Here is a 1,153,433-nt window from a genome sequence, read left to right on the forward strand (position 1 = left end):
GTTAAATTTAACTTGTCCTAAATTGGAATGATTTTTCATATACATTAAGGTTTTTCTCTTGATCAAATGAACTAGAAAGTCCCCAGAGTGACTGGGGAAAGTACTTATGATTCCAATATTCTTTTAAGTCATTTGCTGTATTATTCCCTTATAAAATGAGTATAATCTGTGTCTTTATCATGTGTGGATTTGAGAAGGCTCTATTCAGGTTCAAGGTTACTTTGGGTCATTATCAATTCAACACTACTATGTATGAACCCACCACAGTGTTTGCTTTTTAATAAACTGAACCAGAAGACACATGGGTTCAAGTCAGAGACACAATTAAAGAAAATATATAGAGGAATAGCTAGGAAAAATCAGTCTTTTTCGTCTTGTTACGTGCACATGAAGAACAACCTCTTGCAGGGTTCCATGCCATCAGTGAGACAGAACATGTGTAGACTGAATAATTTATGCAACTAGGGCTACTCCTCCAATTGGATATCTCTCTGTTTTTTGAAGGTATAGTTTATCATGCTCCTCACAAAGTTTGTACCATAGCTCTGCTCTTCTCCATTGTGGGCCAGAACTCTGAAACAAGGATTCTTACACGATGTTAAGTCAGTGGAATTGATGAGACAGTGGTTATCTAGTTTAGCATGGTGATTAATGGTTCTCTAAGTTCAGCATGATTGATTTAATCTTACAACAAATAATGGGTTCCTAGTGATATAATAATTGGTTTATATTCAGTGTATAGCATATAAGCTGAAACAAATTCAGCCAAAGGAGGAAGAGACAGATTCATTCCATTGTCCACTTTTGTGGTAGCTGGAGACTGAAGCCAAGTCCTCAGACTGAGAGCCAGAGGCAGACTCAGAAGGGCTCAGAGAGAGACTCAAAAGAGCCAGAGGACTGGAGGTGGGAGCTCAAGCTCTTGGAGCCAAGGAGAAAAGATTCATTCCATCTTCATCAGCCTTGTGGTGGCCTGTCCTCCTGCTCTCTCCACTGAAACCAAGATTCTGGAAGACCTCTAAGAAAGCTAACCAGGCCCCAGGCAAGGAGACAATAAAGAATTTGGACATTGGTCTTTAACACCTGGCTATTCTTGAGATGATTAATCAACTGAAAAGACGCTGCTCCCAAGACTTATAGAAAACCAAACAAGAACATTACACTTTTCTTTTCTTCTCTTCTTATCTCCTCTCTTTTCATTTTTTTCTCTTCTCCTCTTCCTTTCCCTCCCCTAGTTCCTTCTCCCCTTTCCTCCTTCCCTCTCTCCTCCTCACCTCTTCCCTCATCTTCTTTTCCTCTACCATTTTCTCTCAGTTGAGGAGCTAGAGTCATACTTCACTGATAAATAGTTTATCCATTATGACCTCTTGCTCTTCTTACCTGTCTTGTATTTCAAATCTCCTCAATATCATTCCCTATTCTCCTCTTTTACTACAAATAAAGAATGGTTTTTCTTCTTGCCATAGTTGACTATTTGAACTTGATTCCAACCTCAGCAGAGAGAGAGAGAGAGAGAGAGAGAGAGAGAGAGAGAGAGACAGAGAGAGAGAGAGAGAGGAAAGGAGGGAGGGAGAGGGAGAGAGGAAAGGAGGGAAAGGGAGGGAAGGAGAGGGAGAAAGAGAATCATGGATCCATTTAGCAGTCTGGTGAAATCTCCTTTTAATGTGATTTTTAAAAATTATGATGAAAGGAAATGTGAAGTTTTAGTTAGAGGTTAGTGAAAACAATGGTGTATTTTTTTCCCATTGGATTTTACAGATCTCCTGAAATCCACAATATGTTAAGAACCTCTGTTTTAGTTAACTCCCCATCTCTGTCTCTCTGTCTGTCTTTATCTCCCCTCGCTTCTCTCTCTCTCTCTCTCTCTCTCTCTCTCTCTCTCTCTCTCTCCCCCCTCTGTCCCTCTCTGCCATCATCTCCTATGTGTTCAGTTGTAACATCTCTGAAGCAAATGACTTCCTAACATACAAATGTAGTCTCTATCTCCTGAATTCAGATAACACATCATCAAATACTTGCTGGGTATCATCACATTCCATAGAAAAGTTAAATTTAACTTGTCCTAAATTGGAATGATTTTTCATATACATTAAGGTTTTTCTCTTGATCAAATGAACCAGAAAGTAACTGCTTCATTAATGACAATTATTATAAGGAATCTCCCTGGGTTCTATAGATATTTACACTCAAAAATTATTCAGAACTTGTCAGTATTTATTAAGGGGATATTTTGTGGGTCATTGATCTAAGGATTGGTGATACAAATAAAGGCAAAAACACAGCTCCTGCCCTCAAAAAAACACATTCAAATGTAGGAGATAATTTGTAAAAAATAAAATTTCCATACATGGAAGATGGAGTGTTGTATAAGAGGAGGAAAAGCAAAAAGGCCAGTTATAGGCTAATAGAGTATGTGGAGAGGAATAAAATGTAAGGAAGACAAGAAAAAGTGGAAAGGGCCAGATTATGAAGGACTTTAAAATCAGAATATTTAAAAAAAAATAAAATTAAACAAAAATTTTTTTTAAAAAGATTTTATATTTGATCTTAGGAAAGGGAGCTAGTAGATTTTATTGGATATGTAGTGAGCATGCTTCAGGAAGATTATTTTAGACCCTGTTTGGAGGATAAATTTGAAGAGGGGAAAGGCTTGGTCAAAGAGACAAATAGAGGGATTACTGAAGACATGAATTAGAGTGACTATTGTATGAGTGGTGTTGTGAAAATTGTGCCAACCAGAGTTGGCAACAGATAGGATATGTGGGGTGAGTGAAAGTGAGGAATGAAGAATGACAAAAGAGATTGTAAATGTGTGTGAATGGGAGGAGAAATAAAGGATGACAACTGGTTTCTCCTGTGATCATCAGATTTTCACACTACCCTTTCCTTTCCATTAACCCTCTTAGGGAATGTCCACTGTGTAAGCAATTACAGCCCAACCTTTCAGGAGTCTTTCCAACAAGATCCTTAATAGAGATACAGGCATAATAATTTACAACTTCAAGTCAGAGATCTCTTTTGGCATTAAATATAAGGAAATCTGGGTTGTGTCTGCATTGAAGAAGGCTGAGTCATTCCAGCTATTCTATAATTTTCTTACAGGAGTTCACATTTCCATTACACTTTAAAGTGTGCAAATAATTTTAATTGCTATAACCCTGAGACATTAATTAGAATATCAGTTTGAAGATGAAGACACTGAGGCACATTGACATAATTAAGCATGTCAGGCTCCAGAATCAAACCCAAGTAAAACTATAAGATACTAGTGATTTTTCTATCATTTCACACTCTGTGTTCAGCAATCTAGATAAGATAACCCCATTTAGGTGCACACATTCTATCAGGGCCAGAATTAGAAGTCTCCCATGTACATATATTTGCAATTAAGTTGTCAAATGGCATTTATTCTTCTGGTAATTTTCCCAGTAGGAATCCTCATCCTTTCATAAAAAAGAAAAATGGAAAACTATTTTTACCATATCCTCAATGACATATCATTAAGAAGTTGCCTGTTGTACTTTCTTTGAATATTTTCTTATGCTTTCAAGAAATCTAGTCATTTCCAAAGCTGGATTTCTAAAGGATTCAGCAATTGGATTCAGAGTGAAAAATTGTGTTGTCAATCAGAAAAAGATATTTTAAATATAAATTTAAATTTTGGAGGTTGTGAAATGACTATGATATCATCAGATACTGAATTATTTATTATTGTATTCACTACTTCATACTGAATTTACCTAGAATTTACACACACAGAGGCATAAAACTATTAGTGTTGAAGTTAAGAAGACCTGTTTTCAAAACTTTTCTTTGGACACTTCACAGTTATGCAACCTTAGGCAAATCAATTATCTGCTGTTTGCCTCAATTTCCTCAATTGTTAATCAACAACAACAATAATAATAATAATACCTACTTCCCAGAGTTTGAGAATCAATTAAGATAATATTTGTAAATCATTTAGTATAGTACCTGGCACATAGTAAATGTTATATAAATACTAGTTAGTATTAGTATTGGTAAATATAAAGAAAAATAGCTCCAGAAACTTAACCTTTAGCTGATCAATATCTTGGTGATGGTGATTCATGAAACTCAGTGTTATAGAACTAGGAGGAAATTTAGAAATCATTTATTCAATCCAATGCACTTACTCAAAATAAAACAAAAACAAACAAACAAACAAACCAACAAACAAAAAAACAATGAGATCCAGGGAAATTAAAAGATTAGTCCAAAGTTAAAGAAGAAGCCACAGAGACAGGATTAAATATGCACAGCTCTATGGATCACCTTTTTGCTTCTGTAGAGAAAGTGGTAAGAGATGCATAATTTTTCTGCTATCTGCAACATTTCTTTAATGGCATTCTGCGTAAGGTGTTCTTTAATATCTATTGCATTAACAGACTATTGAGGAAACTGATCTGCAGCCATATTGACATTCTTGCTATAACTGTAGATACATGAGGAAGTTGAAGCTAAATAGAAGGATAATTCACAATTTCTCTTCAGAGTAGTCTTACTTAATGTACATAATTTTTCCATTGTCAGTCACACAATGCATCAAAGATTTTCCTCTTATTCTTTTAATAACTTGGATACCAGAGTATGCTACTAGGTCTGTCTCTTAACATATGACTGCTTCACCACCTTTTTCAAGGATATATGTAATCAATAATATATTTCATTCCACTTCTCACAACCATGTTATCATTGTTATTATACTAGATCCTACTTATACTTATTCACATCATGTGCCTTTCCTTTATTCTTTGAATAGCCAACATTTTGGTTATTTTATGATTATATTATTCTGTGATTAATAGCCATATAGGATTGCCAGGAAAATACTGGAGTCATAAAGCTAGGTTTACTTTAACAGGATGCAGCTCATTAATTATTGAAAGTGTTGCAGAATTTTCTACATATAATCATTGTCTTCTCTTCCCATTCCATTCTAAATCCAAATCAACAGCATCTTTGTCTCTTGCAAAATTGACATGATGGTTGACCAACAACATGGGCTGCAACTACATATCATCATATGGGAAATGTAAATTTTTCATTCAGTTGTTTTCTCTTGTTTCAGTTGCTGACTTGATCTCTTTTGAGTGACTATGTTGCTGACTTTGTGTTGTTACAAAAAGTAATGTGATCAACACATCAACAAATGGTGTTCCAAGTGAAATTTAACAAAAGGGTAAATTGAAGCAATTCTCCAAGACAATAGTTTTTTAATAAGAGACCATTAACAAGGGGTCTCTGGCCTGCCCACATTTGTGCTAAAGACCCAGAGTAAGGGCAACAGGGCCTTTTAAATATAGCTGTGTCTTTCTTCAGATTGGCCTGATGCCACATTATTTGTTCCTCATGTGGCAAAGGCAAGGCAATCCTGACTGGTGGACATTTTAGTGAGGAGATGAGTTGATAACTTTCAGCTCCTCCCTATTATTTCAATCTTTGAGGGTTAGGGCAGTACTAACCCTCAAGTGAAAAGATTAGTTTGTAGGTAGGGAATCGGCTTCCCAATGTGGTGGATTATTCCCCCTCTGAAACCTAAGAAATGCTTGTTGCTTTTTGAGACCAAACTGCCTCTAACAATCCTGCCTAGAAGCCAATCGGGAACTCCTTGGCTTGATCTACTACTTGGAGACCAAGTTTGATGAAGGAAAAGCAAGTACAATGGGGAAAAGTCTCCTGGAAGGACTGAACTCAATCTGGTTTCCATTTAAAAAGCAAACAGAAACTAGAGTCCCATTTGGGAGGGGCACAGCCCAAATTGGTTAAAGAGCAGATGCCTCGGAGGCCTGAAAATGAAAATACACCCTTCTGAAACTTCCTGTCCTTCAGAAGTGTAGTCTGACAAAAGAAAAAAAAAGTAAAAGATGGGTCACAAAGTATTCTTGATTATTAAATAACACAATATAATATTAATCTTCTTCAGCAGTACCAAAATAATGTATCCAGAATCATATTTTAATTTAAGATTCTGCATAGGACATTAATTGTAATGATGAGGAAGACCTAAAAGCAGATTCACTCCCTATTTTATACTTCATTCAAAATTAATAATCAGAAAGCAAATGTAAAAAATAATTGTTGGAATTGTCATGGAAATTTATATGGTCTTAACATACATAGGGGAAAAACTTTCAATTAATTAAGTAGTACTTTTTGAGTACCTACTGTATACTGCTTTAGTAGTGTCCAACTATTGGTGATTCCATTTGGGTTTTTCTTGGCAAAGATACTAAAGTGGTTTGCCATTTCCTTCTCCAGTTTATTTTACAAATGAAGAAACTGAAACAAACTGGGTTAAATGACTAGCCCAGGGAGACACAGTTAAGAAATGTCTGATATTTGATTTGAACTCAGGACTTCCTGACCAGGTCTGGAATTCTATCTCTTGCACCATCTATATAGTGCTCTATATGCCAGGCACTGTGCTAAACACTGAGGATCCAAGTACACTGAATTAAATGCTCCTTATTCTCAAGGATCTTACTTTATAATGGAAGAGACAAGAAGTACAAGCATAAAAATATATACTTTGTATGAAGAGAACCCCTAAGATTGAATGTTTTTCTACAGAATCAAATTGCATTTCTAGTAACCAAAACACAATAAATACAAGTTCTTTTATTCTTTAAACTTATCTGTCAACTGTAATACTATTAAAATGTGTTCTGTAGGAAATGATCTTTGAAAACTTGCCTGTCTCTTTTTAGGATTCCCTTGCTTTCAAAGAGTTTACATTTAAATATTAAAGTTATGGCTTATACCTATATGGGGTCATCAATGATCAAGGTTTCTGACCTAGCTGAATTTATGGCACAGGAAGAGATGCTTCAAAAGAGCCCTGACCTTATCACTATCTTATAATTTAGTGATAAGTGACCTTATCATTATTTTCTTCTTCTGGCATAACTAAGGCATTTTCTCTCCAGAGGGGAAAGGCTGGGAAAGATGTGATTGGATTACCTGCATCAATGATATGGATCCATCAAAGTCTCTCCTTAATGTTATTCAAGTTCAGCACTCTTCATTTAAAAAAAAAAAATGATTAAAAAAAAAAAAAGGTTCTTGTTAGTGGTGGAATTGTTAACAGATCCAGCCATTCTGGAGAACAATTTGGAACTGTGCCCAAAGGGCTATCAAACTTTGATCCAGCAGTGTTTCTACTGGGATTATATCCCAAATAAATCTTAAAGGAGGGAAAGGGACCCACATGTGCAAGAATGTTTGTGGCAGCCCTTTTCATAGTAGCCAGAAACTGGAAACTGAGTGGGTATCCATCAGTTGGAGAATGAGTGACTGAATAAGTTATGGTATATGGATGTTATGGAATATTATTGTTCTATAAGACATGATCCAGAGGATAATTTCAGAAAAGACTGAAGAGACTTACATGAACTGATGCTGAATGAAATGGGCAGAATCAGGAGATTATTGTACATGGAAAGAAGATTATACGATGATCAATTCTGATGGACGTGCCTCTCTTCAACAATGAGATAATTCAGACCAATTTCAATGATCTTGTGATAAAGAGAGCCATCTACATCCAGAGAGAGGACTGTGGGAATTGAGTGTGGACTACAACATAGTATTTTCACTCTTTTTGTTGTTGTTTGCTTGCTTTTTTTTATTTTTATTTTTCTTTTCCTGTTTGATTTGATTTTTCTTGGGCAGCAAGACAATTGTATAAATATGTATGTGTATTTTGGATTTAACATATATTTCTACCATGTTTAACATATATTGGATTACTTGCCATCTAGGGGAGGGAGTGAAGGGAAGGGGGGAATTGGAACACAAGGTTTTGCTGTAATGCTGGAGAAACTGAGCAAGATATTGATTAGAGAACAATTTAATAATTTATTTAAAAGGGAGAAATTTACTGGGACCAAAGTTTGGTCCCAGGGCTGAATGAGACTATCCTCTCAAAGAATCCAGCTGTGAATGTCAGATACAAGATTCTTTTACAGGTAACAAGAACAATGACATAATGGGGGAGGTACCTGGATGGGGATGACCTAATGGGGGGGAGGCACCTAGGATGACATCATGGGAGGTACTGGAGAGGCTCCTGATATTCTAATGATGTCTAAAATGGATAAAGACCTTTATCCCATCAAACATTAAGAATGCGAATAAGTATAGCCTAAGGTCTAAGATATAAGACCTTTACCCTATCAAACATTAAGAGGGAAAGATTATAACCTGAAGCAGAGTAACTAAATAGGACAATTGGGGAAACTGGGTCAGGACATTAAAAGAGAACTGTAGCACAACATTGCAAGGGTCAATGTTGAAAAATTATCCAAGAATCTGGTTTGAAAATTAAAAGTTTAATACATTTTTTAAAATTAAAAAAGGTATGTTGGATTTTTTTATTAAATAGAAAAGGTCTGCTTATCTGTATAAAGATCAAATCTGCTTACCTAGTTGATGTGGTATACTCCTATTTTAGAAGTGAATACAAAGCTTTTCAAGATGGATCATCAAAGCTGAAGTTATAAAGCAAAAACAGATTTCCAAATGAGTAGAATAATAATTTCTATAAAGAAGCCAAGCCCAGATATTGCCAACTAAAGAATCCAGGGCTAGTGATATGAGTGATACTTCTCATGAAACCAAAACACTAAGTGAGAGTCACAAAGCATATTTTATTACCCAAAAGAATGTGATGTTAAATGTGAGCCAATATCTAAATCATACGTGACTCTTTTCAAAACTTGACCCTATTTTGCATCATAACAGCATATGGTTTGAAAATAATTATAGATTTTAATTAACATAAATTCATTTCCATTAAAAAACCATGTTGAACAAATATTTTAAAATATTTATTCTTGTTGCATTATTATAGTGATAGAGTGGGTGTTTAATGATATGAAAATTGGAATGTATATTTCACATTCTTTTTTGAAATGTATTTCACTTTTTTTTTTTTTTTTACTCTGATCTTATGATTTCTTCCATATAGGGAAGGAAATCCTTTTTACCAGCATAGGCTTGTACTTGCTATGTAACCTAGAGTGTTAGAGTATTGCTTCAGATCCTGAGAGGTAACTCAACTCTCTCAAAGTCACACAGTCAGTATGGATCAGACATAGGATCAGAAGTATCTAGATCAATCTCACACTGCCTCCATAACTTTATGACATTAATATGTCATTTAAAGGTTTAAAATTTCTTAAAATCCTTTCTTTTTTATGAGTCTTAGTACAACCTTGAGACAAGTACTGTTTAGATGATAGTACTATTTATATCATAATATAAATTATTATAATTATATAAATAGTATTTATATAATAATTTATATAATGAAGACTAAGAAACTGTGGAGTAGGGAAATAAAACCTCATGAAAAAACAAAAGAAAAAACCCCACCAAATTGTAGTACTCTATATATACATAACAAAAATTTTGCTATGATAGAGGTCTATTGTGGATTGTATGCAATGGTTAGGTCACTGATCTACAAGAGACTTTAAAGATTATTCAACCTGTCTACTCCTAGATTACACACGTAAAAGGAAGCTTAGAGAAATCATGACTTACTTCATGCCATACAGTAGAGGAATTAGGCCCAGCCCTCAGCAATTCCAATTCCCAGTCTGAAATTTTTTTCACTACACCAAGAGGCATTTTTCTCAGTGGAACAATTTCATTTTTTGCGCTGTCTTATCTAGAATGTCCCACTGAATAAATACAAGAGCTATAAGTGAAATCAAGAATTCTTAACCTGGGATTCACAAGCTTCCTTGAGTTGACTCTGCTTAATTGGTATTTTCAATAAGCTTTCTTCAAAAATATTTCACTTGTGTTGCTTTTTACCATTATTTGTTACCTTTGGCTGACATATTTCTCTATTTGTCAAAAAGTTCAAGAGTTTAGTGGCTAGAGTGATTTCTAGGGTCTTTTGATTTTCTTGTTTTGGTAATTGATTTACACTGATTAAATATCTTTCAGGAATGATGGTAACCTTATGTCACTATCTATAACTTTAATAATTCCTTTAATTCTTTTTTGTGAATCAACAGTTTGTTAAATATCAGACTGGAGTAGTTTTAGTTTCCTGCCATACCATCTCATTTTCATTTCATTGGAATTGATGCTGATTTTTGTCCTAAAAAAAATTGTTTACGTGACCATACACATAAAATTGACTCAGAATAGATTCTTTCATCAGAAACTAGTTCTTTTATGACTTTTAAAATAAAATCCATTTCACTTTTGACTGATGTTTGAATTTTACCATGTCCATGCTAACTGGCCCTTTTCTCAAAAAATGTATTTTTGATATAGAGGTGTAAATCTTCTACATAATATGTGAGAAACTTCCTTCAGTTTGGACTTCTGAGTTCTAGCTAGATTGTAAAAAGAACTCAGTGGACTTCTTTAGAGCTTTTTCTGTTATCTCTATATCTTGTTTTCTTGTGTTATCTTCAGTTAAATCATGTGACTTTCCCTTTGGATTTTTCCATAACATTTGTATCTAATGTTTGGAAGTTGGTGAGAATGAGCAACAGTATATTACAGTCATGATATGCAATAGTATATTACAGTACAGATGCAGAGTTGGATGAAATCTTAGAGATCTTAGAGTCTAATCTTCTCATTTTATAGATGATAGAAAAGAGGTACTAATATGTAACTCGCTCAGGGACATACAGCTAGTAAGTGACTGAGATGCAACTTGAACATAGATCTTCCTGACTCTAAACCCAGCACTCTATCCACTAGATATGCTGCATCTCAAAATTGGGCTAGTATATTCCATTCAATTCAACTCTAGTAGAACTAATATGTTCCAGGCATTGAGGATTCAAATTCAGAAACAAAAATATCCCTGTGTCCTCAATGAACTTACTTTTTGTTGAAAATGTCAGAGCTAGGATCTGATCTGAATACTTACTAATTTCAAGTTTAACATTCTGCTGGCTGAAGGCCATCTCCAGTCATCTCTATCTATATCTGGCCACTGGACCCAGATGACTCTGCGAGGGAAAGTGAGGCAGGTGACCTTGCACAGCCCCCCCTCACTTAAATCTAATTCACTTGCATGGCGTAGCATCACCTCTCTAATATCATGGTCCTCTTCAAGAACAAAGGACAAACAACAATGGATTATGATGACCTTTCTGCTGTAGGAAGCATCCTGTGAAATATACCCCCCCCCCAAAAAAAAAAAAAAAAGTTTCCTTAGAAATGTCTGATAATCAACATTGCAAAGTTTGGGTTTTGAGATGAAACAATATCCTTACTAGGCAATGACTAGGGAGAAGATGTTGACACAATGGATCTTTAAAAGTGAATTCTGTGTCTTCTGACATGGTCTACTTTTCTTGTTGACAATCTATGTAAAGGATATCTGATCTTCTTCCTTTCCCATTTTTACCGTCTGCATTGTGAGCATGTGGAAGATTAAATTTTCTTTTTATCCTTCATGGACAAAGCTGACACTGGCCACATAAAGGCTCTGAGTCACTGAAGCATTTTGTCAAGTGATATTTCCCCATATAATAAATAGTTACCCTTGTTATTTTAGTGTTGATGCTTATTTTTATAGTCATATTGTACAATTACATATTTTAATTTTATTCTGGGTGATTTTTGTAAAAGATTGCAAAAATTCTGATGGTGGGAGGGATGTAGCGCCTGCATCATAAGCACTATTATAGAGGTAAAGAAACCCAAACAAAAGAAGCAATTAGGGCTCTGAGATCCATTCTTAGGTTGCTCAGTTTGGTCATTTGCTCTAACCACCATGTACTTACAATCCTATCAGGGAAGAGCACAATCCCTTCTACTCTAGATCTGGAGGGAGAGGTTTGAGTAATCCTGACACTATATGTAGAAAGAGAAGAGAACATTAAAGGGTTGGTCACTCTCTTTTATAGATGCGATGAATCAGTGGCTAATAAGCCACTATTTTATTATCTCAAAACATAGGTCTAAGCCCCAGGTATCCTTAAAATTTTTAGAAATGTTCAAGGGGACTCTGGAACATCCTTCACAGGATGACTTCTGTAGGCTATATGATCCAAAATCAACTCTGCTTGCTCATTAAAGTAGCATATTGCTTTCAACACTGAGTAGCTCAGATCTTTCTTCTATGAAGTCCTTAAGTTCCAACTTCATATTGCTTTCAACATTAACTGGTTCAAATCTTTCTTATATGAAGTCTTTTAAGTTCCAACATTACACCTTGATATTCAGTAACGTAAAACCTAGAACAATTATATGGCACAGTGGGTAGAGAGTCAGATTTGAAGTCAGAAAGATTCATCTTCCAGAGTTCAAATCTGGATGAATGATCCAAATCTGGCCTTAGATACTTTCTAGCTGTGTGACCTTGGGCAAGTCACTTAATCCTGTTCACATTAGTTTCTTAATGTGAAAAACGAACTGGAGAAGGAAATAGCAAACTACTCCAGTATCTTTGCCAAAAAGCAAAATAAAATAAAACCAAATAGAATTATTTCACAAACAACAAATGTGAAACACAGCTGGTAAAGTAGACTCTGGAAGTCACAAAATGTCAAGCTAAGTAGTTTACAGTTTATTCAGAGTGATTGGGATCCACAGGGTATTCCCTCCCAAAATGTTGATCAGAACCTATCCAGGACCCTCCTTAAATCTGCAACATGGGGTCTAATCAGTGTGCCAGACACTTTTCTTGACTACTCTTGACATCATGTTAATAAAAATATAGATTGTTCATCCGATACATTCAATTCAATAAGGATTTATTAAGTGCCAAGCACTGCTAATTATTGCATATATAAATAGAAAAATAAACAGTGCCTTTTATCAAGGAGCTTACCTTATGTTGGAGGACAAGGGATATGGAATGGGAAGATGAAACATTGTAATAAACATATAACAAAGAAAAGAAAAAAAAATTCTGGATTCTCTCCCTCTAAGTATTTGTCTCTGTGTCACTGTCTCTTTCTGTATGTCTCTACCTTTTGGTCTGTCTCTGTGTATCTCAATCTCTTTCCTCCCATTCACCTTTCTGTTCTTTCAAGCTTTCAGGTGAATTTTAATTGTGGAATTTTCATTAGTAGTAATGGAAAATAAATCTGAAAGCAAAGTTATGTTTTTCCACTGCTGGACACAGTTTACATTGACCACTGAGGGAATGGAGAGAGAGGAAGAGCATCTCCTGATTTGTAAATAAGAATGTTGAGTAGTTAAGTCAGGGAGAAAGAATAAATCTAGACTCTTAGAAATGTATATTATTATCCTATATTTGCTCATTTTCAATCATTCTCATATCAAGCTCATTTAGCAAGTCAAAATAGAGATCTAAAAAAAACAAAAACAAAAACAAAAAAAAAAAACAAAGGCACAACAGTAAAACCCACTAATAATTTCCTAAAGATCTAAAAGAAGAAAACATCTGCACAAAATGCTGAAGTAAGATTGTTTTAAAGTGGGCTTTACTTTACTATTATCCTAGCCTCAGCTTACACCTTAAAAAACAATCAATTTCTATTCTTCCGGCTTTCAACACCATCACCAGCCAGAGCTTAGCTGGCAGTTGTTGAAGATGTGTGAGAAAAACAGCTTCACCCTCCACCAGCAATATTGACTTCAGGAGTGCTGACAAGGAGAAAATAGGTCTGTTTCAGTGAAGTAAGCAGATAGCAAGATAGACTGGCCCATTCTCCCTGCAGTTAGCATTCTTTCCTCTCCTACTAATTCCTGTCACAGAGAAGACTTTGCCAAAGTAGTGAGATCCAGGGAGGCATAGCCTCAGGAGAATCAGCAGAACATGCTGATGGATTGGATGTGGGGTGTGAAGAGGAGAGAGGAAGAGAGGGAGAGAGGTAGGAGGCCAGACTGGCACAGTAGCTCAAATTTGAGATTGGAATTAAGTGAGATTCTCATAGATTATCTAATATCTGACAAAAGATTTACTTTGTCATACCACAGAAAGGATGCTCACTAAAGTTACCACAATGGTTCAGAAAGAAGTCTGCCTTGTCTCTGTTTAGAAATTAATCTGTTCAGCAGGAGGACCAATTGAAGTAGAATATTCTCAAAATCTGAAGACCACTTAGTTCTTTTCTTTTTAATTAAAGTTTTTTTTATTTACAAAGCATATGCATGGGCAATTTTTCCAACATTGATCCTTGCATAACCTTTTGTTCCAAATTTTCCCCTTCTTCCCCTCACCCCCTCCCCTAGCTGGCAGGTAATCCAATATATGCTAAATATGTTGAAATACATGTTAAATCCAATATATGTATACATATTTATACAGTTATCTTGTTGCACAAGAAAAATCAGATCAAGAAGGAAGAAAAAGAAAAACTCAAAAAGAACACAAAATGCAAGCAAATAACAACAGAGTGAGAATGCTATGTTGTGTTCCACACTCAGTTCCCACAGTCCTCTCTCTGGGTGTAAATGGTTTTCTTCATCACTGAACAAGTGGAACTGATTTGGTTCATCTCATTGTTGAAGAGAGCCACATCCATCAGAATTGATCATCGTATATTCTTCTTGTTGCTGTGTATGAAGATCTCCTGGTTCTGTTCATTTCACTTAGCATTTATTCATGTAACTCTCTCCAGGCCTCTCTGAAATCATCCTGCTGGTCGTTTCTTATAGGACAATAGTATTCTATAGCATTCATATACCATAATTTATTCAGCCATTCTCCAATTGATGGGCATCTATTCAGTTTCCAGTTTCTAGTCACTACAAAAGGGCTGCCACAAACATTTTGTGCACATACAGGTTCCTTTCCCCACTTTAGGATCTCTTTGGGATATAATCCCAGTAGTAACACTGCTGGATCAAAGAGTATGCACAGTTTGATAACTTTTTGAGCATAGTTCCAAATTGCTCTGCTGAATCTCACAGTTCCTCCAACAATGTATTAATGTCCCAGTTTTCTCACATCTCCTCCAACAGGAGGCGATTTTCCTCCTTTTCCTGTCATCTTAGCCAATCTGACAGGTGTATAGTGGTATCTCTACACTTAGTTGTCTTAATTTGCATTTCTCTGATCAATAGTGACTTGGAGCACCTTTTTATGTGGCTACAAAATAGTTTTAATTTTTCATCAGAACATTGTCTGTTCATATCCTTTGACCATTTATCAGTTGGAGAATGGCTTGAACTATTATAAATTTGAATCAGTTCTGTATATATTTTAGAAATGAGGCCTTTATCAGATCCTTTGGATAGAAAAAAATGTTTTCCCAGTTTATTCCTTCCTTTCTAATCTTTCTGCATTAGTTGTGTTTGTACAAAAAGTTTTAAACTTAATATAGGCAAAATTATCTATTTTATGATCAATAATAACCTCTAATTCTTCTTTGGCCACAAATTCCTTCCTCTTTCACAAATTGGAGAGATAAACTATCTTATGCTTTTCTAATTTGTTTATAGTATCATTCTTTATGTCTAGATCATGAATCCATTTTGACTTTATCTTGGTATATGGTATTAGGTGTGGGTCTATACCTACTTTCTGCGAAACTAGTTTCCAATTTTCCCAGCAGTTTTTGTCAAATAGTGAATTCTTATCCCAAAAGGTGGGGCCTTTGGGTTTGTCAAATACTAGATTGTTCTACTCATTGACTATTTTGTTCTGTGAACCTAACCTATTCCACTGATCAGCTTCTCTAATTCTTAGCCAATACCAAATGGTTTTGATGATTGCTACTTTGTAATATAGTTTTAGATCTGATACAAGCTAGACCACCTTCATTTGCTTTGCTCTTCATTAATTTCTTTGAAATTCTTGATCTTTTGTTCTTCCAGATGAATTTTGTTGTTATTTTTTCTAGAAAAAAATAACAAAAAATAACAAAAAAAATTTCTAGAAAAAATAACAACAAAATTCATCTGGAAGAATAAAAGATCAAGAATAGCATTCCCCAGAGATTTGTTGTTACTTTACATGGATGATATCTTGGGGTGTGCACCTGAGGAGCAAATGTTAGAGAAGCATGTCTACAAAAGATCATAGAAACATTAAGGAACTACAAATTGTATATAGCCCCATAACAAATTCAAAGCATGCTCCTTTTCAATATTTAGAATATGAAGTATATCCTAAGTTGCTTATAGCACAAAAACTTTCTTTAAGCACAGAGAAAATGAACACCTTAAATGACTTTCAGAAATTGATAGGAGATATCCAATAGATGTGTCCAGTGTTGGGCTTAACTACCTGTCAATTACAACCATTGTATGACATTTTAAGGGGAGGCACTGCTTTAGGCTCACCACACCAGCTTGCAAAAGAACCTTAAGTGGCTTTGAAAGAGGTTGAAATAGCTTTATTCAATGTGATTGAAAGAGTCACTCAAAAAGCCTTGAAAATATCAGTTTTTGCTGCAAAAGAGGCACACACAGAAGTTCTTCATCAAGGACACAGTATGATAGAGTGGGTGACCCTCCAAGAGCAAGCAGACCAAGGGTACTCCTTACCCAGTGCTTGTGGCTAGAATCTTATTAAAGGCCATTAAGAGAGTAGTACAATCTGGGATAAGACCTGACAAAATATTCACCTTTTGTACCAATGCACAAATGAACGTATGCTGTGAAACCGTCCCAGAGTAACAAATTTTGTTGGCCACGACTCCAAATTTTACACACGGGTCTCCATTAAAGATAACCAAGCTATTACATAATTGGCAATGGATTTTTGAAGAAAAGGTTTCTAAGGTTCCTCTTAAAGAACCAATTACCTCTATAGATGCATCCAAACATAACTTTTGTGCTGTATACTCTCATAACTTAACTATAAAGAGAGTAGTCAGATCTTCCTTTCAGTCTGCTCAGCAGAATGAATTGTATACAATTATACTAGTTCTTAATTATTATCTAGGAGATGTAAATATAATATCTGATTCTGCCTATTCAGTAAGTGTGGTACAAAGAATTGCTATAGCCCAAATAAAAATTATAGCTCCTAACATATCAGCTCTTTAAGGAACTTCAAGAGCAAGTGAGAAAACATCCAGGTAAGTATTATATCTTGCATGTCCACTCTCATAGTGGACTTCCAGGTCCTATTTTTTATGGAAATTCAAAGGCACATCGCCTTCTAACCATGTTAGCCAATACTCCTTTATTTCAGGCAGCCCAAAAATCTCATTCCAAATATCATCAGGCTGCTCAAGCTTTACATCTGCAATTTGGGATAACAAAAGAGGAAACTAGGAGCATAGTAAAAGTCTGTACAACTTGCCTTCCTTTCCACACTCCTATGCTCCCTCCAGGAAGAATGCTCATGGTTTAAGACCAAATGAAATTTGGCAAATGGACGTCACCCATGTTAAGAGGCAGAGCACCCATGTAACTGTGGATACACATTCTCAATTCCTCATGGCTTCACTCCAATATAGGGAAACAATTAGGCATGTAATCAGCCATCTTTACCATTTTTTCCACTGCGGGAGTCCCACATGCACTTAAGAGGGATAATAGGCTGGCTTATACATCTTCTACCTTTAGGTCCTTCTGCATTGAATATGGCACTGCCCATTCCAGTGGCATCCCATATAACCCTACTGGCCAAGATGCTCCTGTCTAAACAAGAAAAGGGAGCATTGGGGTTTGCATGACTCTCTACCCGACTCACCCAGGCTTGCTTAGATGCAGCAATATATACCTATAATTACCTGCAATTTTCACATTCCTTTAATCTTACCCTAGCAATGCATTTTTGGTACATACAAAAGGCACAGTTGAACAACAGACTGGTAAAAAAGCCTATTGTTGAATAACAGACTGGTTTTAGTCCCTTTTGGGCCTAGCTCTTACTATTTTACTTTTTGTTTGCCTTTGTCCTATTTTTATATCATTGTAATCTTACTAATTAAACGAGCCATTGTTGATGTTAAAACTAGTTTGATGCTATCAGCAGTCCCAGCTAAACAAGAAAAGAAAGTTGTTATGGTCCAAAGAGGAACCTAGTATGGCATAACAAGGAAGTAAAAAGGCTTTGATGCTTGAAGCACCTGTATATGACTTCTGTGGCTAGCAGAAACTGCCATGAGTATGGAAACTTTGGCTGCATTGAGGACACATCATTAACAGGATGCATTTCCTTCTCTTATTGGCTGTGCATGTGATCTCTAGACCCAATATAAGAAGTGGGGACCAGGAAGTAGAGTAGTGCAGGATGTGATCACTGCAATAAAGACTTGTGCTCACAAGCTCCTGTATCTGGATGCTCTGTCAAAGAATGATTGCTCAATGAGGCAGTAGCCGGAGATGTCCAAAGATCTGGGATAAGGTTAAGACTGGTGGCCAGCGACCTGGGTGGTCAAAAAGTGTGATAGTTTGGTTTCCTCATTACCTAGTCTAATTTCTTTAATCTATTTTTCTTCTCTTATTGCCAAGACTAGCATTTCTAATACAATATTGAATAGCATTGGTTATTGATGGTGGGCAACCTTGTTTCAACCCTGATCTTATTGGAAATGGTTCCAGTTTATCCCCATTACATATGATGCTTGTTGATGGTTTTAAATAGATGCTACTAACTATTTAAAGGAAAAGTCCATTTATTCCTATACTCTCTAGTGTTTTTTTTTGTTTTTTTTTTTATAGAAATGGGTGTTGGATTTCATCAAATGCTTTTTCTGCATCTGTTGAGATAATCATATGTTTTTTGTTCATTTGGTTATTGATATAGTTGATTATACTAATAGTTTTCCTAATATTGAACCAGCCCTGCATTCCTGTTATAAAACCTATTTGGTTGTGGTAAATTATCCTGGGCATGATTATTTGTAATCTCTTTGCTAATATTTTATTTAAGATTTTTGCATCAATATCCATTAGAGAGATAGTTCTATAATTTTCTTTCTCTGTTTTCATCCTACCTGGTTTAGGTATCAGTACCATATCTGTGTCATAAAAGGAAATTGGTAGGATTCTTTCATTCCTTAATTTTTTTCAAATAGTTTATATAGTATTGGAGTTAATTGTTCTTTAAATGTTTAATAGAATTGACATGTAAATCCATCTGATCCTAGGGATTTATTTTTTAGGGAGTTGATTAATATCTTGTTCTATTTCTTTTTCTAAAATGGGACTATTTAAGTAATTTCTTTCCTCTTATGTTAATCTGGGCAATCTATATTTTTGTAGGTATTCCTCCATTTGACTTAGGTTATCAAATTTATTGGCATAAAATTGGTCAAGGTAACTCCTCATAATTGCTCTAGTTTCTTCTTCATTGATGGATATTTCTCCCTTTTCATTTTTGAGACTAATGATTTGATTTTACTCTTTCCTTTTTCTAATCAAATTAACTAAAGATTTATCTTATTTTGTTGGTTTTTCATAAAACTAACACAATTTTATTTATCAATTCAATATTTTTTTTAGTTTCAATTTTATTGATTTCTCCTTTTATTTTTAGAATTTCAAGTTTGGTATTTGATTGTGATTTTTTAATTTGTTCTTTTTCTAGATTTTTTAGTTGCAAGCCCAATTCATTGATCTTCTCTTTATTTTATGCAAGTAAGCATCTAGAGATATAAAATTTCCCCTTATTATTGCTTTGGTTGCATCCCACAGATGTTGGTATGTTGTCTCATTATTGTCATTTTCTTGGATGAAATTATTGATTATGTCTACGATTTGCTGTTTTATCCATTAATTCTTTAGAATGAGATTATTTAGTTTCCAATTTCTTTTTGGTCTATTTTCCCCTGCCCTTTTATTGAATGTAATTTTTATTGCATTATCTGAAAAAATACATTTACTATTTCTGCCTTTATGCATTTGATTTTGAGATCTTTATGTCCTAATATATGGTCAATTTTTGTATAGGTTCCATGAACTTCTGAGAAGAAAGTGTATTCCTTTCTCTCTCTATTCAATTTTCTCCAAAGATCTATCATATCTAACTTTTCTAAATTCTATTTGCCTCTTTAAATTCTTATTTATTTTGTGGTTTGATTTAATCTAGTCCTGAGAGAACAAGGTTGAGATCTCCCACTATTATAATGTTGCTATTTCTTCTTGCAACTCTCTTAACTTCTCCTTTAGGAATTTAGATGCTACATCACTTGGTATATATATATATATATATATATATATATATATATATATATATATATATATAATTTTTGCTTTTGCTTGATCTGAAATCAGGATGGCTACCTCTGCTTTTTTTTTTTTACTTCACCAGAAGCATAATAGATTCTTCTCTAGCCTTTTACCTTTACTCTGTATGTGTCACTCTGCTTTAAATGTGTTTCTTATAAACAACATATTGTAAGATTCTGGCTTTTAATTCAGTCTGCTATCTGCTTATGTTTTATGGGAGAATTCACCCCATTCACATTTACAGTTAACACTACTAATTCTGTATTTCCTGCCATTTTATTAACCCCAAATTATACTTTTCTCTTTCCTTTTCCCCTTTCCTTTCTCCCCAGTATTTTACTTATGAGCACTACTTGAATCAAGCAGTCCTCCCTCTTTAGAGACCCTTCAGCTCTCTTATACCTTTCCCCTACTATTTCTGTTTTTCCTTCTATTTAGCCTACCCGTTCTCTGTAGAGGGCAGGAATACTGAAAAGATATACTTAAGACTCAGTGGCTGGTGCTGTGATGAGTCAGTGCTCATTCACTCCCGATGCTGGGTGGGCATGGCCAGGTCCCATGAAATTCTGTTTTTTGGGAGTTCACTATTGATCTTTTGTGTTTATGTTGGGTGTTTTATAACTTCTTTGCTGATCTATTGGCTTGCAACCGTGGCAAAGTGGCCAACACTGCTGTAGATTCCTCCCCATAGATTCTTTGCCATGCAGAGTCTATACCATCCCCCATGGAGTCAGCAGTACCCTGGGACTCTTCACTGGTATTTGTGGTCAACAGTTTGTCTTAAGCTGCCTCCCTCTCTTTTCCAATTGAAACAGACCTTTTCTGGTCTCTTTCCTCCCATAGATTCTCTGCCACACAGAGTCTGCCCCACCACTTGGAGACTGCACCATTCCAGGACTCTATGTTGTCTGTGCTGGCATTTTTACTTAGCTGGTTGTGCTGGCTGCCTCCCGCCTGTTTCCTATTGAAACAGCCCTTTTCTGGTAGACCTTAGAAATTATCTTCTGCTGATAATTTGTTGCACTCCAATATTTGTGGGTTCTGCCAGTCCAGAGCTAATTCAGAGGCTGGATTTCATAATTAGTGTGAGGGTTGTAAAGAAGGTCAGAGAGAAATGTGTGTTGTTTCCACCATCTTGGCCCTGCCTCTGGAAGTCTACCACTTAGTTCTTGTGGGCTGACATCTTTTAATAATTAAAAAAAAAAACCATAACTGATATGTGTGGGTGTATACACATTTATCTATGTGGTACAATGCATAGAGCACTGATTGGAATAAGGAGAATGTGATTTTAAGTCCAGCCTCAAACATTAACTAGCTTTGTGACCTTGAACAAACATTTTGCTCAGTTTCCTCCTCTGTAAAATGAGCTGCATAAGAAAATAATAAACAATTGCAATATTTTTGCAAGAAAACATATGGAGTTGTAAAGAGTTGAACACAAATGAAGCAACTGAACAAGTTATGTGTGTATACATATATATTCACATATATACATTTATGTATATCTCTATAAAGTTTGCAAAATTTTACCTGTTAATTTAATCTTCACATTATAAGCTTGTGAAGTTGGTGTTATTATTATTCCCATTTTACAGATGAAACTAAGCCTAAAAAAGATTAAGTGACTTATGGCACCTAGCTACCTCAAAAAGTGGTACTTTTATGCCTAAAGGTGACTAAGAAGTTCATCAAGACTTGAGTAATCCTTAGGCTCTGGATTAATTATCTTGATGACAGTTTCCTTGCCTTTTAGGGAAAATCTAGCCTACTTGACATAGGGGGGGATCCTGATAGACATTATTCTTACCACAAAAGGCTAACATGATTACTAGATAATGAAGCTGAAGGACTAAGCAGACGACAAGGCTACTGATTTTAGGGATGATTATTTGATGGGAAATGCAGCACTAGGAGGTTCCTTCATTCCATTGCTAGCTATTGGAAATCCCTTGTGCTGGGTACTGAGGGAGATATAAGAATAAGTAGGACATAGTTGGTGCTGTTGATGAACCAGAAATCTAGTAGGGGAGATGACATTCACACAAATAACTGCAATACAAAAATGTGAAAAAGTATTTAAAATAGGTGCAAAAACCAGAAGTATTACTACAGAAATGAACATTTTCAGTATGATGGAAAGCTTCATGGGGGAGCTGACATTTAATTTGCATCTTGAAGGATGGGCAGGATATGATAGTGCAGATATGGGGTGAGGAAAACATCCGATTCAGGATAAAAATCCATGGAGGCATAGAAGGACTTTTCAGAGAAGAGGGTACAGAACAGGTTGATTGGGTAGACAAGGGAAGAAAGCTGCAGGAAAGAAAAATAAAGGAAGATGAAGAACAAGAAGAAGATGAAGCTTTAGAAGTAGATTGGAAGGATAGACTTTGAATGTCAAGCTAAGAAATTTGTATTTTAAGAAATCTGTTATTGTTAAGTCATTTAGTCATGTCTAACTCTTGGTAACTCCATTTGGGGTTTTATTGACAAATATTTATTGACAAAGATACTATAATGGCTTGCCATTTCCTTCTCCAGACCATTTTATAGATGAGGAATTGGCACAAATGGGGTTAGATGGCTTGCGCAGAGTCATACACCTAGTAAATGTCTGGGACTGGATTTAAACTAATGAAAATGAATTTTTCTGATTCTAAGCCCAGTGCTCTATTTACAGCACCACCTAGCTACTGAAAGAGAGGAAATAGGGAAACAGTAAAGAATTTTGGGTAATAGAGATTTGAGAATTAAAACAATCTTTATTCAAAAATTGAGAGCATTCTCAGATTTGAGAATTAGGAACATTTACTATGCAATAGAGTCAAGAGTGAATTTTTGCAGAGTATAGAGATGATAGAATAAAGGAAATGACTGGACTATTGGGTTATCTAAGTTCTGTTTGTATAAGAATCCTCTACTATAATGCTACTCAGGAGCCTCATACCATCATGGAGTCAACCTTTTGTTCTCCAAGGCTACACAAATTGAGTATAAGCTGTGACAGTTTCTACCACTTAGAAAGGCTTTGGATAAAAGTACAGAGCTGGTACACTTTATATCTATTATCCAAGGACTGATCTGTTCTTATAGAAACTCTTTAACTGGTTGGTCTTTGGGTATTAAATGCTTTGGCCACAGCAACTCATGGGGGCAGTCTAGTATGATATAGAGGCTGTGATCTGTGCTAAAGGAGATAGAAATCACATCTATGAATTTATAGATCTCTAGGAATTAAGATATTAAAATTTAATAAGAATTTAGATGATTGTTTTGCTCAATGAAATTACTAGTATTATTGATTTTAAAAAATAGCAGCAATATAGAATAGAAGAGAATAATGAACTCTGGTTCAAAAATATATCTGATTTTTATAACTTGAGAGTCCTTGGATAAGTCACTTAATCTCACTGGGTCTCAGTTTTATCATTGGTAGTATGAGACAGGCACTAGATAGTCTCTGAAGTCTCTTCTAGTCTAGATCTAATTTTAGCAACTTATTTAACTGAATTTATTAAAATATCTGGCATTTTTTATATAAGGAAGACGAAGTTTTTCTGTGCTTGCAGCATATCTAAGTTTGCTTGAATGTTCCTTACTTTTACCTCTATTCCTGATTCTCTGGACCTGGTAGACATTTTTGAACTGATTCATTTTCCTTCCAGACTGAATCCACCCAAAGAATTAGAACAGGGTCTACCAAATTCAATATTACTCTTGTAAGGATGAAAATGTTTTTCTCATTTAATGAATTGCTTGCTTTGCTCTGGCAAGAAGTGTTAGGGGCAGTCAGAATGTAGTGTGATTGTTTTGTAAGGCTATTATGTGAAAGAAGCTTGTTTCAGTTAGCCTCTGAAGAGAGAATTACAGTAGGAATAAGAAATGAAAGCTGCAAAGCAGCTGATTTAAGCTTATTATAGGGGGGAAACCCACACATTCTAGTAATTAAAGCTATTCATGTAGAGATATGTCTAATGTGATGCATTCCCCAAACCCTGGTAATGATATATCCATTGGCATAAGTCTAAAGGGGCATTTTCTAATTGATTCTAGGAGTACTGGCTTCAGTACAATGTAGCCCAGATTGGTTTTATTTGAGGCTATGGTATAAGAGACAGAAACAATACATGAAGGTTGAATCCTGCTTGTTCCTCTTTCTATCCAGTGTGAGCTAGGCCATTAATCTTTCTAGTTTCATTTGATCTTTTTTGTAAAATGTGAATGCTGAATTCAATAATATCTGCAATCTCTCTTAAATACAATAGGCAGTAGGCCTATAATCACAAAAGGTAGAAAAGTTCAGAGATATTTGCATCTTGACTCACAGCTTGTGACTATATCTTTATATTTTCTAGGGGAAGTTGGGAAAGAAAGGAAGTTTTGGTAGTTTTTTCAAGGAGTCCCATATTACTGCTGTTGGCTGTTTGATCCTAACTGATTTAACTGCCCTCGACAGTACAGAGACAGTTAATAAAGATTTTCTAGCCTGTCGCTTCCATATCAAATCCCTTAAAAGCCCCTGTTCCCTATTCCCTAAGGTCCATTAGAGGGAAGAACTGTGTCTGCTACAACATATGGGTCTTTCAGGCATTGTCTAGCTGCTATTTGAAAAGACAGTTTGAGTTAATGTCCCAACTGACCCTGTGAGATAGTGCAGTCATGGCATGGCAGGTGGGAAGGAAGGAAAAAATGGTTGTTAGACCTGGAAGAACAGAGTCAAATATTTATAGCTGAAAGGTATCATAAAGATCTTTTATTTCAACTTCTCCATCTTACAAATGAGAAAAATGAGACCAGAGTGTTTAAGGGACTTGCCCAAGAACATACAGGTGAGAGGAAGAATTTGGCTTTGAATCCAAGCCATATGACTCTAAAGTCAATGTACTTTCCAAAATACCACACTTATCCCTTCATTGAGGACTGGGAAGCAAGATTGTTAAAATGGAACTCATGTTCCTGTAGATAAAGGTACATATAGGGTAGAGCTCTGCAAAGTATCATCCAAACTGAGTGATAATGGACATAAAAGGATCGAGAAGAAACAAAGATGATTTGGATACGAAACATTTTATTTTATACCTATCTGTTATGCCACTGAAATCTCAGCACTTCTGGTGTATCTCATTTTTCAAACTCTATCTCCATTTACAGAGAACATACAGGATTTAATGGAGTCCCCTGGTTTTTGTCTTTGAAATATTTATGGGCTTTCATGCTCTCCTCCTCCTCTTCCATTAGAGAGGAAGTCATGGAAGACTGAAAGTAAAGAAGTGGGGGAAGGAAGGGTAAAAAAAAAAAAAAAAAGAGCTTGTTGTTGGATGTGGAAGAGAAGTACTTAAGTATCTATGCAAACACAGGATTTTCTCTTCATAGCTGTGAGGAGGGAAAAAAAACCCTACAAACTAGAAAATGAACTATTCTGGAGAAAAATCCTGATCGCTACTGCTTATCTTGTGCTTTGCCCCATCCCTCACCCTTGATTAAACTTACATAGTTCTCCAGAATGATGGAAAATTATCAAAGGGAAGTACATGTAATCAAGGAAGATAGTGAACATCAAAGAAAGCAAAAATTAATTGAGGAAGGTCTTAGCTCTGGACAACACTGCCCTCTTTTGGCCACTCAACCATCAGGACTCTTTTAACCTCAATTCTTATTACTATACTCTTCCCTCTTTTCCACTCCCTCTTAACATGGATTGCATGCAACAAAATAACAGATCATAGCAATATCCCATTAACTGTTTCTACTATGTTTTACACAATTGCTAATGACTAATTCTGACTTTCACATGAAATTCCTCAATCTGAGAATGAGTATTCATTTATCTTTGTGAATTTGAAGCACTTTCAAGAAAAAAGCAAATTTGCTAAGGAGTATAATAGCCCTAGAATCATGTTTATGAAACCCCCCTGTATTCCAGATGATATCTCCCACATAGATCCATCCCAAATTTTTCAAAGTTCAAGGACTATTTGAAATTAGTATCTACCTAAAAATCACACATCATGAAACTCTTCCCCTACCCCATCCCCATAGTTGGCACATTTGATGTTCTTTGCATGGAATATTACAACTACAGACTCCATGCGATTTCCCCTGTCTATCCCCCATACCTGATACTTTCTTTCTCTTTTCATCTCTGCCACTGGCTTCCATAGCTTCCCTCAAATTTCACATAGTCATACCTTTTGCAAGAAACACTTGCAGTTCTCCTTAATCATATTGTCTTCCTTCTGAGAGTCTATCTAATATATCTGAAGTATAACTTATTTGTATATAGTTATTTGCATTCTTCTTGCCATTGGGCAGTAAGATCTTTGAGAGAAGGGATAGGTTTTTGTTTGTTTTGTTTTTGTCTATTGCCTTCTTTGTGTGCCTTGAGCATAATGGAATGCCTGGCACAAGATAAACATTGAATATATGCTTGTTGACTTGAATTGACTTGGCCACTTACCAATTTAATCAGATGACATAACATTTCAAAGAAAAAGACATTTAATTAAGAAATATAGCAAAATAAGTGGCAAAGAAAACACGTTCAATAAATGCATTAGGTTTTGTGAAATTGGCCCCCATAAAAAGGACTTTAGTATTTAGTGGTATCTTCCTCAAATCTTTTAAAAAGCCAGATTGTCACTATTTTACTTATCTGCTAAGTAGTATAATATTTGAATTGTTCACTAGGTGCCATTATAGTTGTGCTACTGGGTCAGAATTGTCAGTTTTTCCTGGCACAAGGGTGAGATACCTTTCCTAAGAAGCCACAAGAGGGCTCTTAGTCTGAAGATATGTAAATGTTATTTGCTCTCCTCAATTCTTTCCACCTTCTCATCCCTCCATTTTTCATTGTAATTATAAAATGGTAAGAATAATCTGAGTTGGACAGATCTAAAATTAGCCTAAGACAGGGATTCTTAACTTAAAAATTTTTTTTGTCTTCTGGACTTTTTGGCATCCTAGGGGAGCCCTGTTGACCTTTCTCAAAATAATGCATGAATTAAAATATATAAGAAACAAAAGAAGCCATTTTATTTGAATATATATTACCATCCATCCATCTAACCGTCTCAAAACATACTTATATTTTATTTATTCAGTGGGACTACAGTGGGACTACAATAAAGAAAAAATTGTGCCAAAATTCGTAGTGGAAAGTGTATTGAACTGACAGTGCAAGAGCAGAAGTTCCACAGTTGGACATCGATTCTCTTGACTTCTCTAGAACTCAGTTTCCTCAAACATGAAATTATAGGGTCAAACTGGCTGAATGATCTTCAAAGTCCTTCTTTTGTCTGTGATAGAACTTCTGATCTAGGGAATGATATGGAAAATTGCTTAAAATAATAACATGTGAAATCTGTTACCAATAGCTAGATCATCAGCACCTACTCCACCTGAGCTCCCCTCTTTCAGTTCACTGACCACTGAAATAATAGATTCAGACACTCGATATTATGTGAACTTTATAATTGTAAAATGATGAGATGGTGTCCCTTTTGTTATTTCTGAGACATGGATAAGAATGATTGTGTTCCCCATAACCATATCTGATGATCTAGAATCTAGAATAAATCTGAATAAACAAGAATGAAGAAATGGATGGATGCAAAATCCTCCCAACAGGAATATTTAGTCTAGTACATTTTTATTTTATCCCATGTATAATAAACTGGATGATCACAGAATATTCAGCATCTGAATCTATTATTTCAGTGGTCATGATCTCTGACCCTCCTGATGCAGTTGCTATTCACTAATTCTCATTCTCTCATGGAATACCAAGATGGCAAAGTCAAATGAATAACAATAAAACTGAACAAATGCAAATCATTTTGATTTCTCCAAATATTTTACTTCCTCTTCCACAGCTCCCAGTCCAATCAGAATAAGGCCAATCATGCTTTCTATATCTCTTCTGTGGAAGAATTCCTATCTTTAAAGATCCATTCAAAAATGAGAAAAAAAAAAGCAGACCCACTAATAATGTTTCTCCCCTTAGCAACAAATGTCTCCAAGAAATTTGCTTAAGACACAGTTCTATATCTGCAACTATATGCCATTAGCATCACAATATATATCAACACTCAACACATCCAGGCTAATTACCCTAACATCACAGATTTAGATCACAGTATGCCATTGCATAATACTATTTACATGACAGATGGAAGAAAAGAGGTAGCTCACTGAATAGAGTACCTTTTTTGCTGTGTGACCCTTTTTGTTCAGTCATTACAGTCCAACTCTAATTCCATTTGAGGTTTCCTTGGCAAAAAATAATGGAGTGGTTTAACATTTCCTTCTCCAGCTCATTTTATAGATGAGGAACTGAAACAGTCTCAAATAATTTGCCCCAGGTAACACAGCTAATTAATTTCTGAGACCAGATTTGAACTCAAGAAGTTGAGTCTTCTTGACTATAGATTCAGTACTCTATCTACTTTGTCACTTACCTGCCTATGTGACCTGAGTGAAGTCATTTAACCTTTGCTTGCATTAGCTTCCTTATCTGGTAAAATGGTAAAAATAATACCACCACCTATCTCCCATTATTATTGTAAGAATCATATGAACCAATAATTGTAAGCCACTAGTTAAGAAATAGTTAAGACAGACAATTTATAGCAGCAAATAAATATAACCTTATAGTTGTCAATTATAAATACTTTTAAAATTTGAGGGATTATAAATCATTATTTGGTTAAAGAATGTTGGGAAAAGTAGAAAGCAGTATGGTGGAAACTGTGCATAGAACAATGTCTTACATCATTTACTAAAATAAGGTCAAAATGCATATATAACCTAGATATGAAGACAAATATTAAAAATAAAAAAGATTACTTATCAAATTTATGTATAAATCAACTATTTATAAATAAACAAGAAAGAGAAAAGTTACATATAAAATGAATAATTTAATTACATTAAATTAAAATTTTTTTGTACAAATAAAACAAATACAACAAAAATTTGAAGGAAAATAAAATTGAGGGCAAATTTTATAGACAATTTCTCAGGCAAAGGTCTCATGTCTTAAATATATAAAAAAAAATTATCAAATCTATAAGAATGTCATCCCCTAATTAATAAATGGTCGAATAATATGACCAGGAAATTTTCCAATGAAAAAAATCAAAGCAATTTAAAGTCAAATGAAAAATGTTCTAAATATTATTGATTAGAAAAAGGCAAATAAAACAATATTGGAATATTATTTTTATGCCTAAAACATTGGCTAAAATGATTGAAGGTAAAAACAATAACTGCTGCAGGGGTTATGGAAAAATTGGGCCACTAATTCATTGTTGGGTGGAGTTGTGAATTTATCCAGCTATTTTGGAGAGCATTCTGTAATTGTGCCCAAAAAATCATTATATGCTTATATCCTTTAACCAAACAACATCATTACTAGATCTATTTCCTTTATTTTTTTTATTTTTTTATTTAATAGCCTTTTATTTACAGATTATATGCATGGGTAACTTTACAGCATTAACAATTGCCAAACCTCTTGTTCCAATTTTTCACCTCTTACCCCCCACTCCCTCCCCCAGATGGCAGGATGACCAGTAGATGTTAAGTACATTAAAATATAAATTAGATACACAATAAGTATACATGACCAAAACGTTATTTTGCTGTACAAAAAGAATCAGACTCTGAAATATTGTACAATTAGCTTGTGAAGGAAATAAAAAATGCAGGTGGGCATAAATATAGGGATTGAGAGTTCAATGTAATGGTTTTTAGTCATCACCCAGAGTTCTTTCTCTGGGCATAGCTGGTTCAGTTCATTACTGCTCCATTGGAAATGATTTGGTTGATCTCCTTGCTGAGGATGGCCAGGTCCATCAGAACTGGTCATCATATAGTATTGTTGTTGAAGTATATAATGATCTCCTGGTCCTGCTCATTTCAACTAGATCTATTTCCAAATATGATTAGGGAAAAAAGAAAAAAATCTATATATTCTAAAATGATTATAGCATCTCTCTTTATGGGGCAAAGAACTGGAAATTTCACTGATGCCATCAGTTGAGAAAACAGCTGAACAAGTTGTAGCATACTACTGTGCTCTAAGAAATGATGACTTCAATAATCTCAGAAAAACATTGAAAAACTTGTTTAAAGTAAAGAAAAGCAAAATGAGCAGAGCCAAGATAATATTGTATTCAGTAATAGCAATATTGTTTTAAGAATGACTTTTGACAAGGGTTAATGTTGAAAAATTACCCATGCATATGTTTTGTCAATAAAAACCTACAATAAAAATAAAATAAAATGTAGGAAGTGAACTTCCACATAAAAAAAAAAAAAGAATGACTTTGATAGAATAAGTCATTTTGATTATTATAAGTATCCAAATTAACCATAAAAGACATATGAAGAAAGACATTATCTACATCCAAAGGAAGAACTGATAAATAGAAGTATGTATAGAATAATTTTATATATGTTCACATATGCATATGCACATACATAAATGGTAGTCATTTCCACATCAGGGGAGGAAAAAAAAAGAAATTTACATAATTATAGAGAGCCAGAACTCTGGAGAAGTATACTTGAAACAAGATGTGAACTCAGAGGAACTGATGAGACAATGTATCTAGTTTATATATATATATATACTTAGTACTTAGCATGGTGATGTAATGGTTCTCTAAGTTCACACAGTCAGTATGCTGTAATGATGTAATTATAATAAGGTATATAAGAGCCAACAAGGACTGGAAGAGAGACATTCTTTCTCCCACCATTCTGGTGGCTCTCCTGCCTTCTGCATCCCTTCACTAAGACCATAGCCAGAAAGCTAGCCCAGCTCAAGGTAAAGGAGACAGACAGTGAAGGAGATAATAAAGACTTTGGACTTTATTCTTGACTGGGAAATCTAAGTCTCCTGTGCATTTTGGAGATTTTTTGTTATTCTCTTAAGAAATTTTGTAAACAGACAGATTTTCCAGGTTTACAACTAGTTGATATAAAGTAGTTTTCCCTATTGATATATTACCTTGCTTTTCTTGAACACCAAGATTTTTCAGAAAGACCATGCCCTTGCTGCTGTCATTGGCAAATGAACTGAAAGCATCATCATATCATTGTTTGTTGTTTGTGGAGCAGAAGGCATGTCTCTTTTAGCTGTAGGTTAGCCATGGTAGATTTCTTTCCAATGATGTCTCAGTCATTAGAGATGCTGGTTGTGAGCACTGACATCCTCCCCAATTCTTAAGATTCCAAAGCAGAAGGTAATAAGTACATGTGGTTCTCACCACAAATCACCAAGTAGTTTTGTTTTGTTTTTTTAGCTTTTTATTTTCAAAATACATGTATAGATAGTTTTCAACATTCACCCTTGCAAAACTTTGTGGTCCAATTTTTTTCTCTCTCCATTCTCTTACTTTTCCCTTAGACAGCAAATAATGCAATATATATATATATATATATATATATATATATATATGTTAAACATGTGCAAATCTTTTATACATATTTCTACAATTATCCTGCTGCCCAAGAAAAATCAGATCAAAAAGGAAAAAAAATGAGAAAGAAAACAAAATGCAAGCAAACTACAACAAAAAAGGTGAAAATATTGTGTTGTGATCCGCACTTAATCCTTACACTTCTCTCTCTGTTTGCAGACGGCTCTCTCCATCAAAAGATCATGGGAACTGGCCTGAATCACTTTATTGTTGAAAAAAGCCACATCCATCAGAATTGATCATCATGTAATCTTGCTGTTGCTGTATACAATGTTCTTCTAGTTCTATTCACTTCATTCAGCATCAGTTCATATAGGGTTCTCCAAGCCTCTTTGAAATCATCTTGCTGATAGTTTCTTATAGAACAATAATATTCCAATACATTCAGACACCCTGACTCAAACCATTCTCCAGCTGATAAGCATCTTCTAGTTCCTTGCCCGTATAAATAGGCCTGCTACAAACCTTTTTGCACATGTGATTTCTTTCTCCTTTTTTATGCTTTCTTTGGAATAGAAGCCCAGTAGAGAGACACTGCTGGATTTAAGGGTATGTGCAGTCCTTTGGGCATAGTTCCAAACTGCTCTCCAGAATGGTTGGATCAGTTTACAATTCCACCAACAATGTATCAGTATCCCAGTTTTCTACCATCCCCTCCAACATTTATCATTATCTTTTCCTGCTATCTTAGCCAATCTGAGAGGTGTGTAGTGGTATCTCACAGTTGTTTTAATTTGCATTTCTCTGATCAATAGTGATTTAAAACATTTTTTCATATGACTAAAAATGGTTTAAATTTCTTCATCTGAAAATTGTGTATTCATATCCTTTGACCCTTTATCAATTAGAGAATGGCTTATAATCTTGTAAATTTGAGTCAGTTCTCTATATGTTTTAGAAATGAAGCCTTTATCAAAACCCTTGGATGTAAATCTCCCACTCCCAGTTTTCTGCTTCCCTTCTAATCTTGTCAGCATTAGTTTTGTTTGTACAAAAACTTTTTAACTTAATATAATGAAAATTATTTATTTTGCATTTCATAATGTACTCTAGTTCTTTTTTGGTCACAAATTCCTTCCTTCTCCACAGATCTGAGAGATAACCTATCCTCTGTTCTTCTAGTTTGCTTATAGTATCATTCCTTATGTCTAAATTATGAATCCATTTCGAACTTATCTTGGTATAGGGTATTATGTGTGGATCAATGTGTTTCTGCCAATCTGATCTCCAATCAGAGGAACAGAAGAACTGATGAGATGATTGAATCATACAAGATGAAATTTCCTAATTATGAGTTTACTTGGGTTATATTGGAGATCAGAGCCATAAACTTCTCCATTTAAGGAAAGAGAGGGGATCGGATAAACATCTTTTCAGTTGTCTCCTCATTTTCCTGCATGGCTGCACTCATTTTCAGGTTCTCCAAAGCTATCACAGTAGTTAGAGCACCAGGCCTATGTCAAGAAAACCTGATTTCAAAACTAGCCTTAGACACTGATTCTTAATGAGACTCTGAGCAAGTCACTTAAAATTTGTTTACCTCAGTTTTATCATCTGTAGAATAGCAATATAAGCTCTCAGGATTTTTGTGAAGATCATTTGAGTTAATAAAAATTCTTAAGTGCTTGATATGTAGTAAATATTATTATTATTATACATCATGCTTCTGGGTTCCCCCAGTCCAATAGTGCTTTAAAGCTTTCTTTGTGTGTGTGTGTTGTCATTAAATTATAGACTCCTTAAAGGCAGAGACTATCTTTCTTTTTCATATATATACATACATATATTTAAGACAGTCTTTGGAAAAATATAAATGTTTACTAGATATTTATTGACTATTGATGGCTTAAATTAAAGGTAAGCAGATCATTTTTTCATCTGTGTTTGAAATTTTGCCCTTAACCCATGATCTTTGGATTCAGTGACAAAATAGTTTAGAATCTAGGACGATAGGTTGATCTGTGACAAATCTCAAATCTTACCAATAGTAAATCCTCTTCTGCCAAATGCTTATTGGTTTTGCAATAGTCTGGTCCATGGTGAAGCTATGTGTGTATGTGTGTGTGTACATGTATGTGTGTATGTATTTATGTATGTATTTATACACACACATACATATAAGACTCTCAAAGAAAAAATTAAAAAGGCTCTCACAAGAGAGCTAAAAGAAAAATGGGAAAAGGAAAGGGAAGCTTGGCAAGAGAGTCTGGATAAGTCATCCCACTCATTTAAAGATACAGTTGATAAAGAAATCAAATCCTTGAAAGACAGAATTAGTGAATTGGAAAAAGAAAATAGCTCTCTAAAAAATAAAATTGGTGAAATGGGGAAAAAAAATTCCATAGAACAAAACAACTCACTTAAAAACTCAATTGGACAATCAGAAAAAGATATAAAAAAAGTGAGTAAAGAAAATGATTTATTAAAAATCAGAATTGAACAAATGGAATTGAATGACTCAAAGAGACACCAAGAATCAGTCAAGCAAAACCAAAAAAATGAAACAATGGAAAAAAAAGTATCAAATACTTTCTTGGGAAAAACAATAGACCTGGAAAATAGATCTAGGAGAGACAATCTGAGAATTATTGGATTCCCTGAAAAATATGATGGAAAAAAAGAGTCTGGACACTATATTCCAGGAAATTATCAAAGAGAACTGCCTAGAAGTTATAGAAACAGAGAGTAAAATAGACATTGAAAGAATTCATTGATCACCTACTGAAAGGGACCCTAAAATCAAAACTCCAAGAAATATAGTGGCTAAATTCCAGCACTATCAGACAAAGGAAAAAATACTGCAAGTGGCTGGAAAAAATCAGTTCAAATATAGAGGAGCCACAATAAGGATCCCAGTAGCATCTACATTAAAGGATAGTAGGGCCTGGAATCTGATATTCTGAAAAGCTAAGGAACTTGGCATGTAGCCAAAAATAACTTACCCAGCCAAAATGAGCATTTTTTCCCAGGGAAGAAGATGGATATTCAATGAAGTAAGTGAATTTCATCTATTTCTGATAAAGAAACTGGAGCTAAACAAAATGTTTGATCTCCAAATATAGAACTCAAGAGAAACCTAAAAAGGTAAAAAAATCTTAGGAACTATATTTCTGTTGTAAAGACATATAAAGAACACATGTATAATTTGTTCTAGAAACTAGAAGTGGAAAGGTACCAGAAAAAGGGTAAAGTGGAGGTACAACATCTCACAAAGAGGCAAAGGAAACCTATTATATCTGAGAGAAAAAATGGAGGGAGATGAACATAGTGTGTATCATACTCTCGTCAGAATTGGCTTAAAGAGAAAAATATTAAACATATTATGGTGAAACTTCTTCCACCTCATTGAAAAGTGGGAGAGGAAAAGTGAAAAGGGAAGGAGTAAGCTAAGCAGAAGGGAATACAAAAATTGTGAAGAAAAGGAGTAAGATAGGGGGAGGAACTCTTAAGATGAGGGGAGGGGTACTAAAAAGGGAGGGCTGTGGGAAGCAAGTGGTATTCACAAGTTTAATACTGGGGAGGGGAGCAAGGGGGAAGGAAGGGAGAAAAGCATAAGCAGGGGTTAACAAGATGGCAAGTAATACAGAACTGGTAATTTTAAGCATAAATATGAATGGGGTAAACTTCCCCATAAAGAGGAAGTAGTTAGCAGAATGGATTAAAAGCCAGGATCCCACAATATGTTGTTTTCAGGACACACACTTGAAGCAGGGTGATACATACAAAGTAAAGGTAAAAGGTTGGAGCAGAATCTACTATGCTTCAGGTGAAGTCAAAAAAGCAGAAGTAGCCATTCTGATCTCAGATCAAGCAAAAGCAAAAATTGATCTAATTAAAAGAGATAAGGAAGGGTATTATAACTTGCTAAAGGGTAGAATAGATAATGAAGCAATATCAATATTAAACATATATGCACCAAGTGGTGTAGCATCTAAATTCTTAAAAGAGAAATTAAGAGAGTTGCAAGAAGAAACAGACAGCAAAACTATAATAATGAGAGATCTCAACCTTGCACTCTCAGAATTAGATAAACCAAATCACAAAATAAATAAGAAAGAAGTTAAAGAGGTAAATAGAATACCAAAAAAGTTACATATGATAGATCTTTGGAGAAAACTAAATGGAGACAGAAAGGAGTACACTTTCTTCTCAGCAGTTCATGGAACCTATTAAAAAATGACCATATATTAGGACATAAAAACCTCAAACTCAAATGCAGTAAGGCAGAAATAGTAAATGAATTGTTTTCAGATCACAATGCAATGAAAATTACATTCAATAAAAATCCAGGGAAAAATAGACAAAAAATTAATTGGAAAGTAAATAATCTCATACTAAAGAATGATTAGGTGAAACAACAAATCATAGACATAATTAACAACTTCACCCAAGAAAATGACAATGAGACCTCATACCAAAATGTGTGGGATGCAGCCAAAGTGGTAATAAGGGGCAATTTCATATTTCTAGAGACCTACTTGCATAAAATTGAGAAAGAGAACGTCAGTGAATTGGGCTTGCAACTAAAAATGCTAGAAAAGGAACAAATTAAAAACCCCAGTCAAATACTAAACATGAAATTCTAAAAATGAAAGAAGAGATTAATAAAATTGACAGTAAAAAAACTATTGAATTAATAAAACTAAGAGTTGGTTCATTGAAAAAACCAACAAAATAGACAAACCTTTAGTAAATCTGATTAAAAAAAGGAAAGAGGAAAATCAAATTGTTAGTCTTAAAAATGAAAAGGGAGAATTTGCCACTAATGAAGAAGAAATTAGAGTAATAATTAGGAGTTATTTCGCCCAACTTTATGCCAATAAATTTGATAACTTAAAATGGAAGAATACCTTTAAAAATATAGCTTGCCCAGATTAACAGAGGAAGAGGTAAATTGCTTAAATGGTCCCATCTTGGAAAAAGAAATAGAACAAGCTATTAATTAACTTCCTAAGAAAAAATCACCAGGACCAGATGGATTTACATGTGAATTCTACCAAACATTTAAAGAACAATTAATCCCAATGCAATATAAACTATTTGAAAAAAATAGGGGTTGAAGGAGTCCTACCAAATTCCTTTTATGATACAGACATGGTACTGATACCTAACCAGGTAGGTTGAAAACAGAGAAAGAAAATTATAGACCAATTTCCCTAATGAATATTGATGCTAAAATCTTAAATAAAATATTAGCAAAAAGATTACAGAAAATCATCCCCAGGATAATACACTATGACCAAGTAGGATTTATACCAGGAATGCAGGTTGGTTCAATATTAGGAAAACTATTGGAATAATTGACTCTATCAATAACCAAATTAACAAAAATCATATGATCATCTCAATAGATGCAGAAAAATAATTTGATAAAACCCAACATTCGTTCCTAATAAAAACACTTGAGAGTATAGCAATAAATGGACTTATCCTTAAAATAGTCAGGAGCATATATTTAAAACTGTCAGTAAGCATCATATGTAATGGGCATAAACTGGAACCTTTCCCAGTAAGATCAGGAGTGAAACAAGTTTGCCCACTAACAACATTATTATTCAATATTCAATAGAAATGCTAGCCTCAGCAATAAGAGTCAAAAAAGAGATTAAAGAAATTAGAGTAGGTAATGAGGAAACCACATTATCACTCTTTGTAGATGATATGATGGTATACTTAGAGAACCCCAGAGATTCTACTAAAAAGCTATTAGAAATCATTTACAACTTTAGCAAAGTTGCAGGATACAAAATAAATCCACATAAATCCTCAGCATTTTTATATATCACCAACAAAATCCAACAGCAAGAGATATAAAGAGAAATTCCTTTCAAAATAATTGTCGATAGCATAAAATATTTGGGAATCTATCTACCAAAGGAAAGTCAGGAATTATATGAGCAAAATTACAAAACATTTTCCACACAAATAAAGTCAGATTTAAATAATTCGAAAAATATTAACTGCTCTTGCATAGGCTGAGCGAATGTAATAAAGATGACAATACTCCCTAAACTGATCTATTTAGTGCTATAACATTCAGACTCCCAAGAAACTATTTTAATGACCTAGAAAATATAACAACAAAATTCATATGGACGAACAAAAGGTCGAGAATTTCAGAATTAATGAAAAAAAATCAAATGAATGTGGCCTAGCTGTACCTGATCTAAAACTATATTATAAAGCAGCAGTCACCAAAACTATTTGGTATTGGCTAAGAAATAGATTAGTTGATCAGTGGAATAGGTTAGGTTCACAGAACAAACTAGTCAATAACTTATAACAATCTAGTGTTTGACAAACCCAAAGATCCCAACTTTTGGGATCATTATTTGACAAAAACTGGTGGGAAAACTGGAAATTAATATGGCAGAAATAAGGCATGGACCCACACTTGACACCATATACCAAGATAAGATCAAAATGGGTCCATGATTTAGGCATAAACAATGAGATCATAAATAAATTAGAGGAATATAGGATAGTTTACCTCCTAGACTTGTGGAGGAGGGAGGAATTTGTGACCAAAGAAGAACTAGAGATCATTATTGATCACAAAATAGAAAATTTTGATTACATCAAATTAAAAAGTCTTTGTACAAACAACACTAATGCAAACAAGATTAAAAAGGATGCAACAAACTAGGAAAACACTTTGACAGTTAAATATTGTGATAAAAGCCTCATTTCCAAAATATATAGATAATTGACTCTAATTTATAAGAAATCAAGCTATTCTCCACTTGGTCAAAGTGGTCAAAGGATATGAACAATTTTCAGATGATGAAATTGAAACTATCTCCACTCATATGAAAGAGTGTTCCAAATCACTATTGATCAGAGAAATGCAAATTAAGGCAACCCTGAGATACCACTATACACCTGTCAGATTGGTTAAAATGACAGGAAAAAAATAATGATGAATGTTGGAGGGGATGCGGGGAAACTGGGACACTGATGCATTGTTGGTGGAGTTGTGAATGAATCCAACCATTCTGGAGAGCAATTTAGAATTATGCTCAAAAATTTATCAAACTGTGCATACCCTTTGATCCAGCAGTGTTACTACTGGGCTTATATCCCAAAGAGATACTAAAGGAGGGAAAGGGACTTGTATGTGCAAGAATGTTTGTGGCAGCCCTTTTTGTAGTGGCTAAAAACTGGAAAATGAATGGATGCCCATCAATTGGAGAATGATTGGGTAAATTGTGGTATATGAATGTTAAGGAATATTATTGTTCTGTAAGAAATGACCAGCAGGATGAATACAGAGAGGCTTGGAGAGACTTACATGAACTGATGCTGAGTGAAATGAGCAGAACCAGAAGATCATTATATACTTCAACAACAATACTGTATGAGGATGTATTCTGATAGAAGTGGGTATCTTCAACAAAGAGAAGATCTAATTCATTTCCAATTGATCAATGGTGGACAGAATCAGCTACACCCAGAGAAGGAACACTGGGAAGTGAATGTGGACTACTTGCACTTTTGTTTTTCTTCCCAGGTTATTTTTACCTGCTGAATTCAATTCTTCCTGTGCAACAAGATAACTGTTCGGTTCTGCATAATATGACATATTTAACATATATAAGACTGCCTGCCATTTAGGGGAGGGGGTGGAGGGAGGGAAGGGAAAAATCAGAACAGAAGTGAGTGCAAGGGATAATGTTATAAAAAATTATCCATGCATGTGTATTGTCAATAAAAAGTTATAATAAATACTTTCCTGAGTTCCATCTTTCTTCTTTCCATGCTACCATATTATTTCCTATCACCTTTCCCATCTTTTTTGAATCTTGATTTTTTTTCCTGCTCTGCCAACCTACCTTTGAAGTGGCACAGCGCATAAAAGATGAAGTGTGGCAAATTGATGTCAAAGCTTATAAAAATGCCTTGTATTACCCAGGTCACTCTCTTGCTAAGGTAGAAATGAAATAAGGCATTAAGGCCAAAAAATGAAGTCTTATTTTATCTAAAAATCATTTGGCTCACATATCTTCAAAGTGCTGAAAATGCACTTCTGCAATGGCCATGTAAAAATAAAGCCCTCTTTTCAGTTATATAAGGAGTGTCTAGTCTTTTCTCTTATCACTGAGATAAGATAAATGAAGAAAGAAATGACATAGTAGGTTAGCTGGGAATTTTGAAGAACCAATATCCTTAATTTTTACCTCAACTGGTTCTGTGTGTGGGGGGGGGGGGGGGGGGGCATATTTGTGTGTGTCTTAAGTCAACTCTTGTAGATTTTAAAACAAAACTTGCTAATTCTCTGGGAAGTGAGTTGGGAGGGAGAAAGCAAAATAAAATAACTAACTATGCAAGAGACTTCACTTAGACCAATTATCTAAGAGCATCTGTCAATATTCTCTCAAGGAAGAAACGTTATGTAAGCTTCTAGCTCAAAGATTCATAGTTCCAGTGAAGAGAATATAACATAAACCAGACTGGGATTCTAGATAAAAAGGGTGGGGTTAGCAATGGACCTAAAATAAATTTAATAATTATTCTTTAATCTTTCAATTTCTTTTTATTTTCAGTTTCTAAGTTTCACCAATTCATGCAGAAAATCTAGACTATTTCTCATATTAATACAGTAATCAAGCTCCACCTTCTGATGTTACCTTCTAATATATACCATACAATGAAGGAGAGAATTGAAATGGTTGGTAGAATGTAAATTATCTGCAGCAGCAAAAATAGTGAATCTTTTTTGGGGGGAAGAGGAAAAAGAAGAAGGAGAAAGGATAATTCAGATTCCTTGCCATTCAATTGGCCTTCTTGAACTCTCTTCATTTCTAGGTTTCAGAAAGAAGTCTTTTTGCTCCCAGAGAGATCTGATGAACTGGCATAATTTCCACTTGAGACCAGAGGAAGACTTCTAATCAATGAAAAAAAAATAAGCTTATTTATGATAGAATTCATTTTGCATAAAAAATTTGATAGTTCATCTTTGCAACCAATCAAATAAGCAAGCAATTAACAGACACTGGGGATAAAAATACAATGAATTAAATAATCCTTTTGATCCTATGACTACATATTATTTTCTTTTTCATTTTTTGCTTGTCCTAAAACCAGTTACTCAAGCCTTTTACAATGTTGAATTACCTACTAGTTGCACATTTAAAATACTTCCTTGTTTTTTGGGGGGAAAAAAGGGGGGGCATTATCATAGATTTGACAAGATATTTTTGCCATATTTAATGTTGATCTGACCAATACAATTTCAAAATAATATAGCAATTATGAAGTCCCAAATATCTTACCATATTCCCTTTATAAATCTTGAGTCATGGATTACAAACTAGTTTGCTTTCACTATAATAAGAAATTGAGGTGACCTGATAATGGCGATTTGTTAAAAACAAACAAATATGATGACTTCACAAGTGTAGAGTTCCTGAGCATAATAGCAATGAAATTCAATGAGAGCAACCATCATTTAAAGTGTATTAAAAAATGAAGTCTCTTTGGGAAGAATTTCACACCATCCCTGTCTGTATCCTTAATATGTTTCCTAATGGGGTACATGGACTGTACAGCAGTGAGTGCAATATTACTGGCCTACATCTTTTTCTTCATGAATTTCTCTAATGATATATTTCACATTGCTTTTCTTATGCATGTTGTTCATCTAAGAATTTTGGTTACTTCTTTAAACTGATTATGAGTACAAGTATAATTCTAATTATTTCAGCTTCAGTTTAAAACTCTATAGATTTTTCTTTTATTAATTTAATTTTATTTACATTTTTCAATTACAATATGAACACATTTTTTTTTTAGAATTCATTTTTTGAAAATTTTGAGTTACTTGCATCCTTTCTCTCCCCCTTTCTTAAAAAGGGTGAGCAATTTGACCTAGATTATACATGTAAAGTCATGTAAAACATTTTCATATTAGCTATGTTGCAAAAGAAAACACAGACCAAAAAAACTATATACACCAACGAGAAAGTTTTTTTTTAAAGTATCCTTCAATCTGCATCATTTATCTGAAGGTGAACAGTATTTTTGTTCCTAAGTCTTTTGAAATTGTCTTGGAACATAGCATTGTTGAAAATGGCTAAGTCAGTTACAGTGATCATGATACCATATTCCTGTTACTGTGTAAAATTTTTTCCTGGTTCAGCTCATTTCACTTTATATCAGTACATGTAAGTCTTCCAGGCTTTTCTGAAAGCATCTTGTTTGTCATTTTTCATACCAAAATAATATCCTATCACAATAATATAACACATCTTGCTTAGTCATTAGTCAATTGATGGGTATCCCCCAAATTTCCAATTCTTTGCCACCATAAAAAGATCTGCTAGAAATATTTTGATATTATATATATATATATATATAATAGAATTGCTGGATGAAAATGTGTGCATAGTTTTGTATCCTATAGACATAGTTCTCAATTACTCTCTGGAATGATTAAATCAGTTCACAACTCCAATAATGCATTTGTGTTCTTATTTTTCCACATCACCTTCCTTGTTTTTCCTTCTGATCCATGCTATCTTTACATACTCTTAATTATAAGGCAACTTCTTACATATACCAACTATCCAAGATGATGGAGAAATCTAGAACTCATCTTTATTGAATCTTAGTTGTCTCATCTGTAAAAATGAAATAAGATGACCTGTACAATCTAAATCATAGGGTTGTTACATTGCTCAAGTAAGGATGTATGCAAACTTCAAAGTACTCCAAAAATTTTTTTCTGTATGGATTTTAAACATTTTGAAGGCAGGGACAGCCTTTCATTTTGTCTTAGCTCTATTACTGCTTTGCATTTAACAAATGCTTATTTAATTGAATCCTTTTTTGGCAAGTTACCCCTTCCTATAGGTTATTCATCATTTTGCTAATGTAAATGAAAATTACATTTTGTATGCATATGACTCATAGCTAAGGAGAATATTTGAGCCAATTTGCAGCAGAATTTAAAAAAACAATTAACACATTTGTAATTTTATTTGTAAACAAATTATACTTGAGATTCTTAGAGCTTTCAGTCTTATTAAAACATTAATAAATAGGCTTGTAGGATCACAAATTAGATGAAAATATTTTTGTAATTTCTGAAGTATGTTTGATTTTCACAGGTTTTGAATGTCAGCAAATATTATCATGTTTCTTTTTGATAAAGATAGAAGTTCTTAATTAAATGTTGGCCATGTGAGTCTGAAGATACTCATCCCAACTATCATTCTTACAAATAAGTTGGGTCTCTAGTATTTGGCTACCTTTCTCCTTTCTCCTTTCTCCTTTGAGTTTCTAGGGGTACCTCTGAGGGGTTAGGGATATTTCTCTAATGTCTAAGGTTTTAGTCCCTAAGAACTAATCTCCTCAGATTATTGTTGAGTCAGTCAGTTTAAGTAATTTAGAAAGAAATATACTTAGTAACTATAATAAATAAGGATAATTGGAACAAAAGAAACTCCCTTCCCCTATCCCCAAAAAAGAGCCTGAGGTACAAGTAAACAGAATTATCTAGGAGAGGAGAATACAAAAAGAACTACTTTTAATGGATTTATTAATTGGTCTTCTCTATTATCTAGAATTTGACTTTTGTTTATCCTATTTATATTTTTCTCATTTTCCTCACCTGAGAAAAAGTTGTGCAAAACGGTGTTTTTATTATTTAAAGCTGAGAGTAAGGAAGAGAAGGAAAGAATTCAGCCCAGAGGCTCAAAGAGATAAACCTTAGATCAGATGAAAGTAAATTGGAAATTCAGGATTCAAGCTCAGTTAATTTGATTCCAAACTCAGGAATTCCACCTTCACCATCTCACCCCTTCTCCCCACATTAAATACCTCATCTCTTCTTACTCACATCTTCTCTTATCCTTGCTCAATCATCCTGCCTGCTTATTTGCTCATACATAAAGGACTGAGGAGACTGGCTAGCGCTTGCTTTATGCCTTGTGTTCAGGGTTAATTTCAGCTGTCCTTGTACTATTTCCAGTCAGTGTGAGTTTGAAGTGTGATGATGAATGGCCATTTTGCATTGGCAAAGAAGGTAGTATTCAAGAAATACTGTGTGAAATTTGGATGAGACATCCATGATATGTGACTTGTTTAGAAATTGTGATAGAATCTGAGACCTTATGATTTCATTGGTATAGAGCACTCCTGGAAGAGGCAACTCCCTTTACCAAGGCAGGTTAACACCTTCTCTACAACTTCCAATTTTAAAGGCAATTCTCAGGGACCTACAACAGAAAGTGGATTTCTTTTTTTTTTTTTTTTTTTTTTAATTTAATAGCCTTTTATTTACTTACAGGGTAACTTTACATGGGTAACTTTACAGCATTAACAATTGCCAAACCTCTTGTTCCAATTTTTCACCTCTTACCCCCCCACTCCCTCCCCCAGATGGCAGGATGACCAGTAGATGTTAAGTACATTAAAATATAAATTAGATACACAATAAGTATACATGACCAAACCGTTATTTTGCTGTACAAAAAGAATCAGACTCTGAAATATTGTACAATTAGCTTGTGAAGGAAATAAAAAATGCAGGTGTGCATAAATATAGGGATTGGGAATTCAATGTAATGGTTTTTAGTCATCTCCCAGAGTTCTTTTTCTGGGTATAGCTAGTTCAGTTCATTACTGCTCCATTAGAAATGATTTGGTTGATCTCGTTGCTGAGGATGGCCTGGTCCATCAGAACTGGTCATCATATAGTATTGTTGTTGAAGTATATAATGATCTCCTGGTCCTGCTCATTTCACTCAGCATCAGTTCGTGTAAGTCTCTCCAGGCCTTTCTGAAATCATCCTGTTGGTCATTTCTTACAGAACAGTAATATTCCATAATATTCATATACCACAATTTATTCAGCCATTCTCCAACTGATGGACATCCATTCAGTTTCCAGTTTCTAGCCACTACAAAAAGGGCTGCCACAAACATTCATGCACATGCAGGTCCCTTTCCCTTCTTTATAATCTCTTTGGGATATAAGCCCAGTAGTAACACTGCTGGATCAAAGGGTATGCACAGTTTGATAACTTTTTGAGCATAGTTCCAAACTACTCTCCAAAATGGTTGGATTCGTTCACAACTCCACCAACAATGCATCAATGTCCCAGTTTTCCCGCATCCTCTCCAACAATCATCATTATTTTTTCCTGTCATCTTAGCCAATCTGACAGGTGTGTAGTGGTATCTTAGAGTTGTCTTAATTTGCATTTCTCTGATTAATAATGACTTGGAGCATCTTTTCATATGACTAGAAATAGTTTCAATTTCTTCATCTGAGAATTGTCTGTTCATATCCAGAAAGTGGATTTCAAAAGCAAGACATGAACCTGTTGTCCCACAATTCTCTTTTATTGTCCTGACTCAGTTTCCTTAATTGTCCTACCTCGGTTTCCCTGAACTGTTCTACCTCAGTTCCTAATTGTTCTGCAACACCACTGCTCTCTCCTAATCATGATGATCCAGATAAGGAGAAAGACTGTCTATCTTAGAGACATCATCAGAATGTTGGGTGCCTCTCCCCATTCTGTAATCCCAGCTTATCAGATGTCCCCCATGCCTCCCCCCACCTGTCAGAACCATATTGATAGTCCCATTCCCACTCTCAGTGCTGTGACTCTGTCCCTGCCTTGGTCTACCTCTGTATCTGAGCTATGTGTATATATATGTAACTGAGAACTCGCATTATTCGCTGGATTCTTGGAGCCGATAATTGTGAAGATCGTGTATTTTAAAATCAGCACGAGACAGGAATTCAGGTTAGGGGAAAATCGTCAGTCTTTATTCTCAGTGAAGAAGGATTGGAGGTGGAAGAGAATCGGTGATAGCAATGTGTGCAGCTGAGTCAAGAAGCTAGCTCGACCAGCAGCCACACAACCAGCAGCTCGGAGTCTCGAACCTAGGCCCAGTCTCTCCCAGCTTCTCTTCCTGTCTCTCTCTCTGCCTCCACCCACCAAAATCGTCATTTCCTATACAACACATCAGGACTTGCATGGAGAGTGGGCAGGGACCATTCTTTATCCAATCATGTATATTAATAGAGTATAGCCCAATTACTAGTTAGCCTCACATACTTGGGACCTCAGTGCATCAACTCAAGCCTCAGCCCATTACAGATAATCTCATTCAGCCCTGGGATCAAACCATGGATCCATCTGGTCCCAGTATATCTCTCCCTTTCAAATAAAATATTAAAAACTCTCCAATTTCTATCTTGCCTCAGTTTCTCCGGCATTACAAACCCAGGCTTCCTGACTCTTCAGACAGTTCTTATGTAATCTCTTATTGGATGGGGATAGACTTATCTTATTGGATAGCAATAGATTACTAGACCTGTAATGAATAGAACTGACAAGTGAAAAAAAGTCCTAGTGAATGGGACCTATTGGATGAAGTATTTCTCAGTGTTGAGTCACATGATCCCTGGTCCAGAGCTGGGACTCTGTGGAAGGGGGGCAGTTACATGATCTCTGGAGGGAAGAACCTTGAACTCTGGGATGCAGGAAGTTAGTGAAGTTACAGAAAGTGATGTGACCTATGGGAAGCAGACAACATTGGTGACCATTGGTCAAGGATAGTTACATCCTTTTAGTGTATTCAATGAGAAGGCCCAGGTCTTTTGTTTTTAAGTCCTAGACAAGATGGAGGTTGCAGGAGCACATGGCTGAAGTTGGGATGGCTCCCATATCTGTCTGGGCCTTTCCCTGAAGGGATTAAATAAATGTTCTCTCTTTATACCTGAAGTTGTTTCTGATTAGTTAATTTGGGAAAGGGGGTCTTGCACCCATCCCACACTCTAGTATCAATGCATTCCAGTACTTTCTCTTCAAATTAAAACCTCATAGAACTGATAAGGGTGGAGAAAAAGACCCCCAGATCTTAGATCTGGGCAGGTCTTTGAGAGCAGAGAGTGTGGCTTTCATAGAAAGCTACTCCCTTAGGCAAGCTGGAAGAAGCACAAATAGGATTATCTAGCTTGAAGTTGGCCTTTTTGTTCTTAAGTGGATTTTGTTCTTTGTGGATACCTTGCATTGATAAAATCATCTTAACTCCAGTTATTTTATTCGATCATAAATTCAAATTAAGGTGTCAACTCTAGATTATATTTCCCTTATAAAAGACCTACCTGAACCTCACTAGCTTGCTAATATATCTTAGTAAGAGAATTGAATGGGGATTTAGTTTCCACAGAGTTATAAAAATTGGATTTGAGAAATACAGAGAAATGAAATTTAAATTAAAAAATTGAAACCTATGAAATGAGACACTGGGACCTGAACAAAGAACATAATCAGGGGGTAGGAGTTTTAGATTTGAAACCTTCTGGACTTTGTCCCCTTTCCATTCTCTGGTTCCTTTATGTGTTATCTTTCCCTATAAAATTGTAAGTTCCTTGAGGTCAGGGACTGACTTTCTTTTTGCTTTACTTGTATTCTCAGCGTTGGTTTGGCACTGTGCTTGGTACATAATAAAATGATGTAATTAAGAGTGGAGAATTAAAATTGGAGATTCTTGTGAGATATAATGAGGGTTGGAGATTCACACTGTAATTTTTATAATACTCAATTAATGAGGGGAGGGGTTTGCTCTTCAGAATAAGAAATAAAATACTGTCTTTGAGTTTCAAAAATGTGTCTACTAACTCAGACACTCACTCTTACAAGAATGTAAAATAAAATCCTTCCAGGATTCATTAGTGAGTCAGTGAAGTCCTTGGTAAGATACTTTGTTTCTTCACATTATTAGGACTTTTGGGGGTTAGACTGCCCTTCCTTAATATTGCTTTATGGAGTATTTTTCCTTGTAATGACTTTCTAATTTTTTTCTTAGAGTTAGACTGCCTTATGGAGTGTAAGGTTCATTAGGAATTTGTCAAAGGAATCTTCCTTCTTAATAATATCTTCCTACTGATTAATTGTGGGTTCTTTTGTGATATTGGATTTTGTGATAGGGAACTTTCCTTTTTCTTTGATAATTGCTCTAATCCTTTCTTTGGTAAGTAAGTCTTTGGTACTTCTTTGGAGTATAACCCCCAGAGCCCATCACTAGAATTGGCTAGCGAATTGAGAGGTTGTATTGATGAAATTTAGATTCAGCACCAAATGTTGAAATTGATGTTCAGATATCAAATGAAATTTAGGAGAGCAATTGATACCAAATATTGTGGTTTATTCATGTGAAGAATTCACAACGACCAGTTTCTTTGGGAAAAAGGTAAGTTTATTCATGACAAGAGGTTATAGATAAAAGGAATAGAGACAATAGACACCAATAATGGTAAATATAAAATGGATTTGGGAGAGCATGTAACAATTAACAATGGAAAAGACAAGTTTTCCAGTAAAATTCACAATTAACCAGGAGAAAGAAAATATTCTATGAGATGGTAATATACCATTGACTGGCAGGCTAAATCCAGAGAGGAGTTTAGTACCTTAAAAAAGTTAGATAGTTAAATATATCCTATAAGAATGATAAACACCATGAAGCATGGGTGTCTTTTTCATTACACCATGAGACATGGAGGACAGTATAGTAAGAAATATATGAGGCAGAAATGCAGTAAAATGCTAATCCAAAAGGATTCAGCCAAGATGGCCATGGATAGATTTATAGGGGAAATTTAACTTTGGAGTATTGACATAACTTGACTTTTTGATTAGATACAGTAAGATTGAATCACCCATGACCTCCACAGAGGTAGGACTGTAAGGTTGAGCTGACATATCAGAGTCCTTCCTTTTTTGCCTCAGAAAGTAATTTTATCAATACTTCAGGCTTTCTTCTCCAACTCTACTTAGTGACCCAGGATCTCACATAGCCAATATTATCAGAGAAAAGAGTTAAACTCAGATCTTCCTGGCTGTAAGGCCAACTTTCTGTCCATTTCACCATATTGCCTTTCATCATATATCACAGAAATGTAGAAATTATGGGTGGTATGTGAGACATAGACAGATGTTGACAAATAGGACAGCCACCAAATAGGTAACTAAGGTAAACTAAATCAAACAAAAGAATCCTACTGATGCATTGCTTGATGTCTTTTGAATTTGTCTAGGTCACTAAAATTTTAGGTGACATGTCCAGGGATACCAGCTGTGTGTCAAAAGGAGAACTTGAATCCAGGTCTTCCTGGCCTTAGGGGTCACCTCTTTATGCATTCTATAAGATTATCTTTCCTTTTTATAACATGCAAAAATGGTATCAGGGTAGCATTTGAGATGTAGCCAGATATTAACAATTCACTTTCAAAAGGATGATCAAAAAGGTTAACTAGACCAAACAGACCAATGTCTTTTCCCCTGTTTTCTTCTTTTGAATAAAACATCCTGGTTACTCTTCTGTATTATCTCTAGAAAATCCTAATCACTCACTTCTCTTCTAGCAAGGGGATGGAGTAGGCACAGGGAAAGGGAACCCACACATTGATTTGTGCTTAATATGAAAATATTCATCAGGCCACCCACACATACTCCCCAAGAGTCAAATGTTTATGAAAGTGTTCACAGATTTTTTCCGAGTATCTATGAAATCATTATAGTGTGCCCAGAATCATCCTAATTACCAGGTATTCACAACCTGCCCACAGATCTTTCACTAGCATGTTGTATTGCATATCAGTGAAGTGTCAGCACGTTTCTGTCCATCTGCTATACAGATGTAGAGAGCAGTTCTTATCCTAAGATATGCAGGCTATTCTCCAGGGAAATAAAAAATTGAAATAAGGTATGAGTTAGTAAAGAAGTATCCTTGTCAACTTACACCAAAGTTGTTTTTTTTTTTAATATATAAATTCAAATTAAAAACTTTCCCAAGTATCTGACACTAAATTAGGTTAGAGATACATCAAGAACAAAAACAAAACAATATTTGTCCTCAAGGAGCTTACATTATATTGGGTAGAAATGCAACATGTAGACAAGACAAATTAAATATAAAATAATTCCCAGATATGATAGCTAGAACACTGGATCTGGAGTTAGACCTGAGTTCAAATTCAGCTTCAAGATAGGCATATGAGCCTGGGCAAGACATTTAAGTTTTTGATGCTAAGGAAAATGATAGAACCAAGAAAACACTGTACAAATTAACAAGAAGATATGACGATCAACTGTAATGGATTTGGCTCTTCTCAACAGAGTGATGATTCAAGGCAAGTCCAATAAACTTGAAATGGAAAATGCAATTTGTATCCATAGAGAGAATTCTGGATGGAGACTGAATGGGGGTTGAAGCATAATATTTTCACCTTTGTTTGTTTGTTTGTTTTTCTCACTTTTCTCCTCTTTTAATCTGGTTTTTCTTGCCCAACATGACAAATAGGAAAATATGTTTAAAAGAATTGCACATATTTAACCTAAATATATATATATATATATATATATATATATATATATATGGAAATTATTTAACTCCTTGCTTAAGATTTACTCAACTATGATTTGCTGGTTATATTTTAACTTTGAAATCTCTTATTCTTGCTGGAATTGCCCTGGCAGAGTCAGTTTTGGGGATTATTCTTTAATAATAAAGAATTATTATTCCTTAATAACCAGTAATCAGACATCTGTCCTGGAACTGGCAGTCTCTGATCTGTTTCTCCATTCCTGTTACCTCAGTTTCTTAATTAGTATTTCATCATTTTGATACCAGGCCTGTCTTGATCTAACTGCATAATTTGCTCAGAAATCTGTCTCCTAGTAGTAGCTCCTGTTCTATCAGAGGGGACAGGTGAAGCTACTCCAGGCCCCACTTTTTTCCCCTTTGGAGTCCCTGACAGACTTGGGATACCCTCTTAGGATGGGCAGCAGGACTGTCTTGAGCACTGCTACTCCCTGTATAAGCAGAGGCTGAGTTATGCACAAATGACCACAAACCTAAGTCACAGTGAACTGTCCATCTCAAACTGGATTCTCTGACTGAGATGCTCCTCAATTGCAGAGGACCTGAACAGGGAGGCCTGTGTGTTTCCCTAAATGAGGAGTGCTGTTTGATGCTAATAATTCTGGGGTTATCAGGGAGAGACTGGTACTTGCTATAAGTCTTTACATTTTTCTAGTTTTAGTTTGGTTTATTTGCTTTACATAGGGTTGGTCAAAATTATGGTGCTAAGACCTTCTAGAGGAAGGTAATTCAATGATTTGAATAATCAGAAGAGAGAGTGTGGAATGTTATGCTACAGTTCTCAGTTTCCATAATTATCCTGACCCAGTTCTGACTCAGTTTCTCTGCTTCAGTCAAAGCTCAGTCCTGCAAAACCTCCCCTCCCTCTTTATCAAAATATTTGATAAGGATAAAAGATCTTATGTTTTAGAATATCAGAATGCCTCTCCCCATCCCAAGCTACCTGAATGTCAGATACTGTCTTATCAAGATGCCTCTCCTATGACCAGGGTGCCTCCCTCTGATTATGTCATCTTATGTTTGGTGGCTCATCCCACCCTGTCAGAGTCCTGTTCCCCCTCTCAGCACCCTGACTCCTCCCCTGCCTCAATCTACCACCTGAGTCTGAGCCATGTGTATATATATCTTTGAGAACTCACATTGTTTGCTGGATTCTTGGAGACAATAGTCTTATTCAGCCCTGGGACCAAATCATAGATCCATTTGATCCCAGCAAATCTCTCCCTTTCAAATAAATTATTAAATGCTCTCTAATCTCTGTCTTGCTCCGTTTCTCTGGCATTACCCTAAAAACCAGAAAGACGAGTTCTGGCTTCCTCAGTTTCTCATCTATAAAATAGGGACTGCAGTAACACCTTTCTTCTAGGGTTATTTTGAGAATAAAATGAGATAATATTTTAAAAGTGGTTTGCAAACATTAAAGTGCCAAAAATGCTTGTTGGTATTGTGGTTAATGATGATTCCATTAGGAAGAGGGCTGGTTTGGAGTCAAAGGATTTGAGTTTGAATCCTAGCTTTGCCATCTAATACATGCATTACATCAGGCAAGTAACCTCTTTTTGTGTGGATCTCAGTTCACTTATCTAAAAGATGAAATGATTGAATTTTATGATATCTGAGGCACATTGCAATTCTAAATTAATTATTTTTATTATTTATTTTATTTTTATTTTTATTATTGCTTTTTATTTACAAGATATATGCATGGGTAATTTCTAGCATTGACCCTTGAAAACCTTCTGTTCCAACTTTTCCCCTCCTTTCCCCCACCCTTCCCCCAGATGGCAGGTAGACCAATACATGTTAAATATGTTAAAGTATATATTAAATACAATATATGTATACATATCCATACATTTATTTTGCTGCACAAGAAGAATCGGACTTTGAAATAGTGTACAATTAACCTGTGAAGGAAATCAAAAATGCAGGCAGACAAAAATAAAGGGATTGGGAATTCTAAAATACTTCACACTCATTTCCCAGAGTTCTTTCACTGGATGTAGTTGGTTCTATTTATTATCTAACAAATGGAACTGATTTGGTTCATCTCATTGTTGAAGAGAGCCACGTCCATCAGAATTGATCATCATATAGTATTGTTAAAGTATATAATGATCTCCTGGTCTGCTCATTTCATTCAGTATCAGTTCAATAATATTCCATAACATTCATATATCATAATTTATTCAGCCATTCTCCAATTGATGGGCATCCACTCAGTTTCCAGTTTCTAGCCACTACAAAGAGGGTTGCCACAAACATTCTTGCACATACAGGTAGGTCCCTTTCCCTTCTTTAGTATCGTTTTGGGGTATAAGTCCAGTAGTAACACTGCTGGATCAAAGGGTATGCACAGTTTAATAACTTTTTGAGCATAGTTCCAAATTGCTCTCCAGAATGGCTGGATATATTCACAATTCCACCAATAATGTATTAGTGTCCCAGTTTCCCCACATCTCCTCCAACATTTAGCATTATCTTTTACTGTCATTCTAGCCAATCTGACAGGTGTGTAGTGATATCTCAGAGTTGTCTTAATTTTCATTTCTCTGATTAATAATGACTTGGAGCTTCTTTTCATATGGTTAGAAATAGTTTCAATTTCTTTATCTGAAAATTGTCTGTTCATATCCTTTGACCATTTATCAATTGGAGAGTGGCTTGATTTCTTATAAATTAGAGTCAATTCTCTATATATTTTGGAAATGAGGCCTTTATCAGAACCTTTGATTGTAAAAATGTTTTCCCAGTTTATTGTTTCCCTTCTAATCTTGTCTGCATTAGTTTTGTTTGTACAAAAACTTTTTAACTTAATATAATCAAAATTTTCTATTTTGTGATCAATAATGATCTCTAGTTCTTCTTTGGTCACAAATTCCTTCCTCCTTTACAGGTCTGAGAGGTAAACTATGCTATGTTCTTCTAATTTATTTATAATCTCATTCTTGATGCCTAGATCATGAGCCCATTTTGACCTTATCTTGGTATACATTGTTAAATGTGGGTCAATACCTAGTTTCTGCCATAGTAATTTCCAATTTTCCCAGCACTTTTTGTCAAACAGTGAATTCTTATCCCAATAGCTGGAGTTTTGAGGTTTTCAAACACTAAATTATTAAAGTTATTGACTATTTTGTCCTGTGAACCTAACCTATTCTACTGATCAACTAGTCTATTTCTTAGCCAATACCAAATGGTTTTTGTGACCACTGCTTTATAATATAATTTTAGATCTGGTACAGCTAGGCCACCTTCATTTGATTTTTCTTTTAATAGTTCTCTTGAAAGTCTTGACACAATTCTAAATTTATGATCTTATGATCAGATAGTGCCATCCGAAGTCTTTAATAAATATCTATTGAATGAATATAAGGTATTTAGCAAGTAGATTTAGACTTTAGATGTTTTTGTAAAAAAAAAAAAATTAGTGAGTGTTTTGATTAAAATATTGGGTGAATATTTTAGTTATGTGTGAGGATTCTTTTCCATATCTAATTGGTTTTTCTTCCTTCAGTATCCTGTTTATTAACTTATATGCACAGAAATTTGTTCTCAGGAATATTTAAGGATCACAAGACAAAACTAACAATACAAGCATTGCCACCTGCAGGATTAAAATGTATTGCATCTATATGTATATAAAACATGCCACATACAATTGTGTATAAAACTGTTCATATACAGATATGTGTATGTTCATATATATGTATACATATGACAGAGAGAGAAAGACAGAGACAAAGACAGAGACAGAAGAGAGACAGATAAGGAGGAGCAAAAGAGAGAGAGAGGGAAAGAGGGAGAAAGGGAGAAAAGAAGAGGAAAGGTAGTGAGAGGAGAGGAAGGGAGGATGACAGAGACACACACACACAGAGTCACAAGATCCTCATTTCACCTTACAGAGACATCATCATACAATGGATAGAGTACTAGTCTTAGAGTCAGATTAATATGGGTTCAAATCCTGCCTCTCAGATGTATTAGTTAGAAAATTGGGAAGTCACTTAACCTTTTAACATTTCAGAAAACTCTCTATTTTTAATAACAGCTTTTTATTTTTCCAAATGCATGCAAAGATAGTTTTGACATTAATTTTTGCAAAACCTTGTATTCCAAATTTTTCTCCCTCCATCCTCTCTCCCCTAGACAGCAAATAATCCAATCTAGTTTAAGTGTGCAATTCTTCTAAACATAATTCCATATTTGTCATACTGTGGAAGAAAAATAAGATCAAAAAGGAAAAAAAAAACAGAAAAAGCAAACAAACAATGACAACAAAAGTAAAATTACTATGCTTTGATCCATGTTCATTCTCTATAGTTCAATCAAGTTGGTAAGGACTAACGAGGTAATTTAGTTCAACCCAAACCTGAATAACTACCCTCTTTATAATACTCCTGAGAAGAAACTATGTCTCATCCTTAAACTTCTTCAGAAATGGAATAACTACAGAGTATTCTTTTTTGGGTCTTCAGCAGTGAGTACCAGTTGGGAGGGGAAGCTGTCCCTTTAGTCACAGGAGGCATTTCATTGTATTTTCAACAAGTCACATATTTAGGAAGTTCTTCCAAGCATTGAATCGAAATACATTCATTAGTATTGGATCATTACAGGGATTATTGACCAAGTATGATTTGATTGGCTAATATTTCAAAAGTTCTATGATCTCATTGATGTAAGCATTATAGACCAAAGTCTTATCTTTATCTAGTATTGTTCTTGTCTATTTATTCCCTTAAACCCTCCAAAGAATTTTTACAAAACTAATCCCAAAAAGTATTTTATTATTTTGTAGGTTGTACTTTAGCACTCAGTTTGCATCTATTATTACTTAGCATTAATGGATGATCACCCTTCCTCCTTTTTCAATTGTATATTCATTAGATGACATTTTGTTTTGAAATGTATGTTCTGTTTAAATGTAACCTGTCAACACTTTCACTATGTAAAGATAATGATAAGATGGAACGAACATTTTGGTTGGATATCTCTGTGGTTGATTAATGGGAGGATATATCAAAGAGTTGCTTAGTATGGGCAGTAATGGGTGAGTTACAACCCTTTTTTATACCAAATATACAATGCACTATAGGCTGCTCATGCCCACCATACGTTTGTCTTTGGCTATAAGAATGATCTGAAATTCTAATTTTTCAGACACTATGAAATTTCATGATTTTATTTCATATAACTCTACTGGAAGAATACAAATACTGAAAGATCTGTAATTTCATCAGAGTGGGAAACAAGTTCTGGGACCCAAGGTTTTCTTCTTCTACTTCCTTCCTTCTTCTTCCTCTTTGTCTCCTTCATCCTTCTTGTTCTCTTCCTCCTCGTTTTTTTCCTCTTCCAACATTTATATAGCACTATGAGGTTTGCAAGGAACTTTACAAATATTATCTCATTCTATCTTTACAAATAATTTTGAGAAGTGGGAAGGAAAACAAAGGGAACAAGAAAAAGAGAATTTAATCAGCACCTATTATGTTCTATGCATTATGCTAAGAATTTTAAAGATATATTATCTTCATAATCACCTTAGGAAGTATTTATTACCCTCATTTTACAGTTGAGGAAACTGAGATAAATATAGGTTAAGTGATTAAAGCAAGATTTGAAGTCGTTCTTGCTGACTCCAGTCCATTGCTCCATGCATTGAGCCACCCAGCTTGCCTCTAATACAGATAATACTTCTTCTATAACTTAAATAAGTCCTAGTCAGTTGATTGTGGAACATGGTTAAGTGACTTTCCTTGGTTCACACCAGGATTAAGTGTTAAGGAAGCAAATGAAGCCAGGTTTTCTTGGTTGTAAGTCAAATAATATCCATTATATCCAAACTGCCCTTAGCAGAATGAATATTTTGTTTTTGGAAAAAGATTGGGATTGGAAGAAGACTGTGTAATTTCCTACATGCAATCTAGATTGTTCTCTTTCTTCCACTGTGTCCTGGACCTGACTCATTGTCTATCTGCAATATTTGTCCAAAAATGTACTGATGAATTTCAAGGAGCTGTTCATTGAAGGACATATCAAAGCCTGGATGGTAGACATTATTTATACACTTAACTTTTCAGATGTGGGTTGTTACATCAAATTACTTTGAATGATCAGCTATGTCCTACTACATAAAGGTGAGCAAATTTTATATTAAAAATATTTTTGGAACCATTATAAAAGGTAAAATATCTTATTCCTCCAAAAATCCAGAAAATCCCTCCTTGCTCTTCTCCTAACATACAAGTGAATTAATATAAGGAGCTACCATTTAGCTCCCATATAAGGAGTTACCTATTCTGCCTGAAAATATAATAGAAAATTATGGCTAACAACTTGAGTCAAAGAAAAATTCTGCCTCTGAAAAAAAAGAGTGTTATCATACACTCATATGGAGCTGTGGTAATATTTATATAAAGTCTAAACCTGATTTACCTCCTACTGTTCAGCTCTGTCCTGCTCACTAACCTTCCTCTGCTAATGGAGTGAAATTCTGACATGCTGAGCCTTTGTTTTGTTGGAAACACTAGACTTTCCCTGACTGGAATTCTTAGCTCTCTTCACAAATTAATAATGACGTGAATGAAGTTGCTTCCTTTAAAGATAAACCTTTTATTAAGAATTTACTATGTGCCAAACATTGTTTTAAAAGCTGGAGACATAAATACATGTAAAAAAGTTCCTGCCTTCAAGGACCTTACATTCTAGTAAAGGAATTGAGGAAGAATGAAGAAGTGGGAGGGGTAATGATGCTAGTGAGGAAGTGAAATGATTTAGAAAATGGATTGAGCTGGGAGCAAAGTGACTGAGGACCCTCATAAAATGATAATAACATCTCTCGACTCACGAATCTGAAGAATTTTCTCCTTCTACTATGTCACCTAACCTTGTCATTTCAGTCAGGCAAACTAAAGAATGAAAAAAAGATGATACAGGTAAAAAATATTGTTAGGAACTACTCAAGAAAGCAAAATTATTCTATTGTGTAAGAAGTTTATTTAAATAGATAATGAGCTATGGCCAGAATTAAATTGGGAGAGGAAAGTGGAGGGAACAATACTGAGCAAATCGGCTGATGTGGCACATGCCCTTCCTGAATTGCTTATGGGAAATCAGATTGCCTATGGGAAATGGTAAAAGTCCTTTAATGATTCCAAATTTTTTATTGAAATTAAGTTTATCTTGGTAAAGTACTGGTTATTCTACCAGTACTATAGGACTTTGAATAATGGAAAAAAATCTCTGGAAAATTAAAATCACTCAGAAGAGAATGAAGAGGTACATGTTAGATGCAGTAAGTCAGAAACACTGACAAATATGGAATAATAACAACAAAGAATTGGAGTAAAAGATGTTTTTAAATAAAAGTGTTGCAGGATAGTGTTTGATTTGGAGATAAAACTCACACACGTTCTCTTTAAGTCATAGTTTAGTTTGCCAAAATGATTGGTACAAATAGCATGGGTAACTAATTGGTAATTAAGATCAGGGGAAAGAAAACTTATATACTATACTTATAGCTCTAAGCTTTGTTTAGGAATGTTAAAATTGCCATGGAAATGTGGAGGTTGTTTGAAACAGTATCTTTTTAGATAGGAGCCTAGCCATAGAATCTACTGAAAACAGAAATGTTAAAACATCAATGTGGTTGTCTGGGTTAAAGAAACAGTTAATTGGGAAATGTCCCTTCACTGACCAAGGAAACCAGTAATAAAAGAAGTAGGATTCCAGGAGATCTCAGAGATAGAGTTTCAGTTATGAAGGATTTAAATGAGCATGTTGGGTTGACCTCTTTGGGTAAACTTATCTGAGGGTATAGATATATTTCAATCCTCTTTTGTGAGAAAGCATTAATCTTTCTATATTTGCCTTAGGACAAATAAAACTTGGATTTTGTTAGTAATGAATGGGTTTTTGGTTACATTGCTGTCCAGATCTAATCAGAGTGGACAGGCATAGGTGGCTTGTGATTCTCAGTTCTGAATAATTAGAGGGAATATTTATATGAAGGAAAATACAGATCAATTTGAATTGATTACATTGTTAGAAATTCTTTTTACAAATATAAAGCAGAATATAGATGTGAGTTACTATTATAGAAAAATTATTCTCATCACGTTGAAATGGAATTCTAATAGAAATGGCTTAAGACAAATCACTCCTTCTAACATTATTCTTTTATATTTAATGTTTTGTGGAATATTGCAAAGTAAAGTTTTTGTAGCTGAATGAAACTATTTATTATGTAAGATAGTCTTTTGTAGGCTTATTAAGAACATGGTCAGCACAAATCTTGCAGCAAGATAGGATGATGAGGATGAAATGTTCTTGACTGTTCTCACACAATTATGATTTCTTCTGCCAGATTTCTGTACTTTGAAAGATTTTTTATTCCATGAATGAAAATTATGAGTATTTTTATATGATGACATTTATTAAAATACTTAAATGCAGATATTCTTAACTTTTTAATGGACCAATGTAACATCTGTACAATTACAATTTATAGTTCACTTTATGGTAATTTACAAGGATATTTTGCCTTTGAAGAATGAGTTTTGTCATCTGTAGTCAATGAAAGAAGAAGCCACTTCTGGAGTATAATTATAACCAATAGGCTATTTCTAAGTATTTATTAGGTGCTAAATGTTTGCATCCTGCAACAATGCTATCTTAGCTATTACCTTGTCTATATGCAGAGACTTTTGGTAACTGTTATGAGACTTTATTTACTTGGAGAAGTTATATCTTCTTATTCCAAAGATATCTATGTAGTCTCTCTTTAGCCTTTTTCCTATTTATCATGTGCCTTGAAAAATATATTTCAATCCTCTTTTGTGAGAAAGCTTTAATCTTTCTATATTTGCCTTAGGGTAAATAAAACTTGGATTTTGTTAGTATTGAATGGGTTTTTGGTTACATTGCTGTCCAGATCTTCTGTTGTCCATTTTATGGTTCTAAAAGTATAAATTAAGATTGGGATTGTATAAACTCATTCTTCCTATTAAACTTTGGTTTCAAGATGTCAGTAATCATATTTATCTTTCTCTCAAAGAGTATGATAACTTAACTTAACTGGTGACAAAGATATGTGAAAGGGTTACCTTTATCTATTGGTGTATTTTGACTTCTGTATTCATGCTCAAAATCTTTAGTTTGTCTCTGGAGTAAATGAAGGATTTTTTATTTTTATTTTTCAAGTCCAAATAACATTTAGCAATAATTAGAGAAAAATTTTGTGTAGAGGAAACACTTTTTAAATGAATAATCTTCAATAATAAGCTTCTCATATTTATATACGATTTTAAATTTTGTAATATATTATATAAGATTATGTCATTTGGTCAATAAATCTTTGAGGGAAAGGAATGTTTTATTTTTGTCTTTGCATCCTCCAATATGTAGTTTATTCCCTGACACACCAGTGATTAATAAATATTTATTGAATAATTAATAATCATAACAATTCTGAAAGGTTTGATATATCCCTATTTTAAAGATGAGAAAGTTTTATTTAAAAGAATAATACAGAAGCAGAGACAAGACAGTGGAGAAAAGTCAGGGATTCAGCCAAACTTTCCCTAAATCCCTGCAAATATCTTTAAATAATGGTTCTAAACAAATTTTAGAGTGTCATAATTTGTAAAAAGAGAGAGTGAAATAATTTCCCAGAACAGGACAATTTGGAAGATTAGCAGGAAAGATCTTTTGCACCAGAGTGAGATTGGAGCATAGTCTAGCACAGATAGTGCCAGCATAGCCTCAGCAGTTCAGCAGCAGCTCTTGGGAGCCATTAGAATCAACAGCTGCAATAGCTTCTAAGAACTCAAAGTCTGTATAGGGCTATGGCTTGAGATGTCAAATGACTGGTCAGAGGGAGATTATATTAGTCTCTTTGTTGGGATGGGACACTCTGTGGCTTTGTCCTTTTTGGGATTCAGGTCTCAGTCCTAGGTGGCAGTCCCAGAGCAAGAAGAAGTGCTAGCATACCAGGGTTCACAGCCACAGTGGAGTGTGTACCATTGTCAAAGTTCCAATTAGAAAAGAGTCCTTGTGGTGACTCACAGACCAGAACAGAGGGGAGTAATAAATGTACCTTTTCTTAGATTATGCCACCTTGGAAGAACTGAAAACTTATAGGTCCCTAAAAGTATTTCTGAAAACAGTACTGCTGAGTTAAAAAACAAAGAAGAAAATGACCTGTATAAAAAAAAAATTAGCAGCTCTTTTTTCTAGGGACAAAGAATTGGAAACGAGGGGATACTCATCAGCTGGGGAGTGGCTGAACAAATTGTGCTGTGTAATTATGAGAGATTACTATTGTACTATAAGAAATGATGAGTAAGATGCTCTCAGAAAACCTGGAAAGTCTTCCATGAGCTCATGCAAAGTATATTTTACTGTGTACAGAGTAACAGCAATATAGTAAGATGATCAGCTCAAAATGACATAACTATTCTCAGCAAGTCAACAATCCCAGACAATTCTGAAAGACTAGTGATGAAAAATGCTATCCATACCTAGAAAATGTAGATCAAGGCATATTTTTTAAAATTACTTTGTTCTTGAAATAAGATATATTCTTGAAAAGAATAGTACAACTAGTATAGACATCAGGTTGAATTCAAATCTGATTCCAGATTCCAATACTACGATTCTATACAATTCTTTGTAGATCAAGGCATATTTTTTAAAATTACTTTGTTCTTGAAATAAGATATATTCTTGAAAAGAATAGTACAACTAGTATAGACATCAGGTTGGATTCAAATCTGATTCCAGATTCCAATACTACGATTCTATACAATTCTTTTCAAATATTGAAATGAATTAGAAAATTAAAAAGAACTATTTTGGACTCATTAAAGAAGAAGAAAGTCATCACATATACAATATTCCTACTTCTTTTCTTCTCATATTTCCAGGATCATTTTGTCAGTTATTTTGTTCTGGTGGGTCAAGTAATTTACCTAATAATGAATGAAGTGTAAACAATTTAGTCATAGAGCATTTAATCTTGCTTCCTTTCTTGCTTAATCTTGCTTCCTTTCTCATAACAGTCAGGTTTTACAGTTGAGTTCTATGTTTAAAGAGAAAGTGATTTACACGGACCAAAATAACAAAAAACAAAAATAAAAAAACATTACTTTGCAAAAAAGGAAAATTTTGTAGACTATATCAATAAAAGCTAAAGGTGTCTTTTAGAAAGATATCTGATTATCCATCATATTGAATAACATATTTTTGTTCTCAGTAATGTGAAAGAATTGCAGACTATGATAAAGGTGTCTGAGATAGAAGGATATGTTGACTAGCTTTTTAGAATCCACTTTGACTCTGAATCGGAAAAGATAAAAACACATGAAAGGTGGGGCTCTATTAAAGCACTTTGTATGGGCATATCAGAAGACTTGGAAGAGGCCCAAATCCTCTGCTTGCCACTTTCTCATTTCTGCCACTTGTTCTCTGATTGAGCTCCGAGACCAAGGAGCTGGGGCATCAGAAAAGCTATTTCTCCTTTTGCTGTATTCAGTATTAATGGCATGAAATCCCATTAGTGCACTCTAGGGGTTCATTTTAATACAGACAATGGCATCCGAATCAGCCTGCCATGGATAATCATCTTACAATAGAAAAATTATACAATCAACAGTTCTGTGCAAGAGTAGAAAAAGCAGTTCCATGAGATCATTCAATCAGATCTTCAAATCTCCTTCCCATATAATTTTTTTATAGGGTTTTTTTTTGGGGGGGAGGGGGAAGAAAATTATACCTTTGGGTTAAGGTATCACAGTTCCATTCAGTTACTATCTTTATATCTTTGGCTGGACTAGGAAAGATCACTTCAATCTTTTTATTCTTATTATTATTGAAATTTATGTTAAAAGCAGCTTGAAATTCTTCTCCATTACCTCTCATGGGATATGGGTAGCTAATTCTTACCATGTCTTCTACTGTAGTGATTTTGTTTGTTCCAAGGACTTCAACTGTTGCCTCTGTGGGAATGCTTCTCAAACTTCTATCTTCAGCCACATCTTCTCTCCCAAACTCCAATCTTCCCCAGGATAATATATTGAAAATTCTAATTTAGCATCTGTCCCTTCATTCCCAAGTCTCTATTTTAGAAAGGGATATCATATTTCTCCTAGTTGCAAGACCTTGAAATCATGGAGGCATTCAGTGTCTCTTCATTTAGCAAGTATTATTAAGCACCAACTATGTTCAGAGAACTGTATCAGGTGCTAGGGGATAGATAGATGAAGACATATCCTTAAGGTACATAAGAGTTGGAAGAATATGTCATGGACACAAATAGTGAAACTTTGAGGCAGGATATAATAAGAATCAACGATATACAGGTAAAATTATGAGACATTTGAGGAGGGAAAAATTACTTTCAGCTTGAAAGATAAAAGATTATTAATAAAGTAGATAGTAACCAAGCTGAGTCTTGAAGGAAGGGTAAAATTTAAGTAGAAAGAAATTTTGTGGGGTGGGGGGAGGCAAGGGATAGGAAGTTGGGAGAGAATCCAAAACTCAAAATTTGTAGAACAATAAATATTCAAAATAAACAAATTTTTGTAAAAGAAAGAGGTGTTGGACAGAGGAATTCCATTCCATTTCCTCTCCGTATAGGCTCAAAAGTGACCTCGACCCTTCTGGGCAGATTGGGTAGGAAAAATCATCAGGAGAGGGTCTTTTACCCTTTGCCTTGCCTTTAATATTCCAGGTTTTCTATTCTGTCCATACATTTTGCTATGCAGGCCTTAAATTCTGGTACAATAATTTTCATTTCTGTTTTAAGCCAAACAGAAACAGCATGTTGTAGTTTTGTATTCTCCTCACATTACATAGATCTTCTGTTTCACCCAGTGTTGAACTATTTTTCTTTGATAATATTTATTCATAGATGCCTGACTGAATGTGTTTACTAGCTCTGGAGGCCACACTCCCTTCTGTTATTAATGTTTTTCCTGTTGATTTATTTGCTTATTTTCAAGGTCTTTGAGTCTTCTTCCAAAAATTTTTGGTGGTTTTAGTCTCTCCCCTCCTCCCTGCCTTGATTTTCCCTTAGTTACCTTCTGATTTCTTTCCCCATAATGGTGGTTTCCTTAGGAGCTGGATCTCAAAGTGTCTCAGCTTCTTCCCACTCAGCTCATCAACCTAGATTCCCTCCATCTAAATCAAGTGACTTTTGGATGATCAGAACTGGCTCCAGATGGAGCCTGTTCTCTTTTTCTCTAAAACTTAGTGTAATGCTACACAGTCACAGTCACATTCTTTCCTCCCTCTTCCCTCCCACCCATCATAGAGGCAATATAGAGCCACTAAAGATTTTCTGTTTTAGATACATTTGTTTGGCAGCTCTATGGAAGATAGATGATTGGATAGGATGGACACAAGAAGCAGAGAGACCAATTAGGAGGTTATTTCAATCATTCTGGTGACAAATGACAAGGACTTAAACAAGGAGAGGGACTAAATAAATGGAGAAAAGGGGACAGATTGAGAGAAGTAAATGGAGTAGAACTGATAGGACATGACATCTAATTAGATATGAAGGTTAAGAAAAGGGAAGAGTCAGTGATAACTGTAGTGTTATGAACCTGAGTAATTAGAAGGCTAATTATGACTTTTAGAGAAATAGAAAAAATTGGAGAAGGGATGATTTTTAAGAGAAAGATATGAATTCTATTTTGACATGTATTGTCTATGAAACAACCAGGTAAAGAAATTCAACAAACAGATCACCATTTGGGACTCTACTTCCTTTCTGATATATGATTTCCTCTCTTTATGGAATCTTGATAATTCTCACATAGCATATTCCCACCCAAATTTCTCAGTGATCTAATAAAAACATAACATTGGATCATTATATGGAAAATGTCTTAAAGTAATAAATCCTCATAGCTTTATGTTTGTAGGCCTTGGAAGAGATCCTTTATTTTATATCCCCTTCATTTTGCAGATGATGAAATTGAGGCTGAGATGGTTGAAGTTAATACAGCTAGTAAATGTAATATTTGATACAAAATTTGAACTAAAATCTTTGTTTTGAAGTCTATTACACTGTTCATTACACTATTTAATACAACTACAGAAAACTTTTTTTTTAATTTAGCCATAATCCCTAGTTTAAATTTAGCCCTAATTCTTAAAAATCACAGCAGTTGTTGTTTAGGTACTAAGTAATCAAGAGACTCCTTGAACTAACTTCAGGACCCAGAGATCTTCATTTATTTAAAAGCAGAAATAAGGAAGAATATTTACTTTTAGTCTGGGAGCTTACCTAGGTTTACAAAGGAACAAATCAATCAGATCAATAAGAGGAATGAAAGGGAGGTTAACTATTTCTTTAAGATTTCTTTTCTCAAATTTTGCCATTTCCCTTTTTTTCCCCTCTGACTTATAACTCCTTGCTCCAATATCCAAAGTTCCATCCATGACTTCAGAGCCCATCTTGTCCAGCTTTTCTCTCTCTCTCTCTCTCTCTCTCTCTCTCTCTCTCTCTCTCTCTTTCTCTCTCTCATTCTTTGTCTTTTTGCCTGAGGAAACCAAAATACATAGAGGTAATACTACCTGAAGTGTGTGTGTGTGTGTGTGTGTGTGTGTGTGTGTGTGTAGAATCACATAGGTAAGTAACCATTAGGATTTGAAGCCAGTTATTGCTGACTTGAGTACCCATGCTTTTTCAACTTCACTACAGAGATTTCCTTTAGATCACTTCTTCCTTAAAGGATGTAAAGTCAAATTGACCTTAACAAATTGACAAAATGAACCCAAATTAAGTTTAAGTCAAATAACTTTAATCTTTCTTCCCACTATTGGTGGATTTTCCCCTTCTGAACTTTTCACAGTACATATACATCTTCCTGGTCCTGAGAAGGACAATGGAGCACAATTCCCCAGATGCAGATCCACCAGTGTTGTGGAGAAAAGATGTTCCAGTCCTGTGGTGCAATGTAGCTGGAAATAGCATCAGCTGTTGCTGAGTGCCAACTCATACTGTGTTTGCTGCCCACACTCCTCTTTAGTCTCTCATTATAATTGTGGCTTGGTTTCCTCCTGTTCACTGAATGTGTTTGCTTTGTATATTTTTTCCCCACATGACTTATTCTTCATTGATTCAAACTGTATTTCATTTTGTATTCTATTCTTTCCTTATTTTCATAGACCCTGTTTTGGGCCACAGAACAATTTCATCCTCTCTCTTATCTTGTGTGTTAGGAAAACATGCTGGATTGTTTGCTCCAAATGTTCAGACCCTGCCTCACCCTGCCAGGTTTGCAGTCTGCTTTCCGGGCCAGTTTTGAAGCTGTTGTTGGCATCTTTCCTGTTTCAGCACAGTCTGCCTCAGGAAGAAGTCTCCTTCCCTTACAGAACTTTTACCAATTCTCTAAGCCCTCATTACTTTCAATACTTTCTTTTCAAATTCACTGGCAGATTCATCAGTTCAAATGGTTGAATTTGCAGAATTGCCTCTTTTCTCTTCTTGATTGTTTCTTCATTCTAGAACAACCTTGTGGGAAATTCTCTTTATCACCCTAGCTTTTCATTTATGCACTTAGGTTGGACAAAATCATGCTTTTACTTTCAGTAGCCCTAAGTGCTTTTCAAATATCCCTGAAGTCCACTTTGGTCACATCCATTAAAACCACTAAATCAACCATTTTTTCTGCTGATTCAGTTTAGGGTCATTGTAAGGGTCACAGCTTATTAGAAACTCGTATGCTATAAATGAATGCTAAGGTCCTGACAAAAATAAGATTGTCTACTTCCCATTCTACTTGCTTTCATTGTATAGCACTTGGGATACCATCCACATGTAATTCCCCCCCCAAAAAAATCAACCAACCAACAACCAACCCCCCCCCAGATTTAGAGTTCTCTATAGGTCTGCATTTTTTTCAAAGTCATTCATTATAAGCCCCCGTGAAGTTTTAGCTCTATTCCCCCCTCCTCAAAGCCAGACTTCTTCAGGGTCTCTCACTGCATCTGGGGTTATCACCAGTCATCCTGACCTATGTCTTGCCACTGGTCCCTAATGACTTTGGAGGGGAGACTGAGGCTGATGAGTTTGCACAGCTCTGCCTCACTTAAATCCAATTCATTTGCAAGTCAAGGTATCAAGTCATTGGTCCTCTTCAAGAATAAAGGTTGAACAACAGCCAAATTTCTCCAAAAAGCTATCATTTGTTACATTGACTTCATAGTTTTGTAGTCATTTTACCCCTAAAAATACAAATTCTTACTCCTTTACTTGTCTGACATTTCATCAATATTATCAGTGTTCCCTTGGTTGGCAATTCCATTGACTTTTTCTCAGTTCTTTCTAAACTTTCTCTGAATTTTCACATTATTGGCCATGCTCACCTCTTGTTTGTTCTTTTCCCTGGGTTTTTTGTGACTAAGACATCTTGCCATCTGTCCTACAATTGGACACCATCAGTGGATGTGGGTCAACTATCTGCTGGATCTGGTCTCCCCCTTTCCCTAAGAGCATTAATCTACTCAGTTTTGGAATATTTGCCTGGGGCTAAGCTGTCTTGATTCCTGGTTGAATGAATAAAAATTCATTTGACCCACTATAGGGAGCCAGCCTTAGAATATGTTTCACATCTCATCCTGTGATGCATGAGGAATCCATATAGGCATCTTGTCATCTAGCCTACAGCTAGACATATAAAACTGACTGCCCCATGGCTTTACTCATAATCCCTGGAAATCCTTGGATGGAATCTCTCTCTCTTCATCACCACTCCTCTGAATACTTTCATTTTCAAAGCCTTTCATAACCTAATCACTTCCAATCTTTCTAGTCTTCTTATAATTACACATTTTCATCTACTTTAAGTTCCAGTAACATTGGTATATTAATTATTCCTTGCAGAAGATATCCTATGTCCAGGCTCCATGCATCTTCAGTGGTTGTTTTTACATGATAGATTTTTTCTTCTGAAAGTGAAGGGGGCAGAACCAGGAGAATATTGTACTAGTAACAGTAACATTGTATGATGATCAACTTTATGACTGACTTAGTTCTTCTCAGCAATACAATGATCCAAGACAATTGCAAAAGATTTATGATGGAAAATGCAGTTCACATCCAGAGAAAGAATTGTGGACTCTGAATACAGATCAGGGCATACTATTTTTATTTTCTTTTTTGATTTTTCATGGCTTTTCCCTTTTATTCTGTTTTTTTTTTTCTTTTTACAACATGACTAATGTGGAAATGTTTACATGATTGCACATGTATAACATATCAAATTGCTTGACATCTTGGGAAGGGAGGAAAAAAAATTGAAACTCAAGATTTTATTTAAAAAAAAATAGTTGTCAAAAACTATCTTTACATGTAATTGGAATTAATGAAATACTATTTTAAAAAATAAGGAAAAGAATTTCTCCTCCCTATCTCTGCCTCCTGGTTTCCCTGATTTCCTTCAAGTCTTAGCTAAAATCCCATCATTTGCAAGAAGCCTTTACTAGTCTTCCTTCATGCTAATGCCTTCTTTTTGAGATTATCTCTAATTTGTCCTGTATTACATTTTATCATTTGTTTTATTATCTCTATTTGTCCTATTTATAAATAGTTGTTCAAATAAATTAGATTCTGAGCTCCTTATGAGCAAGGTACTATTTGTACTTTTTGTATCACCAGGGCTTAGCAGCCACATAGTATGCACTTTATAAATACTATTTATTGACTCGACTGGACTCATTCTATTAGAATTCAAAACTCTTGGGAGAAGAGCCTATTTTATCTCTGTAATATAAAATTATAGATATCATTTATATTGTCCTTTAAGGGTTGCACAGTGCTTTGCATGTATTGTTTCATTTAATATTCATAACAGTCCTGTGAGGTAGTTACTATTATTATCTCCATTTTTCAGATAAGGAAACAGTTTGAGGAAAATTAAATGATTTTCCCAGAGTCATACAACTACTAAGTGTCTGTCTTCCTGATTCCCAATCTGACATTCTACCTAATATGTCATCTGCTTAATATCTGTATCCTCAGCCTCCAATATGTTGTCTAGAATATTGCAAAGGGTTAGTCTACTTTGCTAGATGATCACCCATGTTCCATTTCCGATGTGTGGATATACCCCAGAGTTCTATCCCAAGCCCTTTTCTCTTCTTTTTCTGTACATTCTCTTGGTAATTTCGTCAGCTCTTTTGGATTTAATTATTATCTTTGTACAGATGGCTTCCCAAAGTCCATATCTAGCCCTTATGTCTCCTTTGAGCTCCAGTTCCACATTACCAACTGCCAGATAGTCAATTCCACTTGAATGTCCTGTAGGCATGTCAAACTCAAAATGTGCAAAACAGAACTCATTATCTTTCCCTCAAAGCCTCCCACTCTTTAAAACTTCCCTATGTGAAGGCACTACCATCTTTGCACTCACCCTGGTTTGTATATTCTTGGAGTTATTTTTGACTCTTCACTCTTCTTCACTTCCTGCTTCTAATTATTTGTAATATTTTGTCAATCTTGCTTTCACAGCACCTCTGCCATGCCTTTTCTCCAATATAGTTCAGGAAGCTGTAAATTTGTACTTGGACAAATAAATTTGCCTTCCTCTATTCTATTCTCTCTTTATTACATTATGTATACAACTGCCAAATGGCTATTCATTTTAAAAATAATAATAGCTATTTACTTTTCAAAATACATGCAAAGATAGTTTTGAACATTCACCCTTACAAAATATTGTGTTTCAAAATTTTCTCCCTCCCTTCCCTCTTTCCCACACTTAAACAGCAAATAATCCATTGTAGGTTAATTATGTAAAAATCTAAACATATTTCCACATTTATCATTTTGCACAAGAAAAATCAGATCAAAAGGGGAAAAAAGTGAAAAAGAAAAAAAAAACAAGCAAACAAAAAACAAAAAAGGTGAAAATACTGTGATCCACATTTAGTCCCTCTAGTCCTCTCTCTGGATGCAGATGGCTCTCTCCATCACCAGTCACTGGAATGGCCAGAAGCACTCATTGCTGAAAAGAACCAAGTACATCACACTTAATTGTCACATTCATGTTGTTGCTATGTACAATGTTCTCTTGGTTCTACTTGTTTCATTTAGCAGCAGTTCATTTAAGTCTCCCCAGGTCTTTCTGATATTAGCTTGCTGATGATTTCTTATAAAACAATAATAATATTCCACAACATTCATATGCCATAACTTATTTATCCATTCCCCAATTAATAGGCATCCACTCAGTTTCCAGTTCCTTGCCACTACAAAAAGGGTTGCTACAAACATTTTCGCACATGTGGGTCCCTTCCCCTTTTTATGATCTCTTTGGGATACAGATCCAATAGAGACACTACTGGATCAAAGGGTTTACACAGTTTGGTGTTCCAAATTTCTCTCCAGAATAGTTGGATCACTTCACAACTCCACCAACAAGGTATTAGTATTCCAGTTTCCCCATATCCTTTCCAACATTTATCATTATCTTTTCTTGTCATCTTAGCCAATCTGAGAGGTATGAAATGGTAACTCAGAGTTGTCTTAGTTTGCATTTCTCTAATCAATACTGATTTAGAGCATTTTTTAATATGACTAGAAATGGCTTTAATTTTTTTCATCTGAAAATTGTTCATATCCTTTGACCATTTATCAATTGGAGAATGTCTTGTAATCTTATAAATTTGAGTCAATTCTTTATATATTTTAGAAATGAGGCCTTTATCAGAACCCTTGGATATAAAAAAAAAATTCCCCTTTTTTTCTGCTTCCCTTCTAACCTTGGTTGCAATTTTTGTTTGTTTGTACAAAACCTTTTAAATTTAATATAATCAAAATTACCCATTTTGTATTTCATAATGTTTTTTAATTCTTCTTTGGTCATAAATTCCTTCCTTCTCCACAGATCTGAGAAATAGACTACCCCTTGTTCTCCTAATTTGTGTATAGTGTCATCCTTTATGTCTAAATCATGACCCCATTTCTACCTTATCTTAGTATAGGGTTTTAGGTGTTGGTCATTGTCTAGTTTATGTCATCCTCTTTTCTAATTTCACCAACCATTTTTGTCAAATAGCTGGAATCTTTGGATTTTTCAAAAACTGGATTACTGTAGTCATTGATATTATGTCTTGTGAACCTAACCTATTTCATTGATTTACAACTCTATTTATTAGTTTTGATAACTGCTACTTTATAATATAGTAGTAAGTTTGGTACAATTAGTTCATCTTTGCTTTTTTTTTTTTTCATTAATTTCCTTGAAATTCTTGACCTTTTATTCTTCCAGGTGAATTTTGCCAAATGGCTATTCTAAAACATAGCTTTGACCATGTCATTTCTCCACTCTCTTTATTGACATTTAAAGTCCTTAGGGATTTGTATTTCACTATTTAAAAATATGTCTGAATATTCTATATAGCACATATTCTATGCTTATGCCACAAGCTGATCCCAAACAAAGAACTATTTTTTTTAATATAAAGTACTACTGTATCTAGCTCAGGAAGGCTTCTAACTAGATCCAATCACTAAAGAAGTTTAACTAATCATTTGGAATTAGAACATCTTTGAAATGGATGATTCAAGCATCCTTGTTCTCATGTCAATAAAGAACAAAAATTATCTGAAGCCTACTGAACTCTTTCAGGTTTAAATCTGTACCTTTGGTCCAAGGGATTCTTTTATTTACCAAGAAATAAAGAAACTTTCTAAACAAAGAAGTATCTATTTCAGGTTTGATTATTGCCATTCTGCTCATGAATGCTTTTCATGTTTTCTTCCTGACTTCATGAAATCTGCCAATTCCTCTTCATGTGCTTCAGTGGTCTTTAGACTTGGCTCATTGCCTAACTAGATAGTTGCTGTCCTTACTGCCCACTTATTAGACTTCTGATCTTGGACAGCCCTGCTTTATTCACCTCTGATGATAAGATTACAATAATTAATAGGCAAATATAACTTTTTTCCCATTTGGTTTTTAAAATCCTTTACAATGTAATTTCTAGGTATTTTTCCAATCTCATTAGACTTTATTTTCCTTTCCAACTCTTCAATCTGGTTAAACTGCCCTTCTTGCTCTTCCTCCCACATGATACTTCATTTTTAGCCTTTCATGCCTTTGAAACTGATTGTCCAAAATTTTTGGCATCTACTCCTTCTTTACCTCTATCTCATAGAGTTTTTCTGTTCCTATAAAAGAAATATCATCTTCATAAAATATTTCACAGCTCAGCCTGCCCTCTTTCCTCTATTAACTTATATTTAACTACATTTGTATTTATCCACTTTATACTTGTGCTTTGTATGTGTATATACTTATCTTTCCTGGTATATATGCTCTGAGGATACTATTTGTTCTTTTGCAGTTATATCCCTAGTGCCTAGTAAAAATGCCTTATTCATGGTAGGCACTTATAAAAAGCTTGTAGATTGGTCAAAAATCTACTTTTTCTGATTCACTCCATAGTTCCAATGCAACCAATTCTTCCTCAAACATTATTAGAGATGATACATTCTGATGAGTTTCTCTCTAAGCTTGCCATTATTTAAAGCCAACCCTAAAGGGATTCTACTTATATCATCTTTTCCTCCTACAACTTCTGCATCTTAAAGACAACAAAGTTCTCCATTACATAGTCTATGTTTAAAAGAGCAATCTTGATTGCTTCTGGGTGCTATGTGCCCTTTACATAATGGCTGTGACTCCCTGCAGACTGAGCATATGCCTCTTGGGACTTTCCTACCTTTCCTCTAGGTCTCCTTTCCACAGTGGAAGAAAAGAAAATCTATAAAAATACATGCAAAGAATCCTCCAGATTCTCTGCTTTTAATGGAAAAAATCAGGGGAGAAAATTTGCAAAATATTATGCCCTTTATCCCATACATTAGAAATTAGAATTTAATAGATTATAACCTCCCTCAGGAGGATAATTAACTGAACCTATGCGAAAAAAAAGTAAAGGAAGAAAAGGTGCTATAAATTATTGAATAAATCTCTTTTCTGAATTAGAAGGTCAGAGGGAAAGAAGATGAAAAAACTTCCCATTGCAATACAGAAGCTAACATTTCGCCATATGGTAAATCCTAGTTTTGTTTTTGTTTTTTTTTCTGATTCTTTTTAACTATTGAGGACTTAACTTTGATTTAATTAACATCAAGAGCTCCCTATACCAATGCAGGTAAAGTATCTTTTAAAAAATATCCTAAAGCACTGAGTCATTGGTTAGGTGACTTGTCCAGTGTCATACAAACAATATTTTTCAGAGTCAGGATTTGAATCCATAATTCTTTACCCCCAAAGCTAATTCTCTATCCGCTGTACCACATTGTCTCTTTTTAAAATGTTTTAATTTTCATTGCTAAGTACCTGTGATTTCATCTGTAATTTATAGTTAGTTACCTGAGGCTCTGAGAGATGTATTATATCAATAGTCTCACAGCAAGTAAGTGTCAGAAGATGTAATTTGAACTTTGGGCTTTCTAACTTTGAGCACAGTATGCTGTTCATTACTGCTCTGCTACCTTGTATCAATATTAACTAAGAAGGGGATTCTTTTTTTATTTTTAGTTTTGAGATAGCTTCTGTCTTATAGATTGTGAATAAGAAGCACCTGATCATTAAATTATTTGTTGCAAATGAGAAATTACATTTTCTTTGAGATGATATTTGATTTGCAACATGTAAGGTCAACGTCTCTGAGGCAAAGCACTGTTGCTAAAGGCCCACCTGTACCTGAATGACATATATAATTTGATTCACTTTGCTAGAAAATATTGGTGAAATAATTGAGGAATTGTATTTTTCATAATATTTCTCCATCAAAATATAATCCCTTAGTGAATTATTGTGACTAAGTGAAATCATAACAGGTTTCTGGCATAGAGGGACCTGGCTCTAAAATACCTTGTTAAGCTTTTATATCAAGATTGGTAAACACATTTTTTCTATCAATGGTGACTTACAGAAAAAATATAATTAAAAACAAAATTCAAATATATATATATATATACATATATATCTGTATATATATATGTGTATATATTTAATTATTTAGTAGCAAACATAGAAGGTTGAACTACTGTTTTCTTTCCTTAAGTCAATTCAAAACACAAGTTTACAAGATCTGTAGGAAAAAATTGAAATCAACAAGAAAATTTAATTTCAAGGCTAATAAAATTTTATTCAGATGCATAACAAAGAATGAAGTTATAGGTCATCGAAATTAAGGAAAAGAGAGATCATGATAGCAAAAGAAAAAAGTGCATAGCAATGGAGGGATAGAATATTTTTCTATGAGAGTCCCCAACCTCATTTCTTACATTTGTGCATGAGCCAAAAATCTCAGCACAAGTTGGGACAGTGACATCATAAGTCAACAACCCTTACCTCTCACCCAATAAAAATACCTTGATTGAAAATGTTTCCTACTCATCTTTCTCTATTTTGTTTGGGATTTTTCACTTTCACAATGTCTTCATATTATGTGATTTTAGTTATAAAGTGAAATGTTTATTATCTTTTGTTCTACTAACTAGAACAAGATAAGACAGTTCTGATTTGTTCCAAACATGACAGGAACACACTTAGAAGATGATCCAATAATAATAGGTAATTTAAACTAAGCAACTTTACTTGATGCACAAATGATCTACTCTTGTGATCCTAGAAATAATTAAAGGGTACATGAAAATAATGCTTTATTCTTTGAAAGATGTGCCCACAATATACTTGACATTCTTTCCCTTCTTTTGTGGAACTGTCCAGTCACAGTTGACTGACTGGTGTTTACTGACAGCTCCCAAAAGGCAGCTTGATATAAAGTGACATGTAATTCTCCTCTGCCCCAAATTTTATTCCCCAATACTTAATTCAACATAAGAATAGGAATCCCAATAGCAAAGTGAAGATACAGTATCTGTTGATATCCTAGAAATAACACTTCTGTGTCTTTCAATCCATATTGTACTTGGCTAGAAGCTTCCTGGTTAGTCCTTGGAATAGCTGAATTGGGCAATACTCCCAAATATCCTAGTTTGGTTATAATTGATCTTTTAAACCTAATAAATTTGGGGAAAATAATACATTTTCCTAAAACATGAGAAGCAGGATGCTTCCAAAATCTACAGAATGACAGCTGTCTATATTTATATATGTATAGTCATATTCACACATACATCTATGTATGCAGAGAAACATAAAAACCTAGGTTTTTCTGAAAAATAATAGGGACATTATCGCCACCTGCTGTCTTGTTTCTTTCTTTGTCATTTTTCTTAGCAACCTCTAGGTTTTTAACTTGTTTACCCTTCTTGAGATCAAACCAAGTATTTTTTTTTCCTCATCTCAGGATATTATAAGGTTACTCAGACCACAAGACTATAGACTTACAGCTCTAAAGGCCACAGAGGCTATTTAGTCCAAACCCTTCATGTCGTAGATGAGGAAATTGATGCTGAAAAGGGAAAGACATTTGTCTTAGGTTTTGCAAGCAATCAGTGGCAGAGCAAAGATTTAATATTGAATCCTTTAACTTCAGATCCAGCACTTCTGCACAATACCGGGTCATGATGCCCTTTCCTCTGTATCATTCTGCTTGAGTCTCTGACCAAACATTAGTTCTTTCATACACCCCCAGAACCAATACTATTTAGTAATATAATGATAGTTACCATGTATAAAGTGCTTTAAAGTTTGGAGATTAATTTGCATATGTTATCTCTTTTGACCTTCAAGGCAACCGTGTAATTATCCCCATTTTCTAAATGAAAAAAAATGAGGCAGGATAAGTGCTTGGTGATATATAGCTATAGAGGTGGGATTTAAATTCAGTTATTTACTCAAAGTTCAGTACCCTATGCACTGTCTCATCTAGCTACCTCATGTTTATATACATGGATATGGTGATGAGGGATGTAATGTGAAAGGATTTGAGCTTCTAAGATGACTTGGCTCACATATCTGTGCTCAAATCCTTTTCCTAAAGTAATTCTCAATTGTAAATCAATAACTATCCACAGGTCAAAGAGTGGAGAACAACACAGAGAAGGAGTGGGAGCAAAAACATGAAGAGCTGGGCTTGAGTTCTTCCTGCCTTTCACTTCCTCCCTCATGAATTTAACCTCTTCTATTATTATATATGCTTTCTTGAAATGGAAATTTATTGTTAGATATTTTGAATCCTCCTTGATATTCTGCTTGGCACATAGCAATGTGTGTGTGTGTGTGTGTTTTTAATTTTCCTTTTTTGTCTTTATTTTTCCTATCCTGTTTTTTTTTCTTATTTTGTATTCAGTTCAATAAAAAAGAAAGAAAAGAAATAAAAGAAAAACCACAAGAAAGAAAACAAAACAAAACAAAAGTAATTAAGACCCTGAGTTTATATTCAATTTTGAACTCTAACATTTACTAGCTGGATCAACATTAAACAAAACAAAACAAAACAAAACAAAACAAAACAAAACAAAACCATTCAATCCCTGTGATTTCTTCATTTGAAATATGAGGAAACTGAGACACTACTTACCTTCAGTTCTCATAAAATGATAGATTTAGAGGTGGAAAGGGCCTGGGGGACCAACAAGACTATTTCCTCATTTATCCATGAGAAAACAATTCTGTGCCAATGACTCATACAAGTTCTATAGGTAATAAGCCTCGGAGTCAGGATCTGAATCCTGATTCTCTGTGTCTAAATCCAGTGCTGTTGTGAGAAAAGTGCTTTGTACACCTTAATGGGATGCATAAGCCCTTTGTAATGCGAGATAGATAGGTTGTTTCATTTTTATTTATTTTTTGGTGAAGTAATTGGGGTTAAGAGACTTGTTAGGGTCACACAGATATTAGGTGCTAAGTGTCTCAGGTCCTCCTGACTCAAGGGCCAGTGCTCTATCCCCTGCACCATGTAGCTGCCCTGAGTATTTCAATTCTAAAGACCATGAATAAGCTCAGTCACACCACTTTGCATTACCTTTCCTAATCATAGAAAGAGTGACTCATTTTTTTTTTTTGTCTCTGCAAGAGATACGTCTATTATAACCTAAGGCTGAATCCACCTGCTCTGAATATAGTCATTTTCTTTTTTTCCAACATTCTTATCCTGGCTGCCTAGATATAGATAGTCTCCCTGTTCAGCAAAATTGGACACCATGGGGATGGGTGAAGCCTAATGAACAGTTTTTCCCCCAGTCATCTTTTAGGAAATAGTCTATAATTTTTTTCTTATTCTTCTTGCAATGACAATCCTAGCCAGCACTTCTTTGTCCTTCCTTCTGCATCCTTCTGGCCCTTTCATCCATTACAGAAGCTACAACAGCAGTAGGTAGGTCACCCTCCAGATGACCATCTTTTTATAACTTGGAGGCATTTTCAAAAAAAGACATTTCTACAGCTTCCATTCAGCTGCTAGGAGAAAGGGAGGATGGTTTCCATCTTTATAACTAATGAATTAAAATCATAGTGATTTGTGTCTGTGTATATGTGTGTTTATATGTTTGTATGTATATATGTATTATGGAGCAGAATGTATATGTGTATGTATATCTGTGTGTGTATGTGTCTGCATGTATATTATGGGGTGGAAGAGGAAGAGAGAGAGTGTGTGTGCATGTATGTATGTTTGTATGTGCATATTTGTTATGGGGTGGATGAAAAAGAGGCAGGGACAAATGGAGAACAATTTAAATCTTGTTATTTGTGACAATTCTGAGGATAAAGGGAAAAAGAAAGGGATGAAGGAAATAGAAACATGGAGTAATATGGGTTATGAAGGGGAATATGACAGCAAAGTTACAGCAGAAATAGAGAAAGCAAAAATATGATAGAAATGGGAGAAGAGTTTGGAGAGAGGAGGGGTTTGACATCTGGGAGAGGCAAAGTTAAATTCTGGTGAAGCAAATCTTGTGAGCTTTTCAATACAGTTATCCAGTATCTGCCATCCTATTTTGTTTGGCAGCTGCTGAAAATGAATTTCCATTTTTCTGTCTTGTTTTAATTTTCTCATGTCTCCCTCATCACTGAGATCATTAGTGGCAGAAACTGTTCTGCCGTATATTTCCCTCCATCTGACAAGATCTTTGGTGCTTATTGGGTTATTAACTCCAATCTCAGTTATTGCCACCAGCTATGTTAGCTCTTGTTATTCTAACCCAGCTCCCTCTCTCCTGTCTTTTCTCTCCTGACCTTTATGGGTCCCTAGTCACTTTGGGAAATAGACAAGTATCAACTTAGAATCCAGATTTTTTTTTATGTATTGTAAACACTCCAGCAAACGAGCTGTCATTGATTCCTCAAAAACACCATGTAGTTGGCTTTTATCTCATATTTCACTCCTGATATTATCCCTTGAATTTTCTCCAAAAGGACAAAAGGATGAAAAAGGATGTTTTTCATATGACTGCTCTGAACTTAGTATTGTTTACTCATGTATGACTTTTTGTGAGCCTATAGACCATAGCATGTCAATCCCTTCTGTGAAGTCTGTCCAAGCTCATGTTCATTGCTTCTATCTATCATCTCATTCTCTGCCATTCCTTTCTCCTTTTGCATTCAATATTTTCCAGCATCACAGTCTTTTCCAATGAGTTCTGCCTTCTCATTGTGTGTGTGTGTGTGTGTGTGTGTGTGTGTAGGAGATTTCTTCTGGAAAATTCAGTTTTTTTTCAATCCACTTGGCTATCATTAACCTCATTCAAGATTGGAGGGAGTCATGGAGAATATATATATATATATATATATATATATATATATATATATATATACATACATACATACATATAGTGATATCAAAGCAATGTTTTGGCAAAAAAGAAATGAGTAGAAATGAATACATATGACATGGGTAACAATTCTTCAAATTAGTCACCACAGCAAATATGTTTTTCAAAGACCTATTATTCCATCAGTGTTGGAACTCTTGCCACTGATACAGATGACAATGTAAAAATAACTTAGATTCTCAGAAAGCTTTCTGAGGTTCAGAGAGTTTAAGTGATTTTTCTTCTGACCACATACTAGTATCAGAGGCAGACTTTGGACCTTGGTCATTCTGCCTCTACATATTATATCATATGGTCTTTATATCATTCAAGTACACAATTGAAATAACAATAGCATTATAAAGATAATGTTTTTGAAAATTTAAGAACTATAATTATAGATATGACTACCCATGACTCCAGAGGACAATAATGAAATGGGTCACACACCTTTTGACAGAGAGGTAATGACCTCAGAGTACAGAATAGCATATTTAGGTTTTAGAAATGGGCAATGGGGGAAAGTTGTTTTAATTGAATATAATTTTGTTACAAAGGTGTTCTGTTATTTTTTTTTATTTTTTTATTAAGGTTGGAGAAAAGGTATTTGATAAATGAAAAAAAATTAACAGATTTGAGGAAAATAACTTCTACTAGTATACTGAGGAGTAGCTGACAATCTGAATGACTGAAAGAAGGATGTGAAGATACTAAGACCTGTAAGAACTATTTTAGTTCACTAAGATAAGTGTCTCTTTAAAACATATTTATTTTAATACACATCACTTTATGAATCATGTTGGGAGAGAAAAATCAGAGAAAAAGGGAAAAGTCATGGGAGAGGGGAAAAAAAAACAGAAAAAAAAATGAACATAGAATGTGTTGATTTACATTCAATCTCCACTGTTATTTTCTGAATGCAGATGGCATTTTCTGTCCAAAGTCCCACATTGGGATTGCTTGGATCACTGAACCACTGAGAAGAACCAAGTCTTTCATAGGTGATCATTGCACATTCTTGCTGTAATTCTGTACAATGTATTCCTGGTTCTACTTGTTTTGCTCAACATCAGTTTGTGTAAATCGTTCCAGACCTTTCTAAAATCCACTTGTTCATCATTTTTATAGGACAATAATATTCCATTATCTTCATGTACCACAACTTATTCAGCCATTCCCCATAGGCATTTAATCATTTTCCAATTTTTTGTTATTATAAAAAGAGCAGCTACAAAATTTTTTGCACAGTTCCTTTTCCTTCTTTTATGATTTCCTTGGGATACAGACCCAACAGTGGGTCTCTATATACTCTCTCTATATATTTATATATATATATACATATAGGGGATATATACTATATCCCCTTATATCTCCCTTTTCCTCTTCTTTCAGTACAGACCTTTCTCCAACCCTTAATGTCTTTTTCTTCGATATCATCACATCACAGCCACACTCTCTATCCATGTGGTGCTCTTCTCTGTCGGCTCCAGTAATAGATATAGTTCTCAAGAGTTACAAATATCAGTTTCCTAACTAGGGATGTAAACAGTTTAACCTTTAAAAAATAGATATTTCCCCCTGTTTACCTTTCTATGCTTCTCTTGAGTCCTGTGTTTGTAGATTAAATTTTCTATATAATTCTGTTTTTTTTTTCAATAGAAATGATTGAAAATCTCTTACTTTATTGAAGATCCATCTCTTCCCTTGAAAGAGATGCTGAGTCTCTTTGGGTAGTAAATTTTGGTTGTAAGCCTAGGTTCTTTGCCTTCCAGAGTATGGTATTTCAGGCCTTCTGATCTTTTATTGTAGAAGCTGCCAGATCCTGGGTAATCTTTATTGTTGCTCCTTGATATTTGAATTGCTTATTTTCTGGCAGCTTGCATTATTTTTTCTTTGAGATTGTAGTTTTGGAGTTTCACAACAATGTTCCTTGGAGTTTTTCTTGTGGGAACTCTTTCCAAAGGTGATAAATGGATTGTTTCAATCAGTATTTCCCTCTCTGTTTCTAGAATATTGAGGCAATCTTCCTTAATGATCTCTTGAAGAATGCTATCCAGGCTCTGTTTTTGGTCATATCCTTCAGATAAGTCAATAATTTTTAAATTGTCTCTTCTGGATCTGTTTTCCAGTTTGACTGCTTTCCAAGGAGGTATTTCACATTTTCTTCCATTTTTTCATTCTTTTTAGTTTGTCGGACTGATTTTTGCTGTCTCATAGAAACATTAGCTTCTGTTTGCCCTGTTCTAGTTTATAACGTGTGGTTTTCTTCAGATAGTTTTGGTATCTCTTTTTCCATTTGGTTAATTCTATTTTTAAGATGTTTTCTTCAGTGTATTTTTTGTTTGTTTGTTTTTGCATTTGGTCAATTGTATTTTTTAAGAGTTGTTTTCTTTAGTCAGTTTTTTCCTTCTTTTGCTAAACTATTGATTCTCTCTTGCATTCCTCACATTTCTCTCATTTTTTTCTTCTACCTCACTTATTTATCTTTTAAAATCTTTTATGAACACTTCCAAGAAGCCTTTCTCTTTGATATTTCTTCTGTGGCCATTTTGTCCTAGGATGATGGTATTTTGCTTTTCCGATGGTATTTTGTCACCATAGTAGCTTTCTGGGGTCAAGGTTCTTTTCTGTTTCTTGATCATTTCCTTTCCTTTTCTTTTGAGATTTCCTTTTTTTTTTTTTTTTTTTTTTACTTTTAAGGTTGAGCTTGAGCAGCATCCTGGCTTTATTCAACCATCTTGGCTCTATCCCCAGAAGTTTGATAAATATCTCTTAATGGGGTAACCGTACTTAAAGGGCCATGACCTTTGTTTGGGATACTTCTGGAAGAAGTGTAGCAAAAGTTTTCCTGATTCTTTTCAAAATAACATTCAATTTTGGAAGTCAAACATTTCTCCTTCTGGTTGGTAGATAAGGCAATTGTGAAAAGGAAAAAAAAATTGGGTTTACATTTTATAATATGTTGATATTATGCCTGAATTTTTTTAATTAAAGCTTTTTGTTTTCAAATCATATGCATAATTTTCAACATTCAATCTTGCAAAACTTTGTTTTTTCTCCTGTCCTTCCCCTCTGTCCTCTTCCCTAGATGTCAAGTAATCCAATAAATACTAAATATGTGCAATTTTCATGCTGCACAAGAAAAATCAGATCAAAAAGGGAAAAAAATGAAAAAGAAAACAAAAAACAAGCAAACAACAACAAAAATATTAAGGGACAGGTCAATTCTCTGAGAACCTCCACAGCTGTGAATCATAATATCTGAAAGAGTTGCAAAGCAGCCTTTGCTGACACAGGTGTTGCTTGTGGACTGGAAATGAGATAAATTGGAGAAGGAGGGAAGAGGAGAGAAGTCAGACAATGCAATGGCCTCTCAGTCAGAGAGTTTAGAGAGCAGCAAATGCCTCTCACATGAGGAGATGAATTCTGAGTTGGATCTCTAGCAGCCACTGTATGCCAACACAAAAAGGGTGAAAATACTGTGCTGTGATCTATATTCAGTCCCCACAATCCTCTCTCTCTAGGTGCAGATGGCTCTTTCGATCACAAGATCATTGGAAGTGGCCTAACCTATTGCAACTATTTTATTTCTTAACTCAGACCAAATAGTTTTGATGACTGCTGCTTTATAATACAGTTTTAGGTCTGATACAACTAGGCTATCCTTATTTGAATTTTTTTTTCATTAATTCCCTTGAAATTGACCTTTTGTTCTTCCAGGTGAATTTTGTTGTTATTTTTTCTAGGTCAGTAAAATAGTTTCTTGGGAGTTTGATTGGTATAGCACTAAATAAGTAGATTAATTTGGGTAGTATTGTCATCTTTATTATATTCACTCAACCTATCCAAGAGCACTTGATATTTTTCCAGTTGTTTAGATCTGACTTTATTTGTGTGAAAAGTGTTTTGTAGTTTTGCTTATATAGTTACTGACTTTCCTTTGGCAGATAAATTCCCAAATATTTTATACTATCAACAGTTATTTTAAATGGAATTTTTCTTTGTATCTCTTGCTGTTGGATTTCATTAGTGATGTATAAAAATGCTGATGATTTATGTGAATTTATTTTGTATCCTGCCACTTTGCTAAAGTTGTGAATTGTTTCTAGTAGTTTTTCAATTGATTCTCTAGAATTCTCAAAGTATACCATCATATCATCTGAAAAGAGTGATAATTTGATTTTGTTATCACCTACTGTAATTCATTTAATTTCTTTTTCTTCTCTTATTGCTAAAGCTAACATTTCTAATATGATAATGAATAGTAATGGTGACAGTGGACACCCTTGTTTCACCCCTGATCTTATTGGGAAAGGTTCTAGTTTATTCCCATTACATATGATGTTTGCTGATGTTTTTAAATAGATGTTACTGGATCATATTAAGGAAAACTCCATTTATTCCTATGTTCCTTAGTGTTTTTAATAGAATGGGTGCTGGATTTTGTCAAATGCTTTTTCTGCATCTATTGAGATAATCATATGATTTCTTTAGTTTGGTGATTGATATAATGAATTATGCTAATACTTTTCCTAATATTGAACCAGCCTTCATTCCTAGTATAAATCCTACTTGGTCATGGTATATTATCCTGGTGATAATCTCTTTGCTAATATATTATTTAAGATTTTTGCAATAATATTCATTAGGGAAATTGGTCTATAATTTTCTTTCTCCTACCTGGTTTAAATATCAGCAGTTGGCAGGACTTCTTCTTTCCCTATTATTCCTAATAGTTGGCATAGTATTGGAATTAATTGCTCTTTAAATGTTTAGTATAATTCAGAGGTAAGTCCATCTGGCTCTGGAGATTTTTTTTAGGGAGCTGATTAGTAGTTTGTTCAATTTCTTTTTCTAAAATGGAACTATTTTAGTAATTCGTTTCCTTTGCTAATCTGGGCAACCTATATTTTTGTAAGTATTCATCCATTTTCACTTAGATTATCAAATTTATTCATATACTGTTGGGTAAAGTGGCTCCTCATTATTGCTCTAATTTCTTCTTCACAGGCAGAAAATTCATGTTTTCATTTTTGCTACTAATAATTTAATTTTCTTCTTTTCTTTTTCTAATCTAATTAACTAAAGTTTTATCTGTTTTGTTTTATAACAAAATCAACTTTCATAAAATCAACTTTAAGTTTTGTTTATTATTTAAAGAGTTATCTTACTTTCAGTTTTATTAACTTCCCTTTTATTTTCATCATTTCAAATTTGGTATTTAATTGGTGGTGGTGGTGCTTAATTTGTTCTTTTTCTAGTTTTTTTAGTTGTATGTCAAGTTTAGTAATCTTCTCTTTCTCTATTTCTTCTCTATGAAAGTAAGTATCTACAGATACAAAATTTCCCCTAAGAACTTCTTTGGCTGCATCCCATAAATTTTGGTATGTTGTCTCATTGTCATTCTCTTGGATGAAATGATTGATTGTGGCTATGATTTGTTGTTTCACCCACTCATTCTTTAGGATTATATTATTCTGTTTCCAATTAATGTTTAGCCTATTTTTCCCTGGACCTTTATTATAGGTATTTTTTATTGCATCATTATCTGAAAAAAATGTTATACCTGAATTTGTGCAACATACTCTAGTGGTAACTAATTGCATAGCTTTACATTTAGGTAACACAAAGTTGAATGTGTATACTTGTGTATGTGCACATGTGTGTGTGTGTGTGTGTGTGTGTGTGTGTGTGTGTGTAGGTGGCTGTTCTCTGAAGATCTGGTGGTCAGTCAGTCCTTTTGACGTACAATTTTTGTCAGTTTCATTCCTGAAACAATGAGCAACAAGAGGGATCCTGGAGAGTTAAAAAACAACAGAACTCTGATTTTTGTGAAATCAGATCTAGAGACTTTGTTTTATAATGAGTAATTGTGTGTATTTAGGCATATTTTTGTATGTGCATGTAAGAAAATTGAGATAGTCATATATACACATATACCCATAGGTAGAGAGGGAAAGAAACAGAAACAGAGAAACGGAAAGGAAGGGATGAAGGAATGGAAGAAAGGAAGAGAAAGATAGAGACACACACACAGAGATGTGTTAGAATTGTCACTCTTGGACAGTTAACAAAGAGAAAAGAAAAACTAAAATAATTTGCATGAAAGTAATATTAATTCACTTATGCATAGTCACTAAGGAGAGAAATTACTACATATAGCACTAAATAGAGATTAGATTAACTTTGTTGTAAGTTTCACTTGATTTCTATAATAAAGTGTTTATTAAGTTTTCATTTTAGTTCTTTATATAACAGATTTGCTCAATTAAAAAAATTGGGGATATTATTACTTAGGAAGGCAGTGAGTGGCACAGTGAATAGAGTCCTGCATGTGGAATCAGTGCCTAATGCCTCCTTATACTTAAACATTTAATTATTCCTATGGCATGCTCATCGTGAAATATTCCTTCATAAAGCCAATTTTTGATTTACACCCTTTTCTTCCCTTGGTGAATTTCTCTTGGAGGCTCCATTTTGTGAAGGGCCCAATTAGACCTATTTTCATTCTCTTTCCAACCTGAGTCTAATTGTCTGTACTACAAAATCATAATCCTATTTTGGATACCATTATCCTAATCTCCCACTTCTCCTCATCTCTGCCCCCAGCACACACTTTCAGCTTTATTTTATATGTCTTTCCTCATTAGAATGTAAGCCTCTGGAGGAACTTTTTTGTTGTGGTTTATATTTGTATCCTCAGCTCTTAGGATAATGCCTGAAACACAATAATAATGCTTAATAAAATTTCATTTCCTCCATTTTTACCTCTTTCCCTCCCTTCTTTTCTGTGCCTATCTATCTGCCTGCCTTTTATGATCTATCTGCTTCATAACTCTCTTCACCCCTAAGTTCATAATTCCTAGTTTTGAAGCTTCAAAGCCCAACTCAGATGTCATCTCCGGTATGGAGTCTTTCTTGTACTTTTTACTCCAGTTATTAGTACTCTCTCCAAATTTTGTATTTACTTATCTGTGTACAACATATAATTATCTCCTTTCCCTATAGTAGAATGTAAAATTCTTGAAGACAGAACCTGATTCATTTTTTGTCTTTCTTTCCTCTCTACTTATTTCAGTGTCTTACATTTAATCAATGTGCTCTGTCTCTGTTTCTTCCCTCTGTAAAGTACACATACATATACATATAATGCAAATATGGATGTGTCTATATGGATGGATGGTTGCATATAGAAAGGGAGGATTAACCAATTTCTGAATGCTCACATCATTCCAGGTTTGCTTTTAGGATTTATAGGCAAGTAATTGAAGGGAGGCATCTCTATGTGTTTGATCTTTCCTCCTACCCCCACCCCTGGAATAGCCTTTCCAGTATCATTTCCATGCATTGCAGCATTATCCAGAAACACAAACACTAAATCCTGGAGTCTGAAAGCGATGTCAGAAGCCATCTGTCCCAGACTGTTCCTGAACAAGAATCTTTTAGAAAACTATGTCAGAGCAGACTTGAAATTCTTGGGTATCCTTCCACTTTCCAGTCCCCACCCACCATTTAGCAATTTAAAATCAGTTCCATTGTTACTAATGTGATATTTAGGGTGTGTTTATTTTAAAAAGAGTAATATATTTAGCAAATGTTATAGATACTGTAGGCTTTATGTGGGACTAAATGCAGCAATTAATGCTAATGAGTCTGCCGTTAGCATGTAATATTATTGGTGTTATAATCATGCATTGCCAAATGTGGAGCCTCAGTTTGTTCAACAGATGCTGATCTTAATGGCCACATTCTCTTCCCATGGCTAAGTTAGCTTTAGTTAAATGTACCATTAAAAATAACCATTTGCTATGTTAATGAAAACAGAAACTGTATCTACTAGGAGGTTTTTTTTTTTTTTTTTTTTTTTTTTTGGTTCTCTGCTTTATTACTTCTTATTTTTTAAAGGAGCTTAGGGAAGATTATGAATTCATTGTCTATTTGTGGTGAATTAAAGAAGGAAAAGACCATTGGTACAATATTTATGGCATGCAGGAGAAATGAAATATAACCTACTGCTGACAATCTGTGGCCAAGCAGCCTATAATGCCTCACTAGTATATTTTACACTAACCGTGACTATTTCTCTTCTGATAATTTCCTGATATTCATTTTTTTTAAATCTTGATATTCATTTAGACTATAAGATAGACTTCAAGTAGTTATTCTGGAGTCTAGGTACTTGGCTTTCAAAGTACTTAAAATGAAAGCCATTATCTTTCACCATCAGGGAATATAATTTCGGTAATTAAAATGCTGGAAGGAGCAGGAATTCTAGAATAGGAGGCAGCTAGATAGTTTGGTGGACAGCACATAGACCTGGAGTCAGGTGGAACTAAGCTAAAATCTGATATTTATTAGTTAGGTGACCCTGGGAAAAATCACTCAACCTTTATTTGCCCTAATTCATGGGAAAAGGAAATGGCAAACTACTTCAGTATCTTTGCCAAGAAAACCCCATATGGGGTCATAAAGAATTGGACATGACTGAATGACTGAACCATAAATCCTGAGATTTATTGTTGAGCATAACACAAAAATATTTGACTTTCTATGTTAGCTAGGGAACCTTGTTAACCAATAGTTAATAAGGAGCCTCATTACAGTAATACCCTGAGCTAAGGATCTCCTTGTCTTGCTAGATGAAGCCATGGTGGGAACAAGCAGTATAGATGATTTCTCTGGAAAACCATTATATGCTTGGCACATGGTAGAGGGAGAGAGATTTACAGATTTAGGTCTGGATGTAGAATCAGAGTTCAAATATGCCTCCATCACTTAGTTCCTGTCATATTAAATAATTCTTCTAACCTCTTAGGGTTTCAATTTTCTCATCTGTAAAATGGCTTGGCTGGATATCTTCCAGATTTCCTTTTAACTCTAAATTCTACAATATGGGCTTGGGCAAGATAAAAGATGAGTAGGATAGTAGGTTATTCTATATATATATGCAATCTGGCTCAATGTTATTCTTCTGCCATGCTTTAATAATAATAATAATGATAATAAATTTTATAATACTTCAAAGTTTGCAAAGTACTTTGTATATGCAACTGGTACAAGCACATGTATTGCTTTCTTACCTATTTGAATCATCCTATCATTTGAATCATTCCTATTTTTACGCTGGGCCCTTGGATAATGATAATCATGATTTTAAAAAGGACAAGATGTATAAAAGTGTTTCTAAAGATTTTTCTTTCTCCTCACCACAAAGAGTTCCACAAAAGGGGAAACAGATCTAAAACTGACTAAAAACTAGGGGACTGGGAAAGATTTCTTGTCAGCTTTTCCATTTGGCATAGGGAATAGAGATAGTGCCAGGTGATATCTTTTTGCCTTGAAACTGAAAATTTTCGAAAGGCCATATGGGCTGATGGCTTCTTGTTGCTTTTGCTGCTACTGCTGCTATGGATTGAGTAGGGATTTAAGGTAGAAGAGCTCAGATTGGATGGGAAGCTAAAGAAGTTAATCAAGGACCAAGAGATGGAGAGGTGGAGAGGTAGATCTGGAGAGAGTGATGAGCCAGGACAATTTCCAAACTTCAAAGCTTAATGATTCTTCCAATGGTTACATAAGAAGGCTGGGAGTCAGATCCAATATACTCTCAGGTTCCTGTCTTTTTCCTTTGTTCTACTGTTCCAGCTCAATTGCTTGATGTGAATCCAAATTAGACACATTAATCTTCTTAATCTTTTTTTTTTTTTTGACCTGTGTGTATAGGAGGTGTGTATGAGATAAGATTAGGTAAAAGCTCAATGATTTTTCAACAAGTGTGCTTTGATTTACTTTCCCCCCATTCTTTTCTTTGTTCAATGAATGTAGTCAATAAAAAGATGCTTGCTTTTATAATACAACTTTCCTAACTCAACATTGAGCTAGGGAATGAGGGGGATGACAGAAATTTCTCTAATATTCACATTTTAGCAATTCATACTATCAGCCTCTAAACTGGAATTTAAAATCCACTTTTTGAGGTGTTTTTGTTTTTGCTTTGTTTTTGTTTAATTTTTGCCTGTTTGAAACGTCAGAATAGATAATTTGTACATACATGCATCTCAGAGAGATCTCCTGCATATGTATTAGAGAGCCCTTAATGAACCCACTTAATATATAGCACCACCAAGAAACAGATTAGATATTACACTGGTTAAGAAAGCCATATACTATTGTCCTTTGATAAATGTGTAGGAAGGAGGTAGCCCATTGCTTGATGTGGGCTGCTGCTTTTGCTACTGTCACTTCTCAGAGGATCCACCAAATGTACACATCTATTCTTATGCCATACTTAAATTATTTTATTTGATTCTCAAAAAAGCTTCATAATTGTGTTATCTTTTTCATGGATGAGAAAATAATTTCATAAAGGTTGAATGGAGCAAGATTTAAATACTTTAATTTAATAAATTATAAAATAAATACTAAATAATTTAAATAATTTAAATTTAAAAATTTAAAGTCTTCCTGAAGCCTGACTTCTGAAGTCCAACTACTATATTGCCTCTCTAGTGTTTATATCAAAATAGATCTGAACCATTTGGTCAATGATTCTCAGTTGGCTAAGTGACCACCTTTGTGAGGAGGAATAATGAGGCAGCTAGGTGGAATGCATGGTGGGATAGATAGGTGGATAGTTGAAAGGGTAGCACAGTGGATAGAGTGCCAGGTCAGAAATGAGGAAGACTCATCTTAATTATTCAGACACTTGCTAGCTATATGGTCATTTGCCTTAATTTCCTCATCTGCAAAATGAGCTGGAGAAAGAAATATCAAACCACTCCAGTACCTTTGCTGAGAAACCCCAAATATAGTTGGAACAAAAACTTTGAATGGTTCTTTCCTATCCCCAAAGTAACTTTCTCTGGGAATAGAAAAGATGGGTCATCTGGTTGGTAGTGCCAGTTAAGTGTCATGGAGTCTCAAGGTCATTGGTTTACAGAAGAAGGAATTAAGACTTTGTCTATGGCATGCAAAGAGACTGATGGGCACAATGGATGGGTTTGTAGGAAGTTAAGCAGCAGGAGAATACAAAGAAACTTTGGGACCATGATATCAGCTGGATAGTCAGGGACTAGGGCTTAAAATATGAGGAATCTACAGGTGCAAGAACAAAGGAGGGTCAAGGATGGGAGATTTTGCCAATGTTATCTGATAATTCTCCTTGCCTAGAAGCAGCTGGATAGAGTGTGGGACTTGTAGTCAGGAAAAGCTGAGGTCAAATCTGATTTTAACTCCTTACTACGTGTGTGATACTGGGCAAGTCACAAGTTCAGTCTGTTTCAATTTTCTCAATTGTAAAATGGAGATAACAACAGCATCTATCTATTCCACACAAGACAATATTTCTAAAGCACATAGCACAATTCCTAGCACATGATAGGCACAATATAACTACTTGTTTCCTCCCCTTTCCTTATTAAATAGAACTACTCAGTCATACCCCACCAGCCCCTCTATTTTAAACTCAGTGAATCCTGCCTTGTCTTCATGTTATTACTATCAGTAATATTATGAATTATGGGAAATCAGTTGAGAAGGAATACAAATTGTCTGGGATTGTAAATTCAGCTTCTTCATTTGCTGTCATTACTCAGGGGTGCAATGGAAAGCTTGCTAAATATGATGGGTTCTATTTCTGATTGGTTTGCCTAACTAGTGACCTTGGTAATTCATTAAAGTTCTGTGAGTCTCAGTTTTCTTATTTAAACCAACAAGCTTTTATTTGCTCTAGTTGTTGGAAATACCAAACCATTATATGTAGATATGTTTGCATACATATAAACACATAAATATATATGGATAACATATATGAATAGACAGTTTTCAGAAAATGAAATCAAAGCTATCAATAGACATATGAAGAATGCACTGTCACTAATAATAAAAGAAATGCAAATGAAATAACACTAAGATACCACCTCACACATGTCAAATTATCTAAGATGATAAAAAAGGAAAATGACAAATGTATGTGTATATATGTATGTTTGTATTTCTGCTCTTAAGAAGTTCGTGCTTTAATTGGAGGAGGGAATGTACCTCTTTAAGAAATTTTATTTATATAAAAGTAAATCTGTCTACATGTGTGCATAGGTACATATTTATATGTGTATATGTGCATAAATATATCAATGAATGAAAAAGCATTTCTTAAACATTAATTATATGCATAATACTGTGCTAAAAACTGGGGATGCAAATAGGAAAAATGATCACCCCTGTTCTTAAGGAGATCATTTTTAATTTGCGTTTTTATAATATATGTATACTAATTAAAGATTTTTATTTTCAAAGCCTATGCACAATTTTCAACATTTTGCAAAACTTTGTGTTCCAAATTTTTCTCCCTTTCTGCCTCTCTTACACAGCAAGTAGTCCAATATAAGTTAAACATGTGGAATTCCTCTATACATATTTCCATAATTATTATGCTGCACAAGAAAACTCAGATCAAAAAAGAAAAAAAATAAGAAAGAAAACATATACAATCAAATAACAATAAAAAGGTGAAAATACTATGTTGTGATACACCTTCAGTACCCGTAGTCTGCTTTCTAGATGCAGATGACTCTCTCCATCACAAGTCTATTGGAATTGGCCTGAATTCATCTTACTTTTGAAGAAAGCCAGGATATCTATCAGAATTGATTATCGTATAATGTTGTTGTTGTTGTGTTCGGTGTTCATCTGGTTCTACTCATTTTACTTAGTTTCAGTTCATGTCTCTTCCATAATATATATATTTTTTAAGTATAGAGAAGTTTTATTCATTTTTTTCAGTTCCAAAATTTCCTCCTCTTCCTATTTACTTCCCCATTCATTGAGAAGGCAAGAAAACCAAAATCCATTCCAAATTTCCATATTAGCCATGTTAAAAAAGGATGGGAGAAAGGGGGGGAAGGGAAAGAGGTTAAGGAAAGGGGAAAGACAAGAGGAAAGGGTGAGGGAGAGAAAGGGGAAGAAGTAAAAGAAAGAAAGGAAAAAAATGTGTTAATCAGTATTCTGAATCCATAAATTTTCTATCAGGAGATAGCATGTTTCATCATGAGTCCTTTTATATTGTGGTGATTCCTTGTGTTTCTCAAAGTTCTAAGTTCTTTCATTGCTGCATAGATTGCTCCATTTATTTTCCTTTGCATCAGTTCATTCATATTTCCTCAAATTTTTCTGAAACCATTCTCTTTTATCATTTTTTACAATACAAGAGTATTTCATCAGATTGATATATTTTGTTTAGTCATTCTCCAAATGATGGGCATTCCCTCAAGTTCCACTATTTTGCCACCACCAAAACCTACTATAAATATGTGTGTACATTTGTATCTTTTTCCTTCTTCTTTATTTTCTTTGGGATATAGATCTAGTAACAATACTTATAGGTCAAAGGATATAAAGCATAGTTTAGTAACTATTTGGGCATAAGCCCAAATTGCTTTTCCAGAATGGTTACACTAGTTCTTAGCATTCCTGTGCATCATTGTACCTATTTTTCCACATTTCCTCCAGCATTTATCATTCCCCTTTTTCTGACGGATTTGAGGTGGTACCTCAGACTTATTTTCATTTTCATTTCCTTAATTTTTACTTAGAGCACTTTTCATATAACTATTGATAATTTTGATTTCTCCTGAAAATTGACTGTATACATATTTTAAATATTTATCAGTTGAGCAATACATTTTAAAGAAGCTTACATTCTAATGGGGGGAAGTTAACACATATGGAAGATTTCCAGTGCAGGTCAGATGGAAAATTCCAATGGTTATTAGGGAGAAGTGACAAAGAAGATGCTACAAAGCATCTTAAATGTCATTTCTACTAATAAAATCTTATCAATTTCTAATGTTTAATCATTCGACAATAACTCTGGTGACAACATTTTTTTCTGGGTCTTCAGTGTTTGAGGTTGAAGCACCTACAGGAACAGATGCCAGGCTGCATCTCCAGAGACAAAATGATGACTGTGGGCATTGGGCTGGAAACCTTACTATTCTTCCAAAGACTTTTGGATTCGAGCTTAGGGCTTCTCCATCAGGACAGAAGATGATGGTCAAAGTCATGATGGTGGTAGTCTGACCTGTCTGGCACATCCTGCTCTTTGTCTCAGGACGCCTTCCTACTTCAGCTAGACTGGTTTATGTACCCTATCCATAGCATTTAACACCTTGACTATTATCCATGGAAGTTGCTTTCCTGGATGGGGCTTGAAGGTTGGGCTGTTATACAAGCTCTTGTTCCCATCTTTCTCTTGGTGGCATTTGGCCAATAATTATTGATGGTGATAAGGAGAGTGGCCCTTTCTTCACAATTATTTTTGCCCTCTGATGATTATAAGGAGTGGGCTAGAAGCAGGTCTAGTTGTTTGGATGACACATATTCCCGAGGTTCTTAGGTTGAGGTACCTGAGCTATCCCCATCAGGGATCCGGATTAGGGAAAGTCGGTGGTCAAGGTGATGGTGGTGGTTTGACCTGTGTAAAACATTCTGCCTTCTGTTTCACTTTCAGGATTCTATACTAACTTCAACTAGTGAGCCTATTATATGAATGGAAGTTGATTAACATTTGGTGAGGATGGTTGACTGTTTCTCCATAGGAGTTATTTCCTCAACTAAATACTGGTAAACCGAAGCTAGATTGTGCATGAGTTTAGATGCCAAAAAGAAAAATTAAATTTTTATCTTAGAGGCAATAGAACCCTCTGGAGTTTTTTAAGGAGGGAGTGGCAGTCTTGATAAGAATTGTACTAGGAATATCTGATATCTATGTGGCATATGGATTAGAAAGAAGAGAAACGTAAACAAGGTGATTTTTTTTGGGGGGGCATATTTAAATAATCCAGATGTGTGTGATAAGGGCCTTATCTTAAATGATAGACAAATGAATGAAGAAAAAAGGAAGAACACAATAGATATTATGGAGGCAGAATCAACAAGACTTGGCAGCTGATTATATTGATGCTTGAAGTAATCATTTTCTCCATAACTTATGACCAGAAAGCTTATTCACTTTTAGAATCTGGCTAATTAATTAATTTAAACTAATTTTCAAGGCCTTTGAAATAATCTTAAATGGATTGAGTAATAACCAAGCCTGTACTGGGCATTCATCCAGTGGACAGTGTAAACATTTGATGATGATTATGTAAATAATGGTCAAATTGTCTTAATGACCCTCAGCTGATGCTAATAGAATCGGCTTTGCTTTCTAAAAGGGAAAGATGGAACATGTTATCACAAGGTTAGATACATCCTCAATTCATGGCCTTCAGTCTCATGGTTTATTTCATTGAACTCCTAGAATTTTATGGACTTTTCTGGAAGACCAGGGATGGACTTTTTAGGGCAAACAGGTTGACTTCAAAGTGACTCTAATTTTCTGTATTTCATAAGGAGTAATTTATATGTAAATTTTTATTTGCATTCATATCTCCAGTGATGAATAAACATATTATGCATGAAATTACCACGCGGTACATCAAATCTATAAAAAGAAAAGCAATGGAGTCCATTGGAAAATGTCTGATAATTACAGGTATGGCAAAATGGAATTTAATTAATGGGATTTTGGTGGGAGGGAAGGAAGGAAGAATTCTCATTGAGCCAGGAGATCCTCATAACATTTATAGTAGTCTTTGCCACAAATTACACTTTTTATATTTTCTTCACTTTAGCAGAGGTGAGATTTCATATGCTGGGATTCAGTCTATTATATTCTTTCCATTAAATTTCATCCAATTTTGTTTAGGCATCTAGAATGACAAGCCAAAATATCCATGCACATATAGTCCTCATTGCACATAGTGGCCTAAACTTGAATGCTGCCTGAAATACCAGGCAGACCTGGTAGATCTATTCTGTTTAAGTTTTTTTGCTCCATTCTAAAGCTGATTCTTAGTGCTATTAAAGTCACTGGAGCAGACTTGTATGAAGCCAGGAATGCAGTACCTATTGGTTACAGTCTTGAAAAGAGCACCAAGCTCTCTTCTACTCTGTTTATTTATTACCTATAGGCAGCCTTAGAGAGACCCTTCAACTGATGTTTTGTGGCAAACTGGAAAGGAGTCCACTAATAAATGCTCTCAAGCTTAATTATTTACTAAATTCTGCATCTGTTTATAGAAATACTTCTTTCTCAATGCCCCACCTAAAAATTTCTTTTCTTGTATAAAGAATGCTAGGATCTTAGAAATATGTAGTCCAAATATAAAATTTGTCCAGGCTAGTGGGATTAATAGAAATTCAGTCTTAGTGACAGGAAACAGGATAGGGATACTTGGCTCCATGAACAGCCTCATTTTAAGGAGGTCTAATGGACATTTACCCTAGGGTACCCCTTAAATTTTCAAGGGAGTACTCATTGAAGAAGTACTCAATGAATCACGAAATTATCCTGTGGATCCATACAGGAACTTATGAAAAATATCTCACATTTTTTTAGCTTGCACACAGAGGATTGATTACTTTTTCTCTCTAATTTATACCACACATCATTCCAAACCTGACATTTATACTTGATCCACACTATTCTTTCAACATCCATTATATTCTTCATTCACTCCCATGGCATTCCTATTCAGTCACATACAAAAGACAAGGATTGGTTTTCAGTGATAACAATTTGATCAGTTAACATCAGGAGAATATTGTGAAATTCTCTTATAGCCTAGGGAAAAATGTGCCCTCTTCTTACTCATGGGGCACCCAACTTGCACTTTTTCAAAGTCTATCACTGTGTGACCCTCTTCATATTCTTTTGCTTTGTATCCTTTTGTTTTGCAAGTCTTTCTCTGGAAGTCTTGTGTGGTGGACTGTTTCATAGACTGCCTGAGGTCTTGGTCGCAGATTAATAATAATCATGCTTATTTGTATAGTGCAATAGTCCTATGAGATAGTTAGGAATGAACATGAGGAAATGAAGATTCAGAGAGTTTGTATTCAAGTAACAAAGCTCATAAACATCAGAATAAGAATTTGGACCTAATAGTGACTCCAATTTCAGAGCTTAGCATACTACACTCTTTACTTCTTCTACATCATGCAGTAGGAAGGGATTACTCTGGTGTCACAACTGTGTCTTTGATAACACCTTTCAGTAATTTTACTTTGATATTCAGCTATGCAGCCAGAAACATAGTGTGTATATGACTATATGAGTATCTACCTGGGATACTATTAAACACCTGGGACACAAAAAAACAATTTAATTTATCATTATTAAACACTGCTTCCCAACAGTATGGTTTGTCAGTGAAGAAAGCTAATAGAATGAAAGCATAGTGTATAGGTTTAGGAAGGTGACAGTACTACTGTCATCTGTTCTGGTCAAATAACATCTATATTCTGGTGTTTACTTCTGAACCTATTTTAGAAAGTAATAGATAAATGGAAAGGAATATAGTAGGCAGGAACAAGGGTGGCTAAAGACCTTAAGATCAGACTTTTTAAGGGGTCCATTGAAGAAATTAGGGATAGCTAGTCTGGGAGAAGAGATAACATAGGATTTGGAGGATGATTGCTGTTTTTGAGTATTTGAAAGAAAAAAAGAACCTGAGCATAGAAAGTTACTCTGATTCCAGAGAAATGAAAACTTATATGAAATAGGGTTTAGATCTTTTTGTTTGGCCTAGAGAGTCTAGATACAATGGAAAGAAGTTGCAAGTTTAGGCTTTATCTAAGGGGAAAAAATAACACAAAACTTTTAATCCTTGAAAAGTGGTAAATTCCTCATTACTAGAGGTCATTGAGAGTAGAAAGATTACATGTTGGGTGGTCATGTTATATAGGATATTCCTATTGATGTCTGGGTTGGACTTGATGAGCTTTAAGGAACTTTCTTACTCTGAGATTCTATGAATTCTTCTGTCTTCTTTTGGCCATATTTGTGACAGGGGTCATAAAACACTGATGATTAGAAACCATAAAATACCACTCAAATCACTTGGGAAGGTTCAATTAAGAATCTTTGTAAATTTTCCTTAGGTTTCAGAGCAGAATACCTAGGGATTTTCCAGGCCATAACTGAATCCTGTGATCTTTCAAATTCAGACCCTTCTTTAGTGACATGTAGCTGAATTTTGGATCATATTGTGCTGACTTGTATCTACCCATCACAATTCATTTTATTTGATATCTTCTGCTCTTAAAAAAAGGTTCTTGAGAAATGAAAATTTTTTTGAAAATGGCTTTAATTAATATTATCTTTTAGCAAAGATGAATGGAAATCTTTCTTGAGTAGAAGTTATTGAGTTCCTTGCTTATCAGATAAATATACCTACACTTTTGAAATATACCATAGAAATAAGTACCTACTATTGTCTGAAGAATTTCCAGAAAAAGATACTCTAAAACCTGATCTCAGAGAATAGAATCAAGAAACATGGGTGAATTTGTAGAGAGTTATTTAGGTTGAATGTCAAGGAGAGAAAACAAAACAATAAGAGCTGACTTATAGTGGAAGAGCTGCTTGGAGAGCTAGTGAAGTCTGCATGGTTGAATGTAATTGTGGGGATTTATTTTGTATATAAGTTGGACTAGATGACTGATAAATTGCCTTCCAACTCTCAGCTTCTATGAATTTAACATGATATAGTTACCAGAATCCCAGTTCTAATAAGCGGGAAGTCCTTCTAAATCTTTAACTTAAATCTGTCATGTAGAAATTTGCTTCCATTTTCCAATGGCCCCTCTTACAGAAGATAGTGAAAATCTCTTCACAATTACTTTGAAACATCTTTTAGCAACTAAATTGCCTATTTTGCAAATTTTCTCTCTGTCTTTTCTTTGATATACACCAGCTCTGTTAGGAAGTCAAGAGGTTGACTCTTCAGCAAATTTTCCAAGTAGAGATATCTAGGCCTGGGCCATGTATTTTTGCCCAAAACAATCCTGATTTACCATTGGTTTGGCTTTTTGAGTAATGTACCAGATTTACTCAGAAATAACCCTGTAGATCACAATAAGACAAACTTAAGGCAATGAAGACACATCTCCTTTTCACGTTTATTTCATTTTGTTTTAAGATCACAGAAGAGCAGAGCATTCATACATGTAAAGTAACAGAAGAGAGAAACAGAATTTAAATACATTAAAAAGAAAAAGAAAAAAGCTTGTTTTAATTTTAATTTTTACACACGTTGCGCTTTTGTTTTTCTCCATAGAGCTAGTATATGGGAGAAAAAATACCCACCAAATTAATTTTAAAAAAAAAAGAAAGAAGAAGAAACTTCAAACAATAAAAGTCCCAAACCAAAAAATGATCATGTGTTTGTATTGTCAAGGGAAGTTCAGTTCATGGCTACAGGGTTGAAAAAAAGGAATATATTTATATATATATATATATATATTTATATGTATATAACACTGTTAATAAGAATTCTAACCAATAGCAGGATTTGTAAACCCTTCCATAGAGCAATGAGAAGGGAGAAGGGAGAAGAAGAGGCTTTGTTACAGTACTCCATTCTCCACATCATCTCCTCCCTGTTGGAATCCCCCCCAGTAAACACTTAGGGAATGAAACTTGGCAACAATTCACCAGATTACTCAGCCTTTTACATTCTCTGGTGAAGGGTAAAGACTTATTGGTGGTGGAATCAGGAATGGCCCCAGGAAACTGGTATTAGATGGTCTGAACTATGAAGCTAGTAGTTAGAAGTATTTTCTTCATTTTCTAGATGCAGATTAGAACATTTCTGCTTGTGTCTTTCTGTAGATGAATAAAGGTTGAGGGTAAAAATGACCAGAATGGGAAGAACATCTGAAATAATCACAGGGAATGGAAATATTCCCAGTTGGACTGGTAGTTCTCTCATTTACAAAATAATTTTATAAGTGTTCTAAGGACTTGGGTTATCTATATCTATATAAAGTGATATTGACATATAGAAAGATATAGATACAGACCACTATTCAGCATATAGGTGACTAAGATTCCATTGGCTAGTTCTGGCAATGCATAGGAAGATAAGCTAGGGAAAGGTTAAGCTTAGTCTGTTGGGATGCTGTGGGACATTAACCTTTGGGTCTATATAGCAACGTTATAGTTAGCTTCCTAAAAGACACAGCCAGGGGACTGAATGCAATATCTAATTTAACCAAGATATTAAGAAACCTTTCTCCCTGCACCTAGAAGCCCATCTTTCCTTTGCACTTTCCTTAACATTCTATTTAAAACCAAAGAACTTGGCTTTTTACACAGTTGATTTTGGCCATTTCCTAGATCCCTCAAAGATATATCACAATCTCATTGTCATTTACCATCAGCTCTAGTGTCTACTCAATGATTTTTCTTGACACTTTAATCTTTTGCCTGAACGTTTGGAATAATATCTACGCAGTTCTGCTAGACACTTCTAGAAACAGTTTAAAAGTGTGGGCTGAGAATTTTTTTTTTCTTTTTTCTGCCATTTGGTTGTTTTTCAGAGGTTGGAGTCCCTAATACCTTGGAATGGTTTGTTAAGAAGCTTGAGTTATACAGGGAAAAGTGTTGGACAACAACATTCTAATAAATGTTCTCTGTCTTTCCTTTTTTTTTTTTTTTATAATAATACAGGGTCACCTGCACCTGCTTGGGACTTGCATTTTATAACTATCATCTCTAGGAAGATATCTATTTTTAGTATCAAACATTTCCTGAATTTTTAATGGGGAACTTGAACTTCTTCAGATTAGAAAGAAACACTTGCAGTTTATTTCTAAATTTGAGGACTTGCTTACTTAAAATATATGGAATACTAAAGTTATAAGACTACAATTTGTGGGGTAGTACATAATGGGGGAAACAGATAAGGTCTTTCCCTTTCATTCTAGGTTAATTAAACAGTATAACAGCTTGGTTTGATATATTAAAAAAATACTTCGGTGCTCTTAGTTAAATATCCCAGATGGGTAACATCCTCAACATGCTACCAAATGATATGTCCAGATATGACCAGATGATCAAATCATAAACCATGTGAAAATTTTTATTAGAAGTTTTAGCCTTCCTCACTGCTATTTGGGAGGAAGTCTGTCAATGCTTTTAAAGGATATGGGAAGATTCAGATGAAAAAGGAAATACTGCCATTTAAAATAAGTAGCTAAGCACAGTGCTATACACAGTGCACATCCAGTTTATAATCATGCAATTACAAGTATCATAACCTTCAAGATAATTTAATCTAACTACCTCAGTTTTCAGGTAAGGAAATTGAGGCCCACAGAAGTGAATAATTTAACCAAGATCACACTGCTAATTACTGATATAACCAAGACAACTCTAGGCCATCATGTAGACTTGATTTTTTTTTTTTAAATACAATAGTGCTAATAATAAACCGAAACTATTTTTCCGGTCTTGCCTTTGATGTGCTTTTGTGTGCCAATTATTTAGTTGTTGTCAATGTTTGTATCTACTTTAGCAAAGAAATCAGGTGCTTTATGCAATCCAATAGTGTCTTTGCCAAAAGGACAAAGATTCAGAAATGGGATTTGAGAGTGGAATGGTGGGAACAGTTTACTAAGCCAATTGAAAGCTGCTACTTCCCGAGATTAAAGAATAAGACCTTTTCAAGGATTTTATTTTATTTTTTCTTTGGCAACCAGAACATAGATCTCTTATATGGAGGATCAGCCTTTTCCTTCATGATTACTTGGAAATTTGAAAGAACATGTCTCTCCTTTTCCCCTATTGAAATAATTCCAAGGGTTGTTGAGTGAATGGATGGAAACAAAAGTAATTTTTTTTTAACTTAATCAAGATATTTCCAAGAGTCCATTTAATTAAAATGTCTAGAATACTGAAATAAGATGGAAACTTTCAAAATAGATAAAGCAGAAACACAGCAGGGAAAAGTATAAGATTCTTTCTAAATCTTTCTTTCTTTCCAAGGGAAGTCAGAAAGTTCTGATATTATATGATGTTGCAAATAACTGAAATTTGTAATTTCTAGTCTGAATGTGTAGACTCAGAGAACATTAGAGCTAGAAGAGTACTTATAAATCACCTAGTTTAACTCACTAATTTTGCTGATGAGAATACTGAGGCACACAGAGGCAAGCTGACATGGCTGAGGTAATAGTGTCAAAGCCTGGGCCACTGCTCTTTCCATGACACTATTGTGTCTCCTAAAACTGGCCCCTGCACTTGTAGATTATGATGGCTGGGCTGTATCTAGCGTCTTTGAAAAGATCAATAGGATTAAGCATTGTATGAATAAAGCAAAGCTTTCTCCTACTGAGGGAATTTAATCCATTGAGAGATTTAGTCTTTCCTTTGACAATTTCAAATGGTTTAGTACTATTTAGCACTGTGGGTTTTTTTTTTTTTTTTTTAATATACTTATAGTATTACCTGGGCTTGAGTGTGGTAGGAAAAAAAAAAAAAGAAGTTTACATAGTTTACTTTATGTACATAAACTAGTGATTTACTTTGATTTACACATGATTGGGGACTAATTTATTAATCAGCATATCGTATGTAAATGTGGAAGAAGGAAATCAAGAGTTTAAAACAATTTTTCTACTACATACATAAACATTTTTGTTAATGTAAATGTTAACATTGCTTGACTTTCTAAGAAAGAATTTATGTATATTACTGGGTAAAACAAATGTACCCTTAATCTTCGATGTTTAGCATGTGTGTGCCAAATCTGTATATAAAATTGGAGTTTAGTTTGCATCTTTACTAATATTGTAAAAAAGAATTACAAACTTCATTTTCTACACATTGACATTATAATACTATGATATAGAATTTGCAACTGAGAAAATTATAACCTTACATTCTTGATCTTTGAAAATAGTTTGAAATTTCTAAGACAATAAGAGGCCATACTAAACTACATTCGGGTTGCTATGGAAATATGTATAAGGAAATTGATTTACATCATTCAACTCTAAGACTCTATAATCCTATAATGTCATAAGTGGGTATTTTAACACCTGCTTATATTTACATGCTTCTGAAATTGGTGACCCACTGGGAATCAACATCAAATCCAAGCTGAAAAGCCATGGGAGCTGAAGAGAGGAATTAGGTCATGGTTAGCCTCAGTGAAAATGATCCAAATGCAAGAATTTTTAATAGATTGGCCACTAGAAAAATGCCTGAAACTGGGATCTAGCTCTGCCTCTGGAGTAATTAATTAACAAGCAAATGGGTATAGTTTCAGCACCAGAAGCAATCCCATATGATGAATCCAGTTTATTTGTGCAAAGAGAAGCCAATTTGGGGAAGAAACAGTGTTTCTAGTTTCTAGTCTCCAAGAAAACCACGAAAGGCAAAAGGAGAAATGCAACAGAAAAATAAAGTCCCTTTGAATATCCATAGCTGTCAGTCTTTGTAAAGATGTCCATGTCAAGAAAAGAGATTGCATGGATTCACAGATGATAATGAAACCACAAATTTATGTCAATAGCTGATTTTGGTTATAATTTAGGAAATCTCACCCTGCATCCTTGGAATTTGTAAAGCTTTTTATGGACATACACATACCTCAGTTATAACAAGGAACAATTAGAATGACCTAAGAGAAAAATTGAAAGATAAGCAATTTAGAGGGAGGAATGATAATGTTGTCTGAAGTTATAAGAACTCAGATTACTCTCATTCCTTAGGAAATACCCTAGGTTGGCCTAGGGAATGTAAAGTTATAATTTTCTCAGTTGCAAATTCTATATCATAGAATGATAGTAATGATGTTGGCATCATTACTGCTCTTGTCAACTAGAAGTTAAAGGAAGTATCTTTGGGGAGTGAAGATTCAGTTTTATTTTGTATACAAAGGGCACTTCTCCTGACATTAAACATCTAGCCAGTCAGATTAATTGATGAATTTCACTCCCTTCAGCATATTATTTCCATCTAGTTGGTTCTTTCCCATGTACTGTTTTATGCTTCATTTGCTAATGGACTTGATTCCTGAAGTGACAAAGTGATGAACCAAATAGTAAGTGGCTCTTTGCTAAGATTCCCTATTTCCTGGCTCCTCTACTTTGCTGACAAATCCTCAAATTCTCTTAGCCAGGTTCAATACTTCTATTGAATTTCTAATTTGTTTCTTTCTATGCCTAAGGAACAAAGGAATTGGAAAAGATCTCAGTGGGGAAGGAGAAAGGAGAAGGGAAGAGAATGAAACTTCTAGTTTATACTTCATATGTGGATAAGAAAAAATCAAAATCAGAAAGAAAATTTAAAAGATCAGATCCTTCCAGAAAAGAGAAATTTATCACAATGATTTGTATCAGGCACTGAGAATATGTGTGTCATTCTATTTGAAGGCATGCTATTACTAATGGCAATTCCAGCTTATGTCTAGGTGGAATATTGACTAGGCCTACTCTCTTGGACAAGGATAGGGTGAGGAGTATTCATATTTGAATCAATTTATTCATTCGTTTGGGGATGTCAACTCAGGAGTGATTTCTGATGACTGTATAAAGATTTTTTTTCCTCAAATATTTTAAATACCTAGGCAAGAGATTTTCCAATTTAATTTTGACTCACTTTGAAGAAAGAACAAATTTATCACCAAATTGATATTAATCAGCAACTGGGATTTTGGTTAAATTGGGTTTCTTCTCAGATTAGATCAATCATTCGATTAATTATTTTGTATCTTGATGATATCAGCAAATTCTTACCACATCTTGCCTACAGTCACACTGTATCCTCATGCCCACTTCTTTTTTTGTGTGATGAAAGTGTATGATGTTTTTAAGTACATATATATATTATTTTTAAAGAATAAAGACTACATAGGTAAAAGGAAATGGAAGAGAGCATTTGTAATGATGGCTATTTGGTACCCCATTTCCCATTCTGTGTTTCAGAGCTGAAGGAATAAAGTATGTAGACTCCAGAAAAAGGCTACTGAGAGTACCTAAAATTTAAACAGGCATTAAGCAGGCAATTCACCCAAAAGAAAAAAAAAAGGTTTTGTTGTCTTACACTTAATGTATCATATTGTATTATATTGCATTGCATTATATTGTTTTGTGAACTACTTAGCATCATTTCATCTTATCTCAGATTGAACAAAAATTCTTCAGGACTATTAGGATTTAGAGCAAAGCCAATCCATGGTTCACCAGTCTAAATTTCCAAACATTCCTAATCATGAATGGCTAAAGTTGAGCACAGTGAATAACAGTTCCCTGAAGGAAGTTAGCAGCTGAGTTTTTGTTTTTGTTTTCTTCTGTAAAAAGAAGTAATTTGCAAGATCTTCCTCACCATTATGACCTTCCACTATGATTTAGCATTATGACTTTACTGTTATGGGTGACAATTTTTTGTTGAGCAATTTGATTTAGTTGCCCATATTTCAGAACTTTTTGATTTCTAATCTATTCTCAAGGAATTCATCCATTACTTTTTCACTCCCTTGATTAAAAAAAAAAGTTTTGACTCTTAAATACTAATGCTTGGGGATATAAGGGATGAGCTATCTAGTTAGTTCTTTTTCTCTATCCAATTTGCTATCTCCAAAAGAAATACTTAGGAGGGGTAGTTAATGAAGAGTTCAACATGATGATGATGATTGCTTGCCTGAGTACACACTGTAAAATAACTTGCTATAATTGAAAGAGATTTCTTTGCACCTACACAGAAAAAAATGCCTTTAAAAAAAGCTTTCTATCTGTAAAATCTATCAAGAGGAAAAATTTCTACCATGGCTTTTCTCTCTAATATGTTATGGATTACAGTGGGAGACTTTTCTAAAAAAGAATCAAGTTTTGTTTTGTTTTGTTTTTAGTTTTCCCTCTCTAATTGTTAGTAGAGATTTGGTCCCACTCCAATGCAATCAAAATTGATTTAAAGGATAGCAGTCTGTTCTTTTAAACAATTCTGGAACACAGTCAGTTTTAAGCTTTTTCAATACATTTAACTGGCTTGCTTTCTATTGATATTATTGTCAAAGAACCATTATTTTTCTCTTTACTAATCATTGCAACTCTATTAATACTATTGCTCTACCTCCTCAGAGACATCATTCTGATCACCCAACTTCTTTTTTTTTTTTTTTTTTTTTGCTCAGAAAATAGTTCAAATCTATCTTCTATGCCTAAGCTAAATTTCCCAGTTTGTCATCCTTTCACAGTTTTCCATGGAAAACATGAGAGTAAATTTTTAGATTTTGAGGAAGATCATGCCCCACAGCATCCATCACAGAAAACAAGCTAGCAGCAAGATTGTTGTCCTGGAGCCCAGTGAAAAATTAATCTTTAGGTAACTATGAATTGATGGAATTGCCAAAAGCTCCAAAAGAACCAAAGAGGAATTATTAGGCAATTGAATTATATCTATTATTAAATTATACCAGTCACCAGATTTGTAGATTTGTAGAGGCATATGGAAGGAAACTTTTTTTTTTTTGTCTTTCTGTCCTATGCTTCATACAGGGGCTCCAGCCTCTGTGTTTGGAATATGGATCATGGGGCTTCAGTATTTACAAGTTCCTTGATTCCTTTGCAGCTGCCAATGATTCCTGCTCCACTTGATCACACTTCAAGTGATCCACATTATGAACCAATCATTATCCACATGTTTAATCCAAGGGAATTGGTCAGGGGTGGCTGGGTGGGGTATCCATAATGTTATTTGACCAATAGGGAGGGGCAAAAGGAGGGAAGTTTAGATGATCATAGGGCTCATAATTCTACACTTATGAATTAGCACTTGGTGACTTCCCTGCTTCTCCATATATTCTGTACACACCATACCCACTACAGAGGGAGGACAGGGCACATTCAGTAAAATGTCCCGAAATGTTTGAGTTTTCTCAGACTATGAAGCAAGAGCTAAGTCAGAAATCTTCCCCTCTTAGGTAGCTCAGCCTACGTGACTGATTAACTCTTCCCTGTCCCCCACCCCCATCGGTAGTAGGCACTTTCAATAACAGTGATATTCTGGGTTCTGATGATGGGTATAAAAGGAAGCTTAGAGCCCTGCCCCTGGAGGGAACCCAGCTTCTCTTCCTGTTTGAATTCACACTGATGTCATGTGACAGCCACTAATCTAATGCCTTTTGGTTAGATTTGGGATGGGGGTGGAGGAGTGGAGTGGAGTGGAGAAAGGTGTTGCGAGGTGGGCTCTTCCATGCTATCTTAACAAGTGAAATTCAAGGCAAACTCCAGTGAGGCTGCCACTGGAGCTTCAGACCCAAGGATCTACTACCACCTTCCCCACCATCTTTCTGAGCAACATGTCAAAACCGCATTTCACAATTACAATGCAGGACAATTATCCACAGCACGATGAATCTATGTACATATGGACCATTCCCTTGGCATGCTTTAGAGAGAGAGACACACGCACACACATATACATCCGCATGAGAGAGAGACCTGAGCACATTCACACACGAAGTGAAGAAAATTAAAATTAAAATGTCATTTCCTAGCATCAGCGGCATGACGAGCTCAAGGTGGTGGCAGCAGGGAAGGAGAGGAAAATACGCAAGATCAAGGGGATAGTATCAAGGATTATAGAGTCAGGGAGAAGGAGAATGGATGATTTAAGAAAAGGGAATAAAATTAGAGAGAGGGTGGGGCATGCCAATGAGAGGCTATTCACAAGACACCAGTATGGATTATTTTGATAGTCTGAATTGGCTGAGTCAGTTCAAAATGACCAACTGGAAAAAAAATTTATATAAACACCAAAGGTAAGACTTGACTTTTCACAGATGAAAAAGGATGAAGAAAGGAAGAAAAAAGGGAGCAAACAATTATCTAGTATTCTTTTTCTTTTTCTTTCCTTTTCTTTCTTTCTTTCCTATCTAAAGAACACCTGAATGTCCTCAGCATGATGTGGTCTTTACATAGCAACCAATTGTTCGTATACATACACACACACAACCCAAACACACACACATACATACATGCACAGTGGCATTTTCCCACCAAGTTGTTTTCAAATTTTTACCTAATGAATTTGAGTTTTGAAAAAAAGTTACACTTTGTTGTTATAATTTTTCCCCTTCACTTCTGAACACACAAAGTTGTAAAAGAAACGGTCCTCCCCCCTTGCTCTCTCTCTTTCTCTCTCTCTCTCTCTCTCTGTCTCCTGTATGATGCAATTTTTGTGTGTTGTTGTTTTTGTTTGTAAATTTTTATTCTATTAACATTTGCTGAGTAGGCAGAACAGGGACGCTGCCAACAACCACAGTGGTACGGCCAGGCTGATTGATCCATTTATTCCTCTCGCTGATCCAGGTCCTGCAGGGCAAGAAAAAGGGGAAAAAAAGAAAGAAAATATTACAAGTAGTAGAGATTTCTTTTTGTTAAATCTACCTTTTAAATAATCTTAACATTAGATTCAGCACCTAGACCAGGATATGTAACCAGGATATCTAACAGGAACCAAGGGGCAAGATATAGCAGGAATGCCCCTGTAATAATCTGGATGCCAAGGCATTAAGGATCCACTGAGGCTCATATTGTGCCTTCTGAATCCTGCTAACTCAGTGGTCACCTTTAATCCACATGGAGCAGTATCACCCTGTCTAAACATTCTGCTTTACTAAATGACTTTGGATGCCAGTCCTCATTATAATTCTATACAATGATGAGTGTCTGCCAGCAGCCAGACAGGGGCACCTCTGGGGCCAATTCATCATAGCATTTCAATCAATAAAACATGGAACCAATCAGTGAATTCCTTGTTTCCCAAGGGAGGGACAGTAATTATTTATTTGTTAATGAGGAGGGAAAATTATTTCAAAGGATTATTTATGTTCAAATGGTAGCATACCAGAAGAGTAAAAAGGAAGGTAAAGAACATAGAATGTTAGAGGAAGAAAACTTACAGCTCAATCTAGTCCAAAAATCTCATTTACAGAGGAGAAAAATGATTAATAAAGCTGCTTGAAAGAGTTTAGCTAAGAACCTTGATCTCAATTCCCTTTTCAGTGTTCTTGCCATTATGATATCATCACGCTGAGTCTCTATCTCTCTCTGTCTTTTGTATCTATTTCTTCCCTGTCCCCTCTTCCCAATCGACCTCTTTGAAGTATAGTGAAGGTAACAATGTCAAAGGATTCAGCAATGAACATAACGTCCTGATAATCAAAAACATGAAGGGAGGCAGATTATACTCTACTGTCCTGTACTTTATTCTATTATACTCTATGTTTTAATATACCATTCTATACAATTAATTAGGTTGACTAGAATTATAGAAAAATAAATTAGAATATATTATTATGTATGATACATTTTAGAGGAGATGAAGGCATTGTTGGAAAAGGGGAAAAGTATGACTGGGAAGAAAAACACTGAAATTATATTAGGTGTATACTTAAATACCTTACTGTGGTGTTTTTCCATTCCCCTATTCTCTTAGAGTGATTTGATGGACAATTTAAATCTAGAGATTTTCTTATCAGCTACCACTCTGACTTGAATTTGCTATGAAAACCAGGGGATTTATGTACTTAAGAATAGGACCTCAAATAAGTAAGTGGTATCACTGGGGATGGGTCCCTGAATTGATGGGAGTCTTGAGAGAGAGAGAGTGTATAAGTCAACTGCTTTTTCTGAAATTCTGAGTGCTTATTCACACAATGTTAGGGCACTCAATATGTAAATGGAAGCAAATGAGTATGTAAGTACATGAGAGAGGTCAGCAAATATAAGTGCTCTAAAAATGAAAAGGGATATAAAATAATGTAAAGGGATGCTTCTTTGCCATTATTTCCTGTGGTGAATAAGAAAGTGAGAAAATACAGGTGTTCAAGCTAGATGTATAATCATTCTTTTAGAAAAAGATTAACAATTGCATTCCAGGTCTTTACATTCAAACTTTTATGCTCAAGCACTGAATTCTCATTCTAAAATATTGTTCTATGTGCCAACATTTGCTTTCACATGAGTTTTCAGGAAAACATTTATTTCAAAAAGAAAAGTATATCTGTATGTTAATACCTAGTTATGGAAATTTAAGGTGGACTCTTCAACTACTCAGCCAACACTCTATTATCCTGGATGGGTTATCCTATTGCATATTTGTATACAATGTTGTATATTTAATTTCAAATCCTTATGGATTTAAAATAAAACTTTTTGTTTGAATGTTGCAGTATAGAATTTTATAAATAAAGTCAATAAAAGAAAAGAGACTGGGATTTTAATGTGCCATCCATACGTAACTCAACTGGTGATGCTTGGTCAATCATTAAAATAATCTTGGTCTAATTTTTTTATCTTCTGTAAAATGAATTCACTTCCTGAATTCAATTGCATAATAAAATCTGTTCCCTCTCCTTTTTGAAGATTTGGGAAATTAATATGAAGGGATTACCTTTAATTATAATACTCATTAGTGAAAAGATTTCTTGTCTCTCTTTATTTCTCTTCATTATGCCATGCTATATTTTATTGACATGGGATCAACAAATTTAGAACTAGAGGGGGTATTACAGAACATCTTGTTTGGTTCCTCCATTTAACAGATAAGGAAACTGAGACACAGAGAGGTTAAATGATTTATGCAATGTCACATAGGTAGTAAGTGGAAGAGACAGTACGTGAGCCCAAGTCTTCTGAATCTGAATCTGGCTTCTTTTTTATTATACTGCATTACCTCCTAAGGAATTATTAAAATCACATATACCAAGTTGGAAAAGACCCTTATAGATCACACTGGAAGTTTTGATTTAATTTTACTATTTGACTTGCATATAAAATAATGGAGCTGGGATTTAGTGAGGATGTACCAGAGTGGGACATTTAGTCAAAATGATGAATGGGGAAAAAGCTGTCAACTGTTCTCCAGGTTTCCAGCTCCTTTAAGAATTCAGGATCTTTCCCTATGGCAAATATGAAGCCCAAAGATAGAACTATTTATTCCTATATAGGAGTCATTGAATATGTTTTTAAAAGGCAATACTGTACTCACACAATGCTGATAGCCTGACACATTGATAGATTCTTTGCGAAAGCAAATTGACCTTTACAAAAATAATTAAGTCCCCTTTGACCTAATAATCCCATTATTGAGAATATTCACTGAGAGTTCTTATAAAGAAAAAAAAAGACGTGTTTAAAAATACAAATAACAGTATTATTCAGAAATTCAAGTTCCAATAAGATATAATTCTTTGAGAATGTATACTATTTTTGTCTTTGTATCCTTATAACTTAGTACAGTACTTTATTTATAATATTTATTTTGAAATATTTTGTTGAAAGGAAGGAAAAGAACTAGAAAGAACTTAAATGTTAAACAGTAACTAAGTAAATTAGTATATATCCAATATAATTGAATATATATTATATATATAAGTATGAAAATTCTAAAAAGTGGAAAGAATTAGATGAAATATTGTGAAGTAAAGAAAGTAGAATCAGAAAAACTGTATTTTACACATTAACTATAGCTGAAGAGTGCTACTTCTGGGCTTATACTCCAAAGAGATACTAAAGAAGGGAAAAGGGCCTGTATGTGCCAAAATGTTTGTGGCAGCCCTGTTTGTAGTGGCTAGAAGCTGGGAAATGAATGGATGCCCTTCAATTGGAGAATGGTTGGGTAAATTGTGGTATATGAATGTTATGGAATATTATTATTCTGTAAGAAATGACCAGCAGGATGAATACAGAGAGGTTTGGAGAGACTTACATGAACTGATGTTAAGTGAAATGAGCAGAACCAGGAGATCATTATATACTTCAACAAGGATACAGCATGACGATATATTCTGATGGAAGTGGATTTCTTCAACAAAGAGATCTAACTCAGTTTCAATGATCAATGATGGACAGAAGCAGCTACACCAAAGAAAGAACACTGGGAAATGAATGTAAACTGTTTGCATTTTTGTTTTTCTTCTCGGGTAATTTTTTACCTTTTGAATCCAATTCTTCCTGTGCAACAAGAGAACTGTTCGATTCTGCACACATATATTGTATCTAGGATATACCATGACCTATTTAACATGTATAGGACTGCTTGCCATTTGGGGAGGGGGTGGAGGGAGGGAGGGGAAAAATCGGAACAGAAGTGAGTGCAAGGGATAATGTTGCAAAAAATTACCCAGGTATGGGTTCTGTCAATAAAAAGTTATTAAAAAAAAAAAAACTATGGCTGTGTAAAATTCAAAATATATATATATATGTGTATGTGTGTGTGTGTGTGTGTGTGTGTGTGTGTGTATACACAAACAAATATAGAGTTGAATGTCCAGAGAATAGGAAGGAATCTGTAAGGAGTTCTGAAAGTTTAATTGAATTTGTTGTTTAATACTAAGTATGTAATGAGCTACTAATAGTTTTAAAAATTAAATTATTATTAATTTTTAAATGAATGATTATCCTATACCTGGAGAAAGTAGCTAGGGGCTTAGAATCTCTTTTTTAAGAGAAGGGAGGGGAATACATACAGATACAACATATTCAGAATATAGGAGCTATAGAGATCTAGAGCAAATGTTATTTTCACTTTTAAGTTAGATTTTAATTGTAACTTTTAAATCATTAGAAAGTAGCAGTAAGGGCTTTTAAGTTAAATTATTCATTTCCTTGTTCTAGGAAACATTTGCCAGAAAATATGTAGGAAAATCCTTCTCTGTATTAATTTGGTCCATATTTTATGAGCAGGGAGTTGATGTACTTCAATCCAGGAATAAGGTAAAAGGAACTCTAGAAAAATTAACCAAAATGGGGAAGATGAAAAGTCTGAATTACTTTTGAAATTCTCAGAACATCAGAGAAGCAACATAGCCTAGGTGAAAGCAGGTTAAGATACCTGAATCCTAATCCAAATTCAGGACTTAATTATTATCTGTATGATTATGAAGAAATCATTTAGACTCTCAGAGACTCCTTTCTCATCTCAATAAAATGAGGACTGCCTACAAAACAAGGCTATTATTAGGCAATGATATAGCAATATCCAATAATAGCAACCTCAAAGTGCAATATAAACTCTAAAATTATATATGAAATTAAACATATGTTTTTAGGATGTGTATGTTGTATAACTGATATTTAAACAACAGTTATTATTTATTAATGCAAACCTGGGATTGTATAGTATATTTATATGGTTATCATTTCATCTTGAAATTTTATTGGGAATAGAACTCACAAGATATAGGCTGTATTGTATAGGCTCACAAGATAAATGCATATATATATATATAGTATGTATATTTTTGTGTATATATATATATATATATATATATATATGTATCTGTGTATTTAAATTATACTTCTATAGGGAAAGATAATTAGTCTATTCACTTTTTGCATTTTGGTTTATATTCTATTCCAAAGGTAAATAGTTTAAGGAAGGACTACTTTTCTCCTCAATAAATGTAAGGTGGTCTACTCACAAACAGGGTGAAACCTTGTGATTACTCATTATAGTTTAGGACAAAAAAAATCATTGTTTATAAATATTTTCAGAGATTAACAAATCTCATCAAGGCAGAAAGTTTTAGATTAATTATCCTTAAGAATGGAAAGGTAAACTGGAAAATAATTTACTAATTTGTAAAAAAATTTTCAGATAGACATAGTAACTGGAGTTTGAGCCTTTACTATAAAATTAATGCATTAATATACTGTGTTGAGAGTTAGCTAATTCAGATGAATTTGGCAGCAATCTTAGAAACAAAGAATAGTATCTACAAGAAGGAAACTAGGATATTAAAGAAATAGCTTCATGTCATTAAGTAACAGTGTGACCACCTTAAGCCTAAAGGTGAGAAATCTTAGAGGAAACATGATAGTCTGCCTTTAAATATTTATGGGCTGTCATGTGGAAAAGGGATTAGATTTTTGTTTGCTTGGACCCATATAATAGAACCAGAAAAAAATGATAGAAGTTGACAAGAGATCAATTTAACCTTAGTATAATGAAAAATTTCCTATTGATTTGAGCTATCTAAAAATAGTTTGGATTTCATGATTTCTTAGAGTGGTCATCTTAATTAGTGATCTTAGAACAAGGACTTAATGTACATTTAAAATTATCCTATTTAGGTATGGATTGAGATCTCTTCTGTGATTCTCTGGATCATCAAATCTAAACTCCTCTGCTTACAAATCTGAAAAGACATGGAGAATATTGAAATAAGCACTGGGCCACTATGGGGGATAGGGAAAACAGAGATGAGATTGGTTTAAGGTTATACTCCTTGGAGTACTAATTCTGACACTGATTTAAGATTAAATCACTTACCATTACTAAGCAATATTCATCTGGGAAGTTAAGTGGTGGGATTAGAAGATCTCTTAGGTCAAATGTAGGTTCCCAAATTGAAGGACTCTTTAATTCAAGGTTAAAGGATTTGCCCTATAGTTACTTTTTAAGTTCTGGTTGAAATTCGAACCCAGCCTTATGACTCTCGGATTAGTATGTTTTCTACTAATAGATGGGAAATAAGAACTGAATAGATATTTATGGAAACAAGAAAAGGAATTAAAAATATTAAGATAAACACACAATCCCCAGGCTAAAGCTTTAGATCTCTAATATTTGAAAAGAAAAGAGAATATGACTAGAGCACTACATAGGATAGCTAATCCACACCAAGAAGTCAATTTTATGAGTCATTGGTCATGTGTTTAAAATGCATTTGAAATGGAATATAATTTTGTATGAAGAATTTAAAAAGATATATAAAATATGAAAGATGGAGGAGGCAACTAATTGATATATAGTGTTATATATATATATATACACACATATATATATATATATATATATATACATATATATATATATATATATATAAGCTCAGAATGAGTTGAGGCTAATGATGAATGCTTGTAACAAAAAAAAAAATTATCTTGGAGATAAAACAATTTCAAAGAATGTATATGACCCTGTACAATAGAAAAGTAAATAACACTGGATGAATGAGAAGGCAGAATTGACCAGCTCCATTTTCTCTTCCAAAAAATTATCTTTTTTTTGAAAAGAAGAAAACAGAAATAGTCAAGGGGGATTTTAAACCAAGGTTTAAATTGATAATGTGTGGTATGAGATGACCTAATTGTCTTTAATAAATACCTATTAATATGAGCAGAGACAATTCATAGTTGAACAAGTGTTGTGGGTCAAGAGACTAAAAAAAAAAAAAAAAAAAAAAAAGAAATGTTCTTCATATAGAGGCCAGTTAACTTGCTACCTATTTTGAAAAACAAAAGCTCTAAAACATGTCACTTAAGGAATGGTTTCAGAAAATTTATAAAGGTAGATAGTGCCAATAAGAAGCCAGATTAAGTCTACCCCCAAAAGGTTATGTCAGACTATCATCTCCTTTTTTGAACAAGATTATTAGCTTGTTAGATCATAGTAAATAATGGAAAAAACCTTATACTTGGGACTCTTTCGAGGGATTTGACAAAATTAATCATATTTTTGTGGGCAAGATGAGCAATACACAGGATAGAATAATTATGTGGATTAGGAAGTATTGAATAATCAGATGCCAAAGTAGGATTAATGGACTGGAATTGATCAAGAGAGAAGATCTATAACAGAGGAACCAAGGGCTTTTCCTTTGCCCTTATACTCTTCAATGTTTTCATCAGTAGCTTGAAGAAAGAGATCTTATGCTTATTAAATTTCATAGTAACCCAAAGCTGGGGAAAACACCTAATATGTTAGCTTAAGAAGTATGTCTAAAAGATGTCAGCTTAGTTTGTTGGGTAGATTCTACTATGATGACCATACCAGAGGCAGGCCTAGGAGGTGTGCCATTGATTTTCACTGACAGGAAAAAGAAGTAATATACTCATGGAGGGCTCTAGGTCACTTCTTACAGACATGCATATAATGACACTTGGGCACAAATCAATCAAATGCGTAAATATTGGATGAAAGAGAGAAGTCACTTGGTTTACTAGTTCGTGAGGAAAAGAATTAGGGGTTTTATAGGATGGAAGCTCAAAATTTTATTCTAAATTTGACATTATAAGGGGAAAAGAGTATTGCATTCATTTCTGGACTACACATTTTAGGAAGGACAGTGACAAACTGAAATATGTGTAGATAAATGCCAAGATGATAAATAGGCAAATTAGCATGTCTTATGAAAATGGTGAATTGTTTAGCCTAAAAACAAGAAAGTGTGAATGATATGATTTTTTTCAAATTTTTAAAAATCTGATAGCTTTTATATCATAAAAGATTTTAGATTGTATTTTATATTGTATTTTACTATAATTTATTTTATATTATTAAAGAGATTTCTTTTATTTTGATTTTGACAACCTGGGGAAAAACTAGGGGAAAAGAGGCTGCAAGTGAGAGGTAGGCTTCAATTTGATACAAAGGAACAAATTCTAACAATTTGAGCTACATAAATGTGGAATGAGCTATTTGGCAAAATAGTGAATTTCCCATTACTGCAGATGAACAAATGGAGTCTGAATAAGCATTTTGGGGGGGGGGTATATTATAGAAGAAGGGATTTCTTTTTAAAGATGAAATATACCTACTAAATGTGTGGTAGTGACATGGGCTTCCTGAATATGTCAGAATATCACAATTTCTTCCTGGCTCTATAAAGCTGAGGTATCTTCCATTTTGTGTCTTGTGGTGAATTATATTTTTGTTATTTAAGGTCCAACATAGCCAAGTTAAAAATGTACTTTTTCCCCCAAAAAATGTTCTTTACCAAGTGGGCCACACAGTCAATATTTTTGGTCTTAATCTCTAAGGCTCTCAAAAAAATACCTTTTAAGTCAAATTGAGGTTGTGAATTGTGTCAGTAGAAAGATTACCTACATTGACAGTTACAGGTCCTCAAAGTATTGAAATAAAGTCTGGACTAGATAACTTCTGATATCCATGACAAATTGGCATTCTATTGTTCTTTCAGTAGGGATCAGAATTATGGTGAGAAATGATTTAATGATCTAAGAAATGAAACATAAGTAAATGATTCATGAATCTTTTTGTTGATTTGTTTGGCCATACTGTTTGCTTAATCATACTGCTGCTTATGAAAGGGAATTTGTGGCTAAAAGAAAGATAGTACAAAATTCTTGGCAATGTACAAATACTGGTATGGTATTTACAATGATGAAACTGTATACTAAGTCTCATTAAGTGATTAAGACAATTTATATAGGATGTTGAATGTGAATAGGTTTTTTGCTTCTACATTATAGTCTAAGATTCAGGTTAGGCAAGGAACTACTTTTGTAGTGGAAAGTATTTAAATATATACCACCCAGAGGGAGCAAAAACAAAGGACTTTAAAAACATTGTATTTTATGAATGAACATTGTTTAATATCAAATAACTTCTCTATTTGATTTGTGGGTATACTTTTTTATATTTTGAAATTGTCCCTATATATAAAAATAATTCATTTTTACTTCTGATTTTACTTTCTTGCTATTACTACATCTCTAAATGAAAATTAACTATGTTAGCAATAAAAAGAAGAAAAAAGGAAAAGAGATCAGACTAGTTAGTTTTATTCTAAATGTATTGACCTACTTTTCAAGATCTCATTGTTAAAAAATACAGAGAGGTCAAGATACAGAAAACAGTTCAAGAGGGAGAGAGAAAGATCTCTGGATGCTTCCATATTTATGTCTAATTCTTTCCTAAATTTTTCAGTGATGATGATTCTAAATAACTCCATTGGTTCTCTTTGGTCATTCTTTTTCTCTTGAATTTTCTCAATTATTACAGAGTCATCCTGACCATTCCTTTTAACCTGACTGTTTTAACCTAGAAGCAGAGCAAGGCCAGATTTTTAAAGACAATCCCTTTAAGAGATGGCCGGATAAATGAAAACAAAACCAGACAAAATCCTAATCAACATACCAGATAACAACTGCTGACTAATGAAAAAAAAATTATGATTTTTTTTTTCTCTTTTTGTTTCCTGTTACCTATTTTGGGTTCCACAGTTAATATAAACTACATTACATCGGAAGTTTTCCTGGAATCCATAGTAAAACAGAGATAACTGTGACTTTGGTGCCACCTGCTGCACATCATCCACAAATGCACCCTTTTTTTTTGAGAGTTGATGGATAATTCTGATGGCTAGAGAATAGCACAGAGCAGGGAGGAGCTTGTTTCATTTGAGCTTCTCTCACAGGATTAAATTAAAGTTCATTTTGACTGGTAGCACCTGATTATTATATAGTGAATTTCTTACAAAATTAAATATATATTCGCAACAAGATGGTTATTATCAAATTCCTGTCCACCAGTGAAGCATTAAATAAACATGAAAACTTAAGGTTATTGCTTTTGCAAACTTGAAGATGATAAATATCATATTTGTGTGTTTTCCAAGTAATTTTTCAAAGTAATTCATTAATTTTTAAGCCCATATTTATTCAGAAAGCCTCCAACACATACATGCCATATAACATCAACCTTACCAAATTCCTAAGTGACCAAACCTTATACCAGTTTAGAGCGAGGGAGTGGATTCATAACAAGAGCAGGGCAACAATCTGCACCCTGCACAAAATATTAGGATAACAAGGGACCTTAGAGATATTCTAATTCAATCTCTTTATTTTATAATTGAGGAAATCAGGTCTCAAGAATAGGTGAAGGGACTTGCCTAAATTCATGCAGGAGAGCTAAGTTTAGAACATACAGCCCTTTATTCTCACTACATCCCACCTTATGCCATGCTGCCTTCCTTTCTATTTTTGGAGCTCAAATCTTTACAAACTAGATAACCCTGGCTCTAGTCTTCATCTTTTCCCAGTGGGCTTATAATATTTGAAAAAGCTAGTACTTCAGTTTTCTGTGCTTTGCACATAGAAAAGGATTGGTAAGAACTGCATTCATTCTTTCATTTGCTCTTTGTCTAAAGATTCATGGGACACAAGTGTTGGGCCACTGATGAGGACTGAGTGTGAATTTCTTTACAATGGTTTTAGTCTAAGGGATCACATAACTTATTTTAAGAGGATTTGCTTTATTCTATTTAACAAGATAGATTTCTTTAAATATCTACAAAAGGTATCCTGAAAACTGTTCTACTTCCCTCATGGGGATGGTACTTGACCTGAACTTCTCCAGTCTTGTAGTTTTTTATAAGACTCTGACATGAGTCAAAAGATGCTCATAGAAGGGCTGAGGGAAGAGGGAAAGGTGGATTTTTCTGTGCTACAGATTTTTAAAATTAGGGGACAAAACAAAGAACAGGCACAGATGTTTTGCGATCTGTATTGCTGAAGCAAACATTCATTGAAGATCCATTCAAGTATTTTAACAAAGATCATTGATTGAATCATAGAATTCTCATGAACAAGAGACATATAAAAACAAAAGCAAATTTGACAGCCAGAATGCTAATATCAGGGGTGGGAAGATTGAAATGAAATCACCTAAATTTTTTAGGGCACACTTATTGTATAATCATAAGTTTAATATAAAAACAAAGAAGAGTTATTAGAAGATGCCATACCTTTTTGCTTGAAGTGCACGGTGGTACCAATTTCTACAAAAAGAAACATTTAATACAACAAGAAACAAAACAAAACAAAAATAAATTCTTTATTAATTCAGATTAGTTAGGAACTAGTTTGGTATTCTCCATTGCAAAGTGAGAGAAAAGGTAGAAAGACAGTTCAGATGAGAAGAGATGATCTATCTAGCTTGGCAGTCAGTCTCTAGCGATGCAAAGAAAGAGAGAGGCAATGAGATTCTGATTTGTTGGGATGAAGGCCATGAAATTGAAGACCACCCTTTCAAATACATGTGAATGTGAAATTTATACTCACAGATGGCATAGGACATGAACTATTTATCAAGTGTCTTTGATTTAAATTTGTTCAAATGTAAACCATAAAATGTAAGAAATTTAACATGATTTTTAAAAATTTCATGAGAATATGAAATATATCAGCTGGACCTTGAAGCACATGAAACCTGGATCTCCAGATAAAAAATGATATAGAAAATACTATTGGGTTGGTGGGTGGGGTATTAAATTAGTCTTAAGCAAAAACAAATAAACAAAAACTTTAAGGATATACAAACATATTAATATCTCTTTTTGGAGGTGACAAAGAAGAGGAATTTGGAAGATTGTCCATAAATTGGAAAATGGATGAACAAGTTGTGGTATATAAACAGAACTCTCATGAGTAGAATAACTAACCAGGATCTCCTTATAAAGAAGTGAAGGATTTAGAATTCTAAATGAGACTTTTTTTTTTTTTTTTGGAAGTGGGCAATATGGATATTTGTCTATACATGTTGGTAATGGGTTTTGCTTTTTTGTGTTTTTAATAAGAGGATGGGTTAGGGTGACTGAGAAGGGATAACTTTGCTAATTACAACAAATAATTTTTCTTTAAAGAAAAAAATATAACTTAAAAACTCAGGAGTACTTGCATATAGATTAGTTTGATAAACCAAGGTTTCCTAACCAAACTTAAATTTGTGTTGCTCTGGCATTGGACTAAATTATTATGAAGTTCAATTTATCTCAAAGGCTTTTTGAACATTATTGTCTAGAAATAAGGTGAAATCTGGGGATGTGAGAACAGGTTTTCCTTTTGTGGGAAGCTAAGGTCTTGTTTTTATTATCATGAAAGAAGTTCATGGAAAAATTAAAAAAAATTACAGGGCTGACAAAAGATCAAAAACAAAGGGGAAATGAAAATCATACTTCCTCATCTATCAATGGAATAAGAGCACATGTTGTTTCATGTCATCAGAATTTAGGAAGTTACTGTAAGTACTTTATTTTCTGACATGTTATAGATAGTAATGGAATTCCAGAAACCATCATCACCATTCCTAGGGCTCAGTATTGCTCTCTTCCCAACCTCTTTTGCTCAACCACATAGTCATACTGTTCTTCAGCATGTACATTTATAGATCAGTATCAGAGATTAACTGGTAGACAGCCTACTGTTCCTATGTCTGATCGTCGATTAGTAGTGTTTTAATTGTCTTACTTTGACTTAATTTTAACTTCAGCAGGAAATCAGAAAAATTAACTTTGGGCTATTTAGTTATCATTGCATGTAAGGATAATTTTCCTAAACCAAGGAGTTTTAAACACACACACACACACACACACACACACACACAGGAAGGCACATTCTAATAATTTTATTGTATAAAATTTGAGTAAGGATTTCAGGTAATTAAAAGATTTTTGCAGAATACTCAGCCCAAAACCAATCAGAACAAAGTTCATATAATTTATAATTTATAAATTTATAATTTAGAGAGGAAACCAGCTGCCATAGAAGATAAAGTGCTGTGTCCAGAGTTGGGAAACTGAGTTCAAATCTACCCTCAGACACTAACTAGCTGTATGATTTTAACTTTCTGTTTTCTTACAAAGGAATAAAAAGTTCTTATGAGGATAAAATTACTTATTATTTGTAAAGCGCTTAGCACTCTGCTTAGGTTTAATAAATGCTCATTCCCTTCCTTTACACTAGACTAGTCATGCTAGACTCATGTGAAATACAATGTGTATATCTAACACAAAGAATCAGATATATTACTTTTCATTGTATAATATAGTAAACCCTCTACTGCAATCTTATTCATTACTCTTTGAGATTACTACATTCTCTTATTCTATATCAATAGAGCGTAAGCTACTAAATTGGTCAGATTTCAAGGATGAGCCTAATGGTAGATTCTGGATCTATCCTTCAAGATTTGGTTAAGCTTCTCAAAAATTCTTCTGGTTGGCAACCAAGAAACGAATATTTGGGCTACAGTAGCTCATGAAAAACTTTCAAGTAAGTCATGAAGGGGTTGTGATTTATATTGATCAGATAGAGTACTCAGCAGTAAAATCATGAATATTTAAAAAATATGAATACTTATAGTGGTTAAGATTTCAATGGTAGTCACTACTCTTTTTCTTTACTATCCATACATATTAAGGTCCCAATTTATGGGTCAACCAGTGGCTCATATCTTGTCTATACTTTCAAAAATGTAGCTTAGGGCTTAGCCTACTTATTGGTTTATGTTAAAAACTCATTTGTAGAAACTGAGTCATTTAAAAATTTTCAGTTAGAATCTTCTTAAATTGATGGTAAAGGGGTCAGCTTTATTTTTCAGTGGAAGGTTTTTTTAAATTTAAAATAAATTGTTTAATTGCTTTAATTTTTATTTAATTCAATAAAAATACTTTAAAAAATTAACTTTATCATCTTAAGCCAGGAAATAAGCTTTTCTCTAACTCAACTGGGTCCTGTCTGCCAAATGCAAATTAGACAGTTTCTGCACACGGGTCTTAACATAAACACAACTTGGCTGAGTTCTAAGCCATATTTTGGGAAACATTAGAATAGATAATCATTTGGAGGAATTGGATTAGACAGCATGACTACTCTTGCACTATGGCAGAGATTAGTCTACATTACCTAGAAGTCTATTATATCTATTTCTTTCAGTGAATTCTTTGTTAATAATGAAGTAATACTCATTAGTGGAGCTTTATATATGTATATGAAGGTATCTGAACATTTCAGTCTAATTCTATATCAGTGAAGAAACTGAAATACAGAAAAGTTAAATAACCTGCCAAAAGTCACATAGCTAGCAAATATCTGAAAAAGGATTCAAACTCAAATCTCCCTGACTTTGAGTTTGTCATTCTACCCATTAGTCTGATTCCCTCATTTTTAAAAAATAGAACATAAAAACTGAAGGAAAAGTTGCATGATTTGCTTAAGGCCACTCATCTAGTTTGTGACCAATCAGAACCAAATTCTAAGTCTCCTGATTTTAGGTCCAGTTGGTCTTTCTATTTCACCATTTTTGTTGTTGTTGAGTCATATCTAATTTTTCATGGACCCATTTGAGGTTTTCATGGAACAGATGCCATGGTTTGTCTTTTTTTTTTTTTTTTTTTTTTCCCTACAGCTTATTTTACAGATGAGGAAACTAAGACAAATAGGTATAGTGACTTGCCCCGGGTCACACAGATAGTATCGAAACCATATTTGAACTTAGGAAGATGAGTCTTCCTGATTCCAGACCTGGCACTCTATCCACTATGCCATCAAGCTGTCCTTAAATGTATAGGGCATTTTTGCTTTGTTCAGATTTAGGGTCACTAATGTGTCCATAGAAGATGACACGGCATGATTTCTTTGGGGTGTCATATTCAAGGGAGAAGTCAGAGTTTGAGTTTCACAATGCAGAAAAGAAGAAACAAATACCACAAGGCCATGTCAGCTCTTTGGATTTCAATAATCTTTAAAAAGAAAATTATGAAAAAAAAAACCATTAAATTTATTTTTGAGCCAATTTTTTTAGAAAGTAAAAAAAAAAAAAAAAAAAAAGAAAGAAAGAAAGAAAGAAAATGTTGTATTCAAGTCAAACCTCTTCCAGATTATTTCTACCTCTAAATCCTGAGTCTGTGACCAGTGGTTTAATGAGATAAGCATTGCATTAAGGAAGCTGATTTCCTCTGAAACTGGATGGACCCTGTGATCCCTCATTGAAGCCATTTCTTTTTGTGGCAGTATGTGTCATTCTGGTGGTATCTTAGTTATCTCTACTTGCTATTATATCATTGCTAGACATCAGAGATGAGGTATACACAAATCAATGAATTTTCTGGACCTATAACAAGAATCATCACTTCCACAATTATTTTTTAATCTTGCTAGGTAATATCGATAAAATTTTCCTAGTGAAAATTGTCTTTATTTTTCTTCTGACTGGACCTATGATTTCATTGGTGTAGGGATTCTCAGTGCTAATATAGATTACATTTTCTCTGCTAGTTCTATTCTGAGTTTGACCATTAAAAAATTAAGTGATTTGCTCAGTCACTCAACATATGTTGGAGAAAATATTTGAATCCAACTGTTTGTGACTCTAACTACAACTCTCTATGTATTAACATTATACTACCTTTTCCTTTGATAGTACATGAGAACAATATTATCATTAAATATCATAATAAAATGGATATTGTTGAGATCCCATTCTTTAGGACAATTCATATTTTAAAATGAAGTTTTAAATCATATGAATACAGAAGAATAAGTATGGAGATAGTCCATTATTGGGGTGCCAGCAGCAAAATAAGGGTATTTAAGCTTTCAGGGGCAGTCATTCTTCTTCATTCTCCATACATACTAAGATCCATTTGAGAAATGCAACCAATTTATGTCAACCAGTGACTCATATCTCATCCACGCTAAAAATGTAGCTCAGAGTTCAGTCCATTAATTTATATTAAAGCCCATGTGTAGAAATTAAGTCCTTATGTATGTATTATGGAGGAAAAATACACATGCACATGCATGGGCACATCCATAGGCAAGCACAATTTCTATCTTCCTCAGTCTTTATTTACTTACTGGTTTGTATATTTAAAAAAAAAAAAGAATCCAGACTAATAAAGTACTGTATCTTAGTTAAGGGGGAGATAGGTGACACAGTGAATGGAGTGCTAAGCCTGGAGTGAAGAAGACTCATTTTCATGAGTTCAAATACGGCCTTAGATGTTTATTGGTTGTGTGATCCTGGGCAAGCTACCTAACTCTGTTTATCTCAATTTTCTCATATGTAAAAGGAACTGAAAAAAGAAGTAGTAAAATACTCCACGATCTTTGCCAAGAAAATCCCCATATTCCTACAAAGAAATAAATACGACTGAAAAATGACTAAATGATAATTCAACTAATTTATTCTTATTTAGTTATTTATTTTTGCTGAGGCAATTGGGGTGAAGTGACTTGTTCAAGGTCACACAGCTACGAAGTGTTAAGTGTTAAGTTCAGACCAGATCTGAACTCAGGTTCTCCTGATTTCAGGGCTGGTACTCAATCTATTGCACCACCTAGCTGCCCCAACAAATTTATTTTTAGAGGAAAAAGCTGAAGCTCACAAAAATAAAGTGGTTTGTCCTACATCACAATGGTCAATGGCAAAGGCAGGCTTAAAACCGAAGGCTCCTGACTCAAAAGCACATTGGCACTTTCCACTATACCACAACCTTACTTTATACATATGTGGTTATGTATCTCATATTATTTTGACTTTCTACAACACTGATTGTCAGAAATTGACGTCAAAAGGACTTTCAATAGCCAATTAAAGTCAACCTCAACAAGATCATGTTATAATTCAGTTACAGAGAATATATGGGCAAATTCCTTTCTTGGGAAAACTACTTTAAATTATTGGGGAGAAGTGATTTCAAAGAACAGGACATGGCAATGCAGAATATATAAAAGAAAACAGGAATCTTGATAGATAGCAACCAATAGACAAAGAAGTGATTCTAATAAAAAGCAATCTCATTGGGAAGGGAACTAAGTAATATTTCTGTCAGAAGAAAACATATCAGGATTCATTTGTTATCAGCCTAGACAGCAGAAGCAGCATTCCTAATGCATGATTAAATGAAATAAGTCCTAGTTTTCTTCTAAAGTGGTTAGTCCCTTTCCTTTTTTTAAAATTTATTTATTTAATTTAATTAATTTATTTATTTACAAAAATAACCGAAAGTTTCCTTTTCTAGAAATTATGGTTAAAATGAGGGTCACAAATTTTTAGGATCTAAGATCTAAAAAGGCCTCTCAGCAGCCAACTAGTCCAAGGTTTACCTAATTAAGAATCTCTTTTACTGTGTACCCCTCCTGTCTCTGCCTGAGTAAGATAGACCAAAACCCCCAGAATTTGCTCCCAAATATACTTAAATTGTAAATGAGAGAACAATTAGATAAGCTTAAACTCTCCACCTTGCATCACAAATGAAGACTTGCACTTTGAGCTCACTAAAAACAAATTAGGTAACCCGAATGCTGGATTTCCTGAAGTAAATTGTAATGTTTTGATTCTTAACTTATTTAGAGAAAAGTTCAAGATCAGAGGAGTTGTAATTTCAATTTTCCTTGAGAGAAGAAGATGACATGTTTATTTCATAGTTCTGATCTCACCATCATAGTAACCTGTTTTCCTTTTCTGAACAGAATATTCTCATTTGGCCAAAATAAATGTTAATTTAATCTTTAGAACCTTTCTTTAGGCTTGCCTGTTTTTCAAAGATTGGTTTTGTGCTGCCATCCTGTGGAAAAACTGAGAAATAGCTCCACTAAGTCCCAAGCAAATTAATTGAATTCTTCCACAGGGTGGCGATGGAGGCAAAGATAGAGCATCACTTACTGGGTCAACCACTGTCAGAAGGGGAGGGGAAAAAAACAAATTTAAGACACACCAAAAATTTCCTTGGGACCAGTAGAAAGTGCTGTTCTTAACCATGATAGAAGGAAGTCTTTCAATTCTTAACAACTAAAGAAAACTCTCCCTTTATTCCAGGACAAGGAAAATAGTCAGGAGTATATTGAAGTAGCAATTTCTCTGAGAAACCCTAGTGAAAGTCCCCCAGAGAAGATTTGCTGAATGCCAGTTGCTCTGCTCAGGAAAATTACTGCCATATCCCCCAAATCTATTGTTTGTCAGTCTTACTCGATAGGCCTTATGTTTCCTGACCAGATTCATAGACTTGGTCCCACTCATTTTACCCACTTATCTTAAAAGGATCTAAGATGAGAAAAGGGACTCAAAGACTTTCTAATCCAGCCTCATAATTATTCAGATCAGGAAACTGAGGTCTGGGCAAATTATGTACTTTAAACTAGGTCACCCAGGAAGCAATCATGAAAAGCAAGATTTAAATCCAGTTACTCTGACTTTGGGACTGCCGTTTCCCTTGTGCCATATTTTAAGTCCACAATGGATTAGGAGGCTTTTAAATTGTCATCCTACAAAGGACCATACTGATTCTAGTAGGGTAAGGGAATTTTTCTATGAGTAGACACTGAATTTTGAAGAACACATATTGATTCATAATGTCATATATATATTGAGAGTTCGGCTTTCAGTATAAGCCCTAAGAAAATTTGTGAAATAGGGTAAAGATGCCATTCCCCTATCTGTATTTTCCATGATTTCATTCAAAGGACTGATTAGCTTGGGCATTTAAGGATAGTGAAGAGACAATCCTTTCAATACACTGAAGATATTATTACATAGGGAACTCCAACTTTTGCTTAAAGGCTTGATCTATGTTGTTAGTTATGATAAAGAATCAAAGTACAGTGTTCTGAGGCAATTAAACCTATATGTTTTAAATTGAAGGTCATTCCTCTTCATTGATACTTTGTTAGGTTCAATTAAATTTACTATTTACAATCATAGAAATTACTATTTAGAATCATAGAAATAGAACCAGAAAAGATAATAGAGGTAATCTCAACCAACCTCTTAATTTTTCAGATGAAAAAACTGAATCCCAAAAGGGAAGTGTCTGAGCTAAGCTCACACAAGTAATAAAGAGTGGAGCTGTGGTTTCAATTTAGGTCCTATGTCTCTTAAACACTTCACTCTTTTTATTCTACAGTACTGTAATTTCTGGCATATGGTGCCAAAAACTACACTAAGTTTCCTCAGTACAAAGATTAGGAACAACAGGCTATATACCCTTCTAAGAAACCCTTTGCCATTTACATGGCATATAATAGCCATAGCAGAGATTTGTCTCTTTAACTTGTTTGAGGTCAATAAACATGTATTACTTGTTTACTATATGCCAGACAGTCATGGAGGCACTAGGATTGTAATCCTAGTATTGTATTTGTAAATACAATCCAAAAGAGAGTCCTTGCCATTTAGAAAGTGACTTTCTAATGGGAGAAGACATCACATAAAAGGAAGATGAAAAGGTGGGAGGGAGAAAAAGGATACCTATGCAAGTACATGGTAGAGAAAGTCAAGAATTAATTTTAGCTGAGAAAGAAATGAAAAAATTCCTGGACCATGTTTCTTCCTTAAAATTGAGATTCTCAGATGAACCACCTAACGAGAAGAAGAGGCCACAGAACAAAGTATATATACTTTCAAAATGGAAAGTTAGATGAACTTCCAAGCTGAAGAGGTTTCTGTGACACACTACATAAAAATACTACTTTTTAAAGTGTATTCTTTCCAAGTAAAAGCATCTAAATGGCTCAGTGGACGGAGCCCTGCGGTTAGAATCAGAATGACTTATCTTCCTGATTTCAAATCTGGCCTCAGACAGTTACTAGCTGTGTGACTTGGGCAAGTCACTTAACTCTGTGTGCCTCAGTTTCCTCATCTGTAAAATGAGCTGGAGAAGGAAAAGGCAAACCATTCTAAGATCCTTGCCAAGAAGGCTATGAAGAGTCAGATGTAATTTAAATCACACAATAAGAACAATGTGCTGGTAAGAGTTGTCACAGCAATAACTTCCTGATTAGGAACATTTATCTAAAACAACTTGTTTTTTTCTCTTCTCCTGCACCTCTCTCCCCTGGCCCATCTAGGACATTTTTTTAGACTCAAGCCCAAATCTAGACTGTCCACTTTTCCATTTGATTTCTAACTGGTAAAGAAATGGAAGGGCCAACAATTTTCATAGAGCAGAGATTTTTCCACTGCCCTTCAAATGTTCACTGAAATCCTTTTCCAGCCAATTTTAGAGTTTTGGAATTTGTGTCATTTGGCTAACTGACTTAATTTTAAGGTGCTTACATAGGCACAAATGCTATGCTTTTTCACTTTTCCACAATCCTTAGTTAAACTAGTATCTTTAAAAGAAAAGAAATAGCTTATTTTCTATTTGGGAGTTGTCTGTATCTACCTCTAGGCCTAGTTATCCATGATTTGACATGAGGTTTTTGGTTTTTTCTCCTTTATGAACCAAGTTTAATTTTTTATATAAATGTTTGCCATATTATATTGAAAAGCTTTTATTTTCTATTATTTAGACAACTATATTTGGTACAAAAGTCATAGCAGCATAGCCCTCCAGCACTTTTTCTAATGTCAGAGCAGTACAGAATCTGAAGACAGGAATACTTGTGTTCAAATAAGGACATAGATACTAACTGTGTGACTCTGAAGAAATCTTTTAAATCTGTTTGCCTCAGTTTTATATTCTGTAAAATAATAATAATAATAATAATAATAACTACCTCTCAGGGATATTGTATCAAATGAAACTGTATTTGTAAAGCTTGCCATATGTGTTAGCTCTGATGATTATGGTATTGACCTCAAAATTAATACAGTATGGTCATTTTGTTTAGACTAGCAACATTACTCCTTTTTAGTTCCTTAGTATGAGGTTTCAAGATGCAATTCACTGAATACATCTCTATGTGCATAGCATTCATACATCAAACCAAAAATTTCACAGGTATAATGTAATGGATACAACTGGCTTAGATATAAAAATATACCAAGCAGACTGGCCAAAGGGGTGATAACAGATTTAAGGGGAGAAACAGTACCAAATAATTTATATAAAATAGCTAAGAAGGAAGTTTAAGTCCAATGAACTAATACTGGGTTTTTAAAATGTCACACAAAATGACTTTCTATAAAGAGGTAGATGCTTCTGTTTGGGGTATTCTCTTTAAAAGAGTTTTCCCCCTCCTAGGAAATCACGACTTTATTTCACTTTTACTTTCAAGCTGGATGTCAATCAAGAAAGATGGAAAAAAGAAAAAAAATGTTGACAACAAAAATATTACAGAAAATCATACACAGAAATAGAAAGTGTATTTGCTCTTCTGTCTCTCCCTCTGGTATGATGGGATAAAATTTGAACACATACCCATTTGCAAGTGGGAAGTTATGTTTTTAGGCTGTTGATTCTTTTTGCCAGGGTTTCCAAAGATGAAATCTGTATTATCTATATTCATGATGGCTTAAGAAGGAAGAATATTTTTAATTTTATTTTTAGTGTCACATTTTGAAAATTATTAATTTTTGTCTACTGGGTTTCTACACTTAGGCTTTAGGGATTAGCACCTTCTATTTATTATTATTATTGTTCTTCCCCTTCTTTTTGCCAAAGAAAGCTTTATGCCTTCTATTTTTATTATAGCTGCTGCGTTTCTTCCATGTGCATTTCAGTCTACATTCATGCTAATCATACTTCCAATGTTATGTTTTTCCAGAGATCATATATTGTGTCAGCTCAGTATCCTAAAAAACTCAAACTATAACGAGAGCTAAAGTTTTATTCTTATAAGAATAGCTCACTAATAGGAAAATGACATTTTATGAACCATTTTAGATATTCAAAGGATATAACAGACAGCCTAAGGAAAGCTGAAAAGACCTATCATGCAGGTTAGAACCATACCTTGAGATTCAAAATGTGAGCTTCAATACGTGAGTGGGCTGAATCCTGAGTGTGTCTATATATACATGTATATTTGTGTGTGTGTGTGTGTATATATATATATACACACACATATCTATGTATATAATATATTCTTAATATCTTTAAACCATTTTTTGCCATTTTCAAAAACAATTACTATCTTTTTATATTGGAATAGAAGAATACTGAGTTTCTAACTTAAGAAGTTTGATCATTGATGAAATTCAGAGATGAGAAAAGTTTACCTGAAGGCAATCAGTAACTTCCTCTTCATCAATTCAATATCCTTTTCTTAATTATCATCTTTCCTAATCTTTCTGTAGCATTTTACACTACTGACCTTGAAATATCCTCTTCTATTAGTTTATATATAGGACCACTACTCCTATTCTCTTGGTCCAAATGATCTAATCCCATCAACACTTACTGGGCATAAGTTTAAGCAAAACACCGTATTAGGCACTAGGGATATAATGAAAATTGAAAGTCCTTTTTTCCCTCAGAAGTTGCCATTCCTCTCTTGGCCCTGTAGATAATTTCTGTCTTTTCAGTAAATTCCCATCCTCCTTCCATTCTCTAAGTGCCAATATCCCTTTGTCTCAGCCCTAGGCCTTCTTCCCCTATATCCTTTTATTTTGTGAATTTATCCAGTCCCATAGCTTCAAAGAATCAACTTTGTAGGATTTCCAAATTTTTGTGTTTGGTTTTGCTATCAATAACTACCATTATAGCGCTTTAAAGTTTTCAAAGCACTTTATATACATTATTGCATTCATTTGTTACAAACAATCCTGCAAAGGAGGTGCTACTATCATCAGTTTAACACAAGGAAACTGAGATCAAGAAGTGTTGGGCCAGTGATTTGCTCCAATTCATACTAGCAAATCACTGAAGCAGGTTTAAATGCAGTTCTTTTGGACTCCAAATTCAGTGCAGAAACCAATATGCTACCTAGCTACTTCATCTAGTTCCACTTCCATATTTCCAGTTCTCTGTTTCTATCTAGACATCTTACTAACATCACAAACTGAATCTGTTCTGAACTCATTTTATTTTCCCCTAAACTACAGTCCTCTTCATGACTTTCTCATTTCTTTTGATTAGCACTGTTGCCATAGACATCTATGCTCACGTTCTCAGAATAACCTTTGATATCCTCTTTTCTTTTGATTTTTATATCTGATCCTTGACAAACTTCTATCAATTCTACCTCTGAAATGCATCTCACATCTGTCCCCTCCTTTCTATCCTCACTGCCACCTAATTTTTGCTAATTACTTCTCATTTGAACCATTGCGATAATCTTGCATCTGGTATCATCTTTAATCTTTGTCTTACAACTCATTGAAAATGGTGATGGATTAATTTTTCTTTAGCATGACTAACCAAAGTAGTCCTTTTTAAAAAAACAAACCCCCCCAAAAAAAAACAAACAACATCTTAGTGGTACTTCTATCAATTAACTGTCCAGATTCATTCATCTAAGTGCTAGTCAGATATTGGTATTGAATAGACACCTGCAGATTGATAGATTTGAGCCTAACCTATTATTCAACTTTGTCTCCCCATGCCTACTACATTCTAGTCAAATTGAATTCTTGACTGCTCTGAATTCACTGGATGCTTTAAAATGTAGCATCATAATGAAGTGCTTACAGAAGCAATTGGGAGCAATGAAAATATCACTGATTCTGGGGAAATAGGGTTTAAGTTCACATCTCTCCAGTGATTATTACTTGTATTACACTGAACAAAAAACTGAATCTCCTCCAGATAAAGTTTTCACATCTATAAAATGAAATGATTGAACTAGGTGGCTTTTTTTTTTCTTACAGTTCTGGACTTAGGAATCAATGATTCTATCTAAGCAAGGAACTTTGTAATAGTAATAATTGTAGTAGTAATAAGAACAACTTTAATGACATTAATAACAAGAAGGAATACAAATCTATGAAATCAGATTATTATGGATCTCATACTAGCATCAGTTTTGAAGATCAATGGGAAAAACAAGTAACCAAGCATTTTATTACATGGCTACTGGGTACAAAGAAATATCAAGTTCTGGTATACAAAGAGAAAACAAAAATAAGTCTTTCCTCTTCACAAGATGACATCCTGCTGGACTTACGTTTTTGGCACTATATTTGCAATAAGCTATGAGAAGACAAAACTCATAAGAAAAGACCCTAACATTGAAAAAGATTGAAGACAAAAGTAAAAAGGAATGGCAGAAAATGAGACAGAAAGATAATATCATGGAAATAATGAATATGAATTTGGATAGACTTCAAGAGATAGTGGAGGATAGAAGAAATTGACATGCCATGTTCCATGGGGTCATAAGGAGTCAGATGAAACTGAACAATATCACATGATAAAAAATAGTTAAAAAGTCAATAAACTGGAAAAAATCAGAAAGACAGTTTGGCATTACTTCCAGGGGCATTCATCCTAGAGTCCATTGTTGTTTTAAAATATTCTGATAACTATTTTAATATAATCAGTTTCCTTTAAATCTATGTATTTTATTTTGTGCATTGAAAACATTATTTCTATTGAAGATCAGATTGCTAAAGTGATTCATGACACACTCAAAAAGATTAATCTTTTTTAAATTTTAATTAAATTTAATTAAACTCCTGGGTTAGAACAGCTATCCGGTTCCATAGCTGATCACCTTTTTGTTTGTTCAACTGAGTTCATGCAAACCCTGTGAAAGGCTAGGTAAGGAGTGAAGGAAGTAATTTCTGAGTAAGTCAAACACTCCTAATGCAATGAAATGGCAGTGTAATAAAAATGCACATCAAATGGATTAAACTGTTTAACTCCTGAAAGTAACCTATGGTTTATTTCTGATTTTAGCATAATGCAGTATTTTATGACCCAGCTTTAGACACCAAGCTCTGGATTTGATCACACAATATAGCTTGTTATAGACAGGGTTGTCTCACTAAGCACTTTAAATAATACACATCCCAAGAGTTTCATGAAGTCTTCTATACTAGATAATCTTACCCTAAATTCCAAAGTTTGCTTATTCAGTCTGAAAGGTTTAACTTTTAATAATCAAATAATACAAACGCTGAAACACACATGAAGAGTGAAATCTCCTTCATGAGGTTTCACTGTGCTTATCCACAAAAAATACATCTATTAGGAAAAATTAGATGTTTGGATGAAAAATGACATTATGTACAATTAAAGGATATGTACATCTGGATGTAGCAGGCAGTTAGATGACATGGTGGATAGAGTTTCAGACCAGGAATTAGAAAGACTCATCTTTCTGAGTTTAAATCCAGTCTCAGATATATAATAATTGTGTGACTGTGGGAAAGTCACTTTACCTTGTTTGCTTCAGTTTCCTCAATTATAAAATGATCTGAGAAGAAAAAAGTCAAACCACTGCAGTATCTTTGCCCAGAAAGCTTGTGTCAGACACAACTAAATGATTGAATGACAACAAACATCAGAACATATCACATACAAATATTTTAGATTTTTTTTGTTCATTAGTATCTGAAATCTTAGTCCTCCTTTACATTGTTGAACTCAAACACAAACAAAGTCATTTATTGAACTTAGTCTAAAAACCATTATATATTTTCATATTTAAATACGTATGATATGCTGCATCTCCCACCCTCTCTCTCAGTCTCTCTCTGTTTCTGATCTCTCTGCCTCTCTCTTTCTCTTGACTCTGTTTCTTAGATGAGAAAACTGAGGCCCCAAAATATAAATTAATAGATTTGCCAAGGATGACACCTTGGGCCACCTCTTGGTACAACAGGGCCACTTGGTTTCAAGTCTGGTGTTGTTCTGATTGTGCCATGATGATTTAGCACATACAGGCCTGCTTTGAATCCTATTTAAGATTTAAAAAAAATATTATTAGAAGTATTGGTTTCCTATGGACCCCAAGGCAGCATAATACCCTTAATTGATCAAGATTTTCTTCTTAACATGATGGTCCCTTCAAGTACAAAATTAATATTATATGACTATAGTCTAAGACTACATGTTTATTACAGAAGTTGAGAGAGAAGGGTGGGGAGGGAGGGAGGGAGGGAGAAAGAGAGAGGAGGAGGAGAGAGGAAAGGACGAAGGGAGAGAGACCCAGTCCTAAGCATTCCTCGGATAATAACATAGTTACCTGATTCATTATAAGAGGGGCTTATCTATATAATCTTGACCAACAATCTTAATTTGGCTCTGGGCAAGATTAAAAAAAAAAAAAAGCTAGGAAAATACATTTTCCCCCTTAATGGTTACAGAATTACACAATTTTCAGTAGGCTGACTTTAAATAAAGGATGAATATTGGAGGGAAGAGGAGTACAGTTTTTACAATTTACAATTTAAGAAATCTGCATTACAGATGCAATGTAAGAAATTACAAATTAAGAAATAAAATAACACACTTAACAATAAATTCCACATGTCTAATAAAATTAATTTTCATTGTCAAAAATCAAAAAGACCCCAAGTGTAGGTTGGTCCATAATTTTAGTTTCATATCCCCAAATGAGGGTTCTCTTTATATTTCTAATAATCAGAAACTGTAAAAGAAGGAAAACTAGAAAATCATAGCATTCTAAATAGGAGTGCAAGTGGAGAGTACATCTAAGTAAATGAGGGATAACGCAAAGACTTGAGCTATATCTGGAAAATGGGTATGTCAGGAGAAAGGAGACAATCTTTGGGAAGTGAAGGATACAGGAGACAGCACTTGAGAGTGACCAATTTGATAAACTTACCTGCCTAGAACTTTAGAGGGAAAAACAATCTTAGAGGCCATCTAGAACAACATATTTATTTTACAGATGAGGATGTTGTGGACTGTTGCACTTTAATGATTTATCCTGAGGTGCACAGGTAGTTCTGTGGTTACCTGGCAGAATCTGCATCTGAAGGCAGTTCCTCCTGGCCCCATATCTAGAATTCTTTTCATCCTTACTACAAATAAATTATCCATGTTACTCTCATAAAGTGGAGAACAAAGAGAAGTGAATGCTACCTTTAGACTGGGCTTTTAGCAGTTATCTCTTCAAACTCCTTAAATTCTAATTAATGCAAAATGTATAATTCCAGAGGAAGAGCACCTATTTAAATGCCTAAGCAGTTTTCAAACATATAGGAAAACTACTGACCAAAGTGTTGTGAATTTTGAGGCATAAGGCCCGATAGAGAGCAAAAACAGGATCAAAAATCATTCAAATCCCAAAAAGGATCCTTCTCTATTGCTCTAAGCATTGTTCATCTTAGCAAGGATGTTCTTTTATAGTATTGGGTCTTATGGATTTGAGAGATGGGGAGCTGAAGCTGACTATCCCACTGTGAAGAATAGGGAATGAATTGTAATGATTAGCATGATATTAGTAAAGCAATTGATAGATTGTATCATTGCTCCTTTGTGTTAAAGATGCATGTGCATGTATAAATGTGGAAATACTTTCTTTTACAATCAAGATGGTGATAAGCCAAACAGTGCTGTGAGCTATGTGGGGTGCTTGCTTCCCCAGTGTCCAATTAGGAAGTGTAAAAGACTTTTAAGATATTTCCTCCCCTACTGATGTGTGGTAGATATAAACAGGCTATTCTCAAAGGATGCTTGGTGAGTGGTCTGCATATACCCACCATGCACCTGAGTACATTTGAACACCTTAAATTGGAATTCCAAGCTCATTATATCTTGCTGTGTCCTGATGTTATAGGTGTGTTTCTTCACAGCAGGGCACAGGGGAAGGATTGAATGTGGAACTGTTATGGTCCTTTTTTTCTTTTCTTGTAAGTGCTTCTTTATCTTAATAACTATAAATATCCTGTAATGATAAAAGAACATCCTAATGCTATGGAGACCATGTTAAGACAAATGGATACTATGGTTAATTTCTGTCCCCTTTAAAAGTGGGTGTTTCTTCCAGATGTGTTAGTTTTAGCATTCACATTTAATCTCTAGTTTCCAGTCAAGGAATTCCCATAGGAAAGACATGTTTCATAAAATCTTTTCCTCTGGTTTCCTTCCAAAGACACATTTTTGGTAGGGAAACCTAGGTGATAAATTTCTAGTGCACAGCTGTTCTATTAGGAACAAGGAAATCAACCCTACAAGCCAATCTGCCAGTTTGACAGGAGAGGTTAGAAAGGGTAAAGCATTATAATAAGGACTGGGAGGAGCTTCAAAGTAAAGTGACCTGAATTTTGAGTGAGAAGATCTGGGTTCAAGACCTGCTTTTGCCTATTAGGAACTGTGTGACCTTTATTTTTATAGGCCTTAACTTCTTAATTCCTAATTTGTAAAATGAAGAATTTGAACTGATTAATCTCAAAGATCTCTTTTAATCGGACACAGATTACTTGGAGACTACGCTGCTATAAATGTATAATTTCATGGAGAAAAGGAAACATGAATTGAAGGAATATTAAGACCAAAAGGGAATTGAGTGTATTTACCCTGTAGTTATGGTATAACCAGAAATTCTGGTGTACCTGGAAAACACCACAAAATATACCAGAGCAGGTAGCTGAAAATTACTCTCAAACCAAATTCACTTGGGGCATGGAAAGGTGCATAAAGGAGGAAGAGATACACCAGGGTGAAACTCACCAGAGATGAACTCACACTCATCTGTAGGGAAAGAATTCTACATCTGATAACTTATTCCTTTAACTATGCTTGTTAGCTCAGTTGCTTCTTTTTATTAAAGGAGAATAGCATTGTCAGCACTAATTAAATTTTATAAGCTCTAATTATTTATGTATTTATTTAAAATTATATTTTATTATAAAATCACATTTCATATTTTAAAACAAAAATGTTTTACACACCCACATCCACACCCACACCCACACCCACACCCACACCTTTATATAGTCCTGATCTCCCTAGCCTAGTTATTGCTCTGGCTTTGTGGCCTGGGCTACTCTGGTAAACACATATGCTAATCACTCAGAAGGATTATGTTTAACTTCCTTAAAAGAATTGCTTTGCATCTTTGAATGAAAAAGGTACATTCCGGTTTTCTCCAGGGCTCTATGACTCTGAAAAGAGCAGAAGAAACCATCTTATCTAACTCTGTCCAGTAATGTCATTGGGAATGGTGACTATCATTCTTAGAGAGAATATTAACAGTGGAGTATAACTTCCTCAGTAGAGTATACTTAAATGTTTGAAAAACATGAACAGCTTTATCTGTCTACTCAATTCCTTGGTTTTCTCACCTTTTTTAGAGAAGGAATCCATCCTTTGCTTCTACAAATATAATTTCTTTCTTTTTAGGCTGCTCTAATTCATGCTAATTAAAATGATGAGGCAGTCAATTACTGAAACTTAATTCCCAAATGTAAATGTTTCTGTGAAAGTTATTTTCCCCCCTCAAAGAACAGAACTATTTCCATGTTATTAAAATTCAGTAGAAACTTAATTTAAATATAAAATAATGTAATATATATGTACAGACATACATGGGTATTTGTATGTATATTCACCTTAAAAATCCTTGCAAATACTAGAAATTTAAATAGTGAAGTGGTGAATTAGAGCAGGGTGATTACTGTAAAGAATTGACCACCATAGAAAGGAGGAGAATGAGATTTCAGAAACACTAGGACAAGCTCCCTGGCCCCAAATTATCTTCTTCTCCATCTGTGGATAGATCCGTGAACTTCCACTGTCAGAATTTCATCCATTTGGTTTTAAAGCTTTGATTCCTCTTAAAATCCCAACCTCCTGGGAGAGGTAATACTTTAAAGCTTCTGTCAGTCATTTGTACATGAAGAACAAGATGACATTGGGTGGCCCGAGGGTAGAGAGAAGGAAAGGGAGAGGGAGGAGAGAAGGGCACAGAACTGGAAAGACAAACTTCATCTACTTCATAATTTTGCCCAAGGCCTAAACTGAATGCAGGATCTCTATACTAGTTGAAATACAAAAAGTGACTGTACTTATATTTTATAGCACTTGTATGGTTGCAGTGGAAATCCTTAAATATTAGGTGGGATGATTGAGTGAGGTAGGAAAGCTCACTACAGGGAATTCTTGATTATTCTCATGTGGATTAACCAAACTGCCACCTATTCTGCTGTGACAGAAAATGACAGCTTTGTGTAATTTAGAACAGAGAAGTAACAGTTTTAAACTAAAATTTTGATTCATCAATACTTTCTTATATTTGCATAATACTTTACATTTTATAAATAATTTCTTCTTATATTATTTGATTGTTACAGAATAGGGCTGGGCCTGGTTGTACCTATCTGACGAGTTTTTCTAAGGATGCCTCTTTTATGAATGTATTCTAAGAAAAATATAGTTTAAAGAAAATGAAACCCAAAGACTGTAACTTGTTCAAAGTCACACACCTTCCAAGTAGCAGTCTCAAGACCAAACTGAGAAAAGGAGAAGGAGAGAAAGAGAGAGAGACAGGGAGAAAAAAAGCTAATATCTATTCTACTGTACTGCCATATGTAATGTATTCTTATATATGCTGCCTATATATATAGAAATACCTATTTACACATAGTAACATGAGTATTTATAATAACTAACATTTATATAATACTTTCAGGTTTGCAAAGTGCTTTACATATATTATCTTGTTTGAGCCTCACAAGAATTCTATGAAGTAGGTCCTATTCATATTTTATTGTAAGAAACTGTGTGTGTGTGTGTATATATATATGTGTGTGTGTGTGTGTGTGTGTGTGTGTATACATATATAAACACATATATGTGACAATTAATGTTAATTTTTAAAAAATTCAGTTATGCAAAGCTATAAATGTTTGTGTGCACATATATACATAGTTTACATATATACACATGGGTGTATATATAGGCATATACATATACCTATGTACATATATTGCTATACGTACATTAATGCACATATATACACACATACACATGTAATATGCATAAAGAATATCAGTCAACAAACTTTTTCAAGTACCTATGTACCAGGTACTATGATAATGTATGAATAGGTATTTTGTCTATATATTTATACATATTACCTATACACATATATGCATTATACTATATCAAACATTTATATACATGCATATGTTTACATATTTACACCTTTTGTTATTTTTGATTGATTGTTTTCTCCATTAAGATGGGTTGACTATAACACTTTTGTATAAAGTTCTTCACAATGATCAAGATCACAGCAACATCAAAAACTCAATTTTTTTTAAGCTTTCCCTGTTGTCATTTTATCAAACAATACCTTGAGGCACATGGAATTTTAAATCTATTCATAAATACAAAAACAGATCTATAAGTGTTAAAACACATCTTCCATACACATTTATGTGTGTACACACATAGATATTTGTGTATATCTTCTCTATTAAGTAAATATAATAATAATGACCTAAAAAGCCAGCCATCATTTTCATTATAGGTGATGTCTTATATGGAATGAATGTAGCTTCACTGGCATTCATCTACATGGGATAATTTATTTGTATTTTTCCATTTAATTTTACTATGCTTTCTTATTGTGGGAACTATCATAACCCAAATAATAGGTAGGACATCCCCCTATTTTGCAAAAAAATTTTTTTTTACTAATGCCAAGGTCCATTAAAAGTGTGTGTTTGTACACAGAGACACATAACATATACAAACATATATAGAGGTATACTTATACATGTGTGTATACATACATATATGAACACAACACATATATGTAGCTGTGTGACATTTTAATGTCATTTTAGTAAACAAAACCCAAATTAAATTTTATTATGTGTGTTTTAGTTCAATAGCATTCCTTTCTCCAGGTCTTATACCTGTCCCATCACTGTACATTCTGGAGAACACCAAAGGTTAATGGAAACAGCGTGCCCTCATTAAGCTCTCTTTATGGAAAGGAGCTGGTAGCTTGTATTATGAGATGTCCAGAGAGTGAAATGCCACTAACACACCATGAATATTGAGCATTCATCATAATCTGGCCTCTGTCTAATTTTGCAAAAGTGCCCAAATTCTACTAGAGATTACCAATTAAAAAAAATCAAGAAATGACCATTGTGCCCCTGAATATGACTACTCTTAGTTTCATAAGAATCTTTCTTCCAAGGAATTCAAAAGTCCATCATGCATTCCAATTTATGCATACTTAAAACACTAATTGGTGAGTATGTACAAGTTACTTTCCCATTTAAAAGATGGAGAAACTGAATGACAGAAAATTATGCAAGCAATTATCTGGGCTAATATACATGTACATCTAAATAAGTCTAGGTATATCTGTGAGTTTCAGTTTATACCTCTATTGCTGTGTATACAATAAAGATGGATAATTTTATCAGTGTTGAGAATTTATTTCACAGAGAGTAACTTATGTGTGGTTTAATAGGTCAGGGGATTACAGATTTAGAATTATAAGGGTTGAGGGTCTCAGAGGTCATCAGATATAGCCCCTTTATTTGAAGGGTAAAATAAAGGAGAAAACTGAGCTTCAATAGGTTAAACAATTTTCATGATTAATAGAGGCAAAGGTGGAACATGACCTAGGTCCATCTTCTGATTTCAGGTCTTTATGACCAAGTAACGTGGCTAAGTAGCTATTCAGAGTCACACAAATATTAAGCATTAGAGATGGGATTTAAAATCAAGTCTGCCAGGCTTAGAATTCTATCTACTTATACCATGTTGCTTTTGTGTATTTGAATATAGATATTAAAAAATACATGTATCTGTTGAGGGTAACCATGTGCATCTTCGTAGGATGGCTATTCTGTACAGTGCATTATTAAAATGGAATTTTAGTGAGGATTATCAAATGAGAGAGAAAGCCAACATGCTATTTGTTCTGATGAGGTAAAATGTCTGTTGTAATAAGGAACTGGAGGACTCACTCATTAATACTCTAGGTGATGTCCTAGAGGGAATGAATGGAACTGTACTGTCATCTGCATGGAATAGCATGTTTGCAGTATTTTCTATCCTGTTACCTTTCCATCACAGTGGCAGCTGACACAGATAATCCATTCCCTCTAGTACCAGGTAGGGGCAGGAAGGTGTCTTCCCTCCTTTGTCTGTGGGACACAGGCTTTTGCTGATGCCAGGGTCTGTCAGCATGTACATCAGACTCTACTCAGAAGGGAAATGTGCCAGGCTGACTTAGAGTTTCTGCAAGCTTGGTTTGTTTGTGAGATTTTTTTAAAAGAGAGCTTTAGACAGCTGTATTAATCATGCAAACCCAGCCATGTGCAATGTGTTTTATCAACAGAAAAACAGGGACTGAATAGTAACCAGCTCCTGAAAAGACCCAGTGCAAAGCCTGAGTCTAGAAGATAAACTGAACATTTCCTGAACCCACTTGCCATTCTGGGTTAGTGAATGGAAAGGCTGTTCCCTTGGGATAATAATCAGATGGGAGGCAAATTTGTTAGACAAAATTCCAAAGTGATTTGCAAAGTAGAAGAGGCTGGAGAAGAGGTGAACTGAGCATAAGAACAGTTTTTTTTTGCCTATTTAGTCAAGAGGATATTTCATACAGAAATAGTAGGAGATTTTCACCACCTTTACCACCACAGCCCTTCATATTGCTTTTAATTTCTTAGGCAGGTTCCATCCTTACATTTTGAACACAGAATTTTCCTTGCCTTCATGAATGAAAGCTATATTAAAGAAAACTTACAGCTAGGGGATTGAGTGGAACTACGGAAGTCCAAGTGTTCAGAATGAGGTCTTAGGAAATAGTGTGAAGTCTTACAAAAATGAGGAGTGTTTTCTTAGCTTTTCAGATCTGTCTATGTCTCTCTCTTCTCCTTTTATAATTCATCATGTTCTCCGCACTGATGCAGTCAGAAGAGGGATATGCAAATATATGCAATCCAAGGCTCATTTCAGAATAAATAAATCTAAATTAAAATTAATGAAAAAACACCTAACAGAAACAGGTTGAAAAATGAAGTAAGGGTTGCAAAAAGGATGTGTCTCTGTTTTAGGAAAGAGATGGGGAAATTTTTAAAAGTTTAATTGGTCATGGCAAATGCAAGCCAATCTTCGGTGTCATTCCAACTACTAATATTATTATTGCTACTGCAGAAAAATCAAGCAATGTGATGAGAGGAACTCGAGGGAAATCCTTCTGAGTTATTGAGACTTGTTTTTGTTTAATCACAGCTTGAAAGGGGCTTAGGACAAGGTTCCTGCTGAGACACTGATGTCTGAAACCAAGTCTGCTTGATGAGCCATCCAGGGTGGGGTTGGAGGGGAAAGCTTCACATGAGGTTTATTAACAGAAAGAAATTGGAATTAAATGCATTTTTTATTAAAGTGAAAAAGCAGGGAGAAAAAAATTTCTTTAGGCTGTGAGGAAAAAAATTATCTCAAGAATTGTTTCCCCTTACATGAGTTCAAAGCACTTAGTGTAATTCAATAACCAATAATTATTTAAAGTGTCAGTAAAGCAAGGATTCAAATTCAGGGGTTCAGAAGAGACCTATGAATAGATCACCCCAAAATGCCTTAAACTCCAAGATGACAATAAAACATACTCTCCGTAGAGGTTAGAAGTACTGAGTTGAAGCAGTACAAGGGATACTTGAATCTTACTGTTAATCATTCTTATTGAGCATGTCAAATGCTATCTGCAACCTGGAGGAGCAGGAGTATGAAGACAGTAATTCAACTCTAACACACCCATTTCATTATTGGAAATACAAGACTTGTAAGATTGGTTCTTGTCCCAGGTGATTCCCAGCAGTTACCTCAAATCTCATTGAATAACTTTTCAGTTTCCACCACCAGCAACCCAAAGCATTAGTACTAGGTTAAACTATAATGCTACAAGCTATTTGAACTAAGAAAAAACTAACTACAGTCTATCTATATTGTAAGATCAAACTAGGGCCATTCTCCAATCAACACTGGGGAGGGGGAGGAGAATTGAAAAAGATCTCACTTTTCTATGGGCTCTTTCCCCACCGTAGTCAATTTCATTAATTAATCTCTCTTTCTGAATGACTTGTGAAATATTTTTCTGGATGTTTTTTGTTATGGTAAGACATGATTCAATGAAATATTTGAATTGGCAAAAGTGGCTGGGAAATAGTATCCACAGAGTTTGCATGGAATTCTAGGGAAATTGGGCAATGCTCACCTATGAATAGAGGTGAATAGATTGAATAAAACTGCCTCTTTGAAAATGTTATTCTTCAGGATAAAATGTTACTGTGCACATGCTGCACCTGAAGATGTTTGCAAAATGTTAACACATTTTTCAATAACCCCAAGACAAAAAGACTTATAATAAATATAATCTTTCAAGAATCCCAAACATTTTTTCACAAATACTAAAACTGATAAAGGAAATATGTCTCTCTCTTTTAAAAAAACATTTTTATGTTTATTGCGTTCTCAACTAATATTTTTTTTTTTCTGATGATTCATTGTGATATAGAGGTAAACCTGGCCCCTCAAAGAATCAGAAGTCTGGAAGATCCTACTCCGAATTGGAAAGGCTTTGAGTAAAAATCTATAATGACTTAATGCTTAACATGTGGGGACCAGCCTAAGTTGTTTATTTATTTGGTTGTTTTTGTTTTTGGCTATAGAGACTCACAAAATTGTCTACTAAGACATGTGAAGATTAGCATCTGTACCAGTGGAGGTATTTTTCCTTATAATTTTCTGAATAACGGGAATAATGTGTTTGTGTGTGTGTGTGTATGTGTGTGTGTGTGTGTGTCTGAGGCAAGACAGGCTTTGTGTATGTTCCTAGGAAAATTTCTGCTACAGCAGGACTTCCTTCTTTTCCCTTCCCCGCCCCAAATTTATGTGAATGCATACTGTAGATACTGCTTAAAGGCTGATTGATGCTATTCTGTTGAGTTAGCAAGTGATCATTTGAAGTCAACATAAGAAATCCCTGACTAATTTAAAAATGCACATAAAATATGTTTGCAATGAATTTATATATATATATATATATATATATATATATATATATATAAAGCAAATTATTGGTAATTTTAAAAACTAGGGCAAAATGGGTACAGGTATTCAGTTTTGATGAGTCTTAAAGCATGATTCTTCTCTAACTCAAGCAGCAGTAGTACTGTACCTTTAATTCGTTGTCTGAATATATTTCACTTATGGTGCATACAATAATCATGTTTAATTGGATTTATTTTTTCAGACTCTGCCCCTCATGGCCTACTTTCCTACTTTTTTCATCTCTTTGAGGGATATTTGCAAATCACTTTCTGGGATTTAATTTTAATGGTAGGTTGGTTTCATTTTGGACTTTTCTTTCTTTCTTTTTTTAACCTTGCTTAAATTTTATTTGCCAATTTACTTTTAAATAGCCTTAAGTTATAGGGCTGTGGCTGTAGCTTGCATCTAAATTTGATACAGATGGCATAATTTAACTTGATTGTCCATGCAGAGATTTATTAAAATGAACACAAAATGTTCACCTTGGCTTCTTTGCCATTACTTTCAAGAAGATCGCATAAGAGCCTATGTCCTAGAATTATCTAATTCAGATAATATGGTAAATTGGGCAATATGTGAAAAGATTTTCCACTAATTTTATCAAGACCTTTTGGTTTAGATTGGCTAGCTCTCCACATGCAAGGGTAGTTAATCTATCTGTTCTTGTTTCTTGGGGATATAGAACTAAGTTGATTTTCACATTAAAAAGGGAGATTTGGGTAGTTAGCTGCTGCTGCTGCTGCTATAAAGCAAAAAGTCTTTGAACAGCTTTATTTCTGGGTATTTGGTACTGTCACCCTGACTCCTGATCAAATACTAGCAGACCAGACAGCAGCTATAAAGTGTAAAAATACTTTAAACAGGGTCACTGAACTGTATCATGCCTATCACATTTGAAGGTATGCTATCATTGGTGTTCTATCTGAAGGTGTAAGCAAGAAGAATGATTCTTATTGAATGTGAATTTTGTGAATTGTTTTCCCCTCCCTAGGTTTAAACATGAAGATGATGGAGAATGACCCTGCAATAGCATAGTGTGATAGAAACCATACTGACCTTGATTAGGGTTGGGGATTGTGGGTAAAACTCGCTCTGAAGGGGAAAAACAGTAAGTGTCATGAAGAAAAATATATACAAGTGAACTTCTCATTTCTAGCTATAAAGCAAATATAAAATTATAACTTTCCATTCTAACTGGATTTTAGAAATGGTAGATGTAATTCCACTGACAGGTTATGTTGTATGTCTCCTGTTGATAATAGAATACCTCAAGAAAAACTATCCAATGAAAACCAAATATTAGCTATGAAATAGGAGAGAAAAAACAAAATAATTGTTAAGTAGCAGTACTAAATGGTGCCTACCTTTTATTAGGAAAACTATTATCCAGTTGAAGATACCATTTAAAAAGTAGTATTTCTCAACAAAAGACATTTGGAGTTCAGACCACCATTGTTTAGACCACCTGATGGATCACATGATGCAATAACACCATTTCCTAGTGTAGTGATTTCTGAAATCTAGTCTTACCATTGGACAATCAAGCTTCATTGGACATAGTTTCTCCTCTTAAATGCTCATACCAATTTTAATTCACCCTTCTCTATCAGTCCATCCCAATTCTTTTCATCAAATCCACCACACAGAATACTTTTAAAATGCTTTACATTATCAAGCTTCTTAACTAACATGTTTTTTTGCTTCTTCGTTTTCACCAACCTGGCTGTCATAACTATTATATTCCATAATTTTTTTGACAATGTTTAGATAGACATAAGGCTATCACGTTTAAATACTAACAGTTTCTTTCCCATAGTCTCTTTCACATTAAAGATAGGAAGAAAAAGAAGTGTTTTTCTGTGTGTATGTTACACATATTTATAATAAACAGCATATGGATGTGAATGTATTCTTATTTTATATATATATATATGTTTTGTGTGTTTCATATATATGCACATATATAGAATATATGTGTGTATATATATATATATATATATATATATATATATATATTTGTGTGTGTGTGTGTATACACATACAAAACACTTCTTTTTTTGTTTCCTGACTCATACACAAATATTACCACCACATCCCCAAACTGAAGTTTTTTGACAGCTAATCTAACTTGTTTGATTTTTGTCAAGTCAAAGAGAGGTACTTCTTTTTATGGTTAAATACAAAGTTTGTATGCAATTAATATGACTTTTAAAACTTGAAATAAGGGCATTTTTATTTCAATTCAATTCCAGAAGTTTTTTTATCATTTATCTACTGTATACAAGGCATTACTCTTTGCACCGAAGATGAAAAGAAAATGTGGCATTCTTTAAAAACCACCCTTTTGTTCCATTTTCTACCTTGCCTTTCACAGGTTATTCATCTGACCTTAAAATACAAATTGAATTGTGTCACCTTCTGATAAGTTCTCTCTGCAAACTGACTCATTGAATCAAGCCTCTGTCTTCTATTATTTTTATTCCCTTTAGCTAAATGCATCCAAAGGGCCCCTCTTTCTCTCTTTGAATACAGTGCTGGGGACACCTCATAAATCTCATAAATATCTATGTATATCTAGACTAGGCCTGTGATTTCACTGATCAAGGGAACTCTCAGATTATGAAATTTCCTCTACCAAAACAGTCTCTCTGTTTTATCCACTATCACTCTCTTATGGTTATGATATACACACTCTCTCTTTCCTCATTCCCTTTCTCTCTATAGATATATTTCCACATATCTGGGCATGTACACATATATGCATGCATATTTTCTATTCTATCATCTTCTACTCTAAACTTATGGAAAGTAAGTTAGACTTTGTAAGGATACAACTTCTAATAACGTGTTGGCCACTTGAAATTTGGAACAGCAGAGTACTAAACTTTGTTTGGATAAGCTGAAAGTATTAATCTGAAATGATGAGTTTCCTAAGCATATTACAATTCAGCAGGTCAATAATAGCTCAATGAACAATTGGAATTTACTCATCTAAGAATCGAGTAGATAATTCAAACTTCTACTAGTAATTTGGCATATCTCCAGCCTAGAAAAGAAATATCTAGACTTCTTAAAGCATTTATACAGCAGTAGGAGAGCACTATCCTATGTTCTACTCCATCTACCTTATTTTATTTTCATTATTACTATTATTATTCAGGCTGTTTAAATGTCTCAACTTAATATTTTCTTCTCACACTGTTCACAGTTGGGTAAATGGTCTGTGCCCTCATTTTCATATGGCCATTTATAACATTGCTAAGTCATTCCTCCCACCTTCTATTCATCACCCTTTCAATTTCTTCTCACCTTATTATCATCATTTTAACTCCACCCTGTAATCATCATCCCTCCCATTACACCTTATTAGTTATTTTATTCTCCTAATGCTATCTTAGTGCCTGATCACTCCCTAGTCTCTTCTCCATCCCAGCTTTTTAGCTTCACTCTTCCATTATCTCTCCAATGCTATTATTATTTCCCCACCCTATCCCATTATACCTGTATACCTCATTATTACACCTCTGATTTTCTGGACAAATCTAAGAGTGCCAAATGAAACAGGATGTAGTAAGCACCTTTTGCATGGAAGTCACAGAATCTTTCGGTCCCAGTTTTTCTCAGGGTACTAATCACATTAACCTGTTCTCTGGGTTTTGGAGGTGGCTGATACTATAGTGGGAAAGTACAACTCAACAACAGACCAAGAAATCAAATAATCAGAAACCTGATTTCAACTTTAACAGCAAATTCAAAATCCAGAGTTGGGAGCAACATCAGCAGTCGTTTAACTTAAACTGTTTCTACAATATACCTGACAAGCAGTCATCCAATCTCCACTATAGAGAGTGGAAGGATATACTATGTGCCAACCACTGTACTGAATGCTGAAAAAAGCTAATATAAAAATACAGACATTCCCTGATTTCAAAAATCTTACATGCTACTCAGGGAATATAACATGTACACTGATAAATAAAATCATTGTGTGCACCACATATTGGTCCCTATTTGATGGATGCATGGGACAAATAAATTTTTGGAACTAAGAGGCTCCTCTAAAGAGATAAAGCCACTTTTGTTTTGTTTTGTTTTGACAGTTCTAATTGTTAAGAAATGTTTTCTTATGCTGAAATGAAATCTGCCTCTCTCAATTCTACCCATTGGCCTTTCAGAATCAAACAGAATTAAATCTATTCTCTTCCCTATATGGCAGCCCTTTAAATTCTTGTTTATAGCTATCATATTTCTCCTAAAGCATCTCTTTTTCAGTCGGTCTCCTCACTATCTCCCATATACATCCCTTTCTGTACCACAATTATCACCTTTTGTCCAGACTATTGAAATCACTTCTTAACTGATTTCCTTTTATTTAATGTTTCTTCTCTGCAATCCATTCTCCACCTATCTCTCAAATTAATATTCCTAAAAAACAGTTCAGATTGTGCCATCCCCTCCCTTTTTTAAGAAGCTTCAATGACTCTCCATCAGCTCTTAGATAAGATACAGAAATCTCTGGTATTTAAAATCCCTTACAATCTCCCTTGAACCTGTCTTTCTAGGCTAATTATATATTGTTTTTCCCTGCTCCCATTCTATTTTTCAGACAAACTGAGTTACTTGCTCCCTTTACATGAAACTACATCTCCCCTTTCCATTTCTTTGCACAAACTCTACCTCTTTGTCTGTCTCTTGGACCCTCAAGCTTCCTTTAAGGCTCAGTTCAAGTACCATCTCTTTAGAGGACCCTCTCAGTTACCAAAAATTTGTTTGTCCCATGCATCCACCTAATAGGGACCAGTGTGTGGTACACACACTGATTTTATTTATCAGTGTACCTGTTGTATTCCCTGAGTAGCATGTAAGTTTTTTTTGAGATCAGGCACTGATCTCTATTTTTATATTGGTTTTTCAGCATTCAGCATAGTGGTTGGCACGTAGTATATCCTTAATAAGTATTTTTGTTTGGTTATTTGATTAAATGTTCCTATTTTCTTCAATAGGTCTACTTTTGAGAAAGGATCTAGTTTCCTTATCCTTATCCTTATCTGGTCATCCATCTCTGCATATATTCTGCCTTATCAGAGGCAAATATAGCACCTAGAACTACTCACAGTCACAGGTGTGGTCTGATACAGTTAGGATACAAAGAGACTATTATTTCCTTCTTTCCTGATACTGTACTTCTATTAAAATAGCTCAAAATTACATGATCTGTTTTGGCTCCTATCTATATCATCTTGTAAATGCCATTTGGATATTGGCTAAAGTTTAAGGTATCATATAATGGGATACTAAAAAGTATCAGCTTACTGGTATTTCAACTAGTATTAATTTTTAAACATGGAAAAACTAAGCAAAGCAATAATGAGTTGATTAGGACAGATGATTCCTTTTGTGCCTCCCTAATGTTCATAAGCTCTTGATGGGGAGAGAGCCACAATATTTAATCCTTTGACACTAGTAATTCTTTTGTGAAATAATGTAATGATCTTGAAAAAGTACTGATTAAAAAAAAAAAAAAAAGACTAATGCCTGGTTCTTTAAGACAGGTCTTCCTTGATCTGAGGCGTCTTCTCTATATCCCTACATCACGTTGGCTTTCCAAACAAAACAAAGCAAAGGAAAAACCTTCCAAACTATGATGAAGTATAATATACAAAACAAAAATGGGAAAAGGAAGAAAAGAAGGAAGAAATAATGGATGGAAGGAAAGGCAGAAAAAAGAAAGAGGGGAGGAAAGTAATAGAAAGGAGAAGGGAAAAAAAGGAGCGGGAAGAAGGAAAACAATTTTTCCTGAAGTTGAAGAACGTGTTTCAGATTTTGTATATTTCTGACTATATGGAGTAGAAGAATTATGAGGAAAGTAAGAAAAGTTATAGGGGAGAGAGAGAGAGAGAGAGAGAGAGAGAGAGAGAGAGAGAGAGAGGGAGAGAGAGAAATTATTGACTTTGTAAGGAAAAAATGATTCACAAAAATATTTTTAAATATAACTTTTCCATTTCTGAAACCCTGTTTCCTACTTTTTTCTCCATGTCTGAATGAGAAGTGGAAAAAGAAGGGTATAAGAAGAACAAGTGACCCTGATTTGACACTGTATTCAAAGTCACAGTGGACACTGTTAAAAAATCTACTGACTCCTTAAAATGATGAACAATCATAAACTCTTCCAGGGATTTGAGCAGGAGCTTATACCTGCTGCTGCCTGGGTCTGGCAGAGGCTTTGCCAGCTGCCTCCTCTCCTCCAGATTGGCTTAGTCAGCAGAGTACCCCACTGCCCACACAGTGCTCACAGTCAGCTAATGCTCACCAGAGAAAATGTGGTTCTTGGGCACTGTCTGGCTGCCTGGCCTTATGCAAATCAGGGATTATGATAAGGAAAAAGTGCATCTAAGACTACTCCAAGAATATGCTTTCTTCCTTTATTAATTAAATCTTCTCTATATGCATGTGAACATATGAAGTGAACATTACATATTTTGATACAGGTATACAGATACTAATATTAAGAGGTAATTTTTTCATCATTCCTCTGCAGGAAGAAACAATATAGCCTTCAAAATTGAACAAGGAAGGAAATCCACAGGATATTCCTGTTTTAGGAACAGGAGAGGATTTTGTTTTTTTAAAAAAATTCAATCCCCCTTTTTTCTTCTCTGCCTCTGATATAGAGAACAGAAAATTTTATTATTTAGATTTTTAATAACTCTTTTCCACAGGTAATATGACTATCTAACTCCCCAATGATTATAAAGTTTCATAACTTTCTGATGAGGTACGTAATCAATTCCAAATAGCATGCTAAATATAAGTTTGGAAACTAAGTAGATCAAATGTACCAGCAGCTGAATAATAATAATAAATATTTATTATATAACTAGCTTTTGCAAAGTACTTTAAAGTTTATGAAATATTTTTACATATGTTATTTCATTTGATCTCCATAACACTGTGAATTATGTGTTATCATTATCCCCATCTTAAAGATGAATAAACAAGCTGAGCAAGGTTAAGTGACCCAAGATTAAGTGATTTTTTTCAGGGTCATAAAACTAGTAGATAGAGGTCTAAGGCAGAATTTGAATTCAATTCTAGCTGACTTCAAATCCCACACTGTATCCATCTTTGCCACTTTGTTTAATTTTGAGGGTGAATATATTTTATTAAAGTTTAATTTGGATCAATCATTCAGAAAGCATTTATTAGATAATATTTAGTACTGAAAGTGTCATTTAGAATCCCCCAAATCTCCAAGGACAATGAGTTTATTTAAAATACATCCCCAATTTCCCACCTGTAGCTTTTCTAACCAGTACCTCAGAGTAATGTCTGTCAAGCTATATTGTAAAGACCTGAAATATCTCAAGATTGTATTTTAATGTCCTTATATTGGTTTTATAGGCATTAAAAACAATAACTTGAGAGTATTTTAGTACCAGAATTCTGGCAAAGTTTTGTTTAAACTGAGGGTTTCCACAATGGAGGAAAATTCTAAGACCCTAGAATATTATGCCTTCCTGTTTCCACTTTAGTTTCTTTGATAAGTCTCTGAAAAATTTAAGAAGGAGATTAAAAAACCTTTTGCTACTAAAATTATTGTATGTGGAATTGGACTCTCTTCATCACATTAGTAGTTCTCTATTCTCTTTGGTTCAGCTCATCTACTACCCATTCTTTTTAATCTCTCATATTTCCTAGTCCATTTTTGTCCCTTTCTTATAAAAACATAACTGTTAAATATTTTCTTTTCAAGGTGGAATATAAGTGAAAGAATCCATTGATATAATTTGATCATTACCCAGTTCCTTTCATCAATCAATTTCCAGCTTCCTCCCAATCATCACTTTCTTCCTCAATCTCCAGGTTTCAGCATTCATTCTTATTCAGATGAATCCTCCTTCCCCACTCCTCAAGTTCAATAGCTTATGTTGCTTTTGCTAGTACTTAAGGACTCACAATGTCAAGAATAGAGTAGGGATGTATATTTCTTAAATAACCTTTTGGTGTCTTAGGGGTTATTGATGTCTGCAGCTATAGCAGGAAACACTGATATTCAGTCTTGGGAGACAAGTAAAGAAGGGCATGAATTTTAAACTTCATTTTGACAAAGCATTTGTGTACCCATGTCACATTAAACTGTCACTGACTGAAGTCAATGAGAGTTATGAATAACAAAGTGAAGGCCAAATTTAGTGTGGTTAACACACGTATACACACACACACACACACACACACACACTTGAATTTAGATCTTGAATGGTTTCAAACTGCTCATTATTTGAAATTTTTTTGAAAATTTCTTTTATAAGGACTTACTCAATTCTGGCTTAAGGGAAAGCAATGCTCAATAGCTAGTTCATTTTATAACTTTGCACATGTTCACTGACAAACCCATAGACACAGTGTTTCTGGACTGCATCTGTGCAGATATCCCCCGGTAATTTAAACAATATAAAGATAAGATAATTTATTGCTTTCCATTTGTTCTATTGATCCTTTGGCTTGGAGTATTATCATCTTTGCTCCTTTTTCCCTCCTTTTTTTTTTTAATTGCTAGATGGAAACATCTTCCTCTGATATGTCTTGAAGAGATGAAAATGATCCTGGATTTTCAAGGACTATGCCTTTAGAATAAATATTTTAGTATGTCCCACCAAAAATAAGGGATGCCTATCTACTGAAAAGCTGTAAATTTACATAAGGAGGAACCCATTACCAGACAGTTTGGCCAGAAATGAGGAGTTCTTTTTGCTGAACCAAACTATAGGGATTATTTATCTCCCAATTAATTAATCTCCTAAATTATGATAGTTTTACAACTTTTGCATGTGGGAATAATATTCACATTGGGTAAATCAAGGATCATTTTGTTTATTTGAAGTATATTTATATTATCCTTGACCCTATTCTAAGTTTTATCAACCATTTCTTGATTCTACCCCTTTTACTTCTGTTGGTGCTATAGATTCCTCTAGAGGTGTCTTTGCATTCCCCGTTAGCACTTCTTTTCCACACATCCCACTTACTCAGGGATTCACATATCTAAGGTGTAATATCCTGCTAATTAAAGAGACACTGATCCAGGACATCCCTGCCAGCATCAATAATTCTAAAATCACCGATTCACAGTACTTCTGTTTCTGATTCTTCTTCAGAAAAGGGTCGTTGTGTCTTTTCCTTACCATTTCAACTATAGCCTCAGAAGGGATCCATAGAACATAATTTCCCATAGCTATTAATAAACATGTTCCTACTTTCCCTTCATTTTAGATTTTTCTCTTTCTGACATCTCAGTGTTTAATTCCTTAACCTTTCTTCTTTTGCCATGCAATGCTGAAAACACTTTTTGATTATTCTACATCTTCTTTTTCTCAGTCACCTTATGCAATTCTCACTGAATGTTTCTCTCTCAATCATTTTCACCAACTGTCACTTTTCCAACTGCCATGATCCTCTACCCTCTTATGTCTCATATATATTTTTTAAAGCTAACATCAACCTGTTCAAAGAAAAATGTGTTCTATCCCTGCTGCTTCAAACAATCTGAATTAAAAACAATAACAATACACAAGTCCAAATCCTAAAACTAAACAATCACAGAGAAAGAGAGATGCTATCACATTCATGTACAAATATTTCCTTATGGAGGAATTATGAATGCTACATGTGAAATTGTCCCCTCTCATTCACTTATTTCTTGTTTTGCCTAACATTTTGATCTGTGAGATAATGGTGTTCCACTTTGCTGAGCAGAGAAATTTGTAATGTAATTAATTCCACTGAACTGGGTCTCCTCATCTGTGATATACTTACTGTAAAGGATTAGGCTGGCATTTGTGACTCCCAGCTTGTTGGCAGCCACACAGGTGTAGTTACCATAGTGTTCCTCAGTGACGTTGGTCACCAACAGGAGGGACTGGCCTTCAATGCTCTTAATCTCAAGGCCATTAGCGCTGTTTATCCTGAGAGTGCAAGAGATAATGTAAGTAAACCAATGAAACATATAATATAAAGAATCTCATTCTGATTCACATTTGTGGGGGTTTGGGAAAACTGGGAAAGATAGTGGTTTCAGTTCACTACTCTCTGAATCATCTCCATTACATTTTTTATCTAATTTTAATTAATAGAGTAGATGGCTACTGCCAATGGAGACTAGTTCCAATTTAGCTTGATCTCTATGATAGGGAAAGGGGAGAATGTGGAAGGAATATATAGCCTATTCAACCACCCAACCGTGTTCTCAGTTTTTGTTGGTTGCTTGCTTATTTAAGTAGGGCCTGAGACCGAATCTCAAGATTCCTTTAAAATTGTATTCAAATACAGATATAATTTGATTTTTTGAATAAAAACTTCTATTTGCCTCTTGAAACATGTGCCCTGGCCATGGAGAAATCATATTGGGCAGAATAAATACCTGGTGTCATCTCTGTACCACTCAAAGTCGGGTGCAGGCACTGCGGAGGCCTCACATTTGAGAGAAGCTTGTCGCCCTGTGGTAGCTTCATTATTCTTGGACTCCGTGATAGTAGGAGGATCTACAGCATGAAAACAAAACAAAACAAACAAAAATAAGGCTTTTTATATTTCAGATCTTCAAAGAAAAATCAATATTTACAAAGACATGGATAGCAGAATAACAAATGTACCTTTTCCCTGTTTTTTAATACAACCTGTTGCTAAATAAACATTATATATATATATATTTATACATGTAAATGTGATACATATATATGTTGTTGTTCAGTCATTTTTAATCATGTCCAACTCTGTGATTCCATTGGGGTTTTCTTGGCAAAGATACTGGAGTGATTAGGAATTTCTTTCTCAAGTTCATTTTACAAATGAGGAAACTGAGGAAAACAGGATTAAGTGACTTGTCCAAGATTACTCAGCTAGAAGTGTCTGAGGTCAGATTTGAACCCAGGAAAATGAGTTTTACTGACTTCAGCCCTGGGTACTCTGTTTACTGGATCTAGCTACCTCCAACTACAACCACAACAACGACATAGATAGATAGAGGGATATGGATAACCTATGATTTCATTGGTTTAGGGAACTTACATGGGTACTTTCTCGACATTTTATGGTCTTTGTCAGTATATGTCTTTGTCAGATATAGGACATTCTGTTTTTGTCTCTGCCTCTCTCTTTTATAGGAATATTATATTCATTTTGTGACCTGCTTTTTTTAATTAATTAATTTATTTTCAAGTCTCTTTGATTGCTTCCTTTTCATTTATGTTCATTGCTCATTCTTTTTCAGTATGGAATTTCTTTGCTAAAAACATCTTTTCTCTCACCCTGAATATTGTAATAACCTATACCTTCTTGTCACTGATGGGTCCATTTTCTTGTAAACACATCAGTTTCTAAAGGACAGATAAGCTTTGCCCAATCTCTCCACACTGGAAAATGCCCAATTTTTCAGAGACCCATCTGATTTGTCTTTGCTTGACAAAACAAAATCCTGTTTGGAGAAATTGAAGAAGCTGGGTATTTTATTGAGATTAAACTTTTATCCCTTTAGGTTGGGGGATAACTGAATCACTTCTATACAGCAAAGTCCCTGAAGTTTTAGGTATAAAGGAACAATTTCTTCACAAAAATTTCCTGGTTTTAGATTCCAGTCCTATGATTTCAACTCTGGAGAAATTGCTCTTAAAAGGTAAAATCACTAAATCACTTTATAACTTCTGATTTAGTTTTTGTCTTTTCAGGTTTATCTTAATATGGATATCATTAATTTATTAACAGAAGGTCTAGGTTGCAAGTACTTTTGATCAGGTCTCTTCTGGCCATCTATAAACATATAAGCCCAAGATTTTTAAAAATGCCTTAAACATGTGAAGGAATAAGCTAGCCATTTGTAAATTGTAAATTGGATTCTCTTTTAAAGTAGATCCTCCTCCACAAAAGGACCATGCCATAAAAACACTACCTAAGTGAATTATTCTGAACATGTGCTGAATAATCTCTACTCTATTTATGGATTTAGTCCTCATTATCTTCAAGCTATTTGAAACAAAGGATCATGTATTTGAACCTAGGAGTATCTAGTCCAAACTTCTTATTTTGTAGATGAAGAAATAAACACTTAGAAAGACCAGATGATATACCCATTTAAATTCACACAGATAACCAGAAATTGGTATTCGAAAACAGTTCCTCTGATTCTAAATTCAGCTCTCTTCCCTTGGATCACAGTAATGGTTCACTCATTTATTCAGTTCTCTCCAAACAGTAAAGTCTCAGAAAACAGGACAGCAAGCCTTCATACCTTTAGACCTGAGCATGTAGCTTTTCATTATTAACATAGTTAGACTTCCTTAGTTGAAAACTTACAAGTTGCTTTAAAAAAGAAATCTTTTAGTGAATGTCTTTTTTTTTTTTTTTTAACAAACCTCAGATAAAACCCAGAAATGGCACTGGTTGGTGGCAAGATTGTGGAACCCGGTCAATCATGAGATCTATTTTTTTTTTTCTTCTTGGACATCTACCAACTCTAAAAAAGTTGACCCTGGTCATATTAGATAATCTCTCTCTACCCTAATTTTCCCATTACCAAAATGGGGTTAATATTTTCAGTATATAGATTACAAAGTTTTTGTGAGGGAAAACACTTTATAAAATGCTACATAAATATAGGGATCAGGCTTTAAGAATCTTTAGCAAAAGGGAACTAGGACAGCAAAAATAAGACAATCATTGGAGCAAGGAACCCAGGACTTTTTCCCTATTTATTTTTTTCCCCTCTCTTCAATACCCTTTTGGTTTTTATCTCTCTGGTGGCCAAGTCGGAAGAAACTTAATTTTCAGTGCCTATTAAGCAAGTTACTAAAGTTGCCTTATCATTAACCTCTCTATCTCTCTCTCCCTTTCTCTCTCTCCCTCTTTGCCTACTACATGTATTGATTTGTAATATGATTTATTCCTCTTTGCAATAATGTTTATGTCTCTATCTTTAATAACAGTCAAAAATGATCACTTTGAGAGAGATTTGCATGTCGGCTCTGAGCTAGAAATTTCCCCAAAGAATTCCTATGCTTTTACTATTCTTCATTTACTATTTCTCTCTCTACCTTTGATACAAAGTTATTTTATGTTTCCTCATGGAAGAATCAACCCACCCTAGTATCCTTTTGGCTGATTGCATTCTACAGATTTTTAGAGTTGTGGGCTAGAAAATAAGGCCAATGTTGCCCCTAAATTCCTTGTCTGAACAGTGTTCTTATCACTGTGTCTCCCGTTGGTATCTCATTGGTGTTTTTCACTACTTTCAGTAATTCTGGCACTTTGCTTGCCAATGCTTAATGAATTTACACTTTGGTTCTTTGATATTTGGCTGGAAATACTAGTTGTCTCTCCAGTCCTGAAAATGAATTGTCATGAGATTTCTTCTTCTTGCAAAATCTCCCAATTTATAAAATGAATGTGATGAACAAATATTTGTTCTATGTCTATGCATTAATGATCTGAGTGCATGGGAGGGAAGAGAGAGCTGGTAGCATGGGGAAATAGTAATGGCACTGTGCAAGTCTCAAGTATTTTCAACTTGCCACTATCACCTTCTCTATAGAATACTGGGCATTTCTGTTCTTCGTGTCAGTACAACCATGACACTTTTTGTTTTCTTGTATCCTCTTATTATGGGATTAAGGAACTCAGAGTCCAGCTTTGTAGAAAGGTGACTACAAATATATATAAAGACACATATATATCTGTATCTTCATTTAAATATAGATATGTCAGATAATATAGACAAATGTATGCATTCATGCATACATGTATGCACAGATAGATATATAGTTAGATATAGAAACAGACATCAAGGCTTATTCCCTTCTCACAGCCCTGGTAATTATGGTCCTTACCATCTTCTCCTATGTTTTAGTGTACAAAAGTACACTATTTTTTTTTTCTTTTTTCCCAATCATATTAGTATACAAGTAACACTATTGGTGAATGAAGCCAAATAATTTAAAATGTTTTTTAAAGAACATGCTGTTATAACAAAGTCATTACTTTTAATCTTTTTAAAAGTCTAAATCTGTGTTTTCATTGGCAAAGGGAATTCCTGGTGAGGAAAAACTTTGCAACTAATACATATAAACAATTCTTTTTCAATGGTCAATTCTTAGGAAGCTTGGGTGCTTATAATTTGTCCAAGGCTCCAAAGCCAGTATATATCAGTAGCAGAATTTGAAACTAGTCCTCTATTTAGTATTTCAAGCTGTCTTTCACCTTATAATGTTCTTATAATGCATTCTGAGGAGATAAAGCTAGGGAAGGTAATTAAATAAGGAAGCATACATTTTGTAGTACAGTTAAAATTTCTTTTTAAAAATGTAGTTATAATGTGAAATTCTCATAAAGTGATGGTTTGAGGTTCATTGTTATTCTTTTTTGTGACTTTTGGAATAGTTCACTATTATCAGAGGACATTTCCACTTCTCATGCACTTTAAGCTCCATCTGGTACCTGAAATTTTAATGAGTTATTTCTATTTCTTATGACCAATAAGATGAATTCTTCAATTAGAATGGATAGGATGCTACTATCAAAGGTTCAGAAGGCAGAAAAAATCTAGTTTAACTTCCCCATTACAAAACTAATCATATATGAGGACAGAGTACTTAAATGACTCTTTCAAATTAAGTCCATAGAAGAAAAAAATGAAGGCTCATCTTCCTGTCTGAATAGAATGAAGTCTCTCTGTAAGTGACATGTCAAGTTTGTAATGGATAATTCACTTTACTTGGTTCATAGAAGTATATTGATTGATGGAAAGCTGAGTATGTAGCTATTTGTCTGAATGCAATCTCCTACTAAGTATAAGCTATTTAGATGAACATAAAACACGCCATAAAGTTTCATGTAGCATAATCATAGTAATAATAATGCAGTACCTAGGAATCTTCCTGTGCCTTTTCTCTGAAGATCTTAAAATGCTGTCTCTTGATTGTGTTCTAGTCTGCCTTTTGCACTAGAAGAACACTAGTGAAGTGTATAATTTTTCAGAGGAAGAAAATGCTTTTACAATAAAGAGAAAAAAACCTCTTAATCTTCTCTTTTTTTCTCCTCCTCCCTTCACCAACCACTGTACTCTTCCCAAAAAAGGATCTATATTATTTCAAGAAATTTAATAAGTATACAACCGTCCAGTATTATCCTGCCAATGGATCCACCTGGTTAAACACAAAAGGCTCATTGTCATTAAACTAGTAATTTTGTGATGAATCTTTTGACCATGGCCCTACATGAAACAAAGAAAAATAGGAAATGGCTTTGAATCCTTTATGGTCTCCATTTTGCTTTTTTACTGATGATGGTAGTGTGGTGGAAAATTTAGTCAAAGGGATTTAAGAATCAAATGGTTGTTAGGCTGTTTTCCCAACATTAGCTCAGTTATCAGTATTCTAAATGTGACAGCCAATTTCAATGATCAATGAATGGCCACACTACTTGAAGCACTAATGATTGTCAATCTTGAAATTGCATTCTATCTATAATCATCACCAGAAGACAGAAAAAAGTTGCAGCTTAATCAAAAAGTGGCTCACAGATTCTCTGAGGGCCAGGAAAAGGAATTGTTGGAATTGCTGTTCACCATGCCTACAAAAAACATTCTGTTGCATATTTAGTTATCTTATGATAAATATTTGCCCCTCTACCCAAAAAAGGCCACCATGAAAAAACTACAATATGTATACAGTGCTATGTGATGCACACTCAATTAGACCCTTTGGACTAAAGCAGAATCAACTTTGATTCTTGGTGACTTGAATGCAAATTTAGGCATGGATGCCCAGGACACTGAAAAATATATTGTAAAACATGGTTCAGGAATATAGAATTAGAAGATCAAAATACTTATGGAGTACAAGGAAATTAAATGTCTATATATCTGAATATTTTCTTCATGAAAAAGGGGAATGTTCTAGGAATGGCAGGCATTAAATAACATTGCCTAAAAATTGAAATTTATTACATTTTAACAGAAGCAAAACAAGTGATTACTGATATGTTAGTCATTCTTGAATTAACTATATGTGTATAGTCAGATAATGGACTTATTAGAGAAAATATTAAAATTAATACAAAGCTAGAAGAAAGATTAAAATGAAAATGAAGACATTGCATACAATTAAAAGAAGCCAAACCTGATTGATTAGGCAAAATTATTGACACTGAAAAATGAGCACTGGCTTGAATAAAGATCATTGACACTGATTGTAACAATTATATCTAGAAATTTAAGCAATTTAAATGAACTTCCATAATAAGGATACCAAAATAGCCTAAAAATGGCCACAATAAACACTTCATCTATTTGCCATTTGGAGACAGCCAGAAGCCAAGGATTTGTAAAATCCCACAAAGGATAATGGTGGAGGATTTTAAGTAGAATTGCCTTATAAACCAACAAGAAGCAATGTAAGGAAAAACAATTCAAAGAAAGCTTAGCAAGAGACTTAATCAATGAAAGTCATCTGGTGGGAATTGAGGAACTGAACTAAAAAGAGGGTAGTAAACAGATGGAAGATGGAGATCTACAGAAATTTTTCTAAAAAGTCTTTTTTCACCATCAAAGACTGTGGAAACACTATATTTGGACTCTTAACATTCACCATAGTCCTGACTATGTTAACAGAAGTAAAAATGCTACTGAAGAAAAAAAAGATAGTTTTGATCAAATATATACAGATGAGGTCTTTGCTAGAGGTGACACAGATTTAAAGACATCGGGGAATTGATTCTTAAGACATCTGAAGGAAAACATAACAAAGAAGTGGATAGGACTTCACACCTCTGAGGACTGTTTTGAGGATGAGATAATATCTGTAAAATCTTTTGCAAACATTAAAGTCCTGTGTAAATGCTAGCTGGTATCATCATCATCATCATCACCCCCTACGGAAGATAGTTTTGTTATTAAGTTCCTTCAGTACCCCTCATTCTGTGTCACCATCATGACTTTTCTCTTCCACTGACACTTGTTTATTACATCACTCATGGGTCCATCTAATCATTCCTTGGAAAATAAGCAATTGCTTCTGCAACAGAATGCTCTTTCTCAAAAAACAAACAAACAAACAAACAAAAAACTTAAAACTGTTTCTTACCTTCAAGTTTTCAGTAGCCCCAACTTCTTCCCTTTGTATATTATTTATGTAATACCATTTTACCCCAATTCCAGACATGGATTAGAGTTCATCCCTATCTTTTCAGGTCCTTTTCATCTTGTTTTTTACACTGAAGCCTTTCTCCCAATACACTGCTTTCTGCATAAAAATAATTCTACAATGTCCTTTAGTTCCTTAAAAATCAAACTTGGCATCTTTATCTGTATTCTACAACCATTCAAATCAGTCAAGATGAATAGTATAGTTGCAACAACTTATTGATGAATTGATTTTTTAAAAGTTTTCAACCAATTGCTATAGTGTCACATAAACTCAGTCTGAGAATATATTGGAAGAAAGATGATTCTTAAGGGAATTAGTGTCTCATTGTACTTTCTAAATTTTGTTCAGGATTGAAATCAAATTTAGAGGTTACTTTGAGATAGCACAGTATACTTGTGAAATATTTCTTAGTTGTGATAATAAATACTAGAGATTCTCAGGGGCTCTCTTCAGAGATTTATGGACAAATAGGTAAAAGGAATTTCATAGAAGCTTGTAGCTCTGTTTCTACTTTGTGATTCAGTTGTCACTAGCAAAAAAGTCTCCAATTTTCATAAAATCTCTTCCTTGAAAATTGACTGTCATTTGGTCATTCTATGCTACACTTTGGGGATAGTCAAGAAGGAGCAATGTCAGACTAATTGCACTAATAATATGGCCTAGGCTGATAGCTTTGATCTTAGGAACAATCTGCAATCCATGCCACTTTGAAGTTTCACACAATGGAAGCATAAATATTTTCCATGTACTCCATGATTGGGCTCCATGCAATCTAATTAAGATGAAGGTCAATTAATATAAAATGAAATCTTAACTCCAAAAGTCAGGAAAGTGGTAGATGATATTGGTGAGGATGTATGCACATAAAAGAAGTGAACTAACCTAATTATAAACTTATATAAACATTCAGAGAAAATGCCTTTCATCTGAAAAAGTCCCAAAGCACTTTATAGCATGGAAATTTTTAATTTGTCTCTGAAACTATAAATGTCTGTCTGTCCACCCCTCTCTTTTCTTTTCCTGATCCCTTTCCCTGTCTTTTCTCTCTCTTTTCTTTATTGAAGATTAATAATAATGACATATCATAAGAGTCAAGAGGGCTATGAAAAAAAATAAAGATTTTTAAGATAACTCACGTGCCATTAAATAAAGCCCTTCTTTCCTAGAATATCAGTTCCTTGAACATGTAAGGCAGATAGATGACAATTCTGTTTTGAAACATCTGTCATGCAGGAGATTCACAACCTCCTTCAGAGACTGTCCCCCAAACTCCAGATGAGTGTAATGGAATGGGGAATATAACAAAGCAGAAAGTAATGGAACTAGAGTGGAAATCCACTTTCATACACTTCAGAATGGGAATTCAGTGATTGTACAAAAGGGCAGGCCTGGGCAGCTAGATTATCCTGTCACTAGGTAAAAATTTGAAATGGAGATATCTCAGTAGAAAGATGTTTCTTTTTGTACAGTATAAGTGAATTTAAAAAATGCTTTGCTGGGTGACATATCACAGAGTTTCATTCCCCTTCTTCTTTCACTCATTTTTATTTTCTATTCTTATTTTTGTTAAACAGATAAACTTTTTATTAGAGGCTCAAAGTGCTTTTATTTATTTACCTACTAATAATGCATATTAGTGAACATAATTTCTAGTCATTTTGATGAAATTATCATTAATATTCATATTATTAATAATATTAAAATAATCAATAATATTATTGAGCAATCCTCAATCCTTTGATATGAATGACAGTTTGTGGCATCTGAACAAAGAAAGTTAAGGGACTTGATCAAAACCTCAGAGTCATCCAGGAAGTCAGTATTAACTTAGTTATCATATTTTAAATTTATATCCCTATGTATTTGGCAACTGATTGAAAAAAATATATTATGAAAATAAAATTATTTATATGTTATTCTTCTTTGGAGAGAAATATAGCCTCTGAAAATCATAAGAATTGGGGACATCTGAATTTCTGGGTTTGTTTTATCCATGTTTATAATTATTTGATCCTTATGCTGTCTGAATATAAAAATAATATGGCAGGCCAATAAGAAATTACATTTATTGTATTCTATGTGTAATGTAGTTCAATTATTTATGTGTATATACATTTATATTCATAGCCATATATCCCACTTCTAGAGAGTCTGGGGAACTAAGGGGAAGAAAGAGGTCATCTAAGACTCAGGAGCCATTTTGTAAATTCCTGTTTTTACTAGTTGTTACTGCTAAGTAGATGCTAAGTTCAGCTGTATCTAAGTGCTGAAATAATGCTCCTTTAATTTTTGGCCTCCGGGAACAAAGCTCCAATAACTCAGTCCTAGTTGTAGCTCTTAAAAAAACAATCTCTTAGTGATTATCTTGGCAGAGGTGTTCTCGGATCTCAGGACCACATTTTACTATTGGAAAATCTAAATGTAACCCAGCTCTGACCAGAATAGAATTTTTGTTTAACCTGAAATGCCCTTGGCTACTGTTATCTGGAATCTTTGGAATTTATTTTCTCAGACCTCTGTGCTAATTGCATTTGTGATTCATACATGACATACTCACAGTTCACAGTGACCTTGACTTGTTTGACATCTGCTGAGGAAACCTCATTGGCAGCTTTGCACTCATATTTGCCTGATTGCTCCCTTGTGATTCCAAGGATCTCCAGGTACTCTTCTTCTCCTTCAAATTCTCTTCCTAAAAATAGATAGATCAATGAATATCATATTTATATCAGCAAAAGAGCACAAGGAATATACACACATATGTATGTATATATGTATCTGACCCTATTTCCTATTTTATACTACTGCACATATACTCTACTAACATAACTTCCACACTTTTGAAACAGCCACTGATTCTGCTGTTCAATATTAAAGCATGTCACCAATCAATTTTTTAAAAAAATCATTTCTTATTAAACACCTATTACGATGTTCAAAGCATTGAACTAGTAGGTTTGAATATATGAAGATTAAAAATAGAAGTTTCTGCCTTCCAGGGGTTTATACTTCATTGGGGAAATTGTAGTTTTAACATGTCCATAAATAACTATGATACAAAGAAAATGGAGCGGGGGGGGAGGGGGGAGGAGAGGAGAGAAAGCAAAAGAAAGAGAAACAATGAACACGAACAATATCAACTAGGCCAGTGGTTCTCAAACTTTTGTTTTCAGTATCTTTATCCTATTAAAAATTATTGAGGATCTCTCCAAAGAGTTTTTGTTTATCTGGATTATATTTATAGACATTTACCATATTGGAAATAAAAACTATTTTTGAATTTGTAGACCCTCTAAAAGGGTTTCAGAGATCCCCAGGATTCTCTAGACCATACTTTGAGAACCACTGATAGGCTAACAGAGAAAGTTAGATGAAGGAGTATCTGAGCTGGTTCTTGAGATTCTAAGAAGCAGATTCCAGGCATGGGGCATGGCTTGTGCTAATACGCAGAGTTAGGAGATAAAGCACTGACTTTAGGAACATCCGGGAGTACAGTAAGTTGGAATATAGAGCTTCAGAAGGAAAGTAGCATGGAATAAGACTGGAAAGTACTAAGTACACTGTCTGTCACATCACAAATATTTAATAAATGCATTTTAACTTTACTTGATTCATCTTGATTTGGGCAGGTAGGTAAGAGACTGTGGAGGGCTTTCAATGCCAGACTCTAAAGTAATATGTATTTGATTCCTTTGAAGAGGGGGAGTCACAGAAAATTTTTGAGCAGAGGAGGTTTGCTTAAAAAGGTTGTTTTAAAAAAGTTTTATCTTATGATATTTGTGGAAATATGTATAGAAGAATTGTACATGTTTAACATTTATTGGATTACTTGCCATCTGGGGGGGTGGGAAGAAGGGGGGAAAATTTAGAACACAAGATTTTATAAGGGTAAATGTTGAAAATTGTCCAGGTATATATTTTGAAAATAAAAGGCTTTAATTAAAAAGAGAGAGAGTTCACAAAGAAAATGCTTTGCAAATGTGAAAAAAAAGTTTTGTCTTAACAAAAGATTATTTTGATCCGTATGTGGAATGGGTAAGGAAAAGATAAGAAACAGGCAACAGTGATTACAATTTTGTAATAATTGGCTATAGCAGTAGTTTAGGCAAGATATGGTGAAGACCTGAGCTATGCTGGTAAGTGTATAATTGGAAAGAAGGGGACAGAAGTGAGAGATGTTGGGGTGGCAGATTTAATAAACCTTGACAAAATGAGAAGATGCACAGTCAGGGAGAAGCAGGAATCAAAGGTAATAAACTTGGATGACTCAATGGATGGTGATACCATACAGATTAATTTCACATGTCTTATCAAATTGAAGGGCAGGATGTTAACGGTAATTGGGTACTCTGGAATAGATCAAGGGTCCCAAGGAGTGAGCTACTCATAGCTTATCTAGTGATAAATGGTAATTAGAAATAAATCACAATACTAGTAAAATCGTATATATTTATCTTCCATAAGGAATTTGTCCCGTCTCTTCTTTATTCTGGCCCAACGGTCCTTTTCAAAAAATATAAATGATAAATTAATTGACTCCTTAGGAGGGAACTCTATATATGAACCATGCGGAAGAAACAGAGAGCATATATGTACTGTTTTTTCTGAATAAGTGGAATAAAAGTATAATTAAATTTTCTTGGAAAGTTGGAAGAGGGGTAAAATAGGGTGAGGAGTTTAATCCTGCTATAGAATCTTATACAGGCACAGGCTTGCTTGTGATCATCAATAATCAGTATCTATTTTCATATACTGCAAGATGTTTTCCTTTCCAGAACATTCCCTGATGGTCACATATACATAACTCTTATATTTTTTGTTAAGTTGTTCCAGTGGTGTCTGGCTCTTTATGACCCCATTTGGGATTTTCTTGGCAAAGATCCTGGAGTGGTTTGCCATTTCCTTGTCCAGCTCATTTTACAGATGAGAAAATTGAGGCAAAGAGAGTTAACTGATTTTCTGAAGGTTAACACAGCTAGTAATAGTTTGAGGTTGGATCTGAACTCAGGTTCTCCTGATTCCAGAGCCCTCATTCACCATATCACATCTCTTTCTATATATATATGTATATATGTACAGAGAGAATTAAAAAAGGTAATAAGAAATTTTTTCTATCTGTGCTTTTGCCTATATATTTCTTTTTGTTTTCTTCTATGTATTTAAAAATGCTTCATTGATGCTCTAATTTTTTACATAGTTTTTTTACATAGTTTGCTATCCATTAACTCATTTCTCCCCCTACAAGTAGAAGACTTCTTTTATAACAAATATATGCAATTATGCAAAAAATGAATTTGCGGGTCACATAAAAGCTTGCTATTTGACAAAAATCGCTGGGAAAACTGGAAAATAATATGTCAGAAACTCAACAGAGATTTACATCTCACATTCCTAACACCCAAAATGGATATACAATTTGGTCATAAAGGATGATATCATAAACAAATTAGGAGAACAAGGGATGATTTATCTATTCAGATCTTTGGAGAAGATCTAACTGGAGAAGATTCTTTTATGACCAAGAAGATTACATAAATATATATTAGAAATGAGACCTTTATTAGAAATATTGGCTGTAAAGATTTTTTTCCCATCTTTGTACTTCCCTTTTAATTTTATTTCTATTTCTTTTATTTGTGCAACTCCTTTTTAATTTAATGTAATCAAAGTTGTCACTTTTGCCTTTTATGATGTTCTATAGTTCTTCCTTGATCATAAATTCTTCTTGGTCATAAAAGAATCTTCTCCAATATGGGATACAGACCCAGTAATGGCACTCCTGAGTCAAAGAGTATTCAATTTTATAGCTCTTTGGGCATAATTCCAAATTGCTTTTTAGAATGTTGGGTCATTTCACAACTCTACCAACAATGCATTAGTGTCCAGTTTTCCCATTTATCATTATCTTTTCCTGTCATCTGAGAGGTGTGAGGTGGTACCTCAGAGTTGTTTTAATTTGCATTTCTCCAATCAATAGTGATTTAGAGCATTTTTCCATATAACTGTAAATGGCTTTAATTTTGTCATCTGAAAGTTTTCTGTTAATATCCTTTGACCATTTATCAATTGGGGAATGATTTGTATGCTTATAAATCTGAAACAATTATTTATATAAAAATTTGATAAAGGAAAACAATGTGCACAAATGTTTGTAACAGTTCTTTTTGTGGTAGCAAAGTATTGGAAAAGGAGTGAATGCCCATCAATTGGGAATGCCTAACCAAGTTGTGGTACATGAAAGTAATGGAATATTATTGTTCTATAAAAAATGATGAACAAACTGGTTGTAGAAAGGCCTGAAAAGATTTACATGAACTGATGCTAAGCAAAACAAGCAGAACCAGAAATACATTGTACACAATAACAGTAAGAATATACAATGATCAACCACAAAAGACTAGTTTCTTCTCTCTTCAGTGATCCAAAGCAATCCCAATAGACTTTGGACAGAAAGTCTCATCTGCATCCAGAAAAAGAACTAAAATTGAATGTAAATCAACATATGCTATGTTCACTTCTTTCTTGTGTTTTTTTAACTCTCCCATGATTTTTCCCTTTCACTCTGATTTTTCTCTCCCAATATGATTCAAACTAAACTAAACTAACTTTAAATAGTTACTAAAAATAAATAAACTTACTACAATAAAAAATAAAATGGAGACATCAACAAAAGTAGTCTTCAATAATATGTTCCCTCCTCAAATGTTCCATTATTGTGCCTCCTCTAACAACATTAATATGCTTAAGACCCTATAGTTATACTTAATCACATTCCTTGGCATCCCCTATCAATCCCCAATGATTTGAAGCAAAATGCCTTGTTGTGACCCGGGCTCCAAATAGCATGAAATTAAATCACGCATATCAGATCATCCCAAAGGCAGTGTCAGCAGTAGCTGAAGCACATAAACCTTCTTGGACCAGGAGGCTTGAAAGAGGAAGCTCTCAGAAGTCCTTGAGAAAGCACAAATTGACTGCTCGAGATGTATTTTTAACTCTGTTGAATTTTCCATACTTCCTGAGACTTATGTAATTGGTTGATTTTTCCTGAAACTTTGTACCTTTGTTATTTTTCCTCTACTGTACAATTTACTCTTGGAGAAACAGCATGTCTTGGATTTAGTGAGTTCTCCTATTGTATACTCTCCTTAATATCTCTTATCTGCCTTCCCCTCCCCAGCATTTTTTATATATTATCTGGTTAAGCTATGATACAGATCCTCAACATGAATCCTCCCCACTACCAGAAAAAATTAGTAGAACCCAGTGAATATTCTACAACTCAATTAGGGGTCCCCCTGTTTTTCCAACACGAAAAGTAGCATATTGTTACCATTAGAATGCTGGAAATGGATTCAAGAAAACTTGAGTTTAAATTCTACCTTTGATACTTAATCTCAGTGACCAAATTGCTTAATTGTCCTGAATTTCTGACACTGGTAGAAGACCTGAAGTTGGAGATAAAGGACTTTGTTTCCAGTTCTGTTTCTACTTTCTTTTAGTGCCTTCAACATCACATTATCTCTTCTACATTCCTACTCAGTTAAGGACGTTGTATCCTCCTTTAGTGAGTAAATATAGGCCTTTTACCTTCAGTATATTCAGTTCCCTTTATTTGTATTATCACCTTCCATTCTGTTCTTTATTCCAGAATCTGATGAAAAAGTGATCTTTCTCACCCAGACCAGTCCTTCACAGAACTTTTCTCTCATTTCCTCCCTTGCACTAATCAGCTCCTTACCTGCTGTTCACAAAAACATTCAAGTTTGCTCTATTCTTAATTCTCACTAAATCTTACTAACCTCTTAAGCTATCATCCTATTTTTTCCTCTTTTTCAAAAGGAAACTCTCATAAAACAAAAGCTATCTAAATGCAATGCCTTCACTTATTCTCTTTTTACTTGCTTCTTAATTCCTTGTAATTTAGATTACAACCTCACCATTCAACTTCCATGACTCCCTTCAAAGCTTCCAATTTAATTTACAATTGCCAAATCTAATGACATTTTCTCAGTCCTCATCTTCCTTGATCTCTAACCTCATTTGACACTGTTGATCACCCACTCCTCCAAGTTACTTTCTCTTCCATGTTTTTATGACAATATTCTCTCTTGGGCTTCCTCTTATTTCTCTGAATACTAGGCTCATTAACACCCATATCATATCTCCCCCAAATGTACATATTCCCCAAGACTCTGTCCTGCATCCTCATTTTTCTGTTCCTTTTCAAATGGTGATCTAACCCACTCTCATAGGTTTATTATCATTATGAAAGTGACTCATAGAACTAAATTTAATCCTAGATTTTTTTCTTTTGAAGCTATTGGGATTAGGGTGATAGATTCAGGGTCACACAGTTAGTGTCTGAGGCTGGAGTTGAACTCCAGGCTTTCTTAATCCAGGGCTGGTAAACTATTTACTGTACTACCTCCCTCCCTTCCTCCCTCCCTCTCTCTCATTCTTTCTTTCTCTCTCTCTCTCTCTCTCTCTCTCTCTCTCTCTCTCTCTCTTTTCTATCCTTCATCAAAGGGTATATATTAGCCACTTCAAACTAGATGTCCCACAAAACTTGACATTTTTGAAATGGAAAATGTTTTCATTCTTCTCAAATCTACTCCTCATCTAAATTTCTCTATTTCTGTCAAAGATATCATGAGCTTTCCTGTCATCAAGTTCTGCCACTTTGTTCTTTGACTTCTTATAGTCCCTCACACCTGTATCAAGTCAATTCCCAGACTTTTGATGCTAATTCCACATAATATTCTCTTCTGTTCTGTTTTCTTTAATTTGATCGCTTAGTTCAGATATTCATAATCTGCTGCTTGAACTACTTTAATAGTTTTCTAATAGCTGAATTAAGTTTATATCCATTTAATTTTATCTTTCATGAACATGCTAAAGTGATTTTTACTAACCTTTATGATGATCTTTTCATTCCCTTCCTGAAATTTATAGTTCAGCCTAATTGGTCTTCTTGTTATTCCTTATAGATATCTAAATCATATCTTTCCATTGGCTCTCTTCCATTCCTGAAATGCAGTCCCTATTCATGGTCACCTCTTAGAATTCCTTGTTTTCTTCAAAACTTAGCTCTAATACTACTTTCTCCAGGAAGCAATTCTTTATCCTTATTCCCATTCCCTGTGCAAGTCATTTAACTATCTTTGCTTCAGTTCCCTCATCTGTAAAATAAGCTGGAGAAGGAAACGCAAAACCACTTCAGTATCTCTGCTAAGAAAACCACTAGTAAGATCAGAAAGCATTGGACAGGACTTGAATGATCCAATAGCAATTCCCATTCCTCCCAAATTATCTTGTATTTGATTTGTGTATATTTCATAGGAACATAGATTTAAAGATATTTTAGAGGCTATTTAACCAATACTTCCCTTAGTTTTATAGATTAGGGAACTAGCAAGGAGGTAAATGGTATATCCCAAGAAAGAATGTTTGAATGCAGATTGAAGCATACTATATTTATCTTTTTTTCCTTATGTTTTCATTTCTCTTTCACAACATGACTAATGTAGAAATATGATTAGTATGATGGTACATGTGTAACATATATCAGATTGCTTATTGTCTTGGAGGGAAGAATACAAAAGTCAAAATCTTATAAAAGTGGATGTTTAAAACTCTCTTTACATATAATTGGGAAAAATAAAATACTATTTTAAAAAAAGATGTAAATGGTAACTGTAGGCTATGAACCTGTGTCCTCTAACTTTCAATGTATTGCTCAATCATAGATCTTTCCATTCTAGATCTCTAATCCTATGTTTCCCTCTTTGTCAGTTTCCTCAATCTGTAAAATGAGAGAGCTGGAATCTGAAATGTCTTCCAACTTGAAATGTGTAGTTTTTTGTCTATACATTTATTAATTTATAGGTAAAAGGGATCTTAGAGCCTCAATTGTCTTTAAGTCTCAGTTTTATAGATTAGGATACTGAGATCTAAAGAAGTGAAGTTACTTGATCATGATTATATAGCTAGCTATTCAGTGTCTGAGACAGGATTGAACTCCAGTCTTTCCTGACTCCAAAATCTACCTGCCTATAGTTACAACACATGAAATTATCGATAAACATTATAAGTGTAATTTTAGGAGTTCATAGAACCAGAGATGTAAAGTTGTATAGTACTTTAATGGTTGAGTCCAGACCTTTCATTGTACAGATGAAAGAGTTTAGGTCCATCATGGAACAGGCCCTTTACCAATTGACATTTTTTCCTATTGCAAATATTTCTTTCATTCTTATAACCCATTTTGATGACTAGTTCTCAACTCAACAATTCTATGATCATGTCTAGTCTGTTTTCTTGATACAAACTCAATTAATTTTCTCTGGTTTACAAGATTTTGAGGCTCCTTCTATTGATGAATTAATTGTTTTTCATTTTAGGAGTAACCTGGCCCCACTCATGCCCCCTAGTTCCTGGTTACAAAATTATAGCTTTTGCCTCTAGTCTCAGTCCACCTGAAAATGTTTACTAGAAATATAAATTCAGGGGGCAGCTAGATGGTGCAGTGAATAGAGCACTAAATTTCTTGATTTAGAAAAGAAGTGTCTGGAATCAAATTTGGCCTCCGACACTTAACACTTATTAGCTGTGTGACCTTGGGCAAGTTACTTAACCCCAATTACCTAAAAAAAAAAATAAGAAGGACCTTCCATTTTAACACAAACATCACATTGCATACCCTTTGACCAAACAATGCCATTATTACATCTATCTCCCAAGGAAATCTTAAAGGAGGAAATAGGATCCATATGTGCAAAAATGTTTGTAGCAGCTCTTTTTTTTATGGTATCAAAAAATGGGAAAATGAGTAGATGCCCATCAATTGGGGAATGGCTAAGCAAATTGTGGTATAAGATGGAATATAATTGTTCTATAAAAAATGATGAACAAGCTGATTATAGAAAGTCCTGGGAAGATTTACATGAACTGATGCTAAACAAAACAAGCAGAACCAGGAATACATTGTACACAATAACAATATGCAATGAATATGCATGAACATGCAATTATCAGCTATGAAAAATTTGGTTCTTTTCAATGGTTCAGTGATCCAAAGCAATCCCAATCGACTTTGGACAGAAAATGCCATCTGCATCCAGAAAAAGAACTATGGCGACTGAATGTAAATCAATACATGTTATGTTCATTTCTTTTTTCTGTTTTTTTCTCTCTCCCATGGTTTTTCCCTTTTGTTCTGATTTTTCTTTCCCAACATGATTCAGAAAGCAATGTGTATTAAAAATAAATGAATTAAAATAAGAAATATAAGTTCAGTATTTTACATTTTGAAAACCTCAACCTTTTCCCCACTTTTTTTCAGGCTTTATTCTTCATTCTATTTATTTTGGTAATTGATGTTTAGTTTAAATTTTCCCTTTCTCAGTGTTATTCCATCTTTCCTGTTGATATCTCACTACTAGACAAAATAACTCTTCATCTTCCCTAGGTACTATATGTACCTTTCAAATTTTTGCATATAATTAGCATATCTTCCTTTTTGTCACCATTTACCAAAGCTGCACATTTCAGTTCTTTTTAATATTTCTACATTCATCAGGTGGAAGGCCATCAGGCCAAGAGTGAGAGTAAAGAAACCTCTTCGTTTAGTTATTATATGAAAGCAAGTCAGTTAAGAATAATTCAAAGGAAGGGGTTAAAGGAAGTCCAGATGACTATAGGTACTGTGAGCTAATGGTTGTTTGTACACAATGCAATTCTGAGAGTAATGATCATGTCTTTTTTGTATGTACAAATTAGTGCTATCCAAATATACTTATTTCTTCTTTTATAAGCCTAGAGAGAAACTTAAATTCAATGTGAACCCATATCCATATATGTTCAATCATTTCAGACATGTCCAACTATTCGTGGACCTTATAATGGGTTTTCTTGACAAAGATACTAGAGTGGTTTGTCATTTGCTTTTCCAGCTCATTTTCTCAATGAGGAAATTTAGGCAAACAAGGTTAAGTGACTTGCCCAGAGTCACACAGCTAATGAGTGTCTGAGGCCGGCTTTGAATTTGTGAATAAGAATCTTCTTGATTCTAAGCCACTGTACCATTATTGGCTTAGAAAATCTCCCTTTGTTTCTTCTGCAGTATATCCATCTGGGAAAGTGAATAGAGTAACATTTATATGCACAGTCTTTTACTCATTAACAATGTGTCCTTATTACTCACAGTTCCCTGGGACATGCCCACACAGAGTCTCATCTTTTGAGTGACAAACCACCCACCACTTAACTGAATTACAGCTCTTTGGATTTTAAAAAAAATGTTTTTGACACTGGTATGGAGCTGATAAAAAAAAAAAAAAAGACTGCTTTTGGTTATTTTTTGTCTTTTAAAGTAAATGCTCTTTCAGACTTTTTATTTGGAAAGAGGCAAGTCATTTTGGGGACATCTAGGTGGCACAATGGATAGAGCTCTGTGCTTGGAATTAGAAAGATTCATCTTCCTGAGCTCAAATCTGGCTTCAGACACTTATTAGATGTGTGACTGGCAAATGATTAAACTTTATTTGCCTCATTTCCCTCACCTGTAAAGTGAGATGGAAAAGGAAATAATAGCAAGCCACTTGCCTAAACCATTTGCCCCCAAAACCCCAAATGAGATCATGAGGAGTCCCAATAACAGCAACAAAGTAATTTTTCACCAATAAATGAAGGGAATTATTAAAAATGCAACACCAGGATTGATAATTCCATAGACAGCAAAGCATTCTTGAAATACAGATATTTCCTTTTAAGTGTAAGGGGGACTCAAGGATTTTCTTATTCATTCAAATGGAAAGAAGAGTGAGAAATGTTAGTAACTGACTTTTTCCATTCAACTTATCTATTGCTCAACCACATGGGAAGTGCTTGGGGTTTAAACTAGCCATTCCTATTATCTCTTGATTTAGAAAAGTTATGGGGAAAGAAGCAAATTCCTTATGTATGGGGTTGGGTAATTCTGAAGAGAGATTTGTAGAATTCTATTCAGAAGGAAGCACCAAGAGTAAAGTCCTTCCTTGGACAGTGGGGTGGAAAGAGATAAAGTATACAGCTATGTTAACAGTGGCCAAGAACTGTCAATGAGGATCAGAAGAACCATGGAGGGGAGTATGAAACTAAAAAGCACCCAGAATAATATATACAGTGGGAAACTACATAAGAAACATAGGGGCAACTTCCATAGTTAAGTGAACAATATTTCTAAGTGCTTGATGTTATCAGAGCCTCAGGATATAAGGTTTTTAATTAGCCAAATTATAATTTTCTAAGGTCTCTGATATAAATTCTCTTTGTTTCTTTTCACCTGTAAATAAACAGTTATACTTTGAGCTTTGTGAACTTGTGTATTTATTAGGAGAATTAGTCCCTATATCCTTGAGGGAAAAATACATCAGAAAATGAAGTGTCCATATTGTTTGGATGGGGGCAACCAGTTAGAGAAAAAGAAGTTTTTCTTAGTGTTTTCAGGTTTGCTTTACTAAGAGGGTACCTGTGATAAATGGTTGTATGCACATTAGCCAGTTTTAGAATATTTATTCATCCCATACTCTTATCCCATCCATGTTATATGCACATATACATATATGTATGCAAACTCACATATACACAGTTATTTTCAAGGAGTCCCATAAACCTTACTGGTTTGCTTTTTCATGAATATGTGTTGAGGAAAGTAGTGATAGTGGAACAGAAACAAGATATCACATTTAACCGTTAAAGATAGAAATAAGGATTACAAATCAATAATGCCATTTGAAGTTTTCTGTAGCAACTTCAAATGCTGAAGCCAAGTTTCTGTTCTTACATCACTTTTCATGCTGTTGTTTTTTTTCCTAAGGACATGTTCACTGGCTCCTCTTTTCCCTCCTCCCCAACATTGTACAATATATTCACCAGCAACAATCAAATAAAGGAATAAAAGCAAAGAAGACTGTGAATAGTGTTCTATTTGTATTTCCAGCAGTGATAACTCTTACCCTGAAGTCCTTTGAAGTTTATGTTTTCTCAGCTTCACAACCTTATTCAGAGTTTCTTCTGTATCATATAGTTAAACTATCCCATGGTTGAAAGAATGTATTATCAAGTGAAATGAGTGAAGGATGGTAAATTAAAAAGGTAATGTGGACATATTGGGATTGGGACAATCATAATAGGAAATCAGGAAGAGACATTAAAGAAATATTTAGAGAGATATGGGCTGAAGGGTAAGGGGGAAATGAAGAAGGATGAAATTAGAGGAATTAATGGGATTAATTCTTGGAAGTTAGGGCGTTTAACAAAGAAAAATTCTTTATGCTACAGAGTGAACTTCAAAGAAGAGGGAGAAGGTGAAAGAGAATAATTATATTATATGGGTAGGTGAAGAGGGACAGAATGTTTCATGGAAGTAAGCATTGTTTAAACAGCAAAGCACAAGGGAGTGTGGATTGTAGAAGTTGGCTTTCTTCCTTCTGTAAACTCAGGGGTTGCAGTTAGTAGCCAAAAACCAGGGGCAAGCACAATGGTAAGGAAGATTCAAAACTGGCTCTGGTTCCATGAAAGAGAATAAGCCAAGTGATGAGGAACACTCTGGCATTATTTTCCTGGCATCTCCAGGAACCAAATTCATTATGGTTTGCATTTTCATTTTAACATACAGACAGTCAGGTGTTTGCTCTAATTTGAAGCTGTAGATTCCATTTCAGTTTGTTTTTCTGTCTCTGGCCATAGCATTTTAAAATTTCATTTTCCTTCACAATTCATCTCTTTACAACTTGGTCAGCTTTCTTAAAGTTCTGTTTGTCCTTCACCATTTTGAACATATTCAAAATTTTAGGATAGGTTATTCCTTATGGTTCCTTGCATGTATCCCTTTCAATAGGATGTGAATTCGAAGAAAGGAGATAGTTTTTGGTTCATTTATTTGTTTTGTCTCTCTATGCCCAGTGCCTTAATAAATGCTGTTTGGATATGACTGAATTAGATTGGATCAGTAATACAATAATTTAGAATAACAGGAGGAAACAACTGAAGTCAACTTCTTGAAAAAACAGTAGTTTAGGGAGAAACAGACATTGTATAAGCTTTCAAAGATAAGAATCTTGTCACTGGCTGATGAGTCAAGTTTTTAACATCCCTAGAAATTAGATTCTAGAATCTAAGTGTAGAATTAAAAAGTTGCAAATGAGATTACAGTCATGATTGAAATATATTCTTAATGTAGTTGCCAGTTTCTATTGATCAATAACAATATATATATGTGTATATATATATATATATATATATATATATATATAGCCAAATAATAAAGGGAGAATGTTTGAAATATCTGAACCGTCGTCTAGGCAATTAAAAACTACTGGATACATGTCATTTGAAGTTTTCTGTAGTAACTTCAAATGCTGAAGCCAACTTTCTGTTCTTAGATCACTTTTCATGTTGTTGTTTTTTTCCCCTAAGGACATGTTCACTGACTCCTCTTTTCCCTCCTCCCCAGCATTGTACAATATATTCCACAGCAACAATCAAAGAAATAAAAGCAAAGAAGAGTGTGAATAGTGTTCTATTTGTATTTCCAGCAATAATTCTTCCCCTCATGTCCTTATTTGGAAATCTATTATGTAGGACATTAGACTTGGAGTTAGAAGGATCAGGGTTCAAACATTATCTTAGATACTTAGTAGTTGTGTTTTTCTTAGGAGACAATTTAGCTAGCACTATAAGCTGACTGTTGACCCTGGAGTCAAGTATACCTCAGAGTTCAAATCCAGCCTCACACATTTAGTAACTATGTAACTCAAGTCATTTAACTTATATCTGCTTCAGTTTCCTCCTATGAAAAGTAGAGATAATAATAACATTAAGGATAAAACGAGAACAAATTTTCAAAGTTTGTAAATCATGTAAAGTTGTAAATCATAAACCATGATGTAAATGCTAGCTATTATTTTGCAGATAGTATTAGCCTTTCTGTACCTCAGTTTCCTCATCTGTAAAATGAAAGGACTATATGCTGACCTCTAAACTTATTTCCAATTTAAAATTTTTGCTCATATTAATTCACGATTGAGTTGATGAAAGAGTACTATCACACATGAAAATGCTAAAGTAGTAAACTTTTGTATAAACAAATTGTGATCCAAATTGAAAGCATAAATGCTGAGGCACTAGCAAAATGCAGAAATAATGAAAAACACATAGAGTTAGTTATTAGCTAAGGAAGACACATGGAGATGAATTTTGAGTTGAGAATGGAAGAATCTGAGGAACACATTGTGATAGAAAGGATGAGGGAAAGGAATGGAAGTGTAAAATCATTCTGGGGTAAGATTTTAATGAAATTTGTTTAGAACACAGGCCCCCTAATCATAAAAGAATCTAGTGACATGGCAGGATGACAAGCGAGAACTTCAGAAGAGTTGTGGTAGTGTAAGGAAGATGTCTTCCCTCTGTTAATTATTTCCTATTTATCTTGAACAACTTGCTTCCTATATATTTGTTTGCATATAGATTATATAACCCCCCATTAAATTATAAACTCCTTGAGGGCAGTAACTCTCCACTGCTTCTTTATATGTCCTCAGCACAGTTCTCAACACATAGGAGGTGCTTAATAAATGTTTGTTGATTGATTGATTGTTGGTCCCTTTCAGGTCTAGACAAATAGATGAATCCAGATGACATTTGGAGAAATTTGAAAAGTTAGGCAGAAGAGTATATAATTACGCCAACATTTTATGGATCAAGTGAACTCCACAGATCACAAAATCTTTATAAGTCATAGTCATAGAGAGTTGCTTGACATTCACCCAGATTTTTCTATAACCAGAGCAGTAGTATCTAGGGGGAGATTGAGACATAGCTCTTCCTCATTCTATGCCCTACATTAGGTTGGCCAGTTTGAATGTGATAGATAATATATAAAGGCAAATAAGATTCCGATTATCCCTTTAACACTGTAAGCCTCTGGGGCAGGGGAAGGAAGAAAAAGTTGTCTGTTATGACCAAGAAGGGACAGAATTAGAAAGAAATACCAATTTGTCATAAAAAACAAAGAGAGCAGTTTGGAAACATTTAAATCTGTGATTTCATTTGTTATTGGGACATCCTACCGAAAATTTGTGATTTCAATTGTTATTGGGACATTCTATTGGAAATGTTTTGTGAGGACCAACACCTGAACAAATTGAGCTAGGAAAAGTTCCTGTCTAAAGAAGAAATTCTGAGTGTCATCTATCAGTTTGAGGTGATTAAAATCACGCAACTTGATTAGCTCACTAAAGGTGTTCTTTTAGAGAAGAATTTATTCCATAATGTAAGAGAACAAATAACTTCTATAATTTATGCCTTATACACACACACACACACACATTAACTTACACATCACATTATGAGTATTAATGGATGTTGAACATGTGAATGAATGAATTTATTTTTGAGAAGCAGCATAGTGTAGTGGATGGAGCACTGGTTTACATTCAAATCCTGTCTCAATCACTTCTTGTGCTGCCCTGGTCAAGCTATGCAACTTTTCTTTTCTCAGTTTTTTGATCTCTGACATGAAAAGGTAAGATTCAAGACTATGATGGAGCCAGCTTGTACTGGATATTGAGAACTGACTACTAAATTTTCCATGTGAAATCACCCAATGCTACAAATTAAGACTTAGGTGTTTTGTTGATTATCTAGACTTGACAGGGGAAAGAAAATGTTAAAAATACAGATGATACTTCAAAGTGCATCCTCTGTGTGTGTGTGTGTGTGTGTGTGTGTGTGTGTGTGTATGTGTGTATTTGGAGAGACAGTTGTTAAACATTTGCCACCATACTCCTTGTTGGATTCAATGATATTTGAGGTTACCATTTAGCTCTAAATTCATGACCCTATAATAAAAGTAAAATATGAGGGGAAAAAAATATTGTAAAGGCAATATGGCATAGTGGAAATAGTGCTAGGTTTTGATCCAGGAGGTCTTGGTTTAATTCCTGACAATGACTGACAATGCAGGTAAATCACTTAGCTTTTCCAAGACTTGGTTTCTTTATCTGTACAACATGAATTATGTTTGCACTATTTAATCCAAACAGTTGTTAATGAAGGAAGTCCTTTGTAAATCTTAAAATCTATAAAATGCCAAATGTCATTACAAAATAATACTTTTCTTCACTACCACTCTTGCTCAATAAACTTAAGTGATTCCCTATTACCTATTGTAACATATATCAAATCCTGCTTTGTCTTTTAAAACTCTTCACAAACTGGCTCCTTCCTATCTTTCCAAGTCTTCTTATACTTTATTGGCTTCCATGTACTCAATGATCTAGTAAAATGAACTTTCTTTCTATTCTTTAAATGTAACATTCCATCCTTGGACTCCTTAGCTTTTCATTGGATTTCTCCCGTTTCTAGAAAACTCCTCCACTTTACCTCTACCTTATGAAAGCTTTTCTTAGGACTCAGGTCAAATTTTAACTTCAGGTGGCATTTCTGAGTCCATTGTGTTGCTAGTGCCATTTCTCAAAGACTACCTTTCATTTACTTTGTAAAATCTTCTCTATAAATTAAGTACTGTCTTCTCTATTAGACTATGAGCTGCTGAAAGACAGGGTTTATGTTTTTGCCTTTTTTTGTAATCCCAGAACTTGGACAAATATCTGGTACAAAATTTGCACTTTATAAATACAGGATGACTGAACTGAACATCTTATATTAAACAATTTGAGAAATAAAATTGAAATGAAAACTTAATTTGAGTCAAATGCCTTTTGGAGGGTATTGTAGTTGAGGTTGGGGGGCAGAAAATTGTTTTCTCTATGGAATCATTACAAAGAACTAGGAACAACAGATCTTTCAGTGTTATCACAGAATCTATAGGGGTGTCCTCTGGCTGTTATTTATAATGCTGCCATAAGGAAGGATTAAATATGAAAAGAGAAGAAAGCAGCAGTTGCATTTTCTGAGAGCCCCAGAAATCAATTGGCATTTAAAAATTGTGTTAAATAAGCTCAGCAAAGCAATTGAACCAAAGAAGAGGCAGAGTTTTCAGGCAAGCCTTTGAAATGCAAGTAAAATGAAGAAATAAATATCCCTACTAAACTCTTCACCCTTCCATTTTGATTTCCTGTGCTGCCTTACTCTTGTTTGTATTCACGTAAAGATTAGTTGACTGCCACAAGAAGATAATGAGTTGAGTGGACTATTTAGTATAGTTTAAAGAAATTTTCTTGCTTAGACTCAGTAGACCAAGTAATGAGAAAGGGAAAATAGAAGTAGGTTCAAGCACAAAATGATATTTTCAAATTTTTCATTGAAAACAAAATGGATAACCTATCAAATAAGGGATGTCATAAGTAATCAAAAGCAGTTTGAAGTATATTTTAATGACCAGATTGTTCATGGGAAGCAGGGTGCCCATAACTGCAATTATTTCTTGAAAGCTCTTAGCACAAGTAAAATAGGCACCCTCTCTCTCTATCTCAATTATTAAAAAGAAACTGGACTTCTAAAATGTAAAACATCACCCAGAGATATGAGTTTGGTGTGAATAAGATCTAAATGCTAGTGAATAGATCATTGACTTTTGATTTTTTTTTTAAATCTTTGGATGAAGTAGAGTGATGTCACACAAAGTCTTTCAGATTGCTTGAGGAAACTTGGTTATGAGGAGACACAGTCATCTATAAAATTGTAATCTAGTTCAGAACCCACTTTAGGACTTGAAGTTCTTGAAGAGAAAAGGAATACAGACTTCAAAAATTTAGCCAGAAAGAACTAATGGCACAAAGCTAACAGATAAAAGGAGGATAAGAAATAGGATAAAGCTATGACACAAAAGAGAGAAATTGAGAAGTTTCATTGGCCCCCTAGGTATCTAGAAACAAAATGCTTATAAGGTAGTTCCTCAAGGTCCAAGGGAAATTTCTAGAAAGTCTCTCTTTCTTCAATTTCTCATCTCCTTGCCCAAATATTAACATCACTGCAACATACTTAGTTCACTTCTTTACCCAAATAATTCCAGTATCCTGCATTTTCCTTCAGCCATCAAGAGGTCAAGGGCTAGTTGGAGAGAAATATAAATTTAAAAGCAGAGTCAAACCTCTGCTTAAAATTAGGACCTTTCCTAATTGGGAGTTCTGAGAAATTATGATTGTACTCTTAATTTATTGTTTAATATAAGTTCACTAAAGCAATAGAATAGGGAACCGCAAGGAACTAAGAAGACATTAAATTGCCCCTAAGCTTAAAGAGAGCTAATTATTATAACAGGCTATGGCTGATTGCATCTCTAGAGACAATAGTATGGGGAAAAAAGAAAGGTGTAGCTTTCTTTGGTTACCTATATCTGCATCCACTAATAGTACAAAATTCAAATTAAAAATTAAAAGATGAATGTATAGCCCATTTCTCACACTTGGACCCCATTCACCAGAATTAAACAATTTCACACATTGGAAGAGTTGTAGATTCTTGTGAATCACAGTTCCAGGGAATATTTCATTGGGGACCTTTTATGATCATTGTTTCCAGTACACTTAGAGTTAGAATGGGAGAACAATGGGCAGCCCTCCCTAAATGGTAAGGCGAGCATGCCTGACCCTGAAACAAGACATGCTGGCAGACTGGGCACATGAGCTTCTGGAAGGCCAGGGGGCCAAAGCTTAATGGGAAAACAGCAGCAGTTTGTCTCCACTGCTATTTATGTTTCAAGTGCGTTGACAGGCTGTCAGTGCAAGTGAGGGCTAGGGAATTTACTGCCTTTCAGATTACTGCCACAGTCTCTGACTTGACAAGTCACTTCATTTAAAAAGCTCCAGCATGAAGATTCTCTTCCCTCTTCTTCCCCTCTTCCTGCCTCCTTAAATAAAAACAAAAAGCAAGCAACTGGAGTAACTTACAAGACTGAAATGAAAGAACCCCACATGGCTGCTTGTGTTAGCCTTCTACCAGGTAGTAGGATGGGAGAGAAGTCATTTATAAATCTCCCCAGTGTACTGGCCATTTGGCTCCTGACTAGGTCTTCTAAGGAAAGGAGACAAAGTGATTAATTAGTCTGAGTCTGTGGGGAATCAAGATCAAAATGGTGTGTGTAAGGAAATATTTGTGGTAGAAAAAGGGAGTGTGAGCAAGTGTGTGAAAGCCAGATGTGTGAGTTTGGGAGTGAAGAGCAAGAAGGAGGAAACTATGTCCAAGTCCCACAAATGAGTATGCTTAGCAATCTAGAGAGAAAAGAAATGGTTATATTTCTTCTTTACAGCTCAGTTCTGTAGCTATTATTCTCCAACTCTCCCCTCTAACTTTAAACAATCCGGGGAAGATGACTGTGAACAAATAAGATTTGTCCTCAAGAAAGAATTAATGTTTGTGTATGTGTGTATGTGGGAAGAGTGAGGGAAGGGAGAGAGAAGAGGAGAGAGAGAGCGAGAGAGAGAGAGAGAAAGAGAGAGAAAGAAACAGGGAGAGGGAAAGAGAGAGGGAGAAAGGGAGGGATTGAGAGAAAGAAAGAGTCAAAGACAGACAGAAACAGAGGCAGAAGAGAGAGAAAGAGAGCAAGAGGAGAGATAGAGGGGAAAGAAAGTTTGAATATGAAATATAAGTTTTGAAATACTTTCTTTTAAAATAAGAGTTGCCTCAATGGTATTTGCCAGTGGCACAGTGATTAGAGGGCTGGATTTGGAATCAATAAAACTTGGGCTCAAATCCAATGCCTGGCACTTGTATCTTCCTGGAAAAGTAACTTTAAAAAGTATCATAGAGCTAGAACTCCGAAACCTTATAAGTCTTCTGTTTTAAACTCTTCATTTTACAGGGGAAGAAACTGAGGCCCAGAAAAGTATAGAAATTTACCTGATTTTATAAAGTTAGTAGTAGAGACAGAGGACTTAGATTTGAATTGTAATTGCAAATCTGGCACTCTTTCTACCTCATTCTACTTCTTTTCAGCCTAAGTTTGAAAATCAAAAATACCTGGAAGGGTTGTTGTGAGGTAGTTTTGTATATGTATGCATATGTGGAATAATTAGAAAAGAAGTCTTTCTTTGAAGCCAGTAAATAAAGATGAGAAAGGAGAGCATTCCAAGCATGGGGGCAGCCAAAGAAAATGCCTGAAATTTTAAGATACAGTGTGTAAATATTTGTTGTGGCTAATTGATCAACAAACATCTACTAAATGTCTAACACCAAACTAAATATTGGTGATGCAAAGACAAAAGTAAAATAGTCCTGGCTTCAAGAAAAAATAGGTATACATTCAGATATGTTATTAATGTTATCGAGGGGAGTGGACACGTCATGACTCCAATATGGGGTTTTGCCAAAGATACTGAAGTTATTTGTCATTTCCTTCTTTAGCTCATTTAACAGATGAAGAAATTGAGGCAAACAAGGTGAAGTGACTTTCCAGGGTCATACTGCAAGTTGAGTATCTGAGGTCAAATATAACCTTTTTTTTTTTTTTTTTTTTAAATTCAAGGCCCAGAGCTCTATTTACTACCCTATGAATACACATAACAAATACAAGGAAATGGTGGACACTAGTTGCTGTAAAAGGGAGGGTGGGAATGGTGGAGCTAATGCTTCAGGAAAGATTTTCAGCAATAGGGTGGAGTTTGAGCTGAGTTTAAGTAAATCAGAAATTTTGGGGAGTGAAAGTGTAGAAAGAGAAGATTCCAGGAATATTGAAAATGTTCTTTAAGTTTTGATTATTTCATTATGTTGTTTATGGAGAGCTAAAGTGTTATTTTTTTTCCTATAACAAATTCTGGAGGAAAAAATACTCACTCTAAAGTTGAATTTATAAAACCAGTCAGAAGACTAGGTTCAAATCATGAACCTACTTGATAGAATGCCTCCTACAAGTCGCATAAACTCTCAGAATCCCAGACTATTCTCAGGGACAAGAAGTTGCATAAAAAATGTTTATTTGTTTTGGAAGAAGGAGTTTCTCACTTGGAACTGATGAAAATAGTAATGAAATTATAGACCCGGTTTAAAAAAAATTAATTGACTTCAACACCATGGAAACATTTTTCCTACTGGCTAGTTCACAGGGCAGGTTATACTCTATGATATTCACTGTTTCCAAGGAAAAGAAAAATATAAAAGTCTAAGACCACATTTTAGAGGGGGCATTTGTAAACAAGCTACATTAATTCTAACAATGACTACCTGAGACAAAAGTATCTCCTAACCTTGGGAAATATTAAGGAATTTTCAAAAAATTTCTACATGTAGACATGAATAACATAAAATTTACTTAAAGGATATTCCACTTAGGTCATATGAAATTTCTTTTATGGATGAGGAGGTCAACTAGCATCAACCCCCTTCTCCTCACAATAAAAATGGGAATCTAAAGTATTTTGAGTCATTCAATTCAACTTTAAATTCTAACCAAGGCCTCATTTATATATTGGCTTGAACAGATGAAAACTCTTTTGAGAGGAAAATATTGGTGCTCTTTCTCCTTGTGCCTGAGCTGAAGTGACTTGGCCCCCTATCTGGGTGAGATTACAAATGCAGCTCTTAGATTTTCACAAAAGCTACATTGTCTCCCTCACATCTGTTCTAAAAAGCATATGGCTCTCACTTTAGCAAGCATAGGATATCTTTATTACAGGTACTTGTTAGAGAATTCATTCATCAACTGTCTTCAGTGCAAAAATTACCAAAGGCTTGCTTAAGATATTTGGTACTTAAAGGAGCTAGCTTGATGGCTGTTTATTCATTTAGGTCTATCCTATATTATATTGCAAAATATATATAAGATCCACAGAAGCCCTCTGTTTAAACTTAGCTCTGGGGAGAAAGGGGGGAATAAATACATAAGTGGATTGTATGTTTTTCTTTTCCTAAAAATTATGACTATTTAGTCTGGTATGATAAGAATGCAGAAGTCCCTAGATCTTTCTTTGCTACCTGGGCAGGTCCTTGATATCAAGGAGTAGCACTCCTCAATTTTATAAGCCTCAATTTTATAGCCCAACTTATATCCCAAAGAGATCTTGTGCAAGAATGTTTGTGTCAGCCCTCTTTGTAGTGGCCAGAAACTGGAAACTGAGTGGATGCCCATCAATTGGAGAATGGCTGAATAAATTGTGGTATATGAATATTATGGAATATTATTGTTCTGTCAGAAATGACCAACAGGATGATTTCAGAAAGGCCTGGAGAGACTTACACGAACTGATGCTGAGTGAAATGAGCAGGACCAGGAGATCATTATATACTTCAACAACAATACTATATGATGATCAATTCTGATGGACCTGGCCATCTTCAGCAATGAGATGAACGAAATCAGGTCTAATGGAGCAGTAATGAACTGAACCAGCTACACCCAGCGAAAGAACTCTGGGAGATGACTAAGAACCATTACATCAAATTCCCAATCCCTATATTTTTGCCCGCCTGCATTTTTGATTTCCTTCACAGGCTAATTGTACAATATTTCGGAGTCCAATTCTTTTTGTACAGCAAAATAATGGTTTGGACATGTATACCTATTTTGCGTTTAATTTATACTCTAATATATTTAACATGTATTGGTCATCCTGCCATCTATGGGTGGGGATGGGGGGAAGGAGGGGAAAAAAATGGAAGAAAAGGTTTGGCAATTGTCAATGTTGTAAAATTACCCATGCATATAACTTGTAAATAAAAAGCTATTAAAATTTTTTAAAAAATTTATAGCCCAAGCTACTTCTTCAGACAAGCAGCAAGGAGCACTTTTGATCATAATTGTGGCTTTCTTTATCTCTAAGTGGACTTTTATTACAATCCTACCCTGGTAGAATTCTTCCCAATTTTTTTGCATTGATAAAACCATCATTTTACATTTCTGTATCTAATCAGAAAGCCTAGTTATGATGTTAATCCCTGAGGTTATATTTCCCCTATAAAAGATTTCCTCATAACGTAGACTCACCCAATTCCCCCCACAACACTTTAGGAATTTAAGCCCCAGTCAATAGTGTAATTGCCCACTAAACTCCTTTTTTTTTTTTTAAAGGAATTTAGCCTGCCTTATGGAGAAGGTTCATCAAGAACTTGCCAACTCTTACTGATATGCTTTCAGTGGGTTAATTGTAAATTCAGCTAGGGAACTTACTTCTTTTCTTCCCCTTGTTAATTGATAAAAACCTCATATGGATTTAGCTTGCTGTCAGCAGCACAGTAAAATTTTTGCCTCTTGATTTGGAGATGGTCCAAACCTACAAATTCTTTTGCAACACCTTGTGATGCTAGTCTAAAAAAACCCAATATACTTTTGGGGTCTAACCTCTACCCAACTTTTGGTAGCAAACTCTATCACAATATATTTCTCTTTATCAAAAATAAAAACAAAAAACTGATAAATCCAAAGCCATAACTAGGGTGAAGCCAGTAGAACTTTGTTTTAGGGTGAGTAATTAAAATGATAGGGACTGTAACAGCCCAAAGACCAGGGTCACTTCCATTCCCCTCTGTGATTCATTCCTCTCTCTTATTTCAGTGTTCTAGAGTCTGCTTTCTCCCTTCAAGCTGCTGCAGCCTATGTTAACTATTGCTACTTAATTCAGTTGCAAAATTATTGGTTGTGGTTCTGGCTAACTGGTTAGAGTAACCAGTTCATCTTAGGTACCTAGTGATATCTGTATATTCTACTTTCTTTATATGAACTCTGTTCGACTTTATCTTTAAAAGTTTTGGATTATGTTTATGGAAGTGGCTTGGTGATATACTGGACCTGTAATCAAGAAAACCTGAGTTCAAATTTGACCTCAGAAACAGCTCTGTAATCTTAGTCAAATCATTTAACCTCTGTTTGCCTCAGTTTCCTTATTTGTAAAATGAGTATTATGATAGCACCTATCTGTCTAGGGTTTTTATGAGGATCACATGAGGTAATAATTGTAGAGTACTTACTTTCCAGCACATAGTAAGCCTATGTAAATGTTAGTCATTACCATTATCACTATTATTACAATTGTTATTTATTTTAAGGCCACTTAAGCATATATTGTTACCAATTTATTACTAGCGAATTAACCTTGCCTGATCCCAGTACTAAGAATTGCCTGAGGGTGAACAAAACCAGTTAAAATAGAGCCATCTAAATAGTTTAAAAAAGAAAAAAAATAGTGGAACCTGCAAGTCTGACCAGATATTATTACTCCCAAGTATCACTAGTCATTTCTATGGACTTTTTCAGTTATTATGCAAAAAAAAATTATATAATAACTTCTCAAGGCTGTACTTTCCATGAAATTCCCTCCCCTCTTTAATTGTGTGCCCTCTGCCCTTTTTTGAAATGTCATTATTTGGTGCTACATGCTAGCCAGAATTGCTATTTCTTTGCCTCAATTAAAAATACTAGTTTTTGTTACTTTGATAGCTTTCTTTATGTCAGGTTGATGGTCTTAAAGTAAGTAATAATATTTATTTATTTTCCATTTATCATATGATATATATGATTTGATATATCTCTTTTTTGGATTTAGAGATCAGACTAGAAGAAGAACAACAAACAATAACAACAACAAAACAAAATGCCCACTCCTAGATTTATTATGCATCATTGTCTTGCAACATATCTTTTATAGACAGATAAAAAATATGAGAACTATTTGAGTGGAAGGAGTAGAGTAGATACATACTACATACCTCATATTTAAAATTAAGATCAGTAGGAATACATAATAAATTGTGAAGTGGAAAGAGGATTTTAACTTACTTAGATTACACGATATAAGATTTATTGCTATCTGTTCATAGGTATCATAGACTCATGAATAAGATGTTTGAACTGGTAAGCTTTTTGATGGTCATCTAACCAGACAATCATAGATTTAGAGCTGGAATGAAACTTGGAATTTGGTCCAAATCCTTTCCTTTCTAGATGAAGAAAAAGGAATTCTGACATCTGAAGACCCTCAAGATTATTAAGTAAGTAGCTTAACTAGAATTCAAGTCTAGGTCTTTTAACACTGGATCCAATATTTTTCTATAATAATCCTTTTTTTTTTTCACTTTGCAGATTAGGAAACAGGCCTAGAAGGACTAGGTGACTGGCCCATGGTCATGCAGTTCAAAAGTATTAGAGCCAAAATTTTGTCCTAGGTACATAAAAGGATTAAGAATAAATTTCCTAAAGGAATCTATGGTTATTCTGGATTTGATGCTTAATTGTATTCTAGCACAGTAACTTGAGTTGTTGAATTAAATGAGATAATACATTTAAGGTACGATGTAAAGTAAAAGTACCATATAAATTCTGGTTATTATTGTACAATCAGAAAATTGGCAATTGTGAAAAAATGTTGAAATAATCAGAAACAATAAGATACATGTTTGGTTGATCTTTGAATTTACCCAAATCATTCTGGAAAGCAATTTGAGGTTATAGTTAAAAAATTGACTAAGGTATCAATGCCTTTTGTGCCAGAAATCCTGCTATGAGATATATAACCAAAGAAGGTCGAAACACAAAAAGGAAGGTCCTACATACATGTGAAATTATTTATAGTTATATTCTTTGAAATATTTACCAATTGGGAACAATATAGATATCCATTAATTGGGGGATGGCTAAGTAAATTATAGTACATGAATGAAATGATATAATAGCAAATTCTTTGAAACAAACAAAATGAATTTAGCAGAACCAGGAAAATAATATGCACAACAATGTTAAGGGGGAGGATATGAACAAATTAAAGAAAAACTGAATGCTGTGAGATTATAATGATACAATCTGACCTCAGGGAAAAAAAAAATTCACCACCTTTCTTTTTTCTTCAGAAGTGGGAGATTTGGAGAACAGAGTATTACATAGGTTATCAGATTCAGTGGATGTGGATTAATTTTTGATAAACTGTATTTTTCTCTCTTTTTTAGAAAATTCTTTGTTGCAATTAATGACTATCTGGATAGAAGAGATATATAAAATTTGGAAATTAAAAAGCTAAATGATACCAATTTTCTTCCTAAAACTTTATGATTTGACAGGCTTTTATTTTTCTAATGAATGTAGAAGCTATTTTGGGGCTTATATGAAACACTTATGATAAGAAATAGCTACTTACTCATCACATAAACCATTAGATTTGAGTAAATAGATGACTGCATATTTTAACAGGTAACTGTATGCAGGATACCTTGGGTCCCCTGAAGGACTAGAATTTCTGACACATTGGTGATATTATATATCTATTTAAGAGAGTACTTAGAAGCTTTACAAATTCATGTTTGTGGACTCGGTATCTACTGGATAACCCTTAATATCTTTGCAGTAACTAGTCCTTAGGTAGATCAGTAGAATTAAATATAAAAAACATTATTTCCAAATGAGCAATGACTTTTGAGTCTTGAACCACTCCTGCTAAAAAATGTGGTACCAGAAGAAAGAGTGATTAGGTCAAATCAGCTATAAACATAGAATTCTGATTTTCAAAGAATTTTGTTGAAGTTAAGCAAGAACTTAATAACAAGATTTTCATTAATTTTAGCAGGCACACACATCAATTCTTGCTTTTGATGTCAATACAAAGTTTATAGTAACTAGGTAGATGCACTCCCATGTGAAGGCTTAATGCTGGTTGTATCACAAGTTTGAGAGGAATCACAGAATTCTCAGATGTTTTTCCTTTGGCAATATCACCATATCAGTTGAACCAGGCTCGTTTTGTTGTTTCACTAAGGAATGCTAACGACTCCATCAGCAGGATCTCTCTCCCTCCCTCCCTCCCTCTCTCTCTCTCTTTCTCTCTCTCTCTCTCTCTCTCTTTCCCTTTCTACCTTCAACCTCCCTGCCATGCCTTACAGCTTTAGATACTATCTCAGGTAGCACAATAATAATGAAGATGGTGACTGGCATTGTGGAAAACTTTCTCCTCTTGTTTACCTCCACAGAGCCTTTTCTTTCACCTCTGACCTTCTTTTCTCATAAGAAATTTATGTGAAACAATTTAAGATTATAGGATAGCGAGTGTTTAGGGTGAATGATTAGGAAGTTATTTAAAAGTGCATGCAGGGACAGTTGAGAGAAGTGACTAGATGAATTTTAAATTGGGCAGCTGGCATGAAATATTTGCAAAATAATGTAGACTAATGTATCATTAAAGAGTTTAAGATGTGTACTTTGAGAAACTGTCAATCAAATGTGAAAAATAGTGGGTTTGAAGGTAATATTTATTTCTCTCTGTCCACAGTTTTTCAGGCAGTGGGAGGAAAGAAGGTGGGGGGTGAAATCAAAAAAAGGAAAAAAAATGTCTTCGCTTTTTTCCCCCCCAGCTATACTATTTTTTAAAATCTGGCTTCATAAGATATAGAATCTTAGAAATGAAATGAGCAAAGCTAGGTAGTGCAGTGAATAGAATGCTGAGTTCAATAGAATGACCTGAGTTCAATAGAATGACCTGAGTTCAAATCTCACTTCAGATGTAATTAGCTGTGTGACTTTGGGCAAATCACTTAATCCTGTTTGCCTCAGTTTCCTCAATCTATAAATGAGTTGGAAAAGGAATGGCAAACCCCTCCAATATCTTTGCCAAGAAAATTCCAACAACTGAAAATGACTAAACAGTAACAATCAACATGAAATGAAAATGGTCTTAAAGATCATGAATTATAATCATTTATTTCATGTAAGAATTTTAATGTAATAGAGCAAATGCTCGATTTGAAATCATAAGATTTAGGTTTAAATGTTGGCTCTGCCACTTAATACTAGTGTGAATTTGGGTAAGTCATTTCACTTCTCTGGACCTCAGTTTCTACATCTGTAAAATGAAGAGGATGGAGTAGATCAACTCTGAGAACTAGGAGAAGATCAACTCTTTTAGCTTTAACTATAATGAACCTATGAGTCTTGACAGGTAGCCATTTAGTGCCTACTCAAGGATATCCAGTAACAAAGAATTCACTATCTTGAAAGACCATTTCATTTTTGGATGTTGCTGTGCATTGAAATTTTCTTCTCTATATAGAACTAAATGGACTTGATCTAAATTACATTCCTGCATTTTTATATACTTCTATTTTTTTTTCTTTAGGAAAAATTGAATTTAACACAAAATTCTTTGGAAGTACATTGGTTTTTGGATGTTGCGATGGACAAAGCACAAAACTTAAAGTAAGAAAAGGCTGAATTAAACTTTTGCTTTATAAACATATTGTGTAATCCTAGAAAAATCATTTAATTTTTTATTATTTCAGGCAACTTTCTCAAATATTATAATATGCCAATATTTCCTTATTTGCTTTTCTCTTTCTTCACCTCATAGATACCAATGAAATCACAAGTCCATTTAAAAGAAAGAGTTTTCAGTTCACATTCCTGACTCCCACACATATTATTTAATTTAATATTGGTAGAGAATTTTGACCTCACATCTCCACAAACAGATCAATGTCCTGCCAGAATTGCTTTATTTTTTTGGACATTACATTCTCAATGATTAGCTGGGGTGTTGGCAGATAGTAGGCATATAGTAAATGCTTATTGATTGATTTCTTGATGGATTTTAAGTGTTCTTGAGTTCTAGTAGATAATTCAGGAATTCCATTCTCATAATTCCAGAAAATTCCAATGGCGATTATCCTCATTGTTCAGAGCAGGCTATATTATAAGGAGATGATGAAATTAAAGCCCAGACAATCACAGTGACATGTAGAGAACTTTTCCAATTCTGTGTCACCTGATTAAAAAGCAATCATGCATCTTCAGGGTAATTTTTTCTATTAACATTGTCCAGGAATTTTTTCCTCCTATGTTGGATTTAAGCTAGACAATAAAGAAGTCTGTGGCTAATTTCTATCATTTTTAAAAATCGATCTTCACAAACATATAACTGCTATAAAATTCCATCCTTCAGATGTTACATGGATCAAAATAAAACAATCAGGTTGAATATCTACAATCCATTGTTCTGATCGATGAGCCTTCACCTCAATTTGCCTAGAACTAAGTCTCTAAGCTCCTTAGTCATACTATACTTCCTTCACTGTGACCATCATTATCATTTCCAACCCCCAACTCTAGCTGCTGTTTGAACCTTGAAATCTACCTTTGAGGATCAAAAAAAAAAAAAAAAAAAAGTCTAATCACTAATCCAAACATTACTGTTCAGGTAATTTCAGGATTCTTCATGTCCCCATTTAAGGTTTTCTTGACAGAAATACCAGAGTGCTTTGCCACTGCCTTCTCCATCTCATTTTACAGCTAAGTTAACTAGGGCAAACAAGAAGTGACTTGTCCAGAGTCGCACAACTAGTAAGCATCTGAGACAGGATTTGAATTTAGTTCTTCTTCAAGACTTCCACTTTGCATTATAACTACCTATCCATCCCATGTCCCTTTGCATGACAATCTGTCAAATATTTGAAGATCTCTCAACCCCCTCCGCCCCCCCAATTCTTTTTTTCCAGGCTAAATATGCTCAGTTTTTTTCCAATGGTCTCCAAATGTCATGGATTTAATGTCATACACACTCAGGATGCCCTCTTTTGAATATTGTTCAGTTTATGTGTCCTTTTAAAATTATGATTACAAGAATTGAACAAGATATCCCAGGACATCACACATCAGAGGAGGGCAAAGTTTAAAAGTACTATCACTTCCCTATTTCAGGAAGCAAAGTCCCCTTTTAAGAAGCCAAAGCTCTCATTAGCTTGTTTTTTTTTTTTTTTGTTTTGTTTTGTTTTGTTTTTGGTTTTTGGTTTTTGGTTTTGGTTGCCTCACTACCCTGCTGAATTATATTAAATTTGTGGCCTACTAACACTCATAGATTTTTTTCAAAACAACTGCTATATAACCATGCCTTCCCCATGTAATCTTTGCAAAGTTGCAGTAGTAACAATAAACACATCATTGCCAACCCCACCTCAGTCTTAGATCATTTTTGAAAGTCCTCATAATGCAGCCCTAAGGAGCTTTTGCTCATTGGATGCTCCCAGTGATTTTGCTCAGCTCTATAAACTGGCTGGGTTTTAAGGAAAGCAGTACAAAGTTTAGGCCTTGAGGTTCATTCTCATCTACTTCAGTCTCAGGCCTGAGCCTTTCTAGGGAATGATATTGCAGCACTTGCTACGGAGTCATTCCCAGGAGACCCAGAGTCAGAGTTAGAATCAGACTAACAACCTTACACTTGTTTCTCTCTAAAAAGCTGAAAAAGCCCCAGGCATTTCTCTTGCCCGCTAGAAAGGCAGTGATCACAAGTCTGCATGGTACACAGCTCTCTGGGTCCCTTCAGCAGGGAAAAGCCATTATATAGAATCACACGTAAACACCTAGCGACAAAATAGAAAAAAAAAAATCCTCCACAAATCAGTCATAGCCCTTTCAATTTATGAAACTAGAAATTATATTTCAAGGCGCTGAAAAGTTTTCCCCTCTGAGAGTATTATTAACGAGAATTCACAATAAACCTCTTTCTCATTTTATGCTGCTCGCTAGTTCTCTAAATTGATGGACCCTCAAAGAAACAGCACTGAATTCTCCCAGTGATAGGTGGTCCAGGCTGGCCACACTGATAGAATCGTGACTCTAGAGATTTCAGCTTTTCTCTCCTTTTAATTCTTTTATACATTTCTCTGCCCTGGGTCAAAGCTTGGGACTAGTTATCAGTAAGTCTATACACTGGGATAGAGAGAAATAGGTCAGTGGCTCTGGGGACCTATAGGACATTTGTCTTTAGAAAGGTACACCCCTGGGAAATCCAACTTTCCCTACAAAGGGATCCAGATATGTTAGGAGTCCTCACGAAAGATATATACACAGAAAAAGCTGTTCAAAGTGTTGCACTGAGGAAGTCTGCCTCACAGGTCAGGCAGAGAGTCTGATTGAAACTGTTCACCCCCAAAACAACTGCAAAAGTAAAGGATTTACAAATAGAGGTTTAAGATTTGCAAGGTGTTTTACAAATATCTAATTTTATATTTACAACAACTTTGGCAGATAGGTACTCAAATTATATTCATTTTACAAATGAGGAAACTGAAACAGTGATTAAGTGACTTTTCTAAGATCTAAGACCTGTGTCTAAGACACAGATAGAAAGTGTGAAGGGCTGGATTTAACTTAGATTTTCCTAAATTTCATTCTAATGATCTACTACCTAGCTGGAAAAGCATTGAATTTCTTACATTTTTTTCTTCTTATAACTATATTGGGGGACCCCAATATTATATTCTATTCCCAGATTGCTACTAAAATCTAGCAAGAATCTAGAAGGAATTAAACATTGATGTGAATAAGTGGAACATCTGCAGTAACACAAGCTAGAATAAGTGTGGTAAACACCATCAATCCTCTTGCCTCAGGAAATAATATGTTTGCCAGCTGGACTCAAAGAAATATTCCTATGCAGTGGGATAAGGCATTCTGAGGAAGAGAGTTCTACTTTTCCTCAAAGACATGTACAAAAGTGGCAAAACCTGATTATAAAATATTTATCTAATAATACAAATAACTGATGGTTGTCCTTTTATTTCTCATGCATTTACTCTGTTTTTTTGCTTAGCACATGACTTTTGCTAGATATATGTTGAGTTGCTCACTTAGTCCTTTCGTAGTTCCAAAAGAAAGAAGAACAAAGGATGAAATCTGGAAGAAGTATATTAAAAGGCAAAGAAAGTCTTATGGAATGAGGAAAGAATCAATTTGAAACATCATTCTGAGAAGGTAGGGAAGTAGGAAGGGAAAAATAGGTGGTGGAATTTCTATTAAAGTGAAAGGCAATGTGGTATAAGGGAAGAGAAGAAACAGAATCAAGAGTTGGGATGAAATAGCATACCCAATACTTACTAGATGGATAAGTCACCCAAATTCATTCATTCAATCAGTCATTCAACATGAGAAATAATCATTGTAAAGGTACAAAGATAGGAAGGGGAATGGTATATGTAAAAAACAACAAGGAAATCATTTTCAATTTCATGTAAAGACTTACTTTACTTAAGGTTTTTCTTACTTAAAGCACTACACAAATGTGAACTATTTTAATTAAAGTATGTGTGTGCGTTAGTATTTGCTGACCAAAGTTTAAGAAATTTTAATAATAAAACCATGATTCCCTAACAAGAGTTTCAAAATGCCCTTTGGATTAAGTGAGATTTTCCTAAAGTGTCTTGACTTGGTTCTTTTAAGACCACTAATTTATCTATATACACCTATAGGTCATGGTCATAAGTCAAAAGAAAGACTTTTTTTTTTTTTTTTTGGCTTTTTCAGTCCCTGACATATAATAGGCTTTTCTTGGCTTTTCCAGTACCTGACATATAATAGGCATTTAATGAATGTTAATTGGCTTGACTTTATGTTTCCAGTGCTTAGCATGATGTCTGGCACATAATACACACTTAATAATTGCTTTCTGTAGAAAGTACAAAAGGTCCAGGAGCAATATGGAATAGTATGGAGAGAGGAAGAATGAGAGATCTTATGATCTTATTTAATCCTCCCAAATCTTTGAAGTGCAGATGTTATTATCCCAATTTAAGAAATGAAGAAATCGAGGCTGTGATAAGGAATGAGTCATTTATCATCTTTCAGCTAACAAGTCATTGCTAATAAGTTACTGTGTGGCCAGCAGGGATCCCTTTTCTATTTGAATTTGACAACAGATTCTACATAAGTCAATGACTAATTAAATTTACTTTAACTAGATTGGTAAGAGTAAATAAGTATGTAAAATTAGTATTGGAAGGATTGATAATATTAAAGAGAATCCAGAGAGCCTCAATGTTAGTGCCTCCCTTAACTTGGTTATCTCCAATTATTTGAAGATCATGTATCTAGTTCGAACATAATTGTTTGTATTTTGTTTCCCTCTCTCCTTGAGAGTAAGGAAGTGCTTTTGCCTTTTTTTGGATCCCTCACACTTAAGTTTAAATAGATACCAATTGACATATGACAAACTGACAGAGTATGGTTGTAGGAACAATGGGTAAAAATCTTTGAGTAGAATCCACTGAATTCTGTAATGGCAGTCACCGATCTATTTTTGTCTTTCTATATCTAGTACCTAAAGATGCACATAGTATGTACTTTAAGATATTTGTTGAGTTGAATTAAATGGAAAGACTCAAATGCTGACTCACTGTAAAGTATGACCTTTTAGCAATTAGTGATTTTCAAAAGTGAAAATGAGTGTTTTGAGAGGTAAGAAGATATCTTTTTATATCTAAATAATGACAACTTTAGGGGGATGGCGGGGAGGGGATTCCTGCTCAGTTTAGCCTAAATGACCCTGAAATTCTATAAGAATAACAGAAGGAAAGGGAAGAATTTAAGATATTTTTTTAAAAATGTGTTTGGAAGGAAAAGAAACAGAATAGCAGAGAAAACATAGCTACAGAAATATAAACAAAATTTTCATCCATAATCTTTTTTATTTCATTGTTGCATTTTTAAAAATTTGACTGCAATAAAATCTACAAATTTCTCTCCCTTCCTGTTAATTGGGCAACTATGCCAAAAGGAATTGGTGGCATTCCTCCTTTATTCAAGAAATAGCTTTTAATTTTTAATTTCTGATCCAGATTCCCTGGGGGATGGGAATAGGACATAGATGGCCAAGGAATGATTTGGGATGACAGTGATGGGCTCCCATAAGTTTCAAGACCAAGAAGAAAGTGCAAAAAGTAAGCAGCAGATATATAGCCTGGTTACTGGGGCAGGAAGGAATTAGGCAACATTTCTTTCAACCTAAATCAATTTAAGATATTCCCAGAAATGGTGCAAGAAAGAGGTTCACATAGCACTTTCTTCTTTTATATACTCTATTGTATTAACTTTGCTGGTACAGGGACCAATCATCTGTATCGCAGGTTGAGAGATGGAAGAAATATTAAAGATGCTCTAGTTCTCATTTTACAGATGAGGAAACTTACACTCAGAGATCAGCTGACTTGTCTAAATCACAAATGTGTAAAGCAAAAGAGTTAAGATTTAAACCCAGGTTTTTACTAGAATGCCAAAACTGTTTCTTCTGTCTATGTTGTATCTCAAAAATAACAGAGATATTGTGCTATATGTATGCATGCTTGTCTCTGTGTGTGTGTGTGTGTGTGGCGTATGTGTTTTAAAGCTGGCGAAAATGCCTTCAGAGAAGCATCTTGGCCATATGGGATAGGTTGGAGGGGTTGTATCTTGGGAGAGCGGATAAATATTGTTTTTTGGAAGCAAACAGAGCTACCGAGTAGTAAATAGTGCTGAGGTTAGTGAGATGCCAAGTGAGCTGAAATGGGAGGAGGACTAAAGATGAAAAGAGTCTGCATAGGAGAATTAGGGGCTGTAGAGAACAGTGGAAATGGCAAGTGGAATCCTGCCTACTGGGCACAGGAGAAAAGTTGCAGCGTGCAAGGGACATGATATACATGGAGGAAACATATAGAGAGATGTCAATGAAGGGCAAAGTATCGCTGAATGGAGAAAAGTGTTTGCATGAATATGCAGGTTTCTTGGGGAAAGTTTGCCATTGGAGAGTTCTGCTAATTTGGATGTGCTCCAATGAGAGCTCTTTATCTGTCTATTCACTTAAAAAATAAAATATTTCATACTTTGAGCTTTGAGATTACAAGGAGAGCTAGGAACTACAAATTTTAGGTGCTGAGTTTTGCAGCTATCTAAAGAAGGGCAGAGAAACAGCAAAGTAAGAAATATCCAAAGAATTCCCAGTCCATTCAACTGACATAAAGATTGTATGGATATGTAGCCTTCTACAAAGTTTTATTTTATTTTTTATTACTCCTCTGGGATTGCTTTCTTTCTTTTTTTTTTTAATTGTATTTCTGTTTTTAGCATTGCATGGCTGAAAAAACATCATGACTTCCAATCCCTCCACCCCTCAGTTCTTTTCCATGTCATCTCCTCTGAATTGATTAGACTCTTTTATTCCCTATCTATGCTGACTCCTTAGTGAAGTAATTCAACTCTATCTTGTCTACTTCCTCTTGTAATTGAACTTGTCCTGCTAAGCTTCATCCCTGGATTGCTTTCACCATTTGCTCCTTTTCACATGCTGCTTAATCAAGTTGGTAAAAATCATGAAACTATGTTGATTAGGTCCATGACAAATTTAGGATATCTTATCTCAAGTGGGTTCTCATTGCACTTAAAAAACTCTTTGATATCTCCCTAATTGATTCACTAGTATATTCATTAGAGTGACTTTCACAGATTTTTCATTCCTGTTCAAATCTCTTCTATCTTCTATTCCCATTCTCTCATCTGAGACCCTTATGTTTTGCTGAAAAATTTGAGGTCATTCACTGATAACTTCCTCTTCTCCCCTTTCCTCAACTCACATCTCTCAAATGCCCTCTGGCACTTTTGACTCTGACCCATATAATGAAGCCATCATTTTTCTTTCCAAGGCAAACCTCTCTACATGTACACATGTATTCTCCTATCCTGTCTTCTCTAGAGATTATCTCTTTATCACATCCAGTTTCTCATCTATCTTCAATTTCTCCTTGCCCATTGGCTGTTTCCCTGCTCCCTTTCAATATGTCCATGTCTTTCTCATCTTCAAAACCTCTAATTTGATCCATCTATTCCCACTAGCTATCTAGTAGGATACATCTCTTTCTCCTTTTGTGTCTAAACTCGTTGGGAAACTCATCTATAATTTGTTCCTCTGCTTCCTTTTCTCTCATTCTTGGTTCCCTATATACCTGCCTGTTCTTTCTAAGCCTCCCTTGTTGCATCTTCATCCAGGTCACACATGCTTGGTAATCTCATTAGTTTCCATGGATTCAGTTATCACATTTATATTGATGATTGCCAAATCTACTTTATTCTTGTTGTTCACTTCTGCCCAACCCTTTATAATTCTATGACCTTTATCATGCTGGGCCCTTCTATCTTCCACTATCTGCAAGTTCATATTTACTATTTCCATGACACTATATACTGGACTCCTCCTCTGCCATCTCCTTTTCCTTTTGCTTTTAATCTTTCCCAACACCAGAGTCTTTTCCAATAAACCCCATCTTATTATGTGGCCAAAATTATTAAGCTTCATATTTGATCTTCTAGTGAAGAGACTGAATTAATTTCTTTAAATATTGATTGATTGGATCACTATGCTATCTAAGGGACTCCCAAAAATATTCTCAAGGACCACAATTTTAACATCAATTCTATGGCCCTCAGCTTTTCTTATAATTCAGCTTTCATAGCCATAGTTTTGACTATACAGAACAGCAATTTAATGTCTCTGTCTTTTAGTATGCTCTCCATATTTACCATAGCTTTCATTCTTAGAAATAAGTATCTTTTAATTTCATGGTTGCATTTACTGTCCACAATGATTTTTGAGTTCTAGAATATTGACACTGCTTCTGTTTGTTCTCCCTTGATTTTCCAGGAACTGATAGGACCAATTACTAAGATTTTAAGGTTTTTTTGGCGGGGTGGAGTGGGGTGAGGGGGGAAGGGGTTTGGATGTTAAGCTTTAAGTCAAAGACAAAAAGTGATCCACTGGAGAAAGAAACAGTAAACTACTTCAGTAATTTTACCAGGAAAATTCCATGGACAATGCTAAAATGATAAAAAAGAATACATTGAAAGATGAGTCCCTTAGGTCATAAGGTTTCTAGTAGTGGAAGACAACTATAAGTAGCTCCATTTAGGTTTGGTTGTTGTCCTTCTTTCTCCAAGAGGACTTAAATGACATCTCTATATTAGAGTTAAGTTAGTATTTCTGACTGTGGCTAATCAGACCAATACAAGTACAAATGAAATGACTAGGTCAAAGCTAAAAGGAAGTTTAGGTGTAGATGTATCTAACGGTGAAAGGAAAGTCATCCTATAAAGATCGAATCTATTTATCTGTCTCTAATGATGTTGTCTCCCATCTCCAACATATTGAATTGGATGTTCCAAAATCTCTTTAGACTCAGTATGACCAAAACTAAACATCTTTTCTCCCTAATCCTCCCTTCTTCCTTATTTTTCCATGACTGTTGAGCTTACCACCATTTTCTCAATACCCCAGGATCATAATCTTAATGTCATCCTTGACTCCTCATTCTTTCTCATCCTTTATGTACAATCTGCTGGCAACAATTGCCAATTTTTACTTTTGTAGCATCTCTCCCACATGCTCTCTTTTCTCCTTGGACATTGTCAACACCATGGTACTGGTCCTCATCACCTCACACATGGACTATGACAATAATCTGCTGGTTGATTTGCCTGTTTTAAGTTTTTCTCCACTCTAGTCTATCCTCCACTCAGCTGTCAAAGTTATCTCCTTACAGGAGACTTGTCCATTTTAATAATTTCTACTTAATAAATTCCAGTGGCTCCCTATAAAACTAGGACCAAATATGACATCCTCTGGCATTGAACACTCTTATTTACTGCCCTCTCCCTTTTTTTCTAGTCTTCTTATGTTTTGTATTCTCTACACACACATACACACACACACACACACACACACAGCCATTTAGTAACATTGTTTTTTAGCTTTTTCTTGAACAATATTTTCTCTCTCTCCATTTTGAACATTTTTATTGACTATCCACTATGCATGGGCTACTTTACTTCCTTATCTCTATCTTTTGATTTCCCTGACTTCTTTCAGGTCTTGGCTAAAAAGCCTACTTTCTATAAGATGCCTTTTCAGATCCTTCCTAATTCTAATACTTTTCCTCTGTTATGCATTGTTATGTAATTTTTCAGTATTTCTAAAATCCATTCCCTCTTTTCCATTTGCATTGTCCCTAATTCTAATTTAAAGTCCCAGTATTGTTAAAATACATTTAACTTATGTCTTTTATCTTTGTATCACAACTATTTCTAATTCCTACCAACTCTAATCTGAACACTGTCTTGTGACAGATAAAAATAATTAAATAAATTCAATTAATAAAGAAACTGACATTGTGTATAATATTCTGCTCTACTCTCAACCTATCTGACATGTAACAGGAGGCATTTTTTATTTGTTCTCTGGAATTTTATTTTTGAGATTGTTTCATTTATAGTGTTGATTCTAATTGTATTTTAATTCTCTTGTTTGTGTTTATTTCACTCTGAATCAGTTCACACAAAGCTCATATTTCTTTGAATCTTCATTTGTTATTCATTCTGCATATGAAGTTCCATTAATATTTACATATAACTTTTTTTCAACTGTCATTTGCTTTCACTGACTACTCTCTTTGATTTTAGTTTTTGCTGCCAGAAATACTACTCTGCTTTTGTTTTGTTGTTTTGATATATATTGAGACTTTGCTTCTGCTTTTGACTTCTTTAAGGTATAAATAATAGTGAGATCATGGGATCAAAGGATATGAATAGTTTAGTAACTTTTATTGCATAATTCCCATTTGAAATCTATTGGACCAATATATATATATATCTTTCTATGACCTTTCCTACATTGACTGTCCTGATATTTGTCATCTTTTACTATTTCCATTAAGTGATATGAAAACTCAAAGTTGTTTCAATTTTTTTCTTACTGTTACTGACTTAGAACATATTGAAAGCATGTAGATGTTTATAATTTGTAATTATTTTTAAAATAATTCTTACACTTTGATTATTTATCTGTTGGGAAATGGCTCTTGGTAATGCATGTGTATACATACTATATTTATATAAATATATGGATGTGTATCAATAACTTGTATTCATTATATATTATATCTATAGCAGCAACATATGGTAAAATATTTTTTATTTATAGTTTATTTTCTAAATATATTTATGTCATCTGTGCAAAATTATTGAATGTTATAGTAAAATTTATTTTATCTTTTATGATCTCAGCTCTCCCTGACTTATTTAATAATTCTCCCCCAACCCTAATTATGAAATATACCTGATCTTTTCTTTCAATTTTAAAATAATAATAGCTTGCATTTATATATCACTTTAAAGTTTGTTAAGAATTTTACTAATATTTGATTCAATAACCTTGTAAGTGTGTACCATTATTCCCATTTTTACAAAGGAGAAAACTGAAACAAAGTTTAGCTGACTTGCCCAGCATCACACAGCAAACACATGTCTGAGGAATTATTTGAATTCAGATCATTTTGAGTCCAAGTTCAATTCTGTACCACCTGGTTGTAGAGGAAATTTAACACAATGGTATGATCTTTAATTAAAGTCACATGCTCATTTTGAGCTTATTGTGGTATGAGTATGTGTGTCAGGTAGGGAGAGAGAGCACATACAAAAAAAAATGTGGAGGGTAAGCCATGAAAGGAAGAAGAGAAGGAGGGGGAGAAAGAGATGGTCTAAGGTTCTTTGTATCCTTCACAACAACTAGCACATTGGCTAGAAAAATAAAGAAGATATTAAATTCATGTCCTTTGACAGACTGTTGATGTTTCTGCAGGGTTTCCCTTTCTTCCTCTGAACAGTTAAGAAAATATAAGCATTCTCAAAAGTCTACCTATCAACATAATAGTTATTCATTTTATTCATAAAGAGTACAAAAGCCCAAGAGCTACTTCAATTTCTTCCTCTGTAAAATGAGGTGATTAGATGAGGTGATCTCTGAGGTGCCTCTGAGCTAGAATCTAGATTCAGTGATGTTGTAGAGTTACATTGTCCCAATTTTCAGACATTGACAGTGATATTTTACAAGGTTTGAAGTAAGATTAAGTTGTTTAGAACTTGTAACTGATGAGATCCTAGATCACAGGATCAATCTCCCTCTAATTTTATGACCATAAACCATATTCTTAACACTAACTGGATAAGCTTATCCATTCAAACTATTGTTCATGAAGAGAATAAGGAATACTTTTTAATCTAGATATTTTAATACCCAATATTTGAAATTTCTTTGTATGTGTAGGGAATTTCTGATGACAACACTTCTTCTACCAAAGTAGAATGGTAATAAACTTCTTAGAGTCTTTGAAAGGTACCTGGTTCATTAAGGGGTTAAGTGACTTGTCCAGAATAGCACAACTAGAACTTGGTCGCAGCTACTCCTGATTCCAAAGCTAGAACTCCTTTTCCTTGTGCTTCTCTGGTCTTGTATCTGTCATATTCATGTATATACATACTTATATATATGCATACATATTTATATAATATGTAACATACAAGGACCAGAAAGGAATTCAGTTTGGGGAATTATTAAAAGAGGCTATGGAATATAGATTAGAATCAGGTTATGAAGGTCATTTCATGACAACGAATGGATGAATGAATTTTAAGGCTTTTATTAAGTGCTTACTCTGTGCTATGTATTGTGTTATGGTCTGAGGATACCAAAACAGAGATGCTGATAACTAATAATAACTGGTAACACTGGTCATTGGATCTGAGCATGAGTGATAATTACTAAAAATGATTCTGTCCATATGACTCCTGACTTAGATTAACTAAATACTTGGGAAATCCATTCATGACTGGTATATCTCAAAGATTACCCAAAAGACAGAGAGCTATATTTGGGGGTTGGTTGTCTTTGTATTTATCAAATATCCCACTTTGGTACTGTCTAATCAATATTCTTATAGCTCAAATAAGGCCATTTCACTCCACCATATAAAGCAGTTTTGTGGCTCTCACTGCCTTTGGGGTAAATGTATCACTGATCTAATTTCTATTAGTCCTGCCTCTCCCATTCCCAGTCCAGTTTTCAACTTTTGCTCTGAGCATAATAATCAAATCAATATTATCATTGCTTCTCTAAAGAACTTGTTAATTAGTTGCCCTATGGATCAACTTATCATTCCTGTGACTATGCCAAACAAAACTCCCTTCCTTAGTTACTATTCATTTAATACATGTTGTCTCCATCTATTAGAATATAATTTTCTTGAGAGCAAGGGCTATATCATTTTTAAAAAAAAATTTTATTCAGTTAGTATTGTTTCAGGGACCAAGCAGACACACCCACTCTGAGTAATTATTCACACTCAGACCCAATGGTTTGTATTACTGTTTATTATTAGTGATCAGTCTCTATTTAAAATAGCATATTTGCAAAATTCTGAATTCCTCTTATATTAGTTAATGAGTGATCATATGGCATAGTGGATTTGGTATCAGGAATGCCCAACTTAATCCTTACCTGTCTCACATATTAGCTGTAGGAAGGGCAAGTTACCTAATCTTTGAGAATTGTGGGAGATTCTCTAAACTATCAGTTTGCAAAGAATGTATTGATATGTACTGATAGAGGGAATTTCCTTATCTGTAAATCTCCTATATTAATGAAATAATTCCTCCAGGCTCTATCTTGATCAGTATTAGTTGATAATATCCAAAGCAGATATGTATGCATTATAGCTTCTTGTCTTGTTGCCTATTGTAATGAGTCAAAATACCTTATCATGACTGTTATAGCTCACTGTTGATGTTAATTGATTTGAAATAAAGTGCCACCCCATCACCTTTCCTTTGCTTCCTTTCTATTCAGATTATTTCATACTGTGAAAACATAACTATTAGGAGAAAATCTCTCCAAGAACCAGTTATTTCTGCTATCCCATAACCTTTTTTTGGAGATCCCCACTTCTAAATCTTATTTATACCCTACATTTTAATACATCAAGATCAGCATTCATGTACTTCATTATATACTGCAGAATAATCTCACTTCTCCTGATATTGTTACAAGGTTGGAATAATTGAACTTAATGCACTCAGCCTTTTCCTTTGCATTTAAAACATCTCACTAGAGAAGTCACTCAGTGGTTGAAGTGTAGATTGAACATGCCCAGGACATGGGCTAAGATTTTGCCCTTATGTGAATGAGAAATTGAGTGAAACTACAAAATAAGAAAAAAGGGAAGGCTTTGTCACTATCCAGAAATTTTCTGCTGCTGTCAGTCAGCGAGTGATGCTTTTTATAGTGCCATTCCTAAATTCCAAGCACATAGCTTTGATGAAATCATTGCATGGCCCTGATAAGATCTGAGTTACATCAATTCTTCCTTTCCTCCCAAGTCTCATATTCATCTATAAATGTTTGGAAAGGGAGGGGGAAGCCTAACAAATATTCGTTTTGCAATATTATGTCTACAAATAAAATATGTACATGTATTTGAGACACAGTTTGACACCACAACAGTAAATTTAAGATAAACTATTTATCTTCCATGAACACATTTCACTGTTTTAACACATCCATTTGTTTCTGGAATGAAGGCAGAGGCATGGGGGAGGGGGAGTTGGGGAATGAGGAGGAAAAGAGTCACCAAGTTGTTGTGATATTTGGAGCTTTGCTGTTGACGACAAAACTCCTAACTGGAATGCAGTTTTGTTATCCCGGATGTCACTTCACAAATCATGAATTAAGCAGCTCAAGCCAAGTGGCACCTAGCAGTAAAACTGACATTTCTCAAAATATTGGCAGATCCAGTGAGCAACTGTTGATTTTAAATGTTTAATGAGCAATATGTTACTTATTCCGGTAATAATGTTGTATTTGCCTAACCTTTCTCAGTCTGCTTCCTTCAGTTTTATTGCTGGAGAGTTTCCAAAACGGGAAGGGTGAATTTAGGAGGAGAGAGCGAAGGGAATGAGGGATGAGAGGAAGAAATGAAGTTAATTAAAATTGTTCTCCAGATGATGGAGAAATAGCCTAGCCTTGCTGGAGTAATAATTTGGGGTTATAAATGCGGCAAAAATATAACTGCTCATATTTGTCCCACCACGCTGGGAAGTTAGAAGTTAATAAAGGAAGAAAAATAAAATTGGGGCCTTGTAAACCTGTATGAGGCTGACTGAACTGTGACACACAGTTTAGTGAAGCTAGAGTGAGCAGAAAGGTCTGCTGAGTAAGGTCACAGGGAGAATGTGCCTGGGTGAAGCCATAGTGGGTTAGACTGTAGTGCAGAAGTCTTGGTCCAGAAAATCCATCTTAAACCTTTGCCAGGACTTTAAAGGAAAAGAACTCAAAAAAGCAAAAGGATAAAAGACAGATCAATACTAGGGCTTACATTTTGTATGCAAAAAGGAATCTTGCCTTCTCTGATTCCTTTACTTTCCTTTATAGGTTGCCTAAAAATACTTATTTCTAAGTAACAATAATTGCTCTGAATCTGTGATTAACCAAAATGAATACAATATCTCAAATAAGTAAAATCTTTCCCCTGGGGAAAGTAAATTAACTCCCAAAATGCTTTAGGATTCCATTGCTTTCTGAAAGAAACCACTGTCCTTCCAGGCCTGCTTCTCCTCAACCACTCCAGAAAAGAGTGTTATGATCTTACCTGCTGGCTTTGGAACCATTTATTTGTCTAATGAAAAGAACTTCAGCAAAGGTATCTGGATTAGATTATTTGATAGGAAAGGGCACCAAAGGTGACTAAAAAAGGGAAGTAGATGGTATGGATAATGTCACTGCATAATTGTAAATGAGTTAAATAGGTAACCTGATTTATTCACAGGACAGGATTAGGGATAAAGAAGGTTACATGATGGACACATGAAGAACATTTAACATAGATTTTTTAGAAATGCACATGAAGAAATGGAGGCTTTGAGAGGTTAACTGGCTGATCAAGGTAAGAAAGGCTCAGCTGGAATTCAAACAGTAGTAATTTGTTGCACATTGTAGTTGTATACCACATATGTATCCTTACCCATGAAATTAATTTCTTTATTTTGTGACTTGAAACAGTTTTTGTAAATAAATAACAATGATTTTTATTCTGCTGGTGCAAAAACTTCCAGATATGGAAATAAATTGCTTTTTTTAAGAGGGAAAATTATGTTTGTGCTTTCTTAGAAAATGTAGGGGAGATAATTTTCCAAATCTTTCATATCTTGGTATATGAGCTTCAATTTAGCCTTAATAACTTGCTCTTTCTCAAGTACTACGTACTTTTTCCTACTTTTGCTTTGCTCAAGTTGTCCTCTTCCAGGAAAATCCTTCCCTTTCATCTCTACATATCCAATGCCTAATGTTCTTTAAAGTCCTGCTCCTCTTAGATGGTATCTTTCTATAGTTTTCTCTTTTTTTTTCTTTTCCCTTTCTCCATAATGTCTGGCACTTCATGTTGAATTTTCAAATTCCACATCAAACTGTAAGTATTTATGTATGTGTCTTTTTTTCAAATCAACTTGACACATATTTATTATACAACTACAATGTGCAAAACACTATGTTAGAAACTAGAGCAATACAAAAAGAAAAATAAGTCTCTGATCTCAAAGATCTCATATTCATTCTCTCTCTCTCTCTCTCTCTCTCTCTCTCTCTCTCTCTCTCTCTCTCTCTCTCTCTCTCTCCTGATTAAATTGTAGGTCCAGGTAAAAAAGAAAAAGAAAGATCCTGACTCCACTAATGCATTTTCCATTTCTCTATACACAGAGATTACTGATGTAGTCCATGTCCAGAAGAGTAAAATCTAAAATTTATTTTAAAAACAAAACAAAACATTGTAACACAAGTCAGATTTCATTTCTATGATCTTAAGCAATTATATTCATCTGAACATTTCACGCTCATAAAATGACCAAAGGCACACAGGAATAATATTATAGAAAAGAAGAATAAGGCATTTAGCTAGAATGATCATAAATATCCATAATCTTGTGATAAACTTTGGGTGGTAGTTAATAACAAACTCTTCTCTTGCAATTTCATTCTCTAGGGATGTACACAGAATAGAAGGGAATGCTGAAACTACTGTTTACTCTGTAAAAGCACATTTGTTGGGTGATTTTAAGGCCAGGATCATGAGTGCAATTTGCAAAATCACTCAGTAGCAGCTGGAGAATATTTTCAATGAGTTGGAAAATCAGATTGAACGTAGAGTCATGAAAGATGGTGGTTATGTTGAAGGCTGTACAATTGAACTCTGTTTTGTTAAAATACTGTAAATGGTGCTTTCGCATGCCTTTGACAGTTTGATTCTATCATTTCTGCATTCAATATTATTAATGCATAAATCTGCACAAGGACTTATTTTATAGAGCATATTGTCCTTGGCATTCAAAGATGATGCTGATGATAGCATTTTTATACATATATATGGAAGAAAACTTCAGTTTTCTTTTACATACATAGAACACGTAAAGATTATCTTTTGATTATTGACTATGTCTACTGCTTTTAGAGCCTGTTATTCTCCAAGGCTTTAGTTTTGTTCCAGAAGTATTATAATATCTCTGATCACTACTTGTCAACGTTATTGATCTCCTTTTATTTATGTGATTATTTTATTCATTCATTCATTCATGTATTTATTTGTTTTTCCCCTCATAGCCTCCAGAATAGAACTCATTCCAGTAACTCCACCACCAAAAACAATACAACTACTATCACCTCTTGAGGAAGCTAGGTGGTATATTGGATAAGGTGTTGAACTTGTATTAAGGAAGAACTGAGTTCACATTCTGTCTCAGACAATGATTAATAGCTTTGCAAAACACTAAAGTGCTTTATAAATATTAGCTATTACTATTACTAACAACTGATGTCCATGTGGTCTTTTATTATAGCAAATATTATTTCTAGAGTCTTATACTGGCTCTATTCTTTGACATGTGGTGTGAAAAGGTATTCTGATAAATATAGAAAAGATCATGTGATTTAGCTGAGAGGGACCATCAATCTCATCTAGTCCAACGTGAGAACTCCTTTCATTGATGTTACTCATGAACCCTTAAGTAACCAATTGGTCTTTTTGAGTTGTTGTGTGTGAATATCTAATGTATAATCCTTTGATGATATCTCTAAAATCATCTAAGCTGGGCCTTAGAGGGCAGTCCATTACCAGATCTATTTTGAGGACTTTCTGTGTTAATGGCTTGTAAAAGCTTGCATTTTACTGGCATAGTCTTTGGGAACCTGTTATTTTTCCATGATGACCATTAGGGATAAGTATAGAATTTTAATGAAAAAAAAATTATAATTATTATATTAAAAATGGATAAATTGTCATGTCAATAGTCATGATTACTGCAACTTTCTTGAGAAATAAAGTTGCAGAATGGCTAACAAGATGGCTTTGTAATCAGAAAAAGTAGTGTTCCAAAAACAGCAATATTACATGATGATAAATTTTGATGGACATGGCTCTCATCAACAATGAGATGATTCGGGCCAGTTCCAATGATCTTGTGATGAAGAGAGCCATCTATACCCAGAGAGAGGACAGTGGGAACTGAGTGTGGACCACAACATAGTATTTTCATTGTTTTTGTTATTGTTTGCTTGAATTTTGTTTTGTTTCTCATTTTTTACTTTTTGATCTGATTTTTCCTGTGCAGCATATTTGTGGAAACATGTATAGAAGAAATGCACATATTTAACATATATTGGATCACTTGCCATCTTGGGGAGGAGGTGGAGGAAAAGGAGGAAAGATATTAGAATACAAGGTTTTGCAGGGGTGAATGTTGAAAATTATCCATGTATATGTTTTGAAAATAAAAGGCTTTAATTTTTAAAATAATAAAAAATACAAACAAAAGTAAGAGTAGTGTTCAAAGACTTGCCTTTGATACATTCTAAATGGGCAAATCACTTTAACCTGTAAGTTAATATGAAAAGAATTCTTAATACTTAAGCAATTCTCTAAGACTCTAAGGAATTTTTGATCTTCCTTGCTATGAAAAGTTTTTATACCAGGAATCCCCACACTGATGAAATTATAGGTCTGAGCAACAGCAAGTGATATCTTCTTTGAACATGTTTTGTTTGAAGCAAGGTGCCCTAAATCCTTGACAATGTCTTTCCTAGGTTGTAGCTTATAGAAATTTTCATTGCATTCTTAATTCTTCTACTCCCACCACTCATAACACAGTTCAGTTTTAGCTAATCCTCTATCTTGCTACACCTTCACACAAGCTGTTTTACTCCCTCCTTCCAGCTTTTGTTTTCCTGAGGATTCAAGCTCCTAGAAAGAAGAGATTTTTGTTTTCTAATATATTCAACACAGCACAGTACCTGGCAGATAGTAAGGACTTAATAAAAAAACATAGTCTTTATCTTGTCTCTTCTGCCCCTACTATAGTCTAGGTGAAATACAACTATCAATCAATAAGCATTTATTTGGGCAATTACTATTTATAAGGCAAGTAAAAAAAGGTAAAAGTCTCTTTCCTCAAGGAGTTTAAAATGTAATGAGGGAGATAACAAGCAAACACTTATATACAAAATAACTTTACATAGAATAAATAGGAAATAATTAATAGACACTGGGAATAAGAAGGGTTGAAAAAGGCTTCCTATAAAAGGCAGCTTGAGGCTTAAAGAAAGCCAGAGGACATTAATGTGTTGGTGGAATTGTAAAATCATCCAGCCACTCTGGAGAGCACTCTGGACCCAAAGGGTTATAAAACTGTGCATACCTTTGACTTGGCACTGCCATTACTGGGTCTGTATCCTAAGGAAATCTTAAAGGAGGGAAAAGGACCCATAAGTGCAAAAATGTTTGTAGCAGCTCTTTTTGTGGTAGGAAAAAATTGGAAAATAAGTAAATGCCCATTAATTGGGGAATGGCTGAGTAAATTGTGGTATATATATAATGGAATATTATTGTTTTATTAAAATTATTTGCAAGGTGATTTTAGAAAGGCCTGAAAAGATTTACATGAACTGATACTGAGCAAAACAAGTAGAATCAGGAATGTGTGATGATAAACTTGATTCTTCTCAGTGGTTCAGGGATTGAAGGCAATTATAATAGACTTTGGACAGAAAATGTCATCTGCATCTAGAAAAAAGAACTAAGGAAACTGAACATAAATCAACACATGCTTTGTTCACTTCTTTTTTTTTTTTTAATCTCTGCCATGGTTTTTTCCTTTTTGCTCTGATTTTTCTCTCCCAACATGATTCACAAAGTAATGTGTATTAAAAATAAATAAATTTACTAGGAAAAAAATAAAGAAATCTAACAAATCTCATAGGTGGAGATGAAGAGGGAGAATATTCCAGGAATGGAAAACAATCAGAGAAAATGCCCAGAGCCAAGTAATGGACTGTTTTGTTCATTGAAAAATGAAGAAGCCAGAGTTATTGGATCAAAGGATATATGTGGGGAGTAAAATATAAGAATATTAAAAAGGTTATGAAGGGGGTTGGTAATGAATACTTTTGAAAGCCAAGCCGAATATTTTATATTTGATCTGATAGGTGTTAAGGAACTACTGGAACTTATGGTGAGACCTGCTCGAAGGAGGATGACTTGGAATGGGAAAAGACTTGAAGCGGACAGATTTACCAATAGGTAATTGCATTAGTCCAGGTGAGTAGTAGAGTAAGGGGTAAGAAGAAGGTTCGAGAAATGTTATAGAGGTGAAGTTAACAAGCCTTGGCAACAGATTGGAAATGGGAGGATGGTGGTGTTCAGAAATAGTGAGAAATTCAGAATGATGTGTGTGTATGCCTGAGGGACTATGAAAATGATATTGTTCCTCTAATATGGAAGTTAATTGTGAAGGATAGTTTAGGGAAAATGATAATGAATTTTGTTTTGGACATACTTCATTTAAGATGTATATTGGACATCTACCCTTCTTGATCTTTCCCATAGCCAAACATACTATTCTTTTCTCTGCTAAGAAAATAGGTGGAAGAATCTATTAATAGGAGATCTCTAGATGAAAGAGTAAGAAGTTAGTTTGAGGTTTTAGGGGTGGGTGTGGAATAAGATTAGCATTCAATCCTATTCCAGTGAACTTTTTATTTTATTTATACAATGCTTTACTTACAAAAAAAAAAATAGAATGTAATTATTTCCTTTAGTCTTCACAAGAATTCTTTTCTTACTAGACTAGGGGTATAGATTACCCTATATCCCTGAAAGCCCTGAAACCACAGGTTGAGGGTTTATATGGATTAATCCTGTGAGATATGTAATTCATTACTACCCTATTTTTACAGAAAATGAAGTATCAAAAAATCATGTGACTTGTCAATATTTACCCAGCTAATAAGAAAAAGCCTTGGGCTTACCTATTTGCTGTCCATGTCTAGAACTTTGTGCCACAGGTTCTGCTCTCTCATAATAACACTAGCTCATATTTCCATAGTGTTTTCCTATTCCTAAGTGCTTATAATAGGTAAGCCATCAGGCTAAATGAGGGTCCAATTAAAGAGTTGCATAGTGATTAATGAAAATTATATCCATGAGTTCAAACACTTATAACAACTTGTGTTTCTATAGCACTTGATATTGTAAAGTGTATTACAGACATCTCACTGTGTCATTACAACTGTATAAATCAGTTCACACAAATGGTAATCTTCCCATTTTTAATATAAGGAATTTAGTTTCAAAGAAGTTAAATAATGTTTCCAAGATTATATATTTAATAATCATCAGGGCCAAGAATGTAGCAGATGTTTTCATTTTAATGGTTTATGTCATGGTGGAGTGGGCATAAAAAAGAGCAGCAAGGTGAATAAGAAAGAAAAAGATCACTGGGAAAGTGTAGGTCAGTGAGTGAGTAAGAGACAGGATTAATAGGATGCTTGAGAAACTGGAATAGTAGGTGATTAAGTTTTAAAGACACAAAGACATAAAGACATAAATATTTTTATATTTTTTGGGTAGAACCAGGATTCAGATAGATGAGGGTTTGCCAGATCTTTGAGAGTTGGAAGAGTTTGGGTTTCTAGACTAGCAAAAAAAGATTCAGAAAGAATATCAGCATATATCAGGTGTGTGCACAATATGGTTACTGAATAAATGGTGGTAAATTGCATTCAGTGTAAAGAGTCTAGAATAGGTAAGGAGGCTCAGATAGGAAGGAGGTTCTGAATATATAGAGTGGGTTCACATTTTAGGACTTCATAGAAGAAAGCAGGGAATGCAGATGGTGAGTTAAGAAAGTAGATTGAATTCAGTCTTTGAGAGAAAAAGGAATGTTGATAAGCTGGAACAAATAAGGTTTAGTGGTTCTGGGTGGCTAGGTATAGATCTAAGAGAAGGATAAATAGATCTAAAGGTCTAGGTAGAGAAAGTGGGAAATTCAAAGGTTTGGAAGGATTGAAAAAATAGTTTGGCTCTAGGCACCAAAAAGCAGTAGTAACTAGGACCCAGATGCTAAGACTCCAATCACTGGGGATCAAAATTCAATTGCAGAACGATTGGATAAGAGGTATGGGGAGGGCTTAGAAGTAAAAACAGTGATGCTGAATCAAACTATGGTAAGGTAGAGTTTCTGTATAGTCATCATATTCAGAGTTAGAATTAAGACTAGGATGTGGGTGAGAACCAGCAAGCAAACCTGAGCTATAAGTAGAAAGTTGGATTGAAAATTAGATTGTTGCATCATTGTAATAGTGATTCATTCATTTATAGTAATAAATAAGCATATACTGAACTTTGGTATTCCAGACTATTGTGACTTCCATAGTAAAATCAAGACAATTAAAAAATACAATGAGTTACAGCTCACATAAATGGTTAAAATTAATAGGAAAGATTTTACAAAGTACCAAGAGAATAGGGAAACTAGAGGGTAAATAGACCCCATAATAAATGAGAGACATGACATTAATGATAACTCCAAATGGCTGAGATACCCAACTAATTTTTTAAATCTGGCTTTAATAAGAAAACAATTAGTGTGGATGATTAGGATATAATTAAGACCTTGTGAAAACAGCCCTTTAGAAAGCAGAGAATGGAATAATTAGAAAACTTAGACATTAACAAATCATTGACTCTGGTTATATCCATCTCACAGTCGTATTGAAAGTTGGGTGACAGAATGACTGAATTGATTATTTTAGAAAAATTACTAAAAGGGAAGCAGCCATTTGAATGCTTTTTAAAATGAGAGAAATAATGGGTGTTGGTTCTAATCTTCATAAAAGGTAAAGAGAGTGATCTTGGAGGCTGATTTAAGCACTTTTTAAATAGAACAGATGTTCATGGAAAATAATTTTCAACATCAATTTGACAGATAAGCAGGATTAGCTAGAAAAGGACAAATGGTGGACATCAATTTTGAAAGCTTGGAGGGGGTGTGGAATCAAATTAAGGATCTAAAGATAACACAGGGCAAGTCATATAGTCAAATTTGAATAAATATGAAATAAAATATAATGTGCAAATTTAATTAAAATCTAGTGGAAATGTCATCAGCTTGGTAACAAATCAAGGTTTATCATGGTTGACTAGGAATGCAGAGTATAGAGTTGTGTGGTAGGGTACAACAGGGTTCACTGCAATGTAACCAAGTGAAAATTTGCAGATGGTACTGAATAGGGGAAGATGTTGCAAATACAAGTGAAAAACTGAAAATAGTATCAACAATGCAAGGGAAGTTAAAATATGAGATGGGAAACTACTAAAATGAGGATCAGATTGAAAATCACATAATCCATAACAGAGGAGAAAATAATCCAAAATATAAATTCAGTAGACAAGTAAGCCTAGATATTAGTAAAAATGAAAGAAGAATAGATAATAAACATGATAAGAATGATGAGTCTCCTAAATTACAATAACCAAAAGCTAATTTTTAAAGGTCAAAAAGGAATTTTTTCTTTCCTTCCTTTCTTCCCTTTTTGTGGGGGGAAGGGAGTAGATGATATTATGATATTAAAAAAATTCAATTAAATAATACTTTTGGAGTTCCTCTCATATGCAAGGAACTTGTGATAGATAATAACAAGAGAATGTGTATTCAATTATTTTGGTTTACAATTGTGATTTCATTGGTAGGGAGAATTCCTGTGTCAGTAGAAGCTAGCAAAGTCTCTTCAACAGAGGTGGGAAGAAAAGGAGATTAAAAAAAATACATCACAAATGATTTTTAGAAAATATAGAGAACCTACATTTTAATATCTTGATCAGGGCAAAGATAAGGGTAACAATGGAGAATGAGTTTGGGTACCTAAGAGCTAAAGAATTACTTAAAAGTTTGCTTTGTCCTGAGCAGGGCATTGATAACCCAAATGAAATAAATAGTCAGAAATTTGATTGGATACAATCATAGAACAGGGCTCATAATCAGAAGGATGGGTAGCTAATCAGCATTAAGGTAAGTTACAAATAAAGAAAATAGAGAGGCAGAATATTTGATCAAACAGGAAGAATTAAAGATGTCTCAGGTAGACTAAAAGGGGTCTTTAACACTAGGGAGAGTTTCCAATAATTTAGTTATCTGAATAAGCTGAATCTTTTTAATTCTTTTATCCATTTTAAAGCATGAACAAGGACAGATTCCTATAGATTTCAAAGGGTGTTGCTCTGTTGTGAGAATTTACTTCCTATGAAGTGTGCACGCTACTATTCACTGTAGAATCCTTGATGTTTATGTCTAAAAATGGGTCCACATCTGGGCAAATTTAGTGAACAATCAGAGCAGTTTGAGTTCCTAATTATTGAGGAAAAAACTATTTTTGGAGGGAATCATAGGATTTTATCTTCAGGCTTTTTTTTTTCTCTGTGATGCAAACTTTCCTTTCCACCCAAAGCAAGAATGCTGATACTGATATCAGATACAATGATGGAGAGGTAAAATGGAGCTCAGATTGCATCTACAGCAGAGGTGTATGACATGCAGCTTGCATGTTAACAAGGTTTGCAATGATCCCAAATGTGGCTTGAACCACATTAAAATGTAAGTGGGAAATAATTAACAAAAAAAATCAAAATATAAGATGGTATAGATGGTGTTAGTAAGTGGTTAATAAATCATTATATAACCCACAGATATCCTTATTATGGTTTAGTAATCCCATTTTTATTTGAATTTTCACTACTCATCTACAATATGCCAACATCATTGATACAAATTTTTTAAAAGTCAATCAATGGTATTTAATTTAGAGATATTTTTCAGTGTCCTGTACTTAGCATCCTATATATTACAGGAAATGATGAATTTGATGATCTATTTGCACATGCTTCAGCAGAGAAAAACATAGCCCAAAATAGTTTTTAGCAATAAAGACTATCACTTGTTTTTTATCAAAATCCAACCAACAGTTTTGTTAATAAGTGAGAAGGAATAAAAAAAGGAAAAAATTATGTTCAATATTAAGAAAATTCTTTATATCGACATAGATATGTGTGTGTGTATATATACACACATATATAGAGATAGAAACACATATAGACACAGACATATATATACAGATATACATACATGTATATACACATACTTATAAATACCTATTTACATACACACATATATATTCATATAAATATATATATTTATATTTGAAAGTAATGGAAATGACATCATTTAAGGACTCTGTAATACAGAATACCAAGGAACATGGTATAAAAATAACAACACAAAATTAAGGAGTTGAACTAGAAAGAGCTTGTTTTGCCCTTTACTCACTGATCTATACCCTTTCTGATTTTTTTTTTACTTTGTAATACCTATGCTATTTGAGTCTTGGATCTCCTCCAAAAAACACTTCTCATACTTCCAAAATCTTTTCTCTATGACCTTTAGTACCTCTAATCTAGTCTAGTCTTGAGCCCCCTGTGAGTGAAGACTTGATAGAAACACAGCTGTTCAATGGTTTGGCTGAATAGAATAAGGCTACAACTCAACTGAACTCATTCCACTTGTGATCCAAGATGAAATGGAGCAGGAGTCTCTAAGGAAAAAATGTCATTTGCAGGTTAACAATGTGTGATCCCTACTCAGTGTTTGGGGAATTGGAAAGCACCTTTAGATAGTAAGTCAACAGCATTGTTGAAATGGCTGGATGTTTCATTTCTGCCTATGTAAACAGGGATCAGCAATAAATATTCCCTTGGATAAATATGCTCTCTTTTAATCATTTTTAAAATCATTCTCCCGTGACAGTGTCCTAATATAAAATGTCATGCCAGCACTAACAATAATTAACATAGGCAATACTGTATTTTTTAGGTATCACAATAGGTTTTCTCTGAACTATCTGATGTTTAAAACAAGGTGAAGGAATGGGCCTCATTGAATTTTTAAAATATGGACCTTCTTGAATATTCCTAAAATTCTTAACTTTCTAGTTTTTTTTAAAATTTTCCAATATTAAATAGCCATAACTGAAACTGAAGTAGTGAATATGGGAATAAGGGGAAAATTGTGAAAGATCTATCTTTAAATTTCTTTCTTTAATTTTTATGAAATTTTGCCATATCTAGACTCTTTATAAGAAAGTAAAACACACTACCTATTTTTAGTATGATTTTTGTCTAGGGCTGTCTTAGTAGACACAAAAAAATTGGAGTTATTTTTGTGTTTCCAACAATCCATTCTATCACAGTATCAGCAACCTAATGTAAAATATATAAATGAATGTCATTGCATAAGAAATCTGGATTCAGAGATGGCTTTATAAACTATGTCCATTTATCAGGCAATTTAACTAAATTTCTGACCTTTTGACTCCATCAGTGTTTCACTACAGAATGTTATCATTGTATAGACATCAATCTGAATTTTTACCAGTATTATGTAATTTAGATGCCAGGGAAGAAATTAACTACTAGGAATCTGGAAAGATTTGGAGTGTGATCTACATATGAGATGAGCAGTCTAAGTAAATTTGGAAAAGCTTTTCACCATAAGATCATCAACCAGATCAATATCTCTTTTTTCCTTCAATTACCTAAACTCAGATAGATTACATTTAATATAAGGCACATCATAGTTAAGATGTGTAGCAATATATGAAATATTTACACCAATGAAATAGATTCCTTAAAACATAGAAAAAATGTGAATCCTTCTATAAACAGTAATTGTCTGTGGTGATAGTACTATCTTAAGCATTATCTTATATATAATTTGAACATTCCCCTCAAAATATTACATTGATGATATCTAGAAAGGAGAAATATGTTTATAAATACACATATAAGCTTGATATTTGAACGAAACTATGATATGATTGGCATTGTTACAAGTATATTTCACAAAGTTTATATGCCACAATACAACTTCCTAGCATCTATGAGTTTCTGTTGCCTAAAAATCTATCAACTCCTTTTGCCAGATTTCTGTAGATAATATACATACAGAGAAAAAATAACGATGGATTTTGGAAAGGGCCACTGGTCATAATAAAGTTCAGGTCAAACTATTTTCTGGTAGTAAAGCGCCTGTTGGTGGGAAAAGTCCCCCAACTTAGATTAAGGGCATAAACTATCATTTTAATGAGAGGCAATTCAACAGTAACTATGTGGAGATTTTGACATCTCAGGCATATGAGGTTCTGAGCTTCAGGGAAAGGATGTTTGAGAAGTTTGGATAAAAGTTACAGAAATTCTCAGATCATCACTTAGGGTATGACAATGGAGAGGTGACTAATGTAGATGAACTGTGAAGTATGCCATTGAATGTTGCACAATGCATTACCATAAAGATGGTCCTAAAGAGTACAAAAAGTAGAATGATAAAGGATGCCTAGTCACTTTGATGACATTAAAGCTTCTGTTGCTTGGAGCAGGTCACATCCTTTATTTTTAGGTCATATTTTCCTTCTTTGAGTGCTCGGCTTCAATGCTATGGAAAAGGGAAAAGACCCGGCTACTTTTTAGCATTATTCAGGAAAACAGATATGAGTTTACTGTGTAGTTTTGGGCTAAGAATCAGAGATCAGAGTTGAGATATTGTAAAAAAAAAATATACATATATATATATGTATATGTATTCATATGTATATATGAAACAAGGCAAGGAGGCTAATATATATATATATATATATATATATATATTAGCCTCCTTGCCTTGTTTCATATATACATATGAATACATATACATATATATATATGTATATTTTTTTTTTACAATATCTCAACTCTGATCTCTGATTCTTAGCCCAAAACTACACAAAACTCCCTGCTCTCTGCCACCAATACCAAGTCTTGATCCAGAGAAGAAATCTAATAAAAGCCATTCCACTTCACCCACTGGAGTGAGGGGGTAATTGTTCATTTCCACCTAAATCAAAGCAAATGTGCCTTGTTTTTATTTTTATAGATTAAGTATGTTTCTTTAATAAAGCTGACTTGTTTAACTTTTTGTCTTGTATACTTTGTTTTAATTTGTATTGTATTTTGGTACCTTAAATCTTATCAGAACCGAAAGAACTGCAATCCAAGCTATCTTTTCCATTTCTCCCAATATATCCAAATTAAATAATAATAAAAGTTATTAAAGTTTTCAAAGGATTTTATATAGCCCATTTCATGACCTGTTTAAAGTCACACTCTTAGTGTCTGAGATAGAATTTGAACTCAGGTTTTTGCACAAAGTTTAGTACTTCTAAAAAGAAGTCTTTCATAGAACCTCTATTATGGCAATGAAGGTTACTAAGCAGCTTGAAGCATCAAGGCCATTCCTTGGTTCCAATTTAGAGATGATAAATATGAAAGCAGAAAAAGTTCCATTTCTAAGCAGTCACATGCATTTATTAATTGAAAATGAACTAGCATAAGCATTTTAACTATATAGACAAGCAGAATTTGAAATGCAGCAACTTAAAGGGATCAAGCCAGGTCAATCATTCTCTTTGCAAACACATTTCAAGGTAATTTAAATGAGCACAATAAAAGTAAATATAGATAGAGCAAGGAAACAAAAATGATAGTCCTAGTATTGATAGTGCTAATGTACAAAGTCCCTGAATTCTGTTGAAGTTCTTCCTTACAAAAACACTTCAATAAAGGTGATTAGAAATCAATTGTGTTGAAATGCTAAATACAAGTGGGAAATGAGCCTCTAGAGTCCTACGAAAGCCCTTTCTTAATTAAACAGTTCTGATAGACATATATTATATTTATATATGCAAAAACAATTCCTGGTTACAAGAGGAGTGGAGAATGAAATCGGCTCCATGGATTCCTCTGGTGACATGTGCATTAAGCAGTTGCTCTCATTGGGGACATGCCTTAAAGGAATCATTTTTAGAAGGTTCCAGCTCTTTAAAGCCTCTTAACAAAGGACAGAAGATGGTTATAAGACAATTCTTGCTGGGTTCCAGGATCTCTGTTAAGGAATTTTTAAAAACCCAGAAAATGTCATGTCATCAGTGCAGATGAATTTAGTTAGATGGTAACTCTCTCAAATAATTGAAACTATCTGTACTTCATTTTCTCCACAGTCATCTGTAAAATAAAAGAATTAGATTATAGACTAAAGTTTCTGTTGCTCTAAATCTATGATTTTATAATCCCTGAAAATTGGTAACTACTTTGTGGTTTATAGTATTAGAAATCTGCCTGAGGCACTGAGACATGATCTAGATCTTCCATGGCTTATCCTCTATCCACTAGGTAAGTCAAACAATGGCTGTTACCTGGACCAACACATTCTCTCATACCTTGATGGAGAATGCCATAGATTCTGATCCCTAGAGCCAAGGTTCAGACCACCTGTTTCCAGAATAACCCCCAAAATCATTTTCTAAGAAAGAAACTTTTATCAAGATGTGAACTGGAAATTCAAAAGTCATAGCTACTGAACATTCAGAAAAAAGTTTTCATCACTAAAACTGTAGTGCTGTGTGATGATTCAATATAAAATAATATATTTTTGTCATTACTATCTAGATGCTTTACTACTGTACTGTAAGGGCCATAGGACCTTTCCATCTGACTTTAAATGAAAGCTTTAATTCTTATATGTATGCTTTTTTACTCTTTCCATTGTAATCTAAACTGTATTGGGATTAAAACACAGACCAATTTGACTGCAATATATTGTGTGTAAAGGGGATTAATGTATAAGAAGTCTAGAAAAGTGGATCAAAGAGAGTTTATGAAGTGATTTAAATTCTAACCAGAGTTTATATTTTATCTGAAAGGAATAAGTGGGTAATTGGAGCTGTTGGAGACAGTATAGGTGACATGGCCAAACCTCTACTTTAGAAATATCAGTTTTGAATGTGTGGAAGATGATTTAAAGAAGGGAATCAGTGGAGTAAGGGAGATCAGTTACAATAGTGTAGGCAAGGAAACAACTCGATTGTAAGAAGGTAGCAATACCCCCCCCACACACACACACACCTTTTTTTGTTTGTTTGTTTGTTTGTTTTCAGTTTGCACTTATGGTTCTCTAAGAAAGTGATCTTCTTAATAAATATTTATTTGGTCAGTTATTGAGTTGAATATTCTAGTTCCAAATTAAGTTTTAGACACAACTATTAATGCAATGGTTATTCTCTGCCTTCTTTGTATGTTTCCAAACTGATCTCCAAGTATGAACAATAAGAGATATTTAGTTTCAAATGAAAAGTTAGTCTGATCTGGAAACTTTAGAGAACTGTCCAGTTGCTTTTCAAAGTTTCTACTTGCTTCTGTTTCTTGCTTCTTCACTTCCTAGAATGGAGTTTACAATGACTCCTTTAATATCTCTCTGTTATTTATTCTTGACTTTTAAATGATTCTACTTGAGTCTTAGAATTGTCCTTCTTTTTCCCACCAGAGGGTGTATACTCTTCTATCCCCCATTAATCCAAAAGACTTCTAAAGCATCTTTCAGAAACAATTTTCATCATAGGAAAAACAACTCTAAGATACTTGGGCCCCAAATTCTATTTTTGTCACCTAGCTTTCTTCCCTATGACAATTTAAAATGCCAAAAAAAAATATTTATTACAAAAAGCTAAAGAGAATGATGTTTATGCCCTAACTCACATTAGTTTGTTGAAAATACTGTTGTTTTAGATTTAGAGAAAGAGTCTAAAAATAACAGGAGTATAAAGAGTCTTTATACACTAATTAAGGTAGAAATTATAGAATCCTAAGATAGAAAGGGACTAGAGCTCTGTGCACTTAGTGTCTCATCTTACTTCAACTAGGTTACAAGTGGCCCAGTATTGTTTTTGAATAATATTAAAAAGAATTAGAAGGAAAGAAATTAAGAAAAAGAGAGAGACAAAGGAAGGCAACAAAGGGTAGAAAGAAACTGTCATATTACACATGTATATATAAATATATTTGAATATATCTACTTATATATATCATGCATATTTTAAACATTTATTTCAACATTTTTATGTTTTCTACCTTACTAAGTCATATGTTTCATATTAAGTTAGCATCTCGTACTTATTTCAGCACTTAACTCAGGACCTGGCATATATTAGGTGCTTAATAAATGTTTATTGACTATTGACTATTTACTACTGATGTCTCCTGGCCCAGATACTTAGCTTTCATTTCTCAGAATCATTGGATCACAGAGGTGGAAGTGACCTGAGATGTCATCAAGTACAATCTCTTAATTTTAGAGATGAAGACACTGCAATATTGAAGCCAGCAAAAATTAGATGACTTATTTAGGGTCTATTAGCTAGCAAATATGTGAGGCAGGATTTGAAACCAGATCTTTCTGACCCAAAATTCTGAACTCTATCTAGTATAAAAGTCTTTGTGTACAACAAATGGTACTAGGGATTTGTTGTTATTGTTCAGTAATTTTCAGTTGTGTCCAAATCTTCATGACCCCATTGAGGATTTTCTTAGCAAAGATAATGAAGTAATTTGCCATTTCCTTCTTCAGCTCACTTTACAGATAAGGAAACCGAGGTAAAGTTAAGTGACTTGCTCAAGGTTATACAGCTGGTATGTTGAGGCCAGATTGGAACTCATAAATATAAGTCTTCCTGATTCCAGTTGGAACTATCCAACTAACTGTCTTTAAGGAAAGGATAAAAGGGTAGAAAGAGATTTTTAGATTGAAGAATTATAAATTTATTTAATAATCTATGACAATCTATAATACAAAAAAAACCCCATCATCTCTATGGTAAAGTATTTAATAGTAATACCCATGGATGATAAAATAAAATAATAGCTGTTAATGCGCCCGAACTCTGAAACAAGGATTCTTATAAGGTGTTAAGTCAGTGGAATTGATAAGACAATGATGATGTGGTTTAGCATGGTGATTAATAGTTCTCTAAGTTCAGTATGACTGATTTAATCTTACAACAAATAATGGTTTCCTAGTGATATAATGATTGGTTTATACTCAGTGTAGAGGATATAAGCTGGGACAAACTCAGCCAGGGTGAGAGACAGATTCATTCCATCATCCATCTTTGTGGTGGCAGAAGCACAAGCCCTCAGATTCAAAGAGATTCATTTATCCCATTTCATACCACCGTGGTGGCAGGCTTTCCTCCTTAGCTTCTCCACTGAAAGCAAGACTCCACAAGGCCTCTAAGAAAGCTAGCCAGGGCCCCAGGTAAAGAAACTAGATTGTAAAGGAGATAATAAAGGATTTGGACTTTAATACATGGCTATTTTTGTGGTGATTATTCTACTGAAACAAAGGCTGCTCCAAGATCTCCAAAAAAAAAAAAAAATCAGAATATTACAAATAACTGTTTAAATTCTATTTATCACATTTCTCTATGTATTAGTGCATTTTTTGACTCCTATAAATTGAAATGTTTTCATGTTGGGATGAAGTGGGGTGTTTTGTTGGGCCAATTAGGGGTTATAAGCCTGGAATCATAAGATCATATATTTAGACCTATATAAGACTTTGGAGGTTATCTAGTCCATTTGCTTCATTTTACAGATGTAAAACCCGAGGCTTAGATTGAATAAGTAACTTGAACAAGATTTTACACAAATAATGTAAATGTGTAAGTCTTCAGAGGCAGCAATGAGATTAGGTTCAATGACTCTAAATTCAACAACCTAATTCAAGGTTTAGATCATCTCACTATGTAGAAATACTAGAGTTTATTAATAGCTTGATGAATTACCAGTCATATGTTGTAATACTGGAGAAACTGAGACAAGATAGAGATTGGTTTTTAATATTTTAATGTGGAGAGTTTAGACTAGCCAGTCGAATGGGACTCATGTCCAAAAATCATTCAACTCTGAGCAATTGAGGCAGAAACCTTTTATAGTTTTTTTTTTTTAGCTACCCAGTATATATGACCTGAGTAAGGCAGATAAAGGGGGCAAAGATACTGGGTGGGTAGACAAGCTATAATTCCAGGAAAGGATCATAACTTAATCCTCATAGAATGAGAGTCAAGATAAGAAGGTTGAGGGACAGCAAGATGAAGGGCAATACTCAAAAGGAAAGGGAATTATCCCAGCAATTATTTGAGATAAGGCACCTCAAATTTTATGACTCAATGGTATTTCGGGGTCTCAATTTCCATGCTCCTAATAGCAAAGAAAAAAGAGTAGGGCTATAATAATTTTGTTCAGGTCATAAAAATTCACGGAAACTGAGGCATAACAATGTAACTTGTAACACTACAGGGGAAAAGGCACAAGGAGAGTCAAAAGACAGTCACTAGTCATCCATGTGCTCATGGATAAATCTCTTAATCTCTCAGGATTTCAGTTACCACATTTTATTTCTTTTATTCATATTTCCTCCATGCCAAATCTAATGCTATGCACTGTTAATAAATAATTGTTGAGTTTTATACTGGCTATTCTAAATTTAGAGTAATAAGGGATATTATTATCCCTTAGATAATTAGATATAATCCCTTAGAGGTTCTCCACTATATTCCCTAATTTTACAAATGAAAAAATTGAGGTTTCACAGAGATTAAGTGAATTGTCCAAAGTCACATAGTCACTAAATAACAGAGTCAGATTTTAAACTGAGTTCTTTTGATTCAGAATCCAATGTCCTCCCCACTGAACCATGCTTCTTCTGTTTTTGTTTGTTTGTTTTTATCACTTACCCACCCTTCCAATTACAGATCCATTAAGATTTTGCAATTACTTGTAATAAAAATCCATCCTTTTGCAGAACAGGTTGTTATATAGTAGAATATAATCATATGAACTGAAAAGGTTTTCCTTTTTTGTATACCCTGCATGCAGTGAGAATTTAATAAATGTTTCTTTATTGTTTGTATTCTTGTTTTGCTTTTACACTTGCTTCCAGCTCTATAGTCAGATGTGAAAATCTAACAAGAAATGAACCATGTGTCCAGCTCAAGTGTGTTTAAGATACTGCATCCCTCTGGCTGAAATGATGTATAGCTAAAAGAAAATGTTGCCTTCCTTCACCTTTGAGCTATGTCTTGAAAGGAGGACTCCCTAAGTGCTAGAATTTGGGGAGACAGAAAACTTGATGAGGTTAAAGAGGAATGTAATCAATCACGCAGAACCCCCATCATTTAAATCTTCAGCCTTCTAAGGTAGGTGTGCTAATGCATTCTGATTGAATTTACTGCTTCTAAGAAATGAAAAGCAACAATATGCTTTTTTTAGTGAGAAGCCCTGAAAAAAGTCTTAAGCTGCAGAAAGAAGGATTAATTTGCTTGTAATGAAACTGACACAGGAAAAATTTAAAATCAATCTTGTGTTTAAGAGCAGAACAACAGTGGCAGCACCTCCATATTCCCCACCCCCCTCTTTCTTTCCAGCAAGCTTGTTACTACTGAACAAATATTATGCATATTACCCACAAATCTCTTCTCTATTTAAATTTTAAAAGAAACATGGTGTTTTTAATCAATCTATTTGCACTTGGCTGTCACAACTCACAAAAGCACTTTGGTTTCTTTTCATTATTCTCAAGAGAACCAAATGGAAAGGAGTAAGAAAGAAGAAGGGGATAAAGAGGAAGGACAAATTAAGGGTTAATAAATCTGGCAAATATATAAAAAGAGAAAAAAGCCAATAGAAAGAGAGAACTGTATTTATTCAAGGTCTCTTTTATCTGCCCTTAAGCTTCCTTCCCACTGATAATTACCAGGATAACTGGATGTAAATACAAACTTTTGTCCCTTTAAGATTATTCTTCCTATTTTAGCCTGCTTTAGTTTCACAGACCAGAGCTTTTCACCCTTATCTTTGACTGCAAATCATGAAGTCATAGGGGTTTAGCAAGTGCATCCTCCAGAAGATTTCAATGACTTTCTCTTTTTATTTTTTTGGTCAGTTTTTTTTTTTTCCAGAGGAATGACCCAGAGCCCAAATCTCCAACAACAGTGCCAATCCTAAATAGGTTGACTCATCTTTTGAAGATGGCTGAGGAGGGAGAGGAGGCACGTGAAGTTGTCTTGTCAATAGTAACACAGTTTAAACACTTCTTTTCTCTTGAAGAACTGAAGAATAGGATCTTGGGATTAAATTGGGGAGGCATCTCATCCATTCCTTTTCATTTTACGGATGAGTAAACTGAGACTTAGAGTCACTAAATGACTTAACCAAAGTTACATAGGCAGGTAGCATAAGAGATAAGATGTGGACCCAGATGCTATAATATCAGAACCAATGCTTTTCCCAAAAATTAATAAAGTGACCAGGATCCCAGAAATGAAGTAAGTTACTCAGTGGTTAAAGAGCAGAAATAGGCAAGCCCATTAAATTAGTTTTTGGTAGAATTGCCATCTAGTAGAACCTTTAATATGACCATTTTTTCTCTATGTGGGGAAGAGATGGGAAGGGAACAGTACCTATATGTATGTTAAGGGATATATTAAGAATCATTAAAAATGATTTTGCACGTACAAAATGACTAATATGGAAATACCTTACATGATTGTACACGTATAACCTATATCTGGTAATTTACTGTCTGGGAGGGGGGGGTAAAATTTGGAATTCAAAACTTAAAAAATGTGAAAAATTATTTTTTTAAATATGTAATTGGGGAATATATATATTTTATACATGTATATATATATACATATATGTGTATATTTCCTTCAACATTTTATCTTTGTGGAATGTTATGTCAAATATAAGAAAATTTCATTCTGTACTTTTCTTTTTCCCTCCCCCCTCAACCCTCAGGCAGATCTTAACCTCTCCAGGCTGGTTTTAGCTGATAAGCATAATCCACTATGGCAATGTTACTCTGGGGCACCTTGAAGCAGCATAGTAATAGCAGCTCAGTCCCTTCACCATTAGGGTCACTACAAGGTATAAAATCTGACCCTTTAGGGTTGCCTAATTGGCAATTAAGTTCAGTGTGTTCTTCCTCTATCCCTTCTTTATTGACTCTGATCTGGTATCAGGCACTGGCCAAACCAAGTCCAACTCTCCTGAATAAGAGCTGGGAAAGGGGGAACTGTCTGTGCCCATTATAATCGCTACATGAAACCCTCATTATATAGCCAAAACTCTGATGCCACTTTTTACCTGAGGATTACCCCTCTAGAAAGTATGCCTAAACTATTATTAATCATGAGTATGTATTGAATAAGGCTGCCTTTTAAATCTGATTCCTGTTTTTGCAGTGTGATGTGGGAGAAACTGAGTCAAGATAGAGATTAGAGAGTTTTCAATATTTTATTTGGAAGGGAGAGATTTACTGGAACCAAATGGATTTTTGGCTTAGTCCCAGGGCTGAATGAGACTATTGTCTCCAAGAGTCTAGCATCCAGCCAGCATCCAGTAGCCAATGCAAGTTCTCCATGACATGTTTATACACAGTAGCTAAACAAAGGCAGGGGGGTGGAGTCCAAACTCTGGTGAACAGGAATCTCCAGGCAGGAACCATAAATTCAGTTCTGACAGGCTGGGGGGTGGGACCAAAAATTCTAACAACCTGGGAGTTAAGAAAGTATCTGACTACAGACAGAATGTCTGGAGTCCCCCTTTCTGAGTTTACACATTGATAATTTATAACCTTGGAGCAAATAGCCCTGAGTTGTATCAGTCTTCATGAACTGAAGGGGGGGTTGCAACTAAGGGGATTGAGGCTGAATAATTCAGGAAATTGAGGCAGGACCAATTAGGGAAACTGAGGCAGAACAATTAGGGAAACTGAACTAGAACAATTTAGGGAAACTGAGTCAGGACAATAAGGGAAACTGAGTCAGGACAATAAAAAAGAACTGTGGCACAATAGCAGTTCCTGCTACTTTCTAGGGGCCTCAGGAATTCCCTTTGGCATTCTCACACTAAATAATACTGTGTCAGATGGTTCTCCCCCACCTCTACTTCTTAAGTAGATCAGTATAACTAGACAGGTAGAAAGATAAAATATCATCACTTAGAGATGAACTCCTCAAAAATTAGCTTGGACATACAAGAAGTTTTCTGCTCAGCGGAAGCTTCTAAAACCAAAGATCACTTGATGTGTTAGAGTAGACCTTGATTCTAGGGTTCTAATGGATTACTACAATAAATAATACCTATTATCACCTATAAATATATAAAACACATCTTCCCGATTTTGTACAGAAAGATAATGAGTTACAAATGTGGAAATTAAGACAGAGACTAAGTGAATTATCCAGTAAGTGAAATTCCCCTTATAGTAAGAAAAAATAGGGTGAAGAAAGTTGAGGAAAGCTATGAAGGAGCATTAAATTTTTAATTACAAGACCTTGGTTGGAATACTGATCCTTTGATTTGTTACCTGAGTTACCTTGAACAAATTATCTAACCTTCCCAGGCTGCAGGATATGGAACATAAAGGAGTTGGGTTACATGATCTCCAAGCTTTCTTCCAGATCTAATCCTAAATTAGGACTGAAACCCAGGGCTCTTGACTGTGAGGACTATTCTCTTTCTGAAACATCACACTGCTGCTTTACACATTTGTAAAGAAGTAAATAAAATCATCTTACCTTCCCAGTACTCCTAGAGAACAAATCATTCTGCTAGTCTACTTTTCTTGATTCTGAAGGATTTGTTCCACTTAACGCCAAAATTTTATATTCATCAGTCCAAAAGAAAAAGTTTTCAAACCACTTACTTTCTTGGCTTCTTAAAAGATGCAGAAAAATATTCCTTTTCTTGATGACTCAAGGTAATTATAAGATCATAGATTCAGTGCTGGGATTTTTGAGGTCATCTATTTTAACCCCCTCACTTTTCAGATGAAAAAACTAAGATCTAGAGAGACTTTAAGTTCATAAATCTAGAGCTGGAAAAGACTCAGTGGATCATTTATTCCAAGTCCTTCATCTTACAGATGAGAAAACTGAGGCCCAATTAGATTAAGTAATTTGCTTCAAGTTACATAGTAAATATCAGAGGTAGGATTTTAGTTTAAGAACAGTAATTGCTCTGTCCATGGTACTACAAAGCTTTTCTAAAGACATCTGTCTGGCAGGAAATCATACAGATTGCAGCTATATAGAGTCTGAATACTTTATGAGCCTGTGTCTTCTTTATAGTGCTCATACTGCACCACCAGTTTGCTAATAAAAAAAAATATTATTAGCTTTTGTAGTATAGTGAAGTACTTTACAAATAGTATCTCATTTGATCCTTACAACAACCCTAAGAAGTGAATGCTATTATTATTCCCATTTTACAAATGAGGAAACTGAAAAAAGAGAGAGGGAGAGGGAGAGGGAGAGGAGAGAGAGAGGAAGAGGGAGAGGGAGAGAAGGAGAGGGAGAGAGAGAAGAGAAAGGGTGAGGAAGAGGGAGAGGGAGAGAAGGAGAGGGAGAGAGAGAGGGACAGAGAGAGAGAGAAGGAGAAGGAGAAGGAGAGGGAGAGGAAGAGGGAGAGGGCGAGGAAGAGGGAGAGGGAGAGGGAGAGAATAAGTGACTTTCTCATAAGCAGAATTTCCTACATGGCTATTAATGTCTAAGAAAAAGTTTGATCTCAGGTCTTCCTGACTCCAGATCCAATATTCTATATTGGATCCAATTGGATCCAATATGCTACCTGGGAACACTGATTACAGTATTTTAAAATAGTAATTTTCCAGGATCAACTGAGGTAAAAGTTGAGTCATGATTGACTCTTCATGATCTATTTGGGGTTTTCTTGGCAGATATATTGGAGTGGTTTGCCATTTCCTTTTTTAGATAATTTTACATACAGGAAACTAATGTCTGAGTTCAAGTTGAACTCAGGAAGATGAATTTTCTTGATTCCAAACTCTCAGTGAACTATCTTCTTTACTATCTGGTTAAGCATATATATCAGAGAGAGAGAGAGAGAGAGAGAGAGAGAGAGAGAGAGAGAGAAAGAGAGACAAAGAGACAGAGACAGAGAATGAATGAATGCTTTCCACTGGTCAGGAGGCCTAGGTTTGAATCATGTCTCTTCTCATAATAACTATATAACTTAAGTAATGTATGTGTGTATAAAATGAGGGTGTTGAAATAGTGGATGTTTCAAATTTCTTGCTCTAAATCCTTTGACATGAGTAAAGAGAAACAGACAGAAGGATGATTTTTCCACTTGCTTCTGTAGTTGACTCAATATATGATTTTCAATCAGACATTTTAACTTTTCAGTGCCTTAGTTTCCTCATTTGGAATAAAAGAGGAGGGGAACTAAATGAATGGAGGAGAGAAGATGAAGATGGTGACAATGATGAATTAGTCTTATTCCTCCCATGGATCCTGTGAAAAATAACTGGTTCATGATTATAAAGCATTCTGGAAGATAAAATGCTATAGAAATGCAAAATAATAATAATATGTGGGAAGCAGAGATGTTGACTGAATATAAAGGAGAGAGCTTTTATTCCCATACAAATATTGTGGTCACTATCAGCAGCCATGAAGAAGAAAATAGAAAGGAAAGTATGTGACAGTTTAATATAGTGTTTTGTTAAAAATAGAACATGCTTTTAAATGTGTCTGGGTTCTCTTTAAAATGGAAAGATGAGCGTTCACTCCCTGCCTGCTATAATAGATTCAGAAGTGCCCTCTGGCAAAATCACTGGCATTCCCACCTCCAATCTTTTATGTTAATAAAACTGGGAGGGCAAATTTGGTGCATGAGAGGGAAGATGTCATTAAGACGGTCTGACAGGGAAGGTGTTAATAGTGCACAAATGAGAACACATCATTTTGGAATATTTTACTGACTAGGAGTACTGGGCAGCAAGAACTTTTAGTATACTACTCAAGCTTTGGATGTTTCAAAACCCCCTGAGGCTGTCTTAGGGATTCTGATAAGAAACAGACAGTCTATGAACATCATAGTAGATGAACGAATGTTCTGAGAGTGGTATAGAACAGAGGTATCAAACTTGGGGCATTGTAGCCAGCAGTGCTTCCAAGTATGGTCTGAACCAGATTAAAATGTAACCGAAAAACATTTAACAAAATAAATAAAAATACAATAGAACATAAATAATGATAATATGTACTTTTCTAAGTCAATAAATGGTTCACAAAGCTCATTATTATGATTTAGTGGTCCCATTTCTATTTGAAACTGAAATCACCTGCTATAAAGGTTCCTTGGTTGAATAGAATATGAACTGTAACTAGACAGGGCAATCAGTGTTTTTGCCCAAAGAGGAAAACTTTCTAGGATGCCCAATTCCTTTCTACAGTTTAGATATAAGGCATATGGTCTCAGTCCCACTATTTGTCTGGCTTGCAGTGGCAAGCTTTTTCTTGGAACTGAAAGGCTGAGGAACCTTACACTCACATATCTCTGAATAATAAATTGCTTGTTTCATGATTCCTTGCACACTGCTCTTTCTTGGTATGTCTCCTGTAAGCAGTCATTTATATACATGTTATTTCTTCTTAAGTTATAATGTCCTTGAGGTCAGGGGGCACTTCGATGCACAATAGAGTATCAGCCCTGGACTCAGGAAGATTTGTCTTTCTGAATTTAAATCTTGCCTCATACACTTACTGGATCTGTGGCCCAAGGTAAGTATTTGCCTCAGTTTCCTTACCTGTAAAATAAGCTGGAGAAAAAAAAAGGCAAACCATTCCAGTGTCTTTGCTAATAAAATCCCAAACGAAGTCACAAAAAATTGGACAGACTGAAAAAATTAGTCAGCTAACTGAGGCCAGTGTTTTATTTTTATCTTTGTGCTTCCAGATTCTATACCATCTCTGAAACATAGTATGCATTTAATAATGCATTTTCCTGGATTTGTTGATTTACTCTTTCTTCCATTTAGTGAGTTCTCTTTGAAAACTCAGTGAGTATTCTTTCCAAAATACCATTTAGTATGTGAATAATGGATGTTACCATTGTAGGAGGGATAATTAACTTGTAATTAGATTTTTCTTTAACATTTTCAGGGAGATCTGCCCATCTATGGAGCCATAAGAAAGAATGTACAAAGTTAGAAAGCTCATACATGTGCTGTACCATTGTGTTATAATACTGGGAAGAGAGTATCTGAGGAAGAAATCTGGAAAGAGCATTCACAATTAGCATAAATCACTAGCTCTCCTAGTGGTTGTTGAATAGGAAAACATACTGTTTAATTTGGACCATGATTACTTTTGTGAGAATGTTTGCCCGATGTCTATATTTATATCCTGTCTTTTGCACTGAGTCCTCGATAAATGGTGTTGACTGACTGAGTGACTGCCTTCAATGACTCAATCCTAGCACATTCACTGAATTCTGTTTGATATATTCCCATGAAGTCTAAATGGGATGCTGTTTTACCTCTGTTGATTAGTATGATTTTATATTTCTCTCTATACATAGTCCAAACATTGGATCTGCACAGTCATCAGCATCTACCAAACATCCTGAGAGCAGGACATGACATCTGGTTCAATTTTAAATTGTGCTTACAGCCGACAATGGAATTCTCTAAAAATGGCATTATGAGTTCTATATTTGTTCACTGCCAATTTCTCCCAGGGAAACAGTCCCAGTTTCTAAACTAAAGGGTGATTTTCCTGATGACCAGTGCTACTGGTCTACAGGGTCCTTATGATATAGATAGCAAGAACTAGATTGTATTAGCATTGATTTTACACTTAGAAGTGTCCTTAGAAAGTGATTGAGTTCAATTCCTTCATTTTATAAATGAGGAAACTGAGGCCCATAACTATTGGATGATTTTATTCAGGATCATATAAATGAGGCAGGAAAACAATCTAGGTGTTTTAAAGTCCAAGTCTTGAGCTCTACTCACTATTTATAAAGTGCCTTTTTTTGAGGAAAAATTGTACACTGCTTTTGAACAGTTTGTTTCTTGGTAATCTGCTTTATTAAAAGTTATTTCCAATTCTCTTAGCATCTCTTCCCTTCTTCTCTCACCCTAAACTCATTGAATCATAAAATAAAATTTAAGAACTGGAAGCAATATAATAGGTCAATCCAATCTAACGAGTATCTCTTAAGCACTATGGCATAACTTGGATTCAAGAGGGCTTGTGTATGTGCCCCCCTCCTGCCTGGGATAAATCACTTAAACTCTCTGAGTCTCAGTTTATGACTTAACAAATCACGCAGGCATTAATTACTGGATCCAAGACTTGAGATGAAGTTCACTGATTTCAAATCCAGTGGGTTTTTTCATCCACACACCACCAACTCTTAATAGTTAGTTGCTCTGACCAAGCCTTTAGATACTTCAATTGTAATCTGTGGGGATTTAACTTGTCAGCAGTAGCAAGCAGACAGGAGCAAATTACCCACATTAGCTCTGCTTGACAATTTTAGCAGTAAAATACCTATGGGCAAATCACATAATTGTAACTAGTGTTGGGATCTTTCCTATCCTTCTCCAATCTCCCTTTGAATGAGAAAATGAATAGCATCTGAAGCCTGGGCAAAGCAAAGCACTGTCTCTACTTTTCACCTTCCCTTTATAGGGGGCTTTGGAGTCAAAAGACCTGAATTTAAGTCCCTTTTCTGTTACTTAAAAGCTGTATGACTTTTAATAAGTATCTTGATACCTCTGGACCTGTATATAGGGTACACTTTTACAATATATAGGATTTCATTTTTGTTTTTTAATTCAATTTTCTTATTGTAAAAGGATGGGATTAGACTATATCTGTGTTTGCTAAGAATTTTGAAAATGAGGATGGGTCTCCTTTTTAAAGTGAAAAATATATCCTTCCATTTTCTCAGACTACATTAGCTTTTTTCAAGGCTCATCTGAGGGCTCACCTTCAAACCCTTTCGGGTTCCTTTAGTTGTTAGGGATTTTGTCTCCTTAAATTGTTGTGCATTCACTTAGCCATTAATATGTTTTATCCTCAAGTAGAATTTAAACTCCATAAAAATAGAATTCTTTTCTCTTTTTAAATGTAGAATCTAGCATAATGCCTTAGACATTATAGGCATTTAATAAATGTTTGTTGAATTGTGTTGAATTGAATTACAATAATAATTGGTTGGTTGGGGAGGGTGAGTATTGATCTGTGATCAGATAACTTTAAATGAGGAAATTCCTTCTAGCAAAGCAAATGTCACATGCTTTGTTACTTATAGTATAAGAGACTTTCTGGAATCATTGAGAGGTTGAAGACTTGCTTAGGATGCACAGTTAGTATCTGTCAGAGGGTAAACATGAATCGGGTCTTCTTGACTGTAAGAGTGACTTATTATCTACTATCTCTCTTCTCTCACTGCATCCAAGGCCATTTGCAGTCATCTTTATCTTTATCTGACCACCAGACCCAGATAACTCCAGAGGGGAAAAAGAGGCAGGTGACCTTGCACAGCCCTCTCTCACCTTAATAAAATTCACTTATAAGTCATGGTACTTAGAAGTCATGGCATAACCTCTTCAATGTCATGGTCCTCTTTGAGAACAAAGGACAAAGAACAACAATCATATCTCCTAGCATGCTATTTATCAAGTAAAATATGTATGAAAAAAGAATCTATGAATTAGGTGGATGTGTGTGTATATGTGTGTAATACATAACATACATATATTTGTAGGTATTACTATAAAATACAATTTTTAATGTATCATAATACAGGATATTACAAAAGTCTTAGTAATTTTAGACTTAATAGCTGAAAACTGACTTAAGACTTTTGATTCAATCTGTATAAAATGTAATAATAATGTAACATAATGGATAAAAAAATTGGCCTCAGTATTAGGAAAGATTTGATTCAAATTCAAAAAATTGACATATACTGGTCTTCTAACTTAATTTTTCAGGATCTTTGGTAACTTAGACTATAAATTGTGGATCTTCATGGCTAGAGGGAATTTCTTTAGTAAGTCATTCCCCCACTGAAAAAATTGCTGGTTCAGATAATAATGATGATAATGATGATGATGATGATATCTCACAAGATATCTCACTTTACAGTTTACTAAATAATTCTCACACAAAAGCCCCATGAAGTAGATAGTATAAGTAGAAATATCATCATTTTACAGATAAAGACATTGAGATTTAAGGAATTTAAGTCACTTCTACATGTACATACAACTAGTATACCCTGAAATCTAGGCTCAAACCTAGAACTTCTGACTCTCAAACCATTGTTGTTTTTAGAACATTATGTTACCTCACACAAACATCTAACCTATGAACAATGGACATAGGAGTATATCTGGAAGGACTCACTTGTCCATTCCCATACATGCCCCAACTCCATTTATTCTGTGGGATTGCCTTGTATTCCTTTTAAAGAATGCTTGGGGAGCACTTTATTGAGAGATGCAATAATAATAATAATCTAATTCTGCTTTATTTTGAAATTTAGAGAGTGATCTTTAAGTAAAAGCTTTGTGGGATAGGTCCTACAAAGATTGTTTGCCTCCATTTATAAAAATGAAGAATCTGAGATCTAGAAAGTGACTTATTTCTAGCATCAAGGAAGTTCCAGCTCCTACTGTCATGGCAAGGAACTGAATATACATTGATATCATCTTCAGATGGTTCAGGTTTAATACATTTCTGATAGCAATGATGTTCTCCCCTAGATGGAGATAGGTGCATGTGCACTTGCATGACTCTCTCTCTTTCTGTGTGTGTATGTATGTGTGTGTGTGTATGTGTGTTTGCAGACCTATGATTTCAACTGTTTGTATTCTTAGGGGAACCGCGAAATTAAGTGGTTTGCCAATGTTATGATAGTTGAGAAGGAAAACATGAATTCATATGTTCTTGATTCAAATGTAACCTACATGTTATGTTGCCTTTCAACATGTTTTAGGTCAAATAAATAAAAAAAAAAACTATTATAAAACATCTGGGAAACTAATTTGCCATAAGATCCTTTCTCCATCACTTACTATTTGTGTGACCTTAGTTGTCAGTTTCTAAACCTCTTTATGCTTCTGTTTCTTGAATTAGGAAATTAGAAAATTGGACTAGTAGGCTTCTATGAAGCCTACTTTTTAATCTATGAACCTATAATTTATTACACTGTTTCTCTGGGTAAATGTGTTCTGAATTCTAAACAACTGCATTTTGAATATACTAGAGGTATAATCTCTCCTAAACTGATTGTATGAGATAATGAGAAGCCTCTAATGAAAGCCTGCTCAGGGGAAAAGAGAATCAGCCATTTCTCCTAGAAACTTAAGACAGATGGGGAACTCACAGCTGTCTTAATATTAGATATGGGGAAGTATTCTTTAGTGTACAGGCACATGACCATTTTTAAAAATCAGTGCTGTTTCTTCCTCTCCTGAATTTCATTTCACAATACAGAATAATCATTACAATAAAACTGTTTTTTTTTTAAATCCAGTAATTGCTTTAAGAAAAAAAAAGAAAGAAAGAAAAAAGGAAAATCCCAACTACACATAAACTTTTTCATTTAGGAATATCAGTACATTTGGCTCAATTAAATTCCCAAATAGACACCTCAGAGCACAATCTAGAATTTTTAATATTTATCTGTTAATATAAATGGATCCTTTGTTGTTAAGTCTATAACATGGAAAGACTTGGAGAGTGATTAAAGTCACATACTATCTAACTATAGATAGTATACATGAGAATGTCTACTGCAGCAAATATATGCAGCAAGAGATGAGGCATGGGGTGATGAAGTGTCTGACCCTATGGTGAGCCCCTGTAGATGAACTGCTCTCTCACATGAGAGAATGCCCAGGAAGAACTAATTCACTTCATCTAGGTGAGCAGCAACAATGCCCTCCTGGAGAGAAATTCCCTCATTGTGACTTCCCTTAGGGTGAGACTCACAGTGCTCTATTTATATTCTGAGCATCTGTCATTTGAGCATCTCAGGAATTCAATAACCCATAGGGCATTTCTGTAAGAAGGAGGGAGGGAGGGAGAAAGGAGTAGGTGTACAGTATTCCTATTCTGCAGAAAGAAAGGAGGGGGAGGACTGAGACTCAGGAGGTACCACAATACCCAAGGTCACACAGCATGGCAGAACTGGAAATAGCAAACAGGGCTCTTGGCTTTCAGTCTGTTAATCTGACCACTAGACCCTGGAAACAGGTGCTGGTACCTTATGGAAGGCAATTAGAGCTCCCATCCAGACTGCAGGTTCTTGCCAATGTCAAAAGAAAGAAAAGAACTGATGATGTCACAAGTCCAGGGAGTTTTGCTCTGGGGCTCTCTATTCTAGTTATGTGCCAGGAAACTAATCTATTCTGCAAGAAAGCTCAGTTACAATTTATATAGTATGTGACTCTTTACTTATGGGAAGTCAGACTTAGCAAAGTAGCATAGCCCACATTCCTTTTCAATCACCTTCTTTATGAGAAGTCTGCCATAATTATGTTTACATTGGATTCCCCCTTGTTTCTCCAGCTTTAGGGAGAAAAAAAAATATGCTTTTGAGATTAAGGAAAAGGCTCTGAAGAGCAAGGGAATGAATGAATGAATCAGATACCCCAAGGCTATAAAACAACAACAATAACAACAACAGCTAGTATTTATATAGTTCTTTAATATTGTAAAGTGCTTTACATAAATTAACTCCTTTATTTATTGCAACAACCCTGTTAGGTAATTACTGTTATTATTCCCATTTTACAAATGAGGGTATTGAGGCAGAAAACAAATGAATTGTCTAGGATTACACAATACATGTCTCAATACTTACTCCAAACTCGGGGCTCTAACTATCCACTGTGCTATTTAATTGCTTCAACTAAAAGGAACTACTGCTGCTAACAGTGGAGGAAGATATAAGAGAGTTTTTATAATTAGATAAAGAGATGGGGAGATGGGGAATGTTTTTAACTTAATTGTGATAGTCTTCCCTTCATTCCTTTTCTTTCACTTCAGCTTCAAGGTCAACAATTAAACTATCCTGGCAGATGGGTAAGAGTCATGGGTTTACTAAAGATCCCAGCTTTTGGGATAAGAACTTACTGTTTGATAAAAATTGCTGGGAAAATTGGAAACTAATATGGCAGAAACTAGGCATTGATCCATACTTAACGCCGTACACCAAGATAAGGTCAAAATGGGTTCATGACCTAGGCATAAAGAATGAAATTATTAATAAATTAGAGGAACATAGGATAATTTACCTCTCAGACCTGTGGAAGGGGAAGGTCTTTATGACCAAAGCAGAACTAGAGATCATTACTGATCACAAAATAGAAAATTTCGATTATACCAAAATGAAAAGTTTTTGTACAAACAAAACTAATGCAGACAAGATTAGAAGGGAAGCAATAAACTGGGAAAATATTTTTACAGTCAAAGGTTCTGATAAAGGCCTCATTTCCAAAATATATAGAGAATTAACTCTAATTTATAAAAAATCAAGCCATTCTCCAATTGAAAAATGGTCAAAGGATATGAACAGACAATTCTCAGATGAAGAAATTGAAACTATTTCTAGTCATATGAAAAGATGCTCCAAGTCATTATTAATCAGAGAAATGCAAATTAAGACAACTCTAAGATACCACTACACACCTGTCAGATTGGCTAAGATGACAGGAAAAAATAATGATGATTGTTGGAGGGGATGCGGGAAAACTGGGACATTGATGCATTGTTGGTGGAGTTGTGAACGAATCCAACCATTTTGGAGAGTAGTTTGGAACTATGCTCAAAAAGTTATCAAACTGTGCATACCCTTTGATCCAGCAGTGTTACTACTGGGATTATATCCCAAAGAGATTATAAAGAAGGGAAAGGGACCTGTATGTGCACGAATGTTTGTGGCAGCCCTTTTTGTAGTGGCTAGAAACTGGAAACTGAATGGATGTCCATCAGTTGGAGAATGGCTGAATAAATTGTGGTATATGAAAATTATGGAATATTACTGTTCTGTAAGAAATGACCAACAGGATGATTTCAGAAAGGCCTGGAGAGACTTACACGAACTGATGCTGAGTGAAATGAGCAGGACCAGGAGATCATTATATACTTCAACAACAATACTAGATGATGACCAGTTCTGATGGATCAGGCCATCCTCAGCAACGAGATCAACCAAATCATTTCTAATGGAGCAGTAATGAACTGAACTAGCTATGCCCAGAAAAAGAACTCTGGGAGATGACTAAAAACCATTACATTGAACTCCCAATCCCTATATTTATGCCCACCTGCATTTTTGATTTCCTTCACAAGCTAATTGTACAATATTTCAGAGTCTGATTCTTTTTCTACAGCAAAATAACGTTTTGGTCAGGTATACTTATTGTGTATCTAATTTATATTTTAATATATTTAACATCTACTAGTCATCCTGCCATCTAGGGGAGGGGGTGGGGGGGGGTAAGAGGTGAAAAATTGGAACAAGAGGTTTGGCAATTGTTAATGCTGTAAAGTTACCCATGTATATATCCTGTAAATAAAAGGCTATTAAATAAAAAAAAAAAATTATGCATCAGTACAAAGGCAAAAAAAAAAAAAAAAAGAGTCATGGGTTTATTAATTGGCCTTCCATTCTCTTCAATACTTTAAAATTGCATGACTCTAATGAATCTGTGATTTCATCTACTGGAGACATTCTAGTCATTGATGCTAATAATATTTCCATTAAATCTTATGTGATTCTTATCTCTATTCTATAATAAATTCCTCATAAAGGGTCCATCTAACATGCTGGAAGTCTTCTTTGAACTCTCCTAACATTTGAGGATAGTCTAGAACATGTAGGTAGGTTGTCCTGCATACCCCTCATACTCATCACATGACTAGCTAATTTTATTTTTTAATGATACATTTCTATAGTAGCATCCTTAAAACTATTTTGGAGGAGGGAGAAATTTGACAGATATTTCAAATGATATACTACCAGCATTCCCCCCCCCAAAAAAAAGGAAAAAAAAAAAACAAATTCGTGGCTCAGCTCTATTTTCTGAAAAGGAGCTATTTATTAGATATCTTCTAAGAAGGTCCAGATATATGCACAGATGTGTATATATTTATATACATTCACAAATGCAACATATCTATCTTTATGTTTATCAACCTGATCAAAGTACCATATTAATTTCCAAAAGGAAATTATATTTAAGATTTCTTTAGTAAGATTATAGGTTTTTATTATGAATATAGCTGGATATTCAGACTTTTCCAACCTTCTAAATGGGGAAGAGAATTCATACCATTCATTAGAACCATAATTTCCAAAAGTTCATGTTACTAGGTTCAAGTTTATTTTTTGAACCTCCCCCACCCTTGCAGGGAAAGTCAGAATACCAGTTACACATACATAGGAAGGTTAATTCTACCCTTTCCAGTTTATGCATTTCAAACAGTGAGCAAACTTTACTTCAGTTTTCAAGCATTGTCTACAGAGATGAACTAACATGGGGCATTGGATAATATGCTAGTGAATTTAAATAATGAAAACAGTTTATCTGCATAATTTGGATCCTACAGTGTTGTACACATCCCTTTCTCCAACAAAAATACAATTTCAAAAATTTGAAACTACTATAGAAACTTTAGTAATTATTGCTATCAAAAGGTAGGCAATAAAAGAGAGTAGGGAAAAATAAAAGCAAAATGGCCAGAGTCCAGATAACTTGGAAATGAATGATGAGAAATTGGCTGAGCAGTTGTGATATTATAAACAATAGCAGAGCACTATTCATTTAAAGAATTATAAAAATGTTATTGCAGATCTTTGTGTGATATCTTATGCCAAACTAAAAGTGGGATTTGTGAAACAGCCAACATTTCATCTGATATCTTTTGCAATTTCTAGACCATCCAAAGCTTTGCAATCCCCAAAGACCTGAAGATGCTGGCTGGGCAGTCAGATTTGACAGCCTGGGCTTGTGACCATGTGGTGGCTTACATCATATGGCCACAGCTGTTTCTTTAAAGGTAAAAGAACTCTCTCGTTCAGCCCTGAATCCATGGGGAGTTTGTAGCCAACAAATGAAATTTTGACCTTTAGCAATAAGTAAAGAAAGGGAAGCTGTCTGAGCTCAAATAGAGCAACAATTAATTTCCTGAGAAAACACTACCTCAGTGCTCCATGACACAGATACTCCTATCTCTCTATGCTTTTCCTGATCTGTTCCTATGCCTTAGTATTAAAAAGAACTACAGTTGATCATGCTATTCATTATCTGTAAACTTGTCATTTCTCACTGCCTTCATAACATAATCTGAATCTACCCCTTTATCTCCCTGAATCTATTCTGTTATCCCTCTGAAATCTGAGAAGCTGAGAGGTATGGTGAAAAGAGCACAAGATTTGGGAGGCAGAAAATCTGAGTTTGAGTAGTTGCTTCTACCATTTATCAGCAATTCATTCTTGGACAAATTACTTAACCTCTTTGAACCTCAATTTCTTTTTCAGAAATTGGTGGTAATAATGGCATTAACTTCACAGACATATATAAAATAATTTTTAACCATAAAATGCCATATAGGTTTTCCTCCAGATTCAGAAATGATACAACACTAAAAGTGGGATTTTTCAAACCTTAAGTCCAAGTGTCATGGTTCTCAAGCTTCCTCTATGATATCAGAGAAACTTTTCTATTCAGAAGTCTACCTCTAGTTCTAGGATCACCCATTTAAAATACCCACCATGCCTTACAGTCTCAGTCCTAGATTAGATGGTGCTACCCAGAACCTCCATTTAAGAAGAGTACCCAGGACAGCCATGGCTCATTCCTCTCCAGGCTGTGCTCCAGATTTTCTCTATCATGCCCATCTCACCCATTATCTTCATCTTCTCTCTCACAACCACCCACAATTTTCAGCTTTCTTTATGTGTTGTCTTTCTTCTCCATTAAGTGTTTTATGGTCAGGATAGGCTCCTTAAAGGTAAGGATTATCTTTCTACTTATATTTGTATTTAAAGTACTTAGCACAATACCTTATACTGTGAACCTTGACTTTGAATGCTGTGTGATTTAAGAATAGTTACCAATCTCTCAGTTTCTGCATCTTTAAAATTTATGGTTGTTTTAGATAACTTCAGCCCTAGATCTATGATATTATGATTCTTAGAGGTGACCCCTTTTCCAATCATGCTAAGGTTTTGTCTTGTAGCTACATATAGTCTAGGTTTTTTGGGGGAAGATTTATAATTTTTTAGTTCTGATATGTATGTGATGCTTATTTCTACCAATATTAAAGCTAAAAGTCTAATATTTTATTAAAAAAAAACAAAAAAAAGAAGTTGAAAGAGAAAAAAGAGGGGAAGCTGCTGCATTATTATATCTTTTATTATTACTACTATAATTCCTTGGGTTTATAGAACACTATTTCTGAGGCTGTTTGATCTTGGGGTTTGAAAGAGATATAACAGCAAAGCCAATTCTAGGTCCTCAGATGAGTTTTCAATATTCTGAAAAGCTCAGGGCCTTAATCCCATTCCCCTTGAGATAGTCACTCATCTGATTTACTGCTGCTGCTTATTGCTAAGGGTAACATGCAAAGGACTGATGCTATAAGAACTTTTTTTTTTTTTTTTTTTTGCCAAGGAAGGGCCTAACTCTTACTCTTAGATGTTGGCAAAACTACTGGGTTGCCCCAAACCTTCCCTCTTTCTTTTAACCATGACTGTCAACAATTAAACATTTGTTCAGTTGCATATAATTGAATTCTGTGCACCTTATTATTTTGCATGCATCGAATTCTATTTCCCAGTCATTGCATCTTTCATTGGTTTCTTTCTGTACCTGGATTGTACATCCTTAGAAGATTATTTCAAGACTATCTTCAAATGCTACTCTGTATGCTTAATCTTTCTTGGATCCCCATTTTCTCTTATCCTCATTTATCAAATTTTACCTTGTATTTATTTTATTTAGGAATAGAGATTAGACCTGTGATTTTATTGGATAGAGAATTACCATGAGAAAGCTCCCTCTTATATGTAGCATAGTGTCATTCAACACATGTATGTATATATAAATATGGGCATATATTTATATATAATATATAGTTATAGAGAGAGCTACCTAGAAGACTGAGGTTGAGTGACTTACTTAACACCGTTATGGTGTGTCAGAGGTAGGATCTGAGTTAAAGCCTTTTGGGTTTACAGGTCAGCTCTTTTTCTACTATGTCACATGCAGTTTGAGAGAAAGAAAACAAAGTTATCAACAGCCAAATGCTCTATATGATAATTAATAGAGAAATGTAAGTTAAAACAACTCTGAGATACCACTCATATCCATCATATTGGCTAAGATGACGGAAAAGGAAAATGACCAGTGCTGGAAAACATGTACACTAGTGCACTATTGGTTGATTGATAAAGCAGCCTCATTTTAAGAGTTCTTAATGGTTTCTACTAAGATTTTATTCATCCTTTTTTTCATTTTGAAAAAGTGACATAAGGATTTAAATAAAGGGATTGTCTGTGACTCTACAATTTTGTGTCTAAAGTGAAAAAAGAAGACATAAATTCAAGACAGTCATGTTCTATGACATTAAATCTCCTTTAGGTAGGACAATGGGATTTTAAGGCTAGTCACCACAAATTAGGACCCAATCATTAGGAGAAGTCTCATCCCAAGGTGGGGTATGGCTATGAACAGTCTCATTCTAAGTGTTTTTGGTTTGTATCAAAAGGAAAGGAACCAAAATAGTTCCTGTTTTGATCAGGGTGACAAACTGAAACTTGGTTCTTTGGATATTCACTTGGAAAGATCAAGATAGCAATAAAGGTGGTGATTGTGGTGGTATTGGACTGGCAGTAATTTAATTCATCAATCCCACTTTAATAAGGCACATAAGGTATACAGGCAGACAGTGAGGAAATTATAAAGGGTGGCAGGAAAGAGAAAGGACAGACTAATTTAAATTACTGTTGATTGGAGTTGGGAGAACTTGAGCAGCATTGACTCCTGGCAGGTAGAGTATTATTCAAGGAGCAGGATTTGGGGGTCAATTCTCACAGGGTTCTGATGTGGGGGACGGTCTAACTCCTATTTATACTACCTCAGCGTTAATTTATTAACATACTGATATTATCTTAAAGTTATCAATGCCAGTTTAGGGATACTTAATTTGAATAAAGTTTCTCTGGTTTTATTGCACATAACTGCTGCTTATCTGTATCTTATGAATGGCCTCTTCTTGGGACTGAGAGGCCTTAGTTGGCTTTTTCAAATTTAGCATATTGTTTCTAGGTGTGGCCTTAATTAATTTAGTTTTTACAAATGGCTTCTATGTTCTTCATAATCTTAATTTTTATATCCTATTTATTGCAACTTTATACGAGTTACTCTCAACTGGTGAGGCAGTCAGAGGGACCACAAAAATATCCAAATTCCAACACAGTATTGTAGAGATAATCTACTCCAAACCTTTATTGCAGATGAATAAACCAAGACTGTTAGAAGTAAAATGTCTTAGAAGAAGAAAATCATAGATGGAAAGCTGAAGTGACCTTAGATGTTTTTTATCCCACTCCATCTCATTTTATAGATGAAGTCACTAAGGGATAAAGTAACTCACCCAAGATCATATAGGTGGTTAAATGGCAAGACCAGGAATCAAATCCTGATCTTCAGATGCAAAATTTCAATCACTTTTTATTATATTTCTCTGTCTCTGTCTCTCTTTCTCTCTCTCTCCTTCTTCTCCCCTTTGTCTCTCTCTCTTTCCTCCCTTCTCTTCATCTCTTTTTCAATTAAAGTGTAAGATAATTAGAAGCTCTGTGGCATAATGCAAAAACTTCCAAAACTGAAATACTACCATAGGATCCAGTCATGAACTAATCCCCTCCATTTCCATGAGTCTTTCTTTGGCATTCCAGCTAGGACAGATTCTTTTACTTCTTATTTTCCTTCTGTCTTTAGTAAATCAAAATAATCTCTTCCTCCCTCTAACCCCATGGCCAAGTTTCTAGTATCACTAGGAGGCTTTAAAGCAAAGATTTGGACCCAAGGATTCAAATTATGAATCCAAATCCAAAACACTTTCCAAGTGAAGTCATATTTTTCTGGTTGTAGGATTTAGTCTTTAAAAAAAAAAAGTTTGTTGATAGCGTTTTTGTTTACATTACAAACATTTACAGATTGCTCCCATTTTTGTAAAGCATCTTCTATTAATATAAAATTTATAACTTACTATTTATCACTTATTAGTCAACAAGCATCTATGAAGTGTCTCTTACATATGGCAGGCACTGTCCTAAGTGCTAAGTATACAAAACAAAGTAAAAAACAAAACAAACAAACAATTCTTATCCTCAAGGAATTTACATACTACCTGAGGAGAAAACATGGAAATAATACATAAATATAAGCTATTTACAGAGTAGAAGGAAAGACTCTAGCCCTTTACAGGATTTCCTCTTAGAAAGTGAGATGTTAATGGAATTTTCTAAAAAGCCAAAGAATATCAAGTTGAGGCTGAGGAAATAGAACAGTCCATACCTCCAAGTATGGAGGATAGCCAGTACAAAGGCATGTTATGAGAGATGGAATATTATGCTTGAGAAAGAACAATTGGACTATAATCACTGTACCACTGAGTATGTAGAGGGGAGTTAAATGTGGAAAAACAAACAAACAAAAAACCCAGAAAGGTCAAAATGCCCAGGTTCTAAAAAGCCTGAAATGCCAAAAAAAAAAAAAAAAACTGAGGGAATTCAGGTTATCTCCAGGTCCTTTATATCTGTCCTTATTGGTATCTGCTGTCTTAAGCTACACTTTCCTGAAAGGCAATGATAATACTGGTTCAATTTGCCTTCTCCCTTCCCCAATAATATAGTTGAAAAAAAAAAAAAGTCAAAATATTTTGTTGATATTTGTGATAGTGTTGGACACACACACAGTAACTGGCTCTCCCTCTCTTGGAAGGACTTTTAGCTACCTTGTAGACATTTTAAGTTTATTACTTGGGTGATATGCTGACAAAGTAAGTTTAAAGTCTAGTTTATATCCCAATCTGGCTGAAAGCCAAAGCTTCCCTCTGGATTCACGTTCCTCCTGACTTGTGGCATTTCATCATCAACCTTTTATCTTGAAGTTTGAAAAATGTGCAGTGTCAGAACTAGTTAAAGCACTTCAAATGGATTTTCAGCATTCTAAAAGGCCCAAGGATTTAATCTTGTCCCATCTCTGCATTTTCCCCAATCACCCATTCTCATAGAATTATGCTATTACACTACAACCTTGACCTCCAGTGGAAAATAAGTCAACAAATATTCATTGGGTCTGTACAGAAGATGCAGGCTTATCTTAGGCTCCCTGGGTAGACTCACAGTGATCAATGCAATATGTCCTAGGCAAAGACTGGCCAGTTCTATAGGTAAAGGGCTTACCGATCTTTTAAAAATAAATCGCATGTTCTTCGTTAAAGTTGGGATCAAACATTCTCTTGGGAAAAGAGATAAAACTCTTTTGCATAGGAGGAAAGAATTCTCTCTTTCCCATGAAAATTTAAGAGTAAGTAGAATGTGATGTTCTTCTTTGTCCAGCTTGAGAGCACTGGACCTGAAATAAGGAAGGAAGATCTGAATGCCTTAGACACTTAAACTTGTGTGACCATAAGCAAATCATTGTACGCACTGTCTGCCTCAGCTTCCTCATCCATAAAATGAGAATTATAAAAGCACCTACCTCCCAGTTCTGCTTTGATTATCAAATGAGATAATATTTGTAAAATACTTTGCAAACCTTGATGACCTACATAAATTATTTTCATTGTTGTATGCTAAATAACTGGCAAGCAGACAAAAAGATAATATTTCAAACATGGATGCAAAGGTTCTTGTTTAATATATATTTCATCAATGCTGCAGAGTCTGTCCTGGGTTGGAATTCTCATATTATTATATATTATTACTTCATCTTACTAGATGAATGTTGGACCTTTTGTAGTAAGCAAGACAACCATCAGTGACTAATATAAATGAAGCTTAGTAAATCGATCTCCTCAAATCCAGTTCCACAACCAAATTCATCAAAAGAAGCAATCTAAAGCTATGGAGCAAGGTTTCTTAAGATTTCAAGAAATTTATAAAATTAAATGGAAGGAAATACATACATACATACACTTTTTTTTTCATTTTCTCTTGTAATTGTATTTTATTTTAGGCATACAATAACACTATTCTGAGTCCAGGTTAAGAATTCTAAGATTTTTCTCATAAAGATTTAAGGCTTCCTTGTCCTGATATTTGGGGTATATAAGATTGACTGCATTCTTTCTAGTCTGTCCATGTCCTTTTTTGATCAAACCTATGATTTCATTATAGCAATATGCAGAATAAAAGGCAATATACAAATATAGGGGTTTACATAACCTTGGGGCAACATTAGCTGCAGAAAGAACCTATAACATGAAACTACTCAGCCACTTCTCCTATTTGGAAGATAGAATAATAGGACCAAAATGTCAAGTGGTCTGGAAGAGCTGGTCTTATTTTGGGGATCCCAGGAGCCACAAAGATCATATATATTCTATTGAGGAGGTCTTCTTTATAATTAATCCCATCAGAATATCTTGATGGGACAGGAAGTCTCTAAGATGGTGGAGACCTTCTACAATATGGAATCACTGGCTTATGTAATTCTATTTCTTTGACCTTTAAATTACTTTTTCTGAGGAAATGTTTTCCTCAAACACACAGCACACAGATTATATACATTTCTTCCACAGCCCACATCATTAAAATGTCCTTCTCATGTTTCTAACTTCACTTCTGGAATCCTTAAAGTGTTATTCTTGGATATTCAACCATTGTTCAGAATGAAATTGAATATACTCAACTTTTAGGATATTGTCCTATTGGCTTGGATGGTGGATAGTCATAAAAGTAATGAAAATTTTCAGCATGTCTAAAGAGAAACTCTTTAATTTGTCCTTATTCCCAGCCTCCCTTCTAAAGAACAAAACAAGGGTGTTTATCAAATATAGTTGAACTAATAGTGTTTGAGAAGAATATTAAAGTGATGAATCCCAAATCAATCATTCAGTTGATGCAAGTAGGTAAAATACCGGCTAAAATAAATTAGTGTAAAATTACACTGCAAAAGGAAACTGCACATCTGTTTTATCTCTCTAAAGCCCACTAGATTAATCTGCAGGGATCTGAACTATAGGGGCTCAGGATAAACTATTTGGAACCATTAGGGGGCTGAGAGGCTAGAAAAAGATAAACAGATGTATAAGCAATGGGGTATGAGGGCCAGTCTGCCAGGATCCACAGAAATTTAACTTGGTATATAGTACATAGTTACTTCTCTTTTTGACTTATAAATTCCTGTCCTGTAATTTCCATGTGAGAGATTCAGATTTGGAAGAGACCTTGGGGGACATCTAATACAAATCTATCAATTTTATAAATGGAAGAAATTGAAGCCCAGGTAATTTAAACAACTTGTCCAAGGTCAAGGTCACAACATGTAGCAGAAGTAAGATTTAAAGTGAGTCTAACTCCTAAACTAGTGCTTCTTCAGCTGGGCCATTACAGTTTTGACCAAAATCATAGATGGTACTTTTTGAATCATTTATAGATGCATAAACAGATGTGTCTATGGAAATCAAAGACATATCAGTAGATATAGCATTTATTAAACACTTAATATGTGTAGTAGGAATACAAATATAAGAAAGCAAGACTGTCCCAACTCTGAAGGATTTTAGAAAGACAAGAAATCCAGAATCAAATCCTCAGTAAAGTGGAGCATGTCCTAGACCACTTTTTCAGAAGAGGTAATCATCAATTAAGGCCTCAAGAAGGAGGCGTCTCTATTTATATAGCTGCTTTTAAGACCTACTAAACAGTATATTTACACTATCTATTTGTGATCTCTTTCACCTTCTTTTAGCACTTTAAAAATAATTGCCTCTATAGTAAGCTTTATTTGCATTGAAGGAGACAGGATTGAAGCAGAATAGGAAGAAAAATGGTGTTGGAATAATAATAAATATAGTTTGACTTGCTATATCAGATAGAGAATTAGAGTCAGATATGTTCAGGAAGATGTGAGTTTATATCCTACCTGTGACTCATCCAGGCTGTATGGCTTTGGTCAAGTCACTTAAATTCACTGGATCCCTAGGTAACACCCTAGGAGTCTAAACTGCAAAACAGATTTTGACTTGCATCAGTGGAGAAGAATACCTTCCTGAGAATTCCTAATAGCAAAGAAATCACAGATCTCTCTCTAACTTGTGCCCCCCCTCTAATAATAAAGGATCAGCTTTAAAGTATAAAATTATTATATACTCTTTTCCTGGAAGGGAGAGAAGTATGACTACTAAAGGGGCTTAGCTGAGAAGTGTGCTGCCAGATATGTGTGTAGTTATTGTTTCCCTAGTGACCGTCTCTCTCTGAAGGAAGAGCTATGATATCTTTTCCAAAGAAATGGGCAGTTTTTCTTAAACAAGGATGAATTGTCTTTAAATGGAAGAAACAAATCTTCCAGCAAAACTCAAACCAGAAAAACCATAAGGGGGTTCTCTGCTAATGATTGCCTTAAATTTGCCTTGGGCTTGCAGGTTTATGATTGTATCTCAGGGTTCACAGTATCTTTGCACTGGATTTTTTCAGATACTTATTAGGTCTGACCATTTAGAAGAAAATAAGATATTAAGTCAGTGGTTCAACTAGGAGATTAAAGAAGTTTAATTCCTCTCTGAAATCCCCTGATGTTTGCCTCCATTCTTCTGAATTAAATCTAACCTTTCAGTTCCACCACTTAACTAGAATTATTATTTTACCTTGTTGAAATATTAGAAACTTCCCTTGAAATAAGTTGCCTTGATCCACAGGTTCTATTAAACTATTTAGCTTATCAACTGTGCCATAGAACCTTCATCTTACTCTCTCCCTTCATTCTGGACCTATAATCAAAGTTGGAACTTCCATAGGACAGTTAGGGGAATATGACACACATTGATAGTGTCATCCTTTCTCCTTACCTAGCATAATTCTCATTTGCTTACTCCTCAATCCCTAAAGTCCTTCCAATATGCCTTTCCACCAAGAAAATTATCTCTTCCCTTCCTGTCCCCCTCCATATGCTGTAAGAACTGAAACAGCTACTGGGAAACCTAAGGGTATAAATAGTAAAGCTGGTATGAAGTAGCTATCAATCATCATTAACTCAGTCCCATATCTCTCTAGCTTTCTCTTTCTTTTGAATTTTCCCAAATCTTCTTTTGTAGTAAACAAACTTTCCTTTCTACTTATATTTCTTCCTTGCACACATTCCTTTTCTCATGGAATCCAACATTCAACTGAAGACACTATATTTCTCAGGACAGTTATCCCTTCCACATTGCAGGGGTTAAGAGTGTAGCAACACTGAGAGCTGGAAAATCTGAATGAAAATTTTTTGACACTGCCTTCATACCAAAGAAGAGGTCTGAACTGTTTTTCTTTTATGGGGTGTTCATAGTACTTTATTGTAAAATTTTGAAAATATTTTTTAAATATGGCAAAAATAGTATACATATATTTTATGTATTTCTGAGTTTCTAAACTTTTTTATGTGTCATCTACAGGCCTTTGAGTATTATCTGTGGTTTTCACAAAACTTCCCCAAATTCCCATTTAATTGCTTTTCTTATGCTGACCAGGAATATATCAAAACAGCAATAGTGAAAGTGGAAAGTTGTAATGTTGAGGGGATAATTTTAAGGCTGGACGATTTCGTCTCTTGAGCTCTCCCATATACTCTAGGGCTAAGAGGAGGAATTAGCATATCCCTTCTCTCCAACTAATGCTTTTATAACTTTTCTGTGCCATCACTTAGGGAACATCTCTTTACTTTCCAAATTCACACTATTAGAGCCTTGCTGCTACATTCTGTGTACTTTCAATCACCTTTCCTCATTTATAATTTCAGCATCTAACTCCCAGTCTCCTTCCCTTCAACTTCTACACCCTTTAAATACACTAGTCTCATATTTACCCATCCTCCCCAGCCATGACAAAATCTTCAATCTTTCTCAGATCTATATAGGAGCAATCATACCTTTAGACTAGAATTCTTTACTTTCTTATGGATCATCTATGGATATCTTTGTTAGTCTGATAAATCCTATGGATCCCTTCTGAGAATATTTTTAAATGCATTAATAAAATACATAGGACTATAATGGAAACCAAAGTTAAGCAGAAATAAAGCTGTATTTTTCCCCTTCTAAGTTCACAGACACCTGGAAATCTGTCCCAGGACTCCCAGGCTAAGAATTCCTATTTTAGATATTCCTCTCTACCTCTGCCGAAAAGCAAATTATTCTTCTCCAGGTGCTGGAGTCCCTATCCAGAGACAAATCCCCAAACATTTCAATATCCAAACCTCCATTTTCCTAGTATTTCTAAAGCTTATTTCCCATTTTTTATCCCACTCTTAAACATGTTCATAATCACTCTTTTCCTTTGCACAATTTGCCAAAACCTTTTTATATGCCTCCCCTCCCATTCTGTCTCCTCATTCTTTCATAGTATAATTCATCAAATTCCTTTAATCTTTGCATATCATAAAGTATACTTTGGGGGGAGGAGGAAATTACCACTAAATAGATAGCCAGCAGCAGATAATGGGTTAATTCAACACTGACCAGACACATATTAAGTTGAATCTCTTTTTACATTAAATATATATATATATAATTTCCCCAAAATATTATAAATTTTATTTACCTTATTAAGTACAGTACATTAACCTTGCAAATATGCTAATGAACAAAAAACTGCTGCCTTGGCAACTTCTGTGAATGTAAAATTATCCCTGTTCATCAGTGAGATTTTAATTATATATTATTGTTTCCTAAAAGTACCTCATATTCCAAAGTGATGCAGCCATAGAAAAGCACCAATCTTTTCAGGGAGACTGCAGAGAAAGAGAAAGATGTAAGCTAGGCAGGGGGCAGAAAGAACAGCTTCACTCCGAATTACTGACCTTTCCAATTTGTTTCTGGGTGACAGGGTCAGGTACCCTTTGACCCTCTACACTATTAGTGGTGGGGGATCTATAGAGGGAATTAAATGGTTTATTCCTGCAAAGCCATTAAAACGCTTTATGCCATTGGTAAATTGTGACATGTGGGAGACTATGCGATGTCTATTTGCTATCCGTCTCTGAAAAGGTCCTATTATTTTTAGTAATGCAAAGGTTAGAGATTGTCCAAGCAGGCCATTTTAAGGAAAAGTGCAGGATTGAAATCAAATACTCAAAGATTCCTCTAGAGCCTGAGAAATGAATGATGTTATCCAGCATGACATTATATGTTCCTTCAGTAAAATAAACACAGATTCAGTCAGTCAAGTAATGCTTTCTCTGACCACCACAACATTTTAGGAGTCCCTGTCAAAGTTTGGGGGCCTTTTTATTACTTCCCCATTCAGGATTCCTACATCAATCTCCTACTGGGTGCGACTGTGATGAGAGTAGCTGACATTAGCCCCATAGTTAGCTCAATTATACCATCCCCTCCTGTGGCTTTGGCTGGGTGATAATGAACTACATGGTGCTTTCTGCAGCTGGGCCCCTTGCAGAATGGAAGTCTAAGATGGCTTTATTTTTGGAATGGGAACAAAATCCTAACACGATGAGTTCCTGTCTGGTTTCCACAGTGCTTGTAGCCACAAGACATTGGAGGAGCTCTAAAATACTAAACCAGCAGTTTGGGATGATTTAATCTGATCAGAGGACTCAGAGATAGGTAAACAGTGGTTTCTGTGGTCCACGTGGGGGACTGGCTGATGTAAATATATGCTCATTGGGATGCTTTAGCACAGGCAGCTTAACACATGAGACCCCATTTCCTTCACATTACTACTTACTGAAAATCAAGAGTTTCGGCTACCCACAGGAAATTTTAGACTCCAAAATACAAAAATGAAATGCCTACATTATCTATTTGGAGTCTTGTTTTCATACATCTGGGCCTGTTGAGCCCTCAGGGAGAAAGTCACTGGTGACCTTTTACTTAATTTGCTAGCTAGGAATATAAATGCATGGTGTGCTACAAAGGCAGCTTGAATGGAGCAACTTTGAAGGCTATAACTGCTTCACAACTGGCCTAAGGCTCTGATAACTGTCATACTCTTTACTCTCCACTATAGTTTGAAAGGGTCATTTGTTATAGAGTTTCATTTTTCCTTTCTTTTCTTTCTTTCTTTTTTTATTTTTATTTTTGTTTCATTTTTTTATATTTGGATTGCTTGTATAAACAAGAAATATAGAGGAAAGGCATCCCAGGAAACTGGGTGAAAATACTATGTTAGATTGATGCAAGAAAATGAGGAAGAGTTGCACAGGATGTATGGAAAGGTCGGGACATGATCTGCACTGATAATATTCGATTATAATCTTAATGAGAGAGAGAGAGAGTTAAATAAGGATTAATATTTTCAGCTAAATTCAGGTTTGTGGAGAGGACATAGAACAAGAAAGAGAAATGATGAATAAGTGAAATGAGCTTTAATTTAAAATGAGATATTTTAGAAGGAACAGGCTTAGAGGTGAAGGCAGAGAGGAAACAAATAAGTATAAGAAAAGTAGGTAGATAGGTGAGCAATAGAGAGATGCACTGAGATAGGAAAAAAGAGCATTCACTAAGAGACAGTCGAATTAACATGGGAATAGAGAGCACTGGGGCAAAACAGGTTGCTAGAAGTCTGGGTATGGTAGCTGACTTGTTGAAATATTCACCACACACTCTGAAATAACAGATGTGCACAGAAGGCGTTATGCGTGCTTTTGTAATTCACCATTTTCTAAGCTTTTTTCCTCTCATAAGCCTCTCCCATAACCGTGTACTTCTATCTGCCTGGCTGCTTCCCATCAACAAGGCCCTTTCCTCTTATTTTCCAATGAAAGGAATAACTCTTTCCCAGGGTTCCTTCTTCCCACTCAACCATATTTATATATTATTTCATTTCTATGGGAGGAAGTTGGCCAAACAAATTTTATTCACGTAAAGACATTCTAATGCCAGATAAGGTTTTGTAAATCACTACCTTCTGTTATCATTTCTTTCTCTCTATACTTCAATGCTTTCCTGATTTCTTTCATCGGTCTTTCCAAGAGTATTTATTAAGTACCCACTATGTGCAAAACACTGTATCTATATTTACATACCAAACTATATTAAGAGAAGAAAGAAAAAGAAGTTAGTTTTCGGGACTTAAAATTTAGTTATAGGGATAAAAATAGTATAAAATTTATTTTTCCCCAAAATGATTTTGAATTATGGGGTTGCCTTGATCTTTAAATGGGGTAAGTGATGCAAAAGAGGAATTGCTAAAATTTCTGTGCTAACATTTGGGTTTGGGATTGTAAATGTTTTAAGTATTAAAGAGGAAATAATAAAGAACTTTCTGGACAAGATGTGAACTTCCTTTAACTTGCAAAAGTGTATTGTAAATCTCTAAATAGGAACTATAAAGGAACTATATCCAATTTCAATGACCTATGGATGAGGGGTCAGCCCTAAAAAGAACTAAAGTGTGATGGACAGAGAAAGAGTCTTGCATCTAGAAGGAGCTGGCCATGACCATGGAACATAAAGAGTGATTTCAGGAAAAAGAAAGGTTTATATTAAGGAAACAGACAAATGACATATCCTAATGACATAATTTAAAGTAGGAAGCAGTTTAGTATGTTAGAAAATTCTCTGACTCTAGAGACAGAGAAACTGGGTTGAAATCCTGTCTCTGATACTTACAATTTGTGTGATCTTGGAGAAGTCATTACCTCCTTACTTTCTCAGGGGAAAAATTAGTTTAAAAATTTATGATGCTATAACACCAATGATGGGGTATAGGATTGTAGAAGCACTGAATCCCCCAAATACTGGGGTTCCAGATCTCTCCCTGTGTGAACTACAAAATGTTGCAATATGGGGGTGTTAAATCCCAAAAATATATTAGGATTTGGGGCTAGTGTTGAATGGTATCTTAAAAGAGTTTGTAGGCTTAGACCAACTCCAAATCAAGAGACAAAAGATTTTGTTTTGCTGTTGACAGGGGGCTAAGTTCCAAACAGAAGTTTAGCTATTAATAAGGGTAAAGGCATAACAAGATAGGTTAAGTTCCTAAGGCCTGCAAGGCCATAAAGTGGGCTAAATTCCTAAAGGAGTTAGTGGGGATTATGCCATGGATTGGTCAGCTAACCCTAACAGGAGTTAGCATCCTAAAAGGAGTTAGCAGAGAATTATGGTATCAGTATGTTCTTTTATATGAGGAAATATAACCTCAGGGGTTGACTTCATAACTTGACCTTCTGATTGGATATAGTAACTGTGGGGTCATGATAATTTTCTCCATACAAGGAATTTGACAAGGAATTCAACAATGATCCATTGCCAAAAAAAAAATAAAATAAAAAATAAAGTCCATTTAAGGATAACCAAAGGTCTACTAAGAACAAAAACTTAAAAGCAGATAATCCTGTCAATATTGCTCCTTGCTTGGCTCTGCAAATAGCTCTGACAGTAATTCAAATCTAAATTCAGGCCTGAATTTTTACTATTAAGTTCCTCCCTATGACCTACCAAGCTACCAAAGATTAGGAGTCTTTTTGTTGGGGTCTGTCTTATTCACTCCATTACCAATGTAGAGATTAAGGATCATAACCTATGTCAAAAGGCTAGGAAAAGATTTAGAGACAAAATAATACCTGGGAAATAGCAGGTGAGCAGCTGAGGCAGCTGAATACAGAAATGAAGATTCTGAACAGATTCCAAAGATTGAACTAGTTCAAAAGATCTCCACTAGAAACCAAAAGTTGGGACCCAAGATTATAGTTTGACCCAGGAAAACAGGATAAACAAATAAAAAGAAGGACAAATTCGAACCCCAATCAACGCGTAGTGATATAAGTATATAAATAAATGTATTTGACACTGTATAAAGCTAGATGAAAAATAGAGTGGATTAGTTATATCTTTCCCTGCCCTCAGTTCTATGTAGTTTGGACTTAAACTCAAAGTTCACTTACAGCAGACTATATTGTTTTTGGATAGAGAATATCCAAAATAGTAATGAGTACTTGTGGAGAAAAGACAATAGGCAAAGCAATTTTTGTTGAAGAAATGATTTACAGATGATAAAGTTGATCTCTTTTAAAAAACACAAGAAGTGGATACTTCCTAGTTTTCCTGTCTTTCCTTAGAACTTTACAAGTTGGCAATGGTTATTTGATTAAACTGACCTTCCCTTTGGTTATCTAGACCATTGCTTGAACCTTATTCATGCCTGTTTTTTTACCTTTGGTGTTGTTCACTAATTTCAATCATTTCCCATTCTTAGTGATTCCATTTGGGGTTTTCTTGGCAGAGATACTGGAGTAGTTTGCCATTTCTTTCTCCAGTCCATTTTACAGATGAGGAAACTGAAGCAAACAGGGTTAAGTGACTAATCCAGGGACAAGTGTCTTGAATTGACCTACTATTTTTAACTAATGACCTTAAACCCTCCTGGACTTCAGTTCTCAGATTTGAGGACACTTTCTGCAAACTCTTCAGCTTTGGTTTTCATTTTCCAGAAAAGCAGCTTTGAATCCTAAATGTGGATAATTGCATGCATAACATCTACAATATCTTCCAACTCTATATTCTACAAGTTGATATATTTATGAATGAGGAAACCCATATAAGAACACTGAAGGCACAGTAAGTAAGAAAAATGAGGTAGGAAACAAAACAAACTCTGCCTTTTTCACAATATTACCAAAGTTTGGCCTTAGGTATAGTATAGCAGCTGGTGACTACCCCTACAGCATACCAGGTTTTCTTATCAGAATAAAACCCATACAGTTGAAATATCAGTAAGCATTAAGAATGAGAGAACACAGCTGCTCTGTCCTTCAGGCCTAGAGGCAGAAAGGCCAAATATCTTTGCAGCAGCAACAGGAGTAAAAATACATGGGAGGTGAAGGAGGAAAGAAGAAAGTAGCTTCCTATAATGGAAAAACAACTTTCCTTAGCACTGCACCTCAAATACTTGTTTTATTGATGTCTTAATGCAATAACAAAAGCTGATATTTCTTTAATAATTTATAGTTTATAGAACACTTTACATATATCTCCTCATTTTAACCTCATGATAAACCAGAAAAGTAGATTATACAGATATCATTCCCATTTTACAAATATAAAACCTGAGGATTAGGTAAATGAAATGGTCATATAATGAGTGTCAGTATTTAAATCTTTCGTCACAGAGCAAGAAAGTGTCTGAACGGGGTAACATTTGAACTCATGCCTCTCTTACATTAAATCTAGCAACTAGGTAGCCTAGTGGATAGAATACTGGACTTACAGTCAGGAAGATCTGAGTTTGATGCTTCAGAAATGTTCTAGTCCTGGGACCCTAAGTAAATCACTTAACATCTCTCAACCTTATTTTTTTAATCTGTAAAATTAAGATAATAATAGTCCTTACCTCATAGGCTTATTCTAAGGATTAGAGCTCCTCTTATTCTTTGCAAATCTTGAAGTGCTATGTAAATGTTCACCATTATTATCTACTATGCCATGCATAATATAATATTGTCATAACACCACAAAAATGGATTAAGGAAAAATTGTCTTAGATTCAAACCAGTTGCAGGTCCATATTGAGTGCTTCTATCCTTGTGGACAAAGCTATAGAGTTACTGATGACTACAACTGATGAGCTCCCCATTCTGATGATAATCCCCAATGTATTACTTCCAGCATCACCTCTAGCAGCACCCTGCCTCTCACCCCAATTCTGAGATTTTCTACCAGATGGGGAAAAAGGTCATTATCACCAACAACACTGACTACAGCACTTTGGTCCTCTCCTTCATTAGTCTGCCTCCTTCCCAAATGCCCAGCAGCCTCTGATGAAGGCTGTGGATACAGTCTCCTGCAAATCCCAAGGCCCCTAACTAACACTTCGCTAGTCACGGGGGTCACCACTGAGCTGTACACGATTTTCTTTGCTAACCCCCAGCTGAGTAAACTGCTTTCTCAGCACCACATTTTCCTCTAATGTGATTGTTTCACAAAGGCAGAGGATAAAATGAAGTGCCAGAGTGATTCTTGTGCTTTAAGTCACAGGGTAGGTCTGTAGGTGCTCATAGATCCTTAGACTAAAAAAAGTTTCATAGCATACAATCCAAGATACCCTAGTATTCCCATTATTTTCTTCTCAATATATATTTATATACTCCTCCTCCAGTTTGCTCCCTATCTCAAGAGGTATCGCTCGTGCCAATATGGCCTTTAGTTCTGTAGGCCATTATTAAAATAAATGTTTAAAAATTATATAGTAGCATTTCCCCTAATTATAGTAGAGCTCCTATACTATAATTCAATAGATTTCAATTCAATAACATTTATTAAGTACTTATTCCATCTAATACACTCTGGTAAGTAGAAGGGTTCAAAGAGAAAAACGAAATAGTTCTTATCCTCAAGAAGCTTATAGTCTACTGGGATCAGTGGGGGTAGCTTGTATGTGTGTGTACTCATACATTCTTATACATGCATACATTATATACATTTTCACACATATATGTTCAGAGTTCAGAGTCAAAGAATCCAAATCTTTGTAATCCCATTTGGGTTCTGCTTTTCTTTTCTTTTTTTCTTTTTTTGCAAGAATATTAGAATTGTTTGTTTCCTTCTCCAGCTCATTTTACAGATGAGGAAACTGAGGCAAACAGGATTAATTGACTTGCTCAGAGCTTGTAAATATCTGAGGCCAGATTTGAACTCAGGAAGATGAGATTTCTTCACTCCAAGCAATTTTTTAACTGAGACAGCTAGCTGCCCCTGGTGTACACACACACACACACACACACACACACACACACACACACACATCTCTACAAAGCAATTTAAAGACAATATTTAATGAAGGTTCCATTTAGACATAGAATCTGACTGAAGGAAGATCGGGAATTCTATGAGACAAAATGAGGAAGGAATACACTTTAGAAATGGAAAATTGTTTCACCAAAGTCATGAGGGGAAAGTAATATAATAGCAAAGAAGAGCTAAGATTGCATGGAACAGAGTGATACAAAATAAGATTTTAATTGTAAATAGGAATCAGATTGAAGAGGGCCTTAAGGAGAGTTTAGTATTCTAGAAGCAATAGGGAGCTATTGAAGATTTTTGAGAAAGAAGGTTACATGACCACATCTGTGGTTTAGTATTATCAATCTGCCAGATGTGTCGAATATAAACAGATATCATTAAGGAAATGGCTCTTTACTCAGCCCCTGTCTTACCATATACTCTATAACATTAATTCCCCATCTCTTCCTGGAACCAATAGCATTCATCTCACAGCTCTCTCATCTTTGTCTCTTAACTTATACATGTGACTTTTATATTTGGCCTTGTGATTCATATACTTAAATTTATTCAGCATAAAGCATCTCCCAGGTATAACTTCAAGAAATTTATATCCTATCCTTGTCCTATGCTATGCAGAAGAATGAAGATTTTCTGAGAAAGGTCTGACATAAGATGAACTAATGCTCTGATCTGTTGGTCTGTTAGCAAGGTCTGTTATTGTTGCTTCTTCCTTAGCCTTCTTGCATCATATATAAGCATGATTTTAATGTGATGCAACAGAAAAAGGATTGAAGTAAGACTTGGGAGTTTTGGATTCCAGTGTGGACAAGTCATTTAACTTCTCTGGAGTCTCTCTTCCCTTATCTATAAAATGTGAGGTTGAATTAAGTGATATTTTTCATGTAATAATAGTTTCAATTATGTTTACATACATAATATTATGTATATTACTCCTATAGGATTGATAAGAATTATTATCTCCATTTTACCATTGAGATAACTGAATCCCTAAGAGGCAAAGTGATGTGTCCAAGCTTACTAGGCAGACAGCTAGTGAGTAGAAGAGCTAGGGCTTAAATCCAGGTTTTTTGATCTTGAGCCCCTAAGGTTATTTCTAGTTCAAAAATGTTATGATTCTATGGTTTTCTTCTTCCTTGCTCCAGTTAAGGAAATCTCTCTCTGTAGCCTTAAAAGTACAGGGGGGTAGCAGGGATTTAGGAGAAAAAAAAAAAAAAAAGAGATGCTCTTTCTTGAGCTAAGAGCTGAATTATTCAATTAAAAATAAGGGCAGGACATGCATAATGAAGCTTGATGCACCAAAAGTAAGAGAATGACAGGCATTAGAAAGTTTAGGTGTGATCTCAGGAAAAGAAAAGAAAAGGGGGGGTAACTGATGAATAAAATATTGAAACATACATTTTTTATGAAGCCCTACAGAGCTCCTGAGTCTGTTGTTTTCTTTTGGTTTCACATGTTAACTGATGCGGTTTCCCTCTGAGATTCTTCCACCTCTCAATAATTTTGCCAGGCACTTGACTACATGTGGAATTTCTTTGGCTGCACCTTAGCTAGGAATGAGAAAATGAGGAGGTTGGAGTGGGGAAGAAGAAAATAGAGAAAGGCAAAAGGGGAGAGGGACACAAGAGAAGAAAACTAACTCAAATGTAGCCAGATATTCTGATCAGTGGAAAGAGGGAGAAAGAATATCAATATTTAAAGAAGATGACAAACTGGGAGTGAGGAGTCTCTGTGAAATGAGTTCTGTGTTTTCTGAGGGGGGGGGGGGAGAGAGAGGCAAAGGTGGTATGTGTTATAAAGAGGAATTTGAGATAGATGATTGAAACAAACTCCAGGCAAGATGTTGAACCACAGTCGATGCCTAGATGATTATTGGGGAAGGGAAAGACCAGAACCTTCCTGTACTTCAAATGATATTGGTCCTTGTAGGTTGTAGGTACATTAGGTATTGGCTTATTCGTTATTATCTATTAAACTAGTCCCTCATCCTCTTCTCTTCTGCCCTTGGGAAAGGATTTCAAAAAGCTTACTTTATAGTTAGCTGATATGTATAGTTATTATTTTGCTTCTCCCTTCACCTGCTGATATCTTCTTTTTTTTAATACCAGCACATAAACATTTTGAGGGTTGGGAGGTTGGTGGAAGGAAGGGAGGCTAGCAAGGAGAAGGTGAGATAGGAATTTTCACAAGATGACAATTTTCAAGCAATAGCAAAATGTTTGAAGATTTGTAAAAAACTAACAATGTGTCATGACACATTTCTGTAGCAAACAGTGCTCTAATAGAAGTCATAATCTAACCTACAGAATTCTGCCATTCCCCACAAGCATCTTCCTTGCACATCATCTATTGCAATTCTTGTTCTAGTCAATTCTGTCAGTTGTAACTTTGTGATCAAGTCAAACTTTTACTATTTCAGTATTAAATTGTATTTGAACTTGGGTATCAATTCAATTCCAGTCAGTTAACATTCATTGAATGCCCACAAAGAAGGAACTTTTAACTTTTTCTATAAGTCACATATTCACAATTGACCTAAACCTGGAACATGAAAAGTAAGCTGAAAAAGTTTACTCTTTTAATAATACTATTAGGCCTTTTCATTTTAATTCTGTCCCTAAAAGCTACAGATTTACTTAATGAAAAAAAAAATTGTCTGGTGTTTGGAACACTAGATGGCAGCTGGAACATTTGATTTAAGGTTTCTCTATTCTTGTAGTAGTGGCACCATTTCTACCTAAAATGATTTTTTCTCCATACATTCGTGATACCGAGTTGAAAAGAAAACTTAAAGATCATATATTCCAATTACTTATTTTGACAATAAGGAAACTGTTCTACAATAAGAAAGTGCCTTGACTAAGATCATATAGGTCATAGGCAGCAGGACCTAATTTCAGGTCTTATTCTAAAAACAATGCTATCTTTCACTAAACAATGAGCTTAAAAGGACTTTAAAGAACATCTGATCCAACACTTTCAAGTCTTACTAGATTTGACTCATGCTATATATCACATAAAGCAAGTTATAATACATCATGTACACGTACATAAACGTGTATACCATATGTGTATATATATATATATACACACACATGTACACACACACACACACACACACACAAACTACCTATAATCCTTTTTGCATATTCTATGTTCCAGTCAAACTGGATCTCATAAATGACACTGTATCTTTCTTCTTCATGTTTTTACTTTAGTAATCTTTCATGTCTGAAATGAACTCCTTTCCTACCTTCACTTTTTAAAATTCCTTCTTTCCTTCAGAACATCTTAAGTACCACTATCTCCAAAACTCTTCCTGATTCTCTTATTATCTTGTGCACCTCTCCCAATAACCTTGTAGTTATCTAGTAAAATAGATATGAAGTGTTTTTGGTTTTGGTTTTTTTGGAGCAGGGGGGATTTATAGTTGGCAGAATCTAAAAAAAAAAAAGCTTCAGGAAAAGGTAATTCTTGAGTTAGATTTTTGTAAGAAATTAAAAATTATAAGGAGGAAGAGGAAGATGGAATACATTCCAGACCTGAGGAATAATCAGTGCATGAAGATGAGAAATAGATAGTAAAAGGCAAGTAATATATGGGAAACACCTCATACACATGTTATAAATGTATATATATTTATATTCATAAATGTATGTTTCAATATTTGATTTATTAGTTTCCCTTTCTTTTCTTTCCTGAGATCATACCTCTATACAATATATTTGAATGCATATTTAGCATGTATATTTATTATCACACACACACACACACACACACATGAATCAAAGCAGCAAGATACCTAAGAAAGAAGCAAGAGTTAGCAAGAACCAGGGCAGTTAAAGGACCATAACTTTCACCAGATTCCTTCAGACCCCAATAGAAATAGTGAGGACTCTGAACCCAAATAGTTTAGCAATATCAGTGCCTCAAGACCACAAGGTGCACTTCCTGACCATATTTCATAATCATAACTGAAGTGAGTACCCACCTTCCTTACCACTGTCAAGAACAACTACTATCTAATTGCCACTTTGGTGCAGGTAAATTCAAGGATGGTAGGAGAACTAGTACCCCCTAGATCACAAGTTTTGCTTCCTCCCAGACTTTATGACCATTACTCTGGGGAATAGCTCTTGGGGAAATTCATTCTGGCAAAGGCCTTGCCATGGTCAAATGTTTTAACATCAGAAATAGAATGATTTTATTAGTAGAAAAAACCTTAAGTCTATGCGTTATCATCTGCTTTGCTACTGTACTCCAAGGACCAAGGCCCTTTCCATTTGACTAAACACAATGTTATGCAAGTTGCAAGTATTTAATAAAAAAATTTTTTCACTCATTCCATTCATTCATTCACTATCCTGCTCAATTGTAAGTTCGTAGAAGACATGAATTGTTTCATTTTCATAACTGGTCCACAGTAAGTACTTAATAAACAATTTTTGATTATTTGGTAAGTATATAAGCCTAAATAAGTTGTATGATTTCCCTAAGATAATGTAGAGAATTAGTGAGAAAGCTGGGACTAGATATCAGGTTTTCTGATGCCAAGGTCAGAGATTTGAACGGTGGATGAAAATTGAAGTGAGCATCTGAGGCTACTTTCAGTTTCCTGCTACTGAGGCACTTCAAAAATTCATAGAAAATTATCAGAACTATTTTATCTTTAATAAATGACAAGTCTAACTAGAAGAAATTGTTGGAAGAAATAGTGTAGCAAGGTTATCACTTAGTATATTGTACTTAGTATATCTTAATTGTACTTAGTATACTAATTGTGGAATTGTGGAACTTAATTGTGGAAACTGAAAGAAATTATGAGTAATATTTAACTCCATGGTTGGGGGGTAGCTTGTAATTTTAACCATAGGGATAGGGGGTATGAATGAGTATGGAAAGGCTTTTCAATTTACTCTTAAAAAAATCTGACACTCTAGTTCCAAAACTAATTAACATATTTAAGGAAGTAAATTCCTTCTCTACATAAAAAGTAATCTATCCTTCTGGGGACTTCACCCTTCAAAAGTGAAATAATATGACATTAGAGTGATTTCAATTAGAGTCAATGTACAAAAGGACTAAGAAGAATTTGTAGCTTAACCTAAGGCAATACTAGACAGATTAAGCAATAATTAATAGTAGAAGTTTAGTCAACAAGAAAGTTAAAACTATCCATATGTTTTAATCTTTTTTGATAGCATATAATTTATTGGATAGATAAATATGATTATATTTTTATTTTCTTTACTTTTAAAATATTTTTGTTTTTATAATAATTTTTTCCATTATATTCTTTCCTTTCCCTTTCCAAGCAAGTCTTTCTTTATAATAGTGTTCTATATCCATAATCTCTCACTTTTGCAAGGAGAGGAAAGTGAATTTTAATGTCTCTTCTTGGGGGCTAAGCCTGCTCATTATAATTTCACAGGAATAATTTTGTTGTTTTTGTTTTCCCCCACTTATATTGTACATATTTTTTTTTTCTGGTTCTACTTCATTTGCATCATTTCATATAAATCCTCCCATGTTTCTCTGTATTTTTTATATTTATCATTCTTATTGCATAGTAATACTTCCTTATATGCAATAACCACAATTCATTCATCTATCCTTTAATCCACAAACAGCTACTTTGTTTCAACTTCTTTTTTTTCCTACCAAAAATGCTGCTATAATCAATTTGATATCTGTGGAAACTTTCCCCCACCTTATCTTTGACTTATTTGGCGGTATATTGGTATATACCTGGCTGAGCTATGTTTGTGCTTTCTTAGCATAATTCACAATTTATGTTGCTATGTGAATAAAGAGCATGAGTATGTATTTTCATGTATTATATGTATACAATGTATATGTGTAGAATGTAATATGTGACCACACATATATACACATACTATGGAAGCAAGAACTTGTAGCAAAACTCTGAGTAGGCAAACTAAGTATTATTATCCTTATTTTACAAATTAGGATTATGTGACTTGTGCCTAATGGAAGTCTTTGTATTTGAAATCTTTACCTGTTATCATGTTGAATCTTTTCAGTCATGTCTGATCTTTGTGACTCCATTTTGAGATTTTTGTAGCAAAAATACTGGAATGGTTTGTCTTTTTATTCTCAAGTTCATTTTACAGATGAATAAACTAAGGCAAAAAGGATTAAGTGACTTTCCCAGTGTCCCACAGTTAGTGTCTGAGGCCAGATTTGAACTCAGGAAGATAAAGCTTTTGGACTCCAGGCTTGGCACTCTGTTCATTATGACACCTAGCTTCTCTTTAACACTTGTCAGTAGTCTCTATTAATTCACCTGTGGAAGCTATCAGTCACTATGTATCCATAGTGTTTAGGACAAACTACTTTTATGAATGCATAACATGCAAAAGTGCACTTAGTTTTCAGAGACTATATTATTTGAGGTAGGAAGAATAGTGTTTATGCTGCAAAGTAAGAGTCTACTAAAAATAACACATTCCCTGCATAAGAAACAACTGAGGTAAGGGACAAGAGCAATGGAGTCAGAAAATCTGAATTTGGGTTTGTATTCTGCAACTAGTAATATGAACCTTTGTGAGTCTTACTTTCCTTTTCTGTATATTGGGCATGTCTACTTGGAATATCTGCCTCAAAATTTTTTTTGAAGATTACATAAAGCCTTGTATAAATCATATTAATACTGAACAGAAGGGAGAGTCAGAGATCAGGAGATATGAAGTCGAATTCACTTTCTTCCACTTAGTTCCTGTGTGATCTCAGTTAGGCTACTTAAAGTCTTTGGATCTCAGTTTTTCCATCTGTAAAATTAAAGAATTGAATTAAATCACATTTAAAGTCCCTCCCAGGTCTATATCAGTGATCCTGGGATTAGATAGATGTTTTTCCCTCCATTAAAATATAAATCCCTTGATTTTTTGCTTTATTTTTCCTTTGTATTCCTAGCACTTATCTCAGGATGTGATTCATACTAAGCACATCATAAAATCTTGTTGGTTGGTTGATCTTCACTCTATAAATGTCTGCTATTGATTCTATTTTTATTATTCCATTGTCATTTGGGTGTTGGAGTCTATGAGTCTATGACTACTTTTAGTCTACACATAAAGTAATAACTAATTGTTATAGGTCTTTAAGGTTTATGATATATTTTCCTTGTAACAAACCTCTGAGGAAGGCAAAGTAATATTATTATCCTTATTTTACAGATTAAGAAACTGAGATAAAAAAATGAAAGTAAGGATTTAGATGGAATCTTCTAGATTTCATATCCAGTAATTGTGGTTTAGTCATTTTCATTCATATCTGACTCTTTATGATCCCATTTAGGGTTTTCTTGGCAAAGAAACAGCATGTTTCCATTTCCTTCTCTAACTCATTTTGACAGATGAGGAAACTGAGGCAGAGTTAAGTGACTTGCTCAAGATTACATAGCTGGAGTTTTTAAGGCCAGATTTGAATTAAGGAAGATAAATCTTCCTAATTCCAAATCTGGCACATTGCCACTTATACTTCACTAGTCCATCTCCAATACTTTTAGTATTTTACCAATCTGTCTCTTATAGGAAAAAAAATAACAAAAAAAGCTACAATGAGAGGCTCCCTTTAGATGTGGCAGCTGGATTTAAGAGGTTCTAATCAGGTCAGCAAATGCCAGTGGATAAGACTTGTTCAAAGTGAGAAGATATCTACCTGAGTTCCTCAATTAATTATAATTACAATTTTTAAAGTGTTCTGAAGTTTTGAAGAGTAAATTGTTCAATTAGAATGTATAAAATGCTATTTTCCTACTTATTTCATAGCTTTATATTTGTAACTTTTAGAGTTAGCATAGGATTTTGCACACAGTAGATGCATGATACATAAATGTTTGTTGAATTGAATTTCATTTGGGAGCTGCAAAATGCACTCCACAGAGTTTTTAAAAGAAAATATGTAAACTAAGGGATTTTTATTAGTCTTAAGTTTATTTTTCAAAAGTTGCATATATAGTGTATCTTCAATTTAATTGTATTCAACAACCATTACACAGATATCTGTAATGTTACAAGCAATGTGCTAGATGATAAAAATGGAAATCCTCAGATACAAAGACAAAAATAAAATGGGCCTTACCTGCAAGGAGCTTACATTATATTGAGAGGAAATAACATGAACATACAAACATACAAAACAAACACACAGAAATTTGAAGTGAAAGGCCACAAGGATCAGGAAAAGCTTCTTATAGCAGGTGCTAGCAGAACAGTAACTCGAAAGAAGCTAAGGATTTCATGAGGTAGAAGTGAGGAGGGGAAGTATTCCAAGTCTAATAAACCAGTTTGTGTAAAGGACTAAAGATAGTAGATACAATTTCATGTATAAAGGAATGAAGAGAAGTCAGTTTGGTTGGATGCTTGATGAGAAAACTAAGATATCAGGTATACATAAATTAACTACATTCATTCAACTATTTATTATTAAACCAGTAAAAGATCCTCTGTCTCCTGATTGCTAATCAATGTTTATTCCACTACACCTCATTGTCCCTCTGTGTGTTATACTGGTGCTCTCTTTTCTAGTAAACGTCTTCTGCTTATTGCAAAGTATCTCTACCCTTTTATAAGGAATGATATTAAAATGGGCAAACAAACAAATAATCTAATAACTTGGCTAATTGTTTATTGAAGAAATGCAGAATCATAATATGAAAAAGGAGACAGGCCAGACAAAAGGAAGAAAAAGACGGAAATGAAACTTTATAAGCAAATTTAGTCTCCTTTGATCTTTTGAGTTCAGTCACTAATGTTGTCCTGCTGAAAGTGTATGGCCATTATGATTTGCTCTTTCATATAAAAGTCTAGCTCTTCCAGTGAATGTGCAGACAATGATTTGATATTGTCCAAGGCTATTGTTCCATCAGCCTTCAGAGGAAAAGAAGGGCTTGCTTGTTAAAAAGAAAGAAAAATGTTTCCATAAGGCAAAACTGAACTATGGTGCTCAGGTCAGTTTGTACTGCACAGCCTGCTAAATAACCTTTCTGAACAATAGCAGACATGCTTCAAATGGGAATTCTTACCCCATCTCTGGCAAAGAAATGTTAAATATCTCTATTTTTTTTCTTAAAAGTCCCAATTCCACCAATTTCTCTATTTATATAACTCATCTACATCTCAAATATGTTGACACAGTAATAGGGAAAATAAAAATTAGTAGTAATAATAATAGTTCAAATGATCATGATAGTAATAACAATACAAAGTCTCTATTATTATATTACTCTCTCAGTGAAGCCTAGAAAAGAACCTCAAATGTCAACTAATTCATCTCTCTGATTCCTCAATGTATGAGGAAGGCAATAGAGTAACTTTCTCAAGGTTTCATTGTTGTTTAATCATTCAGTTGTATCTGACTCTTTATGAGTTTATAGAACATCAATACTTGTATCACATCAATATTTTCCATGGGGTTTTCTTGGTAAAGACACTGGAGTGTTTTGTCATTTCCATCTCCTTCAGATTAAGGCAAATAGAGATTAAGTGACTTGCCTAGGGTCACACAACTGGTGAGTATCTGAAGCTGAATTTGAATTCAGGTTTTTCTCACTACATGCCCAGTCAGCACTCTCTCCACTGAACCACCTTGCTGCAAAAGCATGGGGAATCAAACCTGGGCCCTCTGATTCCAAAGTCAACATTCTTTCACCTGTACCATGTATTTATTATGTGAAGCTTCCCCAACAATTAGAGAAGAAGGTAAGGGAATAAACACCTACTATGTGTCAAGCACTGTGAGAAGTTCAAATTTTATTTGAACTTAATTTGTAATAAAACTCTTCTCCTCTCCTGCTCCTTGAAAATAATGCCAGATTCCTTGTATATTTTGATTTTTAAGAGTCTACTATAGAATACAAGGAATAACATTTGGGGATAGTAAGAAGATGGGAAACAATCACCAATTACAGGAGACCTTTGTAAGGATAAAATAGACTCAACAATAAATCACTTTATTCTAACTAGTGTCCCCTTAATTTGTGACCAGGTCCCTTTTGCTAGATTTTATTGTTAATGTCCCTCAGTTCTTGTTCTCTCTAGCTTATTTATTTATTTACAAGCTAGTCGTTTCTCAGCCTCTTTCCAACCTACTTCCCTAGGACTCAGCAACAGGTATGAGATCCTGGTGCCTTTGTGTATTTCTCCTTTCTCTCAGCTACTGATTCTAATCACCCCAATGCTTTTTATGTGCTACATGTGACTCATGCTTTTGTATCCTTTATTAATATTTACTTAAATTCTGGTTTACAATGACAATCAATATTTGGATAGCACACATTAAAAAAACATATTATTAAAGAGATAGTTTGTAAGCCATTAGAAAGAGGACCACGGATAACAAAAGTTAACATGACTTCAATAAGAACTACTCATGCCATATTTATCTTATTTCCTTTGGTGGTGTTATTATTGACAATGTAATTATACTGATAGAGTGGAAACTGCTATAGACCTAGTAAAGCTAGACTTCATCACACTATTTGATGAGGTCTTTGATTCTGTTCTCATGGACAAGATGTAGACTAAATATTTATGTACAGTTAAATAGATTTAGAAATATACTAATGACTAGACCCAAATATTAGGTATGAATGATTATGTAAATGTCAGGATAGAGGGAGCCTCAAGGAGCTGTCATTTGCCTTGTGCTATTCCATATTTTTATGAAGTAATAGATAGCATGCTTGTCAGCTTTTGAAGCTTAGAGAAAATTAATAAGTTGAACATCAAAATATGGATTCAAAGAGATCCTGACAGACTAAAGTGATGAGTTAAATCGAATAAGATAAAATACAGTAGGCACAGATGTAAAGTTCTACATGGGTTCAAAAAATCAGCTTCAGAAGGACAGAACTTGAAAGGTGGAGCTAAGGCAACAATCAGAATGGGGACAAAGACAATGATTTCATTGGTATAGGGAACCCTCAATGAGAAATCCTCTGCCATGCATGTCAGCATCATTTCTGTAACTTAATTTTTAGAGAGTTTCCTAGTCACTGGAAGATTAAGTGACATGTTCAGCATCATACAACCAATCATATAACCAATATACTGAAACTCATTTCTACATTCTTCTGACTTTGTTTATTAGGCTATTCAACACATCAGGCTGACTCAGGCAACAATAATTATTATGAAAAAAACTGAAGTTCTTATAAAAGTACATACTTAATGTGAGCCAATAGTTTGACCTAATGTGTAAAAGAGGTTAAATTTTATGTCACAGTAAAAGAAATCAGTGTTCAGAAAGGGAGAGAGAATAGTTTCATTACACTCTACCCTGTTCAGGCCACAACTGGAACAAAATTTTCTCTCTTGATTCACCACTTTTTAAGAAAATATAGATAAAATCTGAAGATAGTGACCGGGTCATTGATAAGACTGAAGATCATAGGAACATTCAAAAGGAATTAGTGAGGGCTTTGGGAAAATAGATAAGTTAAATTTAAATATTTATAGATTGTCATATTGAAGAAAGATTAGATTTTTTTCTATTTGGCCTCAAAGGACAGAACTATGAACAATGAGAGAAAAGTGAAGAGAAAGTCTAATGTAAGAAAAAACAAAAGCAAACAACTTCTTCATAATTATATACAAAAATGGAATACATTCACTCAGGATATACTGGGTTCTCTTTCTTTAAAGATCTTCAAACAGATGTTCAACATCCGTTTGAAGATGGTATGAAAAGGAATCTTGAACATATTTAACCAAATTGCCACTAAGACCACTTTCTCCTTCTAGATTCTTGTGATACTTTGAAGTTGGATCTGCCCCCATGCCTACCAAAGTGTCATGCACCTGGTAGACACCAAAATCTTCTTTACATTTAAGCAAGTATCATTAGTTTTTCCTTGGTATGCAATGATGATTAATGTTCATGGTAATTATACATTCCTGACAATACTCTCTTGCCAGAGGCTCTTTAGGGAACAAAGGCACTATGACTGAAGCAGTGAGAGTTGAACTTGTTCTCAATGATAATTTATCTTCTGATATCAGTGAGTTGCTACAGGGTTATAAAGTATTTCGTTTCATCTAAAATAAGGCCATATCAATATTATTCTATCAGTACAGCTGTCTTTGGTTGATTGTACTGTTATTCTTAATAAAAAAGACCAATTCACTTATAATATAAAATGCATTTCATAAAAACACCAAAAGAGCATTTAAAGTCACATAGTCTAGGTTCAAGTCCCTCTTTCCTACTTAATATGACCTTAGATGAGTTGCTTTATTCTTCTGGCTTTCAGTTTTCTCATCTGTTAATGAGGGGCTGGACTAGGGAATGGGTAAAAAGCTTTAGCTTGATAATAGTATTTGTGAAGAATTGTTATTACACTAAACCATACACTATTACTGCAAAGGTAGACTGCCAGTTTTATACTTTCAAATATGCTGCTTTTTAATATTAACCACAAATGTTAAGATGATCTATCATAGGTTTGTATGTGGTATTTGGGGAATGAGTAGCTAAATTAATACTTTGATTTCACAAACAAATCAATAAGCATTTGTTAAATTCTTATTATTGGTGACTATGGAAATTGTGATATTTAAATGTAATGAAATGTAACTCTGCTATTAGAAGCAATGAATATGAAGAACACAAAGACATACATATGAATTAATCCAGTGTGAAAGAAGCAACTAGAAAAACAATATCAAAAATATTTGCAATAATATGAATGGAAAGAAAACTAAAATTTAAAATGAATGTTTTGGAATTACAATGACCAAATTTCTATTCAAAGAAGAATTATGTAAACCTATCTCCCTGTCTTCTTTGCAGAGGAAGGGGGATTACAAGTATAGGACATTGCCCATTAACATTTAACTTTCTTGATGGGTCAGTTAGTTTGGTTGAACTTTTTTCCCTCTTTTTTAATTCTTTGCTATACAGAAGAGTTCTCTGGGAAGGGGTCAAGGGAATAATATACCAGAAAGTTACAGTGATAATAAAAATCAAAAGATGTTATTAATTTTTTTTTTACTTTCTATTATAGGGAGCCAAGATGGTGGAGTGATGGTAACCTTTTTTTCCCCAATCATCCCTCTAATCAATTCTATAAAGCATGACAAATAGAATTCTCAGCTGGAAAACAAACAAAAAGCCATTCTGAGTCATTTTTCCAGGTCAGGGTAGATTGGAGAAAGAGAGGTCTGAGGACACTGAATTAGGGATTGGCTGTGGTACATGGGTGGAAACAGCCAAACTCTAGGGCCTGGAGGCTGTGCTGGCAGCAGCAGCAATGGTGTAAAAGTGCCTAGTATCCTCAGTAAAAGGGACTGAAAACCTAGTCAGAAAGGAATTTGCCAGCTCTGTGCTCAGGTTTGAGTGCCACATAGCAACTCCCATTATCCAGTTCTGAGTCACAGTTCTAGAGTGGTTGTGATCACAAGGGAATATGGACCCTACTTGGATAAGAACAAAAACAGAGACCAGGAAGTCAGTGACTAGAAATCTCTCAATATCATATCGCCTTGGAAGCATTGCAAATTTACAGGAAACCTGATATAGTTCTGAAAGCAAAAGGACATAAAAATTACAAGACTGAAACAGATATATACCTCACTTCTAGAGGTGAGCAGAACACATAGAAAAAGGGGAAAGAACAAGGAAAAATGAGGAAAATTATCTCACATACAAGAGACATGCAAAAAAAAGTTTTTTACAATGGAAAGTAAAATTGAATGTGTCTGTGGGGAATGGGAAATGCTTGAATCTTATTTTTATCTGAATTAGTTCAAAGAAGGAAAAATATATTTTGATAACATAGTGTTGAGTATGAAAATTCATGTTGCCTAACAGGGAAATAGGAGGGGACAGAGGTATAAGAACATGGGAGGAATGATAAGGAGAGTAGGTGAAGGGAAGCAGAAACAAATAGTCTTTTGGGAAAGAGACAGAAGAAAAAAAGTCACTAAACTAGATATTTGATTGAGATGTAAAGATAGGAATGAAATAATCTTTCTCCTCAAGGAGCTTTCATTCAACAAAACTTTAGCACTAACTTTAGAACTAATTGAAAAACTAAAGGGAATCTTCCCCTGGAATAATTCTTGTTCAATCTCAGTGAATCCAGTTCAATTCAAACTCCTTAGAAATTGTTTAAGTAAATTGTAATCCTGGGCAGAGGGTGGGGTGGGGTGGAGGGGTGTGGGGGGGGGAGGGGGGGTGGATATCAGGTTTACATCACAAACTCTTACTTAAGTGGCCAAAGGGTAACTGAGCCTTTGGAACAAATCTGAAATTTGACAAGGTTGAGAGTTAAAGGTTATCTCATGGCCATAGACTCCTTCCAGTCCAAAGCTTGGAGTTAAAGTTTTGTGTTTTGAACTTGACACTTCTAAGGCATAACAGGGAGAATGTTTCAGAATATAGACTATTTGGGGAAATGTTGGTTTTGATGACATCATCGTAGCAAGTCATTATTAGCTCTCAAAATGGAAAACAAAAGGCTTATCTGGTCCAGAATATAGCCCTCAAATAAAGAAGGGATTATAAACATCATATAAATAAGGGAAAAAAGACTTACATAATACATTTAGTTGAAATGGGATTATAACTCAGGTCTTTCCACTCCTTGTATCATGGCATGCTAAGATAAGTTTGAGAAGCAAGGAAAGTATTCTGGAAGCCTCTAGACTTCTAAATGTCTACATCTAGTTAATTCTCCAGTCCTCAAACTTAACACTAATGTTACCTGAAATTAAAGTGATCAGTGATCAGATATTATTAAAATTTCAATTAAAATTAAAATTGAGCCAAGAGATTTATTGCTTCTAACTAAATAGCAGATCTCTCCTTGGTTATTTGATTCAATTCAACAGATGTTCATTAAGCCTCCATAGCGAGCAGGGTACTGTGTGAGGCTTGAAGATAGATATAAAGTGTAGATATGATTTGAAGCATTTTGTTAATAATAGTTCATTCTCAATGGTGGATTATCCAGAGCAAATCTTACTTGGTTCTTATTGACCTTATCACTTATTTTGTTTAATGAAACTTCTTTGTTGTATTTGAAGTATCTTGATTTCCTATTACATTCTTCCACAGACCAATATGAACTTGAAGAAAAACTTTTAAGCCACAGCATTTAGGCAACACTCTCTATCAGTTATTGTAAAATAGCAAAAAGATAAAAGAGGCTTTGGAGTGAGGAGAAAATAGCCCTGCTAAGACTAGCTTTATTAAGAATCAGACTCAGTTAGAGGTGGGGCAGAATATATTGGGAAATGACTGGAGAGGAAATCTAAGTTTGTGAACTTATAGAAAAAGTCTTAGTAGCTCCAGGAAAAGGAAGCAAGAAGATAATTACAGACCCATCCTATTGATTTATCTGAGAGATGTTGCTGTCATTCCTTGGCATGAAGTGTGAAACATGGAGGAATTGAGCATGGGTCAAAAATAGTTTCTTGACCTCTCCACAGTCAGGCCTTGAATAATGTGATTTAATTAGTTGGTTAAAAAACATTGAGGATTTCCAGTATGATAGCCATACTTGATTTCAGACCATAAAGATCATTCCAAAGACAAGACTTTTACTTGATATGAATCTCTTCTTTTCAGTTTAATGTTTGATTCTTCCATTGTCTCTTATTCTTAAGACTCTACACAAGATCTCCCTCCCTTCCTATTAAATACTTATGGACTTGTAATTTCAGTAAAAATGTTCAGGACTTGATCCATTGGGTGCCATTATTTTGGAAAGTAAGAAACTGAGGCAGAGAAGGTGACTGAAACTTATGAAACAGAAGCACTTGATTGGAACTTGCTTTCAAGGCTCTCTCCTTCCACACACATCTGATCTTGGTTTGAAACTCAATACAAGATTGATCATGATAGCAATGATTATTATGATGATATATTTATAGAGACTTAAGATTCACAAGATATTTTTCTGGTAATATAAATTCACAAGATATTTTTTCATAATACAAAACTCTCGATTAGTCCTTGTAGACCTCCTATAGCAAATCAAAATACTGAGTCACTATGCTTTCACAACTCATCATGTTATAGTACAAAAAACAATTAAATGAGCATTAGTCCCAACTTTCCAAGTGTCCTCATCTGTGAACCTCACCTAGTCATGCTTGACCAAGAGTTGTGAAAATCAAATTATACAATCTGCAACTTGCTTAATAAACTTAGGCTATTATTAATTGTATCATCTTGCTGGCATCTATGCATAAGCTACAAATTGATCTCAAAGTGAAAAAAAATGTTATGTAGAGCACTGTAATGGAGAAGTGATTGTTCTATTTGTGTATATATGTGTGTGTATGTGTAATGAAATTTCACTAGTTTCCTGAGCTCCCCTTTAGGAACCCCTATGAATAAAGGTTAGCACTTCTCTGTAAAATATAATATTATAAAGCGACCTGTTATAATGAATGGTTAAATGATTTGTACCAGTAGAAACAGGATTTAAACCCAGGACTTCCTTACTCTAAGATCAACTTTTTATCATTATACCATATGGCTTCCTAGTCCCTCAACTTCCCCCCCACCCCCATCTCTCTCTGTATCACTCTTTTTTCTCTGACTCTATCTATATACCTCTCTATGACTCTCTTTGTCTCAGTTGGTCTCTTTGTTTCTATCTCTCTCTTTTTCTTTACAAATACCAGTGGTTCTTTGATCATCTGAAACATTGCCTTGCTTTGTTTTAGCGAAACACTTGAGCATTGCATATTACAGCACAGCAGTAACAGTCCAAGTAACAATGCTAGCAGCAGCAGGAGCAGACTTAAGCTAAAAGTACTCAAATAAGACTTATAAAAAATGAGATTCTTTGAAAAGCCTGGAAAGAAGCAAAAAATAGGCTGAGACTTGGAAAAGAAACAGTCATATCTATTTTGTATATGGGATGGTTTGAATATGTGAGGGTTTGGATATCAGATACTTTTCTCCATTTAACTGTTTAAACTGCTGTAAATGTGTTTATTGGCTTTAAAGGATAACATTGTTTTGGACAGCCTACTGTGTATCTGGTACAGATGTAGACTTATCCCTTGGTCTTTCTTGTACCAGATTAAACTGACATGATCTGCCAAATCTTCCATATAGACAGATACAGCAATATTACCATGAAGAAACAACAACAAAATACAAAGAAAAACATAAAAAGGCTTCTAAGACACAGGGACTTCGATAACAGTATCAGAGAAGTCAAAATAAACATAATAAATAAAAAAAGTGAGGAGGACAAGGAAGGACAGACATTGGAGGGTCTCTAAGATACTTTCCACTTTTCCACTGAAAAGGAGAGGGGGAGAAAGTAGAGAGAGAGAGAGGTAGACAGACAGACAGACACAAACAGAGACACAGAGAGACAGAGACAGAGAGACAGACCCAGATACAGAGACACAGAGACAGAGAGAGGGAGGGAGGAAAGGTGTAGAAGAGGGAGAGAATCACACGAAAACAAAACTATTTGTATGGCTTCAACCAGGAAAAAAATAGATTTGAATGAAAGAGGAGTTATCTTAAAATCAGACTCAATTATGGAGACAAAAAGATATGTCCATGATGATACCATTGGTATGCTTCTGATTGCTACTAAAGGAGATAGTATTTGAAATTTCTACAGTACACCCAAGTTCCTATAAAATATAAAGCCCTAGAATATTGTACTTTTTTGTAGATCAAAGATGCTCCACAGATGTCCAGGTTAGGGACCTATGCCACCATTATACAGTAAACTCACTCTATCCAGTTAGTTCTTCTACCTCTTTTTTCTTCCTCTCTAGATAAGACCAGAGATGAAGGCTATTCTACTCCCCCACGAAGCAATATGAGGAAGAAGAAACTTTCTATGGTCTTTGAGGATGGCAGGGTGAGCATAGTTCTATCATGAATAAAATAGTATCTATCCCTGACCCTGGCACATATTTAGGAAAAGGTGCCATAGGAGTATCAATTAAATGAAGTAGGGAGTTTTGATTATTAAGACTAAAAGTAAATACTCAATATTTTACTTCTTTTAGTGGCTCTCTATTTTTACATTGTTTTCTGTATGAGGAATACTTTAAAACTTGTTGACAAAGGAGAGATATGATTAATGATATCAAATATTCAAAGGGTTGTCATTTATAATAGTAACTATACTTCTTTTGCTTAGGCTAATATTAGGTGATACAATGCCAGGGTCAATGGATGAAAAGTAAAGGCAATCAGATTTTAGTTCAATTTAATTAGATCAATTAATCAACCCAGAATTTATATTAAATACCCGCTATTACCTGGCATCTCCCTAAGTATTAGGGATACAAATGTAAAGAATGAGACAGGACTTAATTGCAAGGAACTCACACTCTAAAAGAGATGACAAATACTTTTACAGGTATATGCAAAATAATTATAAAATTAATAAATAGACAAATAGTTAAATACAAACTAATTTGGTAGGAATAAGTATCAGAAAAGATTATGTTCCTTTAAGCTGCATCTTGAAGGAAGAAATGCATTTAATTAGGCAGAGATAAAGATGCTCTGCATGGGATAAGATCAAAGAAAAGGCAGAGATGGGAGATGGAAGATCTTGTGAAGAATTATGGAAAAGGCCATTTGGATATATCATAGAGTGTAGGAAGGAGAATAGTACCCACTGGAAAGATAGGTTGGAGTCAGGTTTAAAAGGGCTTTAAAAGCTAAACATAGAAGTTTATATTTCAGCCCAGAATCAGTTGGGAGCCACTAGAGTTGATTAAGTAGGGAAGTGACATGTTCAGATCTGTGCTTAAAGAAAATTACTCTGGCATAGAATGAAGGAGTAGGGAGAGACTTGAGACATGAAGACTAATTTAAGAGGCTGTTGAAATAATCCAGGGAAGAGGTAATGAGGACCATCTGAAGTAAAGTGGGAGCTTAAGTAAGAAGGGAAGGGAGAAGGGAGACAAGACATACTATAATGATAACAACAGTAGGATTTGGTGATTGAATGGAAATGTGGGATAAGGGAATGTGAGGAGTTGTGGCATATGAAAAGCTGTGAGACTGATGTATGTAGAGTCTTTTACTGAAATTGGGAAATGTGAAAGGTGAATAAGTTTGTCAGGAAAATAATGAGTTGTTCTGGATACATTATGTTTAAATATGTCCAGATCTTTGAGCTTGTAATGTCTAATTTCAGTCAATAATATATCAATTAGTGATATGAGTATTAAAGCTCAGGAGAGAGACTGGAGCCGGATGTGTAGATCTAAAAGTCATTAGGATAGAGGTGACAATTTAACCTGTGGGAGCTGAAGTCATCTGCATAGAGATGATAGTTTAAACTGTGCCAACTGAAGGAGTTACCTGAGAAGTACAGATGGAGATGATGGTTTAGGATAGGCTGGGGAACATCTAATTTCGAGGTATAATATATATGAGGAGACAGCAAAGGAGATGGAAGAGGAGTGGTCAGAAGAGGAGAGCTCAGAACACTAAGAAACCATGGCTAGAGATCAACAGGTGGGATCACCTGCAAAGGAAATCAACCATCCTATCTTCCTACATGATTCTTGCTAACTACTTGTGAAGTTTACTTGTCTCTATGGGTAGAAAGAGTGTTAAAATTATCTTCTAAATTTCAGTACTCTGAAAAAAAAAAAATCTGTTTTTTTTTTCTACCCTAGGTATAGCTTTCTTGAAAGATATCTTCCAGCTCCAAGATTTTATGATAGCAGGAGATGATGAATCAAGACATAATTGTAGCTTTTTGTTGTCAGTATGGCCCTTCTGTCATCCTGATCTTCATTGATTTCTTGATGAATTATTTTAATATATTCTCAAAGATACAAAGATTTTTCTAATAATTTCCATTATTAAAGGAAAGTTTGATTCATTTACACTTATTCACTTATTGCTTCTAAGTCATGTCTTTTCTTAGTCTTAGTGGCTCCTCAGTCATTATAGAAGAATTTTTCTCCCTCTGGTGAACATTCACTGAATGATGTCTTACTATCCTGGAGAAAACCCTGCCTTGAAGCCTTGATTTGTTCATTGGTGATTGATTTAGCTGCCTGCATCACTATTTTAAAAGAGGCCCCAGGGATGCTCTATCTCCCTTATGACTAGAATTTTTCTTTTTCTTCCTCTCTATCTCTTCTATAATATACATACCTATAAAATATACATATATATGTGTATGTATGTATTTATGTAGATACACACACACACACACACACACACAAAGTTTTACTCGATTTGAAAACAGAGACTCTTACTTCTGATTATATCCTGGAGCACAGCGCAAATTGAACCCCACGTGCAAATCTGACCTTAAACAATTACTAATGGTGTGACTTTGGGCTAGTTAATCAGTTAATCTATAAAATAGAAGTAATAAAGACAGGGTTGTTTTGATGATCAAAGGAGTTAAAATTCACACTGCCTAGTACACATAGTAGGAGTAAATGTGATAATATTTAGCACCATGCTTGGAACATGGTAGGTGTTATATAAATGTTTATTCCCTCCTTCTTCTCTTTCTTGAATACTTAACACAGTTCCTGGCACATAGTGACTACTTAATAAATGAACACCTACTATCTTTCCATCAAAAACAATTACAAAATACTTTATACATACATACACATACACACTTATATTTAGCAATTTTCTCAACCAGTATCTCCATATGGGAAGGGAATGACTTGTACCTGACTCAATAAAAGTTTTGTGAAGATCACACTAGCAACCTAATGTAAGAGATTGAATTAGAACTCACACCCACTGAATAAGCTTCCAGGTTGTTGCTTAGTCCACTAATTGTCACTGTCTTTGAGTCAGTCTATATTAATATAGACTGAGAAACACAGATTGCCTGAACATATGGTAGAGAAGATGAGAAGATAATATTCTGTGGCAGGATATGTTTCTGTGGAGGGGCAGATGTAAAGCCTGTTCCTCTGTAAAGGATTCATCAAGTGCAGCATTAACCACTTTCCTTATTTAGGTCTCCATATGACTTTCCTCCTTGAACAAGATCAGTTTAAGAGGGAGCAGATTGCCAGAAGGGGCAAGAGTATATAGTTTTCCTCAACTAAGCTGTGCCTTTGCAAACTCAATTTGACTTTTTCTTCTCGGAGCTGGAGCTAGGTTAGGGCAATGGAATTTTGCCCCAGGGCACCAACATTTAGAGGGTGCCGATAGAGATTGCATTTCAATTCACAGAAATGATACAACTAAGCAGTCCTCTAATAAGAGTAATTAGTTAATATGTTAAGCTAACAAATGTTATACTTCTTTTCCCTTATCTGACATACATGTGAGCTCCTCCCTGGTGTGGTCCTGTCTTGCTCTGTTGGTATGCTTCCCAAGCCTTTAAATTCTGAGTGATATTTCCCCCAGAAGTGGACTTTCTATCCTGAGGACGACAATCTCTCCCTGAAATCTTTTCAGCTACCCCCAAAACTGAATTTGCCTGCCTTGAACTGTGGGCACTAAAGGTGTTCTTTAGGGCTCTATTTATTTTTTACTTATCTGGATATATTTATTCTCTATATCATTGATCTGTAACATTTTGAATACACTATCCCTCACTATTGTAGTTCAGGGCCCCACACATAGCTGCCAGTCATTAACTGTAAGCCTTGCTTCCCAGACATGGCTGCTATTCCAGTCCTTTTCTTCCCTTTTGCCAAAGCATGATCGATACCACTTGCTGCCTGCACATCCTGGGCATTTTTCCAGCCAGTCCAGAACTGACATTTTTATTTTTGCAGGGGAAATATTTCACAGCTCTCTAGTCTTGATCTTTACTCCCCTTCCCACCCTCATACTATTCAGAGGTAGTAGGGTATAGCCTATTTCTAGCTCATGACTGGTAGTACTTGCCTTTCACCATCTTAAAGCCTGGTATTTTAGAAGGATGCTACCAAAAGGGGGAGGAGTTAGAAAACTATTAATGCAGGTTTTCATCAGCTATTGTAATGCTGCTGGAATACCCTGAAAGCATCTGTTAATAAAAGGCATAAGAAAAAGAAATCATTAAAAAGAAAACCTTCCCTTCATGTCAAAATTTTTTTTTTTAATCCAGCTGTACCCGAAATGAAAGAGCTATCAAAGAAAGCTCCTCCATTAGCTGTCAATTCATGGCAACTTCAATCAACTGCCTCTGCCTGAGCCTGCGGTAATATCACCCCAGCAGCCTCCCACACGCCGCACTTCACTGCTCGGTGAGAGCCACATTAAACCTGCCTGCCATCAATCCCTAGGTCTCCAATGCAGCAGCTTAACGAGGTGAGCTGGCTGGCGTTACCAAGAGGCAAACGCTATTTGAGAGAGACAGAGAAAAGGCGGGTGGTGATGGAGAAAAGCTAGATGTAGGCCATTAAGCGACAGGAACTTTCTTATAAGGTCTTCCCATATTGTCATTTTCAACTACACATTTGTTTCCAAATCCCTAGCATCTCAAAGGAAAGTAATAGTTGAGGTCAGGTACACTAATGCACAGCAGGGTAGGACCCTCCCTCACAAAACTTTCATCATAGATTAACTGGATAAACTTGAACCTAAATGCATTTTTGGGTTTGATATCTCCCCTAGACACATCTACTCCCATTACTGGACAGCCACAAGCTTTTGACTCCCTTGGAGTTCACAGCAAGAAAAGCATAATAAAAGCAGAACTTTCTGTTTCACATTCAGCCAAGGCCAGCCTGAAGCATAAACATGCTATGTCCCCACTAGGGTACAGGCAATGGACCCTGAGGCTCACAAGCTGGCTCTGTCTTCCATCCCAGTGGGTGAAATTTGGAATTGGGGGGAGGAAAAAAGCACGCTTGTCCTCCTTCTGCCTAGCCTCTGGAAACAGAGCCATAATAAGAAGCAACTTAGAAACCAAAAGAGAGATGGCTCCCCCAACCAATTCCCTAAGCTGGCAACGAGATTACCACGTGAGGCAGCTCAGTTTGCTCATTCTACTCCGTATCTGTAGATCCGATACTCACAGATTGCTAAATCATTAGAGCAACCATGGATCTGGATAAGTTTCTGAGAATTAAAAAAAATAATAATAAAGTAAAACAAAACAAAACAATAACAAAAACAAAACAAGCTTCCTGTTTTCACTGCTGCTTCCTACCCACTATTCTTAAATAACCATCACAACAATAAGTGGATTTATGCAGAGAAGGTCTTTCAGAACATTGCATAAAATCTCTCTCAACTAGCTATACTTTCCTATTCTAGCATACATTTCCACAGGTAATTTAGAAGATAGCCTTTGGCTATTAGACTTTCCAACTATCTAAAATAACTCTCTTCTAAGTGTCCAAACTCTGCCAGAAAGGCAGTGACCTGCAAAACACTTAGAAACACTCCAGACACATCCCTGAATACCTATGAACATTAGGAGTAAGAATTAGTCATGCATAGAGTGCCAAGTGCTGAAGGCATGACCTATTCTTCAGGCCTTCCCTTATGTAACTTGGGAGTATTCTGTTATGTAACTGTGAATTAGTCTATTATGCAATTTTGAATTCATTCATTGGAAACTTGAGCTATGGAAAAGCAGTGGGCATGGAGAGATATGGTTGGAATGGTGGTTACTTAATTACTTTCACAAGGCACTCCATGCACATGGGTGGGTGGACAATCCCTGGCCCTTAGGATAGCAGTCCAATGATCTATATACCTTCTGTGCACATGAACAGATCTCAGAGGATACCCAGTCTCTACATTTGTCAATTAATCAAAAGAAGTAATACCATTTTCTAATTCCACTAATTAGAGGATCATCCATGAACTACCAGGACACTGAGGAAATGATTTTTAATAAATCTGTAATACATTATGAGTAATGCATAAGCTTAAATTCAAACTACTAATGAGAATTAGGATCAGAGTATTATGACTGAGGTCTGTCATATATTTGTTGGTGCTCCTTAATGTTCTTCTTATTTCTTTTCTCCATGATCAATATGACACTACTGCACGATCAATATAACAACATGCTGGGACCTAGATTCACCATGCTTAGTTGTTACAGTCTTCAAAGTTGGACTTGAAAAGAATTTCTATGTTCAAAAAAACTGCTGTATCTTTCAAAGTAGTCATTCTGCAAAGGCATACACTTCTTCCATAATGCTATCAAAGCCAAAATATTTTTTTATATTTTTTTTATTATTGTCTTCAGAGCTTTTGCACAAATCTTTATGATCTGATCATCTATTACTTAAAGTTCATTCATATTCAAGCTTTGAGAATAACGTCATTTTTTTAAGCTGGGTAACATCATTTACGGACAAATTCTATATAGTATTGTAAAATAATTCTGTATAGCTTCTAAACTGACGTTAAAGATAATTTCAAAAAGGGTGTTGCAAAGATGTTTTGAATAATGGTGGAATCTTTGGAATAAACACCCAGCCTCCTAATTTATATGCATTTAAATACTTCAAGAAACCAGGACTCTAAGGAAGTCAGGTCTACATAAATTGATATATAAAAAAGCAGGAGTCAGACAATAGAAATCATCCCAACATAGCAAGTTCTGAAAAAAATTTTTTTTCCAGTCTTTGGAGTGCTCCATCTTTTTGCAACTCTGACCTTTCTAACCAGTTAATCTTTCTATATTTTTCTAGACATCTTTTAAATATCTTCTAGACAATATGTACCTCAACCTCTCCTCTATATTTCTTCAGATTGACCTTCACAATAAAATCCATCTGTGTAACCATGTACACTTCTCTCACTCTCATTGCTTTCCAATGTGGCCATAATAACCAAAATTATGACTTTCAAGAAAACCTTTCATTTGAATGTATAAACTATGATATGCTTGTTAAATCAATTTTATACTTATACTTAATATATCTATGTGAAGTGACTAAAAGGGCTGGGGGAACAAAACTTTGAACATTCATTTTGAATTCTGGTATAGAGTGAGCCAGAATCTGGGATAATCTAGTAAAAGGTAAGGGAACAAAAAACAATGACTTTTCAGTAAAAGGTAAAAATAAATAAATAAATGAGGGAAAAAAACCCAAAACAAACAAACGAACCAAAAAAAAAAACAAAAAAACAAAATAGTGACCTCAAAAACTAAAGACAGTTTAGGAATAATGAGCTAATCTACTAAAGCACTCTAGGAAGACATTGGCCTAAGGGCTAATAGTATAGGCTATAATGACATTGTTACAAATAGAATAGGCCATGATAATTCAGTTCTAGAGCATTTAGTTCCATATAACTAATATAGCATATATGCTTTGATGAACCAAGAATCTCATCATTATGGATATTCCTTCTGCATCCAGATTATAATATATCAGGTGCTTTCATACCCCATGTTACTCTTGTCTACATCCTCTCATAATACTACACAAAGAGTCCATAGTGTGATTTGCTTCCATTTTTTATGAATGGATATTAATGTAATATTTGATATATGACCAACTCATATTTCCCTTCATCTTAATTTCCTTCTCTCTCGTTCCCTTGTTATATATTAGTCTGATGATATTCTTTATACTGTATTTTCTACAAAATTTTTAACTAGTTATATGTTTTTCTGGTAAAATGCTAATAATCCTACCAAGACAAATTTTGGAACTATATGAATGCAATTACAAAACATTTCTTACACAAATAAAATCAGATCTAAACAACTTGAAAATTATCAATTGCTCATGGATAGGCTGAGCCAATATAATAAAAATAACAATTTTACCTAAATTGGCCTATTTGTTCAGCACGATACCAATCAAACTGCCAAAAAATATTTTATAGAACTAGGAAATACAATAAGATTCATCTGGAAGAACAAAAGATCAAAAAATCAAGGGAATTAATGAAAAAGATACAAAAGATGATGGCTTAGCAGTATCAGATCTAAAATTATATTATAAAGCAGCAGTCATCAAAAACTTTTGGTACTGGCTAAGAAATAGAGTAGTAGATCAATGGTATAGGTCAGATACACATGACATATTAATCAATGCCTATAGTAATCTAGTATTTGATAAACCCCCAAATTCCACTTCTGGGATAAGAATTCACTATTTCACAAAAATTACTGGGAAAACTGAAAAATAACATGTCAGAAATTCAACATAGACCTACATCTCACATATCATACTAAATTAAGGTTAAATGGGTACATGATTTGGGCATAAATAATAATACCATAATCAAATTAGAAGAGCAGAAATAATTTACCTATCATCATCTTTGGAGAAGGGAGGAATTTATGACCAAAGAAAAACTAAAGAACATTATAAAAGGCAAAGACAACTTGTATTACATTAAATCAAAAAGTTTTTACACAAACAAAACCAACAGAAACAAAATTAATAGAGAAGTACAAAGCTGACAAAAAAAAATTATAGCCAGTGTTTCTGATAAAGGTCTCATTTCTAAAATACATAAAGAACTATATCAAATTTATAAGAATACAAGTCATTCCTCAATTGATAAACAGTCAAAGGATATGAACAGACAATTTTCAAATGACAAAATTAAAGCCCTCCATAATCATATGAATAAAATGGTCTAAATCACTATTGATAAGAACAATTCAAATTAAAAGAGCTGTGAGGTACCACCTCACACATCTCAGAATGGCTAAGATGATGGGAAAAAATAATGATAAATGTTGGAGGGGATGTGGGAAAACTGAGACACTTAGCATTGTTGGTAGATTTGTGAAATGATGCAACCATTCTAGAGAGCAATTTGGAACTATGCCCAAAGGGCTATAAAACTGTGCATACTTTTTCATCCAGCAGTGCTACTACTGGATCTGTATTCCAAAGAAATCATAAAGGAGGGAAAAGGACCCACATGTGCAAAAATGTTTATACCAGCTCTTTTTGTGGTGGCAAAGAATTGAAAAAGGAGTAGATGTCCATCAATTGGGGTATGGCTGAATAAGTTGTAGTACATGATGATAATGGCATATTATTGTTCTATAAAAAAGGATGAACAAGCTGATTTTAGAAAGGCCTGGAAAGATAAACTGATGCTGAGCAAAACAAGAAGAACTAGGAATAACACTGTGTACAATAACAACAAGAATGTGCGATGATTAACTGTGAAAGACTTGGTTCTTCTCAGTAGCTCAGTGATCTAAAGCAATCCCAATAGACTTTGGATAGAAAATTCCATCTGCATCCAGAAAAAAGAACAATGGAAATTGAATGTAAATCAATATATTCTATGTTCATTTCTTTTTGTCTGTTTTTCCCCTCCCCCATGCTCTTTCTCTTTTGTTCTGATTTTTCTCTCCCAACATGATTCATAAAGCAATGTGTATTAAAATTAAATAAATAATGAAATGATGAAATTTTTTTAAAGAAAAAAAATAAAATGCTAATAATATAAACATGTCTGTCATATGCTTGTCCACTGCCCTTTAAGGAGCCTACAACTTAAATTCATTAAAGCCTATGGTGCTCTATGACCTACAGTTATATATTATCAACAGAAGAAGGATACTTAAAAAGATAGGTCTTTATTTCAGGGAGAAGTTTGTGGTCCTTAAAAGTTTTACATGATTCCTAGACTGCTTTTTTTCTTCCTCATCAAATATAAGCCCATTGAGTCATCTGCCTTTAGTGTATGAGTATTGTAATATGTGTATGTATGTGTGCAGGTGTTTGCATGTATGTATTCATCTTAGATACTTAGATACCTTGAAGTTGCATTACACACATAGACAAAAAAACTGAGGTATCACCTCAGCGATTGTCTATACAAGTACTTATCACAGTCAAAATAGCAATTATTCTTACCTTCCTTCCTTCCTTCCTTCCTTCCTTCCTTCCTTCCTTCCTTCCTTCCTTCCAAAATCAGGCCTCTTTCAGATAATTATGAATATTCCTGAAGATGCTTTTCAATATTTCTATAAACACACTATCCTTTAATGGCTACATCTGGAATATCTCATTATCTCTAAAGAATCCCATAGTATGATAGAAATAGATTTGAAATGAACCTTAAAGATCATCTAAGCCAGCCCCTTCATTTTACAGATGAATAAACTGAGGTCAAGAGAAGTCAGCTTCCTCAGGATCATAAAACAAGTAAATAGCTAGGTTAAAAAAATGGAAACGGGTTGGTACAAGAAATAATGATAGTTCAGAGAAGAGAAAGTGAATAGAGCAAACATGTATTGATTTGTTTGAAGTTGATATTCAAATCAATCTCTGAGGGACACAGATGTTAATGTGTCCTAGATTTGATCTGTTCATTTATTTGTCACAGTATAATGTAAAAATTCATTTATTGCTCTGTGTTAGATAATTATTTCATGAACTCACAATCCTAAATAAAAACTTTCTCCTACAAAACTACTCCTATAGTAACTTTCTCCTACATTTAAAGAAGGACCAAAAATCCAGGTCTACTCTAGTCCTCCACCTAAGTAACCCTTGGTTATAGTGATGCAAAGGGGGTGTCAAAGCTTCTTAGAGACAATATACCCTGAAATACCTTCTCTAAGAACGAAAAAAAGCAGAAGGAGGGAATGAATAAAAGAATGATGACTGAAAATGAAACAGAAAAGTTTAAGAATAAGAAAAGAAAAGAAAAAATAAAGAGAAAAGGCTGGACAGACTGAAAAATTGAAGTTTCCATTAATCATGGAACTTGAAGTGGAATGAAAACAGGGGAAATGGGGAAGAGGAAGAGGTAGAGGGAAGGAACAAAGAAAGAGATCCAAACTAAAGCTTACTTTTTCTTCATCTCTTTCCAAAACAACAGCCTCTTTCCTTATGTTAGAATAAGTGTTTCATCTTTTCAAATGAGTTGGATAAATAAGAAGAAAAGGTTAAAAAAAAATTTCAAATAGACAGAGCAAACCCCAGAAAAGATTATCTTTCCTCTGCAAGTCTTTCATCCAAAGAGTCTGAAGGGCTCATGGTTATGGCAATAATTATAGCAGTAGTAATACAAAGACCTGGCAGCATGTACATATCAATTAGATTGGCAGGATAATATTTTCATGTTCACAGTGATTTCATAATCCATTTGTTAGTCTATGAATATGAGTGCCCTTTGATGCCCTCAGCCCTTAAAGAGTTTGTAGCTGTCTATCTTGGACATCTGCACTAATGAGGTACTTTTAGGTCAACACAAAGTTCTTAGTTTGACTTATTATGTATATCTGAATATTTTAGCTGTGCATCTGAATGTATATATCACAGATATATGCAAATATTTCTATGGGGTGTGAAAATCAGATTGTTAAGCTGGGAACATAACACTCTGTACTTGCAAATATCTTCAAAAATAGGCTACCTAGCTTTTGGACAAAGAGAGCTTTGATATTTCTGGTTAGCAAAAGAGATAGGTGAGGTGACCCCTACAAAGGTTTGATTTCATGATTTGTATATTGCCATGAGATATAAGACTTAATTTGTATAGTATCTTATATCCTAGTTGCTGCACTTAATACTTGAATTTATTTTTTAAAACTGAGCTGTATGGAGGGAGAACAGGGGGAAAAAATCATCTATGTCAACAAAGGAAAGCATATCAATAAGACCTATTTTGCTGGAATTGATGGATACATTCTACTACTGGACCTCTTGAAGCAGAGGCTAGAAACATGGCAAGTGAATTATTGTAGAAGAAGTTGCCATTCAGATAGGGGCTACCAAAATCCCTTTGAGCCCTGAGATTCTGAGACTCTATGAACATGACATTTATATCCCTCTCCTCACTACCCTCCTCTAACCCACATCTTCTTCCCTTCTGGTCAGTTTACAAATTTTGACATCCTGCTAATTTTCTAAACTCTCACATTCTTCTTATCTAAGTTAAACCAGCATTTTGAATTGAAAAAGACAGAGAATAAATTTCATCAAAGTCAAAATGATATTCAAGCAAAGAAATAATTCTATTATTTAGTAAACTAACTTTTTTTTTACAATTATTTACTTGATAGAGTTTATATTTCTGTGTGAAATAAGGAAATGCTCCTGTATTTAACAAGTACACAAAGAATATTTGTGCAAAAAAAAAAAAAAAGAAAAGATATTTGTTTGGATTAAATAGCACATATGAAAATGTCATAATAAACCAGATTACAATACTATAATGAACTATAAATCCTTGTATTAGATCTAAAGATGGAGGGTGGAATCAAGATGTCAGAGTGAGAGTCAGCATTTTTGCCTAGTGGTTCACCTAGAATACCTCCCTACTCCACAGCAACTTAGAAAATGTTCCAAACTGAATTCTGATAAGATAAAGTTGTAAAAAAGTCACCATGAGTCATTCTAGACTAGGGCAGCTAAGAAAAATATAATAGAGAGATCTGCAACCATTGGGGTAAGGAGGGCTGGCCAAGAGTACAGGACAGTCATGAAGAGCACTATATGGTCCAGAAATAGTAAAAAGGACTGAGACTGAATAGTAGGGTAGCATGTGCCGGGGTAGAAAGAGATCCCAAGGAATCCTTGAGCTTGTGTTGGAAGAAAGAAGGTCCCTGAAAGTTATATTATCCATTATCCAGTTCTGTGTCATAGTTCTAGGATAGAGAAGAATGGTTATAAGTAAGAGGGACTCAATATCTGGATGGTGCATAGAACATGACCAAAAACTTAGCTTGGAAGTTCTGAGCCAGCTCTGGGCAGAGAAGGGGACACATTCTTACATTTAGCCCTGAAGATAAGCCTGCAATGAAATAGGCAAGGTGATCAAGACTATATATATATATAGTCTATATATATATAGACTTTATATATACTATATATATATATATATCCTATATATATAGGAAGTCAGAAGTTCAGTTGCATTGAACAACTTAGTGGTCTAACAATGAGTGAGTCAGGAATTTGTAGAGCTTTGACCAAGAAGGTAGTGAAGAGACCTCTTCCTGGATCACACCATTTTGGAAGCACTAGAAACTTGCATGTCTCCAAAGTGAGCTGTGAAAATAATAGAAGAATATAAAAAAAGACAGAGGCTCAGGCCAGACATCCCCTCCCTCAAATCCCAGAAGCAAGTAGAGTCCAACATTAATATAAAGTCTCAAGTCAAGAAGAAGCTGAAAACAAAACAAGATATGATAAATTTGACCATAAAAATCTACAATAGCAACAGGAAAATTCAAAAATCAAAGAAGCTAATGACTTAAAAAAAAACATTAAAATTGCAAAGAAAAAAATTATAGATTGGGAATGGGCTCAACAAGAATTCTTAGAAGCACCAAAGAAAGATGGAGAAAAAATCAAATACCAATAAAAGCAGTAAAGGAAAAAGTGTGGAAAATGAGAATATAAAATAACATTATAAAAAAAGAATTAACAATATCAACTTAAAAAAAAAAAAGACAAATTTGAGGCAGCTAGATGCAGTGGAGAGAGCACAAGCCCTTAAGTCAGGAGGACCTGAGTTCGAATATGACCTTAGACACTTAATACTTCCTAGTTGTGTGACACTGGGCAAGATACTTAACCCCAATTGCCTCAGAAAAAAAAAAAAAAGACAAATTCCTTAAAAATTAGATTGGACTAAATAGAGATCAACATTTTCAGGAAACATCAAAAAATAACAAAATAAAATTTAAAAAATGGATTTTTTTTTTTAAATGTGAAACATCCCAAAAGAAAACCACTGATCTAGAAAATAGATTGAGGACAATCTAATAATTACTGGATTCCCTGAAGCCCATGAAAAAAAAGAACACAGATATCATATTTTTTTTTCTTTTTCCTCCCTTTTTATTGCTTTCTTTTTTTCTTGTTATACATATACATTATTTTTAATACACATTTCTTTGAGTCATGTTGGAGAAAAAATCAGAACAAAAGGGAAAAACCATGAGAGAAAAAAATAAGAACGTTATTTTTAATACACATTTCTTTGAGTCATGCTGGAGAAAAAATCAGAACAAAAGGGAAACACCATGAGAGAAAAAAATAAGAAAAAAAGGAAGGAAAAGTGAACATAACATGTGTTTATCTTCAGTCTCCATAGTTCTCTCTTTGGGTGCAGATGGTATTTTTTATCCAAAGTTTATTGGAATTGCATTGGATCATTGAACTGTTTAGAAGAACCAAGTCTTTCATAGTTGATCATTACACAATCTTGCTGTTACTGTGTACAATGTATTACTGGTTTTATTTGTTTCACACAGCATCATATTATGTAGATCTTTCCAGGTCTTTCTTTCCAGGGCACTAGAAAGGCCTTTTAGCTTGCTCATCATTTTTTGTGGAACAAAAATACTACATTATTTCATATATTGTAATTTATTCAGCCATTCCTCAATTGAATGGTGATCTATTCATTTTCCATTTCTTTGTCCCTACAAAAAGAACTGCTTCAAACATTTTTGCATCCTTTCCCCCTTCTTTATGATTTCCTTGGGATACAGACTCAGGAGTAGCACTGTTGGATCAAAGGGTATGCACAGTTTTATAGCCCTTTGGGAATAGTTCCAAATTGCTCTCCAGAATGGTTGGATCATTTCACAACTCCACCAACAATGCATTAGTGGCCCAGTTTTCTCACAATCCCTCCAACATTTATTATTATCTCTTCCTTTAATTTTAATCAATCAGTACCTCAGAATTGTTTTAATTTGCATTTCTCTAATCAATAGTGATTTAGAGCATTTTTTCATATGACTATAGATGGCTTTAATTTCATCAATAGATATCATATTTTGAGAAGTTAGATATACTATAATCAGAGGGAAAAATGAAAATTGAAATTATCTACTGATTACTTCCAGAAATAAATCTCAAAATGAAAGTTTTTATTATTTTTGTAGTCAAATTTCAGAGTTCCCAAGTCAAAGAGAAAATAATGCAAACAGCCAGAAGAAAAATCCAAGCACCATTGATACACAGTAAGAATTGTACAAGATTTAGCTGCCAGATTTGACACAAGATATTCCAGAAGGCAGGATCTAGGATTATAACAAAGAATAACCTGTACCACAAAAAAATGAGTATAATCTAATGGGGGCATGTGAATATTTAATGAAATGGAAGATTCTTGAGCATTCCTGATGAAAATAAATAGATAGAAAAATGTGGCATATAAACACAGGATTTAAGAGGAACACAAAAAGGTAAGCATGAGTGAGAATTCATAAGGGACTAAATAAAATTTATTTTTTTTACATTTTTATATGAGGAGAGAAATTATATAAACCCTCAGAATTTTATGACCATCTTAAAGAGAATCTATTAAACTAAGAGCCTAGGAAAAATTCTATTAAATTGGCATGATCTCAAAAGCAGAATGTGAGGGTGAGGATGAAGCATGAATTGGGAAAGGGGAAGAATGAAGAGGAAGAATAGGGAAATTAATTTTACAAAAGGAAGAATTTATATAGTGGAGAAGACAGGGGAGGTGAAGCAGCAACAGTCTTATTTGAACAGATTCAAGGGAGGAAGAACACATATACAACCATACCCAGAGAAGAAGTAGAAAAGAAATGGATTAAGAGAAAAGAACAAGGGCAGGATGAGGCTCTAATAGAGTAAGGCGGTCAATGTAAAAAAAAAAAAAAAAAAAAAAAAAAAATTCAATTGTAAATGTGAATGTGTTGAACTCACAGGAAGAGGATAGCAAACTGGATTAGAAATAAGAATTTAACAATATGTTGTTTATAATAAACAGACTTGAAATAGAAACATACAGAATTAAAATAATTATATGTTAAAATAAGACACTGACGCAGAATATATTATGCTTCAGCTGAAATTTAAAAAAAAGTCAGGATGGCTGATTTTTTTTTTTTTGCAAAAGTAAAAATAAAACTAATTTAAAAATATAAAAAAGAGAAACTAAATTTTGTTTAAATGTACCCTAAAATTAATTATTATCAATACTTATTATATATGCAGCAAAAGTCATAGCAACAAATTCTTAAAGGAGGGAATATATAGTAAAACTGTATTAGTGGAAAACTTCAATGTATCTCTCCCAGACCTAGATAAATAAGAATATCAAATAAAAAGAAATAAGTGAAAGAGATGAATAGAATTTTAGAAAAGTTAGATACAGCCTTCCAGGTAATACTGAATGGGAGTAGAAAGATGTATACCTACTTCTCAACTGTATATGGTCTTTCACAATCATTGACCATATACTGAGGCATACACACACAAAAAAAAAACCTCATAAATGAAGAAAATTAGAAATGTTAAATGCATCTTTTTCTGACCATAATGAAATGAATTACATTCAGTAAGGGATTTTTGAAGTATAGATTAAAAATTAATTGGAAGCTAAATTTTAGAATCTTAAATAATGAGTAGGTCAAAGAATAAACAATTGAAACAAGAATTTCACTAAAGATATTGACAATACTGAAACTCAGATTGGTGGGAGGAAGACAAAGCACTACTTGGAAAAAAATTGTATCTCTAAATTCTTATATTAATAAAAAAGAGGAGAAAAATAAATGAATTGCACATGCACTTAAAAAAAAAACACACAAAAAAAGAACAAATTAAAAACTCCAATTTAAGTACCAAAACAGAAATCCTGAACATCAATCAAGATATTGACAAAATTTACCACCTTCAGGTAAAAAATATAGTCTTTTGTGGTTGTATTATTTTCAAAATATTTTTTTCATTCTTTTCTTTTCCATATTGGTTATAATAGTTCTACTATTACCTGACTGTTATTATTTAGAATCTTCATATTGCATAAAAAAGTTTGTTCAGTAACTAATAACATAAGTTATATTATAGAATACCCAGGAAAGGTGATATACAACCTGAAATTTAGCAAATGATCTCAAAAATGTTTCAAAAATATCAAGTATATTAAAAAAATACTTTTTTTTTTAGGTCTGTCTATTATATGTTAACCAAATAACTTAGATTTTGAATTGTCCTCATTGAAGGTGAGTCTATGATTCAATGTCTGATTTGAAGGAAAACATTGTTTTGTTAATGAGGTGATTTTTTGTGGCATTTTATTACAAAAATGGATGTTTAGGGTTTGTTGTACTCAGCTATCACTGTATTCTCAGAAGAGCTACTCAATTATTCAGTTATACCTCAAAGTATTTTACTTACTTTTCTATATACTTTCTTTTTCTGAGAACATAAACATCTAAATAAAATAGAATTATTGTTTATAATGAACAATGAAAAATATTCTGTGTTGTAAAAAATAAAATGATTATCCATTTTGTTATGATTCTTCCATTTAAAAAAAATCTTTGTTTTGTACATCTTGAGTATTCAAGGTATTTGTAAATATTAAAAACAAAATTGACTGTCATAATCTAAAAGATGAGATGATTACAAGCAAAGACTCAACTTTTTTATACAATAGCCATGCAATATTAGCAAAACAAACAATTTTTCAAACTTATTGGGTCATATCAATTGAATATTAAAGATTTTATTTTTAAAATTCTGGAAATCAATTTGGAACTACATCCTCCTAAAACTATAAAATGTTCATTCCAACAATCTTCCTGCTAGATCTACACAGCTAAAGAGATCAAAGAAAGTGAAAATGAACCTATATATAATAAATATAAACAGAAAGACAAACAGAAAGATAGTTTATAAATGTGATAAAATTCAAAATTTACACAAATTTTGCAAAATTGCTTACAGCACTACTGTGATATAAGAAATGGAGGAGATGGATAGATTCAGAAAAATCTAGGAAGACCAGTATGAAATGATGCAAAATATAGTGAACAGAACAAGGAGAACAATCTATACAGTAACTGCAATTTAAAAAAAAAATCAACTCTGAAAGACTTAGAAACTTTGGTCAACAAAATGACCAATCATATTTCCAAAGGACTCACAAAGAACATGCTATCCACTTTTGGATAAGGAATTGATGGACTCATACTATAGATTGGAACATTTTTTTTTCCTTTCTTATTTTTCTTTTTTTAAAATGTCTAATGCAAATTTATTTTTGTAGGACTATACATATTTGCAATGAGATTTCTTTGTTTTTTGCTTTCTTAGTGGGTCAGGGAAGGAGGAGGACAAGAGAGAAAATTTGGAACTAAAAAAGAAAAAATGAATAAAAAAGTCATTGTGTTTATTTTTTTTTAAATACCTAAATCTGAATCCAGAAGTCTTTCCTTGTGTCAGTGTCATAGTATATAACTGTAAGACTTTTTTTTTTTTTTTTGGCTTTGACAGAACAAACATATGACGTTTCTAGCCCTTTACAAAGTTCTTTCTTCTAGATAACATCAATTGCCCAACCCCACCTTTTCATTATAACATAGCTCAAAAATTATAGTTTTGAGCAGGCCATTGCTATGCTACATATGAAGTCAAATAGAATCCCTATGAGACAGTAGATGCTTTGTAGTTGCTTTATTTAACTTTTCTTTCTTGTACAATGAGTAGGGTGATTAATGGGATATAGAGATATCCCAAGAAATGCCTTTTATCTAAAATTAAAAAAAAAATCATGAATATAATCTGCAAAACAAGATTTATAAAAACCTGGGTTTACCAACTAACTCTTAGTAAATTACACATTCAATTTCAAGCTTTTTTGGATTTTTTTTCCATTTCAATCTATAGAAGTTAACTACTTTGATAATTAAATCTGATTTCAGTGGTCCTAATAATATTACTACCCCCACATTCCTCCTTCAACCAGTATTTGCATTTTAGAAAGGTAGATTGCACAGCCCAAGATAATTGAACTAAAAGTTCCAGTTTTATGACATGGAGCAAGGTGGGTGATTTTGAGCAAGGGTATCCTCTCAGCATTTCTTATTTCACAACTCATAGGAAGTTTACTTACTCTTCTTACATAAAAGTAGGTAGTATTTTATTCAGGATTACTTGCAGTGATCCATTTTTAAAGTTAGTCTTCTATCTCTAAAGACAGACAGTTTAGCAATACTATCTACTTTGGGTTTTTTTGACCTGTCAATATAAAGAACTCCAGATGTGTAAAGTCTTTCTACTGATGTAGAACAATAATTTTTCTATAATATATAGTCTTGAAAGTTGTCCAAGGGAGGAATTGAAAGATTAGGTGAACTGCCAATCAGATTGCAGCTGATGCCAAGTATGCCTGATTCCAAAGCCATCCTTCTATCTCCTACCACATGCAATTTCTCATTCATAAAATAATTATCTTTTAAAAGATCTTCTGAGTAAAGATTTCAATCCATTGCATTATTTTATCATGTTCATCTGATTATCACTCCAATGATTCTGATAGTAAGTAGTGCTTTCAAGCATTTTCTAAGTTTTCTTACTTTGGAATTTCTATTTCCAGGCTGAGCATTCCTTCAATTCTTAAAAATATAGGAATATCACCTCTGCCTAAAGGTCCTATCATTTCCCATTCACATGTCCTAAATCTTTCCTCTTTTATTCTGTTTCTGTTCTGTTTGTTTTTTGTTTGATTGATTTTTGTTTTTTGGTCTGAAGCTTACAATTTGCAGTATCATAGTTTAGTAACTGAAATCTGACACATATAACCTGGTCAAAAAAGTCTTTCACTGAAGATTCAGCTTAACTGAAATGAATGTTTCTTGCTTTATTTATTCGATAGATTCAAAATTCTGCACATGAAATTACTTTTATTGAGCAATGCCTGTGCAATTTTTTAGTTCCTCCATAATTCCATACTGCCAAAAGGGGACTAAGAAACAGATGATTTTCTAATGCTGATTATAACACTTACTTGGACAATAAAGTTTACTGCTCATTCCTGGCAAATTGAGCTATTGTTAAGATTTCAAGATAAGATATCTATTGAAGTCTTTTGCTTGACTTCAAAAGTCCTGAAGGGAAATAATTTCTCTTTTGCTTTCATATCCCTCTAGAAGTTTGTGGTATCTCTTTGATTTAAAACTAGCTCTTTTATTTCTCATGTAAGGATTGACATAAAGCAAGTAAAGCTTTGAAACCACTATTGTCTTCAAGTCTTGCCTGCCTCATTAGTGTTGCTTAATGTTTATTGAGCATTAATAATGGTTGAAGTGGTTTCTAGTTAGCTTATGGTAACAGCAGGGAACTTAGCACACAAGGCCAGTCTCTATCCCCTTAAGATTTTCAGAACTGAACTAAGCCAATGGTTCTTATTAAGATGTCAGAATAAAATAAATAAAATAAAAATAATCTAAAAGATGAACATCATATAGTTTTTAAATAGCTGGATTTTTTTTCCCATTTAGAATAACAGAAGTGAACCATTTAGATATTAGTTCTGATAGAAGTTTGAGGAACCTTTATCTCTGGGAAACTGATTTTCTTTTCTTCCTGTCCTGTATGTTTTTCCCCTCTATGAAAGAGGCAATTTTATTTTAGAAGGTGTTCTTTGTAACTTCTCCCTTTAGATATTAAATCTATTCTATAAATCTCCTGAGAGATTAAGAAAACTAACTTTAAAAAAGTAATCCAATCAAGTTTAGAGTACTAATAGGAAAGGCTCAATATAAAGAAAGCCTAAAAAGGCAATGTAGTCCAAAATGTGACCATTACTCCAGAGAATATATCTACATGCTAAACTTAGTGTATAGATAGATTGAGAAGAGCTATGAAGAAGAAATTATGTGAGTTAAGGATTCTAATTAGAATTTTAGGACTTAATAGGAAAATTATAAATACCAAATATCTATAGTTAAAAATCAGTTCTAAGAAATTCTCTCTCTACAGTAAAAACAAACAAACAAACAAAGAAAACAAGAGGTTAGGAAGGCCAAAATTTCAAAGAAGAAATCATTACCAATGCACATATATAAATACCCAAATATATTAGAAGTACCAATAGTGAATATTTTAATTCTATAATTGATAGAGAAGAAAAACTGATGAAGTAAAAGAAGTTATGAAAGTGTGGAGTTGTCCAGAAAATATTCACAGGCTCAGGTTATCTTTGATTCAAGGGGCAAAAGCTTTATTAATGATATCATAAGGTGGGCAAAGTTCCCTAGTGGAAATTGCAATGTATAAAGGGAAAGATTGGACCTTTTATAGGAAAGGACTCAAAGCAAGGTATGCTAACTATGCTACTTGCTTGTCTCAGAAAGTCAACTGGTGATTAAGGAATAAGATGGATGATGTAGGCACAAAATAACCTTCTTTGTAGACATATGGCTTGACCTCTTGATTATATACAGTAATTGTGGGTGACAAGTTGGCAACAAATTGTTCCCTCTCAGAAGCACTCTGATCTGTTGACATAAATTCTTCTAATAGTCTCTTTGTCTTGGGGTGACAACTTTTATTGAATGAAAATATTCAGTTTAGAGAAGGTAAGTCTATGATCAGTCCAGCACTCTGCACGACACACTGCCTTGATCACTCTCACATCCTGTCTCTCACCTTGTTACAATCACATAGTCTTTTAAATACCAATGTTTGCTGCAAAGGTGCATCCACAAAGTTTTATCATATTTAGGTAAATGGAACACAGTGTTACGGTATTGAAGACTACTTATAGGTCAAAGACTTCTAGTGCGACCCAACTACTTAGTGCTGATGATATGATGCTGATTATTGATAAGGACACAGAACTGGAGATAGGGGATGAACACTTCTATAGTGTTCTCAACAGACTGTGATCAATCAATGCTGAAGGTATTGACTGTTGACCTCAAGTTGAAATCAACTAAGAGGAAGTTATGCCCCAGGATTTCAAGAATGCTTCCATCATCAATAATAAAGGTTATTGATTTTAAAGGTATCAATTATATTGATTATCAATTATAAAGGTAAGTAGAATAGCTTGTCCTGTGACCATCACAAGGGGGTCTCTCTCTTAGTCACTGCTGGCAAAATTTTTGCTAGAGTCCTCTTTAATAGACTGAATCTATACTTGGAAAAAGATCATCTATCTGAGAGCCAGTGTGGCTTCAGAAAGGGCTGAGGAACAGTTGGCATGGTGTTTACTGCCTGACAACTCCAGGAAAAATTCCATGAGATCTATATACAACATTTGTAGATCTGACTAAGGCCTTTCATACTGTCCATTGTGAGGGCTTATGGAAAATTATATAAAATTCAGTTGTCAGCGCCAATTCAAGATAGTTCTAATTGTACAAAATAATCCTGTCAATATCCTTTCCAGAGGCCCACCTAAAAAGTATGTTGCTACCAGGGATATCGTCTTTTGCTGGGGTCTATTCCCCCCATCAAAATTACTAGGACTGTGGTTGCTATATCTGCTATTACTCCTACTATACTACTACTACTAACTACAGTAACACTATAATAGTTGCAGCAGCAATAGTAAGAGTAACAATAGTAGCACTGCTAATATTTATGTTCCAGGTACTGGGCTAAGCACTTTAAAACTATTAATTAATTTGATTCTTACAATTATGATAGGTAAATGCTAACTGTTACTATTATTCTATAATTAATTCTATAATATAATGGAACAGAGACTAAGAGACTTGTCCAATATCACAGAGTAAATGTATGAGGGTGGATTTAAACTCTGGTCTTTCTGATTACAAGTTCAGTGTTCAACACAGAAAATTATTGTATTTATTTTTATTATCCATAAAAATGCACACTTGGATCAAAGTTATCATTTATCATATATGTTAAATCACTTTAAAAACCTCAAAAGTTTTGTACAAACCTCCCTGCGAGGGGTGTAAGTTTTAAATGAAGTCATTTATGATAGTTTAAAACTAGCTATAGTCAATGCATCAGGACTTTCATTCCGGATGACTTTAATAATTGCAACTCCCTCATATAATGTTTAAATAAATTTCAATTTATTATTATTACTCTTAAGAAATAATCACAAACCTAGGCATGTTTTTGCACATTTTTAATTCCTGTTATTGGGGAGTCTGAAGCTAATGGATCACATGAGATTTAGAGTTCTGAGCTGCAGTAAACTAGGCCAGTAGGTAGCTGTAGTAGTTCCAGCACTAGTCTTGTGAGGTTATATGAACTGGAGGCTGGAGGCAGGGAGAACACCACTGCCTAAGAAAGGGTAAACCAGCCCAGGCTGGAAATGGAGCAGATCAAAGTTTTGAAGCCAAAAAATAAATAGTGGGATCAAACTTATGAGTGGGTATTGTACTTCTAACCTGATTGCCATAGGGAGAACCAATTTCAAATCATCATCACTGTCAACATCATCATCATCATCAATCACGTAATCTCATCTTTAAAAGATGGCCTATATTATCCTATTATATTTCTGTGATTTCAAAGCAACACTTTAAAGAAAAGAAAAGCAGCCTTTAATTCTCATCAAATAACTTTTTTGTAAATATGGTTATACTTTGAAAGTGGAAATTCTCTGCACTTTCAGCAGTTACATATTATTATCAAAAACCTTAGCATAGGCTTATTCCCTGTTACTCCAATTATCACTTTAAATTTTTTTTTTAAAAACTGTGATGCTTTCCTATTTGGGAGTTGGTTGGGGGAATGTTTAAATTATTTTTCAGATTTGAGATGTTAAGGGGAAAATTTATTGTGGTCATTCATTTTATGCTGGTGACAGTGGGCCAGAAAGCAAAGTACTGAAATATTGTAAGATAGCTGACCTAGTTTAGAAGCTTTAGCATTGAGACCTTTGGATTTTTATCTGAACCAAGTCTTTTGAGGTTCACCTACCACTATTTTCCATCTTAAAGGGGTCCTTGGTCCTTATGACTTCAGAAAGGACAAGGCTCAAGTTCCCAGCTGCATTCCCCTTTTATCCCCTAATCTGAAGCATCTCATTCACCTCCTAAGGCCAGGTATCTCTTGCTGTTCTCTGTTGCATGAAATGCCCTTTTCCCTTCAGAAATTTTAAAGGTCACTTTTCTTTCTTTGAGACTTAATACTTTTTGTTACTTACAATGTTAGCTGCAGAAAAAGGAAACAGAGAGGTGAACTGTTGTTTCATCAGAGATAACTGGAGCTTTCAGAAGCACTATCAGTAGTTTTCAGTTCTGAGTAATAGTATCAGTATTTCAGTCTTCCTAGTACCATCCATTCACTTTCAGCCAGTTTCAAACTGATCGCCAATCCAATAACTATATAGCTTATTTTGTGAAACAAAATGTAATTTAGTGACTAGCCAGACCATCCTAGTAATTTATCAGTAAAGCAGAGAGAAGTCCAGTCATCTAACATCTGAAAAATCTGAAGAATTATCTTCATTTCAATAAATAGGAAGCAACAGGTACAATATTTTTAATTAAAGCAGGACTGATGTGGGGGGTTGTTTATTGTTGGTGGATGCTATAATCATACATAAAAAGGTATTGTCTCTGAAGCCATAAAATGTATTTTCCAAACATATTGACCCTGTAGCTTTATAGAATTACATTCTGCTACATTATCTTATAATCATATTACATACCTGAATGCTGCTTTTTATCCATTCCCTGACACCAGTTGGTTATTATTCATATGAAATGAATACTAACTGGCTGCTTATCTACATGTCGTGAATTCTGATTGGCCAGTTCTTCAGAAGCATGAAGGTCACTGGCAGAATTGTTTGGTGCTTTAGTCAATATTGTTCCATGTTTTCTGGCAGACAGGTTTTCTAAGAGTATTATTTAATTGAAACCCAAATCCTTACATCAGAATTCCAACTGAGAACCAATGTTCTTCCAATCCCTTAAGCAGGCCTACAACTAAAATAGTTTGCCTGATCTCGTATACAGCATCTGACTTTGCAACAAACATAAAGAATGAAAATAACTTTAAAAATGCTACACAGTGGCGCAGGAGTGAGAAAACTTAGTGATGGAAGGGTGAATGGATGGGAGGGTCAATAAGGGCAGATAAATTTCAGCCATGTATAAGTCCTCTGAGTTGTCAGAACCCATTTCTGTAGAATAAGGAGGACGGATGGGAGACAAAGTTGCTAATTTTGGTTTCTATTTTTTTTTTTTTTTTATCATTGGTAGACCGAGGAGCTACAGTGTGAAAACTAACCACTATCCTCAATTTGTACTGCTCATAGAGGGGAGACAAAGCTGAAAAATCTTAAGACTCTTGTTGCTGGTTATTAATGACACAAGGGGCAAAGCAAAGCCTCTCTGCCTGGATGAGAGCATGTCTCTTAGTGAAAAGAGTACACCGTGTTGACATATGATAAAAGCAGATATAGGGAGAACTAGAGGAATGGAAGCAATTGGCAGCAAATTTAATGAGGGTTTATTGCTGATGTCAGAAATACACACACTCACAGGCACGCACACACATGCATTAAAAAGCTCTAATTTTTGTTTTGTTAGATCTAAATTTCAGTAATGCCTGTTGCATTACATCTCCTATATACTGCCTTACAATTCAGAGTTTCTTTATTAAGATTCTGCTCTTTTCTTTTTTTTTTTTTTCATCTTCTGAAAGTAAAACAGCATTCCCAAATGCCCACTGGCTGTATAGTGCTGATTGAGTAAGTAAATTGACTGAGATATGAAATCTTTCAATCCCTTGAAGTTTCAAATTTCTACTGTGTTTATTCCCGTGCCTAGTTTCATGGCAGGTGATAGCCTGTTTCACAGATTCTTAACCTTCCTCTTACACTCATTCTAACTCAGAGTTTCTTCCTTTTTTTTGCTCCATGTACTCTGTTTCTGCCTTCTTCTTCAATTACCATCTGTGTCAATTGTTTTTTCCTTGCTACTTTTCTTCTTTTTTTCCTTTTATCTCCTTCACTGTTTCAGGCAAGTTCCACCCCTTCCCCATGGGCATTTGAGATTTTTATTTTTAATAGCTTTCTTTTATTCTGTTTATCTACCTGTCACTTACTCTACTTGCATTTGTCTCCTCCTGTGGCCACAATGTTATCTCTTTTCTCTGTCTTACTTAGTCATTTCACCTTAAAGGCATTTTAAAAACAATTCTCCAATATAGGCAAAGTATCATTTAAGGCTCTTTAAAAGTGATGGGAGGAAATTATCTCCCAATTTTCCTAAATATAAGCAATGCCCTAGGACACAAAAGAATGTGGAATTATCAATTGATGCAAAGTGAAATAAGCAGAACCAGGAATATGATATACATAATGACTGCAATGATAGAAACAGAAAAATACAACATAGAAATAGAAAAAAAACCAACAAAACAATTGAACTTGAATCATATGAAATCATAATTATAATATAAAAATGGTAGAACACTGATTACAAGATTTGACTTTTTCAATTTGTAGGATATTTTTGCTGTACTTTTTTTTTTTTTTTTTTTTTTTTGTTGCTCCTACTTATTTTTTTCCTTGTTATAAGGGAAGATTTTCTAGAAGGGACAAAGTGAGGTGCACTAAAAAAAGTGATGTAAAAGTAAGCTATGGTCATAGAAATAATTATTTTTTTAAATAGAAAGTTTGGAATACATTATACAGTTGCCTATTGCCAACAAACAGGGAAAACAGTATTTCATTAAGCTGATGAATATTTAAATTAGTATTAGAAGAACTGAAGAATAAGAAAAAGTATCATTCCTTCAGAACTGTAAGAAGTTTTTCTTGATGTTAATTTTTGATGTCCTCACAATTTCCTTCATCTTCCCTGCATTTTCTCAATTATATCTACTCCCTGGAGACTTCAAATGATCATAATTCTAGGGTGAAAGGGATGTCAGATTACCTAATACAACTTCCTCATTTTATAGATGAGAAAACTGAATTTAAGAGAAGTTGAGGGACTTGCATAAGTCAGAAGCAGAAAGTTGAGATTTGCTGTCCTTTGACACAAAAGCTGTTGTTCTTTCCAATGCTACAGTTTCGTTACCAATGATCCAAATGAAAAATTCTCTAGATCAGCTTTGTTGTACCTATGACCTGTAGCCTACAAGTAAGTATGTTCATTTTTTTCTATCTAACCTATCTGGAATGTGGGATATAGATGTATGAAAGCTATAATTTATTGGGCTTAGATGTTCAACTAAACATTCTTGAAGATATTTATGGAAAGATGTTATAGGTTGATAGCATCCATTCATATTCTTGGAGCCAAAAAAATAATTAGAACAAACAAAAATCTGAATAGGGAGCCATCATTGATTCTGGAGGCCTGGTATGCCTCCAGTTATACAGATAAATAAAAAACTTGTAGTCTGAGGTGGGGAGCCAGTAAAAATGGACAGCCAGGGGATGGATCATTAGAGTCTGTATCAGTGTCTGGTAGAGTATATAGCAGGGTGTAAATAAAGCAAAGAAGACTGGAAGGGTTAGAAAGGACCAGATTATAGAAGGCTTTAAAAACCAAACAGAAGATTTTATATTTGATCCTGAAGGCAATAAATAGCCACTAGAATTTATTGCATAGGGGTTTGACATGGTCAGAACTACACTTTAGGAAATTACTTTGACATCTTAGTGGAGAATGGAAAGGAGTAAGAAGAGTCATATTGGAGAGACCAAATAGCAAACTATTGCAATAGCCTAGATTCTGGGGTGATGAGAGCCTGCACCAGTGTGGTAACAGTGTCTGAGGAGCAAAGGGTGTATTGGATAGATGTTTTAAAGAAAAAATGATCTGACTTCACACTAAATGGATATGGGGAAGAGAAAATGATGGTACTTTCTGTAATAGGGAAATTAAGTACAGGAGAGGGTTTGGGAATAAATATAAATGAGTTATTTTGGGGCTATATGACCTTAAGATATTTACTAGACATTGATCTTGAGATATTCAATATGCAGTTGGAGATATGAGCTGTAAGTCCATCTCTCTAGCAATACATCAATCCATCATCATTCATTTCTTAAGCACTACTACATACCAATCATTATGCTAAACAAAAGGGATAAAAAAAACAGAAGTAAAATTGTTTATGCCTCAAAGCAACATTTCATAAGAGGACATTGAATTTGAAAATAAAAGTACATACAGCATGAATAAAAAAACTACTGGGGATGATATGAAAAAAGGAAGGCAATAGCAACTGGGAGCAGGATAAGGATCATGAAAGATTTGATGTAAGAAGTGTTATTTAACCTAAACAGTGAAAAACACTAAGGATCTTGAGAGGCAAAGATGAATGGGGAGTATATGCTAGGCATAGAGGACAGCATGTGCATAAAGCAAAAAAGGAGATGGGAAATGGGATGTCATGTATGAAGAGAAACAAAGAAGTCATTTCGGCTAGACTGAAGAGTACATGGAGAGAAGTAACATAAAATTTGGTTGGAATCAGGCTGTAAAGGACTTTATATGTCAAACAGAAGTGTTTGTGCTTGATTTAGAGGCATAAGGGAGACATTTGAATTCACTGAGTAGGGGGGTCAGACTTGTATACTAGTTATAAAGTTTTGGCAATTCTGGGGAAGATAGATTTGAAAGGGGAGAAACAAGGCAGACTGGGAGACTATTAAGAGATTATTGCAGTAGTCCAAGAGAGAGGTGTTCAGGATATCAATTAGGATGGTGGTTAGGAGAGCAAAACTTTGTAAAAATAGCCAGTAGTCCCAGGTCCTCAAGCCATCTTGGTATTCATTCTTCCAATGTCTCACTGTTTTCATCTATAAAATGAAGAGGGTTTAACTTATATTATTGGTGTTGAACTCAAAGAGAAATGAGGCTACTAAACAGTATATAAAGATGACTTAGAAAACCAAATTTCACATTATTTATATTTGACTGAATTTTCATTCATTTTGTTAAATATTTCTCAGTTGCATTTTAAAATCTTTCCTGTGAGTGTTGCAGACAACATTTTTCCACCCATGATGTAGATGATCATTAAGGTACTTTCCACCTTTAACATCCTACCATTCTATGATTCTAATTAAGACATACTGTAAGACATGGAAATGGCATTCTCCTATTGAGAGCAGACAGTAGCACTCTTGGAAATTATTGGAGGAAAACACTATTACATGGTGCTGTGAATAAATATACACCGGCCATCTTTTCACCATTCCCCTTAAACTACTGGACTTTAAATCACCAGACCTCAAGAGGCTATGGCTTACAGGACTTAAACTTTTCTGTTTGGAACAGCTAACCTGGAGCCCTTGATGTTCTAATTATCAAGTATATCTTCTTCTCTCCTCTATTTAGTTGGCTCTATTTATCCTTTACATTCTATCCAAAACATTTTGCCCTCTGTTCTCTTCCTTCATTTCTATAATGCACTTACCAGTTCCTTTCCCTTCTTTCTAGCTGTTGAACAAGAAAACACATATTGACATTGTTACTGGAAAAGTTCTGTCAATCAAATTGAATATAATTTCAGTCACCCTCCCAGTGACAATGACTTCCCTAACCAACACATTCTCCCTGATGACTACCACTATGTATGTTGTCTTTCTTATTAGAATACAAACTACTTTAAACAAGGGATTGTCTCATTTTTTTTTTTCTTTGTATCTCCACTGCTTAGTGGAATATTTGGCACATAGTAAATAATTCATTTATATTCGTTTATTCATTCCATTCTAAGTATCCTTTTCTGTTACCCCAAGAGATGATCTTAGATAATTAGCCAATGGCACTAAATTTGTTGGATGGCATTTTTCACTGGGTACAATGACTTCTATTATGAAAAATTTTTGAAGGGGGTAGAGTAGACTGCCTTGTTTGCCTTAGTAAACAGCTCTTCTCCACACAATCTATCCTAACTTTCTATGAGAGTTATAAAGTATACTTGCTAAAATTAAAATCTGTCAACTTTTCCTGTTCTTTCTTTCTCTCCAATAAAACCATGGAATTGTTATAAATGAATAGCACATAGTGATATCAAACACCAGTGATTCATTTCTTAAAGGGCATTCAATTTTCACACTAAATGAGTTGTTGGGAGGATGGGAGTACAGTTCAAGTCAAATGGTAAATAGAAATGAAGACAGTGAAAGAGAATCAGAGGAAGGAAGGGGGGGAGAAGGTGGGGAGGAAAGAGATGATGCAAAAGTGAATGTTTTGCATCCCAGGCACAGCATAAATAAGTGGAAGTTTAATCACTGGCTGTATCACGAATAATCTCTCAGTTTCAATGGGACAAATATAGTTCATAATAGGATTCACATGCATAGGAATAAATTCTATCTCCTTTAAGTTTTTGGCTACCTAGAATATGATAAATTTGCTTTATCCTAGCCTCCTTCTTCCTTTAAAAACAGATTAGTTCTCCTTCTGCCTGACATCTTTTTAAAGGCATGTCGGCCTTAAAAAAAATTTTTTTTTCCCTATCTTGTCAGTCAGTGCATCAGTGTTATTTGGGAAGGAGAATTCAAAAAGTATTCAATTCCATTAGAAAGATTTGTGATTTTGACCATCTTGGGAACTTCTAGTAGGGGAATTTCTTCCACAAAGGTAGATCACGACTACTGGTTAGTACTAGAATTCTTAGGATGGAAACTACTTCTAAATAGCAAGTCATCTGTAGCTTAAAGTTTTCAATGGCTGCATGGAACACTAAGAGGTTGAATGACCTGCCGATGGGGATATATATAACTAGTGGTACATTTAAGATTTTGAACTCAGGAGATTCTGATGTCAAGCATGGCACACTATTCTGCCTCTTTATTTTATTGTATTTATGACAAATCCATATTCTTAAAATAAACTTTTGACTCTGATTCAGGTATAGGGGTTTTTTTTTCCTAGTAGAAGACAGTGGATTCTTACAGCTACCCATTATTGCTGTGTCTAATGAAAAGCTGAAAGGAAAATTTGTTTCATTATATCACATATTCATTTCAAGAGGAAATGGTTGTCCAGAGGTTTTTTCAAGATCTGAATTTGAAGAACTTAATCAAGAACTAGAATGACATTTTACCATCAGATTCCAGATCTTATCTTGTATTCCTGGGCAGGATTTCATAAGAGTGATAAAGTAAAATTGAGTCTTTCTTATAGTACTGCTTTCTTCCATTGGCAATGGCAAATAGCTCAGGTAGAACTGTATCCATCCATTCTGTTATTCAATCATCATGAGCTACATTAAGGATCTCATATTTAGTGGGAAAGAGGAAGTAATAATTGAGATTGCATAAATGCTTTCAGAGACTATCTTAATGATATCAAGTGCTCTTGAATGTAAGTCAATAAGTAAAATTTTAAAAATAACTTACAATTAGCTAGGAATTCTCAAGGGTATGCTAGGAAACATAGTAAGGATAGATTGGCTAACTCTATAGCTTCTTAGCTACCCAGATAGAAATAGAAAGACTACAAATCTTCTTTCAATGGTTCAATCTGTCACAATCTGTGGGAACTCTTTCTTGATCCTTTAGCTATTAATGTGATCTCCTTTCCCAAATTATAAAGAGGAAGCATAGCATAGGAGATGGAGAGCTAGTCTGAAAGATAAGAACATCTGAGTTCATATTTTACCTCTGACATATAATTGGCTATGGAACCATGGGTAAAGTCACTTTAACTCTTAGTATGGTATGATAGCTTTTAAGACTATAAATTACAAAGAATGTGTCAAGACAAGCAGATAAGTATGCATCTATAAATATTCAGTAAGTGTTTATTGGGTTGATTTGGATTGGGTTGGATTTGGATCAGGACTAAAATGTAAAGGTGAGTGTTCTCTAGGGTGTATTTTGATGGTATATAATCACTTTCTCTGAAGGAGAATGACAGCTTATAGAAATCTAAGAAATTTGGTTCCTTAGCTACTTCAACTAACAGTTAGTGTATTTGGGGGGAAAAAAAAAAAAAAAAAAAAAAAAACAACTCACCACGTTCCTTCCTTGATTCCTCCTTGAAATGTAATCCAGCCAGTGTGATAGAAATCTCCCAGCACTTGAGCCTTATTTGTCATAATTATGCATCTTTAGGGTTTCATAATGACCAATTTAATCACTTTTGCCGTTTAGAGGGCTATAACAGCCAATCATGATAATAGGTTTGGTATTTGGTATGAACCATTTAATGCCCAAGAGCCCTTGTTCTGAGCCACTTGATGCTACTTCAACTTGACAGGCAGCTTCTGATTAGCACAAGTTGCAAAACCTTTGGTATGAGGCTAATTTCTTTTAAACAAATTCTGTGATTTAGCAGAAGATGCCTCAGCTCCTGTACAAGGTCAATATGCTGAAAAGGTTTTCTCTATCAGATTTTCTCTCTCTACTCATAAACCAAACTGAACCAAATGGTTTCAACTAGGCTAAAGGTGGTTTAGTTCAAATCACTTAAACATAACCTTGCATTCCTAGGATAGAGATTCTAAAGCAGACTCTGACACTATCTAGTTTTGTGATCTAGAAGCATGCACATTTTTTTAAACCTCTTTAGTTTTCTTTGGTTTATCATCTCCCTCACTTTAAAATGACCCATCATACTGGGATGATGCCCTTGGGTGACAGAGAAAGTGTTTTAATAAGCTTTGTTCTTTTTGAATAGAAAAGTAAGTGAGCACATGTGATGGGAGTGTTTTTCAATCTTCCAAAAGTTATTAAATCATTTACTCTTGCTATGCCCCCATTTCATCAAAATAAAATGTTTTTCTTCTGAAGGTATTTTATAAAGTGATTGTTAAAACTGAGATTATAAATCACAGAATGTTGTACCGGAAGAAGTAATAGAAATAATATAATCCAATTTATATCCATTCAAAAATCTCCTTTTCCCCATATCCAACAACTGGTTATTTTTCCTTTGCTTAAACACCTTAAATGAAAAACAACTGACTTCCTCCCAAGGCAGCCACTTCTGAACAGCCCTAGTCATTATGAAATTTTTCCTAATCAAACTTAAACTGGTTTATGATTCCTATCTATTGCTTCTAGTTCTTCACTATAGGTCAGAACAAATCTAATCTTCCTTCTATAATACAATTCTTCAAAATTTTGAAGGTAATTATTATTAGATGCTTAGATAAATGAAAAGACTATCATGCTTTACTGGTGACTCTTATAGCATCAAAAACTAATATGGCATGGATTTCCAAAATTTTTGCAAAGGCCAAAAGTCAATGACAAAAAAAATCATAGATTATTACAAAAATAGTGCAAATTTGTATAACCTTGTATGTTCATTGTTATCATTATTAAAGGACTGTCAAATCTCTCACTTTCTCCTTATTGCCAAACTTATCAAAAAACTTGCTTTTTCTCTTTGCCTCTGTTTATTACTTATTCATTTTTTTTAATACTTACTAATAGATTTAATTCTGGAAGGAAAATTAGAAATCACCTAATCCAACTCTATCATGTTATATAAGAGGAAACTTCACATAAATAGCAAAAGACAGAAATGTGATTTGAACTCAAAGTCTTCTGCTGTTATATTGAATATTCATTTCCCTACACTATGAATCCTTCCAAAACTTTTCCATTCTCTCTAAACTATAGTTATCTCTTCCATATCACAAGGGTTAGTAGCATAGCACCCCCATGATCTAAAATATCCAAGTTAAAAATTTTTGGCCTTCCCTTCAGACAAGAACTGTCTAATTTTTTTTTTCTTTTGTGCTTATGGATGTTTATAGTACCTTATTATAAAATTTATACTAAGAATTTGGTTATAGGTTATATGTCATCTGTTCACCTTCACATGTTATATGTGACTTCTGCAAAATTTCACCCCAATTTCCATTTAATTTTTAGGCCAATTCAATATCTCAAAACTTCAATGGTGAAAATCATTATGTGGAAGGGATAACTGTACTTTCCTAAAGCTTATCAATGACCAACTAGTTACAAAAAATAATGGGCTTTGAGTTCTACTATTTTATATCATTGTAGAATGTCAAGTATTATCCCCTTCCTTTTAGGCACTCTTTGGCTTCTACAATAAGGTACTTCCCAATCTTCCCCTCATCTCCCATCTATCTAATTAAATTCAATAAGAATGTACTAAGCATATAACATGTCAAACTTTATATTAGGCTGAGCCAAATGAAGTAAAAAATGGAAATAATCCCTGATTTCAAAGAGTTGATATTATCCCAGTAGCAAGCACCAGAAATAAACAATATGTACATAAACAAATCTAATCTCTATGAAACTATAAGAAATCAGAAATCAGAACCCTTCAGATATATGAAGATAGGGTTTTTAGGCTTCTTTTTTAAAGTAAAGAATATTCTAATAACTATTATGGCAACAAAAAATAATAGAGGCTATATACACACAGATAATAATTATAAAGGAATATTTGTGGGATGGGAGTGGGAGGGAAATGATAACAATTTAGGGTAACATAGAGGCCTCTCTAGGAAGTGACATATGAGTTGAACCTTATGAAGCTAGGAATACTAAGCAACCCAAGCCTCAGTGTCAAAGTGCTCAAAAGCATGGAAGTGGGAAATTGTTTAGTTTAAATGAATAAAAGATGTGTGAAGAGAGAATAATGTTAAGTAAGTATTGAAAATGAGATTGACATCTGATTGTTAAGAAAGGACTTCGAACAGGAAGAAGAGTTATAGCTCTGTAATATCTTTCTCTATCCTTTATTCTGGATCCCTTCTTCCTGCCCTCTAAATTATATGCATTCCTCCAGGCTCTGTCCTTAGCTTTCTTTTTATCACTTTACTTTCTTTCACACCCTTAGTTTCACTGATTGCATATACATAGATAGATATCCAATCCCATCTTCTCCCCCAAGTTCCATATTCATATGCACAATTACTTCCATCTTTGTCTTTAACTCAACTTTTTTCCAATCTAAAATATGTTTATATGTGCACATACAGAACATAAATTAATTCAGTTCAATAAAAGTGTGTCAGTTTATTTTAATATTCTTTTTTTTTTTACTTTTCAACATTTTTCTCCCTTCCTCTCCTCTCTCTCCCCAAGATAAAAATCTAATATAGGTTATACATGCACAATTATATTAAACACATATCTCCATTAACCATGTAAAGAAGATTTAATTCAATTATTAAATAATTATTAAGTGCTTTAAATTATTCCACAGTGCTTTGCAATAGGGATACAGAGTCATAACACAGTCTGTATTAGATTGTAAGTGCAACAGTTGACAATCTAATACAGGAGACAACATGCAAGTACATACAAAGTTAGCTATATGGAAGATAAATAGGAAATACTAAAAGAGGGAAAACATTAGAATTAAGAGGAGTAATAGAAGATTTTTCTATAAAAGGTTGGATTTTAGTTGGGACTTTTAGGAAGCTAGAATCAAGAAATCAAGTGTCATGTCTGTGAAATTACCAAGAAGTCAGTGTCACTGGATCACAGAGTATATGTTGGTGAGTAAGGTATAAGAGTTGACTAGGAAGATGACATAATGACATCTACATTTTGGGGAAAACACTTTGGTTGCTAAATGGAGAAGGGATAGGAGTGGGGAGAAACTAGAGGCAGGGAGATCTACCAGCAGGCTCTTGCAATAATCCAGGAGTGAGGTAATAAAAGATTGCACTAGAGTGACAGCTGTGTCAGAGGATAGAAAGAGGTGTATTGGAGAAATTTTACAAAGATGAAATGGACAGGTCTTGATAATACCTTAGATATGTGAGATGCGAGACAGTAAGGATGCCTCCTAGGTTATGAGACTGAGAGGATGGTGTTGCCCTCTACAACAATAGGAAGATGTGGGGCTTAGGAGGGAAGAGAATGAGTTGTGTTCTGAACAGATTGGGTTTAAGATGGCTACTGAATATTCAGTTCAAGAAAGATAGTTAGAGATGGAAGACTGGAAATCAGGAGAGAGACTGGGGCAGAAAAAGGGAACTTGAGAATCATCAGCATAAAGATGACAATTAAATCCATGGGAGCTGATAAGATCACCAAATGGAGCAGTATAAAGAGAGAAGAGAAGAGGACCCAGGAGAGAGCCCCATGTTTAGAAGGCATGATCTAGAGAAAGATCCAGCAAAGAGATAGAGGAGAGGTCAGATAGGAAGAAAATCGTGACAGAGTGGAGTCCCGAAACTTAATGAAAAGAGAGTATCAATGAGGAGAGAGTGATTAACACCATGAAAAACTGTATAGAGAAGGAAAATGAGGACTGAGAAAAAGCCATTGGATTTGGCAATGAAGAAACAATTAGCAACTTTACAGAGAGCAGAATAATCAGGTTGGACAGATTGTAAAGGGTTGACAAGAAAATGAGAGGAGGGAAAGGGGAAGAACCTAAATAGGATAACAGTTAACATGAATGAGAGGATCAAGTGAAGGTTTATTTTTTTTTTCAGAATGAGGAAGATATGGGAATGTTTTTAGGTAATAGAAATTGAGGCAGTAGAGAGAAAGAGATTGAAAATAATTTAAAGAATGGGTGATGAGAGAAGGAACAATCTGTTGGTGAAGATATAAAAAGGAAACTTTTGAACAAGTATAGGGGTTAGCTTTAGTGATGAGTAAGGTCAATTCATCATGTGAAATGAGGCGAAGAAAGAGAAAGTGGCAAAAGTCATCTTGTTGATGGGAGATGAGGAAGAAGAGGGTAACAAGAGATTTTAGTGAATGTCCTCATTTTTTTGTTTGTAAAATATGAGGCAAAGTCCTTGGCTGAGAGAATGGGAACAGGGGAAGCCATACAAGGTTTGAAGAGGGATAAAAAGGTTCTCCACTGTGGAGAGTGGGATAATAAGTTAATATTGGAGATATGGTAGGATTGCCTCTTAGCAGAACTCCAGTTGAGTCACATGATTTTGTAGTAGACTTTGTCAAAACAATTGCATGATTTTCTCCTCCTTTATTCATCAGGATGTGTGTAGGCAAAAAGGTGATGATATTGGGAGAGATCCAAGGTTGAAGCTTGGTTGAGTATAATTCAGCTATATGAAGGGGCCAAAAATGAATGCAGTGTAGATCTGAATAGTATGACAAAAAAAAAAAAAAAAATGATAGGAAGAAGAAAAAGAGTGGCAAGTGCAGGAATGATATCCTGGGAGAGGACTGAATGGTCAAAAGATTGGAGATCATGGTTAGGATAAACAGTAACAGGGCATCTATTAGTTTTTACCTCTCCCTCTACCTTGCCTTACAGAGAAAGAGCTCAAATCTAATACAGGAAATTAAACTCAATCTTTCCTACAAAACCTATTATTTCCTATCAAATCTGCTTTTTCTTCCCCAATCTAATCTTTCACTTGACTCCCTTATAGTAATATGATTATTGACCCCACCATCTTCCTAGCTTAAACAAACAAACAAACAAACAAACAAAGAACTGTTTCTATCTCCTTAGCTATCAATTTTTTTTCTACCACTGAGTTGTCAAGTTCTCTTGATTTTACGTCCAAAATGGTTTTTTGGCATCTCTCTCACTTCTTTCCTCTGCTACCTGAGATCAACTCCTCATTATATAAGACCTTACTCATCATAGTCCCCTTCTAACCAGTCTCTCAGATGCAATCTAATCCTTCCCCAGTCTACAGTATCGTGATTTTGATTTAACAGTCTGGCATGAGAAATTGGGATTATTTTTGGAGTTTTGCAGAAACTGAAGATGACACAAGAAGACCAGCAGCTGACATAGAGCCAATGATAGAATACTATATATATATATATATATATATATATATATATATATATATATATTTACTTTTATGAGATTTTATTTCTATTTTTTCCCTCTCTATTCTTCTTTCCAAATCATTAAGTGATTGATATAAGTTATATATGTACAATCATATTAAACATGTTTCCACATTAGTCATGTTATGAAAGAAGAATCAGAATAAAAGGAAAAAACCATGAGAAAGAAAGAAAAAATGAAAATAGCCTCCTTCAATCTGCATTCAGACTCCATAGTTCTTTCTTTGGGTATGATAGCATTTTCTATCATGAGTCTTCCAGAATTATCTTACATCATTCTGTTGCTGAGAAGAGCTAAGTCTATCAAAGTTGATCATGGTGATCAATGTTACTGTCATAGTGTACAATCTCCTGGCTCTGCTCATTTCACTCAGCATCAGTTCATATAAGTCTGTCCTGGTTTTTCTGAAATCTGCCTATTCATTATTTCTTATAGAACAATAGTATTCCATTACATTCATATATCACAGTTTCTTCAGCCATTCCCCAAATGATGGGCATCCATTAGAATTTTCAATTTTTTGCTACCATAAAGAGAGCTGCTAAAACATTTACATTACATTTTACATAATTTGCATTACATTTTACATGACATAAACATTTTTTATAATATGATCAAAATCTTAACTCAAATTTTATAATAAGGTACTAAGCCAATTCTCCATATAAGAAAAAGAAAAAAAATATATACTTTTTCTTTGATATGAAGGAGGTTCAAAATTTTTAATGAGGATTTCCTAGACTGTGGGGCATGGAGCCTCTAACCTATACTATAGAAGGGATAACTGTACTTTAGGCATTGCTGCCACATTAAACTTCCCAAAATATCACTCACCTATTCTAAACTCTTGAAAGATTCACAATGGTCTACAAAATAAAACTCAGACTCCTTAGCTTAGTCACTCTCTGACCTCAACCCATATTTTCAACATTTATTTTCTGCTATTCCTTCTATACCACTGAACCAACTTGCTACTTTGCTACATCTTTGCATTTGCTCATACTGTTCTCTTTGCCCAAGATAATCTTTCCCTTCCAGCTCTCTCCTATATCTAAATTATACTCTAAGTCAAGTTCAAGTGCTACTTGCTCCAAGAAGTCACCCTTGACTTTTCCCATGACCTACTCCATTGCTATATCTTCCCAATCACTGGGTCCTGATGCCATCTATAAGATTCTTAAGGTAGATCCTTTTAAATGTGTTTTCTCCAGCTACTTAAATGTAAATCCCTTAAGGAGTGGGGTAGGGCTGTCTGGCTTTTATATTTGCATCCCAAACATTTAGCATTTTGCTAAATTCTTAATATTCATCTTCCTGAATTCAAATCTAATTTCGGGCACTTATTAACTTGTGATTCTAGGCAAGTCACTTAACCCTGTTTCCCTCAGTTTCTAGGATCATTGCTAAGAAAATACCAAATGGGGTTATGAAAAATGGGACATGACTAAAAAATAACTGAATAGAAAGTTTTAATAAATACTTATTCCCTTTCACATTTATTGCCCAGTCGGAAGTGATCATCACAACATTTAAACACCTATCAATAACTAAGGATCTCTCTCCCTCCCCTTTTAATATGGTACTTATTACAATCTGTCTTGTATTAGAGTGAATGGGAAGGTATAATGGAATGAATAAGAGTCAGGAGAACTCTTCAATAGTTTAATAATCATGGACAAATTATTTAACTTCAGTTTTTTGGTTTGCACAATAGAAAATATAGCACTTACTGATTCTTTTTGTACAGCAAAATAACGTTTTGGTCATGTATACTTATTGTGTATCTAATTTATATTTTAATATATTTAACATCTACTGGTCATCCTGCCATCTAGGGGAGGGGGTGGGGGGGTAAGAGGTGAAAAACTGGAACAAGAGGTTTGGCAATTGTTAATGCTGTAAAGTTACCCATGCATATAGCCTGTAAATAAAAGGCTATTAAATAAAAAAAAAAAGAAAATATAGCACTTACCTTTTTTTACTTCATGGGAATTCTGAGGGGAAATGTGCTACAAATCTTAAAGAATGAACTATTATTATTGAGATTATATATTTTAACTCTCTTATTAGAATGTAGGCTCCTTGAGAACAAGAGGTACTACACATGGACACTCAATAAATGCTTATTAAATGAAAACATCTGACATTTACTAATGTTTCATTAAATTGGGAAAATGTAGCTTCTGTGTCTATATCATATTATTCCTAGGAATCTACTTGTTTCCTTTTATTTTTCTTTTCCTTTCTTGTTGAGGCAAATGGGGTTAAGTGACTTACCCAGGGTCACACAGCAAGAAAGTGTTAAGTGTCTGAGTCTGAATTTGAACTCAAGTCCTCCTGACTTCAGATGGCACTCTATCCATTGTGCCATCTAGCTGCCCCTACTTGTTTCCTTTTCTATAAAACTTTTTTTTCAATGAAATTAAGGGACTATCTAATACAAGGGAAAGAAGGAAATTTTTTTAACACAAATAGGATAGTATGAAGGATTTGGTATCTTAGGAAATCAGTGCAGGTGGACAAAAATGCTGAGGCTAATTGAAACCCAACAGCAATGTTGCAAGCCATGACAACAGTAATAATGGGATATACTATGCTCCAGAGTAAGTCATCATATTTAATCATCTTCCTTATTGTACTCATACTTTTTCTTTCATATATAGCTATTTTTATTTTAGAGAGATGTGGGTGTCATTCTTGCCAAATATACACCAACTTCTGCTGACATTGAGACAGCCTGCTATAGTAAAGGGGGTTGGAGTTGGTGGGGGAAGGAGGCAAGAAATACTCATTTTGGAGTTAAAGGCCTCAGGTACAAACCTTGGTTTTGCTACTTCCTCGGTAACCATAGGAAACTCCTTTATTTATATGAACTTCATTTTCCTCATCTTTAAAAGGAAAGATTTACACTAGATAAGGTAACTTCAAGCTCTAAATCCTATAATTCTATGCTAAGGGAATTATCGATCAATGAGCACTTGTTAACCATCTTGTGCCATGAACTGTGTTGAGCACTGAGGATACAAATAAAATGGTTGTACTAAAGGGCTTTAAATTCTACAAGGCGGGGGGAACACATGTTCAAAGCTAAATAAGTACAGGATATATTTTTAAAAATAGAGTAGTAATGATGTCCATGTCTGTGGACTGACTTTCTCACACACAGCTAATAAGTAAATCTGAGATTTACTCAGATCTTTTTGACTCTAAAGCCACTGTTCTATCTATTTCACCATGTAGATGTCTGTTTATGGAAATTTGAATGAGCTAAGGATAACTTTCACCTGGGGAACTAATACTGAAACATATTGATTAAGACCTAACAGCAAAGGGTAAAATGCATAACTGAGAATAAACTTAGTAGATATTATTTGAAGACTTATAGTTATAATATCTCAATTCTTTTTTCATGATTATATCACTATGATCACTAACTGGGTATGGTACTAAATTAACCCAATCAAAATGTGTTAAAGATTATGACTACAAATGATAAAAAGCATGGTTTATATAGAGGAATATACTGATACATAGGTTCCTATCTTCAAGGATCTCATAATATAAAAATCTATCTCATTTATCCAACACAATGCATTGCACATGGTATCACTTAATAGTGGTTTCCAGAAGAATGAAAAATTGAGAATTTGAGTCTTCACCATTTTAGAGAGATTGTTTTTATGGGAATTTGGGGTATTCTCAGATAAGATCAAAATCTTCTTTCTACCTAAATCTGTCTTTCAAACGTGACTAAGATAAGAATGTGGATTTCATGATCTTCACTCATGTTAAAAGGATAGACTATTTTACTTATTTAGAATGCTTCTTTTTTGATAACATATTGAATAATAAGAAAATATTGAGAATCAAGATCAGTATCACAGAATTTCACAGTTGGAGGAGTCTTCACAAGCTACTTGTTTCATCTATAGGTTAAAAAAGAATCCCTAGGACAACACACCCAAGTTAACATCCAGTTTTGCCAGAAGACCTACCCAATGCAGGGACTTAACTTTCTTCTCCCCACCAACTTAAGGTAAGCTACTTTACATTTGATAAGATCTAATTGTTAAGAAATTTTTTTTTTCCTGACATCAAGCTAATATTTGCTCCATGATAACTTTTATCCAGTTTCCCCAGTTCTGCCTTACTGGGTAAAACAAAAACAATCATATTCCTCTTTCATAAACTAGATTTTCATAGCTACCATGCCCTTCCTTAGTCTTTTCTTCTAAATACGGAACATCCCCATTTCCTTATGCTTATCTTTTACAATAGTATCTGAAAGAAATCATTTTAGCTTCTTTCCTCAAGATATCTTCCAGTTTTCCAGAGTCCTTCTTAAACTATATTCCCCAGAAAATAATACAATACTCCAGAGGTAGTCTTACTAAGAGAAAATATACCAGTATTATCAATTCCTTATTCCTATGGATCTCTTACTGAACCCAAAATTACATCAGGGATTTTGGCTCCCAAAGCATATGGTTAACTCATACTGGGCTCATAGTCTGCTAATATCCCCCAATTTTTTTTTTAATTTTGTTAGTTGTATAGCCATAGCTCTCTCTTCTTATACTTGTGAATTGAGTCCCAAAAATCCCAGGGTAAGTATGTTCATTTACCACTATTGAACTAATTTTATGTGCTTTGCATAATGTTTAGCCTATTAACATATTTTTGGGAACCTATCAACTAGCATGTTAGTTATTCCTAGATTTTTATCAGTGTAACTTGATAAAAATACTATCTATTCCTTAAGTTCACTCATTGATAAACAATGTTAAGTAGTACAGATATAAGCATGTCTTTCTAAAGTATTCTCATTGGAGACCTCCTTCCAATTTTTCAGTAAACAAATAATGAATATTTTTTAAGATATCCATTAAGCTCCAATTCAATTTTTTTCATAACAGTATTTTATTTTTTTCCAATTACATGTAAAGATAATTTTCAATATTTATCTTTGTAAAATTTTGAGTTCCAAATTTTTCCCCTTCCTTCCCTTTTTTCCTCTCTCCTCAAAATAGCAAGCAATCTGATATAGGTTATGCATATACATTTTAAACATATATCCATATAAGTCACGATGTAAAAGATAAATTAAAACGAAAAGAGAAAAAGAAAACAAAAGAGAAAGAAAAAAGTGAAAATAGTATGTTTTGATCTGTATTCAATCTCCAGAATTCTTTATCTGGATGAGGATGACATTTTCCATCTCAACTGTTTTGAAATTATCTTGGATCACATTTATTGCTGAGAAGAGCTAAGTCTATCATACTTGATTCTCATACATTGCCAGTTACTGTGTACAATCTTTTTCTGGTTCTGTTTACTCAACATCAGTTCATATAAGTCTTTCCAATTTTTTTTGAAATCAGCCTCCTCATCATTTCTTATAGAACAATCATATTCCATTACATTCATATACCACAACTTATTTAGTCATTCCCCAATTGATGGGTATCCACTCAATTGAAATTAAAATTTCAAAATCTGATTTGCTGAGAATTTTTTAAGTATGTTATCTTCCTTTGAGTTGTACAATGGAACTTGAATTAAATTTTGATCTGCTGGCTCATTCTCATTTTCAGGAGACCCTGGCTATGCCAGAAGGTTATGCCAATTTAATATAGATATTGGCAAGTTCTATCATAATTTTGCAAGTAGATCCAGTGATAGATTTCATAAATACTATCAAAGAACCTGTCTAGATATGTTTGGATGGTGATACATTTTCCCCTCATTATAGTTTATTTACTTATCTACTAAGCTGTAGACAAATTATGAGCTGTGTCAGTAGAAGGAGTCCCCATACTAAAGAAATCACAGATCTTGGAAGCTTGGAGGATAATAAAATACATTGCAAAGATGGCCATAGGAGAAGATGGATTAGAATGCCTGAAATTGTGAGTTAGGCAGATAACAGAATTATCAGAATTTCAGAAGAAAGTTAAAAAAGAAATCACACTGTTCATATGCCCTATCTATTACTCAATTGGTCTATTAATTATCTTATGAACACAGTTCACATTTTTGGACATTCATTCTTTGTTCATTCTGTGCCCCATGCATGGTATACTTTCGTTTTTCATTTCCATGGCTTGGAATTCTATAGACCTGTCAAGACTAACTACAAACAACACCAGTCCTTCATGATATCTTTTCTCTTGTTTAAGCAGTTAGAAATAATTTTTCATCTTTGGCCTCTTAATAGCATTTTAAAAATCTGTTTGTTGTTGTTTTTGTTGTTCACATAGCATATTTCACAATGAATAATAGGTAATTGTGTGCATACTCTACCCTCTCACCTAATACTGAAAGCAGAGATCATCATATTATTTATTTGATCTCCCTTGGTAATTGGCATCCGGAATATACCTAATAAGTATTTGCTGAAATTGAATATGGATGTTGCTAGTCCCTTCCATTTGAATTTACACTTCCATTTACATTGCTTGTATCTTGTAGAAACACATGGCTATCTTCATGTTCTTTCTCTAATTAGAATGTGAACTCTTTGAGAGTAGGGACTATGTCTTCCCCTTTCTTTGTCTTAAGAATAGTGTCTAGAACATATTAAGTACTTAATAAATAGTTAGGAAAAACAATCATTGCTTTTGAGCTGGAAGACCCCTCATAATTTTTCTAGTTCAAACATCTTTTTTAAAGTTTGAGAAAGGCTAAATCTGAAAAAATTCTGGAGTTTATGTTCTAGTGATTTCTAGGAAAACCCAAAAACTCTCGCTACACAGCTTCTTGTTAAGTGGACTGATGACTACTCCAGGTTCCTTCTGTAATTGAATGGGAGAGTCATCTTTCCTTGTTTATACCCCTTTCTCCTTTCAAGAATAAAATGACTGCAGTATAGTTTATGGTTTAGGTACCTCAAGTCACAAAGTTATTCAACTGTGCATGTAATCAACCAAAATGTATTTATTATGTACCTACTTTGTATTATGTTAGCCATTAAAGAACATACTAAGGATATATGATTAACTTTTAAGAATTTAGAATCTGGTAGGGAAATAACTATCACACCTGAAATCAGTAATGAATGATTTGGTGCAATATCAAATTAGATGTCAATTTATATGGTACAGATATCACTTATACTACTATTAATTATTATAGAATTTCAGATAAGAGGGAAAATCCACAAGGATATGAGTGGTAGTGGAAATCCTAATAGAGGAGGTAGAAACTAGGATCACAAAATCATAGGTTTTAGAATTGGAAAGTGCTTCAGAGACCATCTTTGCAACTGAGGATACTCTAATTGGGGGAAATAAAGTGAAATCCAATGACAATTGGATGGGTCTATTCAGTTTATGAATGAAAGGTAGAATTTGATCAAATGGAAAAATTGGGATGAAGGAAAAGCAAAACATTTGATTTGAAAAAAAAAATGTATACATATACACATATACATATACATATACATATGTGTGTATATGTAGAGGTGAGAATGATTTTGGTATATTTATAAGATAATTTAGAGACAGGAGTGACTAGAAAGCAGGAGATCCATGTTGGGAGGCAATTGGATGCTGTCAGAGCTATGAATAGCCTTGAAGGCCCAATAGGATGTTAGTTATGGTGGTGTGCATATGGTAGAGATTTTGTATGAGTTGAGATAAATGCTTCTCTTTACTGTGCTTAAATCTAAAGTTGACTGAATTCTTGTTCCAAAACTAATTTATTTTCTAAACTGAAGTAGGCTGCTTTACTTTGTTGCCTTTATTTTTTCTTTCTTTGGGAATAGGGAAAAGCCTTATATGTACTCTACCTACTTCCCAGAGCTGTTAAGATTAATAATATAAGTGCCTGTAATGCCCAGAGATCTTTGCAAAAAGGTAATAAATAAATGCAGGCTTCTTTTATAAAAAAGAAACATGCACACAAATCCTCTCAATTTTCCCTCAATGACAGTTTGGATATATGACATGAACTAACCTGAACTCATATCCACTATAAAATCCAATAAACATTCTTGCTAGGTTCAAAAATGTTGGAATAAATCTCCTCCCACTCCCCATTTTGGGGTTTCCAAATTCTATATTTCTAAGACTCAGATTTTCTGATCTGTAGTATATAGAAGCAAGAAAAAACAAACAATCCATAAAGAATCCATTTCTCAAGATTTCCAGCTACATTTCATGAGTTCAGATAAACTTATTAACATTTAGCTGATTATTTGAATAGCATTAGCTTACAGATTTTTTACTATTCATCTGTCCCCTGTCTCTAGCAAGTTTCTTGAGCTGTCAGAATTTTCAATAATTTGACTATTGTGAGTCTCATGATAGTTTGCAATGGAATCTTCAAGGGACAGGCTTACTTCAAGATTATACAGATTAAAAACAATCTTTCCCAAGTAGTCTTTTTTTAATGCCTGTTACCTAAAAAATGCATTCTGTAGCTCTGTATTCTAGAAGAAGCAGAATAGAGGTAATAACTTGAAACACACAATTACACTCTGAGGTAGGTATTATTATTATCTACATTTTATAAATGAGGAAACTGAGACTTAGAAAGATCAAGTGACTTGCCAAGATTAAAAAGTAGCCAGAAGTCTATTTATTACATTTTGTCTCCAAGATTCATAGTTATCATTGAGGCTGGTCCTTCTTTCACTGGTGCAGTTCGCAATTCTTTCAAGCAGAAAAGAAAAATAAGATAATATATTGTTAGTTTTCATTAAGACATTCATAGAAAGTTTCACTTTGCTTGCTCTGATTAGACCACACGTGGAAAGAAAAAGTGTATTTGGTTCTAGGTTTTCCATTTTTTTACAACTTGGAATGAACACAGAGTAGGACAACTAGGCTGGTGATGGAAACCAGAGATCATGCTCTACAATGCCATGTTCTTTTCTGCTTAGACTAAATGTGAAAGGACACAATTTGGCATCCATAAAAAAAAAAAAAAATTGTCAAAGACAGACTAGATTTGTTTTGCTCAGGAAAAAATAGTACTTTGTGATAAAGATACCCTACCCTAAGGCCTTCTATTCTGTAAACAATGCTTCCATTATCCCTGTCAATAGTTGGATAATTGAAGTCACTCAAGATCAATAGATTTGCTTTATCTCTACCACCCTTTGTCTTTATTCAACAAATCTTGCTCAAGCCAAGAAGTCAATGTTCTTCTTAGGAAATCAGGGCTTTTGTTCATCCCTTTCTGGTTTAGGCCACTTGGGTAGCTGTCAAGGGCTAACATAGTTATTTTGACAGGATAGGTGTTCAATGAATGCTGGCAATAATTCTATTCTACTAACAAGCTGTTCTTTTGATTTAGAGGCCCAATGGATTTTTATTTATGCTATTTTATATTTAACTAATTTTTCGTCCTATTTCTGTCCCTATACCAAAACATTCTATTGTAGCTGTGAGGGGTAAAGGGAACTATTTAATTATTTAGAAGAATTGTTATGCTTCAGTTTCTCTGCGTTGGTTTCCCTGAATTGTTCTATCTTGGTTTCCCTGAATTGTTCTGCCTCAGTTTACCTGGTGGTAACCCCACTTCCTGGCCATTAGGACTGAGATAATTAGGACTTGGAGTCCTGGCTAGTCTAGCAATCCAGTCATGAACTCCAGATGGCTCATCTCAATTGTTTGGGTATCTTCTGCCTCAGACTTAGTGTTTCCTAGCTTCTTCCTAACTTATCAGAATTTATGATCCTTCCTTTTTTTACCCTCAACCTGTCAGAACTGAATTTATGGTCCTTTTTCTAGAGTTCCCACTCACCAGTGCTCTATGCCCCCTTTCCTTTGTTTCCCTGATCACTGGAGCCCTAAAAGGGCTCCCTTTTCATTGGAATCCCTTATTCATTGCTGTATGTTTTGAGACAAGAGTCCGATTCAGCTGGCTGGCTAAGGTGCCTTGGCCAGTCCTACTCTCCACTAATAAAATATTAAAAACCCTCTCCAATCTCCATCTTGTCTCAGTCTCTGTAATTCTCATTACAGAATTTCTAATTGTTTCAAATAAACTTGAGAATTCATTAAGATTAAAGTTGCTTTCTTCTTTGCCTATAGAATCACTTGTGATAATGGAAGAAGGGGACAGTGAGATGAGGGTCTAGTTTTTGATAGTTTATAGATTAAAGAAGTGTTATAAATTCCAGAAAGAAGAGAAAAATAGAAGGTATTCAATACTTAATTTAAAAGAAAATCTAAACTAAGCTTGGCAACAATTTGAGGGTTTTTTTTTTTTTTAAGAGATGAAGCAACAATAACTTTTCCCTCTTCTTCCCCTAATTCTTCATCTAGTTAAAGCATCTCTCCATATAGAGAGCACTGATTCTAGATTCAAGTTTTCCCTTTGCTTGGTTCATTCTCACAAACAAAAACTTCTAGTATTATAGCAGTGACTTGGAATAAATACAGCTCTCTTTGAAATTGCAATGTTGTTTTAGCTTGAGGGACCAATATGTAAGAAAAAAAAAAAAGAGATTGAGATTGAGCAAGATAACTGGTTTCCTTTTCTAAATGATTTTGAATGACCCTGACCAAGTGACTTCCTACCCTAGTTCTGCCTCACTTTTTTCAAAAGTAAAATGTGCAAAGTAGATAATAATAATAATGCCAGTCTCCTAGTGAGGTATCCAGAAAATAGAATGAAATGCCTCCATTGATTATAGCCTTAAATTGTGAGTCATCATAGATTAGAGATTCAACTCATGATGAAAAAAATGCTATTCTCATCTAGAGAAGGAACTAAAAGAGTCTGAATGTAGATAGAAGCAGAAGCATATGATTTTCACTTTATTTTTATGTGGGGGGCATTGGTCTCTTTTCTTTTATAACATGACTAATATGGAAATATGTTTTACATGACTGATTGCACATATAATCTGTATCAAATTGCTTGCTGTCTCAGGGAGTGAAGAGATGAAGAAGAGAAAGGAGGTGAGTATTTGGAATTCAAAATTTAAAAAATGTCAAAATTGTTTTTATACATAATTGGGAAAAATAAAATATTATTTAAAGAAACTGGAGATTCAAATGGAACATAGGGAAGTTAAAGACATTATGTAAAGAGCTGGTAAAATTTTAGACTCTCCTAAGAAATGCTTGCAATATTATCAATTATTTTGCTTTGTTTCATTTATCACCAGATTTATTGGAACCTTAAATTCATCTATGTCTCTATTCTCATTCTCTTATATTTTACTTCCCATCACAGTGGTGACATCAGGCTCTAAAATTACAAGAATAATAAGTTGTGATCATTTACATCAGGGATGGGGAATGTCCTGTCCATGGGCCTTATAAGGTCCATGATATCATTTGCTAAGGTAGCCACAGGTGATTATGAGCTGAAAGCTAAGTACAATAACCTTCCACTGCTTATGTTTACTATAAGTTGATAATTTAGTATAGCCCTAGAATGATTTTATAAATATCCAAATGCCCCTCAGCAGAAGAAAAGTTACCTGCCCTTGGTCTACATCATAGCATTGTTGTGGTCCATATTATAACTTGTAGATTGTTATAAAACTCACTACTTTAAAATTAGATCCATACCATTTTTTTTTCTGCTTAACTGTTATTTTTTGTTCAGGGAAGGCTCTTCCTTACTTTCCTATTGGTGAGTTTCCTATTTCACATGAAAACAAATCATTGTGATAATGCCACAAGACAATAACCTATTGAGAGGCGACATGATCTGTAAGGTCCTTTCCAATCCAACTATGCAATCCCCTCCCTTCAAGGACTCTTAGTGTAGAATGTGAAGCCAAAAGATCTGTACCCAAATTCTAGTACTACCTCTGTTACATGTAGAATCTTGAACCAGTAACTTCATATTTTCTAGCCTCTGTTTCATTGACGTTGAAATAACAGGATTGAATTTTTAGAGTGTTTTTTGATATATGATCCAAGAATAACACCATTTCAGAATCATGTGTTTATTAAGATGCTATAGTTGATCTCTATGACTTCAAGAGCTACCTCCTCCCTCTACTCTTTCCCCACTTCCTATCTACAGCAAGACTAAAGAAGTTTATTGTTTACTCTTTTGCCACAACAGAAGGAGAATGGAAGGGAAGAATAATGCTTAACAAAATCCACTAATAGTGCTAGATAGAAAATCAGCTGCTGCTCAGTATATTCCTTTTTGATATATTTGTAGAATTTCAAGCTTAAATGTTATCTAGTTGTATCTTTTCATTTTATAGATGAGGGAATTGATATTTGGAGATGTGAAATAACTTGCACAAGTTTACACATTAAGAAAGCTGACTAGAACATTGATCTCCTGACTCCCAAACAATTGTTTTTCACTGCTAGAATTCTTATTGAAGGACCCAAAAATTGAAAGGCCATCACTTAATACCCATCTAAAGAAACAAAAGTCACCCTTCAACAACTACAAGAAATTTCTCTAGGGAAAATGAATGAAAGACCCAGAGTATCAATTTACAGCAATGTATTTAAAAACCAATTATCAAGCTGTGCTGCTGCTGCTCCCAGTTCTGATGGCTTTTCACGGTTCCTAATGTTAACATTGAGAAATGCAAAACAAATCTCTTAAAAATGATGACTAGATGAAGAGATGATGGTGAGAGCCCTACTGACAGGTAACATCCAAATCATCAACTCTGAGATTTATAACTTTAGCAAGAGATCTTTTCTCTTCATGTTTGGGCAAATTATAGAAAACCAGGTATCCTCCTGTGCTGTACCTTACTCTACTCTCTCTCAACCAACAATCTTATACCACATCCTTTTACATTCCCCAGTGATAGGGACCATTTATTAATCTCTGCTCCCCTGGAAACCTGAAGAGCTAAGTAACTACTGTCCGATTTGACAGCTCCTGCAGAGCTAATACCCTGTAGTTTTCCTGAAACAGGGCCACTATCATTTTGCAAATGAGAGAGGGTAATTTGGGGTGATCTTATAAAGGGAGAGGGGGGAAAGTACAAAGCTAATGACCTTACATCCCATCTCATTCAACAAGAGACTGATCTTTATCCTTTCCCTTTCTCAGGTGTCCATGTTTTATTGGGATTGATTTCATGAGTTGCTTTCCCCAATGTATTCTCCCATCTTTAATTTGTGCTAGCAGGCACATATAGAGCTTATGTGCCAACTAATGTAGGAACACTGCAGGTGGTAAGGGAAGGAAGGAGGCTATGAGATAGCCACAGGCATCCATGGGAGAAACATAATACTAAGTGCCTTTTTCTGAGTTATATATAAGGCTCTTTTCTGCTGCAGAAGGCAACTCCCTGGAACCTGTAGCTTCTGCTATAACACAGCTGTCATCTGTCTTTACCAGACTTCTGTCAAGAGCATAATAAACCAACCCAGTGCTTCTCCACATCAACCAAAACAGACCTTGATGAAGGGATGTGTGTGTGTACATATGTGCGCGTGTGTGTGTGTGTGCGTGTGTGCATGTGAATGTGTTTGCATGTGTGTGTTCAGAGAAAGGTTCTGAAAAAGAGATAAATGATGCTCTTTGTGGCAAAGAAAGAATATTGCACAAACTATCAGCTCTTCCCAAAATCCATGTATTTAACAAATGCTATAGGTCTCTGACATCCTGGCTGGGGGACCTTAGTCAAAGCACTTAATGTCTCAGCACTCTAAACAATCTTCTAAGACTTTAAGTTGCAGTGTAGGTGCTTATGATCTGTTTTGGTTGAAAGAGTTTCCTTTCAAACTGAGTGGATGCCCATCAATTGGAGAATAGCTGAATAAATTATGGTATATGAATATTATGGAATATTATTGTTCTGTAAAAAATGACCAGCAGGATGATTTCAGAAAGGCCTAGAGAGACTTACATGAATTGATGCTGAGTGAAATGAGCAGGACCAGAAGATCATTATATACTTCAACAATAATACTATATGATGATCAATTCTGATGGACCTGGCCATCTTCAACAATGAAGATGAACTAAATCAGTTCCAATAGAGCAGTAATGAATTGAACCAGCTACATTCAGGGAAAAAACTCTGGGAGATGATTATGAACCACTATATATTCCCAATCCCTCTATTTTTGTCCACCTGTACTTTTGATTTCCTTCACAGGCTAATTGTACACTATTTCAAAGTTCAACTCTTTTTATATAGCAAAATTAACTGTTTGGACATGTATACATATATTGTATTTAACTTATACTTTAACATATTTAACATGTATTGGTCAACCTGCCATCTGGGGGAAGGGGTGGGGGAAAGAAGAGAAAAAGTTGGAACAAAAGGATTTGCAATTGTCAATGTTGAAAAATTACCTATGCATATATCTTGTAAATAAAAAGCTATAATAATAATAAAAAAGAAAGTTTCCTTTTCTGGGAACTCCCTATACCAAAAACACTGATGTGCTGTCTCTCCAGTCTCCCACAATTTTTTTTTAGAGTCTAGAATCAGGGGTCCTCAAACTACGGCCGCGGGCCAGATGCAGCAGCTGAGGATGTTTATCCCCCTCACTCAGGGCTATGAAGTTTCTTTATTTTATTTAAAGGCCCACAAAATAAAGTTTTTGTTTTTACTATAGTCCGGCCCTTCAACAGTCTGAGGAACAGTGAACTGGCCCCCTATTTAAAAAGTTTGAGGACCCCTGGATGGGTAAGTGATAAGGACCAGGCCTAAGTGAAAGGGCAGATCAATTCTCTGAGAGCCTCCACAACTGTGAATCATAACATCTGAAGGAGTTGCAAAGCAGCCTTTACTGACACAGGTGTTGCTTGTGGACTGGGAATGAAATAAATTGGAGGCAGAGGGAAGAGGAGAGAAGTCAGACAAAGCAATTGCCTCTCAGTGGAGTGGTCAGAGAACAGCAACTGCCTCTCAGACTTGTATCATCATTAAAAGAATTTAATTCAGTAATATTGCCTATAATTTCTCATTTCTTCTCTGTATCAAACTTAATTAGTAGATTCTTAGAATAGTATATTTTAATTTTTATGTATTATGCAATTATAGCAATATCATATAATCCTTATGCACTTTATATTTTGGTATTCTATTAACTGAAAATAGTTACTGTTAACAAGAACTTCCATCCTATTCCAATCAATAAGTATTTTTTTTTTTTAATCCCTGCTGTATTCTAAGCAGTCACGTCCTGTAGGAGGAAGGAGAAAAGTTGTTATTTTTCAGTTGTGTCTGACTTGACCCCATTTGGAGTTTACTTGGTAATGATATGGGAGTGTTTGCCATTTCCTTCTCCAGCTCATTTTGCAGATAGGGAAACTGAGGCAAACAGGATTAAGTGACTTATACAGGAATATACAAATAGTGTCTAAGTTTAGATTTGAACTCAAGCCTTCCTTACTTTAAGCAAAGCACTCTATCTACTGTAACACCTAACTGCCTAGAAGAAAATAGAGGAAAATTCACTGACAGAAATGAAATATTCTTTTATCTTAAGGAGCTTCCACTCTATTTTAAAAGTGTAATCAGAACTAATTTTTACAATGATGACTGGAAGGCACTATTAGATATAGAAGTTTTTTTCTGCATCATAAGAAATGATAAAATAATTTTTACCATAGCTTTTTCCTTATTTAAATTTTATAGAATATAAAAATTTTGGGTCATCTGCATATATTAAAAACAACTCTTTATTGCCCAGAATATCACAATGCCGTATGCATTAGATAATTCAATCTAATATGTATACATATTCTTTCTTCTGATATGTCTAAGCCAATTTTCTATATATGTTTATGCTTTTATGAACAATGGATTTTGATACTATGGAAAGGACACGTTGTTGGCAGTTATTTCTAATATAAGAGATGTTACTTAATCATTATTTGAAAATGAATATTCTTTATCTCCTGACTTCTTAGAATATATGTATATTAAATATGTATGCATATATATATATATATATACTATGTCTTCTATAAGTCAGAAAAGCTCTTCCTGATCCAGGAGCAGTCCCTATTACATGTCTTCTGTTAGACTGTCAAAGCCCAAGTGATCTCCTAGAGCTCAATAAAGCTCAATAGGAAGCTATGAGGTCATAGGAACAACTTGGACAAAGCCTTGTAAATTATCTAGCAGACTCTTGGATAGCACCTAGAAAAAAAGGAAAGAAAGAAAGAAAAAGGAAGGAAAGAAGGAAGGAAGGAGAAAAAAGGAAGGAAGAGAGAGAAAGAAAGAAAAGAAAGAAAGAAAAGAAAAGGAAAAGAAAAGGAAAAGAAAAGGAAAGAAAGAAAGAAAGAAAGAAAGAAAGAAAGAAAGAAAGAAAGAAAGAAAGAAAGAAAGAAAGAAAGAAAGAAAGAAAGAAAGAACGAACAACTTTTTGGCACTTTTTTCCCCATTTCTATTGAATGGGGAAATTCTATTCTTGAACTTTTTTTCCATGGCTTCAGGATAAAAGTGAGAAAGACTTATAGTAAGGGCACAGAGGGAGGTCAGGCCAGGAAAAAGAATATTCTCCTGATGCCAAGCTTTATGGGGGAAAACAAAAGGAGATTGGAAAGGAGAAATGTTGGGGTGGGTGGGGTGGGGGAGAGGAACTTTTGATGAGCCTTTCAAATGTTCAGGTTTGGCTATCTTCCCTGTTGTATCATGGAAGCCAACATCTTTTTGAACATCACTACAAGAACAGTAAACAATACTTGGAAAAAACATCAGAGTGCACCCAGAAAAAGAAGCAACTGCTGTCATGAAAACTTGAAGGGAAATGGTAGCCATGGGGTGGTGGGAATGATAAGTTTATGGGAAGAAAGAATCAATTCAGAAAATTTAATCAAAGTCCTTCTCATTTTCAATTCCTTGGTCTCTGAATGGCAAATCAAGTCCCTCCTTTCTTTCTTTGATTACCCCCCCCTCCTCTCTTGCTAAAAAGCATGTGTGTCTAATAGCACCCATGTTGGTTAATGGACAATGCTTTTATTAGCCATTTCTTTTGGTTTTAAAGTTGGGAAGCTGCCTAGTGTTTCCTAAGTCTTGAAAGCCCTATTTGCAAAAACCACAGGTGGCTTGAATGGAAACAGATCTATTAGAAACAACCCTTGAAGGTAAAAGTAACAGTCATTTTGTTATGTATTTGATCTGGTGAAGATATCAAATAAGACTCTGGATCTACTGAGCTGAGTGTGGAAAAAAAATGATGCAGAAATACTTATCTAATCTCCTTAGAGCCACTTCTTGGTTCCTCTTCCATGCACATGAGCACATAAAAATTAGTGGTTCCACATATGTGTAAATTTATTTCTCCAAAAAAGATTTGGTAGCAATGTAAGTAGCAACATAGAAAAAAAAATGCTACCAAACTGAAGAATTTTTAAAAATTCTGATCTCAATAAACATCATCAGCACTAAAAGCATTTTCATGTACAAATTAGAGCACAAAAAGATGAAAAAGATATATGAAATCTTTCTTCCAAACTATCTGCTTTTTAAAAAGCAAATAATATATTCAAACTGTTATTTTCAAAACTGTACCACTCATCTGTGCTTCCTTCCTAATTAGATTACCTAGAGATTTTGACCACGGAATCATAACTGTTCTCCATGAAAACTTTTCCACTCTGTCCTATACTACTCCAACATCTCTTATGAGAAAGACAGGATCCTCTTTCTAATATAGGATATCTACAAGGTCTTGTTAATACTGATATAAATAATGAAATACTCAAAAGTTTTCCATGTTGTTTTTTCCTACCAAAAGTATTTGTGATTTTCCATTGGGTCATATCATTCTTTCTCCCCCTTCCTTTGCTGAAAATAAAATTTAGTTTAATGGACTAGGAAAAAAAGGTGGCCCTGCAAATCCCTCAGGGGTAAAACCTTTGCCTCACTAGCTTAAATTTATATGGTATTGTATTTTTTGTATTTTGCATTTTTCCCAAGATCCACACATGTATTATATACATCAGAACTTTAATAAGCAGATGAAAGACATTATATCAATTTTCACCTGAGGTATCAAGCAATGAATAAGCATTTATTAAATATCTAGCATATGTCAGGCACAACATTGGATATAAAGATGAAAGCAAATTATTACCTAACCTCAAGGAGCTTATATAATAATCTAGGGGATCAGGGTAGAGAAAAGAATACACACACACGCACACACCTATATGTGTGTGTGTGTGTGTGTGTGTGTGTGTGTGTGTATGTGTGTGTGTGTGTGTATGTATATTTATACACAAAAAGAAGCATATACAAAATAAATACAAAGTAATTTGTTATGACTGAAGGGAGGATGAGTCTCACATAATATCACTAAACCCAGTTGAATTATAGCACAATTTTGGGTATATTGGTAAAGTTGGAAAGCTGAATTTCCAAAGTGTAGATGTTGAAGTTCATATGATCTATAGTGGTGAAATAATTAGAAGTTTGTAAGTCTGAAATAGTCCTATAGTGTCTCTGGTACTAATTAGATATAGATAACCCATGGAAAAATCACTTCACTTCTTTGATTTTCAGTTTTCTTATCTATTAAATGAATACCAGAGTTTTTCCTAATTTATGGGTATTTTTGAGTATTCTCCATTCACAACTAAAGGTATGCAAATGTACACACACACACACACACACACACACGCGCGCGCGCGCGTGCATCTTGACTTCAAGTCAGGAAATAAATGTTTCAGAAAAAAAACCAATTTATCAGTTATATATTTGGGTAAGAAAAACATTTAGGGAATATAAATAAGGAGAAAAAAACTACTCTCCCTATTTTTTCTCTTTTTATATTTGCTATTTATCCCCATAGATTTGGTATCTAGATGTGTATTCCTGTTCACATTCTGACATTTAGGGTAGGTACAATACTTGGGAGTTTTCAGAATGGTGATTTGGGGAGAGGAGAGGAGGTGGGCCAGTTTCAAATCAAGATGGCCCATGAGGAATTGAATCAGGTCTAAGAACCTTTAGAAGTAAGTTCATGATTGAACAAGGTTGGAAGGTACTGGAAAAAGGTATGAGTTTTGTCCAGACCTCATGGATCTTTTCTGTATTAATAGTGGAAGAGAATCCTAGGATTGATTCTTACTGTCAGGAATTCTCTGGAAATTTACATCTAATTTAATTTCAAACCCTATTATCCAGAAGAAACATAAGCAACATGACTTTCTCAGACTTCTCCTAGTCCTGGCCAAGAATTTGAGTTGGAGGAGACCAGATTTGGTTTCTCTCTATATATAATTTCTATTTGGAATCAGACCATAAATGAGGTAACTCCATGTACCAATTACTGTAGTAACTCTGCACTCCTTTCAGAGTGATGTGGGAAGATTATAGACAGCTTTTGGTGCCAGATCTTTTTCTCTTGTTCAGAATTGTACCTTTGGCAGCTACTATGGAGCCTGGCATCAGATGAGATTTATGTTTATATTCAAGGACTTTTAAAAAAATCTCATCTTACCCCATAAAAATCTTTCAATCCTCTATGACTATGAGTGGTTGACTCAGCCCGCTGCAAAGAACTTATACAGAATTATTTAGAGAAATATTTTCTTCCTCAAAGATTAGTTAACAGGGACTATTATATATAGGGAATGAAAGTCATTCTCATCCACATAAGATGAAGCATGATTTTGTGCTTTGTCACAAAATAGGAGATAACCCAAAGGGAAGTATTACTGTAGTTCATTTATTCATTTTTAAAAGATTCATTCAAATCCCAATTAATGTGCAATTTTTCACAATAGAAATAAAATCTAGACATCAAAGAGCTAAATTTAAAATGCAACATAATTATTACAACATCTATATAATGTTTTAAAATTTGTTAAATGTTTTACAGGATTTTCTCACTGTAAACTCATAAGAGGGTTATGGGATAAGTAACATAAGAACTATTATTCCACTTTATAGATGAAGAAACAGTGACTTAAAGAGGTAAATTGACTTCTCTAGAACTCATAGCTCTCATAATTAATCCAGAGTTAGGATTCCTACCTAGATCTTTTTGTGTTCATGCCCCAAAGTTCAATTGCCCTTAAGGATAGTGCCTTCCCTCTGATGATTATGTCCAATTTATCTTGCATATATCTTGTTTGTACATAGTTGTTTTCATATACTCTCCCTCATTACACTGTGGATGTCTTAAGAACAAGGAGTTTCTTTACCTTTTTTGAATCCCCAGGACTTAGCATAGTTCTTGATACATAGTTTTAAATAAGTAAATGTTTACTGATTGATTGCTGCCTATCTAGGGTCACATAGCTAATAAGTATTTGACATTGAATTGTAATCCAAGTCTTCCACTAAAGGAAGGATAGAAGGAAGGAAGGAAGAGAGGGAGGGAGGGAGAAAAGCAGGCAGGGAGGAAGAGGAAGGAAGAGGGAGGGAGAGAGGGAGGGAGAGAGGAAGGAAAGGAGGGTGGGAAGGGAAGGAGGAAGCTATGTTACCCAATTGCTATGGGAAAGAAGAAAGATATTAGAAATAAACAATAAACAATAACAACTTGGAAATGATAAGACTTCTTAAGTCTAAGACTAGATCAAGACTTTTTAAACTTCTTCCACTCATAAAAACTTATTTGCCCAAGAAATTTTTACATGACCTTGTCTTAAATCTGAGATGAGCCTGTTTTTGGCAGAATTTGTCCATGAACAATGCAAAGTATGCATATTGTATGTTCAGAAGCAAGGCTGCAGGGAAGTAAAGCAGCATATCAAGGGCAGGCACTGCCAGAAACACTACAGATTCATTAAGTATTTGGTTTTGAATTACTTTTTGATAGGTTGCATTCAGAAATCTTTCACTGTTGCCAATTTTCACAACCCGCATAGTTATGTGATCCAATATGGGATTGTGACCCACAATTTAAGAAGCCTTGATCTAGATGATTTGATGAGAAGGGATTTATTTCACTAGCCTAGAATTGAAGTCACTAAGTTGTGAACTAATGACAATAGGAATAAAAAAGAAAAATTAACAATAATTATTATTATTTTAAAAGGATAATTGAGAGAGACAATGCATGCATAATATTAATAGTATTTATACTGTTTGGAAAGAGATTGAATATGGGAGAGGAGGAAGATGGGAGAATTAAAGATGAAATTAAGATTTGGAACATGAATAAGTCACTGAAGAAATGGCAAATCATATTAATAGAAACAGGGATATTAGAAGTTGACCATTGATTTCCACCATAGGTGAGCCACCAAAATAGTGAACTCCTAATTGGCTAATAAAACTCATTAAAAATTCATCATTTAAAAAACCATTTATTAATTGCCTATACTGTGCAAGACCCTAAGTTGTAAGTGATAGGGATACAAAGAAAAATGATTTGCTGTAACATGTGTCACACTGGGGAACGGTATGCGATAAAGACAAAGTTACCAGATTTAGAGTGAAAGAAAGAAGAATGAATTTTAGCTTCACCACTCCCTACCTCAATGACTCCGGGCAAAGCAGGTTAAGCTATTTGATCTTGATTTTCCTTGTCTGTAAAACTGGGAGTTTAGACAGCATGACCTCTAAGGTTCCTTCCAGCTCTAAAGTTCTGATCTTATAATCATGAGGGGGAAAAAAATCCAGTTCCCTCAGGGGATTTAAATTCTATTTGGTTATGTTATTGTTGTTCTTCCCTCATTTTAAAGAGAATTAATGACATCAAGTGATATCTTAACTTGCATGTGAATTGGATTTAAGTGAAGCAGATTTGCACAATCACCTACCTCACTGTTTTCTAGAGTTGTTGAGGTCCAGTGGCAAGACAAAAAATCAGGAGAGGACTTGCGTCTAGATCTCATTTAGTTTCTGAAGAGATTGTCTTATGTCCTGAATTTAGAAAAGTATTTCACATCAATATACAGATGTTTTTAATGAAATACTATGAGAGATGAACTTATGACTTATGGGTTTATGGAATTTATAGGAAGAGAGGAAGATAAAAGATTCAGGAAATTAGTTATAAAGAATAAATATAAGGGAAAGAGTTTCTTTAACTGAATATTCATGCATCATTATTAGGAAAAAGCAAAGAAAACTATAAAATGAAAATTAATTATCTATTATCATTCCTTGTGGCAGTGGGTGAGAATGTAGTGATGTGAATTCCACTGTTATTAAGAATATGAAGCTTCCAGGTTGCACAAGAGTGAGGTCACACTTGGCAATCCAGAATCTATTCCTAGAGCCTCGTGATTCTTCAATGTTACATGAAACTGCTGATACTCTCTCCACCAGTGCAGATCTGTGACTTATCTATAACTTACACACTTAGAATTTTCTGTGGGCTTTAAGAGATCGAGACATTTATTGTTTCTTGGTCATTAAAGACAAAAAGTCACTTTTTGTGACCCTATTCAAGTTTTCTTGACAGAGACACTGGAAGAATTTGCCATTTCCTTCTCTAGTTCAAACTGAGGCAAACAGACTTCTCAGTCATACAGCTAGTTAAGTATCTGAGGCCAGATCTGAACTCAGGAAGATGAGGGCTTCTTGACTCCATGCCCAGAAGTCTATCCACAATGCTTTGTAACCTATAACACTAAGTAAGTATGCACCAGAGGCAGGCATTTCTGACTCTTCTTATGATCTCTGAAAAAGACTTTTAAAAAAGAAAAAAAAAATATTCATCTAGAGACAATACAAAATATATATTGCTACCTGCAATACTTTCCCCTACAGTAAGTGATATTCTGATATTAGTATGATTATTTCTAAGGATTTTTGCTTTTGTTAAGACGAAAGGAGTGTAAGGCTTCACAAATGCTCTGAATTCTCTCTGCAGGCAGGTACTTTATGAGACAGGACAGCCATTCCCTCTTCACATACTCTTTAAGTCTCTCATTCCCCAATCAAGGGCTGCCCAAAGTGGCAGAGAGAGACTCAGTGACTGTGCATAGAAAAGGAATGATGTCATTCAAAGATTGACATTTCAGTTTTTATTACTAGAATACCTTGAAGAATTAGATCTGATTTGCATTGATATTTGCAAATTGAATTATTAATACAGGTCTTTTTTCCCCCTCTCTTTTCCTTTCCTTTCCTTTCCCTAGGCTTTAACACTGCAGTCAACGGCAGCTATAGCCTCAATTTAACAATCACTTGGTAAGAGAGAAAAGGGGCTTTATACAGATGACTCCTGGGTTTCTAAATTTTTGACTGACACGAGAAGAAAATCTGATTTGGATCACAAAATAAAAGTAGAGGACAAAGGAAAAGAATGACACTTTTAAAAAAATAAGCTTGTTTCTTGAAATATTATATTCAATAATAAATCAAATAATATCTTTAAAAAATACTTAGCACAGTGCCTGGCACATAGTGACATCTTAAGTGTTTCATCTCCCCATTCCCTTCCAACTCCCTAAAGACATTTGAGTCCCAAGTCCGCAGATGATCTCAGGTCAGTCATTTAACTGCTCCAAGCCTTAATTTTTGCATCTGTAAAATAAGAGGATGGAACTAAGTCTCTAAGGGCCTTTCCAGTTCTAAATTTCATGAAATAAAACTTCATGATTTGACATTTAAATCAACAAACTTTTTTTTTTTTTTTGCAAAGAAAATGATGAAAAGGGACAATGAAAATAGCCCACTTAACATTCTACTGGAGAAAGAGAACATATAGACACATGATAATACAAACAGAGTAGATACAAGGTAACTTTGGGGCAGAAGTTAGTATTGTAACTGGGAGGACCAGGGAAGGCCTCCTGTGGAAGGAAATATTTGAAGTGAGCCTTGAAGAATGCCATGGATTTTAAGATAAGAAGAATGAGCCTTCCAGACATAGAGGATGTGGGGGTGAGTGGGGGTTGACCAATATTAAGGCACAGAGATACATTGTTATTGAAAGTAATATTGCACAATGTGAAGAGTTCATGGTTTTAGAGAATGTATATTTAAATTATGATTCTTTAATTACTTAGTTATGAACAAACCATGTAAACTCTCAAGGTTTCCCTTTTCTGATCTGCAAAATCAATAGACTACTAAAAACATTAATGGAATGTAGAAAGCAAAAGGGAATTCCTGGCTCCTCAAATATCAGAATTTGGCAGGTTCTTTGGTTTTAAAATATCAATATAATTATCATCCCTTTAGTCAGAATTCCAATAAATCACATTTAAAAATTTTAAATTTATTAATATCTTAACAAAAGGGATGATCAATATATTTTTTTTACAAATCATAAAATTAGCTATATCCCCAGGCTCTATGATTTTATCATTACTTCAAAATGTTTATTACAAAGAGACAAAAATTTATGTTTAGCTCCTAGAGAGTACCAGAATACACACACATATTTGTATATATATATGTGTGTATTTAAACACACATGCATATAAGTACGTATACAGAGATAAACCTATTTTTATATACATATGAACATACATACACATACACACACACATATATATCTTTCTGTCTCTACATCTATCATGACTTGCCCAGGATCAACAACTAGTAAATACTAGAAAGAAGAATTTGAATCTGAATATTTCTTTAATTTGATTAAAATGCAATTCAATTAATATTTATTAGATGTCCATAATGAGTTAGGTTCTGGAAGAGACACAACGTTTTGATAAATAATGATCCTAGATTTCATAGGGAAAACAATCTCATAGAAGGATTTGGCACTTGCATAAGTAGTTTTAATACCAAAAACAAAACAAAACAAAACAAACAAACCAAAAAAAAAACCCCAAAACAACAACAAAACTACAAAACTGAGAAGAGAGCTGAAAGTCTGATATGAAATTTGGGGGGAGGGGTGAGGGAAGTCATTACATGTGGAGAAGTGTCCTAGGAGCAGTTAGTATTTTAGTGGGGTTTCAAAGAATTTTTAGGAATTTGGCAGACTAGATGGGTAAGTGAGGGGCATAAAGAAGAATGAAATAAGCAAAGTTATTTTGGGTTGTAGTCAAATTTTGGATGGAATATAGAGTATGTGAAGTCCTCCATAAAATAAAGCTAGAAAGAGGGCAGCTACTGAGTATGGAAGACCTGGATGCTAAACTAATGTCTGAAGTGCACTTGATTAGGAGAACTACTGTAAGGTTTTGAACAAGTCAATCACATGATTAAAAAGCTAGTCATATTTTAGGCCTTACCATCAGTCTGATTACTTCTACCTCTACCTTAATAATATAAAATTCTGAAATTGCCCTCTTGCTGGTATTATCTTTTAACCTATTATCTATGTGCCTATATGTGTCTCTCTCTCTTTTCCTCTTTCTTTCTCCTTTTCTCTTGACCTCTATCTTCCTAAATGTATTCTTTTTCCTCACCGAGATCTTCACTTTCTTTATATTACCCTCTCCTCCAAATCCATCATTCATGTTATGGCCTTGCTTTGCTCCCTTCATGCTCTTAACCAAACAGTGAATCAGTTCAACTTTTCTCCAATGTGAATTTCTTTATCCTTTGGGTCTTCTTTCATTCATTCCCTTACTACCAAAAAATCAATCCCAGATTCTTAATTACTAAACTTGTTCAAGCTCTAGGCAAAGCTGGCCTGTATTAAGATAACAATGTTCTACTTGCTCTTCTTGCTTTTGACTTGTCATCTTTCCACTTATTCTCTTTGTGGCTACCAAAACAAACGTCTAAAGCACAGATTGATTAATCTGCATGTCTGCTCAAACACTTACTGTGGATCCTTCTGCTTCTAGAATAAGATAAAAGCTCTTTAACCTAACATTTAAAGGCTTGAACAGTCCAACTGCAAACTACATTTCTAGCTTTATTTCACTTACCCTTACATTATATATAACATATTCCAGCAAATATGCAATATTAGTGCACACAGACCCAAACTTAACTTTACATCATCTGTCTCTATACATTCACTGTAACCACAACCCCCTCTATACCTAGAATGCCTTCACTTCTTAACTCCATATCTCCAAATTTGTAACCAACTCATGTTCCATTTTTTCAATGAAGTCTGATTTCCACAGTAATTAGCATTATTTCCTCCCTCAAATACATAGTTTGTGTCTCCTTCCTGTACTCAGAAACAAAATGTAAGTTCTTAAAGGAAGAGATTGTTTAATTTTTGTATTTATATGCTCAATGCCTTGCACATGATAGGTGCTAAATGGTTTTTGAAGAATGTGTTCAATGATTTTAAATATAGATAAGGAGAATTAATCTGGAAATAGTTTGAAATATTCTAAGTAGAAAGAGATAAAATGTGGAAAGACCTATAGGAAGATACTATAGTGTTCTCTATGAGTTGAAAAAAGGCTTGTGGTGGCAGTGAGAACAGAGAGTTTGAATTTGAAATCAATTTGAGATATATTTTGGAAATAATATTTTTAAATTGCTTGTGGAATATTCAAATAGGAAGTCTGGATTCTCCATAATAATGGAGATTTATTAGTTTTAGTCTAGTGAAAGAAGATCTGAGTTTAAGTTTAGATTCTGTTACATAATAGTTTTGTTTTGTTTGTTTTGTTTTCTTGGACAAGTCATTTAACCTGGTCACATATGATGGTAAGAATGATGGGAATGATGTTGAAGATAACAATAGTAGTAATTTATGTTCACTTAGCCCTTAAAGATTTATATAACTCTTTCCTTGAAGGGTATCTTCCCTTAAAGAGTTATTTATTAGAGTCATTGTATCAAAGAATGGGAAAGACCTTCAGAGGCTTTCTACTCTGATTCTTTACCATATTGATGAAACCTTTAATGACATAACCAGCAGCTGATCATTCAAACATTGTAGAAGAGCCTTCAAAAAGGGAGAACACTCTTTTTTGTAAGATCACTCCATCATTGGAGAGCTAGAATGGTGTCCTGGAAAACATATTAAACTTAGAATCAAAAGCTTTGACTTGAAGTCCTGATTTTAGTACTTTCTAACTATGTGACTATGGTCAAGACATTTAATCTTTCTCAGCCTCAATTGTCTCATCTCTAAAATGGGAATAGTTGGGGCAGCTAGGTGGAGCAGTGGATAGAGCACCACCCCTAAATTCAGGAGGACCTGAGTTCAAATCTGATCTCAGACACTTAACACTTCCTAGCTGTGTAATCCTAGGCAAGTCACTTAACCCCAATTGCCTTAGCAAAAATAAATAAATAAATAGATAGATAAACAAAATGGGAGTAGTAACATTTTTATTATTTATCTCAGAAAGTCTTAAATGCATGTATATTGTGATAATTTTCAGATTGTTTTTTAATTATTTGTGGGGAAAAAAAAAAAAAAAAACTTTCTTATATTGAACCAAAATCTGTTTTCTTTCAGCTTCCTCTCAGTGGACTAGTTCTGCTCTCTGAATCCAAGCAGAATAAACCTAATCCTTCCACATGACAGCCCTTCAAGTATTTGAAGACAGCTATTACTTCTCCCTTGTCTCTTCTTCTCAAGGCTAAATATCTTCATTTCCCTTAACTGTTTCTGGTATGGTAGGCACTGCAAACTCCCTTGTTTCTGTGAAAAGCTGATTGAAATACTTCTGACTCATTCTTTAAGCTCATTTTCTCTTGTCCTTGATTTAATGGAAACAGAAAAACTATACTCTCTCTCTCTCTCCCTGTACATACTTTTTAACTAATCTAAACACATCTCAGAATTCTCAGAAGTATACTTTAGTGCTACTTTCCTCCACCATCTTCTCTCTTTCCTCTTGTATATATTAGGGAGAGATGTATAGTTTGTGCGTACATATGTTAGGAATCAGGAGGTGGAAACAGAATAGGAAAAAAGACAATTCTTTTATTTTCTAATTTTAAATAAAGTAGAAGAGAGCCTTCTTTAACTTAAAAAGAAATTGATTGATTGCTTAGACTATTTTGCAAAGTATTATAATTTTTGTTCTATACATTTTCTCTGAATTCCCAATAGTAGAAAGCATTAGATTAAATCCATTGTGTTTTGGGGGCTTTTTGGTATTGTGGTTCTTAGGTTTGTGAGTTATAAAGGTAACCCTGTTCCATCTTCTACTAAGGTAGCTTGCTCTTGCTTTCAAAATGAATTAACCTTCATTTTTTTTTCCTTAGTGATTTTTGTCTTACCTGTGCCTGCCAATTTCTTCAACTTCCAAAGCCACTCTTTTTCTTTCTCTTTTATTATTTTCCTTTCAATCTAGATTTCTAGTGAGCTAGACAACCTACACAGTTGGTCATCAATAAATGACTATATATTCTATTGTTACTAAATGTCTCACCACTGAGAGTGCCAGATAATTTTTGCTACTTTAATTAAAAAAAAAAGCTGTCTTGATAGATTAAATCTAGTGCCATTTTCATGGTGACAAAACATTTGTTGTAGGGTTAATGAAGAGAAATCAATCCCAAAATAAGAGTTTCTGGCTGGAAGATCTAAAATGTGCACCTTCATCCCAGTAGGTAGCTTCTTTGTTCTCACATGTGCTACAATGTTGCATTGGCTCTCATTGGGGACATAATAAGATAAGATTCTCTATAGGAAAATATTCTCAGAAATGTCATTATCAACATGATTATGATTCATTATGATATAGAAGGAGAGTTAGAAGTTTGGTATCACAAATAGAAGATGTTAAAAATCTTTAATTTTCTATGGCTAGTAAATTGTGTAAGGTATTCTGTTGTATCATTTAATGATACAAAGATTCTCAAGAGGCAAATCTGAAAATAGGCAATATTTGCTACCAATTGTGGGAGTCATAAATGGAAACACACTCTATATAGTGCCATAAAGTGATAGAACAAGTTTGTAGAACATTCTATGAAGAAAGAAGTAACGACAAAGGGAAAAAAAAAAAATAACAAAGTCAGCAGAATGTCCTTAGCAGAGTTTCAATTTAATATCTGTAGATGTCTCTCTGCCTCCAAGACTGAATTGTTCTATGTTTTTCAGAAGACCATCCAAGATCATTGATTGATTGATGGCTTAGTTTATCCTTTCTCTTCTATCAACTAAGTGACACATTTGGATCCAGCCATGGGAACAAAAACATATTCTTGCCCTTAGGACAAATTCTAAGGACTATTCCTCTCAACCAAAAGCATTATAGGAGTAGAGAACATCAGAATTAGATCCCTGAACCGCACTTGTACCTTTAAAACAGAAAGTAGGACTGACTTGAATGTAATCAGGTGGCATAGTAGCTAGAGTACCATGCCTAGAGTCTGAAAGATCTGAATTCAAATATAGCCTCAGGCATTTACTAGCTATGTAACCCTGGAAGTCAGTGAACTATGTTTGCCTCAGTTTCCATATCTGTAAAATGATCCAGAGAAGAAAAAGGAAAACCACCCTAGTATCTTTGCCAAATGGGGTTCTACAAAATTGATTGTGATATAAGAATAAAGGACTGACCTTTGACTCTTTACTTTTCACTTAGGAAGATTGCTGGATGTAGAGTCAGGAATATCTAAATTCTAATTCTGATTCTAATACTTTAAAAGTTGTGTACCAAATCACTTAGTTTTCTAATTCCAATTTTTCCTCATCTATAAAAGTATATACTATACTAACAGTACTTGCATCATACAGTTTTTGTAGGTCTCACATCTTTGCAATTCTTAAAATTCTATATAAATATTATTATAAAATTATATATTGATAATTATAAATTTTATAATAATATTTCTATGATTGATTAAGATACCCAGAACTAGCATTTCTGACCTACAATCCTCATTTCTATTCCTTGAAATCCCTGACTTTCTGTTTTATTGTTTGGTTTGGTTTGGATGGTCTTTGCTGGTTCAGTTATTCCCCATTTTGTCTTGTTATAATAGTAGGATTCAGAAGTATATCTGTCTAGGAGTATTACAGAATGTCTAGTTTGTTTTCACTACACTAGAGAATTCACAAAAAAGCAAATTCTAAAGTATATAGGACATATCCCAAATTCATTTCAACAATTCAAGGAACATTTGTCATGTGTTCTTTGAAAACATTGTATTAATAACTCTATAGACTATAAAATATTCAGAGGAGAAGTGTGACCAATTTCAGTCCCTCTGACATTCACCAAACAGGATGTTTTGGCTTATGTTAGAGACTCCAAAATGCATATCCACAATATCTTTAAGTTCTGCAAGAACTCATTCTGTCTAAAGTATATTTGCTTCAATGGGAAGTTTCCTGAAGCAAAGTCTGTGCTGACTTGATTAGGCCATTCTGGAATCATATGAATTGGGTAAAAATATACTTCTTATCTTAAAATAAACTTAAGATGTTTTTACACACAAATAACTCACAAAATGTCTACATTTTTTGGGGGAAAAAAGTAGACGTTGCAATTAGCTCCCCTACAGCTATAGAAAAAATGTGGATGAGTTAAAAAGGAAATCTGCAAAATCAGAAATGAAGAATAGCTTAGATTCATGGGTTAATGTGATGATTTGTCCCGAGGCTCTTAATACAACTTTACCTTTTTGTAAAACAAAAATGAATATGAATATTTATTAAACTTTATTTTGTTAAGGTGTTATTTCTTTAGGGAAAAAAAACATGTATTCTATAGATAGAAGATATGTAATTTAAATGTCTTAGACAATATGATATTAGAGACATGACTAAAGATGTTAGGTTCAAGTCTTACTGCTGACATATTCAGCCTATAGGACTTCTTGTATATCATTTATCCTTATTCTGGTCACTTTTTAAAGATTAACATTGTAGAGAAAATTGTCTTTCTAGGTTAATAGAGTCTGATTACTCACCTAGGAATACCCTAGACCAATGAAATCATAAACTTATCAGTATTTCAATTAATAATAACTTTTAATTTTTTACCTTTTTCTTTTTCTTTTTTTAGAAAAGACAAAACAAAAACTCTAAAGGAAGAAATATAAAGTACAAATAAAATAAAAATTGGAGTAGGCTTGAAACATTATTCCTCTTCACCACTTTATACTATGGCAGATGTTTGATAGATATTTACTTAATGTACCTTGGTACTGAGAGGTACTGAGTACTCAGCACTCATAATCAACACTTCTCCATGCCTTGATACCTTGTCTGCAATCTAAACAATCTTAAAATCAAAACATATTCTTAAAATTTCACTCCAAAACACCTTAGAAAGAGTACTTCCTGAAACACAAATCTTAGAACATATTTTCCATATTAACCACAAATGCATGTTACCTTCTTCATGTATGGCAGGATAATAAAACCATGGTTATTACAGCAACTATAATGTACTGAATGATAGAAAATTTAAATCTTAAAATTTAACTAAGCTTCTTTCTTTATTTAATTTTCACAAATTTTCAAGACTAGAAATTTCACTGACAATCCCACTCGAAACTGCTATAGCTAGATCTGTTTTACAAATAGAAATAAAGCTCTTAACTCAACAGCAGTAATGGAATTTCATAAGGCTAACCTCAGGTACATACTTTACTGTGAAAAAGATTGAAAGGGACACTTGATTTTAGTGCAGTCAGTAAATTTCCAGTTCTTTAGAAGTGCCTAATCTAGCCTAATCCCTAGAGGATTAGAGGATAGGTACTCCTGACCCCAGTGGGGAAACAGAGTCAATTCAACTTCTGGGGATCAAGGGATCCTCCTAAACCTTTAAAGTAGTTTCTCAGTTTTTTTTTTTTTAATTCTAAACTGAAAGGAACAAGTAAATAAAACATTTCTATATACAAAGTGAACCGTAAAAAGAGGATTGTACCTGAAACAGGAATTATCTAAATTTTCTATAGTTTTTTTCTCTTAGGCCCATCAAAGTATAACTTATAGAGCTTAGAAAATTTCTAGAATTCTGAAGGTGTTGTTATATCAAGTTTCCATTTTGGAGAATTCTGTGTATTCACAGAATTGAAATATTGTGACCTTGTTGCAACCTGCAGACTATATAGTACATAACTACACAGAATGAGCTGGCAGGTACTAGAGGGAAAAAAAAGGAGAAATTTCATTGGCTTATTTGGATTAACGACCTTTGCAGAAATGTACTGCCTCACAAATACGTTTCAGCAAAATCCTGAGTAATTCTGACAGAATGTGATGCTCACATGAAAGATGGACTTCCACTTAGATATGAATAGAAAGATTTAGAAACAAAAGTCTGATGAAGACAGGATTTAGATTGCTCACAGGAGGGAAATCAAATGTTCAAAAGGAAATATAAGTTATAATGTGATTTCCCCTCAAGACTCACAGGATTATAAAAGCCTAACTTAATTATGGGGGAATAGGTTATATTTTCATACCCACATACATGATATGCCTTTTTCACTCCATAGAATGGTTAAAAATGGAAAGAGAAATGAAGGAGCCAGTGAGACAAGAAAAGTGCCCTCTGAGTAGTACTGTTTGCTCCAGTATTCTACTCCATTCATTTCAGGTAAAATTTCTGATTTTACATTTTTTCAAACAATTTCACACTGTCCTACAAGCTTTTGTTTTGTTCCCTCAAGTTGCTTTGCAATACATTTAAATACAAAAATCCCCTCCTCTTTCAAAATATTCAAGCCATATTTAGTAAAACGCAAAGGAGAAAAATATTCCTCTTCTCATAAGATATATACCATACACCTTATTTTCTTTCTGCCTCAGTGTCGTCAAATGACAGGCAATCAGGTATCCACAAACCCTGCAAGGAAGCTTCCTCCTTTCAAGGCTTGATGTCCCTGTGGGGTCGAGCTAATTACAGGTACACTTCCTCTGCACGACAGTCACACTCTGTAGTGTTGAAGGAGCAATTAATAATTGAACAAAGCTGGATGGATTTCTTGCTCATGCTGCTTCGAATTGCAAGCAGCTATTCTGTCACATAAGACAGTAAAGCATCTTCTTTGGCTGTCTCCAAATAAGGTTTTCCCTTTATGAGCAGAAAAAGCTGAAAGGAATACTTCTGTCCTTCCAACTTTTGAGAGCAACAAAACTCCCTACCCCATGTTCATTATTCTGTCACTGAGGCAAATCCTCTCTTCTCTCACTGGGAATAAGAGCTCAGGGGTAAAAAATGAAAAAAATATGATAAGGTGCTTATGTGAGATAGATATAAAAAAAACAAAAAACAAAACAAAAAAAAAACAAAAGGAGTGTTCCAGAGGAGTATAATACTTGTTGTCAGGAAATTATGTGTTTGTGTACATATAAAACACAGTGAATAAGTAACTACCTTTAACTAGGTAAATACAGTTAGTAGCTGGTGTTGCATATCTTAGAGTACATATCTGCATACAAGACTGCTTGTCTGTGAGTTAGTAAGCATTGTGTCTACTGTGCCTGGTACTGTGCTCTTTCTGCTCATGTGACCCTTACGAAATAGATTTTAATGAGGTTTTTTGTATTGAGTTTCTTCATTCCAAAATGATTCGTGTGCAATTGCTAGGCTTCAAATCAATTAACTTTTCCTCTTTCAAACCACCCAATATTATCCTCTGCCCCCTCATTCATGTGACTTTGCAAGACATAACCCATGCGTTAGTCCCACTTCGAAGTTGTACCAACAAAGTGCTTAGGCACTGACTGAGACATTCTGTAGTTTCATCGACTGCATAAAAATAACAGAACAAGATGATCAGGCTTCTCTATACTATTCAGCATGCTGTCCAGATAATATTAAAGGGATACTAAGTTTGAGAAAGATGCTTTTGCTGTTTAGGGAACAGGCTAAATTTATTTATAAAATAAAGATACTGACCAAAGCTGTATGAACATGAAGACCAAATGATGAATTAAAAGTATATTTCGTTATGGTGACCCTCAAATGAGTATGGGAAATCTGGAGAAATTATTGTTGTATTCAAAAGAGTTGAAGTCCTATAGTGTTAGTTGTTTTGCTGTGATTCTGCCACTGGACTTTGCTTAGTTTATATGAACAGAAAACTTTAAATATTGCCTGGGGATATCCGTTGATTACTCTGTGAGAGAAAATTACATGGCTATATATTTAATCTTATTTTTAACATAATTCTCTCTCTGAATTATTGGCCATGATTTGAAATCCAAATTGTAGACTAGTGAGCTGGTTATTTCAGGCTCCCATTACTTAATCATATTGCAAATTCTTCCAGGCACCCTGAGAAGACTACTTATGAGATATGAATACAGAGCGGCAAGAGAGATGAAGCCAGTCATTCACAGGGCACATTCTTTGAATGTGACTATCACCTGAATCTAATTCAATTAGCATTTGCCTAAAATGATGCCATGCAGATGTTGAGTGTTTTGCCAGTACTCTAAATGCAAGGATTGAAATCCTCTTTCTGTGACCCTTACCAGTTGGTGTGAGGTGCCTCCAGGTGATGACCGGCTCAGGACGACCATTTGCCATGCAGACCAGGGTCACGTTGCTTCCCTCATTCACAGTGACATCTGAGGAGATGTTGGAGATCTTTGGTGGAACTGTGAACACAAAAACAATTGGCTCATGTTGACTTCAAAGAACATTCTCAATGTGTTTGTCATTGCAGTGTAGCACCAAAGAATGAGGGGACAACTAGGCAGCACAGTGGACAGTGGATAGAATGCTGAGTCTGGAGTTGGGAAGATTTGTCTTTTTTGAGTTCAAATCTGGCCTCAGACACTTCCTAGCTGTGTGACCCTGAGGAAGTCACTTACCCTGTTTGCCTCAGTTTTCCCATCTGTAAAATGAGCTGGAAAAGAAATGATGAATCATTTCAATTTCTTTGCTAAGAAAATCCCATATGGGGGGCAGCTAAATGGTGCAGTGGATAGAGCGCCAGCCCTTAAGTCAGGAGCACCTGGTTCAAATATGGCCTTAGACATTTAACGCTTCCTAGATGTGAGACCCTGGGCAAGTCATTTAACCCCAATTGCCTTAAGGGAAAAAAAAAGAAAGAAAGAAAAAAAGAAAAGAAAATCCCATATGGGTTAATAGAGAGTTGGACTTGACTGAAAACAATTAAACAACAATAAAAAATAGAGAGAGAGAGATTAGAAGTGAGGAGATACTATATCTTCCCAGATCTGTTATTTCCATAAAGAAGCTAAGTGGTTCAGTGGATAAAGCACTGGTTCTGGTGTCAGGAATACCAGAAACTAGCTTTGTGACCCTGAACAAGTCCCTTACTCCCTGCCTTATAACATTCAAACTATTTGATCTGGCATAATCCCCGGTGTAATCTGCTATCATCCTATTTTTCCATGATTATCTCATGTTATCACTGTATACATAATTTATGCTTCAAACAATTCTGTATTTTTTTGCTTTCTCATTAATATTTTATGGATGACACTCCCTATGCCTACTTTCCACAAACTGCCTCTGCCTGTTGAACTTCTGCCTATTCTTTTGAGATCCCCTAAAAAACTCTACACTCCATAAATACCTTTTCTGTTTTTCCCAGTCAATAATAAATCTTCATGTCCACAATCTGGATATCATATTCTATATATACCTTTCTTGTGTAATGGTAATATATTAATATGAATTATAGTTACATGTGTGTATGTTTTACCTTAATTCTACATTTTTCAAACTTTACTTTGTGTCTTGAATCTCTTGAGTACCTACCACATTGATCTGCATAAAACAAATACTTAATATATAATCCCTTATTTAATGAAATACTGCTCCAGGCCCTGACCTTATTAACATTCATATAGACATCTTGAACAAGTTACTTCACATATTACTGCCTCCTCATATGTAATAATGGGCTATTGGATAATGTTATATCTAAGGTTATTTCTAACTGGCATTCCACAATGCATTTATCTACTCAGCTGGAATTGGTCATTTGGGCTAAGAGTTTATCACAGCTGGATAATGTATACTGTTGAAGAACGAACTACCTTAGAGGTCTGGGCCCGTTGCTTTTAAGAAGTGTGTTTTCATCAGTTTGCCAAATCTCAAAGACTACTAAGCTATAGTCTGTCAATTTCTCACTATTATTAATATTAGAATCTATCTGACTAGCATGGAGTAGTATAATGGGCAGATCCCACCTCTGTTCTAATAAGGATGAGTTCTGTATAGAATAAGGGAAGACAAGTGACTTTACACAGGTAAAGAGTATAATTTCTTATTATTGATCTGAACCTATATTTCTAAGATCTAGAACAATGGAACAATAAGTCAATTTTTCTTCCACATGTTGATAAAGATAGGAAAATCAAACATTATAAACATCAAATCTAATGCCTTAGCAGTATTTTCTGTTTTCCTGTCCTGTTACCTACATGCAAACACACAAGGACAATAGAATTTAGGAATTCAGTAGAGTGGAACCTTAAAAAGTTTCACACTGTCTCTTAACACTGGAGACCTTGCAGAGTGGTACATGGAGAAAAAAAAAAATCGTTGCTTAGCCCAAAAAACAAAAACAAAAACAAACAAACAAAAAAACACTGAAAAATCATTCTAGCCCTGAAAAAATCTTTCAGAAGATAACAATATGATAGGGTGAATACTACAGCAAAAGGAAGGGAAGAAAAGGAGAGCTGTTTTGACCTTAATATCTATGATACCTTTAATAATAGATCTTAAGATAGTAAGACTAGATATTATGACTGTAGATTAAGGCTCAGAGATAGAAGCCTTTCTAAATCCGATTCCAGCACTCAATTCAAATGCCACATTGCTTTTGACTCTAGCTGAATGATCATGGCCAACTCACTTAACCTCTCTGAATCTCTGGAAACTGTCTGGAACTTTAAGTCACAGATAAGTGTGAAAAAATTCCCCCACACAGAAGAAACCAGAAGTCCTTGAGTATTTCAAGATTAAGTTATAGAACTGAATGGTGGCAACAATTTCTTTCCCAGGAAAGATATATAGACCTCTAATCAATATAGCACATGTAGGAATTTCAGCCATCTCTGAACTACATATTATAGAGAAATATAGAAATTCAAGGAATAGTAATAATAGCAAACATATATTTATATCTGCATATAGCAGTTTTCGTATTTCCAGATGATGTTTAAAAATACTTTCTCATTTTATCTTCATACAATTGTGGGAGACAGATACCTTTATTAGTCCATTTTACAGATGAGGAAATTGAGGCGGGCTGAGGTTAAATGAAATGAGCAGAGTTACACAGTAAGTGTGTGCAAGAGGATTTGAACTCAGATTTAGTGGCTTGCTTTAGCTGCTACACCAAGAAATGAAATAATACATAAGTACTTTGTAAATTATAAACGTTACATAAATGCTACCTACTATCAAAAATGAAACAACTATTCCTACATTGCTTTTAATGAAAAAATAAACACAAATTAAAACTTAAAAAATATCTATATCTATCCAAAAGAACAATGGATTTTCATAGTTGCAAGGGACTCTAAAAGCTGGTTTATTCCGCCTGTACCCAAATTAACAGGATTAACACATTAAAATCTTGGTTTTTACCAAAATCTTGGTTTTCACCTCATTCACCTCTCATTTTACATAACACCTTAATCTCATCTTTAGACAAAAGATTACATAATAGGAATTTAAGGAAGTGAGACAGGATTCCAACTCTATCACTTAGACAAGAATTGAGCTACTTAGTCAAGTACTGATCCTTTCCTTAAAAGAGTCCATTTTATATACCACAAGACCATTCTATATACCAATAGAAGAGAAACTAACAAGCTTCATAGAAAAACAAGGAAGGGATTCAGTTCTAACCTCTAGGAATTGACAGTTTACTTATATGTATTCAAGGTGCCATTTGCAGTACCTGCTATTTGGCAATAAATTGGGCAGCTAGATGGTGAGGTGGATAGAGTTTGCCATCTGGAATCAAGATGAATCTTCTCCTTGAGTTCAAATCTGGCCTCAGACACTTACTATCTGTGTGACTTTTGGCAAACCACCCTATTTGCCTCTATTTCCTAAATGGGCTAGAGAAGGAAATGGCAAACCATTCTACTATCTTTGTCAATAAAATCCCAAATGGGGTCATGAAGAGTCAGACATGACTGAAAATGACTAAACAAAAAAGTATTGTTTGTTTAAAGCTAAGGCAAAGAGGTTTATATACTCATAAATATGCTCAAATGGCTATTTCCTTTCTTCTCTTTGGCATTACAAGTCACTATCTTTTGTCAGTTGAAAGTTAAACAGCATAAGATATCCGTATGAAAGACTTAAGTTTTAACATTTACAAGAACTTTCTTGAAGCAAACACTTGAGAGACAAATTATAATGGAAAGAATATTCACTTTGGAGTCGGAAAAACTAGGTTTAAATCTGACTTATTGTTACCTGTGTTAGCTTAGCCAAGTAATTTTATGTCTCTAAAGTCTGGTTTCTAAATCTATAAAATAAGAGATTTGGGCTAAATCTCTATAGTGCTTTCCAGTTCCAATTTTATGAAGTTATGTTTCTAGTTTGCATGTACCTAAAAGAAGGAGATTAGGCAGTACAGTGAATAGAGGGGTGGACCTGGAGTCAGGAAGACCTCATTTTAAAGCCACATTCAGATAGTTACTACCTGTGTGACCCCTGGACAAGGCACTTAAATTCGGTCAGCTTCAGTTTCCTTATCTATAAAATGGGGATAATAAAAGCACCTATTTTCTAGGGTAGTGTCATGAGGATAAAATGAAAAGTTTGTAAAGTATTTTCCAAATTCTAAACCTATTATATATAAATGTTACAACTATAACTACTAGGACTACTACTATGAAGATGATGATGATGATAAATGACTATAACTACTACAACTATTATAACTCCTTTTATAAATATAAACCTGAGTTCCAATTTTTCAAAAAAAATGAATGTTACTGTAACTCAATATTTCAATAAATTTGTTATTATATGGATGTTAGTACAATTTAATCTATGCCTTTTCATCCTGTGAGATTCTAGTTTATGTTCTCCTATATATCCTTCATAAGAAATACACCCAAAAAACTGGGACACTGATGCATTGTTGGTGGAGTTGTGAATGGATCCAACCATTCTAGAGAACAATTTGGAACTATACTCAAAAAGATATCAAACTGTGCATACCTTTTGATCCAGCAGTGTTACTACTAGGCTTTTTATCCTGAAGAGATAAAGAAGGGAAAGGGACAAACATGTGCAAAAATATTTGTGGCAGCCCTTTTCATAGTGGCTAGAAACTGGAAATTGAATGGATGCCCATCAGTTGGACAATGGCTGATTTAATTATGGTATATCAATGTTATGGAATATTATTGTTCTGTAAGAAATGACCAGCAGGATGAATAGAGAGGCTTGGAGAGACTTGCATGAACTGATGCTAAGTGAAATGAGCAGAACCAGGAGATCATTATACACTTCAACAATAATACTATATGAGGATCAACTCTGATGGAAGTGGCTATCTTTGGCAATAAGAGGATCCAATTCATATCCAATTGGTCAGTGATGAACAGAATCAGATACCCAGTGAAAAAACACTGAGAAATGAGTGTGGACTGCTTGCATTTTTGTTTTTCTTCCTAGGTTATTTTTACCTTCTAAATTCGATTTTTCTTGTGCAACAAGAGAACTGTATAAATATGTACATATATATTGTATTTTAGATAAACTTTAACATGTTTAACATGTATGAAACTGCCATCTAGGGAAGGGAGTGGAGGGAAGGAAGGGAAAAGTTGGAGCAGAAGTGATTGCAAGGGTCAATATTGAAAAATTACCCATGCATATGTTCTGTCAATAAAAAGCTATTAAAAAAAAAAAGAAATACACCCAAAATGTTTCAGGCTTTCTAAGTCTTTTAAAATTCAAGTGACATAAGTGCAACGTATAAATTATTCATCCACAATCACTTAGCCTCAGTTTACCATGGGATTAAATCTTTTTCTAAGGAGACATGTTCTTTAATCTTATATATTGCTTCTTGTATGTATATTATAATAGGTGATTTGGCAATGGTACTGCCAAGATAGTTAAACATTATTTTTTAATCAAAAAGTAGCTATTAAAAATGAATTTTCCATTTTTTGGTTAAACATTTTTAAAATTTTAAGAAGCATAATGATAGTTGTAGTTTAATATGTAGGTATGTTATACTTTAAAACATAATGAATTGGGAGTATCACTTCTCATTATATATTATGTGGTATAATATATTCATTTAAATTATTTGTAAAAAGATTGCAATGGTTCTTTATATTTCTAGCTCATTTTTTCTTTCTCTTTTAACCCAATGTTCTCAAAAATTAACACCAAGGCCAATGTTTGATCTTAAAGATGGTGGGATATGGCATGGGCATCTAACAATCCTTTACCATCATATTATCACAATAATTTGCATGTCTAAGGCTAAATTATTCAAGAAATGATGATGGTTTAAAGTGAATTACAATAGTAAAATGTTAGAAAATTTCAAATCATTAAAGATTTCTGTAATGATAATATAGTTAATAAAGAAAAATACTATTGACTTTTTCTCTGTTCTAATTAACTTTATTATTTATTTATTTTTGTCGAGACAATTGGGGTTATATGATTTGCCCAGGGTCACACAATGAGGGACTATTAAGTGTTTAAGACCAGATTTTAACTCAAGTTGTCCTGATTTCAGGGCTGGTGCTCTATCCACTGCACCATTTACCTGCTCCTTTTAATTAACTTTAAATGGACAAACTGATCAATTTAATCAAGATACACCTGTCAAATCAGAGATCATACAAGAAATAGCAACCAAAATGGTGATGACTTTACATTTTATCAACTAGGCATGGTTGAAATGCATGGGCATATTTGATCTGCAAACTAAGAGAAAATATCTTATCAGTATTAGTGTGAAAGGGAATTTTCAGAGGAAGAAATAGCAGGAATGAGACCATTCCAGGAAGAGACGTTTTTACTAAAGATATGAAATAACTTACTATCAGTTCACTGTACAACAATGTAATGAGTTATATTTTAAGTTCTCCCATTATCAGAATTAGTCACACAAGGCTACATGACCACTCTTGGGAATGATGTAGAAGGAATACTTATATTGTGGGTAGCATATAGGTCTTTACCAGAAGTTCTATTCTAGAAGACTCTTAAAATTTCTTCAAACAGGAAGACTATGATTCTCTGAATAAAAAAAGTGGGAAAATATTTTTTGTTGTTTTATGATTCCTATTTATAAGCAAAATAAAAAGCAATTATTAAAAGAACCTGTTCTAAAATACATTATAGCAATTACATATCCCTAATATTCCTGACATTTGTCTAATATCTCATTATATATCTTTGATGGCATAGTTATAGATTAAAAGACTTACAATCTGAAAGATCTAGGTACAAATTCTGCCTCAGTTATTTATTACATGTGTGAATCTGAGCAAGTCACTCAATAGTTGTTGGGTTCAGTCTTTAGTTAAAATGAGGGGGCTGTGCTATGTGATCTCTATAATTCCAGCTTTAGTACATGATTTCATGATCCATTAGTTGGTATTTAATACTTCTTCATTCTATGTTTTCTTTTCCAAGTATTTGCCATCAAGATTTCCATGTTTTCTACTTATTCATTTTGCTTTCAAGATGATCCAATACCCAAAAATGAATTTAAAGTAATTGATTCTTATTGAATTAAGTCCTAATTTTAGTTGCTTTCAGGTGTGACATGATCAAAACTCTTATAAAATAATATATCATTATAAGATATAATGAAATAGCACAAAAGTTTTAAACTAGTTGAATAATGTTTCCTTTGTGCCATCTACTAGTTAAATCATTCTCTAAAACTACAATAGATGACAGTAAGAACAATAATATTCTCTCTATATATATACATATACACATATATATAGAAGGTTTTGCAAATATTTTCTTATTTGAGTCTTAAAACAGCTTTGGGAGACTATTATTATTCCCATTTTACAAATGAAGAAACTGAGTCAGATAAAGATTAAAATGACTTGCCCAGATTCTCATATCTAATAAGAATCTGATGCCTCATTTGAACTCTGGTCTTCCTAAACCAAGATCCAGTGTTCTATACACTATGTCACGTAGCTGCCTAAATAATAGTAATAAAAGACTGATACAGCAAAATCAGCCTATGAAGATAATTGTTTCACCACATGCTAATAACAGTATCAGATTATTGGATTTAGAATAAGGAGAGACAAAGATGAGTCCGAGAGAGTTGGACATGGTGAAGTCTTTAAATTCAAAATCTGAGGCCGTCTCCAGCACACCATGATGCTTTTCTATTGAAAAAAAAAAAGTTCTCTATTTCTGTCTGATAATACTCTTCTTATTTGCTTGCAGATATTCTTACTGCCAAAGGATTGTAGGTAATTACTATCATCATGAATAATTAACCATTAAGATTATAATGACAATAAATCATTCAGAAGGCATTTATTGAGGTATCTGCCTATGGGAATATAGTAGCTGAAATTTAAAGCCCTTTAGTCAACATGTAGAAAGAAATTATCTTAGACTTTGCTTTTCAAAAAAATGCCATAGTGCTGAATAAATGCCCCTAAAATACACTTTCTTCTAAATGTTTCTGATTCTATAAGACTGTATTGAGTCTATCAAATCTTAGAAAACTGTAGGATGTCTTCAAGAAGGTCCATAATCATTCAAGTGAGATTGATCTAACAGCCCATCTGCGGGGGAAAAAGTGAAGAATGCCCAGAATGATCTTTTGCCCAGATAATGACATTTAGTTGGATGATCAACCTCTTAAATTAGTACATTAATCCTGTGTCCATTGGATTGGATTCTGGAGATGGCATCAGCTCCCAATACAAGGAAGAAAATGGGGCAGATTGTATTTGGGAAATGGCATAGTGGTTTCAATAATCACAAATCACTTTCTAAACTGAACATCCATCTTTTTAAACATCAATAGTTTTCAGGTGAAACCAATGGGCTGAAATCATAGAATACTATAATCTTTAAAAAAATCAAAATTATGGTCAATATCAGGAAATATGCATTTGGTATAAACAAACATTATTTTATCCATTATAATTTGAATTAAGAAATGGCACATAATCATTTAAGGGAATACGCAGTGAGAAAAGAAGGTCAGGTCTGGAGTTCAAGGGATCAAATAATGACAGCTGAACATCTTAGAAGTACATACTAAATACCACAGGACTTAGGGAAGACCTCCAATATTTGAGAACCTCACTGTAATCTTTATTGGAATCCATAGGTACTATACGTAAACAATAATAAAATATGGATGAATTACTAACTCTATCACTAACACCAACATTAAAATACATTAAGTATCCACTGAAACACAAGTCAATAATAAAACTTCATCATCTAAAGTGAATGTTCATTATAAGGTAAAATTCTGGGCTGTCAAATAAAGAATTAAATTCTGTTACCTTTTTCTTGGTTAAAAATTTAAGTAGTTTTATAAGCCATTCCCCTTTTATTTGCCCTATCTCCTAAAATGCAGGGACTTTGTGGGTTAATATTTATAGCTATGTTGCTCCAGCAGTACCAGAATAGGTTATGTATTTGGACCTTTTATCCTCACTCAAATACCTGCATGAGTTTCTGTTGCCTTATTTTTTTTTCCCAAGAAGACCACACAGTTAATTTAGGAATGTTATAATCTGAAATGGGCATTTTGGAAGACCTTTTTCCCAGTGGGAAAAAAAAAAGCACTTTGAGAGTAAAGATAGTTTAGGGAGAAGAACAATATTAAACCTGAAGGTAATCTGAAAGTCCATAAATCCTACTATGGGTTTTAATTATGAGAGTTTATTGTATGTTATAATTAGCATCTATATGAACAACACACTATTAGATGCCATTACAATCTATTAATAATTCACTTAAATTTAAAAAAAATATATGTATTAAGTACCTATTTATTCTACAAGGCACTGAATTAGGAACTAGGAATACAAAGACAAAAATAAAGGTTCTTAACCTCCAGGAAACTACATATTACGTGTAATAAGTAGCAATGACAAATACAGATAATGGAGCAAAGACTGAACAAGTACATATGCAAAACATCTTTTCACCATCCCAAGCCTTCCTAACTTCTACCATATTAACAATGACATAGCTCAGTTAGAAGAGCATAGGCTTTAGAGCTGCAAGTGATCACTAGCATGCTAGAAATGAGGCAGAGAGAGGTAAAATTACTTATCCAAACTCCTAAAGTATACAAAATGGTCAAAAACACTGAGAGGTAAATGGTAATATTACCCCCATTTTACAGATGAGGAAAGTGGGGCAATCAGGATTTAAGTAACTTGCCCAGAGTTATATAGCTCGTAAGTATCTAAGGCTATCTGAATCATATAGATCCCAGCTTCTTAATCATATGGGGCTTTGTAACTGAATGTGGGAAACCACAGTAATATATCTCTCCTACCCTTCCATGCTTCCCTGGTTGAATCCTGGATTTACTCACTTGAACACCAGAGAAAGGAAGACTGGATTCTCATGGGGATTGGTGAGGATTGTAGGTAAGATACAAAAACCCTCCACAACATCCAAAATTAGAAGGAAAATGAGGTAAAGTGAGAAAGGGGGTGGGAGGAAAACATGTTGCCTTGACCTTTTAGTTTTAGGCAAAGAGAGGACTCATTTAATTTTAATCAGCAACAAGTGTGGAAGAGGGGGAAAAAAGTAGAAGGATGAACAGTGGTTCTTAAAATGATCCAGTTCATTTCTAAAATGTTAGGTGGAATGGGTGGGTGGGTGGATATAGAGAAAGATAGGAATTTATTTTTTATCAATTCAAAACCTTTCTCCTTCAGTAACCTTATTTTAAATTCCAGTCTCAATAATTAAATTCCCTAAGGTCATACAAAAGTAAGCCTTTAACCCGAGTTGCTCACCTCTGCAAGATAATTTCCCCTAGGGCTCCGAGTTAGAACCAAAGGTGTGGCAGAGGAAGAGAGCTAAATTCAGTGGGCCTTCTTAGCCATTGTTTTTATAGTCAACAGTCTGCAGGGTGTGGTGGAAAGAGATGAGGAGAAAGGAGTCAAGATATGCATGTTAGACAGTTTTCATTCTGCCCCTAAGTAGATAGATGATTTAAATCATTCATTCACCTTCCTGGGCCTCAGTTTCCTTATCTGTAAAGTGACAGGCCTTTGAGTCCTAATATTCTATGGTTCTTTAAGTTTCAGCTTATGAAGTACATTCTATAGTTCTCTTAGTCACAAGAATTTATTTAGACCTTCCTATTTTTTACAAAATTTTACAATTTAGTTCCTGAGATCTTTTATTTAATTCATTTCAATAAATTTCAAATCAATGATTCAATAAGCATTCATTAAGCACTTACTGTGTTCTAGGAAGCATTCTAAGCTCTGGGAATACCAAAAAAAAAAAAAAAAAAAAAAGAAAGAAAAAAAAAAAGTAAAACACAATTCCAACCCTCAAGGAGTTGAAATTTTAGGGTCATACAACAAGAAACAATGATGCTAAACCAGATCTTATATAAAACAACTTTCTTATTTCCTCTAGAAGTGTGGGTCTCTATTGTTTTGTAAATAAAATACAAATTCTTCAGTTTAGAATTTAAAGCCCTAAAAATCCTGGCTCTAACCTACTTTGCTAGGCTTTTTTTTTTTACATTATTCTCACTGATTTCCTGGTTGCAATCAAACTGACCTACTTCCTATTCCTCAAAGTAGACATTCCATTTCCCTACTGAGGGCTTTTGCACAGTTTGTCCCCTATACCTGGAATGTACCACTTACTTACCTCAGGCTCTGTGAACTCCTGGCTATCTTCAAACACAACTCCCAAATTTATTCCCTTCTTTGCAAAGCCTGAATTAATTCAAACATTCTAGAAAATAGTTTGAAATTATACTCCATATCACAAACAAACCATTATTCCCTGAGTTATTAATGTTCTCTCTCACTCCTACTAATATGTATTTTTCCACAGGCATGAATGTGAGCTCTTTGAGGGCAAGTAAGATTTTCTTTTCTTTTCCCTTTTCTTAGAAATGGTCAAGAATTTCCTTGTTACTTTGAATATCTCTGAAAAGAGTCATATATTTCTTCATAACTTGAAATATATATAGTTACTTAAAAGACCTGAAGGGTGATTTGGTCTCCAAGGGGAAGGCAATAGCCTGGTTCTAACCTAAACATTCATGACAAGCTTCAGGGGTTTACCATTCCACTATTATGGCTTGAGCCATATTTGGGACTGTTCAATAAACCCTACGCAATGCCCACCCAATGGCTTCTCCTGCATATACCTTTGTTAAGAAAGAGCAAAGAAAATCATGCGCTTATGTCCACAGCTGAGGAGACTACTCAACAAATCATTGGCAGAGGTAGTCAAAAATGACTTATTCCCTTTAATTTTATAATAGATTCCTCATTAAATCTTGACATAATATGTAGTGGTAGGAGAAAAAAAAAAAGAAAACATTGGATTTAATGTCCAAAGATGTGTGGTCTAATCCTAATAATCAAAAATTATTATTTATAATAACTAATAACAATAACTAGCACTTATATGGTACTTTAAGGTTTACAAAATTCTTTATATGTGTTTTCTCATTGGAGTCTTACAATAAAGGTGCTTGTTATTATTTACAATTTTACAGATGAGAAAATTGAGTCCAATAGACCAAGATCACACAACTAGTAAGTGCCTGATGTAGGAATTAAACTAACGTCTTCTAGACTCCAAAATCAATATTCTATCCACTTCACTGTATATTTGCTGGATATTCCTGGGCAAGCCATACAGTTTACTTCAGAGTTATACTGAAGAATGTTGTAAACTTTAAAATACTATAAAAATGTGAGTTATTATCACTTTGGAAAAAACATCCGGATGCTAATTTAACAGATGGAAGAAAATTTCTGTCTACCCTTTGCACAAGCGAGTTCTCCTTCTGATTATTGATTCTTGAAGAATTAAGCATTTGTTCTGCCCACACCAACAACAGATGGTGTCATCGTTTGGCAGGAGTGTAGTGCCCTGAAGTAGGAGGCTCTGAAATATCAAGTTACCCTCAGTAGATGGCAGGTAGGGATTGGTTGAATTCCAAAGCCTAAAGGGTTGTTTTGAGGAGGAAAGGAAGGAGAGAGAGTTAAATGCATCATTTAACAAAAGGGAAGGAAATAAACATATTTTCCCACTGGTTATTAAAAGATCTTTTAACGTGAAAGGAGGTTGATTGGCAGAAATTCCCTGGGCATGGATGAAAAATCCAACTTGCCTTGCCAATCTAAAAGACCTATTTCTCAACCCAGGAGGGCTACATTTTATAAGAGTGTTTGGCTAACCTATAAATCATAATATATCCTTAAAAATTGTAAAGATATCCCAAAGATATTTAAAATTGTTCTTTTTCTGCATTATTCTTCAGGTTGATTTCAATGCTGATCTTCCCAAGAGATGAAGACATTCAGTATGCACCATGGATCAGTTGCTTTAGCTATTAGGTGAAAATTATGAATGGCTAGCCCTTGTATTAAAAACAGAAAGGTCTTTTGAAGGAAGAAGTGAACTATCACCTTAAGAAAGGGGTTTTTAACCTTTGTGGGTGTGTGCCATGAAACCCTTCCAAGTATAAGGGTTTTAAATGTATAAAATAAAATAAACAGGATTACAAAGGAAACCAAAGCTGAAATACAATTTTTGTAAAAAAGCTCATGAACCCCAGATTAAGAATGTCTGATTTAAGAAAATACCAGAGAATCATTTAACAAGCATTTATTAAACATCTATTATGTTCCAAACAATTTAAAGAGAAGGCTTTAGAGATCTCAAGGTGCTTTAGAGAATAGGAGAATTAAAATTCATATAAACCTCAGAATGGGAGATGCAAAAGTCATCTGAACCACCATCTATCTATGTAAGAATTTCTCTCTACAAGGAAAGGAGAAAGGAAAATGAAAAAGCAAAGAAGAGATTATAAAATGGTATAAAGAAAAAATTCTTGTCTATTTAAAATGTATAAAGGCAGTCAGTCTTTTTTTTTTTTTTTTTTTTTTTTTTTTTTTACTCTGCTAGCAAGCAGGTCATCAAGGGAACAACAACAACAACAAAATATTTAACATAAAAATACTTAATATAAATTCACATTTTCTAAGTATTTTACTAGTATTCCCAATTTGCATATGGCCAACCAGAAACCCAGAGAGATAAAGCCAAAAAGGGTAGAAGAATACTTCATATTACTTACTTTGGGCTTACATTGCTTGCCAAAATTCTATTTCCTAGTTATCTGCCAGATAAAAAGCCCTCTTTGTGTATAAGATAGAGAGAACTAGAGAAGGGGATGGATACTAAGAGAAGTAAACTGATGTAAATCCAGCCACCCATGGAAAAGAATACAATGTGAATAATAAGAAGGCTTTTCCTGTCATAGTTCAAGAACAAAAAAGATGGTATATTTAGTAGAAATAGGATTGATACAGCAGCTCTCCTAAATTATTCCCTTGGCTAGTCCTTGCTCAAGAGATAGAAGGGATTATGCCAAACCACAGTTATATAGAATGTGGAACAATTCCTACAATTTACATAGAAACTGATGTCTGGGTCAGATTTGAGTAAGTCTGATATCAATTACCATATTTCAAAAACTATACAGCATGATAGCAAATGCAGTCATTACAACAGAAAGAAATGAGTAGAAGACAGAAAGGATTCCTGTTGCTTTTGTAAGCTCTCTAGAAAGCTCAATTTGATTAAAAAAATATTTAATAAGGCCTACTATGTAAAAGGTAAGAGGCAGCATGTCATAGTAAACAAAGGGCTGGTTCTATAGTCAATAAGATGCTTATTTCAGTCTTACCTCTCATATACTGTATATTAGCCCTATAATGTGGACAAGTAATTTAACCTCTCCCTTCCCTTATGCAACTGACTAGGACTATCATTTGCGATGAGTTACTTTTCTACACTGGTGGAAGGAATTTCCACAACAGAAATCCCCCATAGGATACCTGTTTGGCAAGCCCAACTTCCTTTCTTATCTCCCCCCTCCCCAAATTATAAGGCATCCTGTCAGGCACTGGGTGGGAATAAAAAGACACAAATGAAACAGTCCCAATCCCTGACTTCAAGAGCTTATATTCTCACTGAAAAGAGTGTAATCAGCTTCTGAAATTTGAACAATTTGAACTGTCTTTGTCTTGACATGATCAGAAAAAAAGAATCCATCCTGGCTGATGTATAGAGAATTAGCTTTCTGAATGAGAATGATCTCTGCTATATGCTGACAGGAAAATTACTTAAGTTCTCATTGTTTCTGAACATTTTTTCACAAATAGTATACATTGCATCAATAGAAATAATTTAGGGAATTTCCTAAATTGGAATTCCCAGAAACATGGAAAATAGTTTATTGACAACAATGAAAAGTGAGTCATAGAAGGATACAAAAACTTGGGGCATTTTAATTTTCTACACTTAGTTTTGCTATGAGTTAGGCAGTTCCAAGGGCAATTCATTTCTCTTTCTGAAATATGCTATTTGCAATTTAGATATGAATATTAATGATATTCAATATAAAACCCTGAAAAACCTTAAGAAGGTAACAGTATCACCTCATGTTTCTTCTCCTTAAATTTTAACCAAAGAGAGAATTACCTTTCTTTTCCCCCTCTTCTCCTTAAAACTCTGGGGGGTAAGCGAATGTTCCACCACTGTTTCCATAAATGAATTCTGAAGGGGTGTGCCCCTCATTAATCTTGAGCTAAGGTGTGAAATCAGACCAGGAGGGATCTTGGGTCCCACCAGTTTACAGGGCCTGAGGCATGTTATAGAGAAAATGTCAAAGTTTTCCATTCTTCTGTCTCTGCACCCAGCTGAGCTGTTTTATTTAAACCCTTGTGTCCTAAGGAAACAAACACTGGCTGTCAAATTCTCCCCCACCCCGCTCCCCATCTCACACACATATACATGCACAACACCCGTGTTCAGGAAAAGTCGATCAATTCTTGAAAAAGCTGTCTCTCAAGAACATGCTGTGAGGTCTGAGCATTGTGAATGATTTCTGAGGCAGCCAGTGACCAGTGACCTTGCCTGTATCTGTCTCACAATGCTTGCACTCATACGACATGGTGTGTCCACTGACCCTGCCCTCATAAGCCAGTTTTAACTATGAGTGGGACTCCACAGATAGAGAAAAACTGTGTGCATCCTTGATAGGGTAGGGTGATGTGGGGAGATTACTACTTGTCATGGATCAGAACAAGCAGCAGGATTTGCCCCAGAAGAGGGGTGTGGAGAGCTAGCATCAGTGAATGGGGCAGAGCATACATTCAATATAACTACCATAGGGTAGTCCCAGGTGGGGAAACTTTCTCTTCCAAGGCAGGCCAAAACTTATTTTCTGCCCTTAAAGTCAGTTATCTCCTACACTGAGAAGTCAAAGGTCATACAATCAGAATTGAGCTGGCTGTGTCCATCACGCAGAGGGATCAATCAATCATTGTGCACTATGAAAAGAGGAAATGAGAGGTACCCACAGAGGTACTAGCTACCTCTGCCCATCTTCTTTCACCTCATTTAAGTCAAGATGCAACCAATAAAATATGGAAGTCCAAAGGGACAGAGTGCCAATCCTATGGCTCATAACTCTCTACCAAGTTCTTCTACGTCTAGTGCTAGTGGCAAATAGTCATTCAGTGTACCCAAAAGCTCATTAGATAATAACTCCATTGTAAACAGCAGGGAGGATCCTTCCTGTTTTTTCCATCTGCTGCAAATAGACTGAGACAGAACTCCTGGCCATCAAGAGCACTGTTATTTTACAGCCTATAACTTCCCTTCTGAGTCAGAAGGAGAAAGGGCATGAACAATCTCCTTTCTCTCTCTTTCCCTTCCATTCTTTTCCTCTTTTCCCTTCCTACTTCCTTCTCCCCCCCCCCCCCCCCCCAATTTTTTTTTCTGTCTTCTAGTTTTTCTTGGTAACTAGAGCAAACTACCTGAGCCTCCAACAACTCTAAATCTGCTATATCCAAGAGGCACCATGGTGTTAGTCACAGGATGGGGATTCCTACCTCATCTTTGACCCTTACTATCTGTGTAACTTTAGGGCCTAAATTTCCTTATCTGTGAAAAGGAAGGGGGGTTAAACTAGATGGTCTCTGAGATCTTTGTCAACTTTAAAATCTAGGATTCTAAAATCCTCACACTGCCTCTTAAAGTGAATTAATTTTTTTTTTAAACTTATTTAATTTCTTTGAATGAGCTTCCATTTCTCTTTGGTATAATGAAGGGATTAAATAAGACCATCTCTCAGCTTCCATTAGAGAGGAGCCCAAACATTCTAACTATTCTATTACTATCAGGGATTTACAGCTGTTTCTTTTCTGGCTCCAACTCCATAGAAGAAGATGCTCCAGCATAAGCTGTCATCATTTTTAAACTCAACACCATGCTACCAATTCAAATCTTGACATCATCTCCCTTGAAGGGCTAGAGAGTGAAGTACCCAATTCCCCTCAATGCCTTCTTTATAAAGGGTAGAAAGTAGACTCTTGCTTCATTCCACTTTGTTTAGTTGTTTTTTGGTTTGTTTATTTTTTTTTTCTTTAGTTTCAACTTCATGGAACAAAATGTTTCTGTGCCAAATACCCTTGTTCCTTCCTAATGCTACTGTTTGCTTCCATTCCTCCCTTTGAGAGATGTCACCTCCTTTAAATTTCAAGCTCCTTGAGGATAGAAACTGTCTTTCTTTTTATTAATTGTATCCCCAGCACATAGCACAGTACTTGGCACATAGTTGATAGGCACTTAATATTTATTAGATGAAATTAGGTTAGACTGGAAAGAATATCACCACGAGACAGCCTGACACAGAGGAAAGAATGACAATTGTGGGCTAGAGTCTTAGTTCTATTACCTAAGTCATTTAAAGCACCTATATTATCTACAAAATGTTGGTGATATAACAGATGACCTCTGAAATTGCTTCAAGCTCTAGATTTATGATCTTTAAAGGCACCCATGTTTGTAAGCTCAGAGAAAACCTCAATTTTTTATTCTCCATCTTCTGCTTCATTCAATCAGATGCCAAACTAACTCTGACAATTCTACCTCCATGGAGTATTTTGCATAGTGTTTCCTTCTTTCCATTTCATGACTATAGCTCAAGTTCAGGATCCTATCACCTCTCACTTGGACAACTGACTTTGTCCCTTCAATTTTGTCTCTGTCCCATCTTAAAGTACAACTCTATATGTGTCACTCTCCTGCTCCAGTATCTCCAGTGGTTCCACCTTGCCTCAAAGATAGTCCAAATTGAGCTCTTCTTTTTTCCAGGTCTTTCCCAATTTGACTCCAACCTGCCCTTCTAGCCTGACTCCCCTTTATGTACTATATCCCAGCCATTTTTTTTTTCCCATACAATATCCCAGACTCTTCCTTCCAAGCTTAGGGACAGGTAGCTCTCCAGTCTGAAATACATTCCTTCCTCTCACCTCTATCTCATCAAATGCCAATTTTGCTTCAAAGCTCAATAGATGTTTCTCCCAGAAGATAATTCTGATCTCCCTCCCAGTTACTAATTTACCCTTCCAAATAAGTGTGGATCTATTTTTGTACTTAGTTTTGTGCATTCAGGTTGTTGTTGTTTGTTTTTTTTTTCTATTAGAATGTAAGATCTTTAAAGAAAGAGACAACTTCATTTTTGTCTTTGTATCCCAAGTACCTGGCAAAGTGCCTGATGCATTCTATGACTGATCTTTTATCCACTATAGCCTGCTGAGTTAGATCTAGTCAAAATTATTATTGGTTTTCCTCAAAAATGTTTGACTGCTTCTATAGGAGCACAGAAGGCAGATGGCTTGATTGGAACATAGCAGGATTCTACTGGGAAAAGGAAGAAGTCAGTATTTGATTGAATGAGAAAGGGCTGGAGATTTTCTATAATGATTCTAAATTTGAAAAAAAAATAATGATCATTACATTTATCAGAAATCCCCATATTATTTCCTATGTATTCATGTGAGTCTTCTGAGCTTCAGTAATGTCATTAAATCATGATAAATGATTAATAAATGTTTGTTGAATGAATGGATGAATGAACTATTTTAATGGCTTCTTAATTCATCTCTCAGACCTGTCTCTTCTCTTTAAAATCCATCCTTCATATAGATGTTGAATTGATATTTCTAAAGTGCAGGTCTGATCATGTCACTCCTTTTTTAAAGAATCTTCAGTAGCTATAGGATAAAATATAAATACTTCTGTTTATCATTTAAGCTGCTTTGTGATCTAGTTCTCATTTGTCCTTCCATGGTTTTTATATTACTCTTCTTCATGCTATTCTGTTCCAAGAAAAATGGCTTATTTACTGCTTTTTCAACTCCTACCAAATCATTGTCTTTGCTCAACCTGTCTCTCATGCTTAGGGATCTCTAGTCATCTCAGCTTCCTGGAAGCCCTCTCACTGAGACATAGCCCAATAGCCTGTCTTATTGTCTTCTCACTTTCCTTGGGTTGTTAGCTCTCTTCTACCCCCAAAATAATTTTGTACTTACTTTATAGCATGTTTTCTACTGACTTATATTCATGAGGATTTCCCCTCCAGTAGAATGGAGGTTCTTTGTGGGTTTATCTTCATGTTCCTGATACCTAGCACTAGATTTGCTGAAATAAATGGAACAGAATGGAAATTGGTTCTATTATTCCTGAAGACTGTAGTCATTTAACCACTACAATTCCTTGTTTAGTAGTAATAATGATGCTTACTTTCACTGCCTTCAACTCTGACATTCAAAAGCAATTTGTGCTATGTGTTTATCTTTAAGTTCCATTGCTATAATGACCTGATACACAGGAACTGGTTTAGGTAACCTGCAATGTAAATACTGATGAGAAGCTGGCCATTGGTCTCATTAAAAGCAGGGATCAGCAGGTAGGAATGGATGATGGAAACTTTCTTACCTACATGTTCCCTGTGTCCTGCATTTCTTTCTTTCTGTTCCAAAAGTCAGTTTCTGAGCGTTTTCACAAGGAGTGATCAGAAGCTGTCATTAACATCATGCTAGCTGGGCTTTGTCCTTAACTACATTGCAATAAACTTGACCTTACAACACACTGCTATTCAAGGTTCTTATTTCATCTTTCAATAATCTCTAATTTTGTCTTTGTGGAGACTTATGTTAACTCAGATGAAAACCTCTCTTTCTCTGTTGCTATAGCCAAATAATTCATCATTTAATTTCCAAGTCTCAAGTAATAACTTCTTCAAACTTAACTAGGCTGAATCTTGAACAGTACAGAGGAAATCTACCCCTTATTCAAGACTTCTTACTTAATCTACTTCTTTCCCAGTGCTGGACATTTTTTACTCAAAGCTATTCTAGCTTAGTCAAAGCTGCTAGAGGCATGGTTGGTGCTAGTCTGACACTTGAGAATCCAATATTACTCCCAAATAAATCATGGTGAGATGTTAAAAGATATGTTTAGTGAGTCTTTCAAATGTGCTTGAAAATTTCTAGTCCATAAACCTTGAGAAAACACTCATTTCCTCAATGAAGAGAAAATGGAAACAAGTGGATTTTGCACGATATTACCTGATATCTGTCAATTATCTGAATTTATGACCACTTTACTGTAAGAAAATAGTTATTTCCAGGGCTGCAAATACTCCAGAAAAATCTTTATAAGTACAGAACCAAAATTAAGTGGCATTGCATGATATATGATAATACCATACAGATTTCTGGACTTGGGACTGCAATTTATTAATTTGAGCCTTTAGCTTATTAATAACTAATATTGATATATGCATGTCTTATCACTTGATCCATCTAACACTCCTAAGAGGAAAATAGTATTATTATTCCCATTTTATAGAAATGGACAGATGAGGCATATACAGGATGAGGGACTTACATATGATCACAAACTAGGAACTGTTGGATGTTGGTTTCCAAACCAAGTCAATCAATTATAAGTCTAGCACTCTTTCTGTTAAACAGTTTCAAAGAACAGATTCAAAGTTGTAAAAGACCTAAAGACCACACATGAGCAAGAACCCCTTCTAAAACTTGGACAGATAGGTAATTCTTCTAGCTCTAATTATCTACGAAGATGTAGGCCTGAAGATCTCCATAAAAGGAAATTTTCTACCTCTGAGGCATAGCTAGCTATAATTGATTTTCTTAACATCCTAGTGCATTTTTCTTTTCTTATCCCATCAATAATATTCCTCCTCTGGGTTTCCAAATGCCCCAAATCCAACACCTTCAGAATTCTAGCACATGACTTTGCCACATATCTAGTAGCAGCATATACTGGGGTTGAAGTGGTTATAGCGTCTTTTCCATTTTTGTGGAAGCTAAATGTATCTCTAGGGCAGAAGAACTCATGTGCACCTGATTCAAAGAAGATACTTTCACATCAGATTTAACCAATTTATAATTCAAAAAAAAAAAAAAAATAAGTTAACCAGGAACCCTAAAGAGATGAGGAAATATTTTCTTTCTTCAAGTGCCCAAATTCTCATGAATCTCCATACTTGGATTCTCTTGGTATTGGTTCCTCTGACAGCTTTGAAAGTCAGATCAGGTTTCAGCCATAAGCCAGCTGGCGCTATCCATTTAAAGGAAAACAGCAATGTAAGTGAGCAAGATTCTAATCAGTAAGTCTAATTACAAAGTAGAGTAAATCATTATAAATGTTTTTAAAAGTGTCTTAAACACTGCAGAAAAAAAGAAAAAGAAAAATTAGCAACCAAACGGGAATCTGCTATGCTCGTGGTTTGATGACATTGCCTGGATTTCAGAAGACTCACATAAGTACATAAGAAATACTATGGGAATTTCTGATAAATGGGATGGTCATTAATTTTTTTTTCTCAAATTTAGAACCATCAGAGAAAATCTCCAGTCTTTTCTCATTCAAATACTAAAGAGTTCCTTTTCCCATTAGAATCCTGCTATCTTCCAATCAAGCCATCTGCCTTTTATGCTCCTATAGGAGTGGCCAAACATTTTTTGTGGAAATCAGAAAAACCATTCTGACTGCTTCTAACTCAGCATAGTGTAGCGTATAAGAGGCCAGCTTTAGAACAGAGGAGAACGAAGCTCGAGACTTGCATCTAGCACAGATCACCTGTGATGTATGGGCAAGCCATTTAACCTCTCAGTACTCTAGGAAAGTCAATAAAGTTTTAAATTATAGGACAATTGATAATCTATAGCATTGTAGTAAGTGATCAAAATGGCAATTTCTATATAAATAAAACCAGAGATAGCCCTCTATCCAACACATACACACATACATATACACACACACAAACACATACATACAGATAAATGAATCTAGACTATTCCATACAATTATTTTATTTATAATGTATTGACTTTATCCTGTTTCTTACAGGGTCTATCCCAAATCTTTTTCATCAAACTTCACATTCCATAAGATTGTACTCTCAGGGGTAGCTAGGTGGCTCAGTGGATAGAGCATCAGTCCTGAAGTCAGGAGGACCTGAGTTCAAATGTGATCTCAGACACTTAACACTTCCTCTCTGTGTGATCCTGGGCAAGTGACTTAACTCCAAGTCACTTAAGCTCAGTAAAAATAAATAAATAGAAATTAAAAAAAAAAAAATAAAGATCGTACTCTCACTCTTGAAAAACGATCTCACACCTGTTCTACATTAGTGAAAATAGAAAGGCTAACCTTGATGAGCCCCTCAATTAAATTTATCTAAAACAGTATATCCTTATCCATAAAAGAATAAGTTGATCGTTCCCTTTGCCATATCTCATCCTATGATATTGTTCTGGGAATAACAATCCTAGCACTGCAAGCAATATCAATGCCATTTTGTCTAATCCTACCATTTTGCTGATGAGAAAACTATTGTTGTTTTGATTGTTTATCCTTTGTTCTCAGTGGCCCATGACATCAGGGAGGTGATGTTACAAGTGAGTTGGATTTAGGTGAGGGAGGGCTATACAAGATCACCTGCCTTATGTTCTCCTCCAGTGGCGTCTGGGTCCGGTGGCATTACAGACCAGGATGACTGAAGATGGCCCTGGATGCAGTGGGAGACCTTGGACTTTTTAAGTTAAGCCCTTTATCAAGTCTCAGTTTGACTGAGATCACCTCTATTCAGTGATCTATGTCTTGCCCAAGGTCACAGTGTAGCATCAGAGATGGAATATTAACCCAAGTCCTCTGACTTCAAAGATAATTCTTTTTTTTCTTTGAAAATATTCTTTCTACTGTATCATGTAGCTTCTCTTTGATTCATGCTCAATTTAGAAGAATGAAATGATGATGATAGTGATGAAAATACATTTATATAGCTACTCACTATGTGCCAGGAATTGTGTTGTTCTTTAAAAAAAAAAAATTATAACTAACTCATATTATCTTAACAGCAAGTAGGTACTATTATTATTTATGGATGAGAAAACTGAGGAAAGCAGAGATTAAGTGATTTGGCAAGATTGAAACAGCTACTAAGTATATAAGGACAACTTAAATTTAGGTTTTTCTGACTCTAGGCCCTTTTGCTCTTGGAATGGAGAGACCACTTTGTTTCTGTCAGAATCCCTGGAATCTAGCCCAGGGCTTTGCACTACTCTTAGTAGATGCTTAATAAATATTTGCTGAGTTGAATTAAATTCAAAAAACCCTTAGATCCATGTGTCTATTGAGAATAAGAAAAATGCTGGAAATCTCCATTGATACCAGTTATTGAAATTCATATGATGTTATTAAAATGAAATTTGTAACAATTGATTCAGGGAAGGAGCTAGGGAAGAAAGATGCTGATTGGAAATTCTTCCTGCAAAATTAAAGACAGGGTAAATCAAGAGGGTCAGTGTCAGTGTTAGAAAATTCTGGGTTCAAAGCTTATCTTTGACACATATTTGTTGAGTGTATGAGAAATTCAGGACTAACTCTTCAATGTGAAACTTTGGAAAGTCCTTTTCAGGGCTGCTTGTCCACTTTTGGTGTCCACATGGTCCACCAAACTCAGGCTACAGGCTCTGTAGCATGCAGAATAGCCCTGGTCAAGTAAAGAATCAGCAGAGACTACAGCCGGTTGAAAGTAACCAATAGACCTCAAACCTGTCAGTGAATTAGGGCAATATTTACCCAACCATGTGAAGATTTTCCCTGGTGGAATAAATGGATGACAAATATTTATTACAGCTTAGTCAAGCATTGAAAATATAAAGGTTATACACTGCATCCTGGGGTATCACCAGTTGTCCTGATTTTGTCCTGTTAATGGATTTCCATGAGTAGGTGACTGTACAACTCTTTCTCACTTAAATCCAATTTATATACAAGTCAAGCCATCATCCCTCTGATGTCATAGGTCCTCTTCAAAAACAAAGGACAAATAACAGCTGCTTTGAGAACATGGATAAGCCACTTAAATTCTTAGCAGAACCTAAAGAAATGTAAATTACAGACAAGTTGTTTATTTGCACTGGTGGAAGGATTTCCTATGATAAAGGAGTTATTATTTCCTCCCATATAGAAAACAATAACAACAACAATAACAACAAAATTCTTCTATTCCTGATCTCTTATAATCTTAAATATATCCTGCTCATCCCATTCTACAACAACAATACATGGCTTTATCTTCCAAGCTTGCCTTTTATTCCTATGCTGTCTTGTCCTAGTAGTTTGCCTGGCTCTCTTAGGGCATCCCAGACCCAATTCTAATGGCCATCTGCTTCCATCATTGTTGAATTACTCTTTTATAAAAGCTATGTGTTCCCCCAAAGTCACCTAGATTCATTATTAATGATGTTCTTGGAGATGATTAAGAAGAGTTAGGCATCTGTATGTTGAGTAGTCCTGCTTGAATGCAGGGAACAAATGAGTAGAGGTGATCTAGTGGGCCCTTATCATTTATGAGGTAAAGGCCTTTTCTCTTAAAACTTTCTTTATTTTTATGTATTTAGTAACAAAAAACAAGAACTTGTATTAATATGTTTCATTAAGGTGGTTCACATTCAATAGAACAAGTTTCACCATTCTCATTTTACAAAAGTGGAAGGCTCAGTTCAGAAGGGTTAAATAATTGTGTTACAAGTAAATAGAACTGGCCAGTGGCAGAGTTGAAGTTTAAAATCAAATTCTGACTTTAGATCTTATATTTTCTTCTGCATGATAGTACCCATTCAGCATAATTTTTTAAAAGGACTAGTCCCTTGACAGCAGAAGCTAAGATATAACCTTCTCAGGTTAAAATAATGATAGTTCAAATTTATATAGCACTCTACTAAACAAATTTACAAAGCTCTTTATACAAAATGTCATTTGACCTTTTCTCCTCGAAATCTCCTTCATTTTTTAAAGTAATTAATGTAAATATTATTGCCCTCACATTAAAAATGAAGAAAATAAAGCAAAGGAGTTTAATGACTTGACTAAAGTCACAAAGTCAGTAATTGTAATTTAAGTTCCTCAAGGAACAAAACTGTTTCCTTTCAGTCCTTGTATTATCAGTACCTATTTGATTATTATTGTTAGTCTTTCATTCTTAAACAAGATCAATGACATCATGAGACTGATATCTTGACTTGTGCATGAGTTTGATTGGTACATGATTGGTGAATAATAAACACTTGTCAATTGAACAAATGAATGACTGGCTAGTTGGATAAATGGATGAACTGACATACTGTGCCTCAAAATCAGATCTCCAGACACTGTATGTGATATTCATGCCATAACAATTTGCCTCAATGACTGAGTGCTTAAGGTTGACTGCCACCAATTATGGCTACAATATTTCTCTCCAAGCTCACCAAATTTCATTCTGGATCTCCTACCGGGTTATATTTTTTGCCTTGCCAACAGCCCTGAAACTACCGTGCCCTACTTACAGGATCTGTCATGCTGGCTATGATTATAAACCTCCTGTATTAATAAACTGGGAGTGCCTTATTTTAGACCCTTGACATCTGTCACATACATATTAAGCAAAGTTTTAAACTTTAAAATGCCTATTTCCTGAAGGATGTAAGACACACACTGTGAAGGCAAGGACTTTGTATAAACTATAGCACTAGCATTTAAAAGGAGGATTATCTGTATTAGCAAAATGGCAGCTCTCTCCCTAGGAATCACCACCCCCATTCACAGCTATGGAGATAATGAAACAGTACCTGGTATTTCTAGAAATTGCTTAAGGTACTCTTGTACTAAATATATTTACTTTGCTATTTCAGGTATTATAACCAAGTTTCCCTACAGTCCAATATGGCTACTGGTAAATAATACAACTAACTAATAATGCAGAAGTCACAGGACCATAAAAACATTCAGGTTCAACTCTCTCCTTTTTGTAAGTTGAGGAAGCAAAGGCGGCAATGTGGATGATGTGGAGAAGGGGGAGGATGGCTCTTGGACCTCTAATTTGCTGCTGGAGTGATATAACTGAGACTCAGTTTATCCCTCTATAATATGAAACAGTTAAACTACATGACCTCTGAGATTCCTTCCAGCCTGAAATCTGTGATCTATGATAAATAACTTGCCCAAGGTGAACAGCAGTAGAAAGCTATATTTTGGCATTCCCTCAGGCTTTCTTGCTATTTTTTTGAATCTTGGTTTTTCTACTTGAAAAAACGGTAACATGCATCAGCAAACTTCAAGAAGACTGTATCATATATTAAAGATAAGAAATGTAGATTTCAGTGTCTTACTAGCATCAATACCCATTCCTTAAAGTACAATCTCCACATGAATATTGTATAGGAAAATGTAATGTTTCTAACTTGGGTTCCATGGGTTGAATATTCTCTTAGTTTTTCCCAATTTTGATATTTTTGTATGTACAAGATTTATTTTGAAAGCTTCATCATTATGGAAATTACTTCAATATAACATCCTTTTCTTGCAATTAAAAAAAACAAAAAAATAAAAACATTATATTCCAAGAAGAAAAAACTCCAATAGGGAGTATTGTATTTCCAACAATGAATTTTTTAAACAAATGTGGGAGAACTTCAGTATGCTATAGGGGAAAAATAGCTATTGCTGTGTGCATGGACAGGAAATAAAATAAAATTTAACCCAATTAGGTAAACTGTATTTTTAAGAGACAAAACTAATTTACTAAATCTAAGCTTCAGGAGATCAAGATTCTAGTGACTTCTGATCTAATGTAACTTCAGTGATGTCACTTAACTTCTCTGCCCCTCACTATGTGCATCTACAAAAGAAGGAAGTATTGTTATTAAGTCATTTTTCAGTTGTCCAACTCTCCGTGACCCCATTTAGGGTTTTCTGAGCAGAGATACTAGAGTGGTTTGTCATTTCATCCTTTTTCCAGAAGAGGAACTGGGGCAAATAAGGTAAAGGGACTTACTAGGAGTTACATAGCTAGTAAGTGTCTAAGAATGATTTGAACTCCGGATAATGATTCTTCTTGACTCCAGGCCCAGAAATGAATCCAATGTATAACATTTCATTTATATAGGGCTGATTTAAGAATCTGTTACATAATTTTGGTATATATTTTGAGCTCCCTTATAAAATTAAAATTAAAATTCTAAACCTGTGTAGTTACTGGGAAGAAAATCTATCTCAATAATCTTTTCTGGTTATCACTTTGAATACCCTAGCACAAGCAATCATGACTACCTGACTTGACTATTGGAATAAAATTTTAACCATTCTTTCTTGCCTGTTCTCTCCCACTCACACTCCTCTTCAACTCATCCTTCACATTGCTGCCAAAATTATTTTACTTAGGCAGAAATCTTAAGTCAGTTCTCTGCTCAAGGCCTTTGAATAACCCCCTATTGCCTACTGAATAAAGTTCAAATACTTTGCTTGGAATTAACAGTCCTCCATAATTAAGCAAATTTTACTTTTCCTCATTGCACTTAATTCTATTCCACTGAACACACCCTATTGTGCAGCCTTAATTGTCTCCTTGCAGTCTCCTGTAAACATACTATACTTTCCCATTTTCTTTCTTTTTCCTCAAAATGGGAAAAGGAAATATCTATAGTAATAAATAACCACAAAATTGGAGCTGGGGAAGGCTCTTCCAAGGCAATCCTAACAACCCCTTTGTTTAAGCTTATTAGATTTTTCAAAGCAGCAGGAGTTCATTCAGTCTTAATTGTAGCTCACTTTTCCCTGTATGCATTCCCATGTCTGACCTTACAACTCCCTAAAATGTTAGTGGGCCATCTTGAACCAGCTGACTTCTTTGATTGAGCTGGGATCCTAGGATTTTTACATCTGTGTGTGGGATTTGTTTTTTGTTTTTTGTTTTTACATCAAAAGTGGAGACCCACAGATGATAGTGAGGGGATAGGCATAAACATTTAGGGCCCTTGTGGAGAAAAATATTCCACTAGTGGCTTGCATATAATGAGTAAACCTTGTGATTTACATAAGGTAGCTTTGGCTATATTTCAATCCCTTGAATTTCCTAAACCTGACTAGGTCATTTGTTCACCAAACACCAAAAATTCGAAGTAGAAAATTCAAAGCAATTAAAGGGACTACAGGGATTGATTTATGGGTAAAAATTAAAAGCACAGCTTGCTTAAAATGATGCCTTAGAGGGATATTGAATAAATGATTGTGACTATAAGAAGGGAGTAAATAGTAAAGATAGAATGAAATTTTTAAAATGTTATACAAAGAATTTAAAAGTGTAAAACCAAACCAAATTCTATTTAATAAAATTACCAGCATACAAACTTCCTGATTGTGAGATGCCTTTAATTGCCCAGAATTCTTTGAAGAGAAAGGTTCAAGAATTCTTATTGCTGGTATTCAAGAACAAGTATATTTTAAGGCTTCACTCTTCCCAAACTACCTTTCTAATTTTGTTATGTTATCCCTCTTCCCAGCCTCTGGCCCAGTGAAACTGGTCTACTTATTCTACTCACATCTTTTGTGTTTTTGAACAAACTTTCTCCTTCTCTAGAATGAACTTCTCACCTTTCTTAAAATCCTTACCTTTTTAAAGCCCAATTCAAGGTATACAGAAGGACTTTTCTGGTATTTCTGACTACTAGAGACTCTGTTTCTCATTGTTATCATTGTTGCTTTATATTTAAGTTCAATACATACTTTTATTGACATGTATATGTTTTGTTTGTGGTAGAATGTAAGCTCTGTAGGTACAAAGAGTGTTTTTTTTTATGGAGGTGGGAGATGGAGTCTGTATTTTCAGTGCTTAAAGTAATTTCAATATATCAGGTACTTAATAAACATTTAGAGATTGATTCTCTTTTTCTTTCTCTCCTTTCTCTCTTTATTTTTGTCTTTTTTTTTCTGTCTTTCACACAAACCCACACCCATTATTTCTGCTCTCCCCTCCCCTCACACAACATAGATTAGGATACCCTACCACTATTGGATTTGGAAAATATGTAAACAAGCAAGAAATCCTGTTGAATACTTAGCTCTATTGTTTTCTATATTTTATCATGATCTATTCATTACCAAATGAAAAGAAGCATTCCAGTCATTAAAGTAGAAGTCAAGGTTATGTCTTTGGACCTTGCATCATACCTTTTTCTGAGATTTCCTCAATGCCAAAATCAGTCAATGCAATAGGGCCAAGAAACTTGACTTGTACAAGCACACTTGCTTCGGTTTGACCTTTTCTGTTTGTTTTTTGCTGACACTGGGCAATATTTCTGCATTTATGTGTTATCCAATCAATCAACAAGTACGTATTTAGTGTCTACTATGTGCTTGGCACTGGCAATTAAAAAAAACCAAAACGAAACAAATCCTGTTCTAAAGGAACATAATCTAGATTAGTCTGAACCAAAGTTTTCTAAAAAAATATTTTGCATCTTCAATTTCTACTATGTGTGAACTCATTTTTTTCTTTCAGTCAGGCATGGCATTGTGGCAGGTGCTGAAAATTTGGAGTAAAAATATCTGTGTTTGAGACCTGCTTATATTACTAATTATGGGTAAATTACTTAAATTCTGTGAAGCTTAGTGTTCTTAGCCACAAAATAGACATAACAATGACTCCCTACAAAACAGCATTGTTGTTAGGAGAGCCATTTGAGAAATTTTACATGTGTGTGTGTGTGTGTGTATACACACATTCCCATATACACATGTATGTAGATATGTATCTATACGTGTATATATGTATTGCTGGCAAGATTCTTGTCAGTCCTCCTTAATAGACTGACCCTACACCTGGAAAAAGGTCATCTACCTGAGAGCCAGGTACCCTTCAGAAGGGGCGGAAGAACAGTCCATATGGTGTTTACTGTCTGACAACCCCAGAAGAAATGTCAGGAGCAGAACAGAGGTTTGTACAAGATCTCTGATACTGTCAGTTATGAGGGCTTATAGAAAATTGTGTCAAAATTTGCTTGCCCAGAAAAGTTCATCAGTACAATATGTCAATTTTATGACAGCAAGCTTGCCTGGGTTCTGGACAATGAATAATACTCCCCAGCTTTCCCAGTCACCAAAGGACTGAAACAGGGCTGTGTGCTTGCTCCCTTGCTTTTCAGCATGATGTTTTCAGCCTTGTTGTTAGATGCCTTCAATGGTAAATTCTTCAACTTGAAAAGGCTAGAAGCCAAAACTAAATTAGAGGGAGTGTCGGTGCATGGTTTTTTGTTTGCAGATGATTATGAACTCAATGCAAACTCCAAAATTGAGATGCAACAAAATATGGATTGATTACACACATACAACACACACACACACACACACACGCACACAAATGATTCACTAAGCCTTTATTAAATATCTACTATGTGCCAGCAGCTGTATTAGACACTGGAAATACAAAGGCAAAAATGAATCACTGTTTGTCCTCACAGACTTTACATTCTACCTAGTATCATCATTATCAGTAGATCTGACCTGAAGGCAAGGAGAGCCATCTTCCCCTCAGAGATGTGTGTGGTATAGGGACCAGTAACAATCCTGCATTTTTTCACTTTTACTGAAAGGCAATCTGTTTTACAGGTCAGAGAAGAGCCAGAAGGATGTCATTTTTGCATTGCATCAGTAGTTGAATGCCTCTCCTGCTTTTCCATATCCTGTCACACAAATGCTGAGAGATTTTATAGTAGTTTATAGCATGCAAAAGGCAGAATTATGATTGGTTGAGAAACCCACTACTGAAACACTCAGCTTTTGTGCAATTAAAAAAACAACCTCTAGGCAACCTTAAACTAATTTATTCTGCATAACATTTCCTTGAGGTTTTCATGTGGGAGAAAATAAACGTCTTCCCATGCAGTTTGAAGGTCTTTATTTCCTGCTGGTATTTAAATAACTCTCTCCATTAAATGTACCCAGGTGCCAAAGTGGACCTTCCTAGAACCACAGGTATAAGGAATGAGATCTGACCCTCTCCCTGGTAGTATCTTTCCCAGAAGCAAAGAAATCTAAGTTAGTGTGAAAACTCAATAGTTCGTTTGGAAGTAATTTAATCTCTTTAAGAATGTTTAAATTGGATCTTTTAAAATAGGTGAACTGGCATTTGTCATTCAGAATCCCTTTGTGGAAAAGCTGCTGTTTCTCCCTCCTACTTAGGTAATTATAAATTTTCACTTGATGATTATTCATTTCATTGGCAAATATTTCTGCATGAGAAAAGGATATTTAGGGGATGAGACCTTGCATGAGAAATTTCTATCCCCCAAAGAAATTCCTTTTTATTACCCCTCCTCCTCTAAGCTGTTAACTGTTCACTGAGATGAGGATTGTGAGAGCAATATTTCAGTCCCAAATAAACCATTGCCAACATACAGGACTATCTGCCATGCCGGCGGGGCCCAGGTGAGAAAGGCAGCAATACTGTATGTCATCCTGAAGAGCTGGCTAATTTCCAGGGAGCTTTAGGGATTGGAAGCCAAGCTGTGACTCCTCAGGATTCGACTTCTCTTATGAATATTATTGTCTCAATTTATTTCGCCTGAATGGATGGGAGAAGGGGTGGGAATAAAATGCCACTGACAGAAGCTTCTATCGAGGGGCCCTGCTGATTTGGGTATCACAAAAAGAGGCACAGGAACACCTTTGAGAATTGGGAGCCCGCTGAGTGAGGAAGATAAAAGTAGAAACAGCAAACTGGTAGCAACACATGTGGCAGGTGCGTTTGCTCACCGGAGGCAAGGAGGCAATTTAATTGTCAATGACCAGCTTGTCTCTGGAAGGTGCGCCATTCAAAGTCTTCCCTAAGCCCCGCCTCAGTCTCAGTCCCCAAGCTGCTGACGACAGCCATCCTTTGCCCTACTTCCAGAAAATGTGCCAGTCCCCCTTTCTGCTCCTAAATCTTGGCACTTAAAAATGAGAGAGACCCAGAGAGACATGCATCTAGTTTGGAGCTGTTGCTGGGGAATAACCAACCCAAAGAAAATGGGCAGGTATTTCTATGGATGATTTTGTTACACCTGGGTAAACACAGACTGAGGGGAGGAGAAGTACCAGACCAAACACAGCAGTTCTGACAAGACTCTGGCATTTCTACAGAGGAAAGAGAATTCAGAGCCCTTCTTTAGACTGCCAAGGTGGGACTTGATAGATTAAGGTCAGAGGAAGTGCATTTTGAAAAGATAGCTGGGTATGGAGTACCTTTGCATATCAAAGTGAAGGATTTGTAGCCTGAGGTCCATGAACTTTTATATTCCCATATGTGCATGTGTTAACACACATATACACATAACTAGGAGGCATATATGCAATGCACATATCTGCAATACACACAGTGCATATATGCAATGCCAGACATGTGTATACATGCATAATGTACACATTCATACATGATCACAATGCATCCCCACGTACATGTGTATTTGCACATACATGCACATGAGATGCACAAGATACACATGTGCATACAATATACTTGCATGCAATGTCTATATGCACACACATGTGTGCATTTGTGGGCACATTACAACTTGTATGCAGATATGTGCATCACATCTACACTTGAATACACATATGTACATATACACATAAATTAATATGTATGGGTGTTTAAGTTTTTTTCAATTGTGTTTGACTCTATGACTTCTTGGCAAAGATACTGGAATGGTTCTCCATCTCCTTTTTTAACCCATTTTAAAGAAGAGGAAACTGAGTCAAACAACAGAAAGTGACTCACTGAGAATCCTATAGCTAATAAGTAGCTGAGGCAAGATTTGAACTCAGGATTGAGTCTTCCTGACTCCAGACCCCATATGCTATCCACTCTGCCACCCAACTGCCCTAGTATGTATGTGTATAAATATGTGTATGTGTGCCTGTATTTATATGTATATATTTATAACATATATACCTACTACATATTACACATTACATATATACACATACATATACTTGCAATATAATTGCCTTTCTTTGCAGCCATTTGTATTTCATTTTATGCATTTAAAATAGTCTTCAAAATATTGACATAGATTTCAGCAACCTACCAAAAACATCCATGAGAAAGGGGGAGGAGACAGTGGGGAGAGAAAGGGAAGAAAAAAAAAGGAGATGGAGAGAGACAGAGAGACACACACAGAGACACACAGAAAGAGAGAGAGAGACAGAGAGACAGAGACAGAGAGAGAGACAGACAGAGAGACAGAGAGAGAGAAAGAGAAACAGACAGAGAGAGAGAGAGAGAGACAGAGACAGAGACAGAGACAGAGACAGAGATAGAGAGAGCAAGGAAGAGGGGGGGGGAAGAAAGAGGGAGAGAAAGGGAGGGAGGGAGAGAGAATGAAAGAGAACTACAGAAAGAGAAGCCTTTATTTCACATTTACTTTCCTCACTCCTACTCGGTGCTACCAGTCCCTTTGGGTCCTTCCTTCCCTCTGTTGGAAGAGGGAGGAAGGTAGATATCAGAGAGTTCTTTTCAGATTCTCCATCATTTAAGGAGAGCTCTCAGGTAATTTCTCTCATTTCCCACCTGGCTGTTTTCCTGGATTTCATGATCTCAAAAAAAAAAAAAAAAAAAAAAAAAAGGCATCATTCTGCAAGATGAAATCAACTCTAAAACTCTCAGTTCCTCAAAAAATCTCCCAGGGTCAACTAAGTAACACAATGGGTAGAATACCTGCCTAGGAGTAAAGACGACCTGAGTTCAAATTTGGTTCCAGATACTTACTAGCTGGGTGATTCTGGTCAAGTCAACTAAAGCTGATAGGACAGGAAAGAAAAGAAGAAAAAAAGAAAAAGGAAAAAAAAGGGAAAAGAAATCACCAGAGGCAAGGAGGCAATTTAATTGTCAATGACCAGCTTGTCTCTGGAAGGTGTGCCATTCAAAGTCTTCTCTAAGCCCCGCCTCAGTCTCAGTCCCCAAGCTGCTGATGACAGCCATTTTTCGCCACATCATCACCCCTTCATCTACCTGCTCCCCTTTTCCACTTATTTATTTTTTTTTGTTTATTTCTCTTTCTCTCATTAGATAGTGAACTCCTTGAGGGCAAGGAGGGTAAGTCATGCCTTTTTTGTATCCCCAGAACTTGGTACAATATCTAACCATAATAGTACTTACTGTTCATTGGCTTTGCCTCTAATTCTGATTCTCCTATGGCACTGTGCCAAGTGCAAGTAATACAAATACAAGAAAAAGAACATGCTCTACCTTTAAGTAACATTTTAATATGGATGGCAACACACACACAGAGGAACTGGAAAGCTGGACAAGAGAAGGGGCACTCAGAGAGTGAGGGTTGGGGAAGTTTAGAGAAGCAAGATAAAAAAGAGCAGCAAGGGAAGTTCCCCCACAACGGTGGTCCATGGAAGGAACACAACACTTAGAGAAAAGGGTGGAAGGTAAAGGTTTCTCCAAGTTGAGTACATTTTTCGAAAGGAAGATTTAAAAAAGATCAGGAGCGACACTAAAAGGTCTAAGAACACCTCAACTAAGAGACAAGGGATACGTAATCCAACTATGGAACTTTGGCTTTAATTTTTAATTTAAACGAAGTGGAATGATTGCTTTCCCGGGGTCCAGAGATATTTATATGCACATAATGAATCACAGTTAAACACTCAAAAAAAAAAAAAATCTACTGATCCATTTTATACATACAACGTAAACACCAAATGAATTTACTTATATATTCAATATTATTAATGGAATCTAGGATTTAGAAACAGAGGGGATGCTAGACATCAAGTCCAAATTTCTTACTTATGGAAAAGAAAGTTGAGGCTCTCAAAGCTAAAGTGATTTGTCCAAAGTCATACAAGTACATCTAGGAGAGTTAGGATTTGAAACCAAATCAACTCCACCAATATACTTCCTTTCTTATTTCATTGTCAATAGATTTTTCACAGATTTATAGTTAAATTACATCATACTCATTTCTTTTTTTTTTCCTGAGGCAACTGGGGTTAAGTGATTTGCCCAGAGTCATACAGCTAGGAAGTATTAAGTGTCTGAGATCAGATATGAACTCAGGTCCTCCTGACTTTAGGGCTGGTGTTCTATCCACTGTGCCCCCTAGCTGCCCCTATGCTCAATTTTTTTTTGAAATTATTTTATATTATTTTGTATTTTCTAACATTATATATGCATATATATATATATATATATATATGTATGTTGCTTTCTTGCCCCCCCCCCCCATCTAGTAGAATGTGAGTTCCTTAAGGAGAAAGTCTATTGCATTTTGTCTTTATATTTCATATTTTATAGTTGTATTTATATTTTGATATATAGTAGTTGATTACTAAATATCTGAATTAAGTTGGTGTTTTTTTGTGGGTAGTGTTGTTGGTTCCCCTTCTCTCCTTTCTCAATTTCCTTCTCTCCCCAAGATGATGAAGCCATCCAAATACCCAGCTGGGTATAAACAACTCAATAATTTTTTTTTTTTAATGGATGAAGAAAATAAAAATGAAAATTAAGATGAAGGCAAATAGTACCTACATTCAAATTCAAGGACTGATGTTTAAAACCTGGATCTTTAACTTACTAGAAACTTGGGTATATCAATTCACTTCTCCCCACTTCAGTTTTCTAAATTATAACATAAAAAGGATAGGAATGTATCATCCAAAGGTCAATTTGTCTCTAAATCTATTCTCTGATGAAAAGGGATAGGAATTAGAAAAGGGATAGATTAGAAAAGGGGCTGGACCTGTGATTTTATTGATAATGGGAACTTCCAGATGAGGTAACTTTGTCTACCCATGCAGAGTTAAATCATGCAAGTTAATGTTTTAGAAATATGCTTAGAGCAGTAATGCCAAACTCAAATAGAAATGGCTACTAATCCATACAAAAAGCATTCCTAAAAACTGTATATTGGCTTAGTTTTAAAATGTTATGTATGTTTAATTGTATTTTGATTTATATCAACTATTTTCCTAATCATATTTTTCACAATTAATTTTTTAATTTTTAATTTATGGAATAAAACAAGCATTTTAATAACATGCCATAATAAAAAAAGACGATTGCACATGAAACTGCAAACCTACTATGTACAACTTGCTATTCTTTTAAAATATATAATGAAGTTATCATGTAATTTTTTTTCATTTTTTCATTATTCCTTCCTTTCCTCTACTACTCTAAAGTTGACTATCATTAGACAAATATATACATACATATACATGTATGTATCCACACACAAATAAAGTTATATGTAGTGTATATACACTGGATATATAATATATAATATGTGTGTATACATATATATACATATAATTATATGTAGTATATGCAGTACATATAGTATATATAGCATATATATAATATTATATATAGTATATAGACATATATAGTATATATGGTATATATAGGTGTATATAATGTAAAATATGTGTGTATACACACATATATAAAATATTCTATACATATTTCTATTCTTTCTCTGGATGCAGATAGCACCTTTCTCCCCTATATCCTTTGATCCAGCAATACCACTATGAGGTCTATTTCCAAACATGATTAGGGAAAGAAGAAAAGAACCTGTATATCCTAATTACATTATAATTGGTTCAGGCAGCATTAGGAAGTAGCAGGTTTGATACCTTTGGCCTAGAGCATGGAGAAGTTAAGGGACTTGTTCTTGATCACATAGCAAGAATGTGAAAGGTAAAACTTGAATTACTGCCTTCCTACATTCGAAATTGGCTTCCACTACACTATGCCCAATTGCTTATGTAGGTAAGAGAAGGAAAAAATAACAATAATATTAGTCATGTGCAGCTTTGTTTAGAGGATCTAATATTCTAGTTGCAGGAAAGGGAAAAAAAAAAAAGAAAGCATCTGTTACAATATCAGAGAAATGGTTTTTAAAATCTGTCAGCCAATGAACCAGGACAGTCTTAGTTTGGATGGGAATCAGAAAAGGCATATATAACAAACCAGTGGTTTCTGAATGGCAATGTTGCTTAACAGTGAACGACGAACATATTTGTCAAATGTGCCATCTAATAGGGTTGAATAGAAGATCAGTGAAACAATCCCAGTCTTAAAATCTTATGTCATTGTATATAAACTGAAGGTGAGAATACAGTTCACATTCAAAATCCACTGAGGTGGCAAATAGATTTCCCAACTAGGATTGTATCACTCCTAGGTCGAGTTCCATCTTCCTGACCCTGTTATGAGGAATAAACTGGATCGAGTTGAATTTTTTTTCACTTATTAAAAGGGAACTGATCTTTTCACCCCAGAGAAGAAAGTTGGGAAGTAACTAAACACTTATACTAAACCAGCAAGGATTTTATAGAATTCTTTGCCACTACCAAACCTTCTGTGCTTCCCAAAGATACAACTCCAAGAGCTAAGTATTTCAGTTTGGTTTAATATAAACTGGGATGAAACACCCATATGCTTTCAACAAATAATTATGAGGAGCACATTAATCAAGATTGCCTCTTGGGGTGGTTAGTACATAACCATATAGGTTTGGCTTTTATTTGGTGGTCAGTGTATTCAGATGCAAATGAAATGTTAATTCTACTTGAAATTAGAAGTATAGCTAACATGCAGATCAGCTTCCTCTTTGCATCTTAAAGTCTCAGAGAGGTAGATTTAAAATTTTGTTTCACCAGTGGGCAAAACAACCTGCTACCCTAGAACGAAGGCATGTAAACTATTAAGAATCTGAGGCAGGATCCAAACTCAATGCTTCCTGATTCCAGGTCCAATCAATTCATAGCATAGTATAATTAAAAAGATGATTGCACACGAAACTGCATATCCATTATGTACAACTTGCTATTCCTTTAAATATACAATAAAGTTATCATGTAAATAGCTTCTTATTATATTACACTGTATATCCTTTCAAAATTATTTTTTCAATTAACATTTATTTTCTCAACCATTTCCCCTCCCCTACCATGAGGAAAAGGAAAACAGAAAAGAAAAACAATGCACTTGTAACAATTTCACACTGCCAAGCAAAACAAATTCCCACATTGGCCATATCTAAAAATGTATGTCTCATTATGCATACCGAATCTATCATTTCTCTGTCAGGAGGTAGGTAATATTTTTAATCATAATTAGTACTCTGGAATTACAATTAATCATTAAGTTGATCAGGAATTCTTGTCTTTCATTTTTTTTTCATTTTTCATTTTTACTGCTGTTAGTGTATAATTTTTTTTCTCTTACAAAACAGGCTGCTTAACATCATTATTTTGGATCCAGTTCAACTATTAAGGAGTGGGATGGGGCAAGGATACAGAGAGAATTGACAGATATACAGTGAGATACACAAATTGTGAGAAAGACAGAGAGGAATAGACAATACAAGTGGAAAGAGACTGGAGAAAAATACAGACTAATTTTGCTTGTTATGGTTAAATTTCAAATGGCTCTTCTGTTGTTCTTTTTCCACCAAAAGAAAAGAGCATATTATGTTAGATGTGCTGGGAGGCTTATGCTAGGATCATAGCTCTGTGCTGGAAGAGACCTTCGAGAAATCCAACCCTTCTCATTCTTCCCTATGAGCATACTGAGGACCAAGAGGGTGAAATAATTTGCCTATGGAAGTAAAGTGCCAGAGTTGGGATTTAATCCTAGACCTCTGACTTCAAAGCTTATGTTCTTTCTATTATTCAATAACAGACATTAAGACCATAGCTATCTTCTTCCAGGCAGAAATAGAAATGGAAATGTTTTGACTATATAATACCAACTCTAAATGAAAGTCAACTCAACACCTAAGGCAACTGAAAAGTTACTTAGGGCTCTCTTGAGGGAAGAAAGATAGCACACTACCTACTGAATCCAAATGTTATTCCCTCTACAAGACAAGAACAGTGGCTGGAGGTTGATGCAAACCTACATTATGGCATTCCATAGAATAAAACAGCACCAGAAGCACCATTACAATAATTCTCTTTGGAACCAACCAAGCCTTCTCAAAAGACTATGAATCCAAGCATACATAGCCTTGCCTAGGAGAAAGGAGATATGGGAAAGAGAATTTCATATTCCCTCTTATCATTCTTTTCAATTTCCCTCTCTGAGGCCAATGGACACTCCTATTTCATTTACCAATTTATTTTGCTTTTCTTTTAATATATTGACCAACTTGAGACAACTATCTTTATTCTCAGTTTCATTACTTTGTTAGCAAGTTAGAAAAATTTAGATGGATGGACAGACAGAATCTTCAGGGGAAAAGCTCAGGGTCGATTACCTACTGGCACGTGGTACGCTAGGAGCTGGGCTGCTTTTGCTTCCCAGACTGCAAGCAATGGGAATAATAATATGTAAATTGATGTATCAGTATTTCTGAAAACTCAGCGTTATTTCCCCTTGCCCAAAGATTTCACCTCGCCTTATTAACTATTCTAACAACCCTGCTTTTTTTGTTTGTGTAATTCTTGTTTCCTCCCATTTAGCACATAGAAAAAAGCATTAGTAACACTCTTGGTTTTAAATGAACCCTATTAATATTCGCCTCTGCAAGGGACTCTGGGATAATTTTGATAAATGTGGCCATGAAGCTGATCTGACAGAGTCGAGTGTGATGTTTGTGTGTTCATGGGGAACTGCTGTATGTATAGGGGAATAGACTAGAATGGGATACCTAGCAAATCCGTAATTATGGGTTCTATCTAATAGCCTACACTAGACATAGAATTGTACTGGAAAACAACCACCACCACCCCAAAGGAGGAAAAGACAAAACTGATTCCATGCACTATGTTATTATGGAGTTAGCCATGTGTCCAGATGCTTAGTCTACAAAACCATGTTTTGTGGGGATCCAGATATCAGTACAGATTGCTACCAAAAATAAAATTTGGTGATGGAGGGAATAAATATGAGGAGCTTGGAAGTTTTGGGATGCCTTGGTTTTTCTCTGTGATATCCACAATCATTACAAGGTGCCCTAGAAAACCATGATATCTCACAGAGATGATTATATTTGAAAAACAGAAAAGAGGGCATAATAGTCAATTAGGAATGGTCATTCAGGTCAGAGGTCAGTAGTTTAAAAACAACGATAGGATAAATTCATAAACATGGGTTGCCTGAAATGGGTCATAAGAAGGTGAATTTTTAAAAGGTGAATAAATAAATCAGCAAACAGTGAACCATGCACTACCAATAGCTTAAAGACCAGCAATTTTTTGTCCTAAAGGACTTTTTTAACAGAAAGGAGATTGGACTAAATGTCCAAAATCAGATCTAAAAAGGAGGAAAAAAATATTTAAATTCCTTAAGAAAAATGAACAAATAACCAACCAACAAATTCATTTCTATTTTGTTTTGGGAGGTAATCTTTAGTATTCCTTTGAGGATAGAAATGGGGTTCTCTGTTCTGGTTCATGTCACAAGTTGGGGATCACAGAATTTAGGTAAGAAGGAACTTTCTTAATTATCTAATTCAACCATCTCATTTTACAGCAGATCTGAGGCCCAGAAAAATTACATGAGTTACCCAAAGTTATATGGATAGAAAAATGTTTTATATATATATATATATATATATATATATATATATATACATAATATATATATTACTTAAAACACACATATATAAAATCATTCTTTAAATACTTCTATTTATCAGTTCTTTCTTTGGATCCAGATGTGGTCTTCCTTCATCTGCCCTTTATAGCTAATTTAGGTATTTATAATGGTCAACATGACTTAGTTATATTCCCAGAACAATATTGGGGTTCCCGAGTATAAAAGAGACAACAAAAGAGAGGTTAAATAATCTGCTCACAGTCACATAGATAATACGTGTTAATTGGGATTCATACCCAAATCTTCCTACTAAAAATATGATACTCCCAATTCAACAACATTTATTAAGCAGGATCCAGGCATCATGTTAAATCTTGGGGTTACAAAGACAAATAAAATAGCCTCTTCCTTCAAGAAAATTAGAATTTACTGATGAGATCAAATATGTACATAGCTGAAGCAGTGCTGTGCATAGCTGAAGCAGTGCACTATATATTAAAAAAATATACAAAGGAAATTCAATATGGGCAAGGCATATAAATACAGAGGGAATTAGCAAAGGTCTCATGCATGTGGTGGTTCTTGAAGTGAGTCTTAGAGGAAGCTAAGACATGAAAGGGGTGGAGTGAAGGAGGAGAGCTTTGTAGGTATGGTAGACAATTGATGAAAAAGTACAAAGATAGGAGAGGGAATTATTTATATAAGAAAACATAAACATCTGCAGGCATCAAATGGAAGGTGGTCCCAGAAATTCAAAGTGTGTTGCCATAAGAGATATAAAGTACAATAAGTTAAAGTAGGATGTAGAGCCATGCTGATAATGGAGATATACAAACACGCTCCAATAAAAGAGAATGATGAAAAGGACAGAATGATATAGGGTCCCAAGGAAATAAAGTTAAGTTATTTTTGTTTGGGATGTGAAAAAGTAGTCCCATTAGCAGAAATCCTCCACAAATTGGGAGTTCTTTGTGTATTCAAATATTGAAATTGCAAGCTAATCATCCCTCTTTCTAGCCTGCTAAAAGTGGACATCCAATGAGATGCTAGGCATTATACTGCTGAAAACTTGTAGGTGAACTCTTTCAGAGAGTATGATTGATTTTTCCAGTTCATCATTTTTTTCCAATTGCAAGCTACCTAGGTAATGAATGCTGGCAGCTTTATTTCTGTAATATCAGGAAGTAAGATATAGCAAGAGGAGAACATTTAGCATGTTAATCCTAGGATTCTTTACCTTGAATTTAATTTAGAATACTCCTTGTCTGGGGTTTCCCTTTTTAAGGTATGACAAGTTTTCCTCAAAGTGATGGCTTGTATCTTAGCTTACTGAAAGATATGGATGAAGGAGAAATGATGGTGATGTTGACTACTTGGCACCTGTACTAAAGGATTAGAGAGATAGAAATAACTACTTGTAATCTCTCCCTACAATGAAGGGGGCTGGAAAACAGCTCTTTAGGTATTATTCTAGGAAACTAACTGCTTCTGAACAACTATCTGATCTTAAATCAATAGGAAAGAAGAAGGTAAAGGGAAAAAAGGAAGGAAAAAAGAAAGGAAGCAAAAAAAAAGTGCAAAGGAGGAGAAAAACATTTATGAACATCTGTTCTGTACCAGATATAATGATAAGTGCTGAATATATGAATTAAGAAAAGATAGTCTTTGACCTGGAGGAGCTTACATAAAAAAAAATTCTGAAGTAATCAAACATCCTCTCCCCTACCCCCCAAATAAGTCCACAAACAAATATAGCCAAAAGCTTAAAAGAAAGGCTCTCTCCCTCTGCCTCTCTTCCTCTCCTTTCCTTCTCCCTCTCTCTTTACCACTCCCTCTTTCTCCCTCTCTTTTGTTCCCTCTCCCTTTTCCCCTCTCTTTCTCTACTTCTCCTTCTCCTTCCCTCCCTCTCCCTCTCTCTTTCTTCTCTCCATGTCTTCTCTCTGTCTCCCTCTCTATTTCCCCTCTATTCCTCTCTCCCTCTCCCTCTCTTTCTCCCTCTTCCTCTCTTCTTTTTCCTCTCCCTTTTTACTTCTCTCCCTCCACTTCTCTGTGTCCCTCCCTCCCTCCCCCCTCTCTGTCTCTCTTTTTCTCTATGTCTCTCTCCCTCTGTCTCTGTCTTTGTCTCTCTTACACACACACACACACACACACACACACACACATACACACACACACAGAAACATACACACACCCCAATAACTAACACCACAATAAAAACGATATCAAAGAGATCCCTCTGTTGCATCATGCTATATTTCTTAGAAAAAGCATATAAACTTTTTTAGCTTCCATTGTCATGAGACTACACTTGGTAGAGCCATCTCCATTTAGTGACCAGTTCAGATTTATTAAGCACACAGGGGCACTGCCTAGAATTTAAAAATAGTAAACAAGCAGATCCAGCCTTGATCTACATCATTTTATCTTAGAGGGGAAAAAAAAGGCAAAAAAAAAAAAAAAAATAATCCAGCCCTTTCAGCCTACTGAGCAATTGTTCCTGCACAGCAACTCTCATCTAATTGATTTGGACACCATGGCTAATTTTCCCTCAGACATCTGTTAGCACACATTAGTGTATGTCGTTAGATAGGGAAGTACAGATTAGATGGAGGTGTAGAGCTCAGAGGCCCTGGTTTGGGACACTGGAACAGACGGAATAATGACAACATATAGAAATTGCCAACCTCCTGGTTTTCCTGATGTTGGCATTTCTCTGAATGGAAGGGTGTGTGGACTGGGTGGCTATGGCTGTTATAGCATAAAAATCTGATCTCCTCATGCTTTCGTCCTCGTAATAAGTACACTCTGAACTCTTGAGCCTAGAACAAGGATGCTTCAGGCAGGGGCATAAGAGATACATGCATCAAAGATGAAAATTTGCATCCTTTCTCACTTTTTTTTATCCAGGCTCTTCCTAGTGCTTCTAAATGGAGTGAATGTTTCAGTGCCCATTTCAACAAATGTTACAGATAATGATGGAAGGGTACATCAACTCATTCACAAATGGTCACATAAACTGGCCTAGGGTTAACCAAAATCTTATTCCAATCACCGCCAAGTTTATATCAAGGAACCAGGCTGTGCTTCTTACCTGAGTTACTTCCATTCTTCTCTATTGATCTATCTTTTCTCTATTGATAAGAAATCAATACTATCAGAAAGCCCTGAGGCATTCCTTTCTCAGTGAACATATGCAAAGATAAATTTATACTTAACTTTTAGAACTAGAGCATACTTGGAAATATTTGGTTTAAAAAATAGGGAAATGATGACATTGGATTCAATGATCTAGGCAGTACATGGTTTAATGATAACAATAATTGAACAGGAAACAGAGGGGTAATACACACATGTATCATGTATGTGTTGTATCCCTTCCAGGATACTGCAAACCACTTGAGGACAAGATCTGTGATATTTTTCATCTTTTTATCCCCAGGTCCTAATCCATTGTGTTTCACAAAGTAATAATACCTCCATAAATTTCCTTGTGTAAATTGAGTCTTCATCATAGTAACTTTTGTAGAGTTATGGGAAATAGGTTCACATTCTGCCACTAATTCTTATTTCCTGGGTGACTTTAGACAATTTATTTTATGTTTTTGGGCTTTCTTTTTCCTCAGATATAAATGGAGAGGGTTGGAATGGGTGACCTCTGAGATTCTTTGCAATTTTAGATCTATGACCCAAGATTTGATCTGACTCAGATTTGAAATTCTGACAAATGTTAGATCTATCTTTTTGAACAACCTCATTATTTCATATAATTTATTTTGTTCAATATTAGGTGACAAGATAGGACCAAGGTTCCTTATATACTGCATACCTAGCCTACCATCATTAAAGTAGTAATTTTATACATGCTATATATGAAGAGTAGAAACATATGACAGATAGATTGAGAGTTTCAAACAAGTTAAGAAGTGACTGTCTTAACTTCATTCCAAGAATGAAAAATATTTTCATGTTGTTTTTCCATCACACATGAATCATGGGAAATAAAACTTATTGAAGATACAAGAGACTTTGTGAGAAAGCTAAATAATATCTCTGTTTACTACTGGGGCAAAAGAACATTTCTCTGAGTAAAAAATAAAACAAAACAGAAGACTATTATAGTCTCTCTAATCTGTCTTTTTTATAGACCAAAAATTGGGAGGGCAAAATTACAATTACTAGCCCCATGATGAAGTAGATAATCGGTTAGAAAGTCCAAAATATATATACCTATAGATCTATACACACATATACATTTATACATAAGATATATATGTATATGTGTATAGAGTTTAATAGAGGAATTCATCAGGAGCTGGGCTGAAATTTCAGTATCAGGCATCAGTCATTATACAATAACCCATGTACATTTATTCCACTGAGGCATGCTTCCCAGTCAGCTTTTTAATAGGAAAATGAAAAGGTTTGGTGGCTACTTTTTTTTTTTTTCATGTCAAACAAAAAGCACATTTTCTAGCTACTTATTTTATTTTATTTTATTTATTTTTTTTATTTAATAGCCTTTTATTTACAGGTTATATGCATGGATAACTTTACAGCATTTACAATTGCCAAACCTCTTGTTCCAATTTTTCACCTCTTACCCCCCACCCCCTCCCCGAGATGGCAGGATGACCAGTAGATGTTAAATACATTAAAATATAAATTAGATACACAATAAGTATACATGACCAAACCGTTATTTTGCCGTACATAAAGAATCGGACTCTGAAATATTTTACAATTAGCTTGTGAAGGAAATCAAAAATGCAGGTGGGCATAAATATAGGGACTGGGAATTCAATGTAATAGTCTTTAGTTATCTCCCAAAGTTCTTTCTCTGGGCATAGTTAGTTCAGTTCATTACTGCTCCATTGGAAATGATTTGGTTGATCTCATTGCTGAGGATGGACAGGTCCATCAGAACTAGTCATCATATAGTATTGTTGTTGAAGTATATAATGATCTCCTGGTCCTGCTCATTTCATTCAGCATCAGTTTGTGTAAGTCTCTCCAGGCCTTTCTGAAATCATTCTGTTGGTCATTTCTTACAGAACAGTAATATTCCATAATATTCATATACCACAATTTATTCAGCCATTCTCCAACTGATGGACATCCATTCAGTTTCCAGTTTCTAGCCACTACAAAAAGGGCTGCCACAAACATTCGTGCACATACAGGTCCCTTTCCCTTCTTTATAATCTCTTTGGGATATAAGCCCAGTAGCTACTAATTTTAAAATACATTTTTAAGGAAAAAAATGTCCAAAAAATGAGATCCTGTGAGATGTGATCTCTCCCATAAGCAACATTTCAAATTTTTATTTGTATCAGCAATATGACTGATGACATCCTGGGAAAGATAAACTGTATAACACCAGAATGAATTGCTGGACATGATCAAATCCAAATTTCTGCTACAACCACTGTTACCAACACTCTAGAGTTCAATGTAAATGTTAAATAATTAAAGTAACAAGTAATTAAAATGATCATATAATGAAATATCCTTCAATGTCTGCCTCAAGCAGGATTCCAATGGATATGGGAGTAAGGGATTTTAGAGCCTAATTTTCTCCTTCCAGAGGTACAAAAAGAAAAGACTAGAATGAACTAAAATAAAAGTAGTTAGGAAGCTGCTCCAGCTAAGGGAGAATCATCATGATTCTTGCCTGAGTTCTAGCAGTAAGTTGAGGATCAGATTTCATTCACTTGTATGAATGGCAGGTAAGAGGGCATTAAGATTACTGACCTTTAGGTTATGTGTGACTTGTCATTGTTCCCAGATAAAACAAAAAAACTTTATGATTGAGGGGGAATAATATCTTCTACAAGATAGCTCTACAAGCTGCTCAGTACAAGCTGCAGAGAACATAAAAGGTATTTTTTTCCTACCCTCTGAAAATTAGTTTTCTTGGTTTCCCACATTTTTTCATATGATCATCCACCCTCATCAATCATTATACAGTCTATTCTGATTTGTAGCAGCTAGGTGATACAGTAGACAGAACACTGGATTTGGAATCAGAAAGACTCATCTTTTAAAGTTCAAATCTGGACTCAGACACTAACTCTGTGACTCTGGGCTACTCACTTAAACCTGTTTACTTCAATTTCTTAATCTGTTAAATAAGCTTGAAAAATAAATGACAAATCATGATAGTATTTTTGCCAAGAAAACCCCAAATGGGTCTCACCTCCATGTCTTACCTCCATGTATTACCATAAGCTCTCTGCTTTATTGGAATATTCCTCTGCTCATCTATACTTACTGGAATCAAGCTCAACTGAAGTATATACATCTATAAATAGCACTTGATCTAACCCTAAAAATCTAACCCTAAGGAAGATTAGGAAGAAAAGGAAAAATTCCTTTACTTCCCCAGCCTCATCCTGCAAAAGAGATTGCTTTGAATTTTTACATATTTTACATTTTTTGATCTATACACATGATGGTTTCCCCCAGGAAAATACAAGCTCTTTGAAGGCAAGGACTATTTCTTCTTCTTCTTCTTTCATTTGTATATCCCCAGAACTTCCCATGATAACTGTTAAACATTAATCATTTGTTTCTCTAGACTAGTCAGTAGTCAATAAGCATTTATTAGGTAAAAGGAAGCCCCTTTTTTACTGTGATTTTTTTATAGTGATGGATTATTGTCTAGCTATGATTAGCCTACAGAGTAGATAGGGATGTCACTTCCAATTTAGATGTCCACATACCTTGATGAAGGACCCCACTCATATAAGGGCTGCCATCTGGGAGGCACAGACAGGTGTTGATCACTGAAATGGTAAAAGTATAGGGAGGGGGAGAGAATTCAATTTTCCTCTCCTGATGCAGTAAAATTACTCCCTGGGGGAGAACAAGTTGAACAGCTGTCACACCACCAACTGCTCAAAATATTTTGTGCTGTGTTTATCCTTCATCCCACTTTAAGTGAGATACAGAGATACAAGGAGAATGTTGAAATGTGAATGGTTATGATGGAAAACAGAAAAGGATGAGAGTTACAGAAAAGACAATAACAGATGTCAGAAAGACTTGGAGAAAGCTACAGCAACTTCTACCCTAGCAGGGAGCAGTGATCTATCTTTGAATTACCCAGTATTGTACTATGATCAACAAGGTGAGTGGTTTAAATGTATTAATTGTTTCACTGAACTGCCCTTGCAACATAAGACCAAACAACTAGAAGATACTGTGCTACACTGAAACTAAGGTTTCTTTCTTTCTTTCTTTTTAAGTGAGTCTAGAGTGAGTCATTAGGGAGGAAAAAAAAAAAAAGGAAAGAAGAGAAGAAGGCAGTGCAAGAATTTAAAAAGAAGTCCAGATAAAAAATTCAGGGAAGGAGGAAAAAAGGCAGAGAGAAAAAAGACTCAATGTGGTGTTGTTACAATTGTGGAAGGGTAAAGGGAAGCAAGATGATTGAACTGTAGTCATTAAATTTAAAAGGCATCAGAAAACAAATACAGACAAGCCAGATCTGCTTTTCACAATTTATTTAAAAAGATTTCATGCTTTCAAGGTCAAAAAGGCAAGAAGTCTCTGCCTGCTGGGTGCCCTAAAAAAAGACTCTGATAAGATGGGGGTGTACTAGGGAAGCTTGGAGTTGAACAAAGTTAAGGGAAGCTGTGGGGACAAAGGGCAAAGCATTTTGAACAACACTTCCAACGTTTAACCCCCATTAAGTAGGAATTACTCACTTGCCAGTTACTAGTTCCCTGGCATCACAGCTCAATTACACAGGAGACTTCTTTCATGGAGGGAGCAGTAATATATTATCATGGCAAACAAGTCAGTGTGATGTCGTCCCAGGTGATCATGCACTCCGGAACCTATTTCACATCTCATTGGTTAGCTGAATGAGATCTGATTGTACATGCACTCTTGTGTCTCCACCCAGTGTAGAGAATCAACCAGTTCTCAAGTAAGGCTCAGATTCATTAAAGGAAACAAAGCCGGATATAGTGTGCAATGACCACCAAAACAACTCAAGGGGAAAGTTATCTCTAATTCCCACTTAATCTGTCTATGAGGTAAGATGGAAAAGTGGGAGAGAGGGCAATGGGGACTCTATTCAGTCCAGTTGGCTCAGTAATGAGTATCATCAAGTCCACTCTTCTACCACAATTAAAATTCTAACTGCTTTTCAATTCTGCACAAAACTTAGATGAAATTAGGTTTATGTATAGGCAAGTAGGTGATGCAGACAATAGAGTAGAATGATGATCTACATGTCAGGAAGAAAAGACTTAAGTTTACATCTGGCCACAGCTACTTATTAGTAGTGTGATCTGGGTGAGATCCTTAACATCTATCTAGCTCACTTTCCCCATCAGTAAAACGATTGAGCATCCTAAGTGGTGCAGTAACTAGAGCTCTGGGCATGGAATCAGAAAGACATATTACTGAGTTTAATTCTGGCCTCAGAAACTTACCAGCTGTGTGACCCTGGATAAGTCCCTTAATCCTGTTTGGCTTAATTCCTCATCTATAAAATGAAAGGGGGAAGGAAATCAAATTGCTCCAAGATCTTTGCTAGAAAAAATCCCAAAAAGAGTCACAAAGAGTAGGACAAGACTGAAAATGACTCAATAACAAAATGAGGATAATATTAGCATTACATCCTATGGTTGTCATGATCTTTAAATGAGAGAACTTTATGTAAAATTTGTATGTATGTAAAGAACTTTATGTAACTTTATAAAATCTTAAACTACAAAATGCATGCAGCTGTTATTAGTTTTATTATAATAGTTGTTATTGTTATTAGGTCTTCCAATGATGAAACACCTTCTACTAATGCAGATTGTGATTATTTTATAATTTAAAATCTTAAAGAGCTGCCTCGGGTCATCAAGAAGTTAGGAGATTTGCCCAGGAACACAGAAAAAATCTGTGTCAGGTGGATCTTGTATCCAGGGGTTCCTAGTTCCCAGAGTAGCTCTCTATCTACTATAGCATATTTTTAACATAATTGTAATAGTCCTATAATCATTTTTCCTTGTACTAGTCTATTTTTTCCAATTTCTGGATATAACTGTGATCTAGAAGGAGAAATATATCAGACCATGTACTATTTAAATTCAAAACATTTAAAAATCCCAATTAAGAGCCCCTCTTAAAGTTTGGATATTCAAACAGTGCTTATTAGTGGTTTCTTTGTCTGAATTTTTCAAGTACCTATTCTGTTCTCTAACTAGCATCACAAATCTTGAAAACTGGAAAAGATATCAGCAGAAATCTAGTCCAAACATTATCCAGAAGGAATCTTTACTATCATATACCTAGAATTGGGAATTCAGTTTCTGCTTAAAGATCTTCAAGGAAGAGGAAAATACCACCTCTTAAGGCAATCTATACGACTATTGGATGGCTCTAATTGTGAGGATTCTTACCTCTCCCCCAAACCCATCTCATGGTTTCTTTTCTTTTCTTTTCTTTTCTTTTTTTATTTAATAGCCTTTTATTTACAGGTTATATGCATGCGTAACTTTACAGCATTAACAATTGCCAAACCTCTTGTTCCAATTTTTCACCTCTTACCCCCCACCCCCTCCCCCAGATGACAGGATAACCAGTAGATGTTAAATACATTAAAATATAAATTAGATACACAATAAGTATACATGACCAAACCGTTATTTTGCTGTACAAAAAGAATGAGACTCTGAAATATTGTACAATTAGCTTGTGAAGGAAATCAAAAATGCAGGTGGGCATAAATACAGGGATTGGGAATTCAATGTAATGGTTTTTAGTCATCACCCAGAGTTCTTTCTCTGGGCATAGCTGGTTCAGTTCATTACTGCTCCATTGGAAATGATTTGGTTGATCTCGTTGCTGAGGATGGCCTGATCCATCAGAACTGGTCATCATATAGTATTGTTGTTGAAGTATATAATGATCTCCTGGTCCTGCTCATTTCACTCAGCATCAGTTCGTGTAAGTCTCTCCAGGCCTTTCTGAAATCATCCTGTTGGTCATTTCTTACAGAACAATAATATTCCATAATATTCATATACCACAATTTATTCAGCCATTCTCCAACTCATGGTTTCTAAAGCCCCTTGTGATTCTAAAATTTTGTGTTTCTAGAAATTTTAAATTTTGTTTTATTTTGTCCTTCAAAATAAAATGTCTAGATATATTTTTGTGTATATGTGTATATGTGCAAATATATTTTGTGTATATGTATATATGTATGTATTATGTACTATAGATGAACATATGTTGTCATTGAGCAATATTGAACAACAGTTGGACAATCTAGAATTTTGTTTCTTTCTTTCACTTATCTGCCTTGATACCCTGGCAAAGCTTCTTAATTTCCTTGATTCTCGGTATCCTTATTTATAAAATGTTCTAGGTGGCAATTGACTCTGGAATCTTTTTCACACATCACTGGTTAACAGCAAGGTCACTGAATGTATTTCTTGTGACCATAATAAAAGTACCAGTACCCATCCTAACTAATATGAAAGTGCTTTAGGAAAGTATGAAGTGCTATAAATATGTATATTCTCATCCTTGTTACTACTGCTACACTTTAGGTCAATCTTATCATATTTGGTTACAGAAAGAATTGAGTTGAATATAAAGCTTTGAAAGGTTTGAGTTAGAGTGCCAATTTTTTTTTCCATGTCAGAATTGAGCTGAGGTTTATTTGTTTACTTGTCCTTCCCCCTTCCATTTGAAGCCACAGCTCTACATCACAAGAACTAGAGAAAAGTGAGAAAGATTGTATTTGGCAATGCCTTTGGCTTTTAGATAGTTTAATGGAGAATAATAGGGCTCTTTGGAACTAACTGCAGGCCAGGTTTTCCTGTTCCAGTTTACCCTGGGACCTATACTGCTGTTAGATTTTTTTCATTCTTTAAAGGCATGGTTAGTTAGGAGAATAATGGAAAAATGATAAAAATTAATTCCATATCCTTCTTTTCTGAATCTTTTATAATTTATAGATGATAGAGTTTATATATCAAGAGAGGATTTTTTCGAAGATTGCACATTTCAGATGAGAATTGAAACTAACTGGTTGTTCTTATATTATCACTATTAATAACAATTCTGCTCCTTGAATTTTTCAAAACCTCCTGTTCTTAAAAAACTTATAAGCTATCAAGGAAATTATATATACACAAATAATTATGAGAGTTTTCTTTTTTCTTTTAAAATCTCATTTAATATTTTATTTTTTTACAATTACATATAAAAACAATTTTAGTATTCTATCCCTCAGAATTTTGAGTTCCAAATTTTCTTCCTTCCTCACCTTCTCCTTCCATTAAGAAGTCAAGCAATTTGATATAGGTTATATATGTGTTGTCATATAAAACACATTTCCATGTGAGTCATTCTGTAGGGAAAAAACACACAGACAAAAACCCCTAGAAAAACAAAGAAAGTGAAGGGGAAAAAAAGTATCTTTGATTAGCTCTTTCTCTGAAGATGTACAGCAAAAGTCCTACAAAATTGTCTTAGATCATTGTATTGCTGAGCATAGCTAAGCTCTTCATAGATCATCATAATAGTGATGTTACTGTGTACAACATTCTCCTTATGCTGCTTATTTTACTTTGCATCAGTTCATGTAATTTTCCATGTCTTTCTGAGGGTAAACTAGTCATCATTTCTTAAAGTACAATAGAATTTTATAGCAATCATATATAACTACTTGGTCAGCTATTCCCCAATTGATGACCATCCCCTCAATTTCCCATTCTGTGTCACCACTAAAAGAGCAGCTAAACATATTTTTGTACACATAAGTCCTTTTCCTTTTTGTTTTTTTATCTTTTGGGATGTTGACTTTTTGGTAGTAATTCTTGGTCAAAGGGTATGCAGAGTTTTATGGTCCTTTGGACATAGCTCTAAATTGCTCTACAGAATGATTGAATCATTATACAACTTTACCAATAGTATATGAGTGTTTTAATTTTCCCACATGCCTATCAACATTTGTTGATTTTTTATCATATTAGCTAATCTGACAAATATGACATAGTAGCTGAGAGTTGTTCTAATTTGCATTTCTTTCATCAATAGTGATTTATAGCATTTTTTTCCTGCTAAGACTACATAAAGTTTTGATGACTTTGTTCAAAAACTGCCTCTTTATATCCTTTGACCATTTATCAGTTGAGGAATGGCTCTTATTTCTATAAATTTGACACAGATTTCTATATGTTTGAGGAATGAAGTCTTTACCAGAGAAAGTCACTGTAAACTTTGTTTTCACAGTAATGATCACCAATTGTGTATTTCCCTCCATCTTATTTTCTCCTATTTATTCTATTCTTTCCTTTTACCCTGTTCATTTTCAAGTGTGCTGCTTCTGACTTTTACCTCCCCCAAACTGCCCTCCCTTCTTTCAGCTTCCACTTTTTTTTAAACACCTTCTCCTCCTACTTTCCTATATGTTAAGATAGATTTCTATTCCCAATTGAGTGTGAATAACCAGTGAGAAATAAGGTTGTTGTGCTCTCCTCTCCACTTCTCCCATTTTATTTTCTACTGCAAAATATCATTCAAGCCTCTTTTAGGTCAAATAATTTATCACATTCTGCCTCTAACTTTTTCATTCTCCCACTGCATTTTTCTTTCTCAACCTTTGGTGTTATTTATTTAAATAATTATACCATCACATTCAACCCATACCTCTGCTCTCTGTCGTGGTGTATCCTTTCTAATGGTCCTAATAATTAGACATTTTTAGAAGTTATAAATATAATTTTCCCATGTAGGAATAAAAAACAGTTTAATGTTATAAATCCCTTATGATTGCTCTTCCCTGTTTACTTTTTTGTTTCTTTTGCATGTTGCATTTAAAAGTCAAATTTTCTATTAAGCTCTAGTATTTTCATCAGAATTACCTGAAAATCCTCTATTTTAGGAAATTTCCCCCTGAAGGATGATATTCAATTTTTCTGGGTAAGTGATTCTTGGTTATAATCCTGGATTTTTTTGCTCTCTGGAATATCATATTCCAAGTCTTCTAATCCTTTAATGTAGAAGCTGATAAATCTTGTGTTATCCTAACAGTGTCTCCAAGGTAATTTAATTGTTTCTTTCTGGTTGCTTGCAACATTTTCTCTTGACCTGCGAGCTCTAAATTTTGGCTATAATAATCCTGGGAGTTTTCATTTTGATATCTTTTTTAAGAGATGATTGGTGGATTCTTTCAGTTGCTTTTTTACCCTCTGATTCTAGAATATCAAGGCAGTTTTATCTTATAATTTCTTGAAAGACCTGCAGGGGTCCTCAAACTTTTTAAATAGGGGACCAGTTCACTGTCCCTCAGACTGTTGGAAGGCTGGACTATAATAAAAACAAAAAATTTGTTTTGTGTGCCTTTAAATAAAGAAATTTCATAGCCCTGGGTGAGGGGGATAATCATCCTCAACTGCCGCATCTGGTCCGGGCTGTAGTTTGAGGACCCCTGACTAGGGTCTTTTTTATCATGGTTTGCATGTAGGTCAATAATTCTTAAATTATTTCTCCTGGATCTATTTTTCAGGTCAGTTATTTTTCCAATAAAGTATTTCACATTTTCTTCCATTTTGTCCTTGTTTTTATTTTATTTGATTGGTGCTTGATGTCTCATAAATTCATTAGCTTTCATTTGCATAATCCAAACTTTTAAGAAATTATTTTCTTCAGTGAGCTTTTGTATCTTCTTTTCCATTTGGCCAATTCTACTTTTTAAAGAGTAATTCTTTTCAAGTTGATTTTTATATATTTTCACTTGGCCAATTCTGCTTTTCAAAACATTCTTCTCTTCATCAGATTTTGTGCCTCTTTTACCATTTGGCTTATTCTATTTTTAAGATATTTTACTGCCCTGGATTTTTTCATGCCTCCTTTATCAAGTTATTACCTTGTTTCATGAATTTCTAGCATCATTCTCATTTCCCTAACAAATTTTTACTCTACCTCTTTTACTTGATTTTTAAAGACATTTTTAAAAACTCTCTCATGGCCTGGACACCAATTTATATTTTTCTTTGAAAGTTTGGATGCAAGTTTGAGTGACTGTTTTGATCTTCTTTGTCATTGTAGTAACTTTCTATAATCAAAATTACTTTTTTCTTGGGACTCTGCTTCCTAAGTGGAGGGGGCACTGTCCCAACTTTCAGATTTTTGTGCAGCTATTTTAAGAGGTAATTCTGGGCACCTATAAGCTTTTGGCTTTTCTAAGGTGCTATGATTTAAGGAGAGGGGAGTTTACTGTTTTTCTCTACTGTATACTGGTTGGTTTGTGAGTGACCACAAGCACTCTTTTCAGCCTTGAAACTGTGACAGGGTCCCTGATCTCCTGTTGCCACAAGTTCTGCTGGGCTAATGTTCTTTTTCGTACTCAGACTAGGTCCTAAGCTTGCAACCCCATCAAAGTATAGTCAATGCAACAAGTTCTGTCCCTAGTGCCAATAAACAGAGCCCTGTTAATCTCCTTCAAACTCATTTTCTTATGCACTTAGCATATATGGGCTGAGATTTCTAGAAACCACCCCTGCTGTTTGCCACTAATTTAGTCATCCTAAGACATGCTCCAAGTTTTCTGCTGACCAGTGGTTTGCACTAGCATGGCCTGTGCTGGACTCTGTTCCTCTCTCACTTTGGTGCAGCTGACCTCCCAAGTTGTCTTAGGCTAAGAAATTGTTTCATTCTGTCTTTTTGTTGGTTCTGCTGCTCTAGAATTTGTTTAGGATTATTTTAGAGGTATTTTAAGGAGTTTGTAAGAGCACAGGCAAGTCTCTGCCTTTGCTATGCCATTTGGCTCTACTGAATTATTTAGATGTTTCAATGACAATGATTGAGAGGCATTCAAGCCCAGTTCCCCTCTAGCATGTCAAAACTGCAAAAAAATGCACAAATTGAATAAAGAATGACAACTAAAATAAAAGGGCAGAAAAATGAATAATAAAAAAAAGCACATTCACAAACAAGTAAACTAGCATAGGCTTAAATGGATGAAGAAACAACCAAAAAGAGACCCAACACCAGAAATACATATTATGAAGTAAAAGAAAGTGATACAAAAAATACAGAAGAAAGGAATGATAATGTAAAAAAGTCTTCAAGAAATGGTTGTATTATCATGGTAAGGATATCTGATATGGTTTAGAACAATTCTCAAATTGTGGTCCAGAGAATTCTAGAGGTTTCAGAAACACATTCAGAGGGTTTACAAATACAAAATTAGCTTTTATTTCTAATATGATAAATATCTATAAATATAATTACATTAACAAAATAAAAACTCATTTTTGAGGCAATTGGGATTAAGTGACTTGCCCAGGGTCCCACAGCTAGGAAGTGCTTAACACTTGTCTAGGCCAGTTTTGTCTAGTGTCTAAGGCCAGATTTGAACTCAGGTCCTCCTGACTTCAGGGCTAGTGTTCTATCCACTGCACCACCTAGCTGCGCCCAATTATTTTAAATAATATAAAAGTACTTAGAACAAAATGTTGAGGACCACTGGTTTAGAAAATATATAATAATAAAATTCGAAATAAAAAAATAGGGATAGGAATTAGAGCTCTTCAATGTTATTGAAAAATAAAAATGTGAAAGTATGAAGTTTAAAAGAAATAAAGGGAATTCTTTGTAAAAGATTGGTGTTTCTGAAAGACTTTGGAATATTTTAAACTAAAAAATAATGCTGGGATGAAGAAATGGGTATCAGAGCAAAATTCAACAAGAAATGATGAGCAGGATGCTCTCAGAAAAACCTGGAAAGACTTACTTGAACTGATGTAAAGTGAAATGACCAGAACCAGGAGAATATTGTGTGATGATCAACTATGAAAGACTTACTATTCTTAGCAACACAATGATCTAAGGCAATTCTGAAGAGCTTATGATGGAAAAAATTCTATCCATCTCCAGAAAAAAGAATTGTTAAGAATCTGAATGCCTGAATGCAGATTGAAGGATGACTGAAGGATACTTTTTAAAACTTAAAAATTATTTTGTTCTTTTTGCTTTTTTTCCCATAATATGACTAATATGGATAATATTTTGCATGACTGTACATATATAACCTATATCAATTTCCTTGTCTTCTCAAGAAATGGGATGGGGAAGGAGAGAAAGAATTTGGAACTTAAGACAAAGAAAAGAATGTTAAAATTGTTTTTACATGACTGGAAAAATAAAATATTAGATATCTCAAAAAACAAACAAACAAAAAGAACAAAATTCAAAGACTGTTTGAATAGCAGCAGAGCTCTATAACTAATAAAAATGACCATAGAGATAGAATTCTATAAATAAACTAACAATTATTCATCTCCCTCTTAAAACTAATGAAAGAAAGTCTAAATAATAAAGATATAAAATAATAGCTTCCCCCCCAAAAAAATCCTGAAAATTATTGAAACAGTGCTTTAAAGTGTACATTGATAGAATTCAGGGATCACTGGCAAAGAAAAGCCTTAAGAATAAATCATTCAGAAATACTGTGACCAAGCTCCATAATTATAGCATCAAAAAGCAAATCTTCTAAGCGGTATGGAAAAAGTCCTTTCATGTATTAAAGTAAGAAGTTTAAAATCTTTAAAACTATTCTTTAATCATGAGAAATTATGAAAAAGGCTGAACTATGTTCAAAAAAGTTGTTGAAATGAATTTTAATGGAAAAATAACATAGCTTGCATATTTAAGTTGAAACATTCTTTTAAAAATATGCATTTTAAGGAGAAGGGACATTTTAAAATTATTTTTCTAGAAGTCTAATGTGAACAAGTATATAAGCAGTTACTAAGTACCTATTATATGCTAGGCACTATACCTCCCAGTGAGGATACAGAGAATTGCAAACACAGTCCCTATCATGAAGGAGCTCACAATATAATAAAGATAGATCATTTGATATAATAACTCATCTAACAAAAGAAAATCCATTTTAATAAAAAGAAGGAAATTAATAAAAATACTCAATATTTATTTTCTACAGAGAAGAGACAAGGCTAGGGTTTCTCATAGCTTTGTTGGCAACCAAAGAACAAAGAGTACATATTTATGGGTGAAGGCCTCAAAAGATTCAAGGATACCCAAACAAAACAAACCTTGGAGAAGAGAAGGAAGAAAAGAAATTTAAATAATATATTGTGGAATGGGGTAACATAAATTTTGCAGGGAGTGGTAGTAGAAATAGAGGAATCCAAAATTGCCTTCTTATAGAACTGAATAATGGAAGGAAAAGAAAGCTCCTTTTAGATATCTTACTTTGTCCAAGTTTCAGTAAGAAAGCAAAGACAGAGTTGTTATGGATAAAGTCTATGAATGAAGAATGGAAATTATCTTAGATTTTGAATGTAATAGGTACATTAAAGAGTTAATTGGCATAATGATAGTGGTGGTGATGGTGATAAAAACAATGATTTAGATTGTTAGAATAGGCATGGACCAATAAGAAATAATCACTAAACAACATTATTCTGTACATGACTTTTGATATGCTTCAGAATTATACTATTAAATTAGAATCATGTAAACAGATAGGAAGAATCCATTCAGATAATAATGATAAAATCTCAAAAAACATTTAGGTTCCTTATACTCCTAAAGTAAAGGATTTATTCTGAAAAGGAAAAGAAAAAAAAAAAAGAAAGAAAGATGAGTTTTAGGAGTCAAAGTCCATTGGTCAGATATTCAATCCAGAGGAGTCCAGGAATTGAATTGAAGGAAAATTTTAAAATGAAAAAAAAAAACCTAATAAAATTGAAATTAACTAAAAACTGTTGTATTCTTAAGGTACGGATGCTAAAGATAAATCCTCAGTTTCTCAAATGCGGAAGATATGGAAAAATAAATAGCCCAAATGGCAACTTAGTATATGGACCAATTTGAAATGATAGGTTTTATAAAATAAGAAAAGAAAGTATTGTTTCACCACCATCCTTAACAACAAACATTTATTGAGTGCCTACTTAATGCAGATAACTATAAGTAGGTGGGGATACCAAAAAAATACAGAGACTTTTAAAAAAGTAAGAGACTAAATCTTAAGTCTCAAGGAGCTTATTACCTCCTTGATGAGATAGGGCACATATACAAAAAGATAAATATCAAAGCAAGGTAGCATATTAATTTCCAAAAGATGATGTCTTTTTTCTTCTGACACTGAAAATAGCATTATGAATAGTATTTATTTCTACTACTAGCCAATTTACCTTCCAATTTGAGATTGCATTCTGTTTTGTGGCAGGTAAGACAAAGGATGAGAAAAGCTCTTTATAAGAGAGATTTTTTGGCACTATGGCTAGATTTAAGCATTGCAAGCAAGGAAGAAATTTTTGCTTGGTCTGATTCTATAGAGGAGAGGGATTGAGGGATGCAATAAGTATGTACATATCACTATTATGTGTCAGGGACTGCGAAGCTTCATTTCTGGTTTGGTTTTGTTCCTTTGTGGCCAATATTATTTCATGTAACACTCAAGAATAACGTTCAAAGTTGATACTAAAGAGCCAATCCTATTTCAGAAGAGGTCAAATGAAAAAACAGAAATAGCAAAAGATTCCATACTTCCTGATCTTTGAATCACTGAGCATCACAGTTTTTCCCAATAATGAGGTAGGACTGTGGGAGGAGATACCTACTTCCTAGGAATGAGGAGGCTGGAATAATTATTATTTATGTTCTACATCCCCCCCCCCAATTATCCTCTTTGTTCCCTTAGCTCTTCCCACACCAAATGAGGATTACATGAGATAATGCATGTAAAGTGCTCCAAAAATGGCAAAGTACTATCCATATGTGAGCTATTATTATTTTAATCTGGAAAAAAAGTACAGCATTAGGTTCTGCTGGTCCAGCTGAGGGTCTGATCCTATTAGATTTGTGTGGCAGAACTGGTGCTTCCAGAGCACAGGAGTCCTTGTTCAAACCTCTGCTGTGATAACCTGCAGGTCTTGTAGACACAGGTAGCCTAACAAACATACATGAGGCCTTTTAATTGGGTTTTCTGACTCTGGCAGTTAGAACAGAGGTTGCTGAATTGACTATAGTTCAATAAGAGGTGCTGAAAAAGACCTAGACTCTTTGTGTGGAAATGCCCTTTTGCCATGGTGTACTGGGTGCTAGCATGAACATACCAGACAGGGCAACACATGAGGCAGGGTGTTCATGAGCCCTCCATGGTCCAGCAGGGCGTGCTGCTCTCCTGTGGAAAGCATGACTGGCTGGCTGCAGCAGCTCTGAGTTTTCTCTGAATCCCCTAGTTCCTGGCTAAACACAGCCATTCTGTGATTTATGTTACATAGCAATGCCTCCAGGCAGAATGTGCTGCCAATAATCATCCACTATGGGGGCCTGGAAAGATGTAAAAGATTTCCTAGAGTTTTTCCTTTCTTTCTTTTTGCCTAAATGTTCAGCATCTTCCTCCTAATCTGTTTTAAAGCTGAGATATGAAAGAAGACAAATGAAAGCCAGTTGTATATTCTTCCTCATTTGGCCCCTTTCCTTTCTCTGTCCTGGACCCCAGTCAAACTAAAAGGTGGGCAGAAATTCGTGAACGAAAATCTCTGAAAGGGAAAGATTATATTTTGATGATATATTAATGGTTCAAGAAAGGTAAAAGCTAGTGATAAACAACAATGTTAGGTATGTGAGAGGACTGAGCAAGGGAATCTAAGAACGCAGGGAGAGAAGGATCCAAAGAGATCTGGAACTTGGTATACAAGGAAGAACAGAACAGAACAGGACTTTAAGTCTCAGTTCTGCTCCTTAGTCACTAAAATAGCCATGTGACATTGGACAAGTTATTTAAGTTCCATGAATCCCTAAGTTCAGATTTTATATATATATATATATATATATATATATATATATATATATATATATATGAAAGAAATATTGATATATATCAGTTCTATAGTGTTCTTGGGAGAAGCAAATAAGACATGGAAATTATTCACAACACTTACAGCAAGATATAAAAATAAGCTATCATTATTATTATAGGAGGAGAAAAACTATAGAAAATGAAACCAGAGCAAGGGAATGCAGGGATATGAGAGAGAAGGAAGAGAGAAAGAGAGACAGAGACAGAGAAAAAATGAGATATCCACACAGAGACAGACAGAAAAGGTTGGGGGGAGAGAGAAAGACAGGAAGGGAGAGAGAAAGGGAGGGAGAGAAAGAGAGGGAAGGACAGAGGGAAGAAGAGAGGAAGGAGAGGAAGAGAAGGAAGGAGAAAAGGGGGGATTGATGGAGGGAGAAGAGAGGGAAGAAGAAAGGGAGGAAGGAATAAAGGGAAGGAAGAAGGAAGGAAAAAAGGGAAGGAGGGAGGGAGGGAAAGAGAAAGAGTATAGATATTTTTGTCTGTTTCCACATGTTCATTATATTAAAGAACAATTTTGTAGCAAAAAAGTACTTTATCTTTCAAGCATAAATCCATGGACAAATAGTATTCTGAATCATTGTAATGATGATAAAGGTAAAGAAAGGATGGCAGAATTGAGGGGGAAAAACCCTCTGGTCACCTAGATCAATTTGTACCTGAAAAAACTGAGAAAGCGATTCAGCTTCTGTTTTTAGAATATCCAGGAAAGAGGAAGCCCCAAATTCTTAAGGCAGCTCATTCCATTTTGGGGGCAGCTCTAAGTGTAAAGATGCATTTGCTTACATAGCATCCGATCTACTTTTCTGGAATGTCCACCCATTTGCTCTTTGCTCTTAATTGTTCTCTGGAGCTAAAAAGAACAGGTCTAAATCCTATTCATTAAGCAGCTCTTTAAATATTTGAGAAGATACTGTATTCTGCAAAAAGTTATTTTTTCTTCAGGATAAACATCTTCAGTTTCCTAATATGATCCTTATTTGGGATTTCCTCCAATGTCCTTATAATTCTGGTTTCTTTCCTCTTAACATACATCAAAAATAAGGAAAAATGCCCAGATCAGTCACATTTATCTTTTCTGGAATCCACCCCTGACTGCAGACATTTTTCTCTACTATAACTCAGAAGCCTTATGTTTTTGGGAGATAGTTCCTCTGCTGCACAGGTCAATTCTGATAGGTCAGTTCTAACTGGTAGCTCCATTTTTAGATAGGCCAGTAATATTCTTCTTCATTACTTTCTTGGCTCCTGTCTCTCTAGACTTCTTTAACCACCATGATCCAGCAGCCTTTCCATACTGGAAGCTTATTCCTATCCAGCCTGGAATATTCCTTCTTCCCCTGCCCCACCCTCCTTTCCAGATTCCTTTTTAGGTATTGCCTTTTCCCGTTAGAATTTAAGGTTTTTGTTTTTGTTTTTGTTTTTGTTTTTTGAGAACAGAAATGCTTGTTTATTTTTTACATGCATTTTATTTTATTTTTTACATGCATATGTTTAGTACAAGGCCTATCACATAGTAAGCACTTAATAAGTATTTGTTTATTTGATTTGACTCAAAATTATCAATGTACTTTTTGAAATGCAGTGCCCAGAACTAAACACAAAAATACTCTAGATAATGTCTGAAGAATATATAATTAACATGTCTTTATTTCTGGATACTAAGCTTCTCCTAATGCACAAAGGCAGCATTAGTTTTGTTATTGTTCTTGTTGTTATTCATTTGTTTTGTTTTGTTTTCTAGGTTAAATTGTATACACGTATTTGCTGACCACTAAAAACCTCATATTTTTTCCTTTAATGTAATGTCATTTAGTCCCACTTTATTTACACTATAATGTGATATTGATAATTGGTTCTGAAGAAAGCCTTTCATTTATTCCTATTTGATTTGATTTCATTAGATTCAGCTCATCATTCCACTTTTTCACAGTGGGCTTAAACTAAATTTTATCTTCTTAAAAAACTCAGTTCCACTCTCAATAAGCAAAGATTTGCCATTATTGCATTAAAAAAGCTCCATGTCTTATTGATTTTAAAGACAATTTTAAACATTTAAAAAAATTCCCCCCAAAAATGTTTTGACAATGGTAGTATCATTGGACCAAGTGTACAACCCCCTAATAGTACTTCCTCCCAGAACTGTTTCATCAACATGCCATCTGTGCCTTTGTCCAGTCAGAGGTAAAATAATTCAATATCCAGAACCAAAGACAGATCACTAGAGCTATTCCTCTAAGTTGACAACCAGCCATTAATGACTCTTTGGGTCCAGTCATTCAACCAGTTCAAAATGCATGTAATTATATTGTCATCCAGCTTGAGATATCTCTACTTCTTGTCAACTAGCCTAGCATGAGACCCACTTTGTTATGATGATAAAGACATCATGATGTATTGATATATTGATGATGAATGATATATTGTTGTCTTAACTCAAGAGCATTCATCTGGAATGACTGTATGAACTGGAGTCCTTCTTCCTTATGTGAAAGCACATGCATGATAAAATTATAAATAATGAAATGGGTTTTTATTTGTAGCTTGGGAATCAGGATTATTAATAAATGTGTTATCCTAGGAGAGAATAAAATTAAGCTGAATAAGGAAAGCATGTGTGGTGACAAGGATTTCATATTCCTAAGAATACTTCTTTATTTGTTTCTTATAATACTTTTCTTTGTGACTAAAGAATTCTTCATCTTTTTTTATTGAACAAGAATTCATTTAGTGCCTACTATGCACAAGATACTGGGTTAACATTGTGTGCAGTACACCATAGCAATTTATTATATAAAAAAAAAAAAAACCTCATAATAGAATGAATGCCAGAACTAGCAGATCATAGATTTGAAACTAGAATGGAATCTTAAAAGTCATAAGATTACAGTGTTAAATTTAAATCCAGAAGGTACTTTATCAGTCATCTGCTTCAACTTTCTCATTTTTATAGTTCAGCAAAATGAAGTTCATAGGATTTGAGTGATCTACCCAAAGGAAGCAGGAAGCAAAAATAGGATTTGAATAAAGACCCTGCAACTTCCGTTTCAGCATGTTTTCCCCTTTATCATTTTTGTCATGAGGTTTCACAATAATGTAACAACCGATTATAGTCTCATTCTTATAGTAGTTTTTATTACTTTCAGACACATGATTTCATTTGTATTCAAAACCCATGAAATACATAGAGTAACATCATCTACTATCCCTCCCACTTTTTGTTTTTTAATTGAGACTGTGTCTGTGTCACCCCAACTGGAAGGGAAATACCAAGTGACTAAAGGACTTGATCCCCCTGCTGATTAGCACAAAGCAACTTTGACATGCTGTTTCTGACCCAGTCTGGTTCACCCATTCTTGAGCAGTCTCTGTTACTGAGGTTGTAGGGGGAGACTAATGATATTCATGCTAGATTTAGTTCAGATACCCAATGGGGTTTACCTCTATTATAGCTCAAGTAATCTAGCAGCTTCAACTTCTTAGCAGATATTATAGGCTTGAACATCACTCCTGTTCTGACTGAAGCAAAAAAGTGTTAGAGATTTACTAGAGATATTCATACAATTAAATCAGTTCAGAGCCAGAACTAGAAACCAGCTTTCCTCATTTCTTGCCAGTCATTTCCTAAATTGCATTTTTAAGAGTATAATATTCTATTTTACTCAATTTAACCATTTTGGCTGTCAACTAAAGTCATCCAGTATTCAGTTTTTAGTAGAATTAATTTTTGAATATCCTATTAAATATGGTATTGGTAGTAGGATGAAACTATACAGATACAATCATTCACCACAAGAATAACTTTGGACTTTTCCAAGTTATTCAAGAAATCAATGAAAACTGACCTCATCACTTCAACAAGCATGTTATATCTTTTTCTCTTTCTCCCTTTTCCTGAGCAGCTCATTTAAAGGTATTCTTCTTTCCCAGAGCCTTGTAGAAGAGTGTCAATTTCAATAAATGGATTCTGGCAGACCTGACACTGATTTTCAGGGGGCTACCTTTCTGACTTGTTTTCTAGGATGAATAATTTCCTCAAAATAAGTCACAAGTTAGATATTTAAAATTAATCTGGAGAAGTACAATTAGCAATGATTAAAAAGAAAGAATGGAAGCTGAAACAAGATGGGGAAAAATGTGGCATCAGAAGGAAATATTAAACTATGGTAGGTTGCTCGAGTCCTTTCTAGAGAAACTCATTCTGTAAGGGTTGGGAGTGGAGAGATAGGGATCATTCTGTTGTTGGTCGAGACCTCGTCAGTAAAGGCAGCATGTTTTTTTCAGAAGCCAGGATGATTTCTCTGAAGCCAAGATTTTCTTAACTGACAGTCCCTATCAAATATATCAACATTTCTCTCCCTAGTGAGTAAGCTTGGTGCAGGAATCAACCCTCCTGACAGTTGCTTCAAAGCTGTCTCCTGTGCATGCTGGTTTAGAATTGTGCTGCTTAGGTGAGAAAACTCCCTCTCCCCACATGAGACACATTTTCCATTGTTTTTCTACCAAGACCAGAGAGTAGAAAGTGCATCTCTACATCTCTGGAATAAGCTTTTCTTTAAAAAGCTTTTTTTCCCATATATCCTACAGTTGACTTAGATTACCAGAACAAAGTGTAATCATCAGTCTAATTCTCAGTTACAAAATGGGAAACATGGACATGTTAACCCTTTTCTTACACATCATGTAGGTGTGTATTTTGCATGTATTTATGGAAAGAAAAGATAGGAAAGTATAAAGAGATCCAAGATACCAGGAGTCTATTCCCAGCTCTACCATTATATGACTTTGATCAAATGATTTCCCTTCTCATTCTCAGTTTTCTGTGGTGTAGTAACAAAGTTTAAGATTTGAAGGCAGAAAGACCTGGGTTCTGATACTTCCAAGATAGGGGGAAGTTACTTAATTTCTCTATACTCCAGTGACATCATCAGTAAAATGAGGTGCTAGAGTCACTGATTCTAGGATCCTTTCCAGCTTTAACTCTATAATTGAATTTTACTTCTGTTTGGATCCAAAGGACACAACTGACTGTAAATGACAGAAATCACAAAGAAGATGATTAAGACTTGGGGAGATGGGGCACTGCCTAACAATTGGATCTTTCCAAACATGGAAAAGGGTTACTTTTGGAGATGACTGATTCCTCTTGCAAGGTTTCACTAAACTGAAACTGCATGATTGTGTTTTGGGAATATTGGAAAGGATAATCTTATTTAGTTAGACTCTGATCTCAGAGGTTTCTTCCAAATATGATATTCTATGATTTTGTGATTAAACAATTTCTAAGGTCTCTTACAGCTTTAAAGTTCTATGATTGTCAGACACAAAGAAGCCTCTTTGGATATCATTTTCTGTCTCTCCCCTTTTCTGTATGTGTATTTCTCCCCATCTTGCCCTCTGTTTCCTTTATCCTGAGATGTTCCTTTCTCCTTCCCTTCCTCCCTCTCTCTTCCCCTCCCCCTCCCTCCCTCCTTTCCTTCCTTCCTTCCTTCCTTCCTTCCTTCCTTCCTTCCTTCCTTCCTTCCTTCCTTCCTTCCTTCCTTCCTTCCTTCCTTCCTTCCTTCCTTTCTTCCTTCTCCATCCATCCTTCCTTATTTACTTCTCTTCTTCTATTTTTTCCCTTCCTCATCCTCCTTCTCCAGCCCTGAAGACTGCCTTCAGAGTGTGTGGCATGCATTTTAGAATATTGATAGTACTCTTTTAGAGTTCTAATCTAATTTAATCCAAATTAGAACCCTTATTCCTCAAATACTAGATAGAGAAAAACTTTCCTTTTTTCAGTTTAATTATTGGCATACCATCCTTGAGAGTCAAAGAAAGTGAAATCCAAGCTAAGGCTATACTTCTTTTTTTAAAAATATGACATGTTATTTTTAACAGAGTGTACTTTAATTACATCTATCTAAATGTACACTCCTTTTATGTTGCAAATAACTTGGCTCATCTTTCCTGTGGGGGAAATAAAAATAAATGTTTCTTAATTTTGAAAAAATATAGTGTTTCTTGATTTTGAAAAAATAGTACCTAATGTTAAAATCTAATCTTATTATAGTGAAAAAGATATAGAGGCAAATGACATGGTTGAATGAGTAAAATAATTTGGGTTTGAATCATAGACTTATTATTATATTATTATTATTATTGTTATTGCAAATATCCTTTTCAGTTAAAAGTCTATGATCCAAAAAGTTGCATACATAACCCAAAAAAGTCTTCAAATCACAAAATAATTTCTTTTCTTTTTCTTTTTAAAGAGGATCCATCAACTTACTTGACAGAGAGACTAGAGATAAAAGGAATTAAAGCAAATAAAGAGATCAATTTGGAAAATGACTGCTAAGATTATAATTTGTGTTAATGACAAATTAAGTTTGATTTACCTGCAGCTAATCTGAAGGAGAACCGCTCCATGATTCCTCAGTATTCTTTGGAAGGCAACACTTTCTTATGATCCTATGGAGTGTCTTGCCTTGTATGCCACTTTGCTTTTAGATTCTAAAATTTATTTTGACCTGCTAACTTACTTTATGTTGTCCTTTGAAGCAAGTTCAGAATTTGAATATTAAATGAGTGATGTGGTACTTTATGTATTCTGGGGTTTGAGCTGAGATAGAGTCTCAGTGAAAATAAGCAGTTTAATGAGAAAAGTAGCTATTAATTATTCCTACAAAATTGACCCCCTCCATGATGTCATAGGCAGTTGATGTCTCCTTGGTAACTGTACCAGATAAGTATGGGAGAAAATATAAATAGGCATCTCATTTCAATGGGGAACATGGCCAAAAAAAAAAAAAATGTTTTCATCTTTTTTTATTTTTCCTTTACCTTGAGGAATGTAGTACAGCACAATGTAGAATAATCAGCTTTTTATATGATTCAAGGCATATAGAAAGAAAAAAAAAAAGGGTTTGGTGGGCCACTATCAAAATACCATTAAGTATCAGGCAGAAAATTGTTCAAAATACTTATTTTCCACTTTAAAAGAAATAACAATGTCCCCAAAGTAGGTTCTATCCACAATATATAAAGGTGATCCAAGTAGTACCTTGGAGTCAGCTTGGAAAATCAAGCCGAAACACTTCATAGGCTTTTCTCTTCTAAATCTTTCAAAGGAACTCAATTGAAGATCAAAAAAATTTCAGATTTTCCATAGAAAGAGACAGTGTAGTGACAAGTTGTGTGGTAGATGGAAGGACATTTGTGGAAACAGGAAGATCTAATCTGAAATCCAACTTATGTCATATAATAATTGTATAACTATGGTCAAGTTGCCTAACCTCCCAATACCCTACATTATTGACCTTTTATTGTTCTTTATCAGTGAAGGGTGTTTTCATAAAAGGGAACTTTCCTCATACTAATAACAACATAGGTCAAACAAATAAAATAAAAATAAAAACAAATGAATACATGTAGTAGGTGGTTTGGTGCATCTTTAAAGTCTATTAAGTATACCGCTGAGTCAGAGAAGGTACTAATTGAAATGCTTATCGAAAGAATTAATGAATATTGCCAATCATTAGGTTCATTGTCTATCTGCACTAAACACGATGTGAAAAGTGAAAAAAAAAAAAACTGTTAGCCCTTCTACTTATATAAATTCTGAGAGAAATAATTATTAATAATTAATGATTTGGTGAGATCCAGAGTTTCCCCCTTTTTTTCCTAAAGTCCTTTCAAAAGTTCAGTATCTTGAATAATATTAATGATAATGATATAGGACTAACTTAATATATTTTCTAAACCCTACCCAGATGGGGAAGCCATTGTCCATTGCTCCAATTTGGGTAGCTATAAAGTCTTTGAATAGATTCTTAGGCTGGGGATAACTTAGAAGGAAATGATATAATTAAAGTTCATTCAAATAGGTTCAGCCCCTCATTTTAATATTTATTCTCTCATTAATTGTTAATTAATCAGAGCTGATTGCCATGCTTTGGAACACCCCTCTTCCAATAGACTTCCAATGATTCTTGAATTTATTTGGCATATATTAATTTACTTTTATATCATTACTCTAATAGAATGTAAGCTTCTTAAAGAAAGGAACTTTTCTTCTATATTCATAGTTCTTAATAGAGTGTCCAACATAGTAGAAACAGAATAAATACCTGTTGACTGAGTCATTGATTGTGACTTTATCAAATAACTCAACCAATCTACCTTTCAATCGCTCTGATTCTTTTTTTTTACCATGTAAAATCAAGCAAAACATATTTTCACATTAGTCATGTGGGAAAAAGAAAAATTAGAAAGGAAAAAATTTATAATTCTAACAACAGGTTATTAATCTGCTTATTTTCCCTCATTCCTTCCACAATATGTCATTTTTGCTAGATTTGAGATATCTCAGAGTCGTTTTAATTTGTATTTCTCTAATCAATAGTGATTTAGAGTACTTTGTTCATATAACTATTGGAGCTTTCATTTCTTCTTCTGAAAACTCAATGTTTATATCATTTGACCATTTATCAGTTGTCTCTTATTTTTCATAAATGTCTCATTTTTCATAGATATGACTCAGTTCCTCATATACTTGAGGAATGAGACTTTTATCTGTAAATTTTTTATATTATTTCATTAACTATAGTACCTTTTAGAAAATGCAGTTTCTCTAGGCACTGATCCATACTTAACGCCGTACACCAAGATAAGGTCAAAATCGGTTCATGACCTAGGCATAAAGAATGAAATTATTAATAAATTAGAGGAACATAGGATAGTTTACCTCTCAGACCTGTGGAAGGGGAAGGTCTTTATGACCAAAACAGAACTAGAGATCATTACTGATCACAAAATAGAAAATTTGATTATACCAAACTGAAAAGTTTTTGTACAAACAAACTAATGCAGACAAGATTAGAAGGGAAGCAATAAACTGGGAAAATATTTACAGTCAAGGTTCTGATAAAGGCCTATTTCCAAAATATATAGAGAATTAACTCTAATTTATAAAAATCAAGCTCATTCTCCAATTGAAAATGGTCAAAGGATATGAACAGACAATTCTCAGATGAAGAAATTGAAACTATTTCTAGTCATATGAAAAGATGCTCCAAGTCATTATTAATCAGAGAAATGCAAATTAAGACAACTCTAAGATACTACTCACACACCTGTCAGATTGGCTAAGATGACAGGAAAAATAATGATGATTGTTGGAGGGGGTGCGGGAAAACTGGACATTGATGCATTGTTGGTGGAGTTGTGAACGGGTCCAACCATTTTGAGAGTAGTTTGAACTATGCTCAAAAGTTATCAAACTGTGCATACCCTTTGATCCAGTAGTGTTACTACTGGGATTATATCCCAAAGAGATTATAAAGAAGGAAAGGGACCTGTATGTGCACGAATGTTTGGCAGCCCTTTTGTAGTGGTTAGAAACTGGTAACTGAATGGATGTCCATCAGTTGGAGAATGGCTGAATAAATTGTGGTATATGAAAATTATGGAATATTACTGTTCTGTAAGAAATGACCAACAGGATGATTTCAGAAAGGCCTGAGAGACTTACACGAACTGATGCTGAGGAAATGAGCAGGACCAGGGATCATTATATACTCAAAATAATACTAGATGATGACCAAGTTCTGATGGATCAGGCCATCCTCAGCAACGAGATCAACCAAATCATTTCTAATGGAGCAGTAATGAACTGAGTAAGCTATGCCCAGAAAAATAATTGGGAGATGACTAAAACCTATTAAATCCTCTAATCCCTATATTTATGCACACATGCATTTTTGATTTCCTTCACAAGCTAATTGTACAATAATTCAGAGTCTGATTCTTTTTGTACAGCAAAATAATGTTTTGGTCATGTATACTTATTGTGTATCTAAGTTATATTTTAATATATTTAATATCTACTGGTCATCCTGCTATCTAGGAGGGGTGAGGGGGGTAAGAGGTGAAAAATTGGAACAAGAGGTTTGGCAATTGTTAATGCTGTAAAGTTACCCATGTATAAATCCTGTAAATAAAAGGCTATTAAATAAAAAAAAAAATGCAGTTTCTGTGATTATTATTAGGTTTATTTTTGATTTTACTTTGGCTTTATCCGAGCTCATGATTACTTGTTCTTTTCTAATTTGCTCATTTTTTGGTTGTATCTGACTCTTCCTGACCCCATTTGATATTTTCTTGGCAGAAACATTGGAGTAGTTTGCCATTTATTTCTCCAGCTCATTTTACAAATGAGGAAACTGAGGCAAACAGGAGTAAATGACTTGCCCAAGATCACAAATCTAGTAAGTGTCTGAGGCCAGATTTGAATTAAAAAAGATGAGTCTTCCTGACTCCCAATTTATCATTCTTTAACCACTGTGCCACTTAGTTGCCCCCTCCTTTTTAAGAAAAAACAATAGAACTGAAATATAACAGATTATGCTCCAGTCCTTTACTTTTATTCTATATGTCTCACTCTTCCAAGTGTGTCTCTTATAAACAATATATTGCTGAGTTCTGGTTTTTAATACATTCTGCTATCTGCTTTTACTTTAAGAGTAAGTTCATCCCATTCAAATTAACAGTTATGACAACTTACTATATTTCCCTTTATCCTATTTTCTTCTATTTTTACTTTTTTTTCTCTCTGTTATATCCCTCTTCAAAAGTCTATTTTGCTTCTAACCACTACTTCATTTAATCTGCTCTTCCTTTTATCATACCCAAACACCTGTATCTTATCCCTTTTTCCTTATATTTTCCTATGGGGTAAAACATATTCCTATACCCAGTGGAGTGTGTAGGAATTGTGTATATGTGGCATATGTGTATGTGTATTTTTCTCTCTTTAAACCTATTCCAATGATACTGAGGTTTAAGTACTGCCCACATTCATTTTAAAAGCTCTTCCTTAAATGCCTTTTATGTGAGAATATTTTCCCCATTCTACCTAAATGATTAATGATAAACTTTTTAAGTGTTACATGTATCAACTTTCCATATAGGAATACAAACATTTAAATTTTATTGATTACTCTTTCATGATTATTTTTTCTATGTTTTCTTGAGTTGTGTTTGAATGTCAAATTTTCTATTCAACTCTGGTCTTTTTATTAAAAATGCTTGAAAGTCTTCTATTTCATTAATATATCAATTTATTCACCTTAAGGATTATACTCAATTTGCTGGCAGATATTCTTGACTGTAATCCTAGCTCCTTTGCCTCTGGAATATCTTATTGCAAGCTCTCCACTCTTTTTTCACATAGAAGTTGCTAATCTTAACTGTGTTGCCATGATATTTTTATTTTTTCTTTCAATTTGCTTTCTCCTTAACCTGAGAGCTCTGGCTTTTGTCTATACATTCCTTAGAATTTTGATTTGGGGATCTCTTTTAAGAGGTTATGTGTGGATTCTATCCATTTATATTTTACCTCTGAAATTAAGTATTGGGGCAGTTTTCTTTTATAATTTCTTGAAATAAGTTTAGGATCTTTTTTAAAAAAAATCATCGCTTTCAGGTAGACCAATAATTCTTAAATCATCTTCCCTAGATTTTTCTGATGAAATATTTCATATTTTCTTTTATTTTCCCATTCTTTTGACTTTGTTTTATTATTTTTGATATCTCTTGGAGATAAAAGTAAAATAACTTTTACTTGTCCAATTCTAATTTTTAAATAATTATTTTTCAATGAATTTGACTATTTTGCATTTTTTAAAGAGTTCTTTTCTTTAGTGAATTTTTATATTTCTTTTATTATTAGGATAATACTGCTCATTTTTAAGATGTTGTTTTTATCAGCACTTGTATGTCTCTTTTGCCAAACTATTAATTCTCATTTTATCCTTTTCTTGCATCATTTTCATTTTTTTTTTCAATTTTTCTTTACCCACTTTGTAAAAACTCTTCTAGAAATTCTTTTTGACTCTGAGTCCAATTCACATTTTCTTTCTGAGGCTTTGCTTGTAGCTGTTTTTACACTATTGTCTTCTTAGTTTATACCTTGTTCTTTCCAGCCATTGTATGAGCTTTTTATAGTCAAATTCTTTTTGTTAGTGCTGTTTGCTCATTTTATAAGCCTATTTCTTGACTTTTAAATTTATGTTAAAATTGGCCTCTGCTGACCTGAGGATAGGAAAGCTAAGTTTTAGGGTTTTTTTTTTTTAATTGTTACAAACTTTTAATTGAATTTTTTATTTTTAAAGCTTTTAATTTTCAAAACATAGGCATAGATAATTTTTAACACTCACCCTTGCAAAACCTTGTGCTCCAAATATTTTTCTTCCTCCCTTTCCCCAATTCCCTTCCCTAGATACCAAGTAAGCTAATATATGATAAACATGGGCAATTCTTCTACACATATTTCCACAATTATCATGCTTAGGTTTTTTTGTCTGCTGTTTTCAGAGCTGGTTCTGGGTTTCTACAAGTTTCTGTTGCTTCTGTGGTGGAGAGAGATGTGATCACTATTTTCTTGGTTTATGCATAGGTCTTTACCCAGGAAGGGCCATGGAACTGGGACCAGGACCTCTTCTCCCTTATGACTGAGAATAAACACCCTTCTCTGCCATGGAATTGTAACTCAGAATTTTGTATGGGCAGTAGAGTTACCAGTCAGTGACAGCTGTATCCTGTGTGAACAAAGGTTCTCTTGTAATCTCTTTCTTACCATTTGTTTGACCCTCTTACCATCTTTGGTCTGAAAACTCCTAAAACTGCCACTGTAGCTGCCACTGCAGCCACAGCTATGGCCGACATTGGTATGGCTGCCATGTGTACTCAGGACTAGTGCCTGCCTTTATGGTGAAGACTTCTTCTATCACTTAACTTGTCTTTTACTGGAAGAATGTTTCACACTGACTTTTTATTGGTTTTGCTATCTCAGAATTTAATTTGAGGAGATATTTTAAAGTTGTTTGGAAGGGAATGATGGGAGAATTCAATTGGGTTGCCTGTGCTCTGCCATCTTGGCTCTGCCTCCCTAATCACTATTTCTTAAGTAAGCTAAGTAATACTCAACACTATGAACCCCATAGAGATGCTGATGATACATCCTGAGTTTATAAGTCATTTTCAACTGTATTTCTCACTGCTTAATCCAATTAAATAAAGGAGGAAAGGAAAGGAAAGAAAAATGGAAAGGGAAAGGGAAGGGAAATAGAAAAGGAAGGGAAAGGAAAGGAAAAGAGAATAGGAAGGGAAGGGGAAAAAAAGGAAGGAAAGGGTGAGAGGAGGGCAGAAGAAGGGAGGGAAGAGCAAGGCTGGAGAGAGGATGAGAGGAGAAGAGAGGGGAGGGGAAAAAAGGGGAGGAGGGGAGAAAAAGGAGAAAGGAAAAGAAAAAAGAAAGGAAAGAAAAAAAAGAAAGGAAAAAGAAAAGAAAAGCAGAATTTTTCATCTTTCCTCCAGAGCCCTTCTCTCTCTATAGCATGTTCTACTAAGTTCTTTCTTTTAATAGCTCATAGATCTACTTCTTGTACTTCACCAATAGAGTTCAACTTTGTTATCTCCTATGAAGAAGGTGTCTCCTAATAAGATAGCTTTCTTTAATTTCTATCAATTGTCTTGTAAGTATAAACTCTCTCTTTCCTTACTATAATGACCATACCAATTCCTTCCTTTTCCTTACAGAAATTTCACATTATATGGATCAGCACTGAGATCTGGTTGAAGCCCTTTCAGTAGAGGCCACTGTCCTCCAACTTTTCTTCCATCCTCTTCTATTCCTCTAACTAATTTTATCCAAAATGTCTTTTATCTATTCATCCTGCTTTTGACTTTGAATCCTCTACTATGTGTTGCTTTATATAGAATCTTTTCCCTATTTCTAGTTATCAAATAATTTTCCTCCCATTAATATATTAACTTCTGAAATCCCACATCATTCTGAAATCTTTTGAAACCAAATATATTTAAGATAAATATGTACCATTTGGTATCACAATAAAATCATGATACTTCTTTAAACAGATCATATATCTGATTCAATATAGAATTTTTATAGAATTAAACAGAACTTTTTAACCTTTATAATGCATAGACTCCTTTGGCAGACTAGTAAAGCCTCATGCACTTTTATTTAAAAATTTTTTAAACTAATTCTTCCTTATTTCATTCAGGCTAGAAGTGAAGTATACACTCACAAACCTGATACCTCTGCTGATTAGCATGGGACTCTGACATTCTCTGTTTATGATTTGGACAAATTCACCCCTCCTGATGACTTCTTGATGCCAGGACCTCACCACATTGGTATCAGACATAATGTAGTCATTTAAAAACATTAGACTTAACTACAACTCAGAATTCCAACTCGGGCAATCTCCACAGCATCACAGATTATAGAAATGTACCAACATACCCAGAGAGACTTCTGTTCGGGAGGAAAAAGTTTTAAAATGCATAAAAATACATAGGATTATAAAGGGAACTAATTACATTAAAATATTTTTCCTACATTTAATTTTATAGCCCCCTTGAAATCCATCCATGGATTCTTTATGTGGGCCCCAATTTAAGAACTTCTCATTTAAAACCTTCCTCAAATTAATGGGGGAAAAGGCAGATTCTCTTCAACATGCAAATCCTAGTATTCTCCCTTGACACACCATTCCAATAAATATACTTTCTCTTTTGCCTAAGCTTAATATATTCATGCAATATTTTCTGTAATATCTTTTGTGTCCTTATTCTCTGACTTTGACTATAGGTTTTTAGAGGACAGGTACAGGGTTTGCCTAGAATGGTACAAAGTAAATGATTTTGCAGAAATAAAAGGGAAACAGAAATGACAAGCTGAAAATTTGTTAACAATAATAGAACTCTAAGAAATAGTTAAAATTCTAATTTTATCCAAACCAATTCAACCATCCTGTGCCCAGAAGCACACAGGCAGCCATGCTGTACAACTAACGCACACCGCTGTGAAACGCAAACCTTACACAGCAGCCGAAAAATATAAATATGCAAATCACAGACATATACAGAAACAGCCTTCCAATAGAGAAGACCAGCTGTCACAGGCAGCAAAGCAGTCTCAGGACTTGGCATTGGTGTATTGGCAAATACCCCCTGGTTGCTGCTACCCCATCAATCATGGGCAGTTTGGCCAGCCTGCATTCTTGAACAGCTTTTTTCTCCCCTCAATTCAGTTAAAGAAAAATTTTTTTCAGGTCAATGAAATAAACAGCTCTTTGCTGAGATTCTGGGAAGGGTATCTTCCTGTGGTTTATCTGTGGTCACAGAAAATTCTCACTCTTAAAGAGAATGTGTTTCAACATTCAAAGCCCCTTAACTTCCTTCCCCTCCCATCCCCTCACACTTCCCCCAAACTTCCTCTACCAAAAATATCACTTCCAACAAAACACTTAAAGCAAGAGCACTGAGTTAGTTAAAAGATTGTTGGAAAAGTTTCTTTTGGAAAGTGGGCAGCAGGAAATGCTTAGCACTTTGTAACATTTTGTATGGAATGCTAATTTTGAGTTATGTGCTCCCCTTGGCACACTAAACTGAAGACCTTAGAGCAGAGATTCTTAACTTGGGTCCATAAACTTTACATATAAAATAAAAATAATATAATAGCTGTATTTCAATATAATTTGTTTCCTTTGTAATCTATGTATTTTATTTTATGCTCATTAAAAAACATTATTTGGAGAAATAGTCCATATTCTTCATCATGATGTCAAAGGGATCCATGATGATACACACACAAAAAAGTTAAGGTCTTTGTGAGTGATTGTTCCTAAGGGTTAATGGTGGTAGGGTAAATGGTAGGAGAAATGAAGGGTGATTCAAGAAATTTGTGTTAACACCTAAGTCTGTAAAAAAAAAAAAAATGAATTCAAGGGAGGGGGGAGTGAAAGTAGTACTTATCAGAAAGAGAATGATTTACAGTCATATAGGCATTCTGAGGGAAGTAAATACGTGATCGATTTTAAACAGCAGTATTATCCAGTACAGAACAAATCAATGAAAGTTGCATAGGTTTTCAGATGCTTCAGGATATTAAAGAATAAGCTGTGCTTCCTTCTCGATAAACCATTCCATCCAGAAGAATATTTTTAAATGTATCATAAATCATGATCTTCTCAGCCACCAATCAGCATTTAGGAATTTCCCCTTGCCTCACCAACCCCCCTCAATTTCCCCATCCCAGAACAATCTGGCCTGCTCTCATTTTCACTCACGCTTAACTCTGATGCAGCTCATCTGACTGGAGAGTTAGTGGGGAAATAATTAGTTTTCTTTCAGATAAGACATGCCCTCACACTGGCAGATGCCCAGCACAGAGAACAAAAGTCTTTACTTTGGTAAGTTTAGGATACTTTATGAATATTATTTAAATAATACATATCACATCCTTGAAGAATAAGACTGAGTTTCATGGATGAAATTTTAAAGCTGAAGAAAACAAAGCCTAACTGTTACACAAAAACTTGCTCATGATAACATGCAGGGAGAGAAACAAAATATGAAGATACTTGATATACCATTAGATTGCAAGCTCCTTGAGAGCAGGGACTTTATTTTTTTTATTTGTATTTCTAATCCCTAGCACAGTGTCTGGCACATCTTAAACACTTAATGAATGTTTACTGACTATTGACTACAAAGTATTTGACTCTTTATTGATCAATGGTGAAAAAATTGAAACCTATTCTTCATTCTTTCTTCTTTTACTTCTTCTATTACTTCATTCTTTCACTCAATAAACACATTTATTAAATAAATACTGATTGAGGTACTGGTCTGAGGAAACCAGAGTCAAGAGACTTGCATCTAAGTTCCAGATTTGATACTTATAGTTTTGCGGTGAGCATTTCACTAGACTGGGCCTCTGCTGTATCATATATAAAAAGGGTAATAATATTTTTACCCATCTAACAGGATTATTTCAAAAGAAAAACTCAAAAAGCCCATTGTAAACCTTAGATCACTACAAAAGCATGAGCAACAAGTATTACTCTATGTGAAATGCCTCTCCAAAGGTAGATGAAGTTTCCTTTTTTGGGAATTCCCTATGTCAATGGAATCACAATTATATGAAAATAACAAACAACAACAAATAATCACTATGCTTGGTGGATATTTTGGTTGGTACAAAAATTAACAAGGTTTAATTTCTATCCTTGAGGAACTTACCATTTAATAGAGAAGATAAGACATACACAAAAATAACTAACATTACCAAGTATTGCATGATGATAGTGGTATAAAGTGCTTTAGGAATTAGAAGAGGGAGGATATTCCTGGCTAAGCTGATCTATAAAGGGTTCTTGGAAATGGTTTCATCTGATCTGAGTTGTAAAGATTATTGCAATATTCTTGAAGGGGGGGGGAGTAAAATCCCAGAAGTCTATCAAGCCTAATGGAAAAAGAATGGATGGAAATGAATGGGAAGAATAGATGGAAAATTGAGACAGATGGACAAAAATACAGAGGAAGATTGAATTGGAAAGGAAGAAATTGAAATAATTTAAAATCAGTTTTAATTTTTTCAGTAAAGGATGATATCAGCTAAAAGTATAAAGATTGTTGGGAAGGGAAAGGCTTGAAGAGTATGGAAAAGGTTTGGAATAGTTTCTAAGGGAAATGCAATATGGAGTCAAGAAGAAATGCGTAAAAGGTTTTTGAGCATCAGTGTGGTCTCCTTGGCATTTGAGTAGCAATCACTGTTACATGGCATTCTCAAGCAATGCTTAGTAAGTATACTGAGAATAGGGAAAGTACACAGGGAAAAGATTTTCCAGAATTGGGAATTATCAAGCTTGTGATAATGAATGATCAAGAAAGGAAGAGTTCTCGTATTAGAGTATTGCCCTTTGTGAAGTATTTAACCATAGAATCTAGGCAGTGTAGGAGGCTGAGTGAAGCCAGAGCTACCTGTTGGAAAAGAATTTTTTTATTCTTTGTTTTATGTTTCCCAACTTATATTTATTCTAGAGAGTAGCTCACTTCAAAGTCAAGGACCAAAAATGCTTGTTATTCCAAAGAAGCTACATTTTCTTCAGGCCACCTGCAAAGGGAAACTTGGCATTTTCTCAAATAAAAAAAAGAAAAAGAAAAAAGAAAAAAGAAAAAAAGAAAGAAAGAAAAGGTTTTGGTTCTCTAGTTTGTGTTAAAAATTCAGCTATACTAAAGTATATTCTGTGTCAAAAACCTAGCCACATAAAGAGATGATGATGTCTATCTAGCAAACTAATAGTAAAAATGTATCTTTACTGAGATGAGATATTGGGAGCATACTGGCCTTTACCTTTTTTATAAGGGAAATATTTTTGTTCTTCATCTAGCATGGAGACTTTTTCAGTGAATGAGTGAGTGGTAGTGCTAAGGAGGTAGAGGATGGAGGAATGGGAAGAATTTTAAAAGAGTATATGGAGTCAAGCTGTAGGAATGGGAAAAGACATAGTAAGAAATCTAAGTGGTAGAAAGCAAAGTAAAGAAAGTCCATATTGGATAGTTGGTAATCATAAGGGAAGGGTAACCAGAAAAGAAAAAATTTCTATTTTTTTCTTGCCATTTTAAAAGTATTTTATTTTTCCAAATACATGCAAAGATAGTTCTCAACCAAAACCTTGCATTCCAAATTTTTCTTCCTCTCTTTCTCCCTCCTCGCTCCTTAAGACAATAAGCAATCTGATGTAGGTTAAACATGTGCAGTTCTAAATATACTTCCATATTCATCATGTTGTGTAAAAAGAAATCAGATCAAAAAGGGAAAAAACACAATAAAGGAAAAAGAAAACAAGCAAAGAAACAACAACAACAAAAGGTGAAAATATAATGCTTTGATCAACATTCAGTCTCCATAGTTCTCTCTCTGGATGTGGATAGCACTTTCCATCACAAATCTATTGGAATTGCCTTGAATTATCTCTTTGTTGAAAAGAGCCAAACTATCGCATTTGATCATCACACAATCTAAAAGAATTTCTTGGAGAATTAAGTTCTTAAATGACTCAATAAAAAACACTATCCACCTCCAAAGAGAGAACTATTGAACTTTTGGATAAAGATTGAAATATGTTGCCCTTTCTTTCTCTTTCTTGCTTTTTAATTTTTTTGCAATGTGGCTAATGGAAATACATTTTGAGTGACTTTACACATGTAATAAGTTTTATATTGCTTGCTATCTCAATGGATGAGTAAGGGACTGTATAAATGGAAAAAATTTATAACAAAAATTAATGTTAAAATAATTTTTAAAAATTAATAAATGAAATAATTGAGTTTTTAAGCACTAAAATGTTTAGACCAGAGTAGGCCTGTTATATTATAGATATAAGGGACTCTTATTAGGAAACTTCCTTTGGCAAGGTGAAATCCTTATATTCTCTGCAACTACTAGTCTTAGAAAGATGTGTAGGCTACTAAGAGGATAGGTGACTGGTCCAGGATCATTCAACCAGTACATATCAGAGACAGGACTCTCTCTTCAAGATTATACTCCTTCTAATTGAATACAATCAGGACCAACTGAGTAATGTACATCAAATAAATCACTAGTTAAAAGGAATAAACACCTTGGACAAAATATGACTGTGATAGGATTGTGAATTATTAAAGAAACAAAAACCAGGTTATTTGGAAGAAATGACCTCTAATAGTCATGAGTGTATGGAAGATTATTTTTTTTATTTATTTTACTGTCTTTTAAAGTTGTACATAGACTTGTAGTTTTATGTACAATTATATTTCTATTCTATTATGTTATGAAAAGGCTTGTTTTATTTCTTAAGTTCAGAGTAAAAATTTTAAAACGTAAGAAAAATAATTTTATCAATACTAATTGTTCTCTTGTAGTATGCTATTCACTGTAAGTTTTAGAAACCAGCAAAAAGGGAGACAGGAAGGGCAAAGAGAAAGGACAGTGGGGCAAAAGATAGAAGAAGTAAGTGTTCTAGAATAATTTCCAACCTTTTAGAGATTAGGGGGGGAAAGAGTATCCAAAAACTAAAAGTAAGTGCTAGGCATTCTAATTTTCCTAACACAAGGAATTTCATGTCTGAAAAAAATCACATTAAGAGTCAGAGGGAGAATAATGTTAAAAGTTGTACCAAGCAATCGCTCTCATTAAAACCAGGGATCAGGCATATATTTAATAAGGTTACTACATTGTAGAATATTAGATTCAGAACTAAAAGGTTTCTTGGATTTCATGGAATCTAAGAACTTCATTTTACAGATAAGGAAACTGAGACTTAGTGTGGGGAAGGACTAGCCTAAATTAACATAAATATAAGTAGCACAGCTGCAATTTGGACAGAAGTGCAAGTCTGCTGGTAAATGTTTAACCATCAGCTCTCTGAAAAGCAAGACACATTTTAAAGTTTAATCTGAATGATTTACATTTCCCCATTACTTTCTTAAATCTACACAATGAAAAATATCCACCACAACAAATCAAGCCCTGATTTGTAGTGTTTGCTGATTTTTGAAGTATAAGTACATATATATATATATATATATATATATATATATATATAAAACAACTGGCTATCCATAGCCAGTACCAGATGATTATAGCACAAGAAGATCTTTTGACTCCAAATCTAGAACTACTTTCCTTTGTACCATGCTGTTTTCTTATAGCAAAAACATATGGTTTTTTTTAAGATACCTGTAGTAGTAAGTTTTCCTCAGTGCTTTGGTTTAATTATTTCTTAAGAAGAGAAGGACTGAGGACACTTCCTGTAGAGAATATTCCCTGTTCCTACTTGGTATTGCTTTGGGCTATAATTGAAACAACTTATCAAAACAACAGTTCCTATTGGAATTATAAGGGGGGGGGGGGGAATGAAGGAAGAAAATGAGAAACAAGTACAGAAAGAGGGGGGAAAGAGGGGTAAAGACAGTGATTGATTATACTAGTAAATCTTGTAAAATCTGCTTCCTCGAATGCCATAGGGCTCTTCGTGAGCATCTCAGTACCACACTATAAAGTTCAATCTCATTCTGATTCAGAGCAGCACCACTAGTTGCTGTTCTAGTCTGGGGCATCTCTTGAGCTGAGATTGCCACATCAAGCAGTCATTCTGTCAATATTCTAACATCTGCCCTAAACCTCACTGTGTTCAGCAAACTCAGTGTACTTGTCACTTAGATCTTCCTGGCATTAAGGTCATCTAAAATGATTTAAAATCACAACCTGTATTACTGAGGCCCCTGTCTTTGTTTTCACTCGAGTATTAAATAGATATTTGAATTTATAAAATGAGAAAAGTCTTGTGACTTTCAATTTTATACAAATCCAAAGGAGACAAAAATCTATAGCAAATAAACATTTATTAAGTGCTTACTATGTGCCAGGCAATGTTCTAAGCACTATGGATAGAAAGTAATGAAAAACAGTTTCAGCTCAAGGAGCTCACAAGGTAATCTTAAGCATCTATAGTTTCAGAACAATCACAACACTAGATTCTGGTGGAGATACAAAGTTTAGAAAAGATATTCTCTCATGAAGTGAACAGTCTATCAGTGTTTAAGAAACATATGCAGACAACAGTAATGGAAACTAACACACGAAAAGTGCCAAATCAAAAGTGTATTTTAAGGTTCTAAGTAGGGAGAGACCATTACATACTCAGAGATATATAAGAGATTCTTCCAAGAAGTGCTGAAATTTAAGTTGGGCTTTTAATAATGAATAGATATCCAGCAGGTGAGATGGAAAGAAGTTGTAAATATAGTCAGAAGGAAGAGGAAGAGCTAAACTTTAGAAATGGGAAGATTCAAGGTATATGTAGAGAATACCAAAAAATTTAGTTTGCAAGGAATAAAGATGAATCAGGGGAGCTGATGAATGAAATGAAAGGAAGCTGGCAATGTTGGATGGCACTTTATTATAGAGGACCTTGAATGTCCAGATTAAGAGTATGACCTTTATTCAGTGGACAGTAGGAAGTTACTGAACATATTTGACCATAAGAATGACATAGCCTTATATATGCATAAGCAAGATGGGTCTGGAAATATTATGTAAGATAGCTCAAAGAGCTAGAATAGCTCTTTGAATGCTTCTACAATAATGGGTGGTAATGAGGGCATGTATAAAAATAGTGATAGTATAAGTAATAGACGCCAGAGATACTGGAGAGTTATTATTTGTCATGTCTTTCACTATTTAAATATCTGAGATCAGAATCTCCTTCTATACATTCAGTAAACTGTCCTTCAGTGGATTCTAAGAATGAAACAATTAAAAAAAAAAAAAGAAACAGCTACAGGAAATTTAAATTATCTCTCTTAGTCACTTAAATAGAAGCAGGGACTAGAGAAGCAAGTATGGAATGTGGGCACTGTCACATACTAAATTCCTTTAAATATTCAATACTTCTTAAGGGTCATACGCATAATATGCAACTTGTGATTCATGATGGATTTTGATTCACTAATAATTAGGAGATGAATCAGCTGTAGATTCATGTGAAATGCCTAGGAATGTGAATTGGCTATGTCTGGTCCATACCATTCCAATTTCTTCCTGTACTTTAAATTCTTAACTGAGTCTATATTAGGCAAGTGCTTTGAAACTTGTGTTCAAAATATTTTTCTATACTCCACTATCCTTCCTTAATATATAAAGCAAAAAAAAAATCACTCTCTCATAGTCTCAGAGGTAGAAGGGAGCTCAAAAGTCAGAAAATCATGTTCATGCCTAAACATATATGTCAACCATACCACCTCTGATAACTGGTCATTAGTCCTTTGTTAGAAAAACTCCAATAAAGAGGAAATTATGCCACAATAGAAAAAGTCCATTCCACATTTGGGCAGCTTTAACTTTTTGAAAGTTTTTTTTTCTTTCTCTGAAACTGAATAGAAATCAAACCAACCCATTGCTCCTAATTTAGCTCTGATAGGCCAGGCAGAACAAATCTAAACTCTTTTCTACATGACAGACTTTCAAATATCTAAGGATAACGATTATATTCTGTCTTCTCATCTTCAGAATAAATATCCACAGTTTACAGGGACATAGGATTGTAGACAAAAGGATCATAAAGATAGAGCTGTTGTGGATGCCCTTCTCCCTTTTTATAAATGAGGAAACTGAGATTTAGAACAATGAAATAATCTTTTGCACAAGATTATGTGGCCGTTGTCAATAACAGGACTTCAGTTAATAAACATCTATTAAGTGCCCACTATATGTCAAGCACTACACTAAGCTCCATGTCCTGCCCTTGATCCACTGGATTCTTTCAACCCAACCTCTTACTACATAGCTCCCAATTTTCTCACCTCCCTGGCAACAGTATTTTGAATATGTCCTTGGTTTATCAATATCTACCCTTAAATGTGGTACTTAGAAAACAAAACAAAAACAAAAACATAGTATTTCAGAACAGAGTGCAAGAGGTATTATTAGTACATCCCTTGTTTTAGACTCTGTGTCTTTCTTAATATAGCCTATGATTATATTAGCTATTTTGGCTGCTTTATATTGTTGATTTATGTTAATCTTGAGGTTCACTAAACCCCTTAGGCTTTGTTTGTTTTTTTTTTTTTCTTCAAATGAATTAGTACTGTCTGATCATGCTTTCTCCCACAATAGTATATTTCTAAAAATGATTTCTTTTGTACCTTAGTGATATAGATGCCAGTTTTTAAGCTATGGGTTGTGTCGCTATATGGGGTTGCTTAACTGAATGTGGTAGTCATGAAATAAGATTTCTTATAAGTGTTTGATTTGTACACCTATTTTATTTACCTATATACATGTGGGTTATACAAAATTTTCTCTGGCAAAAGGGTTTGTGAGTGGAAAAAGTTTAAGAAGCTCTGCTATAGATGACTGTCGTGAAATTTAGAAAGATATAAGTTTTAAGTTCTGCCACTGATATATACAAACTATGATCATGGGTAAGTATATAATCTCTCTGTACTACAGAAAAATCTCTAAAAATTATAGAAGAATTACTCATTTATATTGTTGAAAGGAGTGCTCTTCATTTAAGAAATCTTAAGTCAAAAAAGGGAACTAAAAGAATATTTATATTCATGTCCATTAATTTTTATTTGAATATATTTAGCTCATTGTTCAGTCTGTGCAGTTCTTTTTAGATCCTGACTGTCTTTCAGTGTGCTCATGTCATCTGTACATTTAATAGAGCTTCATACAAATCACCCATTCAAATGTTGAATGAAACATGACAAAATACACATCCTAAGAGCATTTTACTTGAGACTTTCCACAAGGAACATTCAACAAGTCTTACTCTACATAAGTAAACTTTCATGTAGTCTACATCTTTCCATCTTATTCACAAGGATAATATAAGAAATTTTGAGAAATGCTTTGCTGAAATCCAAATATATAGTATCTACAGTATTCCTATGATCTAGGAAACCTTTCCTTGGAACCTTTCCTTGGAAAGTGAGTTACTTTGACATTACCTGCTCTTAATAAAGATATGTAGGAACTTGGTGATCATCACTTTCCTTTCTAAGTAATCATTGACCATCCCTTTAAATATACATTTTAGAATATTATAGGAATATAATTCAAGCTTGTTAGCTAACTCATCAGCAGTCAAATAGAGAGCTTTATCAGGAGAAAAATTTTCTTTCCAGAGCATACTTATATGTAAGCATGTATATATGTGTACATATATATATATATATATATATATACATATGTTTGTAGGTGAGAGATATGTAATATGCATTTGTGTATGTGTATGTATATATACCTTGGATTACAAAGAAAATTAAAGGTTAGTGAATTTAAAGATATTATATTATATTATATTATATTATATTATATTATATTATCCACAAAGTGGTGGGTTTCCTCTGGAACCCAAGTTAAGAAATCTTACTCTGGAAGCTAAAATTTAAATGGAGATTGGATTTATTCATTTTAAAGGTACCCAACAGTCAACAGAGGCAATTATAATGCTCTAAGGACTCATTCTATGATTAACACTAAACACAATATCATTAATCTAATTCTATAATCTGACTTGGTTATGAATATAATTAAGACAGAAAGAATTGCACATTAAATTCCATTATGACAACCCCATCTTTCTGTATCATTACAACAGAATATCTGAGCAGAAGCTAGTGTCTGTCCCACCCTCCATCTTTTAAGCAATTTTCAATACAATGTAACTGTTTTCATGGAAAACAGCTTATTCTGGAATCAAAAATTGGGGTTTAAAATAATATTTCTGCCATTTAGGTCACAATGGATAAGTTTTTGGAGATTTCTGGGTTTCTATTTTATAATCTATTAAATGAAGGGATTTGGGCTGGGTAACATCTAAGTATCCTTCTAACTGTAAATCTACAATTTTATGATCTAATCATAGCATAATAAAATAAGATGGACCACTACTTGGAGTTCAGTGTGTTAAAATGTGACCTGTAGTATCAAACAATTCTAACAGGATTTTTAAAAAAATGATGCTTACAAATTCAGAACTTAGAACACGATGCTAAATTCTGCTTTTTTCTTCATTAAGGAAATTTATGGTTTATAACATTTTGCCCTAGAGTAGTAAATGGAACATATTTAAATTCATTAAAATTTAAAATTTATGTGGATGTTTTAAGATTAACAGGAGACAGCAAACTTGGCTTTCAATCTGGATTTAAATTAGACAAAAATCATCTCGATAGTTCAGATTCAGTATCCTTAAAAAAACACAGTCTTTTTGGGCTTTTTTTCCATGTGTGGATTTTAAAAGAAGAAACTAGAAAATGTGCCCTTGGGAGAAGATATTCTCTCCTTTGTTTTCAATATATTGACTTAATGAAAATGATTAAACAACAAGGGTCCTGATATGTCACAGATCACTGCTTTTTCTGTATGTTGAATGAACTATGAGAATAAACTGCCCTTTAAGAAAGGGTTCTTGTTTTTAATTTATGCTTATATTTAAAGCATATAACAGATAATGCATAGATTGAATGAATTATTTTTCTATGAGCAAGATATCTTAGCTAAATAGAGAGAGACATAGAGACACAGAGACACAGATTCAGATACACAGAGACAGAAACACATACAGAGAAAGAGAAAGAGGTAGACAGAGTAAAAGACAAAGAGACACAGAGAGATTCAGAGACACAGAGAGACAGACACAAATACAGAGAAAGAGAAAGAGGTAGATAGAGAAAGAGACAGACACAAAGAGAGCAAATTATAAAAACCTCAATCAATGCTAGCCAAATTTTGAATTGTGGTTGCATAAAAATCTGGTCAAATAAGAATAAAAATTGACTTCTCTGTTTTCACAGACCAATGATCTAATCCAGGTGAACAAATAAACAAATATGACAATATAGCCTAATAAGTGGGATTCAAAATATTCCTCTTTTCTCAATAGTTTAAATTGCCATTGTCATCTTAGATAAAGGCATTGTAAAACATAATCTTATCAGTTTCTTTTGTACTAGTAAATTAATAAATGGTTTTGACATATTTTTCTCTGCCTTTGTTTCATATAGATGAATGTTTTCATATATCCATGTGTACACACATTTATGTGAGCATATACACAAATACAATAGACACACATATGTACATGTGTGCATATGTACACTGAGGGCTAATGTGGGGCCCATCAGGTTCAGATCTAATCAAGTGTAAAATTAAAGCCCACTGATCACTAATTAATCAGTCACTGTTGTTTAGTTGTTTCAGCCATATCTGAATTTCTGGGACCCCCTTTTGAGATTTTCTTGGCAAAGATACTGGAGTAGATTGCCATTTCATTCTCCAGCTCATTTTACAGATAAGGAACAAGGTTAAATGACCTGCTCAGGATCATATAGCTAGTATCTGAAGACAGATTTGAACTAATAAAGATGAGTCTTACTCATTCCAAGTCCAGTGCTCTATCAAATGTGCCTCCAAGCACTCCTAGTCAGTCAATATACACTACTTGTCTATCCATATATGCATATATAGACCTATATTTATATATAATATGTGGGTCTATATATGTATATATATGCATATATGTATATGTGATTTATATATTGTCTAAGGTCTAACCAGCCTACTGTGGCTGGAAAATTTATTACACTAAGGCAAATCTGCTGTAACAGATTGCTCTATTTCAGAATTAGAGAATTCCAGGTCTGAAAAAAAAATGCCCTAGAGACCATCTAGTCCATTTTACAATTGAAAAGATTGAGGTCCCCAAAATATTCAGGTTAGTAGTAAAAATTTCACTAGAACTCAGCTCTTGTGACTATAATTATTACACTTCTCTTTATTTCTATCATAGTACTCTTCTTACATTATCATAGTAATACCTAGCATTTACATGATGCTTTAACTTTTGCAAAATAAATTGAAAATATTATCATATTTTATCCTCACAACACAGATGCTATTAGTTAGATGCTATTAGTAAATCTGATTTTACCATTGAGGTAATTGTGGCAACAAGTACTTAAATAACTTGCCTAAATTCACGCAGCTAAAAAATATCTGGGACTGGATTTGAACTCATATGTTCTTTACTTTAGATTGACATCTAACCCAGTTGCCTCATTTTATAGAGGAGAAAACAAAGACCCATAGAGGCTAATCAGTAAGGTGACAGTAAGTGGCAGAGACAAGCCTTTTGCTCTGATTCTCTAGCCAGAAGTCTTCTGCCCTGTAACATGCTTCTCCCTGTCATGACTTTCTGTAGTCCATTCTAGTTTCTACTATTGCCCAAATTTGTTAGTTAGAATTTATTCACATATTTGGGGCTGAAAAATATAGTACTATTTGTAGGGATGCTGTATTCTCTCTGTAACTTATGGGAAAATATGGGAGGATTAAATTGTGGCTATTTGTAAGTTCCCTGAATAATGAAAAGCAATCAGGTTCAAATACCAGCTCTGTATGGCTTAGGCAAGTCAGTTTACTTGTCTTTCCTTCAGTTTTCTCATCTACAAAATGATAATCGTTTTATAGATCATCTCTGGGGTCTCTTTGACTCTACTGCTTTGAAAAAAATCTTTTACTCTCCTTCTGGGAAGAATGAGCTGGCTTAATAGAGTAATACCTTATGAGGTCAGCTTTAGAAGGTACAAGAAACATTGAGCCAAAAGGGGGTTTGTTAGTGGATCTTTGTACTGTCTCAATTACTGGCTAATTGAGAAAGACTCTAGGGATTTTACCCAAACTGTTCCAATCAATGTGAAAAAGAGAACCGTGAGAAACTTCCAATGTCAGCGATACTTTTCCTTTTTTTTCTTTTTTTTTGTTTGGAACTAGGCCTGTGATCTGCAATTTAATTGCTATAGGGAACTTCTAGCAAGAAAACTGTCTCTCAATGCAAATTGATGTCTGCTCTGGGGCTTTTAGTTTTAGGGAGCTGCCTAGATTGCTGAAAGATTAATTGATTTGCACAGGGTCACAGGTTTAGAATGGGTCACAGGCAGGACTTGAATCCAGGTCTGCTAGAACAGCACACATAAAATTGTATATTGAAAATGTTTATTAAGTGAGTTTTATTTTCAGTGTAAAAACTGACTTAATTTAATCTGCTTTGCCCCAAAAGGTCTCTGATCTCCCTCATTGTTGGCATATTCTTTGCTCTCTTGCTTCCTGGATCAGCTTTTATGACTTCTGTAAATCTCTTTCAATCTGTAGAGTGTTCTCAGGTAAAATTCTTTTGGGAAACACAAGTCTGGGGGGACCCAGCAGTGTGATGCTCTGTGATATTATGCAGACTTAACCTAAGGCAATCTCAAAGGTTTCTGAGCAATCTTTTGTGAAGTAAGTTTTCTCTAAAAGGTCTCTGAAATCACTGTAAGTCTTAGGAAGGATACTGACACACAGAAAAGGGAATAAGACTAATAGAGAGCCTACTATTTACTAGGTACTGTGCCGAATCCTTTTCAGAAATATTTTTCCAACAATCCTTCAAGGGAGGTGCTTTTATTATCTGTGTTTTATAGTTAAGCCAACTGAGGCAAGATTAAATTACTTTTCCAGACTCACCCTGGCAGTGTGCATGACTGCATGTCATCTCCAGTCCCAATGCTCTGTCCACTACACCACCAAAACAAGGTACTTTCTAGAAAGCACTGAAATCAGAATCTATAATTATGGATTCAAGACCCCTCCCCATTCTGGCACTAACTGAATCTGTTACCTAGAAGTCACTTAATGTCTATAAGTTTCTCTCTGGCTCTTCCTATATCAAATTAAGGGGTTTGAGAAAATGATTTTGTGAAACAGTGGAAAGACAGCTAAATTTGGAGAAAGAAGACTTAAATTCAAGAACTGTCTGAGCTCTCACAAATGAAATAAAGTTCCCTGCATTAAATATGCGATTCTACAATTCTGGTGGGTTTTTTCCCTAGTTCTAAAAAATCCACAATTCTCAATGTCCAAATGACCAAAGATAAAGGAACATCAGCCAAACTAGACTACTGAAAAGATTCAAGATTTTGGGAACCAGTTGAGACCACTGAGATAAATGACCAAAAAGGGAGGAAGCAGCTGCATAACCTAGGAGACTACTAGATGCCTGACAGTGTTGTTTCTCACAAAAAGCACCATATTTAGATTCAGGAAAAATCTGTGTCCAATTTTGCTCTGCCATTGACTACTTAGATGATATTAAACATATTATAGCATCTCTCAGGACTTTAATTCTTCATTTATAAAAGAAGGTGGTTGAAGCAGATGACCAGTAAAATTCAATCTATATTCCTATAAAAGAGCTTTGATTACAAAGTGTTGGATTACAAATGATTTTCACTCTATGGAGAAAGCTTCTTCTTTGTTTATGTTAGAAAATCTCCTTTGTACATATCCTTTGTTATAAGGATAAACATAGTAACTCTGAGTTCATTGATATAAGAAGCTCAGAGTAAGACAATTTCTTCTACCAATGCAGGGAAGTCATTATTTAGTTAATTAGTTGTATCTGATTCTTCTTGACCCAATTTGTGGGTTTTCTTAGCAAAGGTACTAGAGTGATTTGCCATTTCCTTCTCTAACTTCTTTTGCAGATGAGAAAAACTGAGGCAAACAGGATTAAGTGATGTACCGAGTATCTTAGTAAGTGTCTGAGGTCATGTCTGAACTCAGTTCCTCCTCTCTTCAGGACCCGTTCTCTGTAAAAAGCACCTTCTTGTTGCCTTCTCATATTTCCAAAACTTCCTAAGAACTAAGAACACTGAGTCTAAGGGACTTGTGCATGATCATAGTCAGTACCTGTTAGAAGGAGAATTTGATACCAGGTTTACCTAGTTCTGAGACTTGCCTTCTATCCATTCATTATACCACAATACCACCACCTTTTCTTACATCTTCTATCTATAAAGGAAAGAAAAGGATAAAAGGTTGGCTTAATGACAAATATGAAAATATGTATAGAAGAATAGCACACAACATATATTGAATTACTTGCTGTCCAGGGGAGGGAGAAAAATTTGGAACACAAGGTTTTGTAAGTGTAAATGATGAAAATGAATTTTACATCTATTTTGAAAATAAAAAGCTATTATTAAAAAAAAGAATGCCTTGTTGAAAATTTTGTTGGATGGAGAGGAAGATCAAGGATCATCTGGGTTGGATTCTTAAAAATTCTGAAATGGGGTTGAAGCCCAAGATCAACTTTGAACTGTAACCTACAGTTCTTAGATTTACAGTTGAGAGGCAGAGTACCTGAAGGGTAACCCTAGGTATTAACCAGATCTATAAATGTCTTACACAGTCTCTATGCATTTACTAAATACTTATCAATCTGGTTTCACTTGTTTCTAAAGAAAATTTTGAAGGAGTAGGATTCAGAGGGTTGTTTACAAGTCTACTAAGCCAAAATTGTTCACACAAGGAGGCTAATAAAGCCCAGCTACAATCTGACTTTTTCTGAGATACCTCAGGAAAGCAGGGGAGGGCAAAAGCCAACTGATACCAAGAAAATCTTAAGATGTTTCCATATAAAATCATCCATGAGGTTATCTCTATTCTTGTTGCTAAGGCAAAGAAGCACTACTATTTCTATCATACATTAACTCTAAGGGTAAAAGTTTCATAATTTTTCACACATCCCTTCCCCATAATTATTATCATTAATGCTCATTTGAATCTGATTTTACCTGAATAAGTATGTTAGGTAAAGGGAATTTCTTCCTATCTTTATGTCACCCTAAAGGATGGTCTTGGTGCCTGAAATTCTTTCTCCTCATCTCTATTAAACAATAAGTGAGAGGCTAAAAAGTTGAAATTTGACAGAAAGAACCAAGATTTACCGCGTAAACCTAATTCATTAAATTCAGAGGAAAAACTTGTTTCTTCACATTTTATCAGGGCCTATAAGGTGATTCTTGGCCATTTGTTAGCTATGGTCTTACATAAGGGCCTTTATAAAACCTTATTTTCCTCTCCTGTAAAGTGAGAGGTTGACTATTTGGTTACTCAACTCCCATTCCAGCACCGTCAATCAATTAAATTAAAAATATTTATTAAGCAATTATTATAAAGAAGGCAATATACTAAGGTATAAAAACCAAAAAACAGAAAACCCACACAATCATCAAAACAGCCTCTATCTTCCAGGAACTTAACATTCTAATGGGAGCCCTAACTAGGAACAATAACTAGAAATAATAGTGAAACAGAGAGATCAATAGAAGAGCTAAATTCCTTAAAATGAAAGTTGGTCAAAGTGGAATGGATTGCCTCAAGAGGTAATCAACTGCCACATGTGAGGGTACATGACCATCTGTTGAAAACAGTGTAGAAATAATTCCTGTTCAGGTAGAGAGTGGATAAAATTACTGCTAAGATTCTTTCCAAATCAAAGATTCTGCAATTTTGGCAGACTATGAAAGGAACATAACAAAAACATTTAAGAATGTCCAATTTCATCCACTTGAAGAAAATAATCCATACATAATATCCTCTATTGGTTTCCCTGGGAAGTTTCCAATAACATTAAGCTCTGTAAGAGCCCTAAAATTGTTTGGCAAGCAAATGAGAGAGCTGATGCTGTACAACATACATAGTAAGTGCTTAATAAGTGCTTCTTGAATTGGTTTGCTTTGGTCAACCTCCAACTAGACCTTTGGAGTGAAATAAAGAGGATTGAACTACGAGTATTTAGGATGTCTTGTGTAACACTTATCACAGTGCACAGCACATAGTTGGTGCTTAATAAATCTTTGATAATTTGGCTTAATTTGACTTTTATTGAGTTTGGGGGAAGAAGTCTCATTAAGGATCCAGACTCTAAATTTGTATTCAGGTCCTTATCCTACTTTCATATATCTAAAGGAAGAAATAGATTCTACATATAAGATTCATTTTCTTTCATTCCTTCAAAAAAATCATTAAACATCCAATATGAACAAAACACTTCCAGGTAGTAGGGATACAAAGAGAAGGGAAACAACTTCTTACCCTCAAGGAACTTATATTCTACTGAACAATATAGCACATTAAAAATAAATAAATGCAAAATTCCCTTTTTTTATTCCTATTTCCTAGCTTCTCTGGAATCCTTCAAATCCCAACAAAAATCCTCTCTTCTGGATTCTTCCCTCAGCGATTTCTGTAGTTCATCCTCTCTATATTTTATTTGTGTATAATTATTTACATTTGGTTTCCATCATTAGACTGTGAGCTTGAGAACTGGGACTGTTTTTTGCCTTTCTTTGGATCCATACTGCTTAGCAAAGAGCCTGGCAAATATGATATACATAAGAAATGCTGGTTGACTTGATTTGGCTTTTCTTTAAGCCAAAGACAAAAATCAAAGGGAAATGAGTTTTATAAGGTTTTGATAACTGTTTTCCAGGCAACGGTCATCATACTAATAACTCACATATATATTATGCTTTAGACTCTAGGGGTCCTCAAACTTTTTAAATAGGGGGCCAGTTCACTGTCCCTCAGACTGTTGGAGGGCTGGACTATGGTAAAAAACAAAAACTTTGTTTTGTGGGCCTTTAAATAAAGAAACTTCATAGCCCTGGGTGAGGGAGATAAACGTCCTCAGCTGCCGCATCTGGCCTGCGGGCCGTAGTTTGAGGACCCCTGCTAGAGTCACAGATTAAATTATCAACATTAATTCATCCCCTGAAATGGAGATAATTCTTTTTATTGTCATTCCCATTCTACAGATGAAGAAAAAGGGGTGAGGAAATTAGGTGAGTTGCACCCAAGTCATGATGTGAAGAGCCGGGACTCCTCTGACCTGCTTAGAACAGGGATTTTATAAGTCAGCAGATATACCTTCTACATATAGGTAATAAAATGAAGCTGTCAGCCTCTGCAAATGGACCAAGATACAGGTCACATGACTAAACCACCCCTGCACCCAACAGTCTCTAATGTATTTCATTCCAGTTTCAATCTATTAATCAGAGGAGTTGGGAGAGCAATAATTTAAACCCTGCAATAATCAATTCCATAACACATTAACAGAAGCTGCGTTCAAACTTCGCCACACCACTGACTGCCTTGGAATCTTGACAGGAGCCCCAGGGCCATGGCTAATTTGCATAGAATTTACATAAAATTGTAAATCAAGAATACATGCACACAGTTTTAATATTTGTTGATGCTCAGATCATTCCTGATAGATGAATTGAAAAAATCCATGGCTTGATTTTACTTGGAGTAAAATTCTGCAGCTGGTCAGATGTGTTTTCAACTTTCAGTTGCATGGAAAAGGGACCCCATGGGGTGATTTTTGGAGGGAGGGGAGTGATTGAACTGCATTAAGGGTTTCTGTCTTCCACAACACTAAATCAGCTATCCCTTGGATACCATACTTTATAAGTACCTTGCCCTCGGTACCTTTATAGATCTGTGTCACCACGATCAATGACCAACACTCAGTCTTGCTGGGACTTAGTCAACACCAGAAGCTAATTTGCACAGAGTCTGGGCAGTATTATTTCAATACCAAGGCCACTGAGTTTTTGTTATCAAAATGCCTCCATTTTAGCAAAAACATTTCACAGACACTGCCTCTTCCTGTTTTGGGATGATTTGAGGACCAAAGATAATCAAACCATCTCAAACCCAGAAAAGGATCCATATCTCCTACTATCTGAGTGAAAATACAGCACCCAAGAGTATGTGATCACAGGGCACATCATGTTGCTTAAGATCACAAAGCTTTTCCCTAATACCTTCACAGAAAAGTCACTTTGTGGTCTAAAGCAGAAATCCAGCAGATGTGCTCAATTAACCCTTCCCTCATGGAGAGACAGACAGGGGATGATGGTCACAATACCAGCCTTAATAGGCAGCCATGACACTAATAGCTAACATTTATGTATTGCTTGAGGTTTGTAAAGTGCTTTAAAAAGAAAGATAGATAGATAGACAGGCAAATAGATGGACAGACATGGATTGATCTCTTATTTAAATATATTTTTATACCTTTCAAATAATTAAAATAAAGTTACATTAAAAATTAAGATTATCTATCTAAAGTATTTTGCAAATTGTAAGCATTATATAAATGTTAACTATAAGTAGTAGTTAGTAGTATGCCTGCATTTTAAGGCACCTGCCTCAACAACGGGTCTGTTTATCTCTATCTCTGTTTTCTCTCTTTGTCCCTGTCTCTTTTTCTCTCTGTCTCTCTATCTCTCTATCTCTGTCTCTCTGCCTCTGTCTTTCTCTATCTCTGTCTCATTTGATCCTCACAAAAACCTTGCAAGATAAGTGCTATTATTCTCATTTTACTGATAAGGAAACTGAGGCACAGAGAAATTTGTAATTCATCCTGGATCACACTGCTGAAGTGTCTAAGGCAACTCAGACCTTCTTGACCCCAAGATTAGCTATCAAGCTATCAATTAGCTATCAAGCTTTCAGATACCAGCATGGGTCATAAAGGTGAGACTTTGTTCTAAGGATTCTGTCCATTCCACTTCTTCAAATACCATTCTGCTGTTGCAATGAAAAAGAAACAAAAACTTCAGAAGCTAAAGTAAGATGGTATATGTAAGATACTGATCTGAGATCCAGCAAAATAAAAGCTCCATATTCACAGAAAATTTTTTGATTCACCTGCCTTCCCAGTCCCCTCTGAACTTACCTTGGACGATCAAGTAAACCTGGGAAGTCTTGGGCTGGTGCTGTGTCTGAACTGAGCATGTATAGGAGCCTTCATCGTAGACATCCACTTTCTGGATGCGGAGACTGTATTCCAGTGCAGTCCGTTTCTCCAGTTCAACCCGGGGATCCAGAGACCACTTGTCATGTCCAGCAAAAATGATTCCAGATCGGTTTAACCAGGCCACCTTGGAGCTTTTGTCTTCTACATAACACCTGTCCAGGAAGAATGACAGCATTAAGACCTAAGCCACAGCTTGATCTAGTTCCATTTTCTCCACTACTGGTAGGTGACAGAACTCAATAAGACCAAATAGAAAAAAAGTTATGAAAAGGAAGAACATCCAAGGCAATCCCAATAAACTTTGGATAGAAAACACCATCTACATCCAGAAAGAAAACTATGGAGATTGAATGTAAATCAACACATACTATATTCACTTCTTTTTTTCTGTTTTTTTTTTTCTCTCCTGTGGTTTTTCCCTTTTGTTTTGATTTTTTCTCTCTCAATATGAGTCATAAAGAAATGCATATTAAAAAAGTTAATATACATATGTAATTAGAAAAAGATAATAAAATGTCTTTAAAAAATAAAGGAAGGATCTTTCCATGACTTTCTTAACTTTCTTTCACATGGAGTCCTGAGAACTGCCTGTTATATCTTTTCAAAAAAAGTATTCTGGAATAGTTAATGAAATAATACTTCCCTTCTTTAGGCACAGAGGCTTGAGATAAGAAAAGCAGTACATTGTATACAATGTTTTTGATTTGTTGTTTTTCTTTGTTTCCAAGAAGAATAAAATTCTGGGTGAGAAACATATTTAGTAAAGATTGTGATATAAAAACAGAATTCATCCATAATTTTAAAAAATTCTGGACTTTTGATTGGAGCGCTTAATTTTTTGTTTATTTCATGGACTTCATTGGTTGACTGGTGAAATCTCGGACCTCTTTACAAAATAAAACCCATAGAATTATATATTATATATATATATATATATATATATATATAAAATCATAAAGGGAAGTAATTATATGGAACAGTAATCAAAATATTGTAAAATAAATTCCAGGATGTTCTGAAATATATTTATGAACCCTTAGTAGTTGGTGGACCCCATGCTTTTTATTCACTTGAAAACATTTTAAGAAGATATTCATAGGCTTCAATGGTAGCCAAAAAAAGTCCAAACAAACAAATTAACTTGTGGTTTCATAGACATTAGCTCCCTCCACCAAGATAGATGAATAACTCATCTATAATAATGCTAATTATAACTACAACTAGTGATAGTAATAATTATACTCAGTACTTATAAAACTCCTATTTTGTATCAGGCTAATCATTTTACAAATATTATCTCATTTTATCCTTACAACAACTCTGGAAGTTGGATGTCATTATTAGTACCATTTTACAGTTGAGAAAACATATGCAGAGGCAGCTAGATGGCACATTGGATAGAGCACTGGCCCTAAAGTCAGGAGGATCTGAGTTCAAATCTGGCCTCAGATACTTAACATGTCCTAGCTGCATGACCCTGGGCAATTCACTTAATCCCAATTGCCTCAGGAAAAAAAAAATAGAGAAAATTTATGCACAGTGGTTAAGTGACTTTTCCAAAGTCACAGATCACGTAAATCTCTGAGACTGAATATGAATTTAGGTCTTCCTGATTCCAATTTTAATGAGTTTTTGAGTCCAATCAATTAGATCATCCAAGGTTACTCAACTAGTATTGGTATTAGAGTACTGATTAAATCCAGATTTCTTGAATCTAAAGTCAGCCCTTCTCTCCATTGTGTCAAGAAGTCTTTCAAAAGCACTCAGTTAAATATGTTAACTAACATGTTGATGTTTTTGTTCTTTTGAATCAACCTTAGTCTGTACAGTCATATTTCAATTATAGTTATCCAACTGTTCCACCAATGGAAGTAGGGATAAGAGTATTTGCATTTCCCACTCCTCCTCTGACCCTTATTTGAAATAGCACATGTCTAAAAGTAAAGTGTATAAGCACTCAGACAAAAGACCCAGGAGATCAATGCTAAGCATTTATCTTTTCTAGAAAAGGGAGAGAACAATCACCAATCACTTGCCAAAGTTTTGTTTCCAGATGCTGAGAGCAGCAGTTGACTAGCCAGAAAATGGAGTGATACTCCTTCTAGTCACATTAGAAAGATTGAGGTTTTGCCATAAAAGAGTAAACAAAATCAAATCCCATTTCAGCTTGCACATGGCAAAGAAGGTAATGAAAACAAAGGTAGTTGATCTGTATGATCACCCGAGTTAACTCTTGTCTCAAAAGAAAAGGAGTGAAAGAAATTTAATTGACAACAATAAAAGTAAACAATTTTAAAATGAACTTAGTTCTCTCCTTTGTTTCTTGAAGCATGGACCAATGATGCTCTCTCTATCTCAAGTGCTGTGAAATAAGCTGATAAGTTTCTCTTTGTCTCCCTTTGGCTAGGTGTTTCCCTAGACAGGAAGGAAAATGTCACAGACATTGTTTCCTACACATACTTCATGCAGTGCTGCCAGCTGGGCAACATCTAGGGAAAGCAGGGGATGAGTAAAGGTCAGACTTCTATGGCAAAAGGCTAGTCACACTGTGCTCCTCAGTTATGTCTTGTTCCTACTTAGAGACTTGTTTTGTTGCAGGTCAGAATAGTCAAGCATGAAGCTACTCTTCTTATAAGTGGGAATGAGAGGGTAGCAGAATAGCTATAGAGAAGGAGTTGGAAAATGTAACTAGGAGAGAGAGAGAGAGAGAGAGAGAGAGAGAGAGAGAGAGAGAGAGAGAGAGAGATTGGAACAAGGGAAAGAATGGTGGATTTGCAGTCAGCCTGAGTTTGCTACTCAATATTTCTGTGATACTGACCAAAATACGTGTTCTACACATTTTTCAGAGCCTAGGCTTCCCAAGCAGTCAAAGTGATACTTATATTCATTCTTCTCCTCCAGAGATATTATAGATGTTCCCATTTCCATTCAGTTTTCTTGCTAGCTTTATGATTATGTTCAAAGTCCTTTCTCTGAGCCTCAATAAATGGAGATAATAGCATTAATACTTATTTTTCAGAGTTAAAGTGTTCTTTAATCACAAAGCAGAGCAGTTTGGTGGTACCTTGAATAGGATACTAGGCCTAGAATCATTCATCTTTTTGATTTCAAATTTGACCTCAGACGTATTAGCTGTGTGACTCTGGGTAAGTCACTTAACCCTGTTTGCCTCAGTTTCCTTATCTGTAAAAAAGCAGGAGGAGGAAATGATAAACTGCTCTAGTATCTTTGTCAAGAAAGCCTTAAATGGTTTTGGGGGTTAAAGAGTCCAACACAATTGAAAAATTACTTAACAACAATAATCATAAAGTATTCTCTAAGATAAACCAATGTGTATCTCTGATATATACACACACATATATATAATATATATTATATATGTGTATAATGTTTTTTCTTCTATCATTCTAGCACTCATGCACCATCTAGCATGGTCTTACTTAGAATAATTTCCCTTGCAAGTGAATGACAGAACAGACATTTCATATAAAAATGCATCATCTGTGGTACATAAATTTCCCTAAGTCTTTTCTTCAATTTCAGTTGGCATTTCCCCCCTTTGTTATTTAGAAAGATTATTTAATCCAATGAGTCAGAAATCAAAGGCCTTCTCTTTCTCATATCTCTGATACAGTTGGACAACATATTATTCAATGCCGCAGTTTCTCAGGCAGCCAAACAGATAATGACATGCATCATTTTATCCCAGAAATAATGTAGATATTGATAATGTAATAGTTTTGAAATATTTTAAGTTACTTGGAGAATTGTGTAAGATAACATGAAGAAGTATTTCTGGATGTGTTGACTGCCTCTTCCCATGTTGAATTTTATTTTGCCAGTTCCCAAACTCTCTAACATCTTGTCTCTGTCCTAGCATTTACAGCACCTCTCAATTTAGAATCATCTGTGAATTTAATTAATGGGCTGTTTGCTTGTCTTTTCTAGATCATTAATGAAGTTGTTAAATGTTGATTTTCCATGGTTTTTGCTGTCAAAAAGAACTAAAATGCTCTCTTTAAAAATATCTTGAACCTGACACCATTTCTTCTCTTGCAACATTGTTACAAATATAGCCTATTAATATCTATCAGTTTTTCTATAAGTCTAATATCAATTAAATGTATTTAAGTTCCTTGAAGACGAGAATTGCCTTCTCTAAGTTGATTTAAATGTTGACTTTTCCCCAGAACTTAGAAGAGTGCTCTGAAAAATTGGAATAACTTTTGTATATTTCCATTGTATCACCATGAAATATTCTGAATTAAAATTATATTTAAGTGGTTTCTTAATTTTTAATATAAGCAATAAGTAGAAACCAATGTGATGGAAAGAAAAAAATTCTTGAGAGTCTCAGGATTTGTTTTTGCAGCTTGGCTCTGTTACTGATTTATTAAGTTCCTTGTATTAGTTCTTATTTTCATCCTTTCTTTACACCATGTACTTATGTTTAAATATGTATATATAAGAAAGGGAAAAGGAGAGGAGAAGAGAAGAAAAGAGAAAATCAAAGGATTATAGCTTTAGAATTTTGAAGTCCGTTGGTCCAAATTCTCATTTTTTAGATTAGGAAACAAAGAAACTAAAGTGCAGAAAGTTTAAATGACTATACTATACTATACTATAATATATATTCATACCTTATGTATGTATATACAAACATAAATACATATATATATATATATATATGTACTTTAATGACTCTTGTCTATTTACCAACTAATATCTTTCCTTTATGTTTTTGCAAGAGGATTTTGAGTCACTAAGGTCCTTTGGATAGGGGAGGGTCATATTTATATATACTTATATATGAGATGGAGTCTGGGCCTGTGATTTTCCTAGTACAGAATAAGGAAATGCCTTCTACTGTGGAGGTCAGCAACCTCTTCAAAATTTAAAGTCTTAGAGAGCAGCCTAGATTTTTAAAATATTAAATGATTTGCTTTGGAAGTTGTATAGATATTAAGTACCAGGGGCAAGACAATCTTTTGAACTTAGAAATTTTTCTCTCCCAATTCTTAGTCTCCTTTCTCCCTCCCTCCCTCCTCCTTTCTCTTTCTTTCTATGTCTCTATGTGTCTCTCTCAAAAACATATATGCTTTAATTTAATACTCAAATGACCAGTTCAAAGGTGGACATAGGGAGGCATGAGAAAAATATACATTGAAAAATATAGCTTAACAGTAAGAAAAATGAAAGGTACCAAAAAGTGGACTATACTGCAAACTTTATGAAGAAATTCAGGAATTGCTAAAAATGTTGCAAATCAAATAATATAAAAGTGAGATTTATTATATTTTAACAAACAGGAAATGACTAGTTGTCTTTATGGGAGCCATGTCTGACTGTATACACTTAGATGACCAGCTTAGAGCAGATCAAAATCAATAATGAATGAAAATAAGAAGATAATGGTGTTCAATGGAAGCAACTCCAAATTGAACTATTTAAGTTGACTTTTTTCCTCACAGTTATTGCTGTCAAAAAACTTTGAAATGGATGAAAGAAGAGACCTTAACACCCATTATTACAATTTCCTAAAGAAGTGTAACCTACATAAATAAATTAAAACCAAAAAGGAAAATTTTAAAAGGCTAAAAATTGCTGTAGTCATCAAGCACTTTATCAAGTTACCAAGTAGAAAGATATGGTGTCTGGTAACATTACCAATTTAGAATATTAATTTATAAAATCTTGTGCAGAGAGATGGCAAAAGATTAAGATTTATTTGTCTCACTCCCAGGGAAGGAGAGAAAAAAGTTTATAAGAAGTCTGACAATTGACTCCTTGCTCTTCCATATAGAATTCACTCCAAATCCCAGCCCTGAGAATTTTCTCTGGCTATTCCCCATGCTTGACTCTGACTACTGAAGCACTTGTCTTCTTTTAAACCCCTACTACAATCCCATCACCAACAGGAAACCTTTTCTAACCCCTGTTAATTTAGATATTTTCTATTTATAAATTAATTCCTACCTATCCTATATATAGCTTGCTTTGTATATATTTATAAACATGTTTCCCTATTTTGATTGTAAATTCCTTGAGGACAAGGATTATCTTTTGTCTCTTTTTGTAACCTCAGTGCTTGTAGGCACTTAGTAGGCACCTGATAAACATTTACTGAATTAAATTGACTTGATTTATCATAATCACCCTCAAGGTAGTTAGGGTTGACATTAAAGACAAAAATCAGAAATAATCTTTAAAGATTTATATAATAAATCATCCTATATCATTGTAACTACCATATTAGGATTCCATCATCACATGGGTCTGTCAACAAATAATAACTTTGCACCATTTAGTCAACTATTTAGTTTAAAAAAGATGGCCTGGGTCCTTCTTATATTTTTATCAACAATATTTTTTTATCTTTTAAAATTATTTTTTAAAATTATATTTTAAGTTCCAAAGTTTCCTTCGCTCCCTTTCTACTCCACACTAGAAAGTCTATCATTTGACACATACATACATACACATAAATATGTATATATATATATATATATATATATATATATATGTATATATATACACATGTGTGTATTTGTAAAACCATATTATATATACTTCTATTAACAATCCTTTCTCTGGAAGTGCTTAACAACTTTTTTCAAAGGTCCTTTGTATTATTTGAGTATTCATATTACTCAGAATAACTTGTAGTTCACCATATACAGCATTTTCTTGGTTCTGTTCATTTTCACTCTTCATTATTTTATGTAAGTCTTATATTTCAACAATGATTTTGAGCCACGTATAGACTACTTTCTAAAAATTTTATAGTGATGGGCAATCATATGTTGATTTCATTAGTTCCAATAAGTTGGATTATCTTCACATGGACATTTTGTGATATGTATATCTAACTTTATTCTCTCTTCTGAGCTCTGGTCACAAATCACCAACTGCCTATTGGACATTTTCCACTATATAGCCCATAGTCTTACTATATCTAAAATTTATGATCTTTACGATAGAACCTACTTCTTTTAGCAGGCAAAATGGCACAGTTACTAAGCGTGCTGACTTCGAATATTACCTTAGATAACAACTAGTTATGTGACTCCAACAAATTATTTAACCCTTGGTTTCAGCCTTGGTTTCCTCACTTGTAAAATGGGTTGATAGTAATCACTATCTTACAAGGCTGTGAAGTTCAAATATGATAACATGTGCAAAGTACTTTGCAAAACTAAATCACTATAAAATGCTAGCTGTTATTATTCCTAGATTCCATATTTCTGTCAAAGATGCCTGTCATGAAGGGTTTAATCCTAAAGACATCCTAGTCCTCCCCTCTCCGCCCCTCACATACAAACAACTTAGTTGATTGGTTGCTAAGACCTCTTAATTCTATCCCCAATAATCCTACAACATTTCTCTCATGAGTCCTCTTCTTTCCACTCACATGACCATTGCCCTCTTTCAGGTCCTCATTAGCTCTCAACTGCATTAATACCATTTATTTGATCTGCTTGAATCCAGTCTCTCTCATTGACAGTCTAACCTTCACACAACAGTTGGATGATACTACAAAAAATCAGGTCTAATCATGTAATCACTCCTTTACTCAAGAAGTTTCAGTGGGTCACTATTGTCTCTCAGATAAAATACAAATTCTTTTGGGAGACATTTAAAACCCTTCACAATCTGTATCTAGTCTACCTGATAAGACTGTTTTCCCATTATTCCTTGTAATTAATTCTATGTTCCAGCTACACTATGCATTGACTGTCTCCTATCCTGTAATTTTATCCCTTTTCACTTTTTATCTCTTGAAATTCCAAGTTCCCACTAATGTCTCAGTTCATGTAGCACCTCCTACTAGAATTTTTCCCTAACTCCTCTGGTTTTTAATAGTCTCCTACTCCTCATAAGCAATTAAAATTACATTATATTTATTTTCCATATTTACTTCATTATATACCCATAGTTTTTTCCTCAATAGAATATAAGTTCTTTGAAAGCAGGGTCCTATTAATTTTTTTGTTTGTTTTTGTTTTTTTTGTCTTTGCATTCTCAGTGCTTAGCACATTGTACATAGTTACTTAAGAAATGCTTGTTCAATTGAACTAAATTATGTCTTCACTTGCACCTCATTTCTTTTTGATGAAACCTTATTCACTACCATTCAAATACAATTTCCTTAAGAAGATTTCCTGAGTTCCTTAACTGAAAATTGTCTCATTCCTTCCTCTAACATTCATAGTCTTTTGATGGGAGCAGAGATGGAAGAGACCTCATTTAATTCATCGCTTTATAGATGAGGGTAAAAGGGGTGCTTAGAAGTTAAATGACTTTTCCAAGATCACCCAGATAAATAGAAGAGAAATGATTTGAATCCAGACTCAGATGCAGTAGCCTTTGCCCTATGCTATACTTTCTCTCTTATATCACTTGTCAAAAACTTCTCTTTCTTATATTCATTTGTGTACATATATGATTTTATTTGCAAATATGTACTGGAATATAAGCTATTGTCATCTAGCAACATATTTGATTTGTTTTTGTTTCTCCCATAGTACCAATATACTACCTTACATAAATATTTGTTGAATGAAAGAGCAATGAATGAATATTTTGGCATTACATCCATATTTCTGTGTATATATGATTATACAAAGCCTGATCACAACTAGAGTGAATGTAGTTAGAGAGAATGATGTAGCATGGGGTTAATGAAAGCTAGTAGAGTAATAAAATGATGCCTGTCAGCTATCATAAAAAAGAAAAGTCTCCTAGGAAGTGAATGATTCTATCTAGTGGAATATATGTATACACCTTGCAATTCTGTGCCCGACAATCAGCATGGGAAAGTATAAAGGACTACACAATTATGCAGTGTTATCTGTTAGGTGGACCACCCACACCAACTATAGTGTAATGTTCAAAAACAAAAGATAAAATGAAATTTAAAACAAAAAACCTGTAAAGGTAAATGGAAGAGTTTTGATCTACTCTACTCAGGTACCCGAGTCCATAAAACTGTCACACACACACAAAATCAATGCATACCTATAAAAAATTCCAGCACTGAATTTCTGCAAATACTTTACATCAAAGTATATTATGTATACTGGGACAAACACATACATCAGCTATATTATTCACACTGCATAAGACTACGGAAGGTGCTTCAGAAAGGAATAATGTAATTGGATATAGAAAAAATAAATGTTAATTCATTCTATACCAGATTCTGAAAAAGCATATTCTCTGACAGTTTAACCATGATCTAACTGATAATACAGCTATTAGCTATTAAGCCCCAGTTAATGTTTAATGTGGATACAATTACAATTGCAACATACATTTCTCTTAAGACTTAATAAGGCATTTACTGTCAGCTAAATATATACCAGTTAAGTATTTAGAACAAATCCAAATTATTTATCAAAACTTTATTTTTATCAATTCAGTCCTCTTTGTACTAAGTCAGGCTTTATTTCTCTCTTTGATTATTAGGATCGTGGGTATGTGTTTTTCTTTTCCTTCCTTCCTTCTTTTTCTCTCTCTTTCCTTCTTTCTTTCTTTTCTTTTCTTCCTTCTTTCTTTCCTGGCAATCAGCTTTAGTTGATCTGCCCAGGATCACACAGTGATGGTAAGTGAGTGAGGTCAGATTTGAACTAAAAGCCTCTGCTCCCAGGCAGGTACTCTCTCTGCTGTGTCATTTAGTTGACCCTGGGAAATTTTTTGTTCTGTTTAAGATGAGCCAATTCCTGCCTTTTCAGTTTTAACTTTCAATATGTGTCAATCAGTTTGAGTGATGAGTTCTATTAAGGATATGCTTTCTAATATGCAGGCCATCAAAATCTAAACTGCCCGGGAATTTGTTCAGAAGTCTGGCATAGTGCATATCTTTCCTTTCCATGACAGTTCTCCATTGACCCCACCTGCTTAGTCTTTCACTAGATCATAAGCTTATTCCCATTCTTTTGCTTGGTTCCATTTTGCCATTCCCACAGCCATGAAAATACTCTACCAGTTTGCCTCCTCCACTAATGCAACTTTCCCTGATTAGAGGGGACACTACAGCAATCTCAAAAACTTAACAAGTCATAGAGCCTCTCTTTACCTCAGTTTCCTCATCTGTAAGATGAAATGGTTGGACATGATAGCCTCTACAAAGGTTTCCAGTTATAAATCCATGATCATGAATCCCTACATACATACACAAACTCACCAAGTCCTTCCAGGTGTTGGAACATCAGAGGTTCCCAGCCATACTAGGACAGGTTAGACCGGACTCTCTAGTGGATAGGTTACTCTTTTTCTCAACATTCCTACACTTGCCTCATAACAGACTGCTCTCTGGGTCACCCTTTCTCCAAATGAACTTTCTCAGAGCAAAATAATTCCAAATTATAGCTCTGCTAACTTGCCAGAAAAATATTATCTCTATGAAAAGAAAAAAAATCAATAGTCACTTAATCATTACGTAAGTATATTTATAGCCTAATACTTCATTTGGTCTACCCCATTATGAGATAAGCCACCTGGATTTGTAACTTTACCTCTGGAGAGCTCATTTCATATTAACTTTTTTTCCTTTAGAAAGAAAAAAAGCTCAATAACACCCATTTGAGAAAACTAACTGATACATGCTGGTAAATCTGGATTTTGAGGTCTATTGGTACTGTCAGCTTGCTTGTATGAACATGAAAAAGCTCTTTGTTTCCCCTTGCCCATTAGTAAGAAAGGAAGATATACTCCTAGAAGAAAATGTTTTATTACCTGATTACCTTTCCCATTTTCAGGAAGTTGACAATCTTGATAGCCCTTAGATGATATTATTTATTGGACTGAGGGCATAATGCTATTTAATTCAGGAAGGAAGGTCAGAGTAACTGATCATGGGGTCAAAATAAGGAATCTGGGAAATGATTATATTCTTCCATAATTTGTGCTTGGGTATTTTATTTGAAACATTGAAATTCACAAATTTGGATAAAGGATAAGGTGAAAGCAGGACTAGATCTTTCATTTCATTACCATAGGGAAATCCTAGTGAGAAAATTCTTTCTATCAATGAAACTCTGCAACTTATATAAGCTCTATATACAAATGGAAATTTAAATAAAAATATATCAAAATCAAACATGAGATACTTCTGCATAATCTGTAATTTCAGGTAATCTTCCTCCATTATATGTTAAATGATCAAGAGTTATCCCTAGGGACAAAAGGATCTTAAAGATACCATAAGAATATTGTCGTATAAAAAGTCATACAACTTTAGAAGAGAAAGGAGGAACCCCAGAGATAATCCTGTTCAACTCTATCATTACACAGGATGGGCTGAAGCTTGGAGAAGCCAAACTATTTACCGATGAAAACATAAAACTTGGCAAAGGCAAGATTTGAACTCCAGTCTCTTAAGTCCAAGTTTAGTCATTTTGTTACTAAATTAGCTTGACTAGGCACACTAAGGCTAATTGTTGAGAGGCAATGAATGTTGGGATATATTAATTGATTACCCTAGCATCTCTTTGCTGTCCTCCTTGTCATTCATGGATTAGAAAGCAGAAGTATAGATTTAAGAATGTAAGGTAAGTTAGGATTGTTGGAGACTGCTGTTGACAGGAAAGATTGAGATGAAGACTGAAAGAGGGGGAGAAAATTGATTTCTATCTTCATCCCATCTGAACTCAGAATCAATTACAGAAAAAGTCCTAAATGCCTACAAGTAACCAGTGTAGATTTTTCCAAGAGTCCTAGACATCCTGGGAAAGATTTGATTATCTCTTCAAGCACCATGGTTTCAGAAAAGAAGGGCAGCATTCATGCTAGTGGTCCTATTTTAAATTTTGGAATTTTTAGATTACATTTATTACCTAGGCTAACTGACTGTTTAATCCAACAATTTCCAATATATCCAATTTTGAGGAGTGGTTTTAAATCAATATCCTTGGCTTAGATTAACCTGATGAATAAAAACCAACTCAATAATGATGTCCCTCTATAACTTTTGAATAATTATTGAATAAATGATCACAAATCATACAGGAAAAAAAATGTTCTATGTTCTAGGCCTTCCATGCCTAACTACTTTATATATAAAATTGAAGTAAAGGTGGTAGTGGTGGGGAAGTGATCAAGCTCCTGCTATGTTTCAACAAATCAAGGAAAATCATTGATTTAGAGCTAGAAAGGGCCCTAGAGGCTATTGAAGCCATCTCCCTCATTTTACAGATGAGGAAATTATGAGTAAGTGATTTGTCCAAAGTCACATAGCTGGCATTTAAGGAATAATGCATCCATATTTTTGTAGATCAACTCAAATGTTCCATCCATAGTTACTGTGTGGCAGATCACTTAATTTCCCCAAGACTACAGTTGAGGATGGTGGAAAAATAACCCTTAATGTCTCTTCTAATCCTATAAAAATGTTCTTTCAGAGGGAGTCAGAATTGTGATTTCAGCTGTATGGGAAGCTCCTGGCATTGAACAGATTGAAAATCTTATAGTAGTAGTGACCTGAGCAAGTCACTTAACTGTATTTACTTCAGTTTCCTCATCCATAAAATGAGCTGAAAAATGGAATGGCATTCTACTTCATTATCTTTGTCAAGAAAACCTCAAATAGGATAACAAATAGTTGGACATGCCTGAAATGATTGAAGAACAATCATTTAGTTTTGAGGAGCAACATAGCAGAAGGGATAGAGAGTGGAATCAATTCCTGCCTCTGACTACTAACTGGGTAACCATAGAGAAATTACTAAAGTCTCAGTGCTCTAGGCAATTCTCTAGGGATATTTTCATATTTGCATTAGTAGGGAGAACTTCCACTGCCTTACTCCACTAAATCACAGGTGCAGCCTCCATCCCTGTCTCAAACATCCAGGTTTATAGAATTATTTAGGCTATTGAGAGTAGCATACCAGTGTTCATACCCAAGCTAGCAAAGCAAAATGGCAGAACTTGAATCTATGTCTTTTTGCTCCTTAAGTCCATCTGCTATCCATTATCCTTATACAAACAGTTTAGGTCATGCCCCAAACAAAAACAGCTTTTAAAGTGTCTGTTGGTCTTCTCTCCTAACATAGCATTAAAAACGGGTCCAAGGACATTTAAAAACAAACACATCATTCATGAATTTACTTTGCTTTTCTATGTAGAATATAGAAATGTAAAAAGATATGCCAGAAAATATTTTTAAGATGTACTCAGTGGGTAAAAATGTAAATTAGGGGGCTCCCTTGCCCCACATGGGAAGAGATATTATCAAACAGATCCATCTTAGCTGAAGGGAACAGCACTGTCCCCTCCTCCAGCTGACAGGAAGCCGATAGATCACTGGTGACTGGCTATAAATCACCAGGACACTCCTTACTTGGAGAATTATAATCACACAGATTTTTCTGACTTCCTTGCTTGCTTCCCTTCCCCCAGTCTTCACCCTACCTCCCCTATCCCCGCCTCCTCAATTTTTCCTCCTCATTTCTCTGTAGTATATCTCCCTTTCACAGAGTATATTGCCTAAAAAATTGCTTATTTATCCTTGTGCTGTGGTTATTTTAATGGTTCATGCTCTTCCTCTATTTCCCTGCTTACTCCATCCCAGTTCTGTTCACCAGGCCTCTCTATTCCTTTAGCAAACAGGATTCTAAATGCAGCTGTTAACAAAGTTTATCTGAATGGAACCTGGCAACAGGTCTTTGGAATCGGTATCATCAGTGACAGAGAGAGCTCTGTCCACTCTGTTGTGTTGCCTCTCAAAACGAAATTATTGTTCCTCAGTCGTTTCAGGCATGCCCAACTATTTGCCAAGAAAATCCCAAATAGAGCCACAAAGATAATTAAATAGATTGCCATTTCACTTTTTAGCTCATTTTTTTTTTTTTTTTTTTTTTTTTTTTGGAATGAGGAAAGCAAGGTAATGACTTGCTCAGGTCACTATTATTATAATATTTTCAATGGGTTCAATTGAGGAAGTTACTATGCTAGGAACTCCCCATACAGGTGAAATCACAAATTTGACTCTCTCCTAAAGAACTTTTTTATAGGATTCAAAGAGCCCTTAGGCAACATAGAATATGACAAAAGCAAAGGCCTCTTTAGGTGTAATCACAATGAGCATTCTTAGTCTGGGGATCAGTCCTTATATTTCAAAACCAGTGATGAAGGAGTGGTGGACAACTTTCTTGGTGGAAGAGAAGACAGGATTGAGAGATAAACTGAGAAATCTACTTATTTTAATGGTTGCATCTGTCCATTATATATTTTTGTAGGTATTCATATCCACCCTTGCTGTCTTGGGTGATTACAACATAAGTTCATTGAAGGTAAGATCTGTTGCATTTTTTTTTCTATGTTTCTCCAATGGCTAGCATATGTGGATGCTTAATAGCTAACTGTTGTTTGGCTGACTGATTCTGAACCTCCTTGGATCAAGTTCAGAAAATGGTTAGGGAAGCTGGTTGGATAAAGCTGAAAGCCCTAAGATTGATGGTAGCATAATTTTTGCCAAGTCCTTTGCACAACTGCATAACTTTTTCTTCAACTCTCTTATCCTATTGGACATTTCAAGATTGAGTTTATGTTTTGGAGGAGTCCTTTGGTTCCTAAATTCAATAAACATTTGTTGGATGAACAGATATATAAAACATGGAGAAAATGCATAAAACAGAAATTGGGACAATGCTTTGATCATTAAACATTTTTTGACAGTAGTATTTCAATAAAATTAGTTTCCTTTTTATGCCTCTATATTTCATGTTCTTAAGCACATTAGTCCAATAAGGGTCTGTAACACAAAGAAAAATCTTTAAGCTTGACAAAGAAGTATCTCAACTAGATGTCTTCAATTAGTCATTTGATTCTTAGCTAATTGCCTTAAATTCTGTCTTTCAGTTTCTTCTTGAGTTGCATTAACTGGAAAACTGAGCCACTGTTACCCTGACTGTTTTTACATGATGATAATCTAAACACTATTGGATATGCCTCAACCATTTTTTAATAATTAGTGACATTTTAACATGGCAAAATTACTAAACTACAGTCTTAATCTATATTCAGATGGCTTCCCCTTAGTAAGAAGGAGAACCAGTATGGTAAGTCATTCATTCTCTCTTTGTTTGTATGTATATATGTATTTATTTATTTGCAATTCTTCTAAACATACTTCCATGTTATTCATGTTACATAAGAAAAATCAGATCACAAAAGAAAAAATGAGGAAAACAACAAGCAAGCAAACAAACAACAATAACAACAACAAAACATGAAAATACTACATTTTGATCCACATTGAGTTTTCATAGTTCTCTCTCTGGAAGCAGATGGCATTTTCCATCACAAGTCTATTGGACTTATCTTAGATCATCTCATTATTAAAAAAAAAATCTAAGACCATCATAGTCGATCATCACATAAACACACATGTTACTGTGTACAATATTCTCTTCATTCTGCTCACTTCACTTAGCATCAATTCATAATAGTCTTTCCAGGTTTTTCTGAAATCAACCTGCTCATCATTCTTATAGAACAATAATATTCTATTACATTCATATATCATAACTTACTTAGCCATTCCCCCAACAGAGGACATCCACTCAATTTCCAATGCTTGCTACTATAATAAGGTCTGCTACAAACATTTTTTGCACTTAAGGGTTCTTTTTTCCTCTTTTTTGATCTCTTTGGGATATAGACCCAATAGAGACACTGCTGGATCAAAGGCTATAAACAGTTTGGAAGTCCTTTGGGCATAGTTCCAAATTGTCTTTGTATATATTTTTGACCAAAATCTGTCAGTCTGTACCATTCATACTAAAGGATGCCTTCTGGGAGTTGCCATCATGAAGAAGAAAGGGCAGAAATAGAAATATTGATTTAAATATAAAAATATCCCTGATGAAAGAGGAACTTCTCTGAAGTCATATGCAGTCCAATATCAATACCTATAGTCAACAGATCCTGATAGTGATATAGCCCTTAAAACAGCACAGGAAACATCTACATCCAAGTGAAGAATACAAGTATGGAAAGAATTCAGAGAAGCACCTTTATTTATAGCTTCAGAGAAATGACAATTTAAAGTTTATACACACATAGACATGTATGTGTGTGTATATATGTATATGTGTGTGTATATATGTAACACAAATTACATATGTAAATATGTGTAGGTGCATGTATATAGATATATGTTACTAGAGTTTGGATGGTATTGGTTATTTTCTAAAATCAGCCATATTATTTCAAGAACATTCTAGTATTTACAGTAGCATCTCAATTTTTTTTAATTAAATTACATGATTAAGTCCTACACATATATCCTTTGAGGAATAGCAATATGTGGAAGGATATTCAACTACTTTTTGTCTATCTAGGATAAATATTTGGTCAAGTGTCAAAAGCAGGAGATGCAAAACCATTCTCTCAGTTCCTCTGAATATTAGAATAGGTCACAATTTATATTTGCTATTGCCCAGGTTTCAGAGGACAATGGAGAGCTTTGGACTGGAATCAGAGAAACTGGGTTCAAATTTCAGCTCTAGTATTTGTTGTCTTGGGACTTAAGCCAATTTCATTTAACTTTTCTACATCTATATTTCTTCATTTGCCAAATGAGGAGGTTGGAGCCCATGACATCTAAGTCCCTTCCAGCTCTAAATATGTGATATTAGGATCTGATTCCAGGATCTTCTGGCTTACATTGTGTTTGTGGAAGTATTTATTCTGCTCAAAGAGGACATGAAGCAAGAACAGGAAGTAGATGTTCACAGGACTTTTTCTTGCAATCCATAAATTACTATTTTATTTCTATCCACTTTCTTTGCCATACACTACTTATAGCTGGAGGATTAAGGTCAATATAAGCTGTTAATGAAAGGTAACATCAAAAAGAAAAAAATAAATATAACTAGATATGCAGAGAGATATAGATAACAGAAATAAATAAATAGATTGATAATAGAGATAGATAGATAGATAGAGGTAGTTAACTAAATGTGGCTGGATAGTAAATAGGTAGATGATCAATAGATAATTAGATACATAGACAGATAGAAGTAGTTAACTAAATGTGGCTATATAGTAAGTAGATGATAGATAGATAGATAGATATAACTAGGCAGACTGGCATACGTTTATAATCCTAGTTATTGGGGAGGCTAAGGTTGATAGGTCTTTTGAGCTCAAGAATTCTGAGAAGCAATGAACTCTGGTATACAGATATTTATACTAAATTTGACATCATATTATTCATCTACCAGGAAAGGGGAGGCTACCACGTTGCTTTTGTTGTTGTTCAGTTATGTCCAACTCTTCATGACCCCATTTGGGTTTTCTTGGGGAAAATACTGGAGTACTTTGTCATTTCCCTCTTTAGATCATTTTACAAAAGAAAAAAAAAGGTTAAGTGACTTGCTCAGGATCATGCAACTAGTAAGTGTCTGAGACCAGATTTAAACTCAAGAAGATGAGTCTTCACTCCAACCCTCTATCCACTATACCATCTAGCTCTCTGGGTTACCTAAGAAGTGACAAACTGGCTCAGCTCAGAAACTGAACATATCAGAGCTCCCATTCTAATTACATTGGGATCAGAACTATGAAAGGCTGCTATACTTTTACCATGGCAGATAATATACAGAGAACCAGGGGCAGCTAGATGGTGCAGTGGATAAAGTGCTGGCCCTGAAGTCAGGAGGATCTGAATTCAAATCTGACCTCAGACACTTAACACTTCCTAGTTATGAGACCCTAGGCAAGTCACTTAATGACTTGTCACACCTAATTGCCTCAGCAAATATATATATATATATATATATATATATATATATATATATATATATATATGTATATATATTAATATATACAAAATAATATATATAAATTAAAATATACATATGGTGAACCAGTCTTTAAGAGACAGAGAAACAGAAAGGAAAAAAAAATAGGACATGTACAATTTCAAATGTAGAAAGAATATAACACAAAATTTCCCTGACGAGAAATGGTGCTATTTGTGAGCTCATACATAGCTTCAGACAAACTCTGGTCAGTGCCCCTCATGTTTCACACATCTGAACATGGTCCTTGACGCAATCATAGCTAGAGCCACTGCTCCAGAGCCTCATCCTTAAGGGTCTGATTTCACAATTTCAATTCCATACCTCAGGTGTCACCCTGAGGATTAAATGCCCTCAGCAATATGCTCTAGTGCCTATGAGTCTACAGGGAGCGTGGTGCTGGATCATAACGAGCTCTCTGCTCATCTCTGCTAAGATGGACATGGTTAGATTAATTTGGTCTCACAGAAATGTTTTCCATTTTTCTTCCACCCACAGCACAGTCAAGTTAGCAATTATTTTTTCCTTTAACATAACAGTAGGACTGAGCAAAACCTAGGGAGGATGACAAGGAAGTGTCATCAGATAAGATGACACACAAAATAGGATCCCTTGCACCCACTCTCCTTTGGAAGCTGGGATAGTCGATAAAAATCACACACTTCAGGTCATCCAGTTGTAGCAACAGGGGTTACTAGTCTTTCAGACTTTTACTTCCTCCCTTCATTAACAACTTTTCTTAAAGAACCAATGCTTTATTTCAGTCCAGTCCAACATTGATTCCCTTCCTGGGAATTGCTGTACATAGTATCTTCATTTTGGAACCTAATTTTCAAGACTATACAATGAAAACTAATGATACTTCTCCTAAAATATAGGAAGATAGTATAGGGGAAATATTTTAAATATTATATTTTGAGGTAATGCCCAGATGAGTGCCCGCTATGAGAAATAGTCTTGGGCTTGGTCTAGCCTCCTTGATGGTATGCATTCTCTTTGACCTTCTGATAGCAGGGTCTTCACCTTTTCCTCCAATCTCTACCTGTCTAATGGTGGAGGCAGAGCAGAAATAAACAGAACTTCTCCCAAGGTTTTAACATGATTAATTAAAAACCTCAAGTGAAAAAAAAAATTCTTGTCCTTTGGACCAAATTATAATTTCATATGATAGGATTCACAAAGCTCTTTTTTTCTAAGAAAACAATTGATAATGTATTACTCCTTTTCCTCTCAAATGGTGAATAAACCAATATAAATGAAAGATATAATTATTATTATTAATTGTTTCTTCAGCTTCAGAATCCTTCATGGAGTTGAACAATTATTTAAAATTTCTTCCTTTAATAGTCTTCCTATTCAAAAATAGAATGCAAGGTTCTTGAAGACAGAGGTATTTGAATTTTTTGTATTTATATCCCTAGGCACTAGCACAGTGCCTTATATCTAATATTTGTTTAAAAATACCTACTAGACTGATTTTAGAAAAATTTTGAAAAATTTACCTGAATTGATGCTGTGAAAGAATAGAACTAAGAGAAAATTGTACACAATAACAACAAGATTATGTGATGATCAGTTGCGATGAACTTGGCTCTTTTCAACAGTGAGATGATTCAAGGCAATTTTCAAGGCAATTCCAATAGACTTGGGACAGAAAGTACCATACACATCCAGAGAGAGAACTATGGGGACTCAATGTGGATCAAAGCATACTATTTTCACCTTTTTTTTCTTGTTGTTTTCTTGTTTTTTTTTTTTCCTTTCTTGCATTTTAAATTGACTTTTGATCTGATTTTTCGCAGCATAACAAATATGGAAATATGTTTATTTCCATTTTTCCTCCCATTCCTCCCATAGAGGAATTACACATATTTAACTTACATTGGTTTGCTTGCTGTTAGGGGAGGAGGGAGAAAAATTTTAAACACAAGGTTTTACAAAGGTGAATGCTGAAAACTATCTTTGCTTGTATTTGGAAAAATAAAATATTATTAAAAATTAAAATGTTTGCTAAAATGAATTGAATTCATAACAACTGTTAATCCATTTGTATGTAATTTAGCTAGTCAGTGTTTAACTAGTTAATTTGTCAGAATGAAACCTCTATATAGAGCTGAGGACAGGGAATAGTGCCATACAAAAACTCAAATTAAAATTTTATTTTTGCTGCATTACTAAATACTTATTATAGGACTGAATCCAGTTCCCTTGCTTTGAATAAATAAATCAGTGCAACACACAAAATCTGAGTACCAATAATAAAATTCACTGAGGATGAAGGAGATACCTTCTACATGACTCATTCTAAAAAATTCCAACCTTCTAACACCTCAAAAATCATATTTCCTGAAGCCACAAATTGGAATACAAGGGAAGAAAATAATACATTCTGAGCCAAGCAGAGTGTTTTTTCAAAGTAAGCAGTGTGATTCCTTTGATGATCACAGGGGCTTCCATATATGAAACCCATATCTTCCCACGGGATACAATGGCCAGTAAGTCAACTTTCAGCCCTCTTTTCTATTTTTGTTTGCTAGTTTCTCTTTTCTATTTGATTCTTCCCAGCACCAAAATGGCAAGAGAGGGATTAAAAACAAGATGGGGGAAAAAAAAAAAAAAGATATGCCTTTGATGCAAAACAACCCAGTCAGTTGGCTCCAAGCAACAAACAAGTAAAGGAAAATTCTCCATTGTCTTGTAAAATGTGATTCTGGAAAACTAATGCTGTTTGTTACAAATTTGCTGGAGGCATTGTTGACGTACACACTAATACAAATCACAGAGTAAAATTCACCAGGTTGTTTTGTTTTGTCCTTTCCAGCTCAGTTTGCTTTATTTAGTTCATCAGGAAGGAGAATCAATTACTATTTTACAAAGAAGTCTAGCAAAAGCAAATTCATCAGGGCTTAACCCTTTCTGTTATGTTATTTTGAACAATACTCTTATTTAAAGATGTGGCAGGCAGGTCAGATATTGGGTTGTATAGGGCACAGGTATTACAGAAAATAAGGGGCACTTGCAACAATGGTAGGACAATGATCATCTCTCATAGATGCACTTTCATAACTCTATCTGAAGTTGGAGAGAAATAACCATTAGAAGTGGTAAGAGGCAGCTAGGTAGTGGAATGAATAGCATGTTAGACTTGGAATGGGGAAGATCTGAGGACAAATCCTACCTCAAGCATTTTACTCACTTTCTGAACTTCCCTGTGCCTCATTTTCCTCATCTGTAAATTGAGGTTAATAATAACATTTAACTTACAGGTTTATTGTGAGGATCAAATGAAATAACACATACAAGGCATTTTGCAAACTTAAAATACAAAATAAATGCCAGCTATTAGTATTAATAGGGCTAAACATCTCCATCCTAGCCTCTCAATGCGGGGTACTGTGTGTGTGTGAAAACCATGTTAGAGTGTTCTCAGTGAGACCTCATAATTACAGCAATCCATCTTGCTGCCAGATAAAGAAAGCAAATAAGCAATTATTATAGAGCAGAAATACTCTCTGCTGAACACATCCATTGGTTGTCATAGTCTACCCTTAACATGTTTACAGCCATTTTGGAGCATAGTCCAGCTCTTTAGGTATATAGGTGGTAGATAGTGTTTAAAAGAGACCAGTTTATGGGATGGTCTCAGTTCTTCCCAGGGAAGAACAGTAAAAGAAGGAAGCCTTTCAAGATCTAATTTACAGCTTCACATCACTGGCTTGGGCATCCTCAAGAAAGGAATCCAAGATGAGGGCACTTGTAAGGCTGGAGTCTCAGACAAGCTTAGCTTGGCAGCAAATTCACAGATGAAAACAAATGGCTCAGAATGGTGATCTTAATATAAGTAAAAAACTTTTCTGTTTGAGGCTATCATATGAGAATGTGACCTAAAAAGAAAAAAAATTACATGTATTTTTTCATATATTTATATATTCTTTTAAGAAATTGGGGTTAAGTGACTTGTCCAGAGCCACACAGCTAAATAAGTATTAAGTGTCTGAAGTTATATTTAAACTTTTTGACAAGGCAAGTTACTGAACCTTCTGATTTTAGATCTGGTGCTCTATCTACTCTACCATCTAGCTATCCTTAGAAAAATAACTTGTAATCAACTTTTAAAAAATCAGATCCAGACCCTTCATGCCTTCAAATTCTATCTCCTTTAGTAATTCAAGCACCAACTTCTGGAATCCCAAGCTTCTGACTGGTAAATTTTCTTCTTATATTGCCCAGCCTCATAATTTCCAATCCATTTTTAACCAACTCTATACCATGTTACCTGTCCTCCAGCCTCCCCCATCTTTCCTTTTTAACTCTAAATCTGTCAAGAGTTAAATAAATAAATAAATAAAAGAAAGAAAGAAAGTATACTACTACTCTTGGAAAAGAAATGACAATCAATTGCCTTACAACCCAGTTACCATTCCTTCTCACTTTCTAGCCCCACACACTCTATATCTGGATACATTCTCCATATATGGTGTCTTCTACTATTAGAATGTAAGTTTTTTGAAGTTAGGGATTATCCTGATTGCTTGTATTGGTAAGTGAAGCAATTTGCACAGTGCCTGCATATGAAAGCTGCTTAGGGCTAATTCCTTCTTTCCTCCTTTTCTTTCTTTCTGCTACAATCAATGCAAAGATAAGCAGACTAGGGGCAGAATGTTGTATATGGAAAACATTAAGAACTGCATAGATCACAGAATGTGGTGAAGAGCAACAGTGTGTCATAAGACAGAAACATAGATTGGAGTAAGATGGTTACTAGAAGGAAGTGATAATGAAAAAGGGCAGATGTCTTTTCAAGGTAATCTAATCAGTTATTAACTGGAATTATGAAAAGGTTTAGAGTAGCTAGGTTGTACAGTGGATAGAGTACTTCCTAAGGTCAAGAAAATTCCAGTTCAAATCCAGCCTTATTCACTTATTATCTACATGATTTTAGAAAAGTTACTTAATCCTATTTGCCTCAGTTTCCTCATCTGTAAAATGAACTTGAGAAGTAAATGGCAAAACCACTACTGTATCTTTGCCAAGAAAACCCCAAATAGGGTCCTAGTCTAATGTGACTGAAAATGACTACACAACAACAATGAAAAGGAACACCTATCATAATGTGTTATAAATTATTATAATAAGAAATAATTATAAAACTTGAGGAAGAACAGTCTCCTATGATCTAGGATACTTGCCTACCACTCTTCCTCTTCACTTCAATATCCAACTCAGGTATTACCTCTTAGAAGAGATCTTTTTTGATTACTTGAGTAATTAGGTCCCCCTACCAGAAATTACTTTATCATTATTTTGTAAATCTTTTGTTTTATTTATTTAATCTTTTGTGCATTGCTTGCTGTCTAGGGGAGGGAGGAAGAAAAAACTGGAATCTAAGGTAATAAATATGAATGCTGAAAACTATCTTTTCATATAGTTGGAAAAATAAAAAACAATAATAAAAATATATATAACTTCACAGAGTTCAGCACTCTCACAATAAAAGGGATAAGATCTTGCAAGGGATAAGATCCTGATTATTTTTTCTCCATTTGCAAAATAGTGATTCTACTGTCATAGTCCACATGAAACTCTACCAACCAATATTATTTTTGAAATTCTATAATCAACCCTCTTCCCAATACAATCATTTGGCTACTTTCATGTTTATAATACTAATTTCCTCAGGAAAATGCATGAAAAGCTGTAAAAATATTTAAAGTATCCTATTAATTATGAATGCAGGTATGGAAAGGGGAAGGGAGTAATCTCTTATTCTGACTCCCAACCTATAGAGTTTCTATAAGAAAAGGCTTTAGTATCAGAAGTTGTGAATATGAATCCCAATGTTGCTAATTCCTGTTTGGCTATGGACAAGATTCTTTCTTTACTTTCTTACTTACTTGCTCACTTATTGGTAAAATAAGGGGTTTGGTTCGACTAAATGATTTATGTAAATTCTCCCATATATACCACTATGACCTTACAATCAAATGATATGGGCTATCCAAAGTGCTGTAAAGCATAAATACTATTTAATGTTTTGTGAATATTATTTATTATTGATATTACACTAAATGAGAATTCTATATATATCCTATCTCATTCATATAATCTCTTTTATAGTGGTTTATAGTTTAGGAAATCTAGAGATGATCTAGTAAGCCCTTAGGAAGAGGAGTCACATCCAGGGCTCCCTAGACATTCTGAGATTCTGGAAACAAAGGAGCTGGACTATAAAGATGGAAACGAGTTTGGCCTGAATTGAAGTCATATTAAACTTTGAGCATTCTATCACTCTTCACTTTCTTAGTAAAATACAGCACAAACCATAAGATGTGCCCAAACTCATTTCATATGTATCTATACATCCTCTTATACCAGGGTACCTTTCAACTTCCAGTAAGTTAGTACCTGTTGAGTTTACTGATCCTGACAAACTGTGCTTTTCATACTTTCATCAAGCATGACCCAGAAAAGCCATCATGTGCTATAGTTTTAGAACTCTGTATTGAAAATTCATTTCTGCCTCCCACAGCACAGAAGCCTGAGTATAAAATGCATGACTAGTAATTATATGGTTCTCAGAGGTGATCCTGAAATAATCCCTCAAATATCAGCAGATCCCTGCACAGGGAATCCTTGAAACCAGATTTTTTTTTTTTTTTTAAAACATTCAGGCAGATGGAGAGAGACAACAATATATCAATAAGAGAAAATGAATAAGAGATACAGGGGATAGAGAGAAAAAAACATTAAGTCATACAGAGCAGCTGATTAGAAATGCAAAGGACAACTCTGAAAGAGAAAGCAGGGACATGGGAAACATGAATAGAAAAATGAAAGGAGAAAAATAGTGATGATGGTATAAGGGGAACTTCAAAGTCATCTTGTTTCCAAAACTATAAAAACTCCATGATGGGTCAAGAAATATTTGTCAAATACTTGGGAAAGCTAGAATTGGAAATTAATTCACAGAGGACAGTAAAAGTTATTTCAGTTCAGAGAGGGTCAATGTCCATAGAGTAATGCTAAACAATAACAGCTATGCAAAGGTAAGAATCATACCATTTTAAGGCTAAGATATATGAAATGATTGGCAAAGTATCAGAAAAGAGTTCCTCTTTTTTCTTCATGCCTCATTTCTATTGTGTAGCTAGATAATGTATATTTTTAGTCTCCAAAATTTATGTGGCTGGATTATTTAGAATTTAGAATATATTTGCCCAGAGAAACAATATGCTTTTTTAAAAAAAGATTCCTAAGCTATGTCAGAAAACAGAAAAGAAACAGGAAAGAATTTTGTGGAAATTGTGAAGATTTTGAAGAACTTTTTAAAGATTAGTGGATTATTCTCTTTTCAAGTCAGTATATATTTGTTATGTTTAATTTAATAAAAACATTTATGGATTTTGTTTTTCATGATACAAACATATCATGTGATTAACAATCATGATGAAGGAATCACAAATTCAATTTGGGAGGGCTGGCAAAAAATGGAGAAAGAATATGTGCGAATAGGGATTGTGAAGAGGGAGAGGAGGACAGAGAGATGAAGAAGGACAAAGAGAAGGAAGAAAATTTGAAAAGGGGAAGGTACAAAGAGAGAAAGATCAAAGAGAGAATTCTATTTAATAACAAGCATTTACTTGGTACCTACTGCTTACTAGAATTCAGAGTTATAAAAAGAAACATCTGCTTTAGAAGTTCTAACATTCTATCCGAGATAAAACAAATATGCAGATAAAGTTTTTTGTTTGTTTCTGTTTTTAGTATTTATGCAGCATTTAACATGTGCCAGGCACTTTCACAAATATTATCTCATCTCCCAGCACTTGGAAGGTGGGTGCTATTATTATTATGCCCATTTTACAGTTGATGAAACTGAGCCATACAGAGGCTAAGTAATTGCCATTAAAATATATTTGAAATCAGGTCTTTCAGATTCCAGACCTAAGGCTTGACTCACTGAGATAACAGCTAACTCAAAATAAAGATGTGTGCAGTGAGGAGGAAATTGGGAGAAGCCTCATGAAGGAGAAGATATTTTAGCTGAGCTTTGGGAGAAGTTAAGGATTATATTAGATTTAAGTGGAAAAGGAATACAATCCAAATATTGAGGGTTCACCTGTTCAAATTAATGGAGATGAGAGATGGAATGCTAAGTAAGAAAGGAATAGAGAGCATCAAGAGGCATAATGGCAAATAATAAAATTATAAAGCTAGATGGGAGCCAATTTCTTGAAGATTTTAAGTATCAATTTAAGCATATAGACATATCCTATAGATAATAAAGAACAATTGAAGACTTTTGATTGAGAGAATAACATGATCTGATCCATGTTTTGGAAATAAAATTGGAAATTTTAGAATAGATTGAAGAGAGAAAAGGTGGGAAACAGGTACACCAATTATGAGATTTTTACAAAGGTTGAATTAAAAAGTAATAAGTGCTAAAATAAAGTCCAATATATGAAGACAAAGAGAACAATAGGAAATATCTTGTAGCGATAGAATCAAGATTTGGTAATTTACTGAATATATAATGAGAGAAAGTTTGAGAGAAACCAAATGAAAAGGAAAATGAGGAAAGACCATTGCAGTTAAGATGCGGACATTCCGGATTATTTTGGAGACAGTAATTGCAACTGAATGATGATTTCAAAAGCCAAACTATTAGGAATCTCTCCATCTTCTCCATGAGAATATAATAGGATACAATATTAACAATTTGGCTAAAAATCTAGGTAACATAACTATAGTATTCCAAAACTACAATTTTAGTGATCCTAATTAAAAGAAAATTAGGTTAGTTTGGTATCATCTATTCTTGTTACTTCTTCATAAACACTGCTTCACTCTCTCAATGTTTATCAACTGTGTCGTAATAATACATTCTGTATATTTCCCAGGAGTCAGTCAAGCTCACTTGCTTATGTATTGCAGACTCTATTATATTTCCCTTTTTGAAAAAAATCAGGACAATTGCCTTTTTCCAGTCTTGGGGTCTCTTTCAGATTCCTCGATCTTTAAACTACTGCTGACAGATGGCTCCAAAATAATGCGTCTTTTTTTTTTTTTTTTAGCAACTAAAGTTGTAGTTCATTTAGACAAGGTTACTTGAATTCTTCTTCTTCTTCTTTTTTTTTTTTTTTTTGGAAGGAGGTGGGGCTCTTAAACATTTTTGTATCATGGAATCTTTACAGAGTCTGGTGAATCATATAAACTGCATCTTAGAATATTTTTCTTAAATAGGGAAAATAGAATACATGGGACCATAAAGGAAAGCTATCATACTGAAATCCTGTTGTCAAAATATATTAAAAACAAAACAAAACAAAACAAGTCCATAAACTCGGGGTCAAGAATAAATATACAATACAAAAATACAAAAGAATTTGACTATAAAAATCTACTATGGTGACAGGGAAGATCAAGACACAAACTCAGAAAAAGACAATGGCAATGATGTTAATAACATTGCTATGCTGTGAAACAAGGGTGATTTGTCATTAGATATAAAGATATTTCTTCAATTAGGAATATGCAACAGGGCATGACAATGACAATGAAGTCAAAACAATCATAAGCAAAGCATTCAATAAAAATGTTAATTGGACACAAGCCTGAAAATAATTATTGGAAAAGCTGCAAACTAATTTTCAAAATCAAATAAAAGTGGTGAAAAGAAAAACAAATAAATGAGAGCAAAGGAAGAACATTACACGGAAACAACTATGAATTTGTTGAAAGAGGCATAAAAATAAAAAATGACAGAATTGACTAAACCCTCCTTGAAGAAAATAATTTCTTAAAAATTAGAATTGGGCAAGTAGAAACTAATGACTATATAAGACATCAATAAACAATAAAAACAAAATAAAAAAAATGCAAACTAGAAGAAAATGTGAAATATCTCATAAGAAAAACATATATATCAAGGAGAGATAATATCTGAACTACTGAACTACCAAAAAGCTATCATCAAAGAAAGACATCATATTTCAAGAAGTTGTCTAGGAAAGCTGCCTCTTATACTTAGATCCAGAGGGAAAAATAGAAATGAAAAGAAACTACCAATTACCTACTGAGAGATCCCAGAATGAAAACTCCCAGGAATATGATAGTCAAATTATAGAATTCACAGACCAAAGAGAAAATATTTCAAATAGTTAGAAAGAAATTATTCAAATAGTGTGGGGTCACAGTCAGAATCAGACAAGAATTAGTAGACAAGATTTAAGAGGACTTAGAATATGATATTCCAGAAAGCAAAAGACCTGGGATTATAACAAAAAATAACCTATCCATCAAAAGTGAGTATAATCTTTCAGAGGGAAAAATGGATATTTAAATGAAATAGAAGATTTAAAAGTATTCCTGATGAATAGACCAGAGTTGAATAGAAAATTTGACTTTTAAATATAAGACTCAAGAGAAGCTTAAAAAGGTAAACATAAAAGAGAAAGCATAAAGGACTCCAAAAGGTTAAGTTGTTTACCTTTCTATGTGGAAAGGTGATACATGTAATTGATAAGAATTTTATCATTATTAGGGCAGTTAGAAGAATGCTACAAAAAGCTGGTAGGGGAGGGAGACAGTTATTTTGGGATTGTGGGAAAAAATGGATAGATGAGAAAGAGGGATGCACTGGGAGAAGGGGAAAAGAGAAAGAAAATGAGAAAAAGTAATCTCACATAAAGAAGGAATGAAATGAAGAACTTTTTACAATCATAGGGCAAATGGTAAGAATGGCAGACAATGTTTGAACCTCACATCTAAATTAGTTCAAAGGAGAGGTTAATCAAATTGAAAGTATAAAAAAAGACTTAGTAAATAAAACTAGGACTTTTTAAAATGAAAAGCCAATAAGATTAGTGAATCATTCGTTAATTTGATTTAATAAAAGAAAGATAAAACCAAATTACTAGTATCAAAAATGAAGAAAAGTAAATTACCTCCAAGGAAAATGATTTAAAAGCAATTATAGGAATTGTTTTGCACAATTTTATGTCAGTAAAATTGACAATCTAAGTGAATATTTTAAAAAGTTATTTACAAAAATATTTACAAAGCAAAAATAAACTGCTGAGATTAATACAAGCAGGAATAAAAGACTGAAATAACCCTATCTTAGAAAAAGAAAGTGAATAAGCTATCAATGAATTCCCTAAGAAAAATAAATCCTTAGGACCAGATGGATTTACAAATGGATCTCATCAGTTACAACTCTTCAATGACTTCTTTTATTTTAGTGACACTCAAATCCAAAATATAATTTCTCATGAATTCTCACAGATTCCTTTGCCTTTTATAGGATAAAATTATCACTAAGTAAAAAAAAAAAAATATCAGACATTTTTCTTTTGGTAGACAGGGAACTCCAACAAGTGTCTGGATAGCTAAAGTTCTCTATAACTACTATTTTGAATTTTTGTTCCAATTTGTGATTTCCTAAACTCTCCATCTATGTCTTTTCCTTCTCTCTCTTTCTTTTTGTCTTTCCTTTTTCTCTTTCTTCTTTTCTTTTCTTTTCACTCTCCCTTCCTTCCTTCCTTCTTTCCACCTTTCCCTCACCCTCCCTTCCTTCCTTCCTTCCATATGTTCTCTGTCATGCTTCCTCTCTTTGTTTCCTGAATTTCCTCTTTCTTATTATACAGAGCCCTATACTTTTATCCTTTCTGTTTCCTTTGCATAATGTATTATCATCCAGAGCTATTGTTTAGTCATGGCTTCATTCTATCAAATCTCAATAATATAAATGAGTTCAAATTTACCCACTTGTATTAAGAACTTGAGTTTCTCTTGTTTTACTGCTTGAACTTTGGGCCTTTTTGAATAGATATCTGTGGGCTCGGTTTTACCATTTATTCTTTTGCTTGACTTTGTCTCTCAGATATTATGGCCTATATCAGTTACCATTCTTCCTTCTTCATTGGTATTCTAGTCTAGCTAACTTGGGGAATATATATAATCAGTCTTCTTTCCCCATCTTTTTTAGTTCAAGGTCAATTTAATGAGATTTGCAAGAAACATGGCAATATATTTTGATCAGTCTTTATCATACTCCATTTCTGGCCAGAAGTCTGTCACTTCTACATTTGAAGCTATAAAATATATCTTATTGAAGGTCCAAATCTTATTCTCAGATACCATCTTTTAGCCAACTATTTACTTCCCAAATTAACTTTTCTTTTTTTTGTAGCCCTTGCCTTTGATGGACAATGGTGAGGAAAACATAACTTATTCCCACAAGAGAGATTCTACTCATTTGGAAGAAAAGAGAGGCATTGGGGCTAAGAATGGTAAGGAAATATGAGTTTGAGCTGATTTCATCTTCAAAATGATGAATTTCTGAAGTTGATGAAGTCCATGAAAGTAGTTAGGTCAGAAATAATAGAGATTAATCTGCAAAATATCAGTACATTAAATGCATTAAAACAAAAGCTTTTGGAGGTTTTAATTAATAATTTTAAGTGTCTATAAAGACCAAAAAGTTTGGGAACTACTGCTTTGTTCTTTCATTCTTTGAAGGACAAGTTTTTATTCCTCCTCTGAGCAACTAACTCCTTTTTAAATAATTGCATCATATCTGTCTTTAAGCTCTGTTGTATATTCCTAATTGGAGAAATATATTTAAATCTAAGGACAAATCACCTTTATTTCATAGTATATGGGCATTCTAGGAAAGCTAATTGTAAAAGAAAATTTCCTTTATTCTCATGATTCTCTTTAGTAAATCAGAAATGGATCTACCAGAAAATAATTGGTCACTGAATATACAATAGTCACACTGAAGAGCACAACAAAGCTTTTGCAGTTAAGTTAATTTTTGATAAAGTACCAAAAATACAAGGCAAAATATTAAGATAACAATGTCATAATAAAAACAAATCTACAAAATAGAAACTCTAGAAATGAAAATATAATACAATATTGAGTTTCTTATAAAATGATCTTTTGATTCACATTCTTTTTTCCATTATAGACATACTAATATTAATCATGTTAAATATACTTTTTACCAATTATGAAGTAGCTTAATATATTTTCCACTTAAGGCATAAGTAGAATTCTGATATCAGCAAAATGTGTATTGTGGGGGGAGGGGATATAAACTAGGAAACCCAAACACAAAAATGACAAAGCTTTGAGCAGATCTCCCATATGGCAAGAATTCTTTTTTTGCCTCTTTTAAAAAATTTTTTTTATTAGCTAATTTTAGCACACATTACTTTATGATCATGTTGGGAAAGAAAAATCAGAGCAAAAGGGAAAAACCATGGGAGAGAGAAAAAAGAAGTGAACGTAGCATGTACTAATTTATATTCAGCCTTCTTAGTTATTTTTCTGCATGCAGATGGCATTTTTCTGTCCAAAGTCAATTGGGATTGCTTTGGATCATTGAACCACTAAGAACCAAGTCTTTCATAACTGGTCATTGCACATTCTTGCTGTTATTGTGTACAATGTATTCCTGGTTCTGCTTGTTTTGTTCAGCATCAGTTCATGTAAATCTTCCCAGGCCTTTCTATAATCAGCTTGTTCATAATTTTTCATTGAAGAGTAATATTCCATTACCTTCATGTACCACAGCTTATTCGGCCATTCCCCAAATGATGGGCATCCACTAATTTTACAATTCTTTGCTGCCACAAAAAGAGCTACTACAAACATTTTTGTACATGTGGGGCCTTTTTCCTTCTCTTTGATTTCCTTGGGTTATAGACCCAATAATGATACTGCTAGATGAATAGGTATGTCCAGTTTGATACCCTTTGGACATAGTTCCAGATTGCTCTCCAAAATGGTCGAATCAGTCCACAACTCCACCAACAATGTATCAATGTCCCAGTTTTCCCACTTCCCATCCAACATTTATCATTATCTTTTCCTGTCATCTTAGCCAATTTGAGAGGTATGAGATGGTAGGAATTCTTCAATGATCAACCAATGAGCCATTGACAATGAACTTAAAAACCCTTGTTTAGAACCAAGATTGGCCCCAGGATTAGCCTGAAATCAAGGCAAGACTGTAGACAGGAGTTAAATAGGCTAACCAGTTATGGGGTGAGTAACCACATGGCCCTTATAACTTTTATTTTTTTTTTAAATTCAGGTAAATATGTTTAAGTTTGCACTATGCATTACTTGAACTTACTATACAATGTTCAAATATCTTCACCCAGTAATATTCACACATATTAGCTGGTGAATTTTTAGAGAGTAATTTATAATAGCATATAAATTTAAAGACAGAAATATCCAGTACCTGATGACAATGGGGCTGCAGCTGAGCAAAGGATATATATATTTTTTTTATCAGTTTTTAAATTCAGTTTGTAACTTCAGGATTAGTAACACTTTGTTCTCTCATCTTCATCTTCTTCAGCATGCGCACCCACGCGCACACACACACACACAATCCAGAATTAATTCAGAGATAAAACCCTAGAGCCAGTAAATGAACAACTGATTAGGAGGAACAAGCAACTTAATTCATCCCTACAGCACCTCTTCGAAACTACATAAAGTTTGATTATTTCCCCTAAAATTTTACAATGGTATTTTCCCCATGTTTTAAAAAATTCCAAATCTATTAAACAAGGTTTTTCTCCTTAGGGAATATATGAGATCATGACACTGCTTGTACTCTCTGTGCCTTTCACCACACCCCTCTGATGACCCTTAAGGTAGACTATTATTCTGTCCAGAAATCTCTAGTAGATGAAGCATTTAAATAAGTGACCCTAAGGGTTGAGAACCTTAGGATCAAAGTGGGAAAATGTTGCATTAAAATAGCTTTAATGACTTCATTTTGCCCTCATCAACCATTTTATGAAGTTAAATTTCAGTTTCTTGGAAGTCACCAGATTTTGGAGAAGTCACACAATTCTTCCCCCTCTCAACTGTCAGCCAACTTAAGATATGCCACAAAACCAACCCTTTTAGTCTCATCTCAGTATTTCCCAGTCCTCTCAACCAATAAGAAACTAGGTGTCCTTTATAATCATGTTTTTCTTGTTTTTTTTTTCTCCACTTCCTTCAAATTGTATATTAACCATATAGAAACCAATGGTCAGAGCTCTTGGCTAACAATTTGTTTCTTCAACTGCATGCATCAATTAATAAATAATTGCATATATGTTAAAAAATTCTATCTTAATAATGATACAATTAATACAAAAACTTATAATTTATATTTCTTTAGCACTTAAATATTTTAAAGGTATTTTTCTCACAACCCTGAAAGAAAAGAAGCTTAAGTATTTTCAAATTTATTTCACAGATGAGGAAGTTAGGAATTCCTATAATTTAAGTAACTTTTCCCGAACCACCCAACTAACTATCTTCAAAAGCCAATATTCTAAATCTAATCTTCTGATTTAAATTCTATTGTATTTTTCACTAATATAAAATATTAGCATGAACTAAGTCCCATTTTTTCAGATCTCTTCTGTCCATTTGAAAATAAGTATAAAGAAAGAGTTTTTCTTTAACAGGTTTAAAAAGAAACACAATTCTAATATAGGTATTCTTGGGTATAAATAGAAAGTCACTTTGTTAATACTTTAAAAAATTTTTTCTTTCTAAAGGGATGGGATATGTCAGAGTAAGAATTCTCAAAATAATGATTCCTATGAAGATGAGTCTGAAAGAAAACACACACACAGATATCAATGACTAATCTTTTATGAAGTCATGGTTTTCCTTCTATTAAAAAAAAATTCTGTCAAGAATCAAGCTCATATTGTTTAGAAGAAGAATATATCCTCAAAGGAAAAACAATTTGAAAAGGGGAGGATAGTGTCTTCATGAGCTTCAGTTAGAAATGTCATTTTATATTCAATATTACGTGGTTTTTGCTCTGATCATTGGATATTCTATATTCCAACAGAAGTTATTATGACGTTGATGGATTAGTCCAACATGCAAAACGTACAGGTATACCCAAGATTCAATACTTTAAAAATCCTTTATTGCTAAATCCAAGAAGAAAAAAAATCAAGATGTAGTTTGAGGCCTTGAGAAAAATGCAGGCTTAACTCTGTCTTCTCTTCATAGTATTCCTAGCACTACGAACTAAAAAAGAAAATTGTTCTATAAACCTAGGAGAAAGCATAAACCATTTGATTTATGATTATGGAATAGATATGTTTATAGAAGAAAGCACCTGTCTTACTGCAGAAAAAATTTAATACCCATGATCCTTATCATTATTTTCCTGACAATTTTTCAATGATGCAAAGCCAGAAAGCATGAGATTCATTCCCCTTTAGAGGATGTGTTAACTCGTTAACACTTTGTAGTATAGACATTTTTATGACTTAGGATACAGCTTTTCAATAATGTAAAAAAAGGGAATCTTAGGTTTAGATTGGCCTAAATGGTCACAGAGGTTTCTTCTGATTTGAAATCTCTATGACTCTAAATTTACCCTCCATGGATCATATCAAAGTCCTTAGAGTAGCCCTTGAATAACAGCTGTAGTCATAAGTAAGATGAGACAACAAAGGATTGGCTCTACATATTAAAATTTTAAAACTGCTAACAGAACGTAGACTCAAGAGGGAAGGAAAAACAATTACAATAAACACCTAGTCAACAAGAATAATTACTTCAAGTTGAATTTAGCAATATGTCCCAATCGGTATAGCCTTGGAAACTCCTCTCTACCACTGATCTATCTCACAATGGTGTCATTGTGGTATCCCAGTATTTCTCCTTTTCTGACCACTACACACATTTATCTTCTATAGATTTTTATATATACTTTCATACTCTTCACCCTAGATGTTCTTTGTAGTATATGCTCCAGGTTCAAGGATTATGGCTATGCTGACTACATGTCTTCTTTTGATAGTATTTTTTTTTTCCCAACTACATGTAAAGATAATTTTTAACTTTCCTAATTTTCTCTCTCCCTCACCTTTCCCCCTCCCTAAGATAGTAAGCAATTTGATATAGGTTATATATGTGTAATCATACAAAACATATTTTCATATTAGTCATCTTGTGAAAGAAACAGACAAAAAAAATAGCATGTTTCGATATGCATTCAGACTTCAACAGTACTTTCTATGGATATGGGTGGTACTTTTCATCTTGAGTCCTTTGGAATTGACTATGTGTCTTTTCTGTTATCAGACCTGGGGATGATTCTAAATCTAAACCTCCTAAAGCTAACCCATTCTAGAATAAATTCTAAATGCTTTAAATACCAACTTTACAAATTCTAAAATCTCATTAAAAAACAATAATTTTAGAGCATAATTTAAACATCCACAATATGTTGCAAAGCAAAAGTCCATAATAGAATATATTACCTACTAATAATAGCATTGAAAACCCAGGATAGGAGCAAAGTAAAAGTATCAGCATTTTCAATAATGCTTAAAAATGAGGAATAAGCCAGCTAAGGCTAATAAAGCTTATCTACCTAAATCTCTATTGAAATGTAATATATGTGAATGTATGTAAAACTGCACACATGTAAGCTCAAGCACATGAAGCTTCTAACAAAAAAAGGGGGGGGAGGGAGTAGGTAGGTTAAAAAAATCTTTGAACAAACTAAGTATTGTTATTTTTACCATGTGAAACACTATTCTTAGTATTGTTTCATGCCATAAAACAACTGGCATCTTTTTCTTTAAAAATAAAAAATTCACCCCGAACAGCACACAAGGTCAATGCCAAGAAGAATTCTGTGTTTCAGATTTTTATGGGATATGGGTTAGATAGATGGTCTTTCCCTGTGGCAGTTTTGGTCACTCATTATCCACTGACCTCTGGTGTTGACTTGATGCATTCATGTTTATAAGGAATGATAGTTCCCTGTTGTTTCTCTTTCTCTTGAAATCAGAACAGGGCTTCTGTTAAGGGGAGAAGTGCTGAGAGATACTCATTTCCATATCTAAAGCTAGCCCTGAAATATGATCATTTAATGAAGCTTTCAGAGGAGAAAGAATTCAACTGTTCTAAGTCTATTCTTTCCTTCCATCAACAGTCACTACAGACCAGCTTTCAGAAATTTTCATTGTAGTCTCCATTTTGCTTTAGCTCTCAATCTCTCTCCCTCCTCTTTCTTTCCTTGTTAATCATTTTCCTCCCATCCTTCCCCTTTTTTTTTTTTTCAATCATGTCCATCTTTCTTTCCACGGCTTCAATTTATATTCCTTATTATCTCTTTTTTCTTGTTTCTACTTGTCATCTGAGAGCAACATCTCCTCTGATTTCTTTCATTCTCTTCTTATATCTATCCCCCCCCCTCACAAAAGCTTTATTCTTTCACTGTTCCTTTTTTCTTCCTCCTCTCAATTTTCCTTCTCTCAACTCAACAGGAATGGACTTCCCACTGCTTTGCCACTTTTACCCACTATTCTACTTTGGAGGAAGAAACAATAATAAAAAAAAAAAAAGATGGGGAAAGCAGAACTGGGAGCTCCTAGGAGCTTTGTTCTTAACTCACCTTCATCCCAGGACCCACAATATGCTTTTTAAATTAGGGTAGTACAATAAATAAATAAAGAGAAGAAGAGCAAGATTTGGCAGGATGTATTTGATGGTGTTTCTCCTGGCAACCTGAAAACTCTGAATTGATTTATAATTAGCAGTTTAAAAAGAAAAGACAGTAGGGGTTGGGGAGTAGGAGCCTGCTGGTGGTGGTGCCTGATCTACTATACTTTCTCAATTGATGATCTTCCTATAAATGCAAAGAATGTTCTCCCTGAGTGGAGAGGACATGGGATTGGAGCTCCAAGTTTTTGCTATTTATTCATATTCATTCCAGTTAGATTCCATTCATTATACATATATGTATCTATATAGGCATACATATAATGTAATATTACCTGATAAATAGCACTTAAAAGTTTGCAAAGTGATTTATATGTATTATTTCATTTGAACCAAATAACAGCCTTTGTTGTTAAATATTTGAGGAATTATTATCTTCACTTTATAGCTGAATATATTGAGGCTTGAAAGATAAATAGGATTTCCCATAGCTATATTTCTAGTAAGTGTTAGAAAAAGAACTGGAATCCACATCTTCAAGCATAGCATACATTTTGAAGCCACATTTTTATGAGGTCAAATTGCCTGAAAGTAGTAGACAAAAGATTTGGACTTTCTTTTCTAATATTGGGGATTACATTAAATGCCTTTGAGCTTTTAATGATTTGTGCTATAATGGAGACTGAGGTCCTTCTCCAGTGCATGGGAAATGACCATATTTATAAAATATGAATAATCATAATGAAAACAGGGTAATACCTACATAGAAAAAGACTATTGGGACTTTTAACTATTTCATGTAGACCCAATCAAAATCTAATACTGATACTTCTTGTGGAATTGTGGAATTTGTGGAATCTTGTGGAAATGTGGAATTTTTAAACTTACTTGAAACACAGAGATATGTTTAAACATATAGAATCAGAAATATATTTTTAAAAGTTCATGTATTCAAAAAGCAATGGATCTTAAAGTTTTTAAAATCGTGATACAGTATTTTTTTGTCATCAGGAATTGAAGTACGGTGAAATTTTTAAAAAATCAACAAATCATAATTCTTAGACAGTTTTGCCTCAAATCTATTACCTAACCTTAGGATTCCTCCACTCTCATTCCTCTTTCCCACCTTCTTACCCTTTTCTTACTTCCTTAGGACTTTTAAGATATGGACAGAGTTGCCCATAGGACCTTCCCCATGCCAAAGTACAGCTGGTCTGAGAGCTAGGGAATATGAAATATTTCTGGAATCGAGAGGAGTTTTGCAGCATACTTGCTAAAATAAAAGTGTGTAACCGCACACCTTTTGAGAAAAACTGCCCTTGAGGGGGCCTAAACATGTTATTTTCTTACTGATACAGACAAAAAAGGGTCAAGCAGCTGATAAACTACCACCTGGGGAGAGCAACACATGCATTTCATTTCATTCGTTCATTCATTCATCAGTTATCTACCGAGCATATACAATGTTCCAGACACTATGCTCAATACTGTGGAGAATGTGAGGGTGAAAAAGACACTTCCCTTATTTAAACAAATAAGGCCATTTGCCCCTGAATTTTGTATCTTTCTAAATCTTTCCTCCAACTTTCATTTGCTGGTAGCATCTAAGCTGAAACCGAAATGTAGGTAAGATGAGAATTATTGGGTTAGAGCTCACTGGATTTAAAGCACTCAGAACTCTCAAACACTGAGTTATTTATTTTGATACTACTAAAAGTATTCCAGGGATCCTCAAACTTTTTAAATAGGGGGCCAGTTCACTGTCCCTCAGACTGTTAGTGGGCTGGACAAAACAAAACAAAAACTTTGTTTTGTGGGCCTTTAAATAAACTTCATAGCCCTGGGTGAGGGGGATAATCGTCCTCAGCTGCTGCATCTGGCCTGTGGGCCGTAGCTTGAGGGCCCCTGCAAAGCTAAAATAAAGTAAGCACATAGATCTTTGTTAGTTAATTCATTACATATACTGGAGATCATATTTCTGTATGACTACATTAGTCACAATTTCATTCTTTCAAAGGTGAATTTTTTGAAACAACAAAGAAAATTGAGGACTTCAATCTTAGAGTTTATACTAGAGATGGAGAACAAAGCTTGAGCATAGGTTGTCATATACTCATATTATGGGAAAGGTATTTCAAGGGTTTCATAGAAAGAAGAGTTAGGATTCATGCTTTTAAATCTATCAGGGAAAGTCAATTCAAGGAAAATAGCAGTCACTCAAGAATAAAGTTTGGAAGATCTACACAATAATAACTGGTATTTATATAGTCTTTTAAAATCCTGCACAGTACATGAGATTCATTATCTCATTTGAGCTTCACAACAACCTTTTGAGATAGATATGATAGGTATAATTTTATAGAAGAGGAAACTGAGACTCTGAGAGCTTCAGTGACTTGTCCATATTCACACAGGTTGTAAGAGTAAGAGGTGGAATCTGAACTGACACTCCAGAACATTTCATCTCCAACACCATTTTTCGTAACAAATATGAATTTTTAAAAGGATATATGCATTTAGATGTTTTCAGCTCAAAAGAAGTATTACATATATTGCTTCTTACCTGCTCTTGCAAATAATTTTCTATTAATCAAGAGGAGAAATTGTTTAAAGAGACTATTAAGAATACACAAAATTTTCAACCAATTTATATTTATAACCACATATGCATAAATGTATATGTTGAGTGTAGAGATATATATATATATATATGTATGTGTAATACATAGCATAATATGAAGCACACAAAAATTGACAAAAATTGTATTACTTTCATAATAGATAACTGAGTGCAAGGATTTGTATGAATAGTACAAGTAATGCTGAACTAAGAATGAACTAAGACTGTCACTAAATTCTATAGACAAGGAAACAATCTTTGAAAAAAATCTATTTGAGCCCAAGGAGATGGCCTAAGACTCAGACTACTTCATAGCATAGCTAGTATTATGATAATAGACATGAGATAAAAGACAGAATTATTGATTAGATCCCTTTTGTTTTCTCTAATGAGAGAACAATCTTTGAATGTGGAAGAGTAAAACAAACAAACAAACAAAAAAAAAGGTTACTGAGAAATTGATGTTGGATTGTAAGTTGGATGACCACTTACCAGTTAGGTAGAAAAAAATGCTTATTCATGCATAGGGCAGATCACATAACCATTATGGTCCCTTCTAACTGAAATTCTATGATCAGAATGATTTTCAAACATCAAGCCAAGTACCTACTGGACCTGACATCTCCATGGAACCAATAAATCAAAATATGGCATAGCTAAGCTGATCCTTTTGACCATTTTCCTTGCTGAGTAGGAAAACCATAGCTAGATGGATCATGTGGTATTCTGCATTGATTAAAATAAATAGTCCAGTCAGGTCCAAGTCTTTGTAGAATATCAGATGTACTCAATGTTCTCTTTCTTCTCAAGAAGTGACAGCATGGAGAGAGTTCCTTATCAATTGACTAGTATCTCTATCTCAAGCTCGCTATAGAGACTGAGTTGGAAATAAATAAATAAATAAAAAGAATAAATGAAAAGACACTTCAGGAAAAGGCACAGATGTTTAATTTTAAAGTATCTGAAACACGTTTTTTATTAAAATATCAAATCAATTGCAAGAGATGTGTAACTTTAACAGGTACAGAAATACCAGCATTTAAAATAAAGTTGAGAAAGGCAGTTCCTTTTATACATCCCTCCCCTAAAAGCTACAATTAAGTCACTCTTTGCTTCTAAAATGGATGAAAAGCTGAGTAGGCAAATGTTTTGCTGTGCATGCGCATATGTGCACATATGGAAGGGGGAGGGCTGTGCATATGTGCAAATTTCTAAGATACAAATTGAGTTTGAAGAACAGGTTTTAATTTGTCTTATTTTGTATTTTAATAATTACAAAAGTTCTCAAGTTTCATCTCTGTATTTTTAGATAATGGTCAAATAAGAAATTTTGAGGATGGTGCTTTCTCCCTAAAAAAAAAAAAAAAAAAAAAAAAATCCAGTTTTTGAGCTCAACTTAGCTATTTAAGCAGTTTCTTAAATCTCAGATAATATTTTCTCAGGGTATCTTGGAGTACCCATGTTATCTATCCATTGTCAATTCATTAGTCAGTATTCTCAGTCTTACCTTCCTTTTCATGAATAAATTAAACTGGAGAATTCAGATCCCAAAAGATGATCAATCAATCAATAAGCATTTATTTAGCACCTACTATCTGTCAGTCAGGCACTAAGCTAAAATAGAGATAGAAAGACATCAAGATAAAAATGGTAGTGATGGTCGTGGTTATGTGGTCAGAACTCCCTGATCCATCTGTTGTTCTCACTGACCAAAGTAAGTACCTAATAGTCAAATCTCTGATTGACTTGAGTGCTGCCTAGATGCCAAATTGTGACAAAACTGATATCCATTGTAAAAGCCAAATTAATTGTTGATATTCTGAACTTATAAAATGCTCCGAATGCAGGGATTGATTGCATTGACTATTTGTCCAAAACATGTAAGGAAGTTTGAAGACAATTTATTATCTCCTAAGGCAGACTCACAAAAATAATGTATTATAGAAATAAAGAACCTGAAAAGACTTTAAAATAATTTTATCCTAACCTCCCCATTCACTGGATTATCACTTCCAGTGTGTTATACTGTAGGTTAATAAGCAGTCATAATATTATATAAACATTTAATAACATGAGATACTTCTCCCCCTTCTTCATCAATGGGTGATAAAGTTCAAAGCCAAGAATCAAATTTCCTTCTTGCGAGAACTTTTTCTTATTTTCCTATGTCAGTCCTGATCAAGTAACCTCAACAAATAGAAAAGTAAGCATTGTAATGCTGACTCTCAAATGACCTTTGCCAAGAAAAAGAAATGATTATTTAGAAAACAGCAACATGCAACCGATATTATTACTCAATGTCATTCATATGTCACTTAAATCACCTCAAAATCTATCTGCAAAGGTGAAAGCATTTCTGGGCACTTGTCAGAAATAAATGCTCCATCTACTAAAAACAACAATAAAAGCACAAAGAGATTGCATGTATGGCTTGCAAGGGGAGTATGTAGAATTAATTGACTATATTTCTCCAAGTCCTTTGAAAACTTTAGCATCACACAAATTTGGGAGGCTTTGATATTTGACAAGTAGCAGTATTCTTCTGTGACTAATATCCTTTGTAGTTTTTAGAATGGACTCTACAGTTCTAAATATAAGCCATTTCTAAGATATAAGCTTTTGTCTTAAAATGAAAACACTTTGAAAGGATATATCGTATGACATGATCGTATATAGTATATATTTATGTATATATCTGTGCATATACTATATACATGTTTGCTATTCCCCCAAAATCTTATTAAGCATGAAACTTTGGAGATATCATAGTATATACACACATGAATATCTAAATATACACATGCACATATATGTACACACATGCATATATGTACATATATATACTAGATTTGTGATTTTAATGTATGTCAACAACTGTTCTGAAACTTATATAGCTTTAGAGAGTTGTCAGAGGAACTGAAATGTAAAGTGACTTGGTTTCTATACCAGAGGTAGGGGTTTAAACCCCAGTCTTTATTACTTAGAGGCAAGAAGGTTATGTAAATACTACTCCACATTAAGATGAATAGATAGACAGACAGATAAACAGATAGATAATAGAATAGATATCTGCTAGAGAAGGAAATGTCAAATTACTCCAATATCTTTGTCAAGACTAGGGTCCATGGAGTCACAAAGAGTCAGTGGTAACTGAATAAACAAGAACGAAAATCATAACAAAATAGATATATGGGTTTTAAAGAGATGATAAGCATCTAAAAATAATACATAGATAATATAGAGAGATAGATTATAGAGGAGATGGAGATACAGCTTATATAAATCATAAGTACACAGAGATAGATATCTATATAGATAAGGATATATATGTCCTGCCTGTGTGTGTGCATGTATATATAAACATATAGATATAGATATAAATATATTTTGTTTCCCAAAAAATTTTAATGGTTTTTAATCTTTAATAGATTAAGATAAGTCTTTAGAGCATAAAATAGTACTTAACCTTTTGGAACACTCTCGATACATATATGTGTGTGTATATGTGTATACATAGATTTGTGTGTGTGTAAAGAATGCATGTAATATACATTGTTAGACAACACTGATTGTTGCCCATATATCTTCAGGTTGTGGGAAAATCATACAAATCTTGAGCTTTGAAGAAGTGTGACCTTTATTCAGGCTAATACAGAAATTGGTCAAGTGTGACTTAGTGAACTTAAGCCTGAAAGACAGTAAGAAACTATGGGGTTTATTTTTAAATAACAACTTATCTGGCTCCAGGTAAGTCATCTCATACTAAATGTAATGGTCACATTGCCTTATGCTTGTTAAGCTCCATGGAGGGGCAAGAAGGAGACATACTAGAGAAACATTTGTTCAGAAAATATCCTCTGATAATAAACTGCCAACTTCTGACCTAAAATAAATAACATACCCTTTCCCCAGAAGCAAGTTGGTCCCCTGCTATAGTAGTTTCTAGCCACAGGGAAGGATCCTTGCCCAAAGCATGGAGCATAGAATCACAATTCATTAAGATGAAAGGTTTGCATTTTACCTTGTCTCACAACAATGCCCTCCTAACCTCTAAGAAGACTCTAGCAGAGAAATCACTCTCAAATTTTGTCACAAAAGCCAGGGTCTTTTTCAAGTAACCAGAATGCCAGTGTGTTAATGAGAATTTTCAGGTTTTCAGTGGCTGTCATACAAGTAGCCTCATCTCCTAATCATATGTACTTTCTTACACTCAATACACATAGAAATGCCTTTGTGTCTATGGAACTCCCTCCTGTTCTCTCTAAAGGAACTGGAGATTCCCTGTCTAATTCTGGAGGTTATCTGGTAACAAGATAAATTCCTGAGAGATATATTAGACTGGTTTCTATTCAAGCATGCACCTTTCTGGAAGGTAATCAGAGCGCCTTGAATATTGACAACTTTCAATCTAAATATTCTGTACACCAACCACAAAACAAGGCAGAGAGGGATTCTTTGATGGTGTACCCTGCAACTATTTGCTTAGAATAACTTTGCCCAGAATGAGTTTATGGATTGAAAGATGCAAAAATTTTAAGGAATTGACACAACCTCAATCATTCCATCTCAAACATGTAGCATAATTGGTTTGCCTGGCTACAAGCTCTGTATTTCCCATTTATGTCTTTCCTGTCTATGTGCTCTGCTGCTCAGGCTGATATTCTTAAATACTTGGAAGCTTGTTCCTTTTGGTCACCCTAATGTGTACTAATGAACCATAGTCCCCATAGACAGTTGGCAGTGACTTGATCGGAGGCAGAATATGGAAAGGCAAGTATTATGGGTGTGTGGTTGGGTTGTTGGCAGGTGGCAAAATTTAAACATATTCCATTCAAGGGTCCTAGATTAGCAGTCAGGACTACAGGGACCTATTTACTCTTTAAACCCTGGATTACAAGGTAACAAGAAAAATCTCAGTTGAAAGAGTTCCTGATTTGTTAAAGATCATACAGTTAGTTAGTAATGTAACAATTTAAATTCAGAGTCTCTGATTCCAAATCCAATATTTTTGCTATTCAATGTACACTACTCCTTCACTCTCCATTTCCCAGGAACATTCACAATACTCTCAAAACCCTCTTGTGGCCTGCCCCTAGAGGATTGTCATCTTCTCCTTTCCCCCATCTTAATGTTTCTCATTATCTCCCTCCCCTGATCCTTACATTGCATATGAGAATTTTCCCCAAACTCATTGATTGTTTTGTCTCCGTACTTTTATTGGCTTGTGGAATTTACCATTTTCTTACTTGATTACTTATTTTTCTTACTTGATGTTCTCAGTCATGATTTCTATTTCTCTTGATCTCATGCTTACGCACAACTTTGCTTATGTCACTCTCATTTATCTTTTTTTTCTTACTTATAATTTTTAGACCTCCATTTTTTCATCATATTACAAACTCTGTGAAGGAAGGGATTGCATTATAATTAATCTTTGCATGTACCCCAGGGCCCAGAAAAGGGCTTAGAGTATAACATGGACTTAACAAATATTTGTCAAATGACTGAATGAACACCAGGTATTGACTTATCTGGCCTATAAAATGGCTTACTGAGCTATAGGCTGCATGAAGCAGGTAAATGATAGAGATTATAAAATGCAGTTGCAAATGTTCAATTTTAAAGATCAGACAAGAGACTTTATGTATCCAGTGCTTAGCATAGTACCTGGAATGTAGTATTTAATAAGTGATTGATGACTTAATAAAAAGTTTAATTCAATAAGCATTTGTTAAGTGCCTACTATGTATAATACTTTATAAATAAATACTGAATTTATAAAGACAAAACTAAAACAGTCCATTGGGGGCATGTATGTATACTTCTTTCTGACAAGTTGATAGAGAAAACAAAATGGTTATAAAAAACAAACAAAAAAAGGAATACTTCTTTGAAAGTTATCATATTTGATCAAAATTTTATGAATCTATCTTTCTCCTGTCTTTTGTAGCTAGCTGTAGTTTTCTCCATTTTTAAGAATGTAAATACACTCCTGAAGTCTTGTTATTTTTATATAATGTCAGATAAGTAGGTGGAGACCTTTATTTTTTTTTTTTCCAATACAGACCTTAGTATTTCAGTAGCAAGGTACTGATAGAGCTATCCAAGACAAGAGTGGGTCAATCACATCTGACTTAATGCCCCTTAGAGCCCCAGAAGACAAACAACTTTAACCCAGTAGCATATATCCTTCCCTACAGGGTAGTCGATAGCTGTGATAAACCTCATTCAGTCAGAGCTACTCTGTAATAAGTATCTGGCTGGAACTAATGCAAAAGGTCACGTTGCCTTCACCTTTTCTGCTCTCTACCTGATGGATTGTTTGTAATAAGCTGCACATGTTCATCTTTTCTTCTCTAAAACAAGGTTGGTAAGGACATGGGAAAAATAAAGACTATAACCACTAAGTACACACTTTTCTCTAACAAACTTCAGGAAGCATGATATAGTGAAAAGAACATCGAATGTGGAGTCAGAAAAGTCGTCGGCCTGCCATTTATTAGATGTATGATCAGGGGCCTTCCTGGGAATCCCTTTTCTTATCTGTGAAATAGTGATAAGAACACTTTTGACCTATTATTTCAGAAGGCTGTTGTGAGGGTCAAAAGATAATGAATATAAACTGCTTTGTTTTTTTTTTGTTTTGTTTTTTGTTTTTAAAGTGCTATGGCAAGGATTCTAGACTTCTGTCTCAAAGGATGTTGGTTCAAATCTCAGGCCTACTACTTAGTACCTTGGGATCTTGGGTAAGTCATTTATAATCTCTAGGTCTCTGTTTCCTCCTTTATAAAAAAAAATGTACTGTTTTAGATGGTCTCTGAAGTGTCTTCCTGGATAGTAGCCTATGATCTTACAACTCTATTAAAAATACCTATAGATTAAAAAAAATCATCATAGCAAATATCTGTTCTCTGTTCTTTCTCTCTCTGTGTGTCTCTGTCTCTTGTCTTTCTCTTTCTGTCTTCTCATTCCCTATTTTTCTCTGTTTCCACTTTTGTCCCCCTATTCTCACTCTTTCTCTTTTTTCCTATCACTACCATATCCCAAACTTTAAATACCTAGTGATATTTAGCATCCTTTTTTTTTTTTTTTTTTTTTGGAACTTGATGAAATAAACACATTGCCCCACCAATTAGTCATTAAAGCTGTGACACAATTCTTGTTAGCCTTAGGACATATTTGTAAAAGCCAAGCATTCTCAAGTTGTCTTGTACTGCTTGGCCTAAAATTATTACTACATCCTTGGTCCTTCAATGCCTCTTGAATACCCACCATGAATCCAGAGACCACGCTCAAGATAAAGAAGTAGAAAGCTGAGCAGAAATGACACAATAATCTGAAATATATTGACTTAAATAACCACAACAGGATAAAACGTAAAAATAATCTTTATAATGTTAAGACACAGCATTAAGAATTTGAAGGATCAGGACTTATTTCTATGTCTCCCTATCTCTCTCTCTCTATTTATGTCTTTTTGTCTCCTCCCCTCTCTTCTGTAATCTTCATTCATTTTTTTCCCTTTCAACTCTTCTCCTGACTCATGCTTATAAGTGGGCAGATTAGAAAAAAAGGTAAGCAGGGATTTGGAGAGAATTGAGAAATCTGGGGAAGCTAAGAAAAATTGGAGCTAGATTTAGAAGCATTTGGTTAATGCAAAACATTTATATAAAATTGTTACGGTGGTATATCCATGAATAAAGGAGAAACCAACATTTTGAAACAAAAAAATTGAGCATTCTTAGAGAGAAACCAATTATCATTTTGAGAAATAAAAAAAAACAAAAAAACCATGGTTCTTTCCTGGAATGTTGGAAAGGGGGCATCATGTACCATTGCCTTTTCACTGGGCCATCTCTCATGTCTAACTGGAAGCAATATGGTAACATAAAAAAATTATTGGCTCTAGAGTCAGAGAAACTGAATTCAAACAACGAATTTCCTATTTATTAACTATCTGAATTAGGGCAAGTCACTTAATTTCTCCATGCCTCAGTTTCCTCATCGTTAAGATGAGGATGACTTAGATTGGTGAACCCCATTGTCATTTATCGATCCAAGTCTGTGTGAGATTTTGTGTATGAGGAATCAGAAAAAAGCTCACCATCAAAACTGCATAATGTTGACTCTGCCAAAGGAGACCTGACTATGCTAAGGTTAGAACGCCAGGAAATCACATCCTAAGTTTCCAGGCCTGCCCAGACCAAGTAGACTAGCAGCCAGATGGTACAGTACACAGAATATTCACTTGGAAGCAGAGAATTGTGAATTCCCGTCTGGCCATCTAGGGCATCATGTGATCCACCAGACTCAGTTTCCTCATCTGTAAAAACTGAAATAAAATATTAAAAGAGCTTCATAACTAGTTGTTATTAGTAGTAGTAGCAGTCCTGCCTGGATGACCTGGGGAATATGCTCATAGTACATTAGTGCCTGTAACTGTACCAGTGTCAGCCCCTAGATTTAGAAACCAGGAATGTCCACCCTGGGTAGCCATCAACTGTGCCCAGAGAGAGTGGGGTTAGGGGCAATGAGGAAACCCAAATTTCATGATTACATTAGTGATACCTCCTTCATTTATATTATAAGCAATAAACTACAGTGCTCCATTGTTTCAATTAAGTGGTTTCAAATGAGATGGAAGATAATACACCCCATAATTTTTCACCCTTCCTTGTACCAGAGGTTCAGGCAGAACTGATTCCAGGGTGAAATTCGCCCTCCTCTGATTGATGAAGCTAATAAAGCAGCTTTATTGTGATATAAATAGCCTTAAAAATGTCCTCGAGAGTCAATATCAGTGCTTGATGGCCTCACACAAGCAAGGTCCTTGTCTTAAGTAGCACTAAAGCTTAATGAGTAATGCTTTGGGAAAAGTTTGCTGTTGGATTTGCTTATTGATTTGCGGCGCTACAAAGTGGTAGAACCCACATTTAGAGATATGGAGATGGAATAAATTGTTTAAAAATCTCCCTTCTCTCTCAGACGCACATCTGATTTATCAAAAGTCTTGCTATTTGATGAGGGTAAGCAGGGGCGAGCATACTCAGAATAGTGCAGCCTGCGTTCAGTCAGAGCCAGGCCCAGCGCTGGGTTTGTGGGAGAGGGAAAGGCCCTGCTGGGCAACGGGCAGCTGTATGCACACAGACAGATATACAGACACAGACACAGACACACAGACACACACACACATGACATTTTCATATTTGGGTTTTCTTGGCATTTCCTTCTCTACTTTACAGATGAGGAAACTGAGGAAAACAGAGTTACATGACTTACCCAGAGTCACACAGCTCGTAGTTAAGGCTGGACTTAAACCCAGGTCTTCTTGATTCTACGTCCAGTGCTCTATTCATTGTACCATCTACCTGCCCTGCTTTCTAAACTTGCAAGTTCCCTATACTTATGAAATCACAGGTCCAGATCTTATTCCCGTACCTGTAGGTGGCTTAGCACATTTTTTTTCTCCTTCTATCATTATTTTTGCTGTTCTCTAAAGCAAAATGCTTTAGGCATTTGTATATTATTTTTCCTTTCTCGGTTTTATACCTCTGCAGAACAGATGCAAGACCAGCAGAAAAAGCTACAAGTCAGGCAAACAGCATCCCAACCCTCACTCCCAAGGCATATGAGTAAAAGTCTGTATTTTAAATAGATGTCTCTAGAATTTAAGTCATCTTTAAAATGCAGGGAAGGAAGTGATTGGAACCCTGATGTCAAAGCACTCAATCAATCACAACACGGTGGATTTATTTAGGTCATTCACATTCTGAAAATGTTATTAATTAAAATGAAGTGAAGGTAATTCTAAGGCATTTTAATATTTCAAATAAATGCTCCTTAAATTGAAATATATTACTTAAAAAAAAAAAAAAGCACACTACCATTGACAGAATGCTGTGGGTATGCCCTAGATGGTGATTTAATTGGCTTAGAGAACTTGGGGTGTGAAATTCCCTCCACCAAGTCAAATAGTGAACACCCTTTACTCTCAAAGAGTTTTCTATGGCCATTAAGAGTTTAAAAAACTTGCCCTGGAACACATGATTAAAATGCTGCTCAATACATGTTAGAGAAAACTGGTAACAGCCAAAAAGTCACTCTAGTTATTTTTTTTCATTACCTACTTAATAAAATAATACATAGAGATTGTTTATACCTCCAAAATAGTGAAATGTGAACCATAATTTGGAAACCATATTGCCAAATCTAAGCCAATATTCTCCAAAGCAACTCTAATTCCTTAGTGTATCCTAGTTAAGTTGGAACGTAGGCAGAAGCATTTTATGTAGAAGTTAAGTTAAACATCTATTGGTCATCTTGCTATCTGGGGGAAGGGGTGGGGGGAAGGAGAGGGGAAATTGGAATAAGAGGTTTGGCAATTGTCAATGCTGTAAAGTTACCCATACATATAACCTGTAAATTAAAGGCTATTTAAAAAAAAAGTTAAGTTAAAGAAAATCAACATTCTGGAGAGGAGATGGAACAAAGGTCTTTTAAGGGAGCAAATGCAGTGATCATATTCAAGGTAAAGGACAAAGAATTAACAAAAGACTTTTGTGGTTACCAGCTACCAGCATGAACCAATTTTGGGGGGTCATTTCATTGTTCAGTCACTTTTCAGTCATGTCTGACTCTTTGTAACCCCATTTGAAGTTTTCTTGGCAAAGATATTGAAGTGATTGTCATTTCCTTCTCCAGCTCATTTCACAGTTGAGGAAACTGAGGTAAGCAGAGTTAAGTGGCAATTCCAAGTCACACAGTTAGCAAGTGGCTGAGGCAAATTTGTTCTCAGAAAGATGACTTCCTGACTCCAAACCCAGCATTGTAGCTGCCCTATTCTAGACCTTATTGTTAAAGACTGTGAATGACACAAAATAATGTATTCCAGAAAGAAAAAGCAGGTTCCCCAGTTCAATAAATACATAAACAAAACCAAGGAATAGACAAATGTCCTGTGATAAATAGAAAGATCCCAGGACCTAGAAGTCAAAGATTTGGTCTAAAAAATTATGGCTCTTCTATTTAATATTGAGGAGATGCCGGATACTTAAAAGTTCACTAGACTTGGAGTGAAGACACTTTGGTCAAATCCTGTCTCAGTTACTTGGTAGCTATGTAATTATGGGCAAAATGCTAGACTTCTAAAAGACTCAGTTTCTTCATCTGCAAAATAGGAATAATAATGCTACTCTCTAATAAAGTTACTAGGAAAGCCCTTTGTAAATTTACAATATTGTATCCATATGAGCAATTATCATAATTGGCTTTCTTGCATTGGGAAAGTAATTCAGCAGTATCTCTGAGAAATGAGGTTGCAGAGTGAGATTTCCAAGGACTCTTTGAGTTCTATATCCTATGGTATATATTGGGTATAGCTATTCTTAAAGGAAATATATGTTTTATCCCAGAGTACAAAACTAGCAATAATACTAGATGCTCCAGAGAGAGAGAGAGACTTTGACACTATAAAACAGCTGGAGCTGTTCAGAAATAGAACATTTAACTTAGTATATTATGATTTTATTTCAAATTATCAAGCTAGGGTTAATAATCACTTCTTGGTGAACCATACATTAGTTTCATGTTTAGGTGCCTTTAAATTGGGGTTCTTAACCTTTTCTATGTCATAAATTCCCTTTGAAGTATAGTGAAGCTTATGAAACTCTTTTAAGAATAATTTTTTTAAAAAAATTCATAATTGAATTCAATTATAGCTTAATGAAAATAAAGATATATTTTTCTGATTCAAATTCATTGACTTGAAATCTTCCCTTAGATATTTTGAAAGATTAGTGAAACCCAGGTTAAGAACTGTGAACTAGGTGCTCCTTGTGGTTTGAGCCATCTCTGAGATTTTGTTATTCTGTGACTGAAGCTTTTGATCTCATAAGGATTAGTGTTCAGTTATCATTTAGAATTAGTCTTTGCAATCAGAATCATTTTTTTCCTTGCCATCTTCTAAAATGACAAATTAAATATTTTCAAGTACCCCATTCAGCAGTATCCTGAAAAATAATGCAATTAGGCCCCAAACAGAGAGATCAAATTCTCTTTAGTGAATAATAGCTTGCTAAAAAAGACCAGGCTAATACAATGAGAGCCCGCCAATAGTCAGCCATCCGAATCTATGGGACACAGGGTAGATGTCTCAGCAGATGCCATGGTAAGCAGGGATGAGTCATAAAGGGATATGCTAAAATGCTCAGACTAGAGTATTTAATTTACAGAAGAATCGATTGGACCTTGTTTCTTATTTTAATTTAATTTAATGCAGTGCCAGAGAAATGTGCTGGAGTAATGGTTTTAGAAGATGAAATCTGGATTCCCTCAAATGCTTCTCAAATCATTCATTCTTGACCTGAATAAGGTGAGTTGCTCACAGATAAGAGAATTGCAGGATAAGAGAAAGATTGGAACTGGAAGAAATCTAAGGCATTGCTGAGTCCAGACTCACTTTTTCAGATAGGGAAACTGTGGCCTAGAGAAATTAAATGACATTATCAAAGTGATAGAGCTAGCAAATGACAGAACTGAGATTCCCACTCAAACTGATTCATTCAAATCTAATTTTGTCTCTTTAATATGCTGAATTTGAGTCCATGTTGGTTGCTAATTGGAAGCTCCCTCATTTCTATTTTGCCAAGAGAGAAAGTGGACCTAGAAAGATGACTTGGATGAAAATGAAAGTCACAAAGATGTACATATTTGTCAATTAAAATATATATTTTGATCCTCAATGGACAATGAACAACAGAGGAATGGATTGTGAGGTAGACTGGGGAGAGCTCAAGCAAAGGTTGGAAATGATTAGTGGTAACAAGTGAAGAAGGTAGGCTGGACACAAAAGCAAATGGATATTGTGGTTAAGGCAGAAGTTAAAAGCTATAGAAGTCAAGGGAGCTGTAAGCAAACACAGCATACCAGTAACAAATGGACCTTGGAAGAGAAGTAAGCCAGTCATGAAACAGGGAGATTTTTAACATTTTGCTGCTATAAGAGGAAAGCAATGATTTTTTAGCAAGTGGCAAATCCAGTGCCTCGAGGCTCAAAGGATGCTGGGATCAGAAATCTGCTTCTAAGAAGCCCTTTATAAGGTTTTAGTTTAAGAATGCATGTGGGTGGTCTGAAACATCTATAAACATTAGTGCCCTGGGGTTAAGAAAGCATTTAATAATATTTATTCCTATTTTTTATACCACTGGTGAGTGAATTATTTTCCGGTTAATTGAAGATTTTTGACCAAATTACTAAAGGTAGCCAAAATGATGAACTTTTTAACTAACCACTTAGTGATTGAAAGTGTAGAGTAATGACATTAAAAATGAGATAGTGACACAATTAATTTCTTTTTTCACCATGCTGGGCAGTATAGATGGCTCTGCTTCATACTTTAAACCTTAAAATTAATCATTCAATATGAATTCTATGTTGTGGTCCCCATGTAGCTCAGGTTAACTAATAGCCACATATGCACTTCATTTGAGGATGTGTTGATTTAGTTTTTAGGTCACTTAAAAAAAAGTTAACCCTTGGGACAATTATTTTCCATCATGAAGTTATACTAGAATCAATAATGGAATAATACTTACTGCATTCATCTACACTGCAGACAAACTGTACTGGAAATATCAGGGTAAAAGAACCCTATTTTGCTCTCCAGTGAGCACAACTTGTTATGACTCATTCCAGGACAGAAAGAGAACCATGGTCCCTGAAAAACCAAGCTCATTTTTGTTGGCTGTCTCTCACCTTTGGTCCCTAGACAATATCTGTCAGGTGTCACAACATTACAAAGCGAGACTACACTTAGGTGATCTTTATGAAGAGGGTCAGAGATTTTTTTTTTGAGCTAGAAGAGAAATGTTGTTCAGATGTTTCAGTCATGTCTAATTCTTTGTGGCCCCATTTGGGGCTTTTCTGCCAAAGATAATAGATGGTTTGTCATTTCCTTCTCTAGTTCATTTTAGAGCTGAGGAAACTGAGGCAAATAGATAAGTGACTTGCCCAGATCATTCAGCTAAGAAGTACCTGAGACTGGATTTAAATTCAGGAAGATGCATTTTCCTGACTCCAAGTCTGGCACGTAGGTAATGTAGAGTTAATCTAGTCTAACCTTTTCATTGTCTAGATTAGGAAAGTGAGATTCAGGGACTTGTCCAAAGTCATATAGAGAACAACAGGCAGAACTTGGATTGGAACTCTGACTCCCTAATACCATATTAAGGATCATAAGGTAATTTCAGTTTATAGGTTTAAACCTGAAATGATCTAGTCCAACCCTTACAATTTATAGATGACAAAACAGAGATTCAGGAAGAGAGATTAAGTAACTCACCAAGGTCTCATAACTGTCAGGCCTGGCTTTTGAAATAAGATCCTCAACATCTAAATTTTTTTTTTTCCTATCAATGGCACTATCATAGTCAGTATCATAGGAAATCTGGAGCTAGGATTTTGGAGGTAGAAAGGATCTGGGGAGAAGCTAGGTGGTGCAATCAACAGAGAGAGTCCTGGGATTAGGAGGACCTGAATTGAAGTTCAACCCCAGATATTTGACACTTTAGCAGTATGATCCTGGGCAAGTCACTTAACCTTGATTACCTCTTAAAGAAGAGAAAGGACGGAGAGGATAATCTGGCTTAAAGGTCAAGGTTAAACAATACATAAATAACAAAACCAGAATTTGAACACAAGTCTCCTAATTCCAACTGGGTTATCTTGCCAGTATTCCATTTGTCTAGTTGGTACTATTTTCCAGGACTGAGGGAGATAGATGAAAGTGCCTTATAAACTATAAAAATACATAACTCTAATTTCTTTCCATTCTCAGCCTCATGTTCATTGTAGTGGATTTCTCTTATGTCAAAAGACCATGTATAAAACTTTCCAAAATACTGCTAAATAGCAATCTAAAACATTTCCAGGACTCTAAGATTCTAGCAAGTTAGGCAAGAATGGTGAAGGGGAGGGATTGTAAAGGGAGGGGAGAAACAAGATAAGAAGGATGACAGATGCCTAAAAATGCCTTCGAAATTTAAGAATGAAGAATGGGCCTAGTTTCAAGAGTCTTCCCACATGCTGTGCAGGGAAGAGTATGTGTAGCTGTTATTTACTGCTCCCCTCCAACCTTTTTCTCCACTTCACATGCAGTATTAAGGAGCCAGGTTTGGTTTCTTGAAGGTTGACTCATTTTTCTCTTAGCTATGAATCTTGAATAAATTTCACAGGAAGGCAATTGCTGTATCTCAAACATGCCACCAGATGACACTGTTTCTAAAATTAATTTGTATTGCATATCTGGAGGCCCTAGAATTTTTATTATAACTGGGGATCACTTTTAAGTGACATGTGAATGCACATTGCATATGATTATTTTAAAATGGTAAATATAGCCACAGACAGCAACTTTTACTAATTATTACTGTATAAATCTGTAATGAATCCATGCACTTAGGGAACAATAGTTAAGGGTTAATTTTATAAGCCAGTGGTCCAGAATCAAGGGATATTCTGTGGAGAGTGACAAATGATAACCTTACCTTTACAGACCCTTTGAAACCTTGGGAGAAGCAAGAAAAATAGTCATTTTTTGGCATGGTTCAAGGAAAAGCAGCAAAAATAGAATGCATTTTTGTTACAGGAAGGCAACAGAACATCACAGGTTGTATTTGTGAGGTTATGTGCATGAATCATTTCATAGCAAAGCAAAAATTGAGCCTTTTGCATAGAGGGCAGATCTTGCTAAGGACTGCATATTTACTAATACTGCTAAAGTGAATGCTTGAAATCTATTTACTGAAATAGTTCATAATTTGTTGAATTGAGTGGAATTTAAAGTACTGACTATGCTCATATAGGACATGTTAGCTTTATTAAGACTACCTGAGGATAAATGGTAGGGGTTTATACTCCTTAGGGGAGATCACTCATACCAAATAGTGAGTGTGACAGAGTGATCAAAAAATATTCAGACATTGGAATCCAAGTCCCAACACTTATTGACTTGTGACTTTTTCCAGGTTATATAACTTCTCTAAGATTCATTTTCCTCATCTTTAAAATGAGATAATAGCACTGTCTATTTCACAGAGATATGGAAAATGTGCTTTGTAAAGTATTATATATTTAAGCTTTATCATTTATTACTATTTTGCATGGGAACCAAATTATTGTTGTTATTGCATAGAAACCAAAAGAAACATAGCCAGTAGGTGGTGAGGTATCAAAGAATGACATAATCTCCATTGATTCTTAAGGGGAGGATTCTCAAACACTGTTTAATGTAGTCCAAGAAAAATCCAGTTATGTCTATCTATCAGAAACAAGTGACAGGACTCTGAACCATAATTTCATAATCTTTGTTCTCAAAAAAAAAGAATATCACCCTATTAGACACAGGACCAAAGTAAAGATGCTTTCTAGGTAATCCTACCTTGGTGATTGACTATGAATTTCCCAGATACTTTCTCTCTGTGACCTTTAAAATTTTAGTACAAAAGAAGTATTAACTGCTAGGGTCTCTTATACTCCTGGGGAATCCAACAGATTTGTTGCTTTCATAGGGTCATTGATTTAGAGCTAGCAGAGATGTTAAAGGTTATTGACTAACAGTCTCTTATTTTAAAAACATAGAGATGAAAGCTTTATAAGATGAAATTACATAGCAGTAATAATACAAAACAGATCCAGGATCTGAACTCAGGTCTCCTAATTCCAAAATCAGCATTCCTTTCATCCTTCCATGCTGAGTAAAAAGAGAAAGTTAGCTGGGGCAAAGGTTCAGGAAAATTTTTATAACCCTAGGAGGTCCCACAAGAATGTAATTTGAAGCAAGATTACTAAAGTGGTTGAATTGTTCAGACATCTTGGATAAGAGTGGGCCCAACCTCTCAATCAATCCCGTGGGTACCATAGGTAGAGCATACTGTGGCTCAGCTGAATCACTCTGGTTTCCAGGGGATGGACTAAAATTAGACTCACTAGCCTTTGGTAGGAAATTATAGGGAGGAATAGAGTTAAGACCCAAGAAAACAGCCAGAAACATTTTGTCACAGAACATTTGCTTGAATATGGAACTTACAAATTTAAAAAAAAAAACATCTCTTTTAGAAGAATTCAAATATATTTTCTTTGATATGAAGCTGGTCATTTAGGAGCCTTCTAGGAAGCACTTTTCCTTCTAGGATTTGTAGGCTGCATAGAACATACTACTGCTAGGTAGTCTAGAATTGCAGACCTGAAATCAAGAAGACTCATCTTCCCGAGTTCAAATCTAATCTCAGATAATTATATGACCCTGGGCAACTCTCCTAGCTCTATTTGACTCAGTATCTTCATCTGTAAAATGGACTGGAGAACGAAATAGGAAATCATTCCATTATCTTTGCCAAGAAAAACCCAAATTGGGACTCACAAAGTATTGGACATGACTGAAATGCATGAACAACAGCACATGCTACCTTTCAGAGAAACTCCTTTGGAAATAAATTGGGGCTTGGAATGAGATCAGGGCAAGAAATAACAAATCAAAAGATTCTGCCTCCCCTTTGCATTTCTCTCCCCTACTAAAAACCATCACTACCTTTAGTCAAAAGATAAATACCTCAAGTGATTTGAAGGGCTCCACAATTCAATTAAACCATTTATTAGTGCTAACTCTAAGCTGTCAGTGATGCATACTGGCTATGTAACCCTAGGCAAGTTATTTAACCTCTCAAGTGCCCCAAGCAAGTATCTAAGACTCAGAGAACGTCATGATCTGTATTAATAGAGAGAGACAGGTTCTATATTCAGGAGTTCTTATTTAAATGCAATCACAGATCTAGTCCCTATATGTAAGGTACTCTGTTAGGAAGGAAGGTGATTCAAGAAGGAAAAAGAAGTTTCTACTCTCAAAGAACTTACAATCTAATAGAAAAAATAAGACACATACACAAATAAACATGATGGGAAGATAGACTGTGATAAGGAAAAAGAAAGAAATGCAGACAAAGAAATTGAAAGGAACAGAGACCTCATTCAAATGGAAGAGAAAAGAAAAGCATAATGGAAGACTTTGTGGAAATAAGTGTCACTTGAACTGGAGCTTGCAGGAAGAGAAAGATCTCTAAAGGTAGAGATATGAATGAAGTGTGTTCTGGAAATGAAGAACTGCTTGCATCTCTGTAAAGAGGCGGGATGAGAGAGTGGGGTAATAACTACTAGACCAGTCTGGCTAGAAAATAAAGTGATTGAAGGAGAATAGTATGAAATAAAGATCGAAGAGTGGGTTGGAACCAGATTGCAGAGAATCTTAAAAGCTCACCTAATGAGTTCAGATTCAGTGGACACCCACTGAAGATTTTTGAGTCAGGAAAATGACAGGTTGATACCTGTGTATTATGAAGATTATTTTGACAGATGTGTGAAGGATGGATTAGACAGGGAGAGAGATTGGAGGCAGGGAGACCAGTTATGAGACATTTGAAATAGTCCAGGAAAGAGAAGAAAAAGGGTGTAGGTAATAGTAGTGTGATTTAGAGATATGAGGAAATAGAGTTGACAGAATTTGGCAATTGCCTGGATATATATCATCAGGAAGAAGAATAAGAAAGGAATCAAAGGGTATTTGGAGGTTTTGAGTTTGAACAACTGAAGGAATGGTGGTGCAATTAGGAGAAAGCGGGAAGATGGAAGGAAAGAATAAAAGCAGGGAAATGAGTTGTGACTATGTTTTTGAATTGTCAGCCAAAATTCTAGGGGAAATGTCCACCAGACATGCAAAAACACAGAAGTGGAACTCATGAGAAAAATCAGGATCAAATATGAATCAACTTCATAGAGGAGGTAATTGAAGTCATGAAAGTGAATGAATGCCAAGAAAAAAAAAAGTAGTTCCTGGCTCATAGAAGGTACTTAATAAATACTTATTAAATCACATTTAATTGGAGAATGAATGAGGTCCAAAAAAGAATTTGAGGAATGCTTAACGAATAAAACTTTATATGCATATAGAGCTTTAAGGTTTACAAAGACTTTTTCTAAAACAAGCATTATTAACCTATTTTTACTGATGAAGAAATTAAAACTCAGAATTTTAGGAACTTACTTTAGGTTATAAAACTAGCCTTCAAACCCATTCTTTCCTGTTTCTGGGACTAGTTTTTTTTATTTATTTATTTTTTAAATCCTTTCCATATGCATATCTATGCATCTGTTTTTATCTCTATTTAATCTATCCTCCCATAAATCTATCTAATTTATGTATATCTCTTAATATGTCTATTCATCTTTCTATCTATCCATTAGTCTATCTAATCTATCTGACTATCTATGCACCATTTGCCTAATCTCTCTGTCTTTTTTTTCTGACTCTTGTCTGTTTCTCTCTCTATATTTATCTATTTACCTATTAACCTTTCTGCCTAATCTCTCTATGCATCATCTATTTATCATCTATATTTTAGCACCATATTGGCACTTAAGGACAGAAGAAGGTAGGTGATGAGGAAGAAGACAGAATAGGAAACCAGGGGAGTATAATCAAGAGAGTGGATGTTCTACAAGATAGGAATAGATACATTATCAAGAAGAAGGTGATTGACAGCTGCTCTAGACAGCACAGACTATGGGGCTGAAAAGGTGACCACTAAAATGGGTAATTAAGAGATCTCCAGTGATCTTAGATTCTCAAGAGTATTGAGAAATTAATTCTAGATCTTAGACCAAATATCTGATTTGGGAACTTATACCTCAAGCTAGCTCACAATTTTGCTTAAGACTCACTTTTCCCCCATGACTTCCAAAACTGTAACCATAGTCTACTCCCACTTTGGCTTTGGGCATAATGAGAGGAAAGGAATATCAGAGAACCAAAAGGAAGTGTGAAAAGGAAATTCAGAAAGGATATTTGAGAGTTGTGTAGTTGTACTTTGAATTTAGTTCAATTCAACAGCCATTTGCTACATAGTAAAATAGAAATCAATCAACAAACAAAACACTTATTAATCATTTACTATGTGCCAGGCATTGTTGGAAGCTCTGAAAATACAAAGGGTCCCAGATTTAGAACCAAACAATCTTGGTTATAATTGAATCTCTTCTAACAAATGGTGGTAACTGGGGAAGTCATTTAAGTTCTGGAAGCTTTATATTCCTCATCTATTAAGTAAAGGATTGCATAGGGGATACATAAGGTCTATTCTAGCTCTAAATTATATAATGCAGCACCTCAATTACTATTTGCAAGTCATTATAATTAGTACTGGTGATCTTTACCTTCCAAAGCCTATGATAAGTAGAGGAGAAAAGAAGTGTGGACAAAAATGATAATGCAAAATGTGTGATCATCTTTTTTTATTACACTGTTATAGAAATGCTTGTTTTATTCCATAAATTAAAAATAACATTAAATATTTAATGCAAAATCGAGTAAGTGTTGAGCAATATGGGGCAAAGGAAATCATTTCTAGGTAGCAATATGAAGACAGATGTATTGAATGACTAGAGCATTGTTAATTTTCCCCTTCTTAACTTATGGGGTTATTGTTAGAATCAAGTGAGATAATGTGTAAAGTGATTTTCACAATTTAAAGGGCTACATAAAGAGGATGATGATGATGATGATGATAATAATGCTTGATTATAATAAAAGAATACCATTTCTATATTGCCCTTTCTCAAATGCTGGACTAAAGCATGGAGCAGAGCAGGAGATGATTTCCTGACAATTTTGAGAGGCTAAGGCAGTATAGAGAAATCACCTGGGATCTGTCAGGTAGCCCAGGCTAGTTTACCTATGTAAGTGAAAGAGCTGACAGACTTACGTGGTCCCTCTGGAAATGACTGCTGCTGAGAGGCAATCCTCCCTGGCTGCTGCAGGTGAAGATGAGTCAGTTACAACTGAGTAAACTTTTCAAGATTTAAGACTCACAGCAACCCCATCCCCAGTGTTGATAGGAATCAAGCTGGATTCTATCCAGATACCAAGAAGTTGAAAATGCCAGAGCATGACTAGAGATTTACCTTCCATGAGATTCTATCCTGCCTGTGGCAAATGATGATGCTATGAGATTTTATCACTTTGGTGAATGGAAACTCTGCCATAGACAGGACTTGCCTAAGGTAATGGGGAAAACAGATGAAGCTCATTTTGCTTGTCTCTCCACTCCCACCCCATCTCTTTTCATCTTCCCTCCATACCTCCTATCATCTTTCTTGTCACCTCTATTTTAAGGGGAAATTCCTGTAAAGGTACATTTAGTGAGTGCTTTTGCCACATGACTGACTCTATTTGACTCCAGCCATGATTCACATTCTACCCTGGCCAGTTTTTTGCTTTCTGCCTTCCTCTTATACATATGCCATTCTCCACCTCTGCAACCATGACTAAATCAAGACTGCATCGCCACTGGTCAGAATATGTTAATTTACTATCTTTTGGCTCTAAGCATTAATTCTTTGACCTTCCAAACCAAAACACTATTCTTTAATCTTGGTGTCCCACTACTATGCCTCCTGTTTAGTCTTGTCTTTGCCTCCTAAAATGTAAACTAGTTGAGGACAAAGACGATCCTGCTTTTGTATCTGTATCTCTAGGATACTGTCTGGTACAAAATAAATGTTTAGTACAGTTTTTTTTAATTCATCCAATAGATGCATATAGAAAAGCATAGTGCTTCTTAAAATATTGTCTTCTTCCTTCTTTTATCTAGTTACTCCTCTCCTTCATTTTCTTAACCTTTCTCTATCCAATGTTCTCTGACCCCCTTTTTTGATTCTACTACTTCTCTTTGCCTTTACTCCCTTTTTCCCAATTCCTTGTCTCTTTGCTAGAGTAGAGCAAGAGAGACTGAAAGCAGTGACTGCCCTTCGGTTGGGGAATGGCTGAATAAGTTATGAATATAATGGAATATTATTGTTCTATACAAAATGATGAGGAGGATCATCTTTAAAAAGTCTGGAAAGGCTAAGATGAATTGATGCTAGGTGAAATGAGCAGAACTAAGAGAATATTGTACATAGTAACAACAAAATTATGTGATTAGGAATTAAATGAACTTAATTGTTTTCAACAATGAGGTGATTCAAGTCAATTTCAATAGACTTGTGAAGGAAAGTGCCATCTGCATCTAAAGAGAGACCTGCATCTAAAGAGTAATTGAATATGTATCAAAATCATATTATTTTTACCTTTTTGTTCTTATTGTTGCTTATTGGGTTTTTTTCCTTGCTCAGTTTTTTTCTTTTGATTTGATTTCTCTAGTGCAGCATGACAAATATGGAAATACATCTAGAAGAATTACATATATTTAACCTATATTGGATTGCTTTCTGTCCTGGGGAGGGTTAAAAGGGGCAGAGAGGGAAAAAATATGGGACACAAGGTTTTGCAAAGGTGATCATTGAAAGCAATTTTTGTGTGTATTTGGAAACAAAATGAGAGAAAGAGAGAGAGTGTTTTCCAAGGGTGGAGACAAGATGGCAGAGTAAAGTCAGGAAACTGCTTGAATTCTAGTTTCCCTCAAAAACCACATGAAATCAAGCCTCTAATGACACCTTTCTCCAGCTTAAGATAGTCTGGAAAACCTTCAGGAAAGGTCAGTCACTGGGATGAAAAGGATGTTCAACCTAGATCAGATAGGCTCTGGGAAAGCTGGTGAGAGGGTCTTAATCACAGCAAATTTGCAACTAAGATCCTCAGTTTTGACTCAGTAGAGTAGCAAATCAGCGGGGCAGCTTCCAGTCCCCACTCAGAAGGCAAACTCTGGGAAACCAGGCTGTTTTCTGGACAGAGCAAGCAAAGCTACCTTCTGCAAACACAAGAGGCTCCTGTGCTCAAAGCCAAGGCTCAGAGCTACACAAGAAGCTTGGGACAGCAGCACCACATTTACCCTAGGAGCAGAGCTCTACCATAAAAGTAAGGGGAAAAAAAGAAGAAATACTAAAAGAAAAGGAAAGAAAATGAGCAAGAAACCTTGCCCCACAGAAAGAACCTTGACCACAGAAAGCTACTATGGTGACAGGGCAGACCAAAACACAAACTCGGACAAGGACAGAATGTTCACAGAAGAAATCTCAAAGAGAGATAGGAATTGGTCTCAAGCCCAAAGAGGTTTCTTGGATGTGCTCATAAAAGACTTTAAAGGGCAAATAAGAGAGATAGAAGAAAAAAGAGAAATATTTATCAGAGAGTCAACAATTTGGAAAAGGAAAGGAAAAAATTGTCTGAAGAAAACAACTCCTTAAAAAATAGAATTAATCAAATGGAAAAAGAGATGCAAAAGCTAACTGAAGAAAATCACACACTAAAAATTAGAACAGGGCAAATGGAAGCAAATGACTTTGTAAGACAACAAAAATCAGTCAAACAAACTAAGGAGAATGAAAAAAATGGAAGAAAATGTGAAATACCTCTTTGGAAAAACAGCTGACCTGAAAATAGATCCAGAAGAAACAATTTTAAAATTATTGGCCTACCTGAAGGTTATGACAAAAAAAGAACCTAGATAGCATTCTACAAGAGAGCATTAAGGAAAATTGTCCCAATATTCTAGAAACAGAGGGGGCAATATTAATTGAAAGAATCCATTGGTCACCTTTGGAAACAGAGATCCCACAAGGAAAACCTCAAGGAACATTGTTGTGAAACTCCAAAACTACAATCTCAAGGAAGAAATACTGCAAGCTGCCAGACAAAAGCAATTCATATATTAAGAAGAAACAAAATTATCCAGGATCTGGCAGCTTCTACAATAAAGTATTGGAGGACCTGGAATCTATTCTAGAAGGGAAAGAGCCTAAGGTTACAACCAAAAATTAACTACGCAGTGAGATTCAGCATAATCTTTCTAGGGAGGTGATGGAGCTTCAATGAAGTAAGAGACTTTCAATCATTTCTATTGAAAAAACAAAAAGTATACAGAAAATCTCATCTACAAAGCACAGGACTCAAGAGAATCATAGAAAAGTAATCAGGGAGAAAATACATATTTAAAGTTAAAACTATTTACATCCCAAGATGGGAAAATAATATCTGTAACTGTTGAGAACTTGTATCTATAACTGGAGCAGTCAGCAGGGAGCATCACAGTGACTGAAGGTATAATTATTAATAGCCCCTAATGTGATGAAATCAAAGGAAAAAACATTTAGGGGTGAAAAAAGGTCAGTACCAGAAAAAGAAGAAAGGAGGTTAATATGAAGAGGTACAAAAAACCTATTACAACTGAGGGAAAGAAGGGAGGAGGATGAGACAAACTTTATTTGTCATATATTCAGACAAGTATGTAGCACAGTAGATAAAGCATGGATCTGAGTTCAAATAGTGTCTGAGATACTAATTGTGTAATTCTAAGCAAATCATTTTACTTCTGTCTGTCTCAGTTTTCTTATCTGCAAAATGAAGTTAATGAAAGCACCTAGCTCCCTGGTTGTTGTAAAGACTGAATGAGATAATATTTTACAAACCTTACTGTGTAAATGCTAGTTGCTGTTATTATTATCCTCTGCAGGACTCTGTTGTATGCTTTCAAAGGTGACAGTTTGCTAATGTGATAACATAATCAGGGATAACATCTTCATGACATGGATTTGTTCTTAGAAAGCCTGACAAATTGAAATGACTTAAATCAAAACAAATTTTTCCATGGCCAAAGATGGTCCCTTTAAATAGAATATATGTTTCTGTGAAATATGAAATGACTGGTAGTGCTGGGGACATAGAAACTGTTCAATGAATACTGCAGGATGAAATGAGAGAATGTAGGCAAGGTGCTTTATAAAGCCTGAAGTATCATCTAAATGTAAGCCATTATTGTGTTATTGATTGATATGGGAATGTACAAAGAATAAAGGCAGTGTCTATCTTCACTCTTTGTACACTATAATGCCCATTTTATGGGTATTCATATCACCATTTGAAAAATTAAAAAAAAAATTGAGATCTTGGTATGAAGTTTTTCAGTAGCTAATATAAATAGAAAGGACAGTATGAACATAGCTGGCATTTCTACTATAATTTTAGTCTTTTGGATAATTTTTTTCAAATGGCAATGTAATGAAAATTATTAATATAATGATTATGATTATATGTCTGGATTTCTCTTTTATTTTTCAAATTTTCATGGTCAAAGAGAAGTATAAGAAGATCAAAGGAGAGGAAATAGAAATGGGGAAAAATGAATAAACACTTATGTGGCACACCACTATCAGGCACTATACCAAATGCTTTTTACAAATATTATTATCTCAATTGATCTTTACAACCTTGAGAGGTAGATACTATTATTATTCCCATTTTACAGTTGAGGAAATGGAGGTTAATTGTCTTGCCCAGAGCCATACAGCTAATGCCCCAGATAGTGAATTTAAAAGCTGGTCTTTTCTAAGTCCAGCTAAGTGAATCAGGGGATAGAGCATCAGGCCTGAGGTCCAGAAGATTCAACTTTCCAGAGTTCAAATCTAGCCTCAGATACTTATGAGCTATATGAGCCAGAACAAGTCAATTAATCCCATTTGTCTTAGTTTCCTCATTTATAAAATGAGCTGGAGAAGGAAATGACAAACTATTCCAGCATTTTTGCCATGAAAATTCCCAAAATAATATCAGGAAGAGTTGGAAAGGATTGAAACCTGAGCAATAAACTTCCTCTATCCAAGCCCAGTGCTCCATCTACTGTACCATCAATGAGAAAGCTGATATTTAGACCCTGAGACTACTAGGTTGATCAATGATATTAGAAGTCAGCCAGGGTGCATTCTAATACCAACAAAATCCTGAACCAATACTAGGATAACAGAATTGAGTCCCATATATCATTATGTTGTTTAGAGAGAAGGGATTTGGCTCCTCTTCTATGGGACAGACACCACCTAACAAATTTGCTTTCTTGCCTGGGCCAGGACTTCAGCCCATCCAGTCTTAGGCCTGTACCAGAGGCCCTTCACAAAGAAGCAGGGACAATATGCATCTCTCATATCATCTTAAGAATCTAAAATAATATAATAGGCTTAGTGACTTGAGCTGAGGAGGGAAGTTGGGGGATTATTGAAAGAGAATTGTTACTAAACCAGCTGGCCAAATTCAGTTGATACTCAGTCCCTCCAGGCTCCTTTTTCTTTAGATGATTTGAGTAGTTTTCACTATAAGGTAAAATGGAAAGTTGACTTACTCTAGAATCATAGGATTTGAATTAAAATATTTTTTTCTGTCATTACCTGCGTGACTCAAAACAAGACATCTTTCTGTGCTCCAGTTCCCTATTTTACAATGAAGAGGTTTGATTACTTGACCTCCAAAGCCCCTTTTGGCTCTAAAACTGTGGTCTTAGATCTTTTCTTCTGCACATTTCATCCATTTTCTGACACTCATAAATATGAGACTTCTCTTCAAATTATTGTTCTTTTTGGTAATCTCTTTAAGGATGTTTACTTCTTTATTCATTTCCTCTAATATCCAGAGGGCAGCCAAGTGACAGTGACTAGAGTATTGGGCCTAGAACCTGGAAGAGCTTCATCTTCCTGGTCTCAGGAACTTACTAGGTGGGGAAACCTGGGCAAGTCACTTAAGCCTGTTTGCCTCAGTTTCTTACAAAATGAGTTGGAGAAGGAAATGTCAAACCATTCCAGTATCTTTACCAGGAAAACCACAAGACTAAACAACAACAATTGATATACAGAGCCAAGAGGAAGACCTGGCAAACTATCTGCTCCCCAATTTGACTTTTAAATCTATTTCCTCTCATCAATAACCTCTCTTCCTTTCAAGGAAGCTCTAGTCTGTACAGTTTTTTGTTGTTGTCATGTGTAACTCTCCAGATCACTATCCTTCTACCATCCATCCTGCAATTTTCTTCTGTGTTTTCTTCCCTGGATCATTCAAATACCTAGCCTCCTGATTCTTCAAAATACATACCTGGACCAGAGGTATCAAATATGATAGAATATGACCAACAACACTCCTGTGTGTACCCAAACAGTCAAAATGTAATTGTCAATATTTAACAAAATAAATAAAAATACAACAAAACGCAAATGTTTTGTTAATATAAAGATGTTATTATATAATCATATATTATACATTATGTCATATTATTGACAAATAAGTAATCATACAAAATAATAATATGATACATTAATTTGTTAACATAATAAGAATGATATAATTTTAATTTATAATTTTCTAAATCAATACGCATCTACACAAACCCTTATATAGTTTAGTGGCACCCATTTCTATTTGAATCTGACAAAACTGAGTTAACCACTGCCCTACAATCCCCATTCCATTCTCATTCAATTGATTTTACTGCTGGTATAAAAATTCTTAGTTGGGATTCTGCCTAAGACTCCCAATTTCAAACTGACTATTACTTTTATATTAACATTTGTTTTTTTAGAGTTCCTCAGTGCATCGGGCACCTCTTAGGACCAATGTGTCCCCATTACCTAGACCTTCACATACCTCAAGAACAAACCTTAATTGACCTATGTTCAATCTCCCCAGGAGTCTGTTTTCTATGCTGAGGTGACAATCACCTAATTTCTTAAACAGAGTGCTAATCTCTTCATAGAGGAGATTCTTTATTCTATCCTCCCCTTTCCACAAATACACATTTTCCTACATCATTTTTCTTTAAAACCTCTTCTGATTTTGAAAGGCTTCAGTTTCCTCATCTGTAAGAGAGTGCCATTAGACTAGATAATCTCTAATGTTCTTTATAATCTAAATCAATGGAATCAACAAATGCTTATTTTATCAGGATTTCAGGTTTCTGGGTTATTTTGTTTTATTCCTCAGGAATGAGTCTATTGAAATGTAAAGGGGATATACTTACCAGGAGCTGGGGCATGAGGGAGAACTGGTATTACATTATAGCTGGCTCAAGGACACATTTTGGTCCTTTCTTTGAGGATTCCTATGTCAACGTCTCCTCTTATAGTAAGTCCAGCTACTAGTAAAATTGTTCTTGTCAATGCTTTGATCAGATATACAATTCCCTAGCTTTGTCCTTTCCTATTTTCAATGGCCCATGTTACATGTGTTTGCAAAGCAATGAAATACATTTTACACGTCTCAAAACCCCACAGATTAAAAAAGCAAATAAAAACAGCAAAAAAAAAAAAAAAAATACTGTTTTCCTATACTATAGTTATACTATCCAATTACAGTTACATGTAACTTTTTAAGGCAAATATCAGTCAAAGGCAGAGGTGAATTCTTAGGCACTTCTGAGTTCTGCTTTCCATTCTGTGTCACTGGCACAATCAATATTCATGCAAAGCATTGTTCTCAAATTTGTGTGGGATACAAATGATTCAAAGATCTTTAGAATACCTAGAAGATTCTGACAATGGATATAAGTATAGAAGACTTTCTTCTCATGGAAATTGACATTGTCAAAATAAAAATCTACATATAAATAAATTTTATTTAGATCGGACCTGTGATGTCATTGGGATAGACAGTCCTCAGTCAGGAACTTTCTCTCCTAATGATATGAAACTTATAATCTTAGACAGTTGCCTGAGGCCTTTGGCTACAGCACCATAATTGTGAGAGGAATAACCGGAAATCAAGTGTTCCTGTCTGCCTCTTGCTGAAATTATCACTCTTTGAAATCTGGAAAAACTAAGCTTATTAGAAAGAGTCATTAAAATCCCAATTAGTAAATACTGAAGTATCTATACCAGACCCAAGATAAATGATGAACTGGTACTGGACAACAATCCTCAGTATAACTCAAAGGCCTGCCTGCAAATTTGCACAAAGATCTGATTTTGGTCACATGGCATCTACTCTTTGCTGTCTGCAACTGCAGAAAAGTCAATAAAGAAAATGGCACAGACTATGTAAAGACTAGTTACAATAGTAGACCCACTGTTATTCCAGGGCATAGCAACAGCAGCAACTGATCGCCTGAGATCATCTATTCAGCCTTTAATGAGCCGCGGTTTGAACTCAGTTCAGCTTTCCACCAGTCACCAATTAAGAGGAAAGTTAGCAGCAACGGTCCCAATTTACTTTTCCAGAGAGAATGGTTTGTGGGCAGATTTGTGAGGGAAAAAAAAATCTCTAGGAGTGTGTTTCTTTACTAGAGAGGAGGTTATACATAGGTTGGGACCTGGGGTGGAATGGAGGAGTGTGTGAAAGGAAAGAAGCCAGGATAACTATAGAGGATGGGATCCTGCTGGAGGAGAAGAAGCTGTATTCACAACCTTTTTTTGTGCTTTAAAACAAATCCAAGGAACCTGACCTGCAGCAGAAAAAAAAAATGTTCCCAACTATTACACATAGTTTTCTCACCAGGACAATTTTCCCCACCCCTCTGACCATGTTAGAAATTCAAGGATGAAGATAATCCCTTTCTCTACCTGTTTTTGTTGTGCTGCAAAACCATTTGAAAAATGGAACCTTTGGGCATTTGTCAGAAAGGCCTAGTGCATTTTTTTTTTTGCTCTTTTTCAATGAGTATTCAGCAAACTTCAGGTCTGTAAAAATTCTACTTAGTCGCTGCCTATTTTCTGATCTCTGGGGGCCAGGCACTGTAGTGTTATCTGAGAGCTGCCAGCTGTTGCTATTACAGACAGCATTCAATGTTGCATTCATCTGAATATGTACTGTTATGTGGCAAGATCTTGGGAAAATGTGACTTTGTTGTAGTGGTGATGCACTTCTTTTGAGGGAGCCCTTGAATATACAGTATCAGTCAAACTTGGTTCCCTAAATGACTGAAATAATTTCTTAGGTTTTTACTGACTTGTAGGGTTGACTAGACCTCCCCTCTCCCAAAATGAAGTACTAAATCCTCAGAATATTGAGTTAGGTTCAACCTAAAATATTTTTCAAGCTATATGGTTTTTAGCATGGGAGGAGATTTCTAAAAATTCTTTAATTAGGACCCATTGACTTTATCAGCTTAATAGGAAACCTGTGAAATGTTGTGACTGAAGGTGAATAAATAGCAGATTCAATGGCAATTATTTTTTCTAAATAAGGTAATGTACTTTCATTAAAACCATCAGTACCCCAAAATAAATGATAATGTATGAATTCTTTAAATGTGATTGAAATATATACCTTTATTCATGGCTATGCTGGAGCCAGCTCCAACCAGCTATTTATAAATTTTCAGTATGAGCATTTACACCTTGGAAATCAGTAAATGTACAAATGAGGAGATCACTTATTGTTTTGTTGATGTCTCTAGACAGATTAAATTTATATGCTGTGAATACATTTTTTCCAGAGTTATTAAACATTTATCAACACACCCTAATATTCTTGAATTTTGAAGCAGGAACACAAGCTCAGTCAACACTTTCAACAGACACCTAAAGGCATAAGATGTATTTGAGTTGTTAAATTAGGAAATACTCATAATAGAATATAATAACCCCCCAATTCACAAAACGACCAACCTTTTATTTTATATAGCACATAAACTACTGTTAAGAAGAGAGGAAAGAAAGGAATAAGCATTTATTAAGTGCCTACAAAGTGAAAAGCATTCTGCAAAATTCTTTACAAACATTATCTCATTTCTTTTGTTTAATCCTGATATTTATTAATTTCGGTATTATTGGTTCAGGCTATAATGGGTAACCAAACATCTACTTCATTGAACAATTGGGGAAAGCAGGAAAAGAAATTTAGCCCAATGATGCTGCTTTTAGGTAAGAACTGATGAATGACTGAGAAGATGGAAACTAGTAGAACACTGAATATGGAAAAAAAAGAACTAAATTAGCAATAAATTACAAACCAAATGTGTCATAGTAGGACATAGAGGTGTGAAAATGGAAGCATAAAGTCTATTGAAAAAAATAGTAATATGCCAGAAAGATGAAAACAAGTGGTTTTATTTTTATTTATTTTATTTTTTGCTAAAGCAATTGGGGTAAAGTGACTTGCCCAGGGTCACACAGCCAGTTAGTATTAAGTGACTGAGGTCAGATTTGAACTCAGGTTCTCCTAACTTCAGGGCTTATGCTCTGTCCACTACACCAACTAGCTGGCCCCAAATGGTTTTAATTTGACAGAAGGTTGTAGAACAATTATTAAACTATAAAGAAGGAAATTATGTAGGTTCAGTAAGCCCTTATTAATTTGATGATTGGATTACAAGGAAGAGAGAGGATGTTTAATTATGAATTCATGAAAAATATGAAGGGGCTAAGATGATACATTTTTATCTAGAGGAGACTTCAAGTTGATGTTCTTCAAATCCATTCTCCAGATGAGGAAACTGAAGCCCAGAGAAAACACTTGGCCAAACTTCATATGAGTAGACAATGGCAGGAACAGACCAAATACAGTGTTTATCATATACTATGTTAATACTGCAGGATTTGAAAAGCAATGTAGTTTCACAGAGAAGAAAAAATTACAAGTAACAAAATCCTGACATACTGAGCTGCAATTAACTTTGCTTTAAGAAATAGATTTAAACTTATAAAGTACCCACTATATGAAAGGCACTATACCAAAATCTGGGGATATAAAGCCAATCTCTGCCTTTAAATAAGTTACTATTCATGCTGCATGTCTCTCTGTGTGTGTATGTGGTATGAACAATACAACATTAAACAGCAAATGGTTATAAATAAGATAATTGGAGGAAAGAGAGAATGCTAATTTAAGAATTGGGAAATAGTTATTAAAAGAGGTGATCCTAAAATTGTATCTTAGAGAAAGCATTAAGAATAATCAATCAACATGACAGCTTCAAAAATGACCAACTGATCAAACTAGTTTTTATTTCAAACTTTTTATATTCTAGACATGTTGCATTGGGGTGAAAGATATAAAAAGTTCCAGTCTTTGCCCTTATATAGTTTATTTTCTAACAGAATAAGAATATTTTTAAGAATCGCTTATTGGTATATGAACTATATGCAAAGTGATGATACTAAAATGGCATTTCAAATGTTTGAAGTTTGTTTTCTAAGTAGGCTAAACATAAATCCTGCAACTTTGTGACTAGTAATGACTCATAAGAAAAAACTCCCTTTATTCAATTTTTCTTTTTTATTCATTGTCTTTTTTAAAATATCATAATGCAAAGATCACATTTAGCCTGACCCAAAGTCAAAAGATATTATTTTGAAAGTCTGAGGGATTTTACTATATGTTTAATGAAGTCAAGAATAGAAAATTATACTGTTGGTAAACCAGAGTGGTAAACTTCTAACATTAATGTTTATTCTGATTGAAATTCTGGAATCAGACTCACAACCATTCTATCCCAGTATTTTGTGGCCAACAGGGCCTCCAAGAAATATGCTTTGGATGGGTATCCTCTTCCCTGATGTCAACATAAAGGTTAGGTGAATTTTCATTTCTACACACATACACATACTCACACACATGCACACACACATCATACACTTATGGCTTTGTCATTTATAATTCAATTAATAAATTTCTTTAAAAAATACTAATCTGACATTGATATTTCTTTCAAAGGGGTCATAAGTGGAGTAAGTATATTATCCATGTATGAAGTCGTATGCTTTATTATTTGTCCTAACTATAATTTATTCAAATTTTAAAGGGAGTATCCCGGTCTTAACAAAAAAGTCCATGTTTACTTTATGTCTACTATAATACTTTGATAGATGAATATGAATATGATAGATATATATGAAAAACCCTTTCTTAATTATTGCTTGGCCTTTTTTAAGTTTTTGTCTTCTCTGTAGCACTCACTTCTTATTCCAATTCTATTACTAGATCATCTTAGTTGATCTCTGAAATCTTTAAAACTTAAAACTTCACTTAGACTTTTGGAACACCCTGTATATAAGGGTTAGGACAAGGCAAGACATTATGCTTTCTAGAATCCTTTATAGTCTCCTTTGTTAGGGTGCAATATCACCTTTGTCCTTCAATAAGACTGACAATTCAATTGTTTCAAAAGTTACCCACCAATTGACTCTTTTTGTACCTACTCAATTCTGACTCCAGCCAGATGAAATGAATTGCTTTTGTCTGTCCTCCCATATGTTGAGACTATTTTTGGTAATGGGACAGTGATGGTGATAGTGGAAGGGATATGCCTACCTACCCAGAAATACTATTTGTCTACTATCTGCTTGATCTATATCTGTTGCCTAGACAAGTGTTTCTGGAATCCCTTGGGAATTTGCAATGACAACCCAAGGGGTTTGTGCTAATAATTCTTTATTGGTGGCTTAAGCAGAATTCTAAATTCAATTTTAAAGCATATTGTAAGACAGTAAGTGTTAATAGCTTAAAACTGCATTGTGACTTTAGGGGCATTCAAATAAATAAATTACCCTGAGAGTTCATAACACATTTTTGTTGTTGTTGGAAGGGATGTGAGGAACAAAAACAAAAAGTTTGGAAACCATTGACCTAGATTCTTTCTCTGAATTCTGACAAAATATTTCCTAGTGCCTTTGATTGGATCATAGATTTAGAGATGGAAGGGTTTTAATACCCTACAATCCAAACCTCTCTGAGAGATGTAAAGTGATTTGCCCCATGTTGGACAACTAATAGGCATCTAAGAGATACCTCAAGTCTTCCTGCCTAACCTGTTGAAAGACAATAAATATAGGAAAATGACTAGAGCATTGATCTTAGAGTCAGAAAAACCTGTGTTTGAATCTAGCTTCAGGTTAAATATGAAGTCCCTTGTCCTTTTAAAGTTTCCTTACTTCTCTGTAAAAACTAAGGAGAACAAAAGCACCTAATTCACCAATTTTTTTGTGAGGATGAAAGGAAATAATGAATGCAAAATTTTCTAAAACTTAGTATTACATAAATTTTATCTATTATTATTACCTAGTCACCTAGCTTGAGTTCCTGGCCCCTGATCCCTGAGCTCTACAAACCTGGACTTTGTCCATCCAGCTTTATAAACCTTTGATCTCAGCAGTCTCAGGTTATTTAACCTTAGCTGGTCTAATCCAAATTTGTCAATTTGGAAATTGAATCCTTGAAAAAGAAAGTCATTTGCCCAAGAACATGAACAAGTGGATGGCAGTTGGGACCAGAAACCAGACCTCCTGCCATTACCTTGCTGGCTCTATTCCCTTCCACTAGCTTGCTCACTTTTGTTGTTGTGGTTTATCCTTAGTTCTCTAAGAGGACCATGACTTCAGGGAGATGATACCATGGCATACAAATGAATTGGATTTACGTGAGAGATGGCTATGCAAGGTCACTTACCTCACTTTCCCCTCCAGAGCCATCTGGGTCCAGTGGCCAGATATAGATCAGGGCAACTAAAGATGGCTCTGGTGAATTGGGAGATCTTAGTCTTTATAAATTAAGGTCTTCAACGTTGTTTGGATCCTGTTTGACCCAGATTGAATGTAAACAGCAGTCATTTCTGCTTTGGCCAGAAACGCTGAGATTCTTCCCCTCCCAGATTCATTCATTCATTTATTTAGATTTTTTGAAGTAGGTGAAAGAAGAGCTTCTTTTCCTCAATTGTTACCTAGCCTTAATTACTGAATGCTCACTTTCACAGAATGAAGAACAGCAACATTGCTTCTTTAAAAGAAGGTCCTTAAAATGTTTCTTGGTGCCTTTGCTCAATGGCTTCTCTGAGCATCCAATTAATTACCTCTTGCCTCTCTTAAGTGTTTTCATGTGTTCCTGAAGGTCATTGCCTGAGTTCCTTCAGAACTGAAGGTCTCTTCTGTCATGCACAGACATATTCTAGGTATCTGGATAGCTGTGATGGGAGCTCTCCTGCCATACCTAGGCAATTTAGCTAATGACTTAGTCCTGCTATAGTGAAACCAGAGGAGCTCCATATCCAGAAGCTTGCAGTGACATAATAATAGCTGTCAGTGAGGCTACACTTGGGTAGAGGTTGTTGTTTCCTAGAAAAGATGCTCTGTCCCTTCAGTAATTTAATTAGTCTGTTGTTTTCAAACTAACTACACTGCAGGGGCAGATAGTTCTGGTGCTAGATAAGGCCCCAGAAAGTCCCACACAGCTCTCCTGGTGACTCTAAAGAGAAGCTATAACCCCTGCTGAATGGGAAAATGTCTCACTTGATTCAGCACCATGAATTATTTCTCATGCCTCCAGCTGAACATGCCTCTTTGATTTATTTTTTAAAATATACACACAACTTTATGTTTTTGTGTCACCCTCATTTTAAATATATGCTTCTTTCTCTTCTTTTACCACACCACAAATGATATCCTGTAATGAGGATTAAAAAAAGAAAGAAAAAATGAAGTTCAGAAAAAAAAGCTAAAACAATAAAAATTAACAAAATAAATTCCAGTTATTACTATTAATTAAGTGTTTTTTCTTTCTTTCTTAATTTCTGTGCCTATAGTTATGGTAGAATGACAGGGGGTTGATTTGTGCTAAAAATTCATTAATGGTGCCTTAAGCAATATATAATTCCAGTGAGAATTTCAGTGAAGTAAGATAGTAAGCTTTAATAGCTTAAAACTGAAGTTAGATAGACTTTAGGGAAACACTGTATATTAAACTATCCTAAATGTTTGTAATATATTTTGGCTGTTACTGTTAAAGAGGATTTGAAACAAACAAACAAAAAAATAATAATCTGGTACCACTGACCTAGAATCATTAACTCATTCACTTTAGAATTTTAGACTGGATTTAAACTATTGACCCAGAAGCAAATTGAAATTTTGTCTTTATACAAAAGATAACCTGACTCAGTTCTATAAGGCTGTGTTTTAACAAATTAGATTGAGAAACACACACACACACACACACACACACACACACACACACACACATACACACACGATTTCAGCCTGATGAAGAGGTCTGGATCTATAAAAGAGATGAGAAAGCAAGGAAACCTTTCTCCTTTTTTTTTTTTTTTTTTTTTTTTTTTTTTTTTTTTTTTAACAGAGGTAGAGGGTTGTTCCATGTAATGTTGAAACCAGCAGTGTGGAATATCACACATGCTGCCTGAAATAGTTGATGTGGTGGTGGTTGATTTTCTGAGCTGTTTTGTTTGTTTGCTTTCACCCTTGTCCTTTTTCTCTGTCACCAGGGATAGCTTGCTGAATCAGGGATAGATGGCAGTGGCAGTGGCAGTGAAAGAAAAGAGTAATATTCAGAATGGAAGTCACAGTTCTACCATACTCCTTTTATGACACAAATATGATGCTGATACCAAAATAAAAAAGAGCTAAAATAGAAAGAAAATTACAGACCATTTTCCTTAATGAATATTGATTCAAATATTTTGAACAAAATACTAGGATGTCTATTATAAAAATATATAATAAGAATCATATACTATGACCAGGTAAGATTTTACCAAGAATGTGGGTTTGGTTCAATATTAAGAAAATATAACTGACCAATAAATAAGAAAACCAATAAAAATCATATTATTATCTAAATATAATACCCATTCCTATAAAAAAAACAAAACAAAACAAAGAACATAGGAATAAAGGGAGCATTCCTGAAAAAGATCAACAATATCTAAAACCAACAGAAAGTATTATCTGTAATGGGGATAAGATAGAAGCCTTCCCAGTAAAATTAGGGGTGAAAAAAGGATGTCTAATATGACCGCTATTATTCAATATAGTACTAGAAATGTTTGTTTTAGCAATGAAAGAAGAAAAAGAAATGAAAGGAGTTAAAATAGACGATGAAGAAACAAAACTATCAACTTTTGCAAATAATGTGATGGTGTGCCTAGAACCCTAGAGCATCAATTAAAAAATAACAGTTGCAATAATTAACGGTGTTAGCAAAGTAGCAGGATATAGAATGAACCCACATAAATCATGCTGGAATCAGAAAGACCTGAGTTCAGATCTTACCTCAAATACTTGATAGCTATTTGACTCTGAGCAAGTCACTTAACCCTGTGTGCCTCAGTTTCCTCGTCTGCAAAATAAGCTGAAGAAGGAAATGACTAACTACTCCAATATCTTTGTCAAGAAAACCACAAGTGAGATACAAAGAGATTGAACAACAACAAAACAACCCTAGACATAAGAAAGTGATTGATAAAAAATTAATAATGTAATTAAACTTAAAAGTATGCCAAAGCTACATTTAAAAAATCTTTTTATAATATCTTTTTTATTCTCAAAATATAAACAAAGTTACTTTTCAACATTCACCTATGCAAAACCTTGTGTTCCAAATTTTTCTCCCTCCCTTCCCCCAACACCTCTTCCCTAGACAGCAAGTAATCTAATATATTTTAGACATGAAATTTCAATGATACATTTTTTGAGAGCTGGTTATAAAACATTTATACCAGCACACTTCAACTTAAAATTATATTATTATTTTTATTTTGTGTGTGTGTGGGTGCACTAAACTCAGGTCTTCCTGATTCGAGGCTCAACTCTCTAGAGTAACAATCAACTATATAAGATATCAAGCCCTGATTTGCGACATTTGCACATTTCTAAATAGTAAATAACTGCCCACAGTGAAAATTTAACAAACAGTTCTTACAAGCCAGTTAGAGCTCAACTTTGATTATAAAGAACATAATTTTATTAATATTGATAATTAATAATAACAATTATATACAATATAAATATATAAATTGTATATATAAATATATACAATAATAACAAATAATAATAACAATTAATATTGGTTATTAATAGTAACAATTATTAACATAATTGTTAATAATATTTATCAAAAAATCTTTGCTTCTACATGGAGAGGAAGTGAACTTAAACCTAAACATGGTTACATTCTACCTTTCTACCTAATCTTCCTTTATGCTTGATTTAGAGTTTTTCTGGAGCTAGAACCCAGTCTCAGCAAGGGAGAAACAGTAACTAACCATGCTTATAGATGCATTTGTTTTAAGCATTTAATAGAATTACTTAAGGAAATTGGGGTGGGGAGGAGGCTGGTATGTTGCTGAAGCTCAAATGGAAGGGAACTCAGAGGCTAACTAATCCATGTTCCTCATTTGGAAAATGACTAATATTACTGGAAGCGGTTAAATCCTTTCCCCCACACCATACTGATAATAAGTGTCAGAAACTAGATTTGAATCCCTGAATTTATTTCAGAAGCTCTTTCTTCTAACCTTAATACCTTATACTAAAAAAAGTTCTACTAACTGGACTCATTACTTAGAGTCACTCAAATAGGTGAGATCTATACTTTATTTTTGGGAGAAAGGCAAATCAGAAGAAAACAAGCTTAGAGAATTTTTATATGTTGTAAATGGGTTTATGGTCATGCTTATTTAACACACACACATATAACTATATATAGTTATATTTAAATGATCTAAATCACTGTTCATAAAGAAAGACAAATTAAAACAGCTCCAAGGTACTACTTCATATCTATTAGATTGGCTAACCTGACCAAAAAAGAAAATTGGAAAATGCTAAAGGGGATGTAAAGGGACAATACTGAAATGTTGGTGGAATTGTGAATTGGTCCAACCATTTTGGAAAACAAGTTGGAATTACACCCAAAGAGTTATAAAGCTGTTCATATATTTCCTCTGACTCAGCAATACCATTACTAGGTCTGTATCCCAAAGAAATAAAAGAAATAGTTATACATGTTCAAAAATATTTATAACAGATCTTTTTGTGATAGCAAAGAATTGGAAATTGAAAGGCTGCCAATCAGTTGGAAATAGATGAAGAATTTGTGGTTTAGGATTGTGATGGAATACTATTGTACTATAAGAAATGACAAGGGCAGTGGTTTCAGAAAAATAAAAAAAAAATTGAGAAGACCTACATGAAATAATACAGGGTAAAGCGAGCAAAACCAAGAGATTATTGCACAGTAACAGCAATGTTATGATGATGATCAGTTATAAAAAACATAGCTACTCAATGCAGTGATCTAAAACTAACTTGAAGGACTCATGATTAAAAAATGCTATCTACCTCCAGAAAGATAATTAGTGAGTGAAAATTAAAGGATTTTATTTTACTTTCTTGAAATAAAACATTTTATAAGCTATTTTCCCAACTGATTAATATACTTATACATGAAATTTTATTGTAAGCAAAAATAAATGAATGAATGATTAAAGGAAGAAAAGATTTTCTCTGGTTTATTTTTAAAAATACATGAAGGTTGCCCTGGGATCCAGGCCTTTTCACATCATTCTACTCTTTTTGCATCTCTAGTGCTATTTAACATTGGGTAGTAAAATGTAAAGTACTGAAAATTACCCTTGACCATGAACATTATAAGTCATATGCACACATGTGGGTAGTCTTTTGTAATCCGCAGAACACAATGTTTGCAAGGTATATTTTCTGAGACAGGTAATGCTAGTACTGGGGGAGAATGGGAAATTGATGAGAGAAGTTTCTTGATCAATCTGATGAATATATAGAATGACAGTCCCACTGAACTTATTGCTTGGGCCCCATTGTATCTTGCTAAACAGAATATGAGGCTACCTGTGGATAGGTTGAGAGGTTTGGAACACATTTACCAGTACAATACTCAAAATAATAACAACAATAGCAACAATGAAAATAATTGAAGAATGACACAGATGTGAGGGATGACAAGCTCAATTGATGACAAAATATTATACATGACCATTCAAGTCAGTTAAGATTTTCTTATAATATAAAAATAAGTTGCATTCTCATAGTGCCTTAAGATTTGTGAAGTACCTTTTGTATCTCTTAGAAAGCAGTACTGGAAAAATTGCTGAAGTTAGAAGCAGGGAGACCGTCTTCAAATACTGCCTTTAACACATTTAGACATTTGACCTTAGTGTCATTTTTCTTATCTGTAAAATGGGAAGTTGAATTAGATAAGCCTCTAAGGTCCCTTCTTTAACTATATAATATTGTGCAGAAAATAAATGTCTGTACTAAATACAATTATTGTTTCCAAAAAGATACCAGAAGCCCTGGATAACAACCAGGAGTTGGGTTTTATAAGGTAAAAATTGTAAGTTCTAGGGTTTTTTTTCTATTCCACTTTTTTCCCCCTCCTCCACTTGTCACCAGTAACCTGTTGCCTATTACCACCTAGTCCCCTCAGATTCATGCTCCCTCCCAGTTGATTTCAACCTATTACTGCTGTGTCCTATGCTTATTTACTACAGGCTTGTCAGGACAGAGCCCAAACATCAGCTATGTCCACAGTGCACACAGTTATTGCAAAACTGTTTGCTGTAAAACATATTAGAAGAACCTCCACTGTTAGGGTTGAGCCAAGCTCTTCCCTGGTCGCCTCAGGAACATGTGGCTGGGCTCTGTAATGTGATGGATACCATATGAAGTGCAGAGTGCTAGCCATATGCTGCTGTAATTCCCCCTTACAGGATGTGCTCTTTGGAGTTAATAATGGTGATTTAGGACGCTGGTGAAAATTCCAGCTCACTGAGGTCTCATTTGAAGAATTCACAGGCAGAGAATGGCAAACCTATAATCCTGCACCATAGGGAAAGAGAACTATGGAGAATAGAGACAGTTAGGATTGACTTTAGGTGGGGCTGACTGGATCTGTTTATATTATCCAACACAGCCAGGGACAAAGAGCGGTTCCTTGCGGGAATCCTGACAGTTGGGAAAAATAATTTAGACAAGTGCTCCCAACACATGTAACATATGCAGCAGCTCTCTCCACCTGCATATTTATAAATTGTTATTAACTACCTATGACATCCCCTTTTGGATTAAAAGCTTCTTGGAGATAGGAACCATATATTACTCGGTTTTGTTTTGCCATGGTGTCTGGTTCAGTGTTTTACACATAGTAGGTGCTCATTTAATGTCTCTTTAATTGTATCCTATTTCTTCAGAGAAGTAATAAGTAAAGAAAATAAAGTGCTATCACAAATATTTTTGTTGATTTCAGACAATTTCTTTTTATGGTTGGGACACATAAATGCATATGTATGTATCTAATGCATATATAGTTTTTGCTCCTTTTTTGCTGAGCATTTGAAACCTGTTACTCAATTTCCCCCAAGATGTGTTTCATATAGCTATCCTCTTTTTCTGGATATGGATGAATACATGGATGAATGAATGAATGATGAAATACTTAAGTGCTTATTATGTATTGTGCTAATAGGTAGAGACACAAATAAAAGAAAGCAAAATATTCTTAGGGAGACAACATAACACATAAAGGTGACCTGGGAAATGATGAAGAGGGAAGGGTAAGGACACAGAGTATAGTTAGGAAATGTCTAGGAGTGAATGACATTAAGCCTGTTTCTGGGCCCAGGGTGGCCTAGAGTTCCGAATGTTTTGCTGCTACTATATTTGGTAAAGGAGAATACTTTCTCTTCCACAAAGATCCAATTCAACAAAACAAAAGCTTATTAAAATGTTTATGTTTTTCAAAGGACTTTGCTTGGCAATGGAATTACAAAATCAAAAAAATAAACAGTCTCTGTCATCAAGGACATAACATTCTATGTATATAAGTGGCATGAAATGTGAGAACAGCTAGATTGCACAGTGGATAGAGCAGTGCCTTGGAATCAGAAGAATCATCTTGGAGTTCCATTTTGGCTTCAGATGAGCTGTGTTACGCTAAGCAAATCACTAAACTCTGTCTGCCTCTGTTTCCTCCTTTGTAAAATGACTTGGAAAAAGAAACCACTCAACTATCACTGCCAAAAAAAAAAATAAATCTCCAACAGGGCCATGAAGAATTGGACATGACTGAGATCACTAAACAACAAGATACTTCATGTATAAGTAAATACAAATGGCGCGGTATATGGTATATCAGATTTGGGGCCAAATAGTTATACCTAAGCTATGATATTTATTAGTACCTGGGGCAGTGAGGTGACACAGTGAATAGAGTGGAGGGCCTGTAGTTAAGAAGACCAGACTCAGATACTTATCTGTAGACTGTGTAATCTGGAACAAGTCACTTACCCTTTCTGTCTCAGTTTCTTCAATTGCAAAATGGGGGTAATAATAAAAACTCTCCTCCCTATTGTGAGGATCAAATTAGATAATAATTGTAAAGTGCTTCGTACAGTGCCTGGCACATAGTGGGTGCTATTTAAATGGCAGTTATATCTCTGTGTCCTAATTTTGACAAGTCATTCAGCTTCTTGGACTTTATTGTTAACATCTGAAAAATGAAGCAATTAAATTCTAAGATTCTTTCTAGTACTCATGTTATAATTCTATGATTCTAAGATGATTTGATAAAAGAGAAAATGCTAATCATGAAAGAATAAGGTTTTGATATCTTCCACAAAGTACCTTCTTCAAGGCCATCAGTCTCTAAGGAGAGAGAAAAGAAAGACAGAACAACCCCTTTGTAAATGAAGAAGGGATAATTACTCAGAAAAATAAAAAACAAAACAAAAAATGATAACTTCAAACTAAAACAAAAAATAATCCTTTATTCAAAATTTTATTAAGAACTTATAATGTGCAAGGACCAGAACTATGAGACTAAAAACTGTGAGACAGAAATATCATTGTCATGATTCCTGATATAAAAAAGCAGTACTCTATGAAATGACAGACACATGAGTAACCATGTAAATCCACATCTGAATATGAACAATGTATAAGAGAGATGTAAAGAAGGGAATCCAGAGAAAGGAAAGATCACTGCTAGTTAAAATGGGGATGGGAAACAGGAAAGTTCTCTTAGATGAGGTAGAATTTGAGTTTGACCTTGAAAGCTAAATAAAAACTCAACAAGCAGAGATTGGAATGGGGAGGGGAATGGACATTTTGCTGGAAATGGTAGGAGTGAAGACTCTAAGAGGGAGAAACAAAGGCCATTTTTCAAAATGAGGAAAGAGGATGACCCAGTTTAGCTTAGAACATAGAGTGCAATAGGGGTGAGTAGAGAGAGAGAAAAACTTGAAAGGTAAGTGGGTTCAGAGTGTGGCAGATCTTCAATGCCAAGATGAAGAATGAAGGGTTATTTTGTCAAATGATGTAAGTATGTGAGACAAGTTTCTATTGTAGGCTATCAGATGTCAAGAACGTGTGTGTGCTTGTTTGGTATTGCACCAGATATACAGTGCGTGATATGTGACCTCATATGCATAAGAAAGTCGTTTGAGGGGGGGACTGTTCAGCACAATTCATATGGTAAATCATCTAGCAGTTTAGTAAGATAATAAGAATTCTAATAGAGTAAGCATTTTCATTCCCAGTGCTGACTATAAACAGGGGACAAGGACATATAGATTTGATGTACTAAGTCCTCACTTATTCTGTTCCAGAGGTCGACTACTCTCCTTCTCTAGTGGGAGAAAGTTATACTTGAAATGAGTAAAGCCTAGGTTTATATCTGACTTCCAAAAGTATTCATTATGTGGCTTCAGGCAGATCATCACAGGTCCATAGCATTAGAACTGAAAAAGACCTTAGAGGTCTTTACCCTCTCATTTCACAAATAACGGTGCTGAGGTTCTGAGAGAGTGGGCTGGCCAAGATGATACAAAGACTAAGAGAACCTTTCCTAGACCTTCATTCTCTTCTTGCATGAAGGAGGATATTTCTCAAGGTTCTGTCCTTGGTTCTCACTGCTACCCTTTCTCTTGGCAATCTCTCATCTCTGACTATCATCTCAATGCCAAGTCTATATCCCCTGTGCTTATCTCTCTCCCAACTGCCAAAGGAGTGTTTTCAACAGGAAATGGGTGCCCCGCCTCAAATTCAGTATATCCAAAAGCAAGTTTGTTATCTTTGAACTCTCCTCCTGCAACAAATTTCCCTTTTTCTTCCATTTACTTATTCTCCCCTGTTCATTATTGTTTCTTTTCTTTCTCTCTCACCTCTGATAAATCTGTTAACTCCCAAACTATCAATTCTTTGAGGACTGGAATTGTATCTTAATGTATCCCTTGAAGTGCCTATATTCTTCTCAGTTCTGTACATCATAGTCGATTAGTAAATCCAGCATAGTAACTTAGAAAAATGTTTATTGTGTTATAACTATTGCAAATTCTCTGGATTGTACTTTATTAATTGCTCTTATATTTTTCATCTCTTCTTGATTATCTAGTCCTCTTTACTACCTATTGTAATAGTCTCTTCATAGGTCTTTCCACATCCACTCACTCAGATTTTTTTTTTTTTTTTTTTTTTTTTTGCATATTAACCGTTACATTATCAAGGAGTCTGGAGCCAGGGGTACCACAAAAATCTTGGTGAACCTACATTCTTTATATAATAGAATGATGGGTTACTTCTGGCTTCATAGGAATAACACATATGAATACAATATACAACACTATACAGCTAGTCACGATTTAGTAAATTTCATTCAAGGAGACAGTCACAGAGTCAAAGCTATGGTAAGAAATCTCCTTTTTCTGGTAAACTCAGTTTTAGAAGATTCTGATAACACTTGTTTTTTCTTCAGTGTATAGAAACAACCAAATTTAGCAACTAGTTGGCAAAATAATTAGTTAAAAAGGAAATTAACACCTGCATCAACTCTTTTTCTTATAGTTCATATTTCGAGTCATCTTCTCCTTGGCTAAATCTCTCACTGCTTCCTACCCACAAAATGGCCCCTTCAGCAAGGGCCTCAAAATGACCCAAACTCCCAGACTCAAAGTCTGGAGCCAATGGGGACTTGTATCTTGAGGACCAAGTTCTCTCTCAGAACTACCCTGAAATCTACTTCAAATGAATTTGTCTTAAAAATTTGATTAAATACTACAGTTCATCATGCTTGCCTAATGTAAAATAATGCTTACTTATGACTCTGAGCTTACATAATATGATTTATTGACTTTGGAGGAGGTTTTACATTCTACTCAGTTCTGATATTTTCCCCCAATTCCTGACTTCATCTCCTCTGCCCACTCTTTAGAGAAGTATGAGGTAACTCAAGAAAGAAAGAGTTATAGCAAAGGGGGATCTTAGAAAAGAGATCAATCAGTCAAAAATATTTCTTAAGTTCTTATAAACTAATTGCTGGGGATAATAAGACAGACAAGACTGCCCTCAAGAATCTTACATTCTATAGGGGGAATTAACAAATACATACAGGAGTTATATGCTTAGGAATAGGAAAGAAATGTAGCTCATCCTTTATAATGGACAAAAATATTTAGTAATTACAAAATGATCATTACAATCCAATTCATAGCTTTAAGTATGTCTTAGACAGTCACAAGTCCATGTGCCATTTTCTGTATCCAAACCACACACTGAGTTTAAAACCAATCTGTTGTATCTTTCTCTTGGTGGGCTGCAGGCAGGGGGCATTTTCAAATGCTCCCCACCTAGCTATGCTAAGGCCATTGCTGACCTCTACCCAACTGAAAGCACATGGGAACCCTCCCAAGATTGAAGCTGCACTCCATCCACTGCTGCTTTCCCCTCTTGTTTTAAATCAATAGTTTATGACATGTACAAGGCGAAGCTGTAAATTTAATTTTGTCTCCTGCAGTGCGATTCATATCTTGTTTGCTGGTAACATAATGAATGTGTTTGCCCTCCAGACCCCCCACCCAGTGGAGCAATTGAAGGATAAGAAAAGAGAAAATAGCAAAGTGCAATTAGATAGGTGGATTTATACTGGATTAATCTGAGGCTCGATTAAAGATAGGCACATGCCATTTGTTTATAATAAAACAGCTATCGCCTAAAAATGGAAGGATATCTGTAAAGAATACACCAGAGATGGTGCAAATGGGTTGTTTTTACTTAAAAGAATTCAATAACAAGGATGCCTTGTGGTTTTCTGTTTGCTTGGTTTTGTTTTTTTTTTTTTGTGGAAAGCATCCAGAAAACCCACCCTACTTCATCCATCATTGCTAGGAAAAGGGAATTAGGGAATGGGGGATTACTAGTGAAGCTTTGAACAATCTGGCCATCCTAGAATTCTTACCATTAAAAAGAAGGTTCATCACATCTATTTGAGGAAATAGTTCTCTAATTGTGTTGACCTAAGGTAAATCATATAGAGGAGTGGATTGAATAACATAGGCTCATGGAATATAGGATTAGAACTTTTATATCACTCTAATCCAATCTATTTAGATAAATGGGCAGAGATAAGTGTGTAAAGGAAGCATGTGGGCATGCAGGGCAGTGGGAAATGAAAAAAAAAAGGAATAGATAAAGCATTACTCAAAAGTGAATAAAGGGATGATGGAGGAATGAGGATGTATCTGTAGAGGTGAGGGGAAAGAGATCATAGTAAAGAAGAGCAAAATTTGAAAAAAAATTATGACAAATTTGACCATGTATTACTAGGAACAGATAACTCATTTTTTTAAGGGATGATCTCCCTTTAAAATATTCTTTTCTTGCTTGTTTTATTAAAATTAGAAAAATATCTTCTTCTTAATTCCCTATTAACTTTTACTAGGGATACATTATCTCCTTATCTCAGTGTGGAAACAAGTTTATGCAATTTAGGACCAAAACTTTTAGTTTTTCTTTGTGAAAGTAAAGACAGGGACACTTATATGTGTCCATTCATTTAAAATCAAGTAAAATTTAAATGTGTTCACCTGCCATTCAAGGCCTACAGCAATCTGGAACCATCCTGACTTTTCAGCTTTTTTTGGCCTATTTCTTTGAATACTCCAGGTGACCATATTACACTCTCCTCTTCATATAGGAGCCTGCCATAGTCTTACCTCTTCTCATATTCTTACCATTTCTCATATTGCTTCCTATGTTACTAAAAATCACAGAGTTTTAAGAGGCCCTGGAAATCTTTTCACTTAGTCTAACCCAAAGTGAAGAAGTAATTCCTTTCATGTTATCCCAGACAATTAATTCTCTCCAGGAAGTGGGAAATGAGTAACTGCAAGCCTGTCCATTTACCTTTAGGCATCTTTAAGTGTTAGAAAATTATTATTATTGTTGTTGTTCTTGTTGCTGCTGTCATTGTTATTGTTGTTATTATAATCCTCATCTAATAGAATAATCCATCTTGGACATGGCAGCCCTTCATAATACTTGAAGACAATTACCATGATCACTTACATCTCCTGTCTTCCACGCTAAGCATTCCCAGTAATTTTAAAGAGTACTTTAAAAAAAATGCTCTAAATCACTATTGATTAGAGAAATGCAAATTAAAACAACTCCGAGGTACTACCTCAGACCTATTAGACTGGTTAACGAGACATAAAAGAAAAAGTGATGAATGGTTGAGAGGATGTGGGGGAAAATTGGGGACATTAATGCATTATTGGTGGAGTTATAAACTAGACCAACCATTCTGGAGAGAAATTTGGAACTATGACCAAAGAGCTATAAAACTGTGCTTAATTGACCTAGCAATGCCACTAGTATGTTCTTACCACAAGGTCAAAGGAAAAAGAAAAGGAAGAGGACTTATTTGTACAAAAATATTTAAAACAGCTCTATTTGTGATGGCAAAGAATTGGAAATTGAGGGGATGTCTATCAATTGGGGAATGACTGGAAAACCCAGCTTATAATTGTGAGGGAAGACTATTATGCTACAAGAAATGAAAAACCTGGGAAGACTTCTATGAGCAGATACAAAGTGAAGTCAGCAGAACCAGGACAGCATTGTACACAATAATAGCTATACTGTAATGATAATCAACTGTGAAAGATTTATCCATTTCAATCAATGTTCCATGACAATTCCTAAAGACTTGTACTGAAAAATGCTAGCCTCTAGAGAGATAATTGATGAACTCTGAGCACAGGTTGAAGCATGTTTTTTTTTTTTACTTTTTTTCTTGCTTTTTATTTTTATCTCTTTTGCAACATAGCTAATATGAAAGTATGTTTTACATGACTTCACATGTATAATATATATCATATTGTTTGTCTCTCAATGTGTAGGGGAAGGGCAAGAGAGGAAAAATACTTGGAACTGAAAATAAATATTTTAAATTTTTAAAAAGAAAGAAAGAAATAGCCCCTGAATTCATGAAACTTATAGTCTAAAAGAGGAATAAGGCAGAGAAAGTTATAAAACATAAGAAAATATAATAGCTACATTAGACAGATATTTTAAAAAGCAACATGTGATGTCCATTGCAAAAAAAAAAAAAAATCCTGCTGACTAGAAGATGGAGGAAGACTTCATGAAGGTGATAGAATTTATTTTGAGCTTTAAAGGAGAGTTATAATGAAATAGGCAGAGATGAAAAGGAGGGAAACACATATTTATTAAGCATCTACAATATGTCTGGAACTGTGCTACGCTTCAGGAACAGAAAGCAGTTTGGTTTATCTATAATATAAAATTCACAGAAGGGAATTTTACAGGATAATACTTGGGTGACATGAGGGTAGTGTCAGATTGTGAAAGATTATGAATGCTAGGCCAAGGAGATTATTCAATAGGCAGTGGAGAGTTTCAGAGATTTTTGAGCTCAAGAGTAACAGGCCTGGAATAGATATCGGGATAGCAAAACAAACCTATGTGTGGTATGTATGTATTGGGATGGGTGGTGGTAAAAGTCAGGAAGAAGGAAAAGATAGGACAATTAGGGTAGGGACAAGGAGCAACAAACAAACATTTTTTATTTTTTTTTATTTTTTCCCCTCAGTTACTTTTGATTATGACATAACTTAAAGAAAGCAAATTGCCACATGGTAGGCCAAAGTGTAAAGAGACTGAATTTGCTACAAATAGACATCCAGAGAAAGATTATGGAAACAATGTCAATCACAACATAGTATTTTCACCTTTATTGTTGTTGTTTGTTCATATGCTTGTTTTTTTCCTTTCTCATATTTTCCCTTTTGATCTGATTTTTCTTGAGCAGCATAATATATGTAGAAATATGTTTAGAAGGATTGCACATATATAACTTATGTTGGATTTTTGCTAGGGGAGAAGGGAGGCGGGAAGGGAGGGAAAAAATTGGAACACAAGGTTTTGCAAGGGCAAATACTGAAAAATATCTTTGTATGTATTATGAAAACTTAAAAAAAACCTTATTTTTTAAAGAGAAAGAATTGTAGGGGAAAAAAATCAAGATGAGCTCATTCAATACACTTCACTCCAGTATCTACTAAGTACATCACTAGGCTTCCCCTTTTTGCAGAATTCTTGCAACTCCTTCACTTCCTTTCCTCTTTGTGCTTATGTGTTATATTCCCTTATTAGAATGTAAGTTTTTTTGAGGATAGCAATTCTCTTGTTTGCTTTGGTATTTGTAAATTCAGTACTTACCTTAATACCTGGTGCATAGTAAGAGCTTGATAAATTATCTATCTATATATCGAGTTGATGACTGATTGATCTAATTATATCCAGCATAATATCAAGGATGGAGAATTGGACTTGAAATAAAAAAGACCTGGGTTAAAGTCCTTCCTCTGATATATACTGGCTAAATATTCGCTGTTGATTAGTCATTTCAGATGTGCCCAACTCTTCGTAGTCTCATTGGGAGTGTTCTTAGCAAAGACACTGCAGTGGTGTGCCATTTCCTTTTCCAATTCATTTTACAGATGAAGAAACTGAGGCAAACAGGGTTAAGTAATTTGCCTAGGGTCACACAGCTAGTAACCTTGGGCAAATCATTTAATTTCTTAATGTTCTAGACAATTCTCCAAGGTTATAAATAACAGAAAATATGTGGGATCTGACATTGATAGGAGTTTCCTCACCTGAGAACTCCCAATGACAATACAAATTATTCTTATCTCACAGACAAGGAAACTAAGGCACAGAAAGATTAAGCAATTTGTTCAGCTAATTGAACAGGTCAAAGGAAGAAGAGTAAGAAACAAACATTCATTAAGGCTACTATGTTCTATACTTTCTACTAATCACTTTACAAATATTCCAATTGATCCTCACAGCAACTCTAGAGGTAAATGTTAACATTTTACAATAGAGGAACTTGAGGCAGGCAGAGATTAAGTAAATGGCCCAGAGTCATATACTTAGGATAAGTTTAATTCTGGCTCTAAATCCAGATCTTTCAGACTCCAAGTCTAGCACTCTCTTCACTATGCAACCTAGCTTTAGCTCAGTTAATACATTTCTGATGTGGGATTCAAGGTGCCTTCATATCCAGCTCTAGATCAATTCAGTCTCACTATGCTATTTCTCACCTTTGCCATTAGTTTTTTTTCTCTGGCTTTCCAGCATACCTCAAAATCATAAAATGTCAGGGATGAAAATAACCTTAAAAGATCAAGTGATCTAAACCCATGATTTTTCAGACAAAGAAACTGAGGCTTAGAGAAATGAAGTTATTTGTCCTGTTCCAAAGCTAGTGGTTCAGCTAAATCTGTCACCCAGGTTTCTTGACTTCCAGTCCAATGCTCTTTCCACTCCACCTTGAGGCATCCTGAAATCTGAAATGCCAACAGAATAATCTCTATTACATACACGGTACAACTGTCAGAGAGCCACCTCTGCACAGTGTGAAGGCACTCTTAAAAATTAGATTTCTTTTTATAACTTCAGTCCTTCACTCCAAAGGCACATTTTCCAAATAAAAACCTCTATCTTTTAAAACCCACCCTGCTCTGTGGACTGCTAGAAGCGCTGCTGATGATTATAGCTGAAAAGATTTTAAAAATCTAATTTACTTTTTCCCCTACTGATGCTGTTGATTACTGTCACTGAGAATAGTGAATCTGGACTCATCTATTTTTAATGCCTTATATTCAATGTATTTTAAAATAAATGTGTGTGAATATGTGTGAAGCTTGTTTTTCTCTTGACTGTTACAGACTGTAAACACTAATGGTAAGGGATGACAGTCATTTTGTAAATACTCTCAGACACTGATAAGGGACAGGCTTAATACCACAAGTATAAAAAATACCATTGCATTATATTCCTTTTCAATTCTTAATCAGTTTCACTCTTAAATTCTCATGCACTGATAAAACTCTGAGGTTCATACATTTCAGTTCATGTTTTTAAAACTCTAACTAATCCAAGTATATACAAATAGGCAATTAAATGAGTCGATTTTGGGATTTTAAAAGTCCCAGTAGTCAAACAAGTAATGAAGAAAATGGGCGAAACACAATCAATCTAATGGTTTGACCAAAACAATGGAAGTCATCTAGGTAGTGAAATGTATAGAGTGTTGGGCTTGGAATTAGGAAGACTCATCTTCCTCAATTCCTGACACTTATGAGCCGGTGACTCCGGCTAAGTCACTTAATTCTGTTTGCCTCAATTTCCTCATCTGCAAAATGTAGAAAGAAATGACAAGCTACTCCAGTACCTTTGCTAAGAAAACCCCAAATGGAGTCATGAAAAGTTAGACACTGAAAAATAATAACAATCACATTAAAACAACCCTTTGGGATCCTACCATTTACTGACTAATCAAATATCAAATATTCAAGTTACTTCAAGGAACTTATAAACTATCTACAAAGTAAAGTGCAAGTTGTTGCCAGGGATATAAGCATGAATAGGTGGCTGACCTTACCCTCAAAGAGCAAACTGACTCTTTTCAGCAGATGGAGCAATATGTAAACCAATGAAGAGGCTGGGTGGTACAATGAAAGAAACACTGGCTTTGGAGTCCAAGTTGCTGGCTTCAACTATAGATTCTGACAAATACTAGATACATGATCTTAAAAATGTCACTTGACTGATTTAATACATATATATTGTCATTGACTCAGTTTCTCAAAGAGATTGGGAGTAAGAAAAATCTTTTTCCCCAGTTCTAAGTGAGGATTTGTAATTAAATAGTCTCAACCTCATCCCTGGTTTCCATTATAAACTCTCCTTCTGATAACAAGATAGTCCAAAAGCCTATAGTGTACATGCATTTACTTCCGCTTATCTCTTACTTTTTGATACCTTAACATGACCCCAAGGCTTATCTAGTTGAATTCTCCCTCTTATCCTGACTCCCCAAGGTTACTGTTTTGCTTTATCATTAGCTCCATCGATCAGGATTATTAGAGGTTGACCCATTTCCTGATAGACAAGTCTTTCTTACATAGGAAATATTGCTATTTCCATATTTTATAGAGAATGCAAACTGATTGATAAAAGTTGGAAGTGGGGTGAAAGGGAGAATTCTACCCCTAGGCAAATTTCAAGACTTAAAATTTTCATCAGTAAAAAATGAAACTTAAAAGATAACAAGACACCAAAGGTTCCTTCCAGATCTAAACCTCAAAGATGAACCTCCATTTTTCAAGGTTTTGAAAATTAAAGTTTATTGATGTCTCTTGAGTCATGAAGATAAAGAGAAATGTGCTTTCTTGCATCAACCTCCAAATCTTTGAACTCTCAAAGAATCACAAGAAGAATAAAAGCACAACATCTGGATTATATGTGAATAGTCCTTCCCAGAGTATTGATATTATTGCTTCAACTTAAAGCAGAAAAAAAGAAAGCTAGGTACTAGAAAAGAAACATAATTACACAAAAGCTTAAACAGCCCACTTTACAACCATCAAAAATAATTGAAGATACACTTTTAGTGGTGATTTGGAATAAAATATGGTCATGTAATTATTTGGAATGCATACCCTTAGAAGAAATATTTAAATTCATTTAAATGGTCCCTGGACTATTAATGTTTTACTTGGAAGATAACAAGAAACAGCAGAGAGAGTATTTGTGGAACTCAAAGTCTGAAAATTGTGCTTCCTTGAGTTGGGAAAATGGCACTTTCCAGGAAAGGCTGAGAGCCTTCACTTTAGCAGGTAACTTTTACAATGCAATAAAGATGAACACACTCTAGAGAATAGAAGTTTATGCTTTTTAAAAAATGGTCAATTATAAAAAGTAATGTTGAAAAGTGTCCCTTTAAGAGATCTGTAGGTGAGTGAAGTGGGGTGAGATCTATTGGGAAATCAAGATGATGTAAAAACAAAAAATATCAATTTAGAATTATAAAAAAGAAGAAAAAAAAAGAAAGAAAAGGGGTCTTTATTATATTCCTCTGTCTGCTGTGGCTAATTGGCCACATACCTTGCTTATGAGGCATTAAGTAATCAATCAAATTTTGCTTAATAATCCTAAGAAAAGAAAGGATTTATATCCACCAGGAACATTGTGTATGGCAAACTGAATCGATTGGGATCAGCCCTCTTTCATAGCAGGCCCAATGACTTATAAAAAGATCACTGGAGTAGAACTTCTTTGGAGAAGATTTGGGCTGAAATCCCAGTCTGTGAAATCTACTTTCCCTCTCTTGGCTTTTTAAGTTTTGTTGTTGTTGTTGTTGTTTTGTTTTGTTTTTCCTATCTAAAATGAGGGTTGGCCTACAGGATACCAAAGACCCATTCATGTCTAAATACTGTGATTTTAAAAGTAATAACAGAAATCATGGCCTGGTGCAGTGAACAAAGAACTGGATCTGGAAAAAGGGAACATGAGTTGGTTGAACCACTTATTACTTTTCTGTATTCTTTGGAGTTCTTAGTATTCTCTTTCTTCTCAAATTGCCTTATTTTAACACATATGTTTACATGCTATATCTTGGGATCCTGAGGTAAAGGATAGGGATGAAAATAGAAAATAAAATAGGTTAAACACAACCACTTTAACAGAGAAGTTCCCCAAAAGACAAGAAAATAATTAGATGGTCACTATATATGCCAACACCTGGAGAATTCTGGAGGAAAGATCCAGGGACAGAGGACAGATGAGCTGGAAGGTGATTATTTGTCTTCCAGGAAGTACAATCCTTGTTTAGGGTAAAGGTGAGCCTCAGCAGAGTAGTATCATAGGACATTAGATTTGATAACCTAATGTGACTGTGCTAAGAATTGCCAATATATCTCAAGTTAAGTCAAAGAGTGTAGTCACCTCAGGGATGAAGTGGGACCATCATTTTTGGGTATCCTCAGGTAAAATCTTATTTGCCTTATTCCCCATAATAGTTATGATTCTGGCTCATCATCATGACTATTATCTACCATATTAGCAGAAATTTTCCATTTAATTTATTTAAAGTCCCTTATGTTCTTAGGGAATATTGTGCTGATCAAAGAAAACAAAATAAAAGAATTTTTAACCATGAATCACTTACAGAAGAGAACTCTAGATGGGTTCCTTTCATTGTCTCTCTTATTTTACAGTTGAAGAAATTGGCAATTGGGGTTAAGTGACTTGCTCAAGATTATACAGCTAGGAAGTGTTAAATGTCTAAAGCCTATTTTGAACTTAGATCTTCCTGATTTCAGGGCCCATCCTCTTATCAACTGCACCATCTAACTGTACCATTCATTTATATTCAACACTAGACTGTAAAATCCTGTAGGGTGGGGTCCTGAAGCAATGACTAACAGAGTTATAGATATAGAAGTTACTTCAAGATGTGTTGTGTTGAATTTTTACAAACACCCATGCACAAGCACATACACATACACATCTACACTAGCATCAGATAAGAGAGATTGTGATGATGTTGAGCCTGAAGTAATAAGAATAAAAAAAAATAGAGAAAAATGTTTTCTCCTCTTATGAATACTTAAGTCTGGAAATAAAAGTTCAATTTTCCTTGCATCTATATAACTATCTTCTCTACTTTTTGTCCTCTCTCCCTCCTTATTGTTCAGTTATCATTTCACAGGATTCTACCGTTATTGGGCAATTCATCTCTTTTCCCTTTTAAAGAAGAACCTAGTACTTTGGTTAAACAGCTTTTGGACCTCCAATTCTCATACTTTTCAACTCTGACATTTTAATTTCCTGACTCAAAATTTTTTTTGAATCAGAAAATGCCAACTCTTTACATGGTCATATGTAAAATTAAAGCATTCTCATGTTCTCCCAAAGACTGTTTACCTGTCAGCAGGTTTCTGTGTCTTTGGGTCTCTGTCTGGGTCTCTGTTTCTGTCTGTCTCTGTCTCTCTATCTCTCTTTTTCTGTCTCCTTTTCTCCCCCTCCCCCCCCCCCCCCCCTCTCTCTCTCTCTCTGTGTGTGTGTGTGTGTGTGTGTGTGTGTGTGTGTGTATGTGTTTCTATCTGTCTCTATCTCTATCTCTGTCTCTTTCACTGTTTTAAGGATGTTATTTGAAAACATTATTTTTTACTGCTTGTGGTTGCAGCATGAGCTATCATAGTGATTAGAGCCAATAAACTTTCAAACACAACAATTCCATTAACAATCATTGTTATTACCATTGATAATGACATCTTACATTTCAATGTCTTTCCTCTAAGTTGATGCTTAAATGACCCCAAAACTAGATTCAAAGGAATTGTTTCATCTTCTTTCAAGATGCAACCTCCTTTAGGATAGAGCTATTTAACATAGTGGTGACTGACAACTTACTAACCCATGATCATTATTATCTACTTTTATTACATTTATGGGAGAAGTTTGGAATAATAAAGACCACCATCATGATACCGTTTATCTGGCAGTTTCTTTGAATCAATCAAGTAATGAAGCATATCTTGAGTGTTAATATCTGGAAGTTATTGTGATAAGCCCATGGGAGACAGAGAATAGTTATATAGCCCCTGCTCTCCAAAAGCTTACATTCTAATAGAGAAGTGTAGGAACACATAGACGAGGCAGAAAAGTATGAGGTCTACAAAGACAAAGTCCTTCCCCTACCAAAAGAATTTAGACATTTTGCTATAAAGTCAATATGATCAATTCCCTAACAATTAATCAAAAGATCATTTTCTCTAATCTTACACATCAAGATTCAGAATATAAGATTTACAGCTATGATAGACCTCAGAGGATATCCAAACCTCTAATTTTTAAATGAAGGTCAGATAGTTTAATTGACTTGCCCAAGGCCACACAGTTAAGTATGGATCAAAGTTGGGATTTCAATCCAGGTCTTCCGACTCCAAAATCATTGATCTTTCCTGGATTTAGATATTATCCAGTATAACCCCCAGTCTTACATATTAAGAGGCTATGGTCCAGAGAAATAAGGTCAAATGCTCAAGATCACATAACTAATAATTGAAATCCTAAAGGATTCAAATTCAGATTTTCTTACTTCAAAACTAGTATATTTTCTATCTCATATGTTTATGTATTCCGCACAAATTTCTTTTATTGTCTTCATTCTCTTCATTTTCACAGATGTGGATCATTGCATGATGGTATAATTACAATAACCTGCTATTCAACTGCTTTGCCTTCTGTTACTTCTTGTTCCTACCATACTAGAAGCCACCATACAATAATTTATCAGATTTGGGTTGCAGACTTTGCATTCCATGTGCTTTTCCATAGGATCTAAGCCAAATGACCTTACTATGCGAGCCTCAATTTCTTTATTTGTAAAATGAAGAGGTTGGATTTGTTTATTTTTAAAGTTTCTTTGTGCTCAAATATTCTTTGATTTTATGAAACATTGTTTTCATTACCACATTTCTGTGCTCAAGAACCCAAAATAGTTCCCTATTGGTTATTGCAGCATTTCTCAAACTGTGTTTTGTGGCACTGTGGTGTTCCACAGGATGGTAATAGAGGTTTCATGGGAAAACATAGATACTAGCAATATTTTCTCTCTGAAACATTAAATATGAAATTGTGGTACACTGGAAAGAGCAGTAACTCTGCAGGCAGAGGATGTGGGCTCAATTCTTGCCTCTGATGCTGTCTATCTGGGTGACTCTTGATAAGCCATTTAACCTCCTCCCTGGATCTCAATTTCATCACATATAAGATGAAAGACTTGAAGTAAATGACCTCTGAGGTCCCTTCCAGCTCTGTAGCTCTGATTTAATAAATGTATCAAATATTTAAAATATTTCACTTATTTTCTGTATGTAAATTATTTCCTCCATTTTGTACTAAATCTCATCTTTTATCCCAGAAAATTTCTATACCCCTAATCTTACTAACTCCCTATTTTCAACATATTTCAAGTCACTCCAAATTTGCCATGGACATATAAAATAAACATTGGGCATCAATTGAAATTACTCAGCTTAGCATTTAAATCTGTTCTTATCTGTGACTCAAATTCCTTACTCCCAAACCCTCCATCTTTCAATTCTCCCTACTATGTTTTGTGTGCTCCAGGCTAACCATTGATTACTATATCCTGCACACACCATATTTCCTGTTTCTGCTCTGCTACCTCCTCATACCAGAGTCCTATGAACACACACACACACACACACACACACACACACACACACTCCCTCTTTCTATGTATGTCTCTGTCTGTCTCTCTCATGTTCTTGTTCTTACCACTACATGCCTTAACTCTTCCAAGAAAAACTTGTTCCTAATTCTTTTCCATTCTAAGCATTCCTAATAATGAGATCTTATGATTTTATAGTGTTTTCTAATTACAAAGTATTTTACACATTATCTCATTTGATCACAAAATCCTAGAAATTCAGGACTGGAAGATCTGGAAGTATTTGCGGACTATAACTTAAGTGACTCAACGTGGCAACCAAGGAAATTATTCTGATTTTAGTATAGGCAAAAAATACAGAAATAAGAAAGATTTTGTCCTGACTCTCTCTGACTTTCATTCCTAGACTGCCATCCATATACATTGCTTTATGAAGCATGCAGAAAGAGAGAAAAAAAAAATCAGAGAAAAAGGGAAAGACCATGGGAGAGATTTTTAAAAAGAAAAAAGAAGTGAACATAGCATGTATTGATTTACATTCAGTCTATTTAGTTCTTTTTCTGGATGCAGATGGCATTTTCTGTCCAAAGTTTATTGGGATTGCTTTGGATCACTGATTCACTGAAAAGAACCAAGTCTTTCATAGTTGATCATCACACATTTTTGCTGTTGTTGTATACAATGTATTCCTGGTTCTGCTTGTTTCGCTCAGTATTAATTCATGTAAATCTTTCTAGGTTTTTCTAAAATCAGCTTGTTCATCTTTTTTATGGAACAATAATATTCCATTGTCCTCATATACTACCATTGTTCAGTCATTCCCTCAATTGATGGGCATCTACTCATTTTCCAATTCTTTGCTACCACAAAAAGAGCTGCTATAAACATTTTTGCACATATGAGTCCTTTTCCCTCCTTTTTTGATTTTCTTGGGACCCAGTAATGGTACTGTTGGGTCAAAGGGTATGCACAGTTTTATAGCTTTGGGTCATAGTTCCAAATTGCTCTCCAGAATGGTTGGATTCCAGACTTCTTAGCTTTAGGACCTTTACCAGTGCTCCAGAGCACATCCCTAGGGATGGACTTGCCTCTTGCTTCCATCCTTACCCCAACGGATTTCTTCATAGAAAATTGCTTCATACTATCATCTTCCACTTTCTGACCAGGCTTTTTAGGGTCAAATATCCAATTACTCCCATCTTGGGTTGTAAGGTGCTAAGGACTACCAGAATACAATATTACCATTTTCTAAAAGGCTAGAATTGGAAGGAGGACTTTGAACGGTCTAATTATCTGACTCTCCAACTGACTTCTTTCCAACAACTGATATGGTATGTAGATTCATTCTTTAATGGATAGAATACTATTACTTTCTCATATACTTGCTATCTCACTGATTGTGAATCTTCAGCTACCAATGTAAAAATCCAATTTTCAGCCCCTTACTGCCATTCAACTCAACTCTATCTCTGCACCATAAAGTCCTATATCAGATCTCAACCTTCTTATAGTGACCTCTGGAATGCTTGTTCCATAATTAACAGATTTTCTTTCATTCTAAATATTTTTTTTCCCTTTCCCAATCCTTCCACTTTCCAGTAGTCAGTGAAAAATGGCTATTTTGATGTCACTTCATTCCTGGCTTTTATTCATCCCATAGAAAATATTCCTAATGCCACAAATTAACAGGGCTTCAAAAACAATTCATAAACACATGAAATTCTTCCAGTAATTCTCTTTCTAAGTAGCTCTTCCTGCCTCCTCATCAACACAACTTCAGAAACTTGCATCTGTAGTAAAGGTTTTATTAAAACAACTCTCCTACTTCTAGTTACACACACACACACACACACACACACACTCCACAGAAGTAAGAATTAGCCTTGACATTCTGAGTAGTCAATTGTCTGGGAAGTCTTAGTACCTTTCCTATAAATTTAAATTTTGATTAGATAGAATTATTTTCCCTATTAGAATTAGTTTAAAATAATATCATCCTGATGACTGACTACTATCCACTGTCAGTGTGTCATATATCATATGGAGACTAAAGCACCAGTGATTTGGAACTGTCATTATCATTTTTCCATATCTAAGAGGATGGAAAGTATGCAACATCAGTCCACTTTCTATGATGCTTTTGGAAATGCTTCCTCTGTTAAAAAGAATACAGCATCCATTCTGCTTCTTCTTTTCCCATCTGTCCTCATAAAATGAAATACCTGTAGAAGGGCCGTGTCTCTGTTGTTCTGCACAAAGCAGAGAATTTTGTACCAACTTTCATTGGATTTACTGGTATTACAGTGAATTTGATGAAAATTCCAACAGAAGGATGTGAAAAAACTAATAGTCAAAGGGCAAACCTTATCTTCTACCTCCTCTATTTGTAAAATTATTCCTTTGTACAGCAGAATAGGTAGATGAATGGTATTAGGGCTCACAATGAAGCTACCCTTCACATATGCTGTGTTCTCTAGCCAAACTGGCCTATTTACTGTGTCCCATAGTTGACATCCCTCTACTGCTTTTTGGTCCTTACACACAAGTTACACTCCATGCCTTGAATGATCTCCTTCCTCAATTACATTTCTTAGAGTCCAGAATTCCCTTCATGTATTAGCTCAAAAGAAATGACTTTCAAAGAATCTTTACTAGTCATTTAAGTTATTACTGTTGTGCTTCTACCCTTCCACCAAATGCACTTTGCCTTTAAGCACCTCTGGACATGCTGTGTACCTCCAATAGAATGTACACTCCTAGAGAGTACAGACTGCTTTGTTGGTTGTATCCCTGGTGTCTAATGTAGTGCCTGATACATAAAAGGAGCTTAAGGAATGTGCACTGAATTGAAATGAATAGAAATGATAGAAACACCAGACTGAATTAGAACTTTCCAAACATTCAAATAGACAACTATTCTCCTGACAATACAGCCTTATATAAATGTGAGAGTGTTGGCTATGTAGAGCTATCAATAGGTCATTGTCTTCTTCAACAAATCTAGGGAGAATAAATCTTACACACCAAATTGGAATTTGGCTAGCAACATTGATATGTTTGTTCCAAAGGTAGTGAACAGCCTTCATCATCATTTTTCAATCATGTACAAAGATGGCATTTAATTCCATTTAATCTTGCCATAGTAAAGGTTCAGAGGGAAAGTCAGCCAATCAATGAAACATCGTATAGACAAAAAGCTTAAATGCTTTTCTGAGAGCCTAGAATGACAGGTGATTATGTTATGAAAGATAGTAGGGTATAGTGCATAGAGAGATACTATATAATATAGTGGGAAAAGTCCTGGATTTGGGGGTCACAAAAACCTCTTTTCATATTCCACCTCTAACTCTAGCTATGTGACCTTCTAACTCTAGCTATGTGATCATGGGGAAATCACCTTACCTTTCTTTTTACTCAGATGTCTGTTGGAGATGAAAATACTTTTAGAACTTTTCTCACAGGGCTATTATAAAGTTCAAATGAGAAAATATATAAAAGTGCTTTGCAAAATTAATAGAATTATATAAATATTTTTCCCAAAATTAAAAATAACAGAAAGAAATTGGGGTCAAAAGGGGAAAACCTGGTATTGAACATAACAATGGGATATTGGTACAAAAAAAGGTAATTGTGTCATTATAGTCAGTATGATCCTTCAGAAGAAGACATGGATTGAAATGGTAGTAAGAACATCTGTATCCAAAGACTTTAAACTCTCATAAATGTAGTACCAAACCACGATTCCAAAAGACTAAAGATGAAATATGCTGTTCACCTTCTGCCAAAGAGGTAATGAATTTTAAATACAGAGAGAGGTAGATACTTGGTGGCATGGTTAATATAGAAAAAAAAAAGGTTTTATTGGACTATGGATGTTTACGATAATAATAGTTAATATTTATGTAGCACATATTATGTACCAGGCACTGTCTAAGTGCCTTATAGTTATTACTCACTTGAGGTTCACATTAACTCTGGGAGGTAGGCACTATTATTATCCCCATTTTACAGACAAGGAAACAAGTGAACTTGTCACAAGTTAGCAAAAATGTGGGGCTGGATTTGAACATGGGTCTTCCTAACTCCAGTCTTAGCATTCTATCCACTGCCTCACCAGGTTGATTGATTGTGAAACTTCTATCTCTGATGTTGTTCAAGAGGGGCAGTCAGAGGAACAAAACATAAATGCATGTAAAATAAATAAAATTTTTAAAAGAAAAACATTTAAAAACATGAATTGAATGTTTTTAAATGAATTTTCTATCACTCCTTAGGTATATGAACTTTAGTAAGTCATCTTACTGCTATGACCTTCATTTCCTTTTCTTTAAAATGAGCATATTTCTAATATTGCCACTGATACTCTGATACTAGAAGCCCTATAGGCTTCTATTTCTTCATCTATAAAATGAATGAGTTTGAGCAGATGTCTTCACAGATCTCTGCCCTGTAACAAAGGAACTAAAATACCCCAAAAGACAAATGGTGCAGTAATATCACTGTTATGAGTACCCCCTCCAATGGAACAGATCATAGTCCTTCAGCATGTGCTCATCCTGCTCAAGACATTTCCTTCTCTTGTCCAAAGTTAAACAAGGGGGCCAATCTAAATTGTCATAAGTCTTCCTCTAGTCCTTGTATTATTCTGAGGACATTGATGAAATATATGGGTAGTGTCGCTAAGTTATTCCGAACCAAGCACAAGAAGGGAAAAGAAGCAGGGAAGGAAATAAGTAAATAAATGGAACATATTGAATGCCAAGCCTTGTGCTAAGAGCTTTACAGTTACAACCGCAATTGATCCTCAAACAACCCTGGGGAGTAGGTGCTGTTATTATCATCATCCCCATTTTATAATTGAAAAAACTAAAGGAAACATTGTTTGGGAGTCTTCTTCAGGATTACACAGTTTACAACTAGTTAGGCCACATTTGAACTCAAATCTTTATGACTCTTGGCCCAGCACTTTATCCACTGTGTTATCTTTTATTGTTCAGTAAATTCAGTCATGTGTGACATTTTGTGATCACATTTGGAGCTTTCTTGGAGAAGTTACTCAATTTGCCATTCCCTTCCTATTTCATTTCACAGATGAGGAAACTGAATCAAACAATAAGTGACTTGCCCAGAATCACACAGTTAGTGTCTGAGGCTGGATCTGAACTTGGGAAAATGAGTTCCTGGCTTCAGGATTGGCACTCTATCCATTGTTCCACCTAGGTACGCCTGGATGCTACCTAAATACCTAAAAGTAATATCATGGCCATACAATCATCTTTCATCAAACAGAGTGTGTGATGTTAGATCTAGTACTCAATGGCAAAGGTTCATTCCTAGGAGTAGAGCATGGACCCAGATTCTATCCTTGTTTTTCTTTAAAAGAGAGTTCTAAAGGGAAGTTCACTTCCATTAGGTCAAACAAATAAGTTGCTACTCAGAGAATCACAAGTCTCTCTCTGTCTCTCTGTCTCTCTCTGTCTCTCTCTCTTTTTCTCTTTCTCTCTCTCTCTATACATATATATCTTTACTAATATAGATCTATCCTAATATAATCAATATATATGTGTTCACATATTTGAATATTAAAACATGTTAAATATATTTATTATGCCATATTTTAACTTCTTCCTTCTACTTCTATCCCTATGCTCTTGCGCAACAATGATTCTGCTTCAAGGGAAAAATCTAGAGACCATTTAACAGGTGGAAAAACATAATACAGTGGAAAGTAACCAGACCCAGGACTTGAATTCAAATTCTGACTCTGATATGAAATTACCTATGGAATCTTGGAAAACCAATCTACTTCAGTTTCAGTTCCTTCACCTATAAAATGATGGGAAGAGAAGTAGACTATATGTCATATGAGGTTCTTTATAACTTTGTATCTATGATCTAGTTTCCTAGCATCTCTGATTTAGACCTAATGTTTCCCAGGTATGGTCTCAGTCAATTTGAAATCCTTTGTTGATGATACAAAATGACTTATAATTACTAAAATAATAATGAACATTTATTCATGTTATCGTTGGACAAAAGCTATAAGATTGTCTTTCCTTTATAGCTAGCTATCAGCTACATACAGTGTATTTGCTTCTTGAAAGCAAAGGCTAAGCACCTGCTGGGAAATTAGCCACAGAATACAAATCCTGAGGGAGAGGGGTGTGTGTGTGTGTGTGTGTGTGTGTGTGTGTGTGTGTATGTTTGTGTTTTCTGTTCTATAAAAAAAATTGAAGGGGCAGCTAGGTGGTGCAATGGATAGAGCATCAGCCCTGAAATCAGGAGGACTTGAGTTCAAATTTGATCTCAGATACTTAACACTTTCTAGCTGTGCTATCCTGGGTAAGTCACTTAATCCCCATTGCCTCAGGAAAACAAAACAAAACAAAACAAAAATTGAAAAGAAACATGAAGCAGAGGAATAGGCAGGGGATTGTCACAATAGGATAATAATAAAGAACAGAAAGTAAAATATAGAACTACTTTTCAAAGTCATGAACTTTAAGTAGTGCTAGTAAAAGGAATTCCAGGGGAAGAATTTTGCATGTGTGCATTTATCTATGAAGGAGGTCTAAGACAAGTTGACCACAAAAAGGAAAGTGCTAAATATCTACTCTGAATTAAAGCCACTCCCCTTCCCCCACCAAAATAAAATGGAAAAATATATCCTTTCTGACTTGCAGGTCAAAAATAAACTGAGTCTATTTCTTCTTTGGCATAGCTCAGCATGTTCTGGACTAACTTTCAAAATGGCTAATAGCTGGGGATGGAATTAAGGCAGCATTCTTCAGAACTATATGTCTTTTTTTTTTTTTTTGATAAGCCCTCTGGATGTAAGATGACCAAAATGCTCTCTGGCCTTAGTTTCACCTGCTTCCCCTCCCTCTCTCCTGTAAGTTGCCTCAGTCCTTGAGATTTTATGAAACCCATTTTTAATCTCTTTACATTTCATGGAAAAGCCCTGCATCTTAACACCTCTGCAAAGGAGCCAGCCTTCCAGCTTTTACTAGTTAATAAAAAATGCCTCTCGACAGTAGCCCCCACCCGATTCCTACAGAATGACCTCTGAGAAAGTCTCTCACTTTAAGCTTCTCCTAAGGGTATTTTCAAACAAGGTAACAAAGAGGACTCAAAGATTAAGGCTTCTTGGCTGCCTTGGTCTCCTCCCTGCAGTGACTCCGGAGCACAGAAATTATAGAAACCTTGGCAGACACCTCACTAAAGTAGCTTCATATAAAGCTAAATCCTCTAACTTCCTAGCTTTACATGTTTAAACACACTGGCAAGACATTTTGGATGCTCAGCCTATATCCCTAAACACTCTCAATGGGCATACACACTACATGTAGTTGATACCTTTAGAGGGAACTGTAAAAGACCCTCCCAACTGTAGGCCCTCTTCCTGGGAAGAACCACTTATCCAGGAAAGAGCAGCCCCTTTTATATTTTATTTATTCATTCATTAATTTAGGTAAATCTGCCAAAAGGAGGGAGTCAAGAGTATGGTCCCAGAAAGGATCAAAAGATCAGGGAACAGAGGGCAGATGAATATAAGTAACTGGTACCAATGCAAAACAAGAGCCTTGGTGAAGCTGACAAATTTATGGAATGGGGCTTTTTAAACTTTTGGTGTCATAGACCCTTTAATGATCTGGTAAAGCCTATAGATTCCCTTTTCTGAACAAAGTTTTAAATGAATAAAATAAAATACACAGGATTACAAAGGAAACCATTTATACTGAAATACAATTATCTAAATATGTATGTTTATATATCTTATAATAGGTGTACAAACATATATTTTTGTATATACAATATATATATACACACACATGTACTTATACCTAAAAATGTGTGCATGTATGCACACATTTAAATTCATAGACCTCAGTGGTGTATAAGTTATGGCTGATACAGATGGAGACCAGAGCAATGGGAGAATAACTGTAGCTGCCAAGTAAAAATGATTGAACTCTGAATTTCTCCTCTTGATAAAGATCCCACTCAAATAGTGCTAGGAAGTTATATAGGAACTAAATGCCTTCCTAGTGGGAAAAGGTAGCCTACTACAAAGAGGAAGGCTTCCTCTAGACTTTCAATGGGCTTTTCTTTGAGTCCTGATTGGGTAAAACCTTTCTATATTTTGTAGCTTGGTGAGCTGAATCTCTATAAGTGAACTTCATGATCACCCTTGAGAGTAAGGTAAAATACTGAAGTTTTCAAGTAAAATGTGGGTAGAAGCAAAAACAAACAAACAGTAATAAAACTGATAAATGAAAGATCCTTAAGTTAAATGAACTCACCTGATTTGAATTGGATGTCTAATAATATGGAAACAATTAAACGTGTTGAACTGGGACAAGGTCAGGTTTCTAAACTATTCAAGTTCTAAAGAAAATTCAAAATGTTCAGTCTAATTTGCTAGCTTCTGACCCAGTATGCTTTGCTTGATAGCTTTGCTCTTAAATGCTGTCCTTTTAAAGGTAATTAAGATTCAGTTAGTGACCTAGACAATAGCTGTAGCACATGGAAGAGCCCTCTGAGAGTAAAAACCTATGAAATGAGCGTTTCAACATTACTTTCAGCTGTGGTAGAAGAGAAATCACAGGCTCTAACCTGTCACTAATCAAGTAGTGATGAAAAATCAACTTCATGACTTCCAAGATAATTTAATAGTGTTCTACAACCCTACTACCACACCCACCATACCCCCAACACCCCATCCTGTCTCCCAGGATCAATGTATTTTTAATCTTTGATCTGCCACGTGCAAAAATTTCTAATCCTGCTCCTTGCGCTGAAATACCACTGACAAGGCAAATACACAAACCTCACCAAAATGTTAAGATCTCTCAGGAGTTTAAATAGACTATCTCCAGACTTCACTGGAAGTTAAAACAGAAAATAAGTTGAGTTTTACTTTCCCCAGCTTCCGTTGTCCCATCCCTAATGCCTTATCCAGTGGGCCCTTGAAAATTGCTCAATATTTCCTTACATGAAATTTCTTCATAATCATATTTTTAAAATCTTTTTTTAAGAAGACAAGTGCATTTTGGTACAACATCGTTTCAGCCACAAAGAGGATATTTTTTCATCAAAATCTATACTGACACATACCTACTCTTTTGCTCAGGCTCAGTTTATAGTACCAGAGATTATGCAGATATTCAATAAAATTTAATTAATGACAGAGACGATGGTGACACTATGAACATTGATAGGCAAACACAAAGATTTTTACTTAGCCAAATATAAGTGGGTCAAGATGAAGAAAATCATACAGACTCTACTAAGAGAACATGCAGAAACAGCTTCACTGGGAATTTTATAAATATTTTGTAAAAATAAACCTCAACTTCATAACATATCATGTTTTTAAAATGTCTATGTTCCAACAAATTGTTGAAAACAATGAAATACATGCTGATTAGGTTTTCTGTCCAACCAACAAAAACCTAATCATCCACAATATATTTGAAGTCACAGTAATAATGACATTAGTTCCATTTAGTCACCATGTATAATATTGGTTTATATTTGAAATATCTGAAAGTACTAGAAAATAAACTTCTAATTCCAGCTTGGATTGCTAAGGATATATTTCTTCTCTTTAGTAACAGCAGCAGGGGCTCCAAATATATATTTCTTGGAAACAATGACTGCTTAGCTCTACATTTTTATGTATGTAAAAAGAAACAGCTAGCTTGGTGGCACAATGCAGAGAACACTAGGCTTGTATTTAGGAATACTCATCTTCCTGAGTTCAAATCCAGCTTCAGACACTAGCGTGGCAGATGACTGTACAACAATAAAAGGAAGCACATTTGTAGACTGGTAACTCCCTGTTTTGAATTAAGGTAAAAAGAAAACAAAAAGGATCTCACAAATAGTAGAAGTGGAACATAAAACATAGAGCCTTCCTATTCTTTTTTTTTTTTTTTTGCATAAATTAATGAAGCATTTAAGTGCCTTCCATGAGCAAAACCCTGTTTTACAATAAAAAAAGGAAAGTAAAAGAGATGACAATGAATGTAGCTCATTAGTAAATCAAGTGTTTGTATATTGGAAGTTGCCTAGCTATTATATATGGATAGACACGTGGTAGGAAGGTAAAGATAGAATGGGAAGAGTTAAAGTCTGAGGAGAAGGGTCCTGAATACTTTAGAAATTAGGATACTCTTAAAATACCTGCACATTTAATGCCACTTGGAAAATTATCCATTACACTGTAGATTAAAATATGATTGTAGAGTAGGTAATGAGGAAATCAAATTATCACTCTTTGCAGATGATATTATGGTATGCTTAGAGAATCCCAGAGAATCTAGTAGAAAGCTATTAGAAATAATCCACAACTTTAGCAAAGCTGCAGGATACAAAATAAATCCATATAAATCATCAGCATTCTTATACATCACTAACAAAATCCAACAGCAAGAGATACAAAGAGAAATTCTATTTAAAATAACCGTTGATAATATAAAATATTTGGGAATGTATCTGCCAAGGGAAAGTCAGGAACTATATGAGCAAAATTACAAAACACCTTCCACACAAATAAAGTCAGATCTAAACAACTGGAAAAATATTAAATGCTCATGGATAGGTCCAGCAAATATAATAAAGATGACAATACTCCCTAAACTAATCTATTTATTTAGTGTAATATCAATCCAAATCCCAAGAAACTATTTTACTGAATTAGAAAAAACAACAACAAAATTCATCTGAAGGAACAAAAGGTCAAGAATTTCAAAGGAATTAATGGAGAAAAGCAAATGAAGGTGACCTAGCTGTACCAGATCTAAAACTATATTATAAAGCAGGAGTCATCAAAACCATTTTGAACTGGCTAAGAAATAAAGAAGTTGATCATTGAAATAGGTTAGGTTCACAGAACAAAATAGCCAATGACTATAACAATCTAGCATTTGACAAACCCAAAGGCCCCAATTGATAGTCAAAAGGTATGAACAGACAATTTTCAGATGAAGAAATTGAAACTATTTGTAGTCACATGAAAAGGTACTCCAAATCACTATTGATCAGAGAAATGCAAATTAAGACAACTCTGAGAGACCACTACACATCTCTCAGATTGGCCAAGATGACAGGAAAAGATAATGACAAATGTTGGAGAGAATATGGGAAAACTGGGACACTGATACATTGTTGGTGGAGCTGTGAATGGAGCCAACCATTCTGAAGAACAATTTGGAACTATACTCAAAAAGTTATCAAATTGTGCATACCCTTTGATCCAGCAGTGTTTCTACTGGGCTTATACCCTAAAGAGAGCATAAAGAAGGGAAAGGGACCTGTATGTGCAAAAATGTTTGTGGCAGCCCTCTTTGTAGTGGCAAGAAGCAGGAAACTGAGTGGATGCCCATCAACTGAGAATAACTGAATAAATTATGGTATATGAATATTATGGAATATTATTGTTCGGTAAGAAACAACCAGCAGGATGATTTCAGAGAGGGCTGGAGAGACTTACATGAACTGATGCTGAGTGAAATGAGCAGAACCAGGAGAACATTATACACAGCAACAACAAGACTATATGATGATCAACTCTGATGGCTCTCTTCAACAATGAGATGATTCAGACCAGTTCCACTTGTGCAGTGATGAAGAAAGCCATCTTACCAGAGAGAGAACCATGGGAACAGAGTGTAGAACACAACATAGCATTCTCACTCTGTTATTTGCTTGCATTTTGTTTTCTTTTTCAGTTTTTCTTTTTCTTCCTTCTTGATCTGATTTTTCTTGTGCAACAAGATAACTGTATAAATATGTATACATATATTGGATTTAACATGTTGTCTCAACATATTTAACATGTATTTGACTACCTGACAGCTAGGGGAGAGAGTGGAGGTAAGGAGGGGAAATTTGTTAAAAAAAAAAAAAAAAAAAGTTTATGCAAGGGCCAATGTTAGAAAAATCATCCATGCATATGTTTTGTAAATAAAAAAGCTTTAATTAAAAAAAATAGGATTGTACACTTTCATCTCTTAAAGTACTAGTGACACTGCATATATTACTGAAGTCCAAAACTTGAAACTTCCTCTTTAGAATACAGCATATTTTAGATGATTAGGAAGGTATAAGGGCAGGTAGTAAGTATAAGAAGTAAAGGAAGTTCATTCATCTATTTAGAAACCAACATTATGAAACCACCATCCCCAAACAATCACTGTCTTACTCTTTGGGTCAGCTAAGTGGTACAGAAGATAGAGTACTGGGCCTGGAGTCAGAAGTCTCATCTTCATGAGTTCAAATCTAGTTTCAGATACTTCCTAGCTGTGTGTTCCTGGGCCAGTCACTTAACCCTGTTTGCCTTAATTTCCACATCTGTAAAATGAGCTGAAGAAGGAAATGAAAAACTACTCCCAAATGGAGTCACAAAGAGTTGAATACAACTGAAATGATTGAACAACAAAAACCTTAACAGTTGTTAAAGATATCTTTAAAAACCTAGCTAGATTACACTAACTCATTTCCCCTTGTTTCTAAATCCTCCCCTTCAAAAAGAAACAAATCCCTCCAGTATATTACCAAGATATGTATTTTCCCTTACAGAAATCTGATTGCTTTTTCACCCCAGTAGGTGATATTTACTTAGGTCTAGTAGACTGATTCTTAAATATTGGTCTCACCAATTTATCCTGTTCTGAAAAGAAATAACCTGGATATTTAATAACATTTGATTTAACACTTCTGAACTGTCTGCTTCAGAAAACAATTTGACAGTGAAAATGTCCCAAACATATTTCTCAATAAGTAAGGAAACAAAGTACATTTAATCTCTCTACTGTGTCTTTTTTCCTCCCTAAACTCCTTCTTTTTGGACAGTGATCTCCAGTAAGTCTTGTGGTTTTGCTCTTTTTGAAATTCAACACATGCCACAGTGCCAAGTACATAGTAGGCACTCAGAAAATTAATATGAAGATATAAGAATTTGATTATTTGAAAAATTTAAAGATGTATGTAGGCTTTTAGAGTCCCTTGCCAAGAGCCTTCTGAATTCTTTTATGGTTATCCTAATTTCTAGGATGCACCTGTCCTGCTACTCTGTGTAAGCTTCCCCTGTTTCTCTCATTTGGATTTATAATTTCATTTCCTTTGAAAGATGACTTTCCTCCTGCAATAGGTAAGTTTTTCTGTTTTCCCATTTGAGTTGCAGGTTTTAGTTCTGTTTTCATTTTTCCCCTTAGCACTTCTTTCATTTTGATCCCAGGCACACATTTATCTTGTCTTCCAATAGGGTGTTCTTTAATGACTCTCCGAGCTTCCCTTGGATTATGTAACTTTTCGCTTCATTTTTTTCCCCCTAATACTCACATTTTGTCACAGGTTCCTTTTTTGAAAGTGAACAATGATGGGGTGGACTTCTTTGGTTTTTAATTCTCTCATCAGGATTATGTGCTTTAAAATGAAAGTGGGGAACCTGCCTTTGAATCCTCATTTTCCTATTTACTACTTATTTAACCTTGGAAAAGTTTCAACTTACTTGTACCTCCATTTTCTCATTTAAAAAGTGAGGGTATGGGACCAAGTGATCTCTAAGTTTCTCTAGAGACTCTGAATTATATTAGACTCATGACAATACCTTTACTATCTTCACCGACACTCCACAAGCCAGACACTCACTACTCAGCACTACAGTCCAACAACATTTCTCATGTGCTTGTGAATTCTAGTATTATCCATTCTGTAAAGTAATCATTCATCCTATTCACAAACCTTACCTGCACCTCATGTCCTCAGGAGGGTATCCCGCCAGTGTATTTTTAGATAACTGATGTCTCTCCTTATTACTACCTGGCCTACTTTTACCACTTCTCCATATCTCTTAATGTTTTCAGCTCAGTCTCATTATCTTGTTCAAGTAGTTTAGAGTTAAGTATATCCCCATTGCCACATTTTTATTATTTAAGCATGGAATTTCCACCCACAGGGATTCTGTAGTATTTCCTTCTCATAGTAAGATTTTCACACTATTACTCCTTAAGTTATTCTCTGAATACAATCAATCCAACTTCCTTTCTTGATCCTTACAGATTTTGAAACATGGACATAACAAATCTCATGGGTTATTCTACTTCCAAAATGTTGATCAATTTGAGAACCACTGGTGTTATGTAATATGTTCCAAAACACAGAATGTTAAACACAATGCTGCCATTTAAAATTTCCCATCTCTGTGGTCACTGTTTAACATTTCCTGAACAATAACACTGAATAACATGCTGCATTGACATCCGGAGAGTTGTATGGGGAATTCATCTGACTGATCACCCCTATATCTGGTGTCTTCTCTTTTAACTGAAAAAGAACAGGGAAATGAAGAGGAGGAAGAAATAAAACACAAAATAAAAAAAAATTAGTTCCCCCCCCTCCCTGACTTTTTCTTTTAAAGAAGAGTAATGATCTTATTCAGGGAAAAAATCAAAGGCTGCAGGTGGCTTCATGAAATGTCTGTCCCTTTAAAAAAAAAAAAGGCAACTTTTTTTTTAAAGTCAGTTGCTTTTATCTTTGTAGCTTAAAGGCAAAGAATGAATGAAATATGGGAAATGAAGGACATGTGACAGCATCAAAGAGGGACGCCTGAGCTTGGGAGTGTGCCTCTGTGTATACCAGGCTAGGGTGGACCTTTTTAGGCAGCACATTAAGGCAATCTGGCTGCCAGATGAAGTCTTTATGAAAGGGCAGGGATGATGGATAAAATCCTTTTGATGTTTCTGAAGTAACCTCTTCTTTATGTCTTACCCACTTCTAGCTTTTTCCCCATCACAGTGTCCTTCCAACCTTATCCCATTTGCAAGACAAACTCCAACTATCTGTAGAAATGTTCTTGCATTGGAGTGATTGTGTCTTTGCGTGATCTCTGTTTGGAGGGAGAATGGGGGTATGTTGTGTTCAATTTCTATTTAGGGAAAATGCAAGCTAGAAGAAAAGCTTCTAGGGTATGCTGAGTGAGGGGGATTAATCAGAGTCAGATTTATCTAGTCAAATCTACCTAATTAAAGACATAGCCTGAGCTCTAGATTACTTCATATTCAGAAGAGCTATCACTAGGAAACTAAAAAGCAATCTAGGCCAGCCCTCCTCCTCTCCCTACCGCATTTTACAGATGAGGTTATTGAAGGTCAGAGAGATTGACTTTCTCATGGTCAGAGAACAAGTATGGAACAGACCTCTGCTGCAGCCTCAGTCTCCTAATTTCTCACTCTTAGTTTTTAATGCCTTCTCATCATAAATTTATTTTGTTTTATTTTTTAATAACAGCAAGTATTTATGTAGCTTCTTCTGTGGTTTGAAAACTGCTTTACATACTTTAACACAGACAAAATTATCCTCATTTTGGAGATGAGTAAATTGAAGCTGAGAAAGATTTAGAACTTTACAAATGATTATACAGTTTGTAGGTGACTAAAACTGGATTTGAATTCAGGTTTTCAAAACTCCAAGTCCCAACCCTTCAAACAATTTGCTACTCAAATCTGGCAAAATTGAAGGCCTCAATCATGGGGAAAAGTAGTGTCAGCACCACAGGACTACAGTGCATAAAAATGTGCTTTACCTTCCTGGAATTTTTGTGGAAATTCACTGAACCCATAGGAAAAGCTTGGAAGTGGACCTGAAGCTGCATTGACCAGATACCTTTTCCCAGGAGATGTTTCTAAAACTGTGCTAGTATAATCCTCAGAGCAGCAAAGAAAACGAGAGAGCTCTTTTGATCAGGAAAAAAAGCTTTGATTAAAAGGAGATAAAACAGTAATGAGGTCCCAACTCTGTTATCTTTAAGCCCCTTCTATATGATATCTTTGTTCTGTATACAGGGTGATGTCACTATTTAATCACCATTTATTACATACTAATTATGCCCAAGTTATTGTGTATTCTCCTCTATAGAATGATACTTAAATACTTCCCTTGCTGGCCTGGATGGTTATGTTACTCCTACCTTAGACTGATCTCTACATCATCGTGATAGAAAAAAAAATCCTTTTTTCTTTCCTTCCAGGAATATTCACCTACCCACTCTCACTCATAGATTCACATACACACAGAGCTACATATATAATTTTTATACATTTCTATCTAAGACATAACTGCTTCATTTTCCTGATACAATATTTCCTATGCTACAAGAGGAGAAAAGGCTTTAAATGGATATTCTCAGCAATGCCTGGAATAAGACATCATTAAATCTTGACTTCTGCTTGAACTAGGCCAGATTATGCCTTAATTAGCTCTTTGCATCCATAAAGAGACAAATACATACAGATCACTTAATGGAAATCTCCCATCCTCCTGAGACAAATAAATATTACTAGATCTGTTTCATGGGAGAAAATATTAGGGAGCCATGACTCAGACATATTGTAAGATGGTTCTGGAAAGAAACCCATGGCAGCTGAGAATGTTTATGTTCTCTTCTCTCTTCCCCCCCTTTAAACTGCTTGGTAAATGGTACTTTATGAAGGTATCTCAAGTGATGCTGGCTTTTCTTTTCTTTTTTTTTTTTTTTTTTTTTTGATGCTGGCTTTTCAAGGTCAACCTCACTGGTCTTGAAATCATCAGTAAGTATTGTAAGAGTGTCTTAAATTCACAGAACTAGGGATTTCTAGGTCCAAAGTTCCTGACTCCTTTGGAAATCTAGTGAGGTTTGTGGTTTTTATCTCAGAAAAATCCTTTTAAATAAACAAAATAAAACACCTAAGAGTATGAAGGTAATCAATTTCACTGAAATATGGATATCAAAACATTTTTAAAACCAAGTTCAAAAACCCTGGATTAAGAACTTTTATCATCCACATCCCCATTTTAATCATTTTATTTCTATATCTACCTTTCATTCCCAACCATGATATATCATATTATTCCTTTCTTGCTAAGAATCCTTTTTCACAGCTTGTCTAGTGAGGATACTTTGCCCAAGTCACTGACATTGTGGTTCACCTGTGGATAGTTTCTCCTCCTTGGATTCAAAGATTCCCTCCGCTGAAAGTTTTCCCACCTTTAGCCTCTCTCTCCTTGACTAACTTTCTTATTCTTATCTTGATTTCCGAAGGTATAATAATCTCTAAAAGGTTTAAACTCTGGTGTTTATCAAGTTAACAAATATTTATTTTATAATGCTTTCTCCTATGGCATTTCATTTATTCCTATAGCTTTAACTATCACATCTACAAAAATGATTTGCCAAATCTCTTTCACTTGGTGAAACCTTTTGGGTCATCTTCAGTTTCTTACAGGACACCTCCACATGGATCAGAGGATTATATGATAATTGATGTAGAGTTGGAAGGAATGTTAGAGATTATCTTTTTCAACTTCTTCCTTTTGCAAATGAGTAAACTGAGACTAGCCAAGGCAATGACTTGCCAAAGGTCACCATGTGACCTTTTAGTGGCAAAGGTTCAGGATCTGAACCCAAATCAACCTATTTTTAAATCCAGTGTTCATTCCATTGTATTATTTGCCTTTCCACCAGATTGCCTTACCATGTCCCACAAATTATTCAAATTCATTAAATTATAAACCAAGCTTATTATTTTCTCCTTTGAACCTGCTCTGACTTCAGTATTTTTGTAAATAAAACTGTTGTTCACCCAAGTATTTCTTTTTATATAGGGGAGAGAAAATTGTGGCCTCCTTTATACATAAATATGGAGATCCAGGGTACCCTTTCTTTTTTCCTGCCCTGGAAAAACCTAGAGGCATGTAAAAATCCTAAAACCAGATGCTGAATTCAAGGAAAAACGAGGACAAAAATAAGCTAAAGGAAAGCAGAAAACTGAGCAGGGAATACAAACTCTGAGTGTAGTCCATATAAGAAATACAAATGAATGGCAAGCAATATGTGGCACAAGGAAAAGATCAAAAAAAATCTTTTTTTTTTTTGCTTCTTTTTTTATATTAATAGCTTTTTATTTTTCAAAATATATTTAAAGATGGTTTTTAACATTCACCCTTGCAAAACTCCATGCTCTAAATTTTTCTCTCTCCCTCCTACCCATCCTACTCCCCTAGATAGCAAATAATCCAATATAGGTTAAACTTATACAATTCTTCTAAACATATTTCTACATTTATCACGCTGCACAAGAGAACTCAGATCAAAAGAAAAAAATGAGAAAGAAAAAAAAACAAGCAAGCAAACAACAACAATAACAAAAAGGTGAAAATACTATTTTGTGATTCACATTCAGTACCCATAATCTGCTCTCTGGACACAAATGGCTCTCTCCATCACAAGTCTATTGGAATTAGTTTAAATCACATTGTTATTTAAAAGAGCCAAGTCCATCACAACTGAAGGTTAAAAAAAAAAATCAAATGTTATTTCAAGCTTTCTTAAAAAAAAAAAAAAAAAAAAAAAAAAAGTTGTTCCAGGAATAAAGAAATGGCAATCCCCCTACAGCTGTAGGGAGACAATTGACCCTATAGGTGCTGACCACTTGTAAAATTTTATATTCAGATTTCTATGTCATTGTTTTGAGATGAAAGACAATAATAAGGTGGAGATCACCCATGATAGGACATTCGGGATGTTGAAGGGTATTGAATCCATGTGACATAAGATCCACTTGATGGAACTGGGGATATATAATCTATCTTTTATACACAATAGCCATCTTCAAGTATTTGATGGTTAGATATCATATATGAAACAGATTAGACTTGCTTTCTGGCCGAAGAGGGATAGATACAAAGGATAGAAGCAATTAAGAGAGAAATTTAGGTTCAATGTCAGAAAAAAAAATTCTGATGATTAAAGCTATTCATCAATGGAATGGGCTATCTTGAAGGTAGGAAGTTTTCTCTCATTGGAAATCCTTAATCAGAAGCATGTTGAGTTCTTCCTTGGCTTTTGGGGTAAGAAATATACCCTTGACCTTACTGAAATAAGGAACTCCATAAGGAAGAAAATTCCCCTTATCAATAAACTTTGAATGTAATTTTCCATGACATAATTTCAGACAGTTCCCTGAGAAGTTATGATCTGCCAAAGATTATATCAGAGGTGTAATGAATGTAGTTCTTCCTGGTTCTGCAATTGGCTCTCTATCTATGACATCATTCTATCTTTAAACTCTGAAATGGTATTTCTTTTTTTTTGACCACAGGGTGAACTTCAGTTTCATTGAAGAAAAAAAAATAAATAAAAAGATATTGTCTGAGAAAGGAAGAAATCTCTATGCTTATAAGTCCATCAGAAATTGTACCATCTTTGGAATGTCGACAATCATCACACATGAGAAAAACAATTAGATGTGATATTTAATTAAACATCTACACTTTCAGAAAATGGCAGATTTACCTTCTTCTCCCCCCTTTTATTAAAGAAAGGCCAGAGATAAAACCTTCAAGTTATGAGTAATTATACCCCACTGAGAAAAGTGATGGAGTACTACACTCGGAAGGACTTATCAGGGCCCAGAAAATGTGGAGTCAACACTTAAGATTTTTTTTCTTATATTATTTTCCCCAACACTAACACTTTTCCCAGCTTGTTCCCAGAGGGAGATAAACAAACAGTGCGTACCTGCATTTTAATGGGAATGAAGAGAACAGTCATTCACCTTCTCACTGCACTGGCTTTACATTTTTCATAACTGTGGGATGTGATGAAAGTGTGTATATATGTTTGTGTGTGTGTGTGTGTATGCATAAAAGAGAGAGAGAGAGCTTTAAAGAAGGCACAATTCGAAATTATCATGGGCAGAGGAGTAGATTTAAAGAGAAAAGGTGAACTTAAATACTAAATTTCATCTGAGGAAGCTTGGAACCTGTAAGCATTAATGGGTACCTTTTCATACCTAGACTGGCAGTTCTCATCAAATCTCAGCCACCATTAGGACAATCTACAACCATAGTTTTAGAAGTGAAAAGAAAGGTAGGCTATCTAGCTTATAATTCTCTTTTAAATGAGGAAACAAAGGCCCATATCAATTAAAGGATTTGTCCAAGTCATAAAGGAAACAACAAACTTCAAAGACAGGGCTTGAATTCAGGTTCTTGGATTCCAGTGCAAATATTCTTTCTACCGTTCCATGCTGCCTTTACATGTAGCGGAGATTCATGAATCTCTAAGAAGAGCATAACATTATAAAGACTCAGAACCATTGATTTAGAGTTGAAACAACTCAAAAAGTCATCTAGTTGAACTCCTTTATTTTAAATTTGAGGAATCTGAGGTCCATAAAAGTTAAATGTTTTGCATAGCATCACATAGGTGGTATGTGACAGAGGTAAACTCTGAATCCAGGAACTTCAAATCCAACCCACTTTTCCACTGCTCTATATCACCTTTCTCATAATTTGATAAAAATGGCAAAGATGACATGAGAACAAGCAGAAAATAGAAGCAAAATGGAGCAAAGGCTCTCTGTTCTGAAGGTTCAGTTTAGAAAGAATGGTGCAGGTTAGTTATACAATTTATACCACTGTCATTGTGTGGAAGAAAGAGGTCAACAAGGACCAAAGTCAGATGATAGAACTGAGTCATCTGCTGCTGGATACAATATTCTTTTTATAACTAGTTGTGGAATTTTCAGTGCGGTCTAGTGAAGAGAGACCATCTGGGGCAGGAGGTCTGGGAGTTGGACTTTTTCAAAATCAAGAACAAGTCTGGAATCAGTATAGCAAATAATGAACCACAGAAAACAATGAAGAAGGAGGTATGTCTTTTTTCTATATCCCCTCCTTGTACCTCTATTGTCTCCCACTTCTTAAAAATTGCAATACTCTTATTTTGCCTTCCACCACCATTACTCTTGGACATCTTGGTGCATAAGTATTGTTTCATTTGTTGTATTGGTAAATGCAGCACAGTGCTCGGTATATATTAAGTGCTTAACGGACACAGATTGATTGATTATATATGCCTAAACTTTTCCTGACTCATCCATGAATGGGATCCTCTCTGGTCTGCAAATATTTTGAAATTTCCCTTTTATTTCTAGAATTCCTTTGATCTTCCAAACTTCCTATAAGCTTCAAACCTTCTCTTAGCTTCTACAAGTCTAAACCTGTTTCAATTCCTACAACCCAACTTCCCACATGAAACTCTGAGATATTCTTCTGCCCTTGAGTTCTTCTTGGTTATTAAAACAAATCTGATTCCTCTCTTTCCACATAGCTTCCATAGATCGCCATATCATTACCACAGAAATTTTACTTTCTGTACTCTGCAACCTCCTTGAATCCACACAAGTCCGAAATAAAAATCATTCAGCTTTTATTTCTTTTCTTTTCTTTTTTCTTTCCCTCTCTTTGTATCTCTATGTTCTATCCTCAATCCTGGTTCCTATCCATTCTCATACTGCCCCCAAGTTTTTCAGCAGCCAAAAAGAATTGTTTTGGGAAAATTGTTTTGAAAGACTGAGAAGACATAGAAAGAATAATAAGAAAACAACTTGAAATTGGGGGCCATTATATAATAGAATGGATTATCCATGCTAATACAAATATAATGATCATGAAAATATGGTTTCTTCCTATGCCCTTTTAACCCAATTCTTCTAGGTCAGAGAGGGCATGAGTCAAAGATCCTGATGTTGGGAAAGATTGAAGGCAAGAAGAAAAAGGGACGACAGAGGATGAGATGTCATGGAAATAATGAACATGAATTAAGATATATTTTCATAGATAGTGAAGGATAGAAGGTCGTGATGTATCAGTAGTACATAGGTTCACAAAGAATCAGATATAATAGAACAACAAATAGCAATAGACCTTCTAGTTTTCCTGGGAGAAAAACTGAGGACATTTAATGCTTTCTAGTACTCTAGACTTAGCCAGCTAGTAAAGAACAAGTTTTAAATCCAAGACCAACACAGAGAGTGTATTTCTAGCCCAATTTCTTTGAGTTGGCAAATGTAATTGGATAGCCTTAGCACTGGAGGTGGCTCAAGTATAACTTAATCAGATTGCCTTGAGATTGAAATGCTGACTGCCAAGTCTCATTGTGGAGATGCACTGTGAAGGAATGAATCCATGGGAGATTAGTTTCCCATATAACCAAATGGTGCTTGTGTCAAAATCTGCTACTGGCCTTTAGCTATTCAATCTGTATCATTGTTGAGAAATAGGTGGAACTTACCTCAGGCACAGTCTCATCACCTCACATTCCCCTTCTCTTGAATTATTGGGTACATCTGGGGCAACATCACGAAGACCCAATAAGTCTCAGAAAGGAGAAAGTATGTGAGGCAGAATGGAATAGAGGCTAGAACACTAGAAATGAATTCAAAAAGAATTTGGTTTCAAATCCTGCCTCAAACAGTTCTGTGATACTAGGCAAACTTCATCTCCCTATATCTCAAATTCCTCCACTGTAACATGGAGGAGTTAGAGTCAATAGCCACTGAGACTGTTACCAGTTCTAAATCTAAATGAGGGTTTAAACTCATGTTGAGTATTAATCTTTTAGGCCACTAGATGATTGTTTAATTTATATGGTGGCCATGTGCAACTTTTAATGCCATCTTTTGGGCAGCACAATGAATAGAGAGGGGACCTTGAGTTAGGAAATTCTGAGTTCAAACTCTGCTTCAGATACTTTTGTGTGACTTTGGGAAATTCATTTATTCCTTCTCAGCCTCACTTTCCCCATCTGTAAGATCAAGATAATAATGGCTCCTACTTTACAGGACTTTGGTTTGAATTGAATGAACTAATATGTATAAAGCACTTTTCAAAGATTAAAGCTTTACATAAATGCTATATATTAATAATTATGTATATATATTAGCTTTATAATCCAAAAAGATTTAAGGTACTCCCCCAAAATGGATCTTGATGCTACCTCTATGTCTTATTTTATCATGTAATACCACAGTTTAGAATTGTGTGACCCAAATTCACAAAATTTAATCAACAGAAAATACAGAAATAGACAGAAAATTTTCTTCCTTTCTACAAAATTGAGTACCAAGAAAAATGAAAGGAATATAACTATATCTATCTACACATATATAGCTATATATGCATTATGTACCTAGTTATGTTTATATATGTAATGCATGTATATGAGTATCTGTCCATACATGTGTATACACATACAGAGATAAGTCAAAAAAAAAAATAGTAGTAGACCCCTTAGGAACTGAGATCCAAGCTATACTATTACCAGGATCATGCTCTTCTAATCTCTGCTAGTACCAGTTGCAACATATATCCTGTTTCAGTAGTGGGTAGCTATTCCCTTAAGAGAGCCAGTCATTTCCATGCTGAGTTTTAGACCTAGAGCTGTGCACGCTTTGTAGCTGTCATTCAAGTCACGTTCAGAACTGCCCTTTCAGAAGCCTGCTAGTTCATTAAAGCAAAGAGGTTGAGGTCCAGGATCTTCTATAGGAAAGAAAGGAATCAGAAAAATAAACACTTCAGGTAAGGTTGAGAATGTAGAAAAAGATCTTTCCGCCCTAAGCAGGATATATCAATCTGCTAAATACCAAACAGACAGACTAGGGAGTGGGATTTGGAAGAAACCTAAAAATCAGTAGGGAAGTCCAAAAGAATGTAGACAGTGGAGAGGACAAAAGCAGAGAAAGCAGCATCCTGCTTTCCACATTCTCTGTGGTATTCATACTCCAAATTCCAAAGAGAAGAATGGAAGGAGAGTTATAGGTAATCTGCGAGTGGCCCCCTAAGGCACAACTAAATCAATCTTCAGAATTCAAGTCAGGCACATAAATAAAAGGGGTTGATATAGACTAGCAATGACAACTAAATTTAACTTTAAGAAGCAAAGAAAATTTTCACATGAGACATGAGACTAAATTGCAAATTACAATACTAAAGTCTGATTGAATGAAAGTTCCATGAGTCTGGTTCTGTTTCATTTTTGAAATCCCTAATCACTCCTCTTCCCCTAACCCCTTCTAAGCACAGTGTCTTGAAAAAAAAAAAAAAAAAGCAGTAGTCGTTTATTGTTACTGAATTGACTTGAGTAAAGGATTCCTAAGGATTCTATGTATGTGTGTGAACATGTAAATGTATGTGTATATGTGTGTATATAAACATATGTATGTATGTGTGTGGGTATATCTGTATACTCTCACAAATATATGTTTGTGTTTATATATACTAGGTGTTTGTTATATCATTACATATAATTTTATAGATGAATATAGATGCATGTAGTTTGTGTAGACTATTAGTCCTTTATTAGTATGCAATTCATAATATTCCAAAAGAAAAAACTTCACAGAAAACTGTGAATGAAGAACTGCCCTCCCCATCCCCCCAAAGCAAGGAAAATCCCTGGAGGTTACATAACAGAATATGAGATTGTTACTTTGAACATAGTTCCAAGGAGACACTTTGAGTGTCTCTTTCCACTGACTGCTTCCTTTTTGCCCTTTTTGATAACTACAGTGGTTGACACATTTTTGTAGTTCTCATTGCTTCCAACAGGAGCCAAGAAACATTACTTACTTTTGTTACTTCCATATTAATTCCCCGTTGCTTCCAATGATCAAAACTAGGCATTATTCTCTCATTCTGCAAAAGCTCTTCAAGGACTCCATTGCTCCCCAGTAAAGGTCTGGTCTTTCTTTTCCTGTCCTCCCCTCTCCTCCTTTTCTATTTCTTTCTCTTCTTCCCCCCCCACACCTTTCTCTCCCTCCCTCCTTTCCTGTGTGTGTGTGTGTGTGTGTATGTATGTGTGTGTATTTGTCTGTCTTGATTTGTCTCTCCTCCTTTTCTTCTCTTTTTTACCTATAGGTATGGAAGATAAAGACAATGACAGAAATCTTTCTAACAAGACAAATGCCTTTGTCATTAGATTGTGCTTTCACTATCACCAGGGAAAAAAATAACTTATTGGGTCTACTTATGTGGCAGAAAATACAATTTTCCCTAAAGAGCAACCCAGTTTTAATGATATAGTACCTTCCAGGATATTTCCTATTATTGAGGCTATGATAGTGACCACCGCTATTGAATATTTGTCCACAATATAATTTGCCCAAGAATAATACTCAATTTACCCTTATTTTCTCATTTCCAGAAAGTCCCTATCACAAACATCAAATTCAAGTTTGTAGTGACTATACATCCTAATGTCTTTTTATCCTTTGACATCAAATAAGTCTCCACTACAGAGAATATAAATTCTCTATTCAGAAGCTACTGAGACACCTGATTTAATTCCACAAAATATTTTAAAATACTTAATTAGTGAAGTGAAAGGGAGAGCATCTCTATACTGAGCTAAGCTAAGATGGACAAAGCAGGGCAGCTAGCTGTTGAAGTGAATAAAGTGCTGGGCCTGTAGTCAGGAAGGTTTATGTTCTTGAGTTCAAATCTGGCCTCAGACACATACTAGTTGTGACCCTGTGTATGTCACTTAATCCTGTTTCCCCTAGTTTTCTCATCTGTAAAATGAGCTGGAGAAAGAAATGGCAAACTATACCAATATCTTTGCCAAGAAAACCTTAATTGGGTTCACGAAGGTAGATGCAATTGAACAACAAGGTGAACCAAAAATGATCCTTAAGGTATTATTGCTGTCAGATATCCATAATAAAGGCAAGACTGTGGAAGAAGAACAAGGGTCTTAGTTTATTCACCTTATTTAATTCCTTAATTTTATTTGTATGCCAATAGAAGGTAGGGTTTTTTTTTTTTTTTTTTTTGTGTGTGTGTGTGTGTGTGTGTGTGTGTGTGTTTATTGTTTGTTTTGAGTAGAATCTTTGAAATAGGGCTTGAGAACACTGAAAGCCAATCAGGAACAAAAGTGAAATGAAAAGCAGTTGTTAACTTTAAAAGAGATAACTGTCTGCACCTACTGAAAATCATATAAACCATTTTTTTTTTTGACTTCTTGGCTACATATTGTTGCAGTATCCAGCTTGTACAAGAAAAGAGCTATAGCTCTCCTTGTCAGAGAAAGGATTTCTAGCCTTTTCATTGCCACAAATGGTAGAAAAGAAACAGCTGGCACTAAAGAGGTTAGATGGCTGATCACCAGCAGACAGTAGCTGAGAACCAGCTCATTGACCACCAGACAAGTGAAGAGAAGTCTAGGAGAGATGATTCTAATAAGGAAAAAGGATATATAGCAATATGGTATGACAGCATGGGGGGGACATTATTAATCCTGCTACTCATGTACCCTACAAATGGTTGATCACTCTGGTGAATGGAATTTGCTCCTTCATTGATTCTTATTTGCTTCATGTGGTCACTATCATACATGTGTGCTTTCCATTTATATTCTTATGTCTCTCTGTGTACCTTCTCCAACTCATAGAATGGCAGCCTATAAAAAAACTGTAGCCCATCTGTGAATGGCAGGAGAAGAGAGTAATGAAATCTCTTCCTGTTGTTTTATTATCTATTATTTATTTAGCCATTGTCTATGTATCACATTTACTTATTGTTTATAATGTTTTGGTTTTATGTTGAAGAAATGTGTCCTTGGACAAATGATAAAAAAAAAAAAAATGCATTGTTAGGTGCTCAGAAGTTATAATTTTGAATTGAATACTGAACCATAGAGTGCTCTGAATTTGGAAAAGCTTTTCTGAAGGTCCATATATGAAGATATGTCCTGAGAGCTAAACTATAATCACTCAAGTGAATCAAGCCTACTTGTAACTTCTGCTTCTTTCCTTATCAATCTTCCCTAACATAGGCTTTATACTTCTAGTAATTCTGAGGTAGAGACAATCTTTAATCTCCCCCATTTATTCCATGAGAAAGGAAGAAAGGGGAAACATTCTAAGTTCCACATCAAGAGAAAAAAAAAATTAATTTTTTCCACATGTAAAAACATTTACATCCATACTTTTGTTGAAATGTCACTTGCTCTGTCATGATGAATATGCTAACGGCCAACATATGTGCATAATTCTACTGAATTTTCTCAACATATATATTCTTTGTAGTTGTTTTATTTTGTTTTTGGCTCCTTCTACATTTAAATCATAACTATACATGTAAATGAATTGTACTCTGAATCAAAAGTTAAAAGTAAGAGAACTTCCCAGCAAGACCAAATAGTAAGAAAAAAAAAAAAAGAAATTGAAAAAGGAGTACTGGAGTAAAACAGAGATCTTAAAATCAGCAAAGAAGAATGGCTCAAAAAAAAAACCCTCTGTGGGTGGTGTTTTTCAAGTGTCAGATGAAACAGCATTCTAAAAGAAGGAAGGAAGGAAGCTTTTAAAAGAAAGACAGATTCTTAGATAAGAGAACAAAGTGACTGTGGATTATGGGACTGACCAGTCAAATATTCTTTGGAAGAATTCAGTGATGACAGTCAAGTCAACAGCATGGAAGGGTGAAGTTCATATTTCTCACATTGGCTACAAGTATATTTGATAGCTTCCTTTTTGCTATTCCTTGCCAGTGCCTCTCAATCATCTCAATGCTAATGTCAATATAATTTAGACAGAGATAATCAGTACTTTCAGGACCAAACATTTAGTAATATAAACCAATATCACATTATAGAGCCTGGTACATGATAGGCACTTAATAAATATCCATTGCTAATGATTGCTACAATCTGGTTAAATTTGATGGGTTTTTGTTTGTTTGTTTGTTGTTCTTCAACTTTTGCCATTTTCTTTTTCACCTCATTTTACAAACTGAGGTAAACAAGGTTTTAAATGACTTGCCCAGCTGGTCATACAACTGGTGTGTGTCTGAGACTGGATTTGCACTTAGGAAGATGTGTCTTCCTGACTCCAGTACCTGTCTTCCCTCCACTGTACCAATTAGCTGCCTGGATTACATTAGGTACTTTTCTCCAAAAGGAAAGGAAGTAGACAGAAAGAGTGATTGGTGGGTGAGTGACACCAAAAGAATTCCATTAACACCTGAATTCTTTATTTAGCCTATTTGTGATTGGGGTACTCAAAAGTGGCTGGGCTTTGCTCAGCCTAGCTTACTCTTTTAGATAACATAATTGAATTTTCCAAATGTAAGTAGTACATTTGCAAAAGATTTCAGATTCTTTTATTTGTCTTAATATTAAATTTAATGTCACTCCTCCTGTACCTCATTAGGTAGGGCTTGATTACCTGAGACCAAATACTTTGCTGCTGCATCTCTTAGAAGCATAATTATTTTTTCTTTTTAAAAAAATTAATATTTTTTGCTTGTTGCATGTAAAAAAATCTCATTTTTAGTATTTCTTTTTAAAACCCTGAATTCCAAATTCTCTTCTCCCCTCTCCACTCCCACCACCCATAGAAAATGCAAGCAATTTCATATAGATTATAAATGTGTAGTTATGAAAAAATTTACATAATAGTCATGTTGTAAAAGAAAACAGATACCGCCCCCCCAAAAAAAACAACCCATAGAAAAATAAAATTTAAAAATATGCTTCACTTTGTATTCAGATATCATTAGCTTTTTCTTGGAGGATAGATAGCATTTTGTCATAAGTTCTTCAGAGTTGTCTTGAACTTTGTACTGCTGAGAATAGTTATAATTCATAGCTGAACATTATTGCTGTTACCTTCTTATTGCTGAGTATTGCTGTTACCTTGTAAATAATAAGTTTCACTTTGTGTCAGCTCATATGAATCTTTTCAGATTTTTCTGAGAGCATCTTGCTCATTATTTCTTATAGAACAATAATATTCCATCATAATTATATGTTACAATTTGTTCAGCCATTCCCCAATTGATGGACATGCTCTTGATTTCAGATTCTTTGTCCTCAGAAAAGAGCAAGCAGAACTAAGTTCAAGATTCATGGTAGCAAATAAATGATTGAGACTTTCACCCTCAAAACTTTTTGTCTGCTAGAGTTTTGCATATTACTGTTATACTAGAATTAGCCCAAATGAGCTGGGAGGCTGTGTGTAAATAACTTAGATCATGAACTTGACTTGATAGAGGATACAGCCTTAGGAAAAGATGACAGAACCTATTCATTTTGACAATCATTAAACAGTGGTAAACATTCTTCATAAGTATTCCTATTGGTGAAATTCTCAGGCTGCTCTGTCTTCATTGTACATCCCCCCAGGCCATCTGGTTCAGAGTGCTTTTTTTTTTTTCTTTTCTACTTTAGCCCATTGTTGCCAGCATAGCATTTCACAGTTTTCTATTGGAAAGTATATGGAGAAGGAAAGAGTGGGAAAACAATTCTGTGGGCATATTTGTTCCCTTCCAGAAATCTGCTATATCATGAGTAGCCAAACTTCCTAGCCAGAATCTCTTTTAGCCAAAATTATGAAGTGGGTGAAATATGCCTCCTGCAACCTCGCCTTGTGGCATCCTTCCCATCATCATTTCTGTTTCCTTTTTTTCAGAAACTCATTTCATTCCCTCCTATTAGTGATCTTTCTTCCTTCCCTTTCCCAGACACATCATGCTTTTAAGTTTGTCCTCATAATCTTATGGTTTTTTCCCTATTTTTGTGATTGTGCCTAAGGCTCTCACCAGAGTCCCTGACCTGGGTCTCCCTTTTTCTGGCATCCCCCCTGACGACTAAAACGTTATCACTGCTATCATTCCCCCTTAGCAATGAAACTTCCAATCTGTATATCACTCCCAGAGGGCGAGGTTCTCTGTGCCTTCTAAAGTATAAAGTAGCTGATCTGAAATCCAATCCCTGATAAAAAGAGAAGACTAAATAACCTCCCTGCCCTGTTAGATAACATAATTGGATTTTAACTGTAGCAGTGATGGAATGGGGCCTTTAGGCCAATTCTCACAAGGAAGGTTTCCTTACCAGCTACAGCTTGATACTCGCTTTAGATAACTTTTCACTCTTATGCCCCGAAATTCATCTGGAGGATCTCTTCTCTGTCATGTAGGGCCTTTTCTATTCCTTTCTAGGCTTCATACAATTCCCATTATACATCCATGCCCTCTGACAGTACTCCTCATTATCAACTGTTGCACAGCACATGTAGTCAACTCTTTTAAAATATACCGTCAATTATTATTTTTGGCTACACTATGTGGGGGAATCTGGAACAGAGATGGCATACAGTCCTAGCCCACTGGATGGATCTTCTGTAGAAGATGTTAGAAGATACATGAATAAGAGCCACACAGGATAAGTTTTAAACTGTCACATTGGAGGAAGATTTTCTCCTAATGTACCAAATTATCAGTGAGAGAATCTTCAGCTAAAAATTATATACAGAAGCAGTAAAACAGGTAAATTACAGCTACACATTCTCTTGTCATTCAGTTACTTTGAGCTGGCTTAAAACCTTACACAGACCCCTCCAAACCCTCCCTGTTTCACCTGCCAGGCAATCCTTTGGGTGTCATTCTTTGCTAATCCACAGTTACTTTCCAAACCAAATCCCAGGCCAAGTTAGTGTTGTCCTTGTTTTTTCCAGCCCCTTTGTTCACCAGAGGTACAGGGGTTTTCTCTAATCTGAGCTTCTGCTAAATCCTTCAGCTTCACATGGCAACGGCTTTCTTTGCAGATCCAATTCAGCAGCATCCCCTGGACTGTCCCTACATAAACTGCCTCAGTCGGCCTATCATCTGTACTGGGCACAGAGCCTGCGCCCAACCTTCCATGGCTATGTTCCCCCAAACATTCTCATCTGTTCCTGTTTTTAATAACTTTTCTAGAGAGCTAATTATTCAAACCCCTCCAATTTCAATCACCTCGTTCTTTGTTTTATATTTTATATTTTCTTCTCTAAAAGGCCTAAAATGTCTTTCATACTTTGCCCCACTCCTACTTCCAACTTATCTTTCTAAAATCTTTCTAAAGTTACAAAGTTCTCCAAGGCAAAATCACATTGAAAACACACACACACACACACACAAAGAGTAATTCCCTTCTTCTCCCCATCGCCACCCCAAATATACAGTTTTTTGTTTAGCCATTTGAGTTATGTCTGACTTGTCATGATACCATTTTCTTGGCAAAGATACTGGTGTACAAATGAGGAAACTGAGGCAAACAAATGAGGAAAATGACTTGCTGAGAATCATAAAGCTACTAAGTATCTGAGGAAAATGAGTCTTCCAGACTCCAAACCTAACACTCTTCCTAATAGCCCACCATGCTATGAGACATAGAATTAGCTAGTAACTGTACAAAGAACTATAAGTAATGTTTTCTGTCCCTAATGAACTTCAATTGGAGAAACATGATACAAAAATGAGCCTTGAACAGTGACTGACAAAAAATTAAGAAGAATTTATTAAGTACCTACTTCTTGTAGATAATGTAAACTTCTTGAGAATGTAGGCATCTTACTCTTTGCATTAGATTCTCAGCATATTGGACAATGTGGGTAGTGCTTGTTGAACTAATGTGGATGGACTAATATGAAAAGGAAAATGTTGAGATGTAAATAAGATTGTAGGACAATAATATTGGTATATTTGTTGGGTTTTTCTGTACAAAGTAAGTTTCTTGAAGGAAGAGACTGTTCCTTTTTTACCTTCTAGAGTTAATGTGTTATCCCTAAAGAAGTACTTAGAAAACATGTGTTAAGTTGAATTAAGTTGAAATAAAATGATAAAAGAAATGTCACAAAACAATATCTGAGTTATTATCATGAGAGCTATTAACCAGAAATATTCACAAAGGCTCTTTTGCTTATCATCCCCAAACTTAACTCTGAAGTCCTTAGCTTATGAGTTACAAAACTCAATTACTTCAAACTTGATTGTAGGTAAGACCAAGAATGACAGGGAAACTTTCTAGCATTTGATGCCAGGAAATAATCAGGGTGTGAGGGTTCAAACTAGTAGTGTGCTGGATAGTTTAACAACTAGCTCTCTGGGAAAAAAATAATGTACACAGAACATTTTAAAATTTAATTTGTATTAATATTTTTCTCCATCACTTTCTTAAGACAATTAACAACATTATGAATTGTGGCAGTTTGCCAGTTTTAGCTGATATAGCTAGGTAGGTGGTTTGAGTGCCAAGTCTGAAATGAGGAAAACCCTTCTTCCTGTGTTCAAATCTGGCCACAGATACTACTTTAGTTGTGTGGATTCTGAGTGACCTTGTTTGCCTCGGCTTTTCACCTTTAAAACGAACTGGAAAATGAAATGGCAAACCACTCAACTACCTTTACCAAGAAAAACCCAAATGGGGTCACAAAGAGTCAGAAATGATTGAACAGCAATAACAACAAAGCCAATTTGCAAGGTACCAATTCTTACACAGAAAATTTAATAATTAGCTCTCAATAGTCTGTTTGAACTGACTCTAAAATATCATTTGGTCAAACAATTTTTTTTCTTTTTTGCAAAATCATATTCCCCTAGTAGAAGCTATTTTCTTAGATGACTAAAAAGCAATACAAAGAATAAAAACAATAAAATCCATCATCAAGAAGTTTAAAAAGCAGTAATAAAGGAAGTTCCCAAGGGTTTCATGACCCTCTCACCAAAGTTCTAAAAACAATCTCATTCTTCTCTTATCCAAAGGGTCCACATCTAGGGATAAAGTTAACCTTGCTTGCCCCGGATCTGAATGACAACTTTGTTGCTTGCCATAGTCCCAGCTGATATTGTGCAACTGTGTGGGGTTAGCTCATAACTCTGCAATTCCACTGAAATCCTGGCCCCAAACAGTGATTGAATTGGCACTGTCTGTGTCAGAACACACAGGCCTGAGGAGAGGGAATGCTGATTAGGGACCATGCTTCAGGCTGGAAGAAAGTCAAAAGGATCCATCATTGACAATCTCTTTGTGTCACTTCATAGGAGGGGGTAGTAGGCTTGCTTTTGCTTTCAGCAGAGCTCATAGCTGCTATGGCATTGATTCTAAACTCCCTTTCTCCACTTCCTCACCCTCTGGACTGCTGGATGCTTGCCCTATTTTCTCCTCTGAGCACTGGCCCTACATTTCCAAATGCATACTATATATAATATCACAGCTTAGATGTTCAACTAGAAGCTCACATTCAATGTGTCTAAAAGTAAAATTCTTATCATCATCCCCAAAGTTGTCTCTCCTCCCAGATTCTCTATTTCTTTCAATCACAATGGTCTTAAGATTTAAATTCATCTTTGACTCTGCCCTCTCCCCTTAGTCCCTAAATCCATTTAGTTCTGGGATTCCACTTTCACAATATTACACTCCTAACTCCCGCTCCTCCACTTACTCTGCTACCACCCAAACTAAGGTTTCTCATTTTCTGTGATGGACTATATTATTCTTTCCATCATTACAAATATCATATTTATTTCACAGTGAAGAAATTGGACTCACTCCTCTCTCCATCTGTAGCTTTTCTTGGTTTTAACTCCATGAAAGTATATACCCCTCCCAGTATAAACTGATCACTTCTAATCTCATCCCAATCTGTTCATTATTTAGATTTTTTTTTTAAACTAGGTGAAAGAGGAGATTTTTTTTTTTGCCTCAATTGCTATCTAGCTTTCATCCTTGAATGGGTGCTGACTCAGTCAAACTAAGACCTGCTGAAGACCTTAGCTTAAAAAGGCCAAAGTCTCCCACTGCATCTAGGGCCATCTCCAGATGATCATTATCTGGCCACTGGACCCACATGGCTCTGGAGGAGAAGGCAGATGACCTTGCACAGCCCTCTCTCATTTAAATCCAATTCACTTGCATGTCATGGCATCACTTCCTTGATGTCATGATCCTCTTCAAGAATGATCAAATAACAACTGTTCATTTAGCCATGTATTCTCCAGATACTTTCCCATCACCTTCAGCCTCCTTTCCTTTATTTTTGGAGAACTGGAGAGTAGAATACTAAACTTCTCTAAAAGCCTACCAGCTTTTCCCACTCTCTACCAAAAGCTTTGCTTGGTTTTAACCTATTTCCTCTCACTTTCCAACTTTCTTTTTGTCAACTGTCTTCCCCAAAAGATTGTAAGTTCCTTGAGGTAAAGAAACAATTACTTTTTCTGATTTATTCCCCAAATGCAAAATATGGCCCTCAACAAATGTTTATTGAATTATATCTAAAAAGATTTCATCTGTTGAGAATTTTTCTTAATGAATTTTAAAGAGAAGAAATTGTATAGTTCTATATTTTAAAAATGTTAACTGGATAGAGAATTTTTTTGAAAAGTTTGGAGAACTTTTGAATTATGTTCAGCAAAAAAATTCATAACATTTTCAAAATACAATTTCATACAATACAAAATTTTCAAAATTTCTACAGCATGGGAAAATCTCCTAATTGGCTTCTGTTAAGCCAATTCTTCACACCACTGCCAAAATAATCTTAGGGATATAGAAATATAGGAACTCTGGATCTAAAGTCAGGAAGAATGAGTTCAAATCCAGTCTCAGCTATCCTGGGCAAGTCATTTCTCAACTGAAAATGGGAACAATAATCACACCTACCTCAAAGGATTACTGTAAGAATCAAATAAGATATTTCTAAAATGCTTAGGCCATGGCCTGTCACAGTAGGCATTAATTAAGTGATAACTCTTAACAGGGATTTAGAGCTGGATACCAAGTCAAATAATCTACCTTTTATTTTACAGATCAAGAAAGTGAGGTTCACAAGCAATGACTTGCCCAATATCACACTCTATGATGATGATTCTCAAGTCTACCTATCCCACTTCCACTTCTCTGCCAACCTCTAATCTCTCATCTCCGAATGCCTTTCCAGCATCTCAAATTGGATGTCCATTAGACATCTTACCCTAAACATATCCAAACAAAAGTTACTATCTTTCCACCTAAAACCTCCCTATCTCTTACCTTCTCTATTAGTATAGAAGATAACACCATCCTCCCAGCTCCTCAAGCTTTCATTGTTTGTTTGAAATGGCAGACCCAGGAGAAATTTACTGAATGACTGGTATCTATTTGGGCAGTTAGTCACACAACATCAGACTGTCTATCTACATCAGATAGATAAGACACTTTCTTTCTTTTTTTTTCCCTATTGAAATGAAGTTTTTCCAAGAATGTCTATATAACTTCTAGAAGAAAGAAACTCTAAGAAATATGATACTTTAATGTCATTTCCTCCTCCAATACGAGCCAAGTATGTGTGGAAGAAAGATTTTTATTTTTTTCTTCTTTTAATTTTAATTTTTAATTTTTCTTCTTTTAATTTTTATTTTTTATCATCCTCATTTCTGAGTATAGTTTCTGCTCCCTTTCCAGGGATCTATTATAAAGGATTTTTAAAAAGAATTAAAAAACACAGTTCACCAAAATAGCAAATACAAAAACTATGTCTGACAGAAGATATAATATTTCACATATGTTGTCACACTCCTCTATGAAAAGAGAAGATGGCATATTTTTCATCTTTTTTATAGTGCACAATTCATTTATGATAATTATATAGTGATCAATTTCTATTTTAAAAGGTTTTATTATTATTTGAACTCCTACAACCTCTACATTTTTTCCTTGATTTTGTTCATTTTATCCTGTCAGTTCATTTACGTCTTCCCATGTTTCTTTGAATTCTTTGTCTGCATTTTTTCTTACAGCACAGTTACATTTATGAAAGAAAGATTTTTAGCCATATGCGCCATCTGAGCCATGACCCTATAAACTCAAAAACATAGAATTTACAAGACCAAATCAGATAACCAACCTCTCAGATTTGGTCTCCTAATCATACTAAAAGCTTCATATGAAGGTAAGCCATCTTCATCATTGTACAGTTAATTTTTTTATAAGGGGGAAGGCCCCCTCATTCTTGCATTTCTTCCTCTCTCACTACAGAGGCAATCAGCTCATGCCCTCATGCTGGAGACAAGATCACCCTTATGTAGCCCCTGTGGCTGCAGATGTTCTTGGTCATAAAATCAACCAGCCCCTTTTAAAATCCTGCCAGAACATTTGACTCGGTGGCCTTCTGCAGCTGTGAATTCAACAGGTTGAAGCTACAGCTCTGTGAAGTGTTTCTTTTTATTTGTTCTAAAATTACCATCCCCGGAGCCTGCCAAGTGACCCTTTGTCCTCCTATTATGAAGCAGAGACAAGGAGAAGAAGGATCAGCAGGATGGCTCAGGTGGTATACGGTGCTATGGAGTTTCTCAGTTTCTTTCCCTTCATCTATTTGTAGGTAAATATGCCTTTAAACTCCTGTTGGCAAATGCAATCCAAGCTACCAGTACCTTGTCAAGCTCTTCAAGGGAAACATCATTGCGTTAATTGCTTAAGTCCAATTTGCATAATATGGAGCTCTGACACAGCCCTACACACTCACAAAAAACAGGGATGCAAAAAGAAGATTAACAAGCAGAGTGTACACTCAGCCAACCCTCTGCAGCTGGGAAACCAAAGCAGGGAAGGGAGCAGTCTTCCGATGGGTAGGTTTGCTGTCTCATTTGCTCCATTTCCCCCCCTAACCCCTCCTGCTTGCCTCCGCCTCCAGATTTGTTTGCTTCACATTTGCATGGCATTGGCACGGGTACCAAGATAGTGCCCAGACTTTTAATTGCCATTTCTTCCTAAAGACAGAGATTCAGACCCTGGAAAAACTGAGGCTATACCAATTAGTGCAGCTCAGAGGAAATTGTATGCTTTTGACCCCAAACCCTTTTAAAGTCCCAAACTGAACTTCTTTTTAACCTTAAATGGGTTTATTGAATCAAATCTCATGTATCTCATTCCTTTTCCCCCATCTCCCCCCTCACCCCCCAAAAAAAAATGTAGCGATGAAATGGGCACTTGAGCAGAATGGGCAATTAATCAGTCCATCAGTCTGACAACATTTAAATACCAACTACATAAAGACTCACACAATTGCACATGTGAGAAGATTATAGGGGGCACAGAGGATGATGTGTGTAGTAGGAAATGCAATAGACTCAGGGTCAGAAGGCACAGGTATGACTCTAAACTCTGCCACTCACTAGCTTTCTACAATCCTGGACAAATCTATAAACATCTTTGTGTCTCGGTTTTCTCATTTTTTAAATGCTATCTGTGCTAGTTACTTCTCAGGGCAGCCATAAGAGAAATGCCCTCCAGAACTTGAATCACTAGTGTCTTCTCCTGTTTCCTAATCGTCCCAAAAATAATCATAAGCCTGAGAAGCACAGACACAAACTACCATACCAAAGGTTAAGGTCTTGCCCTTCCCTGGTACAATTTATAGAGATTAAATTTTGGAAGATAGAAGCCACCAGAGTAGAGGATCTATCTATCTAGATATGTATGTATCTATCTGGCAAGGCAATTGGCATTAAGTGACTTGCCTAGGGTTAAACAAGTAAGTATTGAGTGTCTGAGGCCATATTTGAACTCAGGTCCTCCTGATTCCCAGGCTGGTGCTCTATCTACTTGACCATGTAGATGCCCCTGAGCAAAGGGTTTTTGACTCCTTCCAGGGAAAGGAGAGAATTCTCTTGCTTGCCTGCAGGGTCAAATAAAAGGTCTTTCTACTTTTTTGCTGTGTAAATAAAACCTTTTCTATGTTTAATGTCTTTTCAATTGGAGTACTTGCAAGAGAATAAAGCTCTTCTTTTGGGAGAGCAAAAGAAGCCAGCTACTGACATTACCAGGATTCCTCTTTGGTGGGGCCATGAGCCACATTAAAATTATAACAAGAAATCCTCAGAGGGATGCAGGATCATGTATTCCAATGCCAGAGTTACATATGCATAATATCAGCATGCACCTATAGCAGCACTTCACATACTGAAGTCATGTGAATGCCAGAACACTCTTTCAAGTTTTCCTGATTGGTAATTCAAAGAGGATGCTATATTTGAAATTATGTCATTTGACTCAGTGATAAATTCAAAAGGAGCTTGGTTCAGAGTTTACCCTTTGAGAAGAAGCTCAAGTCAGTCCTTCTTTAATTTGCTCTAGAGTTTCCATATGTTTTCTGATAGTGAAAATGTAAGAAAGGATTAGATAGTGAAGAAAATCTCTTATGTCCTGGAAGTACTGGTTTCACAGGTTAAAACCTGTGTCAAGCTCCTGATTTGGAATTCCTTGTGAGTATTCCAGAAGGAGCTCTGAGGATGCAATTGAATGCCTGAAATACTGACTGAGATAATAACTTGTGCTGTCAAAAGAGACTGGACTCAAACAGAAGTACAATTAGAAGTACAGCAATATAAACCAGTGAGGAATTGGGGAAGAAGGAGGTGAAGGGCACTAAAATAGGTCCACACCTGTTCATAAAAGAAGACTAGATCTCAGTGGAAAGATAGAGAATAATTGGGTCATACAGTTAGAGGCTGGAATGAACTAAGAATTTTTTTTTTAACAGAAGAATAAAGTAAATTGCTATGAATGGCAGAGGCAATATTCGAACTCAGGTTTTCTGACATCAGAACCAGTGATCTTTTCAATCTTCCACAAGAAAAATCCAAAGGGTATAGTGAAAACATATAGAGACTGAGAAAGAATAGTAATGAGTTCATTATGATTCCTAGAACAAATTGTAAGTGGGAGACATGGCTAGTAATTGTCCCTCTGGGAGGCTGATTTTATCCATCACCACCACTACTACTACCAAAAAAAAAAAAGAAAGCCAATTTGACAGGTATAATAAAGAGGAATGTTTAAAAAAAAAAAAAAAAAAAGCTAACCAAAATCGATCAACAAACCAATTCAGGTTAACCTTGCCTTGAACACAACTATTTCTCCTATTAGCTAATTACCAGAAAATCTCAATCAAAATTAATTCATTTTAATGAGAGAGAAACAACAATGTTTTTTTTATCTTTCTTGCTGTATCATTCTTACTACTTCCTAATTATGTATGCAATCATTATCTTTATCTTAGATTAATATAATACTTTTTTTTAAATGGGTCACCTATCTCTACCTTAAATTAATATAGTAGCTTTTTAACTAGTCTCCTCCCACAGCACTAAGTGACTTCATTCAATTGGAGATCTTGGTCAAATCACCTTCCATTGGTCTTTTGGCATGATCTGGATCCTCTTCAGGAAATTCCCAAGACTCTAGGAAAAAGCTTCAAAATAATTTTATTCAGTTGGAGATCTGGGCCTCATATTCCTATTGAGTGGCTTAAAACTCCAAGTACTCTGTTTTCAATTGGAAATCTAGGCCTGGGGGCATTGACAACATTGAGGGATTCTCATTCAATTTTCAAAGTCCAAGCCTCAGACTACCAAGAAAAGATAACTCTGAAGCCCAAATCTTTGCAGGATTTGTAGGATTATGATTTGCCAAGGGACCTCTCTTCTTTGGCACAACTGCCTGCCAGGACTCTTGCCTGCTGTGAAGATATCGTCTTCTCAGTGATAACCTTTGTTATTTCTCTGGCAGGACCTTGCCATTGAGGAGTCTGTCTTCCTAGCAAAGCTGGCTTTTCAAGGCCAATATAAATCCCTTTTGCCATTCAGAATTTTTGGGTTCACGAATTCTTTCATGTTGGACCTGTGCGCTGACCAGAGGGGATTCTCATACCTCAGTTCTCTACCATTAGCACTGCAACTGCTTCTTCTTCAGCTGATTTACAGATGAGGAAACTGAGGCAAATAGGGTGAATTGGATTTGCCTAGGTTCATACAGCTAGTAAGTATCCGAGGTCAAATTTGACCTTAGGTCTCCCTGACTCCAAGCTAGGCTCTATCCACTGTAGCACAAATTCATCTTCCTAAGGAATACTTCTGAGCCTGCCTGTCATTCACCTACTCAAACTCCAGTCAGGGCTTCTTTCCCATTGCCTACAAAAATTTTTACTCTTTACTTTGTTATTTAAGATCTTTCATGCTCTGGTGTGAACATATGAGTATACTTTGTGTTACAGCAAAATTGTCCTGGTACTTGAAATAGTGTATTTTGTTGCCTCTGCTTGGAATGTTTTTCTCCCCTTCTATTTTAGTCACAATTCTGCCCTTTTTAGCCTCAAGACATACTTCTTCCACCTAGATACAAGGTTTTACTCCTTTGAATCTCCAAACCACTTTACATTTCCCTCTCAATACACTTAATTATTCTTTCTTGAATAATAGATTTTATTCTTATCACTCCTAGTAAGTTTTCACCTTTATATCTTCCTTCCCAACCCCCAGTGCAGCATCTAACATTTAGCAACTTGTCAGTAAATAAATTACTGCACTGAATTCCTTTAGCAATGTTGCTATTTACATTTAAACAAATGGTTTTAAACTATTTAAACCATTGATTCCAAGATTTAAACATAAACTAACTAAAACAGTGTTCACATTTACATATTATATAGTGCAATATTCTTTGCCTATTTTTCTTTTTGAGTTGTTCTAAAGAAAAATTAAAACTTCTTTCTACACCACTATAAAAGCAGATCAGACTCCAAAGATCCTTCTGGGACAACTTGATAGACAGAACCTATCAATGTTGATCCAAGCACTTAATGACCACTTGAAAAATTTTTGTCTAAATTCCAAAAAGGAATAATGTATTAAGAATGCTCAGAGAGATTCCATTACTAGGCTTAAAACCTAAAGAAGCCAATGATAAGAAGAAAGTCCCCAAACACAAGAAAGTATTTATATAGCATTTTTTTCATGACAACTAAGAATTAGAAACAAAGTAGATGCTCTTTGATTGGGGAATGGCTAAACAAAATGTGGCAAAAAGAATTTAATGGAATTTTACTGGGCTGTAAGTAATGATGTATGTGATGAATACAGAGAGAAGCATGGAAATATTTATATTAACTGATGCATAATGAAATAAGCCAAACCAAGAAAACAGTATACCCAGGGACTATATAAATGGAAAGAACTCCAATTAAAAATAAAAAAAGTAAATTTAACTAAGTTATAATTATCAAGCAGGAATGGATTAAAGAGATATGGAATACACATCTAACACACCCCTCCATGGAAGTAAGAGATTCATAGGTATTACACATTCAAAATATTTTTAGATTTGTTCAATTTACTTTTTTCCTCCCCAAAATACTATTTGTCATAAGGGGGGATATTCTGGTAGGAAGAATACTTTGGGTAAATATTATGCTAAAAAAACCAGAAGATATTGATAAGATCCTGAATGGTGTTTTGGACCAAGAGAAACTAAAGAATTAATCCCTGGGCAAGCAGGCAAAAGGCACAGATAGAGATCAATTTAGCTCCATGGTCCCACCTTCTGGGGAGCTATCCAATCTGAAATCCAAATTATATCATACTCCTGAGATTCATCCTCTAAAGAGGTCTCAAGCAGTCTCACTCTGTACAAAATCCCATTCATGTCCCTGAGAGTTATTCTCAACAATAATATGGAAGTTAGGAGGATGGAAGTCTTTGGGAGAAGGGTAATGAGTTCTATTTTTAATATACTGAGATGAGATATATACAGGGCATCCTTCTGTCTGAAAGGTATTTGAAGATGTGAGATTAGAGGTCAGCAGAGAGATAAATTTGAGAAATATTAGCATAGAGATGATAAATGGATCTATGAAATCAACAAGAGAGTATAGGAGAAGAGGATCCACGACAGATTCTTGTGAAACACCTATAGTCAAAGGAGAAGACCTGAATAGAGTCTTCAGCACAGGAGCCTGGAAAGTGGTAGTCTGATAGGAGGAGAGCTAGGAGAGAATGGTGCATTGAAAACTTACATTGATGAGACTATCAACGAGAAGAAAATGATCAGCAATGGCAAAGGCTACAGAGAGGTGGAAAAGGTGCAATTCAAACATGAAAAAACCTTAAAAATGTATTTATACTTACTTTTAAACTTTTTTTTCTTATTAATTTTGCAACATAGCTAATATGGAAATATGTTGTGCATGACATTGCATGTATAATTAATATCATATCCTCTTCAATGGGTGAGGGAGAAAGTAAAAGGGAGATAATTTGGAACATAAAACTTTAAAAAATAATATTAAAAATTTTATATGTAATTGGGAAATATTTAATGAATTAAAAACATATTTAAAATGAAAAATATATTTTTATTTAGCAAATTCCCATTGGAACAGAGTTAATTTTTTGTAGATTTTTTTTTTTTTTTTTTTGTGACAAGATTTGAGCAGTATTTTCAAAATAAGCATGTTGTACTGAAATAGTTTCTACTCCAGGGCTTTATTTATTTATTTTGCTTATCTATTTTTTAGTCTTTCTAAGTCTTTCTGCTTCTTGTGGTATAGGGCCAGTTTCCACCTTACTGAGAAGTTGATTCAAAGGATAAGAGGATAAATAGGTAACTTTTAAAAATATCTATGAAAGACCCAGCAGGGCAGAAACCCAACAGAGCTATCTATCCACATGAGCAGAAGCACAGTGGTAAGAATAACGAAAAAGGGAGAAATACTAAATCTTACCACATGAGAACCAAATGTTTTTAGCAGCATCCCAGAAGGAAATAGCCTTAACTGTGTCCGATAAGAACAACTATCTTCATCCACTATTTATTCTTTGTCATTAATTCAAAGGACACTTATTAAGAACCTAATATGTGCTGAAAGTATATTTGCAACCACTTTTGTTAGATCTTTTGTTGGAGTTCAGTCATTTTCAGTCATGTCTGGGAGTTTGTGACCCCATTTGGGGTTTTCTTGGCAAAGATATTGGAGTGGTTTGCCATTTCCTTCTCCAGCTCATCTTACAGATGGAGAAACTGAGACAAATAGGGTTAAGTAACTTGCTCAGGGTCACACAGCTAGTAAGGCCATATCTGAATTCAAGAAGATAATTCTTTCTGACTTTAGGCCTAGCACTCTCTCCAGGGAGCCACCTGACTGCCCAATATTAGTAGACCAATTGTTGAGCTTAGAGTCATTAAGGCCTATCTTTGAAACTCTTCTCTGACACCCACTAGACATGTGGATCTATGGAAGGTAAGGCAAGTTAAATCAAAGAGCATTAATAAATTAATACAACACTTACTATGTGGTAGACATTATATTAAGTCCAAAAGGCAATCCCTGTCCTCAAGCAACTTATAGTGAAAAAGACAATGTACATAAAGTTATGCACAGACAAAGAGGATGTGACCCAGCAAGCTTTCAAGGACTTTTGATCTATTTCAGTGATGGGAAGTCCCATATTGGAAATTCCTGACATGAAATCCCTGATTTATTTGCATGTATATAGATGAGCCAGATCATTATATTCGATATGTCTGATATTTAAAAGAAGTAGATATAGTACAAAGCAATGGATTATAAAATTGGGCTTGAAGGGAGTTTATAGAAAGTCAGACTATCAAGATGGGAAGGATACATTTCACATGCTGAGAATGACATGTGCAAAAACAAAGAGACTGAAGATATACAAGCTATATTAAGAAAGAAACTCACAGATCAGCTTGACTAAAGCTCTGCAACTGCATTGCCATTGTTGTTGTTTAGAGGGGGACTGGAGGAATAAGGAGGGGCCAGATACTAGAATGCCTTGAATATTTGGCTGAGGCCTTTAGCTTTGACATAATGCACAAGTGGGAGCCATTGTAAGTTCTTGTACATAGAAGTTATGGGATAAAAATAGTATTTAAGGGAGATTATTCTAACAGCTGTGTGTAGGATAGATTGATCAGAGATGAGCCAGAAGTGTATGACAGTAATCCGAGGCATGAGGTGAAGAGGAAGAAGGGATAAATAAAAAGGATACTCAGTGTGAAGAATTGGCAGAATTTAGTGACTGATTAGATATGAAAGGCAGAGTCAAATGAAATAGGAACTCAGAAAGAAATTCTTCTGTTGAAAGACTTCAAAAGATACAAGCTTTCATCAGTATGGATATTCCCCCAGTTAATGGAGAACAAGCATTCCAGGGCTTATGAATTGTTGCAAAAATAAAACATATAAACAAACAAACAAACAAAAACCTATTCATCACTTAGTGATCAAAGTCTTTATTTTGATCCTGCCTACATTTGGTTAGGATTATCCTTGAACCACAGATAAACAATCCATTGCTGGACCCATATTCAAAGACTATGTAGCTTGATAGGATTTGCCAGTAAATCATTCATCAGTCCATCTATCTCTTCATTCATCTATCCAACAGTATGTAAAGTGGTTAGTCAATATTTTTAAGTAAGTGCTCCTGTGCACTAGCCACTGTGCTAAAAAAATAAATAAATAAATAATAAAGAAAAGAAAGAAAGATAAAATAATCTCTATACTCAAGAAATTCACAATCTTATGGGGGAAGACAACATTTAAAAAAAAAAAAGACTTTTCAGGGCCAGGGGTACCAAGTTAGGGGCATGTTGATATCAGAGGAGTGCAGGCAGCTTGGAAATGATGTGATGGCTGCCCTGAATACCCTCAATAAATGGAAGATTTGGGAAGAATTTTTTACTCACTGTCTACCCTTGACCCTCTTCAGTAATGTGGAAGGAATGGCAATGTGCTAGTTACTAGGAAAGTAAATAGTTTAAAGAACAGTCCTTATTCTACTAGTTACAATTTAGTAACACTAATAATGAAAAAATATATAAGTATAATAAACAATATTACATGATACATGCATTAAAGTATATAACAATGCTTTTATCAAAGTAAGCAAAATTAGGAGTCTTGTCAACAAGATAAGTAAAAATAAACCAAACCAAACCAAACCAAACCATAAAACACTGAATGAAAGCTGAACAGTACAATATTATAGTCACCAATCCTGGTCAATGAACAGAGGAGAAAACATACTTCCTTCTTTAGCATTTTGAGAGATGATGTATTAGTATCCTTTTAGATTATTGATGTGTCAACTGGTTTTGATTAACTGTAGTTTTTTTTCTTTTTTATATGTGAAGTTTGTGTAGAGAAAGAGAATGGGGATATATCTAGAAACTGATGTAAAAAAGAAAAGGTTCCAATAAAATTTAATTTTGTTTTAAACATTAATACACAATACACCAGAAAACTGTAGGCACTCATAACTTTTCTGTCCTTGAGAAAGCTACAATTCAGATTAGGGAATTGGACTAGATAATCCCCAAAATCATTTACTAACCCCAACCCAAATACTTATGTGGTGTTAGATGAGAGAAGACGTTCTGTTCTTGAGTAGCCTTTCAAAATTTAGTTGCCTCCATATCAAAATTGAGTAGGACTTTGTTATCAGTTCTTTAAGATGAGAGAAAAATGGAGTTTTGTAGTAATAATGAACTTACTTTCTAAAATGTTCTAATTAGCCTTTTCCTCATCTATTCTAGGGAAGAGCAGCAGAATAAACTACCTTAGACATTAATTTCATTAATATGCAAAGGGGTAGCAGGAGAAAAAAAAGATTCTTTGCATGGTAGAAGAATACATAGTTTAGGGGTTGAGATAACCACTTAAAGTCAGACTTTTTATCCCAAGTGTATTTCAACAATCCAAACTTCTTTGTTCTGCAATAAGATGCTATTGAACGAAAACAATCAAAAGTTTTCCAAATAGATTTCCAGAATTTCTTGAAGTAGAGGAACTCTTTAATGGTAATCTAAGTTATGACTTAAGAGGCAGCCAGATGTCATTGGAGTCAGGAGAACTCGAGTTCAAATCTGGAGTCAAGACTCTTATCACTTACTACGTGTGTGACCCTGGACAAGTCACTTAAAGCCAATTGCCTTGTCAAAAACAAACAAACAAGCAAATAAAAAAAAAACCCAACAAAATAAATTAGGATGTAACTCTCATCCTCATTGCTAGTATCTATTGTGGTACAAGTTCACACCTTGACCTAACTACACTATGTATCCTGAACTTATACACACTCACTAGAGTAACTGTATCTAAACAATTTGAGATCAGACCTAAAGGATTTCTCAAGTCTTGTTTATCATTTTCAAGATGAATCAGGGGAGTACACGGATATAAACTAATAGCATAAAATCACTGAGGTAGGGAAAAATAAGACTCATATTCCCCAAACTTGAGAAAGGATTTCTATATTCTTGGATACTAAACTGGGAATAAAAATCTGTCAAATCTAAATTAGTTCAGGATTGCAATAGATAAGAATTTATTTTCATTTGATAAATATAAAGATACAGAAGATGCCACAATGCTGAAGTCATTGTCAGAAGAAAAAATGATGTTATAGAATAATTAAAACGACTCTAGAAAATCTGTAGGCATCCTATCTTTGAACTCTGAGGGACTTAAGATAAGCTATGTTATATAAAGTGCCCTTCCCACTTAGTTTCATCTTCCTGGAACAATGAAACCTGTTCTTGACCTATTAGGACTCAGCACAGACAGAATTATGGGCCACATTTAGAAGAGAGAAAATATAGGTCAAATTATGTCATCAATCCAGAATGGAAAATAAAATAGGGCAAAAGATCAAAATGCTGCCTGTGAAATAAAATTGTGCTCTTAATTGGTCTTATCTGATGAGGAATATGATGAAAGACACAGAAATTGTGGATCTGATTTTAGAATAATCATATTGATGTTTATTATCAGAGTGAGAATATTCTGTTGAACGCTGATGAATCCCATTGTAACCTACCCACAACAATCTCTCATCTTAACTACTGTAATAGCACTATAAAGGACTCGTGTCTCCTAGTCTCGCCTTCCTCCAATTCATAGTTCACTATGATGCCAGTTTATTCCATTTTATCTTTGTACCTGTGGGATAATCACTTAACCTGTCAGCATTCTAGGCAACTCTTTAAGATTTTAAGTTACAGAGAAGTTGCTGATTGGCACTGCAATCTTCAGTGAAAGAAGTTTCTTCATTAGAGAGTCTCTCATATTGAAATCACAGAATGGGTACCCATCTCTATTCCTTTGCAGAGATCTGATCATTCACCCTTCTGTCACAATCATTGAATGACTTCCTATTGATTACCCAATCAATTCTTAGATCCTGAATCTGGCAATCAAAGCTTTCCCCCTACTTTCCCAATCTTGCAGCATATAATTCACTTCTATATGTGCTATATATGCATCAGCCAAATTATTTAAAGAATAATTGTATACTTTCTTTATAGGTTCAGCACTTTCATTCCTCTGTAACTTTGTTAATACTAATCTCATCCTAAGTCTACCTGGTAATAGTCTACTATCCTTCAAAGGTCACATGTTTGATAATCAACAAAGATGCCACTTTTAGGTGACACAAGTTATAGCAGTATCAGTTCTTATTTGAAGGTAGAGAGAAAAGAAGTTTCTTTTAGCTATTCTCTCACCTGCATAATCTATTGTAGTTTTCATTTTTTGTCTAACCCAAGAGACAGAAGTTCAAAATGCCATGCTGGATACTTTTAATTTGGAAAATAGGGTTATTTGCTATGAGTTTGGGGGGTGACCTATTTGTCCTATCGGAAAATTTTGATGAGTTAAGGAAAGGGCACCTTGAGATGATGGCAATAGCAAAGAAAACGGGATGAGTTCAAAAGTTTCAAGTACAACAGATCTCTGAACTGAGAGAAATTTAATAAAAATTGTAATGTGAAAGATTTCTGTTGTAGTGGTACAATTCCTTTGACCAGCTCAGAAGAAAGGAAGGAAGAAAAAGAAAGAGACAAAGAAAAAAGATGGAAGGAAGGGAAGAAAGGAAAAAGAGAGAAAGAGAGAGAGAGGAGAGAAGAGAGAGAGAGAGAGAGAAAGAGAGAGAGAGAGAGAGAGAGAGAGAGAGAGAGAGAGAGAGAAGGAGGGAAGGAAAGAAGGAAGGGAAGGAGGGAGGAAAACTTGAAGGAAGGAAGGAAGGAGAGAGAGCAAGAAAGAAGAAAGGGAAGAAAAGGAGGAAGAAAGGGAGGAAGTAAGGAAAGAGTTTTCCCACTATTGGGTTCTAAATGAAAAAACTGGTGCAAATTGGCAATTTGTGACAGATAGTCTTAGAGACTTATCTATAGCATTGAGAAATTAAGTGACTTGCTCAGGGTTACATGGTAAATATAAGAGGCAAGCTTTGAGTTCAAGTTTTCCTGATTTCAAGGCTGGGACACTGTCACAAGGCCAAGCTCCTGTCAGTAATGCTAAATGCTTTCCTTATCAAGAGTCTCCAAGAACCAGTTCTCCTTGTATACTGCTTCTCACCCCATTCTCCTTTTATTTTCAGTACCATATAATCAGTTTTCAGCTCTTTAACCTTATTCAAAGTGCTCTCCTTTCTCAACAATTTCCCATTCTACCCTTAAGCACTAGTAGAGAAAGAAACACATACATTTTAATTAAATTCCTTTCCATTTGTCCCTGTTATTTGCATATTATTTTCTGAAGACAAGAACAACAAGGAGCAAAAGAATACAGCTGAAAGTAACAGATCCAAACCTAGGACGCAGTTAAAAGAATAAGAAGTGAAAGGGCCATGTTAAGGAACTAACTCTTGGGCTAGATGTGGGAAACTAAAAAGTGTTGAAAAAGCTGTGGTTGAACCTGAAAATAGAAGTTGGCAAATTTGCAATATAAGCTAATGAATCAGAGTCTGAAAAAGAAAGAATTGGGATTTGGAGATTGTATCCATTGTCAAGCAGGAGAAAGTGGGAACATCTTTGTGAGACTGATCTCTTATTCAGATTAGGCATGTGGACTGGTTAGGATGAGGAAGGGCCATTGTGGATTCTTGCCCATTATACTTTTAGGAGTTTCAGGATGGATATTCACCAAACTGGAACCAAAGAATGAGGTGAGGGAATTAGGGGCACTTATCTAAAGTCTGAATCTAAAGTACCTCAAACAGGTCAAGGAATACACACTAGATTACTGATTGAAACAAGAGAGGAAGTTGTGGAATAGTGAGGACTTTTGTCCCAAGAGTCTGGAGATCTAATCTTAACTTTGAAACTCCTAAGTCCTTAAACTTCCTAGGCTTTCTTTTTCTTCATCTATAAAAGAAGAATCTTGAACCAGATGATCTCTCAGCCTCTAATCTCTAACATTTGGTTACTTCATATGGTAATGAATTCAGAATGCTCTTTCCTGCCTGAATTGCAATTATTGTTAATTACCATTATTTTTGTTCAATTTTTTTTTAATTGAAGAAAGGCTTCCTTTGTCAGATTCTGGATAAATTCTATATCTTGTCATTTTATTCATGAGGAAAAAGTTGCTTACAACACCAGAGAGGTTAATTAGTTTTCCCAGGGTCACAAAACCTGTATGTGTCAAAAATAGGACTTGAGAAAATCAATCATTCAACAGGGATTTAATGCTTCTAATAAGAGGTAGGTACCCTCTTAGATGCTAGAGGCACAAAGGCAAAAAGGAAACAATCCCTGTCCTCAAGGAGTTTATATTCTACCTGAGAAGAAAAGAGGAACATAAATAATATATTCAAAATGAACACAAGGTAAAATTTTGGGGTGTGACCTCTAGCAATTGGGGAAATTAGAAAAGGCTTAATGTTAAACTTGTCACATGATTAATTTTTATGTGCAATTCTTTTAAACATATTTCCATATTAGTCATATTATGCAAGAAAAAGCAGACAAAAGGAAATAAACCATGAGAAAGAAAACAAACAAAAGGTGAAAATACAGTGCTTTGATTCATATTCAATCTCCATAGTTCTTTCTCTAGACACAGATGTCAATTTTTTCCTCAAGTCTATTGGAATTGTCTTGACTTATCACATTCTTGAGAACAGACAAATTCATACCAGTTATTGATCAAAATTTTTAAGAACATGGAGATTCTAAGAATTAAATTTAAGTTGAAAGTATACACACAAAGCAACAGGGACAAAATACATGGAATGGAGAGAGAGGGGAGATTGAATGTCATTTATAAGAAATCAAAAGAAGTCATTCTGGCTGAACTACAGAATATGATGCCATGTTGGTTCCTTATCATACTGGTGGTCAGCAAGACTTCCACACTTTCAGTCCCATCACTTTAAAATATGCAACCTAAGACTCGCCTCTTCAACAGAAATACTGAGAAACTACAGGTGAACTCTCTAGGGATTCTCTAGCCCTTTCCCACTCTGCTTACACCTGCTGGTTAGATTGTCCTCTGTTCCACTGTCTTTACAATCTGCCTGTGCCCCATTCCCAACTGATTTTGCACCAGACACAATTATTTCTATTTCAGTTTCTGCTCATATTTATACAGCACTTTAAAGTTAAGCTAGGGGCTTTGCATACATTATCCATTTGATCCTGATAACAACCCTGTGAGGTAAGTATGTGAAGCCACATAACAGACAGCATAATAATTTTAAAAATAAGGAAAGAGGCTTTATTGATAGAGTAAGAATCTATATCTTTCTATATACATAGAGGAATGTTAGGGTAAGAACTGATTCATAGGAGGAGAAAGTGCTGGATCCTGAACACAGATAATTGTCATTTTATAGATGAGAAAGCCAAAGCTCTGTGAGATTAACATCTCCCATCATAACACAGCATTTAAAGACAGAGCAGCAATAAAATCCACATCAGTTCTGTGTGCAAGTTCATCACTATTTCTGCTACAAAATGACTTTTTATGACAAGAATTCTGTAAATAAGAACAAAAAAGATGTGAATCATCTCATTGGCTAAGTGTGATATTTGTGGGAAACATACAATGGAGTCATACAATGGAACAAACACTGGGTAGTGACATAGGAGACTGGGCAAAACCTATTTTTGACTTTGTCACTGACTTACTATATCATTTTTGAATAGCCATTATTCATGTTTCCTTGGCCTGTTTCCTCAGTATTAATATGATGTGATTGGATTAGATGATAATCCTCAAGGTCTTTTCCAGCTCTAATACTCTATAAGTCTAGAATTTGTCATCATTCTTTCCTATTTTGATTCATTTCTTAACTTACCATCCCACCAGAATTTGAGTCTAGATATCTGAGGGGTTTGTTGTTGCTGGTGTTTTCATTCTTCATCAATTAAGCCTCTTTATGAAAATAAAATCTCTTTTTGCTTCAAGTTCCCTATTTTGTTTTAAGACATTTTTCAAATTGCATCTCCCTGTTTCTCTCTGTCTTTCTGAGTTTGTGTTTATGTGTGTGTTTTTCTGTTGTCACTCTAACTTTGAAAACACTAAAATACCACAATCATTGTTGTAAATGAGATGTTTGTACACAAAATACAGAAAGATATAGATTGAAGTAAAAACAGCATTTAATAACATCTAAATATGAATGACATCTAAAGTTTTATAAGGATTCATAGTTTATGGAAAAATCTCCATCTTTTTATCCCATTCTCAAAAACATGACTTTCCTCAAAATATGTAACATTGAGAGATAAATAATCATATTGATGTGATTAATTACTTCACTCGTACAGATGGCAAACTATTAATGCTGTTTCATACTATCAAGTTTTTGCCCATATTGTCTCATACAGTGTCCATAAAGCATTTATCCAAGTTGCTGGAAGCCTTCCTCTGGGACTGTTAGTACTTCGTGAGAATAAGCACAATAATTCGGCTTTTCAACTATTATACTTCATTTTCACTAATCCACCTTTTTTTTTCTGGTCACACATTTCCTGCAAATACATATTTTACAAAACAATATTCAAAGTTTAAATTATAACATTATTATTTTAAAATTGTGTTATTTCTAATTTTTTTCTCAGTTGAAATGAGATTGGTGTGGGCAGGAAACAGCTTTATAATCATATGACAATTTGACTACCATATGGATAAAATAGACTTTTTGTTGTTGTCATTGGCTAGTATAGTGATTTGACTATAATTTCTATAGGACAGTGAATTTCAACTTCTAAACAATTGACTGATAAGTTAAATTTTGGAATATAACCTAATTGCAGGTTTAGGCTTACCTATAATCTTTTGGTTTTAGTGGTAACTGGGTAATAATCACAATGCAAATTTCTATTTATTCTCTTCAAATATTATCTGGGACTCTATGGCATATACTGGGTGAAAAATATTGGCATTAGACAGAATTTGGACTTTAATCATAACAACTATACAAAATCACCAAGAGTACATTATTATGATTTCAGAAATCCCTTTTGTTTCTTTAATTGGGGCAAGTTAATTTTTTGTCTTTATGGTAGGTAGGGACAAAAGCCAGAAAGTTAGGAATGAGTTAAGTAGGGAAGAACCTGAATGCTTCTCTAAAGGTCTTATAAACACAAACTTGGGAGAAAAATCTCCCAAGAAAATAGTTCTAGGGCTTCCTGTTTTACGAGTGATTTCTGAAAGATAAACAGAATTAACAAAGTTTAAAGAAGGAGAAATTGTGCTTTCATTTCAGCCTCTAATGCTTGAAATTTGAATAGATTTGAATGGACTTTCACAAAGTATATGGAGCCAGGATCCTTGAAGGAAGCAATCAAATTTAACTGGCAAAGGGGAAAAAAATAGTAAGAATTTTCCCACCTCCTTTTAGGTTCATTTTGTTGATTTTTTTTTTTTTTTGAGCCTCAAGAAGAAGATATCGCTATCTTCTTTGCTACAAATGAAATTCCAAACTTACTTTTCTCTCTTATCCCCATTCTATAAAAACTAATAAACTTTCAGTAACAATGGATCTCATTTGACTATCCTAATAAAAGTAATCAGATTATTATAATTTACATTAAGGAGTCTTGAATGTAAATGTGGATTAATATATTAACTTTTTAAAGGATATTTTTATTTTCAAATTAAAAACTTGTTGATCTTAAGGGAACATGGAATTTTATTGGACATATTTTTGGTTGAGTGTCTTACAATGATCGATTCTCCCTTTCATACCACCAGTTCTATTTTGAAGTGTACAGCCATGAATCAATGTGGGCATCTAATATCTGACATTTAAATAGTTATTAAGTCTTAAAAAGCGCTTTGCATATCTCATTTGTATTATAATTCCTATGCATGGAGGAGAAAACAGTTTCAGAGACATTATGATTCTTCCTCATGGTCACATAGTTAAAAAGTAAGAAAGGAAACAAACATTTATTAGGTACTTGTTATGTACCAGTTAGTGTGCTGAGTACTTTATGAATATTATCTCATTTAATCCTTTAATAATCCTAGCAGGTAAGTGCTATCATGACTCCCATTTTATAACTGAAGAAACTGAGCAAATTTGCTCAGGAAAGTGATTTGCCTAATAATTTATTATGCAAGGTTGGTTCTGAACTCGGGTATTTCAGAATCCAGGCCCAGCATTCTAACCACTTATTCTATAAGTGATAGAGATGGGCTATGAATACAAGTCTCCTAACTTTAGGAGTTCCTCTATTCCATGCTTCCTCTTCATGCCATTATCATTTTGTGTCTATATAAATACTTTTCATCTATAATATCAATAATTCAGAATAAAAATAGTCTTTAATATATGCAAATTAAGTACATCCATTAATAGCAAATTAATATACTTTAATTTTTGTTTTGTTTATAATGTGTAGGAAAGTTCTCTACCTTGCAACCTTTAGGAAATGTGCACATATTAAGCACTCACTATATGTCAGGCACTATATTAAATCCTGAAGGATACAAATATAAACAAAAAGACAGTTCCATGCTCTCTCAAGGAACTTAGATTCTAATGGGCAAAAGCTATCCATAAGAGGAAAAGGAAAAATGCGGAAAGGGAAAGTATCCTTATGGGAATACATTGGCAAAATCCAGAGATGTAGAAACATAGCCAGGTAAAGAAGGAAACAAGACCAAGCTGGGTTTGTCTACAAAACTAAAGTGCCATGAATGAATTCACCAATGAGTAAAGGGAACCAGCACAATAGTGGAATGTCCCTGGGTGAGAAGGCCCTGAGTGATCTTCCAGGTCAAGAAAATAAACACAGTAAGAAATAGTGCTCTTTTATAGATTATATTATATTGTATTGTATTATAGTGGTATGTATACATGTTTAACTATGCATAGTAGTCTCTAAACTCCATGAAGGCAGAAATTGTTTGATTTTATCTTATTATCTTGAACCCTATATTTTAAAAATTATATTAAATCGAATTGAAAAATCTATAAAATCATAGTATTTAGGCAGTAGACTACCTAATAGCCCCATATACATATACACATATCTGCATACAGTAAATAATGCTGGTCATACATTTAGATAGGATCACAATCACATAGAGGATTTATTTTGAAAAATACCTGGAAAGACACTTTGTGCAAAACCATTTTTACTCAAATTATTCCTTTGGATTGACAAATTCTTCTTTTAATTTGCAAATATTCTGAGAATAAATAATATCAAGTCAGCTATCAGTCATTTATATCCTAGTATGCATTAACTTAATCAGTTTGCTTTTCATCTTAGTGATTAATTTCTTTGTATTTTTACAAATTAGTCATTTTTGTAAGGAAGTCTACATCTTTACAAGTATGAAAGAAAGATGAAAGAAAGAAAGAAAAGATCAAATGATTTTTTTGGGGTATTTTTCTCTGCCCTAACTTTATGATCAACATTAGCATTTGTTGGTATCTAAGACTAGCCACAGAACTCTGTATTTGCCAATTGAAGAAAGAGACAGAACCTGAAAGAACTCTAAGAGTAGTATGACTGCAGATATCTGGGGTATCTTGGTATTCTGTTTATGTCCATGTCTATATGCCTGTTGACTGACCCTTCAGGAAAGGCAATTTAAAAAATGAATATTGTATATTCCCCAGATACTATCTGTCTGTCCTATAACTATACTTTTATACTGTCCATGAATTTTAGCAGTCACATTACTGGAGAAAGTCTGTTGTGAGCCTTTTTCTCAGAGTCAAAGGTACCTTGGAGTTTCCACTACATGTTATAAAAAGTTTGGGAGGTTGAGTCTATGTGTCCTTAATAGAGTGGTATATACTTCACTGCTAGATTAAGACTGTTGGAAAGGAGGGTGGTTGGTGATAATAAGTTTTCAATATGGGATAATCTTCCTCAAAGTCTAAGAAATAAGAAGATGACTCTTTTTATAGTCGTAACCATGTCGACTTATTTTCTTATCCACTAAGGTCCATTTAATGGTAATTATGGTCTGAGTACTTCCCCTCAACTTCTGTAATATAAATACAGGCATTAATGCAAATGAATTATGAATTTGAGATTTACAGACTCAAATAGGAAATAGAAAAAGGAATAATAATGATTACAGGATTACAGGAGAGATAACTGGATCAAGCAAAAGGATGGGCACAGGGAAATGTGAAAGATCTAAAGTGACCAAGTATAAAGCTAAAATGGGGAAGAAAAGAATGGTAAGTTAACAAAGTAAAGCACTAAATTAATTAAGTGAAATATTAAGGGAACTATAATGAAATTTGCTTGAATATTTGACTAGTTCAAGAGGTTTTTGAGTGTGGAGAGCATAGAATCATAGAGTAGAGCTGGAAGATACCTCAAATGCCATCTAGTTCAATTCAATTAATAAGTGGGGAGAATGAGGATAAGAGAGCAGATAGGAGGACAATAAAACTTGAATTTTTGAGAGTCTGATTGAGGTAATTTTCTCACCTGAACCAGACAGTTTTATTTGGGAATGGGTGGGTTAAAAAGGACATTATTGTTGTTGTTGTTTTTCTTTTGTTTTCTTTCAAGAAACAGAAGCTAAAAAAGATTGCCTAGCTGGCTTGGAAAAGGAAACAGAGTGGAACAGTGAAGAAATACCAGATTTATTTGTTAAGTTGGGCAAAGCTAGATTCTACAACTCTACTTCAATTTGTCAACCTATGTATGCTCTATACCCTATGTTTCCTCAAATTCTATAAAATTTGTTTCATGCAACTTTAGGGCTTGGGTTGACCGAATGACTCTTTATGGGAGAAATGTACTGAGAAGATTGATATACTAAAGGATGAAGCTAGAGAGCTTGAAGCCCTGTTAGGCTGATGAGAGGCAATGCTTAGAATAACTCATTGAGAATACAGGGAACACTCTGGTGAAAGAAATAGTGAAGTTGTCCTGTGATTCATTACAAGGAGGGTTAGAAGGTATGGGCTGAGAGAGATGTTTTAAAATAAATTACACATTCTTTAAGAATTATTCACTGCTTTCTGTCAGAGATCTCATCTTAGACTTAGATCTGAAAGAGATTTCTAAAGCCATCTGAAAGAGATCTCTAAAGTCATTTTGTTCAGTCCCTTTCATTTTATACACGAGTAAACTGAGTTAAAGGAGAGATAGCACGCCCAGGGTTACACAAATAAAAAAACAAGATTTGAATCTAGTTCCTCTGAATCTGAAGCCAGTGATCTTTCCACTGAATGATCAATCCACTGAATGGATATAGGAAGGTTAAATAATAATATTTAATTCTATAATTAATAAACTAGACTAATATATATCAATCAACCAATTTGACAATTTATAAATAATTTATAACATAAATAAAACATGTATTGATATATAATATACAAAATATAAATATTGATAGATAATGTACATTCAATATTATATGTCTGTGTGTGTGTGTATATATATATATATATATATATATATATATATATATAAAATACCATGGACAATGTATATTCTTTTGGGAGAATCAACATATATGTTGTCTATCTACTATACACATATGTATATAAATTATATATGTGTTTGTATATATTTTTGTGTATATGTACACACACACATATATTTATGAGTTCATGAGTTTAAATCTAGCCTCAGACACTTACTAACTATATGACCTCAGCAAGTCAATCAACCCTATTTGCCTTAGTTTCCTCATCTGTAAAATGAGTTAGAGAAGGAAATGGTAAACCATTCCATCATCTTTGCTGAGAAAACACCAAAAGGGCTTATAAAGAGTCAGATACAAGTAAAAGGTATACATAAATAAAATATATATATAAATTTGAGGGGAAAGAGGTCAGAGTAGCTGGGGAGATTACAAAAGAAAATACACATTAACTTTAATGTAGAAGGTTGCACTTGATTTGAGTTTTAAAGGAAACTCATGATTCCCAGGGATGGAGGAAGTACCTTCTAGGCATGGGACACATGGCATTGTGCCAAGGAATAGAAACGGAAGATAAAATCTCATGTGTGAAGAAAGACAAGAAGGACAGTTTCACTAAATTGTAAAGTAATACATATAAATTAATATATGTAGATAGTAATGTAGAAATAGTGTAATATATGTAAAAGTAATATATGTAGACAGTAATATAGAATTAGAGTAATATATATAAAAAGTAATATATATATATATAGATATCAATGTCAAAGTAGAGTAATACATATAAAAGTAATATAGGTAGACAGTAATATAGAATTAGAGTAATACATGTAAAAAGTAATATATGTAGACAATAATATAAAATTAGAGTAATACATGTAAAAGTAATATATGTAGATAGTAATGTCAAAGTAGAGTAATACATGTTAAAATAACGTATGGATAGTAATGTAGAAGTAGAGTAACATATGATGAGGCCAGAAAAGGTAGGTTGGAAGCAGGTTGTGAAGCAATTTAATTCCAAACAGTGGAATCTCTATTTCATTTGAAAAAGCTGCTCCTTCATCAGTACAGAAAGCCTGACTCTGGCCAAGCTGTGGATAGATGTTCCTTATGCACATGAATAAAGTCTGGGAGACCAAACACAGCTTCTCTCAGCGAGCGTGTTGTGACACTGATGGATATGTGGGGCTCAGGAAGATTTATAGGCACCGTTCCTGGTGACATAATAGAGTGAACTGTCTGTCTCATTCTTCTGGCTGAGAAAGACACTGTGATGAAGGGAGAGCAAGGAGGACCAGAAAGAAATTTTCTCTTAGATGTGATCACCTTCCAATAGAAGCAAAATAAATGGCAATTTGTCAAACTTTGATCAAGTCCCTCTTGGAAGACCATCAGCTATTTTCAGTAGCTGAGAAAGTCAGGCAGTCTATCCTATGGGGGAGGGCCTTGGTCAAGATCAAACCTTGACTGATTACCACCCAATGTATGTGATGTCAGACAGAATAATGGAAGAAGTAGGTGCCCTATTCTGTGGGTACTTAGGAGGTTGCTGGGCAGATTAAAAAAAAAAGAAAGAAAGAAAGAAAGAAAGAAAGAACTGGAGGAGAAACCTGTAGTTTTTATCCATGAGAGTTATATGCAAACCAGTCTTAGCCTCACGAACTAAATCAAATGACCAAGGGAAGGAAGGCTGAAAGCTTTTCCATTCTTCTGAGAAAGTCAGCCAGAGAGATGGATTGAGCAAGTCTAGGGGGAAGATTGAATGAGTTACAAGTCACAAACAGAAGAAAGTGTAGGTATCAAAGCTTCAGCTTTAAAAAGAGACTTTGGGAAAAATCTCAGGGCCTAACAGAAAAATAATTTTTATCTTAGTTAAATAGGATATCAAATCACCTAATAAAAGAAAGTTTGAGGGAAAGAATTTTAAATTCATTCTGGGAAAAGTTGACTCTGATCAGAAAATGAAAAGTACCCAAATAGAATCTGCTTGATATAGGATAAAATATTCTTTAGTTCAGGGACAGAGACATTTGATATCAAGCCATGCTGGATATCTTCACTAGTTAGAAGGGGAAATGGAATGGAGGATGAGGCAGGAGGCTTTCTTTCTTCTCCAAAAGGCACATTATATCATCCCTCTCCTTTTCATTTGAAGACAGAAAGATAGAATAGTAGAGCTGATTGTGATCCTAGGATCATTCAATATGTTTCTTAAATTGGAATTCATGCACTTAAAATATACATTCACAAAAATGTAAATACACACAGATGCATACATTTTAATATAATTATTTTCCTCTTTAATCTCAGACATTTTATTTTATGCATAAAAAATTTGAGAAAGGGGTTCACAGACTATGCCAGACTTCCAAAGAGATTTATGACAAAACAAAGGTTGAAGACCCCTGATCTAATAAAACAGAAAATTTAACTCAAATGAAGAAGTTAGGGAAAAGAAAAGGGAAGTGACCTACCTGCTCAAGGCTAGTCAACTAGTTCTATACTTATATTATATCTTTAACACATCTCTAGAGAGAGGCATAGGACAGGACCTATGATTTTTTTGTAATAGGGAACCACCAAATGAGTGACTTCCTCTACTCATAAGGGACAACCATATCTAAAATGTATACATTTAGAGAATTGCTTAGAATACTAAAACTTTGAATCACTTTCCCAGAGTTACATAATCAGAATCTTTCAGAAAAGGGACTTGAACTCAGTTTCATCACCTTGGCAAAGTCACATAGCTTTTTATCCACTACTCCATGCATATAATATTTGGATATGTATGCATATAGAAAGAATATGTACAACTACTCAGTAGTTTAGAAAGATTTTCTTACAACTACTTTGTATAAATATACATATATATTATATCTATTTTATATATAGACATTATACACACATATCCTCCACACTCACATATGTGTATATATATACATATACAAATATGCATATATATATATATATATGTACATATACAAAATATAGAATTGAAAAGACAATATAGGATAGTGCACATTTGAGGTCTTGAAGTATAAAACCTATTTCCAAGCAACTATTTACCAATGGTATACCAGAAAAACTCTCTTAAAAATATATATAAATAAGTTGTAATCTGTATTTGTCAAGGAGTTCCCACACTACAAAGTCCACCTATCTACCCTAAGTAAAATCACAGTTTTTGTTAGAATCACACGCCCATATACGTAGGCACATTTTCCAATTGTAGTATTACTGTTCTTGGGTCCACCCAAAAGTAAAGCTAGGGGCAAGATCCAACCAGAGGCTAAGCTAGAAAATCCTAAATGCAGAAACTGTCCTGGGACTAGGAAGGATGTAATGTGAATGCTGTGTGCCACCTTCTGGGTATCTTTTTGTGGCTATACTTGTTGTGTCCCAGGGATATTATGTCAGTTCATGATAAACTAAAAACCAGGGGTGAAACTAGAGGTTAGGGGGGAAAAAAAGAAGTCTGTTATCAGAGTAGCTAACATGAAATATCAGTCAAACACAAGCTAGAGGTACCAGATATGTCCAGAGTAAAGGATAATAGGTCTATAATATAGTGGAGAAGACAAGATTCAAAGGACAAAAAGGACGGGTACAAGGTCAAACTGATGCTCAAGAAATAAAGTGTCTAAACAAGATTGAATTTATAAAGGACTTTATAGTTTATTGTGGGATCTTCTCAGCAATGGGAGGCTTGATAGTAGAACCAACTAAACATATAAGTAATTTTGCTAGAGAAATTGACTGAGAAATGTTACCAAAATTATTCAGCATGTAAATCATCAGAGAAATTTCTAGTAGCTTAATGAATACATCAATCAATAAGCATTTATTTCTTAATGTATGTTAAGTTCACAAAAATCCATATAAATTACTTCTATCAGATGAAAATACATCATATACACTTTGTCAGTATCTCTAAAGATCTAAAACATAACTATTTGGGAAAGAAGATTATAGTTGTGTTATCAAGAGATATCTGACCTAAGCCAAGGTAAAGAAAGGAGGAGAGTTACCTTGAAGTCTCCTGAGGAAAAGTAGAAGAAACAAGGAGTTCCTTTTGACTACTATGAACATCCCAGAATCTTCAGAACACTATCCATTCTGATTAGATCATCTGGTAAGATCCTGACCTTTTCTTGTCCTCTAAGGAACTGGAGATAATACTGTGCATTCAACATTCTAAGTTCTATGCCAGATCTCTCAATTATCAATTTCCTCTACCTGCAGGTTTATAAGGAGCAAACATTTTGAATCAAGGAAATTTGGCCTTTTAAAAAGCAGAAAATTATTTCCTCAAAATGATCACATGACTTTAGAAGTCTGTTTTTCCTGAGATTAGATTGAGGAGAGGGGAGTTATTCCCCAGTCTCAATTCCAAATAGCTAGAAGATAATTAGGATGTCAAATTAATAACAATAATAATAACAATAACAACAATTTATATAGTGATTACTTTGTGCCAGACAAGAACCATGCTTCATGCTTTCATTTGATCAATGAAATTTTGCCACAGAGAGTTAAACAATAGATTCCTAGCTTTTTTGGTATAACTGACTCAACAAATGCAGTGAGTCTGGTAGTGTCTTTTTTTTTTTTTTTTTTAATCATACCTTATTATACTAAAAGAAGTTTCAACAGTGGATAGTGCTTAGCTATTATAACCATATCTTGAATGAAAAAGCTAATTTATGAGTGGTGGCTCTCCATCTTGTTAAGTAATATAATTACCTCCAATATTTTTTTTCTCTTTATGTACCATCTCCCTGTGATAAGAAATACACCTGTTGTTTCTCAGTTTCTTTTCAAACATTTGAAGGTAAAGAAAGAAAAAAAAAGTTATGGCAAGTGGGAGACAATGAGGAAAAGAGTATGATTAAAAATGAAATAAACATAGAATTATAGCTCTTTGAAATGAAATGAACTTTGACAGATTTTCTGGTCTGAAGTAATTCTCTGCCTTCAAACAAATGAATTGTCATTATCTCTATTTTTCAAATGAAGTATTCCAGGTCTGAGAATTTATGTGACTTTGCCAAGGTGATGAAGCTAACAAAAATATAGCATTTTCTATTTAAAAGTAGCAAGTAGGGGAAAGACAACGGAAGGGGAAGAAATTATGAAATGGAAATAGTGTAAAAGAGAGTCAGAACGCACAAAAAGAACAGCATGAAGAGAAGGGCAAAACAAAGGAAAATGGAAAGAAAGAGGAAAATGGTGACAGAGAAGATCTTATTGGGTTTCAAAGATGAATAGGTTACTCAGAGCTATATTTTATTAAAATCCTTCCCTTTTCTTTATATTCACTATATTGGATCAAATAAGTATTTTCTGCCCTTTGAATTTCTAATTAAATCTCTAATTTCTAGTAGTTTAGAACTTTTTCATTTAAAAACTGGTTCCCTTTTTTATTTCAAATCTCGAAGTATATTTTTGAAATAAAGGTTATTTTTAATATGACATTCTGAAAATTGTAAAAAACCCTAAACTGTCAGATTGCTTTATATATGTCATTTGTGAGACCGATTAGGGTTATCTAATTCAACAATGCCTGGAGGTGAAAACTTGAAACCATCACTTACTTTAATTGTTCTGAGATCCCACCCCCCACCCACCTTTGCCCTTCAATACAATCTGACATTTTGGCTGGCTGCATCCTATGGCAGTGAGGTATAATGGGAATCCACTCCTTTCATACATCCCTTTCCTTGCCCTTCCCTCCACTTTCCCATCCTCTGGGGGAGAAATTGCTCAGCCACTGGTCATAGATCTTCAATTGTTCTTAAAGAGTTATTCAGAAGCTAGCTATTAATGAGATAGCTATAGAAACCCTCAGGGAAGGGGGATTTTTCTTGGAGCTGCAGCAATGTCACGGAGCCATATGACCCACTATAATAATACTGCAGAAAGATCAAATTATAGAATCATGGACTTTTAAGTTCTGTGTTACTATCCAAGAGCAAGAAATATGAAAGAAATAGCTCTGGACCTTATTCTTCAATGAAATGTGTCCAATTTTTAAGAGCCACAACTATTCCTCAGGCAAACATCATTCTAAGCACCCTGGGTTCAAGTCTGAGATAGTTTGCTAAAGTAGAGAATAATGGTCCAGAAATCAGGAAGACCTGAATTCAAATCACATCTCATACATTAACTGTGTGGCCCTAGGCCAGGTGCTTCAACCCTCTCAGACTCAAATTCCCTCCATGTAAAATAGGAGGGATATTAATAGAACTTATTCAGAGGATTGTGGTAGTGATTAAATTAGACAAGGTCTATATGAATGTTAATGATTATTATTCAAATAAATACTATGTTTAAGTCCAAATTACTTGTTTTCCTCATTCCTTTTTAATCTGTATCTTAACATAGATTACAAAGGTAGAGCAGGTCTCTCTCCTCTGGGCAGCCAAGCTGAAAGGTGAAGTGTCACAAGGCTATAAATCAGGTTTCTGAAATGAGTGAATTTCGGAAGAACTCATAGCTCTAAACCTGAAAGTAGAGGTCTTATCCAGAGCTCTGAGGGAGGAAGGTTCCAGGTAGCAGACACCTTGAGGAAGCCCTCCCTCCAGCTGAAGATAAGAGTGTTCACAGCCAGCAACTCCCATCTAAGAGATGGTGTAGGAGGCAATTACTTGGCTTTGTTTGGAGACTTTCTCCATTCCACCCTAAAATCATTGTTCACCCATGACAGACAACTCAGATGACTGGTTTCCTTATAACAAGTCCTTACAGTGTCAGGATCCATTTGGGAGGATCAGATCAGATGAGATAATGTATGCAAAGCACTTGGCAAACATTAAAGGGACTCTATAAATGTTAGATCTCAAGGTCTGAAGTGGACCTTTGATCTCATCAATGTGAGTATTCTCTCTAAGGATGAAATCTACAACCCATCCCTGCTGTGTTATATGTGTCAATGTTCTCCCTCAAATTCAACATTCAGTGTGCTGGGGAACTCTGATGTTCTCTCCTAGTATGATGAAGTCATCCGTAGTTTAAGACACATGAGCAGACCATCATTTTTTTTTTTTATTTGCTTCACATAATTTTTTCTTTGAATGCATTTTTCTCTCTATTTAACCTAAATAATTCCTGTGTTTGTAATTTGTTGCAGCCTACTTACATACACCAGATCTTTATTATTCAGTATTTTAGAAAACATATGCCTGCCTTGGTCCCTGTACAAGGACATTAGTTATCATGAGAAGTAGAGGAAATTTTCTCAAAGGACCATATGAGGTGACTGGTGACACAGTAGCTAGAGCACTGGCTAAGGCAAGATATGGGTTCAAACTGTAGATGCTGACTAGGTAGGTGACTCTGGGCAATTCATAGCACTTCTATCTGTTCTGAGTTTAACTATAAAATGAGGATAATAATAGTACCAACCTCTGAGGGTAACTATGAGGATCAAATGATATCTTTGGAAAAGAATTAGCATAGTGCCTTGCACATATTAAGCACTTAATAATTGCTTGTTTCCTTCCTACAATACTATTTTGACTATAATGAATGCTATAACATAGATCAGTCCATCATCAAGTATTGTATTCCCCCTAAATTTGGTTTTTGGACTATAATATAAAGAATAAAATATCTCTACTTTGAGATATCTTAGATATGGAATTAAATATAGTATAGTTTGGGAAGAAAGACACTAGTAGTTAGATTAGGAAAGGTTTCATGCAGAATTTGGTACTTGAGTTGTAATTTAAAGGAAGAGAGGAAAGCTCTGTGGTGAAGATAAGTCCTATACATTTCATGCATTTGGAACAGCCAATCCAAATGGAATATGGATATGGATATGGAATATCATATGTGAGGAAAAACAAATTAACTGGATTCCAGATTGTAGAAAATGGCATAATGTTCAGTGAGTCTGGATATATAGTTGGGGTGAGGTTGTAAGTCTTTAAGAAATAAAGGGAAGGTCTTATGTTTTTGTTAGAAGCAATAGGGGGCTACTCAAGTTGGTCATATTCACACTCTTTGGCAACAATGTATATGGGTAGTAAATAGGGGAGCAGGGGACTTTAGGCAACCAGTTGGTGACTAGGAAGACTTAAAATAAACTTGAGAAATACTGAAGACCGCTATTGAATAGAAAAAAGGAGATAGGTGGAAGTGATCATGTGCTTATAGAAACTTATGGATTTGGCAACTAATTGGGGATATGTAGAGTGAGGAATATTGAGGAACTGAGGATGATGATGAAGGTGTGAACTTGGTAGAGAAGAATGATGGAAAAAAAATAGGAAAATTTGAGAAAGCGACAAGTGAGCCACTTTTGCAAGTAAGCAAAAATAATGAGTTCAAATATGGACAAGTTGAGTTTTAAAAGCTATGGAAAGATTCTGGGGTCAGATATATAAATGTGAGTCATCTGCATAAAGGTGATAATTAAAATCATGGGAGCTGATAAGTTTATTAAGAAAGAATATAAAGGCGGAAGAGAGGGTCTAGGGTAGAGTACTGGACAATATGAATATTTGGAGGCATCATATAGAAAATAAGCTTACATATTAGACTGAGAAGTGAGCTAAAGAGTAAAAGAATCAGGAGAGTACTGTCACTAAAATTCAGAAAGGAAAATATTGAGAAGATGGTCAAGAGTACAAAATATAGCAAGAAGAATTAAGGCTGAGAGATAATCAGATTCAGAAATTAAGAGATATCTGTAACTTTGGAGAGAGTAGAGTTTCAGTTGAGAGATCCATGAGTTGAGAAATAAGAGAAGAAGAAAAATAAGCAGTGAATATAGATAGTGAATATAAGATAACTTTTTCAAAGAATTTAGGTAATAAATGGAGGAGAGATATAGAATGATACTTTCAGAACATGGAACAGTCAATGAAAGGTTTATGTTTGTATATATCTTTTAAAACGAAGAGACACTGGCAAATTTGAAGGCCTTCTTTAGGCATGGAGCTATTAGATGGATACAAATTGAAAATTTAAAAGAGAGGAGAGATGATGAAGCAGAGATAACTATAGGCAAGGGAAGGAGTAGAGGGAAGGAAGGGAGAAAAAAATTTGGAACAAAAGGTTTTGCAAAAGTGAATGTTTAAAAACTATGTATATGTTTTGAAAATTAAAAAGCTTTTTAAAAAATAAAATAAATTTTCTTCTAAAAAAAGGAAAAAAGAAAACTATAGACACAATGATTATAGCAATATAAATGGAGAGAACAATAATCACTAAACAGTTGGTGTTTCAAAATTATAAAGCATCTCCTCATAAAAGAATTATGAGAAGACATTTCTCCTCATTCCTTTGCACAAGGTTTACAGATGTGAAATACTGAATACGGTTTCTTTCTTTTTTTTTTTTATGTATTTGTCATTTTTGCTATTTTTTTCCTTCTTTATCCTTATTTCAATTTTTCCTTTGCAACATTATTTTTCATTATGATGACTATTTGGGAAGATCATAAGTAGGGAAACAAGAGGAGTGAGGTTATGTAAAAACAGAAGAACTCAATGAAAAAAAATCTCAGAAGAGAAAGTGAAATGTCTATCAATTAGAGATGACTAATCAAATTGTAGCCTATGAATGTAAAGGGATATTTAGTGCTGAAAGAAATGATAAATATAAGAATTAAAAGAAGCATGAAAAGAAATGTGTTAGCTGATATAGATTGAAGAAAGTAAAGCCAAAAAATAATGACAATGACTACAACAATGTAAATGAAAACAATGAAAATGTTGATTCCAGAGGATTAATAACAAAAAACAGCTGTATTCAATGGTATATATATATATATATATATATATATATATATATATATATATACACATACTGCTGGATATAGTCACTACTATTTTGACTACTTTAGCTTAATATCTTTGTGAAAAATTGTGCATACCCTTTGACCCAGCAGTGCCATTACTGGAAATCACAAAGGAGGGAAAAGGACCCACATATGCAAGAAATGTTTGTAGCAGCTATTTTCCTAGTAGCAAAGAATTGGAAAATGAATAGATGCCTATCAGTTGGGGATAATGGACTATTACTGTTCTATAAAAAATGATGAACAAGCTGATTATAGAAAGACCAGGAAAGATGCAAACTGATGCTAAGAGAAACAAGTAGAACCAGGGATACATTGTACATAATAACAGCAAAAATGTACAATGATCAACTATGAAAGATTTGGTTTTTCTTGGTGATTCAGTGATCCAAAGCAATCCCAGTAGACTTTGAATAGAAAATGCCCTCTATCCAGAAAATCAACTAGGGAGACTGAATATAAATCAACACAGGCTATGTTCACTTCTTTTTTTCTTTTTTTTTTTTTAATCTCTTCCATGGTTTTTCCCTTTTGCTCTGATTTTTCCCTCCCAATATGATTCATAAAACAATGTGTATTAAAAATAAATTTAAAAAACAACTCCAGGTTGAAATGACATCAGTACAACTTTTCTAATTTTTCACAGATGTCAAACTATGATGCAAAGTATTGTATATAGTCATTTTCCAAGATTTTATCATTAATTTCAATAAACTTTATTTTTTCCATCATTTTTTATTTCTTTGTTATAAAAAATGGCTATGTAAAAACAAAATATTTCAATATAGTTTTAAAAAAATCTTTGTGAAAAATTGAAGTATCTACATATGGGGGGAGATAGGGGGAAAGTCTATGTTACGAAATGTGTAGGGTAGTAAAAATAAAAGACAACTATAAAACTAACATTATACATATGTATGTATATATATATATATATATATATATATATATATATACACACACACACATACATACATATATAGCTAATGGACAGATTGTTGGAAAAAAATCCAAAGGATGTTTTTTCTAATGAAAAATGATTTATTTTTTGCCATTTCTTACATAATTAGTGGGTCTTTTATTTTAGATACCTTAAAAATCAGCCAGTATGATTGAAAGCTATTAGGAAGAGCACAAGAAGGAATTTAAGAATAAGTTCTAATAAGCCTTGTTTAGGGGACTTTAGTCTTAAAGATATGATTATAGTATTGGACATCTATAACTTTGATCTGTTATAAGAGAAAATGGAATATTATAATAAAATACTTAGGGATTTTACATGAAATACCTCATTAAAAGTGAAAGTATTTTACAAAGAGTGCCTCATATTCCTATTATTATATGGTATGTATGATTTAAAGAAGCCATGATTGGAAAGGCTAAATAGTTGTTCTTTTATAATAGCCAACTCTGCAGCCATGTAAAAAAAAAAGTTAGACTCCTAAGCTTTGTTGAGTTATTAAGTAAAAGGGAACACAGACTAATTAAATTTGACATCCTCACATGGGGAACCATACCCTAGGTAGGAATATATCATGAAACTTCAGGAAGGAGGATTTTTTTAAATGAGGAAGTTCATTAGAAACAGATTTAGGGAGAAAGTTGGAAAATTAAAATTCATGATATCAGCAAAGGATCTTCTTTGTCATTTATATCCCTCTAGAAAATGAGCTAAATGCAGAACTATGCACTTTGTGAGGGGGTTATACCAGGTTTGGCTACAAAAGCTTGAACATCCCAAAGCAACAGGCACTTGACCTTAGGTTTTTATGACTAAAAGTGCAGAATAAAAGAAACCTTTTCAAAGTTTGAAGTGATCTCAGAGGACAACTGTTCTATCCTATATCTCAACAAAAAGTCCAGATACAGTTCAACTTTATCAGGTACAGATCGTAAAAAGATTGGATTCAGGTTTTGCTTCAAGACCTTTTCTTTTCTTTTCTTTATTTAAATTTTAATTAATCATTTTTTGGAAGACCTTGTAATGAGGAAACTATAGCAGTTCTTGAGATGGTCCATTTTCCCTTTGAAGAATTCAGATTTTTAGGCAGTTTGTCTTTGTAGCTGTTTTTTTCAGTCATGCAGTCCTGTCTGACTCTTTGTGACTTCCATTTTTGTCTAAGGCTAATTTCCCGACTCAAAGACTATCCAATGAATCACCTAACTGCCTTTATTTTGCTTTTCTGTTGTTTTTCAGCTGTGGCAGACTCTTCATCACCCCATTAAGATAATGGAATAGTTTGCTAATTTCCTTTTCCAGCTCATATTAAAGGTTGGAAATGATCAAACAGGATTAAATGACTTCACCAGGGTCACATAGGTAGTACAGACTTGAGGTTTGATTTGAATTCAGGTCTTCCTGACTTTGCTTTGCAACTCTGTCCACTGTACCCACTTAGCTGCCCTTTGTTTTCTTTACCTTAAGTTAAATCTAAGAAAGGATTACAATAAAGGAAAGCATAATAATCAGTCTCAATTAAAACAAACATACAATCCTTTATTAAGTGCTTACTTTATGACAAGCATTATGCAAAGCACCAGAGAAACAAAGATCAACAAAAATAGTCCTTGCCCATAAAAAGCATAAATTTTCCTGGGAAAGGAATGGGCACTAGATCTGTGATCTTGTCGGTCAAATCAACAATACACACATAATGTGCCATTCATGGGGCAAAGTTCTGGAGATTTATAAAAAAGGAAAAAAAAAATTAGTTCCTGCATTCAAGGTGTTCATGTTTTAATGGGGGAAAACATTTAAAAAAAAAAAACAAAAAACGAAATTCAGAATACATACAAGATAAATTGTGGTTAATTTTAGAGGCTCTAGCATCAGAAGGAAAGTCCATTTGCCGAAGGTGTAGACTTGAAGAAGTGTAGGGAAACCAAAGAATATGGGATATGGAAATTGGCCAGAAGAGAATGTCAGGCCTTGTGAAAGGGAAAGCAAGGAATATGGTGACATTGGATCAAAGAGTATGTGAAAGTGAGGAAGACATAAGAACAATGGAAAGGTAAGAAGAGGGCAGCATGAAGGACTTTAAAAACAAAATAGGACTTTATATTTGGTCCTCTAGAAAGTAGGAAGCAACTAGAGTTTATTGAATAGAGGCATGAACTCTCTGACTTAGAGAATTCTTTGATGGGCAAATTCTCTCTACTACTGTAAATTAGTATTTCTGAAATTTATAGTCTTAGAGAGTTGTTCAGAGAACTGGAAGGTTATATGACTTCTTAAGTCAAACAGTCTGTATGTGTAATTAGTAGGAAGGATTTAAAACAAATCTTTCTGACTCAAACACAACTCTACACCATACCAAGCTACCTCTAATGGTTAGACAAATGTGAGTGAATAGGTACATACAAAATCTAAACAGAATAACAGAATGGCAATATAAAAGAGAAAGGTTCTTTCTAGGTGTGTGTGTGTGTGTGTGTTAGAAAGACAAAGAAAGAAAAACACAAAAATACAGATAGAAACTGAGACAGCTGAGGGGAGAAGAGTGGAGGGAGCAAAAGAGAGAAGAGAGAGAGGACAGAAGAGAGAAAAGAGACAGCAGAAATAGACAGGGAGGGAGGAGGGAAAAGGGAGAGAGGAGGAGAGCAGAAGAAAAGACGATTACTTCAATCTTTCCAACCAAATGTGAGCTAGATTTTGAATATTAGCTATAATCATGGATTTTCTACTAGAGATGGAACAAAGACTTAAATTGCAAATGGATGTAGAAAATGGTATGTTTACATTCATTCTGAGTGACTGTTATGTTGCTATTGCCATTTGTTTTTTCTCTATCTGCTTGAGACTTAAGTTCTCATTCAGTATCAGATGAACAGAGAAGTCCAGAGGGAATAACTCTTTCTGAAATAAGTCTTTTTCCTGTGACTGCACTACTGCCCCCAACTCATAGACCATGTCACCTTCAATTAAAGAGCAACTTGAATGGTGTGAAGACAGCCTGTGTATTGTTACCATAAAAAGGTTTCTCCTTTGTAACTGTACCTTTTTTTCCAGCTGTTGGGCTGTTCACCATAACTGTCTTAGGGCCTCAAAACACCACTTGGCTTTCGTTCGCTGATGCGTTTACTGTACTGGTAATTAATGCCGTTAGCTTTGTAATTAAAAAAAAAAAACACAACTTTTTGCCTTTATACTCAGGGTGATAATGCTGCAAGTAAAAATTAATTAAAATGAGATGAATTGCCTTCAGTTAAACGAAACGGAAAGGAAAAGGGATGGGGAGGGTGGGCAAGGCATGAATAGGAAGGAGGGGAGAAGAGGGCCAAAGAAGCATTGTATTCCTGTTAATAAAGCAAAATGAGTAGGTTGGCTTTTTAAAGATTCTCTCTTCTCTTTCTGTGTATATATTCTGGGTGTAGGGTTAATGGAGCTAAAAGCTATTGGCTAGTCAAAAAACAAAACAAAACAAAACAAAACAAACCCAACAAGTTTTACATTGCTTTGGCAGTAGGTCACCATGAGGTCTACAAACACAAACGCCCATGTTTGTTCAAGTCTGGTCCTTTTCTCCTATACCAGGTTGTTCAGAGTAATGGGCTGTGAAATTGGCTTTTATATTATTATTAATTAGATCTGATGGCTGGATGTTTTTTATACTAGATGCAAGGAAAAGGTCTGTTTTTAAAAAGAGGGCAAAACCCTGACAAACTATGGTGATTAGAGCCACCCTAGAACAAACAAAACCAATCAGATTTCTTCCCTCTCTCAGATGAGATCCTAGGTAGGTAAAACTATTTTTCAAAGAATTATAGGATTTCACACTTGTCATGCAAAACAAGGCCAATTAAGAACAAGGAAGTCAACTAGTCTTTATTAGAAGACTTCCTGTAACAGAATAACCTACCATCTCTAGAATTTCCACAGAGGCCTTTATATGGTCAGCTCATTTTACTTTCAGATATTTTCAAATATTAAAAAATTACCTCTGCATAACACTCAAATTTGCCTCTTTAAAACCTTTACCCATTGTTCCTAGTTTTCCACTCTGAGACAAGCTTGGGGGGAAAATAAATACTTGATCCTGCCAGATAGTTTTTCAAAGAGCTTAAGGACTTTCTCTGCTCCAGTTTTAAACATACTTAGTTCCTCAATTTTTCCTTAACATTAAGGAGCGTAGATTTTGAGTTGGAAAAAAATTTAGAGGTCATCTGGTCCAACTTACTCATTTTATAGATAAGGAAACTAAGACTTGGGGGTTTTAAGCAACATGTCTATAATTTGAACTCGGGTCCTTTGACTTCAAATGCTAAACTTTTTTCATATTGTACAAAGAAGATCTGCTTTCGATGTGTTCTAACTTGTCAATGTCTTCCCTAAAATAAATTGTGCAGAATTGGACAAAAACACCCTATTTGTGGCCTGATTATTGAAGAGTGTAATGTTTATACTAGGAAGGAAAGCTCTTCCAAAGGAACCAAGTGTTGCATGAGCTTTTGGGGTGGCTAATATTTATTTCTGTTGAGCTTGCAGACAAACCTTGGATCATTAGAGACAATCTATCAACTAACTATACCTTCCCTAACTTTTTCTAATGACATGAATTTTTTGAGTACAAGTGAAAGACTTTACATTTATTCTTAATAAACTGCATCTTATAGATTAATTTCAGTGTGCAAGACAATCAAAAATCTTTTTAGGTCCTGACTATCATCCAGGATATCAGTTGACCCCTAGCTTTAGTGATCCTATGCGTCTGTTTGTTGGTGGTATTTGTTTGGTTTTAATATTAGAATTCTTTTTCTCCCCTTATTACTGTCTTAGAGTCCTATTACTACCAAAATGGCTATCTATACTATGGATCCTAGTTTGTGTTGGGAAAGGAAAACAAGTATTTATTGAGTGCTTAGTATTATACAAGATACTCTAGGGAGATGATCTAAAAACTTTTTTTGAGGGGGGGGAATAGATACCCCTATTAATCAAAACTAACTAAATAAATGTTTTTGAGCCTACAACCACAGCTAGGAAGTAATCTAGAAATGGAAGATAGGGATTTGTTTGGTGGATGGGGGTGGGGTGTGATGGGTGTGATGGTCCCAATGATATCTGTCGCTATTGTAGAAGTTTCCTGAAGTTAAAAGTTTTGAGTAGCTGATTCTCAAGACAGAAATTGGGGGATTTGAGAACTTGTACTGATCGGAAAGAACAGAGTAAAAAGTGTTAAGTATTCTTTTGATGAGGTCTTATGTGTTATTCTGTTACATCCTCCAAAGTAGAAGCTATGGCCTCTTAGAGAGACATCACATAATATCAAAGTACATATGAGTAAACAATAAAAGGGTTGGGAAATGAGTCTCATTTTGTTCTTCATATGCTGGTCAATTAAAGTGCTTATCTCCAACTACACCTACTCTTCATCCATTAAAGGTTAACACATTTTTACTCTGTTCTTTCTAGAAATGGCATGAAAAAGTAGAGTTTAGTTTAAATAGGACATGTTTTGGTAGTGACTCATGGGATATCAGAAAAGATAGGAATCTATATGAGCTAGAGTAGGCTGAAAAGTTACACTGAAAAAGCATACAAAAACAAGAACCAGCCAACAGGAGAAAAATAGTACAGAAAATCATCCTCATCCTCATCTTCATCTAAATATAGCTTAAAGAAAAGAATTCTTAAGTATCCTGGCCAAAGGACTACAAAGTAAAAATGATATCAGGTAAATTATTTTGGGAATTATATAGTGCTGAAGCCCTTTGGCCATGGATTGTGCAGGTCTATAAAAGCATCTGAAGCAATATTTAGAACTGTGTATGAGGTGACAGCCCCAAGATTCAGTTCTATGTTAGGCCTTATAACATTAATCTGCTTCCTCTCCCTTTCCCATAGCTTTGCATGTCATAAGGGCCAAGTGCAATAAAAAAGGGCTTACTTGATGACTAAAATGGAATTTGCTACTTGTCGCATTTCCAGGGAAAGATGGAAGCTTTGGAGATTAATGGAGCTATCGAATATTTGATCTTTTAAAGCTAGGAGTGTGAACTTAGGTCATACAGAATGTGAATTCAGAAGATCATGCTTCCAAGTAGCATGTGGATATGTTTTGTCAGAGGCAAGAAGACAGTTTGGAGGCTGAAAATTTTGGAGCCTTCTAGGGTTCTCAAGAATTCTCAAAGCTCCAGAATTATCACCACCATTTATTTATTTATTTTTTAAAGCAGAATGAGGTTGCTTAAAAGCCCCATCATCCAACCTTATCAGGTAAGCAAGCCTTCCTGTGAGACTCTTGGAAAGAAGCCAGATGGTTCATTTGTTTTCAACTTATCTTACAAGTACAGATTGGAAAATCAGATCTGTTCTAAGTGTGAAATACTTTGATATCATTCACTTAGTGAGATCATCAGCATTTGCTAATTGTTAAAAGCTTTAGTGCATATTTCTAACTTGATGAATCAAATTAGGTACTAAGGTTTAATGGTAGGAAAGAACTTTGGAAAACTGGTAAATACTTCATCAAAGCAAAAATTTTACTGTGCTTTATTGCAGCACATTTTTTTCCCTTTTTACCTTAAATTTCCTGTATACCCCTGATATCTTCCAAGTGAAGAGAACCCATGGTAGCTTGAGCTATCTCAGTCTAAAAGGCAGATTTGTATGAATAAACAATTCTCTGTAGCTGCCCCAGGCAACAAAGTTCCTAAGTCTCAGGAAAGCAAAGGTCTTTAAATATACAGACAGCAGAGCTATAACGTCAAGTGGGTTTAGCTATTTGAAATATGTCATTCTGATTTCTGAGCATCTGATAAATAGCCTAGATGACTCTAAATCCCCTACCAATCGGAAATTACTCTTACTAATGTTGGGAAATAATTAGGAAGCTTGGAAAATTCTTAAAACATTTTTGCCTTCTCTGTTATGTTTGTCAGTATATTATCAGTATATTAGTATATTAGTATCAGTAATATCAGTATATTAACATGAATGACTAAGCTGTATGAACATGTAGAGTCTATTAGAAATAGAAAGAGCTTTCAGAATATCTTTGAACTTACATAGGAACATTCATACCACAAGAAACAACATGGAGTCCTGGAATAAGTATTGAAGTTGGAGCAGAAATCTCTGCTTTGCCACTTACTGTCCAAGTCAAATCACTTACCTTCTCTGGGCCTCAGTTTTCTTAATTGAAAAAAGGATGGAGTTGTGCTATATGAACTCTAAAGATATTTCCACTTGAAATCTATAAGCTTCAGAAACATTTTTCATTAATGAATAATGGACACAGATATTCTGATGAATGAAAGAACTGACCAGTGTGATCGAATGAAAGTGGTACTAAGAAAATTCCATTATGGATTCCAAGTAAATCTTTACTCTAAGGGAAACTATAGATTCAGTTTAATAATTAACATATGAAGTATCAGGGCCATCTCCAGTTGTCTTGATCTATATCTGGCAACTGGACCCTGGCTCTGGAGGGGAAAGTGAGGCAGGTGACCTCATACAGCCCTCCCTCACTTAAATCCAATTCACTTGTATGTCATGACATCCCCTCCTTGTTGTCATGGTCCTCTTCAAAAATGAAGAACAAACAACTTTCTGATTTAGGAGTGGTTCTGGGAAATAGGGAGATTTAAAAAAAAAAGTTCTAGCCTTTTGAAGTTTATATTCTAATGGAATATAATCTCTCCAAACCCTACACATTAACTCATTTGGCTGAAACACTTTGTTACTTACAGTATACTTTGTCTTAAGAAAGCATGACTTGGTGGCTAGAGAGTTGCCATCAAGTCATGAAAAACCCTTGGTTCAAGTTGTGTTTTTGATACATGCTAGCTGTGTGAGCCTTATCATTTAATGTCTCAATGTTCTAGATAACTCTCTTAAATTTACAAACTTCTGAGGAGTTCCCTCATTTAGGAGTCTTACCACTATCTTTTTGCTTAATTAGTCCCTTCCAGTTCTGGGGGAAAAAAATAGAGTAACAACAAGAGAGATTGATCCCATCCTTGGACTGATTTTGAATTTTTGGATTTACTGATTCAATTAGAGCACTTCTGAGTGACAGAAGACATCTTGTGTAGAGTCACTGGTTTAAACATTTCTGGGTTTTTCTCTGAGAAATATACACAGGAGTAATAGTTTCCATTAGGTCTTTGCAGAATTTCTATGAATTCACATTGTCATTGTATACTTTGCATGAGTGTATATTTGTGTGTAGTAGTGGGAATGGTAAAGATAGGAAGCTACTCACTCTGGTAAAATTCCATCTTTTTTTTCCATTCTAGAAAAAAAAACAGAGTATATAGATTTGGTACCAAACCCCAAAGACTGGAGAACCTAGTTCATTCATTTTAAAATTTAATTTAGGATTCCATCTTATCTTGGCTTGTTAATATAAAGAAAGAAAGGAAAGAATAAAGAGGTGCACAAAGAGAAAAATCCATGGTATGACCAGATGTTTAGTTCTTATGACTAAAAAGATGGCATTTGGAGAAAAGGGTAGAAGGGACTTTGGAGGTAATCTAGTTTATTTCTTTATTTGACAGATAACTCCCAGTCCTAATTCAGAAAATAACTCACTGAAAGTCACAACAGTAGTCAGTGACAGAAGCAAATGTTGATTTAGCATGTGGCTTCATAAATAGTACTCTTTCCATCACACTATGCTGCCTCTCTAGGATGTAGTAGAGGTCAAAAGTCAACAGTTCACGGAGAAAGCCACTGAGAACAAGAGGAGACTGCAGATAGTGGATTATGATCAGAAGGTAAGAAGGCCAAAGACTGTGTCTATTATAATCATCTTATCAGTCAGAGCCTTGTCAGTGCCCTGCTTATTTATGATAGACACTTTGGTATTTTCATCTTTCCTACTACCAGGTGATAGATACAAGGAAGAATCTCCCTCTAGATCTAGCAGTTCATCAACACAATTGTTTCTGCTTTTCCTCTTCCAATGAGGCTTCTGGGGTCATCAAATCATAGTCTTGATCCTGCCTGACATTTTTGAAAAATGGTTATGGGAGTAAAAACAGGTGCAAAAAATAGATGTAATTTTAAAAACATTTTTTCTGACCTTTTTAATATTCCTGCATAATTGTGATCCATTTGAATACCTGCCTTGATTGATGCAGTAGGTTACTCATATATTTAACCCAACCTATGCAGAGAATCCTTCAGAATACACAGGATTATGAAGAAATGACCCTTTACCTGCAGAGAGAATGCAGAGGAAAGAACCACAAAGACAGAAATAGATAACAAATAGACACATAATAAAACTAAACCATAGAATTTTAATTTTCCATTAGATAGAGATTTTTTAAAAAATGTTCTGGAGTCCCTCTAGTTCTATAGTATGCTCCATATTCCTCCTCAGTGTCATATAAGTATTGATATAATGCTTTAAGATTTGCTAAATGCTTTAAAAACATCATCTCATGTTAGATTCACAACACCTCTAAGAGGTAGGTGTTAGTTTTCGTTCAGATCCAATGTTCTATCCACTGTCTATCCTATAAAACATCATAAATATAGAAATCTAGAAGAAATTTACTAGAACATATTAAGGGATTGGTTTATAAATCTTCGGTAAAGGAAACAACATTTTACCCTCATCATTATAGATTCCTTAGAAATAAGTTATGATAAGCTAAATCCATTAATTTGTAAAGTCACTGAGGTCAGGAACTATTTTATTTATTTTTTCTTTGAAATCCTAGTACCTAACATAGGGACAGGCACATAATTGGCACTTAATAAATTCTTATTGATCTCTTTGAGATTCTATACTAGCAGATTAAAACAGTTCCATGGATATAATATTGATATCAAAGCTTTTCAAGATATTTTTCAGCACAAGATAGATAGAACCTAGAACATCCTCCCAATCTAAATCTCTTAGAACCCTTTGCTCCTTTCTAGACTCAGATTACATGCTACTTCCTTGGGCAAGCATTTTCTGTTTCCCCTCAATAATATTTTCTCTCTCATCAAATTATCTATTTTTGCATCTTTTTTTCTATATATCTCACATAAAAACTAAACTCCCTATAAGAATTGTTTTTTTTCTTTTATCTTTACAGTCTTAATGCCTAGCATACTATTTTGCCTTATCAGTGCTTAATATATGTTTACTGAATTAAATTGAATTGAACTGAAATGAATTGATAAGTATGGACTATGTGATAATTTAGTTAGATAGATTCAAAACTGCTTTAATGACTAGCTTAAAGAGAGGAGATTATTCATATGTCAACCTGAAGGCAGATTCAAAGTGGGAAATAATATAATTCATCCCTTCACCATGTTCTCCTCCTCCTCCTTCTCCTCTTTTTCTTCCTCCCCTTCTTCCTTTTCCTCCTCCTCATCCTCCTCCTCCATCTCCTCCTCCTCCTCCATCTCCTCCTCCTCCTCTTCCATCTCCTCCTCCTCCTCCTCCATCTCTTCCTCCTCCTCCTCCTCCTCCTCCTCCATCTCCTTCTCCTCCTCCATCTCCTCCTCCAATTCTGAGATTTTGATTCTAAGATTCTAGGATCTTGCATATCTCCTAATTTCATTTTTATGGATGGGGAAATTGAGATTCAGAGATTTGATTTGATTGCTTAAAGTCACATAGCTTTTGGTATCAGTGATGACCAAACTAAGATTAGCTTTCTATAAATTTGAAATGCCCATTCTCTACCTTCTCTGATAGTTGAAACATTGAGGTATGGTGGCTTGAGAGTTGACTTTGTAGTTAAAAAGACTAGGGTCCAGTCTCATAGCTACAGCTGTATGATCTTGGGCAGATGTCTGTCTTTGTTATTGCTCAAGTAACTCTCTCAGATTATAAATTTCAAAGATACTGATATGCATGAGTAGAGGAAATTCTACATTGGGAACTACCCAAATCCCACATCTGGCATTAAGAATAAATAAACAAAAGAAATAAAAAACTAAACTTTCATAACATAAGCCCAAAAAATAAAATGAAACATGGCATCATTACAGGGGTGGGTGGAAGTTATCTATATTCTTTATTATTTTGCTTGCAAGTATGCTTAAAGTAGAATCCAGAAGAGAATTTTTCCTTTTCTTTTGCAATAGTGATATTTTAAATTTCACTTGGGGGTGGGTGGGGACATTTTGCATATTTTTCTTGCCTACATAATATGTGTGTATTTATATGCACCTATAACACATGCATATGTTCATGCATACATGCATATATATATATATATATATATATATATATATATATATATATATACTGTAGCTTAGTTCCTGGGCATCAGTAAGATTGTGAAGAGAATGGTTTTAAGCTGACAGTCTCATAGAATATTAGAACTCAAAGGGTCTTTAAAGGTCTCTAATCTAGTTCTCCCACTTTACAAAATAAGTCCAACTTGTCTAAAGCCATATATTACTTATTAATAAAACCAGGACTAAATCTTGCATCTTCTTTGCAAAATGGATAGAAAATTGAGCTTGAAGTTTGGAAGACTGAGTTCAAATCCAACCTCGGAAATTTAGGTAGCTACATGAGACTTGTCTAGGCAAATCATTTGACCTCTGTTTACTATATCATTATTACACTGACCAGAAGTTTTAGACTCTGCCCCAAGGATTCCAGAATCTTATGGGTAATCCTGCACTTTACTTTGCCTGGAACCAAATCTCCATGTCTCTTCCCAGTCATCTCGATACCATTCCTTCCAACTATTGCTGTCCTCCTCCTTCATTTGCCCTTCCCCCTATCTGAGCTGCTAATTAGTCTAGTAGATAGAGTCCCCAGCCAGGAAGAAATGAATTCAAATGCGCCCTCAGAAACTTACTACCTCTGTGACCCTAGACAAATCTTTTAGTCTGTTTGCCTCAGTTTACTCAACTGTAAAATGGGGATAATAACAGAACTTTCCTGCCAGAATTGTTTCTAGGATCAAATTAGAATATATATAATTTTAATTATTCATTTTTATTTATTTAGCAAAGTTTTTTGTTTTTAAAACATATGTATAGATAGTTTTCAACATTCACCCTTTCAAAACCTTGTGTTCCAAATTTTTCTCCCTCTCTTCTCCCCATTCCTTCCCTACATGGCAAATAATCCAATATATGTTAAACCCGTACAATTCTTCTATACACATTCCCACAAATGTCGTACTGCACAAGAAAAATCAGATCACAAAGGGAAAAAATGAGAAAGAAAACAAAATGCAAGCAAACAACAACAAAAAGAGTGAAAATACTATGTTGTGATCAACCTTCAGTCCCCACAGTCCTCTCTCTGGGTACAAATGTCTCTTTTCATCACAAAATCATTGGAACTGACCTGAATCACCTCACTTTTGAAAAGAGCCATGTTCATCAGAATTGATTATTTATAATTTTCTTGTTGTTCTGTACAATGATCTCTTGATTGTACTCACTTCACTTGGCATAAATTCATGTAAGTCTCTCCAGGCCTTTCTGAAACCATCCAGCTGGTCATTTCTTATAGAACAATAATATTCCATAACATTCATATATCAAAACTTAATCAGTCATTCTTCAACTGATGGGCAGCCACTCAGTTTCCAGTTCCTTGCCATTATAAAAAAGCTACTACAAACATTTTTGCACATGTGGGTCCTTTTCTTTCTCTTTCTCTCTCTCTCTCTCTCTCTCTCTCTCTCTCTCTCTCAGCTGGGATTGACTTGCCCAGGGTCACACAGCTAGGAAGTGTTAAGTGTATGAGGGCAAATTTGAACTCCGGTCTTCCTGACTTCAGGACTGGTGCTTTACCCACTACACCAACTAGTTGCCCTGGTCCTTTCACCTTTTTTATGATCATTTTGGGATACAGGCCCAGTAGAGACATTGTTGGATCAAAGGGTATGCACAGTTTGATAACCCTTTGAACAAAGTTCCATATTGCTCTCCAGAATGGTTGGATCAGTTCACAACTCCACCAACAATGTATTAGTGTCCCAATCTTCCTACAGCCCCTCCAACATTCATCATTGTCTTTTCCTGTCATCATAGTCAATCGAAGAGGTGTGTAGTGGTGCCTTAGAGTTGTCTTAATTTGCATTTCTCTGACCAGAAATGGTTTTAATTTTTTCATTTGAAAATTATCTGTTCATATCCTTTGATCATATATCAATTGGAGAATGGCTTGTGAGAATATATATTTTAAAGTGCTTAACACAGGACCTGGCACATATTAGATATTTAATAAATATCTGTTTCCTACCTTCTTTCCTTTTTTCTGATTCTAGTTTAATGCTCTTTCCACTCTATTGGGCTTAGTAGTGTTAAGTTTCCTATAATCATCCAAATTTTAAAATAAAGTGAATGTGAATCACCTTTTCACCTTTTCTATAAGACAATCTGAAAATGGAATGTAAAATGTAGTCTAGTTCCAAATAGGGATAGTATGAGATCTTGGCCACAATACTCTACTATAACACAACAGACCAATCATATTTTATTGTTTTACTTTTAATTTAGTACAAATAACTATAGTACCTCTATTTTCTAGCTCATTGGATCCTATGTGGTAGATTCTTAGCTTAATCTAGACAACCTCGGCAAGAAGTAAATAGACTACCAGAAAGCAGACCTAGTATATATTGATCAATGTATATGTATTTATTCTTGATAGCTGAAGTTGGCAGGAAAACTCCTCCAAAATCATCAGACAAAATAGTGAAGAAAGCAGAGCTGTTCTTCATGTGTCTACTTCTTTTGCTCTACTTCCTCCTCATACTGGCACTCTTCCTTAGAGATCAAGTCTTTTAAGGTTGCCCTCTGAATGGCCAGGGGCTCCAATGTTGGCCCTTCCCAAAGTCTATTCTACCAACTGATATTCCATGAAATATGACTTCCTGGAACCTCTCTTTCAAAACTTACCTTTTTTTTTTTTTTTTTTTTTTTTTTTAAATCCTCATTTTTCTAGATTTGGCTAGGTTCCTGGCTAGTTAATGTAAGGAGGAAAAAAATTCATTTGAGTGAAAGTATTAATGCATAATAATATCTTAATATACTATCCTTCAGCTGAGTAAATGAATAATTGAACATTATGAGAATTCCAACAAACATAATATTTAGTGACTAAGGTATTAAGGGGCAGTAAATCTTTCACCTACATCTAAGGCTAGTGTATTCTATATATTGATTCTCTTTGACAAGGACAAAAAATAAACCAGAAGACATAAGATTCAGCTTTACAAACTGTAAAAGGAAAACTTGGATAAGTTTTGCTTTCCTATCACCTGCTAACCCAGGATTTAGGATTTTTTGAAAGGTCGTTTTTTTAAAAGATAATTTTCTTGTATATCTGATTTTATAATTATACATAGAGACTAAAAGATATTTCTGTTAAGCTTAAGACATAATATTTTGAAACTGTGATACAAAGAGACTATGACTTCATCATCATCTGGAATATGTCCAAAAAAGAATAAAAGATTAGCAGAACATAGCAGACTTCTAGAAATCATTACACCTAACCTGATGGCAAATTCTTGATTATATGTTAGGTGAGTTAAAAATTTTAAAGATGAAATGAATTTAATCTTTAAATAAATAAGGGAATCTTATCTTAAATCACAATTTGTTTTTTGTTTGGTTTTTAATGCTCAAAAAGAAAAGATGAATTTTAGTCCATTTATGTAGACAGAGCAATGGCAAAAGAAGCTGAATTCATGGGATATAAAATTAATTGAATTTAAGATGCCTGAAAAAGGGATTGGTATTTTTGTTTTTTATTTATTACATTTCCTCCTACTAGCATCAAAGGGTAGAGAAGATGATTAATAGTTGTCTAGAACCTTCTTGAACACCAGCAATATTGGAAAAATTTCTTTTTACAAAATTATTTCTTCCATTTTTGATCAGATCAAACTGTTTTACATCATAAATATGTAGCTTTCATTCATTGATATTTATTGTGCCTTGTGATAATGCTATTATCTCTTCCATATGTCAGCTCTGTAAAGTCGCTGATCTGTTGGGTTGAATGGGAAAATGTATCTTTTAATCTTATTTCTAGTTTAATATTCTCAGTCCTCCCTTCAACTTCCCAATATGTTATGTGGCTTCCAGGATCCTCAATATTCTGAGTGTCTTCTTTCAGAAAATTCATTTTTTTTTTCTTTGTATGTTTTAAAATATGGTACCTAGAAGTGAACATAGTGCTCTAAATATATTTTGAACAATGCATAAGCAAATTCATCCCCTCCAATTGATCTGGATATACTTATATGAATGCCATTAAGGTCTCATTAATTATTTGAATTAATAAAAATTTCTTAATAATAATGATGATAATTGCTGGCATTTATAGAGTACTTTAAGATTTTTTTTTGCTTTTTTTTAATTTAATAGCTTTTTATTTACAGTTTATATATATGTATGGGTAACTTTACAGCATTAACAATTGCCAAATCTCTTGTTCCAATTTTTCACCTCTTAACCCCCACTGTCTCCCCCAGATGGCAGGATGACCAGTAGATGTTAAATATATTAAAATATAAATTAGATACACAATAAGTATATGTGACCAAACTGTTATTTTCCTGGAGTACTTTAAGATTTACAAAGAATTTACATATATTAACTCAATTGATCCTCAAAAAACTCTGTAAAATTTGTGCTATAATTATATGCATTTTTGTGGTCGTTATTCAGATGTTTCCAATTCTATGACTGCCTTTGGGGTTTTCTTGGCAAAGATACTAAAGTGGCTTGGCACTTTCTTCTCCAGCTCACTTTACAGATAAGAAAACTGAGGCATAAAGAGGTTAAAAGACTCACTTAAGATTTCACAGTTCAGGAATGACTGAGGCTGATTGATGCAAGTTCATGTGTTCATGGACTCCAAATACTGTTACACTTTCTCTGCTCCCCCTGCCCTATTCCCTTTCTTTTTCTTCTTTATTATTTTTTTTTATTTTAAAAACATATGCATGGATAATTTTTCCACATTAACCCTTGCAAAATTTTGTGTTCCAATCGCCCCCTTCCCCTCACCTAATTGGCAAATAATCCAATATATGTTAAACACAGTAAAAATATATGTTAAATTCAATATATGCATACATATTTATACAATTATCTTGCTGCACAAGAAGAATCAGATGAAAAAGGAAAAAAAATGAGAAAGAAAATAAAATGCAAGCAAACAACAAGAAGAGTGAAAATGCTATGCTGGGATCCACACAGTTCCCACAGTTCTTTTTCTGGATGTAGATGGCTCTCTTCATCACAAGATCATTGGAACTGGTCTAAATCATCTCACTGTTGAAAAGAGCCACATTCATCAGAATTATTGATCATTATATAATCTTGTTGTTGCTGTGTACAAGGATTTTCTGGTTTTGCTCATTTCATTTAGCATCAGTTCATGTAAGTCTCTCCAGGCCTCTCTGAAATCATCCTGTTGATCATTTATTATAGAACAATAATATTCCATAACATTCAAATACCATAACTTATTCACCCATTCTCCCACTGATGGGCATTCACTCAGTTTCCAGTTTCTTGCCACTACAAAAAGGTCTGCCACAAACATTTTTGCACATGTGGGCCCCTTTCGCTCCTTTAAGATCTCTTTGGGATATAAGCCCAGTAGAAACACTGCTGGATAAAAGGTATGCTCAGTTTAACAGCCTTTTGGGCATAGTTCCAAATTGCTCTCCAGAATGGTTGGATCAGTTCAAAACTCTACCAACAATGTATTAGTGTCCCAGTTTTCCCACATCCCCTCCAACATTCATCATTACCTTTTCCTGTCATCTTACCCCATTTCCTTTCTTAAACATCTACTGGGTGACAGGTCTTGTGCATGGAACTGTGGAGATGAAACTGAGAACAAAACAGTTCTTGCCCTCAAGGAACTTATATTTTGACATGAGAGACAATATGTATCAATTTATATCATATATCATATCATATCATATCTATCATCCATCTATCTATCTATCTATCTATCTAATAGTCAAAAGTTCTCTTGATGGGTGAAGTACTAGCAGATAGAGGTATCTGTCAAGCTTTTAGCCAGAAAGTGGAATTTCAGCAAGAAAGAGAAGAAAATCAAGGATTCCAAGAGGCTAAGATGAAGAGGGGAGTATATCACACAATTGAGGGATAGCCACTACAAAAGCACAGAGAGGAGAGATCCAGCATTGGTTGCTTTAAAAATTATGAGAAGGCAAGTATGGCTGGAGCGTTTAGAGAGAAATAATCCTAAAATCCAGACTAAGCAAGGATTCTGCTATTTAATAGGAGTATATACAACTTTGCCTATGTCACTACCTCTCTGAGCTTTTGTGTCCTTTTCTAACGTTTACAATAATGTAAATAATGTTTACAATTACCTCAGAGAACTACTATTAGTAAACTATTTCATAAATCATAGAGAACTATGGTAATATGAATTCTGAGCAATTTTAAGCTCATTATCCCCATTTTAAATTTTCCTCTTTCTGATTTTGATCAGATGGGTCAGTAATCACTGATTTTATTAATTTTTTTTAATGCTGCTCTGAATTTTGTTTATCAGTTTCATAATTTCAGGTTTATAGGTTTATCTCCATATTTGAAAAGGATATACAAATTCCTATACTACCTATTTCACCATGTTATTATGGATGTAAAGTGAGAGAAAATATGTAGTGTTTTGTAACTACAAGGTCTATTTCTTTTGAATTGCTGTATTTATAAACTAGATATTAGACACCAATACAGCTTATTAAACCTGCTTTGCCACTATTTATATTCAATTAATTGCAATTCACAAACTGTTATAACTTTTCAATAAATCCCTCTGAGTCTCTAGCATTCTTTGTTCATTCATCCTCATTCAATTTTCCTGTTACATTGTTGTAGTTAAGGGGTACTCTACTCTTCAGGATATGCTTCTTTCAATTTTTATTATCTCATAAAGGTCTTTCCAGATTTTTTTATATTCTTCATATTTCTTGATTTTAATTGCATTATAGTATTTCCTTATATTAAGGTGCCACACTTTATTTAACCATTATCCAATTGTTGACTGTTTATGTTACTTTTGTTTGGAATTTTTTTCAATTACAAATAATAAAAGGAGTACCCTTTTGCACTTCCTTCTATCTCTGGTGCCGGTACTGAACTGGTGCTTAATAAATGTGTATTGACTAATAATTACTAAAGTCAAGCTATTTTTACATTTTTGCTAACATATTTGGATATATTTTGAATAATGGTTTTATTGAGTCAAAAGAGCAAGATTGTTTATATGAATTTCATTGTATATTTCTCTATTCTTCTCCAAAAGCAGTTTTCATATCTTCAATTCTAACCACAATGAATGAGTGTTTTTGTTTCTCCTCAGGTTTTGCAGTATTGAATTTCATTGTTTTAAATTATTTTGACCAGTCTGATGGGTGTTAGGTAGTTAATGAATTATTTTGTATGCGTGTTACAGATTATTAGTAGGGTTGAGTATTTTAAGGTGACTATTAACAATCTGTGTGAAATTTCCTCAATTGAAATTAATAAACATTTGTTAAATGCCTATGTGATATAGACAATGGGGATAGAAAAGCAACAACAACAACAAAAAATGCCCCCTGCCCTCAAGGATCTTACATTCTACTGGGTAAATATAAAATGTATATGGGCAAATAAATAGAAGTAATATTTTTGAAATGGAGAAGGAAAGAGCACAGGGAGGAAAAGGGAAGGGAAGGACTCATATCTTAGGGATAGCTTGTACAAAGGCACAGAGATAGAAGATTAAACTTTGTTTAAAAGTGAGTAAATCATTTAGGTAGAAAGTAAATCCAGAAATATATGCTGGCTACAGCTTAACAGAATAATTGTTATTTCATCCTGAAGACCATAAAGATACACAAACTTCTGGAGCTCTGAATAATTTGGTCAGTTCTTTACTATAGAAATATCAATTCAGTAATATTGTGAAGGATATATTATAGAAAGGGAGGCTGGAACTAAAGAGGCCTCCTTTTGAAAAAGTTTTGGAAAATAAGAGAGCCAATTTGACTTTCCTAAACTGCAATTTCATCTTTGAAAAAAGTAGAAATGATATTGCACAATCTATAATTCCTAAATGCATTTGTTAAATAATTACTTCTTTTGAATAAGTTTGATTCGTTTGTATGTTTTGGATTGTTTCTGTCATATTTACCATAAATAGTACCTTTTGAAATATTCTTTATCTTTTAATTATATATATGTATATAAATATATATATATATGTATATACTTACATATATACACATACATATAGAAATATATATATGTATGTATGTCAAATCTGAAATCTGTCCTCAGACACATACTGTGTGACCTGGGGAAGAAACAGGACCTGTCTGCCTGAAATTCTTCATCTTGAAAATGGGATAAAAATAGCACTTACTTCTCAAAGTTGTTTGAAGATAAAATGAAATAATATTTGTAAAGTGCTTTGCACACTTAAATGCTACCTAAATTATGCTATTATGCTACCTTTTTTGTTCCTAACTATTAATTCTATCCATTGAGGTGGGAGAGGGGTGTTCTCTCTACAGTTGAAATAAGTAAATATTTTTATTTTCTTCAAACTTTTTAAATAGTTCTTTTTTATGTGTTATACTTCTCACTCAGTTGGGATTCACTTAGCATATGATGAAAGATGGGGTTCTAAATCTATTTCCTGCCAAATTGATAACCTAGGTTCCCATGTACATTTATACAACTTATATAAAACTTTGTATATTTGTAGGACATATATCCTTTTCTCTATTTTCATTTTTTTGTAGGCTTATCCAATACTAATATCCTATACACATTTGGGGGAGCATATAACAAATATGCTTATATTTGTTATGCCTATTGTAATTCCACTGATTTATTTCCATGTTTTTTTGCCCAATAACACATAGTTTTGGTAATAACTACTTTGTAATGAATTTTAATGTTCAAGATTATAACTACTTTAATTTTAGTAGTTAGTAGTAGATCTGAAGTTAGATTGAATTCTGTATTTTCTATCTGCTATTTATGACCATAACAAAGTCACAAGCTCTCTGGATTTAGCTTTCCTCATTTTTAGACTAGAAGAAAAGGTGGATTTTATGATATGTCTAACATCTTAAGGCACTATTATTTATTTGCAAGTGTCTTGCAGGTGATAAATACTTAATATGTATCTGTTTAGTGAATTTCCAATTTTCTTTCATATAAACTATTACCAAGATGGGATTGCCTTATCTTATAATTCTGTAATTGACTTTTTGAACCTAAGTTCAGGACTTTACATTGTCCCTATTAAATTCTATCTTTTTGGTTTCCATTCATGTTTACTGTTTCACTTGGAATATTTTTGAATTTACCTTGATCTTCTTACACAATATATTAACTATTCTTTTGAGTTTTGTGATATTTGAAAATTGTGTGTGTGTGTGTGTGTGTGTGTGTGTGTATAAAAGTGTAATGACATTTCTCTATAAAGTTTCTTCTATTCATAATGGACAATTAATTGGTATTATTTGGCTATGCCTATTTAACTAACTATGGAACACTGCTACTCACTTCACATTTCTCCATCTTATCCACAACAATCTCCTAAGAGATTGTCAAATGCCTTCTAAATTCAAAACCCTCTATGTCTAAGGAATTTCTCTAATCTACCATTCTTATAACCTCATCCCCCCAAAAGGAAATGAGGTTAACACAATAATCAGATTTAGACTGATGTCTTTCTATTTCACTCTTGTGTCGAACAGCTCATTTTTCACCCAGTCCCTAGGGAACACTATCGTTTCCTGCTAGATTTTAAGTCTATCTTACTTCAGTTTCAGATTGAAACTATCCCCTCTGAAACCATCTCCATGCTATTATAGTGATTGTTTTTTCTTCTTTTTTTTTTTTCTTTCACAAGTACTTTCACAGTTTTCTTCCCTTTCTTATGCCCTTTTCTCTAAACCTAGAAGAATTTACTTTTAGTTATTGTTTCCTGTTTTTAATTCTTTTGGTAATAGTTAACATTTTCATAGTACTTTAGGGTTTTAAAAAGTTCTTCCCATCTACTCTGTGGGATACATTGAATAAATATTATTCTTTAGATGTTTTAGAAGGAGAAATATAAATCTATAGAGATTAAGGAGTTGACTGAAAAATCTCAAAACTTATAAATGGCTGAGTTGAAACTTGAATTCAGGGCATGTTTGATTATACTAATGTAGGAAAGTAAAGCTTCTGTGTATTGAACTGCTTCTTCTTAGACTGTAAAAACGTGATCTGTAAATTACCAATTTTTTAAAAAAAAACAATCTTTTGTTTGTTTTTTTTTAGCAGTTTTAGTGATCATTGATCATTATTTGATCACATCAGATTATTTAAATTAATTCAATGATTAGGATAACTGGTTATATCACTTAAGTCTCACAATAGCTCTCTGAGGTATGTAGTTATTGAGATCCTCATTCACATTTTGTAGACAAGAAAAATGGACCTCAGAAAGGTTAAATGGTTGACCATGGACCTATAATTTATGACAGGATTGAATGTTGAAGTTAGATCTGCTAAACCCCATAAGGCAACCTAAGTATGACTGAAAAAAAATCATCTTGTGGGTATAGGCTGTACTCTTATCCCAACTAGCCATTTTATCAAAGTAAGATAGGGTAAAGGGTTTGGAAATTAATTAGGAAGTAAGGGAGGAAGGAAAAGACATTTGTTGAGAACTTACTATATGAAAAATAGGGTGGTAGCTAAGTGTTGTTCAAGAGAATAGAAACCAAAGTAAACATTTAAATAAGAAAAACAAATGAATACATAAAGGATAGAGTGAACAGAGCAGTGGATTTTAAGCCCAGAGTCAGGAAGATCTGAGTTTAAATCCAGTCTCAGACACTTACTAGCTGTATGACCCTGGACAGGTCACTTAACCTTATTTGCTTCAGTTTCTTCATCTCTAAAATGAGTTGGGGAACCAAATAGCAAGCTATTCCAGTATTTTTCTAAGAAATCCCCAATGGCTCATAGTCAGACATGATTGAAACATAATAATATGCAAAGTACTGTAATATATACTAGTAATATAAGTAGAGAAGTAAGACAGTGTCTGCTCCTAAGGAATATGCATTCTAATGGAGCAGATAACACATATATGTATGAAAATACAGTATAATCCATCGCTCTGTCCTCAGAAAGGACTCAAGTTTCATGGACTACTAATGACATGCTGTCATGTGGCAATGGTAATATCTAATTTCTGTTTGTTACCCGAATTAAAACTTGATTACAAACTACCATAAATTGAGATTGATCTTGAAGGAGCAGCCAATCTTCAATATTCCACTCTCCCTTTTTCCTCTACAACCATTCTGAACCTCACTTTCCAGCCCCTGCTTTGCTGTGGCCAATACCTTCCACTTTGTAGAAAGCAAAGAGAAAACTACCAAAGGAAAAGTAAAATAAAACAAATTGCCAAGGAAAAATATCCAAAAACCTAGCCCAGAGGGAAGGGGAAAATCGAGGTCTCCACAGATGAGTGCTTTTAATTAGGAAGAGGGCTGAACGGCAAGGAGCTTATGCTAATAAGCAGCCTCTTTTAATCAGCTTATTAAAAAAAACATTTTTAACAGCCAAAATAGTTTCAAAAAATGGTAATTATTAGAAAAGCATTAGCAGGTTGGGGGCGGGGGAGGGAGAAAGGAGAGGGATGGTGTCTGAGTTGAAATTAAAAAGCTTTCTGGATTTACAGATTCTGCAGACCTGCCTGGTTGGGGTGGAGGGTGGAGAACTAGTTAGTGTGTTCATGTTTTGTGTCAGCCTCATCTCTTTCTCCTCCTGCTTTTCAGGACCCCTGCCCTCCCAATTCTTTTCTTTTCTTTTCTTTTTTAAGGATTCATTTTTCCTCTCTGCTGTCCTTGCCTCATGCTTTTCATTTGTTTCCAAATAATTTATCTTTCTTCTTTTGCTTCCAAGACTTTCTTTCAACCCACCTTCACCCCAAACATTCATAAATATTCTTCTACTTATGTTTTTCCTCACCATCCAAACATTTTCAACCTAAAAAATATAGAATGAAAAAGAAAAGAATCTATTAAGATGGTTCTAAGTGAGATTTCTAGCACTTCCACTTCTGTCCAGTATCCAATGAGAAAAGCCTCCAAAGGTTATTGAATCTGATTTCAAAAAAGGTTAAAATATAAAGGTCCCTTGTACAGAAATATCCTCTGATGCTTGCTACACATTGTACCTTTTTTAACAGTGAGGAGAAGGTTATTATATTTTTCATATTTGACTTTCCATATATTCAGCAAATTGGTAATCCCCAGCTCTGGACAGAGATCATTACTTTCAAAAAAGACTGCAAATCTGTAAAGTTTGAGATGTCTCTATTCTCAAATAATAAAATATTGAAGTGTAGTTTTAATTCTACAAAAAGGTGTTTTTAGTTTGCTTTTAGTTTTTAACTCAAAAATATAATTCTCTACCCTGAAATACATGGCATGCACATTCATTTCTTTTCTATGATATTCTCTCTGTATCTACCCAAAATTGAAAAAAGGGAAGGGTTCATTTATAGGGAAAGATTTTTTTTGAGATGCTGATGTTTTTTTTTAACCCTATCTTCCTATTGAGGCAGCTCTGTGTACTTGAGAGTGGGAAACTGACTCAGGAAGACTTGGGTCTCTCTCCTGCTTCTGATTCTTATTAGTTGTATGACTTTGGGTAGTTATCTTATGACCTACAATGCTCAGTTTCCTCAATTGACAAATGCGGATAATAATGGTTCAATAATTTTTTTAAAATGATGCAATACTAAAAATAGATATGATTTTATCAATGGAAATAACATTAAGGATGATGCATCTATTTTTTTCCCCTTTACCTTAAGGGTCACAGAGGCTTTCCACTTGTTTTGTAGCTGAAACTTCATAAATATATGATCTCCTACTCAAATATAAGCTCTTTGAGAGGAAGAGCAATCTGACTTTTCTATTTTTAAATCCTATTTTTAATGAAGTGCTTTGCACATTATAAGCACTTAATAAATTATTTTTTCATTCATTCATTTATTAATGTATTCATAGTGATAATGGCACCTAACTCACAGGACTGTTGTTCAAATTCAAATTTTTTTTCGAACTTTAAAGCTATACATACATCAGTTATTATTGTTGTTGTCCTGAACTAAGGGTACATGAAGTAGTATATTGTATTTAGTATACTTAGACACTATGTGCAAAAAATAGATTGATTTTTTAAAAAAAGGGCAATAATTAATATATCATAAATTATTTGAAAATTCACATTTATAAAACTTTGATTCTCTAAACTATAACCCTAGTGGTTGTTGAAAAAGAAGAAACATACAAAAAGTAGCAATCACTATCTTGAGACTAACCTGCAATCTTAATTGTCCAAAGGAAAGGAAATAGAAAAACAATTGACACAGAAGAAAGAAAAGTGGAAGAGGAAGAATGAATTGTGTAGTTGTTTTAGAATGATGTAAATCTTTGGAATGCAGTTTTTTCTCAATCTTCTGTTACTAAAATGTCTTCCATGGTTATTTGACCCAAACTAATTTTTTCAAAGTAGCTTATCATCCCTATTTGTCAAAAAATTTCTTTTAGACTCTTTTATGTTCTCCATGATTTCAAAATCCTTAACTTTTCTATATTTTTGGGGGTTTTTTGGACTTAGAGTCAAGAAAATATAGATTCAAATCTTTCATGACTTATTAGAAGGATGAATTTGGGCAAATCACTTTAATTTATAGAGCCTCACTCAGGTTCTTAATCTGGGAAATGGGGATGATAATAATAGCACCTACCACACAGTTCCAAGGATCAAATGAGATAATAAATGAAATGGCTTTTGTAAAATGAGAACTATGTAAGAAGTAGCTTATTCTTTTTGATATTTTGTTATCTGTAAAATGGGGATAATAATGCCTGCAAAACCTATCTCACAGGGTGATTTTGAGCCTCAAAGCAAAAAAAGGCATGCAAAGTACTTTCTAAACTATACAGTAGCAAACACCAGTTGTTATTGTTATTACTTCATCTCTTATCCTTTCTACATTCTTATGTAATTTTATGATATCTTCTTGCTATTTTTGTGAGAACATATATCTATTTTTATAACAGAAATCAATGAAGAAATGGGACTTAATACATAGAGTTTCATTTACACATTTCAGGGTTGCTTCTATTTTGAATCCTGAGGAATGCCTCTATTCTACAAGCTAGAAATCTCAATGAGCTTTCCTCAACAAAACCCACAGCTTTTAAATGAATACAAATCAGACACTCCTTACCTTACAGGAAGAAGAAAAAAAATACCTTATTTTGATTCTGTTATGTTTTGATGTGAATGACTAAAGTGAATGCCAGTATTCATAGTCCTAGTTTGTCTGAGAAAATGATGCCAAGCGTACAATGCCATCTGCTCCTGTAGAGCTGCCATCCTTCTATTTTTCGGCATGGTGATAAACAACCCTCCTGCACATCACTCTCTGAGCTCCATGGCCACCTCAGGGTAGGAAAAAGGAGGGGTTATAGTGCTTCTATGTCACATCCAAAGTGCTGCATATGGCAGGGAGGGGGAAAAGAGAAGCAATAAATGAATACTTGGATAGATGAATAGGTAGGCAGCCCTGGATAATCCAAAAGCAGCCAAATGACAGAAAGACAGATTGTCTCCATACCTTTCAGGCCACCTGGTTGGATAGTTCATTTCAGTGCACTTTAAAATGGTCAGAGCTCATATCTTTCCTTTCCTGCTCTCTCTATCCCATTCTTGTGTGACCACAGTTCACCTTGCCTCAAACAATGAAATAGCTTTGAGATTGGCCACTGAATAGATATGTGATTATGAAGAACCATATGATATTATGCTGAATGGTGTTAGCAATCCAATAAGAACCAGAAAGATGAACAAAGTTTTATAGGAAGAACTAGTGTAATATTGGAGAAAAAAAATAAAAAAAAAAAAAAAGGAAACCTTTCTGTTAAGTTGTATGAAGAACTGAATTCACAGAAGGGAGATTTAGAAATAATGTAACATTTGTGCTATATCTAGTCTTAAATAAGTGATATAGGATAACAAGTGGATGCCCAGGGGTTGCAAATTCTGGGTAAAAAAAACTATGAAGGAACTTATGGAGAAGATGTTTAGGGAAGTGATCAAATTAGAAAGAAGGAAGATACCTTTAAGATTAGATGGAAGTTATAAGAGATTTTTAGAGAAAAGATAGGAATAGAAAAAAGGAAGATAACTTTAGGACTAGATGGAAATTTTAAGAACCTGGCATATTGTTAAGAGTGCTATAGAAGGAATCAGAGGCCTTGGATTTTAGTTTTAATTCCAGCATTTACTTGTGCTGGGTTCTTGGAAGAATCACTGAGGCTCTCTTGACCTCGGTTTCTTCTGGGTAATGAAAAAAAATGGTTAATATGTAAGGATTCTTAACCTGGGTTCCACATATCCCCAGATTGATTTTGGGAAGTCTGTGAATATAGATGGAATCCTTATTATCTTTAATAGAAATTTATCATTTCATTACATGATTTTCAAACATTATATTGAGGAAAAGTCCATAGGTTTTACCGTGCTAACAAAAGATTCCATTATGATGCACACAAAGGACTAAGAGCCTTGAACTACATGATCCTTAATATGATCAGTTAAATGATATAGAACCTAGAGTCCTGGTCTTAGGGTCATGAAGATCTGAATTCCAATCTTGTCTAATATATCTACTAGTTTCATCAAGTGAGGCAAAGTCATTTAATCTTTCTAAGCCTCAATTTCCTCATCTGGCAATTAGAGATAAAAATATCTACTACTTTCAAGTTTGTTAGTGATCATTAAATCACTTTTTATAATAATAATTTATTGCTACAAAATAAACAATAATAATAGTAAAAGATAATATAATCAAAACACTTTGCAAGACTGAAAATACTTTGTAAATACTAAATTATTAATATCCTCCCACCACACAATTTTCATATTAAAAATTTTTAATTTTATATTTTAGATGGAATTCAGAAAGCCATCAAGTAGGAGATCATAAAGATATTTCAGAAAGTTAAGGATGGTTAGATATGAAATCCACACTGAAATGCACAGAATCTCAGAGTTGAAAGGGTAATAAGATGCATCTTGTACAATCTATGACCAAAAGAGAATTCTTTCTATGAGGCATTGTTGAAAAGATCCCATTTTAGTGATATGTAACAATTTGGTCTTGGAATCAAGAAGACTTGTATTCAAATTTTGCTTCTGAAAAAATAACAATAGCACTAGCCGAGTAACAGCAGGCAAATCAGTTAACTTCCTTTTGTCTAGACAACAGAGGCAACTGGTGGCTCAATGGATAGCACATTGGTAATGAAGTCTGAAAGACCTGAGTTCAAATACAGCTTTAGATACTTCCTAGCTGGGTAACTCTGGGCAAGTCACCTTAATCTCTGAATGCCAGACAAAATGGATCCCCTGGAGAAGGAAAAGGCAAACCACTCCAGTATCTTTGCCATGAAAATCCCTATTAGGATCATGAGAGCTCAGACATGCCTGGAACAACTGAACAACAGCACCCTAGACAACCTTCTAAAGCTGTATTACATGAAATGCTAGTGTGCTATAAGAAATGATGAGGAGACAGATTTCAGAAAAATGTGGAACGACTTAAATGAATTGATGCAAAGTTAAGTGAGCAGAACTAGGAGAACATTGTACACAGTAACAACAACACTGAGTAATAATCAACTATGAATAACTTAGGCATTCTCAGCAATATGATGATCCAAGACACAATACCAAAAGATGCATGATGGAAAATGCTGTCCATATCCAGAAAAAGAAATGATTCTATCTGAATGCAGATTGAAGCATACTATTTTCACTTTTTTTCCCCCCAAGGTCTTTTTCCTTTTGTTCTAGTTCTTCTTTCACAACATGAAATACGGAATATGGAATATGGAAATATGTTTTACATTATTGCACAAGTAATGCTTACTGTTTTGGGGAGGAGAAAGGGAGAAAAATTTAGAACTCATTTTTTTTAAAGTGTGAAAAATTGTCTTTACAAGTAATTGGGAAAAAATAAAATAATGTTAAAAAAAACTATTATTACAGAAGATGTATAGATCTAAGTCAAGGAGAGACTCTTTACATCAGGAGTACTTTACAATGGAATTACAGGTCCAGACTGATAAAAATTAAAACTAAATAAGAAAACTGCAATAATAAAAAAACCTGACTATGGAACTAGATATCAGGAAGAAGCATTCAATTAAGTTATAAAATAAACTGTCAATCAAATAGCTATCTTCTGGCAATTCTCTATTTAAATCATATCAAATTTGACAGTGATCTATTCATCATAATTTGTTCAGAATAGGTCTCCAAATAGTCATGCACTTATTTTATAGTTGTGGCATAGCGATTATAGTCTGTCCCTTGCTAGTCAACATTTCCAATGCATTATGCTTTATTCTCTATGTCAGGTCTACTTTCTTACTGGGATCTCTTTTCCGAGCTCTCCTACCCATCTTTCTAAAGCCCTAACTCTCATCCCTGGCTTAAATTACCTACCTGACATTGGAAGGAATGTAATTCTATAGCCAGAAGATTTATCTGAAAACCCTTACCATCAACTAAGGAAAGGACTTAGTTGAAAACTATCGCTGAGAGTGATACCCAGGGTGTTTCCCCAAGGACTGAAAAGCTTAGCCAGCCCAAAGTGACCTAGTTGAAATACTACTCCCTAGCTAAATTCCATAAGGGATCTGTCCCAGCCCAAATAAATATTTATGTTACTTAAAACTCAGGACTTTTCTCTCTGGACAGGGGCTATGAAAGCCATTTAACCTTTCCACCCAGATCCTCCATCTTGCAGACAGTTGGTCAATCCTGTAAATAATAATGAGTCAGTATGCTATGCTATATATTACATCATCCTCCAACTAACTATTGGTGACCATTTTGGGGAGGAGGTCCTTTCAGTTACAATGCAAAAAAAGAGAAAGAGAAGGGAATAATAAAAATACAGTATCATTTATACAGAGCTTTAAGGTTTACACAACCCTTTACACATATTGTCTTCTTTGAATAACAATTCTGAGAAATAGATGTTATTATTACTTCCATTTTATAGATGAAGAGACTGAGGTTGGGAGAAGATAAGTCACTTGCTCAGGCTTACATAGTCAATAACAGTCTGTGGTAAGATTTGAACTTGGGGATTTCTAACCCTGTCCCACACTCCATCCACTGTTCTACCTAGCCTTCCCCTAAAGAGCCCAAAGTGCCAAAATTTCAAAAATACTATTGTCATTATACATTTCCTTTAGAATGAAAATGTTTCAATTTACACCATATCCTATTGATGCTTTTCACAAGAATTCATCTATTTTTAAAAGCTGTAACACATACTGTTTTCTTTCCTTCCATTTTTGCCCACAAAAATGGAAATTCTGTCTCTAGGAATTGGATTGCCATTAATAGGTGGACATAGGGGGCAAGGATAAATTGACAAAGACAGGGTAGGATGTACTGCAAAGATCACTATATTTAGTTGGGAGCTTTTTGATTCTTGGCTCTATCCTTTGTCAAGTAAGTATATGTAAGACTTCCAACCCCTCTTAGCCCTGTTTTTCTCTTCAATAAACTGATCACATCATTCTCACTACCCAGCTCTCAGAGTTCTTGTGAGAAAAGCACTTTGCAAATTGTAATGTCCTATATAAATGCAATATATTATTCTCACTCTCCTTCCCTTGATTGCCAAAAGTGATGAAATAGGAAAAAGAGGAGACAGAAGGGGAAATGTGAAAAAATGTAAGTTCCAGTGAAGTATTTAGGATCATAGAATTATAGATTTTATGTTGGAAGAGAATCCAGAGATCATCTGGTCTAAAATCCTCACTTTATAGTGGAGGATCCTAGAGATCCAGGTGGTAAGCATCAGATGTAATATTATTTGAACTGAAATGGTTATACTCTAAAGCCCCTAGTGCTTTTTCAGATATGCCATTCTGACAAAATAAGCGGAGTTTCTTCTGCTTTTCTTTTCTTTTAAAAAAAATTATTTTTTGAGGCACTTGAAGTAAAGTAACTTTCCCAGGATCACACAGGAGTATCTGATTTCAGGGCCACTACTGTAACCACTGCACCATCTAATTGTCCCTCTTCTGCTTTTCTAAAGTTCAAGACTGATGTTCAATAACTGGTATTCTTCTAGGAGCTGGAATCCATTCAACCAGTAATTCAATCAACAAGCATTCTTCAAGTAGCTATTATATATAAGGTCCTGTGTTAATTAGTAGGGATATTAATGCCTTCATTTAGCAGAAATTGGACTCTTACCTCCTTACTCTCTTCTACAACTGCTACCCTGTCTGTTGAAAGAACAAAATATGCTTTCCTGGATAAGCTCATCACCTCTAATCTCAGTCCTATGCTGCCAACTCAAGTCTGGACTGTCACCACCTTCCTCAGTCTTCTTTCACCTTTGTTTGGAGATTACAGCTTTCCTCAATTGAAAGCATCCTCCCAATGCCTTCCTTTATAGAAGACAGAAACCACATTTTTCAGCTTTCTCTACTTTTCATCTGCTACTCTGCCAGGTTTCAGCTCCCCAGAACAAGGTGCCCTTGCCTGGTATATCCCTTGGTCATCACATATTTCCTTGTATCTTTCCTCACTATTTTTGCATTTTTCTCCCCTCATTACACTGTAAGATAATTGAGGATATGGATTACCTTTCACTTTATTAATTGTATCCCTATTGTCCAGGGCATCTAGTTGGCACATGGATAAAGAGCTGGGCTTGGGAAGAGTTATCTTACTCAGACACTACCTATGTGACCCTGGGTCACATAACTCTACTCACCTCAGTTTCTTATCTGTAAAGTGTGCTAAAGAAGGAAATGGCAAACCACTCTAAGATTCCCTAACAACAATCATAGTTCTCATTGCTTTTTGGTTACCACAACTCTACCTATAACTAGAAAAATCTAGCTCCTATGAATGCGGGTTTGACCCCCTAGGCTCTGCCTGACTCCCATTCTCAATAAAATTCTTTATCAAGAAAACCTCAAATAAGGTCACAGAGAATTGTTCATGCCTAAAATGACTGAACAAAAACAAAACTTGCCAGTATTCAAATTAGTTATTGGAACATAGTGGGTACTAAATAAAGGTTCCCTAGGTTGGATATAAAGAAAAGAAATGAAACTGTCTCTTTCTTCAAACAACTTATATTCAATCTATATGCTTGACTTCCACAGAGGAGAACTACCAGGTGTATTGACTGGCTATTGACTAGACAGACAGTTTCTTATTTGTTAGGCTGTATGACTGACTTCTGTGAGCATCAATTTCTCTCATACCTATAATCCTCATTCTCCTCTGGAGGAAGCAGTTGTAACAATAAGACAATATATTTGGTTTCCATGGAGTTGAACGATCAACACTCTGATGAAGCTTCTGACCTTGAGCACAAATTAAACTGGTAGTTTCTGTATTATAAACCTCAGACCACTGACTCATTTCACAGCTCTTAAATTGTAGAATAGTTGATTTATTCACAAATGACATCAGTGTTAAATCTAAAAGTCAACTATGATTCCCTCCTCGTACCTTCTGCCCAACTCCAACTTCCATTGATGTTACGAACATTTTCTTGATCTGAAGAAATTCTGTAACTATTCATTTAAATTATTATTATTATTATTTTTTTACCTTTGAATATAAATGGAGAGGAAACATCATCCATTTGCTATGCCCTAAGCTCAAAAAGCTGAAAACCTCATTCTGCTTCTCATGCATTTGACCAATAGTGACAAATGACCAGCTGTAGGCAGCCCAAGCGGCCAATGTTTATTCACTCAACCCCAAACCTCATGAATTGTTTAACATACAACAGAGACAAAAAGCCAGTATTTCTCCATGTGTCAGCTCTTGTTAGGCACCTCTCTGCTCCTCTTGCTGCTGGCTAGAAAGCATATTAACATTCATTGTTCTTAAACACATTGGGACACAGGAAAGCCTTGTTCACACCCAGCCAATTCACTGCTGTATAAACACAAAAACACACCCCTATGCAAACACAAAGGACTTAATATATGGGCCACCATTTCTGCATACTTTTTAAAGAGGCCAAATGTTCAGTCAGGGCAGGCTGCTACTTATAGAAGTCTTCATCATCCATTCCCACTTGCTCCCAGAAAAATTGAAATGGAAGTAATCAGGAAGAAGAGTGATCTGACCTAACATGGGATGAGTCAATCTAGAACAACATGAAAGGAGGTTTTGATTTCATGCCCGAAGATCTTACTTTGAATCCCCAACCTTCTATCTGTAGAACCCTGAGCAAATAAATCCCTTTTCTTCCTCTCTAGGCCCCAAGGCCTTCTTTACCTAAAAAGAGAAGAAAATGAGCTAAATGGTTTACAAAGTCCCTTTGAACTCTTAGATCCTATGTACCTCTGAACCTCACAGAACAGGAATAAGGGCTGGGATATTGGTCTAAGTCATTAGGGCATCAGTGTAGAATAAGAGGTCAGCTTTAGACTTGATACTAAAAAAACCTTGGATTAAATTCTCAGTTATTTTTAAGATTATGTGACCCTGAAAAAGTTAATCACACTTCTAAATCCAAATTTCCTTTTCTTTAAGATGGTTCAGAGATTTTGACCTGCAAGGAATCTTGGAGATCATTTGTTCTATCACTCTCTTTGTGTAGCTGAGGAAATTTCAGCTAAGAGGTCACAGAAGTAGTAAATGGTAGAGTAAAGATCTTTTATTTTATTTTTTATTTTTTACCGGAGGCAGGGGTTGGTGGGGGGGGGGCGGGGCAAGCTATCAGGGTTAAGTGATTTGCCCAGGGCCACACAGCTAAGTGTTTGAAGCCATATTTGAATTCAGATCTTCCCTTCAGGACCAGTACTTTATCTACTGGACCACCTAGCTGCCTCTAAAGTCAGATTTTGAACTCAGATTTCATAATTCTAAATCCAGGATTCTTTCTATAATACAATACTTCATGACAGTAACACTTCTCTTACAGGTCTACTGTAAAGACCAAATGAACTAATAGATGTTTAGTGACTTGCAAGCCTTAAAGTAACACATGAATATCTACTATCACTCATATTACAAGTTAGAGGGTTTCTTCTATGAACTTCATATGACTGTCTTCTTCTAGGCCCTAATAATTGTTTAAACAATGAGGCCTTAAGGTTTTATTGGTTTACTTGGACTCTGATTTGAGAATTTGTAGTAGAATGATAATTAGGAAAATATAAAGTATTACTATTAAAATTAAAATTACCTCAAGCTCCACCATGTCCACTGCAAATTTGATTCCATAATAAGTGAAACACAAACAGAATATGTGTGGAGAATTTTTTTCCTCCATTTTCCCCCAATAGTATTTTATTTTTCCAAATACATGTAAAAGATAGTTTTCAACATTCATTTTTGGAAACTTTGTGTTCCAATTTTTTCTTCCTTCCTCCCTTATTTCCCACTTCCCCAAGAGAGCAAGCAATCTGATACAGGTTAAATATGTGCAATTCTTTTAAACATATTTCCATATTTGTTATGTTATAGAAGAAAAATCATATCAACAATTGTGATGGACATGACTCTTTTCAACTGTGAGATGATTCAGGTCAGGTCCAATGGATTGGTAATAGAGAGAGCCATCTGCACCCAGAGAGAGGACTGCAGGGACTGAGTATGGATCACAACATAGTATTTTCACTTTTTTGTTGTTCTTTGCTTGCATTTTGTTTTCTTTCTCATATCTCCCCCCCCCCCCCCCCGCCTTTGATATGTTTTTTCTTGTACAGCATGATAATTGTGCAAATATGTATAAAAGAATTGCGCATGTTTAACATATATTGGATGACTTGTTTTCTATGGGGAGGAGGTGGGAGAAAGCGAGAGAGAAAAAATTTTGGAACACAAGGTTTTGTAAGGGTGAATGTTGAAAACGATGCATATGTTTTGAAAATAATAAAAAGTTTTAATAAAAAAAAGGAAAATCATATCAAAAGGGAAAAAAACATAAGAAAGGAAAAATTAAACACCAATCCAATAAACAACAAAGATGAAGATATGCTTTGATTGTGTAAATGATCCAGTTTTCTTTTCTTTTCTTCCTTCTTCTTCCTTTTTCAATCTTTTTCTCTTTTTTTTTTTATCTCCCCCTTCCCTTTCTCTGTCTCCAGCTCTCCATCTCCTTATCTCTGCTTCTCTGACTCAGTCTATCTCCATCTCTATCTTCCTATCTCTTTTTTGTCACCCCCTCTTTAATGCTCCCTTAATGCATAAATCTGTGGAAAAACTTTTGTGGCTATGGTTCTAACATAGAGAACAGAAATCTTTATGGCAAGTAAAAAAAGATCTCTTTTGGTCAGTCAGAACAATTGCTGTATCAACTTGTATCTCCCAGTGCTTCTCTAGAAAAAGTTTATAATTTATAACTCAATTAACCCTCAGACTTCGAGGAAGATAATAATGGTTAACATTTTCTTTTACATACATTATTTGGTGGGTATGATATAATTCCCATTTTTCAGTTGAGGAAACTTAGGACCAGAGTAAAAAGAGCTCTGATCTCCAGAGAATATAACTAAGAATATTCTTAAGTATTTTTACATGCTTATTCTTGCTTCCAATAGGAGAAGACTGATAACATGTTAGTATTACAACAATGCCCAGGAAATTTATATATTTTATAAACTGAATAAATACAGAAATAAAAAAACCTCTGCCATCTACAGATACCACACAGCCATATACAGTGGTTTGTAGTAATCAAGTGTCACCCATGAAAATACAGGAAATGGAAGGTAATATTTCTATTAGTGACATCGAGTCCCCAAATAAAAGGTTTCTATTGTAGCAATAAACACTGACTAAACTCCCTGGGGAAAAACATTTTTTTTCTGATACACTGCATGTTTGTGGGACAAGTGGCATTCTTTTATTACTATAATTTTTCTTTTATCTTTCACATATCTTTGTAGATGACAATTTATAACAACAACAAAAAAGAGAAAAGGGAAAAGTATCAAATAATTCTAAAGTAATAAACCTGAATAATAATATCTCAATTGCTTTCAACTAAGAACACTGTGGTGAGTATATGGAAAGTGGGAGTGTAACTGGAGTAAAAAAAACAAAACAAAACAAAACAAAAAAAAAACAGTAGATTCCAATCTAGGCTCTTCCACCTACTAAATATGTGACTTTGATTGCTTTATTACTTGGAGCTTCAATTGCCCTAATCCCTATTCTCCCTCTTTTACATCCAATTTATATTTCCATTTTCTTATTTGTACATAATTGTTTATATGTTGTCATTCCCACATCTCCTCATTAAACTATGAGTTCTTTGAGAGCAGGGATTTTTTTTCTTTTTTTTATACCTCTAGAGTTTTGCATAGTGACTAGTTCACAGTAGGTGCTTAATAAATGCTTGCTGACTAACTTCAAAAGGTTATTTGGGGGACCAAAATAGGGAACATGTCAAGGGACACATGGTGACATATATAAAACTTTGTAAATTGAAGGTGTCACATAGCTGAAACAATGCCAGCAAGGCCACATTGGAGTTGATTTAGCTGAGGTTCCTTTCTCAGGGATGGAAATTTCTCATTTGTTTTACATTTGCCATCAGCCACTGCCATGCCTCAGTGAGCTCACAGGTTTTAAAGTATGAAGAGAAAAAAAAATACAACCCAACAAAGTCTGAAGTTTAAGAATTGAGAACAATTATAGCAAACCTGAAGGAATCTGCCTGATACAGAAGGCATGAGGATTTACTAGTGATGCTCATCTTGATTTGTACATCATGACCTTCCCCAGAGGATGGTGTTGACCTAAATGACCTAGTTCTGATTTTCAAATATCATAAAACTTATATACAATAGATTTCACTTTCATATACTACCCAATTTAAAATTGTACTATTTCTACTGCTTGCCTTCATTTCAAGTCCCCAATATGCCTGTGTCCTATATATTTCCTTTCTCCCTACCTGTCTTCTTTCCCTTTTTTCCTTATGTAAAGTAAAACAGCAACCGCAATAAAAGTTTATTGATTTAAATGAATTTTAAAAAGTATACTATGTTAATTGCTAGACATATGACATATGAAGACAAAAACAAAACAATCCTTGCCTTCAAGTAGTTTATATTCTCAAAAGGTGTTGATAAATATTATAACATAAAAACATATAAACAAACAGAATCCAAGGGGAAAAAAAATCCAGTAACTGAAGGATTTGGGAATTTTTTTGAAAGTGACACATGAACTGAATCTTGTAGAAAGACAAGGATTTGAAGTGATGGTGGGGAGGAGGGAGTACTTGGGGGATAATTTGCATAAAAGTATAGAAGTGGGAGATGGTGGTTCTAAGAAATAACATAACCTGATCAGAATTTGGCATTAGTGGAATTATAGAAAGTAGTAAAGAGACAGGTAGTGTAGTGGATAGAGTATTGAGTCTGTGTGACACTGAACAAGTTACTGTTTGCCTCAGTTTCCTCCATCAGTAAAATGAGCTGGAGAAAGAAAAGGCAAAGTACTTCAATATCTTTGCTAAGAAAATCTCAAATGAAGTCAGGAAGAATTGATATATCTAAATAACTAAACAACAACAAGGTTAAGCAGATAAGAAAAAGCAGGAAGGAGACAAGTTGAAATCTCAGGCTAAGACATTTATATTTTACTGTATAAGCTAATGAATGAGAAGCACTGAAAAGTGGTCTCTGTTCCCTTATTTTGTTTTAAGTTAAGGGTTTTTCTGGACAAAGGGTGATTCAGTCAGACCTGTGCCTTGGGAAGATTATAGAGGCAGAAAGAAGAGACAGTAGTTTGGTGAATAGAATTTAAGTGGAATAACTAATGAATTTTAAAATTAACCTATGTATCTCACACAGAGCATTTCACCAACACAGGGCCACCAGTTACAGGGGAGCACTGACATTCCAAACAGCTAATAGAATTATTTTCAGAAAATGGATCCTGGTAGTTTACAATATGTTTATGGGTAGCTTTTTCCCCAAATCTCACATAGGCATGTAAAAACATCTCCTTATTTAAGTGAATGCTTGAGTCAATAAGAATCATATATGGAGATGAAGATTTGTGAATGGAAGGGTATTTCAGAGATTATTCTTAGTTGATTTTCATCTTTAAGTTATACAAAGAGCCCTGTATATGATTCAAAAAACATTTATTAAATACCTACTATTTGAAGATCACTCTGCTAGATATTCAGGGCAGTAAAAAGAACAATAAGACATGATCCCAGATTTCATGGAACTTGGTATCTACCTAGTGTCTACAAAGAAATATAGCACAGATATAAATAATACCAAAAAATTGTGAATACTCTGGAATGTGAGATGCAAGGTGAAGAAATGTTAATGACTAGAAGGATGGAGGAATTCCTGAAAAAAACAGCATTTGAATTACATTTTGAATTTTTATTGTTGAGTCATTTTTGAGCTGTTTTCAATTCTCCATGGACCTTTTTGAAGTTTTCTTGGTAAAAATACTGGAATGGTTTGCCATTTCCTTCTCCAGCTCATTTAACAGATAAGGAAACTTGCCCAGGATCATATAGCTAGTATGTGTCTGAGGACAGATTTGAACTCATGAGGATGACTATTCCTGACTCCAGTTCTGGTATGCTCTCCAGTGTACCATCTAGCTGTCTTAAGGCTACTTTATGAATGTGCAAATTAAGAAAAGTAAATTAAGTGACCTGCTCACTTAGTGACCTACTATGTGTCTGAGGCAGAATTTAAATTTGTATTTTGTAGACTCCAAGTCTATCCCTCTATTTGCTGAAAATCCCCAATAATTCAATTCTCAACATTTATTAAACACCTACTATATGAAATTACTTTCCTTTATATGATAGACTTTCAGGTATTTGAAGACGGATGTCCCTTATGAATTTTTTCTTCTCCAAAACAGATTAACACAATTTTTCAACTTTTTACAAAATGGCATTCTTTCAGAAAGATGCCCAGTAATCAGGTTTTTATCTACACAATGACAAAGGCAAGACTAAATGGCTGCTGAGGTCCCTTCCAACCCTAAATCTATAATACCACAATCATATAATTTATTTTGTGAGAAAGATGATTTAGTTAGTGATAGACTGTCCTTTGGTAAATACTTTTGTCCCTGATTTGGGCTCAGGCCTCAAATATTCCTTGAAATCTATTCAGACTCCAAATTAGGAATTCTTGGTCTAAAAGAAAAAAATGCTGGCTCGTGGGGTTGTGGAAGAATGATATCCATTCACATTGTAAGGCCATTTTAAACTTTACAAACATTTCTACCTCTATTACTTTGTCTGATACTCATAATAATCTTGTGAGATTGGCAGGATTTTATATCTTAAAAAAAATTCCCAAGGCCCAGAGAGGAAAGTATTACCCAAGACCACACAACATAATGATGATAATAACAATAACAGAGAATTGTTGTAACCATTCTGGAAAACATATTAGAATTAAGCAAGAAAATCTACAATATTGTTGGTGACCTCGGACCCATATGTATAAAAATATTCATAGCAACACTATTTTTAATGGCAAAAAAAGTTATAAGTGAACTATATACTCAACATTCTGAAATGGCTGAACTAATTGAAGTATATAGAATGGAATAGGATACTGCTGAGCCATATAAGGATATGAAAAGTTCAGAGAAACATGGAAGACTTTTATGAAAATAATATCTTTGAAAGGAAGGAGAATAATATATACAATAACTACTGCAATGTAAATGAAGACTATACATAAAGGCAAGAAACTTATTGGTTGACTAAATGGATTATGTAGGTAACAGATGATGAAAACTAAAGCACAAATCATTCCTTAATGCAAAGAGAAGGCAAATTACAAATTGTTTGTTATATTAGGTGGCTTCATTTAACTATTTTTTAAAAAGAAATATCCTTTGAGAGGTAGGGAATTTGGGGAGCTTGTTTGGCTAAGCAAAAATAAAATTTATGAAGTTAAAATAAATGATGATGTAAGAGTATTATTGTTGTTATTCAGGCATTTCAGTCATGTATTATTGTTTATGATCTCATTTATGGTTTTCTTGGGAAAGATAATGGAGTGGTTTGCTATTTCCTATTTCAGCTTGTTTTATACTTGAGGAAATTCAGGCAAATAGTGTTAAGCAATTTACCTAGGGTCACACAGATAGTAAGTGTCTAAGATTGGATTTGAAACTCAGGTCTTCCTGCCTCCAAGCCTAGTGCCATATTCTCTGTCCTACCTACCTACTCCTTGTTGTTTAGTTGGTTTTGATCATGTTCAACTTTGGATGACCTCATCTGGGCACTTGGAGGGGCTGGGGATTGGGGGATTAGTTCTACTATGTTAAAGCAAGTTTCTACTTCTAGTAAAGCTAACATTGTAAACACTACACAGTTGGCCATCCTTCAGTAGTATTCACTGAATAGTGATGTTAAATCCCTCTGAGATTTGTTTTGTTTAGTATAAAACCATCTGCAATTCTCCCTGAATGAAAACAGTTTAGTTTTTCTAGGTATAGTAAAATTCCTTTTTAGTGTCTTCATAACAGCATCTAGGGAAGCACCCACTCCTACTCCAAGTTCTATGAATTTTACTTAAGGCAAACTCACCATAGGGAGAAAACAAAAAACAAAAAAAAGAAAGAAAATTCCCCTCTACTTAGTCTGTCTATGGATTGAAATGTTATCACTCATCAAGCTATTCTTTTCTTTTTTCCCCCACTTCCATTTCATTAATTTCTTGATCCTCCAATCCATCTCAATAGAGTTATAGCACAATAGGTTAAGAACAGAAAGAGATTAACTAAACCAAATCCCCCATTTGGCAGATGAAGAATTGTAGATTCAAACCCACATTCTCTGCCTCTCCCCTAGACCATAGTGCTCCTTAATATTTATATCAACTCATATTTACTTTTCACTGTAAAGTTTACAGTTTTTTATAACAACCCAGGTATGTCATAACTATTATCAACTCTTTTATAAATGAAACCAGGCTCAGAAAAGTTAAATAACTTATTTAAGTTGACATAGTAAGTGGAGGAGCTAGAATTTTAACTCAAGTCTTCTAGTTGCTAGTTTAGTGTTTTTTTCTACCACAAAATGGCAAAATTCCTCCCTTCTTCACTATTCTATAATAATTGATCATGTTCATGGAAAGTGTTCATAGGAAGTCTAGGAATATTTTCAATGTATTTGAATGAAATGCCATTGAATGCATGGCAATCAATTATTTTCAAAGAAGAATATTTGAAATCTGAAAAGCTATCTCAGCAAGTAATTCCTGGGAAATAAGTGGAAGAATATTAAGAAAGATTCAAAAAGGAGAAAAGAAGAATGATTGTGCATCTGGGGATGGGCAGATTTGTGAATCATCAGCATAGAGATGCTAATTAAATCATGCAAGTTGATGTGATCACAAAGTGAAACAGTATAAATAGAAGAGAGAAGAGGGCCCAGGACAGAACCCTGTGGGATATCTACAGTTAGCGGATGTGTTCTGGATGAAAATCAAACCCAGAAGATTGGAATGACGTGATCAGGGAGGTGAAAAAAAAAAAAAAAAAACAAAAAAAAAAAAAAAAAAAAAAAAAAAAGCAAAAACAAAAACAAGAGTGGTATTTTGAAAACTTAGGGAGAAGTAAGGAAGAGAGTATGATCAATAGTATCAAAGCCTGAAGGGAGATTGAAGAAAAAAAGAATTAAGAAAAGCCTACTGGATTGGACAACTAAGAGATTATTGATGACTCTGTAGAACTCAGATTTAGTGAAATGATTGGAATGAAAGTTAGAAAACAGATAATAGGAGGCTAAGAAAGGAGTGAGAAAAGACAAATTAGAGGTACCTATTTTGCCTTTTCAAGGGGTTTAGCTACAGAAGACAGGATAGCACAGACAGGATGAAAGGATCAAATGAGTAGGGAAGAAAATGCTTCAGAGCACACTAGATCTCTGCCAGAAAATCTATTGGTTTTGCCACACATCCATCTCTCTCTCTCTCTCTCTCTCTCTCTCTCTCTCCCCCCCTCCCTCCCTCTCTTTCTGTTTCTCTATGTTACTGTTTCTACCTTTCTGTGTCTCTGTCTCTGTCTCTCTCAGTCTCTGTCTCTATCCCTTCCACTAACCATCCCTTTCCTTTTCTTTTACCTTTCCCTTTCTCTCTCTTAATTTTTTGTCTCTCCTTTTCTCCTTTACTCCCTCCCCTTCTCTCTCCCTGTGCATATATGTAGACAATGCCACTTCCCTTATGTTTTTGCCCAGGGACTTATTTGAAACCCAGAAGGGAGAAAGCAGCTTTTGCTAAATGTTTTATAACGTGTCAGGAAACCTTTATCGAACATTTAATCCAAAACCTGGCTTTGAACCAGGGAGGCATACAATTCCGTAATTAATTTTTTTTTTACCTTCTTTTGCTAATCGCTGATAAAAAGCTTAATTCTATTAACAACTCGACTTGACAAATTGCACCGCTCAACGGAAGCGTTTAGAAATTAATTACGCATTTTATTGCATTAGATCGGATAAACAGGGAAGCACCAGCACAAAAAAGGAAAAACCAGGACAGAGAGGGGAAATAGCCACAAACAACCTTTTTGGTGTATGACCCTCATCTTTATGACTCAATGTGTCACCTGAGTGTAATAATGGGAAACCTCTGAGACAGCACCTCTTATTTGCAGATGGTGCATGTACCTTACCTACTGGTGAGTCAGGAAATTCATTCTATAAGAATATAGTATTCTTATTATCATTATTATTTTTAAGCACTCATTGATTTTGCTTTGTAGCAGTTAGTCTTTTTTAATTATCAGACTGATTCAACTCTTTCCCTTCTTCTATCACTATATTCAGTTGTCTATTCTACCTAAACATACCCTGGTCCATACATCCTTGGTCTTTTAGCACTGGGGTTACCATTTACAAATTACCACAGGAGACATGTCAGAAATACAGATTAAGGAAAAGGAAAAAAAAAGGTGGGGGGAGAAAAATAGGTTAGACTGGATTCAACTTCCTTAGAGATAAGGCTCATGTGGCAAGAAGGCCATCTGCAAAGCTTTTGATTTTTGTGATCTGTTAAGTACATGTTTCCAAATTACAGATAGAGGGAGACAGAGAGAAAAAAAGAGAGACAGAGAGACACAGAGAGAAACACACACAGAGAAAGAGAAGAATCTAAATTTTTTAAAAAACAAATTTCTACATTAGTAATGTTGTGAAAGAAAATCAGAAAAAAGGGGAAAATCATGAGAAAGAAAAAAATTCCCAAAAAGGTGAAAAAAGTATGCTTCAATATGCATATAGATGCCACAGTTCTTTCTCTAGATGTGGATAGCATTTTTCATCATGAGTCTTGAAATTGTCTTAAATCATTGTATAGCAAAAGCAAAGTCTATCAAAGTTGATCATTGCATAATGTTGATGTTACTGTGTACCTTGTTTGCCTGGTTCTGCTCACTTCATTCAGCATCAGTTTATGTAAGTCTTTCCAGGCTTTCCTGAAATCCTGGTCATTATTTCTTCTAAAACTATAATATTTTGTTATATTCATATATAATGACTCATTCAGTCATTCCCCAATTGATGGACATCCACTCAATTTTTAATTCCTTGCCACTATAAAAAAAAGTAGCTACAAACATTTTTTGTACATGTGGGTCCTTTTCTCTCTTTTATGACATCTTTGTTTAGACCCAGTAGTAATACTGACAAAGGTCTATCAATTTGATAGACCTTTGGGCATAGTTCCAAATTGCTCTCCAGAATGGTTGGATTATTTCACAACTCCACCAACAAAGCATTAATGTCCCAGTTTTCCCACATTTTATTTAATATTTATCATTATCTTCTCCTGTTATCTTAACCAATCTGAAAGGTATGAGGTGATGCCTCAGAGTTGCCTTAATTTGCATTTCTCTAATTAGTAATGAGTTAGAGCATTTTTATATGACCAGAAATGGCTTGAATTTCTTTATTTGAAAACTAACTGTTCATGTCCTGTGAGCATTTATTAATTGAAGAATGACTGTGCTCTTATAGATTTGACTCAGCTCCCCATATATTTAAGAAATTAGTCTTTAATAGAAACATTGGATATAAATATCGTTTCCTAGATTTGTGCTTCCCTTCAAATCTTGGTTGCATTAGTTTTGTTTATGCAAACACTTTTTAATTTAAAGTAATCAAAATTATCAATTTTGTATTTCCTAATGTTTTTTAATTCTTTGCCCATAAATTCCTCCCTTCTTTAAAGATCTGATAGACAAACTATCCTTTGCTTTCCTTTGCTTATAGTATAACCTTTTATGTCTTAGTTTACTTAAGAAATACCTTCTATGACTGTCCTGAAAAAGTGAGAGGCTATCTTTTGCTTGAAGATATATAGAGAAGGAATCTGCAACCCTGGGATTCTACCTGAGGACTCTTCAAATCATTAGGATTTTTTTTTTTTTCTTTTCCCTGACACCATGGCTTAATTTGTCTCTCTGCAACATCCACCTGTTTTCCTAGTTACACCCAGACTCTGTCTGGCATCCTCTACCTAATTCCCTTTTCTCATTCCCTGGGTAAGTCTTGGGCCAGGGAAAAGGGACCATTTCCTAATAATCTCCCTTTTCAGGGTTGTTCTCTCTCCTTTCCCTTCTTGAGTTTTTTGATCAAATTTTACATCTTCCTTGCAACCTTCCTCCAGAAAAGTATTTTTAAATGCTACAAAATTTCATAAAAGTTCATTTCTGGCTTTCATTTACTTTGTGTGTATGTCTATTTCCCCCTAGTCTATAACATTTTTGAGAGTAAAAACCGTTGGTTTATTTATCTTTTTGTTTTCCTCTTCCCTCAATGTCTAGTACATTATTGTTTGCTTAGTCTCACCATGTGTCAGTTAAATTAGACAGAACCTGTATTGGATTATGCCTGAATGATGAAAATCTATTGTTCAGTAACATTTCAAATTCTGGGATAAGACCCTGGCAGAATCAATGAACTCAAGAATGGAAGTCAGAAAGATGGTAAAAAATATTACTATATCATACTTCTACTTCATTAGGTTTGGGTATACATTTGTCTGTAAATAGAACAATTTTGGTATCCCCAGGAAGGCCTGTTTCTCAAATAGTCTTTTATTACATACATATTTTTAAAAATATGATGAATCCAATCACACCATTTAAAAAATACTGGTTCATTCATGCATTTCTTGTGTCTTTTAAAGAACAGGAATATCTTTGAAAGCTGTAGGGTGATTACATTTTCCAGTCACCAATGGATTTAATCTATGTAAGCCTAAAGCATTAGCAAATATAAAAACAATCAAGCTGTATAGATTCCCCTTAAATGCAGGGATACTGAGATTCATTTGCATATTCAAAGATAGGTTGCAGATAACATTACCAAAATAACATTTTAGTAGGTGTGGGATTGGGTATAAAGCTAGATTCCACAATTATGTCTTTAAATATTTCAAAGAATGGTCAGCTTTTGGATCAACTATTGTTTTGTTTGTTTTAAAGTCAAATACAATCAGTTTTGCAATATCATCCCAGATGTTGAAGTGCTAAAGTCATTCTTCCAAGCAAACATACATGCTCATATACACACACACACACACACACACACACACACAAAACACACACACACACACAAGGTCCAATCATTCATATTGCCACAGAAAAATCCTTAGGTCAGAGACAAGGACATCCTCTGATGGTTTTGTTGAAAACCACTCTAAATGAAGAGCCTCATTTAGTTATCACAGTCAGTAAATAATTTAGTGGATAGAGCATTGATCCTGAGGTTAGGAAGAACTGAGTTCAATTCTAATTATAGACATTTACTAGCTGTGTGATCCTAAGCAAGTCATTTAACCCTGTTTAGTTGAATTTTCTCATCTGTAAAATGAGCTGGAGAAGGAAATGACCAATCACTATAGTCATAGAAGAGTGACAACATTTAGTTATGTGTTAGTTGTCATAGTGTTTATCCACTTTATTAAATTCAACCAATCCAAAGTTTTTGTTTGTTTGGCTTCGCTATTTTTTTTCTGAGTCATAGAATGTAGTTGAGACAATAATACGTGATTCCAGACATCTTTCTTTATTTTTTCTCTTTTGTAAAAAAAAAAAAAAAAGGATCTATACCTGCTACTGCTATTTTTTTCTTTTCTTTTCTTTTGGCTAGGCAATTGGGGCTAAATGACTTTCCCAGAGTCACACAGCTAGGGAAGTATTAAGCATCTGAAATAGCATTTGGACTCAGATCCTCCTGACTCCAGGACCAGTGATCTATCCAATGAGCCATCTAGCTGCCCCCTCAGCTATTTCTTCTCAAGTTGGCGTAATACTCCCTTGACCTATCTTCAGTCATGTCTCATTTTGGCATGTCCTCTCTCTGGACTCCAACTTCCTTCTTATTGGCTGAATTACCCTCTATTTCTCATAGATACTGTTTTTTTCTCTTTCAGGTGTCTGGTATGCCATGTGTTATATTTCTCCATTACAAGTCAATGACTTGCAGGTAGGGACTAACTCAGTTACTTGTATCTATATCCCAGAACACTGCACAACATCTGGCACAAAATAAGCACTTAATAAATGCGTTCCCCTTCTCTGTCTCTGCCTCCCTATTCCCTCCATCCTTTCTTCCCTTCCTCACTATATGAGTCACTTATTTTCTCTGAGCCTTGATTTTATTTTGTCGTTATAATGGAGATAATACTTGTAGCACCCATGTGATGGACTTACTATAAGGCTCAAATGAGATAGTCTCTGTAAAAAGTACCTACATAAATTACAGTAATCTACAGATATCTTATCCTGTCATTATAAGGAAAATAAAGCTCATCTCAAGGTGAATTTAATAGGTACTTTCTATGAAATTGTGCAGTAACATTAGCTTCCAAGAGTCTCCAAAACAGTGAATCAATCAATCCTTCTTTCAACCTAAATCATTGCAAAGAATTTAGTTATATATACACTGGGAAGCTAGGTGGTGCAGTGGTTAGAGTTCTGAGTTTGTAGTCAAGAATACCTGAGTTCAAATCCATCCTCAGTCACTTAATAATTGTGTGACATTGGTAAGTCACTTAACCCTATTTGCCTCAATTTCCTCATTTATAAGATGAGTTGGAGAAGAAAATGACAAACTACTTCAGTATCTATGTTAAGAAAACCCTAAATGAGATAAAAAAAGAATTAACAACAACTAATCAACAATGCATAAATACCAAGTTTCCAAATCTGCTTTCCCATCGGTATGATCCATTTTGTTTAAGATTCAAATCTTGCATTCTAGGGCTATGGATCCTTCCAGAATGATGATGATGATGGCAACAACAATGACAATAGCAATTCACATTTATATAGAGTTTGAATTTATAGAAAGCATTTCTCATGTGTAATGGACAGGGCTATCCTGATCTGCTGGGCTGGGGCATAGCACTGAAACTTTCAGAGCTCAGCCCTTGGGAAAGGACAAGGTAACTAGAAGTTCCTGTGTGGTCTTTGTGATTATTAAGGCCTGTAACAGTAAGACTGCTGAGCCAGGATGATTGGTCTACTCCATAGACTTTAAGAAGAATGACAGTGTGCTTTCACTCTCCCTTGAAACAACAACAACAACAAAAAGATCTTTTTTCCCCAAGTTTTCCCTCATAATTTTGGCAGTGAACAGAGAAGATTTTTCTTTCATATTCCTGTCACCAGTAACAACAGTATACACAAAGTCATGAGCATATATATTTGTTGTATTGGATTATGCCTGAATGATGAAAATCTATTGTTCAGTAACATTTCAAATTCTGGGATAAGACCCTGACAGAATCAATGAACTCAAGAATGGAAGTCAGAAAGATGGTAAAAAAATATTACTATATCACTTATTTTTAATTGCATCCAATTCATCATGATCCTATTTGTGAATTTTTTTGATTTGACATTTTCTTTTCCAATATCATTTTACAAAAGAGGAAACTGAGGCAAACAGGGTTAAGTGACTCATCCACAGTCATTCAGGCTAGTGAGTGTCTGAGGCCAGATTTGAACTTAAGAAGATGATTCTTTCTAACTCCAAGCCCAACACTCCATTCACGGTGACATCAACTACCCAAGAGTCTGCATATTAGCTTGGACAACACAGAGAAGACCTCAAGTCCTGGCTGCCTTTTCTGCTCTGTGTTTCTATCTCTGAACACAGATGACTGAATAATAATAGACATCAGTAGCCTGAATGGCACTTACAAGTCTGGGAGGGCAAGAACTCCTGTGTTTGGGTGCTGGTTGTCTAACAGAAGATGATCTGTACAACATTGATTTGCAGGATAAGATGCACTAGAAGGATATTACAAAGGCAAGGACAAAGCCAACACATAGCTTGCCAGAAGATATGAATTTGTGAATTAAATATAGGTAAAAAAAGAAAGTGAAATATCTCTTCCACAGTCCCACAAAGTGTTTCATATTTTAAGATTTACTTCTCAAGAAAAACATAATAGGATTGATTTTTTTGAGTTTTAAGTCTTTGTCAGTGTGCACTTATGAGTCTTTTGATTTTTAAATTGCTTCTTTTGTGGGGGAGGAAATAAATAGCTATCATATACCTGATCTATTTTTTACATTGAATATTTTTTTTTTTGTAAAAAGAGACACTGTTAATAATCCCTTTTGGGGCGACTCCAGATATCATCCATTCCTGTTTGCTTTTAAATGATTTTTTTTTAAACAGGGATGTAACTCTGAGATGATTATATAATGAGCCAAAGAATATGAGGGAAACCCAATTTCTTCTCTCTATAATTCAGACTCTCCATAAGACATGAATTGATTCTTTTTAAACCGTCAGCTGGGCCCACTTGCTGAGAAAAAAAGATTCTCACCTTTCTGAGCTTTACATGTAGTTTCTGTAATGTGTTCTTTGAAATCATCCTTTAGGTTTTATTATCATCTTCACTTTATGGGTTAAGAAATGAAGGCAGAAGTGAATTAAGTGACTAGGCCAGAATCACATAACTGGTAAGTATTTGAGATGAAATTTGAATTCAGGTTTTCCTGACTCCATACTAAGTGCTCCAGCCAATATGTCATGTTGTTTCTCAAAGACCATTACCATACATGACTCAATTCTCAGCATTCTACCTCTTTATTCTTTTAGTATTTAAAATACTCTGATGATTTAAGAGTAAAAAATTATAATTTCATAAATAATATGATAATTAACCAAAATATCATCACAGCAATAAAAACATCTTTAAAGCTTAGTAATCTATCTTAACAACTTATCTAGCAATCAACCAATAACAATTTATCAGACACTTATTATCTAGCTAAAAGTTCCCTAAGACAAGTTCTTAGTCTTAATTTTCCAGGCCCCTAAAATATGAACTGAACAGGCCCAAACTAAAATTGTTCTTGCTTTATCTTGCCACTCAAGGATACATATAATGGTTCTTTGAAGCCCAGAGAAATGACAATTTACAAAGTCCTCCAGTATAACATAAGCTCCTTGAGGATAAGAACTGATTAGCTCTTGAATTCCAAGGTTTCAGCCCAATGCTATATACATGGTAGGGCTTAACCAATACTTGATGACTTGTTGAATTGTCCACCTTACCCGAACTTAAAATGACAAAAGATCAATAAGGTGATACTCTTTTTATATATCATCTCTTCACCCTACATTCACCTCCTAATTTATCTTCTTGCCCCAAGTCTCTCACTCCAATCAAACTTTCACACAATTGCAGAAGTCATTTACTTCAAACTCAGGTCTGACTATGTCATTCTGTTTCTCTGCAAACTCCAGTGGCTCCCCAATAACTTCAAAATTTAAAGATAAACTCTTCTATAATTTGGCAATTTAAAATCCCTCACAAACTTCTTCACAAACTTGTCTTCACTGACCTTTCTAGCCTTATTAATCATTGCTCTCCTTCCTTCTTTTTACACTCCAACCAAACTGGCCTTGTCATTCACTTATGGTGCTCCATTTCCTTTCTCCATGTTTTTGCACTGAAAGATTTGGGATACACTCCTCTTTTTACCTCATAGAATAGCTCACCAACTTCAAGATCCAACTTAAACAATGTCTTCTACATGAAGCCTTTTCTGATAACACCAAATGTTAGTAATCTCTACCCTTAACAATTTTCTATTTAATTACTTTGCCTTTTTTTTGTATTCATTCTCTATATATTTATATATACTTATGTGGTCTCCACTGAAAAAATAAAAGTTCTTTTGAGAGTAAGAACTGTTCTATGGTTTTATTTTTTTTCATTGTACTTCTAGAATCTAGTACAGTTCCTAGTGCATTGTAAATATATAATAAATCAAGATGGATTAGTTTCTCATTTAAATTGGGTTGCTTGAGGTCAAAGAATTCCTTCTAGGATCCTTAATTACTAAAAGCAATGCTAAAATTACTAAATCACAAGGGTTATCATAATTTTCTATCGCTTTTATACTCAACTAGGGAAAAGGGAAGGGAACAAGAAATATCAAACAAGTAAAGACACCCTACAGCCCCAAACCAAACAAAGATCCATAAAACTTCACAAATACCAACCTGTTTTTAGACAAAAATCCATGTTTTAGAGTTAGGAAATTACCAAGGTTTGAGAATAAGAAGGAATCCTAGAAGACAGCTAGACCAACTAATTCTTTGATTAAGCTTGATGATCTTCCTCTTGACAAGACTTATACTCCTCTTTGGGGACATTTTCTTGCGTCTGAAAAACTTAAGACTGATTAGAAGGTATCAAATGGTTGCTGAATCAGAGTTGAAAGTTACTGTAAACACCGTTACAAACATCAACCCTAGCATTTTTTTTAGCTGAGGAAACTGAAGCAGGAGAAATTAGGTGACTAGCCTAGGGTTACAAAGACAGTAAGTGCCTAAAGCCAGCATTCCAATCCAGGTTTTCTTCCTTTCAGATCCAGTGACTCACTCAAGAACACAAGATTAATAAAAATATTTTCAAAGGAAATTGAGACTGAGACAAAAGTTTGTGAACTCCTAACTTTTCTGACACAATTTTTTGAGGTTCATGGGAAATAACAATGCTAATAATAACAATAATCGACGTTCATATAGCACTTAAAATTTTACAAAGCACTTTAAAGCCAATATTTCATTTGGGACTCACAAGAACATTGTGAAATCTCTACAGCAAGGTAATATGATTCTCATTGCACAGATTAAGAAACTTATCTATAAAAATTAAGTAATTTGCTGATGATCACATGGCTAATCAACACTTGCGGAAGGATTTGAACTAATGCTTCCTGAGATTTTATACACTATATAGCATACTTCAATTATATCTCTTTCTATTTTATTACATTTGGAACAGTGTTACAAATGATTCCTTTGCTTTCTTAGTGGTTTTTTCCTTACCATTTTAATACAGTGATTAGTAGATGGTTACTATACATAAAATTTCATAGTTGTCTCTGGCTGAAATGATATCACTTGATTCTCTTCATTAATGAATGAAAGTAAGTACAAAAGCCCTTCAACAATTCTTGTTCATTTTACTTTAATTTATAATTATCAACTGCTTTCTAATGTAGGAGTGTGCAAAATAGGAGAATATTGAGCTTAATGCTTAGCTTCATTCAAATGTCAAATAAAGGACATAAGCTATAACTTCCATGTTCTGTGAAGGCATCCTTATGTTTTTGAAGTAAATACCTTTAAGTGATTTAACTGCTTGAATATTCCATTGAATTGTCAGCATATCATCCTGCTCATTAGCGAACTGCCACCTCTTTTTCTGTTCTGCCAGAGGTCTTAGCCTCAAATTCTGCATGTGGCCAGACTCATTCTATTGTAGTTCGTTGAGTCTGCCCCTTTCTATCTTTCTGCCAGCCTTGTCAATATTGTTTCCTGTTTGGGGAACAAGAGGCTGCCTAGGAAATTATTTCAGTTTCCTTTTCAGAACTATTCTGAATATATAATTATTCAAGTGAGCCCCAGAAAACCACAAGTTTCTTGAATACGGCAATATTGGAGATAATGGAAAGATCACTGCTGACAGACACGATACCTTTGGTTTACCTATTCAAATGAATAATCTATTTGGAGATACAGAAAGATAAACAAAGAGAGAAAGACAGAGAGACAGAGGACTGAGGGACAAACACAGAAAAATAGAGAGAACCAGTCTTGAAATTGTATTCTCATTCCTTTGACTAATTTAAATGAAAGGATGAATAGGTAAGTTATGTGTATGATCTATATAACATTTAGGACATTTGAAAGTACAAGAAATATCTTCTTTGTTTACCCAGCTTATTTCTTTTCTTCTCTTATTTAGATCTGCTCCACAATAAAGTATTATTAGCTCATCCATGTCTGCTAATACACATACCACACGTACAGTGCCATATATGCACATCTAAGATGGAATTTCATTCCTCAACAGGTACTTTGCTAAACTTCATTCATTCTCAGAAACTAAAATATTCAACTCAGAACTGTCACAACTTGTTTCTACCAATGGAATCAACTCTAGTTAATCATTCATCTCTTCATTTGTAAACACATATTGCTTTATGTATCCATTGGATGAAAACCACTGTGCCAGGTATTAAGGGGGAAAAAAAATCCTATTGTTGCCAAAAATTTCTGGCAAGTGGGAGGCCCCACTGGGAGAGAAGTATCTGACTGAAGAGACAAGATCATGCTAGGACGTGGTAAGAATAAGAGCAGTTGCTAGGTTTAGTAGTGGGAATTCAAATCTTTCCATAATCTGGAATGTTATATCTTCTGAATGAATGAAAAAAGAGAGAGTGTGCTGGTTTACTGGGTAGATAGAGTAAAAACTCTACAATATAATTTCAAGCAGTGAGAAAGGATAATGTCATATCCTACCATTTTCCCAAATGACTCAATGATATTTCAAATTCTTTTCAAAATGCCTTTCAATATATAATCTGAATATCAAATATTGCCAAAAGAGATACACATACGCACACACACACAGAGAAAGGGGGTCGGGGGGGGGGAGAAAGAGAGGGAGAGAGAGAGAGAGAGAGAGAGAGAGAGAGAGAGAGAGAGAGAAAGCAGAGATTAGATATTTCAAACAACTATGGCCAGGGGATAGATTTTTAAGCAAACAAGGATAAAGGTGGTACTAAAGATTAAAGAGATGACTTTGATCACATGAAGTGATTATCTCTTGCATGAATGATATTACAATACAGTAAATAGCATAAGAATGAAAACAGCTGACATAAAAATATTTTTATTAAATATCTCTGATAAGGTTCTGATAGTCAAGATGCCTTGTCAATGAACTAAAATATAAAACTAAAAGATATTTCCCAATAGATAAACAGTTAAGGTATATGAACAAACCATTATAAAAAATACTATTAACTGTGTACCAGTATGTGAAGTAATGCTTTAAATCACAAATAGTAAGAGAAATGCAGATTAAAAACAAAAAAACAACGCATTTCACAATACATCCAGAAGATTGGGCAATGTATATTACTGGTGAGATCATGAATTCATATAACCATTCTAAAAATCAATTTGGAATTATGTGAATAAAAATGCCAAAATGTCCATATCCTTTAATGCAGAGGTTCCATTGCTAAGCATATGGACTGAGAATATAAATGATAAAAAGGTAGCTTCATATTCACCAAAGAATTAATAGAACTTTTTGTAACAGCTAGGTAGCACAGTGGATAGTGTGCTAGGTCTGTAGTCAGGATGTGTCATCTTCCTGAATTCATAAGTGACTTCAGACATTTAATGGATGTGTGACTCTGGGCAAGTCACTTAACCCTGTTTTCCTCAGTATTTTCATCTATAAAGTGAGCTGAAGAAGAACATGGCAAAACAGTTCAGTATCTTTGTCAAGAAAATCATAAATGGGGTCACAGAGAGTCAAGCATGACTGAACAACAGCAACTTTTGCAGCAGAATGACTTGGAAACAGAATAGATGGTCATCTCTTGGGACAGGTGGAACAAGTTGCCTACATGAATGTAAAAGAATATTGCTATGCTGTAAGAAATTATAAATATGAAAAATAAAGAAATTGGGAAAATATACAAACTAATGCAACATAAAGAATTGGGAAGATTATATGCAAAACTAAATGATTTAATTTAGAAATGCAAAGAATAACACCATCAAAACAATAGAAACAATGCTGCAGAAGCAAGACAAAGTCATGGGAATATAAGATCATAGCAACATAACATACATCTGGAAGGTATCTTAGTAGCCAATGACAATGACCCTTTCATTTTATAGTTATGGAAGCTGTGGTTGACTGAGGTTCGATGACTTGCCCAGCATCAAATAGCTTTTAAGTTTCCCAGGAGGGTTTTGAACTGTCATTTTCCTGATTCTAAGCCCAGTATCTACTCACAAGAGATAAGAAGTCATGTCTTGTCTTCTTTGCAGAGGTAGGGTCCTATTTGTGTGGAATAATGAGATTTTTAATATTAGATATTTTAAAAATATGTTGGTCAGTTTTATTGTTTTCCCTTTTTTAAAAAGTATATAATTAAGTTGTTATCAAAAAGAAAATGTGTGAATGTGTGGATAAAATTATATTGTTAAAAAAGAATCCTTTCTATGGCATCTGATCTTTCAGTCTTTATTGAATGACTTTTAGCAAGAGGGAATACGCTATCTCTGGAGGCAGATAATGGGTATGAAACAGTTTGCAAACACTAAAGTGTTGGATAAATGGAAATCATAATTATCACCCTCATTGTGATCATAACCAACTGGTTCTCCTTTTTAGAAAGTTTTTCATTCTGTTGACTCTATATTTGCCTTTGACAAATTTCAGCATATGGTTTCTAACTTTGCCTTTGGATCCCAAGTAGAAGTATAATCTCTTTACCAAATAACAAACTTCAATTGCTCGAAGATGGGGATAAGAAAAGATCAAAATAAACTGTGGTTCTACCTTTTGTTTTATGCCATTTAAAAAAAGAAGAATATTAAAGAAGACATACTGGAATAATATTTTAATATTTTATATTATATATTCATATAGACATATATACATATAAACATGCATATACATATAAATGCAGACATGTTTGCAAATGTAAAGGCATGGTATGCATATATATGCATATATATATATCAGCGATAAGTCGTCTATAAATGAAAGGGACAGATTAGAAATTTCAAATCTTCATAAATTTTCCACTCACAATCCTTTTTTGCCCAAGAAATTTGTATATGACACTAGATATAAAAGTATATAAAATAGGCATACAAATAAAACATTTGATAAAAAATAATAATTTCACAATCCCCACATTCAGTTACATGACCCTATATGGGATTGTGATATGCAGTTTAAGAAACTGGACTAGATTAGATTAGATTAGATTAGATCTAATGTCTTTTCCAGTTCTAATAGTTTATGATTCTATTTATTTTATAAATGTATGTTTTCTTTTGGGAAGGATAGCAACACAGTCACCTATAGAGGTAGAAATAGGAACAGAAAAATGGTGCAGCCTTCAATAAATTGGTAGTGAGTCTTCTGCGGCTCATTAACTTGGATTCCTAGTATTGGCATAGAATCTGGATAAGTACTTATTAGTCCAGGAGTAGTAAAAGGATTAGCTGAGGACATTACAGATTAATTCTAAAGGATATTCACTGAATCACATAGAAATGCAGGGCTATGGAGGCTTAGAATAGGACTTATTAGTAAATTTTTGAAATATTGTATATTTGCTTATACTCTGGATACTATTCTATAGCATCCACCCCTACCCTAATGATGTCAAAAGTCCTCTGTAGCTCTAAACTTATGATCTTAAATAAATGAAAGTTATTTAAGTAATATGCCATCAAATCTGACATAATCTTGTATTATCCAACTTATCGTTTCAAATCCAGGTATCACAGTGGATTGAGAATTGGGTTGGAAGTTAGAAAGACCTGAGTTCAATCCTGTATCAGACATTTACTTGCTATATGACTTTGAGAAGTTACTTAACCTCTGCTTGCCCCAGTTATAAAATGAAAATAATAATAGCACCAACTTCCCAGGGTTGCTGTGAGGATCAAATGAGATCATATTTATAAAGTACTTAGCCCAGTGTCTGATCCACACTATAGACAATAAATTCTAGATAGATGGAGATGACAATGATGGTGGTGGTGGTGGCAGTGATGATCTGGCAGTGATATTATTGGCCATCTAATCAAAGCCTCCCATTTTACAGATAAGAAGAACCTGAGAGTTTGAATCACTTTCCTAAAAGTTGTAGGGCTAGGAAGTAGCAGTCTGGGATTTGAACCCAGACTTCTGATTCAAGAGCCTGTATGTGTTCAAGTGTACCACACCTGTTAGCCCAGCACAGCAAGTTAAGAAACTCTGACAAAACCAAAACCAAAATGCAATCTATTCTCTCCCGTTTTTGTCTCAGCAAGGCACTAGTAGTGCATAATCTATAATTGTCAAGAAGAACAAACTTTAAAACCAATTTATCTCACATACTATATGCAAAGCTGTGGACACAGAATATACCATATTATCACCAGTATAATGGAAGTATACTGCCAAAAGGAAGCCAAATAGGATTAAGTGGAAGCAGGAGAATTGTTGGAAATTTATAGTTATTGGGACCATACTCACATGCTCCCTGAGAATTATACAGGAAGGGAGTGATGTGGCATAATGTTCCTTCACTCCTGTGAATAGAAAATTTCTTTCTTTCCCTTTCCTTCTTCTTCTCTCTCTGCTTCTGCTTCTCTCTCTCCCTCTCCCTCTCCCTCCCTCCCTTCTCTTTTTCTTTTTCTTTTTCTCTCTCTCTCTCTCTCTCTCTCTCTCTCTTTCCTTTTCCCTCCCTCTTACTCCTCCTCTCCCTCCTCTCTGAGATATGGAATAGAAGACAGAACAAGGTGGATAAAAGAAAAGTTAATGTCAATATGCCTTTTTCATTTTTAATCTATAATAGTTTCCTGGTCACATGCCAATTATGCCAAAAAATTTAATTGTTCAAATGTTCTTGACAGTGACTTCAAAGTTTGTCAATTTTCTCTCTCCCCCCCTCCTTTCTCTGTCTCTATCTCTGTCCCTTTTTCTCTTTTGTCTTCTTTGCTCTGTATTTATCTTTAGTTTGAGAAGGTCAGTCCGAGAATAGCCTGCTATTTCAAGATACCTATTTTTTTGTACACATTCTTCAAAAATTCAGTATTGGTATTACAAAAGCATGCTGGTCACAGTATTGGGGTCATCATCCTTGACATTCCTAAGGAAGGTTCACTCAGAAGATGATATGGTATATATCAGTATTAATTTTTGTTTTGTTTTGTTTTGGTAGATGTCCGAACACCTCTTTAGGTAGATACTATTTTTCGAGATTAAGGACCTATGTGAAACTGAATTTTGTACTTTATATCATAACCGACTTACATCTGTCTCTTCCTGGATGCAATAACTCTTCAGATCCACATATAGAGGGCTCATAGCCTTGCCATCTGTTTTCCCATCATAAGAAACCCAACAGCCTATGTGCTGCCAGAGAAAGGCCTTATTTCATTTGTGCTGCTATTATGACCAGCTTGATGGTCAAAAATTTCCCGAGAAAATTCCTGCTAAGAAGGTAAAGCTGCCCTCCTTCATCTGGGCAATGTCCCAAGGTGTTGGGACTCATGGGATGAGGGTGTCATCCCTCAAACTAATAATATTACATGGACAGGAGAGAAAGATTGTGCTATCTTCCCTATAGTGTTTGGCTCTAAAACTGCCACATATATTTTATTATTTCAGTGTGTCCCTTCATGAAACACTTGAATTTTGAATGATGGAAACCTCATTGGATTTTTTAATTTCTTCTAAATGTGTATACCTATTGGGGTCGATAGCTGTGTGGCAGGAGTTCTACCAACTATCCCTGGAGGAAAACAACTAGTTTTTTAAAGAGCAAAAGAAAAATGAGTTTCCAGGTGATAAGGATAAAATAGACTAAGCCTTGCTCTTCTTCTGGACAGTTAGGGATTGGTAGGTTTTGCCACTATAAGAAAAGAGGGAGACAGAATAACAAAAGAAATTTTTCTTTAGCTCTTTCAAAACATTTTTTTTTTGAAGAAATCAGTTTTGTGCAGATGAGAATAAGAAGAATTTTGAAATGCAGGGGGAAATATGATAAATTCTTCTTTACCCCATTGAGAATTGGCTGGTTGTTTTTCTCCAGGGTCACAATTACTTAGAACTTTGAAATAAACTCCAACACCTCTTTTCCTCCCAAGCCAGCCTCCTTTCTCCCTCCTTTCCACAGAAGAGGGAAACTGTAGAGAAATACTACTTAATTATCACACCACGTAACTAATTAAGAGCTGAATGCCTGTGTGTGGTATGCTAATGAGATATTAGAGATCCAGCAGGCTTTAGTAAAGAGACATAGTTTTGGGTTCTTTTTTTTCCTCCTTCACCTGGCTGTGGATTTCTATGTTGACAGTCAATGATGATGAGATGGGAATTTATTATGCTGTGTTTGAGCTGAGAACTTTAAGAGAGGGCAGAAAGGTCAAGCAACTGGATCAGCACTGAGGGAAAAACATCTGAGCAGAGACCAAAAAATAGAGAAATGCAAGTGGGTGATTTACAGGAAATAATAGGGAGTAGAGAACATGTGGCTGCTGATGTTCAATAAATGGGACACTTTCATTATTATTTTTTTCATAGGACTATAGGGGAAATATGAGTGTACTGGGAATGAAATATTGATCTACACTTGTGTGTGCTCCATCTGCCCAGCTCTCGGTGTGTTACTATATGTGCCCCCAAAGACAGACTAAGAAGATTGGCATCTCATACAAAGAAAGTGGAAGAGGTCAGGAGGGATTGGGAAGAGAAGAAGAAAAGATAAGGCATAAGGTCAGAGAATCAGGAAACAGCAAACATATAATGATTTTAGGATAATTGTGAAAATGCTCTAAAAATGAAAAAGAAATGATACAGGTACAGGAGTGACAAAGACACCAATATAGGGTCATGATAACCAATCTACCCAGCCCCCAAAATAAGTTTTAAGAATTAAGGAAGAATACTTACTTCTCATACCATTCCATTGATGTGTCCCATGGGTAATATACACTCAAATTGTCCTATACAAACCTCATTTATCTTTCTTCTCAAACATATTCCTCATCTAATTTCTGCATTTCTGTTGAGAGCATTATCAAACTTCTAGTCACTTGCGTTTGTAAAATCAGGACTACCCCAAACATTTTTCTCTCCCTTAGCCCAAGTGTCCAAGTAGTTATCAGGTATCTTATTAGCTCTCTCTCACATATGTCTCATTCTCTCCCTTTTAGAGTCACTACCAGGAGGCCCTCATCTCTTAGCTGACTTATTGCTATAGTATTCAAATTGTTCTCTCAGTCTTTCACTTTCTCCCTTTGCCAGGGTGTTCTCCTCATAGCTATGAAATTCAGCTTCCTAAAACCTAGTTCACTTGTTACTCCTCAACTCAACAAATCCTGGTGACTCCCAATTGATCCTATGTTAAAATAAAATTTTCTTTCATTGGTATGTAAACATTTTCACCTTCTGTTTTTTCATTATACTCTTTCATACACTCTAAAATCCCACTAAAATGTCTTACAGGCTATTCCCTCTATCTAACATTCCATCTCTTGTCTCCATGACACAACAATTATTCCCTGGGCTTGGAATACATTATCTTTCACTTGAAAATTCCTCTCTTCCTTCAAGGGTCAACTCAAGTGCTGCCTCCTACATGAAGCCTTTCTTGAATATCCAAATTATCAGGGCCCTTCCCCCTCCCTTTGACTTTGAATATATTTGGCATTTGCTTGTCTATGTTTAAATGTTGTTTTCCTGTAATAGATGCATGTTACTTGAAGGATTTTTCCCCCCTTTATATTCAAGGGCCCAACATAGTTCTTAGCCTACAGTTGGCACTTTACATATGATTAATGAACCAATGAATGAATAATCTAAGGAAGCTGCTTACTTTGTCTTATGTTTTCTTTTTTGCACAATACTCTGCACATAGTAGGGACATAGTACATATCCTTAGACAAGTTCCTTTTCCTCATCTGTAAAATAAAAAGGTTGGATTAGTTTGCCTCTGAATTTCCTTCTAACTCTTTATCTATGTTCTAATAACTAGGTTTCAAGGTAAGGATAGTCTCATCTACTCATTAGGGAACCTGACTTACAACATATGGGTTTTCATAAATTAATATATCCCTTTCTTTTAGATACTTTGCTGCATGATACTTAAGAGGTGCACAGGGCTAGGAGTGGGGGGAAATTAACTTCATTGTCCTCTATGAGTTTAATATGCTACTCTTAGTTCTCCAAGGAGGCTACTTTTGGCAAAGTAAGAAATAACAGCAACTCATAGGAAGTTATTTCTTATCCTGTCTTTGACCTTGCCAGATCAAAAAACATATACATATATAAACATGCACATGTGTTTGTATGCCTATATATGTATACATGTATGCATACATGCATTCCTGTATATGTACATATACATGCAATATGGGTTTGTTTTTTGCTATAATCTGAGAAGCAATTCTATATTCGGATGATTTCTGTCTTGATGTCCTCTATTTTTTCTTTCCACCCTCTCAGAAGAGATTAATGTTAAATAATTTTATTATAGCAAACATATTGCTGAACCAATATCCAATCATAGACTAATCCTGTAAGGTCTCTTTGATATACTGGTACTTGTCCAGGTAGGTAAATGCACTAATTCTCTTTAGTTAACTCAAGAAACACAGATTCTTTAAATATTCTTTCTTTATTTTATTATTAAAGTTCAACTTTATTTCTTACACAGCTTTTTTCAACCTACATTTCAAAAGGTCACATTTTTCATTTGTTGAATGAAAAACAAGAATGATGGGAGGTATGCATTCTCATATAATGCTTTCTATACATGATCTCGTTGGATCTTCAAAATTATCTTTTAATACAGGTACTGCCATGATTTTCCCTATTTACAGATGAGGAAACTGAAACTGAAGATTTATAGATGAAAAAACAAATTAAAAAACTGAAGAAACTGAAACCAAGAAGCCTATATTTAAACAGTTTATAATAACAAGAATTAGGATTCAAATGTAATTCTCTCTTGGTTACAAATCTAGCACTTTCCCCACTGTGAACACACCATCTATGAGTAGGGCAACACAGTATTTATTCTGAAAATATTAATTATGATCCTATAGCTAGATAATGGCACCACGGACAGAGCACCAGGCTTGGAGTCAGAAAGATCTGAGTTCAGATGTGGCCTCTGTTACTTAATAGCTAAATTACCCTAGGCAAGTCACTTAATCCTCTTTCATTCAGTTTCTTCAATTGTAAAATAAACTAGAAAAGAAAATGGCCAACCACTGTTTACCAACTATAATCTTTACCAATCCCCAAATTCACCAAATCATACAAATTTACCAAACCCCAAATGGCATCACAAAAAGTTGAACAAGACTGGAATGACTCAACAATGACAAACATAGCTAGTTAATGACCATAATTCTGGATATTTTGTGATTTTAACTTTTTTCCATTCTTGTTGGTCAGGAACCTGCCCTTATAGAATATCCTAGTAATCCAAGATGTTACAGGTCTAAGACAGCCTCTACAGCGCCTACAGTTGCTACTAAGTATATCTCTTTTATCTTCTTGTCCTATGCTATTTCCTGTGACAAAAAACATATTTAAAACTGCTGTGATATATGCAGCAACTTTTCTGACCTTCACTTCTTTTTGTTATTTGTATTTGCCTTCAATATTTTATTGATGCTATTTGTTTTTCCATTACAGGCACGTCTGGATATATCCTGTCTCCCACCTCACCCCATCTTCAGCATTGAAGCCTGGTTTTAACAGCAGCAGCAGTAGTAACAACAACAAAATTAATTAAATGAAAATAGCAAATACAGTGGACATGTCCAAAAGAATACGCAATATTCTGATTCAAGAACCTTCTACATATCTAAAGAGAAGAAAAACATGCTATATAGTCTGCACTAGAAAACAAAAATTGTTGATTCTCTAATGATGAGTTGGGTTTTGAAGATTATAGTAGTGTCTAGACTAACTATAGTAAGAAATCACTGTTTTAAGGTATCAAATAGATGCTCATCTCCTAGGTTCATACCTATGGGGATAGGACAACCTTTCTTTGGTAATATTATCCTTCTATTAAGATTACAAATGAAAGTAGTTCTGGCTGCTGACATGACTCATTTATGGCTACTGATCAGTTTGCTTTCTATTTGGTGCCATTAAAGATCTGATGGCACCATTCTGTATCCTGGCCACATTCCATTCTGCATAATATCATTCTGCATAATACTATTCTGGCCCTGCAATTTACACTGGAGAGTTCACTGGCTATAGAAATCATACAAATTAGCACATTCATGGTGGATAAAGCACTGCACCTGGAGGCAAGAAAATCTGAGTAGAAATCCCATCTTAGACCCTTATTAACAGTGTGACCCTGAATAAGTCATGTGACCTCTCTAACTCAGTTTTCTGTACAATGAAGACAATAATAGCATTTGCCTTACAAAGTTTTTTAATGAGCATCAAGTATGACAGTGTATAAAAAATGTTTGACAAAAATTTAAATGTTATTTAAATATCAGCTAGCAATATCATTATCATCATAATCACCACTACCACCATCATCATTCTGTAGGAACTCAAGTTAAAAATAATCTGTCTAATAAGAAAGCAACCACTAAGCACTGACATTAGAGGAAAACACAAAAAAATAAAGTTCTGCTTCTGTTACTTTATATCACTTTGGGCAAGTCATTTAATTTTCAGGTTCCTTATCTGTATGAGGCTGTTAGAAAGTCTGTATGATACAATGTTCTTTTCCAGTAATGCCTATTTTTTGCAAAGCTCTAATGTCAATTCTTGCATTTATGTCACTGTTGGTAGCTTGCTTTAGCATACTTATCCCCACCATTTTCATTTTCATTGATTTTTTGTTTTAATTATTTGTAATTTTAGGGATGGTCACCTCTTATTTTGCTTCCATTTTATCTGCCAAGAAGAATACAGAGCCTGAAAAAGAATAAAATTGACTAATAGACTAATAAAAATTGACTAATACAGAAGGTAAGAAAATAGTAACGAAACACCAACTGCATACTCTAGATGAGTTTATAACCTCTGGTCTAGTACATCTGAAGATGCAGAAACAAACTGTCAGATTCATTTTCTAAGTCACTTTCTGTGATCTCTGAAAGATCATGGTGAATGGGAGAGATGACATAGGATTGGCACAAAAGCCCAGTTTTCAAAAAAGAAAAGAAGGCTTTTTTAAAGCCTGAAAATTATAGGCCATGAGCCTGACTTTAATTCTTCGCAAAATTCTGGTTCATGGACATTTTGAAAAAGATAGCAATGATCACAAAGATACACTATGGTTCCATGAAGAAGGGTCATGTTAGATTAACCTAATTTCTTTTATTTTTTTGATGAGGTTACAGATCAGGACAATAATTTAGATATAGTCTCATAGATTTTAGCAAAATATTTGACAGATCTCCCATGTTTATTTTGGACAAGCTGGACAGATGTGAACTGGGTATGTAGAAAGATTCAGAACTGATTGACTAACTAAATCCCAAAGCCATTGTTAATTGTTTAATGTCATCAGGGAAAGAGTTCTTCAGTAAAGGTCCCAGTGATAGATTGTTGGCTCTGTGGAGTTTAGCATTTTGTTTTATCAATATGATATTTGTAACATATTTATGAATAAATAGATGGTTTGACTCTGATAAAAATAAAAACATTTTTGATAGGCCAAAATGTTGGGTTAAATCTTAAAAAAATGAATAAATACAAAATTTCACTTGACTTAAAAAAATCAAATTTATAAGTATAAAATGGGAAGTTTTAGCTAGGGATCAGTACATCTGAAAAAAGAAATAAGGTTCTTAAAGCTCAACTAAAATCAAGTGTCATGTGATAACCTTTCCCCTACACACACACACACACACACACATGCACACATGCACACACACAAACATTGTGTCCAATACTATTCAAAGTATCTTTGATACGCTGCTTAGGCACAACAGCATCTAGAATACTATATTTAGTTCTGAGCATCCGATTTTAGGGAAAAAACAGATAAAAATCAGGAAGGAAGCCATATTGGTAAATAGCTTCAAAATCATGTCATATAAAGATTGGTTGAGAGAACTGGGGATGGTTAGCTTAGAGAAGAAACTTCTTAGGGGCAGGCAACAGGATGCCTTAGATGTCTTGAGATATTTAACAATGTCTCATGTAGAAAAGTGCTTACTTTTATTTTGTTTTTCCCAGAGGGCAGAAGAAGGAAAATAGGTAGAAGTTGCAAGAAGTTAACATTTAAAGGAAGGACACTTCTAACTATTAAAACTGTGTAAAACTAATGTGAATTCTTTGGAAGGTAATATGTTCTTACTCATTAGGTCTTAAAACAAAAGCTGAATGAATCCTTGCCTGGTATGCTGAAGAAAATTTTGATGCAAATAGAATGAGATGAACTTTGAGGTCCTTTCCTAATCTAAAATGCTATAAATCTACAACTGTAGATTAAAGTGCCTCGTACATATTAAACACTGAAAAAATGGAACATGGTAGACTATTTGCCCCTCTTTCTTTAACTTTTAATGGAAATTTTTTATTTTGGGAAACTACACATATCTCAAGGGAAAATAGTAATTTGGTGTCCTCAAAACACGTGAATGAATCTATTTTTTTAAGTACAGGTGTCCTTTACTTTACCCAATGGATTTATTCTTGAAATGTTTTTGTTTGTTTGTTTTTTGTAAATCAATTTATTATAAATTCCAAAAGGAGATCATTCTTTAAAAGAATCTTGTGTTTGTTTGTTTTTTTCAAAATGAAGTATCCTGTCATAATGCAAATAATTTGCCACTAATTTGCCTGCATACTCAGTTCAGAGTTTTGTAGAACAAGTTTTCTTAAAGCAGGGATCGGCTTGTATCTCCAGTCTCTCATCTAAAATTATTTCAAAAAGTAGGCCATCACCTGGGGCTGAGACATAAGTTCTCATTGTAATGATAATAGATGTAATGGGATTTAGCCTATATTCTTTTAGTCTGGTGACAATGGCAAATGATAGGATGGATGGAAGTAACTAGCAATGGAAGTCTTTCTCTTCTCTCTCCCCTTTCTCTCTCTGTCTTTCTTTCTGTCTGTCTCTCTCTCTCTGTCTCTCTCTCTTATTCCCTCCCTACCTTCCTCCCTCTCCCTCTCCTTCCTTCCCTCTCTTCTTCTCCCTTCCCTTCTCCCTCTCTCTCTCCAAGGGATATCTCCTTTTGTTTCTGTCTCTTTGTGTCTGTTTCTCTTTTCTCTCATCTATCTATATATATCTACCAAAATGGGTTTATTTTACACACACACACACACACACCAAACACATAGTTCAAGAACCTTTGCTCTAGAGCAAATTATTCTCAAATATCTTACAGTTTACATTTTGCTGTTCCATGGAAATCCAAGTTACTGGGATAGTTGGGGAGAGTAAATGCTTTGAATACTATCCAGATTATATTGCCTTCTAGATCAAGTTTAGAGATCACTCCAGCACTTTGGTCTGTCAGAATGACTTCAGTTATACCAGACATGGGCCTTGTGCCACCAGCAGCATCTTTGGCCTTCCAGCACCTGACAAGAACTAATTAGGAAATGAAACATTAGCTAAGTCGTTCTCAATTAGGGCCAGGATAACGTTTTTTCTGGCAGCACTGGGGTGCTTTAACTGCTGGCCCCAGGATAACTGTGAGTGCATCAGCCTTGCTGTAGGAGTTTTAATGTTTAACATATGTTGGAAGCTTACAGAAAATCTTTCAGCTGTGACTTTTGTATGTGCTCCCTGTGTTTTCCATTTCTTGAAGAAAATAGTGAGTGTCACTGTAGAAAATGCTTAGGGCAAAACTCTACCCATTTCATCCCCATTTACAGACCCATATTTCATTATTGCCAATACCAAGCAGCAAATATTCCTGAGAAGAATACTTCTAGGCCCTGTTTTTTCCACACACTGTTTGGAATGGGGCAAAACTCTTAACTTCTTTGAATTTCTTAATCTGTAAAGAAAGGGATTATACCAAATAATTTCTAGGATGTTTTTTCTAATTCTAATATTCTACTCTATAAGAGATTCCATGGCCAACAGAGACTGTAAATTTGAGACACCTAAACTCATAGCACTAAATAGGAAAGAAAGAGGTTACAAGACCCAGTGATTACAGTCTACAATCAATAAAAACAAGTAATTTTTAATCCCTTTGGGAGCCAAAAAAAAATGAAAAATCATTCTTAAAAAAATAGATACCATCTCAATAAAATTTTAAGAAAGTTCATAGTCTTACTGATAAATAGCCACAAATATCAACTTTTTTTTTCCAAAACTAAATATGGATTATGTTCATGTTCATGTCTGTTTTTCAGAGCCCACAAATTTAAAGAAATGAACTATGAAAGGAATATAAGAGAAATGCTAGAGAAATTATCCTTTAAGATCCTATAAGGAGTAACTCAAGATTTTTATGTTGCTCCATAGCAAAGGTTCTTAAACATTTTGCTATCTTGAACCACTTTGGCAGTCTGTTGAAGCCTATTTGGTCCTTAGAATAATGCTTTTAAATGCATAAAATAAATGTATAGGATTACTAAGGAAAACATTCTATTGAAATATAATTATCCAGTTTTCATTAAAAAAAGTTTAGAGATTAAAAATTCCTGATAAAGAAATGATATTCTGACTTTTTCCACTTGTACAGAACTGCATTTTTTGCAAATAACTTTCATATATTTTAATCCCTTACAGCTGCCTAACATCCATGCTAGTATGGGAAGGTAAGGTAGTTTTATTCTGATTTTGCAGGTGAAGAAACTGAAATTCTGATGGATTAAAGGTTGCATAACTGTGAATGGAATTTATGTCTCTTGCTTCTAAACCAGTTCTTATCTACAATTGTAACACCTTCTGGGAAGGGCCTAAGGAAGAGGAAAACTGCATTTTTTACTGGGACTAATTGAAAGCCAGATTCCTTGGGTATTTTTCTAAGCAACTAATACTAGTAAGAAAAAATGGGGGAGGGGATTGCCCTAATAATTTTGCTAGTGATGGAAGGAGTTCACTGAAAGAAGGCTGAATAAGCTGAAGTGAGAATAGGGGAAAATGGATTTGAGGTTAATCACAATGAAGTCTTCTCCAAGTTTTCTAATATGCAGTTCTTAAGTTAGCTAGAGATTAATATGGGAGAATGAAGAAAGGAATGTGTTTTAAAAAAAAAAAATGAGGTAGCACACACCTAAATGAGTCAAGGGGAGCAATGAAAAGAGGTTTCCTTATCTAGAGTATATGGGAGGTAACTATGGGTCTGCAATCCTGAAGGATTATGAAAGAAAGATTATGAATGGCTTCGAAACCATTTTACAAGTGAGTAAACTGAGATCAGGTGACTTGAAGTGATTTGCCCAAAATCATAAAACAAGTCAGAAAGGAAAGGGTTTGAACCTAGGATTTTTGATTTCATATTCAATATTCAGTGCTTCTTCCTGGAAAAAGGAAGAAATCAAGTTGATATACAATGGAGAAAACATTCCAGGGAAGTCAAAGAGATGGAGAGCAGAGAAGTGAATAGAAGGTATCAGAAATGATCAGAAGAGAGATGGAAAACCCATCTCCATACCATAGTTCCCTTCTAATAAACAGTAGGTAATTTTTAGCAAATGCTACTTTAATTTTTTTAAATTCCATGTTCATTGATATGAGGACTCCACCATCAAGGCAGATTGCAATGCCTCTAAAGCCTTAGTAGACAGATGGTCTTTATGAGTTACTGAATCTAAACCAATTTATTACCTGGTGGGAAACTGTATGATAATGAGGCTCTATGCACTAAGCCATACTTTGGCTCTCATTCAGGACTATGTATTCAAATTTTCCCCATCTTATGAGGACCTAAGGAAGCTTGAACACTATTAACATTACCTTTAAGAGACCAAGATAACCTTTATGCCAAATCAGGATAGAATCTGAGAAGGCACAGTAAATATAAAAAGAACATATAGCAACTACTACTACAGAAAATCATTATTATAACAACATACAGTGTTTTAAAGTTTCCTTTATCTTATACACATCCATGACCCAGTGAAATTACAGAGATAGAAACTGAGGCTTACGGAAGTTATTTGGCATGCTTAGGGCCATGGAAGCTAAGAAGTATTTTTCTGACTCCAAATTCAGTGATTTATTCAATATAACGTTTGAATCCCTTGATAAACATGCTATTGCAAAGTTGCACAGAAATCATATTTTAGGGTAAGGTAAATTGGATCATATTTCAAATGCATTCCTCCAGGAGATCACTATGAAAAGAAAACCATAATTGTGAGTCCTTCTTCAAAGTGAAGAATTATTTTGTAAAGTGAATGCTTGCCCCCTGATTGATCCGATTTGTCATTTCAGATGCCTGTCTGTTAGATTTAATCATAGAGAAGCACACTTTTGTTAAGGCAGTGAATAGGGGGAAGCCAGAATAAGGAATTTGCTAAACGGCAATCTTGCTTTCTGAAAGAGTTCATTCTCTCTCCAATGGGCTAGATTTATTCGCATGGAAATCTGAGTGATGGATTTGAATTCAGAAGATCTGGTTTTAAATCCTTGCTTTTTCATTTAGGATTACCTAATGTGACCTTGATCAAGTCACCAGACCTCTCTTTGCTTCATTTTCCTCATCTTTAAAATGAAGGTGTTGCCTCGAATGACCTGTATTCTTCCTACCACCTCCACATGTAGAATTCTATGCTTTTATCAGTCTTCTAATTAAAAAATGCACATATACATACAAATCATACTCCATAAGTTTCTTCTAATAATTTTGTCTTCTAAGTCACATGTGTAATTTATATTTTAAAATCCACATTTACAAATTGTGCACAGTGATGTGTTTAGTAACAGTAGGATGTGAAGACCTAAGCAAAGGTTCAAGTAGGAAGTGAAAGGAGAACCTTAAAGACAGTAGGTGAATGTGATGGAAACTCTTCCTTACCACCAATTAATCGGTGACTAATTACTTAAAAAACAAACACCACACCCCTTCCCACCCCAGAGTTCATTGATGGACATGTTCCTTCCACTGACAAAGATTGTGATCTCTCCAGTAGTGATCTTGGTTACTTGAAGCCTACAATGTCAATGCATAAATTCGGACAAGTGTTATCAAGCTGGAAAGACTGAGCAACAGTGGAGAGTGGAGCACTGGAAAGAGAAAGGGATTTAGTGTCAAAAGGGCCAAGTTCAAATTCTGAACCCCCTTACCTCTGTAATCTTGGGTAAATTGCTCAATGTCATTTATCTCATATGCTGGATGAAAGATGTTTGGACTAGATGCCCTCCAATGATTGTTTTAGCTCTAAATACATGATACTGTGTGATTAGTTAAAGACTATTCATTGAATCATAAACCCTTTAGAAATATATAATAAAAATGGTCAGCTTTTCCCCTGGGGCAGAGATTGAAGTGCATTTAGTTGACAATAGCACAATACCCAAATATGCCTCATTCATTGTTTAAGAGACCACAAATCAAAGATATGTCCACCAAATCAAATGGCAATCTTCACTCCAACTGTCTTGTATGAATGACATGAGAAAGCAGTCTCTTAAACTATTTCGCTTCAGAGTGTGTTATCTGCTCTCCTTTTGGTTTACTCTTCATGGAGAAGGAGTGGAAGTGAAAGGTATTCCAGGTGTCATAAAGGGATCTTGGCTTGAAAGTCAGACCTGCATTATTTACCTGGCTCCAACACAAATTTGTTGTATGGTCTAGGTCGATGAACTTTACCTTCTGAATCTCAACTTCCTCAAAAATAAAACAAAGGGTTTAGATTGATGACCTCTGACATCTATTACATGGCTACCATTCTCTTCTATTTAACTGAATCAGCTTTAATTTCCCTTGTTTCTGATTTTTAATTTTTGGAGTAGAAAGACTTAAGAGTTTGAGAATTATATGGTTGTGCTTTGAAACAAAAGGTTTTTATTGAAACTCAATATGAAGTCAGTGATTTGTTCTTGTTATTGTTTAGTCATGTCCAACTCTTCCTGACCCAATTTAAAAGTTTCTTGGCAAAGATACTAGAATGGTTTGACCTTTCCTTCTCCTGCTCATTTTATAGATGAGGAAACTGAGGCAAACATGGTTAAGTGAGTTGGCCAGGATAATACAACTGATAAGTATCTGAAGGCAGATGTGAACTAATTAAGTCATCCTGGCTCAGCATTCTACCCACTGAGTACCAATGGACTTGCTTTCAAATCCCATTTCCATCACTTGTTGCTCATGTGACTTGGGCAGTTATTTAACTTCTCTCGGCCTTGCCTTCATCCATTATTTAAAAAAAAGAGAGAGAATGGACTCACTATATAATCTTAGGACTTAGGTTCATATTCTTGCCTATGATACTGCTCATATGGATTTGCTAAGCACCTAAGTACTTATTAAATACTTGTTTACTTGACAATCTCTCTGGGCCAGATTTTTTCATCTGTAAAATGAGGGAATTGACTTCTGAAATTTCTTTGAGTTTTACATCTCTGATCCTGGGATCTTTCCAGTTCTCAATCTAAGGTCATAAGCCAATTCATTCTGTTGTCATTTCATGGAATGAAATATGAATTTTGAAGGCATTTCCCTCTAAGGAGTGAGGACACATTTATAATGATGTAACTATGACTTTAAACCATCTTCTAGGACGATACCATGAATCTGCAAAGAGAAGTTCAATAACAGGAAAACAATTGCTGTACAAAAGATTTCTTTTTAAATTTCTCAGGAGCTATTCCTTTTCTCTCTCCTGGATTTTAATAGAAGCAATACGTGGCCATAGGTAGTCTCTTAGAACCAGACCAAAATGTAAATGACTTGCTGAGGATTCATGATATGTTAATAAGGTCCCTTGGCTTCTCAGTCCTCCTGGTGTTACTAAGTGCTTTCATTCCTTGTTTGCTCACTATTTAGAATTGCTCAGTGTTTCCCTAAAGGTCAGCACAGCACTTAATAATTTCAGAAAGAGACAAACAGGACAGGAAGGCTCATCAGTATATCAAGTATGATCTCATACATGCCATGTAACAGGAGCAAAATGCTGGCCTTATCAATCATATCTCCAACCCACACCTGCCCTGTCAACAGAAAAGTTTTCTAGTTAAAAATGTTTAGAAATGGAGGTGATAGCATAGCTTCTTTTTCTTACTTGATATGGTAGTAATTTTACTGATATAATTTGTAATTGACTTCATTTCTTCATCAGCAAACAAAAAAAAATCTACCCTCTTCTTAACTTACAAGGAGTCCATGAAGAAAAAAAACGTTATATAGAAATATTTTAAGTTCCTTGGAAGAGAACTTCAATTGTAGAGATTTTTTTCTTGTTTTTTTAATGCTTGTAGTAGCAACTATTTATAGGTTCTTGCATTCAGTTTGAGGGTAAGGGTATTGTCTTTTGGTGGAAAGTCTCTTTAGGCTTGTAAAACAGTGCAACAGCAAAATATACAGCTACCCTCATTTAAAAAATATCTTTATCTCATTGTGATTTCTGTGGATATGCATTATAACTTTGTCATCTCTCTTCTTCTGTTTAGTTTTCCAGGGATCTGGACTAAGATTTAACAATCATTTTCATTATGCTTTTTCATTATTCATTACATTCTAGTACCTTACCATTCTATATCTTTTATTAGAGATATTAAAAAAATCGATTAAATACATTTAGGAGGACATGACTGAAAACACATCTACTATGCTTAACATTGTTACTAGGAGAAATGTGTGCTAAGTCTCAAGAAAAGATCCCAAATTTTATACTCATTACCTGTGTGATGTTGGATTACTCACATAGATCATGGACACTGGTCTTTTTGCTATTTCTCATACAAGACATTCCATCTTCCATCTCCAGGTATTTGCACTGGCTATATTCCCCAAGCCTGGAAGACTCTCCCCCTCCATTTCTGCCTCCAGGCTTCCTTCAAGTTGCAACTAAAACCCTGACTTCTTTTAATGCTAGTGTCTTTCCTCTTTGATTATATCTTGTTTGTACTTAGTTGTGTGCATGTTGCTCCTCTGTTAGATTGTAGACATCTTAACATTGAAGACTTGCTTAGGACTTTCTCTATATCTCTACTACTTGGCACATAACTGGCAACTGATAAATTCACTGACTGACTTCTTTGGTCCCCAATTTTTTCATATATAATGATGATGTTTGGATTAGTTGATCACTGGGTGGCTCAGTATATGATAGAGTGCTGAGTCTGAAGTCAAGCCTTCTCATCCTGAGTTTAAATATGACATTAGACAACTACTAGCTGTGTAATCCTGAGCAAATCACTTAAATAGAGTCGGAGGAGTCAAACATCACTGAAAAAAATGACTAAACAACAAACTCTCTTTGGACTCCAGAATAACCATAGTTCTATGGCTAGATGACCTTGAATGCCCTTCCAGCTTTAAATCATGGAACGTAGCACTTATTTATAAAAGAATCATTTTATATGCTATGGATTTCTACAAATCACTTCTACTGATTATACTATCCATCCACCAAAGCAATAGAAAAATAAAGCTATCTGGTAATCCATAAACCAAAACATAGGTGCTTTAACTTATTGATTATATCGATAAAGATAAATAACTATGGTTCTTAGGTGAAAAATACATACATACATAATACTTTAACATAAAATAAGGTTAATTTTGTTAACAAAATAACAAAAAACTTTGTTAACCTTGTTAAAAACAAAAATTAAATAATATTTTAACTTATATTTTTAAGATTTTTAAGATCAAAAGATCTTATGGGAGATAAATTAATTGAATATTCATATCTATTTTTCTCCTATTCTTGAAGATTCTTGTTACAGAAAAAATACCTTCTTATTCTCACTTTAGAAACTATTAGGAGACAGTTTATCATTTTTTTTCTAGCAGAGTCAATGATATAGTAGAGTGGGCATTGAGTTTGAGGTCAGGCAGGCTGAGGCAATACCTGTCAGAATAATTAAGTGACTAGTTAGTCTGTTTGCTTCAATCTCCCCATCTATAAAAATGAGAGGGTTTGGAATTAACAGCTTCAAATCTATACAGATCTTAGCTCTAAATCCATGATTCTATGACCCAAACCCATAGGAAGTAGGACCAAGATCAGGAATTGAGATAAAAGAAGAAAATGTTAATTTTGGTTCTATCTCAGATACAGAAAAGGAAATGTCTTCAGTTTAGTCAAGGAAGAACCAAAGTAATCTGGTTGTTTCCTTTGATCTTGTTTTTTCCAAAGGCACGTCTATTGTGCTTTTTAAACAATCCAGCACTAACTCATTCTTTTTTTTTTTTTTTAATTTCCTTTATTAACTACTACCCTTGTCTCTGGCTTATCACTAAGCTTTTCTCCCTAAGCATTAAACACCCATAAGAACTTTTCTGTCCCTAATTCCTTCACATTAAAAATCTTCTTTTCAAAAATTACTTTTTTTCTATTTCTACTGCTTTTGAGCTTCCTTCTCAGATTTCATATATGGTTCATCTGTTATATTTCAGAAGAAATGTAGTTCATAATGAAATATGATTGGAAATATAAAGTGTTATTGTATTGGGTTGTTTATACTTCCAGATTTTGTAACTTGCTTTTCCTATTACTGGGACTTAGGCAAGAAAGCCCAATATAAATATACTTTAGAATAACAAAATGACAGAGGTTGTTGAGCCCTATAAAAATAAAAGTTATACTGTATTTATCAAGATGGTGCTTTGTCATCTATTAACCACTATCTGACTGAAACATGAAGCTATTGTATTACTTCTTTTACCTTTCACATTGGCTTTCTATGATTAAAAACATGATACAAAGCTTCAGCTCACCCAAGAAAAATGTTCCCAAAGTATAATACATTATTGGGTGTGAGATCTTTTCACCTGATGAAGACTGTTGATCTTCAGTTTTCTAGAAATGATGTTCAAAAAAAGGCATGAACAGAATTGATCAGCCAAGTAGCAGATTTTTGTCTGAAACTAGCAAAAATAGAAGTTATGAAAGAAAGTAGTGAATTGATTCCCATATCAGAGTATCTATACAGTTCTATGAGGACTAGTTGGAGAGTAAAACTATCTGTTAATACATACAAACAAACACACATTTCAAAGTTTCAAGGGTTTGAGGCACCCTCAAGTGCTGAAAATCAATGTTGCTTTTTCTGTTAGTTCTTCCTGTATCTATATAATTGTTGACATCTTTGTCCAAACTACATGTGTACAATTGGTTAATCAATAAGCATTTATTATGTGTCTACTATGTTCCAAGCACTGTGCTAAGTGCTGGGGTTACAAAAAGAGGCAAAAGATAGTCTTTCCTCTCAAATTTGTTCACAGTCTGAGAAAGAAAAGTAAAAGTATATGAACAAGTAAGCTACATATAGGTAAATGGGAGATAATTAAAAGAAAGAAAGCATTAGAATTAACAAAGGATGAGAAAGACTCCCTATAAAAGATGAGATTTCAATTAGGACTTGAAGGAAGCCCAGAGAAGTCAGTAGGAAGAGAAGAATAGGGAACCCATACTGGACATCATCAACCAGAGAAAATTCCCAGAGTTGAAAGATAGACTAACTTAGTGAAACAGCAAAGGGGCCTATGTCACCAAAAAGTACATGACAGAGAGTAAGGTATAAGAAGACTGAAAAGGTAAGAGGGGGATAGTTTCAGAAGGACTTTGAATACCAATACCAATAATAAAAGATTTTTATATTTGATCCCAGAGATATTAGGAAGCCTCTAGGATTTATTGGGGGGGGGGGGAGAAAGGAGCCAGAGTGGACATGGTTAACATGTTTTGAGCTGTCCTATAGAAAAATCTCTTTGAAGGCTGAATGGAGAACGGATTGGAGTATAAAGAAACTTGAAATAGGCAGACCCACCCAGTAGGTTACTGCAATAATCCAGATGTGTAGTGATGAGGGTCCATACCAGAATTGTGTCAGAGACAGAAAAGAAAAGGAAGTATATTCAAGAAATAAAGCAAAGGAAAAATCAACATTAGATATTGGCAGTGAGAGATAATGAAAGACCTATGATAGTACTCAGGGCGTGAGCCAGGGACAGGTGATGCTCTCAACAGTAATTGAAAGTTTGGGAAAGAGAGCAAGATTTTGGGGGGAAATAATGAGTTATATTTTAGATTCAAGATTTGATTTCAAAATCTGTCTGATACGCATTTAGAAAGGTGAGACTAGGGGTCAACGAAGAGATTATGGTAGAGAATCATAAACGTAGAGATGATGATTTAATCTTTAAGAGCTCCCAAAATCACCAACTTATATATTATAGAGGGAGGGGAGAAAAAGACCTAGGACAAACACACACATACACACGATTATGCAAGTAACAGTATCAAAAACAGACTGAAAAAATCAAAATTTGTGTCAACAACATTTGATTAATAGATATTTAAGATAAATGCTCCAAGCAGCTATGCTTAGGTTTATTTATTGACTTTTAAACAGTTTGTTTTCATGTAAATGAAACTACAGAAGGATTATCATTTCTTTCATCACCATATATTGTCATAAAAATATACATGAAACATATCTACACATTATAGTAATTTCCATTCAAAAGTTAAAATTTGTCCTGGTTCTGAAAACAAACAAAACCAAAAATAAAAATAAAAACTCCATCAATAGGTTACTAGGTTCTGGAAAGAACAGTTTGGTGAACACAGAGGACCTTGTTTTAAAAACGTTGTTCTACAATTTAGTATCTGTGTACCTGTGGCTGTGTCATGATATCTTAGGCTTCATTTTTCCTCTTCTACAAAATAAAGTGAATCTTATAAATCAAAACAAAAATCCATTTCAAATCTAAATCTGGTATTCTGTATTTCTGCTAGTCAATCTCTCTAGCCCTCAGTTTCCACATCTGTAAGACTAATGATTTCTAAAGTCCCTTCCTGCTCTATTAATACACTACTAGCCTCTATTTTAATAATTATCAATTATACCAAAAAGAAACAAGTAAACCAATTCAAATAGTTATGTGCTTGTAGTTCTGACATTGAATAACCCTCTATAGGCCTGATATGGAATACTGATAAATCAACAGCATCTAAGATTTTTGAAAGCTCTCAAGGGTACTAGAGTGCAACTGTTTGCAAAAATACATTATTTGGCATGGAGAAATGCTCTTTTGCAGAATAAGCATCAAGAAAGTTACCAGAGGGATCTATGAGAACTATGGGTCAGTAAGCCACCTTTCTGTAAATGACAAAGCAGTGGAATCACTAAACAATTAAGCAAAGTTTATTGAAAGAAGGAAAGATTATGCCTGATCAATACACAAGATTCCATAGGATTATAAGATTTAAAGGTGGAAGGGACCTTAGAGATTGCCTGGTCCAATTTCCAGATTTTATAAATCTGCATGTGTGCGTGTATATATACTAATACATATATATATATATATATATATATATATATACATATACATATACATATACATATATATATATATATATATCTTGAGAAATAGGTTATGGAAATATGTGTTTTGGAAGACATCTAAATATTACTCTAAAAAATAAAATCTTCAGGAAGAGAAAGAACTAAATTGAGGGAGGGATCAAGAATGAAGATATTTTATCATTGTATAAAGTCTGACTTAAAAGATTAGATACATAAAAAGTATTTCTTTGTATAAAAATGTAAAAATTCTCCAGCAAAATGTTCTTTTCCATATTCTGTGATAGGATCTATAAAATTATGAAAAATATGAATAAGATTACAGTCTAGGTATCCTATTTAGTAGTAGGAGTCAGACATTGATGGTTGAAAGAAATGAATTTGAGATAAACTACAGTCACTTCCCAGTTTGGAGGTTAACTATATGGAACTCATGTTCCTAAAAAGTGCTAGAAAAAGAAATAGTTGCCAAAAAAGTGTGTGTGTGAGAGAGAGAGAGAGGAGGGGAGGGGAAACAGAAGGAGGAAGGAAGGGAGGAAGGGGGAACAAGAGATGGAGGGAGAAAGGGAAAGAGAGAGAGATAATATCTTTTTTATTTAAGTGGAAGAAAAACTCTAGTGTGAGGATTCTTAATTCAGAGTCCATGAGCATTTTTTAAAAAGCTTTTTATTTTCAAAATATATGCATGGATAATTTTTCAACATTAACCATTGCAAAACCTTTGTGTTCCAATTCCCCCTTCCCCCACCTCCTCCCCTAGATGGCAACTATATGCAAAGGAAACGATAATACCAAAATATAGATGATAATGGAACTTCATCAAAGTTCCATCCAGATCATGGAACTGGTCTGAATCATTCCACGAGCTTTTAAAAATATATTTTAATAAATGTATTTCTATATTATCATTTCCTTTGCAATGCTATGTATATCTGTACAATCTCTCTCTCTCTCTCTCTCTCTCTCTCTCTCTCTCTCTCTATATATATATATATATATATATATATATATATATATATACACACTATATAGGCCTGATATGGAATACTGATAAATCAACAGCATCTAAGATTTTTATAAGATTATACTATACACATGTGTAGTATATATACACATATCAATGCGTTTTTAGCTTTATTCTAATAAGGGGTCTATAGACTTCATCATGAGCCAAAAAAAAGTTAAGAATTATAAGAATTTAGCACTGGAAGTCAAAATAATTAGGTATCATATAATAGGAGCAAAAAGTCTGGCCTTAGTAGCTTATCTCCAAGCTAATCCTTCTTTGTCTAACAAAAAGAAAACTACCATAGGGCAATTGGTCACATGCTAGCTTTATAGCACTGGTCAATGTGACTTCATCTTGTAGAATCTCTTTTTTTCCATTATCAAATGTGGGGCTTGAACTATATCATCTGGGAAGTTCCTTCATGGATTGGCCTTCTATAATGCCATGTTTTTGGGGAAAAAAGCGTCATGGTTGATAGATATATCTTTTATTGATGAGTAAAGGAGACAGATTGTTCTCTAAACTTTAAGATTAAAGACTAAGAATTCATTAAGTGCCAACTATGTGCCTGGTGCTATGTTCTATATTGGGGATACAATAAAAGGGGCAAAAACAGTCCCTTCTCTCAAGGATCTTACAACTGATTTGACAGTCATGTTCTCAGCATCTGAATACCTGATTATAACAGCAATTGGTAAGATAAAGTATAGTGAGTAATGACTAGCACTAGACTTTGGCACATGAATGACACATAAACACTTAGAAAAAATTGAATTTTAAGAAAAATTCAGTTGAATTAATTTGATGGGAGAACTTTGGAAAATATTGGGGATACTGTGGACAGTTACTGACCCTGTGGAGGCCTCACTAAAACTCTCTGGAATTCAGTTTCCTTTGGTGCAAATATAATTTTCTGGAAGATAAATCAGGAATTGAAATATTAATGATTTACCAACAGCCCATAATAACAATCAGCATTTCTGAGCAGAGGGAAGTATGGAAATAGCACATAGCAATATATAGGCATGACAACTCAATAACAGTTTTCACTTTATCCTAGTTCAACCTGATTTTTTAATATCTACTTGTCTTCTCTAGCAGGTTGCATCCTCAATCGTCTTATTTGTTTTCAAATCTTCAATCTCTTCCTAACAACTGATTTCTTCCCTGCTGACTTCAAATGTGTCTAAATGTCCCCATCATTAAAACAAAAGCAGTAGCAATGAAAAAACTTTCCTATAAACAAGCACCCACCTCCTCAAGTTAGTCTGTGTCTATAATCCCTTTCTCAGAAAAACTTTTAAAAGGTGACTATATTCATCTCATTTCATTATATCACTCCACCAGCTTCTGAACTCACCACTCAACTAAAATGGCTCTCTCCACAATTACTGATGATCTCTTAGTTGTCAAATCCAATGATCTTTTTTTAGTCATAATTATCCTTTGTTGGAGGAAGTTATTTCCCTTCTTTGGATCTTATCTACAAAATGAAGCAGTTGGACTAGAGTATCTCTAAGGTGCCTCCCAGCTCTAACCCTATGATCTTTTTGTGGCAGAATGTATATATCTGAAATTAATGTACTGAGTGCCAAGGAAAACCAATCAATACTTATCATCGCAACTAGTCCTCTAACCATAGCAGAAAGACCAAAGCCATCATTTTCAGACAATAGTTCAATTTATTTCATCTTCTCAGCCAAGGTTCTCATCTAAAGCTAAGAACTTTTCCCCAATCTCCTAAGGAAAGCTTCCTAGTCCATAGTTACTAAGCTTTCTTCCCAGCCAGACTGCCCCAGAAGGTACAGATGCTTAGAGATCAAATATACCTTTTGAATTCTTCTTGAAAATTTTCTATTATTTCAACATTGGAAGGGACCTTATTGAGTATGAAGATTTCCTAAAAATGAATCTGTTCTACAACATTCCCAGGGAATGATCTACTAGCTTCTGTTTGGATATTTCCAAAGATAAGAGACTTGATATCCATTCTATTTTCTAGCAGTTCTAACATTTAAGAAAGTTATTTTCCCCCAAAAACTGAGCTGAAATCTTCCTTATGAAGCCCACCACAGCCCTATTTCAGCCTTCTGGCGTTATTTAGAAGACTCCTTGATTTCTGATTGTGTATTTGTTGGAGCAGAGTTATGGCAGCCCTTTGGTTCAAATGTTAATAAGGCAATGGAAAAATCATAATACTTGATTTTAAAGTCCATTGAGTAAACATGAAATATATTCAACTTTTCATTACATATGATGTCCTATGTAAATGTATGAAAATTTCACTACGTTTATGATTTAGAGGTAGGAGGAAAATTTGGAATTTCACTTAGTACAGTCACTTCATTGACAGAAAAATAAATGACACAGAGATAGGGAAAGTCACTGAGCCAAAGTCAAATAGCCTATAAGATTTTCAATTCAGTTTCTTCCATTGCAAATCCTTTAGGCTACCTGAAAACTAATGGAAGTTCAGATATTATGGATTATAAAACATATACTCGGACATCTGGGGAGAGGGAACAGAAATGCCACTTGATTTGACTGCTGCCATTATGTCACAGATAATAATATTTAATCAATCTGGGCTATCATGCTGATTATATTTCCCATTAAGCAGAGGCACAAAGAGAAATAATCCTTCAATGAAAGTGAAGCGTATTAAAGAAAGAAAGCACTATCATCAAAGGTAAAGTCCTTTGAGGGTACTGAACATTTCCCTTATTTGCAATTTAGGCCTACCAGGACAAGCCCTCTATGTGCAGATTATCAGAACAATCCCAGCTCTGGGGAGCAGAAGAGTCAAACATAGCAGTATCCTAAATAAGCTCCCCTTTCCTCTTTTCATGTGATTTAAGAGCTATTGTCACCATGTGGAACTCCGAGAATTATCCCATTTGAAAATGATTCTGCTTCTGGATTGTATATTGTCTAGGTTTCCTCTTCCTGCTCTTTATTCTGAAGGCCATTTAAATGAAACTATTAGCTGTTTCCAACTGCTTATTCTCCACCTGAAGTTATTATCCCCAATCTATGACATCACACTTATCTGCAAAGCAACCAAATAAATTTGAGTTCAATTTGGGAAAATAAGCAAGAGTACTTTATTAAAAGAGCAAGAATAAAAATAGCAGAAAGCTTTGGAAATTAGTAGGTCAGTTTATGTTTTTTTTTTTTTTTTTTTTTTTTTTTTGCTCCTCTAAGTTGCTAATTTAAATTTATCCAAGTTAAAAGAAACTGAAAATTATTATTGCAGGCTGGTGAAATAAATAGAATCCTGGGCTTTGGGTCAGAAAGACTTCTCTGAGTTCAAATTTTGCCTTGGACACTAATTGTGTGACTATGAGCAAGATATTTAACCTTGCTTTCCTCAGTTTCCTCATGTATAAAATGGGAAAATCACTTCAGTATCCTTATTAACAAAGCCCCAAACAGGGTCATGAAGAATTGAACATGTTCCAATGAATAAAAGGTATTCCTGGATGAAAGAAGAAGATGCTTTGTCACCAAATTCAGGAAAACAAAACAACAAAGAGCCCCAATGTTGCTTAGAATCATAGATTTAGAACCTGGGGAAGATCTTAAAGTTCACTATGTGAAACCCTTCATTTCATTCTTAAGGAAACTGATGCCTAGAGACCATAGGTGATTTGATCAGTCATAGATAAAAAGTGATCAATGTGGAATTTGAATTCAGATCCTTTAGCTGAACATTTAATGTTTTTTTCATTTCACCAGAGGATTCTGTTCTGTGAAAAGGATACTTGCTTAGCCTTTAGGTTTATAGCATAACAAAGTAAAGTCCCAAATTATGATGGAAACTGGAAAGCCTTGGCTCTTTTCAGATGATGGTTAAAGTATGGCCAGGAGATCCTCCTTCTCCAGCCTTTGGTACCATGGGATGCTAAATGGAAGACTTTAATCTCCAGGACTGTCAAGCAGTCTACTTCCCTTTTGTAGTACAAGAGTTTTAACTAAGATTCAGTTTTGTACTGGGTAAAATTAAAACAAATCCCTGAACTGGAGTTAGAGGAGTGATTGCTTCCACCACTTTCTGGGGTTTTAAAAATATATTAAATCACATTTTGTAGGATCATGGGAGTGAGTGAGTGTCCAGTGTGAAAGCCCAAATAACAAAAGTGGGAATAAGAGTCTTTCTCTCTTACCCAAACACTGTAGACATCATAATCATTCTTCAATGAACTGACAGATCATATGAAGTTCTACTCCCAGCAAACATGATTTGCTTAACAGAATAAAGGCCACTGGGAGTTCATACTCCCACTACAAAAACAGCACGATCTTCCTCTCACTAAAATGCTTCAGGTCCATCTTTCAGAAACAGTGGATTGAGCTTAGAAACTATGCCTAGGATGGAGAATCTGGAGAGTTGTCCCAAGATGCTAAAACCTGCCAGGTGCTGACAATATTTAGGTTCCTTCGGCAGGTGTAAACAACTGAGCTGAGCATCTAGTTAACTCCAATTATTAGTTCAACTAGGAAGTTACCAGATGGTTCACTTCTTTTCCTAGGCAGCCAAGCCCCAGGTGAACTGCTGTGTAGTCTGGCCCCACTTTGCTCCTTCCCCCAGCAACAATCTCAAGGCATCCTTTAGGTGCCTGTCTTTTATACTACAGGAAAAATACTCAGATTCATAAACCCATAGGTTAATATCCTAACATCCAGAGCCAATCTCCCCAGAGATTGGCTACTCTTCCAAAACTCCAACTATATTTGATTTATTTGAGGGTTAGTTTTGTAATATTTGTCAGTGACTTCAGAATCAGTAACTATGCAATTTTAAGTAGAAGCACCTCCATATTTGTCCAGTCCCATGCACATCCCATCCTGATATTTCAATGTAAGTGACATTTATAGTTCACAACATAATCTCTTCTTTAGTTTTGTTTCCTCTTACTGGAAAAAGAACAAAAAACATCAAGTATTTTAATTTATAAGAAGCCCAAGAGTAATTTAGTGGGTTTCTATGAGGAGACTACTCTACAAATTTTGCTTGTACTTGTCTCAAATCTTTTGGCAGGTGGTGTAAATTTTTCACACTTTTTTTTTAATTTTAAGAATTAAATTTCTGCCTAAGGGGGAAAAATGCTTTATTTTGTTTTATTGCTTGTAATTATTGGAGAAATACAATTGTTTTCAACAACATTGTTACAAGTATATTGTTGACTACTGAATATATATTATCGGTATTGAATTTTAGAAATCTGTTACTTAATATATAAAAAAAAAATCTCATCTAAAATGGAAAAGACTTCTAGAGACTTTCCCCAGAGCTTCCTCAGCTAATGATTTTTGAATTCTACCCTGAATGCCTCCTGAATATACCAAGACATATTAACTTCACTGACCCACTTCCTAGTGCCCTCTGTTCTCATAGAGCCCAGGATTAATTCTACCCATTTCCCATAATTTATGGCTAGTTCTGCATTGGTTATTTAATGCTGTTGGTCATTAAGTGAACATTCTATCAAATGGGCTCTCCACAGCCCAGAAACTCAAACTCACAAATGATCCACTGCATCTTTCAAACACAATCATGCCTGACTCTCATCTAGCCATTGTTTTATTGTCGAAATGGAATTTTAGTTAAAGTTCTCCTACCAGAAAGCAAAAGCCAGATGAGCTAATCTGGTTGACAGTCCTGGAATTGGAAATCTTTCATTTAATATTTTGCAAACATCTGAGGCTACTGGAAAATTTATACATACACACACATACATGCATGTATATATAGGCATATATGCAAGTGTATGGGCATGTAAGCATGTATGTGTGTGTTTCTCAAGCGGAATCTCAATGGGTTTTTGACGGCATGACCAGCAATGTGGCAAGTCAATCAAGATGAGTGGGACTAATGTTGTCATTAGTTTTTCTCTCCCCCCAAATAATGTGTGGTTATATTTTATTCACATTTTTACATCAGAATGATGCTCTCTTTCTATATATTTATCCACCTATTTACCTGATTTAGGAAGGAAGAAAGGAAGGAAGGAAGGAAGGAAGGAAGGAAGGAAGGAAGGAAGGAAGGAAGGAAGGAAAGAAGGAAGGAAGGAAGGAAAGAAGGAAGAAGGAAGAAAAGAAATACAAAGAAAGAAAAAGCAAGAAAGAAAGAAAAGGAGGGAGGGAGGGAGGGAGAGAGAGAAAGAGAGAGAAAGAGAGAGAGAGAAGAGGAAGAAAGGCAGAGGGGAGGGATGGAAGATATATATACAGAGTTATAAAAGGAGGAATAAGGGTGACAGGTTCAAGGTGTAGAGTGCAAGAAGGAAAAATTGATTTTTTTCTGAAACTCCTAAATGTATTTCTCAAAGTTACTTAAATAGGCCATTACCTACCTTTCCCATAGGATCCACAGCAAATAGTAGATATGGAAAGAAGAATCTATCTACTATTTTAAACATTGCCTAGAGTAAGGCTTCTTAAACTTTTTCCATTCTTGATCCCTTTTTGCACAAAAAAAATTTTATGTGACCCCACATATATAAGTATATAAAATAAATATACAAATAAAACATTTGCTGATAATAATCATAATTTCACAATCCCCACATTTAGTTACAAGACCTCACATGGTGTAATGAACCACAGTTTAAGAACCTGGGGCCAACAGGACCAAGAATTTAAGTGACATGATCAAAGTAACAGAACCCTTGTATGTCAGATGCAGGACTTGAATCCTAGTCTTTTTGGTTCCTTGACCAGGAACCAGCAGATCTCTGCTCATTGCATTACCTATGTTATCTATAACAAATAACCATTCCTTTATTCAATGATGCAAAATTGCAGTGACAGAACTGACAAGTTCAAATTTTAAAGCTCTTCCCATGTCTACAGAAACCACATCTAAGACATGGAAAGGACAGTCCACATTAATACTTCTTAATGACTCTCTTGAGCAATGTGCAAAGTCCATTGGGTTATCTCCTTTATTATTTCTAAACTTATCAGTTAACTATTTTAGAAAAATGTGATCAATCTGAAAACATTCTCAAAAATGTCAAACATATTCTTAAGTATTAAATTTGAAATTCCCAATAAAACAAAGATGTTTTCCTCACAGAATTTGTGATTTATTATGATGCTGGTACATAAATATCTGTTACCACATTTACTAGCCACATCTCAAGTAGTGCTGATCTCAATCGAAGACATCCCTTTTTAACATCAATCGATTTCTTAATTAACCTACTGCTCCTGCTAATAACAGAGGTCTCCAATGTTTTGGAAAATGGAGTTATATAAACACTTCTGCCTATTTTTTTGGTTTTAATTTGTTTAGTTATACTCAAAATAAAATAATTTGGTATCAGAGTTTCTTAACATGACCAACATATAGCAAAATAAGCACCCCATCTCTATCTAGCCAACCTGGCAAATTCCTTTGATTCCTTGAAAAAAGATTGTAGAGGTAGAATTTTCTGACACATTTTATGCTATTTTCTGAGAGATAGGGTGATGGATCTAGGGATGATGTAAAAGCTTGCTTCCCTCACCTTTTCTGAAAAATGTACAAGCTACCAAGTATGTCACCAGAACTAAACCCTACTGCTCTCTAGGGTAATCTGACCCCAGAATATCCCATAGTAAGTAGTTTCACTGCTAGAAATTGCTGCACTTTTACCCACTGACAACTAAGCTCTTCTTTAACAATCATTTTACTGACATCAGTCATTTTAACACCTTTTTTTCTTGACTTGTTCTTTCCTCATGAGCAACTGCTTGTGAAATAGGAGGTTAGTAATATCACCTCCTTGAGCTATTATTAAATGGTTTTCAGGATTCTAGGAATGGGGGTTACATTTTTCATGCTCCTTAGTCTGTATCTTTGTGTGTCTCCAGTCTCTCAAGCTTAAAGTACACTGTCTGGAATGTGGGTCTTAGTAGCAGAGGAGACAATGCAGTAATGAAGCCGCTTTCTAAGCCAAGGACACGGTGATCCAGCCCTTTGCTACAATGCAGATTTCCCCTTAATTCAGTAATTTACAAGCTATGTCTCTGGGAGAGAAAAAAATGTAGGGATGTACCTTGTACCCAAATTACCAATAGTAAGTACCTGCCTGAACTGAAGTTTATTTTCAAAGTTGGGGCTAGCCTTTGCATGATGTTAAAGAGGAAAAATTTTTGTTTTGAGTGGCCCATGAATTATGTCCTTTTTCTATAACCCAGTGTCAGCGGTGGGATAAAAATGAAGAAAGTCCACTGGAGTAGTTTGCCATTTCCTTCTCCAGTTTGTTTTGTAAGATGAGCCAAATAGTGTTGTGACAAGTTCAGGATCACACAGCTAGTAAGTATCTCAAGATTTGAACTCAAGAAGATTAGTCTTCCTGACTTTAGACTGGGCACTCTATCATTGAGCAACGTAGCTGCTCAGTTTTCATAGCAGGTATCATAATAAGGTGAAGAAGGTAATTTGGGCTAAGGTCCATCAAATCATAATTTAGAGGCAATTACCTAATCATCTATTATGTAAATGGTAGGTAGTAATAGAAAACATATTTAAATATCATAGGAACTGTTTTAGAACTTAGGAAGATGTCTTCCTGACTCTAGGCCCAAGAGCTCTATTCCCTGCTCCACCAAATTGCCCACATGTATATATACATAATATGTAGAGTTTTTTATTTGAAATATATAAGATTAACATCTATAAGATGCTTTGAGCTTTGAAATATGCTTTACACAGTATTTAACTTGAATCCAAGAAAAAATATAGATATAGATATAGATATAGATATATACACACACATAAACATACACACACATATTTATTCACACATATATAGCCATGCAGGAAGTAGTGTAAATATTATTTCAATTTAAAAGATTATAAAACTGCAGCTTGGTAGTTATACAACTTATTCATGGACACAATATATGACAATTTCCTGACTCCACAGACTGTGTTCTTTTTAACAACACACTGTCAAACAATATATTATATATCTGTCCATAGTATTTATTTACATACAAGTATGTGCGTGTGTGTGTGTGTGTGTGTGTGTGTGTGTAAGTATATATGACTTGGTGGTGAACTGTGTATATAGCAATATATATATATATGTATATGAATATTCTTATGTTCCTATGTAAATATAACTTGACTGAATGAACATTTGGTATAACCTATAGCTGTTAGCTATGGTGCCTGGCACTTATCAAGGGCTTAATAAATACTTGTTGACTGAGTGACCGACCCCACTCTCTGGGATTTAGTTCCTAAAAACAACTGTAGGTCTCAGTTCTAATGCTATCTAGCAGTATTATGGTTTTTCTGTCTAGTGGGAAAGAGCAGCCTTCTTCTTCAACTCTCCTCTGGGTATTCATTTGACTTTTGGCCAAGAAGGCCCCAGGGCAGCTCAGTCATTCTTTTTTCTTAAATGCTTTTGATTTCATGTGGCCCCCAAAGTGGTGGAAGAATAAGGCAAATGAATGGAAAACAAGGTTATGTGCAGGTCCAGACATAGAGCAAAGAAAAGGTAGAAAATAAAGACTTGGGAAAGATGAGTAGAGTAATACCCATTTCTCAAATACAGTAAAGTTGTAGTCATTTCTTGTCCCAAATGTCTCTATTGAATTTTCTCACAGGGATTTTACTCATCATCTGCATCTTTTTATTCCTATACTGGGCCAAAAGAATGACGAGGATTTTTACTTTTTGCAATTTTTTTTTAGGTTAAGGTCTTACCAACACAGCAACTAAATAGCTTTTAAAAATATGTTTTGTTTGTTTTACATTTTCCAGAAGGTGTCAGCTCTTCTTTAGGCTCCAGAGGGTCCTAGAAATCAGCATAATTTGTTAACAGTTCATTTGCATGCATCTGGTTCATTGACCTAAAAAGTAAAGTTCATTTCCTCTACAGCAGCAGCATGATAGAACATTTGGGGCAGGCTTCTCTCCTCTTTTCTCAAAATAAATAAATAAATAAAAATCAACACCTGCTTTTATACTTTTTTTTTCTCTTTATAAGATAAAGCATCTATCCATTCTCAGTGGAACTAGACAGTGTGTATGTGGGGCTTGGATTCAAGTCACTCCACAGACATGTGCTAGATATGTAACCCTGGGAAAGGTACCTAATTCATCTGTTCCTCATTTTTCTCACCTGTAAAATAAGAGATAAATTTGATGGTCTCCTAGGTCCCTTTCATACTTAAATCTATGATCTTATGATTAGATTACTTTCTTTCCTTAAAGGATTCATTTGCATTAAATGAGTGACTTATGTGGAACCTATTTATATATCTGGCATTATGTGCATGATCTCTCAAATTATGGTTACCTTTTCATAGGGAAAAGGTAGTCTTCTCACCCAACCCATGCCACAAAAGAAATCCTTTCTATAGCATTGACTCTTATTAGCAATTTTACAGCTATCTGGTCCTCCCCACTTACCTACAAAAATAAGGAAATAGAGATTAAATTTGTGGGTGAATAATGGTTAGTAATTAGTAGCAGTTGCTTTAAGGGCAGGAAAAAGGTTGGCTGTAGATTAAAGTTTGTTGTTCACTCTTTATTTTCAGAAAGGACCCATGACATAGTAACTCATATCAATTGAGGCAGAGTTGCAGAAAGTTATTAGTTTCGCTGTCTCTTTCACAGTCATTGAAGTCCTAATAACTGGAAATGACTCAGGATGCAGTGGTCCAAGGTCTAAGTGCTCCACAGCACCTTCTTCAATAATCTTAATGGCTATTGGAATATTATTAACATTGTTACGTTCTTTGGAAACAGTCTTCACATGTGTGGAATAGACATTCTCCTAACAGGTAATCAGGAAACTGGATGTTTTGCTCAGCTTCAGAATGTAATCAGATGAGGGAACCATGAAGAAGTCCTACAGACAGACTTGAAAGATAACTGAAGGATTTCCTAATTCAACCCTTTACTAGAGGTAATAAATGAGGTATAGAGATGAAATGACTTGTCCAAAGCTACATGAATAGATGAAAGCTGGACCTTCTCATTGCTCTGTAATAAAACATTCTTTTGAATGCATTGCACCATTTCTTCAACGCAGTTCTAAAGTTTGGGGAAGAGATTCTCAGTCACTAGTTTCAATAACTTCAATTATCTGCTCCTTATAATCTCTATATAAGTTACTGGAGAGAATGTCTTTGGAGGCCTAGGTTTTTCCCTGGATCTCCCAATTTTGGGATCTTCAACAAGTTACTTGCTCTTTACATGCCTTGATTTTGTTTTGCATAAAGTGAGTCGGAAAAGGTGCAAGAGGGCTATAGTTGGAGTCAGAAAACATTGATTTGAATACTCCCTTTACTATTTACCACTTGGAAAAGTCATTTAACCTCTTTGGGGGCTCCATTTAACTTGTGTAAGAGGGATTAGAATAAATGACCTTCAAGGTCTCTTTCAAATCTAAAGCCATGATCATGTGATTCTTTTTTAGCACTGAATCTTATGAAACCTATGTTGAGAGAAAGGAGGTTGCATAATAAGACTTAGCTTCCTATACAGGATAGCAGAGAGGAATCCTAGGAAATTAATGACCCTGTCTTATATATAGGAACATTCACTTCTACAAAACAGCAGTAACTAAATATTCTCTTGTTTGTTGCCTGGTAAAGGAGCAATGCTAAATGTAAATGTTGGTTTTGAACATGTTAATGATGTAAGTGGAAAGTAATATTTATAGACTTTTGGGAACCAAACAGAGCTCTAGCGTAGAATGTATGAATGACAGATATATGACATTATAAAATGGGGAGAGGGAGATATAGGAAGAATTACTAGGTCTGTCTGAAGGAATCTGGAGATTCAAAAGCAAGTCAGTTTCATAAAGCCTGGAGAAAAAAGGTGTGGTGGGTATTAAAAAAATTAGTGCATTAGCTGACCTGAGACAAATCAGCTGAAAAAGGTTTGAGAGCAAAAGACAATTAAAAGAAGCTGACTTTAGGCTGTGTGCCCAGGCAAGAAAGACTTATTCAAGGGAATTTTTCATAGTGGGAGATCAGGGAATCATTGTTGTTCAGGATATCAGAGTCACCCAGAATGAAATTTGGCATGAACTACAGGATAAAACATGAAGAAACAGAAAGGGGTTTGCAGGTCCTGTAACCAGAAGAACAGGTGAGATACCAATATTTTATTATTCTCTGGGCTACAGTTTGGAATGGGTACAGTAGACAGAGGTAGGGAAAGAACACTGTAAAAACCTGAGCAGAATATTAAAGTAAACTGGATTAGAATGATAAAAAGTATATTTGCATATCTAATGTAAAAATAAAAAATAGCTTTGATCAATATAATATTATTGACAAAGTATTTCTTTTAAAATGACAGTGAGAAAGAGAACATAAGAGTTGTAAGTGGGGCCAATGGGTGTGGTGGATAGGCTAATGGACTTGGAGTTGGGAAGATGTGGCTTTGTATCTTACTTCATATGTTTTCTCCCAAAACACAATGCCTTTTCCCAAATTTCCCTATTTCACTCTAAAGCATCATCATCCTTCTATTCATTAAGTTTCACAATCTTGGTCCCATTCCTAACTTCTAACATTATCTCATCCCAGATGTCAAATCAGTTGCAAATCTTATCATTTTTGCTTCCATGGTATCTCTCATGGGATTTATAGAATAATAGTTGGATAAAGGAAAACAGAGATGTAAATAATGAATATCACATGTTAAGCACACTAGAAATACACAAAACAAAGTGATTTGCAAAGTTCCTGGCAAGCATCCTTATGAGCTCTTAAGGAAAAATGAGATTTTTGGGTGGGAATTGGATATGTAAAGAGCTAATTCGTGAGCTGAACACAATATTATAGATGTGGTCTGAATAAGGCAAAAGAGAAAAATTAGCACCTTCCTCATTCTGGACACATAATTATTAATGTAGCTGAAAATCACATTATCTTTCTTGGCTGTCACATCACACTGCTGACTCATAGTACCTGTGATCCCAACTCACTTTCCTATAGCATTTTATTTTAATAGATTGTATTGATATATTTTTTGAAAGTAGCCTAGATTTCTTCCTGAATCAACAGAGAAATATCTAAAAGTATTAAAAAGAAAAGAAAAAAACAACAACATTATAACTGACCAACACATCAAGAAAAATTTTGACCTTTGATGCAGTATTCTATACCTGTGGACTTCAAACTCTACAAAGAAACAGGGCTAAATTTCTTTCCTTACTTTCTAATTGGAACAAAAATTATTCTTCATAATTTCAGAATTTTTATATTATTGTGTAATTATTTTTAGTCATGTTTGACTCTTCCTGACCCCATTTGGGGTTTTCTTGGCAAAGATATTACAGATATTTCTTTCTCTAACTCATTTTACAGTGAAGGAAACTGAAGCAAACAAATAACTTGCACAGAGTCACATAGCTAGTTAGCATCTGAGGCCAGATTTGAACTTAGGAAAATTTATTTTTCTTTACTCCAGGCCTGGCACTCTGTCTTCGGAACCACCTAGCTGCCTAGTTTCAGAATAGTCAGTATCAATTGCTTTCTTATTGCTATTCTTTCCATTTCTTTAGTCAAATTGTAGCTTAATTTTTTATGGTACTGCTTACTTCACTTTGCTTCAGTTGAAATAAGTCTTTTCTTTACTTCTTTGTTATTGCAAAGTGATTGGCTATTTTTACAGCACAGCAATATTCTATTTGTCATGTCCCATCACTTGTTTAACCATTCCTGCACTAACAAGCATCCCCTTTGTTTCCAGATCTTTGCTACTAGAAAAATTGCTGTTTATATAGCAATTGGCATGTTGCTATATAGGTAGGTAGGTAGATAAACAAAACACTTTCTTCTCAATAACTGTACAGTATCTACATTTTACAGATGAGGAAACTGAGATTTAGAGTTGAAGATCTCATTCTATAATTTAGGAAATATCTCATTTAGGTATGCTTCATTCACCCTGTTTTTGTGAAGCTGCATGGCATAAAATTCTCCATTTTCTACTTCTGATTTTCTAATTCTGATTTCTACTTCTGATGTCTAGCACAGTATCTTGAAAATGATAAGGACTTAACAAATAATTGCTGAATTAAATTGAATCTAGAAGTTTTGGGGGGAGGGAAGGAGAAAGGAGAAAATGAATAAATTATTTATGTGCCACACATGTGTTAAGCACTTTACAAATATGATTTCATTTAATTCTCATGACAATCCTGAGAGGTAGATACTGTTATTATCCCCATTCTATGGTGGAGGAAACTGAAGCAAACAGAAGTTAAAGGGATTGCCCAGGGTCCCATAATTATTAAGTTTACAAGGCCAGTCTTGAATTCAAGTCTTCCCAGTGCTCTATCACACATAGTGCCATTTAGCTACCTCTTATAAGCATGCACATACTACATACATATACATATATACATGTGTGTATATATATATATATATATACACATATATAAATTTAACAGAATAGAAATATCAATAAAGTATTTAAAACTCCACTAGAGACTCCCACCAAGTTTATGTATATTTTCTTTTTGTATATTAGGAAACTGAGGCACAGAGAGAAGTGATTTGATTTTTAAAAATCAACTAACATGTTTAGTTAGCTTTTATTTTTTGACACCAAATTTAGTGTTGTCTTCCTTCTCCAATCTATACTTTAATTTTTTGGAACAACATAAAATCCCCATTTTGTTGTAAAGAATAAGATGAATGATTTAGGTACAGTAGTTGGCATAATGGGTAGAGAACTGAATTTGTAGTCAAGAAGAAAAGAGTTTTAATCGTGTCTCAAACACTTACTAATTGTGTGATTCTGAGCAGCTCATTTAGCCTCATGTAGCTTTAGTTTCCATATTTATACAATGGGCATAATAATAGTATATTTTTGTGAGGATCAAATAAGATGACATTTAAGATGCTTCATTAACCTTGAAGTACTCTACAAACCAGTTATTATTAGTAGTTATTTCTATTCTTTATATAAAAAAATCACTTTGGAGGCCAAATATTTGAGAAAAATAAAAAAAGAAAATAAAATATCCAGGTCAAAGGGCTTTGGAAGAGAAGACCTTGATTCTTTGGGTGTTGGTTAATTTATCCAGAGGAGAACATCAGCAAGGTCTTTGGAGCTTTTTTGGAACCCAATAAATCATAAATTGGAGGTCTTATTATTCCCATTCTTCCTAACCAGAAGCCTTTTGTAGTTTCAGGGTATTTGGAGAGCCTGCTTCCAACCCCTCCTAAGGCATTAATTAAACTGTGTGTCTCCAAATGAGATAGCAGACAGAACTCTCTTTACCCCTAAAGACAGAGATGTCTTGGTGTCCTAGTGAGTCTGGCTATATTGCAGATGCACAGGGAGAAACACCATAGGTCTGGCTGACATTCTGCCTTGGAAATAAATTTCTCTCAGAAGCCAAAGACCTTGAAATGGAGACCTACTGTGTAAATATGTGCAAATTTTCAACTAAATTTATCCCATAAAATTTTTAAGAAACAACCTTGCCATGAATGCCACTAAATGAATACATTATCTGGTGGGGTTAATAGGGCTGCCTTCTGCAGAAATAAATAAATTACAAAGAAGCACTGAAAGGTTCACCACTCCATATTCTTCTTTAATAATATTCCATTAAAAATGACGGGAAGGCATGCCTCTCCCCATAATTCAGGCCTCATTCAATGTTGCTTTCTTATAGGCTCATGTCCTCGGAGGAGGCCTCCTTGATTTTAATCACTTTTCTGATTCTAACCTCTTTTATTTTTATTTTTTTGGTCTGTCTTTCCATCAATCTAACTATGGCTCATTTACCTTGATTAGCAGAGGAATTGGCAACACATTTTTCAAAAGTACTAGTGGCTTTAGCCCTATTTGAATGGAAAATCACATAAATCATTCTTATCATGCAAAAAATTGGAATTTGGTCTAAGGAAATTTCAACTTACTAACCATTTATCGGTCTAAAGGATGAGAAGAAGAAAGATAAATATTAGTAGAATGATCCCTTCCACATTGAGAGAATTAGGGACGTGGCACCCTCACAATCTGGAAAATCTACATAAAAATTTTTGGCCCTCCCTTTGTACCAGAGAAGTCTAAGTTATTATATCATTAAAAGATAAAATATATTGATATTATATGATAATATTCATATATTTTATGCATTTTTGAATTTATAAACTTTTCTGTTTCATTTTCTAGACTTCATATGTCCTCTGAGGCTTTCTCCAAACTCCCAAAACATTCCCATTTAAGCTGACCCACCATAGAGCAAAACCATAATGAGGAAAGTTGAGATGTAGAATGGATATCTGGATAAAGGACTAAAGAATCCTAGATCCCTGTTCTGAATTTCTTACTTTCCTACATAAATTTTTATGTCATACTTTTTTGGTCCTGATCTTATTTTGATATTTTTGAATTAGAATCCTAGGTCTGGCATTTATTGCATTATGACCATGGTTAAATCACTTAATTCTTAAGGACTTTAGGTCATTCTCTAAGATGAGAAGTTGTAGAAAAGGTGACAATGTATACTTATAGAAGGAGTTCTCTCATTCAGGAGTTCCAGGATGAATTTACAGGAACAGTATCTATCCCCTTAAATATGAGAAGATAACTTGAGAAGTAGTGGGTAAAATAATATTTGCTTGGGGAAACCTAGTATATGTGTGTTATATGTGTGTATATATATAAGGTGTATATACAAATACACACACACACACACACACACACACATATATATGTTAAAACACAAACACATTTCCTTACTTGTGAAATGACCCTGATCCTCAGGAGAAGGTTATGCCTTCTAATGATCCCAGCTTTGCCGGCTTCAACCAGATGGAAAGGTCTCATGTAAGAAGGATGACAGATGGTATTGGCTGCCGTAGGTCCAGTCTACCTTAATGTGGCAGGACTTATCTCCAGAAGGCTGACCAGTAGGTGATGAATCTTCTGGCCATGATAAGCCATGAAACCAATAAACACATACACACACATGTACATACACATGTACAAATGTCTTCAGTCCTATACAGTCCTCTTTCTCTTTTGCAGGGATAATAATGGAGTGATGGAATAAAGGGGAGGATATTTTTGGACTGGTAGGGTTTTTAGCTCATCTACAAATATATACTTTCTTATAGTACCTTCCAATGTGCTCACTTGCACTTATTATATATATATATATATATATATATATATATGGAGTGGGAAATTTATTTTAAGCAGTTCAGAATACAGGTCTTGGTTTTGTTTGCATTGTGGGGGGTCAGGCTTACTTAGCACCCTGTATGATTTCTTCACCTAAACCACTCAGAAGATGACCCTGTAATATGATAAGATGCACTCCCAAGTGGCGAGTCTTAATTTACAATACACACAAATCCCACTGTCAAGTGGTGGGTTGAGGGAATATTAATCAGGCCTGTGTAGCACAGAAACTGTATAGCTTGTGTGTGCCTTAGGGAGGTGAAAGAGTCCAGGTCATAGTGAAGTGTTTATTCTCCTTTGCAAGGAGATCTGGCTCCATCATTCACTGCAGTTTAATGGCCTTAATGTTTTCCAAAGACAAAGAATAAACCTTAAAATACAAGTACAAAAGATGAAGACAGCCAGTAGTAGCCAGCACGGGCAGAGCCAAGAGCCTGTGGCCTCTAAAGGCAAAGAATCTATTTATATTAGAAGGGAAAGCTGACAGACCTTACTCATGCTATTTCAGGAGAAAACAAAAATCAGATGCTAATTTGGCTGTTTTTCCTTTGCTCCCCATAAGGAAGGCCCAATGCCCCACCCTCTAGCTGCATCATTTTCCTGCACTAGGACTTACTTATTATAGATTTTGCTGTCTACTGTCATTGGGGATTTCTCACGGTGACCTCTAAAGCATGGCATAATTGGCCTGTGCCTAATTTCCTCCTGTTTCAAAGAGCTCTGGAAACCTCCATGCTTGTGTAATTCCAGCTGGCTTAAATTCAGGAAGCTGGGAGTTTCTTCATGTCTAATATTTGTGACCTTCAGGGAAAATGGTCAGGGTTACAAGCCCTTAAGAGGGGCAGGAGAGGGAAAAATATTTTAAAGAATTATTTTTTGATCTGTGTTCTGTTTGCCTTTTTTTATTAGTTATACTGTAAGTCTTCAGCACTATAAGAAAGGTTTATAGGGCTATCAGAGTGGCTTATAAACAGAAAGGGTCATGAAGAAGGGATCAAGATGGGGGAAGGAGAGGAAGGGAAAGAACCTAGTGAGATTGTCATCTGGAAGAAGAATTAGGTTTATTCTCTTTATCCTCAGAGGGGAAAACTAGGACTAATGACTGGAAATTAAAAGGTCAGAGGGCATTTTATCTAATTCATTATAAGAGAAAGCTTTCCTAAAATTAACCAAAATGGAATGGGTGACTTCATAAGGTATTGACTTCTCTATCATTGGAAGCATTGAAGCAGAAACTAGATGCTAAGAGATATTGTGGAGGAAATGTACGCACCATTTTAGAATTAGATTACTTGACTTCAAGATGTTTTGCAATTGAGATTCTGATGTTCAGATTCTAAGATTAGGATGCTTCCTCAGGCAACCTTAAAATCTAATCTCTCAACTCTGAGACTTAAGTTTATTGCCTTCCTGTGCACTCACCCCAGTTTCTTTACAATATTTTCTCTCTCTCATTCCTTTCCACTATCCCCCTCTAAACATAAACCAGAGAGAAGAGAAGAGTACATTCTTGGGGTATTTTAGGAAAGGCTATGCATCTTAGTGCCCTTTCCACACTCCATTCATCCAACCTTAAGCAGTGGGCTTAAATAAGGCTTACTGAAAATAAAGACAACAATATACCAGTTTTTATTTTCCTTTCCTTGGAGCTATTTCATCATTAGATCATAGATTCAAGAGGACTACAAAGATGACAAAGATCATCTTAGCCCAATTTTTTTCATTTTCCAAATGAGGAAATGAAAAGTGAATTACTCAAGATCAAAGAAGTAATATGGAATAAAGCTGGGAACTGAAACTAAAGGGACCAGATAAAATGGTGGAGGAAGCAGATTAATTGAGACAATTGTCCTTTTTTTCCCTCTTCCTTTAGATTTTAAGCAGATTTAAATTTCTATTCTCCTATATTAGTTTCAGCTCCCCTTCCCCACCTGCCCCAAATTCTGAAGGTGTTTGACAATGCAAGTTTAACTACAGAGGAACAATGAAAACACAATGTTTAGGTGTTTGAATTTGGCAAATCATATATTTGGCAATATATATGTATATATATATACATATATATACATACATAATACATAATATATATCTATATATATAATAGATATATGTAAATCTATCTATACAGATTGATTTTTCCAAACAATCCAGATCTCTCAGATTTTAATATCACAATGTCTATCTTACTAATACAATTCAATCAAATTAAATTAAAACATTTGTACAAGTATTTACTGTATATAATCCATAGTCCTAGATATTAGAAATACTAAGATTAAAAAAAGTACTGCTTACATTCAAAGAGTTTACAATTTAGGCAGTAATGGATAGAATATCAGACCTGGAGTTCAGAGGCCTGTATTCAGACACTTATTATATGATTCTGGACAAGTTGTTTAAACTGTCTACTTTAGCTTTCTCACCTGGAAAACAGAATAATAATAGAATCTATCTTCCAGGGTTATTATGAAGATAAAATGAGATAATATTTTTAAAGGATTTTGTAAACCATAACATGCATAGAAATTTGATCATTTTTCTCATTTGTTTGATGGTCCTCAATTAGAAATAGTCCTGGAACAATATGAATAAAATATTATTATTATTTTATATTTTATGTTCTGAAGACAAAAAAAGTCAACAAAACATTCATTAAATTATTTAAGGTTTTTGTATATTATCTCATTTTATCCTCACAACAACTTTGGGAAATAGATGCTATGATTATCCAAAGTTTTTAGATGAAGAACTAGGGAGATAGAGACTAAGGGTCTTGCCCAGGAGTCATTCAAGTAAGAATACAAGGCAGAATTCAAGCTCTTATCTTCCTGACTCCACATCTGATAATGGTATCCAGTATGCCACTTAGTTGAATTCTCCTGTAATTGTTCACTGAAGATGCGCAGTGTGATAGAGTAAATAAAGAACTGGCCTTAACTCAGTTATCATCTCTGATACCTACTGATGATGCAACCCTGGGCAAAAAACTGAAACTCTCAGTGATCTAGGCAAACCTCTAAGACAATAAAGAAGGTTCTGACTTACTTTAAGCATGGGAATTTTCTTCACCTTGGTCAGTGAAAACACAAGTCCAATCCCTATCCACTTTATATGTGGATATATGTGAACAAAAGGTAAAATTTGTTTGGAGACAAAACTGAAATAATTAGGAGATGCTATAGGTAAAAAAGAGTGTTTGAGTTGTTGATCCTTTGTTCTGGAAGAAGACCATGATATCAAGAAGATGATACCATGACGTGCAAGTGAATTGGATTGAAGTGAAAGAGGGCTACGCAAGGTCACCTGCCTCACTTTCCCCTTCAGAGCCATCTGGGTCCAGTGGCCAGATAATGATCAGCCTAACTGAAAATGGCCTTAAATGAAATGGGGAAACTTTGGCCTTTTAAAAATAAGGTCTTCAAGGAGTCTCAGTTTGACTGAGTTCTCACCCATTCAGTGATTAAGAATAGGTAACAACTGAGGCAAAGAATCTCTTTTGCTTAGGAAAGAAAAGAAAAGAAAAAAGAAAGGAAGAAAAGAAAAGAAAGAAAGACAGACAGAAAGAAAGACAGACAGAAAGAAAGAAAGGAGGGAAGGAAGAAGGAGGAAAGGAAGGAAGAAGGAAGGAAGGAAGGAGGAAAGGAAGGAAAAAAGGAAGGAGTAAGAAAGGGAGGGAGGAAGGAAGAAAGGAAAGAAGGAAGAAGAAAGAAAAAGAAAGAAAGAAAAAAACTAAATCAATAAACAAATAAATCTGGTTGGGGAAGATCTTCAGGGTTTTTTGGCCAAAGCAGAAATGATTACTATTTATATTTAATCTGAGTCAATCAAGATCCAAACAATAACCAAATGGGGCTTGGCCTGGGATTTATTGGTGACAACTCAATGAGAATCAGAGTAGTTTTGGTTTAAGGATCTCTTCTTAAGGAGTATCTGAGCAGCCTTGGTGGAAATAATGGTTTCTATAAGACAGTATTAAAGATGATATGCATTCTAGGTCTGCAGGATATCTAGTTACTGGGATGTAGACTGTTTCATGCATGAGAACTAACAAGGAGGTTAGAATTCAATTGTATTCAGTCGATCAGACATTTATTAAGTGCTCAGCAGCCACAGTTAGAAAGAGAAGGAAGGACTAGGGCAATATGGTATAGTATACAGAGAACTAATTTCAATAACAAGCTCTGAGTTCAAATCCTGCCTTTGATACATATTGACTGTGTGATAACAAGTCATTTAAATTCTCAGTGCTAGGCAACTCTCTAGGATTCCAAGTTGCTGAGAAGCTGATGATCTCCATTAACAGAAAGACTTTCCTCACCTAGAAATGTTCTATACCAATGAAATCATAAGTCTAGTCTCTACGAAATAGTCAAAACAAATAAACAAATCCAATACAATTTGAAAGGGAAGGAAATTTTAATACTCAAGGAAAATCAGAAGAACCTTTTTTCAAGAAGGGCCACCAGAACTGGGTTCTGAAAGATTCTGAGGGGAGGTAAAAATAGAGCAGTCTGGTCTTAGGAGATAATATATGCAACAGGCTTGGAGTTGGAAGATAGAATACTGGGCTCAGAGAATGACCGAGAGGCTATTTTGGCAGGAATATGGTATTCATGAAGAGAAGCAATATGAACTCAAGTTTGGGAAGGTAGGCTGCAGGCATATTGGGCAGGACTTTAATTGTAAGGCTAAAAAAAAGTATTGCAATCTGAAAACGAGCAGGATGTACTCACACCAACAGCATGAAAGGAAAAATTTGGGGTCCAGAAACAGTCTAGAGTGAGGAGAGTAGGGGTGAGGGGAGAATAAAACCTTGGGGAACAACTATAGTTACAGTGTAGAAAAAAGATGAACTATGATAAAGCATCCTAATTTTCTGTTTGTTAAAAAAATGTGGTGGGTAGAGTAATCATAGCACAGGAGAGACTATACAATACTAAATTATAAATAAGATCAATGGACTGATAGTACAGGATAAGCTGCTAGAGTTATGTTCTCTAAATGGAAAGTGGCTCCTATTTTCTTTTAGATCCTATATATTTGTGGCTGTCCTAGCTTCTGGTTAATTGGATTGAAGTCAAAGTTAATCAGCAATAATGACACTAAGTCATTACTATTTGATAGTTCCTCAATGGTTCATTCTAAAGGAAACATTTGTTCACTGACTATATCCAAAAACCTACTACAATTGGTTTTGATTGTCACCCCATCATCAGGTCACCAATGGTAAGTAAGGCTTAACTCAAAGCTCCTTTCCCTCCGGACTCTTTTCTTTTGGCTATTTCATGCACTCCCATGGTTTCAATTATCACTTCTAAGCAAAAGTACTCCCAAATCTTCCTAAGCTTTGTCCAAAAGTACAACCACCTGCTGTATAACTCTACCTGGATGTTCCACTTCATCATATTCAGTTTAATTAACAAATCTTTGAGCATTGAGCTGGGGTGAATACAAATTTGAAAATGGCATAATAATCCCCACCCTCAAGGAATTTGTTGACTATCACAACAGGCACACATATATACATATTTATATGCACATTGTATGCTTGCACATACACATTTATGGGCATGTTATATTATCTCATAGATATATCTATATCTATATATATACACATACATAAATATCTATACTATATATGTATATACACACACAAATATATATATATGCAAATATATGTATATAAATACATATTTCAAAGTCAAGAATCAAAGACAGAGTTATTGAAGTACTTCAGGAATATGCAAGAGAAAGGACAATTTTAAGGAATAAGGGGGTTAATGAAGCTTCACAGAGGAAGTGGCACCTGAAATGACCCTTTAGGACAAGAAGGGATTAAGCAGGCTAATATCAGAATGAATGCATTCCTAGTGTGGAAAAGGATCAGAGCCTAATTTTAGCTAGCAAATGGAGGACATGAAGGACAATACTGTAGAATAAAGTGGGAAAGGCCAGTAGAAATGAGATTATGGAAGGTCTTAATGCCAGAATAAATATTGATACTTTGTCCTCTAACAATGGAAAGCCATTTCTGTTTGTGATTAGCCAAAGAATAATTTTGTCTGATTTTTTCTTTTCTATGTATTAGGAAGATTATTTTGCCAGCTGTTTCAAGGAAGGATTAAAGGAAATACAGACTAGAGGAAGGAAGATCAATTAGAAGGCTATTATAATGATGTAGAACATTTGACAACACAATCTTCCTAATGCTTAGATCTTATCATGTCACTATCCTTCTCAAAAACTTTCAGTGGCTCCTTATTGGCTCCAAGAAAAAAAAAAGACTTGGCATTTAAGTCCATCACAACCTAACTCCAATTAATATGTTTCCCATTTCAGGACTCTGATCACTAGACAACAATGAATTGTTTCTTGAAGTCAAAATTCTCTCTCCCATCTGTTATTTGTATTATCCAATTTCCTGTGATTCAAATGCTCTCCTTCACCTTCTCTGCTTCATAGATCCTTTTTTTCCTCCAAGGGTCAATTCCCCAGAAAAGCCTTTGCTACTGCTAATCCCTGGCAGTTAATAATATTATCACCTTACTTATTCAAAGTTATCAGGAGACTTTGTTTATCGCCTTCATAGACTCTAAACTCCTTAAGGACAGGCAGGTGCTCTGATTATTCTTTGTATATGTAGTATCTGACTTAGTGACCTGTATATAGTAGGCTCTTAATAAATATTTGTTATATTGGACTGGTGTCTTTAATCCATAAATAATACATTTTCAAAAAGATTTTAAAGAAAGAGAAAACAGCCATATGGGTCTTTAGCCACCAATGTTTCTTGGACACTTAACAACAACAACAAAAGCAGCAGCTGCAGCAAAAACAATGATGAATGGCTTTTATAAAACTCTGAACAAACTGTAAAGCATCTTACAAAAATATTATATATTTTTATAATATTATTAAATCTTTGATTTATCTGGAATCTTTCACAAACTACTTTGTCCCTAGCTAAGAAATATTGAAAATCCATTCCCGGGTTCCTTTAAAAATTTAATGCCTGCAAGCACAGAATTTTGCTGTATGTCTTTGATCAAGTCCAGCTGATTTTCTCCCCTCTGAATGCTCTTTCAACTCTAACAATCTATGATTTGATGCCTGGAATATTCAATGTAGCATGATTTGGATTCATATGTGTAGGTAGTCAGTTTCTATGCTACATTGGATATGTGATGCTTGATGTTTAATGTTACTTGAATTTTTCCAAAAGCTTGTTATAGATGCAAAATGATATTTTCTTATTTCTGTTATTTTAGAGGCCACACCTTTGCTGCTTCAGCATCCCAATAGCTTTGCAAGCCCTTTATAGCCTTTAGACTTCAGAACACTTGAACAATTGGCTATAGACCCCAGATGTGAAATATACATGTCCACTTGCAGACCAGACTTCAGAAGCTACATTAATCCCCAGTCCTTCTTGGGAAATGAAAGTCCTTGACTTAGGCATGAATGTAACTGGATGTGCTCCCATTATTATAAAGCATTCTGCCAAGCACCAGCTATTTGGTCTCTTTTGCTTCCCTTCTCCTCTCCCTCATTTCCTTCCTCCCTTTCTTTTTCTATCACTACCAAACAAACCTTTCACTTTTCTAATCTCTAAGGTCACAAATCTATAATATATTTTTAAAATACCTTTTCTTTGGAACTGAAGCAATAGCAGAACATCTGAAAAGAGGCATAGTTAGTTTACCTTTTGACATCTATGACTATTCTGGGAACAGTACCCATGTAAGTAATACCCCAAATACTAAAGATTTACAGAAGAATAAAATATTCTTTCTTGACCTATGGAGCAGCAAGTTAATTTAAACTTTATCTCTGATAATCTCCCTCTCTTTCCTTTATTTATTCCATTTCTGAGATTTAGATGGAAGGTGTTTTTATAATTAAATGTAAGGAGGAAATAATATCACACTGGCAAAGCTTCTAATCTTCCCAAGATATTAATAGTTACTGAATCAAACTAGCCCATCTTTAATCCGGGGGCTCACCGTGCAAACACAGAATATAAGAATGAAAAGTGCAACTTTACTTTCTTAAATTGCAAGTACATGACACAAAATTACAAGCAGTAAGTATATTAAGAAAATGCAGACATACTCCACAAAAGAGAGTGGTCAACACATGCCATCATACCCTCTCTTTATTTATCAGATCAAAACTAATCCTAAATACTTGGCCAGTCCAATATTTGTCATATTGTCCCTCTTGAATTAAGTACATTTGGTAAAAAAAAAGTGTCACCCAACAACATTTTTGAAAAATTGTCATGCTCTTTTTACCTGAATTTTAGAAAGCAGGTAGAAAAAGTTGGAAGTAGCAGCTACTAGATTTTCAATCTTATATTATCTCTGCTAGCAATTTACCCTGTGAGTCATTTAACTAGAAGATAGCCCTCAGTTTTCTCATTGCAAAATAAGATGGTTTGATTAGGTAGTTTCTAATGTGCTTTTGCCTCTAACTATATTTTAGAACTTATGATTCAATGATCTTTTAAATAACATGATAATATCTTATCTGAAAGCAGAGCCTAAGATCCCTTTCAGCTTGAAGATCTATTATTCTGGTTCTTAGACGACCAGTAATTTTGAAACTGTTCTCCTTTTTCTCTGAGTTGGTACCAGTAAATCTCTGTCTGAAAGGCTTAGGAGAATAGTGTTTCTAGTAAGTTTGCGGTTGTAGTGAAACACAAAATCTTATGGCTTAACATGTAGCCCTTTAAATGACCCTAACCTATGTTAACATGAAAATAGGCATTTTGAGTCTAGAATTGTTGGAATAGAAACTCAGCTTAAAACCTAAAGAAATCAACAGGAAGGTCATAGCAAGATGAAAAGGAAGAAAAAAATATTGTCTACTTTGGGTTACTGGGAACTCTAAGAATTGAAGAAATAAGAAAGTCATTCTCTGAAACCTAAGAACTTGAATTTCATATCACGCATCCCTCAGTTTACTAAACTTGAGTTGAGTTGAACTGAATTGAGTTAAGTTGACAGGTTTTAGTTAGAAATCATATTTATTTATTACAGTCCTCATAAGGAAAGAGAATTTAACTGTCTGATAATTACCTCATATCAAAACATGGAGGAACGAGATGATAAGGCTAGGGACACATGGCCAGAACTATACTCTTCCTTGCATTAATGGATGGAAATATAAGATTCCATTAAATGATGAAAATATAGGAGGGGAGGTATAAGCATGGGAGAAACTACATCACACCTTTTAATCTGAAAGAGGCAAAAGTGACTTACTCTTATTAGCATTTATTGTAAGTCTTTTAACCTAAATTTGTTGTTGTTGTTCCAAATCTCTGTGATACCATTTGGGGTTTTCTCGGTTAAGATAACTGGAGTAGTTTTCCATTTTCTTCTCTTGCTCATTTTACAGATGAGGAAACTGAGGTAGATGAGGTTGAGTGACAAGTTCAGGGTCAGTTACTAAGTGTCTGAGGTTAGATTTGAACTCAGAATTAGACTCCAATTAGGGTGCTCTGTGCACTACGGTGCCACCCAATGGTCTCAAATAAGATGACTGACATTAAATTAGTATTGTTATTGTACTAAAGTACTGATGTGAGGGCGTAGCCCCTGCAGGCTAGCTGATAATCTTTAAAACAGGTGCACATATACAATTCTTATCAGTAGTAAGATTATTATATTTTAGGTTCATAGATATAGCATAAGGAGAGAGCTCAGAGCCATCTAGTCCAAACATGTAACAGATTTAACAGAAGGGAAGGCAGTAAAAACCAGAGATAGAATCTGAACCTATGTGCTATGATTCCAAATTGGGTATTCTTTTCACTGTACCATATAGCCTACCTATGTAATCAATGAGATGAGATAAGGAGCTACCTTTCATACCAATATTCCTCTATATTCATATTTAATTGGCCCTGCTCTGGTCATTAAAAACTTTGTTAAAAACAAAGACTATGGAATCATCTTTTTTACCTATAATTTTCTTCTCTTTAAGACTTATTCCAGATATGGAAGTTACATGACATATCCAAATAAAGGAAGATCGAAAAGGTCAAAATGTGAATAGAAATTGTGAGACCCATCAAGCAAATTGATTCCCATCAAAAATGTATGTGGTGTGAAAAATATTTTCTTTTCCTTTGCACAAATTTAATTTTTTTTTTAACCCAAAAGAGGACAGTAGACGAGGAGGAATAACAAAAGGGAGTGTATTACTGATACATTGGAACCAACATAGCAGTGAAGCCATCAATATAAATGAATGAATGAGTAAATGAATGAAAGCAGGCATCTACTAGATAGAAGTTTTCTTCTCAGTTCTCCCTCATTTTGGGGTAGCAACTCAGTGTTAATTTTTGTCTCTCCAAAATTTATTCTTCTCCCTACCACAGTGGTATGGCTAGGGTGGCTTTTTTCCTTGTCCAAAGTTCAAGTTCTCCTCAATTGCAGAGTCTGTCTTATAAAGTTAATTTGATAGTGCCTTTCATCCTTTTTGCCTGGAGTTTTTTGTTTTGTTTTGCTTTGAAATACTGTTTGTCCCTAAGGAGAAAGGAGGGGAGGAGAGAAGGAATAAAGGAAGGAAAGAAAAGGGAAAGACAGGGGACACAAGGGGGAAAGGGAAGAAGTGGTAGAGATAGGGAGAGAAGAATTAAGGGAGAAATAAAGGGGAGGAAGGAAGGAGAGAGGAAGGATTTTTTATGTCAGGATCAGCAAAATATGACTATTGGAATTCACATAGTTGGCTAATAGGAAATTGTCACTGCAGATGTTGCTTCATGATTCTTGCTGTAATCACACTACTAAAACATTTGGGCACTTCAGAATTCTTTAATAATCAGTGTAACAAGTAGCCTTATTTTTGTCAGGGAAATGATTTTTAATATAAAATGAATAAAAACTTGGAGAAAGAACATAAATCTCAGGTTTAAAAAAGATAACAGGCTCTTACAATAAAGAATGGTATTTTGTATTGGTTACCATAGCTGCCACTATTCATACAGAATTCTGCATTATAGCAATCAGTTTTCCATTGTGCTTCAGGGTATTAAAAGTAACCTACAAAGTTACAAGCTTAACTTGCCATTTAAATTGAAATATTAATCAATGCTATGAATGTTATGAATTGAAGGCCAATTTGTATGTTTTGTTCATCACCACTGATGTGGGGTACTAAAGGCTCGCTCATTTCCCCCATTGCGCTTACATCTCCATTTAATTCACTCTGACCTTCTGAACAAATAAAACTTACAGGTAAATGGAACAAGGGGGGATGGATAGCAGAAGTAAAATTGCCTAGCTCTGTATTGCAGCCCATGGGGGCCATGATCTTTCTGAGGCCTAAAACGTCTTGTAGCTTACATTTTCGAAAGCATTATTGAACTCTATTGGCGAGAGATTGGAAGGAGGTAATCATAAGGACTTGGTCTGATTCTAAGAGTAGGAGACACCAGAATACTCTAGAGTGCACATCTTGACTAATATCTTTAGCTAGTTTAATCAATGAATCAATCAATAGACATTTGTTAAAGGTTACTATGGCCCAAGAACTATGGTAAGGCTTGGGCTCATAAACATAAAAATGAAACCTCTTTTTCACCTGAGGAGCTTATAGGATAACCAAAATCAGGCAAAACATTAATATTCATTCAAAATTCATTCAAATATGCTAGAGAGAATAAAATTTTAAAAGAGGTCATATTAGTTGTATGGCAAAAATGTTAGAAATAAAGCAAATAAAGCTTTGATAACCAAACTTTGAACCCTAGATGCTTAAAATTTAAAGAATAAGAAAGAAGGAGAAAGTTTGGGGGGAGGAATGGGGAAGAATTCTCAGACACTCCATCTTTCTCAAATGTCCAACACTACTTACTTTCCCTTTTTCCTCTTCTTTCTCCTCATTCTAGATGGTGGTGGGGATATCCAAAACTGTGTTTTTCAGTTTCTGGTTGAAACCTTCTGTATACATTATTTTCCTTATTAAAATATATGTGAAGTTCTTGAGCGCCAGAGCTATCTTGTGTTTTTCTATTTGTACTCTCAGCACTCAAAGCAAAGCACTTTGAACATAATAAGCATTTAAAACATGTTTTGGTCATTCATTCATTATCTCTTTTCCCCATTCAGGCATAATTTTCTTGTTACTTTCTATTGTATATCATTTTGACTTTTTAATTCAGTTCCTACATTGGTCAACTACCTTACATTTGGAGAATAAAAACACCATAAGATTCAGTGATTATTTTTAGTTCTATATCATCTGTAAAAATATTTGGTAGAATGTGTGGTTTCTATTGTCCTTTGTCTTTATGAATCCATACCATGTGTGATGACTCTATAGCAGAGGAGATATTTTAGATATATGTGTGCTTCTCAAGCATAGTTATCAACACCAAAGGATTTTTGGATCACTGCCTCAGGAATTTATTGTGTCAGTTGTCATTGTCAGAATTAGAATATTGTTTCTGAAAGGCTGAAAATATGATTCCAGACTTTTGTTGCATCTGTGAATACAGCTCAAACAATAAAAAAATAAATGCAGTAAAACTGGTTACACGATCCTTTACTCCATCGATGAGTAAAAGATGCCATGGTAGAGCAAGTCTTATTATCACAAAAGAACTGGAACTACACTTTTGTGTAGCTTATAAGTATGAATTACTAGAGTAAGCATGGTATAGTGGAAACAACTTTAGACTTGGAAATAAAGGGTCTGGGTTAGACCCTCAGACATGCTATTTAGGTGGAATTTCTTGTGCTAGCCTCCTTTTGTGGCTGTTTAGTCATTTCAGTCATGTCCAACTTTTCATGATTACTTTTGGGTTTGCCATTTCTTTTTCTAGCTCATTTTACAGAAGAGGCAAATAGGAGTAAGTGGGTCACACAGCTAATAAATGTTTGAGTTTGGATTTGAACTCATACATATGAGTCTTCTTAAGACCTGGCCCTTTGTCCACTGTTTCACTTAATTGCCCCCAAAGTGCATCTCTCTTCATCAGTATAAAGGAAAGTTGGTCTAAGAGATTTGTAAGATTCCTTCCAATTCTAAATCCTAGAGGAATTTTGAAGACAGAGCCAGTGAATATTATTGTTGCAGTGTTCAAAGAAGATTAAATGAGATTATATATGTAAGTACAGAATAGTACTTCAGTAATTCCAAAAATTAGTAAGAAAATAAGTGCATATTTCACATAGGTTCTACATGTTTTTTGGATGTTTCTGAGGACAATTATGACTAAAGTTAGCATTGAATGTTAAGATTTGGTGTAGAATAAAGCATGAATATCTTTTGTACTTGAATAGAATTTTTTCTGTGTATGACAGATGACCACAAACTAATCTATGATCAATGCCAGTTGTTGCAGCCAAATCAATAGTATGACAATCTGCACTGATCTCTAAGGTGGCTAAAGAGAATAGAGAGCCAAGCTGCAGTCCATTTATTTCCTACATACTGACCTGTCTTAGGAGGCTTGCTTAACTAATCACTTTCAAAACCAGGAACAGCTAAATATGAAAAAGAATGTCTTCTTTCTGACCTGTCCAGAATCATATAGCCACTAAGTGTCACAGCATGGATTTAAATTCAGAATTTCCTAACCCCACACCTTCTTCCCTATCTATTGCTCTACCAAATTTCCAAATATAAGTATTTGTTTATTTATTTATTTATTAATTTTATTATCTTAACTATGTTCATGACAGCCACAATGAGACAGATGTAACTTGTTACACAGATGGAATTAAGACAGATCTGTCCTATGTACCTCCATTCATAAAGTTCAGAGCTACAAAAACATATTAGACATTAAATGATTTAACCATGATTTCAAAACATACTTAAGAGATTTGGTCATAGAATCAGTAATCTTGATGTCAAAAATGAAGCATATGGGTACAATATTATGTGGATTTCAGGAAATTCCTATAGTGATCTATTCCTTAATGTTTCCATGTAAAATAGGCATAAATTCTTTCTCCCTATGACTTAAAATAGCCAGATTAATAGGCAGATATTAGTAATGTGTTTTGAATTGCATTAAAAATGAGCACAATGAGTACAAAGTATTTTATTTTTCTCCAATTACTTCCTCAGTGCAGATATTTAATGATAGGGTCTTTTCCTTTTACCTGTAGAATCCAACAAGTCTATAGTAACAATGGATTTCATGATTATTACCTCTTTCTTCTTTACCTTCTTTATGCACAACATCTCTGTCAGCCAAATAATCCCCTGAAAGGCACCTTGTGACATAATTCTTCAACATATGTTCTATTTTTCTTTATCATCAAAGTAGAGATCTATCTATAAATCCATCTATTTATCCATTGTACATTTGTTGCTGATGCTGATATCCCAAATACAATGCAACAATTGACTTTCTATCTCTTGGAAGCTGAAAGAATATTCTGCCTTATTCAGTTCTTTAGATTACATATAATTAATCAAACCAACCACCTAAAAGTCCACAAAACCTACCACCCTGCAGAGCTATGGCAATCTCCTTCTATTTCCTCACTGTTTTCTGCCCAAAGTAGGTAAATGCCTACATGATGCAGAAAATCACTGATTTACAGTTCGGTTTGATTGCTGCTTCCTTTGACACATTGGCACACATCTCTGTGAAATGCATACACACAGAAGTGATGGATCTGGGAGTTTGGGACCACTACTCTCTTTCATAGATAATGCCCAGATTTTTTTTTTGGGGGGGGGCAATGAACAACAGAGGAAGCATCATTGTTTGATGTAGTAAAATGCTTTTTTAAAAAATTTCCCCCTACCTGTGCAATTGCAGTTTCTAATCCACAGTTAGGGTTATTGGCCTCCCAAACAATCTCCTATTTGCAAACTCTAGGCCATATCTTAATTTATTAATTTAACTAAATGCAATTTCCTGTCTATATTTATAATGAAGATGGGGAGATTCATAAAGTATGGTTTAAATGAGAATACACAAAACATACAAAGGCAAATTGTATATATCTGTCTGATTTCTGCTTCCATGCTAGAATTTGAGAATTGTGTTAGAGCAAATCCAATCTGCTTTTTTAAGATCCAGTAGATCCAGACAGGAATACAAAGAGGGATCATAGGATGATGTTGAATATTGAAGAGCTTTGGGGAACCTTTTAGTTTAACCCCCTCATTTTATAGATGAAGCAACTGAAGCTCAAGTAAGTTAAATAACATGCCCAAAGGTGATAAGTATTAGAGGTAAGATTTGAACCCATTTCCTCTGATTTTAGAGATTGCCCTTTTTCTATTATATCACACTGTAGAAAGAAAAAGTCCCCAAAACTGCACATCCTGAATTTTGGGGTATCTAATGGAAAAGAGATGCTCTAAATGGCATGTGACATGCTCCATCATCTCATCCCCATGGGGAGATCCAAAATACTTAGTGGTTCTCTAGTGTGTCATAAAACCCAAAACTCAACAATTCACTGCCACTGCAGCCACCAGAGATGCAAGTACCGGGGCTGACAGCCCAGGAAAATGACCCACTTCTTGCAGACTCAGACAAAAAGGTTTCACTTAGGCCTAGGGAAAGTGTCTCTAATAAGGCCATCCGTTAACCAAGTCGCCTGAGTCACTCTCAGCTATTCTTCATTTGCCTCCCTCCTTCCTTCCCTCTCTGAAGGCAGCCATTAAGGCAGCAGGGGCCAAGGAAAATGAAGCTGTTGGGCTCAGTAAATATTCCTGAGCCCTGTGCAAAAACGCAAGCCCATTATTTAGACTCTTGTGTCCAAGGCACAATTTGATCTCATCCATTTAGCAGAGATAGGGGAAGTGCAGCAGCACTCAGTCACCGGCCTCCTTGGATCCCAGTGGGGCTTAGGAGGACTCAGTCAAAGTCTTCATAGCTATCAAAGCATGAAGCAAAGGCAAGGATTAGTAAATGCCTGAACCCCCAAACACCCAGATGACAATGAAAGACAGTGTGCCCATGGATGCTACACTGAATGAAAATTCAGTTGTCTTGCAATTTACCTCCTGCTCTCCTAGTGACTTGACATGTACCAAGGAAAGAGTCACTTAACCTTTTTTTGTGACTGATATGTCATCTCTAAGAAAAAGGAGATCATGCTTTTCCCCTAGTCCTAAAGATGCTAAAAAGGGTCATGATATATCGAGCATATGTAACCTATGGCAATGAATTAATACTTCAAGGTCACCAGGGAATTTGTTTTCAAATTGTTTCATAGAGAGGAAGGCTGTATGGCCCTAGAAGAAAGAAGAATAATTGATTATATGGCAGACAAGATAGAAGATGGTCTAAACTCTGCTTCTAAAAAGCCTTGTTATAGGAAGATGGAGTGTGCCTAGAGTGAGAAAATAATAATTATTATAATTAACATTTATATAGCTCTTCCTTTTATCCTTATTTGTTATTTATATATCTCTTACTATGGTCTAGGTGCTACCCTAAGCAGTTTAACAATCCTGAGATGAAAATTGGAACAAGAGGTTTGGCAATTGTTAATGCTGTAAAGTTACCCATGTATATATCCTGTAAATAAAAGGCTATTAAAAAAAAAAACAATCCTGAGATGTAGGTGTTATTATCACAATTTTACAGGTGAAAAAGCTGTAGGAAATAAAATTTAAGTGACTTGTTCAGAGTCACAGAGCTACTGAATGTTTAAGATCAAATTTGAACTCAGGACTTTATGACATAAGAACTGACATTCATTCTAGCCACTGAACCACTTACTGCAAGTTTTTCACTTTGATTTACCTCATTTTCCTCAATTGTGAAATGAGGAAATAAGAGAATATTAACAGCACTGACCTCTAAGGGTTGTTGAGAGTATCAAATGATCTGTTTGTGAAGTAGGCACTTAATCAATGGTTATTTCTTTCCTTTTTCTTTCCTTTCTTTCTTAAATTACTTAACCTCTGTGGGCTTCAGTTTCATATATAAGAGAAATGGATGTCATTGGTTCTGAATTTCCTTCTCACTCTAAAATTCCATGAAATATATCTAAGTAAAGAAAAAATTCATGGCCTAGAAAAGGCCTATAATGTTTCTTAACCTTAAAACTCTTTGAAAATAGGAAGAGCTACCTCTTGAACTACTGGGTTTACTATAAATGGAAATGCTCAAGTAGAGATCGAATGACCAATTTTCAAGAATGCTGAAGAATAGAATTCCTGCTCTATGTAGGGGATAGAGGAAATACATTCTGAAGTCTCTACTAACAATGAATTCTTTGAGATTTTATTTCTACAATTTCTATTATAATATATTCAGAACTGGTTTAAATATATATATATATATATATATATATATATTTTTTTTTTTTACTGAAAGCATTCCACCAAAGTTCAAGCCCATTGTGTACCCTGATAATAAGATGAGAAAAATCTGGTGACCAACAAGGATCAATCAATGCACATCTTGCTTCTTGACACAATTTACATTATTTCCTTTTTAAACTCTACAATTCAGTCAAATTGGCTTTCTATATGTTCTTCACACTCCATAACACTATCTTCCTTTTCTGTGCTTTGACATTGGCTGACCCACATGTTTGGAATGTTCTCTCTCTTTATATCACCCTTTAAGATCCCCTATCTTCATTTACAAAGAAACTCAAGATCACAGGACAGATGATCTATAACCTCTCTTAAACGGGGCTATATTAAAATTATATAGACAGGTAAGTGGTATAATTGATAAGCATTGGATTTAGAGTCAGGAGGAGTCATTTTCATGAGTTCAAATCTGGTCTTCAACAATTATGAGTTGTGTGTCCCTGGGCAAAGTCACTTAATTCTGTTTGCCTCAGTTCCTAATTCATAAATGAGATAGAGAAGGAAATGGCTAACTACTCTAGTATCTTTGCCAAGAAAAGTCCAAATTAGATCACAAAGAGTTATACATGACTGAAAACAACTGACCAACAATAGTAACAAAAATTTTTATATATTTTTGCTACCAAATCAAACTATTGTATCCTATGGATGACAATGACCTCTCCTTTCTCAAATCTTCTTTCAGACGAATTCTTATAAAGTTGATTTTTTTAACCTAAATAAATATCATATTTATCCCTATTGAATCTAAATCAATAGTAGCTTCAACTCAATGTTGTTGCCTGGCAAGATATTTTGAAATTCTGATTCTAATGCTCATAACTTTACCTACTTCTCTTAGCTTTCAAACTAGAAATTTGATAAATGTGCCAGATATGCCTTCATCAAAATCATTGTTAGTTGGGATAACTACTAATCAATCATAAGATCTTAGATCTAAAACTGCATTGGACCTCCAGGACCATCTAGTCCAATCCCTTCATTTATGATGAAGAAATCAAGATCTAGGGAGGTTAAACGACTAGACAAAAGGTTGAACAATCAATATATCAAACAACAATAATTTATTAAGCACCTCCTGTTCGTCAGAGAAGGCTTAGGAAGAATGATCTTTCTTGAGGAATGAACATTTGGAAAGGGGATTAGCTTTGTTCTACTTGGTTGCAATGGAGAAAACTAGGACAAATGAGCAAAGCTGTTTCATTAAAAAAAAAAAAAAAACTCTTGAGGTATAATGGAAAAAAAAAGTTTTCTAAAAATTGAAGCTATTTGAAAGTAAAATAGACTCCATTGGTAATTATAGTGAGTCCTCCCTTTTCTTGAGTTCTTTAAGCATAACTTGTCAGGGCTTCTGAGGATGTGATCCTCATTAAGATATGAATATAATTAGTACAATGTAAGGTTCTCTTCTACTCCCAAATCCCATGATTTGTAGATCATTGATTCACTTTTCCCCCCCTACAAGCTTGTGTCTGAGACTCAAGTAAAATATTATAAGGAAGAAGACTTAAGAAGATGATAAAATAATTCCTCAATGACTTTTCCTGTGTTGTCCTTGAAAAAGGTTGCTTGGAAAAAATGGTATATAATTAGAAAGACAGTTATCCAAGATGGTTTCTTGAGGAAGCTGACCCAAGCTTCCTTAAGTGAAGCTTAGAGTATTACTCACCCTGAAGGCAGCATCAGTTATTTCCAATAATGGCCCAATCTCTGTGCACAGTAGTAGATGAGTCATTAGGGACATGGATATTCTTTACTTCTCTACTATCTATGCTAAAAAGCAACCTGTCAAGTCTTGGAATTAGAGCATCAAGATAAGAAGGATAGATATACTGCAGTGAAAGTATAAAATCAGTGATTTTGTAGAACAGATATAAAGACAGAGAGCAAGATATTTCATGATGGTGCATTTATGTTCCCTTGACACAGATTCATCATAGTAGAACTGCCAATTTGGAACTGAGCTGGTAGTCTTTTCCTCCCCCAAAATGAAAATTCCTCCTAAGAAGGAATGACTGGCTGCAGCTGTGTGGACAAAAGAATATTCATCCATCTGTCCACCACCCAGAACAGTTCTTCGGGGTAAGACTATGCAAATAAGATTAGAAAGTGTGTTCTGCTTTATTGTGGCTGTAGTCCCTGGATCCAAAGGCCTCCTTCACAGTCTTCAGGCTTTCCTTCTTATTTCTTGGCAATAGACATTATAATTACTTATGGTGTAGGTGCAGCAGGTTAATATTTTTCAGCAACAATTCCACTGAGAATTGTGAACTAATTTTAAATAAAAGTGTACTTGTAATCAGTGAAATCATAAATGGTATCAGTTTACATATTACTGCACTTCCAGAAATACATTTGCAAACAGACATGTCCAAAACTGTTAGATTATAAAACTTTTCATAACCTGGTTCCTTCTTCTTTTTTTTTTTTTTTTTTTTTTTTTTTGTCTTTTTAAACCTTACTTCCCTCCATATATTTGATCCAGTAACACTGGCTTCCTTGCTATTCTTGGGAGAAAACATTCTATCTCTCAACTCCATGTAATTTCATGGGCAAGAATTTCCTAGATAGATCCTAGGCACATCCTAGAATTTTCTTCTTTCTCTTTCACCTTGTAGGCTTTCTTTCAGTCTCACATAAACTGCCACTGTCTTTAGTTCCTTATTTGTTTTTTGTTTGTTGACAGCAAGAATTTCTCTCTGATACTATCTCCAATTTATCTGGTATATATCTTGTTTATACACAGATATTTGAATACTGTATATCCTATTAAACTGTTGGCTCTTTATACACAATTTTTTTTCTTTTGCTTTCTTTATATTTCTATCGCTTATCACAAAACTTGACACATAGTAGGTACTTAACAAGTAAGCTTGGTGACATTGAATATTCAGTGGAAAATTTTGTTTTCCACTTAGTATAGTTCCTTTTTCTACTCTGCTTTACATGTTGGCAATTTCCTACCAATTTTTGCAGTGTCTGGGACAGTTTCATATATATGTATATAATAGCTGTCTTGTTATTTATATTTTAATGAGTGGATAACTTTCCATTTCTTTTATGGATTGTCAATGGGTCTTTGATTCCTCAGAGATAAGCTCTCTGATGACAATACTTCAGAATCCAAATATATTTTCCTTTCTCTAAAAGTACAACTCCTTTACTTGTCCTGCCTCTATTCTACTAGCACCTTAATCAATTCTAGCTAATACTATAATATGATCTTACCTAATATAGGTGTAAGTGATCAGAGCTTCTAGTTTTAGCCTTCTCAGATGGGATATTTCCACATTAACCAAATGAATGAAATCATAACCATTTTACGTGGTACTTACTATGGACTATAGTGGAGATATGTCTTGTTAAAGTGGCCTTTAAGCATTCTTTATTTGATAACAACTAATATATAGAATTTTAAGCTGGGCAAAGCCTTTTGTATTATCTTATTTGATCTTCATGATAAACCTGTGAAAAACTGAAGCCAAGGGATCTTAAGTAACTTGGCCAGGATCACATAACTATTGTCTGAGACAAGATCTGAACCAAGTTCTTTCTATGTTCTAAGCCATCTGCTGTCATCTAAGAGGACATAAATCCCTAAAGGAAATGCACATGGAAATGTTAATAACAGTCCTGTCCAAATCAAGAGAAAGACATTTTCCAATTTCATTTGGAGGACTTCAAATGGGATAGTGGAGTTTGGTATTCTCTGATCAGCAATAACTTAGTCAGTGCTATCAAAACCCTCTCATTTACCATAAATAAGCCAAGTTATTACAACAAAAATTACCATTCTACTTAATTTATTTATTCAGTGTCATAACAATAAAATTACCAAAATTCATTTTGTAGCAGTAGAAAAATATAATAAAATTCATCTAAAAAAAGTCAAGAATATCAAGGAAATCAATGAAGAAAAATGTGAAGGAATGTTGCCTTGTATCAGATTTCAAGCTATATTAGAAAGTAGTAATTATAAAAAAAATATGGTACTGGATAAGAGTGATGTATCAGTGAAATATATCAGGTACACAATACATTGTAGTAAATGACCATAGTAATCTAGTGTTTGATAAACCCAAAGATCTAAGCTTTTTGGGGGAAAAATCATTATTTGACAAAAATCTATTGGGAAAACTGGAATATAATATGGAAAAAACTATGTTTACACCTGCACCACATAGCATATATCAAGAGAAGGTCAAAATGAGTAAGTTATTTGGGAGGATTCTAGGAAGATGGTGGAATAAGTCAGTAAATTTCAAGCTTTTAAGATTTGCCCCACAAACAGAACAAATTTGTGCCTCAGTGCAAACATAGACTGGTGAAAAACCAAGATGACTTGGAACAGAACAGGGCTCCTCTTGGGACAACCCAGGAAACCTAAGAAAGATCACAATTGGGGATTAACCTGTCTGAAGTGCAAACACCTTCAGGCTGGCTCCCAGAAATAGCAAGTGGGGAGCTGTGAAACTATCTAGTTTGGCTGGAGCCTCAGCAGTTAGCACAGGAACTTTCACCTCCTGGACAGAGTGCCCAATATAGGATCTGAATATAGCAGGCAAAGGCAATCTCTATTGATTAGGAACACCCAGGCCCAGCTATGCTTCAGAGACATGAAGATGCCGGTCTGAGTGAGAAAGAACCAGCATACCCAGTGAGTGCAGAAGCAATGGGACAGGATATTGGTGTCTGTGGGCATTTTCAAGAGAGTAGAGTTCTTGGTTTGGGGTTGCAGGTCAAAGAGGAGAGCTAAACTAAAGTGAAACAGATACTACCCCACCCCACAATTAGAAGAGCTTAGACTAATACTCATTTTTTTAAAAAAAAATGAACCAGGAAAGAAAAAAAGAACCAACTTACTTTGGGAAAAGGAAAAATCAGGATTCGACTTCAGAGGAAAAAAATAAAGTTAAAAAAAGCTTCTTCTACTCCAAAGAGTTATTTGAATAAAAAGCAAATGAGAAAGATTGAGGAAAAAAACTTAAAAAAATAAAAACCATCCAAGGAAAAAAGGATTATGAAAAAGAATAAAAGTAAACTGAGTAAAAAAGGAAATACAGTCTTAAAGAAAAAATAATACTTTGAAAATTAGAATTGGGCAGAAAGAAGCCAGTGAAGCTACAAGAAACCAAGAAATAACAAAATGAAATATAAAAAATGAAAAACTAGAACAGAATGTGAAGTATTGTGTAAGAAAAACAATGACTCTAAAGAACAGATCAAGAAGAGAAAATATAAGAATAAGTGGAAACCTGAAATCTGTGATAAAAAAAAAAGAACCTTGACACAATAATGTAAGAAATAATTTAAGAAAATTGTCCTGGACTTTAGAACATGATGGGAAAGTAGAAATAGGAAAAAAAAAACATCTACTGATAATCACCTCAAAGAGATCTTTTGTGGAAAATACATCATAGGAATATTATTGCCAAATTTCAAAATCCCCAAAGAGATCAAAGAGAAAATGTTGCAGGAAACAAGAAAAAATAATTCAAACATGCTGGAGCTACAATCAAAATCATATAGGACTTATCAGCAGCCATAATAAAAGACTGTAGATTCTGGAATCACTATTGGCAATCAAAAAAAGTCGGCCTATAATCAAAAACATCATATCTAACAAAACTATCTATAATAATGAAGAGTAAAAATGGATTTTTAACCAACTTGTAGACTTTCAGGAATTTCTCTCAACCAAACCCAAACTCAATAGAAAACTTAACATGTAAGAGCCAAAAATACACAAAAATTTTTTTTTCTTTCTCTTGTGGCTAAAAATTGGAAATTGAGGGGATATTTATCAACTAGGGAATGGTTAAATATGTTGTGGTAAATGACTGTAATGAAATATTATGTTGCTATAAGAAATGACAAATAGGATGATTTCAGAAAAACCTAGACAGATTTATGCGAACTGATACAAAGTGAAGTAAGCAAAACCAAGAGAATATTGGACACAGTAATGGCAATATTGTATGATGACTGACTGTGAATAACAGTTATTCTTAGCAGTATTATGATACAAAACAATCTCAAATGACTTATGATGAAAAATGCTATCCATCTCCAGAAAAAGAACTATTGTCTGAATACAGACTGAAGCATAGTATTTTTCTCTTTCCTTCATTGTTTCCTTCCTTTCCTTTCTTCCTTTTTCTTCCTTTCCTTTCAAATTATAAATTAATCTTAAGAAGTATGTTCTAGCATACTCCCCTACCTTTTGTCATCTAAACATAAAATCACAATTAAAAAAATTATTTTAAAAGGGTCTATACTCTCATACTCCCCAAAGTTCTATCTTGAAAAAAATATCCTCCCGTCATTCTGCTCACTTTCTAATATAGGAGAGACAAAATACCAAAGAGTAAAATAGAATCTCTTTATTTACTGATATTGATTTATTACCAAAGTAATTACATTTTAAAATTTTTTTCCCTTACTCCTTCCTATTCCCTGATTTTAAAATCATTTCACCCTAGTTTCAGTGAAACTAATAGTTCACTAATTAGTGAAACTAATAATAGGGAGATAACCAACATTTTTTTAAAGAATGTAATCAGTTTTTATTTGTCATTATATCACATTGCACTTCTATATTCAGGAAAAAGAATTAGAACTTGTTCACTAGATTCATTACATATATACCCACCATATTGTGATGTTGGTTTAAATAATAGCTTTATGGAGATGAAATTTCTGACACAAAACCTCTGTTGATTTGGACACTGACTTATACAATATAAACTCCTTATTACCAAATCCTACTGGAGTATAATACCAGAACATAAATAGTTCTTTTAAAATGCCTATTCATTCATTGATGGCATCGAATAACTTTATTTTTAGATAAACTCTCTAGGGACAAGGTCTCTAACCTGTCATTTTCTGAGAACCCAAAAGAAATAGAGAGATGCACTGATTTTTCCTTAGAGGTGAACCACACTAAAAAGTTTTGGCTATAAATCGTAGTGTGTGTGTGTGTGTGTGTGTGTGTGTGTGTGTGTGTGTGAAATCACATTGATGATTGACATTTTATTAGAGTTCTCCTTCCCTTTTGGAAACAGCATGGACCTGTGTTGCCAGCACAGGTATGTCCATTATCTGCAAATGAGTCAAATTATATATGCAAAAATCTAATAGAATATTATGTTTTTCTATTACATCCAAGAGTGAATTAATCTAAAATCTTAATTTAGTCATCTAAAATTCGCTTCCTTATGACAACTCTCTCATGCTATCACTATAAAAAGAAAGAACAATGAGTAACTGGCCCACTACCAGTCCAGTCAATGGACCAGCTCTTTCCACCAGAAAGAACATCATCATAAATAGTTCAACCACTGTGGAAGCCTCCTGGGTCATCAGTGGAGGATAGCATCTTTATCTCCTATGTGTTACCCAAGATTAATGCACGACTAAGTTCATGTGAGAGCTATGGAACTTATCCCATGATGTTTGAAAGAATCAGAACCCTGGTTCCCACTTCAGATTGGTAGGTGCTACACCCAGATCCTTTCCAAAGACTACACTCATTAACAGTAATCTTCCCATCAAGGTGTCTGAACACATCAGAAGAAAATAAGTGAATTACTCTACATCAAAAAAGGAAAAACAATAATAGAAATTTGGCAGTATGCCTGCCAATTAAAACATTTTAAAATTTAATAAGCTTGGAAATTTTATGTAATCTGGCACAGGTATTACCTCACATGTGTAGAAATAGAATGATCATGTAAGTCCTAATAAAGACTATTTAAAGTGCTCCAAAACTAAATTAATTGTCTCTGTGAAGGAAGGATAGTAACACAAATATCTAATTGTTTCTGATTTGAAGTAATTAATATAAAATAAATTGTACATGCATTTCAAGGTGCTTTTGGAGATGTTCAGTCTTTTTTCTAAAGTTTCCAAATCTAGATCTCAGTCTAGAAAGAAGTTTTTATTATTTTTTCTGTAAAAGACCTTTTGCAGTCTAGTGGAGCCTATACCCAGAGCATATGCTAGAGATAGCGTGCATGTCCTTGTGAGAGCCAGTGGTGAAATTTTCAGTGTGAACATTAGTCAAATATTGGTGAGTATTACAAATCAGACTTTGATTTAATGATTATTTTGTTGATGGTCTAAGCTTAAACAAAAGTAGTAAAGTGTTAATGATGCAAATTATACTTAAAAGCTCCTCATTTTACAGACTGGGAAACTAAGACCTTGGATATTCAAGTGATTTACCTGTATTTATCAGTAAGAATTCATACTATGTGAAATCCAGTTTATATATATAAGAAAATGGAGAGAATAGGGCAAAATTTAGTGGGTCTCGCTGATTGAAAGGAGAAAAGCAATATTTGGTTTCCCGCTATCTCCAGAGCAGATTATTGAAGGGCTGACTAGTAACACTGATCACAAGGACAATTGAAGGTGTTTATAAAAAGTGAACTGACTGATTACACTACTTCTACTGCTTTTCTTGCATTTATTGAACTCAGCACAAGGAAATAATCAAGGGGTGCCTTAATAGTGACCTGCTAAGACAGTTATGTTTTGCCTCTAAACAGAGAGGAGTCCTACTACTTAGCAGAAGAAATTGTCTAGAAGAATCTGCTGTCCAGAACTTCATAGCCACAGGGAAGAGAGATGGACTGAATGAAAGAACTATAAAACAAAACTATAATACATGATAATAAGATCACTGTTGTCTGCATTTTTCCCATTCTATTTTCTGAAAGCAGGGATATTTCGTGTGAAAACAGGTTTTATGTCCCAGCAATAAAGAGGAATAACTATAAAAATATATGTCATATCAGCAGGCATGTCTCTAAATAGAATGTTTTACCAAGTTTCCCATGAGGCATCTGAAGCCCTTTAAATTATAGGTTGTATGAGATTCCCTGCAGGGCAGCCTTTGAACTACAGCTCATTGTCAATCTAAAGCAAGAGTGGAAAATGAACCTTTGTGAAATGCAGGAAAAGTTATATATTCTTCTCTCAGCATGTCTAAGTGTCTCCCTTAAAATGGGTACAACCTTTAATATAAAAAAAAAAGAAAAAGAAAGAAGGATAGTACAGGAAGTATCAGCCAAACTAAGTCCCATGATGAGGAAAAAGGGGAAAATGGGAGAGAAAAAAACATTAACTTTGGTCAAGTTAAAATTCTTCGGAAGTCCTAATAAATCCCTGATAAAAGAGAGAAGGGACAATAGTACCATAATTCAAAACATTAGAAAATTTCTGTTTGTCTTTCTATTGTACCATTATTGCTATTTTGATCTAGATATGTGATTTCTTCAGCATAAGCACCTCAATGTGAAAAAAAAAAAAGCCCTCTACAAGTTCAGATATACAATTCTTTTCATGTCACAGTGATAGGAGAGTGACTTAGCAGGTTCATACAACCAGTATATGGTACAGCCAGAATTCAAATATGGGTCCTTCCTGATTCCAAGGGTAAGTTGCTATCCACCATCTCTCATATGACTCTTTTCCTTTGTTCCAGAAGATGCATTTTTTTTCGAACTACATTTTAAAAGTTAATGTTAAACAAATGTACAACCTTTTGCAACATTTTAATAAAAAATATCAAGGTACAGAAAGAAAAAATACTAGGCAAGCCTAGGCAAAAATCTGCAAAGTAGAAAACCAATAATTTATTGTATTCAATATAAACCCTCAGCCATTATAACTCTCCCAATCTCAAACTCATATTACCAAGGGAACAACTCCACTGTTCTCCTTCACATGAGACCAAGAACAGAATTTCATCTCAAAATATTTTTTTAAATTACACAAATTTGTTTCTTGATTGTCCTCCTAAGCAATAAGGGAATTGGCTAGCACAAGGACAATTGCCCTCATGTACCCTAAAGCAAAAGAGAAATCAACATGGGAAAGTAATGCTACAGTAATGTGTTGATGCTGAACTCAAATTTGAAAAAAGGCTATGGTAAAAGTATACAGGAAACCTCTCAGGTGACAACTGCTAGTAATATACCTACAATATTCTGCCTTCTCAGAAGTGTACTTCTGTTTGGTAAATCATATAACCTTCATCTACCTCATTTTCCTTATATATAAAATGGGTATAACTTTATCAGCTATCTATCAGGATGTTGTGAAGATGAAATGAGATAATAATTGTAAAATATTTCGAAAACCTTACAATGCTATATAAATGCTAACTGTGATAATGATGACAATGACAATTATGATGATTGATGATGATGATGATGATATGGGGGACTGTAGGTAATTCACTTTATTAACTAGGATCACTTTTTTCAAACTTTACAGTAGCCTATATAATTTCTTAGAATGATTAAAGTTAATTGATCTCAAATTTTAAATATATGATCCTAAAGAAAAATCTGGTGTTATTGTCTGAACATTCTCTTCTCTAATCTGAGGTATTTCTGAATGAGAGAGAGAATTCTGTGGATAATAAGTGGATAAAAGATAGAGATGACATGGGAACATCTTTTGCTTCTAGGTCTTCTGAAGATAACAAAAAATCAAATGAATTTTCATATATTACTTCATTTGATATACAAAATAATTCTGTGACATGGGCATATTTATATTTTATCCACATTTTACAGAAAAGGAAACTGATATTCAAAAGCAAAGTGACTTACTCATTATCACTCAGCTAGAAAGTGTCAAAGATGGAATGTGAACACGTGTTCCTGATAGCAAGTCTAGCACTCTAACTATGAAGCCTTATTTCCTCTCAGCTGTGTGCTACTAAGACCTCGAGAAAGAAGGGGGATAAAGCCAAGGGTTTTCTTCATGACCTTAATATCTAAAAATTCCCCTTCTCTTTCCATTGTTACCTTTTTTAAAATTTAATATTTCCTGTGATAATAGCACAGAGGAGCTTTATTCATTTGGGATTTCAGATTTAATCGAAGCCATTTTCAAACTTTACAGTAGCCTATATAATTTCTTGGGATGATTAAAGGCTGTCTATCCATTGCTCTATTAGAAGAAAATAACCAGAGGGGTTCAAAATGGCACAGAATTGCGCCAGCGAAGTTAAAATGTATTTGTGGAAAAGCCTTCATATCAATCTGTAAGATAAGCATGTCTGCTCTGCTTAGAAAGCATCAATTATCATTAAAGTTAAAAATTCACTATCATCTTTACTCCATATTTATTATTTTGCTCAGATTTTAAAGGGAACCCAGAGAGTTTTAGGGTCTAAGTCCAGTTAGTAACGGCAAATCAAGTCACAGCTGAAAATAACATTTTGATTCCATGGATTCTTATATCGAGTATTGGACAGATTCTTTCCATTTGCATCACAAGAAATTAAATTTATAGGGTCATATATCTAATGCTGAAAAGAGGCTCTGAGGCTTTCAAGTCTAACTTCTTCATTTTACAAACAGTGAAACTAAAACCAAGGGTGAATGGTTTGTCCAGTGTCTCAGAGGCAGAATTTCAATCAAGGTCCTCTAATTTCAAAACCAGTCTTCTTTCTGCTTAACTAATTTCATTCAGCTTATTGATGTTGCTTTCTCCATCACCAAAATGGAACAAACTTCCTGTCTACTAGCAGGGAGAAAAGTTAATCCCATATCTTTGGATTTGCTTCACCATAACTCTCCATTCAACAACACAGATCTCTCTTTTTATCAGTCAGAGAAATGCAGGGAAAGCACAGAAGGGAAGTAATATTTATTTTAACCCTTTTGATAAGGTAAGGGCGCAGCCTGCCAAGATACAACTGTTCCTTCTTTTCCTTCAGACACATTGTCAAGAGCATCTTAAGGTCAGATTGTAAATCATGTAAAATATCTTTATCTTCCCAAAGCAGTTTTTCTCCTTTTTTATAATCAAGGACATTTGGGGTGATAGAATTCTAGTAGTACAGGTTCCCAGCAGCAACTTTTGAGTTTCTGTTGGTTGGTGTTTACCTTCTAGCTACAAAAGTCTGCTGCCCCCATAAGCACACCAGCTCTTGGAAATGGCTCATTTTTTCCCTCAAAGTCCCCATAAGGTGAATCTCTCTCACTCTCACTCAATTTTGTCAGAGATATTCTCCCCCATAGGGACAAGCCAATTGAGATTTAGGCAATAGTATACTGGTAAATATTTTAAAATTGACTTTCTGGGAAAAATGTATCCATGACACAGTTTTAGTTTAATTTTCATTATTAACATTTTTTCTTCCCTTTCTTAAGTCAATCAACAAAATGATAAATCAAGCATGATTTTTAGTATTTGCCAATTTACAAGGTGAATAAGTGCTTATGTTGAAAATTTAACAATATTTTCTTTCATATATGCCCTGAGTTTAAGTCATATATCTCAATCCAGATGTCTAGGACTAGATGGAACTCTTCTGTCTTTCTCTTTCACACAGCAGCTTATGGCCTATCTGTTAATTACAGTCTCTTGACTTTCCAATCAATCTGTATCTAATTGAACTGCGTTGATTTTCAACAAATAGAAGCAATTCCAAACACATGAAATGCTGCCCTCTCCTTTTATTCCATTTGAAAGGAAGGAGAAATAGGAAGGTCAAACAAAATCCAATGAGTCATGGTAGGCTAGAGCTAGAAAGGATGCTAACAACTGTCCCATTCACAATTAGCTGCAATTGAGTGATGTAGGATATGGAATTAGAAAGAATGGGTATAAGACGATCACGTATATTCTTAGGACAAGGCTCTTGGTCTCCCTTGACCAGGGCTTCTAAATTTTTGATTTGCTTTGTTTTACTATGGACACTTTTGACAGTCTGGTGAATTCTATGGAACTCTTCTCAGAATACTATTTTACAATAAAATTTTGTAAATGCCTTAAGTTTATAAAAGAAATCAATTAAATTTGAGTATATTTTCAAAATATGTTTAAAATGGACTCCCTGAAATCTAACTCTAAACCCCAAGGGATACAAAGTTAGATTTCAGGGGGTCCATTTTAAACATAATTTGAAAATTTGACTTGATGGTCAGTACCTTTCAGCTATAATAACATTTTATGAGCTGATAATTACTAATTTTCCAGAAGAGAAAAACAAAGGTCAGATAGGTGAAGTTACTCAGCTGAGGTTTTATAGGTTTAAAAAGCAGATGATTGTAATGGTCGTGGATGTATTTTTCATTCTTATTCTTTTTCTTCATGAAATAGTTTAACTTTAATGAAGTTATACATGACTAATATAGAAATATGTTTAAAATGATTATACATGTATAACCCATATCAGATTGCTTGCTGTCTTAGGGAGAGGGGAAGTAAAAGAGAGAGGAAGAAAAAAATTTGGAACTCAAAATCTTACAAAAATATATGTTGATAATTATCTTTGCATGTAATTGGAAAAATAAAATATTATTGAAATTAAAAAAACACAAATTATAGAGAGGAGGGAATAGGAGGAAAAAGAATATAAATTGAATTAATAAGAGGAAGTAAGCCCACTGAAGAACTCTTACTAATGCTGGTTCTACCAACTATGCTTGATGGCCTGTACCCTGGCTAGGGAACTTAAAAAAACAATGAGAGCTATTTCAGAGGTCTGGTTTATTAGTTCACAGAAACACTTAAAAGGTGTAAATATTATGAAGGAGATAAAAATTTGATCAAAAAGAAGAAAAAGAAACCTATAATAATTGAAAGCTAATTGAAGAGAATGTTTGTGGCAGCCCTCTTTGTAGTGGCCAGAAACTGGAAACTTACTGGGTGCCCATCAATTGGAGAATGGCTGAATAAATTGTGGTATATGAATATTACAGAATATTATTGTTCGGTAAGAAATAACCAGCAGGATGATTTCAGAAAGCCCTGGAGAGACTTACATGAACTAATGCTGAGTGAAATGAGCAGGACCAGAAGATCATTATTTACTTCAACAACAATAGTGTATGATGACCAATTCTGATGGGCGTGGTTCTCTTCAACAATGAGATGAACCAAATCAGTTCCAATACAGCAGTAATGAACTGAATCAGCTACACCCAGGGAAAGAACTCTGGGAGATGACTATAAACCACTACATAGAATTCCCAATTCCTCTATTTTTGTTCACCTGCATTTTTGATTTCCTTCACAGGCTAATTATACACTATTTCAAAGTCCGATTCTTTTTGTACAGCAAAATAACTGTTTGGATATGTATATATATATATATTGTATTTAACTTATACTTTTAACATATTTAACATGTATTGGTCAACCTGCCATCTTGGGGAAGAGGTGGGGGGAAGAAGGGAAAAAGTTGGAACAAAAGGTTTTGCAATTGTCAGTGCTGAAAAATTACCCATGCATATAACTTGTAAATAAAAAGATATAATAATTAAAAAAAGAAAGCTAATTGCAGCATTTCAAAACTAGGGAAGGAATCAAATCAAATTGATAAACCATCCACTCGCAATCTTCTAGAAGACCAAAGGATAAACAGCATGATTTTGTGATGAGTAAATGATGCCAGATCAATTTCATTTTCTTATGATAGAGTGATATGTCATGCAGAAAGGAGGGGAAGAAATGGATGCAATCTCCCTGAGCTTCAATTATGCTTTGGATCCAGTCCCATTTCACATCCTCATCGATAAAGTAGGAAGATATGGCTGAAGCCAGTGATTCTAAAATATTTACACACTACTGAACCCTGTTGCTTCATTTCCTCAAGCTCTACTCAAAAAAAACAAAACAAAACAAAACAAAACCCAAATGGCAGGCAGTTGAACTGTTCTTGGAGAAGTGAACAGAACCACTAGAGGTAAAAGAAATTCAGTGGCTTCAAGGAGCAAGAATCATAATCAAGGGAAAAATACTAGCACTCTCTCTCAAAAAAAGCTGTATAACAGAAAGAATATGGACATGGGGCTCAGGATTCAAGCTGGATATTTATGTAATGATTTTTCTTTGATTTTTCCATTAATTAGCTGTATTTTGGGATAAATTCTGATTGCTGAGTTCTCCTGGGATCTTTTTTGGAAGATCTTAGTCCTGGTCCCCAGCTTGTTACGTTAATAGTCTAGGTTAGGGTTGTACAATCTTTGGTATGGGAACCACTGAGTAGAGTATGAGAGCATGGCTAGTGAAATCCTACCACTGTTCACCACACATCATGTTTTGTGATTCAGCTTCAATTTTGTTCCTTTTTTTCTCCCTCCCCTACTCATTTCAATTCTTTTTTCTCTTGCCCTTACCTTGAAACACTGATCCCACAGGCATTTGTAAGCCATGTTAGTAGCCATTAAGTAAAAAGCTTATACTACACTTAAGAGATTGGTTTCAGTTTGCTCTCCTCAAGAATAATATGCAAGGGTCATTTTCAATGACTTACTATCATGGGGGAAAAGTAGTGGATTATTGAGAGGGTAGAGAAAGAAGGTACCAATCATTCTGACCCAAGGGTTTGTATTTATTTAACTTTAAAATATTGATTGTGTGTCTGTTTTAATAGATGTACTTATCCATATTATTGATAGAATCTAAAGCACGGGACTTAGACTCATGATTTTGGGTTGAAATTCTGCCTCAGATAACTTAGTAAATACATGTTGCTGGTCAAATCCAACGTAAGTTTTTTTATCTATAATATGAGGAGATTGGTCTTGATCATGTGTGGGTTCCATTTCAACTTTGAATCTACTTCAATTTTGAATCAGCTTTGATTCTATAATACATTCTCCCTTTCTCCATTTCAAAGAAAATATATATTTCCTTAATGACATCAGTTCTATTTTTAATGCCCAGACTAGCAGCATATAATAGGGAAACTATGGCTAGTTGTCAATCGCTGAACACCCAAGCTGGTATTATTCCCTGAGTGACCCAGATTGATGACCCTATCTTTCACTTTCTTTTGGCTGTAGAGACCAGGTCTGTGAACATAAACTATTCCTGTATGACTTTCTAACTTGTCCTTCAATTAATCACCTCTGCTCCATAATGCTGTGCAGTGCTCTGCTTGAGTCACATGAAACAAAACGAGCCCTTCTGCCGATGAAACTTTGCTGTCTGAGGAGATATTTTAGCCTGCTGCCTGCATAATTACATGTGTAACTCACATTAGCAGTGTGGAGCATCTTTGGGTATGTGCCGCCAGGGCAGTCACATCAGGCTCGGTAGTGATATAGAGGTCTTATGCCATCATCAGTCATTAGTGTGCCAGCTGCCTTAGTTCTTACCTAAGTCTGCCCTTTTAAATGCAATATGTAATTGCTTGTGTTTCCCCAATCCCCTAATAAGTGGATGAGATCTTCTGCCCCACACAAGTTGGTCCCAGAAATGGAATCAGACACCATATGTTCCAACAAAACCTAATCTTGTCCAAGAGCCCGACGGAGGAAGTTAGGATCATGACCAATAGATCCAGGTGGCTTAAATTGATCTGGAATCCTCTGAGTTTTGCTTGCTAGTGAGTCACTAGTTCAATAGAAATTAAGACCCAAATTGATCAATCAATAAATCTAGACCAGAATTTTCTGAATCCCTACATCTAAAGTAATTCAGGAAAGTATTTTTTTTAAACATCATCATAATACCATCAAAGTGTATAGGAGAAGGAAGAAGTACTTTATAGTGGAAAAAAGCCTAGGCTAGCAATCAGGAAAAATAGATTCTACTTCTCTATTTTCTGCTAACTGACCACGACCTTGGAAAATCACACATTTTTTCCCTCCTCTTCAAAATGAGAGGGATGGGTGATATTGTCAAAACATGCTGCTGGATGTCCTCACCAACCAATTCACACCTTCCCAGAGAAGAGGAATCCTAAATGCCCTCATCCCAAGACAGAAAACTTTCTGAGTCTATCCCCCTTCTACTATTGTAAAGTTTTGTCTGATTTTAATTCTACCCAGCTCCTGCCACTATTCCAATAGCTCTGCCATTTATGAGATGACTTGATATAATTCATTCCTCCCATTCATAAACTTAAACCAAAATGAGTTTTGAAATTTTTTCTATGAGGAAAAGAACAAATATACCAACTGTCCAATAAAGGCCTCTTTGTTATCACCTCATACACTAACCCCCTCCACCCCACCAGAAACTTGGAATCTATTCCTTAGTTTCTCTCCCATCTTTACCACTCTCACCAGTGGGTATCCCTATATTGCCAGGGATACCATGTTCTGTTCTCTTCTAACCCCTGCAGATTCTTTGCCAGCACCTAACTGGTATCCCTCTCTTACCCTTCTAAAACCTCCTTTTAAATGAATTTCTACAGTTAGAATGTAAACTTCTTCATGCCAGGAAATGTCATATCTTTTATTTGTATGTCCATTGCTTAGCCAGGTGTTTGGCACATAAATACTTAAGAATGTTCTCTTTTTTTTCTCTTTCATTCTTTGTCTCTATTACTGTCTATCTGTTCCTTTCTTTTCTTCTGTTTCTCTCTTTTTTCTCCTTCCTCTCTTCTCCTCCCTCTTTTCTTCTCCCTTCTCCTTGTCGCTCTTTACTCTCCCTTTTTCTCTCCCACTCTCTGTTTTTGTTTCCTCTCCTCCCATTTCTCTCTCTTTCTCTCTCTCTCCCCTACCTCTTTCTCTTCTTCTCCCCTCTCTCTGTCTCTGTCTCTCTGTCTATCTGTCTGTCTGTTTCTCTCTCTCTCTTTAAAAAAAGAGGATCATTAGATAGGTGAGCTTCCTTACATATGAAAGCAAAGTTTCAGATTATAAAACAAAAATCATTAACTGTACATAACTGAATCAAACTTCAAACTAAAGTAAATCTCCTATGCAGAAATATCACAACATTGAATTTTAACTTATCATTCCTGTTTATCATTAAAAGTGATTTTCTGACTAAATAAGAGATAGAGATCATTATGAGATGCAAAATGAGTAACTGTATTAAATTTAAAAGTTTTTACACAAACAAAACCAATGCAGTTAAGATTAGAAGGAAAGCAGGAAGCTGGAGTAAAGGGAGGGATTGCCATATTTCTCTGATAAATGCCTTATTTTCCACATATATAGAGAAATGAGTCAAATTTGCAAAAAATATGATTCATTCCCCAATAGCTAGATGATCAGAGAATATGACCAGACAAGTTTCAGAAGAAAAAATATTCAAAACCAAATATAATTATATAAAAAAATTCTCTACATCACCATTGATTAAAGATATTCAAATTAAGACAATTTGGGAAGTATCACTTCAAACCTATCAGATTAGCTTCTATGACAGAAAAGAAAAGTAACACATGATGGAGGGGATGTGAAAAATGAAATTGTGAACTAATCCACTGATTTTAGAGTGCAATTTGGAACTATGCTCAAAGGATTATAAAACTGCACATCCTTTGGCCCAGCAATATCACTATTAGGTTTATATCCCAAAGACATAAAAACAAAAATGAAAATGTCCTATCTGTATACAATATTTATAGCAGTTCTTTTTTGGTCAAAAAGAATGGCTAAACAAGTGGCGATATGTGATTGTCATGGACTATAATATATATGCTATAATAAATGATGAGCAGGATGGTTTTGGAAAAAAAAATCGGAAAACTATGTGAACTGATGCAAAGTGAAATAAGCCAGAGCCAGGACAACACTGTGCAGAATAACAGCAATAGTGTATGATGATCAACTGTGAATGATTTAGTTATTCTTTAGTACAATTAGGACAATGATAGAAGACAAAGGACTTATGCTGAAAAATGCTATTCACCTCTAGAAAAAAAAAACTGAAAGAGTCTGAATCCAGATCAAAGCATACTTTAACTTTATTTTTCTAATTTTGCTCTGTTTTGTTTTTGATGGCAAATATGGAAATATGTTTTACATGACTGCACACGTATAATCCATATTCCAGTTCTTACTTCCTCAGGGTATAAAAAGGGGAAGGAGGTAGAAAGGCAATTTGGAACTCAAAAATTTATAAAGAAATACATGTTAAAATTGTTTTTTCATATAATTGAGAAAATAAAATTTAAAAAATTTTTAGGACACCAAAATTGCTTGCTGAATTAAAATTATAATAATTTTATTTGGGGGAAGATGAGTCATTTTTGTAATGAGATCAAATAACAGATCTGGAATTCCAAAATAAGTGTTACAGAGGCCAAATCAGCATTTTTCCCCAGTGTATCCTCCTGCCTCATTAGAATGCTGACTGATTTCAGATACAAAAGACAAACAAATCTGTCTAAGTAATAACTGGTTCTGCTTTCTTTCTCAAATACACTATATGTAGAACTGGAAAGGACCTTAGAGCTTTTCATCTAAGAAGTACATGAAAACTAAACTTGCAAATACTAAACGTTTCAATAAATACATCCTAATGGGCTTCAGTATTTTATTCATTATATCTCAAATTAGTGAAGACAATAAATCTTTTTATGAGGTTGTTGACCTTGAATTTGATTTTGAGTTTACTCCATATTAAACATAGAATGTCCATCTGAAAACAAACTATATATATATAATCTGTTTGAAATAAGAGCCATAATATAACTACATGATTTAAAGAGAAGATGCCATTTTGTTTTTTTATAAAGAGGTAGCTAGATGGCCCAATGGATGAATAACAACCTTTGAGTCAAGAGGAGTGTGTTCAAATCTAGCATCAGATATTTTCTGGCTGTGTGATCCCTAGACAAATCATTTAACCCTAGTTATTTCTTACTTTTCTGTAAAAGGAGCTGAAGATAGCAATAATAAACCACTCTACTAGCTCTACCAAGAAAACCCCAAATGGGCTCATGAAGAACCAGGCACAACTGAAATGACTGAATAACAATGAAAAATAAGCAGAGGACAAAATGAAAATAAAATTGATTTTGAAGGTATATTCTCATTTTATCTACATCTAATCCTATCTCAAGGGAAAAATCTATTGATTATATGGATTCTTTTTTTCTTTTTTTCAAAAATAATAGCAAACTTAATCTCTGTGATTCTATAGATTATAGAACAAGAAGGAAACTTAGGGATCATATTGTTTGATTCTTACTTTTATAGGATATAAAAACGAGGCTCAAGACCCAAAGTCACAAAGCTAATAAGTAGAAGATTTGGGATTTCACCTCACGCTTTACAAACCCAGTGCTTTTTACACTACAACATGTTACTTCCCTAAAGTTCCTAGTTTTATAGACAATGAAAATGAATCTTAGAGAGTATAACTGATGTGTAAAAGTCATGTAGCTAAGTAGCTAAGTGAAAAAGCCCCACCCTATACTCCCCAAACAAAAATAATCATTTCATGCCAAACCTGGAAAATTAGATTAATAAATTCACCTTCTAAAAAAGGGAAACTGAGTCCCAGAGAAGTACACTGATCTATCTAAGATTACATAGACATTTATTAGCAGAAATGAAACTAAAACCCAGGCCTTCTGCCTGACTGTCCAGTGAACTTTACTGATGAACCAAAATTCATCATGTTCGGCAGAATTCACACTTGGTGAAATGAATTCACTTAAAAAATTGCTATCTATAGAAACTAGCCTTGGCAGAAAATGGTTACTTGCTTAAATAGTCAAGACAGTTAAAGTCCTTCCAGGGGCCCTCGGTGTCTGAAAGCTCCCACTTCTGTGTCTGCACACCCTCTGAGGTTAGCTTTGCCTGGGCTGAATTTGACCATTAGCACTGCTGTTTTTAGAGCTGTCAAAACTTATATGGAACTGAACTCATCTTCCTGAAACTTTCCATAAAAAAGGGATAAAGCTATATATTCTTTCTCTTTTTTACAAAAAAATTCTCCCACAATACTTCAAACCATTTTTTCCCCCTGTGGAAAGGAAAAGGACTTTAGAATCTATGTATCTTGCAATCATTGATGAAAAGAATGTCTTAAAATATTGGGAGAAAATCAAGGTCATTCAGCAATTTAAATTTCATGGAATTCTAGGTAAGCATGGTACCATAGCTGCTTAGCTCACCCTCTCATTGTTTCCTTAAAGTTGCCATAGGTTATAACCAAAATGAATTTCTTGCCACTTTTCTTCAATACACCTTGTATTTTCCCACTTCCATGTCTTAGTGTGCACCATTTCTTTTATACAGCATAACCTTTTGTCCCATCTCTGAATGGTAACATTCTACCTGTCATTAAAACTCAGTTCAAGCACTACGTCCTCCATGAAGTCTTTTTTTCAGGACTATATCTCTGGAATGCTAGATTTGTAGATGGATGCCAGATGAATGGCCATTGTCCACATATACAGTGACTTGTTTAAAAGTCCATTGTCCCTGTACTAGGACAGTGATCGGAATTCTTGTTATATATTCTTGTCTCTGAAGCTTTCAAATCTCTGGGTAAATCATTTAATCTCTAAATGTGATGTTCTTCCTAGCAAATGAATTTTTAAGCCCCAACATTTAATTAATGTAAGTGCATTTTGTCCAAGAGATTCAAAGCACTTTACATATGCAATATATCATCTTCTAACTCTCTTGCTGAGAGAGATGATCTCAAGACTTATAAGACAGGTACATCATCTTTTATATAAATGAGAAAATAAACATGGTCAGTGGTCAGCTCTCCCTATCTTTAAGGAAACTTCCTCCTGACCTAGCTGTCCTTTCCAGCTTCCATTCCTTTCTTGTCCTTTCTCCATCAGTCTTGTCAGCTTTTTAGTAAACCTTCCAAATCATTTCCTATATAGCCTACCATTTAACTTAGGTCTTTTAAGCTCTTGGTGTTCTTCAAGGAAAATAATCTTTATCTAAATCAGCTTGTTATAGACTGGTTAGATCAGGCTCCTTCACCCACTGAAGATTATAGTGGTAATTTTTCTTACTTTAAAAAGAAAAAGCAAATAAACCTAGAAAAAATTATTTTCCTGTGTTATTTGACTGGGAATCGGCCTCAGCTGCTAAGGACTAGTTGGTTGGCTAAATATTATTTCTCTCAGCCAATATTCTCCCAGATTCTCGAATAAGTTTTTTTTTTTTTAAAGAGCAAGTTAAAGTGTTTCTTTTCTGACAAGTTACCTTGAATCCTTAGTTTTACCTTCCAGATTACATATGGAAATAGAATCAGAAAATCTAACATGCCATTTAGAAATAACTGCATCACCTCTAGGCAGCATAAACATGAATGAATGAGTAATGATTTTAAAAGAAAAATAATTAATTTATCCCTTCCATTTAAAAAATAAAACACCAGATTTTTTTTTTAAATGGGTAAGTATGTGTGCATGGAAGGGAAAAGTAATGTTTGTTAAATTCTCCCTCATCTCCCTCTGGATCTGCACCTCTGGAAAGGTCAGCTTGCTAGCCTCAGGTTTAATTCCCTTTCTTGCTGCTACTGTTCAGAGGTAAATGCTCGCTTTTTATTAAAAATCAAAAGCACAGGAGCTTGTAATCCTCCAGACTCATACTTTCCCCCTCCTCTTTTTTTTTTTTAATAAAAATGGAAAGTTTAGCTCAGAGCAATAGCAGCTAAAATTAGAGCAAAATCAGCAGCTGTTCCTCAGGGAAGATGGAAAAGCCAAACAATGTTTTGTTTTTCTGTTTCTGCAGTTTTCAATGGATACATTTTCTCTCCTTTAAATCTGGAAGACTTTCCAAACATTTACAGATTTCATCAAAACAAAATATAATGTGAGGAGGGTGTTTTTTCCCTTGTTTTCCTAAGTGATATTAGAAACCTACCTTTGGATAACTATACAAAGAGAATCATCCAAATGATGCACTTCCTACCTCAGAATAGCAAAAATTAATGCTATTAATTGAAATGAGGAGCTATTCTCAACTAGCTTCTCTCCTTTTGTACTTTTATACGGCTGTATCTGTTTTGAAATTGGCAGGGACTCCAAAGTATGGATTATTCGGATTCTTCTACTGTCTAAAAGGAAAAATGATATAAAGGATGACATATAATAAGAGGAAGTAATATTGATACAGCATTTCATAGTTAATAGAGAGCTAACCTCAGAGTTATAAAACTTGATTTCAATGTTTGTCTGTAAGACCTTGCACAGGTCACTTTATTTCTCAGTGACCTCTGACAACTATTTTAGGACTTTGAGCTTTATAAAAGATATTGTCTGAATTGGATGAATGAGTTTGCTTCCTGAAAGTTTCTTAAGCCCCTCTTCCACCAAAAAATTCTAACCCAAAACAGGAATTATAATAATAACTCACAATAATCACATAATGCTTTAGAACATACAAAAAGCCATTCTCACAAGAATCCTGTCAAGTAGTCAGGGCACATTTTAATAACTTTATTTAACAGATGAGGAAACTGAGGCTTTGGGATATTAAGTAACTATTCTATACTCCCATGACTCCTCAAGAAGGATTCAAACCCCAAGTCAACTGCCTCCTAATCCTGCCCTCTAGTTATTACAGATGGTTGTTCAACCCCAAAAGTATGGTCAGAAACGTTCTAAGAGCGTTATCCTGATAAGCATTTGGAAACAAATTTAATATTGTCAATCTGTCAGATTCATCCTCTCTTTACTTCACCTCATACCAGATCCCTCATATTTTATTCCTTCCACATCACTTCAATTTTTTGTGTTTTTCTAAAATATTTGGGAATGACAACCATTTGCTTCATCATTTACAAATAAGTTTGCCTAATCCATCCTCCATATAGAATATCTAAAGTATCTCTTCTACTTACATTAGTCACCTTAGCAAACTAAGCAGTGTCTTCAGCTAGCATACACTCTGAGATAAGTATCTCCTAACCATTATCATGGCTTTCCTTTTCTATTTTTCTTTTTTGTGTCAATTATTAATCTAATAGTAATTAACAAACAAAAATGATTTTAACATATAAAGAACAATAAATAGGACAATATATGAAATTGTGAATTTCTGTCTTACACACTTCATTTTTCTTACAATCTATTAAATTATACAGAGTAGTAAATATTTGTAATTATATTTTTTTCTGAATGTATTTTTAATTTCTCCCTTGTTATTAAAAATCTTATTGGTATTCTTTCTTAAAAGTAGCTTTATCACTACCCTCTAAGTCTTCTCATCTCTTCCAATAGAAGCCTTTACATGTTTGTTTTTTTAAATATATATATATATTACATATGTGTTACATATACACACTACTATATACATAGATATACATACACACATGTATAATATATAGCATATGTACATAAATGTGTATATATATATATATATATATAAAATATTTCAATACTTTGACTATGTCTGAATTTGGAGATACCACCATTGCCTTTCTGTAAAGAGATAAGAAGAATGCTATATCATCAGTCTTCCTTGGTCATTCAGATATTTCTTTTTCATGAAGCATATTCTTTGTTTCTCTGAAAGAAACATTTTCTTTCCAAAAACAAAAACTGGTTTGATTATTTGGACTGAATTGACTAGCCACTAGGCAGTAAATAGAGTGGTTTGAATTGATCAGTCAATTCAGCAAAATAATCAGTTGAAAACCAAATTAGGACCATGATTTCATACCTTGAGAATGAGTGATAGATTTGGAATCATGGGTTCAAATTCTGGCTTTGAAACTAAATACATGATATTGATTAAATCATTTATTATTTCTGAAGTCTTATCTTTCACTTGAGACATTTATTAGTTGTGTAACTCTATTAAGCTTCTTAAATTTGTTTACCTCAGTAAGATGGAGATAACAATGGCATCTATTTTCCAGAGTTGTTGGGAAGATCAGTCAAGATAATAATTGTATGGTACTGAAACATAGTAAAGCCTATATTAAAGTTTGATGATGATGATGATGATGAAGACACATATAAGCTATGAAGGCTATCAAAAAATTTAGTAACTGTTTAATTGACTGTCTAGGAGTAGACATTTGGTCAAAAATCTTACCCAACCCCAACCCAGAGTACAAAAGTTAAATCTCTTTAATAAGAATAATCATCTCAATTTGTACAAGCAAATGGAGACTCAACTCATCTTTTCACTATTTCTCTTCTAAGTTCTGTTAGTGGCTCTGGTTGTTTTAAGCTCTTGGAATTCTCCAAAGAGAACACGAACAACTTAGAAAATGTGAAGAGCAGTAGTTTTCTACAAAGGTAAGAGAAGCTATTTTTCCTGACCCCTTCTTGGCTTTAATTGGACTCTGTCACTTAAGTTCTGAGGTGATGATGCTCTTTACTGTTTCTCAAAGAAGAGCCTTCCCAACATAGGTCCCTGGACCTGCTCTCTGGAAATGGTCCACAAAAAAGCAATGTTTAGGAATACTCATCCTATAAAATTAAAAAAAATTCTTAAAAGTATCATATTATGCCATCAATTAATGAAATAATTCCCTGAGAAACAACTTGAAGAAGATACTGGGAATGTCACATATGCAATATGTGCCCAAGTAAAGTCTTGGCATTTATGGGAATATAAATAGGTTCTGGAGTTATACTCTCTACTGAAGCACAACTGCATCACAAAGGCCATCAATTCATATGTTGCAGGACATAAACTGATCACCAGATAGGGTCAGAAAAATACTTCCCCCTGTGGTATACTTGGGGATAATTAGATACATTTGAGGGATTTTATATCTTCTTTGGAAACACACACTGCTCTGGCCCCTTTGAGAGTCACGGAATGGTGGGTCACTTCTGGTGTAGTAACTTTATGATCTCCTATAAAAATAAATTTTATCGTATTGTATTAATAAAGTGCCTATCCTTGTTTCACTGCATTGTAAGATAGAAATGCTCTCTCCTTAATGTCAGCTCATGCAGGTACTCCCTGATGTTTTTCTCTAGAAGATGTGTTAGAGTCCTGTAAATTAAAAAACTTATTTTTATTGGTAAATGGATTCTTAGTCCATTAGCCACAAGCAAACACCATTTCTATCTTCATGCTTCTTGAGTATGAGTATTTTACATTATGCAGAGTCACTATTCATTTTGGAATGTGAAATAAACACTACAAATATTTGTCAAGTGCCTACTATGTGCTAGATACTATAATATCTTTTATCTACAGTTGGCTGATAATTTTTCGATATTTTATAATTGATGGAAAACTGTCTTTTCTCAAATATTGAATTAGAAGAGACTGTAGAAATGATCATCCTCATTTTACAGATGAAGAAAATTAGAAGCTGAAGAGATTAGGTGAGTTGCTAAAATCATCAAGCGGCAGAACTGATATTCAAATTCAGTTCACAATATTCTAAACACTATATCATTCCTACTCTATGTCTGCCTATGGAATTTGCTAACAATTCATATCAAGCAAAACCAAGCCCAAATTGAATTTGTTGAACTTAAAACAAGGGGTCAGTCAGCTACAAGCTATAAAACTTCATTTACGGAGAGGAAAAAAAAGTGATCCTAAACTCAATCCTCTTATCAGAATCAATGTACTAGCCAAATTCTCACTTTGATGAATATAAGAATATTTTTTGAAGATATAGCAATATTTCTTAAAGCAAAGAGATCCAAGACACATTTTTGTTTAAAAACTGGTGTTACTTCTATTCTATTATCCTTTGATGGCAGTACTATCATTTGGGGCTTAATAATTAGGGTGGTACAAAGATACCATGGTCATATTAAAAAAACACAGCTTCAGGTACATTGTGGCAAGAATAGCTATATGTATTCTTCCCCTCAATAATTCAACAACAAATCTATTTACTGAATGCCTACTGAATACAAGGTGTAAGGCTAAATATTGAGGGAAAAAAGAAATACAAATAAAGTGGGGTTATCACTCAATACTACATACTATTCAAGTACCATCACCTGGACTTATCGTCAAAGAATTTACAATCTTATAAAGCACATAAGATATACATGCAGTGAACTATAATATAAATAAATGTATTGAAGTATTGTATAGTAGTACATGGAGTATTGATTGTAGAATCAGCAAGATCTAGGCTAAAATTTTATTTTTGTTATATCCTAAGTGTGGGGCATTTGGACAAATTATTTAATCTTTCCCATTGGCAATTCTGTCTGAGACCACAAATTACCAAAAGAGGATTTTTATACTATGGGAATTCTGTGTCACTGAAATGTAGAATCTGGACATCTTCATATTCCCTCAAAAGCAAAAGCATTCCAGAGAATTATAAAGTGCTATGAGAATTCTACATAGAGGGGGAACACTCACAACTGGAAATATAAGAAAGATTTAATGAAGGAAGGTGACATCTGAGCAAGCAAAAAATATATGGGAAATAACATGACCAAAATAAGGAGGTAGGAAACCATGGGATAAGTTTACATAATGGCATTATCCAAATTAGCTGCAGCAAAAATGTTGCAGTAGAAAATCTTAGCAAATAAAGCTGGGAAAGTCCATGAGAGCCAGATATGGAAAACTTTGAATGACAAAGTTATGAATATCAGATTAATAAAGCAGATATGGAGCATTTACAGTGATAGGATGGTATGTTCATATCTGAATATGGGAAAAGTATAATGATATTGGCCTGAGTTAGCCATTGCCATGGACATATAATTGCAGTTTCCTGACAGCTTGATATTTCAAACATATCATTCCCTTCTTCAATTAATTTCTGTAATGGATCTCTATTATGCTCTATGTTAAGTCAGGCTCCTTCAGTTTAGCTTTAACGTGACATTAAAATTCTCTAATAATGATAGTTAACATTTATATAGCATTTTGAAAGTTCTTTGCATACATTACTTTATTTGATTTTCACCAACATCCCTGTAACCAAAATTGTAGAACTATTGTTATCTGGGAATGTAACTATAATTCTATCATTTTACAGTTGAGAAAACTGAGGCATAGAGAGAATCCTCAAGGTCTCATAACTCATAATGTCCTCCTTAGGCTATAATCCTGGTCTCTTGACTTCAAATTCAAACTTTTCTACTCTATAAACATTTCATGGTAGGTTAGCAGCTAGTTTGGTCACTGGGTAGGTAGAATGCTGGGCTTGGAGTCAGGAAGACTCACCTTCCTGAATTCATATTTGATTTTAGAATTTACCAATTGTGTGACCTTGTACAAGTCACTTAATCTTTTTCACTTCAGTTTCCTTATCTGTAAATAACCTGGGGAAAGAAATGGCAAACTACTCCAATATTTTTTATCAAGAAAACCCCAAATGAAGTCATGAAGAGTTGAACATAACTGAAAGGATTCAACAACAATAAAAAATAAGCCTACCCTCTTACAGACTCTTATCTTTCTACTCCTCTCCCTCTTGATTTTGTATTTTTCAAAATTACTATTCATTTTTTTATGTTTAGAAGTTTTGAGATCTTAACAAATATCAAATAAAATGAGCAGTTCTATATACATACAATAGAAAAAGAATATTGCACATGAAATCCTGAATCATTATGTAGAGACCACTTTAAAAAATCTAATATAATAAATCTAAAGTAATATCCACAGATCTCCTACTTGCCTGTGATTCTTTCTAATCTTCCTTCTGTTTTTTCTATGTAGTTAAAATATACTTCAACGACTCTTATCTTTCTTTTCTTTTTTTCTCCTTCCTCCCTTTTTTCTCCCTTCTTTCCTTTCTTTCGTTCCTTCCTTTCTTCCTTCTTCTCTTCCTCCTCCTTCTTTTCACTATTTCTCTCTGTCTCTGTTTCTTTCTCTCTTTCTCTCTCCTTTTTCTTATTTTTGTTGGCTATCTCATCTCTTACTCCATCTCCTTCTTGCTTATATGCAAATTTTAAAATATGAATAAAAATATTTACAATTAAGTAAAATACATTTTTATGTTGGTTGTGTCCAAAAATGTTATATTTTATTCTGAACTCTGAATTCTAGATTAAAATTCATGAATGAATACTCCTTTCCACCTAAGTCTCCTGGGCAGTGGTAGATGGATAGGTTCATATGAAGTATAGAGGAAAAATTTTCTAAGTAGAATGGTATGATGGGGAAAAAAGCTTGAATTTATAATCAACTTGGGTTCTAATTTCACTTATTATCTACTCTACCAGGCTTGAAATTTTCTCATCTGGTATCAAAATACAACAATACAATATATATATATATATATATATATATATATATATATATATACACATATATATAAATACATACATATACATATATGCATGTATATATAAATATACATTTGTATATATACATATATAATATATATTAATTATAGATGTGCTATTGTATTATATATGTGTGTATATATACACACACACACACACACACACACACACACACAAAGACACACACATACTTTGTAGTTAGAAATAACAATGCCTTTTCATCATGGGAGAATAAATTTTGAAATAGAACCTAGAGTTAGTTCATCTATTCTTATCTCTTCATTTTACATATGAAACTGGGACCCAGTTCCATAAAGGGACTTGGCAAAGATTATATAGGTCATGAAAAGGAGAATCAGGATTCAATCCCAAGTCATTTAAGATCCAGAGCTCTCTTTGTACTACAGCTACTCCTTCTACATTGCAACTTTCCCCATTGAAGTTTCACTATAATGCAGGTCAGCATAAGAAATTAAATGGGAATTATTTGGTAGTTTTACAAAAGTCACACATAGCACAGGAGGGTCAGCAAAAAATGGTTAGAAATTCAGAAATGCAGAAAAATATGCATAGTATTGTATACTGTCTACATTTATCTTTTAATAACATAATAATTGAAACTTCTTTTATGTTACAGAAGGCAAAAGAAATCATGCAGATTTTCCAGATCACAGAGGCTCTGTTCCTTTAACTCCCTCTATCTGAAAAGGATAACTATATCAAGATGCTTCCACATAGGATTTTGGAAAATGAGATTTTGTCATAAAGGGTTATTAGGCACTGGACATATCTAATATATGAAACTTTAAAATGTTTCCCTATGAAAATATTTAAGAATAGGACAGCCCATTCTTCCATTAGATATAGTATGAGTCTAATTTTGCCTCGAGGCAGAACAAAACTTGATGACCTCTCAATATCCTTTACATCCCTGAAATGCTTCAATTCTCTGAATATCACTGACTATAAAATGTTGTAGCAAAACACATTATTCTTTTCTTTTCCTGTCTATTTCACATCACTAGCAAACATTTATTGAGTATATATATAGTATATCCAAGGTATGTGTTAGGCACTGAAATTTCAAAGAAATAGAGAATATAGTACATCTATCAAAGAACTTATACTCTTATTAAAGGGATAGAACACAAACAGAAAAAGATAAATAACAATATCAGAAATGCCAATGTCTAATCTTTTAGAAATACCCACATAGTGGTATGTTATTTGGTTTTTTAATCCCCATTCTCTAATCAAAGTTTAAACACAATTAAAAAGCTTTGGTTTATTGTAATTTGGAATATATAAATCTGAATGACATTTTTTTTAAATAAAACAATTCTATTACCCTAAAATATAAATTTTACATACACCTATATGTTTATGTAAAAATGTCTGTGCATATATAGAAAAATGTTCATGTATGTAGGAACATGTATATATCTGCTGTTCAAAAGTACTGCTAAGATATTCCACTTCTCTCAATAAGCTAGCTATAAAGAAGCTTTGGAAATAATTATTGAGTTAGCATTCCCTGGCAAAATACACTTTTCATGTGCCTTAGACAAATGAATTACTAGTTATGATTCTTAAAGGAATGCATTATAAAAAATACAATACAAAATCCATTCCAGGTTTTCTTTGATACCTTGGGTTCAGTAATTTAAGACAGCTTGAGAATATTTAGTCAGATCTATGTAGACATCCATCCCAATAGGATGTAGTCAATAAAGCTTCCAGTTCTTTTCATTAATACTAAGTCTTAGTCTATTCATTCTGAGCTCTCAGAAACCTGAGACACAACAAACAAGGCTTCTGTTTCCCTTGGATGCCCTTCTATTGGTTTCTTTGCATCCTTCTCCTTCCTACTAGTCATGCTGGGTGCCTATGGTCCCCTGAGTGAATAAGCATTTTCCAATGAGCTGAGCTGAATTTATTTCTCCTTTCTGTAGCTTGTCTTCTCCTCTGAGCTGGCCTGAGAACAGCAACGTGCCTTGGCATTATCTATACCATTTAGGATTTTACAGTCAATTAAATTCCTTCTTAACTGCCTCTTCTTCTTCATAGCCTATAAAGATTCGGGTTTTATTTTTAGCTTGTCCTGTTAGATCAAGCCTTTCAGGCTCTCATATCCCATTTGTTGCCCTTTCAAGTTCACAGTGCAGGAAACACAGATGCTGATACAGCCCAAGATTCTAAGTGAGGAAGAATAGTGTAATCTCATTGCCTAGCAATCTCTTTAATCTATGTTTCCCATCTGTCTTATCAGAAGATCTGTCATCAGTTGGTTAGGTCTCCACACTCCCTTCATTCTCCTCAGATAAAAAACCTTTACTTTCCTGTTCTACCTAAACCACTAAGTCCCACCTTCTGCTGCATTCTTATTCACAACTTCACACCCTTCCTTCATTCAATGACAGTAAATGCCAAGAGGAGAACCCAGGGTTTTCTTTAATAGTATCACTAGAAGGACTTGGAAGACACTCAAATCTGGCTAAAACAAGATGTGATTTCCAAAGAAAGGTAGATTTTTAGAATATTGCAACAACATCTGATGTAAGGGATTTAACAAACTGATTATTAGCTCCCTATTATTAGAGGGCAACTAGGTGGCTCAGTGAATAGAGCAGACAAAAAGAAAGACCTGAGTTCAAGTGTGACCTCAGATACTTAGCAGCTACTTGAACTTCAGCTAAGTCATTTAACCCTGTTGGCTTCAGTTTCCTTATCTGTCAAATGGGCTGGAGAAGGAAATGGCCAACCGCTTCGGTATCTTTTTCAAAAAAAAGACCCATATGGGGTCATGAAGGTTTGGACATGACTGAACAAGAACTATTAGCTTCACCTTCTTTTCTTCACCCATCACCTTAGTACATTCCTCTTTACCTTCTGTGCTTTTCTTACTCTATGTTCCCAATTGCTGTTTCCTTTTCACAAGATGTTTTCTAGATCTGCATTTTTTTAAGAGGAAAAAAATGCTTTTCTAGGTCAGACCTAGTTGGGGTGTGGGTGAAGGACACCGAGGGCCATTTCTGATATCCAGTAATGATAGAAACATGTTAGAAAGAGCAGCTAGGCAATTTGGGAAAAAAGTGCTCAGAATCAGGTAGATCAGTTTAATGTCTGTAAAACACTTATTAAGTATGTGATTCCAGAAAGTCACATAACTCTGATTGCCTCAGTTTCCCTATCTGTAGAATAGGGAAAATAATAGCTCCTATCTCTCAGTCTATTTGTAAAGATAAAGAGATATGATATATTTGTAATGTGCTTTGCAAACCTTACAGTGTTATATAAAGTCTAACTGTTATGAAGTGATGTATTTTATAAACTTTAAAATGTTACATAAATGTCAGCTCTCATTAAAAATCAATCACACTAAAGCAAGATGGAATTGAGAAGTCATGTAGTCCAACCTTCAACTTTACATATGGAAGAACTATTCTTCATAGGTGAAGTTACATTAACTAACTTTACATAGGTAGTGGCAGTACCATTTGTGAAATCCCTATATGCTAACTGAGTCCAACACCTTTTCCCTTGAATCAGTGGCTATATCTTAACTGCTTATTTGTATTTAGTAATTCAACATTGCATCATTCCTGAACACATCATCCACAAAATTTATTTTACATGTTTAGAAGACGTGCACAGGTTTATCCTATATCAGAGTGCTTGCTGTCTAGGAGATGGGAGAGGGGGGAGGGAAGGAAAAAAATTTGGAACACATGCTTTTGCAAAGTTGATTGTACTATTTTTTGCATGTACTTGGAAAAATAAAAAGCTATCATAAAAAAAACCAATAGATTTCAAAGAGTTCCAAGAAAAAATTATTTTAAAATCATTATTGATATCTTTGGTTTTGATAACTGTAATTTCTGAAAATCTCCCATTTCTTGTAAAAAAAAAAAAAAAGAAAAGTAGTTTAGTAAAAACTAACCAACACAGCCACCAACTATGACCCTCCAAATTGATTTTAAGCTCCAAGAAGGCTGAGGATTTATCTTTTTCATCTCTGAATGTTCACTGCCTAGGATAGCTATTTAATTGAATTCAATCTTTTCTTTTCCTTAAGTCTGGGAGGGACAAAGTTTTATAGAACCAGTGTTGCCTTTTTTCCTGGGTAGTTAATTTCTCTCTAATGTGCTCATGTTAAGGACCTATGGAGAAAGGATGAGAGAAATGATACCAGTTGTTAAATGCTGAAATGGCTGAAGCATCCCATGCCCCTAGCATTTCTTTGGGTATGCATTCCTATTCCTCTTACTCCAACTGAATGAAGATTTCCATGTACAACCTTTCTGAGAACAGGATGGGAAGGGAGTCAGTGATGTTATGCTGCAGGTAATTCAGCCTGTAGCTTTCTCAGGGAACCCAAGAAAGAAAATAGGGACAGGAGAGGAAAGAGTTGTATCCAAAAGATTCTTCTGTAACCCTTTTGGATAAAGAATATAAATAATAAATAATAAGAATGTATAAATGATGTAAAGTCAAAGAACATAAATATATATATATATATTCATATAAAGATTCATAACATACTGCTCCTGCCCTCCTTATTCTTCTTTAGCAGAAGAATAAAGTGCACAAATAGATACCAAAACACACCTATAATGCAAGATCATATGTTCCCTTTTCAATTTAAAATTTAATTACCTTACTTTGATGTTGGAGGGTTGATAGGAATTGATAAAGCAATGGAAGGAACTTACTGAGAGGATTTTCTATGCTGAAAGAGCAGCACAACATCTAATTATTCTTGTTTAAAGTACATGGTTTCTGGGGATGTGAACAGGGTATTTACAAGAATAAAAAAATGTCAGTCAATAATCATTTATTAAGTGCCTATTATGTGCCACATACTCAACTAACATTGAGGATACTAAGAAAAGCAAAACAATATCCCTGACCTTAGGACACGCATGGGGGAGATAATATACAAAATTAAATCTAATAGGGAGACAACATACAAAAAGTAGAAATAAACAAGCTATAAATAGGATAAATTGGAAATAATCAATAAAGGAAAGCACTAGTAATTCACTATGCCTAGTAAGTAAATTTCTTCTTTCCTGCTCTCCAACTGCCACATGGACTATGAAAGAATAAATGAACAGGTTTACTCTCCTTTCCCAATTTTTACCCTGTACAACAGGTGCTAAACTTCTGAAAGCCTTCCTTAAAGAAAAACATAAATGAAGGAGGATCTGACTTGGCATTTTCCAGGGACTTAAGTAAATAGGCTCAAAACTGAGAAAGATGTAGACATATTTTTAGTACATGGGCCTCACGAAAAGTAGCAAATGCTTTTCTTCATGAAAATTATTATAGTCCTAACATACAAAATCAACATGCAGTAGAAATTAACAATACAGGTAATCTAATTTTGGCATTTATTTTCTGTAACACTTTGATTTTCTAATATGCATGCGCATTTGTTAATTATTAGAATTGTCATGCAAAATGAGATCTGTTTGTGAACAATAAATATACCAACCATAAAAGAACAAAGAATTTAAAGTATGTAAAAGTGGCTATAAATTAATGGGAATAGTTGAGATTTAATAGGGTTATTGGCATAACTAGACAGCCACAGGAGGTAAAAAGAGGCACATACACTTTATACATTAAGACTCACGTGAGAAATTAGTATTATAAATTTGGTAATCAAAGATGTTAAAAAAGATAATCTGCTACAAATATCTCATATAGATAAGGAAATTGTAGGTTAGTGAAGTAAATTCCAAATTCACATAGAAATTAAGTAGGAGAGTTGGAACTCAAGTTTATGCCTGCTGATCTCCAGTTCCATGTGCTCATTCCTTTCTACCTCCATGGACTCAGTGAATTTGTTTTTATAGTTGCTTGGTTTTTATGGACCAATGATTTCATCATTGTAAGAAGTTCCAGATGAAGAAATTCTCTCTCCCAATGTAGATGGGCAACTGATCTGAAACGTCTATTTTTAAGAGAATTGCCTAGAGTTACTCAGAGAAATGATTTTCCAGGATTCCATAGCCCTTTAGGTAGGTTTGACGGCTGGATCCTTCTGTCAGCATTTCACCTTATTCTCTCTGGGAAAGGTAATAAAACTAGTTATTTCAACTATTGATTGATTCATTATTGATATTTGATAATATAATTTTCATCTCATAAGAAGGGTGTGTGTGTGTGTATGTGTGTGTGTGGGTGTGTGTGAGTGAGTGATTTTTTGGAATGTGCGGGTGGAAGGAAGGAGTAGATGATGGAAAAATTTTGACCAACATCTTGGGAAAATGGAAGAGATAGGGATGTTTGGTAATATGAACTTTCCAATCAAAAATGGAGAAAGTTTAATGAGATTTTATAGAACTATAGTTAAACATTTCCAGTGCTTTGATTTTTTATTTCGTATAGATATATATTTTTTTTACCAAAATACAAAAAAAACTAAAAGCAACAAATTTAATGATGTGTTATGTATAATGTGTACCTCATTTCAATATTAGATGAAAGTTGGCCTTGAGTACTGGCTTTGTCACTTAACACATTCTTGAGAAAGTCAATTAACTTCCTTAAACCTCAGGTATCTTACCTGTAAAATAGGGATAGTAGTATCTATCCAAATTACCCAAAAGAACAATTGCAAGGATAAAGTAAGAGAATGATCTAAAGCATGTTGTAAATCACAAAATACTTCATGAATGTCAGCTACAATAACAAACATCAACAAATAATAATGATGATAGCAATATTATTAATGGTTAATGTCAATAATTATTTCCAAAGAAAATCACAATATTGCTGAGGTAATTGTATGAGTACATAACAGTATGAATGAGGATATATAGAACCCAAATTTTCCATTGGATTCCATTATCTTCAGAAATAGTTGGAACTAAAATAATTAGCTTCAATCTGTAATTTTAAAAATGACACATAAGAAAATGAAACCACTTTAACTGACATTCTTCTTTTGTAAACATGAAGTCTATTTTCCTTTATTTCTCTTGAATGGCCCTTCTAAGAAATTTAGTCCAAAGAACAATCAATTCACAACATCTTTGTAGAGTACTTGTAGTCAGTACACAATGACAGTTAATTCCTACTTCTATTGGAAGCTGTTACTAATCCTCATGGGATGTGAAGGTTAAATATTGCAGCTGTGTCACTACTTATCCACACTGGTTTTATGCTATCCCTCCATGAATATAGCAGAGATACACACAGTTACAGCTTTTATCAGGGTTCAAACAAATCCACAACTCCAGATTTTCGCACTGAAAGATTTGTTATTATTCAGTTGTGTCCAACTCTTCATAACTCCATTTGAGGTTTTCTTGGCAAAGACAAGGGTACAGTTTGCCATGTTCTTTTGTAGCTCATTTTTCAAATGAGGAAAAAGAAACAAACATGGTTAAGTGACTTGACCAGGATCACATAGCTAGTAAATATATGAAACCGAATTTGAACTCACAGAGATGAATCTTCCTGATTCTAGCCCAGTTCTCTATGCATAGTACCAATTAGTTGCCTTATACTGAGAGATCTCCATTATAATGAAATGTTTTTGCCTTAATGACGGGGGTAATGATATTTGATGGCATGGATAACTAGACAGGCAGAAAAAAAAGATAGAGATCACATATTTGGAGGAAATACCTATAGATACATTAAGTTATCTAGAGCTTGTTGATTGTAAATAAATTGAGATGTCTCTGCTCCTATGAGCTGCAATTAAGAGTAGAACTTTCAGTTATGATACAGAGAAAAAAAATGTTGAGGGTCAGCTTACACACATACTTTTGCTTCTGTCTCTCACTTAAGAATACAGGGGTACTTCAGAGGAAAGAAAGTTGAATTTTTATTATGATAAAATAATTAGGTAGAACATCCATAAAACCACAAGATCTTACAATGGGAAGAGATCTCAAAAGTTTCAAGATCTTTAAATTTCAGTGCCCTGATATCTCTGCCCTAATTTAAAGGACTAAAAATTTAATACACACAAACACACACAGAGAGACATACACAGAGACAAATATTCAGAAACAGTGAAGAAACTATAATGGTCCAAATGTTTTTTTCTTAATTACTCTGTGCTTATAACTAAGGATTAGGCATAATAGTCAAGATAACTTGGATTTAGATTTTGCTTCTGAAACATATTGACTGTGATTTTGTGAAAGTCACTTAATCTCTCAATACTTAGGAACTCTCTAAGACTAAAAAATTACAAATAAGTGCCAATTTGCATTGGTAAGAAATTCTATCAGCAGGGAGCTCCTTCTATCAATGAGATCACATGTCGGAATACATAAATGTACATGCATGCATTAATGCATGAATACATACCCAAAGTAACATATATGTGCAGATATATTTATGTATATCTATGTAGATACATTTATATAGTCATCCATTAACATTTGCAGATTTCACATTTGGGGTTTTAGGTATTCATGGACTGGTCATCTATAATGAAACAGGAATTTTTGGAGATTTGTAGCATATATCAAGGATCTTAGAGTTCTTACCATCAAAATTCAAAATGCTCATGCCAAGGATTCCTGACTTTTCTTTCCATTTATACATTCTAATGAAGACATTCAATATAAGATTACCAGAAATAAGACAAAGTAAGAGAAAAATGCTTTCCCATTTTCTAATAACACTCTTGCTGAATTTATCACTTTAATTTTCTTGTCCTTGGTTCTTTAGAGTTTCATGTCTGTTGGGGAACTTTGGAACACATTCCATACTAATGGAAGTAGAAAAGAAGAAAATTTGAGGCTTTCTCTATTCCTCTGGCCTTCAGGCCAACTTATTGATTGATTTCTCCCTATACCTAGCTACCTTATGTGGGTATTGCTTCCCTCACAACTGGTAAGAAACTCTCCCTTCCAAGTCCGCTCTATCCCTTTGGCTTTCTATTTCTCCTTCCCCTCAAACATACATATCTTGCAATCTTGCTTTCTTAAAAAGCTAAGAACAGAGTTAAAGCCTCTCCTAATGTTTTATAAAAATGCAGGTGTGATAAACCCCTGCTTCCAGTAAGAGCCAGAGACAAGCATCCCACATATCTCTTCAACTTCAATCCTGTCCATTTTTCCATTGTGGGAACTCTGCTATTTTATCTGGTTCGTGAATGCTTCTGCTTGTGAAGAGAGACAGTTGATGGATCCATAATCCCAGCTGAGGTTGGAGCCACCTGATTCACTGGAGGAGACTATAAAAGGAAGCTGTAACTAGCTGAGGACCTTCTGCAAGCTTATCAATTTAGGATATATTCAAATAGAGTCACTTCCCACCGATAACATGCTAGGGGATAGGATGATGATGGTCAGATGACAGTTCCAAGAGGAGCCACACTCTATTCTAGTGGCAGAGAAATGGCAAAAATTAATGAATTTAGTGCCTTCCAAGCATCAGGGTCTGGGCTAGGCACCTGGATACAAAGACAAAAAACTTTCTTTCAGTTTCTTAAAGATGTCCAACACTTGGTTCAGCGCCTGGCATAGTATAGACACTTAATCAATGTTTATTAATTGATAGTGAAAGTGAACCTACAACCTTCAAAAGCAGCCCATTGCACATGTCTTAAAATGTACAGATGAATCTGTTGTTCTTAGGTTGTTTTCAGTCATGTCCAACTCTTTTTAACCCCATTTGGGAATTTCCTTGGCAAAGATACTGGAATGGTTTATCATTTCCTTTTTCTGGTCATTTTACAGATGAGGAAACTGAGGCAAATAGGGTGAAGTGACTTGCCAAAGGTTACCAGCTAGTAAGTGCCTGGGGACAGAATTGAACTTAGGAAGATGAATGACTACAGCACCAGAATGCTATCCAGCACCTGAGTGATGAAAACTGCATCTCCACCATTTCTACCCACGATTACTTAGTGTTATGATAAAAACACAGGTTTGGCTTAATAGCAATTAAGTTAGACATAGAAAGTTTAATTAACTATAAATTCAATATGAACTGCTTTAATTTAAAAAAAATAGCTAAGGCATATATAATTGCCTAACTCAAGGTAGGGATATACTTCACATTGCACCTATATGACAACATCTGGTGTATTGTATTCAATATTCTACTCCAGCAAATTTTAAGAGAAATATTGGCAAACTAACATCCCGGGAGATGGAAAGATCATACTCTCAGGATTATTTCCAGGGGTATACTGGAACATTTGGAACAAATGTGGATTGTTAAATTTTTAGTGTGAACATTTACACCTCAAAAATCAGATCATGGTTTCATTTATTATTTTGTTGATTGTATAGACCAAGGGTTTTTTCCTAGCAAAATAAAAGTAAATTTTATTTTGTTAAGAGAATTTACTCTACTGAAAGACTGTATTTAAAAAAATATAAAAACCATTCTTATCTCACTGGCCTTAAAAAGATAAATATCAAGGCTAATCCACAAAAACTATAAATCAAACCCTGATTTGAGAAATGTAAATCCACATCTTGAAAATTCAATAATCTTCAGTCCTGTGCTCTGAAAGTAATCCAGAGTAGTCTGGAAGTTTATTAGTTAGAAGGTGATTTTATAGGTTACTTGGTCCAAACTTTCATCTTAAGCAATTGTCTCTTTATATAGAATTCCTGACAGATAATTATCCTCTGAATGAGAACCTTCAATGACAGGAAACTCACTATTTTACATGACAAGATATTCCATTATTAAGGAGGTCTGATTGCATGCAAATTTTCCCTTTATGGAGATGAAATCTCCCTCCCTAAAATTTCCACCATTAGCTGGATTGGATTAGATGGCTTATATAAGATAGAACCAGAAACAAGAGACCTGGACCTGAAGTCAGGAACACCTTGGTTCAAAAAATCCTGCCATGGTCACTTACATTTTGCATTCGTAGATAAATCATCTAGCTTATCTGTCTCCAAGTTTTCTCACCTATAAAGTGAGGTTATATTCAATGGTCTCTAAGGACTCTTGCAACTCTAAATCTATTGTCTTATGAATCTACTTCTTCATTAATGATTATTTTTGTTTAGTTAGTGATTTAAAATGTTCAATGTGGTTTCATTTACAATAATTCTGAAATGTTATTGAAGCAAGTATTATCCCAATTTTTATGGGTGAAGAAACTGAGGCTCAAACACGATTTGCCCAACAAGCAGCTAATAAGTATGGGAGCTGAAATTTGAGCTCACGTGTCTCTCCTATCATTTGATAGTCCTACATCACCCTCCCTCCTGAAATCTTGCCTTTTCTTAGAATACCCTTTCTTCTTCCCCTGACCCTCCACCACAGTTGACTACCCAATTCCATCTTTTAAGTCCCAGATCAAATGAAAACTCTTTCATTAAAGTCTCCCTTTATATACCCAATCACAAGTAACATCTTCTGCTTTTGAAATTGGACATTTTTTATCACTCATTGAATCTTTATATTCTACCTGAAATTATACTCATGTGTGTATGTGTGTATATAAATCATATATACATATCTCTGTGTGTATTTTTTTCTATGCTCAATACAAGTAATGGCATTATTTTCTTGTACCGTGCCCCTTCAAAAATTGTTTGCTAAATATTTGAACAAATGAAAGAATTGCATTTTCCTGTAATCACTGTGTCTCTGGTTGTCTATTGACATATCCTCATTCTCTCTGTATGTGTATATGTGTATGTCTGCCTCAACCCTCTACTCCCTTATTCTTCCTACCCTCCTTTTTCCCTCCCTCCTCCCAGATTTGCTTTGTCATCAATATAGCAACTTCCTGTTGTGGAAACTACTGACACTAATGGAGATAAGCAACTCATTTGTAGACTATTGTTTTAAAGAGCAGCTTGGAATATTGAGAGATTCAATGAATTGTCCCTGATCACACAGTTAGCATGTGCTAAAGCAATTATTTGAACCTGGATATTCCTGAATCTAAGACAGACTGTATATGTGATATGTCATACTGGCTCATTCTTAAATACAAATATATAATATTCACAAAAAGAAGCTAAAATACCCACGAAACTTCAAAAACTTCACTTATTAAGATTCATGGATGAAATAAATTTTAATAATGGGGGCTGATAACAAAGGCAACACTATTAGTAATGGAAATAAAACCCAACAATATGTACAAAAATAATATTCGAAGTGTGATTTCCCTTGTTGGGGGCTTTATCAAATCTAGTATGAACTTAATACCTTTCTTAGTGACCTAGAATAGGGGTTATTTTTATTATGTTAATGATCTCCAGGAAAAGAAGAGAAGAAATCACTTATTAATGAAACTTGCAGGTGATAAGTCAAGCCTTGGAGCGAGCAACACAAGTTCCTAAGATATCATACAAATGAACTTAGAGAGGTTAGAGAGAAGAGCAGAAAATAACAAAATGAGTTTCACCTTGGAAAAATGGAAACTAATACATCCAGGGAAAAAAACAATTCAATGGACAAAAGGAATCCAAAGAAAAGTAATACTGAAGGAGACCTGGAAATGATAATGGAGAACAAATTAGATATCAGTTTGCAGTGTGATATGGCAAGCGAAGAGGCTGATGCTATTTTAGGCTGCATACAAATATCCATTATGTCACAGCAGAAGGAAAGGATGGAAGGAAAAATCCCTCCCTCTGAGTCCAGTGAGGCTCAACTGAGTAATGTCAGATCTCTCGATCCCCAAAAGGCATAGAGAAATTGGACTGGGTTCAGAGAAAAGTCACAAAAATGATTACAGAAATGGAGCAACTTATTTATGAGAAAAGATTAAAGAAGCTAAATATGTATCTCCTGGATAAGTAATGACAAGTGGGGACATGGAACCCCTCAACAAACATTTGAAAGGTGTAAATTTCCTTAGAGGGAAGGGCTACATAAGTGTAAATAATAGTCACAATAATAAAAAACCTAAAAAGAATTACCTAAGAAATTGAAAAAAAATTGTAGAGAAAATGGGGGGAAATTATGGTTAAGGATTGAGATAGCTTCTTGATTTTGTCATTTAAGTGATTGTAAGGTAGCGGACATTACCTCTTAGCCCAAAAAAAGGGAAATTTTTTCTTAGGGCTAGTTTTGGTGAGAGCTGGCTTAAAACGTAGACAAAGTATGTCTTTAGTGTTTTCTATTTTCTGTGCCCTTCTCATGCTGTACTTCTTTTCTAATAGGTACTAACAGTTGCTACTCAAGTTCTTAATGATCTCAAAATCTGCTTTCAAGTGAATTTTAGTTGGAAAGTATTTGGCAAACAAAGTCTCAGCAAAGTTTTTGAAAGAGCTAATAGCTTGTTGCTTAATGAAACAGAAATCTGTGCATCAAAAGGGAAAAATCTAACTCAAAGGAAAGAGCCTCTAATGATGGAATTTCATGAATTCTTGACAGGTCTTTTGGAAAAGTATTTTTATTTTTTTCTCTGTCCCCTTAAGTGATGCAGTCTTCTCAATTAGCTTACAATATTCTATGTTTATGCTTTTCCTACAATTTCTGGCTTCTTTAGAGACTATGGTTTACCTCAGCAGAGGCAGGAAAATTGGCTACATTTGGCAGGCATTCCATATTTGTGTAAAGTCCATCATGAATCCATGTGTAGTTCATATGACATAGGTTGGAATTTTTTCAATTCATTACAAATTGGAAGAAAAAGGTTTATGAGAAATAGGGAGAAAACAGAGGGTTTAATCAGAGATGGCAAGATCAGAGAATCATGATACAAGTCATTGTTGATGGATCTTCAGAAGTGCAAATTAAACTAGAAAGGATGAACAGGTATAACCTGTATCAGATTTCTCTCTGTCTCAGGGAGAGGGAGGAATAGAACTCAGAGCTCAAAATTTAAAAAAATGTCAAAATAGTTTTTATATATAATTAATAAAATAATTTTTAAAGTACAAATCAAACTAGAAAGGGAAAATGATGATTTCTATGTTTTAAAAAAATTACAATACCAGTGGGTTATAATTGGAGAACAAAATGAGCAATGGAATACCTAGTTTACAAATTAAGAGTCAGATTCAGTGAGTATCTGTCGGAAATTCCAGGGAAACTCTGGAAAGAATAATATGTAATTGCTGGGGCTGAATTTCAGATATTTTATAACAAATGCCATTTTACACAGTGGGATTTTACACTACTCAGACATCTATCATGTAGCAAACAGAATAAACTATGGCTTACCAAGGAGGCCCTAAGTTACAAAGATTTTAGGGATATTACTAAAAGTGATCAATAACATGAGAACAAAAATAACCCTTTATCTGCCATTGACTGAGTGCATGAGTTGTCTGGCAAAATTAAAACTATTTAATAAACACACAAGATCATTTGTTATTTATAGTCAAAGTAGTAAAGAAGACAAGTCCCACAGTATGGACCAGACCAGGTGACTTCAAAAGAATAAATGTGAATGAACTAAAACACCACACCAAATGTCATTGTTATGAGTTTGTGTTAACTGATATAGCCAGTCTTCTCTCATCAATCTTCTCACTTCTCAACAACCCTCAGCAATCTGGCTTTCCATTTCACTAGTCCACTCAAACTTATCTCCAAAGTTATCAGTTCTGTCTTAATTTTTAATCTGAAACCTCTTTCTCATCCTTCATCCTTCTTGATTTTTCTCCTACCTTATTGACCACCTTCTCTTCCTAGATACTCCCTCCTTCTTTACTTTTGTGACTCTCTTCTCTCCTGATTCTTCTACTTAATTTCTTGTTCTCAGTCACCTTTGCTGCATCAACAGATTATTCACCTAAATTTGGATGGTCTACCTTAACCCTCTTCTCTCCCTCTCTAAAATCTCTTCATTGTTTACCAAAGCAATTTCCATGGATTTAATTATCATCTTTAGACTAATGAATTTAAAAATTATATATCTGGTCCCATTCTCTTTTGGGAACTTCAAACCTATATCATTGGTTTTCTATCAAACATTTCAGCTGGATATACCCAGATCTATTTCAAACTCAAAACATCCAAAATAGAATTCATTATACTTTCCCCTAAAACTCAACATTCTTCTAAACTTCCCTATTTTTAATCAGACACATCATCATTCTTTCAAGCTTTGAGGTTTTTAAGTTTGACATTAGCCTCAACTCTTCACTCTCTCTTATCCTACCTGTCTATAATCAGGTACCAAATTTTGTTTCTATGTCTACAACATTTTTTTTGCATCTAATTCTTTCTCTTTACTCACATAGATACCACCTCAGTTCAAGACCTCATCATTTCTCACCTAGATTATTGCAACAGCCTCTGAATTGGTCTCTTTGACTCAAGTCTCTCACTACTCCTATGTGCCCCTTTCAAAGTCATTTTCTTGAAGTCCAGCTCAGACTGTACTATAACTCACCTAATCCACCAACTCTAATGACTTTCTATTTTCTCTAAGAGAAGATAAAAACTCTTCTAGTTAAATTATAAACTCGAATACAACTTGATTCCAAATGATATTTGTAGCCACTTTGGACATTGCTCCAATTTTCTGCAATACATTCTTCCATCTTCTCTGTCTCAGAGAATTTTCTCAAGACTCAAATCAAGCATCACCTTCTCTGTGAAACCTTATTAATTCCATCAACTACTACTAGCCTCCCTTCCTCAGCAGAGGTAAGGAAATTGGCTAAACTTAACAGGTTTCCATATTTATGTAAAATCCAAAACATCATACATCCATGACAGACTGCATGTGGGTTAGGAAATTTCCAATTCATTACAAATTGAAGAGAAAAGGTCCATGAGACGTATGGAAGAAACAGAGGGATTAATTAGAGATGGCAAGATCAGTATTATGATACATGTCAATGTTGATGGATGTCTTCAGAAGTTTAAATTAAGCTAGAAAAGACAAACAGCTGCAGATTACAGTAGTATTTAACCTTTTTATATTTATTCTCTTTTTATTTGTTGTATATATCTACATAAATTATGTCCTTAGTTCTCTCCACTTAACTCACTGATGGATAGAATACTGGGCTGAAAATCAGGAAGACTCATCTTCCTGAATTCAAATCTGGGCTCAGACCTTTAATACTTGGGTGACCCTGAGCAAGTCACCTAATTCTGTTGGTTTCTATTTACTCATCTATACAATGACTTAGAGGAAGAAATGGCAAACTACTGTAGTATCTTTGCCCAGAAAACCACAAAATGGACTCACAGAAATTCAGACATGACTGAAAACAACTGAACAACAACAACCATTAGATTATAAGCTTCTTACTAAAATGGACTATTTCATTCATTGAATTTGTGTTATCTGACACAGTTCCCAGTATATAGCGGATACTTAACAAAACTTGATTGATTTATAGTGGCAATCCACTCTAACAAAGAGACTTATGATAGTATGAATCCCTTCATAAATCATTTACAATTTACAATAACTAAGCATTGGTACTCTATTGACAAAGTCACACTAATTTTTTTTTTATCTACAATAAGAAGTTGCTTGTTAACATGTTCAAAGAAGACAAATGGCAATCTTCCAGATCATTGTGATCAGTATAGATGGAGAATTTTTATAATTCAGGTTTCAAAGTTGACTTTTGGTTTTAGTAATTGTGGTCAGAAGTAGTGCATATTTTACGGATGCAAAGGGAATTTTGAAATTTCATTGTTATGAGTCATGTGTTCAAATTGATCAAATTCTACTTGACAATTGCCAAATTATATTATTTCTTTGTTATGCATAAATCTGGAGTGGGAAAACAGCATTTATGATAATAAAAGAAACAAAAATATAGCTATAAACATTTTCATTATGATATTATGATAGCTGTAATACCTGTAAAAGACAAAACTTCAAGGAATATAGAGATTGGTTTTGTAGAATAGTGTTTATATCAAACAAGCATTAAAAAATAGTCAGGTTCCATTAATTCCATGGAAATGGAGGAAACATTACTTCTTTATCAATACCATGTGACACATGGTCAAGTCAATTAGATCAACTAAATTATCTTTTTTTCCAATTCCTTGAATTTCCAATTCAATTTTCCAATTCCAATTCCAATTTCCAATTCCAATATATATATATATATATATATATTCGATTTCATTCAAGTTCTACTATTTGACTTAGAAATGACTCACTGTGATCATACAAATTAATGTGATTTTCACATCAATGTGTGTGTGCATATGCACATTCACATACATACAACATTCTAGTAATAAATAAATAGACCTAAACAGTCTACAATATTAGTTAAGAATTTAAAGAGTTCCCATTATCCTGATACAATTGACTCCTCCGCGGAAGATGGGAGCCATCCAGGTGACCTGTCTACAGTTACAGCTTATCTTGTATAACAAAACAAGTAGGACCAGTCCCCTTTTAGCTCATCTATGTATACTCAGCTCATTAAATATATTTAAAAATCATAATTTCTCTGAAATCATGAAATTTTATGAATGTATAATTCAACTCAAACCCTATTCCTTTGTGCACCTGATGTTCAGACTCTGGTGACATTCACTTTGACCTCAGAATCTGGATTCTTTCTATACTTTGAGAACCTAATGATTTTCCACTGCTGAATACAATCACCTGATTTTGGGTCATGCCCTTTTGCTTCTGTCAATTTTCTTGGATTTGAATATCTTGTCAATTAGTAATTGATCTTTTTTACTCTTTTGTTCTTTCATGGTCCTTTGTGCTCAAATTGTGGTGATAGAATCCTGTGGCTTCTGCCCAATCCTAGTTCCTCAACACAATTCGCATATCTGCTAAGTAAGATGCCCAGTTTCATACAGGTCTTTCAAATTCAATCCCCACCCTAAGTCTATAAAACATAGGTTGTCTCAGTGACATGTAAAAATGGTTCCTCTCATTTGTACTTTTAGAAGTAATACATAAACATTAGTGCAAATTGCCTGCCAGAATATCTGTGCGTCTACTGAGCTACCTTTAGTAAGAATTTTAGATCTGAAAAAGAGAGCCTTATAAGGCAAGTTGTTCAAATTTTTCATTCTGAAGAAATGTAGGTCCAGAAAAGTAAAATTATTTCTTCAAAGTTACAAAACCATTGATGGAGGAGCAGGACTAGAATTCAGTCCCCTGACCTAGTCAAGAATTTAATTCTGTCACACCAAAAAGTTCCATACCTTATTAAGATAATCATAAAATTCCAAGTGAATTTACTTATTTGTTTGCCTTTATTGCCACTAAGTAAAACAGAATTAGTTATTTATGATCTGTGAGCATAAAAGACAGTTTTAGATATGGGGTTGACAAGGTAGCAATTGCAGTGCTCTTAGGAAAAAAATATTAGAAAAAAGAAGAAGCAAGGATTTCATTGCTGATAATCTCACACTAGCTAATATATGGTTTCTACTTCAGAAAAACCATGAAATGCTAGAGTGAGGTAACATCCTAGGGAGTTGGACATATGTGTCCTGGACTTTCCAAGTTTCCTGTTTCACCATCTGTTTGTCTGTCTCTTCTCCCTTAACTTCTCTCCTCTCCCCACACTACACAGGATTTTTTTTTTTATCTTCTGGAAGAGGTAGCTAAAAGCTTGGGTGATATCTCTATCTCTTGAGCTGTCTGTTGGGAACCCACAGCAATTGAGTTACTCCAGAGTCAAATCAGGGGAACTAGGCTATGCTAATTTGTGTCCCTAGGATGTCTCATCATGAATTTTTAAGTCCCACCCTCATCTCTGAAAGATATCCTATGTTAAGGATAACTAACATAAAGACATCAAATTAGCAAGAGTGAAAAGTTTACAAAGACCATTGCATTTTATATTTGCTCTGCAATAGAACAGAACACCATCCTAAGGCATACAGAACCAAAAATATTCAATGAACTGAAGCAAGCAGAGATGGTTAATATATTTAATTAGCTTGAATTTAATTTAATATAATTAGGTCCTCTCTTTTTATCATCCAGAAAATATACCTTACTACAAACATCAGACTAGAGCTGTTTTCCCCCATGCGACTTTTACCTTCCTTTTCCCCTTTCTTCTTCGCCCCCTCCTTCTTATCCTCACTCTCAAGTTAGGAAATAGTTTTCACAGTTGGTGGGCCAGTCAGTGGTAAATAATTGCCTCAGAAAACAAACATTTCATCTCTTCGAAGTTACACGTAAATTACTTTAACTCAAGTTTAATACCACAAGGCAGTAAATTTACAGTATGTGTGGGTAGAGAAGTGTCACTTAGGGGTGTTGAAAGATTTGATTACTTATAACAAGGCAGCCTTACCTCTCACTCTTCCTTTCACTGTCTCTCTCTCTCTTTTTCTTTAATATACACAGACAGACATGTTTGGTTCTTTAGTTGAGAGAGATTTCTATTGAGGAAATAACCCACAGATTTAATTTGAAGACTGACATAGCAGGTAGCAGAGGAAGTACAAAAGGGTACCTGAGTGAATGAAAAGAGACCTAAAAATGCAAGCATCTAACATTTGGAAGGTCTAGAAGCAGAAAATGGTTCTCACTGAGTCTAACCACATCTGAATGTCAAATTTCTATATGAAGTTCACCTGAATTCAGTAAATATCTATTAAGTGCCTATGAAGTGTCAGGCATTAAGATAGATATTTGGGATACCGATATAAAAGGAGAATTGTCCTTGTCTGCAAAATGCGTGCATCCTACTGGATAAAGGGGTTAATTACTCTCATCTGTATCTTTGGAGAGACTGTGAATGAGATCACAGAATCACTGATGTAGGAGAGCATTGATTTACTATACTTAAAGGAATTTTTCTTGCATGCAGTCTCAGGAATTAGAATTGAACAGAAGTGGAAGAAACAGAAAGATAGAGAGGTTTAATGAAGAGAGTGATGGAGGGAAATAGATGAGTTGCAAACTGTAGTTTTCCGTCACTTATTCAATATTTCCATCTAGTAGACTTGGCAGCAAATATGTAGGAGGGAGAGAGGGGGAAATAAAGGTTTTGGATCAAGTTTACTCATAAGGTGTTGACAATTTTACATCTGAACAAATCCTTTCAGATGCTCTATTTATGACCTAATATTTTAATAAAGAATTCATTTTTCATTTAAGCAGACTCTCTTCTCAGTCTTGCATTTATTGGTTGTCATAGTCAGAATAAACTTGACAATAGTAATGCTCAAGGTCTCTAATATCATAGCTAAAAAATTATCCTGGAATCCTAATGCTAGGACTACAATGTCACCTACTCAAGGGACAGAGGGTGTGATTGCATCCTGACATAGGTTCCTTTGCTTTTCTATTCAAGAGTAAATATTCAGATGTGTTGATTAATTTATAACATAAAATAGTGGGGTCAATGCTCAATATTAACCATTATATTGCCAAATTTTGCCTGCTTTCTACCCTTCTCCTTTACTGTTAATCAAAGATATATGGTTATATAACTATGAGTAGTAAGTTTCTATTCCCTTTCTACAAAATATAATATAAGCATCATAACATAATTGATATGAAAAATCAATAACATTGGTGTTCATTCCCAGCCACTGTATTAATTCTTCTGGGGTTGTAAACTCTAAAAATAAACAAATTAAAAAACTTCTCCTGTATGAAAGAGAAAATTTTGGTTAGTGAACACTTCTTAGGTCATGTCTTTCTGAGAATAGCTAGCCTACGAATAATATTTGGAGAATATTTCTCCCCTTATAGATGCTATCTAAGCTTCTGACAACTTGATATCATATAATGATTATCGAGAATTGATTATGTACAAACGCTGTGGTACTTGCTGAGGATATAAAAATGAAGGAGATTGGTCAGTCTCTCCTCTTAAGAAGCTTAAAATATGGTAGGAAAACCAGAGAGAAGGAAGCAAGTAGAGTTTGATCTTCAATTCAGACCAGGAGGCATTTAAATCCCTATATTGATAATGGACCAAAGTGGGGTGTATCTAATTCCCTGTATCAGTAAATGGTGCTAGATTTGGATTTATAGAAATTATATTTTCTTTGGCACAACTAACAGGATTATTTTTCGATTCTTTCAAATAAGTGTTGTGATCATCAAATTCATCTTAGCTAATGAGAATAACAACAAAAATAGCAGTAACAGCACCACTAGTATTTCTATAAATGTTCTCCTTAGTGAACTCTGAAACCAGAGTTGCTAAGTAGAAATGTTCCTCATTAAAGGTTCCATAATGGGTGCTATTACTTATGTCTACTTCATGTATAAATAAATGCATGTTTGCATGAATGTGCTAAATTACTAAATGTTAATGAATAATGAGGAAATGCTTTTCTGTATGCTTCTGGAATTCAATTGTTCTTGAGTAAGTGTGTGTGTGTGTGTGTGTGTGTGTGTGTGTGTGTCTGTATTTTCAGTTCAATCATTTAACGAGGGCCTAATGTGTATAAGGCATTTTATGCTTGGTTCTTTCAAGACAAAATTTTTGTTCTCAAGGATATTGCATAAGTGGCACAGTGTATATAACACAGGATAATCAAGAATACCCAAGTTCAAATGCTGCCTCAGATAAATAGTAACTATGTATGTAACACAGGGCACATCATTTAATGTTTCCTGACTCAGTTTCCTTATTTGTGAAATGGGAATAATATTTCTTTCTCATAAGTTTGTCATGAGAATCAATGCATGTAAAGTGGTTTTTATAAACTTTAAAGTTCCATATAAATGATAATTGTTATAATTATAATTATTAATATTAACTAGAATTCTTTGGCAGTACAAGAAGAGAAAAAGAAATCAATCAAATCTTTATCAATTATCTCCTCTATACCCAATACTGTACTAAGCATTGGAAAAACAAATACAAAATGGAAAGATGATGCCTTCAAAGAATTTACATTCAATTGGGGAAATATATATATATATATATTATTTACATAATATATATATATATATATATATATATAGTTTATCTTTTTTTAAAAAAATTTATCCAGATCTTTAATTTCATTGGAGTCTGACCCTCTCTGAAGGTAGCTTCCTTAAACAATACAGAAAATCAGCACCTTCTCTGAGATTTGCCATCTTAAAGTTGTCCCTGGATGATTGGGGTACTCAGGACTTGACTTGCTTAAGGTCAGAGAACTAGTATTTTAAAGGCAGTTAGCATCCAAGTCTTTCCCTAACCCAGAGGCTGACTAAATATAGTGCCATTTTACTTTTCATATTCAAAATAAATAGAGTATTGTGGAAGAGAAAGAGAAGTCAGGAAGGAGAATATTAAATGATTGTGATTCAAGAGTGGAGAATCTGAGGTGGATATTTCTTAGGTTTCTGGGTAAAAGAAATCCAGCTTTGAATGACAAAGGGAGCTTCTTAAGGAGGCATAGGGGAAACCACTGACCAAGAATTGGTCTGCACCAAGGTATCCAGATCTAAGGATCTCAATTAGATGTCTTTTAAAGGGGATTTTGTACCTACTGTTCAATTTATCTACGTCCATATGGTTTGTATCTTGAGTCAATGAACTGAATCATGGAGTCTTGGACTTAGATCAGAAAGTTTCCTTAGAGATTGGCTAGTCCAATCCTTCATACCATAAACTGAAGACCATGGAGGGTAAATGGCCTACCTGAGTAACCAGATGGACCACACTACTAACCTAAATCCCCATTTCCAATCTATCCTGCCTCTCATTCTGCTAGTCTGCTTCAATTAGTTAGCTTTATTATCTGACAACAAGAAACGACTCAAAGGACAGGACTGGGGAATTTGAGGCTGGAGTCTGAAAAAGTTTCTAATGTCAGTGACTTATGACCCTCAAATCCATGTTTCCCAACCTGAGACCTGATGTGAAGCTGTAATTATGTTCCTTCACAACTGCATATAGTCAGTGTTCATCAGCCTGGAATAAACTGACTTTTTCAAATGATTAGAGGAGCATTACATTAGGAACTACAGAATGAATGGCAGTGATAAACTAATTAAATGAATAAAAGCATACCAGCAGAAGCTGTTTTCTGTTTATTTGGACTCCTGCAGAGTCTATTGCTCTTCACAAATATTCCCCTCAAACCTGCTGTTTAGGCTCAAGCATAACTTTAATAAACTCATTTCATCTTCCAGAGAACTCAAAGGCTGCAAAAATAAGAATGCTGCCAAAGGCACTTCTATTCTCTCCTAAATTCTGACCTGCTCCTTCCTCTCTGACCCATCACCCACTACAAAGGACCTGAGACTTATGCTGTATGTGGTGTTCCCTGGAGGCAATACAATCAATCCCTGGAGAAGTTAATCATCTCCTTTTCAGAGTCCAGATTGATGGCTACATTCTAGTTCACTTAGCTACTATGTATATAAGCTGGTCCTAGACATCCAGTGATGATGATGATGCTTTATTAATATATTTCAATCATGGACAACTACCTGTTGTTCAAGCCTGGAATTTTCTTCCTCCTATCTTCTCTTCTTAGAATCCCTAGCTTTCTTCAGTATTCAACTTAAATTGATACTCTTAGCAAGAGACCTTTCCCAGTCTACCCAGCTAATAGTTCCTTCCATTTACCAGACAGGACAGCTAGCTGATGCCATAGTACATAGAGTTTCAGGTCTAGAGTCATGAAGATTCACCTTTTTGAGTTCAAATTCAACCTGTATGATCCTGGGCAAGTCACTTCATCCAGTCTGCTTCAGTTCCTCATTTGTAAAATGATTTGGAAAAGGAAATGGCAAACCATTCCAGTATCTTTGCCAAGAAAACTCCAAATGAGGTTATGCAAAGTTAGACTTGACTGAAAAAGACTAAACAGCTAAAACTTAATACTTTTATCAGGAATCTTTTATATCCAGATTGTGTCCCTTATCAGAATGCAGGCTTCTTGAGGACTGGGACTCTTCTTGTCCATTTTGTAATTTGTACGTCCCAACTGCTTAACATAGTGCCTGACATATTACCAGTACTTAAATGCTTTTTCATTCTTCTTTTTGTCAAGACCAAGAGAGTAGACACCGGCTTCCCTTTCCTAATTAACAGAATGAAGTTATTACAGAAATTTTAGTTTTTCTTTTTAAATAAGGTATTATACATCGGCATTATAACTGTGTAACTAGGTAAAAGATTAACCAGCTTGTATCCTTTCTTTAGACAGAGACTTTACTTGCACAGCATCATTCAAGTATGCCCCAGACGAAAAGGTTATTATTGAGTGAGTATGGTGCCTGAAATGTCCATCATTTTATATCATTTCTCTCCAAATGTTCAAATGCCTATGGAGGAAAACCCATTAATTCAATACACCCATTAGGCTTATTAGCACATAGTAGTAGTACAAAATGGGAATGGACATCTTTTGAGTGTTTTGAGTGAGAAATCTGGGAAAGATTCAGACCATGAGATGAAATGGCAGATGTGGTAAGTTTCCTTTTTTCTTTCCTTTTTCTTTTTTTCTTTTTAATAAGAGAAGGGACCATCTTCTTCATTAGAATGCAATGCAAACACCTTGAGGGCAGGGAAAGATTTTGCCCTTTCTCAAATTCTAGGCACTTAGCTGAGTGCATGGCAGGTAATAAGCATATACATGCTTATTGACTGACTCCAATAGAAGCAGGGGAAGCAAGCACTATCTACTTCATAATTTTGCCTAGAGCTAGCCCTGAGGATAATGGGAGGTTATTATCTGCATTATCTTTACAGTGTGTGCACAGATAGGAAATTTGGGGACTAATACAAACATTCCTGGATGCCTCATTTATCTAGCCTCTTTAGGGAGCAAACTCCTCCACATGAGTGAATTTTCCAAATAAAAGAAGCATGCCATTTTAAGTGCCCAAATTTGCTTTTATTTTAATCATCTTTGAAGGGGATCTTTCTAAATTGTGTTTCATACTTTTCTGCTTTCTTAAACAGAGCATAATTGACACAATTTAGCATTTTCTTATGAACATCAATGATTGGAGTTTGCGGAGGTCAACTGAAGTATTTGGGGACTCTGCTCGACATTAAATGGCTCCAAATTCCTGAGATTATTTTTTTAGTCCCTTCTCTTATGCTGTTGTCAATTGTTACTTCTGAACAGCATATTACTGGTTCTAATTTGTTGCCTTATTTAGCACAAAATGGTCTGGATAGAGTCTGAGGGCAGTTCCATGCTCTCTGAGTAAATATGAACTTCATGACAAATAGTTATCACTCAAAAACCATCCCCATTTATCTTTATATTTTGAGCTCTATTCTGGATGGTTAACAAGTGGATCATGATACATGAGATGAGAAGTATCTTGTTTGAAGGATTTATGAAAGAATCATTGCCCATTATGAGACAACTCACAAAAAAAAACATGAATTTGATAGTACTATGTTTTAGGAATGTGAGGAACTATTTTCCTCAGTTCACAATCTATAAAATGGGAATAATAAAAAAAATCTACTTCCCAAAGTTATTATGAAATAATATTTTTAAATTGCTTTGCAAACTTTAAAGTTAAATGCTATTATAATCAGAACCTTAGGAATGGAGAGAAATATATAGGAAATGTCTTAGAAAAAATTTTAGTTTAATCTTTCCCACATTTTTACAAGTGATAAGATCAAAAAATGCAGAGTATAAATGACTAAGACAAAGTCACACAGTGACTTCTTGACAAAGCTGAAGATAAAATCCAGGTCTTTTGATACTCTGTCAAGTATCTGAAACACTGAATTTCTCTGTCTGGACCACATGATGTCAATTTATATAAAGAATCCTTCCATTTGAGAAAACTCCAACCAATTCAAATATGTAACTGCTCTCTAATGTATAAATCTTGGAGAGTTGGCTGATGCCCCTGACAGATTAATTTGCCAGTGCCACAGATATTGTATGTCAGAGGCAGCATTTGAACTCAAGGTCTGCCTCTGAGATCTGCTCTTTACCCTTATACCAGGCTACCCAAATGTATATTTTTGAAAGTAAACTAAAATCAGAATGGATACATCACTGCCACCAGGCCAACTGACAAATGGAAAGATAGCATCACAGTGGGTAAATCAAGGAGTGCAAGAAATAGGAATTATTTTGAAGGTGATAATGTTTTGATTACATCACTCATCATCTTTCCCATGCAATTTCATATAATGAAGTACAACATATGACATATATATGTTTGTATATATATTTCTAAGAGCTATATACTGATGACTGTGTACAGACTGAAGAAGAAATACTTATATGAATGTAGTGCATATTTTATTTTATAGAAGTGATTAATGAAAACACTAAGAAACAGAATTTCTGTGTAATTAATAATCAATTAATGAGGCTAGCAGATAATGAATAAATTGATGATTGATAGACACCAAGGAAGATCATGAAACACTCCAAATCCTAGTCAATGAACAATGAACAATGATGGGTTAAGAATTCTACCAAGATAATATGGTCTGAGTGAGGTGAATTCTTTGGGCAGATCAGAAATGCCTTTGAGAGGCTAGATTTTGGATGAGGAAATAGAAAGGGGAAAAAACAACCTGGACAGCCTGATATTAATTGGTTATTAATATGAAAGAAATAACCATTTCTATCATTAAGAACTTACTAAATATGCCAAATATTTTGCTGAGCATAGAAGAATTAAAGAAAGGCTACCGTTTATATAGTGCTTTAGGGTATACATGCCACTTTACAATTATGATTTGATTTGATCTCACAACAAGAAGAGGTAGATGCCATTATTACCCCCATTTGACAGATGAGTAAAATAAGCAATTTGCCCAAGTCACACAGCTAATAAATGTCTAAGTGGAGATTTGAACTCAGTTCTTCTTTATTTCAAGTCCAACTCAATCTACTGCACCACCTTACTACCTCCAAAAATAAGTTCCTCTATCAACAAGCTCACATTCTAATGGGAATTAAATAGGATTTCACAGGGCAGGGGTGGTAATAACTTTAAGTTTTTATCATTGTTTGCTTGTCATGTGATATGTGGCACATTTTGCCCTTAATTTTTTAATCTATTGCTCTGCCATGACCTCCTCTTTCTGCATATATCTAAACTCCTATCAATTTTATAGCATTTGTTTCATTTATTTCTTTTTAGTTGCTTACTACTGACTACAAACCTAGGATTAGATCCACTTGCTCACTTTTGTTCTTGGCTTACAATGAATTCCTCAAAAAAAAAAAAAAACAAACAAACAATAAAAAAAAAAACCAAAGAATTACTCAGAATAGACACTTTTCTTGATTGTTCCTATTGTTGATTTCCAGATTTTCTATGGATCTCTCCCTATATTAACTTCCAGAACAACCCTGGAATATTTCACTATCCATACACTCAACATAGTGGTGATAGTGTGTTTATATACATTTCAGTCCTAATGAGAATATATTCCTATTGGTACTCAGACATTGTGTCTATAAGGTACACCTGGCACTCTGCAAACCCTGTAGGCACAGCTATGTTGGAAGATGCATATCTATCTATAAATGGCCAAGATGATATTGCCCAGATGCAGAAAAGTCATTAGAGACATTGAAAAGCAAGCCAAATGTTAATGTATTTTAAACGAAGGCTATTAGTATTGCAAATGTCAATATACTATTTGACTTGTGAGATGTAAAATAAACAACCCAATGAAACTCATTAGGTATATTAGTAAAACTAAAGACTAAAAAGACTGATGCCTGAAGCGGGAAGAAAAAAACAATTAGTAAATTCACTAATTAAAATGCTATTTATGCTTTTCTTATTATGAATGATAAACACTTTTATTTTAAGTTTGACTATGCCTTGCTTGTAACATGTTAATACAAGAAAAGGTTGATTGAATAGAATCCAGTCATTTATTATAAAGTGCAAAATGTTTATAATTGAAACAGTATCATTTCTTGAATAACTACTTTGATTTTAATGAAATACAGAGGTTAGTGTAAAAACAGTACATAAATTCTAAACCATAATAATAGTGATATTGTGGGGCAAATGGTATTTTAATTAATGCATTTGCTAATTGTTCTGCCTTACATAGTAGTAGCCTGTGTTTTCAGGTTTTAGCTATGATACTCATATAATATACAAAAGACTCAGAAAATGGTATACCAGATAATGGCAACTGTATGCAATATTTTCACACAATAAAAGGATAAACCAAGACATTCTCTCTAAAATTTCACATTTGAGACTTTTATCTCCTAGTTAATCTTTAAAAAGTAAAAAAAAAAAAAGTTCCTCATGTAGTTACATGACAAGCTAGATTATAGGCCATATTTTACATTTATGTTTCTATCTCTCTCTTTATCTTCTCATATTTGCAATGCCTAACATGGTTTCCTGAACATAGAAAGGATTAATGTTTGTGGAATTGAATTGGCTCTTCTTTTGTGCTTAGCATACTGCCATGAACACAGCAGCCTCAACAATGAATAAATCAGGGTAATTAGGAGACTCAATGGAGAGAGTATGGGGCCTGAAGTCAGGAAGACTCATCTTTCTGAGTTCATGTCTGCCCTTAGACACTTACTAGCTGTGACTGTACTTAAATCACTTAATCCTATTTGCCTCAGTTTACGCATCTGTAAAATGAACTGGAGAAAGAAATGAAAAATATCTGTCAAAAAATCCCAAATGGGATCATTAAGAATCTGAAACTACTCAACAACAACAAATGAATATTAAAGAGAACACAAGTCACAGAAATAACATAATTCTGCAATAATTCAGAACACAATAAAAATATTAAAGACTTCTCAACAGTAGCTAAGGAAAAGGGATTTTTGATTTGTCTTCTGTTAGCTCAGTCACTGAGATTGACTCTGTTGAAGTGTTTGTGGCTTTTACCTGACATAGTCCCCTTAATTTTTTAGTTGTTTTGGGATTCCTACCTGGTTCCAAGTACAGTACTAGTTACTCATAACAAAATAAAAACAATGTGTATTCTATGCCTTCAAGCAGCTTGTGTTAAGGACCTGGCTTATGTCATCTCAACAATAAACCACTATATATCAGACCTTAACTTTTCTTTTCTTTTTTTTTTTTTTTCTTCCTCCGGAAACTAGGTAGGGACAGAAATGCCTGAAGGCAAAAATCTGGCTATTTTCAGAAAGAATCTCTTTCTGAGAATCATAGAGTTTTCTTTAGGGCAAAGCCTGGAATGGATGAGAAATGAGGGTAGGTGCAATCTCTGTCCACATAGGATTTCCTTTGGACTTACAGCTAGTCTCATTTGCTCACCATTGCATAATTTTAAAGGAGCATGTATTTTCAGATGAGGCTTCATACAAGGCTATTCACAGAGGGACAGAGAACTTGGGGGAAATGACTCTTGTGGGCAGCTAGAGGGCACAGTGGATTGAGCACTGACCCTGAAATCACCCTGAAAAACCTGAAAACCAGGTTTCTTGTTTCAAATCCAGACTGATGGTAAAAACCTTAGGCCATTCTTTTAACACTAAAACTTGAATCCAAGCGTTTCCCCCACCTCACAGATAAAGAATTTCATTATTAAAAGATTACAACTGGGGGCAGCTAGGTAGAGCAGAAGATAGAGCACCAGCAGGAGGACCTGAGTTCAAATTTGGTCTCAGAAGCTTAACACTTCCTAGCTGTGTGACTTTGGGCAAGTCACTTAACCCCACTTGCCTCAGGGGGAAAAAAGAGATCACAACTGATTTATGCTTTTGATTATTTTAATTCTATGTTCAACAGGAGGAACATATAAATTGTTTAATTACAACAATCAGACTCAGTTTACTTTTTAAATTGTGTGTATGAGACTTTAGGCAATAAGAGATCATCTAATGAATTATTATGAATTAACAAGTAAAAAAATTTAATAATTATCACCTACTTTCTCATATCTGTCCATTTATTTTCTCTTCTTCCATCTTTTTTTCTTTCATTCCCTTTTTAATTCCTCTAAGTGCTTCACTTCTCTTTCCTTTCATTCTCTTTATCTTTTTCTTTCTGTTCTTTTTTCTTCACTCTCTCCTCTCTCCAAGGTCCTTATACAAGCATACACAGACTGATCACACTATCCAAAAGGAATAATTATTCATTTTTCCTTGTTTTTCCCCAGAAGTTCTTTCTTTTCCCCCTTCTACCACCCCATTGAGCAGAGATGAGTACCTGCGACTACCCATGATCACTGAACTTGTTAGTCTGTTGACACTCATTGCACCACACAGAAGTGAATAGCAGAAGAGTAAGTGAAGGAAATGGTATTTTAGATAATTATAGGCAAAAATATTAGCTGCCTATACTATTTGTGATTTAACTCTTAACCCAATTGATTACAAAGACAAAAAAGACTACTTTCAACTACTTTCAATATTCCTTAAGAGCCTTATGCCCAAAAGGCAGTGAATGTCGTGATCTTTGCAGAAAAATGACATTAGAAAACCATATAATCTCAAATTAGGGGAAACAAAGCTGAAGAGAAATCAATCCATATCTAAACAAGAAAGTTTTCTATATAATCTCTGAAAAGTAGTCATTCAGCTTCTATTTGAAGATACCCCACCCCCCAGGGATGGAATCTTTCTCATATATATCCCAAGGAGGCTTTCTCTATTTTTTAAAAAAAGAGTTTTAGTACAGTTTTATCAATCCAAAATCTAAATTTCTGATTTCCAATCACTAGTCTTAATTCTTTCTGTAGGTACCAAACAAAACAAATTAAGTTCACTTTCCAGGACATCTTGCTTCTCCTAAGACTTCTATTGTCCAAAACAAATATCTTTATTCTTTTCATCAATCTTCATAATCCTGTCTTTAGTTTACTATGACTAGCCTCATTGACCTTTTCTGAAAGACACACAATGTGCAGAACTGACTGAATGTATCATGGAAGAGGGACAGAATACAATAAATATAGTCTGTCACTGTGAAAGCTATGCTTCTACTCCTACTAATTCAGTTTAATATTATATTCACTCTTGGAAACATCTGTATTATGTGTTCCATCCAATTGAGTCTACAATGTCCTAACACCCTAAATATTTTCTTGTGAATTATGTCATTTTATGATTGATTTAGAATTGGGAAGAACTAAGAAGATTATTAAACAATAAATTAATAAATATTTTATAAGTGCCCACTAGAGGCCATACTCACTTTATAGATGAAGCATTGAGAAGTTATTTGACATGCCAAGGGTCTCAAAGCCAGTAAGTGGTTGAGGCTAGATTTGAACCCAGAAAACTGATTTAATTTCCTTCATTATTTGTAGAGGTTTTCATTTTTTTAAACATCTGTGGAACTTAATAATTATCTCCTTTTAAACTTAATTTGATTATATATAGAACACTAGTCTTGTCTGTCAAAATCTTTTTTTTTTTTTCAGTCCAGTCATGTAATGTTTTAGGTATACTTTTCAGATTCATGGTAGCTGCAAATTTGATTACCATACTATGTAGACCTTCATCCAAGATTTTTCTAAAAACTACTAAATAAAATGGGAGCAGGGTCGCTTCACTAGAGCCCCTTTTGCAAATTAATAGCAGCATATACCACTCTAAACGTCAGTTGACTAATTCCACAATTCCACACCTAACTGAAATATGTCATCCCTTCGTTTTTTTTCCACCTAGGCTTCAAGAAGGACTATCAAATATCTTCCTGAAGTCTAGATATACTGAAATATTTCTATCATATTTTTAAAAAGGGGGGGAGAAGGAAATTTGATTAGTTTATAATAACTCATTTATTATGAACTCACTACAAACTCACAGACAATGCATGAAAAAAATCAGAGTATTCCCTTAATTATGACTTTTGCCCAATTTCTGTTCAGAAGAATTTTTCTTTTGCTCTATTGACAGAGGTTATCATCACATTAACATCTCTAAATTCTTTTAGTATCATTCCATAAATTCATTCCAAACTAGTAACTACTTTAAAAATGATTTCTTCACTTAATCCAGTTTTCAGTTTTTTAAAACTACTTTGACATTAGTTCCATACTGCCTAGTCTTCAAATCATTGCCTTGAGCAGAAAAATCAGAAATGCCAGAGAGTTATTAAGGTTTACTCTGAGTCTTATCTATCATCTTCATTCTGTTCACCCCAAGCAGTAATCCTATCTCTTCTTGCATCTTTGCTTCCAACCTAATAGAAGTAGATATTGTGGTCCTTAATATTCATATTAAGCTTTAGCTCACTATAGGATTTTTCATTCATTATATTTTTCCTATTCCCTATACCAGTCTTTGGTATTCATTTTAGATTACTTGCTATTGTTTCTACCTTCTGTGAATTCATTAAAAAAAACTAACTTGACCCATAGATTTTTGAAAATTCATTAGAAAAAAGTATTTTTATGTCATTTGTATTTTGTTCTTTAGCACAACTTGACCTCTTTTGATTTTATATGTCTAATATATATTTAGGCTATGAGGTCCTAAGTACACTTCCTCTGAACTTAATGAAATCTTTATGCATCATACTATATTTCACCTTCCTCATTTGTCATAATGTAATTAATGCATATATTTAGTGCTCATTCCTTTTGATATCTATCCTTTTGATTACTATCAATGAATTTCTGGAGAGAAAACTCACGACCAACTGCTGTATTCAGACAGTCATACCAGCAACTGAGACCAATACTTCTAGATTTGTGCAAATTAAGGAACCATAAAGAGACATAGTAGCAAATAAGTTTGACAGAATTCATCTTTTGCCAGTTTCTATGATGATGTACTTTGCATTCAGTTAAGAATTTAGGAAAAATTTTTTTAAGATAAAATTTTATATTTTCTTGTAAAAAACAGAAAAAGAACTGAAATAGAAAAAGCCAAGGTTATGGTTTTTCCATACTGAACAAAACTTCCTAAGTCCTTCTTGGGATAAGATATTTTATGATATGGAACTAAAAACATAATTTTATACTTAATAAACTAGGGTTTTTGGAAAAATCTCAAATGAAGTTATAGGTAGTATGGTAATCAAATCTGCAGGTACCATGAATCTGGAAATGATACCTAAAACTCTGGCTGGCAAATTCTGGATAAAAAAAGATCCTTGACAGACTAGATTATTGGTACATATGTAATCTAATTAAGTTTAAAAAGGAATAAGTATTAAGTTCTATGCTTAAGTTTAAAAAATACTCTCTACAAATAAAGGATGAAATAAATGTGATGCCATGCCAAATAATTTTTCAGTGCTTCTTCAGTAAAATAGGCCTGGTACCTAGTAGGGATTTAAGAAATTTTTATTGATTTCACTTGAACATTTTTCTGTTTCAAAGAAGCTGGATTTTTAAAAACAATGATAGATAATTATATAATACTTCAATGTTTTCAAAGTGATTTCCCCCAAATAACCCCATATTATGCATAAGTATTAGAATTTCCACTTTACAAGTGATAAACTGGGCCATAGAGAGATTAAAGGATTAGCTCCACCTTTATCTAGTTAGTTTTAGAATTTATATTCCAAACCAGATTTTCTGACTTCAAATTCAAATCTTTTCCCCAACATTCCATACTTCATCCAATAGCTAATAAAGGGAGGCCTCAGAGCAACTAGAATGTGGATCTCACAATTTGAAAAACATACTCTAGGTCTGTTTTATGGTCAAAGTCAAGTTAAAAAACTTTAGACCTGAAATTGACATTTTTGACCTGGCAGTCATTTTAAAAATGAGTGTATAATAGTGGAGAAAAGATAGAAAATCAATTTTACTGGTTTCTTTAAAATCCTGGGAGTAATACAGTATGAAATTTCCAATTCCAGCAGTCTTAGCTTTTACCAAGATGATCTCTATTTAGATTTGTATTTGTCCATGTATAGAAGAGTATGCTTTTCTATCATTAGTGCCTGTAAAATTTCATCTACTTTGCATTCTAAGTAAATGGGGGAAAGTATGCAACAAAGAGGCTGAATTTGTAATTTAATTATTTATTATTATTATTTTTTAATTTCCTTAAATATTTCCTAAGTATATGGAAAAGATTTCTTACAATAATTTTTTTTACATTAACTCCCAATTTTCTCCTATTCTCCCACTCCTCTTAGCTCCTTGAGAAAGCAAGTACTTTGATTTTGAATATACTTGTAAGTTCTAGCAAACATTTTCATATTAGTCAGGTAGCAAAAAACAAAAAACAAAAAACACCCACGCACAAAATTAAACAACAAGAGTTTTGTTTTTATTTTTGTTTTATTTTTTGTTGTGTTTTTTAGACAGTGTATTTCAATTTGCATTCAGAGTTTATCAGTTCTTTCTCTGGAGATGGATAGCATTTTCATCATGGGTTCTTTAGAAATGTCTTGGATCATTGCCTTGATCAGAATAACTAGGTCTTTTATAGTTGATCACAGTTACAATATTTCTATTATTGTTTATAATGTAGGCATTAAATATGTTTTTTTTATTGAAGAGAATGTAATCATGAGTCTATTCCATATTGGGGTAACAAGACAGTGATCAGGAACAAAAAGCAACATGTCATTTCACCTATTAGTTCTTCTTCTTTCTCTATGAGAGATGGATATCTAAGTTAAAGATGAATAATGGTATTTATCTCTCACTCACAGATGCCTGTAAGAAGAGAAAAAGAGGGTCTTCCAAAATTATCATGCTTAAATCATAGAGAATCTATTTAATCAACAAAAATTTACAACATATACCTAATTCCATTTTTAAAAAATAATCAGTTTCTTCTTATTTAGTGTTTCAAGGAGGGATGCTTTAATATTTTTCTACATCTTCTTGGGTATTTTCTACATATTCTCTCATTAGGAACTTACTATAGCTTTATCTTTTTTTAAAATCTCTCCCACTGTTGTTTTCATGGATACTGAATGGTCAAAATGATGTCTTTTACTTTCTGTTAAGTTAGACTTATTTCAAAGACATTGGTAGCCATTTGGGTCATTTATACTTTTGTAAGCTTATATTCATAACAGGATGCTAGATTTAAAGCTTTAAGCTTACAGACTTTTTTGAGTCCCTTCCCTTCATTATATGAATAAGGAAACTAAGGCACAAAGAGATATGTCATTTTCTAAGAGCTACTCAGCTAGTATGTGTCTAATGTGAAATTTAAATTTGAGTTGTCCTGGCTCTTTGTCCAGTGTTTTATCCATTCCTCTATGCTGCCTTTCCCTCTGATTTTGTCTACAGAATTCTATAAGTGTATAAAATCTGTAGAATAATATTATTTTACCATTCTCTGAACTCAAAGTGGTGAAATAAAATTGATACCAATATATCCATCTATTTGTACCTTCAGACTTGTATATTGAAAGTCAAATGCATATGCCGACTTAGAAGGGCTAGGGATCAGAGCAGGATATGCTAGTAGTAGCTCACAAATTATTTTCATAATTTGGACACAGACAGGAAAATCAGGGACTAGATTTAGACCAAGCAACTTGGATCCACCCAGTTGTAAGGTCATCGGATTATGCATACACAGGATGCAAAAAGACAATGTTATTAATGAAAGCACAGAATCAATTAGGTGTATCATGAAGAGTTGGCAGAAGATTTCTGGGCTGAATATCAAGGGGCAGGGAATAGCTAAATTGAGCCTAACACCCATGATCTTCTAGTTGTCAGAACAGAGCAGCTGGTGTGGTGTTGGACTCAATTGATCTCTAGGGCCCACTCAATTTGAAAGATATGTCCAAATAATTGGCAGTTTTCCAAACCTTTGTCCATTGAAAACACATTGGGAGTTTCGGGGCAGTCTTTGGAGAATATCAAAATGTTATCATATCTTGGCCTGTATAATGAACAACATAAAAAGCTTTTTTTGAGAATGGTTCATCATGGTTCAGATAGGATTACTTTGCATTTGTGTAATTCTGAATAAATACAAAAATCTGATCTTGCAAGGAAAGAAACCAAAGAGAGTGAGTATACATCTATCACATGTTCTTTAGGAATATACTATATCATGGTCAAATGATTTGGATTTGAGTTTCAATTTATTCATATGCACAATAGAGATACTAATCTTTTTAGGCCAACCTCAAAATGCTATTGTGAGAGAAGCACTTTGGAAATTTTAAAGTTCTCTGTTTTTTACTTGTTTTTAATCTTTTTTGCAAGTGAAGAAACTATGGTTTGCTTATCTAAGATTATATGTGTGAGCTCAGAATTAAAGTTAGTACTTTAAAATGCAAAAACTCTACTAAATATCCAGTTTACATACTTATAAGGTGTGCTGAAATTCTTGGAAGCAGCTTATTCATCCCTAGAATTGGTTTGTCTATTTAATTTTATAACATTAAGCATAGACAGTTAAATATTTTTTGTTCATAATAATGGATCTCAGAATCAAAAAACTGTTGATTATAATGTTTTTGTGACATGCTTACTAGTTTGCTAATTACCTAATTGCTAATAAACTCTAGAAGGATGAGTAGTATCGACTGACAATTTTTATTATAATTTTATTTTAAAATAAACATTTTCATTCTACTTCTATGTTCTTTGCCTTAAAGTATAGTTATACTTATAACTTAATAACTTAAAGACTTGTAACATATAACTTATATAAACATATATACATATAAACTTATGTATAAAAACTCATAACTTAAAGAAATCATAAAAAGGCATTTTCTGTCCTTTTTGTCTTTGTATCATGGCCAGTGCCTTGACATACTAGATACAATAGATGCTAATTTGGAGGGCAGGATGAATATGAATCAGTATCTTCTGCCTTTTACTATAGGAGAATAGTGGAGTATATGAAGTATAAAGAACACATGGATATTGAATGGTCAAAGTACAGATTTCTTTTACTTTCTGTTAAGTTAGACCATCTCAAAGACATTTTGGTCATTTGTACTTTTGTAAGCTTATGCTCATAACAGGATCCTAGATTTTGTACTTTTGTAAAACTGTTTGTCCTCCTCATCCCCCCTCCCCCCCCAAAAAAAAAACTACAACCTGTTATTAAGGGATCTTTGTTGTAATTAAGTTGGTGGGTCTCTCAAAAATTCCTTTGGAAATCAATCAACAGTCATGCCTTTTGATAAGACTGACTATGATGGACAAATCTGTTTCTAAGTAGTTGAATTTTTAGCATACAGTGTTTTAAGGCCATGGGGATAAGAAGTGTGATAAGGGAAAAGTTCTTATGATAAGAATAGGTATCATCATTTTAAGATAATTTAGAATATTAAATCTGACTCCCTCCTTCTCTAAAGAAGTACTTTTAGGTAATTGGGGAGATTTCCAATAAGAATGTTTCTCCTTGTAATCAACCGAATAGTCTAGATAGCCACAACTTACCTCTATGCAACTGAAAAATATTCAAAGTTCATACACAGAAATATCATTTCTGTACTACTCCTGTAAAGATTTTTTGTCAACTTTAACCAGCTCCTGAACATATTCTGTTATTGGGTTTCCACGTTTTATCAATTAGGATAGTGACTCAATTCATATGTTATATTTTGAGGTAGCACTTTTTGCTGGTGTCTAAATAAACTTGAAAGAAGTTTTAGCTTAGAATATATTTTAAAGACACTCCTATGGTGTCACTTAGTACCTATAAATATTTATCTAAGCTGTCAAATCTTTATACAACATTGTAGTCGTCACTTTATTCCTTTGAGCATGGCTCTAACCCAAATTCCTCAGCCCTGTCTTTCAAGACCCTCTATTAATTAGCCTTAAGATGAATTAAGTCCAATAGGGCAGGTCCATCTGCTTTAACATACAAATGATAGTCCCCATTTCAATGGATTCATACTAAGTATTTCCCCTATCTAATATGACCTCCCTCCACTACTCCATCAATTAAATTCTTACATGTTCTTCATTCATCAACTTTTGGTCCAGTCCTGGGATTTCATCAGTCTTGGAACATTGTATATACATATGCATCAGAGATTTGAAACCAGATCTTCCAGATTAGAAAATCCCTGTTCCATTCCCTATACCTACCTAAATCTTCAATAATAATGCTTAATGTGTCAAGTAATTCCAACAAGCACTAATTAAGAACTCATTATCTGTCATGTACTGTGCTAAACTTTCTCTTTTTCTAAGTACTATGTAACATAAAGAGCATAGAATTTATATTCAGAAGAGGTAAGATTGAATTTAGGTATTGCTACTTATTAATTGCTCAACTATGGACACAGAATTCTCCAAGTTTCAGTTACTTCATCTATAAAATAGGCCTGGGCATAATAATAACACCTACCTTCCAGAACTATTTGAAGATAAAATGAGATAATAATTGTAAAGCATTTAGCACAATGCCTGGAGCATAGTAAGTGCTATATAAATGTTAGTTATATAATAATAAGAAGAATCAGAATAATAATATTTTTAATACTACCTGATAGCAAATTTGTGAGGAAAATTCTGAGTAAACCTTGAAATGATATACCATATGAAATAATTATAATACTGATAATGATAATTCTAATAATAATGACCATCAACTAAGTCAAGAGTCAGGAAGATAATTCAAATGTAGCCTGAAATACTTACTAGTTATATAGCCTTGAACAAATCATTTAACATATCAGCCTTAGTTTCTTCAAATTAAAAAAAGTATAATAATTATACCTACTTCACAAGATTTTTGTGAAGCTGAAATGAGGTAACAATGAAAAGTACTTTGCAAACATTAAAGCACTATATAAAGGTTAGCTCTCTCTCTTTATTCTTCCTCTTCTTCCTCCTTTCCTTCATGTAACCTTCATACAAAGATATAGGTAGATGACAATTTGTAATATTGATAGGCATATTGACCTGGAAGAAATATCACAGGTCCATTAAAGTACAAAATCATTTCCTTGTATATGTGCAATTTATCTATTAAAGAAATCAAAATACACTGAAGTAAATGCAAGTAGTTTAAATACATTTTTTTATCACAGAAAACAAAGAGAAAAAAAGTTTCTATAGAAAATACAAGCCAAACTATATAATAAATGGCAAAATATAATGCAATATAATTTCACTTAAAACATAATTTTTCCACAGTGTATCTCATATTTATACCTAAGTCATTATTTATGTTTCTGCCTTAATGTGATGAGCTCTCAATGGACTTACGACCTCTAGAATCCTAATTCTTCTGGATTTTATATTGCTGTGATAAGGAATCATGCTTCTGTATCTTAAAAATGAACCATTATTTTAATTGTATTTATTTCTGTTCATTGTTATTGTTGTTTATTTTTATATGCTAGATACTGCATATCTGGCAACATCGCTTTCCATGAAGACCAGAAGACCTAGAACTCTTGGATTCACTTTATACATTTCTTCTACTTCTTTTCTCACACTCACTCTTCAACCCTTTGCAATCTGGCTTTCCATTCCCTCAGAGAACTATCATTCTATATCTCTCACCACTTTTATAGCCAAATTCTTTAAAAAGGTGTTACATGTACTGCCCATACTTCCTCTCACTTACTCCTCAACTCTTTGCAATCTGGCTTCTACTTCATCACTTAGCTGAAACTGTTCTTTACAGTGTTAGAGATTATCTCTTAATTCAAAAATTGGATGGTCTTTTCATAGTGCTAATCCTTCTTGATCCATATGATACATTTGACATACTGACCCCCTGTTCCTGCTCTATAATCACTCTTCTCTGGATCTCCTCTTAACTTGCTTAGTCCCCTCTTCCTGAGTAATCATCTGCATCATTTCTTTTAAAGTAGAAACTTTAACATAAGCTTTATTCTAGGACCTCCTTTTTTTCTTGGTGGCCTTAGAAACTACCTGTTGTAAAGATGATTCACAGATCTATATATCCATCTCTAATTTCTCCCCTGATTTCAGTCCTACATCATGAAGCCTATTAGATATTTCAAATGGAGTTACCTATTGACATCTCAAATTCCATGTATGCAAAACTTTTTAATCTTTTCCTTCAAATTCAACTCCCTTCTGAACTTCGATGTTCCTTTCAAAGGACTCTCAAGTATTTATAACTAAGTTTGATTTTATTGGGTGCTCCTTACTCTCCCTTTCCCCAATTAGTTATCAAAAGTTGCTACTTATACCTTCCAATAAATCTTACATTAGGCCTATTCTCTCTATTCATATGGCCATTCCCTTAGTTCAGGTCCTTATCATATGCCATTTAGATCATAGAAAAAGCCTTTTAATTGGTCTCCTTTTCCTAAGTTTACTCCTCTTCCATTTTATCCTCTACAACATTCCAAAATGACTTTAGGTAAACATAAATCTGAACATTCTACCCTCTTTCTTAACAAACTCCAGGAACATGTTATTGCTCTCAGGATAAAATATAAGTTTAAATCCTTTGCAACCTAACTTTATCTTTTAGTCTCATTATATGTTATGGTCCCCTACATATTCCATTATGAAAAGTGCTCTTCTTTTTATTACTTATCCATGACACTTCATTTCCCATCTTCATGTTTTTCACTACCTATTTCCCTATGCTTGGAATGCATTCCTTGCTCACCTTTATGAGATATAATTCTTCCTTTCTCTTGAGACTAAACAGAAGTACTATTTTATACAAGAATCATACCCTCCTCCAACTGTAAGAGCTCACAAACATATTTCCATATGTGTATATAGTTATATTTGCATTTTCTAATATATCATATAACAAAAATATGCTGTCTTTTCTGCTATAACATTTTTATTTTTTCATTCTTAGAATTTGTATCTCTAGAACCTACAATACCTGCAATATTATAAGTGATTAATAAATTCTAGGTGAATGGTTAATTGTAGCCATGATTCTATGTAATATAAGAATATTAAATGAGGGCAAGTCTGAAGTATGAACTATTGTTTGATAGTACTATAGTTTGTCTCTTTTTTATGTCTCCTTTTCCTGTGAAAGGTTTATATATATAGGGCTTATATATATATATATGTATATATATATATATATATATATATATTAAAATCTTCCCCTCCATCAAGTTAACTTAAAAAATGATCACAAATTATCTCCTCGTGGGTTAAGATTGCAATCTTTGCAAAAAAAAAAACTATAACACTACAATCTAGTGGAAAGATTACTAAAAAGAGAGCTAGGAAGTGTAGAGTTTATATGTATAAAGGTTATGCATATATATTATATATATATATATAAAGTTCATAATTTTGAGTATATGAATCCTAGAATTATGGTATCATAGATTTGGAGCTGGAAGAAATTTTAAGGATGATTGGGCCCAATCTCCCTCATTTCACAGATAATGACACTGAGACCTGGAGAATTTCAGTAAATTGATCAAATTCGATAATTTCACACAAGTCATAAGACACAGAAAAGATTTGAACTAATCCAGTGCTTTTTCTTGAGCTTCTTTGGAAATGCTCATCATCCATATTTTTCTAATGATTAATTGTTTTGCAATAGTCACGTAAGAATCTCTTCCTTAGGAGTAGGAATTCTAAAAAGTTAAATGATGTTCGAGCTGGAGGGGGAGATTTTGCAATATTCTCATCCAACCTTTTTCATTTGACAGAGCTATTAAAATCCTGAGTGGCAGAGTGAGGCCCAGAATTCAAATTTCTGGAACTCAGTTGATCTCAGGAGTTTTTAGTTTGTTTATTTTGGGGAGTATTTTTTGTTATTTGTTTTTCCCCAATATCCCATCCTATTCCTCAAATGAGATGGTGCAAGTTGAAGTATTGTTTGGTAGCCCTATAGTTTGTCTCTCTTTCCTATGTCTACATAAAAAGAGAAAGGCTTAATCTTTCCCCTTCTCAAGTTAACTTAAAAATGATCAAAAGTTACCCCCTCATGTTGGGTTAAAATACTATCAAACCCAATGAGCAAAATAATGCAATAGAAAGCCCATGAAACAAAACTGTATATTACTTGTCTTCTAGGAAAAAGGGGTTTTTTTGTTTATGTTATTTTTTAACCTCCTCTGCATCTCTATAGCACGTGAACTTGTGATTCTGTTCCATCAGCTATCACTTGGCACCTATGACCTTGGCAGCTGAATTTCTATGATACTACAATGGGTTGCCATAGTGCAGAATAAGATTTAACACAAAAAATGGGGCTATAGTTTCAAAACAATGGAGCAAGTAGATTTTGAATGGAAACTGTCTCAAACCTTAAGACCTAGAAGAGACCTTAAGCATGATATGAAGGAAGTAGAGGTCCAAGAAGTGAAATTTTTTCTGCGAGATTTTCAGACAATTAGTTAGAGGAGAGGGTCAGATTGGAAACCAGATCTCTTGATTTGTAATCCAGGAATTTTCACCCAAACCATATTTTATGAAGAAAAAAAATGGAAAGGAAAGAGGGAATAAAATAAAGGAAAAAGAAGAGTTAAAGAGTAAGATAAAGGAAAAAAGGAAGGAAGGAGAGAAGCAAGGAAGGGAGGAAGGAAGGGAAGAAGAAATAAAGGAAGGAATGAAAGAAAAGTGAAATAAAACAAGGTGAAATGGGCAAAAAAGGAAGAAAATCTGCTTTATATATTTTGGGATGTGAGCTACAAAAGTGATAATACATGTACTTGTTCACCAATGCCAGTATTATCCTAGTGAACTTGTGCCAAATTGCCATGACAATAATTAGCTGTAGTACTTTGACAGATCATTATGAGAACATTAGCAGGGCATTAGTGAGAATTACCCATTTTTCACACATTGATTACATGCCATTGCTGGCTCATTAGTGTATCGGTGCCTAATAGGTACACTCTAACTAGCGGTTCTTTCTTCAGCTAAGATCTAAACCTGCTAAACCCAGAGCAAGCCGTGTGCAGTGATATTGTTGAATTAAACAAGCACAAATCCATTTTCCTTGTTCAGGAAGAAACTCATTAATCGAGCCTGGGTATCGCTAGGCCAATCTCTACAGGCCCACGCACAGAAACCTGCATTCTCATTCCTATTACTATGACATGGCAGAATGATTTAGCAAAGGGAAAGAGCCACTAGGAACTTCATAGCCCTTCTCTACTATCCCAGGGAGGAGCTGTCTGGTGTCCCACCTTGGAAAGAAGGTACTTACTTTCACTCTCCCTCCTCTGTTCTAAAGTATTCATATTTTATAACTAAATGACTTCCTTTCCACCCCATCCCAAGTAATTATTTCCCCCCACAAGAACTATGATTTTGGAAATTTTGGACTTTGTGTGTGTGTGTGTGTGTGTGTGTGTGTGCGCGCGCTAAGGTTGAGGAGTTTGTGTGTAAGGAATAAATAACAAATAAGTTGGATTCTTCCCAGTAGCGATGACAAATGGCACACTGTTCTCTATAAATGCAAACAATCTAAGCAATCCAAAGCAGAGGAAAAGTGACTTCTGAGGAGACTGAAGAGAGACTCCCCTTCATTTTTGCACATTATCACCCATTTATGTTCAGTTACTTGATATTTTTGTGACTCCATTTTTAGAGTTTTCTTAGCAAAGATAATGGAGTGCTTTGCCATTTCTTTCTTCATCTCACTTTACAGACGAGGAAACTGAGACAAACAGGATTAAATGAATTCCCCAGTGTCACCCAATTAGTGTCTAGAGCCCAATCTGAATTTGGGAAGATTATTTTTCCTGACTTCAGGCACTGGCACTCCATCTACTATGCCCCCTAACTGCTATCACCTATCTAGCTATACAGAAAATGAATTTAATGTGAATTATATGTTTAGGAAGGTAAAAGATTCCTCTTACACTAGGATATGCCCAATTATGCTTTCCTAATCCTGAAAAAGTCAGTATACTCAAATCAAGGTATGTTGGCATCCTCTCCCAACCCTACACCCTTCTCAATCTTCCCTCCTCTTTTCTTCCCTAAATTTAGGTTAAAAAATATCACTGGACTATGTAGAATGAATTACTAAGATGTTAGAAAGTAAGCAGTTACTGAGGACATATGGGTTATATGAATAAATACATATGTGTATATGTCACTAAATTTGCCCTGGTCACAGAATGAGAAATGAGATTATTTTTGTCCTTTTGGCAACAGAATTCATGAAGAAAGAACAGAATAAAGAAGGAACATGGATATCAAAAATAGGAGAAAAGGAGAAAGCAGAAAGGTATTGAAGGAAGTAAAATAGAAATTTGAAGAATTAGTAATTTAGAAAGAGTAAATATATCTTGAAAATGATGATGTTATTCAGTTGTTTCTGACTCTTTGCGACCCTGTGGTCAGAAGCACACCTGTAAAGTTTTTGGGGTTTTCTTGGAAAAGATACTGGATTTGGTTTGTCACTTCCTTTTCTAGTGGATTAAAGCAAATAGGTGTTAAATGACTTGTCCAGTATCACACAGCTGATAAGTATCTGATGTCATATTTGATCTTTGTGACTCCAGACCCAGGTCTTTGCACTGCCTCTAATGATGATACTTTCTTCTGAGCTTTGTGCATTTTCTTTAGTTTGATTCTCTTTCTCTCCCTTCATTTCTTCCTCCTTCTCTCTCCCTTTCTCCCTCCCATCCTCCCCCTTCTCTCTGTCTCTCTCCTTTCTCTCTCTCTCTCTTCTATTTCTTTCCTTTCTCTTTCATTTTCTTTCCTCTCTCTGTTTCTCTCTCCTCTTTCTTTCTCTGTTTCTCTTTCTCTCTATTTCTCTCTTTTTCTTTGTATCTCTCTGTCTATTGCTCTTCTCTGTCTATCTGTCCCTCTCTCTGTCTCTTTGCATCTCTTCTCTGTCTTTCTCCTCTGTCTCTCTCCTTTCTATCTCTCCTTTCTGTCTCTCTCTGTCTCTCTGTGTGTGTGTCTCTCTCCCTGTCTCTTTTTCTCTGTGTCTTTTCTCTGTGTTTCTCAGTCTATCTCTCTCTTTCTCTGTGTGTTCTCTATCTCTCTGTCCTCATTCTGTGTCCTTACTTTCTATGTCCTTCCTCTATGTGTCCTTCCCGCCCTCTTTTTCCACACATACACAAACATACATACAATATTTATGTTTAAGGCACTATATATTTAAAGCACAGACAATGAATTTAATATTTTTTCATTATTTTGTGAATTAAAAGGAAGCTATGTGTCAAGGCTCACGAATGCCTTGGGAATAGTCAGAGGTAATATTCTATAGAGAGAGGAGGAAAGCCATCTACCAAGAATGTTGTTGGTGGAATCTCAGGTTGGTCTTATTTGACAAAATGAATTACCAGTTTTTTATAGTGTTTACCTAATATAGCCATCACACTGGCAAGCCATTGTATTAGCTGCTATGAGGATTACAAATAAGTGTAAGGACATATTCTCTAATTAATCTAAAAAGGTTTACAATATACTCCTTGCCTTCAGTCTTCCACTATTCCAATCCATCCTCCACACAGCTTATTCCAAAATAATAATTCTGATCATGTTATTCCCCTGTTCAAAAGCCCTCAAGGTTTCCTAGTGCTTATATAAATGAAATCTAAATTCTTTGGCCTGGTACCCAAGTCCTTCCAGTCCGAATGGAATGAAGTTCAAACAAATTACAGTACATGAATAAGAGAGAATATTATTGTGTTTCAAGAAATGATGAATTTGAAGAATTTAGAAAAGCATGAGAAGACAAAAGGAATGCAAAGGGATGTAAATAGAAACAGAAAAATAATATATACATGGATTACAACCATTTAAATAGAAATAATGAAAAACAAGAATGATGACATTAATAATAATAAAAACAAAACCAAAATGAAAAGCATTTAATTATAATGACAAAAGTTGTCCCCAAATCAGAGTTGATAAAATAGACCTCTCTACTTTTCTCATAGAGGTGGAAGAATTTTGTATGCCATTAGATTTAGCATATAGATTAGCTAATTTTGATGAAGTTTTTTTTTTTAACTTTTATTCATTCTTTGTGACAAGTTTTATTCATTCTTTGATTCTCTGGGTAAGCAAAAGGAGGAGGGAGATATTGCATTTGAAAATAGAAGTGTTATAAAAACAAAAGTTTTTTTTCCCCAAAAATAAAGTACTCTCCTCAAAAGATAAAGTTCAAATACCATCTTCCTCATAAAGTCTTTATTTATCCTCAGTGAGAAGGGATCATAATGTTTCCATTCTTTAACTTTATTCTACTCTTATGAAACTTATTACACATCACGTTGTATTATTATTTGTATGAAACTTTTATTTCCCCTACTAGATTTTACAATCAGTGAAGGCATAGAATTTGACTGATTCATCATCATATTATCCCCAAAGTTTTTGTTTTCACTCAAGCTAGCCTCAACAAAGAGCCTAGAACATATACATGTTCTCATTCTCTCTCTGTCTCTCTCTCTTCTCTGTCGTTTTTCTCTGTCTCTTTATCTCTCTCTTCCATTCATAAACATCATAGAGGTATGGCATTCAATAGTACTATTTCATTTAGGAAAATTGCCAGGATGCCTACCCTCAGCCTATGAGTCATCTATTCTTACCTGTATTGGGCTGATAGATGACTCCTTATTTCTTGTTTCTTTTAATTCATTAGTCAGCCCTTTACAGCAGAAGAGGTAGAAGCTAGGTAGGTCTAAGTCCAAAATAAATAAATGAGAGAAAGAGAGAGAGAGAGAGAGAGAAAGAGAAAGAAATTGGGACCAAGAGAATGTAAGGAAATATTTTTGTCTCTATCCACTAAAAATACTATATTATACAAAAGCACAGACCTGTTTATATGTGCACATTTAAACTCTAAATATTTAATTGACTAAAAAATACTGAGCCTAGTAATACACATTAAAGAAATTAATTAATGTTTTGTATATATCTATAAAAACAGTCAGTAATTGATAAAAGACATAACCATTAACTTATTCACCAAATACTTAGCACTTAAAAAAATGTGAATGGAGTTACGGGGACATGGTGGGAACAGAGGGATAAAGAATGCTACAAGAATGAGTAAGAATAGTCCCTTACCTCAAATACTTTATTATGTAGTAAGAGGGATACAGCTGTATCTCTCATGTACACCAAGAACCATAATACAGGGTAGAAAGTAATAAATGTCACAAATGATAGAAGGTTCTATGAGAATTCAGAGACCTAAGAACTGGGATTAAATGGAGTGTGTACTGGGGATAGCAAGTGCCTTAGTTTTGATCTATAACAGTGAGTCACTATACAAAACTAAAACTTGAGGTAGAATGGCATCCAATCATGGTAGATCTTGCATACCAGGTTAAAGATTTTGGACTTTTTCCTTTTGAGCATGAGTCATGATGAAAGTTATATTTTTGTAGAAAGATTAAGCTAGTGCTGACGTATACATAGATTTAAAATGGAAAACACTGGTAGAGAGATCAAAGGCGGAATTTATTAGCGTTTACATGCATAGCGATAAGAGTTTAAAATAGGATGATGGTCATAAGAAAAGGAAGAAAGGAAGAAATATAAGGGGCATTTAGAAGAATCAACATGATTTGATTTTACTGGATATTGGAGGCAGAGGAAGAATCAAATGTGACTTCAAGGTTTAAATAATTTAGTAAAAGATATATAATGAATAAAAATAAATTATGTAAGTGGGGAAGTCAAGAAAAATAAGCAATATTCTATTGTTGTTTTTGAGGAAGGAGGATAATGTTGAGTTTGATGTGTTGACTTTCCTTCAATAACAGAATATAGAAGTCAAATAGTTAATAGCTAATTAAGGGACATAGAACTAGAATCCGAGGGAGTAGTCATGGAGAGAGAGAGATGAATATTGGTAGTCAACCTCACAGCAATTGACCATTGAAGCTATGAAAATAATAAATAAAGGATAGAAAGCAAAGTAGATGACTGGAGGCAACTGCAACTTTGAGGGATGACTACATTTAAGGGCCATAAAGAGGAAGAAGAGATGCCCAATGAAGGAACCAAAGAAGTAGTTGTAATACTTGCTACAGACCAGGACACAGTTCATGAAGTTCAAAGGCTGAAAAGACAATTAACAAGGTTAAATGATTCAGAGTCGTCAAGGAAAGAAAGAAAAAAAGAAAGAGGAAGAAGGAAAGAAGGAAGGCAGAGAAGAAGGGAGGGAGGGAGGGAGGAAGAAGAAAAGGAAGAAGGGGTGGAAGCAGGCAAGGAGGAAAGGAAAGAAGAAAGGATGGAAGGAAAGAAGGAAATGGAGGGAGGGAGGAAAGGAAGGAAGGCAGGAAGAAGGAAAGAAAAGAAGGAAGGAAGGAAGAAGGGAAGAATGGAAAGAAGGAGGGGGATGGAAGGAATGAAGGAAGAAGGGAAGGAAAGAAGGAAGGAAGGAAAAAAGGGAAAGAAAGGAGGGATAAAGAGAGGGAAGGAAGGAGGGAAGGAGATGAAGAAAGGAAGGAAGGAGGGATGGAGGGAGGGAAGGAAGAGAAGGAAGGAGGGAAGAGGAAGGAAAAGAATGGAGGAAGAAAGGGAAGGGAGGAAGAGAGAGAGAAAGCCGAGAAAAGTAAGGTCACTGGATTTGGAAATTAGGATATCTTTAAGAAATCTGAAGTGAATGGAGTAAATATTTTATACCTAAAACCATGCCTGGTTAGTGGGAGGTTATGTAGCTTTACAACCATTGCATCTGTCCTGAAAGGTAACAAAACAATTTGTGGATGCTCTGTCCTTTGACTTTTGTTTTTCAAACACTCTTGCTACTCTTCTGTTTAGAAGCAACTTGCACCAATATCAGTCCTTTATCACCCTCAGGCACATTATGCTGCAATTGGCTGGACATGAAAGAGATTTCTTTTTTCCTACTTTTGCAAATCTCTTTAAAATGAAAATAAGGGCTATGGAGTTGTGTGATTTCTTTCCCCAGCTGCCCATGGCAGGCTCTGGAGAGTAGAAGATAGATATCACACATACTACACCTTCTCCTTCCTTCTCATCTAAAGCATTAGTTCATGAATCCAAGAAGGATTTAAATTTTTCAGCTCCCCTCTCTTTCTCTGTCCTTGTACACCCCAACCTCAGCCTGCAATATGTGCACACAGCAGAGGGACTGAAACACACAAAATGTCCCTTTGAAGAAGTTGCCAAAGTGATTTGGCAGTGACAACACTCGCCTCCAATCAGCCCTGATGAATGCTGGGGCCATGGTTTTGAACGCTCTGAGTACAAACAGCCATTTGAAGGTAAATCAAGTCTGACAGCAGGCATCTTAAAACACACAAAGCAAAAACCTATGCTTAATAGACCATATGAAGGAGGGAGGAGCTCGGCCATTTCACAGAGTAGGAATGTACACAGATCATGAGTAGTAATGTTAAGCAGAAGTAGGTCTTCAATCAATCAATCAATAGATAATAGCAAGAATCAGCCAAGGGCAAGGGTTCTAATTGCAAGTGTTAAAAGCCTATCTTGAGAATATGAAAGAGGTTTTGGCTTGTGAGGCAGGGTGCTGAGGCTGCTATCCCAACTCTGGGCCAAGACAATCTGCTTTTTAACTGGAGGCAACTGTAATCCATTCTGTGAACAGATGGCATGGAGGGGAAAAAAATGCAAACATAGGCTCTCCAGTGTCTATTGCAAAAGCCAGCCAACTTCCAGCTGTGGGAAGGATTTTGGAGGGTGAGTTTATAGGAGCACAGGGTGTTACAAAGAGTAGAGAAGATATTTTCCAGGGGGAATGGTTAGGGAAAAAAAGCTTGATTTTGGAGTACTCAGAGCCCAGATAAAATGACTTTCAAATGAATTGTAGAAATGTGTTCTCTGACCATTTCTGCCTCTCCTAGGATTCACCTTACCCTCTATGTTCTCCCTCAAGAGCGGGTCTTTGTTCTTGCCAAATTCTAACTTAGTCCATTATTCCAATCTCTGTCCCTTCTGTTCCACTTAAACCACTGATTGGCTACCATATTTATTTTTTATTTCTACTTCTTCCACAGCCAGATAGTAGACCTCTAACCCTGACCACCTGTCTTGAATCTGCATGATACTGGTCACAATGAAGAGTGGGTGAGTAGGTATGTTCATATGAAAAACAATAAACAACAAAGGCTATATCCTAAAGAAAATACAGGGTCAAACTGTTTCTCAACACTGAAATTTTAATTTAATAAATATTCATTTAATGCCTACTGTGTTGATTATACTCTGATAGGAACTGAGGAAGATACAAAAAGAAAAATAATATAAAGCTTGTTTGAAAGGATTGTATATTATAAAAAGTTAAGTGCTTCATTGCAATGTAAAATATAAGTATTGAAAAATAGCATGTGTTTAAAAACAAAACAAAGTTTTTATGATTATTTCAAGCAGGATCAGATCACTTTAGTCTGTGGTTATCAGGCAAGGTTTTATAGAATGGGTAAGGGAGCACACGTCAGGCATACTGAATAATTTTAGCATTATAGTATTGTAATGTATTATATCATTCAGTAATTTCTTAACTAGAAGAAGCTATCTCTCAATAGGAATGGGGAAGTGTTAATTAGTAACAATAGAATAATTTTCCATGAAACTTGACTATGAAGCACTTAAAAGTGAGACATGATTACTGTACTAATGAGTAGAGATGTAGTACTTCACCCAAAACAAATTTATAACTAAGGAATAGTGTCTGAGACTTTGCCCTGAGTGCCAAAATTAGAGCATGCCAAATTTTTAGGTGAAGTACCTATATTACTTCAGCAGAAGAAACAATTTGGTTATCAAAGGACAGAGCAGGAATGCACTCAGTTCATGAGAATTAGTTAAACTATTAAGCAACAAGATGATTTGCCTCATCCCTCCTTAAGCAGCCACATCTTGATGAGCTTCCTGTACTCTTCAGTTTTAACAATACAGTATCTCAAAGTCCCTTGCCCATGAGGTAATGGTGCTGCGACCTGAGGTGTATTGTCCCACTTGATCCAGGTGCTATTTGTTTCCTATCAGAATAAAAATTGCTTTCTACACACAGTTCTTATCCAAAGTGCCACTCTGAGATCATATATTACAGACTGGTACCTACATGGCTTCTCTACTGAAATCCTATTAATTATTATAAATTATGCTGATTCAGTGAACCAATCATTTCCATTTCTTCTTGTGAATTAATATTTGGGGAGGTTCTATTGAGGAAAGTTCTTTTGGGAGAGGCATTGTCCATTCTCCAACTTTTGTATTGAAGCAAGCCATACCCTTACCTATTAACCAGAATATAGAAACCTATTCTCTTTTTCTATAATATTATTTCCTTATGAAGTGGCAATTGAGCTTCATGGGTCCATCCCCTTTTGCTTATTGGAACTATTCAAATTGTATTTATCTCATTATGAAAATTATCACTAAAAGTTGATTCCATCTTGAATCCTTTGCTGATCTCTAGTGATCAGTCCATTATTGTGTTCCTACCTTGACATATTTTAATAGATTCATTTTAATTATCTTTTTCCCTGAGTTTTGCCTCATTAAAAAAGATGAAAGCTCAAACAAAGAATCTTCCTTTTAACCCTACTTTATAATCTTGACATGATATGAAGATAACCATGACTCCTTGAGGGATTAAGTCAGAACAAACTCACTTTTTGAGAAGTCCTAACAAGAACAGAGAGGGAGGGAAGGAGGAGGGAAAGGAAGAGAGAAAAAGGAGAAAGGGGGAGAAGGAGAGGGAGACAGAAGGAGAGATAAAGAGATAGAGAGACAGAGACAAAGACAGAGACAGAAACAGAGAGATAGAGAGACAGACAAAAAGAGAGAGACAGAAAGAGAGATAAAGAGATAGAGACAGAGACAAAGAGAGACAGAAACAGACAGACAGACAGAGACAGTGAGAGAAAAAGAGAGAGACAGAAAAGGAGATAAAAAGATAGAGGCAGACAGAGACAGAAACAGACAGAAAGAGAGAGAGAGAAAGAGAGAGAGAGAGGAAGAGGAGAAGGATTATGAAAGTTCTTTTGTAGGAAATGATATGAATATAATCTGAGAGGAAACTAGAAATTCTACAAGACAGAGTTAAAGAGGTGATGAATTCAATCCATGTGGATACTTTGTACAAAAACAATTTTACTGTAACAGAGTACATAGACTTAAAATAGGCAAGATTTTTCATAATTTATTTGTGGGTAAGAAAGAGGAAAGAGTTAAGAATGACTCCAAGTAGAAGGGAAAAAAAAACTGTCTAAAAGCAGAATTGTGCCTCTAATAGCAATAGGGAACATAGGATGAAGGGAGAATTTTGGAGGAAAAATGAATTCCATTTTGGATATGTTAAATTAAAAATGCCTTAGAAACATCTAGCAGGAAACATGCCAATATGCAGTTATTGTTATGGAAACTAGAGCTCAAGAGAGATAATAGGGTTACATATATAGATTTAAGAGTCATCTGGATAGAAATAATTATTGAACCCATTGGAGTTGCTGAGATCATTGAAACACTAGTCTTGAAGAAAAAAGGCAAACCAGGACAAAGTCCTGAAGTAAACTCACACATAGAGGATAGGAAAGAATGATGATTCAGAAAGGTAGCTCAAGGAGTGGCTAGACAAGAGAGGAGAACCAGGATAAAGCAGCAGTCCCAAATCCAGGGAAGAAAAAGAATCCAGTATGATAACTAAATGCCACAATGGACAGAGTACTAAACTTGGAGTAAAACCAGAGTTCAAATCCTACTCAGGAAATTTACTTGCTATGGAACCATGGGCAGGTCATTCAACCTTGTTCAACCATGGGTTCCTTAACTATAAATTGGGGGAGGAGGGGAATCTCATTGGTATTTATGATTATTTTTGCTTTAAATCTATTATTCTATTAAGAGAGGATGGTCAATACTGTCAAGTGTTACAGAGAATCTAAGATGAAGTTAAACAAAGACCACTGGATTTGGCAAGTAGATCATTGGTCATCTTAGAGAAAACCTTTTAATTTGAGTTTAAAGACATCACTTGAAGGTTGGCCATCAAGTGATAAACTTTTTTTTTTCTTTTCCACAGCATTCCATGAAGCAATTAATAAAGATATGGACTTCTGGTCAGTATTGATGAAAGGAATACATTCACCCAGATTGCTGAAAATAATGTGTCTCTTGATTCGCATGGCTCAGTGAATGTTGAAAGCTGTGGTTTATTTATTTTTTTACAAAGAAGCTTAGAACAAAGAAATTAATTCAAAGGGGAGCTAGATGGATACAAAAGGGAAATAGTGGATAGAATTTCAGAGGGGGTATGAAATTAAACTAGATGCTTTCTCAGAGGTGCTTTCTAATGTTAAAATTCTGTGAGTTAGTAAGTCCAACACAGACAGATGGAGTTGTGATGTGTCTTAAAACAGTTTGACATGAGATTTAGGACTCCAAATTGTGGTATAAGTTACAAGAAAACACAAAGGAAACAAACACAAGAAAGAAAAAAAGGAAAGCAAATTAACTTTATTTGGGGGAAGTACACCAAAAATGACAGTCAGGAAGGATGGAAAGAAATCCCAGGGTGGAACTAGGCATGCCAAAACCCAATCAAGGTAAAGACATTTTTATTGGTTATAATCTAGGTTTATACCATGATTCAAAACTGAGGAAAGGAAGTAGAAGCTCAGAAATGGTGAGGAGATCAAGATTTGGGAACTGTTTTTTATCTATGCTAGAGGGACAGAGTTGATATTCAAATTCTATTGTTGTGGAAAAAGCTATTACTGACTTCACTTTGACAGGGTTACTCAAAGAATTTGAACCTTGGTTTAGCAGGATTAGGAGGTTACCAGAGTCTTTACAACTTGTTCTTAGAGACCTTATTTATTCCTATAGGGCTTTTTGGTCATGTGGACTGGTTTTGATATTTTTGAGCCTGCTAGAATGGAATGATTTTGACCTAATAATCAAAATCCAAACATGCAAATAACAGAAGGTATCCTTGACTCTCACTAAACACTGAAGAAAAAATACACCAGCAATCTTATCAAATAGGACATTTCTTTCTCTATATATTTCTATGTTTTAACTTCCTCGGCTATTGTCCCTTTCCCCCCTTTGCTCTCTAGTCCTTCATTCTATTGATTCCTTCTTTATTTGTCATACTTACTATCTACCTTCCTACACATGTAGTGGCTTGTATATTAATTTCACTGTCAGCAAATAAATAAGAACTTCAAAGGAGCATGAATGATCTGTTCTGTTTTAATAATTAAAGATGAATCTACCACAAAGCCCATGGAGACATTCCAAGTGTTGGCATTGGATAAAAAACAAAAAGAAATATGACAGAGAATTTACTGTACCAATGTATATGGCACACTTCTTTGCCCTGCCCTAGAATTGGCAGTATTTTTTTTTGAAGGAGGTAAGGGGTCCATCCTCAGAACTGAGTGATCCAGGGGGCAAATGCATTGACCCCAAAGTATATGAAGCAGAATGTGGGGAAATGGGGAGGATTTTGATTAATTTACAGTTAAGAAAAAGTGGTTTATTATTAAATGCAAACAAAATGAAGTCCATCTGTATAGAGCAGATAGAAATTACATAAAGCTTCCAAGCCAATCTGGAGATCTCAACTACTAGGAAAATGTATCTCTGGGCCCTTAAAGCATACAAAAATCTCTTTGGTGAAGGGGCTGCACTTCCTATTATCTCCAGATAAGGTCTCAAATTATACAGCCTCCTTAGATAACTGAAGTAAAACTAGAGAAACAGAAGGCAAGAGAGGCCACTTCATAGAAATGTGTATATGAGTGTGATTTCATGGGTCCAGAGAACTATCTTGATGAAAAAATTTCCTCTACTGGTATAGGTCAGCACCTTCTTAATTTGTAGTTCTAGTCTGCACTGTATATTGAGAAGTTAACTAACTTTCCAAGGGTCCCAAAGCTAATATATGCCAAAGGTAGGACTTTAACCTAGTATTTTCTAGTTTCAAAGCCACTCCACGATTGCCATTCAATCATAGCACTTCTAAATCAGCAATACACTATTTCATTGTTTGGTGTTAGGAAGAAAATAGTTATTTCATGTTAATAAACTCATCTGTGTACTTATCAGATGGAATTTATGTCTTTCTTCCCTAAATAGAGCGTAATCTCCTAGAAGTCAAAAATAATTTTGGAGTAAATTTCTAGATTGAAAAATAAAACAAAAAAACAACTCCCTTTAATAATGAAAGTTAGCCCCTTCAGATACCTGGAACACTAAGCTCAGGGTCATACAACTAGTACGTGGCAATGATCAGACTTGAATCCCGTCCTTGGCTCTGAGGTTATCTCTTCATCCACTGAGCCACACTGTCTCTAATACAAGTGGCGTTCAATAAATATCTTTTGAATGAGTGAAAAATGAATTATCTCTGTAGTAAAAGTGAAAAGGAATTGTATGTAGAGTTCCAAACTAGAAGTTGGAATAATTGGATCCCAGTCCTGTTATAATAATTGGTTAATTTTATAACCACAGAAAAGACTTCCAGATCTCTCTCAGATCCTCAGTTTCCCCTCCATGCAGTCTTTTATTTTCCAGTTTAATATATTTCTTGGAATTTCTCTCAAGGAATTTTTATGTGTGCATTCTGTATTTATCATCTGTAAATTCTTTGAATAGTCTTTAAAATGGCATCTCTCTTTTGTAGAATGGGGTTAGGAAAGAGTATTTTTTTTAAAGGAGGTAAGGGGTCCATCCTCAGAACTGAGTGATCCAGGGGATAAGATATATAAAAGATTCAGACTTTGAGATGTTGGTGTTCCTGAATTTTGGCAGATTTCCCATTGTTCTGTGGAACTTCATTTTGACCCAGCATTGTTGCTTTGTAAATATGGAGGTGGAAAGGAAATATTATATGCTTTTAACAAATTAAATTCTTTTGATCTTATGTAAGTTTATTTTATTGAATTTTATTATGATCCATCAATATTTCATTGCATTTGAGTCCTCTGTTGTAATTGCCAGACTGTCTTACATTAAGTATGGTCTCAACAAATGTGATACTCAAATACTCAAATTGGTCTCTAATCTTATCAGTTAATAATTCCCTCCAATAATTCCAATCCCAAATTTCCAATACATCCCATTCTTTTGTGAGATCACACCCTCCCATAAATTTAACTAAAGATAGAAAACCAATACCTAACATGCTTGAGACCTTCCTTACTTTATTTTGAATCTAATAATCTGATATAGATGAGCATCTAGACCACTTAATAGAAACTTTGAACCTATTGAAAATATCTGCACTGCCAAACAATACACTCTTAGAAAAAAATAAAGTTAAAAATAAGTCAAAGTTCTATAAATTCGCATGATGGATAACAGTGAGCTGTGAACACTGAAAAATGATGATCTGTACATAAGAAACTGTATAGCATATTATAATAGACCTGTAGGACTAAAAAGGGAGGAAGGCGGGACATGAAGCAACAAAAAGAGGCAATGTGATAAGAGCATATATTTATACCCTTGGAATTCTGAAGAATAAGAAGATTTCCAACAGCCTGGGTGGATACTCAATGGGGAATTTTGTAAGAAAGTACAGGCAAAAATTATATAGAATATATAAATGATCAATCAATGAATGAAAAAACATTAAACACAACTAATGAAAGACACTGATAAATAAATGCTGCTTGAGAAGGCCTGAAAGGTGTCTAATAAATAGAAGAAGATCCAGAACAATAAAATCATAAATCTATCAAAGTATTTACCTTTTCCAAGGATGACTTTTAGAGTAGCTATGGGATTTGCACACTCAACAGCTATAAATGTTTTTGTCATTCATGGAATCTGGAAAGGCTTTATAGGGGAAGCTGAAGAAATTGGACCTGTGATTTTGCTTGTATAGGGATTACACTGATGAGAAAACTTCTACCAACACAAAATTGTAGCTTCTCTGCAATCTATAGTTTCCTAAAGCACTGAAATGGTAAGAGTTTTGCCCAGGGACACATAATTATTGAAGAGGAAGTATTTTAAAAGTTGAGGTAACAAAAATTTGAATGAAGAGAAAGAGACAGCTTAGTGAACTGAGGGAAGGAGAAAAAGGAAAAGGACAGGGGAATTGGGGAAAGAGTCATTCCAATCACATTTTGTAGCTTGGGAAATGGCCTAGAGAAAGAAATGGATAGGCAAAGCTTGGGGTAATTGTGCCTGAGATGGGTGAAAAAGGTTTAGGATTTCACAGAACAGATAAGGTGTTCTCAGGTACTCTGGAACAGAACTCCAAAGCATATGGTAAAGATCTTATAGAATCTTCCTACTCTAGGGGCTTAAGGAAAATGGTTGCAAAGCTAATGCATTAAGGTGACATATAAAAAGTAATTCCGATAGTGATGGGGAGAACTACCTACAGAGTTAAGAGTAGAAGAAACCAACAATCTGGCAAGGATTCCAGGTGAGAGATGGTTAAGGCCTAAGGGGGTTGGCAGTATGGATGGAGAGGATGGGCTGATTGTAAGATCTATTCTTTCTGGCTCAGCAGGCTACAATGGCATGCTCTGTGGAGTCACAGAGGAAAGAAAACCCGCACTCTCCCACCTCCCTGGGTTTATGCTTGGTTTGCGAAAGAATTACTGACCTGCAGCCAACAGTCTACATGCCTTGCCAACTCTGATATTTCTCTGTGTATTTCTGCAGGCTCACATGTGCCCAGTCTGTGACCTTAAAGTCAGAAAACTGGGATCACAGTGGAAGAAGGAGAGGAGAGATTTGACAATTGCCTTCCTATATTGGAGATATTGGGTATAGTATGGAACTCTGCATTGACGTTGGTGTATGTACATTGATAGGGGAGATATAATTTTGAAAGAGAGACAGACAGACAGACAGACAGAGACAGAGAGACAGAAGCAGAAGTCAGAGAAGACAGAGAGAGAGAAGATAGTGATAGAAATAGAGACAGAGAAAAAAAGACAGATACAGATAGAGAAAAGATGGTGATAGAGATGAAAAGAGAGAGAAAGAGAGACTGTCAGTGTGATATAAACACAGAGGGAAAGGGAGAAAGAGAGAGAGAAGGAAGGGGAGAGAGAAGGAAAGGGAGAGGGAGGAAGGGAGGAAAGAAGGGAAGAAGAGAAAAGGAGAAAGAGAAGGAGGGAGAGGAGATGGTGATAGGGATAGAGACACAGAGATAATATTCTAGCTGGTTAAAACAAAAGATGTACATATTGGTGGGGTGTCCCCAAAACTATTTCCCTGACGATCAGAGTACTCTAATGACTCAAGTTGCTATAAGCAGATATCCCAAAGGACTGCTGACTTCCATGTAGCCCTGTATTTTTCTTCTGCCCCCAAAGAGACTAGAAGGCTAGACTCCCTTGTTCTTAACTTGCACTGCCAGGGATTCAATCTTCTAAGCAGCTGGCCTATTTACCTAGGATCAGTCTTGGATAGTCACAACAGATGTGACAGCATCTAGCCTGGTAAATAAACAATCTTATAGTCAAGTGACCTTATCTTCCCGGGCCTGCACTGCCCAACTCAGCACCGCTTTCAGACATTCTTCATATCCTTTGCCTGTGTTTTTCCCAGCTGCTTTGCTTTCCCTTAATCCCTCTTTCCTCTCCATTTTCAGGAATTCTATAAGATCACAGGGTCATGTATTTAGAACTGGAAAGGACCATGGAAGTCATTAAGTATAACTCCCTCGCTGATGGAGAACAATGAGGTAGAGAGCAGCTGAGTTACTTGCCCAGGTCACATAAGTAGCAAGCATCCCTGGTGGGATTTGAATACAGGACTTCTGACTACTTAAAACACACTTTCTCCGCTATACCATGTTGGGAATGTCAGCTGAGGTGGAGCTCTAGGAATTATTGTGTTAATAAAAGATCAACAGAAATAATAGTTGCCTGAGGCAGCAAAGGTTTCATTTGCCAAGGTTAATGCACCAGTAGTGCTCAGCTGTGGTGGGAAGAGATGGAGAAACCTGGTCTTCAGATTCCCAGACACGTCAGGTAGCATAAAAGAGTTTTCAAAATATTTTAAAAATAAGTTCATAGGCACTAGATGAAGAACCCTTGAATTACAATTTCTTTGTGAGGGAAACAAGGCCCTTTGTGAATGCTCTTTTTAAAGGGTCATAAATGGGGATGATGATGATGATGATAATGATTACTAGGGATTATTATTTGTCACAAAATGTCTAGAAACTGAGGGAGGCAAAGTAAAGGCAGGAGCAAAATATCTAAAATTTGATCAACTGATATATTTTTATCAAGTGATATTAATAATTATAGATCTATATATTAACATATTCATTATAAGTACATTTATAATTTAAATTATATAAATATATTTATTTTAGACAGCAAGTACTTACCTGTGAACATGCATATAAATACATCAGTTGTAAACATGTGTATAATCTTCCTATAAAACTCATCTAAACACATGGATGTATTTTAAGTAAATTAGGTAATTGTATGTGCATATACCAATTAAAAGTATCTTGCTAACCAAATCTCCTGATCTGAAATGACTCTGGGCTCTCTCTAAATACAACACAAATTAAAATATGAAAAGTGTTTTAAAAGATTATAACCTGCTATTATATTAGATGATTATGAAATTGGTTACAGGAAAGGGTGGGGGACATTTCTCCCAAGGCTGAATATATCATTAAGAGTCAGTGAGCATACTCTTTGATAGATATTAAGCCAATAGAATGTAAAATATAGGCCCTGGTGTGAATGAAACTCCTAAAGGAATGTGTCACTAGAAGTATTGTAGGGCACTGGATTGTCATTATTAACTTCTAATATCATATATATATATATGTATATATATTCATAAAATTTCCTTCTTTCATCATTGTGGTCAATGATTTCAGTTGCTAAGTCGTGTCAGTCTACTGGTTTAAACCATAAATCTATTTAGCCACAAAGTGGATAGGATAAGGGAGGAGGGAAGCCACATAGATTTGTGATATCCCTGAAAAGCAATCAAAGCTTTCAAACCACTGTTAACCTGAGAATTATACAAGAATATAGCAAGAATTATACCATAACCAAAATACAGGAATAAGTGAAAGAACTTGTGGAAAGATTTGCCACTTAGTGCCAAATGCTACATGAAATACTTCCTATCTTTCTCATAGAAGTAGCAAAGATGGGATTAGTAAAGGAATCTTCTGTTACTCTGGATTCTCCTCTCCTTTTCCTCTCCTTCCAAACGCAAAAACCCCAAAATAGAAAAATTTCCACTGTCATTTTTCAATAGTACACTTCATTTTCCCATTGTAGAAAATGCTCAGTGAGTCATAGCCTAAATATACTGTAGAAACAGCTGATCTGATACTATTTTAAATAGATAATTATATATTTTAAATGTGATTCCACATGTCAAGGCTAAAGACCAAATCTGAGCTAATGTCTGTAAACAGGCAAAGGTTATTAGGAAATCCATTCATTATGGTGCTGTTCATAGTTCTATTATGGGAAATAATCACTTTTGAGCTTAGGTAAGACCTTGTACCTTGCTGAGAGCTGTCAGTCTATGAAAATGCTGACTGAGGGTGGGTTTGCTTAGAAATAGAAGTTATATGCAATTTTCCCATACATATGAAATCTAAAAACATTCAGTATTACAGCCTAGTCCTAATGATTGTGATGAAGGCAATCTTGCAAGTCATGTTGCTGGTGACAGAATTGTAAACAAAATCAACATCTTTATTAATCAGTAAACCATCATTTCCTATTTATGGACTAAAAAATCCAAGTTAAGACTAGCTCTATTTTGTATTTTCAAATATGCTTCTGCAAATAAATAAACAGATATGTATACACACATATACATAATATATCCACAAGAATTTCATCATTATTGTCTCAAAATCTACCCCTATTTTTGACATCACTGTTTCTGGCTGTGTTGCTCGACCATTTACATTCATTCATAGCTTTGGTGCTATCTTTGGTTTTTGTCTTGTCTATCCAATTAATAAATCAGTCAAAAATCAGTAAATAAACAGATAAGTGCCTACAATGAGCCACATTGAAGAATGCAAGAAGAGAGTTAAAAGATAACTAAAATAAAATCTTTGTATATAAGTAAGAAGTGACTAACAGCAGAATTTTAATTTAAGATTTTAAAAACAACTAGAAAAGCTATGTTTGCATTAGGACTGCAGCATATCAACTATTTATGGATTCCCCCCAAAAGGTGAAAAGTTCATTATAAATAAAACTTCTCAGGTAGGGGAAGAAGATAATTTTCCCATATGAATTTGGCATAAGTGTTAGACAAAGAGTCGCCAACAAGAATGACAGAGAACTGAGGGAATACAGAGGTCAAGGGCAATTTTTCAGTGATCTGCTAAGCATATGTTATTTCTGTTTATGCCATTGAAAACTTAGAGCTAAACAATTAAGTTTGCAGAGAGAGTAGTAGGTTGGTTTTAATCTTGGATGTATAAACTTTTAAAAATATTTTGATAAATGTATTTCAATGAATTAGCTTCTTTTGTAATCATATGCAAGGGAGATGGGATCTTTTCAAGATGGAATCTTTTCAGACTTTTTCAAACTGCCAGAGTTCTACCACACACAAACGTACATATAGAAGAAGAGAAAGGGTTTCAAATCTTTGATTAGAACTTCAAAGAACTCATGGGAAAACAGGGACAATAATCATATAGGGTGAGAAATAAGAAATCCAGAGAAGTATTTCCTTTTATGTAATGGAGAGGAAATATAACTCAATCGTAAAATTAAAGTAAATGTTCTAATCATTTAATTGCTTAGCAATTCCCTAAACTTCAGAGTAACATAAAACAACTAAGAACTTAATTCACATATTTTTATGCATAAGAAAATATATGGGTTAAGAATGCACACACTTTGAGCATTTTTCATCATGCAGTAAATATTACATTGATATAGTAAATATTCCTCAGAGTTGATCAACCACATGAAAAATAAAATTTTCACATTTTAAAATTTGGCTGGCTTAGAACGATTCACATTCAAAAAATACTATTTTTTCCCAAACACTTAATTAACACTTGAAAAAATATCAATGATGATATGTTTCACACTTGAGATTTTGGTGAGGATCTTTAAAAGCTTTAGCTCAATATATATGTGTGAATAAGTTATGTATTGTTTATTTATTAAATATAAATCCCTCACAATTTACTGGTTAAAGGATTAATGTTGAAGTCATAAGACTAAGTTAAAGTTTCACTAAATGTGTGACCCTGGAAAAGTCATTTAATTTTTTAATGAATGGCTCAGGCAAGTCTTTAAGATTGTTAATATTTACAGAGGAGTTGATCATATAGGGAATTATCACACTTAGAGTTCTCTAAACAAATTAAATCACAAGTCCAGAAATAACCCCATACAAAAATCCAATGAAATTATGAATATGAATGTTTTTTAGTAATTTGCATTCAATTAATTCTATAAGGAATCAAATATTTAGTATATGCTAGGCAGTGGAGATATAAAGACCAACACACACACACATACATATGTAAATATTCATATGCACACATATACATAAACACATCATACACATATATGTACATAATATGTATATTGTGTATGTTACCACAAATTAGGGATATACTATACTCTATTAGGAAAATTAACATATAAGTAAATGTACAGAAATTTGCAAATACATAAATACACATATTTATGTATCATAAATATATAGATCATGAACATATAAATCATAAACATGTATGCATATGTATAATATACATTTTCATATATATATGAACATGTGTTTTGTGTCTGTGTGTTTATTAGAGACAGAGGCAGAGAATACAGACATTTTTAAGAGGGCATTATAAAAATAATTTTATTGTAGGAAGTGACACGAGCTGAGTCCTGAACAAAACTAGGACTTTTATCAGGCAGCTCTGTGAATAGAGTATTATTAACGAATGGGCTAGAAGCTCATGCAGAAGCCAAGAGACAGGAATTAGTATGTTTCACATTTACAAAAAAGAAAGTGGATCAGTTTGGATAGAATATAGTATAAGAATCACAATAAAATGCAAAAGAAAAGTAGGTTTGAGCCAGATCTTCAAAAGCTTTGAATGCTAAATAGAGGAATTTGTGTTTTATGCTAAAGATAATGGGAAGGCACTATACTTTTTTGTGCTTGACAATGATATAGCTCTCTGATTGAAGAATATTAATTTGGTAGTCCAATAGAAAATGGACTGAAGAGGAAAGAGACTGGGGTTAAGGAAAACAAAGGATATAAATTAATACTCTAATAAAGAGAAGATGAGAGCCCGAGCTAGCATGATGACAATCTAAGTTAAGAATAGACAGATGTCAGATTTGTAGTGGGAGTAGAATCTATATCAATTCAACTGATTAAATGTAGAAAAAAGAATGAGGAAGAGGAGGAAGTAAAGGATGACACCTAGGCAGAGAATCTGGGTAATGAGAAATATAATAAATAGGTAAATTATAAAAAACTGGAGTGGTTATATATAATATATATATCTCTAAAACATTTTTTGTAACAAAAAATTGGCTATGAACAATTTAACAAATTATGCTATGGAATATTACTATACACTATATAATGATGAAAAGGGGAGACTTAGAAAAATCCAGGAAGATTTGTATGAACTGATGGAGACAGGAGTGGGCAGAATAAAAAAAAAAATTAACAATGATTACATTAATGTAAAAGAAAACTTTGAAAAACTTAGAACTGTAATTCTTATAACAACCCCATCAGGCTTTTTAAAAAGTGATGGTGAAATATGCTTCCCACCACTTGATATGATTTGTAGAATAGAATTACAGTCTGATAACTTTCATTGTTTGACACAACCAATGCATAGATTTCTTTTTTTTTTCCTTTTTTTTTATGACTCTACTTATTCATCCATAGAAGGTTTCTATGAGGGAAAGGTAGAATTGTAGAGGAGATGCTATTGATTGTGATACCAAAAAATAAAGAGAACCACAATGAAATATTTTTTTAAACTTCACAAAACACAGAAGTAGGTAATTTAGGAGTAGAAGAAATTTAGGAGTTTTGTTTACTATCATATTCACATACACATAATTGACCATAATAGAAGTTTACAGTTTTTCATGAAACCTTTTTTCGGACCTCTGCATACTGAAATGTTTATGCTTATTGATGATTATGTAAAGAAAACATAAGTAAGGAAAGTGGAAAAATGGAAAAAGAGGTAAGGGTGGAAAGCTAGGATTCTTTTTACATTGAATATTTTTAAATATACATTCCTATACATTCTGATGAATGTTCTGGTAATAGGGATAATACTAGTTCACATTTACAAAGTACTTTTATGCTTAACAAATTCCTTTCCTTACAATAACCATGTGGGGTAAAGGTCTGGAGTGTTATCACCTTCTTACAAAATCAGAAAGATCCAGTCAGTTGAAACCTATTGAAAGTGTTAGCTTAAGTCTCCCATTGCCTCCAGGGCCGTCTCCAGTGGTCCTAATCTGTATCTGGCCACTAGACCCAGATAGGTCTGGAGGGGAAAGTGAGGCAGGTGACCTTGCACACCCTCCCTTACTTAAGTCCAATTCACTTGCATACCATAGCATTATCTTCCTGATGTCAAGGACTTCTTTGAGTATGAAGAACAAATAACAACAACAGCTAGAAAATTGTAGAATTGGGGTTTGAATCTCAGATTTCTAACTCCACAGAACAATGATATTTCCTCCACATCACGCTGATTCCATAATATGAAAGCACACCACCATAAGCACTATAGTACATTACTGAAGTACCAGATGAGAAAAAAGCCCTGGCTAATTTTCCCCACTTGATAAAGACTACCAGATATCCATCAGCTGAAGAAGGAACATTTTGAGCAAAAACAGCAGCAAGTAGCTGATGTTTTCTTCTGACTCACTAACAGATCCTAATCACATTATCCTTGGGAGGGGGAATATGCTGATCTGCCTCCACTATATACCAATTACTATGCATCAGGAGTCTCAAGGGAAAGGTCTGGTATACTGTTCTCCCAGTAATGTGCCTCTAGAAAGCCTTTCACACCTGCGACCAAAAGGAAAAAAAGAGAAAGAAAAAATAGAAAAGAAAAGAAAGGCCTCTCTTTGCCCAATTACATTTGGACCTGAGTGTCCCTCTCTCTGATTAAAGCAGATACATCAAAACTTAACTATGGGTTTTTAGGCACACTAATGGTAACACTAAGCAAGAAGTGAGAATAGTGGGATATATGAATTGAATGGGAAATAATGATAAAAAGGGAAAAGCAAAGTTTCAGAAAAAGTGGCAACCAGAAAGTTGGCTAAGCCAGGCTGCAATTGCTGTATGAACAAACATAAAACTTTAAGTTAATAAGCTTATAGGAGGAAGGAAAGTACAGCCAAAGAAATGGATGAGAAGCCACACTTTCAAGGTTGGGGGGGGGGGAGAAATATCTGTTTATTGGAGACAACTTGAAGATAAAGACCAAGGCTGTCAAAGGCTATGTAATGTTTAAGTCAAGTATAGACCAGAAACAATTCAGCTTTCAATTCCAATCAAGAGACATGAGTTAATTGTTGGCTATGTGCAATGTGCTGGGTATACAAAGATAAAAGATTCCTGCCCAGAGAGAGCTAACAATCAAATAGGAAAAAAGAAACATGAATAAAAATAACTGAAATTTAATTTAAGGTATCATAGAATCCTACATTTAGAACTATATGGGAAATATAGAGACATATAAATACATATAGCAAGTTCAATACCATCATAATGAGAAAACTGAGGCTTAGAGATTTATTTAAAAAAAGAATTAATAACTATCAGAAAGAACTCGTTTTGTGTTTGTTGTTGTTGAGGCAAGGCAAGCCTCCTACCCACTAATAAGTGAACTCAGATCCTCCTGACTCCAAGGCTTGTGCTCTATCCAGTGTACCGACTAGTATTTGAACCAAGTTCTTCCTGTTTCCAAGTCCAGCAGAGCATCTACCTTTAAGGTGCAAAGGGGATGTCAAAAGGATTTTAAAGATTGGAAGAGAGAAATGATTTTTGATGGGGCTGGCAATGCTTGCAAACATATGGGAGTGAGAAAAAAGCAAGAGAATTTGAGGGACATCAAGTATTCAGCTATTGTGGGGGTTGTGAATGGTCACATTCTAGCCAGAGAGCATGTTATTCAATCATTTGCATGGAGAATATGAACCAATTACTTCTCCCCCTGATAAGGGTGGTAGGCGGTAGACAGCAGCTGGAAGACAGACAGAAAGGGGTTGCTTTTTCTGTCTGTGTTGCAAGTTTGCCACTTTCCCAAATGTGCTTCATGACAGACAGACTGATGGTAATAGGCGTGACAGTGAGAGAGACAAGCCAAAAAAATGATAAAGCATTGAGGGCGGGGGTTGCGCCTCTTGACATTAAATGAATAACAAATAAACTACATGTAAAATTATATGCAAATGAGCGCATTATTTTTGTGTTTCACTGGTGTCTTAACGAAGAGCAAGAAAGAGGAGGGGGAAATCAGATTTTAGAGCCTAAGGAATCTTAAAGCTTCTGGGTTGATAAGCATAAAAGCTCACATGTACATAGAGAGCTTTAAGCTTCACAAACAGGCCTAGGTAAAGGGCTTAAGGTAGTATTATAATCCTCATTTTATATAGGATGAAACTAGGACTGAGCAGGGTTCTATCTTGCCTAAAATTACACAGCTAAGAAGCACTGGAGTCAGGAATTAAAGGAAGAGTTCCTGTCTTCAAGATTATCCACTATCATTTTCAACCCCTTTGTCTTCCCTCCTTCCCCCATCCCCCCCCCTTTTTTTTTTTTACAGATTAGGAAACTGAGACCCAAGAGAAGTTAAATGAGTTGCTTGATATCAGCTTATATTTAGAAGTAGCTTCATCACCTTGTTTACCATCTTTTGTGGAGAGATAGCATGGTTTGGTATCTTTTCTCCATTTAAAACTATGTTTGCACCTAAAAGACTACAAGTATTTTCTATGTGACAATACTTGTCACTCAGTCTTTGTATCTTTTCTGTCTTTTTGCACATTTCTTTTTTCCATGCACTCTACCGTACAGCCAATTTGCCATTCATTCCTCATACATGATGCTTCATTTCCCATCTCTGTGAATTTGTACTGACTGTTCCCCATACTTAAAATGTATCCTCTGTTCACCTCCACCCTCTTAGAGTTCCCAGCTTTTTCGAGATCAACTTAAATGCCATCTTTTGTAGGAGGTCCTTCTCTCTCCTTCAGCTCTGAGTCCCCTTTGCAGTTATTCTCTTTCTATTTTGCATGAATCTATTTATTTTCATGTTCTTGTCTTTATTCAAATATAAGCTCCTTAGGGGTGGAGGCTGTTTTCAGTGTTCCTTCTTTCCCTGATACTTAGCACAGTACCTAGAAGGTAGTAAGCACTGGATATTGAGTTACTGATTCATGTGCCTCAGTTTACTAATCTGAAAAAAGGAATGATACTACTGCCACTACCTACCTTCCAGGGTTGTTATGGTGATTGTGCTTTGTAAAGCATAGAGGGCAGGGAGAGAGGAAAAAATTATATAGAGAGATGCATATGTATATGTATATATTTACATATAATACATAGCTGTAGAGAGATATCTATAGCTATATATTATATACTTGTATGTGCATGTATAATTGTGTGTTTATATTTATAATTCAAATTCTATATGATTCATGAGTTCTAATACATTGGTCATTGCATTGCTGAATTTTGGGATGAAAATAGAAAGTCAGAGCAAGAAGAAGTAATTAGGGAAGGAACAGAAACCTATATTAACTATTTGGACCTGGAGAATATTGCAAAAATCTATCCAATAACTGCTTTCTCTAAGAGGTTTCTGATCTCTTCCTATCTCCAATTAGTTGGAGATCCAAATTGCATCATTTTCTCATGGGAACTCAATTGGCACCTCTCTCTCTTTTCTTCAGCTCTGGCTAAAATCTGGAAATGGAAAACTGCCAAGAAATAAAAGGCCAACGAACAACATATCCTCCAAATTGCTTTCAAGCCTTTTAAATACAGTGTTTCTTTGGGGTTTCCATAAATCTAAGGGATTTCTTGAGAGCAACAGTGCAAGCTAAGGGCACCAAAAATGAATAAATCATACAAAATCTCAAATAGCCAACTAATCCCCAGTCTCTCCTATGCTTTGAAAGTAGTACTGTAGAGGAAGCTCAAAGTTGTGAGATTGAAAACAACAAACACAATAAATAAATAGCATCGATATGTTATGAGATTTCTTTTTTTTTTTAAAGATGCTACACCTTTTTACAGCAGATGAAGTAATAAAGTTAAGGATTTGAATTCATATCCTGGCACTCACATTTATTATTATTTTATTATTTGACCTTAGCCAAGACATAATGCTCATGCTCTTCACTCATAAAACTGATACTTCTATCATCTACTTTACAGGAATATTATGTGACAAGTGTTTTAACAGATATATATATATATATATATGAAAATTATTATTATTACTATTAAGCCATATGCTCTTGATTACTCATAACCTTGCAACATGAGATTAACCTATTGCTTCTTTATTTTCTCATTTTCAAACTACTTCTCACTGCATTCTCCCACTGTTTAGAATCTCCTGCAGTCCTTTATGGAAACTGATTCTTTCTGTGACTTATTTTACCATTCTCATTTCTCTATTATTCTTAGTCTGCCATTCAGAAGGGAATTAGAACAGAAAATATTTCAGCAAAGTAATGATCTGAGGGGAAAAAGTCATCAAAATTATGTATAGCACATATATTTTCTCCTCTCCTTTCCCTTTTCATTACTTTCTTCACTCCCTTTCCTTATGGAGAAAGCCTAAAATAAATACTTCTCTTTTGAAATAAGGATTATTTTCAATTTTTTTAAATTGCAGATTTTGAGCCAGATGGGACCAGTTCTTAATGATTGGAAGGTAATTAAGTTAAATCTCCCCATTTTACAGAAGAGGAAACTGACATTATAAGAAGGATCAAATGATTTGCCCAAGGTCACAGAGTAAGTATATATCTGAAGAGAGACTAAAAGCCAAAACCAATGCTAAATTAAATGCTCTACATGCAACATCAAACTACCTCAGTGCAAGAGGGGGGGGAAATGGAATGGGAGATAGATGGGGAAAACAAAGAGAAACATAAGTGAAATAAAAAGGGGAATGAAAGCTAGAATATATAAATGGTTTAGAAAGAGATAAGGGGAATTGTGAAAAAAAAAAGGGGAAATTGGAAAATTAGAAAGGCAAGAAAGTGATGGCTCTTTTTAGTAATTGCTTGAGCCACCTGTCTTTGGATCCTCAGGCATCTGCTGTGAGAGTCTGTGGAAAATTTAACTTTCTGCCTTCACTAATTGAATATTTTTCATTTTAATTTCAAATTGCTCACAATGATTGATAAAAAAACCCAAGCATATCTGTCTGTAAAGGGGACACACAGTACATTCTTATCAATTCATCATCCACTCATAGTTCTCTCAGTCTATTTATCTTCCATCCACCTGTCTGTTTCAGCATATTATTTATGTATCTCTTTTTCCATCTCTGTATCCTTCAAATATCTATGGAAAGCAGATATCTATAGAAAGCCTAAAAGACTTTCCAGGGCAAAGCATAAATAGCTTTGCTATTAGGTCCAGAGATGTGCTGTGACATTAAAATAAATATGAAGTAAAAAAACAAAAAACAAAAAACACACACAGTCATTTATCTTCTTCTGGCCCTGGAAAGTTAAGTTTCAGATCTTTGGGAACACTAGATGTTGGAGATCTGATTAAAAAAAGTTCTCCAAAATGATAAACTATTTTTTAGTTGCTGAATTTTAACTCAACTTTCAAAAATATCAAGTCTTCAACCTCAGTTTTATTATTCCATTGAAAAGAAAGAATAAGATGATAAAAAACCTTAAATTTGAATTTTTAAAAAATCATAAAAGAATATCACATTGAAAGCTGTGTATATTTTGAAGTGAATGATTATTGATGGGTGTTTGTATAGATGGGTAGTGAAATTATGTTGATATTGTTGTAGGCCATTACGTATTTACTTATAATTATTGAAAATGTGCTTATTCTATATGATGTAGGGCCAAGGTGTTGAAGCCCAGGCCTGGATCTTGATGTTTCCACTTGAGGTATGGAATGAATTGAAGACAGTAATAGAGAGAAGAGAGAAAAATAATTGATTCTAATGCCATTGGTTGTATTAGCCAGGTTATTTCTCACAGCAAATAGAAAACTAAGGCCATTATTGCCTTCCAAAGGGAGAAGTGTGACTAAGGGACCTAGAAGGAATAGCATGGGAATCAGGCTCAGAGGGACCTAGTGGTATAAGTCACAAATTGGATGGTGGAAATAGCTGGAAGAGAAAATTTCATCACAAAGAACAAAAACTAAAGAAAATTCAAATAGTAGAATTTGCTTCTTGGATACCAGCCAACAATAAGGAGGACAAAAGGAAGAAAGAAACTGAGAATAAATTTTCAGAGGCCAGAAAATACAGATCAGTTGAATATGAGAAAGGCATCAGGCTGGAAAACAGATGGGGACACAGGACAGAAGCACAAATAGAGAAGTATCTTTTTGTCTTGGAGTCAAGAAGCAAAGTTGGAAATTCCACAAGCCATATTCTAATGGTTTATATTCTAGCATTTAGAAAGTTTAAATTAAAAAAAAATATATTTTGAGGAGTCCATGACACAAGAGTTTTAGAATTTCTGCTCTAGAATAATACATCTCTTGAAAATAAACAAGTCTTGGTTATACAGTAGGGAGATGCTTACCCAAAGCCTAGATTCCCACACACATAACTGAAGGTTGGCAAAGCAGATTCTGGAAGACTGAGATATGCAAATATAGCCAGTCAAATTTGCAGGAAAAAAACTGAATTAACATCAGGACATGGTCTGGCAGAAAAATGCACAGGAGGAAACAAAAATGTGCAAATGCAGAAGGGGATATAAATAGAATAATTTTTTTATTACCCTGTTAAATTATATATAATATTTATAGTTTTAAGAAAAAAATATATATTATGCATATATATGTGTGTATGTGTATATATACACATAAAATTTATTTTGTAAGTATATACACACCACATATATGCATACATATATACATATATTTAAATATATAAATATATATGAAGAGAGAGATGAAAGAGAAGAGAAACTGATTTATCCTAAAAAATACTACACAACTAGAACTTAAGTTTGTTATATAAGCCTTTTACCCTTTTTCTTGTCCTTTTTGCACGATAAAATATTTGTGATTATTGCTGTGGTCACGACAAAAAAGTAAATTGTTTAAAAATATAGGCAAGAGAGAAGAGGGAGCTAAGACTAGACTTCTTTGCCTATAGCTGGTAGGCAAAATCAGGAATTACATTAAAAAAAGAAAAGCACAACCACAATCAAAACAGCAACAACTTCCTAAATTATATACTTTTCCCACTTCAACTCTATTTTTCAACATAGCACCTAAATCTTATCCTTGGACTCAAGTCCATAGTTCCAAATACCTTGGGAAATAAACAGACCTCAGTGCTGGTTCGGGTAGATTTCTGGCAACAAGTGGTAAAGTACAAACCTTTTCTAATAGGCTCCCTTTAGGAACATGTAGTTTTTATTGCATTTTTTTGTCCTTTTTTGGCTTTGTGTGGCTTGCATGACAATTTCCCTTGTCATGTGAGAAGATAATTTTTCAAACTAAAATCTGCAAATAAATCATAATGAGCACAACCCAGATGCCAATGCATATTATTTTACTTCTTGGTGGCCCATTCTTCCCAAGTAACAAATCAAGAGAGTAGACCTTCTGGGTGCTGCATTTTAGGGACATTAATGAAATAAAGAGTACATAGATAGTAGAAGCAATCAAAGGCATCAAGTTATGAAGATCAGTTGTGTACATTTGGGGAGCTTATCTTAAAGAAAATTCAGGGTGGGGGAATTAATGGCTATTTTATGTATTTTAAAGGCTTTTAGAAAAGAAAAAATGGCTTATTCTGACTGATTCTAGAGGACAGATAACTCAGAGCAAAAAAAGCTCCCTAAAAGAATAGTGTAGAATAGTAGAATGAGCTGCCTTTGAACATATCAAGTTCCACATCACTGGAGGTCTTTAATTAAAAGTTGGATGGTGTCTTGTCAGTGTGCTGTAGAGATATTTTCAAGGTATGGACTTAACTAGATGGCCTCTGAGGTCCCTTTCAACTCTGGAATTCCGAGATAAGATGATCTTTTAAGTCCCTAACAGATCTAAAGATATTACCCTAATATAATTTGTTACTTTTAAATCTATCCTGATGGATATGATTACATTTTGGGGGAAGGAGGACATCCCTTGCAGGGGAAGGGAAGACTGTGAAGTCTTCCTAAAGCATTAAATTTAAGCAGTGATTTAGATTTAAGACCACTAACCAGCCATTATGATTTCTCTTTCTTTTTTTTATTAAATAACTTTTTATTGACAGAACCTATGCCAGGGTAATTTTTTTACAACATTATCCCTTGCACTCACTTCTGTTCCGATTTTTCCCCTCCCTCCCTCCGCCCTCTCCCCAAAGATGGCAAGCAGTCCTATACATGTTAAATAGATTACAGTAGATCTTGGATACAATATATTTGTGCAGAACCGAACAGTTTTCTTGTTGCTCAGGGAGAATTGGATTTAGAAGGTATAAATAACCCGGGAAGAAGAACAAAAATGCAAGCCGTTTACATTCATTTCCTAGTGTTCTTTCTTTGGGTGTAGCTGCTTCTGTCCATCCTTGATCAAGTGAAACTAAGTTATATCTTGTCTTTGTTGAAGAAATCCACTTCCATCAGAATACATCCTCATACAGTAAGTTGAGGTATATAATGATTTCCTGGTTCTGCTCATTTTGCTCAGCATCAGTTCATGTAAGTCTCGCCAATCCTCTCTGTATTCGTCCTGCTGGTCATTTCTTACAGAACAATAATATTCCAGAACATTCATATACCACAATTTACTCAACCATTCTCCAATTGATGGGCATCCATTCATTTTCCAACTTCTCAGCCATTATGATTTCAACATAAGCTCTATGTAATTGATATGTCATTTCCTTATAACTCCCTTCCAATTCCACCCTCCCATCTCCAGAGATACTTTTAAAGATACAATGATCTCTTCTATATCACAATTTTCCCTATCACACTTTTAATATATTGCAGGTCAAAATTAAATGAGAAGTTTTTACTAGTTTTTCAGAAATGGCTGACAATACTCAAAAGACCAGCAGATGACACAGAAAAAAATTTTAAAATTCACAAATGCACAAAATATGCATGGAGAGTAATATAATGCTAACACATTTTATCTTTTGGTACCATAATAATTCACATTTCTTCTTTGGTACAAAGGGAGAACCAAAAATTTTTACAAAGATTTTTTAGCCATTCCCTAAAACTCCATGATGTGGAAAGGATAAGTGTAAGGCTATTCTAGGATAATAAAAGATCTAGGAGGTTTGAGCAAACTGGAAATATTTTAATGTTAAACAGATTCTTAAACAGATTCTCTTCCAAAGATCAAAATAGATAACTTCAGAGACATTCCTATCTCTTAGATTGGCCTTGTAGTGATGAATTGTTTTGGCCATTTGCAGCCAAAATTCATACCCACTTATAAACTATGAATGCATGGTCACATGGATAAAATCAATTTTCTTTTACAGAAAAGTATTGTGCATTTTGATAATTTTTATTTAAAATATTTAAATACAAATTCAATTTGAGATATATTTAACTATAAAATATATGTCATCATTAAATAAGATACTAATTTCACTTTGTATTTTATTAGGATGATAAATTCAGAATTGGGAGGCAACTTAAATGTTATCCAGTCTAACCCTGTAATTTTTGGATTTGGAAAGGGAGATCCAAAGAGATTTTGGTGATTGGCCAAAAGACAAAGGACAATAAACAAAGATTAAACTTGAACTTGGGTCTCCTGATCCAAAATCGTGTTCCTTTTCTCTAACAACAACATTATATCATATTTCAAGTTTTTCTTGTTGATTTGACTGACTCATTTAAAATTATTTTTATAGCCAAAATGATTAAGCAATACAATTAAACACATTATGAAATCCTTGAGTTCAGCAGAGACTATATCTTTTTAATTTTTATATCCCAGATACTGAATAGTGTCTCAAACACGATAGATACTTAATGACTCGAACCTCTTTGCTTTCACAAAATTCTAACACATGCCTCTTGTTAAAAGAAAAAAAAAATTGTGGGTGGGTGGCGAAATAGACACAGACACAGAAACAAAGAGAGACAGAGACAGAAAAAAAGACTGAAATTGAGAGAGACAGACAGACATAAGACTGGCATTTTACCTAAAACGATTTTAGTGTTACTTTGTGTAGCCAAATTATTATCTATATACTCATGAAAACTCTGTTGATTTAAAGATGCTTCACCTGAAAAGACTTTTACAAGTCTCTACTTTGGCTAGCTTTGACACACACACACAAAAAGGCATTTAAGTTTCTGATGAAGTTAGAAAATGAATCACATAAATATAAAGAAAATCTTTAACACATAGTATTACTTTCTTAAAATCCAATTTATATCTAACTAGTAAATGATCCATATACAAGCTAAAAATAAAAAAATACCTTTTTGTGGTATGAGAAAAGAAGCACAAAATTGAATTTTCTTACTTGTAATTTCAACCTGTCTTAAAGATTACTGCCAACTTTATGATTAAAGGCAATGCACTCAGAGCCTTATACAATTAGATAGAGACAATAAATTTGTTGTTGTTGCTACAAAAAAGTTTAGCAATCCATTTGGCTGATGCTAATTTTAGCTGGGGGAAAAAAAACAAAGAAAAACAAAAAACAACCACCTGGTTCTGAAATGCATTTGTGCTACCTAACGTGTAGTCCCGCAGAAACGGGCTAGAAAACAGAAGTTCTTCCCAGGTCTGTAACTGAGTCATTATTTAATCACGGCGAAAGCAATTCTTTCCTTTGGCCATCAGTTTCTCCATCTGTACGGGAGAGATAATATTTGCCTGCTCGTTACCTCACAGGGATGCTGGAAGCTATAATGAATTATCGGGTGTAAAGCTCTTACACTTCCTTGGATGAGAGATGCTTTTAAGTACAAAGTATTACGTTATCATTGACATTGTTATGAGGCATTGTAAAAGCTTAACCACCAGCTGTTAGTTAAGCATTTTCCCTTTCCATCCTTGGAGCATGATGTAAGTCAGAGGTGGGCAAAGTGCTGCGTATAGGCCAGCTCGGGCAGAGCAGCTCTTCAAAGTGACCTTTGGCCGTCCTCATTTTCCTGGTGGAGTTACATCCCAGGGAGATTAAACGTCTCCCTATGTAAAGTTTTCTTTTGATCAGCGCAACCAAGCTGCATTGCACGCTGGGATCTGTAGTTTCCCTTCATCACACCTCCCCATTAAAGATGAAGGCAGTGGCAAGCCCTTACATTTTCTTCCTCTAAATCAGGGGCCTCAGACTGATTGGAAATTGCCTCCGTGACCCAGCAAGTGGGGGGTGGAGTTTGGAGGGGTGGTCAGTTCTTGATGGAATCAGCCTCCTCTATTCCTCCCTGTGGATGCCCAGAAAAAAAAGGGATGACTGGAAGAAGCAGCAATAGATCCATTGTAATGCAGATGACACTGGCTGGCTCTGAGGTACTTCTCCCTGCCATCATCTAATTACTCTATATTAATGTATAAACAGAGAGAGAGATACAACTAAGAATGAGGTAGGTAGAGAAGTAGCTGGGCCTATTGAGTTAATAATTAATTACTAGGAATTTTCAACAGTGGGACATTAACCACTTGCCCTTTTAAATGGTAATAAATAGAGGACATATGTCTAATTAAGGAGCTGTGAAATGCTTTGGAGGGACTGAATGGAGGGAGAGAGGAGCTTATTTACAGAGCTGTACTAACTGCTATCTGAAGGAAGAGACATTCAGGAATCCTTTCAGATCCTCAACCCTCTGACAATCCATAGTTACACTATAACCAGGCTCTTACTGTGGTTTAGAAGGAAGAAGCATGTTCCAGACTCTCCCTGAGGCTACTAATAGAAGAAGAATCCTTTATTGGAAGAAAGTAGAATCTCATTTGCCTTGTAGCCACTCATTCGAGCGAGTTTCTTTAATGGAAGAAAGAGGAATATCATTTGCTCTCTTTTGCTGTTATTAAAGGACATTTTTGGAACCTAACAGACATCCTCCCCTTTTTTTCCATTAAGTTTCAATGTGGGGGAAAGGAAAAAAAAAGTTCTATGTGACATTTATATCAAGGATGTGTGGGATTTCCTTCTACTATCTGTCTACTAAGTAACTAGTCTAAATCTGAAGAGAGAAGTTTTAGAGCTTTTAAGATTAATTGAGTTGCCAATTGTCATAACACTAACTAGTGCAGTAAAGGAACCCAGGTCTTCTTAATTCCAGACCCAGAATTCTATGGACACCACCACGCTGCCTCTATGTCATTCACACCAACACTACATAGATATTGACACTCTTTAACACTCTTAATGCAGTGAAGTCTCCCTTTTAAAGTGCATATTGAATGCAGAGGTGTGCACAAAACCTGTTGGGTCAGAAGTGACTTAAGTATCAGAAGCTCTTTAGAAAGACACTGAGAAATAATATGATTGTGATTCTGATTCTGCTGAAGGACACTGCAGACCAGAAGGTATTAGCTGAGGATTTTAAAGCAAGGTCTTTGAACATGCTTCCATTACTGTCCTGGCTTCTCATTTTCCAACCCCAAATCAGCTCCAAAAGGACATTCTGTCTCTGAAACTCTTTCAGGGATTATCATATTAGCTTGTTCTCTGATCCCAGTACAAACTGCTTTGTTCTATGTTAGGTTTCCTGTTTCAAAGAGTATGGGCTCTGAAAAAGGACCTGGATTTACATTCTACCTTTGAGATTTTTGGGTTAGCTTCAATATTCTTGGGTCTTAGTTTCCTCCTCAGTAAAACAAGGAGGCTAAAATAGATGTTCTCTGGGAACTTTTTATGGGGTTTATACTCTAAGAAGCAGATGTTGTTGAGTCATTTCAGTCTTGTCCAACTCTTCATCATCCCATTTGTTTTTGGTTTTTTTTTTTTTTCTTCTCTGAGTCATTTTACAAAATGAGATAACTGAGGCAAATGATTTGTCTAGAATCACAGAGCTAGTGCCCGAGATCAAAATTTATGTAATATTTAAAGGTTTGTAAAGTACTTTGCAAATATCATCTGATTTCATTCTCAACTTTAATTACCCTCATTTTACAAATGTTGAAACTGAGGCAGAGGGTAAATAATTTTCTGAGCATCAGAGCTAGTGTGGATTGGAGACAATTAGATTTCAGATTTTCCAAGCTCCAGGTCCAGTGCTCTCTCAACTATGCTACTTAGAAGCAAACCAAAAGAAACAAATACAAACAAATAAGAGTCTTTGAGTTGTATTGGGCCACACAGACCTTCCAATCTGACCTGTACTTGGGCAGTTAGGTGGCATCATAATGCCCAGAATGCTAGGATTGGAGTCAGGAAGACTCATCTTCCTGAATTCAAATCTAGCTTCAAACATAACTGGGTAACCTTGTTCGAGTCACTTAACCTGTCTGCCTCAGTTTCCTCATCTGGAAAAGAAAATGGAAAGCCACTCTAGTATCTTGGCCAAGAAAACCCTAAATGGGGTCATGAAGTATTGGACATGATTGAACATCACCTAAATATCTGCATTAAGTAGATGTTCAGACTTTGTATGAAGAGCCTCAGTGAGAGGGATTTTTGTATTTCCTAAGGTGGCACATTTCTACTTTGAACCACTCTAATGGTTAGATTTTTTTTCATTAAATAGAACTAAAATATGCTTTTCTGCAACATAAACCCATTCTTCTTGATTTTGCCTTTGGGGGGCAGGCGCAATGAAGGTAACTATAATAGACAATATAACATAGTAAATGCATTAGCAAGTTATACAACAAAGTGAAGTAAGGGCAAAGGAGAGAGATTGTTGTTTACTGGAGAGATAAGGGAAAGGTTTATTGATGAGATGGCCTTTGAATTGAGGAAGGGGAAGAAAGGAGGGCATTCCAGAGTAATGCTAATAATAACAACTGAAATTTATATAATGCTTTAAGTTTTATCTTATTTGCTCCACACAATAACCTTATGAGATAAATAATATGAATATTATTCTTTCTCTTTTCCAGAGGAAGAAAAGAGGGATTAAATAGGATAAGTGATCTGTCCATGGGTACACAAACAATATGCTGAGGTGGAATTTGAATCCAGCATTCTCCTGAATCCAAGCCCCTTTACCTCATACCACAATATATTAAAGCACCATAGGTATGACAGCAGCTAGGTGGCTAAATGGATAGAGCACTGAGCCTGGGATCAGGAAAAGCTGATTTCAAATCTAGCCTCAGATACTTACTTACTAGCTATATGACTTTGTACAAGACCCTTAAATTTATTGCCATAATGCATTAGAGAAGGAAATGGCAAACCATTCTAGTATTATTGTAAAGAAAATGTCAAGGGTGGTACAACAACAACATAAACAACAACAACAACAACAACAACAACAACAAAATTACTATTTATCACTTGAATGGCTTTGGGCAAGTCATGTAAATTTGGGGTCTAGAAAAATGTGACAGTTGGCCTAAAAACCAGTCTTATTCTCAATCTATGATCCTATGATAACAGTAATTGTTTGGAGGCGAGGAAGAACCCTAAATTTTTGAACATAGGAGGCAGGTTTAATAATTAAGCCAATGGCAGAAATCGTGAAGTCAAAAGAAGAAGATGTTTTAGGGGAAAAGTTAAAAATAAACTTTTCCTTAGACCTTTTGAATTTGAGATCCCACTGAGTCATCCTTGTGGGGATATTTTGTAGAAAGTTGGAAATCCTTATCAACAGGTCAGAAAACTGGTAAGAATGGGAAATAAGAACCAAGGAATTATCTGTATGGAGGAGTGTTGTGTTTCTGAAGGTAAAGAAGTCAGTATCCACTAGAAATGGGTAATCAACAGGAACAAAAGCAGAAATTAGATTAGAACTAAGCAGGGGGTGGTTGAAAGTATAAAAGGGAGTCATCAGATAGAGAAAGCAGTGAGCAACAAAAAGGGGTATCAACTTTTTTAAAAAGAAGTTCAGCAAAGAAAGCAGAGGAAAGATGTGATTACTTAGTGGAGTAGAAGGGGTCAAAGGAAGTTGTTTAGAAGTAGAGGCATACATAACTGTAGAGGGATGATTAACTTCAAACAGATATGGAACCATTTAAGATGCATAAGAGAAAAGGCATAAAGTTTAGAATAAGATCCTGTGAAAGAGTTCAAAGCTGAAAGAAAAGAGATTGTAAAGAGAGGATAGAAGATTGAAAAATTTGCTGGAGAGCTAAAAAAGATATTTAAAACTGGTAGAAGCAGATGAGACAGAGTAAAGGGTTATTAAGATTACCTTCTGAGAGAAAAAGATCATATAATTTTTATTGCAAGAAATTAGTGAAAGCAATTAGAGGTGCATGGAAAGGTATCTGTTTCTTCTTTCTGAAATTTAATTTCTCAGTGTTGTTCTTGGCATTTACATGAGTAAGGAAGAAAGACCCACTTGCTCTTAGATCTCTCCCAATTGAATGCTTTGTCATTGATTCCCAACTCCCCCCTCCTATTTACCTAAAATTAGGTAAATTTGCTTAAGTATAACAAATTTTATTAAATATCTATTAAGCATAAAAGTATTCTTTGAAGAGTCAAATTAAATTATATTTGTAAAGCACTAGCACAGTGCCTGGCACATAGTAAACACTATGCTAATTATTATTGCTATTATTATTTATAAGATATCAAGGAATAGTGTAACGAGCTGGGGTCAGAGTAAGGAAGATTTCAGTTCAAATCCTTGCCTCTGGCATATAATAGTAGTTGTATGATCCTTGGCAAGTAGTGCCTATAGGCAACTCTCTATAACCAGAAGTTGCAGAGAAGGTGTTGATTTGTATTAGAAAAGAGAATTCCTTATACCAAAGAAATCACTGGCCAAGACAGAACAAAGCAGTATGCAAGGTACTGTGCCAAAACTAATGCCTAGTAAAGTATAAGAAAGTCTAGACAATGAATGCACTATTTCCAAGAAGGAAAGGGAAGATATTCAGGATTTCTTCTAACCTTTTACTATTATCAGAGATTAGTTAAGGCACAGAGACCCTGACTGAGAAGGGCTAAATATAGGTCAAGCAAGGAAGAAAATGACAGCTTCTTGGGTAGCCAAGAACAACACAAAACATTGACTTGGCAGAAGGAGTATGAACAGAATACCTCAGTGTGGGCCTTGGGGAGCTAGGAGATATTATAAGGACACTGGATCGCAGAGAGCAGTGTCTGTTTTATAATACAACTAAGGTGATTGGCTGGGTATTAAGGCATAAGATGACAAAGCAGGAAACTGGTTAATAGTAACAAAAAGAAATATAGCTAAAGGAGATCAATTTTACTTACTTTACAATTTCCTCAAGGTCCACTTTTTGCATGGCAAAAAAAGATTTTGAGGCTCTGATCTACAGGCAAGTAACCAGTGGAGTGCAAAACAAGTCAGAAATCAAAAGGATGGAGAGAAGTGCCAAACTATTGGTATGCCAAGAAAGATATTTTGGGATTGTGCCAAAAGTAAATTCATATCAGTAGAAATTTCTTGGGAAAAAATAAGTACTCTGAAAGTCACGGCTATATCATGCCAAGGGTACTGAGTCAAAAGGGGATGCTGCTTCAAGGCCACAGACTTCCTTTTTAGCTTCCTTTCTAAAAGACACATTTCTCAGAATAAAAGTTATACTTAAAAAAAAAGAAAGGAAGAAAAGAAAGGAAGACAAAGAGGAAGGAAGGAAGGAAGGAAGGAGGGAGGGAAGGAAATAAGAAAGAAGGGAAGGAGAAAAGAAGAGAGGGAGGGAAAATGAGGGGGGAAGTCAAGAAGAAAAAACCATGAGATATGATAGCTATTGATGTATTTGACATTATTGATCATAGATAGACTTCTAGGCTTTAGAAAAAATTAGAAGAAATTAAAGTGTTTTTGAGAAAATGACAAAGAATACGCAACATGCAAGAATAGACTTAGAAGTGAATTTGAAAAGAAATTATATTGAGTTTTGAGTTGAACATACAATAGAAATTCTCTTTCCGGGAGCTAATATTGAAGGGAAAAATATTAATTTTTCCAGCTCCAGAGGTAATTTGGCTCTACCAAATAGTAATTTTCCTCAGGGACTGATAGACATAAGTGATCATTCACTGCCAGTGTCCAAGTTTCCTATTACTGTCCCAGATTTGTATCAATTTCTTGGTTCTGTTCCTACCTGTGTGTAGCTCATGCTCATCCATTCCTGTCACTAGGAGTCAGTGTTGGCACAGTTTGGGTGTCTTGAAACTATTCTTCATCTAATTGTGATAGGTATGACCCACCTAACCTCCTCTGGCAGGGGCCTTGTGTTTAAGCTTCAAAATATTATCTGTTCCAATGATGGACATTTATGAGTCCTAGGAATGGTTTAGTTCACCAAGAAGTCCAATACGTGACTTAATCATATTTCTAAACAAATTCAGAATTAGGAATTATTCTTTCCTCTAAAGCCCTGAGGTAGATCCCTAAGCCTGCTTTCTGTGGGGGAAAAATAGGTACCTTATTAGCAGACATTTATACAAGCATGGAAAAGTACATTAAAACTAAGAATAGCTATGACATTTATGAAAAAGAGTACAAGTGAATTTGAGGTGAAAGCAAAGTGGATTTTGGAAAGAATTAGTTGGTGGTAACAAAGGTCATATTTTATGAATTGATAAAAAATGCACTTTATATCCCCAAACTCAGAACTCATATTACTACTACTGTTGAGACATTTATTTTGGGAAATAGCATATATCATAGAGTAAGCTTCTGCACAATGACAAAGTTCTGTGTAAGCAAGCTCTTTACTATGCCATCAACGCATTGCTTTAAGAAATACTTTTTCATTGAAAATGCAACAACCTTACAGGAAGGTCTCAAATTGATCAATGAAAACTTTCAACCCTCAACTTACTTTTAGAGAATCAAAAGTGAGGGTGGGTAAGGAGGAATCGCATATAACAGAAAGTGTTATTTAGACTTTCTCTATAATATTTGTTAAGTTCTGCCCGGGAATACAGAGCAGGTGGTTTGTAATTCTGAAAATTACCTAGAGGCTTGCCAAAGACACTATATAAATCAATAAATAGGAGAATAATAAAAGGAAATGGAAAAAATGAAAAGAACAAGAAAGGGCAAAAAAGAAAATGCAGAAGCAGGCAGATGATGTAATATATGGCACAATAAGAGAACATGGAGTTCAGAACAGAACTTAATGACAGATTCTGGTACGTAGGAGCTGTCAGCTCTACAAGAGCCAATGGCTACACGTTTCCGTTATAAATTGGCATGGGCCCTCTCAAAGTGTCACAGAGGTTCACCTGGCTTGCCATGCTCAGAACATCCCCAGGAGCTTTCTCCCAAGAAACAACAGGCAGTTATTACAAAGTATTGAGCAAAGTTCTAGGCATGGAGATGGTAGCACTCAGTCCCTTAGATACTCAAAGATGCTTCTTTATACAAGAGTAGGAGCTGCAGAGGTCGAGAGGAAGGCAGAGCCAGCCATAGCAAAATGGTGCCCAAGATTAGCCTGTTTCAGAGAAGGCTGAAGACATTTACATGCTAATCTCAGAATGAAATATAAGAGTAGAAAGATAGTGCTTTTGTAAATCAGGGTTTTTTTTTTCCTCTTCTGTACAATGTGCATTTCTGTAGCATTAAATCACATCTAGGAGTATGAAGAAGGTTGGATGAAGGTAGGAAAAGGAGTTGAATTGAAGTTTGCAATTGAAGTAAAGTACATTATTCTCTTTTAAGAGCACTTCCTTCATTTTAACCTGCCTGTTGTACACTGCAGAACTATCATACAAACTTACATTTGCTGGAATTTATATTTTTTGGAGGTTGAATTTTATAGCTCATCTGGGGACTGTTATCACTGGTTAGAAACAAGCACAGGGAGAATTGGGCTGGTATAAGATTTGATACTAGAAAAAGCCAGATGTACCTCCATCTTCCCCTGAAATATCCTCTGTTTTTTGGTCCTGGGCCATCCATACTGCCCATCCTTTCCTGTATTAAAAATCCATTAGGATATGATACTTATTTCTGATTCTTAAATCAAGAACTCTTCCTCTTCATTTGCCTCTTAGACTTTAATGCTGCTACTGTCATTATTCAGTATACATTTATTGAGTGTGCAGGCCACATGACATAGATAATTAAGCTTGAAGTCATAAAGATCTGGATTCAAGACCTGAATCTGACATGTATATATTGTATTCAAGGGCAAATCATTTCCTGATTTCACTGACCTAGGCATTACTATAACATTATAAGGCACAGCTGAGTTGCCAAGTTGAGATGTTCATTGCTGAAGTTCAATGTAAGAATTTCTTTAAATGATGAATTCATAGCTCAAACACATGTTTTATGTGTGTGGATATGCATAAATGCACATGATCTGTGTATGGGTATATGCACACAATCTGTGTATATGTGTGTGTGTATATATATATATATATATATATATATATATATATATAAAGAGAGAGAGAAAAGAGAATATCTATTAAATAATGATGATGATGATGATACTCATGAACAGTTATATAGCAAGGCATTGTGGAGGATACAGCTATATAAAAGAACATCCTCTGCCCCACTGAGAACCTACAAGTTCTGGCTCAGACCAATCCTAGCAGTTTTATTGAAATATTTAAAACATGACTTGAAACAAGTTGTTGAAATCTAAAGCCAACTCTGAAATGCAACTGGCCATTGACATAATCAGAGAATATCAATCGCGTCACATGGTAGAAAAAGAAAGAACCCTGGATAATGAAACAAACAGGGAAATACGGCTTCTAGTTCAAGAAGTCTAGTTGTGGGATCCTGCAAGTGACTTTTCTTCTCTGGTCTAGATTAGTGTAATGGCTTCAAAACTCTCTTCACTTCAGTCTATCTTTCACACTAAGTTCTTTTCTTAAAAATGTAAATATTTATAGAAGGTGAAAACATATTAAGTCCTTACCATTTTAAGGTAATTTTTTTTTTGTTTAAACAGAGAGATGGGAAAGCATAAATAGAGGGAAAAAAGTAGACATGAATGGGAGCAAGAAGGGGAATTTTTGCAAATAAGGGAAAAGCTATAAAGAGAATGGAAATCTACAAGTCATTCCCCATTTGATAAATGGTTAAAAGATATAAGCAGACAATTTTCAAATGACGAAATTAAAGCAATTTATGATTATATGAAAAATTCTCTAAATCACTATTGATTAGAGAAATGCACATTAAAACATCTCTGAGGTACCACCTCATACCTTTCAGATTAACTAAGATGACAGAAAAAGATAATGATAAATGTTGGAGGAGATGTGAGAAAGTTGGGATACTAATGCATTGTTAGTAGAATTGTGAAATGAATCAATCATTCTAGAGAGCTATGGAGCTATGTCCAAAGGGCTATAAAACTGTGCATACCTTTTTACTCAGCAATTCCATTACTGAGTCTGTATCCCAAGGAAATCATAAAGGAGGGAAAAGGATCCACATGTGCTAAAAATGTTTGTAGAAACTCTTATTGTGGCAGCAAAGAATTGGAAAATGAGTGGTTGCCCATCAATTGGGTAATGGCTGAACAAGTTGTGGTACATGAAAGTAATAGAATGTTATTGTTCTATAAAAATGATGAACAAGCTGATTTTAGAAAATCCTGGAAAGATTTACATGAACTTATGCTGAGTGAAACAAGCAGAATCAGGAATACATTGTACATGATAACAGCAAGAATATGCAATGATCAACTATGAAGGGCTTGGTTCTTCTCAGTGTTTCAGTGACCCAAACTAATGCCAATAGACTTTGGATAGAAAATTCCATCTGCATCCAGAAAAAGAACTGAGACTGAATGTAAATCAACATACTATGTTCACTTCTTTTTTCTGTTTTTTTTAAAATCTCTTCCATAGTTTTTCTCCTTTGCTCTGATTTTTCTTTCCCAACATGATTCATAAAACAATATGTATTAAAATAAGTAACTTACTATAACAAAAATTTCTCAAACTTTCTGAGCACTAAACCTGATTATGTCCCATTCAAATTAAACCAAATTTATGAAATAAATTGTTGAACTTATTCTAATCACAAAGTACAAGTCACTGAAGGTCACTGTCCACTGAAACCCTGTACAGAGTTTCATCTTGCATAATATAATTCTTCTGAGTGGTTGTTTGTTTTTGGAGTTGAAGCAAGATATATTACCCAGAATGCCTTGGTTCATTTTTGTTTAAGAGAGAGGTGACACCACGGCCCTACATTATGTGTACAGATGATTACTGCACACTAGCAGGATGGAGGTATTTGAACCTTCCTGCAGGTAAACTGCAGATTCAAAGCCTCATAATAAATAATAATAGTATTTTACACTTCATACTGCATTATAATGCTGTCTGATGCAGAATTAACATAGGGAGTTGGACAGAATGCAAATAAGGGACTTAGGGAACTTGGACTTCAGTAGAAAGATATAGAACAAGGAAGCCAAAAAAGGGAGCAGGAAAAAGGGAGGACAGATAACAGGTCACAGGTCATTTTAAACTCAGAAATAAATATTTTTCCTGAATTCAAAGATTTTCTTCAAAGCAACAATACAAAGACTTTCCAGTATTTCCTTGCACTGGCACTATAAAAATCATCCATAAACTGAAAGAAGCAGGGCTATAATTCAAATGAGTTTTTACCTCTAGATTTAAAAACCCACATATTCCATGGGACCTAGGGGATGTGAAGGAAGTTTCTGGGTATTTACTCTTTAGCTACTGAGAAAATTGTTTTCTCCAGTGCCTCCCAAACATTTCTGAAAGTAGATCCGTGTCAAATGACTTATTTTTTTCCTTCTCAGTCTTGAACCAGCTAGAATTCTGTCTCAGCACAAGGTTGATGCTGAATAAATGCTTTATTGCTTAAATAACTGCTCTGGATGGTTATCTATAGCCTTTACTTTTCTTTCTTCTCTCCTTTCTCTAAAATCTTATGTGGTAAAAACATTCATCTTATATTTTTTCTGCATCAAATTCACATGCCACCAAATGAAAATTCACAGATTTTTATTTGAGAGGGGTATTTTTATTTTATTGTAATATATTTTATTTTCACCCAATGAAATCCAAAAGAAAAGACATTTTTATCCACAAGACCACAAAGTCCCCAAAACTTGGCATCCTACTATGTCCAATTTCAGAGCAGAGAAAGGTCTTCTGTTATTACATTTTCTTCTTAAAAATAGCAGATTCTCTCAAGCACTTGACAGAGTGCTGCTCCTGTGGGCCAACCGCAGTCTTACACGGAAACCCTTTTGGGACTGTGCCAAGAATCTCTGCTGCCCATGCTGGGGATGGCTCCACCACAGTAAGGGGAGAGATTAATCAATCCAAGACAACATCTGTCAGGATATTGAGTTTGGCTCTTGTTATCAGCTGCCTGCACTTCAGGGGCTGTGTAATATTCAATTTGATTATCTCTCACCTGCAAAGAGTAAGTTTCTCTCTTTGCTTAAAAATCACTGGGACTAGCTGAGGAGGAATCGATCCACCAGAGAAAATGCTGACAAGAAAACACAATCCGGAAATAGGACACAGGGATGAGAAAGCAAGGGAGAGACAAGCTTTGACTCCCATCCTAAATGGTTTTTTAACAAGGGACATTTGCTGCAGTAAGTTGCTTGCTTCTTTAAGAGGATGATGGACTAAGAGACTCTTTGTTTCACCTGCCAATCTTAATTATGAAAAATGAAGACAGGAGGGCAGCATAGTTTTTGTTATCTTTTTTCATGTTTTCATTAGAGAAAATCACTTTCTTCCTAGGAGAACCACTGTTCAGATCCACCACTACCTAATAAATCCCAGTGCTATTCCTATAATAAGTAAAAATGTAAAGCAGGATCTGCAAATGATAAAATTGCATGGACACTGACATTATATTTCTAGATCTTAAAAAGATAATGGTAGAGGGAATATCCTCACTAGCAGTTCCTTAGAGCTGGAGTTCCTAAACTTTTTCTTATTGAGATTCCTTTTTGTCAAGTGTAAACTCAGGTATATAAGTATATAAAATAGGTATAGAAATCAATAGAAATTACTGATAATAAATCATGATTTTGCAACTCCTCACATTCAATTATGTGACCCCAATATGGAGTCAAGACCTATAGTTTAAGAAGTTTTGCTTTATAGTACAGGGGCTGTATTCAACAAATGGGTGAGGGGAAAGTATGACATGGCTGGCATTTCCACCTTTTCTGATCTGCCCCTCCAGGGAAGATAGGAAAGCAAATTACACCGTCCTTATAGGCAATCAACATTAACAATCAATTATTAATTGTTTACTGTGTTCCCAGGTACTGTGATAAGTAAAAAAAAATATACAAAGAATAGTCTTAGATTACACTAATTTGGAAGGAAGAGATTCACCATCTTTTATCTTTTTTCATCTCCCTAAATAGTTAATCTTTTTTCCCTTCCCCACATTTTTGTCATAATTCCACAGAAGTAAAATTAATTGAAGGCCAGTCTGTGTTTCTGTGATTTTTAAAAATTGCACCTCTCCTGTTTCCTCTATTTAGATTTAATGAATATGAAAATTACTTGTCCATCCTTGTCTATTCTACTCAAGAAAGCAATATGATATCATGGAAAAAAGCATTTGATCAGGGCTAGAGTCAAAACTCAATCTCTGTGTTTTTGATAAAATTCACTTCATCTCATTACATCTCATTTAATTTATCTATAAAATGAGGGCCTTCGATTAGAGGTTTCTAAAGTATATTCTGGCTCTAAAGAGTTGTGTCAGTTCTACTAGTGTATCTCCAAGTATCTCTTCATGTATCAGCTGGATATTTCCACTTGTATATACTAACATTATCCAAATTATAACAGAATCATAGGTCTTTTATTTAATAAGGAGCTTAGAGGCCAATCCTCTCATTCTAGATAGGTATTCTTAACTTAGGGTGCACAATTTAAGAAAATTAATATTTTGATTACTGTATTTCAACACATTTAGTTCCTTTATAATTAAGAACTAGAAGCTCCTATGATTAAAATAAAATTCATGTTATTCTTTCTCTTTTTCTTACATCACAATATTGACTGCTGCTCCTAAGTTCATAACCAATCCTCTAGTCTCCATACCTTGTAATTATCTCCCCTCTCATAATTTCATCCTATATATCTTCTTTTTATAGGTTGTCTATAGCTTCATCTATATGTCCTAATTAAGTGATTTCTAAAGTTTAATGGGTATTATTCAAAATTTAGAAACCTCAGCACATGCATACTTGATCTCTTTGTCAGGAAGATAGAAACAATAGCCAGTGGGAAAACCAATTTAAAATAGAAATTCACTGGAAAATTTTTATGGAGAAAGATGGTAGAAGACTGTAAGAATCACAACTTTCAAAAATAAAAGTCAGTGCATGGAAAACGGAATTTAAAGAAAGATAGGTAAAAAAATTAAATCAAGTAATCATCCCATAGAAAATCAAAGAAAAAAATAGAATGGAGGACCACAATAAATTATTAAAATTGGAAAAAGTCACCAAGATTTTTTAACAAATATTCTTCACCATCAAAGATTTTTTGCCTCTGTTGCTACCTAGCCTTAATCATTGAATGGGTGCGACCTCAGTCAAACTGAGACCTGTGGAAGACTTTAGTTAGAAATACCAAGGTCTCCCATTTCATCCAGGCCCATCTCCTGTCATCCTGATTTATATGTGTCCAAAGGATCCAGATGGTTCTGGAGGGGAAAATGAGGCAGGTGATCTTGCACAGCCCTTCCTCCCTCACTTAAATTCAGGCCACTGTCATTGCCTCACCTCCCTGATGTCATGGTCCTCTTCAAGAACAAAGGACAACCAACCACTTCTGTGAGTAAAGCTGGCCCACAAACTGTAATTGCTCAGTTGGAAGATTTTTTCCTTCTGCCCTCTCTCCCTTCCTTCCTTCCTTCTTTCCTTCCTTCCTTCCTTCCTTCCTTCCTTCCTTCCTTCCTTCCTTCCTTCTTTCCTTCCTTCCTTCCTTCCTTCCTTCCTTCCTTCCTTCCTTCCTTCCTTCCTTCCTTCCTTCCTTCCTTCCTTCCTTCCTTCCTTCCTTTCCTTCCTCCATTCCTTTCTTTCTTCCCTCTTTCTCACCTTCCTTCCCTCTTCCTTCCCTCATTTCTTCCCTCTGTACACATAAAGTAGACAAATGTTCTCTTTTTTTTTTCCCATCTCTGAATCCTCCAAAGATATCTTGGAGTTTACTGGCTAGATTTCTTTCTTAAGGAATATGCCTTAATTGTTAATGCTGTAAAGTTATCCATGCATATAACCTGTAAATAAAAGGCTATTAAATAAAAAATAAAAATTAATTAATTAATTAATTAAAAAAAAAAAAAAAGGAATATGCCTTAAACCAAAGCCAATCTGCTTCTCATTGGCCACCAATAAGTCCTATGTCAAGCCCCATGGACTCAGGTTGAATGCAAAAAGCAGTCATTTCTGCTTTGGCCAGAAACCCTGAGGGTTGCCCCCTCCCAAATTCATTCATTCATTTATTTATTTAGGGTTTTCTATGTTTGTTGGTTTGGTTTTTTTGTTTGTTTTGGATTAGGTGAGAGGTAGATTCTTTGCCTCAATTGCTACCTAGTGGAATCATCATATCTAGACTCTACTATAACAGTCTTGGATAAGTTATATAAAGAAGTAGAAATGTCACTAAAGGACAAAAAAAGGCAGAAAAAGCAGGTGGATTAGATATCAATGGTAAGGGAAAGAAAAGTGTGTTATTTTTAAAGAAGGCAACTGAGAGAATATTGGAAACTACTGACCCATATATCTACTTTATCATTCAAACAATATTTTTGTTATAATATTCTGCATATGCATTTTGGGCACCCTCATTTAAAGTATTAGAAGGGAATAAGCAGGCTTTGAGAAGTGTTAGGCTGCAAGAGACTAGATCTTTACAGCCACATAATTGACTGAAATTGTAGAGAACACAAGGTCCCACTGTGTTTATTGTTTGTTAACTATAAAAAGCATTGATTTGATAGAGCAAGACACCATCTTAAAAATCTATCCTCCAAAAATGTCATTCATATGCAAAAATCATATAAGATTTCTAGAAATGTATAACATCCATTTGTTCAACTACTCTAGTTATTTATGTCAAATGATATCATATTTGCAGGGGGAGGGGGAGGATTATTCACTATTGTAATGGAGATTATCTAGCACAGAATCCAAATTGAAGGATTCCCAATGGATGGTAAAGTCTGGCAGATGCTTCTATTACAGATGCCATTTGTCCTGATTTCATGAAGCCCTGGAACATTACTAAGCTTCCTAAATGGAATAGAGACTTTGGTCTCCTGACACTCTCTGGTTAAATGAAGTGGATGAAGAACAGGTTGTCTAGATGAGTGATCTTCAAAATTTTGGGTCAAATAACCTACCACTAAAGATAAATGGATGCATGGACACATGATAGAAATGGATAGATAGATGATAGAGATGGATAGACAGATACATAAATGGATGAATAGACAGATGTAAACATGTTTTTCCATTGTATGTGTATTTGTATATATGTACTTTATATGTGCATATATATATGCATACATGTGTGTGCGTGTGTGCAGTGTTGTCAAGTGCCTTGAGAAGTTTACAACTGGTACAGAAAGGTCAAGGTTTGAAGCTTGTAAGACAGTAGGAAGGGGTGAAGTTGAAATTTGTTGGGGGATAATGTATTGTCTTCATTGCAAATGTGTTGAAGAAAAGGCCTTTTACTGGTTATTGGGAAAATGGAATTCAATGCTTCTTCCCACCCTCCATTTGGTTGATGATACAGCCTTTAGAATCATATTGTGATTTGTTGAACACGTCCCAGCTTCCATTTTGTAAATCACAGGTTTGGAGTATGATATAATTCACCATCAGTACATATATTTTTGAAGATAAATTATAAATGATCAGTGAACTCGACCCAGAATTGAATAAAATAATGAACATAATCCTTGGTTGCAGGAAATCACACAATACTTTTAATAATCATAGACTTATCGAATCAAAGGTATATCCTGGTACTAACACCAATAGTCTTCTGATAATGTGGTTATGGCAGCAAATTAAGTGATACTTTAATATGAAGAACTGAAGATGAGGATCACTTAAAAGGTAATAGAGAAGCACATGCTGACCATAAGTAAGCTAAAATATCTTACAAATGAGCATTGGAAAAGCCATTTCATATGCTCCAAAAGTAGTTATGCAATCTCAAGAGAAATTAAAGAAAGCCTCAAATATATTATGCATAGTCCCTCTGGAAGATTTATGGAAAGACATGGAAAAGAGGGGCACCCAAAATTTAGTCAATAAATCATTCAATATGCAATTATTAAATGTCTATTAAGTGCTAGGCACTGTGCTAACTTGGTGTTGGATGAGTTACAGTACATCATTAACATGGATGAGATTACAAATACATTTTACTGTCCAGCTAGAATCCAAATTGAAAAAGAATTCCCAGTGGTTTAATTCTTGAAAAAAAAATCTCAGATCCTCTTGTTGATTATTCAGTTGTTTTTGGATAATTTTTGGATAGTTTGGATACTTTTCTCTCTCTTCTTCTCTTTCTAAAATCTTAACTGGCAAAATGTGCATCTTGTTTTTCTCCACCCAAATCTGTGCTGAAGGTATAGCAGCACAAGGTGTGAAGCACCTCACAATTATCCATATATGTAGGAGAGATGACAAAACAAGAGATATATAGGAAAATGGGAAGTAAAATGAATAATTTTGATGATATTCTATTTTAAAGTTTTTGCATGAACTAAATCAACATGGCCATGATAATAAGAAAAACAGGTCACTGGGAAAATAATTTTATAGCTAGTTGCTCTGATGAAGGCTTCATTTCTCAAATATATAGTGAAGTGAAATAAAAATACAAGTGATTCTCCAGCTGATTAAATGATCAAAGTTTATGAATGGCAGTTTTTAGCACAAAAAACAAAGCTATTTATAGTCATATAAAATTATCTAAATCACTATTGATTGGAGAAATGCAAATTAAAGCAATTCTCAAGTACCATATCACACCTATTAGATTGGTTAATGTGACAGAAAAGGAAAACGATAAATGTTGGAGAAAATGTGTGTAAATTAGGGTATTAATGTATTGTTGGTGAAGTCATGAACTGGTTCAACCATCCTGAAAAACAATTTGAGAGTATTCCTAAAGGGTAATCAAATTGTACTTGTCCTTTTGGCCTAGTAATATGATGAAGAAATTATATGCTAAAGAGATGAAATAGAATGGAAAGTACCTATATTTACAAAAAAAAAAATTATAGGAGCTCTTTCTGTAGTGGCAAAGAACTGGAAATTGAAGAGATATCCATTCGTTGGAGAAAAGTGATAAACAAATTCTGGTATATGATTGTGATGGGGCACTAATTATGCTCTAAGAAATAAAGAGCAAGATGACTTCAGAAAAACCTGGAAAGACTGATATGATCTAATGCAGTAACAGTAAGGTTGTACAATGATCAACTGTGAATGACAGTTATTCTGATCAAGACAATGATCTAAAACAATTCCAAGGGATGCCTGATGAAAAACGTTAACCACCTCCAAAGAGAGAATCTGAAAGCAGTTCAAAGTATAATTTTTTCACTTTATTTTTCTTGATTTTTTTTTGAAACAGGGCTAATACGGAATGTTTTATGTGATTTCTCAGGTACAATTATTATCCATTTTTTGCCTTTTTAGTGGTGGAAGGGAATTCCTTTCTTCCTGAAAGTTTGAAACTCAAAATTTTTAAAAGTAGATATTAAAATAAATAATGAACTTATTTTAAAGAAATATATAAAATATTATTGGAATTTTGTTCTTTCTTGCTTGTTAGTATCCAAAACAGGATTTGAACTATTGACTCCTAGTACATTTGTGTCATGTTACTTACTCCCCTGCTTAAAAACCATCAATAACATTATATGCTGAAGAAGATCCAAATTCCTGAAATGTTTCTGAATTTTCTTCAAAGATGATATTTTCCTTGATATTGTTAATCATAACTGACACAAGCTTCCCCCATCTGCATCCTGTGTTCAGGTTCTGTTTCTGACTCATACTCCCTCTATGACCATAGCAATGTCACTTAAACACTCAGTAGTCTTTCCTCCTTCCTCCACAATTCTCAATTTCTAAATTATTGCAGGGGGCTTCCCAACACACAATATCCCATGCTTATGAAATAAATAGGCTTGGAAAAACAAAGAAACTTTTTTGTGACTTGCCTTTAATGAAATGAAATATATTTATTCTTTGATTTTTACTATTTTTTCATATTGGTTTCTCAACTACGCTATATTTTTAAAAAAAGGAGAGAAAACTGGTCTGGATTACCCAGAGAAAATTGCAGTTCTTTTAATGACCCCAAGCTTCTGTTTAAAACAAAGTCTCATAAAAATACTAATATTCTTCCAATGAGACTTCATATGGCTGCAAGTCATGGAGCACTATTACAATCTTTGAAGAAACAAAGTTGAGGATCATCCAAAGGGCAGGAAAAAAGCCCATGGTGGGTGTAAACATGCCTCAAAGCATTACAAATGAGGAATTATGCAGGAGAAGCCAGGTGAAAGATGTCACCAGAGAAATATAATCTCCCCCCCCCAAAAAAAAAAAGAAAAGAAAAGAAAAGAAAAAAGAAAGACAGCCTGGTGACATAGCAGAGGTAAGAAATAATCATGATGGACAGCCCATAAGCTGCATTGGTATCCTTCAGATGTCAAGAAAAATTGAAGAAAGGGAAAGTCCCTTTAAAACTGGGTGAACACCAAGAAGCAAATATATGGGGAAATGCTACAAATATTGCACAGGATATGTTGTAATGGATGAAATTCAACCTGCAACTAGAAGAAAATGGCAATTAGAAGGAAAAACAAAGTCTATCAATCCATTGGAATAATCAGATAATAATAATTTATATTTACACAAAGTATAAAAACAAATATCAGTTCTATTTTATGCATATTGAAACTGAGATTCATTGAGATTAAGAAACCAGCCTGGGGTCACAGAATTTCTAAATGCAGAGTACAAAGTTTGAATTTAAGTTTCTTCTGACTCTAAGTACCTTGAGGGTCACAAATTTGTCTTGCATGCAATTTTGTTTGTTTGTTTTTTCTTTTAATATATCTCCCATGTTATAATGTTGTTCAGTTGTTTCAGTCCTGTATGATTTTTTACGACCCTATTTGGAATTTTCTTGGAAGGATACTGGAGTGGTTTGCTATTTCCTTCTCCAACTTATTTTATAGGTGAGGAAACTGAGCCAAACAAGATTAAGTTACTTGCCCAGGATCACACAACTAAGTGATTGAGGCCACATTCGAATTTAGGAAGATAAGTTTTCCTGACTCCAGGCATCTAAACACTGAAATGTATTGATTGATTCCTGGAGCCTAGACCTTATATCACCTACTTTCTTTATGGTTTACTCTGTAGTGACAGGGTTCACAAACATTAGTCACTTGTTCTCATTGACCTATCTATCACAACTTAATCAGATTTCGTGATTTTATAAAGACGCTCCTAGACTAGAAAAATTTAAAAAATAATAAAAAAGATCTGATGAGATCTCCCAGCAAAATATCTTCTAAGTAGGATCATTTATAGGTGAAATATATATGTATATATTTATATATACCTATGATAAACTATTATATACAGCAATTATATTATATATAACAATTACATATATAATATAATTTCTATATATTGCTATATTATATATGTATAATTGCTATATATCATAAACTATATTACCATATATAACCAAATAATTGTGCTGATTATCTTTTATATTATAGATCAAACATAATATATAATCATTGTGTATATGATATTATATGATGTATTGAATAAATATTAAGATTCCAAAACAACATAGAAAAATACATTCTTTAAAAGAATTTGTTAGAAAGGATCAGAGGGTTCCTCAAGAAAAGGAAAATGGCTTATCTATCTAGCTTCAACTTCTAAGTCCTGTATTCCCAGGCAAGCCAAGTTGCCAGAATAGCCCATATACAACTGACACCTCTCTTTTTCCTTAACCACCCCATTAACAAACTTATTCTCTCTGGGGCCTAGATCCAATTAAGAGTGAGAGTAGCTGAGAGGGGAAATCTGAGTGAAGCAACTTTAAGGCGCTCACTCCTGGGAATAAGAGAAAGTGTTATTAGAGCTAAGGCCCCTCCTCCTTTTCCTCCTCTCATTTCTCTCCTCCCCCCACCTCCCAACCTCCACAGACAGCATCAGGACAAAGAAACACCAGGCATTCAGCTCAGGAACAGAAAATAAATACACTGGGAATACTCCACAGCCCCTGACTGAATACAAAGCAGTGATTCAGCAGAGAAGCTGTTGGTCTCCTCAATGAGGAGAGGTGAGAGCCTGCACTGGGCCACTGAGGCCTAGAAGAAAGGCACTCACTGAATGCTGACTGCTGCCTTCCTTCAATGCTGTGACTTTTTCCAGGAGAAGTTGAAATGTAGTAGGAACTTAAAGAGGACGTAGAAAATTGATCATAGAATGATCCAAGGGGAATGAGAAGACAATAAGATAAAAGAAAAGAAAAGGGGAAAAAGGAACAAGAGAAAAAAGGAGGGAAAAAAAGATAAGGAAATAAATGGGACAAAGGATGGGTGGTAGAAACTGATACTAAGAGGGAGAGAGATAGACGGAGTCACAGAGACAGGAGAGACAGAGAAATAGAGAGAGGGACAGAGAGACACATAACAGAGATGAGAGACAGAGAGACAGAAACCGAGAGAAAGAAACAGAGAGAGAGAGAGAGAGAGAGTGAGAGAGAGAGAGACAGAAAGAGACAGAGAGGGAGAGACAAATAGAGAGATAAACATAGGAGAGAAGAGAGAGATAGAAAGAGAGATGGGGAAGAAAGAGAGAGAGAGACAAAGAGATAGAGATAGGGGGGAGAGAGAGAGAGACTGAGAGAGACAGAGACAGAAACAGAGATATGGAATAACTGATCATTTAAAGCAGGAATAAGATTTTAAGGAGCAAGACCTGAACCATTTCTAAAAATGAGATCTTTTCAGGGATCTGTGACAAATTCACTCAATGACCATGCAAAAGTCAACTCAGTTCCAAACTTAACTTTCCCATCTATGAGATGGGATAATATGCTTGCCTTCCTTTCCCAAATTCACAGTGCTTTTGTGAGGATTAACCGAACAGTACATTTGAGGTGCTTCATCATATATCCTAAAGTGTTAGATTAACTTTTATCGATTTGATGTTCCTGTATATTGTTAGTGTTGAATAAATATTAAATCATATTCAGGCTTTGAGGGCATTCAAGGGATACTGGCTTTCTGTTCTTTGTGGAAGAGCTTTAGTTTCATTCTTACTGAATATAGGCTATCCATCCAAATATCATTTTTAGTGAAACCTTTAGTCATGTCCGACTCTTCCCCATTTTGTGGCAAAGGTATTGGAGTATTTGCCAGTTCCTTCTTCAGTTCATTTTACAAATAGGAAAACTAAAGTTTTGCTTATGGTCAAGAGGACAGATTTGACTCAGAAAGTTGAGTCCTGTGACAGCTAGATGACATAGTAGATAGAAGTCAGGAGTCCTGAGGTCAAATCCAGCCTCAGTCACTTAACACCCTGGGCAAGTCACTTAATCCAATTGCCTTAAAAAAAGTGAGTCATTTATTAGGTCTGACACAGCACTGATTACTCCACCTCCCTGCCCAAACTTCAACCTATTTATTTATTTTTTTTTTTGTCTCTTCCCCCAGCCCCCAGTCTTCTCTACTTATGGAAATAGAAATGGAGGGAGGAAACAGAAATAATGAGGAAGCTTGGTCCAAAACTGGAGAGAGGATGGGGAGGAAGCAAAGATTGATTCTGGTTTTTCCCCACAAGTTTTCATAGAAACTTGAATCCTAATTATTGTAGTTAAAACAAAACAAACAAAAAAGTCTTTCCCTTGATCCAGCCTCAAAAGCTAGTTTTCCATCTGCCTCTTTCCTTTTACTAACAAGCTTCTAAAAAAAAGAGTCTCTACATAGTTCCTTGATTTCTCATCATACATATAATTCTCAAATCCCTGGAATCTGGAATTCCTCACTCTGCTTTCTCTAATGCCACCACAGACCTTATAATTATTAGAAATGTTTTCACAAAATTATCTTCCTTCATCCTAAACAATGGAATTTTATAATATTCCCAACCTCGCTCCTTGATACTCTGTCCATTGGCTTCTAAGATGCTGATCTATTAGGGTTTATTCAACTTATTCAACTTTGACACATCTTTGACAAATACTGCTCAATCTTCTTTGTGGATTCTGCTTCTTCCCTTATGAAACCGTCAGTCCTGAAAGTCCTTAAAGTTTCTGTTCTCAGCCCATTTCTTTCCTTTCTATATGATTTTCTGTCCTTAACAATCTAATCCTATTTCTCCAATCATGAACTCTTTGAAAATAAGTCTAAAATCTACATCCCTATTCTGATCTATAGATGTATTACTAACTGCTGCTAGACATCTCCATGTGAATATTTTCATAGTATCTCAACCAATATCCAAAATAGAATCCATAAAATCTACCATTTCTCTTAATTTTCTTAGTTATGTTGATTTTACCATTATTTTTGCAGTCACCAAATTTGAAGCCTTAACATCATTTTTACTACTTCTTTTTCACTCACCTTCTCACATCTAATCAGGTGCAAATTCATGTCAACTCTTCCTCAGCACTATTTCTCATATACATCTCTCCCTTTGCTCTATGATTGCCATACTACTGGTTCTGTCATATATTACCTATGACTTGAATAATTTGTAAAAGTATCCTAAGCAATTTCTTTGTTTCTAGTGTCTGTCCTCACTAATCCATCTTTGATAGCAAATTTTCATTTTTTAAAATCCAAATACAATTTTCTAAAACTTTGCATTACCAACATCATCTTCCTAATGTATGCACCTAATGATATAATTTCTCTGCATTCAGTAGCTCTCCATTTTTTGCATGATAGTATATAAAACCCTGGACCTGACTTTCATTGTTTTCCCTAATCTTGGTCTATTCTAGCTTTTCAAACTTATTTCATACTCCACTTCATGTCATCTAGCCAAATCTTTCAGTAAGCATATGTGTTGGAGCAGTGAACCAAAGGTGTTGGTTAACTCCCTACATGCTCTATAGCCAACCAGACTGCCAGCTGCTTCCTGATTCCTTGCACCTGTGCAGATGCTTTTCTGTACCTGGCAATTACTCATTCTGCTTTCTTCAAGGGCCAAGTTAAAGGTAATCAGCAACTTGAAACCTTCTTTGCTCTGTCCAGCTAAAAGTGAGCTCTCCATTCTGAATCTTTCATCCCCTTTCTATTTTATTTCTTATACAGTAATTACATTTAAAATTACATTACAGGTGATATAATACTGTTATAGTTAATTGCACATATGATTGAATCTCCAACTAGATTTTAAGTTTATTAAAGTCTATTTCTCTTTAAATCTTTTTATTATCTAGCACAATGTAACGTACACAAATGGTGCTTAGTACATGTTTGTTGAATTGAAATGAATGAAGAATGTATCCTATAAAGAAGGACACTCATTTGGCTGAGTAAAACATAACAGATACATTAGAAATGAAGAGAATTCATGACAAAAGTCTTTATTATTACTTATAATAATTTTAAATTTTTATCTCCTTAAATAATTTCCAATTACATGTAAAAGATTAAAAATAATTATTTAAATATTTAGTTGCAAACTTTCTCCCTTCCTTCTATCTCTTACCGTTGCTTGAAAAAGGAAACAATTTCACTACAATTATACATGTGAGATCATGAAAAACATTTTCATATTACAAAAGAAAACATAAACAAAATAAAAATACATATAGAAAAAAGAGTACACTTCAATCTGTTTTCAGAGTTCATGAATTCTTTCTTTGGAGATAAATGATATTTTTCATTATAGTCCTTTGGAAGTGGCTTGATCACTGCCTTAATCAGCATATTTTATAATATTGCTATTACTGTGTGCACTATTCCTAGTTCTGCTCACTTCATTTTGATTGAGTTCATATAATTCTTCTTATGTTTTTTTGAAATCCTCTTGCTTGTCATTTTTTTTTTTTTTTCCTGCAGCAATTAGGGTTAAGTAAATTGCCTAGGGTCACACAGCTAGGAAGTATTAAGTGTCTGAGGTCAAATTTGAACTCAGGTCCTTCTGACTTAAGGGCTGGTGTTCTATCCACTGAACCATCTAGCTTTCCCCTGCTTTTCACTTCTCATAGCATAACAGTATTCCATCGTGATCATATACCATAACTGACTTTCATTGCTTTCCCTAATCTTGGTCCATTCTGTCTTTTTAATCTTATTTCACCCCCAGTTCAGTCATTTCCCAATTGATGAATGTTGCTTTCATTTCCAGTTCTTTGCCACTACGAAAAAGACCTGCTATACATATTCTGTATAAATAGGTCCTTTTGATCTCTTTGGGATATGACCTAAAAGTGGTATTGCTAGGTAAAAAGGTCTGCACAGTTTTGAGGCCCTTTATGTATAGTCCCAAATTATTCCCCAGAATGATTGGACTAGTTTCCAATTCCACCAACAATGCATTAGTATCCCAATTATTTTCATTTTCTGTTATTTTCTTTTTAAGATGAAAAACAGTAATACATTCCTGCTGGATTTTTTAAAAAGTATAATCAGGTTAATATAGACAATATGAAATAATTAGGCCCTATTTCTTGTCCCAGAACAGGTAAAATTACATTGAGATATGATTCAGTCATTTAAAATATATTTATTTTCTCTCCTTAACAAACAGCTTTGATGATCGATCCTTTCTTCTCTTCAATGGGCTCAACTATTCTACTCACCAAGTTGTCTGTGGCAGAAAGTCTAAAATAGGGGGATTTGAGATTTAATAATAACTTGCAATTACCCTACATTTAAAAGTTGGCCAATTCTTTTATATAGGTTATGTTCTTCGCACTTAAAACACTGTGAGATGGGTACAGCAGGTATAATCATTCCAATTTTACAGATGAGGAAACAAATTTATAGAGTTTAAAGTGCCTTGTGAATATGACTAAGTGATACCCTAACATCACTGGTGGGACCCCAGATCTTCCTAACTCTCACCCTATTTGCCATATCATGCTATCTCACCAGTGGAATTATCTGAGGAATCCTGTGTGTCATAAGTAGTTATTTAGAAAGTCTCTGGAGAGAGTACAAATGCATTGGATGCTGATGAAGAGCAGCCCTCAGGAAAGAGGGAATGGTATTGTCTAAGAAGGGGTCCTCAAACTTTTTAAATAGAGAGTCAGTTCACTGTCCTTCAGACTGTTGGAGGGACGGACTATAGTAAAAACAAAAACTTTATTTTGTGGGCCTTTAAATAAAGAAACTTCATAGCCCTGGGTGAGGGGGATAAACGTCCTCAGCTGCCGCATCTGGCCCGCAGGCCGTAGTTTGAGGACCCCTGGAGATTCTAAGGCCTTGTGATTGAGTTCTGGGTGCTATAAGCAAAGCTAGGTTATAAATGAATACATATATACATAAGGAAGAATTTGTAGAAGGGATTAATATGTTCTGAGTAGGGGAATGGATTAAGTGATGCCTAAAATCCTTTCCAACTCTGTCATTCTATAATCCTATAATTCTTAGTAGTACAAACTTCCCCAGCACATGTAAATAGGACTGTGTGTCTCTGCAGGGTACACCTATTATTAGGTTATCTACAGTCAGAAAGAACATCACTGAAGAAGCTATAAAAAAAAGGAGGAGAAAACACAAAATGGCAATGCTGCCTTACCACCCTAGAGAAATAAGAACAAAATTAACAATCTTTCTACAATAAACTGGTTTGAATATTGTGCAAAAGGCAGAATGCAGGGTTAGGCACAGATGGGGCATAATAGATCTGGGCAAGGTAGTTCCAGGAAAGTGGAGCCATGCCACTAAATGAGACAAAAAGGAAGGAATTATGCTACGATTTTCATACATTTGTCCTGTAAAAATCATGTATCCTAGTGGGTCAGACACTGAGCAAGAGACTTGGGAAGCCTTTGCCTCTCCATTACCCTGATTGATGGCTGCTGTGTGCAGCAAATAAAACTATGTGCCAGGTTAATACTATACATATTAGGAAGAATTTGGGGTGTATGCCATTTTTATTATACAATCATTTTTCCTGTATGCACACTTTCATTTTTCTTGCCTTTCAACTAGATTAAATACTGTAAATCACAGCTTTATTGATAGGAAAGGAGATATATTCATTACTTCTAGAAATACTATCTCTGCGAGAGAAACTTCCCTAATGAATGAAAGAGAATTTTCTAAGACCCAATTGACCGACCATTGGACCAGATTGTGCACTCTGACCTAGTAGTAAACCTAAGTATGTCCGAGTCACAAAGGTTCCATTAGATAAAATTATGACCTCAACTATCTTTAAAATGTAGCTGCAAAGAAGTTGGGGAACCAGACTAGGATTTTTGCCAACATATTCTTGTCTAATCTCTTGACAATTTTGATGTACAGCACCCCTATCTCCTTGTCTTTTTCTGATACCTTCAATGAGATGAATAACAGAGAGCATTACTCCATATAAATATTTATTGATTAGCTATATATGCCTAAAACTGTATTAGAAATTGTGAGGCAGATAAAGAAATCATTGGATAAGTTTTCCTGATGTTCAACTCTTGTGACCCAAACAAAATACATTTAAGATTATTGAAAACAATCTTTAGTTCTCCTAGCTGAACTACTGTTAAGTGATCATTTAAGGTTGAAGTGGATCAAAAGATGTGGCATTAAAATAGAGACAGGAAAATGTTATGATTTCAAAAAGAAGATGAGTATCTTAAATTAGAGACTGATTATCTTATTGTTGATTTCTGGTAAAATTGTTAGAGATTATTAGAAACAATTTGTAAGCTCCAAGAAAAGGAAGATGACAGCCAGGTGACATAATGGATAGAGCACTGGGCCTGGAGTGAGGACAGTCTGGATCCAAATCCAGCCTCAGACACATACTATGTAACCCTGGGAAAGTCATTTAACCCCAATTGCCTCAGGAAAAAAAAAGCTTTTATTTAACATCTTTATTATGAAACAGCTAAGACAAATAAAATGTAGGATATGGAAGCTGAAAGATAAAGTTCAAATATTGCTTTAGACACTGGCTAGCTTTGTGACTCTGGTCAAGTCAATTTTCCATATATAAAATGGGGAGAATAATAGTATCTACCTTACAATGTTGTGTAAGAATGAAATGAAATGTAAACATTTAATGTTCTTTGCAAACCTTAAAGCACTGTATAAATATTATCATCATCATCAGTGATTTGGATAAATGCATAGATAGGCATGCTAATTAAATTTGTGAATAAGCTGAGGCTAAAAATATAGTTTATATGTTGGGTGAGCTGACCTACCTACAGTACAGGGTTGTTTAGAGGAGTGAGGAAAGCTTCTTTTTTCTTGTAGGTTTATTGTGAGGAATGTGTTTTACAAACTAAAATGTGTTAAAGAGATAAGATGAATTTATGGGAAGATTAAAATCCCAACTATCCTCAACAGAGATCTGGAACTATCAAGATGAATTTTAATAGTAATGAAGGCATATTCTCGTTCTTGTCAAAAGCACCAACATCACAAGGATAACTAGAACATAGACCTAGGAGTTTTAATAGAATACAAGTTCTATTCAAATAAATATTACAATATGGTGACCAAAATATAGATGTGCTCTTAGAGTTGGTAGCATTCAAAAGCTGCTGTACTTTGCTCTTGTCATACCCTTTCTAGCTTATAGTGTCCACTTTTGTTTATCATACTCTGAAAGAGATTTTGACAACCTAGGGCAGGGGGTGCATTTTCTGAGGAAGGTAAAAAACATGATGAGGAAAAACCAGAACCATAACACAGAATTAATTCAAGGAAACTTAAGGGTACATAATTCCCCCTCCCCCCGCCATATCTGACATATTATCGTCTGGGGAAAAGATAAGATTTATCTGGGTCTAGAGCATACATTGAATCATCACAGAGTAGTGAACAGGATGTTGGTCTTTAGGGCCAAAAAAATTCGTATTCAAATCCTGATTGAGACAATTATTTGTAGTGTGACTCAAGCCAAATCACTTCACCAATTCCCTCATCTATAAACTGAGAAAGTTAAACTCAATGTCTTTCTATGACCTCAACCAGCTTTAAATCTCTGAAGTGATAAATTTATAAGATGGTGAATTTAAGCTCAAGAGAATCATTTTTTCTCTACTATTTAGAATTATCCAAAAAACAAAGTAGTCTTCCTTGTGGGACAATGAATTCTATTATTTGGACTCTGATGATTTGGCTCAGGATACATGACTTCTACAAGCCATTTCTGAAATCCAATAGAATTAGATTCATATTACATGTCTGATCAAGTCATATAGCTTTTCTCATTCTGTTTCCTATATATTGAATAAAATTTTGAGCTGGATCAATTAATTAATAATTATTCATCAATATGTACTATAGCTTTATTAATCCCAAATAGCTCAGTTATTAAGTTCACTTATTTCAGGAACTTAAAATATACTGAAGACAACAAATTAACATGTAAAATAGTTAAAGAGCATACGGTTAGACTAGGGACTAGTAATATATAAAAAAGTAGCTTGGAAAACAGAATGATATTTAGTATGGATGATAAATTAAGAAGCAGAAGAATAAAAATGGAGGGAATTCACCCTAGAAAGAAATAGATGATCATAAATAGGTGTTTTGGGGGCATTTGAGGCTCTTTACAAGCTAATCCTTTACTGTTTTTTTTCCATCTTTTTCTATTCTACTCCCCTCTATACAATGAATGATCCAACCAAAAAAATTGGTTCTCTGGAAATGACTCTCATCTTCCATATATGTTTCTTTCTACTACCTGTTGTCCATGCCTAGGAAACTTTTTGATTCTGATTCCCAGAATCTCTAGTTTCTATTTAAACTCAGTTCAAACAACTAGAAGGTCTTTGCTACTCCCCCCAGCTGCCAGTATCATCTGCAGTGTGTTTGGTGTGTTCTGATTTATATGCTGTTTCTCTTCATCCTAATGTAAGATTCTTGAAGACAAGGTTTGTTTTTGTCTTTTTTTTTTTTTTTTTTTGCTTTTATTCTGTATGTGCAGTGCTTAGCTTACAGCCTCATCCATGATAAATTTTTATGATAAATGCTTGCTTTTGATTGATTGAATGTACAACTTCAGTTTCAGTTGTACAATTAGCCTCACTGTCCTTAGCACAATGTATACTAATTATGGCTTCTTTGATTTTGTACATACTCTTCTCTATAAGTGAAATCCCATTTATCTTTCTATCTATAAGGACATATTTGTTAAAGTTAATCCTAAAAGTTTGGTGAGAAGTACGGTAGGAGTGGTAGTGCTGACTAAGTCACAGAATGTCCTTCACCTGGGAGGTTGAACCAGTAACTCTTCGCTCTAATCAAATGAGTATCATTAGATATTCTTTGGTTATTCCTGATCCTTTGTTCCTGCTGGAACTGAACATGTTCTCCTTTCTACGTCCCTATATTTATACATGCTGTAGTTATGAGTAATTCTACCCATCTTTAATGCTCTATCTCATTTCCAGGAAACATTCCGTAAATCAATCAACTCATGTCTCCATCAACAAGCACCGATTAAGCATTTACTAGTTGCAAGAAGGCACTGTGCTAAGCACTGGAAACCGAATAACCCAGGTCATAGAAACGTAGATTAAGATTTGAGCACAGGACTGGAATCAGGAAGAAAAGTTCTAATCTAGTCTCAGTCACTAGTGTGGCAAGTCACTAACCCTGACTGCCTCAGTTTCTTTATCTATAAAATGCATGAGAGAAGGCAAACCACTCTGATATCTTTGCCAAGAAAACTCAAAATGACAAAAAGTCACACATGACTGAAATGACTGGACAATAAAAAATTTAAAGATGGAGGAGGAGACATCATAGTTTTTTAAATATGAGTTGCTGAGACCCAGGGAAGTTAAATGACTCTCTCAGGCCACACAGATTGATAGTAAGCACTAATTGGTACCATGGCTTCCAGATGTTTCCAAAAAGACACCTGGCTTTGGAACTAGAGGCTCTAAATTCAATACATAACTATGTTGCTGAGTACATTTATGGTCACTTGACTTCTCAGTTTCCTGAGGGAACTGGATTTGATGACTTCTGAAGTCTAGTTCTATTATCCCACTATTAGATAACCTTGGGAGTCTCTTTTAGATCCAAAAAAAGTTATATGAAAATGTGAACCTAAAGCCTCATTTTTCCCCTCCTCCCTCCACTCAGATAAACTTGCCTCCATCTTTGAAGGGTTGTGTAGATCAAGAATGATTTTGGTATAGACTCGCAGGCCACTATAGTTTATTCCTATATCTGTGAGAAGACCTTTATTTTTTGTGGGCTAAAACAGAATGAGACCAAGGTTTCATTGTCCTGCACAACCACAGGGACATGTTAAATGTTCTGTTGGACAGCACCAAGAGTTCCTGTGTCATTACATTTTAATAAGTCATGTGATTATGTTGTTATCTATAGATGCACTTTCTCTGGGTCCATTTAGATGTGTCCCTCTTGGGATTGTTTTTAAGTTTCATTCATGGGTGACCCAGAATTTTGTCACTGAAGCTCTTTTTCACCCATTTCTATCTCTTCTTGTTTTGTTTTCTTATTTCAAAACCCTATTTTTTTTCCCTTTTGAACTTTCCAATCTACTTTAAACATCCTACAAAAAAAATGCCACATTATACAACAGATACGTCATTTGACTACTCAGAAAATGCTATGCAACTGTGTGTTTCTTTCACCATAAATACAGCTGAAGCTACGATGGGGTAATTGGCTAAATGCCTGTCAGCTTAATAACAGAGAGAGTCCGGGTTTACACCCTGAGAGGTGCAGTCTATAAATTTCAGCAGTTGTACTTTGCAAACAGATGAAAGCATTTCCACAAAAAGAGAGAACCAGAGATCTAGGGAAATACAAAAAAGAAAAGGAGAAAAATAAAGGGATTTTGGGGGTGGGTGGCAAAGAAGGGGGTAGTGGGAGGTGGGAAAAAAGCTTTTCCAATTCAATGGCACAGAAGCTGCTTGCCAACAAATTTCAGATTTCAGATTTGGTATTGGAGGGGTTTGTTTGCATTGTTAGGAATAGAAAGCAGGAAATCTTAGTGCCCTGCCTCAATTCTACTCCTTGTAGAAGCTAGTGGGTGTTGAAAAGCAAAGCCCAGATGGGATTTGGGGGAGGGGATCAAATAGGAGAGGAAAAAGAAGCAGAGGAGGAAAGAAGAACATAAAAAATAATTGAAACACAATTGCCAGGAAGGGTAGAAAACTTTCTTTCATTCTCTTCTGCCCCTAATATCTTTGTTTTCACAAACTCAGTCCTCAGCACCTACATAAGGATTTTTTTTAAATAAGAGTAGACTATTTTTTACTTCAGTCAGTGAATTAAATTGGCAGTTATGAGAGCAAACAGTTGTGCAGGAAAAAGGGAGGAAGGCACTGATTTTAATCTGTATCATTATCATTAAGTAGCATTAATTAGGTACCCACCTACTTATGGAACTATGCTAAAACCCTGGGCAATAGAAGTTCAAACAGATAATATCCTTCCCTTGTTTTATAAACATCATTGAGAGAGACAAGTATATGAAGGAAAATCAAAATCTACATATGCCAAGTTATACAAGTTTGTTCTAACAAGGAATGAATTGATAGAAAAAAGTAATGGTAGCAACAGAGTGGGATAACGGTCATGGTGACAATGAATTTTTACTATTAATCTGAGGTAAAAATCATGAAAGAAAACTATAAAACCCAGACCTTAACACCCCTTCAAATCATGCTTTTATATCTTTTCTTCCTTGTAATTTTTTAAAAATTCATTCTTCTATCTCTTTCTTAGTCAAATTATTAGAAAGCTTCCCATATTCATTGCCTCTATTTTTCTTCTTATTGCTAAATCCTTTGCAATCTAGGTTCTAACCTAATTACTCAACTGAAATTGCTCACTCCAAAGTAACCTATGATATCTTCAACTGTACTCATCCCCAGACATTGGATCTATTCTATCACCAGAACATGACACATAGTTGAACATTCTTTATAATCACACACCCCTTCTCTCACTTCAGGTCTTCATCATTTCTTGCCTAGATTATTGTAACAGTCTTTTAATTGATTTCTCTGGTCCAAATCTTTCCCCACTCTAGTCTATCATTCATACTGCTGTCAAACTGAGTTTCCTTAAGAGCAGATATAATTACTCAATAATCTCCAGTAGCTTCCTATAACTTATGGGTAAAATTTAAACTCTTCTATTTCATTTATAAAGTCTTCCATAACTTAGTGTCAATATACCTTCTGAGATTTACTATATGAATGAATGAATTTACCTTTCTATATTCTGAAATAAAATCAGTTAAACCGGGTTTTCTGTGTCTTATCTATAATTCTCCATTTTTTGTTTCCATGGCTTTGTACTGTCTATCCCTGATACCTGGAACGCACCTTATCTTGATCACATTATGGAATTCAGCTCTTCCTCCAAGATACAGCTCAAACCCCATTTTCTAAATGAAGTCTTTTATGATCCTTCAACTGCTAGTAATCTTTTTCCTAAACTACCCAGAAATTTGAGTAATTTGTATTTACTATCTTATACACAGAAGGAGAAGGATGAGGAAGAAGATGACAATGACTACAGTTTTCAAACTAAAAGCCCATGATCTTGAATTTGATTTTTAGAAAAATTATAGAATGCATCATGAAGGAAATAGTAAATATCTAAAAAAATGAGCAATCATAAAGAATCAGTCTGGATTTGCCAAGAATAGATCATGGCACATTAAATTTATTCCCCTTTTTCAAATTTACAATACTGATTGATAAAGGGAATACTCTAGATATAGTTTACCTATATATTAGCAAAACATTTAACAATGTATTTCATATTATTCTTATGGAAAGCATATAAAATGATCAGAAATTCTTAATCTAGACATTAGGAACGTTTAAAAATATTTATATAGCATTACAATATAATTTTGCTTCATAGGTAATATTAAATATTTTATTTAACATATTTTTAAAATATTCAGAGTCAGTCCATAAACTTTGCCATACTGCCAAAAGGAATGTATGACACAAGACAGATAAAGAATCCCTAAATTAAAAATATTCTATATTCAGAGAAGTCATTAAGTTAATGATTTAATGATAATTTGTTGAAGCTCTCTAGGGGAATGCCTCCAGGGAGAAATTGCCCCCAAGCAGCTTCACATTTTTGTCTATGACTTGGATAAAGGCATGCTTGTAACATTTTAAGATGATTAAAAAGTAGAAAAAATAGAGTCAGAATCCAAAAAATACCAAAAGACTGAAAAATCTGGGAGTCTAATAAGATGAGATTCAATAGGATAAATGTAAAATTTTATACTTGGGTTCAAATAATCATCTTACCAAGTACAAAATTGTGATTTTGGTCTATTCTTAAATTCATTATGAGTAATCAGTGTGCTATGGCAATCAAGAAAAAAAAAAAAAAGACAGCCATCTTGCTCTCTTTTGTGAATTGTAATTTCTAAAAATGAGGACGTGAGAGCCTTGCTATTGTGATTACAAAAATGATGCTACTCAATGAAGGAAATAAATACATGTTTCTTATATTTTTCATGAAACCAGAAGTATTAAACAGTTTTTCCCTATTATACTATTTTCTACAAGAATGAGAAAAAATCAAATGTATAGTTTTCCTGAAAAAACTAAAGCATATGTAAGCATATAAAAATAGTTACACAACATTTGGAGAAATATGCTTGGTTCTAAGTATCACAATTTAAGAAAAAAATTCATAATCTAGGATAGTATCCAAAGGGAACTAAGTTGGTAAAAGGTCTTGAGTGCAAGAATGCTTTTAGGAATTGAGAATATTTATTCTGGAAAAGAGAAGATTCATAGTGGACATAAGAGATTCAAGTATTTAAAGGTTGCTATGTGGAAGAGGAATTGTCCTCAGAGGTTAGAACCAGGAGGGATGGGTGCAAGGGATCAGGTAACTTTAGGCTTAATGTCAAAAGGAATAAAACTTAAAAGAAAAGCTACTCAAAAGGAGTAAGGGACCTGCCTCAGGAGATGAAAGATCTCCTAAATGACCACATATTCAATATGTTATAATATTGAGTGTGGAGCAGATGAGCTCATGATTCTCATTTCTTTTCATCCTAAAATTCAGTTGTTTTGTGAGAATTTGTCTAATACAATGTATCCGAATTGTTGGAACCACTGAGATTTCTCTTTTCTATTTCAGAAGGTGAGTATTTGGACTAACGGAGCAACAGACAACACAACAAATAATAATAATAGTAATAATAATAAATAGCTAATTCTCCTTGTAAAGGTTTGTTGTAGACTCTCATTGCCCATTGTATGCTATTAGAGGTTTGATTCTGACTTCAGTTTTGTCTTACCAGAGATAGTAATTTGATGGTATATATGTATGATATGTATATATGACATATGATCAAGAAATGATGATCATATAATACTTTGTATATCATTTATGTAATTATAATAATTTATTTTGAATTAATGTACCTCACAAGATGTAAGTTTCTAGAAGGCATAGACTAGTTCTTATCTAATCTTTGTCTCTCATTTCTTAGCACAATGTTCTGCACATAATAAGAACTTAATAAATGTTTGTTCAATTAAATTAAGATCCTTCTTTTACTTGTCCCAGAAAAGGAATAGGGTGAATCTGTGACAGTAAAGAAGTGAATTTTGGTAAATAATTGTACACATAGGCAATATAAAGGGAGATACTAAAAGTACTATGACTTAGAGCAGGGAGTATGATATAATCTCCATGGAAATCAGGAAGTGGGAGAGAGGAAAATTTGGGGGGGATCAAAAATTCTTAATCATTTTGAATTTGACTTCAAGACAGAATTGAAACAAATAGTTAGAGGTGCTCAATAAACAGGAAGAGAAGCAGGATTGAATTAAAGGTAAAAAATCGAGGAAGAAGAAGTTATAGGTATAGAGGTGACAGGTGAAATGGAGAGATGAAGGAAGTCTATATTTGTAAGAAACAACCAAATCCAATTATGATCAAAGGTTCTAATTTCATCTGACTAAACTATTCCTTCTGTATGAGATGATTACTTTGTTTATACCCTCTGGGGCTAATTCATCTTTTACGTGGCAACCCTTCATAACTTTTCATGTTCTATATCCACATCCTAATGATGCTATCTAGAAGGGACAAAGGGATTAGATCTACTTGGAACTTGAGCTATGATCCAATGATATCTCATGACATAGATGTAGCCTAAGAATATGAGTATAAACAGAATAATCAATGTCTTACTACTGAATCCTGGTAAAGTTACGGATAAATAGCCTCAAAAGCATGGTTCTAACTTGCTTGTGTTATATAGAGTTCCCACAGTAAAGCCTATGGACATATCCTCAGAATAATTCTATTTAAAGAATAAAATAAAATTTATAGGATTACAATAGAAACCCTTATTAAAATATCAAGTGTTTTCCCATTAATTTTAGTAGCTTCTTGACTTGTCCTTCATTATTTGTTTTGACTGCAGTCACAGATATGGCAGTTAAGTATGAAATTGGAGTAGTATTCTTCTGAAAGAGATGTCTAGCTTTGTCTTTACAAACTGCAGACTGAGAAAGACAATTGTTTCTTCAATTTTGTGTTAGAAGGAATACGCTGTGTTACAAATGGTGAGTCTTCTTGAAAGGATTCCCTCTTTAGTAGACAGTTAAGAAAAACACACACACAAGGTTAAAGATCACCAGATGAAGAATCTCTGTTCTAAAAATACCAGATATATGAGAAAATGACCAATAAAAAGATTATATTCAATTGTGGTGAGAGAAAAGCATATCCAAGAATATCAAAGGCAGTGGAGAGATAGAGAAAGAACAAGATAAAGATTGTGACAAGTGGTAGAGCAACTGAGGGATATAGAGCTAAGGTGTAGAAATGAGAAACATGTATCATAGAGCTGAAAGGTGAGAAAGAACTCACCTTTTTCAATCTTCCACTCTATCTAGACTGGAATGTATCACAAACATATGCAAAATAATGGATGAATGTCTGACTTATCCTGGTGAATAATTTTCATCAAAAAAGTTAGAAACCTAAAATCCCTCACACATTTCTTCTTAGTGTTCAATAATGATGGGGAAGCTAAGGTTTATAAAATGCCTCCAAAAAATAAGAACTCTATTTTCCTTGCAAATTATTCTACACCACTTTGCATGAGCTATTTCAAGTATCATAATTGGCAATTAAAAGAAAAGGACCCTTTATATTCAATACTTCCTTTGTATTGAATAGTTTACTGTATAATAATCGCTAAGACACTAATCAAAATAAAAGAAGAAGGCATTTGGTGATGTTTCTCAGAAATTGTATCTCTAGATACTTAATAATGTAGATTTTTTTTTGCAATGATGCCCTCTACTACCGTTATTAGTGTACATTCACATTGTGTGCTTTATTTAGATTGTGTGTATATACATATACACACATACATATATACATACACACATGAAATAGCTATGCATGCTTCATATATTGCATGTGATTTCATAACATTTACAGAAATTCATTCACAGGCACCAAGAAAAAGAAGGAAAGGATGAAAAACAAACCCTTCTGCAAAAATATATTAATGCAATATGGATGAAATAAGCTTATGACACAAATTATTTATAGCACATGGTTGTTTCTGTATGATCACATACCCTTATTTTCAAGAAAACTAGACATGTGAGTTTTGTCTCATCCTTGTAGCAAATATTGTAACATTTAGCTGAAAATCTGTTTTGCCCTTCTGGGATTATGACAACTAGAAGAAATGAGGATTTCCTCTTTCATTTAATCATATCATTTTTTATAAAAATAACACCCTGGATTCATATCTTTTTTCTGAAGTATCTGAGCAGCATTCATAGAATCACAGAATGTTAAACCTAGAAGGGACCTTCGGGATCATCTGGTCCAAACTCTTTATTTTGCATAGGAAGGAACTCAGCACCATTATGGTAAAGGTTTTGCTCAAGAAAACATAGCAAACTGATGGAAGAGCTAATAATAGGATGTAGGTCTTGCATTATTACTCCCAGCCTTATTCTCCTTCTGTACTTACACTTATAAATATGTACACTCATATACCTGAATTTCTGCATATACATACACACATATATATATATTTTTATATATGTAGATATATCACATTTGACCATATAGATGCATAATAATAATTACTGTTTGTACAATTCTTACTATGCACCAGGCACTGTGCTAAGCACTTTACATTTATCATCCTTTTTGAGTCTCACTAATCTTGGGAGGTAGTTATTATTATGAGCCTCATTTCACAGGTGAAGAAATTGAAGGAAGCAAAGGTTAAATGACTTGCCCAAGATCATACACCTAGTAAGTGTCTGAAGCCAGATTTGACCTCAGATTTTACTGACTCTAGGTCTGGCACTCTATCCACTATGCCATCTAGCTGCCCACATATGTATCTCACCAATGTTCCACTTGCTGTTCTGTTAAAATAGAAAAGTAAAGAATTATCTCCAGTTCATATGTGAGGAAAGTAAATGCCTAAGGTTACAATTGTACCATTATTCATATTCAAACCTGGGTCTCAAGCTCCTCAACCTATAGTTCTAGATGACTTGGTACCATCTCATAGGATTTGGGCTTCTTCTTAACTTTGTGGGTAGCTCATCCTATTTATTAAAAAGGTATGGTAAAATAAAGTGTCCTATCAAGTAATCAAGAAAAGAACTGAATTGAACTGAATAAAATTAGTGATTTAATGAAGCTAATGACCATTAGCTTCCTTTCTTTTCCCTGGAGTAAGGCACATTGTTTAAAAAATATATAGAGACATGAATGCATAAAATAATGGATTTCTTTAACTCTTTTCCTTGCATGTAAATATCTAGTTTAAATTTTTTATATAGCTTTTAGTTTATATCACTTTCATTTTTGTTCTCACAAGTGACTCAACAAGACTGGGTGAGAGACAGTAAGCATAAATGTAAATTCTACTCTGAAGATAACATTGCAAAAAGAGCTCCTTATCCTTTGTCAATTGAAAACAAACAAATAAACAAACAAAATAATCCAAAACTCATGAGTGACCAACAACTAGGAGTAAATAGATTAATATTATATCCTTCTTACCTCACAGAGTTGTTATAAGACTTAATTGACAGTATACACAGTTAGCATTTAATAGATGAATCAATGTATATATGGCAATATTTAATTTTTAAAAAATAATGTTCTAAATATCTCTACAATATTATTATATATGCTTTGAAGTTGTTCCGAGGGTCAATCTATAAATTTATACTGAAAAATTACATACCCAGAACTAATTTACCATTGTTTGAATTTGATCTGCATCCATATCCTCCCCTGGTGGTGATTGTGGTGGTGGTGGTGGTTCTAATATTATAGACTAAGAAGTGGAATATATCCTAGAGGCCAAATAGTCCAATCTTTTTGTTTTAGAGGTGAAGAAGGCCCCAAAAGAATAAATGACTCTCTGTCCCAGTTCTGGTATTTTCACTGGCTATCTCCAAGCCTAAAATTATCTCCTTCCTCATTTCCACTTCCTGGCCTCCCTGGCTTCCTTCAAGTCCCAACTTTTTTTTTTTTAAAAAAATCACATTCTACAAAAAGCTTTTCCCCAATTATCCTTAAGGGTAGTGCCCTCCCTCTGCTGATTACATACAATTTATCTTGTACATAACTTATTTTTACATAGTTGTTTTCATATATTCTCTCCCATTATTCTATGGGTGCCTTAAAAGCAAGGCATTTCTTTATCTTTTTTTTTTTATATCTCCAGCTCTTAGCATAGTTCTGTTACATAGTTTTTAATAAATGTTTACTGATTGTTTCTTGACTACCAAGGGACACATGGCTAATACATATCTGAAATTGGATTTTAATCTAAATCTTCCATGAAAGGAAGAAAAAAAAGGAAAGAAGGAAAGAAGGAGAGAAAGAAGGAAAGAAGGAAGGGAGGGAAGGAAGGAGGGAGGGAGGGAGGGAGGGAGAAAGAGAAGGAGGAAGGGAGGGGGAAAGAAAAGGAGGGAGGGAGAGAGAGGGAGGGGAAGGAGAGAAGGGAGGGAGGGAGAAAGAGAAGGAGGAAGGGAGGGGGAAAGAAAAGGAGGGAGGGAGAGAGAGGGAGGGGAAGGAGAGAAGAAGGGAGGGAGGAAGGGAGGGAGGGAAAGAAGAAAGAAGAAGAGAGGGAGGGAGGGAGGGAGGGAACAGAGGGAAAAAGGGGGAAGGGTAGAAGGAAGGAAGGGAAGAAGCAAATGAAGGGAAGAAAGGGAAAAGGGAAGGGGAAAAAAGGGAAAGAAGGGAAGGAAGGAAGGAAGGAAAGAAGAAAGGAAGGAAAGAAGGAAGAGAGGGAGGGAAGGAGGAAGAGAGACAGGGAAAAGAAAGGATAAGGGCCTTGGTTTGGGCCATTTCTCTACTCCCTAAATTTGCTCTTTCAGAAAATCATGGGCTAGGATTAATCAAGGTTTTTAAATACTAAAGATGTGGCAGGCATAGTGAAAGCACATAGCAATAATACTTTCAAATGTTTCTGTTTATATATACATATGTATGGATGTGTGTGTATGTATGTATATATATATATATATATATATATATACACACACACACACACACACATATTTGTTGATAACAGATAATTACTTCTGTGCCTTCTAATTTATTCCATGAAGTTGGATTTATATTTTCCTTTGCCCTTCTTTTAGCTATCTCCGAGTATGGTGTACAAAATAACAGGACTAAAACACTCATCCCTGGTCACTACTTTATTCTATATATTGCATTTTCTTCTTAGAATGTAAGCTCTTTGAGGGCAGAAGCTTTTTCTTATAGTTCTTATACCTCCATAACTTAGTATAAGGGCTAAAACAACATACTAAATGCTTAATTAATGAGTTTCCATCTCATTTATTTTCTATATGAATTTATATTTGTTACATATACTTTCTTTTTTATTATGCCATTTATCTTTTTATTCAAATCATTGATTTAAAAAGCTCAAAAAGATCACCAAAATGTATGAAATAACTTTTTCCCCAAATTGATATGAATATTGTCTAAAGGTTATTCAACCGTTTCTGAACATACTTAGTATCTGTCTTTGTTGAGGTCACATTTCTTTTTTAATGTAGTAAGTTTATTTATTTTTAATACACATTGCTTTATTAATCATGTTGGGAGAGAAAAATCAGATCAAAATGAAAAAAACCTTGGGATAGACAAAAAATCAAAAACAGAAAAAAGAAATGAACATATCAAGTGTTGATTTACATTCAGTCTCTTTAGTTCTTTTTCTGGATGCAGATGGCATTTTCTGTCCAAAGTCTATTGGGATTCCTTTGGATCACTGAACTACTAAGAAGAACCAAGTCTTTCATAGTTGATCATCACACATTCTTGCTGTTATTGTGTACAATGTATTCCTAATTGCAGATACTTTCAATATACTTATTTGTTCTCACATTATCTCCTCCATTAGAATGTAAGCTACTTGAAAATAGGGACTGTTTCATCTTTTCCTTTCTATTTCTAGTTCTTAGAACAGCTCCACAAATTTAATAGCAACTTAATAAATGTTTATTTATTAATTGATTGAACTATATAATTGCCACTAGAGGGAGAAGAAACATCCATTTCTTCCCCTCACTCATTTATGATTTCTGTCTGCCTCTATACACAATACAAATCCTGTCCTCTGATGTCTTAATCCCCATCACCCTTGTCTCCCTCTAACAAAACTTACCACTTTCTTAAAGCAATCAGAAATTCTGATCTTTTTTTTTTAAACTTAAAGTCTCTGTTACAGGATGCCTTTGGTGTGTCACAAGAGGTGGCAAACACACTGATTTCCATCTCTGCCAAGGGCTGCTGTTACACCAAGGAAAAACATATGTTTCCTCTCATAGGGCAGCTCCAAGCCCTGCAGGTTTATTACAACACTGTGATGGGGCATAGGGGGTCTGTACAAGCCACTACAGCCAGCTAACTACACCATCTGGGATCCTTCCTATTCAATAAGATGTAGAAGGATGCATGGCATATAGCAACATTGGGGACCATATTCTTTTCCACAGCAAAAGCAACAGGGATTGCCATATCTTTGCCACTTTCTTCAAGGTCACAGGAGGGAGATCCTCTCCTTGGAACTCATCACAAACTGTCCCCCATCCCACAATTATGCTAATTCCAGTGGTACTTGACTATATGCCTTTCTAATCATCTCACAAACCATTAAACTTTTTTCCATTCTTTTATATTAAAGTCTCTAGCTCATCTTAAAATTCTTGTAGGGCCTTTTGGATTTCTTAGGTCTATGCATATATCTGTCTATATCTGACAGTCACAATACAGCAGTCACCAGAGACCTCACATGGAATTACTGAACCTTCAACTTGGAAAGGAACTCAAAATCCATCTAATCTAATCAGTGATTGAATATCAAAGACCTCTATAGCCCAGTTTCTTAAACTGTGGTTTATGACTTCATATGGAGTCTCATAATTAAATGTGGGGATCAAAAATTGTTTCATTATCAGTAAGTTTTGATCTGTATATCTATTTTATAAACCTAGCTACCTGGGGTCACGTAAAAAATTTCTCAGGTGAAAAGGAATCATGAGTGGGAAAAAGTTTAAGAATCTCTGCCTGATAGCATACCCTCAAAATAGCCATTCAGCCTTTACTACAAAATCTTTAGTGAGGAGAAATCAACCTTCATCTAATTTCATGTTGCACAGTTTAATTATTAACTAATTTGTTCTTCTATACAACTGAAAGCGACCTGTTTGAAATGTCCAACTATTAGTAAGTGAAGAAAAAGTCCAATATATTTTCAACATGAAAATACTTGAGACAGCCATCAAGTCCCTCTAAATCTTTTCTTTATAATACTAAAACATCTATGTATTTTGTTCTTTCTTCTGTGTGTTTTTTCAGATTATTAATACTCTTTAAAGGTAATTTCCGAAAACTAAATAGATTGGATTATTCAGTCTGATCAGGGCAGAGGAGAATAGATCTGTTACCTTCTCCATGCCAGAAACTATGTCCTCTTCTCTTACTTGGTAACTAAAGATTCTACTATATGTATTCCTTTCCTTCCATCTGTGTTTCATTTGCAAATGCAATTAATATACTTTTGGTTCAAATCTGAAAAGAATTTTAAATACCACAGGATCAAGGAGAGACCTACTAGAGAACTTCTTAGTAGATATTCACTATTCCTATAAAATGGCAGGATTCCGTGGAATAGTTGGGAAATGATATATTGAAATAGAAATAGCATCATATTTTATGACTTAATACTACCCACACTTACTAGCTGTGTGATCCTGAGCTACCCTTAATCTGTGTTTGCTTCAGTTTCCTAACATGTCAAATGGGGAATAGCACCTACTTCTCAGTACTATTGTGAGAATCAAATAAGATAATAATTATAAAGTGTTCAATACAAAGCCTGGCATATAGTAAGCATAGTATAAATATTATTATGTCAAAGTTATCTCAATATTAGACAGAGTGGTTCATTCAAAATTAACATCTAAGTTTAAAAACAAAAAATATATATAATTTCATCAACATTAGAAATACCATTCTTTTAAAAAAATGATATAGTTCTAATATATACATGTGAATTGTCAACAAAGAAGCTGAAATTTGTTAGAATGAACCTTTTTTTCTGATTGGAAAGAGACAGAAAGGAGGGTTGCAATAAAATTGATTCTGTTGTTTTGGTGAATCTATGTTCTCATCTAAATTAAGGAGTGAATGAATGAATAAATGAATATTCATGTAGGTGAGAAAAGAACTACATAAAATAAAATCTGCTCCTATCCATCCAATACAGAAGTGGTTTTTTTTTGTGTTTGCATTTCAAATGAAGAAATAAGAGCTATCATATAGCAAAATTTCTGACAACTAATATGTTCCTTTTTGCTCCCTTGGATATTGACATAAATTTCACTTTGTTTTTAACTAAAATCTATTCAAAACATGACTACAGAAGTTGATATTGATGTCCATGTTTAAGTAAGAGAGAATATATACAAGAAGAGAAGTAAAATCTGAATTTCTATAGGCAATGAGCCACATCAAAAAAAGAAATTCTGCCTAGGTCACAATGATATATCAGCAATAAATGGCCATAACTAGAAATCTGGCATAATTACTCCATATGCATAGACTCACCATATGAAGCAAACATACATACATATAGGAGAATGTGTGTGTGTCCACACATGTGTGTATATTTTGGGGAGCTAAAGATAGTAGTTGGGTACCTAGATGACTCAATGAATAGAGTGCTGGCCCTGTTGTCACAAAAATTCATCTTCTTGAGTTAAAATTTGGCCTTAGACATTAGCTGTGTGACCCTGGGCAAGTCTAACCTTGTGGAATGAACTAGAGAAAGAAATGGCAAACCATTCCAATATCTTTGCCAAGAAAATCCCAAATGGGGTCACAAAGATTTGGACATGACTGAAATGACTCAATAACAAAAAAGACAGTAGTTATCTTATGTATATTGTGCTGATGGGGAGGAAAGAAAATGATAGATTTAAAAGAAGTTGAGCCCAGAAATATATGTCCTTGAAGTACTTTTTATTTTAATCTACTTATTAAATTTCATCTTGATTCATCATTATAACTTGCCAAGACCTTTTTCGGATTCTGGCTCTGAGAACGTTTTACAGCTTTGAGACAGACAACAACAAGCAAGCAAGCAAACAAATAAGTAAATAGGTGGATAAATGGATAAATGAATGAATGAATAAAAAGACATTAAAGTTAATATCTATGCTTTCACCTAAGTTATTTACAAGAGTGTTGAAGGGACTAGTACCAGAGAGTCCTGTGGCACTATAACAAGGATATTGTGCCACGATAATATTAAGCACTTCATTTTAAGGCAACTTATTGAACTATTTTTAAATCAATCTAGCTTACATCTATCCATTTTATACACAAGGATATAAGAAAAGACTTTTGCTTGAGCAAAACCTTACTCTAATCTTTTCTGCAGAAGGTAATTTACAACACCCTGATCTATGTCTAGTTTATGTTGTTGTTTTAATCATTTCTGACTTTTCATGATCCCATTTAGGTTTTTTTTAAGCAAGGATACTGGAGTGGTTTGCCATTTCCTCTTCTGGCTCATTTTACAGATAACTGAGGTAAACAGGGGTAAGTGACTTGCCCAGGATCCCACAGCTAGTAAATTCTAAGGCCAGATTATAACTCAAAAAGATGTCTTTTTTTTTTTTTTTTTTTGCTTTGACAATTGGGGTTAAGTGACTTGCCCAGGATCACACAGCTAGGAAGATAAGTCTTCTTGACTCCAGGGTCAACTTTCTATCCACTATGTCTATTCTCTATCACTAGTTAATCTGTCAAAATCTCTATAGTAGAGGATGATAAAAAGGACAACTCTTTTCTTTGATGTTTACTCCTTCTATTACTTTGGAAAAGTCACTTAGTTTCTCTGTTCCTTAAATTAGGAATCTGACCTAGATGGTCTCCTAGGTCCTTTGAAAGCCTAGATCTATGATTCTATGAATTAGTCCTGATGCATCTTTACTAACTCTTGCTACTCACCACTTCATACTCTAAAATACTCATATATCTTTAGAATGAGAAATAATAAGTTTTATTACTTTGCCAAGAGTTGAAAAAAACTTAGAGTCCTACTTATAACACCTAATCTTTTTTATTAAAAAACCCAAACAAACAATTGTTTATCTCCAACCATGTGATAAATGTATTATTCTCCACATTACTGATCACTGAGGATAGCTCAACAATCATATCCATGAATTTATCTGAATATAGTGAAATTACCGAAAATGGTATGTTGGAGAGAGTGACAGGTTTCATTCCAGAGACCCGAGTTCACATGGTATCCTACATATTTACTAGCTACATAAGCCTTAGCAAGTTGCTTATTTTTCCTCTGTCTCAATTTTCTTATCTGAAAAATTAGGGCAGGAAAAGGGCCTACCTCATATAGTTTGTATGAGGATTGTGCGTGTTTTGGGTTTTTTTTTGTGTGTGTGTATATGAGAATGTGTGTGTGTATAAGCCCCCCACATATACACACATAGATGCATGTGTGTATATATATATATATATATACATACACACATATTTATGTATATATGTATATACACATATATGAATATGAATATACCTATTTTTATATGTTGTAAATGATATCTATGTAATCAATATTAGATATTCTTAACGCCTTCTTTTCTATTAGGCCATTTTTAGTCTATATTTTCCAATATATTTTGGAGACTATTCTTTTTCATGAAGAAAACAAACAAATGCTTATAGGTAAGTGTATGATGTAGTGGCTAGACACTCATCCTCAGAATAAGAAAGAAGAGCTTTGAATCTTACCTCTGATACATACCTCCTAGTTGTGTGACCCTAGACAAATCAATCTCTTAATGCCCCAGGCAACTTTCTATATTACAAAACCATTGTCCATCAGCATTGATAGATGGAATTTCCTCATGAGGAGATCTTTACAGAAATCAAATCACAGATATGTTACATAGATAGATAGATGAATAGATGGATATACACACATATGTGTACATATATTTGTATATAGCATTATCATTTATGATATAGTTAAATAACTTATCCTAGGTAACAATGGGGACAGATTTCAGAGCCCAATAACCTAGGACAATTTAACTTATGAAATGAATAATAATACTTATTGATGAAGGTGCTAGAATCATTTTAAGTTACTAAAAATTCCCCAAAGATGCTAAGGATAATTTGTGCTATAGTTTGTTTGTTGAATATAGTTTATTCCCTTCTCATTAATCACATATTTGCTTATAATTTCAGTGAGCTATCAAAATATAACTTAACAATTTATTTCAAAAGTTTTCAAAGAATTTCATAACATTTATAAAATTTATTTTTCTTAATTTCAGCCTAATGATCATCAAATTGAATAATATACATATATATTTATATACACACAAACATACAACTTAAAATTCTCATTAATACCAATAAAATAGAATTCTTGATATATCATGGGTTAAGACTATCTTTGACATTTTTCAAGCAATAATACAGATGAAAAAAAATTTTGATTTAGAGCAAGAAAATGGCTTGCCCCAAATCACAGAGCCACATAGTTGGATGAGTACTTTATAAAGTGTTGAACATTAAAGTTTTGTTATGGAATTTCTAAGTTGCACAAATATACCCTCTAGGCAAACCATGCCTTTGCTATTAATATAGAAACTTTGTTTTCAAAGAATACAATTATAAGTGTTGGAAAAATCACATATTGTTTAGTCAATTTGCCTGTATGTTTCCTCCAATTTGACACATTTTTAGTGTATGTAGGAGTTCCAGATGTCTTAAAGAAGGAAAATTGATATATTTTTTGAAATGTGAATGAAATCTTTACATTTTACTCTCAAATAAATAACTTATTTTTCTCTGCCTCTTCACTTTATTAAATATTAATAATGAAAGTAAATGCAAAAAGGATTTGATTGATATTATAACATAATGGTTAAAATCTTTTCTAAAAAAAAAGCCTAATAAGTTGAACAGTATGTATTTCTGAGTTCCAAATGAAGTAGTTTACTTATACTTATTTGGATAATAATTTGGGTAATACCATGCTCAATCCAATAATATAAATTATAGTATTATGAATAAAATATGATAATAATTGATATCTACTAATATGGGGCTGGGATTTCCTCTAATTTCATATGAAGTTCTTGAGGGGAGAACCTTGCTGAAGTTGGTCCCTTATACATCAAGAGATGAAGATGCTACCTCTCTCCCTTCATTCTTTCTAGTAACGATACTATAATTTCCTCATTGTTCCCACAAAAAAAAAAAAAGATTATATATAAACTGACAATCCAAAAAAAGGTAATATTATTGTGATATATGTTTAAACTCAAGGTCATAATTATACTATAATGATGAGTATTTCTCCAAAGAAAAACTGTTGTAAAGAAATGAAGAGGGAAAATTGAAAGTTTAAAGAGCAGTCATATACTTGCCATTGGACCATAAGAATTAAAAAAAAAAAAACAACACAACAGTCATTTCTTTAAAGTTCATAGAATCTTTTAAGATGAATTTCTTGTTTTTTAATTTTCTTTTTTCCTGTTCTTTCACTCACCTAGCACCAATCAGCAGCCACGGCTTCTGATGAATCAGTTTTTCCTTCCTCTGGTATCCTGAAGGTTTATGCTAACAGTAACATTTCACAGAGAAAGTAGAATAGTCCTTCTCAAGCTGTTACTCTTAAACAGGGCAAGAGAGTCATTCTTTGCCGGAGAAGTAAACCACAAAGCTCACTAGATTCATTTGGAAACCATGAAGACCATCAAAGAAAACAAAAGGAATACTATTCACAGTTGTTTCTGATAAAGCCTCACCAAGTCACAAATATACCCTTGCCCAGTGCAAGTATAGCCAAACATTGAGGAACTATAAGTGAGATCTGGGGAGATAAATGAAAAGAACTCCCCAGAGTCTCACAGGGGACTGACCCCTTGTTCAAAAGCTCTATTTGGATGTCTGCAAGTATTTTATAAATAACTTGGAGTCTCTTTGTTTATACATGTTTACTTATGAACAGGTACCTACTTACCTAATATTTATCTAACTATGATTTTTCAGTTTGTCATATATCTGTCCATCACCTCTCTGTATGTGTTCTCTTATATCTCTCACTTATATCATTACTCTTACTGAAAATGTCTTACACTGACATCCTCTACCTTTTCTTCATAAATTCACCTTCTTGAACCTGTCCATAGACATACACTTGTTCAAGGATGCAGAAGCATGAGTTCCCAGTAAAAGGGATAAACATCTCCATATGTGCTGCATAAAAATATATGCCTATTTTCCAAACTAGCTATACAATTCTTGTATGACTTCAGATGATTTTTTAAAATGTGCAGTTGCATGATAGAGACATAATTTGCAAACTTTATGTATATTTTAGGTACCTACAAGGCCAAAATGATCCCTTCTCCCTACCATATTCAAACTTCTGAGTAGCAAACTGGTACCTACTCCCTGGAAAATAGAATTTCCAGTGCATGGGTTTATAACAAGGGGTTACACAATGAAGGGTTAATAATTAATGAAGAGGGAATTTCAGCAAATAGCTGAAGAAGGACTCTTGTGAGTTGTTGTTGGAAAGCATTTCCCATGTCATGTCTAAACCCCTCTGCAAGCAGATGAATCACTCAGTAAATCCTGTTACTCTATGTGGATAAACCTTACATGCCAGCTAACAAATCCAGAGAGGTGGGAGAGTGAATCTGTTTGAAAGGAAGGATCTTTTGAGGATCACAACCATAGTACACAAGAAAAGGAAGAAGGCATAATTTATGTCCTCATTCTCCTTAGTTTCTACCAACTTGGAAAACCACTCTATCTTTCTCTCTCCCCTCATTGCTCCCCCACATACACACATGGTAAGCACTTCAGGCGCGTGCGCACTTACACACACACACACACACACACACACACACTTTCCTCTATAACAAGAGTAGAGATCCCAAAGCAGGATACTCTGTCACAGTCAACCAAATTTATTTCCAAGGAAAGGAATGAAAACTTTGCTGTTGTAGGCAGCTCTGCTATGGAACTGCTCCCTGATGCCCCAGGGTTTATGCACTATCAGCTTCTTGCACACAGATTAGAGGTTTATTTTCAATTCTATATATTTCTTTATTGCCACAACAGGCAATAGTAGCCAGATAGACAGATAGACACTGGAACATTTTATTGGGATAAAATGAGATTTTAAAGAATCCCAAAGGAAAGGTTTAGTTGTCAGCATCTGACAGAAATTCTGGGAAAAGCATATCAAAGGAAAGGGATATATGTATGTGTATGGGTGGTGTCTGTGGGGGGTTGGGTAAAAAGGAAGTGGAGATTGGAAAGGGAACTAGGAGATTATCTAAAAAGTGAATTGGCACACAATACCTCCTGGAGAGCCAGCTCTCTCGGTCCCCTCAGAGGGGTCAAACTTACCAAGGACTTATGATATTCCCCTCCAAATATCCATCTAACAATTATACTTTCAAAGTATGGTAGAGGTCCATAAAATTAAGATTTTTAGATCAAGGATTACTAATGAAAATTAAAAAATTATTACTGCCTTAGTCCTTTTGGCTTAATAGTCCTAGATTTTACAAAAAGTAACTAGGTATTTGAAAAGTTGTTTTATTTCACCTTACTTAGTAACAAGTTGATTTTTTTTGTTTTTACCAAAATTTTAGGGAATGGGAAAGACACCAAGGGATAAATAAAGTTCTTACACTTTATTAGTTTCCTCAGCATCCATAAGGAAATTCCCATGTTGATAGGATAGGAACAAATAGCTTCCTGATAACTTGAACTAGTGAGGAAGCACGACACTGAGGTCTGTCCCCCCCCACACACACACTATCTCTTTTCAGTGAGTGGAGAGACCAACATAGGGTACCATTGGAAGTATATTTGAGAGCCATAATTCAATAACTCTGCTTACCACACAGCAGTGTTTAAATTAAGGAACCTAACAAGAAACTGGTAAATTAAAAAAAAAAAAAAAAAGAAAAGAAAAGAAAAAGATTTACCTAGCTTCTCCCCTCCCCTCACAACATGCTTAAAGTTAACATTTCTTATTAAGAAAAGTAAGTCAGGGAAACAGAGCATTTAACCACGAGTACAGAAGCTTTAAATGGGTCCAGAACCCTCTTTTTAGTTTATAGCTCAATATCATAGAATGAGGAAAAGCGACAAATACACACAGAGCCCTAATTCTTACAGCATCAGCAGCTGTAGTTTAAGGCGAACACATACATGCATAGACACACATATCTTGGTACATATGCATAAATATATATCAAAAACTGGGAAAAGTTGCCAAAATGCCCTACCTGAGGATGGCCGTGTCCCCCTGCCTCACGGTGATGTTGTCAGTGCCTCGGGTAAAATCCACGCCGCGAACAGGCAGTCCTGTGGGGAGAAGGCAGAGCAATCTCAGTAGGACCAGCGGCAACTGTTTCCGATCGGGATGAACTCTTCCGACCATGGTGGCCAAGCTGACTTTCAGGGTATATATAGGAAGATGGGCACTCTCGGGGTGTGCAGGTCGGACAGGAAGAGCAATTTACAAATACAGAGCGTTCATCAACAGCCAGCGAGGAGTGAAAGCAGACGGGGCTTTTCCAGCTTCTAATCCTTTCCACTTTTCTTCTCTCCCCTCCTCTCTCTTGCACCTCTTTTCTTTCCCCCCTAAGTCTTAACGAGCCCCTCATAAAACCAGAGCAAACAAAAAAAGTTAAATGAACAAAAATACAATTTCTTTTTTAAAAAAGCTTATTGAAAAAATAAACCACTTGCAAAGGTGAAGGAAAGCCTTAAAAAAGAGAAGATATTGATTTGTTGTTGCTGTTGTTTCTTTTCCCTTTTTCTTTCTGCTGCTGAATGCTCCTATTTCAGTGAAGGGCTATACAGTCTCTGAGAGGAGCTCCTTTCATAACCCACTTTTCTTAGGCGGAGGGAGGCCAGCAAGCACCAAGCTCTACACTGTGAGTGTAAAAAAACCAGCAGCAGCAGCAGTGCTCTCTCGCTCTCTCTCCTCTCTCTCTCTCTTCCTCCTGTCTCTCTCTCTCTCTCTCTCTCTCTCTCTCTCTCTCTCTCTTTCTTTCTTTTTCTCTTCTTTCTCCCTCTCTCTCTTCCTCTCTCCCTGCTCCTCTCCCTCTCCACCCTCCCCCATCCAAGTACTGTTTTTCAACAACCCCTCCACCTCATCCCCCTCCTCCCTCCGGCTGGCCCCTTGCTTTGCACAACTGCCCCCTTCAGCAGCAGCGAGCCTTGATGAAAGCCTGATGCTCCTTTAGGTTGTCACGACAACAGCTCCATCTGAGGCCTGGCTGATTTCCTTAAGAAGAGGGAATGGAGCTTAGAGGTAGAGTTAAGAAAGAGGGAGTAAGGGAGAGGGATGTGATGCTGAGGAGAGGGGAAAGGGAAGAGAAGGGAGAGTGAAGGAGAAAAGAGGAGGGAAGACTGGAGGAGAGAAAGGCATAAGCATTGAAGAATGGATGTAGTAGGAATGCAAGATGAGGAAGGGGAAAATACAAAATACCCAGAGACTGTCTAGGAATAGAAAGATGATAAGAAGTTAAAAAGGGAGAAGTGAAGCAGAAATGGCTGCAGAAAAATGAGACTGGGAAAAGAAATTGGTAGCAATGGGCCAAATCAAAAGCCAAAGTTAAATAAGAGAGTAATATTCTTGGCTACTGTGTGTTCAAATTCACATCTTGCTCGCTCTCTCTCCTACACTTTCCTCCCTAAGATAAAAAGGTTTATTTTCTCTTCTTCCTTTCTTTTCTCTCCACTCTCTCTGGGCTTCTGAAAGATGGATGTGAGACAATGATGGTATTGAGTGGTCTGTGGTGTGAATGCTTGGTTTGTCTTCTCCAAATGCCAGCTCCAGCAGCTGATCCCTGATCCTTACCATCAACTTAACTCTCCAGGAAATATTCAGCTACCATTCAGGAAGTGATGATATTAGGAATTTTTTTAAAAAGCAAGACATCTCTGTTACTATACAAGTTATTCCATGTTTTTTAATGCTTTCTCTAAAGTACATGTGAACTTCACAGTAATGCCATTTATGTGCTCATAATCAGCCTATAAATAATGAGTCCCTAAATTAATGGGAGTGATATTTGTATCCTCCTCTTCTTATGTTTTCCCTGTGCTAAGGGCTTCAAACTGAGTCACCTCCATCACTGTTGGTGCTGGACAAGATGAAAGGATTTGTTGGCTGACGATTTTCACAAAAAGTGAAATGAGTTTAAGAGATCCATGCCCAAGTCCCCAGAGAACACAGACTTTGAGCAATTGCTTATCTTACTGACACTGGCCTTGTCCCCAAGGATCTTCCTATAACTACTATGCTGCATGCCACAGACCTAATTTAACCAGTACAAAAGGTGATATGCCCCTACAGATTGCAAACAAAAAAAAAAAGGCAAAACCTTTTGTTTTCCATGAGCAGAAAAAATTGTGAAGAGTTCAGTTCAAATTCCTACATACAAGCAGTTCCAGTTTACCAAGAGTTTTGTTCCAAGTATCCCTCTCCCTTTCTTCCCTTTCTTTATTTTCTTTCTTTATTTTTGTTTATTTATCTATTTACATATTTATAGTTTTAGATTTTGCATTTTTTTCATAGTATTTCAGTTCCCATGGCAATCCAAAAAAGATTGTTTGATACATAATACAACCAAAACACTCCAGAATTTAAAGAGCCTTTGGAACACTGTTTTCCATAGGAAAAAACAAACAAACCTTGTCCTAATTCAGGATGCCAAGAATTTATCGACACATCTATACCCCCACTAATAAGAATCCAGATGCATTATTCACTTCCCTAATTCCAATATTAGTTACCAGAATGAGGGTGGAAGGTGCTGGCTGAGTTGAGGTGATTGTAATTTTGATAGTAAGGGTGATAATGGAGGAAGTTCCAACAGCCCAAAATATTTGGGGAATTTGATAGGATGGGGTGGGTTCTGTCTAGAGAGAAACAGGATCATATAGAGGACTTGAAAGGAATCAACTCCTTTGCAGATCATTGATCAGAAATTTATAAGTAGATGAAAAAGCCATCTGATCTTAGCAATTCATTTTACAGATAAGAAAAATAAATTCTAGTCAGATTAAGCAAGAGAACTAGAAATGAATGACAATCAGGATTTGAATTCAAATCTTTTTCCTCTAAATCTACCCTTTCCACTATATCATATTAAGCTTCCTAGCTATGACTTACCCGATACCAAGCTAAATACCTTGTTCAAAAAAGCGGCAAACACAGGATTTGAACCCAAGACTAATCACACTAAATACAATCATTTCACTGAACCATGTATTAGATATTAGTAAGCTTTAGCTCCCTTATACTCCCTTACTGATTAAGGCCTCCTAAGCAGAGAGAACTGTAGTCATAAAGTTATTGATACTATGATTCTATATAGCCTATAGATAAATATTAATATATTACATATATATGGTGTGTGTATATATATATATATATATATATATATATATATATATATATAATGCTTATTTTTATTTTATTTAAATCAGTAAGAGTAGGCCTCAGAGGTCTTCTCTATGGACAGGTGTGGGGATAATCGGGAAAAAGTTTTACATTAATAAGCTCAACCCATCCAGAGCACATCTGGTGTACTGCTACAAAGAAGCTTATGCTGAAGGACACCTTCATAAATGCAAATACATTTTGGCTTTTTACTAAAATAAAATCTCATTAATCTGAACTTCTCTAATTTGAAATTTGTGCTAATTCAGTAAAGACTAAAGTTTACCTTTGCACTATCTATGAGAAATAATAATTTACTATGCAAATGAATATTGTAAGTAATAATAATATATAGCCATAATTTCCATGTGTATAGAACTTTATAACTGCAAAGTGCTTTCTCATTCATTATCTCATTTTATCCTTCTAACAGCTTTATGAAGTAGTGAGGCTTTCTTATCATCATTTTATAGATGAGAAAAGTCCAGTTCACTTAGAGCAATGTCAATGAGAGAGTAACCCAGATTGATATAATAGGAAAAGGGTTACAGGAGGAAGTTGTTAAGTCTTTTTAGTCATGTCCCATTCTGATTTTCCATGACCCCATTTAGGGTTTTCTTGGTAAAGACACTGAGTAGTTCACTATTTCCATGTCATTTTATAGATGAGGAAACTAAAGCAAAAAGGTTTAAGTGATTTGTTACTTGAGATTAAATGTCAAAAGCTGAGTTTGAACTTAGGTTCTCCTGATTCCAGGCCCAACACTCTGTCCACTGCACCACTTACTTAGCTGTCTAGGAGGAAGACCTGAGTTCAGATCCTATCTTTGACACAATTAGCTATGTTCCAGTGATCAAATCTACTAAAATCTACACTATTTTTTTGTTTATTTCTTTTTATCATCATTACGCTGGAGATAATAAGACTTGTAGTATTGCCTTCAGAAGGAGCATGGTCAAGATCCAATAAGATAATTGTGTACAAAGCTCTTGGCAAATTTTGAAAAAAATATAGTAAATAAACAATGTTTATTATAAACATATTTTATAAATATTATTATAAAAATAAAAATAGTAAATAAACATTTAGGGTACAAAACATTTTCATTCTAACATGATATATATATATATACATATATATACATGATATATACATATATATATATACATGATATATACTGAATTTCTGAAAATTGTTCATATCCTTTGACCATTTATCAATTAGAGAATGGCTTGAATTATAAATTTGAGTCAATTCTATATATTTAGAAATGAAGCTTTTATTAGAGCCTTTGGATTATTGCTTTCCTTCTAATCTTGTCAGCATTAGTTTTATCTCTATATAATTGATGAGGAAACTGAGGCTCAGGCTAAAGAATTTGCTCATGTGCAAATAAAACCTATATATATCAGATGTAGGACTTACTTCAGGTCTTAAAATCAAGTCAGTAAGAACAAAAATGAAACATATGTCAAGTAGATAAGTATATGGATAATTATAGATATAGATGAAATAGATATAGACATGTATATACATGTAAAAATCTACATACATAGATATGTTGCATATTTATATATTATAGGTATATATTTCTGTAAAGATCTGCATGTTTGCATGTGAAAATAATGCTTAACAACCTGATTAACCCTATGTAAAATGTGCCAAAATCTTAGTGCAGGTCTTAAAATTGAAGTAAGACTTTTGGGATTATATGTGTGTACACACATGGTTAGGCAAGAAGCAAAAAATAAAGTCTTCTCTGTGATAATACTTCGTTCAACTAATTTGCATCTCTGAGTTTGCTTTAAATTAATAACATTTTAATGTTTGTAGCAGCCTTTTTTTTTTGTTTTGTTTTGTTTTGTTTTGTTTTGTATTGGCAAGGAATTGTAAACCAAGTAGATGTCTATCAGTTGAGGAATGGCTAAAAAAGTATGGTTTATGAATATAATGGGATATTATTGTTTTATAAGAAATGATGAGCAGACTGGTTTCAAAAATGCCTGGAAAGGTTTACGTGAACTGATGCTAAGTGCAGTGAGTAGAACCAAGAGAACATTATACATTTGTGATGATCAACTGTGATAGATTTGGCTCTTTTCAACAATGAGGTGATTTAACAAATTCCAATCGTTTTGTGATGGAAGGAGACTTCCACATCCAGAAAGATCACTATGGAGAGTTAATATAGATCAAAGCGTAGTATTGTCACCTTTTTGTTTTTGCCATTGTTTGTTTGCTTATTTATTTTTTTTTTATTTCTTGTGGTTTTTTCCCCCTTGAATTGATTTTTCTTGTGCAGCATAACAAATGTGGAAATATATTTGGAAGAAATGCACATGATTGACCTGTATTGAATGAGGTAGGGAAAGACAGGGAGGGAGAGAGAAAAATTTAGAACCTAAGGTTTTGTAGGTGTAAATGTTGAAAACTATTTTTCCATGTATGTTGAAAAATAAAAAAGCTTTTATAAAAAAATAAAATTGTTTTAAAAATAAAATAATCATATTTTTGGATACTTTAAATCAATCAGTTAACAAGCATTCATTTAGTGAAATCTTAGGCTAGTAAGTTCCTAAGCTACGTGACTGTGGGCAAGTCACTTAATCCTATTTGCCTCAATTTCCTTATCTGTACTAGAGAAGGGAATAGCAAACCATTCCAATATCTTTGCCAATAAAACCCTAATGAGTTCATAAGGATTTTGACATGCCTGAAAAGAAATCTAAATAACAATATATGCCAAGTTTTATGGTATTCATTGTATTTATGGTTGAAAGGGATTTCAGAGGTCATTGAATGCAAAACTGTCCTTTGACATATCAGAAAGCTGAAGGTTCAGTAACTTACTGCTCAAGGCCATATTCATAGTTAAAGGCAGGGCCATTATTTGACCTGAATCACACTGACATTAAATCTAGTACCTTGTCACAGCACCATACTGCTATTTTTATAACTGCAATTGTCCTTTAATTCATTCCGGCCTCCTTTCCTATAAGTCTAAATTAATAAGGTCTTATTATATTAGTATCATCTAACACTGACCAGTTATAATCAAGTTCAGGCTGTCTCCTGGAAGACAATAATGGCTGTCATGTTTTCCTTGTAAATAAATGGAAAAAAGGTGAAGGTCATCATCACAGTGCTAAGATATGGACAAGTATCTCCCCCTCCCCCACCGGTATATTTGTAAACAAACTACTGCTACACTCCCTAGAGCACCTTCCAGCATGTCCTATGGACACACAATTGCTTCTATCCTCAGATTTCTTTCCCTTAAACTTCCCAATTTGCTGCCTCTTTTTATTTCTCCTTTCTCCAAATCTATCTAATCTTTGCTTCCCTCCCTATCCTACTTCTTTCCCTGCAAATGTAAGAAAAAAGAACATACAAATAATTTATTGAAATTTTAAAAGGCTATTTTGCAGTGAAAAACCACACACATTCTTCCTAGATAGCTGGCAGAAAATGAATACACTTCAGGGTTATTTGTGAGGTGAGCACGCCTGTTAGCCAGTTGAAGCAGCCATCATAACCTAAGCAAGATGATCTAAAATACTACTTTAGAATCACTCACCGCCTTTGTCAGAGAGGCTTTAGAAGACTCTGGCACCCTCCAGGGACCAACGCTGCCTCAAGATATGGGAAAATGTTTAAGCACCCCAAGAAGCATGAAAGATCTATTCTTCTGTTTAGCTTTGTAAGGTAATAGGTTCAAATGAAATCCAGCTGTGGCCTGGAATGCCCAACCAACTTGGCAGCAATATTTGCATTTTATGCTAAACATGTCTTCAATATTATAAATTTCACACTTCTGCATTTCTATAGCTACAAGGTCTTAATCGCAATAACACCATTCCTGCACATCTCTTTCATAAGTGGAATTAGCATCCCCATATGAATTGGAAGCACTAAATTGCTAATATGTCTCTTTAGAATTCCTACTATGACACCTATGATGATTTCATCATATTTTAGCAATATTCAAGGATCACAGTTTATACTCATGAGCACAATACTCTCCCAGTATTACTTCTTAGAATCTCCTTCTGAATGTTTCCCTTTAATAGAACAATTTCATTCAAATATACTTGGAAACTTGTCAAGATGAACCAGGTGTAAGTTGGGTAAATAGTGTCAGTATGTGCTGTAAAACTCATCATATTTGAATGATCAATATTTTATTGTATGATCAATTTTGCTGTATGATCAATTTTGCTTTTCCTTTATTTGAAGCATTTAGAATTCCAGGAACTCCTGTTTTAACACTGGAATTTTCATACTAACTCAGATTTCTTTCTGACACAACCCCTTCAGTTCACAAATTTTGAATCTGTCCCATTTTCTTTTTTAGGAAAATCTTAGGGATTTTGAAATTGCACTTTGATTCTCTAATCTCCCATATGCACATGGCATATCTTTGTAGGTACAGATTCATTGAAATACACTCAGTTGAACATATAAGTATGCACCTTGTTCTCATGAACACTCATGGAAACTTTTGGTACATTGACTGGTTGTCCTTCATATGAACCTAAAAGAACTCTTCTTTTTTCCCCATTTTTCTCCAATGCCAGCATATATTTTAGGGCCATGGAAATAGCATCCAAATGGTAGTTGTTGACATATTGCAAAAATTTTAAACGACAACTACATATTGGGTTGCATAACTGGATGTTGAGGTTTTGAAATGATTTTTTTTTATCAGTAAATGTTTCATTTGTGATCTATTTTATACATCTTTGTATCTGGGGTCTCATAAAAAAAATTTTAACAGAAAGGGGTCATGAGTGGGAAAAGTATTAAGAAGCTCTAATATAGCAGATGCATAGAGTATTAGGTCTACAGGCAGGAATCCCTGAGTTCTAATCTGTTTTCAGATTGTTTTGGAGGAAATCAGAGAAGACTTTATGTTTCAACTTTTCAACTTGAAAGAAACTGGAAACTTTTAGGTACTGAAGTGAGGAGTAATACACAGAATATGGGGAAATGGAAATTGATGCCAGTGAATCTGGTATGAATCTGGGCAAGTAACTTAACCTCTTTCTTAGTTTCCTTATCTGTAAAATGGAGATGATAATAGCATCTACCTCCTGGGATATTATTAGAATAAAATAGCAATAATAGTAAAGCACTTAGCATAGCACAGGGCACATATTAAGCACTATATAAATATTGTCATTATCATCTGAAATAATCCAAGTCTTTCCTTTATTCCATTCTCTTACCTGTGTGCCATTTATTATCTGTGACTCTTGCTGCTGCTGGTCTGTCAGTCAATAAAAACTTATTAAACACCTATTATGTGTCAGGCATGGTGCTAAATGCTAGGGTTTTCATACGAATAAGAATAAAGTCACAACATCTAAAAAGGAGATAGGTAAACCTCTGCCCTGAAAAGAGATGGACTTGGTAACCTCATTACTTTCTTGATGGTAGCAATCTAGACTTGACTTTTCTTTCCAGATTTATTTCATATCATTTCTCTTCGCACATTCTACATTGTAGCCAGATTCTCTTACTTCCAGTTTTCTAAAGTTGGCATCCCATTTCCAATTTTGCCCCTTTGTATGTGCATTTCCTATTCCGGGATCTTAACCTCCTCCTTATTCTACCTAATTTCATCCAAGGCTCACTGGAAGTATTATTTTTTATCTTTCTCGATCCCTCTAGAACAACGTTTCTTATCTAGGGGTTAAGAACTTGGGGGGGGATTATAACTATATTTCCATATAATTTGTTTCTTTTGTGATTTTGTATATTTTATGCATTTTAAAACATTATTCTGGAAAGGATTTCATAGTCCTCATGAGGCTGCTAAAGAAGTTCATTATAACAAACAAACAAAAAAAAGTGTGTGTATGTGGCAGGAGTGTTAAGGATCCTTGTCCTAGAATGTCTCCTTTTCTCAAATCATTTGCCATACATTGATTTATTCATCTTTTCCATGCAGCCAGAGAATTTAAGCTCACTAAGAGTAGATAGTGTTTTGTCTCTGTCCCTAGCGCATAGTGCTTTGCCCATCATAGGTTTTTGGATTAGATGTAGGTAGTAACTTTCAATCTCTATGGTCAAGAATAATGTGTGGAAAAAAAAGGGTGGGTGCTGGTAGGACAGGGATGTCACTCCCCTTACTGAAAGACGGATACCAGATATGAAAAGATTTCTGTCCTGGAGTACAATCAGGCATGAAAAGGGCTGAATCTAGTTATATTGAGGGATATAGTTGACAATATTAAGGAATCCATCAAGCTTTCTGTGGATCTTTGTAAAGCCAGCTGATCTTTTCCACCCAGTATGGCATTTTAAATAGCTCCATCTATCTTTCAGGTTTTTTAGGCATCCTATTCTTCTTAACTTAGCATTCTTTGGTCCAGTCAAATCAACCTCATTGGTTTTCATTCACTGGCATCAATTTCCATTTCTCCATATTCCTTCTGAGTATTACTCCTCACTTCAGTACCTGAAAGTTTCCAGTTTCTTTTAAGTTTGAAAAGTTGAAACATAAAGTCTTTTCTGATTTCCTCCAAAACAATTACCTTGTAGTAAATTTATTATATACATAGTATATTGCTAATATGTATATATGATATAACTATATATTTTATGATATGTATATATATATGCATTATCTTTCCTATAAAATATAAGCTGTTTAAGGGCAGGACTGTTTCATTGTATCTCTATATCTAGAGTAATTAGAGTGGCTGGCACATAGTAAGCATTTGATGAATGATTGCAGATGGGACGAATTCATTTCAGTTAAGAAAACTAACATTGATAGCTAAAAAAATTGACAGAATGTTCAAGTAGACTCTCCCATCATTTTAACTAATCAGGATCAAAAAATGCCTCAATCTCTGTATCTTCTCAAGTATGTACTTTGTTTATCCTTAATAGAAGATATTATATGTTAATTAAATGCCAGTAGAGTAAGAAAACATTTGTGGAAGATTAAGAACTACATAATAAGATGAGCATCTGCTATATAATTGCTAAACTTCACTAAATATTTCCTTACATATCAGTATTTACTTAGCAAGCAATGACTATCCTGTGAAATCTAAATGTAATGCCTAGTTAAATATATCAAGGGTGCAAGTCATATAAAGTGTCAGCAATATGCTCTCTCTAAGGAACACTGACTATAGAGAGCTGCAGGCAGACATCACAAGTGGATGGGTCCTAGAGGTAGGTCATCTTTCAATTTGAAGGGCACTGAAAGGCCCCAATGGCCTAAAAATATCTTCTCTACTGATTTAAATTGCTCCTTCCCCTCCCACCTGGCCTGTAATTCCCATCATCAGAGTCATTTTTCTGGATTAGATAATGAAGGCAGTGTAGTTTTGCTCTATTATTTTTCTTTTCTTTTTTTTTTTTTTTCTGGGAGGGAGGTTCTTAAATTGTGCCTTATCAGCATATTGTCATGCATTAATCTATCATATTAATTATCACTTTAATAAAGGAAAACCCTATGGAGAGGCTGAACTGCTAATCCAATCGAATCCAACAATCATCTATTAAGGACCTACTATGTAGAAATGCCATGGCACATTCTGGAGATATAAAGACAAAATATCAAGTAATCCTTTTCAATTAATGCCCTAATGGAAGTATGAGATTTTATGAAGTAGTCATTTATCAATGAGGAAGGGAGAAAAGAATATGGGCTATAGGATAAGTATTGGAGATAAAAAAGTAGTACCAAAGAACCTTGCTCCAGTGTGCTAGCAATTAAATGGGCAATTTTTACAGCTAGAAGTGGCTAAATCAAAGGAAAACAAAAGCCCAGATTAGGATTGCTCATAATTACTGAAAACCATCCATTCATCTACCCATTTGTATTTTAACACTTAGTAAAGGCAAAATATGATTACTACATTTTGTGAGGGTAAGAATGACAGGTGATAGATAGTGTCTGTATTCAACAGTAGTTTAGTAGGGGAAATAAGATGACAAGTAACTACAATATAAAACAGAATATGATGAGTGGTAACTAATACAAATAAAGTACTATAGGGATTCAGAGGAAATAATGATCAGTATTCCATAAAGAAAAGCCACAGCAAAGTCAACTTCTGGAAATCTTTTTGGTGAAATAGGATTGACATGGGGTTAGGGGGAAAGCAAAGACATAATCTCAAAAAAAGAAAAACCAGCAAATGAAAAAGCTAAGTTACAGATAAGTACAACATGTGACTAGGAAGGGTAAAAGATTGGGTAGCAGTAAGGCACTACTTGAGTAGCTTGCTAAATAAATTATAATCTGAAAACAATGTGTAAAGTTAGCCTGAGTTAAGAAATTTGAAAACCCAGTTTATTATTAGATGAGACATCACCAAATAATAGTAGATATATTATTGTTAATTACATAATACCTACTCCCGACAACCTCCAAACCATACTACCCACACTTTGAGTCTCCTCTGACCACCATTAAAAAAATCAAACTGTCACCTTGGCTCTGATAGGTGATCTTTTATTTTATGTGACCAGGAACCAGACCACTATGTCACTTCCCAGTCTTCTCCAAATCATGTCCTCCTCCTTTAACTCTAGCCTACCACATTACCGTACTTGGTTAACACACAATATATTCACTTATTACTGTGCATGTATGTATACATATACATATACACATATGCATTGTGAATATGCCGATATAAATGTCTTTATTCCAAATATGTGCCTACATCTATGTGTATGCTTAACGAGAAATACTATTTAACAAAGGAAAAGCCAGTTTCCAATTATGCAGGCTATCCCTAAAACAAAACAGGGGTAGAAATATTTACAGGAATATCATTGCTTCTGTGTAATGATCAACATTATGGAAGCCGTTTTAGAAAGAGCTCTGAATTTAGAGTGAGAAAATCTGAGTTTGAATCCCCACTCTACTATTTGCTATCTATGTGACCTTAACAGAATGTCTTAATTTTTCTTCTCTTCAGAATCCTTTACTATAAAATAATGGAGATGATCCATCAGATAAAAAGAAGAAAAGAAATTACAATTGTTGGAAAAACTATGGGAGGACAGGTTTATTAAAGCACTCAATGAAAGAATGAAAACAACCAACTACTCAAAAATGATTTGGAATTAGATTCCAAAATTCATTACAGTGTGCATATGGTTTGACTCAGAAGTAACACTGTTAGGTTTGTACATGAAAAAGAACTAAGCTCTGTTATAGAGTGATCCAGGGAAACAACTTTTTTTTAAACTACAATATACTAGTTCTAGCAAAATACTAGAAATAAAGTGGGTGTCCATCAATCAAATAATGGATGATCAAAGTACAGACATAAATATATATGCATGCATTTTGTTAATATGCACACAAGACTGTACATATGTATGCATTTAAAATGTATATAGTTTAATTTAAGGGAGGGATGAAGTCTGGGGTAGTAAACAGAGAGCTGAGCTTGAAGTCAAGAAAATATATGTTCAAGTCACTACTTGGACAAATATTGGCTCTGTGGCCCTGGGTAAGTTATCTAAGGACTTAGTATTCTCAGGACTTAAGTGCAAAATTATACATTACAAAGAAAGTGCTGACCTGAATTGGTGAAAGAAATCTCCTCATTTGGCAGTTCCTTACACCAGGGAAATCACAAGTTCATGTATGTATGTGTAACATTTAACAGGAATTTAAGGGAGAGAATTCAAACTTATCATTAACATAAATCTTATTCTGATCACTAAAATGGAAAAAAAGACAAAACCCAGCAAGCAAATACTTTCCAAAAGAAATTTAGTCTGGATTTGTCTCCCCCTACTGGAAGCAGATTGAGGCATCCTTGGTATTTCCTTCAACATCACAAGAGTAAAATAAATAATCAGTCACTCAATCAACAAGCACTTTATTAAGTACTTACTATGCGTCAGGCACTTTAATAAATAAAGACAGAAAGTCCATCTACCCTCATGCAGAAACAAATAACACCAAAAACAAAACAAAACAAAAAAATTTGTTCTTGTCCTCAAAGAACATATATTCTAGTGGGAGAGACAATATATAAGTAAATATTTACAAATAAATACATACATATGTACATGTAAATATAAATTTATAAAATATAGACAATATATATAAGCAGAAGTGTGATGGAGTCTGTTCTATCTCATAAGTGTCAATTATTAAATTTTCATCATGAGTATACTACAAAAACAGGCAAATGCTAAAATCTGGATTTGATTTATTGTTTTGCTGATTGCCTAGACTTAAGAAAATGATGGGAAAAATAATAACACAGATTAAATTTTAAAATGTTTTATGAATAACTTCAGAGAGATAGTTGTTAAATTTTTACCAGTAAACTATAGAATGGTTGGATAATATGAAAGAGGAAGGGATTAAGTAAAGTAGAACCTGAGCTGTCTTGAGGAAACCAGAAAAATGAAGAAGTGGAGGTGTAGGAGTAAGGCATTCCAGGCACGGCAAATAAGCAGTGGAAAGGTTTAAGGATGAGAAATAGAATGTTATATTCATGGTACTCCAAATAGATTTGTGTAGCTAGATTGTAGAATGGGAAGGAAGGTGTGGAAAGGTTGGAAGAGGCCAGAATATTACCAGCTTTAAATGTCTAGTAAAGAGTGAATGATCCTGGAGATAATAGAGAACTATTCAAAATCATGGAATAGAAAAGGGGAAGGAGAAAAGGAGAGGAAGATGTGACATGGGTAGACCTAGGCTTTAGAAAAATCACCTTGGCAGATAAACAGAAGATAGAGTGGAAGAAGAGGATATTAGACAGTGAGATCTTTTGGGGGCTAATATTGTCTTAATCAAGGGGATGAGGAGCTGCATTAGCAAGAAGAAAGTAGAAATGACAAGATTTGGCAATGAATTGAATATGTGGGGTGAATAACAGAGAGGAGTTGAGGCTGAATGAAAATCGAGAAAGTTGAAAAACAAACAAAAAAATTAATCAAAGAAGACTACCAAGGTAATGAGGTTACTCAAAGCCATTTTATATAAGAAACAAAAGAACTATAGATGCTTTTACTGCAGTATACATAATAGTTGCTTTTAAGTATTTGGAAGAGAACAAGACTGGCTTTGCTTAATTCCAGAAGGCAAAACTAGGAACAAAGGTGGGAGTTTTAAAGTAGGGAAATTTTGCTCAATTGTAAATAACTCTCAAACAATTAGAGATGTCCTAAAATGGAATGTGATCTCTCAATTGGTAATAACTTCCCCATTGGAGACACTCAAGTGGAAACCTGATGGGAGAATGATGATGTCCTTCTTAATGATAGTACTTATAATACACTTGGTAAGGATTAGCAGAATACTCAACACAGTAATAACATGTTGTTGTTCAGTCATTTTCAGTTGTGTCTGACTGTTTGTGACCCCATTTTGGGTTTTCTTAGCAAAGATCCTGAAGTGGTTTAATTTTTTTCTTCTCCAGCTTATTTTACAAATGAGAAAACTGAGGTAAACAAAGTTACACTACTTGTGTAGGATCACATAGCTAGTAAGTGTCTGAGTTGGATTTGAACTCAGAAAGATGAGTCTTTCTGACTCCAGGCCTGGCAGTTTCCTACTGCACCACTTACTTAGTTGTCCCTGAATACTAAGACTCTGCAGAGCAAATGGAGTTGCCATGTTGGCTTTCAATTGGAAAGTGGAGAGACCTTTTACTTTAAAACTGGTTGTATATGTCTCCAGTCAATTAAAAGAGGTTCTAATCAATTCAGTTAGTTGATCGCATGATCAACAATAACAGATCTATTAAGTGACAAAAACCTCCAGTTCATTTGTGTGATGCCAACTATTCTATTACTGTTCCATGATTTTTTTTTTCTGCTCGAGGTATTGACAGTCTATAGAAAGCATTTAATCAATAGCTATTCTGTCACAGGCCAAAAGTTTTAAGGCCAAAAGAGACCATAAAATTCACGTACTCTAACTCCCTTATTTTATAAACTGAAGTCCAGGGAAATGAAAAGATTTCTTGTTCAAAGTCAAATTAGTAAGTAGCTAAATCAGAATTCGATCCCTTAACCTGTGACATCAAATTAATCACTGTTTATACTCTACAACACTGTTTCTTTCTACAATTTTCAGTGGCAAGCTGAGTGTTCCATAAGCCATTGTGGACCAAGATAAAATTCATGGCTTTTTAAGTATAGTAAAGAAGATGGGAAAGGAAGAAACTGACCATGAGGGTGCTCTCTGTTCCTTGGGAGATGACTTGTACATGAGAAAACATAGGAAAATGTCAGAAATAAGGGTGATATTTTGGGAAAACTGAAGGGTAGTTTCAAGGGGAATAAGGCTGGAAGATTGTGATTATTTCATTATCAGAAATCAGGGAGAGAAGTTAACAAATGGGACAGATGAAAGAGGATGGCAAGAGGGAGGGATAAGCAATTAGTACTGTGATCTAGTATTTCATGTAATCCAAAAGGTTTTATAGCCATTTTTATTCATTACTCCTCAAGGGAGGTTAGTGCTGCTATTCATTTTTAACATGCACAGTAACTGAGGTAAAACTGCTTCTCCCCGGTTATACAGTGGCCAGTGTGGTCTTAGGAAAATAGGTCAGTGTTCATCAAAGTCACTTGAACATGAATATGGAACAATAAACCTCTCTGTATGCTCTCCCTCTCTCATCAACTTGTGTTATTTTGTTGTTTGAGCAAAGACAATTGTTCTGTTAATGAATCAACATGTGTTTACTGAGCACCTACTCTGTGCCCTGCCACCACTGTCATAGTTGCTGGGTGGAGCTGGAAAAGGAATATAATTCATGGCCTGGCTCTTTGTTAGTGAAATAGCATTGACATACATGAAACAATTGGTTAATGACAAAAGACAACACCCAATTAAGCGCTAAACTGTGGTACAGTTTATAAGCATGATAGGAATGCTGAGAAGGGAGCAATTAGTATGAGCTGGAATAAACATGGAGCTATTATTGAAGAAGAAAGATTTTGCAGTAGGTTTTAAAGAGTTCAATTTGCATAGGTAGAAAAGGGGCTGGGGAATACCAGGTAAGTTTGGAGAGAACAAGGGCAAAGAATCAGGAATAAGCATGGGGGAGTAAAAAAGAAGGATCCACATTATAGGGATTAGGGATGCAGCATTCATTCCTGCAATCTGGAAAATCTGTTTTAAATTTTTTTTGGCTCTCCCTACCAGAGAATAAATCTGAATGTTTTTCTTTTTCTTTTTTCTTCTATTCTTTATTCTCAAATTTGTGTTAAGTATCTGGTCACAATTTATATTATTGTATGCATGTATTGTATGCATTCCTGAGTTTTTAAACTTTCTCTGTCATGTGCTGATCTTTGCATGTCATATGTAATGTCCATAAAATTCTCCAGCAATTCTCATTTAATTTCTTATTCTGGTCCATGATATATTAAAATTGTGATGGAGAAAATCACAAGCGCAAGGGATAACAATAGTGTTGGTAAGGCCAATGGAGGAGCCTGAATGGTGCAGCAGTTCCGCTTAGGAGGAATGAAAAATGATGCAGGATAGGGGAGGTAGTGTCAGATTATAGACTCTCTTGAAGGTTAGAGAGAGCAGATTAGACTTGATATGCTAGGCAACAGGGAGTCATTGTGGGTGATTAGTTAGGCAGCCATATGTAGTATAGATTGAATTGTTGTTAAATTCAGCTCAAAGATGGTTGTACTATTTCAGAAGCCTGATACCAAGAGTTTGGGGAATGGAAAAAATGGGATTACAGAAAACTCGTATAGTTTGCTATTTATACTGTTTTAGAAATTGATGCAACAGGAGTTGAGGGAACTGGCTGTGCAGAGGACTTTGTCTAAGGGAAGTCATTCTCAAAGAGAATGGATCAGCCTCTTTGGTGGGTTCATGGACAGGAAGGGAAAAAGGCAGACTCTGAGAAAGAAGGACCACAGTGGTAACACTCTGAAAGTGATAGTGTAAGGGGCTCATGCAGGGGGCTGTGAGCTTAGGCCTATGGTCAGCTGTTTCTTTAGAGAGGAAGCATAGAACCCTAACTAAACAACCAGAGTTCTTGCTAGTTGCATCTATGGGATATGCAGAGTGACTAAATATAGATGATAAAAAAAGTGAGGAATCCAGGGTGACTGCCCAAATTTAAGAAACATTGCAAATAGAATTAAGGCCAAAGTGGCCTTTTTTGTTTTTTCACATGTGATAATTCCATCTCCCATCACCAAGGCTTTGTATTAGCAGTCCTTTAAGCCTATATAAACTGTTCTTCCTCCTCACCGCTGCCTCATAACATCACTTTTCTTTCAATATGCAACCCAAATATCACCCACATGAAACCCTTCCCAGTTCCTCATGCTGCTAATGCCCTTATGTGTAACTAGTTTGTCTTCCCAATTAGAAAGGAAATTTCTTAGAAGAAGGGATCAATTCACTCATTGCATTTCTATCCAGGAAGAAAAGAAAGCAGTCAACACCAAAAGCTACAAAAATGGTCAAGGAAGTAGTAATTCAAAAAAAAGTCCATCCACTTAGCAATTAAAACATCGTTAGGACACTTTAAACAGAGATAATGATAATACAATTATATAGAGATAATAACATGCAGTTTTATTGAATTTATTAATCTCCATTAACAGGGGATCTTTACATATAGTTTAGTGGCCTCCATTTTTTTTTTAATTTGACACTTGACTTGTGAATTTCTTTATGAGAAGAGTATTGGTATAGAAGCCAGATGACAAGTAGCAGAGAACTAAAGAGTTGTGAAATAGGTAGTGAAGATAGTAGAATCTTTCTAGGAATATCAGACTAAAAGGTAGGAGGAATAAAAAAAAATATTCCTTGAAGCTTTAGCAAGATCAAGGGTAGTTTATTGTGGTTTGTTTTTTGTTTTGTTTTGTTTTTAAAAGATGGGGAAACATGCATATGTTTGGAAGTACCAGGGAAGGACATAATAAAGACTAAAAATGAGAGAAAGAGATAGGGAATTCTAAAAGGAGAGGAAAAAGAATCCATGCAGTTTAATTTTCCCATAACAACATCATTCTGATCAGGAAGAGGTTCCTATGGCAACTTGGGGTATGTTCCTCCAAGTCACTCACCCCTCCTTCTTTATCAATGTTTCATTTATGTTGAATTAGAAGGCTAATAACTCTGCTTCAACTCTTTACAATCTTGCTTCATAAAATCCACTTCTGGATCTCCTTTAGTATCTTTGTTCAGCTCCTGTGTACACAGGTACTTGACTGGCCTATGAGTTTAAAGAAAGGCATCAAGTTGAAGAGCTCAGAGTGAATAATGTACCCCTTGACACTTGTAAACTCACATATTACCTCTTCCCCATAGTAGCAAGGTAATACAGTGGATAGGGTGCTAGGGCTATAGTTAGTTACAGTCTTAGACACTTATTAACTGTGTGATTCTGTGAAAGTCAGTATCCTCATCTGTACAATGAGTTTGAGAGGGAATGGTAAAGCATTTCAGTAACTTTGCCAAGAAAACCCCAAATAGGGTCACCAAGAGTCAGACATGATTAAAAGGATCTAACAACAACAAAACACTCCCCACTCTGGTTTCCAAAGATGACTTCAGTATTACTAACCATCTTGTCTCAAGTATTGTCAGAAGCATAGTCAGTAAACTGGGGGATTGCAATGGGTAAAATATGGAACTGCTACTATGACTTTTTCATTGTAATTCACAGACACCATTCCAATTTATTCAATTGTGCACTACCCCAAATAAAATCTGTTAGACTATGATTTGGTTCATCTCAACTTTGGTAAGTATAGCTTTGAGTATCTATAAGCTTTCCCCTAGATCTAAGCTGCATGCTCTATGATCCAGGAAATGTGTTTTTATCCAATCCAATCAAATAAATTTCTAGAAAGTGCTTCCCAAGCACTGTGCTAAACTCTGGGACTATAATCAATTAAGAAAGATAATCAGTGCCCTCAAGGAGGGCACAATTGACTGGAAGACAACAAGCAAAAGGAAGCCAGGGATGGGGAGAGTTAGGAATACCAGGGATTATCTTGTTCTATGCAGGAACCAGATAGGGCTGCAGATGCAAAATGAAATAATTTTTCCACAGTTGATACAAGAATAAATGTGAAGGACAGCAGTGTGTTTGTATGCCATGGTGGAGAAAGGACTGACTCTAGACTCATGTGGTCTGAATTCAAATCACTAAAACAATTCTTATTTGCCCAATAGGCAATTCACTTAAGTTTCCTAAAGCTCAGTTTCTCATCTATCAGCTGAGGGTAACAGCCCTGTGTTGAAAGATGAACAATGTTTTGGCAATATGCCACATAAGATATGTTATTATTAGTATCTAGTAATTTTTTTAAGAATTAGAGGATTTTATTATAAGCATATCCGGGTAGCAAAACATTGATGGGTTGCTTATTGGGAATCAGCTAATATCTAGCCTTTCTTCCTTATTTATAAATGGAAAAATTTGATTGCTAAATCCTAAATTATATTGATAACTAAAATAGAAGAGAAACTTTTTAGCTTAGGCTCATTAGGAAATCATCAAATGAACTTCAGGTCATAATGTACAGGGGCTACATCCACTGTTGTTGCTTAACTCACTTATCTTCCTTTCCTTCTTTCAAGTCTCAGTTAATATCCTACCTTCAGCAAAAGACACTTCCCAAGTGACCTTACAGTTAGTCACTTATCATAGGTGATTATTTCCATTTTTCCACTATGAATATTGCTTGTACTTAGATGTTTGCATACTGTCTACCCCTTTAGACTGTAGGAGTAGGAACTATTTTTTGTTTTGATTTTTGCCATTCTTTGGATCCTCAACATTTAGCAGTACCCACTATATAATAGATGCTTATTAAAGCTGGCTGAGCTGACTTGACCTCCCTGAATGTAAATTTCTAATTTTTCAAATTAGAATAATAGTAAATTCACTACCCCACTGGGTTGTTGTAAAAAGAAAAAAAAAAAACCTTTTTAATTTGCCATATAAAATATATTGTTATTCCTATCAGTCAGTCAACAAGCATTTATTAAATACTATCCTGTTATTCTCCCTATTTACTATTGAAAATAAATAAACAAATATAACTCTGACTTTTAAATATCAAATCATGTTGAAAAACAAGAAAGTAAGAGAGGCCTGTCAAGTTAGACTCAACTGGAAGTCAGCAAATAAGCTGATGGCATAATGTACAGTTTACATTGTCAGTTTGCTTATAATGTGACCTAGTGAGTCACAGTTCTCAGGCTGGAGGAAGGGAGGGAGGCAGTTGTGGGAGCCAATTGTGTGAGAGCTAAAACTTGGAAGAAAGGTTACAGAAGAAAGGCTGGTGTGACTGAGGATATCTCAGGCATTGCCCTTCGTCTCTGAACTAGAGTTTTCATATTTGACAAATGCAAATCCTGAAGATATTCAGATTGGAACTGAGGATTTGGTACATTCCTACTCTGTTTCCAGCTATTCAATTCTCACTGTCACCTAGAAATGTTCAGAGTGGGAGCTGTGTACCAGCCCTGATTCTTTATCATTTGTACTTGCCTAGGCAGAGTCAGAGAGAATGTATTTGTTATAATATACTATGTGTCAGCATCCTGGCATTCGGCACTCTTATCTTAAATTTTAAAGTAAATGTCCTTAATTTTTAAGGAAGAGGTCTAACTTTAAATCTCAAAATTCTTATATTCTTACACCAGATCACAACAGCAAAACTAAAATATTAAAAACGTTTCTACTAATGCTTTTTCTTTTAGTACTTTTCTCTAAATCAGTCAACAAAAGCAATCTAGAGCTAGCTATATCTTCGAGCATCATGAATTGTTACAAAACTATGTTTTCTACCAATATAAACTGATATCATTATATTCTCAAAATGATTTCACTAAATGATGGTTTTGAACTAACTAATCAATAAAAAACACTTCTGTTTATAAGATCCATTAAATTAGAGCTAGATAAAACATCCTAGGTCATCAAGTTCAACCTTTTTATTTTCAAATGAAGTAATAGGCTCAAAAATCAAATGACTTTCTCAAAGGTAAGTACATGGATGCAAATGCCCAAAGAGGTTAGATACCTCCTCTATGTCTTCAATGGGGAATAAGGAAGATCTTGGCTCAAAGCCAACTACAAAGACAATAACTGCAGAATCCTGGGCAAATCTTCTAGAGTTAATGCCTCTAAAACAAAGGTAACACCCCATAGAACTTATGTCATAATGATTTTGCAAAGTTCAAGTGAGACAGTGTATTCAAAGTATGTTACAAAGATTAAAAGTTGCAAATACTTCCAATTGTTACTATCACTGTCATCATTGTGGGTTATTATTACTATCACCACTAATATTACTACTCCTACCACTCCCACTCCCACTCCCACTACTACTAGTACCACTACCACCACCACCACACTGATATAACTACTACTCCCAGTCCTCTTCTTTGTCCTCTTCATCTTCCTCTGCTTCCTTCTCTTTCTTCCTTCTCCTTCTCCTCTTCCTCCTAGCACCACCATCACCACCAGTATCTGCTGGAGGGAAATATCTACACCTTATATACCTAGGAAAAGAAAAATTTACATCTCTCTTTTGGTCTCTGTATGTCTGTCTCTCTCCTATTTATTTCTTCGATAAGACCCTATGAAAGGACCTTGGACAATTCAGTAATGGAAAGGTAAATATTAGTCATCAATAATAGCATGGTTAAAATAGGGACAAGGAGCTCTTAGCAGGGTATCCATTCTCTGATTTGACTTCATTGAGAAAAGTACTGTAAAAAATCATATTTTCAGAAAGTTAGGTTAACGAAGGGCAAAACTTACTAAGAGAGTACTATACAACCTAGAGAACTCTAGAAAGAATTTAATCTTACAGAAAAGAAGCCAAATAATAATCATTTTCCTTCTCCTTTCAATCTCTCCACCCACCTACCCTTTTTAGTGACCTAGTCATTTTAAAAAATCACTAGTAGCTTTTTATGTTATATAATCAAATCTGATTTTGAAAAATGCCCATAGTTTTTCATGTACTTTTGAAGCCTATTTGGGTCAAATTTCAGGGAATTCTCCATGATCACTCTATTCTTTATGAACCATGTCTCTAAGTCTATGTAGTTTTAATTTGACTAAAGTAATTTGAGACAAATTAATTTTCATTCTCCATCCTTCCTCCTCATTCAAGGTAGGTTTATATTTGTTTTTACTGATCATGTTATTTGAGTGCTTTTTTTTTGAATAGGAGATAATTAAAAATACTAATTGAGTTACTATTGTTAAATTACTACATGGGCATATTTTTTACTATATGTCAAAAATCATGCAGTTGAGAGATCAGAGAATATAACATACATACATGAAAGATAAAGCCTAGATAAGGGGAAAAAAAGATTATTTGTCTGTGGCACCTCCCCATAAATTGGCCTTTTGAATAAGAAAGAGATGGTACAAGTTGGAGATATTTCACTCTTTCTAGTTGTTTATTTGTCTCATTATCCCTTTCAGAATCTAAATATTCATTAGTAATATACTGTTTTTATCTTTAAGCAAACTAAATCAATTGTATGAATTGTATGAATTGAATGAATTGTAATCTCAATTGAAAAATTGATGGAAAAAAATCAACAATAAATATAATCAATACAAATATCAGAAAGCATTGCAATTCTGGGGACAGCTAGGTGGCAAAGTAGAGAAAGAGCTGGGCTTGGAGTAAGATTCATCTTCATGAGTTCAATGCAGACTTCAGAAACTTATTAGCTGTGTGACCCTGATCAAGATACTTAATTCTACTTGCCTAAAGTGAATTGGAGAAGGAAATGGCAAACAGTTCCAGCATGACTTCCAAAGAAACCCTAAATAGAATTGCAAAGAGTCAGACACAACTGATAGGCTAAACAATAGAGGAAATTCTATATTATAAATAGTTCATTTAGATAGACTGAAATAAGGGACTAAAAGAAATGAAAAACAGACAAAGGCCAATCAATAACATAACAAATAATTAACAAAAAGATAACAAATAGTATGTCTATGTCATCTCTCATTTCATTCCTCTCATCTTTTGTTTTGTTTTGTTTTCTCGCTTTCTGCTTCTTGCCCATAGTTTTCTTCCCTTCACTACTTTCAACTCCCTCTCCTTCTATCCTGTTCCTCCTCTTTTTTCCTCCTTCTCCTGCTATTCCTCCTTCTCTTCTCAACTTATCTTTTTCTCATACACAACTAACATAAACTGGCTATGATAGTTATATTGTAAATAGGGCAACTATATGTAATAAACACTATAGATAGAGCACCAGACCTGGAGTGGAAAAGATCTTAGTTCCCTTGAGGCCTTACTAGCTTTTTGATTCTGGGCAAGTTATTTAATCACTTTTGGCTGTAGTTTCCTCAATCATAAAGTGGAGATAATAAAAGTATCTAGCTCCAGAGTTGCCATTTCCTTCTCCAGCTCATTTTATAGGTGTAGAACTTAGACAAACAGAGTTATGTGACTTGCTCAAAAATCACACAGCTAGTGTCTATGGCTGGGTTTCAAATCAGGAAGATGAGATTTTTCTGACTTCAGGCCTGGTATTTTATCCCCTGTGCCCTCTGGTACATAATAGGTGTTTAAGAAAATTGCTTGTTTTCCCTTCATTCTTCATAATAGAAAGTTATAATACTTTTTTTTTTTTGTTATTGTTATCCATGGGTCTTAGTCTCTTTCTCCTCCTTTTTTAAAAACTTTTCTTTAGTCCCCCATATTCCAGACCATCTAAATGAATGCTTTTAATACAAAATTATACTTTTTCTTATTAATATTGATCATATTTATTCTTAATTTTCATTTTTTTCAATTATAGTTACAAAGTGCTTTCAGTAAGCTTAATATGTTTAAAGATAAAAAGCTTACAAATTCTTAGATTCTGAAATAATTAAATTATTTATTAATGATATACAAACATATATAAATTGATATTTGTCTTCTGTGAATCGTTGGTAGAAGAAAAATCCACAGGATTCCCAACAAATTAAAAGACAGATACAATAATGAAAACATAAGAAGAAATACTGAATTGATGAAACTTAAGGAATTCTACCACACCTTATTAAACATTTTGTGCAAATTTGAAAACTTAAAGTAAAGTAAGACAAGGAGACTTTTTAGAGACTAAAGAAATCAACAAATATGATTAAAGTAGTTGTAAAAATTAATAAATGTCCATAAGACTTGAAACAAACTTCATGGTATTTTTTTTTTTTCTGGATAGAATTAGAGTCTGTCCTAAGGTATGTGCAGAATTGTTTGATAAAGTTAATTTTTAAAACCATGAATCTCTGATGTTAAAACTGCCAGAAGAAAATAGCTGACCTTTCCCTATACATGGATCAAATGAACAAAACTACTTATGAGGTATAAGTACAAAATAAGAAGAGAGATTTGTATATGTTTAGCTCAAGGAAGCCAATCTAATAGCTAATAATCATATAATATAGTCATGAAAGGGAATATTGTTGTTTAGTTCATTAGTTCTATCTACTTCTGAGTTGTTTTGAAGATCAAATGAGATAATATTCATGTGTTTAGCATAGTATCTGGCACATAGTTGTTGTTCCTTAATTTTTCAGTCCTTTCAACATTTGTGACCCTATTTGGGGTTTTGTTAGCAAAGATACTGGAATGGCTGCCATTTTCTTCTCTAGCTCATTTTATAAATTAGAAAACTAAAACAAAGAGTTAAGTGATTTGCCTGGGTATATTTTCACTCTATAGACTGTAGCAGGAAAGGATCTGAATAAGGAATTTAGAGGCCACTTAGTCCCATTCTCCATTTTTATAGCAAGGAAGCTGATTTTGCAGGTAGTGAGTAGCAGTGATATGTTAAAACTTAGTTATTCTGACTCCAAATTCATAGCTCTTCCCATGGTACCAGACTACTTCCTTTATTGTATGTATGTGTATAAATCAATGAATACATACATTACACATATCAGCTAACAAGTTAATTAATGATAAATCAGCACTTATTAAATGCTTACTACTGTTTACTAGAGACATCAAGACAAAAATGGTCTTACAAACGAGGGACTAGAGTCCAAAGGCTGGTTTTCCTACTCATTACTATGGATTCTGGAGTAAGTCCCTTTCTCTGGTTTTCATTTCTATAAAGTGAGAAGGCTAGACTAGCGGACTTTCCTAGTCTTATTTTTTTTTTTGAAAACTTATACAGATAGTAGTAAAGAGGACATCCTGGGAGGGGGGAGAACCATGTAATCCCAATCTCTCACAAAGGCAGTTAGGTCGTGAAGTGAATATAATGCTGGGTTTGGAATCAGGAGTACATGAATTTAAATCTGACCACACTAGCTGAGTGAACTTGTAAATGTCAACTTCTGTTTGTCTCAATTTCCTCAAATATATATATATATATATATATATATATATACATATATATATGCATATATGTTATATAGATATGTAGTTATATAGTTTCACACACACATACACACACACACACACACACACAAACATACACACACTATACTGTTCCCTTCGCTACCCACTGACTCAGACTTTGAGATGAGTTCAAATGAGAAGGCAAATGGGGAAAAGAAAATGCTTAAAAAAATTTTTTTTGAATGTTTAGGGTCAAGTGAAGGGAATTAGAGGGATGTTTGATGATAAGCTTTACAAATTATAAGAAGTAAAGAGTAGGGGAAGAATGTTGGAAGGACCAGAAGAATGTTCTTTCTCCTTTTCTTTTCCTTTTCTCCTTGTTCTCGTCAAACAATGACCATCACTTATACTGAATCTTTCTAAGCTCATTTTAGCTACAACTAAGTGAGAGTTCAGTCAAATTTTTAACTTATGCCAGTTATTACTGTGAATTTCCAGAGGTAAGAAGCTCAGCATACACACAAAAATATAGGAAAATTAAAACATTTTTGCAATTGCACTTAAAAACCTCACATAGCATATTTAATGTTTTAAAATTCAAGTATAAAAACACATTTTAATGCCATTTCTTAATCTTTGTATTAATAAATGTGGTCTATTTTTCAAATTTCACAGGTATATTATTCTACTACAATACTTAGAATCTGATAGATATCACAGAGAATATCCAACAAATGTGTTTTCCCACCAACTGTGCATATCTCCACTTATTCCACCAGTCCTGATTCCCTTTAAATAGGGCATGCACAGTCCAGAAGGAAAACTCAGACTTGGAAATTGAATTTTCAGTTCAAAAGCAAAGGTGAAAATATTCTTTTTTCATTGGCTCTGAACATATAAACAATAACGTTCCTTTTCAAAAGAGGTAAAAGAAAAGTCATCACTATAAGATACTGGAAAACATGGTTCAAGCTCCTTTATATAGTCCCTATTCAGCATCCATTTTTACTTTCACATTGCTAACATTTTTAAGGGGTGACCAATGACTTCTTTAGAAAGCCAGTTTAATCCTAACCCTAAATTCTCTTTCATTCAAATGAACTTGGTTGAATTTCTAGTCAGTTCTTCCTTGAGGATCATGTACCAATACTATTAACAGTTTCCCACAAGGATTGCATTCAGATATCAGACAAAAGGGATGAAACAAAATTCATAGACACTACAGTGTCACTAGAGTTTAGCTCCTGTCCATCTCATTATTAAGCACAGTAATGCAGTTTCCTTTCTTCCTTCTTTCCCATTTTTCTTCCCTCCTTTCCCTTTCTCTTTCCCTCCCTTATCTACTTTCTTCCTTCCTTCCTCTTTCTCTTTCCTTCCTCCCTCCTTTTTTTCCCTTTCTTCCTTCTCTTCCTCCTTTCCTTTTCTCTCTGATTCCTTATTTTCTCTATTTCAACTAGGTTTTTCTATCTCATCCAACTTGAAAGTACAGGAGCCACTCACAGACCCAATCTCATTACTGATTGTCATAAGGGGTCTTGATCTTTTCTGTTTTTAACTTGGGCCAGTTTCCCTTCCTTACAAATCCTGTTGTCTCACTCTCAAATCCTAGGAGCTCCCCATATTAATACTTGACTTAGCTTAGACACTAATTGATTTAGTTAGGGCTCCCCAACTCAAGCAACCCACTAGCATCAACCTCCCAGGTAGCAGGTACAATAGGTATGCACAACTATGTAACGCAGTATTTCTGTCTTTGTGTGCTAAATGCTGCCTTTCTCCAAAAAAAAAAAAAAAAAAAAAAAAAAAAAAAAAAAAAAAAAAAAAAAAAAAAAAAGCAAGTTGCTCATTAGAAATGAAGGCTTAGTTGGAATATATGTGGATATCCCTTTATAGGTGTGTAACATACCCAATTATGTGGCAAAGGTGATTCTGAACTTACTAAAGCTTAGTAGAGCACACACTCTGGGAATTCTTCCAAGCTGGAAAAATTTGGGTGATGGCTATAGCAATAATTGGTTGATATGCAATGCATGAGGGCCATTTTAAGGAGTGACCAATGACTTCTTTAGAAAGCCAGTTTAATCCTAACCCTAAATTCTTTTTCATTCAAATGAACTTGGTTGAATTTCTAGTCAGTTCTTCCTTGATGATCATGTACCAATACTATTAACATTTTCCCACAAGGATTGCATTCAGATATAAGACAAAAGGGATTAAACAATAGCTTATATTAGCTATTATTATTATAATAGCATAGCTATATGTTGACAAGATCATCACAAATAGCTTAGTCACTATATCATTAGATAAGCTGAGTTCAGCACTCAATTTTCTGTATTCCTCCAACCAACACTCCCCATCTCCATTAGAAGTTGTCTTAGGCTGCAGTCTCAGCAAGCACTGTTCAATATCCTATGTAGTTAGTGACAGATTGCCTCCTCTATTTGAAACAAATTTCTTTGGTTTACTATTAATATACTACTCCAACCAGGGAGAAGGACATTCCCATTTCCTCTGAGTTTGTTTTTCAGGCATTTTTCATTGTTTTGGTTTAGACTATACTCAGACTTTATCATAGTCTTCCTCTTTTGACTTTTTAAATTGTGTTTGTTTTCAAGGGAGGATTTTATGTATGTGTGTGTATTTACTTTACTGTGAAAGGGAATAAGACTAATTTTTTATCCATTACAATGCACTGTCTCCCCATAAATTTTATCAAATCCATAATGTTTGTTTGTTTTTCATGTTTCAGGGCCATTTCTTATTCATTGTTTAAACATCTAAACACAATCTCACTTTATGCTTTATTCTCATTTTATAAATGAGAAACCTGTGGCAGAACAAAAATGATTTCACTAGTTTTGTTCAACTACTCAATGAAAAGCCAAGATTTGTACCTAAGTTGTGTTTCCTACTATAGGTTCTTATGGAATGAAAAGAACTAAAGAAAATAAAATTCTCTATCACATATGAGTTTAGTCTGTCCTTTGACATTTCAAATGACTTACTATCTTATTAAATCAGTCATGCATATACTTACAAATTACTCCTTCACCTCCTTGCCCTTAGCATTCACCTGCTGAAACCAGAAACCAGAAAGGGGAAAGTACGTTCCTCCTATACTTTGTTTCAGCAGCCCACAAGATTAATTATTCTTTCCTCTTAGATATTCATTCTAACTTTCAATTCAATGACCCATCTTGTATTTCTTTTATGTCCTCCTTTAATCTTTTTCATCTTCTCTTTCATGAGCTTTTTATTTCATGTCCATCTCATTTGGGGCACTGCCTCCTTTGAAGAATTGTAAGAAATCACTTTTTATACACATCAGGTAATGTCTCAACTTTGCCCACTGACCATCTGAATCACTTATCCCAGAGCAACAGTGACTTTGCCTACTATATACCTTATAGTAAATATCTCAAACTTTCACCTCAGTAACAAAAAAAGAGTAAGAATGGAAGGTAGAGGAAGGAAGGAAGGAAGAAAGGAAGGGAAGGAGGAAGAGAGGAAGGGAGGGAGGGAGGGAAGGAAGGAGGAAAGGAGGAAGGGAAAGAGGAAGGGAGGGAGGAAAGGAGAGAAGGAGAGAGGAGGAAGGAAGGAAGGGAAGGAGGGAGGGGGGGAGGGAGCCTGTGTGACTACGAACTTTCTATGTCTTAAACTCATGAATCTCATATGTCTATTCTGATTTGTTTTTGAACTTTCATACATGTTTGAGAAGCCAGTGAAGGCAGTGAAAGGCTTTTGTTCTCCTTTTTTAAAAAAGTCACAGTGCATTTGGGTCATGGGTAGTTGCCTTTTTTTCACTTTTCATTTTAAAGAGGAAAAAAAAATTCTTCTAGTCATATGTAAGAAAACATTATGTTTCCCCTACCCTCCAATGCGAATCTGTTCTTTGTAGTTCACTAAATATTCCTGAGCAAGCAACAAGTTGCTAATTTCTTCTTTATTAGTAAACTGAATGTTTTAGTAAAACTTCCTCAGATTGGCTGAGCCCAGCCTTCTAGATAGTTTTCTGGAATTAACATATCTGACAGCAGGTGGCCTTGGCAGACCATATAGAAAGTATCACCTAACTAGCTAGGGCAGATAGCTTGCTCCCAAGGCTGGCCTCAAGTAGGGCATAATTCTATTCTCTTTATACACTCTGCCCAAAGATATGAAAGGCAGGCTTTTTTGTCATGCCCTACGCTGTTCACTAACCTCCTCCCAAGTAATTCTATGTTGTAGCAAGATATAATAGTTGGATGCTTAGGAAAGGAAAAGGCTTTCTAGTGCTAACTGGAATCTCAGCCCAGAGTTCCATATGTTAGTAGTCCCTTGTCCCCTTTGGGACTGGTCTGTTACTATGGTAACAGCAGGCCAGGGCTTATTACTGCTTGTGCTTATTAGCGCTTAAAAGGTGATTTATAAGCATATAAATAATTGGCAGCTCATTAACAGGTGGGGCTCCCAGACTGAGCTGTCTTTTGGCAATTATCTGCAGGATGAGGAGATGTGTTTCTCTCATCTTCCACCATTGCCTGCCTCAGCCAGTATTCACATTGCAAACAAGACAAGCAAGGAACAATCCATATTTGAAGAGGTTAGCATGGGAAATAGGAGGCTGATTACAGCTTCTCAGCTAGCAGAGGGCACTTGTAAATCATCCCCTTTCTCTGAATGCCACAGCGGGAAAGAACTTCAGAGTACAGTCCAACCCGTACCAGTATGAGAATTTCTTCTTTAATATTCTCAAATAAGTAGATGCTTAGCTTCTCTGATGGTATGGAAGAAACTCACTACTTCCAAAGGAGTCCATTCCACTTTTTGACACATCTAAACTAAAGAAGTTGTTCTCTTATACTGAGACAGAGCAAGCCTCTTGCAATTTCCAGCCATTGCTTCTTCTTCAGGCATGTAGGACCAAGAAGAATAAATCTCAAGCCCCAGTGAAAATCCTATCTCTGGCAAGAAGCTTTCCTCAGTTCACATTAATACTAATGTCTTTTGCCTATTTTTATCTCCATATTTTGTGAGAATCTATCTACTTATCTAGTTTGCTACATTTTGCTTCTCCCATTAGATTGTGAACTATGTGAAAACATAGTTTCTGTAGTTACTGTATCCATAGAGCTTAGCACAGTGCCTGGCACATATGCTCATTGATCTGTTTTAACACAGATCTTCAGGAATACATATTCAGATATAAGCTGAATTACAATATTTCCGAGGAAACCTCTGACTTTGAGATGCAATAATTCTTTGAAATAAGTATAATATCAACCATTTCTTCTCCAGGCTAAATATTCCAAGTTTTTTCAACATTTCAGCATACATCATTTTTAGATTTATTACTCTCTTTAAGGAAACCTGATGATTTGTTTATTATTAGGCTTCAGAAGGCAGAGGATAGGAGTTAGGAGTGGGGGTGTAGTTGCCAACAACAGTTGCCATATTGACAATATGGAGGAGAAAAAGAAAATTTTTTAGGAGGTAAATGGAAGGAACTGAAGAGAAAGGCATTCTGTTTCTTGGAATCATTCTGTCCTTTACAGATGGAACTTTATTCTCCCTGTAACCCAAGTAAGTTAGCCATTCAATGAGAATGAGGCTTGCTGGGGTGAAGAGGGAAAGTGAAACATTAAAAGAAATAGCTGTATCCTCTCCTGGGCACCATTCTGCAATGCTCTATCAGTTCCAGGAGGTAGATAAGCCAGTTGGTGATGAGTTTATGTCCTGAAAGTCAAAGAATGACTTAAGAAGTCTGGAGTTGTTGCCATGACTTAAGGAACTATTTTGTTCCTAATAACTGATCTTAATTTTTTTTCACTTCACCAGTCACTGGTCCAGTGTTGGACAGATTGAATTTATAACATTCTGTGAAAGTATGCTTCCTGAAATAATTATCATTTGTTTCTTTTTTATAATATTTATAGAGATGATAATCCTGACTTCTCTTCTAGGAATGATGATTTTTTTTCCAAAACTTTCTGAGCTATTTGAAAAGAAATAGTATATAAATTCAAGAACTCTCTTATTATATAGAAGAAGCAGAAGCTATTAAAGTATGCAACGGAGTTTTGATGACATTTTCATTGTCATTTATAAATTTGTAACTCTAATACAAACACACATATACTATGCCACTTTTTAATCTCTGTCATCTCTGGGCCTTTGTCCCAGTTGGTTCTCATGTCTGCAATATATGCTTCTTACCTCCACTTCTTGGAATCCTTGCTTGGAACTTAGCTCTAGTGCATCTTCTATCTATGGTCTCATTTGTAGTAGCTAGAGTCCTTCATCCCCAACCATCCTGTATTTGTTTTGTTTGTATTTTGTATATTTTTATCTATACATGTCACCTACCATTGTTAAAATATAGGCTCCCTCATGGCAGGCATGCTTAGTAAATCCTTGTTCATGGACTGAATGATTGAGTCATGAGAAAATTGAAATCTGGGCTTTGAAATTTGTGTGACTCTAAGTTATTTCATCTCTCTGTGAGAGGAAAGGGTTGGATTATGCAATCTCTTGTATCATTTCAAGATCTAATATTTTCATTAGTCCAAGGTTATAATTTTACTTTTATGGAAAATTTCTTTGCATAGAAATATCTTCCTCAATTTTACTTATTGTTTTAGTTGTCAGGGCCATTGAGATGTCAAGAGCCTTATAATGTTAATATGTGAACAAAGGTCTTCTAACTCCAAGGCTATATACCTCTATCAATGATATATAGCTACCGCTTAGTTCTGACACTGTATGATTTAATCAGTCCTTCTCACACATAAAGTTTGGCCTATGGACAACTTTTTTAAGTTTTTTTTTTTTTTTTTTAAATTAGGAAGTTCACATCCCTCTCTAGTTTCAGGTCACTTTCATGTAAAAAATGAAGGGTGTGGGCTAGAATAGATGACCTTCAAAGTAAGGAATTTTCAGTTCTTAGATTCCTCAGTGATGAACTTTCCAATTGTGAACTTTCCAAGTGACTAGTCAACCTAAGAATAGACAGGACTAATTTATTTAGCAAATTGTTTTCTATGATACCTTTTCATTTCGTTTCTCAACTGTGATTTTCCTATTCTGTTCTATAAGCTAAGATATTTATGAGAATCATCATCATCAAAATGAAGCAAGGGAGGCTGGGTCTGACCTAAGAGCTCCTAATATTCCACATTCTTTTAAATGACTTTTCTACTGTTATGTTAATTTTGAAATTAGAGACCAAACCAGAACCCAGTATGCTAACAGAAAGTCCCAATCTCTAAAAGCCTTTTCTATGACAGATCTCTAAAGAAGGAAAAAAAAAAAAATAACTATTTAAGGTCGTGTAGGGCTGGAGGTGGGGAGTATAAAAATCTTTATGCCCATAAAACCTTCTCTCTTGTAAACATTTAGAGAACATGCAAGAGAGTAAATCGTTCTTTTATGAGGTCTGCAGAGAAACATAATACACAACTTGCCTTTGTTGGCTCTGTCTTCCCCTGCCTCAAATTGTTTAAACATTCTGAGCTTGGGGAAAACAACAGAAATTACAATAAGAAAAAGGGTGGTGGGGGGAAGAAATCTGTAAGATAAGAAAGGTTCTTCAAAATATCTCTTTCTTACCTCTCATTTTTTTGACTCTCAAAATTCCTTCTTTTTGTCACCTTGCTATAAATCTTTTTCAAGACTTATTCTTCTTCATATTGTTCTTTACATATTTAATTTCTCTGATTTCCATTATTATACTATCCTAAACTAAATATTTCTCCATATTTCATTTTCTATACTTCATTTCTCTTAAATCATTAAACCAATTACTTTCTCTTAAATTCAAAGTATTCTTAATTTTTCTTCTTCCTTGCTATTTCATTCTCTTTTCTTCAATCAATCAATAAATTATGCATATTTATTTAAGACACTGTATCTGAGGAAACAAACAAAAATCAAGTAGTCCCACCCTAAAAGAGCATGTATTTCATCATTCCTCACCTTTTCTTCTGTATCCTTATCCCTTTATCAGTATCTCTCCCTCAAAATCAACCCTCAATCTTCTTTCAATCCAACTGCTTCATTAAAAAGTACCATTCTCACTTTTTTTTATTGGCTCTGACTCCAATTTTACTATTAATCTTCACCCCATGTTTGTTTCCTGGCTTCTTTGTGCCCCTTATGCCATCTTGACATGTTATTTTTCACCCTACATAAATATGTGCATACTTATATGTAAATGCATATTATATATATTTATATATTTACTTTTGCAGATGTAACTTTTAGAACAATATTTCCTCCCTGCCAAATTGAGATGCAGCTCAATGTAGGGGATAGAAAGTCAGACTTGAGAAGCTGATTTAAGTCCCATTTCTAACATATATTATCTGGGTGAGCCTGGGCAAATCATTGAATGCCTCAGTGTTTTAAGCCAGTTCTTTCTAACTCAAATAGAAGTGGGATAATTAAACAATATATAAAGATCCATATTGTCTTAAAAATCACATAATATTTCTGTCCCATTATTTTTTTTAGTTATTTTGTTAAATTTTTTTTTTTTCAATTACATTTTTATCTGGTTTAGCCTGAACATGGCATCATACAGCCTGTGGGGGATACATGTTTGATACCTCTGCTCTAACATAGACCTTTATGTTAATATGCTCTAACATAATATTTTTGTGTATCAGGAATACCTTTTCAGTCTGGAAAACTGGATGGGGCCATTCTCAGACTAATGATTTTAAGTACATGAAATAAAATTGTGCTTTATGTAAAAGAAAAACAATTATATTGAAATATGGTTATCAAAATGTTTAAAAACCAAATTTGTGATATAGTAACATATTTAGCAGCAAGTATAACTACCATAATTTTGAAGCAGCAATGAGTGTAAATGATATTTCAGTTATCAGTAACAACTATAATGTGATATGAAAATATGTAAAATTTCTGATGTTGACAGTCACAGGTACTGCACAGTCATAACTTAAAAAAAAAACTTAAATGTCAATTAGAATTAGGTAAAATCAAGATGCAATTTCTCTGATATCTAGTCACTGATCTCTTTGAAATTCATAGGCAATAAGATAAAAACCCTTACTCTATCATACAAATTTAGGAGGAAGTATCTCTTCTCTTTCATTCCTCTACTCCATACCATTAGGAGAGTAAGCTAAATAGCTGTTGGAAAATGATATACTGCTTTTAATGACTACAAATTTTGTTCCAAATAAAAGGTATTAGTAACATCAATGTTCTCATGGTATCACCTCAGTTTCCAATTCTTTGCCCTGAGAAAAGAGCTACTGTGAATATTTTTATAGGTCCTTTTCTTTTTTTAAATTTAATCTTTGGGGATACATGCCTAGTAGTAGCATCATTAGATCAAAGGATATTAATGATTCTATAGCTCTATGTACATAGATCATATCTTTTGATCATTTTTCAATTGGGTAATGGCTCTTATTTTCTTATAAATTTGATTCAGTTCCCTATCCAACTGAGAAATGAGGCCTTCATCAGAGAAATTTGCTTCAAAATTCTTTTCACAATGATTATTGCTAACTGTATTCTCAGCCCCACCCCTACTCCAGGACATAAATCTTCTGATTTTAATTTATGAGCAGTTCGAGTTGGGGATTGACTCAGTTTATGAGGAGTTCAAGTTGGGGAATCCCCCAAAGGGCAATGGGAAAGTGCACAGTAGGATACTTATGTGGCAACAAAACATTACTGAAGAATTATAAGTTAAAAATGATATCAAAATAAAAGGCGGTCATCAAAGGCATAAATGGAAAACAAGATATTGTATGGTTGAGGAACCACCAGCTCCATTGGTACCCATACAGTGTTGAGTCCTAGAAGAAGTAATATAAGATTTAGGGTCTCCCGATGAAGAAATTTTGGGAGAACATGCTCAAAGTCGTACAGAATGGGGTGGAGATAGGTTAGGTTCTTAAGCAGGGGTGTCAAATTCAAATAGAAGAGGAGGCCATTAAATAATATTACATTAAATCCATGCAAGCCAAATATTGACTTCGCTTAAAACTGAAATATTACCTATAAGCTATTGTATTTTTGAAAATATCTCCCAATTACATTTTAATCTTGGTTAGGGAGTATTGTGGCTTGTATGTGGGTTGTGAATTGTAGATATCTTATACTTCTGCTCTTTGTAGATTCAATACCTATCTATATTCATATCAATGAATTTGATTAAAATTAAAACATATTAAAGACACTATTAAAATATATAATGGTGTTTCCATGAATTTGTTGTCAGAAGATTTCTGTCCTAGGGAAATATATTTAGCAATAGCAATTGTGAAAAAGAATTTTGAAGCAAGTTTCTTTGATGAAGATCTTATTTCTCAAATGGATAGGGAGCTGAATCAAATTTTCATATATATATATATATATATATATATATATATATATATATATATATATATATATATAATATGAGAAGAGCCATTAACCAATTGATAAATGATCTTTTATCCCCAAAGGGCTATACAATTATGCATATCTTTTGATCTAACAGTATCATTATATATCCCAAAGGAGATTTACTTTTTTAAAAAAGGAAAAGGACTTATATGTACAAAAACATTTATGGCATGCTTTTCTCAGGGCAAATAATTGAAAATTGAGGTGATGTCCATCATTTGGGGAATGGCTGAATAAATTGTGGCATATCATTAAGATGGAATATTATTGTTCTACAAGAAATGATGATCAGGATGTTCTCAGAAAAGTCTGGAAAATCCTCCATGAATTCATGCAAAATGAAATGTATGATGTACAAAGTAAAAACAATGTTGTAGAGTGATCAGCGATGAATGAATTTGCTATTCTCAGCAATATAATGATCCAAGACCACTCTGAAGACGTATGATGAAAAATGCTATCCATATCAGAGAAAGAACTGAGAATATCTAACTAAAGATTGAGGTACAAATTTTTTAAATTTTATTTATCTTGATTTTTTTTTGAGAGGGAAACTGTATGATTCCTTTTGCAACATGGCTTCTATGGAATTGTTTTGTATAACTTCACTTGTGCCTTCTCAATTGGGGGAGGAGGGAGAAAACGGAGGAAGGGACAAAATCTGGAATTCAAAGTTTTAAAAACAAATGTAAAAATGTTTTACATGTAACTGAAAAAAATAAAATGTTTAAAAAGAAAAAAAGCAAAAAAGAATATTTATGTCTTCCTCCTGACTTTATCTTTAGTTCTGTGTCATTGGGAGTATCACTTTACTTATTATGACCCCAATTTTTTTTCTTTTATAAGACAAAGAGAGTGAATAAGAATATTTCTAGATTCCCATTATAGGCTAAAAATTCTGATTCTCAATTATTATATAAATAGAACAAGAGATTAACAGTAAAGGTACAATTTCGATCCTTTCTCATTGACTATTATTATCAATTAAATCTTGTTTCATTTACAACCTTCTATCCAAACCAATTAAAAAATAAGATCAAATCTAAAGTACATAACTTTTTCTTCAAACCCACAGCCCCAAACTTGCATGAGTCACTTATTCCTAAAATATGTAAGTAGTTTTCTAATGCATTTTGAAAATGGAGAATCCTACCCTACTTCAAATGGGTATCATTATTTATTAATAGTATTGTGAGGTGAAACTTGAAACTTAAAATGAAGTAAAAACAGATAGGTTGCCCCTGGCAACTAGTAACTTTAACAAACTGCCTACAATATGTGACAATTAGAAAGATCTTATTATCTCTTTTACTTTGGAGTAATATATTTTGAACAATAATAGCAGGCAGAAAACTTAACTAGATGTCAAAAAGAAGTTCAAAAAATCTTCATTACATGTCAACACTCTATGGCCAAAACAAAATAAATCAACAACAAAATAATGACAATGGTTTTATCATATTTCATTCATTTTAGGAATGAAAGGGTTGTTTTGCAGCATATGTTATAGAACAGAATAGAATAAGATATGCTAAAATGGGATAGAATATAATAAAAATATTTTTTCTGGAGCCTCATTAAATTTTATTCCTAAAAGCCCAATCTCCCCTCTTCCCCCATTCCACCTTCACTCCATCTCTTTTCTCTTCTCTTCTCTCTTTTCCTTTTGCTATTTCCATACTATTTCTTCTTTCCCTCACTTTCACTGCTTCTCTTTCTCTTTTTGCTGTACAGAATTTGATTAAAAAACAATGTGTTTGCCTAATAGAAACTTTTCTTAAAGCTATTAACAATATAGTTGAGTTCAACATTAGGCAAACAAGCTCAGAACTCTGGTTCTATTTTAACTGTATTCCTTATTTTAAACTATATTTACCTCCTTGAAGTCATCTCTCTTCCTTACCAATTCTGAATCTATCCCTGTTTCCTACCTCCCTTTTCTCTTGTGGAAAGTTTTCAATGACTATTAAAAAGATCATCTGTATTCGATAGACAGGACCCAAGTACAGCATTTTAAATTTTAAACAGCCCCTTTTCCCACTCGGGAGAAACACAGACACACTGTACCATCTTTAAAAAGGTGCCTTTAATTTACTATTCTGTAATTATAAACAGTTCTCTACTCTTTCATTATTTATTGAACAAATGAAATGCATTAAAATGACAATTCCAGCCCTTCTTTCTATGTGCCCAGCACTAATATAGCTCACGTTCTTCTGATGTTTCCATGATGCTCTCCCCTATTAAAATTCCATATATCTTTTGTTATTTATTCATGTTGTTCTAATATGTGGATGCTATGCATTCTCATTCCATTAATTCTCTCCTGTGCAGTTACTGGTCTATTATCCCGTAAGCATTGTTTTCAGTATTATTAACCCTATTTCTTATAACTAAAAGGTAAGAATGTCACTATTTCCAGTGTTAATATATGTGATGTAAAATTACTTTTAAGACTTTTATAGCAAACATCAGTTTTTAAAGCTATATTACAGATAAATCACAATGTCAAATAATTGAGAGACTGGAACAAAATAATTGGCATCCATGTTCATCAGTATGAATCGTTATTGTTCTAACCCTGAAATCATTGAAATAAAGCTGTTTTGGAAAGCAAATGCCTTTTAAAATGAATGGCTTGTTTTATGTTTATGACTTTGTTAGCTAATATGAGGTAGAAGATGCTTAGAAAGGTAGCATAGATTCAATGGGTAGATAGTACCAATGAAGATAACAAGCCTTGCCATGAATTAATACATGATCCAATCAATTACTTTTAAAGAAAATACATTATTAAATCTGTAATCCTATCAATATAGGGATCTTCTCTTAATAGTATAAATCATGGTACACCAGTGGTTTCTCATCCTATAGGAACCTCCTACATACTATCTGATAAATTCTTCTTAAATTAGATCTCCTAAAATATATGGGGCATCTACTATTGATTATGCAAAGGACCTCATTACATGACTGGGCAACCTCTTCTACTTACACATCTCTTGATGACATTTATGATACTTTGGGTGAATAATTTTTCATAAATAATGTGCTGAAGTCTTTTCGCATCTTCCATGCATCTATTAACTGCCCTTTGGGTGACCCAGTTCCTTCACAAAATGTGGCATCCTATGATTCATCTCCATTTAGCATGAGTGGATGATTAATAAATGGTTTGAAAAAAAGTAAGGCCTCTGTTCTAGGGAGAAGATTTGTCATTAATAGAAATATACACTTTCCAAACTGAAATCCAGTCTGATTTCTTCCCCCATTCAATTCTGGTTCTAGTTATTATTCCATTAATATCGACTGTCCAACCATTAGATACTATAGAAGGGTTCTTATGCCTTTCCACCTAATTGAAGTTTGGATGGTAAACATTCTCCAGCCACTTTTTCCCTCTATGTAGTTAGTTAGATTAATCTCTCCTGAGGGATTATGACCTTAAGGAGGCTCTGTAGTGTTCTGGTACTTGACATAATCATCTCAGTGTCTTCAACAAACAGAGGTCTTTGGGACCTCACAATTTATAGATGATTCCTCTTCCTTTTGAATTTGTACAGGATGTCTCCCATGTGATTGATAAATGTCTTTGGTAAGCATATATTGAGCTGTTTTATTCCTTGTTTAATATTAATCATTAAAGGATCATCAAATTCAATTATGCCAGTTGTTTTATCTATCAAGGAATCTTTTAGAATTTTCGTAGGAACTATATTTTTGGAGAAAGCCTAGAATCTTGCATATTGGCACTTATCAAGTGAGTGACACATATATTTATACACAAAAATCTATCTGTGTATATGCATATATATGTACTATTATCATATAAATATGATAGAGGTGAGAAAGTAGTTATTTAGACTGATAGTTTCTGATATTTTCTCAATACCATTATTTTAGTTGTAATAATACCACAATTTTTCTTTTTTCTTTTCTTTATTTCTTTTTTTTTTCTGAGGCAATTGGGGTTAAGTGGTTTTCTCAGGGTCACACAGCTAGGAAGTGTTAAGTGTCTGAAGTCACATTTGAACTCAGGTCCTCCTGACTTCAGGGTTGGTGCTCCATCTACTGCACCACCTAGCTGGCTCCCACAATTATTTTTTTAAGCATTTCAGATATCATAAAAATATTTTGTCCTTACACTTCCTTCCAGAGAATAAAATTTTTAAAATGAAAGTATAAATACTATTTGAAGTAAGTTTCTAAGCAATTAAATACCTAGGAATATAATGATGACTTCTTCTCTAATACCAAATAATTTCTGATGGTTTTTTATTCAATCCTTAGTTTATCTGTAACTTCAGTGATTTTCAATGAGTTGATCTGTTTTCAAACTCAACTACTTCTTATTCTGTATTGGAATGTATGTCTTAATAAAGGCCATTTTATCTTCTGAAATCTTACTCTATCTTCTGAGGTCTTGCAAATTTTATTTATCTATTTATAATTTGAAAGAAAGAATATATATATATGTAGTTTAATTCATATATATCTAATTTTAATATATATTTGATATCATAATTTTGATATTTTTATACTATTTAAAGAATGAATAAATTGAATATTAAGACAGTAATCTCTAAGTATCTACATAAAATTGTGTGTTGAGATTCTAGACATCAAGATATATTTTTACAAAATATTTACCGATATCATAAATGATGAATGCCTTCATCAAGCAGTTTTTAAATTTTTTTATATTTTTTGATAATTTTAGGTTTTACATCATTTCTATTTCCTTCAATATTCTTGTTCTTCTTCTTCCCAGAGAGCCATCCCAGAAAATAAAGAATTTTTAAAAGAAAAAGAAGAGAAAATATATTAGTGAAACCAATCAGCACATTGAAAAAAGCTGAAATTTTGAGCTATGTTCCACACCTGTGCAGTCCCAGATCTACAAAGAAGTTCTATGCAAAAAGACATCCCACTCTCCGCCATTCCCATCTCTTTTATGGGGAACTGCTCCCTCTACTAGGCTCCTAGATGTGGACAACTTGACTAAAAGCTATGTTATAGTTCTGAGACTTGTCTGATACCATTATTTGTGTAAATAGATGAAATATCTTGCATATCACTTTAATGTCCCTTTTCTATTCTGGAAGAATACACCAATTTCTTTAAAAGATAGTAAGATATAATCTTAGAAATGATAACTTCTTACGTCTCTTCCAACATTTCAATGGGGGGGGGGGAGGGCTGTATATACTTAGTCCTATTTGTCACTATTTTCCATAAATATTGATCCACTGCTATAGTTTCAATTATCATCTACCACTATGAAAAATTCTCTATATTCCTTATCTGTAATTTTGATCTCTCCAACACTTCAGTTCCCAACTTCCAAGTATTTGCTTATTTGAGTAAGTACTTCAAGTACTTGCTACTGGCCTGCCCTATTTTCATCTGAAACTTAATGTGCCCCAAACCAAAGTTAGCATCTCTCTGTCTCCGTTCCTCAAAACTAGCTCTTCTTCCTTGCTTCTCTCTTTTTTTTTTTTTTTTTTTTTTTTTTTTGCTTTACTAATGATGATACTGTTAAACTTTGGAACCATATTTGATCCCTCCTTTTGATTTTACATTTAATATCTAATATATCTCCAAGAGAAGTAATGAGATATTTTTGGACAGAGCAATGGTCTTAAGAATCAAGAAATCTTTCCTAGTTCTAATTTGGCCAATAAATAATTCTGATATCGAACAAGTTTTTTAACCTTGCTGGATTTTCTCATCTGACAAATGAGGGATTATACTTCCTGATCCTCTAAGACCCCTTTCAATTCTTTTGAGAGTAAAGTGATTCTAAATTACATTGATGTTCTTGAACAATTTCTCACAGTTACATTCCCTTTGTGTTCCTACTGGCCTTTCTGTTCCCCCTCATCCTTATTCCTATTCTAATACTTCATGCATTCAGTACAGGCAATTGAGCTATCTAACTATTCTCCCTACATCTAGTCTCACCCTAATCTTAGTCAGGTTACTCCTCCCAAAACACTAATTTTCTGATGTATCCCTTTATTTAAAAAACACATTCTTTGCCTCTCCAAAGCCCAGTGTGTAAAATCTATTTTCCTTAAGCTGGTATTTAAAACTATCTACCTTTCAAGTGATCTCACACTACTCCCTTATATAAATCCTCTTTCATTCTGATTGGTCTATTCACTAGTAAGGAGGTCATTTTAGAAATCTCTGTTACTAGGAAAAATTAAAATATGAAGAAAGAGAATTTTAGATTTGGAAAGGACTGTTAGAGATTATCTATTCAAACACCCTTCCCCCATGTTACAAATGCTAAGAAAGTTGTCAATTGCCTCGACTCACAAAGCTAACTATTGAGAGAACCAGGAATCACAAATGAAAATTAATCATCATATGTTCATAATATCATTTTATACCACTTCTTACCATAGTATACTTTATTCACTAAATAGACCAGAAAATACCAATATGATGTCTTTTCTCTGTAAGCAGACAATTTGAAGGCCTATTTCTTTCTAGAAATATCTTAGCATTTGCATCAGCCAAGTATCTACTACTGCTTAAAATATGTGATTCTTTGGAAAGCAATATTGTCATTAGCATCAGGGACCAGCCCAGATATACTTATCTTAGAGAACCAAAAATATAGAGTAGAACTCGTTATTTTCACATTGTCCCCAAAAGCTGAGTGCTAGAATTTTTTTTCAGTTCTAAGGAGAACTAGGAACTGCTTAATAATGTGTGATGGGAAATCTCAATCATAAGCCCAGATTGTATCTCTTGCATCCTGTTCAATTCTGGTCCTGGTGTAGACACTACATTTTTGTTTTGTTTTGTTTTTTTGCACTGACTCTTTTACTCAGGTCCTAACAGCCCAGGCATCCAAACTCCATCTCTAATCAATCAAATGACTTCCTCTCTTTCAAGCTTAGCCACTTCCCCAGTTTAGACTACCTTATTCCCTTATATTATATAGTATTATATATAATACTATATATTATATATATAGTGATGTATATCACTATATAATATTGATGGCATGAAATAGTGTGTGGAGAATTAGCCAAATACTCAGGATAAAGATCCACCTCTAATACATACTGACTGCATTACTCTGGACAACAATCTCCTCTTCTTAGCACCCCAGACCAAGAAAATTAAACTATATGTATGTATTTATACACATATACATACATATATACATTTGTCATATATCTATTTATAACAGTATATTGCTTTTTTATAACTACTAAAAGAAAAATAACAAACAAGTGAGAATGGAATACATTGACTAATCAGCTTAAAGTAATGGTGATAAAAGTCAAGATGATAAAAACTAATAATGGGAGGGAAAAAAGGAAGTTACACTGGAAGGAACTTCAGGGGAAAATAACATGAAAAATTAAAGGGAGCTTAGGTAGGGGTGTAATAAATATTGCTATCAAAGTGGTAATAAATTTCAGCTCACTAGAACACAGAATGGTAGATTGATGGAAAAAAAAAGGAAAAGAGAAGAGCAAGCCCTTTTACTGAAAATTCACCTATATTCCAGAAACCAATGTGTGCTGGTAAATGTTTAATAACCAACTCTCTGGTAGGAAAGACATACATCTGCATTATTGCATTTTTCCATCACTTTCTTAAGTCTAAACTATTAATGTAATTATAAATTAAGTCCTGATTCATAGTGTTTGATAATTTCATATGTGGAAGTGGTCACACAAAAAATTTAACAATCAGACAATTTGAGCTGGCTTTAACATATTTTGTAAGATTTTCCTACAAAATCACTAAAAAGCACTCAAAGGAAACAGAGAAGATCATTCAGATTCAATTTAGAAGCATTTGGTTAGAGTTTGGAATCAAATTCTAACACATTAATTTTGCAATTTGGGAGAAAGCCTTTCAACTTTTCTTTATCTCAGTTTCTTTATCTGTAGAACAAAAAATAATTATCCTTGAACTACCTTTTTATTTGTCATATCAAATAAGATGATGCATATACACTTGCCCATAAATAATAAAAATGTCAACTATTAATATTAGTGAAGGTAATGATGCTTATTTTAAGCTTCAGTTCCAAATAATTATGCAATATGAATTCTTTTGAATGCTCATGAATCACTTTCCTGAATTTTCTCATGAAAAGAAATAGAATTGTGGTGCCCTTCTTCAGTTTTGGACTTAGTTGAATCAGCCATCCAGAATAAATCTACACATTTAAAGAGATTAGATAAGTGAATTAACTTATCTGTATGTTGGTTTTTGAAGGACATATGCCTCATCTAGAAAGACTTGTTTCCTTTTTTAGCCTTCTTTCCCAAGACATCTTTCTAATTGTTTTCATAATAACTTCATCAGCTCCTTCTAGACAGCATTTCTTAGCAGGTGGCTGCTCTTTTGTGATCCCTGATGTGATGAAAGCCAGTTCTTGATAACTGGGTTGCACCTGCCAGGTCTCTATTTCTCTCTCTGCTTTCCTATCCCCTCTTGCCCCCTTTCAAAGTATCTAAAATTGGCTAAATATAGGAACAAAGATGAGTGATAACCACATTTTATATTCTAGCATCTCAGTATTGCTAATAAATTTAATATCTCATTTCTTCTTTTCTTGATATCCCCCTTCTTTTTGATATGTCTTTGTTCTCTAGCAGGAAAAGGGAGAGAAAGTTAATGTCACAATCCAGAAAAAATATAGTAGATATAAGGGTTAAATGTATGGATCACAATGAAATACTGAGATTATCAGTGATTTCTGTTCATCCCTGCTATCCTTATTTTCCATTATCTTGGATAGTTGAGAATATGTAATATTTCTGGAGCAACTAGCCATCTTCAGACTTGATTCATGAGTCATAATGCTCTTTTGTGTATGTATGTGTGTGTGTGTCTGTGTGTTTGTGTATGTGTCTTTGCTCTCTAAAAGGGGTGTGGGGGGGAAACAGGAGATAAGAAAACTTTTAATTGGTGCATTCAGCCAAGCAGTTCAGGAACAGAACATTAATTTTTATTTTAATAATGTAATTTTAATTGAATACTTTGCTAGTGCTGAACTAAATTGGGTCTGTTATTTAAAATTACATTAAGAAACATCAACCCCCTCCTACTACCAACCCCACTCAGACTCCTAAATGAAATGTTGTCAGTTTGGGAACAGGAAGAATTTAAATGACTATTCCTTGAGAGATTCTAGCAGAAAAAAGGAATAACTATCCAAAAACTTGTATACTTGCTATTTGAGTAACTGGAAATATCCTTCAATGTGTTTTTTCTCATATATCCTGATTCTTTTGAATTTTGTCTCCTTATACAATAAAAAGAAAGGTTAGCAATCAGTGTGTTTCACATACCTTCTGATCACAGAATCATGGATTTAGAGTACTAAAGCTATGAAAGGTCATTTATTTCCATTCCTTTTTATCAGAGATGAGAAGACTGAGATTTAGAGAGTTGAAGTTTACCCCAGGTCACATGCATTGTAAGTGATAATTGCCTTACAAGGTAAGGGGCTCTGACTCCAATGTCAACAAGCATTTGTTAAGCTCCTACTTATTCCTATTTCTAGGCACTGGGCTAAATGCTGGAGCCAGTCTTCTTTCTACCATGCTATGATGGTTCTCTATAATTCTCCAGGAATAATGGAGAACATGGTATATAAATAGCAAGAAAAAGTCCATTGAAGGAGTGTATGTAATATGCAATTTTTTTGTAACTTCAACATACTATACTATATATAATGTATTATCATTCTATTGTATGAAGCCCAATATATAGTAGATATATAGTATTTGGTACAAATTTTGTATTTAGTTTATTTCATGAAATTTTTGCCTAATCATTATGTTCTCTAGGCTATATGATATTTTTCATCATCCCTGTAGTTTCCTACTTGTACCACAGTTATGAGTTAGAATGCCAGCAAATTGGGAGGGGAGATTGTATTGCTTTTCTATTTATTTCCTTCATTTTTAGCATAATCTTGGAAAATAATAATTGTTTAATAAATGCTTATTCATTTTTTCATTTAATCAATCATATCTATATATTCCCAGGTAGGTCTAAACTTTTATATGAGAAGGCACTTACACCATGGAATTGGAAAATGTTTCATAGCTCATGGTAGAAACTAGAATTTATATCTGTTGGGAAATCATAAGCTTTTTACTGATGGAAGAGGTCAGGGCTCAAAAGACACAAATTTTTCTTGGGTCAGTATTTGGAAAGGGTCATTCCTGCTCCTTCTCATGAGAACAGTAAAGCTTTTTTATTTGCTTTTTAAAGGCCTTATTCCATGAAGTATTTTTTATGACCCTAGATGAATATACTTTAAAAGCAATATGCACTACTTTCTGCGTGGGTTCAAAGATGAGAGAAATCAGATCTAATTGGTGAATTAGTAAGAATTTTATGAAGAAGATATTTTATTACCTTCATTTTAATTCAAATATATAAATGTATATTAAGTACCTTATATGTATACATGTCAATAGATCCTTGGATGACTAGGAGAAAAATTAGATACAATCTCCCATCTACTAAGAATGAATATATATGCACAGATAGGTAAATATGAAGTATATACAAAGTAATGCAAATTAATTCCAAAAAAAACAGACATTAATTTTAAAAGAATTAATGACATTGGAGATATGAAAAGCCCAAAGTAGGACATGGTTCCTGAGATGTAGTTTGAAGGGAACTGAAGATTTTCTGAGGTGGAAGTGAAGAATAACTCCAAACAAAACAGGGGAGAGGGGAGACATTCTGTACAAAGGCCCAGAAATGAGAGATGTCATATACAGAGAAAAAAAGCAACTAGGCCATTCTGCTTGGAATTGAGGAAGTATAGAGGGAAATTTAGAAACTTATGTACTATTCTGATAGAAACAAAGATTGGTTTGTCTAGGGAACTGCAAATAGTCTGTGTTGTCTAGTATATGGGGCTTATATTAAAATCTGAGTAGACTAGGCCATTAGCATAAAGAGCCTTGAGGTTTAAATTTAAGATTATGGGATTTAAAGCTAGAAAATACCTTAAAGATCAAGAATACCCTCATTTTTGATTTGGGATTCAAAGAGAGTTCCTCTTAACTTCAAACTCTGGGGCTATTACTACAGCAACTGATAGGCAATAAGAAAGTAAAGAGGAAAAAGGAGGAACTTATATAATAACATTTCAAGTCCCATGTAAGCATAATATTCCATGATCTGCTCACCATGTTTTTAGTCATTATAATGACATCATAAATATAAAGGTCTAATTCCCTTATTTTATAGATATTTATAAAGATTTATAGTCTTTTTTAGAACTGTTTTACCTGAAGTCACAGGTGGAAAATGGCAAAGTCAAGTTTCCAAATCCAATGCTCTTTCTACCGCCCCCACATTTGCTTAGTTCTGAAGAAGAAAACTCATTTGACCAACCTTACCCAACCACTTCTAGAAGACAAGACAGTAGTTACTTAGAGAGTGACAGCAGGTAATGTGGAAGGATATTTTTAGGAGTAAAGGCCCTATCAATTCTCAAATCATATCAAATATGAAAGCTAGACCTCATTGAATTATGGGTAAAAGGAAGCTAATAATGGTTTACTTGAAGATGATAATAGGGAAAGAGAAACTGAAAAACATGCAATTTAAGTGACATTAATAGAGACCAGAACACAATATATTTAAATGTTAAATGCCGACCCTGACATTTTTGTCCATATTGAAAGGGAATATGACAGAACTATGAAGAAAGAATACCTTAATGGTTGACATTGAATCATACCATCAACTACAGGTGTCAATATCCAAGACTCATGCTCTGAAACATTGCCACCTGGTGTTTTCTTAGACTTAAAGGAGAAAGGGAGAAACCTGGCCTCTGCTTTTACTAGGATAGAGAAACATGTTGCATTTATGTAGTTGTGGTTGAAGAACAAATATCCAACAGAAGCAGATCCCAAGCTGACTTTGGGATGTTTGAGCCCACTGTATAAAGTGTGGTACCCACTGTACCCTTTGACTTCAGGATGATCCGCCTTCTAAAATGGCACAGACTAGATGCCCTGCCCATTTGATTTAATATACATAAAACATCCCATTGACACGTGACTTTTGCATATATGTATGAAATGTAAATATAACATTAAGATGAGTTTGAAAAAATGAATAAAGCCCTTTAAAAGAAAAGGTGAAAGAGCTGATTATACCCTGAGTTATGGAATGGTCAATTTAACATGTCTGTTTTAAAGAGATGTGCCGTGAGTGAAACAGAATAGTTTTTTTTTTTGTTGTTGTTGTTTTGTTTTTTTTTTTGTCAAAATAAAGAGCAAAGCATCAATTTCCAACTTTAAACCCCTCTAGTATTCTGACCTCCTCCGTCCAAACAGTTAAATGAGTATTTATTTCTGGAGTTGAGTTAGTTCATAGAATTTAAATGTTTTGCCTAAGGCCGCACAGGTAGATTGACACTCTATTTCCCTAGTCCTTAATTTTTATATCTTATAAAAAAGACAGCTTCTGAGGTTCCTTACATTTCCCAATAAATATAGTAAGAAATTACAATATAATTAAAATGAAAGTTCTGAGAATTTTTGTGAATTTAATCAAATGTATATTGTCTTTGATATGCTTTATATACATATTTCTCAATTGATCCTCATAATGAGCCTTTGAGATATGGTATGCCAATTTGTTTTTTACAATCATAAAACTGAGGTTCAAAGAAATAAAGGATTTATTCAAGAGATAGTCAGAGTCAGGTACTTTATCTTTTAAGTTTTGTGTGTTCTTTCTGTTATACTGTGCCTCTCCATAAGGAAATCTTTTATAGAATTTCATTTATTTTTAGAACCAATGGGAATTTTTGTAGTCATCGAAGGAAGTTAGGAACTAAAAATTTACCTAAGTTCATATCTCTCCTTAATGTTAGAGCATGACCTAAAACTTAGGATTCCTGACCCCCAGTATAATGCTCTTCCCACTAGGTCATGCTACTTTCCCTAAAATTATCTTTTTTTCCCCCATTGTAAAAATTCTAACTGCTTTTAGTAATGCAATACTGTAAATGCACAGAGATGGGATTTGGGCTATCGCTCCCGTAAGGACACTGGAGTAATGAGTCATCAGAGAGAACCTCAGAAGTGAAGACCTGGTAACCCGAGTCAGGAAAACCTGTCATCACTGCTTTGCAAATGAACTAAGAGCTGGAATCCTCCCACAGAGGATGAAGTGGGTCACCTAAAAGAAGAACAGTAAGCACTGAAACTGTGAGAGAAGCAGCTGATGTCTGGCAGAGAGAGAACAATGATACAGGCTCTGCCTCCCAAGGTGAGATCACACAGCTGCCACTCAGCTCATGACCAGAACCTGCCTTAGAACAATAGAGAGAGAGGCTCAGAGACCACAATCAAGGGAGCCTTAACAGAGAAGGAACAGAACAGAGAGAAATATGTCATGAACAACCTTCCATTGTGTCTTCCAATGCCCAGACATAGATCTCCAAGACAAAAGTAGAGAGAGAAGTCTATAATAATATTCTAAAGTGAGGATATTTTTCCTGAGGCTCATAAACCAAGTTTGATTTTTTTAGAATAACTATTTCAAAATAAAATTGGTTTTCTTTGCAATCCTGTGCATTTTATATTGTGCCTTTAAAACATTCTGAGAAAGGATCCATAAGCTTCACCAGATGGCTAAAGAGGTCCATCATACACACACACACACACACACACACACACACACACACACATGCAAATAATGTTTAAGGATCTTTGGTTTAAACATAGGGAAAGAAATTTGGGATATCAAGTAAGAAAATGTTTTCTTCATTCAGGAAACCAGATCAAGGAAAAGGTTAAGAGGACAGTAGAGTAGATGATCAGTACAGCCCAAAGCCAAAGACAATAATATGGTTGTTTTTCCCTGAAAAGAGAATTAGCAATCAGATGACTCCCCAAATATGAATATCTTTATTTATTCCACTGAATTTTTCATAGGAAAAAAGTATGTTAAGAAAATAAAAAGGATCAGAACTTTCCAGCCAAGTTGATCCTTGACAAGACACAAGGATTAGAGATCTATATTTTAGAGGTTGTTTTACATAATTTATGTTAGAGGCAGGAGAAGCATTTGTATTAGTTTTCTCTTCATTTCCGAGAAGGAATTTGATAATAGAAAATGTCCAGCTTTATTCACTTTAAAACAAGAGGAAATCATGATTATAATTTTTAGTTTCAGTTTGGTCTGGATAGGCAGGTGATAGGTTCAGTATACCCCTAGAAGTAATTTGTGACAAGGGTCAGAGGCATGTGATCTGAGAGTCTGTAAAGGTCAGGTGCAATGGGGTTTGAATAAGCTGAGAATCCAGAAGAGAAAAAAGTCAAGCACTAAGAATCAGGAGGAGAAGGAGGAAGAGGAGGATGACCATAATAAAAATAATTTTTCACATGAGCCATTTCTTCATATTCCACAAGATAATTGTAGTATCACAAAGGAAGAATAGAAGTTAGAGGAGTTTCTTTGAAAGTCAGATTTAGGGTTGAAAGGGACTTGAGAGCTATCAAGATCAATCTCCCCATATTCTTGGTGGGAAACTGGTACAGAGAATTGTCAAGGGTCACTCAGATAGTAATTATCTGAGGCAAGATCTTCCTCACTATATGTACACTCCAACCCTGTTAACTGAACAATTAAGCCGTTTTCCAAGTCCATGATTATGTGATTTAAAAAAGAGTACAGAATCAAAAAGATGAATAAAAGATGAGAGAGACAGAGACAGAGAGAGAGAGAGAAAGAGAGAGAGAGAGAGAGAGAGAGAGAGAGAGAGAGAGAGAGAGAGACAGAGACAGATAGAGAGATAAAGGGGAAGAGGAGGAAAGGGAGACTTTCATATATTCAGATAATTGTTCAATTTATGGAAAAACACATTTTGAGTTCCCTATAATTCAAAATTATACACTGTTAGCAAGGAAGGAGTTACAAATTATTGTGAATTAAGTGGTGGTATTTGAGAAGATTAGGCAAGGAGCTATAAAGTAAAAAGAGGGCACTCACATTGGTATGTAGTCTGCAAAGTCAGTGATGAGTAGAGAAAACCACAGACCCAGAACAGTACATTTACTGAAGAGCTAATATATGTCAAACAATCATGAACTGATTCAGAACATATTTAATGAGGTCTAACACTTCTATAACAAATGCAGACCTATATAGTTTCAATCATCACTTATTTAAATTGATATTCAAACAGTCTATCATAATATGTACTACATACTATGCATTAAATAATCACAGTTGGTTAGAGAAAGCAAATGCCTTCCAATACTTCATCATCACTGATTTGTTGGGGACAATGTCAGTTTTTCACTTCAAAATGCTGGTAATTTGCAAATGATAAGGGTTTTATAGGAAAATACTTTTTAAACCTTGCATATAAATATCTTTTTACTTCAACTTAATAATAAGTGCAAATTATTTTTATAAACAGCAAAAAGAAAATGCAAACAAAATTATTTTCAATAGCATCTCATGGAAATATATCTTTATGACCCTCAATAACACTACTCAAATTTTTTATTTTTAAAATTCCTATTTAAAATTTCCTAATATTAAAACTATACATAGATATGTTTCATTCCATCTCTTGGACCCCTAGCACAATTCATTTTTCTCCCTTATTCAGCATAATATGTATCAAAATTCCACTTCCAAGAACTAAAAACTGTAATCAGATAGCATCTTGTGACCTTCTTTTCATTTCTATAGCTCCTGCTCTCTTTCAGTTCTTTATTATCTCATGCCTAGACTATGACAATAGTTACTCTTTGTAGTGTCAGGTTTTTGCAGCCATCAAACCTCCTACATAATGTTACTAGAATAATCTTTCAGAAGCAAAGTTCTCTTCCAGGCCACCTCTATGCTCAAAAACCTTCACGGGCTCCCTATTGACAAACTCTTTTGCCAGATGTTCAAAGGATATCTCTCAATTAAATAATTGAAGATCAAGCTCTGTTATATGAATATAATGAAATCTTATTGTACCTGAAGAAATGATAAACAAAATAGTTTCAAAGAAACCTGGGAAGACATGTATAAATTGTGATGAGTGAAGTGAATAGAGGAAGGAAATAGTCTATACAATTAGTAGTTTTGTTCTTAAGACAAATAATTTTGAAGGAAATTCTTTTCAACTCAATGGTCAAAACTTTCTGGTCATGAGACTAACATATGAATGACTAACCATTTTGTCTAATCTTCTTCTCAAAAGAGGAATTATGTTCCAGAAGTAGGATGTCCACAGCTGTCTTCACAGGCCAAGAAAATAAGAAACTTAACAAAGCAATTAGCTTGTGATTTAATTTCACCCTAATATACCCAGTATTCCAAGTAGGATCCTTCAATTCAATAAGATTCACAGAAGTTTGCACTCTTGGAACTACTCAGCTATTTCTTTGAAGCTTCTGCAATCTCTGAGTGCAAATTTGATCCAACCCTTGCCCTTTAATTTTGCAGTTAATTCCCAGGGGAGCTGGGAATCCTACTCATTCCCAAATTGCCATCTTCAGTGAAGAAAATGAACTGAAGGAAATGGGACAGACTGCCAGCAAGTGAAGCTATATAAGGCTTGAAAGAAAAGGGTCTAGAACGGAACTAATCTTGTTCTTTCTTTCCACTATTCCATGAGTCAGTTGGGGCAGGAACTAAGCCTAGATGAATCCCTCTATGAGAGATGAGACTGAAACAACTTTTGATGCTAACTCCTAGGGGAAAGAGTCAGAAAGAGAGTAATAAGCAAATAGAAGGCAAAAAAAGATGAAAACCATCAAACATCTCAGGTGGAATAAAACTCATGTAAAAACCAAGAGCACAGGGATATCATTAAATAGGGAAATATTTTTTTAGAATGAAGGGAAGATAGCTATCAAGACATATAAATGAGTATAAACTTATTGAAATAAATATATAAAGATAAAGACAATTAAACCAATATTTGATGAAACAGACAATACTGTGGGTTTCCAAAGAACCATGGAATAGCAGTAAGATGCTCTATATAGTTCAAGAGGTAAATCAGAAATCAAAGAAGTTAAAAGGGAATACATGGCCTTAATAGCAGAAATCACTAATAGAATATAAACTCAAAACTTAAATCCATAGTGATGAATATCTTTAAAGTAACAAAAGACAGAACAATATACAAAGACTTTAAATGTACTGAAATAAAGATAATTTCACAGAAGATAGGAAAGTAGCAATAACTTTAAAAGAACATATGATCTCTATAAAGAAAAAAAAAACTGATCTAAAATACAGGATGCCAAAAGATAACTTAAGAATAATAAATCCTAGGAAAAAATGACAAGTCAAAAAAAAAAAAATGAAGATCGCAATGCTAGAAACAACATAAGAAATCTGCCTCAAACTTCAGAATCTAGAAAAAAAGCATAAATTGAAAGAATTCAAAGATTACTTCTGAAACAAAAAGACTTTATGCTTCAAAAAAGTTATTAAACTTTTAAAAGTCATTAAACTTAACAACTTTAATGAGAAAGAACAAAAATATGCAAATGACCAGAGAAGGATGCTTAAATACAAAGGAAATTAAATTGTAACAATACATGACTATACTATATTTGTCAGAAATTGTAGAAGGTAGTGAAATGATATATATTTTTGGTAAAAGAAAAAGCATTTTAAGCTGTATATTCTGAACAATACATACCCTTGCAAATCTAAGTCTAATCATTAATGAAAAGATAGATTTCCAATAAAAGACAATCATTTTTAATATATTCCTATAAAAATGAAAATGATATGAGCAAATGCTAGCTATTATTAACAAAGACCAAAGCCTGGCATTCAAGACTCTCTATATATTAACTCCAATTAATCTTTACAGAATTATATTGCATTGTTCCCTTTTGAATCTTCTATATTGTAGAAAAATTGTACTATTCACCATTCACCAAACTCAGCCCTCACTCTCTCTCTATCTGTCATGTCTCTGTGTCTCTGTCTCTGTTTCTCTTTCAGACTGATGTTTAAATATTTATGTATAATTTTTTAAAATCTTTAATTTATTTAAATTTTTACATATCATCCTTCAAGGTACAACTCACACTAACTTTTTGATAAGGACTTCTCTGATCTCTGGTAATGATCCCAGTTCTCACTGTATTTTCTTTTTGCTCATACATTTATTCTAATTTATATTATAATCTTGTATGTTTTAGTAGTTTTCTTGTAAGTGTATTGGCTCTTTGATTATATGTACTATCTTACTTATTTTCCCTCCTTCATAGAAATCTACCATGTTATCTTTTATATAATTGTACTTAGTGAATATTTATCGAATATGGAGTAAATTGAATTGACTTGAATTGAATTTTATAAAAGGAAGCACAAGGATATTAACAAACTGAAAAATTTTACACCAGGACTTTATTTAATTTTTCTGTGACTATTTTAGCAATTTCATCCACCCAGCCAGCCACAAACAGAAGTTATTATCTATAAATAGGTTATATTTACTGATTACTGTATACCAATAGGTGTATTATCTTGAGAAAGGTTAATAAATTACTCTATAAAATCTTTTAAACATGCATAGGCAAGCAAAAATTGATATAATAAAATTTATAAACCCCTAACAACTTGTAGCATGTTAGGCTGGAAGAAGTAATCTTCTATTTCAGAATTACCAAAAATGATCTTCATATCAACACCATCATAGTAAAATAGAAAGTTGTCAAATCTGGATTAGGTACTTATTTCCAACTATTGCTATTCCATGTCATGTAATAATGGTGGCTAAAATGATTTTTTTTTTTGTAGGTTAAGAGGGATATTCCCCAACCTAACATTTCCATTACTAACAAATGATATTTCATAATATTTTTTTCTCCCTACTTCCTCCCTAATTTCTTCATTTCTTTCTTCCTCTGCCTCTACCTCTCTATTTCTCTCACTCCTTGTTATTTCATTGGAATAGGGAAATTAATTGCCCACTACTGTGAATAGGTTCTATTTTCTAGTACAAATAGACTTTTTCTTGTAGTATATAGAGAATAGAATAAGGGTAGGTAAGAAAAAATATGAGGACCCTATTTCCCCCAACTCCAACAATATCTTCCTTTTGACAATTCATACTGCTTCCTAACTCTTAATATTATTTTTATATAATTTTATCTTTTATATTTCATGTTGTATAATGCAGATATAGTAGTTAGGTAACTCAATGGATACATATTTGATTTGTATTTAGTTAAGTAAGATCTGAATTTGAATCCAGCCTCAGATACTTCTTAGCTATATGATTCAGGGGAAACTACTTAAAATTTCTCATCTATAAAGTGGAGTTAATAAATGCACTATTATAGTATTATAATAACATTTAGTGCTAGGATACAAATAAGATATTTGCGAAATGCTTTGCAAGCCTTGAAGTACTACATAAAGACTAGTTACCATCATCATAATTGTTATTATTATTACTAAAAACAATCCTGATAGATTAAAGTGGCTCATAATTATCCCCATTTTACAAACAAGGAAGTTCACATTGAGAAAAGTCCATGGTACATTTGCATTGATAGTAGGAAGGAAGATTGTGACAAAAGAAACAGAGATTAGGTTTTCTGACTTTGATCACAATGTTCCACCTTTGATCATAGTCATTTGATTATCCCTATAGTTGATGTCATTTGCCCCTTCACAGGTTAAGGGGACAGTCTTGAAACACTCCTGGACCACATGGAAATAACAGATCTAAATACACACATACATATAAGTAATTTTATGTTATAATGTTATTGACTTTCATGTATTATCTTTTATTGCATTTTCTTTATTCTTTGATAAGAAATCATTCAAGTTTGTGCAGAAGATGGTATCAGGATTCAGTAAACAGCTTTCTCTCTTTGAAGTTAGCATATACCTTCAAGATCATGTGTCACTTGAGGTGTTCAATTTGGGATCAGTTATGAAACTACAAATTCATTTTTCAAAAGATATGTGTCTGAGCGAGCTTAATTAATTACTCATCATTCTGAAAATGAGGGAAGGGGAGGTTGTCTTTTCTCAGCTCTTTCGTTATGCTAAAAATTAAAGAATGTGTGATATTGTCAGTAGAATTGATTATCTGCTTCTGTGATGATTGAGTTGGTAAGTTTACTTTTCATATGGCCAGGATATTATCTAATCACCCTTCTCTGAAAATGGTTGAGCCTAAAAATTTTAGGAAATGTAGACTCCTCAGTAGAATACATCCAAACTATGCCTGAATCAAATTTAAATGGGAGGAAGAAGAAGAAGCAAGCTATTTCCCTACTGCAAAAGCACCTCTTGTCAAGCATTAGACTTGACTGCATCCACTTGGCCTTGTGCTGATTATATATGTAATCCTCAATTCTCTATCATATGTTCAATTGCTATGATTCTGTATTAAAATAACTTTTGTAGTGTATAGTCAACTTATTCTGCCCTAAAGCTGAAATTTTATTGAAATATTTGCATTATTATTTTAATATGCATCGAACTCTGGAGTTTTGATTTTTATTAACTAATTTAAACAAAATTTTTCTCCTTTGGGAAGAGAACTGTCAGACCAGCATAGTTACCACTTCCAGAAATGATAATAACTATGTTGTGTTAAGGCAGCTCATCTTAGAAAACTGACTAGGGGACTCAATGCTGAAGATGAGGTGAAAAACAAAGGGAGATAGAGAGGATGAATTTGTACTAAGGGAGTTTTATAGAATCTTACACATAAGCTCAAATGTTGTCATAAGGATGAAATGATGAATAAATAAATGAATGAATAACCATTTATTGCTTCACTACAAAAATCACAACCCTTTGATGGAAAGGTTATACCATCTTTTTGTCTTTGTGTCTTTGTTTAGGTCTATTACTTTATGTGGCGAACTCCCAATTTAGAAATTCCCATTATATACACAGATGAGCAACTAGTCAGTTATTGATTGTCTTGAGGGACAAAAATGTTAAGTGATTTGTCCATATTCACACATAGTCCAGTGTCTAGCAGAAGCAGGAGTCTTGACCTCATGGCCATCCTTGCTTGAAATCTGCTATGCTGATTCTTAAGTCTTCATTCCTTTGCAATTTTCATATAACATTATTTACTCATCATAAGTTGTGAGTTGACATTATTGATAATCTTAGGAACATAAATTAGATTGCAAATATTTTTATGAAAACATAGGTCTTTTTAAAAATTGAGGAAAGAAAATTAAAACATTGTTAAACCAAACAATTAGGAATTACCCTGAAACAATCATCACATTTCATTTTTTTTTCTCCATTGTGAATGTCTTATCTATTTAGCTTTAATTATATGGACAGTCAATGATTTTAGAATTTTTGGTCATGGTTACAGTAAACCTGGAAATGTCAATGAGTGAATTTTTTAGATTAAAATGAATAAATCCTAGCTAAAATATACTAAGAAATTACAAAGCAAGTCACCCTTAAGACTAAATCTATTACATACAATTAGTACCTATGAGTATGAGCTGTTAATAAGAAGTAAAAAGGTAAGGGTGGACCTGGTCACATGTTTATCAGTATCTATTATTATTTAACTATAACAAATAGTTATTCATCACCTATGTGCAAGGAAGACACTATTCTAGGTGCTTTGAATCCAAAAAAGAAAAAAGAATAGATAATAAATAACATTTATATAACTCTAAGAGTTAGAAAGAACTTTACCAATATTATTTTGTCATATACTCACAAAATTCTTGGAAGGTAGTACTATTATTAATGCAATTTTCATACAAGGAAACTGTGAAAGACAGAAATTAAGTGACCTATACAGGTGACAGGGAGCCACTGGAAGAATCATCATCCTCTACGTGATGTCACTTAGTTATTACATGTGATGGGACAAACATAGTTTAGGATTCTTTTTTTTAGGCTTCCATACTCTGCAAATAAATCCTTTCACACTAATCTTGACTTGAGTGCCAGCAAGAGCTCTAAGATATTAAATTGTGAAAAATAAAAAAGTGCCAGTATCTGACTGCAGTTGTCTACCAATAAACTACAGTATGTCCTTGTTATATATTCAATATAGGTCCTAAGTTCTACATTGAATGAGGAAACTAATATAATTGTAGTTTGAAAGAGTTTTTGAGAGTTGAATAGAAAAAAGACTTTTAGGATCTGGAGAGACTCTGAAGGACCTGAAGGAAGAGTCCTCTCAATCTTGGCTGAATAGCAAATGAAAGAAGAGCTAAACACTGGAGTCAGTTAATGGATTTTAACTTTCATAGTATTAACACAGCAGCAACAGAGAGATGGAGTCAAGTTAGAATGGGAAGGAGAGGATTTTAATTCTCAAATAGCAGTTCTGGCTCTTGCTACAAATAATTCAATAAGATATAGACTCTAGAATAAGTATACTTTTATAAACTCAACATTGGAATAATATAACATAAAATAATAAAATAACATAGTACATTTCTTATATTTAACAATAAACCAATTTATTCCATTTCAGATGTCACTATGCAATACTCGCTGCCCAGGCTACTTCTGGTTGAAATTTAAAATATTTAATTGACAGCACCTTTCTAGTTTGGGACCTTAATACCTAACTGAATTTCTTTCTCTGTTAATGCCCCCAAAGATAAAACAAACTAGATGGAGCTAATTGTTTTTGTTGGACTTGGACTACCAAAAAGCAGGCACTCTTCTACTGAACTTGTTTATCCTTTCCTTCTGCTACAATAAAAAGATAGTGGATTGATGTTCCTGACATGAAACAAGTTATATTTGTTTAATGTGGTTTGTTTTGAAGTGTAATTTCTGCTTTTTGTTGTGGGGTTTTTTAAACCCCTTGTCTATAGTATATGCTTCTTTAATGAACATGCAATTATCTAGAAACATTGATAAGAATTTAAAACAAATTAAAAAAAAACAGCCAAAATAAGCAAAACATGAGAAAGATTTTTGCATTATCTGAAGTAAATGTGAGTAGATATTTTGTCGTTCCGGTTCTTCATTTTTCAGATTTGGGCTCCTCCATTTTCCCCTCTGCTTTGCCACAGTTGTTTTTGTTGTTAATTCTTTGTTCTCAAAATGGACCAATGGCACCCCAGGGTAATGTTTTGACTTGCTGGTAAACTGAATTTAAGTGAGGCAGAGATATGTAAAGCTATCAGCCTCATTCTCTCCTCTAGCTATTGAACTCTAGTGATGAAACAAAAGTCAAGATAACTGGCAATGGCCTAGGATTCAATGGGTGACCTTGGTCTTTTTAAATTAAGGTTGTATGCTGGCCTCAGCTTATTTAAGACAATACCCACAGAATGATTAAGGGCAAATAAGAATTGAGGCAGATTTTTTACCAAAAGAAAACTATTTATCTGGGAGGGAAAGACCCTTAAATTTTGAAATTTTTGAATTTTCTACCTTCCAATAGATAGTTGTTTTAAAATTTCCATTCCTAATTGTTGATTTTTTTTCCCTTTTCTATCCCTGCTTCTTCTCTAACCCCACTAGCTCCTCTACTTCTTTCTTGCAAAATAGGATTCCTGTTTTCATATTGACCCCTATCCACTGCACATAATCTCTCCTGGAAGTTTTTTAAGAATTTTTATTCTTTAGGAAAAATTCCTAAATTAAAAGCTAACCCTAGTTTTCCATTTAAATATAGAGAGATCTAGATTTTTAAAACTATCTTTCTTCAGAATTCTCTTTAACCCAAATATTTGGCTTCAGTCTTCTTTGGGTTAGATGTGGTATAGATTTAGATCAACAAAGCTACTATCTTTCTTATCCTTTCTGCAATTTGTTTCCCAATAATATCTGTAGCATATGGGTCCTGAATTTTTCTTTCCTTTTTTTTTCTTATTTCTCTCCCATCCACTAAAAGTATACCTCTCAGTCTCATTTGTATAACTCAGATGCTAACCAGGTATTGAACTTTACGAAGAAACATAACTTTGTAAAACTACTAAATATATTTTGGATGTCAATTATTACTTTTGTTATTGGTTTTGCTGTATTAAGAGATAAGATGTTAGAAAGTGAGCATAGGAGTCAGGAAAGACTGGGTTCAAATACCATCCCTGACATATGCTGTCATTTATGACCTTGATAAATTCACTGAGTTTCTAAATGCCAGAAGAAAATTCTTTTCATTGAAGAGTAGGTGCTGATCTTCAGAATTTTCTTGCACAGAGATCTTAATACCAGTGAAATAGGATATATAATGTGTGTATATATTTATATATATATACATCTATATACATACATACAAATACATATAGATACACATGTACAATACACACATGTGGGTATGTATATTTGTATGTATAAATACATAAGTGTACATATGCATACATATTCTATGTATGTGGGTGCAGATGTCATTACACAGGTAAAATTAGTTCACTTCTCTTCTCTAGAGAATCATGGAGGCATATTGGAGGAAAAGCTGACCTGTTATCTGGAGAATTTACATTATAGTCTTGCCTCTCACACACCAAGCTATGTTATTATAGGCAAATCATTTTAAACTCTCACTATTTATTTAAGATATCCTATAGCTGGCTTGGTCCTAAGGTGATTCAAAGGGGAAAAAAAAAAAACTACTAATGTACTCCAACATGAACTTGTATGTTTGCCTCATAATGTATGCTCCTTTTGGAACTGTTTGATGTCCTGTGCCAATATAATAGTTAATATTTTTCTTTCTACATTGTGACTTTCCCCATTGTGATTTTGATAAATCGTGAATCAGCATAAGAAATTAAATGGGAATTTGAGGGGGAGTTTTACAGAAACTGCAAACCACACAGAAACAGTTTAGAAACTCAGAAATGTATAAAATATATGTATGGTATTTTATGTCAATATATTTTATTTTTCAATATCATAATAATTCTGATTTCTTCTCTGATTACTAAAGGAGGGCCAAAAACTTTTATGTAGATTTTTCCAGAGAGTAGGGTTTTATACTCCTGACCCCTACAATTTGAAAGGGATAATCGTATAATGCTTACTATGTGCCAGGCACTGTGCTAAGCACTTTAAATTATTATTTCATGTGATCTTCCCAACAACTATTGAAAGCAAGTTGCTATCCCCATTTAACAGATGAGGAAGCTGAGAATGAAGCTAAGTGATCTGGCCAGGGTCAGGGGCTAGGTTTGAACTGAGATCTTTCTTACTCTACATCCAACACTCTCTATCCCTTACCTAGATTTGCTTTGCTCCTAGACTCATTACCATGTGGAATTGATTTTTTTCTCCTGGAGTGGGAAGGAGGCTTACTTTAAATTAAAATCCAATTACAAAAAGACAGAGATGGGAGGAGGAGGGAAAGAAATCACACTGGGAGTTCCCCACAATGCTGAAATCATGGGATCACATGTCTGGGATACTATCCTTTTCCCTCCCTCCCACAAAAATGTCTTTCCTAGGTAGTTTGTGATAACTCATCCATCAGATCCTATGCTTCCAACCTGACCCTCAAAGAGACATCTTTCCTAGAATAAAGGTTCACCATAGGGGGAAAAATACTTCATACAAACAGTAATAACAGGCAATTCCCACTGACAGCAAGAGAAGGGCCATTTTCCCACACAAAGAAACACAATAATAGAATCATACAGTGTTAGAGCCCTTGGAAGATGTTAATTTAGTCCTTCCTTTTCCCTTCAGGCAGAATTACACCTAAATCATCCTAGACTGACAACCTTTTTATATTTTTAAAGCTACTTAGGGAAGGAGGTGCCAGAATCTATCTTCCCACCCTTACTTTCAATTAGATGAGAAAAAAAATCCCTTTACCTAACCAGGTCAGTATTATCTTGCCAAATCCTTGTATGGAAACACTTAAGAAGTGACTTCTCCAGGTTCATATAGTCAGTATAGAATAGCACATGAAGTTAGGTCTTCCTAACTCTGACGAAATCTCTCTTTCCATTACACAAAGTTTCCTACAATAAATTGTAATTATAAATGAAATAAATAAAATAATTAGCATCTTAATATTTATTTAAATATAGATAACAATAATTAGAAGGGAGATGGGAATAGGAAGCATGTTAATAGGGACCTGGGAATTACAGTGGTAGGAATATTTTTCTCTTAAAGTTATTCTTAGAATCTTGAGAGTAGATGAAGTAGTTGGTCCTTCTTTAAATAGTGTTTAAGTTTGGGGAAAGTGTGGCCAATAAAGTGAAGAGATTAAAGAAGGGAACCAGCCAATTGACACACATTCATTCATTCAACAAGTGTTTTTTCAGTGCTCACTATAGGCAAGGCAATGTATTAGGAGCAGCGAGAGATTAAATATGAGCAATACTTTTGTCTAGTATAAATATATTGTGCCACATCAGACTGTCTTCACTTCTGAAATTTGTGACAAAGGAGAAGGAGTATTGGACGTCAATCCAGAAGTTGAAATGCTGGCTCTAATGTTTATTTCCTACGTGTTCTTTTTTTGTAAGCTTATTTATTTTTAATATACATTGCTTTATGAATCATGTTGGGAGAGAAAATTCAGAGCAAAAGGAAAAACAATAGGAGAGATTAAAAAGCACAAAAAAGAAGTGAACATAGTATGTGTTGTTTTACATTCAGTCTCCTTGGTTCTTTTTCTGGATGCAGATGGCATTTTTCTGTCCAAAGTCTATTGGGATTGCCGTGGATCACTGAACTGCTTAGACGAACCAAGCCTTTCATAGTTGATCATCTCACATTCTTGTTGTTATTGTAAGTTCAAGTAAATCTTTCCAGCAGCAGCACTAGTTCATGTAAATCTTTCTAGACCTTTCTATAATCATCTTGTAAATCATTTTTATACAACCTTACAACAGGGGTTGGGGCAGTTTAATGCCCTGCCCATTTTTTTTAAATAAGGAAAACAGGTTAAAGTTAAATAATGTGCTCAAGGTAACCTATAGCAAATATTAGTACTAGAACTAGAATCTTAACTCATTGTGTTTCCTTAGGCAAATCAGTTTGCCTTTCTAAGACTCCATTTCTTCTTTTATAAAACGAAGGGGCTGGACTTGTCTATTTCAAACTCTCTTCTGGCTAGAAATCTATAATCTCATGAAATCAAATTCTGCCTTCAGTTCAGGCTAGCAGATTTTCCCCTGGACTACAGTGCCCATCTATAATAACAGTTATCTTATTATAATTAGGTTTAAAAGATGAGTGATTGATTTCAAATTGGAGACTCAAGTGGTAATGCAACCATTTTGTTCCTATTATTCTGCAAAGTAAGCATTAGATGTATTATTCTGGATCTTAACTTCCAAAAATGTCATTTCCATTAAGGTTGTTGCTGCTTTCGTTTATTTTTAAAGTAATTGAGATGTGTGACAAGTAATCTAAAGAGTTTAAAACACATGCCAATACTATGTTTCTTTCTTCCAAATCACCACTCTGTGTTATTGACCATAAGAATAGGTGGTAGGTACAAACCAGACACCACTCTAATTTCATCTAAGAATTCTTTCTTAACCCATTAAAATAAATACCACACTTGCTACTTAGCAGTACCATATTGGATCTGCCATCAAATGAGTTTACCAAGAAATAATTTAATACTGAACATGTGGCAATGTATATATCAGAATTAGAGATTAACCTTAATCTTAATTAAATCTCACTAAGGCAGGCAGAGCTGCCTGGATTACTAAATAAATAAATAAAGATTCATTGATTATTTTAGAAATGGAAATCACATTTAATAAATATTGGAGTGAGCCATTAAGGGAGAACAGACCACTGAAAAGCATTAAATAGTGATTAAAACAAGATAAATATTTATTAAATGTGGCTGTGATTTATTAAGCTGTGTTGGACTAAACAAATGTAATTTGATATCTGAATCATATCTCATTCTGATATAGCTTTCATTAAATCTGAAGTTGGCTTTAAATGGCTATCATGTGTTCATTCCCTTCAGTTTTTAATCTCTTTGAAATATCAGTTTGATGCTGTAGAAGACAATGAAATTCATAGAGACGGAAGGTCTTTGATTATCAATGAGGTTGTTCTGCTCTCTAGGTAGGGAATGGTAGATACTTTTCATAATGTGGAATAGTTAATTCAGTCAAGTGGTATAGTTTAAAACAAAACAACAACTCTAAGCTGACAGTTAAGACATATGGATTATGTAGTCTTTGCTTTATCATACTGTGTATGTAGGTAAATGAGTTTGTTTCATTTTCCTCATCTGACAAATGAGGCATTTTAATTTGAAGATCTTTAAAATGCTTTCTATCCCTTATTTCTATGAATCCTACATAAAATGTGTTGTTACTCAGCTAAAATCTTCCTTATCCTGAGGAATCTATAGAAATAGTCTTTATTAAGTTGAAAGATATGTATCATATCCATTTATTTCATATTCTCTGCAATAATCTTATATTTAAAAATATATTAACCAATACTTATTTTTTCTCTAGGCTTATATAGTAGAAAAAAACTAGGTATGGCTTTATAGACATTGAAAGTGGAAATTTTAAATATTTATTCAAATCATTCAAGCTTAAATCACTCAAGCTTAAGTACCTGGAAAAAAAAATGATTTGAGGAGTGTGACAGTTCAAAGGCTTCCTTTGATTCATTGCCACCACCTCAGGCCTTGAATCTCTTGCATAGGGAGAGAAAGGAACACATTCCCTCTATCTCTCCAGGTAATTAATTTGTAAAATTTAGAATAGTCTTCAAGAGCAAAAATAAGGAAACTATATAATACTTTATACATATACAGTAGGTGGTTAATAATTGTTCTTATCTGTCCCTCAGAGTTTTAAACTTTTTTTTTGGTGTATTTATGCAAGGGATCTTGAGTCATTTTATGTCTACTATGGGAAATGAAGAGGCACTTCTTGTTTATTCATTAACAATTAGTCCCTAACAATTATCTCTAGTGTTTATATTGTATAAACAAAGAACAAACATGACTATAAGCTACAACTCCCACATACTTATACTGACAACACAAAGCTATTTATATGTATGTTTGGGAATGGGAAATGAAATGGGGGGAGGGAAAAAGAAAAGAGGGAGTGAGAATGAATGATAAATTATCCAGTCTAGTTATCTTACATTGATTAGTCTCCAACTAATTAATTATCCAATGACTACTTCCTTTTTTTTTTTTCCAGTATAAAGCTTCCCCCCCACAAAAAAAACAAAAAAAACTTTAATTCATGCATACGATTAAATAGGCAGCAATTAGACTGATTCTTTTTTTTTTTTTTCTCCCTGCCACAATCACAGGAAAAAATCAAAAAACAAAAAATAGATCACAGGACACAAATAGAATGACTTGAGTTAGCTAGCAAGATTGTTAAAATAACCAATCCAAACATGTTATAAGTTGGTTATTTGCAAATAGTTTCTTATGGCTGATAGTGTGGTACAGAGGCTTCAAAGTCAAAGGACTCAAATTCTGGTCCTACTGATGAGGTTGGCAGAGAAAACCTGAAGTACTGATAAAATTATTCCCTAAGGCAAGCAGGGAAGAGCACTGATGGGGATCAGCTCAACCTTACAGTCCTACCCACTGTGGATGTCTTGGGTAGTTCCACCTAGCTGTGTCCAGTCAGAAATCTAAGTTATATCCAAGCCTTGAGATTAAATTTCCTCTATAAACTTGTCCATGGCTCACACTCTCATTGCTGACTCCCTTTTGGGATAGCCCACCACAGCATTCTCCTCATCCCTCCACCATGCCTTATGATATCTTTCTCCTTTCTTATAACTAATTAACTCTTTTAGGGTGCTAAATCCTTGTTAGGATTTACTCTTACTGCATGGAGTATATACCTTCTCATGGTTAATTGTGAGCTCCAAGAGGGAACTTGTCTTTTTCCATTTTCAATTGTTATGGGCTCTCCTAAATTTATTTCATATTTATCATTCCCTTGTCTGTTGTATTTTTTTTTCATTTTGTCTGTAGCCTCTTGTCCTAAATAAACCTATTTTTAGCCAGAGAATGACCATTGTAAATTCTTCACATGACCAAACCCAAATTGGCACTCCAAACCAACATTTGGTAACAATTGTTGTCCTAAAATCTCATCACCTGATCTTCAAACACTGAACACATCTGCTAAATACTGACTCTGTGACCCTCTACAAGTCTCAGCTGTCCAACTATCTAAGACTATGAGATGCAGAGAACATAATCTGCATTAGAAGAGGGACTTTCTTTACCCATAAAAGTAATTTCTGTTTAACTGAAATTATCCCTAACCCTTATTCCTGGGTATAATATTTCTATTCATTCGAATCTCTGATAACTCTTGATTTTATATATATATAAAGGCAGCCTGGTAGCAGATCAATTGCTAGCTTTGGAGTTAGGAAGACCAGGTCTGGCTGAATGACTATGTGTAAGACACTTATATTTTTGGGTCTCAGCTTTGTTATTTATGCAATAGAGCTGATAATAACACTTACCTTCCAGGCTTGTGCTAAGACTCAAATGAGATGACAAACGTAAAACGTTTTGAAAACCTAAAAGCATTATCCTGATTCCAAGCATTATTATTATATCATGGTGTTTATATTTCTAAACTTTTTATTAAAACATAGATTGCAGACGAAGAAAGGAGATCTATGGGAAGGGTTAAGGGCAATGACTTTCTCAAGCATCAAAGCGTCACGTGTCCTGCCGCCAGGACAATTGCTTGCATTTTCTGGGGCAGCTCACTCACCTTGGCTGAGATGTCTGTGCTCATTAGACATGTGACAAAATGTGCAAGCTACATAAATGCCAGGGCTGACTCATCAATGTGTCAGCACATCTTTCACGTTTTCTTCTCCCTCCTGAGAAAACCAAAGTAAAAACTGCATCTCTGAGCAGAGAACAAACAGGGGAGTTTTTAGCCTTAAAGGCAAACTAATAAACAAAGTTACATGACACTAAATATATGTGGAGGCTTAGAGTGATGCGGCCTTGTCAACCATAACTGTAATGAAACAGCTAATGAACAAGTGCATTCTTGCAAAGATCCTAACGGCAGCAAAGCCGGCCATGTATGGTACTGAGCACAGGAAGGGGACCAAGTGAGTAAACAGCAAAAGCAGGATTAGCCTCATTTGTGAGGAATCTGTTCCAGCCAGGAATTAAATGGGGAAAAGGAGGGACTTTGCATATGAAAGCAGCTGGACTAACTACTGAGCAAAAATTTAAAAAAATACTTTTAAAAAATGTTCCATAGCTCTCTTTCACGGTAAGAAATTATCATGCATGTAACAGACACATACACATGAACTAATCCTGCATAACTCTAGGAAAGAAGCCTTAGAAATCTCCCATTGTCTTATAGAGCGTGAAAATCCTTAAAGTCCCATCCTTTAAAATAAATCTTCCTTGGTTGGTATATATTCGGGTAAAAGTCTGCTAAACTTTTAAACCCCAAAGGAAAAAAAAAATTAGAAATGATCAGATCACTTCAATCTCAATCTTGAATCCTCCTGCATATCCTTTCATAGAATTAATAGCTTTATTCATGGACGGTCTTTAATAGACCCAATTTAAGTGTATGATTAAACAAAACTGCAGATTTGTCTGCCAACAGGAAAAAAAAAAAAAACTGACATTGCCAAGTTATCAAAGGAAAGAACTAGGAATTAAGAGATCTAGGTTCTTCTAGTCTTGCCTATGTTGCTAGGTTTGTACATAACACTAAGAAAATTACTTCATTTATTCATCTATTTAACCACTTATTTTATTGATTTTATTGGTCTTTTGTTTTTATCCATTTGTATTTATCTTTTTCCTCCATTCCAGAATTATTCCCTTCCTTTAAAAATGTATTTTTAAAATCACCCACTATGTGTTAGATAGTCTGCAGGATGCTAAACATACACAGAGAACTAAGAAGCTTATGTAATCAAAGGACTCCTTGGCACTCAGCAGGTTTGGGGAGTAAGCCTGGGACTAGCTGCCGCTGCCCACTGCTTCTTTGCAAGTTGGCCCAGGAGTAATATTACAAGTAGTGCTTTTAAGAATGAGAGAAAAATCCTTTAATAAGCGATTCTCATGAAAAATGAGTGTGCTCATGGATGAGACACACACACAAGAGCAAACTTTATGCTGGTAGTTCAGTTCCTTATCCTTCCCTTCAAGGTTTGGATTGGTCAGATTTACTATCAGACTTGGTTACAATTGGTCAGACTAATAACAATTAACTTGAATTACAGTCCCCTCAAAAGTCTTTTGCCTTGTCACTCACTATAGATGATTTGGGATGGTTTAACCCTAAACCCTTTTAGTCAGGAACTTAGTTGTTTAACCAATTCCTTAACTCACAGGTGATTGATTGAAGATATCTTAACAAGATATTTCACTTCACTCATTCATCCTGTTTTGACAATATCTGTGGAAACCCAGTTTCTCATATTCTTCATACTTATATTATTTGGAATTCAGTAACTTCATTTGTAAAATGGCATGGTTGGTTTAGATTAAATAATTGCCTTTACATTTTTTTCTTTTTTGGAGACAATTGGGATTGCAACTTGCCAAAAATCAAACAACTAGTAAGCTTCTAAGTCCGGATTTGAATGCCATCCTCTTGATTCCAGGACTGATGCTCCATCTACTGAGCACCTTAGCTGTTCCAGATGAAATAATTACTAAGGGCTTTTACCACTGTATTAATAAACTTGTAGGCTCATATATCTAGAACTAGGGAAGATGCAAAGGCCAGCTTGTCCAACATCCTTATTTTACAGGGAACAAAACTAGTGCCCCAAAACAATAAATAGAATGAGGACTGCAAAATTCACTTGAGTAGAATCTTCACAATTCTTTGCAAATGGTAAATTTGTGGCCTAGATTCCTATGTAACCCAGAGATCATGAGAGGCTATAAGTTTACTAAAAAAATATTTGAATAAAGATGAAAAATAGTTACCCCTTCAAAAACTGTTTCCTCACAGGTATCTGTGACAAAAATCAGAAGAAAGGAAAGAATTCAAGTATTACAGAGAAGGGCAAGTTGTGGTCTTGGAAAAGGAAGAACTTAGGGAGAAAAAAAGACTTAAAATCAATAATTAGTAAAGACCTAATTATCTTGCCCTCTTCCCTGAACCTTCCCTCCTTTTTAACTTCTTCATTTCTTTTGAAGGTATCACTACTCTTTTATTTTTCCTGATGATCCTTGGAGTCGTCCTCAACACATGATATTAGAACAAACTATAGAACCTATCCTAATAATTTTATAGTCCTGAATGATATCACATTTAATAATGTCTGAAAAAGATACAGGCCATTGGATTGGAATAGTCTGGTGGAAAGACAAAACTATTTAGAGACTGAGAACCTAGGTTAACCTCATTGTTCTACTACTTATTATCATAGGACATTTCCAATTCACTTAAGAGTTCCTGGGCCCAAACTTTCTCTTCTGAAAATGAATGTTAGACTAGATGATCCCTAATATCCCTCTTAAGTATAAAGCTATGACTTACTTTCAGCTTTATGACACAGCACATAGGATTATATTGCCTTTTTACTGTTAGAATGGAATATGACCTATATTACACATTTCTGAGTTTCAGATTTTGTGAGCCCTGGCCCCAGATTCAGAGAGGAAATATTATAAAACTGAAACATTTACCCTTCCAACAGTAGTTAGAACTAAGCTAATCTATGTTCAAAATGATTTTACCCTACTAGAAGAGTAGAATAATAGATGCTTTTAGTTAGAAGGAAGCTTAGAGTTCATCTAGTAATTTACAACCTTTCTTCAATATCTATCTGGCCTTTAGAACACATTATAAGGTGACAGTTATCATAACTACTACTGAGCAAAAAAAGTAGAATCTACTTAGATTCTAATAGGAATCTCAGAAAATAGATTTAAATATACTCATGCACACACATGTGCATGCACACACCCATGATATTATAATGTAACTATACTGACATATTAAACAGTGAGAAAAAATAACCACAATAATTATTGGGAAAACTAGATAATAATTTGGAGAAAATATATACATTTTAATTCACAGTTTATACTATATACCATAATAAATTCAAATTGGATCAATTAGCTATTTTTATTTAAATACATAAATGGAATGGTACATTTAGTCCATATATTGGGGGAAGCAGATAAACGTTAAATGAAAGAAAGGAAGAAATGATTAGAGAAACAATAATGCATTATTGTTATTATGTGTGCAACAAAAACAAAGGAATCAAGATAAAAAGAACAACAGATTGGGGAAAGTATTCCATGAATGTGGCAAATAAAATCTTCTCATCCAGAATTTATAGAAAACTAATACGAATTTCAAATGGAGAAGCAAGGACAAACATTTCATAAAATAAGAAATAAGGAAGAAATAAGGAAGAAATAAGGAAGAAATAAGAAAGAAGGAAGCAAAGATTTAAAAAAAAAAAAAACCTTTAAACTCACCAATAATTAAAGAAAGGAATGCAAATTAAAACAGTTATAAAATATATCACAGTCATCATTTGGGCAAAAGTAAATAAAATAATATTGTTGGAGCAGTGGGAAAGGTATATTCATATGTTGCTGTTGGCAATGCAAATTGGTGCAGTCTTTCTGAAAAACAATCTTATAAGCAATAAACACCAAAAAGCCGAAAACCATTTATACCCTTTGACCTAATAATTCCACTATTGAGAATATAACCCAAGGAAGCAATTAAAAGAAAATTTAAGAAAAAAATAACAATTTGTACAAATATGTTTATAGTTGCTATATATAAAAGGAAAAAATAAGAAAAAGAAAAAAAGGTAGGAAAAAATCTAAATGCCTGACATGGGATATGGCTGAACAAACTGTGGTATGTCAATGTAATTGAATACTGAATCACAACAAAACATAGTAGAAAAGAATATTCAGAAATGCTGAAAGATTCAAATGGATTAATCCAAATTGAAAAAAGCAACAAGCAGCACTATATTCATGCAGAATATGAAATAAAACATATTTGACAGCATAATGTTAATGTATTCTCATAAGGAATAGTAAGGGATAATAGAGTTACTAATAAGACACTATTAACTCTTACATCTGTAATTGTAATATTACTGTATTTTTAAATGTAAAATTTTTAAAATACAAAATGAAATGTGGGGGAAAAATTCTTCCCCCCAACTCTACCCTTGTCACAGCAAGATGGCACAGTACAGAGCCAAGTGTCAGGAAAATGCATATAAATCTAGCCTCAATATTTAATAGATTGTTTGACCCTGGGCAAATAATTTAATCCTCTCTGCCTCAGTTTTCTCATCTGTAAAATGAGCTAGAGAAAGAAATGGGCAACTATTCCAGTATCTTTGCTAAGGAAATTCCAAATTGGGTTACCAAAGAATCAAACATAACTGAACAACATTATCAATTATTTAACACTTGTCACCATATGGAGTCAATTTGGTTAGTGCCCATGCAGTCAAAGCCCTTTTGCTCATATATCACATAACCTCCTAATCAAAGAATTGGAAACGACATCAAACTCCTTCTAGTTTAACTAATAAGTGGTCTTCAAAGAAAAAGTATCAACAAAAGAAAACAAACTTTATATCACCTATTCTTCTCAAATAACATTAATTAGTGCAGGGTGTGGTGCTTAATTGAAGTCACACTAAATTGGCTTATATTTGTTTTTCAAAAGTATTTGACTATAACTATAACTACAATGATGGTCAAATGAGAAATGAAAACAAATGAGAAGAGAATCTTTGACCCAAACAATGTCCATAACCATAAGCAATGCATTGTCTTCTTGAAAAGTGTTTCTCTTCTATGGGTGGATTTATCTGGATAATTCAAGAAGGATTCTTACTGTATCACTTTTCCCCCTTAAAGGATAAATTAAAATACTTCATAAAGTAAAGAAGCATGTTCATAATGGTAGATTTTTAAAGCAGGTAAGAAAATGTTCCTTCATTCCCTCTTCTCAATGGAGATAAACTTAGAAATGATTCAGCTAATGTGCTAGAGAGCAGAATGCTAAAGTTGCCATCTAGAGAACTTGGGTTCAAATGCTATTATCACTAAATAAATTTGGTCAAATCATTTTATCCCAATCAGACCTTAGGTTGTTCATCTGTAAAATCAGTAGATTGAACTAGCAGTTAGTACCTTTTAACTCTATGTGATATCTATGTTTTTTTTTTTTTTTATTTTGCTTTACAGAATTATGTGCATGAGCAAGTAGAGGTAGAAGTTTAATTCTGGGCTACTCAGCTTTAATCCCAGGAAATGTTCTTTCCCTCTTTGAGAATTGTAAAATACATAGGCTGCTGATAGAACAGGACCTTCTCATTTCAGATATCCTTAAAATACAAGGGTACCTTGGATAGTTATGTTAAGACTATGAGTACTAGAGAGAGAATTCCCTTTGAGAATATTATAGCTAGTTTTAGGTTTCATGGAGTATGATTTTTTTAATAGAAGGAGAAAAAATATTCCTGCTAAGGAATGTCACATCTGACCCTCAATTTCCTTATTTCTAAAATGAAGGATTTAGCCTCGATTAATCTCTAAGGTCTTCTGGTATGAGGTTGAAGAATAAGGAGGTTTTCTTAGACCAAGTTTTCACTTATTTTAGGGATGCTCTTGGGATATAAATCTGAATATTTCCAGCATTATATGTCAAATAGATCTCTTTTATCTTGGAAGTCACATAATCACAAGATTATTTATTATTGTCATTGTTAAATGCATTCTACAGGAAAGCAGTAACAGGAAAATAGAAACAAGTAATGCTCTGTAAGAACTTTTGCTTGGCGGAAGAGGACTGTGCAAGCCAAGTATATTAATAGATGAAGGCATTTAAATGAGGGAGAAAGATTGAGGTGGTAAGATGGTTAGAAATCCTTGGAATATAGTATGAAGAATTTTAATTTAGTTCAAGAAGCCATAAGTTGTCACCTCTTACTACTTGTTTCTGCAGTTCAATCATTTAAAGGGCTTAATTCTCTCTAGCTAAAGAATACAGCTGGAACATGGATATAAAGTGAAGGGCAACAAGGATAGATTGGAGGCTATGAGAATGAAGCCTAGAAAACGGCTTGTTCCAACTAATATTCTACAGTAGCAATTAATAATTTGCAATGCAAGTATTGTTGGGGGGGATAAAAGTGATCCAAATTTTTCTGGCCTGGAACAAAGGGAATTACGATATAAGATGATATTAGAGAGAATTAATATGAACTATAGAATTAGGGAGAAGTTAAGCTAGATAGCACAATCCTGAAATCAGAAGAACCTGAGTTCAAATCTGATATTAAACATTTAACACTTACTAGCCATATTTCTTGGGCAAGTCACTTAAGCCCAATTGCTTCACAAAAACAAACAAAAATTAAAAATTTACTTCAATCAGTTGTTGCACATCACAGGATTAGATCAAATTTAGCTAAAGAACAAAACAGAATACAATAGAATGATTGTTGTATATGTTCCATAGCCTCCTTTCTGGACTGCAAGGTCTATGAAGACAAAGGCTCATACCTAATGAATATAGAACTGAAGTCAGAAAGAGTTTGATTCAAGTTCTGTCTCCAGTATTTACTGTGAAATCTTAAGGATATAATTTAACTTCTCTTGGAGTATAAGTTGCAGAAAAGATACTCAACCACACTGGTAAAAGAAGCTGCTCACTAGAAATTCTTTGGGAGGAAGAGAGGGAAAAAAGGAGGAAGAAAGGGAGGTAGGGAGGGAGATAGGCAGAAAAATATATATCTTCTTCAGTACCTAGAATAGTGCTTTGCATATGATATCATCAAAGAGTTTTTGAATGAATAAATAAATTGGTAGTCAAAGAACAAGTAAAAAACACTTTGGAAAGGTCAGAAAAGTATATTGCATATTATTTAAGGGGAAGTGAGGCAATCCAAAAACCTCTAAATCCTAGGTAGCTTTGCATGGAGTTTTCAAGATTTTATTGAATTTCACTTTAGGCTACTCCTGGGGCTCTAACAGTTTTATCAATGCAATGCAGTCAGGACTAGCATCTTTAACAGCATTTTCAGGCCAAGATTGCTTTTTTGTCCTCTTTTGGTTCTGGTGTTTAAGATGTACATAGAATATTGAGCAACTGAATGAAAACAACTACTTATTTCCCTAGTGACTTTTACACAGGGTTCAAATTAAAGTCCCCTCCCCAGTGGAGAGTTTCAATGCAAAGAATCCATTTCTTCCTACTATCATACCAATAAGTATACTTAGTTTCAAAACAGTAGGATTTTTTTTTCCTTCTGGCTAAGATTTAAGCAAGTCTTCGTTGCATAAAATCAGGACAAAAGTGATGCAGAATGATATGATAACTAAATTGACTTGGAGGTAAAGCACCTGACACACTTAGTTTTTGCTTGGATGCCAGGAGACCATAAGCAAATCATTTCATTTATCTGACATAATAGATAGATTGCTCAACTTTGTCAAACAGATCTACTTTCAAATCACACCCTAGGATATTTCCTAAACCTGTGAAACTGGGCAAGTCATTTGATGGTTCATAACCTTTCTCATGTATAAAATGTAGTTAATGAAATAACTTTTTAGTATTATTGTGTAGAGGAAATGAAATCATCTATCTATCTAACTATCTATTTATATGTACATATAATAAACAATTTGTAAATTATAAAGAAGTTTATAAATTTTATTTTTAAAATGAGTTGTATTATTTTTAACATTAAAAAATGAGTTCCAAAATCTTTCCCTCCTTCCCACACTCCCACACCCATTGAAAAGCAATGTGATATCAATTATACATCTGAAAGAATGTAAAACATATTTCCGTATGAGGCATGTTGCAAAAAAAAAAACAAAGGAAAATAAAGAAAATGGAAAAAAATATGCTTCATTCTACACTGACACTTTTTGTTCTCTCTCTAGACATGGATAGCATCTTTTACCATAAATCCTTTGAAATTATCTTGCATCATTATATTAATAAAAATAGCTAAGTCATTCACAGTTGGTCATATGAAATATTACTAGTATTCTAGTTTTGCTCATTTAACGTTGTATTAGTTTGTAGAAATCTTTTCAAGTTTTTCTGAAACTATCTTACTCATTATTCTTAGAGCACAATAGTATTTCCTCACAATCAAATGCCACAGCTTATCCAGTCATTTCCCAATTGATGGCCATTCCTTAAAATTCCAATTATTTGCACCACAAAAATAATTGCTTTAAATTTATTTTGTAGATGTAGGTCCTTTTCCTGTGATCTCTTTGGTATATATAAAACTTTGGGTCAAAGGATATGCACAATTTTATAACCCTTTGGATATAGTTCCAAATTGTTCTCCAGAATGGATCAACCATTCACAATTTCACTAATGTTACATTAGTATTCCAATCTTTTTATATCTCTACCAACATTTATCATTTTCCTCTTTTGTCATGCTAGCCAATCTGATAGATATGAAGTAGTATCTTGGAATTGCTTGAATTTGCATTACTCTAATCAATAGTGATTTAGAGCATTTTTTTTCCTTATGAGTACAAATGGTTTTGATATTTTCTTCTATCTGTTTATATTCTTTGACCATTTATCAAATGGAAAATAACTTATATTTTTATTCATTTGATTCAGTTTTCTAAATATTTGACAAATGAGGCCTTAGAGAAACTTGCTGCAAATTTCCCCTATATTGTTGGTTGCATTTAGTTTTGTTTGTGCAAAAACTTTTTAAAATTTAATGTAATCAAAATTTATCCATTTTACTTCCCATGATCCTCTCTATATCTTACTTGACCAAAAATTCTTCCATTATCCCTAGATCTGACAGGTAAAATTTTTCATCTCTTCTAGTTTATTTAGAGCATTACCATTATGACCTTATCTTTTTTTTTTTTTTTTTGGATAACTTTTTATTGACAGAACCCATGCCTGGGTAATTTTTTACAACCTTATCCCTTGCACTCACTTCTGCTCCAATTTTTCCCTTCCTTCCTTCCACCCCCTTCCCTAGGTGGCAAGCAGTCCTATACATGTTAAATATGTTATAGTATATACTAGATACAATATATGTGTGCCGAACAGAATAGTTCTCTTGTTGCACAGGGAGAATTGGATTCAGAAGGTAAAAATAACCTGGGAAGAAAAACAAAAATGCAGACAGTTTACATTCATTTCCCAGTTTTACTTCTCTGGGTGTAGCTGAATCTGTCCATCATTGATCAATTGGAACTGAATTAGATCTTCTCTTTGTCAAAGATATCCATTTCCATCAGAATACATCCTCATGCAGTATTATTGTTGAACTATATAATGAACTCCTGGTTCTGCTCATTTCACTAGCATCAGTTCATGGAAGCCTCTCCAAGCTTCTCTGTATTCATCCTGCTGGTATGACCTTATCTTGGTTTACAGTGTGAGATGTTAATCTATATCTAGTTTCTGTCAAGCCACTTTTTAGTTTTTCCAGTAATTTTTTTTTCAATAGTAAGTTCTTATCCTAAAATCTTGAATCTTTCAAGTATATCAAACACTAAATTACTTTGGTCATTTGTTACTATGTATTGCATACTTAATCTATTCCACGTATCCACCACTTTATTTCTTATCCAGTACCAGATTATTTTAATTATTATCACTTTGTTATATAGTTTGAAATATGATATTTCTAGGCCACCTTCCTTCACAGTTTTTTTTTTTTATTGTTTTCCTTTATATGCTTGGACTTTTTGTCAATGATAAATGTTGTTATTGTTAATTTAAGTTCTATAAAATAATTTTGGGTAGTTTCACTGGCATGACACTGAATAAGAAAATTAATTTAGTTAAAATTGTCATTTTTATTATGTTGACTTGATTTAGCCATATTTCTCCAATTGTTTAAATCTAGTTTTATGTGAAGTATTTTGTAATTGTTCTCATAGTTCCTACACTTGCATTATGTAAATTTTAGATGTTATTAACAAATGTTAATCTTTTAAGAGATGATGAGACTAAGTCACTTATAGCTTTACATTTTAGAAATCAGTGTCAATGAATGCTCCAAGAATTTTATCCACTGATAACATTCTTATCTGCTTCTATCTACTTTTCTCAATCTTGACAATTTTTTTTCATAAATAACAATTGGTATGAGTCAATTTTGCCCATACATAAAAGACTCCTTGTGACATATGAAATTGGTTCAATTTTTTTGACTTACCATAGACCTGTAACTGCTATTCAAATATTCCAAGTTATGAGCAAAGTATTCCTACTTAGAAAAATTGTACCCATTGCTAGACTCCATCTTGCTTCAGAGAACTACAGAGTCACCTATGACCTGTTGTACCATTTATGTTTGACACTACAAGAATGGGCAGAGGACATGTGGGAAAAGAAATAAGTAATTCGAGAGTCAAACAATATAGCCATCTGGTGAGCATGCAAAATCAAGAACCTGAGGTTTCTGGACAGTCAATTCTACTCCTTCACACCTTCGTACTCTGCCTAATTTATTGTATCAATAAAAAGTACAGATTTGTTCTTCCAAATGACCATAGGCTTACCTTGACATTCTTTTGATCTTTAGAGATAGGGAAATAGATTCTCTAACATGTTGATTTCCTCTTTCTCTCCTCCTTCTCTCTTTCCCTCCTTCCCAATCTCTCTGTGTGTCTCTCTTTGTATGTTTCCTCATGTCTGTCTATCTGTCTCTTGGTTTCTGTCTCCTCTCTCTCTCTCTATGTCTGTCTATGACTCTGTCTGTCTGTCTGTCTGTCTCTCTCTCTCTCACACACACATACACATGTTGATTGGTCTTCTTTCATAGCTTAATCATTCTGGTATACTTGATGCTTCTGCTACTTCTATACATTTTCTACTACTATTAGTAGTAGTAGATTATGATTTTCTCAGGAAATTGGTACTTTTTTAAAGAATCAGATAATCAAAAAGCTATTAGAAATAATCCACAACTTTGGCAAAGTTGCAGGATACAAAATAAATCCACATAGGAGTTGTGAACGAATCCAACCATTTTGGAGAGTAGTTTGGAACTATGCTCAAAAAGTTATCAAACTGTGCATACCCTTTGATCCAGCAGTGTTACTACTGGGATTATATCCCAAAGAGATTATAAAGAAGGGAAAGGGACCTGTATGTGCACGAATGTTTGTGGCAGCCCTTTTTGTAGTGGCTAAAAACTGGAAACTGAATGGATGTCCATCAGTTGGAGAATGGCTGAATAAATTGTGGTATATGAATATTATGGAATATTACTGTTCTGTAAGAAATGACCAACAGGATGATTTCAGAAAGGCCTGGAGAGACTTACACGAACTGATGCTGAGTGAAATGAGCAGGACCAGGAGATCATTATATACTTCAACAACAATACTAGATGATGACCAGTTCTGATGGATCAGGCCATCCTCAGCAACGAGATCAACCAAATCATTTCTAATGGAGCAGTAATGAACTGAACTAGCTATGCCCAGAAAAAGAACTCTGGGAGATGACTAAAAACCATTACATTGAATTCCCAATCCCTATATTTATGCACACCTGCATTTTTGATTTCCTTCACAAGCTAATTGTACAATATTTCAGAGTCTGATTCTTTTTGTACAGCAAAATAACGTTTTGGTCATGTATACTTATTGTGTATCTAATTTATATTTTAATATATTTAACATCTACTGGTCATCCTGCCATCTCGGGGAGGGGATGGGGGGTAAGAGGTGAAAAATTGGAACAAGAGGTTTGGCAACTGTTAATGCTGTAAAGTTACCCATGCATATATCCTGTAAATAAAAGGCTATTAAATTAAAAAAAATAAATCCACATAAATCATCAACATTCTTATACATCACTAACAAAATCCAACAGCAAGAGATACAAAGAGAAATTCCACTTCAAATAACTGTTGATAGTATAAAATATTTGGGAATTTATCTGCCAAGGGAAAGTCAAGAATTATATAAGCAAAACCACAAAACACTTTCCATACAAATAAAGTCAGATTGGAAAAATATCAAGTGCTTGTGGATAAGTCAAGCAAATATAATAAAGATGACAATACTCCCTAAACGAATCTATTTATTTAGTGCTATACCAATCAAACTCCCAAGAAACTATTTTACTGACCGAGAAAAAATAACAACAAAATTCATCTGGAGGAACAAAAGGTCAAGAATTTCAATGGAATTAATGAAGAGAAAAGCAAATTAAGGTGGTCTAACTGTATCAGATCTAAGACTATATTATAAAGCAGTGGTCATCAAAACCATTTGGTACTGGCTTAAAAATAGATAAGTTGATCAGTGGAATAGGTTAGGTTGACAGAACAAAATAGTTAATGACTATAACAATCTAGCATTTGACAAACCCATAAGCCTCAGATTTTGGGAAAAGAATTCACTATTTGACAAAAACTGCTGGAAAAATTGGAAACTAGTATGACAGAAAGTAGGTATATACCCCACACTTAACACTGTATACCAAGATAAGATCAAAATGGGTTCATGACCTAAACATAAAAAATATTATAAACAAATTAGAAAAACAAAGGATAGTTTACCTCTCAGATTTGTGGAGGAGGAAGGAATTTGTGACCAAAGAAGAACTAGAGATCATTATTGATCACAAAATAGAAAATTTTGATTATATTAAGTTAAAAAGTTTTTGTACAAATAAAACTAATGCAGATAAGATTCGAAGGGAAGCAATAAACTAGGAAAACATTTTTACATCTAAAGGATCTGATAAAGGTCTCATTTCTAAAATATATAGAGAAGTGACTCAAATTTATAAGAAATCAAGCCATTCTCCAATTGATAAATGATCAAAGCATATGAACAGACAATTTGAACTATGAAACTATTTGCAGCCACATGAAAAGTTGCTCCAAATCACTATTGATCAGAGAAATGCAAATTAAGACAACTCTGAGATATCACTATAAACCTGTCAGAGTAGCTAATATGGCAGGAAAAGAAAATGATGAATGTTGGAGGGGATTTAGGAAAACTGATATATTGTTGGTGGAGTTGTGAATGGATCCAACCATTGAGCAATTTGGAACTATGCTCAAAAAGTTATCAAACTGTGCATACCCTTGGTTCTAGCAGTGTTTCTATTGGGCCTATATAGATCTTAAAGGAAGGAAATGAACCTACATGTGCAAAAATGTTTGTGGCAGCTCTTTTTGTAGTGTCTAGAAACTGGGAACGGAGTAGATGCCCATCAATTGGAGAATGGCTGAATAAATTGTGGTATATGAATGTTATGGAATATTATTGTTCTGTAAGAAATGACCAGCAGGAGGATTTCAGAGAGACTTGAAGAGACTTACATGAACTGATGCTGAGTGAAACGAGCAGAACCAGGAAATCATTATATACTTCAACAACATTACTACATGATGATCAATTCTAATGGATGTGGCTCTCTTCAACAGTGAGAGGATCTAAATCAGTTCTAATAGTTCAGTGATGAAGAGAGTCATCTACACCCAGAGGAGAACCATGGGAACAGTGTGGAATACAACATAGCATTCTCACTCTGTCTATTTGTTTACATTTTGTTTTTTTTCTCAGCTTTTCTTTTCCTTCTTTCTTGATCTGATTTTTCTTGTGCAGCAAGATAACTGTATAAATATGTATGTAAATATTGGATTTAACATGTATTTCAACATTAAAAAAGAAGAAGAATCAGATAATCTAGGGCAACTAGGTGGTGCAGTGGATAGAGCACCAGCCTTGAAGTCAGGAGGATCTGAGTTCAAATCTGCCCTCAAACACTTAACACTTCCTAACTATGTGACCTTGTGCAAGTTACTTAAACCCAATTGCCTCAGCCAAAAAAAAAAGAATCAGATAGTCTGGCCAACATGCCTCTCTCTGGTCTAGTCAATGTAGATAACAAGGGCCCATTTGGTCAATGAACAAAAAGTACCCTTAAACAGCTATAAAGACAACAATTCTTTCCTCTTAGTCAAGTAAGAAAAAGTGAAATCCATTCACCCTTTAATGGCTTCAAACTACAAATAGTTCTTTCCTCTCTTCTCATAATGGTTACTGACTTTTGGTGAATCTTTTTATGACTGAGAAGCAATAGTCATCCCCCTTTTTTTCACCTTTTTGACTTCTATCATTCCCTGAATAATTAGACTTATATTGTGCAAGTTACTCTGACTCTCAGAGAAGCATTAAGAATGCATTCAATAGCTGGAGGGAGAAGAACAAAACTGATGGTTTCTTTGAGAGATCTTGCTTCAATTATGAGAAGGCTCATATCTCTTACAATTCTATGGCTGTAACTCCAACTGGCCTTTTTCTACCTTTTTCTGCTTCACATGAAAAAAAATAATTGAAACACCCAACATGTAGAAGAATTTCTACTTTTCATATACAAGTATCGTACAAAACTATTTGCCTCTTAAATCCTGAATCAAAGTGTTTCATTCCTCCACTTTTAAACAGAAAAGGAAAGGCTTCAAGTTATGTTTTTGCACCTCCTTCTAATGAACAAAGATGTCTTTCATGATGGAATGGAAATGCTTTACCAGCCCATATTCTATTGTCTACAGAAGCTCTTCTGAATGGGACCAGCTGCCATTATGTGAGTAAGTCATGCATGATCCCTGGGTATATTATCAGGCCCCTTGTGGAACATTTTTACCAATGATGAAATGTTTTTGTTGTCAGTGTCAGACATTCAGTCTTTATCAGTCTCCCTTCTGACAACCCTCATTATTCAGGCAGCCTTGGGATACCTTCAAGGTAAGATCTCTCGCTACAAGGTCAAATGGGCCAACTTTCTTTCCTTGTCATGCTCAAACACATCATATCCCCTTTTACCCACATCATAACTTATAATACCACCCTACCTCAAGACACTCAGGGGGAAGTACACTGTTCTTATCCTTACCCTAGGATTAGGCCAGTGATAGGACCAGCCTAGGGCTAGATAGTCCTACAAAAGGAAAGGGAGAAGAGGGAACAGAGGGATGCTTATGATTATTTTAGTGTTCAAAAGCTAAAAGAAAGCAAAATACTCTAAACGTCATGGGATCATTATTACCAAAGAGCAAAGTAGACAGAGGTCAGAGGTAGGAGACATGTCCAAGGTTTAAAAGATATATCAGTAATTAAGGAATATCTAAATTTAAGAGGACTGAATGGGGAGGCTGGTTGAAGTTACTCAGGTATTCAAAGAATTGATTATCCAAAACAGTATTGACTCATCCAAAAAGTGTATTTCTAAATGTACTTTGCGTCATAATCATGCAATTACTCTTATATACCCTAATGTTAAGGATTCATTCTAGTCCTATTTTATCTTTTCCATATTGTAAGTTATTGATAGTTTCCCAATAGTACCAATGGTTTCCGTATTGGAAACGGTTGTTTTTGTTGACCAGAAAGACCAAATAAGAGCAAAGCTAATGAATTCAAGGGGATCAGGATATTTTTATGTGAATCTGGTACCATCTCCACTGGCTAGAGAGAAGGGGAATAAAGTTTTATAGGTTCTTACTTCATCCTTAAATCCTTAAATCCTTCAAATAGTTTAGAATATCCTTGAACATTCTTATGGTGTTTCACAAGTACTCTACAGGTAGCAGCATGGGCAAAACAAGGTGGAACAGTGGAAGAAGCAGCCAATTGAGATAGACCTTGGTGGTCCCAGCATTAGCACTTACTGACTACCACTGGGAATTTGAGCAATCACAGCTTTACTAAATTTCAGTATTCTCCTTAGTAAAAAAGGTGAACATGATACTTTGCACTACCCATTTCAAGGAGAGTTCTCAGGAATGCCCTTTGTAAGCAATTAACAAGGAGGTTCTAAATGATCCCGATAAGTTCTTTCTCCAATAGTGTCATCCTACTCCACCAACTGAAAAAGACTGGTTTTAAATTCCCAAGAGAATTGTAAGTCTTCTGATATCTCTTGGGGATTTATGAAATCAGAAGACAAATGTACAACTCTAGCATTACTTTGCACACACACACATACACACACACACACATATTTACACACATATATCTATATGTAGATGCATATAACACATATACATCTATACATTACATAAATGCAATATACTTATGCACACATGTGTGTATATGTGTGTGTATTTTATATACATACATATATTCATGTATATATGTAAGGTAGCTAATGATGCAGTGCTGGGCCTATAGTTGGAAGGACTGAGTTCCAAACGATCCTTAAATGCACGCTGAATGACCTGAAGTAAGTCACTTGAACCTAATTTTCCTCAGTTTTTTTCATTTGTGTAATAGGAGTAATCATAGCATTTGTCTCTTGGGATTGTTGTGAGGATCAAATGAGATAATAATTGTAAATTATTTAGCACAGTAAATACTATAGAAATGTTAGCAATTATATATAATATATATATACAGATAGATAAATACACATATATGTATATATATATATTTATACTGTGTGCCTATGCTCATGTGTAATATGTATAAATATACATGAATATATGTATGTATATATATATATATCCATCTACTTCTCTCTCTCATACATACACACACACATACATAAATAAGATTGCCTAGAAAACAAAAATGGCTCATTATTACATCAGAAGCTGCATACATAGGATGGCAGCCTGACCATTTACTTACTTCATTCTGAGGATATTTGAAGGAGAAAGGTCTTATAACCTTGAAAAACATAGTACATAATACATAGATTATCCACTGCTGGGTGGAACAGTGGATAAAATGGTGAACCTGAAGTCAGGAAGATGGGGATTCAAATTGGCCTTAAGTAAACTCCATAATTGAGCAATTCCATATGACCCTGGGAAAGTCAATTAACTTCCGTTTTCATCAGTTTTCTAATCTCGAAAATGAGTATAGTAATAACATCTACTGCCCAAGGTTATTGTAAGATCAAGTAACATCATCTTCATAAAGAGTTTTACAAACCTTAAAGTAGCTGGGACCCAATTAACATGGGAAATGAATACTGTGAACTGGTAGCATTATTCAAATCTTACTGCACAGTTTCATTGGGCTGAAATCAATTGTTATATTTTCCATCATTTTAACTTTGAATAGTGTGAATTCAAATATATGAGACCATTTCATGGGATTCATTATCATACTAATCAGGATCTAGCTGTATATAAATTCTTAATAAAGAAAGTATGGACATGTATGAGTTCAGGCCATAACTTTAGAATTCCAAAGGACCCACTATAATATCAGTAAAAATACTACTTCATTACAATTAACCTGATTCTATCTCCTAGTCCCATATTCTCTACCATTTTCCTAATCAGAAACAAAAATACAATGAAAGTATGTTCCAAAGTAGATTCTCTTTAACAACTGGTCTTTAATAATGTTCAACAAGATGTCTCCAGAAGATAAAGTGAGGCTGGTGACTTTGCATAGCTCTCCCTCACTTAAATCCAATTACTTACTTGTCATGGCATCGCCTCCCTCATGATATGGTCCTCTTGGAAAACAAAAGACAGACAATAACCTTAAGAATTAATGCAATGAAAAACAAAAAAAGGAAGTAAAGGGCAGCTAGGTAGGGCAGTGGATAGAGCACCAGCCCTGAAGTCAGGAGGACCTGAGTTCAATCTGGTCTCAGACACTTAACACTTACCAGCTGTGTGACCCTGGGCAAGTCACTTAATCCCAACTGCCTCACCAAAAATCAATCAATCAATAAATAAGAATCAATGCAATTTTAAAAGCAAAACAAAATAAACACCAAACAAAAGAAAAACAAACAAAAACTTTATACTCTGCCAAACAAAGGAAAAATTAATTATTGGGGTTTCAACATTCTTCATTGTGCCAATTAGGAGTTTTGACCTCATGATTGCACTAAAATTTGGTAGACTGGGAAGCAACATTGAAATAGGATTTTGTCAACTTAACTTAAAAAGAAACAAACAAAAGCAGCAGAATAGTTAAAGAGAAGGAAAATAGCAATGCATATTAAAATATGTTTTCTTGTGGGAAAATTGAGAAGATAGATATGAGAAGCACAGCAACAACAAGAACAGCAATAATTAGCATTTTTGTGGTGCTTTAAAACTTAGAATGAATTCTACAAATTTTCTCATTTAATCCTCACAAAAACTCTGTGAGTTAGGTGCCAATATTATTCCCATTTTGCAGATAAAGGAACATTGTCAGATAGAGATTAAATGCTTTTCCTAAAGTTCAATAGTCAGTTACGCATCTGAGACTGCATTTGAACTCAGGTCTTTTAAGTAAACTAAACATTCAGTATTCTATTCATTATAACACCTAACTTCCTCACATGATGGAGAGAATTTAACTGAAGACCCATGTAGCAAAAAAAAAAAAAAAAAAAAAAAAAAAAGTAAGAAAAAGTAATATTGTCTTTGGAGTATACTAGGAACTCACCAAGAGAGGAATAAATAAATGCAGAGGCTCAAAAACAGTTCACAAGCCTGGAACAGGAGGCGTGATACAGTAGTGATTGGGGACTTCAATTATCTAAACAACTGTTGGAACTCTCTGCCAAAAGCAGAGCAGCTAATAATTTCTTGGCTTACCTCAATGCTAATTTCATCCTTCAAAAAGCAAAGGAACAAACAAAGGATTCTGCTATTGTGAGGAAATGGTTGTTGATGTAGAAATCATGGGGACTTTGGGAAGAAGCAACCACTCAGTCTTTGAATTTCTGACAGAAGAGAGGAAAGCTAAACACAATCTGATTCTATGCATTGTAGAGTTTCGGAGAACAGATTTCAGTATCTAAAAACTAAGAAGAATTTCTTGGCCTATAATTCTATGGGGGATATCAATATAGGTGAAATGGAAAGCTCTCAAAAATGAAATTACAGATCAGAGATGTTTAACCTAGAGTCCAGTGATAGATTTGAGGTTCTCCATGAAAATGGATATTTTTGAAAAATTAAAAAAAAAATCTGTTTCTACTAATACCTAATTGAAATCTAGTTTTTTCTTCAATTATGAATGTAGATAATATCAGACATAGTGCTAGCAATACCTGTAACTTGTTCACCAGTAGAAATCAGAGATATTTTCATTTCTTATAGCTGATAAAAACCCTATGTCTAACATTACTCTGCATGCTTACATTATTCTCTTGTTAAAGGCCAACATACAATTTAGAGGTCTTATTCAAGCTAAATAAAAGTAGCCTTTACACTGTTATTTAAAAATTAAACTTTTCTTTTTCTTTTTTAAATGTGTTTTCTTATCATTTAACAAATTAACAAAGAAGTGTATATATTAAACTGAAACAAATTTGGTTTTTAAATATTTCAATAGTTACATTTCAAAATAATGGTTTTCTTTGTATTCCTATTTATTTTATGAATTAAAATATTTTTAAAGCAAAAGTATTTTCTTATACTGCTCAAGAGATCTATAATACAGACATGCACACAGACACCAAGAAATCCTATTTTGGAGGCAAATTTCAATGATGAATAAATGGCAGATTGGTCTGAAGTGAACAATGTGATTGTGTGGGGAACCCATTAATCAATTTTGATGCTTAAAAATACATGTTAATAGGATTGAAATAAAATTGGTAATAAGAGATGAATAAAAGTGTGCTGTTGTCCCATAAGAATAATGCCCAAACAAATAAAAGGAAAAATGAACTAATGACTACTAAGAAATGAAGATGTTGTTTTGTAAATTTATTTTTTAATCTCTTTAGAGGAAAGGGGCATGATCAAGGGAGAAATCGACTATTGCTTGGAGGATAGAATGATAACAGATTATAGTAGAAAAAATAAAATTGCATAATTTGTATTCTACTCTTTTTTTCTGCCAAAAAGAACAGTCATTGGACTTTTAATAATAGAACAAAAATGATTAGTTAGGAATTAAAACTAGAGGAAACTATTAAAGTAGGAAGAGAATATTTAAACAACCCAAATGATTTCAAGTCACCAGGACCCAATACTGAAAAAACAAAGAGATGGGATTGCTCACTTGCCTTAGTGATCTTGGAAAAATTGTGGAGAGTAGGACATGTGTAATAAAACTGGACAAGGGGCAATGGTGTCACCAATTTTTTTTTAAAAAGAGGAAAAATTGGGTCTTCAACCTATTTGTCTAAAATTCCTGACAAATTCTAAAATAGATTATCAAAGGGATGCCCAGAGAAAATAACACAGGGATCACAAAGAGTCAAGTGCCATTTCATCAAGAAAAGGTCATAGTAAACTAAATTCATTTCCTTTCTGACAGTTATCATACTGGTAGCTTGGAAGAATGCTACAGATACTGTTTAGCTAGATTTTAAGTAAAGAATTTAGCCAAGATTTTCAAGCATTTGTTATGGAGAAGATGGAAAAATGTTGACTGGATAATAATAAAATAAGTCATTGACAATGAAGGAGATGGATAAATTATTTTTTTATTTTTCTAAACCTCAAACAAAACACCAAAAACTTACTAAAAGAACAAATCCTAATAACCATGAAAATATGAGGAGAAGGATGAGGAAACGGAGGAGTGTTTTGTAAGAGAACATTTTTAAACCCACAAAACAAAGGAATAAAAAAGACATTTTTATGGATATAAAACTGTTACGCTTATATTTAGATTTCAAAATCCTAAGGCTGATCAAGTCCTAGTGTCCAGAAAAAAATGAGGTGAAATTGTATTATCTTTAAAGCTCTTTGAATTAAGTCTCTGGGTAATCTCTGAGGAGTTATCAATGAACCAATGGAAGTTAAAGTAAGGATAATCAGGGGACCAGGGATGGAATGCCAGGTCATACTCAAAAAGACACATTTTCCTTAATTTAAATCTGGCCTCAAACTCCCATTAGCTGTGAGACTTTGAGCAAGTCACTTAACCCTGTTTACCTCAGTTTCTTCCTCTGTAAAATGTCAAACCACTACAGTAATCTTTGGAAAATCCCAAATTAAGACAATGTGTGTGGAATATGACACAACAACAACAAAGCAGTCTCAGACTGGAAAAAGTACTGTGTACACAAGGAAATCATAAAGAAGGGAAAAGGACCTGCATATGCAAAAGTTTTTGTAACAGCTTTTTGTGGTAACAAAGAATTGGAAAAGGAGTGGATGCCCATTAATTGGGGAATGGCTGAACAAGTTGTGGTAGGGGAAGATAATAGAATGTCATTGTTCAATAAAAAATGGTTTATAAGCTGATTATAGCAAGACTTGGGAATATTAACAAGAACTGATGCTGAGTGAAACAAGCAGAACCAGGAAAACATTGTACACAATAACAGAAAGCCATTGAGAAGAATCAAGCCTTTCATAGTTGATCAATGTGCTCAGTGATCTAAAGCAATTCCAATAGACTTTGAGAGAAAATGCCATCTGCATCCAGAAAAAGAACCAAGGAGACTGAATATAAATCAACACATACTATATTCATTTCTTTTTTTCTGTTTATCTCTCCCATGGTTTTTTCCTTTTGCTCTGATTTTTCTCTTCCAACATGATTCATAAAGCAGTGTGTATTAAAAATATAAACTTGGCACAAAAAAAAAGAAAGAAAAAAAGTACCTTGTACAACCCTACCTTGCTTTCAGAAAAATAGGGGAAAAAACACATTGGTTTTTAAAGAACTGAAGATTATTACTATTTGATGAAGGAGCATGGTTTTTGATGGGCTGTCTAGAATGAATCTCAGATTTTGTTGTTTATGTGTCTCATTTGGACATTTGTTACAACACCATATTGAAGGGGAGGAAAAGAAATAGAGACATTTCATGAAAAACACCTGTTATTATATATAAGAAGTGACTAACCAACAAAAACAGAAAAGAAGTAGTGCTCTTTAGTATTAGCTTTTTTATACTTTTAACTTTAATTTGGATGAAGTCCTAAATGTTAGGATTATTAGATATGTTATAAAACTCATCTTCTATAAGAAGTAGCTAATAAGTTAATTGGAAATTTGAGGATCTAAAGAGATTTTAGCTGATCAAATAAGATATCAGTAGGAATAAATGCAAAGTTCTATACTTTGGTTCAAGAAATCATTTTAACAAATACTAAATAGAGGAGATATGGTTACAGAATTTTGTTTTAACACCATCTGGTTTTCTTAGTCCAAGTTTAATATGTCAATCTTGAGGCACAGGAGCTAAGAAAATCTAATGTTTTCGTATTTGATACAAAGAAAAATGTGACAATCAAAAGTATCAGAGATCTATTTTGAAGATATTCCTTGGAGTTTCTTTAGTTTCAAAACTTTATTTAAATAATATTATTATATATAATAAAATTAAATAAATAAAATTTAAAGAACTGAAGATGTTTCACTAGAAAAGAACATTAAGGGAATTTATGATAGTTCCATTAACATATTTGGAAAAAAAGAATTAAACTTACTTTTTATTTAGCCCCAAGGGAAGAACAGGGAGTTACTGGTGACTTGTTTATCTTCCATCTTTTTAAAAAAATGTCTAAATTCTGGTCAGTATGAATACTATTTTGGTACTACTGATTTCATTTTTTTTCATCTTACATAAGTCTTTATGTATTTTATGTGCCTCGTTTTTATCTTTCTGGAATCATAATATCCTATTATATTGATATGCCCAATTTATTCAACCATTCTCAAATCTTAAAGGAAATTCAACTTTTTTACTGCTTTTATTTATTTATTTATTTTACAGATGGATCAACTATGAATATTTAAATACTTGTTTAAAATTTTAATAATATAATCTTTGGGTTGAAAGGTAGGTTGAAAGCTTTATAGTTGTTGTTAAATATTACCATATGACTCTTCAAAATTCTTTGCAACTATATATTCCTCCATTATCAATGTATTTTAAAAACTGTTTCAAATTCATTGATAATTGTTCCATTGGCTATTCCTTATAGATTTTGTCTATAAAATATTTATCTAATATACTTATTGTAAATATTTTCACTAATTACATCTTGTTTTTATATTTGGGGAATATTGCTTTTTATTGCATAAAAATCTTAACTTTTGTATAATTAAAGCTACCAAAATCTTCTGTCTTTACAAAATAAGTTTCCTTTCTATCACTGAAAAATGTATAATTCTTTTTTTTCACTTTCATTAATTACTCCTTTATATTTAATTTGTTGATTTAGTTTTTTGTGGTTTATAGTCTAAAGGGTAGATTTTAAGCCTTTTTTTTTATTCTGCTATCCTTTTCTTCAAATTTTTTTTCTATTAAATAGTGATTTTACTCTAACGTGCTTTTTAGTGTAAGTTTTTAAAACACTTATTGTGTGTGTGTGAACACACACACACACACATGTACATGTGCAGATAGATATTGCTGGAATTCTGTTTCTGATTCCTAATATTTAAATGTTGACATCATTGAGCACTGGAGACCATTTAATAGAAAAATGGATTGAAGGAATTTTGGAACTAACAACTTCCTCACTATTGAAGACTTTCAAATAGGGAATATTTAGTCTAAAGAAATGAAGAATTGGGAGGAACACAGTAGCTGACATAAGGAGCTGAAGAACTGTCCTTTGGAAGAAAAAAATGATTGGAATTTTTTTTTTCTTGGCCCTAGGAGACAAATCTATGAACAATGGGAAAGGATTTGCTAAGAAGTAGCTTTGGAAATAATGTAAAGGAAGTCGAAGATTCAAGCAATTAGAGCTGTATAAAAGTGGAATGGATTCCTTTAGAAAGTACTGAAATCTATATTACTGGAAATCTTCAGGTAGAATCTCGATAACCATCTCCTAGATAGGCTGTGAAATGGATTCCTTTTTATCTATTGGGCTAGAAGGCTTCTGAGGTCCTTTCTAACTTTAGAATTGCATAATCATTACCAATCCACAAACTGTTTCCTGATACCTTCACTTAGAAAAAAGTATTGGGTTAGTCATTAGTTCAGTCCCATGTGGCATTTTATAGAATTGGATTTGGAAGCAACTTCAAAGCTCATCTAATGCAATACTTACCTGATGCATGAAACACCACTCTTCCAACCACCATAATCCTGGCAGACGGCTACCTAGCTGCTTGCTATTTGACATTTCCAATGATGGAAAATTTTAATATTTCACTGTGGTTTTGTGTTTTAAAAAATGAAGGTCCTTCATGTATAATTTAAAAGCTAAATAAGGTTTAATAAAGTCAAAACTTGGATGGGGACCTGGTGGGGAGGCCTGTGGGAGGCAGGAAGAAATTTGTATGATTCAATAGGGCAATGCCTTGTCAATACTGTTACTCAGCACGGAAACTGGGGACATGACAATGCTGGAGTTGTTTTTTTTAAGATCTATGCAGAACCTACTTTAGGGCTGTAATTGATTTCAGGTGTAAATTGCTATATTTTTATTACAAAAGTAAATGGCATCCATATTCATGACCAAGAAGCAGAAAACAAATGCATGATAAAGTACATCATTTGCATAATGTAAGTCCAGGTTAGAGGAATAACTGCTCCTGTCAAAAGCAAGCTCATATGGATTGATTTGCACACATGCATATGTGCACGTGCACACAAACACACAAACACGCACACACTGACAACTCATCCATTGGAAGAATTTCTTAAATTTCTTCTTCTAGACTTCTATTCTAGAGTATATATATATATATTGCACATTTCCCCACATTTCACTTGATCAAATTTCCTTAAACAGAAATAGTAGCAAGCCACTGATATTCAGCTTCTTAAAGGAAAACATGTTAATTCTAAGTCATTTGAGTAGTAAGTGAAAAGTGGATTATTTTTCCAGTGTATATGCAAGGCTTATGACAGAGCTACAAGAAACATTAGATAGCCAAACACTTAATATGCAAAAAAATTAAACTTATGCCAAGAGACATGATGAGGCTTTTTTCCCCCAGTTCCAGTAGCAAGAAGAAGAAACAGGGCATGAACCCAGGAAATCTGACTCAAAATCACAGGTATACATTGCATATATCTCACCTTTTTTACTAAAAGAGTGACTCTTATCACTCTACCTACAAATTCATAGTTATTTTCTATTAGTCTCTGATTTCATGTTACCATAAGAGGAAGTTCTTGTTTTAGAAGTTAAGTGCTTAAGAGGTTTCTTTGGATACCATTTTATATCTCACTGATAACATGTTCTCATTCTCACCAGTCAGCATCATTAGATGGTCTAATGACAATTATCATATCATAGAATATAATGTTTGTTAAATATTATATTACATTATATCATCTTATAGAGTTATATTCTATCATAATGAATTGCAGGTCCTATGTTCCCTGGGAATATGTAAAGAGACAATGAGAAAAGGAAGAGGAAATAAAGGTTATCTCCTTCTTGTATATTAGCCTCCCAGAACTGTTTGACTCCTAAACCAGCTCTTATTTTAATTCTCTAGATCAACCCTTAGGGGACAAAGAATCTCTGAACAGATCAACTCAAAAGTTGATTTCTACCAGGAAACATATAATATCTTCCTTACAGACTTCTTGAAAGTGGGAACTTACTTTCTTTTCATTTTTGTAGCACCAGCAGAAGCATAGTACCATGCACATTTTATTATTACTGTTTCTTTACAGCTTCAGGGTTCAGATCTACTCTGAGATGGATTTGGGAGGAAGTTCTCAGTTTGAAATCTCTTGATTAATCTTGGGCCTCCAATCCTCAGGTCAAATCCAGAATCCAGAAGTTACACGAATTAAGTCATTAAATATAGTCTTAATATAGTTTGTTAGACTATTGCTCACTTCATAAATTCTCTGACTAAAAGAAATAATTAACCCAGCGCTTTATGTGGTGTTTTGCAAAAAAAAAAAATGCTTATGGAATGTTTGTTAAATGATTGTTGAATAAATGAATGCTATGATTTCAACTCCATGAGATTAAATAACTAGTTATTTCAGCATCATTAATAACAAAATACTTAAGAGTATGATTACTGGGCTCATATAAAACTAGTCTACTGGGATCTAAGGAGCATAGTACCTGAAAAAATCTCATTGGCTGCTCTTGAGAATTGTCCAGACTTACATATATGAGAAAAATAGAGGTAGGAAAGTGACTTTTGGAAAGCTGAAGAAGTCATTGTCAGGCCTGGAATCACGGCATGGAACAGCTGTCTTACTCCCTGGACTCCAGCCACCTTCCTCTGTTATCTTTCTTTTCAGTATCAGCTATAGCTGGGGATTACATTGTCCTATTGATTCTTCTTATCTCACCATGTTACAGAAATGCCAATTATAGTCTTCATCCAATGCCAGAAATTCCAGCTCATCCCTGTTTGATTTTAGGCTTCTCTTATTAGCACACAATGACTAGCAGGTTCATTCCTCCCATTTCTGATCATCCACATCTCTTTAAATGAGGCTTTAGCCAGCACCCATTAGGTGCTGGTCACTAAATTATACATGAATTATGCATATATTGCACAATAGCTATCACCATACATATGTATTGAGTATGAAGTGGATTTGTGGGTAGATTCTAAGATGACATTCACTTTGACCTTTTCCCTTTCTCTTAGTCCAGGAGACAAAGGAAAGGCTCAATCAAGGTGTTTGCTAGCATCCCTAACCCATGTTTAGTTCACATCTATATTTATGTGTGTATATATATATATATATATATATATATATATGTGTGTGTGTGTGTGTGTGTGTGTGTGTGTGTGTATTTTAATCTTGAACCTGGTGCTCCTAAATTGTCATTGTATGTTTGTGCCATAGTGTAAAGAATGCTAGATTTGACATCAGAATGGAGTTGGATTAAATCATACTTCTGTCAATTCCTACTTGAATGCCCACAGATAAGTCTCTTAATTTGGTTGATTCCTAGTTTCTTCAAATGCATCAGTAATAAGCAAAGTATTTATCTTATTGGATGGGTTATCATCTAGCATAGTTCCTGTTACATAGTAAGTATTTAATAACCAACTTGATCATTGATTAATTATATGTAAAGAATTTTATATAAGTGCCCTTTGAATTCCATTTCTTACTATTTTTATTTTTGTTATCATTTGTTTTAGTAGAGTAAATAAGAGCAGGCCTTGTAGACAGGAATACATGTACCTATACATCCTGGCTGTGTAATTCTAGGGAGTCATTAAAACTCAGTATTTTGTACCTCTACACACCTCTCAGATTGGCTAAGATGACAGGAAAAGATAATGATGAATGTTGAAGGGGAAGTGGGAAAACTGGGACACTGATGCATTGTTAGTGGAATTGTGAATGGATCCAACCTCGCTGGAGAGCAATCTGGAATTATGCCCCAAAAGTTATCAAACTGTGCATACCCTTTGATCCAGCAGTGTATTTATATCCCAAAGAGAGCTTAAAGGAGGGAAAGGGACCCACATGTGCAAAAATGTTTGTGGCAGCTCTTTTCATAGTGGCAAGGAAATAAAATCAGTTGGAGAATGGCTGAATAAGTTGTGGTATATGAATGTTATGGAATATTATTGTTCTGTAAGAAATGAACAACAGGATGATTTCAGAAAGGCCTGGATAGACTTACATGAACTGATGCTGAGTGAAATGAGCAGAACCAGGAGATCATTATACATGTCAACAACAAGATTATACAATGATTAATTCTGATGGACGTGATTCTTTCCAACAATGAGATGATTTAGGCCAGTTCCAATGATCTTGTGATGAAGACAGCCATCGACACCCAGAGAGAGGCCTGTGGGAACTGAGTGTGGATCATAGCATAACATTTTCACTCTTTTTGTTGCTTGCTTGCCTTCTATTTTCTTTCTCAATTTTTTTTCCTTTTTGATTTGATTCTTCTTGTGTAGCAAGATAATTGTATAAATATGTATGCATATATTGGATTTAACATATATTTTTACCATGTTTAATATAAACTGGATTACTTACCATCTAGGGGAGGGACTGGAAGGAAGGAGGGAAAAATTGGAACACAGGTTTTGTAAGGGTTAATGTTGAAAAATTACTCATGTATTTGTTTTGAAAATTAAAAAGCTTTAATATAAAAAAAACCTCAGTATTTTAAACTAGTGATTTTCAAAGTGAGGCCAATGGACCTCTTGGGATCTCCAAGACATTTTCATGATATCTGTGAAGTCAAAACTAGTTTCACAAGAATAAAAAGACATTGTTTACCTATAAAAATATTCTTCCCTTTTCCAAATATTTGTTTGAGGCCAGATTTTCTTCATATACTTCATAGAAAACAACATACTAATTTACTGAACACAGACTGAATACAGAAACAGATATAAAAATCCAGTTATCCTCAATTAAGTCAGACATTAGTAAGAATTGCAAAAATATGTAAATTAATGACACACTTGTTCTTACACATTTTGTTATAGAATTTTAAAAAATAAGTGAATATTTTTATATAAGTATTTTGTTATTGATAATTTAAATTAATACTTATATTTTCATTATTCATTTTAATTTCTAATAAGGGTAAATGTTTATAAAGATAACCCAGTAAACAAAGTCTAATTAGGGTTCTCAATTTTAAAGAATATTACAGGGTACTCAATAATAAAAAAATCCTGAGACTAGGACATTTGAGAACTACTACTCTAAGTAAATAAGATTATAAGTTGCCAATAAAATTAGTATCTGTAGTGATAAAAGGATTTCTAGGAGTCCTCTGTACCAATGAAATCATAGGATCAATTTCTATCTCTATGGATATATTTATATTTGCACATCTCCATTCCCTACCAAATTTCCTAGTAATATTTTTTCAAGTCCTTAATCATTTTTCAGCACTTTTAGTCTCTTGGCCATATATTAAAATCTAGATTTATTTGAGAGAAAGGAGAGAAAGGTGTCTGAATGATTAATTCATAGAGACTAGAAAACTCTCAAGTTTCAAAAAGGAAGGAACTAAGTTATATGCCAAGAAAACCCAAGTTAAGATCCTAACTCAGATACTTATTAGTTGTGTGACTCTGGGCAAATCATCTAGCTTCTGTTTACCTCAATTTGTACAACTGTAAAATGGAGTCAAAAAGAGCATCTACATCCCAGAATGCTGGGAGAATCAAATATCATAATATTTGTAAAGTACTTGTCAAAGTGCCTAGCACATAGTAGGTACTATTTACATGATTTTTACCTTTCTTTCTTTTTATTTTTGCTGTTTAGTCATTTTTTTTAGTAGTCTGTGATTTCTTTGGGGAGTTTTCTTGGTACTCTATCCACTGTATTGCCTATCTCTCTTATTATTCATGACCTCTAAAAATATGACAATAGAATTTGAATTTTGCTTTTAATTCATGATAGCTATGTTACTGTGGATAAGTCATTCACCTTTGTTGGGGTATTCATTTCTTTATTCATAAAATGGAAGAATAACACATGTCTTCTCTTTCTCCAAGGATTTTGTGAGAATTAAATGAGCTAATGTACAGAAAATGCTTTGTAAACTGTAAAGCACTTCATAAATGTCAGCTTTTATTATACAGTTTGTTGTAGCAATAAAATACCATCTCTTCCTAATTACTTCCCACAACACACTGCTCACTTTTACTAGGAGCCCTCAAGTGCCAGGTTAACTCAGGACTTCTAGTCACTCCCTTTGTGAAAGACTACTGTATCAATGGGTTTTCCTATTTGAATGCTCCCTCCTCTGTTTTAGGAGAAGTGTGTGACACAGTAAAATTCTCCAGTATTTTTGGAGAAGTGTATGACACAGGAGGAAAAGAAAGGTTCTGCAAATAGCTGGGACTATTCCTGCTGAGCCATCCCAGCCAGGGCTAGAGTTTTGAATAATGCATGTTCCATAAATCTAAGTGTCCCACTATGCCACATTTTAGAACAGGGAGAGAAAATAATAGCTACTGTCCACACTTATCACCAATAATAAATTGCAGGGCTCCCATGTGTGGCAGCGATTAATGCAAAATGCAACCCAAAACACATAACTAAATAAATAGATAGTTTGACTTTCTTGGGGGTTATCTCTTTTCCTTTTTCTTTCTCTCTCTCCCCTCTAACCAGAAAATACATTTTTTTTAGAAACGCCCCAAACACCTATCCTATTCTCTTTCACGACAGACAAATGGGCTCTTTTTCTATGCAAGGACAGAGGTTTCAGTTCTTAGCTTCTGCTTGTATGATACAAAAGGAGTGTGAAAATTTTTAGATCAAATTATGGCTTGTTACCCTGGCCCACACCCAAGTTTACAATAGGTGGGTTTATTAGAAAAGGGAGTGTTTATGGACTCCTTGGCTCTGTATGTTTTTAATCCAGCCATTAGTTAGTCATAGAGCATCAGAGCTGGAAAGAATCCTATAAATCATATTATTCAACATTCTCATTTTACAAATGAGGAAACTGAGACTCAGGAACATAAAGAACTTCTCCAAGATTGAATGTCAAATTGGTTGCATTCCATGTCCCTTAAAACCCAATTCTGGGGAATATTCTTCAACTATACCAAATTGCTTCTTAGATCAGTTGTTTTTAGAAACAAGATCTGTGATTTTGTGAATGTATGGAATTTCCTCAATATAGATGTAAACCATCTAAAACTTCGATAAATCCTATAAAGGTACTTGAGGCATATAGCATTAAAGTGGCTTATCCATAGTTGCAGATTGGAGGTTTTAAAAGTGATATTTAAAGCCAGGTCTTCCTGAATCTAATATTCTTTTAATCACATGATGCTGCCTCTACATTTAAAAAGTATTATCAGTAGAAAAGTGTATCGGTAATATGGTTATGGTTCATGACAATTTGTTAAATTTCAGTCCTTCTACTCCCTGGAAACACAAACCAAAAAACCCTCTCAAATTCCCCAAATCTACCAAATAAAAGTTTTTTTTTTCTGTTTCTTAAGAAAGCTTTAACATATTTCTACAACAGAAGCAAGGAGATAAGTTAAATGACCTCTCAAGAGTCCTTTTGGCCCTAAGACTCACTGACTCATTATCAGTATCCTGAATATCACTACATGTTGGGATCTAGCCAGAATGAATAAACAATGATGGTAAGTGCAGTGGATGTCATTCTTTTCAATTAATCATTTATTTCTGTTATGGAGTAGGAAAAGGACATTATAATTTTTATTTACATTTACAACAATGGACCTTGGGTGTTTTCTTTAAAAATAATCTCATAGTTAATGTACTAAACTTGGAATCAGAAAGGCTTGTACAGGTATTCACTATCTTTATAAAATAGTAATAGTAATATCTATGCAATGTTTCTCTCTGAGTTGCTAGAATTCCAGCTGAGGTGATATATGACAGTTATGGGTAGGTAACTAGTGCAGTTCATAGAGTTCCAGGTCTGAGGTCAAGAAGATTCATCTTCCTGAATTCTCACTCATTTACTAGCTGTGTGATCTTGGGCAAGTCACTTTTTTTCTGTTTACCTCAGTTTTCTCATCTATAAAATGAACTGGAAAAGGAAAGGAAAAACCACTCTAAGATCTCTGCCAAGAAAATCCCAAGTGGGGTCATGAAGAATCAGACAAATGAAAACGACTGAACAATGACAAAAATAGAATCTATATAAACATACTTAATGTGCACACCCAGGATAATAATTAATAAATACATTCCCTGTTCTACTTCCGTGTTCTGAACTCAGTCCTGCCCTTAGCATGAAGAACCTTTGGTCTTTTTGCATGAATACCTGCTGACTTTCTCAGAATGTTTCTTTATTTTCTGCTCATATGATACAAAACGAGTGTGAAAAATTTTAGATCAAATTATGGCTTGTTACCCTCGCCCAAGTTTACAATAGGTGTATTTATTAGAAAAAGGAAGATGGGAGGGGAGGATTTTTTTCACAGAGATCAAATTATTACTCTTGATGAGAACTATAAACCTGTCTATGTCAACTTTCTTATTTCAACTTTTTAATTCTATTCATTTGGGGTAGTCTTATTAAATATAAAGATTTTAGCAAAGAGAAGTTAATAAAAACAGTAATTCAATATTTTATAGCAATTGTGACCTCATTTATGTATAGATTTTTTTTTCTCTCAGAGCAGAATAAAACCCATCTATATCTTCATATTCTGTTCTTCCTTGTGCATGTTATTGCATTGTTTCTCCAGAATGAAGACCTTACCCAGCTCTCCTTTATATGATGTGCGTACTATTGGAATATTTCAAGCTTGCTTTTGTCTTTTGCTCTTGCCCCTTTACCAACAAACCTACTTTCCCAATGATAAGCTCAATAACATTCATTGTCTGATTTCTTTAGTAGACAAGATTTAGTAGTCCATATGGCCTTTTACACATCCTCATATCAATCTCTCTGAAGGAATTCTTTTCACAACATCACTGTGGACTTATGTAGTGACAGAGATTCTAACATGGCTACATTAAGTTCTTTAAAGACCATTGTATTTCATTTTACTGCCACTTTGCAATGATATTAAAGGTTTATATTAAAAATTTGAACTTTTTCTGGGAAAAATTTTTTTGGGTTATCAAAGCTTTTGAATGTCCTAATTTCAATCTTTTTCCTTCTTATTCAATGTTAGTTACCATTTATGTTCATCTGTACTGTCTGTTCCACAGACATATGATGATAAATTAGCACTAGTCAACCATATATGTATTACGATCTGAACAATAGATATTCCTTATTCACTCATTCATAACCTGCCTATGGAGAAGATCAGGCCAAAGTCATTGGACTGGTTACATATCTTTTTTTTAGGATTCTCTGCTTATTATAGATAGTAAAATGTCACCTACAAAGAGAAGTGACCAGAGAGTTTTACAAGAAATCAGTCTTCAACATGGAAGCCAGTCTGAATCATCACTCATCATCTTAATGTAACTTTGCAGATTAGTGAATAATACTATTCATGTGGGTTTCCATATTCCTGAGAATTTATCAAAGGCAATTTAATAACACTTAACGTAATATAGAAAACTAAGAATAATTTTCATCTTCTATAAAGAATTATAGAATATAATAAACTGTAACTAAAGTTAACTATGTCATAACCTGCTTCTCCCATAATCACAGACTAAGCCCTCAGGAAACTGGCTAGAAAAAAGAATATTCTCCAACCTACTAGTCCTAGAACTGTTGGAAAGTATAAGAAGAAAACTCCAGCTCAGGTTTTAATTTTGAGTTTCTTTGAGCCACTTCCAGGTAGGTGAGCAAACAACCTAAGAGTTAAAAAGAGATTTTCTTCTCTTCAGCAAGAGCCCATTCTTCTTTTCTGGTTCATGTACTCTAATCAAAGACACAACTCAATAGAGCACAGTGTGTGGAGAAAAAGACAGAAGACAGAGGGAAAAAGCATGGGGAGTATAAGGTATTTTAAAAAATTATTATTAATTTTTCACATGACTAGTATAAAGTTACTTGTCAGAACTGCGATCACACATTATTATATACTAAGATTGCCAGAAAAAAACAAAACAACAACAAAAAAAAACAAGTCAAATGAAACACTCAGGAGATGCAACATGAGCAAGCGGTGGTCAATGTCAGGGAATTACTCGGAAATCATTTGTATCAAGAATAATAGTACATTCATGTTGTAAATGTCAAGGGAAAAAATGAAGAGAGATGATGAGGTGGGAATCAGACATAGGAAGAAAGACAATCAAATAAATAAATAGAAAAATAGATTTATATATGTATATATATATATATATACACATATATGTAATTCTCCTTTAAAATATGAAATTCTGCTATAGACTGAAGTTGAAAGCAATGAGATAATACTTATGTAATGCACTGCAGTTAGAGAGACAGAGGAAAAACTACTTTCCTTCTTTCTTTCTCTCTGTATCTCACCCCTCCTAAACCTGTTCTTCCTGAACTACTCCCCTCTTCTCCTCTTGACCACTATTTTACTTGACTATCACCCCTTCTGTAGTCTCATTCCTACCCTTCAATAAATATTGCATTAATTGTTGTTAAATATTTAAAATTATATCATAAATAACTATTGCTAAACATTTCAACTTAAATCATATTTCTTTATTCCCTAATTCTCCTATCTTTTATCAATCACACAAATTCTGGATAACTCTTACCATCCATATTCTCCACTCCTGCACAGTCTAATAAACATTAAAGGAAGATGCCACAGAAATGTGATGATCAGGACTGCTACACATTTATATTATGTAATTTCATTTGGGCCTTTTATTGCTAGAGGATGATCCTCTTACTTTTCCTTGATTGACTTGCTGTTCCATACCTCAAAGCAGTTTCTTCAGTCTTCAAGTCACTTATACCACCATCTCTTCATCTTCCTTTGATTAGGACTTTTCCTCAATACTCATTGAAAAAAAATGAGTCTATTCATAATGAGATCACTTTCCTACACAATTACAATCTTAAAATAACATACCTTTCATTTTAATTCTCTCATTTGTAGTTCCAGTCTCAGAGAATGAGGTGATCTAGTCCTTCTCACCAAAGTCAACCTTCTATATAGGTCCTTGATTCCATTCCCCTCCTATCTTCTTGCCTCTTTGATTATCCTTTTTTCTACCTCTCATTTTAAAATCTTGTCTTTTGTACAAGCTCCTTCCCTGTCAATATAAACATTTCCAGATCTCTCCCATCCTGGTTCTACTCTCCTGTCAAACTCACCTCCAAAAGCTCTCCTTAATTTCAGAGTCCAACTATTACAAAACATTATCCATGCTTTAATAATACAAACTTTTTTTGTATTGCATAGTTTTCACCATTTATCTTTTATTTTTATTTCATATATCACCTTTAACATTTATCTCATAAATATTTATGTGGATAAAATTCAGATATTCTCCTGATATCTGGCAGCTAGATGGCACAGTGGATAAGAACATTAGATTTAGAATCAACAAGATCTGAATATGAATCTTGCCTTAGATACTTACTAGCTAGATAAGCCTAGAGAAATCATTTAACCTCTCAGGACATTTTCCCATCTGTGAATTAGGACTAATAATGCCATAATTTGCTTTATAGAGTTGCTGTGAGATTCAAATGATACAACTTTTAAATATTATATAAAATGCTAACTTAGTTATCTTCATTTTAAAATGTAAAATAATGGTATTAAAGGAAGGAGGAATCATGTGAATAAAATTCCAGGAATCCAAGATTCTCAGCATCTGATTGTTAAAATAAAATAAGTTGTAAACTTAAAGTTAATTGGGAACTTGTTTTCTCATAATGTCTCCTTCCTTTAGGAGCCTGATACCTTGTGATGACTACCAGACTGGAAGGAATCTTCCTACTTATGTGTTTGAGGCCTGATTGTTTACTTAGCATATATCCCTTACTTTACTTGGACCTGATGTCCTAATCTATGAAATGACAGATTAAACTAAATGGCTTCACATCTCCCTTCCAGGACCCTACTTCTGTGATATAAATTTTTGTATCACTAAAAAAAAAAGGGAGTCTATGACACTCAGATAAGGAAATAATTGGCACAGGATACAAAAATACAGTTCTCATTATGAATTCCCTAAGTTTTTCTCATTTTAAGTTTGGCGTTTTAAATCAAGAGGGAGAAGAAGCAATTCTGATATTCAACTTAGGGATCTAGACTCTTTCCATAAGACTTGGAGATATACTGTACTTCCAGGAGACTTGATGAATTAATAAAATGAGTGGAAAAAAATAGATTTGACTAGGAGTTGGCTGTTCTCCCCCTTATTACAATCAGTATATAAAGTAGTTACCTGATCTTTTTTTATTCTCTCTTCAACCCACCCACCCACCTCGGGTACAAAAAAACAAAAATGTATTTTATTTAGAGAGATTGCTATTACTTGTATATTTTCTTTTTCAAAGGAAAAGGAAAAAAAATAAAAAAAATTGTGAGGGAGGAATTAATTATGTGAAAAAATTCCCCTAAAATGGGGTGGTAGGGTAATATGCAAGTGGGTAAAATATTGGAATAAATATAGTACTGCAAAATCTACCAGTACAATCACTTATGCAGCATTTCATGAAAATCCTGAGTCTTTTTGATAGATTTAGAAACATATAATTTGGTTGTCTCAGAAGAAAGTTTCTAGATTCATATTCCTCTTATGAAATGTGCAAACTCTAAAGTATACATAGTGAACAAGGCATTCCTGTTATAATCAATGGCAGTTCCATAAGAAGAAAATGGTACTACTAAAAAACCAAGTTAAAGCAGAACGGGAGGAAGTGAAGATGAAGGAGGGAAATGGGTAGCCCTTTCTTTTGGGATTAGAGTAAAACCAGATTAGTAAGAAAAGGAAATACACACATTAAAATAATAACATTTTCATCTTCATTAGTTCCTCTTCAATCATTTGTCATTTTTGGTATTTAATAGGGAATTTCAAGTCTATTTTGGAATTCCAAAGGAAATGGAACATTAAGACTTTCTAAACATTCATTCATTTATTTACTCATTCAATAAGTGTTTTTACTGAGAACCTAATTATGCATAGGTCACTTTTTTGGTTGGGATGGGGTTAGGGAATTGGAACAGGAAACTGTGATTTCATCAATATGATAAACTCTGAATTGGGAAGCTCTTTTTACTGTTGCAGACTGGTCATTTGTTTGTAATTCATACTTGAAGAGAGTTCCCAGATTACTGAGAAGGTAAATGTTTTATGCATGGTCACCCAATTAACATGAATTAGAAATAGAATTTGAACTGACATATTTCTGAATCCCAGGAAAGCACTACATCCAACACAGTACACTGGCTCTCATTGGTGATATGAAAGAAATAAAATGCATGGCCTCTATACCTAATGAGATATACAAAACAGCATTTCATACTTAAAAACTACTAGATAAAATATGATTATCTCAAAATGAGTGGAATGCATATTAAGCAATATTAGAATGCTGAAAGAGAGTGTATTATATATTGGTAAGTCAGAGAAGATTTTATGCAGGAAAAAAGAACTTGAAGACTGCATAGATAGACTTGATTGAGTGAGAAGGAAGGAAAAAGAATTTCAGGCAAGATGCAGAACATCGCATCAACAAAGAGTCGGCTATGAGAGTGAATATAGTATGTGTGGAGAATTGTGAAAAGACCAATCTAAAGTGCTCAAGATTCATATTTGGTGATAATAGATGATGTCTTTGTATGTCAGACTAAGGAGTCTGAATTTTACTTTTGATGGAATAGGAGACCCCTGGATATTTTTAAGAAAAAAAAATTGCTCAAAGCAAGCTTTCTGATAAATTAATCTAATAGCAATGTATATGAGATACAGATAGGAACCTCCATCAATAATTCAGGCTGAGGTGATAAAGTCCTAGAATAAGGTGATCAAGTGGAAATACAAAAGAGTTGATGCAGAGATATTTTAAGTCAGTGTAGACATGATTGAAATGGACAGTATTTGTGGGAAAACGAATAAAGGAAGGAATCAACCACTTGAGACTCTGGAGACTTGAGCCAGCAGAAGGTGAGATTCTGGATATTCTTACTTGGAATGAGGGATAAAATGATCCTAAAACACTATAAGTGTTGAGGTTAGGAACCGAATGTTGAGGTGTAGGCCACATGTTGAGGTCTACATTTGGGGTACCTAAATGAAATTAGGGTTTAGTTAAGGTCTAGTGGCAGGTTTGGGGTACAGGGAGTCAAACAGAGTTCCCCTGCAACCCCCTTAGATTCGGCGCAAGGATACGGCGGCATATGAGGTCTAGAAGCAGGGCGGATTCCCAATAAAAGCATTTATTGGCCCAGAGAGCTAGATTAATAAAAGAAGTTTATTATTGAGTTTAGAAGTAGGAGATAGGTGAAGGTAGAGATAAGGAGGGCACTGGACAGAGGGTCCAGTGTTCAGAGGGTCCTCACATGGCAACCATGTTTGGAATCTCTGCCAAGAGGGGTTCCCAGTGTGGTCCTTTTAAGTCGGAGACTTAGCTCGAGGGGCTTTGGGGTGTAGCCCCAAAGTTGGCTCAGATCCGGGTGGGGCTGGGACAGGTCCGGACCTTCTACTGGAATTCAAAGGGACCAGGATTTGTGAGTCAAAGGGTAATTTACATTAGCTAGGGGGGTTGGGAATCAAAGATTGGAATCTTTCCCACATCATTAGAATGGGCATGTAATAAGTTTTCATGACATGAAAGACCTAAATGTCAAAGCAAATGTAATTTAGAAAAGGATATTTTCCATTATATATTTCTGACTGAAATGCATGAACATATATACAATTTTTAAAACGAACAATATATTTAGTCTTTTTATTGATTAATCTCTTCTGAAAGAGGCCAGAAATCCATTTAACTATTTTCACTATTTTCAATTTTGACTATTAATCACATGTAAATAGATTATGAAATCAAAATGGGAAGGAAATTTAGAGATGAGCGGTATAATGGTATGTCTTTAAATTTGTTTAAAAAATGTGAAAACTGAATCCTGGGGAACAAAAGTGATTGCCTAGGGTCATTTTGCCATACTGATAACAAATCTGGAATAAAATCAAACTCACTTTGGCACTTAAGTTAGTGCTCCTCTCACAATACTCAGCAATAGAGGAAATTGATTAAATATTAAAAATCAAAGTTGTTTTTTTCTGTATTCAAATAATTAATTAAATGTAAAAGTATTTATTGACTCCACTAACGTCAATAGATTATGTGTTCTTTCTAAATTCTGTACACCTTCAGTCTCTAGAGATTTTATTTGATACGTGAACATTGTTTTATTTTAATTCTATAATGTATTTATATTAAAAAATTTATTGCATATCCCAGTAAGCACATATCAAATTCTCCTTCTAAATTAGGTTTCAATGTTTCTTCATCAACCTCTTTTCCTCCCATCTTCTTACTCAGAGATAAATCATTTGAAAAAGAGATGGAAATTCTTGTTTTAAAAAAAACATAGTCATCTCTATAGAATTCTATATACTCATGTTAGGACTAAGAAGAGGAGATAAGGCCTTCTTCCCTGTTAATATTGACACCGTGGAAGCATTGGGATGGCTTATCCTAGAGGCAGACCTTCAGTGCTAAAAATGTTTTAAGAAACACTTTAATACAGTGTTGCCTGTTAACTCTTGGGAGAATTCTATTTTCATGACTGTGGAATGGAGAATGGTGCAATTAAGAAGTAATTTTATTATCTAATTCCTACAAATGAGTTTGGTCTGAAATGAGCTTTAAGAGAAAAGAAAAGATTTATTTTGAGTTTAGTGAATCCAAGATGCTCCAACACTGCCATAAGTAATTAGGGACATAGAGTACTCAAAAGATGCAATTTCCAGTGTCATTTTGAACAGTCACATCTAGGTGGTAATGAAGGAAAAGATCATCTTGAAATAAATCTCTGCACCAAACCTGAAGGGTTCTCCAAAAGGGCCACCAGATGCATTTGGCCCATGGCTATTTTTGATCTGAAGTAGCTCTGAGAAGGAAAAAATCAATTAACCATTACCAGTATCCCTCTGGTAACAGTACAGAAGCATTCCACTTGTCAGAAGACAAAAAAGAATGGGCATTATATTCATGAAGACCTGGATGAAGCATGAGTAATTCATGCTGCCCTGTCAAGATTGGGATGGTTTTGTTGGTCCTGGATTTTTGAGTCTTCCTTAAAGCAGACCAAAAGTCCTACCTTATCCTCAAATCAATTAAATTTATAGGAATCTCTCATACCAAGGAAAAACATGATCTTTCTTAATGTGTCAAAGTCTTTTCAGGTTGAATTATACTTCTTGATGCCAGGATGAACTTTAAACAGCTTCTCATAATAATTCCTAGAAATTTCCAGGTATACTCTGAACTTTTCTGGATTATTTTCCTTCCCTACAGGAAACTTTTTATTCTGGAGGTGCCCCCAATCTATAGTTCTCTCTCTTTTCATTGATGGTTCAGCACCCTGACTTCCATTTCAAGGGGTACTCAGGCCATACTCACTGATCTGACTTAAGTTCTTTTCCTGAATTCTTTCTACTTTTTCTTTTTTTTTGAATTCTTTATCTCTTCCACTGAAGTCTTGAACCCACCCAGGTCACTTTTCCCCTTCTCCCTAAGTTTGTCAGCTTTATATGTTGTGTTTCCCCATTATAGTACAATTTTCTTGTGGATAGGAACTGCTTTTTTTGCTTGTATTTGCATTCTCAGTACTTAGTACAGAACCCAGCACACATTAAGCATTTAATAAATTAAATGCTCAATCTACAAAAAGGCCATATGAACTCACAGAGGAGTTGTTAGACTTCAAGTGATAGAATCCGTTTCTTAACTTTGACAATGTGTGACTTCCCTGTTGGAGAAAATATAATTATAACTAGACCAAGAAACTAGAGAACAAGGACACCTGCAAGGGTCCTGAAAGAAGCAAAGAATCCCCTATGTCCCTGTTTAATCTATGTGTGTTTGTGGCTATAATCATACTTGGCCACCTTATTTAAAGCACTTTGAAGAATTACCCTCTGCTACATAAGATACTCATTTTTACCTTTTAAAGAAGTTTTTGCCCTGATTTGCTAAGGAAGAAATCTTGTAATTAGAAAACTTGTCATTCTGTCCCTCTGCCTTTCTCTCAATATTTGTGGGGAGAGTGGGAGGGGTGAATGTAAATGAACTTTAATTCTCCCCAACTGGCTTTTTCCTTCCTTTATGTACATTTTTTTGGTCTTCTGGCAAGTGAAAGGCCTTCTGTTCTGGTGCCAGAAGGAGACTGGTAATGATTAATTGATTTTGCTGTCAAACCAAGGGAGTATGTGGATGAGTAGGTGTATGTGTGAGGGGCACAGGCTATCCTTTCTATGATAAAAACTTTGTTTTGTGGTCCCTTGTAATAAAGGATTGGGGGGGGGGGAGGAAGGCAGAGAAGGCAAGAAAAGAGAAAGAGTTTAAGAATGAATGTGTCCACAAAGAAACACATTAATAAAGGAATATGCAGGCAGCAAATAGCTCTTGCTCCTCTGGGTATGTGCACAATCTGCCTTCACCATTTGGGAATTTGAATGAAACATGCAGTCCTTAAGAAAGCCTGAAATTCATTGAACAGGCTGATTCAGGGGTACTCCATTACACTCTTACCTCTGCCTCTGGCTTACCTGTGACCTTGTGTTAATACATAATCTGCCAAAATGTTTGATCTTCCTGCCACTGAGAGGTGCTTTGAACAAGCAAACAGTCCAGAACCACTCAAAGTAAAATCTCTTGTATCTTTGGATTGACATTACTAGTGTTGGAGAATCAGAAGTGATAGGTTCTGAAGTCTAATCTCTTTCCAGAGCAGTAGCAATAATTCAACCTTGTAAACATCTTGTTAGTGGACTCAAAACTAAGGAAAAAATCATTAAGAGCTCCATATGAACAACCTTTCTATATAGACTACTTGGGGCTGCTGACCTGTATCCATTCTCCGATGGAAGTCAGTATTCCTGGCTTCCCAATAACAAGGTGCCTTGATTTGGGAGTTGATCTTTTTACTGAAAATCTTAAGGAGTTGTGTTTATAAAATTGAGCCCAATGTTCCTCTGGTAAATAACTCAAAAATGCTGTTATTCTTGTGATTCACTTGATTGGAAATAGGATGGTCAATCATCAATTTTTATTACAAAGCTAACTCACTCTCTCAAAAAAGCATTTTCTTCTGTAATGTGTAATCATGGCATTACTATCTGAAACATGCAAATTCTTTTTGATATAATGGCTAAAGTTTGCAAACAATCGGGAAATGTGATGGATCTATAATTCTTTGACTATAATGTTTATTTACTTATTTGGATAGCATATGTTTCCTATTTTGAAATGATGAACAAGAGATGAACAACAAAAGATGAACATACTGCTAAATATGTTGATAATTCTGGATCAGTTTCTTGTCTATTTCAGATTTCCAATTTCACACTTTAATGGGTTTTTTTCAAGTTATTTGGCCTTTGGCACAGTGTAGTGGAAGAGCAAATCGAGGAGGATTCAGAGACCAGAGCTTTCATTCTCATTAGTTATGCAATCTTAAGCAAGTTCTCCAGACCTCAGTTTCCTCATGTGTATAATGAAAGCTTTCTCTCTAACACCCTTTCCAATTTTAGCATACATTGATTTTGTCAGCAATGGAAAGTAAATTTGTAATTTTGACCAATTTTTTTTCTCTAACCAATGAAGCCTTTCTTTTTTATGGCTCAGTTATAACAAAATATGAACCTTTAGCATTTTGTGTTACTTCCTTTTTATTTACTTTGATACTTATCTTTCCTATGAGCTCAATAGAAATATTTTTACTTAGTCATAGTGACTTTGTGGCCTCTATATTTTCTCTAAAGCAACAAACTATTGATTGCCTGAAATAGGAAATTGACAAAAATATAGATATTGATTTTATCGCCATTTCTCAGAGGGGTTTTAATGTATGCAAAATAGTAATCAAAACAGTCCAAAATCTGACACTTGAACTTCTTCCCAAGTGTAGAGATCTAATATCCAAATATAACACTAGTTGTACAAGCTCATTTTAAGTCAAGAAAAAAATGATGAAAGATCAGAAGTTTCAAATGCCTTTAAGAGGAAATTTTAGCTATCAAGAGCTAGGTATGAGAAGCATCTAAATCAAAGCTGCTTAAACTATGATTCATAATCACATATGGGATCATATAACTGAATGTGGTGGTCACAAAAAAACTTGCCAAAAGTAAAAAGTTGTTGGAAACAACAACAAAAAATTAATTCACAATTTAATGTGTAGCAAATCTAAGATATTTCTGGCAACACTTGTCCTTGCAGTATCCTATAATTTCTCTTCAGCCTTGGTTCTGAACATACAACATGCACACTTTGACTGTGCATGCACGAATGCTGCCAGAAATACCTTGACTCAGATTTGAGATTGGGTCATAAAAAAAATTTCTCCAACCTAAGGGGTCACAAGTGAAAAAAAGTTTAAGAAGCTCTGATCTAAACCAGATTATCATTCTCAAAGCATTTAAAAATAAAACTAGGTGAAAACCAAATGTATATAAAATTTAAAAGATCAGCAAATGTCTCTAGAAATATCTGTTTTTAACATCCATGATAATGGAACACTTTTTTGTTATAGCAGAAAACTAGAAATTAATTAACTCCTTAGTTGAAGAACGATTAAACAAATTGTTGTATATAATGAAAAACAGTATTATTATTCTGTAAGAAATGAGTAAAGGGATAGGTTCGGGAAAACTTAAAAAAACTGGTATAAACCAAAAAGAAAAGTGAATAGAAATAAGAGAACTGTTTATAATACACCTCCCCCTTACAGTTTTCATTCCGTGAACTAGACTCTATAATGATTATGCCTAAGGGAAATTTCATCACCAGAAAACTCATCATCCTGCAAGACTGCATCATCTTTGGTACTCACACCTTAGCAGTATTTTGTAACTTTGATTGGAGGGCTAGAAATTGGAACAAAGAATTTCTCTCAAAACCTTTATTTCAAGAGGGCTCCCAAGCAAGCAATCTCTTTATTTCCCATAAGCTACACTAATTAGACTGGACCTCACTGTATTGAGTACCTTCTCCTCTGCCTAACTGCTTTTTAGCTTTTCTCTGTATAACATCTATCTCCATTAGATTTTAAACTCCTCAAGGGCAAGATTTTATTCTCAATGCTTAGCACAGCACCTGGTACATAATAGATACTTAATAAATTTTATTTATTGATTACAATACCTATAACATTTTGATGGAAATCAATTTTGAAAGATAACATCAATCAGTACAATGATCACCAGTACAGATCATCAGTACAATGAACACCAGAAGACTAATTATGAAGAATGTTTCTGAAGTCTTGGTGGAAAATTGATGGAAATGAGGTGTAAAACAAGTTACACAGATCTTCTAAGTTCTGGACACATTTGAAACTTAACATATCAAAAATAGAATTTACTCTATTTCGCTTAAGCTTTCACCTTGTTTAAACGTTCCTCTTTCTACTGGAAGCCAACAACATACTTGTAGGTGCATAATCTTAGTATTACCCCTGATTCCTTGTTTCTTGAAACCCAAATTTCCAATTAATTATCAAATCTTGACCTTTCTACTTTCACACTAATTCTCTTTTTCTCCTTTTTCTCTACTCACACAGCTATTACTTCAATTCAAGATCTCATCACCTCTTGCCTATCTTATAGCGAAAGCATATTAATTGGTTTCTCAGTCTCACTACACGTGTCCATTTTCTATTGCAGCCAAAATAATTTTTTCTAAGGGTAGATATTACCAGCTGAATCTTTTACTCAACCAACTCCAGAGGGTTTCTATTGTCTATAGAATAAAATATAAATTCTTCTGCCTAGCTTTTAAATTCCTATGCAAACTGGTTCCAAGCTACCTTTTCAGCTCACTGGACTTTATTCCCTTCCTTACCCTTTGCTGTCAAACCCAAATGACTTTCTCTGTTGTTCAATCACAGCACTACATCTCCTCTGCTTTCATCCATGCTTTTGCCTCAGTTGGCCCCAATGTCTGAAATGTACTCCTGCTATATCTCTTTTTCATAAAATGTGTTTCTTCCTTTAAGATAATGATCAGACACCACCTTCTGTATGAAGCTTACCTTGATCCACAATAGACCACTAGTCTGCTAGTACCAAGCTGTCCATGGCACCTTTTGTTTTTGTATTTTACTTCTTGGTGTGGGAAGAGAAAAAGATAAACAGACACAGAGACACACAGAGACAGAGACACACAGAAATAATGAGAGACAGAAAGAAAGAGACATGGAGAGACAAAGTGAAAACAAGAAAAAGAAAGAGGTGGGGGGAGGGAAGAGAAGGAGGGGGAGAGAGAAAGAGAGAGAGAGAGAGAGAGAGAGAGAGAGAGAGAGAGAGAGAGAGAGAGAAAGAGAGAGATTTCTTTTTTCTTTTCTATTTGTGTCTTCAGTATATAGCATAACACTTGATACACACTAGTGTCAGAATCTCTACACCAAGATCACATCTCTGTTTTTACTCAACCCTTTTACTATTAGTAGACACCCTGTTTTCCAGAGCCAACGCCCAGCAAGGAAGCTGTGCCCTGTATCTGACTTAACAACAATTCTTGGTGCTCACCACCCTGGATGAACTCAACCACAGCAAAATCCCAGAATCATTTTATACCAGCACCAGGCAGTCCTTGAATTAGTACTAAGCATCTATAAGACCCAAGTTCCAGTCATAAAGCCCTGATATGAATCAAATTTGTCTCATTGTTATTGTTACCCCTTATTGTCAGGGCTACAGCTCACCGTGTAGCCATTGCTATATTTATTAAGATTTAGTCTCACTAAAGTGGGTCTCCTCACAACACATTTGTTTAGTTTCTATCTTCCAGTGGAAAAAAGAAAGCTTTTTGCTTATGGCTGCTGTTGTTCCTATTTTATTTTATTTTTTAAAGTTTATTGTGTGAGCTCTTTGGTATTTTCAGAGTTAACAGCAGTTGTATAACCTTTGATTTTTTGGTGATTTATTTTCAGACTTGACAGAAGGTACTTACTGCTCATTGATTAAGAGATGAACTTTTACATGTTTAATGTTACTGCAGTATTTCATAAAATGTTGCCTGTAGAAGCGTAGGAAAAGCACTAGTTTTATAGTTAGGTGACCTGAACTCAAATCCCACTTCCAGTGCATACTACTTCTGAACTTAGTCAAGCCACTTCCTCTTCTCAAATCTCAGTTGCCTTATTTGTCCAAATATAGCCTGGCAAGTCCCTTTTAATTCTAGTTCTAGTACTCCATGAATGGAAGAAAGAAGAGTTCAAGTTGGTCGAGTCCAAACTCTGTGGTCTACTAGTGTTGAATGTGATATATGGCTCCCTTTGCTATATTCATCTCTTGAAAATGCATCACTAGCAAAGAGAAAATGATGGTCTCCCAAATTTGTACATTAGTGAATACAAACTCAGCCACACAACGACATCTTTCTCCATAGAAATAATGATGCAGGCTGTTGCCATAGCTTAAGGAAGCCTAAACTCACACTGAAAGGTGTCAGGAAATATAGTATTATCCCATTTTGCCTAGAGCTGCCTTGACAGCACCTTTCCTACCATAAGGATAGATTACAGGCTGGGTGGTAATCAGCCAAGAAGTTAGTAAAAATAGGTTCTTTTAAAGCAGGGTGTGTACCTGTGAACATCATAAAAGGGAGTTTAAGCCATATTGAGGAATGCAACAATTAACTCCCTGCTGCCTTAAACGAACCAGGAACAGCATGGGTCTGTGCTACAGGTTGGTGAGGGGCAGCAGGGAGTTAATTGGACCTTTGATGGAAACACTGATGAATGTTCAACAAAGCCCACCAATAAGAGCTACAATGAACACATGGGTACTTTGGTGACAGGTGCCATAGAAATAAATTCAGGAAAAAAAAGTTGGTGGGGATGTAGGAAGGGGACCTGGCAAATCAAAGAGGAGGGAAGAAATTTGGTGACAAGGTAGAAAGTTGTAATAGAGCATGGAGAGATAGAGAAGAAGAAAAAACAGGAAGGGAAAAGGGATGAATTATTCAATCAACAATCATTTAACCTATTACCTTGAAGAAACTAGGGTTACAAAGACAAAGTAATACTGTTACTGCCCTCAAGAAGCTTATACTATGATGGCTTCAAAATAATCAGTTCAATAATTTCAATTTAATGTCATAAATGATCCTTAAGATAAAGTGGTTTGATTTTATATTCCTAGCACAATACCTGCCATATCAGAAGTACATATTAGTTGACTGAATTAATTTCAACAAACATTTCCAGAGCTCTCAGTGAATATCACTGTGCAATAATCTCAAAAGAATGCTAAAAGCAAAATCCCACAGTATTCAAGAACTGAAGGGCTGGAGAGGATCTCAAATATTGTACCATCCAAGCTCTATAAGATGCAGGAATTTCATCTACAGTTGGAGTTATTTATGCATCATCTGCTCTAAGACCTTCACTGGCTAGGAGCTCAGTCCATTATATGGCTGCCCATTCAATTTTTTGATAGCTCCAACTGTTAGAAAGTTGTTTGTTTTTAATTGAGAAACTGTCTATAAATTTTCTCCAAATATTCTGCTTTCCTTTTAGTCCTAGATACATTTCCTTTATATTTACAAACCCTTTTATATTTAATGAATTCAAAATTATCCATTTTATACTTCACTCTGCTCTCTCTTGTTTATTCCTAAACAGTACAAGTCTCCATAAGCCTTATAGATAATATGTTCTATGTTCTTCAAATTTTCTTGTAATAGCTCTCTTAATATCTAGGTTATTTATCCATTTAGACTTTATTTTGGTAAATAGTATAAGATATTGGTCTATGCCAATTTTCTGCCATAGAGTTTTCCAATTTTCCTAACAATTTTAACAAATATTGAATTCTTACACCAAAATCTTGTCATTATACTTGTCAAATACAATTATTATATTCATATTATAATATTAAATTGAATGGAAGCAACCCAGCTGATCTATCTTTCTTGATGCAATCCCACATACTTAAAGAACTTGATTACTTTTCAAAGCATTATAGAAATTTATTATTAGGAAAAGGATAAGAACTAAAAGTATGATTTCATTGCTGTAAGGAGCTCCTAGATGAGGAAATTTCATCTACCAATGCAGGACTGCACTTTTTCAGCACCTTAGGAGTCTTAGATATTTAAAATATTGAAAAGTTAAGTGAATTGCCTGTGGTACACAGTTGGTATGTGCCAGTGGGAAGGCATGCACCCATGTATTCCTTATTCGGAGGAACCAACTTCCTATTCTTCAAAGTCTATGGTGTCTCTCAAGTTGCTTTTGTATTACTGAGGCTGTGTGACTGTTGCTTATTGTTAAACATGAATACTATGTGGAGCTCACAGGGGAAAAGAGGATACCAAACATCAACCCTATTAGCCTTCTAAGAAAACATTTCAGTCAGGATTTTATAAACTTTGGGCATTTGGGTTCAGTCTCTTCTTCTTCATTTGGGCACTCAGACTTTTCAAAATGCACAAAACCTTAGGATAACTGTCCCTCCTGCAAAATCACAAGCAAAATGAGGTTGAAGAGTTGTAGATACCCAAGTACATCCATTAGCTGAAAACCAGTCAAGTTGATGTAAAGATTTAGCATTCCAAAAGGTGTGAAATATTTTATGATATTTATATTTTATGACATTTTAAGGGGATTTTGTAGTAAACCTGCTTTAATAAATAATTTAGTTAGCATAGCAAGAGAATTGAAAAATGACTCTCTTGGAGTGCAATGAAAACTTTTAAAGTCAGTGGGTGAGAAAGCTCCCCATTTGCTCAAACAAACCCATCCCTGGCAAAGTCCCTGTGCTCACATGCCAGTAATTCCTGAAATCTGATATTTGAGATGTTCCTTCTTCATGTACAGTGGCATTTCTTGCTCTTTGACATATATACTTCCCTGTGGAAGTGCAGTCATTTTGAATGGCAGGTGTCCCTATGAATGCATCTGCCTTACTAAGGTTACATTTTCTGTCTTCTAGCTTAATAGCCAGACCAATTTGAAGGAAAATTGGGTTGAGAGAAGTATTCTGAGACTGAGCCTCTCTGTGTCAAATATTACACCCTGGGGCCAATTTATTCAGCTGGGATAGAATGGCATGGAATATAATGACTGACAGACCCCTGGGAATCACAGTGCTTTGGAATGTCACTATCATCTCTATTTTTTTTTCTTATTTCAACAGCCCTTAGAAGGAAATCACTCCCACCAAAAAAAATAGCACTTTTAAGGCAATTCCAGAATACCTCATTCCCCTTTGGAGCAAAAATGAGCATATCTTCTGCCCTGCCCCTCCCTCCCCCCATTCTCTAAGCTCCTATTCTTGCCTCTTAACATTTGCACATCCAGAAACTATAAAGTGAGAGATGGGTTTCTGACTGCTCAAGGGTCCTTAGCCAGATGTTCCATATTGATCAATTTTTCCTTTCCTCCAGTTCTACTGAAAATCAATTCTTTATAGCTCTGTAATATTTTAGGGGACATTCCCCATGCCTCCTTTTCTTCCTTGTTACCATGCCTCTTGCAGAATTAAAAGTAAGCACTGATTATTCCACCCTCTGATTTGGGACAGAGGGGTAGGCAGCTTGAAATGTCTTAATTTCTGAACCTTTGTATACATTTTCTGTTGGAAGAAAAAATAGACTTTTATTTCCGCTGACCAAATGCTCAACTGAAATATTTAAGGACCCCTAAGCCAGAAAGCATCCAAATGATCAGTAACTTAAAGGAAAGTAAACTGAAACACTGGTAATTGTGAAGGACATCCACATCAACAGGAACGGTCAAACTTTCTGGCTAAAGCAAGCAGATGGGATGCTATTTGATCTGGTGTTTTACCTCAAAGAGAGGGACACTCATTTTTTAAAGATGATTTGTTTCCCTCAGTTACTTCCCCTAGACTCCTGTTTCATGTAGTATTTTAAAGAGTTTTCTAAAACCATGTTGATTTTTAATGTTATTTACATTCTAAGGGAAATCCTTAAATGGTACCAGACATTTGTCCCTCATCAGCTTTTGTTTTGAGATCAGAGCTGACAAATATAAAAGACAATGGTCTAATAGTGGATTTTGAAAGATATAAAAAGTCAGACTAGTCTGCCACTAGTCCCCGAGACTCTCAACCTAAAAAAACAAACAAAAAAACCCCCCCAAAACAAAAAAAAATTGTTTCTGTTAAGGCACCATATCTACAGAGTTGCTCTGGAAAAGAAAAATGCTAATGGAATATGTGGTACCAGTATCAGATTTAGTCAGTACCATATAACATCTTGAAGTGAAAGAAGAATAGCAGATTAAATAGAGTTCAAAGATTTGTGGGAAAGAGGTAATATTTAGTTGTATCAATAGGAAAGTCTGGATTTTGGAACACTGTCCAGTAGGAAGCATTATAGTAGGACTCTAAATATGGACCTCTGGATAGTCATGGACCATTATTAGGACATTATAGAGATGAGAATGGGGCAGAAAATCCAAAATTTAAAATTAAAAAAATTAAAACTCTGACTTAAGAAAGTCAGGAGAGCATGGGAAGACAGATTTCACTCAATTCATAATTGCCATAATTGAAATAGATGCCATTATTAGAAGAGATAAATACTGGATCTATAATTTCAATCTTCTAATGTAGGTTGGTATAGTCTTTCATCTGTCACCTTTTTGACCTTGGGCAAATTGGTAGTTGGTTTTATTTTGTTTTGTTTAAAACTACTCTCAGTTTCAGTTTTTCATTTTTAAAGATCAGAGTTGGGCTAAATGGCATCTGAAGTTGCTTCTAGATCTAAAATTATAAACTTATGAACCTAAGATGGGACTTCTCCTTTGAAGTATCTAATTTGCCTGCACATTCTTTTTTAGTCAAGCCTAAAATCTTGTTCTAGCTCATATGTGTTTATGAAGAGTCATTCTCTATTTTGGTGACTATTTGCAGGTCTCATTTTATAGGAATCCTAATGATATGATAAAAAGATGAAGGCTGAATAAAACAAAACCCTCTTAAAGACTATTCCAAACCCCTGAAGCTATTTCCCTAAATTAGAAATAAGCCTGGACTCTTTCCTTCCACAAGTGCTTCAGGTCTTCTGAGAGGTGAAGTCCAGAACTGAGAACTTGGGACTCTGGGCCTGGAGACTAAGGAGAAAGACCTTGTTGTAGAAAAATCCTTGGAATACAGTTAGGTCTATTGATGCTACTGGCAAGAGTTACAGGTTGTACCCAGCAGACTCAAGTCTAACTGATGTGAAGGAAAGAAAAAGATATACAAATTTTGAGTGACTTCTATAGTTAATCAGGTTATGCCCTAAAGCAAGAGATCTACTTTATGTAATGTATTGTCTGATTTATAAACTGCTCATTGACCCTCCAGCTATATTGAATATTGAATGTTGCAAATGCAAATGTTGACTTTACTTTGGCCCATCAAAAAAAAATTTCATTAAACCAATGCACTTAGCAAAATGCCTAGCACACATTGAGCACTCAGTAAATATTTATTGATTGATTATTGAAATTATCCCCTTGAATCCATTCTTTTGGACCTCTTTAACCTGCATGGCTAGAGATATGGGCAGTTAGGTGGAGAACTGGATCAAACAATGGATAGAACATTTGCCCAACCTGGAGTTAGAAAGACCTGAGTTTAAATGTAAACTCTGACATTTACAGATAGATGGGGTAAGTTTGGACAAGTCACTTAATCTCTGTTTACCTCAGTTTCTTCATCTATAAAATGGGGATAATGGCAGTAACTATCTCTCAGGGTTGTTGTGAGGATTAAATGAAATAGTATCTGTAAAGTGCTTAGCACAGTGCCTGACACATTACAGGTGCCAAATAAATGTTAGCTTTTATTTGACAGACCCAGAAATAGCTAAAGATGACCTGTCATTTTCTTCTTAAACTAGAGAGAGGATTCTGATTCTACTCTATTCTATGGCACTAAATGTCACAGACTGCCCTCACACGATGTGAACTTATTAATAGAGCAACTAGGATAGTCACAATATCTTCCTCAGGGCCCAGCTGTAGCCAATCAATAAATTACCCAGGGGCCATTCACGTGGAAGGCAAATGCACTGGAGGCTGTTCCCAATTTAAAGCATTTGATTTGTGTGTTAAACCACAGTGGGTTAAAAAAAAAAAAGCAGAAGGCAAGAGCTGGATTCTCACATGCAATACATGCATTGGGATTCTGAATTACCTAGTTAAAACAGGGAGCTTGTACCTTGCATTATGTATGTGAAAGAAATATTGGCATGGAATGCACTTAGGCAAACCCACCTAACCTCTGAGGTTAAGAACTAGAAAGTATCAGGGATGAACTCTCTTGATTCACTATGTTAAAAAGCCAATGAGTTACATGCACCTTAGTCACAAATGAGTTTACCAACATGTCTATTAAGGAAATGCCAGTCTAATGTAAGCAAAGTTGTTCAGTGTCAAAGAAAAGCAGAAATGGAGACTTTTAAACCTTTGATCTATGATTTCACTCTAGCTTCTATTGTGTGCCTTTTGTTGATGGCTTTGACAAATATTGATATCTATTTCTTGAGATATTTTTTCTTCATCTTTTCTATGTTTTTGCCTCTTTTCACAGCTTTTCTTTATATTTATTAACGCAGGATTTTCATGTATCTTGTGTTGTCTATATTTCCTTAGACCTCTTAGAGCCAGATATCTTAGATAAGATATAGAATAGATAATGTTGTTAGTTTCAATTCCAGTCCCTTAAGCTAAACTCTGCAAAGAAATCCTCCCGACATTCCTCTGAAAAAAGAAATGAAAGGACAGTATTTTAGAACTAGGAAAGTATATGCAAATTATTTAGCCCTCATTTTATAGCGAAAGCAATGGAGAACCAGAAAAGTGAATGTAGTTAGATTAAGAAATCTTGAAGTGGAATCTTTGCCTTTTGAGTCCCAAGACAATGTTGCTTCTCCCTTACTTCATGTGCATCATGGATTATCCCTTCTTCTTGTAAGCATCAGGTTCTGAAGGAGTTCTTTCCATAAATCTAGACCCATGAGCTCTATTTGTACAATTGGAATACTTCCTCTTGGTCTACTTTACTGACTCAATTTGTACTGGCAGACAGAGTATACACAGAACAGATGGCTACTTTCCCCCTCAATATTCTATCAATAACCCTGAGGGATGTTATTGGGTAGGGGTGGAGAGAGTGGTTTTTATCACCATTATTGATCGTGAACTCCTATGAGTAGGCTTCCCTCAATATCTGTTAATATCAATTAGCCAGCCAGACTTAATTAGCTTTGAGTTGGGGTATTTACTCTGATGTTATAGTAAAAAGAGCTAGTGCATAAATTTCCCCTCAAAAGTATGGGACACACTTGATCACAAATGCAGATTGAGTCTAAGAGAAAGTGAGCTCAAGCTTAGAGAATTCATGTAAAAGTTGATGTAAAGAGGTTCCTACTTGCTAGAAGTCTTTTTGTATGATGTATCTATTTGCTGCCTTCCTGAGTCTAGAAGCTCTTTCCTCAGTATTTTTAGTTTATTCTCTGTACCCAACATAGACATTGCCAACAGCTTTTGCTTTTTGAAGCATTTCTAAAACATGATTAGGAAGTCCAATATTGTCTTATTTCAAGGTAATAAAGTTATCTGTTGTGAGTGTGGAAGGGAAGGAACAAGAAAGAGTTCTCCTACCCCATATTCCTCAAACAATTTCCTCTCAGACACTTCCCTATGAATTTTTCTACCACTACTTTGGCCATATACTAAAATGCTAAGTCTTTCCTGGCTTGCTTTTTATATTCAAGCTCCAGAAGGTATGACTGCTCCATCAGGCAATTCCAGTTCGCTTCTTGGTTGAGGCTCTCTACTGCTTTCCAACTGGATTAACTAGGTTGTTTGCACTGAATTTAATGCCTCTGAAGAAGTTGTTAATTGAACACAGGTGTTTTTGCCTGATAAGGAACCAGACTACCTAAATAATATTTTGTTAGCCAACAGGGCAACAAACAATTATTAAGAGCCTACTGTGTGCCATAAACTGCAATAAGAGCAAGGGACAGAAAGGCAAGCAAAAGCTATTCTTTCTGTTTGCTTCCTGTTATCGAGGAACTCACAGAATAATGGATGGGGAGGACAGAATGAAATCAAGAAAGTACAAGTAAGATATATATTGAATAAATAGAAGATAATGAACAGAAAGGATAGAATTCTGAACACAAGGAGTAGTTACTGAAAATGTATGGCATTAGGAAATAGAGTGGAAAGGAAATAGAGGAATGGAAATAATGATCACAGTATGTGAGGATGAAAAAAGTGTAAGAAGAATAAACGAGTAGAGAGGGATCTTTGCATCAATTAACTCATTGAGTCTCACAACAACCTTGTGAGGAAGATACTGTTATTTTTCCATTTTATAGATGAAGAAACTGAGGTAAGCTGATTAATTGACTTGCTGAAGGTCACACAGCTAGGAAGTATCTGAGAATAGATTTTAGAGCTGGAAGCAAGCTTATTGTTCATCTGAGAGAGATTAAATGATCCTTTCAAGGTCATTTAGGCAGTAAGTGACAGCAGTTGGAGTTGGTCCTGTATCTACTGAGCCCAAATTCATTAATCTCTCCATCACCATGCTAGCCTACAAGTATGAATTATTAGTAGCACAGATGAAGTTGTTCAATAGAACATATGTGATGGGTACAACAGGACTAGGTGACATAGTCATAGAAATACTTGGGCACAAGTACTATGCTTTCACCCTTCAATTGAAATAGTAATGCATTTTTTAGAGCCCACATCCTTCTTAAATTAGATCCGTGTAGCCTGATGATTGCATGTTTTCTTTTGGTTTATTTTTTTCCTTTCTCACACTGTAGAAACAGACATGCTGGCCTTATCAATTTCATTTTTTCTTCTTCTTTGTTAATCAGTTTGTCATTTATACTGTGCTCTAGGGTACTCTGCAGGGCAATAGAGTTTTTACATCAGGTCTTTGTGTGAAAATAGGGAACATGGTATAAATGATTCTGGATGCAGACCAAGCTCTAACCTTTGGATTCTTTGGGATTGTTGTCCGACTTTAGTCTGTGCTGACTGCACAAGGAAGCTCTGATTATTTTCATGTCAAACTGCTTGTGTGCTTAGAGAGTACTGTAGTCTTTGGTATACAGCAGTTCCCAGAGGACTGACTCAAAGACTTTTGATGATGTTTGTAGCCTGTTGCCCTGAAAGAGTTTCTTAGAGGAGTGGGAATGAAATCTAACATCAGCTTTCAGACTTCTTATGTCCTTGGGGACAATTGTCTAGAGTAAATGGAATACTAATGGAAGTCCAATAGAACCTGCATCATTTTGCTGATGATGGGGAATGGGTTAGACTGCTTTGACATGATCATCCATGTTACCCATATGTAAGTTTGGGGAATTTCTCTGAGCAGTCATTCTAGCTTGTTCATGCTAATTGATGTTTCTGATTTCTCCTAGGAAACTACAGAATATATTATTCTTCCCTCCTGTTGTATCTATTGTATAGGAATAAATATTCTACTATACGATAAAACTACCCAACTCTGCTTCTTAGCTCCCTCTGCAATCTAGCAAATGTGACTGCCTTTCTGGACCTCCATTTTCACATCTGTAAAACTGGAGAGTGAGACTTGATACACTTATAGGGTCTCTTCCAGCTTAGAAAGTGTTATTTTTGAATATACTGTTCTGACAATGTTAAGCTAATAATAATAGCCAATTGGGATCATTATGACAAGAATTATGTTTTCTATATGTAATGAAGTAACATTCAATCACAGAAACATATATACACACATTACTCATTTGGTAACAGATCCATTAATTTTTATTTAAATCCAAGCATAGATGCAGTGAGACACCAAAAACATCCAGTTAAGAACCAGGGACACTAGATTATAGTCCCTGAATTAATAATTAATTAGTTGAATAAATTTAGACAAATGGCTTCTATTCACTGAACTGATCTCCCCCCCTTAAGTGTAAATTTGGGGGTTGGATTCAGTGAATTTCTGAGTTAAAGTTACCATTTTATGATTCTACTAGAAAAATAAATGAATGTTGAAGTGGTTGTGGCCAACAACAACATTAAATATTTGTTAAAATTAAATTAACTTAATTAGATTGTTAATAAATTATCAGACTTGTTCCATTAATAAATAATAATTATGTGAGGGTGATTTGTTCAGTCTTTAATCAAGTAACAATAATTACTGAAAACCTCCTATATCTATACTATTTAAAAAATGGTTCTCTAAGAATGGAGATTCCATAAGTAGTATCTTCTGCTATTAGATGGTGAGCTTTTTTTCCTTTTATATTATTTCATTTTTCCAAATGCATGTAAAGATAGTTTTCAACATTCATCTTTATAAGACCTTTTGTTCCAAATTTTTCTCCTTCTATCCTCCTTTTTCCCTTCCTAAGACAACAAGCAATCAAACATAGATTAAAGGTATGCAATTAGAACAGTGAACTTCCTTAGAGCAGAAATTGTTTTGCATTTCTGTTAACATCCACAACACTTGGCCCAGTGATTTGGCAAACACAACAAATTATTTTCATTTATTTATCCATACATTCAGTCATTCATTCACTCATTCGGAAGCCAATTCAAAATGTGCCCCAATATATAATAAGTTTTATAGTTTATTTTTTTTTACAGGTGAGCCTTTCTTATAGATGTGATGTATTTCTTGGTGATCACATCTTGTGGATCAATTTAAGGCAAAAATTTTATTGCACACATTCTTCTACCCAACTGTGCATACATTGTTACTTTTGCCTCTTCAAATTGTTGAAACTGTCAAATAATCATGTAAAGGCAGCATGAAATGCAGTATGAGTCTTTATTAGGCTGGATAAAAAAGCAAAGAAAGGAAATGTGAATTTGAGAATTAAAAAGTGTCTTAACAGCATGTCTGACTGGGAGATGATGGTAAAATGGAAAGGGAATAGGACCTGGAGTCAGTTGACCGGGTTGTTCCTCTGTATATATCCAGCTGTGTCATCTTGGACAAGTGACTTTACATCACTAATCCTCAGTACCTTTATCCTTCATCTGTAAAATGTATATAATAATCAGCTTTATCTACCTCAAAGGGTTCCATTGAGGATCAGATGAGAATACACTCAAAATGCTTTTGTACTCATAAAGACCTTTTAAAAATATTAAGTATAACTGAATTTATTCCTGACTCATCTTTAAGTCTTATTTCTTTAGACCTTCAAAGAAAGTAGGTGTTATGATGCTGAGCTTTTAAGTTCTTATCATCTTGAGGTACATTTTGCTCTCCATATATAACTAGAGGAATCATAAGGCTGATGCTTCCTATGTTTACGAATGCTACAAAGATCAACTCCTGGTATGGGACTCACAGCTTCTAATTTGCACTGTTTCCATCAGTTATAATTCGTCCAAATACAACCACTAATTAGCTACTGTTGGTAAACTTAGTCTTGAGCACAAGTCAGTACCTCGGTGATCTGACTCCCACTGCTTGCAGATCACTATAGTTACAGACACATCAGAAAAACAGTTTTGATGGTTTGGGTTCCAAGAAATTCAGTTCTTTCCAATTAGAGCAAGTAATGAAAATAATGGGGATATGACAAGCCTGGCTGTCCAGTACACATATAGATGCAAGTGGTTCACAGGAAAATATTGAGTGTTCATTGTACTGTGCCGATGACAGTAGAAAATTAAATGGGTAATAGCCATAAAATGCAGGTGATGGTTTAGGAAAGGTGATAGGTTAGGAAAATAAGTACATAGAAGCATGGCTTTAGACACACACATACACACACATATACACACACACACATCTCTCCCTATAGTCTTTTTTCTTAGTAAGCCATTAAGCTCCATAAGTAGATCTTATGATGTCAGGATGTCAGACTATGATGAAAAATAAAGGTTCCAGTTCCAGCATATTGTGTGAACCCATTGGAAATCCAGAAAGGGTAACTAATTTATTGAGAGTTACACAACTAATAGGTATCTGAGACAGGATTCAAATACAAGTCTTCCTGATTAAATCCAAAACTCTGCATTATATCACACTGCATCTAAGGAAAGATATACATTTGTTTTGTGTCATTACAGGGAATGTTCTGGATCATGGGTCCTTTAGATTATTTGAGTATAGATGCCATCCTCCCCCATGCCAGGAAAAAACATAAATCCAATTTTCTGTTCTCTGAAGGACCCTCCTTGCAAAATATTCTTGTGTACATAAGTTTATATTTACTAAAATTTTATTTTATTTAAATTTAGCCATGTCTTTGGTATGATCTCTTCACTATATAAGCCATTCTCTTCACCAAGGATGTAAGATGCAAAAAGTAATAAAAGATATACATTCCATGTCTTGGATAAAGGAGACTGAATCATTCTCCTGCTTAATCATTTTTAATTTAATGGTTAATACTCTGTGCAGAAGCTTTGCTAATGAGAAGAATCAGGGACCCAAGACTCTTTGCTAAGAACCCTTTGCTATCCATCCCTGAAGTTATCAGTCTACTTGCTGGGTATCTGGGTGTCACTATTTTTATCTATCCAATAGCATGACAGCTTCTGGCATGAGAATTTTCTGTGAGGCTCCTGCTCATTGGAGCAGCATGAATCACATCATTGACTCTCCATCTCATTTAGGACTTGGGCTGAAAATAACATCCATATTTTTTCATTTTCTCTCTCCATCTGCCCTTCCTTATGATTGTGGTTGGTAATTAAACTATTTCACAGGGGGAGGGGAATAGTGGTGGAGCAACTTGTATAAATACAATGTATACATCCATTGTGCAACACCATCATGAAGTTAAAGATTTATAGCCAAAAAAAGAGACTTTAAAAAACATTTTGTCCAACACACTCATTTTACCTATGAGGAAACTAAGATACAAAGATATTAAATGACTTGCTCAAGTTATCAAAGGAAAGGTGAGACTGGAATTTAGATCTTCTGACTCAGAGCTAGTGTTCTTTCTATTGTGATGTCTTTTCTGCTTGCTATAATTTCCCAGAAACTATGGCAGGAAAGGTCCTGCTTGCTATACTTTTCTAACAACTATGACTTGATAATAACCATTATTAATATGAATATATATGTACTCATACCATATATGCATATACTTAAATACACATATTTATTGAATTCATTTAGCACATATGAGTATCATGCAGAAAGCAGAAACAAAGTTTTCTTCTAAAGCCTCAGTGAAATTTGAACTTGGAATTCCTGGTTTATAAAAAAAAGAGAGTATTCAGATTCCAGTAAAATAAAAACTTACATAAAATTCAATAATAGAATGCATCTGATGGTATATTTAGAAAGAGCCCATCTAAAAATGGTTATAACATCTTGCCCAAATAGCAGAGCCCTTTTTACAACCATTTAAAACCAAATGATGTGTCAAGGAGAAATCATTAGGTCTCAAATTCACTTTCTTCTATCCATGTATCTATCCTTCATTCAAAAGAGAAAATAGTTTAACATGGTAACCACAGGAACCAGCTGAGTCAGGGAATGGAGAACAGGTACAATTGTTTAGTAAGTAATTTAGTGACCCATTGAATGTCTGGAGGGGACATTTTGCTAGGGCATCTAAGGAGATGAGAGAAATAAAGACATTTGTGATTGAAAGAATAGATCCAATCTTGTTTCCTTTGCGAGGAACTGATCTTGTTGCTGGGACCAATGGCATCATGAGGGTGATGATTTGCTTGTGAACTGGATATAAGTGAGACAGAATTGTGAAAATTGTCACCCTCACTCTCTCTTCCAGACACACCAAAGTCTAGTAGCAAGACTGACTTAGCAATGAAAGACCCCCTATAAGCTTTTGGAATTCATGGAAGCTATAGTCAAAACTCTAATGAGGGTGGGATAGCTGGAACTTTATCCATAAACATCACAATATCGAAGGTACCAATAGCATTTACACTCTTTTAATGGAGTAAAAATCAACTGAACATTGTTCTAATTAGAAAAAAATAATTAAAGTATAAGAACCATCCAAATGAAGCAATTATTTCTCTCTCAACCTAAGACTGAAACCTAGAAGAGCTCCATCCTTTGCTTAGCCCTCTCTCCATCATCGCTCCTCAGGCAGTATCTCAATATCTTGATCCATAGGAGACTGATTTCCTAGCATCTTTCCTCTCCAATAGATTTTGACTTATATTTTCTCCTCTCCTCTTTAAATGAATTTCAATCAATAAACAAGCATAAAAAACTTGCTATGTAACAGAAATTTTGCTACGTATTGATCATACAAAAATAGATAAAAAATAGTCCCTGCCTTCAAAGAGTTTACAATCAAATAGGAAAGATACTATGCATAAACACAGTTGCCTAGAAGTTGTACACAGAGCAGGTGAAATATAATTGTATAACTGATTTGAAAAATGATGCATAGTGTTCCTCTATATACCAAAATGCCTAGTTTTGGCTCAGCTTGCAGCTGTGAGAATTATCTGGATTTCTTCCTTTCATGGATGCTCTTTGTACTTTTCTAGTATACAATCCTTTTGGGATGGCAGCTAGAGAGTAATAATTGTTTATGTGGATTTCCTTTTTTCCCTTTAGTTTCTAATATACTATATACCTATGCTTTGGGTATTCAGGGCTTGTTGTTGGTGTTCAGTCATTTTCAGTCATGTGCAACTTTTCAAGACTCCATTTGAGGCTTTCTTTTCAAAGATGTTGGAATAGTTTGCCATTTTCTTCTCCAGCTCAATTTACAGCTAAGAAAACTGAAATAAATGGGGTTGAGATTTACTCAGGTTCATTCAGCTAGTAAGGGTCTAAGGAGCAAATTTACTATAACGGCATACTATTTATTATACTAATGATATAAGAATTCAGATACAGCCTAGTCTAAACAACTAAAAAAGGAAGTTCTATTCTATAGTTATGTGTTTGAAAGTCTCAGGTATCAGCATGATAGTTAAGAACTATACTTCTATGCCCAAAGGACAACCAAACTGCATATATCCTTTGATCTAGCAATATCACTATTATGTCTGTATCCCAAAGAGATCATAAAAAAGGAAAATGACCTACATGTGCAAAAATATTCACAGCAGCCCTTTTTGTGGTAGCAAAGAACTGGAAATCAAGGGAATGTCCATTAGTGGGAAATGGCTGAACCAGCTATGCTATATGAATGTAATGGAATAATATTATGCAATAAGATTTTTTAATTTTTATTTTTTGATTAAAACTTTTTATTTTCAAAACATATGCATAGATAATTTTCAACATTCACCTTTGCAAAACCTTGTATTCCAATTTTCCCCTCTTTCCCTCACTCCCCTAGACAAGTAATCCAATATATGTTAAGCACGTGCCATTCTTCTATACATATTTCCACAATTATGATGTTACACAAGAAAAATCATATCAAAAAGGAAAAAAAATAAGAAAGAAAACAAAATGCAAGCAAGCAACAACAAAAAAGGTGAAAATACTATATTGTGATCCCCATAGTCCTCTCTCTGGGTGCAGATTATTCTTTTCATCACAAGACCATTGGAACTGACCTGAATCATCTCTCTATTGAAAAGAGCCACATCTGTCAGGAATGATTATTGTATAATCTTGCTGTTGCTCTGTACACTGTTCTCCTGGTTCTACTCACTTCATTCAGCATCAGTTCGTGTAAGTCTCTCCAGGTCTCTGTGAAATCACCCTGCGGATCATTTCTTATAGAACAATATTCATATAACAAAACTTTTTTAGCTATTCTCCAACTGATGGACATCCACTAAGTTTCCAGTTTCTTGCCACTTTAAAAAGGGCTGCTGCAAACATTTTTGCACACTTAGTTCCTTTTCCCTTTTTTAGGATCTCTTTGGGATTCAGATTCTATTGCACAATAAAAATCAACAGGCAGATTTAAGAAAAACTTGAAAAGATTTTGAAATGAAAATGAAATGAATAGAACCAGGAAAACATTACACACAGTGTCAGCAACATTGTGTGATGATCAACTATGACTCAATTCTTCTCAGCAACAGAATGATACAAAACAAATACAAAGGATTCATAAAAGAAAACACTTTCTATAAACAGATAAAGTAATAGATTTTTAATACAAATCAAAGCAAATTTTTTTCACTTATTCCTTCTTATGCTTTTTTTCTTTTGACTTCATTCATAACTGTGACTAATATGAAAATATTTTACATGATAGCAGACATATAAACTATTTCAAACTGCCTACCTTCCCCAGAAGAGTGGAAGTGTTAGGATTCTTACAAGATGCTAAGTCGGTTGTCTAATTTTAGCATCGTGCTTAGCAGTTCTCTGGTTCACTAATGTATTTAGTACTCATTGGAGTTCTACAAGAGTCACAAGTCCAGGAGATTCACAAGTCACAGCTCCCACAATCCCACTCTCAGAGGAGGAGTCAACCTTTGAGTTCACACCTCTAAAACAGCATATAAAAAGACAAGCTCACTAGAAGCTCTTGAAGTTTCAGCCAGGAATCAGTTGGGGAGACTGAGAAGCTGGGATTTGGAGAAAGAGTGAGAGGCTGAAGCTGGCAGAGGTGAAAGACTAGTGACAGAAGCTCTTGGAACCAAGGTGAGAGATAGGCCTCTAAGAAAACTAATCGGGCTATTTTGGAAGAGAAAATAAAGGATTGGATTTTAACTTCTGGCTGCAGTTGACATGATCATTGCACAGAACTGAAACTAAGGCTGCCTCCAGAAGTCCCCCAAGAAATCTGCTCCTGGAGAAAGATTATATTTTAGAGAAGAGAACATTACATAGAAGGAAAGGTAGGAGGAAAGAAAAAATTTGGAACTCAAAATCCTCACAAAAAAATGAATGGTAAAAATTTTCTTGACATATAACTGGGGGGGGGATAAATAAAACAATTTAATTTAATTTTATTTAATAAAATTTATTTTATTAAATAATATTTAATAAATTTAATTTAATTTAATTTAATAAAACAAAAAAGAACTACACTCCTTTTAATACTTATATAGAATAGGCGGTCACCTGCACAGTGACTTAAGCAGCATCCCTACATCCAAAATTATCTTCCCTCACCAAACAAGAAATCTAGTGCTTAAAATGTCACCAATAAGCGATCATTCCTTTTGGATGGTAAGAGAAACTCTCAAAAACTGAACAATGGTATAGGAAAGGCTCTAGAGAAAAGATGAAAGATGAATCTTAAGCAAACTTTGTCTATTTTAACTTTTACTTAAAGCTAGACCTGGGAAGGAAACAGCAAGAAGGCAGTTTTTACCACTGACCCAAATGCAGGGTTTTTTGTTTTTTTTTTTTAACCTAAGAAAAAGTAGCACTTCCTTTTTTTGTTCTGGTATGCTTAGTCAGCATGAAATCTCTCCTTTGGGACTATGCTGTTCCAGTTACCATTCAAGAGTCATAAATAGCAAGGCCATTGGGAGTGGTACCTTTATGACCACATGTAACTTCCTTGAGAATCTGAAAAAGTCCTCTAGACATGATGGGTAGAAGACTAGTCTGCTCTAGTAAATAAAAAGATATCTTTAGAGCAAACATTTTGCTCTAATTCTAATTAGCTCCATTCTTGGGTTACAGAGTCCCAGACCTCTCCTCTTCTGGATGATATTTTAAAGGAAAAGGCGGTTTTGGTTTCCATGACTTCTTTCTGGAATGGACCCTCTACCTCAGACAGAAGAATAACTGAGCAAATAGGGAATGACTCAGGAGGTATTCATGAGATCAGAAATGACAGAACTCAGAACCAGAGGGCAACCTGACTTTACAAATGAGGAAACGAGGCCAAAGGAGATTGATTGATATTCTCATTTAGAATCAATATCTTCCTTCTGTGCCAGGCCACTTCCTGAGCATCTAAGATACAACTGCCTGTGATCTCGTGACACAGATTTATATTACCCATATATATATATATATATATATGTATGTATATATGTATGTATGTATGTATATGTGAATATATGTATTTATGTGTATATATGCACATATATACATATAAGCATATATATACATATATACACATGCATATCTCTATACATACATGTTGTATATATGTTTGTGCATAACTTTGTGCATATGTGTGCAATGCATTGTGTTTGTGTGCACATGTGTTTAAATACACATACAATATTAAACAGTTATATACATATGTGTATGTTTATGTATATGTGCATAAATACATATACAAACATGCATGTGTGTATATGTATGTATTTGTGCGGCATGTGCATGTACATATGAGTATGTTTGTGCACGTGTGTATATATGTATTGCACACATGTACATAAGTGCTCTGTGTTGTGTGTATGCATGTATATACATTGTACATGTGTGTAAGCATGCATGTTTGTGTGTGTAGGAATGTGTATGTGGATATGTATGTGTATAAATTTGTATGTATATAGGTATATTCTACAAGTGCATATATGTATCCACACACACATGTGTTTATATATTTTGCACACATGTATAAGTGTGTGTATATATATGCATATATTGTGTATGTAAGTGCATGTGTATATATGTATAGATGTAGGTTTGTATATTTATAAATGCATGTATGTATATAAGTGTGTGTGTATATATATTGTGTATATTTGTGTATTGTATATGTGCATATGTATATGTTTATGTATGTGTATATATGTGCATATGTGTATATGTATATGTATACACACATATACATTGAAGTCTAAACCTATAAAATGTCTTTTGCCTGAAAAAACATTCCTTTTAAATGACAGAGCTGGGAATAGTACCACATGTCTTGAGAAGTATGGTGAATTACAAATTGTCCTAGCTGTAGAGTCTGAGAACCTGGTTTTGAATCCTACTTCATGGGATTCACCTGAGTAACATCGGACAAATCACTTAATTTTTATGAACCTCACTTTCCCAATTTACAAAATAAGGAGATCACATTCAGTGATCTTAGTGGTCTCTTCCAGCTTTAAACCTATTTCTCCAGTTTTCTTTCTTCAAAATTTCTTCTCTGTTCATTAAACCATGCCATCTCAATTCAGGCAGTTTTCAGCACAGTCACATAAAAGAACATAGAATATAAAGCACCCAGGAACAGACCCTGGAACTGTATATTTTTTTGCAAGGCAATTTGATTTGCCCAGGATTACACAAGTATCAAGTGTCTGAGGCTGGATTTGAACTCAGGTCCTCCTTACTCTAAGTCAGTGTTCTAGCCACTGCATCCATCTAGTTGTCCCAACCCTTTTTGCAATTCATTTGGAATACTGTTTGACATGGCATTTTTGGTCTCTCTCCTTCCTACACATGCAGATTTGCAAGTGGAGCATAATGGGTCAGCTCAGCAATTCTCAAAGTATGGTCTGGAGAATTCCAGGGGTCTTTGAAACCCTTTCAGAGGGTCTGCAAATTCATTTTTTTTGTTTTGAATGTGGTAAATATATGTAAATATAATCCACATAAATAAAAATTCTTTGGACAGATTCTCAATAATTTTTAATGTAGTAGTGTAAAGTAGTAGTTTAATGTAGTGTAAAGATACTAAGAACGAAAGTTTGAGAACCACTGGGTCACACTACCACACCAGCCCAGAGGCTCCAGATCTTCTTGATTGTTTGCTTTTATTGGCCATAGGTAGCCTCAGAACTGAAGAGGGGTTAGTTCTTGTATTACATCCATTGACTATTCCCTTTATGCCCTCATGATTTATTTGCTTTACTATGGTAAGAGGATAGATCTCAGGGCAGGATGGAAACATGCTAAACTATTTTTGTGGATTGCCACATGCACACTATCAGATCATGTCCACTATGCATTAATAATGGTGATGTCACCATGAATCTCCCTCATATTTGGAATTAGCCTCTGTCTCTGTCTCTGTCTCTGTCTCTCTGTCTCTCTGTCTCTCTGTCTCTCTCTCTCTCTCTCTCTCTCTATATATATATATATATATATACATACATATGTATATATATTTATTTTTATATTTATATATAAATATAAATATATGTATATATATATAATCTTTTTTATTATTTTTGCAGTTATACACTTAGTGAGGTATTTTGTTTACTAAAACTAGCTGCATTATAGTGAAACCATTAAAACAGAATGAAGGGAGAGAGAAAAATTATCTGCTTCATTCAATGGATTCTCTGTGAATGGAATTTAACTTATGTTTGGCTCCTGAATCTATGTTGTGATTTCTCCAGAAGGACAAAAGGTATCCCATGAATGGCTTGCTAATCCAGGCACAAGTTCATCTAAATGAACTGGAAGGTCCATAAACTAGGTTACATGGTACTCTCCCCATGTTACAATGGAGGAAACTGAGATTCAGAGAAATTCTGACTCATAATTAAGTTAAAAGTAAATTAAATTAAAATTAAGTTAAAATGTGAAATTAAGCCTAAGTTCTCTGAATTGAAATCTAAAATGTTTTTCACCAGATATTACTGCTATTCCACTTCTCTTATCTTATAAATTTGGAAACTCAAGCCCTGGGAAAGGAAAAACTGTACCAAAGACGTTCAAAAGAACTAGAATTAGGTGTAGATACTAAATAAAATAATAGATCTAGTAGCAGAACTATAATTCTAACAAAGGTCTTCTGGTTTCAGATCTATTACTCTTTTACTGCAAATGTCACTTGAATTTACCTATTAAAGTTCTATATCTAGTATGAATTAGGAGAAGGGAAGAGAATAATCATTTATATAGAGCCTACTAGGGTAGTTGAACAGGAAAATTTAACTTTGTGAGTTCAAATCTGGCCTCAAACATATTGTTTCCTCAGTTTCCTCATCTATAAAATAAACTGGAGAAGGAAATGGAAAACCATTCTAGTATCTCTGCCAAGAAAACCTGAAATGGGGTCAGAAAGAGTCTGATACAACTGGAATAACTGAATAAAAATAATAAATCCTACTACATGTCAAGTACTATGATAAGCACTTCACAAATATTATCACATTTGATCCCTCACAACAAGATATCTTCTTTTATTACTTCCATCTTCCAGGAAACTGAAGAAATTGAAGCAAAGAATAGTTGACAAATTTATTTAACTATCTAAGGTCAAATTTGACCCCATATCTTTCTGACTTTAATCCTTTGCTACTGCTCTAGCTAGTTGATTCTTTTAGTTATTACTTTTACTCCTATTATTCCCAACTTGTTTGTTTTTTTTTAAACATCGGGATAATTCCCCCTTGCTACCTAGATATGCCTCTGAGTATCCTCCAAAGCTCCATAATTTGGTTTGTGCTCAAGGAAAGAAAATTCATCTTAATACCAGTCTTAGCTAAACATAATTAAAGAGGCAAGTCTGCTGCTGCCAAATTGATATGATGTAGCACAGAGCCAAATGTAAATGATATTTTGATTATCCACTGTTTTGGATTATCCATGTACCACTGCTCCCCTTCATTAGCATAAAAAATGCAGAATTGATGGTAATGTTTTTAAAATAGACTCTTTTGTACTTGGGTCCAAAAAACATTTTTTTTAAAAAATGCTTTAAAATGCACGTTAGAGCCAAATCCATTCAGTACTGGATGAAAAACTAATAGATGGTCTGGATACTATTCTGTTCTTCAAGTTAAGAGACCATAAGCATAGAAGTCAAAGGAAGCATGTGGGCTTCCACTGATTGACCCAAAACTTGTGTATGGTTTGACATTTGTCTTATAGCATCTCCCACCAATCAGTAATCACTGGAAAAATACAACTGAACAGCCCACCAACTACCATAATTCATCACTTGCCAAAACATTTAATCTGTTTTGTAAGAGGTCATTCAACAAACTGAGCAAAGGGGCAAAATGTTCCAAAGCTAAAGGGAGAAGCTATCATTCTAGCTTCTCCCTCCAGTTACTACCCTTAGCTCAGTCTATCTGCTTGTCTTAGATCCAAAATCAACAAGCCAACACCAACTAGGCAGCTAATTCATATAAAAAGCCAAGCTTCCAAGCTTTCTCAAATGGATATTTTCCCATTACATTCAAATGACATTGTGGCCATACGTGATATGTCATCCAATGCATAATTGAATGGCAAAGTAGTGCTAAATTTTCTTTTAGTTATCTATGCCTGTGAAAACTCTGGCTGTTGAAACTATGGAGTCTTAGATCAAGCAATACTATCCAATAGGCAACAGAATATTTACTTGTACCAAAGAAGAAATAAGAGCCTTGAAATAATTGTCTCTTTAAAAAACCCAATCCAATTAGATAATTCAAAATGTGAGCTGTTTTGGCAAATGGGATGCCATGATACCCATTAAGTACCAAGGGCACATGGAGCACATTCATCCAAATCACTTTTTATGTATTATAAATGTACTAATGTAGGTGCACATTGTCACCTCCAGCTCAACTGTAATCAGATTAGGGCAAATAAACATTTTGCTTTTGTCTTTATATCCCAAGAAACTAGATGATGAAACTAAAGTCTAATTTAGAAGTTAAATAAATGGAAACATTGGAAGATGACAAAGGCCCGATTTTCATTCCCTTATTCTCTAATAAAGTTCTTAGGGATTGTCAAGAAAGACCCAGAAATCAGTGTGAAGATTTGTTAATCTTCGGGTATGACATGAATGTCATCAGTTTTTTTATATACATACATGACTACCTGAGACTTTTTTTTGATATATTGAATTGATAGAGAAAAAAGAGAGAAAGAAATATATACCATAGTTTCTGAACCCCTGTCATTGGATAGCTGAGCTGTTAATTGTCATCAATCTAGCTATCAAAAATGAACCAACCAATTAAATCCACTCTGACTGGCCTCATGCTAAATGATAGGTCAGGGACAAAAAAAAAAGAGATAGAAAGAGGGAAGAGATATCTTTTTATCCCTCTTTGTTTTTATGTATCCCATAATTCATTTGGAGTCTTATCAGTACAAAATTGCCACACAGCACAGGAAAAAAGAAAATAATTGTTAAGTCATTTATACATGTCGGACTCTGTTAACATATTTGGTTTTTTCTTGCCAAGAGATACTGAAATGTTTTTTTCCTTTCCTTCTCCAGCTCATTTTACAAATGAGGAAACTAAGATAAACAGGTGTAAGAAATGTGGCAAAGTCACACAGCTGGCAAATTTGTGAGACTAGATTTAAACTCTAGAAGCTGAATTTCAGAAAGATGAATCTTCCTAATCCTGGCACTTTAGCCATTGTGCCATCTAGCTACCTCACAAAACAGGTATTCATCTATATCAATCAAAGGGAGATTCTATCCTAAGTACATAACAAATCTAGTTCAAAAATTCTCACTCTTTTATCACATGGCTTCTTCTAGTTCATAGTGAAAGGGCTATAGTAGGTTAGATGGTTGGGATCTAGAGCCAGGAGAAGCAATAAAAGGGATTTAATTGATCCTGGAAAGGAGATAAATATATAGGTTCTGAAAAACAGACAATGTGGAGATGAAAAAGGAAGAGAAAGGATAAAAAATTAAGAGAAGGAAAAAAGAAGGTAGGGGGAAAGAAAACTTAATGCACATGAAGAAGCTCAGGGTGAAGGAGGGGAAGATAAACTATAGTATTTGGATGAAGTGGTAAAAAAGGCAATAAATTATAAAAATCTGGGTTTGTATTCAGGGTTCAGAGCTCAATTCTGCTACTTCCTGTGTAATCTTGTAATATCTCTGAGACTCAGTTGTGTCATCTCTAAAATGGAACATAATGAGGTGATCTATAAATCTATGATCTTATGATGTTTCTATCAATACATGTACATATAATATTTTGCAAAGGAAATATTGTAATAATAACCCTTACCCTTTCTTCTTTACTTGATTCTCACCTAAGACTCTTATCTGTGTGTTGTTTAATTGAGATCTTGCTTTAAGGCAAAGGAATAAACCAAGTAACTTCTCAAGTTCCATTCCAGATCTGAATACATCAAATAAATCCTTGCTGGCACACAAGGAACAAGATTTGTGTGTTGAGAAATCTCTGAATTCTTCCCAAAAAAAATCCCATATTTCAATGACCTGTGACCCCTGGATTTAGTACTTGGTGTTGGGCCTTTTCTAGGGAGCCAATCATATATTGATGTGTATTTTGACTTATTACTGTGAATGTGTCATCTATCTCACTGCAAGACTAAAAGTTATTTCTATGACTATATCTTACATGTTTTATATCTCAACAAGCCCCTAAGCACAGTATTTGACACCTAGTTTGCTTTTAATGATTTTAGTTTAATTGAATACGCCAGAAACATAAAGGAGTTATTTTTTAAATTGATAAATATTTTTGGTCACAGTAATTCATAAATACCATTTATTAAAAGAGTTTGAATTTCTTTGGGTAGAATTACACACACACAAAAGAAAACTATTAGTGTTGTCTCTCTCAGTGTCTCATCTATAAAATCAGGGAGCTGGAATAAATGGTCTCTACCATCTCTTCTAACATGTAATCCTAGGTTTAGGGGTCTCCCAAGCATCACCACTGCTCTGAGGAAACTTTCTTCCTTTGTCACTTCAATCTTCTTGCAGAACTTCCCCAATCTTTCATGAGAAGTGGTTTGGTGGGACACTTACTAGTTATGTAAGCAAGTTACTTAAGTCTTGTTTCCTCAGTTTCCTCATCTATAAAATTAACTAAATAAGGAAATGTCAAACCACTCTAGTATCTTTGCTAAGGAAACCACAAATAGGATCATGAAGAGTCAGACCAACTGGAAGGACTAAAGAACAACAATGAATTCCTTATAAAGTCAAGATCCCAAGGTCCTTGTCTTTTCTTCAATCAGGTACCTCAGGATAATCAGTTTGATAATCACTCTTGTTCTACTCAAGTTATTAGTCATTAAATCTTACCTTTGCTTATAAATAGCATAACTTAGCATAATTGGACATCTTCATAGTGTAGTATAACTAGAAGGCATTATATTCCACAGAGATAGTAGAGAAATTGCAGGTACTGAAAAGTTGGAAGAGACTTTTTTTATGAATTATATTTATAGTTTATGATAGACCTAGGAGAAGTAAAGGGGATATAATTTACCAATAGAGAGAGATTTCAAGAATACAGTTTATTGCTTTTGTGTGCCTATTAAATGACATCATCTTTTGGCCCTTCAACTAAACTAGAAACATGGTCCCCTTTCTGGACTTACTGTGACATTCCAGTGTTAAACCCTGCTCAATACCACACTGTGCAGAACATAATTACTTCAGTGAAAGTTTGTGGATGAAAACCATAGAGATCTACCTTTATCGGAGCAACACAGAACCTGAAAATTAGATGTCAACATTCACTCAGAGCCACCTCTGTTTGCTGCAATGCAGTAATTACTAAATGAAAAGATAAATAATCCAATGTATTTGGAGTCGCTTCCATCCCTTTTCCAACCAAGTCCATCATTCAGGCAAAGAAACAAAATGAAAAGAGGGAGGGGGAAACAAACCTTGTGGTATGCTGAGGCTGGCAGTGATGTAAATAAATGAATAATCACCCAATGCAAAAAAATTGCAATTAGCTGCCTGTATCCGTGCCCTCCCTCCCCTCCCCCCAAAATCCTTAACATGAACCCTCATTGATCATAGGATTATTGATTCAGAGCTGGACACACCCTTAATATGTTTAAAGCTTCTTACACTGTGGGTCACAACCCCATATGGGATTCTTTAACTTTATGTGGGATTCATGAAATTATGATTTATTATCCATAGATGTCTGATTTATATACCTATTTGACATACCCAATGATGCATAAAAATTTCTTAAGCAAAAAGGAGTTGCAAGTAAAAAAAAATTCGAAGAAGCCCTGATCTAGTCCAATCCTCTTGTTTTACAGGTGAAAAATTGTGGCCTAGAAAGGTCAGATGACTTGTTTGAGATTACCCAGTTAAAAAGAGGCATTAAAACATAAGGAAAAGGATTTGAACAAAAGTAGAGATTAAGACTAGCTGCTTGATACTACAGTAAATAAGAGTTCTAGATCTACAATCAGGAAAACCTGAGTTCAAATGTGGCTTTAGAGACTTTTACTAGTTGGGGGATTTTAGGTTAGGCACTAAAATACTATCTGTCTCAATTTCCTCAACCATAAATTCAGGATAACAATACCTTCCAAAATTGCTATGTGGATCAAATAAAATAATATTTAAAGTGCTTAGAGCAGTTCATATTACATAATAGTTACTTCATAAATGTTTATTCTATCCATTTAATCTTACAGGTACTCAGTGCAATAGACTTAGTATTGTATGCTAGTATGCTCGTATGGTAGTTAGGGTATATTCTACATTCATAACTGTGTACTTTTGTAAAAGGGCAGGTGACTGATCAAATTTTGAGAAACCTTTAGAATCATTTAAAACTTAATAAAATAGCAATATAAAGAAGGAACCCAGGATGAATATATAAGAAGAAATAGACAAGAACTGAAGAAAATGAATAGTGTATTTTCAGGAATACCCATACTGATGAAATAGATAGAAAGATGAATAGGGGACAGAAATAGATAGGTATAGCTACATTTCCACATATAGTCATATAAAAATGCTTTAAATCACTATTGATGAGAGAAATGCAAATTAAAACAACTCTGAGGTACCCACCTCACACCTATCAAAAATGACAATTGTTGGAAGGACAAGGGAAAAATAGGTCTACCAATATACAATCGGTAGAGTAATGAACTAGTCCAATCATTCTGAAGAACAATTTGAAATTATGCCTAAATGGTTATCAAAATATGCATACCCTTTTGAACAAAGGAGGAAGTATGTATCCCCAAAAGATTAAAGGGCAAGGAAAAGGACTTTTCTGTACACAATTATTATAGCAGCTTTTTGCTATGGCAAAAAATTAAAAATTGAGGGGTTGCTCATCAATTGGGAAGTAACCAAACAAGTTGTGACATATTTTGTGATTGAATACTACTAAGAGATGGCAAAGCAGGTGGTTTTAGGAAAAAAAACAAACATGGTTATACCTATATAAACTGATGCAAAGTGAAGTGAGAAAAACTGGAAGATCATTATACACAGTACAGTAATGTTGAATGATGATCAACTGAAAAACTTGGTGACTCTGATGAATATAATAATCCAAGATGATTGCAAAGTCATGATGAAAATATCCACCTTTAGGGAGAGAATTCATGAACTTTGAGTGCAAATTGAAGTATGATTTTGTCCATTTTCTTGCTGTTTAAAAAAAATATGGCTACTGTAATGTACAGGCTAGCTTTCTGGAGGATCTCTGGATGGGCCTTGGTATTAACAGGAGAGTGTCCATGAGTTTGGTCAGGGATAGAGTCCGGAGTCTTTATTCTTGAGTCTCAAGTCTGAAATCTGGAGTCTCAGCTCAAGCTCACACACACACTCATTCTCACACTCTCCTCACTTTCTTCAATCTCTCTCCAGTCCTCTCAACCCTTAAGTACCCTAGTACAATTACATCACTACAGCACACTGAGCATGTGCCAACTGTAGAACCATTACATAACCATATTAAGTACTAAGTATATGTGAACTAGAGAATCATTATCTCATCAATCACCCTGATTTCACATGTATAAGTAATATCATATTGCTTGCTTTCTCAGAGATTAAAGGAGAGGGTAGGGGGGGAAGGAGAAATTTAGAGCTCAAAACTGAAAACAAAAAGAATGTTAAATATAAATAAATAATGATTTAAAATGTTAGGAAAAATAATACAAGTAAATTCCACATTCTAATATGGAAGATAACACAAAAAGAGTAACTGGAAAGGTGGATGGGTGGGTTGGAGTGTGAAGTGAGGGAGAATAGGCTGACAAAGGCAAGGCTTTTGGCTAGAAAATGGCAAACTGCAAAGAGTAAAAAGTAGAAAAGGGGGTTAAGTAATTGAGCATTGCCTGGTTACTTCATGAATTGCTAGTATGGACCAGTACCTCACCAATGATCAGGTAAGGCCACAGGCAGGATCACAGATCCACTGGAGTGCAGGAATATTAAACAACACTGTGATAGTTACTGATCATACCAATGTCAAGTTCCCTCTGACTGCTAAGAAGCAGAATCAACAAAACAATGGACTCAATAAGTCTTGTTTAAGTTAAAGACGGGTCAAGAAAGTTGACATAGGCTTGCCCTTTTCAGATAGCCAGTTTTTCTTTAATATGCTATTTGAAACTCTTGTCTAGTCCTTATTAACTTTGCTGAAGTTTTCTGTAACCCTTCTGTGAATCCCAATGTGCATGTTCAGATTGATCTGTGCTTAGCACCTCGTTCGGTGGTTCTGGGGACATGGTGGGTGCTTAATAAATACTTCATAACTGTACAATATCACCCTGAATCAACAATAAAGCCAGTGGAGCCAAGATGGCTAAATTTATAGAAAGGGTCAGTAACAACATCTGATCTTTATTCACAGAATAAAGATTCACAAGGAAAAAAGAATTAACATGTAAAATCTGCACTGTCTCTGAATAGAACTACAGCTGAAACCAAGATTCATAGAATCATTGGTGCTGGAGTAGACTGCCAATGAATCATGGAAATAAGGGCCTGATTTTAGCCTGCTCAAGGACCCTGGCCTCCTGACTCTCTCTCTCAAGGAGCCCTGGACAATCTCCATGAGTAATGGGTTTCATACTCTCCATTCCATTTGCTTCCAAAGCCGTGAAGGGCAATATCTTTTGCTGTAATTCCCTTGTGACAATCATGACTTCTATGTAAGAAACAGGCTGGAGTTCAATTAAGGAGGATATGGATTATCCTCCTTATAATCTCCCATTAAGAGTTAGGACAGTGACTTCGGCAGGACACACTTTTTACTTAGAAGTCCCTCCTAGTCCCAGTTGAGTCTGGCTGAGCTGAGTGAAGCTTTCTCCAGATTTCATGAGTCAACAAATCTGCTTTGAAACTCTGGTTTAAAGTGACAGGATGGCATGGAGAAGCCTGGTTTTGTTTCAGCACGAGAAAGAAAAACAGATTTGCTGGTGTATCCTATCAATAACTAAAGGGGAAAGAAGGGATTTGACAGTAACCATTTTCAACAGTTCTGACAAGTCAAGAAACTTCATCTGTTCATCAAACTTTTCTCTCTGCTGATTTTGAATGCAAGGCCCTTGCTTCAAGCCTGACTGACTTCTCTCTTGATTTAGAGTAATTGGGAGCCTTAGAGTCTTCCCAGAAGGAAATCTCTGCTATCTGTATCCTCTCTGGACACCATTATTGTATAGCATCATGACTTATGCTAAGTACCCATGGTCTGGGCAAACGAGACCAGGCCACAATACAAAAGCAAGGCATTTGAGCAAAAGGTTAGCTTGATAAACTAAGGTGCTATGTTTGGGTTGCAGCTTCTTTTATATTCTTTATAGTTTTATTCTTGTAGCACAAATATAAGGGAAAGATCCCTAGGAAATACAATTAGATGCCCTGGATTTGAATTTTGTCACTGACTCATATTAGTTCAATGAAATCAGGTAATTAATTCATTTCATCTTTCTTGGTTACCATTTTCTCATCCATAAAATGATGAAATAAGTCAAGATGAGCTATTATAACCATGTGACCTGAAGTAAATTACTTTATTCATGTGTCTCCATTTCCTTATTTGTAAAATCAGAAAGTTAGACTCAATTCTAAGGTCTATAAATCTGATTCCTTCCTGTTCCATCATTCTGTAAATCAAGTAACTATATCTCTTTTACTCAGCTATTCACTCATTTCAACAAAATAGTGTGATAGACTCCATGAATCTCCTGGAAATCTTGAAACAGCAGACCAGCTATTGAAATAATTCAGTTCTCTCCACAGCATACTACATACATGAGTATGCATATACATGCATATAGGTATATCCTGCAATAAAAATTGATCACTACTTGTCATTATTATAGATGGGCCTCGAGAAGTCTAGGTTTTTAATGAACTGGTATAGATTTCATGTTCCACTGGCTGTCCAAGCAATAACAATAGCTCTTCTCTGTAAATATTGATTCTCAAAGCCTAGACTTTTAAGGTCATCTTACTTTCTTTTTGGTGGAAGGGAAGCTTCTTCCCATTTTAAGAATCCTGTTTTGTTAGGTGAATATTCTGATCTATGTTTTCACAGGAAAAGTGAAAGAAGTGGCAGTGGACATTTCCTTTTTGGGGCAGTAGGGGAGAAGTTCACCTATGTGAAGAGTCAATCTTGCTAATTCAAGCTAACAAATAAGGAGATTTTGATTAACAACATTAATTATCTAAATAATTAGCTCAGTTCTTCACTTCACATTGCCTGTATAGAAACTGTATTCTCAATTAATCCCCTCTGTTTTCTAGAGCTCATTTTCTCTGTACTTAAACAGGGAAAAAAAAACTTTCTTTTCTTCTTGTCTATCTATAATATATTCTTACAGTAATAACAGATACTCTCATATGCATTTGCCTGAAGGGTTAGACAGTGTCCAATTTCTTTTATAAGTTTTGTTTTCATGTCACTACTCCTCTCCTTGGCTAACAGCAATAAAAATCAAGATCCTTCACGCTGCCAGACTAGTGTGATCACACTAGCTAACAGTTTCTGCCTTCTCTTTGCAAAGTAGTTGGTGGGATTTTCTCATATGCAAGTCTTCAGTGACTGAGTTTCTATGAATCTAATTCTTGAGAAGGTCTTGGATGGCATACTCTGTGGTCATGAAAATTACAGGTGATGTGATCATACAGATATAAAATGCTGAATCTTTTCTAATAGGATTAGTTGAAATTTCCATTTTTCTTAGGTAGAGTGTTTGACTTGATTTGAGAGCCTTCATTTACCTATCCACCTGCATCTTTAGGGCCCTCAGGGGAATCAGACTTTGCAAATAGGAGCTATGTATTTGGGGTACAATTGTAACATCAATCATCCCAACAGGTAGATTGTTGTTTTCTTTAGGGGAATGAAATGGATGTAGAAATGACAGAGTGAATGCAAGGTCAGGATAGACATGAAGGCAAAAATATCCTCCCACAGTATCTTTCATGATATAGCTTTTGGGCTAATGGACATCTCTGTGTATTTCATTTCTTTCTCCCTTACTGGAGTACCTATCCCCCTTCCTCATAGCAGATGCTCTGTTTTGGTTTGTTTTAGGCAATTTTGCTCTCTCTCTTGGTATTTTTGCCACATTCAATTTTGATTTTGCAAATGTCTTATTCACTGATCTCTCCTCTTGCTTATGGCTTTTCCTTCCTTTAATTTCTAGAATTCCTGTACTTGAAATCTGTAATCTACCACATCAACCCACTTCATATATATATATATATATATATATATATATATATACACACACACACGTCTATATACATGTTTACACACACGCATGCATACACACATACACACATACATACAAATCTTAGCTTTCAATGGTAACAAAGAATGTAGCAGATGCAAAGTAAAAAGCCCTCAAGATATTGGTATTTTTGTCAATAAGCTACAGAGTCACTATCACACAAAAATTTGTTTAAACAAGTTGGGCTGTTCCTTATTCCTTTCTTTACCTTAACTTCAAATAAGGGAAAAAAGACAGCAGAATTTCTTGAAATTCAGATTTGATGATATAATCAATGACAGAGATAAATCCAAGTAAAATAACAATAGAAGCAACAAAGAGAGGTTGAGCATTTACTATCATAAAGTCTTCTAAGGGGTACTTTAAAAATCACTTATTTCCTGACATTGGAAGGAAAAAGAACTAAAGAATATTATATGTGTGTGGGTATGTGTATGTGTGTGCTAGTAATCTATAGCCAGGAATCTATGTCTTTTTATATTGGTACGTGCATAGCAGGGGTTGTGAGAGTGAATTGAGACAAATCTGCAATTTAAAAGTTCCTACAAGCTTAATGAGGGCAGCTAGATGGCACAGTAGATATAGTACTGAGCCTAGAGTCATGAAGACCTGAGTTCAAATGTGAACTTAGATATCTGATTGCTGTGTGACTATGGACAAGCCACTTAACCCTATTTGCCTCAGTTTCTTCATCTATAATATAAACTGGAGAAGGAAATGTGAAACCACTCCAGTGTCTTTGCCAAGAAAACTTCAGATGGGATCATAAAGATTCAGACTTGACTGAAATGACTTAACAACAATAAATAAGCATAATGATAACTTACATACACATGGCATTTAAAGGCTTTATAAACAACTTTCTTTTGATCACCACATGGGATTGGTAGAGGAAGTATAATTATTCCCAGCATATCCAGGAGAAAACTAAGTTTCCAAGAGCTGAAGTAATTCTGATCAGTTACACAACTAGTAAGGGACAGAGTTTTGAGGCTCAAATCCAAGTCTTTTTATTTCAAATTTAGTGCCAGTAATCCCACATCATGCTATTTCCCTAGGCAGAATTGTCTTTGATATCTACAACCCCCAACACTCACTCCAATCCTATAGGAAAAATAAATAAATATTTTTCCAGTTCTAGGATACTCTTATTTTCTCATGCACTCCCAGTAAGAGGTTTTTCTATGGACCTTTCTGATTCCCTCCTCTATAAAACCTTACCTCTCCCATTCCCTCAGTCCTTTGTTGTTTTTTTTTAAGGAAGCAACTAGCTTCCATGAAAGAAACAGACTAAAATATTATCATTGCTAATGGATGAATGGATGTCTTTACCAGTTGACAAATTTGTTTTTTAACAGGAGTCTCCTGGAGACACAATTCCTTAACCTGAAGGAATATGTCTTACAGTGAGAATTTCAGACATTATGGCATGCCAGGAAGATAGATGTGGGGCACCAGATGGGTTGACATCATACTTTATAAGAATCTACCTATTCTTCTCACACAAAGAATCACAGAAGTGGAAAGTATCTTAAGGATCATCTAGGCTAACCTCAGCATACAACAGATGAAGAAACAGGCCTCTTCATTCATTAATTACTAAATAGAATTAGTTGTCTAAATTGTCAACATCACCTATCACTGACACCAAGATTCTTTAGCTGCAAGACTAGAAATTTGTGGCTCCCATGTTGTATGCAAGCTGCAGTAAATATTCAAATATGCCAAGAATGTGTCTTTCTTTCTTTGGAAGTGCAGTAATACCAATTAACATATTTTGCAAATTATCACTAGGATTTGATGATATGTCTAAGTAAAAATGATTTAAATCTAAAAGTTTAATAGGTTCATAGTCTACTGAGCTTTCTAACAATGCCTTTTGACACATTTTAGTATTTTTAATAGTTCTCTCAACTTACCATGACACCACTGTACAATAATTAAGTTCTCATAAATATGTTTAGTAATGATTGCTGTTTAAACTGATTAGCCATTGATTACTTTGTATCAATTCCATGACAATGCAGCTTTTCAAATTAAACAAACTAACAAAATTATAAAACTTTTAACATATGTGATTTAATATTTAACTGGAAGCATGGAAAATACATTAAAACAACAGTATTTAAATTGATGACAAAAATCTTTCTAAATGATTGTTATAAGATGTATATCCTTGAAGTTCTAATTCTGAAATGATTGTTGTGACAAAGCTATCTCACAAATGTGGCTTCAAGTTGCAGGCCTATCATTACTTTGTCTCCATGTGGACATTGAGGTAATTTGAAAAATTGATCCAAAATGTTACCACAGTCAAGGAAGCAAGGGCAGTTGCACATCAAGGGCCAATTAACCACAGATACTGGCAAAAGTCCAGGAAAAGACTTTGTAGCCTTTTTCCTATTCTGAAGTTGTTTGTGACACTAGACAAATGTACGGTGAACCCAAATGTCTGGACTGATGTTTTAACATTACATTATTTTTTACAGAAATGTCTATCTGCCATGAAGAATAAGGGGTCTGAGAAATGGAGGAAGTGCAACAGTGGGAGAGAAAAGAGAGGAGAGGGGAAAGAAAATGATGAGGGGGAAAAATGAGAAGAAAAAAGAAACAAAAGTAAAGTTGAGGGAAGAGGAGAGAAGGGAAGAGAGAAAGAGAAAGAAAGAGAGAACAGGAACAGACAGAGGAAAGGATAGGATCAGGGAGGAAAGGAGATGGAAAGAAAGAGGAAGGAAGAAAGAGTGGAGAGAAAGGAAAGGTGAAAAAGTAGGATAAGAAGAAGAAGAGGAAGTAGGGAAACAAGAAAGGGGGAAGAGAGAGACACAAAAAGAAAGACAGAGTTAGAGGCAGAGACAGAAACAAAGACAGACAGACAGACATCGATAGACTGAAACAGAGGACATAAAGAAAGAAGAGAAGAGAAAGGAGGCTAAATATGAAGTCAGTAGAATAATGTGTTCAAAGTAGCTTTTATGGTGTATTTCTGTTACCTTGGTTTGAGTCTAGTCCCAGGAAAATATTGTGCAGTAGGTAGTACTGTGAGCTGTCCAAGGTCTTGAACATGGAAATGTGAAAGGATTTGGCCATAATCACTACACCACAAGTTCAATATTGTACTCAACAAGATATTTCTTAAGACTCTCACCCATAATGTCATCAGAGTCCATGGAACACAAATCATAGAATACACTTCTGTTGATTTATGAAAATGAAGCAACATTTTAAAAATTCTGGGCTACAATATTATTATATATTCAAGATCTGACTGTTTTAATTATGAGTACTATTAGGAAAGAAAGATCTCTAATAATGGAATGTGTTTGGATGTATTTGGCTTTTTAAAGCATCCTTTGAGACAGAACATTTTTTTTCTGCTTATCTTTAATTATTCCAGTAATTGTCTCAATCTGTGCTTTGGCCAGACAGTGTCATCTGATTATTCTGACCCTGCCACACTTTCTGTCAGAAGCATATATAGTTGTTCCTAATTACTGTTTGAATTAAGTAAAATAAAAAAAAAAGACTTGGCTATAGGCTTTAAAACCTTCAACCATCTGCCCTTCTCTTACCTAACTACATTCACCTCTTGTCCACCATACCTCATGACCTTTTCTCTAGCAAAGCAGTTCTGTTTATAAGGAATTTTCTGCCATGCATATGTTCCTTAGATCTTTACATAAAAACAATACCTTCCATGAATTCTATGTTCCCTTCCCTAAATCACTTCTTTACTACCAATAGTATTACTAATTTCCTACTTCCATAAAGCTTTTTTAGATTGACTCTACTTCCTTCTAATAATTCTATGATTTTAAAATCTTCACTGTATAATAGTAATTCATATACAAACTGTTTTTATCTTTTTTTCTGTCTAGTGCCTTTATTGATCTTTTTTTTTGTATTTTGTTCATTTACTCTTGTCTTGTTTTCCAATTAGACTATAAAGTCATTAAAGACACCTTATGTTTTCTATTTATTTTTAGTATAATTAACAATATCAGGATTCTTAATCTAGGGTCTATGAATTTATTTTTTCACAATATTTTGATAACTAAATATAATTTTTATCCATTTTATTTAACATTATATATTTGAAAACATGAGAAAGGATCCACAGTCTTCACTAGAATGCCAAAGGCTTGTATGTTGCAAAGAGGTTAAGAACCTATATCTTTTATACATGGAATTCACTCTGCAAACTAATCATATGTGCAGTTGAAAATTGTACAAATCAAATTCCCCACTTTAGATAGACAGTATACTCTTGTGCAGATAATGAATGCATAAGAATTGACTTAAATATAGTGGATAATTGCATCAGTTAAAAACATTTTTAAAAATCATGTCAAATCAGAAATAAAAATTCTGATTCTTCTGGAAAACCTGCTTTCAAAAAGAACACCAATCACCCCCAAATTAAATCCAATTGTCTCTTCTTAAGTCAGAACAACTTTGAAAAAGGCTTGTGGAGAAAGTGAGTTTATAGGCTTGTTAAGTCTGGCCTAAGAGAAGAGATCTCATAGAATGTTGATCACACAGAGTTGTTACTGCAGCCTGATTCAGCTGTTTTTATGACTCAGCCCCCAGGGATTTCGAGAAATCCAGCCCTTGTTATCAGTGGCAAGGTGTAGTATTAGCTACTTCTATGAAAAGGTGTTTTGAACACAATTATATTTTTCATTTTCACTCATCTTGACCTCTTTTTTGGTATTTGGCATTATTTAATTTTCTACTCTCCTAAAACTATCATATGTTCCAGGTACCTTTATCTTACCTTCTTCCTAGATTTCTACTAATCTAGTTGTATCTTTTCTGACTTCTCTTCTTTCTACTTGTGTGAGAGCCTGATCAGATCTTAGCTCATTTTCTTTCTCTACATTAATATCCTCAAAGAAGACATACTCGATCACAGTTTTAATTGTAGACTTAAGTATCTGCTTTTTAAATTTCTTTCTTCTCCCAAGATGTTTATCTCAAACTCCTATCCTTTATGTACATCTACTTAATGGGACTATTTATATTTGGATGGACTTTTAATAATTCTTAATAAATAAGTTTAAACCTAAGAAAATCATTCTAGTGGTCTCTCAGGCTTGAAATTTCTGAGATACCTTTCCCTCCTTCTAATTCTTTATCATCTCTATTGAAGCTATAATCATAAATCATTAAATATCAGGGGTAGAATTAAAACCCAGGTTGGTTATCTTAGTTCAATGTTCTAATTTCATCAATAATTTGAGGAAGTCACTATTTTGACTCTCAGAGACACATAGGTACTTCTAGAGCCATGTCTAGAACTTAGGTTTCTTACCCCCCTCTCAACTGCTTTTTCTACAATATTATGTTTTTTCCTGTCCTCTCTTTAACAATGTTTCTTGAACAACTCCTTTATTTTTCATTCTTACTACCACTAATCCTAATTTATTCTCTTATTTTTTACATGTGTTATTGCTTTAACCTCTTAATTAGCCCTTCTTCCTCCAACTTCCAGTTCCTCAAAGCCATTCAGCATTCCATTCTTGTTTAATCTCCATACTGTTTTCATCATCTTACTTCCTCTGGTTAAAATCTTCAGTATTACATAAAATACAAGTTTATTAGCCCTTGAAGGCTCATTATAATCTATTTTCCAAACATATTTCCCAATGGTTCCTTGAAGGCAAACTTAGCTTTATATAGAGAGGGAGATAAAGTATTTATTAAACACATATAGGACAGGAGTTTGAGATAAAAGTCTTGGCAGAAGAAAGGGATTTGGGAATCAGATACATGAAGCCATAAGATATTATTAATGTAATATGATTTATGCCAGACAATGTGTTTAGTGCTAGGAATACAATCAAAAAGAAAAACAGTTTCTCCCCTCAATAAACTTATGCTCTAATAGTAGATGTTTATGCATGAAAGTCTGAGAATAGTGATGAGGAAGGTATGCATTTGTCTACCTACCCTCTTTAACTACATCTCACTCATATTTGTCCATTTTGTCATTTCTTTACATGTTTCTCTAATGTCTTCCCCTATCTTCTACCATTCTTCAAGGTCCATTTTAAAATCTCATTTTTTTCCATGAAGTTTTCCTAAGCATAACAATCATTAATTTGTTTTCTCCTAATTTTTATAATATTTATTGTATCACCCTTTTATCATTTAATCTGACTGCCTTATATTTTAATTAACTTTAGGGTATATACATTTTATGTCCCCATGTAGATCATACTTTTATTGTACAGTTCCACAACAATGATGACAGTTTGGAGAAAAAAAATTGTATTACTGCTATAAGAACAAACAAACAAAATTCTGTCTTAGGTGGGGAAATTGCGCGGCAATAACCTATCATCTAAGGATGCTTACCTCTTCCCTTTGTTCAGTCATTTTCAGTTGTGTCCAACTCTTTTTTGACCCCATTTGAATTGTCTTGGCAAAAATGCTGGAGTGCTTCGCCATTTCCTTACTCTTTGTAATGCTTTCACTCAGATATAGTCTGTACTGATTTCCAATTTGGGAAATGCTTCTATGAACTACATTTCTGGCCTTATCATTCTGACTTTGGTGTTCCAGTTAGACATTTTTGGATTTACCCAGACTAGATTTGGATTTTTTCCCCTTATACCTTGACTCAGATCATATATTCTTTCCCTCAAGAAGATCTTTCTTTATAGTTCTTTTATGGACCTTAGATATCATTATATATTAGCCCTATCCATTTTCAGACCAGAAGTTCAACAAACATATAACTATATAAACAGTCAGGGTTTTCAGTAAATATTTTCTAAATATAATTTTTATAAAATACATAAATATATAATAAATATAAATAAATATATAAATATAATATAAGAACATTTTGTTCTTATTTTGCTTCAGTGATAGCTGATTCTTCATGACCCCATTTGATTTTTTTGTTTGTTTTTTTTGCAAAGACACTGGAGTTTTTTGCCATTTTATTTTACAGATTATTTTCCAGATGGGGAACTAAGGCAAACAGAGTTAAGTAACTTGACCAGGGTCACACAGCTCATAAGCTTCTGAGACCATATTTGAACTCATGAAGATGAGTCCAACCTGTTTCCAAGCCTGGTGTTCTATCCATTGTGCCACATTAGTGTCCATTTCCAGGAACAAATACCTTATTCCCCTATGAGATTTTGGGTAGGCTGTTTTAGCATTCTAAGCCTTGATTTTTGCTTATACAAGAGAAGACTTAAGTAGATGAACTTTTAAAATCTCTTAATTTTAATCATAAGATGATACAAGTAGAGCTAGAAAGGATAGGAGAAGCAATTATGTTCAATTGCTTTCTTTTACAAATAAATACAAAGGCTGAGAGGAAGACTGGTCCAGAGTCACAAATGTAGAAAATAACTGTGACAGGATTTGAACCTGGGTCTTCTTGTCTCCCACTCTATCTACTAAATGATGCAGTCTCTCAGTCCCAATGAATGTTAAGTTTCAGTATCAATGAAAGGAGTCTTATGACTAGAAGGGGAGGAGTATATTCATTGCTGTGACATATTTATAGACTAATTCTTTTTTCTCTCTATTCTCAATGTGATTGTACTAGCTAGGGAACAAAGACTGACTCTTTTTCCAAAAAAAAAAAAAAAAAAACCCGCAGGAGTGGGAAAGGTAGAGGGAGGAAGAGAGAAATAGGCCAATATTGGAGGTATTTTTCTTATCTTAGATCACTAGAAGTTAAGTAAAAATAGTTTATCTTGTTTATGTTAGCTATACACTGTGACAGACACAGGGTACACATTGGTAGAGCTTTTGCTGGTGCAGGACCATTAACTGGGCAATTTTTGCCTTGTAGTGTGCCTGTACTATTTTTTTTTTTACTTCAGTGCTGTATTAAAGTAATTTTTGCATTTAACGAGGAATAAAAGGGAAGCTGTCACACAATGCCCTAACTACAGGTATGTGGGCGAGCAGTTGTCTGAAGATTATTACTTGGAAACAGATTCAAAAGCCGGCTAAGAAAGGTAAAACAACTCAGTTTGGAATGTGAATCAGCCTTTGAATTGGCATGCTCCAGTGGGGATAATGTGATTTTCCCTGCTTCTGTGACTATGACCATGGATTCTGTTTCCAAAAATTCAAAGATTCTGCATCCTAATCTGGGGGAGGGCTCTCAATCTCAAAGCATAACATTTTAACAGCCCAAGTTGTATATAAATTTTTATAAACTGTCAATAAATATTAAAGATTTCATGGAATTGACCTAGGTCCATAGATTTAGAGACTGAAGATATTGAAATGTCATCTAGCCCAACATCTACACTTAATATCTGAGGAAACTGAGAATGACAAAACTTAAAGAGACTTGCCCCCCAAAAACCTAGAAAGCAAGTAACAGAGGCCAGATTTGATGTCCTGTTATTCAATTCCAAATCTAGTGCTCCTTTATCCCTGTGTCACATTGTTTTGCCATTCTTGATTATTCCTTGACATATCAATCACCATTCCTTGCTATTTCTTTAGAGGCTGGGGATAGAAAGGTGTAAACCTTACAAAAGCCTTCCTGCCATATCTAGCTGGAAACAGAGCTTTCTGGGAATATGAACAGATGACTATCTCTTTGGCTTATCTCCCTTCCCTAACACAAAGGAAATAGTACCCATGTATTTTTTGAAACACAGAAGATTCTCCCAGATTTTGGAGCATACAGAGTATTCAGAATTCATCTATCAGAAAATTGTTTTGAGTAAAGCATATTTAATAACTATTTCAATGAATCTGATTTCCTTTTTAATCCTATATGTTTATTTTGTTTTTTTTAATATTATTCTTAAATTGGAAACTGAGTGGATGCTCATCAATTGGAGAATGGCTGAATAAGTTATGGTATATGTTTTGGAAATTATTGTTCTATAAGAAATGACCAGCAGGATGATTTCAGAGAGGCCTGGAGAGACTTACATGAACTGATGCTGAGTGAAATGAGCAGAACCAAGAGATCATTATATATGACAACAGCAAGATTATATGATGATCAATTCTGATGGGCATGGCTCTCATCAACAATGAGCAGATTCAGACAAGGATAGATAAAGCCATCTACCTCGGAGAGAGGACTGTGAGAACTGAGTGTGGATCACAACATAGTATTTTCATTTTTGTTATTATTTGCTTACATTTTGGTTTTTTTTCTCAATTTTTTTTCCTTTTTGATCTGATTTTTCTTATGCAGCTTGATATTTGTGGAAACATGTATAGAAGAATTGCTCATATTTAACATATACTGGATTACTTGCCATTTAGGAAAGGGAAGAGGGAATCATAAGGGAAAAAAAAATTGGAGCACGAGATTTTGCAAGGGTGAATTTTGAAAATTATCTATGCATATATTTTCAAAATAAAAAGCTTTAATTAAAATATTATTCTTAGAAGGGAACCAAAGTCTTTACCACACTGCTAAAGCAGTCCATAATACAGAAAAAGCAACCTATGACAATTTAAAAAAAAAAGGCTAAGAACCTCTCATCTCGTCCAACCTCTTCATTGTAGAGATGAAGCACTAGCAGGGGAAATGACTTCTTTAAGGTCACTCATTTTTCATAACTGAAATGTTTCTTCACTTGATGTCAAGTAATGCATCAGAAATGCAAACCCCGAACAGAATACTGTTATCTTGGGAAAATAAGATGCGATTTAAATATGATTTTTGGAATATACTGTCAGAAAAAACAAAGATTATTAGCATTTGTTTTGAAAAATAATTATTACTTTTCAATAAATTCCCCTTTTAAATTACATTTTGCTTATTCTGAGACTCAAATTTATTTTGTAAACCTGAGCATGTACATTAATGTTTGGGAAGAGGTGGCCCAGGAATGAGTGGTAAAAAATAAATATAAGTGAAAATTAAATATTTGAAAATTCACTCTATCCTCATAATGTATTTACTGATTTTTATATTACTGACAACCAGGATTTTTTTTTACCATTTAGATCCAAGTGGTACAAATCTTGCAAAGACATGAATGATGAGAGTTTAGATTTGCTTTAAATTCTAAGAAGATGTCTTCTATTATTACATATGCTTTCTTGAAATGGAAATATATTGTTACAGTTTAAATCCTTTCTGGTATACTTCTGAGCTCATGCATGACAATATTTTGTTTTATTTGGTTTATTGTTTTTCATCTTTCTTTTTCTATTTTGTTTTTTCCTTATTTTGTATTTAGTTTAAGTAAATAAATACAAAATAATAAATAAATTCCAAGAAGCCTGATTTGAGGAAGGGTAATCAGAAATAGTGTTCAGTTTGTATTAGGAAAAGGAGAGATTAGAGCCAGGCTAGTTAGGAAACTGTTATAGTGGTAATAAGAAGATTGGGGATATGAAAAGCAGAAAAGGGAATGGAAAGAAATGAATAAATTGGAGATACGAAGAAGAATAAAGAATCAACAATGATGCATTACTTACTGGATATTCAGGGAAAGACTTACTGAAGAGTAACTAGTGTGATGTATTTAGAGTTGAGTCAGGAGAGTGAATGCCATAAAGAAAGCAAATAAAAGTGAGGAAGCTAGAAATACCAATGTGTATGTATAGATTGTAAACTCCCTGGGGACAAAGGCTGGCTTTTATGTCTTTTATTATGTCTAGTGCATAGCATAGTGTCTGGCACACAGTAGGTGCTTAATGAATGCTATTTCTTAATTGATTAGTGAGTAGACAACATTGAAAAAACATTTAGAAAATAGGTTTGTGCCTGACAGTAGAGGACCATGAAGGCAAAAAAACAAAACAAAAAAAAAAGTAAGGTACAAGACAAAAATTCCTAGTTCTGACACTGCCAGTGTCATCTTAGGCTAATCTCTTAACTTTTCTGGTCCTCAGTTTTTTCTGCTCCCATTGATTCTGTGATTTTATCACAGAATTATGTTGGGAAGATAGGTAGAGTGGGTAGAGAGCTGGTCCTGGAGACAAGAAGACCTGAATTCAAATTTTGTCTGACATATTACCCATGTGACCTGGGGCAAATATTTTATCTTTACCTGCCTCTATTTTCTTCATCATTAAAATGGAAACAATATGCAGATAATATTTATTAGGTAAGCTAGGTGGCTAGAGGGCTGCATAAAGTGCATAGAATTCAGAAAAAGAAAGAACTGATAAACCTATAGAATAATTATATATATACACATATACAAACATGCAAATATATGTGTATATTATATATATATATATATATATATATAGTATGTATGTATGTATGTATAATCTTTGTGTCCAATGGTAGCCAGGGTAAGGAGAGGGAAAAAAGAAAAAAAAATACATCTTTTTAATAAACAATTATATGTTAAAGAAATGCTTGTTTTTTTCCTTAAATTTAAACTAAAATTTTTTTTTAAATCTTTATTATTTCAAATCTGGCTTCAGATACCTGCTAGTTATGTGGTACTAGACAAGTCACTTAACCTTGTTTGCTTCAATTCCCTTAGCTGTAAAATGAGCTGGAGAAGGAAATGGTGAGCCATGTCAGTATCTTTGCCAAAAAAAAAACCTTAAGTGAGGTCATGAAGAGTCAGAAAACATTAAAAATGATTGAAGTTGAACAAACGATCCCCTACTCAAAGCCACTGTAGATTTGTTACTTTGTTTAAAAGTGAGTTGATTATTACTATTGACCAGTAGCTTGTTTCTTAATAAGGCTGGGAGATTGTGAAAAAAGGAAGTATTTTTGACTGCATGGATGTCTGAGTTATGTGTTGATATGTTTAGTTGGATAAATACTGATTAATTTTATGTAAAAATGAACCATGTGTATTTTAATAGAAAACATATTCAGCCCTCATGGGAATCCTACTTTATAAATAATTGCATATTAACTCCGCCCATTAAATTATTAGTAGTTAAAATGCAGCATGGTTAAACAGGAGATCCAGGGTGGCACAGTAGTTTGGATGTTTGAAAGTCTTCTAGTATTTGTTGGGTTATATTCAACTTTTCATGACTCCATTGGGATTTTCTTGGGAATCAGGGTGGGCTTACCATTTCCTTCTCCAGCTCATTTAATAGATGAGTCAACTGAGGTAAACAGAACTAAGTGACTTGGCCAGGGTCATACAGCTAGCAAATGTCTGCAGTCACATTTTAACTACAGTGTTCCTGACTCTAGATCCATTATGCTATCCATTAAGCCACCTAATAGACTCTGAGGTTCAAAAATCCACACTGACTATGTCAACCTAGGGCAAGTCCCTCAACCTTTCAATGTCCTAGATAACACTCCAACACTATAAATTGCACAGCCTGTTTTTATATGTATTCTTAGTCAGGAAATTTGCTATGTAGAGAGTTCTTATAGGGAGTACTCTAGACTAAGACTTCTTCAACTTTTTCTACTTGTGACTCCTTTTCACTAGAGAAACTTTTGCATGACCTCAGTTATATAAAATAGTATATATATCAAACAATTATTGATAAGAAATCATTATTTCACAACCCCCATATTTAGTTGACACCCTATGAAGTATCATGTACCACAGTTTAAGAAACTGAGTCTTGCACAACCAAAAAAAAAAACAAAAACAAACACAAAAACAAGATTAAAAGGGAAGTAAAAAACTGGGAAAATATTTGCAGCCAGTGTTTCTGATATGTCTCATTTCTAAAATATATAAAGAATTATGTCAAATTTATGAGAATACAAGTCATTCCCCGAATGATAAATTGTCAAAGGATATGAACAGATAATTTTCAAATGATGAAATTAGAGCCATCTACATTATATGAAAAAAATGCTCTAAGTCACTATTGATTACAGAAATGCAAGTTAAAATAACTAATTCTAAGATACCACTCAAATCTCTCAGATTGGCTAAGATGACAGGAAAAGATAATGATAAATGTTGGAGGGGATGTAGGAAAACTGGAATACTAATGCATTGTTGGAAGAGTTGTAAAATAATCCATCTATTCTGGACAGCAATCTGGAACTATGTCCAAATGGCTATAAAACTCTGCTCACCCTTTGACCCAGCCATTGCTGGGTCTCTATCCCAAGGAAATCTTAAAGGAGGGTAAAGGATACACATGTGCAAAAATGTTTGCAGCAACTCTTTCTGTGGTAGCAAAGAATTGGAAAATGAGCAGATGCAAATCAATTGGGGAATGGCTGAACAAGTTGTGATATATGAAGATAATGGAATATTATTGTTCTATAAAAATGATGAATAAGATGATTTTAGAAAGGCCTGGAAAGATTTACATGAGCTGAGCAAAATAAGCAGAACCAGGAATATATTGTACACAATAAAAGCAAGAATATGCTGTGACCAACTATGAAAGACATGGTCCTTCTCAGAAATTCAGCGAGCAAAGATAATCCTAATGGACCTTGGACAAAATATATCATCTGTATCCAGAAAAACAAAAAACAAAAAACAAAAAACAAAAAACTAAGGATCCTGAATGTAAATCAACATATGATATATTCACTTCCTTTTTCTGTTTTCTTTTTATCTCTAGCATAGTTTTTCACTTTTGCTCTGATTTTTCTCTTCCTACATGATTCATAAAGCAATGTGTATTAAAAATAAATAAATTTACTAGAGAACCAAAAAGAAACGGGGCCCTAAACCAACAAAATTAAAGATCTTCCCACCCCCAAAATAAGTGGTCATATTTTTTTTAATTTGGTAAACAAGAGGGAAAACTATTTTTCTTATCTTTCCCATGGGCCTACTTATTATGTGAAAAAAAAAAGTCTTGGGAAGAGGAAGAAAAAAAGGAATTCGGGAGAGATTTTAAGAATTTTACTTTCACATAGATTCAGGAAGTCATGGCCAAAAGTATGCATTTGAGATAGTATCATTATAGCTTATTATACATTGCTGTCTTCTCATCCCCAACTACACTGTTTGCTTTTCAGGGAGCCATAATCAAAGTGGGTAGAATAAGTGGAACTTTTTCCTAAGCCATGTCATTGCTGAGAGTTTAGGTATGAAAGGGTACTCCAGGAGCATTGAGCCCCATATGCTTCTACCTTCTGGAGGAAAAGGTAGGAAAGTACACTGCATATAATTCAGTAGTATGTATTCTCTCCTTTTTCCTAAATGTAAATAGTAGAGGAGATTAAAGTATCCACCTTATAAGTAGGCAAGAAATGAGCAGAAGATTTAGGAGTTTTAATGAGATTTTTTTTCTTTTTTGATAAATGACCAAAAAAATAATAAAATATGAATTGGAAACCCATCATAAAGGGCTATCTCTGCTAGTCCCTTATAATGAAAACTTAGGGATGTCACAAATGAATTAAATCATTCTGCATTTATTTGTGTAACCCTGGACCATTTATTTAAGTTTCCATTTATAAGATGAGAGAATTGGATAAGATTACTTCAAAAGTTCTCTTCTGGATTCAAATCTCTAATCACATGTAAGAAATGAGAATATAAGGTAACAATCTCCTCATAAATCTCTTTTGGAGAAGTTCTGAAAGGCTTTGCAATGAAGGTAGCCCAATTCAGATAAGTACATTAATCTTCCAATATTATTACAATGAAGAATTATATTCTTTATTCTTGGTATATTTGTTTAAAAATCAGCCTCGCTACTTAGAATTATACTTCATAAAATTGATATTGTATTGTGCAAATCAATCAACAAAGTGGTTGAGCTATGTCCAGCTTTTCATAACTCCATTTGGGGATTTCTCGCTAAAAATACAGGAGTCATTTGACATTTCCTTCTTCAGTTGATTTTGCAGATGAAAAAACTGAAGAAAACAGACTTAAGTGTGTCTTCCTCAGGGTCACACAGCTAACAAGTGTCTGAGGTCAGATTTGAACTCAGGAGGATGCCTGTTCCCAACACCATATCAGGTACTTGGTGTACTATGGTGCCATCTAGCTGCTCCAATCAATAAAGCCTAAGCATCTATTCCATTAGATTGTGAGTTCATTAAGGACAGGGACCATTTTTTTTTTTTCCTTTCTTTATATTCCCAATGTCTTGTATGAGGTAGATACTAAATAAAAAATTGCTAACTTACTGCAGTATTATATTCCAGGTATTCTCTTAGTTACTGTTGGATACACAAACAAAACTTTCTGCTCTCAGGGATTTACATTCCACTCTACAGACAAAGTAAGTAAGTAGCAGCATGGAGATTATTTAGGCTATTGGAACTATTAGAGCTCTGCCTCCCAATTTAAACCACAGTGATCTCTCATAGGATTTTATTGATTGAAGATCAAATGAGAAAATGTATGCAAAGCACTTTGTAAACCTTTAAAAATGCTGTATAAATATCAGCTATTCTAGCCACATAGGAAGTGTGGTTTATTTGTATATTTATTAATTTTCTTCTCCATGCCCAAGTCCACCTTCAGACTTCTTCCTTAAACCTATCATCCTCATAGCTAACCAAATGGAATTTAGCAGCATGGCTAGATTCATCTTTCCTCTCTTGGGCACTCAATGACTGGGGTCAATACCTCTGAGCTGTTCCAATTTTTAAAGATACCTAAAATAGCTGCTCCAAGAAGCCTTATGACCTGCATTAAATCATTCTGACTTTGGAGACTCTAAACCGAAAACCTCAGTTTCTCTGAAAACAAGGCTTTCCTCTATTCTACACCATTCAGATCATTTCCCAGTCTCAGAGAAAAATAACAGAATAAAATATTAGTATCTAGAAACATACTGTGATCATTCTCAATAGAGGTTAACTCCCAAATACCTATTTTTGAATTTGAGAGTTTTTAAAGATATATTTATTTGTATATTTTTTACTGCAGCATCATCATAGGATTCAAAACACACTAAGTACATTTTTTTTTCAATAATCTAGAGAATTAAAGAATCCTAGAGTTAGAAAAGAACACAGTCATTATGAGATCATAGATTTGGGAATAAAAGAAAACTTGAATTGGTCATCCAGTCAAATCCCTTCATGTATGAATGATGATATGGAGGTTCAGAAATATTAAGTGACAACCAGAAAGTACAGAGGTTAGGGCATTGGATTTAGAGCTGGCTTAAATTCTTCCCCACATACTTCTTGGCTTGTGACTCTGGATAAATCACTTAACTGGTCTGCCTCAGTTTCCTCATGTATAAATTGGAAGTAACAATAAAATCTACCTCCCAAGGTTTTTCTGAGCATCAAATGAGATACCATATGTAAAGTCCTTTGTATACATAAAAGTACTATATAAATTCTGGTTTTTATTAGTGTTATTATTACATGATATCAAGGTCATATGGAATTTTTGTGGGAGAAAAATATCTCCATTAGTTCTGTTTCATATACATCTGTATTTTGAATTTTTTTTACAAAAAGAAAAAAAAGATTGTCAAATATTTACAAACAATTTTCCTCATTTTTAATCTCATACAAACTAGAAATGATAAATTGCACGCTTTTATTCAAGGCAACAGCCTTGTCATCCAAAATTTTTAAAGAATAAGATTTGATTCTAGATACTCTGACTTGAAATGCAGTAAGATTTTTCTACCCTATTTCACCAAGCTAAACCCTTTCTTTTTAATATGAAAAAACTAAAGCCCAAGAGGTAAAATGATTTAATTATGGTCATAAGTGTGAGCAACTTGATGGTATATTGCATAGAGTGCCAGGCCTGAAGTAAAAACAAACAAACAAATAAACAAAAACCAAAAACAAAATTCTCATTTTCCCGAGTTCAAATCTGGTCTCAGACACTACTATGTGATTCTGGGCAACTCACTTAAGCCTGTTTGCCTCAGTTTTCTCAATTGTAAAATAAGCTGAAGAAAGAAATGGTGAACTACTTCAGTATAAGGAATTAAGCATAACTGAACAATAACAAAATAGAACAAGTGTCAGAGTCTGGACTTGAACCCACCTGTCCCAATTCCAAGAAAACTCTTTCCCCAAAAGACCACAAATAAATTCTACCCACTGCAAGCTGTTCTGGAGTTACTTATTAGAACCTATCAATGTGTTTAAAATACTGCTCGACACATACGTGCTTTCAGTTACTGATAAATAAATGAAATATTCCTTTTATGGCTCAGGCTAAAAGGAAGAAACAAAGAAATTGGATGGCATTAGTATCAGCAAAGTCAGAGTAAATTGTCATCCAGTCAGATGAGTAAAGTGACTCCCATGATCTAGAAGAGAAGAGGATGAAGATAAAGAGATTTTTCAAGTGCAAGTTAAGCCTAAGCTAAAACTGAGGAAAGAAGGCCAATAGGATTTATGTGTAATGACAAGTGACAAGTGATCACCATAAAGATATTCTTGGAATAGAATTCAGCTAATCTCAACTATAATTCTAGCCCCAAATGCTCTGGCTTCTGTAAAGCTCTTTGAAATGATATATGTATAAGCATAAGCAATGGTATTATGAGAAGGGATTTTTTTTCTGTGATTGCTTTTTTCAAAAAAAAAAACCTAAGGTCAGGCATTATTATTATTTGCAAACAGGAATGTTTAGACTCTTTTATTATCATTTATAATTCAACAATGTATTGGATGTAGATAGATTTTTTTTTACTTCTAAAACAAATCTGTAATACTCTTTATCTCTGACTCAGAAAAATATGCCTCTTGAGAGAAAATCTATTTCATTACAGACTTTATAAATGCTTTAAAATGACATTAACAACAAAAATAATTTAAGTATTGCTCGTTCTTCTTCTCTGAAGCCTCATCTAGATTTAAGAAGTTATTCATGAATATTAATCATAATTAGTGATAGTAGCATTTTTTGTCACGATCTCTGGAGAGAATAACTACCTTTTCTATCTTCAGTCTTTCTGTATTTCAGGTCAGCCTGATTTACCTTATCTTATCTTATCTTATATATCTTATAAGGTATATATCATATTATATACTTTAAAGGTATATATTATATACCTTATATATAAGGTGATTTACCTCATATCATCTTAATTATGGCTTAAATCCATAGTTTTTCAGCCTGATCATAGATGTATGACCTAAGAGACCCTGTAGTCACTCTAAAGTAAAGGATATGAACAGGATATATTGCTGGGTGATATTGATTATGAAAAAGAGAACAGTGTTTAGGAACACTTTTTGAATTTGGAATCTGGGCTGGTATCATATCAACTAACAAGAAGATATTCTCACATCACTCACCCTATGACCACTATTGCATTTAGAATGATTCAAATTCATAAGTGTTTTCTCTGTAATAGTGTAGGAAAGAGGAGAGAATGAGAAAAAAAGTAATTTAATGAAATTGATATGAGTAGGCTGCAGAAATTAGATGCTGGTAATAATCTTTGGGTCAGTTTTATTTGAAGGTTTTATACATAAAGGTGCCTCTAAACAAAGTTTCTAATAATCATCTGGCCACAAGTGGGAATCAAATTAAAGAAATTGTGTCAAGAATGAAGATGCCTGTAAAATACTGCTACTGATTAACCTATTATCTTCTCATACATTTACCAACTCCCTTTCCTTCTTTCACACACAATCCAATACTTCAGAAAGATTCATGTAATAAATGCACCTGATTCATATGGAAGCCAAGAAAAGAATTTCCCCTAGGTTAAGGCACAATGGGTCAAATTCTCTGTGAAACTTAGCCCAGGAGGAAATGAGGCAACACACTTGCTCATTTTGCTGGAAAGGCTTTGCAATTCTGATAAAAATTCATTCAGGCCAAAGTGAGCCGTTTAATTTCCCCTGACTCTAGGCAAGAGACCACACTGCATATGCTTACTGTCAGCCTCTAAATATCTACTTGGAAACAAAAAGGACTTGATATTTCTTAATGTCATGTTAGTTTACCCTGAATCTTAAAAGTCCAGCAGAGACCCTGGCCACCTATTACTTGTGGTAAAAAGCCTCTTTCTCTATACTTACTTTCTTGTACATATAGGTTATTTTATCCTCGAGGATTAAATAACTTGGTTTGTTCTCTGGGGCTCTTCAGTCATTGTGACTAGAGAAGGGAGGTGATTGGACCTTGTGAAAAGAGAGTCTATGCGGCAGAGAATTAATGAGTAGTTACAAAAGATGATGGATAGTTCCTCTATATTCCTGGTTGAGGTCTTGATGCAAAAACAATTTCAAGAGTTTTCTGCACACCAAAGTCTCTACCCAAGCTTCATCTCTTATTCTAAAATGGAAATAATTCTTATTATTTAGTGTTATTCCACTTTTTTTTTTTAAATGGGTTTTGACATTCTGGTTTTTACTTCTTTTGTGTCAAGCTCTTTCTACTGTGGAACCAGTATTTCTTGGCCTTTTTTGTAAACTGCTTGGAATTCATATACCTGTCTTCACAGCCAGTCAATCCTGACCTTTCCCTGCTTGTGACATCAGATATGTTGAACGTCCCTGAAAAACTTTTTTTTTTTTAAATTTAATAGCCTTTTATTTACAGGATTTATACATGGGTAACTTTACAGCATTAACAATTGCCAAACCTCTTGTTCCAATTTTTCACCTCTTACCCCCCCCCCACCCCCTCCCCTAGCCTGAAAAACTTTTAACCTTTAGTTGTGTCACCTAGAGCACTGGTATTCTTTTCCTTCCCTGCTATAAAGGTTGGGAGCTAGTAGCAAGTTGCCCTGATTGTATCTAGCTGCTCTTGGCTCAGTGTTCCTGGAACCCAGATGTCTGTATGAATCTGTTCTAAAACTGGGAAAGATTAAACAAAATGGCTAAAATGCTAAACTACTTTTATCAAAGTCCCTAGCACACAGAAGGTGCTTAATAAATATTGATTGAATTGAACTGAATTAAATTGATAGGGACATTTTAAAATTATTTTTATAGCTTTTTTATTTTTCCAAATACATGCAAAGATAGTTTTCAACATTCACCTTGGCAAAACCTTATGTTCCAATTTTTTCTCCCTCCCATCAATAGCAAGCAATCCAATATAAGTTTAACATATGCAATTCTTCCAAACATATGTCAATACTTGTCATGCTGTGTAAGAAAAATCAGATCAAAAGAGAAAAAAGAAAAAATGAGAAAAGACAAGCAAACAAACAACAACCAAAAAAAAAAAAAAGCTGAAAATACTATGCTTTGATCCACATTCAGTCTCTATAGTTCTCTCTCTAGATGCATATGGCTCTTTGGAATTGCCTTGAATCACCTCATTATTGAAGAGAGCCAATTTCATCACAGTTGATCATTATATAAACTTCCTTAGAGTTGTCTTAATTTGAATTTCTCTAATCAATAGTGATTTAGAACATTTTTTTTCATGTGACCAGAAATGACTTTAATTTCTTTTTCTGAAAATTATCTGTTTATATGCTTTGACCATTCATCAGTTAGGAAATGGCTTGTATTCTTATAAATTTAAGTTAATTCTGTATATATTTAAGAAATGAGGCCCTGATCAAAAACACTGCATGTAAAATTTTCCCTCATATTTCTGCTTCTCTTCTAATCTTGGTTACATCAGTTTTGTTTATACAAAACCTTATTAATTTAATACAATCAAAATTATCCATTTTGTATTTCAAAATGTTTTCTTGTTTGTCTTAGGCTACAAATTTCTCTACACATTTGAAAGATAGAATATCCCTTGTTCTTTTAATTTGCTTATAGTATTACCGTTTATGTCTAAATCATGAACCCAAAGGTTGGTAAATAACTTTACTAAGGTTGCTAATTGTTTCTAGTAGTTTTTTTGTTGATTCTCTAGTATTCTCTAAGTGTAGCATCATATCATCTGCAAAGAATAATAATTTTGTTTCTTCATAATTTAATTCCTTCAATTTCTTTTTCTGCTCTTAATGTTAAAAATAATATTTTAGTAAAATATTGAATAGTAGTGGTGATAATTGGCAACCTTATTTCACCCCAATCTTACTGAAAATGTTTCTCATTTGTCCCCATTATATATGATGTTTATTGATGGTTTTAGATAGATGCCACTTTTGATTGTGAAAGCTTTCAACTAAATCCCAAATTTCATCAATGAATATAAAGGAAAACTGATTGAAATGATGACAAGTTCCTGACTATCACATATTAATATTACTGTCCAGAGCTATCCTTTCTCATGGGACATATTTGATAAGTATATATATATATATATATATATATATATATATATATATAGAGAGAGAGAGAGAGAGAGAGAGAGAGAAAGAGAAAAATAAAGAGAGGAAGAAAGAAAGAAAGAAATACTAGTTAGTCCTTCATATTTGAAGAGAACCAAAATGACATCACTATGTCAGCATCAATGTATAATGTATATATGACTGTGTCTGATTTGAACTTGGAAGGCTCTGCCAAAGATTGAGCACAAATAGTGTATGTAATCATTTGGAATGGAGATGTCTCCAAATTCTCATATCTTACATTTCCTTTGAGATAAATAGAGATTAGGTACTTAGCTAATTACAAATATAGATATAAATATAGAGAGATCCTTGTCAGCTACCGTACAGAGAATAAACAACCTAGCCCAATTGATGAAAGAGAGGAGTGAGTCACATTAAGGGAGGGATAGATAGCAGAATTAGCCAGGCAAGTAAAATTTTCATCACCTTGACCATCATTACCCCTTGAATGCTAATGCAGACAGTGCAAGATGCTTAACTGTAGCTTAGCAATGAAGTGAGTACACATTTTAAAGGAAGACTACTAATTTCTATTGAGAACACCACTGTTCTTCCAGACTCCTAAGTTCACAACCTCAGTCATCATTAATTTTTTCCTTTTCCCTGCTATCAGGCATGCATTTTCTACATCTTATAGATAAAACTTACACTTCTCTTGCTTCTAAATCTTCCTCTTCCTTCTCATTCATTCTCATCCTTGTTTTGATCCTAATAGCCCTTGCTAATAATATTACAATAACCTCCCCATGTCTATTTCTCTCCTCCTCCCTCTCTAATACATCTTCCACATAGCTGCCAAAGTCACATTCATAAATTATAGGTGTATGTTACTTCCTGCTCCTCAATAAATTCTAGTGACTTCCCATGACTGCCAGGGTCAAATAAGCACTCCTATTTGGCATTATCTTTCTTGACATAGTTCTACCCTAACTTTTTCAGATTTGTTACACATTACTCTCCCCCATCATCTACAGATACAAAGTAGACTTCCTTACACATAACGCTGTCTCTCCTGCTCTCTCATTCTCTCCTCACCTCCAATTAAATACCTCTAGTTTCTTTCAACACTCAGTTCAGGTACTACTTTCCATTTGAAAGTTTTCTTGATCCTTTTCCCATCCCCTCATTTTATCCAGAGTGTACTGATAAGTTTTAAACAATTTAGTGGTATATATATATATATATATATATATATATAGAGAGAGAGAGAGAGAGAGAGAGAGAGAGAGATAAAAATATAGATTAATATAGATATATCTACATATATATGTATATATATACACACACATTTAAATTTAATCTGCATTATTGACATTTGTCACATCTAGACAATTAGGAAAATACAAATTAAGCACTGATTTGTAGTGACTGTCGATTCTGAAATAAAAATGCTTATAATGAAAAATTTAATAGTTAGCTAGTGAACCAATTAGAGCTATCTCTAGCAAAGTTCCTCCCCTAGCTACTAGTTTTTTCCCCTCACAATTACCTTGTACTTGTTTTGAAAAAAAATATATATTTCATATAGTTACTACACACACAAACACATACATACACACTTAAATGTGCTCTTTCCTTAGATAAAATGAATGAGGCTTCTTGAAGGCAGGAACTGTTTGTTTTTTATCTTTAAATCCTGACATTATATCTCCTGGAAGATAGCAGGGAATTAATAATGTTAGCCAAATATTTGATTAATTGATAAAGCTGGAAATTATGTTCCAGGAGAAAATGTTTCTGTAATTGAATCCTTGTTAACAGTCTGGTGACAGTATTTCTTCTTACTTGGCTTATAATTCAGAGATAGATTATTGTTTAACAAGAATATTGAAAGACTAAAAGACTATTTAGGAGAAAGGGTAGGTTGGTGTCATATCTAGCTGTTGCACCAAAATTTGGTTGAATTTCCAAAAGCTAGCTAGATCTCTGTACTCTAGGCATCTGTAAATTGGGAATGAAACTGCTTGACTACCCTAAGCAACTTACCCCTGACATTCTGTTACAATAATTAGTATTTGCAAAATGATTTGAAATTCTGGATGAAAGGGATTACAAAAGTGCACAATGTTAACCTCCAAGTTTATCAAGAGACAACTTTTGACACAGGAACTAAAATAAATAACCGAATAAACTAAAAGGGATGAAAGGACTATAGACCTATTAGAATGTCACCTCAATAACAACAATAATAATTTCACATGGTTTTAAAGAACCGTTTACTCAGAAAATCTAAAAAAGAATAATGTCCAATATATTAAGTCAACCTTTTCATAGATGGATTTTTTTATTTTGCTTCCCTGAAAGACAGGATTAAGCAGAGCAGCAGTGGTTTGCCGGCAGCTCAAACTCCCTGCCTCCCAGAATGGGTACTTGTAATTAAAAGCTTAGCTCACCTTATCCCTCCAGTTTCCCAGGCGAAAAGTCAAAGCCTGCATTTAATTGCATATATATGTGTTTGTGTGTCTAAAACCAAAGGTTCAAAGAGAAGCAGGGCTTTGGAGATGAGAAGGCAATGCTCAGGAAGATATTTGACTCAGAATTGAAAATAAAAAGGAGAACAGAAAGGTTGAAAGGGGGAAAGGGGAGAAGATGATGAGAAAAACAGAACTGAGGTGTTTGCTTCTCTTCTGATCTGGGACTTGCAGGAGCATTTCTATTTAGATAAGCATTAAAAACAGGCCCACCAAGTTAATGATGAATTTGCCTGAATCTTTGCTATGAGTATTTTCCATTTCTCAGTTAGTACTTTTAATTTGGATTAGAGCTAGACTGTTGTAGAAGCCGTACCAGGACAAGAGAAGCTAAAAAAAATTCTCTTTGGTGAACCAAGCTGCAAGGGCAGTCTGAAATAAATGAAAAAAAGGGAAGAGGTTGAAGTATTTGAAAATATGGATAAAAAGTGATTTTATATGGATAGGGATTTCATCATAGAAGAACAAGGTAGGAATCCTCTGAGGAAATAGAGGACACTAGCTCACATATTTTTTTAGACTGACCCAAAAGATTGCTATTGTGAAGCTCTAAAAAGGATGTATAATAGGATCTAGTGGGATTTATATCATATCTATATCTGTTTCTATGTCTATATTCATTTCTAGTTTTAGATATGCATAAGAACATATATATATATATGTATATATATATATATATATATATATATATATATATATATACAGAGAGAAGATATAGATACAGCTATATACATATACATACATACAAATCTGTCTGAATGAGAAATTATGTGAAACAGAAATAGGAAGGGTCAGAATACTTAGCAGGATTGCTGAGAGGAATGATGAAAAATACTTCTTTAATAAATCTATCAATAAGTATTTGTAAATCACTCACTGTATGTATTCAGCTATCAAATATGGTGCTGGCATGAAACTTTACTCAACAGCAAACCACCAACCTGGACCAGAAAGATTCTGAGTCAGGTTTTCATGTCCAAAGTCCCACTTTTTCTATTCTTTAAAAAACTGTTGGCCTTAGATAAAGCCTTTTTTCTCTGCATTGTACACCATCCTTGATTTAACTCATTCTCAAATCCATGCTCTCTATCAGAGTGCAATGATTCCTTCTGAAAGAATCCCTTTTCTCTGATGTTTGTCACACAATCATGGGCTTTTTACTTCTGTAGTTATCTTTCAACTAGAATATCTCATCTTTGTCCTGAATAGTTTATTTAGTGCATTACTGCTCTCTACTATATCCTTCCTTGAAAGGATGCAATACCCCTGTGTTTCTAGAAAGGAGAGAACTCTGAGTTTATTGATTTATACCAGATTTAGGCAGTTTCTCTTAGAAATTGCTATAAGACAGTGACAAAAGATTTTTTTTAACATAACAGAATACTTTAAAACAGAAAATGGAACTTTTTTGGTGACAATAGCAAACATCATATAGAATAAGGCTAAGGGGATGAAAGAAAAAGAAGAGGAAAAGTAGATTTCCATATATTTCCACATTAGCTGAATTGCCTGTAAATCTTATGCAGATTATATGCAAATCAGTGCCTTCTATTTTATTTAACTAGACAGCGCAGTACTTTTTGTAATAGGACTGCAGCACAAGCCCTCCAAACTGTCATCACAATCTTTCTGCCAGATGAGAATGATTGAATTTATTAAGAATCCCACTCACCAGATACTCTCTTTTCCAAAGTGCTAGACCAAGAACTGTTCCAGCAAGCTATCATCATCAGTCAATACTGTTTGGTTCTGATAGTTAATAGCAATTAGAGGATCTCTATATAATAAAACTTAAGTTGGGAATTGGTAAAAAATATATATATATATATATATATATATATATATATATATATATATATGTTTCTGTCAACAGCCCAGCCCAGTCCCTGAAATTCATATAATAAGAAACAACATTTTTCATGAAGGTGTAGAAAGCCTCTAATATTTGAATATGTGACCTAGGATAGCTAACACATTAACCTATTAGGATTCAGTGAATGGCATTAGCATTAAACATTCAACATGCATAAATCAAACACTTATTTCATATGAAATATAGTGCGAGACAAGAATAGACACAAAAATAAGTAAGATAAATCTACTTTTATATGATTCATATAAACACACTTAGGCAACAGCTTGTACTATCCTATAGAGAGGAGATAGTATATGTTATTGTTACTATTGTTGTTTGAGTAGAGCAGAGACTTACCTACTTTGGCTAAGGAATAGAGTGCATTAAGGAAGCATAATTTAGCTTAGAAAGAGAGTAAGGAGCCAGGCTGTTAAGGGCGTTAAATTTTAGGCAGAGAAGTTAGAATAAATTCCAATTAATTATTTTCCTATTGCTCTAATCATTACTTTTCTGCTGTTTCTTTATTTATTTTCTTTCTAACCACTTAATGTAGATGCTGTCCTGGGCCCTTTCTTTATATTATAGTGCCAACAAATACCTCTGTATATATGACTTCCAAATCTACCATCTTAGTCTTAGTCCTTCTAAGAATCAGACTCACATTTAACATGCCAAAAATAGAACTGAATATTTTTCACTTAAATTTCATTCTTCTGAGTTTTAAATTTCAATGTGCATGCAGTGGCTAGTCTCTTATGTTTGAAGCATCAGTATTACCTTTTACTCTTCCTTAAATCTCATTTTTAACCTATTCCTTTAGGAATCAGCTAGAATCCTTCCTTTGTAAGAAGCCTTTGAAGGAGCAGCTAGATAGAACAGTGGATAGAGCACCCACACTGAAATTAGGAGGACCTGAGTTCAAATCCTGCTTCAGACAGACTTGCCCAGGGTCATACAAACTTAGTACTTCCTATTTGTATGACCTTGGGCAAGTCCCTTAACTTCAATTGCCTCAGCAAAAAAAAAATATTCTTTGAGATCTCTTTACTGACAATCTTCATCAAATGAGATAACATTTATTAAGTAATTAGCACAGTACTTTTCACCTAATTTTGTTATTGTTGCTACTGAATCCAACTTTTTGTGACTCTTTTTGGAGGTTTCTTAACAAAAATGGTTACTATTTCCTTTCCCAATTCATTTTTCAGATGAGGAAACTGAGGCAAGCAGGGTTAAGTGACTTGTCCAGGGTCACACAACTAACAAGTGTCTGAGGCCAGATTTTAATATAAGAAGTCTTTTTGATTCCAAGCCCAGTGCTCTATTCACTGCCCCATCTAAGTGCCCATCTTTCACATCATAGGTATTTTAATTCATGCTTTCCTTCCTTCCCTCTGAGATTATATCTAATTTAGTTTGTATGTCTCTTGCATGTACCAAGCTGCTTATATATAGTATCTTCCATTAGAATATTAACTCCTTGGGAACAGGGACTTATTTCTCCTTTTCTCATATCTCCAATGCTTAGCAAAAATGTCTGGCATATAGTAATTAATTAATAACTATCTGTTGGCTAGCTAAGTAAATCATCACTTGGAACAAGAAGGAAGGCATCATTTCAATACCAACTGAACATGCTCAGACTACAATATGTAAATTCATATCTTATCAATAATTACAGTAATTCTCATCATAGTATATAACTATCTTGGTTCATTTTTTAAAATCATTATCTCATTTGAATCCTAGTTTATTTTCCTTTCTTTGAGGGATCCCCATAAGAATTACACAGTAGGCACAGTCATTTAAATTAATTTCCTGAGGCAAAATTAAAAGAAATGAATTGTACTTTTAAAAAGAGATTCTGAGTTAGTAGGAATAACAGGTTAAATTCCTTGTTTTCTTTTCTCAGTTTCTACAAGTACACCTAAATGTCCTTTGACCTACTCTATCAAAGAGGAAACTACTTAACTGCCATCAACTGGTGACGATATCTCCAGACAAGCCATCCACTTATGGAAACTGCTTCTTAATATCTTCATCAAGAAACTTCCTTCTTACAGTCTTTTCCCCATGTCAGAGATGGTCAGGCTAAAAGAGTGTGACCAACTGCTAAGCCCACACTTGCAGATCAAATTCTAGAGAGCAAAAAGTAAAAAGAGTATGGTCCAAGAAGAGGAATATTTGAATGAGGCAGCCCATCTTCCATTTGCAATCATGCCATAGCAAGTTAGTTCTACTTAAGATGCCTTTCCTAGTGTCCTAAGACAAAAACATAATGCAAAAGAAAATGCCAATCACAAATAAGCAGAGATTGTTTCAGACACTGGTTATACCACCATTATAACTTTACAATTAGGGTAAAGAAAGCCAGAATGATTAAATGATTTTATTTCTAGAGTAAGCTTATTACAAGAGAAAGAATCAAACCAACAGCTTATGACTTCTAGTCCTCTGCTTTAATCACTGGGCAATTCGTCCTTCTGGTTTCCACTGGCATTTGTGTCTAATTTGCATATGTGGCAAGCAATACATAAATTTTCTATTACATAGTAAATTTACCATTTCTTTAGTAACACTATATAAATTTGTGTAAGCTCAGATTTTTACCATTATTTTAAATAATATATGTAGATTTTCTATTACCTACACAGAATAATAAATAAAGATATTTATTGGTTAACGCTTGTGTGGATATATATGGCATTAATATCAATTTACCCAAATTTCTGACATAGTCTGAAAAAACTATTGCTGAATGCATGACATCCTCTTTTAATGTACCATCCTAAAGCATACTGAAATCTAAAGCATATATACAAATTGAAGAAGTGTACCTATTAACCTAAAATCTTCAAATATGTACATGATTTTTATGCAATGTAAATCATGTTCATATCTGTAAATTATAAGTTAATCAGTATATTTCTTCAATTTAAACATGTAATTTGGCTCTCAGTGCAACTGGACTGAGGGAATAACAAAAAGGATGCTTTGTATTCAGAGATGCAACATGGCATACATAGTTGGGGGTATTTTATGTTTGGCCTTAGGAAAATATAGTTTCAAAGCCTGTGTTTCAGATAATACCTGAGAATTTGTTTACTATGTCATAAATATTGGGAAGGTCCCTAAGATCATGAGATCGGCTCCAGGGATGAATTTCCTAAACCAGGGAGGCAGACTACATTGAAGTTGGAATATACCATCTCTAAGGTCACATCTAGATATAATCCTGTGACATCCTGCCATTTTTATAGTTGGATGAAAGATGTGAAATCATTTAGTTCATTTTTTTAAAAAAATTATAGATAAGGATTCTGAGTCCTGAAATGTTTGCATGATAAAATAGGTATTGCTAGAGTATGTGGTATCTGTGAAAGTTTATAAAATCTAAAACATGTAAGATTGAAAAGAAACTCTCAAAAGTGGGTTTGGGCCTCAGATCAAGGATAACAAATGTTTCTATTTTATCAATTGTTGAGCATAATCTAGGTCATTTTTCTAGATCTTTGTAAAGCCCTCTGACTACAACGTCCCATGAGTCTAAGAAAGCTCAAGGCAGTTAAAGGGATTTCTATATCTATGAACTTTCAGGAAAACACCATCTGGTAAGTGGTAGCATATAGCAGCATTTAAGACAAGTCCCCTCCCCCCCCCAAAGATAAAACACCCTCTGACCTAACCCCTATTGACCTAAGTATAATTAATTGGTTAATTAATTCATTAATTGTCAGTCTACTTTTCTGTAGGTCACACAAAGCATAATATTTTACCAAGTGTGTATTGGGATACCTCCAGTCGCACTATTCAGTGCATACCAACTGTTGCTTTATTTACACATGCTTTTCTTTTTTTTTTTTTTCTTCCCTTTTAGCCTTCAGGAAGAATTATTGGAGTATTTTTATTTTTGTTTTAAGCAAATTGCTATCCTTGACTTGGTGATTACTTTCTAGATTTGCACAATCCTTTCAGAATCCTTTCAAAAATAATGTGTTTTCATTTGAGCACAAAGAATTAACCCTATAGCAAAACAAAGACAGACAGACAGATAAATAGATAGGCAGACAGATAAATGAGCAAATAAACAACAAATAAGATCAGATAAATGATTTTCTCTTCTGCCACACATCATGTATGCAAAGCACAGTGTATGCATAGATGAAATACAAATGAAGATAGGGACCTAGTATACTTTCTTCCTGAATATGGAGCTATCTTACAAACAGCCTTGTCATGTTAGCCAAGGCTCCCCACTGTGAAAGAATGGACTGAATTATGATTGCACTCCAGAACCTGAGTACAAATTCTTTTCCTTTTATGCAAATACTTTCATATCTTCAAAAGAAAGAGTCAAAAATATGGAATCATAATACCTGGTCTTGAATTCTTAATTCTTAGTGTAATAAATCACTTTATTCCTTTTTTTTTTTCCACTAGCAAATTTGTTTTTAATACACATTTCTTTATGAATCATGTTGGGAAAGAAAAATCAGAGCAAAAGGGAAAAATTATGGGAGAGATAGATTAAAAAAAACAGAAAAAAGAAGTGAACATACCATGCATTGATTTACATTCAGTTACCTTAGTTCTTTTTTAGATGCCAATGGCATTTTCTCCAAAGTCTATTGGGATTGCTTTGCATCACTGAACCACCGGGAAGAACCAGGTCTTTCATAGTTGATCATCACACATTCTTGCTGTTACTTTGCACATGTGTTCCTAGTTCTGCTTGTTTCTCTCACCATCAGTTTGTGTAACTCTTTTCAGGCCTTTCTGAAATCAGCTTGTTCATCATTTTTTATAGAATAGTAATATTCCATTATCTTCATATACCACAACTTGTTTAACCATTTCCCAATTGATGGGCTTCTACTCAGCTTCCAATTCTTTGCTACCACAACAAAGAGCTGCTACAAACATTTTTGCACATGTGGGTACTTTTCTCTTCTTTAAGATTTTCTTGGGATGGAGACCCAACAATGACACTGCTGTGTCAAAGAGTATGAAGTCTTATTCCCCTTTAGGCATAGTTCCAAATTGCTCTCCAGAATAGTTAGGTTATTTCACAATTCCATCAATAATGCATTAGCATCCTAGTCTTCCCACATTTCCTCCAACATTAGTCATTATTTTGTACTATCATCTTAGATAATCTGAGAAGTATGAGGTGGTACCTCAGAGTTGTTTTAATTTGCATTTCTGTCACCACTAGTGATTTAGAGCATTTTTTCATATAACTATAAATGGTTTTAATTTTGTAATCTGAAAATTGTCTGACCACTTATCAATTGGGGAATACTTTATTCCTTTAGACAATGATTTCCTGAAGTACAAAATTAACTGAGTTAAACTTTAAATTCCTTTCTAGATTAAATCCTATGATTCTGTGACTAAAAACTCAGCAATAATATCACAAAAGTTATAGAGATTTAAAAAAAAGATGTAATATGAAAGTAATGGAATATTATTGTTGAATAGAATGAAATATTTATGATATCAATGGGAATAAATCAATGAAATTTGGGAAAACTTCAATGAACAGATGTGCAGAGTCTGATATGCAACATCAAAAGAACAATGGATATGAATAATACTGCAAAAATAAGTTAAAAGATCAATAAAAAGAAGCTGAATTTGGAATAAATAAAAAATTAATGGTATCAGAAAACATAATGAAGCATACTTTTTATGGGAAAAAGGCAATGAACTATTAGGATAGTAGTTCAAACAAAATTATTTAAGTTTTTGTTTTGTTTTGTGCTTAATTTTTTTCTTTCTTTCTTTCTTTTTAAAGAGGTGGTTCAATATGGAGGGGAAAAGAGAAGATGATGCAATGCCATAAATGATTAGTGTTTTTAAAAGGTCTCAATAAAATGTATATGGATAATAAATATACAGTGTTCCAAAAGTCTTAATGCAATTCTAAGCATAAATAACTTCAAAGATCTGTCTATGGCCAATTTGAAAAATAATTCTGGAATTACTAATAATAACAATTAACATTTATATAGGTTTACAAAGATATTTCTTCATAATAACCTTTTAGGTATAGAGAACCTGTGGGAGAATGGGGAGGGAGAATATCTTAGAAAGCTTGGTAAATAATAATATGGCTGACATTACTCACTGTTACAAATTACAACTCAAAATACAATTCACTCTTCTGTTCTCGTCTTAAATGTGGGGCTTGGCTAAGTGAGATCTACTGACCTTTTATTTCATCTTCCTACTCCTCAGCCAGGAATGTGTACTATAGACAGACACAGGAATTAGCCTGCACTGGAAACTGTTAGAATGGTCTCCAGTTGCTTACAGTAAGATAGAATATTTATTTAACAACAACATTGAAATCCAAACTGTTAATGTGATGTCTCTTAACTGCTCAATGTCAGTACACTGTCAAGATGCCAGCTTCCTATTTGATATCTTTTTAATTTTCAGTATTCCAGTACTGTTTTGGTGGAAGCAGACTTCTGCATTATATTTATATCTTCTTTAAACTAGATGGTTTTAATTTCATGAAAGGAGTGTGTGTGCAACATAGGGAACAATAAGCTCCTATGCAACATGGAAAGATACTGTGAAAAATGTGAATGTTCCTTTTCCCCTTAATTTTACCCCAGACCTAAAAGCACTATTTCTTGGAATTTAATTAGTAAATAATGGAAAGAAAATGAGAGTTGAGAAAAAAAATTAAGTGATTTATAAATTTACCTTTAGGAGCTGAGGAATAGAGGGGGAAGTTTTATTTCATAGTTCTTAGCCATGATGTATCCGGTAAAAGATGAAACCAAACTAAATTTCAAACACATTTCCAGAGGGATCATCAAAAGATTGTATTTCACCAGGCTCCTAATTTGTGTCAGAAAATGACTGAAAGGAATTAGTGGGAATGGATGGTGTAAGAGTCATTTTGTAATAAGAACAATGAAGAAAGAATTCATGTCTGAACTTCCTAGGATATGCTACTGGGATGCCTCAAGATTGAAGCATGCAACAAAAATCAAGAAGAGAATGGCATCAATAGCCTACATTGACATTGCTCTTTAAGTTTTGCAGTGCTGAACACAAATTCTTTTAATAGACTATGAGTTTGTTGAGGGCAGGTCTTTTTTACTATCTCTTTTTTTCTATCTCTAGGGCTTAACAGAGTGCCTGGGTACATAGAAGGTGGTTAGTAAATGTCAACTGATTGATTAATCCTTACAATAATCATGTGAGGTAGATTCTGTTGGTTATAACTTTGAAACAGACCTAAGAAGTCATTTATCTCAAACCCCTCAATTTAAAGATGAAAAAATTGAGTTTCAGAGCAGTTAAGTAGCTTTCCCAGGACCACAGAACTAGTAAATATCAGAAGAACTTGACCCAGGTCTTCTAAATTCCAATTGCATGAATCTTTCTGTTACATCATATTGTCTCTGACTCATTATACTAATTTAACAGATGACTTAATTAATAAATGATTGAATTGAGAGTTAGGTCACTGGCAAATTTTACTGGTAGGATTCAAACCCCAAACTCCAAATTCCATGCAGTTTTCTACACCTGAAAATATGTGCAATTACTTGGTAGACTTCAATTATTTGTCATTATGAATGCAATTACAAAGCATGTTAACTGAAAGGATAAGTAACATACTTTATTATGTTAGCTGGGTTATCAACCAGTAGTTCAAGTATTCCATAAGTCAACCCAAATATTATTTTGCACAATATCTATAACAGTAAGATAGAAAGAGGGTCCCATTCTATAAAATGATTTATTGGGATTGGGTTTCTAGAACTACATAAAAATATCCATAAGCATTCTTCTTAATGCATTATTTTATGTGACAGTCATCAAGTGATATATTTTCTGACAATTTCCAAGATGACTATATAAACACATTTTTGTTGATGCCTAATATATTATGAAGTTTCTACAGGCTAATAATATATATAGTGGCCAGGGTGAGTTCTGACTTCCTTAATCTAGCAAATAGAGATTTCAATACTTGACAAAAATAACTTGACATTGTATTCTGGCTTCCTCACAAACATCTCAAAAGAAAAGCATCATGGAGTGACAGGAGCGATCTGTAAGTTTTGGTTCAGTTCCTAGTGAATCACACAGATCTATTTGTGATTGGCTATATAAATTTTCTCCATATAATCAGTCCTCCCCCCAGGTTTATATGATCTCCTAATATACTCAAGACCTTCCATGGTCAGACTTGCCAGATAAGAAAGAAAGAATTTATTGATTGATTAATTCTTTGATTAGAGGAGATACCCGGCAAAGATATTAACAGGTGAATAAATTTTTCTGATAGTGAATGTCTGATCATATTGGTGTTAAAGTAGTTTTTAGCAAAAGTTTCCATAAAAAGTAAGGCACTAAAGACATAAAAAGACAAAAATAAAGATATATTGCCAAACCTGACTCCTTTCTGCCAAGAGTACCCTGATAACATAATATGTTATAAAGGAAAGAGGGTTGGACTAAGCATATGGACAGATTTTGACTTAAAGCCCACTATTTACTAGGTATGTTGACAAGAACAGTAACTTTCTCAGCTTTATAACGGAGGTCATTATACCCATAGTGCTTTCTTTGAAGGGGTGTTTTGAGACTCAGATGAGATGATATATATAAAGTGTTTTGTAAAAGCACTTTAAAAATACTACATAAATGTTGGCTATTGTTTCTTTAAAGAATTGGCTAGAGGAGGACATATGGATTGAATATAATAAATTATATACTGAGATTTTTTTAATTTGAAAACAGGACAATATTACTGAATAGACATGACAAAACTTCATTTACTTTGGTGACTGTTTAGCTTTAAAACAAATATGCAAAATCAGAGGTGTCATGAGGAAATAACATTGCCTCCAATCTTCTCCCTCCTTCCTGCCATTTTTTTGAATCCCTGGGTCAATCCAAGAATAAACTAAAGTTCTAACTCCTATCTAAGGCACTTCTTGATTTATCCAAGTATTAGTGTTTTCCATTATCCATATCCATGGAAATTATTTTGTATATGTTTTCTATGTCCTTGTATTTATCTTGTTTCCCCTAGTAGAATATAAGATCCTTGAAGGAGTGGACTGTTTCATTTTTGGTTTTTTAAATCTTACAAATAGCATTGTGACTGGAATATAAATGTCTATTAAGTTAAACTATAACCTGTAAAATTCAATAGAATCATGAACTAGCATTACTCTACCAAATAATATCTTTCCATTAGGAATTATATCTTCAGCACAACAAGAAAATTCACCATTCCAGGGACTCTAATGAATCTTTTCAGGTTCCAAGGCCAAAAGCCCCTATGAGTTTGTACCAGACACAAAGCTACAGTGGTCCAGGAAATTAGTTCCTACAGAACTAACAAGAAAGGTCATAACCCAATGTTTTTTACTCTGGCTGATAGAGAGGGAGAAAGGAAGATAAAGGGCAAAGATTCTGTAGGAACCTGGACTTCCTGGAGAACAAAATGCCAGAAGATTTTTTGAGGGGCTGGGGGCAAAGGGCACTGAAACTAAGCACATAGGAGCATCTAAAGGTTATATACAGGAACAGAATAAAAAGTCTTATGAAGGACATGGAAATGGCCAATATGAAAGCAGCTCAAATTCCATAATTAAAAAATATACATAAAGAAGACATGGATCCTTGCATTAACAGCAGAACATAGGACAAAAGTAAACAGTTTTTCTTCTCTTTCCTCTCCTCAAACAAGAAAATAGACTTATTGAAACTTCCAAGCAAATTACATGGCCCATGGAATTGATTTCCAGGGACATAAAAGGAGTTTGAAATGATTTACCATAATCCAAAAAGGAGTAGGAACTGAAGAACTTTCTACTCTCAATAATTGGGGGGAGAATAGGAGATTAAAAAAAAGACCTTGAGAGATGCTTGTGTGGGCCGATTTGTGTCTTGGTTGGTATGACAAAAGGGTCTGATTAATTAAAAAAAAAAAGTTTTTGTTTTATCACCAGACAGTTACACAAAAGAGTGGCAACATTATTCTGAGTTCCCAACCCAGGAAGAAGACCTAAAGAGATATAATAGCTTCAAACTATTACCACAATAAGAGAGTTGGAAAAGCTGAAAACAGTGACTAGGGAGGTAGAATAGAACTTTATATAACATTGCCAGGAGAAGTGGAGGGGGGAGGAAGCTACATGACAAAAGGTTTAAGAGGAACATGCAAAAACAAGAGGTAGAACCAAGAGATAGCAAATCACTGTGGCTGTCAGGTGATGGAATCCTGAGAAATATTCAAACTATGACACAGCCCCTTCTTACAAAGAACCATGAATGATCTACATCCTACCAATGCAGTAATCTGTATTAACTTATATCCCTTTTGATATGGGCAAGGAGGATAAGATGGAACTTTCTTCTACTACTTGATTCTTACTATAGATTTATTTTAGCTTCTGTCCTAATTAGTTTCTTATTTGGTGGGGAATTTCCTACATTGGAGATTTCATCTATATTTGACTAATCATGATGGGAGAACCAATATGCAACCTATATTTTCCTCTGAAGTCCATAAAATGCCCAGAGAACAAGCAGAAAGAGTTGAGCACATTGGATATAATCCTGCTGGATGATATATGGAAAGATGTGGACATGAATAATACAGAATTTTATAATGGGGAAGATTTCAGGAAAAAATTGCTGATAGAACAATCAGCTAATAATCCCTCAGTTTTCCTGTTTTATACTTTTGTCAATATGTCACTCTAATTTTGAGTCTAATCATAGGTCATACTGTTTTGTCACAGTAAGTTTCCCTTCCCTGTTATAGGATTCTAGCCTAGAATGAACAAAATATATAACTGCTGTGGTGAGAAAATCACAGTTCTTTCAGGTACAAGAAGAATGTTGGAAGAAAGGAGGAGGATTAGGAATGGCATCTCAAATCTTTTTCTGGACCTTCTCACCATTTCATTTCTATCAGATCACAAATATCCATCTTCTCTATTGCCTCCCTTGTGTGTGTTTCCAATTTCTTAAAGAGTTATATGTGTAAGAGAGAAAGAATTTAGGTTTAATGCTCACTGCCCACAGTCTAGTCAGTGATCCATTTGTATATGGTATATTTGATGTGGACCTCAAGGCTGGGAGTGTGATCTAATAATACAGAAGACTGAAGTTGGAGTTAGAAGAGTGATTCAAAATCCAACCCTGATTTGAATCTCTAAATGCCTTTGTGACATCAGGCAATTAATTTCTCTTCTCTAATCTTCAAGTTCCTCAACTATAAAATAAGGAAATTAGACAATCAAAGATTTTTAACTTAGGCCTATTATTTCAATATAATTAGTTTCCTTTGTAATTCTATGTACTTTACTTTATGGATTTAAATACCTTATTCTGAGAACTTGTATACTAACTTCACCATCATGCATTCATCATGAAAAAAATTCGAGAACCCCTAGATAAGATTTTCTCAATTCTCTTCCATAACTACTACTATAGTATCTTCTTCTAAAAATAAAATAGTGCCACCAGGTGTGAGATAACTAAACAAGGACTCAGCATGACAGGGCTCTTGCCTAAGGTCTGTGAGTGTAAGAACTCTTTCAATTTCCTTTGCTTCCTGATTATGGACTGTCAAGGATAAGTAGGGGTCCCTGTCTCCTAGCTTCCACCCAACTCAGAATCCATAGGGGAAATAATGAGGAACTCAGAACAGAGACTAGATCTGCAGTAGGTCTATCTCTTGCTTAGGACCATGATCCTTTCAGAAATCCAACACTCATTAAACCAGATTTTTCTTTTTTTTCTGAAAGGGCAGAAAGTGATGAACATTGAGAAAGAATTTAAAGACATAGGGGAGAAACTACTCCCCTAAGCCTGGTTGACTTATCAGTGGGTGGCCCAGGGTAGTATAGTATATCATAGGTTTGTAAAGACCTGGCTGAGTTCCCTAATGATGTCCAATGGGAAGAATGTGATTTCACCTACAGCTGCAATGACAAACTTTAGTTTAGTTTAGTTTAGTTTTTTAATCTGACTCATCTGAAATTCTTGGGGGGAGGAATCAAACAAAATTAATAATAGAATACCTGAGTGAATTTAGAATATATTCCCATCTTTCTCATTTTTTGTACATTCTCTCAATTTTAATTAAGTTAAAGTATACTATTTCCAACTGTACTTTAATAGAAATGAGGTTTCACAATTGGAATATAGGGAAAAAAAGTAAAATATAATGAAAAGGGAAAGAACTCAGTAATTCCTAGCTAGATGAGTTTCATGACAGAAGACAGGATTTGAGGATATGTCAGATAATTGACTGTGTCTTCATTTAACTGCAAGAGATAGTGTGAGCCTCCGTGGACATCAGAATGTGACCACATATACTTCTGAAAGTATATCAGGAATGTGTCACAAACATCATCTGCTGTTTAGCAGTGATTTCTATCTGCAGTCAAGATGGATTTAGTTAAAGCAAGTTGTTTCTCTTCTTTTTGAGGGTTTGGAATCCTAGGTAAGACTCAGTAAACTCTGATGCACAAATGGAAAGTATGTATGTCTCTCTCTCTCTCTCTCTCTCTCTCTCTCTATATATATATATATATATATATATATGTGTGTGTGTGTGTGTGTCTATATATAGAGACACACATACATATACATACTTTCCATTTCTGAATCATATATATATATATATATATATATATATATATATATATATATACACATATACATGGAAAAGTGGATATATATATGGAAACTGTAATAAATGAAAAGAGTATATATATAGATAGATGGATATAGATATAGATATATACACTTTCCATTTGTGCATCAGAGTTCAGAGAGAGAGAGAGAGATAAATAGATAGATCAATCTATAAATATATATATATATCTATATATAAAAATATATATATATATAGATATATATAGATATAGAAATGGCCCTTACAAGACATCACAGCTACTACTGATAATAGCTGAGATAGTTAATGAAATATCCTAATGTTTCTTGGCACTAGCATGATATTCAAGCAAAGATATAGGATTGTTTACTTGAAGTCTTCCAGAAGGGGTTAGATTATCAACAAGTAGATCAACCATTTGTTGATGTTCCCTCAAATTCCATAACAAGTTTTTATTCTTTTTCAGTTGTCAGACTCTTTATGATTCTCCTTTTGGGGTTTTCTTGGCAAAGATACTTAAGTTTTTATACATTTTCTTCTTCAGCTCATGTTATTTATGAGTAAACTGGGGTCAGCAGGGTTAAGTGATTTGCCTAAGGTCATATACCTAGTAATTTTTCCAAATCTGATAACCTACTCTCCACTTTTTTTTTCAGTACCATATATGGTTGGTTATAACCTCAATCTTGCCATCAAGCACATATATTCCATTTTCATACCTGAAAACTCCAAAATTTCTTTATCTGATCAAATATTTTTGTCACATCTCTCCCTATGTCTTACTATCTCCTAAACTTATTCATCATAACCATGACCTCCAATACCTCTATCCCTCAGTACTTTCCCAATCTATTATTTCTACACTGACTAGGCTTCTCTCTATTTCAAATCTTGACTTCTTGTTGGATTCAGTTAGATTTTTAATTCAATTTCCCACTTTTTAACATATAACAATCTCTTAGTCCATAATCTTGTCCTATCACCCATAATGTCTGGCTAAATCCTGGCCCTGGATTAATCTAATCATTTGATTCTTCTGCTGCTATATAAAAGTGAAAATTGAAAAAAAATCACACTGATGGGATCTACTCTCAGTTTATGTTATTTAATTTCAACTGAGTTGTTATTGTAGCAAGATGTTCCTACAATTCTTTCTCCTACTTTTCTCAGTGGCTGTGCAAAACATCTTTTTCTCTTTGTAAGCTTTCCACAGTACCTCTCAATCTCATCCTTTCAACTAAGTATCTACTTTATACATTACTGAAAAAGTGAGAAATCAGTATGATTTTCCTCAACAAACATGCCCTTCATATCATTCTTTACTCTCTTCTCTTCCACTTCTGTTTCTGACAAAGAGGTGTCCATTCTGTTAAAAAAAAATCAAATATATCTTTGATTTCAGCCCATAGTGTCTGTTGCAGAAGATCATCCCTCTTATTATTTTTTCTTTCTAACCTTAAATCTCTATCTACTTATTCCTTCCATGTTACCAAACATTCAATCCTTTTTTAGTTGTGTCTGATCCTGATTGGGGTTTTATTGGCAAAGACATTGGAATGATCTGCCATTTCCTTCTCCAGCTCATTTTAAAGATGAAGAAAATAAAGCAAACAGATTAAGTGTTTTGGCTAGAATCACATAGTAAATATCTGAGACCCGATTTTAACTTAGGAAGATGAATCTTCCTGATTCCAAGCCCACTCTGGACGCTGGAAAACCTAGTTTCCCTACTCTGTTACTTAGAATCATACCAAAACATCTCCTAAACTTCTTTTAAAAAAATTCAAAGTTATTTTCTCCAATACTATTACCCTATAGCTCTTCCCCTTCCCCTTTTCCCCTTGAAAAAGTTGTCTAAATAAAGCATTCATGCTTCTTTTGTCAATCTATTCTAAATTCTCTATTATCTTCCTGTTGACATGACCATTCGACTAAAAACATTTTCTCAAAAGTTAACAATCTCTTAAATGCCAAGGCAAAAAGCCTTTTCTTGAACTTCATTCATTGTCTCTCTATATATATTCTAGGATCAAATAAATAAATATTTCTATTTGATAATTAAAGTTCCTCACACCCTGGATTCTTCATTATCTTCAGCCTTTTTATATATTATTCCTCCTGAACATACTCTATGATTTAGTTATAATGAGTTAAGTTTCTTACATATGACATAGTAGATCCTATATACATACTTTTTGCACTATCTTTCTTGTCTAGTAAGCTCTTCCTCCTCAGCTGCTGCTTCTTAAGAATACTTGCTTCCATTAAACACATAATTTCCATGTTACTTTTAGCAGTAGGCAATTCCTGTTCACAGATCTGCTGGTGCCTCTCTCTTTGGGCATGTTTCCCTATACACAGTAGAATGTAAGCACTTTGAGACCAGGGATTGTTTTTAGCTTTTTTTTTTTTTTTCCATGAGCACAGCACAGTTTGGCAGGTAGTAAGCTATTAACAAATGTTTGTTGATAAAGTAATTTCCAGAGAGTGTAGAACAATTTCATGTTCAAATATCGGATTAGACTGCTGATCTCTGAGGTCTTTTTCAACTCTTAAATTTTGTGATTGACTAATTTTGTTTTGCTTATGTGAAGGTAATGCTACTATATCCAACCCTTTCCTAAACTACAGAAATTATACTTCAACTTTTCTAGTTGTTTCCTTCAAAATCTTTACCTTCAGTTGTCTTTCTCCATCATAAAATGGTCTGGGAGTTAAAAAAATTTCCATGATGGAATATATAAGGGAAATAAGTAGTTTCTTCATCATAGAATCCTGTATCTCATTTTAGAAATTACATTGAATTGCTTGAAAAATCTTCATAAATAAGAGGCATGTTTTTATCAGAAATAGTCATTACATTGTTTTAAAAAGCTAAGTCAATATGTTCATCATATAGTCTTTAAAATACATCACCCCAAACTGATTTTTTAAAAAATCCCAATGTCTGAATAACCTAGAAGAAAGACAGATGAAAAAAAATTCTTGTAGCTTGGTAGATATTTTCAAGGCTGGTTTAGGAGGAAAGCTATCATTTTTTTCAGCCAATTAGCTATTGGAGCTAACACAAGTGAAACATGAAGCAAAAAAACATTAGTACAAATGTCAACTATCAGAATTCCCCTTATGATCACATTTATTTATTTATGAATGTTTTCTATCTCCAGTCATTTAGGTTATGTGTGTACATGTGTTTATGTATATTTAAGAGACTAATAATAGCACAGTGTAGTAGGAAATGACAAATATGATGAAAATAGAGAAGCACACAAAGATTTCTGTGAATTGATGCAAACTGAAATAAACAGAGACAAGAAAAAATTATGCACAATGAATACAACAGTTTAAATGAGAACTACCCTAAAAAATATAAAATAAATGTCGTTAAAAGAATTAGCTTTGCTTTAAGAGAAAGAAACTAGGTCTTTCTGCCCATACCTAGGTAGACATGGAGTTACGCAGGTGTGAGATAATGCAAAAAATGTCAGTTATTCCATGTACTAATCAATTTTAATATTTTTTCTTAGTTTTTTTTAGACAACCTTTCACATGTGAGTTGGCTTTCTGGCAGTAAAGGAAGTGACATAGGGAAACTTAAATGTTATAAAATTTTAAAATCAATAATTTTTTTAAAAAAATAGATATTGTGTGATGGGTTTTGGAGTGGTGCATTTGAGTCGCTATATTCTTTTATTGACTTTCATTCTGACATCTTACCAGAACTCCACTTATCCTTAGGATGATAAATAGAGCTATATCTCTTAGTACATGTTTCAGAAATGCACCTGATAGTTTTTATGATGAACCCTATCCCAAATCTTCTTCTCATATTATATAGCAAATAATCATTGCTGTGTTACATTAAGTTTTCTTCCTATTTCAAATGCCTCACCACATTTTACCCCAAGTTCACAGATTCTCTCTCTCTTTGCCAAGTCAATGTGGAAGGGCATGGAAGTGAAGGAGGCATGTAGTCACAGGACTGCTAGGCTTTTGACTCATGTTATCTAGATCTCAAAAAGATGATATCTTAAATAATAATGAGAATAGAGAGACATAAAGATGCTCAAATCTCTTCTTTCCTCCATTTCTCATTTAAGGAATTTAGAGTTGTTGTATGATGAATTCTCCTTGTCATGAGGAATAAAGAAATAAAGAGATTTGTTCTCTCTAGGAAGAGAAACTAGAACTCCTTAACAGGCAATTTTAATTGTTTATACCCTCCTTTTTGCAAGTATTTCTAGTCCATGCAGGTAAAACAAGATATTAGCAGGAATCTTTCTTCATGAACATATTTATTTTAACAGTCCCAAAATATTTTGAAATGTACTGTCAGACCACTAATGCCCTCCCCCTACAGCCATTTTGAGCAGCATTTTTTTTGAGAAGATCCCAAAGGCCTGTTTCAGCAGACACTGTTTAATAATAATACTACAAGAAATGAAAGGTGTACGTGGCTCTTTCAACTTTCTCAGAAGTGGCAGTATTCTACCAGTTCAGAGAGGACAACGGCTGGCACACCATATGCCAAGGGGAACACATACCAGATCATTCGACTTAAAACACATGGCTTTCTTTTTCTCTCTTTTTGTTGTGTTTTAATTAAATATTTTAATGTTTAATTGATCTCCTTCCAGGAGCTAGGGAAATGTGGTCTCAAATCACATTTTCAGAGGTCTCATGCTAGGGTTCATTCTTCTCCATTGCAATACCTAGGAATGGCTGCTCAATTTCCTCAGAGCCATCCAGTTATAATACAATACTTGTATACTAAAGGTTAAGAATATTTTCAGAGTTTAAATTATTACAGTTTATTTAGTTCAAATTAAGAAGTAAAACATTCAAGGTGATGAGGTATGTTGAGCAATGAGGTCAGGGTACAAGTCTAGCTCTGACAAATACTGGCTGTATACCTCTGGACAAGTTGCTTAACTTATCAATGCCCCAGAAAACTTCCAAGTCATACACCAAGTGCTGATGGCATCTTTACAAGGAATTTTCTTGGAACCATTCCTTATCCCAATGAAATTATAATTCCAAATGCCATCTGCATCCAGAGAGAAAACTATGGAGATTGAATACAGATCAAAACATGATATTTTCTCCTTTAGTTGTATTTGTTTTTTTCTTTCTCATGAATTTTCCCTTTTGTTCTGATGTTTCTTTCATAACATGACTAATATGGAAATATGTTTAAAATAGTTGTTCATGTATAACTAGTCAGATTGCTTGCTGTCTTGAGGAGGTAAAAGGTAAGGGAGAGAGGGAGAAAAATGTGTAACTCAAAATATTACAAAAATTAATTTAAAAACTATCTTTGCTGGTAATTGAAAAAATTAAATACTGTTGAACTAAAAAAAAAAGAAAAAGAAATTATAATTATAAACTTTTTAAAAATGTGTTAGGATTTACCAGGCATATTCTTAATGTCTAGAGAAGAAATTACAAAAGAGACTAGTCCTATTAATTCAGCTAATGTTCACTGCTATAATCTGAAAAAAAAATATTCGCATCAATCTTATTCCTGGTTTTAGTTTGAGCTTGAAAATGTACATATGAACCTAAAGATACACATGGATAAAATAGAAAAGATAGAGTATCAAAAGATGTTGGCCTGAATCTCAGCTCTGCTATGTATTGTGTATGTGATCTTGAACCAGTTGTCATCATCATTATCATTGATGTCATCAACATCATCATCATCATCATCTCAATACCATTTTCATTAGTAGCAGATTATAGCATAAAGTGTCCTCACTGACCTGAAAGTCAGAAGCCCTAGTCTTTCCTCTCAGGTCTGGTATTTGCCAGTTATCTATCCTCATTGATTCTTCATCTATTAAATGAGAGCAATAATATTATTTTTCACTGGAGTGGCACCAAAAAAAAAGTGTTTTGGAAATGTTAAAATGCCTTAAAGTCCAAGCTATTGTTGACACAAGTATCTTAAACCAGTGTGATATAGCAGATAAAGGAATCAGAGTTAGAAAGATCTGGATTAAAATGCAGACATTTGTCATGTGATCAGTAAATTACTTTAAGGTCACTGAGCCTCAGAAAACTCTGTAAGACCTCTCAACTAATTAATCAATATTCTCTTATTAAATGCCTACCATGTACTATGCTGGGGATACACATTAAAAGACTCAAACCATCCATAATTTCAAGGAGCTTAGTTATAAATGGGCTGGAGCCTTCACTGGTAGAGTTTTTATACAAACAAAAGCATAGATTTGCATTGGTAGAGATCCCTCATCAGTTGGAATCTCAGAATATTTACATATTGACCCCAAAGTTTACAACCATCCTGTTCATTTTAACTCCCATTTTCCATTATATTTTACAGAGTTTATATGAATATCAAATTCCTAATTAACTTATACAATTGCATAACCCAACCAAACTACTTCTGTTTGGTTATTAAGGTAAATAGATTAAAATACAAAGTGGCTCCTTAATGCTTAGAAAAATCATAGAATTTCAAAATTCAGAAACCTACTTCTATTTCCACTTAGGAATATCAGATATGAACCTATCTGTTATAAATTGCATATTTTTTCCACTCAAGAAGTCTGTAGGGACTTGAGAACACTGGACCAAGTAAAATTAGTCTGAAAACAAAATGCTGGCATTTGATACAAGAACAGAAAATTTTATAATTCTTGAACTGAGGCCAAGAATATTTTCTTCCCAACTAGGAATATTAGTGTGTGCTTGTGCATGAACCTCTCTTTAATCTTCAATTCTTTGTCCAAGGAGGTCTGAGCTGTTCCCTGGACAGCCATACAAAAGAGAGTCAAGGCAAGAGGGAGAAAACAAATGAACCTCCTGCTCCTCCTCTACCACGCTGTCATTTTAGTTTAAATATCATCATTTGCATATTTTCTATCGGAACTGAGAAAGGCCACCTTCTCACACCTAATCACCAGGAAGCAGCAGGCAGCAGCTTGGAGGCTTTTATCAATACGCCAATTTTTATTTTAGTTTATAATTTAAAGAGAGAAAGAGATGACAGAGACAGTATCATTTTCAAAGATTTTTAAAAACATATAAAAAGGATTTTTTTTTGATGACAGAATAGGAGGGAAGACACAGATAAAAAAAATAAATAAATAAAAGAAAGATTTAGTGAGAATGGCAGAGAGGGAGAAGAGAAGCCAAAATATTCTCCCTACCCCTCACATCTTCTAGAATAATTAAGGGACATAGATATAGAAATACCAATCTAGAAATAGGGAATGGGGTCTCATGACATAATAAATAGAAACAGGAGTAAATGTTTCTTCGGTTTAGGTAAAATGAAAACCAATCCTAAGCACTATCATCAACTAAAATCATTTCTTAGAAGGTAACAATTACCAGACACACTAGTAAAAAATTGATAGAAGTTTGGTCCTAAAACCATGAAATGTCAGAATTGCAAGGTACTCTTAGATCACCTCAACAAGCTCCATCATTTTATGGATGAGAAAAGCAAAGCCAAGAAAGATAAAGAGCAGAGTGCCTAAAATCAAATCACCTTAGTCCTCTATTAAAAATAAAAAGGTATATTTGTTTTTCAGAAACAGAATATTAATAATAGCAGGTCATGATACTGTGTCTTAATGCTTGAAAAGTAATTCACATACAGGATATCATTTGACCCTCCTGACTACTGAAGATATTATCATCCCATTACACAATATATGGAAATTAAGGGAACAAGTTGTGGTATATGAAAGTAATGGAATTTTATTGTTCTATAAAAAATGATGAACAAACTGATTTTAGAAAGGCCTAGAAAGATTAACAAGAACTGGTGCTGAGCAAAACAAACAGAACCAGGAATACATTGTACATAATAACAGCAAGATCGTGCAATGATCAAATATGAAAGATTTGGTTCTTCTCAGTGGTTCAGTGTTACAAAGCAATTCCAATAGACTTTTGATAAAAAATGCCATCTGCATCCAGAAAAAAGAACTAAGGACACAATGTAAATCAACACATTTTATGTTCACTTCTTTTTTCTGTTTTTTTTTTTTTCCCTCTCCCATGGTTTTTCCCTTTTGTTCTGATTTTTCTCTCCCAACATGATTCATAAAGCAATATGTATTAAAATAAGTAAATTCATTAGGAAAAAAGAAATTAAGGCTCAGAAAAACTAAGAAATAATATATGAACCCAGAATTTCCAGACAAGTTCAGCTTTCTGTCTATTTTGCCATTGTAGTTACTGGGGTGGAATTTAGTGACAATAAATATCTCAATTGAGATCACATTTTATAATAAAGATGAATCTATTTCCTTTAGTGCTTATGAAAGACTATGTAAATCAGATCTAATGAGTTCAAAGGGATAGTTCTTGTCATCAGAATAATAATCACTTTCAAAAGGAAACAAACAAACAAAAACCACCTCTGCCAACCTACATGACTCAGAATCTGCTTCTAGTTGCTAATCCTAAAATATGTCAACAGTTTATGAAGCCATATGGATACTCCTAGAACATCTAATATATCTTAACTTAGAAAGCCAAAATCTGTCACTTATTAATCATAGGAACCATCTCTAAATCACCTTTCTTTTTTGATCCTCAATTTCCTCATGTGTAAAAGTCAACAACACTTTTTCTGACTATCTCTCAGGATTTTGGGGAGGACTAAAATGAAGAGATGGATTAGATGATTTCTAATCTTCTTTTTAGGATTCTCCTATTATGACAACTATGAAAGATAATATAGGAGATCCTCTGATTTTAATAAAAGCTTTAATACATATTAAGAATTTTGAGAAGCCCTTTAGCACAACCAGCATAAAAAAAAAACCAGCATAAAACTATACCAACTAAAGTAAATTAAGCATAATGTCATAAAGTATAATGTGTTTTTTGACATTATAACCAAACTCCATTATAATGACACTTTTTTATTTGACCATGGGAACTTAATATATGGCACAGACCTTATTATATTAAGTCATAGTGTAGTTGCAATCTGAGTTGATGGAAAAGGTTGCCACAATGGTAAAATCGCAGATTCTTTGGTGTATCGAAATATTATAAGTAATAGTATGATTATTTTGAGATGTCTTAGTAATAAAAGGAAATTATAATCCTCTTTCTCCCTCTCTCCTCTGTATATTTCTGTGTCTCTATCTCTGTAAGTGTGAACCTCTGTTTTATCTCTGCCTGTCTGTCTCAGTCTCTGCCTCTGTTTTTGTTTTTTTCTCTCTCTCTTATCTGTCTCTCTCTCTCCCCCCCTTTTCTTTCTCTCTTCTTCTCTCTGTAGGTCTCTGTGTGTTTCTGTCTTTGAATCTGTGTCTCTGTTTCTCCTACTTTTCATGGACTCTTTAAAAATTAGAAACAGTCCAGGTACTTAACAAATGCTTGTTATATTGAATTTAATAAAAGCTGATATTTGTAAAAACAAGATATAACAAAGGGTTAGAACAGCACCCAAAAAGAGAGGAAACACATATGAAAAAAGGATTTAATAAGAAATGTAAATAAATGCATCTTGAAGCAAGAAATAAAAATAATGTTTTAAAATTACAAAAAGAAAAAAGAAAATAAATATCCATTATTAAAAAAAAGTAAATAAATGTGGACAGGAATCTTAAAGGATATCTATTCCAATGAAAGGTCAAGAATGAAATCCACAGTTTGTTATCAATTGGTTGTGTTTCCTGGGGGCTAATAATGAGTCCCTGGTACACCACATGAAGGAATTATTTCTGGTCTTATATAGTCTTCCAGTCTATGCATCTCTCTTTTCTTCAACATATTCCATTATGTGTTCAGGATTATTATCTTAATTTTGTATAGCGAGTGTGTTATTTTTGGAAGTTATTTAGATCACTTTTATTCTTCTATCAGGGAAAAAAATCATTTTCCTTTTAAACATGTGATTCAAACAGGCTTGCTGCATTCTTAAAAATGATTTTATTAATGTCTTAGGGACATTTTTTCCTGTTTAAATGAGTCTTAAATATATATATATATATATAGTATATATATATATTATACACACATGTATTATATATATTATATAATATTTATATACATTACAAAAGCAAAAACATGATTTGATATAAATATTTTCATGAAATTAACATTCATAAATTGAAGAATATTCCTTCCTCAGAAAATATATAAGATAGTTGAAAAATTATCAAAGGTTTCAATATATTTTGGCCATTCCAGAAACCTTTCCATCTTGGTAGGACCTACCAGAATTTACATTCCAACTTGGAATCTTTGAGAGCTAGAGTAATTTTTTGGCTATAGTGTGACACGAGGGCAACACTTGAGCATAGGCCTTATGTACTGAAATGTCAGCATTCTTAACTTCTAAGTAAAAAATTGCTAGAATTTAAAATTATGCCAGCCTTCCTATGTAGGAAGTGGTCAAGGTATATATATATTATTTTCCTCATTTTCTGGATAAGGAAATTGAAATTGAAAAAAAAATTCCAATTTCTCCTAAGTAAGTGGTAAAATAGAGGCTCTGATGTTTTTTGAGAGACAGCCCCATGTCATGGTTAATATACAGATCTTGATTGACATCAAGTGATTTGGGTTCAAAATCTATTTCTAACTTCCCTTTTCTTGGGCACTGCTTCATCCCAGGGTCATAAATATCTACTTCAAACATATAGAACTACCTTTTGGTTGAATATCACTCCTTCACTGTTCTTCCCTTCCTTCCTTCCTTCTTTCTTTGCTTCCTTTTTTCTTTCCTTCCTTCCTTCCTTCCCACTCTTCCACCCTTCCACCCTTCCTTCCTTCCTTCCTTCCTTCCTTCCTTCCTTCTCTTCTTCCTTCCTTCCTTCCCTTCTTCCTTCCTTTATTTCTCATTCTTTTCTTCATTCCTTTCAAGAAAGTGCCCTTTTTTGGGCATTGCTTCTCCCCAGAGTCACAAATATCTATTTCAGATGTATGGGACTACCTTTTAGTTGAACCTCACCCCATTCACTGTTCCTCCCTTCCTCCCTTCCTTGCTTCCTTCCTTCCTTCCTTCAAGATGGGAAAGAACAAATTCTTTATATAAATTATATATTAATACATAACTAAGTGGTTCATTGTATAGAGAACTGGGCCTAGAGTTAAGAAGACCTGCATTGAAATCCCATTGCAGATACTTACTAGCTCTGGGACCCTGGGCAAGTCATTTACCCTCTGCCTGTTTTAATCCACTGGAGAAACAAATGGCAAACTACTCCAGTATCTTTGCCAAGACAACCCTTTGGACTATATCATTTGATATGGTCCATGGGGGTCAAGAAGAAATGGACAATAAAAACAACATGGATTTTCTTTTATTGGGAAAGACTATAACTAACCAAATTAAAACAATGAACAAGAATCATACATAAAGAGCTAAGAACCTTCAAAGACAGAAAGTTCCATTTCCTCATTACTGTAAAGATAATGAACCTGGACTTCAGAGAGGTCAAATTAGTGCATAACTTAAAAAGGTTTTGAACCTAAATCTCCTTGATGTCAAAATCTATATATTAACCATAATACAGTCCTGCCTCTCAAAAAAAAAATACCATAGTCTCTATTCTAATACTTATTTAGGAGAATCTGGAAAATTTTTTTCAATTTCAATTTTCTTATGTAGAAAATGAGGAAAGTAATGTGTATAAAGATATAATATATACACATTGTATTTCTTAATACAATTGTAAAGTTTAAACACACATCCACAGATATACATACATACATACATACACAAATGCATCCATATATCCATGTACAGGTATTGTATAGATTTTAAATATTCTAAGCGTTAAGAAGAGAGAAAAATTAGTAGCAAGATTTGAAGAAGGAAAGCAGCTGACTCTTGTGGGTTTTGCTAGTATAATTTAGCTTTCCTCCTCCCAGGATTCTGATTATCTCTGGGCGAACTAAAGAAATGAAATGTAACAGGGATATAGGAAGAGACAAAGTATTTGTCAGTGTTCATCATTTTTGTCTTTTCCCTCCTTGGTGTTTATAGTGTATAACTGCGTTTTCTTTTAGATTCATTATTGTTTTTATGACTTAGTTATAGTTAGGGAAGAAAGAGCATAGAGGAAGAAAAAGATAGATGGGAAGAATTGAACAAGTGAATGAAAAAAAGTATAATTTTTATCTGAAGTTATTTAAAAGGGGGTTCTTAAAATTTGAGGGTATTCTGTCTATATCCTGAGTCAAAGAGATAAATGGAATGTCATCCGTCTACATGTCCTTAGAATGAGGATTGAAGATCCTTGAGAAAATAATGGCTCTGGTCTTCAGAGAGGTCTATACCTAGTTGATGGAGGGTATTTGGATGAAATACACATGAGGTCATGAGTCTAACAAACAAAAGACTGAGAAATATGATGACTACACCTGGAGCATTTCCCAAAGAATACAACCCTTTGCTAATGAAAGAGTAATGGTAGTAGAAGTTTAGCAAAGTGATAGAAGATTTAGTCCACAACAGGAGCAAGTGACCACCAGGTGACACTGAATTGCATGACATATGGAAAGAAAAAATGACAAATTGTACAACTGTAAGAGTGATGGAACCCTAAAGGGGGAAAAGAGATCCCTATGGCCAGGAACTTCAGACCAGAGAAGAGGCTGGCAACAAGCCATAAGACCCAGAGCCAATAATGAAGAGAACTTACCTACTATATCATTACACAGTACGAAGCTATGTGGATAATACAAGTCTTTTCTAGGGGAAGTACTCTATCAATTCAGAACACTTTCCATGCTGAGAGTGAGAGAGAGAGAGGCAGAACCATGGGTAATTCTTTAACTGCATCCCTAGGGAAAGTAAGGATTGATTTATATATTTGGTAGAAATTCTAAGAGTTTGTTCTTTTCCCTCTTGAAGAAAGGGAAGGAAGGAGGGAGGAACTGAGGAAGAAAAAAAAGGAAGGAAGGAGGGAAAGAGGATGGAAGGAAGGAGTGAAAGAAGGAAGGAACGAAGGAACAAAGGAAGGGAAGGAGGGAGGAATACTTGATACACAAAACAGAGTAATAAGATTCTCTGGTCTATATATTGAGTCTTTTTAGTATTCTTTGTCATGTGTAACAAATTTGCTCTCTGCCTGCATTTTTATTTTCTTCATAGGCTAATTGTACACTATTTCAAAGTCCGACTCTTTTTATACAGCAAAATAACTGTTTGGACATGTATACATATATTGTATTTAACTTATACTTTAACATATTTAACATGTATTGGTCAACCTGCCATCTGGGGGAAGGGTTGGGGGGAAGGAGGGAAAAAGTTGGAACAAAAGGATTTGCCACTGTCAATGCTGAAATATTACCTATGCATATATCTTGTAAATAAAAAGCTATAATAATAAAAAAAGAAATAAAAAAAAAAACAAATTTGCTCTATGCCTCATACTTTGTTAGCTTTGTGCTGATAAAAGAACTAAGTTGATATAGTCAAGAATGAGAAATTATGTACATTCTGATATTTCCAGGGGAAGACTATATTGGGCTTCTTGATGTAATTTACACATGATATTCTATCTACAATCTCTGTGCTTTTGCACTAATCATTCTCCATAATGAACATTTTCTCAATTCTGACCTCCAACTTCCTGTAAGATTCCACTCAAATTCTTTCTTGTTTCACTAGCCATCAAGTGACTTCCTTTTTAAGGTTAATTTCCTCCTGCTCTGTATAGCTATTCTATATACCTAAGTATGTAATTTTTGTTTCCTACATTCAAATGTAAGCTACATGGGGGCAATGCCTTTTTGCTTTTTTCTTTAAGTCCAGTAATTAGTTCAGAGGCTAGAAGATAAGAAACTCTTAATAAATACATGACACATTTAATCTTTATTATTAACATTTTTCTCCACCATTTTCTTAATTCTAGACAATCAAGAAAACAATAAATCAAACACTGATTTGCAGTATCTATGGATCAAGGTATACATATTCATAATAATGAATATTATTTCACAATACTGAAATAATATTCATAATAATAAAAAGTTTACTATGAGCTAATGATACCAGCTGACACTTGTAACTCTCTACAATGATACTTGCTAGGTCTTAGTACCCATTCTCTTTTTACAAACTCAAGAAACTTTTATAATAGTTTCAATTTTGGATATTTTTTTCATAGAAGCTCCTAAAGTCCTGTCTGTCACTAAACCCAGAATAAGAATTTAACAGCTGTAAGACCCCTTAAAGAGCAGAAGAAATCATAAGACATAATGGTTCAACATATAGAGATTGAGGGAAAGTATTACTAGCAGTATAAATATTATCTATCTAATGCTCAGGCAGTGTCCTTATATCACTCATGATCATTGTGGTATTATTGAAGTAGTGATAATGATCATGGGTTGACTGTGCCCTAGAATTGCAGAACTTAAAAAAATGCTCTTGGATTTGCTTTATCTCAAAATCCTCAGCCAATTTTTAGGCTTTCCTGTTATATGATTTTGGATATTGATTTTTAGAAACTGATTTTTAGATTTTTTTAATTTGTTAATGATTTCATTAGTTAATCTTTAAAAGTAAAGGAATAAACTGATATGGCAAGACTGAAAAAAGCTGACAAATATTATAGCTTTTAAGCAAATGAGATGAGGTAATATGGTAGACATGTAATAGGGCCTGAAGATAAAACTGCGAGAAAGAATGGATGGTTGTAATGGAGAAAGGAAAACCCAGAGTAGCTACAAGGTGTAATATTTTTTGAAAAAAGTTAATTAACTGAGTTTCTGTCTCCCATTTTATCTAACTTCTATATTTCAAGGGTCTATGATTTCATTAAGAGTAACTGCTCCCCCAAGGCAATTCCTAACATCTCAGTTTACTTGAAGGTTTCCATGAGATGATTCCACTTATAGCTGAAGAACTGAAAGAAAAAGCATCTCCTATTGTCCATCCTTATGATAATGATATCTCTAACTTGACAAGTTGGACAAGTAACACAAAGTCTTTGTCTGCACTTCTATTCAAAGCCTTCTTATCTTGGTCAATCTTAACAATATGTGTGCTTCACAAGCTGAAAAGAATTCAATATCACCTCCATAACAGTTTGAGGATTATCAGAAAGATAATTTATTGTTGTTCAGTCATTTTCAATCATCATGTTTCACTCTTTGTGACCTATTTGGGGTTTTCTTGGCATTGCCAATGGAGTGGTTTGCCATTTCTTTCTCAGATAATTTTACAGATGAGAAAATTAAGGCAAACAAGGTTAAGTGACTTGCTCAGAATCACAGAGCTAGTAAATATCTGAGGTGAGATTTGAATTTAGGATGATGAGTTTTCCTTATTCCAGGCCAGGTACTCTAAACACTCTGACTTCTTGCTGCTTCAGGAAAGATAATATCAATACTGAAAATGAGACTGAAATCCTCATTTTTTTTTCAATTAAGACAATGATTTTACCCAGTGGCCCAGGATGGAATCTTCCCTGAATTTCCCTGCTGCTCTATGGCAAAGCTAAATGATTCATGGAGACAAAATAGCAAAACTTGTATATTTCTCTCCTAACTTTCAGACAAGTATTCCACGGTCCCTTTCCAAGCACTAATTATTTAAACTACAAAGAGAAAGTCCTAAGGAGGTTTTGAATGATTAGGCATACTCCTAATAGGGATCCAAAGTTCCATCAGGCAGAGATATTAGATGGAGCAGGTAGGTCGATAAGAGAGTGGTTGATAATTTTTAAAAGGGGGTGTGTCTTTCGTATATTGATCATTAGTTTTTGTAGTTGAATTACAACAATGGTTTTTCAAGTCATAGGTTATGGTTTAAGTCCATACTAAAACTAATATGGAAAGGAGGAAATGGCTATGGATCATTCAATCAGTTCACCATCACCATCTAGTACCATCACATTCGCACAGTTGGGTAAACTAGAGTAGCTGTTTAACTTCCCCCTACCTGGAAAGACAGAAGAAGTTATATTTAAATGAAATGGTAGGGGGAATTCTGTGAAATAGAATATAATTGCTTGCATTCGAATGGCCAGAGGATCAAACATGAAAACCCTAGAAATTCCTGTTTATGACTTATCTTTAATGCTGACAAGCTGCTCTGGACCTGGGTTTCATGAATCCTCCAAAACAGCTGTATCCCTAGTACAGTAAGTCTTTTTTTTTTAAACTGTAAACCCCCTCAGCAAATAAATGAATGTATTTATTTTCATTAAGTATGGCACCAAGTAAAATGCTAATATGTAGTTGAATAATAACATGGGTCCACAGGGAAAGCAATTCAGTGACTACTCTGAGCTAAGAATGTCACTTGCTGTTTTCTCCAGACTCACTGCTCATGAAACTAACTGTTATCATTGTTCAGTTATTTTTCAGTTGCGCCAACTCTTTGTGATCCCATTTGGGCTTTTTTGGCAAAGTTATTAGAGTGATTTGTTATTCCTTCTCTAGATCATTTTTACATATGAAGGACCAGAAGCAAACAGGGTTAAGGGCTTTCTCAGGTTCACACAGTTAATATCTGAGGCCAGATTTGAACTTCAGATGCAATGTTTTATCCACTGCACCATCTAGCTTCTCCCTGTGCAGCTGGTTGTCTCCAGCAATCAGTGGTTCAGGGTTAAAAGTTATGGGGTTGAAGGATTGGGAGCAATGTCTTTTTATAAATAAATGGTCTAAGTTTAAAATTTTTCCCTGAGAAAATAATTATCAAGCTAGGAGGAAATAAGCTCTCTAAGAAGTTTGATAAGAAGACTGAATTTACAGTTGGAAGAAGTGTAACTATGAGCATGTTAATCATTTTTTCATCTATAAAATGAAAGAGTTAGACTAAATAATCTCTATGGTCCCTTGAGACTATGAGCTAAATCATGGTAGATAGGGGACATGATGAATACAGTGCTAATCCTTGTAGAGACAAATTCAAATCTTGTTTCCTATGGGTAAGTCTATTTCCTGTTTTGAAGGTATGAGCCAGAAGGTAACTCCTCTAATGTCTATGAAGTCTCTCTCAGTTTCTTCATCTATAAAATGGTTATAATAATAGTAACAAATCCCCATATCCTTTGAGAGGTTCAAATGAGATAATATATGTAAAGCACTTTGTAAACTTTAAATGGCTTTATAATTGTTAGCCATTATTAAATTCTACAAGTTAAAATTTCCCCTATGGAATCAAATGTAACCTCTTGTTTTAGCTTAAATCTCCTTTAAACATTCCCAAGGATTTATGTAGCCTTTCTCAGTGACTAACTAGAAATTCTCTCTGGAGTAATTTCCCTAAACCAAGCCTAGGAACTTCAGCTGCATTCTGAGACTAAAAATCGACATCCAAAGCTCATGGTGCTCTGGGAAGGAAGCTGAGAAAAATTTCCCAATCCCTCCTTGAGTATAAGTTGCACTGCCAGTGACAGATGGTCTGTGACTTCACTATTTCTTTTCTTTCCATACTTCTTTTTCCCTCTTCACATTTTCTTCATCTTAGGAGAATTGAAAATTGAGAGGCCTAGTGCCCAGAGGAAGCTCTAAATTAAATTCTGTAACATTAGGACAGCTGAGCAAGAGAGTGAGAATGCATCAGAGTATGATAGGAGAGAGGACTGAACTCTGATGTCATAGTCTGGAGAAGCCTCCAGGAGGAAGATACTTTCAGGCAAATATTCCTTTTGTGGATGATGCTGGTAGCATCAACTTTTTTGAGTTGGAGGTTCTATGGCAGCACTGCCTTTCTGCTTTCTATTGCTCTCCCTTTGTACTTTCTGTTGGAAGAAACTGATTCTTGACATAATCTAGCTCCTGAGTTACCCTCTCATTTAGAGTTTGGGATTGATTCCACTACTGTCCCCTCCATCATCAGTATGCATCACCTTTCTGCAGGGGAATCCAGGAGTATTTTGTGACTTCCCAGGATGATCTTTTCTTTTGAAAAAGTTTCCTGACCTTGTCTTTCTCTAACATCTTGATGTAGCTCACCTATATCATGAAGCTCTGAGCACGGTTCAAGAGAAGAAGATGGGTGACAGGTATGTGTTATGACATTAGTAGGAGATGTCCTTTCATCCCTGCATCTCCCTTTTTTACTCTTGTCCATAAAGGAGATCATTTCAATATTTCATGGAGGTATCAGAGAAAGTTAGGAAATGTGAACAGGTTTCTTAACTGAACTTAATAGGAGAAATTAAAAACATATTGAAATTAGTGAGATTATTAAATAACTCACTTATGCCCAGTGAAAATCTGGATGCTGAAAGGGAGCTTTAAGGGACAGAAAGTTACTTCAATAAGTGAGTCATTATTGCTGTTCAGTTGTTTTTTTGATCATGTCTAACTCTTTGTGATCCCATTTGGAGTTTTCTTGGCAAAGGTATTGGAGTGGTTTGCCATTACCTTCTTCAGCTCATTTTACATATGAAGAAACTGAGGCAAACGGAATGGAATGACTTGTCTAAGGTCACACAATGTGTCTGAGGTCAGATTCTAACCCCTGGGCTAGCGCTGTAAACACTTTAACTCCCAGATGTTAGCATGGAATAAATTTTAGATTTGCATGCAAGAAAGAGTGGGTTTCAAATTCTTCCTCAAGGCCACCAGAAGGCAGAGCCAAGATGGTATAGAAAAAGCAAGAATTTCCTTGAGCTCTTCCTCAAAACCTCTTGAAACACCTTTAAATAATGCCCTTAAATTCTTCCTCCAGAATCTACTAGTTCTATGCTCCTGAATGTCACTTAATCTCTCCCATCTTCAGTTTTGTCATTTGTAAAAAGTAAATAATGATACCTGCCATCAAAGATTGCAATGAGAATCAAATGGGTTTATGTATATAAAGTGCTTTGTGATCCCTCAGAGACAACAATAATTTTTATTACCATTGCTTAAGTATGATGGAAGATTTAAAATTAAATTTTGTAGCTAGTCTTTTTCTTGTACATGTAAGATCTGGGTTCTTTATACATATCTATGTATATGTTTTATATATACATGTACACTCATATATACCTATATTCACACACATATATATATATATACATATATATACCTATAGATTTGTGTGTGTATGTATGTATGCATGCATGCATGCATATATGCAGGAAGTTCCCAAAGTTCCTGTGCATTTTTAAGCCATTTAAGATTAAACTCTTACATAGCTTTCTTGTAGTTATTTGTTTGTATATTATCTTTTCCATTAGACTGTAAGTTTCTTGAGGGAACGGAGTATTTTTTTGCCTCTTTTTGTATCTCTACCATTCAGCACAGTGCTAGGCACATAATGGGCCATTAAATAAACATTTCATAAATGTTTATTGATTTGATTCAGCAAATTAATATATTTATGTTTAAGTATGATATGCTCAAGGCTGTCTCTAGGATGATTCAGGGTTCAGACTCTTGTGTTCTGTTTCTCTAGTGCTTTTTGGAGAATTAAAGAAATATGAATAGAATTTTTGCTGGATCCTTGAATTTATACAGTGCCTTAAGATTGCAGAATACTTGGCATACATTGTCTCATTTGATCTTTGAGGAAGGTGCTATTATTTTCTCCATTTTATAGCTTAGCAAAGTGATATTCAGAGAAGCTAAGCAAGTTATCTGTGGTCATACTGCTAATTCTAAAATAAAATTCTAACATAGGTCTTCCTCATGCTGATTCTAGAGCTCTATTCATTATGACACTTAGCATCTTTTATTTGAATTCAGACCATTATATACTGTAAATCCTAAGAAGGTAGATATCCTTGAGGATTATGAAGATTTACCCTGGACCAAAGGAGCATCATTGATCTTGAGTTCTTCCTCAGTGTGTAATGTTGGAATGCCTAGAGGGACTGTGATATTTAGCATTGTCACATAGATTCACTCTCTCAGGAAATACTGAAGGACTCCAAGTCGCTAATAGACTTTCATTAATATAACTGTGATTTCAGTTGGGAAAATGATCAAAGAGACTGCTACTGTTTGACATCGAGGGTCTCTAGGAAAGAGAGCAACATACTAGGTGCCAGAAGAGAAAAGGAGTCTTATGAATGATAGTCAATGTTGCAAACAGATCCAGGATATCAGGAAGAGGAAGTCTCTAGGGGTGGTGATCACATTGGAGGAGCCAACAGGCAAAGTAAAAACAAGAACGGAGAGAATGTTAGAGTAAGACAGAACTTTACCATAATGGAGCTGCTGAACTCTGATCTCTTTAACAGACAGACTTCCAAATATTACTGTTTTTTCTAAGTAAAGGAACAAAGGAAAGCCATGTATTATTATAGAATCATAGATTTAGAGCTGGAAAGGACCATTGAGACCTTTTATTTTACAGATGGGAAAACAGAGGGTAAGGTTGAAAAAAGATAAAGGTTTGTATTATCTATTTTTAAATTGTGTTAAATATTTCCCAATCATGTTTTAATATGGTTCAGGCTATACTAGGAGTGTTGTGGGTTGCAAGTGACCCATTGACAGTATGTTTCCAGCATTGTGCTGGAAGACATAGAGGATCTCTTTCAGCTTACAGTGTGTGATCTCTTGGTCCATGCCAAGAATCTAAGAAAATCAAGATTGTGGATCATTTAGCTTTATAGCATAGAACCAGGCTGCATTTTACTAAGATTCCTTCCCATATTTTGTTTTATCTGAATGTACACAGACACTTTTTTGCTATATTCAACTCATGATTCTCCGTGTTAATAGGAGAGAGACAGTAGATAATTAGCATAGGCCTTTCCTCCTTGCTAAAGCAAAGCAGCAATGTTTGAGTCCCAGAAATGGAGATCAAATAGCACAAGAAGCAGTGGGTTTGAAGAAAGTGACAGGCAAGAGTTTAAAATTGGAAGGGAGGGCAGTAAATTCAGTCTTTTTTTTTTCTTTATCCTCTTTGATGACTGCCCTTTAAATAACCCCATTCCAATTCTTTGCCTAGAAGAAGGATAATAAGGAGATTGCTGAGAAGGCACACAAAATTTGCCCAATTTGGAGTGGGGAGGGGATGAAGCACAACATTTTTTGCTTGGGAAGAAGGTGGAGAAAGTGGGCTAAACTGAGCTAAATATTAGAGGCTCCTAAGGAAACATTTTAAGCTCTGTTATATGTTCTGATGGCAAATTATCCAGAGGCTCTTAAAGAATAATGGGTCAGGGTTTGGAAGAATGCTTTTGAAAGCAATGGGCACCCCTCCCTGACCCTTGACACACATGCTGCTAGTAGACTTTTATGTTAGCCTGGACAAAAGAGGAACAGAAAAAGCAAGCAGAATTTTCTTAAAAATGCCACTAAGACCAAGGGAAATGAAGGGGAAATCTTAAGCTCACCCAGACAGTATAGTCCACAAGATCAAAAGGAGAGTAGAGTGAGAAGGTGCACTTCATACATCATGCTATACCCTGGGTTTGTCATGTCTTTACAGATGTGTTATCTACAATACACATAATCCCCAGAAGGATAACTTACAGTTATAGGAATTTTTATTTAAATACTATATTTTGGCTGGGCTGATAAGAAATACAAGCCACATAGTTTAGAGGCTCTTTCAAGAAGAAAATAAGAGTCAGCTGATTAGGGAAAATGATCACCAGGAAGGAGATGAGATTCCATGCTACGCCAGCGATAGAAATATCACCTTAACAAGCATGGACAGCCCCCAATGGACTATAAAATTCATTTGGTGACTGTAATAATTCAAAGGAGCCAGGTGGCATATCAGTAACAAGGGAATCCATAAATTTAAATTCATGGGGCTTATCAGTGTCCTGGTCAAAAGGAGACAAGCCACTGAATTTTTTAGCCTAGATATCTAATCTAATTTTAAAAGGAGAAAAAGTTTTAAATGCAAATCATTAGTACAAATGAACATTTTAAGTTATTAACTTTTTGAGAGGTGGAGTGACATAGTGAATAATGCCCAGTCTCAGAAGAAAACCTGGGTTTTCTTCCCTCCTCAAATAAATAGCTGTGCAACTTTGGGCATGTATTTTAATCTCTTAGTGCCCCCAGAAAACACTCTCAGACTAGATATAGATTTACACTGGTAGAAAAGATTTGCATCCTAGGAATGTACTGCATTAATAAAATCACATGTCTAGTCAAAATAAGCTAGCAAACAAAAAACACACTGATGTGAATGTTTATTGGCTTAAGATTTTCTGATAAAGATTCTTAATTTTTTGTATATCAGGGTATCCTTCCTTACTCTGCCAAAATCTATAAATTCCTAGTCAAAATAATAATTTTAAATGCATAAAATACATAGGATTGTAAAGGAAACAATTATATTGAAATACCATCATTAGAAATGACACTAGATTAAGAACCCCTGCTTTAAGACTAGTATCTGTAGTGGGGGGAAAAAGATTGATAAATTCCTTAGTTGAGCTTATGTTAACACTTCACCTCCCACTGGTAACTGCTTGTTTAAGGAAAGCTTTATGACTTCATTACCGTTCTAGTAAAAGGAAAAGTTGACTGAGCTCAGTTCCCTGTTGTGAAATGCTAATTCACTTTTGAAGTTCTAGCATGCCTGCAAAATAGCTGCAAAGACATTTTCTTTTAGAAATGTACTACCATCAAGGCAAAATTCATTTCTTAAATCAACAATTACCTTTGTGAAGAGGATCATCATTTGGCACAATTCATTAATTCACTAATTGTTCTCGATTGCTGACATTAGTCTTTTGTATACAAATGGTTTCTACATGTTTGATAAAAATTGCTGGGAAAATTGGAAACTAATATGGCAGAAACTAGGCATTGATCCATACTTAACACCGTACACCAAGATAAGGTCAAAATGGGTTCATGACCTAGGCATAAAGAATGAAATTATTAATAAATTAGAGGAACACAGGATAGTTTACCTCTCAGACCTGTGGAAGGGGAAGGTCTTTATGACCAAAGCAGAACTAGAGCTCATTACTGATCACAAAATACAAAATTTCGATTATACCAAACTGAAAAGTTTTTGTACAAACAAAACTAATGCAGACAAGATTAGAAGGGAAGCAATAAATTGGGAAAATATTTTTACAGTCAAAGGTTCTGATAAAGGCCTCATTTCCTTTTTTTTTTTTTTTTTTTTTTTTTTTTATTTTTTTTTTTTTAATTTAATAGCCTTTTATTTACAGGATATATAGACATGGTAACTTTACAGCATTAACAATTGCCAAACCTTTCTTCCAATTTTCACCTCTCTTACTCCCTCCCTAAATGGCAGGATGACCAGTAGATGTTAAATATATTAAAATAACTTAGATACATAATAAGTATACATGACCAAAACATTATTGTGTTGACAAAAGAATCAGACTCTGAATTATTGTAATTTAGCTTGTGAAGGAAATCAAAAATGCAGGTGGGCATAATATAGGGATTGGGAATTAATGTAATGGTTTTAGTCATCCCCAGAGTTCTTTTCTGGTATAGCTGGTCTCAGTTCATTACTGCTCCATTAGAAATGATTTGGTTGATCTTGTTGTGAGGATGGCTGATCCATCAGAACTCGGTCATCATCTAGTATGTTGTTGAAGTAAAATGATCTCTGGTCCTGCTCATTTCTATCATCATTGGTAAGTCTTCCAGGCCTTTCTGAAATCATCCTGTTGGTCATTTCTACAGAACAGTAATATTCCATAATTTTCATATCCACTTTATTCAGCCATTCTCAACTGATGGACATCCATTCAGCTTCAGTTTCAGCTCACTACAAAGGCTGCCATCAAAATTCAGTGCACATAGAGTCCTTTCCCTTCTTTATAATCTCTTTCGATATAATCCCAGTAGTAAACTCTGGATCAGGTATGCATAGTTTGATACTCTTTGAGCATAGTTCCAAACTCCTCCAAAATGGTTGATTGTTCACAACTCCACCAAATGAATCAATGTCCCAGTTTTCCCATCCTCACAATCATCATTATTTTTTCCTGTCATTTAGTAATCTGACAGGTGTGTGGTAGTTCTTAGAGTTCTTAATTTGATTTCTCTGATTATATGACTTGAGCATCTTTTCATATGACTAGAATAGTTTCAATTTCATTCTGAGATATTATTTCATATCATTTACATTTTCAATTGGAGAATGGCTTGATTTTTATAAATTAGTTACATTTCATATATTTTGGAAATGAGGAAAGGCCTCATTTCCAAAATATATACTCTAATTTATAAAAAATCAAGCCATTCTCCAATTGAAAATGGTCAAAGGATATGAACAGAATCTCAGATGAAGAAATTGAAACATTTCTAGTCATATGAAAAGATGCTCCAAGTCATTATTAATCAGAGAAATGCAAATTAAGACAACTCTAAGATACCACTACACACCTGTCAGATTGGCTAAGATGACAGGAAAAAATCAACGATGATTGTTGGAGGGGATGCTGGAAAACTGGACATTGATGCATTGTTGGTGGAGTTGTGAACGAATCCAACCATTTTGAGAGTAGTTTGAACTATGCTCAAAAAGTTATCAAACTGTGCATACCCTTTGATCCAGCAGTGTTACTCCTGGGATTATATCCCAAAGAGATTATAAAGAAGGAAAGGGACCTGTATGTGCACGAAGTTTGTGGCAGCCCTTTGTAGTGGTAAAAACTGAAACTGAATGGATGTCCATCAGTTGGAGAATGGCTGAATAAATTGTGGTATATGAATATTATGGAATATTACTGTTCTGTAAGAAATGACCAACAGGATGATTTCAGAAAGGCCTGGAGAGACTTACACTGAACTGATGCTGAGTGAAATGAGCAGGACCAGGAGATCATTAATACTTACAACAATACTATATGATGACCAGTTCTGATGGACCAGGCCATCCTCAGCAACGAGATCAACCAAATCATTTCTAATGGAGCAGTTATGAACTGAACTAGCTATGCCCAGAAAAATAACTCTGGGAGATGACTAAAAACCATTACACTGAATTCCCAATCCCTATATTTATGCACACCTGCATTTTGATTTCCTTCACAAGCTAATTGTACAATATTTCAGAGTCTGATTCTTTTGTACAGCAAAATAACGTTTTGGTCATGTATACTTATGTGTATCTAATTTATATTTTAATATATTTAACATCTACTGGTCATCCTGCATCTAGGAGAGGGTGGGGAGTAAAGAGGTGAAAAATTGGAACAAGAGGTTTGGCAATTGTTAATGCTGTAAAGTTACCCATGTATATATCCGGTAAATAAAAGGCTATTAAAAAAAAAAAAAATAAAAAAAAAACAACAAAAAAAAACAAATGGTTTCTACATGAAATATTGCACTCCCACAACTCACAGACATGGCCAGGACTGGCCAGATTGAGAAGCAGGTGAAGAAAAAATACAGAGCAGGGATTTAATCTGGATTTGTGAAGTTCTTTGTAAAAAAAAAAAAAAAAAAAGTATTTCACTAAAATTGCTTGCTTTTGTAATTCTGTTTATTTTATTTAATGCTTTTAAAATAATTATTTTGAGAAACAATCTGAAGGCTTCACCAGACTGCCAAAGGGATCCATAATATGAAAAAAAGTTAGAAACCCTTGCTTTAAAGTCTATTTGCATGATCATCTCCCAAGTAGTAGTCATGTAGTTAAGACGGTGATAAAGAAGAGTCAGTCAAAGAGTGATTTAGGCTATGTCTTATGGGTATTTGTATTAGTGAAATTAATTTTAATTTTTATGCAAAACATAGAATGTAGTTTTGGTATAAGTTTCTAGTACAATTGATAAGGTGACCATATGTAAATGAAGAGGAAAGGAGGGAAGAAACCCCAAACTACCATAAAAGGAGGAAAAGGAAAAGAATATCAACAAGTGAGAGAATATAGTCAGAAAGAAGGGTAAACCTATAATTCAGAAGGCTTACAAGAGAAAAAGGGAAATAAAAGAGGTAAGATAAAAAGGGTACTTAGCTCTAATTATCAAACTAGTGACTAAGAAAATTCAGGGTTTTGTGAATTTATGGTTCTTTTAGAATTGCAGGCCAGAGGATCCTGTTTTGACACTGTTATGAATAAAGAGTTTGTGGATTTTGCTTAGGTTATCTTCCTTCAATATAGCTCTGAGAATTCTCAGTGTTCACCTGTAAAAGTGAGCTAGAAAAGGAAAAGGCAAACACTCTAAGATCTGTGCCAAGAAAACCCCAAATCAGGCCATGAAGAGTGGGACACAACAGAAAAACAATTTACCTACCATAATTTCTCTCTATGCTTATACTCTTCAAAGCCCTTTGACTCTGCATGTAGGTCATTAGAGAGGCACAGGAATGGAAGGGCAACAAGACTAATAATTCACTAATTCAAATTCAAAGAATATGTACTATTAACTAGCATGTGAATTTATTCATTTACACTAAGAGACATCACAGCCGTATGGACTGGGAGATTTATACTAGGCTCATCAGCACATTCTTTTCCCAGAAGAAAATAAGTATTTTTGGGAAATGCAATTAAAATAAGAAGTTTGCTTTACTGAGTAAAGGAATTGATTACATAGGATTATAGACTCATAGCCTGTATAACAGATGGGACTTTAGAGGTCATATAGCCCAACCTTCTTTCTCCCATTTAACAGATAAGATAACTGAGATGCTGAAAAGGCATATGATATACCAAGATCAGACTAATAGCTATTGAGATCACTGTGATTCAAATGTAGATTTATTGACTTGAACTGAACCATCTAGTCTATAATTTTTAAATGTTAAAACTAAGATGATTTTAATAGAAACCATACCATCAAGATCTGATATTCTGATATATGAAACTCTTAAAGACATTCAACTAGGGACAGCTAGGTGGTATAGTGGATACAGCCAGCACCAGCCCTGGAATCAGGAGAACCTGAGTTCAAATCTGACCTCAGACACTTAATATTTCCTAGCTGTGTGACCTTGGGCAAGTCATTTAATCCTAATTGCCTGGGGGGAGGGGGAAACATTCAACTATTTGTTAATTAACAAAAATTTATCTTTTCTCACCTTCAATTGGAAAAAAAAAATTTAAAAAAACCTTATAATAGGCATCCAAAACAAATCCCTGTTTTTCTAACATTCAAAACAAATTCTGCATTCTGAATGCAATATTTTTCTCTTTTAAAAGGTACATGATGTGCTTTCTCATTGGTAAGGAGAAGTGAAAAGAAATAAACATTTTATATAGTACCTACTATGTGCATCATAAAAAAGTGATTTTGATAAATATTATGAGACTTTTAAAAAATCTAGGTACATAATAATTTTACTTTCTTTCATTTTACAATTGATAAAACAGAGGTTAAATTATTTCCTTAGGTCACAAAGCTACTAAGTATGTGAAATCATATTTAAACTCAGGTCTTCATGGTCCAAAACTCTTTCCAGTGCACTGCATTTTTGTCTCTAATTGCTTCTCTAAAATTGATTATCTATGTCTTTCAAAAGTTTCTCTATAATGTTGTTGTATATTTTATCCACAAAGAGATACATACATGCCAACTGAGTCATGGATTCTATTTGCTTCTGAAAGGACCTATTCCCCAAAGTAGGAAACAAACAAACCAAAAAAAAAAAAATGTGTTGATAGCATAATCCTTTTTGAAACAATTACTGCACTGGTAGATCAGTAGAATACTCTAGGCTTATCTGTATCTCAAGCCTTTGTCAGAAGCTCTCTTGATATTGTCATGGGCAAGATGAAGACACGTGAACAGGATGAGCATATGCATGGCTTCTTAACTCATTTAAATGAATTGTCTCAAATGATATTGAATGGATTAATGGCAACTACATGTCTCCAAGAGGCTTTATTCATAGCCATATCTTGTTCAACATTATTTGTATAGGAAGATTATATATAGATGTAATATTTATCAAACGTATAAACAACACAAAACTGAGGAAGTATAAGTTTAGATAGAGTGGATAAATGGAATTCAAAAGAGTCTTGACAAGTCAGAGTGGTAGATAAAATATAATAATACAAAATCAAATAAGGATGAGAGTCTTATAATTCAGTTCAAAAGACTGGGTATACAAGGAGAAGATGGTGAGAAATATGGGTAAATAACAATCTGTGTGAAAAACTGAGGGTTTTAATAGATCAAAAATTCAATAGGAACGATCACCAAAAATGCTAATACAATTCTAAGCTGAATTAATAGATGCATAATGCCTTTTAAAATGAAGGAAACATAGTGAACTCTGCCCTGCTCAGATCACATATAGGTTATTGTGTTCTATTCAGGCACTATATTTCAGGAAGGAGATTGCTACACATTAAGGGAAGAGCAACCGGGATGGTTATCTAAACTATATAATATGAAGATTAGTTGAAAGACTAAACAACACTTGTCTTGGATTCAATTTGAAACTGATTTCAAGTTATATCACTTATTAGCTGTGTGGTCACAGCCAAATTATTTAATATCCTGGTGCTTCACTCCTCAATGCAAAATTCAGGGTGGAGGTCTAGATGATTTCAAATTGATTTCATTTCTGAGATTTCATGTTTCTATGACAATGAAGTAGCTAACATACTGTTATATTTTAGAGTAATATCTTCCTGATAGTATTTAAGGGGACACCTAAATTTCTTGAGAAGAAGTGGAAGACACCTTAGTGTTACTATATAAGTACATTAGAAAACATGATTGAAGGTAGGATAATGTCTGAGAAGCTTTATTCATATGACTACTCCCATATATGTCTACAAATTCTTAGTAGTTTTAGTTTCATAAAGCGAAATTTTATGATCTTGCCCTAAAATTTTTAGGATTTTTCTTTGGAACCTATGCCTCTTTCCACTGTACACAGAACTACTATACTACTCAAAGTAGCCAGTAGTTGCTTCCTCCTTTCTACCACTATTACTCCCTCAAAATCATCAAAGAAAAAGTGCTGATAAATTCTGATTCTATACTCAAATTTGTGGCTTTCTCTCTTACTTCTCCCTAGGGTTATTTAGGAAAGGAATCAAACTCTAGTTGTGAAATTTCAGACTTCAGCAAAACAGATGGAGAATGGTCACACCTATTCTGCCAAATTGTAAAGCCAGTTCTCCTCAAAAACTCTGTTCTTTAATGTAGCTGTGGACAAACTGCGCTCTGTGTGTGCATGCGTGTGTGCTTAATTAGACAGTTCTGTGTAACTAATACTACCCACTAATTTGTTTCTTGCTAGGTTTCCTCTAAAAGTTCCATATCTATCAGGAGGTCATCTAGCAGTGGCAACTTTTGAAATGATATACAGGGGTTTCCATAACTTAAAAGAACAACAAAGTAAACAAAAACAAGCTATTTCTTGTTACTTCTCTTCTCTGTACTCTCAAAGGCAAGCTTTCAAGCTGATAATTTATATGCAGAACCAAAAGAAGTGGCAGATTGTTTGAAATCCTTGAATATCCTTCATGATTGATTCTACTAATCAAAAGAATTCTATCTGTAGCCAATGTTAATCCGAAATCTCTACTTTTCAGCTAAATAGATGTTGAAATTTTACCAGTGTTAAGTAATAAAGGTCATATTTCTTAGCAATGTCATCAGCAGAGGCCAATCTTTCATGACTTTAAGGTCATCAAATAAGTGTAAGGCATTTTGAGAATGCAATCAAATCATATATAACAGTAGTTTTAATAGAGGAAGTTTGCAAAGACAGTCAACTCAAAATGACAACCTATCAGTTATTTCATAAATGCTATGAAAACACAAATCAGTGAATATGGCTTTTATTTTATTCCTATGGCTTTCTAAACAATAAATAAATAAATAAACAATCCAGGAAAGGAAGCACTGAATTAAAATTGGTTATCTTATGATATTGTTATTAAACCTGATTTTTATGTTAGTATCCTATATTATAATAATTGAGATGCTTTGAACTTAACTATATTTGTTTAAGCCACAGACTTCTTAAAAAATTATTTCAATTTAATATCTTAAATAATAGCTTTTTATTTTTAAAATAGACAGTTTTCAACATTCACCCTTGCAAAACCTTATGTTTCATATTTTTCTCCCTCCCCCCCACCTCCTCCCCTAGAAAGCACGTAATTCAATATGTTAAACATGTACAATTCTTCATTTCCATATTTATCATGCTGACCAAGAAAATCAGATCAAAAAGGGGAAACAAAATGAGAAAGAAAACAAAAATCGAGCAAACAGCAACAAAGGGTGAAAATACTATGTTGTGATCCACATTTAGTCCAGACAATGCTCTTTTCTGGATGCAGATGACTCTCTCTATCACAAGTCTATTAGTTTATGTAAGCCTCTCCAGGCCCTTCTGAAATCATCGTGCTGATCATTTCTTCTAATACGATAATATTCTATAACATTCATATACTTCATATCATAACATCCATAACTTATTTAGCTATTCCCCAACTGAGGGGCATCTACTCAGTTTCCAGTTTCTTGCCACTATAAAAAAGGCTCCGACAAACATTTTTGTGCATACAAGTCCTTTTCCCTTTTTTATGATCTCTTTGGGATATAAGCCCAATGGAGACACTGCTGAATCAAAGGGTGAGCACAGTTTGAAAGCCCTTTGGGCATAGTTCCAAATTGCTCTCCAGAATGGTTGGATCCTTCACAACTCCACCAAGAATGCATTAGTGTCCCAGTTTTCCCACATCCCCTCCAACATTTATCATTATCTTTCCCTGTTATCTTAGCCAGTTTGAAAGGGGTGTTGGGTACCTCAGAATTGTTTTAATTTGATTTCTCTGATCAATAATGATTTAGAGCATTTTTCACATGACTAGAAATAATATTTAATTTCTTCATCTAAAAATTGTTTGTTCATATTCTTTGACCTTTTATCAATTGGAGAATGGCTTGAATTCTTGTAAATTTGAGTCAATTCTTGATGTATTTTAGAAATGAAACCTTTATCAGAACCCTTGGATATTAAGATTTTTTCCCCAGTTTTCTGTTTCCATTTTAATCTTATCTGCATTGGGTTTTTTTGTACAAAACCTTTTAAATTTAATATAGTCAAAATTATCTATTTCATATTTCATACTGTATTCTAGTTCTTCTTTGGCCAAAAATTCTTGTCTTTTCTACAGAGCTAGATTATTCTTTGTTCTTCTAATTTGCTTATAGCATCAGTCTTTAAGTCACTGACTTTGTAAAAATTAAAAAAAAAAGTTGTGATTTATCTCTTTTGTTTATACATGATCTGCGTTTTTGAATATGTTGCTTTCTAAAAATTGCATCCAACAAAGAATAACAAAAGTTTTTTTTTTTTTTGTTTGTGGGAAGTTCAAGAAAACGAACCAACATATAAAAAAAACATATATTAATTATAATGATCTATACCCACAGATTTCCAGGTCTATAAAATAAGAAACAGGAAATTCCTTCTAAAGTTTTTCTTTTTGAGTCAAATTTTGTATGGTATAATATTATTATTCACTCTCAAGTTCTTGTTATTTCTATTTGCATTATTGTAGTCACTATGTATTCATATCTCTTTGATTTTTCTTGTCTTATATTTCATTGTTCATATATAAGCTATCATATTCCTTATTTCTCAATGGTAATATTGTATTACATTCCTGTTCCAGGGTCTGCTTATTCATTCCCTAATTAATGTGCCTCTGTTTTGTTTATAATTCTGAAAAATCCTGCTATAAATTTTTTGCTGTGCATGAGTCATTCTTATTTTGTTGAGTTCTTTAAGGTTTGTGTCTAGTGAAATCTCGGTTACCTTCTTAACTAATTCCTTTCCAGAACATTTAGGCCAATTCAGAACTCCTTCAGAAGTACTCTCCAACATGAATTATTTTCATCTAATTTGCTGATTTGTTGAATGTTAGGCGAAACATAATTGCTGTGATTTGTATTTCTTCTTATCTCTGTCTCTCTGTTTCTGTCTGTCTCTCATAATTCAGAATATGTTTTCATATAGTTTTTAAAAGTTTACAATTCTTTTAAAAACCATTTTCTCAAATATATATATATATATATGTAATTTTTAAATCAAGAATTATAACTATGTATTAGAATGAGAGGGTAAATATCAAAAATCAATAGTTATTCCCTGAAAGAAAATTTGACATGAAATCTCCAAGGAACATGTAAGCCAAAACCATAACTTTCAGGTCCAAAAAACAAAACAAAACAAAAAACACTTCACACACATATTTGCACATATTATAAATATATGTATATATGTAGCTGATAGTTCAGTGAGTAAAAAAAAAAAAAAAAAAAGGCTGAGTCTGGAGTTAGGAATAACAATTATTAACTAGTTCTGGCCACAACTGACAAATCAAGCCAGATTAAATATATACCCAACCTAATGCTGCAAACACTACCCTAGAACAGAGACTTAGATATTCCAAAGGCATTTGGGAAAAAGTAAAAAGCATTTCTTTGCCAAACCCCTAAAGAAGATAAATTAATAAGAAAAAAAAAAAAAAACCCACCACCCTTCATTCCCTATATAAGTAGATAGTCTGGCCCTAAAAGAAATTTCCAATTCAAGAGAAAGCTTGGAAAAAATAATTAGCATAAGAAAACATCACTGAATCAGAAATACCAAGGATCCAGGGACACACTCAAAGAAAACCCCCAAGAAAAAAAGCTCTTCCTCAACTGCAAACAAAAATGGAAATGAGAATAAAAATCTGGCCAAAGTCTATGGGAATTTGGGAAGAGATGGTGCTGAAGTTATTTTTTGTTTCCTTTTTAATGATTATACAAATTGAATGTGAATTCTAGAGGATAAAATGAGAAAAGGCATGAATGATTTCAAGAAATTATAGGATTAAAGATAGTTGGAAAACAAACATAAGAAAAGATCTAGAGGATAAAATGAGAAAAGGCATGAATGATTTCAAGAAATTATAGGATTAAAGATAGTTGGAAAACAAACATAAGAAAAGATGTTATTAACAAAAAAGTATTTGTTAAGCTTGTTACACTTAACTTGAAACATAGACGTTAAATGGGTACACATTGCTGGTCACTGAGAATTTGCACAGAAGGTGATAGAATTGCAAGAGAAGGAACTAAAATATGTCAAGAATCAACGGAGCACAATTTTTATTATCTAATTAAAGAGCAAATAATCATTATTTGTGTGAAAATTTGCTATTGACATGAACTATTTTTGCCAGTGGACTTGGCAACAATCTTGTTTGTTCAGATAGACAGTATAGTTTTCTGCTGAAGTATCTAAAACTACCTTCACTTAAAAAAATCACAAACAGATTAGTATGTATGGTGTGAAACTTCCTCAATTAAACCTTATTCAAGATTAATTTGGATCAGTAAGGTTATTCAGGGCAGTTTCAATAGATTTATGATGGAGAGAGCCAACTGTATCAGAGAGAGGACTATGGGGACTAAATGTGGATCATAACATAGTATTTTCCCTTTTGTTGTTATTTTTGTTTGCCTGTTTTTTTCTTAACCATTTTTCCCTTTTTTGATCTGATTTTTCTTGTGCAGCATGATAAATGTGGAAATATATTTAGAAGAACTGCACATGTTTAACCTATATTGTAGTACTTGCTATCGAAAGGAAGGGAGAAGGGAGGGAGAAAATTTTGGAACACAAGGTTTTACAAGGGGAAATGTTGGAAACTATCTTTGCATGTATTTTGAAAAATAAAACGTTCTTTATTATTTTTTAAAGATTAGGTTGAACCATGTAGAAATCTATGACCTTCCTTATGAGATGATGGGAAATATTAAGACAGAATAAAAAGATTGAAAAATAACAAAACATAAAACAAAACAAAAAAATTGATCTGGAAACTGACCAAAGAAAGATAAGATAATATAGAATCATTATGCTACCAGAAAATCTCAAGCTTAAAAAAAAGTTCTGTATAATAAATTTAAAATCAAGAGTTAAAACTATGTATTAGAATGAGAGGGTAAAATAGCAAAATTAATGCTTGCTCACTGAAAGAAACTGATATGAAATCTCCCAGGAACATGCTAGCCAAAACCATAGCTTTCAGGTCCAAAAACAAAACAAAACAAAACAAAAATAAAACAAAAATCTATAAACATTCATAAAGAGTTCAAATCCCTAGAGAACACAGTAACAATTACTCAAAGCTTGGCAATTATCCAATAAGGTATATGATAAAATGTTATCTTAAAATAAGATAAAAAGATAAATTTTTAAAAGAAAACAAAAGATAAAATCTTACTTGGCAAAATTGAGTATTAGAGAGGATATTGAGCTTTTCCTGAAATAAAGTGCTTTCAAATAGTTCTAGTGAAGAGATCAGAACTGAGTGGATACTGTGAAAAACAACAGTAGTGTAAAGGAAAACATACAAATATTAATACATTTATATGATTGTTAGGAATTATACAATGATGAAGGGCAGTGAAGTGATGCAGTAGTAGAGTACAAAGCCTGGAGTCAGGAACACATCCTCATGAGTTCAAATCTGGCCTTTCATGTCACTTAATCTTTTTTGCCTCAGTTTTCTCATCTATAAAATGAGCTAGAGAAGAAAATGGCAAACCTCTCCAGAGTCTTTGCCAAGAAAACCTCAAAATCAATCATGAAAAGTCAGATGAAACAACTGAATAATGAAGTAAAATGATGAAATGATTATATTTTAATTTTTTTTAAAAAAAAGCATTTAGAGAGTAAATAAAATAAAAAGCCTGTAAATATATATATATATTTAAAATCTTGATAAATAAAAAGCCTGTAAATATATATATATATTTAAAATCTTGATAATCTTAAAAAAAAAAAAGAAAAGGGAAGGAAAGAAAAAAGGGTACTTTAGGAAATAAAGCAAAAAGGAGGGGTTTAAAGAGGGTGGGTGGGAAACAACACTTCAAACATGAAGGGAGAAATGAGGAAATAAACTATACAGGAACTTTATTTTCATCTGAATGGGACAGAAGAGGGTTGAAAACACATATACAGAAATACATCCAAACATGAGGGGTTTGTTAGAGAAATATATTAGACTCAAAAAATAAAGACAGAAAAAGGAAAGAAATGGGGGGGGGGGGGAGGAAGAGTTGTGTTTTAAGAAGATATTGCAGAGGAGGGAGTATAGTAGGGGAGGATTAACCATATAGAGAACAAATTAAATCTTTGTAAAGTAGAAAGGCAAGGAAAGGAAAAAATCAGTGATATAGAACAGCATGAGGAGAAAAGAAGAAAAATATTAAAAATAATATATCAAATATAGATTGGTTATATTCAGCACATTTCTGTTTTAATGCCTTCTTTGTAAAGAATAGTAAGAGTGATGGTAGAGAAAGAATAAAATGGAACCAAAAATACAATTAGCAACTAAAACTGTGAATGGGGTTAATTCATCCATAAAAAAAGATGTGGGTAATAGCACAGAACAAAGTAGAATCTAGCAATATGTGATTTTACAAGAAGTACACAAGGCAGAAAGATTCACACAGAATAAGACTAGAACAAAATAAGTTATGCTTTTTGTGAATTTAAAAAGTCAGGAATAGCAATCATGATCTCAAATAAGATAAATAAATATAAACTTGATTAAAAGTAATAACTAAAAATTTATGTTTATACTATCTTTAAAGATACTATTGATAATCAATTATTAACAATTTTTTAACATATAGTCTCCAAATGGCATGGTATCAAATATTTGAAGTTATTCTATTAATAAACAAGTTAAGGACCAGGCATGAATTTTTAAGTTAAGATCTGATAGATCTCTGGAAATTATTCAATGGGAAGAGAAAGAAATACACATATTTATTACTTACGTATTGCACTCTTATGAAAACTGGAGATTTATTGAAACCAAAAAGCATCATAAAATGTACATTTTTTCTAACTTTGAAGTTAGAAGGACTATAAATCATGATTTTTTGTATCCACCTATTGCATAGTAAAAGATGCTCATTTTGATAGTGAGCATTTTTTAGATGTGTTTATCATAAGCAACTGTTTGTGTTTTTTTTTTCCTTTTTCAATCCTTCATAAATCTCTTCTCTTAATTGATCAGATGGTTCACTTAAATTTAAAATTAGTTTTATCTTTCCCATCATTTGCTCTTTAGATTTTTCTTATCTCATTTCTTTTTTGAATCAATTTTTAATGGCTCTTTGTTGTTCAATTAAGTTTGACTTTCTATGATCCCACCTTTTTTTTTTTTTTTTTTTTTTTTTTTTTAAACAGATACTAGAATTATTTGCTATGTCTTTTTCAAGATCACATTACAGTTGAGGGAACTGAGACAAATAGTGTCAAGTGACTTACTCTGGGTCACAAGTCTAGTAAGTGTCTGAAGTCAAATATGAATCCATGACAATGAATCTTCCTGAATGGAGGCCCAGAACTCTAACCAAGGCACCACTGTACTTTCTAGCCACCTTTGTCTATGATTAGTTTTGCTTAAATTAGTTTGTTACAACTGTTATACAGGATTTCTTCTCTCACTATTTTTGCTCTTTATACTTTTACTAAACTTGTTGGTTTATTTTTATACATTTATTTATCTAATGGGTTATCTATTTATTTCCCCTTTTGTCTTTCAGCTATTTTTCTTCTGAAATTTATTTGTTTCAAAATCTCTTCCAGGAACTACTTATATTTGTTAAATTTTTCTTATTGTGCTTTTTTTTTCTAAGAAGTTTTCTTTGCTATGATCTCTTGATTAATACATTTCCCTTCTAATCTATTTGGAATTTTTCTTTTCTGATTTTTTAATCTCTTTTTATTCCTCATGGGGTTAAAGCTTATGAAGTACTAGGTTTTCCCTCTCTCTTTTTGCCAATTTCTGTTATTGCTTTTATATATCTTGCTCGATTATCCCCTCTTTTTGCTGTGTTTCTCTCTATGAAGTTTCCATTAATGAGGAAAGTAATTTGGGATTAAAGCAGTGCTATATGGAAGAAATTATCCTGTAGCCCAAATCATGCAGTCCCTTTAACCCCCTAGTCCTGCCATCATCATTCTCTTTCATAAAGTCTATGCTATTTCACCTCTGTCCATGACCCCTTTTCATGTTTCTGAGTACTAGCTGCCTGTAGGAGTTCATGCATCCCTCCTCCTGCGCTAGAATTGCACATGCAAGCACAATACTCTGAGAGAAGGTAGCTTCATAATTCATTAACTATGTCCAAATTAAACCCATCATGAAGTAACCAAGGCAGGTATATACTCTTCTCTTCAAGGAGAACTTTTTATTCTGTTGGTTGAGGATCCATATTCACTCTCTTACACTAAATCCATTGCTTCTATTGACTTTACACCTGAAGCTCCCCCCCATTTCTTGCCAAGATCACAGAAATCATCATTTCTTTGTTGTTCATTTATGGATTTGATGAAGGCCTGTTATGGGGTCTTTGTGGGCCATCACAACTAATCTGCAATGCAGGAATTCCTAAAACTATATCCAATTTTTGAGTCAGTCTGTGTATCTGACAGAATCCTAGAGACCACTGGGCAGGGATATGAGATTTTGGTAAGAACTTTAACAATTAAGGATTCTTGGCACTAAATCATAGTGATTTTATTTTGTTAGAGATCTTAATATTTGTTTTGTGCATTCACCTGTGACCTATAGCTGGTGAATAATCCCAATTTTAGAGACTTAAAAGAATAAAATGACTGTTTGACTATCTTTTTTGTAAGGTGACCTAAAACACACCATTGACTTTCAGCATAATTTAAGATTCTGGCTCTTTACTTGAAACAAAAGTTAGAAGACTGACAATTTATATTATCTCTGATATCTCTAGGCTTATAGAGAACTTTCTAAAATTTTCTAATGCAAGAGTGGCTGGATTTTAAGATAATTTAAGAGGAAATTATTAGGCATGAGATTTAGCTACTGTCTTCCCCTCCCTAGGCTTTCAAAACCCTGAGAGCAAAGGTGTTAAATACATAATCTTAAGGACCATGAATGGTCAGCAACACTCCTGAGTTTGGGAAATATATAACAAAAGAAGAACAAATATAATAAAACATATAGTATTAATGATTGGTTTTCTAAGTTAATATACAGGTACAGGAATCCTTTTTATAACATTTAGCAGCCATTGTTTTTGAGTCTTACACCATTGCCTACTATAACCTCAGTACTTTCTAAATTATTGCCAGGTTTCAAGCAGAGTAAAAATCTGATAGAAATGGGGCCCAGGGAAAAATTACTAATAGGGCAGTAGGTAGGATGGACAGGGATGCAATCATCTCACTATGCTTTCAAAAACTATGAGTAGCTCCTGATGGCTTACATAGTAAATTACAAATACCTAAGAATAACATTTAAGGTCCTCTAGAGCAGCCATATCCTCTAATCCATTATTCCTGCTTTCAAGACTAGGTCTTTTAGCTATTATTGAAATAATCAATCCTCAACATTACCAATACCAACTTCTGTTTCATTCCACCATTGGGCTGGTAAGCTTGAGAGTCTTGGATATGGCAGCACATCCTTCACTAAAGACTCTTGTTTGTAAGCCCAGTTTTCACCGATATCATCCTGGAGAACTACTCCCATGGATAAGTCTCCTGACATTTGCTTATTTGGGAGCTTTATTTATAGCTACTGAAAACTCCAGAAACAAAATTCTTGACACCAAAGTGCTTGGCACTATTAAAGAGTTTAATATCCAAAACTAATATGGTTTTATCAGTAGAAATAGCATTATATAAGAGGTATTACCATCTATATTACCAGAGAACACTCTGAGGATCATAGGACTTCACCATCTGACTTGAAGCTGGAACTTTCTTTATGTGTTGTCTCTCCCATTAGAATATAAGTTCCTTGAAAGCAGGTACTATTTCACTTTTTAATTTATGTCTCCAGTATTTAGCTTAGTGATTTTCACAAAATACTTAATGCTTTTTCATTCACTTATACTTCATCTAAGACCTAATCCCTAAAAAATATCAGTTTCCTTTTGAGTTTCATTTGCACTGAACTATATAATAACAAAATAATATTTATAAAGTGCCTTGGCATATTAGGCCCTGTGCTAAGTACTGGGGAATTCAAAAAGAGCCAAAAGGCAATCCCTTCCTCCAAAAACTTACAGTTTAATGATGGAGACAATGGTGCAAAGAAATATACACAAACTACATGCAGGTTAAAGAGGAAATAATTAAGAGAAGAAACACACTGGAATTAAGAGGGGTTGGGGAAGGCTTCTTGTAGAAGATGGAATTTTCATAGGGACTTAAAGGAAGCCAGAAAGGTCAGTAGTCAGAGCTGAGGAGGAACAATATTCCAGGATTGGGGTAAAGCCAGAGAAAATGCACATTCATTACTAGTCTCAAATCATCTCAGTTTTTCTTTCAATTAAATGAGGTAGGACTGACTCACAGGTCTTGTAAATGTATGAGAAGTGTCACATTCTCCTTATTTATTAAGCAACACTTTTTAAAAAATGCAATCCAAGTACTTATTTTAAAAAATGGTAGTACCTAAGTAGAGGAGACACGCCAGCAGGGATTACTTAGTGATATCAGATTTAGCTCCAAATTATCTGGGACATAAGCTTCAAATCCAGCCTGGGTCAAGTCAACCTGTCATCTTCCAGCGGATGTGCATTGATTTTGAGGTGGCTTACCCTGGATGGGTGTGCACTGTTCCAATCGTTTGAGGATTGAATGGATTTCAATGAATTTTCTTATATATTCTAATAATGTTTGCCCTAATGTTTTTAATCAAATTTTGAAATGTCCTTGACATAATTGGCAGTCTGGTTAATACCCTTAGGATTTTAGTCATTCCACAAATATGAAATTCACTAAACAATTTGAGACTTGGAGTTTGCCAGAAGACAACGTTCATGTCATTTTTTTTCTCACCAACACCCTACAACAAAATGATGGTCTAATTAGTAAAAACTGCTTTTGCATGAATGACAATCTGTTGCTTAAAGTGAGGGAGAAATGTGTCATTTGACTTTTCAAATGAAAGGGGGTGGGAGATAGTGACTTGGTGCTCTTCTCTAATGTCTCTAACTTCTCTTTTGTACCATCCAAGAATGACAAAACAAACAGAATGGAAATGGGCTTCTGCATAAGTTGGGAAATTTATGATTGATAAGGCATTATCTTGTCAGCAGAAGACACCTGTGTGACAAGTATTTATGATAAGAGGAGGGTTCTAGTTAGAGAAATACAGTTTTGAGCTGATAAAAGAGCTTCAAGAATCCTCACACCATTCCCCTGAGGGCAGCAGGATTAGCACAGATATTTCTCTGGTTCTTATTAAATGCTGATTTCTTTTTCAAATGGAAAAAGAAAAGGCATTGGATTTAGATATACAAAGGACACACAAATTTCCAGGGAGGGAGCAGAGAGGGACTGATGAATGGGGACTGGGAGGGCCACTGGGCTCTCCTGGGAGCAGAGAAGAAATATTAAACAATTTTCTAAGTGACTAGCAACTGTCTATCAGCCAGGGAGATGAAGGTGTTAGCAGCCACTTGGGAGCTCTCAGCCATGCAAAAACAAAGGTGTATTTAAAGCTAAGCAAAACAATGTGTGATCTTAGAGGAAAACTGGAAATTCATATACAGTAGAAGATGTCAGTCTTCAGACCAGGAGGTCTATAATAGTAGCTAACATTTATTTAGCACTTTAGGGTTGGCAAAGCACTGTTCATACATTATCCCATTTAAGCTCCAGAGCAATCCCATGAAACAAGATTTAGATATTTCTCTCCCTATTTTATAGAAGAGGAAATTGAGGCATAAATAACTAGCTTGTGGTCACAAGACTAATAAGGAAATTAGTTCCAAGAGGCAGAATTGGAAGCCAGCTATTCCAAGCACTAAGTCGGGCACCCCCTATACTCAGCTCCCATGTTGGATATGCTTGGAGTCAATTTGGTAGGGTTCTCTGTGGTTTGTAAATTGGATGACAATGGAGCCTTCAGAAAGCCATTAACTTTCCTGAAAATGACTACTATTTTAAGGCAAACAGACTAAAATGTTGTATTTTTCCCCATGTGTTCACATTTATATAAAAAATAATTTCTGTGAAAACTGACTTTGAATAGTAGGTGCCTGGATTTGACCTTGATATTTAATAGCATAGCAAAATAGACTAACCAACCCAGCTCTTCTTTAAGTGTGGTACAAAATTTGGTACACATTGTTCATAAACATTTGCAACTTCAACAAGTGTTATCAAGTTAAAAGAAACAAGGTTAAGCTTGCTAACAGGCACAAATGTCACAAAAGGAAAACGTTGCAGAGTAGAGCAATTATGTGGGTGTGAATGGTGTGGAGGAGGAAAGTACACTAATTTAGAAATAATTAGAGTAGGTAGTTGTTTAAGGGTTGATTGTATTAATTAATATTAGATTCTGGTTAAAATTATTTTACAGAATACCACACACAGGAGTCCTAATCTAATGTTTTATGGTATTATGTAAAGATGATCTGGTGTCTTGAAGATTTTGCCAGGGGACTACAAACTCTGATAGGGTTCTATCTAGCTACAAAAGCATGGACTTCTCCCAGTGAAAGCCTGGTTCAGATGTCTGAGGGAATTACCAACTTGACTAAACACAAAGAGCTTCATAAAAGCATTAGGTGACAAATTGCTTGGCCATGATAAAACATGAAAATTCAAAATGGCCCTTACTTAGAGACTTGTCTTAGGAGAGGCAAAAAGGAATTTATTGTTTTTTTCCTGAGAAAGGACATACCCATGTCAACCAAAATGGCCACAACAAGGAAGTGCAAAGGTGAGCAGTTCTCAGCAAGTTTACATAGACCCTAACCCAGAATCCCCAACCAATCCAATGGCTCTCCCTCCCATTGGTTGGGCATCAAAACTCACATTCTAAATGTGTATTTTTTTTTTTAGGAGAGGCAAAACAGCACAAGACAAAGATATTTGCTCAACAACAGGGAGGGGATTCAGAGAAGGAGCAAGGTCCCAGTAAAGAAGACTTTTGCCATGGGAATTTATAGCCTGCCCTTTGCTTATCTTGCGTCATATGGAGAAGTATGGTGAAAAAATATAAATGCACTGCGGGGGCTTCAACAGTGGTAAGCTAGGGGCAAAGAACAAATGATTATTTTCCTTTTTTAACAATTTTTTAACACACATCGATTTATGAGTCATGTTGTAGGGAAAATCAGAACAAATGGGAAAAACCATAGGAGAGGAAAAAAATGAAAAATAAGGAGTGAACATAACATGGTGTTGATTTGCATTCAATCTCCATAGTTCTTTTTCTGGATGCAGATGACATTTTCTGTCCAAAGTCTATTAAGATTCCTTTGGATCACTAAACCACTGAAAAGAACAAAGGCTTTCATGCTTGATCATTACACATTCTTGCTTTTATTGTGTACAATGTATTCCTAGTTCTGCTTGTTTTTCTCAGCATTGGTTCATGTAAATATTTCCATTTTTGCACATGTAGCTCCTTTTCCCTCCTTTATGATTTCCTTGGAATACAGACCCAGTAGTGACACTGTTGGGTCAAAGGGTATCCTCAGCTTAATATCTCTTTGGGCATGGTTCCAGATTGCTCTCCAGAATGGTTGGATGGAACTGATGTTCACAACTCTACCAATAATGCATTAGTGTCCCAGTTTTCCCACACTCCCTCTAACATCTATCATTATCTTTTTCCTATCATCTTGAGGTGTGAGGTGGTATCTCAGAGTTGTTTTAATTTGCATGTCTCTAATCAATAGTGATTTGGAGCATTTTTTCATATGACTATTGATGGCTTTAATTTTGGCATCTGAAAATTATCTGTTCATATCCTTAACCATTTATCAATTGGGGATAAAATAAAATTTTCAAATCACAGGTCACCACCCCATCACAAAACCCAGTCCTGCCTCTTAAGGAGCTTACATTCTTTTGGGAGAGATAAATTGCACTCCCCACCATCCTCTGATATTCTGTGGATTTCAGTCCTCCAATTCAAGTCCCATTTCTCCATTTCAACCTTCACAACTGTGGAAACCAAACAAATACCCATCCATTTCTCCTAATCATAGAGAGCTCCTTCAACTCTAAATTAATAACATCTAAATTAATAGGGGTAAAATGAAAATTCAAGCTTTTTCATATCATTTTTATTGCAGTTCAGTCATTTGTGATTCTTGGTGCCCACATTAGTGATATTATTGACAAAAATACTGGAATAGTTTTCCATTTTCTTTTCCAGCCCATTTTACAGATGAAGAAACTGAGCCAAGCAGGATTAAGTTACCTGCCCAGGGTCACATAGCCAGAATTTTTCTGAAGTCAAATCTGAAGTACTGGAGATGAATCTTCCTGACTGTAGGTCTGACATTCTACCTATCACCATGTAACTGTTCTCTTTTACATATCCCTTATTTGCATGTTGACATATTAAATGTAAGATCTTTGTTCAATAAATGTTTGCATTGCAAATAGAGCATACAAATATTAAGATTCTCATTATGAAAGAAAAAAGAAGGAAATAAGTGTTTATCAAGTAAGTGCTTATTGTGTACCAGACACTTCACGAAGTGCTTTATCCTCACAGTAAACTGGGAGATGATTATTATTATCATTTCCTTTTAGTTGAGGAAAATGAAGTAGCAGGGATTAAATGAGTTTAAGAGAACCAAAAGGTACTAGATATGGAAAATAGTTAACAGCTATTCAAAAATTTTTTCATCAATATCAAGTGAGAAGTTAGATGTGGTAGAATAAACTGTAATTCCAGCTACTAGGTATGGTGAGTTAGGTAATTTGCTAGAACTCCGGAGTTCTGAGTTAGGGGAGGATTAAGCTGATTGCTTATCTGCATTGTTTAAAAGTGAGAAGCTCCCTGCTATGAATGGGGAGGTACCAGGCTGCCAACCAATCCAAGCTGTACAAATAGCAACAAATTTTGAGTAACTGCTGCACTTCCAGGCCTGAGTGAGATATGGAGATAAAAATCTCAAAAAAAAAAAAAATCAAATCAAACATAAAACAGGATAATGGGGTTGTGGATTAAGGAGGCTCTGTCTCATAGAGGATGCTACAAACAGGGTTAAAATGGATGAGGAATTCCCTAAAAACTACCCTTTGGAGGAATGAAATTATATTAGCTACACCAAGTTCCAGAAATACTACTGATCATTCTCCAAAACATCCATGACTAAAGAAAAAAAAAATCTGCATTGTAAGTGGCCTTTTTCTTGTATGTGAGACTACTACCTTATACAAAGTCATCCAAAATGCTATTGAACATGTCAATTTCCTCCTGTAGAAGGTGCACTAAGTTGTATACCCTGCCCCAGTTTGTGAATATAAATTCATTAATTCCTTATTATATATTGAAATCCCCATTTTAATATTATTTTGAGATAATCATTTGGTAGATTGATCTATTGTATTTTTTTCTGCCTACAAATTTTCTGTGAAGTGTAGGGATAAGTGAGAGTGGGCTGCACACCTATGGAGAGGCTCCAAGGATGGCAAAGATGCTGTCCTTGTGTGTGGCTTTAAGGGAACCAAAAAAGACATTTCTCCCCTCTTCCTTAACCCTTCTTTGAGGGAGATTTTCATTCCTTCCAGGAGGGGGAGCAGAAGGTTGGGGTCAATTCTCAGAAAAAAAGGATTATCAAGCTAAAATTATATTTAGTTACTCTCTTAAATATCATTAGTCTAGGGGATATGATTGAGTTGGACCTGACTTTTGAGCTCTTTGTCATTCTCAGGGGACGGGGACCTAAGATTCTTTCCCACATAATACCACTTCCAGAAGGAACACACATAGGAAAGTAGAAATGGAAGTTCCTTTATCCAAATCATAGGGGGAAAAATGAGAGCACGTACGCATAAAAGAATATATACCAGATAATATACATATGTATATGTATGTATATATATATAAATGAATGAGTTCTCCTAATGGGAGTGAGATAATTCAATTCAACCAAAAGAGAGACTCATCCCAATTGACTCTGGGACAAGTATGTATCTTAGTTTACTTGTCAAAAGTTTGATGGTCCTCCTCTCCAACCATTATAACTTTTATGAGAAGCCTTATTGTGTAGACTTCTTTCCCTCTCCCCCTAAAAATAAAAGTGACCTCTTGAAGGTTATTCTTAGGTTAATTATGAGAAAATTTCCAGTATAGATTTCCCATCCAGATAACATCCGTGTCTAAGACTACTGAGTATGTGTTATCAAGAACAGGATGCCCAAAAGACCATTCACAAGTTCAGGAAAACAGTCAGTCACCTGACTATTCCTCTATTTAATCAGTGCCCCACACACAACCATCAAGGAAAGATAAAAAATAGTCTTTCTTGATAAACTACACAAGAAACAAGTTTTTTTTCTTTTCTAATAAAACTTGGCCGCTAATCACTCCCACACCAAAGATTCACAATTTCCTAAATTCTACAGAAGTGGGAGCTCATCATTGTTGTGAAGACATGTGAACTCATCACAGGACGGGGAAAACATCAGAGGCATTTATATATTCTGGCAGCTTTCTCAATCACCCAGGAGCTCTGCTTACCATACCATACTTTTCAATAAACTCTACATGGACACAAAAGTTATATATTATTCTCTGCTTTCTGTTTTTAGAGGCATAATGCTAACACCCACTTCATAACTATCAATATAAAGAACATTTATTGTTATTTTTTGAGTAATAAACAAGAGGTGTATCTCTACTACAGTCCCTGAAATTGGCTTCTTAAACTAAAGGTAATTGGCTTAACAATACACCTAGGAAAAATGCAGAAATACCTATTGCCTAAATTATAATATGTGGTTGAAAAGAGGGCCCGCTGAGTTTGACCATTAAGTCACATATCTTGACCATGCCCTTTTGATGAATAATGAATTTAGTTTAAAATTCAATAGGTAGAGAGCAGTTAAACTATTTAGGAGGAAATTGTGTAGTTCTTTCCAAAACTATCAGCTATTTACACATATACAAGCCCACACCAACACAAATACATACATGTATTCATGTAATTGTTGAAGGATAAAAATTAAATGACCCAAACAAAGGACAATGAAGAAAAGCATGGTAGGTGTGAGTAGGTTGCTGACTATTTCTAACAAAGAGGAGCTCACAAGAAGTCAAATATATTATGTAAGAAATGTAATGCTAGGGGGAAAATAAGGTGGGAAGGTGATGTAGAGAGAGGGAGGGGATGCTAAAGATGGGGTGGTACATTTATAGCAATGAGATATTAAAAGACCTAGAGTAAGGTCCCCAGTCATACTTTTATATAGAACTTAATGGGATGTTATGGGCATGGGTCATAAGGGAAGGGTTGGCTGATAAATCTACTGTTAGAGGAAGTACCCATATCACTGAAATCATGTACCCCATTAAGGAATAAGTTTTCTTAAAGCAATAGTCACTTTCTTCTCTCTCAAACCTTAACCAGTTTCTAAGCACAATAGTCTGGGGAGAGTAACTCATATATATCCTAATATGCAATTATTTCTATTTAAAATTGAGAGATGGAAGGAACCTCTGAGTATTCCTAATCTAACCCAGTTTAGCCTGTGCCACTTTCTTACTTCTGCCTCGCCTATTGCCTGAAAACGACTTTCTAGTTGTTCCAAACATGCAGATGTCTGCCCACCCAGATCATAAGGAAAAGCAGAGCATTGATCCCATATTTTATTCATCTCCCACACCCCTTAGCATCACACTGGGCATGCAGGAGTCACTTGTTGAACTATATTGAATGTCTTCTTCACAAAGAAGCCGAACATTTTCTTGAAGATTCTAATTCAGATTTAGAGCTAGGAGTTTGAAATTACCCAGAAGGTCAATCAGCATAGCTCTAGGCAAAGGCACATCTCTCAGATATAGATTAAAGAAGCATTGATGTTTGAGTTTCTCTTCTGGCATTATACAACATTCTCAACATCCAAGGAGAAGAAAGGAGTCCTCCTTGCAATTCTATTGCTCTGATTTTAGCTTCTGACAGCTGAATAGCCTGGACTTCATAAAGCTCGATGTAGAAGGCCAAAGGATCAATCAACAACTATTGAACAACTGCTACATGCCAAGCAATGTGCAGGGCTGGCAGCATGGATTCCACGGGTATTTTTGACTTTCTTAACAACTGAATCAAATAGCCACAACTTTAATTAAATCCTATGCAAATATTGCTAAGAGGTAAAATCACCCAAATTAAGCATGCCACAACTGACTCCATCACAGTATTGTACATGTTTGAATAAAATAATTTTTAATTCCTTAACAGTGAAACCAGACACAACCAACATAGATTTTTAATTTAACTTGATTTATCCACTCTGCCAGTCTTCCCTGCCTCAATTGAACAGAGAATACCCCCCCCCCCCACTTTGGCTGTACAGTCTGGGAAGAAAAGAATAAATATTATCACATTATACTATGAAATTGGGTTAAGATCCTTAGGAATCTAAGGCAAGGCAACTGGTGCCTTTTTCAGAGTGCCAAATTTAAAAGTCATTGAATTTATAGAAATTCTTGACTTTTTTTTTTGTCATAGACTCCTTTGGCAATCTGATGAAGTCAGTGTACTCCTTCTTGGGATAATACTTTTAAAGACACAAAATAAAATGCACTGGGATTAAAAATAAAATCAATTATATTGTAATATAATTTTTCAAATACAGGAAAAAAATTCATTGTCTAAAGGTAAAAGCATCCAGATGATTTAGAGGTCATAACTACTATCAAAAGGCTGTAACATAAAACCAACACTGCTTCTCTCCATCCCAACTTCCACTACATATACACAGACACACACACACACACACACACACACACATACACACACACACGAGCAGCAATGCCTTATCTGCAGCTAGTGTCATTAGGTCTCTGTTACTATCTCTACCTATTAGTTAGCTTCTTGCCTCACTCCAAACCAAGGGTGTGTTGCTCTCAGTTTGGCCTAGGTTTAAAGAAACATATTTTCACTTCAATTAAGTTCACTGTTAGGGGTCAATTATCATAAAGTGGACACTAATATTCTATAAAAGCTGCAGTAAGTCCTACTCTGGGATATCAAGAAAAGGTTGTTTGTTTGTTTGTTTGTTTGTTTTTTGATAGTCAACTATAGGACAGATGGAATATAAAATCATTTTCCAATTATGCCCATCTCATTTGGGGTTGTCTTGGCAAAGATACCAGAATAGTTTCCCATTTCCTTATCCAGATCATTTTATAGATGAGGAAACTGAGGCAAACAAGATTGATTGATTTGCCTGAGGTCATACAGCCAGTTAGTGACTGAAGCAAGATTTTTACTCAGAAAGAAGAATTTTCTGAATCCAGATCTGGTATTTTATCCACTGTGCCACTTAGCTGCCCCATCTGGGAGAATATTGGAAAGGAAGTGGGGGTGAGGGAGAAAGGCTTTAAGCATATGGACTTTTTTTGATACCTTACTATCACTGAACTAAGCTTTTGGACACACAACACCAATATAGACAGCCTTGGATTCCTGTTATTCTTCATTATAAGCAAGTTGACTGGCAAAGAAAAAAGTGATAGTTTCAGATGAAGAATGTTTAATATCAACCAATATTATTTCAAAAGTTTAATTTTGTGCTTAAGGTCAGTAATTGCTTGGCTATTGTAGAGTAAGAAGAACGGAGAGGGTAAATGATTTATTGTTCTGACAATGGTGAACACATTTTAATATTTCTGAAAAATTGATACCTATTAATCCTGGCATGTGTTACTCCTAAACTCAGGGAAATGAGGAAGCTCTGATCTAATTTTTGCCTTTCAAGAAAAGAAATCACATTAACCATACATAACCCAACAGCATGCACAAGCAGAGTCTCTAGAGATGGCCAGCCCAAATGCAGGATTGTGTTCTAAATATGTAGCTAAATATTCTGTCTCTCAGCAGAAAGAATCAATTTATTTCCAACAGTCAGACTGAATCCAAGAGCTAGAAAGTGTGAGGGGAAACCATCACCCCATTGCATTTAAATAAAGAGGCAAATGGAGACAAAGAAGAAAAAAAGGGAGGGAGGTTGTACAGTGGAGACACTCCTGGGCCTTCAGTCAGAAAGACCCAAATTCAAATCCAAACTCAGACACTTCCCAGTTGCATTATTTTGGGCAAGCCACTTAACCTCCTTTTGCCTCAGTTTGCTCTACTGTAAAATAGGAATAATAATAGTAACTACCTCCCAGGGTTATTGTGAGAATCAAATGAGAAACTATTTGTAATATGTTCTGTATATCCCTGGCCCATAATATAAAATATATAGATTAATTATTATTGCTATCATCATCATCATAGTAAAAAAAAGGAATTGATGACCAGAAGGAATACATACAATAAACCTGATTAAAAATAACAATTATTAATCATCTAATAAATAGAGGATAATATTCTAGGTGCTGCTAAAAGAAGTTTATAATCTAATAAGTATGTTGCTATATAAGCAAGTAGAATATCTTCATATATATTAAAGTCAAAGGAGAAATCAGACTTAATGGTCTGTGAAAGCTAGCTTGTGAAAGTTATTCCTAAAACAATGAGATTCAGGAAAGATTTCAGAGATGAGGTCATTTCTGAGCTAGGCCTTCAAGAAAGAGAAATATTTCAGCAGGTAGAAGGGGTACATCCTAGATAGGTAAGTCTTAAATAGTGCATGGAGGTGGAGAAATGTAAAACCAAGATTAGGGAATGCAGAATTCTAGGTTTATGTGAATATAAAAGGCTTGAAAGAAAGTAATGGGGAAAAACACTTAAAGTTTGATTGTGGAGAATTTTCTATGCTAATACTATTGTTGTTGATGATGGGTTTGTCTTTCATTTGTGAAGAGGAACATGACATCAGGGAGGTGATGTTGTGACATACAAGTGAAATCGATTTAAGTGAGGGAGGATGTGCAAGGTCCCTTGTCTCATTTCCCCTTCAGAGCCATCTGAGTCCAGAGGCCAGATACAGATCAAGACAACCAAAGATGGCCCTGGATGCAATGGGGGATCTGGGCTTTTTTAAGCTAAGGTCTTCAACTGATCTCAGTTTGACTGAGGCTGCACCTATTCAGTGATTGAAGCAAGGTAGCAACTGAGGCAAAGAATCTCTTCTATCTTGTCCAAAAAACTAACTAAATGAATGAATCTGGGAAGGGAAGACTGAGCATTTCTGGACAAAGTAGAAATGACTGCTATTTACATTCAATCTGAGTCAATCAGGACCCAAACAATGACCAAATGGGGCTTGACATAGGACCTACTGGTGGCCGATGAGAATCAGATTGGTTTAAAAAAGTATGCTTCATCCCCTCCCCAACCCATACCCACCTGAAAAAACAAAAAGGGCCATAAGCATTAAGATTTGGGGCAGGGGAGTGGTTTGGCCCCTGCATGAAAAAATTCAAATATTTTGTGCTTATTTGTATTTATTCCTTCTATTTTTATGTTGCACGCATTTTTATTTGCAGGGACAGGTAGGTATGTTAGGTAGTATAGTGGATGGAGTGCTGGGTCTGAAGTCAGGAAGACTCATCTTCTGAGTTTAAATTTGGCCTCAGATACTAGATGTATGATCTTGGGCAAATCACTTAACCCTGTTTTCCTCAGTTCCTTGTCTATAAACTGGGCTGGAGAAGGAAATGGCAACCTGCTTTAGTGTCTGTGCCAAGAAAACTCAAAATGGAGTCACAACAAATTGGACATCATTAAAATGACTGAACAAGCAATATTAGTATATATATATATATATATATATATATATATATATATACATACACATATATGCAAGTGTTGCTTCTTCCATTAGAATGCAAATTCTTTGTGAATAGTGTGTCATTCTTTACATTTGTATCACTAGCATCTAACAGAGTGTCTGACAAACAGTATGCATTTAATAAATACCTGTTGATTCAATTTGGAAGATTATTTTGGTAATTGTGGGATGAATCTTTGGGGAAGAAAGAAGATGGAGTCATGGTAACCAGGTAGAAAGCTTTCAGAATAAGTCAAGTAATGCATTTTGTTTTCTTTTCCATTTTTTTCCCTTCTTGATCTGATTTTTCTTGGGCAAGATAACTGCATAAATATGTATACATATATTGGATTTAACATACATTTTAACATATTTAACATGTATTGGACTACTTGCCATCTAGGGGAGGGGATAGGGGAAGGAGAGGATAATTTGGAACAGAAGGCTTTGTAAAGGTTAGTGTTGCAAAATTACCCATGCATATGTTTTGTAAATAAAAAGATTTAATTTTAAAAAAGTAAAATAAAATTTAAAAAGTTCAAAAACAAGTTACATTTTAAAAATCTAAAAAAAAAAGAATAAGCCAAGTAAGAGGTAATGGGATCCTAAATAAGGTTGATGGCAGTGAGAACAAAGAGGAAGGGACTGATTTTGATGCTCTCTTCTATTTCATTCCTTCTCTTCTTTATTAATGTTCTTGTCTGTTCAGGATTTATGTTTGATTCCTTTTCTGTAGTCATTCTGCCCAGGTTGGATTAGATGCATACACACATACAACACACACACACACAAACATACACACATCCTTTTCCAACTCTCTGCTTAGGTGGTATTGTTTATAAGACGTCATTATGCAATCATTCCTTGTAGACCACTATATAATAATCTAAAATTCAAAGTCCCTACTGAGTGGAAAACAAACAAAAAATAGTTAACCAATTCCAAGCATAACTAAATTAATGAAGGAAAAAAACAAACATCCAGAAAGACAACATAAAAAGAAAGGTCATACTGGTTCATATTATTAAAAGAAAAGAAAATGAGAATTAAAAAACCCAAGAAATTTTTCCTGCCTCATTTCTAACATGAAAGATAAGAACAAGCCAGAAGGTCTATAGTGGGTGGAGGGGTACAACACGTCTGTCTCTGCCACTGTCTAAATATTTCTTTAGCTGAGGAAGCAACATTTCCTGTAAATCTTATATGAGAACAGCCCACTCAACTGCCAAATAGAGGAACGGGGAAAATATAAAATAAACGTAGGGAATAGTACAAGGTGCCCTAGTGCCTATTTGTTAATCTTCCAGATTAGCCCAGCAAAAGGAAGCTAGAGTTCACTCTATTCTATCCCTTCTCCTCCCCTTTCCCCTCCCCCCAAAAAACCCCAACCACATGCTTTGCCAGATTCAATATAAAAGGTAAACAAATGAAAAATTATCATTAAATAAATATACAGGACTAGTAGGAGTAATGCTTCAATGGAATTGCTCAGCAGAAGAAGGAGTGTCTAATTCTGTATAGTATTCTTCCTAGTATTTGGCATCCATCTCCAAAAATATCCTTGGGCGATATTTTGTTGTTACTTTGCACAAAGTTAATGCTGGGAGGATGGACAGATGTTTTGCAAATGGTAGCAATGTTCTTGTAGTACTCAACACATGTAACATAAGATCATAAAAATGCTGGATTTATAGAATCAAAAGAGAACTTAGAGTAGAAATTCCTAACCTAGGGGCCCATGAAGTAACTTCATAGATAAAAAGACAAAAAAAATAGTGTATAGATAGATGGGGGGAAGAAGGGAGAGAGAAAAGGAAGGAGGGAAGGAGGGAAGGTGAGAGAGAAAACATTAACACATCCAAAGCAGATGTGCAATAATTTTAGAGAGAAAAGAATAAATTATACTATTAGCAAAAGGAGCAGCAGAAAAGATTTGTGTAAAAAAAATTTAAAAATTAAAAAAATTGATAATATACAGAACAGAATTTTAGGAGAAGCAAAATAAGTAGGACAATATTGGTTCTATCTTATTAAATTTAATATGTATTTAAAAAAACAAGCTATGTACAATTAAAAATATATGTGTTATGCTATTTGTCATAGAGAGCCAATGGACTTTACTGAGTAGGAAGGTGGCATATTCAGGCATGCATTTTAGGAAAACCACTTTGGCAACTGTGTGGAGGATGGACTCAAGTCAGGGAAAAACTTGGGTTGGGAAAAGCAATTAGAACATTATTACAATGATATACCTAAGTAATGATGAAGATTTGAATGAGAATAGTAGCTATGAAAATAGTGAGAATGATATGGAAACAAGAGATGTCCTAGAGTAATAAAGGACATGAGTCTATGATTCTTAGATGCACTAAGATTATTCTAAATACTTCTGTCATATAAATGGTTATATATATATATATATGCATGGAAACAAGAGATGTCCTAGAATATAATCTTAACATCAATCATCATCAACATGGGCTCATGGATATAAAATTAAAAAGAACTTTAAAGATAATCTAGTCCAACACACTACTCATACAGATGAGCAAAGAGAAGTTCAGAACATTTAATTAAGATAACCACAGTTACATAGTTATTTATCACCAGAGTCAATATTAGAATATAACTTCTCTGAATTTATATCCAATATTTTTCCCATTATACAATATTGCCTCAAAACCTCAGTTTTGGGAGTTCTAGGAGTGGAGCCAATATGGCAGAGTAAAGTCAGGAAGCTGTTTGAACTCTCCAAGTTTTCCTTGAAAAACCACATGAAATCAAGCCTCTAAACAGTCTGATTGAATGAACCACTTTCCAGCTTTAGATACACTGAAATAAAACTTCAGGAAAGGTCATTCTCACTGGGGTGAAAAGGGAGTTCAGCCCAGGTCAAACAGATTCTGGGAAAGCTGGTGAAAGGATCTTAATCACAGCAAATCAACAACTAAGATCCTCAGTTCTGGCTTAGTAGTGGAGCAAATAAATGGGGCAGCTTCCAGTCCCAGCTCAGAAGGCAAACTCTGGGAAATTAGGCAGTTTCCTGAAAAAAGAAGGCAAAGCTACCTCCTGCAAATGTGAGGGGACCCTGTACTCAAAGTCAAATCTCAAAGCTATACAGGAAGCTTGGGACAGTGTCCCCTTTGCCCCAGGAGCAGAGCTCAACCATAAAAGTAAAAAAAGAAAGAAAAAAAAGAAAGAAAAAAAAGAAAAAAATCAAAAGAAAAAGAAAATGAGCAAGAAACAGAAAAGAACCTTGATCATAGACAGTTACTATGGTGACAGGGCAGAACAAAACACAAACTCAGAAGAGGGCAGAATGTCCACAGAAGAAATCTCAAAGAGTGAGATGAATTGGTCTTAAGCCCAAAGAGACTTCTTGGACATGCTCATAAAAGACTTTAAAAGGCCAATAAGAGAAGAAACAATGCAAAATGAAATGAGAAAAAAAGTATGCATGAGAGAGTCAACAGTTCGTAAAAGGAAGGGGAAAAAAGGAGACAACAACTACTTAAACCGTAGAATAAACTAAATGGAAAAAGAAATACAAAAGATAAGTAAAGAAAATCACACATTAAAAACTAAAACAGAGCAAATGGAAGCTAATGACTTTGTAAGGTAGCAAGAATCAGTCAAACAAAACTAAAAGGAATGAAAAACTGGAAGAAAATATGAAATGGAAGAAAAATAACAAAACAGCCAACCTGGAAAATAGATCCAGAAGAGACAATTTAAAAATTATTAGCATATCTGAAGGCCATGACCAGCAAAAAGAGCCTGGATAGCACTCTACAAGAGGTCATTAAGGAAAATTGTCCCAATATAATAGAAACAGAGGGGGAAAGAATCATTGAAATAATCCATCAATCACTTCCAGAAAGAGATCCCACAAGGAAAACTCCCAGAAACATGGTTGTGAAACTCCAAAACTATAACCTCAAGGAAAAAAATATTGCAAATTGCCAGAAAAAACAAGTCAAACATCAAGGAGGAACAGCCCGGGTTACTCAGAATCTGGCAAGTTCTACAATGAAGGACTGAATGGCCTGGAATACTGTATTCTGGAAGGCAACCTGGGGTTACAACCAAGAATTAACTACCCAGCCAGATTCAGTATCATCTTTCAGGGGAGGAGATGGAGCTCCGATGAATTAAAAGATTTTCAATCATTTCTATTGAAAAAATCAGAACTAAACAGAAAATTTAATCTACAAATATAGGATTCAAGAGACCCATAGAAAGATAAATAAAGAAAATATATTTAAAGATTAAACTGTTTCTATTCCTAGATGGGAAAACATTATCAATAACTCTTGAGAACTGATGCAGATAAAGGAGACATCACATGGACTGAGGGTGTGGTTGTGAATGGACTTTGATCAAAGAAAAATATATTAAGGGGTGGAAAAAGGTCTGCACAAGAAAAATAGATAATTAGTTCACTCCAAGAAGCTCAAAAGACCTAATACAATTGAGGAGGAAAAAAAGGGAAGGGGATGAGCATTATCTTGATTCCATCAGTTTTGCTTCTAAGAGGGAATAACAATCATTCAGTTGAGTATAGAAATTTATCTAATCTGATAAAGAATTGAAGGAGAAAGAGGAAAACAAAAGGAAGGGACAGGATAGAAGTGAGGGCAGAAACACCAAGGAAAAAGGTAAGAGAAAGGAGGAAAAGTTGACAGGAGATAAGAATGGTGTACTGACACCTACACAAAAATTCATCATGTATTAGGGTGTAAAAACCTCACAATCAATTGCAAAAAGGCAGAAATACTAAATGCTTCCTTTTCAGACCACAGTGAAATAAAAATCATATTCAATAAAGAACCAGGGAAAGATAGACTAAAAGCCAATGAAAAAGAAATTAAAGCAATAATTAGGAGATATTTTGCCCAACTGTTTGCCAGCAAGTCTGACAATCTCCTAGGGGTCCTCAAACTTTTTAAATAGGGGGCCAGTTCACTGTCCCTCAGACTGTTGGAGGGACGGACTATAGTGAAAACAAAAACTTTGTTTTGTGGGCCTTTAAATAAAGAAACTTCATATTCCTGGGTGAGGGGGATAATCTCCCTCAGCTGCTGCATCTGGCCAGCAGGCCGTAGTTTGAGGACCCCTGAATATGGATGAATATTTACAAAAATATAAATTTCCCAGGTTAACAGAAGGAAAAATAAGTTACTTAAATAACTTTTTTATTTTAGAAAAAGAAACTGAACAAGTCATTAATGAACTTTCTAAGAAAACTCTTCAGGGCCAGATGTATTCACAAGTGAATTCTAACAAACATTTAAAGAACAATTAATTCCAATACTATGTAAACTATTTGGAAAAATAGATAAAGAAGGAGTATTGCCAAATTCCTTTTATGACACAAATATGGCACTGATACCTAAATCAGGAAGAGCCAAAACAGAGAAAGAAAATTACAGACCAATTTTCCTAATGAATATTGATGCAAAAAATTTAAATAAAATCTTAACAAAGTGATTATAGCAATTTCTGAGCAAGATAATACACTATGACCAAGTGGGATTTATACCAGGAATGCAGGGCTGTTTCAATATCAGGAAAACTATTGCCATAATCAACCATATCAATAACAAAAGGAACAGAAATCATATGATAATCTCAAAAGATGCAAAAAAAACTTTTGACAAAACCATTCCTAGTTAAAAAAAAAAAAAAAAAAAACACTAGAGAGCATAGAGATAAAGGGAGCTTTCCTTAGAATAATAAGCATATTTAAATAAAACCTACAGCAAGCATTATTTGTAATGGAAAGAAGCTGGATGATTCTCAATAAGATCAGGGGTGAAACAAGAATGCACATTATCACCACTATTATTCAACATTGTACTAGAAATGTTGACTTTAGCAATAAGAAAAGAAAAGTAAATTAAAGAAATTAGAATAGGCAATGAGGAAATAAGACTATCACTCTTTGCAGATGACAGGATGATACATTTAGAGAATGCTAGAAAATCATCCAAAAATCTTCTGCAAACAATTTACAGCTTTAGCGAATTTGCAGGATATAAAATAAACCCACAAAAATCATCAGCATTGCTATGTATTACTGACGAAGCCCATCCACAAGAGATAGAAAGAGAAATTCCATTTAAAATTAGTGTAGACAAAATAAAATACTTGTGAGTCTACCTGTCAAGACAAACCCAAGAATTATATGAATACAATTACCAAATACTTCTCACTCAAAGTCAAGTCTAAACAATTGGGAAAATATCAATTGTTCATGGCTAGGATGAGCTAATATAATAAAAATGACAATTCTGTTTAAATTGTTCTACTTGTTCAATGCCATGCCAATCAACCTGCCAAAACATTATTTTATAGAATTAAAAATAATTACAAAATTCATCCGGAAGAACATAAGGTCAAGAATGTCAAGGGAATTAATGAAAAAAAAAATTGCAGAGGATGGTGACTTAGCAGTACCAAATTTAAACTATATTCTAAAGTAGCAATCATCAAAACCACTTGATACTGGCTAAGAAATAGAGTGGTGGATCAATGGATTAGATTATTAGATACATATGACACAATAATCAAGGCCTATGGCAATCTAATATTTGATAGATTCCCAAACTCCAGCTTGTGGAATAAGAAATCAGAATTTGACAAAAATTGTTTAGAAAACTAGAAAATAATATATCAGAAACTTGACACAGACCTACATCACACATCCCAAACTAAAATAAGTCAAAATGGATACATGTTTTAGGCATAAAGGATGATACCATAAACAAACTAGGAGAACAATGAATAATTTACCTATCAGATCTTTGGAGAAGGAAGGAATTTATGACTAAAAAAGAACTAGAGAACATTATGAAAGGTAAAAGAGACAATTTTAATTACATTAAATTAAAAAGGTTTTACATAAACAAAATCAAGAGAAACAAGACTAAAAGGGAAGTACAAAGCTGGGAAAACATCTTTATAATCAGTGTTTCTGATAAAGGTTTCATTTCTAAAATATATAAAAAACTGTCAAATTTATAAGAATACAAATCTTTCCCCAGTTGATAAATGGTCAAAGGATATGACCAGACAATTTTCAGATGACGAAATTAAAGCATCTATAGTTATATGAAAAAATACTCTAAATCACCATTGACTAGAGAAATGCAAAATAAAACAACTTTGAGGTACCACCTCACAATTCTCAGATTAATTAAAATGCCAGGAAAAGATAAAGATAAATGTTGGAGGGGATGTGGGAAAATTGGGACACTGATGCATTGTTGGTGGAATAGTGAACTGATCCAACCATTCTGGAGAACAATTTAGAACTATGCCCAAAGGGTTATAAAACTCTGCATATTCTTTGACCCAGCAGTGCCATTCCTAGGTCTGTATCCCAAGGAAATCTTAAAGGGAAAAAAGGCTACACATGTGCAAAAATGTTTGTAGCAGCTCTTTTTGTGGTAGCAAAGAATTAGAAAATGAGTAGATGCCCATCAATTGGAGAATGACTGAATGAGTGGTGGTTTATGAAGGTAATGGAATATTATTGTTCTATAAAAATGATGAATGAGTCTATTTTAGAAAGGCCTGGAAAAATTTAAATGAACTGATACTGAGAAAAACAAGCAGAACCAGGAATACATTGTACATAATAACAGCAAAAATGTGCAATGATTAACTATGAAAGATTTGGTTTTTCTCAGTGATTCAATGATTGAAAGCTATCCTAATAGGCTTTGGATTAAAAAAAAATGTCATCTATGTGCAGAAAAAGAACTAAGGACACTGAATGTGAATCAACACATGCTATGTTCACTTTTATTCTGTTGGGTTTTTTTTTTTAAATCTCCTCCATGGTTTTTCCCTTTTGCTCTGATTTTTTTCTCTCAACATAATTCATAAAGTCATTTGTTTAAAAATAAAAAAGCAAAAACAAAAACATTTTAGGTTTTAGCAAATGGGAAAAAATACAAAAATGGGGCAGAGGGAGAAAATATGGCTTGCTTTTTACTATGTTTGAAGCAAAAGAAAAGAGAGAACAATGGGAAGAAAATATTAGAAAAAGTATGAAATTTTCACCTCAATTAATGTATTGTGTTTCTACCCATTAATTATAAAAATAATAATAATCACTTATATAGTGCTTTAATGTTTCCAAAGAACTTTAGAAATATTCTCATTTGATTCCCATAACAATTCTAAGTGATACTGTTACTCCCATTTTCATAGAGAAAACTAGGTCCTAGAGAGATTAAGCATCTTGCCTAGGATTACACAGGTAGTAGATGTCTCCAAGTTGGATTTGAACTCAGATTTTCCTGATTTCAAGTTCAGAATTCTATCCTCTATATATCTGCCATTATTAAGTTGCTTATGGATCAGGCAACATAATGCTCCTGGTTCATGGCAGAATCCAAGAATTCATAGGACAATTATAATTTTATAGAAAGGATAATAATTTAAAGATTCAAAGAAAGAGAAGAGAAAAAAAAACAGCAAAAAGAGGTAAATAAAAAAAGACAAACTAGCATCAAGAATAAAAAAAAAAGGAACAAAAAAGGAAATTGCCTAATCTTAGAGAGAATAACATATTATAAATTATAAATACTGCTTATATATCAGGAGATTTCATGTAGAGAAAATGAAGTCTGTTTAAATTTATTGGTATTTGTACAAAGATGATAGAGGAGGCAGGCACCAACCTAGAGTAGAATGGGGTATGTAGTTGGTAACTTCCTCAGTCTAAAATATCTACACCAACTATTCTGGTACTTGAAGTTTCACCATTAGAGACTCATTTATTTGGATCTTATTAAAATACAAGTGTTCCTAGAAGGGGAAATGCCTCAAGCCATCATTGACTAGAATTTTTCAGGGATTAGGTGACAGCTAGCTGACAGCTAATATGAAATAGGGTTGAGGAGCAAGTAATATGAGTGTGCTTAGGATGTAGAGTAGAGAGAAGGGTAATATGACAAGATCTGGGAAAGACAAAAGACATTTTTCTTGCTTCACCGAATTGCTTAGAGTTAGCTCTGGTAACAAGGAGTATAAGCTTTAATTAATAGGTAACAAAACTTCAAGGAATAAGCTAATTTCCCAGTCATCCAAACTCTAACTCTCTCCCTCCCTCCCTCCCTTTCCCTCCCCCTCCCGCTCTCCCTCCCTCCCTTTCCCTCCTTCTTTTCCTTTTCCTTTCCTTCCCTTCCTTCCTCCCTCTCTCTCTGTCTTGCTCTCGCTCTCGCTCTTACTCTTGCTCTCTCTTTCTTCTGTCTCTCTCTCACTGTCTCTCCTCTCTGTCTCTCTGTGTGCCTGTATGTCTGTCTGTCTCTGTATTATTTCTCTTGTACTCCCACCCTGACATGTGCCCACACACCCACACTCACTCCTTTTGACCCTTCTCTCTCTCTTCTCACATATCCATTAAATTATCAATTCTTGTTCATTGTACTCCTCTCATTCGTCTCCTTCCCTGTGTCCAATGACTCTATAATTGAAATCCTTAGTATCTCCTGCCTGCTATTTTGTACAATTTCCTAATTTGTGTTAAAAAAAAATAAACTTCACAAAAAATAAAACAATTTCTGTGGAACAGAGTTTGTTGACTTAAGTGGTTTTTAAGGCTCAACATTAGACAACAGGTTTTTTTGTTTTGTGTAGTTAAAGAAAGTAATGCTATCCTAGGATGAAATCCAGAATAATAGTAATAATTTCTTTTACCCAGTTATTCTCTTTTTGAGTTAGTATGTTTAATTTGGGGTAATACTCTTTGGGAAAAAAAACAAGCTTTAATGACTCCAAAACGAAAGCATGAAAGGAAAGTCCTCCTTCCCTAATCTTGAATAGATCACTTAACTTCCAAAGATTTAAGTTTCATCACCTGTAAAATGAAAGGTCTGCCTTTGAAGGTTCCTTCTAATTCCAAAACTATAAGCAGAATTGTGTATGGAATGATTCAAGAACTCTACAAAAGAATTTAGAAATAAATTGCTGGATAAAAACTATCACTACTAGGTGAGAGGTGGTGAGAGGAGTGGAGAACATGCCAGCAGATGATCCCTTGAAAGATTTAAGGATGCTTATTTAGATAAGAGATTTTACACTCTTCAAATATTTCAAGGGATATGCCATGTCAGAGAGAGTCTATCCTTGTCTTCTTGAATCTAGAAGCCAAATGCAGCAGCAATAAATGGAAACTAATGATAGACAAGTTTGATGTAAGGAAAACAGTTCATTATGATAAGAATGTTGAAAACTGCAATGGACTGCCTTGTGAGGTAATGGGATCCCTTTCATTAGAGTTCTTTACATAAAAGTTGGATGATTATTTTCTGTGAATGTTGTAGAGATGGAATTTGCTGATGTGTAGGTGGAATTCAGTAAAGAGCCCATAGGGTTTCTTCAGTACTGTCATTCTGAAGTCTACAGGTCTCTAGGCCCTCCCACCTCCAATCCAACTGTCACAGAACCATAAGTCATTTTTCAAAGGTATGGGACTGATCACATAACAGACCTTCCTGAAAATTTTCAGTGATTCCCTATTACTCATAAAACTGACCCCCCAAAATGCTATAAAAGGAAGTGATTGGTCCTTATTATGTCTAAGATTTCTTCCAGTTCTACAGCTTCTATAGGCTGCCATTCAAAGAACTCAGTAGTATGTCTATAACCTATACAGAGAGGGGGAAAAAAGTAATTAGAAGTGAATTCAAGCGCAATATCTTTATTTTACATATGAAGAACCTGTAACTCAGAAAGGTCCTATGACTTGCCTATGATTTCCCAAATGACTCATAGAGCCCTTGACCATATAGTGAAAGTTGATGGCAATCTTTCTCTTTGTACCCCTAATACTTAGATACTGATAGGTAGTTATTGGTATTTTAGTTATTAGTATTATGCTTAGTTTATTGGTATGCTGAATTTTTTTTGAATAATTTAGTGCTACTCAGATAACTCTGCTATCACAGATCAGGACTGCTTGTTCTTTTTGTTCTTTTTCTTGTTTATGTGAAATCTAAGAATCCTATTTATCTCAGAAAGGGATATAAACAGACAGATAGACAGATAGAAAGAAAGAAAGACAGGTAGATAGATAGGTAGATAGGTAAATAGATAGATAGATAGATTAGAGTATATAGAGATGATAGAATGATAGATGAATGGATAAACACATGAATATACATACATGCACAGAGCTATAATTAAAACTATAGATTTATATATTAGCTATATAATAGCTACCTTGCTCAGAGGAGACTAGAATCAGTAAGACCCAAGTTCAAATTTGATCTCAGACACTTATACTCATGTGACTCTGAATAAGTCACTTAATTTTAGTTTGCTTTAATTCACTAGAGAAAGAAATGGCAAAGCACTCCATTATCTTCACCAAGAAAACCCCCTGGACAATATGGTTTATGGGATTACAAAGAATTGGATGTGACTGAACAACAATACTTAAACTTGTGCATATTTATATATGAACATATATGATTTTGAGGAGAGTCTAATTATGATTTATGAATTTGACATGCACAATATATAAAACACTAAATTTCCACATGATGCCTTTAGAAGTAGGAGATATATTATAGAATTCATAATAAAAGCACTTAGAGCATGGTCATTGTTATCACTGTGGCCATACTCTAAGTATACAGTGATAACAATGGAGCAGGGAGAGGGGTGTAAAAAGAAGAAATAGAAAAGAAAGAAGGGAAGAGAAAGGAAAAAGGAATAGGAGGAAGGATAAAAAAAATATTTAGGATCCATTTCCCCTTGCTATGATATGGGAATACAAAAAATATTTAAGACTGGAACTTTGCCCTGTCAAACCCCCTTTGACAGTGGGTTCTGTTTAATGATGACTCCTTCAACCACCAAATTATGATCAAAATATTTCCTTTAGAGAATAAAATAAGTCCTCCTTGATGGATCCAGTCTGGACTCCCTCAGATCTTCCTTGCTGCTGGCTCATTCTGTTTATATTATTTTCTCTCTCTCACAGATGATGATCAAAGGAAAATGTGAGATGTTTCTTTGATTAATCATCCATCCCCGCTCCCACCCCTGGTGTGTTAGAAATTAGTGTCATAGGAAGTTTTCCCTGACACATTTTAGTGTACCAACTGTTACACCAGGAAATGATGACAGAGCAACCTATCAGTGACATTTCTATGAGAACCACAGCAAATGTTGGAATAAATGCAATGCTGGTTTAGTATTCATATTTTATGAAGAACATTTATTGTAGATTTGTGGAGGGTGGGATGGATCTAAGCGAGGATAGACATGCTCTCAATCTGCTTTGGGCATAAGATTTTAAAAATATTATGCAAGTATTTAAAAAAGTGCTGTCTCTGTATTTAATTGTGTACATTTTACTGTACATTCCATATCTCTAGAAAATGAAATATAGGAAGAATTTGCTCTTGATTGTAGTAATACAATTTAGAAATTGAAAAATGAGCATTATAACTTCATTTGTCCAAGGCAGATGGAATACTAAATATGTATAATCCATGTTCTCTATAAGTTAATACTGTTGCTCATTTATTTGTCCTATTCTGCAAGCCATGCCATGAAAAGGTCAGCATGAAAGACATGCTTTGTATCTCTCATCAGTGGTATGCAGATATAGGATTTTGTGTGATGACATCATCTCAAAATAAGAACTGGTAGAAATAAGTTTGGGAGGATTTAAGCTGAAATAAGTGCCACAGAAGAGGGAAAACCAGGGATAAGGACATTCTTTTCAGGTTCTATGACAACTACGGCATTAGAAGGAAACATAGCATAGAACTATAGTATAGTTTCTTGCTTCACCTTTGTTAAGGACGGAATCTTTTAAATTCCAAATCTGAAACTTAAAAAAGGAACTGCTAAACATAAACTTTCTGTTGTAACAGATACAAAGAAGTGTAGAATAGAATGAACACAACAGATAATACTATTACCACTTTACCTCAGAGTATTCTGGGAGGCAGGGAATGTCTAAGGGAACTGCAAGGGAATGGTTTCACTTGAGTTGTTGCCATTGTGGCTATTTTCATTGCTTTTTGTCTTTCTCTAAAAGGACCAATGACATCAAGTTAGTGATACCTTGATTTGTATTTGTATTGAACTGGATTTAAGTGGGACAGAACTGCACAAAGTGTCAGTCTCACTTTCTCCTCCAGAATCATAAACATCTAGTAAGACAAAGGTCAAGATGACTAGTGATGGTCCAGGATGCAATGGGTGGCCTTGGCCTTTTTAAATTAAAGTCTTTTCCAGTTCTCAATTTGTCTGAGGTAATGTCCATTCAGTGACTAGAGATAGGTGAGTTGAGACAAAAGATGGTCCAATTTGCTGTCACAAAGATATCAATCTGGGAAGGAAAGACTCCCAGAGTTACAAGATTTATGGAAAGTGAGGGGACTCTGGCGATTGGCCTGGCCAATTTTATGTGTGCTTTCTTGCAGGTGATACTCATCAGTTATGTCCATGTATTGAAGCTAAACAAGTCAAAGAGGTCATTTTAGGGATTGTGTGCCTAGAATTCCCTTGGAAATGTCAAAAACTCCAAAGATATACTGACTCATTTATTCAATTTTTAGGGTATGGAAAAACTTCTGATTGCTTTTAGCTTTGTGGTGGCTCTGTATAGAAAGGACAAGATATTTAGCATGAGGCAGAAAACCCAGAATTAATCCCTTAGATTTCTCGCTGCTCAAGATAGAAGGGCAGAAGGGAATAAAAGTGCTAGGGCTGTTAAAGGAAGAAATGGTTTCCAGTTTGTCTTCGTCACTATGATTCCCCCTGGTTTTTCATTGCTATCTTCTATCCCCCCAAAATCTGAACTTTCAAACATTTAGAATTCTTCCAAAACAACTCAGTGTGTCATAAGGTGATATGTTTCTACTTCTCTGGAAGTATCTAAGTACAGGTTGGATGATCATCTGTCAGGACCACTATCTATGGGGGATTCCTTAGTTAGGTTAGACTAGGTGGTACTAAGATCCTTTCCAATTTTAGATTCTAGCTTGTCATTCCCTCTCTCTCTTTCTCTCTCATTTTTAATATCCCCATTTCCCAAATATGCAACTGTCAAAAAAGAAGACAGAATCACTATATCTTAGTTCTAGCAAACTTTTAATTATTATTACATAATTGTGTATAGAAATCTTGAGTTAAATTTCCTAACAATTGGAATTATCTGCAACAATAACAAAACTAGAAAATGAATGCATCGCTTTAGTATACAAGGAGTAAACCATCATAGAAGGTGGCCAAGCAAAGGCCCAGATGACCAACTTGCCAGGGATGTTATTCAGGTGTTTATTGCTTTATGTAGGAACTGGGCTAGACAAAGGCTAAAATCTCTTCTAATTAAAGAATCTTATGCTATGATGAATATAAAGTCCTTTAGTAATTGGGAAATAGCATTTTGAAGATCAGAGCAGGTAAGTGCCATGGTGGATAGAGCCCCTGGCCTGGAGTCAATAATATCTGAGTTCAAATCCACCCTCAATGGCTCAGAGTAGCTGTTTGACTCTGGGTAAGTCACTTAACCCTTTATACTTCAGTTTCCTCATCTGTAAAATGAGGTAGAGAAGGAAATAGCAAAACAGTATTTTTGCCAAGAAAACTCCAAAAGGGATCAAGAAAAATCACACATGACTGAAATGACTGAATCTTCGAACATTAGTAATTTTATTAAGTATGATCTGGAATCAAAATCTAAATCATATTTAATAGATTAGGAGCCATTAGAGCCAAATTCCTTTGTTGTACAAATGAAGAACCTGAAGTTTGAGAGCTCAACATGACACAGAGAGTAAGAGTTAAATGTAACATTTGAACCTAGGACTTCTGATTCCAGGGTCAGAAATCTATTGTCCTCTGCTGCCTCTGAAAAAATACTTGAGGTGACAGAGTATGAGTAGGTGCTTAATTCTTCATTTGGCAGCTTTAATTCTACTTTCCTACTTATCTACAACCTAACCTGCTCTTCCTTTCCATATTTTCTACTTTCCCCTCTCCTACTCATCTTCATTTTCCCAAGTACCAGAGAGATTTGCTCACAATTTCAAAAAATCAGTACTTTCTATTGACCAAGCTCCTAGTAATATTCCATGGCAGCAAAATATGAGTTAGGAGGACCTACTTCAAGAGTGGGGTACAAGGCAGGACTATAATATATAAAAAATCTTTTTAAAATTGCTCTCATTCCAAGTGCTTTCTTCTATCAGAAGTCTGTAGATTTCCCATTCTATCTATTTTCTCATATAGGAAGTGCTCTGTTCTGACTCATAATTTAATACTCAGTCTGTTAGACCATGGCACCTACTACAGGGTGGTATGCATCTCATTAATGATAGCTGTTAGTTATAAATGCTTAAGCATAGTTCAATGATTACAGTAAAATTTTAATTATAAGCATAAAGATCCATATGCATATAGATATGTATTTATATTTATATACATATGTGTGTATATATATACATACACATATGTATGTGTTTGTAAGTATGTGTGTGTAGCTTACAGTTAAATTCAGCTTCAATAAAGTAGCTGGTTAAATATTCATATTTAACCTGAATTTTCTAATTAACCTCAAAGTACAGGCTATAGAATATCAACTGGGGGTAGCCTTTACATTCCACACTCTTAGTTAAGTTGGAGCTTTCCTTTACTCCTTACCTAATGCTAAAAATGAAACTGAATTGAAAAACCTTTATAGGGATCATACTCATATGGAAATCTGCAAACAAATTGTAGCCTGTGTAACTGGCTTTAAGAAATGAGTATTTCTCAGACCTGTGGAAGGGGAAGGTCTTTATGACCAAAGCAGAACTAGAGATCATTACTGATCACAAAATAGAAAATTTCAATTATACCAAACTGAAAAATTTTTGTACAAACAAAACTAATGCAGACAAGATTAGAAGGGAAGCAATAAACTGGGAAAATATTTTACAGTCAAAGGTTCTGATAAAGGCCTCATTTCCAAAATATATAGAGAATTAACTCTAATTTATAAAAAATCAAGCCATTCTCCAATTGAAAATGGTCAAAGGATATGAACAGACAATTTCAGATGAAGAAATTGAAACTATTTCTAGTCATATGAAAAAGATGCTCCAAGTCATTATTAATCAGAGAAATGCAAATTAAGACAACTCTAAGATACCACTACACACCTGTCAGATTGGCTAAGATGACAGGAAAAATAACGATGATTGTTGGAGGGATGCGGAAAACTGGGACATTGATGCATTGTTGGTGGAGTTGTGAACTAATCCAACCATTTTGAGAGTAGTTGAACTATGCTCAAAAAGTTATCAAACTGTGCATACCCTTTGATCCAGCAGTGTTACTACTGGGATTATATCCCAAAGAGATTATAAAGAAGGGAAAGGGACCTGTATGTGCAACGAATGTTTGTGGCAGTCCTTTTGTAGTGGCTAGAAACTGGAAACTGAATGGATGTCCATCAGTTGGAGAATGGCTGAATAAATTGTGGTATATGAAAATTATGGAATATTACTGTTCTGTAAGAAATGACCAACAGGATGATTTCAGAAAGGCCTGGAGAGACTTACACGAACTGATGCTGAGTGAAATGAGCAGGACCAGGAGATCATTATATACTTCAACAACAATACTAGATGATGACCAGTTATGATGGATCAGGCCATCCTCAGCAACCAGATCAACCAAATCATTTCTAATGGAGCAGTAATGAACTGAACTAGCTTATGCCCAGAAAATAACTCTGGGAGATGACTAAAACCATTACATTAAATTCCAATCCCTATATTTATGCACAATGCATTTTGATTTCTTCACAAGCTAATTGTACAATAATTCAGAGCCTGATTCTTTTGTACAGCAAAATAATGTTTTGGTCATGTATACTTATTGTGTATCTAAGTTCTATTTTAATATATTTAACATCTACTGGTCATCCTGCCATCTAGGGAGGGGTGGGGGTAAGAGGTGAAAATTGGAACAAGAGGTTTGGCAATTGTTAATGCTGTAAAGTTACCCATGTATATATCCTGTAAATAAAAGGCTATTAAATAAAAAAAAAATTAAAAAAAAAAAAGAAATGAGTATTATCTACTGGTCATCCTGCCATCTAGGGGAGGGGGTGGGGGCTAAGAGGTGAAAAATTGGAACAAGAGGTTGGCAATTGTTAATGCTGTAAAGTTACCCATGCATATAACCTGTAAATAAAAGGCTATTAAATAATAAAAAGAAAGAAAGAAAGAAAGAAAGAAATGAGTATTAACATACTCATGTATGGTGGGTAATTGAGGTACCACATTTTAAACAATTCCTGTCAAATTTCTCTCCTCTTTGCCTAAGGATGACAAACCCCAATGACTTTCCAAAGAAAATGTTTTCAGCTTGCCACTGCCTCCTTACCCCATCCCCACCTCAAGCAAGAAGCAGGCTGATTCATGGACACTATGCTCCTGTGTTTCCTCAACTCATTAAACGATGCAACTTTCTGCATTCTCCCGCAAATAGCAGCTGCTAGCCACAAGGCCAGAAAAACCTCTTTTAATTAAATGCTCGTTTTACTTTTCCTAAGGGAAGAGGATTATAGAATTACTACTGAAGATTTACTGGTCTCCCTAGCCTCTCTCCATCTTCCCCAAACACCCATCCTCCATGTCCTATGAAGTGACAACCATCCCATCTGCCCAAGAAGTGATGGACACAGCTTCTTAATCACACAGTACACTCCATTCTTGGCACCTCATAACCAGAACAATATCAACAAATTGGATGGAATTCAGAGAACAGCAAGAAAAAAATGATTAAAGAGATGGAGGCACTGACTGATGAGGAGAGATGAAAAGTCAGGCTGGGTAACTTGGCAGAGCAATAGCTGGGGTGGGGTACAGTAACTGTCTACAAGTGTTTGAAAAGTGTAAACATCAAGGAAAGAGAATGAATTGTTCAGAGCAGTCTGGGGAATAATTGGGAGTAAGTGAATGAAGCTAAGGAAGAGGAAAGGGGGCTGAGAAACGATATCAGTTTATCAGGACAACTCTTAATGAAGAGTTCAAGGAAATAACAGGATCCTCTTTTAAAAGACAAAAAAAGTTTGAAGCTCATATTCTTCAATTCAGTACTCGCTCTCTGTCTGTCTCTGTGTTTATGTGTCTGTCTCTGTCTGTCTGTCTGACTCTGTCTCTTTCTCTCTGTGTCTCTGTTTCTCTCTGTGTGTCTCTTCACACTCTCAGCTTTCCACCTAAGAGAAAAGCAGACTGGTATAGGAAGAAAATGAGCATCAATTAAGTGCCTACATAGTACCAGAAACTCTTAAAAAAACCTTTCCAAATATTCTCTTAGTTATTCCTCACAAAAACCCTGGGAATCAAATGCTATTATTATCACCATTTTACAGATGAGAAAATAGGCAGAGATTAAGTGATTTGTCCAGGGTCACAAAGCTAGGAAGTGTCTTGAGGGCAAATTTGAACTCAGATCTTCCTGATTCCAGGTCAGCAATCTCTCTATTATAGCTGCATCACTGCCTCTATAGTGGATAAAGAGCTGAGAAGAGAGGTAAAATCTGGATTCAAGTCCCACTTACAGCTTCTATATAACCCTAGGCATTAGATCAGTGCCCAGCCAACTCTTTAAAGAATGTTTCCAAGATGGTTCTGATCTGCATTGATTAAGGAAGGTCCAAGTCAAACCAGTAACAACACTGTGTTAAAACTTTCCCTGAGCTCCTATAATCAGATGCCGGAGTGAGACATTCAGTCACGATGTGTGTAAGACTGACTGCCAATATATTTCTTGATAATGACAAAATATCTACATTTCTCCAGGAAACTCCTCTAAAATTTTATGGAATAACATTGCAGACTTACTCAAGTATTCATAATGTTCCCTAATGAGTAGCATTTGATTTAAATCCCTCATTTCATATAGCATTAACAGTATTTCTCTAGTTAATAAAGCAGGCAAATAAATTTGTGATTTTATTTATTAAGATTTGCTAGTATTTCACTCATTTAAATTCAAGCTCAATCAATTAGCTGTAAACTTTTTTCTAAAGCCAAATTTCTATGATAATTACTAGCTTAGTGACCCTGGGAAAATCATTTAAACTCTGTCAGCCTCAGTTTCCTCACCTGTGAAATAATGATAATAAATAGTACCTGCTTCACAGAGTTGTGATGAAATCACATAAGATAATGTATTTAAGGTGCTTCATAAACCTTGAAGCATTATACAAATTTAGTGATTTCTGTAAGCTATAATTATTTATAATGTCAGTAAATGCAGGCTAACCTCAAGTTTTAGTTTCAAAGGGTTACTGCTCAATAGTCAACATGGAGGCCAAATAGCGAATCAGTTTAAGGAAACAAACATTTGTTGTCTGGAAGGCAACTCCCCTATATTCTCCAACCATTTGAGCCACAGAGAAATCAGCAGTCCCACCTGTCTTTGAAGATTCAACTTCAAAAAGGAGTAAAAAGATACTCAGAGTAAAAAAAAAAGCAGAGGCTGCTTCAAAAGCAAAATAAACAAACAAAACCAGAGGCTATAAGTCCCTCTTCTTCAAAGAAACCCAAACAGAAAACTAAGCCAGTTTCCTTAGGGAAAACAGCCGCCCATCAACTAAGGATGAGTTTATAGGTCATGTATAGGTGAACAGGGAAGAGATCAAGATGAGCTGAATCATCTCAAAACTTTAACAGATCTGGATTAAACAAAGGATAAATCCCTTTTGTAAAGATTTCATTTTCCAAATTCATTCTCACTGAGAAACATAGTCTTAGAGTTTATATAGTACAACCTCCCACCCTATGTAGTCATTCTTCCTTTTGCATCCCTGAAAACTCCCTTTGAATATATCCAGAAATAAGTGGTTCATTCAATTTGCAGGAAAGTCTCAATGGGATAAAATTTTTCAATAGATTAGGCTGCAATTTGCCTCCATGTAATTCAAATATATTGGTCCTAGTTCAGTCCCTTAGAACAGAGCTTCTTAAACTTTTCCCACTTGCAATTCCTTTTCACTTGAGAAATTTTCAAATGATTCTGGGCATAAAGGTACATAAAGTAGGTATACAAATCAAACAGTTCCTGATGATAAATCATAAAGAAATTTTTTTAAAACAATTCTTTGGTATACACATAATTTTATCATTTATTTAGGATGAAATAAAATTTGCATACTAATGGAATGGGTGTATTTGGTTATTTTTAACATAAAGCACTAAATCTTGACAGAATATTTGATACCATTTACTGCTGCCAAATTTTTGTTGACTCTCACATTCAGTTATTAGACTCCATATGGGGTCATGACCTATAGTTTAAGAAACTTTGCTCTAGAGATATGTAGGATAAATCTAATCTCTCTTCCTGAGGACAGCTGTTAATTCAAAGGTAATATGATCAAAATAATCAGGATTCATAATAATCAAAAGTAATATAATGTTCTTTCATTTCTCACTTAACCCAAGTATCCAGCCTCCATTTGAATTTTCCATTTTGTTCATCTCTTCCTCATATGAACAATTTTTCCATACCCTTGAGCATTATGATCACCATCCTTTGAGCCAAATTTGGTTTGCCAATGTGCTCCTTAAAATGTGGTCCTCAGAACTAAATATAGCATTTCAGGTGTAATATAATAACTACCATTATATATATGTAATTTATAATAATCATGATATATAAAGCATTTTAAGGTTTGTTAATTAGTTTATATACTTTATCTTTTTTGTTTCTCACAATAACCTTGGGAGGTAGGGACTATTATGCCCATCCTACACACATAGAGAAACTAAAGGGATAGTGAGGTAGGTGATTTTCCTGAATTTGTGCATGTATGTATCTGATGCAGGATTTGAATGTAGCGATCTTGAACTCCAACTCTAACACTCTAATGATTATATCACCTAGTTTTCTATGCTAACAATGCAGTGAGACTGTCATATATTCTTTTGTTCTACATATTAAGGCAGGGGTTCTTAATCTTTCTATGTGTAAAGGATTCTTTTCCTGCTGTGGTGAATCCTATAGAACTCTTCTCAGAATAATGATTTAATATGCATCAATTATATACTTAGAATTAAAGAGGAAAACAAATTGAATTCAAATAAATATGTATTTTTTTCCTAAACAAGTTCATGAACTCCAGTTTAACAAGCTTTGCACTAAGATTCTGTGCTTTATAGAAAGAAGGAACTTTGAAGTCATATACTCTAAAGCACTCATTTTATAGATGAAGAAACTGAAATACAGAAAAGTAACAAGACTTGTCCAATGTCATCTAGATTGTAGATTTAGAATTCAAGCGCAGATTTTCTATTTCCAAATCAAGTTGTCTAATGATAGTACCTAAATTTGCATTCACATTTTTTTTTCATACTTTGACTTATCTTACTCTTGTAGTAAATTAAAACACCTGACTTCCTCCCCTCCCAACTTGGACTGTTATCAGGCCATTTCTCTATTATTCACTTGTGTAGTTACTTTTCTAAACCAATGTTCAGTACATTACAATTAATTCCAATTAAACTTCTTGTTAATTTAGGTTTCTTTGTCTAGCCTATCTATTTGAATCCTGATTCCATCTTTCAGTTCTTGCATATCACTCATCCATATTTCATGTAATCAACATTTTTGATAAGCATAGCAACTTCATTAAAGTTACTGATTTTAAAAAATGAATAGGATAAAGCAAAGGTAAGACTCCTACTATACAGTATGACCTCTATCTGGATGATTTACAATGCATATTATTTTTCTATGTTTACTTAAACATTTTCACATTTTTTTAAATCTCTGATTATTTCTCCTTCCCTTAAGTGACCTCAAGCAACACATCAATCAATCAATTAACATAATAATCAATTAACAAACATTTATTAAATGCTTCTTATATCCAGATCCTATGATAGGCGGTTGGGACACAATTACAAAAAAAAATAGTCTCTATCCTCAAGGACCTTACCTTTTAATGGAAGCCAATTACATATGGGGAGGTTTACTTGCAAATGATATGCATCATTCATGTGTCTATTTTTATTTATCACTGTTCTTATCAATGCTTCTTTTCAGTTTACAGTTTTCGATATAACTACTCCCCCCCGCAAAGTATCCATAGCAATAGTTTCTCATCTTGTCCCTGTATCCAAATAATCCTAGTTAGATGATGGATGAACTAGACTTCAAAAATTAAATAATGCCTGCCTAGCAGATATATTATATGAGATATGCTTTATTATTTCCAGTATATAGATTGTAGAAACAGAAACCAGATGGCTTGCCCAGAGTCCCACTTTTAAATGGGAGAGTTAGGATCTGAATTCACCACTTCGACTCCAACATTCTTTCCATTGCTCCCTCATATTTGTTGAATCAGTCAATGTTTAATTTAGATATTTACAGATACAACATAGTAGTTTCAGTGGGATTTTAATTTAGACTTAATGTGGTATTCCCAATCCATCTGTTAAATTGCACTGATTGTTTCTCCAGCTCATTGCAATGGAAATTGCTATCTATGTTCCAGGTCAGGCTCATGAGAAATCCGGGGGATGAGATATGCAAGAGGACAAATAAGTATGAATTGAACTAAAAAGTGGGTATCTTCCAAAGCTGGTGATGGTGATTAGTTACCATGCTAAGCACTCAGCTCAAACATAAAGCTGTACTATAATTTAGCTCTCTATATGCAGATTGAAATTCAAAGTTGCTGGCTTCCTCTGGAATTGCTTAGTTTTACTACTTGATTCTTGTTGATTGTAAGCTCTTTGGGGGCAAGGACTGTGTTTTGTCTTTTTATTAATTTTGTCCCCAGTGATTAGCACAATATCTAGAACATGGTAAATGCTTAATAAATGTTTATTGGATTGCTTATTGAATTGTAGGAAAGCTAATGTCTTCCCCTGTACATCACTCCAGAACACAGGAATCTTTCTTACCTCATAGAGTGGGTGTGAAAGACACACTCTAGAGACATTAAAGCATAATAAAAATGCAAGCTTTTATTGGACATTAGTGCCTCTAATATATTTGTATATTTATATATGCATATACACACATATATATACATATGAACACATATATATATAGAAGTTCATATGCACACATGTATGTTTATATGTGCCATATCAATATTAGATATCATTATTACATAAATAGCACTACACTAGAAATTTTCAGGAAGCATATAAAAAATACAAGGTATAGGGGTCAGTCAGTTAGACTAAACACTGTGATAACTATTTAGGCTATCTTGATACTTTTCTCACTTTGCTTTTCATAGCACTTCAATCTGATGGTTTTCCTTTTTCATATATGACTGTTTTTTTCTCTGTCTCCTAAAATGAATCTTAATCCATATCAAGACCTCTACTATCCACACAGAGGAGGGAGTCCCCTTCCAGAAATATAGACAGGAAATGTCTCTGAAGTTTAGAGTATTAGAGATTTGCTTGAGGGTTCAGAAAGTCTAAGAGACTTGCTCATAGTCACACAACTATTATGTATAATACATAATAAAACATGTAATATTATTTGAGTAAGGATTTGAACCTGGGTCATCCTGATTCACTAATTCTCTTGTAGTCAATTTGTTTTGACATAATCAGAGAATCACAGTTCTGTAAGAGGATTAAATTCCAATATGTAGAGTAGAGTAAGGATGTCAGAGATTCTATAAACTATTCCTCAGAATATTATTTATTTTAAAATGAATAAGGCTTTCTCTTTAGGTATGATCATATTATGAGATCCCCTTACATGTCCCTTCCTACATCCTTTTTCAGTATCACAAAGTCTGTATCTTCCCAGTGGAATTTCACTCTCTAGCAACTGATATTGCTGGACTTTGCAGGCTAGACATTAGTAAGGGGAGTCATTTTTGTTAATCCATGTCCTTATTTGTCTTTACAGGGCATTTTTATGCAATAAAACACCTGGTGTGAATCCATCTGGGCAAGTTCCATTACCAAGATGGTTTTCTTATTGCTCAAGATTTTCCCAGTGTGGCAGCTGCTCATATTTCATGAAATCATGGAAAGTACTGGTAGAAAAGACTTGTCTAAAATGTAGTAAGTATATGAGTATTGTGTGTATAATGACCTGTGCCTCCATTTCATTTCATAAAAGTTACAACTTTCTAAACCAATGTCAGTATTCTCATATCTCATCCTCGCACCCACCCCTCTTTTTTCCCTCCCTTCCTTCCTTCCCTCTAAGTAATATCATTGGGTCAATGCAACAAACTTAAAAAAACAACAAGATATTGCATTGGATAATGGGGATAACAACACAAAATTAAATACAGTCCTTGTTCTTCAGGAACTTACAGTTGAATGTATACAAGACACATATGAAAAGACATGTTATAAAGAGTTATTTTACTTGGAATTAGGTCCACGATATGTGTACTATATGCAAATAACATGGTTCTCCCTAAAAGAGTTGAATGAGAGAAGCAAAGGTCAATAAGTTACCCTTTTCTCATGGCCTGACTTTACTCAAATCTTATCTATAAATATATAGTCTAAAGTAAGCAGAAGAATTTGAAGCTATACCTAAATAGATTTTCCTCTGCGAACCAGTTTCAAAAATACCACTTCTTAACCCTCTGACTGAAGTTGTCTGGGAGGCAGCAATGTTATATATAGTGTTGGTTCTTTTGGCTAAGGAATGATGTTTCTTACATATATTACTCACATCTATACTAACTACCTTTATCTGTCTATCAATTAATCCCTCTATCTCTCTATTGATTGATTGATTCTATGACTTCCTTGGCTACTTGGCTACTACTAAACAGGTAATGTCATAAACAATGTAAACTTTTTCAAAGTAAGGATTAGAGATGCTTGTATGATCCCATCAATTAGCACAATAACTGGCATAAAGTTGACATGCAATGAATTCTTCTTGACCAGTGTAGAGTAAAGAGCATTGGTCAGAGTTAAAAGACATGAGTGCAAAGTTTAGTTCTGTTATATGACATATGTGACTTTGGGTGGGGCATTTTGACTTTCTAAATTTCAGTTTCCCATCTCTAAAATTAGGAGGTTGTGTAAAGGGCTGAAACTCTTGAGTTGATGCACTGAGGTTGGACAACTGAGCACTTAAGGCTAATTTCTGATTGGACAATTCTCTATAAGCATATGCTTGGAAAATGCATATTTTCCCTTCCCACTATCCTGTGCTGGCTCGATCATTTGTGTATACAGAGAATTGTAGGAGGGACAAGGGGGTGGAGTAAGATTAGCCAGGGTCACTTCTGGGCGGGAGACAAAGAAGGAAGGTCACGGAGATTCTGTGTGCATCCAATTCATTCTTACCTCTAAAGACCAAGAATAAAGACCAAGGACTTTTGCTTATCCTGACTCTGGCTGATTCTAAGGTATCCAGGGTGCTAATGCGGTCATCACAAGATTGCATGAAATTATCTTCTCTTCTGCATCTCTTCTGGATTGAAGTTCTATAAACCTTTAAATACTAGCAAAACTCCCTTCTACACTATATTATTATAATACAGAATGACCTAACTCCTTCCCTCTCGCAAAGTTCATCACACATTTAGGCTCTATCCTCCTATTCCCCCTTAAAGGAAGTTAATTGGCAAATAATTCCTTATGAAATACAGAGAAGTAAACTGATGCTACAGTTAAAACTACAGGTAGCATGGGTGGATCAGATATGTAGCACTTGGTTACCTTATTAAATATCTTTTCAGAATGTTTTTAGGACTTCTTTTGAAGGGGGTATGGAGGAGGCCAATGTTGAAGATGAAGCTGTGCACAGCATTCCTTCCACTTGCATAGGTATAACTCGTTTCCTCCTTGCCAAAAGCTTTGCTAAGCTGTTTGTTTCACTTTGAAGCAGTGAAACAAAACCCTTCAGCTGGCAAACACAGAAGGTCTAAGCTTCAAAGTGGCATTAGGGAACTCATTCTCCCTTAGGATTTAGGAGTTCACTTGGGTTCCAAGGGAGTGTACAGGAAGGTGGCAAATGAAGTCTCTTAGTTTTCTCCACATCTGAGAGAACACACTGTACTACCTTCTGAGCTCCTCCAAGGGGAAAAAAAAGGTACACTGCAGATTTGTCAACCTCTTTAAAAAGTTTTAAACAGATCTTCAATTTGCCTGCCAGCTATGTGCCTATGTTCCACTCTCTTGTTACCAAGCAGCTGGGTGGCAAGGTTAGAGTACTATCCCAGAAGCCTTCTCAGCATTCAACCATTATTTCTTGTGGGTAATCTGATTTTTTTTCTGTTTTCTTAGAAAAGAAGAAAATGAGGAGAGCATGATAGACAATGAAAAGCAGTCTGCCCTCTCTGGAAGCACTACCTAAAAGCCTGGTACTATGGGAATTTGACTTAATGGTAGTAACCCAACTTTGCTGAGTATGGAGTCTGGTGAGAAAATTCTACCATGAATGTGTAGAATTCCTTAGAGATAAAGAAAAAAAGAAAAAGAAAAGAAGGAAAAAAGGAAAGGAAAGAAGGAAGAAAGGGAGAGAGGGAGAGAGGAAGGAAGGAAAGAAGAGAGGGAAGGAAGAAGAGAGAGAGGGAGAGATGTAGGGAGGAAGGAAGAGAATGAAAATATACTCAAACTCTTACTCTGATTTAGGGTGGTTATATATTACTGTGGGAAATATAAATGGATCACCCAACTTCTAGATGGCTACAGACAATTTCTAAGATGTTAAGTAATAAAAGTTTTCAATCTGCCACAGTATAGGAAGATTCTCTACAATGATGGAATCAAAGGTCTAAATCAAAAGAATTGTAAGAAAGTTGTATAAAGAATTCTAATTCAGATATGGTTTGGAATAGGAGACCTCTAAGGGCTTCTATAATTCTAAAATTATGTAATTTTCTGTCTCTGTTATATGAAAGAATATATGAATTCTCTCTGTCTCTTTCTCTGTCATTTTTACATACACACACACACCCATACTGGTATTCCTCATACAAATCAAAACATATTCCTACACAAAAGCAAAGCAAAAATAAATAAATAAATAAACATAATGTCCTCAGAAAAGAATAAACATGATGTCCTTAGAAAAGCAAAGCTTCCTTAGGAGTATGAGTTTTCTATGAAGGCAGATAATTAGTCAACATTTTTGTGTACTTAGTATTTTTCGAACTAGCCCATCCTCTCTGATAGAAAATGCTTATTGCCCAAGTCTTCCAAGGAAAGCTTTCAATTACAACAGAGGATGGCCTCAAGTGCACTTTTCACTTACAACAAATCCCTTACTACAAGAACACACTTCTATACCTCAGTACAATTCAGGAAAGCAATGCAAGCCCCACAACTTACGAATTGGCTTTCTCTATATTTAGTCATAAGAAAGCGATCTGGGCACTGGCTTAAAACCAGTCCTGCTGGTTGTAAAGCCTCAGTAGAGGCAAAAATAAAAAAAAATTTAAAAAGATGTGAATCCAGGAGAAAAGAGAAAGAACTGGCTCACTGAGTTCAGCTGGCAGGGGACGGAACTGGCCAGCTTACAATCAGAGGACACTGAGTCTGTTCACTGTCTGTGGGAGCACTGATTGACTCTGACAGGTCAAGTTAGTAGGTTTCCAAGAACGCATGAGAACAACCCCAAACCCTTTTATAGTCAGCATCTTTTTAGCCTTTGCATTGTGTAATTGTATTTCTTTTCAGAGTGTTCACTTGGCATAGGACTGCTTGCTTTTTCCCTGTTATGCTTTATTTTAAAGAAGGACCTCATCTCTCCTTCCATTAGATTCCTTCCTGGGATATCCAGGTTAAAATCTCATGGCGCATCATGGTTTGGAATGGGAAAGAAGAGTAGGCTGCAGCATGGGGTATGTACGTATGGTCCAACCTATCTGCTCTGGCAGCTGACAGCTTGATTTCTGGAATCTGTAATCATGCCAATCAGCACAGCCCACACAAAACCTTTTTAACAGCCCCAAAGCCAAAGACCCCAGTTGATGCCACCAGCTTTCCTTTCAGCAGAAGTCTTCCAATTAGGCAGCTTTGTGTTCTTTCTCACTTATGTATTATGATGGTTATTGAGGCTGATGCAGAATAGTCTCCAAGAATATGCTTCCTCAATACATTCCTTCCTCCTACTCAGCATTGTTGCTAAAAAATGCAGGCAAATTCAATGAAGGTCACAGGCCAGATTCATTTTTAAGGAAACAGTTCTTCCTCCCTTAGCTTTTGCTTTGCAACTTGAATAACAGGATCAGAACCACCATCAGAGCTCACCTCCTTGCGGACAGTAGCTTGATTATGAACTTGGAATTGTGGAATTCTGTCTCTGCTTCTTATAGGTTGTGTGACCTTGGACAAATCAGTTAAATTCAATTTGAGAACTAAGTGATCTCTGAAGCCTCTTCCAATCCCAGAGCTAAGAAACTGTAACCCTCTGATATGCCTGTGGCACTGGGCATCCATTCTGCCAACAAGAAACTAATTGGACAAAACAGGGGAAGAATTGCATTCAATTAGAATTTATGAAACAACCACTATAGGAAAATATATTGCTAGGTCTTGGGATATAGATATTTAAAAATGTAAACACTTGTTGAACACTTACAGAGGTAATATATCACCAAGGTCTTAAAAGTCTGGCTTCTCAATCAGTTTTCAAGTCCTTATAACAAATACTAGCTGGATTATCACAGACAAGTCGCTTAAACCTTACTGACCAAGCAACTCTTCAAAACTATAAATTGTTTGTCTTTTTTTAAAACCTGATTTGTTACATCATCAATATATTGCACCTCTAGTAGGAATTTCCCCTACCAATGAATAGCAGTACTTTTTCTGCAATTGATAGTTTTACAGAATTGCACTGAGTACTGAACTGATTAGCCCAGAGCTACTCATACAGAATGTGGTGAAGGTGAGATTTGAAACCAAGTGATGCTGACTAACTCCAAGGTCAGCTCTGTGTCCCCTATGTTATGTTGCCATAAGTTCTAGGATCCCCACAGCAAGTATATCAGAGGACAAGGATATCTCTCTACTCCCCCCTCTGAATAATGTGCAAAACATTTTGAAAGCAAAACATTTTCAAAGATAAAAATGAAACAATTACTGTTTTTAAGCAGTCTACATTCTTCTGGAAAAGAAAAATATGCACAAGAATGTTGATACCTAGTCTTTGTAGGGAATTGATTCTTATAACAGGAGGAGGAGGAAAAAGAGAGGTAAAGGAGAGAGGAAAAGGAAGAGGAGGATAAAATGGGGGGGGGAAGAGTAGGGGAGAGAAAGGAAGGGGAGAAGAGAAATAGGAGGAAGAGGAGGAGAAACGAGGAGGAGGAGGAATAGAACTAGTAGCTAGATGGCTCAGTGGATAGAGTGCTGGTGCTGGACCTGATGTCACAATGACCAGAGTTTAATTCTGATCTCAGATACTTACTAGCTGGGCAAGTCACTTAACCTCTCTATTTGCTTTGATCCACTGGAGAAGGAAATTGCAAACCACTCCAGTATTTTTGCTAAGAAAACTCAATAGACATTATTGGCATGCTATGTTCTGTGGGACATGATTGAAAGACTGAACAAGTAGCAGAAGTAGAAGATAAGGAAAAGGAAAAAAGGAGGAATAGCAGTAACAATAAATATCTCATTTTATCCTCATATTAACCCTGAAAGACAAATGATATCATGATCCTCATTTTACTTGTGAGACAAATAGGTTAAATAACAAGGTCATAGCTACTCTCTGAATCAAGATTTGAACTCAGGTCATTTAAATGGCTCTGAGTGATAAAGTACTTTAAATTAGAGAGTGATATTTTGTAGGGTTATTTAAAAATATGAAAAAATTGCCCCTTCATTCACCCACATCTACATACTTTTAAATGACCCCTCAGAATATCACTCGTAAAAAGCACTTATATTGTAGACTGTGACTATTAAACAACTAAATGGCAGTGCAATTTTATTTTTCTGGGGCACAACTACTTTCATGTTATGCCCCAAACACAGAATGACTCCTAAATTAAAGTAATAAAAATGGCAGACTTTTAGAACATTAAAGCTAGAAAGGAGACCTTGGAAAAACTTATAAACTGCTCTTTGATTTTACAGGAGAAGAAATTAAGGCTCAAAAAGGAGACAAAGTTTGTCCAAGGTCAGACAGCTTGCAAATAACAGAACTGGGACTCTAGATTGCAATATGGTACTATTACACAAGTGAAAATGTTTTCATTAAAATGAGTATGGGCCTATGAGTTGACTTTATTTTGTCTAGCTGAATTGCTGATGATGAAAAGAGGGAATGACAATCTCAGATGCTGAATTCTCTTTTTTTCAGGTATGGCAACAACAATGAAAATGCAAGTTTCACTCAGGCAAACTCTTCTGTCTAGGAGAAATGTCCCTGAGCAGACTATGAATTGTTTCCATAATATTTCAATTTATGACCTTCTCTCAGAGACAGCGAAATAAAAGAAACAATTAGTGCCCATTATGATGATGTTTTGCATTATTTTTAATATTTATTATAATTTTAGTATGCTATACACTATCTTAAAAACTTCAACGAGAAAATTCTGCTAAATAAATTTCCATTCTAAGTAAAGCAAAGCTAATTTTTAAAAGCAAAAGTCAATGAGAAATGTGTAACAAGTGTTGACTTTGCCAATGACTAGAGACTTGTTGTTTAGTTATTTTTCAATTATGTCCAGTTCTTCATGACCCCAGTTGAGGTTTTCTTGGCAATGATGCTAGAATGGTTTGCCATTTTCTTCTCTAGCTCATTTTATAAATGAGGAAACTGAGGTAAACAGTGTTAAATGACTTGCTCAGGGTCACACAGCAACTATGGATCCAAGGCTAGATTTGAATTCAGGAGAATATCTAACTCTATGTGCAGTGCTTTGAGTACTAAGGCACCACCTAGCTGGCCATAATGAGAGCTAGTGGAGGGGTACATATGATTGGATTTAAATGGTGGCAAATAACAGCTAGATGGGTCAAAAACACTGGACTTGAAGCCAGTAAACCTAAGTTTTCTACCTAATAAATTGTTATTATAAAATCACTTAATCTGTGGGAGTCTCCTTTTTCTATTTATAAAACAGAGATACTCTGACTAACACAGAGAATTGTCATGAGGATAAAAATAAGAGTATTCTGGGAAGATGACAGAATGGGTTAGCAAACTTCAAGCTCTCCCAATTCCCCCCACAAACAGAACAAATTTGTGTCTCAGGGCAAACACAGACTGGTGAAAAAACCAAGAAAACTGGGACAGAACTTGGGTCTTCCTTATACAACTCCACAAGATCTGAAGAAAGATCCGAGGTTGAGATTAACTAGTCTGGAGTACAAATACCTCTGGGCTAGCTCCACAGAAACCTCAACTGGAGACCCCTCAGGGTAGGTGGGTGTGGCTGGAGCCTCAGCAGAAATCATAGGCACTTTCACTTCCCCAACTGTTTGTCCAGTGGGTATCTGAGTCCAGGAAGCTGAGGGAATCTTAGCTGATTGGAAATGCCAGACTCATCTGTGTGGCTGAGACTTGGCCCCGGGTGAGAAGGAACCTGCACCAAGTGAGTGCAGAAGCAGCAGGGCAGAGACTGAACACTTGCAGGAGAGTGGAGCTCTTGGTTTGAGGTTCCTGGACAGAGGGGAGAGCTGAAGGGATGTTTGAGGTATCATCCCTCTTCCTACGATTAGACATGCTTACAATAATACCTCTTATTAAAAAAAAAAATGAACCAGCAATGAAAGAACCCCACCACTGAAACATATTATGGGAACAGGGAAAAACGGGATTCATCTTCAGAGGACACTTTAGTTTAAAAAAAAAAAAAAAAAAAAAGCTTCTGCTCCCAAAGAGTAACATGAATTGGATGCCTGCCCAGAGAGACTTTTTAGAAGAGTATAAAAATGAAAAGGAAGTGTTGTGTCATGATACAACCAACTTGGACCATGAGCTCTGAGTTTGAATCTTGACAAGGACGCAAAAGATCAATGTGATTATAAATAAATCCCTTGAACTCTCTGACTCTCAATCCCTTCTGTGAAATGGAGATTATAAAATACATATTTCGTAACTCATAAGGTTGGTGTGAGGAAAAGTACTACATAATAAAAACTATAATTGTATTATAGAATTATATATTAATAAATGAGTACCTTTTTATATACAAATATCAGAAAGTTTAATAGAGTTCCATGAAATGCTCAGAAAAATATAGCTCTGATTCTAAGCAAAAATCCCCAGTTTAAGGCAAAAAAGATAGAGAAAAATGGATGAGAGCTTTAGGTGGACTGTCTATCCAATCACTTTCCATGATGTCTGGAAGCCTGATTGGGAAGAGGAAAAAGTGGGCTTGTGACCCTTAGGATGAGGGAATTCTAATCTTCATTTATTTATTTGTTCATTCATTTATGTATTTATACATGTTATGTGTGTATATATTATACACATAATAATATATTAATATATAATGTATTATTATAACCATAACATTATATATTTATAATATATTTTATATTTATATTATACATTTATATAATATATATTTTATGCATACATGTATGCATGTATGTATCTATTTATTTATTTGTATCATAAATCCCCTTTGACAGTTTGATGAATTTTATGGATGCCTTCTTAGAATGATAGTTTTAAAAGCATATTTTTAAAAGTGCATGATAATAAAGAAAACAAATTATATTAAAAATATATTTTTAATAAAAATTTCATGGATTCCAAGTGAAAAAATCCTGTCCTAATTCAAGAAAATAATCAAATAATTGATTAATCTAACTCCCCTGTGAAACATCCCATGATCATTCCAGCTTAAAAAGATTTCTTATACTTCATTTGTCTTTCCTAAGGATTTATTATCTTTAGACTGCTATTATAGTTGTTAATGTATTTATATCTTATCCCTTCCCCCTGAATATGAAGCTTCTTGTATGCTAGGGATATTTTGCCTCATCTTTTTTCAGGTCCTGGAATAGTGGACTGTGCACAATAGATATTTTGTGGAAGGAAGGAAGGAAAGAAGGAAGGAAGGAAGAAAAGGATACAGTGAGCGAAGGAGGAAAAGAGGAAGAAGAAAGAAGGAGAAAGAAAAAGAGGGAGGGAGAGAGAAAAAAGGAAAAGAGGGAGGAATGAAAAAGGAAGAGAGAGAAGGATGAAGGAAGGAGAAAAGAGAGAGAGAGAAGGAAAAGGGAAAAGAAAGAAAAAAGGAAAGGAGGAGGGAGAGAGGGAGAGAGGGAGAGAGGCAGAGTCGAAAGAAGATATAGGTATAAACTTCACTTCTTTACCACTGAATTCCTGACTTATTTGTTCTAACCTTTCTTGGATTCCATCCAGATCCTCTTTATCATGTCTTTCTTTTCCAAACACTTACTATCTGCCCTCACAAACTTTTAGGCTGTTCAATGCTTTCTAGCCTTTCCTAGGTTACTTGCTTCTGGTCATTTAATGTGCTCCCTCCTGGCTGCCCCAACAAATACCAAATCATACTGTTGTCTCTTCTGTTGTGTTTCATGAACTTTCTGAACTTACTTCTCTCAAAGTTTTTATATTTCCAACTGCTCCATACAATAGCATATCTCCACGCATTTTGATCAAATGTATTCTCTGAAGTTCAACCCATTTTGTTTAGAAAACTCATTTTTATTTCTAAATTCCACCTTACATTACCTCGTCCTCTATTACACAGGGGTTATCTAAAAAAGGTACAGAAGATTTTTTTTGGCAGGAAACCATTAGTGTATGTGTGTGTCTTTTTGTAATCCCCAAAGCATAGAACAGTATTTTTCACACAGCAAGTACTTACTTATTGGATTTAATTAATGTATATAATTTGGTTTCCAATCAATTAACCAATCAGAAAGTATTTATTATATATCTATTTGTGCCAAGTGCTAGAATTACACACATGCTTGCATGCTCACACACAAATTGGTCAAGTCCCAGGGAAACCTGAGTACTGATAAAATTATTCCCCGAGGCAAGCAGGAAAAGACACTGATGGGATCAGTTAAACTTTACTGTCTCCTGCCCCCTAGGTCTTCATTAACCCCACTTTACTGTATCCAATCAGAAAACAAGTTATGATGTCAAATCCCAGGAGTTAAATTTCCCCTATAAGTCTGTCCTTGGCCTACATCATTTTCCTGAAACTTTTTTTGGATTTAGCCCTCTGGAGTTCTGCCTCTTGGTGTTTTTCACTTGTCCCCTTCCCCTTGCTTCATGGTGTCTTTCTCCTGCTATAGCTAATTTAGAGTACTGAACTCCTCTATGGATTTAGCCTGCCTGTCAATGCCTAGTACTCTCACCTCATGGATTGTTATCTTTCTCCTGGTTAATTTTGAGTTCTACTGGAGAATTTGTCTCTTCCCTTGTTAATTGTTAAAAACCCCTTTCTTTGCTAACCATATGCTTTCCCAAATCTACTTCATATTAACCATTCCAGGTGTCTATTTTACCTTTTTATGTTGTCTGCAACCACTTCTCATCAATAAAAATGCCTTTTGGCAAGGAAAAGGCCCTTGTAAATTCTCTATGTGTAAATTGCTAACAAACCCCATCATTTAGTGCCAAATTGATCCGCTAATTCTCATCAAAAAAAAAAAAAAAAAAACCAAAAGAACAACAACAAAAACTACTTGATACCATTTCTATCTTCAAAAAGTTTATATTTTTTATTAAATGATATTTAAAATATTATCTCCCTAGTTATCTTATATATTCACTTGCCTTTTTCTTGTTTCCCTTTACCCTATTTTTCTTAGTAAGGTCTACCTGTCTAATGTGGTAGTCATACTCCCCAGCCAACCTCACTGTAGCCCTTTGTAATTACATGTAATTTCTAAAATATGAGGTGTTTTGGTGTGGACGAAACTGAAAAATCTTTCCACTATGCAGACTGGCATATGATTTTTAACATTTAGCTTTAGAAAATTGCCTAGTATGATCAGAAGTGAATTAGCTTGTCCATGGTGCTACAGGCAGAATGTACCAGAAGCAAGTCTTGAACCCAAGCTGCCATGATTCCATGCCTGGTCCTCATCCACTAAACCATGCATTGTCTTATTCTTCGGCAGAAGTATACTAATTATACAATTCCTCTTCCCCTGGAATGTGCTCAGGCTATGAGTCTGCTTCCTGGAATCTGATGGAGCCCGGCACTCACAAGCCAGGGGACAACACATTTTCTTGGTAGAAGAAGCCAGCAATTGCTATAGTTCTTTTCAGCCAACTGCACAGAGTCATGCTGCCAGTAAATTACCTGACAGTGTGGTCAGTAAATTACCCAAGAGTTATACTGCCAGCTTTTTGAATCGCCTTATTATCACTTCCAGATATTTCATTTCCTTGATCTGCTCTGTCATACCATGCAGCAGTCTGGCAGGATCCAAATTGCCATGCAATAAAATGCAGGGCATAGGAAGGTTCCTGACTACTGAATGGCAGCTTTGCAGAACCAGAACAGGGAAGAATTCAACCTTTTAGATTAAAAGGCAGGAGACATAAGATTAGATTTCAAAAATATGTCTTCAGCTAGGATCTCATATTAAAAATGATGATAAATAAACCTTGGGAAAGTCTGTTATAATTTTTAAGATGAGAGAGAGAGAGAGAGAGAGAGAGAGAGAGAGAGAGAGAGAAGAAAAGAAGAGAAGAAGGAAAGAAAAAGAAAGGAAGGAAAAAAGAAGGAAGGAAAAAAAAGAAAAAAGAGAGAGAAAGAAAGGAAGGAAGAAAGGAAGGAAGAAGGAAAGAAAGAGAGAAAGAAAGAGCAAAAGAAAGAGAGAAAGAAAGAAAGAAAGAAAGAAAGAAAGAAAGAAAGAAAAGAAAAGAAAAGAAAGACATGCAGCAGTGTCCATTGCTGCTGGAAGCGTTTTATCAGGTGCAGAGGAGGGCATACTGTAATCAGTGGTAATTGTTATCCCGAGGTATTGTGATCAAATTGTGTTTCCCAAAGCCAGAGTCTGTATAATTCACTAGCCTTCATTTGCATGAGGTTATCCCCCTAGCCAGCTATTGTTCTCAAATTATTCTTGTATTTGTTGAAAATAATCCGATTTGACCCTTTCTAGTTATTGCCAGTAAAATAATAAATTCTGTGGCAGCCAACACTCCAAGAGCTCAGACCAGTTGGCCTGGACTAATCCCTGTCATTCAAGGCCTCAGGGCTGATCACTACCCCTCCCAAGAACAACATCAGTGTGAACCAGGAGATGTCTCTAGAATTCCCTATGACTGCACTGTGCATTTAGGAGAGGGCAAAGCTAAAAGAATATCTATAGATTCAACCCAAAGACAAATACTTGGCAAGATGAGTTTATTTTACAGATTATTCACATGTTGAGGTGAATGGGGGGTCTCCAAATTACAGATTCCTAACTAAGCCCTTTTAAAAGTTTTAAATAGCATCACTTCTATATTTTCAAATATTTCCAAAGCATAAAGAATCAAATATTCAAGGAAAACTTCATTAAAAAAAAAAAAAAAACTTTGGCAAATATGGTTAAAACAGAGCTAGGCAAGTATCATGTGACATAGCAGGGCAAGCTTTGGAAAAACATGCACACCTGTGAACTGTGAAACATTCCATATTGCACATAATGTTTGATTAATCACCAAAGTGATTACGATAAGTGGCATCCACAGCAATTTAAACAGATATATAAATGGTGTGTAATTACAGGATATTGGGCCCTATAATTCATTGCTTAGCAAAGAAGCATTTGTTATGTAATTACTGTATCTCTGTGAGATATTTGCAGTTCATTTACTGTGCAGTTTATTATTTGGTCTGGGCTTCCAGGGTATTTACTGTCATTGGCTCTACCATTGCTAGAAAATAAGGAAAGGCTCAGAAGTTACAAAGTTAAAAAAAAAAAAAAAGCCTAACCTGATTTTGTAGACAAAATAAAAATTCCTCTGTTTGGTTTTTAAAGTCCTTCATTAATGGCCCACAAATTATCTTTCCAGCCTTACTGGATGTACCTCCCCCTGCTAAACTGTGGAGTCCAGTCAAAATGCCCTCATCTAAATCTTTGTTTCAGTCTCAGTCTGACTTTATCTCTGATATTTTTTACTAATTTTCTTTATATGTATTCATCACCTTTATTCTTTTTATATATATCCAGTGTCTTTATTCTCTTTAAATGTATCCATTACCTACACTTATTTAAACTTATACAATAGCAATAACAATTTAAATTTGTACAATAACAATAACTCCTACCAAAACAAAATTTTAGAATGTTTCTTTTGTCTGCTTCATTCTTTCTATTTGTATCTTCATAGCCTAAATCAGCACCTGATACAAAACTAGGTGCTTAATAAATGCTTCCCCTTTGGCTGATTGAGCACCTATTATTCTTAGGAAGACTGTGAATAAGAGATTCTGGTAATGATGGTCTAAAAGCAAATAGAGAACTTTCTTGAATGTTCCATGACAATGAGGTGAACCGATGAAAATAATAATAATTAAAAATAAAACTTCTGGTAATCTTGACAATCTACTTAGACTCATAGTCTTATTTTCTAAGAGAACTCAATCTATGACTACAATTCAAGGGAAGGAACATCTTCCAGCACAAATTAAGAAAAACCAGGCATAAATCACATAGAGATAATAAAAGACTGACCAGAATTGAAAAATATGTATTAAACAGAAAGTGAAGACAAACACAAAATTCTAAACTTGTTTTTAAAGTATATGGTAGATGCAAATAGATTTTGTTTCTTACAAAATTGTTTTTATCTGTTGTGGTAAAATGACCATTTCTGTTGAATACAGAGCAAGATAAAATTTCTGTAAATCATGACAAAATATTTTTTTAGATTTTTTTTTTACTTATGAGAAATGTTCCCTGATTAAGAAATTGATGGGCACTGGAACAACTTACCAAGAAAGTTCAGAATCTTCTTTTGGAATAATTGGCAAATATTTAATAGCCAAATCAACAATGGGCAGTTAGATGACTTAGTAGATAGAGTGCAGGTCTTAAAATCAGGAAGATTCATCTTCCTGAGTTCAAATCTGGCCTCAGACTTACTAGGCTATGTGACTCTGGATGAGCCACTTAACCCCGTTTGCCTGATTTTACTCATCTGTAAAATGAACTGGAGAAGGAAATGACAAATCATTCCAGTATCTTTGCCCAGAAAACCCCCAAAGGGGGTGACAAAAAATTAGGTACAACTGAAAAACGATTAAACAAAAAATCAGAGGAAGAGATTCAGTTGAGAAAATAGCATCAATAGAGATCTCCTCTTTCAGCATACCCCTAGCCAAGAGGTATTAGGTCTCCTTTTTTCACTAAAATTAATGCAACTAGTGATTATCTAGGGGACACAAGATTTGGCTTCACACTAATATTCTGATAAGAAGTTTAGGGCTGATTGAATTAGCCTACATGTACCTCCCCATCTGGTATATTCATTGTCTGGCAGCTAGCAAAATTAACACTTGTTGCTCCTCCAGTTCTTGTGATCCAGAGTTATCATCTGTCTAATGAAAATCCGTTTTTCCCCTGCTGTTAATCAGTACTTCCTTGTACTGTTATACCTATCCGGCTCAGCACCACCTTAACTGGATCCTTATGTTTTTTGTGTGATACTCTTTCACTGTGCCTACTGAAATGTAACTTTAGATAATCATAAACTACTCAACCTCTTCTAGCCACACTGGTCCTTTCATCTAGCAATAGGGAAAGATGGTCTTTTCTTTCCCAGAAAATCCACATGTCCCTAACCACTTATTCCCATGCTGGCTTCCTCTTATGTCTCCCAGAAAAGGACCCAGCTTACTCCTTATTCTCCTTGTCTACTTCCTTTTCCCATCAATCTGCAAAAATTTTTCAGTTCATATAATACAATGTTATCATCCCATCATCTTTGTTACTGTCATCTACCAACCTCCATGAATGAGTTTTTTTACTTCAGTTCATCCAATAGGCAGTTCAAAGCATTCCTTTCCATTCTCACCTCCAACCTTATCCTTATTCAGTTTGATATTTGTGTTGATGAATTTTCAAACATGATAAAGTCTTGTTCCATCACCCTTCAAAATTCTCCAAAACTCTATATCCACAAAACCTTAGCCTCTTATATGTGTGGTTTAAACTAAACAGTGAAACCCACATTCACCTAAAATCATCCTCCCTCCAAGTAAATAAATTTGAAATCCTCTCTGATCATATTAATATGTGCTTTCACCTCTCCCACTGCTCAGTATGAATACACCATTTGTACTTCCTGTGATTTCCAATACTTCTGTTTCTTCTTTATGTCTATTTTTAGCTCAAAACTTTCACTTCAGTCTTGACTCAAGTCAAGAAGATACTGATATCTACTGTTGTATCTCTAATCCTCTAGACCATGAAATGCCTTAATTCTGGGTAACCTCTACTATTTGCCTTCCATTTTCACAGTCCTGAGTACTGTTAGAGGATATCAATAAGATTTAAAGGCTGAGTCCAGTATAAATTAATGCTTTCTACTAGATTCTTACCACTTTATTAATCCCTTTATTAATCTCTCATTGAATTTCTTTCATATGCCACCTATCATTTATTCTAAATTTCCTCTTTTCTCTAGTCTCCAAAATAAAATCCTATCTCCTTCTCAACAGATGATTTCACCTCCTATTTTGCAAAGAAGATAAAAGCCAAACCTGGTAATTCTGTTCATTTTACCTCTGCTATACCTTAAAATGCCTATATCTACATCCATTTTTCTTCCTTTGCTACAGTTTAAGAGGATAGCTTCCAATCAAACTCTTACTAAGTATGAATTTTTCTCTATCACAATTCCCAAATCAAGAGTACTTTCTACTTAAAAACTTTTAATTACTAGGAAAGCACTTTTCCCACTCCATTGCATATTCTTCTTAGGCATCCAGAAGATGCCTGGATGGTCTGGATTAGGGCAATCTGATTATGTGTGTGTGGGGGGGATTGTCAAAATTAAGATATTTATAATTCAGGGAGTGACTTATTTATTACATCAATCAAGAACAAATGCCAAATCCTCAGAGACCATTTTGCTCTTCATTCAAATCCAGTTTAATCCTACAAATATTTATCAATTGATTCATTCAAAGCACTGAACTAGGGGCTAGGAAAGTCAATAGATAATAAACATTAATTAAGAGACAGTTATGTGTCAGGCAATGTGCTAAGTGCTGGGAATACAAATACTGAAAAAGGGGCAAAAAATCCTTATCTTTAAGGAGCTTATGATGTGTGATGAGAAGTAGCAAGTATTGCAGCCAGGTGGGAAATGAGGAAACCTTGGACCCAATTCTTAAATAGAGGTTTTGGAGTTCATAGCTCCTTCTACCCATCAGAGGTGCAGAAGGTAGTGCTGAAGTATGTGTACCAAGATTGATTCACTCATGCAGACCAATAAGATGTTATAATGATGAAGATACAAAGACACAAGGGGAAAAAAAGTCTTTGCCCTCAAGGAGACTATATTAAGAAACATTTATTAAGCACTTACTATATAGAGAGGACTATGCTAGGCTCTATGAAAAGTATAAATTTTAGTGATGTAGATTACAGATCTATATACTTATCATAGTCTAAATTGTATATTTCAGTATATTTTTATCACTCCCCACAAGAGTTCACCACCACCCCATACACACAAATATACACACATACACACACACAGAGGCTCACACATGCAAGCACAAGAATTACATCTTAATTTTTCTTTATAGTGCAACGTCATACTTGGAGAACATAATAGATATTTGTTAAACTAATGATTTGGAAACATTTTAATAATAATAAAGTTAAAAGCAGTGTGTCCTGGATAGAATGCAAGGGGAAAAAAAAGACTGGGTTGATTCCTGAAGAAAAGATAGTGGGCAGAACTGTCCAGGGGTCTTTGGGAAATTTTCCTGATAAGAAGATGGTCACTTTTCATGACTATCACAACATGAGTAGCAGCAGGACAAATGGAAATATAACAATGTCAGGTATTATGAATATACTATATAGTTATGGATACATAAAAACACATTGGAATAAAAAGAAGTCAAAAACAATATTAGAGTTGCCTCTGAAGTAACTACAAAAAGAAAATGTTTACATACATATATATGTGTGTGTATATATGTATATATATATATTTATGTATACGTATGTTTGCGTGTACATATATGTGTGCCTGTCTCTCTATATAAACACATACATGGAGGCAGCTAGGTGGCTTAGTACATACAATGGTATGTCTGAAGTCAAGAATACTCATCTTCCTAAATTCAAATTTGGCCTCAGACAATTACTAGCTGTGTGACCTTGCGCAAGTCATTTAAATCTGTTTGCCTCAGTATCCTCATCTGTAAAATAAATTGGAAAAGGAAATGGCAAACTACCCCAATATCTTTGCCTAGTGTTTTAGCCAAGAAAATCCTAAATGGGGTCAAAGAGTCATACATGACTGAATATAACTGAACAACAACAAAAACACATATGTGTATGTATATATAAGTATGTATTCATATACATAAAAGTTTGTGTGTTTATATCATCTTCATCATTATAAACACTGGACTATACAGTCTCTCCAAATTATAATCTAAAATCTCCAAGGGATTTAGTGAAATGTGAGATGAAAGTCTTATAAATTTGAATAGGAATGTTTGCATCTTTAGGGTGGGGCTTCATAAACTTTTTCCTTTAGAACCGCTTTTCGCCCGAGAAATTTTTCACATGACGTCAGGCAAATAGGTACATAAAATAGGACTTTTTGATAATATATCATAAACAAACATTTATGATAATAAATAATAATTTTTGTGACTCCCATATACAGTTACAAGACACCAAATGGGATGGTGAACCACAGTTTAAGAAGCTGGGAGGACCTGAGGTTGTATTGTATAACAAAAGGGACAAATGCAGACCCCAAGCCTTGGTATTCAGCTTCAGATTTAAAGGGATCCTGTTGCTTGAAATTGAATTAACTCAATATCTGACGTTAGAAACCCAAACCATGCTTTCTTGGACTGTTATATCCACATATAACTGGATAATTGGGACTCTCGTAAAACAAAACAAGACAACAGTAATGATAGATAATAATTTAAGAGACATCAATGACACCTAGAAAATATTATCCTTTTTTTATCTGTTATCCTGTATTTCTCCTCCCTTTCTCTGCTAGACTCCTTAAGAAAAACTTCTATAATGATTGCTATTTCTTAGCAATTGAATAATGATTCCAAAAAAAGCATAATATAACTGGAGAATAGAATGGGATAGAGAGATGAGAGAGAGAGGAACATAATCTCCAGAGGGAAGGGAGAATTGACCTCACGGAAGAGAGCTTCAATCTAAACAGAGGCAGTAGATCGTTATGTGCTTTCCTGGGAAAATCCAAGGTTGATTTGATTAGTAATCCTCAAGGAAGAGGCAGATTCAATTCTCCCTTTCTCTCATTATGAAACTATCTTAAATTTCTTAAGTTTGATGTCATTACTCCATTCTTCCATTTCTTCTCACTCCCAAAAATATACTTTAGTCTGAATTTTCCAGATTACTTGGGTGTAAAATGTCATTTTACTGAAGGTGTATGTTAAGAGACTTCCATGTAGAATTATTATTTTGAATTTTACTTATTTTACAATGAGAAAATATAGATTCCTATAGAGCACAATGGTTCATTTGCTAAGTTAAACTTCTCTCCTTTAACATATATCTAAAACCCACTCTGATTAAGACAGGAATGAATTTCAGTCAGCAGAAACTGGATAGTGATTAGACCTGTGAGTTCATTGATATAACGAGCTCTCAGAAGACTCCACCAAAACTCCACCAAAAGAGGTCAGGACTTTTTTTTTAATACACTTTTAAGTGGATTTCAGGGTCTATGCTAAATCCTTATTAGTTTATAAATTCAATTCTGTTTTAAGGACTATGTTTCATAAAGCTTAAATGCTCAATGCTGGGTCTAAAGCATGACCTCCCTTCTCTTTCTTCCCTTTGTCTATAGATCATGACCCAGTTGGCATGCACTGGTAGATAGTTACAAAATGTTATTTATGGGGAAGGAGCAAATTTTCTGTTTAGTTATTTCAGTTTCATCTGACTCTTTGTTAACCCTTTTGGGGTTTTCTTGGCAAAGAGCCTAGAGGGATTTGCTGTTTCCTTCTTCAATTCATTTTATAGATGGGAAAACTGAGGCAAACCTTAAGTGACTTGCCCAGGATCATAAAGCTAGTGCATTATCTGAAGCTATATTTTAACTCAGGTCTTCCTGACTCTAAGTCTGGCACCCTATGCACTATACCCCCTAATTGTCACAAAGACAAAGTAGACAGTCATATTATTATGGGAGTTGTTGTTCAGTAAGGAATACTATATCTAATAGATAAATGAGCTTTAACAGGAAAATATATAATTTCAAAATAATCATTTTATGAATTATATTCCATTTCTGATAGATCTTGGCTTTTTGACATGGCTAAATCTTTTTCCCCCAATCTTCCAGGCAACTATCTAAGAATATAATTTGAAAAAAAAATTCCTCACCTTTAATGGTAGAGGAAGTTTCCATCTCCAAGAGTTCCTTATATCAATGAAACCAGAGATCCAACCACTGCCCCTAACCTACTAATTATGATGAATTCAAGAACTGCTCAGAGTATATTTTGGATCTATTTTAAAAGAGAGAGGAGTAGTTTCATTTATATCCTGTGGTGGTTCTATGACATAAATTTCAGTTTTTTTTTAATTAATCAAATTATTAGAATAGTAAAAAAAATGTGCTTAATTTTATAATTTATAATTTTAATAATAAGAGAGGGAAATCAACTTATGACTGTTTTGAAATGCAAAGAATTGCTGAAGGCAAGAGTTATACTATAACTATGGGACAAAATAGTAACTCCCAGAAATGAATAAAAAAAAATTCTATTAAAATTACCCCTAGTGGCCTCTGCATATATCAAGGGCTAAATAAACATTTGCTGACTTAACAATGCACTTTTCAATCAGTAGAAAGCCATTATCTTACTCATACTATTATTGCTGCTACTGCTACTACTATCACTACTACCACTATCACCAGTACTATCCCTATTCCTACTCCTAACTGCTACTATTCTTGATAATGATATTCTTATGGCCAGCAAGTATATAGTTATCTTAGTTTTTCAAAGTATTGTTTTAAAAAGAAAGTTTTATTCACTTAATTTTTACATCAAATTCACTTATAGAAATACTACTACACACCATCAAATCTTCCCCTTTTCATTTCTCTCACATAGAGCAATATTTTTTCTTTTTAAAGATAAAAATTGATTAAGCAAAACCATCCAAATGAGCACAAATTGTTGGCACTCTTATTCACATCTGGTCTTCCTTCCTCCCCAAGAAAAGAAGAGTGGTATTTGTCCATCTATCCTTCAGACTAAGATTCGTCATTATAATCTTTAGTGTTCAGTTTTATTTTTATATTAGTCTGGTTATAGTATAGTATATATAGTTCTCCTAATTCATGTCGCATATTCATTGATAAATATCTTTATATACTTCCCTGATTTCCTCATTTTCATAATTTCTTAGCACAAATCATATTCCATTATTTTCATGCATCATTCATACATTCATTCTTTTATTCCCTAATCAATGAATGTTTATTTCATTATCTTTAACCCTGTGAAGTGAATAATGTATATTACCACCTCTCCCTAAAATAGATGAGATCTAGAGAGATCAAATAACTTTGACAGTCAGTCATATAGCTTGCACATATCACAAGAGCTATAGATTATACAGAACTTTAGATATTTTATTTTTTTAAATTTATTTTTAATAGCTTTTTATTTACAAGTTATATGCATGGTAATTTTACAGCATTGACAATTGCCAAACCTTTTGTTCCAATTTTTCCCCTCCTTTCCCCCACCCCCTCCCCTAGATGGCAGGATGACCAGTAGATGTTAAATATGTTAGAGTATAAATTAAATACAAAATAAGTATACATGTCCAATCCATTATTTTACTGTACAAAAAGAATCAGACTCCAAAATATTGTACAGTTAGCCTGTGAAGGAAATCAAAAATGCAGGATGCAAAAATATAGGGATTGGGAATTTGATGTAATGGTTCTTAGTCATCTCCCAGAGTTCTTTCTCTGGGTGTAGCTGGCTTAGTTCATTACTGCAGAGCTTTGATATTTTAAAAAGCACTATAAATGTTATCTCATTTGAGATTCACAACACTCTTGGGAGGTAAATGCTATAATTGTCCCCATGTTATTTTTCAGAGAAGAAAAGTGAGGCAGAGATTTCATTTGTTTGTTTGCTTCTGTTATTTTTAAAGTGACTTGCCCAGGGACATACTGCTAGAAAGTGTTTGAGGTAGAATTCAAATTCAGATCTTAAAGTCCAGCATTCTATCCACAGTAACATCTAGTTGCAGGGAAAAAAAATCCAACTCAGTCTTCCTGATTCATAGTCCAGCAATCGTTACTCAGTATTATAAACCAAAGCAGGACCAGTCAGAAGGTAAAAAAAACATATGTGTTGTGGTTTCTTTCTTCTCATTTAAAGCCAGAGATTTTGAAGCAAAACCGAAGGATTTTAATCAAATTCAATTTCTTGATTAAATCCTAAAGAATGAAAAGGTAAGAATACCCACATTTATTGAGTCCATAGTGACAATAACTTGCCCCCCTTTGTGCTTGTGTAATAATTCAAAATTAACCACATTTTCAGTGATGTGGAGTGTTCAATGTGTACCAGAATAACAGGGTTGTTCTTCTGCCGTTGCTGTGGGAAACAGAGATCTAAATTTCCTGATTTTTGTGTTGTGAAGTATAAGCCATCATGTTTCATTAACATCATGTTTTACATTTAATAATAGATTGCTCCATTGTTGCTTTCAAGAGAGAAAGGTTTTGGGTCTCCCTCCCACCCTAATGTACTTAAAGTGATGGAATTTATTTTAAATTGAATTAACAAGGGGAAAAAATAACACTAGCTCTTTATCAGATATAAGTGACAAGTAATAAGACTGCATTTGCCACCAATTAAACAATTTAACAGAAATAGTAGTTAGAGGATTTTAAATTTTTTAATGTGAAATATATATTAAGGGGGTTGACAGACTTAACACCTATAAATTATCTCATCTAGTTGATATTTTAGCATTATGTTTTAAACACTTCTTCCCCAAACTTCTCTCCCATAAGTACTAAAGACAAAACCAAATATGAAGCTGATCTTAGACATATATGGTCCAATCAGGCTGCAGGCTAAATAGTATTGAAAAACAAAATCTGATTCACTACCACCATCCTGTTGTTTTACAAGTTGTCATTTTTTGTTGTTAATCATTTTTCAATTATGTCCTACTCTCATGGCCCCTTTGAGATTTTTTTGACAAAGACCCTGTAGTGGTCTGTCATTTCCTTCTCCAGCTCATTTGACAAATGAAGAAATGGAGAAAAAGATGGCTTAGTGACTTGCCCACGCTCATACACCTGGATGCAAACTCAGCAAAAAGATTTTTCCTGATTCAAGGGCTGGCACTTCATCCACTGCCTACATAGCTGTTCCTGAGTCAGAGAGACCTGAGTTCAAATTCTTCCTCAGACACTCAACTTGCTGGGTAACTTTGGGCAAATCACAACCTCTGCCCACCTCACTACTTTCACTTGTAAAATGAGAATAAGAGCACCTCTCTCCTATGGTTGCTATAAGGTTGTAAAAATTTGTAAAGCATCTGGCACACAGAAGGCATTTAATTTTTGCTCCCTTTCTCTTTCTTTTTGTCATCCTTATTCATAAGGAGTCTCTTTCTTTCTTCTAGATTCCACATCTCAGATTAAAATCTAAGTCAGTTTCTTCTCATTCTGTTCTCCATGAAGATGACTAATTGTTCATCTCTATGCCCTACAGATAAGATCTTATAAACTGATTTATCAGTCTTCCCTTAACTTTCTCTTCTGCAAATAAATGAATGAATCAATGAATGAATAAATAAATAAATAAAATAAAAATGAAATAAAATTTCATCTCAAATACTATTTTCCAAACTTTTAATCCTTTCCCACAAGGACATATCCAATATACATTAATTATAAGACTCAACCAACAAAGTAAATTAAGTAGTTTGTAACTAGCTGTAGGCAAGAATATTCTTTTTTCCCAATGAGCACACAAAACCATTATTTCCAGAAAAGAAAAAAAAAATGAATCTTTACTACCTCCAAAAAATATTTCAAAGTCTCTTAATTCAATCTGAAAATCCTGTAAAACAATCTCCTCTGTTACTATTCAGTTGTTTTCAGTTGTAACATGATCCAATTTTTTTTTTGGCAAAATTACTGATGGCATTTGCCGTTTCCTTCTCCAATTTATTTTATAGCTGAGGAAACTGAGGCAGACAGGTTTATAGCTCACCCAGAGCCACACAGTTAGTAAGTGTGTGAGTCTAGATTTGAACTCAAGAAGGTGAGTTTTTATGACTCCAGGCCTAGCACTTCATCTACTGTTCCACCTAGTTGTCAACCAACCTCCTCAATCTTCCATAAATTTTACAGCTTATCATTTAAATTAACTTCTTAGCATCAAAACCATCAGATAATTTAAGGCACTATCTTATTCATCAGTAGTACCCAGAAGCTCCCAGACAGGCCTCAGCACTGCCAGCTTTGAAAGGAGGAAGTAGATTCTCACACGTATACTGCAAAGCAATTAAAACAGCAAAAGGGACTTCCTCCCTCCCCCCTCCCTTTCCTTTTCCTTCTTCCTCCAAAGTTGAATAAAAATGATTTGATAAATTATTCTTTTCAGAGCTAACTACTCAGGGGGAAAAAAAAGGAAGACAGAAAAAGGAAAGTCGCTCTTGAGAACTCATTATTAGCATGAATTCCCTGCTCTACAGCAATCAGTACATATCCCTGTGAAGGGAAAGGCAATGGGAATCAAAAGAAAGAAGAGAATTTTATCTTAGGGTGTGCAGGAAAGAAGGAGATGTTCCCTGCTGTCAGGGAATATAGCTAGAAGCTCTGTGTAATCCTTGTGGTTTCAAAGACCAGACCTGCAATAATACCAAGGGTTAATATGAAATTTTGATTGGAAAGATAGAGCTTTTTTGATTGCCTCACGTGTGTGGGGGGAAAGTATGTTTTTCTTTGAATGAAGGGTCCCTGAAATTCATTCTGGACCTAAAACTCCTTGATTTTATCAAGAAATCTTCTTAGAGTATGGGGTAAAAGGGAGGGACAGGAAGAGAAAGAAATAGAGGAATAGGGTGAGAAAAACAGGATTTTAAACATATAAATCAAATAATTGCCATAAACATTGACCTCTTTCTTGACAAAACTAGATGTAGAAATGATAGATTCTCAAAAACTAGTATAGTCTTTACCTCTGAAAATAGAGGCAGTATGTTTCTTCAAATCATCAGATAAAAACAGTACAAAAACCTAGATCTAATCATTTAGAACCATAACAGCCAAATGAGTTGGGAAGGTGTAAGGAACAAAAGATTAAAGGTCCTTCTTTTCTCTAACAGTGAAAACGGGAAATATTAAGGATCAATCCTTATGTCAATGAATAGGAAAACTGATGGATTCATAGTCCTATCCACTTTGAATCTAGACATTATGAGCTATTAAATTTTAATAATAAATAAAAATAAATGATAACTATGTCACCAGCAACTCTCTTTTTCTCCAAAAGTGCTGTATCCCCACTTTGTCTTCTCTTTCCCAGTAGCCTTGCCCCAATTTGCTCCTGAAGTGAATGAAGAATTAGATTTATGTTGCTTCCTCAGGCACAATGGAATATAGGCACTTTATAAAATATTGATAATAAGGAGATTCCCTTAGACAGGAAAATCTGTGGTATGGGGGAAGTCTGCTGTGACCTGGAACAGAAGAGGCACTGGGGCAAAGCATGTAAAAGGGGAACAAGGAATAAGAAAAATCTTAAGAAAAAAAAATAGCAGCAGGAAGGCAACTGGAACAAAGGTAACAAAATTCAGTAGGGGACCCTAGGACCAGAAGGGAAAAGATAAAGGGCAAAGTAAACTGTTCCCTTCCAAAGGTGACACATTACATTCTAGCCAACTTAATCAAATTTTAACTTAAGCAATTGCTATCAAGTAAACAGCAAGCAAACCTTTAGTACAATTGGTATAGTCCTGCAAGTTACCTGTAGGAGGCAGTTAGGAGATAGGGAATAGCTGTGGATATACTTTTCAGAAAATCCTGTCAGAACAAGATACCAGAATTAGGATAAAGTTTACTTATCTTAAAGCCAGAAACCAATACAAATATCTAATACAGATGATGGCTCATCACAAATAAGAAAAATGTACAGCAAGCTAATTCCTAGGTTTTACCTCCTGGAAAGAAAACTGACAACAATGATGGCTTGGTTACCATAATTTAATAATAATTACATATTATATTATTATGTGAAATATGATTATAAAATATTAGGCCTATAATAATGAAATTGAAAGAATCACAAATAAGTAAAAGCAATGGTATGAAATAATAGCCAAATTTGAACCCAAAGTAGAGATATGAGAGTCCATCTCCCCTGAATCTTTATAGAAATGGGAGGAGACTGGAGGCACAAACCTGCATATATCAGATGGTTTTTGTTATGCTATTTATTTTTCCTGAACCATTAAATTTTCTACCTCTTTCTTATTCTTTGTTAGAAGCTGTGGTTCTCTAGAAGGTGATCTAGAAACATATACTGGGAAATGTAGGTGACTTAAAATGAAAAGTTATCAATTACAGTTTTAAAAAAGGAAATTGTAAACTAGATACAGAGAAAGCAATTGAATTCAAGAAGAACATTCACAAATACCAGCAAGGAAAACCAAGATCCAATCAGAAATTGGCATGGCGAACAAAGCCAGAAAAATCACATGTAAGGGCAGAGTTCAAAGCCAAGACAGCATATAGGCATGTAAAAGCAGATCTCCATAACTAAGCAAAATAGGATGATTCTCAAATGACTTTACAAAGAATAGATATTCTAAAGCAAAAGCAATAGCATCCTTACCAAAATTTACACTGGACGCTCTATGGAATCTGGCTTAAATTAGCTAAGTAATTTAGAAACTGTGGAAGAGAAGCAACTACTTTAGAGAACAGAGCTTTATTTGGCTTTAGGGACAGACAGAGCTGGATTCAATTCCCATCACAGACACTAACAGTAAAACCTTGAGCAAGAGACAGTCTCTCAGTGTCTCAGGGAAAGTTTCTAAGTTTGTAAGTAAACTGATAAATTGCTAAGTACCCAAGGTATCAAAAGTTTGGACCCCTGCCCTTTCCTACCCTCTGGAAGTGGATACAGATAGTGCTTTATATTGTCTGAACTAAATTTATTTGAGAAATCCCTAAATAAATTTATAGCCAATGTTATCACCACCTCTACTAGAGAATTTTAGTGAACCAGATAGCAAAAGATGTGTAGAGAGACTACTTGAGGCTACAAACTAAGGTGTACCAGTGATATCTGAGATATTGGAAGGTAGATCTTACTCTTCCCTATTTATCACTATGGTAAATATTCATAAACATCCACCTTGGTTTGAGGGCAACTATGTAGAGCAGTAGATAGAGCAGATAATTTAGATTTAAAAAAGACCTGAGTTCAAACTAACTTTAGATACTTACTAGGTGTTTGACTTTGGGCAAATAAATTAATCTCTGTTTACCCTGGTTTCCTCACCTATAAAATGAGGATAATAACAGCACATTTTTCTCGGGGATGTAAGGAACAAAAGAGATAATATTTGTAAAGTACTTAATACAATGATTAGCACATGGTAGTTCCCAGAGTAAAGGACACTTTAAATTTTGCTATTGCTGTTGCTTTAGATCTTTTCCTTTCCCCTTTTCTCTCCATATAACAGCAATTATAACAACGGATATATATGCTTTCCCCATCATTCAAAGGAAATGGCTCTTTCCAAAGTTATTAACAATTTCTCAATTGCCAAAATCTAATATGTTTCATCAGTTCTCATCCTTTTAAAAATCTCTACAGCTTTTAATATGGTCAATCTCCTCCTTAATACCCTTTTATCCTTAGGTTTTCTTAATGCTACTGGCTCTCTTCCTCCCTATGTGACCATTCTTTTCTCAGTCTCCTTTGCCAGATTTTCATCCAGCTCATGAGAATCTCTGGATCTCACATAATTCTGCTGTGTTCCATTCTATTTCACTACCTCTCTATCTCCTACGGATTCAGTTATTTCCATGTTGATGATGCTCAACTCGTCTTAGCCAGTCCTAAACTCTGTTTACCTCCAATTTCCTGTCTCCAACTTCCTACTAGATATATCATCTTGTATGTCCCTTAGACAATTTAAACCCAACATGTCCAAAAACTTATTCTTTCTTCACCAACTTTCCCTTCCTTCTGATTTTCTTATCATTATTGTTGAATTGTTTTTCAGCCATGTCTAACTCTTTGAGACCCCATTTGGGGTTTTCTTGGCAAAGATATTGGAATGGTTTGTCATTTTCTTCTCCAGCCCATTTTACAGATAAGGAAACTGAGGCAAACAGAATTAAGTGACTTGCACAGTCACACCCAGAGTAAGTATCTGAAGCTGGATTTAAATTTGGGAAGATGAATCATTCTGACCCCAGACCCCACTCTCTATCCACACTATCCACCTACCTGCCCAATATTGAAAGGACTGCTATTCTTCCAGTCACTATGATTTGAAATTAAGTGTCATCCTTAAAATCCCTCACTCAGTGCTCAGATATTTTTGTGAAGAATCTAATCTGTTGTCAAGACCTGTCAATTTTACCTTTGTAACACTCTTAAATATGCCCAGTTCTTTCCTCTGACACTGTCACCGCTCTGGTGCAGACATTTATCACCTCAATAACCGGATGATGGTAATAGCCTACTGGTCAGTTTCTTTGGCATACTTCTCTCCCCACTCCAGCCCATCTTCCATTCATCTGTCAAAGGGATATTCCTAAATTGCAGATCTCACCATGTCACTCAAATACCTGCACACACTCGCCCTCGAAAATCAATAAATATCTGTTTTTTAGTTTCCCTGTTGCTTTCAGGTTCCCTATTGCTTCCAGGATCAAATATAACCCCCCCCCCCCATTTGACATCTAAAGATGTTTATAACCTGTCCCCTTCTTTATCTTTCTTTCTATCCTCAACATATACCATAGTACCTAGCACATAATAAATGCTAAATTGATGTTATTAACTAATTGATTAGCTCTTTAGTCTTCTCAAAACATATTTTGATGTATTATCCTATTCATTTCTCACAATAAATTTGTGAAGTAGGTATTGTTATTACTCCCTCTTTACAGTTGGGAAAACTAAGTCCCACAGAGTTTGAATGAATTGTCCAGGCACATAGAAATAACAAGTATCT

General features: G+C 34.5%; 1 protein-coding gene across 3 annotated transcripts; it reads right to left on the minus strand.

Annotated features, from left to right (window-relative positions):
- Window positions 1-98,256: 98,256 nt before the first annotated feature.
- LSAMP (limbic system associated membrane protein) lies at window positions 98,257-869,708 on the minus strand. 3 transcript variants are annotated; one of them, XM_031959687.1, is made up of 9 exons: window positions 868,988-869,708; window positions 441,378-441,610; window positions 346,063-346,188; window positions 161,565-161,699; window positions 152,236-152,356; window positions 151,632-151,780; window positions 142,875-142,910; window positions 117,126-117,158; window positions 98,257-105,939 (listed from the first exon to the last, which is right to left on the minus strand). In XM_031959687.1, the coding sequence occupies exons 1-9, from the start codon at window positions 869,140-869,142 to the stop codon at window positions 105,842-105,844; spliced, it is 1,086 nt and encodes a 361-aa protein (XP_031815547.1). In that variant the 5' UTR covers window positions 869,143-869,708; the 3' UTR covers window positions 98,257-105,841. The 3 variants fall into 3 exon arrangements, with proteins under 3 accessions (XP_031815547.1, XP_031815549.1, XP_003763653.1); XM_031959689.1 differs by lacking the exon at window positions 117,126-117,158; XM_003763605.3 differs by lacking the exons at window positions 117,126-117,158; window positions 142,875-142,910.
- Between the last annotated feature and the right edge of the window lie 283,725 nt (window positions 869,709-1,153,433).

Source organism: Sarcophilus harrisii, chromosome 3 (assembly GCF_902635505.1).
Source record: "Sarcophilus harrisii chromosome 3, mSarHar1.11, whole genome shotgun sequence".
In the NCBI taxonomy this organism is placed as follows: Eukaryota; Metazoa; Chordata; class Mammalia; order Dasyuromorphia; family Dasyuridae; genus Sarcophilus; species Sarcophilus harrisii.

Excerpts from the sequence above, each read along its gene's own strand:
- LSAMP (XM_031959687.1), bottom strand. The coding sequence starts at position 869,142 with ATGGTCGGAAGAGTTCATCCCGATCGGAAACAGTTGCCGCTGGTCCTA. Across the intron at positions 441,611-868,987 it reads GGGGACACGGCCATCCTCAG|GTGTTATGTAGAAGACAAAA; the intron begins GTAGGGCATTTT and ends CTTCCTGGACAG. Across the intron at positions 105,940-117,125 it reads CGTGCACTTCAAGCAAAAAG|GACCTGGATCAGCGAGAGGA; the intron begins GTATGGCATCTT and ends CTTGCCCTGCAG.